This window comes from Muscardinus avellanarius (genome assembly GCF_963383645.1).
Source record: "Muscardinus avellanarius genome assembly, chromosome: X".
NCBI classification, from domain to species: domain Eukaryota; kingdom Metazoa; phylum Chordata; class Mammalia; order Rodentia; family Gliridae; genus Muscardinus; species Muscardinus avellanarius.
This window is the reverse complement of record NC_137792.1, coordinates 122,878,003-123,948,930: the sequence shown is the minus strand read 5'-3', so window position 1 is coordinate 123,948,930 and position 1,070,928 is coordinate 122,878,003. Positions and strand designations below refer to the sequence as shown.

Sequence of the window (1,070,928 nt, the reverse complement as noted above, 5' to 3'; positions counted from 1 at the left end):
AAAAAAAGAATTCCACTTGATCAACTTAATTCCTTTTCTTTTATCTTCCCTGCCTCACTGCCCTTCCCTCCCACCCTCTCTTCCAAGCTGTTTCGCTTTGCAATATGTTACTGGTAATGAGTTACAGAATAATGCAGTCTTAACTTGTTTTCTCCTAAGTATTTGAGTTCAGAATTCCTATATCTAAAGAAGTACGGTTGGGGTCATTAATAAAGAAAATATTTCTATCTTAAAAAAATAATAATAATTTGGCTATTGTGAATTGTGCTGCTATGAACATGGGTATGTGTATATTACTGTAGTTCTCTGATTTTAACCCCTTTGGAAAGATACCCAGTAGTGGTATAGCTGGATCATATGGTAGATCCACTCCCAGTTTTCTAAGGAATCTCCACATTTATGTGCATAATGGGTGAACTAGTTTTCAACCCACTGACAGTGTAGAAGAGTTTTTACTTCGCCACATCCTTGCTCCTGTTAATTTTAAAAGTCCCTTTCACACTGACTGTCATGGGTAGTCACCATTTGTGTAGTATCTTTATCAGTCACAGATAGCTTCCTGGTGAGGGGTTTGGCCTTGTTTCCTTGTCACTACTTCATCTGGGATAATGAATTGTGAGGCACTGGGAATTTACTTTCTCACTAAGAGCTTCAATACCAGACCTTTTTCCACTCTCCAGTTTCTGAACCTGGCACATATTTTTGTAGCTTATACTTCACTTCATGCATATGCATTTATGGTACAATCAATAAACAGAGATTCATTTTCATATGCCAATTTCAAAAATTTAGCAGTTTGTATGTTCATGAAAAAAATTATAAGACAATAAACCCTCTTAACATATACTTTATTTTCCCATAATATACTCTATAACATAGCTATATCAGAAAGCCTATGCACACAATGCAATTAAAGAACATTTTTCTTTAACTGTTAATTTGCCTTTATTCTTTCCTAAAAATTACATACAACATCTATCCTATTCTCTGGGTAAATCAATAAGCAAACTGTAAAAACAAAACCAAATATGAATAGTGGCCAAAGCGATGTCCTGTTTTCATATAGAAAGATGTGTTGCTATGGAAACTATTTTTCTTTGTTTCTATTCATAACAAAGGTAATTTCAACAATACAAGGTATTGCACAATTTGGAAGTGTAAAGAGAAAATACATGTTTTGAAAGTTAGATATGGGGAATATGTGAGTTCACTCCTTTAACATTTCAACTATTTCATTTGACATGGGTGTGCTTATGCTAAGATTGTTACAAGATAACAGGAGAGAAATGCCTAGCTTGAAGAGAATTAGGACTTAAGTGACTAGATGGAAGATTTCTACTTAAATGTGTTAGGAAAGAACTTAGAGAAAGATGACTTGAAAATAGAGAAATTATATAAACGATTATATAATATAGCATGTTTGCTTTCATTTTGCATAGCAGTACCGTGTGTTAGTTCATTCAACACAAAATACCTGAAAAACCCCAAAACATATTCATCTAGATTTTTATGTTATGTTGGGAAGCTTATTTTTCTTAGGCTACAAGTTATTTCCAATATTTCTTTTATTCAGGCCCTGTTTCTTCTGATAGAGGAAATTAACATTATGACTAATAGCTTTCTCTTGGAGCAATTCCCATTACTTCAAGTTTCAACAAGTTCTCAAACTCTTTCAGTATCCTTCTTTTTCAAAATATAAACTTAGATTCTTAAATACAAGTTTTAGGATGAAGAAGATCCCTATAGCACATTCTGTACATAAGATAACAAAGTTCCCTTTGAAGAACCTTAAGTCACATTCAATGATGTGTATCTGTAGGGACCAAATGTTTTTAAAGTAATAAAAGCAATTCACTAATTGTATAATAAATATGCATTTTTAAAATCTATAAAAGCATAAAGTATGAGAGTATAAGAAAAAAGTAGAGTCAGATGAATGTTCCTGGTACTTTGAGAATAAAAATGAGCATGGAAGTGCAGAAATATCTTTGACATACTAATATCATATATTTTTGATATATACCCAGAAGTAGAATTGCTGGATCATATGGTGGTTTTGCTTTTCAGTTTTTAAGAAACTTCCCCTCTGTGTTCCATATTGCTGTACTAATTTACAACCCCCCCCCAATTTTCTCTACATCCTCACCATTTTTTTTCTTTTCTCTTTGATATTATTTTAACAAATGTAAAGTGATATGTAATTAAAATTTTGATTTGCATTTCTCTAATAATTAGTGATGTGAAAAACTTTTATGACTATTGGTCATTTATATTTAATCTTTTATTAAATGTCTATTTATGTGTTTTGCACATTTTAAAATCAGGTTGTTTTAGTGCCATTGAATTGTTTGTGTTTCTTTGTATAATTTGCCTGTTAATCCTTCATCTGATGTGTGGTTTTTCAAATATATTTTTAAAATTTTGTAGGTTGTCTTTTTACTCTTTTGGTCATTGTATTTGTTGTATGAAGCGTTTTAGTTTAATTCCATCATATTATTTATTTGTTTGTTTGTTTGTTTTCTTGTTTGTTTGTTTTGTGGTGCTGGGGATTGAGCCCAGGGGCATTCTACCTTTGAGCTACACCCACAGCCATAATTTTTAATTATTTATTTTGAAACAGGGTTTTACTAACTTGCAGAGGACTTCACTAAGTAGCTGAGGCTGGCCGTGAACCTGGATTCTCTAGTCTCAGCCTCCCAAGTAATATGATTACAAGTGTGTGCCATCATGTCCAGCTCATACTTTTTCCTATTTCTGATTTTGTTTCCTGCAATTTGAGGATCTTATTCAAGACATCATTGCCCAGGCCAATATCATGGAGCTTTTACCAATTTTTTTCAACACATTTTACTGTTCTTAGGTCTTATTTTTAACTCTTGAATCAATTTTGAGTTGATTTCTTTGCTATAGTGTGTCATATTAGAGAGACTCTCATTTCTCTATTTTGTGTTCTTAGTTTTTGACATTTTTGTTGTAAATCAATTATGCACAAATGTATGGATTTAATTTTCAGTTCTCTGTTCTATTACACTGGTCTATGTGGTAGTCAGCTTTACATCACTGTGACAAAATACCTGACACAAGTCAGCTAAAAGGAGTAAAGATTTATTTTGGTCCATGGTTTCAGTACATGTCACTAAGCACCATCACTTTGTGCCTTTGGCAAGGCAAAACATGCTACCAGGCAGTATATGATGAAGCAGAGATCCTCACTTCATTTCGGCCTGGAAGGAGAGAAAGAGATAGAGATAGAGAGAGAGCGAGATGAGAGAGAAAGAGAGAGAGAGAGAGAGAGAGAGAGAGAGAGAGAGAGAGAGAGGAGATGAGAGAGAAAGAGAGAGAGAGAGAGAGAGAGAGAGAGAGAGAAGAGGAGAGGAGAGGAGAGGAGAGGAGAGGAGAGGAGAGGAGAGGAGAGGAGAGGAGAGCCAGAGACTTCAAAGATATACTACCAGTGGCTTACATCCTCCACCTGGACCCTACCTCCTAACCTCCTAACATTTCTAATACCTCCCAAAAGCCCATTCAATTACTACTCTATCAATGGATCAATCCAAAGATCCCACAACTGAATATTGCTGCATTTGAAAACAAGCCTTCAATATGTGAGCTTTTGAGAGATAGTTCATATCTAAACTATAACATTCAACATATTTGTTTTATCCTGGAACCATGTTGTGTAGATTACTATAGTTTTGCAGTATATATGAAGTCAGGTAGTGTGATGCCTCCAGCGTTATTCTTTTTCTTCTTTTAGCTTTGGTTCTTACCATTATGTGGTTCATGCCATTTTTATTAATTTTTATTTCTATGAAAAATTTCATTGGAATTTTGAGAGATTGCATTGATTTTGTAGGTTGCTTTGTGCATTATGGGCACTTTAACCATATTTATTCTTTAAATTCATTAACATATGATATCTTTTCATTTACTTGTGTCTTCTTTAGTGTTTTATCAATGTTTTAAGTTTTTCAGAAGGCAGGTCTTATAAAACCTTGTTAAATTATTCCTATTTATCACTTTATTGATATTCTCAATTTGTTGAGTCATCAATATAATTTTTCAGTTTTTTTCTTATTTTTACTGAATTCTTTGTTCATAGTTCCTTTTAGTTTTTAGCATTTTTAAAAAAATTTTATTGGTGCATTGTAGTCACACATTTTAATAGGTTACAAGATGTTAGAAACGTACATGCATATATCACTCATTTAGCCCCTCCCCATTTCCTCCCCCTTACATCCTTTGCTTTTTAAGAAAACATGTCCACAGCTTCTAGGTATTAGTTCATGGACATCTGTGGGGGCAGGGTGAATTAGTTTGCCTGTCACAATGGTTTTACTGTAAATTTTTGTCCTTCTAACCTGCAAATTATATCCACAAGCAGCTTTGCTTGTATGAAACTTCTCGTTGCAATGGTTCTCATGTAACCCCATAATCCTTAAAGTAGAGATATCAGCAATAATGAAGGTAAAAATGATTACTCTTACTCAATTCAATGCCACTCATTTTCTTACTTGCTATACTGTAATGTGTTTTGTCACATAAGAATCTCAACTCCGTTAGAGTACATAAATAGTTTTACTATCCCAATCAAAACAGAAAAGTGTCTAAGAAAACTTTCTTCCATTATAAGCAGTAAGATGAACCTTCTTGGACCAAAACATTTTAGTCTTGGGAAAGCCTGGAACTGATGAGTAAAATGAGCGTATGTAACCACTTGCAGTCAGTTGATATTGTGGCTTGGATCTAAAATGTCCCTCAAAACTCCTATGTTGAATATTTAGTCTCTCCTTATGGCACTAGTTGGAGTCATATGTTAAATGTTTAGTCTCTCCTTATTTGGAGTTGGTGGAGACTTAAGGATGTGAAGCCTAGTTTGGAAAAGTAGGTGATTGGGGGGAGCATGCTCTTGAAGGGTATGCTGGGACCCCAGGCTCCTTTCCCTCACTTTGTTTTATCTTCCCAGACATCCTGAGGTAAGCAGCATTATTTCAACACAAACTCTCCACCGTGATGCTCTGCCTTGCCACAGGCTCAGGGTAGTGAGGCCAGCAACCAGAAGATATAACTTGAAATATGTAAGCGGAATGAAATCTATCCTCCTTTAAGGTTGATTTTCTCAGCAACCAAAGAATGACTAACAGAGCTGGCAAAAGTATTGCTGATGAAACCGAAGCCATGATTGCATGTCTTGTGCATCAATGCACCTCAGCTCTCCTTTACTACCAAAAGTTGTAACTTTGAATCATGAATGTCTTAAGGATACCAGGAGTGTCCGTCTTTATCTACCCAAGTGACAGCTCAGGAAAAGAATTGGGTTGATCAGTTGTCGGCGTTAATTTTCTGTCCTGCCACTTTTTGTCTCTTGAGATTTCAGAAAAATATCACAATTTAACTAGTTTGATAAAAACTTTCTACAATCTGACCTTCATTTCTCTTTAATATGGAACAAAGTGGTATTGAGGGAAAAAAGAACAAATTCACTTAAAAGGGCACTTCTTGATATAGAAATTTTGAAGCATATAATCACATGTGCAAGATGATGTAAAGAGAAGTCAAGGGGTATCTCAGTCCTAGGCTAATGTCACCATCAAAATGCTATTATGTGCTGGGCATGGTGGCATACATGTAATCTCAGTACTTGAGAGGCTAAAGCAAGAGAATTGCAGGCTGTATTCTAGCCTCAACAATTTATCAAGCCCTTCAGCAACTTCGCAAAAACTTGTCTCAAAAAAAAAAAAAATAGAAAGGGCTGGAGGGTTAGCTCAGAGGTAGCGTGGCCCTGACTCCAATCCCCAGCACCAAAATAATATGGCATTATATATACAGTCTTACCATTAGAGATTTATTTCTTTAAAATTTTCCACTTCATATATGTAAGTAAATCTAATAATAATTAAGCAGTGATTTATTGACCTTTATTCTGTTACCACTGTAGTAAAAGGAGGAAGATTACAGAAAGGGAATGTTAGGGATATTCAAACTGCCTCTATCTAATTTAATCATAGCAGATTCTTTAGCTTCTTGATATATTTGATCTATTTCTTCTATGTCTATAACAAATTTTATCTCTTTATTCCTCCAAGTTTGAAATGTACATTTTCTAACTTAGCCATTTTATTTCTGCCCAGATAACTAGACCTCCTATTCTTACCTCTATAACAAATTTAGCAAACAAATCTGAACCCCAAATCAGTACTATTATAATTTGCTAAATTTAAATGTTTCTTTGACAAAATATTTACTATTTTTCAAAAAGCATGTAGTGAATTCATATTGACTTAATAGAAAATGATTATAAAAATTGAATTACTGCCAACACAAATACAAATTTTCCTAAGACAAAAACAATTTAAGCAGTATTATATTTTCTTACATTTTGAAAACTTATCAACATTCAGAGCTCGTTAACAATTCACTGATTAAAAATACTACTTCTCAATTATATTTTTTCTCTTCATCTAGTTTAATGATCAAAATTTTCTTAAGGGTATTTTAATGGTTGATTGCAGGATAATTGTTTGGATTCATTATGTAAAAGATTAAATTTGATTATTACAACAACCATAGACTTTTGAAAAATTACATAAAAGACAAATATTAAAATTTTTATTATAGGCTTAAGAAATTATTTTTCTGATTAATCTGAAGTGTATTCTTGGAAACAAGGATGATTTCAAAATTTATTTATTTTTTTATGTATTTATTTATTTATTTTGTGGTACTGAGGATTGAACCCTGGGGACATTCTACATCCGAGCTACACCCTCAGCCCTATATTTTATTCTTTCTTTCTTTCTTTCTTTCTTTTTTCTTTTTTTCTTTTTTTGCAGTACTGGGGATGGAACTCTGGGACATTCTACATCTGAGCTATACCCCCAGCCCTATTTTTTATTCTTTATTTTGAAACAAGATTTCACTGTGTTGCAAAGGGTCTCACTAAGTAGGAGCTGAGACTGTTTTCAAACTATGATCCTCCTGTCTCAGCCTCCTATTACTGGGATTACAAGCGTGTGCCACCATGCCTGGCCTATTTTTTATTTTTGAAACAGGGTCTCATTAAGTTATGGAGGGCCTCACACAGTAGTTTAGGCTGTCCACAAACCGTGATCCTCTTGTCTCAGCTTCATATATTACAAGTATGCACACCGTGTTTAACTTCAAAATTTAAATTATTTTATGAGGGAGAAAACAGATTTTGCTATGCATGCAGATTTTCTGTATGTTTCAGCTCATTCTAACTATTTATTTGCTATGCTATGATTACATAACCAAAAACAGAGATAAAGGTATTCATTATAGGTTTGAGGTTCAATAGGTATCAGAATTTATCAATCTACTCATTGACATAGAGCTATTATCTATACATATGTTTTAGAATTTCATCATGATTATTAATTATAGTACATTTATCTTAATGTAGAAAACTCAATTATCACCTAGAATTGCCTTCTGTTTTATCACTTGACCTGTTTTAATTGTTATAGATATATTAGTACATCACCCTACTTCTCCTTCTTTATTAAAATATCTTTGAAAAAGCTATGAAATATTACCATTTTTAAATGATCAAAGTTGAGCAGTACTTTTGCCTGAAGCTTGAAAGCCTTGCTTAACAAAGGTGAATTATGTAGATTTCAAGTGATTATGAAAATTTGATTCAGTTATCCCAGTTTTACCTTCAAGAAGTGAAGCAGAAAACAGAGGGATAAAGAATCATAGATTATATCAATACAACAATTGTTATGATTAAAAATACACATAGAAAAGTGGGTCATTCAATGTTTCATACACACTATATATATATATTCAAATATAGAAGCTGTCTAATTACGGAGTTGAAATAAGTGAACTTGCACATCAATACACCAATATTTTTTCTACTTAAAGGAAATGATGTGAGTGAATCTGAGTGGCAGGTGAATTAACTAATAAAATTATGGTATTTATTTTCAAATCTAACTTATTGTAAAAAAAAGTAGAGAACTCAAATGTAATTTTGATTTAGTTTATAGGTAAAAATTACATACAAAAATTTTAAAAATAACATGAAGTACTACTTAAAAACAATAAAGCTCAGTAATATTTTCCTTTTCCTTACCATTATAAAGAGTATTATAAATATTTATAGATATGATATATAGCTAAAATGATATCTCTAAAAATGCAATTGTCCCATAAATAGTCTTATAAACCACACTTAGAATATTTTAGCATTAGATCATCTATACTCAGAAGAAAGCTCGTACAATTATTTGGCTCTCAAAATAAAATAACAATCTTATTTATCAAATTCCTCTTTTTCTTCAATATCATATAGCCAATTGTATCTAAATTACAATAATAAACTAAATCAAAATTACATTTGAGTTCTTTACTTTTTTTTACAATAAAGTTAGATTTGAAAATAAATACTATAATTTTATTAGTTAATTCACCTGCCACTCAGATTCACTCACATCATTTCCTTTAAGTACAATAATAAACCACTGGCTGTATTATATTCAATTAATGACCTTTGACGATAAAGGTAAAAATTTTCATTAATGGTCAAACTAAAAAAAAAAAATTGCCAGAGAAAGGTTGCATTTTACACTGATATAATTTTGTTGTTTATAAATCACAAAGCCATATTCTTTCAGTAATTACAGTGCAAAAATATACTATGAATCTGTGCATAATTTATTAGAATACAAGGTAATCTTAAAGTATAATGGGATTTATTATTTTTAATTATCTAAAATTAATGAAAATAAAAAGTTACTTACACTTAATGTTCCTTCTCAACACATAGCAAATTCCACTTCATAACCCTCAAGTAGCTTGGTGGTATATAGATTAGTTGTCTAAAAATGAGCTGAATTTTCAAACACCTGATATTTTGTAGATTCTCTTTATTCTTTACTGTTCTATAATTAGGATGGTGAGAAATATCTCATTTTATCCTAATAACATTGAATCAGGTTTCCACTTAAAGAAGGCAATGAATAACAGGGAACCCAGAATCTTACAGGAAAAAGTCTATCCTATATTATATAACTTTAAATTCAGCTTTGAAATGAAAATTCATGGTAATACAAAACTCTCACCTCTTTATAATCACCTGGAGTAAAGGTTTCAGCTATCTTGGGGAAAATCACTCTTAGAAAATTCTAAGATAGGTGACTTCCAGGAAGATGGTGACGGAAAAAAGCGGGGCTTATGAGCCCCGCTAACAACCAATCTAAATTACCACAAAATCAGCACCTTTCATAACCAGAAAATACCATCAGCAGAGAAACAAAAAGTGTAATTACAAGGGTCAGAGAAAAAGAGGGCTGGAAAAACGAGACACCAGAAAGTAACCAGAGCGCAGTGCTGTGGCCGGAGCCACAGTGCGAAGTGGTGGGCGCCATCTTTTCTTGCAGCACCAGGCTCCAGAGAGGAGGGGGACTCAGAACGGAGCTCAGAGCCACAGAGGAAATACACCGGCCTCATGGCCGAGGTCGCAGCAGCAGCACCATACTGCCGGCGGCAGCAGCGAGCTCACCAGACGGCACAAGACCAACTCACTCAAAAGCCCACCAGGCTCCAGAGAGGAGCGGTGGACAGCGAGCCAAGGTGAGCCACTGCAGATCAGCCGGGAGGAATTCGGCAGATTTTTCGGCAGAGGGAGCATCTAAAGCTCCCAGGGGCCGGGCTCAGCATACCGTGCAGGGACTCAGAGCGGAGCTCAAAAACAGAGAAGAAATACACCAGCCTCACGCCCGAGGGTGTGGCAGTGGCACCATATTTTCACCGCTGGCAGCAGCAGCGAATTCACCGAGTCCACTACATCTCCATCTGTGCACTCAACAACAGTGAGTCAAATTGCAGCCCCTATAGGAGAAATCCCAGTACTGTACACCCTGGGACTTGACCCAGTGGGGGAGTGGCGGTGGCAGAGATATCACACCATAGGAGAACGCCCAACCTGGCACCCCCCAGGGTCTAAAACAGCCTCAATTGACTCCCTGGGTCTGAGACTCTACAATACAACCCAGTAAAGGAGTAGTGGGGACTGAGAAACCACAGACTCGAGACCCATAGCACCTTAAGTGAAGTCGTAGTAACCCAAGGGAAGAACCTAGAGAAGGCACAAACTTCCGAAATCATGGGAAAGAGGAATAACAATAAAGCAATGAATGCCCACAACCCCACAACATCAGAACCTGATAAAACAGAAATTCAGAGATTTCTAGAAGATCAAATCAGGAAAATAACTGTAGAAATAATAGAGGTGTTTCGAAAAGAATTCAGAGAGAGCCAAAAAGAGATAAAGAATGCAATTAATGAAGTAAAGGCCTCAATTCAAAGTACAAACAACCGATTAGACCACATGGAGAGTAGAATCTTGCTCTTAGAAGAAGATCATTCAAAAAAATGAATGCATAGTTTCTAATTTAGAAAAAAAAATCCGACAGCAGGAATCTGACATTGAAGAAATATGGGCCCATTTTAAGAGAGCTAACCTAAGAATAATTGGAATAGAGGAGGGAAAAAAAAGTGAAACCAAAGGGATCAATAATATCTTCAAAGAAATAATAGCAGAAAATTTTCCAAACATAGAGCAAGAGGTCGATACACAGGTGCAGGAAACTCATAGAACTCCCTTTAGACAGGATCAAAGAAGAGGATACCCACACCACATAATTGTCAAAATGACCAATGTGGAAGCCAAGCAGAGAATCTTAAAGGCAACAAAAACAAAGGGCCAAGTGACATTCAGAGGCAAACCAATTAGAATCACTCGAGACTTCCTAAACCAAGTCATGAAAGCCAGAAGGGCTTGGAGTAACATATTCCAAACTCTGAAAGAAAACAACTTCCAGCCAAAAATTTCCTACCCAGCAAAACTTTCTATCAAATTAGATGGAAAAATAAGAAGCTTCCATGACAAACAGAAACTGAAGGAATTTGTCTTCAAAACCAGCGCTAGAGAAAATACTCAAAGAGATTAACTACAAAGAAGAAATAGGTAACACACACCAGAACCAGAGAAACAAGATTTTCCATCCAACAGACAATTAAGATTGGCTATCTGTGGAGATTCATTATTTACGTTACTCTTTTACCTATCTCTAAATTGTATTGTTTGCTTTTATTGTTGCTAATTTTTAGGATTTCTAGTTGGAATATTAATATACCTTCAGATATAGCATTTGGAAATACTTTATCCCATTCTATCAGTAGCTTTTAACTCTGTTTACATTGTCTTTGGATATACAATATGTTTTTATTTTTTAGGGAGTTTGTTTACCCTTCTGTTGCCTGTGCCATTGAAATCATATCCAAGAAATCACTGCCAATTTCAATGTTGTGAGGTTTTATGACCCAGATTTTCTTCTAAAAATTTATAGTCTTAAGATTTATATTTAGGTCTTTTATATATTTTGAGTTAATATTTGTATATGGTGTTAGGTTAGGGTCCGATTTTATTCTTTTTCATGTAATTATTATTTTTCAACAATATTCAGTTAAAAGATTAGTATTTCCTCCACCAAATGTTCGTGGAAACCTTGTCAAAAATAACTTGACAATATATAGAAGAATTTATCTCTAGGCTTTTATTTAACTCCAATGGTTATATATCTGCCTTTATAACAGTACTACACTGTTTCAATTATTGTAGCTTTATATGGTTTGAAATCAGAAAATATACATCTTCTAGCTTTGTTCCTTTTCGAGATCGTTTTGGGTATCTAGAGTCCATATTTCATATTAGGATATATTTTTTGTGAAAAATAAATAAATAAATGTATGACAGTTTCACATTAAAAAAGAAAAAGAAAGAAATATTCTCTGGTAAGAAAGAAAGCAAAATGAAATATTTAAATGTTATCTTTAAGTCATCAAAAGCTTGGTATCAGACAAATGAAACTGTTATGTGAGATTATCATCGTTAATACTGGATAAACTGCTATAATATTAGATGTCAACCACTAAGCCAAGCATGGGAAGGAGGGATGGGGAGGGAATGGGGTGGGTATCGGGTAGGGGCTAACTGGGTGATGTGTGCATGTATGTCTACAAAAGTATTATTTTTATCACATTATGAGGTATGAATACAGTGCACCAATAAACAAAATTTAAAAAAGGAAAAAAAAGAAAAAGAAAATTCTAAGATAATGTCTAATACACTAGTAATTTTTTATCACTCTATTTCCTTTTTGTTATTTCTATAATATTTTAGTATTCTTAAAAACTTTTATTATGAAGCATAACACTTTAATTATAAGACTTGCTGTTTCATAGACAGGTTTGATTAATATTCAGTATCTGTCCATATGTATTTTCTAATTGTTGCATTTTATTTTTTTATTTTTTATTGATTCATTATAGTCATACATCTTAATAGGATACAAGATGGTAGAAACATACATGCACACATCACCCAATTAGCCTTTACCCAATTCCCACCCCATTTCCTCCCCCTCAATTTCTCAATTATTCAAAAATTAAGCTGAAATTATTTATTTCTGAAAGAAAGGATGTAATCATTGAAGTGAAGACATAAATTCAAACTATAAACAATCACTTAGACCACATGGAGAATAGAATCTCTCTCCCAGAAGATGATCACTCCAAAAATGAACCTGTAGTTTATAACATAGAAAAAACAATTCAACAGCAGGTACTGGATATTGAAGAAATATGGTCCCATCTTAAAAGAGCTAACCTAAGAATAATTGGCATAGAGGAGGGCAAAGAAGGTGAAACCAAGGAGCTTAACAATTTTTTCAAAGAAGTAATAGCAGAAAATTTTCAAAACATAGAGCAAGAGATCAATACACAGGTACAGGAAACTTATATTACCCCCTTTAGACAAGATAAAAGGTTCCCCATGCCACGTAATAGTCAAAATGACCAACATAGAAGCCAAGGAGAGAATCTTAAATGCAACAAAAACCAAAAGACAATTCAGACAGAAACCAATTAGAATTACTCCAGACTTCCAAATCCAGGTCATGAAAGTCAGAAGGCCTTGGAGTAACATATTCCAAACTCTGAAAGAAAACTTGTAGCCAAAAATTTCCTACTCAGCAAAACCATCTCTGAAATTAGATGGGGAAATAAAAAATATTCCATGACAAACAGAAGCTGAAGGAGTTTATGTCTTCAAAACCAGCACTAGAGAAAACAATCAAAGAAATTAAGTACAAAGAAGAAACAAGTAATACATGCCAGAACCAGAAAAACAAGAATTTCTATCCAGCAGACAACTAGGGAAAGAACAAACAGTATTTTCAACAGAAGTAAAATCTCAACATGTTAGGAATTAATAATCATCTCTCAATAATTACACTGAATGGAAATGGCCTCAACTCCCCAATAAAAAGATATAAAGTGGCAAAAGAGATTAAAACCTAGAATCCATCTGATGGGGTGTGTCCATACAGTGCCTAAAGAGATGCAGCCTCTCTCGGCCTGACCGGCCTGCAGCCTAAAGCAAAGCTTTAGGTAAAGTTTAAGAACTTCTGCAGTAAAATGATTCAGCAAAAAAGGGGCTAAGATGGCACCTGAAGAAAGCTATGAAGGTGTGGTTTTCCCATTCATTATGGGTGGGGAGACTGAGCAGTTTTTTACCTTTAAAGGAGCTTCCGCACACATGAATGGCTCATATACTGGCCTGGGATTGGCTGTAAACTACGTGCTAGTGATCTTTATTCCAATAGGCTAGGCTATTTCCCATGGAAATTCCCCTCATGGTTTTGTGCTATATATATGATTGCTTGGAGAAAAATAAACGAGACCTTGCTTGACATATCTCCCAGCTCCGTGTGGTGATCGGGCCGTCGGGACTCATCATTTTCCCAAGCCCCGCTGCTGTTGGGCTGGATCCCGACACCCATCTATATGCTGCTTGCAAGAAACACACCTTACAAATAAAGATAGCAACAAACTTAAGGTAAATGCCTGAAGAAAGGTAATCCATGCCAATGGAACTCAAAGACAAGAAGTTGTAATTGTATTAGATAAGTTAGACTTTAAGCTCAAACTTATTAGAAGAAACAAAGCAGGTCATTATTTTTACTAGTAAAAGGAACAATCCAGCATGGGGGAAATAATGATAATCAACATTTATGCCCCAAACTTAGGTACAGCTACTTTCATAAAGCAAACTCTTTGTGACATTAAGTCCCATATAAATCCCAATACAATAATACTGGGAGACTTCAACACCCCTCTCACACCATTAGATCAATCTTCGAGACAAAAGGTCAGTAAAAATGCCTCAGACCTAAAGATCACCAGTAATCAAATGAACCTGTTAAACACATATAGAATATTTCACCCAACTACAGCAGAGTTTACATTTTTCTCAGCTGCTCACAGAACCTTCTCCAAAATAGATCACATTCTGGCCCACAAAGTGAGCACTAGAAGAGTCAACAGATGAGATGCTTTTAAATATTCTAATTATTTCAGTCTTTTTTGTGGCCCTGGGCATTGAACCCAGGAGTGCTCTATCCCTGAGCTACAAACCCTGTACTTTTTGAAAGGATTTTGTACCCAAATAGCCATCAGAGATCCATAGGCAAGCAATATCTCCTAGCAAGATGCACTAACATTAGGGTTTTTTTTTTCAGACTTTTATAAGAGTGGGTAAACCTGAAAACATAGCAAGTGGGGCACTAGGAACTGAGGGTGGACATTTCTAATATCAGGGTCAGGATGGGTGCGGGTTCTAGGAAACACTGGGTAAAAGTAGGAGGTGTTGGGGCTGGTTGGGACACTGAGTAGAACAAATTGTTTCAGGGCTAGGCTGTCTACAATGAAGATGTGTTGCTCTAGATACAATTTTGAGCTCTGATTGGGCCTCCTGATTTTCCTGGCCCATATCCAGAACCTATTGTTCTGGTTTTTTATTGTTGTTATTGTTAAAAAATATGAAGAGAAGGGCCGAGGGAAAGAGGAAGTCACTCTTTTCTGGCTACTTCTGACTGAAGAGGGGCTGATATTGCTGCAGGAGCAGGATCTTTCTTGTTTAGTTCTGTGTGAAAGCAGAAATGTAAGGTTATTGTTTTTACCCATGCCTGGAAGCTTGGTCCCTTAGATTTTAGATATTAACCTGGACTATGAGTAGCAAAAAAAGGAAGGGAAGGATGGCAGAAAGAATAAGTAACAGCCAGAACTGGATGAAGCCCCAGGGATTCCAGAACCCAGATTATTGTTTTTCTGGAGTATGAAAGATTAGTCCCTGAAATTTTAGATGTTAGCCTGGACTTTAATCAAGTGGTTTACCCCAAAGCATCATTCTTTCTTGAGCATGAGAAAGATGCCACCCTCAGCCACTGTGAGGGCATCCATACCATGGCAATTTTGGAGAACAACTGCAGCCAGCAAGTTTATCTGGGCCTGAAGTTTGTGGATAGTCTCTTGTCATTTGCTCAACAGCAAGAGTAGGTTTAGTAGACACATATTAATAATATTTGGAGGCAAGAGTGACCCTAGGTACCCCCATATTGGTTCTCATAAGGGTGCCTAAGCCCTTAAAAAGTAGGAGGACTTGAATACTCAGTTGGTGATGGACAGTGTTAATTGAAGAGTAGCTGGATGCCAGGCATTGTGGCACATGCTTGTAATCCCAGCATTTGGTAGGCTGAGATAGGAGGATCATGGTTCAAGTGAGGCCCTTTGCAACTCAGTGTGATCCTGTTTCAAAATAAAGAATAAAAATATGGCTAGGGGCATAGCTTGGAGGTAGAATGCCTCTGGGTTCCATCTTCAGTACCACACAAAAAAAGTAGCTGGATAAGGAGAGTTCTTGGCTCTTAGGGGGCAATGTCTACCCTGTGAGCCAGTTAAGCAAGGGAAGAAGTACCTGTGCAGTTGGTGTGAAGGGAACAATATGCAGAGGAACCACAAACAAAAACACACAGGGTGTGATAAAACAGGCTTCAAAGCACACAGATAGGATTTGGTAGAGATGTGAGTTGTGTGTGGATGAGGCAAAGTTAGCTTTGCCACCACAGAGGCAATATCGACTTGGGAGAAGAGCTGAAATTCTGTAGAAAAAGGGCAGCTCCCAAGGGGCCCATACACAGGATATTCTTGTAATCAGGGTCAAGAATCCAGGAAAGACTGGGTCCTTACCTGAAAAAATCTGTGGGTGTTGTTAGCAAAGAGGAGTAAAGAATCTTGGGACAGTAAGATTGAGTGCCCCATGAGAAAAGTTTTTCAGGAGGTTATTGGAAGGAGAGCCTCCCATGGGAGGGAGCAGCAGTCTGGGAAGAGGACTGATTGGGAAAGAGATGCCAGAGATTCATGAGCTCCAGAATTTGGGGGATATTTGTGGCTAAAGCTGCCACTTTTGATGTTGTTAGTGATGGTATCAAGTTAGGGTAATAGGGATGCAGGGAAATATGAAAAAAAAATCTATTGAGAGCCTATGTTGTCAAGTTCTAATTATAGTTGGGGAGATTTTCTATAGTGATGTGAGTCTCCTCTTGCATGAGAAGGCAGATAAAGTACAGAAAGAAGTGGGGAGAAGAAGAAACATTTATATGAACCAGAAAGAGGTCTGATGGACATTGGAAGTGATAATATATAGAGAGGTGTATGTGGTGAACCACTGGAGGTCTGGCATAAGGACCCATAGGCCACTAGAAATTGTGAGTGTTGGGAGACTTGCAATATTTAAGAAGATTAAGGACTTCTTGGTGGTACAGCCAGATCTGAGAAAGATTGAGGTGGAAGCTACTAGGAAAGGAAAGAGAATTAGACATGGTGGGGACCAAAACAGCAAAAACAGACTATGCTGTGCAGTGGCTGAAGGAAGTGGTCTCACACTGGGAAGCATGTTAAGAATGATCAGGGTCCCTGACTTCTGGGACAACCTGGAGTCTGAGGTAAATAGGGGGAAAGCATGGTAGAAAAATATTTAATTGGGTTCTGAGAGGAGCAGGGCTCCTGGTATTTAACTTTTGGAGCCTGCTTTAGCTTTGAAAGATAATACCAAGAGGAATGTCCCTCTAACTTGGTGGCAATGGGGGTTGTGGGTATGACTTGATAGTGTCCAGTCCAAGTAAACCCAAGAGGTTAAGTGATTGAATTATGGGGATAAACATGATATCCTGGATGAAGAGAGGATTCTGGCACCTGAGGGCAGGAAGTCACTTGAAGGAAGAGAGTAGTTAGCATATTGTCAGAGGAAAGAGCAGTAGAGAGAAAAAAGATGTAGAAGGAGTTGACAGAGTCAGATTTTGGGGCAAGAGGTATATGTATTAGTATGAAAGGCCTGCTATACATGAGCTCAAAAGGGCTTAAGAACAGCCAGGCGTGGTGGCGCACGCTTGTAATCCCCGCGCTTGGGAGGCAGAGACAGGAGGATCACTCAAGTTTGAAGCCAGCCGAGCACACTGGCTTAGGAGACCCTGTTTCCAAATAAAAATGTAAAAATAGGTCTGGGAGTGTAGCCCGGAGGTAGAAGGGCTTCCAGGAACCCCAGTACCAGCAGAAAAAAAAAAAAAAAAGACTCAAAAGGGCTTAGGAACAAGTGGGCACAGGGGCAAGGGATTGTTTCTGAGGCAGGCTAGGGTGATTGGAAGGAGAACTACTCAAGGGATAGAAAGTTTCTGGAGAGACCTTGCTGAGCTATGCTTTGATTTTGTGGTTAAATATCTACCTTGACTGAGGTTTGAGGGTGCTTATGGACAGTGGAGGCACCAGTGGATATGCAGGGCTGATGCTACCTTCTTTGTGATTTGAGAAATTAACATGGGACCATTGTTTTATTGGAAGCTCTGAGGGAGGCCAAATCAGGGAATGACGTCAGTGAGAAGGATCTTAGCCAGGTCAGAGTCTTTTTCCAAGGTGGTGGGAAATGCATTTATTCAGTAAATGTATCTATTATAGTAAGGAGGTACCATGTCCTCTTTATTTGGGGCATATATTTAAAGTCCACCTCCCAGTCTTTTCCTGGTAGATGTCTCCTAATTTGGTGTGTGGGCAAGATAAAGATGAAGGGCTCCCTGAGGCAAAACTTGGGAACAGGTTGATCAGGTGTGGAGATGTGTTTTAGTTTTTGGAAGAGAGCCAGGGTATGGATCAAAGGGTCAAAGAGGTGGAAGAAGGATTTGGGCCCAATGTGGAAGAGCTGGTAGAATTTCTTGAGACCAAGAACCATAAAGTGAGTAGTGGCAGGGGAAATATGTGACAGAAGGGAGTAGGGATTTGGAATGATGGGGTGGATGAGTAAGACTGCTTCATCAATAAGACGGATGTTTTGACTAGGCAGAAGGAATTGTTTAATTTTTGTACTGCAAGGACAGAGGTGTTGTGTGAGAAATATGTGGGTCAGAGAAGTCTCGCTAAGAGCAGGTGAGGGAAAATGGGTCTAAGTTCCTGCAGTGCCACTTTAGAAAGTAGGTACTGAGCGTGGGCTGGGAAATGAGCAAGGTCCCTTAAAAGGATGGAGACTGGGATATGGTAGGTCACAGCAGAGGGAGAAGAGGTACCTCAGACAGTGGGGGCTACCTCTGAAGAAGGCAAGGGAAGTGTAAAATCATAAGATGACTCGGGAGAAGTGAAGGCGAGAAGGAAGAGACTGGTCTGCAGGAATAGGATGAGGGAGACCTTGAATTTTGTTAACATATCTGTATCCAAGAGTACTATGGGGCAATGTGGAAGAACCACAAAAAGAGTGAGTAAAAAGTGTTTTTTCCAAGGAGAATATCACAGGGTAAGCAGAGAAGAGCTGGATAACTGGACTATCAATCCTCACAACCATAGAAAGAACCGGACTGGTTCTTCCTGAGTATTCAAGAAGTGCAGAAGTAAAGGGTTGTGTTATCTAACTAGTGACTCAGCTTTCTCCTCATTGTCATATTCAGGCCATTCAGCTGTTACCAAGTAGAGAAGGATTACTCTATGCTCTGAGATGGTGATGTTCACCAGGGCAATGGGTTCAGATCCTCTTCAGTCTTCAGTGGCAAGCCCTAGCCTGTTTGGAAGAGCATGAGAGCTGGCGTCTGCCAGGGGCAGTATTTCAGCTCTGTGTGGTGCTGTGTTTGAATGTGAATCACCAACAGTGGACTATGGTCGCTGGTGGTATTGAGTGTAAGGAGATTGGAGAAGGGGGTTCTTAAGGAAGGACTGTGCCCTTCCTGGGTTTCAGCATCAAATGAAAGGGTTTTGGACTCAAATAACTACTTTTTATCTGTAGGCAAGCAAAATTATTGACTGGGACTGGCTACATCTCTTAGCTAGATGCAGCAACAACAGTGAATTTTTAATTTTTGCAGGGTGCGCAAACAGGAAATTTAGCAAGTGGAGTAATAGGGGCTGGGGTGAGGAACATCCTAAATTTCAGGGTTGGGATGGGTGCAGGTTCTAGGAAACAGTGGCTGCAAGGAAGAGGTAGGTATGGGGAAGGGGTGGGAGTACTGCTTGGGGTACTGAATGGAACCAACTGTTCCAAGATGGGGTTTGGACTGTCTGAAATGGAACATGTCACCTTTGATATAGTTTTAAGCTCTAGTCAGGCCTCCAGTTTTTCCTGACCTATGTCCAGAACCTAATACTTAAAAAAAATATTTGAAGCTGAGCATGGTGGCCGATGCTTGTAATCCCCGCACTTGGAAGGATGAGAAAGGAGGATCGTGCAGGTTCAAAGCCAGCCTCAGTTACTGAGTGAGGCTCTCAGCAACTTAGTGAGACCCTGTTTCCAAATAAAATATAAAATAGGGCTGGGAGAATAGTGGGAGGTAGAAAGCCTCTGGGTTCGACCCCCAGTACCACACACACAAAAAAAATTTGAGACAGGATCTCACTAAATTTTCAAGGTTGACCTTGAAAATGTGATCTTCTTGTCTCAGCTTCCCAAGTATTGGGATTACTATTGGGTGCTTCCATGCCCAACTTCATCTCAATCTTTAACTAGTTCCTTTAACTATATCATCATTACTGTTAATAAGAACTTGTTTCTACTATCTTGCTTTAGCCTTGTATTTGCCTTGTTTTTTATTTCTATTTTATTCTTGTTTCATGTGTCTTAAGAATTGAGGTTTATTTGTCTATTTCATTTTTAAGCTTTGTTAATTTATAAGTTGCATATTATATTTTTACTCTTCCAAAGTTTTTTCTAAAAATTTGATTATGCATGCATAATACAATTTGCACAATCTTCTCCATATGCCTAAGCAATTTATCAATCTTAGAATGACTCTAAAATAATTGTTTTTCTGATATATATATATATATATATATATATATATATATATATATATATATATATATATATATGCGCCTGGGGATGGAACCCAGAGGCATTCAACCTCCAAGCTATACCCCCTGCCCTATTTTTTATTCTTTATTTTGAAACAGGGTCTCATTAAGTAGCTGAGCTTCCCAAATCCTGGGATTACAAGTGTGAGCCACCACGCCCGGCTAAATATAATTTTTGAGTATTTATTTTTTCTATGTTACTAATAACTTATTAGAAGCCCCCTTACTTCCAGTCAAAACATATATCTTACTCATAATCTAGAAATTCTGTAGCAGAATCATTTATTTGGGGTCATTTTTTCCAGAAGAAAATGTCATGAGATATCTTAGGTATCATATTGTACATTCACAAACATATCAAAATCAAACACTAAGCCAAACATGAGAAGGAAGGAGAGGAGAAGGAATAGGGTAGGAATTGGGGAAGGGCTAAATGAGTGATGTGTGCATGTATGCCTCTACCATCTTGTACCCCATTAAGATGTATGACTATAACGCACCAAAAAAATTCAGGTCATCCGTTGACAAACACATTTCTAAAATAAATAGATTCAAAACATTTTTTAATTGCATGCCTTCATATCCAAAATAAACATAAATAAAATAATTGAAAACAAATTCAGAGACCTTATTGATTTTTCTGTATTTATTTAATTCTCTTTTAAATGAGAATCTCCCCCTGGCCAACCTAATCAAAAGAAAGAGAGAATCAACTCAAATTATTAAAATCAAAAATGAAAAAGGAAACATCACCACAGACAGAGGGGAAATTCAAAGGATTATTAGAAACTATTTTGAGAATTTATACTCCAACAGACTGGAAAACATGGAAGAAATTGATAGATTTCTAAGCACATATAACCTACCTAAACTGAACCAAGAGGCCACAGCAAGCCTAAACCAACCAATAGCAAACAAAGAAATAGAAACAGCAATCAAAATTCTGCCAACAAAGAAAAGCCCAGGCCCCAATGGGTTCCCAGCTGAATTCTACAAAACTTTCAGTGAAGAACTAATACCAATACTAATACTAATACTTCACAACTTCTTTTGGGAAATTAAAAGAGATGGAATTTTTCCTAATTCCTTCTATGAGGCCAGTATAACATTAATCCTGAAACCAAATAAAGATATTTCAAGAAAGGAAAATTACTGACCAATATCCTTAATGAACATAGATGCAAAAATTCTAAACAAAATACTAGCTATACACATTCAAAACAATATCAAGAGAATTGTACACCATGAGCAAGTTGGTTTCATCCCAGAAAAGCAAGGCTGGTTCAACATACGCAAATCAATACATGTTATTCACCACATAAATAGAACTAAGAACAAAAACCACATGATCATTTCAATAGACACTGAAAAAGCATTTGACCAAATCCAACACCCATTTATATTAAAAAACACTGCAGAAAATTGGAATAGAAGAAACATATTTCAACATCATTAAGACTATATACAATAAACCCAAAGCCAACATCATATTGATTGGAGAAAAACTGCAAGAATTCCCTTTAAAATCAGAAACAAGACAAGGATGCCCATTATCACCACTCCTTTTCAATATACTCCTTGAAACTCTTGCCACAGCAATAAGGCAAGAGAAGGAAATCAAAGGTATTCAAATAGGAAAAGAGGAGATAAAACTATCCTTATTTGAATATGATAGGATTCTTTATCTAGAAGATTCAATGAACTCAACCAAAAGACTTCTGGAGCTGATTAACCAATTCATCAAAGTTGCAGGATACAAAATCAACCTAAAGAAATTAGTTGCTTTTCTTTATGCCAACAATGAATCCACAATGAAAGAAATAAAGAAAACTATTCCATTTACTATAACCTCTAAACCAATAAAATACCTAGGAATAAACCTAACCAAAGATGTAAAAGACCTCTACAGAGAAAACTACAAAACATTAAAGAAAGAAATTGAAGAAGACCTTGGAAGATGGAAAGATCACCTTGCTCATGGATAGGCAGAATTAATATAATCAAAATGGCCATTCTTCCAAAAGTGACCTATAGATTCAATGCAATCCCCATTAAAATACCAACAACATTTCTCATAGACCTGGAAAAATCGGTTATGAATTTTGTATGGAGAAAGAAAAGACCCAGAATAGCCAAAGGAATTCTCAGCAACAAGAACCAGGCAGGAGGCCTTATAATCCCGGACTTCAAATTATACTATAGAGCAATAGTAGTAAAAACAGCATGGTATTGGCACAACAATAGGCAGACTGACCAGTGGAACAGAATAGAAGATACAGAAACAAACCCACACATCTATAGTCAACTGATCTTTGACAAAGGGGCCAAACTCATACGCTGGAGAAAAGACAGCCTTTTCAACAAATGGTGCTGGGAGAACTGGCTATCCATTTGTAGAAAGTTGGATCTGAATCCTTACTTCTCACCATGCACAGGAATCAACTTGAGATGGATCAAAGACTTAGAAATTAGATCAGAGACTGTGAAGTTATTAGAGAAAGGCATAGGATGTACACTCCAACATATAGATACAGGGAGTAACTTTCTCAATAAGACTTCCAAAGCGCAGGGAATTAAAGCAAGAATTAATAAGTGGGATCTCTTTAAAATAGTTTCTTCTCATCAAAGGAAACCATCAAGAACCTAATGAGGAAGCCTACAGAATGGGAGAAGATCTTTACCAGCCACCACTCTGATAGGGGGCTAATATCCAGAATATACAAAGAGCTCAAAAGACTCTACACTAGCAAAACAAACAACCCAATCAAGAAATGGGCCACTGAAATGAATAGACATTTCACAAAAGAAGAGACACAAATGGGCAATAGATACATGAAAAGATGTTCAACATCACTAGCCATCAGGGAGATGCAAATCAAAACTACACTGAGATTCCATCTAACCCCAATCAGAGTGGCAAACATAAAGAAATCAAAGAACAACAATTGCTGGCAAGGATGTGGGGAAAGGGGAACTCTTTTACACTGTAGGTGGGAGTGCAAAGTAGTTCAGCCCCTATGGAGATCGGTATGGAGATTCCTTAGAAAACTGGGAATAGATTCACCATTTGATCTGGCTATACCACTCATGGGTATCTTTTCAAAGGGGTTGAAATCAGAGAACTACGTTAACATATGCATACCCATGTTCATAGCAGCAGTTTGTAATAGCCAAAATATGGAACCAACCTACATCTCCATCAACAGATTGCAAAATTATGGGAAATACACACAATGGAATTAAATTCAGCTATAAAGAAAATAAAATAATAGCATTTTCAAGAAGATGGAAGGAACTAGAGAATATTATGTTAAGTGAGATTAGTCAAGCACAGAAAGAGAAGGGATATATGTTTTCTCTAATATGTTCAAGCTAAGGAGTAGTGGTAATACCAGAGGGATTCCAGATGATGGAGGGGAAATCTCAGCAAAGCTTGAACTTCAGAAAGATAGGAGAGGAAGAAAGCTGAGGTTGTGTAATGGAGGAACTACATACGAATATGTGTAATAGCATAAATACAACAGTATTAACCTGGACACTCTTTATTGGGGAGGAGGGGAAAAGGAGGGGGGAGGGCATGAAGCACAATGTAAATGTACATCACTCTCAATATGTTCCACTTATAAAAAATAAAAATTAAATTAAAAATAATAATAAAATGAGAATCTCAGGTCTGGTAACTAATTGACTGGTCTTTGAAGTAAAGGTTAGACATATGTTAATAGAGATTGTGTCCACTAAATAAAATTGTGATGCTTAATTTTATTTTTCAACTTGACTTAGCTAAGAGATTACCAAATGTCTGGTAAAATATAACTTCTGGGTGTGTCTGGGGGTGTTTCAGGAGAAAGATGACATTTAAATTAGTAGACTGAGTAAGGAAGAAACCTCACCAGTGTAAGAAGATGTCCAATCCACCGATGGCCTAAATAGAAAAAACTCCAGGGGAGCATCACATTTTCACTTTTTGCTGGAACTGAATATATCAATCTTCTACTCTCAGAAATCAGTGTTCTTGGTTTTTGAATCATAGGACTGCAACTAACCCAGAGACTTCCACCATTGCCTACCTTCAACTCATTTATCCAAAGCCTTGAGCTTCAAACAGAATTATACCACTGAAATTTTCTAATTCTCAAGCTTATAGACAGCAGAATGTGGAAAATCTTGGATTTCATAACTGTACAACCAATACTTTGAATAGATAGATATTTGTCTATATCTCTGTTTTTAGGTATCTCCTTTTGGTTCTGTTTCTCTGGAGAACCATGACTCATCTGGGCTCTTTAGAATAATTTTGTCTATATTAGTAGTAATTACATATAAGTTCATATGGAGAACCATGACTCATCTGGGCTCTTTAGAATAATTTTGTCTATATTAGTAGTAATTACATATAAGTTCATATGGAAGCTTGTTTTTATATAAGTTATGCAACTGGGTATTTAGACAAATGCTATAATTTAAGGCTATCTCTTTGATTATCTTGTACAATCATAATAACTAGAAATGTACAAATTCTGCATTTTGAAATAGTGAAAATAAATTTGAACCTCCATTGTTACTTTTGAGAATCTATAAAGTTCTAAAAACATACAGATTAGTATATATAAAGTCTAAAGTGACTTAGCTACGCTACCAAAGAAGGTAGTATAGTCTTTAAAAGTAGCAACCTTGGAGTTCAACATACCTTGGTCCAAGGTCTGACTCCAGCATTTACAAGGTATAGGACCTTGAAGTTTATTCTACTTAAAAATGAATATTTTACTCAGTCATAAAGAACAAAATCATGCCATTTACAGAGAAATGGATGAAACTAGAGAACATTATGCTAAATGAGATTAGTCAGTCACAAAAAAAAAAAAATTGGATGGTCTTTCTAATATGTGGAAGCTCGGGAGAAAAAGGCTCATAGGAGGAACCATACATGAAGAAGGAAAAACCATAGATGAGCAAATAAGGTGGCCTAACTGAGGAGGATGGGAGGAGGGAAAAGGCAAATTCCCTAATGCACATGATGTACATTCTAAAACATCAAAGTTGATCACTAAGCCAAACATGAGCAGGAGGGAGGAGGAATTAATTGGGGAAGGGCTAAATGAGTGATATGTGCATGTATGCTTCCTCCATCTTGTATTCCATTAAGATGTATGACTAGAAAACACCAATAAAGAAGTTTACCAATAAAGCCATTGTAACTCTAAAAACAATAAAATTGAATTGTAGTTTTCTTCAGTAGAAAATTGAGATTATAGTTGTTCCCAACCCATAGGATTGCCCTTAAATTTAATTCTTTTTTTGGTGAAATATTTTTGCAGTATCAATTTTATCAAAACAACTGTAAAGTGGTATTTATCAGAGAGTTCCACTTTTGGAATACTAGTCAAATGCTATAACTCACTTCTTGGTAAATAAGTAAAGCTTGTGAAAAGTATAAGAAAAGAACCATCTGTTGTCTCTAGAGATTGAGTGCTATAGAACAAATGAGAATGATTTAATTGATTAAAACATACTAAAAATGTGAATAATAGTGAGAGTTGGTGGCATTTGAAACTTGAACAGTATCCTCTACCTTTGCACACAGGTCAAACCAATGAAAACCCCATTCTGTGTTAGTGTGATCAATCATAAAGCTCTACCTCTCTATCTCTTTCTCAAGGATGTTTGTATAGAGTAGGTTGAATTGTGTACCCCAAAAAAGATATGTTCATGTCCTTGTTCCTGGTACCTATGCAAGTGTCCTTGTTTAGAAATAGTCTTTGTAGAGATAATAAAGTTAATTTGCATTCTTATTGGATTAGAATAGGCCCTAAGCACTATTACTCTTCTAATTAGAAGGAAAGAGGATTTATTATACAGAGATGCAGAGGAGATAAATGGGGAATAAGTCCATGTAATAACAAAAGCATAGATTGGAATGATGTAGCTAGAAGCCAATGAATAACAAATATTACTAGTAACTGTCAGAAGAAAGGAAGAAACAAAGAAGGATTCTTCCCTAGAGTTTTCAGAGGGAGCATGGCTATACAGATATATTGATTTAATGCTTTTAGTCTCATGAACTGTTTGTTGTTTTTTTTTAGTAGTTATCGATTTGTAAGAATTTTTAATATATTTTGTATATGAGTGGTATTTGCATATTGGATATCAGATATAATCCTATATTAGATGTTGGGGCCCACTCGGCAGGACCGAGGTGGCACCCAGGCTTGTTGCCAGCGTGGACTCAAGATGGCGCCTGGGCTTGCAGCCAAGTCACGAGGCTCACGAGGCTGGCGGTGCCCTGAGCCTGCGCAGTGAGCCCTATCAGGCGCCTTACGGATAATTAGTGACGCAACGCCTCGTGCTACCACCTGCCCGCCCAGGAGAAGGTTAAAAAAGCGCGCATGCCCTAGCGGGGAGGAAGGAGAAGGAGAAGAGGGTTGGTGGACAGGAAGAGAGTTTCTTGGCGGACTGCTCTGGGCTCCGAGCTGGGACGGACATGTTCACAAAGCCACCACTGTGACCGGTGTGTGCTGCAGCAGAGACGTAGAGTGCCACGGAGGAGGGTTGGTGGAGTGATGAGGGAGAGGATAGAAGACTGATGTTGTTTTTACCTGAGAGGGCGTTGAGAGAGCATTAAAGATTTATGGTATCTGTACAAGAACCTGGGGTAATAAAACTGCTTGAGGAAGATCGTGTGAGAGTCGTCACTGCGCACGACAAGTGGTGGCCCGTACGGGGAACTTCGCTTTGATCAGAACCTCGGCAGTCCAGGGCAGCCGGCTGGTAAGTGCTCCTTTGACTCCGAAAAGGGAGGAGGAGGCTCCATTTACGGAGGGTTATTTTCCCCGATCAAAGGGGGCTCCATTAAGGAGGATATTTTTTAGTGTAAGCAAGTTATTTCCCCGATCAAAGGGGGCTCCATTAAGGAGGATATTTTCCCCGATCAAAGGGGGCTCCATTAAGGAGGTAAATAAGGCTCGCGGATAAGCGAGGCTCGCGGAAAAGCGAGGGACAGCGCTGTATTTTCCCCGATCAAAGGGGGCTCCATTAAGGAGGATATTTTTTAGTGTAGGTAGGTTAGAGAATCGGGCTGGTCCTGATTCGACAAGATAGGAGTAAATAAGGCTCGCGGATAAGCGAGGCTCGCGGAAAAGCGAGGGACAGCGCTGTATTTTCCCCGATCAAAGGGGGCTCCATTAAGGAGGATATTTTTTAGTGTAAGCAAGTTAGAGAATCGGGCTGGTCCTGATTCGACTCCCTCTCCTAATCCGCCACCATAGATGGAAGACACCTGAGGTTAGTTGGAAAAGGCGCCTAATGTGTAAAGGATAGGTCAGAAGATTAGTTCCTAACGTAAGAGTTGTAAACTGCTGCTTGGTACTGTAGAGATGAGTTGTTTTCTTTAAGATCTTTGGGGAATTATTTCTACTTTCCCTCTTCCTTTACCTTGGTTAATGATAGTTTAGGTTGTTTTATTGATACCTGTTTTCTGACTTTCTGCTATGCTTCTATGCACCCTTGGAGACTTTGGAATTTCTGCTCTTATTGCTGTAATTGTGGCCTCTGTGGCCGTGGCAGTTATTGCAGCCACTATGAATGCTCTATCCTCACATGTGGCTGCTGGCATGGCTCAGCAAGCTTAATTATCTGGACTATATGTATAACGTATGTGCAGTATCAGAATTTCTCCCATGCAGGCAATTTGTTTCGTCAATTAAGCAAGACGCTTCTAGGAACTTGGAGCCGTGAATTTGAACACACCATGATTGAGCTACGAGCGTCCATCGCTGCAATTAATTCTACCCGCGTAGAAGTCGCCGCAATACAACAATGAATGGACTTAATACATGGAACATTGGGTTTTTTAAAAAGACTGGGGTGGCATGGCGTTCTGGGCATTCTTGCTGGTGGTAGCATGATGTTTCATGGTTGGATATATCAGGCGAACTCGACAACGCACACTGCAACAACAGCGCATATTGGTGCAAGCTCTGGCAGCCCTTGAAGCTGGCTTATCTCCCCATGTATGGCTCAGTATGCTGGATCGGTAGTCAGTGACGGGTAAGATCGTCCCCGGGACCTTTCAACCTAAGACAGGGAAACAATCATGCTATTGTTCTCCCAATGACGGGTAAGAATGGTCCTTGAGGGTCGGCAACCTAAGACAGGCACGATCCCGAGCCTTATTTTAATAAAACAAAAAGGGAGATATGTTGGGGCCCACTCGGCAGGACCGAGGTGGCACCCAGGCTTGTTGCCAGCGTGGACTCAAGATGGCGCCTGGGCTTGCAGCCAAGTCACGAGGCTCACGAGGCTGGCGGTGCCCTGAGCCTGCGCAGTGAGCCCTATCAGGCGCCTTACCGATAATTAGTGACGCAACGCCTCGTGCTACCACCTGCCCGCCCAGGAGAAGGTTAAAAAAGCGCGCATGCCCTAGCGGGGAGGAAGGAGAAGGAGAAGAGGGTTGGTGGACAGGAAGAGAGTTTCTTGGCGGACTGCTCTGGGCTCCGAGCTGGGACGGACATGTTCACAAAGCCACCACTGTGACCGGTGTGTGCTGCAGCAGAGACGTAGAGTGCCACGGAGGAGGGTTGGTGGAGTGATGAGGGAGAGGATAGAAGACTGATGTTGTTTTTACCTGAGAGGGCGTTGAGAGAGCATTAAAGATTTATGGTATCTGTACAAGAACCTGGGGTAATAAAACTGCTTGAGGAAGATCGTGTGAGAGTCGTCACTGCGCACGACAATTAGACCCTTCTTATGATGTAGTAAAACATTTTATGTTGAGCACATGAAAATATAACATGAGAATATAACTATTTTAAAAACAAACTAGCAAGTTAACAACATAATCATACCCATTTAAATTTTCATTCTTTTAATACATGTATATTCAGTTAAAGGTTGTTTTTCTTTCTCCTATCATATTAGTTTTACGCCTATAAGAATACTTTTCCAGGAGAGCAGGAAAGCGGTTTTCTACAAAACTTATTAGTAGCCTTTGTTCCCTCAGACCTCCAATATCATTTTAATACCTCTCTCTGGCCTCCAAAGAATCTTATCTGTTATTCTAGAGATAATTCCATCCTGAATTTGGGAAGAAAATTTCTTGTTATTTATAATTTCTTAACTTATTTCTTCCTAAAATGTTTCATAGGTAGTTTTCTAATAACCATATACAATAGAAAGTAATAGGACCACTTTATGAACTCAGCATAAAATTGCTAGCAAATCAGTTTTAAGAGGAAAATTGTTACAGTTAGAGATAACCCTAGCAAATAAATTGTCAGAGAAAATTAAATATCAGTGGATACAGCAATTTGGGTTAACAATATACCTTTAAGAATGCCTATCTCCCCAGAGTGGTACGTGAACCTACAATTGCCAGGTGTACTTCTTTAATATCTGGTAAATATATTTGAAAACCATGTTATTTACACTAGGTAAAAGCAATTTAAATTGCTATGGTTTTCTCCTTCCTCTTTCTCAAATACAGTACCATTATATAGGTGAAAGAGAATATTCTTTTTGATGGAAAAATAGCCACTGGCAAAAAGAATGAAGCAGCTTGGAAGAAGATAAGAAACAGAAGTAAGAAAAGACATTAAAAATTTTATTATAAGTCTACAGAACAATTTGTGTTGGTAGAAAGAAGATAAATATAAAGCTTAATGAGTTCTAATTAAATACAAAATGGTATGGATACTTGTTTTCTTTTTTAAATTGAACAGACAAATAATCAAGGGACTTTGTTTTCACTTGTGATTTTTACATATGGAGAGAATGTTGAAGTTTCTTCCTTCCCCCAAGGCCTTCCTTGAATTCCACTCTCTTCAGTTATATTTACCATTACTTGTTGTTAACCTGTTTATCTGGAGTGTAGATGAGAATAAATGAGGTGCATCCAAGAAGCTAATGAGTTCAAAAATGCTGATTTTACTAAAATCATGTAAAGTGCCAAGTATAGAATTAATTTCCCGAGGAAATGATTTGTGAAGGTGCTGAATATAAGGGCTTATTACTCTAAGTCCAGTGCTTTTCTATCAACTATATATGAATTGTCATATACATATGCATGTCAGTATATATATATATATATATATATATATATACATACATACATATATATATATATATATACTGTTTATGGTGTGTCATATCAGTGTAGTTTGGAATATAGTTTCTGAGAGAAGAATAAAAATTTTCATCTGCAAACATTTTATTTTTAATTTTTTTATTGGTGCATTGTACTCATACATCTTAATAGGATAAGAGACTAGTATAGACATACATGCACCTATCACCCAATTAGACCCTATCTAATCTCCACTACATTCCCTCCCCATCCATCCATTCCATGTTTGGCTTAATGATTGACTTTGATATGTTTTTATAAATACATCATGTGCTTTAGAGAGTTTCCCTCTTCCCTGCTCCCATCCCCTCAGTTAGGTCACCTAATTTGCATCTCTATAGAATTTCCTTTTACATCTAGAGTTCCTCCTGTTACCCATTCCTCCCTAGCTTTTGCATATTAGGGAAAGCATCCAATTTCTTATTTTTTGTGACTGACTGACCTCACTTAGAATAAATGTCTTCCATTTCCATCAATTTCCCTGTAAATGATGTAATTCTTTTTATTTATGACTGAGTAAAATTTCATTGTGTACATATCCCACAGTTTTGTAATCAATTCATTTGTTGATGGACATCTTGACTGGTTCCAGAGTTTGGCTATGGTGAGTTGTGCAGCTATGAACACAGATATGCATGCACTAGTTTGATATTTTGGTTTTCTTTCTTTTGGGTAGATACCCAGCAGCGGTATTGCTGGATCAAATGGTAAGTTCATTTCCATTCTTCTGAGGATACTCCATACTGTTTTCCAAAGTGGTTGCACTAATTTGCAGCCCCACCAACAATGTTTTAGAGTTTCCACTTCTCTGCATCCTTGCCAGCATTTGTTGTTGTTTGTGTTTTGAATGATTGCCATTCTAGTTGGAGTTAGGTGAAATCTCAGGGTAGGTTTGATTTGCATCTCTGATTACCAATGATGTTGAGCATTTTTTCATGCATTTATTGGCCATTTGAATTTCTTCTCTTGTGAAGTATCTATTTAATTCACTTGCCCATTTTTGATTGGGTTATTTGTTTTCTTAGTTTTCTTGAGTTTCTTGCATTCTCTGTATATCCTAGATATTAGTCCTCTATCAGAGGAGTAGGTGGCAAAAATCTTCCTCCATTCTGTTTGCTCTCGATTGAGGTTCTTGACAGTTTCCTTTGCTGTACACAAGCTCTTCAGTTTCATGCAATCCCACGTATTGATTCGCCTTTTAGTTTGTTGTGCCTTTCGGATCTTGCTGAGAGAGTTTTTATCTATGCCTAAGTGTGGGTTGGACCTATGCCCTCTTCAAGGACCCTCAAGGTCTCTGGTTTAATTTCCAAGTCTTTGATCCATCTTGAATCGAATCTTGTACAGGGTGAGAAAGTGTGATTAATTCCAATTTTCTGCATATGGTTAACCAGTTTTGCCAACACCATTTGTTGAACAGGCTATCTCTTTCCCAGTGTATGTTTTTGGTCCCTTTGTCAAAAATCAATTGGCTGTGTGTGGATTTGTTCCTGAGGCTTCTATTCATCTCCATTGGTCTATGTATCTGTTTTGTGCTAGCACCATGTGGTTTTTATTACAATGGCTTTGTAGTATAGTTTAAAGTCAGGTATTGTGATTCCTCCTGCATGGATTTTGTTGCTGAGAACTACTTTGGCTATTCTGGGTTTTTTGTTGTTCCAAATGAATTTAAGGCAAACTTAAACTATGTAAGTCATTTTGTTTTTTTCTTACTATCACAATAATTAAAAAACAATCAAGAGCTTCTTTATAAAATATTCAATATCTTATTATATGTTCATTGTTTATTTCATGATTTTACATGCCCATCACATCACATAACCTATCAAAACTCTACCCATACTATAAAACAATTCCAAATGCTATCTCTTCTGTTAGAGATTTTTTATGCAAATCAACACTTATCATATGGACCTTCCTGCATCTTCCCCATCTTCTTGATTTTCTTCACTTACTCTGTATTTGAACCCTGATGTGTCATTGATCTTCCCAGTTTGAATACCATATGTTAATTTAGCCTTCAAGCTACAGTTTTAACATTTTAATTGACTTTACCATATTGAAGAACCACAATATATGACTCTCCTCTATGTTTCTAGGGTCATAAAGATTATGCAACAAATAAAAATAAATAACCCCAAGAAAACTAATGGAGATGTGAGACGTGTTTGTTTTCCTAACTAATTTTTAGGTCAGTGTTAATTAAATGGCAAATTTAACAGCAGCAATTATGCTCAGTAATGTTATAGATTGCACCAAGAAAAGGAAGAGGCATATTGAGATCATTGTTAATCATATGTACAATTTACCAAGGTCATTGTTAATCATGTGTAAAATTTACCAAGGTCTGAAATATCCCACTGATGTAGAGTTGATGATAAATGTATACATTTCTCAAAGAAACTTAAAAATATTTTATTTAATCTGTTTACTCTCTAACTAGGAAATAGCTACAAATGATTTAAGCTGCAACTGATATGACTCACTGATGTCTAATAAAATGTAGATATCTGGAAAACATTTCATAAACATAGAAAAATAGATAAGAGCACTTGATCAGAGGAAAACGTCAAATGATGTCCTGTAATAGAAGGTCTAATACATTTGGGCTAATTATATTAGCTTTCATTTTCACAATATTAAGCTATTTGTATGTAATTTGCTTGGCATTAAAAGTACTAGTTTACTTGCTCTGGATATGCCCTTCTCTTTCTTTCCCATCTATTTTATAGTCATGTGTGTTTTACATCTTAAATGCCCATCACATCATATAACCCATTAAAACTCTACCCATACTATAAAACAATTCCAAATGCTATCTCTCCTGTTAGAGATTTTCTGATTCCCCTATAACTGGTAAAGATAACCATAAATATGTTGACAATCCTCCCATTGAGAGGTGGGTTTTATGTTCCATCCTCTTTAATTTCTCTGGGGTCTATGATCACTTTGACTAATATATGATAAAAGTGAAACTGTGAGAGGCTCCTCACACAGACATTAAATATCAGCAACTTGGTGCACACTTGTAATCCCTGCGCTTGGGAGGCTGAGACAGGAGGATGGCACAGGTTTGAAGCCAGCCTCAGCTACTGAGTGAGGCTCTCAGCAACTTAGTGAGACCCTGTTTCCAAATAAAGGATAAAAGAGGTCTGGGAGCAAAGCCCGGAGGTAGAAAAGCCCCTGGGTTCCAGCCCCAGTACCACACACAAAATGATAAATAAAAAAATCAACAACTTCCACTCTGATAAATTAGATCTTTGGTTTTTAGGCCATTTACATAAAAGATGTCTGATTGGCCTAAGACAATTGTGCTATAAAAAAAGTTCAAGACGGTGGAGGGATGGTTTGAAAAGAGATAGAGAGTTGCTTATTCTTTGTTTTTCCAGCCATCTCAATTTAGGTATACAGTACATGAATAAAGAAGCTATACAGGACATTATAGTCCCAATACATACAACAGAGAAAACAGAAAAATCCAGCCAATAGGGTTAAAGCCCCAGACAGGTGTACCCCAACTATATTCATCTATCTGCGGAACTTGCAGCTGTTTAAGTAAATTTAGCTGAGGCCTCAGTCATTTATCAAAAATCGTAAGCATAAATGAATGTTAATTGTTGCTACTAAGATTTTGGTGGGTTGACATGTAACATTCCTAACTGGAATACCCTATTGTGTAGATGTGACCTAACTCATTTTTGAGAACTAGCAATAAGCATAGCACGTGTTGATTCATGAAGTTTATCTATTTTGACTTTATTCACTTAAACATTTGTCTTAATCTAATTTGTTTTATATTCCTTACTGATAAAAATTGTATTTATCCAATTGCCTATCTAAATATATCTGTGTTCAGGAAATAATAAGCTTTCTACCTCTTAATTCTATATGTACTTTGCCACAGATTCTATAGTTTGTTTTTGTTTTGTTTAGTTTTGCAGTATTGGAGATAGAACCCAGGGTCATTCTACCTCTGAGCTATACCCCCAGCCCTATGTTTTATTCCTTATTTTGAAACAGGGTCTCACTGAGTTGCAAAGGGCCTCACTAAGTAGTAGCTGAGGCTGCGTGTGAACCATGGTCCTCCTGTCTCAGCCTCCCTAATGCTGGGATTACAAGCATGTACCACCATGCCCAGCTCTATAGTTTTAATAAATATAAAGAAACAAACTATGATCAGACCCAGATTTTTAACTAAATAATTTTTATCATTAACTAGAATTTGTAACTAAAAGTAAGGGTTAAACACAATAACTGTTTTCCCAAGCTATACAGAAAAGGAATGGTTAAGATCCTTGCAGAGGGATTCTACTTTAACTAAAAGCACTAATTTCAGTAAATAATACTGGATAGGCAAAACAAAAATAGGAGACACTTAGGAGTTTTCAGGCATTTGAGAGAACATTATAAAATCAGGAAATCCAAGTGTCAGCCTAAATAAACACATGGGAACTGTTTCTTCAGGTTGGTATGTTATGTGTTAACATGCCATGAATCAAAAAGCTAATATAACAGGCAAAATTGCTTGCTTCAGAGAACACTGATAATATTAGGTTGAAACTGATGACATTCAAAATAGATAATTCAAAAGCAATTTCAATATTCCTCTAAATAATTATAAAAATACATTTTATGATAATGTACCCAAGGCAAAGAAGATGGATGACAAAACTCCTATCAACCAATTTCCTCATTTCCAAAATATAACATAAATATCAGCAAAAAGTTATTTTGAATATATGAAATAATAATTACTGGTCACAAAAATAAATTTTATCTCATATATTTATTTTTTGTCACTTAAGATTGCATATTCAAGTATTATAAAATAGTTCCAAATATTTCTTTAATCCTTGTCAAAACAAATTATGTCTGTTGCTTCTAATTGACTTTTTGCAATATTATAAGACTTTTAAAAAATCATGAATTCATTGTAAAAATATGCCTAGTGCTGATCTTTTTAAAAAGTTATGCATAATTTAAAAGCATATCTCAGTCTCTCCTTGATTCACAGTACTTACTTTTATTACCTTCATTATAATCATTTATATTTTCTATATCTTCTTTAATGTATTATACATTTAAAATTAAGTTTTTTTTCATATTTATTTTTAACTGGTGCATTGTATTCATACATCATAGTGGGATACATACTTTTGTAGACATACATGCACACATTGCCCAGTCAGCCCCCACCCGATCCCCACCCCGTTCTCTCCCTATCCCCCCCTCCTATGCTTGGCTTAGTAGTTGACATCTAGTATTATAGCAATTTATCCAAAATTAAAAATGATAATCTCACATAACAGTTTCATTTGTCTGATACCAAGCTTTTGATGACTTAAAGATAACATTTCAATATTTCTTTTTGCTTTCTTTATTACCAGAGAATATTTTTTTTCTATTTTTTTAGGTGAAACTATCATATATTTATATATTTATTTTTCAGAAAAAAAAATCTATCCTAATATGGAATATGGACTCTAGGTACCCACATCGATCTTGAAAAAGAACAAAGCTAGAAGATATATATTTTCTGATTTCAAACCATATAAAGCTACAATAATTGAAACAGTGTAGTACTATTCTAAAGGCAGATATATAAACCATTGGAGTTAAATAAAAGCCTAGACCTAAATTCTTCCCTATATTGTCGTTATTTTTGACAAGGTTTCCACGAACATTTGGTGGTAGAAATAATAATCTTTTAACTAAATATTGTTGAAAAATAATAATTACATGGAAAAGAATAAAATTGGACCCTTACCTAATCCCATATACAAATATTAACTCAAAATAGATAAAAGACCTAAATATAAATCTTAAGACTATAAACTTTTAGGAGAAAATCTGGGTCATAAAGCCTCACAACACTGAAATTGGCAGTGATTTCAATGGCACAGGCAACAGAAGAGTATACAAACTCCCTAAAAAATAAAAAAAAATATTGTATATCCAAAGACAATGTAAACAGAGTTAACAGTTACTAATAGAATGGGATAAAATATTTCCAAATGCTATATCTGAAGGTATATTAATATTCCAACTAGAAATCCTAAAAATTAACAACAATAAAGGCAAACAATACCCTTTAGAGATAGGTAACAGACTAACATAAATAATGAATCTCCACAGATAACCAATCTTAGTTGTCTGTTGGATGGAAAATCTTGTTTCTCTAGTTCTGATGTGTGTTACCTATTTCTTCTTTGTAGTTAATCTCTTTGAGTATTTTCTCTAGTGCTGGTTTTGAAGACATAAATTCCTTCAGTTTCTGTTTGTCATGGAAGCTTCTTATTTCTCCATCTAATTTGATAGAAAGTTTTGCTGGGTAGGAAATTTTTGGCTGGAAGTTGTTTTCTTTCAAAATTGGGAATATGTTACTCCAAGCCCTTCTGGCTCTCATAACTTGGTTTGGGAAGTCTGGAGTGATTCTAATTGGTTTGCCTCTGAATGTCACTTGGCCCTTTGCTTTTGTTGCCTTTAAGATTCTCTGCTTGGCTTCCACATTGGTCATTTTGACAATTATGTGGCGTGGGGATCCTCTTCTCCGATCCTGTTTAAAGGGAGTTCTATAAGTTTCCTGGACCTGCGTATCGACCTCTTGCTCTATGTCTGGAAAATTTTCTGCTATTACTTCCTTGAAGAGATTGTTGATCCCTTTGGTTTCACTTTCTTTTCCTTCCTCTATTCCAATTATTCTTAGGTTAGCTCTCTTAAAATGGGCCCATATTTCTTCAATATCAGATTCCTGCTGTCGGATATTTTTTCCTAGATTAGAAACTATGCGTTCATTTTTGGAATGATCATCTTCTAAGAGCGAGATTCTGTTCTCCATGTGGTCTAATCGGTTGTTTGTGCTTTGAATTGAGGCCTTTACTTCATTAATTGCATCCTTTATCTCTTTTTGGCTCTCTCTGAGTTCTTTTCGAAGCACCTCTATTATTTCTACAGTTATTTTCCTGATTTGATCTTCTAGAAATCTCTGATTTTCTGTTTTATCAGGTTCTGATGTTGTGGGGTTGTGAGCATTCATTGCTCCAGTATTATTCCTCTTTCCCATGATTTCGGAAGTTTGTGCCTTCTCTGGGTTCTTCCCTTGGGTCACTATGACTTCACTTAAGGTGCTCTGGATCTCGAGTCTGTGGTATCTCAGACCCCACTACTCCTTTACTGGGTTGTATCACAGAGTCTCTGACCCAGAGAGTCGATAGAGGCTGCTTTAGACCGTGGGGGGTGCCAGGTTGGGCGTTCTCCTATGGTGTGATATCACTGCCACCGCCCCTCTCCCACTGGGTCAAGTCCCAGTGAGTACAGTACTGGGATTTCTCCTCTGTGGCCCGCAATTTGACTCACTGTTCTTGAGTACGCAGATGTAGCTGTAGTGAATTCGGTGCTGCTGCTGCCGGTGGCAATATGGCGCCGCTGCTACGCCCTCGGCTGTTGGGCTGGCGTTTTTTTTTTTTTCTTGGTTTTGATTTCCACTCTGAATCCCTGCAGCGTGTGCTGAGCTCAGACACTGGGAGCTTTAGATGTCCTCTGCGCCGAGAAATCCCGCCTGGCTGTTCCGCAGTGGCTCCCCTCGGCTTGCTGTGGCCGTCCCGTGAATTCGCTGGCAGTATGGCGCTGTTGCCGCGTCTGCCGTGTCCTCGGGCGTGAGGATCTCCTCTGTGGCTCTGTTCTCAGTCCGCTTTCTCTCTGGAGCCTGGTGATTTTTTTTGTTTCTCTGGTGATGTTGTTTTCTGGCTTTGAAAGGCGCTGATTTTGTGGTAATGGATATTTGTTGTTAGCGGGGCTCTTAAGCCCTGCTTTTCTCGGTCGCCATCTTCCCGGAAGTTCTAAAATTAAGTTTATTCCTGCAGAAACCATTAACTGATTAGTGTTTTAAGTCCAATAACTGGAATCTGAGGATAGAAAAATTAATAATATTATAGTAAAACTTTGTTAACCTTTGGAATTGGAACATCTCCTAAAAGTCTCATGTGTTGAGAAAAATGAAATCCATCAACTTTCAAGAGTAGGACATGGCTGGAGGAAAAAGGTCACTGGTATATGACTTTGAGGACTATATCTGTCCCTGGACACTTCCTCTATCTCCCTCTTTTTCTTTCTGGCTGCCACTAGCTGAGCATCTTTCCTCTGCCATTCTCTATGGCCATGATATTTCTGCCTTAGAATCTCCTGATTATGAACTGAACCTCTGAAACCATGAACCGAAATAAACCTTTCCTCCTCTAAGTTGTTCTTGGCAATTATTTTAGTCACAGTGAAAAAAGATCTGGAGATACACACACACACACACACACACACACACAGACACACACACATCCTGATCTTGGAATTTTCATAAGGAGGGTTTTATATTAATCACATTTGGGATTCTCCCTACATCTTTAATCACTGCCCCTCTGAGAACTCAGAATGACCTGTTTGATTGCTAAATTTGGACAAAATAACTAGGAATGAATGAATTACTGCCTTTTGTTTCTTTCAGGTGAGACTTTTTCCATAATTATCGCCATCCTTTGATCTGTCTCAATTCTTTTTTTAAGAAGTTTATTAAAAAGAAAGAAATACAGAAAACAGTCAAAGCCCCATGCCATTCAGAAATGGGGGGGGGGCGCGATTCAAACAAATTCACCCCTGTCTCAGTTCTTATGTGTGGAGAGTTTTTATGTGGATGGGGCAATTCTGCCACTGGCGTCATAGTGACTGCCTGGGTAATCCTAATTGTGGGGTTCATTCAGTTATGTTAATCTGTCTCTCACAGTAGATTATTTCCTAACTTAGTCCCTTTCTGCATTAAAAGTGATCATTTGCCAATTTTAGCATTTGCTTGGTTTTCAACGTTCTCTTTATTAGTGTTCCCTCAAGCATCCCAACAAACAAGTAATTTCTAATTTTTACAATCTAGTTGAATGGATATTCAAATAAAAATGTAATAAATTCTCCAAAAGAAATATAACGTATGAAACCATTTTCCAATAGAAATACAGATACAAGAAATACAGATATAAAGTAGGAAACTGTTTTATATGTATGGAGGAGTGGGGTACAACATGCAGAACATGATAAATCTCAAGGTTTATATGGGTGTTAGAACTGAGCAGGTTTGATACTGCTGAAAATTAAAAGTGTCAAGTGGAAATTGTATAAAATAAGACTAGTGAACAAAACACGTCCTTGCATATTATGTTGAGAAGCTTGCCATTTATAAAAATTATAAAATCCTGGAAGTTCTAAGTATGAAAATAACCCAATACAACTTTTAATGACAATAAAAACAAATATAAAACCTTAATAACATATAATAAAAAAATTCTTGTTCATATATATGAAATGGTCAACTACAAAGCTCTGCTGATTGAGTTGACTCAGATGTCTGTGGTTTGGTCTACTGAAAGGTGTTCGAGGCTGATCTTACTATAATGAATGAGTGATGTATGACTCTTCTATGTCCCTCATCCTCTCACAAACTACTTTAGGCACCTTCTCATGAGATTCTTGTGAGATACAAGAAGGAGAAATTGTCAAAGAGCACACCTATTTCAAGTCTCTGATGGCATCATGCCAGCTAATATTCCATTGGACAAATAAAGTTGTATTTCTGACCAGGGTCAAAAGAGGGGCAGATCACCCTGACCATATATAAAACATTTTTCATATTTATATAGCAAATGGTTTGGTTAAAGAAAGGTGAAGAACTTGTATAAACACTACATTATTCGACATACCATCCCTGAAAAATATTGAAAACATTTTGAACATCAAGATATTTCTAAGCAGTTATGAACTATCCAAGATAAAGATAATTCTAAGGAAACCTAGGCATGGTAATCAAATCACTTCCAAGAGATTCAGTATATTAGACAACATAAAATTGTGAGGCAGATTTTTTCAATTGAAGTATAATGCAATTCACACATATAAATTTCAATTTTCTTATTTTTTGTTATGATTTACTTATTTACATTATTGTCATACATATTAATGAGGTAAAAGATTATAGAGGCATACATGCACACAACACTTATTTAGCCTTTCCCCAATTCTCACCCTATTTCCTCTTCCCTCCCTCCTTCTCATGTTTGGCTTCAAACTCTAGATGAAGAAGGAGATACTATAGATGAGCAAATAAGGTGACCTAACTGAGGGGGACAGAGGGGAGAGGGTGAAATTCTCTAATGTGCATGATGCACATTCATAAACTTTAATGTTTTTATTTAGAATAATGAAACATCATAATAGTAAAGAGGAAAACAATTTCAATAACACATTAAATGTAAACTATTATATACAAAATATTGTTATTCAGTATAAAATCAATTGAGAGTCATTGGTGAAAATTTTTACACAATAAAGTCTTTTTTAATCCATTCTGAATTTCAGCCTTGTAGCACATGTCAATTTTCACTAGTCATAATTTAAGTGATCATTAGCCCCATGACTGGTTTTCCTAAAGAAAGGCAGAAGGACTACAAGCTCAAGACCAGCCTAAAAATCTTAGTGAGATTGTCTCAAAATACACATGGCTGAGATATACCTCAGTGGTTGGCCATCCATGGGTTCCATACCCAGTACTGAAAAAAAAGGAAGATTATGACCATGCTTTGTACATCTTCACACTTCTTTAAATCTTCTGTGGTTAGTAGCTACTTAAGAAGCCAGCAATGGAGTTGAGGGAGGCCGAGACAGGAGGATTGCAGGTTCACAGCCAGCATCAGGTACTTCATGAGGATTCTGCAAGTTAGTGAGACTGTTTCAAAATAACGAATAAAAAATAAAACTGGGAATGTAACTTGGAGGTAGAATACCCCTGTGTTTTATCCTGAGTAACACACACACACGCACACACACACACACACACACACACACACACACACATTCAAGAAATTGGAAAACCATGATTAAAAGACTAGTGCCATGCACTGAATCCTTTAAATTTTTAAATTATGTAATATGAACCAACTTCAGGTAATGGTTTCTGAAATTATTATACAAATTTATACAATTATTTTTAAATTATCAATGTATGTTACTAACAAAATCCAGGAGTTGGGGGTAAGTATTTTGGAAGAAATATTGGATACTTTTCTCATTTTTACTAATGAGAAATTAATAAAAAATCCTGCCTAATAAAAAGTGTTTTTACCCAGTAGTGTTCAGAGTACTTAACAGTAATGATCTTGTTCAATACTTACAACAATGTCGGGAAATAGGTATTACAGCATGTTCTCATATATGGAAAATAAAATATTTGATTTCATGGAAGTATAGTAGAATATTGGTCTTTAGAAGATAAAATAGGTAAGAGGGAAAGCGGATACAGAGAGAAAGGATAATGGATATAAATATCAAATTAGATAGCCAAAGTTAGTTTGATTTCCTATAGCCCAGTAGGGTGACTGTAATACACAGTCATTTATTATATAGCTTATAAAGAACCAAAGGGGACATGGTTGAAAATTTGCATCAGAAACAAATAATAAATATTTGAGTTAATGAAAATAATAATTATTCTGAATTGATCATTGCACATTGTATCTATTGAATTAATCACACTGTACTACATAAATCTGTGTAATTAAAATGAGAAAAAAATTTTGTACATACCACAGTTTCATAACCCATTCATCTGATGACAGATTCCTAGGTTTTTTCATAGTTTGGTTATTGTATATTGTGCCGATATAAATGTGAATATGCATGTATTACTCTAGTGTTCTGACTTCAATTTTATTATATAAAAACAATGAAATTTTACTCAGCCATAAGGAAGAACAAAATTATGTCATTTATATAAAATTGTTTTGAATAGAGAATATTATGCTGAGAAAACCTATTAGAAAGTGAAGGGTTACATTATTTTCTCTCATATGTGGAAGCTAGAAAAAACTGAGAAGCAAAAGAGACATCAAATGTATGAGAATACATACCAGTAGAATAGTGGGAAGGAATATGAGGAGAAAGAAGGGACGAAAGGGGGGAGATCTGATCATGGAAACACTTCAAATGATCCTATGTACATGTACAAAAATTATAAATGGCAATTTTAATATTATAAATGCAGAGGATGGAGCTGGCAGAATCTGGAGGAAAATGCATGTGTATGTATGTGCTTATTACACTAAATCTTAATATAATGTTTGGTTAAGTACACCAATAAAAGTACATTAAAGTAATAAAAATGTTAAAATGACTTTTAAAACATAACTAAATTGGTTACAATTGTTCCTTTAAATACTCAAGTAAATGACTTAAAATTTTTCCAGTAAATTTGAATGTCTGCTAAATCTTGAAATTTTTTTTTCAGATTTACTCTGAAAAAATATAATGGGAACTTTCTCTGTAGTAGATGGTTTTTCTAGCATTTAGAAGGTAACAGTCAGTGAAATAAAAAAAATCCTTGTTATTATGGAACTTTCATTTTTAATGCTATATATATATATCACTATGTATAATAAAATATATATAAACATAAATATAAGCTTAGAAAAATTTCAACCTAGTTATATATAAATATTAATTACTTAATTTTTTTTGTGGTACTGGGGTCCTGAAAACCCTTCTACCTCTGGGCTACACTCCCAGACCCATTTTATATTTTTTTTATTTGGAAACAGAGTCTCTTAAGTCAGCGAGGCTGGCTTCGAACCTGTGCGATTCTTCTGTCTCCGCCTCCCAAGCACGGGGATTACAAGCGTGCGCCACCATGCCCAGCATAATTACTTAATTTTTTAATTTAGAATTTCAAACTGACATGTTTCTCTACTAGACTAAACTACCTTAAAGATATTTTTTAATGCATACAATTTCAAAATATGAAGTGTTGCTCATGTAAATTATTTAGTACTTTGGGTTTTTTTCTTTGTCATTTTTGTACTGAATTCTAAATCTCAAAAGTTAAAGTATGCTAAATCAATATAAAGACAATTTTTTTTCCTAATATGGGGAAGGAATTTCACACAGTATAAAGGTTTTTAATGTGTCAATGTGGCAAAGCTATGGTGTTTAGTCAAACAGTCTAGATTTGGGTGAGGGTATCTTTTATACAACATGACTAGTATTTAAATCAGCAGAATTTGAGCAAAGCACAGCTCAAAGAGCAAATACTGAATTTTACTAAAGAAGAAGCCAATCTGTCTCAAGATTATATTGGAGATATCCTGTTTACTGGCTTGCCATTTACATTTTAGACTCTACACTGGTTTTATTTCTCTTGTTAATAACAAGACATTTGGGATGAATTAATGAAAAACCCTTGAATATTGTTGCATTTTATTTATGAACTATTAGTTTTTTTTAAATAAAAATTTTTATTGAACATAAATGGTATACATTTAAACTATATTTGGTGCCCTCTCCCCCTGCCCCCATTTTCCCTTCCCTCCTCCCACCAATGGTTGTCCAAGTTAACCATGTCATATTCATAATTTTACACATATTCAGATGTAGACCCTCATTAATCAAGATCAGCCTTTCTCCTCTCCTATCTTTCTATTCAGACTTTGCTGATATTTTCCCTCCATTATCTGGAGTCCCACTGGTATCCTCTGTGTTTCCTAGTTTGGGCATATTAGAGGAAACATATGTATCTTCTCCTTTTGTGCTTGGCTGATCTCACTTAACATAATGTTATCCAGGGCTTTCCATCTTCTTGCAAATGATATAATTTTGTTCTTCTTTATGGCTGAATAAAATTCCATTGTGTGTATTTCCCAAAGTTTTGCTATCCATTCATCTGTTGATGGAGATCTGGGTTGGTTCCATATTTTGGCTATTACAAATTGTGCTGCTATGAACATAGGTATGCATATGTTGCTGTAGTTCTCTGAATTCAGCCCCTCTGGAAAGATACCCAGGAGTGGTAGAGCTGGATCATATGGTGGATCTATTCCCACCTTTCTTAACAATCTCCACACAGATCTCCATAGTGTCTGAACTAGTTTGCATTCCCACCAACAGTGTAAAAGAGTTCCTCTTTCCCCACATCCTTGCCAGCATTTATTGTTATTTGATTTTTTTATGCTTGCAACTCTGACTAGGGTTAGATGGAATCTCAGTGTAGTTTTGATTTGCATTTCCCTGATGGCCAGTGATGTAGAACATCTTTTCATGTATCTATTGGCCCTTTGTATCTCTTCTTTTGTGAAGTGTCTATTTAGTTCATTTGCCCATTTCTTGATTGGGTTGTTTGTTTTACTAGTGTAGAGTCTTTTGAGCTCTTTGTATATTCTAGATATTAGCCCCCTATCAGAATGGTGGCTGGTAAAGATCTTTTCCCATTCTGTAGGCTTCCTCTTTAGGTTGTTGATAGTTTCTTTTGATGAGAAGAAACCTTTTAGTTTGATGTTATCCCACTTGTTTATTCTTGCTTTAATTTCCTGAGCTTTTGGAGGTTTTGTTGAGAAAGTTACTGCCTGTGCCTTTATGTTGTAGTGATGAGCCTATGCTCTCCTCTACTAACTTCACATTGTCAGGTCTAATTTCTAAGTCGTTGATCCATTTCAAGTTGATTCCTGTGCTTGGTGAGATACAGGGATTTGGATTCATCTTTTTACAAATGGTTAGCCAGTTCTCCCAGCACCATTTGTTGAAAAGGCTGTCTTTTCTCCAGCGTATGAGTTTGGTCCCTTTGTCAAAGATTAATTGACTAAAGATGTGTGAGTTTGTTTCTGTATCTTCTATTCTAATCCACTGGTCAGTATATCTGTTATTGTGCCAGTACCATGCTGTTTTTACTACTATTCCTCTATAGTATAGTTTGAAATCTGGGATTGTGATACCTCCTGTGTGATTCTTATTGCTGAGAATTGCTTTGGCTATTCTGGTCTTTTCTTTCTCCATATAAAGTTCATGATTGATTTTTCTAGGTCTCTGAAGAATGTCGCTGGTATTTTAATGGGAATTGCATTGAATCAATCTATAAATCAGTTTTGGCAGAATGGCCATTTTAATATTTATTCTGCCTATCCATGAGCACGGGAGATCTTTCCATCTTCCAAGTTCTTCTTCAATGTCTTTCTTTAATATTTTATAGTTTTTGTTGTAGAGGTCTTTTACATCTTGTGTTAGGTTTATTTCTAGGTATTTTATTGGTTTTGAGGTTATAGTGAATGAAATTGCTTTCTTTGTTTCTTTCATTGTGGATTCATTGATGGCATAAAGAAAAGCAACTGATTTCTTTAGGTTGATTTTGTATCCTGCGATTTTGCTGAATTTGCCAATCAGCTCCAGCAGTCTCTTGGTTGAGTTCTTTGGGTCTTCCAGAAAAAGGATCATGTCATCTGTGAATAAGGATAATTTTAATTCCTCTCTTCCTATGTGAATTCCTTTGATTTCCTTCTCTTGTCTGATTGCTGCAGCAAGAGTCTCAAGGACTATATTGAAAAGGAGTGGTGATAGTGGGCATCCTTGTCTTGTTCCTGACATTAGCGGAAATTCTTGCACTTTTTCCCCCATTCAAAATAGTGTTAGCTTTGGGTTTACAGTATATTGCTTTAATGATGTTGAAGAATTTTCCTTCTATCCCAATTTTTTGCAGTGTTTTTAACATAAATGGGTGTTGGATTTTGTTGAAAGTTTTTTCAGCATCTATTGCTAGGATGATGTGGTTTTTGTTCTTGGTTCTATTTATGTGGTAAATAACATGTATTGATTTGCATATGTTGAACCAGCCTTGTTTTTCTGGGATGAAACCGACTTGGTCATGATGTATTATTCTCTTAATATAGTTTTTAATGCATATAGCTAGTATTTTGTTTATAATTTTTGCATCTATGTTCATTAAGGATATTGGTCTGTTGTTTTCCTTTCTTGAGGTATCTTTATTTGGTTTGGAGATTAATGTGATACTGGCTTCATAGAAGGAATTTGGGAGAATTCCATCTCTTTCAATTTCCCAAAACAAGTTATGAAGTATTGGTATTAGTTGTTCGCTGAAGGTTCTATAAAATTCAGCTGGAAACTCATCTGGGCCTGGGCTTTTCTTTGGTGGAAGAATTTTTATTGCCATTTCTATTTATTTGGTTGCTATTGGTTGGCTTGCTATATCCTCTTGGCTTTGTGTAGGAAGGTTAACTGTGCTTAAAAATCTATCAATTTCTTCCATGTTTTCAAGTCTATTGCAGTATAAATTTTTAAAGTAGTTTCTGATAATCTTTTGAATTTCTTCACTCTCTGTGGTAATATCTCCTTTTTCATTTCTAATTTTGATCATTTGAGTTGATTCTCTTTTTCTTTTGGTTAGGTTGGCCAGGGGTTTATCAAAGAACCAATGTTTTGTTTTACTGATTCTTTGAATTTTTTTTTTTTAGTTCTCTATTTCATTTATTTCTGCTCTAATTTTAATGATTTCTTGCCTTCTGCTGGCTTTGGAAATATACTGTTGCAGAGTTTCTAGATCCTTGAGTTGTGTCATTAGGTTCTTGGTGGTTCTCTGTCCTTCTTATGTGGGCACTCAATGCAATAAACTTTCCTCTTAATACTGCCTTCATAGTGTCCCATAGATTTTGGTAGGTTGTGTCTCTGTTTTCATTTGTTTCCATAAAATTCTTTATTTCTTCCCTAATTTCTGCTCATACCCATTCATCATTCAATAGTGTATCATTCATTCTCCATGAATTTGAATACTTTCTTTTGAGTTTCCTATTGTTGATTTCTACTTTTATTCCATTGTGGTCTGAAAAGATGCAAGGAATTATATTACATCTTTTAAATTTGCTGGTATTTTTTTTTGTGTCCCAGGATGTGGTCTCTTTTGGAGAAGGTTCCATGGGCTGCTGACAAAAATGTGTATTCTGTAGTTTCTGGTTTAAATATTCTAAAAATGTCTATTAGGTCCATTTGGTTTATGGTTTCCTTTAGTTCTAAAGTGCCTTGAAGATCGATCCAGTGGTGTGAGAGGCATATTAAAGTCTCCCAGAATTATTGTATTTGAGTCTATTTGGGATCTGATGTCCAGAAGGATTTGTTTTATAAATGTGGTTGCACCCACATTTGGGGCATAAATATTTGCTATCATTATATCTTCTTGGTGTATTGTTCCTCTTAATAAAAGAAAGTGCCCTGATTTGTCTCTTTTGATGTGTTTTAGTTTAAAGTCTCTTTTGTTGGATATCAGGGTTGCTACCCCTGTTCTTTTTTGGTCACCAGTGGCATGGTATATCTTTTTCCATCCTTTCACTTTCAGTCTGTGAATGTCTTTGGCTGTAAGGTGAGTTTCTTGCAGACAACATATATTTGGATTATGTTTCCTAATTCACATTGCCAGTCTATGTCTTTTGATTGGTGAATTAAGTCCTTTGACGAGAAGAGATATTACTGAAATATGATTTTTGTTTTCTGCCATTTTGTGTTCTGTCTACTCTTGGGTGATTTGGTCTTTCTTCTTTACTTAAATGGCCCACTTATTAACTTCCTTTCTTCTCTGGTTCTGAATTCTGCTTCTTTTTTCTTCCTTATGGTTTATTTCTTTACGAATTTTCTTTAGTGTTGGCTTTGAATTCATGAATTTTTTAAGATTCTGTTTATCCTGAAAGACTTTGGTGTCTCCATTGATCTTGAATAGTAGTTTTTCTGGATAAATGGGCTTTGGTTGGAAGTTATTTTCTTCCAGGGTCTGAATCACGTCGTACCAGTCTCTCCTAGCATTCATGACCTGGGTTGTATAGTCTGGGGTGATTCTTATTGTTTTGCCTCTATATGTCACCCGTCCTTTTGTTCTCACTGCTTTTAAGACTCCTTCCTTGGCTATGTTGGTCATTTTGGTTATTATGTGGTGTTGAATGGTCGTTCTTCGGTCCTGTCTCAATGGAGTTCTGTATGCCTTCTGGACATGAAGATCCAAGTCTCTTTCCATGTTGGGAAAATTCTCTGAGATTATTTCTTTGAAGAAATTATGGATGCCCTTGGTCTATCCCTCTATCCCTTCTTCAATGCCTATTATCCATAAGTTAGGATGCTTCATATTATCTGATATTTTCTGGATGTTTAGGGTTTGTTGCTGTAAAGATTTCTGTATATCACTGACTGTGTTTTCAGTTTTGGATGTACTGTCTTCTATCATTGATATTCTGTTTTCCATTTCATCCAATCTTCCAGAATTTCTTTGTATTGCTGTCTTCATTTCACTTATTGACTCTTTCATTTCATTCCAGACCTCTTTTTGATTCTTTCTTAGTGTTTCAATGTCCTCTTTCATTTCCTGTAGACTTGTTTTAAAGCCTTCCATCATATTGTAAATCAAGATTCTGAACTCCCCTTCTTGCATTTCTTGTAGGTCAGTATTTGTGATTTCTGTTTTCTCTTCATTATCCCTGGTTCTCATATTTATAGCATTCTCTGTCCTGTTTTTCTGATTTCTACCCATCGTTTGTATTATGCTTAGTCCAATCTTAGTATTAGGAATTTAGAGGTATCAGCAAATCAGCAGAGCTTTTCCAATGTTGAGGGTGGGTGATGGTGGAGGAGCTGGGGTGATGGGTAAAGGAGTCAGATTAGGTAGAGGATATGTTTAGGTTGAGAAAGACTTTAAGTATGGTAAGGTAATATCTTGCTGAGAATGAGAGAGAGTTAACTCGTAGGACTCTTGTAGTTAGTAGAATAAGTATGGAGATATGAAATACTTTGAGTATTAAACAAGGAGGTATATTATGGGGAAAAGTTTTGGGGGAAAAGAGTATATAGTTTAGTGTGGGGAAGTGTGTAAGAGGGGTGATGGAAGGAGCAGACAAACATAAAATAAAATCCACACAAGGTACCAAGACTACTTCCCGGAAGATGGTGACCGAGAAAAGCGGGGCTTAAGAGCCCTGCTAACAACTAATCTCCATTACCACAAAATCAGCACCTTTCATAGCCAGAAAACACCATCACCAGAGAAACAAAAAAATCACCAGGTTCCAGAGAGAAAGCGGACTGAGAACAGAGCTGAGAGCCACAGAGGAGATACACCGGCCTCATGCCCGAGATCGCGGCAGCAGCGCCATACTGCCGGTGGCAGCGGCGACTTCACCGGACGGCTACAGCAAGCCGAGGTGAGCCGCTGCAGAACAGCCAGGCGGGATTTCTCACCGCAGGTAAAATCTAAAGCTCCCAGTGGCTGAGCTCAGCACATGCTGCAGGGATTCAGAGTGGAAATCAAAACCAAGAAGAAATACTCCAGCCTCATGGACGAGGGTGTAGCAGTGGCGCCATATTGCCACCGGCAGCAGCAGCACCGAATTCACTACAGCTACATCTGCGTACTCAAGAACAGTGAGTCAAATTGCGGGCCACAGAGGAGAAATCCCAGTACTGTACTCACTGGGACTTGACCCAGTGGGAGAGGGGCGGTGGCAGTGATATCACACCATAGGAGAACGCCCAACCTGGCACCCCCCACGGTCTAAAGCAGCCTCTATCGACTCTCTGGGTCAGAGACTCTGTGATACAACCCAGTAAAGGAGTAGTGGGGTCTGAGATACCACAGACTCGAGATCCAGAGCACCTTAAGTGAAGTCATAGTGACCCAAGGGAAGAACCCAGAGAAGGCACAAACTTCCGAAATCATGGGAAAGAGGAATAATACTGGAGCAATGAATGCTCACAACCCCACAACATCAGAACCTGATAAAACAGAAAATCAGAGATTTCTAGAAGATCAAATCAGGAAAATAACTGTAGAAATAATAGAGGTGCTTCGAAAAGAACTCAGAGAGAGCCAAAAAGAGATAAAGGATGCAATTAATGAAGTAAAGGCCTCAATTCAAAGCACAAACAACCGATTAGACCACATGGAGAACAGAATCTCGCTCTTAGAAGATGATCATTCCAAAAATGAACGCATAGTTTCTAATCTAGGAAAAAATATCCGACAGCAGGAATCTGATATTGAAGAAATATGGGCCCATTTTAAGAGAGCTAACCTAAGAATAATTGGAATAGAGGAAGGAAAAGAAAGTGAAACCAAAGGGATCAACAATCTCTTCAAGGAAGTAATAGCAGAAAATTTTCCAAACATAGAGCAAGAGGTTGATACACAGGTCCAGGACACTTATAGAACTCCCTTTAGACAGGATCGGAGAAGAAGATCCCCACGCCACATAATTGTCAAAATGACCAATGTGGAAGCCAAGCAGAGAATCTTAAAGGCAACAAAAACAAAGGGCCAAGTGACATTCACAGGCAAACCAATTAGAATCACTCCAGACTTCCCAAACCAAGTCATGAGAGCCAGAAGGTCTTGGAGTAACATATTCCAAACTCTGAAAGAAAACAACTTCCAGCCAAAAATTTCCTACCCAGCAAAACTTTCTATCAAATTAGATGGAGTAATAAGAAGCTTCCATGACAAACAGAAACTGAAGGAATTTATGTCTTCAAAACCAGCACTAGAGAAAATACTCAAAGAGATTAACTACAAAGAAGAAATAGGTAACACACACCAGAACCAGAGAAACAAGAGTTTCAATCCAACAGACAACTAAGACCGGTTATCTGTGGAGATTCATTATTTATGTTAGTCTTTTACCTATCTCTAAATGGTATTGTTTACCTTTATTGTTGTTAATTTTTAGGATTTCTAGTTGGAATATTAATATACCTTCAGATATAGCATTTGGAAATATTTTATCCCATTCTATTAGTAACTGTTAACTCTGTTTACATTGTCTTTGGATATACAATATTTTTTTAGGGAGTTTGTATACTCTTCTGTTGCCTGTGCCATTGAAATCATATCCAAGAAATCACTGCCAATTTCAATGTTGTGAGGTTTTATGACCCAGATTTTCTCCTAAAAGTTTATATTCTTAAGATTTATATTTAGGTCTTTTATCTATTTTGAGTTAATATTTGTATATGGGATTAGGTAAGGGTCCAACTTTATTCTTTTCCATGTAATTGTTATTTTTCAACAATATTTAGTTAAAAGATTATTATTTCTACCACCAAATGTTCGTGGAAACCTTGTCAAAAATAACTTGACAATATAGGGAAGAATTTAGCTCTAGGCTTGTATTTAACTCCATTGGTCTATATATCTGCCTTTAGAATAGTACTACACTGTTTCAATTATTGTAGGTTCATATGGTTTGAAATCAGAAAATATATATCTTCTAGCTTTGTTCTTTTTCAAGATTGTTTTGGGTATCTAGAGTCCATTTTCCATATTAGGATAGATTTTTTTTCTGAAAAATAAATATATAAATATATGATAGTTTCACCTAAAAAATAGAAAAAAATATATTCTCTGGTAAGAAAGAAATTAAAAAGAAATATTGAAATGTTATCCTAAGTCATCAAAAGCTTGGTATCAGACAAATGAAACTGTTATGTGAGATTATCATTTTTAATTTTGGATAAATTGCTATAATACTAGATGTCAACCACTAAGCCAAGCATGGGAGGGAGGGATGGGGAGAGAATGGGGTGGGGTTCGGGTGGGGGCTGACTGGGCGATATGTGCATGTATGTCTACAAAAGTTTGTATCCCACTATGATGTATGAATACAGTGCACCAATAAAAAAAAATGAATGGAGAAAAGGGAAACTGCATACAAACAAACAAACAAACAAACAAAAAAAGATACCAAGACTATTATGTAATCAAAGAAAAAGAAAAGAAAAACCAATCAAAAGAGGAAAACAAAAAAAGGAAGGAAAGAGGAAGAAAGAGGAAAAAAGGACAAGAATAAAATAAAAGGAACTAGCAGCTGTGTAAAACCAGAAAACAAGGCAAACTATCAAATATATATATATATATATATATATATATATATATATATATATATATATATATAGAACAACAAGTTAAAGTAAAAGAAGGATGGGGGAAAAAATAAAACAGCAATAACCAAAACAAAACAAAAGCACTGTAAAAGCAAAGCAAAACAAAACATAACATCAACAGTAAAGGTAAAAAAAACAGTCCTACTTATTTACGAATATGGGGTCAGGTCCATACAATATTTGAATATCAGATTGCTTTGGTAGCTTTCAGAATATACTCCAATGTCTCTTAGTTTTCTTTGTACTCTATTTTTATCTTCTTAAGTCACTCTGGGTGTTTGGACACCTTTCTTTCCTTTAACTGCTTTGGATTTATGTGTCAGGATGTCTGGTATCACTGTTATTAGATTCTGTACAGTTCCCAGGTTCTGCGTAATTCCAACCTCTAGTCAGCACCTCTGCACTCACCACCCTAGACTCCGGCCTGTGCTTCCCTACAGCAGGAGTGGAGCATGTCCAAAGTAGACTTGGAGCCTCCCCTTGAGGTCCTGTGCAGATATTGTGTCTCAGTGGATTTTCCTGTGTCTCTGGAAATTCTAACTGGGCTAGCTGGTGTGGTCCCAAGAGTTACCCTGGGCAAAGGGTTGCTGGTTCCTGGATGCACACACTTACTTCCAGAGCTCTGCCAGTTCCGAGAGTGCAGGCTGGGTGCACTGCTATTACTGGACCCAGGGGCGAGTGGGTGTAGATGCCTAGTGCCTGCTGCTATGCTCCTCCAAGGTGCACTGGGCTGTGCTCTAGACTAGAACTGAGTCTCAGGCTGATGGACTGGTGGGAACTCCCAGCGGAGGGCCAGGGGTGCGGGATAGGTACACCCGGGTCCAGGGGCATAGGCACTACGTGGTGTCCAGCAATGATCTCTGCCTCCCGAGGGGTGTAGAAGCTGGGGGCCCGAGGAGATCTCACAAGTGCACAGAGCTTTCACCGCCTGGAAAGCATGCCACCGGCAAGGTGGGGAGCGGGGAATAAACGCACAAGGTAAACTCCGAGTTTAGGAATGGGGATGGCGCAGGCACTGGCTACTAGCGGGGGTCCAGGGCAAAGACAGGGTGCATGAAGACAGTGGGGACGGATGCCTCGGGCCAGTGCTGGGCCTGGGGCGCACTCTAGGACCCGCACTTTCCATGGATGCACTCAGGTACCTGGTTTCCTTGGTCCAGGTGTCCGTGGGAGTCCCTGTGCTGCTGTGATCCCGTCTCTGCTGTGCACACAGGGTTCTGACGTGGGTGCTGCTCCCTGCTTAAGATGAGGCTCTATGACCGTTTTCAGTCTCGGATTATCTTGCCATGGTGGTGTCAGTCAGGGCTCGGGAGTGCAGTTTGGGCAGGCAGGCAGCCTGCGCAAGCCGCGGGCGGGGCAGGCGCCTCGATTGTATCTGTAGCCGGTCTGGTGCCTGATCTTTGTTCTTCTTCTTCCAGTTCAGGGTTTCTGCCGAGGTACCTTGATCTGTTTTGGTTCCTGGGATGTATTTATTTTGTTGATTAAGACACTGCTTTCTAAGTAGTTGAACTTTATTTGTTTCTGTTACTGAGAAGTGCTGTGTCCCTCAGTCGCCATTTTGACCAGACTCCTATTTATGAACTATTTGAAGGGTCGCGTATTTGGAGGAGGTTTAGACTATGTCCAGTAGGTTAACATATTACCTAATTCTTTTGTTCACTCACAAGATTCTGGGATTTCAACTTGGATTAATATTTTATTTTCTTGTACTTTATGAATCTCTTATTCTAATAATATTTAAATGTCTTCCTATTTCATAAATGTTAGATTACTTTCACCTTAGAAATTTCTATCTTCTTTCGATATTTCTTCTATTTGAGCTTTATTCCTTGTAAATATTGCTATGATATATGCTTGAATATTATTATTTTTCTTGACTTTGTGTAATTTAGCCTACCTATTACATTGTCTGACTTACAGTATTGAATGTCATGAAACTAGAAGTGTGAATGAGGGCATATCTGTATTTGTGTACAGAGATTTTTGAGTGTCATTTAATGTATTTTAGTAATTGTCATGGAGTTTTAGAGGGAAAAGACTTATTTTTCTATATAATTTAGTTTTTTAGAGACTTTTTTTTGGTGGTACTGGGGGTGGAACCCAGAGGCTTTCTACCTCCAAGCTGTACTCCCAGACCTATTTTATACTTTATTTGAAAACAGGGTCTCACTAAATTGCTGAGAGCCTCACTGAGTGGCTGAGGCTGGCTTCAAACCTGTGTGATCCTCCTGTCTCAGCCTCCCAAGTACTGGGATTACAAGCATGTGCCACCACACCCAGCTCTTTTTAGAGAATTTTTATAAAATAATTATTTAAAATATTAGCATTAAAAACATTACAGAAAAAGTAATGTAAAATACTCATACAATTTTTATTTTACATGGGTTCTACTTTAAAAATATTTTTAGCCAGGAATGGAGGCACACTCTTGTAATCCCAGCATTTGGGAGGTTGAGACAGGAGGATCGCGGTTTGCAAATAGCCTCAGCTACTTAGTGAGGCCCTTCACAACTTAGTGAGAACCTGTTTCCAAATAAAATGTAGGGCAGGGGATTCAGCTCAGAGGTCAAATGCCCCTGAGTTCCATCCCCAGACCCGCAAATATATATATATATATATATATATATATATATATATATATATATACATATATATATATCTTGCAACCTGAAATGATAAACATGTTACATGAATACCCAATGTAGATATTACTTTTTTTGATATTTTCTAAAACTTCTAGTAGTAATAGGGAGTCCCCATTTTAAGTACTTTATATACTTTAACTAGACACTCAAATTATTCATATTATAAATTATAATATGCTTCAGTTTCTTCCATCATCAAGATACTGTCCTTTACTTAACCCAAGACATGATAGATTAATGTAATTATTAACCAGAGACTTATGTCAACACACTATGGATATTTTCACATGAACATATTTAATAGGACAGAAATCAGTAACTTATGTCAAGAAAACTAGGCTCAGTGCCTAAAATGCACAATTCTCTTCTGGCCTCTATGATATGAGGAGTGGAAAACTTGTGCTCACTCACTCTCATTCTCTCTCTCTTCCTCTCTCTCTCCCTCTCCTTCTCCCTCTCCCTCTCCTTCTTTCCACTGCTATACCCTGAGCTCTGCAGTCTCATATGGACTGAAATCTACAAAAACTTTAAGCAAATAAATCTTCCTCATTCTAAGTTGTATGGTCAGTTGTTTTGTATTATTGCATTGAGAATTTTGACTGAGATAGAAATTGCTACCATAGGAGTGGAGTCACAGATATTTCTAGATCTAACACTTTGGATTATGAGTCCATAATCCAAATGTCAGACAATAGAGACAGTGCTGAGGAGATTTGGAAGGGCAAAGAGGACTCCATAGGAAAATGGAGTAGAGGCCACATTATGCTATATTCTGGCAAATAACTTATCAGCCTTTTGCCCATGTCTCAAAGTTTTGCACGAGGCTGAATTTAAAGATGATGGACTGATTAAACTTGTGAAAGAAATCTCAAAACACCAAAGTATCCAAAATTTATTATGTATATTGACATCTACTACTAATGAATTTTACACTGAATTTTGTGAGCAGAAATAAAGCAGAGAGACTTTATAGATTTGCAGTTTTGCCAGAAAAAACATATGTTAAATTGGGGCACAGAGAATTGATATTATGTATGAAAATAAATAGTTGAAAGGAAGGAGAAAGTGGTAGCCATGATGGAGGCAGGACCAGAAGTGGCCATGAAGAATGTGAGCCGTATGGCTAGGATTAAAAAGGGCCAAGCAGCAGTGATTAAAGAGGATGTGACTACCTTTTTTGCTGGTCATTTATCTAGGGGCTAACAGAATGCTGGCTTATCTGGGGAAAAAAAGGGCTTATAAAATCTTCCACCTAGATTTCAAAAAAGGGCCTGGAAATCCAGGCAACATGTAGCAGGGTCAGAAACTCTGCCAACAGACCCAAGTGGGGCCATTTATGAGACTATGTGGGTGAAGCTAAGGTTGTAAGAAAAATTCTCATCATTTACAAATGCTAGAAATGTGGAACTGAGAGGAAAGGCTTTAAACTGTGAAGCCTTTGGCCGAAAGAGCCAGTATGCCACAGTTTGCAATCAATCAGACTGCAGAGACAGGGCTGTCAAGACTTCCTGAAGATCACATCTCACCACCAGGTGCCTGGGAGTCAGAAGACCTGCAAGATCAAATGCATGTCTTGCAGGATATTTATATTGTTTTTTCTCATCCCTACTTTCTCTGGCCCTATTTCTCCCTTTTGGAATGTGAATATTTATTCTGTGCAATTGTACATTTTATGTATGTAACTTGATTTCTGATTTTACAGAGAATTAAAGTCAAAAGTTTAACTTGAGTCTCAGAGTAAACTTTCGACTTCTGAGTGATTCTAGAATTATGTAAACTGTGGGAACTGTTTTGAGATAGACTATATGAATTTTGCATTTTGAAGCGGCCATGAAATCCAGAAGGGCCAAGGACAGAATGAAATGGTTAGTTTTTTAATGTCCTTCTAGACCTCATGAAAACAAGGTAGCAATGTTGGAAGCAGGGCATGGTTCTTAAAGAGGGGTGTCTGGGGCAATGGGCTTGGAAATTATGTATCTTCTTTCTCCCCCCTATCCCCTCTTTGGGGTATGTCCTCTGTAATGTTGGAAAGCAGATCCCTTGTGCTCTTTCTCCACTTCCCGCTGCTGCCATGCCCTGAGCTCTGCAGACTCAGCTTAACATGGACTGAATCTTTTAAGACTCAACAGTGAGCAAACAAATATCCCTTTATCTAGGTTGTATGGTTAGTTGTCTTTGGATTACTGCAGGAAGAATGTTGACTGAAACCGAAATTTTAATATTTTACCATGGGTTTTAATGTTGGAAAGAATGATCATGGATTTTAAAAAGTTTTGTTAACTACTATAGTGGGATAATATTTCACTTTATTAAGCAATGCGTTTCTAAACTATAGTGCTATACTTGTGTGTGTGTGGGGGGGTTGGGGCTACCAAATCTAGCTCTCTTAAAAAATTTAATGTACACTTCTCTCTTGGACACATATTCAGTATTCTTACTGGAAATAATTTACCTCAGATTGTGTAAAGAGATTTTTAATTAAGGGATTATTTGTGGAATATGAATACGATCAAAAAGTTAAACAAGGAATACTTTGCCAACTAAAGATGATCAGCAGCAGAAAAGCACTAGAATTTGGAGCAAAAATTATTCTGAATACCAAGTAAAACTGTTTCAAGGCTGGAGGGTCTCCTAGTCGAAATTTTAATTAACAGTGTGGTGGTATGTAGTTACTGTTAAGTCCATAGTGTATAACAGATGTATTAACAAGCTTTGTCTACTTTATTTCTCAGTCTTTTATCATTGTGAATAAAATACCATACACGCGAGCGAGCGAACAAATGAGAGAGAGAGAGAGAGAGAGAGAGAGAGAGAGAGAGAGTGTTAATATGAATCATGTGTTGAAATTGGTCCCCAATGCAGCAAGGTATAGAGTTGAGTCAGGCATGGAGGAGATGGATCACTGGAGGACTTTATCAGTTCTTGGACTCCTCTTCTCTTCTCTTCTCTTTTCTATCTTTCCATCTTCTCTCTTTTATTGTCTCTGCTTCCTGGCTACCATGAGCTGAGTAGCCTTCCTCTGCCACACCATTGCTGCCATAATCTTTTTGCCTTGTAGGCAGCTGAGCATGAATAGAACCTTGGGAACTTGAACCAAAAAAACCTTTCCTCCTTTGAATTGTTTTGGTTAGGTGTTTTGGTCATAGCGACTTCACAGGTGACTGAAACAGATAGGATCATCTTTGTCCTCCTCCTCCTCCTCCTCCTCCTCCTCCTCCTCCTCCTCCTCCTCCTCCTCCTCCTCCTCCTCCTCCTCCTCTTCTTCTTCTTCTTCTTCTTCTTCTTCTTCTTCTTCTTCTTCTTCTTCTTCTTCCTATAGGGCCACCAATATGACCAGATTAGGACACCAATGTTATGATCACATTCATACCTAATATCTTTCAGACTCTGTTACCAAATAAAATAACACTGGAAGATAGGGGTTCAGAATACATATATTTGATAGATGCAACTCAGTCCATAATAGGAGGGAATCAGGAAAACTCTTTTTCACTGATCTGTCATGTTTTACAAATTTCTCCCATTGGCTAAAACTGACAAGAAGTAAGCTAATAAGGGATTTGAGATGATGAATTATGCAAGGTAAGTCACAAAGGACATAGAATAGGAAAAGGAAGATAGGTAATGGATTGCAAGTATGATGGGGAAGCAAATGGATATTTACTTGCAACCTTAATCTATGTGACATCTTTGCATCTGGGAAAGGATGTTATAACATTAATTTATGTTCTTAAGTTATTCATGTAAAATAAAAGTGATGGTACGTGACAAGGAGAGGTGTTACTGAGGCCTTAGACAAGGGAATAAGGTATAATGAGCTTATGTAAAGAGAATTAGAGAAATTGCCTACTTACAACTCAAATATTGTCCAGTACTTGAGGGGAATCTGAACTAGGTATCATAAACCTGAATAAAAATACAGGTAAGGGTAGTAAAATAAAAGAATAAAATAATAATATAGTTTGATGTCAATTATTAATATGGAGAGATAATTCTAAATAAAATTAGCAAATTAAATTTAAAAATATACATAAAAGCAGCCTATTATTACCAAGTGGCATCTATCCTATCAATGTGAGAGTAACTAATATTACCACCCAAATAATAAAATAGTAGCAAATTTTAAAATACTGCTGCTTCATGTGGTCATTCTAGTAGATACTGAAAATCATGGGCATAAATAGATGAATATTTATGATTTAAAATATCTTTCCCAAATTATGAGTAGAAAATAAATTATGACATTATTATTATGATAAAGGTGTTTCTGTGGTTTGAACATTTTCCCAAAAGTTTATGCATTGGAAATTTAACCCCTAAATATTTATGTGTTAATTGCATTTGGATGTGGGGACTTTTGGAGTAAATTAGTATTAAATAAAATTATGAGAGTGTGAAATTCATTATGGTATCAATGGACTTACAAAAATAAAAAAGAGACTTGAAATAGTACTCTTGTTCTATCTTGAGATGTAATGCTATCTCTCATGTTCTGATGCAGCAAGAAAAAACTTGTCAGATGCCAAGCAGATTTAAATATGATGTGGTTAGACTTCCTAGTCTCCAAAACTGTGACCCAAATAAACCTCTATCCAAATTACCTAGTATCAGTTATTCAGAAAATGGGCCAAGCAACAGAAAAATGGGCCAAGACATATATCTGTTCTAAAGGTTTTTAATGTTTTCTTTTTCAATACTAGAATGGCTGTTTTCTGAAGTTTCTTACTATTTTATTAGTAATAACTGCAAAAAGAAGTGTCATGATAAAGAGATATATTTTTATTTCTACAGGCATTTATTGATAATTCCCTCTATTACTAATGACTATCAGTATCATCTTTACCATTATCATATGTTACCTTACAATGTTTGCTTTGGTGTGCGTATGTATTTCTGAGACTAAATTCTGTTCAGTTGGTCAGTTTTACTTCATAATCCAGTATCATTCCTAATTATGCTAGGCTTTGTTTATTGGAAAGCAATATTAGGAAATTAACAACTGAGTCCTTTGATGTCTCTCAGGACACAGAGTAATGTGAAGGATGCACAATGGCTCTGGAGGGATACTCACTCTGTTTTCCTTTCTAGCATGACCTCTTAATTTATGATGGATCCAACATCTTCTGCTAAACCCCATGGTTGAATTATGCATTACCTATTATACTTGTCCTGAAGCAGGCCAGTGTTCTGGCTTTTATACTCCTATGATCAGTATTTGGCAGTGAGATGAGATAGAAAGAATGTGCTTTTTGGTGAGGTGGCTTTATAAATGACCAAATAAGTGGAGTCTTGACTACTGACAACACTACAAAAAGCTCAGTCAAAAATCATTTTAAAAGTATTCTGAGTAGGTTCATGTTCATTTCTACCAAGGATTCTGAGTAGGCTCATGTTCATTTCTACCAAGTAAGGCACCAAATATATAAATTTCCCTATCTGTGTGCCCTGTGTGGAGTTCTGTGGAGTGTGTTTTATTCTTGTAATACTTCTTGATATGTTCATGTGTTCAGTGATTGTACCTCTCATGGGATATCTCCTGCATACCCTTGACTTTTTACTCTTCAATCTTATTCCCCTGGTTTTATCCTCCAAAAATTGTGGCATTTAATTTTATATTTAAGTCTCTGTTATCTCCTGGATCTAGAATTAGATAGTTATGCTAAGTATGAGATGCCTGTTAGACATTTTATTGGAGGAAATTACAAGGTCAGAGTAGTTAGACAGTTGGGAGTCATACATGGTGTTTAAAGTCATGGGACTGAATGAAATGACTTGGGGAAAGTATAGAAATGTACAGAGAAGGAAACAATGATGAACACATAATTAAATTGTCAATAAATGAAAGATACTCATAATACAAGTATTATTTCCTTTATATATTCACATGTACAAAATATAAAAGAAAACATGCCCAGGTATCTATACACATTTCACTCAAACTACCTTAATTTTTCAGTTAATAAACTAAAGAAGAAATTTAGTTTTATCTGAGATAAAGGGATTCACAAAAATGAAATGAGGTTAAGAGGGCATTTTCTTCAAGGGATTAGCTTGCTACACTGTTCTTCAATTTGACACTTAAGAACAAAAAACTAAATTAGGAAATATATTCTACCAATAATCTAATTGCAGCATTACTATTCCTATACTCCGGAGGAAATTTTTCCACTTACATACTTTCTCATCTGTTGGACAATATTACCTGAGATGGAGAAGACCTCAGAGAAAAAAGGCAAATTTCATCCTTGATGTTTATGAATAGACTAACTTATGCAAAGAAATAAAATTTTTAAAGCCAAGGTTTTTCTTTCATAAGAGGTATTTCTTTTAGAACTCAAAAGATTAAAATTTGAAGTGAGCTGTCTGTAATTGTTTTTTAAATAATTTTATTAGCATATTGCAATTATACATCTGCAGTTGTGTGATACAAAAATATATGCACACAGTTCTTGGTATATATAATCCCACATATCGCCTTCTCCCCCTTTCTTCCTTCTTGTGCACATTAATGAAGTTGGTAATAATACCTCCATATATTGGTATAGTATTCACTTATTTCATTCACCAATGTTTTTTTTTTCCCTTTTCTTTCCCCCATCAATCTGTTTTCACAATTCTGTAGGTCTCATTCCACATTACTTAAATTCTCTTATGCTTCATATTTTCCCTTCAGCTTTCATATATGAGAAAACATACAACCCTTGACTTTCTGAAACTGGCTGATATGTCACTTACCATAACACTATTTTTTCGCATGTGGGTCTAGGGAAGGAACACAGGGGCATTTGATGTCTGAGCTACACCCCTTGCCCTATTTTTTAATTCTTTATTTTAAAACAGGGTCTCACTGAGTTGCAGAGGGCCTCACTAAGTAGCTGAGTCTGTCCGCAAACTGTGATCCTCTGATCTCAGCCTCCTGAATGCAGGGATTACAAGCGTGCACCACCACACCAGGCTTCATAATACAATTTAGTTCCATCCATTTTTCCTGAAAATGACATAACTTTGTTCTTGTGTATGGCTGAGTATATACACACCATGGATTTCTAGTCAACTGTTTTTAGTTCTAATACCATACAACAAACACAAAATAGAATAGATGAAGGGCCATGTGATGTAATCTGGAGGAGGATCCCAAAGGTACAAATTTTAAAACATAAATGTTTGAGAAAAATCCTCATGATTAATGATTTTATCTTAAACTAGATAAAAAATTTATAAGTTGGGCCAAATTTAAGATGTGAGATGTAAGTTTTGTGATAGTGAAGCAAAGAAAGTTCTTTCAGAACCAATATGTAAAATTTAATATTATTATATGCCTTTTATGTGTGTATTTCTGCTGGAAAAAACTAAACAAAATAATTTTTTTGTGGTACTGGAAGCAGAACCCAGGTGCTTTTCTACCTCTGGGCTATACTCCCAGAGATATTTTATATTTTATTTGGAAACAGGGTCTCACTAAGTTGCTGAGAGCCTCACTAAGTAGCTGAGGCTGGCTTCGAACCTGTGCGATCCTCCTGTCTCAGCCTCCCAAGTGCTGAGATTACAAGCATGTGCCACCACACCCGGCTAAACAAAATAATTCTACACATAATACAATATTATTGGTTTGTTAAAAAACATTCTAATTTGATGAGCCATGTTATATATGACACAAACTTACTTGTTTAACACCTTGGAATTAGAAATGATTGCCTCCATTATGTTTATTTGTAGCAATATATGTGCAAGGCGTCTCAGTCAACATGTTCACTGGAGGAAGTAATATTTATTTACTCATAGTTTCTTGCAGACTCCAGGTTTACTTTATAGGAGGCCAGAGTCTACACATCTCAGGATCCAGTGGCATGAAACAGAGAGAGGGAAAACAAAAAGTCTGCTTCTTTATCACGGAGTCCAGAAGCAAGTGAGCTAGGAAGCAAGGGGCTCAAAGACACAGCAGAATTCCTAAGGCCATAACCTCAAGGAGCCACCTTCTCCAGCCACACTCCACTGGCCCACGTTACCATCCAGATGAATTAATTACTCACAAGATTGCAACTTTCCTGACTTCACTATTTCAAGCCTAGGCTTTTTAAGGGACATTCTATATCTGACAGTGACGTTCTGCCCCTGGCCCCTGAAGAACTCATACCCATTTCAGAAAGCAACATGCACGTAGTACATCTGTAAGAGTTCCCCATATCTTAAGATTTCCAGCATAGCTCAAAAGTTCCAAAAGTCCAGTCTCATCAGAAACTGGAGGTAAACTCTTGGCTGTATGCGTGGTGCACACTTTAATTCCCAGTACTTGGAAGGCTGAGACAGGAGGATTTCAGGTTTGTAGCCATCCTCAGCAGTTTAGTGAGGCCCTATGCAACATAGCAAGACACTGTTTCAAAATAAAAAATAAAATAGGGTTGGGGGTGTAGCTCAGAGGGATAATGTCCCAGGATTCCATCCCCAGTAACACAAAAAAACAGTCAAAGAACCAAAAACACAAAAGAAAATAATAAGGAAGCTACTTGTATCCAATATACAATGGCATAAAGTAAACATTTTTATTCCAAAGGGGATGAACACAATCATAGAAAGAAGTAATGAGACCTAAATAGGATCAAAATAAGACAGAGCAAACATTTAATTCTACAGCACCATTTCTGGCATCCAGGATACATGGTGGTGAGATGTGATTTCCAGGGGGCCTTGGCAGTCCCACCCCTGTGTCCTGGTGGATTGCAATGGGTAGTGTACTCATTCTTCCATCCTGGCTCTATGGCTTCAATCTTAGTCTATCTTTGCAATTATTCCATATTTCTGGCAGTTTTTAATTGTTGGCATTTTTCTTGAAGCATTGGTTTCATCCTCACAGCTTCACAAATTGCCCGATTTGAGTCTGCTTCCCGGGATTCTACTGCTGTCGCATCTTGTATAGCTTTTCTGGAAGACTTTATGAACCTTTTTTTTTCTTTCTTTTTTTTTTTTTTTTTAGAAAAAGCAGCATTATATGAGCACCCACACTGACCACCAGCAGAAAAGATAGTCACATCCTTTCAATCACTGCTGCTGGTCTTTTTCAATTAATTACTGGTCCTTGAACTGTCTCAATTTTAGCCACTATTAGGTTTGTCTCAAGTCTGACCACAACTGTGTCTGTCTCAAACCTGGCTGGTCCCTTCAGGCCCTTCTTAATCATAAACACTATTGCTGGGATCTTGTTTCCATGATTCTGCACCTTGGCTCAAACTTCCCAGACCATATTCCTTTCTTTGTTCTTATGCAAAATTTTCGGCCTTCATTTAGCCATCTTATTTTCTTTCAAAATACTATTTCTCTGGGCCCCAGGTTTATACATGCCTTTTTGGCCAAACTGCAGATCTATAAAGACCCTCTGTTTTTGGATTTCAATGCTATCTGTGGTGATATCTCTGTTTTCATCTTGTATTTTAGTAATTTGGACTGATTCTCTCCTTATTTGGGTTATGTTATATTAGGTTTTATTTATCTGGTTTATCTTTTTAAAAATAGCTTTGAGTTTTTCTGATATTTTGCACTTTTTAAAAATAATTTTCTATCTTCTACTGATTTGGGGATCAGTTTTCTTGAGGGCTTTTTGGTATTTCATTAGGTTTTTATTTGGTGACTTTCTATTCTTTTGTAGACACTCAGTGCTATGAATTTTCATCTTAAAATTGTCTTTAATGTGTCCCAAAGATTTTGGTATACTGTATCTTTATTTTTTATTGATTCTATGAATTTTTAATTTCTCTCTTTATTTTTCTCTATAATCCAGTCTTTATTCCTAAGGGTTGTATTCTATCACCATTTATTCATGAGTTTTCTCTGTATCTTCCTTGTGTTGATTTCTACTTTTATTCCATTATAATCTGAAAAGATCCAAGGAATTAGTACTTTTTTAATTAACTAATGCTTGTTTATGACCTAGAATATGGTGTATCTTGGTGAAGTTTCCATGAGCAAATTAAAAGAATGTGTATTAAATGATTGTTGGGTAAAATAATATTTTGTAGGTGTCCAATAAGATCATTTTACTTAAAAAAATTTTTTTTAGTTCTGAAGCACCTTTAATGATATTTTGTTTAGATCATTCCAGTGGTGTTAGAAGTGCACTGATATCCTTAATTAATATTATTTATTGGTGTCTATCTTAGATTTATATTGGAAAATTTTTGTTTTATAAAAGTGTTTCTGCCGGGCGTGGTGGCACATGCTTGTAATCCCCGCTCATGGGAGGTGTAGACAGGACGATCTCATAGGTTTGAAGCCAGCCTCACTGGCTTAAGAGACCTTGTTTCCAAATAAAAAAGTATAAAATAGGTCTGGGAGTATAGCCCGGAGGTAGAAGGGTTTCCAGAAACCCCAGTACCACCACCAAAAAAAAAAAAAAAAAAGTGGTTGTACTCACATTAGAAGCATAAACTTTAACTTTTGTTATATCTGCTTGTTGGATTGTTTCTCTGTTCAGTAAGAAATGGCCTACTTTTTATCTTATGATAATCATTGGCTTGAAGTCTAATTTGGCTGGTGTGAGAATTGCTACCCTTGCTTGTCTTCAGTTTTCCTTTGCGTGGGATATCTTATTCTAACACCTAACTTTTAGTCTGTGACTATTATTGTCTGTAAAGGTGATGTTTTTACAAATAGCATATAGATAATGTTCTTCACTCTATTTGGCAATCTAAGTTTTTTTAATTGGATATTTGAGGCCATTCATATTCACCATTATTATTGAGAGATATTCTTTCAAGTCCAGTCATTTGAGTTATATTTTCTGATTTATATTGTGTTAATTTTTCTTAATTCTTCATTTGATGGATTTGTTCATTCTATTGTCCTTATGTTTATTTTTATGTCTTATTTGTTGTTTTCTTACTTTAAGTATTCTCTCTAGTGCCGTTTAGTAGATATAAATTATTTTCACTTCTGTTTGTTTTAGAATATTTTTATTTCTCCATAGTTTTTGGAAGAAATATTTGCTTGTGAAAGTAGTTTTGGCTGGAAGTTGTTTTCTCTCTGAAAGTTAAGTACCTTGTTCTAGGACCTCCTGGCTTTCATAACTTACTTTGAGAAATCTGGAGTGAGTCTTTTTGTCTTCTTTCTCAGTGTCACCTGGCCCTTTTGCCCATGTTACATTAAAAAGTCTTTCCCTTACCTCAATATTAGTTATTTTGATTATGTGGCATGGAGAAGTTCATATTTGGTTTTGTCTTTTGGGTTCTAAAAGTCTTTTGAATGTGTATGCCCACCTCAATTTTTAGGTCTGGCATATTTTCTAAAATTATTTTTCTGAAAATATTTTTAATTCCCTTGTTTTGAGCTTCTAGCACCTTTTATAAGTCAATTTTTTTTAGATTTTCTCTTTTAACATTCTCCAATTTGTCTTGGATGCTTTGAATATATTGCTACATTGTCTTCCATATTTTGCTTATTGCATTTTCATTTTTGAATTAGCTGTCTTCTAAAAATGAGACTGTTTTCCTTGTGGTATAATCTGCTGTTGATGGTATTTATCTAAGTTTTTATTTATTGTGTCCTTAATTTTTTAGAGCTTCTTTTTTATTACTTGTTAGTATAGTAGTCTCTTTATTTACATGTTTTTTCATATCCTTTAGATGTTCTTTGATTTAATTTCTAAAATATTGTATCATATCTACAATAAACATTTTGAGTTTTTCTTCTTGCATTCTCTTCAATTTTGAATTGGTGATTTCTATGTTATGAAGTTCTGGGGAATTATTGTTTCCTTGCTAATATTCTTTATCACATTTTCAAGATTCTTCAATTTATATTTTTTTGTTGCACTTGAATACTCTCTCACTGTGTAGAGTTCTTAAATCTAATCATTTTCCCTTTATGATATACCCTGTTCTGAAGGCAAATGTTTACCTCAAGGTATTTCTTAAGGAGCACTGATGTAGTTAGCTACCTACTGTTCCTTGGTCTCTTTCCTCACATTGCCCAGACAAAGTAGGCTAGAGGTTGCAACATTTCAAACTTACCGGCATGGTTACTCAGTTCACCTTATAGCCTGTGCTCTGTTGAGGTTTGAGGGTTTCCACATAGTTATCTGTACTGCCTAGGTTTTATTCTCCAAGTGAGACCACTTATTGTCCTTCTAATATTGGTCACTTCAGATTCTGCAGGCCACCTGCCTCAGAGGCCAAGACTTCACCTTCCTAAGTTTTATTATTCTTATGTCCTTTTTTTTTTATCTTTCTCTACTCTTATTCTGATAGTATGCCAGCAGCACAATGTTTCAGAGGCCCTAGCACTCTATGAGTGTGCCACTTGCAGCAATTCAAACTTAGTCATCACAACATTCAGCTAGCTTTAATACCTTTAGAGACTTCAACTGTGATCTAAGTTTTATATTAAGCCCTCTGCTTATGTGCTGATCTGCCAGCAGTCCACAATCTCTGACTTGCAGTTCTCCTAAGTCTCAATGGGGGAGCTAATTCCATCCCCAGTACAACAAAAACAAACAAAAAAAGAAAAAAAGAAAATATTTTTAAAATATCAAGAGTTTTATTTTCCATGTAGAAATCTTAGATATCTTTGATTATATTTATATTTAAATAATTGAGACTTTTAATGCTATTATATTTTTTTAAAGTGTTCTATTTTATAAAGATGCATTTGACTTTTAAATATTAATTTATATTTTAAGAAAATACTTTTAGCCAGATATGGTTACACACACTTGTAATTGAAGCATTTGGGAGGCTGAGACAGGAGGATAGCAGTTTTGTTGTAGCTCAGAGGTAGAATGCCCCTGGATTCTACCCCCAGTACCGCAAAACAAAAAAACAAACAAACAAACAAAAAAGAAAATATTTTAAAAATATCAATAGAGTTTTATTATTTTCCATATAGAAATCTTCCATATCTTTGATTACATTTACATTTAAGGAACTGAGACTTTCAATGCTATTATACTTTTAAAAATTATTCTATTTTATGACTATGCATTTGACTTTTAAATATTAATTTTTAGCTACCTATAAACTCTCTTCATGTATTTTCATCTTTATTCTGTAAATTTATTTGGGTTTTATATTTACATATATTACTTTATATTTTACATATATATTTTATATGTACAGATGAAACCCATAGACATTTATAAAAAAAGATAAAAATAAATTTATTTACCAAACAGCAGTTTAGTAGCTTCCTTTTTAAGCTTTATGCTGTTATTATTCTTTTCTTTTTTTTTTAACTGTGCTCCTTGAACCTTCATTATACTGTATAATAAGATTGGGGATGGTGGAAAAATTTGTATTTTGTCTGACTTAATGTTTATTCCTTATTTGATTGCAAATGCTTTATTATCATTTATTTTAATTACTTTTAAATCACTATTAAGATTTAAGCTATATCAGATATTTATTGTTTACATTTTTATTGGTGCATTTTTGTCATACATCTTAAGTATAAGATGGTAGAGGCATACATGAATTGGGGAAGCATTCTAATTTATTTTGGTTAGAGGTAAAAATAGTTTCTGTATAATTTGTTCTTTAATTAGTTGGAACCTGTCTGAACACACAGCCTAAGTGATACTATGGAGTCATGCCCTTATGTATTCAAGTACACTTGAGTACAGCTGTTACCTCTAATATACTTTCAGACAACAAAATATGGCAAAAGGTAATAGACTGGCACTTCCTTGCTTCACTTGCTGTATAGGACAAGAGAAAGACTTTGAAGAAATAGCTAAAATCTAAAGTATGTAATTACTATAATTTATTGTTGATAAAAAGGAATGTAATCTTGGTTGGATCTTACCTAAAAAATTAAGACCTTTAGAAAAAGTCTTAGAGGTCAGAGACTCGAATTTCTATCCTTGTTTGGTTTTTTTTTTTAAGTACTGGGGATGGAACCCAGGGGAATTCTACCTCTGAGTAACACCCCCAGCCCTATTTCTTATTCTTTATTTGGAAAGAGTCTCACTACGTTGCAAAGGACCTCACTAAGTAGTAACTTGGGCTGTCCGTGAACCGTGATCCTTCCTGTCTCAGCCTTCTGAATGCTGAGCTTAGAAGCTTGCGCCACCATGCCTGCCCCTTGTTGAGTTTGAAGAAGCAAGCTATCGGTATTTCTACAAACAAAAAGAGATGACCTTTGTCAATTTTCAGAAGTAGCTTAAAAGTAGAAGCTTTTCTATTCAAATAGATGACAATGTAACCTAGCCAATATCTTGATTTATTATTAAGCATAGAAAAGTAATATACTTTGTGACCAAGTACATGTTCCAATTTAGAAAATATTCTTTGTATCTTTGAGAATATGTATTTTCAAATTGTTAATTGCCAAATTCAGTATATATCCATGAAATCAAATTTATTATTTTTCAGACCCCCATCCTCTCTCCACTTCAAAAGGACCCTTTGTACTTCCAAATGTTTTTCAAAATTTTCTCTATTTACTAATTTCTAGAATATATATATATATATATATATATATATATATATATATATATATATCACTTTTGAACTTAGTAAACACTGGTGTTTGGGTGATAGATATCAAGAATCCCATGCTAAATTGATATCTTGACAGGATAAAATTAACTATTTTCTACTCATCTGCCATATAATCTTTTAAAATTTTATATTTCATAACATGGACTTTTATTTAGCATGTCAATGAATTCCCATGGCTCTTAAAATCAAGCCCAAAGTCTTCAATATATTCTACAAGGCCTGATTTAGCCTTGTCCATGTTTATCTATGTACCCTTGTCTCATACTATTTCCCCTCTCACTCTCTACTGAAAATTACTCAAATTACCTCTGAATTTTTCAAAGTTGCCATAATTTTTCTGACAAGACATTTGCATATGTCATTTCTTCTGTTTGCGATGTTAACTTTTACCAATTCACCTAGTTAAATACTGCTCATCTTTCAAATTTCAGCTTGAGAATCCCCAGAGAATTCTTTTGCTACTTCTTAAATGAGGTCAAAGTCTCTGCTTCTTCTGTACTTCTTTTTCATAGAACTTGTCAAAGTTACAATTTTACATTTGATTGATTAACAAATGTTTGTTTATTCCTTTTGTTTATAAACCCTATGTAGCCAAAATACTGTTTATTTTTGTGCATTATTACTGCTTTATTGTCTGACACATTTTCTGTCATAGATTAGTTGCTGAATGAATTTTTATTGAAATTAGGCAGACATGTATAATAGCAAATAGCAGTATTTGGAAATTTCAACTCAAGTCCATTTCAAAACACTTAATATATTACAAATTACTCAATATGTCTGTACCTCCATTTCTTGATTTGTGAAATGGAAATAGTAATTTTATCTGCCTTGTAGGACTAGCTGTAGAATTATATTAGTTACTAAGTATATAACACAAGAAATCAAACCTAGCTCATACGAGAAATTTTGTTATAGTTTATTATTATTAAATAAATTAAAATATGCTTTAAATTTTATAGTCTTATAACTCTATAATATATACATATAGATTATATGTACATATATATGTTCAAAATGAAGCAGCTGCTTCATTTGACAATTAGTTGCATTTCTTCTTTGCTAATGTCGACTGCTTTTATTATATGCAGTTTCTCCCTAATGTATGTCAGGTATGTAAAGACTAAAGTTCTATTATCCTCATTAACTTTCTCAGGTCAGAAACAGATGTAGCAAGTATTTTTTTTTTTCCAAAATACCATATGAGTATTTTATAACTATGATTACCAAGAAATTTAAGTGTAGTACAGATGGGATAAGAGCAAAACCATATTTATCACCCTAAATTATAGTAATATTTCTATTCAATGACTTTTATAACACACTGGCCAGTGGTTTGCCTTTGGCTTGTTATTTTGATGCTTTTATGAAAAGTTTGTAGTTAGGGGACAAATGTTACTCATTTTCACAATATTTTAAATACAGTCATATTCAGTATTATGAGAAGCCAGAAAATGACTGTCATTTTATTGCTTTTTACTTATCTTTTTAGAAAGATAATTGTACTTTTCAGTTCTTACCTGCATTGATTGTATTGAACTTTTCTCCCCCCCAGGGATGCATGATGATTTATTGTAGTTTTATGAAAGGTTTTCAAAAATATCTTTGAGTTTTCTCTAGAATGTTCCTCCCACACTCCAGCATTATGTCACCTCTTCTCTCGTTAGCATGTAATGAATTTCAAGGGAAGCATGGTGAATCCTGTTATACAGTTGGCGGAAACTTGGAATAGACCCTTAACACAAGAATCAGAGTCTGAAAGTGAGATGCTATGAAGAATTAATCAAAGATGGGCCATCATTTTAGTAATGAGAGAAAAATAAAAACTTAGGAGTAGCAATAAATAAAAGGCTTAGAAATACTGGCATTAAAACAATATAATAATGACTTTATAATAATGACTTGAAAGATATCAAGAACATGCAGAGACTCTCATCAAACTAGCAAGACCTTGTTTTAAAATGAAATAAAATATGGCTGGGGGTGTAGCTCGCAGGTAGGATGCCCCTGGGTTCAACTTATAGCACCACAAAAATTAAATTAATAAATAAAAGTGCTCAGAGTTAAGAATCCATTGAAACAAATTGGGAACAGTGGCACATGCCGGTAATACCAGTATTTAGGAGGTTTACACAGAAGGATTACAGGTTTTAGTCCAGAATGAGGTAAATTAGTGAGATACTGTTTCAGAATAAAAATAAGGCTGAAAGTATAGTTTGAGGTACAATAACCCTGGTTTTCTCATGAACCATACACAAATACACACACACACACACACACACACACACACACACAGAGAGAATTATGTGAAGCAAATGATACTATTCATGAACTTGGACTAAAATAATTGTTCAACTAATTGTATTTATAGGATTCATGTTAGTATACAACCAAATTTAATTTAATAAACATTTATTAAACTTACATGTAAAGCATATATAAATTTCTTTAAGAAAAAAATTAAAGCCAGAAGTGGTGGTGCATGCTTGTAATTCCAGCATTTGGAAGGCTGAGACCGGAGAATCATGGTTCATGGCCAGCCTCAGCTACTTAGTAAGGGCCTCTGCAACTCACTGAGACCCTGTTTCAAAATAAAGAATACAAAATAAGGCAGAGAGTTCAGCTTGAATGTAGAATGCCTCTGGGTTCCATCCCAGACATGCAAAAAAAAAAAAAAAAAAAAGAAGAAGAAGAAAAGAAAACAAATTAGGGCCTCTTCATATAATGTGGGGTAAAATGCTTTTAAATATTAATACACTTAAGCCTATTCTGTCAGTAATATAGGAAGATCAGAAATCCAGTCTCTTCTTCTCCGAAGTTCTGTGCATTTTTTTTCTTATTTTGCTATCCAAAGATAGCCACAATTTTTGTAAATAGCTTTTTGTGGGAATTAAACTTCTGAGAAAGGGCCTTATTTCTTTTGGCCTTCCATTTATATTGTGTTGATTACAACACAAGGCCTTTGGCTACTAAGAATAATGTAAAACAGAAAAGTTGAGCAACAGCACCTGATTTTCTGGTTATTCTTCAAAGGATCACACTCACTTCTCATTGTTGCTACAATCAGTGCTAAGGCTTTTCACCAATCTGGCTAGTATTCTTTGTCATGACTTTGTTTTCTTTTATATAGTAAATTATAGCCTAGTCTCTTCTGGGATAATGAAAAAAAATGATAGGTATTACCCATCCAACTCATATAAATTAGCAGCAATATGGGATTCTTTATTCATTCCCAGGATGATGAAAAACACCATAATATAAATAGACGCATGGAACTTTGCTAAAGGCATCAACATCTGAAAATACTGTGAATAGTTCTGCAAGACACTAGAGGACACAATTCATATCATATTTTCTATAAACAGTGGTCCTGTGCAACATCCTAAGTTGAACAAAAAAGCCGTTGTGAAGGTTGGGTCTGAATTATGAAGTACACTGAAGGCTTAGTATTTTATACAATGTGATGACAAGGTTTTATGGATTCAGTAGCATAGTACTTTTTATTACAGTTCTTTGCAGGATGGTGATCCCAAAGTTATTTTTATCTGAAAGAATTCATGTCTTAGCTTTCCTCAACTCCAAGTTCCACAGCTTTTAGCAAACACCTCCTTCAGGATAGTTGCTTCATTAACTACAATTTGCCCCTAATTTTTTCTGGAGACCGTAAGGTTTGCGAGTTCCACAGACACGCGAGATCATCCATGCAGGTGCCATAAGTCTTTATTAGTTCAGCCCATTTGTCCCGGGCAGCTCCCTCCCCCACCCCCGTGTCGCGGGTGCGGGGTGGGGGTGGGGGAGATGTGTGGAAGAGAGCCTTCCACGAGTGTAGGAATCTCTCTGTCCCACAAGCTTCTTCTGTTCCTGGATCGCGCCATCCCCCTTTTTATCAAAGGGGAGTGCCTTTCCATGGGAACATCCTGGGCCTTGCAGGGTAAGGAGGCGGGTCAGCCCCGCCCCTGCCCCTATGGGGGGGTCCAGAACCTAACAGAGACAAACTTCCTACAGGTTTGAAGATAACATTTACTTATGCAATTAAAAATCTCCTGAAAGCCCCCTTAATAGAATTCTTCCTGGACAATGGGAATTAATTATACTGTACTAACAGAGGTGAGTCAATTCAATTGCCTCTTCACCAAACAAGTAGTATCTGCTTTAAGTTGGTTTACTGTCCTCAAAATAGCTAGTACTATTTTTTCCACTAGAGAATTGAAACAATCACACATTTTGGTGCCATTAGATTTCCCCTTCCTGTAGATCCCCTGCTACACTAATAGGTGCAAACATAGCCTCTGAAAATATCATATGGAGACACATATATTTTGTAAGTCGTATGAAAGATACAAAGTACTACAACTGCAGAAAAGGACAGATGCTATCTGTCCTGAGAAAACTGAAAGACTTTACATAGTAAATAGCATTGGAGCTTAGCTTATCACATTTAATTTGGATGACATTTTCAGTCTGAAGGTACATTGTGGGTAAGAACACACAAAGAAAGAGATGTAGAAAGATGGCAACACTGTAAGATCCTAAAGTGAGCTCGCCTCTAATTCACTTTGCAAACTCTGAGTTGACTTGAGTCCCATATTCTAGGCTACCTTCATTGGGAACTAAAAACAAAGAAACTCAAAAATATATACAAGGATGCTATTAAGAAAAAAGGCAGAAAAAAAGAAAATATAAAAAAAACAACAAATACCTGAGCAAATGCAGGAACAAAATGAGAATAATTGCCTACACCTCTGATAGAGGTTTTATGAAGCCCAGAAAAATCTCATATCCAGCAACCCTGATATCTTCTCCACAGACAGTGAGGATACTAGACATGAAATCACACATTCCCATGGCAACAAAGAAGAGAAAAATGCAACTAAACATACCACTCTGTTCCTCCTTATCTCCATACACCAACTATATCTGGTGCCAGAGGTGAGTTTATGATCTACCGGGAGATAACTAAAGGCCCCACACAGCGAATACCTGAAAAGGAACCATAAAAATGAGGGAAAATCGCTGGATCATATGGCAAACTCAGTTCTACTCTTCTGCAGATCCTCTGTATTATTTCCCAACGTGGTTGCTACTCAAAAGAATGAAAAACAAGCTAGCATGTGTATCTATTTTTATAGCTGCACAATTTACCATTGCCAAACTATGGAACTAGCCAAGATGTCCATTAACAGATGAATGGATTACAAATCTATGGGATATGTACACAATGGAATTTTACTCAGAAAAATATATAATAAATATGAAGAAGAATATTATTGCAGGGAAATGGATGGAACTGGAGAACAGTATGCTAAGTGAGATTAGTCAGTAACAATAAGTACCAATCAGATGTTTTCTTTAATATTCAAAATCTAGGGAGAAAGTGGGCCATAGAAGAAACTCTAGATAAAAAAAGGAGAAACCTTAGATGAGCAAATAAGGTAACATAACTGAAGGTGATGGGAGAGGGGAAGAAAGAAATTCCCTAATGTATATGATGTATGTTCACAAACATATAAAAATCAATCAGTAAGCTGGAAATGAGAAGGAAAGGGAAGAAAGAATAAGGTGGGAAGTGGGGAAGAGCTAAATGATTGATTTGTGCATGTATGACTCTATCTCCTACCCCATTAAGATGTACAGTTACAATGTACCAATGAAAAGTATCTTTTTTTTTCTGTACTGGCAATGGAACCCAGGGGCATTCTACCTTCGAGCTACACCCCCAGCCATATTTCTTTACTTTTTATTCTGAAATAGGGTCTCACTAAGTTGCAAAGGGACTCGTTAAGTAGATGAGTCTGTCTGTGAAGATCTATCTTCCTGTCTCAGCCTCCTAAATGCTGGGATTATAAGCATGCACCACCACACCCAGCATATTTTATTATATTTTTAATATTATTTCTTAAACTTTTATTCTACCTGATTCTATTTTCAACATTACAGTATGCTTGTATCCCACACGCTATTCCTTTTCTCTGCATTTACTTTTCACCATTGTTTATATCATAATTGGCCCTTGTACATACCAGCTGACTCTTTTAAACTTCTATTCTTGAGGTGGGGAAAAGACAGGTAACCTAAGAATAATTGGCATAGAAGAGGGGCTAGAAAATAAAACCAAAAGGATGAACAATCTTTTCAAAGAAGTGATATAAAAAATTCCAAACATAGAAAAAATTCCAAACATTCTGTTCTTGTACACAAGTACAGAAAACATATAGAACCTCCTTTAGGTAAGACAAGAGAAAAGATTTTCCACATCACATAATAGTCAAACTGACTAACACAGAAGCCAAGGAGAGAATCTTAAAGGTGATACAAACAAAAGACCAAGTGACATTCAGAGACAAAACAATTAGAATCACTTTAGACTTTCCAAAACAAGTCAAGAAAGCCAGAATGGCCTGGAGTAACATATTCCAAAATTTGAAAGAAAACAACATGTAGCCCAAAGTTTTTGACCCAGTAATATTATCTCTCAAATTCAATGAGAAAATAAAAATCTTTCACAAGAAATATAAGCTGAAAGAATTTATGTCTTCCAAACCAGCACTAGAGAAAATACTCAAAGACATTAACTGCAAAGAAGAAATAAGTAGTAAATGCCAGAACCAGAGAAAAACAACCAAGCAAAGAAGAACAAAAACTACTTCAAACAGAAGTTAAAACTCAAAATGGTAGAATTTAAAAGTCATCTCTCAGTAATCACTTTGAACATAAATGACCTCAACTCCCCAATAAAGAGACATGGGTGGTTAGAATGGATTAAAACCAAAATACATGTATCTGCTGCTTTCAAGAAACACACCTGAGACTTCCGGGAAGATGGCGAAGGAGAAAAGTGGGGCTTATGAACCCCGCTAACAACCAATCTTTATTACTACAAAATCAGCGCCTTTCATAGACAGAAAACACCATCAGCAGAGAAACAAAAAATGTAATTACAAGGAACAGAGAAAAAGAGGGCTGGAAAAACGAGACACCAGAAAGAAAACAGACTGCAGTGCTGTGACCAGAGCCGTGGTGCAGAGTGGTGGGCGCCATCTTTCCTTGCAGCACCAGGCCCCAGAGAGGAGGGGAACTCAGAACGGAGCTCAGAGCCACAGAGGAGATATGCTGGCCTCACACCCGAGGATGCGGCAGCAGCACCTTACTGCCGGCAGCAGCAGCGAGCTCACCGGGCGGCACTAGACCAACGCACTCAACAGCCCACTAGGCTCCAGAGAGGAGCAGCAGACAGCGAGCCAAGGTGAGCCGCAGCAGAAGAGCCGGGCAGGATTCGGCAGATTTTTCGGCGCAGGGAGCATCTAAAGCTCCCAGTGGCTGGACTCAGCACACCCTGCAGGGACTCAAAGCAGAAGTCAAAACCAGAGAAGAAATACACCAGCCTCATGGCCGAGGGCGTGGCAGTGGCGCATATCACCACCGGCGGCAAGAGCAGTGAATTCACCAGGTCCACTACAGCTCCACAGGCACACTCATCAACAGTGAGTCAAATTGCGGCCCCTAGAGGAGAAATCCCAGTTCTGCACTCCCAGGGACTTGACCCAGTGGGGGAGTGGTGGTGGCAGAGATATCACACCATTGGAGAACGCCCAACCGGGCACCCCCCATGGCCTAAAGCAGCCTCGTTTGACTCCCTGGGTCTGAGACTCTGCAATACAACCTAATAAAGGAGTAGTGAGGACTGAGAAACCACAGAATTGAGACACAGAGAACCTTAAGTGAAGTCTTAGTGACCCAAGGGATGAACCCAGAGAAGGCACAACATTCCGAAATTATGGGAAAGAGGAATAACAATGGAGCAATGAATGCCCACAACCCCACAACATCAGAACCCGATAAAACAGAAATGCAGAGATTTCTAGAAGATCAAATCAGGAAAATAACTGTAGAAATAATAGAGCTGTTTCGAAAAGAATTCAGAGAGAGCCAAAAAGAGATAAAGGATGCAATTAATGAAGTAAAGGCCTCAATTCAAAGTACAAACAACCGATTAGACTACATGGAGAATAGAATCTCACTTTTAGAAGACGATCACTCCGAAAATGAAGCAAGTTTTTAATTAAGAAAAAAAAATCCGACAGCAGGAATCTGACATTGAAGAAATATGGGCCCATTTTAAGAGAGCTAACCTAAGAATAATTGGAATAGAGGAGGGAAAAGAAGGTGAAACCAAAGTGATCAACAATCTCTTCAAGGAAGTAATAGCAGAAAATTTTCCAAACATAGAGTAAGAGGTTGATACACAGGTCCAGGACACTTATAGAACTCCCTTTAGACAGGATCGGAGAAGAGGATCCCCACGCCACATCATTGTCAAAATGACCAATGTGGAAGCCAAGCAGAGAATCTTAAAGGCAACAAAAACAAAGGGCCAAGTGACATTTAGAGGAAAACCAATTAGAATCACTCCAGACTTCCCAGACCAAGTCATGAGAGCCAGAAGGGCTTGGAGTAACATATTCCAAACTCTAAAAGAAAACAACTTCCAGCCAAAAATTTCCTACCCAGCAAAACTATCTATCAGATTAGATGGGGAAATAAGAAGCTTCCATGACAAACAGAAACTGAAGAAATGTCTTCAAAACCAGCGCTAGAGAAAATATTCAAAGAGATTAACTACAAAGAAGAATTAGGTAACACACACCAAAACCAGAGAAACAAGAGTTTCCATCCAACAGACAACTAAGGTTGGTTATCTTTGGAGATTCATTATTTATGTTAGTCTTTTACATATCTCTAAATTGTATTGTTTGCTTTTATTGTTGCTAATTTTTAGGATTTCTAGTTGGAATATTAATATACCTTCAGATATAGCATTTGGAGATATTTTATCCCATTCTATCAGTAACTTTTACCACTTTTTACATTGTCTTTGGATATACAATATTTTTTTAAGGGAGTTTGTTTACCCTTCTGTTGCCTGTGCCATTGAAATCATATCCTAGAAATCACTGCCAATTTCAATGTTGTAAGGTTTCATGACCCAGATTTTCTTCTAAAAGTTGATAGTCTTAAGATTTATATTTAGGTCTTTTATCTATTTTGAGTTAATATTTGTATATGGTGTTAGGTAAGGGTTCAATTTTATTCTTTTTATGTAATTATTATTTTTCAACAATATTTATTCAAAAAATTATTAGTTCTTCCACCAAATGTTTATGAAAACCTTGTCAAAAATAACTTGACAATATATGGAAGAATTTATCTCTAGGCTTTTATTTAACTCCAATGGTTTATATATCTGCCTTTATAACAGTACTACACTGTTTCAATTATTGTAGCTTTATATGGTTTGAAATCAGAAAATATACATCTCATAGCTTTGTTCTTTTTTGAGATTGTTTTGGGTATCTAGAGTCCATATTCCATATTAGGATATATTTTTTCCTGAAAAATAAATAAATAAATAAATGTATGATAGTTTCACCTAAAAAAAAAGAAAAAAATATTCTCTGGTAAGAAAGAAAGCAAAAAGAAATATTGAAATGTTATCTTTAAGTCATCAAAAGTTTGGTATCAGACAAATGAAACTGTTCTGTGAGATTATAATTGTTAATTTTGGATAAATTGCTATAATATATGTCAACCACTAAGCCAAACATGGGAAGGAGGGATGGGGAGGGAACGGGGTGGGAATCAGGTAGGGGCTAATTGGGCGATGTTTGCATGTATGTCTACAAAAGATTTTCTTTATCCCATTATGATGTATGAATAAAGTGCACCAATAAAAAAATGAGTAAAAAAATAAATATGCTATATATGAATATATATATGAAACACACCTTATAAGTAAAGAGTAAAAAAAACCAAACTAAAGACGAAGTACTGAAGCAAAGTAATTTATGCCAATGGAAGTTAAAGAGAAGCAAGAGCAGCAACTATGATATCTTACAAGTTAAATTTCAAGCCCAAGCTTATCAGAAGAGACAAAGCAGGTTATTTTTTACTAGAGAAAGGAACAACACAGCAAGAGGAATTATAAATAGGTAACATTTATGTTCCAAAAAAAGGTCCAGCTACTTTTAGAAAACAAATTCTTTGTGAAATTAAGTCACACACAGATCTTAATACAATAATACTGGGAGACTTCAACACCCCTCTCTAGACTGATCTTCTAGGCAAAAGGTTAGTAAAGTGTCACAGACCTAAAGAACACCATAAATCAAATGAACCTATTAGACACATATAGAATATTCTGCCCAACTATGGCAGAGTTCACACTTTTCTCAGCTGCTCATAGAACAGTCTCCAAAATATATCACATTCTGGGCCACAAAGTGAGCACTAGAAAATCCAAAAAGTGTAACATATTCTCCTCCTTTTTTAAAGAACACAGTGAAATGAAACTTGAAATAAACTATAAGAAGACCCAGAGTAATCACACAAATATGTAGAGTCCAAACAACACATTGCTAAATGAGGAATGTATCATAGAAGAAGTAAAGGGTGAAATCAAGAAGTTTCTAGAAACAAATATAGAGATATAACCTATCAAACCTCTGGGACATCTTGAAGGCAGTATTAGGGGCAAAAAATTATAGCACTGAGTATCCACATAAAAAAACAGGAAACCACTAAAAATAACCTAATGATGCACATCAAAGCCTTTGAAAATCAGGAAAAAACTTCAAATTCAGTAGAAAACAGAAAATTATTAAAATCAAAGCATAAATCAATGCAATAAAAATATAGAATATCAACAAAACTCTAGCTGGTTTCTCCAAAAAAACCCAGATAAACCACTAACCAACTTAACAGAGAGAGAGAGAGAGAGAGAGAGAGAGAGAGAGAGAGAGAGAGGAGAATCTATCCAAATTATGAAGAGATAAAATCGAAGATATTAACACCAACAGTGTAGAAATCTAGATGATTGCCAAAAACTACTTTGAAAAACCATACTATACCAAAATGGAAAATCGTAGAAATGCTCAATTCTCTAGGCAAATACATCCTTACTAAGCTGAGTAAAGAAGATGGACAAAATTCAAACCAACCAATAAAAATAAAAGATATTGAAGTTTCAATAAAGAGGCTACCATCAACAAAAGTCTAGGGCAGATGGTTTCCCAAGTGAATTTTATAAAACCTTAATAAAAGAGCTAATCCCAATAATTTATAATCTATTTCATAAAATAGAAACGAAACTCTACCAAATATATTCTATGAAGCCAACATCACATTAATATCAAAGCCTAATAGGGAGAGCTCAAGGAAAGGAAACTACAGGACTATGTCTTTGAGAAACTTAGAAACAAAACTGCTAGACAAAATACTAACAACACACATTCAAAACCCCATCAAGAAAATACATCATGACCAAGTTGGGTTCATCCCAGTGATGCAAGGTTTGTTAAACATATGAAAATCAGTCCATGTAATTCATCACATAAACAGAACTAAGGAAAATAATCACATGATCATTTCCATAGTTAAAAATATTTAACAAAATTTATTTTATGCTAAAATCACTGCAGAGAATCATATTAAAAGGAACATATATCAATATCATAAAGGCCATCTACAATAGGCCCATAGCCAACATCATATAAAATGGAAAAAACCTGCGAGAATTACCCCTAAAAATAAGAATAATACGAGGATTCCATTATCACTACTTCTTTTCAATATAGTACTTGAGATTCTAGCCATAGAAATAAGGCAAGAAAAGGAAATCAAAGGAGTATAGTAAAAGAAGAACTGAAAATAACACTATTTGCAGTTGACATAATATTATACTTAAAAGACCCAACAAACTCAACCAAATAGCTTATAGAACTGATAAACAAATTCAGCAAAGTATTTGGATAGAAAATAAATCTCAAAAAATCAGAAGGTTTTCTGTATGCCAACTATAAATCCATTGAACACAAAGTCCAGAAAACACTTTCACTAAGGATATCCCAGAAAAAAACAAAATACTTAGGAATAAACCTAACTAAGGAGGTAAAAGAATTATACAAAGAAAAGTATAAAACACTGAAAACAGAAATTGGAAAAGACCCTAGAAGATGGAAAGATTTTTCATGTTCTTGTATAGGCAGAATAAATGTCATCAAAATGGCCATTCTTGCCGGGTGTGGTTGCACACGGTTGTAATCCCCATGCTTGGGAGGCAGAGACAGGAGGATCGCACAGGACTGAAGCCAGTCTTGCTGGCTTAAGAGACCCTGTTTCAATATATATATATATATATATATATATATATATATATATATATATATATATTAGGTCTGGGAGTGTAGCCTGTAGGTAGAAGGGTTTCCAGGGACCCCAGTACCACAAAAAAGGCCATTCTTCCAAAAGTGATCTATAGATTCAATACAATGCCCATTAGATTACCAAGGTCATTCCTCACAAATATAAATAACAATCAGTCCTTAAATTCATTTGGAACAACAAAAGATCCTGAATAGCCATAGTATTTTACAGCCACAAAAACCATGCAAGAGACATCACAAAATCAGACTTCAGAGTCTATGCTACAAGGCCAAAGTAGTAAAAGCAGCATGGTATTGACACAAAAACATTAAGAACAATGGAACATAACAGAAGACTTAGAAACAAATCTGCACACTAACAGCCAATTGATTTTTGACAAAGGGGCCAAAACACACTGGAAAAAAGATAGCCTCTTCAAAAATGTTGTTGGCAAAACTGGTCAACCATATGCAGATAAATGGAGATAATAGTCATTTTCTCATCCTGTATGAGAGTCAATTCAAGATGAATCAAAGACTTGGAAATCAGAGCAGTGACCCTGAAGCTCATTTAAGAGGGCATAGGTACAACACTTCAACACATAGGTACAGGTAAAAACTTTCTCAAAAGGCACAAGAAAGTAAATGGCAGATCAATACATATGACTGCATTATACTTAAGAGCAAACAAACTATCAAGAACCTAAAGAGTAAGCCAACAGAATGAGAGAAAATTTTTATCAACTATTTCTCCAATTGAGGACTAATATCTAGAATATACAAAGAACTCAAGAAACTCAGCATTAAGAAAACAACCCAATCAAAAAATAGGCAAGTGAAATAATTGACACTTTAAAAAAGAAGAAATTCCAATGGCCCATTAATGTATGAAAACATGTTCAACATCACTGGCAATCAGAGCAATGTACATCAAAACTACCCTGAGATTTTACCTAACTCCAACTAGAATGGTAATAATTAAAAACACAACAACACATGCTGCCAAGGATGTAGGGAACTGGGCACTCTAATACATTGTTGCTAGGATTGCAAATTAGTGCATCCATTTTGGAAAACAGTATGGAGGATCCTCAGAAGAATGGGAATGAGCCTACCATACAATGAAGCATTACCAAAAGAATGGAAACCAAAATACCAAACTAATGCATACATATCTATGTTTATAGCCATAAAATTCACAATTTCTAAATTATGGAATCAGCCAAGATGTCCTTCAACAGATAAATGAATTATAAAACTATGGAATATGTACACAATGAAATTTTACTCAGTCATAAAAAAGAACAAACTTATAGCAGTTACAGGGAAATTGATGGAACTGGAGAACTTTATGCTAAGTGAGGTTAGTTAATCACAAAAAGTAAAAAATCAGATGCTCTCCCCAATATGTGGAAGATAGGAAGAAAAAGGGTCATAGAATGAACTCTAGATGAAAGGGGAGAAATCATAGGTGAGCAAATAAGGTGTAACTGGGGGAAATGGGAGAGAGGAAAGAGGGAAATTTCCTAATGTACATGATGTACATTCACAAACATCAAGATCAATCAATAAACCAAACAGGAGAAGAGAAGGGGAGGAAATGGAATTGGAATTGAAGACAATGTAAATGATTGATGTGGGCATGTATGCCTCTACCATCTTGTACTTCATTAAGATGTATGACTACATTTCACTGATACAAATTTAAAAAATTCAAGAACATAAAACCATGATCAGAAAAATAGCAAGGAAACAATAAGCCCCCAATATTTCACAATAACAGAACTCACCAAATAAGAGTTGCAGAGAATGCCAGGAAAATTCAGAACTTTACTTGTTGACAGATTCAATATTTTAGAAAAGAGTTCATAGAAAGTCCAAAAGATATTAAAGATCATATTAAAAAAAAAGAATCCAATACCCTGAATAGATATTACAAAGTGGCTCTAAATGTGTTGAAGAATGTAACAAATGAAATAAAAATTTCTATACAAATCATCAATGTTAGAGTAGGCCACATGGAAAACAAAGTTTTAGTCCAAAATGACAACCACTCCAAAAAAGAACACAGTCTATAATATAGAATAATCAATTTGACAGCATGAACAGGACATCCAAGAGATTTGGTACAACTTTAAAAGAGCAAATCTGATAAAAATAGACATAGAAGAGAGTCTAAATGCCAAAACAAAAGGAATCAATTATTTCTTCAGAAAACCATGAATTTCTCAAAAGTAGATTGATACATAGGTACAAGAAGCATATAGAACCTCAGTTATACAATATCAAAGAAAAGCTTCCCTATGAAAAATAATAATCAAATTTACTAATGGATGTTAAAGAGAGAATCTGATGTGCAACAAGAGTAAAATACTGAGTGACATTCAGAGGTAAAACAAATGCAGCCAAGTCTCTGGTTACAAAATCAATCTAAAAAAATCAGAATCAATTCTATATGCCAACCATACATTTACTAAAAAAGAAATTCAGAAAATAATTCCATTCACAATAACTTCAAAACAATAAATTACTTTGGAATAAATCTAACAAAGGAGGTAAAAGAACTCTATAATCAAATTTATAAAATACTAAAGAAAGTTTAGTAGATTTTAAAAGATGGAAAAAATATTCCATGCTCTTGGACAGAAAGAATAAATATCAAAATGGCCATCCTACCAAAAGTGATATACAGATTTAATGCAGTCTCTATTAAAATACTATGGTGATTTTTCACAGATATAGAAAAATTAGTCCTTAAGCTCATATGGAACAAAAACACCTAGAATGGCCAAAGCAGTTTTCATCAATATGAGCCATGCAGGAGGCATCACAAAATTTGACATCATATGGTGGTTACATTTCTAGCTTTGTTGAGGAACCTCTAAACTGATCTCCCTTGTAGTTGCACTAATTTACAATTCTACCAACAGTGTATAGAAGTTACTATTTCCCACATATTGAAGGAAACATAAGACCAACTCTCCAAGATATAGGCACTGGTAGAGACCTTCTCAGTAAAACTTCCAAAGCACAGACAACAAAACCAAAAATCAATAAATGAACTAACATTAAATTAAAAATTTCTCCACAGCACGAGAAACTATCCAGAGTCTAAATAGAAAACCTACAGAATGGAATAAAATCTTTGACAAATATTCCTCCAATAGAGGCTTAATATCTAGAATATATAAATAATTCAAAATAATTGAATACCAAAATCTTACCCAATAAAATGAGCAATAGAACTGAATAGACACTTTATGAAAGAAAAAATATAATTGGCCAATAAATATATAAAAAATTTTAACATTACTTGGAATCAGGGCAATGTAAATCAAAACTATACAAAGATTCCACCTAACTCCAATTAGTATGACAATAGTTATTTTTCCTTCATTTTTTATTAATGTAGTATATCACACTGATTGATTTTTGAAAAATCAAATCAACCTTACTTTTCAGTTATAAATTCTGCTTTAAAAGTATCTATAATTCTGCTGGGCATGGTGGTGCACACTTGTAATCCCAGCATTTGGGAGGCTGAGACAGGAGGATTGCCGTTCGTGGACAGCCTCATGTATTTAGTGAGACCCTCCACAACTTTTTGAGATCCTGTTTCAGAATAAAGAATAAAAAATATGGCAGGGGATGTAGCTTGAAGGTCGAATGCTCCTGTGTTCCTTCCCCAGCCCCACACAAAAAAATGTATATAATTATTTTAGTATACCATTGAATTTGAATTGCTAATAATTTTTCAAAGACTATTGAATCGTTATTAATAAGGGATAATGACTTATAGTATAATTTTTTTGTTGTATCTTTGGTTTTTAGTATCAGCATAATAGTTTTCTAATATGATTTTGGACATAATTCTTACCCTTACATTTTTTAAGAGATTGAGGACTATTAGTGTTAATTCTTCCATAAACATTTGGTAATGTTTTCAGGTGAAGGTATTGGTCCTGGGATGGTTTTGTTGGAAAGTTTTTTATTCCTATTTCAATTTTTATATTAGTTATTAGTCTGTGTTTATTTTGTTGTCACTAGTTCTTGAAGTGTATGTGTTCTAGCTCTATTCAGAATTATTTTTATTGGATCAGATTAAATCTTTGTGGGCTGTGGATTTTGGAAAATTCATCCAATTTTGCTATTTTTACCCAATTTATGAATATATAATTGTTTATAGTTATTTTAAAATGTTTATATATCTGTAACATCCATTGGCATGTCTTCTAGTTTTAATTTCATTAATTAAATAAATAAGTGTTCTATTTCAATACTTTTAAACTAATAGAAACTTAACTTTAATCACATATAAACCTAAATCTTCATATCTATGTTCAAGAGAATTATCCAGAGATTTTCAAGTACCAACTTAATGTCTTATCAGAGGAAGTGCCCTCAAAGTCCTATCCTCCTAATTTCCCTGCATCTTAAAGGTTCCAACACCTATTAGGTTTTCTACACTACAAAAGTTTCCAAAACATGGAAGCTGATGGAGATTAGGGACAGGTAAAGGAGGACCTTAATAAAAACTACACAAAATTTCAGTTAACCCAGAGAAATGTTATGAAGATTTATTGTACAACATGGAGTATACAATTAATAAGAGTATATAATTAAAAGTTTCTGAGAGAAAATTTGTATATCCTCACTATAAAGAGTGATAAATATGTTAGATAAAAATATGACATCTAGTTTTACTTGATTATTCAATAATGTATCAATATATGTCCAATAATATCTTCATTATGGTGCTGCTAGGATTTGGTTCTGAAGTGTCCCCCAAAACTTCATATGTTAAAAGCACTGTTCCCAGTGCAGGAAAAAGGTTCAGAGATAGGGAATCTCTGTCCCTGGCTGCTTCCCTCTTTTCTCTCGGCATTCTGCAACCATGACTGAGAGTGTCCTTTCTCTCACATATGTGTCTCTTGTCTCAGAGCTGGCTGACTATGGACTAAAACCTCTGACAGTTCTGAAACCAGTGAAATTGTGAGCTCCAATGAATCTTTCTTTTTCTAAGTTGTGCTTGCTAGGTATTTGTACCACAGTGATGGAAAAGCTGACTAAAACAGGTGTATATCATAAATATTAGTGATAGTATAGTATTGTGTATATGAGTGTATGTACAAAAGAGAATGGATTTGAACCAAATGGATTGATATGAATAACAGCATAAGCAAGAAAACATAATGTGTGTGCTAGGAATTAGCATGTGATTTTTTCATCTATAGTAGTATAAGTTTAAAAAAGGAAGTAGTATGAGATAGGCTGAACAATTAATTTCAGGACAAGTTTGGAGGACCTTTCTTACTGGACTTGATTAGCTGAGTAAAATCTAGGTGAATGGAGAATCTTTTATGGTAATGGGGGGAAAGTATAAGGCAATGGTCACATCTGCATAGTAATCTTCTGGTAGAACCAAATCCAGGATTTATTGTCTCCTAGTATCTATTTTCTGGTATGTCACATTGTTTTAAATTTTGAATATTGTCATGTATGTTTGTTATGTCCTGGCATAATTTTGTTTTCTTATTTTTCTGAACTTTAAAATAAAAAGATATGATATTATTTTGGTACATAAAGTCTACTATAGAAGCTTCTAGCAATAATTTTAGTGCAGACCAGAATTTATATGTTTTGTATATTGTTCTTACCAAGATATTTTAATTTAAATTTCATTAATTGACTTTGCAAATGATATGTTTCCCTTGAGTGACATTTTCTTGTTAAAATTATATTGTATTTGATTTGAAAAGCAACCTAATTAAGGCACATATCCTGTATGCGATTTAAGTCTCATTCCCAATGGAATAATGAAACAGTTAGAAAAATAATGAATTATGTCTTATATAATCTTTATTGTGACTTTTAAAAAGAGTAATATATTCCGTTTGCATTGAAGTAACATATCCCTGAGGAATAATTTGTTTCCACAAATTAGATTGGTTTCTCATGTATAAGATTATTAAGCATGAAGGAGGAAGTTAGTGGACATCATATATCCTATAGGAATAGTTTTTTATTTCTTTCAGAACTGAATTCTACTCACAGATTGAAGACAAAGATAGTAATAAAAAATGGCAATGGTACTAGCTTCCCAAGCCACTTCTTTTACCTCCTTTTCATTTTTGTACAAATATTCCTTGTATTTCAAGGGTTATAAAAAAAATCTTCTTGGTTTATGGTTTATGTCTACTGGTCTGGGTATGGAGATTTCTAATGATAATGGTCATTTTGGAGAGGAATAGTTTTGAAAAGATAAGAGAATGGTGGCCATTAATTTTAACCCTGAACAGGCAATGACAATTATCTTGGAAAGTCTTTAAGGTAGTGATAACCTCATTCATTTCTCTCTGAAGGACCATACTGGCTCATGCTAGAAAACTTAGGCCAATAAAACAGTCTTTCAAGATAAGCCAGCAAAAAAGATTACTGATGGAAGATCATTGCTGAATGGTGATCTTGAGTGGTAGTAAGAAACAAAGGCAGTAAGATTAACACATGTATTAGACGTTTTTTTGTTTTTGGTTTTGGTTTTTGGTGGTACTGGGGGTGAAACCCAGGGGATTTTTCTACCTCCAGATTATACTCCCAGACCTATTTCATACTTTATTTGGAAACAGGGTCTCGCTAAGTTGCTGAGAGCCTCACTAAGTAGCTGATGCTGGCTTTGAACCTGTGCGATCCTCCTGTCTCAGCCTCCCAAGTGCTGGGATTCCAGGTGTGCGCCACCACGCCTGGCTCAAGACAGAAGTTTTTGTTTTTGTATTTTTTAGTGTAGACATAGTTATATTACCTTTCTTATTCAGTTATGAAAACTTTGGTATTCTTGAACATTAAGAAATGTGAGTGTCAAACAAAAGACATTGGGCTTTCTGTTAATTTACAAATCTGTTCTCAAGGCAATATTTTGATGTGGTAATGGAGATTGAACCTAGGAGCATAACACAGAGCTACACCCTTAGCCCTTTTTATTTTATTTTTTAACTTTGAAACAGTTCCTCACTTCGTTATTTGTACTGGCTGGAACCTATGATCCTCCTATTTTAGTCTTCAAGTACTGGAATTATAGTCAAGTACTGGAATTACAGTCATACACTATCATGTCCAGTTCAAACCAGTTTTAATTTAAATAATAAAAATGAGAAAATAACTACATTAGCATTCAAATTTGAAGCATGATGCACACTAGATACCTTTAAAGAAAAATGAAACAATTATATAATCTTGGAGATGAAAGAATCCTTAAAGATTATCTCTCTACCTGTTGACCTAGTGTACATCTTGCCTTTCATCTTTCTTCCAAGTGAACTCATATCTCAGTTTATGCCTGAGATAAATCTATCACATTTTGGAAAAGCTAATTTGTGTGTGTGTGTGTGTGTGTGTGTGTGTGTGTGTGTGTGTTACAGGTGATTGAACCCAACTGTGTTCTACCTCCAAGCTACACCTCAAGCTTAGTTTTAGTTTTTAAAAAGGAGCTTATTAAGTTGCTGAAAGCATTGCCAAATTGTTAAGGACTTTTTTGATCTTGGGATGTTCCTGTGCCAGACTCCCAAGTACTGGGATTATAGGTGTGCTCAACCACACCTGGCTGTAAAATATTGTTGACTTTTTAATATATTTTATTGGTGTATTGTAGTCATCTATCTTAATGAAGTACAAGATGGTGGAGGCATACATGCACACATCACTCATTTAGCCCTTCCCCAATTCTAACCCCATTCATTCCCCCTCCTTCCTTCTCATGTTTGCTTTAGTGATTGACTTTTATATGTGTGTGAATGTACATCATACACGTTAGGAAATTCCCTTCTTGCCCCCTCCTATTCTACTCAGGCCTCCTTATTTTCTCATCCTTCTTCTAGAGCTCCTCCTATAGTACTTTTTCCCCTACCGTCTACATATTAAAGAGAGCATCCAATTTCTTACTTTTTGTGACTGACTAATCTCAGCATAATGTTCTCTAATTCCATCAAATATACATCAGAATAGTTTTGATTTGCTTCTCTCTGATTGCTAATGATGTTGAACATTTTTATACATTTATTGACCATTTGTATTTCTTTTGTGAAGTGTCTATTATCCATTTTTATTGATAAAGGATCTTTTAAAATTTTATCTGAAATATATTTCTAGGGTAACTTTACCTTGTTAGTTTTGTTTTTGGTTTTTTTTGTGTGTGTGTCCAACAAACTTTTGTAACTTTTTGTACAAGATTATCTCATAAAAATCTAAAGATAGCTATGGTATCTACTGTAAATTTTTTCTTCCTGTCTACATCCTTTCTTTTTTATCTTTAATCTAAATATTTCTAGTTTTTTTTTAAATATTTCTTAGGTAACATTATTTTGACTTCCTTATCAACTTGGTCATTTTAAAAATGTGTTTCTGGGAGGCTGAGACGGGAGGATCGTGCAGGTTCGAAGCCAGCCTCAGCTACTTAGTGAGGCTCTCAGCAACTTAGTGAGACCCTGTTTCCAAATAAAATATAAAATGGGTCTGGGAATATAGCTCGGAGGTAGAAAGCCTCTGGGTTCCACCCCCAATACCACAAATAATAATAATAATAATAATAATAATAATAATAATAATAAATAAAAATAAAAATGTGTTTCTGTTTGCCTATACATTACCATCCTAAGTAGAGCAACTAAATATAATTTTATTTATACTATGTAATGATTCATTTTGATTGTTAAGAAAACCAAGACTATATTAACTATTTAGTAATTACTATCTTTATCTCAGAATAAAATTTTCTTCTACCTTAAATTCTAAAATTTTGTTTATAAATTTAATCTCTATTCTAGGGTTTTCTATGTCCTATACTAAGGATTTTGAGGTTATGGATATAAGGTTTTGTATATGAGATTTAATTTATTATCTCAGCCTATCTAGAACTTTCATATTTTGATTATATTATCCATGATATTTTAACTCTTTTTAACTTCTTCACAGCTTAAAGCATAATTATTATGTCTCCTCACTATTTGCACAAGCAGTGGGTAAAATAGTAGAACAATACATTTTTGATGATTTTGGAAATATTCCTGCATTTGACATTGACTAATCAGCATCTTATTACATAAAATCATTCAAGCAGCTACAAATCCACCTAATTGTACTAACACATAACACATTATGTTTCTATTCTGTACTCAAAAATAATCAGAAAGGCTCTGTCAAATGGTTGCTGAAGTACAAATACACTGTCTACAGAGTTTATTTTAGCTCTCAATCTAGTGATACTGTGAAATAGGGAATTAAAGTTAGAAATGATTAAAAGATGAAGTCATTCAAGTCTACCCTGGGTCATTAGGCTAGCCTGAAGCAGAACAGCTATAAATGAAATCAAGGAAAGCCAAATTTAGTCAAAATTGAACAGACAAGATCATAGAAAATTAGTAGTCAAACCCTTCTTATATAAAATAGTACTAAAGGGGCTATTTGAATATATAAAGAATTCCTTATTAATGGACCTCTCAGGGTTTATCTCCCCTAAATCCACTAAGTATCGTTTGATGATTAACCTTTTTCTCTCATTGTCCTCCATAAACCAAAATTGTTAAGTAAAACACCTTTGGGACAGTTTCCAAAAGAATGTCTAATGAATGTAAGTCCCATAAATAAGCTTGTTTATTTTCACCGTCTGGTTTCACTGATATCATACAAAAACAGAATGCAAATGCAGTTGGAATAGCTTTAATAAGAATCCATGTTGTGAAAAAGGGTCCATGTGCTTTTCAATGTTTATCCTCTATTTGTCATCACTCTTGTTAATGACCTCTTTTGGGGTAACAGAACAATGCTCTGGCAATGACCCAGAGTATTCTGTAAAGATGTCATGGTTAATTTAGATAAATACTATCTTTCTCACATCTTCTGGCAGCAGAGGTTGTTGTTCAGTATCAATGCTTCTAGCAATGCTAAATATTCTCTATGTGTGTGTGTTGGATAGAAGATAACTTTGATAAAATATAGCCCATGTAGTTAAAGCTAAGGAAGAGAGTGATTGCTTTTCCAAGACACTTTTTCAAAGTGTTTCCCTTCTTCTGTCTTTGACTCTCCTTTTGGAGATTTTTCTTTTCATTTCAAATGTATTTGGCTATGGAAGTAAAATTGAATGTCACTCTTTTGACATTAAAAATATGGATAACCTTTTCTTTCTTATCTATAGATTTTCTACAAATATATGTATTCATATTCTTAGATTTAACTTTACTTAATAATTTTTATTCTTCTAAGTTCATATGCAGTTCCTCATAAAAATTTCTATTCTGATGGATATTGATCATTCTTTAGATATATTTTTACCTTCCTGGTTTTTTTTAAATTTTCTCATTCTACTTTGTTAGCCATTAATTTTTATGTTTAGTTTTTGTTTTAACCTTTGTCTCTGTAGATAATTGACTAATTAGTCACATCTATTTTCTAATTATCTAAAAATTACAATAGAATAAATGAATTGCTAGTAGAGCTTTATTCGATTCCTGTAAAAGGGAATTGGTAAACCAGAGAAGGACACAGCCAATTGCCTGTTGTCTTAGCCTTTTACAGCTCTAATCCAAATAACTGGCCATGTAATTTAGAGGAAGTAAGATTTATTACCTCACTGTTTGGAGACTGCGATTATGGATTTAAAGGCATGGTTGGAATTGAAGAACACAAGATTTTGCTCTCACATAATGGATGCCAGAAGGAACAGAGAGAGAGAGAGAGAGAGAGAGAGAGAGAGAGAGAGAGAGAGAGAGAGCAAGGAACCATATATAATCCTTAAGGTCATAACAGCCTTAGGGATACACCTTTTCCAGCCACACCCTACCTTCCTGGGCCACCACACAGATAAATCCATCAAATGGATTTAGTCACTGCTAAGATTACAACTAAGCCCTGCTTCCAACATTCCCGCCACATTTTTGTCAGTACTGGGGGACATTCAAATCCAACCCATAACTCTTGGGTTGTCTTCCAAGCTTTCTTAGAGGAGATAGCTTTTGTACTCAAACTCAAAGTATGAATAGGACTTTATAAGTATAAAAATAGAGAAAAACAAGAGAGTCAGAAAAAATATTACATGTAAAGGCATGTTCATATGAAGCCAGATGTTATGTATTGGAATATGTAAGGAAAATATTAATACTTGAGGGTGACTGTTGTAAAGTAGAAAGGAGAAGGGAGCTGGAAATGTGGATAAACATAAAAATTCTAAAACATGTAAAGCCTTATGTTTCAATGAATGATGAGGAATACAGAATGAATGTTGTAAAGAGGGTGATTTGATTAAGCTTTTGTATTAAAAGTACCATTCTGCAGATTTCTTAGAGGATATTTTAGAGAATGTGAAAACTTCAGATAAGAAAAGAATTATTAAAATAATTGAAGTGCCTGGTGAGGAGTACATGACCTAAGGCACTGACAGTGGAGATGGAAAGACTGGTATAAGAGAAATTAAAATCTAGATGACTGATTTTGTGCCAGGGGACATTTGAGAAAGAAGAGCATAGAATTACTCCCTCAATTTTGGCATAGGTGACAAGATGGATAATGCCATTTGCCAGGATGTGGAGCATTCGAAGTGAGGACAGAGTTGGAAGAGATGAAAAAAATTGAGTTTTAGAGATGTTTGTTGGGAGAGGGCTTTGCAACAAGCAGTAGGGAGATATTAAGTATTCGTTTAAGGTCAAAAGAGAAAACTGGAAGTTTTGCGCAGATGTGGTGTCAGCACAAATTTAGCAGTTAAAGCTAAATGTATATTTCATATTGCTCAGGCTGAGCATGTGGAATAAAAGAAGTAGTCTCTCTCTCTCTCTCTCTCTCTCTCTCTCTCTCTCTCTCTCTCTCTCATCTCTATCTCTCTCCTCTCTTAGAATGAGGTAATTGTCTTGGAAAATGTTTCAAAGTATATAGCACAATTAATTTTAATACAGTGTAAATTTTTAATTACTTTACTGGATCTCTATTTTTTATCAGTACATCAAACATTCATTTTAAATGTAAAAAGAAATGATCATGTTACCTGAGGGCTTTTTCATGTTTGCTCACATTTGAACACTGTCTTCAGAAAAATAATATTCAGAGCTGTGAGTAAGCTTAGTGGTAGAACACTTGTCTATCATGTGTGAGGCACTGGTTGTAATTCCCAGCACTAAAAAACCCCTAAAAATAATAATTAATTAAAAATATTTAAATGATCCCAGTGTCAGTGGTTGTATCTCTCTGTCTGCTTTATAGTATAACTTACATTTTAATAAATAGCTTAGACTTTCAGCTCAGAAATCTCAGGAATCACAGAATTCCCCAGCATTTAATATTCTCATAAAATGTATTTAAATTCATTTTTTTACTCTTCTTGTCCTCTTTCTTTGGCTTAGATTTGTTCACCTAAACAAAAAGCGTTTCTTCTTTTTTCTCTAATTTCCCCAAAGTTTTCCTCAATCAAAGGTTATGTATAGTATACATTCACTCAAATTTATGTGGGTCTTAGTGGAAATTCATTATCTCTAAACTTCCAGTAGAGAGGTAAAATTAAGTAGTAAACAACTTTTCCTTAATAATTATTTGGCTCTGTCAGCTACAAGAAATATGTATATTTGGGGTGCTAGAATTGAACCCAGGGGTCTTCTATCCCTGAGATACATCCTCAGACCTAGTTGGCCTAATTTTTTATTTTGAAACAGGGTCTCTCCAAGTTTTTGATGCTGGTCGCAAACCTATAATCCCCCTATCTCAGCCTCCCAAGTACTTGGGTTATGGGTATACATTACCTTGCCTAGCCAAAGGGGATATTTGGGGCTGGCTTTCTTTCTCAACACTCTTGATTTCCAACCATATTTTCTTGTAGATTCCCTGGTTATGCATACTTGTTAAGAGAACAAATTCTAGAGCTAGGTATCATCAGTTTTAATTCTGACTTTCCCAGAATTCTATTTAGTCTGAGTTGGAAAAATCATCTAATATCTCTGTGGCTCATCAGTTAAATGAAGATATTACTTGTCTCATAAGATTATATTTAATTGAATATTCTTAAAATGTTAGGACAGTACTTGAAAAATGTCCAATATGTTAGCTATTATTATTTTTGTTACTATTATCTTACAATATACCTCTGATTCCTAATATTGCCTTCCTAAAATGTCCTCTTTTCTTCTAAAATTCCAAATTGCAACAAAATTTTATGAAAAAAAATCCTATCTCCATATTTTTCTTAAAATTCCTTGGAGTTATAGTAACTGGACCAAAATATCTATTAGGTATAAAAAAATTCAAAAATTATTTACAAAGTTGTTAGGCACTCCTCCCCATGGGAAACCTTATACATACTTTATACTTTATAAACACTTATGTTTTTATAGAAATATGTCTAATGAAAATTTGGTCTAAAATAAGTCAGTTTTATCTGATAACAATGAATTATCTCTTAAATAATACAAAATTGGAAAACAAGGGAGAAAGTAGGTTCACTATGATAAAAATCAGTTCTTGCCACTTTTTTTCACCTGAAGAAGCTCGTATCTCTTTTTCTTTGTCCTCTGCACTGTCTGACCTAAGTTTCATTTATTAAAATGGATGTTGCTGGTTTAGGCATAGTATGAAGGTAGAAGTGTCAAGGGAGACTGTCTCTATGCTGACATTTACTAAGATTTCTAAAGTGTTCACATTATATGACACATATATTTTATTCAAACTGATACAAAGATCACACCTCAGAGATTTTTTTGTTTTGTTTTTAGGAAATTTCCAGAGAGAAAAAGTGTGATATGAATAACATTTTTTTCCTTAACACATCTCCTTATCAAAGCCACTGTAGTTAAGATATATTTTTTCAGTTTTAAAGAACTGAAGGTAACATTATTCATCAGTATACTATTCTTCTGTACCTGGCTTTGGTGAATAAGTTAAAATTTAATTAAACTGCTATTAAGAGACAAAATGACATAAGAGAAAATTGTCTAGTTTATAGTCACACGTGAATTGCAGCTATGCCTCACCATTCACAAATTCTGTGTTGTAAATATTAGCATAACATATTCAAATTACCTAGAATTATGACTGGCCTATATCTGATCCTCAAAAGTTACTATCATTACTCTCTGTATTATAATGTGATTATTTGTTTAAAAATACTATTTAGGTCTTCCCCTATGCAGAGTTCTGAGTTAAGTACTATATATATAGTGATGAACAAATTAGACATGCTTTCTATCTTTATAGAAACCATCACCATCATTAATATTATTATTGTTGGTCCTGTATTCAGATTACCAATTTTCATAGATTAGAAGTATGAAATATGCGCTGCATTAATATTTAGAATATCGTGGTTTGCTTTATATTCTATAACCAAATCAGTGTTTGAAATATGTTAGGACTATTGTTTCATCTTAAATTATTTCATATGATCATTTTGTAAATATAGAAGTTGTAAAAATGTCTGGAATATATCTGGACAAATTATTGGACTTTTCCTGTGATAGAGACCAAATTTGAAAGTCATATGATAAACCTCTTAAACACAAGGGGATGGTATTAGGAGGTGTGGCCTATGGGATTTGATTAGGTAATGAAGGTGGTATCTTCATGAATGAGATTAGTGCCCTTATAAAAAGACTTTAAAGGAACTTGCCCTTTCCGTTATGTGAGGAGTATGAAAAAGCTTCATCTATGATTCAGAGAGGTCTTCATTAGAAGCTAAATCTGCTAGTACCTTGACCGGTGATTTCATAGGCTCCAAAAATATAAGAAATAAATTTCTTTTGTTTATGAACTACCCAGTTTATGAAATTCTAGGCCAAATTGACTAAGAGTTCATAGAATTTTTTTTCTTATGGGGAACTGAACACAGGGATACTCTACTAATGGATTTTAGATCTCAACCCAGGAGAAGTATATATTCAAGGCTAACCTCAGCAACTTTGTTTGTTTGTTTGTTTTTATGGTACTGGGGATGGAACTCAGGGGCATAATACCTCCAAGCTATACTCCCAGTCCTAATTTTTTACCCATCTACAACTTTCCTCTTACTTGGTCCATATTGGCATCCTCAAAGTCCCTTGGTAATGTCAACTTCTTTTCCATATTAAGAATTTTGAAGCTGGGCATGGTGGCTCACACCTCTAATTCTAGTACTAAAGAGGCTGAGACAGACAGATCACAGGTTCAAGGCTAGTCTCCAACTTAAAGTCTCTCAACAACCTAGTTAGAGCCTGTTTTAAAATAAATATAAAATAGGTTTTTGGGTATAGCTCAGAGATAAACTACCACTGAGTTCAATCTTCAGTAAAACACACACACACACACACACACACACACACGCACGCACAATTTTAATTTAAGCTGCTATTACCTTTTTCTGCAATATTGTCTCATAAATGTGCCCTCATTTATTTGATTTAGATTTTGCTTAAATATCAATTTCTAAGGGAATCCTTCATTTACCACTGTAGGTAAATAGCTCCAGTTTAGCCCATGACTCTGTATAGCACACACCACTGTCAGACATTAGATATTATATTCATATCTCAATTTATCTCTTTACCTTTACTTTATATTTTCTTTTCTTTTTTTTTTTTTTTTTTTTTTTTTTTTTTTTTTTTTTTTTTTTTTTTGCTGGTACTGGGGTTCCTGGAAGCCCTTCTACCTCCGGGCTACACTCCCAGACCTATTTTTTATACTTTTTTATTTGGAAACAGGGTCTCCTAAGCCAGCGCGCGCGGCTGGCTTCGAACCTGCGCGATCCTCCTGTCTCTGCCTCCCAAGCGCGTGGATTACAAGCGTGCGCCACCACGCCCAGCTATATTTTCCATTTAATTATTATTTTTCATCATCAAAACATTAGCAACATCTTAGTCAACTTATTTTCTTTGATCTTATTAGTGTCAATATTTTGCTAAAAATTATATTTCATGAAATCAAAAAAAATTAAGCTAATATGCATTTTCAGTCAATGTAATAAAATTTTTCTAAAGTTGTAAATACCTGATAAATATTAAATATGTTCTAATTTTTTCTGTGTGTGTGTGTGTGTGTGTGTGTGTGTGTGTGTGGTACCGGGGGTGGAACCCAGGGGCTTTTTCTACCTCTGGGATATACTCCCAGACCTAGATTTTTATATTTTATTTGGAAACAGGGTCTCAGTAAGTTGCTGAGAGCCTCACTCAGTAGCTGAAGCTGGCTTTGAACCTGTGTGATCCTCCTGTCTCAGCCTCCCAAGTGCTGGGATTACAAGTGTGTTCCACCACAACGGAATAAGTGTTCTAATTTTTAATTCATGATAAAAAAAGATAATCCACCTAAATTTCATAAAATAATTCAAAGTGTTAATAATTTGATAATTTGTATTATTTTATTTTAGACCTAAAATACCATTAATATCCAACAAGTCACAGAAATATTTACAAACATCAAAAAATGCTGGGTGGCCAGTCCTATAATCCTAGTACAATATCAAGTGCAGCCCCTCTTTTTATTTATTTATTTATTTATTTATTTATTTATTTAGTGGGTTTGGGGATGGAACCCAGGGACATTCGACCTCCGAGCTAGGGTCTCACTAAGTTGCGGAGGGCCTCACTGAGTAGCTGAGGCTGTCCATGAACCAGGATACTCCTGTCTCAGCCTCGCGAATACTGGGATTACAAGTGTGCACCAGCATGCCCGGCTGCAGCCCCTTTTCTATGAATAAAAATGTACCTACATTTCCACTGTTTTATTATTCTTTTCTGAAATGAATCCCTTGTTCCTAGATTTTATTTATTCATTTGTTTTCACTGAAGCTATCAAAGTCATACAATATGGCAATATTTTCTAAATAAAGCAGGCATGCATACCTAGAAATTGATGGCTGACCATTATATCCTTTGACTGGACAAAGGCACTTTGAGAATATCTATGTGAGCCATTGAAATAAATTTTTTCTAAAGGAGAAATATACAATGATTTAATGATTTCCTCAGTGTTAGTTTCTATAAAGAATTACATGATCAATGATTGATTCCTTCCCCTTATGACTTATGTGAGTTAAAATATAAATACCCTTAAAAGACTCATGCTAATGTATTTAATAGATCATTTCCTGATAAGTGTTTAAAAGTAAAAAGTACTCAAAGGCATATAGTACACTTTAACTGAGACTGTACCACTGAGAGGAGAGAAAGATAACAGAATATGGAGGAGAAAGAAAATATATTAAAGAAGTTACTTAACACTTCATCCACCTTTCACCCATCTTTCCTCTTTCTCTTCCTCCATTGTGTTTTTCAAGATATTTATTTGGTAGTTCATTTGAATACAATGGTAAATATAGGTTTTACCCTCATGAAAGTTACTATGTTTTGGGGGGGATATCAGTTAGTTAATCACTCTTAGGAGTACATAATTAAAAACTGGACAAGTGCCCTGAAGAACTGATGAATTATTATCAGAGTCCATAAAAGTAATTTATCATTTAGGGCTAAATTTAATTAAAATTAAGGGATATCCATACACAACAGCACATTAGATGAATGTTAGCTCTCGTATAAAAGTCTAAAAGAAAGCCATGGAGGCTTTGCTCTGCAATATTCTCAGAGATTCTGATTCCTGTCATTTCATCATCATTTTCTAACTGGGATAATTCCCTCATCTTTATGTTCAAGATGGTAGAAAACGTATTTGCTCTTCAGGTATCAAAAGAGAAGAGGAAAAGTGTGAATGAATGATGTAATTTGAGTCACTTGAGCTGAGAACTTTGACTTCTTTTTGACGAATTAACAGTGTTAACTCCTTAAAGATTTTTCTTAGGATACCAGTGTTAAATGTCTGAATAGCCTTATTTTTTATTAAAATTCTTAGAAAAGAAGAAAGTCGGATAACAAGGGAACAAGACTACTCATTTTAACTAAATACAAGCTCACATGTAAGATGAGCCTAAATATTATTATATTCTTGTCTAGAGTTAAGTACAATTTGCTTTTTAAAATTATCCAGTAGATATAGGTCCAGTTATTGTGTTAATAAGAATTGATAGAAATTGTTCAAATAGTTGCTAACCTTTTAAGAAGCTTGACAAGACTGGTAAAGCACCAAGCTTAGAGGCAGAATGACCCTGGGTTCAATTCCTGGTATTATAAAAAATAATAAAAATAAATAAATGAATAAAATAATCCCACCACCAAAACACCAAATAACCAACTAAAAAAACTGGCAAATAAAATAGATACTTCACAAAAGAGTAAACCCAAATGTTCAATAACTATATAAAAATGTTCAATATCATTAGCAATCAGAAAAATGCAAATAAAACCTACTCAGAAATTGTATCTAACTCTAATTAGAATGGCAATTATAAAAAACTTAAATAATAATGCATATTGGTAAAGATACAGGAAAATTAGGAACTCTAATATATTGTTGATGAGATTGCAAATTAGTGCAGCCATGTTGCAGATCAGTGTGGAGTGTCCCCAGAAGAATGGAAAAGAACTTACAATGAAACCCAGCTATTACACTCCCAGATAAGTTGTAATCAATTCAAATTAATTGAAATCAAACTACTATCAAAAGACATGTCTATCTCAATTTTTAGCAGCACAATTCACAATAGTTAAAAGATGGAACCAGGCTAGGTATCCATCAAGAAATTACAGAATTATGAAATATACACACAAGGATACTACTTAGCCAGAAAAAGTCATTTTCTCAGAAATGGATAGAACTGGAGAATATTATGCTAAATTAGATTAGTCAGGCATAAAAATTGAAGGGTTGGATTTTTTTGTGGAAAGTAGTGAAAAAACTGGGACATGAGAGGAGCTCTAGACAAAGGAGGAGTTAATAGAGAAAACTTAAGGATTGGAGGTTGAAGGGGAAAAGGCTGAATGAGAAAAATACTTCAATGTATGTGATGTACATAAAAAATTATCATTGCCAATCAAAATGTCACACAAGGGGAGGCCAGCCTCAGCTACTTAGTGAGGCCTCTGCAACTTAGTGAGACCCTGTTTCAAAATGAAGAATAAAAAGGAAATAGGGCTGGGAATGTCACTCAGAGGTAGAATGCCCCTGGGTTCCATCCCCAGTACCGCAAAAAAAAAAAAAAAAAAAAAAATCTAATGAAGGGGAAGTAAAAATTTTAAATTTTGTAGAAGTAGTTTGACTCACATCTTGGTTCTCTGTAGTAAACGATAAAAGCTACGTTATCAGATAAAGTATTATAAGTAAGATCCTTCTCAAACATATTTTGGGAAACTCACTAGCCTAGGTACATGACAGAGGTTCTTTCTTATAATGTTTTTTATAATAGAGTTATGAAAGATATAACACAGTTCCAATAAATTTAACTGCTCATAGTAGTTTTTGATATTTGGAGCCAAGCAGTCAAACGCATTGGTATTATATATTCGACACTCTCAAGAACTAAAAACTTGTGTTTATTTTTTCCACCTATTACCTCTAATTATATATGTTATAGTTGAGGCAAAAATTCCAGACATTAAAGTTGTTCTTATTAAGACTCTGAGCATCCCTCCAGGTGCTGGATTTCTACATTGTTCAAAATTCCCTTCCTCAGGGGCATGCAACCACATAGATATTCCAGACCTAAAAGAGCTCAATGAAATGTCTCATCACTAGCATAGCTTAGCACCACTCTTCACAAAGCACTATAGGTGATGCTTGAATTTAGCATGATGGGAAACTCTTTATAGAAGTCTAGTAGAACATGACATTAACAGTATATAATGATTAATATGAAGCTGAAGGATTTATTTGTATAGAACTATAAAATAAAAACAACTAGTACATAAACCTGAAATTCATCTTATTTGACCTATAGCTTTGATTCTCAATTACATGTTACTAAACAAAAGCTACACCTTTCTTCTATTAAAAGAAAATCACATTTATTCTGTAACATAGATTCTTTCCCCTGTTATATAGAGTTAAAGAAGGTCAATTCTCTGACTCACTCTGAAAAAATTTTGTAGTTGGCTCCTTTTTATAATCAATTTGGATAGTAAGTTTGAGATACTTATATGTTATCATAAACAGGTGGGCAAATATTTTGGGATGTTGGCAAAAGTAGTAATGTCAGCTAAAATAAAATTGCCATCTTTTCTTGAAGATCAACAATAAAAAATAGAAGTTATATTCCTTAGATATCTGAAATTCCTAGTTTAATAATCATTTTATGGCAGGAAAAGTGAATATGAAACTAGAAGAACATAAAATTATAATACAATACTTGTCTTATTTTATAAAGTAATGGGATTATAGAACTTTAGAGAAAAGAGAGGTAAAGAAAATCACACACATACACACACACATACACACAACATACACACAGAAGAATTGCATGAAAGATACACTACATTTAATATGTATCATCTGTCTCTACCAAAATTATAACTAATTGTAAAAGAAAGTGTGACTCAATATAAAAACAGAACATTTATTAAGCTATAAACATTTCCATTTTCTTTTGATGGGCTATATCTATATCTTCTTTATTGCAAGAAAATGAAACATTTACTCCCAAAAGAGAAAAAAAATCTCTTGAGACACTATCCCAAATTTTCTTCAAATTGTAAATTGAATCATTAAATAATAACAATAGCTCATGTAACAGTTATGCTATGATATAATGGATAAATTGCACAAGTTGCAATTTTCTAATATTTTGTAGAGTTTATTTTCTTATTAAAAATTTTAGTATTTAAGTTTTGAGGATTAAATTTGGCCCAAACTGAGCCTCTAAAAGCAATTTTATTTACTACATGAATTTTATGAACTTGGGTTGAGTGCATTCATTGACCTGGGGTTTCAATTTATTTTCTACATTAAAAAGCAAATTCTTAATTAGATCTGTACAGGATTTAAGCTCATTTTTACATACATTGCAAAACTGAAACTTACATCAACGTTTGTGCTCATTTTTACCTTAGAAACAGGCATTATACGCTATCTTCCTGATAAATGCATACTTTTCATTAGGCCTTTTAGAGTGAGTTGTAAACAATAGTAAATCTGTTGTCATTAGTATTTTTTGTTAAATATATACTATATAACTGAGCCACCAGTAAAGAGAAAATTTGCAAATATTGCTTGGTTATTTAATGATAATATTGTTTTATTTTAGGTATATAAAAATTCTGAGCTAAAAAATCAATTATTCAAAAGATAAGAAAACACTCCTCAGTATTACTGAGCAACTCTATCTAATTGGAAAATCTCAAAAAAAAAAAAAACATGAAAAACCATTTGCCAGTAATGAGGAAGGATTTTGGAGTAGAGCTACATAAACATCCTTTAATCTTAGCTATATGTATTTGCTACATTCAGGAGCCATGTCTCCTGTTTCTTCAGATAGTCTACAAAGGACTGTTATAAAGGAGACTTAGTGCTGAAGTGTGAAATGAATCGACATTTGGTTTCTGTTGCCAATGAATAGTCACTCAAGGTCCAAACAAAAGTCTATCTCATCAGGAAATCCAGATTTTTCTCATGAACTCTAGTATATTCACTATTCCCTAATTTATTTTTTACTGAATTAACCTTCATACTTTGAACATTACCTAGTTTATACATAATACTTAACACATATTTATGATCTAGTTTTGAATAGAATATTCAAACTCAGAGTAAATGATTCAAACTTGTTTCACTTTTCTCTTGCTTCACAACAAGCTGCTTGCTTAGGAAACTGTCTAAGCTGGTTGCTAGCAGGCTGTCAGCACTGTAGTGTTAAGATTAAACTTAAAAGTTACAGACCCCACAAATAAGTTAAAGAACTAAAGAAACACCATACATTCCCTCATAGTGTCATTGATGATATCAGAACAAAGAACAGACAAAAGAATAAGACTGGCTTATTGATTAAAGTGGTAAGAAAAATAAAAATATTAACACTTAGAAGGTCACAGGCCTGGGGAAGACCTATGAGAGACTATCTAAAGACCATAGATTTCAGAAGAGGACAGAGACTTGGTTCTGAGCTCTCCATCATGTCTCTCTGAGGTGTGATGCTGTTATTTTCACTTTTGCAGAAATCTTTTGCTTTGCACTAAATTCCAACTGAGTCTCTGGCTATTATTTCTTGAATAATCATTGAGGAGAACCCACGAACCCCAAATGGTAACATCATTTTGAATCAATTTTTAATTCCCGTCCCTTTAAATTTTCTTCTCTTCCCATGTTATTTATCTGTAATTATACATTATCTTAGAATTCTATGCATTTTTAATATTTTAGTGTTTTAGCTTCAACTTTAATTTCTTTCACTTCTTTTTAGCTAACTTGGTATATTTTATACTGTAGTGGTTCAGAGTGTAGATTCCAGACAGTATGTGGGTTTGAATACCAGCTCCTCTACCATTAGTTGTGTGACTTTAGGCAAGGTAGTTAATCTCTTTTTTTTTTATCGCTTTTTCCATTGATAATATTAAAATAATAATAAATTCCCAATAAAATTGAGTGCTAAATTGATTAATACATGTATAATGCTGAGAATGATGCCTAGAACAGATATTTATGTATTTATCAAATAAATACTATTTATGTGGAAATAATATTAATAGATTATCTTATTTCTAGTTATTTGATCTTTGCAGATTTCTTTAAATAAATATAATCTATTTTCTTTGCCTTAAATATTCAACACTATATTATTAGAATTTTTGCAATATTTTATTTTTATACTATTTTTGGTGCGTTAGTCTCACATCATAATGTAGTTTATAGTGATGTTGGCATACATGCACAAAGCACTTGGTGGGCTTCCCCCCAGCTTCCTCTCCACTTCTCCCTTTCCTATACACGACATTGAAATTGACATTGGTATTTTCACATATGTACACAATTTTAATGGAAGTGACTCCTTTGGTGATTTCCCTTTCCCTTCCACTAGCCCATCTCCATCTACCTAGCTCCTCCACTGGCGTTTCTCTTAAATTATTTAGTTTCCACTTATATCCTAAATTTTCTTAACTTTTGCATATATATATATATATATGAGAAAACATGACCTTTTACTTTCTGTTACTGGTTAATATCACTTAATGTTTTTAGGTCCATCTATTTTTCTGCAAATGACATCATTTGGTTCTTCTTCATTGCTCAAAATTCCATTGTGTGTATATCCCATAATTTTATAATCCATTCATTTATTTATGGACTCCTAGACTGGTTCCATAATTTTACTTTTGAATTATACTACTATAAACATGGATATGCATATATTACTATAAAATTCTGATTTGAATTTTTTTAAAAGATACCCAGGGTGTTATATCAGGATCATATGGTGGGTCTATTCTCAATTTTATGAGAAATCTACACACTAATTTCCATAGAGGATGTACTAATTTGCAATTTCACAAACAGCATAGAAGAGTTCCTAATTCCTCACAGCCTCATCAGCATTTATTCTTCTTTGACTTCTTGATGATTACCATTCTTATTGGGGTTAGATGGAATTTCAGTGTAGTTTTGATTTGCATCTCTATGATTTCTAATAATGTTGAACTTTTTTTGTATATTTATTAACCATTTATACTTCTTGTGAAGTATCTATTTAGGTTCATTCCTCATTAGTTGATTCAGTTTATCTTAAGACTTTTAAGTACTTTATATATTCTAGACATTAATAGTCCATCAGAAGACTAGCTGGCAAAGATATTCTCCCATTCTGTAGGCTCTTTTGTCAGACTCCTGATGGTTTCCTTTGATAAGCAGAAACTTTAAGTTTAATGTCATCCCATTTATTAATTCATTTTACAACTTTCTGAGCTTTAGGTGTCTTGTGGAGAAAGTTTTTGCATGTACCTATATGTTAAAGTGTTAGAGCATTGCCTACTATAATAATTTATAGTCTCTCATTTAAGTTCCAGGTCTTTGATTCATATCTAGTTGACTCTTGTGCAGAGAAGTAGGGATTTAATCCCATTTTTGTTTTTACATATGGATAACCACTTTTCCCAACACCATTTGTTGAAAAGGGTGTCTTTTCTCCAAAGCATGTGTTTGAAGAAAAGCTACCTTTGTAAAAAATCAACTAGGTGTGTGTGTGTGTGTGTGTGTGTGTGTGTGTGTGTGAATTGTTTCTGTATACACTATTCTGTATATACAGAATAGTGGATTAGGGGTATAGTTCAGAGGTAGAATGCCAATGAATTCAATCCCCAGTACTGAAAAAATACTTTATATAATTTGAAATATTTTCATAAGAATTGTTTTATATAAAATCCCAATACATAAAAAAATATTTATTGATATAATGAGGTATTTTTCATAAGAGCCCCCCCCCCAAAAAAAACAAAATTCTTTTAAATGGGAAAGGAAGGAATAGGATAATATAAAAAGGCTAAAAGCAAGTTTCAGAAGGTTTGAGCATCTCAAAGAACGTTTGTGTAGGATAAAGCTTATGAAAGGACTACTGCCTATTTGAAAAAATGGCTATATTTACAAAGTATTCAAAAGGTTTACAGTGAGGTTCTATTAAGATAATTTTCTGCATTTTCTACTGCCTGTTTTTTTTTAATTTTTTATTGGTGTATCATAGTCATACATCTTAATGGAGTACAAAATGGTGGATGCATACATGCACATATCATGAATTAGCCCTTACCCAATTCTTGCCCAATTTCCTCCCCCTCCCTCCTTCTCATGTTTGGCTTACTGATTGAATTTGATATGTTTTTTAATGCACATTATGAACATTATAGAATTTCCTCTTCCCCCTTCCCATCCAATCAGTTAGGTCACCTTATTTGCTCATCTTTAGTATCTCCTCCATCTAGATTTCCTCCTATGACCTATTTTCTTCCTAGCTTTTGCACATTAGGGAAAACATCTGATTTATTATTTTTGTGATTGACTAATCTCACTTAGCATAATGTTCTCCAGTTCCATCTATTTTCTTACAAATGACATGATTGTGTTTTTCTTTATGGCTGACTAAAATTCCACTGGGTACATAACCCATAGTTTTGTAATTCATTCATCTATTGATGGACATATTGGCTGCTCCCATAATTTGGCAATTGTGAATTATGTAGCTATAAATTTAGATGCATATGCATTAGTTTGGTAGTTTGGTTTCCATTATTTTGGGTAGATACCCAGAAGTGGTATTGTTGGATCATAAAGTAAGTTTTCTATGGTTATCTAAATTTTACTTCTAAGGTGAGATTTAACTCTTATGTGACTATAACCCTATATTTGTGCTTCCCAAATGTTAAAAATATATAAATTGTTATTTGACAAAACAATGGTCAGTTTAGTTTTTCAAGTCCATCATAGCCATCTGAAGCCAGTAGCCCTGGAGCCAAAAACCCCAGAGACAACACTGGACTGGTCATGAAAAATGTAAAAAGTCAGGCAAGTTGATTATGAAGAGTACAGCTTACCCTGCTGCAATCATATCTAGAAACTGACAAGATGGTGCATGACAGAAGCCTGAAGAGTACCATATCTCATACCACAAAATTAGATTCTAAATTTTATTTCATAAGTGCTTTAGACTGACTTATTAATGGGATTTAAAATGGTCTTAATTTAAACATTGGTCTACCCAATTTTACTTTGCATTGTTAATATAAAATATTGATAATCACCATTAATTTATTTAAAAATTTCAAACCTATTATTGTCAGATTATACTTTGTGGCAACCTGAAAAACCAATAACAGTTCTCTCAGGCTGATAATACAACTAACTTTGTCTCAAAGGCAAAAAAGGAGAACATATTTGGAGCATTGTTAGTCATCAGCTTTGAGGTCACGTTGGTCTGGGTTGGGAGGAGCACAAACTGCTCATCCAAGTGAAAACTGCAGACAAATCCCTAAGGACCAAATGAGACTGATAAGTAAAGACTCTGACAGTTTCCTTAATTCCCATAATTTTACCCTTTTCATTCCCTGACTTATCCATGATTACCTCTATGGTATTCCCTGACTCACCCCATTACTGCTTTGCTGTCTTTTGTGATTACAATATTTTGGTTAAAACTCTGAATAAAAGCAAGATGCTGGTTTAAGGACAGGTAGGAGAGATATGTCTCTCCTCCCCAGCCATCTCTATTGTCCTGTGTCTCTAATAATAATTTTTATAAAATAATTCTGATTCCATTGTTGTTTATGCAAGAGACTTCTAGTACTTATAATTAATCAATATCAAAATCAACCACTACAATTATCTAACTACTTGTTAGATTTATCTAGTGCTCTGCTTTGGGTAGAATATGTGTTATAAAAGTTGATGCCGAATTTTGTCCTAAAAAAGAGGACTTTGGAATAGGGTTTTGCAGTTAGATAACTCACTGGCCATATGTCACTGAGAACTTCATGCTGGTAGTAAGTGGAAGAATTAACCATTTAAATAGTATCAAAATGAAAATTTCTGCCTGTTCTTGATAGATCATAAAATATTGCTATGTAAGGATATTAACAGTAATCATATCACTGTAATAATATTTATAGTTATAATAATTTTGAAATGAGCTAGCACTTGTGAATTCCTTTGAAAACTTAAAAATAAAGAATGTCAGGTTTAGGTCAGCCAAATATGAACTTACGCTTTACACAAAAGCCAGATGGCCTCTTTGGTGGTATTTAGTGTACAATCTTCCATCACAGCTGGCTATGGAACTGATTTTCAGAATTAATTGAAGAAGTATGGCAGAACAGTAGAGGTGAGTATGTAGAATAATCTTAAAAAAAAAAGTCAAGGCTATTCAAAAAGTACTAACCTAAGAAATGAGATCTTCTTACTTGGTTATATAAACTCATGAACACTGAGATTTTAATTTTTTGAGTGTTTTGCTCCAACATAAGAAGGCTTCATTCTTTTGTTAGATATGAGCACCTTTGCTTGTTAAACACTGGAGAAACTTTACTTTGGTGAGATGCCTCATAAGATGGTGTTTGCCTTTCTCAATATTTGATCTATTTTCTCTTAATTCCCTCAAGGTCCTCAGTTATTATCAAGTTTCTGCACAGACTTAGTTAAAATACAGTTCCTGTGATAGAAAAAAATAACTTGTACACTAAAAAAAAGTCACAATTAGGTTAATGCATGCCAGAAGGAATAGGAAGAAATTAAACATATTAAAGTCAGTCATTAAGCCAAGCATGGGAAGGAGGAATGGGGAGGGAATGGGGTGGGGATTGGGTAAGGGCTAATTGTGTAATGTGTGTATGTATGTCTACATAAATCTTTTATTCCATTAAGATGTATGACTACAATGCACCAGTAAAAAAGAAACATGAAAAAAAGAGTCATGGGGTATTACATTTGAAAAGATGGTGAATGTGCCAATATGGAGAATGGCCTAGGAAGATTTGGGAAAGCTCTGATTATAAATATATTTCAAAAGAAAATAATTGGTATATTTCAAAATAGTTGTGTCAAAATGGAGGCAGACATGGATAAAGAAAGGACTTGGTTTTGGCCTAAAAACAGGCAGCTATTCCAATGTAAATCAACCTAGCTCAAAGTACTTAACAAGTCAGTAGAGGAGATCTAGGGCTTCCACTTTCTAAAGACAAATCTACTTGATGATCTAGGGGAGATGGGGCAGGGTTTGACCTTGCCCTCCATGAAAGGAGACACCTCACCACACCTTGCTAGTGGAGGTACCTTACAGGGATGTTCACTACTTCAGAGTCACACAAACAAGATGGAGGTCATGGGTATAAAAAAGGCCAAGTCCACGTGTAAGCCCTTTGGTGTACTCATTCGAGTCATCCCCTCATGCCATCTTGGCATGGGGCTGTATTTCTATTTTCTGTATTTCTATCTTTCTAATAAACTCCTTTAAATCTTCAGCAGCTGTCCAAGCGATGAATACTTATTCTTAGCTTAGGACAAGAATCCACAGTTTTACTGTTTGTCTGTTTGTGTGGTGGTGGTGGAGGGATTACTTCCCCCCACACACACACCACGCACATTTCACCCCACAACAGTGAACATATAAATATAGATAATAGAAAATATATTGCTATGAGGGTACTCATATATCATTCAGGATCTGGTGTTTTGGCAAGGTATCTTAAGTTCTTTGTAAAACACATAATATAGCTCCTATGGACCAAAATAATGGCCTAGAGTAAATCATGTGTAAGTATAAGAAATCCTTTGAAAGATTGAAGAAGAACTTGAATTGAATGACTAGGGAGATAAGATTCACTAGTGTGGTGGGTAGTGGCATCTTTGACAATCTAAGTGCTGTTTAGTAGTTGTTTGTTTTTTGGTTGGGATTGAAGGTGGGAGAAGCTGCCATAGAACTGGGTTCCCTGTTTTCTAGAGGGACTATAGAATTATATAACACCAGAGACCAGGTAACCACATTTATTCCTTAAGTATAAAGTGAACATAATGACTAATTCTAAGGAAGTCAGAAGAAAATTTCTCCTTCATGAAACCAAAAGATAGCCAGAGGAGAATGGGTATAGTGATCAAGACAGAAGTTGCCAGGCATGGTGGCACATGCTTATAATCCCAGCATTCGGTAGGCTGATACTGGAGGATCGCGGTTCAGGGACAGCCTCAGCTACTTAGGCCCTCCGCAACTTAGTGAGACCCTGTCTCAAAATAAAGAATAAAACAAAATAAGGCAGGGGTAGTAGCTTGGAGGTCGAATGGCCCTGGGTTCCATCCCCAGACCTGAAAAAAAAAAAAGACAGCAGTTATTCATAGGCTCAAGAATATGTATTTCCCTCTCTTCAATTCTTGTTTATATACTACTACAACTGATTCCCTTACTTTTCAACAGAAGAATCCAAAGCTGAGTCTTAAATAAGATGCTGTTTTGAAAAGATAAGCAAGCTATTTGAAATCAGATTGATTATATTGAAGTGATTCAACCTTAAATGAAGCGACAATTCAAACTTACTTAAATTGAAACCATCTTAAAATATGGATTTGCCTTTCATTTATCAACATCACTATTGAGTTCTTATAGAATGTCTAATCTATCCACATGGTCATCTGTATTATATTGCCTCAAACCACAGATTTCACTCAAATGTAGAATCTGAAAATGTTAATCTAATAAATGCTTAGAGAATAAGTCAGAGGCTAGAGAAAACAGGAGAGAGCTAATTGGGGAGAGACTGCATGGGTATTAAATCATGGTCAGGTAGGAGTAAGAAGCTCTTATATTCTATTTCAAAGTAACATGGCTATAGATAAAAACATAATGCACTATTGCCAGAGCCAGCCAGCAAAAGTATGGGTTCCAAAGAGAGGATGAAATAATATAACTCTTAAGAATTAAATTCCAAATATTATTTATTCCTAAACATGGAAGGACCGCCAGTATACTCCTGGGTCGGTATCTCTACTGGCTGAGACTGGGGCTTCTTCTCTTTTGGTATTTATAGTTTTTAGCTTTAGGTTACCCTGGATGAGAAAAAGTCCAAAGTCTGGACAGGTCAAACAATACCCTGTTGCAACACAAACAACATCATTAGCATTAATTACTTTGAAGCCTCCTTGACCCCAAACTTTGTTGACTCTGGGCGGAAGGACAGTCAGAAGTATGCTTTTAGTAAAGATAAGGGGAAGACCTTAACGGCTCCCCACACACTATACATTTCCAAAAGCAAGAAATTGAGTTAGAATGTTTTCACCATAAAATTAATAAATGTCTGAAGAGATAGGCAAGTTTATAAAAATTATACAATGTATATAAATATTGAAACATCACATAATACCCCATAAATATTTATAGTCTTTATTTTTATATATCATTACTAATACATTTGATTTAAATTTAAAAAATAAATTGTGGTAAACATTGTATTATTTAAGCCATTCAGTCTGTGGTATTTTGTTATGAAAAGTCTAGCAAATTAATGTGATAACCACATCATGCAACCCCTTTATCAACTAAAAATGAGTAAATAAGCAATGATTATTAAATAGTTCTATTAAATCATATTATTAACAAATAGAAGCAGAGATTTGTGGTCTCACCTTCCCACTAAATTAAAAAAACCTGTCAGTTTATAATAAATCAGTTAATGAATTATATCCAACCTGGTATCAAATATGCTTAGGTAAAAATCAGAATCTCAGACTTACCTTTTGTGTGTATGAGGGCAAAGTAATACTAATTGTAAATGTGTGAAGGTTTCCATGTACTATATACTATTACTGGATTTCCAACCTATCTGAAATCTACTTAAGTAATTTCTGGGAAACCAGAGGATTAAGTCTTATCTATAGCTTTAAGTCTCTTCAAGCTTATTTTTGCTCCAATCTCATTTTCAAGGTCTTTCACTGTACTACCATTGTCTAGTGGCAACTTTGAATGCTAAAGATTCTAAAATATCCTGTGTCAAATAAAGAAGGAAATGTTTTGATAACTTTACTGAAAACTCAATGAAACAGTTATGTCAGTTTGGCCTCAAACCAGCCCTAATTTTGCTCAAAGTCTCACAAGAAATCTTCATGAGCACAATTAAGTCATCTTTTAGTTCACATGTTTTCATAGAAGGATAAATAGTTCCCTTTGTGGAAGGAGAACAAAGAGTAGGCACTCTCCTCTATCTTAATCATCTTTTCTCTCATTTTCTTGAGGTTTTGTGTGTAAAATTGTGAAATACATGTGTTTATGCACACTCTTTAACAGACATTCAGTTTCTCCCTTTAGCATTATGAGATTTTTTAAACAAAATGAAAATCCCTTATGCATAGAAACACATTTAAATAATGCTTGCATAGGTAACCAGCACACCGTTTACTTGACAAAGAATCCTGTCTGTGCTAGTCAAGAACTATATATACAAAATACCTCCGATACTCAAATTATAAGGAATAAGATTGATTTGGGCTCATGGCTTTAGAGATTACAGTCCATGGTTCATCGGCTCCATTGCTCTTGGTTCTGAAGTGAAGCAATTCATCATGGTAGTTATTTTGTGATGCAGCAAAGCTGCTCACTTTATGGCAATCAGGAAGTAATAATAGAGACAGAAGAGGCCAGGGTCCAACTATTTTCTCCAATAGCAAGGCACTGATGACCTAATTTTCTTCTATTAGGCCCCACTTAAATGTTTTTTCATATCCTAATAGTGCCATAGTCTGGGGATCAAGCTTTTAACTCAGGGCCGCTTGGGATAATTTTATACACAAACTGTAGCATTCTGTTTCTGACCTCCAGAAGCTTGTATATATCTCATACTGCCAAATGCATTTAGCCTTTTCCTAAGAGTCCCAAAAATCTTAACAGTCCCATCATTCCTCAAAAATCCAAGTTCAAATTTTCTTCATTTTATATTTTTTATTGGTGCATTGTAGTTTTACATCTTAATGGAGTACAAAGCATGCTTTTATCCCAGACCCTCTGAAACAAGATAAAACAAAACAAAATAATAATAACCATGTTATTTATTTCTAAGATACAATGGCAAAGAGTAACATTACCATTCCAAGAAGGAGGAAGAAAAAATAATAGAAATTGAACTAAAGCATTTTCAAACCCATTAGGACAAACACTAAATTTTACATATCTATTTCAGTTATCTGTGGTAAACAGTAATGTTATGTTGGCTCCAAAGGGCTTAGACATCACTGCTTTTGTTCTTACTTTTTGAACTTCACATGACCACTCTTTTGGCTGACTCTGTCAGCTGCATGAAGCTTCTCTCAATAATCATCCATGTTCCTGATATCTCTTTCTTTGGTCTCTACTTCATCTTCATCTCAAAGTTAATGAATTGTTCTGTCAGGGCTATTTGTAGGGATTATGACTCTGCTGCACACTACCTGCCTTACCAATTTTTTTCTTTGAATCTCATTGTAAATTTCTGTGACCTCATAGGTTGTGAATTCTTCATGCTTGAAGAAGCAGCATTATGTCAATTACACAAAGAGCACTGCTGGTGTGGGTTGTAGCAGACCCACCAATACAACTGAAGTGAAGAGAAGTTTAGTTCCTCTCTCTCTCTCTCTCTCTCTCTCTCTCTCTCTCTCTCTCTCTCTCTCTCTCTCTCTCTCTCTTTCTCTCTCTCTCTCTCTCTCTCTCTCTCTCTCTCTCTCTCTCTCTCTCTCTCTCTCTCCCTCTCCTCCCTCCCTCCCTCCCTCTTTGAACCATGCTGCTAGCTAGTTTCATCAGTTCTCTGTCCTATAGATGGCAGATGGCTTATCATGGGGGCTCTCAGTCTTAATAATCATGTGATCCAATTATCCTTGTAGTTGAACTCTCTCATCTTTCTCTCTATATATATCTCTCTATACACACACACACACACACACACACACACACACACACACAATTTTTATGACAAACCCTCAAACTTTTATTTTGGTATGAGAAGTGGTTTCAGAGGAACAGAATTAGAAGTATGAGTTCCTGAATTGATTATAAATTTCTAGAATTGGCTTATTAATGTGATTCAACTTAAAATGTTAAGAACTCTAGTGTGTGTTTATGGGCAGGTACTGTGGATTGAACTAAGAGACATTCTAACTCTGGTCGAACCCCCCAGCCCTATTTTAGTTCAGTTTAGCTTAGTTTAGTTTAGTTTAACACAGAGTTTCACTAAGTTTTGGAGGGCCTCCAAAATGGGAAAGTTGAACTAAGCTACAGAAGGCTTCATGTATTGATTCATGAAAACGTGTGATCAATTATACTAAAATGTAGCTCTTAAATAAGTGGAATCAACAGTAAAGCCTCAATTCAGAAGTAAATGTTACATCTAAATTGTTTTAAAACCAAGTTTTGCAAACATTGAATAATTTTTGCTTATATTAAGGTATTTTATAGGCAAAAACTTAAATAAAAAGCACTTCATTTATATATATATATATGTATATATATATTAACATCTTAGGAAAATAAATAGATGTAAGCAATTCTGTGGTGAAAGCTCAGTTATAGGTTATCAGTCATTTAAAAGTTGTAACATGGGGATTTTTATAGGTTCATTGAATCTTTTCAAAAATTTTAAATTAATTTTAACATAGCATTAATTAAATTTACTTAATTGACTTATCATTTGATGATATATTTCAAGAATAAGAATTATTTAATTACCACTTGACTGAGTAGTAGAATTAAATCTAAATGAGAAAACAGGCAAAACTATATCAATTTATAAGTAGTGTGACCTAAAATCCTGGATTGTCCATTTTAGTCCCATTCTATATCAACTGTCCAAGCATAATTATTGATTTTTTCACTGTAATAGTACCCAGATTAGAAGATGAATTATATGATTATACGAGTTATAGGTTACAAAGGAATTAATGTGAAGTTTTATAGTATCTTTTGCAATGATATTTAATAGATTTTAACTGATCCTTCAAAGCAGAGAATAATGCGCCATTTTTCATCTCATTGAATCCTGAGGAGTTTTCCAGAGCACTGAACACCCATATGTCCTCAAGGAAAATTAGTTAATACTTAATTCAATTCAATAAATACCTACTTATCAGATGCTACATGAAAAGCATAATTCTAGAAGATGCAGATAATCACTATAAAATATGTATAATCTAGATTTTAAAGGATGTCAAAATTAATTAGAAGAGGCAACGCTAAGACAAAAATAACTAAGAAAATAAAATATGCTCTTCTGAAAAATAATACTATGACCTCTCAAAGGAGAAGTAAAATGATCACAGATAACTGGAGGATAAACGAAGGCTTTACAGAACACATATTTGTGTTTAGACAAAATCTCAATGTAGTTTTAATTCACATCTTCCTGATTACTAATGATGTTACATATTTTTCATGTATTTATTGGCCATTTTTATTTCTTTTTTTGTGTGAAATATCTACTTAGTTCAATTGCCCATTTCTTGATTGGAAAAAACAAAAGACTCGGTATAGCCAATAAGAACCATGTAGAGAGCACCACAATACCTGACATCAAATTATACTACAGAGCTAAAGCTATAATAATAGCACAATATTGACTCAAGAATAGACATAAAAACCAATGGAACAAAATAGAATATAAAGAAAAAAATCTACATACTTATAGACAATTTATTTTTTACAAAGATGCCAAAAACATACATTGGAGAAGAGACAACCTTTTCAACAAATGGTATTGAGAAAACTGGTTATCCATTTATGAAAAAATAATGGGATGAAATCTTAACATTTCACCCTGCATAAGAATCAACTCAAGATGGATCAAAGACCTGGATATTAGACTAAAAATTTTGAAATTACTAGAGGAGAGAATTGATCCAAAATTCCTACATATAAGCACAGATAGAAACATCCTCAATGAAAACTCAAAAGCACAGGAAATTAAAATAAGAATTAATAAGTGATGTGGCATTAAACTAAAATGTTTCTGCTCATTGAAACAAAGCCTCAAGAGTCTAAGAAGAGAGCCAACAAAATTAGAGAAGGTTTTGCCAGCTATTCCTCCAATACAGGACTAATACCTAGAATATATAATTTATTTAAAATATTTAATACTAAAAGGAATTTGATTTTTATACTTAGGAGTAAGGTACCCTGTTAAAATGACAATTTATCTTTAAGAATTCCTAGCAAATGTTGGCAAAGAGAGAAGCATATAAATACAAAAAAATTAAAATCTCTACTAAAAATTATTATACCAAAGGGAAATAAAAATAAGTATACCTTTTCTTTTTACAACAATGATCTTTAGGAAGTTATGCCTCTAAAAGTTGAAGAAAATGGGGTTTAAAAAGTAAGCAAATTGAAATAAGACTTGATATCTTGGCGGGTACATATGAATACTTAAAAACTTTGGCAAAAGTACTGAGGGAAAATAAAGGTTTTTTTTTTATAATTGGTGCATTGTGATCATACATTTTTATGAAGTTCAGGTAATTAAGGTATACTTGCACACAGTTTTCACCCCACTCCATCTGCCTCCCCACCTTCTTGTGCTCAACACAGTGATTGACATTGATAAGTCTGTATGTACATCATATACATTGAAGTTTTTCCTTCCTCAAGTATTCATTCCCCCTCCTGTCTTTTTCAGTTAGGTCTCCTTCACTCTGCTAAGGTTTCTTCTCCTTTGGGATCAGTGTTAAATGTCTCAATTTCTCCCTAGTTCTCTCTTATGAAGGAAAACATCTGATCTTTCACTTTTTATGACTGACTAATCTCAATAATATTTTCCAATTCCATCCATTTCCCCACAGATGACATAATTTTGTTCTTCTTTATGGCTGAGTAGAATTCCATTATGTATATACCCTATAATTTTGTAATCCATTCATCTGTTGATGGGCATCTTTGCTGGTTCCATAGTTTGGCAATTATGAATTGTGTAGCTGTAAACACAAATATGCATGTATTACTGTGGTAATCTGGTTTCAGTTCTTTTGAGTAGATACCTAGGAATAGTATTGCTAAGTCATATTGCAGGTTCATTACCATTGTTCTGAAGACCACCTATATTGTTTTCCAAAGTGGTCGCACTAATCTACAATCCAACCAACAATGCATTATATTTGCTATTCATTCACATCCTCCTCAGCATTTATTATTTTGTGTTTTAGTGGTTGCCATTCTAATTGAGGTTAGGTGAAATCTCACGGCAATTTTGATTCACATCTCTCTGATTTCTAATGATGTTGAAGATATTTTTGTTGACCATTTGTATTTCCTTTTTTGTGAGGTGTCCATGAAGTGTCTATTTGGTTCATTTGCCCACTTTTGATTGTTTTTTGCTTTTCTGGCAGTGAATTATTTGGGTTCATTTTATATTCTAGGTATTAGTCCTCTATCGGAGGAGTAGCTGGCAAAGATCTCTAGTTCTGTAGGATCTCTCAAAACTAATGGATTATGTATTCAAGTCAAACCAGAAAATAACATCACAATTAAACTAAGAAAAACAGGAAATATCAATTAATTTTACATAAAAATCAATACGAATCAGAACTTAAAATGATTAATCAAAGAGCTGGATTCTCAGGTAGTAATAAAATACACAAGTATATGTAAGGATACATCAAGTGAAAATAGCCACACTATTTTAAATATGAGAAAGAGAACATAAATATGGACAGAGATAGTACTAATTAAAACATACAAAATAATACCATGTAAAACATTATTCTAATGTAGTTGAAAATCCCAATGAAATAGGTTATTTTCCAGGAAGATAGAAAGAAACATTTATAGAAAAGAAAAATTATCTCAAAATATAATAATAGAGTAAAAACTTTGACTTGCTACAATATATGTAGTAAGTCAAAGTAATATATGTAAATATATTTAAATATATATTTAATCAAAAAACTTTGTGTTTGGGTAAAAGATAAAACTCAACTCTTTGTAAAAGATGACTACAATTTTAAAGTGAAATCATAAAATGGTATAACAGGCAAACACTAAAAAGAAGACAGATAGAGCTGGGCATGGTGGCGCACGCTTGTAATCCCTGCGCTTGGGAGGCTGAGACAGGAGAATTGCACAGGTTCAAAGCCAGCCTCAGCTACTTAGAGAGGCTCTCAGTAACTTAGTGAGACCCTGTTTCCAAATAAAATATAAAATAGGTCTGGGAGTATATCCCGGAATTAGCAAGCCACTGGGTTCCACCCCCAAGTACCACCAAAAAATAAAAACATAAAAAATAAATAAAATAATAAAGTAAAAAGAACACGGATGCAGCTATGAAAATCTAATAAAAATGGTTTTCAAAGCCAAAATTCTAAAAATGAGATAATTTTTAATAAAAATACTTTCAACATGACATAACACATTATAAATGACTTCATATCTAACATTTCACTGGAAGATGCAAAACAAAAATGTTTGGAAATTTAATAACTTTTTGACAATTCCAAAATCAATCTTGCACAATTCTCTTAGAACTTAAGGAATCATCTAGATGAAATTGGGAATTGTGCATATTCTTAATAATGAAATAAAATACTTAAGCATAAAATGGCATTATAATTTATTTCTTATATAGTATTCTGATAATAGAGTTTGTCAAACTTCCCAACTTCCGTCTGGGTCCCACTCTACTCTTCCCCTCCCTATAGATAATATTAGCATTTATATAATAATGTTATATGTATGTATGTATATATATATATATATATATGTGTATATATATATACATATATGTATATGATTATTTTTTTCATCCCTTAGCCTTGATCAAGCCTTCAGATGACTGCAGCCTGGAAAGTGCCTTTACTAAAGCTTTAGCAATTAAACCAAGCTATTAATGCTTAGTTAAGTTACTAGTAAGTTTTGAGATAATAAATGTCTACAGTTTCAATTTTGTAAGTTTCCAGGTAATTATATTTCAGGCAATAAATGGAGTCAGTGTCAGGATGGGTCATTTGTTGTCGGCTTGAAGGCCACTTCTTTGTCTTGGAAGTCATGGTGAATGCTTTAGATGAGAAACAGAGGTTAAAAAATTGTATCATCCCAGCAATGAAATAGTTTAAACAAAAGTAAATACAATAATACAAACTCCCTTCTGAAATAAAAGTAGACCTGGTAAAAAAAATTTTATCATATATTCTATGATTAAAATGCAACACACATTACTATTGGTATTAAATTTAGTGCACCCGCCATGGCTACTATTATAGTCATATGCATATGTGTTTATATTTATAATAATGCATCAGAATCATAGCAATATTTATTTCCAAGTTGTAGGATCTTGAATGTGTTTTTAGCTTATATTTTCTCTTCTGTATTTTTTTCATCTGCACTCATTCATTTGTTTAACTAATTATATCATAAGCTATTATATTCTTGCACTGGAAATATATTTTTCTGGAAAATAGAAAAGTATTGTCTTAATGCTGGAAATATAGCAGTGACATAAATGGATATTTTCTAGCCCCCATTTACTTAGACATATGACTACCATGTACACTATTTCATATGAGATCAATTGCTGTTAAAAAATTAGAGAAACAGTATAAAATACTAGAAGTAAGTAAGACCTTCTGCGAAAAGCAATAATTGAAAAATACCTGAGGGAAATGTTGGAAAAATCCATGAAGATTTTTGGGGCAAGACAATTCCAGCAGAGAGAGTGCAAAGCCTTTTATTTGGATGCATGCCTAACTTGATTGCAGGAAAGTCAGGAGGCTAGAGTGGCTGCAGCAAATGGCATGATGAGGAGAGTGGTAGATGAGGTTGGAAGAGTGGTAGGTGAAGTTGAGTAGCTGATGAGGTTGAGTAGTAGAGTGGTTGAGAGGTGAGTGGTACACAAGGTTGGATAGGATACTCATTGCCAGATCACACTGTGAAATCTAGACTATTGAATAATTTTTACTTTTGGAAGTAAAAAATATACAATGAAGTAATAAAAAGAAATTTTTATTAAAAGCTTATTAAACTATTAAATATTATACAGAGAATTATCTTTGTATTTATATAATGAAATGAGATCTCCAAAATTTATAAAATAAACCTTAGTTAAGGTTTGTAAGTGTGATCACAAAGTAGAGGAAATTTAAAGGACATTATCAAATTATCTTGGATAATTAGTCTATTTTACTAAAATGGTTTTCTCATCTATTGGCTATTTTAATACATATTAAATCCAAACTAAAAGATAAGATTAGGACCCATCATTCACATTGGATATTTTATTACACTGACAATCCACAATGTCATCATCCAAAAAAGTCCTATTCCAAGCTCTTTCATTATAAATTCATTTTTCAAAATAAAACTAATCATTTTCATTTTAAACTCTTGCTGAAGCAAAAGTATATTCCACATTCCAGATTTAAATAATTTTCCTCACAGAGATAGTGAAGACAGAGCCAGAAATTAAAAATAAAACTGACTACTGAAAAGTATAAGTAAATTCCAAATCATAAGGATAACTCAAATATTATCTTTACAAAATTCAAAAGCACATCAATTGTCTAAATTATTTACTTACATTCAGTATTGGTTCAAATAAGCATGGGAAGGAGGGATGGGGAGGGAATGGTGTGGGGATTGGGTAAGGGCTAATTGGGTGATTTGTGCATGTACGTCTCTACAAGTCTTTTATCCCATTAAGATGTATGACTACAATGCACCAATAAAAAAAATTTAAATATGCCCCAAGATTAACAAAAGCTATATAGAGTTTTCTCTCTTTCCTTTAACTTTCTCCACATTTACATACAGAAAATGAGAAAGAAAGAGGAAGTACAAGAGTCATTTAAAGAATTCTCAGAAAAGTATACACTCTGTTGTCAGAAATAAATACTAAGTAAAGGACATTATATGAACTGGGTTTATGAATACTGAAAATAATATTTACAGTTATTTTTGCTCTGTCATGAGCCTTTGAAAAATGGTAAAATAATAAGAAAATATAATTGGTATGCTATTTGTAATCTCTTTTTTTCTACTGAATACAAGTTACTAGTGCTGAAGAAAGCCCTGATACTTTTTCAAATTCATAGTCTCTAAACTCATCAGAGCCCTCAAAGCCCATTGAGAGTCTGACTTTTTACTCACAATTTATCATTTTCCATTCACAATCTTCTTATTGACTACTATACATGTTGACTCACTATTGGTATTTATATTCAATTAAGTTAAATGTGTCCTCAGCACTTATACACTTACATCAACATAATAAAGGCAATATACAATAAACACAGAGCCAACATCACAATAAAGAAGGAAAACTATGAGAATTTCTTTAAAATCAGGACAAGAAAGAAAGTTCACTATCATCACTCCTTTTCAATACAGTTATTGAGATGCTAGCCAGAGCAATAATGTAAGAAAAGGATATCAAAGTAACACAAATAGAAAAAGAATTTAAACTATCTCTCCTTGCAGATGACATGATCCTATACTTAGAAAATCCAATTAACTCAACTAAAAGACCTTTAAAACTTGATGGGGTGTGTCCACACAGCGCCTAAGGAGATGCAGCCTTCCTTGGAGCGGCCTACAGCCTAAGGCAAAACTTTAAGTAAAGTGATTCAGCAGAAAAGGGGCTAAGATGGCGCCTGGAGGAAGCTACGAAGGCGTGGTTTCCCCATTCATTATGGGTGGGGAGACTGAGCGGTTTTTCCCTTTTTACCTTTAAAGGAGCTTCCTGCACACATGAATGGCTCATGTACTGGCCTGGGATTGGCTGTGAACTACGTGCTAGTGATCTTTATCCAGGATAGGCTAGGCTATTTCTCATGGAAATTCCCCTCGTGGCTTGGTGCTATATAAAGAACTGCTTGGAGAGAAATAAATGAGATCTTGCTTGACTTGACTCCCGGCTTGTGGGTTTGTGTTCGAGTCCTCAGTACTCATCATCTCGCTAAGACCTGCCAGATATCAGGCTGGATTCCCGACAAAAACTGATTAACAAATTTATGAAAGTTTCTGGACAAAATCAATGTAAAAAATTCAGAAGCTCTATGGTATTAACCATAAATTCACTGAAAAAGAAATCAAGAAAATATTTTTACTTAAAGTAACCCCCAAGGAATAAAATACTTAGAAATAAACCTAACCCAAAAGACTAAAAAAGTAAAAAACTTCCATAAAAATATAAACATTAAAAAATTGAGGAAGACATTAGAAGATGGGAGGACCACCCATTGATTCTTGGAGAGGCAGAATAAATATCATAAAAATGTCCATTATTCTAAAAGTGTTGTATAGATTCTATGTCATGCTCATTAAAATACTAAGGGTATTTATCCAGCTATACAAAAATCAGTCTTTTAAGCCAGGCATGGTGGCGCACCCATGAAATCCCCGCACTTGGGAGGCTGAGACAGGAGGATTGCGCAGGTTGGAAGTCAGCCTCAGCTACTTAGTGAGGCTCTCAGTAACTTAGTGAAACCCTGTTTCCAAATCATATATATATATATATATATATATATATATATATATATTAGGTTTGGGAGTATAGCCCGGAGGTAGAAAGCCTCTGGGTTCCACCCCCAGTACCACACACACACACACAAAAGAAAAATCCATCTTTAATTTCATTTTTAACAATAAGTGACCAAGAATAGCCAAGGTAGTACTCAGGAATAAGAATCATGCAGAAGACACCACAAGACATGACTTCAAACTATACTACAAAGCCATAGTAATAAAATACCATGGTATTGCCACAGAAACAAACACATAAACCAATAGAAAAGAATGGAAGATTTGGAAAACAAATCCATATACTTAGAGCCAATTGATTTTTGACAAAGGGGCCAAAAACACACACTGGAAAAAAGATTGCCTCTTCAACAAATGTTGTTGGCGAAACTGATTATCTATATGCAGAAAAATAAAAATAATCCCCACTTTCTCACTCTACACAAGTGTCAATTCACGATGGATAAAAAGTCTGAAAATTAGACCAGAGACTTTGCAGTAACTTGAAATGTAATAGAACCAACATTCTTGTATAAAGGTGTGAGTAAACACTTCCTCAAAATACCCTAAAAACAAAATAAATTGAAGCAATGATTGATATATGGTAATGCATTAAATGGAAGGGCTTCTGTACAGCCAAAGAAACTATCAAGGATCTCAAGAGAGAACTAACAGAATGGAAGAACTTTGCCAGCTACTCCTCTGATAGAGGACTAATATCTCTATAGTCCTATATCTTTATATTCTGTAGAATATACAGAGAATTCAAAAAAATCACCATCAAAAAATATAAATAAAATAACCCTATAAAATGGGGGAGTGAACTAGATCTTTGACAAAAGAAGAAGTTCAAATGGACAATAAATGTATAAAATTTTTTTCAATATCATTAACTATCAGAGAGATGCAAATCAAAACTGCACTGAGATTTTTCCTAACCCTAGAATGGCAATCATTAAAAACACAAACAATAACAAATGCTGGTGAGGATGTGGAGAACTAGGAACTCTGATACACTGCTGGTGAGATTGAAAATTAGTGTAATTACATTGGAAACTAGTGTGAAGGATCCTCAGAAGAATGGGAATGAACGTACCATATGATCCAAATATACTGTTCCTGAGTATCTACCCAAAAGAAAGGAAAGCAAATTACCAAATAATGTGTGCATATTTATGCTTATAGCTGCACAATTTACAATTGCCAAACCATGGAAGCAGCAAAAATGCATATTAACACATGAATGTCTTACAAACTATAGAATATATACACAATGGAATTCTACTTAGCCATAAAGAACAAAATTGTGTCATTTTCAGGGAAATGGATGGAACTGGATAATATTATGCTGAGATTAGTCAATCACAAATAGTGAAAGGTTAGATGTTCTCCTTTATATGTGCTAGGGAGAAACTGGGTCATGCAAGAGTCTCCAGATAAGGGAGAAGAAACCTTAGTGGAGTGAAGAACTGATAGAGATTGGAGGGGAGAAGGGGGAAACACCTCACTTGTCAAGATGTACATATAGAAACTTATCAAAGCCCATCATTATGCTGAACACAGTAATCAGGGGAGGGGATAAGATGGGAAATGGGGGAGGGATGAGTGAGTACTGTATGCATATATGTTTCTATCACTCTGAAATTCACAAAATGTATGATTGCAATGCATGAATAAAAATAACACTGAGAAGCCTTTACAATATTAATTTATATATTAAGTTTAAATAGCAATGGTAAAACATTATATAATATTATTAACACATATTTTATGAAGAATAACCACATTTTCAACACATATACTTGCAATTTGTACTTTATATACAATCCTTTCAATTATCCTAATTTTAGCTTTTTTGTGGTACTGGGGGTGGAACACAGGAGCCTTTTACCTCTGAGCTACACCCTCTTCCCTATTTTTTATTCTTTATTTTGACACAGGGTATCACTGAGTTTCAAAGGGCCTCACTATGTAGCTGAGGCTATCCTTGAACTGCGATCTTCCTGTCTCAGCCTCCCAAATTCTGGGATTACAAATGTGTGCCACCATGCCCGGCTCAATTTTCAAAATTTTAATGTGATGTGATGTTTCTTTCCCGTTGGGAATTCCCTGGGTATGTCTGATACCCCATACCATCTTAAAGCATACACTAGACCAATATTTTATATTTTTATTGGACATTTCCATTTTATGAGAGAAAAAGGGTTTATATTGGGTTCTAGCTGATGTTCTCCCTGTGGTTTAAGTTCCTTATTAGTGAAATAAAAATCAGCACTACTCCCTGACTGGTCTTTTGTGTTGCTTGATGAATCTTAAGCTGATTTTATTTTCCTACTTATTTTATTCACATTTGTGCTTTATTTGTAGTTTTTTGTGTCTACTGGGTTTCTCCTTTGGGCATTTTGTTTTTGAATGTTTTAGAAGTAAATCTCTCTTAGTCAAGCATTCAAAATAAAAACATAAAAGTGTTCATTTTGTCCTAGGGTAGATATTTCTCTCAGCTGGATACTCCCATTTGAGTTTCTGCCCCCTGAAGTGCTAACACATTTTCACAATTGCTCTTGTTCCAATTTGTTGATAGTAAACAGTATTTCAATATGACTGACAGAATTGTGCATTTTGTTTCCAACATATATCTACCATGTGTTTCACTTAAATTTTAAAAAGCAGATGAGATAGTCTGTTAAGCAGAGAAGGTTTTTTTTTTTTTAAGAATATTTAGACTGAGCAGGGTGGGATGAGGAATTTGGTGGAAATATAAATGTCACTACTGATACTGTTACCAGGGACTGCTCTGACTATACCAGGAAGGAATTTGATTAATTGACTACAAAGAAAGTTCAGTGAATAGTGAGGCATTAAAGAGAACTATATTTGAAAGTGGTTACTTATTGAATAATGTGTAATGAAGAGCATAACTGGAAATTTAGAAATCTTAAGTATACTTCAGAGGCTTAATCATATATTAGCTTATGGTATTCAAACAACTTATAAAGTACTAAAAATAATAAGTGACTTTTAAATTCATGTTTTAATAGAACTAATGTAACATTTAACCATGCAGTTTAAGTAATGAAAAGTTAGGCACTGCAATTAATTTTGACAGGAAAGTGGTTTCCATTGAACCATTAATGTATAACTAATACACTTAGCTTTAAAAAAAAACAAATACTATTGAGTCTTTCTGTTTGGGGCACATAAAAATCTAATAATATATGTATTATATACCTATTAGATAAATGGAAATATAAGTATTTAACATAGTCATTATGTGGTATTCAAACTTGTTTTATTTTATAAAAATAATGCACCTTTTTCTCTTGGCTTTTCCTTGTCCAGAAAGCTGGAAAATCGCTCTTTTGAAGGTTTCAGTCACTTTAAATTTTCAGCATGCAAACTGTTAAACCACAAAAATGACTCCTAGTTAGACTACAGGTGAACTCAAGAAGTGGCCCTTTCTTAGTTTCCCAAATACCCCCCCCCCCGGAGTTTCATCAATAATTGCAGGTTTTCTTCTAGTCCCTAGCTCTAGATTTAAATATTAAATTAAGAATTACTTTCTTTTCAACAATTTATAAACTAATTACAGCAGCTACATACAGAGCCTTACATACACAGATATTTGGATCTTGTCTTCCCATAGAATGAAACTCTATCTGTTAAAGAGAAACTGCTTGCTGGATACACAAAAGGCATATGTATATATGTATACATATACAAGTAAACCAAATTAACTGGACATTTCTAAAATTATGTGAGGACATGTGATTGAATTCTATTCAGTAGAATATAGGTTGAGGAAATATTTTACTTCCATGACTGACCATAAAAATTTCTTAGAATTTTTTTATTCTCTCTCTTTTCTTTTGTGTGTCAGTAGAGCAGATGATCCACTGGAAGGCTGTAAGGCCCTAAGGGATGGTGGTTATACTAGTGAAAGAAAACTGGACTCCTGATTATAAACATATAACCATATTAAGAGAGCTTCCATTTCTCACAAACACATATTTGACTTAGATATGAGTGATAAAACTTATCTAGTTTTCATGTGTAAAACTGGGGATTAAATTCAGGTGCATTTTACCTCTGAGCCAAATCCCCAGCCCTATGTTATTTTATTTTGTTTGGAAACATGGCCTTTTTAGGTTGATGAGAGTCTCAGTACTTGCTGAGACTATCCTTTAACCTGCAATACTCATATCTTACCCTTCCAAGTACTAAACACTTAATTTTGCTTAGTTATTGAGTTTTGAGGGATATTTGTTATTGATTTTAGTCTACACTTTGGAACTCAACATTTATCAATAATATAAAAGAGACTTAGTGCTGACAAATTATGGGCATAGTGCCTACAAAATTTCTCCAGCCTAATGCCTTACTCTGATCTGATTTAGCGAGTGGGTAAACTCTTAAAAGAGATTATTTTATATTTGTCCAGGGATAGCAAAGTTTTATATCACCCTACCTCAAGTGCTCTTTTATTAGTCATTCAACAGGATATCTAAATCATCTTTAGCTTTTAGTGACTATGATCATTCACCAACCTCCATTCTCTTTATTTCAGTTGAATCTATATTAACAGCCTGAACAGTTATTTATGGAATGCTCTTCTACCCTGCCATATTCATGCTTTGCCTATATAGTACCTGTTTATCTATCTGTACTCAGCTAAGAGATCAAACTCTGTAAATTTGACATATATCCTCCCTTTCACATCAGTTTTAGCTATCTGCTCCTCCTCTATACTCATAAGAAAGCTTCTGTACTTACAAGATGTATGTCACAAAACCTACATACTTCTTCCATAGAATACCCTTGAAAAGTTTTTTCTAGACTATCAGCTTTTCATAATAGATATTATAATACAAGAACTTAGTACTGTACATGCACTAAATAAACATTTATTTGCTCTTTTTAATACTTCCTGTCAATGCAAAAAATGTATTAGGATCTGGACAAATTCATAATCAGGATCTTTATTATAAGTACAGTATATCTGAATAATTTTATAAATGACAACCTGCTATTTCAATAGTTTAAAAGTTTTACATAATTGAACTTTAAAATTCCTTCTTATCTTTTGGAGCTTCAGAGATCCAGACTATTGTATCAGTAAATGTTCTTTTATTAAGCACTGTCTGATAAAGAGGCCACTCCCACTCTTGTAGGGAAATACTAATTTTAAACATCCCTTTGTCTTAGTTCTAAGGATTAAAAAAGGCCTTGGACAGGTACTTGTCTTAGGTTTATGAGCCTATTACATAATGTAGTGAAGAGAGGGCACACTGATCCACCGTTACAGTGTATAACGCAAGATTCCTCCTTAATAAAAATGCAAATTTATATTCCGTACATGCACTCCCCACACAATTTTATTGTAATGAAAAAATATCATTTATATCTTATTTAACTCCTTAAACACTAATATTATTTTTTGGATCTGGAAGATTTCTTCCCCCGGAAAAAACAAACAAACAAACACACAAAAAACTCCAAAGCCTTTTCTGCAATGCAGCAAGGTTTAATTGGGACATGGATGAAAGAGATAGGGCACTTGGAGTTTGGCCTTGAGGAGTTTACTAGTCCTGGTACCTACTCCCTGTTCCTGGCTACCATGAGTTGAGAAGATTTCCTCTGCCATGTCCTGCTACCATGATGTCCCTGCCTTTGAGCCTGCTGACCTTAGTCTGATCTTCTGACTCTATGACCCAAATAATTTTTCCTCCTATAAGTTGTTTTTGTCAGGTATCTTGGAGACAGCACCAAAAAGTCACTAGCACAACTACTACAGGACATCTCTAAGTTGGTTGCCATATCCCAATACACCATTCTATTCATTGGGCTTTCATTCTCTGATGACTAATATTATACTAATTGAGCATAATATTTTGAGAGGAAGGACTTACAAATTTATCTCATCAAATTTTACAAGTAGTAAGACCCACTGAGCCTAATTTCAGTGCAGAAGATTACTAAACTGTATCATCTTACAATACTTAAAAATGAAAGCTATGCCTAATGTAGTAGAAATTTACATGAATAGAAAAACAAATTCATTTTTATTTTTTCTGCATATGGTTAACCAGTTTTGCCAACACCATTTGTTGAAGAGGCTCTCTTTTTTCCACTGTATCCTTTTGGCCACTTTGTCAATCATATGCAGAAAAACCCACTTTCTCACCCTGTACAAGACTTAATTCAAGATGGATCAAAGACTTGGAAATAAGACCAGAGATTTTGCTGCTCCTTGATAAGGGCATAGGTCTAACATTTAATCCATAGGTAAAGGCAAAGACTTTCTTAACAAGACAAAAAGGCATAAGAAATTGAAAGGAGGATCAATACATGGGATCGCATGAAACTGAAGTGCTTTGTACAACAAAGGAAACTATCAAGAAACTCAGTGCAGAGCTGACAGAATTGGAGAAAAATTTTGCCTAATATTCCTCCAATAGAGGACTAATATCGAGAATATACAGAGAACTCAAGAAACTCATTGCTAAAGAAAACAAATAATCTAGTAAAAATGGGCAAGTGAACTAACTAGACACTTCACAAAATAAAAAATTGAAATGCTCAACATCATTAGCAATGAGAGAGATGAAAATCAAAATCACCTGAAATTTCACTCCAACTAGAATGGTGATCATTCAAAACACAAACAATAAATGCTTGGGAGGATGTGGAGAAATAGAAACTTTAATACATTGTTGGTGGGATTAAAAAGTAGTGCAACCACTTTGGAAAACAGTATGGAGGCTCCTCCGAAGAATGGGAACAAATCTACCATATGATCCAGCAATACCACTTCTGCGTATCTACCCAAAAGATTAGAAACCAAACTGCCAAGTTAATTCATTTTTATCTATCTTCATATTCCTCAAATTACTTCTATATTCAGTGTTTCTCATGGTCCTAAATATTCCCCAGTAAAATCAATAGGGTCAATATGAAGTTAGTGATTTCCATTTTCTAGCAGAAAAAACTGAGAAACATTTCAGTGACTTATCTGGAATCACAAGGAATATAATAGAGCTTATGCTAAAAACAAAACAAAACAAAACTGACTTCTTAATTAAAACTAGTGACTTTTACACTTCAACACAAAGTATATAATGTGAATACTTTTATAGTAAATATCAGCTTGTTTGTGTGAATGGTCAAGAAGACAAAAATACTTTCAGACAAAAATTATTAATTTACAGTTTTTCTATGTTTTATTGACTTGGTCCTAAACATAGCATGGTACACATGAAGAAAGTACCAGTGACTGTGAAGCTATAGAAATGACAGAGGTTTCTTTGTTTCAGTGATTTGCATCTACTGGTAATTTTGTTCCCCAAGGAGAATATTTAGTCATAGCTAGAGATATTTTCAATGGTCAAAATGTGGAACAAAGGAATGGACATAAAGTAGAATGTGCTACTAGGAACCAGTAGGTGGAGTCCAGAAATTATTCTAAATATCCTACAATCTAAAGTGTATTCCCTGTTAGCAAGGAAGCATCCAGACTCAAATCTCTTTCCCCCTTCCATCCCCTTAGTTAAATCACCTTATTGGTTCCTCTATGGAATCAAATCTCAACAATATTGATGTTAAGAACCCAGGCTTCAATCTAAGCATAAAAATAATGTACTTGGTGAGCCGAGGCAGGGAAATCACAAGCTCAAGACCAGAATATTGTAACTTAGTGAAAATTTGTTTAAAAAATAAAAATAAAAGGTCTGGGAGTGTAGCTCAGTGGTAGAATGCCCCTGTGGCATGCTTCATTTTTTACTGCTATTATCTTTAGACATAAATAAGGTTAAATATATTTCTAGATACCATTTTGTTTGTAACAGAAAATAATTTGGACATACTCTAATATCAAATGACATGGTAGCACAATTAAAAATGTTAGAATAACTCAAGTTTGAAAAAAGCCTCTAAAATTTATATTTAAATATATATTCAATTAATTATATTCTTAAAATTCTAACTTGGTCATAGGAAAATTACTAATTCAGTTATATTATAGAGAGGAAGCTGTAGAAAAATATGTTAATACCTCTTTATAAGTTCAAACTCAACAACATAGTCACCCTATAAGATAGAAACCACTTTTTATTTTATGTTTGTATATTTTTACTCTTTTATTTTTTAATTTATTTATCTTTTAAAAAATTTTATTGGTGCATTGTAGTCATACATCTTAGTGGAATATAAGATGTTATAGGCATATATGCACACATCTTAATTTTTTTTCTATGAATCTATCCATTCCTTATATAACTTCCTGTCTGTTAGAAAGAGTTGTGGAAAGGCAAGTTAAACAAGCAAGCAATTTCTTGAGAATCAATGAGAGGATTAAAGTAAGAATTGTTTTTCCTGAATAAATCCAGAGGGTAATTACTTACATGCTCCTGAACCGAAAAAGGAAATTGAAGTACATTTGTCTTAGCATCAGTTTCAGAAAAACTACATTTAACTTTCAAGTCACTTGTTTGTTGGTCAATATTTCAGGATTAGCATTTTGGCTGATACATAGTCGTATACAAATAGGACTTGAATTAACATTGCGAGGTGATGTTGGTAATGATGACAATGATGAGGATGTCAATGAGAGCATTGGAAAATACATTTGCTTATAGTGCTACTAATTAAAATGTTTTTTATATGTGAGATCCTGTTTCAAAATGAAAAATTATAAAGGGCTGGCAGAGGAGGGTGTAGCTCAGAGATTTCATGTACCCCATTAAGATGTATGACTACAATGCACCAGTAAAAATTTTTTTTTAAAGATAAAATACTAAATTTTATAGGAAACAAAAAATAGAGATAGATATGGAATCGTTATGAGCAATTATTCATGATTGGTTTATAAATGGAAAGAGGAAAAAGACCCCAGATAGATGTTCAAAAATAAAAAAAAAAGCTATGTGAAGGAGCTAGCTTATTTCCATCTTCTCCAATTGTCCATTTAGAGGCTCCTTCCTTAGATTTCAAGTTGTTTATGGCATTCTCTTTTCCCCATATTGGCTTTAGTCTCACTGGAATGTCTCTGTCTGAATGCAGATCAGCGGATGATAAACCCTCTAGATCTTCTTAAGTCTAAACATAATCACATTTTTCTTTACTTCTGAATGGTTAAATGGATGAGCACACACACGAAAATGTTTCTCATATTTAAATCCATTTACAAAGTACAGTCTGTGGCTAGTTTACTAGGTACATGGTAGTTAATTTATAACACACAACATAACCTCTTTAACTTGTAAATATAAACATACAAATGATTCACCTAAATGTTTTACCTAATACTTTAAATAAAGCAATTTCTAAGTGCACGGCTTGCATAATTAAGACATTCTATTTTTTAAAACATAGCTTTAGTTCAGCAAAGGCCTTAAGGGTGCAAAGCTATTGAGTAATAATGTAGCTATATCTTCTTAGTTATTATAAATTTATTTACAAATATAACTATACATAAAGAAGCAAGCAAGAGAGCAAATGATAACTAAATTAAATTAAATTAATCAAACTAAATTAAACACGTTATAGTTTAATGGATACATCCTTATAGGCTTGAGTACACAATGTCAAAGGAGAAGGTGAAGTTTTTACTAAAATATCTGATAACCATATTTTAATTTTCACTGTGTTGAAAACATATGTTTGACTATATGTGCTATCAAGTTATTTAGTATCACAGCTCCATGTTAATTTCTGGCTCCAAGAGAGGGTATATTACTTTTCCATCTCACCATTCAGTCATTTTATGATTTTTTCATATTGTGGATTGAACCCAGAGGAATTCTACCTCTGAGATATACTCAGAATTTTTTTTATGTTTTATCTTTAAACAGGATCTCAGTAAATTGCTGAGGCTGATCTTGAACCTGTGATTCTCCTGTCACAGCCCTGTAGGTACTGGGATTACAGGCATGCTCAGGACACCTGGCTATCATTTCATGGTTATTGATGATGCTATTTTAAGAAAATTTAGAGACAGAAAACAAATAATTATTCTCTCTTTATTTACCAATGCTTCCCAATGACCATCAGATTTACTATAATAAATGAAAAAAGCATTTTCAGTTCAATAACACAAAAGCTTTGAAACTAGTCATGGCAAATACCTATCATAGTAGAGACTCAGAATGATATGTGTTTCTAACTTAAATGTGTGTGTGTGTGTGTGTGTTTGTGCACTTTAATTGAATAATGAAAATAAATTGTTTTCACATAGATCACATTTAAAAGGCTCAAAAACAAGACCTTCTCACTGATTTTTTTTTTAATTTTTTTGGTCATTTATCTTAGACTACCTATTTTTCTTGACCTATGGCTACCAAATAAAGAATTGCATGTGCAGAATGTGAACTGATATCTGTAACAATAGTTTTTTGGTAGTATTAAATGCTAAAGTTTATTAATACAAATGCAAGGTAGTTATTTCACACAGAAGAGGGGAAAGAAGATAGGAAACAATGTTCACCTCCTGAGCCTTCTTCTGAGGATTCTCCACACTGTTTTCCAAAGTGGTTGCACTGATTTGCAATCCTACCGACTATGTGTCATAGTGGATACTTCTTCAGCATTTATTATTGTTTGTGATTTTAATGTTTGCCATTCTAATTAGGGTTAGGTGAAATCTCATTTAGTTTGGATTTGCATCTCTCTGATAATTATGTTGAACATTTTTCTTATGTCTATTGGCCATTTGTATTTCTTCCTTTGTGAAGTATTTATTTCACTTGCCCATTTTCTTGTTGGGTTGTTTATTGAATTCTTGGTACAGTCTAGATATTAGCTATCTTTGGGAGGAGCAGCTGACAAGATCTTTTCTCACTCTGTTGGCTTTCTTGAGGTTCTTATTTCTTTTGATGTACAGAAGCTCTTCATTTTAATGCAATCCCATGTATTAATTATTTTTTTACTTTTTTGTGCCTTTGGGGTTATATTTTTTCTATTTAATAATTCTTTAATAAATATATGGTCTATTAGATTAAGATCAGTGTAGAAAGAGATATAACTTTGTTTTCTTCAACAATTTCCAGTCTTCTTACTTCCATGTCCTCTTTATTGAAGAATTGTCAAGATATGGATAGGTTCATCGGGCATGGTGGTGTGAACTTGTAATCCTCGCATTTGGGAGGCTGAGACAGGAGAATGACAGTTTGCGGCCAGCTACTTAGTGAGGCTCTTGGCAACTCAGTGAGACCCTGTTTCAAAATAAAGAAAAAAAATAAGGCTGAGGATGTCACTTGGAAGTAGAATGTCCCTGGGTTTTTTCCCCAGTACCACAAAAAAAAAAAAAAAAGATATGTATAGGTCCAATACAATTGTTTTCTGTCCAATATCCTCCTGATAGATTATGTATAATCTAAATAAATACCCAATATTTGTCCCATGAAACCATTTACTCAGAACCATAATAATCTCTCTACTGTATCAATAAAAGTCACAATATAAACTGGACAGGAGAGCCAGGCATGGTGGTGCACGCCTATAATCTCAGTATTTAGGAGGCTGAGACAAAAGGATCACAGGTTCAAGGACAGCCTCGGCAAAACTCTTATCAATCTACTGGACTGTGTCTCAAAATAAGAAATTGTGCTAGGGTGTAACTTGAAGGTAGAAGACCTCTGGTTTCAATCTCACAAGTGTGCTTGTATGTGTGGACATATGTGAACCTACATGTTTGAATATAAACATAAAATATGTTAGTTTCTATTACTTGTTTTAACTTCATAGGCATAAAAAATGTTAAAGTAAACTTCATGACATAAGTTAAATATACCATCACTTATTTAAGTTCCCTCATTAATAGGCATTAGTATTGTTTTTAAATTTTTCATATATAAAAATATTGCTGCAATTGTTTAATTGTATCGTGTGTGTGTGTGTGTGTGTGTGTGTGTGTGTGTGTGTGTGTGTTACCAGGGATTGATCCCAGGGCCATTCTACCTCCAAACTACACTCACAGCCATTTTTAAAAAGTTTTGTTTTAACAAGGTCTTGCTAGGTTGCTGAGTCTCCCTAAATTGCGGAGGCTGTTCTCAAACTGCAATTCTTAAGTCTCAGCCTCTCAAGTACCTGAATTACAGACATGCAGTGCCATGCTCAGCTTGAACTGTGTCTTAACATACATGAACAATTTTTATTATGAAATATAATTCAAAAATAAAATCTCTTGAGCTAAGTCATACACAAGAATTTTAATTGATATTGTCAAATTTCTATTAAAATCTTTATGTAGTCTTCTAGTAATCTAATATGATAAAACTTATTTCTCAATTTTATTAGCAGTTCAAATTGTCAACAGTTGAAGATTAGTAGCTTGCTATGGCTTTATTTTTATAATTTAATTTAATTTTAAATTCTATTTCTTAATTTCCAATGAACATAAATTCTTTTTGCATATTTACTTGCCATTTTAATTTATAATTTGTTAGTTTATTTTTGTTTATCTATAAGGTTTCTGGTTTCTGAATACATAATTTATGGCAAATGCCTTATTTATTTTTATTTATAGAATTGTTAAATTATTATACAGCCAAGTTGTTTAAATTTTTCTCTTTGGTTTCTGAGTTCTATATAATAGTTAAGAGATCCTTCTTTATATAGGAAAAAAGCACACAATTATTTTCTTATGATATGATTATGTATTGTATTTATTTTACCTATAATTTAATGGTACATGGTATATAAAGCAGATAGTATATTTTATTTTAAAGTATTCAGTTCTCCAGACACTAATTGAAATTTTCACTCCATTATTTAAAATGTTAGTTATATTATATACTGAGTTCTTATATACACATTTATTTTAAAATGTATTTTTTCTGTTCCACTAATGAGTCTATAACTTTGCCTTTCTGCTTAGTTATTTCTTCAGATTACTTACAATGATATTTTAAATATCTTATGTTAAACACTATACTGATAATTTTTCCTATAACACACTATTAACCTGATCATAATCACATTTAATAATGCTATCATTTCTCTGTTCACCTAGCCAAGAAACTGTTTTTAAATCTTATCACTTCTATTTCTAAAGCATGTCTCCAAATTCCAATAATGCCGCTTCCATGACCACACTTAAATTTCAAGGCTCATATTCTCTCCTTGGGTGTATTAAAGTATACTTAATATAGTCAATAGCCTTCTAAGTCATTCTCTAATAGATTTGACATTTTTCCACAGCATGATAGTTTTTACTGGCTTCCCCAATATACTCAAAGTACAACTTTGTTAGAGTCAAATACACAAGTGACAATACATTTAATTTTTAAATGTGAAGCATTACACATGATCAAGGTATTTTTAAAATAAAGTAAGACAATATATTTGTCTACAAAATATTTCTAATTGTAAAAATTACCCAGTGTTTTGAAGCAATACAGTGAAGTAGATTTATGCTGATTGGGTATATAATTTCAAGTTCCCTAGAAAATAGTGTGGCAATGTGTACCTAAAATTATATTGCTAAAATTTCTAAGTATAAATTTGAGATGTTCTCCAAATAACATATGCGAAGACATTTGATATGTTTTTTTCTGCAAATAAACAGTCCAGTCATAATAAAGTATTGCAATGAATTATGATACATCCTAATGGTGGAATATGGCCATTAAAATTAGATTTTCAAAGAATATTGAAGTAAAGTTTAATGTAGAAAACATAAAAAGAAACCATAATATCATATAAGGTCAATTTGTTTCATATTTGTAATGCTTAAACATTGGAATAAAGCATATAAGTAAATATCACTAGATAGCAGTATTGTAGATTTATTTATCCAACAATTCTCCTTTGTGATTTTTTTCTAAAGATTTTAAACATTCCACCTAGTAGTCAAAAATTAAATTAATATATAACTACTATTTCAATAAAAACAAATAGCAATGATAATGAAATAATAAATAATAATAAAAATAACAAAATACAAATAAAAAGCCCAGACACAGCTGGCTTGAACTCCCATTTAGAAAACTACTCAAGCCTAGAGAAAGAATAATCACAAAGACCCGGGCGTGGTGGCGCACGCTTGTAATCCCCACACTTGGGAGGTGGAGACAGGAGGATCGCGCAGGTTCCAAGCCAGCCACGCTGGTTTAAGAGACCCTGTTTCCAAATAAAAGTATAAACTAGATCTGGGAGTGTAATTTGGAGGTAGAAGGGCTTCCAGGAACCCCAGTACCACGAAAAAAAAATAAAATTAATAATAATAATAACAATAATAATAATAATAATAATAAATAGTCATAATCACAAAGAATTTTAAGTAATGATACCTGGTGCTCATAAAAGGTTATAATTAATACGTGTGCTCACTATATACACTAAAAGGTATCACAAGTTATGAAGTATTGAAAATAGTACTCAGAAGCACGTCTGCTTTCCTAACAAATCTTAAAGACCAAGAAGATGAAAAAAAATTTGTACATGATTTAACTGATTTTTAGAATAAAACTCCAGAATATTTCTACAAATCATTCAACACAAAACAAGATAAAATTCTGTAATGTCTTTTTCCAAAAAAAATACATGTAAAGAGGAATAAACTAAATCCAATACTCTGTGACTTGTTTCATAATATCAAAAGAGATGAAATTATTGTTTTAATTTTTTTAATTGGTGCATCGCAGTCATCCATCTTAATGGGGTACAAGATGGTGGAGGCATACATGCACACATCACTCATTTAGCCCTTCCCCAATTCCCACCCCATTCCTTCCCCCTCCCTCCTTCTCATGTTTGGCTTAGTGATTGACTTTGATATGTTTATAAATGTATGAATTGTTTTTTTTTTCAATACTGGGGATTGAACCCAGGGACATTCTACCTCCAAGCTATACCCCCAGCCCCATTTTTTTATTTTTTATTTTGAAACAGGTTCTCACAGAGTTGCAAAGGACCTCATTAAGTAGCTGAAGCTGTCTGAGAACTATGATCCTCCCATCTCAGCCTCCCAAATGCTGGGATAACAAGGCATCCCCACCATGCCTGATCAAATTAGTTTAAAAAAAAAAAGATTTAACTCTACATACAAATCAGTTTTGAGTAATTCTGAATTTACTTTTAAATGTAAATTAATACAGTGGAATTTTAATGTTTTCTTGACATTTCTTGTAGCTTCTAGAGTTTGTAAAAGAAATAAAAAGTGATGCCCCTTAATTTGTATATATTCAAAGGTTCTTTTTATGCATCCCATTGTATTTCCAATTATAACAAAAGTACAATTTAGAAATTGTATTCTTTATTAATAATTGGTTCTTTGTAAGATTCATATGAATTGTTTCATATGAAAAAATTTCTAAACTGTGGATATTTATTATTTTATTATTGCTCTTTCTATTTCTTTGCTTGCTATTGGTCTGTTTCGGTTTCTACATACTTTTGGTTCAATTTAGATAGGTTATATTATAGGCTTAGAAACCTCTTGATTCCTTCCTTGTTTTCCATTTTATTGGAATAATATTTTCAAAATAGTTTCTGATGATCCTCTAAATTTTCTCACTGTCTATGTTGATGTGTCCTTTTTCATTTCTGATTTTAAACATTTGGGTTAACTTTTTTGGTTAGATTGCCTAGGGATTTGTAGATCTTGTTAATCTTTTCAAAGAACCAGCTTTTTGTTTTGTTAATCGTTGTATTGTTTTCTTTATTATGAATTTCATTTATTTCTGCTCTGGTTTTAGTTATTTCCTCTATAATTGAAAAATAAATTACTAATAGAAGGATCATGGATTCAAGGCCAGCCTCAGCTACTTAGTAAGGCCCTTTTTGACTTAGTCAGACCCTGCTTCAAAATAAAGAATAAAAAACAGGGCTGGGGGTATAGCTCAGAGGTAGAATACCCCTGGGTTCATCTCCAGTTCTGCAAAAAAAATACATATATATATACATATATATATACATATATATATGTGTGTGTATATATATGCATATATGGGTATATATGTATATATATGTATATAGAATATATAACTAAATTAAATCAATTAATTAATTACTAATATAATTAATTCCTAATTTAATTAATGGGTTAGATTAATTAATTAATTACTAATTCAAATTACTACATTTAAAAAAATATTTCTTAATGTGGACTACAATAAAAGGTTTGAAGTCTACTGTTGAGTCAGCATGAATTCAACATGTGCTCCCTTGTATGGTAACTCTCTGGACAAGTAGATAACTTCCCAAAGATAATTTGCAATACCTCACTAAATTCTTTAATATTGTCATTTCAAATTGAAATACTCTACAGGCAAGAACATAATGTTCTAAATATAATGTTCCTTGAATAAAAGAAATGAATACAAACATGTTTACTCCAGCAAAATCTATCAAGCATTAAGAATAGAAAAGTGAACTGATTATATTACTATTGTGCCTAGTATTAGAACCCAAAGTACACTCTAGGTTTCTTGATTGTAAACATTATTCTTTCTCTCACATTTGTAACTTCCAAACTTTACCCTTCTGTGCACTAAAGGCACCTAGAAATATTCAAAGTTTGTCATAGGGAGGAAAAGGAAAACGAAAATTTTGAACTTGAATTCTAACCTGTTGCAGTCAAAGAGGTTTACGTATAACTCTTCTATATTTGAGATTTTACACACCATTTTTTAAAACCACTGCAAGAAACCATGTAGCTTCTCTATACTCACATGCCCCATTTGGACCAAAATGAAAACTTTAATCAGCATAGCACCTGTACCACACACTGTTCTGCTGAGCGACACGCTCAGAACCTAAAACCTCAAATTCCCTTCTCATGTCACATTAACCTTTTATGAATAGTGGAAGTGGGAGTACATTGTCCTCAGTGAGATGCCCTCAAGAAAACTTGATATATAATTATCATAAAAGTAGCCTCAGATGCACATAAAAACTCAAATTACTTATTAAAGATGAAGATTTGCCCTATGGAATGAATATCAAGTATATTTACTTCCAGTTCATAATAGCCTATTCTTCTCGCTTCTGTTAGACACCTCGGTGCCAGTAGAGCCTTTTATATTTTTCTATTTCTAGCCTCAAAACTTTCTTTTCTTTAAATCTCTCTTCTTATGGCCACCTATTCTTTCCACGATGCGCATATTAATTCAATCATTTTGTATTTCCTCTAGGTTTTCTTCATTCTTAGTATGCCTTTTCTCAAAAGGCAGTAAGTAAAAGGTCCAGGTAACTGTAGGCATCATGATTTTATAGAAGTAGGGATAATGTTTTCATTTTGGTTTTGAGCATCTTTCTTTGTGCTTCCCAGAATATACGCTGACCTTTTTGAACTTACACAGTGAGCTTCACTTTTGGAAGACTAACAAAGCTACCTTAGTAAAATGTCTTGCTTCCATCTTTGAGACCCAGTATTGTAAAGCAAATAAAAATCTTTCAGCTCATTCCTCTGACCAGACGGTGGACGGATAATAGTTGTATTCTGTGAAAAGTTTAAAAAAAGAGAAAACCACTATACTATATTGATTGGGAATTTTTATGTTAATGAAAGTGAATGAATGTTATGTTTAGACTGAAAATGCATCAAACAATGTTAGTGAGTTAAAATTCTATATCTAAGGATATGATAACAGTAGCTACATCAATTAATACAGATTAACTATTACCATATATATTCATTGCATACAGCTGAATCTTACTATATTTTAAACACTCAATTTTCATAAATCTATTAAGCTGTGCTTTCTTTCTAGTTCACAACTCTTATTGTGCATAACTCCAACTCTACACTTTTACGTTCAGTCATATTAACAAAAAATTTTTTTAGTATCTACCCCATTATTTAAACATATATTTATGAAATATAAACAGATTATTTGTTAAAAATCATAAGAAATATGAAAATATAACTAAAATAAGATAAAGTAATTTCAAAATTCTAGGTTTTGCATTAAAATATCTTACTACAATTACACTAAAATTACAATTTTACTATTAAAACTTAACAGTATTGAGTGGCCTTGGGGAATATATGTGTCCTTGGGCCCCCTTTTTTCTCTCTCTCGAGATATTTTTAGCCATCCTGTCTCAGAGTAGCTTTTCTTAGTTGTATTCTATGGCATATAACATAGTGGCCTTTGCTTCAGATTTGGCCATTGATGGACTGAAACTTCTGGCACCTCTGAAGCCATCATCCCCCAATAATATTTTCTTCCTCTAGATTGTGTTTGTTGAGTATTTTGATCATAGTAATGACAAACCTCACTACAACACATATGGTACTCTTATAAAGTCTGGCTACCAGAATCACCATTTGAGCCAGTGCAGTAGGCATGAGAAAGAAATGGCTATAAGAATTTTGTATGTGCGTGTGTTTGCGATGATCAAGTTAGAACAATGGTTGCCTCTAGTGGTATAAGTTATCTGAAGAAAGTGTAAAGACACATTCTAGAGCTGATGCAAATATTCTAGACCTCAATTTAGGTGAAAATTACCCAGGTTTTAGAAATCATATTTACATAACAAAATTCCTTCAAAATATACAAAGGTTAATGAAACGAAAATGTGGATTAGAAAAAGCAGCATTCATATTAGATTTTTAATATATATATATATATATATATATTGCTGTTTGAAAGTCCTACTTTAAAAACTATAATTTTAAAATGTATAATTTGTTTTGTTTAAAAATTATGAAAACATTGATCATATAAAAAAATTTTACCTCTTCTTCTTCTAGCTTCTAAAATATTGTATGAAAAAGAAGTTGTCTGGTTTTGGAAGTTTACAAAACTTGGAATTAAACACCTTGATGTAATATTTGCTGAAGAAGATCTTTACCAACTTAATTTTATTAACCTTTTTATTTTGTTCTAGTTTTATGAAATATATTCATGTATCATATGATTTTGGTGATTAACTATCAATGATTAAATCTAAATCTTTGAAAATTACTAGTTCATGATAACATTCTTATAAATTAAAAAATTATGTATTTTGTAAAAATGTTTCTCTTTTCTGCTTTAAATGTTTTGAATTTATTAAGTCTATTTTTATGAATCCCATAAAATGCTTATATATTTTTATTTTTTTCATATATTGAGATTGAACTAGGACACTTTAGCACTGAGCTATACCCTTAACACTTTACTTTTTGTTTTTTCTTTCTCTTACATTTTTGGCCATTATATCTACTACAGCATTAAAATATCAGTAATGACAGTAACTAAAGGAGATTACCCTAAAAGAAATGCTTCTAAAATTTCACAATTATTGGTGACACTGGATGTAAGTCATTTAGAACGATTTTTTTCATGATGTTAGGTTCTTATGTATCTAATTTTCTAAGTTGTTTTCTAAATATAAATGAATGTGGAATTTCAATGATTTTTGTGCATATATTGAGATGGTTCTTTAATCTGATTTATGGCATTTGCAAGAGTTACTTTTTATATTAAACAAATTTTATATTTATTTGGTAAGTCCATGTTTTTCATGATGCAGCATATTTTTGTCTACTGCTGAAATTCATTCCTCTATAATTTAAGATTATTTTTATCTTTGTTGCTTATTTTAACCTGTATACTTATATCATATATAGGGTACAACAAAACTTGCTGTTGTAAACACAGTCAAAAATATTGTGGTTCAGATAAAGTAACTTTTAGATAAAGTAACTTATTTTTCTCCCACATACCAGTTCAGAATTAGGTAATATGAGCTAACAGGTCTGCTCTGCCAAATACAGCTGCCCAAAACATTTTCTGTCTTGTGGTCCATAAAGACTCTTCTATTTCTTGCCATCCTTTTTCTACAGTCCATCCAGTAAGATAGGAGAAAGGATAAAAAGTAAATGCAGTATCCCCCCCCCCCCCATTCAGTTTCAGTTTTGTAGTCTCAATTCCTCATGGTTAATCTCAGTCCCAAGACACTAAATGGAAAATCTCAGAAATACACAATACATATGTTTAAAATTGTTTGCCAGTCTGAGTTGAAGAGTGAATTCTCACACCATGATATTCCACTGTTTTTAAGATCTGAGTCACTGTTTGTTCTATGCTATATACATTACCTTCCCATTGGTCGTCTGGTTGACAGATGGACTATAACAGCATTGTAGTGATTGTGTCTAACTCTTATGTAATAGCTTAATGTTATATCACAAAGACTATGCAATTCAAAGTGCTTCCTCTTATCGCATGGGCATTGTATCATGTCACACCATGTCAAGAAGTGTGAGTATAATACAATAAGGTATTTTGAGAGTGATACCACATTCATATAACTATTAATTTGATTGTCTTATTATTGTTGTTGTTAATCTCTTACTCTGAGTAATTTCTGAACTTAACTTTATCACAGGATAGTTTCTATAGGAAAAAATATAGGGATAATTTTATATTTTCTCCAATTATACATATATAGAGTCTTGTACTCTTTCCAGTTTCAAGAATACACTGGGAATCTTGAAATCTTTCCCCATAGATAAAGAAGAAACTATATATGTCCATATTTTTACTTCAGTATTGTAAAATGACCAAGATAACTCCAATTTACACCTTAAAAATTAATTATGTTGTACAAGTAAATGCAAGGGGGAACAAGAAATATAACCTGTAGAAATCATGTGTTCATCTAAACCTTGGGATTAGTGATAAAATCAAGACAAGAAAACATTTTATTATGATTTACATAAACATAATATGGACAGCTAGCAGTTTTTGTACACAATTAGCTTGCTTTTATCTTTGCTATATGACTTTACTATCAATATCTTAGTATCACAAAATGAGTTAGAAATATTTTTTTTCTAATTCACTGGCAGAATTTAATAATGAGTTATATTTGAATATTTGATAAAACTCTCCAGTAAAGCCAACAGGGTCTGCTGTGTGCCTTGTAGAAAGGTTTTAAAATATTGATTCTATCACCTTATTAAAAATTTTTGAAGATTTATATTTCATTCTAAGTCAGTTGATAAGACTTGGTAATGATGTGGTAATATACATAATCCTAATAGTATATTGTTTACCTTGCAGTTTTTAGATATATTGGTGTAAAAGTCTAAAAATTTATTTTAATTTTCTATAGTAATCTTTGAGATATATAGTTTTCCTCCTATTTATAGTATGGATTTCTCATGATTTTTTTTATCAGAATTAAACTTACAAAAATGTTACTATTTATGATATTTTAAAATCCATTTTGTGTTTTGGTTTTTATTCTCTTACTTGAACATTTATTTTCCATGCCATATAATTTATATTTTTATAATCATTTTCTTCTTTCTTATTTGGCATCATTTTGCCATGTTTATTAGCTTTTTTACAACATTCTCAGCCAATGAATTTAGAGCTTTCCATCATTTCTAATGTAAACACATTTAAGGAAAAAATGATCCCTCATGGGTTTTTAGTTGTGATTCACCCATCTGACAAAAGACAGATTAACAAGAGAAAGACAAACAACTTTGTTAGTATGTATATTTTGTATACATACAGGAGACATCCAGAGAACAAGATTCTCAAAGAGTGGCTTCGAATTTGAGCTTATACAACATTTTAAACAAAGAATAGCAACATTTTAAAAACAGAATAGTGAATTTTGAAAGAAGTGAGAAGCCAAAGGAAATAGAATTTTTGACTCCAGAAATAGCAACTCCTGAAAAGTTAACATGGTTAATATAGACTCCTTTGGTACTAACTTTAGGCTGATAAACATCTACAACTATCTTTGATGCTTATCCTTTGTTCTTCTTGGTAGAGGGTGTACAAGATGCATTTGTGTCTTTGTAAATCTATCTGGATTTTAGGCAAATAGAGTCGAGAGCTCACCTGTATGTATCTGCTTTTACTCAATACCTTTAGCGGAACAAACCTTCCAACTTTGGCATATTCTGGCCTTCCTTTTTTTTTAAGAATTAGCATCTTATTTGTATCTCTCATGCTTGATATATGTGTTCATGATAAAAGTATTTATGATTTACCTTAGTGTTTTATCTTTAAAGCATACATTTTCTGCAAATTTGTTTTGTAATTATACAAAGAGGTATTTACTTTTTTGAGATGGTAACAAATTTTATTATTCTATTTTTTTATTTTTATGTGGATCATATTGAAAATGGCATATGTTCAGACTGTACTTGGTGCCCTCTCCCCCAAGAGGGATTTTCTAATTTTTATAGGCTTTGATTTCTAAATTTCATTCCACTATAATTAGAGAAAGTGATCCAAATGTTAGGGACTAGTATCCAGTGTTGGAAAAAATGTTGTTTTTAAGCCCATATGAAATATTTAAAAAATTGAGCTGAATGTGGTGATATATGCCTGTGGTCCCCAGTACATGGGAAGCTGAGACTGAAGAATTACAAATTGGAGGCCAGCTTGAGCAATTTAGCAAAATCCTGTCTTCAAATAAAAAATAAAAAAGGTCAGGGGTGTGACTCAGAGGTAGAATGCCTGTAGATTCAATGTCTGGTACAACAGCAACAACAACAACAACAATAACAACAAATTATACTCTCAATCATAAAGCTAGCTTTAACAACTAATCTACATATATCTAATAGGACATATGACTAATTGGGTGATGCGGGCATGTATGTCTCTACCATCTTTACCCCATTAAGAAGTATGATTACAATAAAAATGAACCAATAAAAATTTTAAAAAATACTGAGTTAATAATATTAATGAATGTATTTATAATTAAATATAATGACTATTTATTGCCATCACGCCTAAAACATGAGAGACTATTAGTCAATTACTAGGACTTGTTAAATATGTCATTGAAACTTTATATTTTCTAACCAAATTGCCTATAGTTAAGCATCTGCCTTATTTGAGCATGGTATGATAAGGCATTTTCGTTGTTCAAGCACGATCTGGTGAATTGGCTCCCTATGACTGAATAAAATCCAGATGCTTATGATTTTCTGAAACTTAATTGTTATACTCTTCAGATAAGCTTCAGTTTGTTTACATACTAAATTGGTTCTGGTTTATTATACAGTAACTCAAAGAACAGAGACAGCCTCCTGCTTATTTAATTTAACATAATACACTTTATTAATCTTTAATAAGCATATTGACTTTATGTCTTCATTATATGTCTGAATTTATTCATTATCTTCTTCTTCAAAAAGTATCCTATAAGCTGGGTGTGTTGGCACACACTTGTAATCCCAGTACTTGAGAGGATGAGAAAGAAGAATCTCAGGTTTGAAGCCAGCTACAGCTACTTTGTGAGGCCCTCCACAACTTAGTGAGACCCTGTTTCAAAAAAAAAAACAAAAAAAAAACATAGGGCTCGAGGTGTAGCTCAGAGGCAGAATGCCCCTGAATTCCATTTCCAATACTATAAAAGAAAAAACTCATTTCATTTTACATTTTATTTTATTTTATTTTATTTTGCGGGTCTGGGGATGGAACCCAGGGGCATTTGACCTCCGAGCTCCACCCCCTGCCCTACTTTTTATTCTTTATTTTGAAACCAGGTCTCACTGAGTTGCAGAGGGCCTCACTAAGTAGCTGAGGCTGTCTGTGAACCGCGATCCTCCAGGTCTCAGCCTTCATTTTACATTTTACTTATTCTTTTTGTCAAAATTTCATTCTCTCATGTTTTAGGCATGATGGCAGTAACATAGTCATCATTATATTTCGTGATAAATGCATTCATTAATATTATTATCTCAGTATCTTTTTAACTTTTATATTGTTGCATCGCAGTCATCCATCTTAATGGAGTACAAGATGGTGGAGGCGTACATGCACACATCACTCATTTGGCCCTTCCCCAATTCCCTCCCCCTCCCTCCTCATATTTGGCTTAGTGATTGATATATTTGTTAATATACATAATGCACATTAGAGAATTTCCCTCTTCCCCCCTCCCACTTACCATTATTTTTTGCTATTTACCTATTGCTCTGAGTTTGCATTTCTTTTTGTTAAGTTGTGTCTTTTGGAAAACATTTTGGTGAGTTTCTGAATGGTAAAATCACTTGCTTTTTTACAGTATGAAAATTATTTTGTCTCATTCACAAATGATAGTCTGTTAGGTATAGAATTCTTGGCTGGCAATTATTTTACCATAGCACTTCTCCAGTTTATTGGAGTATACATTTTTTTAAAAGTTTCTAATGATTCTCGGTATTTTCATGGTCTCTGTGGTAAGATATCCTCTATAATCTCTTATTTTAGAAATTTGAGCAGTAGATAAGAGTTTACCACTCATATTATGAAGTCTTATAACAGTTCTTAGTTTACTAAATGGTTTTATAAAATTTGCCCCTAAATATGATCAAATATTTTTATTATTTGATAATATTACAGTAATAAATTTTGTTCTTATTTGATATATTTCTGTAGTTTTCATTTTTCTCTTTAGTTCTTGGTCAGAGGCTCACCTCACTTTTTCTATTCTTCACATATATACATTGTCTCTTCCTTACAAATGTCTAGGACTATTTTCTAGATACCTGTGAGTCATTTCATTGAATTGCCCATACTCAAGTAAAAAACAAACTTTGTACTGGTGCATTATAATCTCACATCATGATGAAGTTCAGTTTGATAGAAATATGCATGCACACAGCACTTGATTCCCATGCATGACATTGGCATTGATAAATTTGTATACGTATATCGTGTCCATTGAAATGTTTCCGTACTCAGGTTTGCTCCCTGCACCCTCTCCATTGCTCCAGTAGAGTTTCTCCTCGTTTGTGTAGAGTCCATCCTGTGTCATAATTTCTTCCTAGCTTTCAAATATGAAGGAAAACATCCAAACTCTCACCTTGTGTGACTATCTAGTCTCACCTAGCATGGTATTCTTCAGTTCCATCCATTTTCATGCAAATGACACGATTTTGTTCCTTATGGAGAAGTAGAATTGCATTGTGCGTATAGCACATAATTTTGTAATCCATTCATCTGTTGATGGACAGCTAGGCTGGTTCCATAGTTTGGCAATTATGAAATGTGCTGCTATAAACATAGGTATGCATGAGTTACTACAGCAGTCTGGTTTCAGTTACTTTGGGTAGATATACAGGATTGGTATAGCTGAGTCATATGGTAGTATCATTCTTATTCTTCTGGGGATTCTCCATACTGTTCTCCTAAGTGGTTGCACTAATTTGCAATCCTACCAGCAATGTATCAGATTTCCTAGATTCCCACATTATTCCCAGCATTTATTATTATTTGTATTTTTAGTGACTGCCATTCTAATTGGAGTTAGGTGAGATCTCATGGTAATTTTGATAAACATATCTCTGATTGCTAATGATGTTGAACAGTTTTTTCATATATTTATTGGACATTTGTATTTCTTTTTTTGTGAAGCATCCATTTAGTTCTCTTGCTCATTTTTTATTGGGTTCTTTGTTTTTTGGGAGGTAACTAAAATTTTGTTCACCGTCATCAAGACATATTTCTCCATCTTTGCTACCTGATTCACTCACTAAAAATTTTCATCATAGCTCTACCTTCTCTTTCCTTCTCTCAGGCTAGATTTATCTAGTCTAATGGAGCAAATCGACTACTTCTGGAAACATGAAGCAAAAATTCTTTATTTGACGTTTAGGTTACCCATTCACTTTTAATCTTTGTTTCTGCTTCAGTGTAGTTCAGGTGAGGGGAAAATATTGTTGATGGATACAAGGGTCAGAGGAATATACAAGAAACAGATTGATTATTTGAGATCCAAATGTCACAGAATTAATAACATAAATTCTTTTTATATATGGTCAATGGAACATATACATTAATATTTACATCCTTTTAAATCATAGACAAAGTAAAACATCATAAGTACAAAGATAAATATTCAAGAAGAAGATAAAAATATTAGATGTAAACAGCTTAGAATAAAGCAAATTTAATAACTGATTTTCAAATTAAAAAAATCTGGACAAAGCCAACTAAAAGCAATTCATTGCCCCCCCATAAAGATCATAAAAGACTCAGTAATAGACTAGCACCTATTAATAAGAAATACAAAGAAAAATTGAAGACAAGATTAAGGCAAAACTGAAAATTATTTGTTTCTTTTATTTTCTTTTCATTTTTTATTTCTGTATTGTAACCATATATCATGATAAAAATCAGAGTGATAGAGGCACACATGCATGTAACACTCAATGAGCCCGCTCCCAGCTTCTGTCTCTTCCATTCACTCCTTTCTGTGCACAACACTGTGATTGGCATTGTTCAATTTGTATGTGAACATCATATTCACTGAAGTAGCTACTCTCTGAGTTTCTCTTCCCACTCCTACCTCCTAATAATCTTTCTTCATTCAACTCCACAAATGATAGTATTATACTTGGGGCAGAACGAAGAAGTCATGAAAAACTGACTAAAATAAATATCCACCAATATAAAGTATGAACAAGTTAGGTCCCTTTATCAACAACCTTATAATCTAGCCAACCAGTTAAAAAGTCAAGTCTGCTTTGAAACTTTAAATAACTCACTTAACTCACTCTTTTTTCCTCTTACTACTGTAGCTATGTCCCAAAAATTCTGGCATTTCTAATTTTTATTAAATTCATTTGAAGAAATTATTTTTATATCCCTTTCAATTTCTTCAATTACCCATTAGTCATTTGAAAAGTGTCGACCAATTTTTATATTTTATATATTCTATTATATGTCTTACTGATTTATTATTTAATTCTATTGTGGTCTGAGAAAACCTGTGATATGACTTCAATTTTTAAAAATTTATTGAGACTTAAATGGGGCCTAACATATAATCTAGCATGGAAAATATTTCATGTGCTGATGAGAAGGGTGTTTACTCTGCTTTTGTTTGAAAATACCTAAACCGGTGGTATACTACAACAGTAAATTTGAAAAGTGTTGACCAGTTTTCATAAATTTTTTCAAAGTGAAATGAATTTCTTATAGGTAGCACACACTTGTGTCTTATTTTTATCCATTTGTGTAGCCTTTTTTTCTTTTTGTATTATTTAATTAATTAATTAATTTATTTATTTATTTATTGATACTGAGGATTTAATCCAGGTGCGTTATACCGTTGAGTCACATTCCTATCCCTTTTTAGTCTTTTTTTCTTTTTTTTTTTTTTGGAAACAAGGTCTAACTAAGTTGCTGAGGCTGATCTTGAACCTGTGATCCTCCCATATCAACCTCCCAAATACTCTTATTACAGGCATGTGCCACCATGCTTGGCTTATTCTATTACTTTTTATTCATGATCTTAATTATTTTAGTCAATGTTATTACCAATAGGTATGAACTTACTCCTATCATGATGTTTTTTCTGATTATTAGTTGTATTCCTTGTTCTTTCCTCTTTCTTATTTTTTGTTATGATAAGGTTTGATTCTCTTTTCTTTCTATTTTATGTATTGTTCTGCTAGTGAGTTTTGTGTATTCCTATATTTTCCTTAGGGTTATTTCTTTTGTTTCTAGTATAGAATTCTCTTAAGCAGTTCTTATAGGGTTTGTCTGGTGGGTTATGAATTATGTGAGTTTTTACTTTTCTGGAAAAGACTTTGTTTCTGCTTCATTTTTGAGTAGAATTTATCTGGATATAATATTCTTGATTGGTAGTTTTTTTTTTAGGAATATACATAAACCATATAATTTTCTTTTGTAAGGTTCCTGCTGAAAATTCTATTGTTAGCCTAACAGAGATTTTAATATATGTGATCTGGTGATTTTTGATCATTCTAGGATTTTGTTTCTGTCCTGTCCTTTTCACAATAATTTTTCTTTAAAAAGAAATTTTTGTTTGCTTTATTTCTTGTTGATTCTAATTGGAATCTTTTGAGTTCTTGGATCAGCATGTTGATATCTCTTTCAAGACTTTCAAAGTTTGCAGTTCCTATGTTATCAAATGGATTTTCAATATCTTTCCTTTTTTCCCCTTCTGAAATTTCTGTTATATAAACTTGAGTTCACTTAACAATATTCCATATGTCCCAGATGCTTTCTTTCTCTCTTTTCTACTCTTTTCATTTTCTTTCTTTTTCTTTCTTTCTTTCTTTCTTTCTTTCTTTCTTTCTTTCTTTCTTTTTTTCTCCTTTTTTCTTTCTTTGACATGGTTACTACAAAGGTCTATCCTCACCTATGCTCTTATTTAAAAATTATTTCTTCTGCTTAGTCTAGTCTGTTATAGAAGATCTCAATTTTATTTTTATTTTATTGGTTTAATTTTACATAGCCAAGCTTATGGATTGATTATTCAATGACTTCTTGTTCTTTGTTAAATTTTTCATTCATATCATGAATTTTTTCTCATTTAATTGTACTATCTATATTTATTTTATAGTACCTCAGCATTTAATTAGCAAAATGACTTTCACTTCTTTTTCCAGTATTTTACAGAATTTGAAGGTGCCATATTTACATTATTTTAATATTTCTGGTATCTGTACAATGATAGCTGTGCATTTTTATAACAATAGCTTCCTGCTTTATGCATAGGCTTTAATAGTAAAAAAAAAAAAAACTTTTTGTTTAGATGGAATGTGTGTTATCTGTTGAATAGTTTCTGTAGCTTTAATTATAAATGAGGTCAAAAGTTTAGCCTCCATGTAACTTGTTTTTTTGGTGGTACTGGGGTTCCTGGAAACCCTTCTACCTCCAGGCTACACTCCCAGACCTATTTTTACACTTTTTATTTTGGAAATAGGGTCTCTTAAGCCAGCACAGCTGGCTTCGAACCTGCGTAATCCTCCTGTCTCTGCCTCCCAAGATGGGGATTACAAGTGTGGGCCACCACGCCCAGCAACTTTTTCATTTCTAATCAATGTCAGCAGTGTCTATGTGTGATTCATTAGTTTATATCCAGTTATTCCTAAAGATAAATATGTAAAGTTACAGTACATGAGAGTTTCCAACATTGTATGTCTTCAGACTCTGTATAATAAAATTCTAATGGCCCTGAAGCTTGTGAAAATAGCAGCAGTCAGTAGTTCTTGTGCTATGAGATACAGAGAACCAAGTCCTAGAAGTCAATTGAATGTGATACTAGGGGCTGTGATCCCAGCACTCATAGACCCAGAGCAGCATTACGTAACTGTTCCCTGGTTAAAAAACGCAAGAATAGATGGTACCATGGTATGTGGTACTGATAGCCATAATATAGGAGCTACAGGACACAAACTGGACCTGTATCTGGTCTTATTGAGACTTGTTGGCTGTAATCTGTGTTCCTAGATCTGGAACAAAATAATAGTGATATGCATTCAAAATTATATGAAGCTAATTGTACACCATGAACAATTTGGTTTCATTCCAGGGATGCAAGACTTGTTCAACACGTATAAATCAGTATAATACCATTCAACCACATAAATAGAACTAAGGTCAAAAGTCATATGATCATCTGAATAGATTCTGAAAAAGCATTTTATAAAATACAACTCTCATTCATGTAAAAACAAAAAAACACTGCAGATTGTTGGAATAGAAGGAACTTACCTCAAAATTATAAAGGCAATATATAATAAAGTCAACCTTATATTCAGTGGAGAAAACCCTGCAGAAATTCCATATAAAATCAGGAACAAGTCAAGGATGCCCACAACCACCACCCATTACTCGTTTTCAGCATAATACTGGACAGTATTATATTGTCTTGCCAGTGTGATAAGGCATGAGAAAAATATAAATTGAATTCAAATAGGAAAGTAAGAACTGAAATTATCTTTATTTGCCGATGACATGATCCAATATATATATATATATATATATATATATATATATATATATATAATCAGACCTATTTTATATTTTTATTTGGAAACAGAGTCTCTTAAGCCAGCAAGGCTGGCTTAGAACTAGCGCAATCCTCCTGTCTCCGCCTATCAAGTGCGGGGAATACAAGCGTGTTCCACCATGTCCAGCTTACATGATCCTATATTTAGAAGACAAAAAACTTAAGACAAAAGATGTGTTAGGCTAATTAATAAATTCAGCAAAGTGGCTGGAATAAATTCAACAAAGTAGCTGGATATAAAATCAATATAAAAATCAGTAGCTTTTTTATATTTTGATTATGAGTCCACTGAAAAAGGAATCTATGAAGCAATTCAATTTACCATAATCTCAAAACAATAAAATACTTAGAAATAATTCTAATCAAGGAGGTAAAACACCTCTATAATAAAAAATATAAAATTATAAAGAAGTAGAAGATCTTAGAAGATGAAAACATCTCCTATGCTCTTGGATAGGCAGAATAAATATTATCAAAATGGCCATTCTACCAAAAGTTGTCTACAGTCAATACTATGGTTATTATTCACAGAAATAGAGAAATCAGTCTTATATTTTATATGGAGAAACAAAAGACCCAGAATAGCAAAAGAAATTTTCAGCAATAAGAACCATGCAAGAAGTATCATAAATCTTGACCTCAAATTATACTAAAGAACTATAATAATAAAAACAACATAGTAGTTGCACAAAATAGACAGAAACTAATAGAACACAATAAACAATACAGATAAAAATTCACACACTTAGAGCCAATTGATTTTTGATAAAGTTGCTGAACACATTTGAGAAAACAGCCTTCTTTCATAAAATATGTCGGAAAAACTGATTATCCATTTGTAGAAAAATGAAACAAAATCCCAACCTATCTATCATCCTGTACAAGAGTCAACTTGAGATTAATCAAAGACCTGGAAATTAGATCAGAGACTCTGAAATTACTAGAGGAGTGTTATAGGTCCAACATTCCAACATATATGCACAGGTAGATAATTCCTTAGTAAGACTTCTAAAGCTCAGGTAATTTAAAAATAATAAATGGGATTGAATTAAATTTAAAAGTATGTTCTCTTCAAAGGAAACTATTCAGAGTCTAATGAAAGAGCCTAAAGAATTGGAAAAAAATTTTGCCAGCTATTTTTCTAATAGAGGACTAATATCTAGAACATACAAAGTACTTAAAATATTTAACACTTTTATGTTAAACCTTGTAACTCAATCAAGCAATGGATAATTGAACTAAATATATACTTCTCAAAAGAAGAAGTACAAACCTCTAACATATACATAAAAATGGTCATCATTAGAAATCAAGGAGGTAGAAATTTTGATTATACTGACATTCCATCTATTCCCTTATTCCTCTTCCTATGCTGCCTTTCTGAGCTTCCCTGCTGTATTACATACTTGTCACTTTCTTACTGATTTTTAGAGTTCTATTATATTCTTTCTCTTTTATTTATCTACATATTTAAGGCTATTTTTCCCTCTGGTTACATTTTAATTTTATCATGCAGATTAATTGTTTAGTATTTTTATTAGTATTTGCTTTTAGATATTTTTAATTCAAATTTTATTTTTTCTCGTGAGTTTTTTAAGAAACCATAAATTTCTTCTTCAAAGAACACTTTAAAAGTTCATAAATTTCTAGTTTTATTTAATATTTATTAAACTTTTTAAATTTTTATATCTGCTTTATGGAATTTACTGAGGTTTCTTCTTTATATCCTAATATGCAGTCATTGTTATTAAAGTCTGAATTGTGCTTGAGAAGAAGGTATATTCTCTATCATTGGAGTGTAAATGTGGACATGTAGCTATAATATTTTCATTGTTATTATATTCTTTGAACCTTCTGTATTCCTTTTAAGCTTTATTATTTGGGGTGTATTATAGTCTCATAATGTAGTTTATAGTGCTAGTAGCATACAATTTATCTTCTTAATTTTTTTGACTAAGAGTTGTGATATGATCACATTGAATTAATGATCACAATTTTTTCAACCATGTTTTAGAGTTACACATTCATATTATTTTCCTTATAACTCTTCAGTGCCTATACTGTCTCCTACCGTTAATAGAGTATATTTCTCCTTATTTATATGGAGCTTGGCCATGTGACTTGTTAGCCAGTGGAATGGTTATGAATAAGATATGAGCACAACCTTAAATCTTATGTACACCATTTTGCTTGCTCTTTAGCACTTCTGTAAGCTTCTATGACAAGCATATACTTCAGGTAGTTATTATAACTTTACCCAGGCTCCAGAATGAAAATGAACACATCTAAATTCTAATTGTAATCCAGAGCCAGGACCGGCTTCCTGAGAGTATTATCCTGCAAAGTTCTTTTGTTGCTTCTTTGAAAATGTTAATGAATTTCTTTGAATTTGTGTTTCCGATGTGAAATCCGGTGAGATGTTGAAGCATGTAGGTGATCTCAGGAGATAACCTAGGCAACAGTGTGCACATCTGGGGATCGTGTCCACTGACAGGACAGCCTATATGCATACTAATGATTTATCTTGGCCTTTGGTAAATGCATGACTGCAGTGGTTCAGAGAAGTAGCCAGGCAGGGATCTGGGTCTACATTTCTGTTGGCAGTGGATAAAGGAGTAGCAGTTACAATAACTGTGGGAGAGAAAGAGTGCTTACATGAAGGCAGAAGTAATCTATGGTAGAAAGCTGGCGTGTTTGTCCATTCCAGAGCCAGCTGCTATGACATCTGCACACATTTTAACTCACCAGCCTGAGTGCTGGGGTAGGGACTAGCAGTGCATAGGCAATAAGCTCTGTCAGTAAATTCTCACAAAATATAAACTTGCAAATGAACATTGCAATAAAGCATGTCAGAGACTGATCAAAATTTATTTATTTATAATCTCTGGTATAGAAAATGGCTGCAACATTACAAAACAAATATCCACAGTTTAGAAATTGAAATTCATTTAAAGGTGATCATGTTAGATAGAATACACATTATTTCATATGAATCTTACAAAGAACCAATTATTACTGGAGAATACAATTCCTAAATTGTACTTTTCTTATAAATGAAAATACAATAGGATGCATAAAAAGAAGCTTTGAGTATGTACAACTCAAGACACCACTTTTTATTTCTTTTATAAACTCCAGAAGCTGCAAGAAATGTCAAGCAAACATTAAAATTCCATTGTATTAATTTACATTTAAAAGTAAATTCAGACTTACCCAAAACTGATTTGTATGTAAAGTTAAATCTTTTCTAAAATAAACTAATTTGTACATCCATAAACATATCAAAGTCAATCACTAAGCCAAATATGAGGAGGGAGGGAGGAAGGAATGGGGTGGGAACTGGGGAAGGGCTAAATGAGTGATGTGTGCATGTATGCCTCCACCATCTTGTACTACATTAAGATGGATGACTACACTGCACCAATTTAAAAAATTAAAAAAGTATCAGAGGCTAGATATACTGAAATTTATATTTTGAAATAATTGGTTCAGAAATTTATCCTAGTGTTGTTATGGCCTATACTATTCTATTATTAGAACGAGCAATAGTTGAATTGGGAGAAAAAATCTTTCTTAAATACAAATTAAGTAAATATTTTTGGTTTTGCATCCATCCTATGCAAATGATATCATTGTCAACTATGTTGATATGAATGAAATTTCTAACAGCACACATTTAATATCCTAATTAATACATGTGCAGACTGGTAAGGCAAAATATGTTCTGTGATCAATGAAAAATAACAAAGTACACCAAGATCTTTGTGTATGTAGGTTGTGTCACTTTGAAACTCAGTATGATGTGTAATTGCAAACCGCAAATAAAAGTACAAAATATAACAAATTAATAAAACATTATAGTTGATGTTACAATATGCAATTATAACAACATATGCATTTTAGAATGTACAAAATTATGATGTTACTAATGCATAACTATTAATTCTACTACATTTTATAAGTAGAAGAAAATCACTAAAGTAAAATCTTTCTATTTTACTATCTTTAAGGATACTTTCCCTCCCTGGTTTTTCAAAAAGAGCGCTCATATTTTCATTTTGTACTAGACACTGCAAATTTTGTTCCTATTCTTCCTGAGATCTATCCAAATATCCTACAGCCCGAAGCAGAGTGCTGTTAGCCAACGCCAACCTGTGAGCACACACACAAAAATGTATAGACTGTGTTTTTTAAATTATTTTATATGCAGCAGTGTTGCTGAAATTACTGACTTGATACAGGTGTTTTAAAGCTTCCTATTGTTTCTGCTCTATGAAGACGGTTGCTGTGTTTAATGTATTTTGGCCTGAGTTATACTTGCTGTGACATTAGAATCATATGCATTGCTTTTTCATTGCCTAGGACACCTTTGTCATCTCTTTATTTTTAGCCTTTCTGTTACTATAAGTAAGTTTTCTATATGGTTATAATTGTATCTTTCTTTTGTGAACCAGACTGAAATACTTTTAAAAGGTGAGTTATACTGATTTAAATTTGCTAATTTAACTAACATTTTTATTTTAACGCATATAATTCTGTTGCACACGCATTCCCTCTTATGTTTGACTTCATGCTGTCTTATTCTTTTCATTTTGCAGGCTTCTTTTTATTTAAAATCAGTTAAGTCTTGTTCTGGAAGTCAGTCCCATAAAAATAATTCCTGTAATGCCTTTTGACTCTTTGGCTTGTCAGACTTAAGTGATATCATTTGACTACCATCCACATAAAAGAAAATCAGTGAACTTTCTTTATGTTTCTCTTTCTCTGTCCTTTAACCTTTCACTGTTAAAGTATATTATTTCTACTTTGTCAGACCACATAACAGAAACATACTAGTCTCCATTTTATATTGCTGTAGCAAAACACCAAAAGTTGGGTGATTTAGAAATTAGGAGATGTGGCTTGTAGTTCTGAAGACTAGCAAGTCCAGGGTTGGACATTCAAATCTGATGAGGTCCCTCTTGCTGCTGGGGAATCAAAATTTCAAGGTGACACAGAATATCATATGGTGAGAACAGTATCCCCACTCAGGTCTATTTTATTTTATTTATTTTATTTTTGTGGTACTATGGATGGAACCCAGGAGCTTTCTACCTCCGAGCTACATCCACAGCCCTATTTTTATGCTTTTTTTTTTTGAAACAGGGTCTCACTGAGTTGCAAAGGGCCTCACTAAGTAGCTGAAGCTGGCCATGAATACAGATCCTCCTTTCTCAGGCTCTCAAATGCTGGGATTATGAGCGCACACCACCACTCAGGTTTCTTTTAATCCTCCTACACAGGTATAGTTTCATTGGTTTCACACCTCATCTTTATGAACTTATTTAACCTTAATTTTCTTCCAAAGGCTCCATTTTCAAATATATAGCCAGATTGTCTACCCTCTTAGTAGGGATTAAATTAGAACATGAGTTTTGATGAGGACACTCAAACCATAGCATTTGTACTTTCACGTATTCACCCTTCACCTTTTAGTCCCTTCACTGACGTTTCCCCATCCCTCTCTTTGTTTGATAAAGATAGTTGTATTTATTGCATGGAGCTGGCATAACAAAATGCTACAACACAAACTGGGTGGCTGAGCAACAACAACAAAAAATCCCATAAATGTATTCCTACATACTTTTGTAGGTTAGAAGTCCAAAATCCAAGGCTCATCAGGTTGGCTCTTTGCAAACATTCTGAGAATCTGTCCCATGCCTTTCCTTCTTCTTCTATTGGTGCTGGTAAACCTTGGTGTGAGGGTTAATTTTAATATATCAACTTACCTGGGTTAAGTAGTACTCAGTATAGTTATATATTATTTTGGTGGATTTGTGAGGGAGTTTCTGGAAGGTATTTTTTGAAGCATTTAAATCAATAGAATGGCCAGGCATGATGGCACACTCTTGCAATCCCCGCGCTTGGTAGGCTGAGACAGGAGGATCACGCAGGTTCGAAGCCAGCCTCAGCTCCTTAGTGAGGCTCTCAGCAACTCAGTGAGACCCTGTTTACAAATAAAATATAAAATAGGGCTGGGAGTATAGCCCAGAGGTAGAAAGCCCCCATGTTCCACCCCCCCAGCACCACCAGAAAGAAAGAAAGAAAGAAAGAAAGAAAGAAAGAAAAAAGAAAGAAAGAAATGGAGTAAAGATCACACATGTGGGCAGGCATCATCTACTCTAAGGATGGCCTAAGTAAAACAAGAAGGTGGAGGTTTGATCAGTTCTCTCTTCTGGAGCCAAGACATCTGTTTTCTCCTCAAATGAACACTGTGAGTTTTTTAATTCTTGAGACTTTAGACTATACAATTTATATCAGCAATCTCTTCTCACCCTATCCCCTTCCCATCCCCATTTTTCAGGTCTTTAAACTAGGACTTAATTATATCACCAAATTTCCTGGTTCTGTGTCCTTTGCTTGCAGGCTCAGAAAGCACATAGTGGGACTTCTTTTCTCCCATAATCTTCTAAACTAATTCTTATAATAATAATAATATATATATATATATATGTATGTATATATATGTATATATATATATATATATATATATATATATATATATATATATATGACGCGTCCCCGTAAGGGCCACCACCTGTCCCATCCCTAAGGCTCCGTCCTGCAGAGCCCCAGGAAAGAAGACACAAACGCCAAGTCTGCTGATGATGCTTCCTCTTTAATGCTGCCCCTTTAATGCGCACAGCAGGCAAATAAATATCAGTCTCATAACCCCTCCCTCATCACCCCACCAACCCCAAGCTTCCCACAGCTAGGGCAAGCACATTTCTAACCCTCTCATAGGCGGGCTGGTGGTAGCACAAGGCGCTGCATCACTGATCATCTGTAGGGCGCCTGATAGGGCTCACTGCGCAGGCTCAGGGCACCGCCAGCCTCGTGAGCCTCGTGACTTGGCAACATGCCTAGGCACCATCTTGAGCCACTGTCCCATCCCGGTCTAGCCGAGTGGGCCCCGACACATATATATGCACACACACACACACACACACACACACACACACACACATTGGCTTTCTCTTGAGAACCCTGGCTGATATACTTGGGCTCACAAACACACTTCCACAGATTTCTACACTGTGTACCTCTTTGTTCACATGAAATTCTCTCCCAATGGTCTTTTTACATCTCTTGTATTGATACTAGTCATATTGAATTATGGTCCACTCTACTCTTGTATGGCATCATTTAACTTGATTACACTTGCAAAGACTAATTTTCAAATAAGTTCACTTTTATAGATACTGAAGATTATGATTATAGCATATTTGAGGAGGGTGCAATTTAAGCCAGAATGATAATGTTTTAGTAGGTTCCTGAGGAGGGCTTGTTAATACAGTATCCTCTGTGTTCTTCTTTGTTTTTTTTATTTATATGCGCATCATATTGAAAATGGCATCCATTCAGACTCTGATATTTGAGATGCAGTGTGACAGACTAAAAATGTACTTAGTTCATATCTTGTTATTTCTGGAAAATATTGTTACACCGTTCTTTGTGTATTACTATATAGATATCTAATTCCAAAATCTCATTGGATTTTTGTGATTGATGTTTTAATTTGCAGGCTCAGACAACTTTTTGTCATTAAATTTACATAGTTTTAATAGTAAATATTTGGAACTGTCCATTCAATATGTACATTCAAGTATTTTTTGTCTCTGGAAAATACTTCTGCCTCACTGTTTTATCTTTTCGGGGACTTGAATATTTATTGTTGGATATTTGATGCCTGTCTTTATATCATCTACTTATGATCCTTTTACTCCTTTCATTATGTTGTTTTTATTCCTGACATTTGTTTTGCCTTTTCTCAATTTCTTTTATATTTTACTCAAATACATTCTCTCTTGGGCACCTTGTAATTGATTCTTCATTTTGTCTTCATTTGTGGAATTATTTTTCCTTCAATATCTTTTATGAGTTCAGTCAACTCTAATTTTATATCTTCTCATTATCTTTTATTTCTCTTCTGAATTCTTGAATTTCTGACATGCACAGTTTATTTCTTACTTATGATAAAAGACATTTAAGGTTAAAATTTTGCATTACAGTTTTTCTCTACTCTAAGTTTGATTTCATGAGGAGAATTTTAATCAGCTAAAGTATTTTGATTCCTATTTCCTGCTTTTTATTATAGTAGCTTTGTATAGATGTCTGCTATGTTCAGTTAATTTTGAAATGCCTTATGTTTTCTTGATCTAACAATAACTGATGGTTCTATCTAGACAAAAATAAAAAGTTTGGGTGGGTAACTAGTATAAAAAAATTCTATTGACATAGTGGAATTTCTCTAAATGATGTCATCCTTGTGCAGATCAGGCTTTTGAACATTTTTATCATTTTTTGATTTGTGATTATGTGTCTACAGGACTCTTCATTTTTCTCCTTCCCACCCACTTCTTTCTTCATTCTACCAAACCTCTAAGAATTTATCTCTCCATCCCAAATTGGCCCATTCCTCCCTTGAATCCTTCTCAGGATTTTATCCTCTAGTTCCCTTCATTATCAAAGCCTTTCAGTTCCCAGGTCTCATCTCTGTTCTCATTATTGCCCTTCCTGTGTCAGTTCTCTCTTTTTGGGGTAGTGGCATCATTTTTCCCTCTCTTAGTTGTACTGCCCACACCTGTCTTTTGCTTTATCTCTATAAGACTGTGCTCTAGTGTGACCTATTTTTACCCAATTTATGACTCCCTTTATGAATAATTTGGAGTTGATAGTAGTCTCTATTTCCTAATTATGTTGTAAATATCAATTTGGGTGGGATTATTTATTTGTGTTCTGTTTTGATCTGTATGCATTTGTGTGTATAAAGAGGTAAAGAGTAATATTTAGATAGATTTGCATTTAGGAAGCCATCATAATACTATGTTAACCTGAAATTGTTGCCTCAGTCTTAATGATCAACAATAGTTATGGAAAACCTCAAACACGAAAGAAAGAGATAAAACCAAATAGACAAAGAAAAGAAAAGAAGCAAAGTCAAAGCATTGTATACTAATAAAAAAAAAACTATTGTCTTTGAAAAGGTGATACAACATTTTGTCAACCAAAGAAGATATGGATGCTACTGAAAACAATTCCAGTACAAGGTAGAGCTCAAAGTAATTAAGATATAAAATTTATAAAAACAAAATTTTTAGCAGATTTATAGTTTTCTATAATGCACATATTTGAATTTTAGTAAAGAAATTTAGAAATAATGATTTACTGCTGGGTATGATTTTAAAATATTTTACCCTAGAATTTTTACTGTGTACTCATAAATAAAATTGATAATTTTCTTCAATTGTGCTATCCTTATGTCAGTTTTGGTTTGGTGTTTTTATCAATCTAGGACAATAAATTGAGCAGTTTCTATCTTCTACATTCTAAATATTGCTAGTAACAGAGGAATTATATTTCTTCTTATCTTTTTAAAACTTTCCTGGAGGACCACAGCTTTTTTTACAATGTTTTTTAATGTATATTTGCTTATATTAGCTTTCTACTCCATTACGAATCATTTTTAAATGATTGATGCTCTTTTAGATGCCTTTTGAATTTAACATTTAAATTTATTGGTATAAATAATTCACATGATTTCTCTTGTAATTTTATTTTTCTATGTCTGAGTTACATATTTTTTATGTTTGCTTTTTTTCATTTTTGAAAAACCCAACCCCTACTACAAACTCTATTCCACTAATAAAATGCATCCTATCTCTGGAGTTGCTCTTTCAGAATCTAGAGATTTTCTAATGACCTCTACCATGCTCCACAATTTCCTTCAACCTTCTTGCTTTATCTGAAACTTGAATTTCTTTAATAATGCTTCATTTCTACAGCCATAGCAAACTTGGTTTCTCATTTTCTCACCCCACCTTGTCTGCAATAGTGGAGAGTGTCTTGCTAAATCTCTAGTCACCAGGGACGTTAGGGTGGTTGCAGATATTAAAGAGAAATAGATTAAACCTGTAGTAAAATTTTATATGGGAAGATAGAAGAACTAATTTTTTTTTTAGTGGCATCAGTGGTACTTCTGTGTGTCACTGCAACATTTTCCTTTTATCTTTACGAGACCTCAGTTCAAAGTGGGCTTTTCCCTATATAATATAGTGGACCAGCTCAGTCTTCTCTTCCTATTTTCATGAACTATGTTAAAGGCTATGAGACTATGGTAATGAGACTCCACAACAAACAGGGTTCTATGTTACAATTTTATGGTGGTCTCACCATACTCTGACTGACATAGAGGTTTTCATGCTTAGGTCCAAAGTGGTGGCTCTCATTGATGCCACTTCCCAGCTTTCAGGAGAGTGAAAAGATGAAGAGAACAGCGAGCAACTTGTTGATTAAGGAAGTAGCCAAGAGGTTTCACACATACCTTTTTGTCAGACACATGAGTGCAAGGGAGACGGGGACATGTGATCTTTGAGTGGGTGATAAAATGCACACCGAAAATGTGGGCATTCTATTATTGGAAAAGAAGAAAAGCAATATGAATATCAGTGAGATAATGAACTCTCTCTTACACAGGCTGGGAGTAAACCTGTGGGTTAGGAGTTTTCTTGAACTGAGTTGTTTGCAGATCTAAGTAAATGAGTGGATACACTTGACTTCTCATAGATTGTTGATAATTGGCAGAAAATGCCACAGCTAACAGCTCATTTAGCACGCTAAACCTCTTTTAGAGCCTTGTCTTCTGGGAGTAGAAAATTTGTGTGTTTGCTCAGAGCAATAATTATTACTGAGGAAAAGTAAAGATCTATGATGGCAGAACTCTGCTAGAAAGTTTTCTATTTGCTGAGCCTGTTTCAAAATTTCTTTTCTGTTGAGTCTTGGAATCTATTTTCACATTAGTAGTCAACTATAAAATTCCCTACTTTATTCAGCAAACAACCTATAGGGATAAATTCTTTAAATAGCTGCACTCAGTAACTATGAAGGAGGAAGATTTTATAAGGTTGGGAGATTGATTCAAATCAATAATTTTTTGCTGCTCCGCTCAATGCTCTAAAGCCCATCTTTGCAATTATAAGCTTTAAGCTTTCATATAGTTTTTTTTTGTTTTGTTTTGTTTTCTTTAAAGGAAGCCTGTGTAATTATGTCTTGGGGTAAGAGAACATGGCTCTGCTTTTTATTGCAGATTTCTCAGTTGTGGTTCAGTTGCCTCTTATTTGATATTATTTCTTTTTATTTCTTTTTAAATATTTCAAACATGATAAAAATAATCTATCTGATATTTTCTCAGGATATCCTCAAATATTTTCAATTATTTTTAGAATAGTCTTCCTTCTTTTTCAGTTCTATGGAGATTTTCCTGATCTTTTCATTAGTGAGGTATTTTGGAGAGTGAATTGAAGAAATAAGTTTATATATGAAAGACAGAAAACCTAGAATAGAAGTAGCTCAAACAGGTAGAAATTTAGTTTTCCCAAAACTGAAATCAAACAAAAATCAAAAGAAAATTGAGAAGTAAACAGTCTTCATCTGACATTGGAGTTCCATGAACATTGAGGACCCTAGCTCCGTTTCTCTTTTCTTCAACCCCTCCATTATATGGATTCTACTTCAGCACAGCTATTTTGTCTTCATTTTAGCTATCAGGAAAATAGAAGTTGGCAAAGAAGGACACATTCATTATATTAGACTTTATTGTCTAGAGTGTAGTTATACGGCCATACTGAGTAACAGTAGTCATCAGAAAATGTATACAGCTAAACATTAGGGATTTTAGTACCAGGAAAGAAGAAAAAATAGATATTGGAAGAATATAGCTGCATCTGCCATATAAGGAGAAATAAATATTCAGGTTCAATTTGCTATCTAACTCACAAAAAATATTTTCTTCAAATTTCTCAAAAATAATTACATCTATTCTACTAACATGAAAAGCATCTACATTAATACACCTTTGGTAATGATGACTATGACACAATCTGACTTAAACATGATGCTCCATCCATGAGTTCCCTTTTATGTTATTTTTATTTCAATAAGACTATAAGTATAGGTAATACATATGGATGTAGCCCATGAGGAGACTATATTGTATTGTTTAGAATTTGAAACTCTACTTTTCTGAATATTTCATATCACATGCATATTTTCCCATATAATAACAATAACAAATTCAAAAAATTTTTAAGAGAGAAAATTTAGCCAAAAGGGACCAAAGAGTTTCTTACTATAGAAAATAGCATTACTGTTACTGCATAGAAAAACTCCTAAAGTCACATTTCCATTCTGGGGGAGGGGTATTGAATACTGAAAGGTTTAAAAAAAGCTGTTCAGGGAGATAGTTATACAAAACCAGCAGTTCTATACACTCTTTTCGGTGTAAAGCTTAGAGAAAAAGAAGCTAATACATTTTATTCTGATGAACATCAGGTGAAAGATCTTGGCAGGCACACTGCAGTTTTTAAATAATAAGCTTTTGAACTAGCACAAGGCCATTATGGCAGAGCAGCAGCCTAGTCCTCTTGTCATTTTTGATAAGGACATCAATATTAGTCATTGTCAACCTTCATTGAGTTCAAATCTTACACGCTTCCATCCCTAAGGGTGTGTTTCATTGATGTTTTTCTTGGCAAACAACACAAGGACACAGGGACACAAGCTCATATCTAACTAGCATTTAGAACTAGATTGTTCCCTCCGTGGACATTTACTATAAAGGAATATAAATACTTTTCAACAATTATATCAATTTCATTAAAGTCATCTTGAGTGCTCAAGCGAATTAACTAGTTTAAGTAACTTTAATATGGAAATAAATATTATATCTTAAAAATGTATGTTTTGCCACTGTTTCTATGTACATTTTTATTTTTAAGTCTCACATCTAGAGAACATATACATGTAGTTTTATATTTTAGCTTTTATTTGGTACTAGATTCATTTATCAAATTCAATAGAAATTTTTCTATTACTCATCTATTAATGAACTTTCTCTGATTCTGTTCTTTGATGATATCAAAATCAACTTGTGCTTTTAAGTTATATACAACCCCCTACTTACATGTGGATGAGATGTCCAATGTACATCTGATCGATGATAGATTATATATTGCAATAGTGTCCAAAGCTAAGTTTTCACTGCTACTTCAAGAACCACATGTAAAGGGCCCAGACACAGCATACCGTGGAATAGAACAACAAATTTCTAAAAAAAAATACTAAAAGGGATGTGAGTACATGACAAGGGAGTGAAAAAAGAAATTAAGTGACTTTGCATTTTGAATGCTGGCTTTTATTTTTCCCTTTTTGGGGAGCGTAGTAGTGATTGAACCCAGGGTGCCTTACTTCTGAGCTACACACCCAGCCCTATTTTATTTTGAAACAAGGTCTCCCCATGTTGTTGAGGCTGTCCCTGAACCTGTTATCCTCCTGTCTCAGCCTCCCAAATACTGGGATTACAGGTATGTGTCACCACACCCAACTTGAATGCCAGTTTTAATTTAACTCAAATTCTTAGCAGATATTCAGACCTCATTCAGTTATCAGGCACAAGGTCCTTTCCAAATGTTTAAGAAAAAAGTAAAGCTTCTGTCCCACTCAAGGCTGCAAGGTATAGAATACATCTGATTACCAACACTTCAAATGTTCAGATTGTCATGAACTAATCATGGAATTAGTCAAAAATAAGAAAACTTTAGAGTCTTCTCGTTTCGTTTCAAATGCAATGGATTTGTCTGTAGGGGAATTAAGGAATTAAAAACCTGGCCAAGAGTGAATGGTGCCACCACAAAGAGAGATTTGATGGGGAGAATGCAAAAAACATGATAAATAAAACTAAAAACAAAAATTGTTAAGTGAAGTCTTGAATTATTTCTGGTGCTGAATATATTTGTTCCTATTCATGAATATGAACACGTTTCAATCATATATTTACATGGACTTCATACATTGCATCCATGTGATTATGTAACTTGGTGTAATAATAACTTAGCTTCACCTTCATTGGTAGATATATCTATTTAAGTAAAGCATGCAAAAAATGGGAACTAATAAATAACATGACTATTCCTTACTGATGCAAATTCTAAATTTATTCTCTCTTACAAAAGCTCAGAAAAAGTAAAAAAAAATGCTTTTCCTAGGTGGATGATGTTCCACTCACTGCTCTTATTGCCAGTAGGTAGGTAATTTTGGGGGTTTTCTATATAGATACTAACATTAAAAGGCTTAATCCTTGCCATAGTATGGAAACTGATATGTATCTGACAGTTATTCGAGGCATTCAGTTAACCATATATATAGAGAGATTGAAAACCAGCTGTACACGCCAATCCTTGTTCAGTTTTTCCATCCTTGCTCTAGGGCACCAGGGCTTCGCATTATTTATTCCATTATTTCAGAGTTGCTACTCCATCCTTTGCTTTCCTCACTCTCAGATTACCTGAATGCATTATATTTTATTGAGCACCCACTTTCTGTTGCTTCTCTAGAATAAAAACACATGAGCCCTTCTGAACTCAAGATCTTTAATACTAATCATCAAAAAGAATGATAGACATTATAATAGAAAGTATGAGGAAGAAATAGACATCAACAAGTCATTGAAAAAACTCAAAGTTATGGTCCTTTGTGTAGTGTCTAACTGCCTTACTGAGAAGATACCTGAAAACTCTCCTGAATGCCTTTTCTCTTTTATTTTGAACACAAGAAATTAATATAAGTCTGGTTGTAGGAAGAAGGTCTTATTATTTAAAATGACCAGAAAAGTGAGCAGAAGTTAAAATAACAGTGTCTACTTTCTTACTGTTCATAATTTTTACATGTAGGAGACTATGGACTAAGGGATATTCATTTAGGTGGATTTGTTGTTGCATTCCTATATGAAAGTAATTTTAATTGTTTTCCTTTTAGCAAGGAAACTATTTTATTAGTGTGTGTATGTGTGTGTGTTTATGTGTGTGTACGTACTTGTGCATGTGAATGGTGCTGGGGATTGAATCTGGGAATATTCTAACTCTAAACTACACCCTCAGCTATATATATGATGTATATATAATTAATTTTATTAAATGTTAAATATATATATAATGTATATAAATATATATACAATTTTTTATTTTGGAAACAAGGTCTCACTAAGGTGCTGAGTTTCTGAGGCTGTCCCTGAAACTGTGATCCTCCTGTCTCAGCTTCCCCAGTAATGGGGTTACAAGCATGTGCCACCGTGCATAGCTACTTTATTATTTTCTACATAAAATATCTTGATAAATTACAATAGGTAAAACCAGTAAACTCTGAACATTTTTTGGTACTGGGGATGGAACTCATGGACATTCTACCTCTGAGCTACACCCCCAGCCCTATTTTTTATTCTTTATTTTGAAACAGGGTCTCACTGAGTAGCAAAGGGCCTAAGTAGCTGAGGCTATCCACAAACTCAGATCCTTCTGTCTTATCCTTCTAAATACTGGGATTACAAGTGTGTGCCACCATGCCCAGCTCAACTTTGAATATTTTAATTTGAAATATACAAAGATTCCCAAGCCCCCCTCGTGTCCTTCCTCCAGAATTACCTAATTTCATAAAATTTTAAGGTTTCAAAGGACATAACTGAAAACTACTGTCTGATGGTATTTCCTTAAAGGTCTTATACCCTGAAAATATAATTCAGCTTTAATATTATAAAGTGTAATCTTAAAAATAATGTGTGTAAATGATAGAAATTTTAAAAGTACAGAAAAATCGTGTAAAAATAATGAAAAGAAAAAGTTATTATCCTAGCACTCAGTGATATAACTGTCAACATTCTTTACGTGTATGTCTAGCATACATTTTTTTTTACTAGAGCTTACATTTTATTTTTTTTTGTTTTTATACCTGTATTGGTGTGTTATAGCCTCGCATCATAATGTAGTTCACAGTGATCGTGACATACATGTACACATACGGCCTCCTCTGGCTCCCTCCTCACTCATCCTCTTTCCCTTAAAAAATCTTGAGACTGACATCGGTATTCTCACATATGTACATCATGTCGATGAAAGTGATTCATGCATTGACTCTCCCTTTCTGTCACTCTTCCCTTAGACCACCTCCCTGGCCTCACTTGAGTTCCTCCTCCATTCTCTAGAGTCCCTCCGGTATCAGTTACTCCCTAGCTTCCACATATGAGAGGAAACATATGATCCTTCATTTTCTGTAGCTGGCTAATCTACTTAACATAATATTCTTCAGGTGTATTCATTTTCCTGCAAATGACATAATTTGGTACTTTTATATTGCTGGGTAGAATTCCACTGGGTGCGCATCAAATCATTTTGTAATCCATTCGTCTATGGACACATAGGTTGGTTCTATGATTTGGCTATTGTGAATTGTGCTGCTATAAACATGGATATGTATGGATCCCTATAATATTCTGGTTTCAGTCCCTTTGGAAATATATCCATATTGGATCATAGGGTGGATCATATGGTGGGTCCATTCTCATTTTTCTAAGGAATCTCCACATTGATCTCCCTAGCAGCTGTACTAGCTTGCAATCCTAAACTCAGCCTAGAAGATTGCTGGTTTCCGCACATCCTCACTAGCATTTATTGTTGTTTGGCTTTTTGATGATTCCCATTCTAATTGGGGTTAGATGGAATTTCAGTGGAGTTTTAATTTGCATCTCTCTGATTGCTAATAATGTTAAGCATTTTATGTATTTATTAGCTTCTGTATTTCTTCTTTGGGAAGTTATCTATTTAGTTAAATTGTCCATTGTTTTATTGGGTTATTAGATTTTTTAAAATAATATTATTCTTTTAAATACTTTTATTCTAGATATTAGTTCTCTACTAAAGAAATATCTGGTAGAGATTTTCTCTCATTTTGTAGGCTTTTCTTTAGAATTTTATTTCTTTTGATGAACAGAAATTTGTTAGTTTAATGCAATCCCACTTATTAATCCACATTTTAACTCCTTGTGCTTTAGGGGTCCTATTAAGAAAGGTTCTCCCTGTGCCTATGTGTTGGAGTGTTAGGCCTTGACCTCCTTTAGTAATTTCTTAGTGTCTGGTGTAATTTCTAGGTCTTTGATCAATCTGGAATTGACTGTTTTGCGGAATGAGAGGCAGTGATTTAATTTAATTTTTCTAGAAATAGATAAGCTGTTTCTTTGTCACTAATTGTTGAAATGGCTGTCTTTTCTCTAACTTTCTGGCATCTTTGTCAAAAGCCAGTTGGGTATAAGTGTGTGGATTTGTTTTATATCTTCCATTCTTTTTCATTGGTCTATATGTGTATATTTGTGCCAATACCATGCCATTTATATTACCATATCTCTGTAGTATAGTCTGAAGTCAGGAATTGTAATGCACCTTGAATGCTTCTTATTGCTGAGAATTGCTTCGGCTAATTTGGGGTTTTGTTTCTGGGTATGAAATTTAGGACTGATTTTTCTAGTTCTGTGAAGATTAACATTGGTATTTTGATAGGAAATTTTTCCTTCCTTATTGGTCTCATTCTCATGGTTTTGCAATTATCAGGTTTGTATTTTTATTTCTTGGCATCTTCTTCCTCTTTATGTGAGTCCATGTCTATTTGTCACCCTTTTATAATAAGGCCTATGCTGGGGATATATATATATATATATATATATATATATATATATATATATATATTTATTTATCTCAATAAATCTAAATCTGTCTCATATAATCAAACTTTTGATTTTTGGTGGTACTGGGGTTCCTGGAAACCCTTCTACCTCTAGGCTACACTCCCAGACCTATTTTATATTTTTATTTGGAAACAGGGTTTTTTAAGCCAGAGCGGCTGGCTTCAAACCTGCGCGATCCTCCTGTCTCCACCTCCCAAGCGTGGGGATGACAAGCGTGCGCCACCATGCCCGGTGCTATAATCAAACTTTTAAGTTTGCCCCTCAGAACCATTTTAATAAGATAGAGTTTTTAGCCGATGGTCAATGTATTCAAACAGAAGTCTCTGATTGGCTGCAGGCTTCTGTGTTCTCCAGACCGAAACTCATTAAGGTCAAAGCCTATGATTCAGAGCTTGTGTTTCACTAGCTAGAATTTAATGACTTAACAAACATTACTGCTTCTATGTTGGATTCAATCTGGTAAAACACTGCACAGTGCTTACTTCTGGCATCTTTGGGTGCTGAATATAAGTTTAAGAGGGCCAGAAATGATAATTTTCTGAGATTGTGGCCTGGCTGGTTGAGCTTTGATGGTTCAAGGTCACAACCACAAATCTGCTGGTTGCTGGTGAAGCCCTGTCAGTCACTGCTGTTACAAGAGGTTTGGGTCCTGGAGAATAAGAAACAGGAACTGGAGTAGGACAAAACATATTTACATAGTCACTGGTGAAGGCCCAGTGAGCAAATCTCCAGATCTAATCCCAGAATGGCATCATCATACAGATTATATAGCCTCAGAGAGGCTGGTTTTGATTGGATCAATGATAGGCAGGAATGAATATCAATATGGGGGCTTGGGTGAGGTTTTATTTTCACTTCCTGAGCTAGCTTTTCTTTATTAGCCTCTACTTGGCCAGAACTGGGTGGTGCCATCTTGGGAGCTATATGGTTAGAATTGAGTGGTACCATCTTGCTGGACTTAGCTGCCTTATCTTGTGATATTAGCTGTCAGGAAAGGCCCTCTTTTGTTCACCTTAGAGGGAGTCTACAAAAAAATATTTATTCTTCTATCTTGTCACTAGGTTTTTAGTCAATTGTTATTTTTAAGGATGTAATCAGTCTCTTACCTCACTGGCATGCGTGACCACCAAGCCCAAATTCCTGGTGGAGAAAATGTTGCATTTCCATCCCATAGCTGCTATTACATGAACTCTGATGGCCCCTGGCCTCCCTGCTTTCAGGCCCCAAGTTCTGGCAGAGATAGATTGTATTGTTCTGAGCTTGGGGCTTTTGTGGCTGAGTTATTTAGCTACTCTGGCCAACTGAAATCACTTGAAACTTTGTTGGCCTCTGGCCTTGGTGTTTGTGGCACTCAAACAATGCCGGGTATGAACATATACCCTTCTGAGCTTGCAGGAGAGTTAGCTGCATTATTTCATCCCACAGACGCCATTACTGGTAGTCCTGTGGTGATTGCTGGAGACCCTATAGGTGGGTGGTAAGCTGCTAACCCTAGGGATTGATTAGCAATTTATATATTTGCTATGTCCTCATCCTCACCTCTCCAGGAGTAATTTTCCAAATCACAGACTCCATGGGTCTTTTCCTTGCAAGGAAAGCCCTTGTAGCCATGCAGGCTCTCACTGAGATGTTATGTAAACTCATGATCTTGAAGAGTGCTGCTTGGGCCCCTGCCGGAAGGTATGAGTTCAGTTACAGCCATATGAATTCACAGGATAGTGTGGGTGGTTGATCTGTAGATTTTCAGTGGTCTTGAGGAGGTGGGTTGTAACCACTAAGATCCCTGTAGGAAAGTCCTGTATTAATTCTAGTCCAACTGCAGCCACAGAAGTTCCCTGGACAGTTTCTCTGGGTAATCTGTGGACTTTCCCTTTCCAGGTATTCAACAATAGAGAGAATAAAGTGATTGCTTTTGATGACAGTTTTGTATATCACTAGCTCAACAAGGTTCTGTTTCTTCTTTGCTGGAGTTGGTTTCTGAGAAATACTAGGAGCCAGTAGCTTAGGTATGGGCTCACCAAGATGACACCTGGCTTCACTCTCCATCCATCAGGTGAGACCCTGGAGCACTTTTCGGTTCTCTGTTCTCTGTGCTATGTCCGATTCAACCATGTTTCAACTGTCTTTCTTCTGGCTGCTTTTCTTGCTAAAAAAAGATCTTCTGGCTGGTTGGAGCAACCACGCTGTCTTCTATTTCACCATGCTTTCCTTCTCTAGTCTACTTTTCAATGATAATTCTATCCCATTCTACCCACCTGAGGAATTTTTATTATAACTAGAAAAAACTTAAACACAAATTTCTGCATTTAAATCTTAGTTTCTCTCATCTGGCACATGGTTATAATCCCAGTATTTGGGAGGCTGAAACAGAAGGATTTCAGGTTTGTGGCCAGCTTCTGCTACTTAGTTAGGCCTCCTCTCAGAGGTAAAATGGCCCTGGGTTCAATCCCCAATGCCACAAAAAAATAAATAAATGGAAATAATGAATTTTAGTTTCTAGGATGAAAAAATAGGTTTAACTTTTATGATTCCTAATTCTGCCCTCCCTCCTTATTTTAAAGTAGATATAGTAAATCCTCCATTAAATCTTAAAGTTAAATGAATAACTATACAAATGTATATTGGGCAATGCTGAAAAAATAATTATTCATCTCCAATCTTGTTCTCTTCCTTAAATAAAGCTTATACATTAAAATAATGAAATATCACATAGTCAATAGGTGATTGAAAAATTTAAAAGGAGAGATAATTTGGGTTAGGAAGCATTCCACTGTATCTTCTGAAATCACACCATAGATTCCTTTGATACTTATGCATGTAGAAGAACTTGGGCTGTCTCTTGCCCATCAAAGAAAAAAATTAATAATCCATGTAATTATAATTGTCTGTGTTATTGAGCTCACTAATGTACCACTCATAGATAAGGCCAATAGTTCAAATTTTACCTCTTCTACTTACTAGTTCTGTGACCTCGCAAAATTACTAAACTTTCTAAGCTTTGGTTTCTTCTTATAAAATTAAAGATAATATACAATAATATATATAAAATATTTGGGATGGTGCCAGCCATACAAAAAGTGCTAAGTGACTAATAGTGATCATGATCAAAATTATTCAACATTTAGTATACATTCATAGATGACAAAGGATTATTTAATATATGCTCAGCATTTAAAGTTGTTTAGTATTTTTGTAAATGGTCTATTTTTAGGTGCTAAAAGTAGTAACTGTGTCATCTTATGACTAAAATGACAACAAAAAAGTAAAAATTACCCATAAGAACTATATCTTAAATCATAAGGACAACAAAAATCACCCTGGAAACTAAAAACTAGTTTATCTTGCCCTTGTTCAATATGATTCAAGGGCATACTAAATTGAGAATTGATTAATCAGGTAAGAAGGAATATAATACAAAGAAAAGGACCTTTCCTTCAGTAAAGTGACAAACGGGTTTCCCAAAGTCAAATCTGAGATTTCGCACCTAACAATTATTTACTCCTTTTGACTGAGAAATGCGTTTGAGATACAATACAAAGTTTTCGCATTTCCAGAAAATAAAATGCTACACTGGAAACCTATTAACTCTGGAGTGCAGATCAAGATGTTGCCAGAAAATATTCCTTCTGTAAACGCTGCAGGGATTTAATCAGTTGCTGCTCTCTCTATAGAGATGATTCGTGGTCAGCAGAAACGCTCATAGCAACGGTCCCAAGCATCTAAAGCTAAGAGTAAGATGCACTTACTTTTTAAGGCAGAAAGAGCTCTGCCTTTTTGCCTATTATGATTTAGTGAGTTGAGTTTCGGGGCTTTAGTAGATTAAATACTTCTAAGGTAATTCCTATATGTACCCTAACAATAGTCGGGGGCTGACTTGCTGAGGTAACAAGATAAAGTCTCGATTCTTGGGCTACAACTGAAAATATATGTTTTAAAATACACACACACACAATCATAACTTTTATTGTTAATATTGTGTTGGTGCTGGGGATTGAACCCCATGCTTTTCTTATATTAAGCTCATGCTTATCACAAAACAATACTGCCAGACGCTGGAATTATGTATCTGAATGTATATCTTTTGTGGAACTAGGCAACAGCACCTTTCACAAGCTGTGGAGGATATATAAATAATACACATAGCACATTTTGAAAAAAATACATTTTCTTAGTATCTAAGTTTGCAAAATTGATACAGCTAGTAAGCAAAAGAAATCTATGTTTTAAAATCAGTTGAGTCACTGTCCAAATCTTAACCATTATACAAGTGGGATCATCTTGAAGTGTTCATAAGAAAAGTCCTAAAATCCACTGTTGGAGATTAACTAAAGCTAAAATGGAGCATAGATGATCCTCTATTGCATTACTTAAGATCTACATTAGCCCCCACTTATTCATGGGGGCAATGCAGTCTCTATATAAATGTCCTGATCAACAGTATTATCACTATGATATAAAACAACCGACTGCACAACTTAGAGAAACGAAGATTTATCTGCTCACAGTTGACATAGATTGTAGAGTTTTAGTTCCTGTGAAGCTGGGATCTCTGGATCTCAGGACATGGCAGCAGGAAACAGAGAAAATAATAGGGCTCTGCTCTAACATCATGGAGGCCAGAAGCAAGAGAAAACAAGCAAGTAAGGAGATTCAAAGACCAAAACGCAATTCCTAAGTCTATAAACCCGAAGATCTAGCTTCTCCAGCCATTCCCCATTAACCTAGGTTACCACCTAGTAAAATCCATAAAATGAGATTACAACCCTCAGGACTTAATTACATCAAATTTTCAACTTAATATATAAGCTCTTCAGGGCACATTCTATATCTAAACATGATATTTAATAACTATGTTCATTGTTTAAAACTCAGGGGATCCATATTTTGGCTCTTTTGAACTGTGCTGCTACGAACATGTGTATGCATATGTTACTTTATTTCTCTGATTTCAACCCCTTTGGAAAGATACCCAGGAGTGGTATAGCCAGATCATATGGTGGATCCATTCCCAATTCTCTAAAATATCTCCACACTGTTCTCCATATTGGCTAAACTAGTTTGTACTCCCACCAACAGTGTAAAGAGTTCCTCTTTCCCCACATCCTTGCCAGCATTTGTTATTTGATTTCTTTATGCTTGCCACTCTAATGGATTGCAAAATTATGGGAAATACACACAATGGAAATCTACTCAGCTGTAAAGAAGAACAAAATCTTGTCATTCTCAAGAAAATGGAAGGATCTGGAGAACATTATGTTAAGTGAGATCAGCCAAGCACAGAAAGAGAAGGGACATATATTCTCTCTAACATGCCCAAACTAGGGAGTATTAGGAATACCAGAGGGACTTCAGATAATGGAGGGGAAACCTCAGCAAAGCTAGAATGGAAGGGTAGGAGAGGAAGAAAGCTGAGGTTGTTCAATGGAGGAGCTACATTGGAATTTGTGTAAAATATAAATATAGCATGGTTAACCTGGACACTCATTGGTGGGAGGGGGAGAAGGGAATTGGGGAGGGTGTGGGTACCAAGCATAGTCTGAATGTATTCCATTTTCAATATGTCCTACATAAAAATAACAAAATAAATTAAAAAATAATTTGAAAAAAACAAAACTTAAAAAAAAACTTAGAGGATATCTATTACTGAAATCTATGATATAATAGATATTTCAAGAATTCTAACAGCTTTTACCCTAATACACTGCACTAAAAAAAAAAAAAAAAAAAAACCAAAACTGAATGATCCCAGAGGGATGGCACAAATCTATTATCCCAATACTTGTGAGGCTGAGATAGGAGGATCATAGATTCAAGGACAACCACAGAAACATAAAAAGAATCTCTGTAAACTAGTAAGACTCTTATTCAAAACAAAAAATAAAAAGTATAAATTAGACTGGGGGTATAGCTCAGAGGTAGAATACCCTGCTTTCAATTCTCAGTATCACCAAAAAAGCAAAGAACCAAGTGTTTATAAAATATATAACATTGCAAGAGTTAGTTGTTAGCAGAGGCCTGCAAAAAGATTGTATGGTACAGCTTGATTTCTATCCCAGAATATTTAGATCAGCTTTAATATTTAAGATTGTTTAAGTAAAAAGGACACTCCAATGTCTTATACTAAAGGACACTTAGTTTGCGTAATAGATTCAAAACTTTCATACTGATACAGTCTCATTCCCAAAGCTCTTGATACTGGAAAAGAGATTAAATATTATAGAAATTCAAAAGAAAGATTTCTTCCAATTGGTACAGCTTGAATGGAGCTTCATGAAATAAATGACCTTTGAAACAAATATTGAAGAATGAGTAGAAATTTGACAAACTGAGTTAAATTGGATGGTATTCCAGTTCCACTTCAGGGAAACACCATGAGCAGAGAAAAGAAAAAAAGAAAAAAGAAAGAAGAAATACAAGGGATTCTCAATAAATATCTAATTCAACTCAGAGAATTTTTAAGATACCTCAACAAAAATGTGGGAGTCAGACAAGATGGGACATCGAACATTTAAAATAAAAACCCGAGCTACTTATACTTTTCTGTCCTTTTATCTATTTGAATGTTAACATAAAATTTTATGGGCTTTGAATGATATTGTAGATTTGCAACTAAATTCATCATTCCCATGACGTGACAACAAGAGCCATGCCCTAGCAATTTAGAGGAGGAAAGGTTAAACACACCAGAGACTGCTCTACATGCTCTCTTCAATTTCATTAAATTATTTCCCTGGAGAATCTGCATTTATGCAAAGGACATAAAATATAAGGCATTTTCCAAGATTTTGATGCTTTTGTGTCCATATGGTAACATTTTCATACATTATTTTTCCTATATGAATATGCAGTTCATCTTTATTAATATTTCTAGTCACTCAGTGAAGGGGCTGCATAACAGAAATAGCTGAATTCAATCTGACTGTATTAAGAGAGAGTTTGACAGTAGCTAGGGGCAAAGATGAGAAGTGTTGCAGAAATTGTCAAATGTCCTAGCTCTCATTGATTTAAGATTCACACATCACCATTCAAATGTTTTTCTCTGTCTGATGTATTGAACCTTCTTCTTTTTCATAAAGCTCTTTCTCCATATGTCCTTATATCATTTTTTCAAAACCTACTATGAACTGTTGTCAGGCATCCGCGTAAATAAGAATAGAAAATATTGGCATAGTCCATATTAAATTTCTGTATTTATTTATATAAAAATCCATACTTAACTAGCTTGACAATTCAGAAAGATGACACTGACCATCAAAATGTTATATACTGTATTTGTTTTTATAGCAGAACATCAGCTCTAGGGTCACAGAAAATGGAATTTAAGGACCAAGTCTGTCACCTGCTAGGTATGTTACCCTGGGCAAGTTACTTCAACTTAGGGAAAATAATTCATATAGAACAATTTGTACATTGTCCACCACATTGTAAATGTCTGGTAAGCAGTGACATTTTCCTGGTTATATGTTATATTTAAGAAATAAATAATCCTTTTATCAAATAAATGGTTAATAAATATGTGTTTGCCTTTAGATTTTTTTTAGCACTGACTTTTTAGAAATACTAAAGGCACTGAAAGATCTTGGTATCATTTTCAGAATAGCTAGTGATGGATTCAGAAATTATTGCCCCAGGGAATGAATCTCATTTGAATCACATGTTTGAAATGATTAAAATTAAGTCATTTCTGTTATAGTTAGAAATAAAATAAATCATTTGAAGCCCTGACTTCACTTCTAAAAAGCATTCACATCAAATGAGTTTTTCTGTTTTCTCTTTCAAATAGGCTATTCCAATTTTTTTCCTTTTGGTATAAATTTTCTCACTATGTTTTAGACAACAGAATATGTTCTACTACGTTAAAATTAAAAATATATTAAATGTTTGAAGTATAACATGTTATAGATAGAATATTTCACAAAAGACTTTAGATATAATCAGAGAATTGGTTTGATAGATTTTAGCTTGAGGATACTTCCAACATAATATGAAACTTAAATTTTCCTTCACTTTGCCTTTAGCAGTTATATGCATGGAATAAAATATTTGCCTGCAGTTTTTCTAATAAAAATATTGTTCATATTTAGTTAACCTTTTTATCTATATAAGCATCATTATTTTATTTGTATAACCACATTAATATATATCACCATTCAGAAAAAGCAAGTACGGATATTATTATAAGCATTTCACTATCTTTATTTTAAAAATATTATTCCTAAGTCAAACTTATTTTAAAATACAATGTGAGAAAACATATACTAAATGTTATATGGAGGTAAGAAAGATTCTCTAGTGTAGTGGAAAATAATTGCTTTTGAAGACCTAACACGTGTTTCAAAACTTGGCTCATACCATTTACATGAGTGTGCAATGTTCAACAGCTTAACTTTCGAGTTTCTCTGAAATATCTAATTTCAGTAATGACAAGTAAAAGAGAAATTGATCTTGGAAAATGAAATACAGAGAGCAAATACTTAGTGCGATTGAGTTGTGGGTCTTAAAGCTGGTGAAAGATAGCCCAAAGCTTTCAAATTGCTTGCAACTGATAAGAAAGCTCAGATGTGGAAAACAAGTGTAATTGAGTAAGGATAGAATATTCTTCTGTGATCTGCTAAATCATAAGATGGGATTGTCACGGATGAGGAAAATTTCATAATCTCTACTATAGCCCAGACTCCACCCATATTAAGAATTAAGCAATAAAGGATAACCAATCTTTGTCAGTCTACTACAAGTTTTTTTTATGACTCTAAAGAAACCAAAGCTCTTCAGATTAAGAGATCCTATTTTGTTGAAGATATGTTCAATTTGTGTAGAAATTAGCATAACTGATTAAATAAAGAAAATAAAAATATTTAACATTCATTTTTTTTAATTAAAAAAAATTTTTTTTTGGTGGTACTAGGGGTGGAACCCAGAGGCTTTCTACCTCCGGGCTATACTCTCAGACCTTTTTTATATTTTATTTGGAAACAGGGTCTCACTAAGTTGCTGAAAGCCTCACTAAGTAGCTGAGTCTGGCTTCGAACCCGTGTGATCCTCCTGTCTCAGCCTCCCAAGCGTGGGGATTACAAGCGTGCGCCACCACGCCCAGCTAACATTCATTTTTAGATTGCAACAAAAATAATTTATGGTCCCTGGCGTGTAATTCAGTGGTAGAATGATTACCTGCATACATGAGACCCTAGGTTCCATCCCCAGCATCACACACACACACACACACACACACACACACACACACACACGAACATATTTAGATCACAGAAACAAGATATAGCTAGAAGCTCTAACAAAGGAATATATATATATATATATATTTTAAATAATGCTGAAGTATGTACAGAAATGTTCTAGAAGTATAGAAAGTAATCTTATGAGTGATTATCTCTGTGCTATATTATTGGGAATTTGGGAGGAGTGTAGAAAATAATTTTGCTTTATTATTTTTATTCTTTTTCTTTTTTTCTTCCTTCTATCTTTCTCTATAAGATGATAATAATAGTTAATACCAATAGTATAAAAAGTAGCTAATATAAGTGGCATGCACAATTTATATTAAAAGACTAGCCATGTAAAACAAAATTTTCAAGCTATTTTGAAATTGTATAGAAAAACAGTTCATGGTCTCTGGAAAAGAGAAAGTTTCTTTCAAAAAGACAAAAACACAAATATAAAGGAGAAATAGTTACATCAACTACATAAATTCAAATTTAATCATTATAATAAAATACCAAGAATAAAGAAAGAATATAATTAAAATTATTTCCACTCCTAGTCCTATTGAGCAGTGAGGAGCAAACTTACCAGCTCACCATAAACAACTAGAAAATTGGGCTAAATAAGCGAAGCAATTATTTTCAGTTTGGAGAAGTGATACCACAGGAATGTCATTCCTGAGAAAAGGAAACTAATGAGCATTGCATTATCACTGCCTAGCTTTCTGCTTAAAGGCACATTCTTTACCCTGGTTCAAACAGGAAGACTACAAGCAGAGACTTGGCATCATGCAGAGTTAAGAACATAGAGAATAGAATTCAGGAAGATTGCAGTGTCTTGATTTTTTGAGTAAAGAAAGTAGGAAAAGCAGAAAAAATAACTTAAGGACTATGCATAGGTGTCTACATGAGTCTATTGCTAAATGTTAAGTTGAGCATGCATAGAGTGAAATTCTAGGACGTTAAGCAAAGAACAACTCTGGAACTAAGTCTGAACAATTTCCAGAACTCACACAGTAAAGGTACATATTTAAGTTCATGCCATTCGGAATGTAAAATTCTTGGTGAAAATCCAGGACAAACAGTAAATACTCCAGAAGGGTCATTCCTTAGTGATAGGGCTTTAATAGTTGAAAGGCATTATAGCAAAGCTTGAAATCATCTTTAGAAGATCAAAACTACTCCAGAGAAATTCAGTCTCTGTCATAATAAAGCTCTAGACTCTGAAAACTGAAAGAAAACACAGAAGAGTATAATATAAACCCGTTTAAATTTCAGCATTTAAAAAGTACTACACAGATGTAGAAACAAAACACTAATGATCAAAAAGCCTCAATACAAACAGATCTAGAATTGATAGAAAAAATAGAAAGAGTAGGCAATGATTTTAAACCAAAAATTAGAGGATATATGCAATAGAATTTAAGGGAAGGCATGATCATAATGCAGAAATAATGGGAGACAGACAGGTGGAATCATACTATGAACATATAATGATTTGTATATACATTCATCTTTTGATAAACATCTGTTTTCCTCAAAGTTTTTGGCTATTATATAAGTTTGCTATGAACTTTTGTAGGCAAGTATCCACATTTACGTATGTTCTTATTTCTCCTGGGAAAATAACTAGGTTTATGTCTTCTTCCCCCTCACATCTCCCTCAGGTTACATTCTTCATTTATATAAGGTTTCTTCTTCTTTGGAGTCCCTCTTTTGTTCCATTTTTCTCTCTAATATCACATAGTAGGAAGAACATTGTACATTTTACTATATGTGACTATCTAATCTCATGTAGAATAATGTTCTCCAGCTCCATCAATTTCCCTAAAAATGAGGAAATTTTGTTTTCTATTTTTGTGGCTGAGTAAAATCCCATTGTATACATATCCTAAACCTTTGTAATCCATTCATCTATTAATGGACATGTTGGCTGCTTCCATAGTTTGGCTATTGTGAATTGTGCGGCTATGAACAGAGATATGCATGCATTAACTTGGTAGTTTGGTTTCCAGTCTTTTGGATAGATACCCAGAAGGTGCATTGCTGGATCATATGGTAGGTCCATTCCCATTCTTCTGAGGATCCTCCATATTGCTTTCCAAAGTGGTCCCACTAATTTTCAGTCCCACCAACAATGTATCATATTTCATACTTCTCTACATTCTTGCCAGCATTTATTATTATTTGTGTTCCTGATGATTGCCATTCTATTTGCAGTTAGTGAAAACTCAGGGTAATTTTGATTTTCATCTCTCTGATTGCTAATGATATTGAGCATTTTTCATACATTTATTGGCTATTTGAATTTCTTCTTTTGTGAAGAATCTGTTTAGTTCATCTGCTCATTTCTTTATTGGGTTATTTTTTCTTTTATTGGTGAGTTTCTTGAGTTCACTATATATCCTAAATATTATTCTTTTATCAGAAGAATAGCTGGAAAAAACTTTTTCCCATTCTGTCAGCTTTCTACTGAGGTTCTTGATAGTTTCCTTTTCTGCACAAAAGCTCTTCAGTTTAATAAAACCCCACATATTGATATTCCTTTAAATTTCTTGTGCCTTTTGGATATTGTTTAGAGTATTTGTCAATTTCTTCTACATTTTATCAAAATAGAACTTTTCAAAATAATTTCTAATGATAATCTGGATTTTCATATTGTTTATACTGATACCATATTTTCATCTCTTTTTTTCATTATTTGAGTTGGTCCTCTCTTAGTTACGTTGGCTAAGAGTTTAACTTGTTTGTTTTTTTTTTTTTAAAGACAACTTTCTTGCTCTGTGTTATTTGTATTTTTGTTATCAAGTTCACTGATTTTATTTTGCTCTGATGTTAATCAGAGCTATGAATTTTCCTCTTAACATTATCTTTGATGTATCATTGAAATTTAGGTATGTTTTGTCACTATTTTCATTTTATTATAGAATTTATAAATTTCTTTCCTTAGTTTTTTAATTTTATTTACAGTTTTATCATAAAAGTATATCATTCAGTCTTTATATTTTCATGTAATTTCTCTAGATTTTCCTGTTGCTAATTTCTACTTTCACTTCATTATTGTCTAAAAAGATTTTAAGAATTACATCACATTTTTTAATTTGCAGGTACCTGCTTTGTGGCCAAGGATATGGTCTGTTTTTGAGAAACTTCTATGAACAGCTTAAAAGAATGGATATTTAGTTGTAGTTGGGTATAATATCCTGTATATTTAATAGGTCTATTTTGTTTATGGTATTCTTTAGGTTTGTATCATGTTTAGTGATCTTTTGTCTATAATATGGATCTAGTAGTATGAGAGGAAAGGAGTATTTATGTCTCTCAATATTACCATACTGGGGTATGAGACTTAATATTGCAAAGAGTTTGTTTTATAAAGGGTTTTTTTTTTCTTTCTGATACTGGGGATGGAACCCAGGGGCATTCTACCTCCGAATTACACCCTCAGCCCTATTTTTTATTCTTTACTTTGAAACAGGGTCTCACGGAGTTGCCAAGGGCCTCACTAAGTAGCTGAGGCTGTCTGCGAACCGTTGTCCTCTTGTCTCAGCCTCCCAAATGCTGAGATTACAAGTGTGTGCCACCATGCCCGGCTATTAAAAAGGTGCTTGTGTATAAATTTGGAGCATAAATTTTGACCATCATTATATCTGCTTGCTAGATTGCTCTCTTTATTAGTAAGAGATGACCTTCTTTGTCTCTTCTGATAAGTTTAGGCCTAAAGTCTATTTTACCTGACATGAGATTTGCTATCCATGCTTGTCTTTGGATTCTATTTGCCTGGATTATTTTGTTCCATCCCTTCATCTTCTTTTTTTTATTCCTGTGGTACTGGAGGCTGGAACCCATGGGCTTTCTTCCTCTAGGCCTACTTTATAAGGCCTATGCCCCCAGTTCTATTTTATAATTTATTTGGAAACAGGGTCTCACTAAGTTGTTGAGTGCCTCACTAAGTAGCTAAGGCTGGCTTCAAACATCTGCAATCCTCCTGTCTCAGCTTCCCAAGCGCTGGGATTACAAGTGTGCACCACCATGTCCAGCCAGCCCTTCATCTTTAATCTGTGCATATCTTTACCTATAAATTGCACTTATTGCAAATAGCATTTAGAGAGATTTTGTTTTTTAATATATTTTGCCAGTTTATATCTTTTCATTGGGGAGTTGAAGCCATTGATAATCAGTACAAACAGCAAGTTGATTTTTAATTATTGTCATTTGAGTTGGATAGTCTGAGAGAGTATTTATTATTCATTTGGTAGAATTCATACTTTCTATGGTTCTGCCATTTATTTCTTATCTTTTAAAAATTTATTTACTTGAGTTTTTTCTCTAGTGCAGGTTTGGAGAATATAATTTCTTTCAGCTTCTATTTATCATTGAAGATTTTTTTTTCTTTTGGTTTTGAAAGATATCTTTGGTAGCCTTGTTTGAACATTGTTTCAAGGATTGAGTACATCATTTCATGCCATCCTGATTTTATGACTTGGTATGAGAAGTCTGGAATGATTCTTATTGTATTATCGCTAAATGTCACTTCTTGTTTTATTACAGAATCATTTAAGATTCTCTCATTGCCCTGAATGTTAATCAATTTGATTATTGTGCTGCATGGTGAACTATTCAGATCTTGTCTAATTGTGTTCTATCTGTTTCTTGTACCTGTGGGTCCATCTCATATTCTATGTTTGGATAGTTCTCTGAGACGATTTCTCTAAACAGATTTTTTATTTCTTTGGTTCATACTTTAAATCCTCATCTATGCCTATTACTTCTAGGATTGGTCTTTTAAACTTATCCCAAATCTCTTATATGGTTAGGTGATGGTATCAATTTTTATATTAAATATTATGCATTCATTTTAGAATAAACCATCTTCTAGAGGTGATCCTGTTTTAAATGGTGTCTAGAATGCATACTGCTGGTTTCTATTGAAGTATGCATTGCTTCAATCATTTCTTTTGGAGCTATGTTTTGTGCGCATTAGTGTGTGTGTGTGTGTGTGTGTGTGTGTGTGTGTGTGTGTCTATGTGTGTGTTACTGGGAATTAAACCCAGAGGCATATTAACATCCAGTTACACCCCCAGCCCAATTTTTTTCAAATTTAGAAACACAGGGTTTTGCTAGGTCGATGACAGTCTCACTACTTGCTGAGGCTGTCCTCAGACCTACAGATCTCCTGTATCAGCCTCCCAAGTATTGGGAGTATAGGTTTGCACCAACACACCCAGCTACAGCTACTTTTAAATTCCTGTTTAGGATGTAGGTTTCTTTGATATTATGATCTTTCATAATTTTACATTTTCTCTGGTCTCATTTCTCACATCTTGATTCACATCAATAATTAGTTATAAATTCTGGCATTTTCTGAGGTTCTGATATAGTGAGTTCCATTGTGGGGCTATGAGTGCTCATTCTTTCTTTGCTATTCTTCTTTTTCATGTTTTCACATTTCTTTAGTTTGTTCTTTATTGCATTTGACAGCTCTCACTCTGGAGTTTCTACATTTAATTGCTTTCCCTTCATAATGTATCTTGTTCAGGAGATGAATCTTTACCTCGAGGTTGACCTTAAAAAGGAATAGACTAAAGTCTATGGGTAGTCATGACTTTCTGTTAAGTATTTATCACCCTGGGATATTGCCACAACAGTGTGCATCCTGTATCCCCTCCCCCCCCACCACCATGCTGTTCTGCCATTAGACTGCCAGCCCAGGAGAGGGAGAGGATAGAGTAAAAGATGTAAGAATAGAAAAAAAAATACAAAATAAAATGAAGTAGAAGAATAAATATTTGTTTAAGTCAGAAAAAATAAATAATATAGCACATTTAAAAATAGTGATAAAATGGAAAATTCAAGGCACAGGCAAACAGATACATTGGAAATCAAACCAACAAAAAAAAATCAAAACACACACGAACAAACAAAAAAAAAAAGAAGAAGAAAAAGAAAAGAAACTTAAGAATTGTTTAAGAGAGCTGGGCATGGTGGCTCATGCCTGCAATCCCAGTACTTAGGATTCACTTATTTGAGGCTAGCCTCAGCAGATTTGTGAGGTCCTCCGCAACTCATTTAGACCCTATTTCTAAACAAAAAATAAAATATAGGTAGTGGTGTAGCTCAGAGGTAGAATGCCTCTGGACTCAATCTCTAGCAGTATAGCTCCAAGTCAGCTGAATGTCGGTTCATGAGGGCAGATAACTGAAACTGAACCGACAGGGTACTGTGCTGCTAAACTGCAATGTTTGGTAGATTCAGTGTGTTATATGCACTTTTTACTTACATTGTTGTCAATTTAGGGTGCTTTTATCAGAATATATTCCCCTCACAAGTCAAAGGGCATTGTAAACTCATCAAAATATTTCATGTGAATTTCATAAAAATTCATATTCTATTGATTTGGGTAAGAAGTTCTATAGACTACTACATACTTGGTGCATACTTGTTCGACTCCTGTAGTTTCTTATTTATATTAGGCCTATTTTGTCTCTCCATTATTGAAATTTAGACAGTAAATTCTCTCAAATTCATTCTTGAATTATCTGTTTCTCTTTTCCAACTTTCATCTTATTTCACAGTATTACTGGTACCACCATTAATTGATTGTGTATTTATAGTTGCTATTTCATTGAAAAGAACTGATATTTTTATCATTATAAACTATTATATTTTATATATAATAAAATATTGTCTTATATACTTCATCTGATGAAATATAGAATATACCTACTCAATTTTTTTGTGGTACTGGGGGAATTAAACCTAGAGGCATTCTAAATCTGAGCTAAATCCCTGAACCTATTTTATATTTTTACTTTGAAACAGGGTGTCCCTAAGTTGCAGAGGGCCACTGCTATGTTGCTGAGGCTGGCCTCAAATATCCAAGCCTTTTGTCTCAGTCTCTCATTTACTGGCATTACAGGTGTTCATCACCTTGCCTGGCTCAAGTTTTTATTTATTTATTTTTTAAGTACACCACTTGTAGACAGATTACAGTGGTAACATACTTCTTTAAAATTCCAGTTAGAGAACATTTTCCTTTTGATTGGATTGCTTAATCTATTCATGTTTAATGGAATTGTTGATATAGCTGGGTTTATATTTGTAACTTTGCTCCTTTGTTTTCTATATGTCTCAAACCTTTTTGTTCCTCTGTACCTCCATTGCTACTTCATTTTTCATGAAGCGAATATTTTTGAGTGTTAAAACTTAATTGCTTTAATGATTTATTTCACTATATTTTTGAGTTGTTTCCGTAATGGTTGCTTCAGGGCCTACCATGTACAACTTATCAGAATCTATTTCAACTTCATACTAATTTAATTTCAGTGAGTTACAGGATCATTACTCCCAAATAGCACAATAAGTTCTCCTTACTTTTGTATTATTATTATTATTGTATATATTATTTCTCACTGTTACAATTTCAATAGTGGATTGTGATAAGTAATTCTCTATAAAACTTTATATATTTTAAAGAATCTGAAAAAAGAACACCAAGTATACATATCTATATTGAGTCCTCTTTATTTTATTATTTAAATTTATATTTTTCTGTAATATTTACTATGTACTGTCATTTCATTCCTAAAGAATAACATTATTCTCACCCATCTCTCTTACACTGTTACTGCTATTTCTGAATTTTATAGGCCCACAATAAAGTTATATGCATTGTTTTATATAAATCCATCTTAAATCAGTTAAGAACAGAAATAATAAATATGCAATTCTGCAGTCTTATAATTATGCAATAACTTTTCATTGTATTTTTTCTCCTATAAATTCAGATTTCTATCTGTAGTAACTTTGCCTCAGCCTAAAAACCATTTTTTAGCATTTTTAAGGTGGTTCTACTGGCAATGAAATCTTAGAGTTTTTAATTATCTGAGGATGCTTTTATTTTGTGATTGTTTTGCAGTACTTGGGATTGAACCCAGGAGCATTCTACCATCTAGGTATACCACCAGGCCTATTTTTTATTTTGAAACAGGATCTCACTAAATTCCAAAAGGCCTCACTAAGTAGCTGAGGCTGGCCTTGAACCACTATCCTCCTGTCTCAGCCTCCCAAATGCTGGGATTAGAAGAGTGCACCACCACACCCAGCTTTTTGTGATCATTTTTAAAAACCATTTTGTACAATCATCATTCCACTGCTTTGTACACTCCATAATTTCCAATGAGAAAATGGTTGCTAATCGTAGAATTGTTTTTATCATGTTTTTATCTTTTGTTACTTTCAAGATTTTCTCTATGAGTATCAAGATTTTTATTGTAGTACTTCTGATTGTATCTCTCTTTGTAATTATTGTATTTGGAGTTGAGTATCTTGGACATGTAGATTAACAATTTTCATTGAATTATGGAGGTAGTCAGCCATTCATTTTTCAAAAATATTTACTTCTCATTTACTGCTCTTATGGTGTTATTTGTATTTTGGGGTGTTTAGTGATCCACATTACTAAGACTCTATTGAAATTTATTATTTTTTCTCTCAATTCTTCAGATTATATTATCTGTATTGATGCATCGTTAAGTTTCCCAATTCTTTCTCCTGCCAGGTCAATTCTGTCAAGATTTGCAACTTATTTTTTTATATTAAATTACATATTTTTACTCCCAATTTTTCATTTTGTCCCTTTTATACTTTATAATAATTTATAAATAATATTTATTTGAATAAAAAATTTTATTGTAGCTTTATTTACTTCTTAAATGTAGTTTTCTGTCTTATTTCTTAGGACTGTAAATATTAGGTATACATAGTAGCAGCTATTTTTACTTATTTCCCACTCATTTCTCTGGAATTTTTGCTCTTGTTCTTGTTTCTTGCTTTTGTTGTTGTTGTTGTTGGCTTTGTTGTTTTGTGTTTTGATTAGCCTCTTTCAGTGATTTCTAGTCTCCAAGTAGTCTGAATCCTATAATTTCTCTTCTCAGAGGGAACAACCTTGAACATGTGCGCAGCCACCCTGAGATGGCAGTGATCTTAGCTGGGCTCTGTTCAACTATGCCTTTCTCTTATCTCTTTTAATCTCTCTGCATCATTTGCTATCAGATCTCTTTGCTAGACTCCATTAATTATAGGCCAAGTTTTCTATTGTTTTTGACAATTCCCTTTGTCATGGAATTCCCCACAGCCTAAACTAATTAAATTGTGACTAAGGTAATTATCAGAAGGATATCAATAAAGAACACACATATACACAGAACAAATAGAAATTCTGGAGTTGAAATTAAAATAAATGAAATAAAACTTTTACTAGAGGAAAATTACAGCAGAAAAATCATATCAGAAAAGGGACTAGTAAATGTAAATACATTAATCTTATCCTGTCTAAGAAAAAAAAATAAAGAAAAACTTAACAATGTCTTGGAGGCTTGCTGAACACTGAATATCATTGAGAATATCAGCATGCTTATAAAGAAAATCTATACAAGAAAGGAGACACACACACACACACACACACACACACACACACACACACAGAATTAGAAGAAATAATGACCACAAACTTCTGAAATGCAGCAAGATAAGTTATGAACATTAAAACAATCTCAAAATTTTTAATTAAAATATTTTCAAAATTTTTACATTTAGTAACCAAAACTATTTAAAGACAAAAAAGAAACATCAAAGGAGCAAGAAAAAATTATTATAATATGTTGTTAATAAGATTAATAGCAGATTTCTCATCAGAGACTATGTAGACCAGAAAGGGGTACGATAACATATTCAAAAGAAAATATCCAGTTAATAATTCCATATCCACTAAGATTATCTTTAAAAATAATAAAAACTAATATATTCCCTGAAAAATGAAAACTAAATAATCACTAATAAAAATGCCCTTTAAAAATACTAAAGAGAGCCGAGCGTGGTGGCACACGCTTGTAATCCCCGCGCTTGGGAGGCAGAGACAGGAGGATTGGGCAAGTTCGAAGCCAGCAGCGTGCGCTGGCTTAGGAGACCCTGTTTCCAAATAAAAATGTAAAAATAGGTCTGGGAGTGTAGCCCGGAGGTAGAAGGACTTCCAGGAACCCCAGTGCCACCAAAAAAAAAAAAAAAAATACTAAAGAGATACCTCCAGACTGTAATGATAAAGAAATAAAATCCACATAAAAAATAAACACAGTTATGACCTACCACATAGGTTATAGGTTAATATGAAACATAACATAAATATACATTTTATATGTAAGATTATATTCTTATAAGGTATAAAAACAACTGCATAAGGCAATAATTAAAAATCAATTTGATTGATAAAGATTTATAAAAATGACCTATATAGCAACCACAGCACAAAAGAGGAAGGAGTTAGTGCTATTATATAGTTTCAAATATTTTTAAACCACTCTATTAAGATGTATGACTAGGATGCAATAGTAAAAAATATAAAATATAAAATAAAATGACTTTTAATGAAAAGATTAGATAACTCTCTCAATACATCCTTATAAGTTATTTACTGTAATGTCCCTGGAAACCACTAAGAAAATAAATTTTAAAATACTATAGTAAAGGAAATGGAAAAGTACATCATATATTTAACAATATTTAATAAAAAGAAGGCAATAATGAAAAATAAACAAAAAGATATGACATAGAATATAAGAAGCAAATAGTCCACTTAAATCTAAAATTTTAGTAATTATATTAAATGTCAGTGGGTTAAAAACTGGAATTAAAACTAAAATCAGGATACATTCACATGCTGTCTACATGAACACACTTATTTTGAAATAATTACGTTGAAAGCAAAAGAATAAGAAATAATGTCATTGGTAGGCATCGTGTCGCATGCTTGTAATCCCTGCACTTGGGAGGCTGAGACAGGAGGATCGCACAGGTTAGAAGCCAGCCTCAGCTATTTAGAGGCTCTCAGCAACTTAGTGAGACAGACCCTGTTTCCAAATAAAGTATAAAATAGGTCTGGGAGTGTAGCCTGGAAGTAGAAAACCTTTGGGTTCTACCCCCAGCACCACCAAAAATAAATAAATAAATAAATAAATAAATAAATAAATAAATAATGTCATCAAACAACATTTCCCAGACAGTTGCATTTAGGGCTGTGAGTGTGTCTCAGTGGTCAAGCACTTGTACTGCATGTGTGAAGCTCTGGGTTTTATCCCTTATACTACAAAAATTAATTTCATTAGATTATTAGTATCAAAGAAAATAGATGATAAGTCAATAGGTTACTGGAGATGAAAAAGGCCATTGTATATGGGTAAAAATGATTAAAAAGAGTCACCTATTAATAAAGGAATTCTAATCTGAGGAGAACTGGAGGGGGAAAAAGAGGAAAATTCCCTAATATATAAAATATACATTTACAAACATGTCAAAGTCAATCTCTAAGCCATTAAGATGTCTGGCTACAATGCACCAATTAAAAGAAAGAAAAAAATTCTAAATATTTATTTCTATAACAAAATATCCACAAACACATGTTGCAACAATAAACATAATTGAAGGAAATAATAAAAAATTAATAAAATATGTTAAAGATTGCAATATAGCAATTCTTTTTGCAGTACTGGGGGTTGTAAGGCAAGTAGTCTACTACTGATATTCATTCCCAATCCCACAATTTTAGTAAAGGAAATAAACATAATGAAGATTAAAACTTAAATAGAAGACTTGCACTACATTATACACTTCCTAGAGCTAACAGAAATTCATAGAATAATCCATCCCCAAAATTAAGCATACACTTTCTTCTCAAATACATGTTAAATACTCTGTATAATAGGTTACATATGTTAAGCAACAAAATAAGTATCAATATATTTAAAAGCATTAACATACAAAAGTTGTTCTCCAGTGACAAAAAATTAAAATAAAATGTTAAGAAAATTTTAGGATTTAACAAATACTCTAAAATTCAACAACACATTACTAAACAACCAATGGGTCAAAGAATAAATTTCAAAGAGAGAAATGAAAATAACACAATATGCCAGAACTTATGGGACTCAATTAAATAGCACTTAAAAGTTTATTAGTTTCCTAATGCTACTGCAATAAATAATATGAAGTGAGTGCCTTAAAACCAAAGATATTCTTCATTATATAGTTCTGGAGTGCATATGTCTGAAATGAAGATGTCCCTCTGAAGCCTGTAGGGGAATTTTTTTCTTGCTAAATCCAGGCTTCTGGCTGTTTGCTGCCCATCTTTGACATTCCTTGACTCGTGGATACATCACATCCACATTTGTTGTTGTTGTTGTTGTCTTCACATCATCTGCATTCTATACATGTGCATCTCTGCTTTCCATCTTATAAGTATGTTGGTCCTATTAAAGTAAGGCATACAGTGATGTACTCATCTTGGTTAAAGCTGATTTTTAAAAAAATTTTAAATAAGATCTTATTTGAATCCATGTGGGTTAGCATTTCAGTGTATCTTTTTTTGAAAGTTCACAGTTCATCCCACAAATTAGGGACAGTTATAGCTATAGATGTTTAATTTTAAAAAGAAGAATTGTCACAAATCAGTAAAAACTAAAATAGCAAACTAAGCGCAGTGTAGGCAGGAGGACTGACAGAATGGAAATGAAGTAGAAACAAACTAAATGCATAAGAAGAAGGCAATAGAGAGATACACAAAACACATAAAATTTTGACTTTAAAATATCAACAATTTTAGGTGGACTGACAAACGAAAAAGAGAAAAATCTCAAATTATTAAAACCAGAGGAAAAGAGGTGGTATTACCATTAATATTATAGAAAGAGAAGTGATTAAATAGAATATTATGAACTACTGTATTACAAAAATAGATAATTTGATGAAGTAGAAAAATTTATGTAAAGATATGAAATAGATAAAATTATTCAAAATAAATGGAAAAGTTGACAAGATTTTAATAAGTAAAGAGATTGAGTTATTAATGAAAATATTTCCACAAAGAGAAATCCAAAACTACATAGCTTCATTGTACAAGTATAATGAAAGATTAAAGAATAGATAACGGCACTCTTTTACAAACTTTAAAAATTATAAGAGGATAAAACTCTTCAATTAGTTCTTTTAGGCCTGTATTACCCTGATACCAAAAGCTTTTAAAAAAGGTTGCCTTAATCAGAATCAGCATGGACCTGTTACCATGGACAGGATGGAATAAACCACAGATGTTTATTTTTCACAGTTCTAGAGGCTGGAAAATGCAAGATCAAAGTGCATATAGATGTAGAGAGGATAAACTATTTATTTGTATCCTTTTTGATAGCTGCTGTTTTATTTTTTAATGTTTATATTGGTTCACTGCAATCAAACATCTTAATTGAGTACAAGATAGTAGAAGTATATATGCACACATCACTCATTTAGCCCTTCCCCAATTCCCTTTCCGTTCCCTTCCCCTCCCTCCTTCTCATGTTTGCCTTAGTGATTAACTTTGATATGTTCTTGAAAGAACATCATGTACATTAGGGAATTTCACTCCCCACCCTCCCAACACCCACAGTTAAGCCTCCTAATTTGTTTATCTATTGTTTCTCCTCCTTTGCCTAGAGTTCCTTCTATTACCTTTATTCTCCCTAGCTTCCACATATTAGAAAGAGCATCTGATTTCTTACTTTTTGTGACTGAACAATCTCACTGAGCATAATTTTCTCCAGTTCCACACATTTCCCTGTAAATGACATAATTTTGTTCTTCTTTATGGCTGAGTAAAATTCCGTTGTGTACATATCCCATACTTTTGTAGTCCATTCATCTGTTAATGAACATGTTGGTGGGTTCCATAGTTTGGCAATTGTGAATTGTGTGGCTATGAACATAGATATACATGCATTCGTTTGGTAGTTTCTATTTTTTGGGGTTGATACCCAGAATTGCTATTGCTGGACCGTATGGCAGATTCATTTCTATTCTTCATATACATATATATTATTTTTTTGCAGTTTGAGGGGTGGAACCCAGGGGCATTGTACCTTCGAGCTACCTCCCCCCCCCGAGCCCTATTTTTTTAGACTTTATTTTTGAAACAGGGTGTCACTAAGTTGTAAAGGGCCTTGCTAAGTACTTGAGGCTGTCCGCAAACTATGATCCTCTGGTCTCAGCCTCCTGAATGCTGGGATTACAAGTGTGTACCACCACACCCAGCTTTGTTTCTATTCTTCTGATGATCCTCCATACTGTTTTCCAAAGTGGTTGTACTAATTTGCAATCCCACCAACAGTGTATTAGAGTTCCCACATCTCCACATCCTTCCCAGCATATCTTGTTATTTGTGTTTTGAATGACTGTTGTTCTAGTTGGAGTTAGGTGAAATCTCAGGGTAGTATTGATTTGCATCTCTCTGATTGCTAATGATGTTGAGCATTTTTTCATACATTTATTGGCCATTTGAATTTCTTCTTTTGTGAAGTGTATATTTGTTTACTTGCCCATTTTTTGATTAGGTTGTTTTCTTAGCCATGAGTTTCTTGAGTTCTCTGAACATTCTTGATATTAGTCCTCTATTGGAGGAATAGTTGGCAAAAATCTTCTCCCATTCTGTTGGCTCTCAGTTGAGATTCCTGATAGTTTTCTTTGTTGTCCAAAAGCTCTTCAGTTTAATGCAATACCACATATTGATTCACCTTTTAGTTTCTTGTACATTTGGGGTCTTGTTTAGAAGGTTCTGTGAGCAGCTAAGAAAAATGTGAACTCTGCTGTAGTTAGGGAATATTTTGTATGTGTCTAATAGGTCCATTTGGTTGATGGTATTATTTAGGTCTGAGGCATCTTTATTGACCTTTTGTCTAAAAAATCAGTCTAGCAGTGTGAGAGGGATGTTGAAGTCTCCCAATATTATTGTAATGGGATCTATGTGTGACTTAACATCACAAAGAATTTGTTTTATGAAAAGAGCTGTACCTATGTTTGGCATATAATTGTTAATTATTGTTAATTCCTCTTGCTTGATGTTGCTTTTACCAGTAAAATATGGCCTGCTTTGTTTTTTCTGAAAAGCTTGGGCTAGAAGTATAACTTGTTTGAAATCATAGTAGCTACTTCTGCTTGTCTTCAACTTCCATTGATATAGAGTACTTTGTTACAGACTTTCACCTTTAGTTTGTTACTGTTTTTACTTGTAAGTTATGTTTCTTGCAGGCAGTCAATAGAAGGATTCTGGTTTTTAATTCATTTTGCTATCTTATGTCCTTTTATTGGTGAGTTGAGCCCATTTATGTTCATCTTGATTATTGAGAAATGATTTTTAATTCCTAACATTTTTAGTTTTAAATTTTGTTTGAGGTAGTGTTTGTTCTTCTTTGCTTAGTTGTTTGTTTAATTGAAGTTATTGTTTCTCTAGTTCTGGTGTATACTACTTATTTCTTTTATACAGTTAATTTCTTCAGCATTTTTTCTGGTGCTGGGTTGGAAGACATAAATTCCTTCAGCTTCTGTTTGTCATGGAAGATTTTTATTTTCCCATCAAATTTGAGAGAAAGTTTTGCTGGGTAGAAAATTTTGGGCTGCAAGCGTTTTCTTTCAGAGTTTGGTATATATTACTACAGGCCCTTTTTGCTTTCTTAACTTAGTTTGGGAAGTCTGGAGTGATTCTAAGTGGTTTGCCTCTGAATGTCACTTGGTCTTTTGTTTTTGTTGTCTTTAAGATTCTCTCTTTGGTTTCTATATTGGTCATTCTGTCTATTATGTGGTACGGTGAGCCTTTTATCTGATCTTGTCTAAAGGGGGTTCTATAAATTTGAAATGATCATTGATCCCTTTGGTTTCACCTTCGATTCCCTCTTCTATGCCTACTATTCTTAGGTTAACTATTTTAAGATGCGCCCATATCTCTTCAATATCCAATTCATGCCATTGAATTATTTTTCTAAATTATACACTATGCATTAATTTTTGAAGTGATCGTCTTCTAAGAGTGAGATTCTATTCTCCACGTGGTATAATGGGTTGTTTATAATTTGTATTGATGCTTTAACTTCAATAATTTCATTATTTCTTTCAGGCTCTCTCTAAATATTTTTCTTTTTGCAAAATAAAAAAACATGGCACCTTCTCTATGTCCTCTCATAGTAGAAGGTGTGAACAAGATCCCTCAGGGCTCTTTTGTATGGTCCTGAATTCTAATCCTATTAATTAGGGTAGAGTCCACATATTTCAATCACCTCCCAAGGCTCAATCATAACCACACAAATTATAATTATAATGTAAATTTTAGGATGAAAAGCTGAGGCCCCAAACTATGTCTTCTAAAACTAACACATTGGGTGTTAGGATTTTTTTTTTTTTTTTTTTTTTTTTTTTGGTGGTACTGGGGTTCCTGGAAACCCTTCTACCTCTGGGTTACCCTCCCAGACCTATTTTATATTTTTTATTTGGAAACAGGGTCTCTTAAGCCAGCAAGGCTGGCTTCAAACAAGTGTGATCCTCCTGTCTCCACCTCCCAAGCTCAGGGATTACAAGCGTGCACCACCACGCCTGGCGGGTGTTAGGATTTTAAACAATTAATTTGAAAGAGAAACAAACACTTAATATATAACAAGTCATTACAGGAAAATACAGACTTATATTTCTTATAAATATAGATGTAAAAATTCAAGTAGAGTGAGGATTTTCTGTCAGACACAGAAAAGATCATATACCCCAATGAGATGGAATTTACTCTATAATGCAATTTTAGTTCTTTATATAAAATATCACAAATGTTATCTCTGATAATAATAGACAAAAATCAAAAACTGTATGAGTATCTCAATAGATGCAGAAAAACATTTGACAAATTCAATACCTCTTCATGATAAAATATTAAAAATAAATTAATTAGCTAATTAATTTAAAAAATGACTAGCAATATGGGGGGAATTAATCAGCCTGAAAAGGGTAATGTATGTACACTCACAGTCAACATAATGATACAAATATATGAGGAATTCTGAATAGCCAAAACAATCTTGATAATGACTTTTTATGTTAGAACAGTCATACTTTCTTTTTTAAAAATTTAATGTAAATTAGAATAATAAAACATGAAGAATATCATAAGCAGATTTCATGAACAGATTTCTTGAAAAAAAACTGTTAGTAAGGAAGTGGAGAAATTGGAACTCTTCTACATTAACTTTTTGTAGAATGTAAAATAGAACTGCTACTTTGGAAAACAGTTTGGAAGTTCCATAGGTGTTAAACATGTAGTCATCTTATTACCCAATAATAAGTCTGTGCTCAAGAGAATTGAAAACTTATTTCCACACATATCCTTGTACATTCTTGTACACTAATCCATGACATCATTAGTCATAATTGGATAAAATGTTAAAACAACCCAAGTACTTATCAAATGGCTTACAGCAGTGGACTCCAAGAATGTTCTTATGTATATTTAAATTTCTTTTATTAATTTTCTTTTTTAATTTTTCTTTTTTAAAATTTTTATTGGTGCACTGTAGTCATACATCTTAATGGGGTACAAGATAGTAGAGGCATACATGCACACATCACTCATTTAGCCCTTCCGCAATTCCCACCCCATTTCCTCTCCCCTTCCTCCTTCTCATGTTTGACTTAGTGATTGCCTTTGATATGTTTGTGAATGTACAGCATGCACATTAAGGAATTTCCCTCACTCCTCCCATCCCCTCAATTAGGTTGCCTTATTTACTCATCTTTAGTATCTCCTTCTTCATCTAGGGTTCCTCCTGTGACCCATTTCTCCCTAGCTTCCACATATTAGCTTCCACATATTTTTGTGACTAATCTCACTTAGCAAAATGTTCTCCAATTCCATCCATTTCTCTGTAAATGACATCATGTATATTTAAAAAGAGCCATAATAATAACAATCTGATGCCTTTAAGCAAAGAGACAGGTATAGGATAAATTTAAAAAGGCATGTTTTATAATTAACAAACCAGGAAAAGGAAGTATTGGAAATACAGCAGTGAAGTGAAGAAGGAAAGAAGAAACAAATGACTGAATAAGATTTTTACAATCCTACGAGGGAACTAAGAAAAAAGAAAATGTTAAAATGAGTGACATGGGTTTGCCATGATTCTTGGGTTTGGGTGATCAAGAAAGTCTCTCTTAAAAAGTAACATTTGAAGTTACAGTTGGTGTTGCCATGAATATTCTCATACAGGTCTCCTGTTGTACCATGTAAGAGATTATCTAGGCAATGTGCTTTGGAATCTAGTTGATAGATATATGTGAGATCCATCACACATATATCCATCCATTTGGAATCTAGTTGATGGATATATGTGAGATTCATATATCCATCAGGATATATGAATGTCCAACTTCCCAGTATTATTGTCAATGTATATTCTAAAGGAGAGAAACCAAGTTACCTTTTCACCAACACTGTGAAAGAATGGTCTTTACTAATATCAGGTGTTGTCTAGTGGATATAAAGTTGAATCTCATTGTGATTTTATTCTGTATTGTTTTGGTCACAAGTAAAGCTTGACAATATCTTGTACCTATAATCATTATGCTTATTTCTTGGAATAGTTTCAGGTTGAGTTCCACACAAATTACATATATTTGGCTATTTATCATTTAATTATTGGTTTCTGGGTTCTCTTTATCTTGATGGCAATCCTTTGTTATACGTATGCGTGTATTGCAATACTTTCCTCCACTTGTAATTTGTGTTTTTTTCTACTTGTTGATAGTTTTTAATAAATAAAAATTCTTATTCTTAGTGTAAAAAAAGTAACATTTGAGATAAGATTGAGATAAAATGAGGCAGTCTTTTGAAACTCTGAAAAATGAGTATTCCAGGTAGAGAAGTAGCAATTTAACAAGTCCTTGAGGTGGAAGGAGTGAGGAGGGGAATGTCCAATGAAGCTATGGCATTGTTTGCAAATGAAAAGTACTGCGAGAATAGGCACATACATGAAGGTTTGATAAAGGGTGTTGCTGGTCATGTCAAGAGTTTTAATTTCGTTTTGCTTAAAAGGGAAGTAGTATGATTTTAAGCATGAATGTTATAATCTGAATTATGTTTCTAAAAATGCCTGAATTATATTGAGTCATTGCCAAAATTTTCTAAACTGTTTTGTGTAATAATGGTATGTTTGAATATAATGAAGAAAGGAGCTAAACATTTAAATTAATAATAATACAATTATATTACTTAGTTATATTAATACAATATAACATTTTATTGTGTCTCAAAAAAAGAAACTCCATTCTTATACAATTTAGCAGTTCTTGCATTGAGATTTGACTCCGTAATACTGAAGATATTAAAAGACAACAGACAAATATATCAGAGGGGCAGAGTAAAAAGATGAAAATTTTTGAAGGTCAACAAGATCAAACTTCCCGAATGTCAACAAGACCAAACCTCCTGAGAGTCAACAGAATGTATGCAATACTCCAAATGTTCCAGGCCAAAAACAGGTACTATTTAAATCTCAGGAAATGAACTCAGCCACAAAGGATTAATAAGTTACTGAAACTAAACATGACCCTTCAAGACAATACACTGGCAAATTATACAACTGAAAAAAAAAAATTCAACATGGATTGGATGCTGCTGGAACCCCAGAGCAAAAGAAGAATATGGAACCCTAGAAAAGTCAGCCCCAAATAGCTACCCATCCATGACCCCTCCTTTTGGGAGTGTTTAGAAGATGGAGGAGAAACCCAATAGAGCTAGGGGGGTGATTTAGGGGAAGGTGACTGGAAGGGGGAATAATTAATGATGGAAACGCATCCACTAACTTCATGTGCATATGCAAAATTACCAATTACAATCTCTGTTTCTTGTATGGGGAAGGGGAGGGCGTGGGAAGGGAGCTGGGGAAATACTAAGTGCTTAGTGCATGTATGTGGTGAGCCGCCATTGAAAGATGGCGCCGGCTTCCTGCCTCTGAGCTTGATTAGGCACATGGCTGTGCAGGAAGCAACTCCATATTTGGAGGCTAGGGTTGCGTAACACATGACGTGGTGGTGACCTGACGAGCGTGAGCCAGTGAGTGAGTGAGATGTGGCAAGAAGTAATTGGGGGAGTTAATGTTTATAATGCCCTGCGCAAGGCAGATCTTCGCCATTCCGTTATTACGAGTATCCTGAATAAACGGCTTGCAAGAAGAGCTTCGTGTCGTGTCTTAATCGCTGGTCGAGGGACGCGACACATGTAGGTCTCTATCACTATGAACAACATTGTGATGTGAGACTACAATGCAGCAATAAAATATGGAACGCATAAAAAGTTCTCAGAAAACCATGTTGTAATCAATCCAAATTTCATTCAGATAAGGGACGTTCTGTATTTGTTCTCCATCCAAAAGTTTCAGGTTTAAGGTAATATTTTTCCTACGCTGGTGGTTTTTAACTGCAACTATAAATTAGACATCCTTAGAAATTATTATGGTCAATCTGCTTGAGTGCTTGACTCATACAAACTTAGCAAGATCAAATATTTACTCTTATTTTAAGCTCTTAAACAGGAGTGCAATTTTTATAGAGCAATTGATAAGGAATTCTGCTATACATTTAATTCTCAAAACATCTTTAATATGCAAATTTTATAATGGAAACACAATATGAAAGTTACCTATTTGATATTTGTTAACAAAATATACTTTCAAGGTCTTTAAGTGTTGAAGACAACCTTTGAAAATATTGAAATGTCTGAAATAGCAAAGATTAGACTTTCTACTAACAATAGACTTGCCTGAAACCCACATGAATAGTATAGTTACTGATTTTTCCTATTTTCTCTCTAAACACTTTATAAAGATAAAGAGACCACTGGAATAGTAGAAGGGAAGGGAAATAGGGGATGGGAAGAAGGAAGCTTGAAGAAGGGAACAGACCAAGTAATATTATGTCCATATATGAAAGTATCATTAATAACTTTACTAGTATCTACTGGGAGGAAGAGGGAGGGTTGCAGAATGATATTATGAAGCAACTATACCAAGAAATGTTGTGTGTGTGTATTAATTTATCACTTTGAATCTCATTGTAAGGTATGATTATAATATACCAATAAAATTCTAGAAAAAGATAACATTACAGTTATAAAATAAATTTTCTGAACAAGAGAATAAACTTCAACAAAAGGACATGACTAGAATCCCAGGACATGGGAGGCTGAGACAGGAGAATATAGGTCCAGGGCAGGCTCAGCAAGTAGTCAAACTGTCATTACCCTAGCAAGACTATGTTTCAAAACAAATGGGTTGTAGCTTGGAGAAAGAATGAACCTGAGTTTAATTGCCAATACCAAAAAAAAAAAAAAAGAATAAAAAAAGGATGGATATGTTGAAAATGTTTTATGTCAAGATTTGTTTAAGGTAGAATCCCGAAATAATAATATAAAAATGAAAATATTAAGACCATAAATTTTGTTCACATGAAGTATATAATCACTATACAGAATTATATGAGCTTTTTAAAGTATAAAATATTTTTCTTCTATTCAGCTTAGCAAAAAGATTATGCTTAGTGTTCTAACTATGTAAAAATAAAATAAAAACTTGGGAATATTTGCAAAAAATCAATAATATCTAAAATCAGTAAGAGGAATTTGATAAAATGCTGAACAGTTGTACAATCAAATTCTGAAATATAAATAACTTCTTTTAGTACTTTGCTCAACTGGTATATTTTTGCAGCTGAAAAAGTACATATAATAGTAAGTAGCTAGAAAACTGTTACATTATCTAAGGAAAATTACAGGATAATATCATTAAAGAAGATGAGGGAAGTGACGTAGAAAATGTATTCAATAATTTGAAAGAAGAAAATGAGATGATATGTATGACTTTCTTTATCTTGCCCTTTTGAAAATGAGAGCTAAGTTCTTCTTTGGCATTTTCTTTCCTTTTTTTAAAAAATAAGGTATTTAAAGTACAATTTTTACAGTCACCTTGAATCTCATCAACTATTCCTGGAAAATTTGAATGCATGAAATGCATTAGGAACTCATTATGGCCTAAGAAGAAAGTTAGAAAAGATCCCCCCCCAAAAAAAACACCTCATTTGTCCTTTTTAAAAAATCTGTTCATATAATTTAGAACTATATGACATTTATTGAGCATTTCCTATGTTACACATAATGGAATAAGGGCTTTATCTTATGTATTAAACTACACAACCCTAGTAACAATCCTATAAAGTAAGTGGAATTAGTAATTCCGTTTTATAGTTGATGAAGTAAAGCAGAAATGATAAATATTTCACTTAAAACAATGCGAAGATTCTAACCGATTTGTGTGTAATTTTCAAATATTATAGTCAGGTGTGGTGGCGCATGCTTGTAATCACAGTATTAGGAAGCTGAGACATGAGGATTGCAGGGTAGCAGCCAGCCTCCACGACTTAGTGAGACCCTGTTTCAAAGAACAGTAAAATAAGGCTGGGGATATAGCTCAGGGGTAGAATTCCCAGGAGTTCAATCCCCAGCACTTAAAAATAAATAAATAAATAAATAAATAAATAAATAAGTAAGTAAATAAATAAAACTGTATACACAGTATTTAATATCAAAGGTTAAGATGATAAGTAATTAAACGTGTCATTACAATAAGTGCTATGTTAAAGGCACCTCCAGCTATTCCAAAGAGAGGGAGGCCTACTTAAATATATAATTAATTTATTAATCTTGATAGTGGTTTTGGTGAGGACTAACAGAAAATTTCTTTTCTGTTTGAGCTAAACATTTTTTGTTTTTGTTTTCCTTATATTACAAGCTAAAACCCTCTCCTGCAGTGAGGAATGTGAAGAGTTTAACTACTGGATTTGGTCATGTCAGAGTATTCTCTAACAAATGGTATCCAAAACATTTTGGAGTAAGGACATCCCTTTAACAAATGTTACTGGAAAAACTAAATGTACATATGTGTCAACTCAAATTAGATCAAAAAGCTAAGAATAAACCCAGAAAATTTACAATTACCAGAAGAAATTAATCACAAGTTTGAAGCCAGCCTTATTTATTTAGTAAGTCCTTTGGAAACTTAGTGAGACCCTTTAAAAAAAAAATTCCTGGGCATGCAGCTCAGATGTATAACATACCTTGGTTCAATACAGTTTCAGATACAATAAAAGGAGAAAACAGTTCAACATCTTTATGCATTAAGAAAATATAAATGAAACTATATTGGGATTCCATCATAATCCATTCATAATGGTATTCACCAAGAGTACAAGTAGCAATAAATGCTGATGAGGATGCAGAAGTGGGAGAGACAAAACACGTATATACTTTTGGTAGGAATGTAAATTGTTTTTTTTTTATTTTAATTTTTATTTTTAAATTTTCTTTAACAATTTTTTTATTGAACATAAATAGTATACATTTAAACTATATTTGGTGCCCTCTCCCCCCCGTCCCCGTTTTCCCTTCCCCCCTTTCACCAATGGTTGTCCAGGTTAACCATGTCTTATTCATAATTTTACACATGTTCAGATGTAGACCCTCATTAATCAAGATCGGCCTTCCCCCTCTCCTATCTTTCCATTCAAACTTAGCTAGTATTTCCCCTCTAATGTCTGGAGTCCCACTGGTATCCTTTGTGTTTCCTAGTTTGGGCATATTAGAGGAAACATATGTATCTTCTCCTTCTGTGCTTGGCTGATCTCACTTAACATAATGTTCTCCAGGGCTTTCCATCTGCTTGCAAATGATATGATTTTGTTCTTTTTTATGGCTGAATAGAATTCCATTGTGTGTATTTCCCACAGTTTTGCTATCCATTCATCTGTTGATGGTGATCTGGGCTGGTTCCATATTTTTGCTATTACAAATTGTGCTGCTATGAACATAGGTATGCATATGTTGCTGTATTTCTCTGAATTCAACTCCTTTGGAAAGATACCCAGGAGTGGTATAGCTGGATCATATGGTGGATCTATTTCCACCTTTCTTAGGAATCTCCACACAGATCTCCATAGTGGCTGAACTAGTTTGCACTCCCACCAACAGTGTAAAAGAGTTCCTCTTTCCCCACATCCTCGCCAGCATTTGTTGTTATTTGATTTCTTTATGCTTGCCACTCTGACTGGGGTTAGATGGAATCTCAGTGTAGTTTTGATTTGCATCTCCCTGATGGCCAGTGATGAAGAACATCTTTTCATGTATCTATTGGCCCTTTGTATCTCTTCTTTTGTGAAGTGTCTATTTAGTTCATTTGCCCATTTCTTGATTGGGTTGTTTGTTTTGCTAGTGTAGAGTCTTTTGAGCTCTTTGTATATTCTGGATATTAGCCCCCTATCAGAATGGCAGATGGTAAAGATTCTTTCCCATTCTTTAGGCTTCCTCTTTAGGTTATTGATAGTTTCCTTTGATGAGAAGAAACTTTTTAGTTTGATGCTATTCCACTTGTTTATTCTTGCTTTAATTTCCTGAGCTTTGGGGGTTTTGTTGAGAAAGTTACTGCCTGTGCCAATATGTTGTAGTGTTGAACCTATGCTCTCCTCTACTAACTTCACAGTCTCAGGTCTAATTTCTAAGTCTTTGATCCATCTTGAGTTGATTCCTGTGTTTGGTGAGATATAGGGGTTTAGATTCATCTTTTTACAAATGGATAGCCAGTTCTCCCAGCAATTGTTAAAGCCACTAGCATTGAGCATAAATGGTCCTCAGAAAACTAAAACTGGAAACTACCATATGAACCAGCTTTATCACTTCTTGGTATCTTTGTGAATGAAATGAAGTCAGCATACAAAAGAAATACCTGCATACCTATGTTTATTGCAGTACTATTCATAATAGCCAAAACATGGAATCAGCCTAGGTGTCCATCAGTAGATGAATGGGTAGAGAAAATATACCATATATACACAGTTCAGAGTTTTATTCATCAAAATAATAAAATTAGGTCAGCTGCATAAAAATGGATAGCTGGACAGCATAATGTTAAGTGAAATAAGCCAGAATCAGGAAGAAAAATGTATGTTCTCTTGTATGGAAACTAGAGAAATAATGGGAAAAAAGGGGCAGAGTTACTGCTTTACAAATGATGAATTTTTATTTGTTTACTGAAGGGTGAGAATTTTCCTTTCTCCTAGCTGGGCGTGGTGGTGCATGCTTGTAATCCCAGCATTTGGGAGGCTGAGACTGGAGGATTACAGTTCACGGACTGCCTTAGCTACTTAGCAAGGCTCTTCACAACTCAATGAGACCCTGTTTCAAAAATATTTAAAAAAATAGACTAAAAAATGTGGCTGTGGTTGTAGCTTGGACATACAATGCACCTGGGTTACATCCACAGTACCACGAGCAACAACAACAACAACAATAACACAAATTCCTTTCTTCTATAATACAGACAGAGAAGGTTGAGGGTGAGGACTCTGGGAGAAAACAGGAAAAATGTAACTTCACTAAGTGAGCTGTAATGTGGAAGGAAGCAGAGACTGAGAACTGAAACAGCCAATTAGAAATCTCCTGTGGTATGCATTAGCTAATAAACATTAAGTAAATCATAATATTCAGTTTTTGATTATTTTTATCATCCTGGTAATTCCCATTGCTTTATTCTAATGCCTCCATATGGATAATATTTAATAACACTTAAAAAGAGCTGAGCAATTTTCTAAGGCTCACTTGAAATCAGCCCATTAATCTTCAAGGGAGATTCATTAGATAGGTTTTAATATTATTACCAATCTATATAGGAGGAAATTAAAACTAGGTCTCCATCAACAGATGAATGTGTTGCAAAATTATGGGAAATACACACAATGGAATTCTACTAAACTATAAAAAAGAACAAAATCATGTCATTCACAAGAAGATGGAAAGACCTGGAGAACATTATGTTGATGGAAAGACCTGGAGAACATTATGTTAAGTGAGATCAGCCAAGCACAGAAAGAGAAGGGACATATATTCTCTCTAATATGCCCAAACTAGGGAGTATTAGGAATACCAGAGGGACTTCAGATAATGCAGGGGAAACCTCAGCAAAGCTAGAAAGGAAGGGTAGGAGAGGAAGAAAGCTGAGGTTGATTAATTAAGGAGCTACATCCAAATCTGTGTAAAAATATAAATATAGCATGGTTAACTTGGACACTCATTGTTGGGAGGGGGGTAGGGACCAAGCACCGTCTAAATGTATGCCATTTTTAATGTGACCCGAATAAAAAGAAACAGAAAAAAAAATAAAAATGTAACCAAAACAGAGAGAGCGTAAATAAGTTCCCTAAAGCCCCACCGGTAGCCAAGTAGCTAAACTGGAATTAGAATCTGTGAAGTCTAGTGTGAGTGTCCATATACTTAGCCAGAATGCAGTACTACTTCTGAAAAGAGATTGCTAAGTAGCTTTGAGTTAGCAAAGATTTAAGCTACCATGGGAGAGATTTTTATCTCCATTGTGGTGAAGTGAGCGTGGAAAACACAAAGAAACATGGAAAAGAGAAGCTCAGAGCAATTGCCTGGAGGAAAGGCTATCAGTTATATAAAGGAAGAATTTGTGGAGCATGTAACTATTTTCCCAAGAAAAATTTAAAAATATCAGGGGAAGACAATGTCTTAAAGACAGAACTTCTTGTAATTGGATCAATTTAGATATGTAGGAGAGAAAAAATTCCAGCAGTTTGCAAACATTGGCCATTCTAAAAGCATAGGTTTAATTTGTTATTGAAAGGTTCTCTAAATCCTGAAGAGCAATAGAAAATGTCGACTTTTGATTTAGGGCACCTCTTTTTTTGTTTTTTAATGTTTTGGTTCTGCCCCAGCTCCCCACCTGCTATTGTTTGAATAAGAACGAACTCCCAGAGTCACAAGTGCTAAAGATTGAGTCCAAACAAACCATTAGAACTCTTGGGAAAGAGAAGATCAAGAAGGGGGACCTAGTAAAAAAAAAATAGTTAAAAAGTTAGGTTACTGGGGGCATATTATTAAAGGAAATATTGAGAAGACATCCAAGTCCAGTCTGTCTGTCTGTCTGTCTGTCCGTCTCTCTCTCTCTCTCTCTCTCTCTCTCTCTCTCTCTCTCTCTCTCTCTCTCTCTCTCTCTCTCTCTCTCTCTCTCTCTCTCTCTCTCTCTCTCTCTCTCTCTCTCTCTCTCTCCTTTTCCAGCTGCCATGAAGTGGATAGTTTCCTCAACTATGCACTCCTGCCATTACGTACTGCCCTACCACAGACTCTAAAGCAAGGAGGCCAACTGACCATGGACAGAAACCTCCAAATCTCTGAGTCAAAATGAACTATTTTTTTAAAAAAATGTTGTTTGCCTAAGAAAGGAACTGTGTTATATTAAAAGAAAGGTGACTGACCTATCAACCTACAATATCATCAGTGACCATTATAGGCACACAGGTAGTAAGCACACCTATGTTTAAATATTCTTTGATTAGTAATGTTGATAATTTTAAGCTTGATATCATTAAATCTTGCCTAGGAGCTGTCCCCTCAGGTTTGGGCATTGGCATATGAATTCCTTAACCTATTAAATGCTGATATTAACTGCATATGAACAGTTTTACACTGAGTTTCTCCTGTTGTTTAATTGTGCGTTACTTTTAAAACTTTTTATCAGAGATGTTTACAACTTGTGTCAATTCAGAAAATACAATATTTTAAATAACCTTCTCATAAATACTATCTTTTTTGCAAACAATCATCCAAAAATTATTGATTTTCTACTCATTGTTTACATTATTTGGTTTGTCAGTCATATTCCCCCTTTTCCATTTTCCAATTACATCACTTATTTAATATGTATACTTCACTTCTGTGACAAAATTCCACTTTTTTTCTAAGTGCTTTATATTTCTGACATTTCCATATGTTGTGGTGCTTAGAAATTTAGATTGTTTCTCATTTAGTGAAAGAATTCTTATTTATTTTATTAGGTTTTATATATAAGATGTCTGTCCTAATGTTCTTAGACCAAAGTTAAAAACTAAAAAAGATACTTAAATCCTTATACGAGGAAAACATTTTCAGAAAAAGAACATAAGTTCCCTAAAATTTTAGTCTCAATTAATTGAGTACTTGCTACATATTTATTATGTTCCAGGCAGCTTGACCATATGATCCCTAATTTTATGGAACATATTTTCTTTTGGGAGTCCATAGTACTCTAATTTATGCATTTATACCAACAATATGTCAAAAACTGTATTATCACTTGAAGCACAAAGGTGAATGTGTTATTTTAAGATCTTGCCATCATGCATTTACATTCTGGTAAAGGGCGACGCATAATCAGTAATAGACAACAAATTAAAAATAATATTTGAAGTGTTATAGTGCTATACAGAAGATGAAACAGGATAAGTTCTAAAATAAATAAATATGCTCTCATATAAGCGAACCATGTTTTTTTTTTACTTATTGCAGAAGAGAACATTACATAAATAATTCTAAAATAGCATCTCCTTAGAAAAAGCGAGTTCATGATTTTTTACTTATAATTTGGCCTATGATATGAAAAGACAGGTGAGTCCTTGGCCTTTTTGGAGTTCTTAAGAAAAATACAAGACAGTGAAACTAAAATATATGAATTAAAAGATATTAATTGGATTTCTTATTGAGTATGTAATTGTTCTAATACCCTACCACTTTGGCCATCCTGTCTGGATAATGGAACCAGACTTAAAAGCATTTTTATTTCTATGCCACTTGAATGGTTATTAGATGGTGCAATTATCTAAGCAACAGCAGTTTAAATTTGAACTTGAGCTTGACATTTATGCTACATTCGTCAAGTGTTGAATTATCTGATATTAATGACACAACAGCAAATAAGATTTTGAAGACTATACAATTAATAAGAAAATACACATCAAGATAAGATATGTTAAATTTTGTAGAACTCTATGAGACCATGATTCAAATTATCAAATCCAAGTCAAGAAAATAATGTCCTGAGTAGTCAGTCATTTCAACCGGAAGATTGATTGTTACATATGACAGTAGTATTTATCTGTGTTTAAAACTAGACATCATCTTGCCTAAGAGAGAATCTATAGCTAGCTATTTATTTGATCATTGTCACTTGGTCCAAAGAAATTAGACTTGCCTATTGAAATATGAGAACTGTGAAAATGTTATTTATAACTTTAGATAATGTATTGAAAAAGTACTGACCATTATTGAAGTTACCATTGGATTGATAGGCATAAAAATCACCACTTTGGTAGCATACATTTTTCATAATTAGTTTTATTTTAGTGGTTTTAAAATTCAATAAAAATTGGCCCACATACTGTATATTGGTGTTGACTATATAATATCTCTAACAACTATATCATACACACCTATCAGTTTTTTGTGTGTTATAAACAAGCAAAGAAAGAAAGCAGCTGGATTACCACACAAAAAATAGTATTGTCATGGGGTACAGGTTATGATAGGTATGCAGATATTATTTCATATGAAAAAATTCCCCAATTAATTCTTTGGGTGAAACAAAAAAATTCTATAAAACTGGTTGTTTTATTTCTGGGGAAAACAAACTAATATTATATAATTCTATAAAACTGGTTGTTTTATTTCTGGGGAGGAAGGTAGAGAAGAGAAAAGGAAAAATTGTTAAAAGAAACAGTTCAAAATATTCTATGACCATGTATGAACATATTACTACCAATCTCACTGTTATGTATAAGAACAGGTGGGTAGTGATGTGAAACCTGAAGGGGAACATACCAAAATCTGTGAACATGTTTGTATTACTTTGAAACTCACGAAGATGTATAGTTATATTGAACCAATAAAAGTATAAAAATTAAAAATAAAATAAGGCTGGAATATTGCTCAGAGGTAGAATACCCAAGAGTTCAGTCCTCAGTACCATCTCCAAACTGATAGTATGAGGTTATTTCTAGTGGCAGATATATTCAGTGGAAGGAACATTACACTCTAAAGTGCCTATTGGAATGCTAATTAGATTTTAAAAGTTCTATATGGAATATAATTTTTATATACAAAAGTGAATATAAGTTAACAGATTAATGGATTTTAAAAAGTGGTATATAACCAGGTGTGATGGTGCACACCTGTAATTCCAGTACTTGGCAAGCTGAGACAGGTGTATCCCAGACTTGAGACCAGCCTCAGCAACTTAGTGAGACTCTTAGCAACCTAGCGAGATCCTATTTCAAAACAAAAACAAAAATAAAAATAGGGCTGAGAGTGTAGCTCAGAAGTTCAATGGCTCTGGGTTCGACACCCAGTACCATTAAAAAGAAAAAACACAGAAAGTAGAATCTGCTCATGTAACTGGCACTGAGATAAAGAAGCAGAATATAAGTCAGCACCACAGAATTCCCTCCATACTTCCTTCTGGTCACTATTCCCTGCCAAAGATAATATAATCTTAGGTAACTAATAAAAAGTCAAATAAACATATCAAACCACCAGGTCAAGAAATAGAACTTCGCCAGTCATATCAGAAGCCCCTTCACTGTCCCATCTCAATCACAGAACTTTTCTCCCTCCACAGTAATCTTTCTTGACTTTACAGTAATATTTTTTTTCATTTCTCTTGGTTTTACTACCCAAGCATTAATCCTAAAAGCTATCACTTTAATTTTATCCATTAAAATATTGATATGACTTTTATCAAATTGCTCTTTTTATTTCTTATACTTTACCTAAGGACCTATGTTTGATTTGTCATGATTCTATGGCTTGGGTCTCTCTGTTCATGTAATCATGCTACAGTTGAACATTTTATGCAAACTGTCAGGTGGATTCAGAGGTGTGATCAAATTTAGGTGTGATCCTTAAGGTGAAGATACTGGTAATGCTTTGTTTTTTCATCAGGAGACACATGCTCGATTTTCACAGTTTTTTTTTTTTAATTTTAGAAATTTTTGTTTTTATGTGGAACTGGAAATTGGGCCTAGTGGCATTCTGCCTCTGAGCTACAATAATAGCTGTATTTTATGGATACTTTGGATGATGGACAAAAGTATTATAATTTCATCAATTTGTTTATTTTTATAATATGGAATAATCTTTATTATGAGACACTCCTTATTTAATGTTTGGTTCCCGATTAGTACAGCTTTTGTAGGAAAACATAGTAAATAAAATTCTCTGTTATTTCATTTACACAGCTATCAAATAATAGATTGGTTTTGTTCCATTTTTCCCAGTACTCGGGATTGAACCCAGGGACGTTCTACCTCCAAGCAACACCCACAGCCCTATTTTTTATTCTTTATTTTGAACCAGGGTCTCACAGAGTTGCAAAGAGCCTCACTAAGTAGCTGAGGCTACGATCCTTCTGTCTTAGCCTCCCAAATGCTGGAATTACAAGTGTGCATCACCATGGCCAGTTTCTGTTGCTTTTATAAGAAGGTGAACAATTGCTTTATCATTTTAAAATAGTGGATTTGAAAGTATTTAATAGTTTCAATCTGTTTCAATTCTTCCCTTTATTGATGCTCAAATTGTATATCTTTTGGACAGAGGAGACAGTTTAAGTTGACACTCATGTTCTTTTGACATAAACTTTTTGGTCCTTTGATAGTTTCATTACTTTCTGAAATGGCAAGGTGATCCAGATGCATCTAGCATATTTTCTGACCCATATATTAAGCCAACCTTTTTCCAAGAAGTCTGTTTTCTCTAAATAAGCTATGGTATTTCAACTTCAGTGCTGAGCACAAAGAATGATCATTGTTAATGGATCAATTATTTTTCCTAGCCTTTTTTATATAAAGGAGTTCTAATAAAAGTAATATTTCCCAATATCTGGGGTAACTTAATCTCTCCTAAGGAATCATCATCTAAGAGTAATATGAGCTCTTTCATTCTGATAATTTCTGTTTAGAAATTATCTAAATATTCTTTTTAGAGTTCTTGTTTGGTCAATATTTCTCAAAAAAAAAAGAGCTAAATCTAGATTGTCTGGGTCTTTTTAGTAAACTTGTGCATGATTCTTAATCAGAACTAAAGATTACATTTCTGTCTTCTTGGAACTATGAGTGGTAGTTTTTTGTGTGCATAGTGAAAGATAATATATCAAGGAGATAACAAGAACATCCCATAATTTGATTTGAAAAGAATTTTTAATAAGGAGAAAAGATTGTACATTTGGAGGAACCATTACTTTAAAGAAGGGCCCAAAATAAGCCAACAAAAGTTTTTACAAATTTGACAGTCTTAAGATAAGCAGACTATTAAAAAAAAAAAAAGCCTGAAGCCGGGCATGGTGGCACATGCTTGTAATTCCAGCATTATTCAGGAGGTAGGGACTGGAGGAATGAGGTTTTCAGATAGCCTCAGCTACATATCAAGGCTCTTTGCAACTCAGTGAGACCCTGTTTCAAAAATTTTAAAAAGACAAAAAAAATAGGGCTGGGGTGTAGCTCGAAGGTACAATGCCCCTGGATTTTATCCCCAATACTGCTAAAAGAAGGAAGAACGAAAAAGAAACTGTAATAAATTATGAATTGTTGGTAATTTCTGTATTGCTGAGTTAAAGAAACAAGGGTCAAAAAATTATTCCTGGATAAATACTTATATTTTTGATTGATAGAGCTTGAAAAGGAGGATATGTAAGATAATTTTAATTTGAAAAATTCCAGTTCATGTTTGGGATTTCAATGTGAAACTTTTTACCTGAGAATTTATTTAGGTCATAGAAAGAAAAGCAACTTGGGACTGGTGGGACTCCAGTACTATAGTAGCCAAGAAGATCTAGAGATATTCTGAGTTGTTTAAGTAAACTGGCATAGGAAATCTTTGCATAGTTTTAGTCCTTCTTTCTTTCGCCTTCTTTTTTCTTCTACCTCTTGTTCTTAGATAAAATCTTTTTAAAAATAGTTTATTGATGCATCGCAATTATCCATCATATTGAGTGTAAGTATATTAAAAGACACATGCACAGAGTTCTGTATGTAATTTTCTCTATATCCCACTCTTTACCCCTTCTATGTCTCCACATGTCTCAATGAATATTGTAAATATACCTTCACATATTATCATAATATTATTAGAACTATTTTTCTTCAATCTTTTTCTCACCCTCTTTCCCCTAACCCCATTCAAACACAAACAATTATCTGCACTAAAGTCCCTGGTGTTTTCTGTTTTCTCTTTAGCTTCCACAAATGAGAGAAGACATAAAACCCTTCTCTTTCTGATACTGACTGATGTCACTTAGTATAATATTCTTCTGTTTCCATATATTTTCCTACAAATAACATGATTTTGTCCTTTGTTATGGCTGAGTAAAATGCAATTTTGAGTATATAACATATTTTCATTATCCATTCATCTGATGGCAGACACCTGGTTTGGTTCCAAATTTGACTACATGTGAAAAACATGGGTATACATATTTGTCAGGAAACTGGGAAGAAAACCAAATATATATTTCACAATACCACTATTTTATACACATTATTATGCTGATTAATATTTAGATAATTTGTGAACTTTTGAGTTATAATGAATTTAGCCCCTTCAAACAAGTCTTATTTTGCATTTATGTTTAATGTCTAGTAAATCTTTGGAAACATGAGCATAACTTCCCCCAAAATTGGCATAAATCTTGTGTTTTCTCTAGTAACTTTAGAGATAAATTAACCTTCAAATAGCTAAACACTTCCCAAAAGAATGAAAACCAAATTACCAAACTAATGCATGCACATCTATTATTCATTGATGCACAATTTACCATTGTCAAACTATGGAAACAGCCAATGTCCATCAACAGATAAATGGATTAAAAAACTATGGGGTATGTACACAATGGAATTTTACTCAGCCGTAAGAACAAAATTACATCATTTAAATTTAAATGAATGGAACTGGAGAACATTTCGTTAAGTGATATTAGTCACACACAAAAAAAGAAATCAGATGTTCTCCCTAATATGTGGAAGCTAGGGAGGAAAGGGGTCATAGGAGGAACACTAGATGAAAGAGATACTATAGATAAGAAAAGAAGGTGACCTAAATGAGGAAAATGGGAGGGGGGAATAGGGAAATTCTCTAATGTACATGATGTACATTCACAAACATATCAAAGTCAATCAGTAAGCCAAACATAAGAAGGAGGGAGCAGGGAGGTAATAAGGTAAGGACTGGGAAAGGGCTAATTGGGAATTGGGTAAAAGCTAATTGGATGATGTGTGCATGTATGCCTCTACCATCTTGTACTCCATTAAGATGTATGACTACAATGCACCAAAAAAACATTTAAAAAAGTTAAATATTTTATTAGCTCCTAACAATTTTTTGAGCCAGTCTTTAGCATGTGAATGTAGTGCTAAGAGGTATATCAGTTTTCAGAGGTGAGATAAAATAAAATTTTGTATTCCAAATGTCATTGTAAGTTATTTGGTTAATTTCTTACTTTTTACTAATGATTCGAGAAAGATCCTTGATTTTTCTTAACTCTAAGAAGTGTCTAAAATCAACCTGCTAGGATTACTCTTATGTTTTTACAATTTGTTTTTAAACAAAATCATGTTTTTAGAAGATATAATAAATGGAAGATGATTAATGATGGCTAAAGTCAGGAATAAAAGATGAGAATTTGGAACAAAATGAAGACAAAGTTCTTTTGGCAGTCGGGAAGTTTAAAAGAAGTATTGTCAGATAAGAGCTATATCCAGAGGAACATAATTACAGTGAATTCAAAATGAGACTGTCTAAATTGTCTGCATTTTATTTAAATTTAGCAAAAGAATCTTAATTAAGCTATATTGCAATCAAAATTTATCTTAGAATTTTTTTTACCCCAATGTGCAAAAGTCAACTGTTGGGTATTAGTGTAATAGTTAATTTTATGTGTCAAACTGAATGGGTCATGTCCTGCCTTATTAAATATTGTTTCCAGGTATGTCCAGATGATATTGACATTTAATTTTTTTTTTTTGCAGTACTGGGTATTGAACCCAGGGCCATACACATGCTAGGCAAGTACTCTACTGCTGAGATAAATTACCAGCCCTGATATTGACATTTGAATCAGCATACACAATAAGGTATATTGTCCTCCCCAATGCAGTTTGTTCAATTCACTGAGAACTGGAAAGGAACCAAAGCAGAGGAAGGAGAGACTTGTCCCCTTATTCCACCTTGATACTTAGCTGGAACATTTCATATTATCTTGGGCTAGGATTTACATTATTAGCTCCCACAGGCCTTTGGAGTTAGATTTAATGACAATGGTAACTTTCCAGAGATTCTAACTCAAAGATGGCAGATCATGACATTTTTCTGGAGGTCCTTAAGTAATACCATGAGAATTTTTGATTATCTCATTCCCCTGGTCTAAGTCATTTTTTAAGGTAGAACGTTTAAGTGATATTAAAATGTCCTCAAAATTACCACTCTAATTCTGCTCTGTCCTGTTGCATTTATACTTCTGTTGCATATAACACAAAGGAATTCCTTTGTGTTATAATAAAAATGCATAGAGAATGAGGTATTCTGGCTTTGAGTGAGATGCTGTATTTTGATAATGGCCAGTTGAGTATATTGCTTCTGTCTCTTGTGTCTTGAGTTCCTTACCAGAGTTGTGCAATCTATAACTACAGAACAAAATATTGATTTTCCTTGACAGTTCTAGTATGTGAATCTTTTGTCACAGAAATGGGCTTTAAAAAAGAGAAATAAATACCCATTAAAGCCTTTGATGGTGATTCAACATAAATGCCTTCTATTTAATGATAATGGCCTTTAACTTGCCAGAATTAAAAACCAGTTTTCACTCATAGATGAATAGGTCTTTATGTACTTACATATCTATTATTCTTTTTTAACTTTTGAGACTAATTGTGTTTTCAAGAAAAAAACTTGAGATTAGGTAAAGAACACAATTTCTATAATAATATTTAGGAAGACAAGTCTGATAAGAACATTGAAGACATAATTACTGGCATATAAGTTTCTTGGGATAAAATAAAAGCCAGTGCTTGTGACCTTCAGCAAAATTATATATCATTCCTGGCATATGATTATCCTATTTGCTTTTGGCTGGGACAGTCAAATGAGAGATGAAAGGGGACTCAAGGTATATATACAGAAGTAATCTTGATCAAACTTTCTAGTCTGAGTCAGGAGTATTGCAGTAGAATCTTGTTAGGTTCTCTAAATTAGGGAAATACTCCTTAAATAAATAAAGCTATATTGAAATAAGTAAACTGAGTTTTCTAATTTACTTTAGGGGAGAATACCATATCAACAATTTGAGATAATGTCTATAGAAAAGTATTTATTTATTGCTTGTAACTTTTCAGATTTTTCATTAGTGTGACCAAATGATTTTTAAATAATGTTGTTTCTTAGTCATACATAGGGCATAATACCAGAAGCAAAGTAAGTGTCTAAATTGTTTAACTTTATAAGGTAAGGGTTGATATAAAAAATTCAAGGAAATAGGAGGAGATGGTTTCCCCCTGAGCCTGTGGCATCCAACTGATTTAATTAGTTAAGAATGGAAACAGTGCATTACTAAAATCAGTTGGCCTGAATGAAAGACATTATGTGTACCTTAAATTTAATGACTTTCTGAAGAGATAAGGGAGCCTTCTGCATAAAGAGTTATCTGTGAAAGGAAACATACCAAGTGCTATGTGTATGTACCTATCACATTGAACTTCACTATGATATATAATTACAAAGAACTAATAATAGTATTTAAAAATTAGGGTAAGAATTGCCCTTTAACTTAATATTTACATTAGTACACACACAGGAGACTCTGAAAGAATAAGAAAACATTTTGACAGTCACAGAAATTCTGCAGTTTTAGTTTCAAAAATAATGAAAATAGTTATTCATAGTTAGCAATTAAATCAAGAAAAAAAACTTGTAGATTATTTTGAATAGTTGAGAAATATCCAACTGTAGAAAGCCTCTGAGAAAATTAAATACACAGTAAGACTTAAATAATACGAAAGAGACACCCTTACCAATTTGTGCCTTATATATGCAAATATATACCTTACCAATATATGTGCTAAAATGAATATTTCTCTCTTCAAGTTGATTCTCTCAAATGTTTTATCACAGCAATAGAAAGCTAACACAATCTCAATATGAAATATACAAGATAATTACAAATTATGATGGCAACGATTCAGATGTGGAACAGAAGGCTATTTTCAAAAAATGATCAGTCTTTCTGACATATGCTATTTGTGCTAATATTTCTTTTTAAATACCTAGTTTCACATCATAATGTATTTCATAATGATAGTGACATGCATGCACATAGTACTGAGTGAACTTCTCCTGGCTCCTTCCCCATTCTCCCTCCTCTTCCCCATATATGATATTGAGATTGGTATTCTCACATATGTACATAATGCCAATTGTGCTAATATTGCAATGATCCAAACAAGTTTTTCATACAACACGAAGAATATTCTAGGTAGAGGAAACTGCAGAGCAAAGACTTGATGGTGTCAAAGGAATTGGAACATTTAAGTCATAGTAAAGAAGGTCTAATTTTTTTAGAACCTAAAAAAAATAAGGCATGAGTATATCATTTTATCTCTCTCTCTCTCTTCTCTCTCTCTCTCTCTTCTCTCTCTCTCTTCTCTCTCTCTCTCTCTCTCTCTCTCTCTCTCTCTCTCTCTCTCTCTCCTATCTCTCTCTCTCTCTCTCTCCCTCTCCATATATATTTCTAAGAAGAAGAAAATTTGCTTTGAGCTTTGGAAGTCACAAACCTTCATTTTTGCCATAGTCTTAGAGACTTCCTAAATGTAAGAAGAAGATAAATTCATCTAATGAGAGGACAATCATTGTATTGTTATAAGTATGCAAAGTTGTATATCTTATTAACAATCATGGAAAATAATTTGCCTCAGTTTGCTATCTGGTATAAATAATTTTACTGCATTTGTTAAGTGGTAAGTGTAAAAAATTCTAGCCACTATAAGTATCTAATAGATATGAGTTACCTTCTCACTTATTTATTTATTTAACAAATAAATAAATCTACCTTTACATTTATATAAGAATTCTATTCCTAGGCCGGGTGTGGTGGTGCACGCTTGTAATCCCCACGCTTGGGAGGTGGAGACAGGAGGATCCCGCAGTTTCAAAGCCAGCCTAGCTGGCTTAAGAGACCCTGTTTCCAAATAAAAAGTATAAAATAGGTCTGAGAGTGTAGCCCGGAGGCAGAAGGGCTTCCAGGAATCCCAGTACCACCAAAAAAATAAAAAGAAAAGAGAAAAGAAATAGGGAATTTTGGTACACTAAAATTCCTAGTATTTTATCACCAAGTTACATTTGTTTGTTGATTTTTCATTTTAGCACTAGAGGCTAAACCTAGAGGTACATCACCAGCCCTTTTGTGTTTGTTTTTTGTTTTGAAATAGGGTCTTTCTAAATTTCTAAAGCTGCTCTAAAACCTGTGATCCTCCATTCTCAGTTTTCCAAATACTGGTATTACAGGCATAAACCACCATACCTAGCACCAAGTTACTTTTCAATCACTTTTCTTCTCTAAGTAGTGAGCATATCATGAAATATAGAAAAACATAATTTATATCTAGTGATAATATAATATCAAGTGAATGATTGGTCTCTGATACAATTTCTCGTACATACAGCTCTAAAGCAGCCAAGGCATGAGAAAAGTCCTTGCATTTATATCCAGAGTTACCAATATTGAAAATAAAAAATAATTGTCAAATATATATTTTATTTTCATTATAAAATATTTAAGTATCTGCCATGGACCAGGCTTTGCTCCAGGTTCTTAAGATATAGTGTTGAACAAAATGCACATCCTCTTTTCATGCAGTTGAAATTGTGAATAGTACAATAGACAATGAAGGAAACTAATGTTAGAGCCTAGCAAAATGTCAAAGAGTGGTGTTATGAATAAAAAAGCAGAATCAGGAGAGGAAAATGGAAATGGTGGTGATTATTTTAAGCTGCTTAGAGATGGACTTTTTGCGAAGGTGATATTTAAGCAAACAATAACATTAGTCACAAGTTCAATTAAAATTAGCAAGCTAAGCCACAGTTGTAGATGTGAAAGTCAGAAATTGCACAAGAAATACTAACAAAACCTGAAGTGCTTACTATTACAAATGCACCTGGCCTAAACTTTTCTTACTAGAAAAGATTTAGATTCTCAGTTGTTTGCACTCCTGGAACCACTGAAGAAATTCTGATTTATTTGGACTAGTGAGTAGCCTATACATGATTTTTTAAAAATCTTCCAAGTTAATTATAATTTACAGCTAAGTATGATATATAATGAACATTTGAACCATTTATATAGAACCATTTTATCTATAATAATTCAAGAATATATACCTGCAATTGATGCATTTCACTTTAATAAATTTATCCCATTATCTGCTTCCTGGTCAAAATATTAATTACCAGCCAAGTAGATAAAATATAGTCAAAGATATAGGAACTCTTCGAGAATTATTTTGACATGAATAATAGCTACATTGTGAATTTTCTCTTTCAAACACATAGGTAATACAAAAACAAAACTTAACACTGAGATGATTTCCACAAGTCTAGAATATCCGGAATGATGTTTGCATCCGTTTTTTCAGACTCAGAAGATTGCAATAATCATTTTTCTATCATCTTACTAGTTAATTGTTCTTCATCTTCAGTATATCCCAGGAACTAGCTTAATGCTAATGTAAAACTTCGAAAGCCATTTTAGCATGGGTCTGAAAGTCAAAATAGTCCATTTCGACTTTTTTATTTTTTTCAAAAGAAATGATGAAGCTGTTCTTCACCTAAGATCAAAATCTAGAGTCCAGATGGGCAAACCATCATTTCACAGACAAGTACGCACCACATTTACAGCATGTGCGGCTTTTGAAACCTGCATTCATATACTTGGAGGCGAGTGACTTGAAGAGAGGCAGCACCTGGCTTAAACGTGCATCATGAGCTCTAACTCGGAATAATCATCACAATCAGGCATAGGATGAAAACTAAATTGACTCTGATATTCCTGTGAGTGGGAGGAAAAGGAAAAGAGAGATAACAGCTGGTTTTTCTATAGTTTTCTTAAACTGATAGATTCGTTGAAAGCTTTTTGATATATCATAAATAGATCCAGGGTATACTACAAACTAAATAAATGAAGCAGAGTGATATTAGCAAGCATTCAACAAAATGCTTGCTACCGAGTAACATAAACTATATTTTAAGGTATACCGTGAATGCATCTTAAGCAATGTTTTCAAGCTTAGACCATATGATTATTTTGAATAAAAGGAAAATCTCATCTCTAAAAAATGTGCTTCAGTGTCAAAAGAAGTGAAGTTTAAAGTTGTGAACCGGTATTCCTTCCAAAGAGTGCCCGTAATGGTCTTAATAATATCAGATATTAACTATACGTTTAATAACTTTCTTTTCAAAATTGTTTGCTAAAAGGAAGGCTACCTTGTTATTGTTTTATTTCCTTTCAAAAAGAATATTTGGAAATTAGTTGGTGAAGTGCTAAGGAATACCTTTTATTTGTTTTGTTTTGTTTTGTTTACCCCATTTTCTCCTAGCATGCAAATAAGGCATTTTGTGGGAAATCAGTTTGGTTTTCTGAGCCTCTTTCCTTCCAATTCATTACTGGATATTTAATAGTACTCGTATTCACTGTCTCAGAAACATATCCAGAACATGATATAAAAATCATCACCATGGCCAATCCAAAGGACAGTGCCTTATACATTATTAATTTTCTATACCACTTCATAGCAATTGGTTTATCTGGAAAAGAAAGTAAAAATTACTGAGCATTTAATCATTTATTATCACTATTATCATTTATTATTATTATTATTATTATTATTATTATTTTATAGGCAAGGATGCTAATATTTGGAAAATTTATTTTATCTAAAGTTACACAGCCAGTCAGTAGGGGGACCAATATTAAAGTCATATTATTCATACTCACTCCAAAGCCCCAATTCACCTCCTTCCAAGATAACCAACTTATCTTCCCATGTCTGTGTGTGTGTGTGTGTTACTGGGGATTTAACCCAGGGACATTCTACCTCCAATCTATACCCCAAGGCCTATTTTCTTTTTCTATGACTATATAAAGCAAAACTTGGAATTTAATTACAATCAGAACAGGGATGCATCAAACAAACAAAAATACTTTTCTGATCATCAATTTTGAGACTCAAAATATCTCCAAAATATTGAACATACAGCTTATTCTTGAGAGACATCAACCATCACAAAAGGTTTTCACTCTTTGAACTATTCACATTTTGTAGTATAAAATAGAACAAAGTTCCACAGACATCCTTCCTCTCTTCTTTCTAAAAGGTCTTCACGAATAGGGTCTTCTCATAGTTCAAAAGAAAAAAAAAAAGCCTTCATTCCTAGTCAATGAGCCAGTTACTCTCACCTTGGGATTTAATATATTATTAAGAGGATGCTGGGTATCCAATTCAAAGAGAAATTCCCAGGATGCCAGTGGCTACTTTACTTATCTTCCTTTGAGAGGTTGAAGGCATTAGTCTTTTGAGGGACTCGCTCCCTAGGATCACTGTGCCAGTCAGTGGTCCCAAGAGACTGGATAGGGGAGGACAGCAAATGGGAAGCAAAGGGGTAAGGGAAAGAATGAGGCTTTCCTGAACAACACACAGCAAGGCAGAATGGTCCAGTTTTACAAATCACCAAACACACACACTCAATACTAGAGGGAAAAGAAAGGAGTTCAGAAGGAAATAGGGGATACAAAGGATAGTGACATAACAGCAGGCTCACCTATGGCCACTTCTTACCTTCCTAATACTAGAAGATGTTTAGTTAAAACATTACTGTTTAAATTTGTGCTGAAAACATATCTACAAATAGGTCTGTAGTTATCTTAAAAATACAAAGTCACTCCTCATTTAAGAGAATTGACAGATCAGATTAGATACCAACAGTTGAAGTATCTTTGATGTAGATTTTTTTTTTAATGACCTGGCAGAGGAGAGGGGGAGGGAAGATGTAACGAGAAGGAGGAAAGAAAGGAATGGGAAAATTCAGAGTATAATAGAAATGGTAAGAAAACTTGGAGGAACACTTTTTAAGCCCATGCTCATCTACCCCAGCAGCTAAACAAAGTAGATACAAATAAACAAAAAATGTAGTTATTTTTTTAAAGAACATTCTGAAAGTCAACTTTAAACACAAAACAGAAGGTACTACAACCCAAGACAATATTCTTTGGGTTTTAAAACAATGCCTACTGAAAATGGGTACTCAAATGGCTCAGTACTCTTTAGAGGTCATTCTGGTATGATACTATGATTAGGCCCAAGGCCCATTTTATTTTTGAAACAGGGTCTTGCTATGTGGAGGAGAGTCTTACTAAGTAGCTGAGGCTGGCCATGAACCTGCAATCCTCCTGTCTCAGCCTCGCAAATACTGGGATTAAAAATGTGAGCCACCATGCCTGACACTTCCCATGTCTTTTGAACATCACTGGCAGGGGTAGGAGTGAAATAGGGGAGAATTGATGAAGTCATAAATATATACTTCTATTGAAATTCCTAAACGAATTCTGATTTTGTCCATCTCCCATTCAGGGATATGTCTCATACTTCGTAGTCATGTAAAGTTAGAATATATCATTAAGGAACTATTTCCTTTACTTTTAATACCAGGGATGTATGTATGTATGTGTGTGGATGAACTCAGGTATTCTACTTCTGAGCTACACCCCAGATTTTTTTTTTTATCCTCAAACAAGGGTGTCACTAAAGCACTGCACTATCCAAAGATTTTAAAATAGGCCTCTATTAGCAAGGTGTGGTGTGGAATGCAGTCCTGTAATCCCAGTACTGTACGTATACTTTATCCGTTGTTTTTTCTTTTTCTATTTTGGTATTGCGGGTTGAACCCAGAGACATTCTTCTTCCAAGTTACACCCCTGTCCTATTTATTTATTTATTTATTTTTACTTTGAAAAACACTGTTAGATGGAGGGAAATCTCTAGGTATGAGGTTAAGTGCAATTGTAACTTACCAAATTGTTTTCCACATATGTTTTCTCAGTTAATACTCTTCTAGTAACTTAAGAGTATCTGTTCCTCACCCTTAGGCCAAGTTAACCAGTCTTAAAAGTAATTCCATCAGTTGATCATTCAATATTTTTGAATATTCTTTGACACATTAGATTTATCAGGCCTCTCTTGCTGGCTCTACCTTCAAACTATATGAAAAGTCTGATCATTTACCACCCCCACCCTTTTAAATGTTACCATCAACTCTCATTTGAAGAAATGCCATTGAGCCCTAATTATACTCCTTCTATCAAACTCAAACCCATTCATTCTCCTGTTCTTACAGTATGTGGAGTAATTTTTAAAAATCTAAGTCTAGTCATATAAGTCCTGTTAATAATCCATCTTCTCTTGCTTCCAATATCAATCAGAACAATAACCAAAGACTTTATTTTGTGGTACTTGGGATTGAACTCAGAGATATTCTACTTCTGATTTACACCCCAGCCTTTTTTTAAATTTTCAAGCAGCGTCTCACTAAATTACTGCACTATCTAAAAGACTTTAAAATAGGCCTCATAGCACGGTGTGGTGCTGCAGCCCTGTAATCCCAGTACTTCATAGGCTGTGACAGTGGGGACCTAGGTTTGAGGCCAGCCTCAGCAAATAGTGAGGCCCTTAGAAACCTAGCAGTTCCTTGTTTGAAAATAAAAAAATAAAGGAGGGAGAATGCTTGAGTTCAATCACAGGTAGCACAAAAATTAAAGTGGACCTCTGTATAATCTGAGTATTTATAAGAAACAGACTTAGCTGTTGTCCTCCTCTTGGGCCTCCTGATCTATTATCACATTCTTTTTTTCAACAGCTCACTGCTGTTCATCTGTGTGGATTTCCCTCTGCTCACTAATGAAATTGACACCCAAATATTTAGATTACATGTAGTAGTATCCAAATGGATTAGATTTTCTTTTTGAGGCTAGGTTATTGGCTAATGAACAAGGTCTTCAGTTAGGCCTATGGAATTTACTTTTAAAGCAAGGGACATAGTTTAGGCAGGAATTCCTCACATGTCTACCACAGCCTGTAACAAATTATCAGATGGAAATTTATTCCACAATTTTAACATCTTTTCAATTAGAACTGTCTCCTACCTTATAGAGTACTCTCAGAAAAACTTTGCATATTAAAATGTCCTTATCTCAAAATAGCAAATGTCATAAAAATAAGTCTTTTGCAACCATTAGGAAAAAAAGCAATAGCCTCGAGGCTAGAAGAGTTTCATTTAATGTTTTATAACCTTCACTGACCATAAGAATTGATAGCCACTAAAATGACAAATATGTTCTATGTCTAAATTTACAAAAATGCATAAGAAACCCATTGGCTTTTGTAGCATATTTTTAGTCTAATGTTCCCAAGAGGGAATGAGGGAGAAGATCTTTGTAGTCACTGCAGAATTTTCTTATTCGATGCAAAATGTCATTTATAAGATATATTAGAACATATTTAAAATATACAAAAAGTATAAAATGTTCAAATAAATTTATACTCACTAGCTTATAAAATAAAATAACACAGTAACATTTGAAATCCCCTGAATTGTCCTTACAATATTTTTTCTACTATTTCTTCCATTCAGTTGGAACTTGATACCAGAGTAATCACTACTCTGACGATGTTTATTCCAATTTCTTTGGGAAGAAAAGATGATTGTTAATATGATTTTATTTTTTCTCATCTATCTAGTTTATCAGAACACATATACTTTCCCTCTTCTTAATAAAAATACATTTTCAAATTAGCTTTTATTTTCTACCAATAAAAATTTAAAGACATAGTTTTAAAAATATTTAATATATTATCATTGCCTTTTGATACCAGCATAAAAAAGTACAAGAAACACAGACTAAAATATATTTTCTACTTATTGGATAAAATGTGGTAACAGAAAAGAAAATAATAGAATATAATAATTGAATTTATTTTCTGTCCTGGGATATAAATGCAATTTATTATTCTTACTCTCCATGTAAAATATTTTTCTAGAATTTAAGGACTTGATGCTAATATGTCCTTGCTCCTGTTGTAAATATCCAGTTTTGTTTTAAAGTATAGATTATTGAAGGTTAAGTTGTTTTACACAAATGTTATATATTTATTTATTTGTTTATTTGTTTTGGTGGTACTGGGGTTCTTGGAAACCCTTCTACCTCCGGACTACACTCCCAGACCTATTTTATACTTTTTTATTTGGAAACAGGGTCTCTTAAGCCAGCACAGCTGGCTTCGAACTGGCGCGATCTTCCTGTCTCAGCCTCCTAAGCAACTTTCTGATTACTAATGATGTTGAATATTTTTATGTATTTATTGGCCACTTGTATTCCTTTTTTGTGAAGTACCTATTTAATTCATGTACCCATTTTTTATTGCAAGCTACACCCCCTGCCCTAGTTTTTATTCTTTATTTTGAAATAGGATCTAAGTTGTGGAGGGCCTTACTAAGTAGCTGAGGCTGTCTGCGAACCACAATTCTCAGGTCTCAGCCTCTGGAATGCTGGGATTACAAGCGTGCACCACCATGCCAGGCTAATACTATAACTTTACTGAACCCCAATTAGAATGGTAATCTTTAAAAGCACAAACAGACCCAGGCGTAATGGTGTGTGCTTGTAATTTCAGTACTTGGGAGGCTGAGATAGGAGGATCCAGGTTTGCGGACAGTCTCAGCTCTTAGTAAGGCCCTATGCGTATGCTACCATTATATAATTAACTGAAAAAGCTAGTAGAGGAGGCAATACTCTACTTGGTTTACCATACTAGATGAAACAATAAATCCTAGATAGAACTTGATGTAGCTATTTGAAGACTTTGAAAAATAACTAGTAATAAAGAAAGAAGCAAAGTGCCAATGATTTGACTTTGTTTTCTACAATGTTAAACAACCTGAATCATGCAGATTGCAGGAAATGCCATCTTATTCTTTCTCAAATGATGAGAAAAGAAACTTCAACCAGTTAGACAACATGTAGCAATCTCCCTTTTTATGTATTCTCTTCTACACTGTCTAGCACATTTTCTCTCCATTCCAAAAAGTTGGCCCCAGACAAAGAGATTAATTCCTTTTGTTTATTTCATTTTTACTGCTTGGCCCTGATGTAAGTGGACACATAATAAAGTTTATGGCAAAGTACGCTAACTCTGTAGTGTACACTTGACTCTAGGACACAAAATAGCAGCCTCGGGAAACAGAAAATTACTGAGGTAATATGAATAGGTGGAAGATGGAGAAAGTGACCCGATAAATGTTTTGCAACTCCTGGGCTCATTCCCAACATTTAGATGCATGGATTTTGTCTTGGTTAGCATACTAATGACTTTCAGAATGGAATAGACTACTGCTCAGGTTCAAAAATGTTCATCTGGTAGCACACATGGGGAAGATTTGAATAACCCTGCAAAGGATATATAAAATTAACTCCATAGCCAGTAGAGAATGGAGTAGAACTCATGGACCATATTTATCCAGGTCAGTTATCCAGGTCAATTGTTTGCTAAATTTGCCATAACTATTAATATCTTCCATAATATTAAATAGAACAGAAAGTCCTATAACATGAAATCAAAATTTCTAAGCTATAAACCAAACTTTCTTGGTGATGAAAGCCTAATTGTAATGGTGAAATACAATACACAAACTCCAACTCTGAGATGATCAGATATTGGAATCATTGGCCAAACACTTGAAACTACTATTATGCAAATAGACCATGCATAATTTTTAAATAAATGGAAAAGACAGGCATGTTGGCACTTGCCTTTAATGACAATACTTGGGAGGCTGAGACAGGAGGATTAGAGTCAATACTAGCCTTAGCAACTTAGTGAGGTTCTTAGCAACTTGGTGAGACTGTTTCCAAATAAAAAGTAAAACAGACTAAGATGTACTAAGATGTAGCTCAGAGCTAGGAATGTCCATGATTTTAATTCTAGTACCACAAGAAAAAAAAATAAAGGAAAAACATAAAGTCTCAGCAATGAAACCAAAAGGGGAATTTTATAGCTGAAAAGTATTAATAATAACAAAATACCCTTTTATGAATTAATTAACTAGAATGATGGCAGCTTTTTAAAAATGCAATAAATTTAAAGACAGAACAATAGCAATTATCCAATTTGAACAGAGGGAAATTTGAAAATTTGAAAGGCTAAGAGAACTCAAACAGAAAAATAAGCTGATAATATCACAAAATGTTAATGCTTTGAAGCCACTTAAAAATTAAAAGAGTCATCAGACTTGAAAAGGGAAAGTTTAAAATAATTCTGATTTGAAACTCTATCTTATGCCTTCTCATAAGGCCTAAAAGTTCTTGAAATTGTCTTTTTTTTTTTTTTTTTTTTTGTCAGTAGAGGCCAGCATAAAATATGTCAGTGAGATCTGTTCTGGAAAATATAGTTAACTGAAAATTCCAGCTACTGCTCCTCTACATCTATCTGTAATTTGTGCTAAGCCCATGCTTCTTGAATGTTCAGTAAGTAATGGGGCATGGACATTTCTGTGGGACCAAAATGTTAACCTGACCAAAATGTTCTTAATTATTTTTTCCTTAGGCTACTGGGGATTGGACCCATAAACACTCTACCTCTGACCTATACCCCCACCATTTTTACTTTTATTTTGAAACAGGGTCTGGGTAAATTGCTGAGTCTTGCTTAGTTGCTGAGGCTGGCCTCAATTTTGCCATTGTCCTTTCTCAGCCTTCTAAGTACTGGGATTATAGGCATTTGCCACCACACCTGGCTTCAGACCAAAGCTTTCTTAAAGATACGTTGTAATAGACTTCATAAACCATTCATCTACCTTCCCTTTATTCTTTTATAAATTTCAGAACTAATATCATTATATAAAGGTGCTCTTTCTTCCTTTTCTTTATCCTCCATGGGCATTACTTTGAATATATCTCTTGCATATTAGACATCATTTTCTGCTTCCTGAATAACACAGTGAAGTGTCTTTACTTTTAAAACAGGATTCCAATTTCATCCCTAACTTGACTCAGTATGAAATAATGCAGTTTTCATTATTAACAAGTAACAAAAGTTATAGATCAGGTATTCATCAGTAAACATAGCCTTAAATTTAACTTTGCTCTCTACTTAACAAATTTAAATTGGAAGAAGCAATATTTACGTAAGATTGAGGAATGTATATCACATCACACTGTGTAAATCAAAGATTAGCAAATTTATGACATGAATCACATCTATCCCATGACCTGTTTTATATGACCTGAGAACCGAAATTATATGCATGTATGAAAATGTCACACAAAAATCTATTATTTTGTAAAATTATTTTGCACAAATAATTAAAATTTTAAAATCCAAATCTTAAATAGTCCATAATTCTATTATCACTAGACAATAGAATGGTTTGAATTATTTTTTGTGGGGTAGTGGTTATTTGAGGATGTTGATTATTGAGAGTTAAACCCAGAGGCATTTTTTTAACTTTTTATTGGTACAGTGTAGTTATACACCTTAATGTAGTACAAGATGGTAGAGGCACACATGCACACATCACCCAATTACCTCTTACCTAATGCCCATCCCATTCCCTTCCCCTCCCTCCTTCTCATGTTTGGCTTAGTGATTGACTTTAAATATGTTTGTGAATGTACATGATGAACATTAGAGGATTTCCCTCTTCCCCCCTCCCATCCCCTCTGGTCACCTTATTTGCTCATCTATAGTATCTCCTTCTTTGTCTAGAGTTCCTCCTATGACCCATTTTCTCCCTAGCTTTTGCATATTAGGGAGAGCATCTGATTTCTTATTTTTTGTGATTGACTAGTCTCACTTAGCATAATGTCCTCCAGTTCCATCCATTTCCCTGTAAGTGGTGTAATTGTGGTTTTTTTTATGGCTGAGTAAAATTCCATTGTATACATATCCCATAGTTTTGTAATCCATTCATCTGTTCATGGACATCTTGGCTGGTTCCATAGTTTGTCTATGGTGAATTGTGCAGCTATGAACATAGAAACGCATACATTAGTTTGGTAGTTTGGCTTCCTATCTTTTGGGTAGATACCCAGAAGTGGTATTGCTGGATCAAATGTTAAGTTCTTTCCCATTATTCTGAGGATCCTCCATACAGTTTTCCAAAGTGGTTGCACTAATTTGCTCAACATCATTAGCAATTAGAGAGAAGCAAATCAAAGCTACCCTGAGATTTCACCTAACTCCAACTAGAATGGCCACCATTCAAACACAAACAACAACAAATGCTGACAAGGATGTGGAGAGGTGGGAACCCAGAGGCATTTTATCTCCAAGCTATGACTCTAGCACTTTTAATTTTTGCTTTTGGAATAGGATCTCCATTGGTTTCTGAGAGTCTCACTAAGTCACTGATCCTGGTCTTGAAGCAACAATCATTCTATCTCATCCTTCAGCCATTTTTTGTGAAAGGGATACTGTGAATTTAAGCCAGGGGAGTTCTACCTCCAAGCTCTACCTTCATCTTTTTTTTTTTAGTTTTTTGTTTTGTCCTGAATTAGGGTCTCACTGGGTCTCTGAAATTAAACTTAGCTAAGTTGCTAAGTTTCTGAAGCTGGCCTCAAGCTGGTAATTCTCCTGTCTCAGATTCCCTTGTACTGGGATTACAGGCATGTGCCTCAATGCCTATTCCAGTCTTTTTATTTTTATTTTTTATTTCTGTGGTACTAAGAACTGAACCCAGGGGCATTCTACCTCTAAGGTATACCCCTATTCCTATTTTATTTTTTATTTTGAAACAGGGTCTCACTACATTGCAGAGGGCCTAAGTTGCTGAGTTGGGCTTTGAACTTGCAATTCTCCTGTCTCAGTCTCCCAAGTACTGGGATTAAAAACATGTACTACCATGCCTTTAAAGTCTTTTATATGTACACAATGTCACAAATATAACTTCATGTATATTTATCATAGTTTAATGGAACTCATAGCCTATTAGAAAATAGACAAGAACAACAACAAAAAAAAACCCCACAAAAATAAAAACAAGCTGGGTATGATGGCATGTACATGTAACCCCAGTACTTAAGAGTCTGAGACAGGAGGATTACAAGCTTGAGGCCAGCGCTCAAAAATTTTGTGATACACTATATCCAAATAAAAATATTTTCTAAAAATGGGGTAGGAGTATTGCTCAAAAGTAGAACATCTTGGGGCTCCATTTCTAATACAAATAAATATGTAAATAAACAAATCAGAACAAATAGAAGAAAAATTTCTAGAAGTACAGATGGTTATAGTAATTATTAATCATTGTCCACTCAGGTCCATAATGCTAATAATGTTTTACTATATCTTCATATTCCAGAATAAATCATCAAAAATTTTAAGATAATAACTATTGAAGTAAAATATATTTTAATGTGTAATATTAATCAAAAGAAAAAAACAAAAAGCAAAGAAAAATATGACACTGAGACCATATGCCTTTCAATTTAAAGTATTCACCATCTGCTCAACCTTTACAGATAGAATTTTCTTATCTCTGTCTAATATGACTACTATAGGATATATTTGTAGACTAAGCTTTATTAGAAAAGAATGTTTTATGTTTATTGTTTTAAGTTTAAACTGTATTGGTGACTTTTTATAGAAAATATATTAAAAATTATAAACATGTATTTTGCAAAAAATCTCACTCCTATCATATTTCTCTTTTATCAGAACTTCAACTATATTTTACTTTTAATAGTTATTTCATCTTACCATATTTATTTATTGCATTACATATAAAAATTAATATGGATCTCTTATTCTCAAATATTGAAAGTGCATAGATTTATAGCATTGCAAATTATTATGATCTTTGAAAAATTATGAATTTGTTTAAACCACTTAACCCTTTTATGGCTATATAATCTGTAAGGATATATCATATATGTAATAAATGAAGGCCAATAAGTTATAAGGCCTCATATATGAGCCTCCAAATAAAATTATAAAATTTTTGCTCTGCATTAAATTCTGAGGATTTGAAAGTTCAACTCATACAAATCATTTAGAATAAAAGTCCTTAGCATGAGTTTCATAGATTTATTGAGAGTACACTGATGGATGCTAAATAATCTGTAAATCTCTTTAGTTGTGTGCAAATTTTGTGATGATACTTTTGTATATATGAACATATATAATTTTTCGTTTTGTATTTTATTTATTTTCATTGGTGCATTATACTCATACATTTTAATAGGGTACAAGCTGGTAGAGGCAAACATGCATATATCACTCATTTAGCTGTTCCCCAATTCCCACACCCTCCTTCCTTCTCATATTTTGTTTAATGATTGACTTTGATATATTTGTGAATGTACATTAGGACATTTACCTCTTCCTTCCTCCCATCTCCCTCAGTTAAGTTGCCTTTTCTGCTCATCTGTGGTTTATCCTTCTTCGTCTAGAGTTTCTCCTGTGACTGTTTTTGACCCTAGTATCCGAATCTTAGGGAAAGCGTTTGAATTTTTACTTTTTGTGACTGACTAAAATTCTTTAGTTCCATCTATTTCCCTGCAAATGGCATTATTTTGTTCTTTATGGGTGAGTAAAATCCCATCGTGTACATTTCCCATAGTTTTGCAATCTATTCATCTGTTGATGAACATCTTGGCTAGTCCCATAATTTGGAAATTGTGAATTATGTGGCTATGAACATAGATATGCATGTATTAGTTTGATAGTTTGGTTTCAATTCTTTAGGGTAGATACCCAGAAACACCTACCATATGATCTAGCAACAGCTCCAAATTTGACAGGAAGTTAGAGAAGAAAGCAGTCACCAGTCAAACTCAAAAGATCCTCTCCAGGAAGAATCAAGATCATTCTCAAGGTTTACAGTTTGAACTGATTTTATACCTCTGACAATGAGAAAACTTTTATTTAGGTTATAAAGATAGTCAAACTAAATAAAAAGTCTAGGCTCCTTCAGGTTGTCATGAGAGTATGAAATAACACATGCCGGGTGATATATTTTTTATTTTCTCTAGTATAAGTGGTTGGATTTGTGGGGTATTTTCAATTATTGTTACTAAAATCATTCTCATTGCATTTATTTTCTTCATTTCTTTGTTCAGCACTTTTATATCAGTGAGTAATCATCCCTCAACCACACACATTTGAAGCATATAGGCATGTTGATTTCCTTTTGGGTAATTCATTAGACTCATATTTCACAATTAGAAGTTCATTTTCAATCTATTATTTTGAAGCCAGAAAGCAAAGCCTTTCTTTCAAAATTGTTTTGTTAGTGCACTACAACTATCGTCGTTGTGAGATTCAATATGATTAATAAAATGCATGTACACAGCTCTTTGCGCATTATCCTCTGGATCCCACCCCTGCTGCTTCTTGTAAATGTTAGTAAAATGGACAGTATTATATTTATATATTATCATAGCATTATGTTAACTGTTTTCTTACTCAGTTCTTTTTTCTTCTATAATTCCTTTTCTCAATCCCCTTTCATAATTATGCAGGTGTCTCTAATCCACATTCAGAGTCAGGCATGTGAAAACCCTTTCCAGGCTTTGCACAGTTTATATAGGGAATCGCTTTTAGTAGCCCAACACACACCGAGACTGTAGACTTTAATTCCCATCCCCCCATACACATAAAAAGTCCTTTCTGATAAGGCATTGATTTTTATTTGAGAATGTAACTATTCATCCCTTCCCAGCCTGATGAAATTTGGAAATGTTTGGGGGTAAGGATAAGATCCAGACTGTGGAGGAGAGGGATTGACATTTTTAAGTAATAACACAAAATTACAAATAGAAAATTAGGTATCTCTTTAGAAGGAGTCATGGAAACCCAAATGTCCTGCAAAGAATAAAATATTTCCTCACAGAAACTAATTGTTCTGGGGAAAATATCAAGTATTTTAGTAGATCACAGAGCTTTATCACCTTGTAATTGTATTGGCTGTGAGTTTCTAATTAGGATATGCTACTTAGAGATTATTTCTTGCTTTTGAGATTACCTATTGATTTTTTAAAACTTTAAATTTTTTTCTTATCTTGAGTTCTTATGGATTTGGATATATGCCCTAGAGCTAATCATCTTGTGTGGGAGTCTATTTTCTTTCTATGTCAAATAATAATGACAGATATCTCCAAAACAAAAATAGATGTTGAAATTCTAAACAACATATACCCAAGTTAGATAGTTTTCTGCTTTGATTTTCTTTTCATTGACTTTTTCTTTGATGGCATCAACTCAATTGCTCATTTTTAGATGTCACAGAGACCTTAGTAACCTTGACCTCAAAACAGTGCCTTAAAAAGACATACTTACCAAATTATGATTATAATATTAAAAGTGAATTTTTGTAGTACTTTCTATGTGCTTTGAATTATATGTGTTGTATACATTAAATACTTGAATCTTAATAACTGTCACTTGTGGGTGAATCACCCTCACGTTTTATAAATGACACTATGTTGCCACTGTGAAGTCAAATGATTTTTCTAGGGTTGAAAAGTAAGTAGTAGTAGAGAGCTACTACTTACCTGGCATTCATGTTCCAGAGACCATGTTTTTAACCATAATGTTGTATTGCCTCTCATTTTACGTATTAAACAAGTGTAGCTAATGTGAAAATCACCATCACAGGGGTATATAAACACATAGAAAACAAGATATCACTGTTTTGCAAACTTAATGAAAAAGTAGTTGTGCAGGACTATTGACCCAATCCAATATGGTTATTATTCGATCATAGCACATCACCTCTCCAGCACAGAGAAGTAACAGAGCATGTCAGTATGGAAAAGGAGATTTCAGGAACCTATGACATTCTCATGCTAAGACTAAGGGAGAAAATAATGTAGCAAGCTTCCATACATAATCCTCTGGGAGAAAGGCTCTGAAACTCCCTAAAGTTTTTCAAAGGAATCAGAGGCAGCTATTATAAATAAGAGACATGCTACATTTTTACTGTTATTTTAACCTCATGGTAAGCCTGGATAGAACCTATAGGTTACAGAAAAGAGAAATCTAAATGGTAGGTTGTATATAAAATTAATATGTCAGTTCATGTTTTTATGTGATTGTAAAGTTGAAATTTGCATTTGGACTCAAATGCCAGGAATCATATAGAAAAAACTACAATGCTAATTTATAAGGGTAACAAAGCAAATAGCATTACAGTTATAATTTCAGTAATGCTAGAGTGTGTAGGGTTATTTTTGTAATTCACATTTTTTCTCTTAATTCTTCTGAGATAACTTTGCATAATAAAAACTCTTAAAAATTATATACTATTTTTCAAAATGTTTCCTTTTCTATAGATCAAAAGATGTAGACATAAGTATGACACAATTTTCTGAATGCTTTTCTGTAAGATATTTAAAGTACACATAAGACAAAACACATTTTATTGTGTCATTGATCTTCTACTATTGAAAAGTACTGAATATAGGCATCAAAATTGATTAACTTGCAGAGCCATTCCAACCGAGGTAACATTCATGAAAAACAACCTTATCAGATCTTTCTCCCAACATCTGAAAAAATCTTTACAATTTCTAGAATTGCACCACTTTTCAAAGGCTTGAACAAAAGAAGCCTTTAATGACAACTTCAAGTGCAAAATCCCTCTGGTAGCTGGAGAAATTATTGCCTAAGATTAACTCTGCAGTGAAATTTTGTTAGTTAGTTATAGACTTCTAAAACAACACTTTAAAATGTACCAGGGAAATTGCAGAATGATTCTTAAGAGTAACCAAAAGAAAAAAGAAATTTTGAGCCCCCTGTGAGAATATCAATGTAGTGTATTCTTATAGCTGCTGGGCCAAACTAAGGTATTTGTTGATAGTGATCAAAGTCTGAATTATAGCTTCATTACTCACTAAATGTCACTTATTGTCAGTTGAAAACCATCATTCAGAGAAGTTTCTCACAGTCAGTTCTTAATAATTAGAGGCATTTTTTAAAAAATCCAATAAAAACTCATAGGCTCTTTTGAACTAATCAAGACTGCCACCAGCAAAATATTTGAATTGGAAATTTCTCCTGGCTATTAAAAAAATAGTACATAAAAGACTGCTTGTAAAAGAAAATGATCTCATGTGATTTATCCTATTGTCTCTAAACATTGGCTTCTATCGATTCAATGTTCTTATTTCTTTAGCCTTAATTTCTGACAGCACTTCTCACTATTCCCAAAGATGTCCTCTATCTAGATTTGCCCTGTGTTCTGATTCTTATATGATTTATGTGAAAATAGCATGTTTATTGCAGTGTATTTGATGGATTAATTAATATTCTTCCAGAAAACATACACTTCAAAAGATCTTCTAAAATATTAACAGTGTTAGAGAATGGAAACTTATTTTTCAAACTCTGAATTGATCATAACACAAGTTTTTAGGCCCACATACTAAGCCAAATATCATAAATATATAAAATACATAAAATAGGTCAAGTGGAGTAATACAAGTCTAGACTCAATACTGTCCCCTCTACAAACTAGCTATGTGAACTTGGGTAATTTTTCTAATTTATTTGAATTTGCTATTTGTAAAATGTTATTGCCAATGGTATTTAGCTAACTTACCAATCACTCAGAAAGATTATCTGAAATTATTTAGTTAGCTATATTGCTTGTGCCCTCCTAATTTTTCCTCACATGATAAAAGGAGTGAAGGAGATGGAACTCTGTGGGCTCTTTTTACAAGGTACCAATCCCATCTGAGAATACTTTCCGCCAGGATCTAACAAATGTCCTACCTTCTAATGTAATAGCATAAGAATTAAGATGGCAACAAATTAATTTTGAAGGGACATAGAAATTCAATCTATATTGGATGTGTTTACTTCAAGCACTTGGTAAAGACAGGAACTCATTATTCTTGTGAACATATTACTATTACCACAATTGGTGTTTCGTATAGTTTATTTTTAAATCATAGCAAATAAAATGGCACAGTATTTGTTTCTTTTCTTTAGAAAAACAATTACAGAATTTTATTGAAAATTTTTATGTCAATTCAAAAATTAGATTGTTTACCATAAAAAGAAAAGATGTATGGTTGGTTGCTTTTGAGTGCACATTTTTTTTTTTGCTAAATATGACTTTTATTTTCTTTTTACTTAGCCAGCTCTACAATACTAAAATTAAAAACCCATTAAAATCGGCAATAAATAATGGAAATCATAAATACTTTTAAGTAGGTAAGAGTAAATTACTTAAAGTATACAAAGTCCAAGCATCCATTCTAAACTGAATTATCAAGAATAAATATATAAATTATATTTTGATTTTAAATACTTGACTAATTTTGCAAAACTCCATTGTGGTTACCTATCATGTTGATATTTCTTATATTTTCTTGTACATAATTTTATAAGTTGGTGATGTTTATTCTTTATAATGAAATAACACATAATCCATTTCCCTTTTAAGTGATATGTTTATTTCCAAAGGGGCTGTTTATTAAACTAAAATAAAAAGAAATTTAATACTATGATCATTGAAGATTTCTGTGGACTTTTAAATCAATATAGAAAGTAAATTAAACCTGAAATTCATCTGAAAAACATATAAATATATTCTATCCATTTTTATCATGCTTATTGAGCTTAGTATAAGATTCTCATCTAGTCATCTTGGCTGGTACATATTAGAAATAACTGTATTACCTTATTGTTCTGCCATATAATACTAATAAATTTATATTCTTGAGAGTAAATATTTGATAGAATGAAATGTTGCTACTACTAAAAATGATGGTGATGAAAATAATAGAGCACAGTATTTTTTTTTAATTTTCATATCAGCACTCTAATTTCTTTTTAAATACTATCTGTACTGAAATAACTTTTTTGTGTGTTTGGGTCTGGAGATGGAACCCAGGATCATTCTACCTCCGAGCTACACACCCAGCCCTATTTTTGATTCTTTATTTTGAAACATGGTCTCACTAAGTTGCAAAGGACCTCACTAAGTAGCCGAGCCTGGCCATGAACCACAATCCTCCTGTCTCAGCCTCCCAAATGCTGAGATTATAAGCATGTGCCACCACACCCACTGTACTGAATAATATTAACACAATAAAAAAATTAAGACTTAGAGTGAACATTTTAGTCGTGTTTAGTACATTCACAGGCTTAGATCCATTGTCACAATCAAATTTTATAATATTTTAATTCCTCATCTTTATTTTTATCATACCCTGTGCCTATTATCTATCACTTCTCACTTTTGCCTTCTTCAAGTTGCTAGCAACCACACATCTTTTTTTCTCTATGGCTTTACCTTTTTTGGATATTTCATATAAGGGGAGTAATACATTATGTGTCTTGTTGCATCTGCCTGCTTTCACTTAGTGAAAATTCATAGAACTGAGCGTCCACATAAGAACAGAAAATTTCCATATAAATAATCAGATGGCACAGCTCAAAAGCCGCATGCATGTAATCCCAGCATTCGAGAGCCTGACACAGGAGGATCAGGATCGCAGTTCATGGACAGCCTCAGCTACTTAGTGAGGCCCTCCACAACTTAGTGGAACCCTGTTTCAAAAATAAAGAATAAATAATAGGGCAGGAGGAGTAGGTCAAAGGTCAAATGCCCCTGGGTTCCATTCTCTGAAGGGCACATTGTGCCACTATGAGTGCCACCTCTGGTGAGCTCATGGTCTTTGGATCTTTTTCTGCGTCCCTGAAGTGTGGTGCTGGTCGCTTAAAATGTTGGAGCTCTACTACCGCTTTCTGCACTTCAAGTTTTTGGATTATGTGTGGGGATTTCTCCAGGCTGTGGCGCAGGAGCCGACATTCACCATTCGGGCCAGTGGTGCTGGTCGTCATACCAGGTCAGTTGCCTGCTCAGGCTTCTTGATTGGATCTCGCATTCAGAGTACTGGATTTTCTTCTACCATGGTTCCTGTTTGTTTTGGTTTATGAGTATCTTCTGCTGCTTTGTTTATTTTGTTAAGACTCTGCCTTCTCAATAGTTGAACTTAACGTGTTCCAGCTACTGAGATATGCTGTGTCCCGCAGTCACTGTTTTGAATATCTCACATTGATGCTTTTATTAGCTAAACTCTCCTATGATAGAAAAAGATCTTTATCATAAGGATGAGTTTTTCAGATATAAGTTCAGATATTGCTCCTCTGTTTTCATTACAATTTATATGATGCACCATGTTAATTCAATTTATATTTAAACTATCTATTGGGCTTACTTCTAAAAGGTCTCTAAAAATACAATATAGTTGGCTCATATATTTGCATTCATTTTTCACTCACAACTTTGTGAAGGGAGTGTTTAGTCCATTTACATTTACTATAAATAATAATATACTTACAGCCAGGCATGGAGGCACACACTTGGGAGGCTAATACATAAGCATTACAGGTTCGTGACCAGCCTCAGCAACTTATTGAGGTCGTCTGCAACATAGTAAGACCTGATTTTCAAGTAAAAAATAAAAAACTAAGAAAAGAGTTGTAGCTTAGAGACAGAATGTCTCTGGGTTCAATCTGTACTACCACAAAAACATAAAATTACAGCATAATATAGTTAATAATATAATTATAGCATAAATCATCTTAATAGTGCTAAAATGGTGTAGAGATGAAAGTTTATAACATTACATGATTTTCCATAGAATGAAAGACAGGTATCAAATCAATAATTTATGATTTTTGTTAAGAAAAAGATTAGAGCAAGAACAGAGCTATATTAAAGATAATCAAAAAATGTACACGGTAGCACAGGCCTGTAATACAATTCCTTGGAAACTGACACAGGAGGATCTTAAGCTTTTCCATAGGGGGTAGATAATGCCAAAATATACTCCAGAAAAGTAAATATTTAAGGGCATGTTTATATCATAACTTATATTTAATTTTTAACAATATTGCTTCTAATAGATGAATTTAAATATGTATTTTATTCTATTTGAATTTCTTAGTTATTGTATGGTGAAACATTGTTTTTATTTACTAGTAATATGAATTTTTGTATTCTCTGAAATATCTGTTGATTTATTTAGATCACTTTTTTGTTTTTGATATTTTGGAAATTTTTATGTATTTTGGATACTAATCCCTTATTTATTATATATGCTTCAAATATTTTCACCCAGCCTGTACTGTAATTTGTCTGTGGTGTCATTTGACATACATGTTATCTTATTTTATTTTACTTCTATGTAGTTATCTTTGCCTGTCTTTTTCTGATATCACAAAAGATTGACTATTTCTCTGAAATATTGTTCAAATAATTTTATAAACTTTAAAATATAGTTTAGATCTTTGTTCAATCTTCAATTAACTTTTGTGGATTCTGGAAAGTGGATTTTGTGGCAAAGACTGCTAAATTGGGACTACCCAATATCCATTCATTCTTTTTGAATACACAGAACTCTGATTATATTCCAAAAGAAAACATGCTGGAGTAAGGATTATTTTATCTAGTCTCACAGCTGGAAATAGCCAATTATAAATAAGTGGAAGTTGTTGGTTGAAGCTCTCTCAGAGCTCTTAGAAGACTCTGCTTATATATGCTAGTATATTAGCCAAGGGCAGCTTATCACTGAACTTTTAATTGACTTATTTTCTTTAAGCCACCATTATTTCATATATATTTGTATATACATGAACAACTTTTATCTAATATAGATTTTGATATTTGCAATGGGATGCTACAAGTAATAAAACTAAATAATTGGCTGAATATAATAAATATGGAGCTGTATATTAGAACTTCCAGCAGGATAAAAATTTTAAAATCTGTTTAACAAATTTTACATTTGGTTAATGAGTTGCCTGCTTTACCTTAGAAAATAGATCATGTACCAACTGAGATCATAATATTAAAGGAGCTAGTAAGAAAAATTAATGAGGGTAGCATACACTGTCCTTTTTCTTACTGTTTTTAGCAAAGTCTTGGCTAACATAGATATATTTACACTAGAACTAGCCATTCTAATAACTCTGTAAAAAGAAAAGTTCTGCTAAAGGAACTCTTGCTAAAGCATTTGATATATGTTCAAAGAGTCTTGTTATTTGAAAATTTGTAGGACTAAATAATCAATTGTGTCTCTACCACAAATAAAGTTTTTAAATGGTGTACGAACAGCAACCTTAAACAGGAGGTAATACTGAATATATATTTCTGGGTATGGTGTGGTGTGTTCTTTTGTTGATCAAATTGTGGTAATTATATTTTCTTTCTACTCAAACATTCATTATTTCTTTGTGATAGAAAGTTTGGGACTCTACTCATTTGCAGAATATATAGTAAATCATGGTGGAATACTTTCCTATGCTGTAGAACCTAACCAAAATATAAAATTTTACAGCACCTTCTGCTGTTCAGTGCTTTCTGACAGAAAGTGGGACCACATCTAGCAGTAAATACCAGAATAAAGGTTTCTTTCTAATGTAAAGATATTATTAAAGATATGCATTTTCTAATTGATTATGAAAGGGAAAATAAAAGCTCTTGCCAATTATTTTATTAGTCTACCCAGCCAGCTTATATCTTACTCATTTTCTTTTCATCTTTAGATCTACTTTGTTTACTTCATTAACTAATAGTTTTTTGTTTTTTGGGGTTTTTTTTTGGTGGCACTGGGGTTCCTGGAAACCCTTCTATCTCCAGGCTACACTCCCAGACCTATATTTTTATACTTTTTTTAAATTTGGAAACAGGGTCTCTTTAAGCCAGCCCGGCTGGATTCAAACCTGCCCGATCCTCCTGTCTCCGCCTCCCAAGCGCGGGGATTACAAGCATGCGCTACCATGCCCGGCAACTAATAATTATTTAAAGTGATATTTTTAATTTCCAAGTGTATATTTGTGCGTTAAATGCGTTTTATTGGTCATTAAGATGTTATTAGGTTGTGTAACTTTTGAATTAACTGAGTTTGGTCTAAAGAATAGGATACTTATATTTTACTTTTGAAAATTTGTTGATATGTTCTTTTTTGCTTTGCTTATTCATTAATTACAATATTTATTTACACATTCACTTGTACAGGTATTATATAAGATGTTAGGGAATGAGGATGGGTATTATGTGACTCCCATGCTATTTCTTGTGCTTCATCATGTAGCTTCATTTTCACCCTTTCTTTATGACTATGAAGGAAACTCCTATTTATTCTTCAGAATCTCTAAAAATTCTGGAGTGCACTCATTTTTTAGGAGAAGACCAACTATATATATATATATATATATATATATATATATATATATATATTGTGGTACTGGAGATGGAGCCCAAGGGCATTCTACCTCTGACCTCCATCCATAGCTCTATTTTTTTTATTCTTTACTTTGGAAGAGGGTCTCACTGAGTTGCAAAGGGCCTCACTAAGTAGTACCTGAGACTGTCTGCAAACTGCGATCCTCCTGTCTCAGCCTCCTTAATGCTGGAATTACAAGTGTGTGCCACCAAGCCTGGCAGTAAAAATACTTATATCCTTAGGATCTCCTTGATTTTCATTCAGTTTTTTAGTTTTATATTAATTTTTGAATTTTACAATTAAGTAATACTTGCAAAAAGATGGCAATATATGATTTCAAATCAATCAAATACTGTTATGCAAGATAAATTGATAAACAAAGTAAAGTGCGAATTTGTTAAGAGCTAAAATCACAGTAGACACAAATTATCTATACAAAATTATAAATTTAAGGACTAGGATTCATTCTACTTGAATGTCAGTCACAAATTCTGTCTTCCCAGAAAAGGCAGAGTACAGGCTGGGTATTTTACTAACTGGAGGAGGGTTATATTTTCTGTCAAGAGAATGAGGCATGCCCAAGTTTTCAAAGTTCTTATTAGAGAATTTGGTATTTATTCTATAATAAATGGTGCCTTCAAAACTATTTATGACCTGGAATGAAACTAAACAGACAAAAGAATATTCAAAATTATTACAGTAGTGCACCTGATTTTAGAGCTTTCACAGAATATAACACTTTTATATTTTTTTCAAGCATAGCAGTATTCTATTGTGATTTTTTAAATATTCTATTTTGGGGCATAGTAAGTTGAGTTTTAAAACAGAGTTTAGCTTTGTCAATGACAGATAATTAGGAGACTCATAATTGTCACTTTCCTAAGGATGGTTTAATATTTTAACTGAATAAATTAATGAATAGAATATATCAAGGCTTATTACTACACACTCTTTATTGTATAGTTTTATTCCTTATACTATTATAGAATCACAAACATCTTGAATCTTGTCACATAGAAATATATGGTAACCCCATGTGATCTGTTGTGTTAACTATCAACATTTTTACCTTTTATCAAATACATATACTAATCACTTCCCCACCTTCACTCCTTACCTAATTTCATAAACTTTTAAAATCACAAAACTTCATAGAAATAAAATGCTTAAAGGTATTTAAAGAAGTGAAGTCACATTGAATTTAGGAACAGCCAATCATCATTCATGATTTTCCACATAAACTCTCTTCCAGTTCAGTGCTTCTTTGTCACATTACAACTCATGGGACTTGAAAATTGCTGTTACCAATGACTGAGCAATGAATTTGTAACATACACTCTGTTAATTTCTTTATTTTATGGTACTGAGGATTGAACCCAAGGGTACATTAGCTCTGAGCTACACCCTATCCCTTTTTATTTTGAAACAGGTCTCATTAAATTGCCCAGGCTCAAACCTATGATACTCCTGCCTTGGCCTTATAAAAACTGAGATTACAGGTGTGTGTCACAATGCTTGGTTTGATAATTTATTATAAAGAAAATTTGACAACAAATTTTTTATTTGAGTGTGAGTTTTCAGAACAATAAATTTCAAACTCAATTCTTTTTTTGACTTGAAAACTACTATGTATGCCTGATAATACAAGAATTTCTGTTATAAGTACTTTTTAAAAAAAAAAAGGTCATTTGTATAGAATTACTGGCACTGATTTGTGTAAAATATCTTAAACAAAACTTCTGCCAGTTTAAAATCTTATCAAATATATATCTGTAGGATTAGCATTCATCTGAACATTCTTTCAAAATACACCCATATATCTAGAATGAAAACATTGTAATTATACAGTTAGATAATAGAAAATAAGATAATACAATGAGTATCATTTCTAAAGACACAATTAAGTGATACAAACAGTTCCTCTGGGATTCCACACCCCAAAATATAATTTCGCACATGTATTTTCTTTGCTACTTCCCAAATTCATCTCACAGAAAGTGCTATTGCATGGATTTGAATAATTAGGTCACTGGAAGCCTGAAGGGAGGCCAGGTACTAGAGAGAAGTTTACATAAAAAAGAAGATTGTCTTGCGCACTGATACATTCAGGGATAAACAAAGCCCCTCGTTTTTCTTTTAATTCAGTAAGACATTTCAGGTAGTACCATGTGACTACACTAAAGTGAATTTCAGCGCAGGTTACCATCCTTAGGGAGCCATCCATAAAATACATTTCTGGTGCTTCTCTCCTGGCTCCACAACATAAGCCAGTAAAGTGCACCTTTTAAATCAGAAAACACAATACTGGAAAAGGGTATTTGCTCTGAAACAAATGTGTGTGAAGGAGACAATTATAAACATTCTTTCTCTGCCATCTGGGATAACCTCCTGCCAAAACAGAGGGTAGATGTGTTATCTTTAGTGGCTCCCTATCACAGCTACTGATTCAGAACTTTCAAAAGAATTTCTGTGTTGTGGACTTTATCCTAATTTCTCTTCTGCCTTCCACCAAATAAGCAAGCAAACAAAGGCAGAAATTCTTTTTCCTACGTTCTTTTCTCTTATATTCTGTGACAGTGGATGTTAATCCCTGCTGACGTGGTGATTAGTGTAACAACATGCATTCAATGGTGAGAACAGTCAAACTTAGCTAATGAGGTAACTTGAAATCTCATTAAGCAGAAGTTCAGAGTTAGGAAGAGTTTCAGGGTATGTTCAATGTTATAAGGGACACAGGTTCTAACTCCTGTAGACTTTGTTATGAGATGGATAATGTTTGTAATTGAGTTTTATTGTATCAACTCAGCTAAATTGGAATTGCATTTCCCCAATTTTCTGTCCCTGCACAGCTCCTAGCTAGCAAGGGTCATAAGAGTCATTTTTGTGTGAGATTTGGATGGTAGAAATAAAGTAGCAGCCAAATTCCTTTTCTACTTGGAAGGTTGTTACAGGAGCACCAGGTGCTGTTGCAGTTCACACATGTTGTCACTTACTCACCGATGAATCTTTTTGGCATGGGGGCGAGAACAGGCCCTTCAGCTGTTCTTCCACCCCTTGGATCCTCAAGGTTCTCTGATTCCTGAGCCAGATGAGTGTTGGGCTTCTTGATGAAGGGCACTATTTTCTGCATGGCACCCACATCACTGAACTTGGAAGCCAATCCATCTTTATGGCTTCCAGCTTGCCCTGTGTTCTTCCACTTCACATTCATCTCTTTCCCAAATGCCTACCGCCTAGAATTTAAGTTCTAGCACCAGATGTAAAACAAAGATTAAAGAGACCGTTTAAGAAGGTCCTTCCATTGTTTATGTAGAGAGTCACTTATCTATATAATACAAATGTTTATACAGACTTACTTCATTCACACACATATCACTTCCTAGGGTTCTATTTCTCTGATAAAGCTCTCTAAACATTGTTTCAATCTAAAGATGATTTTAAGTATAGCTGTAAATAGAGCGAAAGCAGATGTACTGCCAAATGTCTTGTAGTGTGTGTGTGTGTGTGTGTGTGTGTGTGTGTGTGTGTGTGTGTTTTACTGGAGATTGAAAGATTGAACCTGGGCAGAGGAGGGCACTTCACCTCTGAATTCACATCCAGCCACACGATATATATATTTGAAACTGGGTTGTGCTAAGTTATGGTACATTCTGACCTTAAGGAGATATGGACTTCTTGCATTTTAGAGAGAATGGAAATAAATTATGTGAAGGAGAAAAGAACAACATATTTGATGTTAACAGAATTGGCTCAATACCAGGCCCTGGCACTTGCTACCAACAACATTGAGAAAAGTCATTTAGCATTTCCAGGCCACTGTTTGCTCAACTGTGGAGAAAAAGGGATAACAATAGCTCATTTACAAGGTTGCTGAGAGGATTCTATGAGCAAATGTATGTAAACAGCAAGCACTATAATTATGTAAACTGCAAAGTTAAATTAATATTGTGTACCTATATCTCTCCCACAGGCTATTGCTGCTAAGACAAACTTCCTTTGCAGGTGGTACAAACAAATGAAGCCAAGATGTAATTCTAATACATTGGAAGCATGAGAAAAGTGCTTTATCCAAATATAAGCAAGCACTAGTTGACCTGAACATTTACTTTTAAGGAGATGATTGGTTTAATTTAGACATTCCTTACATGCTTCCCATAGTCGCCCTTGGGATCAATACAAGATACTTGACTTGGTTTAGGAATACGAAACAATTTCACAAAGAGAGGTTTCCCTGTGGAAACCACTGGACCTAACAGGTTCAGAATTGCAAGCTTGGTCTTAATAGCTTTATGCTGCAACCAGTAGAGGAAAATTGAGTTGCAGAAAGAATATAGAAAAGCGTGATAGAATACCTATGGGATAGAAAAGATAGCTCATTATAGATTAAATTTCACTCAAGGAACTTTGAAGCTCATGTCTTTTTTTTTTCTGAATTGTAACAGGAGGGAATAAGTAGCTGATACTTCTTCATAAGTTTCTGAAGATAATAATCTGTTACTTAAGTATACTTAAATTTCAGCCAAGGAAACTGCTCAATCATTCTGTAAGGAGAAGTCAACTTGGCACAGAAAATAAACTCATTTTAAGGCTTTATCTCTGGGTTAATGTGCAAACTAATAAATGTAATTGGGGGTGATGCCAGATATAATCTTAGTTACAAAGAGTAAAAAAATTGTTAGATTTTACAAAAAAGTTATTGTTGGGCTATTTCTTTGACTCCTTGTACTTGTCCTCAATTATTCTCTTAATTTCTTTTTTTGAATCATGCAATATTTAGGAGTTTGTGAATTAATATTCAAATATATGTGGATTCTTCTAAATAAGTTTTGTTTTATATTAGTTTTGATGGTTTATTTTGCCCTGCATTTATGTTTGCTTCCATTAAATATAAGCTATTATTAAAACTGTCTAGTTATCCTTCATGTGAGATATTGACTATTTTAGCCTCAGAAGTTCCATTTTATACTTTTATAATTTTAATTTCTTTATTGAGATTTTCTATTTTTGTTATAATGTTTAAGATTTTCTTTATACCTTGAACACTTAATAGTAGCTATATCAAAGTCTTTATCTTCTCTGCTGAATCCATAATCCCTAACTTTTACAAATCAATTTTTAATTAACATTCTTACTGTATATCACATTTTTCCTGCTTTTTTGAGGGGATGGAAAAAAGGAAGAAACTAATGAGCAATTGCAAATATTATGAATCAAATTATACTGTTGGTATTATTTTAATAAATGTATTATATTTTATATTTTTCTTTATTATTGATACATTAGAATTTTAAATCAATATTGGTGCATGCAATTATTCAAAATGAGATATTTGAGCTAGACATTCTGGTGCACTCCTATAATCCCAATATTTGGGAGACAGACAGGAGGATCTCAGGTTTAAGGCTGGCCTGGGAAACTTGGAAAGACCTTGCCTGAAAATAAAAAGTAAAAAGACCTGCGATAAAGCTCAATGGTAGAACGCCTTTGGGTTCTATAGAATACCCCCAAAACAACTTTCAGTACCACTAAAACAACAATAAAAGTGAATGGACACTTTCATATTTTCACACAATATCACTTGGTATGTTTCTGTCCACACCTCACTTTCACCCACCCTCCCTCCCTGGAGGACATGATAGTGAGCCTCCTAGTGATACGCTAACACAGGTACACAGCACTATTCATTCTAGTTCTTTCTTCATGCCTTTGCTTTCCCTCTTTCAATCTTATCTCCTTTCTCTATTATACTTGTCTTGAAATTTTCATTGAAGTCCATTTTTCTTTCCTATTTTCTCTCTAGTTTTCACATACAAGAGAAAACTTGTGGCTTTTGATTTTATGTGTCTGGCTAATATCACTTAGCATGATGCTCTACAGATCTACACATTTACCTGCAAATGATCATTTCATTCTTCATTATGACTGAGTAAAACTCAAAACATAGCCATAGACCAACAGAATAGAAGATATAGAACCAAATATACATAATTACAGCTGATGTTAGACAAAAGTGCCAAAAATATACATTGGAACAAAGATAGCTTTTTCAACAAATGGTGTTGGAAAAGCTATGTATCAGTGTGTAGAAGAATGCAATTGGACCCCTCTCCCACCCTGAACAAAAGTAAACTCAAAATGAAACACATACCTATAAACTATGCCAGAAACTTTGAAATTACAAAAAGAAAACAGGAACAACTCTTCTCTTTATTATTTTTTATTTTAAATAGAACATTATTGGCCATATGATGTCGTGTTTGTAGATTTTTTCTTAAAAAATAAAATGCTAAGCTTTGTCTTGGCAGGAATATGACTTGCAGACCACCCTTTTGAGATGTGTTTTCAACATGTGTTAGGTGAGCCTAAGATAGATTTTACTTTAAAAATATACTAACACAACTCATAAATTGTGGTCCTTTGAGGTCTTTGCTGAACTTCTGGGATATAAAAAATGATGTATCTTTATGTTAAAAATTAACCATTTCCCACTCCTTTGGAAATTCTGAGAGTATTTGCTTATTTTATACCTCTCTAGTACTTATATTTTCTGAAATATCAGTTCTTTCTGTAGTTTGTAATTTTGATCAGCCTTGAACATTCTAACTGGGTATATGAACAAACACCATTAGGCTTTGGCAAAAGAAAAATTAAAAATGGGCAAAGGCTCAAGAAGTCTTGTGTTGAGATTTCTAGAGTATTTTCTGAGCACAGCTGTCTTCTCTCTGAAAGTAGGCCTTCGGAATTGTAGATAATTGAGTAGAGTCTTGCCAAGTCTGTATGATCACAGGATACTTTTGTCTCTTTCCACTCCTATGCGGCCGTTAAAGAAATGCTTAAAAACAGGATGCTGAAATCATCATAGAGTTCATTTTCTTTTCTTTCTTTTAGAGTTAATTCTTCTTGTGAAATATCTGGAAAAAATGTTTACATATTTATTTTATTATAGTTGTTCATTGTGATAAAGGTATTTCAGAACTAGTTACTTCATTATATCCTGAACAAAATGTGAATCATTTCTTTCATTAATGCTTAAAGTACAGTATCAATTTGGTAATTTTAAATCAGTAAGGGAAATACAAAATCTACAAGAAGTAATGTTGAGACAACTGGGTTGCCATCTGGAAAAAGAAAATTGAATTGTATCCCTACCACAGTTTTTATACAAAAATAAATTCCAGATGGACTGAAATTTAAGTATAAATAAATAAAAATATAAAAGTAGCAAAATTAAAGAATAAATATATCTTAGATTAAGAAATATTTTTCTTTTAAAATTCTTTAACAGCTAGTCATGGTAGCACACACTTGTAATTATAGTATTTTGAAGGAGCCAGAACGATCACAGGTTCATGGCCAGCCTCAGCTAACTTTGTGAGCCTCCGCAACTTAGTAAGACCCTTATTCAAAATAAAGAATAAAAAATAGGGCTAGGAGTATAGCTCAGAGGTAGAATGCCCCTGGGTTCAATTCCTAGTTCTGCCAAAAAAATGTACTATGTAAACTATAAATATGCACACACAAAAAATCAGTATATGAAACTACTGTGCAATTTATATCTGTTATATCCCTTAACTTCCAACTTCCTAATGTCCCCCTGAAGGGATTATTTATAATCAATTTAATAAGCCACATGAATTTATTATTAATATTTTTCCGTATGCATATGTAAAAATAAGGACTCATTAAGTATTTAGCCTCTGAAATATTATCACATGTAAAATGTAAATGTGTATTATTATTATAAAGCTTCTTTCATTTTCCTATTGTTTTTTTTCAAATCACAATCTAAATAAAGTCATTTGGTTCACATGTCTATAGATTCCTCCTCCCTATTTTTTTCTCATGGAATATATCTGTTGAAGCAACCAAGTAACTCATCTTAAAGTATTTCCACTCACTCTAGATTTTATTGATTGCATTTGCATTATGTTTCTAACCAATTCTTCTGCTTTTTCTATTTTCTATAAATAGGTGGCTAGTTTTAGAGCCTTAGGTTCATATTTCAATTTTTATTTTATTTATTTATTTATTTATTTATTTATTTATTTATTTATTTGGTGGTACTGGGGTTCCTGGAAGCCCTACTACCTCCGGGCTACACTCCCAGACCTAGTTTTATATTTTTATTTGGAAACAGGGTCTCCTAAGCCAGCATACGCGGCTGGCTTCAAACCTGCGCAATCCTCCTGTCTCTGCCTCCCAAGCGTGGGGATTACAAGTGTGCGCCACCATGCCTGGTGCATATTTCAATTTTTAGTAAGAAGTGATTATAGTTAATATGAACTTCATGGAGATGCAAAGAATTCTTGGTGTTTTAAGATTGCTCCATGTGAGGAGATATTGCTCAGATATATCAAATGTGATATTTCTCATTAGCTTTTCACCCTACAGTTTCAACAGTCAAATCATCATTGTCTAAATTTGTTATTTAATTAAATATTGAAAGATGGTGATATTCTTATTCTGTTATTTCTCTAATTATTAGTTGGAAAACATACATGAAGGAAACTTTCCCTTATCAACTATTTGTTAAGACTGAGATACTTCTTGTATCATAGATGTGGGATGTGTAGAGCATAGGACACAAAACAGCTTCAGGAACTCATAAGCAACTTGTTCGGGTATGCCATTTGCATAGAGCACGGGACATTAACAAGCTCAGGAACTCGTCATCAAGCAAGTTGCTTTGACATATCAGTGTGTGAGTTAGACCAACATTCCTATAGTACAAGTGATAACAGACTTTTTCATCACAAATCTCTTTCTGTGTCTAATGGACTTACATTGTCAATGCATTTGTTTAAATGAGAAGTGTCAGGTAAGCTTCAATAAACCTGCTAGGCATAATTGACAACACCTACAGAAAACTGTACGAATCCTCACTGTAAAAAAGCAGCTGTTCTGACACATAGTATGCTCACCTATTTTTTATGTCAGGATGAGCCTACTGTGTGTACGACTCTGATCCAGAGCCTTTCATTGGCCCTGCTCTTTGTCAACTGAGATCAGTTCAATTTTTTCAAACTTTCTGGTACCTGGAGCAACTACAAAATCTCCTCTTCCATTCCTTGACCTGGTTCATAATTCTTTTTCCCCTTCTTGTTTGTAACTTGTTATTTGTTAAGCATTTGAAGTGCTCTACATTTTAGGATTTGTAAATTTGTCTAAGTATACTTGTTGGACCTAAATTGTTAAATTTGCTAGTGTTAAGTGTTTTGTTTGAGGCTCATTCATAGTTAATTGGCCTTGGCAAAGCAGTTGCCTGGCATCCAAACTTAGCTTAAGTTTACTTATTGAATTTCATGATAAATTTCTGTGTGGTTTAACTTTCAAGTATTCAATAAGTCTCGTGACATTGTGGAAATACACAAATTGTGTGTGACATGAGTTTTTGAAATTAGGACTTGCCACCTGTTGCTTGTGACATAGAATGAGTGCATAACCTCTTCAGATCTGTAGGGCCTCAGAATAATGGGTTGGCGTCTAAGCATAGTCTAAAGGTAATCGATACTATTATGCTATCATAATAAACTTATATGTATTTAACATATAGAATATGCTATTGTCTTTGCAGTCACTTTTGTGTTTCTTTTTTATATTTTTTATAACAGAGATTTGAAACCATGGGCATTCTACATTTGAACTATACCACCAGCCATATATATATATATATATATATATATATATATATATATATATATATATATTTTTTTTTTTTTTTTTTTGCGGTAGCGTGAATGGAACTCAGGAGCATTCTACATCCAAGCTATACCCCCAGCCCTATTTTTGATTCTTTATTTTAAAACAGGGTCTCACTGATTTTCAAAAGGCCTCACTAAGTAGTTGAGGCTGGCCTCTAACCACAATCCTCCTGTCTCAGCCTCCCAAATTCTAGGATTACAAGCTTGTTTCACCACGCCTGGCTCTACCAGCCCTATTTTATTTTTTATTTGTTTTAGTTTTTAATTTATTAATTGTATTGGGGTTCTTTAGGTTGATTTTATATCCTGCAACTTTGCTGATTAATCAGCTCCAGAAGTCTTTTTCTTGAGTTCATTGGATCTTCTAGATAAAGAATCCTATTATCTGCAAATAAGGATAGTTTTAGCTCCTCTCTTCCTATTTGAATTCCTTTGATTCCTTCTCTTGCCTTATTGCTGTGGCAAGAGTCTTAAGGAGTATATTGAAAAGGAGTGGTGATAATGGGCATCTTTGTCTTGTTTCTGATTTTAAAGGGAATTCCTGCAGTGTTTCTCCAATCAATATGATGTTGGCTTTGGGTTTAATATATATAGCCTTAATGATATTGAAATATATGTTCCTTCTATTCCAATTTTCTGCAGTGTTTTTAACATAAATGGCTGTTGGATTTTGTCGAATGCTTTTTCAGAATCTATTGATATGATCATGTGGTTTTTGTTCTTAGTTCTATTTATGTGGTGAATAACATGTATTGATTTACATATGTTGAACTTTTCTGGGATGAAAGCAACTTGGTCATGGTGTTCAATTCTCTTGATATGGTTTTGAATGCGTATAGCTAGTACTTTGTTGAGAATTTTTGTATCTATGTTCATTAAGGCTATTCGTCTGTAATTTTCCTTTCTTGAAGTATCTTTATTTGTTTTGGGGATTAATGTGATACTGGCCTCATAGAACGAATTTGGGAGAGTTCCATCTCTTTCAATTTCCCGGAACATGTTATGAGGTATTGGTATTAGTTGTTCACTGAAGGTTTTGTAGAATTCAGCTGGGAACCCATCTGGGCCTGGGCTTTTCTTTGGTGGAAGAATTTTTATTGACATTTCTATTTCTTTGGTTGTTATTGGTTGGTTTGGGCTTGCTATGTCCTCTTGGCTTGGTTTAGGTAGGTTATATATGCTTAGAAATCTATCAATTTCTTTCATGTTTTCCAGTCTGTTGGAGTACAAATTCTCAAAATAGTTTCTAATAATCCTTTGAATTTCCCCTCTGTCTGTGGTGATGTCTCCTTTTTCATTTCTGATTTTAATAATTTGAGTTGATTCTCTCTTTCTTTTGATTAGGTTGGCCAGGGGCTTGTCAATCCTATTAATCTTTTCAAAAAACCAGCTTTTTGCTTTGTTGATTCTTTGAATTGTTTCTTTGTTCTCTATTTCATTTATTTCTGCTTTTTATTTTAATAATTTCCTGCCTTTTGCTGTCTTTGGGATTAGACTGTTTCAGTATTTCTAGGTCCTTGAGTTGTGTCATTAGCTTGTTTGCTTGGTGACTTTCTGTTCTTATGTGGGCACTCAATACTATGAACTTTCCTCTCAACACTGCCTTCAAAGTGTCCTATAGATTTTGGTAAGGTGTTTCTCTATTTTCATTAAATTCCATAAATTTCTTTATTTCTCCCCTAATTTCCGCTCTTACCCACTCATCATTCAATAGTGTATCATTCAATCTCCATGCATTTAAATAGTTTCTTTTGAGTTTCCTGTTGTGGATTTCTACTTCCATTCCATTATGGTCTGAAAGGATGCAGGAAATTATATTACATCTTTTGAATTTGATGGTGCTTGCTTTGTGTCCCAGAATGTGATCTATTTGGAGAAGGTGTCATGGGCTGCTGAGAAAAATGTGTATTCTGTTGTTCCTGGTTGAAATATTCTGTATATGTCTATAAAGTCCATTTGGTTTATAGTTTTCATTAGTTCTGAAGAGTCTTTACTCATCTTTTGCCTTGAAGGTCTATCCAGTGGTGTGAGAGTTGTATTGAAGTCTCCCACTATTATTGTATTTGGGTCTATTTGAGATCTGATGTCCATGAGGGTTTGTTTTACAAATGTGGCTGCACCCACATTCGGGGCATAAATATTTACTATCATTATATCTTTTGGGTGTTTTTTTCCTTTTAATAGAAGGAAGTGCCCTTCTTTGTCCCTTCTGATGTGTTTTAGCTTAAAGTCTGTTTTGTTGGATATCAGTGTTGCTACTCTGCCTGTTTTTGGTCCCCATTGGCATGATATATCTTTTTACATCCTTTCACTTTCAGTCTGTGAATGTCTTTTGCTATAATGTGTGTTTCTTGCAAACAGCATATATTTGGATTTTATTTTTTAATCCACATTGCCAGTCTATGTCTTTTGATTGGAGAGTTAAGTCCTTTGATGTTCAGTGTTATTATTGAAATATGTTGTTTGTTTCCTGTCATTTTGTGTTCTGTCTTCTGTTAGATATAGTATTATTTCTTCTTACTTAGATGCCCTGCTGATGAATTTCATCTCTTCTCTAGTTCTGAAGTATGCTTCCTTTTTCTCTTTTATGGTTTTTTTCTTTAAGTATTTTCTCTAGTGTTGGCTTAGAATTCATGAATTTTTTGAAGTTCTGCTTATCTTGAAATACTTTATTTTCTCCATAAATTTTGAATAATAGTTTTGCTTGATATAGCAGTTTGGGTTGGAAGATGTTTTCTTCCAGGGTCTGGATCATATCATACCAGTCTCTGATGGCATTCATGACTTGGGATGTATAGTCTGGAGTGATTCTTATTGTTTTGCCTCTATATGTCACCTGTCCTTTTGTTCTCACTGCTTTTAAGATTCTTTGTTGACATCTATGTTGGTCATTATGATTATTATATGACATGGAGACGTTCTTCTTTGATCTTGTCTTAGTGGTATTCTGTATGTCTCTTGAGAGTGAAAATCCAAGTCTCTTTCCATGTTTGGAAAATTCTCTGAAATTATTTTTTTGAAGAGTTTACAGATGCCCTTGGTCTGTACTTCTATCCCTTCTTTAATGCCTTTTACCTGTAAGTTAGGATGCTTCATATTGTCCCATATTTTCTGGATGTTTAGGCTTTGTTGCTGTACTGACTTTTGTATGCTATTGACTGTGTTTTCAATTTTGAATGAACTGTCTTCTAATAGTGATATTCTATTTTCCATTTCATCTAATCTTCCTGAATTTCTTTCTATTGCTGTCTTCACTTCATTTATTGACTCTTTCATTTCATTCCAAACCTCTTTCTGATTCTTTCTTAGTGTTTCTATTTCCTTTTTCATTTCTTGTAGACTTGTTTTAAAGCCTTTCATCATATTGTAGATCAAGATTCTGAACTTCCCTTCTTGCATTTCTTGTAGGTCAGTATTCGTGATTTCTGTTGTCTCTTCATTATTCCTGGTTCTTGTATTTTCAGTGTTCTCAGTCCTTTTTTCTGATGTTTATCCATCATTTGTGAGTATTATGTCTCATCCAATCTCAGTATTAGGAATTTAGAGGTATCAGCAGGTCCGCAGCGCTTTTTCCAATGTTAAGGGTTGGGTGATGGAGGAGGAGCTGGGATGATAGGTACAGGATTCAAGTTCGGTAGCAGATATGTTTAGTTTGAGTAAGAATTTTAGTATGATAAGATAATATCTTGTTGAGAATGAGAGAGAGAGTTAAATAATAGGGCTCTTGTAGTTAGTAGAGTATTTATGTATGGAGATTTGAAATACTTCAACTATTAAACAAGGAGATATAGTATGGGAAAAAGTTTTGAGGGAAGAGAGTAGATAGGTTAGAGTGGGGAAGTTTGTAAGAGGGGTGGGGGAGGAGCAAACAACCACAAATAAAGTATCAACACAAGATACAAAAGCTAATTATTATATGATCAAAGAAAAAAAAACAAAAGAGGAAAAAGAAAAACCATAAAAAAGAGAAAGAGGAAAAAAGGACAAGAATAAAATAAAATAAAAGGAACTAGTGACTGTGACCAGAAAACAAAGCAAACTTATCAAATATATTAAAAAAACAAATAAAAGTAAAAGAAAGAAGGGGAAACAAAACAAAACAACAACAACAAAAGAAAACAAAACAAATCAAAACCAGTCTTAACTAATTTATGAATATTGGGTTGGTCCATAAAATATTTGAATGATTGCTGTAGTAGCTTTCGGAGTATAATACAATCTATCTTAATTTTCTCTGTACTCTATTGTTGCCTTAAGCCACTTTCTGGGTGTTTGGACACCCTTTCTTTCCTTTGACAGCTTTGGGTTTATGTGTCAGGGCATCTGGGGTCACTGTTAATAAATTCTGTACGAGTTCTGGGTTCAATGTATTTCAAGCCTGTAGTCAGTGCCTCTGCACTCTCCACCCTAGACTCAGGCCTGTGCTTCCCTACTGCAGGGGTTGGGAATGTCCAAAGTAGTCTTGGAACCTCCCCCGAGGCCCTGTGTAGGTATTGCGTCTTGATGACTTTTCCTGTGTCTCTGGAAATTCTAACTGGGCTAGCCCGTGGGGTCCCAAGATGCATCCTGGGCAAAGGGTTGCTGTAGGGTGCACAAAATTACCACCAGAACGCTGCCAGTTTCCAGGGTGCAGGCTGGGTGCACAGCTATTGCTGGACACGGGTGCAGATGGGCCCAGATGCCTAGTGCCTTGTCCTAGGCTCGGGCAGGGTGCACAGGACAAGAGCCCGACCCAGGGCATGGGCTGGGCACTCTAGACAAGCGCCAGGTTTCTGGCTGTGGGGAGGGCGCAGACAGCCAGCGGTGGGTCAGGGGTGCAGGGCGGGTACAGATGGGTCCAGGGGCGCAGGCGTAGTGCGGGGTCAAACACTGGTCTCTTGCTCAGGCAGGGCACAGGAGGGTAGCGCTAGGTCTCAGGGCGTGGGGTGGGCAAACAAAGCTAGTGCTGGACCCGGTGTTTGGGCTGGAGGCCCACGGATAGCTCCCGGTTTTGGGGGGGCACACACAGCTATCGCCACCAAGGGAGTGGGCAGGGCCCATGAGGTTAGCGCCCAGGCTCCAGGAGGGTGTGCAGGCTAGGCACACAAGGTGAGTGCCGAATCTAGGGGTGTGGGTGGCACAGACAACTAGCATGGGTACTGGGGTGCAGGCAGGGCACAGGAGGATAGTGCTGGGTCCTAGGGTGGGGGACAGGTGTCCAGGGCTAGTGCCAGACCTGGGGTGCACTCTAAGACCAGCAGCTTCTCTGCACGCACTCAGATACCTGGCTTCCTTGTTCCAGGTGTCTGGAGGACTCACTCTGCTGCTGTGATCCCGTCTTTGGTGAGCACACAGGCTTCTGGCCCGGGCGCTGCTCACTGCTTAAGATGTTGGAGTTCTATGTCTGTTTTCAAACTCTTGGGTTATTTTGTCAAGGTGGTGTCAGTAAAGTCCAGGGATTGCGGTTTGGGCCGCAACCTGCGCTGGTGCCAGCTGGTGGCCCTGTTGTGTTTGCAGCAGGTCCAATGCCTGAATATTTTTTCTCCAGTGGATCTCGCAGTTCAGGGTTTCTGCATTCCTTCCGCCAAGGTTCCTGGATCTGTTTTGGTTCCTGAGATATATTTATTTTGTTGGTTAATATGCTGCTGTCTAGGTATTTGAACTTTATTTCTTTCAGCTACTGAGAAGTGCTGTGTCCTGCAGTCGCCATTTTGGATCCTCACCTCTAGATCTTTATTTTAACTATGAAAAAATTAACACAAAGGACATCAGAGCCTTAATTTAAGAGTTAAAATTATAAAATTATTTGATGAATTATAGAAAGACTATTTCATAACTTTGGGTTAGGCACAATTTCGTGGATATGACACAAAAACATAGGCAATGAAAGAAAAATCTACATAAAATAAACTTCATCAAAATAAAGAAATAAACTTGTGTGCATCTAAGAACATTACCAAGAGTATAATGCATATCAAAGAATGGGAGAAAATATTTACAAATCATTTTTCTGATAAGGGATTATTATCCAGATTATGTATCTTGAAAGTTAAACACCAAAAATTAGAAAAAGAAGGGTAAGAACAACAAAACATTGAAAATGGAAAGTATACTAAAATAGGCATGCATTTATCCAAAGAATATATACAAGGAACCAAGAAACGCATGAAATGATACCCAACATCACTAGTCATTTGGAAATTTCATTTTCAAACCACTATGAAATACTCTTTACAAAGATTAATATGGTTATTTAAAAAAAAACCAAAGAAACAAACAAAAAAATCAAGCAAATAAGAAAACCTAAAAAATAATAACAGTTGATTAGGATGTGGATAAACTTGAAAGCATGTACACTGTTGGTGGGAATATAAAATGGTGTAGCATCTTTGGAAAACAATATATCTGCCCCCATAAAATTGCAAACATAATATTGCTGTATGATCCAATAATTACTTTACTTGGTATATACTCAAAATAAATGAAAGCATAAATTTGAAGAAATGCTTATAAGACAATATTCACAACAGCCAATTTTGAATAACCCAATTACTTATTATCAAGTGGATAACAAAAGTTGGTACATACAGAATGCAATATTATTTAGCCCTAAAAAGGATTAAAATTCTGAAGCATGCTACAACATGAATGAATCCTGATAATATGTTAAGTCAACTAAACCATACACAGAGGAGAAACATTGTATGATTTTATATTATTTACATAAAATACTCAAATTTACATATTTATATTATTTACATAAAATACTCAAATTTATAGACACAGAAATTACAACAGTGGTTAGGAGGGTCTGGGAGACAAGGGAAGGGAGAATTATTCTAATGGGCCTGATATTATAGTTTGGGATGATGAAAATATCTTAAAATGAGTAATGATTTTGGTTGCACAGAAATTCTAATGTATTGTCACTACAAACTATACATTAAGAGTTAAAAGGTTTTATATTATGAATAGTTCACCACAATTAAAAATGTCAAATACTTGCTATACCTTCTACCACACATTATATTCAGTACTGGGCCCAAAGAGATTACAATCTTTACGGTGAAACAGAAATATATGTCTCTATTACACTTTTATGTATTCTTTAAGTGGTATCATCTTGACAAGAATTTAATATGTAGGAATAGGTTAAAACTGCATATATCAGTTCAATTATTTCCTATCTTTTTTCCCCACTCATATTTTCTGCCAAAAGGAGCAGCTTTATGATTGACTTGTCTTTCATTTACCATCAGGTTTATACTTGTGAAATGCTCAATTGCTTTTTCATAGAAGATTTCTGTGTTATTTTCTAAATGTTTCTTTAGGGAAACGATACTGGAGGAAAAGCAAAATAAATTTAGGGTTAAGCAATAAAAATATAGATGTGTTTACTGCACCCAGACCCAATATACTTATGTAGGTGTATAATATCACATTAAAGTAATACTTTCTCCACTATATTTGATACTATATCAAACTGATATAAACACGTTGAGAAACTGTAACATTTAACATTCAAGATAAAACACTTATAAACTGACATATTAGTGTTATCTCAACAGTTAGATATTTTAATAAATTGTTGCATTTTATCAACATAAAGAGTATATTAATTAGAGCTCTAAATGGTGCATAATACAAAAAGGATAGTTTTGGGGGAAATAAATCTTTGCACAAAACATGATTAAACTGATAAATATAGGCAGATATCCAAAATATGAACAAATTAACACCTTGAAATATAAATTACTTAGCATGGCTATCTACATTGATCAAATTAATCACTGTAGTCATTGTAAACAAAAATCAATAACTCTGACTCCAAAAGGATAGGACTTAATCTCCAGATGCTCCCAAATATTAATAAATCCACTGAAATCAGATGAAAAGCAAAATGACAAAGGAGAATGTATTACCATCCAAAAAGAAATAAGAGGACTTCAGGTATGACCTTAGAGGAATTTCGAAGCATAAGATCTGTCCTCTGATATGTAAACATAAGTAGGCTCTTTATATTACTGTAGCCAATTTTCCCATAGTTTTATATGATATGAGTGAAATTATATACTTTTGATTTGGCAATTATAAATAAATGATGAATTTGATGAGTGTGAATATGCAGCAGCACATTTTTTCTTTTGCAAATCTTAGTGCTACCCATTTGTAATTTCTATTTGTGATTTCATAAATATGTATAGCTCCACAGGGATTGAGCTAACAGATGACACTGGGTCCTGGTATATTCATAAACATAAACATATGACATCACCTCTCCACTGAACATTCAACTTGACTTTTTTATAAGTAACTGGTTGAAAAGTACATTGTGATTTGTGCTGTACAATTTATATTATTTTTAAAGTAACACTGTATAAATATTATGATATAAGAATGTGTTACCCAAAAGATTTTCATTTGAAAAAGTATTTTCCTCAACTGGGTGTAACGGAGCATTCCTGCAATCCCAGTGCTTGGGAGGCTGAGACAGGAGGATCACAGGTTCATGGCCAGCCTCAGTAACTCAGTGACATCCTGTTTCAAAAGAAAAAGTAAAAAATACAATAAATCTCAAATTTCTTCACTATGCTTAGAAATTCTTGATGCCTGTACAAATAATATACACTGAAAATTAAAACTTACCCATTATCTTATCCTCAGTCATTGGGTTTCTGTGTATTTTCAAAGAGATTGTCCCTATCTATTCAAATATAAAATAGAATATAGCTCTTTCATTTATTTTATAAACATTGCCTGTGCTTGACCTTAAACTGAAAACAAATATCTTAGAAATCTTTCCATATCAGTAAATACAGAACATCTTATACTTTTCAAAAGCAAATTAGAGCTGTATATAGTGGATTACTCCTGCAACCTCAGTACTAGAAAGGCTGAGACAGGGATATCACAGGTTCTTGGCCAGCCTCAATAGCTTAGTGAGACCCTATTTCAAAATAAAAAATACAAAGGGGTTGAAGGTGAAGCTCAGAGGTAGAATGCCGCTGGGTTCGCTACCAAGTACTATGAAAAAAATGCAGACTGGGCATAGCAGCACATGCCTGCAATCCAAGTACTTGGGGGACTAAGACAGGAGGATCACAGGTTTGAGGCCAGCCTCAGAAACTAAGGATGACCCTCAGTAACTTAGTGAGATCCTGATTCAAAATAGAGACTAAAGCCGGGCGTGGTGGCGCACGCTTGTAATCCCTGCGCTTGGGAGGCGGAGACAGGAGGATCACGCAGGTTCAAAGCCAGCCTCTGCTGGCTTAGGAGACCCTGTTTCCAATAAAATATAAAATAGGTCTGGGAGTGTAGCACAGAGGTAGAAGGCCCTGGGTTCCACCCTCAGTACCACCAAAAAAAAAAAAAAAAAAGAGACTAAAAAGGGCTAGAGATGTAGCTTAAATATAAATATAGAATTCCCATAGGTTCAATACCATTACTTCTTCCCCTCCACAAATAAGCAAATTAGTACTCTATTATATATACATATATGCATACTATAATTTGTTTAATAATCCTATAAACCTATTTTCCAAAGGTCAGATGAGTTTGCTTTATCTAGCTTCCTCCAGTGATAACACCCTTAGAAAACAACAACCACAAGATTAACATTGTCACACTTAAGATACACACCAGTTCACCAGTTCATTTACTACAAATATCATTCTTTTGAACCTCTTATAACCACACTCACCTCCTTCCTTCCTCACCATTACTGATCCCTGCCAACCACTGATTTCTTCTTAATTTCTATAATTTTATCACTTTAAGAAGGTTGTATAAATGGAAACATACAGCATGTGGGTTTTTGACATTACCTTTCTTTTAACTTAACACGATTCTCTGGAGATTTATTTATGCTAGTGTGTATATCAGTAAAATATTCATTTTGTTGCTAAGCCATTTTTCATGAAAATACTGGAATAACAGTATGGATGTACTGCAATTTAATTGGCCCCAATTGAAGGACATCTGGATTGCTTACAGAGTGGTGCTATTAGGAATTAAATAGCAAATAAACAGTTAAGGATAGATCTTTGTGTGAACATAAGTCTTCATATACCTGGGATACATGTTCTGGTGTGTACCTACTGAGTCATATGATACTTGTTTATAAAGTTTTAAAGAAACTACTGTATTTTTACTAGTAACTGCCATATTATCTACCTTCTCATCATATGTCAGTGGTAAAGTTTGCCGGGGTCCAGCCTTGGCCAGTCCAGGGGTCTTGAAGGAGATGTAGGGTTGGCGAAATTGAAGAATGAGAGACACTGTGCTTAGTAGCAGGGGGAAGGCATCTCTGCCTGTGCCCTAGAATATACTTTATTTATACATAAATCTGACAGATTACAGCAAGACACATCATAGGTATTTTATTTTTTATTTAGTTTTTTAAAACCACATTACACATACACATAGCAGGCGTACCTCCAAGCCACCTGTTTTTCCTGGTTTTTTTTATTAATTTGTAATGAATTGACCCACAAGACCTATTACTACTTTACATCACATATAATAAACTTTAACTAAACTTATGCTATCCTCTATCTTAGCTACTAAGTATTAGACTTACTGTATCTACTTCTAAAATTAACTGCTAATTTTATCTGCTATTTTGGCCACTAGGTATTCTATTAACTTATTTTGACCCAACCACCAAACCCCTACTAAACTTATTCTGTTTTTCTAGCATAAAATACCCACACCTAATTTTCTCTAATATCTATTAATTTATCAAGAGAACTCTTTTGTGCTTTAGTGAGCATGCACCAAGGAGCTCCCTGCCTGCCCAACCCTCTGTAGGAATGGCAGAGTCCTGACACCAAGCTATTTTCCAGTAATATTAACTCTGTGTTTTCTAATCAGCATACACTCCTGTACAGGAAAGTGGAGGACGGTTGGAGGTGGAAAAGTATTCTGATTAGTGCTAGCCCCGTGAGGGGGATACTATAGTCGACCCCCTAACTTATAAGCAGTCATATGGAGGGCCTTGCACAATAGGTATAATTTGTCTAAAGTTAGCTTTTTCCTTTCATTACTAAAGCCTTAAGTAACTTAGGTGTCATAAGCAGAGGAGCAAAGAGCCTTTTTCTATGTAGCTTTTTGAAAGTTCTCCCATAATCATATTCTTCTTCGTGCTATTCCCAGCACAAATCTTAGGGCATCTTCCAGTCATATTCACATCAATTTTCAGACGATTACAAAAGATCAATCATCAAAGCAATATTCAAATTTCATTAATATTATCATTATAATAACTAAAATCAAGGGGGATAATGGCTTCAGTTTTGCCAGAGTCTTCCAGCCCTGCATACAGCTGAAATGGTGCCCCCTCCGCCAAAAGTTATCCACAATCTCAATAGCATAGGTTTGTAATGATATTTTGTTTTGTTTTCAATTTGTATTTCCCTCATGGATAATAATAGGAAGCACTTTTTTCATGGGCATATCTGGCATCTATTTATTGTCCATGCTAAAATAGATTTTGTCAATTTTCTAACTGAATTGGATTTTTTTTTTCTTTTTTGTGGTACTGAGGATGGAACTCAGGGGCATTCTACCTCTGAGCTACACCCGTAGACCTATTTTTTTTTTTATTCTTTATTTTGAAACAGTGTGTCAGTGAGTTGAAAAGAGTCTCACTAAGTAGCTGAGGCTGTCCTCGAACCACAATCATACTGTCTCAGCCTCCCAAGTACTGGGATTATAAGAGTGCGCCACCACGCCTGGCTGAATTGGATTTTTATTGTTGACTTTTGAAAATTTTGTAAAATAAATTTTATATACCTCTCCTTGTCAGATATATTTATTATAAATGCTTCCTACAAGTCTGTAATTTGTGTTTTCATCCTCTTAAAGTGTTTTTTTAATAGAGCAAAAGTGTAGGCATGGTTATCGTTAGCCTGTAGAAATGTCATTAACTTTTGTGTATTTTGATCTTTTGTGATGTAATCTGATGAAATCTAGGAGGGCTATTCTTTTCAATTTCTTTTTGTACTCAATGTAGACATTCATATTATCTTCAAATATGACTATTAGCTCTAATAGGTTTTTGTGGATTTCTTAGAATTGTTTTTATACAAGATCATCTTTACATTAAAGTTTTTGCTTTTCTTCCTTACCATTATTGATGTGTTTTATTTCTTTTACTTGCTTTATTACAATGTTTAGAACTTACAGTACTGTGTAGAATTACAGTGATGAGAATGTACATCTTTATGTGTTTTCTAATCTTAGGGAGAAAAAATTTTGTTTTGTTAGCTCTAGATGTTTTCTAGATGATCTTCGTAAAATAGGGAAAATATCCTTCATATTCATAGTTTGGGGAGAATTTCTATTATAATTAGATGTTAGTTTTTTTTCAACTAATATTTGTGTACAAATTGATGAGATCACAATGTGTTTTTATAGTCTACTGATATGAATAATTATATGAATTGTCATATGTTGAAATAACCTTACTACTAAGATTATCCATTTATTAATATTTTATAATTTTTATACATTGCCAGTTCAATTCTTAAGCTTTTCATAATTTTTAAATTTATATTCATAATTGATATTAGTTTATAACTTTTATTTAAATATTATTAATTACCTTCTCAATAAGATAATTACTATAAGATAATATCACATGTATTTTGATTTTTTCTTTTTTCTCTTCTCTGTAAACTTCCTCTTTATTCAATCTCTCATTTTTTTATAAATAGTGTGATTATGGTACTATTAAGCCTTTGTCTATGATATTATTTTTACATAGAATTTCTATATTTACACCCTGGGCCAATCAATACCAGTTTTATTTTCAAGATAAAATATAAAAATCTCAAAAACTTTAGGAAATGTTTTATTATTCAGAATATATTCTATTAATTAATATATTGCATTTCTAATATTTATGATGAAAGTAATATTCACCAAGCTTTTGATATTCTGAACTGTAGTGTATTTCCTCTTAACAAATTTTCTGTATCTATATTGTCTGACAATTTTAACAGTTATTAAGAAAGAAAGCAAATGATGTTTCTATTTAAATGACAAATGAAACACTGTATACATTTCTTCCAAGATTAAAAAGTACTATCCTTTTTACTCTCACTCTTTACATTGAAATAAGTAAACAGAACTACACTTTATGACTCTGCAGATGAAATATATTTGAGTGCCACTATATTCCTGAAACAGTATTTTGCCTTCTGTGACTGGCTGTATTTTTGCAGTCTTATTCTCTGAAAGCTTCTTATCTTTTTGGAGTTCTGTACATTGTACTAATAAGGGGGTAAGTTCTCCTACCAATCTCTTAACTTTCTACTGAGATTAATGGCTTTAATACTTTTATTGACATATATATTATATATATCATATATATCTCTCTATATATTCATAACAGATATTAGTCTATAGTTTCTTTTCTTTGTACATTATGCATTATCTTCTGGATAAGATAATAAATACCATTGAGATAACAATATAATAAATATAATATGGAAATATATATAATGAGTATGTATATATATTCCCATATTTACACACACACACACACACACACGAAATCTATTAGGTACTGAACCAAGGGTTACTCTACCACTAAATTACACTCCCAAACTAATTTCATTTTATTTAAAACAGAGTCTTGCTAAATTGTTGAGGTTAGTCTCAATCCTACAATCCTCCTGTCTCAATTCCCCAAGTACTGGGATTACAAACATGCACCATTATACCCTGATAATACTTGTATATAGTTCTTAATTAAGCATATTAATATATATATATATACCCTTAAAATGTAATTTCAATATAAACAATACTTATTAGTACAAATGTGATATAATCTGATATTTCTTATTCTATTTTTTAGTCTCTTAAATTCATCTTAAAAGTACTTGTCACTTACCACCAAATTTATTTACAATGTTACTGCCTACAATATATTGGGAGTTTCAGCTACTTTCCTGACTTTAACTATACCACTTATATCCCAGTGAGTCCTAAATTTATGAGTCCTTGCAAAACCTATACAGAATTCAAGATTTATTATCCAGTTTCATACTTGACTTTCAACTTAGATTTCTAATAAGCTTCTCAAAATTAAAATACTGAAACAGAATTTCTCATTTCTCCCCTATTTATCACCCTGTTCTGACCCACATATCCTTAATATCTTCCAAATCACAACATGACACAAGTCTTTTGCCTTGTAGCTCCCATCTGAGATTTAGAAAATATCTTTGATTCTTTTATTCTTTTAAACTGTACACCCATATATTTCTTCAGAAATCTTGATTACTTCCTTCACAATGTATAACAAAAAACTCCATTTATCTCTGCTTCCACTGTTAAAGCCACTTTTCAATACCTTATTATTTCTCACCTGGACTACTAAAATAAAATATCTACTAGGCTCTATGCTGAAACCATTGCATTCCTTCAATCCATATTATCCAAGGAGATTTTTCTAAGTCAGGTAATGTCACTTATATGCTTAAAACAGTTCTTATTGCCCTTAAAGTCTGTCTCATTTGCTTACCAAGTGATTTACCTTAAGCTCCATAGAACTTAGAGTCTGAGGCAAAATCATATTTGTTAATTTTATTTTGGAGTGCAGTTTCAGAACAAGTAGATAAAGTACAAGTGATATAGGAAAGGAGAAAAATCAGATATGAAGAGGTCCATTATTAAACTGGCCAAAGTTTTGTAGCGATTGTGGCTGATGACTCTGCCAGCAACAGTTTTGCTCTATCACTTAAATCATGTTTGGGGAGTTTGCACGAATTAGTATGTCTCAGAAAGATTTACACAGAAAATTCATGGACTTGGGATCATGTTCGAATTGAGCATGTAGTTGAGCCTTAGTAGATTTTCACTGATCTAATCTCTGCCTTTTTATCAATCTTAATCATAACCACTATTCCACTCACACACTATACTTTGGCTCCACTGTTCCTCAAAGTAACAAAATTTGTAAATGCTTTAGAATATTTTAATTTCTTCTTTCTATTTACAGAACATTTAAAAAATATTTTTGGGGCTAGCTACTTCTTGTTTCCTACAACTTACCTCAATTATCATCTTTTTGTAAACCATCCCAGTTTTCACAAATAAAAATACAATATTTGTCCTTTATCTGTGATTTGATTTTCAATAGTTTTACCTGCATTCAAAGGTATACAGTAAATATTAAATAGGAAATTTCAGAAATAAGTAATTTAGGTTTTAAATTGTATGCCATTCTGAGTAGCATGATTAAATATCATCCTGTCTAACTCCACCCTGACAGGGATATGTATCTTATCTTTGCCCAGCCTATTCATACAATAAACGCTACTTGTCTGCTAGTCAATGGGTAGCCACGATTTTTTCCTGGTTGATTGACATGGGTATTTTGGTGTGTCTGTTCAATTCATCCTTACCTACCAGACTAATGGGACATCATATGCCTACATCATTCAACTTACTTCATTTCATTAAGTAAGCATTGTATCATATTATCAAAAGGATGAGTGTAGCACAATAAGATATGTATATGTATATATACATATATAGATATAGAGAGATATAGATAATTTTTGCATGATACTAGGGATTGAACTCAGGAGTGTTTTAATTCTGAGCTATATCTCAGCCCTAATTTATTTTCTATTTTGAAGCAGGGTCTTGCTAAGTGGCCATGATGGCCTTGAACCTGTAATCTTCCTGTTTCAACCTCCCAAGTACTGGAATCATAGATGTGTACCACCATACCCAGATAACAATAAGATATATTGAAGGAAAGAGAGATTAGATAGATGAGAGAGAAAGAAAGAAAGAGAGAGAGAACAGTCACATAATTGTTCTTGCACTATAACTTCCATTTTTATTAACTATTGTTAACTTTACCATGCCTAATTTATAATTACGCTTTAATTATTCACATATAGAAAAAATAGTATATATAGAAATACCTATGTTTTCAGTAATCTACTGGAGATCTTGGAATGTATCCCCCATAGATAAAGGAGAACTAGGGCAAACAAATACTGGTTACTTTTCAAAATACTTATCATAATGTTGTTTATTTATTCATTTACTTCATATTTGTTTTCCTGTCCATCTTTAGGGTATAACTTCATTGGAGAAGTGATTTATTTTTCTGTTTACCACTGTATAATGTGAAGTACTTAGGTTTTCCTCCAAAACTGATACACTGCATTCTCTCAGCTATTGGGAATATTGGCTCCTGATGTCTTACTCTGAGATTTTTTCTGGAAATTGTCCTTTGCTGGAGAAAAGCCTCACAGAGATTATGTTTCCTCCCTAGAAGTAGTCTAAGTTCTATCATGGGTCAACGAAGGACTAAAAAGACCTGGCCCCATTGCTTCTTTTCAGACCATTTCTTTAGTTTGTATTAATAAACTATAATTATACATGATAGTGAAATTCATAGTGATACATTAATATATGAACTTAATATATTTGATCTGTTTACTTCCTCACACTCTTCTCCCTACCACATACATCTCTACTATATTTTTAGCAGATTTTTGAAGAACCACACCAAATTCAGAGTTTCTCCTGAGGTTGATAGCGAACTCTGTTTAGAAACATTGCTGTTAAATTACTCTGTCTACCAGTCCTGATTTCTTTACTATCTTACAAAATTGTTTCTAAGAGCCATTATTATTAAACCTTCTAAATGCAAATCGTTGTCTCAGAGCCTATTTCCTAGGGTACTTGAGGCAAAGCAACTAATTCAAAAGTGTTTTTCAAATATGATATCTTCAACCCAGCTATGACCATTATTAGTTTTTTTCACTCTTGTACTTTATTTGAAGATTCTATAAATTGTTTTATCACCATCTATATCTCCTATCTACTAGTTTTAGAATTATTAGTCCTGATCCATTAACACAGTGATTCCTGTACTTTATTGAGTCAAAGAACCCTGGGGAAATTTAAAAAAGACGTTATCTTCCTCCTAACTGTGTTTTGGATTTAGAATGTTCACCTATCTCTCATAGAAAAAAAGGTTTGTAGAAGGAAACAGATCTAGGTTGCTAAGGAAATGGTGCCTGTGAGTGTGTCTTTGGGGACTATATATAATTCTTTCCATCTCTTGAACACGCTCTGGCTTCTGGCTTCTGTGATGTGAAAGCAAGACCAATGTTCTTTCTTTCTCTGCTTCCTGCCACCATGTCCTAAGCTCCACAGACCTGGCCTCATATGAACAGGTCCCTGAATTAACCAAGAGAACTCTGAGTATATCAATTGCCCTTCTTCTAGATTGTGTGGTCAGATGTTCCAGTTCATGACAATAAGAACATTGACTGAGACAGAAATTAGTATCAGAGCAATGAAGTTATGCCATTTCCCTGTGTGACCATGTGGATTATGAATTTTTTCAACTTGTTTGTCCAAGAAAGTTGGAAGAGCCAAAATTCTGATAGAAAGATGGACAATAGAGACTGTGCTATGGATATTTTAGAGAGAATGTGTTAAGGATATTTTAGATGATAGAGGAAACTCTATCATCAGAATAAGAACCATGCAGGAAGCATCATAATGCCTGACTTCAAATTATACTACAGAGCTATAGTGAAAAAACATGACACTGACACAGAAGCAGAAATACAAATTAGTAAAGCAGAATAGAACATTCAGAAACAAATCCACACACTTAACAGCCAATGGATTCTTATATAGGAACTAAAAAACACACTGGAAAAATATAGTCTCTTCAACAATGTTGTTACAAAACTGGTTATCCATATGCAGAAAAAAAAGAAAAGAAATCTCACTTTCTCACCTTGGACAAGAGTCAATTCAAGATGGGTCAAAAATTTAGAAATTAAACATAGAAATTTGTAGTTACTTGGTGAAGGCATAGAACCAATGCTCCAACATATAGGCATGAGTAACTACTTCCTCAACAATGCCCTAAAGGAATAATACATTAACAAGATTTAATACACAGGGATACTTTAAAAGGAAGAACTTCTGCACAGAAAAGGAAACAACTGTAAGATATCTGACAGAATGAGAGATCTTTTCCAGCAACTCTTCTAATAGAGGACCACTATTTATAATCTCCAAAGGACCCAAGAAAATCACCACCCACAATAATCAAATAAAAAATGATCAAGTGAACTAAATTTCATCACAAAAAATTCAAATGGCCATTTAATGTATGAAAAAATGTTCAACATCATTAGCAATCAGAGAGATGCAAATTATAACCTCCTTGAGATTTTACCTAACCCTAATTACAATGGCAATCATTAAAAACACAAACAATAATAAATGTTGGCAAGGATGTGGAGAAATAGGAAATTTGGTACATAACTGATAAAATTGCAAATTAGTTTAACTACTTTGGAAAACAGTATAGAGGGTCCTCAGAAGAATAGAAATAAACCTACCATATTACTTAGCTATATCACTCCTGGGTACCTACCCAAAAGAATTAAGATCAGACTGTCATAGTAACGCATGCATACCTATTTTTATAGCTGTATGATTCACAGTTGCCAAACTATAAAATTAGCTGAGATGTCTGTCGACAGATATATGGATTACAAAATTATGGAATATGTACACAGTGAAATTCTACTCAGCATACAAAACAAAATTATGTCATGTGCAGAGAAATGGGTGGAGCTGGAGAATATTATGGTAAGTGAGATAAGTCACTAACAAAATATGAAAGGTCAGATGTTCTTCCTTATATGAGGAAGCTAATAATAAATCGGGAAACAGAAGAGACTCCAGACAGAGGAGAAGAAACTTTAGTGGAGTGAAGGAGAGAACCTGAGGGAGATTGGAGGGAGAAGGAAGGGGAGGAAGACTTGAAGAAGGAAATACCTCAATGCACATGATGTACATACACAAAATTATCAAAATCAGTAACTGTGCTGAGCACAGGAGGTTGGGAAGGGAGAAAGAGGGTGTTAGATACTGAAAGAGAGCTCAATGGGTACTATGTGCATGTATGACTTTATCACCCTGAACTTCATCAAGATATATGAATACAAAGTGCCAATTAAAAAAGAAAAGGGAAAAGAAAACAGAGAAGAGGTCACATTTGTTATATTTCTGGTCTAGCAAAGATCTTATTGGTATTTGTCCATGTAATGAAACTTTGTGTGTGCAATTGAATTTAAAGACTATGAGCTAATTAAGATGGTGGAGGACATCTTAAAAAAAAAAGCAAAATATCCAAATCACATTCCTTATGGATATTTATCAGCGACTTATACACTGAGTTCCAGGAGCTGAAAGTCATGCAAAGAGACTTTATAGATTTGCAGTTTAGCCAGAAAGGTATGTGTTGGGTTGTGTCCTAGAGGGATGGTTTTGCAGAAGAAAGTAAGGTGAATGAAAGGAAGAAGAAAATAACGGCTTTGATGGAGGCAGGTTCATGGTGGCACAGATGAAGGTGGACCAAGCAGAGGCCCACATGAAGGTGAGCTGAGACGCAGCCCAGATGGAGGGATGCCAAGCAGTAGTCATGATGGAAGTGGACCCAGTGGCGGTGATAGAAAAGGGCTCAGTGACGGTGATTGAAGGGTGTGACTGCCTTTCATGTTAGCAGTCGATCTTGGTGTTCATGTAAAGCTGGCTTTGCTGTAAAAAAAGGGGGGGGTTATGAAGGCTTCCCCCCATACTTAGAAGGGCCTAAGAAGCCAGAAACCACGTGTCAAAGTTAGTTTTCCTGCAAATAAGCACACATGGGGCAACTTACGAAGCTGAGTGAAGCCAAGGTTGCAAGGAAAACTTCTAAGATTTAGAGATACTAGAAGCATGGAGTGGACATGAGGAAAGAGTGCAAGCAGAAAGCCATGGATACAGGCTACAAGAGCCAATATGGCACCCAGAGGAGTCATCCAAGCCATAGGTTTGGGGCTACCAAGGCCCCTGGGAGATTGCTTCTCACCACCATGCACCTGGGATACCACAAGTGGAAATCCATGATCAAATGCATTTTCTACTGAATTTTGATACTATTTTGGTCACATTTCTTCATTCTATGATCATAGGCTTTTTTACAATGCAGATGTTTACTCTGTGCCATTTTACATTGGAATTATGTAACTTGCTTTTTTTTTTTTTTTTTTTTTTTTTTTAACAGAGGCATAAAGCCATGATTTCCCCTTCGGTCCCAAAAAAGACTTTATACTTTTGAGATGCTGAAGCTGTTAAGACTATGAGAAGTTTTGCAGATGAACTAAATACATTTTGTGTGGTTAGGTGGCCATCGGGTCTAGGGGTTCAGGGGCAGAATTTAATTATTTGAATTTAGAATGTTTTTCTAGCCCTCATAGAAACAAGCTGGGAATTTTGGAAGTGGGGCTTGGTTGCTAAGGAGAGATCCCTGGGAGTGTGGCCTTGGAAACTATATATGGTTCTCTCCTCCCTTTGTGAGAGAAGGGCTCCTGTCAATCATCTGTCTTCTTCCAGCTACCATGTTCTGAGCTTCACAAACCTGGCCTGACATGGACTAAACTCTGAAATCTCCAAAAACTGTGAGTTATAAATCTATTTTTTCTATGTTTTGTGGTCAGGCTGTTTGGGATCATTGCAATGAGAAAGTGTTGACAAAGACAATAACATACTCTATTAAATGTACTTTTGCACCTATTTATAGGTCATTGTATATACATATTTTTTTTACCTCCTAAAACTCATGTATGGATCTTAGCTTACAAATTCCACTTTGAACAGTTTAATTAGAGCAATTGAATAGACAAAACATGCAATTATTTAAGCATTTTTGTCTGAGAATAAATAGAACAAAAATCATCTTTGTATTTCTTTATTTGCTATTATAAACCCTTCTGAGGCTCTTTTTCTCTGAGGGAAAGTAGTAGTTCACTAATAATCTTGATTCTTTCACATTAGTACAATATTTTTCCCATCAATTTTTTATAATGTAAAATCAAGAGAATTCTGTTACTACAGAGTACTATGGCAACATTATAAATGGCTGATAAAATCAATTAAAATCAAGATAGTAGTAATAAACCTAGCAGGCCACATTTGCTTATCAAATACTAGAAGTAAGAAAAATATATTTATTAACTTATACTTCAAGCCATGATGTTTAATACATTGAAATATGTTTGATTCAATTATAGTCATTAAATCCTTATCAGTGAAAATTTAATTATATTATAATCATATTGAGGCCTAACTTGGTTTTTGCTGTGAAGATGAACCCTTCAGATACTGTATTCACTACAAAATTATTCCAGAAAATTATATTTTTAAGACTTAAGAAATTCCGTAGATAATCCAGGTCTTAGTAATAACTGCATACATTTATCAGCATTTAAGTTATATCAGGCATCTTGCTAAACACTTTAAATCATTTAACCTTCACAACTACCCCACATTACAGATGAAGAAAGACATAGAGGCTATGAAGTTAACCACACAGATGGTAAACTAAGAGCCAGGACTCAAACTCAGAACTATCTATCTCTGTCAGACAAAAGTTCTTTAAAATGACCTATATCTAAGCTCATGTTTCACTGTTTAGCAATAGATTTGATACTTAAACAGTAACAGGCTGGAGCACCAACCTTCATGCAGTGGAAAGATCCATATATACTATTTTATTAAAATTATGTACATATTAAATTATTTTATTTTAATATATTATTTATATTACTGTATTATTTATATTGTTAGTTAATGTCTTATTTTATAATTGTTATAAAATAATATATGGTATGTTATTTTAATATATTATATATGATATTCTATAACATATTAAATATTTAATATAATATTTTATTTAAATAATTATTTAAATATGTCTTATGGGTCTCACCATTTTTTTTACTTTTAAAAAAACGAGGAAAATTTTCTTTTATTATGAATTAGATATGAAATTCTTAAATATCTCAATTTTATACAGATATGAAATAATTTTAAATCTTTCAAAGCTGTTTTGAGAAAAAGGGGACTTTTTAAAAAATTTATTGGTGCATTTTAGTCATACACCTTAATGGAGTACAAGATGGTAGAGGAGTACTTACACTAAGAGCACAGATGCTAAATGAAACTTTTCTTAATATACTTTTACTGCTGCACTGTGATATACAGGATAATGAGGTTCTAAGTGATAGGAACATGCACACAGCATTTAATGTGCTTTTTGTTGCATCTCATCCTCCTCCTCCCCTGCCCCATATATGTTATGAAGATTGGTACTGATAGTTTCATATACATGCATAGCATTACTTGAAGTGTTTTTTGTTTTTCTTTGGTCAAGTCTCCTTTCTCTTCACCTCCACTCCCTTGAACCTCTCCATTGCTCCACTGGATTTCTGCTCTTTTATCTGAAGTCCCTTTTTTATCTAACTTCCATATATAAAAGTAATCATAAAAATTCCATATATAAAAGTAACCATACAAATATTCACTTCTTGAGACCAGCTAATCTCATTCAGCATAATATACCCTAGGTCCACCCATTTTCTTCAAGTTACACAATTTTGTTCTTCTTTATGACTGCATAAAATTATTTTGTGTGTTTATACCACAGTTTTGTAATCAATTCCTCTGTTGATGGACAACTAGGCTGCTTCCATAATTGATTCTTTGATATAAACCTTTAATTTTCTAAAAAAACATAATTTACCCAAAATCACGAGATATTTTTTCAACTTTGTCTGATAGCAACCAATTAGTAATTGTAATGGGATTAATCATTATAGAATAACAGGCCTGTGCTGGGAATATTACATATATTTACATATATATTTACATTTGATTTAATGTTCGCAATTCTCTGTCATATATATTACAATTTTAGTTACTGAGAAACAGAACTGAAGTTCTAAGAATTTGGTGAGGTATTGAGCACATATTGACCTTATTTATTTATTGACTTTAGGAGTTCTATTGGCAGCAAATGACATAAGATGCAAGGATATCAATATTCACATGGAAGCTTTACCCATGAAAAACTTTATAGCTCTTAATGCTAATGTAAATTCTAAAAGGAAATTGACCCAAACCTAGGTTCTATACCTCAATTTTTTTTTTTTTTTTTTTTTTTTTGGTGGTACTGGGGTTCCTGGAAACCCTTCTACCTCCGGGTTACACACCCAGACCTATTTTTTTAAATATATTTTTTAAAATTTGGAAACCTGTGTGATCCTCCTGTCTCTGCCTCTCAAGTGTGGGTATTACAAGCGTGCGCCACCACAACCGGCTTCCTCAATGAGTTTTTAAAACTGACCTTCATACTTCCTCATATTAAAAATATATTCCTGTGTATCTATCATGTTTTATAAATTGGATTTAACTCATGTAATGAATTCAGACAATTTTATATTTTATTTTTATTTTGGTGGTACTGGGGTTCCTGGAACCCCTTCTACCTCCGGGCTACACTCACAGACCTATTTTTTATTTTTTTTTATTTGGAAACAGGGTCTCTTAAGCCAAAGAGGCTGGCTTCGAACCTGCGTGATTTCCTGTCTCCGCCTCCCAAGCTCAGGGATCACAAGCTTGAGCCATCACACCCAGCATGAATTCAGACAAATTTTTTTTTTTTTTTTTTTTTTTTGGTGGTGGTACTGGGGTGGAACCCAGAGGCTTTCTACCTCCGAGCTATATTCCCAGACCTATTTTATACTGTATTTGGAAACAGGGTCTCACTAAGTTGCTGAGAGCCTCACTAAGTAGCTGAGGCTGGCTTTGAATCTGTGTGATCCTCCTGTCTCAGCCTCCCAACCGCAGGGATTACAAGCATGTGCCACCATGCCCGGCTAAATTCAGACAATTTTTAAGGAGTAAAAAGAAAATATTTTCTGAAGCCTACAGATAATGGTGGCAAAGATTTTTAAAATTTATAATTATTTAACATTCTGTTTCCATTTCATAGAAAACAGATGAAATTTAAGTACACAAATTTTCCTATGGATTATTTTTTATTTTATGAATTTTCTCAAAACACACATGCTTTTCATTGCTGACTTTACATATGGAATCTTCTTTAATATGAGTTACATTTTGATGTTTTAAATGTCAGCAGGCCATCTTTGCAAGCAGCTTAACAATTCTAAAACAGCATCAACATTATAAAAAAAGCTAAGATCATTATGCAAACTCAGTCAATACTTTATTTTACTGCATACAAAATGGCTGTTTTTAAAAATGGTGAGTTGAAAAATAGCTAGCCAGTGTCCTTTTCAAACTCATAATGTCCTAGTAAATTTAAATATAATATATTTAAGCTACTGAAGATTCACTTATGCCTAAACACGAAAAGCATATTAATGTAGCACTAGAAGGTTGGATATGAGCATCAGAATGATGTTCTTTTCTTGTAGACTTTATATCATACGAACAGATGGCATGTTTTATTTTGAAGATGAGATTTTCTATTGCACCTAAAACACTCATGGTATAACTGAAAAGGCATTGGACGGGGAGTGAGAAAGCAGGTTTTAGTTGAAGCCTTTCATTATTCTATTTGTGTGAACTAAGTCAGTTTCAGAAACCAAGGAAATTTCAGAAGGAAGGAACACAAACCTTTAGAGGACCATTAAACCAATTATGTGGACACAATTGCTTAAAGAAAGAAGTAATCCTAGAGCAGGACAAGTGTGCATTCTGTGAACATGCTGCTTCGTTGATGCAGTTATTGTTTGTTCTGCTGTGGAATGTCAGATCAACACTTCTCCAGAGAATGTCATTTCAGATGCTAAGATATGATGAGGTCAAGAGGATGAATGAAAAAGCTCATTACTTACAAAAGGAGGTTTGCTGTGAAGAACATGCTCATAGCAATTGGTCCAAATGACTTGAATGAAGGGAGGGGCAGTTGGCTTTGTTTTTTACTGTGACTGGACTTCAGTGAGGGTTCTAGGGTTTACATAGATTTTCCTTCTATTTGCCACCTGAAGAATGAACTAGAGAACATGTATGCTTTCTCACTTATCTCCCCACATTTGGGGAAAAAGAGGAAAAGGAAGTGATTGAAATGTAAAGCATTCTTGGTCAAACAAAAAATAAAATAAGTCTATATTACAAAAGATACATATGTGCATACCTCGTCAGTTCTTATTAAGAAATGCGGTAAAAAAAATAACACTTCTATTCTCAAATAATATTCTCCATTTAAAATTGAAAAAGATAGGCTGTAAATTATAGAACACATCTGTAATACCAGCTACTCATGGGACTGAAGCAGGGGTATTGGCAAGTTTGAGCCTAGCTTTGGCAATTTACTGAAACTACGGCTCAAATGTAAAGGGTCTCAGGTTACAGCTCAGCGGTAGAGCATTCCTGGATTCAATCCCCATTACCAGAAAAAATAAAACAGTAAAATAAGGCTTAATTTTTTCAAAATGAACTCTAGATATGATGTGTGTAAGGGGGGTTATAACAGATGTGGTTTTTATCTATTTTTTTTTAGTTTTATTATTTCTTTCTTTCTTGCATTTATTTATTTATTTATTTATTTATTTATTTATTTATTTATTTTTTGGTGGTACTGGGGGTGGAACCCAGAGGCTTTCTACTTCCGGACTATACTCCCAGACCTATTTTTTATATTTTATTTGGAAACAGGGTCTCACTAAGTTGCTGAGAGCCTCACTAAGTAGCTGAGGCTGGCTTCAAACCTGCGCGGTCCTCCTGTCTCAGCCTCCCAAGCGCGGGGATTACAAGCGTGCGCCACCACGCCCAGCTTTCTTTATTTCTTTATTTTTATTTTTTATTTTTATGTGTATCATTGAAAATGGCATAGATTTAGACAGTGCTTGGTGCCCCCCACACATCCCCTTTCCACCCTCCCAACACTGAGTGTCAAGATTAACCATGCTATATTCATACTTTTACACATATTCAGATGTAGCTCCTCCATTAATCAACCTCAGCCTTCTTGGTCTCCTACCCTTCCTTTCTAGCTTTGATGAGGTGTTCCCTCCATTATCTGGAGTCCCTCTAGTATTCCTAATAGTTCCTAGTTTGGGCATATTAGAGAAAACATATGTCCCTTCTCTTTCTGTGCGTGGCTGATCTCACTTAACATAATATTGTCCGGGTATTTCCATCTTCTGAACGACATGATTTTGTTCTTCTTTATAGCTGAGTAGAATTCCATTGTGTGTATTTCCCATAATTTCGTAATCTATTTATCTGCTGATAGACATGTAGGTTGGTTCCATATTTTGGCTATTGCTTTTTGTGCTGTTATGAACATGGGTATGCATCTGTCACTATAGTTCTCTGGTTTCAAGTCCTTTGGAAAGATAACCCAAGAGTGGTATAGCTGGATCATATGGTGGATCCATTCCTAATTATTTAACTCCAGGACAAGAAGACTTTTGCAAGAAGTACAAAATTCACCTTATTAAATAGTACATAGGTAATACTTACATAAGACTCAATCTTTGGCCATTTTTGATCATGCGTTTAGTGATGAAAATGCCTTGCCCATCAGTAGGCATGTGATTTCCTCTTGACCTTTTGTCACTGAAATGCCTATTAAAATATTTTGTCTACTAATATAATAGGATAGTCCAATACTTTTCAGCCAGGAATGGCAGTCCCTTTAGAAAAGGTCATATTCTTGGCCCTGATACAGTTTTTCTGAAAACAAAAATCTTCCTGATTCGCTGATTTGGAGTAACTCTTGCATTTTTGTGTGTTACTCAGATGTCCTTGAATATGTGTCTTTAATGAAGTGATATTGTGTAGACCTATTTTTCTCCATCTCCCTCCATTAAAATGTCTGTGGATATTGAATACTTACAGCATTTCAAATTGCCTCCTTATGTGAAGCTATTAACTAAATTAATTCTACTAATCCATGGAGGTAGAAAAAAAAATTTTATAGGTCTGGGGATGGAACCCAGAGGCCCTGCTCTAGTTTTTATTCTTTATTCTGAAACAGGGTCTCCTAAGTTGCAGAGGGCCTCACTAAGTAGCTGAGGCTGTCCACGAACCATGACCCTCAGATCTCAGCCTCCCGAATGCTGGGATTACAAGCGTGCGCCACCACACCCAGCTCGGAATATTTTTTAATTTTGTTTTTCCTCTATAATTTTCTTAATCAGTATTCTATCATTTTTATTGTAGAGATTATTTCTCATTTTTCATATTTAATAGTGTCTATCCATTAGCACATTAATATATTTATCGACTGTTTTGTTATTTTTATCCTCATGCTGAAGATATAAACATACCATATTAGCAATATTAGAGCATTCTAAATTTCTCTGCATAGGTACCCTTTTAACATATTCTACCAATGTATTCTTATTCATTAGTATCTTTTTTATTCAGTTTCAATAAATCCCTTAGCATTTCTTGTGAGACAGCTCTAATGGTGACAAATTCTCCCAGCTTTTGTTTGTTTGGAAATGTCATTATGTCTCCATCATTTTTATGGAGAACTTTTCTGGGAACATACTTTGGGCAATAAATTCTTATAAGAGAGCTAGTTTAAAAATACTGTCTCACATGCCATAGGTTTCCTATTCATTTTGCTGACTGTTTTCTTTGCTGTGCAGAGACTTTGTTTTTCATAGTCCTACTTTTTTTGTTACTTTGGTTTGTGATTTTGTTGTCATATTTAAAAAATCATCATAAAGACAATGTCAAATCACACTTTTCTACATTTTCTTCTAAAGTTTTTGTTATTTTGGTTGTTGTTGTGATGGTCATCACAAGTACAGTATTTAACTCTTTCAGCCTTCCTAAAATCATTACGAGTACTTTCTTTTATTAAATTGTATATTTAAAAACAAGAAAATTGCAAAATCAAAAGAAATTAATATTTATTTTTGAATTCCAAGAATGTGAACATATGGATCTGTTTTGCTATGGGAATGTACAAAAACAGAATCCTTTACTAAACACTGAAATGGACAAAACAAACTAAAGCCACACCACTTAAATAGGCAAAGCATATTTTAGGTTGTGTTCCTTAAGTCCGATTCCAAGTTGGAATACGTTTTATTAAGAGAATGCTTTCAGAAGACCTGTAAGTGAATGAAGGGGAATAGTAAAGAATGAAATGAGGGATATAAAGCTGTGGTTTCAGTTTCTGTATCTGATCTCACAAAGAGATCTGGAATGCAATTGCAATTTCATCTCAGTGTCAACCCAACCTCTTGGAAACAAGAGAGTGGAGGTTTTATACTCCTGTGACACCAAGGAACACTGACCTTGGTAGAGGTATGACTTAGGAACCACTTCTAGAGCTGTATTCAACCTTTTAAGTGCACCTCCCTGATTGCTGATGGTGTTTAACATTTTTTTATGTATTTTATGGTCACTTGTATTTCTTCTTTTGTGACATGCTTATTTAATTTGAATGCGAATTTGTAATTGGATTACCTGAAGTTTTAGTGTTGTGTTTTAAGTTTTTTTTTTATATTCTAGATATTAGTCCTTTATCAGAGGAATAACTGGCAAAGATCTTATCCCATTCTGTAATCTCTCTATATAGATTCTTGAATGTTTTCTTTGATGAGAATAAACATTTTAGCTTAATGCCATCTCATTTATTAATTCTTGTTTTAATTTTCTGAACTATGGCTGTCTTGTTGAGGAAGTTTCTACCTGTGCCTATATGTTGGAACATTGGACTTATCCACTCCTCTAGTAGCTTAAAGTCTCTGGTATAATTTTCAGGCCTTTGAAATATCTTGAGGTGACTCTTGTGCAGGATGAGATTTGGTGACCTAGTTCCATTTTTTTTATAAATGAATAACCAATTTTCTCAACACCATTTGTTTAAAGGACTTTTTTCCCAATGTATGTTTTTGACACATTTGCCAAAAAATGGTAATAAGTGTGTGGATTTGTTTCTGTAACATATTATGGTCCATTGGCTAATGTGTTTGTTTTAATGCCAGTACTATCTTGTTTTTAGTACTATATCTGTTATTCTTATAGTAGTCTAATTTGAAGTCAGGAATTGTGATTATTTTTGGCATGGTGCTTATTTCTGAGAATTAATTTAGATATTCTTTGTCTTTTTCTTTCCATATAAAATTCAGGATTGATTTTTTTCTAGGTCTGTGAAAAATGACATTAGTATTTTGATAGGGATTGTATTTACTTTGTACTACTCCTTTTCAGTATAGTTCTCAAGACTCTTGCCAGAGTGATAAGGCTATCAAAGTAATTCAAATAGAGAAAGCAGAACTGAAACTGTTTCTATTTAAAGACAACATGATCTTGTATTTAGAAGACCCAAAAAGTTCAACCAAAGGACTTTTAGAGCTGAATAACAAATTTCACAAAGTAGCATAATACAAAATCAATTAAAAAAATCAGTAGATTTTCTATATGCCAACCATAAATTCAATGAAAAGAGATCAAGAAATAATTTCACTCACAATCACTTCAAAAACAATAAAATACCAAGGAATAAATATAGCTAAAGAAATAAAAGACCTCTACAACAAAAATTACAATATGCTAAAATTAATTGAAGATTTTGGGAGATATAAACATCTCCCTTGCTTTTGAATGAGAAACATAAATTTGATTATTTCTTTTAAAAGAGGGTTTACCAAGTTGCTGAGGCTGGTTTTTAACATACAGTCCTCCTGTCTCATCCTCCCAAGTACTAGGATTTAACATACATTTTCAGTTTTTTACTTTTATTGGTGCATTATAGTCTCAAATCATAAGGTAGTTTATAATGATAGTGACTTACATGCATATAGTACAAGTGGGATCTCCCCCAGCTCGCCCCCCCACTTCTCCCCTTCTCCATAAAGGATAATGAGAATGACTTGTTATAAAATTTTAAAGGACAATTTGCTTTGCTATAATGTGGTAAAAGTAGGTATAGTCACACATTGATGACATCCTAAATTATAAAAACATTTGAAACCTATATTGAGAACCTTAACATGTTTAAAAATATCAATCTAATAATACCACTCTTGACATTACTGGCTACATTTAATAATCCAAAATATAGAAATAATTATGCACATGAAGTTATTCATCATAGAATGTATAATAGTTAGTCTGAAGAGGATTTAAGTATTCAATAACAGCAGAATCACTACATAGATCCTTTTTTGTATGTTTACTGAACAGACTATTTTTATTCGCTAAAGGTACAGTCATATTACAATGTAGTATGGTACTTATACAAAATTAAATAAAAAAGAATCATTAAATTACAAGTACACTCTGAGTTCCAAAATATAATTTGTTGTGTTTGGTTGATTTTATGAGCTATCTGTTTTTGCATCTTAAATTGTCCAAGTCATTCTATTTCTATGATTAAACTGGACTTAGTTTTAAGTTAGATAGGATTCTGTTTTAATGATGAATAATTTCCTTAGATTTTTAACTATCTTCACCTTTCATTGAAGAATAAAAGACTTGTTTATAATAGTTCTCAAAATGAGTTGTTGAAATGAATTCCATTGTAAGCACTATTGCTGACTGATGAAAACCAAAATGCCTTCTAGGTTCAATGTAGCAGTTAAACAGTTTTCAGTCTTTCACATGTTTATATACTTTCTTAGAGCATATCATTTAACCATTAAAACATAGTTCTATGGGTCTATTATATGCAAATTAGGTTTTCTATTAGAAACAGAAATCAAAATAAGGGAGACTTTATATCTTGAACTCATAAAATAATGGAAGAGAAACAAAATGGATTAAGTCATAGAAAAGAAATAGAACTATATATTTATGAAACAAAAGAGGACAGAATGACAATACTCGTATACTATGTCTTCAAATTTCTGAAGTTCTTTTTTTCCAGGGTCTCTACCATTGCATGTGTCTAGCACACTAGATATTTTGGGTGATTATTACTTGGCAACCCTAGGCACAAGCCTCAGTAAATAGCTTTTGTAACTTCAGATGTTCTAAAATATTATAATTCTTTGCCTTTATAATTTTCAGTTTAAGTCCATTACCCAATATTTATTAATTGTTATGAGATGATTTTGACACTCTTTGATTTTCTTAAAAATACTTCTTTTCTTACTTTTAAAATCTCTCAAAGACCCAGGCGTGGTGATATACATTTGTAATCCCAGCATTTGGGAGGCAGAGACCAGCGAATGGCGTTTTGCAGACAGCCTCAGCTACTCAGCAAGGCCCTTCAGAACTCAGTGAGACCCTGTTTCAAAAATGAAAAGACTAAAAAGTAGGGCTGGGGGTGTAGCTTGGAGGTAGAATGCCCTTGCTTTCCATCCCCAGTACAGAATAAAAAAAATCTCCCAAAAAAAACACGAAAGGTAAAGATACTCTGATTAATATCAATTGAAAGACTGAAACAAAAAGACAATATCTGTATGGCAGATAAAGTACTTGTTTTACAAGTAGTAGAGAATAAAAAATTCATTTCAAATTTATTTAAAAAGTTAATGGCATACATAGGATTCTAGATATGGTAGACTTCAGTGTTGGTTGGATATGAAAATATGTGATGCCAAAATATAGCTAGGTTTTTTCAATTTGTTTTAAAATATATTTATTTAACTCATACGTTTTCTCCCTTGTTTCATGAAATTTAAATTTTACATGTTGAAGTTCCTATGTTAATTCTCATATATTATATCATGGCCAATAGAGTCATGACATCACTGACACGCCATAGAGCTTCCCGATCTATTTATGTTTGTGGGAATACTTATAATACCACATCATTATTCAACATCCATTTCCCCAGAGTTTTTCTGCTGATTTACTCTAAAATCATTAAGAGTAGTCATTACTTAGCTTGTACTTTTTATTTTCTTCAAATAATTGCTTAAATGTGTCAATTGTGATTTGCTTAAGGGTAAGATCAAATGAAACAATTCTTTCTACATTTCCTGATGACCCATGTCTGAAAACTTCAAGTCTATGCAAATGCAGTATTTGTAACAAATTATATTAGGCCAGCACCTTCTGAAGAAGATGCAATGAATTTCAGCCTTCAGGAATTTTGAGCTATTAGAAAGTCTGGCATAGCACTAATAAAATACAAACACTTATAGTCAAATCTTATTTCTGATGTTGCTAAATGGAAACTTACAGCTTAACATAATAGGCAATTTAGCATATAAATGTGTCCCATAAAAGTAAGATGTTGGCAGTTCAAAACAATAAATGTTAACCTTCGGGCAAGTTGTTACTGAGGTGTTAAAGGCCCCTGAAATTTTAATGATCTTATTTATACTAAGAATTTCCTATACTAAGTGTCTTGCCTGATTTTATCCTATCTTTTTCTCTTGTCCAACTACATAAGGAGACATTCCAAAATTCAAATTTGAATAACTGGCCTTTTTCTTAGATTCTTTTGGCAAAAGCTTTAATTCAACATATTTTCTTAATTTTTGTTTGCTCTTTTTACCTATTCTGGTCACTTGGAGTACATTCTAGTGATAATCGATTCCACAGGACCAATAGAATAGTACAAGTACAACAAAGAATTATTTGCAATCCAAATAATACAAAATAACTTTATTTTTTCCCAGTCTTCAGAGTATGGTCACATCTACCCAAGAAACCACTGCCAGTTTCTCTACACTTGAGAAAGATAAAACTATCTTGACAGTAGACTTCATTGAAAGAAAATCTAATTTAAAATAGATTAAATCAGATACTCGGAGGAGATTCTTCCATGTGTATAGAAATGCTGAAAACCCAAGGGCTTTCATAATATCAAGCAGAACTCTCTAGGTTCTCTGCAATTGTTCATACCCTTGATCAAATTTCTTGTCAAATATGTCATGTTTTGAGTCTTAAATATCATATTCTCTTAAAAATATTACTTATCTTTGTCTTATTTTGAGCATATCTCACTTCTGTTGTCTCCTAATTTATTATGTCAAATAATCTCCAAATTATATCTTGCTTTCTCTTTGCCCTTCTTTCCATTTTAGAGGTGAGGTAAGGCTAGAGAAGGTGAGCCTTTCCTATGACTATTCCATTAACTTCTAGAATGTTTTATTTAACCCTATGAAACTGACCCTTGAAACCGGTATATCAAGTTTGTTTTATTGTTAGAGTTTTGGATACTGTTTTCAACTCTTGACGCTTCTTGCTACCTGGAAAGATTATTAATATATTCACTATTTTCAAAATCTCGCACACCACCTTTCTGTTTTTCTTATTAGTCTTGTAACTAGAATTTGCTTGTTAGGGAAATCTTGTATTCACAACAAAATTTAATAGAGTGGAAATATGCCAAATCAAAGCCAATATCATATTAAAAAGGTAAAAACTGATAGCATTTTTCCTTACATCAAGAATAAGACAAACATTTCCATTCTCAACACTTCTATTCAATACAGTGCTTGAAATGTTAACTGGAATAATTAGGCGAAATAAGGAAAAAGAAGGGATAAAATAGAAAAGGAAAAATAAACACTTTACTGTTTGGAGACGATATCATCCTTATATTTAGAAGACCCTACAAGTACTACCAAAAGACTTTTAGAGCTGATAAATTTATAAAAATTAGTAGGATATAAAATAAATAGTTGGGGAGTGGTGAGTTGGTCCAGGCCACCCTTCCCCCCTCATGCCATTTTGGCATGGGGCTGTAACTATTTTCTGTATTTCTATCTTTTTAACAAACTTCTTTAAAAAATAAAAAATAAAATAAATAGTACATCTTCTATATACTAGCAATGAATCTACTGATAAAGAAATGAAGAAAACAATTCCATTCATAATAGCTTCTGAAGTGTAAAATACATAGCAATGAATCTAACCAAAGAGACATCTGCAAGGAAAAGTACAGAATTCTAAAAAATAAAATGAAAAAGAGGCATTAGTACTTGAAAAGACATCACATGTTTATGGATAGGCAGAGTTAGTATAATTAAAATTCCATATTACATAAAGCAATATATAAATTCAATATATTCCTCATTAAAATACCAACAACATTCTTTATAGACACCATAAAAAACAATCCTAATGTTCAAATGGAAAAATAAAAGACCCAGGACCTAAAACGATCCTGAGGGGGAAAAAATAGCAACTGTAGGCATCACAATAGCCATTTTCAAATTATTCTGCAAATCATATTATTTAACAAACATAGTACTGGTATAAAATAGACACATATATCAATTGGCTTAGAGACAAATCCACCCAGCTACAGTCATTGGATTCTTGAAAAATGTACCAAACACATATTTTGGTGTTTTCAACAGAAATTGGCCAAAAATTTCTGTGAAGGGCAGGATCATCTCTGTTCTATGCTTAATGGACCACTGTAGTTTGAAAGTAACAAAACACAGTACATAAACAAATTATTATGAATGTTTTCTAATAAAATTCTATTTATAGTTATAAAACTTGAATTTCATAATCTTCATGTATCATGAATTTTAGGGTTTTTGTTTGTTTGATTTTTTTTCAACCGCTTAAAATAAAAACCAAGGAAGTGGTGACACATACCTATTATCTCAGGATTTTGGAGGCTAAGACATGAGGATCAAAGTTTTGAGGCCTTCACATAGTAACATCAGGAGAACCTATTTCAAAATGAAAAATAAAAAGGCCTGGGTGTATAGCCTGAGGTAGAATGCCCCTGGTTTCTACTACAGTATCTTATATATACAAAAAGCAAAAAGCATTATTGTTTGATGGGAAATATTAAAAATCTGGAGGGCCAGATTTAGCCTGTAGGCTATAGTTTTTTTTTTTTTTATCCTTTATTTAGTTAACTGTCACTCCTCATTGAAGGGAGAACAATAACAGATAAGAATAGAATCAGGATAAGATAATAAACTTGATGATTAAAAGATTTAAAAGTGGCAGTGTCTCTTTAAGTTTTAATCATAAATACACTGGAAATATGTTCAGAGTCCCAAGACTACCAACATATCCCTAGTCAAAACATAAAGTCAAATTGTCAACTTCTTAGAGGAATGACCATTCCTAGACCTCTCATATTCTCACTATTTTATTTAAAAAAATACTGCTAACATAGAGGAAAATTAGCTCTTTTTATTTTTTGGGGGGGGGCTTAGGTATTTAACTCAATTGTATTCTACATCTGAGCTACATCTTCAGCCCTTTTATTATTTTATTTTAAAACAAAACCTCACTAAATTGCTGAAGCTGGCCTCAAATAAGGAGGAGTCCTATCTAGACCTGATATACGAATTACTATGACTCAGAGGTCTTGAATTTTTAATTTCACACAGTCACTAGATAACGTTTCTGTGTTGCCTTCCCAGGGTATTAATGATAATATTGTGTTTGAAGAAAGGGAGTGAAATAAATTATTTGTTGACCACAAAGTCAGATTGTGGTAGTTATTAGTGTTATTGACCGTTTACTTTTACTCCTTATCTTTCATTTCTGCTGCATAATAAAATTGCTCTTCCCTATTTCCATAAAGTAGGCTATGGCTACCAGACTAGATTCAATCAATGAAATGTCAGGAGATATGCTGTGTTTCACTTCCGAGTGGATGTTCACAGAAGCATTGCATGTTTACATATTCTCTTTACCTTTATATAAATGATTAGCAGTGTTTCTAATGGCAGTTTCTATTTTAGCCTGGGTTCCCAAATAAAGACAGATTGAAAGAGATCCCAACCAACCTGTGCTACACATGTAGCATGAGACAGAAACACACTTTTGCTGCTTTAAGTCAAATGAAAAATGAGATTGTTTGGTAATTCAACGAAAACTACTCTTCCCGACCAATTTACAACAAACATTAAAAGGTCCTTCTCATTTAACTGCATAATGGTTCTCTATTTGTTAATACTTTGCTTCTGGATGATACACCTACTGGCTATACATAATTTATGTGATTTGGGAAACTGCAATCCTACTATGCTTCAGGAAGACCTAGAGTTTAAAATAACAGAACACTCATAATGGCTGCTAGTGGACATATACAGATACTGAAAACCACAATAACAAATTCAAGAAAAGCAGTGTTTTAGATTAATCTACTGTTTTCTTCTATGTCCTGAAATGCAAGCCTCACTTGTCACACTGTGATTACATATAATCTTTTGGTCAGTGCGAAGGGAAAAATGACACCTTTACTACATTATGCAAGGCCAGTCATTGGATAAGTTTGAATAACACATTAATACCTTGAGACTCAGATATTATAAAAAAGACCAGTGATAGAAAAATTACAACAAAGGAAACATCAGGTAAGTTTAGGGTTTATTACATTTATTTATTTATTTATTTATTTATTTATTTTTAATTTTGTTATTTATGCATTGTAGTCATACATCTTAATGGGGTAAAAGATGGTAAAAGTATACATGCGAACATCACTCATTTTAGCCCATATAAAACAACACTATCTTCTTCCCCTCTTCACTTTAATATATCTTATTTCTAATATATCAGAGTTTTGAGATTTTATAAAGTATATGACTTTGCTTAAAAATTACCTTAGGTCCTGATTATGTGTGCAATTTACTCAGGTCTATTCTTTTACCTACGGTGGGTGGGTCTGAAGCAGCTACAGGTGTAAAAGTCATTCCTTATTATTTTGCAGTAGATGGTCTCTGAAAAACATCATTGGAAAATACTTGAAGACAAGCTTGTTGGCACATGCCTGTAAGCCCAGTATTTGGGAGGCAGAGACAGGAAGATCACAGATTTGAATACAACCTCAGAAATTTATCAAGACCTTGATTTTAATATATATATATGTGTGTGTATATATAATTAATATATAAGTATATATATATAATTAAGGATAGACCAAAAAATAAAAATAAAAGTGTATAAAATGGAGTAAATGGGGTAAGAAGAACCCAGGAATTCTGAACGATGTGTCAATGAAAATCCAATTTAGTAATAAAAATTTTATCCGTGTATACAAAAATTATATAATGTGGTATAGTTCATGATAGATAAATCAGCTCTGATTAAGATTAATTACTGGAAAAAATGGATCACATTTAAGTCTGATATAGTAGGTGTTGAACTAAATATATTAGCCTCTGTTTCTGATATATCATATGTTGAGTAAGCTATATCATCAGCTGTTATATGTCCTACATGAATCTGATACATCATTTCTTGAAATAGAAAAATAACCTTTTAAATTAGACATGTAACTAGCTGAATATAATTTATTATACACTAATTCAAAGTTATCACACACTAGTTCATAAATATATAAATGATTTTATTCTCTGGTTGTATAGATCTTTAAAAAACTAGAACATTCCTTGGGTCATTCTTATTCCAGATTTTATATGAGCAAGATCCTAAAGACTTTCATTATCCTTTATAGCTTTAAGAAGAATTTAAATTATCAGGAGAAAGAAGAAGTATAGCACTGCATCACTGCATGAATAATGGCACATATATATATATATATATATATATATGTGTGTGTGTGTGTGTGTGTGTGTGTGTGTGTACACACATACATATACACACATATATACATATACATGCATACATATATACATATATGTATATACACACATAACATTGTTTTGTTATGTATAATTAGGTGGGGAATCTAAACAGAAACAATATTTCCTAAGTTGTATTCATGGTTGCTATTCCTGTGCTATAAAACAGCCATGCCTAAACAGCAGAAACTTGTTATTACCTGTTTGATGAGATCTATTAAACCAGATATACTCTGGTGGTCTGTATTCCGGATAGGATTTTGACTGATTTAATTTGATTAAAACTCAGATCAGGTGAAAATGTTGAAAGTATGAGATCAGTGTATACATATGTATAAATATTTTTCTTTTGTGTGTATGGTAGCAAGAATTGAACCCAGGAGCATTCTACCACAAAACAACAGCCCCAGCCCTGTTTATATGTCTTCTTTCTGAAACTATCTTGCTAAGTTAGTCAAGCTTATCTCAAACCTGCAGTCCTCCTGTGTCATTCTCCCAGTACTGGAATTATAGGTGTGGGCTACCATGTCTCACTTAAATACATTTATATTTGTTAAAAATTATATTTTATAAAATATGGTTATATACTCAGAACTACTGAAAACAGCTATAAAATAACCTTGCTATACTATATCTTTTAGCCTTTGTTTCTCATTCTTAATAGTCTTCAAATTATATGGCTTACTTATGGTTAACATGAATTTCAATAACATTCTATTATCATATATAATAATTGGTAACATTCAAGAATTAGTATATTTAAATAAAATAATTTTGATAAATATTCTCTTAAACCAAACACATCCTAACAAAATTATTCTATCACAGGCAACCTTTTCCTAAATTTAGGAATTCAGGTTTTATCTGTAAAATACTTTTTAAAAAAATCATAACCAAGTTTATGATTAAAAACTTTAACTCAAAATTGTTGAACTTTAATGTACTTCTTTTTACTATGAAATTAAGTTTTCTGTAAAAAGTGTATCAATTAAATTTAAGTCATTAAATGTCTAATGCTTTAGAGATTACCAATATCAGTAAGATATTGTATATACAAATATATTAATTTAACGTAATATTATTTATTCTTTATTTATTTTTTATTAGTGTATTGCAGTCATACATTCTTTTATTTTGAGGTACAGGGATGAAACACAGGAGCATTGTACCTCCAAGCTACACCCCCAGCCCTATTTTTTATTCATTATTTTGGAACTGAGTTGTGAAGAGCCTCCCTAAGTAGCTGATCCTCCTGTCTCCACCTCCTGAATTCTGGGATTACAAGTGTGTCACCATGCTCAGCCTTGTAGTCATACATCTTAATGAGGTAGAAGATGCTAGAGGCATACGTGCACACAACACTTATTTAGACTTTCCCCCATTACACCCCATTTTCTCCCTCCTCCATCCTTCTCATGTTTGGCTTATTGACTTTGATATGTTTATGAATGTACATCATGTATATTAGGAAATTTTTCTCTCCCACCTCCTAACTTCCTCACTTATATCACCTTATTTGCTCACCTATGGTTTTTCCTTTTTCATCTACAGTCCCTCCTATAACTCTCTTTCTCCCTAGCTTCTCAATATTAAAGAAAGCATCAATTCTTTACTTTTATGTTACTGACTAATCTCAGCATAATGTTCTCCAGTTCCATCCATTTTCCTACAGATTATGTAATTTTGTTCTTCTTTATGGCTGAGTAAACTTCCATTGTTTACACAGTCCATAGTTTTGTAATCCATTCATCTGTTGATGGACATTTTGGCTGGTTCCATAGTTTGGTAATTGTTAGTTGTATGGCTGTGAACATAGGTACCTATGCATTAATTTGGTTGTTTGATTTCCATTCTTTTGGGTAGATACCCAGAAGTGGTATTGCTGAATCTTTTGGTACATTTGTTCCCATTCTACTGAAGAGCCTCCATACTGATTTTCAAAGTAGTTGCACTAATTTCCAATTCAACCACATCTACAAGGAAAATTATAAAACATTGAAAAAAGAAATCAAAGAATACCTTAGGAGATAGAAAGATCTTCCATGCTCTTTGATAGGCAGAATAAATATCAAAATGGCATTCTTTCAAAAGTGATCTACAGATTCAACACAATACCCATTAAATTACCAAGGTCATTCCTCATAGACAGAAAAACACAGTTCTTAAATTAATTTAGAACAACAACAAAAAAAAAACAGAATAGCCAAAATAGTTCTCAGCAACAAGAACCATGCAGGAGGCATCACAGTACCTGATTTCAAACTCTACTACAAAACTATAATAATGAAAACAGCATATTATTGGCAAAAAACAGACAAATAGACCAATAGAGCATAACAGAAGACTCAAGAAATTAAAAGAAGGATCAATACATGTGATTGAGTTAAACAGCAGAGCTTTAGTACTGGCAAAGAAAACTATCAAGAATCTCTAAAGAGAAGTGACAGAATGGGAGAAAAAAATTTTCCAACTTCTCCTCTGATAGAGGACTAATATCTAGAATATAGAGGAAACTTAAGAAACTTTCCACTAAGAAAACAAAGAACCAAATTAAAAAATGGGCAAGTGAAATAGACATTTCACAAAAGAAGAAATTCAAACAGCCAATAAATGTATAAAAATGTTCAACATTGTTAGCAATCAGAGAGATGCAAATCAAAACTACCCTAAAATTTCACCTAACTCAAATTTGACAAGTATTAAAAACACAAACAACAACAAATTCTGGCAAGGATATGGAGAAGTGAGAACTCTAACAATGTTCTTGAAGTCATTTTAAGTAACATTTCAATTTTAGGCTAATGTGTACAGTTAAACTTTACATGTTTATAGTTAGCAAATCTTATATAGCAAACGTATAGTCAATAGGAATAGCTGGTACTCTCTTTTCCATTTTATGGGTAAATAATAGGGACCCTTTCAGATCAGCATATTGATGATATTTTATGTGGGTTTTGTTTATCTGTTTGTACAGTAATAAATTATTGGGCTATAAGAAGTAAAAAGAAGTCATTCCTATTTTTGGTTTTGTTAGAATATTCTTCATGCTTTTTTTTAGATTTTGTCCTTTTTAAAGCTTTATTCCACTTATTTCTTTATAATAAGTGTAATAATAACAACTTTCTTCTTCTGAATTAATTCCATAGAACAACTTACGTTGCTATTATTGCTTTATTTCACCTATTAGTAATTCCCTTCGAAACTACATGCTTCTGATCAATTTTTTATATTGCTAGAAAAATGTAGTTCTGGGTTTATACAATGGTTAGGCAAAGCCAGAGGCAAATAATATTAGGATTCTAAAGCATAGTTGAAATATTCATCTACTCTTATAGGTTTTTCCACAGGGATAGCAAAAGAGTAGGTAGTACCTAATCTATCTAGATAAAAAAATAAAATTCAGAAAAAGACTAATACAGAAAGAGGTGAATCAGTCAAATGGGGACAAAAATGTGTCAGATCTACGCTGGGAATGATCTGTCCCTGTTAACCTTCTTCCTGGGTGGGGGACATTTTGACTGAATCAATTTTCTTTCTTGTCCAAGTCTACCTATTATTTTGTTTGTTTGTTTGTTTGTTTTTGGTGGCACTAGGGGTGGAACTCAGAGGCTTTCTACCACTAGGCTATACTCCCAGACCTACTTTTATATTTTATTTGGAAAGAGGGTCTCACTAAGTTTCTAAGAGCCACACCAAGTAGCTGAGGCTGGTTTCGAACCTGCACGATCCTCCTGTCTCAGCCTCCCAGGCTCGGGGATTACAAGTGTGCACTGCCACGCCAGGCTACCTATTAGTTGTTTTTAATTATTGATTTAAATGCTAATTGTCAATATTATTAGTACTAAATGTTAATATTAATGAGGTCATTCAGTGTGATATTTCTGTATGTGCATAGAGAGTGCACTGATCAAATCCTGCCTTTCTTTTGCCACTCTCACATTCTCATTTCCTTTTCCATCTCTGATAATTGCTATTCTACTTGCACGCCAACATTATTTAGCTCTCACAAAGGAGACACTCAAGAACATGCAGTATTCATTTTTTTGTGTCTTATTTTATTGAACACAATGCTGTCTGGGTATATCCACTTTGCTACAAATTATAGGATTTTATTCTTTCATTTTTTGTCTGAATAACACACATATTTCTATAGTCATTCCTCTGTTGATAAACATTTAGGCCTATTCTATATCTTCTGAATATCATAGGCTGGAGAGGAGGGTTTTTTAATCTGTGCATGACAGTCTCACATCATAATGTAGATCATGTTGACAGTAGCACACATTCACATACTACTCGGTGCTCCCTCGCCAGCCTCCCAATACCAAGTGTCCATTGACAATGCTATACTTACATGTATACACATAGTCGAAGGTAGCATTTCCATTAATGAACCTCAGCTTCCTTTCTCCCCGACCCTTCTTCCCTGGCTCCCCTCCGTTATCTGGAGTCCCTCTGGTATATCAAATACTCCCTAGTTCGTGCATATTAGAGAAAACATATGTTCCTCCTCTTTCTGTGCTTGGCTAATCTCACTTTACATAATGTTTTTCAGGTCTTTCCATCTTCTTATAAGAATGGCATAAATTTGCTCTTTATTGCTAAGTAGAATTTCATTGTGTGTATTTCCCATGATTTTATAATCTATTCATCTGTCGATAGACACCTAGATTGGTTCCATAATTTGGCTATTGTGAACTGTGCCACTATTAACCTGAGTATGCATATGTTACTGTAGTTCTCTGGTTTCAGCTCCTTTCGAAAGGTACACAGGAGTGATGTAGCTGGATCATATGGTAAACCCATCCCCAGTTTACTAAGGAATCTCCACACTGAACTCCTTAGTGGCTGAACTAGTTTGCACTCCCACCAACAGTGTAGAAGAGTTCTATTTTCCACATCCGCACCAACGTTTATTGTTATTTGGCTTGTGCTTGCTGTTCTTATTGGGGTTACGTGATGGAATCTCAGTGTAGTTTTGATTTGCATCTCCCTGATGGCTAATGGTGTTGAACATTTTTTCATGCATCTATTGGCCATTTGTCTCTTCTCTTTTGTGAGGTGTCTATTCAATTCACTTGCCCATTTCTTGATTGGGGTATTTGTTTTGCTAGTGTAGAGTCTTTAAGTTCTTTGCATATTCTAGATGTTAGCCCTTTATCAAGAGGCTTTTAATTAATACATGTTTTATTTGTTTAACATGTAATAGCCCATTTCTGATCATTCTAATTGAAAAGTGTTAGACATATGAATATGAATATCTTATCAGTTATTTGCTTACTCTCATTTATGTCAATTTATTTAATTCATTTTAGTAATATTCCTTAAATGTACTTTTATTGGTGCATTATAGTCTCACATCATAACGTGAATCATGTTAACAATGACATATATGCCCACAGCACTTGGTGGCCCCCTCTCTCCCCATTTCCCTTCATTTTAATCATCTTTAAAAGTCCATTCATATTTCTTCCCTTTATCTATGGTAATAAAAAGGCCTACATAGGGCATGTTTTCATTTGAAGTTGCCTATGCCTGAGTAAGAAGATATCAATAAAGTGGGACTACTTTAAGTTCTTTTTACAGTCCTTAATAAAATATATCAATCTTAGGCTCAGTTTTCTTCTTTGCTACTTTACCATGTCGTACCTGTAAATTGCAATGCTGATTTTCAAGCTGTTTTAAAAATTATTTCAAGCTTTCTGTTTGTGTCTGTTTTTACTTTTAATGGGTGATGATACATTTCCATACTGATTTCATATCAAGATGATCACTTTCTCAGTGTTCTTTGGGATGGTTGTACTTCGAGGTTTTGCTTTTGTTATTATTGGCTAGTTTATTAATGTGTTAAATGTAAATTTTATAGAAATTCCTGCAGTTTTATAGTGGAAAATCTTTTGAAGTATGTATCCTGACTTATTCCCAAATAATACATTTTTTACCATCTCTCAACAAGGCCTCATAAAGTAGAACTACAAACTTTTGGTGACCAATACCATAATTCCATAGGTTTCTTGGTAGGAAGCATATGATAGATCTTTGCTATGGTACATATTTGTATAATATGTACATATACTGATACCTGTATGCATTTATGCATATACACATAATTGTATTAGACTTGACTAAGTCATGGTATTATACATGATAGTTACCAACTTCTAATGTAAAAATTCCAAAGAAAAATTTCTTAGTATTTTTCTAAATTTTTAGAACTATAAACAATAATATTAGAGCAAAAATCCCATTAACCATAATATTTTAATTGTAAGTGTACTGAATTTAATATAAATATAATAAGACAGATTATAAACAGAGCTAGTTTTATATTTAATTGGTGCATTGTAGTCATACTGGTTTAATAATGCATACAAAATCTAAAATATTCTCCTGATGTATTTGTGTATCTTATTAAAATAAATTAAATATAATTGTATTAGTATATATGTCTCTGTAGTGTTGCATGATTAATATGCATTCTTGTACTTAAAAATTCATCATTATAAATACCTTGATTGGATAAAGCCAGTGCAAAAATATGTAAAGTAAGTATAGACAGGTATTGTAAATGTTCTAAGAACTAGACATAATATATTGTTCACCTATGCTGTTCTTTTTCTGTTTTCTGTCTGCTTTCTAGAGCCTTCTTTTACAAGATTTTTCTGTATTACCTTACAGAGATCTTTTTGTAAAAAGAAGAAATTTATACTAAAGTTTATAGAAACCAATGATTTTGGCTATGGCTTTTCTACTCATTTAATATTTATAAGAAATTGAGTTTGAGAAAGAATTCTTTTTTTTTTTTTTTTTTGCGGGTCTGGGGATGAAACCCAGGGGCATTCGACCTCCAAGCTATACCCCCTGCCCTACTTTTTATTCTTTATTTTGAAACCGGGTCTCACTGACTTGCAGAGGGCCTCAGTAGCTGAGGCTATCCACGAACCGCTATCCTCCAGGTCTCAGCCTCCCAAATGCTGGGATTACAAGCATGCGCCACCAGGCCTGGCTGAGAAAGAATTCTTTAAAACTGGAATTATTACAGTCAGGTGTGGTGGTGCGCGCTTGCAATCACAGCATTCTGGAGGCTGAGACCAGAGGATTATGTTTTGTGGACAGTCTCAGCTACTTAGTGAGACCCTCCGCAACTTAGTGAGACCCTGTTTCAAAATAAAGAATAAAAAATAGGGCAGGGGTGTAGCTCGGAGGTCGAATGCCCCTGGGTTCCATCCCCAGACCTGTAAAAACAAATGAAAGAAAATAGACTTATTACTTGCTGTTAAAACCTTCCAGTTTTATAATTTTCTCTTTCTGGCAAAATAACACCACAGTGAAGTAATTTATTTTAGGTAAGATTGTACTTTCTTAGAAAGCATCAGAGCAATTATGAAAATGTTACAAATTCTATACATGTGGTGAAAGTTAAAAAAGAAAGTTAAATAATATTTTACTAATGTAAAATGGACAGTGAGACTGAACATCTAGAAATAAAATTATTAAGAATGTTTAAGATGTAGTTTTAATGAAATGAGAATAGATAAATGACATATTATCTGTGTAAAAATAGATTCTTAAAAAGGTATAATATGTGAATTAAAAAATTTTAAATTTTTGGATTATTGTTATTTGTTTTGAATTGTGCAAAATAAAATTATACTTTTGAAAAAAATGCAAGCATGCTTAGGAAATCAGTAGACACTAAGTATGGCATATGTTTAAGCCTATTTAAAAGACATAAACTACAAAGTTAAACATATGCTTAATAAATTAAAAAATGAGAACAATTTTTAGGAATGTGAATATTTTGGACAAGAGATACAATTAACCTCACTTTTTACAGATTTTCTACAAAGAAATACAATGCCTTTATGTCATATCATATTGAAAAATAAACTTAAAATTATTTAAATATTTAAACATAACACTTGTAACCATGAAACTATTAGAGGAAATAGGGGAAATGTTCTTGACAATGGTTGCACAATGAAAAATTTGGCTCTAACACCAAAAACATAAAGAATGAAATAAGACACAGAAAAGTGATGTTGCATCAAGTTTTAAAGCTTTCCCATATTAATAGGAATAAGAAACAAAACGGCAACCTACAGAATGTGAAAAAGAAATTTTAACTATATATCTGGGAAGATAAAATAAAATATGTAAGAATTTATTAAAATCAATGGATAAATAGATAAGTACATATAAATAACACATTAATGGATAAACGGCCAGAATAGATATTTCTCTTAAGACGTGGTTGCATAGGATATCACATGACCTTTGGGGATGTGTTCGTTTCAGATCATAAGACTCTATTCCTTGCTCCCCAAAGCTCATGGCCATCCATCTCCTGATGTAAAATTTATTCAGTCCATTTCCAAGAGACCCCATAGTTCTAAGAGACTGAAACAAGCTCAAACATCCAAAGTCCCCTCTGAAACTAAAGGTAAACTTTTAGCTGTGAGCCCCTGTAAAAATAAAAACAAGTTAGTTGCATACTTCCAACATATAATGGGGCAAAGTAAATATTTGCTTTCCTAAATGAAGGAATGGGGGCATAGAAAGAAGAAATGTACCAAAATATGAACAAAATCTATCAGGGCAAAAATTAAATCATGCAACTCCACATCTGGCATCTGGGACATAGTGTTCTCAGATGGAATTCCTCAAGGGCTTTAGCAGCCTCACCCCTATGGCATCTTGGTTGTCTTTGGCGTTGTACTTTCTCTGCTAGCTTGGCTCAATCAATTGTCAATAGCATCTTGATGATGTTTCATATTTCTGGCATTTTTTTAATTCTGGGAATTTTTTGCAGCTCTTGTTTTCTCTCACAGCTTCCCAAATTGTTCCCTGTTTGGAGGGATTCTGACCCTGCTACATGTTACTGGCCTCCCTGGCCTTTCTTTGAAATCTAGGTGGGAGCTTTTCTAATCTCTTGACTGGAGCATTCTGCCTTCCTGTAGAATCAGCATTATGTGATTGATACCATGGTGTGCGGCCAGCTGAAGCAGTAGTCATGCCCTCTTTAATCATGGCCACTATAGCAAAACCGAGTGCCAGTTTTCAAAGTCACCTCTTCCAAATATATCTCAAAGGTTATTCCCTTGGGTCTGTGATGGGCAGGATTCCTCCAGTGCCAAGTTTCAAACTTCCCTGATTGCATTCCTTTCTTTGTTTCTATGCACAACATTTTCTTTTCCTTTGCTTATTTTAAGTTATTCCACATCACATACTTCTGAGACCTAATTTCACATATGTTTTCTTTCTGGCCAAATGGCAAATCTCCAAAGTCTCTCTGCTCCATCTACTTAAACTATGGGTAAAGGAAGGCAATAAAAACTATACCACGGTGTGAATATTCTGCTGTTGTGAAATTTTCTCTCCCACATGAATTACATTCAGGATCACACAAAGTTCCAGGACGTGGGCAAAATGAGGGTAAGTTATTTATTACCTTCCTACCATCATTCTGACCTTTTCAGTTTTCTCTCACAAGATAGTTCCAAATACAATCCACATGGTCAGGTTTAGACAGCTGTGACCCCACAAGTCTGGTACCCAATTCTGTTTTAGTCGGCATTTTCACCGTTGTGACCCAAATCCCTGATATAAAAAATTTTAGAGGAAGAAGGATTTTGTTTTGGAGCTTACAGTTCTGGAGATTTTAGTTCATGTTAGGCCAAAGCACAGATAAAAAGCCTAGGGGATGGTTAAAAAAAAAAGAGAAGATAGAGGATGAAAACTTATTGTCAGCTTATAGTGGCAAGGATAAGAGAAAAGCTCTAGTGGACCAACACAGAAAAACCCTGTTCCCCAGCCACACCCCAGGGGCCCAACTCCAGCCATGTCTGGCATAATAGCTTAACACATAAGCTTTGGGGGATTTTTTTTCAAGGTCTGGGGATGGAACCCAGGGGCATTCGACCTCCGAGCTACACCCCCTGCCCTATTTTTTATTCTTTATTTTTACACAGGGTCTCACTGAGTTGCAGAAGCTGTCCGCGAACCGTGATCCTCTAAGTCTCAGCCTCCTGAAAGCTGGAATTACAAGCGTGCGCCACCACGCCCGGCTTTGGTGGATATTTTAAAGCCAAATCATAACAATCTTCAAAGGAAATGAAATCAGTATTTCAAAAAGATATCTGCACTTCTGTATTCACTATAGCATTATTTCATATTAGAAAACATGAAAACAGTATAACTGTTCTCCAGCAAATGTGAACTGACCTCTCTCCTCTCTCTCTCTCTCTCTCTCTCTCTCTCTCTCTCTCTCTCTCTCTCTCTCTCTCTCTCTCATATACATTCATATGTATATATAAAAGGAAATTCTGCTGTTTAAAATAACAGGGGTAAACCTGGATGACACTATGCAAAATGAAATCAGCCAGACACAGAAAGACAAATATTGCATGATTTTTTATGTGGAATCTAAAATCTTCAAAGTCATAAAAGCAAAGTAGAATGGTTGTTGACAGGGGCTGCAGGATGGGGAAATATTGCTCAATGGATATAAATTTTTATTATAAAATATGAATAAGCTCTAGATGTCTTAGGCATAGCATTGTAGCTATGGTTAATAAAACCATACTATAGCATACAGTACTATATTGAATATTCAATATTTTCTAAGTAGGTGTGCTTGACACACCCAAAATCATACAAACAAAAAAAAAACTGCTTACTTTGTGAGGTGATGGCTGTGTTTATTCAATTGACTGTGGTGATCATTCACATTGTATATGTATCAAAACATCAATTTGTAACTTAAATATATGCAATTTTAATTACATAATAAACCAACAAAATAATCAATGCCATCTTATGACAATCATATATGGCCAAAGTATCAACTGAACATTGGATTCAAATGTCTTAAGGTTCCTTCCAACATTGAAGTTCCTTGATACGCTTTGAGATGATATTTCACAAGTAAACATTAGTGTTTATATCCTAGATGACTGAATATTTTCTTTGCAGAGTATTCAGCAGGTTGGCCAGCAGACAAAAGATGAAGTCTGCAAGATCAGATTGGGGACAAGTTTTAAGTCCTTGACAAATGCAAAGCAGGTAGGTGTAGTAAAATCAACTAGCCACAGCAACTCTCACAGTAAGGAGTGCCCGTGTCACGTGATAGTAAGGAAGAGAAATACGCAGGTACCAACAACAAGCCCAAAGGCAGCAACAGGATGAATATAAATGATAGATTAATCAAAATGGAATCAATTAGAAGAAAACTCAGTCAAAAGAAGGACAGTTCAGAAACAAGCACAATTATTTTGAAATAATTGGCGCAAACACCAGGTGACTTTTCTTACTTGTATTTATGGAGAGAGGTTACATGGGTATCTTAGGCATACCTAAAGAGCTAAGAAGGGCCAAATTCTAAAAATATTTAATATATTTTCCTAAAATCAGTATTACAGAAAAATGTCTACTCTTAGGGCAGAGAATGCTAGTTATTCATAAACTTGTATTCTATTTATGCCTTTAACAATTAGAAGTGTGAAATTTTATCTTGGCAGGTAAAATTTATTAGTATTACTATTATTATTATTATTATTATTATTATTATTATTTTGGTTTTGAAGATTGAACCCAGAGCTACATTTCCTGCCCTTTTCTTATTTTTTATTTTGATAGACAGTCTCACTAAGTTGCTGAGGTTGGCCTCAGCCTTTTTTTCAAATTATTTTATACTTTTATCAATGCATTATAGTTTCACATCCTAATGTAGTTCATAGTGATACTGATATACATGCACACAGCACTTGGTGTATTTTCCCCTCGTATCCTTCCCACCTATCACCTTCCCCATTCAAAATATTGAGATTGATGCTGAGCGTGTTGGCGCATGCTTGTAATCCCCGCGCTTGGAAGGCAGAGACAGGAGGATTGTGCTGGTTCGAAGCCAGCCTGGCTGTCCTAAAAGACCCTGTTTCAAATTAAAAATATAAAATGGGTCTGGGAGTGTAGCCCGGAGGTAGAAGGGCTTCCAGGAACTCCAGTATCACACACACACACACACACACACACACACACACACAAAAAAAAAAAAAATATATATATATATATATATATATATATATATATATATATATTGAGATTGGCATATGGACAATGTATGTATCTCCACAATGTACATAATGTACATAATGTCACTGGAAATTTTTCCTTCATTAATTTTCCTTCTCCCCACTTCCCTCCCCAAAATAATCTTCCTTGCTATACTGGAGTTTCTCCTCCATCATTTAAAATTGCTTTTACATCCCAATTTCTTCCTAGTTTCTATATATGAGAAAAAATATGACATCACTTTCCATTTCTGGCTAATCTCACTTCACATAATGTTCTCCAAGTCCATTCATTTTCCTGCAAATGACATTATTTTGTTCTTTTTTATTGCTGAGTAAAATTATATTGTGTATATATACCATAATTTTGTGGTCCATTTATCAGTTAACGGACACCTGGATTGGTTTCTTAATTTGGCTTTTACAAAATATGCTACTATAAACGTGAATATGCATGCATTAGTATAATATTCTGATTTCAGTCCCTTTGGAAAGATACGTAGGAGGGGCATATCTGGAACATATGGTGGATCCATTTTCAGTTTTCTGAGGAATATCCACACTGTTCTCCATAGTGACTACACTAATTTTCAATCCCATCAACAGTATAGAAGAGTTCCTATATCCTCACCAGCATTTATTATTGTTTAACTTCATGACTGCCATTCTAATTGGTGTTAGATGGAATATCAGTATAGTTTTTATTTGCATATCCCTGATTGCTAGTAATCTTGAACATTTTTTCATGTATGTATTGGCCATTTGTATTTTTTTCATTTGTGAAATGTCTATTTAGTTCAATTGCTCATTTCTTGATATGGTTTTTCTTTTAGTGTTATCTTTTAAGTTCTTTGTATATGCTAGATATTAGTCTTTCTCTACAGAATTGCTGGCAAAGGACTTTTCCCATTTAGACTCTTTCTTTAGACCCTTGATGGTTTCATTTAATGGGCATAAACTTTTTACTTTAATTGATTTCAGTTATTATTTTTTTATTTCCTGAGCTCTGAAAGTCTTTTTGAGGAAATTTCTGCTTGTTCCTATATGTTGGGGTGTTGGACCTATGCCATTCTCTAGTAATTTCAAAGTCTCTGATCTAATTTTCAGGTCTTTGACTCATCTTGAGTTGACTTTTGGACAGAGCGAGAGGCAGTTATTTAATTTAATTTTTCTACAAATGAATAATATTTTCCAAACACCATTAGTTGAAAACACTGTCTTTTCTCAAATGCATATTTTTGGCTCCTTTGTCAAAAATCAATTGGCTATAAGTGTGTGAATTTATTTCTGTAACTTCTATTCCATTCATCTATGTGTTTGTATTTGACTGAGGCTATAGCTCAGTGGTAGAGGATTCGCCTCCTAATGTGTGTGAGGCCCTGGGTTCAATTCACAGTAAGGTATCAGCCTCTGAGTTGCTGAGATTACAGGCATGCACTTCTACAACCAGTCGAGAATAAATTTTTATAGACTCCTTTGTACCTTGGTGTTTTCATATAATAAAGATGTGTCACTTATAAGTCCTGCACTTAAAAGAAAAGAGATGTACCTTCCTCACCTTTACCATTTCTGGAGAGCAGATATAATGGAGATAGTTGTAGCAATAGTAATAATCGTAAGTTGAACATACTGATGACAGAACAACATGATGGAATAATACTTGTTCTCTGTATAAATTCCAGGAACAAAATAATGCTACTATATCCAGACTATTTACATCAGTATTATTATATGGGTATAGACAAATTTCTGTTATATGATTTTTGTAAGTGATTTACTATATGTTATCTAATATATCTAGGGTATATTCTCTCTATAATAAAAGTGCCACAATTTAAAAAAATGAAACTCTTGGCTTAAACCCAGCTAAATTTAGTATTAATTTGTACACACATTAGGTGTGTGCATACATAAATATATCTTATTAGTCTAATATGCAATTTATGCACCCATAGAAAGATATAGTATGTTATATATTTAAGATTCTATTGCATTGCTTTTAACTAGTTAAAATTTTTTTGAATGGAGCAAACTAGGTAATACTATTATCTCGCCCCAAAACTATATAGAAGAACCATTGCACTTTGTAGGCATAGATAATATGTCTATTAGAAAACTGGAAAGATTTTTATATTATACAAGTGAAAAGAAAACATAGATATTTGCAGAATGGCGATTATTTATCTATTAAATAATTAAATACTGAGTATAACAGAAAAAGGATGAACAGTGATCATAATATGTTAGACTCTGCACAAATGTACAAACATTAATATCTATATACGAACATAGATACTCTTCACAAAGTGTTTCATAGTAGGCTCTTTATTAAATTCAGTTTAAAACTCATAAAACCAATTTTAATCCAAAGACATATTTAAATAATCTCGGGTAACACTACTAGTATAAGTGATAAACAATTATATATATATATATATATATATATATATATATGTATATATATATATTCTTGTCAAGTCTTTGTATAAAGCTTTTAAATGTATGTGACCTACTTTCCACTTAGAGCACTATATAAAATTGTGAGCTCTTGGAAACCATCAATAGATATCCCCTTGGATCACTACTCTTACAGATAAAAATAGGGACACAAAGAAATTGAAAATGAAGCAGGGTAGTTGTGCAAAAGACATTTTTATTGGAGATGAAAGTGGTGGTAAGGTCTTGGTTTAAAAAAAGTAGATAGCCCAGGGGCCTTAGAAAATGAACACGGATCCTATAAGGGAGGAGAGAAGAGTGGTACTCTAGAAAGACTAATATTTTCATCACAATTTTGCTGGAGGTCAATCCAAATAGTTGCTAGTCCTTAAGTGCAAACAAAATTCCAAACAACTGTTAATCGTATTTTTACTCTTTTTATGCCGGCTTTTAAGAATATCGATTTCATTAAATAATAGACTGTGTGTGTCTTTAAAAAACTGATTTGTTAATTAAGCACATTGATCTGTTTCTTAAGTTTATAGGTTTGAGAAAAATTGATTTGTGTGATAAATACATGGGTTCTCTCACCCGTTTAATTATATTATGTATGAAGCCTATTGATTTTTAGATTAGGGAGTATTGCTTGGAGTACATATTAAGCAGTGATTACACTCCGTAGTCAGTGCCTTATAATTTGCCTTCTTTACTAGTAGGGGAAAAATGAATATTCACATAAACAAAAACATGATCATATCTGTATTACAATTAAGCCAGCAGTTTAATACAGTATGCATTCTGTTTTAGCACTAAAATTACAAAGCTAATATCTAACCCTATCTTCAAAGTATTACTGTATACTAAATACATAAAAATATAGAATAAATAAAATCTGACATAAATGAAATACATCTTATGGCGTGTGAAAGAGGACAGGATTGCTTCTCACTGGCGAAGATTTAGGATAGGAGTAATATTTAAAATTGAGTTAAAAAATGTCTAAAGTTTCAACTATTTTTATATGTCACGTATGTAGAGGAGACAATGCTGTAAGCCTATATTTGTAAAGTCAAACATTCTGTTAAATTTAATAATGTAATAAATCATTGCATTATTAAACATGAATATTGTATGTACTTCTATTAGTGCATTATAATTATGCATTATAGTAAGGTTAAAAGTGATGCAAGCTTTGGTTTATGTCCAGATTCCACTCATTCCCCTATTCCCTGTACATATTTGTGAGATTGTTAGTTATACCTTCATTTATGGACATAGCATTATTTGAACTGTTTCCACCCTCAACCCACTTTATTTTGCATCCCCACTTCTTCCAACCCTCTCCCTTCAATTTTGTATTGGTCTCTCACCTCTTTATTTTTTATTTCTTCTCTAGCATCTACACTGGAGAGAAAATATAAAATCATTAACTTTCTATGATTGGCTGATCTCATTTAGAATAATACTTTTGCACCTAATAAATTTTTGGATCTCAATAGTGAATGACAATTTTTTATTCGTGGTATATTGATGTCTTTATTAACATATAGCATCAAATGATGAAACATCTATGTTGTATTCATTGTTCAATAAAGAATGATTGCATGCTCACTGTATTATAAAGTTCATCATATATGAGACTTAGAAATAATGATGCATATGTATGTACTTCTCACTAATTAAACAAAAGTACTTATTGTGTTACAGGTGTACCTTCAAAACTGTGCTAGGAATACAGAAACATTTAAAAAGAAAACCTTTTTTGTTTCAGGCATAGTGGAACATACCTATAACCCCAGCATTTGAGAGGCTGTGGCAGAAGTATCTCAGGTTTAAGGCCAGCATGTGATAATAAGACCTTATTTCAAAAAAAATTTTGAAGTCTGGGTATAGTTCACAGGTATAATGACCTTGGGTTCAATCCTCAGTACTATAAAAAATGAAAAAAAAAGAAGAATGGTCCTAACATCCATTATTTTAAAGTCTATTTGTATAGCAATACATGAAAAATTCTGACAATGTAAATGTCTTAATACAGCGTATAGAATTCATTGCTCTTATCACCAATGCTTAGATTCATTTTAAGATACTTTGAAAACCAGGCACCGTGATGTAATAAAAATAAAAATGGATCCCAAAGTTTGAATCTAGTTTTAGTTCTGTCACTAAATTACTATTAGCCTGTGGTAAGTCACTGATTATTTCCAGGTGTAGGTTCAATAATTTGTAAAACTGAAGAGCTTTTGTAAATGGTCTTTAATTATAGAATAGGTGGTTTAAAACATGGGCATCGTGCACAGATGAGAGAAATATCAAGACTAGAGACACAGATTAGAGAGCAAAAAAAAATCACTGGAATAAAAGTCATTGTCATTGCCATAAAATGTTTACCTATTATAAGTGCATTAATCAGCTTTCTATTACTGTCACAAATTTCTGAAATATATCCATTTATAAAAAAAGGTTAATTTTTGCTTATCGTTTTGGAGGTGTCAGTCTATTATCACATGGATCCACTGCTCTTAGGTTTCTGGTGGCTAGGCGTGTGGTACATCATGGCTGTAGATGTAATAAAACCATTCACTTCATGGCCAGGATATGATATAAAAGATAAAAAGGAAGAGGTTCCATCAAGTAACACCATCAATTTCCTAGAACCGCCAATGAGGCCCAGACTTATAAACATCCCACCATATCCCAGTAGCACTGAGATGGAGAACAAGCCTTTATTTATTTATTTATTTATTTATTTATTTATTTATTTATTTATTTGCAGGTCTGGGGATGAAACTCAGAGGCATTAAACCTTCAAGCTACACCCCCTGCCCTATTTTTTATTCTTTATTTTGAAACTGGGTCTCACTGAGTTGCGTAGGGCCTCACTAAGTAGCTGATACTGCGATCCTCTGGTCTCAGCCTCCCGAATGCTGGGATTACAAGCATGTGCCACCATGCCCAGCTTAAGCCTTTATTTATAGCATGAACTTTGAGGGTATATTTAATATACAAATAAAGAATATAATAATAGCTGACCTTTACTGAGCATATTGAACCACGGGGTGATTTTCTATGGATAATTTCTAAGTGATCTCTCTCTATGAGAGAATAGACCCTGGAAACTCCTATTTAGCCAATTTGCTGATGTCTCTCCATAAATATCTCCATCATGTACATGTCTATATGCAGTATTTCCATTATAACTCAATTCAAAATGTGTTATTTTTAATTTATTCTTTGCTACATGAGCTATGTGTTGCTTAAGGGGTTATCTTGGGCTTCATTTCATAATATTACCTTTTTCAATATACCATTTGCTATTATTTCTAATTATCCTGTCAAAGAACATAGCGATTTTAATCACTTAAAATTACCTTACTTATGGGCAATTGTACAGGCTGCTTTGGTGAATGTTCCATGTGCTTTTACAAAGGATATATATTTTGTTTCATTGTTTTTTTGTTGTGTCAGTGAAAATTAGTTTGAAATGGTTGATAGTGTATATCAATTTTTTACACGTGTATTACTTACTGTCTCCTTGTTCTACCAATTCATGAGAGACACATGGGAATTTTGAATTATAATCGTGCATTTTGTCTATGGATCCCTTTACTTCATTACATTTTGCTTTATGTAGTTTGAGTTCTGTTATTTGTTAAAAATGATATAGATCATGACATGTTGTTGTCTATTGAATTAATAAATATCACCACTTGAAGCAGATAGGACATGAGGAAGGTCATTAGGTTCTTAAGGGTGTCCAATTAATTTTGAAAGAATAGTTAAAATATAATAATAGTTTTGAAATAATCCTATTTTTCAATAAACAATTGGATATTGAATATATATGGAGAGAAAAAAAATGTTCAAAACATAGATTTCAAGTAACAATGCAGAAAATATTCCATATTCAATATATTTAGTTGGTAAAACAAAATAACCTCAAATGTTGGTTGAGAGAAGAATGATTTTTGTCACCCACATAAAGTTACAAAATGAAGAAAATTATATGTTCACACATGTAATTGCTCTACTAGATTATGAATGTAGTTGGGAGTATAATTATGATAGCTACAAACCTATAATTACAAAATTGGTCCCACTGAAGAGACCTTGTAGAGATCCCTTTGTTTAATGCTAAACTGTTTCTAAAGCAAGAATGTGTGGTACCAAATTTAAGGACAGTTTTATCTGAAGTAAGATGCAATTTTAAGTTATTTCAATTTCCATTTTATAAGTTGTTTTGGTTAGCTCTGGCCAACATACCTGCAAGTACAACATAGAGGAGAAAAGATGTATTTGGCTCACCATTGCAGATGTTCAGCCCATGCTTGGCTAGCTCTAAGACAGAGAAATACTGGTAAAAGGGCATGGTAGAGGAAAATATGCTCAAATCATTGTGGCTGGAAGCAGAGAGACTGAGAAGGTGCCTAGGGAAAGATATAGTCCTCAAGAATTCTCCTCCAGTTACTCACCTTCTCCAGCCTTATCTCGCCTCTAAAGTTTACTGCATTGGGGACCAGGCTTTCAATACATGAGCTTTTGGGAGGACATTCCAAACCCAATCCATAACTATAGGGATAATATTATTTAAACAAAACTGCATGTGTGTTTTAAAGTTTCACAATTCCAACTAGGTGCTATATAGAGAGAAATAAAGAGATTAAACACAATAAACAAAGTAGCTCAAATAAGCAATTTTTTTCTGTATATTAAAAGTTTTATTTTATTTTATATATATTTTTATTGAAAATAAATGGTATACATTTAAACTATATTTGGTGCCCTCTCCCCCTCACCCCCGTTTTCCCTTCCCCCTCCCACCAATGATTGTCCAGGGTAACCATGCCATATTCATACTTTTACACATATTCGGATGTGGACCTTCATTAATCAAGTTCAGCCTTCCTCTTCTCCTATCTTTCCATTCAAACTTTGCTGAGATTCCCTTTCCATTATCTGGAGTCCCTCTGGTATCCCCAATGGTCACTAGTTTGGGCGTATTAGAGGAAACATATGTCCTTTCTCTTTCTGTGTGTTTGGCTGATCTCACTTAACATAATGCTTTCCAGCCCTTTCCATCTTCTTACAAATGACATGATTTTGTTCTTCTTTATAGCTGAATAGAATTCCATTGTGTGTGTTTCAAATAATTTTGCAATCCATTCATCTGTTGATGGGGACCTGGGTTGGTTCCATATTTTGGCTATTACAAATTGTGCTGCTATGAACATAGGTATGCATATGTTACTCTAGTTCTCTGATTTCACACCCTTTGAAGATACCCAGGAGTGGTAGAGCTGGATCATATGGTGGATCTATTCCCAATTTCTTAAGAATCTCCACACAGATCTCCATAGTGGCTGAACTAGTTTGCACTCCCACCAACTGTAAAAGAGTTCCTTTTTCCCCCATATCCTTGCCAGCAATTGTTGTTATTTGATTTCTTTATGCTTGCTACTCTGACTGGGGTTAGATGGAATCTCAGTGTAGCTTTGATTTGCATCACCCTGATGGCTACTGATGTTGAACATCTTTGTACATGTATCTATTGGCCGTTTGTATCTCTTCTTTTGTAAAGTGTCTATTCAGTTCAATTGCCCATTTCTTGATTGGGTTGTTTGTTTTGCTAGTGTAGAGTCTTTTGAGCTCTTTGTATATTCAAATAATCAATTCTTAGAAAACTGTAAATGCTTTTTTTGGGGGTATGATGGCTAAAATAAAAGTTTTGAATTAACTGGAGGTTTCAATTGTCCATGATGTAATTGGAACACAGAGTTACTAATAAATGTTTCATTAATGAAAAATAAATAGATCAATTTCTGGTGATCTATCACAGGGGAAGAAAACACAACAAATGGGCTCTTGTGAAACAGGAAAAATATTATTGTCACCATTTTTTTGTAATCGAGCTTTCTTATTCTACAAAGGAATGACTTTGTAAATTTATCAGTGGTTTGAACTCTGCAACATCCCGAAAAGAAAAATGATCACAAGCCATTAGATAACCCTCATTTGTTAAAGTTTGTATTATTCTGAGAATTGTAAAAGGGTCCTGGGGTAATAGAGAATGATTAAATATATTATCAAAACTTTAATACAATTTTGTGGCCCTAAATTGACAATTTATAAAAAACTTAATATTTCCATCTTATCAGGAAAAAAAGGAAAACAGAAATATTACTTACTGCTATGGATGAAACACTTTGAATTTTATGTATATTTTAAAGCAATACTGACAATATTATTAAGATGTAAACAAACTGATTTTTTACAGTAAAAAGGATATGTATTTGATCTCCAAATATATTTTCAAGACTAAGAATAATTTACTAAAATGTAAAGGATTTTGTTTTTGTTTGAAAAATTATTTGTGTATTATGATTTCAATTTTAGGAGCGTTAGATGTAACCAGTAAGAAGCGTACTCTGTAAGCACAAAACTCTTGAAATAACCTTGTTTCATGCTAGGTTAGTGTTAATTCACACTCATTGGAAATCTATTATAAAGGTTTTCTGATGAGATGGGACAAAGCAAAATAGTTTCTTTCATTTCTTTCACAAATTGCTGGAAAATTCCAGGTTCATCTTGCCATTTACTGTTTTAAAGTAGTGACAAGATAAATGGTGTGTTCTTGGAAAGAAATATGTCATCAGTGATAAATAACCCTAAACTCAGTCAAGCATGTAATGCATTGCAGGTCAAAAACTACACCTCTGACAATACTGCGCACACAGGTAATACACAACATGTCATATTTGAAGAAGGAAATGCTTTTTCCTACCACTGCATCCTCAACAAATTGTAGTAGTTGTTAACAGAGAGATATGAAAGATTTGCAGAGATAGAGAAATACATTTACAAGCTTCATGAAACAGCATAATGAAGCAGGGGTGCAATTAGCAACTTAACTTCATCAGGACTACTAACCAAACAATAAGTGATGATTGAATTTAATTATAAACAAGAGCAAATGTTCAGTATAACTGGAGATTAGGTCTAACCGATGAATAAGACTCCAATTTGATGTTTGTAAAATTTATCTGATATTGGCTGAAAAGGCAGAGAGAAAGAATTTTTTATTCATGATTAAAACTCATTCCATTTCCCTTCTATCTACTCAACTATAGCTGAATTAATTATGAATATAATAATACTCCTACTCCCATTTCAGTCAACTAATACAGTAGTAGAAGCAGTAGGGAGGATATTACCTTCAAGGTTTAATTAAGTATTTAAACAAATAGAGTTAAATTACTCGGATAAAAATCTGGATATAGATAATATTGATAGCTATTTTCTCTTTTGCAAGCAAAATTTCACGATAATTTGTTGAAGGCTACTGAATAAGATGACTATTTTTCCTTTGCAAAGACCAAAGTATATAAATATGAAATAATTTCATAGATTCGGGGCACACCATATTTTCACCTAGCCTATTTTAAAATGAAGTTTTGCCTTGTACAAAAATAATTATATTCCATGTTATAGAAATATAATTATAATAGGAATATCATTGATATGTTTTTTCATCCAAAATCTATAAATAAATGAGAAAAGTGATTTATGTAGAGTTTATACACATATCTTCCAGGGAATTCCTAGTGCTATCTGCAGAATGAATTAAATGTTAAATTAAATTTGCCTATTACTTTAAAAAGCATATTAGAAGCAATAGGAGATCAGGACTGTTGTAATAACTAACCCATATGCAATATTTACTTTATTTCCAACAAAACTTTAAAATGTGCCACATAATTAATACCATCTTTTAAAAAGTCAATAAAATAAAAACAGTGTTATCCCTAATTTGCAGAAGGATCTAAAGCTTAAGAGTTTAGGTATTTTATTCAAGGTTAAAAAATCAGTTAATGATGGAGTTATAACTGGAAGCCAGAAAGCCTTATTCCAGGATCTATATTATTAACTATTATTCTTCACTTTTAGAAATGTACATACTGAGAAATGATGGGAATAGCAATAGAGAACCATCATCAGCAAAAAATTCACCACTCTAAGACAAGTTAACTCTACAGAGTGAAAAAAATAAATAAAACAAAGGTTTTCACTATGTTGCCACATGGACATAACCATATGTTATGAGGTAGAATAACAGTGGTTTGTTGAGCACCAACTACAGACCAGATTCTTTTACAATGTTATTTATCTGATTTATCCTTATAACACTACAAAATGGGTCAAGACTTTGCTGTAATTTTAGGTTGTCTGACTTCCAAAGACAGTAATAACTTTTTTTCTGTCTTTCTTTTGGTACTGAGAATAGAAACCAGGGGCATTCTGCCTCTGAGCTATACTACAGACCCTTTTTTTAAAATTTTTTGGAACAGAGTCTCCCTAGGTTGCTGAGAGTCTCTGTAAGTTGCTAAGCCTGACCTTGAATCTGTGACCTTCCTATCTCAGCCTCATAAGTACTGAGATTACAGGCTTGGACCACAACATCTGACTCAGTAATGACTTCTAGTAAACAATGCTGAGCATAAAAACAAATACTTTTCCTCCTGGCCCTATATTTACAAAAATAAGTAAAAATTAATATGACCTGTTAATAAGGACAGGATGTGTTGTCATTTAAGGATGGTTTTCTCTCAAATACGTAAACAAATTTGATTCAACAAGTATTTACTTGATTTGTCATTCAATTAAGGTTCCAGATTAGATTATTATTTTATTAAGTATAATTCTTACATGTTAAAGTATAAATTTACATAAAATATATAAATTTTACATTTTGTGAGTATTGATGATTATATATACCCATGTAACCACCAAACTCTAGAAGGTATAGAACACTTGCTTTTCTCCACAAACTTTTTCCCAATCCTTTTCCATCTCATATTCCTCTTCTCTACCTGGGCAACAACTTTCTTTTTTCTAATGAGCATAGGTTAGTTATGCATGATATAATTTAGCACTTTTATAGCTATAACCTAAATAGCTGGCAAGAACAACTTAGAGGACGAATGATTTATTTTGCCTCATGGTTTTAGTCTATGGTCAGCTAGCTCCAAGGCAGAAACATGGTAGCAGGGCATAGCAGAGAGAAGCTGCTCAACTCCTAGCAGCTGGGAAGCAGAAAGTAACACAGGAAGGTACTAGGGCAGAAATAGTTCTGAAGGCGAGTGGGGCATTCATTTGAACCACCCTCCCACCATGCCATTCTGGCATGGGGCTGTAACTATCTTCTGTATTTCTATCTTTTTAATAAACTTCTTTAAATCTTAAAAAAAATAGTTCCGAAGGCTACAACCCATTGATACACCACGCACTATCTATCTACGGTTCCCACCAGCAAATCCATTCACAGTACTAGCTCATTAGATTACTTATTTCACTGATAGGATGAGAGCCCTTGTGACTTGATTATTCTACCTCTAAACATCGCTGCATTGCAAACACATGAGCCTTTCTGAGGGGACATTTCACAGCCAAGGAATCACATGCCATGCATGTTCTTGCATTTCTTTTTTTTATCGATACACTCTAATTATGCATCAGAGCGAGGTTCAGAGTGACAAATACATGCAGATACATGTACACAGCATTCACTGTGTGTTTCCCTCCTTTCCCACCCTGATCATGTATAACAATTATTTGAAGAATTTCCATCATCAGTTTTCCCTTTTCTGCTCCTTGCCTTCCCAGCTCCTTCTTGGGTCCCCTCCTTGTTCCACTTGTGTCTCTCATCATTTATCTAACGGATTATTTATTTTCTAGTTTCTCTCTTGCTTCCACATATGAGTGAAAATATGACCCTTCACTTTCTGTGTCTGGCTAACCTCACAAATAATATTCTCTAGTTCTAGCTATCTTCCTTCAAATGGCATGATATTGTTCTTTCTTGTGGCTTAGTAGAATTCCATTGTGTATGCATAGCATAATTTCCTAACTCATTCTTCTGTTGTTAGACACCTAGGTTGGCTCCATAGTTTGGCTATCATAGAGTAAGCTGCTATGAACATAAAAATGTATGTATTCCTAAAGTAACCTTATTTAAATTCTTTAGGGAAGACCCCCAAAAGTGATCTTCCTTTACTGGGGAAGGAAGCCTTCTACCTTCGGGCTACACTCCCAGACCTAATTTTATATTTTTATTTGGAAACAGGGTCTCTCAAGCCAGTGAGGGGCTTCGAACCTGCACGATCCTCCCCTGCTCCTCCAGTCTCCGCCTCCCCAAGCACGGGGATTACAAGCATGCACCATCATGCCTGGCTTCCTTAAGGAATTTAAATTCCTAGGTCATATGGTGACTCCATTCCCAGTCCTCTAAGGAACATCCAAACTTGTATTTACTAATAATGACAAATTATAGTACATACTTTTGAGTCTGGCCCTTTTTAGTCACCATCACATGTCTAAGAGTAATTATGTTATATGTATCTGTAGTTTATTGCCAAGTGGTGTCATCCACATATTTTTTATAAATGTGCATAAAATTTCTTTTTATCAGAATTCATTATATTATTATCCTCTCATATTAACCAGTTAGTCATGTGTTCTTTTTATTTCCCTAGAATATAAAATTATGACTAATTACTAATTATCTGGGTATTTGATAAAATTATTGAAATAAAATCTGTTATGAGCTAGGTTAAATCCAGTCCCTGGTAGAATAAATATAAATAAAACACTAAATATTAAATTACTGTATTAAAATATAGCTTTCTTTGAAAAGTAGACTAAACAATATATTCAAATAAACTAGATCATTGCTCTAGCCTTTTTAAAATCATCATGCTGTAAAATATATATTGTTTTTTAATGCACAATTATATGAACTTGAACACAAGTATACATCTATGTAACTGTCATAAATATTATTTTGTCATTTCCTTTTAATTTTTCCTTGTGGCACTGGGGATTGAATTCAGGGTGATATGCATACTATATGCATACTAGGCAAACTCTCTCTCACTGAGGTATATTCCCAATATACTTAATTTAATTTTTTTTTTTTTTTTGGTGGGTCTGGGGATGGAACCCAGGGGCATTTGACCTCCGAACCTCACCCCCTGTCTTTTTTTTTTTTTATTCTTTATTTTGAATACCGGGTCTCACTGAGTTGCAAAGGGCCTCACTAAGTAGCTGAGGCTTTCCACAAACCCTGATCCTCCGGTCTCAGCCTCCTGAATGCTGGGATTACAAGTGTGCGCCACCATGCCCGGCTTTATTTTAATTTTGAGGAAGGGATTGCTAAATTACCCAGATGGGCCTCATACTTGCCACAGTTTCTGAAATAGCTGGAATTACAGCTAATTTTTTTCATTTAAAGCATGTTATACAAAATGAAATTTTAAAATATATAGCCTTTGGATTCTGACTTCTTATACACATTCTAATGCTATTAAGATTTATCCAAGTTGTTCTGAATATCAGTGGTTTACTGATTTGTGTTGCTGAGTCCATTGTACAAACATTACCCTGTTTATCCACTATCTGATTAAAGGACATTTGGGTTGTTTTCAGTTTGGGGCAGTTATGAGCAAAATGGCTATAAAATGTGCTAAGAATTTTCCTCATGTATAATTAAAGAAAATCCTATTAATTACCTCATAATATTGTTTATAGAATCAAAATAAAATGTATGCAAAGTATCATTGTCTGCATTTAAAAATTCACATCATAATTCAAGGAAAATAAAATGAAATTGCAAGAGTGTAGTGTAAATACAGTGTTGGAGCATTAAACCTATACCCTCCAAGTAACTGCAAAGTCTCTGGTCTAATATCCAGGTCTTTGATCCATCTTAAATTGACTCTTGTACAGGGTGAGAGGCAGGGATTTAATTATATTTTTCTACAAATGGATAAATTTCCCAACACTATTTGTCCAAAAGGCTGCCTTTTATCCAACATTTATGTTTGGTACCTTTGCCAAAAATCAATTGGCTCTAAGTATGTGGATTTGTTTCTGTATCTTCTATTCTATTCCATTGATATATGTGTCTGTTTTTGTGCTATGAGGCAGAACTTTGACAAACAAGACTACTGAAAGTATGGTAAGAAAATGTGTCATTTTAAACTAACCATACTTAAAATATCTTAAAGGTTTCAAAGGAAAATTAGGTGTAAATATTTTTGAGTCATCACTAGAATGATTATTTTTTATCTGTCATCTCTTGTTTTATCCTTGAGATGCGCAGCATTTATACAAAGTTAGAAGGAGAGGCTCTTTGGGAAGGATGGCAAATCCATTTGCACCAATAAACCATTACTTGAATTTTTAAGTATGGTTTTATATCTAAAGGCAACGAAAACCTGAAGGCATTCTGAAACCTCATTTGTCATATTTAGTAGGTAACTCTGTTAAAACTCTATTAATGACTTTAAGTCCAAGGTTTATACAATGTGATTTAAGTGGTTCTTATCACTGGGTGAGACAATATTTTGAGGACAACAGAAATAAAAATCTGATTGCAAATCAAAATGAAATTCATTTAATATCCCATCTTCACAGTGCATCTGGCTTTACCTTTTTCTGGTCGAATATTTTTTTGGTGAGTCTAAGGTGATCGGATATTATCTTAATACTATAGATTTGCTTGGTTAGCACTGAATTCTAGCCCACAAAAAGAAGAATAACTAACAGTGCAAGTTGCAATATTTCTTGCTTGTATATTGTGTGGTAGCATTTGGTTTTATTCAGCAACTAACCTGAAAGGGTTTCAGTACATAAGAAGTATGAGAAAAAAACCTGAATCATTTCTTAGATGCCTGTAGCTATGGCAAAATCCAAAAAGAATCTTAAGGAAGAATTAGGCAGATGTTATTTTTACAAAAGCCATAACAATCCCATTTATATGAAAAGCATAATTATGGTTCCAAAGATCAAATACTGATTATTTTGTTTCACAGATGCATTATGTGTGTGGTATTGAATATGCAGTTGCATCCAGTTAAACAATGTCTCTCACATTCTAAAAAGGTCAAGGAAAAGCACATGTGTTTGGGAATATGCCATGCTGTTAGCGCGATCCACATGGGACATACTAATCTGCAAATGACTATCAAAAACCTCCATGTTGAATAAGGAACAAATCAATAGAGCAATTCTTTACTACTGGGTAAAGCTGTTTTTAGAAAACGCTATTCATGCCATCATTTGTCAAACAGAAGCTATGCTTCTGTCAACAAAATAATCTAACATTTGGAGCTCTTCATTGTTCCAAGAGGAAAACAAAGAAGAGGATCAGAATGCAATGTTTAAATGTGTGTATATGAAGATGGTAGGTTTCAAATCCCAACCTGACCACTTACTGACTATAAATTGGGGGTCTTGTTGTCTCAAGTTTTTAATCTATAAAGTGGATATAACATTAGAATCTACTTCAAAAATTCTAAGGAAAACTAAGTGAGAAAATGCATGTTAATTTCTCATCATGATCAGGCTCTATGCATGTTAGTTATTTGTTGTAGTTTGTATTTAAGAACTCATACAGTAGACAAGGTGGCCATGTTGTGAGTGGGAACTTTTTGCTGTGGAAAGCCCCGGAGACTTGGCAGGCATAGAGTGTGTCCCAGGCTTGCTCAGATGTAACATCTGGTTTCTAACCCATTGCTTTCTGCTCCTAACTGCAGCCCAGGACCCTGCTTGGAAGCCAGTATAACATGAACTGAAATGTCCAAAAGTGAACAAATAAAATAAAATTCTTTTTCCATTAAGTTTTGCACGTTGAATGTTTGGGTCACAGTAGTGAGAATGTTCACTGAAATAATATTAGTATTTATTATTAGGTACCTATGTGTCACACACCATGAAAGACATTTTATATTTCTTATCTTATTTCAACACTCAGAAGCACATTGTCACATAAATATTATAAGTCATTTTTATCAATTAGGTTTTACTGTTGCTATAAGTTTCTCATAGGATTTCAGAGCCTGTGAAAAGAGTAATCTTAATTGAGCCAATTTTACATGGGGATTATATCTGAGCTTCTTACACTTTAAAGTATTTTTATCTACTGCAATCAACAGAAATATAATTTTTCTTATAATTAATAATAAACTTAACACAAGCTATCAAATCATTTTAAATTTCAAAAATTACTCCCCAAAATCATTAATTATAGCAAAGCTAATACAAATTGACCAAATATACAACACCTCTCAGTATGATTTTAAACCTATTAGAGGTATTCTCTGGTGAATATCAGAATATCTCAAATAGTATAACACATGTGGAAATTTTGGGAGTAAATTACAGCGGGGAAAATATTTCAATTTTGGTAACTTTCACTGGCAATTAAAGATTATTTTAAATAGTCCTTTTCAGATTAAGTTCATTGGCTTGCAATACTATGTTTATTTTGATGGTAGCAAAAGACTAGGCAATTGAACTACCATACTTTCATGGCATGCCTAGAGCTTCAGTGAGAACTGGTTTTGAACACATTTTCCTACTTTCTTCTCCTATTTTTTGATAAATAAGTGAAGCAAGTTTTCTTCCTAAGCCACATTATTTGACTGTTGAGACATTCTGAAGTATCAGTTTTGATTCTAGAGTTTGCTTATTGCTTGGTATTTCATTCCAGCCTTTCAGCATGCATTGTGGTACCCACTTTATGTTTATGGCACCTCTAGTGCAGGATGAAGTTTTATGACAAAATTTAGTTCCAAAAAACCGTAAGATTGCTGTAGCTGTATCTTTTGCACCTGCTTGGAGAGAAATAGAAGGTGCCTTTATTGGACTCTGAGGAATGGAGAGGTTTCTCTAAAGGAAAATCTCATCTATTTTAATAGTACTTCTCCTAAATAGACATAAAAAGGAATGATTTTTACAGTTACATAATATAGTATCACTTTAAGTCAGAAACAGATGTTTCAAATTAAAGTGGTCCATTTATAGAAACACAAATTTAAAGACTTTGAAATGGTAGGATAACAAGAGCCTACTTATCAATGAGCCTGCTTCAGAAGCCCTGGGCACACTCCCAGTACAAAAGACAGATTATTTTTAAATGTATACTTGTCATAATATTTCTAAAGATGTAGGGTTTAGAACTGTTGGCATGTAAGACCACTTTCTTCCAGAAGTAATGTCCTGAGTGTACAATGAGTCTCTGTGAACTATATTCCAGCTATGTACAAAATTAGGATTTAAAAACATCAATTATAAAATTAAAAATAAATCATAAAGCAGCACCATTACCAGTATACCAAAACTGTCCTTTATGAAAATATACATTTGCCCTTAATAAAAGAGGTTGAACAACCCCCATGACAATACTAAAAAAATACTGTCTGAAATTTCCACTACTAGCCAATTCTATGTGATAAAGCATTATTACCAGCCAGGAGTGGTGGTGCATGGTTGTAACCCATTACTTAGGAGGCTGAGACAAGAGGATCACAGGTTCACAGCCAGCCTCAGCTACTTAATGAGGCCCTCTGAAACTTATTGAGACCTTGTTTCAAAATAAAGAATAAAAATAGTGTTGAGGTGTAGCTCAGAGGTAGAATGGCCCTGGTTTCCAGCCTAGTATCATACACACACACACACACACACACACACACACACACACACACAAATTCCTACCATCCTCTATCAGATTTTATATACTATCAGAGAGAAAAAGTAGAACATTAAGCCATTATATCTAAACTATGAATTAGTTAATATAATTGTTTGGATTTAGAATGTCCCAATTTCATCACCCAAAAATAATATTCCATATATATGTGGCAGTTATTACCCACTTTCCCCTTCCTCAGTCTCTGAAAACCACCAATCTGCATTCCAAATAGATTCACCTATTCAAGAAAATTCATATGCATTGAGTCATATTATATGAAACCTCTTGTATCTTAACAAAAATACTTTCCAGTTTTTAGCATGAATTAGTATTTCCTTCTTTCTGTGGTTCAGTATTTTACATTTTTATGTATATACTATGATTTGTTGGTCCTCTCAGCAATTTATGGACATTTAGTTTATTTTCAAGTTTTGTCAATTGTGAATAATGCTATTATGGATATTTGTGTATATGTATTTTAAGTATCAGTATTAAATTTTTTGAGAATATATTTAGATGGAAAATTGCTAGGTCATATGAAAATTATATGCTTATCTTTTTAAATAACTGTCAAAATTTTCCATGCCAAATGAAAAATTTATTTCCATCACCAATGTAAAAGAATTGCAATTTTTTCACATTCTTGCCAACACAATCTATGTTTCTAATTTTTAATAGCCATCTTCAAGGAAATGCAGTGATATCTCCTGGTTTTAATTTACATTAGACCTAATAACTAATGTCTAGCATATTTTCATAGGCTACTTTACCACCTGCATATCTTTGAAGAAACATCTATTCGAATCCTAGGCCTGGTTGTTTTGATTTGTTAATTTTTATTATTGAATTATAATAACTGAATTGGATTACTTTTTGTGGTTGAGTCCCTTATCTATTATAGATGCTAAACCTTATATTTTTCCTATTCTGTAAGTTGTCTTTATCTTTCATTTTGTTGTCTTTTAATATTAAAGGATTTTTAATTTGAACAATTTTATTTATCTCTATTTTAATTTTGTGTACTTTTATTATTAATCTGTGGCCAAACCCAAGGTCATGGGTTTGGTCAATTAATTTGTTTTTAATTTGTTAAAAATCTGTGGCCAACCCTAAGGTCATGATATTCATTAAAATATCTCTTTACATTGAAGAATTTTGTAGTTGTAGCTAATATATTTAGGCCTTTGACCAAAGTTTTGAATTAATTTTTATATGTGCTGTTAAACAAACCTCTAAGTATTTTTCTTTGCATGTGTATATAAAATTTAACACCATTTGTTGAAAAAGCTATTCTTTATCCATTGAATGGCCTTCCATCATTTGTTAAAATCAATTATTCATGGATATAGGTTATAATTTCTGAAATTTAAATTCTATTTTATTGGTCCACATGTACGTCTATATGTCACAACCACTCTGCTTTGATCACTGGAACTGGGTAGTAACAGTGACATAAAGAAATATCAATAATTCAACTTTTTTATTCATGAATGTTTTAACATTTATGGCCTCTTGCAATTTTATGTAAAGTTTTTGTGGTACTGGGTATGGAACCCTGGAGCATTTTACATCTGAGCTACACCCCCCAGAACTATTTTTTATTCTTTATCTTGAAACAGGGTCCTACTGAATTGCAGAGGGCCTCAGTAAGTAGCTAAGGCTGTCCCTGAACCACAATCCTCTGGTCTCAGCCTCCCAAATGTTAATTTCCACATCGGCCCCAATACAGAAAACGAATACAGATTGCACTGAATCTGTAGATTACTTTAGATAGTATTTTTATTTTTAGCAAAAAGCAAGAGATGTAAATTATTTTAAAAATAAAATCTGTGTGCAAGTGTTTTTTAACACCATAATTGATTTTTAAATTATATCTTCAAAAGTAGAGTTAGGTCATAAGGTCTTTGAGTGCCATGGAGAGGAAAATATCTACAAAATGAGGATGTATAGAAGGTATAAGTTTTATATAAAATACTACAAGGTAAATAGAGGAAGAAAACTAAAGAGGTAGAAATAAAATAAATTCACAGGAAGTGTACAAAAGACACAAAATTAGAAAATGAGTCACAGAAACTTGATAGATCAGGATTTTGTATTTTATTTCATATATATTTTTGCAGTATGCATCTGAATTTATTTAATATCATGTTATAAATTTTTGGAGTTTTGATAGTTTAGACAATTGTCATGAAAAACACAAATAAGAATGAATGATGAATGAATAAGTTCAGTATTCAAATCCGAGTTTATTATTATGCCTATATTTATACATGTACTAGTACATTATAGTGTCATATCATAATGTAGTTCACAGTGATACTGCCATACATGCACCATGCACACAGCACTTGGTGAGTTCCCCACAGGTCCCGTCCCATTCTTTGCTATCTCATGCAAAATACTGAGTTTGGCATTGGTATTCTTACATATGTACATAATATCACTGGATGTGTTTCCTTCATTAATTCTTCCTCTCTACCCTTCCCTCCCCCAAACCACCTCCCTTTCTCCAATAGAGTTTCTCCTCCATTATCTGAAGTCCTTCTTATATCTCAATTACTCCCTAGTTTTCACATATGAGAGAAAACACATGGCCTTTCACTTTCTGTGACTGGCTAGTCTCACTTAACTTAATGTTCTCCAGACCCATCCACTTTATTGCAAAGGACCTAGTTTTATTCTTTTTTCTTGTTCAGTGAATTCCATTGTGTGTATAACCCATAATTTTGTGATCTATACATTTGTTGATGGGCACCTAGGTTTGTTCCATAATTTGGCTATTTTGAATTGCTCTGCTATAAAAATAGATATGCAGGTATTGTTATAATATTCTGATTTCATTCCTTTTGGAAAGGTATCCAGGAGTGGATAGACAAATCATATGGTGGATCCATTTCCAGTTTTCTGAGAAATGTCTACACTGATCTCCATAAGGTCTGCACTAATTTGCAATCCCTTTTTTTTTTTTGAATAGATTTTTGCAATCCCTTTAACAGTGCAGAAGTGTTCCGATTTTCCCACATCCTCAATAGCATTCACTGATGTTTGACTTCTTGATGATTGCCATTCTGATTGGAGTTAGATGGGAACTCAGTGTAATTTTGATTTGCATCTTCCTGATTGCTAATGATGTTCAATATTTTTTCATGTATTTATTGGTCATTTGTACTTCTTTGGAGAAGTGACTAATTAGTTCACTTGACTATTTCTTGATTAGGTTAATTGTCTTTGGGGGGGGGTGAGTTTCTTGAGGTTTTTGTATATTCTAAATATTAATCCTCTATCAGAGAAATAGCCAGCAAAGATCTCTTCCAATTCTATAGGCTCACTCTTTAGACTTGATGGTTTCCTTTGATGAGTAGAAAAATTTTTGTTTAAAGTCATGTTTACTAATTCTTGCTTTAATTTTCTTAGTTTTCAGCAATTTACTGGGAAAGTTTACAGTGATACTGCCATACATGCACCATGCACACAGCACTTGTTTTATCTGTGCCTATATGTTGTAGTTTGGGAACTTCAAATTCTCTAATTTCAAGATCTTTGATCCATCTAGAGTTGATTCATGCAGGGTGAGAAGTGAGGACTTAATTCTATTTTTTCTACATATGGAAAACCAGTTTTTCCAACATGATTTTTTGAGAAGGCTGCCTTTTTTCTAACATATGTGCTTGACACCTTTCTTAAAATTCAATTATCTATAAGTTTGTTAATTTTTTCTCTAGTTTCTATTCTGTTTTATTTGTCTATGTGTCTGTTTTTGTACCAACACCTGCAGTTTTATTGCTATAGTGCTATAGTATAATTTGAAGTAAATTGTGATGCTTCCTGAATAATTCTTATTGCTGAGAATTGCTTTAGCTATTCTTGGTCTTCTGTTTCTCCATGTGAAATATAGGGCTGATATTTTTTAGGTCTGTGAAGAATAAAATTTATACTGTGATAGAAACTGAATTGACTTTTTGGATCTTTTTGGTAGAATGAATATTTTGATAATATTGATTCTGCCTATCTTTGAGCATTGGAGATATTTTCATCTTTTAATATCTTTAGGGTTTTATTTTCATTATAGAAATCTTTTACCTCTTTAGTTAATTTTATTCCTTGGTATTTTTTTGTTTTTCAAGTTATCATAAATGGAATCGTTTTCTAGATTTCTTTTTCAGTGGATTTTTTGGTGGAACATAGAAAAGCTACTGCTTGTTTTTGATTTGTCTTATATCTTGCTACTTTTATGAATTTGTGTTTCAGCTCAAGAAGTCTGAATTAAATTTTTACATCTTTTGATTATAGGATCATGTCATTTGTAAATAGAAACAATTTTACTTTTTTTATTTCTAATTGAGTTCCTTTGATATTCTTCTCTTGTCTTATCATTCTGAATAGAGTTTCAAGTACTATATTGAAAAGAAATGGTGATAATGGGCATCCTTTTAAAAGAAATTCCCAGTTTGTTCACATTCAGTATGATGTTGGCTTTGGGTTTATGATGTATTGAAGTCTCCTGATGATATCATATTGAGGTTTATCTGAGACCTAGTGTCCAAAGACGTTTGCTTTATAAATGTGGATGTGCCACATTTGGGACATAAATGTTTACTATTATTATATCTTCTTGTTGGATAGTTTCTGTTATTAATAAGATGTAACTTGCCTTGTTTCTTTTAATACATTTTTAATTAAAGTCACCTTTGTCAGTTAAGAAAGTTGCTATCCCTACTTATTTTTACTCTCTACTTGCAGAGAATAAGTTTTTCCATTCTTTTACCTAAAGCCTCTGAATATCTTTGCTTGTGAGTTTTTTTCTTTTTCTTTTTCTGCAGTACTGGATCCCAGAGGAATTCAACTCTGATCTATACCCCCAGTCCTATGTTTTATTCTTTATTTTGAAACAGGGTGTCAATGAGTTGCAAAGGGCCTCACTAAGTAGCTGAGGCTGTCCTCAAACCGCAATCCTTCTGTCTCAGCCTCCCAAATGCTGGGATTACAAGTGTGTGCCATCATACCTGATTGCCTGTGAGTTTTTTTTGCAAGCAGCATATAGTCAGATTATGATCTTTAATCTACATTGCAAGCTTATGTCTTTTAATCAGGAAGTTTTGACCTTTGATATTCAACATTTTTATTGAAAGGTGCTTTTTGTTTCCTGATATTTCAAGGTATATTTTGGTTTTGATACAGTGTCGTTTCTCCTTCAATTAGTTTCCCAAATGATAGTCCTCTTCCTTTCTCTGGCTCTTGTGTTTAGTTTTTTCCTTTTCTTTTTTGTAGTTTGTTTCTTTAAGTAATTTTTCTAGTGCCAGCTTGAATGTCATAAATTCTTTTAGCCTCTACTTGTCTTGAAAGACTTTTCTTTCTCCATCAATCTTGAATGCTATCTTTGATAGATATATCAGTCTTGTTGAAAGCTGTTTTCTTTCAGAGTTTAGAGCATATCCTATTAGTCCCTTTTAGCTTTTATGATCTGGATTGAAAAATTCTGAGTGATTCTTACTGCTTTACTCATTAATATCACCAGTCATTTTGCTCTCAATGCATTCTAGAGCCTCTCCTTGGCATGAAATTTTTTTAATCTTTTCTTATTAGAGTTCCAGAGATCTCCTGTACTTTGATGTTCAACTTGTTTTCTGTTTGGGATAACTCTGTAATACTATTTTTCTTAAAAAATTTCTAATTTCCTTTGTTTGTGCTTCTAGACTTCTTCAATGCCTATTATCCATATATTAGGTCATTTCATCTTATTCCATATTTCTTTAATATTCTATTTATATTGTTGTATTGTCTTCTCTATATTTTTGTCTTTGTGATCACTTTTAAATGAGCTATCCTTGAAAAGTGAATTTATTTTTCATGTTGTCTAATGTGCCAGAGGTGATTTCTATTGAAGTTTTTAATTCATTTTTTGTCTCATAATTTTATTCAAAGCCCTTTTATTTTATTAGGGACTTAATTTTTCTAGTCATATATTCTTTCATTTTCTTTCCTCTTTTTCTTAATAAATTTCTTAGGCATTAATCATGTTGAAAGACAAAATTCTGAATTATCCTGACATTTTCTGTAGCTCAGTATTCATGATCTCCCTTGTTGAGGTATGGGAGTTTATTGCTTCCTTTTGTACCTTAACTTTCCTGTTTTCAGAATTCTCAGGTTTGTATTTCTTTTGTCTCAGCATCTTATTTCTCTTTATATGGTAGTCCTACATCCATTTGTTATCTCTTTAAAGTAAGGCCTATGTGAAGAGAGTATATTTTTCTCTACAAATATGTCTCATATAGTCAGATTTTTTAGTTAGTACCCAAGATCCTCTTTTTTTCTTTTTAGGTAAAACTATCATACATTTATTTATTTATTTTTCAGAAAAAATCTATCCTGATATGGAATATGGACTCTAGATAACCAAAACAATCTCGAAGAAGAACAAAGCTAGAAGATGTATATTTTCTGATTTCAAACCATATAAAGCTACAATAATTGAAACAGTGTAGTACTGTTCTAAAGGCAGATATATAAGCCATTGGAGTTAAATAAAAGCCTAGAGATAAATTCTTCCATATATTGTCAAGTTATTTTTGACAAGGTTTCCACGAACATTTGGTGGAGGAAATATTAATCTTTTAACTAAATATTGTTGAAAAATAATAATTACATGAAAAAGAATAAAATTAAACCCTTACCTAACACCATATACAAATATTAACTCAAAATAGATAAAAGTTAACAGAATATAGTTCTTAGTGCAGGCAGAAAAAAGATAGCTCTGATTGCTTGCAGGACTTTGTGCTCTCTTGTCCAAATTCAGAAAATTCAAAGATTATAATGTTCCATTCAGAGCCTATGATCATCGGGCTGAGATTTGATGCCCTAAGCACACCATTGTTGTCCTTCTAGTTGTGAACACAGAAAACAATGTGAGTCATTGGAATACAGATTCTGTGGTAACTTGGTACAAGCTCAACAGGTCCAGGATTATAAAGTTCTATGCTTGTGGCCTGGTTGGCTGAGCTTTTTTGGCCCAGGGATACTGGTGATGATTGGCTGGTTATAGTCACTTGAAGCCTAGTGAGCCACTGGCATGTGTGAACATCAAGCACAAACTCTGTTGGCTGTGTGTTGTGATTCCAGACTGCAGCAGTGTAGTCTAAATCAAATTTCACTAGAGACACTGAAAGCCTCTGGCCTCTGGTCTTCCTTCCTTCAAGGACCAAACTCCAGCCAGGAGAGATTGTATTGATCTGGGCCTCGTGCTTGGGTGGCAAAGTTATTTAGTTCTGTTCATTCTCTAGGAAGGTGTAATCATTTGAGAATGTTCTGGCTACCACTGATACTTTTGGTGACCAAACATCACCAGGTAAGAATTTATAGTCTTCTAAGCTTACATCATGGTTGAATGAGTTATTTTACCACCACAAGACACCACTTCTGGCAGTCCTGCAATACTTACTGGAGACCCCACAGGAGCTAGGTAAGCTGATAACCCTAGGTCATACCTTCCTGAGTGTTCATAGTAATTGTCTACTAATTCATGTTTCTGCTATGTCAAACTGTAGCCCCTGCCCCCCACCTCTGTATGGATGATTTGCAAACTAATAGACCTGTGGGTTTGTACTTTGTCAAACAAGTCCCTACATCCTTGCAGACTCCCACTGAGATGGTGTGTATACTCAAGGTCTTGATGAGCACACTAGTCCTTGGAGGAAGCCTCTGTAATTTCTGGGTCCCCACAAGTTCATGTGGAGCCAGTAGAGTTAACTCAGAGGTTTGGCTGATTGGTCTGGATATTCACAGTAGTCTTGATGAGGCAGGATATAGCCACAGGAGTCCTTGCAAGAAGGTATTATAATTTTTTTGTCTGAGTTCAGCTACTGCAAGGAAGATGTTGCTGGGTGAGTTCCCTGGAGGGTTTGAAGAGTCACCATCTTAAGGAATTCAGGCACTGAGAGTAGAATGCAACTGTTTTTTGTGTTGGTTCTCTGAAATCACTGGCTAGACAAAAATTTAGCTTCTACTTTGCTGGAGTTGGTCTCTAATATAAACTCATCCCAGAAGTCACCGGCCCCTGTGTGGGCTTGCCAATAATGGTGTCTATATCTGCTCTATGCTCACTAGATGAGATGCATGGCTTTTTCTTTTTGATCTTCAACTCACTCCCTGTGCTACCTCAATTTCAACTAGGTTTTGACTATTTTTCTTCTGCTGCATTCTGGCCACTTTTCTTCTATTGTCAAGATGCAATATTTCTCTTGATTGAGTTCCAAGTCTTGAAGCAGTCAAAACAACTGCTTTTCTGTATTCTGTCATCTTTGAATTCCCCCAGTATTTTGTGTTACCAATTTTGAGGCAGTCAACTTTATTCTCATTAGAAAGAAAACACTGCAGTTAATCACAATTATTATTATTATTATTATTATTTTCTTTTTTCTTTTGGTGGTACTGGGGTTCCAAGAAACCCTTCTACCTCCGGGATATACTTCCAGACCTAGTTTATACTTGTTTTTATTTAGAAACAGAGTCTCTTATGCCAGCGTGGCTGGCTTCGAACCTGCGCAATCCTCCTGTCTCTGCCTCTCAAGCGTGGGGAATTACAAGTGTGCACCACCATGCCTGGGTAATCACAATTATTATTTTAATGATAATTCTTATTGTCATGTTCTTATTGTAACAAAGACAAACTTCTAGGGGTCAGCTAGATCAAATCTTCAAATTCTGACTGAATGCATATTTTATTGTTGTCAATATATGTTATTATTATTATTTTTTGCTGGTACTGGGGTTCCTGGAAGCCCTTCTACCTCTGGGCTACACTCCCAGATCTATTTTTATACTTTTTTATTTGGAAACAGGGTCTCTTAAGCCAGTGCGGCTGGCTTCGAACCTGCGAGATCCTCCTGTCTCCGCCTCCCAAGCGCGGGGATGACAAGCGTGCGCCACCATGCCCGACGTAATATATGTTATTTTTTAAATCAGTGATTCTTTTCAATTTTTCTGTCCTTGCAAGCAATATGCATTTTTTGTGTCATTTGAAAGCAATATGGAGCTGAAGTAACTTAAACTGTATTTTGAAGAATTTGGTAATAGACAGTGTTTTAAATTCTGCCTACCTACTTTAATATAATTGAGTTTTAGCTTTTTCTCTTTTGATTTTTTTATACTGAGGTTGAACCCAGAGGTGTTCTACCTCCTAGCTATACCCCAAAACTTGTTCAAATTTATTTTTAGTTTTTTAAAGAATGTTTTGATAAGTTGCTGAGGGTCTTGGTAAGTTTCTAAGGCTGGCTTTGAATCTACTATCCTTCCATCCTACCTTCCCAAATACTAGGCTTACAGGCATGTGTCACCACAGACAGCTGATTAAATAGACTTTCCTTTTAAACCCTATTCTTTCAGCCGGGTGTGGTGGCACATGATTGTAATCCCAGTATTTGGAAGGCTAAGACAGGAGGATCATGGTTTGAGGGCAGCCTCAACTGTCCTTTTCAAGGCCCTTTGCAGCTCAGTGAGACCCTGTTTCAAAATAAAGAAAGAAAAATAGGGCTGGGGATGTAGCTTGGAGGTAGAATGCCCTTGGGTTCAATCCCCAATACAAAAAAAATGAAAACATATTCTTTATTTTTTATATTAAAAACTGCAAGTTACATTTATTTTTCTCCACATTTTATTTTATTTATATGTGGAACATATTGAAAATGGTGTACGTTTAGATTGTGCTTCATGCCCTCTCCCATCCATCCATCTCCCCCCTTCCCAATAAAGAGTGTCCAGGTTAACCATGCTATGTTTATGGTATTACACATATTCGGATGTAGCTCCTCCATTGAACAACCTCAGCTTTCTTCCTCTCCTATCCTTCCATTCTAGCTTTACTGAGGTTTCCCCTCCATTATCTGGAGTCCCTCTGGTATTACCACTACTCCCTGGCTTGGGCATATTAGAGAAAACATATGTTCCTTCTCTTTCTGTGCTTGACTAACCTCACTTAACATAATGTTCTCTAGTTCCTTCCATCTTCTCACAAATTTTATCATTTTATTCTTCTTTATAGCTGAGTGGAATTCCATTGTGTGTATTTCCCATAATTTTGCAATCCATTCATCTGTTGATGGAGATCTAGGTTGGTTCCATATTTTGGCTATTACAAACTGTGCTGCTATGAAAAGAACTCTTTTACACTGTTGGTGGGAATACAAAGTAGTTCAGCCACTATGGAGATCAGTGTGGAGAGTCATTCACCATTTGATCCAGCTATACCACTCCTGGATATCTTTCCAAAAGGCTTGAAATCAGAGAAAACACATTCTTTAATATACTTGCCACATCAAGTAACTGCCTAAATTAGAAATCTAGGGTTTTTTTGGTTAAGTGTCTCTCAGTCCTCATGTACACTCTAATGTATTATAAAGTCCAGTCCAGCAATTTCTACTTCCATGATATATCTATTTTTGTCCATTGTCATCACCACTACCCTATATATAGAATAACTTCGTCTCTTGCTTAAATGCTGGAATACTCATATATGAAGCTACTTAGCAATTCTATCTTGCCACCTAATTTCATAGTTCATACAACAATGAGTAATTTTTTAAAATTTAAATTAGATAATTTCCTGTCATATTCAATCCCCTTAAGCCTTTCCTTTCATGCTTAGAATTTCATACCAAAACACTTCACTGCAACCTATAAAACTGCATGATCCTACCTTTCAATGACTTTTAGTACCTTCACCTAACACTTTTTCACACAATATGGCCTAGCCTCATTCTGATTCTCTGTACCTCAAACTTGTTCCTCCTTCAGAGCATTTCCCGTCCTGTTATTTCTACTTGAAAGGCTTTGAACCAGGTCAGCACCTTGTTCAGTCCATCCGCTAAGATCTCAGCACCAATAAAGCTTCTTAAAGCTGACCCTTCTTGACAGCCTGATCTAAATTGGTCACCCAATTTTTTCCTTCTCTCATGTTTTCCTTTTTAAAATGTACAATGTTTCGCTATAATATATACTTTCTGTCATACTTACTGGACTTTAAATTCCATGAAGGAAAACTTTGTATTGATCCTCACTCTATAATATACATATAGGCTGGTATCTGATAAAAATAAACATTTGTCCGCTATATGAATGATTTTTATCTTGTTAATGCAAAGAGAATTTCCATCATAATTTCTTCCACAAAATCCATTATTTCCCTCTATAACTTTATCAAATTTTTCTTATATATTTAATATTTAATATCTTTCACTCAACTCTTTCCCCTCTGAAATACACAGACTAGGTTACCTTTGAGGAAAGAAAATTGAAACTTTAGCCCTTCTGTCAAGCCATACTCTACCTTTACAACCTCTGCCTTGCTATCTTAGTTTTTAAACAATAGATGCCACAAGCACACATGCACTATATATGTATATATATACATTTATATATATATATATATATATTTATACATTTATATATATGCATGTATATATATATATATATATATATATATATAGTTGCTCAGCAACCTCAGAAAATAGTTTGATCTCTATTCTAATATTTTGTAGGATTTTATACCATCTGCTACAGTTGTTGCCTTTCCACATTGTTTTTCAATTTTTGACTAACAAGATTAATAGACTTATACCTTTAATAATCTCATGTCATTCACATAATTCTTTTTTCTACCTTCTTCTCATTCACCTTCTTCCATTTTATCACCTCCCCAGATTGTAGTGCTCATGGAAGGCTCCCCTCTTATTACTAGTCACTCTTAGCATTCTAATATGATCAGAAGGTCTAATTGTATTATGAACATACAGGGTAATTCTGGAATTAAAATATTCTACCTCATAATATTTAATATGACTTTTAATACTTGACAGACTATACTGCATAAAATATTTGTTATTCTACCTGTTCAATAAAGTAGGCTTGCAAATGTGATGAAACAATAATAGTTGATTATATTTTAAGTCTTTGGAAACATCATTGTATAGAATCCTAATAGATTTCTTTACCCTCACCAACATATTCATGTCATAATAATGTCAATCTTATAATCATGCCATATTTGATCATATAGAATCATAGCTTAAAGAAGTCCAGTACTACTAGTGGGAGTAGTGATAATATTTGCACACCTGTGCCATAATGTAATTTTATTCAATTCTTGCCTAATCATTTTGTTGTCAGCAAATTTACCCTTATTTTTATAATGGCCATAAATTTCAACCTCAAAAGATCAGAGTCCCTACCACATGCTTGCTGATACTACCTTTAGCCTTTCCCTAACAGAGGCATTTTCTTCATATGTCAGTTGAATATTTAGTCAATCCCAAACCTTCTCATGAAGCATTCTACCTCCCAGTGATACATTATATGAAATCAGTCTAACATACTATTTAAGAGAACTCATAATGCTTCCCTTATAATTTTTTATTTTCATTTATAGCTTGGGTTAGCTGAGAAACTGGTTCAGCAGCATAAATAATGGTTTGTTAAAAATGTGTTTAAATTTAATCTGGAAGTAAAACTTTGAAGTAAATAATAGCAATAAAGCTGTAAAAGTTCTACTGGGTAATCAGAGAGTTAATTTTGTATCACATATTCCTACAGATGTCACTGCTTCAGTTGCAGCTTGTGCTCTCTCTGATAATTTATTCCCTGTTTCAAATTGTTTATATGAACACGTGGAAAAAATTTGTGACTACAGGGAAACAGATGTCAAGTTTATGCAGATGGAGTCTCAAGTAAGAATGGAATGAAAGTGACAGAGTTCCACACAGGCATTCAGACTAGCAAATAATATTATTGAGCTCTTTTTTTTTTTTTTTCAGGGCAAAAGCCAATTCCTGAGTCACAGAGTTTTATAAAAATTGTATTCATTTCTCTAGATCCCTCTTGTATTATTTTAGTAAGATAAGAAATTATAATAGCTATTGAAGGTAACTATTTAATAACTTTTTGCTCATGTGAACTATCAAATTATTGAGAAGACTTGGCACTTGAGGAAACAGGTTATTGTACTCTTGTGTATAGACTCAGTTCTTACTAATCAGAGCAATTGTATAACCCAAATTATTCTTATCCATTCTATTATTCAACTGAAGAAACATAATTATATAAAGATTAATATCACATCCTTTAATGTCAGAAAAGTCTATATTTTAAGCTTATTTTTGTCAGTGATTGGCTAAAAGATTTCTAAAAGTTATATAATCATTCTGTCTTAATTTTAAAATTTGTGAAAAAGGTGAAAGATTAGATCTATCTCTTAAATTTTTAAAATAATTAAATAAGCTTGAATTCATTCAAATCACCCCCCATGCCACTTCTGAGTGGCATGAGGCTGTAACTATCTTCTGTATTTCTATCACTTTAATAAACTCCTTTAAATCTTCAAAAAAAGAAATAAAATTTAACCAAACAATGCTTGGCATTTTCCCTGATAATGTTAATTAGTTATTATGCTTATATAGTATATAAGAGGTATCTCTAGTTATGTTTAACACTATCTCTAGTTATGTTTAACACTCAAGTTTCAAATATATATTATGGATTTGTTTTCTTTCAGTACCTTAAAAATTTATTGAATGCTCACTATGACTGTAGTTATATCCCCTTGAAAGGTTATGCTTTCATGAATATAGAGTGATTTTTTACTTTCTATTGTATATCAAACTTAATTATTTTTAGGCTTTTACTCATTGCTATATAAGATGAAAACAAGTAAAAATATAGTTCTTTCTCTTGAAGAGTCTTAATTTAGAAACACAAATATAGTATGCATGAAGTAAATGTTCATTAACAGTGTGAAACAGTATCCTGATTTTGTATACAATATTACTCAATGAAATGAAAGGATATATTTCCTTAGAAGAAAATCATCAGTTTTAGACTATTATTTGCTACCAGAACTATGAAATTTCAAAAAAACTAAATGTTACTGAATATCTAAGTGAATCCAACTACTGTAATTTTCTTTATTTCCAGAAATTGGGAGTGATTCATAAAAACTGTTATTTTCCTATAAATAAAATTAATTGTATCCATACATTTATATATGTTTAAATATTTGGTCTGGAATAATCTATATGAATAGTTATTTTTTCAGGACTTGGAAAAGATTACCTCCTAATTTTTACTGAGCTGATGGAAAAGAGTAGTTTTATTCTTTATTTGAATAATGTATATAGCTGATTATAGAATGCAATTTCTATGATAAAATCTTAAACTGATTCCACAATCACAAACATTAATATTATAGTCCTCTGAGTTCTTTTAAATACAAATTTCCAAATTGGAAAAACATACTTTCTACCACACTATTATAAATCTTATTAAGCATTTATTAATATTTTAAGAACTTGGAGGGAAATTATATAAAATCTTATTGAATATTCTCTTTTTTCTTTCGTATAAGAATATAAAGCACATGGATCACATGTTTTTATATTCTATTTTAAGGTCAACATCAAATTAAAATTGTCCCCAAAATGCTTAAGCAAATATATTGTACTATATCAAAAGACAAAGTCTAAAAAAAGTCACTTCATATTCACAGAATGATTTGAGAGTAAGACTTGTACTTTATTAAAATGTAATGAATAAAGGATTTCTTTGTTTGAAAAAGGTAGCTTAAATATTGGCTTTTCTATTGTCACATGAATAATTTGATATTTTTCAGATGTAGATTTTACTATATTTTATCTGCTCATTTATTGATATCAAATTGTTACATATTGAAAACCCTTATATTGTACTGTCCTTCATTTTAGCATAAATGATTCATTTCTTCATGTACTATTTATGAGTGATTCTTGTTCATAAATATCTTATTTTTACTTTTAAATATGTTTTGAAATTTTGTCAAATGGAAAATTCACAGGTGAGTACAGTGATTGCACTAAGGTGATGAAGCACCTTATGTCAATTATCTAAATTAACCAAGTAATACTTTTTATATAAACAAGCCTCCATATTGAAGAGCCAACAAGATCCAGTCTCATCTATTGACTCATATTTTTAAAACATCATGAAAACGATGCAGTACTAATCAGAATCATTGTGAGATTGTATAATGCTAAAACAATTCATAAATTGAAAAATAATTTGTTTAAAGAACTCTAGAAATTCTCTAACATATTCTTCTCAATCCACCCAGCCTTTCTCCAGGCACAACTAAAATGTTGCTCCCATATTTTGAGTTATTTCTTTTCTCAGAAAGTGTCATTTTGCTTCTGTCCTCCTACCACAATTAACATGGAAGAATTCTGATATCAGAAGTATGGGGGTTTATTCCCACACATCAAGCAAGCAGCTCTAGGAGCAGACATCAGCTGGGTTTTCTCCAACCTAATATCATTCTGGCACTATGTACCTGGAGATAGTGTTAGATACTACAGGTTCAAGGGTCGGTCTCGAAGACATCTACCCCAATATTACATGACAGTTGCAAGCCACACATTGTTAAACCTATGCTTCTCCCTGACAACTAAAATTTAGGGTTCAAATGACCCTCTACTCTGGATGAGTTAATTGAAAACCAAGAAATAGAAATAGGTACAAAAAAAGCATACCTCCCACTACCTACCAGAATAGTGTCAAAAGAGAAAATAGAAAGTTAGAACATGGCTCAGAAATAACAAGAGCAGCCCCTATCCAACCCTGTAGTGTTGTTGGAGGTCACATGGCACTAAAATCTAGAAATATAGCAGTAAAGGTTGATAGCCTACTGAGAATACCAACCTCAGACCAATATTAACAAGGACATTCAATCTCTCATTTGGTGTCAATTATGCCAAAGTAAAAATGGACCTCTACCTTTACCAAGAGAAATGAATTGACTCAGTGTTAAAGCACTATCAAGAAAAACCTTCCTACAAAAAATGTTAAAGTAATATTCAGAGTCTTAACATATGGAGACTGAACACCAAACTACTGAATGAAGAATGGGTCATAGAAGAAGTAAAAGGTGAAATAAAGACATTTATTGAAACAAACAAAAATAGAGATGCACCATATAAAAATCTCTGGGACACTTTGAAGGAAATATTAAGAGAAATGTTCATAGCACTGAGTTCTCATGTAAGAAGAAAAGAAAATCGCCAAATAAATAAGCTAATGACACACCTCAAAGCCCTTGAAAAACAGGAACAATCTAACCCCAAAGCCAGTTAGAAGACAAGAAATTATTAAAATCAGAACAGAAATCAATGAAGTAGAGAATAAAAAACCCCAGAAAATTAGCAAAACCAAAAGCTGTTTTCTCAAAAAAAATAACAAGATACATAAATCATTAGCCAACTTAACAAAAAAGAAAAAGAGAGAATCAACCACATTATGAGGATAAGAGATGAAAAAGAAGATATTACCACTGACAGTGTAGAAATCCAGAGGATTATCAGAAACTACTTGGAAAAACTATACTCCAAAAAATGATTTAAAATCTGGAAGAAATTGACAACTTTCTAGATAAATACAACCTTTCTAAACTGAATCAAGAATATATAGAAAATTTAAACCAAGCAATAGCAATCAAAGAGATTGAAGCAGCAAAAAAGAGCCTACCATCAAATAAAAGCCCAGGACCAGCTTGTTTCCCAAGTGAATTTTATAGAAGAGCTAATTCCAATACTTCTCAATCTTTTTCATGAAAGAGAATAAAATGTGACTCTCCCAAATACATTGTATAAAGAATCTATTTATTATATAAAACATCACATTAATTCCCAATAAATAAATAATGATAACTCAAGGAATAAAAACTACAGGCCTATATCTTTGATGAACTTGGATACAAAACTGCTAAACAAAATACTAGCAATACGCATCCAAAACCACATCAAGAAAATCATGCACTATCACCAAGTAGGGTCCATCCCAGGGATACAAGGATGGTTCAACACACAAAAATCAGTGCATGTAATACATTACATAAATAAAACCAAAGATAAACATCATATGACTATTTCAATAGATGCTGAAAAAGCATTTGACAAAATCCAACATCCATTTATTCTAAAAGCACTGCAGAGAATCAGAATAGAAAGAACATACCTCAACATCATAAAGGCCATCTACAGTAGGCCCACAGCCAACATCATATTAAATGAGGAAAAATTAAAAAGAGATTCAGAGTCTTATAATTTACTCCTTAAATATTTCAATACTCTGTTAAAAATTACAAGCCACACCCAGAATCAGGAAAATCTCATGGTAAGTAGAAAAAGATAATTAGAATGTGAACAGCAAGATGACAGACATGTTAGAAATATCTGACAAATATTTTAAAGCTGCCATCAAAAAAGCATGTTTCATCAAGTTATTAGGAACACATTAGAGACACATAAGAATTAATCTAAGCAAAGTATTAGAGGTATAAAATAACTAAATTATAATTTTAGAACTAAAAAAAATAAATGAAGAAGTGATGAGGCAAGAATCTTATCTCCAGAAAAATTAAGGAAAAGGTAAAATAGTCCCAGAAAATCAAAAGGTGAGGGATTTCATTATCATTCAACTTTCCCTACTAGATGTGACAATGGAATCCTTCAAGTCAAAATTAGGAAACACTGGACAGCAACTTGATTGAGGGTACTTGACGAAATAAAGATCTCCAGTAAGGTAAATAGATCAGAAATTACAAAAGTTATCATTTCCACTTGATTTATAACTATACTTTTTGTCTTTTTGTTTTCTACATGATTTAAGAGTGAATACATAAAACACAATTATTTTTCTGTTTTAGATACACTATTTTTGTGACATCAGTAACTGAAAAGGGACTGGGCTATAGTTGTGTAAAAGAAGAATTTTTATATGCTGTTGAAGTTATACTGATATAAATTTAAATTGGATTTTTATGACTTTAGAATATTAAATATAATCTGTATGGTAATCACAGATGAAGTAGCTATGCAATATACACGAAAAAATGTGAATAGAATATAAAGGCTTCATGAAAAAAAGTTAACTAAACAGAAAAGAAAGATAACAATTTAGGAAATAAAGCTATATAGAAACAACTAGTAAAATGGCAGAAGTGAGTCTGTTCTTATCAACTGTTTAAATGTAAAGTGATTAAATTTTTCAATAAATAGCAGTGGATGAATAACAAACAAACAATATCATCCAACTCTATTGTTTACAGCAGATACTATAGATCTATAGAAACAGGTAGATTGAAAGTAAAATAAAAAAAAGAAAGATATTTCCTAAAAGAGCAATAAGAAGAGCATGAAAATCATAAACATATTAAACAAAATAAAGTTACATAAAATGTTTTTAAGATGTCAGTATATTAAGCATAATTATTAATAAATGGGTTAATACAGTAAAAGATATAAAAGTAATAAGCACTAGACACAAAGTAAAAGACTATCAAAGTATATGAAGCCAAAATTGATAGAACTGAGCTTAGAAGTAGACAGGCTTACAGTAATAGTTGGGGATTTCAGTACCCCATTCTCAATAATGGAGACAACAACCACACACAGGGTATATTAAAAAATAAGACTTGAACAAAACAATAAACCAACTACACGTAAAAGAAGTATATAGACCACTCTATCCCAAATGAACACAACATACATTATTCTCAAGTATACATGAATCATTATCCAAAAACCACACATTGAAATTTTTAAAGTCTCTGTAGATTTTAAAGATAGATGTCACATGAACGGTAAAAAAGTAACAGCAGAATGAAATTAGAAATCAATGTCAGGAAATGGACAATTTACAAATTACAAATTACAATTTACAAATGTGTGGGAATTAAACAACATAATCTTAAACAAACAGTGAGTTCAAGAAGAAGGGAAATTAGAATCACATACTGATAAAGAAAACACATTATGCCAAAATATGAGATACATCAAAATGAGCGTTGAGAGCTGGGCATGGTGGCACATGATTGTCAGTACTGGGGAAGCTGAGAACAGAAGATCACAGGTTTGAGGATAGACTCAGCAAGTAGTGAAACTCTTCTCAACCTAGCAAGGCCCTGTTTCTAAATAAATAAATAATAAATAAATAAATAAATAAATAAATAATAGATAAATGAAAGTAGAGCTGGGGATATAGCTTGGAGGTAGAATGTCCCTGTGTTCAATCCCCCATCTCACACACACACACACACACACACACACACACACACACACCAACAAACAAACAAAAAACCCAGGAGTGCTGAGGGAGAAATGTGTAACAGAAAAAAGTTACACTTAAAAAGAAGAAATGTCAGCCAGGAGTGTGGCGCACGCTTGTAATCCTAACATTGTGGTTCGCAGACAGCCTCAGCTACTTAGTAAAGCCCTCTGCAACTTAGCGAGACCCTGTTTCAAAATAAAGAATAAAAAAAAAATAGTGCAGGGTGTATGGCTCGGAGGTTGAATGCCCCTGGATTCCATCCCTACACGTGCAAAAAAAAAAAAAAAAAAAAAAAAGAAAGAAAAAGAAATGTCTCAAAATAGCTTCGTTTTACAAATGAGCTAAAGGTAAACTAAACAAAAACTGAAAATGAAAAAATAAAATAGAGCAAAGATAAGTAAAAACCATAACATAAAAATCAATAAAAGCAAAAGTTGACAAATCTTTTGCCAGATGGACAAAAGGTAGACATGACTCATTAAAATCAGAAATGAAATTGGACAGTACAAAACTGAAAGTGTTTTTTCTATAACCAATAAGACAAAAATGCACCATTTCTATTGAATATGGTAGTGGAAGTTTCACTGTATTCCATTTTTTTTAATGTGAGTATAATAAAAAATTATATGAGCCGGGCGTGGTAGTGCAAGCTTGTAATCCCAGCATTTGGGAGGCTGAGACTGGAAGATCGTGGTTCATAGATAGCCTCAGCTACTTAGTGAGGCACTCTGTAACTTAGTGAGACCCTGTTTCAAAATAAAGAATAAAAATAAGAGCAGGGATGTAGCTCGGAGGTCAAATGTCTCTGGGTTCCATCCCCAGACCTACAAAAAAAAAAATTGTATGAAAATAAAATTGATGATCTAATAAAATGGAAAAATTCCTAGAAACACAAAATCTGCTAATATTGAATCAGAAAAAGATAAAAATGTATTAAGTGAGACCCTGTTTCCAAATAAAAAAAAAATATTTAAAAAAAGGTCTGGGAGTATAGCCTGGAGGTAGAAAGCCTCTGGGTTCTACCCCCAGTACCACTAAAAGATAAAAATGTATTAGAACCATAATTACAAAAGAGATTAGTTAAATCATCAAAATCTTCAATAAAGAAATTTCTAGACCTGTTATCTTCACTGTTGAATTTTGTTTAATTTTTAAAGAACCATATGGTCAGCATATAGCATAGAATTTTGCTCAGTGACATCCCAGAAACAGGAACACAAAAATGTATGCCAAGAGGAAATAGAGCGCTCTCTAAATTGAGAACACTAAAATTGAAATTTGGGGAGCTTTAGAGTACTGGGATTGGTGCTAAAGAGTACCTGAGAGAACAAGTAGGACTCAGAGCTTCAACAATCTCTATAAAAAGGCTTTGAGCTATAAAATGCTGTACATACATAGGAAATTCTATGAGTTACTGTACCACAGATATTCAACAAGGATCAAGTTGAACTATTTATTTATTTATTTATTTATTTATTTATTTTTGTGGGTTGGGGATGGAACCCAGGGACATTCGACCTCTGAGCTACACCCCCTGCCCTATTTTTTATTCTTTATTTTGAAACAGGGTCTCACTGAGTTGTGGAGGGCCTAAGCTGCTGAGGCTGTCCGCAAACCACCATCCTCCAGTCTCAGCCTCCCGAATGCTGGGATTACAAGTGTGCATGCCAGGCAAGTTGAACTTTTAGTAACTTCATTATCCAACAATATGCTGTTCGTGAAAAATCCACTGCAAACTCAACAATATAGGTAGGCTAAAGTAAAAGAATAGAAAAAGAAATAGCATCCAGACATCAGTAGAAAAATGAAGTAGTTACCATATTAATATCAGATAAAGAAAACCTCAAAATGAAACAAAACAAAATTACCAGAAAAAAAGGAACCATAGCAAAGCCAGATTTGCTATAACAATATTTTTAATATTAATATTAAAAATATTAATAATAATAGCAATAAAGTTTTGCTATACAAAAACTTTCAAGACAAGAAATACAAAGAGAATTAAGTATAAACTATATACATGAATGAAAGCATCAATTCAATCACGGACATATTACAGACATAAATGAGTGGCACTTGGCATGGCACAGCTTCAAATGTACATGAAGCAAACCTGATTAAAAGAAAAATAATCAAATATACAAATATAATTAGATATGTCTGATAATTGTTAGAAAAATGGAAAGAAGATCAGTGAGGGTATAGAATATTTGAATAATGCCCACCAAATTGACCTAATTTATATTTATAGAACACTATATTTCAAATGACACAACACATATTATTTTTTTATTAACTAGTAAACATTTAGCAAGACAGACATATACTTATTCTTAAAACATACCGACACTTAGACTTGTACAATTAAGATTTCAGCCTCACTTGGGCTTGTAACCTCAGCTGGGCATGTATAATCCAAGGCATGCATTTTTTATACTATGAGAAGTAGGTGTAGTTAGAAAGCTTTTTAGCTTAGGAACACATAGTTATTTTGACCTGAATTTTTAATTTCCACTCAGATAGGAAGAGAATACAGAAGATTTTCAAATGCAGGAACAAAAGCACTTTAGACAGAAAAATACTCTTTCAGAATATCAAGTGTTATTTAAATTACAGGGGGAATGCCTGAAGGGCTTGAAGCATAAAGTTTATACCATAACGTAAAGTGCAAAAGAATACACGATTCTGTAAAATCAAGTTTCCAACAGCACAGAAGGGAAGTGAAAACAGGTCTGCTTTAGGGATAGCAGGATAGAGAAAACCCAAAAAGGAAAACAAGAAATGACAAAGACTTCAGAAACATTCCTGACTTCATGGTGCTTATTTTCCAGTGCTGGCCAGCTGGAAGAGGGATACATTTCCTTTCCACAGTGCCTTTAGTCCTGCAATACTCCCATTGAGAGAGGATCTTTACATGTTGGGCTGCAGAAATAGCACTATCATCAGGATTAGTTTGTTTGGTATGCTTATAGCATCAATATCCCAAGAAACGACACCTTAGTGTCCATGCAAGAATGCAGTTTTTTAGAGACAACACTAATTTGCCCCAGATCCCAGTGTACAGAAGAGAAGCGCAGTATCCTTGAGCATAATACATATTTGGAATTTTTGTCCCAGGTTTGCTCTCATTGTTCACTTAACTGGATTAGGATTTGGAAAACAGAAAGGAAGGAATTCAGGATTTTTTTTTTTTTTACTGTCCCCCTTCTCTCTAGGAATAACATAATGATATATATAATGCTATTTTAATCACTAGGTCATAAGGTGCTGTGATACATCAACAATAGTTAAAAGTGAGTGCTAGAAGGCTGGAGACTGGAATTATCTTAAGTATCATCTACTCTTATGTTTGGAAGTTTATACTGTCTCACAGATAAAAACTTAGCTGAAGCTGTCATAGAGAACCACCACCACACACTCTTGCCATATGATGCTTGAGTTTCAAGAACAAGTGTCTTGCATTTTTCAATGTTCTAGCTTTAACATGGCACATTTCTGTCATATTCAATTTATTGACACATTCCATATTGATGGAGGATTGATGAATAGAGTCTACTCCTTCATTGGAAATACCAATGAAGGAATTTGGAAAATGATATGAGACAGAAAATATTATGACACTTTTAAAGTAAAATCTGCAACAAATTCTAGCTAAAAATATATATGTATATAATGTATTCTATATCTGTATATATTATATATAATCACAAACTTAATGGGCCACATAAAAATTTTTAAATTGTTTTATATATAAAAAGGTAACTGGAAAGTGCTTTATCTTGAATTGTAAATTAATATTCTGAATGTAAAAAGTACAATATGAATTTACTTATAGATATACTTGAAAACAGAAAATATCTTTAGTTCTCAGATACAAACAATATGAAATCTAATAAAAATATTTTGCTTCAAATATATATATATTATATTTATATATAACACAATGGTTTTATTCAGTAAAAAGTATGGCATGAATCACATAAACACACTTAACAGGACATTTATTAAACAGCCTTCTTTGGGATCTTGCTACATTACTCTGAAGTAATTGACTAGAAGAAGTAAATTCCATTTGAGAATTATTTTACCATAATAATTTTCTTCAGAATTATATTAAAACCATTTAAAACTCAACAATAAATTTGATTAGCTTCAAAGTGTAATTTTAATAAGTTTTCAACATTCATTCACCTTAATCTCTACTTTTCTGAGAGATAAAACAGAACCATTTTGTGCTTTGAATATTATTTGTTTGAAATTCATTGCTTCTAAAAAGACCCATTTCAATGTTCTGTGCATTAGCTACTTCACACTTCTACCATATTTATTCTTCAATAGTCCCAGGACTCCAGATGACACTATTCTATTTCTTTTTGCTGGTAAAAAAAAATGATATTACATTTCTACTAATGTGTACTGTTCTTCAGATCACCTTTATAACCATTGGAAGAGAAATAGCTTTTCTGATAGCAAGAGTGTATTAAGAAAGAAGCAGGAATAAAGTAAATGAGTTCAGAAACTTCAGAGATACTCTATGGTTAAAAATGTGTATGATATATATTTCCAGGTATGTGCAGTAGTCACTAACGTGTTGATTTCTCACCAGTTTTTCTATTTCAATTTTATGTTCTCAAAACCTTTTGCCCCTTAGAATAATGGTACTCTTATTAAGGTTACCAATCTCATTAAAATTTTGGTCATTATATCTTTTATTCACTTAATTATCTGAAAAATCAGATTATTTTCCTAGATATGTACAGGTATGGGATTTTGTATACTATTATAATAATATTTAAGCTTTCAGCCAGGTTCACTTTAATAAAAGAAAACAAAATATTCAGTCCTATTCTATATGACTTTTTATAAATTTCACAAAAACCTTGTTGCAATTAGAATTGTATATATAGTTTCTTATGTGACATAAATAATATGAGTTCTCCACACACATCAAATCCAACATATTCAAAGTGATTTTGCCATTCTCTATGACCTTAGCTCTTTTACTTCCTCTCATATCAGTACTGAAACAGTTCACTCTTCCATCCTGGGATGCTGGTACTCATTCTAGACTCCTCCATTTCTTTTCCTCATCGTGTGTGTGTGGCGGGGGTGGGTGGGTCATAATTAGGATTGAGCCCAGGGGCATTCTGAATACCTCAGACCTATACCCCCAGTCCTTTCTATTTTATTTTATTTTTGTAACAGGTTCTCACTAGGTTACTGGGAGAGTCTGGCTAAATTGTTGGGCCTGTTCTCCAACCTGTAATCTTCCTGTCTCAACCTCTCAAGTACTAGGATTATAGGCATGCTTCATCACGCCCTGAAATCTAATTTCTAAAGGTTTCTCATCCATATTTTGCCGTTGTAACTGCCACTATATTAACATATATATCATTTTTTCCATGGCATGGTTATATTCTGACAACTTTTGCAGTCTTAACTATTGACTGCTTCTTTAGAAAAATCGCAGAGTACATTGCGTCATTATTTATTATTTATTTATTTATTTATTTTATTTTTTTGTACCAAGGATTAACCCAGGATCTTTCTACTTCTGAGCTACAACTCCAGCCCTTTTTGATTTCTATTTTGAAAGAAATTCTCTCTAGGTTGCTGAGAGTCTTGATAGATTGCTGAGGTTGGCCTCAAACCTGTGATCCTCCTGTCTCTGTCTTTCAACTACTTGGATTACAGGCATGTGTCATCATTCCCGGCTCGTTTTTGACTTTTAACCTGCTGATAGCTAACCTTAATCTTTAAGACAAATGTTTAACAAAGCACCTAAGTCACAGTGAGGAAGCTCTAGTCATCTTTACCCCTGCCATCTCTAGCAACATACCCATAACAATTTTCATGTTTTTCTATCCACACCATAATCTTTGTTTCCTGCATACTTTTTCCAGTTATGCCACCTCTATATGGATTTCTTCACCTTTCCCATTCCCTTTTTGTATTATTCCTATTAGTCCTTGAAAGCTCAACTGAAATATATTCTTTTGGAAACATTTCCTCAGTTCTTCATGCTGAAAGTTCCCATTATGGTTATATCCTCATCCTTAGTTTTTACATATGATATTTTATTTGTCCCCATCATAACTTAAAAAGTGAGCCAAAATTAGTTGAATAATTTCCAATAGATATTTTATAGAGAAAAATAACGGCAACAATTATGTTTTAATCTATTTCTATAATTACCCTGTCTAATGAAAATACCAGGTTGAAAACTACTTTTGCCATTGGGAACTTTTCTACATCTGTGATAGCATTAAGCAAGAAAACTATTTTTAAGCAGCGCTCATGTTCATATTTTAAATACCTCCAATCAGAAAACCTTTCTTGACTCTTACATTGCCCATTAAATAGAAAATAAGATAATTCAGGTTCCAGTAGGTAAATATATGAGTATGAAAGAAATAGATAAGACATAATATTCTTCTCCAAGCACCTCAAAACATGTTGAATTTTATGTGTTAACTAATGATAGAGACAGTGGACTACATTCCTAATAAAGTAGAATTTCCCATTGATTTCTAGCCAGATATTTGTTGTAATGAATTTCCATTTCACCAAGATGAAAATATAAAAATATGGCTAAAAGAAGTTATTAAAATTGAAATTTTTTCTCTAAAAACCTGGAAATAAAAATATAAAATGATTTCTTGTAAACATTCATTTGAATTGAGTATTTTAACAATATAAGAAAGCAAGAGAGATGCACTTGTACATTATGACCATAGTGTTGAAAAGTACAAAACTTTCTTTGTAATCTGATAAAAATTCACAATATTTTGAAATATGAGTACAAAGCTGAAATGCTAATAAGAGAGTAAAATATAAAAAATCATTCTTGTTAGAAACTAAAGAAAATATACACTGTCTCTAATAACAAAGAGTTGTATGGTAGGGATAAAATAAACGAACACTAAGAAATTACAGATAAATCAACATGTTTACATCCTTTCTCATAGAAATGTCTATTAGATTTAGTTTAAAAAACATGATATTGTACAGTGGCTTCACATGAAAAACAAAATAATTTTATAGTGTATTTTTAAAACAAGCATACACATTTAGTAGAAGATAATACTAGCAAGAAATTTGAACATTTTTTTAGTTTAAATATGTATATGTAAATAAAAATTTACTATCACAAAATTTTTTGGTGATTATGGTTTCAGCCCAGGGGTATTATTCCTCTGAACTATACTTCTAGCCCTATTTTTTTTTCTTATTTTTGAAACAGGGTGTTAGTTATTTGCTGAGGGCCTTGCTAAGTTGCTGAGGCTGACCTTGAACGTGTTATCCTCCTATTTCAGCCTCCCAAGTACTGGGATTTCTGGTGTTCACCACTATACCCAGCAGTTTTTCAAATTTTAAGAGAAAAAATTATACTTATTTTATACTTAGATTTATAACAATTTATTTAAAAAATATATATGTATCTATAAAATATCTTTTCACAATGATTTTACTATAACTTAAAATAAATGATAAAAGACAATAATTGCCCTTCAAACTTATTAATCATATATAAGGATGTTAACATTCTTTCATATAGACATGATAGGATTTCTTTTCAATATACAATTTACGTGCACCTTTTTCTTTCACAAAAGTCTACAGAATAAATAAAAGAAGATCACTATTTCTCATAACTAAGTCCAAGAGTCATAAATAGTTTTCTAAATGGGTATAATGATTGAGCTATCAAACTTTAAACCAGAGATATTGCACATTTGATATTCAAAACCTTGAAATTTTCTTTGTATAAGTGGTTTCCTTGACTACACATTGGACTTACATGGGGATTTTGAAAATAGCTTATATAAGAAGTACTTCCAACCTGGGCATGGGGGCGCACTCTTGTAATCCAACATTTGGGAGACTGAGACAGAAGGATCTCAGTTTGAGGACAGCCTCAGCTCCTCAGTGAGGTCCTTTGCTACTCAGTGAGACCCTGTTTAAAAATACAGAATAAAAAATTAGGGGTGGGGGTATCTCTCCGATGTGGAATGTCCCTTGGTTCCATTCCTAGCATCGCATAAAAAAAAAGTACTTCCAATATGACATTGTAAGGACCATTCAAATTCAATTCCTCAAAAATAATAAGAACACTGACAAAATTATAACATCAACATAATATTTTTGCCATTCATTCATTTTTATTTTGATATTGTTTATTGTGATAAAGTATCAGTAACATACTATTTTAACCATTAGAATTATAAGGTTTAATAGTGTTAGCTACAATCACAATCTGTACAATCATCATCATTGTATGAGTAAGCTTTTCATTGCTATGACAAAAGAACCTAACAAGAACAGTCTTTTGGTTCATGGTTTTAAAGATCTAAATTCATAGTTTGCTAACTTCAAGGTAGAAGCATCATGACGGAGGGTGAGGCAGAGCAAAGATTATGTTCTCATGGCAGTGAAAGAACAACAGAAGGGATCAGGGACAGGCATAGTCCGTAAGGACATGGACCTAAGGATACATTCATTCAACTAAGTTCCACCTCCCACAATTTTCTTTTTACTTCCAAAACATGATATTAATTTATTAACCCACTAACTAGGTCAGAAACCTCATAATCTAATCACCTAAAATTTCTACCTTTAAACCTGACTGCACTGGGGACCATGCTTTCAACACATGAGCTCTGGGGAGATGTTTTGGAGCCGAGTCATAACAGCCACTATCTATGTCCAATACCTTTTTATCTGAAACATAAGTAGTGTCATGATTAAGTAATAACTTCCCATTTTTCTTTTTATCTACTTTAGTAATGTGTTATATCTATGAGCTTTTTTATTCTAAATTCCTCATGTAGGCAGAACCATACTACTTCTTTTGCATCTGACATATTTCACTAGGCATGTTCTCTTCAAGTTCCAATCATGTTGTTGCATGTATCAGAACTTCTTTTTATGGCCAAATAATCTTTTATTGTGTATATGCAGTGCATTTTATCCATTTTTCTTTTGATTAACATGAGTAATTTCAATTTTGGGCTCTTTTAGATAAGGTTGCAATGAGTATACTCATGACAACATCTTTTCAAGTTTCTGATTTTCTTTTCTTTGGTTATATATCTAGGAATACAAATACTAGATCATATGGTATTTTTATATTTATTTTTTTGAGAAATTTTTTCCTAGTTATAATTTGTTAAGTATTTTTATCATAAAAGTGTACTGATTTATTTTAAATGTTTTTTTCTGAAAAATTTGAGATGATCATATAGATTTTTCCTTTATTCTCTTAATGCGGTATATTATACTGATTGACTTCCATGTACTGAACCACCCTTGTCTTTCAGGAATAAATCTCACTTGATCATGGTGTATAATACTTTTGGGATGTGCCGAATTCAGTTTTCTAGTATTTCATTGATGATTTTGTAAAAAAAAAATCACATTTTTATAGAACAATGATTTGTAGTTTATAGTATCTGTCTTGTTCAGTGTCAGGATAACTTGGGCCTCATGCAATGAGTTTGGAAATATTTCTTACTCTTTAGTATTTTGGAAGACCCTGAAGATTACTATTATTTGTTCTTTACAAGTTTGCTATAACTCACCAGTGAAGCCATCTTATCTATGTTTATTCTTTGATATCAACTTAATTGTTGATTAAATTTTCTTATTACCTATAGGTGTGCTTGGACTTTCTAATTTTTCATTGATTCAGTCTTGGTATGTTGTGTCTTATTGGAATCTATCCATTTCATCTAAATTATTCAATTTTATGAGCTACAAATTTTCATATTTTTCCATAAATCAGTTGTAATGCCCCCTCTTTTACTATTGGTGTTAGCTGAGTTTTCCTTTGTTTTTCTTAGTCAAACTAGCTAAAGGTTTGCCTATTTTTTGATGATCTAGAAGACCTTATTATTGAATTTATTATCACTACTGTTTTTCTATAATGTTTTATTTATCTCTACCTAATCCTTTTTATTTTCTTTCCTCTGGTAGATTTGGGGTCATTCTGTTCTCATTCTTTATCCTACGGCATAAAGAAATTTATAAAAGCACAAACTGTATTAGGAATAGACGGGGCAGAGAATGAGTAAGATAGAAGTGACTTAAATGAATCGAATTTTTGCTGAAGGTTCTAAAATTAGAAAGTACTAATTGCATGGCTCTGTTAGCATCCCAAAATGCACTAAATTTTACATTTTAAATGGATGGATTTCATACTATATGAATTATATCTTTATAAGTCATTGTTACAAAATATTTGACAAATTCAATGGCAAAATTTTAGCTTCCTCTGTCAAAAGATATCACAAACGAAATTTGAAGGGTGAAAAGTCACAAAATCCAAAAATGCACCAATAAAAATACATTGATATATCTTTAAAAAAAAAACACATGGGAAAAGGGCCCGGTACCACTGATAGAGACTATTATGAAGAAAAGTATATTTGTATTATCTTCATTATGGCGATAACAGAAAAAATAAAATTCAGTGACTTTATTTCTTGCCCACACAAAGCCTGCTTCAGATCAGACTGGTGCACAGAAGCAACTGTCTTTTGTATGGTGAGTAGAGATCTAGGTCACTATGGTTTTGCAGCCCCTCCTTCTCAATACATACTTTCAAGATCTCTACAGCAGGGGAAGGAAGGAAGACTAAAGACTCATGTGGACATTCATGCTTCAGCCTGAAAGTGACACACATCATATTCACTTTGAGCTCATAGAACAGAATTTTTCTCCTGTCTCATCTAACTGCAAGGGGGCAGAAAACTAGTTTCCCAAGTGCCAAGAAAGGAAAGAGCCCATTTGGTAGTGAAGTCTGGTACTATCGATTAAAGTGAATTTTATACTGTGTCTTTTTTCTCTCTAATATATTTCTCAGCCCTAACTTATGTTACCACTGAATAGAAACATGGAACTCTCACTCCGTTTGCAGCCAGAGGCAAAAGTGTAATAAGACAAAAACCTGATTTATGTAGGAGATAAGTTAACTGTGGATAAATGAGACCATAAACATTTCCTCTTTATCATCTTCTCTATCACCTTCTCCCTCACTCAAATATTTTGAAAACTTCAAGAATTGGAAGTGCTAAAAATGTTTGTAAAGGAACAAGATCTTTTTGTTGGGTGGATGGTTAGGGGAGAAGAGAGAGGAGAGGCATAAACAGAAAAAGCTAGGGCTTGGGATATAATACTACAGACTGTCTTCCCATAAATTAATTTCTCCAAGGTGGTCATAAGCTAGGGCCTGAGCTTTTAATCACACGTAAATACATTTTACAAGTAAATATAACTCAAATTTTAAGGTATATAGTGCTATGAAATGAAGGTAAAAAATAATAATTAATCAGAATTGTTATGGAACCTGGTGTGAGGGAGTAGAAAGTTGTTATTTTCTATATTCTCAACATTCTAATATACCAGTATACTTATGTCATAAGATTAAAACACTTGAGAAGTAAAAGCAGAGACATTGGAGGAAAATTATTTCTATTTTAATTGTTACAGCTAGATTAAAATTAATTTGTTACTAACACGATACTTCATAACATAAACATAATTATGTCCTAGCCCTTCTTCAGAATCTCCCTTTTCCTATACCAAACACACATTTTACCCTATCACCATATAAGCGTAAACACATTCAGTTTTACTGATTCCTTATACATTTCCACTTTATGTTTTCTTCTAGAATATTCTTCTGTTCATTCTATATATGATTCCTATGAAATCTTTAAGAATATATATGATCTGCCCAATTGGATTACTATTAGCTACAATTGCAAATGATAAAAAAAAAATCAATGCAAATTAAATGAGAAAAAAAAAGAAACATAAGTTGGAAATCCTGGTCTGCAGCTGGATTCCAAGACAGCTGGAGCCAAAAGCTTAAAATCTGTTGGGACTGGACCATGTGCAATCTTTCAAAATAAACTTCCTCTAGATGGTGACCAATTTGGATGCTAGTACCTCCAAATATATATATATATATATATATATATATATATATATATATATATATATATCATGTTAGTTTAACCCACCAAAAAAGGTTTTTCTCAATAGTTTCTGAGTCACAAGTATGTTGCTGAGTAAGAAAAAGAAGAGCTTTGGAAATAATTGGCGAATTTCTAACTAAAAGTAAAAAAACGGGATAGAGAAGTCTTGCAATTTTGAACCTTTCAGAATTGAAAGGAGAAAAGAGACTAGTAGAATTTTGTTTGAAAAGAAAAAGATACTAGTAGACTTTAGTCTCACATCACAGTATAAAATGAATTCAACATAAAATATAAATATCCTTGTGTAACATATGACTGGAGTTCTGCTACCAAGAAAACAAATGGGGGAATGGAGGACTAAATTAAACAGATAAAACAGAATCCCCTCTATATCATCCATCACATTTCCATTGCACAAGGCACACTTCTATGATGTCATTACCACTTTATATTTGCCTTACCTATGTCCTTGATCACGGCCTTGAGTTCAGGGTATGTTACAGATTTCTAGTGTATACTAATGCCTAGTAGGATTTCCCATCGTTTCAGACACACAGGATAATTATCCCTTACTTTCTTTGAGAATTAGGTGGGAGATGATGCCACAGTTATAGCTGATGAGTTGTTAAAACAGTACTAAAACCATTTGAAGTCTTTTCTTCCTCAGCCATGGTTACAGACTCATATACCCAGTAATGCAGCTTAAAGCCAATACAGTATTATTTGCCTGAATTTCTGGGTGATTGTACAGAGCCAGAAAAATTTGGCCGTTTTGGTAACTGCAACATAGTCCAGCCTACTCTAACATAAGAAGAATTAACCTGATTTTGTGCACCTGTGGAAAAGTTAGGTAAAATAAAACATTCCAATAGACCCTGAATAGATGGCTAACTGTATATATATACAGTGACAAAACATTAGAAAAACCATATCATTGCTAATTTGTGAAGCACAACCTAGGACAAATGGGCTTGTAGCAAAGAAAAGAGGTTGGAAAGCAAAATAGAAAACAAAAGTGTTAGTAACATGTTAGTTGTTCTTTATTGTGTTATGCCAGGTACTGTAAGAAAAAGAGAAGCTTTGGAAATAATCAACTAGTTTCTAAATAAAAATAAAAATGAGGATAGAGAAGACCAGAAATTTTGTACCTTTCAGAGTATGAAAAGATTCCTGCTTTTCAAACATAAAAAATAAGAATCATAAAGTGTTTGAGGAACAAATGTCCAATAAAATCTTTAATGTGATTAAAATTGCCTTTGGGAAAAGATCTATTTAAGTATGTGGCACCCAATAAAACCTTTTAATTGCATAAAGTAACTCCGACAAAAATCCCATTAAGTGTGTGGTCTTGCAAGAGAAGACTGACAGCTTCAAGGCAGTTCCCTTTAAATTGAAGGAGACAGAAGAGAAGTAGCAGAAAATGCATTTTTTCTCTTTCTCTCTCATTCTCTCGCTCATTCTCTTTGACTTTATATTACATAAACACACATAAACTTGAAATAAGTACTTATAAAAATAAAACAAATGAGCCAGGCATGGTGGCACACGCTTGTAATCTCCGCCCTTGGGAGGCGGAGACATCACGCAGGTCCGAAGCCAGCCTTGCTGGCTTAGAAGACCTTGTTTCCAAAAAAAAAAAAAAATTATATATATATATAATAGGTCTGGGAGTGTAGCCCAGAGGTAGAGGGTTTCCAGAAACCCCAGTACCACAAATAAATAATATAATGATTAATAAAATAGGCATATGAAATGTTATATATTTACATTAATCTATATAAAATTTTAAAATTCCCTGGAAAGAATTGGAGGTGTAGCTAATTGTCTAGATCATTTTTTTTAAGTTTCAAATATGTAGAGAGGTATGATCGAACTCTGTTAAATAAAAGTATTCAATACCTATTACCTCCTTATTACCTCAATCCCTTTTACCTCCGGGCTATACTCCCAGACGTATTTTATATTTTTTTATTTGGAAACAGGGTCTCTTAAGCCAGCAGAAACTGGCTTCAAACCTGCATGATCCTCCTGCCTCAGCCTCCCAAGCGCAGGGATTACAAGTGTGCGCCACCACGCCCGGCTTCAGTATCTATTTTGTTTTTTTGTTTGTTTGTTTGTTTGTTTGTTTGTTTTTGCTTTGTCAAATTTTATCAGGCTCTTGCACCTTCTTCTACGCTCATTTTCTTTTTTTTTCTTTTATTAATTTATTTTTTAAATTGGTGCATTGTAGTCATATATCAATCACATTGGAGTACAAGACTTTAGAGGATATACAAGCACACATCATCCAATTAGCCCTCCTCCAGCCCCCATCCCATTCCCTCCCCCTCCCTCCATCCCACACTTCTTTGGTGATTTACTTTGATACATTTGTTTATGTACCTCCTGTGTTTTAAAGAGGCTCCGTCCTCCAGTATTACATACCCTCTGATTGGTCACATTAGTTGCTTCACTATAGGGCCCTTTCTATAGCTCAACCTCTTCCTGTTGCCCTTATCCTTTTAGTTATTGCTGATTAAGAGAAGCGTCTGATTTATATTTTCTGCGATATTTCTCTGTGCATGCTGCGTTGCAAGTACCAATCCCACTCTTGATGGTCCCAGTAGTGGCCTGGCTACTCAGTGGACTGATCCAGACCTCGCTGGCTCAAGCAGCGGCCTTGCCTCATGGGAGGCCCCAATTCTGGTCTCTCTGGCCCCTGCACCGGTCTAACCCCTAAGCTGGCTTTGGTCCCGGCCTTGGAGGCCGCAGGAGTGAACTTGCCTCACGCCAGGCTCCGATGCTGGCCATTGGCCCCTGCACCGGTCTAACCCCTTGGCAGGCTCCGATCCCGGCCTCGGAGGCCCCAGCATTGGTCATGCCTCAAGGCAGGCTCTGATGCCAGCCTCGCTGGCCCCAGCACCGGCCTAACCCCTCGGCAGGCTCTTATCCTAGCCTCGGAGGCCCCAGTACTGGCCTTGCCTCATGGCAGGCTCTGATGCCGGCCTCGCTGGCTCCAGCACCGGCCTAACCCCTCGGCAGGCTCTTATACTGGCCTCGAGGACCCAGTACCGGCTTTGCCTCACGGCAGGCTCCTATGCCGGCCTCGCTGGCCCCAGCACCAGCCTAACCCCTTGGCAGGCTCCGATCCCGGATTTGGAGGCCCCAGAACTGGTCATGCATCAAGGCAGGCTCCGATGCCGGCCTCGCTGGCCCCAGCACCGGCCTAACCCCTCGGCAGGCTCCGATCCCGGCCTCGGAGACCCCAGCACTGGTCATGCCTCACGGAAGGCTCCGATGCCGGCCTCACTGGCCCCAGCACCGGCCTAACCCCTCGGCAGGCTCTTATCCTGGCCTCAAGGCCCCAGTACCGGCCTTGCCTCAAGGCAGGCTCTGATGCCGGCTTCACTGGCCCCAGCACCGGCCTAACCCCTCGGCAGGCTCCGATCCCGGCCTCAGAGGCCCCAGCACTGGTCATGCCTCACGGCAGGCTCCGATGCCGGCCTCACTGGCCCCAGCACCGGCCTAACCCCTCGGCAGGCTCTTATCCTGGCCTCGGAGGCCCCAGTACCGGCCTTGCCTCATGGCAGGCTTCGATGCCGGCCTCGCTGGCCCCAGCACCGGCCTAACCCCTCGGCAGGCTCTTATCCTGGCCTGGAGGCCCCAGTACCGGCCTTGCCTCAAGGCAGGCTCCGATGCTGGCCTCGCTGGTCCCAGCACCGGCCTAACCCCTCGGCAGGCTCTTATACTGGCCTCGAGGCCCCAGTAACGGCCTTGCCTCAAGGCAGGCTCCGATGCTGGCCTCACTGGCCCCAGCACCGGCCTAACCCCTTGGCAGGCTCGATCCCGGCCTCGGAGGCCCTAGCACAAGCCTTGCCTCATGGAAGGCTCCAATGCCGGCCTCGCTGGCCCCAGCATCGGTCTAACCCCTCTGCAGGTTCCGATCCCGGCCACGGAGGCCTCAGTAGTGGCCTTGCCTCACAGCAAGCTCCGATGTCGGCCACTGGCCCCGGCGCCCGCCTAACCCCTCAGCAGGTTCCGATCACTGTCTCTGTGTTTATTATTTCAAAGGTTCCAGTTGTAATGTATCAGATCTCTGCCTCCCCCGAATATTGGCCACTGGCATTGTCACTGCCTCCACCGTTTCAAATCCTTCCCAGGCTCTTTTTCCACTCTGAATGTTGTCCAGTGTTCCTAAGCATGCGTGATGGTAGCATTCGACATTTGGTGTAATTTCTCCAAAAAAATAAAGTTGGTAAGATCCGCTTCTCCTGAATACAAGTCTCCACCACCATCGCGGAGAACTCTTTCAACACCACATTTCTCCTTGGTCTCCGCTAAACTCTCTCCTTACAGGTGATGTCTGAGATTCTTAACAATATAGAGAAATAGCAGTCCTCTTTCACGGAGAATTTTTCCATAAGTTCCAGTGCATTTAGATAAGTTTTGTCTGCATCTCCAGTGTCCTGGCATCCATAACGGCTTTCTTATCTCCTCTCCGATATTTTTCTTTATCTTTTTCTGTTCTGGGCCCGGTTTCTCCAGGGGTCTGGCATGCTACTCGCAGTTTGGCCCGGGGCCCAGAGTCCCGCGACCCGGGCCCCAGCTGGCGTGCCCCGCGCACGACCCCTGCCCAGAACCCAGCATCTTACTGGGCCTGGTTTCTCCAGGGGTCTGGCGTGCTATGCGCAGTTTGGCCGGGACCCAGAGTCCCACGACCTGGGCCCCATCTGGCGTGCCCTTTGCTCGACCCCCGCCCAGAACCCAGCGTCTTACTGGGCCCGGTTTCTCCAGGGGTCTGGCGTGCTACTCGCAGTTCGGCCTGGGGCCCAGAGTCCCGCTACCGGGCCCCATCTGGCGTGCCCCGCCCGCGACCCCCGCCCAGAACCCAGCGTCTTACTGGGCCAGGTTTCTCCAGGGGCCTTCAGTATCTATTTTGATACACAGTAGTGAATCATGGTTGTTGTACCTTCAAGCTGCACCCCAGCCCTTTTTATTTTTTGTTTATAAACAGGACTTCTCTAGATTGCTGAGAGTCACGCTATATTTCTAAGACTGTCCTTGAACCTGGGATCCTCCTGTCTTGGTGTACCAAGTACTGGGATTATTGGAATGTGCCACAACACCCTGCTCAACACTTGTTATATCACTTAAACAATAGTGATATAATTAAGAATCATGCTTTAAGAACATGTAAAATATTTTTAGTTTATAAACAGCTAATGATTATTTTTAATAATTACCAGTGTATATCTCCAATTTTTTCACTTTTTTTGTGTAGTACTGGGGATGGACTCAGGGACATTCTACCTCTGAGCGACACCTCTACCCCTATTTTTTATTCTTTGTTTTGAAACAGGTTCCCACTAAGTTGCAAAGGGCCTCACTAAGTAGCTGAGGCTGTCCTCGAACCACAATCCTCCTGTCTCAGCCTCCCAGATGCTGGGATTAAAAGCATGTGCCACCACACCTGGCTCTCACAAATATTTTAAACAGCTTTATTCAGATTAGTATCAAAACATCCACACATGCCATTTTGCTGATGTGTTTTCCGTAGAGGATGTTAATTTATAGTCTCTACATATATTTTAAATAACTAACTGGTTCTCAAAGTTCAACTCTTAGCACCATTAGCATCTTGTTAGAGATTGAAACTCTTGGTGCGAACCTATTGAATGACAAATGCTGTGGGCAGAGCACAGTCCAGTGATCTAATATCGGCCAAATTTTGAGACCTAATGCTTTAGGTATACACACTCAAGATTTTGCAGATTTTAACTTCACGATGGCATCGAATATGTTCCTCTACCTCCTATTTTTTATATGAATTGGACATACATCCAAAGACTTCTTGGGCACACTTATTTGACATACTATTTCATAGATAGTGAGTTTCTTTAACTTCTCATGAAATCATATTGAAAGATTCAAAATGTCCTGTTGTCCTTTTTAGAGTTATGAGAAGATTGATCAGTAGATCGGATGCGTCAGGCAGATCTATTAATTATACAGTTTTCCATCAGCTGCTCACATCACAGTTTCAGCATCCATTGATCATCATGACCCTAAAACATTATTTCACTAGGGTTTGCCAAATGGTTTTATACTAATTTTGTCATGTCTTCATTTATTAGCTGAAATAATTTTAAAGATAAGAACTTCGCTGCATTAGCTATTCAGTAACCCTGAGCTATAATTTGTACAAGAGAAACCAGATAACTGCCTGACTTTTTCTTTTGTCAGTTTTCAAAATTGGTTCCCTAGAACCTGCAAAGTAAATTAGCTTTTTGAACTCAACAACCATAGACTTTTCATAAAGTCGATATATTTTTATCAACTACAGTCACGATTGTTTTCGATACCCAAATTATTCCAACTTTAACCAACTTGCTTTTCAAATAGGCTCCTGAATCCTTTGAACATGATCCAAATATTTTTATATGGCTTTCATATTTTCTGGCATGACAGTACGCACCAGGATGAGTTTGTATACCAGGCCTAATTTTTACTATTTTTCTAAGGATTTCTAGTTGTCTTAATCAAGAAATCATATTTAGAGATCAGCATCTCACTATTATGGGTAGGCATTTCATACAGGTTTGTCTTTATTTTCAATAGAAATCAAGACAATAGGTATATACCACTAGAAAATGAACCACTAGTTCTTACTATTTCCCATTTGAAATGAGGAATACAGTTTTTATAATGTGCTTTTATTGGTGAATTATATTTCCACATCATAATGTAAATCATATTCACAATGACATACATGCACACAGCACTTGGTGACCCCCCTCCACTTCTCCATTTCTACCATTCCCAATACAGAGTACTGAGATTGACCTTGGTATATTCACTTATGTACACACTTCTTTTGTATCTCTGATCTTTTATAACAAAAATCTTGATTTCTAATGACATTAATAAGAATATTTATTTTCTGTGTATACAAAAATATTTCAGGGTAAAATATCAACATTAGTATAAATATGATTATGAATCAGTCTAACTTTTTTCATGTCCTTTTTTGATTAGTGTGTTCCCTATTGAGGATATATAGTTAATTATTAAGTACATTTTAACACCACCTGAAATATTTCTTTTTCCTTTTTGAGGTTCTAAGGATTGAACCCAGGGGCATTCTACCTCTGAGCTACACCCTAGCCCAATTTTTCATTCTTTTTATTTTGAAACAGGGTCTCAGTTTTGCAGAGAGCCACACTAAGTAGCTGAGGGCTGGCCACAAACCTGCAATCCTTCTGTCTCCGTTTCCCAAGTACTGGGATTACAAGCACGTGTCACTACTTTTTTTTTTTTCTAATACTGGAATGGTATCTTTTTAAATTGTTAATATCTGATCCACTTGGAACATGTTCAGGTATGTGGTGTGAGAAATAGGTAAAATTTTATCTTTGTAATACAGCAGTTTTGTTTGCTACTAATTTTTTTTTTTTTTTTTTTTGTGGTACTGAGGGTGGAACCCTGGGGCTATCTACCTCCCGGCTATACTCCCCTACCTTTTTTATATTTTATTAGAAACAGGGTCTCACTAAGTTTCTGAGAGCCTCACTAAGTAGCTGAGGCTGGCTTCGAACCCGTGCGATCCTCCTGTCTCAGCCTCCCAAGCGTGGGGATTACAAGCGTGCGCCACCACGCCCGGCTTTGCTACTAATTTAAAATGTCCATCTTTTTCCCACTCTTCTGAGATTCCATTTATCTCATATATTTTTATATTTCTTGATATTTTTATCGCTTATTGATCCTTTTGCTTGCCAATAATATAATTATATATATATATGTATATATATATATATATATATATAATGATGTAATACAAAATAAGATGTATTTTGGAATCTTGAAGGATTTGTCCTTCTGTCAACATTGTGTTTCTCTGGGTTCTCCTACTACTCTTTTTAAATTTTACCAAAAGCACACTAAACTACAATGCACCGATTAAAAAAAAAAAATAAGAAAATGGAAAGACCTGGTGAACAGAAAGAAAAGCGACATATGTTTTCTCTAATATACTTGAGCTAGAGAGTATTTGTGTAATACCAGAGGGACTCCAGATAACGGAGGAGATCCTCAGTGGAGCTCAGGGAGAAAGAAACTGAGGTTCATTGATGACAATGCTACCTGTGGCTATGTGTATACATATGAATATGATATCGTTAACCTGGACACTTGGTATTGGGAGGAAAGGACATGGAGAGGAAGAGGGGCACCAAGTACTATGCAGTTGCCAACATGATCTACATTATGATGTGAGACTATAATGCACCAATAAAAATAAAAATAAATTAAAAGAAAACTTACTTCTATAAACTTAATATTTCATTACCTATATTAAAATAAACAATAAGTACTCAAAAATAAAAAAACTCTAAAACCTAGGTTAAGAAAAATAATGCATGTTATTTTTATTTCGATCACTTTAAATTTAAATAACTCCGAAAAAATTAACCTATCTACAACACTGATTTTTTTCTCTTGAAAATCACATCATCCTAATTTTAAGGCACTTTACTACTAAAAATATCAAAAAGCAGTGTTAAAAATGTACTGTTTTAGTTCTAAAATGTACCTTGTGTAACATTGAAATTGAGTTGGGGGTTGTGAAGGAGGCAAACACCATCCTCTTTAATCAACTGGCACCTTCGGATGAGGTCTGCAGACTGTGGGGGAAGGAACCGACGACCAAGCAGCCAAGTCAGATGGTCAGCAGAGTCATGGTAGGTCGGCAGATTCATAGTTGGGCGGCAGAGTCACAGGACAGAGAGGAATCAGGGTATTTGTGTAGCTGGGGTCTTGGGGTGGGGCTAGCGGCCAGTCCTCTCACAACATCTGGAGCCTTGTGATGTCTGGAGTCTACCCTGCAATGTTGGGAGTCTCGCGACACCTCCACTCTGGCTTCCAGGGTTCCGCCTTCTGTCCCTGCTGTGGGGGCCCTTGGGGAAAGGGAGGGACCTGACCTATCACCCTGGTCAATCTCTATTGAAGAAAATGCTGGGAAGAACATATTTTTCTATGGTCAGTCCACATAGAGTCAAGGAATAAAATTACAATGGAAAATATTTCAGAGTATGAAGCCAGAACTATGAACAATGATGAACAAAGAAGGAGAAGAAGGCCATAACTTAGAAGCATTTTCCACCCCCAAGGTAGCTCTGCCTCACTTCAGAATTTCAATGTATCAATGATTCTTATATTCTTATACATATTTTATTATTTTCCACTCTTTCTCAGTGAAAATGGTTATTGCTATTAATCTCTGACATTTGATTATGTATAAATGCTTATGTTATTGTTTTTTGTAATAACCAAAACCCCATTTGACGATATAGACTATTGTATACAAAACAGAAATTCTGGACTATAAAAGAATGTTGCATGTCTTACAAGAAGGAAGGAGAATGAATTGGACAATTAGTGAGGGGGAAAGCAGACAGCAGACTCCTCTTATCATTTTTTCATCCCTTACAATAAAATAGTATTCTTCATTATTTTGAAATAATTATTTTGATTAATGCATAGAGACTGTGTATTTTTATATCCCTGGTATGTGGTATGTTATACATATAGATGTAAAATATATATATATATATAATATATATATATATTATATGTATATATACATATATATATCAGATATGTTAAAGAAGAGAGGTTATATCAGAAATTTTAGCAGCAGTATTACATGGCCATTCCTATTTTTCATTGTAAATATTAATTTCTAAATTTTTATGATGTCTTTTTTGTTAAACTACAATTTTATGAACATTTCTAAATACACATCTAAAGTAATTATTCGACCTTATTCAGTGCTTATTCATCATGTATAAATTCTCCTCTGTCTCAATTTTTCTACTCATTCCCAGGTTTTTTAGCATTCTTCCATTAAATAAGAAAAGAGATAAAAGCCAGGCGTGGTGGCACATGTTTTTAATCCCAGTATGTGAGAGGCTGAGGCAAGAGGATTGCAGATTTGTGGCCTCAGCCTCAGCTTCTGCAACTCAGTGAGACCCTGTTTCAAAATATAGAATAAATAAAGCTAGGAGTATAACTCAGAGGTAATATGTCCCTGAGTTCAATCCCCAATTCTTCAAAAAACTTAAATAAAATAAAACAAAGAGATAAAACCGAAGTTGTATATTTTCAATCTTTTACTATGAAATCCTTATTTTCCTAAGATAAAGTCTATAAATTTAGCATTAATTAGATGATTTATTAATTGTGCCTATGTTGATCATTCTAATTCGGATCTGATGATCTGTTAACTTAAGTGACAGCAAGTGTCTCCTATTAGGAGGTTTTGAACAGAAATAAGCATAATTTGAGCTTGAAACATGCTGATGGTATGACAGAGAAACTCGAGTTCACCAGTTGGTAGTTATATTCAAGGAAAGTGATTGAATGGAATTCCCAGATTCTATACTTAAGGGAGATTCTATTCCCTAAATGTGGTACAAGGAACCTATCATTAAGTATTGTTGATTCAAGGACACCTGTAGTTATGTAAATTGCAAAGGACTACATAGCCATATAGTAGTAAGTCTTTGGAGAAAATAAGCTATTTTTTAAAGTCTTTGCATAAAATCTCAAAGTTAAAAAAAAACATATTTGCTCACACTATCCTTTTAGATGCTCACAGCACTTAATATTTCAAAATACTTTTTCCTAAAAGCAGGAAGATGCAGTATGTTCTTATGCTCTAAAGGAGTCATTCAGTCATTTTTGCATAGTATTATAAAAATCTACTCTTAAGTTACCAAGTTTCAGAAATTGTCTGAAAAAAATGCATCTGATAAATAAATTGAGACAACTGAAGTGGGTTATTACATTACAAAAAAGCTTTCTTTAAGCTTCTTTTCTAAGGGAAAGAAAGAAATCGAAGTTGACAACATGATTAAAAAGCTGCATATAGCACTTATGCTAAGGAAGTCACGTAGCAGCATTTGATTACCCACAGTAACGGGGTCCAGGGAGATCACACGATCAAACTACACAGGTAATCATTTTGACCATGGATTTCAACCATGAGAGATACTAGTAAGTAGCCAATTTTTATGTCATTACTACCCTGAATATCCTCCCTCAAAGCATTACAAAAGATAGTGTGGAAGAACAGTAATGTGTTATTAGCCCAAAATATTTCATAAACTGAATGATTTCTTGTGTAAGTTAGAGAATGTTATGCCTCTTAACTGAGAAATATGATTAATCTATGGATAATAAAAGACAGAAATTGCTGAAAGGACCAGTCAATGCAAAGGCTTTGCTTGAGGGACAAAGAGGAATCTTAAGTTGGACTGAGCAGCATGCTCAATGGACAAATAGCTGAACATAACCATAAACTACTTTGTTACTGTCAAGTATTCCTATTCAAGAAGGGAAAGCTCGGGTTACCAAATCTTCCAGTATTTCAAGAGAACCACTAATAGCATAATTATAGTTACAAAATTAATATTTTATCTTCATTATATTCATTATATGTACAGAACAAAATGTCATACTGCAGGTAATTCAACTACCTGACATAATACGAATGCAGGTAATCTGACTACCTGGCATAATGCAGCTAATCTAAATGTTTAATCAAATTTTTCATCCATCTTTAGAATTTTTATGCTTTGCTTCAATAAGTAACCATATATTTTAATTGTTCATTCTCATTGTTAATGCCACATGATGACCTTATAGAGGAAACAAATTTACTAGGAAAATTTTATAATACACAATAATGCCATTTACATTGATCTGATATACAATTTCTCATTACTCTGGTGTAATAGCTTCTTTTGGCATGGTACCTACAAAACTAGAAACACTTTCCAAAATGTATTTCTTATAAAAATAGAAAAGTACTTAATTAGTGTTTCTGTGAAACAAAAGATTCATACATCCTATAAAACACTGAATAAATTCTTGATATTAAGAAGAAGTAGACATAAAATATTTTCTCCAGAATGTATGAATTTCCTCATAGCATAGTGAACGTATAAGCTAATGATTACAGTTTGGCCCTATGAAATCTGGGAGTGTGTGTGTGTGTGTGTGTGTGTGTGTGTGTGTGTGTGTGTGTGTGTTGGAGAGAGGGAATTCAGTTCTGAATTCTATAAAGGTGTTGGGAATCAGCCCGACAGCTGGCAGGGATTGACGAGATGATGAGTACAGAAGACTCGAACACAAACCCACGAGCCGGGAGTCAAGTCAAGCAAGATCTCATCTATTTCTCTCCAAGCAGTCCTATATATAGCACCAAGCCACGAGGGGAATTTCCATGAGAAATAGCCTAGCCTATCCGGGATAAAGATCACTAGCACGTAGTTCACAGCCAATCCCAGGCCAGTACATGAGCCATTCATGTGTGCAGAAAGCTCCTTTAAAGGTAGAAAGGGAGCCGGGCGTGGTGGCGCACGCTTGTAATCCCAGCATTCGGGAGGCTGAGACCTGGAGGATCGCGGTTCGCGGACAGCCTCAGCTACTTAGTGAGGCCCTCTGCAACTCAGTGAGACCCGGTTTCAAAATAAAGAATAAAAAATAGGGCAGGGGGTATAGCCCAGAGGTCAAATGCCCCTGGGTTCCATCCCCAGACCCGAAAAAAAAAAAAAAATAAAAATAAAGGTAGAAAGGGAAAAACCGCTCAGTCTCCCCGCCCATAATGAATGGGGAAACCACGCCTTCCTAGCTTCCTCCAGGCGCCATCTTAGCCCCTTTTCTGCTGAATCATTTTACTTAAAGTTTTGCCTTAGGCCGTAGGCCACTCAGGCCGAGGAAGACTGCATCTCCTTAGGCGCTGGACACACCCCATCATAAAGGACACACCCCATCATAAAGGTAAGTACAAATGGTTTATCTTTTGCACAAATACACATATGCACACACATATATGCAGGTATAATCTTTTCATTTTAAGATCTTTTACTATCTGTTTATTTGAGCTGTAGAAGAATTATAAAAGCTGCATTGATTTTCAGTCAGTTTCTTTTTGTAACACCTTGCTAAACAAATGATAATCAGTGCAAGACTTAAAAGAAAATATTACAATAAAAAAGGTAAAAGTAAGGAATTGAATGCTATCCTTAATATGTGAAAGCTAAGGTGAAAGGGGTCATAGGAGAAACTCCATGTGAAAAAGGAGATCCTATAGAGGAGCAAATAAGGCAACCTAACTGTGGGGATGGGAGGGGGAAGAAGGAAACTCTTTAAAGCACAGGATGTACTTGTTCATATCATGGTCAACCACTAGCCCAAGCATGAGAGGGAGGGATGGGGAGGGACTGGATGGGGACTGGCTGGGTGATGTGTGCATTTATGTCTACACAAGTTTTTTGCTTCATTATTATCCATAAATACAATGCACCAATTTTAAAAAAAGAAAAAAAACAATAAAAAAAGGTTTAGGAAAGATAGTTTATAAAACCAGCTTCATATACTGTACAATAAGAGGAGGTTGCTTATATTTATGTCATTAAAAACCTTGACGTTTTCCCTTTTTAACTTCACGCGCTAGAACATGTATGCATTCTTATCTCATAACTGATCTTTGGGGTAGGTATCTAATCTTTCACCCTTGAGTATGTTAGTTTTTTGTCTTATAGATAACTTTAACTAGTTTTAGAAAATAATTTTCTTTTATTTGCCGGAGCCAGCAGGCAAAAGTACGGTTCAGAAGAGAGGAGAATGGATTGAAGAATTCCAGCATGGGAGGGTCTCCAGGCTCTACTAGGCTGAGGATGACCCTGGGTTTATTCTCTTGTGGTATTTATACAGTCTCTATCTTCAGGTTACACAACAATGCACGAAAGGCGGGTAGAAAATACAGAATCTTGTGGGCAATCCAATCAATACCCTGACACAATACACCCTAATCTTAGAACAATAATATCAATCCTTCTGAAAGAATCTTAATTGCATGACAACACACCTTGTTGACTCTGGGCCAAGGACAGTCAGAAGTACTCTTTTAGTAAAGATAAGGGGAAGATCTTAATGGCTCTCCAAAGTTTTTGTTAAGTGTTTCTGAGAATGTGTTATATTCTTTTTATTCTTTTTTTTTTTTTTTTTTTTTTTGCAGTACGGGGGATGGAACCCAGGGGCATTCTACCTCCGAGCTACACCCCTAGCCCCTTTCTTTCTTTCTTTCTTTCTTTCTTTCTTTCTTTCTTTCTTTCTTCTTTCTTTCATCTATTCTTTATTCTTTATCGATTATTTATTATTTCTTTATTATTTATTCTTTATATTGAACCAGGGTCTCACTAAGTTGTAAAGGGCTTCACTAAATAGCTGAGGCTGCCTGCGAACTGTGATCTTCCTGTCTCAGCCTCCGGAATCCTGGGATTACAAGAGTGTGCCACCATGCCTGTCTGTGTCATATTACCTTTAATACTTCTTAATCGATTAAAATAACTATACATTTTATATTGATTTCATTAATATGGTGGTTATATTGATTGATTTTCAAATATTAAAACAATTTTACATTCCTATGGTAAAAACATCCGACATATTGTACATTTTACATGTTCCATTTGACTTGGTAGAATTTAATTGAAAAAAATTTGTTTTTATGTTTGTAAAATATGTTTATAATTATAATTTTATTTCACTGATAAATTTTGATATCAGTCTATTACTGGCCTTCTAGAACTTAGAGACATCATACTTTCTTTTTGGTGGTACTGGGGGTGGAACCCAGAGGCTTTCTACCTCTGGGCTATACTCCCATATCTATTTTATATTTTATTTGGAAACAGGGTCGCACTAAGTTGCTGAGAGCCTCACTAAGTAGCTGAGGCTGGCTTCAAACCTGTGCTATCCTCCTGTCTCAGCCTCCCAAGCGCGGGGATTACAAGCGTGCGCCACCACACATGGCTCAAAGACATCATACTTTTAAAGAAAAAATTATTTCAATTTATATGTAAGATCATATCGAATGTAGAAAATTCTAAGACATATATTAACATATAGTGAGAAAGAATTGTTCAATATTAAAATTTAATTTGATATATATGTACTACTAATGAACTACATAAAATTATATTAGGAAGATAATATAATTTTAAATGGAAAAACAAATAAATATTTATTAATAAACAATAGCATTACAAAACTTATTCTCTGATAATTCAAAATTTGTTGAAATTAATTAAAAAATCTAAGTAAATAAAAGATATCTCAAACTAATGAATTAGAAAATTTAATACTGGTAAGAGTTATATTTGATAAGTAAAATAAAAAATTAAATGCGAGTAAAATAAAAATAATGTGCGTACGGCGGAGTGTGAAAAACACGAGAGAGGTCCGGTACACGTGGCATGTAAAGTTTTAATGGCACGGCTCTCCCGGGGATCAGGGCGAGGCACCGTGGGGCCCTCGCGCCTGTCCGAAGCTAGAGGACGCGGGCTCTCCTTTTAAAGGCATGCATCTCGCGAGATGGGGGTTTACTCGCGGGAATGCCCAATTCTCGCGGGGGTTTCAGCCCCTCCCTTGCCCTGCAGAGGTCATGTGACACAAAGTCACATGAGTGCAGGACCCAACTTAACATTCCGGCCTTTTGATGGTAGGGATAATGGATGACGATTGGACCCTCTAGCTTCTTCCTGCTGTCAAGGGGCGTCGTCAGGGGCCCCAGGCCGGGAGGAGTCGGGAGTTCAGTCCCCCAGAAGGGGGTGCAGGTGGGTGCATAGCTGCAGTGCGAATTGGAGGTTACCCTGGACAGCTTAGTGATGTGCGCTTGAGGAGGCTTGAACAGGCAAGGGCTGCGGCTCATCCTTTTCCAAGGGCACTGTTCCAGTGGCCCTCCTGGCCGCACGCCAGGCACAGTCTGATTGGTGGGCGTGGCTTCGCCCCACTTCAGGCAGGCTCCTGGAGGTAGTCGTCATTGCAGTCCTCCACACCTAGGTGGCGCTCCAGAGGGCTGAGCCGCCACCGCCAGCCAAAGGGCAGCTACCAGGGATCTGCTTTTTGGCAAAGTCAAGAGTGTACGCTCCATCTCCGGAATTAAAACTTAGATGCCATGTTAAGGTTCTGTCAGCTGCGACGGACCTATACTCACAAAGAGCACGTCCCGAGACGGGTGTCCAGCAAGAATGGCAATGCGGACTCCGCACGGGCAGACAGAGAGTGTCGCCCCAGCCCCGGCCTGTCGTTTCCCGCAGCACCTAGGGCGCGCCCGAGCGGGCCACCCAGCAAAATTGCAGTCTGGCGCAGGCCAAGATGGTGACTGTGACATCACCAGGCAGAGACTATGCGCCATCACAAAATGGCAGCTGGCAGGAAAATAAATGGAAGCTGATGGGGGAGAGCATTTGGAGGGATACCAGACCACTTAGAAAAGTTCCTAACTGTTCCTGGGCCACTGCAACCCATTTCCCAACTTGTATCAAGGCAGACAGGCTCTCAGGGCATCTGCTAGTATAAAGGTTCGACTTCCCATAATTGGTTCACGGGCGGAAACGAAGAACAGGAAATGGGCGTCCCCAAATTCCCTGCTCAATCGTTCGGAAACAGAGGTTAAGAGATAGGGAAGAACGTCTTCATTCCTTCTCAAAACTGGAGGATGACCTGGTCATCCACAGGGTGGTCCCAGTGGACCGGGGGACAATGGGTCACCAAGCGCTTGGATTTTTGGGTCCCAGTGGACCGGAAGACCCAAGTCCGGAACCCGCTAACCAAGGGAAGGAGGCAGTTTACCGGAGTGAAGTGTTGCCAGCCAGCGCTGGCTGCGACAGAAGCGCTGAGAAGCTGCTGGGAGCGTGGTGGAGCTGGGGCGCGTGGATGCCGGTGGCTGGTGTGGACGGCACTGGTGGCTGGCGCAGGTGGGATCAGTGGGGGTGCGCAGGCGGCATGGCTTGCCGGGCCCGCGGCGTGGAGACAAAATGGCTTCCAGGCACGCGCCAGACGCTGAGGCTGGGCCCCGAGGAGCACCGCCAGTGAGCCTGGCTCGGGGCGGGTGGGGCAAACCGGCCAGAGGTCCCGGCAGTGACTGGAGAACCAAGCTGGAACGGTGCTTTAGGAGGTCCAAGCGGCAGGCAGAGGTCCTGGCCCGCGCAGGCAGTTGGCAGGCAGAGCAAGTGCCAAGCTGCCTGGCTCGGGCCGGAAAGATGGCCGCCGACTCCTAGGATTGGTTAGGAGTGGAAAGTGGGAGGGATTAAAGATTGTGAGGCCTCCAGTGAGGCCATGAGGTGGGAGGGGTTAAAGATGGCGAGGCCTCCAGTGAGGCCATGAGGTGGGAGGGGTTAAGGATGGCGAGGCCTCCAGTGAGGCCATGAGGTGGGAGGGGTTAAGGATGGCGAGGCCTCCAGTGAGGCCATGAGGTGGGAGGGGTTAAGGATGGCGAGGCCTCCAGTGAGGCCATGAGGTGGGAGGGGTTAAGGATGGCGAGGCCTCCAGTGAGGCCATGAGGTGGGAGGGGTTAAGGATGGCGAGGCCTCCAGTGAGGCCATGAGGTGGGAGGGGTTAAGGATGGCGAGGCCTCCAGTGAGGCCATGAGGTGGGAGGGGTTAAAGATGGCGAGGCCTCCAGTGAGGCCATGGGTGGGAGGGGTTAAAGATGGTGGGGCCAAGATGGCGGCCCCCCAGTGATTCCACGTGTCCAAGATGGCGGGCCAAAGCTGGCGACCCCCCCCCCAGTAATTCCATGTGGCTGCTTACCGGAATGGCCAGGCCCAGGCAGCTGGGGTGGGCAGGCACAGGGTGAAGGGCGCCAGGGCGCGAGTCCAAGTGGAGGAACCAGCTGGAGCGCGGGCTGGACTTGGCGGGCTGGGGGCTGTTTAGCAGAGTGGTGGCCACCTAGATGGAGGAGGCAGGCGGCCCCGGCAGGCGGGTCTAAGCAACGCCAGGCGTGGAGAAGACATAGGTGCACGGCGTGGCGCAGTCCGTGGGCGGCGCGGTCCCATTCCAGCGGCGGGCGGCGTGGGCAGGCGGGAACGGCGGTTTTAGGAGGTCCAAGCGGCAGGCAGAGTTCCTGGCCCGTGCAGGAGGTCAGCAAGTAGAACAGGTGCCAGCATCAACCAAGGAGCCTGGCTCCGGGCGGGTGGAACTAGCAGCCTGGCGGCCGGTGGAGCCTGCACGCCCCGGCGGTGGTGGCCGCGGAAGATGGCCGCCGGCGCTCCGGAAGAGAGCACATGGGCGGGAAAAGATGGCCACCGGCTCTCAGCAGAGCGCGGGGCTGAAAAGATGGCCGCGAGCTCTCAGCAGAGCTCGGGGCTGGAAAGATGGCCGCAGACTCTCAGCAGAGCGCAGGATCAGAAAGATGGCCACCGGCTCTCAGCAGAGCTTGGGGCCGAAAAGATGGCCGTGAGCTCTCAGCAGAGCTCGTGGCTGGAAAGATGGCCGCGAGCTCTCAGCAGAGCTCGTGGCTGGAAAGATGGCCGCTGGCTCTCCTGGAGAGCGCGGGGCCGGAAAGACGGCCTTGAGCTCTCAGCAGAGCGCGGGGCCGAAAAGATGGCCGTGAGCTCTCAGCAGAGCTCGGGGCTGGAAAGATGGCCGCGGACTCTCAGCAGAGCCCGGGGCAGGAAGAAGGCCGCCGGCTCTCCTGGAGAGCGCGGGGCTGAAAAGATGGCTTACGGTCCGGGCAGGCACGGGGCAGCAGCGGCGGCAGTGGTGGGAGCAACGCCTGCAAGCGGAGCGCTGGTGTGGGACCTCACAGTCGAGCTGCTGGCGGGTCGGAGAGTCCGGGGCTCAAAAAGAGAGTAAAAATAAAAAGAGAAAACAGAAAAAAAAAAAAAAAAAGGAAAAAAAAATGGGGAGGGACCCAAGAGTTCTCCCGGTTCGGCACCAAATGATAAGTAAAATAAAAAATTAAATGCGAGTAAAATAAAAATAATGTGCGTACGGCGGAGTGTGAAAAACACGAGAGAGGTCCGGTACACGTGGCATGTAAAGTTTTAATGGCACGGCTCTCCCGGGGATCAGGGCGAGGCACCGTGGGGCCCTCGCGCCTGTCCGAAGCTAGAGGACGCGGGCTCTCCTTTTAAAGGCATGCATCTCGCGAGATGGGGGTTTACTCGCGGGAATGCCCAATTCTCGCGGGGGTTTCAGCCCCTCCCTTGCCCTGCAGAGGTCATGTGACACAAAGTCACATGAGTGCAGGACCCAACTTAACAATATTGTCTTCAAATTATTTCAATGCCATTCTTACTAAAATTTCAGCTTTTAATTTATCCAATTTTCTAAATAAATTTATTTTAGTTAATATATAAAACATAAAATGACATATGTTATTGAAGTGCCATGTAATATTTTCTTAAATATACAAATTGTGTAATGATCAAATCAAAGTAATTAGCATATTAAGCACCTCATTTATCACTTCTTTGTGATGAAATAATCAAAATTCATAATATATTACTGCTAACTACAGTCACCAAACTGTAAAATAGAATACCAGAACTCATTCTTTCTTTATTTTTTAATTTTTATAAAATGTCTTTGGCCATTAAAATTTAAAAAATTGAAGAAAACCAAAGATTAAACATAAAGTAGAAATTTAAAGTCTCGATGATGCCATGAGTTATCTTAAAATCCTTGTTTATAACACACTGTAAGTATATTAGACAGTGTGTTTTAACACGGTAAAAATACATATCAAAGATTTTTATTAGCTTGAAATATATGTAGGATAGAAATAATAACAATCCCCACCACACACACACAGGGTGTAGATAGTGACCAATGCAATAGGGTAAGTGGATGTTACGACTAGAAGAAACAGAAGCATCTGAAAAATGAACTCCTATATGTTAACCAGTACCACAATTATGTCACACAATATTATGTTAATTGTATAGGACTTCGGGATAAATGGAGGAATCTCACTGATGAATAAAGCTAAAAACCCGGCACCTCTCTTCACAGCTTCAGATAATAGCAAACATCTTTATAAAGATGTAGGAGTTAGAGACACTGTAATTGGGAGAGTGCCTCATGTCCTAAGCCTGGAATTGGTTATTTATAAGGAAATAAAAAACCTTGGCTCTGTCAATATAGCTTATTTCTTATCTCTGCACCATCTTGGGTCAAATGTCTTAAATTATAAAACAGTGAGAATGGAAGAAGTTTGAACTAAATATTAATACATGGATGCTGATAGCTTTGCGTGATAGTTAAAAATTCAAAATAAGCAGAAGAATTCACTTCTGAGGAGATACAAAGAAGCCTGTTGTGGTAGCACACACCTGTAATCTCAGTACTTAAGAGACTGAAACTGGAGGACTGCAAGTTTGAAGTCAATCTCAGCAACCTAGTGATACCCTTAGCAATTTAGTGAGACCTTATTTCAAAACAAAACCGAACAGGGCTGGGAGTGTAGCCAAGTACCACACACAAAAAAGAAAAAGACATAAAACAATGTGAAAATGACTTTAAAATAAGTATGTTTATTACCTGTCAAAGAAACTATGATATACAAAAATAAAATAATGAATTATTAAACAGAACATAAATGCTACGAATCAAAAACAAATCTTCATAATAATCAACCTTTCAGATAAAACTATAATCATTGCAATGTAAATTATAATAGATCTGATAAGTATCATAACCCAAATAGATAATTAAAAATTTGAAGAAATTGCTGAAGAATTGGCATAGAATGAATTTCTAAGTGTTTTGTGCATGTAAATCACTATCAGTGTGAACTGTACTATGATGTTAGACTATAATGTACCAATAAAAGTATAAAAATAAATTATTAAGAGTAAAAACCAAGATAGTTTGAGAAGATCTACTTCATGACTTAAAAAAAAGAATTTCAAATAGAGAAAATGGTATAAAAGCATTTGAAGAGATAACGTTCTATCTTTTAGCACTGAAGAGAGACTTGAGTGATAAGCTTTAAAAATCATATTAAATGTAAAATTTTGTTATTTCTTTGGCAGTACTGGGAATTGAACCCAGACTTTTTACATGCTAGGCAAGTGCTTTTTTTTTTATTTTGAGATTAGGTTCTTACTAAATTTTCCCGGATTGCCTCAAACTTGTAATCCTTCTGCCTCAGCCTCATAAGTAGCTGAGATTACAGATGTGTACCCTCACACCAGGGCCTACATAATTATTTTTTAAAGTAAACATCTAGGTACATAATAGTTAAACTGTAAGCCATCAATGATGAAGACAAAGTCTCAAAATGGATTGCAAAATATAGTGCTTTTCATAATGACCCAAATCTGGAAAGTACCTAGATATCTATTAATAGTAGCATGCATAAATAATTTGTACTTTAATTACACATTGAACTATCATATATCAATGACAGTAAATTTAAGTCGCATGTAACATTTTAATATCTTAAAATGGAAAGTTTATCTTTGGTTCATGCTGCATGAATATGCATATGAATAAGGAACTTCTATTTATTATAGTCACTGGGAAGCATCCCTCAAGATGAGAAATTGGGTTTTTCTCACTTCTCAGATTCCAGGCTTTCTCACTTCTCAGATGATAACAGAAATGTATGTTTCTGACTACCTCTCAATGACCATTGGTAGAGTTAAATTGAAGTTGCTACAATCACAACAGATTTGATGATGTAACATTTCTTCCCTCATATGGCAAAGCCTTTAGGTGTGGCTCGAGAGTAAGTGATCATACCTCAGCTCAGATTGGGCTACCGAAAGCACTACTCAAAATCTGCCATCTAGGAGTGGATTAATTCCCTCCTTCGCCTTCATCATTGCCCCATCCAACTGATGTCAGTATATCATATAGGACTCTGTTAAATAATCTCAATTAGTTTTTCATTCAGTGGGTCACAGGTTGTTTTAGTTAGCGTTTTCTTTGCCACAATCAAAATATTCACGGAGAAAAACAACCTAAAGCAATTGTTATTTATGAGGCTAAAGTTCACTACTGTGAACTAGTCAAGGGTCTTTATTTAGCTAATTTGTGTGTTCTCTACAGATAGAGAATGTATAGATGATACAACTCAGTATGCATATTTTATAGGCAGGTAAATTTGTCTAATTATGTGCTGCAAAATGAGTCTCTATAATGACTTATCGATCCTCTCTCTCATTTAAAATGTTGTTTTATGTTGTCTGTTAGTGTGTGCCAGTCTGTCTTATGTTACCATAACAAAATACCAGAAACTGGATACTTTACAAATGAAAAAGGTTTGTTTAGCTCACATTTTTGGAGGATGAAAGTTCAAGATCAGGCAGCCCTAACTGTTTGGCTTCTACTGAGGGTTATTTTGGCTGTATTACAACGTGGCAGGTAACATCATGGCCAGAGGGCATATAAAAAGGAAAGATTACATAGTGAGACAGGAAGCCAGAAAGTGGGGTGAGGCTATTTTTTTTTCTTTTCTTTTCTCTTCTCTTCTGTTCTCTTTTTTTTTCTTTTTGTTTCTGTGGTACTGGTGATTGAAACCAGGGCATTCTACCTCCAAGCTACACCCTTAGTCCTATTTTTTATTTATTTTTTTATTTTAAAACAGGTTCTCACTAAGTTGTGGAGGGCCTCACTAAGTAGTTCAGGCTGGCCGAGAACCTGTGATCCTCCTATCTCAGTCTCCAAAGTACAGGGATTACAAGCGTGCACCATCATACTTGGCTAATTTTTCCCATTTTATAGCAGCTCACTCTTAATAAGAATTAACTCATTCAGTGGGATTGGCATTACTCTGTTCCAAAAATGAAAGCCTTAATTCTCTGATTATCCCCAACAAGTTCTCAGTTCTCGATAATTCCACACTAATCCAAACACTATTGTACTGGGGATCAAGCTTCCACCACTTGAATAATTAGCAGACAAGTCGCATCCAAATTATAGCACCTGTGAAAGCAATTTGAATGTATTTGGGTAATTGTATTAGTCTGATAGGACTGCCATAATAATATAGCATAGACTAGGGGGCTTAAATAACAGCACTAAGGTTCAACTGTATGTGTTTTTCCAAGTCATATGTGAGAACTAATTGGCCCTGCTGTATTAATGTTATTATAAAAATAGTTTTAGTAGCATATTGCATGTACTAGGCTCCTTTATTTCTTTCCTGCCCCTTCTTCAGGTGAGGACATACCATTTGTTCCATTTCTGACATGTGAAAAATGCTACAGAAAATGATACCTCTGAGAAATGAAACCTCTCCAGATATCAAAACTGCCAGTACCATAAAGTCCTCAGACTTCAGAACTATGAGAAATAAATTTATATCATTTACAAATTATGAGTTGATATGTCATCTAATCTATTTTTATCATATCAGAAGAAATGGAGCAAAATAGAGCAAAATTGCTCACATTTCCAGATGGTGTGAGTCAATCTTTCAGGGGTTGGCTGAGTTAGTTTCTCCTGAGGCCTTTTTCTTGTAGATGGTCAACTTCTTACTGTGTGCTTCCACGACTTATTCTCTAATACATGAATCTCCGATTACTTTTTATGTTCTTAAAAGGACATGAATCATAAAGAACATAGGTCCATATATTAGGATTTCACTTAATTCCAATCACCACATGAAAGGCCCTATCTCTAAATATAGTCATGTCAGTGGTTAGAGTTTCAAAATATAAATTTTAGTAAGAGGCAGGAGGACATAATTAAATCCATAATAATAACTGCCATGTTATCAGTTAGATTTGCCTCAATTCCTCTTCCTTAGCATGCTGATTATTGTTTCGGGGGTATAACTACCCTTGTGCAACATTGACATTAATTTTAAAATAGTTATGACTTATTTTAATGTTAATTATTTAATGTGCAGGCATGTATACTGTTATGGGCTGAGTTGTTTCTTCGAAAAAATTGTATGTGGAATTCCTAATGCCCAGTATGTGATTATATTTGAAGGTAGAACATTTATAAAATTAATTAATTGTGGTTAAACCAGGTCATTGGAGTGACCCCTACTACGATATTAGTAGTATCCCTGTAGGAGAAGAAATTTTGTACATAAAGGCACACAGAAGGGAAGGACATGTGAGGAAACAGAGATAGTTTTCTACAAAGCAAGGAAATGGGCTGTAGAATTAGCAACACTTACAATACTTTGACCTTGAACTTCTAGGTTCCAAACTGTAAGAAAAATATTTTATCTTGTTTAAGCCACCCAGTATGTCAAGTTTGCTATAGCTGTCCTAGAAATTAATACAACTATTCAGTTTTTATACATTTTACACCATTTTATAATTTGTCCCTAAGCCCCTGTCCCTCTCTTGATAAAGACTATGGATAATTACGTGCAAATTTGTCAGCTAAGGGATTGTAGTTCACATCTCTCAATCAATCATAGATTATGTCAACTAATTTTGAGGGGTGGTTCATCCACATCACAACCCTGCAAAAATTCATTTGAGTCTACCAGTTTAAGTTCAAACCTTAGAGGAATCTTATGCCATTTATTCTTGGGAATGGAGAATCTCTCAGGTTTAGACTAAAGTTTTAGCCATTTCCTTTCTACAAGGATTGTGAATTTCCTACTCTCTGTGACTAATGGCTTTCCCCATGCTTTCCAAAAAAAAAAAAAGAGTATGAAAAATGAACCAATTGCAGGGAGTAATGTTATTAAACCATAAAACTGAAGGTGGATGAGTCAATACATATTAATTGCTTCTAGTACCTTCTAGTACATATTAATTGCTTAGAGTCCCTGTATGCCCCATGCTTATCACCAATTCCCACCCTCCTTTATAATATTGTAAATTACTTTAGCTTAATTTCAAAATTTCTGTTAATGGAAATTTATAGTATATTTTCTCTTGTAAGTGGCATTTAGTTATTGTTATTCAACATTATATTTGACAAATGTATTTATGTTATTTTTTGTAGTATTGACTTGTTTATTTTCTATAGCATTCCCTTTTATATAATATCTTGCAAATCAACACATTCTTTGGCTTATTTCCTGCTAATAGTGATCTGGGTCATATCTAGTTTCTGAAGATTATGAACAGTTGTGCTACGGTTTGTGAATTTGCCTTCTAGTGCACATATGTATCCATTTCTGTTGGCCATGTACCTATGAGTGGAGATGATGAGTAAAAGGTTGGGCATGCATTCACTTTAAAAGAGGTTCTTGAATAGTTTAACAAAGTGATGTTATCAGTTTTACTAATGAAGATATCGTCTTTTTGTGTGTGTGTGTGTGTGTGTGTGTGTGTGTGTGTGTGTGTGTGTGTGGCACTGGGGTTCTTTGAAGCCCTTCTACCTCTGGGCTACACTCCCAGAAGTATTTTTACATTTTTATTTGGAAACAGGGTCCCCTAAGCCAGCGCGCACGGCTGGCTTCGAACCTGCACGATCCTCCTGTCTCTGCCTCCCAAGCGTTGGGATTACAAGTGTGCACCACCACGCCCGGCTAAGATATCTTCTTTTTAAATTGTTCCAACAAGTCTCTTTTGCATTTTCTATTAAGTTATATTTTAAAGTTTTAAAAATTACCTGTGTGCCATAAACAGAAACACCTTTGCTCTTAATATAAAGGTCAAGTGAAATGCATTTCAAATGTTTGGTCTCACTCTGGCTAGCATTTTATTTTTCTTCATTGAATATTTTGATTAAAATAAAATCTTAATTTTAATTTATTATAATTTGTCAATTGTTTCCTAAATTGATATTGACATTTATTTTCTTTTAATACATTTTGCCTACACAAGATTGTGAAGATATCTTTCCATGTTATTTTCCAAAGGGATTCTCGATTTACAGTTCTATTAAAGATTACTAGGAACAGGCCTGTGGTCTGAAAAAGTCAGATTTAATGACTCAATGCAAATAAAAGGCATTTTAGAAAATCAGTGGAACTGGGGAGTGGTGAGTTGACTCAGGCCACCCTCCCCCTTCATGCCATTTTGGCATGAGGCTATAACTATTTTCTGTATTTCTATTTTCTGTATTTCTATCTTTTTAATAAACTTCTTTAAATCTTCAAAAAAAAAAAAAAAGAAAATCAGTGGAACATCACTTGAGTAAATTAAGAAGGAAAATATCTTTTCTAAGATTTGATTTATCAAAAAGGAATTATGAGGATGGTCTATTGGAAGCACTGATCATTTCTGAAGTCGTTACTATTTCTGAGGATGTATTACAAGTGCAGATTAACTAGGGATAGGTTACTGCCAAGAAATGAAGACAGTTTAGCAATTGAGTCTCCCTAGTAACAAATAAGATTTAAAAAGCTGCCCTGCAAATATAAATAGTAAGAAAGCAGCAGTCATCTAAAGAAGTGGTCCTTATGGCATTTTATAGCTTTTATATGAACTTGGAAGAAATAAAGTTCCTTTTACCCACATATGACTATCCATCCTCTAACACCAGAATAATTATCTAATTAGAAACAGACTTAATATATTTGCCCTCATTCCTGGACAGAAGTTTTGTCTTTATACTCTCCAAATTCTATAATGTGTGAAAAACTATCAAATTCAATTTTTCCATAAGAATACCCAGTTGGTCCAGCAGAACTTGTTGAAGAGAATTATCTTACCTTAATATGTGAATTTGTCATCTTTGAAATAAATCATATAACCATTCTTTGGGTCTATTTCTGGGTTCTGGATTCTTCATTAAGTTTCACTGGTCTATTGTTATGAAAAATACTATGCCATGTAATTAGTATGTATGTATGTATGTATGTATGTATTCATTTGGTGGTACTGGGGATGGAACCCTTCTATCTCCAGGCTACACTCCCAGACCTATTATATATCTTTATTTGGAAACAGGGTCTCTTAAGCCAGCGAGGCTGGCTTCGAACCTGTGAGATCCTCCTGTCTTCGCCTCCCAGGCATGGGGATTACAAGCGTACGCCACCATACTCGGCCTAATTAGTATGTTTTAATAAAGCATGGCTTTATTTCTAAAGATTATTTTGGCTATTCTTAAGCCTTTGCAAAATAAGTAAATTTATAATATAGTATCGGTTGGAAATATCTATTCTTTTGATAAGTATTACTTTGAATATATACATTGTTTTATCATAACTAGAATTAAAAATATTAAAATGCCAATAATTAGACACATAATACTCAGGTTTGAGTTACTTGCTCATCATCATTTTGCTATATCTCCAGCTCTGATAATGCTAAGATAACCTAATTGGAGAGAATACCAAATAATGTGATGTTGGATGATGATTTTAAAACAGAAATACTGGTGATTTTAAACCAGAAATACTATGTGGTATAGACAACAATGCAAAACATTTGGTTGTAAGAGCTTGAAAATATAGCATACATGTAATAAAATAGAAAATAGGTGACAGCAACAAAAAAGGTGAATCTAGAGAAAAGACAATTTAAGCATCAGTAGATTATTTTGGACACCACTAAATCAGAAAAAATAGTGAAAATAATTCAGCCATACTGGTTGGGAGAAACTATGATTATATATTAACTTTTCATCTGGTATCTGGTAGAACATATGATCTTTCTTTTTCTCTCTCTGATTATTTGGGATGTGAATTCTAACACGTTTTCTTTATTTCTATTCCTATTTTTATTTGTATTTGTATTGTATACTGTCATCCATTTAAAGCTCCTTTTAACTATTCATATCTACTAGTTGAACATTTCATCAGTGTTGTATTAGGAATTCTAAGTCTTTCAGAAGAATTCTCATTAGGACAAAGAAGAATAACATTTAAGGATGAAAAAACGATCCTAGGTATTTACCCTCTGATAACATTTAAAATAAGTATAGTTCTGAGACCAGTTAATCTTATATGCTTCTCTTATTTATTTACCTGTTTAGTTACTAAAGAATTTTTATACTGATAAAGTAATTACATTCCAATGTGATATACGATTTAAGCTAAATCACAAAACTCACAATCAGTCACAGTCCTCCACTTTTTCTCTGAATCATATGAAAATGATTTGATAACACTCAAATATGCTCCACTAATGAAATAATATTTTAAAGTATCTTTTGATAGTTAATTGTATTTTAGAAAAATAAACCAATTAGATGATTTCCACTGTTCCTTGAATATTGTTTTTTTTTTAAAACATTCTACCTCTAAGTCTTACAGGAAGAAAATTTCCTTGACTAAATATAATCAATTTCTCTGATAAAGCATTAATGTTAAAATTGGCTTCAATATATAATTTAGCAAGAGAAGTGTTATTAAAGACTAGACAAGGTAAAATTATTGTTTAAATAACTTTACCTCTCATTTGAGATGTCATGGGGCAGACTTTATTTTAGTATAATATTTCATGTAACAATATACCCAAGGTGGGACAAAAAGGAAAAGCATCTCATTCTGATCTCAGTATAGTTTGGGAATAGACACTGAAGCACAAGAAAAATTAAGAGGTGAAGTAACTGCACTTTTACAAACTCCTAGTAAAAAAAAAAAGAGTAAGTAAGATGGATGTAAAATTAGAACTACTGGTGTTCTAGGCAGAGAGTACAAATTTCTAGAAAAATCTTCATATGCCCCTTCAGTCAACTCAAAAAAAATTGTTTTTTGGACTGAAATGAGGACCAGCCTATTTCATTGAGGGTGCATTTCATAGTTGATGAAACACTTTTGGAGAGAGGAAAAGCTGGGTTTGCAATGGAAACTATAATGAATTAAGCCTTCAAGATCAGGTCCACTATCAAAGAATATAAGCTGCAGAAATAGATATAGCACATCAGACCTAAGAAGGCAAATGAGTCATTTCATCTCAGCACTCACTATTCAAGGCAAGAGGCAAAAACTGAATATCCAGAAAGACAAATGGGATTCCAAGGGCTCCTTGCACAAACAAGAAATTCTTAATATGTAGTTTAGTGCCTTGAGGCTCACTAAACAATGTCCACTTCTATCCCCAACACATTAACAAGCTATCTGAATAAAAAATCAAGAGGGAGAAAGAACATTAAAAATTTATCAGGTACTTAAGCATTACAAGGAAAGATTGGATGAATTATCTAAAGAGACAGTTTAAAATTACTGGAGTGGATTGAGATTGTACTGGAGTGGCTTGAGACTGCACTGAATCTCTAATGAAGCATATTTTTATTGTTTCTTTTCATTGGTCAATAGTGTCTTGAATATTTCTTGAGACAAAAAAATACAATTAAGTTATATAAAATTCAAAACTGAAATCTTATTCACATATCTAAGAGCACTTTCATATACATATATAAAACACACATATATTTTATATACATATATTATATACAAATATAAAATGTTATTTCTTATATATATGTGAATATTTAAAATATTGAATAACTAAAATTGAACCAATATTTCATTGCCAAACTTGCGTGTACATGTATCGTATACATATATAAAATGTTATTTCTTATATATATAGGTGAACATTAAGATATTGAATAAATAAAATTGAGCCAACATTTTATTTCCAAACATCTATGGTTTTTTTTTCTCTATGGACATGTATTGAACTATCTTGATCTTTGTGTAATCATCTCTGAAATCAGAGCTATTCTTTTTTAATTTTTTTATTGGTGCACTGTAGTCATACATCTTAATGGGATAAAAGACTTGTGTAGCCATACATGCACACATCATCCATTTAGCCCATACCCAATCCCACTCCATTCCCTCTCCATCCCTCCTTCCCAAGCTTGGCTTCGTGACTGAATTTGATATGTTTAAGTACATCCTGTGCTTTAGAGAGTTTCCCTCTTCCCCCTCCCATCCCCTCAGGTCACTTTATTTACTCCTCTATAGGATCTCCTTCTTCATCTAGAATTCCTCCTGTTACCTATCTCTCCCTAGCTTTCACATATTAGGGAAAGCTTCCGATTTTTTATTTTTTGTGAGTGACTAATCTCACTTAGCGTAATATCCTCCAGTTCAGAGCTGTTCTTAACCTTTTCCATTGCACAGGTTAACATATTCTCTTTTCCTGTAAGATGTTTTGTGTTAGATTCTTGTCAGTTGCATCAAACAAACCCAAATAATGAAGTCTTTTTATTTCTATTATAATTGTTACATTTTATAATTTTGTACCTTTTTGTTTTTTCATTTTATTCTACACATAATTTTACATCATATTGGAGTACAAAATGTCAGAAAAATACATGCGTAGAACTCTTGGTGCTCTCTCTACCAGGTCTTCCCTCCTTCCCCTCCCCCTCCCCCCACAAAACTTTGAGATTGAAATTGGTAATTTTGTATACATTCAGAGCACTATTTCTACTATTTCATTCTTTTTAATAATTTTTATTGGTGCATTGTAATCATACATCTTAATGGAGTACAGGATGATAAAGGTATATATACACACATCATTCACTTAGCCCTTTCCCAATTCCCATCCTATTTTCTCCCCTTCCTTTTTCTCATGTTTGACTTACTGACTGACTTTGATATGTTTATGAATGTACATCATGCACATTGAGAAATTCCCCTTTCCCCTTCCATCACCCCCAGTTAGGTCTCCTTATTTGCTCATCTATTGCATTACTTATGATTTTATTCTCCCTTCTCAAAATCCACTCAGTCATTCCCCTGGAATCTCTGTTCATCTATCTCATGCTACTCTTATTTCTGAATATCTTTATAGCTTCCACATATAAGAGAGAACATACATCTATTCATTATTTGGAATTGGCTACATTCACTTAGTATAATATTTTTGAGTTCTATCCATTTTCCTGCAAATGGTGTGGATTTCTTTATGGCTGAGTAAAATTGCATTGTGTCCATTCATCTGTTGATGAAAACCTAGGCTGGTTCCATTATTTGGCTATTGTAAATTGTGCTGCTATGTACAGGGATTTAAAAGTAGGATTATAATTTTCTTATTTAATTTCCTTTGGGGACATGTCTAGGAGTGCTATCACTAGTTCATATGGCATTTCTGTTCCCAATCTTCTGATAAAACGCTACACTAATTTCAAAAGTGGTTGTACTAGTTTGCAGTCCTGCAAACAGTTTTATAGGGTTTCTATTTAACATAGTGAGGATGTAAGACAAATTTCAAATCTCCAGACTTTCACATATATTGTAAAGATTGGGACCAAGTTCAGTGTCATTTTTATGAATAGATATTTTGGGGGGTTTTGTTATTTATTTGTTAATTTATGTATTTATTTGTATATCTTCCTCAACTTTTCAAAGTCTTAGTAGACAATACTTGCATATATTTAAGATATAAAATATTATTTATTGACTTACATTGGGATAGTGAAATGATTTCCACAATCAAGATAATGAATATTATCTATCTATAACCTAAGAGATATATAGAGAGGCAATATTTATTATGTACCATTTGACCAACATCACCCCTTTTTCTATTCCAAATCCCCTTTTAGCCATTCATATATTTTAAATAATGATATTTTATTCTATGATTCCATTGTTTGGAATCTCAGAAATATTATTCTTTTTAGAGATTAAATATATATTTGAATAGATTCCTTCCATTTATTTCATACTTTTGTTATTATTATGAAAATTTTTTTAAAGAAAATTCCAGATAACACATAATTCTATTCATCAATATTATAATATGAATTTCAAAGCTAGGGAATATTTAGTATAACCACAACATGGCATTACAACTAAAAATCAATAATATGCCTTGTAATAAAAGCTTAGTCAATACAAAAATTTCCCTGACTGATTTAATATTAACTTTTATAGTTGTTTTCTCCAAGTAAGATCCAAACAGGGGTCACAGGTTATATTTGATTATTATGTTTCTTCTGTTTCTCTTACACAGTTATATTTCTTTTTCTTCTTTTTGTTGATTAAATTGAACAATTTATTTCATTCAAATTCCTTCCTTCAGGATTTGAGTGATTGCATAATCTTGGTATCATTTGATATTTCTTTTGTATTTCCTGTAGGTTTAAAAACCTTGATCAAAATTAGATTTGATCATTTGGAAATTGCTTCATATATGATTCTGTGTACTCATATGATATCTGGAGGAGTATAATGTCCGAGAGTTTCACTTTCATGTTATATTTAATCAAACTCATTTGTTATAGACCTGGTATATCCATTATGAAGATACCCGTCAGCCTTTTACACTACCATTTTAGTGAATATTGATTTTCTTCATCGAGACATTTCTTTTTCCATGCTTATCCTGCCTAACACTTTCTATTATTAGATTTTAAATATGTCTATTTAAAACATTATATAGGTACAATTGTCTAATAATATTTTGCCTAAATGGTGAATTTACACTAATTATAATTTAGAAATGTACTGACATGTTGAGTTTAATGAACCATACTACATCGTGCTTCCTGTGTTGTGCGTCCTTGGTTTACTTTTTCTGTTAATTTTGTAATTCCATTTTTCGCTATTGAAAATTTAATTTACTATTTCTACTTTCTTATAGGCTATTTAGAAAGTACATATAATTACTTAATGAACTCTTTGTAATCAAAATTTTTGTCATCCTTTCTGATTATACAAGAACCTTAGACAATTTCCAATCAAATTTAACCACCTCTTAAAACATTTTTTATTTATTTGTATTTTCATTTTGAACACTCAAAATGTAACTGTTGCTATTAATGCTCATTTCTATTTATCAGTGTATTTGACATTTTACTTATTTTGTACTTTGTTTTACATTTCAAACCTTCCATTTCAGAATACTTTCCTTTTACCTGAAGTATATCCTGGAGATTTTGTTTTCACTTCGTGTTCACTTAGTGAAAAATTCCAGTTTTCACTGGCCACAAAAATTTTGTTTTCTTTACTCTAGAATATGTATTTATTTGATATACATTTATGTTTAAAAGCCATTTGTTTTCAGCAAACAAAAGGCAATATCCCACAGCTTTCCAAACACAATCAGAGATGAGTCAGATTACTAGTTCTATTTTCACTGTTAAAAATAATCTGACTTCTTTCTCTGCTTTTAAGAATACTCTTCATCTCTGATGTTCTGAAATTTGATTAAAATATCCCTAGTAATAATTACAGATATATGTATATGTGCATATATGTGTGAGTATATATATAACTAAACTTATATTTCTTGTTTTTAATCTATGTATTGATATTTGTCAACATTCTTTCTTTATATGCCTTGAAATTATTGTTTAGTGTCCACTTTATCTAGAAGAACTCCATTTAGTATCTCTGCTAGGGAAAATCTACTATGGACAAATAGCCTCAACTTTGTTTATGTCATAAATTTCATTCATTTTTAAAGAATATTATTGTCAGATATAGATTTTTATTTTAGCCTTTTAAATATGTAATTTCACTGCCTGCTGGTCTTTATAGTTTCTAATGAGAAATCAACTATTAATCTTATTGAGAATCTATTATATGAAAGGAATCACTTCTATCATTCTAAAAGCTCTGTCTTTAATATTAAAATTTTTCATTATAATAAGTCTAAGTTTCAATCTCTCTTATTTTACTCTGTTTGAAATTTATTGAGCACTCAGATATATAGATTTATTTTTTTTATAAAATTTCTGGGTTTTCCATTACATATTTCTTCAAATATTTTTTGACTGTTTCTGCTTCTGGGATTCTCATGATATAAATATTGGCATTTGTAATGCCAACAGTTCCCTCGGCTTTTGTTAATTTTTGTTGTGGTTTCTATTATACTCCTCAGGGATTTGACAAGGTCTTCAGGTTTTCAAATTCTTTTCTTCCCATGAGAAGGCTATTAAAGGCTGCTATTTCTGCTGAGGCTGTTCTTGAACCTGTGTTCCTCCTTTCTCGCCCTCCTAATTACTGGAATTGTAAGTATCATCACCATTACTGGCTTTGCTTTAGAGTTATGAAATGTTTTACTTTGGTCCTTTGACAAAAAGACATCTTAAAGGTAATTCTCATGAAAGTAAAATTTCTGAGGCTTCCTACTTAGCCAGATTTTTGCCATCCTCCTATCATAATTACTTTTAGTTTCAACATATCTGTGGTTATAACTTACTGAGTTTTGTCCCTAAATGGGATTTATTTAGGCTTCTTCCAGCAGCCAGTATAAATCTTATATCCTAAGATTTCTTATTCACCCCTTGAGGATTTGGCTCAGAGTAGAAATGCCAAGCCAATGATTTATAAACCAAACCTTAGCATTTGCTTTTTTTTAGCTATAGAATGCAATCACAAACAAAATCCAACTCAAAACTTATATTCCTCATTTCAAAACTAACAGTCTATCATATATCTCTACATCATTGTCATGAGTGAAAATTTAAGTGACTAATTGCCACCATATGTTATAAAGTGACACTGGCATGTTTTCAATAATAAATGATTATGCCTGCTTTTATGTTCACTTAGATCATAGAACCAATCCCAGATTCATGATCTTAATCTTGTATTGACTCCAATTACTTACTTTCTTTAATTTTTTTTAATTTAGAGCAATACTTTTGTTGGTGTGTTACAATCTCACATTATAATGTAATTCATTGTGATAGTGACATACTTGCACACAGCTCTTGATGTGATTTCCCTGGCTCCCTTCCTACTACTGCCTTTTTTCATACATGATTTTGAGATTTGCATTAGTATTATCACATATGTATACAATGTCACTGGAAGTGTTTCCTTCATTAATTATCCCTCTCAGCCCTTCCCTTCCCAAAACCACCTCCATTGTAGTTTATCCTCAATTATCTAAAGTCTGTCTTATTTCCCAATTAGTCCCTAGCTTTTACATGTGAAAAATATCATAAGTATACCCTATGTTTTCTGTGACTGGCTAATCTCACTTCACATACTATTCTCCAGTTACAACCATTTTCTTGCACATAACCTAACTTTATTATTCTTTATTTCTAAGGAGAATTTTATTGTGTTTATATCCCATAATTTTGTAATTAATTTTTTCTGTTAATGAACACCTTGATTGGCTCCATAATTTGGCGATTGTGGATTGCCTTCAGTTAAAGAAAAGGCCAGGTCTAGACAAATTCATAGTCCAGCTGAATTCTACAAAATCTTTACAGAAGAACTTAATCCAATACTTCACAAGGTATTCCACAGCTCAAAAGTTAGGAAAACCTTACAAACTCTTTTTTATGAACACAGTATCACCTTAATTCCAAAATTGAGTAATGATCCCTCAAGAAAAGAAAAAGAAGAAAATTGCATAGTAATATCACTGATAAGCATTGATGCAAAAATTCTAAACAAAATACTAAAGGTAAGCATTCAGAAGCATATCAAGGAGCAGGGTGTAGTGGAGCATGCTTGTAATTCTAGCATTTGGGAGGCTGAGACAGAAGGATTGTGGTTCAGGGACAGCCTCGGCTACTACTTAGTGAGGCCCTTTGCAACTCAGTGAGACCCTGTTTCAAAATAAAGAATAAAAATAGGGCTAGGGGTGTATCTCAGAGGTAGAATGCCCCTGGGCTCCATCTCCAGTATTGAAAAAAAATGTCAAGAGAACTGTACATTATGACCAAGTTCGTTTCATTCCAGGGATCACATGGCTGGTTCAACATACAGAAATCAACACATGTTAGCATGTTATTCACCCCATAATAGGATTAAAGCCCAAATCACATGATCATTTCAGTAAATATTACAAAAGGATTAGACAAAATCCTACTCCCATTCATTTTAAAAGTACTTCAGAAAATTGGAATAGAAAAAGATCTACGTTTCTATTTTTAGTTCAGATTTATCCACTTCAAAAGTCTGGCATGGGCCGGGCATGGTGGCTCACGCTTGTAATCCCAGCATTTGGTAGGCTGAATCAGGAGGATCTCAGTTCGCAGACAGCCTCAGCTACTTAGTGAGTTCCTTTGCAACTCAGTGAAACCCTGTTTCAAAATAAAGAATAAAAAATAGGGCTGGAGGTGTAACTTGGAGGTAGAATGCCTCTGGGTTCCATCCCCAGTACTAAAAAAAAAAAAAAAAGTCTGGCATGAATGGGGTTTCTCTTCAGCATATCAAAAGGCTGACACAAAAGTCTTAGCAAGGCCGAGTTCTGCTCTGGAGGATCTTGGAAAATATCTGCTTCTTACTCATTTCGGTTGTTTAGAAAATTTAGCTCATTGAGGTTGTAGGACTGAGGCCTATATTTTCTTAATGACTGTTGGACATGGTTCATTCTTAGATCCTAGAAGCCACTCTCTGGTTCATTCATATGCTATCTTTCAGCCAGCAGTGGCAGTCCCATTAAATTCTTCCCATGTTTTAATTTCTTCTGATGCCCCTTATTGATGAAGAAAATTTTCTGCTTTCTCCTGCATAAAATAAGCCAGACACAAAAAGAAACTCTATGTTCACATTTACATGTAGAATCTAAAGTTGTGAAACTTATTGAAACTTAGGAATGTTAGTTATGATGATCTGTGGAAGGGATGGGGAAATGTTCAAAGGGTACTAATTTTCACTTATAATTTTGGGAGGTCTAATGGGCAGCATGAGTAGTGATGGATGTATTAACTTAATTATGATAATCATTGTGCCATCATGCCATGCATACACTTATCAAATAATCATATATTATTCCTTGAATATATATAATCATTATCAATTTAATATTCTAAAATTTGAAAATACTTAGGTCTGATATTTAAAAATATCAGATCTGCCCAGATAGTCACCATATACTAACATCAGCTGTCTTAATATTTAAATTATATCTGTAAAATCCCTTTATATTTTTGTACTTAAATTTTTGACTGATTTTCCAGTTATGGTAATCTTGGGGCCAGATGGAATAGAGTTTTGTCCACTACACCTTTTACACCTACAATTACTATAGTCCTAAAAATTAACTATTGCACTAGTGGATAGCTACTATAGTGCTAAAAATCACAGAAGGAAATTTTATTTGATTATTTTGAACATATACAGCATAAGATATTGGGAATAAAAGGTAATACTTTAATAAAGTGTCACAGTTTAGAAAGTACAAGAAGTTCAGAGTGGTTAAATAAGAAAAAAATACATACTAAAAGATAAAGGTAATAAGTGAACTGCTAAATATCATGGGAAACTGTTAATTGGTATGTATAGACATAAGAAGTTTGAACTTGTTTCCATAAGCAATGGAAGTTGTAGAGGATCGAATTTGAAATTATAAATATTGAGGTAATACTGAAATCAAGATATATCAGTTTATGCCCTAGTTTCAACTTTTCAACGTTATTTGCTTGAATTACTTTGCTTTTTTATTATCAATATTCTTACCTGTAGAAGAGGATAATAATTGCAATTTAATTGTTGAAAATATTTTCATAAAACTAGACATGTTCTGTCAGTAGGATATAGGCAGGCTTTTAAGTGCTAAGTGTGAGTGTCACTGAGTATATGGAACAGGAGAGACAGGTGACAGTATGTTTTAGAAAGAAAACATCAAAGCCAATGTGGACCATAGGTTAGAATGGAGAAGAAACCAGAAGCAGCAAAATAATTAGCAACAGTCTAGGTAAGAGATAAAACTGTATTAACTAAGACTCTATTGATGAAAATGAAGAAGTCACAGAACTGAGAATCATTTTGGAAATAGATATAGCCTGGCTAAATTTATTTAATTCACAGTTATTCTTAATGACTCCATCATACTGCCTTCTAGGTTAAAGACCATTTTATGAGTGATTGCCCTCACTAAAAAAAATCTCTGAGGAAAGTGATCCCTGTTTTTTTCTCGATTATATTTTGCCCACCTGATGTTCCATGTCATTCTTATCCACAGCTGATATTTAGCAATAGGAGGCTGGACTATATACAAATGCTTACTTGACCAAAAGAAGCTATTGGCTAAACTTCTCAGCATCCTTCAGATGATTCAACATGGATAATTCTTGCCAAACTTGGCTAACTGGGCCAAGTGGATTCTCTTTTAATGAAATTTAAATTAGGAGTCCCAAGATAATGGCATAATTAATAAGGGGAGCTAAGGCTGAAAGCATGTACAGAAAGGGGTGAAAAGGCAAGTGAGCCTCCGAGAAACAATAAATTAACTGTTTATGGGCCAGTCAAAATTAGAAGCAAGGGGAAAAGTTGTATAAGTTGGTTCGTTTTGTAGGCCAGCAATATTAAACATAAATAAAAATTATGATAAAATAAATGTGAATATATTTATATGTGGTGTTATGCATAGTAAATCTGGTAGTACGAGGGCAGAAAGAAAATATACTAAGTAGAGAATAAAATATTTAATTCATAGAGAAAAGAGAAATGAATCAACAGACACAAAGCAAACATTAAAAATCCAAAGAGTAGCTCATTTGCATTATTATTCAGACACTAGAGTAAAAATCCCTGAGCAACTGCTACGAGGGCTCCTAGAATAGTTTTTTATAGTCCATAATTGTGTTTAATTCTGGTCTCGTTAAAATACATCTATTGTGTTTCTTATTTTGAGACTTCCATAAAGTTACTATGTTAAGGTTTTTTACATTATACCTTATGTTATACCTATAACTCACTAGTCAGAGACTTTGTTCCTTGCACTGAAAGAGACAAAAGAAAAATAAGAGTGCTCTTTTCTGTCTCTATAACTTGTATGATGCTGAATTGATTAGTTTCTCTATTGCTTACATTTTTCATATCCCCAATATCAAGTTATCCTTCTTTGTCTACAAACATGACTCAGTTCTCTCTAAGCTAAAATATAATTCACAATTCCTACCATCCCTTCATGGTGCTATATTGTCTACTTTTTACTTCCATATTTTATCTATAAAATAGTCCATATCAGTTAACTATTTTCAGTTCCTTTCACTTATTCCAATTTTGTTTCTTACAATTAGTCTCAACACCACAGCTTTATTGGAATTTCTTTATGAGATACTGTATACAAATGACCCTCTGGTTTCCAAATCTAATCATTTTATTACATCATTATCCTTGACACTTTTGCAGTATTTAAAGATGATAAAAAGAACGCTTCTAATGATTTATTTTCATTTGTATTCTGTAATACTATTCTACCTTCATTCCTGTGTTACTGTGTTTTTCTGTATTTCCTGTTTCTTCTATTGCTCACCACCTTTTAAATGTAGTACAACCCAAATTGTATTACCTTATTATAACATCTGCTGACAAAAATGAATCCTTCCTGCTCTGATTGTTTCTCACAGGGCAATAACTTATGAGTACTTTGTTCTCAGCATATCTGCATTGTACTACAGCTACCACTGCTAGTCATGTAGGTAAAGTAGCTCTAATTATGATAGCTGCTGATCTGTGTAGCAGAACGCACATGGCTGTAATACCATTGATCAGGCAGTCATCCCTGATATATCCCTGCTGTTCTAAATACTGTAGTCTCTTTACTTGATCTGCCAGGCACAACATTTATCTCCTTCAATTGCAAAACTTGAAAGGGTTTGTGTAACAGTATAATGGAGAATGATTTCCTCTACTGCCTCCCCTTTATTTTAGAACTTGCTATATGAATTTCAATCATTCTTATAAATCCATATTTTAAAAAGTAGTCAGTAAAATATTTTACATAAGTCTCAGGCAATCCAACTGGTGTAGGAACAAGAGACTAAATACGATAAGGGTTGAACACTCTAATCTAAAAATCTCAATTTGAAAATGCTCCAATATCTGACAGATTTTGAACTCTGAGACAGCTAGCAAAGTAGAAAAAACCCCAACTGACCTCACATGACACATCAAATGTAGGTGCACTAAAATATGTTATATTTTTATTTGTTGCATTACAATTTATATTATATTAGGCTACAGAGTATCAGAAAAATGCATGCATATAGTTCTTGTTGCTCTCCCCACTGGGTCTCCCATTCTCCCCTTTCCAAGAACGTCTTTGATATTGGAATTAGTAGGTTTGTATACATTCATAGCATTATTTCAACTATTACACTCTGTGAGTTTGTCTCTCTTCTCTAATACTCCTCATTTACTTGTTTTTGCTTTATTTTTGTTGCCTTTATTTCCAAATCTCTCTCTAGCTTCCATATATGAGAAAACATACATCTGCTCAAGATATTCTCCAATTCTGCCCATTTTTCCTGCAAAAGGTGTCATTTTATTCTTTATGACTGAGTAAATTTCCATTGTGAGTATCTACTAAAGTTTTTTGATTCATTGATCCACTTATGTATACTTAGGCTAGTTCTGTAATTTAGCTATTGTAAATTGTGCTGTTATGGACATACACTTGGATATGCAGAATAAATTTAGTTAAAATGACCATTCTAGCCGGGCGTGGTGGCGCACGCTTGTCATCCCCGCGCTTGGGAGGCGGAGACAGAAGGACCACGCAGGTTCGAAGCCAGCCACGCTGGCTTAAGAGACCCTGTTTCCAAATTTAAAAAGTAAAATATAGGTCTGGGAGTGTAGCCTGGAGGTAGAAAGGCTTCCAGGGACCCCAGTACCACCAAAAAAAAAAAAGACCATTCTACCAAAATTGATCTACACATTTAACACAATCACTATCAAAATATCATTGTCATTTTTCACAGATGTATTGAGAAATCAGTTATAAAATTCATTTGGGAAAACAAAGAATAGCCAAAACAATTCTCATCAATAAGAACCATGCTGGAGGCATCAAAATACCAGACTTCAAATTATACTACAAGGCGATAGTAAAAACAACATGACATTGACATGTAAACAGACACAAAAAGCAATGTAACAGAATCAGAAATGAAGTCCCATTTTTATAACCTGTGATTTTGAAAAACTATTTTATAAATTTATTTCCATGCTATATGTGACATTAATGAGTTTTGTGTTTTAACTTGGGTTTCATCCCCTATGATATCTATCGATATATATATACACATACATATACATATATACATATATATATATATATTGCATACACACACACGTGTGTGTGTGTGTGTGTGTGTGTGTGTGTGTTTGTGTGTATACTGAGGATTGAACTTAGGAGTTTTCTACCTCTGAGCTATAATCCCCAACCCTTTTTATTTTTGTTTTAAAACAGAGTCTCTCTAGGAGCTCTGAGCATCTCTGAGTATTAAGTCTGGCCTCTATCCTATAATCCTCCTGCCCTGCCTCTCAAGTATTAGGATTACAAGTGTGTTCCACCATGCCTGGCCAAGTATTTGAAAATACAAACAAAATCCGACTCTGAAACACTTTTAGTCCCTAACATTTTGGACAAAACTTTTAAAGCATAAAAGCAAACATTTGTTGAGTACTTACTAAGTCTCAAGAACTGCTTCATACACTTACTGCATTTTAAGTTCTTCAATTATTTCAACAAACTGATGAGGTAGTATTATAATAAGAAACACAGAAGATACTTGCCAAAAGCCACACAACTAGCAAGTGGTGAGGGAGAAAAACACATATTTTGACTCAAGAGACTATTTTGAACTTCTAGACTTTTCACACTTTTCAAAGTCCCCATGTGATCACACTATTAACTTTAGAGTGAACTTCCTGAAATTAAGTAACTTTGTTACTGGGTAAAGCTCAAGAACTTCAAACTTCCATGGCAGGAAACTTCAGTTGAAAGAGCCCACTAGATTGTTAGACATATTTATTTATTTTTCCAAATTCTCCTTATACAAATATAGTTTATGTGCTTATCAAAATAGTTATTTCCACAGATGTGGATATGTTCTAACCATTTTTATCTTCAAAATATATAATGCTCTTCCACGTATTAAGATTCTGCTTCTATCTCTTTGATCATTTTTCTTATAAAAATCTATTCTTCAGAAAATACAACTACATCTATAGTTTTACCTATTACCCCTCTGTGAATAACTCTTACATCTATTTCTTCTATCTAGAAGAGATGTATACAGCAACTGCTTTTCTGGCATTCCAGTTCACTGGAACAACACATCCTCATTTTTAGACTTGAACTCCTCATGTACTTGCTGAAGACCATTTATATTCCTGACATTTCACTTATTCCAACAACACTACTTGGCTTGAAATCTCAATGTCATCTTTGATTTCTCCCTTTCTCCTTTTCCCTATGGCCAACCAGTTGCATCATTTTGTTGATTTTTGTCTCTATAGGTTATCATTATGGCCATTAATTATTTTGTCTGATTCCTTTCCCACTGCTTAAATTCTGGCTTGATTTATTACATCTGGCACAGAGATGTTTGATTGGTCTTCACATCTTTAGCCTTTCCATGTACAAACTACTTTGCTGTAAGAATAGTTATTTTGCAATAAAGCTTCCTATATTCTATTGACCTACACAAAAAACAGCCAACAATCAAATGAACTAGAAATTATTCAGTCCTGTGTTCAGGATTCTCACCAACTTTTTCAAACCATTTTTTCAGCTTTTGTCTATTTAATTTGCTAGATTCTCAACAACTTACCACTCCACATACATGGTGGGGTGCTGAGGGCAATTTTGTTTCATTCATGCTTATTTCACTTTATATTTCTGGAATGTATTCTGCCTTACCCTGAATTCCACATGTCAAAATGCTGCAATTATTTATCACCACCTCTTTAATGAAACTTATTTGGATTTTTCTTATTAGATATGTTTTTCATCATCTGTTTCACATTTTGTACCTAGTTTAATGCCACCCATCCCCAAATAGATTTGTTTTTATTTTAGTTATCTTTTACTTAGCTACATTCTACCCCTACCTCATAGATCTGCTTTCAGTTTTACCTGGGTGTCTGTGAGTAACTTAAGAGTGTGAATATTTGTGTTTCCTGTAATGATTTACAGATTACATAGAAAGTACACAGTGAAGTCATTTAGTTGAATGAAAATTTTAAATAAGCCTTATATATGAGCTAAGATCTAAAATATCTGTTGGTACACATGGAGGGAGAAGGTAGCTTATTAGTTTCTTATTACACCATGGGCTGCTCCTTAATGCTTTTCAACAGACTCATTCTATCAGTATATTAGTCTGGGCTCACCAGAGAAAGGGCCAGTAGGATATATAGATATGAATTATAAGAGGAGAGTCATACTTGGAATTGCCTCATGTGGTTTTAAATGCTGAGAAGTCCTATGATGTATTATTTGCAAGCTGGAGAATTAGAGAAGCTCATGTTATAGCTTTTAGTCTCTGAAGGCCTGAGAACCTGCAGTGCCATTGGTATAAGTACTAAAGTACAAATTATTGAAAATGTGGGGTTTTGATGTCCATGGGTTGGATATGATGGGTTCAAAGCTCCTGAGGAGAGAAATTTGTCTTTCTTCTGCTTTCTGTTCCATCTAGGCCTTCAGTGGTTTATGTTGCCCACTCACATTAGTTAATGGCCAATCTTGCTTACTTGGTTCACTGATTAAAATGCTAAATTCTTCCAGAAACACTTTCACTGACATAACCAGGAATAATGTTTTACCAGATGAAAATGTACCCTTGATTCTAGTCAGGTTGACATTTCAAGTTATCCATCACAGAGATCTTTGTTGCACATAAATAGCTGGCTGTGAAATAATAGACAATTAATCATTTGGAATAGGATGTGAAGCCCCTGAGGGTAGCAGATGTCTTTATTTTTTTTACTACCGTATCCTCCATGACAGAATAACTACTTGGTGCATCCTATACTTTAAATATTTATAAAATAAATAAAGAAAAGAAAGGAAAATTGAAAGAAATATGAGAATACTGTTAAAGAGAAGGCTTCTGGAGCTTTGGGGTTCACTGATACAGTTGGTAATTCTACCTAAATAAATTCTGTATCCAAATATATACTTTTATTGAAAACTATTACAATTGCAAAATGTGTCTATTCAAAGCATTTCGTTTGGCCAAATGTAGAAAAATGAAGGAAGACTTGTTGCCTACTAAAACTACCACACAGCAAATCAATAAACTTTGTTAAAGAGGATACAAACCAGAAATTCTGCCATATGCCATTTGTAACTTTAAATTATAACATTAAATTGTTTAAGCCTTAGCATTTTCAACTTCATTGAGTATACTATTTTTAATAAACATGACACCTATAAAATTTATTTTTCAAATATTATATAAAATAACAAATGAAATATATTTGTCTATAAATGATAGAAAACGGTGTGTTTAAATTTGAACATGGATGAATCAGGAAAGATTACACTCTTTTTTTCCAATGGTTCTTCCATTTAGGTGGCTCTTTTTTCAGGAAAAGAATAAATAAGTAAATATATTAAATTATTTTCATTTTGGATTGTGAAATATATTTTTGATTTACATTTAATTACTGAAGAGGCAGTTTATGTGCAAGATAAAATATAAAGGATAAAACATTTTTCTTTATGGTTCTTTCTGTGAATTAACAAATATTGAATTTCAATATTACTGCAGTGCAAACTATTTACTTTATAGATAAATGAAAAACATAAAACAGCAAGTTTAAAAATGTACTTTGGTTTGGCTTAATTAACTGTTAGTTGTAGGTCAATGAAAAGCATGCATATAGTGAAACAGGCATATATAAAATGATTGACTACTATTTCTTTATTTTCCTTTGTAATTGACCATTTTATTTTATTATATAATCACTAAATGACATTGTAAATTGACATTTCTTTCACTTAGAAATGTTCTGGACACTGCTTTTCCTCTTTGTAAAGAGAAAAATAAGCTATGAAAGGCAGCTTTTTGTGATATATTAAAGGCTAGCCAATTATACATTAAAGAAAGTTTCTGAACATTTTTTCTCTAAATATGTTCCTGTGCAATAGTGAATTTTCAGGGTCATCTTCACTATTATACATGAAAATAAACATATATGAATGAATATTGTCAAAGTTTTGAACAAAAGAAAGGAGATAGAAATGGCTCAGCTATATATACCCATCACAAATGAGATGAGGAAAACACAAGAATAAAAATTTCATGTTCATTGTATTGAGTAGAATTTAAATTACAACCTTGCTACAATCATATTCTGATATGCTTTCAAGATACACATTAGTTTTTTCTCCTGTGTTTCTCTATGGTTTAGTGTTAAATATTATTTATAATAGTAAAATTATGTTCTTGCTTTGGCTTTGCTTTGAGAGCAGTTGAATTAGAGTTAACTATCTTTTCTGAATTGTATAAATTTAAGATGTAACCAATGATGTTTGGATATATAATAGACTGAAAATTATAATACACTGATAAAAGGAATAGAATGTACACAAATTGAATAGCTATTTCTTTTTCATGGGTTAGTTTTCTGAGGAATCTCCACACTGTTCTCCATAGCAGCTGCACAAAATTGCAATCCCACTGACAATTTAGAAGAGATCCAATTTCCCCATATCCTTGACAGCATGTATTGTTTAACTTTTTACTGATTGCTTTTCTGATTGGGATTATATGGAATCTCAGTGTAGTTTTTATTGTACCTGCATGATTGCTAATGATATTGAATATTTTTTATATATTTCTTGGTCATTTGTATTTCTTTTTTTAAGTTTGATGGGGTGTGTCCATACCACGCCTAAGGATATGCAGCCTTTGGCCTGAGCGGCCTACAGCCTAAGGCAAAACTTTAAGTAAAGTGATTCAGCAGAAAAGGGGCAAAGATGGCGCCTGGAGGAAGCTAGGAAGGCGTGGTTTCCCCATTCACTATGGGTGGGGAGACTGAGCGGTTTTTCCCTTTCCGCACACATGAATGGCTCATGTACTGGCCTGGGATTGGCTGTAAACTACGTGCTAGTGATCTTTATCCCGGATAGGCTAGGCTATTTCTCATGGGAATTCCCCTCATGGCTTGGTGCTATATATAGGACTGCTTGGAGAGAAATAGATGAGATCTTGCTTGACTTGACTCCCGGCTCGTGGGTTAGTGTTCGAGTCGTCGGTACTCATCATCTCGTCAAACCCTGCCAGCTGTCGGGCTGGATTCCCGACATAAGTTGTTTTTTTTTTTTTTTTTTTTTTTAATTTATGGCGCATTGTAGTCAGTCATCTTTAATGGAGTAAAAGATTTTAGAGGAATACATGTACACATCACTCATTGAGCCCTTTCCTAATTCCCATTTGTATTTCTTTGGAGAAGTGTATATTTAGTTCAGTTGTTCATTTTTATTGAGTTATTTTGGGAGCTTTTGTTTGTTCTTTAAGTCCTTTAAGTATTTTATACATTCTAGATATTAGTCCTTTATTTAAATGGAATAGTTGGCAAAGATCTTCTCCCATCATGTAGGCTCTCTCTTTAGACTCTTAGTGGTTTCCTTTGAGGAATACAGGGTTTTTAGTTTAATTCTGTTGAATTTATTAATCCTTGTATTAATTCCCTGAGCTTCGGGGCTCTTATTGAGGAAGTTTCTACCTGTGCCTATTTGTTCTACCTATGCCCTCCTGTACTTTTAATTTCTTGTGATGTTTTTGTATGACTTTGGCATCAGGTTGATATTGGACTCATAAAATGAATTTGGAGGTATTTCTTTTACTATTATTTTTGGAAGACTTTAAGTATGACTAGAATGCACCATTAAAAAATGAAAATTCAAGAGGATATAAAATTTAATGAGAAATTTAGACTGGTTTTAGTGTAGATTTTCTAACTGGTCTGAAAAATGACAGAACAAACATTGATAGAGCAAGTTAACAAGGGAAAAAAGTTTACAAATATAAGTGTCACAAAAAATATTAGTGTATATAATATAAAAACCTATAAAATCAATAAAATTCACATTATTATTATTATAATAAATTATAAAGTATTTCCAAAGAATGCCAAAAATTGAAAACGAAGCAATATCCAATTTGCTACTACCTTTAACTAACATTTATGTAAATATCTTTAACATTTTCTTTCAAGATTTTAAACACTTTTATCATTTTCACTTTACATTTAAATCTTTTCCCATTTAGAACTATCCCTGTAAATGTAGGGATGAGTTAAATATCTAGATTTTTTTTTTACAAGTAATGTATTATTTTAGAACCATTTATTGAATAATGCATCTTTCCAAATGTTGGAAATTATACATTTTCTAAATAAAGTCTCATGTACTTCTAATTCTGATCAATTTGTTTATATAATGCTTGTCCATATAAAATTGACTATATCAATTCATTATACCTTTAATATAGATTTTGATACATTTAAGTACATGTTTTAAAACTTTTTTCATTTAATTCTACACTTTCATTAAGCTATAAATGTAATAAATATTTGCATGACATGTAACTGGAACTGTTTTAGGTGTTGAAAAAAAGTTGTGAACAAGCCAGATGTGAGAATTTTTATGCAATTATCTGCTAATTATTAATTAATGGCATAATTAATAACTTTTTCAGATTAATAAATTAATAATTATTTTCTCTTGTGGGTCTGGAAATGGAACCCAGGGGCATTCGACCTCCAAGATATACCCCCTGCCCTATTTTTTAATATTTTACTTTTGAAACAGGGTCTCACTAAGTTGTGGAGTACCTCACTAAGTAGCGGAAGCTGTTGGCAAACCGTAATCCTCTGGTCTCAGCCTCCTTAATGCTGGGATTACAAGTGTGTGCCACCAAGCCCAGCAATGATTACTCTATTAATAGCAAGTATTAATTTTATTTGGTTTTGCTTTCTAGATATCGCCTTTCACTTAGTAGATTGTCAAATATTGATCAAATTAAGATGGAATTTCTATTTTTTTCTATTTTTAAATAAGACAATATTAATGTTTATTATTTTTAATAAATAGTTTTTAAATTGCATATGATTTGTTGGAAACCCAGAGCCTTTTCCAGAAACAGAGATAAATAGCTATCTATGACTGATTCAGCAAGGTGGGTCAATGGCATGAGTAATTTTCTGAGTGTATGTGCTTTTGGTGGAGAATTATATGTCAATTCCACCAGAAAGAAGGGATAGGGGTTGGCAGCGTCTTTCTCTGTATTTGGTTGGGTAATAAATTTCCTGATGTCCAAATGAGAAAGCTTTTGATAGGTCCCATCATGTCACTTCAGTATCATCCTAATTTACAAAAGCTGCCATCGCCAGCCCAAGAAATATGACCCTTTAGAGCTGTGTTAGTAACTTCTTCATATATTTATTTCTGCTCCTTTCCCAGAATAGAAGATGAGTTTACAGAAATATTTTCGTATATTTTGCCATTGGCTACAGAAGGAGTAACTCTTTGCATCTGTTGCTTACTCTGCAGAGTAGGCTCTGAGGCCTATAGATAAGAAAGTAAGTATACTAAGATACTCTCTAAAGCACTATAATTAACTTTAGAAGTAACAACTATAAAACACACACACAATATTTAAGATTACTTATTTTCTTCAATTTAATGAGATTAAATAGTTAGATGTGGCTGCCTTATCATACAAAATAATTTGGTTTTTTTTCCATATTAAGAAAATACTCCAGCCGGGCATGCTGGCGCATGCTTGTCATCCCCGCGCTTGGGAGGCTGACAGGAGGATCGTACGGGTTCTAAGCCAGCCTCAGCTGCTTAGTGAGGCTCTCAGCAACTTAGTGAGACCCTGTTTCCAAATAAAATATAAAAAAAGGTCTGGGAGTATAGCCCAGAGGTAGAAAGCCTCTGGGTTCCACCCCCAGTACCACCAAAAAAAAAAAAAAAAGAAAAGAAAGTACTCTAAGGGTGGTGCTTTCCCTCATATTTACATGTCTATATGTAGATGAGAATATTTTTACATGTAAGAGTAGAGATAGAGATATACAAAGTCAACTCTATAAGCATTTTTACCTAAAAGATACAAAGTAGTCCTAAAAATGGACCAAAATACTTATTTGCTTAACATTTGTTATTGTCTACTAAGCAGCCTTGAAATTAATGGGAGCAGGGAGGTGATTAATGCTTTCTCTCTGCTTAAGCCATAGTGAATAAGCTGCACAGTAAACAAGAAAGGATGTGTAAACACAGCTCCAGGGTCCTCCATCCCGTTAACTTCTGATTTCTTGTCCCTCCTATAAACTTTAGGGAAATTGATGATTCTATAAAAGGGCATTGTAACAGCCAGAGATGATTTGAAAGTAATAGCGTATTATCAATTTCTCACCTGTTTTATTTTCATGTTTTACTGCTTCCTCAAGAATTGATCAAATTGGAAAATTCAGTGATGGCTGTCAGCTAGAATATATAGACACGGCTTCTCTATGTGACTTGTGCTTCCTCTTAGCCCGACAAAAAAACTTCAAGAGCTAGTGTCCCATGAGGGAGCTGGGTAGAAGTTTTATCATGTTGTCAAGAGAACATTTTTATCAAGGATCTGAGTTTTCGTCATATAACATCACTTGCACTGTAACATCATGTCCACTGGGGCCCTAACAAAGGCCTGCTGTCATGGTTTGGATATACAGTGTCACCTGAAGGTCTGTGTCTGTAGCTGCACTGGGCTCCGTGTCATTCACTAAGAGAGGAAGATGAAGATGAATATTAGGTATCATGAAGAAGTTTTATTAATTTGCAGTTAGACCAAAAAGGTAAGTGTCAAATTTGGGCCCAGAGTGATGACGCTGTGGAAGTTCAATGCTTTCCATAGAAGCAAAGAAAGGAATATGGTATGGGAAGTTGGATATTTTATAAAAACAAAGAAAGAAATGTAGTCAGGTCATTTTGTAGCCATAAAAACAAGGGCCACCATTTTCAAAAAAGGCTCTCAGTTTCTGTCCTAGCAGCCATGATTGAGAAAGGACTAGCCACTGAAAGCCACTTTTATACAAGACATAATTATCTTTTCCGGTGGTGGTTGAGCTTGGCACACACATAATACTGGCTTTGCTGGAAGAAAAGGGTGATAAATGCTTCCCCAACCCCCAGATTTCAAAATAAGGCCTATGAGGCAAAATCAGAATCCTTGCAAGGAGGCCCAAATGGGGCAACTTGTGAGACTACAAAGATAAAGCCAAGAAAAAGCCCTGGAGACTTAGAAATGCCAAAAACATAAAAAGACTGTGAGGGAAGGCTGCAAGCTATAAGCCATGGAGCCAGGCTGGAAGAATGAGTATTCCACCAATTACAATCACCTAGGCCATAGGGGTCATCTCACCACTATGCACCTGAGATCCTTGATACGAAGCTTCAGTATTAAATACTTGCCCTGCTAGTTTTTGGTCCTGTTTTGGTCCCATTTCTTCTTCCTTTAACTCTATTCTTCCCTTTTGGAATGTAAAAGTGTACTGTGTGTTAATGTACATTGGATGCATGTAACTTTCTTTTTACTTTGATTTTTGTCTTCTTTTATAGGGGATTATGGCCAAGAGTTCATCTTATAAGAAATGCTGAAACTGTTAAATCTATGAAGACTCTTGGAGTTGAATAAAATGCATGTTGCATCCTGAAATAGGCATGATATTTTCAGGGTTTAGAATGTCATATCTTGGACACAGTATGTTCTCTGAATGGCTCAAGTATTAATGCTCAGAGTTAATTAAGTTATACAGGTTTTAATCTCGTGCATGAATTTATCATATATAAATCCACTGTAATGGCTTATCCAGTGGTAACCAAGGCAGGGGGATATTGCTGATGAAGTGTCACTGGGGTATGGCCTTGGGTATTATATATGGTCCCTCGTCCCCCTATTCACTCTCTTGTTGCCAATCCCCATGATGTGAGAGCAGAGCTCTTGCTCTTTCCCTCTACTTCTTGCCTTCCCTGGCCATTCCCTGAGCTCTGCAGATGTAACTTAACTTGACATGGACTAACCCCACAAAATCTCCAGAAATGTGAGCACATAAATAAATATTCCTTCTAAATTGTGCAGTCCGTGTTTTGTCTTGCAGCAGTAAGAATGATGACTGAAACAATCATCCAAACTCAAGGGAAGAAAAATATAGTTTTTTCTAACTTGATAGAGAATGTGAAACTCTAAATAATAATGCAGTCATTGCATGTCTCTACAGGCATCTATAGAAAGCAATATAAGAAAACAGTTAATTACAGTCCAGGCACTAATACTTACTAGAAATATAAGCTTATGTGGGTAATCTGTCTTCACCTAGGAAATGGAGATTATAACCCCTCATTTATAGTGCTAATGTATGAAAATTACATTCAGTGATGTGTTTAAGGTACTTTGTATATTTTAATGCTTCATAAATATTAGATATCATTGTTAATATATATTTATTGTTGCTATTATATGATACAGAGTAAGTCTATCCACTTTGTGGATCATCTATGAACTAGTATTCTCTTTAATAACAGAAATATTCCATATATTAACTCTCAGAATACTATCCCCTAGTCACATGTGATTACTGAGCCTGAGAAAGGTCACTAATATACCCTGAATAAATATTTTATTTTATTATATATTAAATATAAATTAAAAGTCACTGCTGGTATATAAATCTTAATAGATATTTTCTACATGTGTTTTGAGTGAGGTGCTAAATGTTTCTTGTTTTGTACTAACTTTTTAAAACTGTTCTTTTTTGTATATAGAACATTCTTGAAAGATACATTATCTCCTTTCAGAGTAAAGGCCAGAACTATACAAAAAACACTATATATTGATTTCATAAACTCAAGATTATTCTTCTTCAATGAATCCCATTTTGCATGGGGTTTAAGATGGTTTATTTTGCCCAGGAAACAAGTGCAACTTGATGATATAGCAATAAGGCTATTGATAGATGCTAGTGATTGCCTGGACTCCAGTGTTTCGGAAACCATACATTTCATATGTTTAATGTTGTTTTTTCAGTTGTTTGTGGTGAGCAAATAACTGGTCTCTGTATCCTTAAAAGGTTATTTGGAATATTTAATTTGTTATTGTAGTTTCATTGACATTTTATATTCTAGTTTATCTCAAAACCCAGAATTTATGCTCATGGTTAAATTACTCCAATAACTTCTTTAGGTATAGAGGTGCACATTTAGGTTATTTTATCATTGATACCAGAATTTTATGGGCCTTAGAATTTGCTGCGAAAGGAAGAGTTTACAAATTTGAGGAAAAAATAGCTAAGAGAGAGAGAGAGAGAGAGAGAGAGAGAGAGAGAGAGAGAGAGAGAGAGGGAGGGAGGAGAGAGAGAGAGAGAACCCTTACAGAAATAGATTTCCTATTATGGAAAAAATAGTGTATAGTATAGCCATGGCATCCTAATAGACCTTTATTTGTTGTACTAGGAATTGATCCCAGTGGTGTTCCACATTCAAAAGAGAGTCAAGCCCTATTTTATCTAGGTTTTTTACTAAGGTGCTTAGGGTTTCACTAAGTTTTTGAAGCTGGCATTAAACCTGCTATCCTCCTGTCTCAGCCCCACAAGTACTGAGATTATAGGTGTCTGCCACCTTTTCTGGCTATGGTAGACTTTTTAAAGGTTGACAGAGAAAATTGGTATAAATATAGCTGAGTGATATATCATAGTGTCAACTATCATTACTGTTTTTAAAGCACTGTGATTTGCATGCTCAAAATAATTTAATCTTTGTGGCAACCCCTTATTTTATTGTAACATGGAAAGCTTATAATTTTGATGTTATCTTTGTCTTCAGAATAGTGAGATTCAACTAATTTTGTAACTAAGACAGATTAAATTTAACAATAACATTAAGATGCATTTATCATATGCATTCCATAGATTTAAAGCCTGAGACAAAGACTAGACTTTATAAAATTAGGTTAATTCGAACTCCAGATTCTAAGAGCCAACTTTAGCCTAGTACTCTCACACATTTATTTGTAATTCAGTTGTTTATTGCTGCTGCTAAAATACATTAGTAAAACAACTAAGAGGATAAGAGGTATATTTTGGCACATGGCTTCAAAGGTTTTGGTTCATGGTCAGTTAACTAACTCTGAAGTAGAAACATTATGGAGGAAGTGTGTGGCAGAGGAAAGTTGCTTGGCTGGAGGCAGCTGGGAAACAGAGAGGCGGTGGGTATCAGGGATAAGATAAACCTATCCAGAATAAAACTCTAGTGATCTATATCCTACAAAGAGATTACACCTCCTTTCATTTACACCATTTCCTCATAGTCCTCTTAGCCATGATGGATTAACATGTTGATGATATTATCACCCTCATTTTCCAATCACCTGCTAAAAACTCTGCTTATCAATATTGTTGGATTTTTTAGAAGGCCAGTTTTCTAGTAGTCACTGAGAACAACCAGAATATAATAGATATCACATAATATAAAAAACTGTCCATTATCATGGCAACCTTGACTGAAGTGTAACCAAAGGTATGGAATGGGATGCTTTGGAATCTGACCTCTTGAGGTTCATTCTAGCACAATAACCTTACAATGTCAAGACAAGTGGCTTTTCAGTCTGCATTTCATGCAAATTTTCTAATTTATAAGACTTTTTTATTCTAATTCATAAAGGATACACTGTTAAATGTTTCATGTAAGAACCTGACTGGTACCTTGTAAAAGTGCAGGTTAATGTGAAGAGGGTTCGCTTTTGTTACATTTTGAATAGAATATTCAAAATATTCAATTTGAGCACAATTTGTATAATTTTAGGTTCTTTGAATAATTCAGATGCATTCATTTATTCTTGATTAGTGAATCAAAATCTTAAAATGAATTTATTTTACTTTATGACATGTGGCATTAATAATTTATTACCTCACTCACAAATCTTTCTTTTAAGAAATCAGTAGGAAACATTCAGGAAAAGTAATTCTCAAAATCATAGATGTACTATTTCCAGGTAGCCACAGCATGATATGAAGAGCAATCTTGGTGAATTTGACAAGAGACATTAGTGTTCTGACAAGCACAGCCATATAAAAATATACTTTTTGTGAATCTAGAATAAGAATTTTTTAGGATTAACTGGATAACTGTATCTAGGTAAAATATCTTCTAGTTATGTTTTATCTTTATGGAATTCTCAGAGAATTTCTACCATTAATATGACTTTCTAATCTTTTGAACACGGTTGTACTTTTGTGATTGAACAGATACACTGTAGAGAAATTAGTCAGTTTTATGGTTTTAGACACCTTAGTCAACAACAATTGAAACTCAGCAATAAAATAATTATGTTGAATTCTGTCACCAAAATGTAGACTCTCAGACTGTCATGTCTGCCATAAACTCTTCGCAATGTATTACCGGATGCTTGTCAAAGTATAACTTTTGTAGCTACAACTAAGCATACATACTTTTTGTGACAAAGTCTGTCAGAGGAAATACTGAATTGAGTAATTTAAGAAAGAAGAGGTACAGAAAAACATCAAGCCACTGTCAGAGAAAAACCTTTTCAGTGAAACACTAGAGAAATTTGCCTCAAGGGTATATGAGAGGGTAAAATCAGGTCAGTTAAGCAACTATAATGATTTTACTAAAGAGAACAGAAAAGTGAGTGAACAGTGTGATAAATGTGAATGATATCGTAGGCCTTTATGAGATAATGTTATACTGTAGTGATGATTATTTTATAATAATTTTTGGCCTGTATTAGTCTGTTTTGTGCTACTATAACAAAGTACTGTAGACTGGGTAATTTATAATGGAAAGAATTTTATTTCTTTATAGTTCAAGGAGCTGACATCTGTCAAAGGCCTTACTTTTGTATCATCCAATAATAGAAAGGGCAAATGAGGATGAGAAAGAACAACAGATAAAAATCACAACCTTGAGTCTTTATATAACCAGAATCAATCCATTCATAAGCGTGGAGCTTTCAGGACCAAAATAGCTTTTATTGTTTCACCTCCTAACACTGTTGAATTGAGGATTAAATTTACAACATATACATTTTGGAGAACACATTCAAACCATAGCAATTTGTTTAGTGGTTGTTTCAATTCATTTAATGTCTACAACTCTGTTGCCAAAAATTGTACTTCACATGTGTTTTATGTAGCTTACAAATCAAAATAACAGAATAAATGTACATGTTTCTCATCTTGTTCTCCTTACAAGGAGAACCCTTAATTCTCTAAAATTCTTTATAATTCTTTATTGAAGATATTGTCAATAAAATTTTAGACAGTGTGTGAGTATCCTGAAACATAAAAGTGCAGACTATTCCAATATATGAAGTATTCCCTTAAAAATATTATAATCCATGACAAAATTATCACAATAATTTCTTCAAAAGTCAATATAACCCAAACAATGATTTATTTTTAATGATGAAGTACTTCAAATCTATACAAAAGAAATATTATAATAAAACTATAAAATCATTTTACAAGCCTATAATTATCAATTCCTGTCTTACCTTGTTTAAATGATACATCCACACAGACAGTTGGCCCCTCTTACAATTTCAACTTATTTTGAAGCAAATAGCATAATTTTATTGTTTCCTGTTTCAGTGTTTTTCTATCTGACATAATGACTGTTTTTAAACATAATCACAATCATTACCCCTAAAATTAATAATTCCTTAATATCTTTAGATTTCTGCTTAGTATTCAGTCGTCTCTTGTAGTCTTATAAATGTTATGGTGGATTTTTAAAAACTTTTAAATTCAAAAGTAAGGACTCTGTTGAGTTTACTTCTAAGTGTACTTTTAGTTTGAGAAAAAGTTATCGTTTTACTCTTAGTATTTCTTGTCTGCACAGATGGTTTAAATGGCCTATATAAAATATTTGTCATGGGGGGCAAATAATAAAGCACAGGGAAAAAAAAACATTTTCAACAGTGCTTATTTCCACAAAGAAAGAATGGGGTAAAAAAAAAATCTATTTTGATCCTGTTATTTTTCTGTCATTTTTATTACATAGGCACAAAAGTATAACTAAAACAAGAATACTTTTAAAAAACACTTGACAAAGAAAGATTTACATTTGCTCTTATACTACCATTATCTTTTCTTTAATTCTCCTGTGTATCAGAAAATAAACTTCATATCTCCTGTGACAGAAGTATGAAATGAAAATGAAAGCAGTATGGAAAAATGAAGTAGCAGCCAAAAGGTTTTAAACTAATTTCACTCTCTTCAAGTTAGATTTGGTCCTCAAACACACTCTCATTACTTATATTTGACAGAGTTACCCTGTTTCACTTTTTTTCTGTCATCATTGAGGCTGAGACTATTGGCTTCAAACAAATGCATTTTAAGTACATAAATCTATAATTGGAAAATGAACAGAATATTAGATTTTTTAATATATACATAAGAACATTAATTTCCATGAAGATTGACATGTCTTTATACAGAGTATTTTTTCTACACCCACAATCAACATGATAGCCTCTGATATGTTTAATGAGTCTTAAAATTATTTTATGAGCCTTTAATGTAATGATTATTACATTTTAGTGCTGCTCATGTTTCTGTAAAAGTAGGATGAAATTTTTTTAATGTTTCTTTGCATAATATTTTTTTTAATTTTGTGTGTGGTACTGAGGGTTGAACCCAAGAGTGTTCTACTTCAAAGCAACACCTCTAGCCTTTTTTAGTTTTATTTATTTTGAAACAAGGTCTCACTGGCTTGTTGAGGGTCTCACTAAATTGCTGAGGCTGGCCTTGAACTATCTTCCTTTCTTGGCCTCTCAAGTACTAGGTTTACAAGCGTGTGCCATCACACCTGGCTTAACTTTTTTCAAATCTAACCTTTCTTTATTCTTTAACACACACACACACACACACACACACACACACACACACTTAAGAAGGAAATCATTTAAAAGTGTGTTGTAGACATCATGAAACTTTACCAGTACATACATTAATGTGTATATATATATATATATATATATATATATATATATATATCCATATGATACTATTACCACACTCAAAATAATGAAATAATTGCACCTAAACATAAATTCTATTAAAATGTCTTCAAAAGTCACAAAAAATGTCCTAAATAACTTTATCCCTATTAAAAGGAAAGAGCACTGGACACTTGTTAAACATGGCAATACTGGTTTATTCAAGCTCCTGCAGTAGAAATAGAAACTTCAGTAAAAATTGAGCTCAGCTTCATATATAGCAAGGTCAGCTGGAAGTTCATAGTCCATGTCAGGGTATTGGAGTCAGTGAATACAAAATAACTAAAAATAATTTGATACATTATCAAGGATTGGAGTAGAGGAGATTGATTAGATATCAAGGATGCAGGTAACTTCAATAAGCTAGCAAAACAAAACTCTTGATAATTGTTATTGTAAAGGTCTTTTACCTCTTTGATTTGGTTTATTCCTAGAATATTGAATGGATTTGAGGTTGTTGTAAAATAAAATTTTTTTCTGTATTTCTTTTTCTGTAGATTCATGGTTGGCAAATAAAAAAGCTTCTAATTTCTTTAGGTTAATTTTGTATCCTGCTGCTTTGCTGAATTGAATCAGTTCTAAAAGTGTTTTGGTAAGGTTTGTTGGTCTTCTAGATATAGGATCATGTAATATGCAAACAAAGACAATTTTAATTCTTTTTCTATTTGTCTTATTGTTCTGGCAAGTCTTGAGGACTATATTGAAAAAGTGTTGTGATAGTGGTCATCCTTGTATTGTTCCTGATTTTAAAGGTAATTCCTGTAGTTTTCCCCATTCAATATATTTGATTTGGGTTTATTGTGTATTGCTTTAATAATATTAAGGTACATTTCTTTTATTTCAATTTTCTGCAATGTTTTTAACACATGAATGGGTGTTGGATTTTGTCAAATTATTTTCAGCATCTATTGATATAGTCATGTGATTTTGTGCTAGGTTCTATTTATGTGGTGATTAATGTGTTTATTTGTGTATACTGAACCAGCCTCACTTTTCTGGGATGAATCCAACTTGGTTGTGATGTACAATTTTCTTGATGTGGTTTTGAATGAGCATGGCTAATGATATTTTAGAATTTTTGCATCTATATTAATCAATGATATAGGTATGCTATTTTCTTTTCTTGAGATATCTTTACTTGGTTTTGGTATTCAAATGATACTGGCCTCATAAAATAATTTTGGAAGATTTTATCTTTCAATTTGGCAGAATATCTTGTTAAGTATTCGGTTAAGTTCTCTAAAAGTTTTGTAGAATTTAGCTGGAAACCCATCTGGACCTAGGTTTTTCTTTGATGGAAGAATTTTTATTATTACTTGTATTTCTTTTCTTGTTATTGGTCAGTTTATGTTTTCTTAAGATTATAAGCTTTTAGAAAAAAATATGGGTCATATAACCTCACACATTGAAATTGACAGTGATTTATTGGATATGATTTCAATGGCACAGGCAACAGAAGGGTAAACAAACTCCCTAAGAAATAAAAAAAATATTGCATATCCAAAGATAATGTAAACAGAGTTAAAAGTTACTGATGAAATGGGATAAAATATTTCCAAATGCTATATCTGAAGGTATATTAATATTCCAACTAGAAATCCTAAAAATTAGCAACAATAAAAGCAAACAATACAATTTAGAGATAGGTATAAGACTAACATAAATAACGAATCTCCAAAGATAACCAATCTTAGTTGTCTGTTGGATGGAAAATCTTGTTTCTCTGGTTCTGGTGTGTGTTACCTATTCTTTGTAGTTAATCTCTTTGAGTATTTTCTCTAGTGCTGGTTTTGAAGACATAAATTCCTTCAGTTTCTGTTTGTCATGGAAGCTTCTTATTTCCCCATCTAATTTGATAGAAAGTTTTTCTGGGTAGGAAATTTTTGGCTGGAAGTTGTTTTCTTTCAGAGTTTGGAATATGTTACTCCAAGCCCTTCTGGCTCTCATGACTTGGTCTTGGAAGTCTGGAGTGATTCTAATTGCTTTGCCTCTGAATGTCACTTGTCCCTTTGTTTTTGTTGCCTTTAAGATTCTCTGCTTGACTTCCACATTGGTCATTTTGACAATTATATGGCATGGGGATCCTCTTCTCCGATCCTGTCTAAAGAGAGTTCTATAAGTTTCCTTCACCTGTGTATCAACCTCTTGCTCTATGTTTGGAAAATTTTCTGCTATTACTTCCTTGATTGTTGATCCCTTTGGTTTCACCTTCTTTTCCCTCCTCTATTCCAATTATTCTTAGGTTAGCTCTCTTAAAATGGGCCCATATTTCTTCAATATCAGATTCCTGCTGTCGGATATTTTTTTCTAGATTAGAAACTATGCGTTCATTTTTGGAATGATCATCTTCTAAGAGCGAGATTCTGTTATCCATGTGGTCTAATCGGTTGTTTGTGCTTTGAATTGAGGCCTTTACTTCATTAATTGCATCCTTTATCTCTTTTTGGCTCTCTCTGAATTCTTTTTGAAACACCTCTTTATTTCTACAGTTATTTTCCTGATTTGATCTTCTAGAAATCTCTGAATTTCTGTTTTATCAGGTTCTGAAGTTGTGGTGTTGTGGGCATTTATTGCTCCAGTATTATTCCTCTTTCCCATGATTTTGGAAGTTTGTGCCTTCTCTGGGTTCTTCCCTTGGGTCACTACTATTTCACTTAAGGTGCTCTGGATCTCGAGTCTGTGGTATCTTAGTCACCACTACTCCTTTACTGGGTTGTATCGCAAAGTCTCAGACCCAGGGAGTCAATCGAGGCTGCTTTAGACCATGGGGGGTGCCAGGTTGGGCGTTCTCCTGCGGGGAGTTGTGACTATGGTGGGATATCTCTGCCACCACCACTCCCCCACTGGGTCAAGTCCCTGGGTGTACAGTACTGGGATTTATCCTCTAGGGGCTGCAATTTGACTCACGGTTGTTGAGTGCAGTGATGGAGCTGTAGTGAACTCAGTGAATTCGCTGCTGCTGCCGCTGGTGGCAACATGGCACCACTGCCACACCCTCGGCCGTAAGGCTGGCGTATTTCTTTTCTGTTTTTGAGCTCCTCTTTGAGTCCCTGCAGGGTGTGCTAAGCCCAGCCCCTGGGAGCTTTAGACGCTCCCTGTGCTGAAAAATCTGCTGAATTCTCCCTGGCTGATCCGCAGCGGCTCACTGCGGCTCGCTGTCCACCCTTCCTCTCCGGAGCCTGGTGGGCTGTTGAGTGCGTTGGTCTGGTGCCATCCAGTGAACTCGCCGCCGGCAGTAAGGCACTGTTACCGTGTCCTCGGGTGTGAGGCCGGCGTATCTCCTCTGTGGCTCTGAGCTCCGTTCTGAGTCCCCCTCCTCTCTGGGGCCTGGTGCTGCAAGGGAAGATGGTGCCGCGCCGCTCCACGTCGTGGCTCTGGCCATAGCACTGTGGTCTGGATTCTTTCTGTGTCTCGTTTTTCCAGCCCTCTTTTTCTCTGTCCCTTGTATTTACATTTTTTGTTTCTCTGCTGATGGTGTTTTCTGACTATGAAAGGTGCTGATTTTGTGGTAATAGAGATTGGTTGTTAGCAGGGTTTGTAAGCCTCGCTTTTCTCTGTCGCCATCTTCCCAGAAGTCCTTGGATATTTCATTGAATGTGTAGATCACTTTTGAAAGAATGGGCATTTTGACAATATTTTTTTCTGCCTATTTAAGATTATGGAAGATCTTTCCATCTCTTAATTCTTCGATTTTTTTCAATGTTTTAGAATTTTTTTGTAGAAGTCTTTTACCTCTTTGATGAGGTTTATTTCTAAGTAATTTATTTTTGTGGCATATCCTAAGTGAAAGTATTTTCTGGATTTCTTTTTCAATGGATTTATGGTGGGCATACAGGAGAGCTTCTGATTTTTTAAGATTGAATTTGTATCCAGACATGTTGATAAATTTGTTGATCAATTCTTTAAGCCTTTTGGTTGAGTTTGTTGGGTCTCATAAGTATAGTATCATGTCATCTGCAAATAGAGGTTGTTTTAGTTCTTCTTTTTCTATTTGTGCTCTTGCTGTCTCCATAACCTTGAGCCCAATACATCTCTGTTCATTATGAATTACTCAGTCTATAATATTCTATATAGCAGCACAATGTAGACAAACACAGGTCATGATTGCAAGGATATAGAGATGGTAAACAAAATTTATCTTTAAAATATTATACAGAAAATGAGTAAGATGAAGGTAATTGGGAAAATTCTAAAACAGCCATAGAAATTCTAGTGTATTAAAATTGATTTTAGAGCTTTTATTATAATCAAAATAAATGAAAAAAATCCTTCCCATCTCCCATATTAAATACAAAATTTGATATTTCCCCATACCCTGATAAATAGTGAGTAGCTATCATCATGTGTATAAAATATAAAAATATAATGTCCACAGATATAATGATCATCTCTATTTCAAAGAGTGCTGTGGGCATATAATATCAACTAAGGGAACTCAGTAATATTTAGGTAACAACTTGTTTGGAGGATCCAAGATGTCTTCACTCACTCACATATTTAAATATCTATTACCTTGGAAGCAATGGCTAAATGCTTGCACTTTTCTGGGTTTCTCTCTCTCTCTCTCTCTCTCTCTCTCTCTCTCTCTCTCTCTCTCTCTCTCACACACACACACACACACACACACACATACACACACACACACACAAATACACAAACATGCACACTTTATAATTTCTGCACATCATCTCAATTTCAGAGTACTTCAGACCTTCAAAGAATAAGTGTTCACCCAGGAATGGTGGCGCATGCTTGTAATCCCCACACTTGGGAGGCTGAGACAGGAGGATCGTGCAGGTTCGAAGCCAGCCTCAGCTACTTAGTGAGGCTCTCAGCAACTTAGTGAGACCCTGTTTCCAAATAAAATATAAAATGGGTCTGGGAGTATAACCCAGAAGTAGAAAGCCTCTGGGATCCACCCCCAGACCACCAAAAAAAAAAAAAAAAAAGGGTTCTATAGTGTAGAAAGTAGAATATTCCAGTTTCTAAAGATTGGGCCTCAAATTTGGCATAGATATACTTTTATTTTATTCTAATTACCAATGCAGTTTAAGAGTCAACTAAAACTTAAGATCAGTATTATAGAGCTCCTTTTCAATGGGAATAATATCAAAAAAATTGTGAGCATATTTATTTATTTATTTATTTATTTATTTATTTATTTATTTATTTATTTTGTGGTACTAGGGGTGGAACCCAGAGGCTTTCTACCTATATTTTATTTGGAAACAGGGTCTCACTAAGTAGCCGAGGCTGGCTTCGAACCTGTGTGATCCTCCTGTCTCAGCCTCTCAAGCACAGGGATTACAAGTGTGCGCCACCACGCCCAGCTTGTGAGCATATTTAATCTACATACATTTTTGTACAGATTGCACTACCATTTGATTTTTTTAAATTATAAAGATAGAAAAAAAATTAGTAACTCTCATAACAGACCTTGGCCAAACAATTCTATCACTCCTAGCAAGTTAATAGCCCAGCTTTTGATTTCTTAATACATTGGACATTGAAATGTGTCTGGTCTCTATTGCGTAGTTTTGCTTGGGGTGAATAACAGCACTCAAACTTTAGTTTAAAGGATAGCAAACCCTACAAGGAACTTCGGGTTATTGTACTAGTTAAGGATTATTGTCTCTCTCTTTTACAATACACCTCTTAATGAATCATCTTTTAATTCCATGTTTACATATCTTATCAGCATTATGTTTTTTCCCTTTGCTTTCTAGGAGTACTTTGTATATTAGTAGTACTAAATATTAGACTTTCATATGATTTGAGTTGAAATACTTATCTCCCTAAATATGTGCAAGAGATTGCTAGGTATCTACCTTTTCATTTGCAGTTGCATAGCTTTCTCTTTTCAGCTAGACACAATGCAAATATGTAATGCAAATATTTTATATTTGGCTTATCTTGCACCATGTGTAGCCAAGTGATTAAATGGCAGGGGAGTGGAAGTGTTATGTAGACTTGTCAGAAAGTGACCTTAACAGGAGTAGGTTTGTACTTATTTTCCATTTCTTCTTTCTTGCTCACTATAATCCAGGTGAGATAACTAAAATTGAAGCAGCTCTTTTAGATGATGAGTGACCTTGAATGACATTCTATTGAATGACAACACGGAATGATAAGAGTCAACCTGGGCATGGTGCAGGCCTATAATCTCAGTACTCGAGAGGTTGTGACTAGAAGGTCAGATTATAGGACAGTCTCAGTAACATAACAGTACTTTCAGCAATTTAGCAAGGCCCTGTCCTATTTCCAAACAAAAAAAAAATTAAAAGGGCTGTGGGGATAGCTCAAAGGTAGAATGCCCTTGGGTTCATTCCCCATTACTATATATATCTGGGAGTCAAAATTACAGAAAGTAGCATTGCATACCAATTTATAATTATTTCCTCCAGATGAATTAGAGTAATAAAATTGCCTCTTTTTAAAGCCACTGTTATTTTGAGTGCCTTTCAGTTAAGCTTAATCCTAACTGACATTATGTATACACTCTGATCTATTAATCCTAACATTTCATATATACATGTATCTATTTATGGGCTCTCTCTAATCTTTCCCTTTCAAAGATTTATTTTACTATTTCTGTCTCAGACTCATATTATATGGACAATACAAAGTAAATTGTAACATCTGGTGAGGCAAGTCTTTCTATTATTACTCTTCTGTTTTAAAGTACTTATTTGAACTTTAAAATAATTTTATGGAGATTCTTAAAATAAAAAATATTGGAATGATTACTAAATGCACTACAGAAATTTATTAACTTATGAGGTACTGATATTTTATCAGTATTATTTCTTTCCACTTGGGAAGATGGCTTTTGTCACCACTTAGATTTTTTTTATGTTTTTCTACGTAATTTATGACCTTACTAAGAGACATTTTTTCTACTTTTAAAAAGATAGTCTATAAAGAAAATATTGATTATTAAATTTTAATCATAATTATACCACTGAGTTATCTTATATCTTCTTTTTTTTTTTTTTTCAGTACTGGAGATGGAATCCAGAGGCATTCTACCTCTGAGCTATACCCCTCATCCTATTTTTTTTTTTTTTTTGAAGCAGGGACTCACTGAGTTGCAAAGGGCCTCAATAGGTACCTGAGGCTGGCCACAAACCTAGATTCTTTTCTCACAGCCTCCCAAATGCTAGGATTACAAGCGTGTACTACCACATCTGGCTAAGTTTTCTTATTCACAAGAGTTTTTAGAAAAGTCTTTAGAATCCCTAGAATATTTTAATATAATTTTATTTATTTCTAATATTTATATTGAATGGTTCATTTTTATTACATTAGATAAAATATCCAAGAATAATATAGAAAATACTAAAGAATTTCAGATATTGTTGTTTGATAATAATATAAATTAATATTTCTTATTAACAGTAATTTCTTTGACATTTTTGAAAATGCTTTGTAACTTTATTATATATACACCTCCAATCATATATTTTCTCTTAATTTATTGATAAAGTAAATTTGGATGACACTTTATAAAGAAAAATGTATTTGTGTAATAAATCATACCTAGTTATAATATACTACTACTTCCAACTTCTCAGTTTGGTTAATTTTTTAATTCTTATTTATTCTTACAATTTAAGTTTATTTTATGCAAATTACTTTTTCAGTTTTTTTGCTAATTCTGTCAGTACTAAATAGGAAGATTTTTCAAATGTCATAAAATAGTACTTTTCATCTATGGATAGAAAAAGTTGGAAAAATTAAGATTTCCTGGGAAAAATATAAGCTTTTTGAAATCAACCTTCTCCAAATGGGTCTATATCATGACAAAAAAATTTACACAACAAAGGAAGAAAACATCAAATGCAAAGGTAACCTATAAAATTGGATAAATTATTTACAAACTATCTGATGAGAAAATGGGAGCGATAAGACACTTCATCATAGCAATTTCTGGAGAAAGACTCAAAGATTTTGCACAGGGTGAAACTGAAGGTGTAAGACAACAACCAAAACAATATAATGCACATTTCAAATTATTGGACTATATTTAGAACAAACTGGGAAAACTCAAGTATAGGGACTGGTTGAAAGCAGTAAAATTTTTAGTTGCCAGCAATTAAGGGAGGCTATTGGCTCAATTGAAGCAACAGAACAAACTGTAGACAACATAAAACTTTACCAGAGACAGAGAGGGAAAGAGCCAATTAAGAATAAATCTGAGGCACGGGTCGTGGTGGCGCATACTTGTAATGCCAGCATTTGGGAGGCTGAGAGGCTGAGACAGGATGATCGCGGTTCATGAATGGCCTCATGTACTGCTTAATGAGCCCCTTTGCAACTCAGTGAGACCCTGTTTTAAAATACAGAATTAAAAAAATAGGGCTTGGGGCGTAGCTCAGAGGTAGAATGTCCCTGGGTTCCATCCCCAGTGCCGCAAAAAAATAAAAAAATAAAAATAAAAATAATAAAATAAATAAATAAATCTGGGTATAACAAACATCAAAGTCTACCATCAAATACTACTTTTACAAAGAGATCAGCATTTAATTGGATTAGTCTGTGGAACAGTTTATGCCTCAGAGCATTATTAAAACCATAAAGGCATAAGATGGCAAGTTTATGCTTACTTCCCAACTTTGATGAAAAACAGTAATCTTCACATTCAAGAATCTCAATGCACTTCAAGTAAACACAGAGATTCATGCCAAGACATTTAATAGTAAAACTGTTGAAAACCCAGCACAAAGAGAAAAGCTTGAAAGCAGCAAAAGAAATACAACTCTTCTATAATAAGATTAACAGCTAAATTCCTATCATAAACATTCAAGTAGAATGACATATTTAAAGTGCTAAAGTAAAAAAAGTAAGGGCTGTCAGCCAAGACTCTCATATCTTAACAAAACTATCACATGAAAATAAATACAAAGATATACACAGAGAAATAAAAAAGACAATTTACTACTAATAGAACTACCTAAAAAAAAAATACTAAAAATTCCTTGACTTGCCAACAAGTATCTCCAGGCAGTAAGAGTATCTATTTGAAATCACAAAGAATGTCAATGAACTTAATTATGTTGGTAATCATAAAAAAAACTATAATTAAATATTTTTCTAATTAATTTAAAACAGTTGCAAGATACAATATGTATATATCTTACTGTTCGGTCTGTGACATATAGAAACTCAAAATATTTTACAATAATAGAACAAAGCAGGTTAGTGGAAGCAAAGCTCTATTGGAGTAAGGGGATGTTACCAGATGGTAATTTATATACATGGGAACAAATGTACAAAATCATAAATTCCAATAAGAAGGTTAATGTGACAAACTCTAAAACTATATATACAACTCTTTCTTCTTTCAATTTTTTTAAAAAGACAAAGTCAAGTCAGGCGTGGTGGTGCACACTTGTAATCCCAACATTCTGTAGGGTGAGACAGAAAGATCATGGTTCATGGATAGCCTCAGCTACTTAATGAAACTCTTTGCAACTCATGAGACCCTGTTTCAAAATAAAGAATAAAAAATAGGGCCTCTGGGGTGTAGCTCAGAGGTAGAATGCCTCTGGGTTCCATCCCCAGTACCACAAAAAAATAAAAATAAAAATAAAAAGTCATATTAAATAATTATTGCAGTATATTCTTAAATTTATGATATATTCAAATAAAATATTAACATTAAAATGGCAGATGAGATGAGAATTTTATTTAATTTATTTTATTTTATTTATTTTATTTTATTAGTGGTACTGGGGTTCCTGGAAACCCTTCTACCCCCAGGCTACACTCCCAGACCTATTTTATACTTTTTATTTGGAAACAGGGTCTCTTAAGCAAGCACGGCTGCCTTCCAACCTGCATGATCCTCCTGTCTCCTCCTCCCAAGCACGGGGATTACAAGAGTGTGCCACCACGCTCGGCTAGAATTTTATTTATTAATTTGCTTTTCATTCTTTGCTTTTTGCTTTTTGCAAAATGTATGATTCACTTATATGATATATCCAAAACAGGTAAATCTAGACATTATAAAAATATTATTGAATGCATAAGACTTGAGCCAGAAGAAGAAGAGGCAGTAGCTGTTTATTGGCCTGGGGTTTCATTCTGGAATGAAGGAAAAGTTCTAAAAATAAATAGTGGTGATTGTTGCACAACTTTTTTGAATATACTGAAACCATTAAATTGTTCACCTTAAACAGGTAAATTATACGTTATGTGAAATATATGTCAAGAGAAACAAGTTGTATGAGACAAAACGTGAGCTGTAGGGCATGAGGACTCAGAAGAAGTGAAAGATGCAATGAAAATTTAGAAAAGTAGTAGGAAAACTACACATGTGTGATGCCATGTAAATCAACTGAAGAACGATTCACGGTGGAGAGACTAACCAACTAAATCAAATGATTCTGAAATTTTCAGTAAGTATTGGAGAACTTACTAGTGTATTTAACAGCGCTGTGTGGGTGGCTACTTTGGTAAAGGTAGTTTTGGTACGGTTATGAGACACATACATGATTAAAGAATGTTCACTGGTTTAACTAGAGTTATTGACTAAAAAAATGTCTCTCTCAAAGAGACTTGGTATACACTGAAGCAGAGAAAGGACATTGTAAGTCAAGGATAAAATGAAGCCAGTATAGTTATTTTTTCTTTCCAGTACTAGGAATGCAATCCATGGGCACCCTACTTTTGAGCTACACACCCAGCCCTATTTTATTTTAAAATAGTGTCTTCCTAAATTATCATGCACTGCTGGCCACAAACCTGCAATCATCCTGTCTCAGTATCCCAAGTACTGAGGTTAAACACATGCACCACTATATCCAGGCAAAATATTTTTAAATGGCAAAATAATTCCACAGTTTTACGGTGAAGATAGCGATATACCCAAAATAAAAAGTTGATGCAAGATAAAGTGGGTAAGATTTTTAAAGCAAAGTGATTAAGACAAAGATGATTAGATTTAATGTACATCTGTGATTACTAACCTCAACTCATAATTTCAACATTTTTCATGCAAACAGAAGAAAAAGAAAACTATTTGTTCACATATTCAGGTAGCAGAAAAAAGGAACAGATTGTTGAAGATACTATAATTCTATTGGGTTGCTCCAACTTTCTCAATGAAACAAGATAACCAGGGGTGAATAAATTAATAAATAAATTTATTTATTCTTGAAGAATAAGAGAGAAAATAAATTAATAGGGTGTGAGTATAGAGTATCATTCATGTTTACATGCTTCATTAGCCAACTTTTCATGACTGGATAAAAATACCCAAGAACAAATAAGAAGAGAATAAATTTATTTAGGCTCATAGTTTTGTTACTGACCTTGGTTTCTTGGATCCACAGTTGTAAAAATGAACAATAGACCTTAAAAGATTTTTTTAAAAAGAAAGGCATTAATTAAGGACTTTATCAAGAAGTGTGAAAACAATTGAGGGACAGAGATTCTAGGCTGACTCAAGGAAAAAACCAAAGGGAAATAGGTTTATAACATCTTCATGAAATGCCACAACTCTATCCCTTGATGTTATCCCATATGCAAATGGACTGTGGTCACACTTGTGCCCTTCTCCATCATCTGTCTTTATGCAATACATGTCTCCTCACTCACCACCTTACATCTCCAAATAGGGGTGTGAATTTAATAATGCTAAAAATGTAAATGTAAGTGTAGGTTACTTTAATGACTCATCTACACGTCTTTTACCTCACCACCTTGAGTTGCTCTCATTGTCTAGTAGGATTATAGATATTATTATTTTCACAAAGTGTGGAACTTGTTTTGTCTAGTTTTAGCTGGTAGTTATGCTGACCACATAATCTTAGAAGTCTGAGATAACTTTCCCAGCCTTTTCTCTCCTGATGTGTTAGTTACATCATTCTCATACTCTTGAAGTCTAGTCAACCTTTTATCTCTTCATTTTATAGCATGACAATTAGCTTCATAAGTCCAAAAGCCATTTTGACTCTCTTTTATCCCCTGAGACATGTTTATCCCTTGGATGATCCTGACTGTCAGTTTCAGACTTTTCTGTTTATGATTGGCATACTAGCTGCTTTGAGACTAATGTGAAGCAGAGCATCTTGACAGAAGGGTGTAGCAGAGCAAAGCTATCTTAGGACAGCCAAGAAGCAGAAAGAGATGGCGAGGTTCAAGAAATTTACCTTTAGTGCATTCCCCTAGCAATCTACTTCCTCCAACTTGGCCTTGCCTCCTACAATTTTCAATAACTTCCTGTAATTGCATTTAACTCTGATTCCCTAATGTATTAATTCATTGATAGGATCAGAGCCTTTATGTTCCAATAACTTTCCTAATTTCCCACCATTGAATTTTGTCTCAGTAGAGAACAAACTTTCAACACATGAGTCTTTGAGGGGCATAATATATGCAAATCATAACCCTTGTCTCAATCTATCATGTTTTTATTTCATAGTTTGTGCAATTGATGTCTTATCTAACAATTCTGTGTAGTAATCCAAAATCACAAAGATTTTCTTCAACAATTTCTAATTGGAGTTTTATAATTTGCATTTAAACTTTTCTTTAGTATTCAGTTTATATACATATATGTATACATGTATACTTCATTTTTATGACATTTATGCTTAAATACTTCTATTGGTACATAATGGCATACATGCACACAGCATTTGATGGGCTTCCCTCCCCTGGGTCTCTTTCCTCTCTTCTCCCTTCCCCATATATGATTTTGTAATTGGCCTTGGCATTCTCATATGTACATAACATTAATGGAACTGTTTTCTTCATTATTTCTTCCTCTACCTATTATTCCCTAGAATACCTCCCTCAGTCTACTGGTATTTAGAAATCATACAACCCTTTATTTTCTATGACTGGCTAATCTCACTTAACATAATGTTCTCTAGGTACATCCATTTTCCTGAAAATGACACCATTTGGTTCTTGTGGACTTTTGAGTAAAATTCAATTGTGTGTATATTACATAATTCTGTGATCCATTCATCTGTTGATGGACACCTAGATTGGTTGCATAATTTGACAGTTATGAATTTTGCTACATCACCTAGATTGGTTGCATAATTTGACAGTTATGAATTTTGCTACTTTAAATGTTGATATGCATGTATTACTATAATATTCTGATTTCAATTCCTTTGGAAAGATACCCAGAAGAGGTATATATGGTTCTTGGTGGTTCCATTCCCAGTTTTCTGAGGAATCTCCACATTGATCTACATAGTGACTACACTAATGTGCAATCTCACCAACAGTGTAGAAGAGTTCCAATTTTTCTACATTCTCTCTAGCATTCGTTGTTACATTATATCTTTTTTTTTTAGAAAAGACTTTAAATTTTTAATGATGTACAGAAGTGTCAATCAGCCAATCTGGACCATACCCTTCGTTTGGATGCTAATCCCACACTGCTGTACTATGAGGCTTGAACTACAGGGCAGAGATATGGAAAAGTACAGCCTGAGGCCAAGGGAGGATGGGCTCATTGTTTTTTTATTATTTTTTATAGGTGCATTGTAGTCATATATCTTAATAGGATAAAAGACTTGTGGAGAATATTAAGATGGTGGCCGTCGAATAGGACATGCAATCCTCAAAGCCCTGGACACCACATTTTGGTTTAATACCTGATTGGGACAATTCAAGGAAGCAGTTCCTGCTATGACTTCCTATCTAGAATACAGGAGAGAGAGTGGAAAATGGCGGAATTAGAAGCAAGATGACAAAGAGGTGCCCACCATACAAGAAAAGTGATTTTTGGAAGAACATCCCAGAAGAGATTAGAGAAAAGACTGTGCATGCTAGGGAACTCTTAACAACATACTGACAAGTCGGGTGCCTCTCTCTTCCCGCAGGGGCTGAACCCTAGAAAAGGAGGAGGAGACTCTGCTGGGTGATATTGCAGGCAATATCGCAAGGCAGGTGATGTCATGAGAGGGGCAGTGTTCCCATGGGAAGTCCCACCCCCAAAACATAAACCTTAAAAACAGAGGCATTTCCTCTCCAGCCTCAGAGGGGCTTGCAGATCTTCAGGAGCTGTTCAGCCCCTGTCCCCAAGAGGACCACATTAAAATTCTTTCCACACACCCTGGTCTCTCTCGTCTTTTTACCGCACAAACCTAACATCTGGTGCCAAAACCTGGGAACACATACACAGAATAGCCTGTATGTACAGAACCTCTGACCATTTACCTGCCCATTTGCAAAAGTTACTGAGATCAGTCAACATTTTAAGATCTAACGTACCCATCTCAGGCCATCAAGAATCCCCGCCGCACGCTCTCTGGGAGAGCCGGCAGCCATCTCTGCAGCCACACGCTCTCCCTGAGAGCCGGCAGCCATCTTACCAACCAGCCAGATGCTCCTCCTAGAGTCAGCTGGTAGCCATCTTGACTTCCATCCAGCCCAGAGAGCCAGCCTCCATCTTAGATACCACCCAGCCAAGCCCCAGTGGCCATCTTAAACCTCATCCAACCCTAATTCCACTCAACGGCTCCACAGCATGCCCCTGGCTCTGCAGCCTCTCAGCACTTCAATTCCAGTCAGCACTGGCTGATAACACTACACTGTGGTTAGCTTCCCCTTCCTTGGACAAGCGGGTTCCAGCTTTTAGCCTCTTCCAGATTTGGGCTCACAGCTGTTACATAAACCCAAATATTTGGTGCCCTCGTACTCTGGGGGTAGCCAGGCTGCCCTATGGTTGTGTAAAGGGAACAGAGACGTCCTTCTCTAACACAACCACATTGTTTCCAGACATTAGGCAGGATCTTGGGATGCCAAATTCCTGTTTCAGTCCTCGCCTGCTGACCAGTCATGGGGGGAAGCCAGCCATCAAAGATAGACTCCCAGTCTGAACTAGGCCATGTTCTGGTTAATCTTCAGACTTTAGGTTTATCCGGGGAACTGTGCCCCGAGCGGCTCATATTTTTCTGCACAAAGGTCTGGCCCACTTATGAGTTGTGTAATGATTCTTGACGGCCTGAGATGGGTACATTAGGACTTAAAATGTTGACTGATCTCAGTAACTTTTGCAAACAGGCAGGTAAATGGCCAGAGGTTCTGTATGCACAGGCTTTTCTGTCTATGCATTCCTGGCTTTCCCTTTCCACCCTTCCCGGCTCTACTGCTCGAGTCATGCTTGCTGAGGATTCCTGCCAGCCACAGCTGCCTTCTTGGTCGCCATGTGGCAACTCATAGGCACCACCTGGTGGTCATTCGCAGGCACAGGCCTGCAATTCTGCTGACTCATGATTGACATTTTTTGATGACACGTGGGTGCCAGAGTCTGACCCAGCCGAGTTACTGGCCCCATTTCCCGATGATCCTGACCCACAAGACTTCTCCTTACCACCATGAGCATCATCTTATTCTGGGGTAGCCTCCCACTCTAACTCACTCCTTTCTCCCCGCCTTCATCCCTTAAGGGACCAGCCCTTACCTCCCCCTCACCTACCCCTATAGGTCACCACACCCATTCCAGAGACCCCCCTTCTCTCTTGGCCCCATTTCATGAGGTGGCTGGTGCAGAAGGCTGGTGCAGAAGGCATGTTCCATGTCTGTGTCCCTTTTTCCCTTCCTGACCTTGATCAACTTGAAAAGAGACTGAGTTCTTTTTCAGCCAATTCGTCTGGTTTTATTAAGGAATTCCAACATATTATAAAAGCATATGATTTAACTTGGCATGATCTTCATGTCATTTTAACCTCTTCTTTAACTCCAGATGAACAAGAACGTATTGTTAAGGCTGCCAGGGAACAGGCCGATCAGGCTCACTTAACCAATCCACAGCTCCCTAACGGAACAGCTGCAGTTCCTTCTGAGAATCCTCACTGGGATTATAATGATATGGGTGAGGGAATAAAAAAGAGGAATCACATGTTATTATGCCTTCTTGATGGCATGCAAGATGCCTCCCACAAAGTGGTTAATTATGATAAGCTTAAGGAAATCACTCAGGGTCCAAATGAAAACCCAGCGGTTTTTCTTAATCAGTTACAAGAGGCTTTTACCCTCTATACCTGCTTAGATCTGTTTTCTGAGGCAGGCTCAGTAGTATTGGCAACCCATTTTATTGGGCAATCAGCCCCTGATATTCGGAGAAAATTAAAAATGGCTGAGGACAGTCCTCAAATGCTTATCTGAGATTTGGTAAACATGGCATTTAAAGTTTTTAACCCTGCCTTCAGAGGGGAGACAAAATTCATTGCCACTAGGTATTCGGGCTCCCAGGTTTTAAAAAACTCATGTACTGCTTTCTCATATTAAAAAAATAATGGAAGAAAAAAGGGAACATCTGTAGACAACCTGATCACAGTGAAAGAGACCAGAGCCTGCTGAACAGCCAGGCTGGTGCCAGGGCCTCTGAGGCTGGGATAGGAGCCTGCTGGGTGGCAAGGCCAGTGCTGGGGCCAGTGAGGCCAGGATTGAAGCCTGCCATGCAGTGAGGCCAATGTTGGGGACTTAGAGGCCAAGATCAGGGCCTGCCATGAGGCAAGGCCAATTTTGGGGCTTGTGAGTCCGAGTTCAGAGACTGCCTGGTGGTAAGGCCAGTGCTGGGGCTAGCGAGGCTAGGATCAGAGCTTGCCATGAGGCAAGGCCATTGCTGGGGCCTCCGAGGATAGGATGATCGGAGCCTGGCATGTGGTGAGCTCCAGTGCTGGGGCCAGCGAGGCCGGGATTGGAGCCTGGCATGCAGCGAGGCCAGTGCTGGGGCCAGTGAGGCGGGGATTGGAGCATGCCATGCGGTGAGGCCGGTGCTGGGGGCAGCGAGGCTGGGATAGGAAACTGCTCTGCAGTGAGGCTGCTGTCACGGCCAGCAAAGCCAGGATCAGAGCCGCCATGTGGCGAGGCTGGCGCTGGGGCCAGTGAGGCTGGGATAGGAGCCTGCCTTGTGGCGAGGCTGGTGCCAGGGCCTGCCAGGCTGGTATTGGAGCCTTCCATAAGGCAAGGCCGTGGCTGGGGCCTCTGAAGTGGGGATCGGAGCCTACTGTGCGGTGAGGCTGATTCCAGGGCCAGCGAGGCAAGGATCGGAGCCTTCTGTGAGGCAAGGCAGGTGTTGAAGCCTCCGAGGAACGGGATTGGAGCCTGCTGTGTAGCGAGGCCGGTATCGGGGCCTACAAAGCCAGGATAGGAGACTACCATAAGAATGCCGGTGCTGGGGCCTCCAAAGCTGAGATAAGAGCCTGTCGTGAGGTGAGGCTGGTAATGGGGCCTTTGAGATTGGGATCAGAGCCTACAATGCGGCATCCAGAAGGAAATATCACAGAAAATAAAAAATCAGATGCTTTCCCCAATGTGCAAAAACTAGGAACAAATGGGTAATAGGAGGAAATCTAGTTGAAGAAAGCACCATTTTGAGGAGAAATTAAGGTGACCTATCAGAGAGGATGGTAGGGGGGAAGATGGAATCTCTTTAAAGCACATGATGTACTTAAACATATATATCAAAGTCAATTACTGAATCAAGCATGGGATCAAGGGAAGGGGAGGGAATGGGATGGGGATTGGACAAAGGCTAATTGGGTGATATGTGCTTGTATATCCTCACAAATCTTGTATTCCATTCAGATGTTTGACTACAATGCACCAATAAAAATATATTTTTTAAAAAAATTGTGGAGACATACATGCACACATCATCCAATTAGCCCATACCAGATCCCCACCCCATACCTGTCATCCTGATTGGGGTTAGATGGAATCTCAGTATAGTTTTGATTTGCATTTTTCTGATTGCTAATGATGTTTAACATGTTTTCAAACTTTTGCTTATGTAACAGATTGTTACATCACCATTTTCTGAAGAGTATATAATTTCTCCATTGAGTTTAAAACACAAAAAATCACCCTGGGATATTTATATTAATCTATTTATGTACTGACTATTTTATTGATCTCTGTGTTTATAATTTTGCTACTATTTTACTTTCATGAATAATGCAACTTTAAAGTAAATTTTATTATTTTTTTTCATTTTTGGTTGTACTGGGGTTGGAACCCAGAGGCTTTCTACCTCTGGGCTATACTCCTAGATTTATTTTATATTTTATTTGGAAACAGGGTCTCACTAACTTGCTGAGAGCCTAAGTAGCTGAGGCTGGCTTTAAACCTGTGCAATCCTCCTGTTTCCTCCTCCCAAGCGCGGGGATTATAAGCATTTGCCACACGCTGGGCTTAAAGGAAATTTTAAAATAAGATTATGAGTTCCACAAATTGTTTCTACTTTGTCAAAGTTTTTTGACTATTATATTTTTTCCATTTATCTATATACATTATAGAATTGTGTTGCTATACTATGACAACAAAAACCATTTGTTGTTTGATTTTTTTTCATAAATTATATTTCAGACTTTTTTCTTTCTTTTTTTACAGTACTAGAAATTGAACCTGGGGATATTCTACCTTTGAACTATACTCCCAGTCCCATTCTACTTATTTAAAAAAATTTTTTTCAATATAGTCTCACAAATTTTTCTAGGCTGGCCATGAACCTATAATTTTCCTGTGTCAGCCTCCCAAGTACTGGAATTGCAGTACTTGTATTGAGAAAGTCCCCCAAATCTCATGTTCTAAACATGACAGCCATGTTGGAGGTAGGGCTTGGTTACTGCAAAAGGATTACTGGGTGTATGCCCTTGGGGGCTATATATGGCATAGGAAAGGTTATATCCCAAAGCATCCCAGAGACTTCAAACCCAGAAAGGACATTCTCAAAATGACCTGACACTAAGGGCTCCAAACATGTGAAAAAATTGTGGGTCTGTTTCAGTGGTGAATATTGAAACTCCAAATTTAAAGTTAAATGAGGGGATCCAAGATGGTGGCGGCAGACAGTATTTGGGAGCAGCAGACAGATCCAATCCACCTTTAATTTTTGAAAAAATCTTCCAGAAGCCAGGAGTGGTAGTGCGCTCTTGTAATCCCAGCACTTGGGAGGCTGAGACAGGAGGATCGCATAGGTTCGAAGCCAGCCTCAGCTACTTAGTGAGGCTCTCAGCAACTTAGTGAGACTCTGTTTCCAAATAAAATATAAAGTAGGTCTGGGAGTGTAGCCTGAAGGTAGGAAGCCCCTGGGTTCCATTCCCAGTACCACACACAAAAAAAAAAAGAAAAGAAAAGAAAAGAAAAAAATCTTCCAGAAAGTAGACTGTTCCTTCCACACATGTTCAGCAATTCTGGACAACATACTCTGTAAGAAAAATTTTCGGGGCACATCAGAGGGAGCTCCGCATGGCCATGACAGGCTTTGCCGCACTGTATATCTCAGGGGCCTTGGTGCTCATGGCCATCTCACTCCTCTGTGTTGCGCTTGGGGCCATGGTGTGCTGGGAGCAGCAGATCCCGCTCTCAGTGGTGAAGTGGCAGGCCTCTGCTCTTGGTGAGGAGACAAAATCCACTGCTGCTAAGTACTCAGGCTCCCAGCTTCTGCAAAAGACACATACTGCTTTCTTTTACTAAAACATACTGAAGAAAAAAATTAGAAGCCTCTGTAGATGTCCTACTCACAATGATGGGGACCTGAGCCTGTTCTACAGCTAGGCCAGGAACGAAGCCTGCTGCAGTGAGGCTGAGACAGGAGGATCACACAGTTTCAAAGCCAGCTGAAAAGAACATGCATTCCTCGGAGAAGCCCTGGACACCAGATTTTGGTTTAATATCTGATTGGGACCACTTAGGAGACATTACAGCCATGACTTCCTATCTAGAATTCAGGAGAGAGTGGATAATGGCAGAATTAGAAGCAAGATGACAAGGAGGCGCATACCACGCAAGAAAAGTGATTTTTGGAAGAACATCCCAGAAGAGATTAGAGAAAAGACTGCTTCAGCCGTGCATGCTGGGAACTCTTAACAACACACCTTGTAAGAAAAACGACCCAGGCATGGTGGAGGGAGCTGAGCAGCGCCAGGCGGGAAGCCAAGCTGAGGAAAGCCACGGGTCCCGGGGAGCTCAGTGTGCCTGGCTGCTGTGCTCCTTTGTGCTGCGCTGGGGGCCATGGTGTGCTCGGAACAGCAGATCCTGCTCTATGGAGTGAGGCTGTGAGCCTCTGCTCTTGGAAGGGAGATAAAATTCATTGTTACTGAGTGCTCGATCCCACAACCTCTTCAAAACACACATACTGTGTTCTCCTATTAAAAGAAAAATATATTGGAAAGAGGCCAAGATGGCAGTGGCGGCAGCCAGGATTCAGGAGATGCAGTCAAATCCTATGCAATTCACCTGAAACTTTTGGAAAAAATATCCCCACAAAGGGGGACTGTTCCTTCCTTATAAGCTTAAGAATTCAGGACATTATATTTAAGGAAGGAGTTCAGAGGAGAACTAGGAGGAAGGTGGTGGTGGCAGTGGTGGTGGTGGCAGCGGCAGTGGCAGCAGCAGTGGTGGTGGAGGCTAGTATTTGGGAAAGGCAGAGATCTGATCCAACCCACCCTGATCTTCTGAAGAAATTGCCCCAAAGGTGGAATGCTACTGCCACGCATGCTCAGGAATTCTGGACAACATGCAGTGTGGGAAAAGTGTTTGGGAGAGAATTGAGATGGTGGAGGCAGCGGCAATGGCAGCAGCCAGTATTCAGGAGAGGCAGAGATCTTATTCAATCTACCCTAATCTTTTGAAGAAATCACCCCTAAGGTAGATCGCTACCACCATGCACACTTGGGAATTTGGGACAACATGCTGTGTGAATAAAGTGATTGGAAGAGAACCAACCGAGATGGCTATGGCAGCAGCAGTGTAGTCAGTATTTGGTAGAGGCAGAGATTCAGTCCAACACACCATGGCCACCATGCTGTGTGTTTTGGAAGTCATCAGCCCTCATGGCCACCGCGCTCCTCTGCACATAGCAGGAGGTCAGGGTGCATGTGGAACAGCAGAGCCTGCTTTCCTGAGTGAAGCTGTGAACCTCTGCCTTTGGAGGGAAGACAAAATTCATTGCCACTAGGTATTTGGGGTCCCAGCTCTCTCAAAAGTCATGTACTGCTCTTTCCTATTAAAAAAAAATTCAAAGAATGCCGGGTGTGGTGGAGCACACTTGTAATCCCAGCACTTGGGAAGCAGAGACAGGATGATTTTGAGGCCAGCCTTGCTGGCTTAAGATACCCTGTTTCCAAATAAAAATATTTAAAAATAGTAGAGCCCGGAGGTAGAAGGGTTTCCAGGAACCCCAGTACCACGAAAAAAAAAGAAAGAAAAAAGGAAGAAAAAAGGGAACATCTGTAGACGACTTGCTCATAGTGGCAGAGACCAGAGCCCGATGCACAGCAAGATAGCAAGGTCAGTGCCGGGGCCTTTGAGGCCAGGATAGGAGCCTGTTGGGTGGCTGGGGTGGTGCTGGGGCCAGCGAGGCTGGGATCGGAGCCTCCCGTGAGGCAAGGCTGGGGTTGGGGCCTCCAATATCATGATCAGAGCCTGCCGAGGAGTGAGGCTGGTGTTGGGGCTAGTGAGGCCAGGATTGAAGCCTGCTGAGGGGTGAGGCCAGTGTAGGGGCCAGCAAGGCCAGGTTCGGAGCCTGCCGTGAGGCAAGGCCAGTGCTTGGGCCTCCGAGAGGCCAGGACCAGGGTGAGGCCGGTGTCAGGGCCAGCGAGGCTGGGATCAAAGCCTGCCATGAGGCAAGGTAGGTGCTGGGGCCTCTGAGACTGGTAGAGGAACCTACCGAGGGGTGAGTCCAGTGACGGGGCCAACGATGCTGGGATCAGAGGTTGCCATGAGGCAAGGCCAGTGCTGGGGCCTTGGAGGCTGGGATCGGAGCCTGCTGAGGGGGGAGTCCGGTGCCAGGGCCAAGGAGGCAGGGATTGGAGTCTGCCATGCGATGAGGACGGTGCTGGGGTCAGTAAGGCCTGGATCGGTGCCTGCCATTTGGTGAGGCTGTAGCTTGAGCCAGCAAGGCCAGAACAGGAGCTTGCCTAAAGGCAAGGCTGGTGCTGGGGCCTCAGAGGCCGGGATCAGAGCCTGCCATGAAGTAAGGCCAGTGCTGGAGCCAGCGAGTCTGGGATCAGAGTCTGCAGGGGGCCAGGCCGGTGCTGGGGCCTTCAAGAGTGGGATCAAAACTTGCAATGCGGCATACACAGAGAAATATCTCAGAAAATAAAAAATCAGATGTTCTCCCTAATATGTAAAAACTAGAAAGAAATGGGTAATAGGAGGGAATCTAGTGTAAGAAAGGGCCCTATGGAGGAGAAATTAAGGTGACCTATCAGAGGGGATGGGATGGAAAAGATGGGATCTCTTTAAAACACATGATGTACATAAACAAATATATCATTGTTAATCACTAAATCAAGCATTGGATTGAGGGAGGGGGAGGGAGTGGGGTGGAGACTGGATAAAGGCTAATTGGATAATGTGTACTTGGATATACTCACAAGTCTTGTATTCCATTGTGATGTTTGACTACAATGCACCAATAAAAATATATTTTAAAAAAGCCAGCCTCAGCTACTTAGTAAGGCTCTCAGCAACTTAGTGAGACCCTGTTTCCAAATAAAAATATAAAAGGATAAGTCTGGGAGTGTAGACCAGAGGTAGAAGGGCTTCCAGGAACCCCAGTACCACCAAAAAAAAAAAAAATTAAAGCCCTGGTTTGTGCGACAGAGCAACAATCTGCTTCCCACTCCCACTGGCCTTTCCAAAGAACAGATTGCTATGTGGATATGGCCATGAGAGTTCAAAACCCCACATCTACCTCTGGTGCCCCTTATAGTCCATGGGAGCAATGCTTGGAGCTAGACATTCAGGTATCCCTCTGGGAGTCAGGGAAATGGCTCCAGTCTTCTTTGTTACTTTCACAAAAGTGGCAGAGGGCACTACTCTATTGAGGAAAATTTTATCTACTCACTGTGGCCTATTATCGATAAAGAATAAAGTTTGGCAAGACAAAGTAAGGGTTGGGGCCAGCAGGGCTACCTGACTTGTAGGTCAAGACTGACCAGGAATCCCAAGGAGGGATTGAAAAATGGGACAATGAGGGCCCAGATATAAGGACCTGTCTATCTGGGTCCATCTCTAAGATCTAAGGAAAAATCAGAAGAGTTGCCAAGATATATAAACAAGCCTTCTCTACATAAGCAGAGCAGTAACAACAAGCAGAAGGAAGGAAATAGAGCTGTAGCTATGACCAGGAAAAGAGTCGGCAGTGGTAATGGTAGCAGTAATCAAGAGCAGTAAGTAACACCTGCAAAGCTATGGGGCTGGCAAAGTAGATTAGCAGCAGCAGAGATTTCATGGCATTTCCTCAGCAGCATCAGCAGCCAAGGCCCAATGTGAGTTCCTAGGTGTGGCGACCCTTTTAAGAACTCGCCACTATATGGAAGCCCTGTTGTCTTTCTCTGTCTTCTATTAAAGGCTATAACTGATTCTTGTGACTCCTAAGCTAAATTCTTTTTGGCTTGTGGAGACAACAGTTGAGGTAAGCTATAGGTACAGGGATGAGATATTCTCAGCTTGCTTCCCCCCCATCTCATTATGAGTTACTCCTTGCTTTTGAACAAAGAGCCTGTAGAATTTCAGGCACAAGCAAAGGGAGTCTTCAGAGATTAGTCTCACACCCTGGCCAAAGATGCCACTAAGTTGGCCTGTTGTATCTGTGTAGAACCGAATATAACTGCAGCAGGAATCTTATCCTGAAAGATCAGTCCAACTAATCCCTGCCTACTGGACCCGGATGTACCCCGGGAACAACAAGGACCCAACAGGTGTTTGTGACATTATTGAAACTCATGTTTTTCCATGGATTGGAAGCAGGTGAACTGAGCCTTTCCCTGGTTAGAATTTATAATTGGGGATAGACTTGGCTGGTTAACTATGAAGACAATGGATCTAGCTCAATCAGCCCCCATCCCATAGATTGAGTCCTTTTGGAGAGCATGGCGATAGAGTGGATGTTGTCGGACTTTTGCATCAATCTGATTGCTGCTGTGACGAGAAGGCTCCACTTTTATATGCATGCCCATCCATTCAGAGGCCTTAACATTGCCTGTGGAGCGCTCATTAGATTTGCAGGCAACATAGTTGACCCTATTTACCTGCCAAATGAACAAGACACAGTAAATGAAGCTGGCCATACCTCCCTGGGAGGGTAAATTTATCCTGTTGGCACAAACTTCGAATCGGGCTGCCTTTAAATCCCATTACAGAGTAAAGTGCACTACCTGTTGGTTCTAACCCTTGTATCCCTTGGCACTTTTCTCCCCACCAGTAGCCAGCTGTTTTTTTTTTTTTTTGTACTGGGCATGGAATCCAGGAGCCTTCTACCTCTGGGCTGCACTCCCAGACCTATTTTGTATTTTATTTGGAAACAGGGTCTCTTAAGCCATCTGAGGCTGGCTTCAGACCTGTGCAATCCTCCTGTCTCAGCTTCCCAAGCGCAGGGATTACCAGGAGCTATCATTTTGAATCAAAGAAAGATTACTGCTTTGACATTGCATCTAGCTATAGCTTTAAACAACACTCACAGGGTTCTCTCTCTGATGGATGAGGAAGTGTCACAAGTAAGGAAGGTGGTCTTACAGAACTGATGGTCTTGGACATTCTCTGAGCTTCACAAGGTGTTGTATGTGCTTTAGTGGGTTCAGTGTGTTGTGGTCATGACCTCTAGTGCAGCATGGTGTTAGTCAGGCCTGAGCTACACTGACCTCTGCAACGCAGCATAATGAGCAGCTCACAGGTGACTCTCTGTAAGAGTGATGGACTTCCCTAACCTAGGGCTGGTGAACAACACTTATTACCCGTTTTGCTGTTGCCTGCGGCCTTATAGTCGGCTGTGGTAGTTTGTAGTGCTATTGGGACATTTGTACAATGCTCTTCACATCTTGTTCAGGGCACTCCTGGAAGAAAGGAATCTCATAGATTGTGAGGAAAACAAATCTAACAGGGTAGAGTGTGAGGGTTCTCAAAACATGGTTAGACTTCCTGGCCTCCTGCTGCTAAAAGCCACTGTTATATAAAATATAACTAGGCTTAAAATATAACTTAGAATATAACTTATAATATAAGTTTCTCCTTGAAACTTGAAAACTTCATATTGTCCTGTTAGCTGCAACCTTTGTTCCACTTTGATATATAAACTGGACAGAGACGGACCATTGCACGGTCAACTTATGAAGAAATTCTCTGAAGGAGTAGTAAAGGCAGAGGCCTTCTATGTTCAGCTCACTGAAGCTTAAAGAAAACCTAGCTCTTTGCTTCTTTTGCCAGCCGGCCAGATTGTACCTGAAGCACTCCAATCTTGATCCATCGCAGAACAATAATGACTCTAACTGCACTGTTAGTGAGACTGTGGAAGGATTTTTTTTTTTTTAATGTGTGTGTGGGTGGTACTGAAGATTGAACCCAGGGCCTCCTTAAATTGCTGAGGCTGGCCAAGAACCTAGGATTCTCCTGTCTCAGCCTCCCAAATACTGGCACAATAGTTGTGCACCACCGCACCTGGTTTAGTTTGAGAGGTTTCGACACACTGAAATTCGTTTCATTAAACCAAAGAGAAAATGAAACCTAAGGTTGTATAGAGAAATGCTTAGGTGGCTTTTACATAAAATGAAGAAACACACCTAATCTGGAATAAATAAATACCTCATAAGCTTGTCTTGGAAGATGCAAAATAAATATTTAGAAACACTGCAATAAGGCCGGTGTGGTGGCACACACTTGTAATCCCGGCATTCGGGAGGTGGAGACCGAAGGATCACAGTTTGCAGACAGCCTCAGCTAGTTAGGGAGGACCTTCGCAACTCAGTAACACCCTGTTTCAAAGAATAAAAAAGACTAAAAATATAGGACCTGGGGTGTACCTTGGAGGTAAATGTCTCTGGGTTCCATTTCCAATACTGAAAAAAAAAACACACTAAAATATTGTTCAAACTAAAAAGTAATTGAAATGATATATTGAATTGAAATAATTATATTGAATGTGCTAACAGAGTAAATAAAAAGGTAAGAAAACTATCAGAACTGTGGCAGGGAAAACTGTATTTTACTCATGCTTGTAATCCCCGTGCTCGGGAGGCTGAGACAAGAGGATCGCACAGGTTCAAAGCCAGCCTCAGCTACTTAATGAGGTCCGGGCGTATAGCCCAGAAGTAGAAAAACCCCTTGGTTCCACACCTAAAACTACCAAAAAAAAAAAAAAAAAGGATAAAAACCAATTTAACATAAAATAAAAACTTTGACTTTGTATTAATAAATATACACAATAAAATGCATTATTATTTCTCATAACGATTTTTATTAATATTTATATTAATGAATAAGAAAACATGCAGTACAGAACCTGAAATAGAACGACTAGTACACATTTGCTGCTGGACTACATACTGCCATCCTGGGCCACAGGATATTCAACCTTCTCACATCCAAAGCACTAGAATCGCTTTGGGATACTGTTCACTTTCAGATGCTGTATGATGTCACAGAGGAAGAATCTTCCCAAAACACAAACATAAATACATATTTCAAAAATTCCAAATATTTTAAGCAGAGACAGCATAAATTTCACAAAATTTACTCCTAAAAGCATCACATACAATCACTAAACAATTGCCTTCATTTTTTTTTCATTTGTGCACACACATTTTTATGAGCAGCCTATTCATTTCTATTCCTGCTGCTGTCGACTTGCACTGCTTTTAAAAATCATATTTATGGAAAGCACATGGATGGTGAGTGTAAGAAATCTAGTGTGAGTGAATATTTTAAGGCCTCTGCATAAAATTGCTCTGGTGTGGTAATTGGCACATGATATAAAAAGGTTTCTTCCAAATATAGTTCAGCTTCTCTTGCTCCCAAGTTTTCCAGGCCAATTGAGAAAGTTGGAAATAGCCAAAATGGTGTCTAATGATCGTGAGAAAGATGCTTACTTAAAATTACTGATAAATTTGGTTTGTGATCTAACATGAAAGAAGAAAGGCTAGAAACGATAACCGTAATGAAAAATATAAGTCAAAAGAGTACAAATAAAGAAAAGTCTAAACAAGTTGGTTTTCATAAATGTATAATAGGAGATATATGCACACTCAGCCTTAATATAGACAATAAAAGACTAATGTTGAGATATAGTTTTGAGTAGAGCCCACTAAATTTTATCAGGACTGAAAGAGATTTTTCTGTGTGTCTAATATGACTATATTTTAAGGACTGCCCAATTTGTGATTGTATTAGTCTGTTTTCTCTCATTTTAGTGAAAGTGTGTGACAAATGAGAGTTTGGGAAGGCAGAGGCTCTTCATAACTGTCACCTTTACACAATAGCACTAATCATTTAACGATCATTTTTCTAACCAAATTTACATAATTAAAATTAAAATGTTAAATTGCGAAATGAGACTACACAAAATGTACTCTCTAAATTTATTACATTGGTGGCATCATATGCAAAAGCTATTTTTAATATACTGACACAGTATTAGTTAAAACTTGAAGAGAAAATTTAAGAAATGAATGTGTATGTACTTAGCATATGTGTTAGCATATACAGAGTGTTTGAATACATACTTACAAATGTGATATATTAATGCCATAGCTCAAAAAATAATAATCACAATATAACTGATTATGGTCACAAAGATAGAATAACCTGTCTGGCTGAATATTTTATTATAATACCACATCATTCAATTTGAAGTTCTAATTTCAAACCAAATCAAATTTTTGTTGAGAGAACAATTTATTGATGGATAGTAAGATATTTTGCCATCCCAGAACGACATAATTTGCACAGCAGCAGAAAAGCCACCTTTGAGCTTTGTCAACTTATAGCTCTTTCCATCCAGTCCAAGAAAAAATTTATAATATGACGAGAAAATCTCATCAAATCTGAAACCCTGGAAATCACAGATTTCCAAGGACAGATACAGTGGAAGCTTAGAAAGAGAATTCATAGGGGAGAATAACTGGGCTTACACCCCTTGACTCTTTGGCTACTGTCAGCCTGCTTCCATTCAGTTCCTCTCTGGTACAAACCCAGAAGAGGGTGCCCAGTCATTTAATATTCTAAACACAATCTAAGTCTGATTATCAAATCAGAATTAGAAAGGGTAACAAAAGCATATTCGTTCATTCCTATATGTCTAGGAAAGGTATCAAAACTTTACCAATTGTAGACATTAGGATTTAAGAGCCTCTCTAGTAGTAACTCAGTAATTTACACTATCTGAAAAATTTCCCAAGTATTTAGCGTCGGTTACTATTTTGATTTCCATTAACAAAGATAGTAACCATTCAGATTAATGACAAATAATTTAATAATTATTCAGCTCCTCAGCTTCTCTTTTTATCTCCTTTTATATAGTTTGCAACACAACTAAAGGTGTGGAGAGAAAAAATGTGGAAACTTAAAAGAGAAAAATATTCTCACTCGCATTTTTTTTTTTTTGCATTTTTGAGAGAAAAGATATTCTAAAATCTACTGGAAGCGCTGATTTTGTCATTCTGGGTTTATCTTCCCCAGGTTTAGAATCATCATCAACAATAACAATAGCAACACCAATATCAACACCTATATGTGATCATATTTCAATAAACTTTCATTCATGTGCACCTGGAAAAGCAGTACACTCCAAATCTCTTAGAACACTAACACACACAAAGGAGAAAAGAACCAAACAATAGTACACATTAATTTGAAAGCTCACTAATTAAACTTTAGTAGTTAAAAGTTAGAAAGTTATTCTACACACCAAATCAAATACAATTTCAACTGCTTCACGATGGGAACAATATATTCTCAAAACGCTACTTAAACTGCCAGGCACATGAGAAGCTTTCTTGACATTCAGTGGAAACCTTCACCAATGAAAGTATACATTTACCACATTTTATTTTACAACATTTATACACAGTTTATTCATAAATTACATATCTTCAAGTTACACCTTACAAAGTCTACATCTAGTTTAATCAACAAGAAATGTTCACATCCCCCCCCCAAAAAAAAAAAACACAGCAATTATCTCTTGGTTTAGTGTGATATGGAAACAAGATATTTTCTTCATTTTGCTATGGAGGAAAATTAAGTTGGTGGTATTTCTGTAAATTTATGAACTGTGCACAAAGAAGATAACAGCCAGTTAAGCAGATAAAAACAGAAAACAAAGAAGAAACAACAGAAGGAAACTAATGTTTCCTGTGAATACTTCTGTATTCTTTGCTTAGGACATATTTTGTTTCATATCTGAGATTTTGTTGTTCTTTATGTGTGTTATTGGGGTATTTCTTATTCACCCCAAGAAGCAGTCATAAACATTATTTCTCCCTCTGCACATCTCCTTGATATTCTCTACCGTAATACATTCGGTGTATATTTATAATTAAGTCTCTTGAAAAGTTCCTTACAGACTATCATCTTGTTATCAGTGGTTTTCTTCAGTAAAGTGAGCTAAAATCCCTTAGTCTAAAATTAAGTAGAGGGTTTATCTACAGGTATTTATTTGTTTGTTCCTTTGACTGAACATCTTTATGAACAGCCTACTGAGCTGTCAAATCAACATTGAAATCTTTCTGATATTCTCTGCAAAGTAGCAGTTTACAGTAATAACTGTAAATTAATCGTGTATTGATTGTATCCACCTTCCTTATAATTTTATATACAAGTACCAGAAGGAAAAGACCCAATTAATATGGACTACAGGCTTAAAATGACAGACAGAATATTATTTCTGATGTACATTACACTAAACTACCAAGGTATTTTTTTTTATAAAAAGAAGCCCCTTTGGGCAAATAGTTGCCTAATATGGGCACAATTATTGCACTTCAGTGTCTCGAACTCTACTAAAGAGTAGAGAAATAGGTTTAGACCTAGATCTGTACAGTTTATATGTTCTCCAAAAATGTATATACAAATCATATCAATATATTCTTGAGATAAAGATAGAAAACATAAAAAACAGGGATAGACAAAAATTGTAAGAGATATTTACACTTCCTACTGTACATTTGTGGAGCTAGAAATAAAAATAACAAAAAACTGAAGACAATGAACAAAAATCAAACAAAAAGACAAACAAAATGCTATAGTACTTGAACCTTTTTAATGTTATCTGAACAAAAGTTTAGATAAACTAAAGGTTTATTTGGAAAAAAAACAAATATTTGCTAGTTTTCCATTAACTACGTACTGGGTCAACAATAATAAGAATGGAAGAAATCAGTAATATTGCACATGGTGGTAAAAATGAAAAAACTCTGTACATCAGAAATAATATGTATTACACATTAATTTCTGTCACGATAAGCCTTTCTGTACAAAGAGATGTAGGTGTTAAAGTTCTTTTCTTTTTAAATATACATTCTTAAATTAGTTTTAATTTTTGACTAAGGGTTTAGCTCTAGACTTGTTCTGGTTCATGTTTCTATTCACAGAGCTATTTACAACCCTAACAATTTGGACTATTAATTGCAATTGGATCTTCAATTTTGAATATATACATCTGTCTGAAAATGTTAATTAGCCATCTTTGCTTTACAAGGGATGCTCTTCCATAATGGGGGAATCGCCCCTAGCCGGTCTGGCCTGTTTGCCAGGAGTGAAGGTCGTCAGGGGAATGACTTTAATTGAATCATCACCTGGATGAAGTCTTTCAGACATGGCATAAAACTGAGCTCTAGTACTGCCTTGCACTCCCTGATCAGGAGAATGCAGTTCATCATCCCCAGGACCTTGCACCCAGCCTTGCTGCAAGCCCATCGGTGGCTGGGCCTGGCTGCGATGGAGGGCAGCGGCATGTGCCAGGGGAGGGCTGTAGCAGAGGGCCGAGGCCTGTGCTGGTGGAGGGCTGTGGCGAAGCGCAGTAGCATGTGCTAGAGGAGGACTGTGGTGGAGTGCAGAGGCATGTACTGGTGGAGGGCTGTGGCACAGCGCAATAGTGTGGGTCATAGGAGGGCTGTGGCAGAGAGCAATGGTCTGGGTCACTGGAGGGCTGCGGCAGAGAGTAACCGTGTGGGTCACTGGAGGGCTGCGGCGGCGGAGAGTTGTCTGTGTCAGAGGTGGGCTGCGACAGAGAACAGAGGCTTGTGCCTGTGAAGGGCTGGAGTGGGTCAGAGAAGCTGGCATCCAGCAGGAATCAGAGTGGCCCAAGATGAGACATTCCTGAGTGCAGTTGTCAGAGGCCTCTTCCACAGTCGGCTGCACGGTTATTTCTGCAGCTGTTGGGAAGACAGAAACAAAAAGTAAAGTTTATGTTACAAAAGTGTATTTCAATGTTCCACTTGAAGCAAATGACTTACTTGAAAAGTTATAAGTCGCTATATGAATACATTAGAGGCTTCCAGTATTTTCACAGTTTTACCATTTGTAAGGAAATAATTCTTAGGAAACATAAATAGCAGGGAGTGGGTGGATGCAATTTCATTTTTATAATTATATTTGCTCTACAAAAGGTGATGCAAAAGAATGAAAAGACAAGACCCCAACTATGTGAAAATACTTTCGAATTAACTTTTTAACAATGAAGTTTTATACACAAAGGACTCAAAAACTTTAATAAGAAACCAAAGAACTCAACAAATGGGCGAATGAAATGAAGATGCTATACTAAGGAAGATATAAATATATTAGATAAGCATGTAAAAAGTCCATTATCAGACATTAGAGAAATGCAAATTAAAACTACAGACTCTTATAAATCTATTAGAGTAATTAAAAAGAAAACAATATCAAATGTTGACAAATATTTGGAGCAAGTAGGACACGCGAAGTTTCCTTGTGATGATGCCGAATGGTAAAGGAAGTTTGGATCATTGATAGTCAGTTTCTTTTAAAGCTAAATATAGATGTACAAAAAAACCCCAGACATCCAAATTATGCATAATTTCCCATATTATGCTTAAACATGGATACATGTTATTCTGAGTTCATTCCCTTTGGAAAGGTACCCAGAAGTGGTATAGCTGGATCACATGGTAGATCCATTCTTCGTTTTCTGAGGAATCACCACACTGATCTCCATAGTGGCTGCACTCATTTTCAATTCCAGCAACAGTGTGGAAGAGTTCCTATTTCTCCACATACTCACCAGTATTTATTCATTTTTTAGTTTTATTGGTACATTATTTTCGCATATCATAACGTAGCTGGAGTGATGGTGACATACATGCACCCAGCACTTGCTGAGATCCCCCCATCTTCTTCCCCACTTCCTCCTCTTTCCCATACAAGATATGGAGATAGGTTGGTATTCTCACATGTGCTCATCATGTAAGTGGAAGTGTTTCCTTCATTAATTCTCCCTCTCCCCCTCTCTAAAACCTCTCTGGTTCCACTAGAGTCTCTCCACCGTCACCTCAAGTCACGCTTGTATAAACCATTACTCTCGAGCTTCCTTATGAGATAAAACCCTTTCTCTGACTGGCTAAACTCACTTAACATATTTTTCTCCAGGTTCATGCACTTTTCTGAAAATGATATTACTTTGTTCTTTTTTGCTGAATAGAATTTCATTGTGTGTATACCCCATAATTCTGTGATCCATTTTTCTGTTGATGGACACCTGAGTTGGTTTGATAAGTTGGCTATTACGAATTGTGCTGCTATAAACATCAATATACATGTATTACTATAATATTCTGATGTCAAACCCTTTGGAATGATACCCAGGAGTGGTATAGCTGGATAATATAGTGGACTCATTCCTAGTTTTCTGAGAAATTTCTACACTTACCACTATAGTGGCTGTACCAATTTGCAATTTACCATAAATGTATGAGTTTCTATTTTTCCACATCCTAGAAAGGATTCATTGTTTGACTTCTTAATGATTGACGTTCTGATTGGATTAGATGGAATCAGTTTAGTTTTAATTTGCATCTCCCTGATTGTTCATAATGATAATGTTGGACATATTTTTATTTATTGGTCATTTGCATTTCTTCTTGTGTAAATTATCTATCTAGTTCAATTGCTCATTTCTTGATTGGATTATTATTTTTCTAATGTTAAGTCATTTAGGTAATATATAGATTCTATAGATTCTAAACTTTAGTCCTCTATCAGAGGAGCAGCTGGCAAAGAAAAATGGATAGGTCTGGAGAACATTATTCTTACACACACACACACACACACACACACACACATATATATATAATATATATGTATGTATGTATATGTATGTATTCACACACATATATATATAATATATATGTATGTATGTATATGTATGTATTCATATATATATATATATATGCCATATATATATGCCTATCTCCATATCTTGTATGAGAAAAGGGGGTAGAGGAGAGGGAGCTGGGGGAAAAATGCACCAACTGCTGTGTGCATGTATGTTACCATCACCACGAACTACATTATAATATTAAGACTATAATACACCAATAAAATATAAAAAAGAAAAGAAAAATGTGCCATAAAAAAACTAAATCTCTTCTAACATAGAGACCTATATGTGTAGTTTAAATAGCTTTACTAATAATCACCAAAACCTCATGACAACCCAGATTGTGTTTCTGCTGATAAAAGGATAAACTGTGTTATACCCATTTACTGAAATATTACTTGTCAATTAAAACACATTTAGTGATTCCTAGAGCAACATTCATTTTACTCAAATGAATTTAAGGGAGAGAAACCATAGCCAGCAGTGTACATCATGCATGGTACTATTAATTTAATGGTATGTAATTGGTAAAATTGTTTAGATTATATAATCACTGGTTGCCAGGTATTGGGAATGGAAGCAGTCTTGACTGACATGGGCAGCAGAGGAAAATTTGGGGGACTATGAAAATGTCCACTATTATAATATGGTTGTGAATACGTGATTCTATTCACTTCTCAAAAATGATAGAGCCATACAACATACATTAATTTTATTGTACATAAATATAAAAGGTGTTTTGCACGTAGTGAAAAAATATATTTTAAAGTCATTTAACTCCTATATTTAGTCTAGAATTTTTTTAAAAAAAATATTTGATCATGCTAAAAAGTATTGGAGGCAAATAGTATACACTCCCATTTTGGACTCACTGTTTGGAATATTTCTAGTGCAAAAGTATCAGATTTAAAACATACTTTAAAAATAAAGTGAGATTAGACAGTCACGGAAAGTGAAAAGTTATATGTCTTCTCTCATATGTGGAAGCTCGGGAGCAATAGGGATACTAGAAGGACTGTAGATAATGGAGGAGAAACTTCAGTGGAGTCAAGTGGTCTAGGAGAAGGGTAGGGGAGAGAGAGGATCAGTGAAGCAATCGCTTCCATTGACATTATGTACATATGTGAGAACACCAATGCCAGTCTCAATACACCTTATGGGGAAGGAGGGAAGAACGGGGAGAGAGCCAGGGGAAAGGTCACTTAGTGCTGTATGTGTGTATGCCATTATGATTATGAACTGCATTATGATGTGAGAATACAATGCACCAGTAAAAGTATTAAAAATAATAGGTAGAAGTACTAAAACCATGATAAAAGTATATGGGATTAGTTTATTTGCATACTATAAGAAAAAGCCTATAATTCAAAAGATCTTTGTGACATTTCTTCTAACACCTTGTTTCTTATCAAAAGCTTTATTTATTTATTTATTTATTTATTTATTTATTTATTTATTTTGCGGGTCTGGGGATGGAACCCAGGGGCATTCAACCTCCGAGCTACAGCCCTTGCCCTATTTTTTATTCTTTATTTTATTTTATTTATTTATTTATTTTTTTGGTGTTACTGGGGTTCCTGGAAGCCCTTCTACCTCCGGGCTACACTCCCAGACCTATTTTTTACATTTTTATTTGGAAACAGGGTCTCCTAAACCAGCGCCTGTCTCTGCCTCTCAAGCGCGGGGATTACAAGCGTGCACCAGCCACCATGCCCGTCTGAGTTGCAGAGGGCCTCACTAAGTAGCTGAGGCTGTCCGCGAACCGTGATCCTCCGGCCTCAGCCTCCCAAATGCTGGTATTACAAGCGTGCACCACCACGCTCAGCTCTTATAAAAAGCTTTAAATGACAGTTTTGTTTTTGTAGATGATATTGGAGAAGTATATAGCAGAAAAGATCATTTTTTGTCAGAGAAGCTATCCACTTCATTTTCCCTTTTTTCTTAATTTCTTGTTGCAGCTAATAGTTAATAAAAATTGGCCAAATGCTAATTATTGTGTTAAATAATAAAAATTAGCTAATATTCCATTATTCAACTACTTTTAATTAGAAATAACTTCAGAAATGATTGTTAGAATTTTCTTTCAGATAAAATTTCTTCTTTCTTTTTCCTTCCTTTCTCCCTTCCTTTCTTCTTTCTTTCTCTCTTCATTTCTGTGTTTGTGTCCTTCCTGAGTGGTACTAGTTCAGGTTCTTGCACATAGTCTTAAAATTAAAGCTTCAAATTTGCACAAATCCTCTAATTCCCATAAGTCTAGCTACTGTCATTGTTCCATTGGGCTTAGAACCAAAGACTAAGGTAAAAATAACTGACACTCATTAAGACTAATTTTCTCCATCAAATAGCCATGAATGTTTCATTTAGGTCATACTTTAAAAAAAGGGTCCCTATGAAATTGACATTTAAAATGTTCTATATTCTTATACAGTTATATTTGAGGAACAGTTGGGACCATGACGCTTTATTCAGTTTAGGTGCTATTAACTCATAAAAGCAAACATGAAAACGTATGAACATACATATAAGTATACTTTAAACAAAATGTAATTTCTTGATCACCAGAAAGGTAATTCATCTGTCAGCCATAACTTTTGTAGCATAATATATCATAGTTTCTACATTGAGCACCTTGCCTACTTCTGATAAGGAAATTGATAAAAAATCATTTTCATGAAAGATGATATTTTATAATTATTTTATACAGATTTACTGAGTTATAAGTCATACCTTAAAATGCATCATTGTAAAGTGAGCAATCAAGTGTTTTCAGTATATTCACAAAGTTGTACAATTATCACAATAATCTGTTTGGGGACAATCTCATCACCTCAAAAATCCTCTGATACCTATTAGTAGTCACTGCCCATTTTCTCCCAAACGCCACAGCCCTAAGCAACCAACAATGTACTTCTGTATCCATCGGTTCTGTCTTTCTGTAAATGCAATGTAAATGAATTTTTCTCAGTGTCTTTGATGACTGATGTTATATGTTTTCAAGGTTCGTCCACATTTGTAGTACACAACAGTACTTTCTTTTATTGCCCAGTATTTTTCTATATATAAATATAACACATTTTATTTATCCATTCACCAGTTTATAAACATACTTGTTTCCATTTTTTGGCTAACGTGAATAATGCTGCTATAAACATTATGTACACATTTTTGTGTTGGATATGTCAACCCTGATTAACTTTTGGGGGACTGTGAAATATTTTTTAATTGGCTATATCATTTTACATAAAAGCTAGAAATACACGAATGTTCCAATTTCTTTAAACACTTGCTAACTCTTGTTATTGTCTTTCTTTTCTATTTGTATTTATAGCCATCCTAATGAGTAAGAAATGTTATCTCATTATGGTTTTGATTCATATTTCATTGAATGCTAATGAAGTTGGACACCTTTTCATGCATTTTTTCTTTATTGTTTTAAAATAATGTCCACTCATGTCTTTTACTGATTTTTAAAATCATTATTTGGCTTTTTATTGATGAGTGCTGAAAGATCTTTATATAGTCTAGATATAAGTCCTGTATTATGATTCATATTTAGAATTTCCCCCAGACCTCATGTACTAGACAAAGTAGCCATGTTGGATGTGGTACTTCTTTTTTGAGGAAGGCTTTTTGGAGGTGGGGCCTTGGAGATTATGTACGCTTCTTTCCTCCCTTCCTCTGTGCCTCTAGCCTCCATGATGTAAGAACAGAATCAATTTGCTCATGCTGTCTCTCTCTCTGCTTTTCATCATCATACTCTGAGCTCTGCAGATGTTACATGGTCTGAAATTTGAAATCTCTAGAACAGTGAGCAAATAAATCTTTCTTACACTAGTTGTTGTATCAGGTTGTTTTGGGTCATAGCAGTGAGAATGAGAAATGAAACAGCCCTTATATGATATGTAATTTATAATAAATCCCCATTCTGGGATTTTTTTTCACTTTCTTGATGATGTTCTTTGAAGTACAAATTTCTCCAAGTTAGCAAAACTTAATCTTTTAGTCATTGTGCTTGCTTATATTTTTGGTGTCAAGTCTAAAAAAATATTTGTTTAATGCAAGAAAAAAATATTTTTGCACTTCATAGTTTCAGCTCCTAAAGATGATGGTTCATTTGGAATGATGTGTGTGTGTGTGTGTGTGTGTGTGTGTGTGTGTGTGTGTGTGTGTTGTAAGGAAGGTAATTTTAAATATTTTCTTTCTCTCTCTCTCTCTCTCTCTCTCTCTCTCTCTCTCTCTCTCTTGCAAAACTGGGGATTGAACCTAGGGGCATTGTACCTCAGAGCTATGCTCCCAGTCCTATTTTGAAGCAAGGTCTCACTAAGTTGTGGAAGGCTTCATTAAATAGCTGAGGCTGGCTGCAAATCTATAATCCTCTTGTCTCAGCCTCCCAAGTACTGGGTTTACAAACATGTGCCACCATACCCAACTAAATATTTTATTTATTTTTTGATATTTTATATCTGATGACATGTTTTCATTTTACCTTCCTTAACTTCCTTAAGCATAATTGCTTTTAAATATTGTACCTAGCCAGGCATGGTGGTGCACACATGTAATCCCAGCATTCAGGAAGTTGAGACAGGATTACAGTTCACGGACAACTTCAGCTACTTAGTGAGACCCTGTTTCAAAATAAAGAATAAAAAATAGGGCTCAGGGTGTAGCTCAGAGCTAGAATGCCCCTGGGTTCCAGTTCCAGCACTGCAAAATAAATTAAAATAAAATAAAATAAAATAAAATAAAATAAATAAATATTGCACCTATTTTTCATGGCTTCCCTGAAGTTATTTGGTTTTATTATGTCTGAAACAAGGGTCCTCACAGATTTGTTTGCTTACATTTCCCATTTATTGGTTACAGTTTCCTTTTATGTATATTACATATTTTTTCAAAACTATACATTTTTTATAATATAGTGCTTTAACTATGGCTACAGATACCCCCCCCCAGTCATTGGGACATGGCTTTTTTCCCCCTAGTTTATTGGTTTTGTTACTTGGCAGGATTATTTTGGTGAAATCTTTTCCCCTTTAATGTGAAGCTTCTTTTCTCACTCCTCAAAAGGTACACTCCTGGACATGTGCAAACTCACCATGAGATGTCGATGATTTTAGCTTGGCTCTCTTTCACAGTCTCTTTCTCTGCTCTTTCAGTTAAACTGCCTTGTTTTATTTCATATTATACCTGGCCTATCATGCTACATTAATTACTGGCTGACTGCTCAATTGTTTTTGGCAATGTCCTGGGGCAGAAATTGTTCAGAAGTCTAATCTAGTTAAATTTGGAGTCTCTTTCCCTGGCTCTTACTGCTAATTTTATACTTGATCTATATACTTTTCCCCCTTTGGTTTCATGGAGTTATCAACCTCTTTTTAAATTACTTACCTCCAAAATTTCTATTGATTATGATAAATTTCTTAGTTTGAATTTCCTTGTGCTCTATTTCAGATATGTCTCCTTCTTCTGAATACACTTTTTGGAGTTGTTTTTATCACCTACTTCTTACCCCTGAACAATACCTGTGTGCCATTGTTCAAAGCTAGGATGGTAAGTTTCTCTTAGATTAACATCCCTGAGCAAGGTGTCTGATAGGTGCAGTAGCCTCTAGTCTTCTCAGGTTGCTTTGCTCAGTATGGCATCTTCTCTCTATGAGTGAGTTGGAATATGGGTAATTGGCCCCAGGATTCTCATCTGCTTTTACCTATAATAGAGTTTCTGCAACATACAGCTGGGAGAGATGAAGAAGACTGGGAGCCTGCCTCTTTCTGAAACCCAGAGTGGAAGGAAGTACTGTAATCTTGGATAAGCCTGTTCAATATGGAACTTCTATCTGTGTGGAGACCATGGCTCAAATGTTTCAGGTTCTCATTGATATTCAGGGTAAACAATTTTCATGAACAAGTGTTTATCCACTTTCTGTTTGCTCTTAGTGCAATTTCCAGAAACTTTAAATCATTATTTTTAAGTAATGTTTACAATGTATAGCTGTTTTCCTGGGGAGAAGATCTATATAGTTACTCATGGCAACATTCTGGAAATTATATCTTTCTTCTGATTTCTTTTCTTGTATTTTAGTAAAACTTTGATAGCATAAGATTACCAAGTTAACCATTTTAAGTTGTAGAGTTTTAGTTGACAAGAGTCATTGCCATATATTTACTCTTCATATCTTCCCCAACTGAAACTCAGTATCCATTCAACACTAACTCACCTGTCCCAACAAACTGTGGTAATTATCTTTCTATTTTCTATCTCTGTGAATTTGAGCTACTCTAGAAACCTCATATAGAAGAAATATTTTTTGTGACTGGATTATATCATTTGGCACAATGTCTTCAAGTTTCATCTATGTTGGAGCATATGTCAAAATTTTCTTTCTATTTAAGACTATATTATATCCCATCACACATATATACCATTTTGTACATCTATTTAATCTGTTCATACTTAAGTTACTTCTACCTTTTGGTAACTGTGAAAATTGCTTCCATGAACATGGGTGAAATATCTGTTGGAAACTGTTTATATTCTATTTTTAATTTCTCAGGAATTACCATGCCAATTTTTATTGTTGCCACATCATTTTATCTTCACATAATTAATATCATTATGTCATAAACATTGCTTTCACTGGGTCTCTATTTAAACATTAATATTATCAAGTGATATCAGTAGTCTCTTACTAGACAGCTTTATTCCTTAAAGAATAAGACAAAGCATGCAAAAAGGAATCTAAATTCTCATATTTTTACCCAATTTAACAAAGAATTCTTAAAAATTGGAATTACTAAGTAATGAGTGCATATAAAATTGAATAATAAGAACTATAAATGCCAATATATTTTATAAAATTTGATGATGTATACAACATATTGTAATATTTTTCATAATAGATTTTCTGGTTAATTGAAAATGACTTGAGGGGCCAGCGAGGCCGGGATCAGAGCCTGCCATGAGGCAAGGCTGGTGCTGGGGCCTCTGAGGCTGGGATTGGAGCCTGCCGAGGGGTGAGGCTGGTGCCAGGGCCAGCAATGTCGGGATCGGGGTTTGCCATGAGGCATTTCTGGTGCTGGAGCCAGCGAGGCCAGGATCAGTCTGCCGGTTGGCCAGGCCAGTGCCGGGGCCATCAAGAGTGGGATCGGAACTTGCAATGCGGCATACACAGAGAAATATCACAGAAAATAAAAAACCAGATGCCTTCCCTAATATGCAAAACTAGGAAGAAATAATTAATAGGAGAAGATCTAGTTGAAGAAAGGGCCCTATAGAGGAGCAATTAAGGTGACCAATCAGAGGGGATGGGATAGGGGAGGATGGAATCTCCTTAAAACTCATGATGTATGTAAACAAATGTATCAAAGTTAATCACCAGTTAAGCATGGGATCGAGGGAGGGGGAGGGAATGGGATGGGGATTGAATAAAGGCTAATTGGATGATGTGTACTTGTATATCCTCAAAAGTCTTTTACTCCATTTTGATGTATGACTACAGTGCACCAATAAAAAAAAATATATATATATATTAAAAAATGACTTGACATATAATCTTTTAGATTGACAGATTATGCTTCATATAAGATGATTTCAAAATATGTGGCATATCATTATATCATTTTAAAAATAATGTTTTGGCCTGGGTCGCAGGACTCTGGGCCCCGGGCCGGACCGCGCAGAGCATGCCAGACCCCTGGAGAAACCGGGGCCCAGGTGCAAGGTCCTGGGTCCCGGGCAGGGGTCAGGCAGGGCACGCCAGAGCCCAGAAGAGCCGGGGCCGGGGTTGCAGGACTCTGGGCCCCGGGCTGGACCGCGCAGAGCACTCCAGACCCCTGGAAAACCGGGGCCTTTTTGCAAGGCCCTGGGCCCTGGGCAGGGGTCAGGTGGGGCACACCGGACCCCTGGAAGAGCCGGGGCCCAGGTCGCAGGACTCTGGGCCCCAGGCAGAGTTGTGTAGAGCATGCCAGACCCCTGGGGAAACCGGGCCCGGGTCACAGTGCTACTGAGTGCCTGATCCCACAACCTCCTCAAACCACACATACTGTCTTCTCTTATTTAAAAAAAAAAAAGGAAAAGAAAAAGAAAAAGAAAAAAGAAAAATATCGGAGAGGAGTCAAGAAGGCCGTGGCGGATGCCAGGATACTGGAGATGCAGACAAAACTTATCCAAATGAACTGGAACTTTTGGAAAAATTCCCCGCGAATGAGGACTGCTTCTTCTCTACATTCTTAAGAATCTTGGACATCACCTGTAAGGAGAGAGTTTAATGGAGACCTAGGAGAAAGGCGGTGTTTGGAAGCAGTCTCCGCGATGGCGGTGGATACTTGCATTCAGGAGAAGCAGAAATCGGATCCTACCAACCTTATTTTTTGGAGAAATTACACCAAACGTAGAATGCTATCGTTGCACATACTTAGGAACACTGGACAACATTCAGAGTGGGAAAAGAGCTTGGGAAAGATTTGAAATGGTGGAGACAGTGGCAATGTCAGTGTCCAGCATTCAGGGGAGGCAGAGATCTGATGCATTACACCTGGAAACTTTGAAGTAACAACCCCAGAGGCAGAATGCTACCACCGCGCACCCTCAAGAACGTGGGACAAATGGCTGGGCGAAGAGGGTGCTCGGATTGAAGCCTGCCGAGGGGTTAGGCCAGCGATGGACACAGCAAAGCTGGAATCGGAGCCTGCCGTGAGGCAAGGCCGGTGCTGGAGCCTCCGAGGCTGGGATCGGAGCCTGCCGAGAGGTTAGGTTGGTGCTGGGCCAGCCACTAATGGGGCTGTCAAGAGTGGGATCGGTACTTGCAACGCAGCATGCACAGAGAAATATCGCAGAAAATAAAAACCAGATGCTTCCCCTAATCAGCAATAACTAGGAGGAAAGGGGCAACAGGAAGAGGTCAAGTTATAGAAAGGGCCCTATAGTGAAGCAATTAAGGTGACCAATCAGAGGGTATGGAATAGGGGAGGATGGAGCCGCTTTAAAACAGGAGGTACATAAACAAATGTGTCAAAGTTAATCACCATACAAGCATAGGATTGAGGGAGGGGGAGGGAATGGGATGGGGACTGGATGAGGGCTAGTTGGATGATGTGTGCTTGTATATCCTCTCAAGTCTTATATTCCAATGTGATGTATGATTACAATGCACCAATAAAAATAAATTAAAAAATATAAATCCTTTAGGAAATACTCTTTTATCTTACTTAAGTTTAACCTCATGCCTGATTGTTGACTCCTCACTGAAGTTGGACAGCAGCTATATCATCATGCTTGTATACTTGAGAGCCATTATTTAAAAATCTCTTTGCTGAATAAACTGATTTTGTCAAGGCCGTCAAAAAAATAAAAATAAATAAAAATAATGTTTTACTAGTACATTTGTAGAACTTCTTTCAAAATTTTATCTTGCAATTTACAATTTCTCTTGCATTTTATTACTTAATTACAACTTTTTCAAGGTGAATTAAAATTCATATAATTACTAATTAAGTAGAGTCTATGTTGACTTGGTATCAAGTTATTGATAATAATAAGCTGACATTTCTTGATATTATTTGTCCTAAAAACCTCTTTTTCACTTAAACAAGTGTTTATATATTTATATATTTTATGATTAAAATAAATCTTTTTCATCAGCTATAAGAAGATAAAATCATATTTCCAAAGCTATTAAATATAATTCTTATACTCAAATCAGTGGAGGGGAGATTGTTTACAACATATGTTTGTATCTACAATTTATTTTTTAAAATTCCTCTTTAAGAATTAGAAAGTAGTAGAAGAAAGCTGGGGGAGAACAGAGAGGAAGAAAGATGATATATGAGAGAGAAAACAGACCAAATAATTTTATGTGCATAAATAAATATATTATCATAAATCTCACTATCATATGCAATTGCAGTGCACTATATATATATATATATATATATATTTAAATGTTTTTAACTAGTAGTATTAAATATCAGTAATTCATAACATGTGAGTGAAAATCCTAGTTTTATTTGAAATAAATTTTATAATAAATTTTACAGTTGTGTAAGTATATAAAAATTCACTACTAGGAAATCAATTTTAAACAAATTCACCAAATAAGTAATTAACATATTAAGAAAGTGTATAAAAATTCACTGCTAGGAAATCACTTTTAAACAAATTCACAAAAATAAGTAATTAACATGTTAAGAATTTCCATGTGAATGCTGCTGAAATATTCTTTTGAACATATTCTTTTTGCTAAACTGTACAGCCTCTCTTAGTATTATTTACACCATTTAATTAGCTTAACAACTTATTTCCCAAAGAGGAAATGTGAGACTACCAAAGATTAACTCGGTATAAGTTCAAAATAATATGCATTGTGAATTAATGGGGTTCAAATTAACTACACTTAAAGAAAAATTCTCTGGGGGCTTCTGGAACTTATTACTAACATTTAACTTTGATGAAGTGGATATATTCTTCTAGGAAAATATATTCTCACACAACACCAAAATATCCTGTGGATATCATAGTAATTTCTCTATGTAAATTGTAATACAGTCATATAATTTATCATTTTATCATGTTGTAAAAAAAAAACAAAGCAAAATTTTGTTGCAAGTAACAGTAAATTCTTTCAACATACCCATCACTGAGTATACTAAGAAGATGGAATATACCATAGAGTAATAAAAATAGATATTGACAAAGTGTATGTTGTATAGAACACTATACAAATATCTCTTCTTGAAAAGCATTTACTTATTTTTTGTGTGTGTGGGTCTGGGGATGGAACCCAGAGGTATTTGACCTCCGAGCTATACCCTCTGCCCAATTTTTTATTCTTTATTTTCAAAGAGGGTCTCACAGAGTTGCAGAGGGCCTCACTAAGTAGCTGAGGCTGTCCGTGAACCGTGATCCTCAGGTCTCAGCCTCCGTAATGCTGGGATTACAAGCATGAGCCACCATGCCTGGCTGCAAAGCATTTATAAATGAACTGTTTTCATCTGCAGTTCTTGAGAAGTGAAGAAAAGCAAGAGTACACTGAAATAAATCTTTTATCATTTAAGATCACTGTCAATATAATTCATTTCTTTGACTCAGAAAGAATATGTCCTCTTATAATGTTAAATTCATTTGGGCAAACCTTTTCTTCATTTTAAATGCTTACACTTACTTAAACTATAAATTGCTTTTAAGAAATATTAACTCAGCCTGCGTGGCGGCACACTCTTGTAATCCCCACGCTTGGGAGGCGGAGACAGGAGGATCGCACAGGTTCAAAGCCAGCCACACTGGCTTAAGAGACCCTGTTTCCAAATAAAAATATAAAATAGTTCTGGGAGTGTAGCCCGGAGGTAGAAGGGTTTCCAGGAACCCCAGTACCACCAAAAAAGAAGGAGGAGGAGGAGGAGGAGGAGAACTATTAACTCATACTAATTTAATTGGCTGATATCTGTTTTAAGAGAAGAGCAAATCCTCTTCTTTCAAATTTCAGATACCAAGTTCATAGAAATGACTAAATACAGCTGGGTGGGGTGGTGCACTCTTGTAATCCCAGCATTCGGGAGGCTGAGATAGGGGGATCCCGGTTTGGCCAGCCTCAGCTACTACTTCATGAGGCCCTTTCCTACTCAGTGAAATCCTGTTTCAAAATAAAGAATAAAAAAGGGCTAGTGGCATAGCTCAGAGGTAGAATGTCCCTGGGTTCCATCCCAAGTACCACACACACACACAAAGATTAAATATGCTTGGTGATGTTTCCTATCATTTTCTAACCTTCATCAATTTAAGGAAAATACATATTTCACAGATATTTTGCCGAGTGCTGTCCCAAAGCAGAATTAAATATTCATTATATATGTACTTTCAGTCAAACTGTCCTATTTAATGTATCTTTAGTACCTGATAGCAAATTTTACATGACAGAGTCATATATGACTGATTGACTTTATGCCCAAGATGTGAACAAATCAGAGAAAGGAGAGACCAGGACCCTACAGTCCCCTTCAAGGGCATATCACTGATGCCCTAAAGCCTGTTTCTAGGTTCACCTCTTAGAGGTCCTACTATATAGGACCTTTATATATACACACATACATATATAGACACATATTATATAGAGAGATATATCAGACATATGTCCCACTACACATATATATAGATATCAGATATATATGTGTATATATATATATATATATACATATATCTGATTAATGTTCAAAGCTAAAATTTCATGAACAGGAAATAAATTTTTCACCTCTCTTTCTCTAGCTCTTCACATAGATTACCAATTGCATTCCTGGAGGTATTCAATGTTGTATCTTAGGGTAATATCAGGTAATAACTGATATACTAATTTCAGCCAAGTTTTAATGTCCTGAGGAGTTAGTTCTTCATTTGTTTTCCCTAAAACAATAACTGAGAAATATATACTTCACTTAATCATTTGATATGCTCTACTGTGCTTTACTGTGATCCATATATACAGTGGAGGTATCGGGATAGTTCAATTTAGAGTTTTACTTTTGTTTTTAAATGGGTGTGCTTTGAAGATCCGCTGATGGTGCTGAGGATAATCTGTGCAAGTTGATCACTTCCACTTATTTATCTTAGTAAACAAATAATTCATCAGAAATGAATATCCTAAGATGAGAGACCCTACTTTCACCTGATATTCCAGAGATTTTCTAGAAAAATGATCTTCACCAAAATAGTCATTTGGAATCTACAGTAGTTGACAGAAATATGGAAATAAGTGTGGCTGGGGCCTTACTATATAAAAGCAAGACATCTCTCTATTTTAAAGATAAAATGATAACTCTGGCTTATGTTAACAAAATATGCTTATTCTATACCAGGATTTTAAACAACCCATAGTTCCATAAGCAATTTTGGGTTCAATTATTAGAGTCCCAAGAGTTTTATTCATATGTAATTCAAAGTCTAAATTAAATAAGTTACTTAGCTTGACAAGAATTAAGTTTGGATAGTTCCCTAAAGGTCCATGTGTTTAAAGTTTGTTCCTCAGCTTGGCATCACCGGAAATAGAATCCTTAAGAGGTAAAACCTAGCAGGAGGCTTCAGATCATCAGAGATACGTCTTTGAAGGGGACTGTAGGACCGTGGTTTCTCCCTCTTTCTTTAATTTGTTATCATCTTGGTCATAAAGTAGGTGTCTTTGCTCTACATCAGGCTTCACACTGTGATAGGTGGTTTTGCCATAGGACCCAAATCATTGTAGCTAACTAACCATGGACTGAAACCTTCAAATCTGAAAATCAAACTAAAACGTTCAGCATGGTAAGTTGATTATCTTAGGTAATTTTTTTACAGAAACAGAACATTAACATAAGCAGACTCTTAATATAAATTGTATGAAATTTTATTTAGAATAAAATAATGGCATCTATGATTTTGTATATGTGCATTGTGTCAATTTAAGTGTTTCCTTCATCTAATCTCTCCCCACAATTGACCTCCCTTCCCTCTACCCTGTCACTGCATGGTGGTTTCTCCTCCTTTCCCTGGAGTCTTTTTGTGTCTTAATTTCTCCCTGGATGCCACATAATTGGGGAATCATAGTACCCTTCATTTTTTTGTGTGACTGGCTGATTTTACTTAGCATAATATTCTCCAGCACAGGGAAAGAGGTGGGAGTGGGGGAGCTCCCCAAGGGCTGTGTGGATGTTTGTCTATCACCCGGAACTTCGTTATGATCTATGATTACAATGCACCAGTAAAAATGAAAAAATAAGCTCAGTAACTTAGAAAAGTATGAATGAGCAATTAGGGCACAGAGAAACAAACTATTCGTGATTGCACTAAGATTTTAAAATTCGGAACATAGAGCTCATGATATCAATAACCTTCAAACAATGAAAAGTTGCTTTGATTTATGGTTGCATTTCTAATTAAACTAGTGAAGTATTTTCTATATTATCAAGTTAATTGAGACCTAGAAAATGAGCACATTTAATCAACTTTACACTGGTTACCGATAGTCACTAAAACAATTGGTTTCTTCCCCTTTAAATGTAATAAGATTAAAGCAGCAATTCTGTCCTCGTATGAGAAAAATACTTCTGGGTTACCTCAGCAACCAAAATTAACACCATGGATAATATTTACTTTTTATAATATTTTCTTTTATTATTATTATATTTTGATATCACGGGACTATATTTATTTTGTGCTAGGAAATAAACCCCAGGGACTTACACATACTAGGCAAGCACTCAAACACTGAGATACATACACAGTCCTGTGAAATATTTTTAAATAGCAAATCTATCCCAAACTTTAAATGGCATATATATAAACGTAAATAGATATTTTCTTTAACATTTCATATTATTGGTATGATTGAAATAGTATAGACAACTTTAAGGAAAAAAACGTATTAATTGGTGTAAAATATTGTCATCTTAGGGATATTGTGATTCAGTTGTCACCAGAAAACATTACTTATTTTTTTGGCTTCTGATATTAGAAGTGAAATATTTTCCATTCTGGGGAGGACCTTAAAAACATCCTTGGAAAGTTTGAATTATAGCTGGGGCCTATGATTTAATGAAGTCCAAAGCAGAACAAGGCCATTGATCTTTGGTAGGCCTTTCAATGTTGTTTAGTTTAATAGAGTATTTATCAGACAGAAGTCTTATCTTGTGAGATGGAGAAAGTGCTCTTTAGTCTATAGCCACCAATACTGCAAAAATGTACATAATTATTAATGATAATTAAATGTAGATAATGTCCTTCATCCAATAGTCTGAGTCTATTTGTGCTAATTAATTGAGGTTGGTAATAACTTTGTTACACTACAAATCAGGGAAGTGAATTCATTTAGATTGAGGAAACTGGAACACAGCTGCTTTGTTTAAGAAATCATTTGGGTAGACGTTCATACTGCAGTTTTAACCCACTTCCCCTGTTTAATCATACATTTTGAGCAATAGAAATTGTTCTTCCCCCAAAAAAGTTATCTCATGTAATTTGGGAGAGAGACCGGTAGAGTAGTATAAGGAAACAGGAGGAAAGAGTGAAGCAGGTACTAGGGGGAAAAAAACAGACCAAATAATGTTATTCGCCTATATGAATGTATCACTGAATTTCTCTATCATGCATGAGAAGGGAGGAGGGGAGGTAAAGGGGGTATAGATGGAAGATCAAATAATAGTACATGTATATAAGTATGCATCTGTTTGAATCTCATTGCCACGCACAATAATTATTATTTATTAAAATATAAAAAGAAAAATCTTTCCTCTTAAAAACTAAACATGCTATCGTTTTTACTCATCATTTTTTATGCATGCTGGGAGTTTCTTAAAAGCATATGTAGATTTCTCCTATATTTAGGTGCTTTAGAACTCTGAATCATTAATAATAATGGTGTCCAGTTTACTTGTTAGAAAAAGCTATTCTGGTTATACATATTAAAATTTGTTATTTCAGAAACTCATAGGTGAGCATTAACATAGAATCACTGATGTTATTTAAACTTTAACGCTTTAAACTTTATATAAGAAATATATTCAAATATAAGAAAAATACACTCAACAATAAGAAAAATACAGAAAAGATTCTGAAGAGGTAGAATTTGATTCTTATTTAAAAATAGACTTTGCCAGGCATGGTAGCACACATCTGTAACTTGGGATGCTGAGGCAGGAGGATGTCAGGTTTGAGGTAATCCTCAGCAACTCAATGAGACCTCATTTCAAAATTAAAATAAAGAAGGGCTGAGATATGTATAGTTTGGAGACAGACTACCCCTGAGGCTAATCACCATTATGAAACAAACACAAAAACTCAAACATTGCCTATCATATATAATGTTATAAAACACTGAAAACATCTACATAGCTAAAAATATATATAATTTATAAATTTCATTTAAATAAATTAGTGTCAATTGAGTTTTTGCTTTAAATATATACAACATATATATCTGAGAAATTGATCACTATTGTCATTGTTAAATACTTAGGAACAAAAGAGGATAAATGACTTCTTCCTATGAATATGCTTTTTGAGTAAAATAGAGTAATAAAACACAGGGGAACTCAATATTTTTCCTGTTAGGATCAACTCTAGGTTATTCAAAGCCTATATTATACTAGGCTTTGAAATTGTCAAGGTATATAATAAAATAATTGTGAAAACATTTATTCCAAGTGTGTTAAAATAAATTGGCCTAGTCGGGCATGGCGGTGCACACTTGTAATCCCTGCGCTTGGGAGGCGGAGACAGGAGGATCTCGCAGGCTTGAAGCCAGCCTTGCTGGCTTAAGAGACCCTCTTTCCAAATGAAAATATAAAATAGGTCTGGGAGTGTAGCTCGGAACTAGAAGGGCTTCCAGGAACCCCAGTACCACCAAATATATATATATATATATATATATATATATATATATATATATATAAATTGGCCTAATTTCTAGAGCAGTCATAAAAATTCTCTACAATTCTTCCTCCAATTAAAGTATTTATGAACTGTTTTACAGACTACAATTATATAGATACTATTTGTGTTTAAGCATTTTATCTTATTTGAATAGAACATTCAGTGAATTCGACCATCAGGTATATAAGCATTTGTTCAAGATTTTTATTTTAATAAATAAAACTAATAATATTCCCAGTATCAGCCAGGCGTGGTGGCACACGCTTTAATCCCAGCATTGAGGAGGCTGAGACCTGAGGATTGAGGTTCACAGACAGCCTCAGCTACTTAATGAGGCCCTCTGCAACGCAGAGACTCAGTTTCAAAATAAAGAATAAAAAATAGGGCAGGGGGTATAGCTCAGAGGTTGAATGCACCTGGGTTCCATCCACAGACACATAATAATAATAATAATAATAATAATAATAGTAATAATAATAACAATATTCCCAGTGTCAATATCCTGGTTGTCTTTGAGTAAAAGAAAAACAATATTGTTTTTCTCTTATCAAGCAGAAAGTCTCTGATATGTGTTTGACTAGTTGGCCTGTTTTGATTCACATATATTTTAGATATTTATCATTTAAATAAAATATATGTCATAGAATATAATGCTAGTATTTTAATTGGTCAAAAGATAAATATAATTGCTTGGAATGTAAATTCAAAATAGGACTTTTTCTTTCAAATTAAACTTTTAGTAATGGAAACTGGTGTTTCTTGCAACTGGTGTTTCAGATTATTAGACATATTTAGCATGCTCTTTATAATTCTGTATAAGGAGGTTTTAGACTGTCTGTACAGAGGTAAGGTGTATAAAGATATTAACCCAGTTTAGCCTAATTGCCTGTAATTCTGATGTTTGCATTGAAGACACCTTCAATATAAATTACTCACTTCACAAAAGAGGAAATTCAATGGCCAATAAATGTATGAATAAATGTTCGACATCATTAGTAATCAGAGAGATGCATATCAAAACTACCCTGAGATTTCACCTAACTCCACCTAGAATGGCAAGCATTCAAAACACAAACAACAACAGATGCTGGCGAGGATGTGGAAAAGTGGGAACTCTAAGACATTGTTGGTGGGATTGCAAATTAGTGCAAGCACTTTGGAAAACAGTATGGAGAATCCTCAGAAGAATGGGAACAGAGCTACCATTTGATCCAGCAATACCACTTCTGGGTAGCTACCCAAAGGATAGGAAACCAAACTACCAAACTAATGCATGTGTATCTATGTTAATAGCTGCACAATTCACCACAGCCAAACTCTGGATCCAGCCAAGATGTCCATCAACAGATGAATGGATTACAAAAGTGTGGGATATGTACACAATGGAGTTGTACTCAGCCATCAAAAAAACCCTCAATTACATCATTTTCAGGGAAATGGATGGAACTAGAGGACATTATGATAAGTGAGATTAGTCAGTCACAGAAAATAAGAAAGAAGATGCTTTCCCTAATATGTGAAAGCTAGGCATAAAGTGAGTCACAGGAGTATTTCTAGACAAAGTAGGAAAAATCTAAGCTGAGCAAATAAGGCGACCTAACTGAGGGAGATGAGAGAGGGGAAGAGGAAAACTCCCTAATGCACATGATGTACATTCACAAACATATTAAAGTCAATCACTAAGCCGAATATAAGAAAGAGGAATGGGGAGAGAATAGGGCGGGAAGTGGGGAAGGCCTAAATGAGTGATGTATGCATTTATTCCTCGACCATCTTGAACCCCATTAAGATGTATGATTACAATGCACCAATAAACAATCAAAACATGTAAATTACATTGTAAAAGATATCAAAGACAAGCATGAGTACCCTAAAACATGGAGAATTATGGAGTATAGTTTCTTATCGAAACAAAACTTTCTTAAAAGCACTGTAAATTTTAATTCTCTAAATACATAAACTGTGATATTGTAGTAGAGCAGTCATGTGTTACTTAAAAAATAGCCCAAGAAATGATTGAGAAAAATATTACTTAGAAATGTGTTTGACCCAAATTTTGCAAGCAATTTATGAATGAAAGCCAATTCAGCTACTTCATACAATAAGATTCTGAATAAGGCAAGGCATTAGCAAATTAAAAGTTTTGTGTGTGTATATGTTTGTGTGTGTTATATGTACATATCGGGGGTTATAGGGCTTATAGTATAAATGGTGGAGAGAACACCATGTCTAGAAAGACATAAAGATGGTTTAAATTAAGGGAGGGTGGCTGGGCGTGGTGTGCATGCTTGTAATCCCAGCATTCGGGAGGCAGAGACCTGAGGATCGTAGTTTGCGGACAGCCTCAGCTACTTAGTGAGGCCTTTTGCAACTCAGTGAGACCCTGTTTCAAACATAAAAAGGAGTAAAAAAAATAGGGCTGGGGATGTAGCTCAGAGGTACAATGCCCCTGGGTTCCATTCTCAGTGCCACAAAAATAAAATAACATAATAAATAAATAAGGGAGAGAAAGAAAGAAGTAGGTATGGGGAGATTTGCAGTTCACAAGTGTGAACAGCTTTTGGACAGTTAATTGGGATTTTAAGTAATAAGAAAGCCTCAGAGGCAGTATTCTTTCTCAATCGAGAGAAATGAACCAAAATAATTCTTGATAAATGGGCACAGAAATAGATGAAACATGTGAATTGTGGGCTGGCAGATTAAAATAGAATGTAAGAAAATATTCTCTGAATTGAGCAGACTACTTCTTGTAATATATTTTCTTTCCTGAGATTGCCTTTTCTCACTATTAAAATTCATCCTTCCTCCCAACTATGAGTTATATTATACATATACGCATAACACAACTTGAGTGCAATTCAGTACATATGCGTGTACTTTCTTTTACTAAGAATGACATCTTAATAACCTCACATTTTTATCCTTTGGAACTCATTAAATTTCTTAGTGATTTAGTTCTGTACAGTCCTATAAAGACGGATTTGCTTTGACTCACTGTGGCAACAAACTTTGGTTTGAAAATAACCACAGAAAAAAGCCAGGTTCATGATACTCCTAACTTTACTCTTACTCCAACAGGGTAAGACATTGCTTATTGTGTTCACAGGATGAGTTACAATTTTTGAAGGTTAAACAAGCTGCGAAATCCTGGGGTAAATCACATTCCTTGAGATATCTCTCACTTTTAAAAGTATATTGCTAGATTTCACTTGCTAATTTGTAAAGAATTTTGTCCCTTTGATTTTGTTCTATGAACATGGGAAATGTTATATGTAGTTCTTTTATTGTTTTATTTTTTTATAATGTCATTGCAGGATTTTGTTTCAATATAATGCTGCCCCTGCAAATGAAGTATAAAGTTTCCCTTTCTCATATATTTTCAGAAGACTGTGAAATTGCAAAGTTTTCTTTTAAAAAATATTTGTTAAATTTTACCTATGAAGCCATCTGGTCATAGAGTTTTAATTGCGTAAATGATTTTTAACAAGTTAAAAAATTTAAAAGACAAACAACTGTTTAGATTATGTTTTCTTTTTTTCTTTTGAGAGAGATGATAGCTGTATCTTTCAATAGCTTATTTTAATCTTCTACATTGTCTCATTTGCTAAAAAAGTTCATAATTATTCTCATTCTTTTACTCTATAGAATGTGTGAAAATAACACCTCTTTTATTTTTGACATTGAGGATTTTCCATATATTTTCTTTCTTGAACTAGAGGCTGTCGATTTATTAAATCTTTTAAGATATGAATATTAGCTTTATTAATTTTCTAAAATATTAACTTTGTATTTTGTTGAATTATTGTTTATCTTCTTTCCATTGCTTTGGGTTTATTTTCTGCTTAGATTTCTTGCTTTTTAAAGTAGAATATTAGCATATTTATTTGTTTTTCTTTGCTAATATAAGTTCTTAAAACTGTAATTCCTGAGCACAGCTTAGTCGATTCCCATAAATTCCAATGTATCATATTTCAGTACATTCAGTTTGAAATATTACTAATTCTTTATGTCTTCTCTGTCTCATGGGAACATATTTTAAATTTCCATATATTGTTACTTTTCTTCGGTAGCTGATTGTTATTTGTAATGTAATTCCATTAGGATCAATGAACATATTCTCTTTGCTTTCAAATCTTTTCAACTTATTATGATATTTTAGGGTCCAGCAAATGATCTGCCTTGGCGAATGCATAATTTACACCTGGAATACAAAAGCATGTCCTGCAGTATGCAGATGTAGTTTTCTTTATGCAAATATCAATTTACATAAATGGTAATTGTATTGTTGAAGCCCCTTATTTTTCACTGATATTTATCTACTTATTTCATAATTTGCAAAAAAGAATTATGATAAGAATATTCTATTATTTTGAGATTGTTTATTTCTCACTTTATTTTTTATTATTTTGCTTTCTGTATTTGGATGCAATTAGGTTCACATACATGATTTATTGTCTTTCTAATGAATAAACATATTACAATTATGAAGCATTTTTCTTCATTTCTGGTATTACTCTTCGCTTTGAAACAAACTTAATAACATTAATAGCCTTCTTTTTAGCTATTTTATTTATTTATTTTGCAGTGCTAAAGATGGAACTCAGGGCCATATACCTCCAAGCTACAACCCCAGCTCTATTTTTTATTCTTTATTTTGAAACACAATCTCACTAAGTTGCAGAGGGCCTCACTAAGTAGCTGAGGCTGGCCAAGAACCACGGTCCTCCTGTCTCGGCCTCTCAAGTACTGGAATTACAAGCGTGTGCCACCACGCCTGGCTTTCTTTTCAGCTATTGTAGTGGCATTCTTTTTAGCTACTAGGAACTTAACCCAGGGATGTTCTACCACTGAGCTACCTTCCCAACCCCTTTTTAACTTTTATTTTGAAACAGAGTCTAAGTTACCATATGATGGCCTCAGTTCTGGTCTTTGTAATATTTACCTTCTGCATGATATATAGTATTTCATATATTTTTAAATCCTCTCTTTTTTTGTACATCTTTCTATATGCAAAGATTGTGTCTTGCTTTCTGCCTCCATTTGAACTGTATATATCAACAATTTAATGTAATTATTTATACGATTTAATTCAGTCCACCGTTGTTTTATTAATTTTGGCTGTCCTCTCTTTATTTTTGGTATTTGTTTCAATTTTCTGATTTTTGATTATTTGAATGTTTTCAATTTTAGAGTTTTTTGTCTCTTTAAGTCCCTATTCTTGGTATGATATCTCAAATATCTGTTAATTTTCTGTAGCTATGTAATAATGGATCAAAATGATAATTTAATTACTTTCAATCATATATGAGATTATTTAAATATTTAATGTACACATAATAGATACATATTTTATGGATAAATATATGATATTTTACTTACACAAAATGCCTATTCTAACATTATAAACAATGCACTTGCGTAGCTGCGGGAAGAACAACCTTCTCAATATTAAATCATTTAAATTCCATACTTTTATAGAAAGTGTGTGTGTGTGTGTGTGTGTGTGTGTGTGTGTGTGTGTGTGTGTTTTAAACCCAGGGATATTCTACCTTTGAGCTATACTCCCAGACATATTTTATTTTTTATTTTGAAATAGAGTCTCACTGAGTTGCTGAGGGTGTCACTAAACTGCTGAGGCTGGCTGTAAACCTGCAATCCTTCTGTCAAGCTCACTAATAACTAATTACATGTATGCACCACCATGCTTGTTAAAAACTCCTTTTTAACTTATATGATTGGAGCAGCTCTCTTCCATAGTCTGAGAAAAATTACTTGTATTTTTGGAAAGATATGTTATATTACTTTAGGAAAAATATATTAGCTAATATTTATTTGGCTCTAGTGTTTTTAATATGTTTGTGGGCATACATACAGGAAAATGTGGTTAAATATGTTGCTTTTAATTTTGTGATATAATGAACTTCAGATCATATCTGAAATATGGAAATACATGCAGTTATTCTGATTATCTTAATTTCAACAAATAAATTATTATTCACTTATAAAAATTACTCTATTTATTACTCAAAAATATTCACACTTTCTTGCTTTTTCCTGCCAAGAATCCACATTTCAAAAAAAGACATCTAATTTTAACTTTTTATCACTATATGTTAACAAACTGTAGAAAGATTTTTGAAATTTTCACAATAAAAGATATTTTAGACACAAGTGATAGTATATTCTTATTCTATTTACTTTTACCAAAGCCATTAAATATGCATACAAAGAAGATCAGAAATATAAAGTATAAACCAGGCGTGGTGTGCACGCTTGTAATCCCAGCGCTTGGGAGGCTGAGACAGGAGGATCGCACAGGTTCAAAGTCAGCCTCAGCTACTTAGTGAGGCTCTCAGCAACCTAGTGAGACCCTGTTTCCAAATAAAATATTAAATAGATCTGGGAGTATAACCTGGATGTAGAAAAGCCCCTGGGTTCCATTCCCAGTACCACACACACACAAAAGAAATATAAAATATAACTGTAGTTTTATATTTAGCCCTAAAGTGCTTCTAATGATTACCTCTAAAAGTAATCATTATGTAATTGAAATATGCATATTTTAAAGTTAGAAATTGTATAATATTATGTGGCAATTCACATGTCATAAGGCAAAATTTACATAAAATATTTTACCAAATTAATTTAAAACATAGTAAAACCAGGTGCAGTAGTGTATGCCTGTAATTCCAGTACTTAGGAGACTGAGACAGGAGGATTGCAGCTTCATGGCCAGCTTCAGAAACCTCATGAGACTCCCCACAACATAGTGGGACCCTTTTTTAAAATTAAAAAAAAAAATCAAAATAGGGATAGGGGTATAGTATGAAACACAATGTCTCTGTGTTCAATTCCCCATACCACACACACACACACACACACACACACACACACACACACACATACACACACTATACTATTTTAGTACCTTTTTTGAAAATATGCTTTAAACAACACTAATTGCATATTTGTTTATTACAGTTTTGTGGTGATGCATATTACTGATATAAAATGCATATTTTAAAATATAAATTGCTCTGATTGTTATTATATCTCTAGGATCAAAACATTTATTCTGATTTCTATACTTGACAGTTGTGTTTATTCCCCAATAGTCTTGCCAATTATTTATAATGTTATTGAGTTAGTAAAATATAATTAAATTTAATTTTGTTATTACAGACAGAGCCCAGGGACATTAGGCATTTAAGCTGGACCTCCAACAAGTTAATATTTTTTTATTTTTATACTTTGACTGGTTCATTATAATCTCAAATCATAATATTTTTTTATTTTGAAACAGATTCACTAAATTGCTAAGTGATCTCACTAAGTTGCTGAGGCTGGCCTGCATTCCTCCTATCTCAGCCTTCCAAGCGCTAGGATTGTAGATATTGGTAACCATATCCAGCATTGAAATTACTTAATATCTATATGGAAATTTTTTATCATACAATTTAGAAAATATTATTAGATTATACTAGTCTTATTCCCCAAATATCAACACAAGTACTGTGAAATATTACTACTTAGAGTTTACAAAAAAGTGCCTCATATTTACTTCAAAGTAATGATCTAATAGATATCATACATATAAATGCATGTGTGTCCATAATTAATTTTTATCGTGTAGTTATTATATATGGTTTCTATATGCTTCTTTACATTTGATTTGTATACATTTTAAATGTTAACTGCACATATTATCAAATTAATCATTAATCTTACATAAAAATACAATTTGTTTTACTACAGACTCAAACACTCTCATCTAACTTATGTGTAAATCATCAAAATTTAATTATTAATACAGTAGTATAGGGATAAATAAAAATAGATAGGTATAAATATTTTAAGGTGTATGTTAACACCTTATATGAAAAATACATTAAAAGCCATGACATTTTTATAATTAGGCTATCGTATCATGAAGTATAAAAATAAATTGGAATATTTTAAAACAATATTTTAGTATTTTAAATTAAGGGGAAAATTCTAGACAAATGCACAAAAAGAAATAATATGACTGTTAAAATTTTTATACCAACCTGACCTGAGATTTAAAATGTTTTGAATTATAGTCATTTAATTCTCTTTTATAAAGAAAATTATTTTAAATGTGCAATAATTTTAAATAGTGCAATCTATATTTCATTGTGCCTTTATTGACTGTAACAATTTAAAAATGTGCTTTTGAGTAATATATATTATAGGGCATTTCTCTATAACAGTTTAAATGTTTTGTGTTAGAAAAGTGAATATGTGCCGGGCGTGGCAGCGCACGCTTGTAATCCCGGTGCTTGGGAGGCGGAGACAGGAGGATCGTGTAGGTTCGAGCCAGCCGCGCTGGCTTAAGAGACCCTGTTTCCAAATAAAAAAGTATAAAAATTGGTCTGGGAGTGTAGCCCGGAGGTAGAAGGGCTTCCAGGAACCCCAGTACCACCAAAAAAAAAAAGAAAGAAAAAAAAAGAAAAAAGGAAAAGTCAATATGAGCATATTGTTTGCTTACTTGCATCCTTATTATCAGTCTCTGAAAAGTAAATAACTTCTCGCAAGTTACCACTTAACACTTCGCATATATTTTCCCAGTTATAAAGGGTCAAAATCTGGTTCTACAGATAAGAAATATTTTATGTGCTAATTGTCAATAATGTCCATTGTAATATGACAAAACAATAATACGTACATAAGATTGAAATGCTTCTGACACAATAAAATGTATAAGCAAAGATACAACTTAAATATATAAATTCAGAGTTGTCCAAAAGTTATTGTATGCCTCCCCACACAATCTACACATTTCCCTTCTTGAGATAAATAGTTTATGTCTATAAATGATTATTTTGGCTACAAGGTTCAATATCTTCATAGGATGAGGTATGATACATGTTCAAACTGCATATCAGATTGAACTAAAAAACTAATATAATGTATCATCTGTGAGGATTATTTGCTTCTTTGTTATATAGATAGTAGCTAAACACAAGAGGAGGATTTCTTAATGGTGTTCTGAAAATATGTAGGACTTTGTAAGGTAGAGGATTAAGCTATAATTGAATAAACAATTGAAGTTGTCCTTAGAAGTCCAACATTATCTTGCTTTAGTCATAACTTTTTAAACAAGCATAATAGTAGACATTAACTTTCTGAAGAGTAAGTATATAATTTAGTAATGACCTCCTGAAAATATAATAGTTCACAAACTCAGCCATAGCCTAAGACAAAGAAAATAAAAATGACTGCAAAGCCTATTCGTTGACGTATCACCTTATTGACAATTATATATATTTCTTTCACCTTATAGAATCATTAGAAATAAAACCAAACTATTAAAGTGTTAGAATATTTTGGTGGAGGAAGGGGTGGAAGGGCAGAATTTAATTGGTAAAAAAACAGGAATAAAATATAGCATGTGATACTAGTTAGTTAAATTGGAATAGAGAAGATACTTTAGGAAAGTTAACCATAAAATATTTATATTTTACATTCATTTATTTACATACTTATATATTACAATGTATTCACAAAATTATTTTCCAAATGCATATGTCCAAATTTAAGTAACTTTATATGTATAGTATGCTTGAAGAGTTATAAATAGAATATGGCAATCTAAATGAAATAGTACACGGATGAAAAGCTATACTTGCCTTTCTTCTATTTCAAGCATTCTGGAACATTTAACATGTGAGCCACAAAAATGTATTTTTGGAGTCATCTAAAGTCACTACTGTATATGTAAAAATATTTTTCCTAATACTTTCCTAGTTTTGAAGCCAATATTTATATTAACTTCCAAGGGTTAAGAGAAATAACTACCAAATAAATATTGGATAATTTTATGATAATCTTCAACAAAAAAACTACCAATCAGGGTACCTAATATAATAAACTACCTGTCAAAAACAAACTTTTGTAAAGTTAGAAACTTTACAAACTCACTAAAATCATATAAACATTTTAGTACAGTGTTTAGTATATATAATCACTTTTTTCCTATGTATTTGATATAGTTGAAGAACAAATATTTGGCATCAGATGATAGAAAAGTTTGGTGAGCATTTTAATCATTGAAAATTAACTGAAAGATTTGTTATATTAGTTTGAAAGAGCAAATTAATGTATATTGATTACATTAATGTATAACTACATTATTGTATAATGAATATTTATATTATATATATATTCCCATGCATGAATTGAGAAGAATATAAGTTTTAGCTAAATATTTTCATATCTTTACTCTATGAAACATCAATAACTTTCTTAATTAACTTGGCACTCGAGTATTATCAGGCTGAGCTAATATGACATAATGAAGCATATCAAAATTTTGATAAATTAAATATAAATAATCATAGTGAACAGCCCTTCTTATATGCAAAGAAAATGTAAGTGCTTCATCCCAAAATAACTCGGAGATGAATTAGTTATGAATTAGTTAAATCACCATTCACTAATTTCTCTGAAACATTCAGTTCTGAATTTAAGAAACAGTAGTATCTCCATTTTCAATATAACAGGACAGTTAATAGCATTGGGAATTTACTTCCCTTGGCAAGATAAAAATGCTTTTAGCACTTAAAAGCTAGCTTCTTTTCCAAAAAAGAAAAAAGAGAGGAAAACCTGTTTACCTAAACTTTTCACATTATGATGGAAATTATTTGGAAATTATTCCTATCCTAGAAAGGTGGTATGGATTGCAATGTCTTTAAAGCATGGGAAAAATTTTATGCACTCTAAATACCACAATTAAATGGGAAAAAGACGTTCAAAATCTCATACGAGACACATGAATTACACATAACAGCATTAAAAACTACATTATTTTGCATGAACATGCATTTATACCATAGTTTTTTGGAATATGGAAAGCTCAAATTTACATAAGATAATATGCATAAAAGAAGACAAATTGTATTCTTATATTTCTATTACTCTTTTAAGCATTTATTTATAATCATGGAAAGTGTGTTCAGTTTTTTTATATTAGAATAAAACAAAAATTCACCTTATTCTCTTGTCATGCTCAACCATTATCTCTAAAAAACTAAAATTAGAGATAAAATGGGTATTGTGAAATATAATAGGGTGTGCAACAGAATTTATTTGAAGGATTTTGATTAGAATATATTTTGACTTTTTACAAATATAATAAATTCAGAGTTACTTTTAAGGGTATTGTGTGGGGTTTTTTGGTGTGGTGTGGTGTGTGTGTGTGTGTGTGTGTGTGTGTGTGTGTGTGTTTCTAAGGATTGAACTGAACCTAGGGGTGTTCTACCTCTGAGGAACACCTCTAGCCCTACTTTATTCCATTATTTTTATTGGTACTTTGTACATCTTAATGAAATACGCGATGGTAGAATCATACATGAACACACCACTGATTTAGCGCTTCCTCAATTCCCACCTTTTCCCTCCCCCTCCCTCCCCCTCCCTCTTTCTTCTGTTTGGCTTACTGATTGACTTTGATATACTTGTGAATGTACATCATGTACATTAGGGAATTTTCTTCTTCCTCCCTCGCATCACCCCCACTTAGGCCTCCTTATTTGCTCATCGATGGTTTTTCCTCCTTTGTCTAGAGTTCTTCCTTTGACCCCTTTTCTCTCTAGCTTCCACATATTAGGGAGAACATCTGATGTCTTATGTTTTGTGACAGACTAATCTCACTTAACAAAATATTCTCCAGTTCTGTCCATTACCCTGTAAATGATGCAATTGTGTTTCTCTTTATGGCTGAGTGAAATTCCATTGTGTACATATCCCACAGTCTTGTAATCCATTCATCTGTTGATGGACATCTTGGCTGGTTCTATAGTTTGGTGAATTGTGCAGCTATGAACATAGATACACATGCATTAGTTTGGTAGTTTGGTTTCCATTCTTTGGGGTAGATACCCAGAATTGCTGGATCATAGGGTAAGTTTGTTCCTGTTTTTCTGAGGATCCTCCATACTGTTTTCCAAAGTGCTTGCACTAATTTGCAATTCCACCAACAGTCTATTAAGAGTTACCACTTCTCCACATCCTTGCCAAATTTGTTGTTTCTGTTTTGAATGACTGTCATTCTAGTTGGAGTTAGGTGAAATTTCAGGGTAGTTTTGATTTGCATATCTCTGGTTGCTAATTATTTTGAGAATTTTTATACATTTATTGGCCTTTGAAGTTCATCATTTGTGAAGTGTCAATTTAGTTCACTTGCCCATTTATTGAATGGGCTATTTGTTTACTTAGTGCTGAGTTTCTTGAGTTTTCTGTATATTCTAGATATTATACTTAGAAGATCCAATAAACTTAACCAGAAAACTTATAGAACTGATTAAAAAATTTAGCAAATGTATCCAAGTGTCTGGATACAAAATTAATTTTTAAAAACTCAGAAGTCTTCCTGTATGCCAACCATAAATTAATTGAAAAAAATCCAGAAAATACTTACACTCCAGATAGCCCAGAAAAAAAAATTAGGAATAAACCTAACTGAGGAGGTAAAAGACCTCTACAAAGAAAATTCTAAAACACTGGAAAAGAAATGAAAAAGACCCTAGAAGATGGAAAGATCTTCCATGTTCTTGGATAGACAAAGTAAAGATAAACAAAAGGTCATTTTTCCAAAAGTAATCTACAGATTCAACACAATACCCATTAAATTACCAAGGTCATTCCTCACAGACATAGAAAACTCAGTCCTTAAATTCATTTGGAGTGCCGGGCGTGGTGGCACACACTTGTAATCCCAGAGCTTGGGAGGCTGAGACAGGAGGATCGCGCAGGTTCGAAGCCAGCCTCAGCTACTTAGTGAGGTCTCAGCAACTTAGTGAGACCCTGTTTCCAAATAAAATATAAAATAGATATGGGAGGATAGCCTGGAGGTAGAAAGGCCCCTGGGTTCTACCCTCAGTAACACACACACACACACACACACACACACACACACACACACACACACAATTATTTGGAACAACAAAAAAAACATAATAGCCAAAGTAGTTTTCAGCCACATAAACTATGCAGTAAGCATCACAATACCTGACTTCAAATTATACTACAAAGTTATAGCAATAAAAAATAGCATGGTACTGTCACAAAATTTATACATAGTCCAGTGGAGCAGAAGAGAAGACCCAGAAAAAAATCTGTATACTTACAGCCCATTGATTTTTTACAAAGGGGCCAAAAACATACACTAGAACAAAGATAGCCTGTTCAACAAATGGTTTTGGAAAAACTGGTTAACCATATGCAAAAATGGAAATAAATGCCACTTTCTCACCCTGTACAAGAGTCAATTCAAGATGGATCAAAGACTTGGAAACCAGACCAGAGACCTTGCAACTCCTTAAAGAGGGCATAAGTCCAATACTGCAACACAGAGGCACAGGTAAAAACTTTCTCAACAAGATCCTAAAGTACAAGAAACTAAAAGGCAGATTAATAAGTGGGATTGCATTAAACTGAAGCCCTTCGGTACTATCAAGGACCTCACCGGGCGAGGTGGCGCATGCTTGTAATCCCAGCATTCGGGAGGCTGAGACCGGAGGGTTGCAGTTCGCGGACAGCCTCAGCTACTTAGTGAGGCCCTGTGCAACTCAGTGAGACCTGATTTCAAAATAAATAATAAAAAGAAAATAGGGCAGGGGGTGGAGCTCGGAGGTCAAATGCCCCTAGGTTCCATCCCCAAACCCGCAAAAAAAAAAAAAAAAAACCCAAAAAGCAAAATGAACCTCAACAGAGAATGGGAGAAAAATTTTGTCAACTTTTCCTCTGATAGAAGACTAATATCATTTTTTTTTAAATTTTGGAACAATCTCTTGTCAAGTTTGTAAGAAAGCCCTCAAACCTGCAATCCTCCTGTCTCAGCCTCCCAAGTGCCAGGATTAAGGGCATGCACCATCATGCCAGACTTGTAGTATAAATTTATATCACCATCATACCAAAAATAGTGCATATGGCTCAATATATGAATAAATTCTATTTTAGGTGTCAAAAATGATTTAAAAATTTATCAGTTGACCTTGTAGATGGAGTGATGCTGCGTATGATTGATATTTTGTATTGTTTTACTTTATTATAGATTGTTCAATAAGGACCAGGTCAAATCCCTTCTTTTAACATCAATTCTCTTAAATAGAAGGATAGTTGTTTTGTCTCTTTTTCCAATAAATTAAAGACACCTTAGAGATCAATTAGTGTAGCCATTATCATACAATAGGACACTAAGACAAAGAAAAGTTAAATGAACTGCCCATGTACACAGAGCTAGTTAGTGATAGAGGCAGGCCTGGAACCACTTTCAAGTCACTATTGTTCTACCCATCTTTTTCTTTTGTAGAGTAAGGAACATAATATTCAGTGTGCTATCTTTTCCATTCAAAAGCATGCGATTCACATTGGAAAATCTAGAATGATTTTTAGAATCCATATTAGAATACAAAGTTTCACAATTGCATCACAAATTATATTCAGACCATTTTAGAAAATAATGTGAATTAACTTTATCTATTCTTAAACTTCTATTTTTTTCAATTACATTCTACATCCTGATTTTCTGCTATTTGAAATTATATGAAAATTGAGCTACAAATAAATTTTAATCTGTTAAAAATGCATTTATATATTTCAGGCATAAATTCATAAAGTCCAACCAGTCTCAAAATTGGTAATCAGCATTCATTCTATCAATTACCTCATTGTTTTTCTTCCCTCTTTCAAATATAACCCATCATTGGCTCATTCTCAGTATGTTTGCCAACTCTGTTGTCCATATCCATTGTGTAAGAAAGAAGTACCTATTAATAACTGCTTTCAACTCCCATGCTATCGAGGAATATGGCAGATAAACTTCTAATTCATAATTTATAATCAATTTAATAATATAATGACTTAGTTCAAACTTTTATTTCCAATATTAGGACACAGTCCACATGATCTCTGCATTAGAATGCACTGTATGTAATAGAATGTCAAGGATGTCATTTCACACTGTGCTAGGAATTGAACACAGGGTCTTAAGCAAGCAAAACAGGAGCTCTACCACTGAGCTCAACCCCATTCCCTTGAGGATGACTTTTAAGTCATATTTCAAAACTTATTTTTTTGCTAACTCTAAAATCTTAATTTAGTTCTTTTATCACTTGCTATCAGATACCATTTATATGAAAAATTTATTGTTTTATTCTTTATCTGTTTGATATAGTTTTAAAATATTCTGCTTAGTTATATTTATTTATATGGATCCCACTCCATTTTTACCATGTCATCTTTCCTCCTGATGAATCTCAAATATCATATCCATACTGTCGACCAAGTAATTCCTATAGTTCTAATTATTAAACATTATTTTTTTTATTTTGTTTAATTTTAATTGACAGATTACATTTTAATTTGCTCAAAGTACTAAATAGCAATTCTATACGCAATGGAGGATAACAACTAGGTTTGTGTATCCTAGCCAAAGCCATAAATTAAAACTAGACCAGCCATACATCATTTCTTAAAATATGCAATAGAAATTGTGAGCTTTTGATAAAACTCCTTCTGGAAAGAACAGCCGTGGGAACAAATGGAAGCTAATTTACTTATAACGCTCATGCTGTGCTTCGCTCAATATATGTGTCTGGGAATAAAAAATAAAGATGAATTCTGGTTTTATAAATTCTTTAACTTTGTCATCCATTTGGAAAATGTGAGAAAATTTATTTTCATTCTGAACACTTTTAAAAGTTACTCTTTTTACCTCTAATATTGAATTAAAATTCAGAATTTTTAGAAAGCCTTTCAAAGAATGATTACTATTGCTTATTACCTATTCTCTTCTCTTGTTTATTTTAAAGTCTCTTTTTCAACCAAAATACTCTTTGTGTATAGTTAATTCATTATAGCTCAATGCTTCCATTGAAGTTCAAAATATCCATAAAAATGATATCACTTGAAAAAAGGAATTTAGATTCTGACAGGAAATAATTCATTATGGCTATGTACCAGTTTTCCACCAACTGGGCTGCTTGGGAATTGGAAGATGAACATGTTATGCTGGAGTATTCGGGGATAGGGACAATTAGAAAATCTGAAATAAATGTTAAAAGAAAGCACGCTGAATTTGATTATAGGTGTACCTCCAAGCTACACCCTCACCCCTATTTTCTTATTCCTTATTTTGAAACAGGGTCTCATTGACTTGAAAAGCGTTTTACTAAGTAGCTGAGTTTGGCCAAAACCCATGATCCTCCTGTCTCAGCCTCCCCAAGGCTGGGATTACAAGCAGTTATTTACATCTGGCTCTGATTACAGGTTTTAAATTCTTCCCTTTTTCCTTCTACCATGAGACTATCACAATTATGAAGGTCTCTGAATTCGTTTTACCTACTGTGAGAAAATAGAGTTTTATAATAGCGCCTCAAAGAAACAATTTGATTGACAAGGAGTTATTTAAGTATTAAAATACCATTAATTCACAATTATCAAGCTGTTAATCAAATGATTCATATTAGAAGATGAATAATTTCTCTTTTTATATGCTACCTATAATTGTATTTCATAAAATATGGATTAATATATATCTAGTAATGGCAATTATGCTCAACTAAGTCTTCTTGGTAATTTGTCCATAAGAATGTATATGTACACTTCTATAGTGAAAATATGTTTATTGCATATGATAAAGCATATGAGAACAGATTAATATAATATATTCCAATGATTAAATTGTAAAAGTTAACATATTCAAAAGAAATCAAGATTCAATAAGGCACACAATGGAAGAGAGCCATTAAAATCAGAATTTCAAAGCAAACTTTATGATACCGGAAAAACTCATTGTATGATATTAAATAAAAAAGTGAATACATAAAATATTATACCAATGTTTCAAAATCAAATTTACCAAATACATTCTGATATGAAAATACTAAAATAAGTCTTATTTTTACACCAATATTTTAACTATAGTTATATTTAAGTGATTTTCATGTTTAATGCTTTCTCTATACAATTTTATCATTGAGCATACAATAACGCTTGAACCAAATAAATCAAAATTTAGTACATATATGTGTGTGTTGAGGTGTGGCACAATATTCAACATGTAGTTGACCCTCAATAAAAGATTAATAACATTTGTTAAGAATCAACTAAATGTCAAACACAGTGTCTGGTATATTTTGTGCAACATTTTATTTAACCATTACAGTAACCCTGTAAAGCAAGTATTGATTTTTAAATATATTGGATAAGGAAACTGAAAGAAGGTTAAAACATTTTCTAAGATCCAACATCTAATCAAGTGATAAAAACAGAAATTAAAACATCTTTTTCTATTACTAAAAATTATATACATTTTTCATTTTGGTACAATGCTGCCTCTCAATGACTTGAATCAGTTGCACTAGAGCTATATAGAATCTCCCTTCATCCTCTCTTTCAAAATGAAATATCAATAATGAACTAGGAAGAAAAAATCAACTGGCAAAGATTCCATGAGTAAACTTGAGGAAAGTATTTACGAGTTTCATTATTTTACAAAATGAGTATGAAAAATCATTGAAAATTAAATGCAACTTTAAACTTTTAAAATAATTATTCTATAAAGTCATTACAAAGAGAGATAATTTTATAACTCCTGCTTTTCTCCAGATTTGGAGTTTAGAAATTGATAACAGCCAATAATATATTTAAATAACATAAAATCACATGCCTTATAACCTATACTCCAGTTTCTGCAAAGTTTACATTGTTTATTCTTTATCAGTTTTCTTATAAAATACACTGCACAATTATAAAAATTTAGGCATACAATACCTTCAGAATTTATAATAAAATTATTTTGACATTAATAAAATAGTACTTAAAATCCATGTATATGTATATTGTTTAAGCAATTTCATAGCTGTTTATAATCTATATCAATAAAAAAACAGATTTCTTTTTGGAACTCATACATGTTTTACCTTTGTTCTTCTTCATATATAGTTTTTTAAATGAAGAAGGGATCATAGAAAAAAATAAGGGGAGAAATATAAAAATCCTAGAACTGAACAAATATAGTGACAAAATATACCAAAATTTATGGGACACTTTGAGACAGTTTTAAGAAGAAAATTTATAGAACTGAGAACACACATTAAAAAAAACAGAAAGTAACGAAATACAAAACCTAATTACACACCTCATTGATGTCAACAGACAAGAACAAACTAATCCTAAAGCCAGTAGAAGGCAAAAGATAATTGAAATCAAAGGAGAAATAAATGAAATAGAGTACAACAATAACTAATATAAAAGATCAACAAAAAAATCTGATTCTTTAAAAGGACCAAAAATTGATAAGCTCTTAGCCAACCTAACTAAAACAAAAAGAGTATCAATGCAATTTACTAAAATCAGAAATGGAAAAAGGTGATCTTACCATAGACAGAAGGGAAATACAGAAAATCATCAGAATCTATTTTGGAAACTTATAACCCCATAAACTAGAAAAAACAGAAGAAACAGGCAGGTTTCTGGATATATACAACCTTCCATAATTGAAAGAAGAGGATAGAGAAAACCAAAATTGACTAATAGCAAGCAAAGAGATAGAAATAGTATTAAAAGTCTTTCATCAAAGAAAAGCCCAGGTCCAGATGGATTTCCAGCTGAATTCTACAAATGCTGTAGAGAAAAACTAAACTCAGTACTTCACAAATTATTCTATGAAATGAAAAGAGAATTTTTTTCAAACACCTTCTATGAGGACTGTATCACCTTAATACCAACACTGAATAAAGATACCCCAAGAAAAGAAAATTACACATTAATAACCTTGATAGACATATATGCAAGAATTCTAAACAAAATACTAGTGACACACATACAAAGCCATATGAAGAAAATTGTACATCTGACCAAGCTGATTTTATTTCAGGAATGCAAGGCTGGCTTAGCATATAAAAATCATAACATGTCGTTCATCACATAAAAAAAATGAAGGACAAAAATCATATGATTATCGCAATAGATGCTGAAAAAGCATTTTACAAAATCTAACATCTATTTATGTTAATTACGCTGAAGAAAATCAGAATAGAAGGAAATTACCTCAACTTCAGTAAGGCAATATACAATAAACCCAAATCCAACATCATATTGAATGGGGAATACTGTGGTAATTCCCTTTAAAATCAGGGGGAAAGCCCACTATTACCACTCTTTTTCAATACTGTACTCAAGATTTTTGTCAGAATGATAAATCAAGAGAAGGATACCAAAGGAATCCAAATAGAAAAGGAAGAACTGAAATTATCTCTATTTGCAAATGATATGATCCTGTATTTAGAAGACCCAAAAACTCAACTACAAGACTTCTAGATGTGACTAAAAATTCAGCAATGTAGCAGGATTCAAAATCAATATAAAAAAATTGGTAGTAGCTTTTATATGCCAATCATGAGTCCAATGAAAAAGAAATCCAAAAAGTCTACTTACAATAACCTCATAAACAAAAATATCTTCGAATAAATCCAACCAAGGAGGTAAAAACACTCTACAATGAAAAGTATAAAACAATAAAAACAACAATTAAAGATCTTAGACAATGGAAAAATCTCCCATGCCCTTGGATAGGCAGAATAAATAGCATCAAGATGTCCACTTTACCAAAAATGATCTACAGAGTCAATGCAATCATTATCAAAATATCAAAGTCATTCTTCACAGATCTAAAAAACAATCCGTCCTAAGTTTCATATAAAGAAACAAAAGACCAAGATTACCAAAAGCAATTCTCAGCAGTAAAAACCATGCATCACAATTCCTGACCTCAAATTATATTACAGAACTATAATAACAAAAACAACATGCTACTGGCACAAAAAACAGACACATAGACCAATGGAAATGAAGAGAAATCCAAATACTTGAAGCAAATTTGATTTTCCACAAAAATCACACAACACACACACACACACACACACACACACACACACACACATTGGAGAAACCAGACTTTTTAACAAATGGTGGGTGTTGGTAAAACTGATTGTCCATTTAGTTAATTCAAGATATATTAAAGACCTGAAAATTAGATAAAAAACTTTAAAATTACTAGTGTATAGGTCCAAAGTTCAGGAAATAAATAATAGACATTTAGAAATTACCAACCCAAAAAACATAAAAGAACTGTGAGACTTCAAAGGCCCATGTTCTCCCTTGAACATTTATTCTCCACTTTTCAAATAAATCTCTGTTAATACACCAAGTAACCTCAGAAACCTATGAGTTTCTCCTGGCAAAGGAAACTTCTGTGAACTTCTTACCTAATAGCTTATAAATTGTGACTTTTTATCAATACTTATTTTAACCGTGAGTAAATAATCTTGTGAAATTTGAATAAAATATTATGTTTAGTGGAGATGCTATGCACACCCCAACCAATCCAATCCTTTTCTAAGGGAAATTACAAAAGTGCCTATTGAATTACATTACTACTACTTATCAGAATTCCTGAAAGTTTTCTTTTAAGACCTCAGACCTTCCCAAAAAGCAAACACTACCCAGAATGATTTGAAAATATTCTATGGAAATCTACAAGTTGTGAAATTTACATATCATTTGGTTATATCAGAATCATAATATCATATCCAAGAAAACATCCAACATTTGTCTGTTAAAATTCCAAGTCACTTGTGAAATAAAGTTAAAAATTCATTATTCTTTTATTATGAACCTAATGTTTTACCTCAATGTTTAGATACCACAATGATAGATCCTACGTAAGTATCTAGAACAGATGGTGAAGATCAATTATTTCTTTCATATTTTATACTGTGCACTCGAATTAAAGAATATTTCCACACCAAAGAAAGTGTTAACTTCATAAACTTGGCAAATCACTTCTGCTACCAGGTCTTCAATTTATTTCCTTCAAAAACAGGGATGTAGAACTAAATGATTATTCAGCATGGCTTTGACTATGAAGCCACAAGACATTGAAGAAGCAAAGATAAACAACACACAAACCCTATTAATGCTATGATATTCTACCCGAGAGCACAAGTATGTAAACAAGTAATTACATATTACATTAGGCGTAGTTAATTGTAGAACTGAAGTACATTTGAGGTCAAAGGAAAAAGATAGTATTTAGGTTTGTTAGAAAGTAGGATATTGGCAGTGTGAAGTGCTAGCCTATACAAAGCCCACAGGCAAGAAAGCAAGGATCCTTTGTACCAATATTATTAATTTACAGTGAGTGAAGAATAAAGCCCACAAGAAAAGACATACAGATGGAAATCAGAGAATTTGGGGACAAATTATAAAATACAGCAAGGTATTTCAATCATTTCTTAATAAAAATGAAAAGATATAAATTACTTTAGGGTAAAGAGTAGTCAGTTTATTTTAAAAGGTGGATTATTGAAGGGATGATAGTTAGGCATACAGATTTTTAATTTTGCATTTAATAGAGTATCTTCTGATTCTAAAAGTTTTACCTAGTCAAGGCCTAGATTCTAGAAGTCCTTGAATTCTAGGCTAAATTTGAATAATTAGTTGTAAATAATGCAAGAACTTTAACTGATTCTAATTTAAGGAGAGCTTCATACATAAAATATGGAATAAAAATGTGCTCATTTTCCTAATACATACAAATCATTGAAAGAATGCAAATATTCTCTTTCAACAATTAAAAGACAATACTTAAATGAAATGTTATGTTTTATAGGAATTTCCAGGCATTCAGAGTGGCTGATTCACGCTCCTTTGTTAATGAGAGTACATTGGTGAAAAACTGAGAATCATGGGAGCTGATGTCTATGGTATCTTCTATCTTTAACGTAGATTGTTCTAAAACTATAGGAATTTTTGATTCTTTAGCAGTGAAAATCTTTGTTCTTGGCAATGGATGAAAATTGACTCTGGATCATGAAGGAATACTTTCTCTACAATGGTAGAAATGGATAATGAATTTATTAAGGTCCCGCGACTCATTCTTTGTCACTTCTACAACACATCCGTGTTCTCTATACTGAGTGATATAAAATATTGGTGTGGAAGTTTATATAGATTTCCAAAAATTTATAATAAAGTGGCCCAGCCTCTTTGCAACTATATAAATCAGAAAGAAATTTAATATTTATTGTAGATATATTATGATGAAAATCTACCATTTATTTAATAGCACATTTTATTTTCAATAAAAATGTGTGCAGCACTATTAATATAGCTGGGTTTCTTTTCATTGGTGTTTCAATGAGACTAGTTTGCTTTAATTGTTTTAATACAAACATGTTCTTTGTTCCCTTTTGCCAGCCTAAAAAGAATGTCAGGGAGAGATTTGAATAAATCATTAAAGTTGGATTCAAAACTGATAGATAACTATAAAAAGACATTAACACATGTAAGAAATATTTTTCTTAAGATGTGTGTGTGTGTGTGTGTGTGTGTGTGTGTGTGTGTGTTTTACTAGGGATTGAACCAAGGGAAATCCTACCTCTGAGCTCTAGCCAAGCCCTTCTTATTTTTTATTTTGAAATATGGTCTCACTAAGCACAGGCCAGCCTAAAAATTGCTATGCTATCTAAGCCTCCCATATACTGGGATAACGGACATGCCTCACCTCAACTAGATCATAAGAAGCATTTTGCCTAGGAACTCCAGGAATTTGAAATTAGATATAATCAATTTGCAAAGGTGCATTTTACATGGTGTTCCTCTCATCTATTATTTCAGAACTCCTTTTCACACACCAAGAAACTATTTTGAAGGGCAGTTCAAGCACTGGACAGAGACACTTAATTTTAGATCAAACAGTACAAGATTTCATTCTTTCATTGAACCCAAAGTACAATACTGTCCAAGGAAGCAGCAAATGAAATAAAATGATAATCTATTTCATGTTGAAAATGAAATAATATAATATATGTGAATGTCTTTATAAACACAAATTCTCTAAAATAAGACAAATAGGATATAAAATGTAAATTAGAAAAGTAAAGTTAGATACATGCATTCACATATATGTACATATAAATTACATGTATATGTAATTGCTAGAGTAAACATGAAACTTGGCAATTCCCCATGAAGCATGAAGTTCTGAAGGCAGTAAACCGGACTTCTATAATGTGCTTTGTGAGGGTATATGAGTGTTTTTTAAAGTATCTAGCTCTGCCGGGCGTGGTGGTGCACGCTTGTAATCCCCGCGCTGGGGAGGCGGAGACAGGAGGATCTCGCAGGTTCGAAGCCAGCCCCACTGGCTTAAGAGACCCTGTTTCCAAATAAAAATATAAAATAGGTCTGGGAGTGTAGCCCAGAGGTAGTAGGGTTTCCAGAAACCCCAGTACCACCAAAAAGAAAGTATCTAGCTCTACTTTTGTCAAATGTACTTGGTGAATGCTTTAAAATATTGAACAGTACATGGTTAGCCTGATTTTAATAAATGACAAATGCAGTCTGTTTTTTCACATATTAAGGAAAAAGATTAGACATTTCTAAAGACATCCTGACCTTTCAGGTTATGTTTTAACTATTGCTTCATGTCACATAGTTTTAATAATCCTGGAAATGCTTGCAGTATTCTCTGATAATGGCTCAAATTAGTCAATGAAAAAGAACATTCTTTTTCTTCTTTGATCTTATGAATAAACATTGTAAGTGGTATTTATGTCATTTGGTGATGGCTCTGTCATCTTTTAAGGTGACTACTTTCCATAGCATTCTTTGCTGAAGGCAAATCTTGACATTACCACATTGCATTTGGTTCGCATTCCAGAAACTACTAATGTTAACTGAAATTAAATTTGGTTGTATATCATGTTATCATGTTAAATTTGGTTGTATATCAGGCTTGACAACATCAGTAAGTACACTGTAGATAGTTGATGACAAGATGCCAGAAGAAGGCTAGTTTAAAACAAAAGAAAACAAAAAAGAAATGAAATTTTAGGAAGCGAATGAACTCTTTCCTTTAAGAACACCTCACCACTAAAAAAGAATATCTAATATAGACTTCAATCTTGGATTATGCTACCTTAAAACCAAAATTATTAATTCTGAACATAATTTTAGATTTGTAACTTGAGGAGAAAAAAATTAGATTGTAACAAAGGCTTTTGTTTTAATAACCTTATTTATGTATTGAGGCTATTGTCATACAAATAGATAATAATTTAATATAATTTCTTCTGTGCTAATAAAATGACATTTTAAAGATGCTAAAAATCTCATAACCAGTGAACTGTTTATACAATGATAATATAATAGAATATTTTTGCAAGGGCATCTGTAATTTTTATTACTATATGTAGATTTTAGAAAACTATGCAAAGAAAATCTGTTTAATATCAGAAAAAACTGATTAGCAAAAAGATTAATAACGATCCTTGTATGCAATTGAAGTATGGGCATCCTAAAGGCCTTGATAAGGAAGAGCAACTCTGAATATTAACTCTCTTCATGGTATAAGGAGTGTAACTAGCAACGTTAACAATGTTCCATTCATTATGAAAGGAATGGGATGTGGGAGGGAAAGTGAGACAGAAGAACTGAGACAGGAGGGAAGCGGAACTATTCCGAGAAAGATTTTCACTCATATTGCTTTTCGGGTTCATAACTTAATCTTCCTTTAGAAACTCGACGGGAGAAGTAGAATCTGCACTTAAACAGTACATTTCCAAATAGCAAATATCACCTTAAGCGATTTGACAAAAATGCCTCCTGTTTTTCACCCTGATGTATTTTTATAACTAATTTATCACTAATTGCCTACCTTTTATTTCACGTTCTAAACAGTTTATCTAGGAATCTTGACAGTTATGACCAATAACAAAATCAGGTACTGATTTTAACAGTTCTTGACAAATCAACCAATCTTGACAAATCAATCCAGCTACTATAGTTCATAGAAAGGGTTAACATTTCCTAAAAGAATTAGGTAGAATTTCTGGTGGCAATAGTGTTTTCTTTTTAACTCTTTATTGGTGCACTGTAGTCAGTGTTTTCTAAAGAAACTGTAGAACCCACTTCCTCTTTGCTGGGCTTCCCTAAAGGTGCAACAAATATATCCATCCTAAAGAGGAAAATTGTTTCCTCCCACAGCAGGGAGTGATGTTTGTGCTTTGAGGAGGAAAACAGGACACTGCTGAGGTGCACTGTAACGAATAAATGAAGAGTACCATCATATTTTGCTACCTGGCAACATACCTTTGTAATATGAGTTAAATGCTGAGTGGATGATATGGGGGTCCATGCAATATTAACGCTAGGTACCTAAAACTCACTTTCAGATATTTAATTTTCTTAAAGACAGAAGGAATATACTTGGCTAAATAGAGGACAGTGATCAAATAATTGTGGAGTTTAAAATACTGCAAGGAAATGCAAAATTTCATCAGGCACATTTTATATAGTTCTAACATGCAAATACATATAACTTCTATTCTCTACTTAACAATATGTGATTACTGTATAGTAACAACTTAGGCTGATTTAACATCTGTAATTTTTCAGAGGGAAATGGAAAATTGCCGTTACCTTATTACTTTTCTTTGTGTAACATATGAGAAGCAATATTTCCCAGTTGTTTGCTATTCACTTTTACAATAAGAATTGATAACAAGGGAAAATGGTAACATCATGTAGAGTTTTATTAAGTAAGAGTTCCCATACATATGTGATGAGAATTGTCTAAGATGACTCCTTCATATATATTAATGTAAAATAGCATTATTTGAACTTCAAGACATACATGCTTGATATATATAACTTTGTGAGTTGAACTCTTAACAGCCAGGTTCTGATATTTGGACATTAATTTGTCAAATATTTTCTTCTTTCATTTTCTATTCCTTGTCCCACAACTAAATAAGTGTGTGGTGGTAGGTACGTCATATCTTTTCTAGGGCTCAGTTTTCTCAAAAAAATAATTTTAACTCTGTGATCCTTAAGACGATTTCAGATATAAAATTCAATTATTTTTCTTTTATATGTCTTTTTATACAGGAAAAATATCTTACATAAGGGATTATACTTTCACATAGTATTTTATTTATTTATTTATTTATTTATTTATTTATTTTTGGGGTGGTACTGGGAGTGGAACCCAGAGGCTTCCTACCTCTGGGCTATACTCCCAGACCTATTTTTTAATATTTTATTTGGAAACAGGGTCTCACTAAGTTGCTGAGAGCCTCACTAAGTAGCTGAGGCTGGCTTCGAACCCATGCGATCCTCCTGTCTCAGCCTCCCAAGCGCGGGGATTACAAGCGTGTGCCAACCTACCCGGCTTCACATAGTATTTTAAATTGAATATTTAGAAGTTCAGTATCTGATTCACTATTTTAAAGTAAAAGAAGCAGATCCGCATCAAGTGTTTGAAGACTAGAGATAATTCTTTCCTCGCTGTCATGTAATCTGGATAAAAAAGATAACAGAAAATGATATCTTTAGATCATTCATTAAGTGTGATTACAATTTTATGTTCTTAACTTCAAATGTTGGGATGCAATCACACCTCTAAAATCATTCCACTGATTTTTCCATCATATTCCAAAGCAAGAACCATATTTACATTTATACTAGTGAACAAAGGGCCCAAAGCATATTAGTGGATTAACCATCAATTCAGTATTTTAACCCTTAAAGTTATGAATATGAAAAGCTAAGTTTGACAAATCTTGTCTACTAGACTATGTAGCTCACATTTTTGTATGGTGTTATGGTGAGCTATAGAATGGTCTCTAAAAGGGCTCAAGTATTGATGTTTTGAGCTGATATACTTAAATCATGAGGGGTGTAATTTCATCAGTGGATAAATCCATCATAATGAATTTATTGTACTGCAAACAGTGTGTTGTGGCTGGAGGAGGTGTTTCACTGGGGCTGTGGCCTTGGGGATAAAGCTTATATCTTTGAACCTCTTTCTCTCTTTCTCTCTGTCTCTCTCTCTCCCATATTTTGTCCTGTGCTCTACAGTTGTATGTTCAAGTTTTTTGGATCATAGCATTGAGAATGTTGACCGAAATGTGATAAGTTTAGCTTGTATTTCAAACAATATAACCTTTCTATTATAAACTGATCTGTTAAAAACTAAATAATATGTAATAAAATACTCAACATACTTTACTAGATAACTGAACTTAATATATAATTAAAATTCTCCTAGTTCTTGTATTAAAATAAAAATGTCAAGAGCAAACTATTTTGCTGCACCTTTTGTTAAATATCGTGAATGAGTTCTATTCTCCAGACTGTGTTCTTCACAGAACCAATTTACAAGGAGATATAAATCATATTTTCTTCAAAGGTAAATTAAGTGACTAATAAACTAGCTTCTTAGAATGCAGCGCTCCTTTAAGGGATTATTCTGCCCTACTTAACTAGTTTATGGTCAAATATAAACTATGTGGAATCATGCCTAGAAAACAAAAATCAATAAATAAATTGTATTGGCTTGAAATTGAGGGTTGTTTGGTTGTTTACAATGACTTATTGAGGCCATGGTCAGGAAGGTGTTTAACAATTGCCTCACATTTACTCCCAACCCACCAGTTTTACCAAAGAGTGGGAAATAAAATATTTAGTGCTGCTGCTTTTATTTATTTATTTATTTATTTATTTATTTATTTATTTACTTATTTATTTATTTTTAGTACTAGGGAATGAACCCAGGGGAATTCTACCTCCATGCTAGACCCATAGCTCATTTTTTAATTTATTTTTTATTTTTGAAACAAGGTCTTACTAAGTTGCTGAGGCTGGCCTCGAAACAGTGATCTTCCTGTCTCGGCCTACTAAGTAGTGACATTACAGGCACGCACCACTGTGACTGGTTGAGGGGTTGCTGCTTTAAAAATTTCATCCCTTCATATCCTGATTTGGACATGAAGTGTTCCCCAAAGACACATGTGTTCAAGACTTGGTCTGCAATGTACCAGTGTCCAGAGGTAGGCCATTGGGCGAGTGAATGGATCATAAGGGATCTGACCTCATCAGGAGACTAACCCATTGAGTGCTAAATGAACTACTGGAAGGAGGAGGAAACGGTAAGAAGAAAAAATGGTTGGAGGAAATACGTCATGGGGGGAAGAGGTGACTCTGTCTGTCTGTCTCTCTCTCTCTTTCTCTGTTTTTCAGCTGCCATAACATTGGCATTTTTCCCCCTGTCACTCCTTTCACAAGAATGTCCTTGTCTTGGAGCTAAGCATGGACTAAAACCTCTTGCACTATGAGCCAAAGCAAACCATTTCTTCTTTAAGTTGTTTTTCTCAGGTGTTTTGATCACAGACACATAAATTTGACTAATACCACTCTTTCTTCCTTACCTCATTGTCTATCATATTTGCTACTTAAGTTTTCTGGGTTCTTCAATTATATCAGCATGTATACACACTTACCTTTAATGTGTTTAAAAAATAAGATTGGCTTTTGATGACATCTTTTAGCTAGATGACTTGGATGTGGGAGAGCATTTCTTTCCATTCTTATACACTACGTATGATGATAAAACTTTGCTTCCAAATAATGACCCCTGTAACTACTTTATACATTTATTTGACAGATTCGAACCTATTTTGACAGCATTTTTGAAAAGATGACTTGGGTAATGATTTTTTTCTACTTTTCGATTACTAGGGGTTATGGGGAAGGCAAGATTGAAAACAGTTTTTGAATGATAATTTTATGTTGTGTTAATGGACAAAAATCTTCTTCATATTACGCATTATAATTTTTTGTAATATTTTCTTTTAGGCAGGGTTTTGAGAATTTACACTTATCTATAGAAAATCATGATGGCGTTTCAAAATAAATCTCGGAGGCTTGGTATATATCTCAGTGTTATACTTGCCTATAGCATACATGAGGCTGTGTCCAATCACCAGTACTGTAAATTAAGTATATAAATAGAAACCCAAAAGTTATTTAAAGCCAGTTTTAAAGGTTTTATATATAACTGTATGATTAATGATTTCCATATTCTGATATTTAGAAGTATCTCTGAGTGGTGATATTTGAATTTTCAAAAAAGAAACATGAGCCTTTCAAATACTTCTAGACAGCACATAACTTCACCAGTTTGTTGTATTCTACATGGAAAAGTTCAAGTGAGTGGTTTTGTAATCCCGATTTAAGGAACACTTTTTTTTTGAAAGATGAAATTGTGCACTGAGATATTTCAATGTCTTATGATGAATAATCCTGTTCAGGATCATTAATAACAGAATTGGTTGAAACACTACATTTTTCTTCTGTACTATGAAGTATCTAACAAGATGGCTCTCAGGAGAGTAAAATGATATTTTCTTTATTACATTTTTAAAGAAGATCATGTATTCTTTTTATGAAAACTACATTGAACTTTGTAGATTTCTGTCAGTAGAGAAATTTTAGGTTTTTCAAAGAATACACTAGTCACAGAAAATAAATGAGAATCTTTTTTAAAAATTTATTATTATATTTTTGCAGGTCTGGGGATGGAACCCAGGGGCATTTGACCTTCGAGCTACACCCCCTGCCCTATTTTTCATTCTTTATTTTGAAACCGGGTCTCACTGAGTTGCAGAGGGCCTCACTAAGTAGCTGAGGCTGTCCGCGAACCGTGATCCTCCAGGTCTCAGCATCCCGAATGCTGGGATAACAAGTGTGCGCCACTACGCCTGGCTGAGAATCTTTTTTAATCTTAAAAGATTATATTTGTTGAAATTCTTTTGTCCACTTACCCAGAAAATAATGTTTCACTCTTTCATCTAAAAGGATAATGATATATATGTATGTGTGTGTATATATATATATATATGCATATATATATATATATGTATATCTAGATAGATTAGTTGGCTTCAAATCCTTGTCTTCTAGGTTATATTTAAGAAACATAAATTGATAATATGGCATTAATCTTATAAATTTGAGCTTTTAAAAGAAATTTATGAGAATGTAATTTTATTATAATTTTATTATAATTTGTGGAAATTTTATTAGGAACTAATAGCCCTATTGTTCCATTAGTGAAAGAGAGTATATGGTATTATGTAAAACCTTAGGAAAGTTAGAAATATATTTTTTACTTGCTAACAGAACTTCAGAAAATTCATAAAGCTTTTTTCTAGCCTAAAGAGCAAACATATATTAATGTATCTTAAAATTAATACAAAAGTGATATTTACTTTTTTTACAGTGGGAGGGTTTAACTTTCTACAATGTTAAAATACTTATTAACAAAAGAACATTTCATGTGAATTACTATTGAATCTGACTTCATTTACTTCAATGATTTTTAAGCTAAAATTAGTCGCACTCATGTGTTTCATCATAATTATATAATTTGTAGATATACTACACATAGATTACATAAAATAAAGCTAAACACAAACTTAAATCTCCTTGAAATAAAAATAAATATGTTATCAAAATTTTAAATGCATCGTACAGCTCTCAGAGAAAATGTTTTTTAAATAGTCTTTCTAATATAAGAACTATTTAGCTTTTTTCAAAAAATAATAAGTTGGGTAAGAAAATAAAATCTAAGAAATAATGGAAAACCAAAGGATCCATACTGTAAACTAATTTCGCATCTGATCAATATGCACCACCACAATAGTGTGATAGGTAGAATGATGAGAATTTGACATATATATCATACACTAAGCCAAAAATTCTTTCAATGACAGATGTTCAGGATAAATATGATGATGTTCAAAGAAAATTGCAATGATAATTATAAATATCACATGATGCTAATTATAAGTATCATGCTACAAAGTTTTGCATTGTATTGTTGATAATTATTTCCATAGGGAAATTTATTTCTTTTATTTTTTTAAATTTGTATTGGTGCATCATAGTCATATATTTTAATGAGTTACAAAATTGTATAGACAGACATACCCCATTCTTTCTCCCCTCCCTCCTTCTCATGTTTGGCTTACTGGTTGACTTTGATATGTTTATGAATGTATATCTTTTACATTAGGGAATTTTCCTCTTCACCTCTCCCATCCCCCTCAGTTAGGCTGGTTTATTTGCTCATCTATGGTTTCTCCTTCTTTATCTAGAGTTCTTCCTATGACTCTTTCTCCCTAGCTTCCACATATTAGGGAAAAGCATGTAATTTCTTGTTTTTTTGTGTGACTGACTAATCTTACTTAGCATATTGTTTTCCAGTTCCATCCATTTCCCTGCAAATGACTTAATTTTGTTTTTCTTTATGGCTGAGTAAAATTTTACTGTGTACATATCCCATAGTTTTGTAATTCACTCATCCGTTGGTGGACATCTCAGCTGGTTCTAGAATATACAGAGAACTCAAGAAACTCAATGCCAAGAACACAAATAACCCAATCAAAAATGGACAAGTGAACTAAGTAGGCACTTCACAAAATAAGAAATTGAAATGGCCAATAAATATATGAAAAAGGTTAAACATCATTAGCAATTAGAGAGATGCAAGTCAAAACTATCCTGAAATTTCACCGAACTCTAATTAGAATGGCAATTATTAAAAGCACAAACAACAGCCGGGTATGGTGGCATACACTTGTAATCCCTGTGCTTGGGAGGCTGAGATAGGAGGATAGCACAGGTTCGAAGGCAGCCTCAGCTACTTACAGAGGCTCTCAGCAACTTAATGAGACCCTGTTTCCAAATAAAATATATTCTGGGAGGAGAGCCCAGAGGTAGAAAGCCTCTGGGTTCCACCCCCAGTACCACCAAAAAGAAAAAAAGAAGAAGAAGAAATAAAGAATAAAAAAATAGGGCAGGTTGTACCTCAGAGGTAGGATGTCCCTGGGTCCAATCTCCAATATCACAAGGAAAAAAAGTATAGGTATTAAAGTTTCAAAACCAAGGTCTGATAATTTATTACATTTTTCCTTTTAACTACTATATACCATAACATTTATCACACTACATAATAAATTTCAAGTCATCTAAAAATGTCAAAATTATGTAATTGGTAAATGATTATTACCAGCCTCAAGTCTTTAAAATGATCTCCTTTTCAAGAGGCCTACCCATATCAGGCAGGTTTACTTACAAGCATAATCTGACCTGTCCCTACCAATTGAACTCATAATCTCCGTACTTCTACACTATTTCCCCCCATAACACCCAGTATCTTCTGAGATATTACAAAATTTGCTTGTTTCTTATGCTTTCTCTTCTTTCAGTCAATGCAGCAAAGCACATCTTACCTATTCATATATATGCTTAAATGCAGTAGAGAGTTATTTGATGATAATGATAATAAAGTAACTGTTAGCACATTGTATTTAGTAAAGGAATTTTCTTTACAAAATGACGAACAGTACGTAATTCTCTAGTTTTTAGGGAGAAAACGAGATCAATAGAAACTGAGGTTAATTCAGAAATCACTGTCTTAAAAACATTTCCTATTGATGTTTTCCCTTTCTTACTGGCACTTTGGAATTAAATGAGCACTTTATTTATCAATAGCCAACCTTTATATAACAGTTAAATAATGGAAATTTGGAATTGAAAAAGCCTTACCTGATCCTCCCAAGGCACTATCATTTTTCCACAATTCAAATTCTATTTCTATCACTATTTCTTTCTTTTATGAAATTCCATATTCTAGACTTCATTTTCCCCAGTGTCTACTTTCTCCCTATAATAAGTTAACATGATCATTGAGGTGGCTCTGTGGTATCATTACTAATACATTACTGAAGCATGACAGAAAATTTCATTTTCCTTACACACCAGTGAAAATAGGTATTATATTATCCGCATTAGTAAAATTAATGAACTCAAAGATCTTTTCATTTTGAGTCCCTCAGGCATACTGGTAGGCCATGATCTTTCATGATTTTCTGTCAGAGAAAGATAATTGACTTTATTTTTATGACAATATAAGGCTTTCACTAAACTCAAAAAAACTCAGCACTAAGCAAGATTATGCAAATGGGTCAGTCTCTGCGCGGGGCACTGGGAATGGAACCCAAGGTCATTCTACCTCTGAGCTATAACCCTAGCTCTATTTTAATTCTTTACTTTGAAACAGGGTCTCACTGAGTTGCAAAAGGCCCACTAAATAGTAGCTGAGGCTGTCCACGAACCCAGATCCTCCTTTCTCAGCCTCCCAAATGATGGGATAAACTGTGTGCCACCACGCCCAGCTGGTCAGTCTCTTAAAATTGCTATTTTTAATGTCAGCTTCTCTGGTATATCAAATATTGTCAAACTTAGTCATGTTTTAAGCCGAGTGTGGTGCCGTACGCTTGTAATCCCAGCATTTGGGAGGCTGAGACCGGAGGATAGCTGTTTGCGGACAGCCTCAGCTACTTAGTGAGGGCCTCTACAACTCAGTGAGAACTGGTTTCAAAATAAAAAATAAAAAATAGGGCAGGGGGTGGAGCTCGGAGGTCGAATGCCCCTGGTTTCCATCCCCAGACCCGGAAAAAAAAAATTAGTCATGCTTTACTCTTAGTATAACTATTTACCTACTTTATTTTTAGTATAATCATGAAAATTTTTCCATGTCATTTTTTCATAAAATTTCATTGAGCAAATTTTCAAAGCATGCTATATATAACGGGTAAATATTGCATACTATGGGTTAAGAGAATCATATTTAAGAGTATATTGATGACTTAAGCAAGAAAATTCAATGAAATATGCATACAGGATTCAAATCTTCTGTAGAAAACAGCAAACCTCAGTCAGTGATCCATATAATAGGAAACCATCTTCTTTTATGAGAGAAATAAGTTTTAGTTTTTTCAAAGGGTTAGGTTTGTCATTTTTATAGTACCTATGGATCTCTTACTGTTTTCTATGGAATACTGGGGATAGTGGTATTTACAGGGTTTCTTTTCATTTAAGACCTTATAAAGATTATACGTTCAGGGATCATTTCTGTAGTATGTTGCTAAAGAAGCTTCTCTAATTTAAGACCTTATGCTTAGTCTTAACTCCTTAAAAGAAACTGCCAAGGACTTCATAGGTTTTGTGTGCAGGTATGCATTTTTAAATGCAATTTTAAATCAGCATTTTTCTCCTATTAAACTGATTTTTTCAGCTCAAAGAAGTCTTTCCATTTTTGGTGTTTTCTCATGTGTGGGAGTACCACAGAAGTATTACTCCTAATAGAAGAGAAATAATATGGGGCATAATTCATTACCTTGAGAATTACACACACACACATGCACACACACGCATCATATCACAATCCATACATATACTTGCCACCAATATATTTTAAGTGAGACTGATAATGTTTCTATTTATATTCCTTTCCATTCATGGTAGAATAATTTAAAATATTTCGAATTTTGTGAACAACCTGATGACTAAATCAAATGACTCCATGACTAATATAATTGTTTCTATGGTAATCAGTTTCAAGAAAGATTAAAAAAATAGCTTGAGCTAAAAACAGTTGATTCAGATATTCAGGACTCAAGTGATATCATAGTCTATCTTCAGAATACTTGTGGTAGAGGTATTCCATAAATCTATAAAAGATACATACATACCTTTTTTAAAAATTCTACATTCTTAAGCACAGAATCATTGTGGATCGTTACTGTAATTTAGGCATGAAGAGGGCATAGGATTTTGAAAAGAACCATGTGTAACTAATTACTAAGAAAATGCTAAACGTGGCATTGCTAGCACCCATCTCTGGAAATTTCTTTTTGCCTGAGAACCATAGACTAGACATCCCATTGGGTGGAAGGTTAACAGTCTGTAATCGGGCCCACTATTATCCAAGGCCTATGGTAGTGGGAGTAGACACTTGTCCCCACATTTCCTGAGAAGTTTTTCATTAATACACTTGTATAGGTAAAAGAAAGAGTGAGTAAAGCTAAATTTATAAAACAGACAACATAAAGTGATTTTTGTTTCTGGTACTGGGAATTGAACCCGAGGGTATTCTGCTTCTGGGCTACACTTCGAGTCTTTTTTCAATTTTTTATTTTTATTTTATTTTATTATTTTTTGAGGTAATGGAGATAGATGGAACCCAGGGGCATTCTACCTCTGAGTTACACCCCAGCCCTATTTTTTATTCTTTATTTTGAAACAGGGTCTCACTGAGTTGCAAAAGGCCTCCCTAAGTAGCTGAGGCTGGCCACGAACCCGGATCCTCCTGTCTCAGTGGCCCAATTGTTGGGATTACAAACGTGCACCAACAAGCCCAGCTTCTCTCTGTGTATTAGTGTCCCATAAAACATACTTTAGGAAATGCTGCTCTCCGCTTACAGGACTCTGAGTAAGCTGATTCTTTTTCTTTTCTTCAGCCACTAAAATTTAGAAAACGGGTGTGTGATCCATTTTTTGACTACTTCCATCTAATTATTCACAACTTTCAGTCCCTAAGTCCTCTGCACGTTCACTCCGATCCCAGTGGTTCTCTGGGCACCAGCCTCAAGGCCTACTGCTCCTGCGGTTGTTCTTTACTATCACAGTGTAAAGGCTGTGTGTTGCCAAGATCCATGAACACAAATAAATAACTGAGAAATAAAAACCCAGAAAGCTCTGGGAGTGGTAATGGCACTAAATAATACATACAGATTCAGTGGACTGCGATTAGCATTTCTTTTAAGGTATCACAGCCGTGTTCTGCTGTTAGAACAACATTTACAACCGTGGAATAAATCAAAATTAACACTGGAAACCCTGACTAATGCATCTACCCTGAATAACCCATCCAGAAACAAGCTTGTTACATCAACACAGATTGTACACTAATCACTGCCTATTCTGTAAACATCAATCCTACTGTGTTCTTTTCTCCTGATTTTCTTAAAAAAAAATCATTTATCCTCTAAAGCCATAAAAAGGGCAGCTTTCCACAGTGTGAAATATCATGCCTCAGGAAAAAGTCCTGCATCAAAACATTCTCCTCCTCAGTCCAGCTAGCAATTTGAATCTACCGATAGGTCTCTTTTTTGTTTGTGTTTTAAGACGCCTGGCTCGGAATATATCATGCAGCGATTATCTCCGTGACCTTTATCAATCCTGCGCTTATCTTTCACCAATTAATAATGTAATAAATGTTAGGACATAAACTGAACCTAATTTCCCAGATCTACCTGCTGATACTCGTATTTCTACAAGTAGAGTTGCAACATTAATTCATGGGCAGGATATTAGAGATAGATACAACTGAATGCTCTTTCTTTGGTCCTCAAAACTTTTTGTAAAAACATTACCTCTTCTTCTGTAAGAGATTTTGACATAATAATTCAATTCTTACTGAAACGTAGAGATATACAGTCCTTTTAGAGTCATATGGCAATGGATTAAACTGGAATTTAACTATTTCTGTCACAAGTCAGGGCTCTAAATACATGTTAAATATGCACGCATTTGTGTGTGTATACATAATTTTAATTTCTGCAAAAGGAAGCTTTTAATTTGCTACCTATATTACATAGAATCCTGTTCTTGGGAAATGAAATTCCCTTAAGCAAAGAAATAGACTGCTTTTACCACGATTCCCCAGTTTCCGGTCTTATTCTGCTTTTGCTTAGTATCTAAGGGTAGGGGAGTGCTAGTTCTAACACTTTCTCTTCACTTCCATCTATTCATCTGGGAATGGAGAATGCCTTCTACATTTAAAGAGCAATCTGGAAATCTGTTATATCATGGTCTATTTAATTCACTCCTGCATTTCTTCATAACTTCATTATAAATCAATAGTTTGCTTTTAAGTATGCATGCTGTTGCTAACTGAAAGGATAGAAACTACTTCCCTAAATGAAGTGCAATTCAGATATTTGGGTTAAACAGTTCACTTCGGTTTTGAAAGAAGAAACCACTACCTTTCTCAAGCAATGGTCAGTTATACTAGATTACATCTTATTGGGAAGGATTATTTTTTCATTTTTTATTTTATATCCTTTTAAATGTTTTTATTGGTGCATTGTAGTCCTATATCTTAACGGGGTACAAGATGGTAGAGGTATATATGTACACATCTACTCTTTTAGCCCTTCCCCAATTCACATCCCACTCCCTCCCTCTCCCTCCTTCTCATGTTTGGCTGACTGACTGACTTTGATGTTTGTGAATGCACATCATGTACTTATGGGAATTTCCCTTTTCTCCCCTCATCCCCCTCACTTAGGTTGCCTTATTTGCTCATCTACAGTTTTTCTTTCTGTGTCTAGAGTTCCTCCTATGCCCAATTTTCTCCCTTCCTTCCCATATTAGGGAGAGCAACTTCTTTTTGTGACTGACTAATCTCATTTAGCATAAGGATTCTTAAAAAGGTGAACATGTTTTATATAATCTTTTTAAAGGTGCTTATTTTTTTTAACATAGAGAGAGTGGTTTTTTTTTTAATAAATTGATTTTAGGACTAGTTTTCCAGCTTATATTGAAAAGGACTGGTCCATTTGTAAAAGTGCCTAATGCTTTAAAATATCTTTCCAGGTTTACTCATTTTCCTTCAAATAGCACAATTTTGATCTTCTTTATTGCTGAGTAGAATTCCACTGTGTGCACATCCCCTCATTTTGTAATTCATTCAGAACATTATGGTAAGTGAAATTAGCCAGTCACAGAAAGTGAAGGGTCACATGTTTTCTCTAATATGCAGAAGCTAAGGAGTAATTGAGATATAAGAGGGACTGTAGATAATGGAGGAGAAACTTCAGTGGGAACAGGGAAGTGGGTTGAGGGAGAATAGATGAAGAATTTACTTTAATTGACATTATGCACATATATAAGAATGTCAGTATCGATCTCTATATCCTGTATGGAAAAGCCCACCAGGTACTGGGTGCATGTATGTCACTATCACTTGAAATACATTATGATGTGAGACTATAATGCACCAATAAAAATATAAAATTAAAATAAAAGTTTTCTAAAAATATGGCAATACCATATGCAATTTTTAAAATGTATCCAGTGACGTGTTTCAAATATACATCCTGGAAAATTGTACTTATAATACTTTTAAATGCAGATACTGATTTAATTTCATATATCACATTAATTTTTTAAATGTACCTTCATGTATCTATATCATTTGTCTGAATATTTCTGTGATTTATGACAAAAATACTTCTATATGTAGTTCATTTAATTGGAGGCTAAGCTTTATTCTCATCAAAGACATTACATCAGGTTTTTTCCTGCTTGTTTAGTTAAGTATACTAAGATTTTTGATAACAAATATTATAAATGGTTTAAAATCATGCATGCAAAATTAGCCACAACTAAAAATCAAAAGTTCAGTTTTATTACAAGAATAAAACATGATTTTATTCTGAGTCTAAATCTACATGTGCATTAGCTGAGTAAAATCTTTGCTACTTTTCTTCTTTATTATAAAAAATAATCTCTCATGCATTCAATTAATTCTATAACATAAAACTCTAAATTTTAGGAAATGGAGATTTTGCTTTAAATTGTGTTGGTGTACTTTTATAAACTAGAACAAAGAATAGTAGACCAAAACAATGACTCCCCAAAGTAAACATGAGCTATTAAGCAGGAAAGTGGAGCGAAGCTCATAAAAAACTCAATTCAACTGAAGTCTCAGCTTCATGGAAGAATTACAGATTTTTACATTTCCTCACTTGACATCCACCACCTACTGAACTCCAAAAGCTGCTAATGATCATAGAACTGGGACCATATATCAAATATTGCATGTGGTAAAAAGAAGAAAGGAAGGAAATGCTAGTCTACAAGGACATAAACCTCTTGTGATGAATTAAGAATGACTTTTATTTCAAGGACAGGTACTCCCTTCAAAGTTCAAATGCTGACCTATTGTATTCTGACACCTGAGAAATATTTGGCTATAGGGAACAGTGGGGAATTTGCAGCTCATGTTCTGAGGTCTGTTTTTAGTCTCTTATCCCAATTAATCCTTAGATCATTTTGCAATGCTTTATTTTCTAATTTTATACAACTGGCACAAAGAATGTAGAAGTGACCCCAGGAGTAAAATTTCTGTTTTCACTAAAGTTCCATCATTGAAATATTTTTATTTTAAATAATTATCCATTAAATCCATTTACTTTAATATACTGGCTTTAAGAAGGATAATAAAATATGTTTTGTAAGACAAAAATGATAAATAATGTGTTAACTTTTTAATAAGTATCTGTGCACCTGGTTAGCCAAGACCCGAGAAGATAATAAGTTCATGTTCAAAAAAGTCTTATTTTGGTAATTTCAAGCAGTACTACTTTTGTGATACCTTGAATTATTTTTATCTTTTTTCTTGACATCATGCCTGTGTCTATAAAAGATAAAAACAGGCAGCTCCTTATCAAGTTGCAAATGAAGACATAATTCAGGAAGGAAGTTAGAAGTTATAAAAAGAGAATTCAAAATGGGTAATAAGGATATGCTAATATTAATCATAAGACTGCATAGCTACTAAGTTTAAGTTCATTTTAGTGGGTTGATTGAAGACATGTAATCGTTTATGAATATTCTCCTCAGTTTCCATTTAAGGACTATTTTTCTGGCACTGTTTTATATTAACTGAGTAAGGAAAAACTTTATAAGGTTGTTTCCCACTTTGGGATTTACTTTATTGGTAAGTTAAAGATCAATTATTAGAACCCATGGAGTTCCTCAAAGCAGAAAATCAAGGTACCAGTCAAAGATATGAGCCCAAGCCCTGTTCTAGAGCTTAGATAATAAAGATGTACACTTGTAAAGATAATTATTTTGGAACTCTATTTTGTTACTAACTGGAGTCAGTCATCAGATCTCAAGGGAAGATAATGAAAAGAAATGGAAACGTTTCTTTTGCAGGAAGAAATATGAAGAAGCTTCATCCAAATATGTGTAAAAGTATCAATGAGCATGGTCAACCTGGACACTCATTGTTGGAAGGGAGGGAAGAGGAAGTGGGGGGAAGGGCACCAAGCACAGTCTGAATGTATGGCAATTTCAATATGATCCACATGAAAATAAAAATAAATAAATAAATTAATTAATTAATTAAAAATGGTATGTGAAAGAATAAATTCAGTCAATTTTAAGTTCCACAAAAGAAATGGTCAAATTGACCCTGAAAACTTACTTTAATGACAATTTCAAGCAAATAATTTTGTAGGCTTATAAAAAAATGGGAATAAGGCCAACATGTCAGAAGTGAGAAGGTAAATATTACCTTAGTACTACTATAGTATGTATTTATAGGAGTTCCATCTGAGAAAAGAAAATGCAACCAATTTAATGTTATAATAAAAGACAAGGAGGAACATTTGGAATTATACAGAGTCAATCTAAATTTGGCCTTATAAACTCAACCCTATTTATTGCTTGATGCATTTTCTTTACATTATAGGCCTGATTCAGAATCCCAGAGCAACTCAAAGACAAAAGATAGAAAGTAGATCTTTACAAGGTATGAGTTGGCTAAAGCTATTGAAGATAAAGGTAGTAGTTGTGTACTGAGGTATTGCTATGTTTTAGATATGTGGCTACCAAGGTTCTGTGTATTAAAATCTTGTTCCTTAAGTGGAAATATCAGGAGATGGTAGAACCTTTAAGAGATGTGCTCTAGTGGAAGGTCTTTAGATCACTGTGCTCATGTACCTGAAGAAGACTGTGGCACTCTGGTCATGCACTTTTGCTATTCTTTATTCCCAAGCTATGATGTTTCAAGCTCTAAAACTGAGCCAAATTAAACCTTTTCTAAGTTGGTTACCTCATATATTTGGTATAGCAACAGAAAGCTGTGTAATACGGAAAATTGGAAATAAATCCCACTATCTCACTCTGCACAAAAGTCAACTCAAGGTGGATCAAAGACCTTGAAAGTAGACCAAAGATTTTGCAATTACTTAAGAGAGTATGAGACCAATTCAACAACACAAAAGCAGGATTAAAATTTTCCTCAATAAAACCCCAAAGAAAGAAATTTTTTTTTTTTTTTTTTTTTGTGTGTGTGTGTGTGTGTGTGGTACTGGGGGTGGAACCCAGAGGCTTTCTACCTCTGGGCTATACTCCCAGACCTATTTTTTTGGAAACAGGGTCTCACTAAGTTACTGAGAGCCTCACTAAGTAGCTGAGGCTGGCTTTGAACCTGTGTGATCTTCCTGTCTCACCCTCCCAATTGCGGGGATTACAAGTGTGCACCACCATGCCCGGCTAAGAAAGAAATTTAAATTATATGTGGGATTGTATTCAACTGAAGAGCTTCTGTGCAGCCAAGGAAACTATCAAACACCTCAAGAGAGAGTTGACAGAATGGAAGATCTTTGCCAGCTATTCCTCTGATAGAGGACTAATGTGTAGAATATACAGAGAATGCAAAAAACTCACCACCAAAAAAAAAATAACCCAATAAAAAATGGGCAAGTGTACTCAATAGACACTTCACAAAAAAAGAAATACAAATGTCCAATAAATACATTATAAAATGTTCAACACCATTAGCAGCCAGAAAGATGCAAATCACTAAACCAAGATTTTACCTAACATCAATCAGAATGACAATCCTTAAAAACAAAATAATAAGTGCTAGTGAGGAAGAGAAGTAGAAACTCTAATACATTTTTTGTGGGATTGCAAATTAGTACAAATTTGGAAAATAGTGTGAGGTATTCTCAGAAGAATGGAAATAAACCTACCATATTACCCAGCTATTCCAGTCCTGGGTATCTGCCTAAAAAATTTGAAAACAGATTACCATAGTAATGCATGCATATTTATGTTTACAGATTACCATAGTAATGCATGCATATTTATGTTTATAGCAGTATAATTCATAATTACCAAATTATGGAAATAGTCAAGACATTCATCAGCAGATGAATGGATTACAAAATCATGATATATACACAGAATGCAATTCCACTCAACCATAAACAGAACAAAATTATGCCATTTGTAAGAATATGGATGGAACTGAAGAATAGTATGTTAAGTGAGATTAGTCAGTTAAAAAAAATGAAAGGTCTAATGTTTTCCATTATATGTAGAAGCTAAGGAAAAACTGGAACACAGGAGAGACTCCAGAGAAAGAAGAGGAAACCTTAGTGGGGTGAGGAAGGGAACCTAACCAAGGGAGATGGAAGGTGGAAGAAGGCTTGAAGAGGGAAACACTCAGAAGGGCATGATGTATATAGGCAAATTTATCAATACCTATCAAGGTGTCCTGTAGGAGCAGGTGGCAAGGGACAGGGATGTGGTGGGGACGCGAGGGCTCACTGAGTGCTGTGTGCATGTCTGCCTCTACCTCCCAGAACTGAATCAGGATGCATGATTACAATGCACCAATAAAAATGAAAATAAAAAGGGAAAATGATAAAGAAATATGATCTGTTTCATTTGAAAAAAGATTAAAACCAAACAAAAAAGAAATGAATAGTGAATTGTAAAATGAAGGATAAGAAAAAGAAAACAAAAGCTAAGGGTGAGCAGGAGATTACGAAGTAATCAAAGTGAATGTGTGTTTAAAAAAAATATACACACACAAAACTTCATAGTGATGTGAGTTAGCGGGGAGTCTTGCTTTGCTGATTCCCTATCACAGAATCTCTGTCCCTCAGAGTCTTTGAAAAGAAGGTAAGTGTTCACTAAAATATATAATCCTCCCCTTAGGAAGTGCCTATGAACTCCATGAGACAGGGAGATGAAATAGAAAAAAGGAGAAATATGGACAAAATCCTTGCCATTGAGCTTGAAAGTGGACTTTGTTGGTCACATAAATAAGACTGTGATAACACTTGTTAATGTCAAATTTTAGTCTTCATTCAATGTGTCTTTTTCTCTGAGAAATATGTAACATATTTGTAGAAAGAAACACAGCTCACAGCTACCTAGAACATAATGAGGGGAAATAATGAGATGAATGCATAAAACTCTTGTGGACCTATTTAATAAAATGAAATTTTAGAGCTAGACCAACTACCATTCTGTGTACATCTACAAAGGTATTTTAATTTTTAATTTTTGTACCTTTCTTCTTTTTTCATATTCCCTTCTTTTTTATTGCTGTTTTTTAAAGTCTTTGGGTAAAGTAGTAAGCAAAAGAGGCTGGGTCATTCAAACAAATACATATATTATCATTTTGGTCAAGAAGCAGTGCATAGTGAGAAACGTTGATATGCTTTAGATAGCATTGATAAAGATTACCTGTTTCTTTGGTATTATTCTAAGGAAAAACATTAAAAATGATAATTTTTAAAGGCTATGTTTATTTATAAAATGACTACATGAACTGAATGATACTTTAAATCAAATCATCTCCAAACAAACTTTTCTAAAGTAGTGTGGGAACTTTAACTTCGCTACTTACGGTAATTTTAGCCCTAAACACAGAATTTAATTAGTTTTCCTTAAAATAGTGCAGATAAACCGGCCTTTTGTTCCCTTATATAGTTAGCCTCTGAGTGGCCTCAGTATGATTGATTTATCAGAAAGTACTTTCTGAATGGTCAAATTTTACCTGCTGAGAAAAATACTTTGATATACTTCATACAAATTGTGGCAAGTTCTGGGAAAATAATATTAGTATCAGACCAAATCGGGCTTGAATCTGTCAGTTTACAATTTTTGGTCTCGGAAACATTATTCAGCTCTCTGAATAGCTTACCCTCTTTTTTTTAAGCTGTAATTTTTTTTTTCTGTACTGGAGATGGAACCCAGGGGCATTCTACCTCCGAGTTGTACCCCTAGCCCTATTTTTTATTCTTTATTTTGAAACCGGGTCTCACTGAAAAAGGGCCTCACTAAGTAATAGCTGAGACTGTCTGTGAACTACGATCCTCCTGTCTCAGCCTTCTGAATGCTGGGATTATAAGCGTGCGCTACTGCGCCCAGCTTGGAAGAAAAAATTTAAACTCGCATTGCAGTTTAAGAACTGGGTGTGTGTCTAAAGACAGATCTACATATCTAGCTAGGATGGGAGGAGGGGGTCGACCTGACCTGACCTTTGGTCATGACCTTAGAGAAAAGAGTCCTAGGCGGAAAGGACACCTGGCTCCTCCTTGGTGGGGAAATAAGGGGATGTACCTTACAGGACCGTTTACTACGTCAGAATTACGTGAACAAGATGGAGGTCATGTGTATAAAAAAGCCGGGTCCACATGTTGTATTTTTGGTGAATTCGCTCAAATCACCCCATGCCATTTCTGAATGGCACGGGGCTTTAACTGTCTTCTGTATTTCTATTTTTTTTAATAAACTTCTTTAAATCTTCAGTAAGAGTCCAGGCTAATGTGTATTTACCCTTAGCTCAGGATAAGAAACCGCACTTTTTCTGTATTGGGTTTTTTGTGTGTGTGTGTCTTGAGGAAAACTGCGTCCGGAACCCTAACAGGGATCTTCGGGGACAGTTTCCCCAAAACCATATCATCTCAAACCATAACACTAATGATTATTTCTTTATCTTTCTCAGCATTTTTTCTGATCTTGATTATTTTTTCAATTGATATTCAATTATACTATTTCCTCTGTCATTTGTAATTAGAAGACAATCAACAGTACCTTCTCTCCTATTCCACAGGGTATAGAAACTGCTTACAATCTGTCGGTATTATGTTGTATGTAGGTTTACCAAGAAATGAAACTCAAGAGTCCAAGGGAATGTGCCAATTGAAGCTTTTATTAGCTGGCCAGCGGCCGTACCCTCAGTCTAGAAATCTGACTAGAGGGGCACACTGACTGGCCTGGGGTAGGGGTTTATAAGGGAGAAAATCATAAGGGGTGAGCCATCTATTAAACAAACAGGTTTACAGAAGCAGAAATTTGTGGTTAGCTTATCTGGTATGCAAGGTCCTGCTGTTCTGGTTGGTACTGGGTAAAGCCTGGGCTCTACCCAAGATCAGACTTTTGGGAGGAATTCTTAATTTAGGATAAATCACAGGAATTTCAGGTGGGGGGATAGGCCATTGTGATTTTAAAAGCATGGGCCTATTGAATATTATTGCCTAAGAAGGAACAGTCCAGATGGGCTATTGTGATTACAAGTGGGGCCTATGGAGGGCTTTTTTTCTAAGAAAGAACAGACCTTGCAGGGTATAGACAATGAAGTTTCTAAATTTTAAAACTATATTTTTTCTCCTTTCAGTTTACCTCCTTTTTACTTTTGCCACTACAATTATATTCCAATAATTATGGTACAAATGCAAATCTATAAAGATGTAGTCAAGTTTTTATCCCTGGTGACAAAACTTCAAAAGACTACCCCCAAAATCATGTAAAAAACAGCTAGGCAGTGGTGGTGCAAGCTTTTAATCCCCAGGATTTACAACTTAGTGAGACCCTGTTTCCAAATAAAATATGAAATAGGTCTGGGAGTATAGCCCGGAGTTATAAAGCCCCTGGGTCCTACCCCCAGTACCACACACATACACACACACACACACATAAAAAAAAAATCATGAAGAAACAAGCATTTAAAAAACTAAAGAAAGAACAAGCATTTACTATTAACTGGCATGGAAAAGGGCCATGATGAAGTCAAAAGGAGTGCGAGTAATAAAAGAAAATATGTTACTGTAATTACAACATGGCAAAGAGGCATGCTATTTGTGTATACTTAGACTATTAAAAAATTAATGATAGAGATATAGTTTAGATTTTTTTCCTATGACAGATTAAAAATAATTTGATGTAGTTATGCTATTTCTGTTTCTGGATCCTCACTATTAATTGAACTAATTACAACTGATTGCTTAATATTATTTTTGATAGATGGGTCTATATTAATTAGTGATATGATTTTATCTCTAGCAAGAAAAGAGTAATAATTTGTTATGCTTGAAAAATTTGTAAGACAGGGAGTAGTGTTAACTTAATCATAAAGTATAATGAAGATAAAGCACATATTAGTTTGTATTAGGGAGAAAGAGAAGGTCAATATTTTTATCATGTTTTGATGGATATGATAAAGAAGCCTATTTATTACTAAAAGAGAAAGATAAATACAGGTTTGGCTTCAATTATTAATGTTATATCCTTTAATTCCAATATTACCTAGCCATTAGAACTTCAATGAGTTTCCCAACTTCTCTGTTCACAATTCTTCATCCGTCGATGCATTGTTTGAAAAAATTCACAAGTGGTATGTTATGTACGATCAAAAAAATGAAGTTACTTATATTGTACTCATTTCACAGATGAGAAAATAAAGTTGATAGAACAGTTTATCCAAGAATACAGAATAAGCATCAGAACCAAGCTTGAAAGACCCATCTGCAAGACATTCTGACTGATCCCTGGAATATTTATTCTGTATTTAGCAGTCTTTTAATAATATTCTTATAGAAAGTCTTCAACAGGCCAAGTCAGGATATAATTGTGGAAGTGCTGATCATTCTAATTTTTGTGAGATTGAGAAAGAGAATTTATAAAAGCAAGTCAACTACTCACTTGGAAAACTTGCAAAACATAAAATAGCAGCTCCTCTTCATGGTTGTGAGTGGTATTGAATTGATTCAAATCAAGTTTCCGAGTTGATTCAATAAATGGGCTGAAGTCTACAGAGAACGTACGGATGCTTCACTCACCCTCGTGCCCGTGTGTGTGTACACGCACCCGCACCCATACCAGCTGCCATCACTGTTGCTAATTAATTTAAAATAATATCTACATGGCAGGCAGAGTGAAAGCAAACAAAAGTCATTGGAAGTTTCTGACAAATATTAAAAAAAAATTTCAAAAAGGGAAAACAGGTCTCAGTATTTTAGTTCTCAATTTGGATGAGTTTATGCACGATTATGAGCCAAAAGTCCAGTTACATTCAAATAATTATTAAAAACAAAATTAAAATATACAAAAAATGAACTTTGTTTTTTAAAAGTATTGAAATGATGGTGAGAAATTTCATATGCTAATTTTTTAAAAAAATACAATAGCATGAGAAAGAAAGAGTGGAATAGAGAAAAAAAGCAAGTACGCAGGAACAAGCAAGTTGGGGGTGTGTTGTCTAGACAGAGGAAGAGCTAGCTCTACAGAGAAAACGTTAGAACAAGGAGTTTATCTTGATTCAAGCAGTTTTCACTAAAATTTTTCTGTAGCAAATGGAAAGTTATCATTATACTGTAATAATATATTCTTAAATCATCATAAATGATATAGATTATAAGGTACATTTAAATGGATTTAACATATCAAAGGTAATCACTTGTAAACATAGAGAAAGAGGTCTGTTGCATGGTGTGATGCTGCTCAGGAATAGTTGGTCCAGTGTTTCCATGGTAGAGAGTGAAGTTGGGAGGAAAGAATGGAAGGAGAAAAGTGCTTCAGAGAAATGTTCGAACTGAGTAGTTTAAAAGGAAAATTTAGTTTCTATCAATTTACATATGTTTGTAATTATATATTAATATATTAATCATATGTTTTTAATGTTTTTAAATATTAAACATAAAAATATAGTAGACTCTTATTTGATTAAAACACAATTACTATTTAAAATGAGTAATTCATTTTATACAGCTGCTATTCCTAATGTTGACTATTTGGGATTAGTGTTCTAAGGTAGTTTACATCATAATTCTTATCTCAAATCAATCCATATTTGGATTATGATGAAGGCTAAGAAAAGTTTATACTTTTGTCACAAAAATGATGCAGTTATATCACAGTTGTAACGATTTTCTCAAGAGCCTAAATTTGTTTGCAGAAGTTGATGTCATTCCTACTCTTTTTTTTGTTTGTTTGTTTTTTGCGGGTCTGGGGATGAAACCCAGGGGCATTAGACCTCTGAGCTACACCCCCTGCCCTATTTTTTATTCTTTATTTTGAAACCAAGACTCACTGAGTTGCAGAGGGCCTCACTAAGTAGCTGAGGCTGTCAGTGAACCGGGATCCTCCCGTCTCAGCCTCCGGAATGCACGTCCAGCTATTTCGACTCATTTTTGAAAGTTTGCGTACTCACAAATGAATTCACAGAAGCTTCTCTCTCTCACCTATCTCTCCATAAATGTGTGTGTGTATATGTGTGATTTTTTAAAAACTTACACTGAATATCGAAATAAAAAAAAACATTGTATTGATCACTTAAAATGAACAAATTTTATGGTATAAATATTGTACTTCAATTTATCTATAAAATATAAAAATCAAAATATGAAAATTTAATGTGAGTAACTTTGTGAAAAAACACAAAAGGAAAAATATTTTCATTGGAAATTTCAAGCCGGGCGTGGTGCACACGCTTGCAATCCCAGCGTTTGGGAGGCTAAGACCGGAGGATCGCAGTTCGCGGACAGCCTCAGCTACCTAGTGAGGCTCTCTGTAACTCAGTGAGACCTGGTTTCAAAAATAAAGAATAAAAAATAGGGCAGGTGCTGTAACTTGGAGGTAGAATGCCCCTGGATTCCATCCCCAGACCTGCAAAAAAAAAGGGGAAATTTCAAATAAAAATAATAAAATTAAATACGTCAATCTTTAGAAACGTAACCCACATTTTAATGCTTAGTGTTCAAGAATTTCCAAAAATATAGTTAAGAAGGTGAAATAATTATGAGAACTTAAATAGTGTTGGCCTTTAATATAAAAATAAATCTGTTATTATATGTTAGGGTTTTTATACCTACAAAATAATTTATTTAATTTTCCATTATATAGTAGCCATATTTTTATTCTGTGTGATACAAAACACTAAGAAAATCATCATTATGTATTATTTACCAATTTAAAAAACTTCCTTTCTCCCAATTTTTTTTTCAATTTTAGTGATATATTTAGTCTCCTCACAATATGAGGGCTATGATTTTCTTAGTAGAAAATGTTACTTCTTACAATATGCTTAAAAACAGCAATTTACCTTGTGGTTGTTTGTGTGTGTGTGTTTAATGAAAAAATGGGGATCACATATAAATATAGGCTATCTTATCTCATGTATGTTTTTGGCATCTTTGATCAATATAAATTGGCTATAAGTTTGTGAACTTATTTCTGTATCTTCGATGCCTTCCATTTGAGATTTTAAAAAAAGCCTTTTCAACAAAAGGCATTGAAAAAATTGGTTATCAATTTGTAGAAAAATATAATTATATCTCTCACCTTGCACAAGAGTCAACTGAGATGGATCAAAATCTAGAAATTAGACCAGAGATTTTGAAATTACTAGAGGAGTGTTACGGATTCTGAAACTGTTCCCAGGGATCTTTGTTAGACCCCTGGGAATAATTTCCCGAAAACTCCCCAAAGAAACAAAAAAAAAAACAGAAAAAGAGAAAAAAAGAAAAAGAGAGAAAGATAGAAATACAGGAGATAGAAATATAGCCCCTCTGTCTTTAGATAAAGGCCTAGTTCTCCTCTCTTAAGATCTGTCTTTAGATAGACACAGGTCTAGTTCTCTCCTATTGACTGGTTAATTGCTTTTGGCTATGTTAATTTACATTGGAATAGTTGCCTGCTTTTAGGCAGAAAACAAGTCCTTGCACAGATTTGCCCCTCACCCAATTTTTGAAATATATTAATAATCAGAGCTTTCTCAAATCTTCCTAGGCCATTCCCAATACTGGTACAAGGAGCGCATAGGCCCAATATTCCAGCATATAGCACAGGTAGAAACTGTACCAGTATTGGGAATGGCTTAGGAAGATTTGAGAAAGCTCTGATTATTAATACATATATTTCAAAAATAATTGTGTCAAAATGGCAGACCTGGAGACTTAGATTCAGTTTCAGTCAGGAAGCAAACAGCTACTGAAACTTAAATTGACTTAGATACAAGTAATTAACAAGTCAATAGGAGAGGGGAGCTAGGGCATCCTCTTTCTAAAGACAGATCTACATGATAATCTAGCTAGGATAGAAGAAGGGTGTTGACCTTCGACCTTCATGAAAGGAGACACCTTGGTGGGGGAGGAACCTTACAGGGACATTTACTACATCAGAATTACGTGAACAAGACGGAGGTCATGGGTATAAAAACGTCTGATCCATGTTGTATCTGGGTGAATTCATTCGAACCACACCCCCCCCCATGCCTGAGTGGCATGGGGCTGTAACTATCTTCCCTATTTCTTTCTTTTTAATAAACTTCTTTAAATCTTCAGCAAGAGTCCGGGCTAATGTGTATTTATCCTTAGCTCAGGACAAGAACCCGCGGTTTTTCTGTTTTTCTGGTTTGGGGTTTTGTTGTGGTTTGAGGGAAATTGTGTCCAGGACCCTAACAGGGGTCCCCAGGGACAGTTTCCCCAAAACCATATCATCTCAAACCATAACATCTTCCTCCAAACTGCCTCAATAAGAAACCTAAAGCTCAAAAAAATTAAACAGGAATTATTAAACTGGATGGCATTAAATTAAAAAGGTTTTGCTCAGCAAACAAAATCATTAAGAGACTTGACACCAACAGGAGACTTTTGCCAGCTATTCCTCTTACAGAGGACTAATATCTAAGACATACAAAGTAATTAAAAGATTTAGCACTAAAAGTCTAATAATCCAATCAAGAAATGAGCCATTGAACAAGATGGACACTTCAAACAGAAGAAGTACAAGTGACCAACATATACATGAAAAAGATGTTCAACATCATTAGCAATCGGGGAGATGCAAAGCAAAACTACACTGAGATTTCATCTAACCCCAATTAAAATGGCAATCATCAAGAAGTCAGACTACAGTAAATGCTGGTGAGGATGTGGGCAAGAAGGAGCTCTTCTATATTGTTGGTGGGAGTGCAATTTAATTTATCCTCTATGGAGATAAATGTGTATATTCCTCAGAGAATAGATTTACCATATAATCCAGCTACACAACTCTTAGGTATCTTTCCAAAGGGACTGAAATCAGAATACTATAGTGACACATGCATATCCATGTTTATAGCACCACGATAAAATAGCAAAATTTTGTAACTAACCCAGGGGTACATCAAGAGTTGACTGGATTACAAAGCTATGAGAAATACACACAATGAAATTGTCTTCAGCAATAAAAAAAAATTATATAATTTGCTGGAAAATGGATGAAACTGGAGAACATTAACCAGTCACAGAAACTGAAGGGTCATAAGATTTCTCTCATATGCAGAAGCTAGGGAATAACATCAGAGGGACTTCAGAAAATGGAGGATAAGCTCCAATGGAGTGAGGAGAGCCATTAGGGAAGGAAGAGGGCAGAGGGAGCACTAATAAAGGAAACACTTCCATTGATAATATGTACATATGTGAGAATGTGCATGCCTATTTCAATATCTTGTATAAGGAAGGGGGAGAGTGGGAGGGAGCCCAGGGAAAGTCCATCAATGCTGTGAGCAAGTATGGCACTATCAACATGAACTAGAATATGATGTGAGACTCTAATGCACCAATAAAACCACAAAAAATTAAATTCTTTATTTGCGGTACTGAAGATGGAATCTAGGGGCATTCTATCTCTAAGCTACACCTTCATCCCTATTATTTATTCTATATTGTGAAACAAGGTATCACTAAGGTGCAGAGGGCCTCACTAAGTAGCTGAGGCTGGCCTTGAACCTACAATCTTCTTGTCTCAGCCTCCCAAGTGCTGGGATTACAAGCCTGGGCCACCTCGCCTGGCTTAAAAAATGAATTTGCCACTGAGTTTTCACTTTTCTTTGGATTTTGACAATAGTAAGCATGGTCATATATCGTTTGTGTATCTTATAATGAGGACAAATTTGTATTAACTAAGCACTTTTCTAAGAGCTTATCAAACATTCCATCTCAACCTTCAAAATCCATATAGTTGACAGTTACTGATGACCTAATATATGTCAGGTCCTTTTTTGAAAACATTATAACCAACCCATCACCTTTCATTGAATCCCCAAGACATTTCTATGATATAGATGTTAATATTATCTTCATTTTAGAGATGAGAAAATTGAGACACAGATGAATAACTTGGCCATGACGACACAACTAATAATTTCATAGCCAGGAATAAAAATTCAGTACTCTGATTGAAGAGCCATAATCTTGAACACTGTAGCCTCTCACTCTCTATTAAATTTGCATGATTACATGTCAAAATAATAAAAAATAATTTTATTTAATAAATAACTTCACTTTTCCCATTGTGCTTCTGTACTTTGTGCCTCCAATGTGAAGTGATGGCTTTGTTTCATGGCCTGTAGATAGAAAGATACTAACTATGGCTTTAATTAAACATTTTTCTTTCTTTAGTATATCATCTGTTATACATTCCACTAGTAATTTCATTCTAGCTAAATTATTTAGTTCTCAGGAAAAAAACTTATTTCAATTCCATATTTCAAAAACCCAGTTTCTTCAAGACATTTTAGTTGGCTTTTTCAAAATGTTTTTACATGAGGAAGAGCATCTGTTGAATTTAATACAATTACACTCAGCCTCCAAATGGTTCCTAGAATTCGTATGTGAACTATAATCTACTAATGTTGGAAATTTTTAAGTCATCAAAGCTGTTATTTCCAGTGGTATGTCTATCTTTTTATCCTAAGAAGCACTAATTCAGTTCAGTGAACCATGCCAACAATATTATTTTGCTTTCCAGTACAGAGGTAAAAGGACAGATATTTGCATGAATGTGGTGATATTTATTATGTCAGTATATCCTTCTCATAGCACATGGTATATGAAATAAGCTTTATGAATTATGAGGCTGGTAAAGGTTCCAATTTCTAATCCAATGCTTTAACATTAAGTAATAATACACACTTAGGAAAGAAGTTACCCACAGTATCATTTTATAATGATCGTATTTCAAGGAATATCCTTAAGCCGAAGCATTGACAAGCAATACATATTACTATGCGATGCTATAGATAAATGCATTATTAAATTTCAGCTACATCTGCCATCAAGGAGCAAGAGATATCATATTCTTAGGCACCTCTTTGTCTTCCAGGATTAGAGAAGTTCCTTGACAGCTTTTGATAACAATATGTATACCATCAAGATACAAAGAATGCAGTGTGGAAATTCTGGGCTTTTTCTGCTAGGTTGAATTATTTCTTAGAAATACAGGAAAAGCTGATCACAGTGTCCCACTTTTGTTCTCTGTCACAAAAATACACGAAGGTAGAAATGTACTGAACTGAAACTAGATTCCAGAGTCATCTAGTTCAGCTCACTTCGCTGTGCCTCACTTTGTCTATCCTTGGAAAAAGAATGCTAACAACAATAACAATAGCTGCAATAAATTTATTTATTTTTTTTGAGGGTCTGGGGATGGAACCCAGGGGCATTCTACCTCTGAGCTACACCCCTTGCCCTATTTTATATTCTTTATTTTGAAACAGGGTCTCACTGAGTTGCAGAGGGCCTTACTAAGTAGCTGAGGCTGTCGGCGAACTGCGATCTTCCAGGTCTCAGCCTCCCGAATGCTGGGATTACAAGTGTGCGCCACCACGCCTGGCTAGCTGCAATAAATTTAGAAAAAACTCTGCCACCGGCACTTTACTTAGTGTTTTTTTTTTAATTTATTGTATTATTATTATTATTATTATTATTATTATTTATTTATTTTTTGGTGGTACTGGGGTTCCTGGAAGCCCTTCTACCTCTGGGCTACACTCCCAGACCTATTTTATTTTTGGAAAAAAGGTCTCTTAAGCCAGAACGGCTGGCTTCGAACCTGCGCGATTCTCCTGTCTCCGCCTCCCAAGCACGGGGATTACAAGCGTGCGCCACCACGTCTGGCGTACTAAGTGTTTTAATGCATACTACTTCATTTGAATTGGTAGAATTTTATCTGCTTTATAGTTCCTATACATTATGCTAATAAAAATGAATATTATTTTCAAACTCAGACACTCTCTTTCAATGCTACATTCCCCCCAGACATATTCACACTGCCTATTTGTCCCCTTACTATCTAAAAATGTGACAGTGAAGTTTAAGAGTCTTTGTTATCTCTTTTAAAGTAAGTAACTCTAAGCGATTGTTCTAATGGTACTCTGTAATTGTCTCTTTTCTGGAACCAATAATATTATTTTACTGGAAATTCTATACTCACATAAATACCATAGAAGTGACTCCAACCAGAATCAAAAACACTTATATATTAAAATGTCTAGGGTGTATTCATTCGAGTCACCCCTCCATGCCAGTCTGGTATGGAACTGTACCTATCCTCTGTATTTCTATCTTTCTAATAAACTTCTTTAAATCTTCAAAAAAATAAAGTGTCTAAAAGAACAACATGTTATTGCATTATTAAATATATGATAATTTTGAAGCCAAAATTAATCTCTCTAAAGAGATTGCACATGAATATATACTGGTCACATGTAAAGCACAATATCCAATGAGAAATGGGAATTAATACCAACGATCATTTTCTACTCTTAAAATTACTTCCAGTTAAATTGGCATATAGCACCACCGACTACATTCAGAGTTTTTTTTGTCTGTGGTCTGAACATTCAGCAAATTTAGAAGGTATTGCTAAATGTGCACTTCTTAGAAATAAATACATGATAATTGAAAGGGTAAGGACAGATTTCCATAATTCAAGAATACAAATCAAGCTCAGGAACTGAAAAGCAAAGTGAATCTGATACGTTTAGGAAGTTGTACTTATAAATCCAGAAATGTTAGGATAATATCAGGTGAATTTCCTAACATTCTAATAAAATGCACTCTCGGGAGAATTTTATTAATGTCCCATCGTCCTGTATAGAATTACAAACTTGGGGCTTAATGAATTTAGGAATGCTAACTCAGATTTACCCCAATATCAGAACCACTCCCAAGTAATAAGTTCGATTGCTCTGGTAGCATAGTCTGCTTCTCAAGATCTCTTTGGTACACGCTCATGCCTTGAAAATTGCTGGAAATACACTAAATGCCCTCAGGCATCTTCACATGTTAAGCAAAGTATAGATCTGAGTAATTCTTATATTGGGATAACTCAAGCAAAAACTGTTTCCCTAATTTATATTAATAGTGACTTTAAATGGCTCAGGGACTAATATTTGCAAGATTGTTGTCCTTTCATTTAATTATTTTAACCATGTTAATACAGCTCAAATGCTTATTTTATCGCCATGTTGTTATAAATGGCATTTCCATCAGGGTTTATATTTATTTTTCTGGATGAAAGAAGTATTTAATTTCCTCTTAAATTGTATATTGAATGTGTATTTTCAGACAAACAAGTTATAACCTTATATATTAAAGTGTCTAGGGTGTATTCATTCGAGTCACCCCTCCATGCCAGTCTGGTATGGAACTGTACCTATCCTCTGTATTTCTATCTTTCTAATAAACTTCTTTAAATCTTCAAAAGAAATAAAGTGTCTAAAAGAACAACATGTTATTGCATTATTAAATATATGATAATTTTGAAGCCAGTTTATGACTATGTATCGTTGTTTGTTTTATGTTGTGTCATATTTCAAAAATAAAACAGGAAAGGGACCTTAAGACTCCATGAACATGTAGCTTAAAAAAAACTAGCAGGCTATCTCAAAGATTGAGAATCATTTACTCCTATCAATGCTTCAATATGATGCTTGAACTTGATATCTTAATATGTTGCCTAGTATGTTATTTTATCTTTGTCTTGACAGACAATTATTCATCTAGGGGAAAGGACGTGAACCAACATCTCTGAAGCATTTTCTTTACACTCAAATATTAACTACAGACCAAGTAGGTCACCTACTTCTCACAATACAATATTTTCCCCATTAGTCATGTGGTCTTTCGTGAAATGTGGAGGAAACAAACAAGAGATATATTACCAAGGCAATACTAGCTTATATACCAGGTAATGAGGAAGCAGTCAACAATATGAATGACTGCTCTTAAACAATACTTATCAGAAGGAATCTTAAGTACAAACAGTTTTCTAGAATTCTAATAAGATATCCTGAAAAAGAAAAAGGAAATATTTCTTGGTACCATTAATAGAACCTTTCTTTTTGACCCTTTAGTCCTTAAATAATCAGGATATCTAGACTCTAGAATTATAATTTATTTGAAGAAACTATAGATCTGGTACTCAAATGTCAATCATTGCAGGACTTAACATGTGGAAAAATCTGATATACCCATTTTTTCCTACCCTCACCCTAACCTTAGATACACCGCATGATTTCCATCCCATCATTTCTGCTAAGAAGAAAATCTGACAATGTATTACAGCTCTCCGGCAACAGATAATGGTCCAATTGATGATATGTGACAGAGCAGCTTAACTTCAAGAGCTGCTGCCACTCTCTCCAACTGCTGTCACTTTTACTTTCTTCAGCTTCTCATTAGTAAACGAATTCTTGCTGCTGTTTTAATTTTGATATATCCTGTTTCCCTGAAAAATTGCTGTGAAAGCGAATAGGAATACGTGGCTGTGAAGTATTTTTCCCAATATGCACATCAATTTTTGTCTAATATAATCATAGCGGCAGAGCATTAGCTAACACCAAACATCATATTTTTATCCAATATGAATAAATGGCCAGTGCTTCATCTTGGCAAAACTCTACTTTTCAGGTGATACATAATCTATTGAGAAAGGAAAGAAAAAAAAATACAAAACTCATAATTTTGATCTTTATATTAAATAAAGATGATATGTTCTCCAAGCAACTAAAATTAAGTCCTTTTTCAACTCCATTTTTACATGCAAAATTATTTTAGTTACAGTTATTTTATTTTTTTTATCATTCTGGTTACTTTATTCTTGCATTGGTTCATAATAGTTTTTTGTTGAATATAATTTGTAAAACTCTAATGCATCTAAGAGGACTGACATACATTGATGAGAAGGAAATCCTGTAGTTTAATGATAATGTTATTTATTTTGGAATTTCTCTTCCCACTTAGTTTCATTTAAATTGACATACTTTTAGTGATATGCTAGCTCACAAGCGATGCTTTCCTCAGTAAAGAGTGTCGAAGTATTTCCTCTTCACTGAAGTATTAACATCAGTTAAACATTATATTTGGTTATTATTCAAATATTTAATATCCATAAGTAAATATAGATAATTTTACCACATTTTGTGCCAGAAATCTTGCCTTTAAATGAATAAAATCTCAGCTTCTAAAAGGATTCATCTCACCTGAAAATGGGTCCCTTTTCTGGACACAGTTACATATGCCAGTAATCCCAGCTACTCGGAAAGCTAAATTAGGAGGATCTCAAATTCAAGCCCAGCCTGGGTAATTTAGAGAGACCCTGTATCAAAATAAAATTAAAAAAAAAAAAAGATTGGGGTTGTTCCTCAGTGGTTTAGCTCTTGCCAAGCATGGTCAAGGCTTTGGGTTCAATCCCCCAGTATCACAAATACACACAAAATGTGTGTTTGGGGTTGTAAAAAGATTGAACGAGAGACAGCTCTCACCAATCTGGCACAACATGGATAATCCACATGATAAAGGTAGATATTAGTTTGGGAATGAAATTTTATTAGTCACATTTTGCAACTGAATGTTTTCTGCTCTGGGGCTTTTGATTCAAAACAAATCATTTGAGGTATTTTGAAAACCCAACTATGAAACTACGATATATCTGCCCTGGTCTGCATACCCAGAACTCTCCTCCATTCCAAATCATGCCCATGCCCTCAATTTTCTGCCTAAATCCTCTCAATATTGCTAATCAGTTTCTGACCTTGTCTCTTATACTTGTAGGATCACTCTTTCGTGCATCCCTGATAGGAAAAAAGGTTGTTTTTGTTATTGTTGTCGTCGTTGTTGTTGTTGTTGTTTACTTTTGCTCAAGGAAAAACAACTAGAAATATATTTACCACCTCCATTGTATATTATACCTTTTGAGATGAAGTATTAAAATACATTGATATTTTGGACAGGATTACACAAAGATGGAAAAATGCTTACTTCTTATAGATTAAGTTAATTTATTTTTCAAAATTAATCACTATCAACTAGAGATGTCTACAAGAGTATCTTCAGCTGTAATACATTCCATGGAAAGATAACTATTTTTGACAGGCATATTAAAAAGAGAAAAACACACTTTGAAACATTTATAAGTTTTATGTTTTAAACCTAATTTTTATTGTATAACTCAACTGAGTGTCCATTATATGAAAAGTTCTGTAAACCACATTTTTATCTGCAATAAAATCTATAAATGTGCAATATCTGCACTAGAAACCTGTCTTACAAAGTAAATATAATGAAAGGCTAGACTCAAAATTGAAAATTACACACATTATCATGACTAGGTCTTGTATTATAAAGGCCAGATGAAGCCGGGCGTGGTGGCGCACACTTGTAATCCCTACGCTTGGGAGGCAGAGACAGGAGGATCACGCAGGTTCGAAGCCAGCCACGTTGGCTTACAAGACCCTGTTTCCAAATTTTAAAAAAATATAAAATAGCTCTGAGAGTGTAGCCTGAAGGTAGAAGGGCTTCCAGGTACCTCAGTACCACTAAATAAATAAATAAATAAATAGCAGATGAGCATTGGAATTACTTGTTACCTCCCTTTCATGGCATTTCTAAAGCGAATTTTTATGATTATGGCAATAACTACACAGTGGCTTTTTGAAACTGCAAATGAAGACAGACATTTTATTGCTTTATTCCTTTTTTAAGTGCAAAGCCTCTATTTTGGTACAAGTTACTTCAACAACTATGTGAATACAGAATCTGCTCCTTGATCATTTTATATTTATTTCCATCAACTAAAGATATATAGATTAATTTAGGTATCACATTGACAATGTGTAAATTTTTCTTTAAGTAAATAACTATAGATATTGTGATTAATTTTAAGAATGTATTTTGATTTTTTAAAAGCTTGTTTTTAATACATTAAGGTGACTTACATTTTAAATAAGAGCCAAAACATAAATGCAACTAGAATGAAACTTATTAGGGGAAATTTAATATATTTAGAAAGAATTTTCAGAGCAGTAAAAAAATATAAATGTCTATGAACTTATTTCCAAGGATATTGGCAAGAATCAGTTAGAAAAATTACGTTGATTCTTAGCCCTTGCAACTTAATTAAGAATATAGTCAAGACATTTCAGATTTTTCTATATATAATATATAAATAAAGGCTTCTAGGATGGGGATGAAGCTAAATGGTAGATCACTTGCTTAGCATTTATGAGTCTCTGAGATCAAGCTCCAGGACAAAAGAAAAGGAAAGGAAAGGAAAGGAAAGGAAAGGAAAGGAAAGGAAAGGAAAGGAAAGGAAACAAGAAAGAAAGAAAGAAAGAAAGAAAGAAAGAAAGAAAGAAAGAAAGAAAGAAAGAAAGAAAGAAAGAAAGAAAGAAAGAAAAGAAAGAAGAAAGAAAAGAAAGAAGAGGGAGGGAGCAAGGAAGGAAGGAAGGAAAGAAGGAAGAAAGGAAGGAGGGGATATTCAAGTGAAGGAAGAAAGGAAGGAGGGGATATTCAAGTTAAGGAAGTTATTTTCAATGTAAATTTTGCAATCACTTGTAAATTTTGCAATCACAATGTAAATTTTGCAATCACAATGTAAATTTTGCAATGTATACTTTTGGAAAGTATACATCATATACTTTCCATTGCTTATTTTAGAGTTGCAGTTTATGTATAGGATTATGATCTTTACTTCTCATGATTTCATTAATTTTGATTGCTGTATGGTAAATATGTGTAAAATACACTTATAGTTTATAACAGCTTATAATTATTACATAGTTTGGTTCAATTAACAGTATACTACAAGACTAATTGTATGGCTAATGCAGTAAATATGCTTGAAATTTCATTCTCGTGTCATGACTTTTTTGTTTCTAATGAATTGGACAGCAGAATATTAGAGGCAAAAAATGATGTACAAAAATTAAACAGATTTGTTTTAAACCATAAAATGTCTGTATATTTAGCAATAATCCAGCACATTTTGTTAGTGAACCACAGGTGTCTATAAAGAGCGAGTAATTTGGCATACCATATGTGATGTCATGCTGTCTCAATAAGATAGTATCTTTGCTACGGAAACTTTGCAATTTACTATAATGCTTCCGATACTTTTGTACGTGGACTAATTTAATTAAATTTAAACAATTTAAACTGTCTCTTTTAAAGAACATACATTTATAAAATAATTTTAAGAGAAAAAATGAAACTGGGTGCTTTGGCTCATGCCTGTAATCCCAGAACTTGGGAGGCTGACACAGGAGGATGTCAGGTTTGCCCTCAGCCCCAACAATTTAGGGAGGCCCTCAGTAACTTAGTGAGACCCTCAAAAAAAAATAAGCCATAAAATAGGGCTGGGAGTGGGGCTCAGAGGTAGAATGCCCCTGGGTTCAATCCCAATTACAGTAATAACTAAGAGAGTAAGGAAAGAAAAAGGGAAGAAAAGAAAAAAGAAAAAATGCAGGACAAGCTTAATTATGAATATCTGAGATAATGATGCAATTATGGAATTATCATTATACTACATACAAATATTAGTTTTATTTTATAGTTTGAACAAACAAGTAATGTACCTTTAACATAAGTAAAATGACAAATAACCGAAAAAATTAATCAACTGTTTGTTTGACTTTTACTCCACTGAACAAATTTATCAGACTCATTATCATCATGTAGATATTATTCTTAATTATCAATATCTATAGGGAACAAAGGAGGGCATAGCAACCTTTTCAACAATATAGCAGATAAAATTTTGATAACTTTGAATAGTGACACAGGAAATAATTTGAGATATCTGCTTAGTCTTTCTTAGCCTTGTTTCTACTATAAAATGATCACTCTTTTATGATAATTATTTGAAATAAGGCAGTACTAAAAGTTTTAGTGAAGACTATATAGTCAATCCAATAATTCCCATTTTCATAATTACTGTATATGAATGAATATACATAAACAATTCACTCAAAACTTTACACTTGAAAGGATTAAATCGTTTTATTATAGAATCCTAATGTTTCATTCCTAATGAATATTTACCAATAAAACTCTAGCATTGAAAAGATAGATTCTTGCAGTTTATGCTGTGAAATTTAAAAGGTAATTTCAGCAACAAAACTATTGATTGCATGTGTCACTCATTGTATTATTTTAGGATAACGTACTATTGATTGCAGAATGATCTCCACCCTCCAGTAGCTTTCAGTCTAGCGAAGACTGTGGAAAACAGCAATAAGAACTATTTTTTCTCATGCCTGTAAACCAGTTCTTGGGAGGCTGAGATAGAGTATCATATGTTTGAGGTAGTCAGAACAATAAGTGAGACTTTGTTTCAAAATAAAAATAAAATGGGCTGGAGATACAGCTCAGTTGGGAGAGAATCTTGGGTTCAATCTCTAGTCACACCACACACACACACACACACACACACACACACACACACACACACACACACACTGTTTCAGTGGGATGGGATGAATACTGAGAATAACACTTTCTCCTTCACCAAATCTTAGGCTCCTCTAAGACCTTTGTCAACTAGATCTTGAGACTGGGCCTACTTACCCCAGTTTTAGCAAAAATCCCTCTCACTCCATATGTGATCAACCTACCTTGTATTTGCAAATATCCAGTTAAGTCAGTTGAGAAAGAATGTCTCCTACACTTGATGGCTTCTCTTAGTAATTTTCTATTCCCTGACCTCACCTTACAGGCAGTTCTTTTTTTTTTTCTTTTAAATTTTTTTATTGGTGCATTAACATGTACACATCGCTGATTTAACCCCTAACCAATTCCCACCCCATTCCCTCCCCGTCCCTCCGTCCCTTGCTTGGCTTAGTGATTGACTTCGATATGTTTAAGTACATTGTGTGTTTTAGAGATTTTCCTCTTCCCCCCTCCGTTCTCCTCCTTTAGGTCGTCTTGTTTGCTCCTCTATAAGATTTCCTTTTTCAAGAGTTCCTCCTATGACCAATTTCTCCCTCTCACATATTAGGGAAAGCATCTGATTTCTTATTTTTTGTGACTGACTAATCTCACTTAGCATAATGTCCTCCACTTCCATCCATTTCCCTGAAAATGATGTAATTGAGGTTTTTTTTGATGGCTGAGTAAAATTCCATTGTGCCGTTCTTTATCTCTAAACCCCTGCTTATTTTTTCCTGTTTTTAAAAATGAGACTAGTTCAAATATCAGAGCTGAGTAGTGAGCTCTCTTTCTATTAAAATTATTTTTTAATAAACTCTAGTTTTGCTCCTGTATTACTATTGCCTGGTTGTGTTTCTCTTCAATGACAGTGCTACAGGACACAAAGGTGAGGCTTCCTAATAGTTCATCAAGAAACATCTTCTTAGAGCAGGTGACTTCAAAGTCAGAGTTAAAGGCAGAGTAGAGTTTGGCAAAGGGATTTGTGAATGAATGGGTACAAATGTGTTCTTGCGAAGGTTAATGCAAAAATATGCAAGATGAGAGTATAGCACATTTTTTAGAATAATTAGTTTTACATTGTCATATGTTTTTTAGCATATTCCAGGATTCTCTGTGTAACTCATGGAATACTTTCTATAAAGTTCCAAAATCAAACAGTACAAATACATGAAGAAAGTCTGCAAAATCATCTTCACCTTCACCCATTTGCTTGCCGACTGCTAAGCACGATCCAATCTAAGTCTATTAATGATGCTTTGAAACCTAAGAATTAATTTTCCTCCAACAGTTAATACCGACATGCCCAAATTATAAGAATGTTTAATCTTCATTCATCACCACATTTTTGTTTATAAAATTACCATGTAATTAGGCAACCTGCATTCTAAATCTGTTAAAAACACTAAACCCTAAACTAAGGCTCAGCTGCTAAGATTTGTGAAGGAGCTACTAGCTTTTAATGTATGAAAAATAAATGGACAATTAGCCGCCTATACTTTCTAATTTTTAGAGGTTCTCATAAAGTTGTCCTACATTTATATACTAAAACCAGTCTAACCTATATCACGGACCATGAAATTCTATGTTATATATAATGCAACATTATATTGCCTTAAAATAATTTCTAGTCAGTGCTTATTTACTAATAAATTGCTAAAATTTAAGATGGCAGTCTATGGCAGTAGGTGCTGGAAATGTGAAGGATTTTTGCAAGACAAGAAATATGTTCACTATTTTGTAGTCATGGTTTCCAAGTGTGTTTGGATAGCCAAAACTGATCAAATTACACATTTTACATATGGACAATATGTAATATGTAGGTTATTTCTCAATAAATATTTTAAAATATATAATAAAATATGTGAGCTGCTATCGCAGGAGTCTTTATAGTGGGGTTTAGCAGGTACACAGAGAAATTGATCCTAAGCATGTGTTGAAAGACAACGTATTTTTGAAGCAGACTGCCAAACACAGAATTATAAAAGCAAACAAGGGAAGCTATGCGAATCATTAAGTGATCTTTAGATGATTTGCATTATTTCAAGTGGTGTGGTTGAGAGACAAGTAGAAAAATGAGAATGGAGAGATAAACAGGATGTGGCTTATAGAAGACTCATATGCTAATGAAGTTCCATTAGTTGATGAAAGAGAATAGCAAATGGAGAAAAGGAATACGTTGATATCCACAAATTTTATAAAAATATTGACGGAATCTCACTATTAAAATCGAGGGAGGTATAATGAAAATGGGACAGAATATGACAAATTATGGTTTGAATATCAATTCTATTTAAGAACTGTGACTATAAGCTAGTTACTTAACATTTTTGAACCTTAGTTTATGTATTATGAAATTAAATTGTTTAGTTATTGGGGATGCTTTATCAATATAATGGGACTTTTGTATCCATTACAGAGTTACCAAAAATAGAATGGTACCCTATGGCCTATATGTACACTATAAAATAAGTACCCAGCAATGCAAACGGCTATGTTCAGTTGTACTGACAATAACAATGAACTATTCATAAGTCCTACAAATTTCTGATACTTCAGGTTACACAAAAATACTCCCACCATTATTCAGCTTTGAATGCCTTATTCCAGAAAGAAGACCTAGCTGCAAATCAATTCATTTTGTTTGAATGTATTATGTAAATTCAGTATCCTGAGTGTGGAAGGATGAATTACATTATTGCAGGAATATAATATTCACTTGAGAAAACAAGACTGGGTTAAAAAAAATGGCACGACAGACCCAGTAACATATGCTTCATTTTTCATTGGATAAACTGACAGTGACATTTAATACTTCTAACAGGGGCTAGATGTTATGATCTATGATACTGCTTGGCAGTTCATGCAGAGAAGACAAAAGTACACTGATGTCCTATTGAGAGGCCAGGACAAAATACATCTCTTGAATCGCACATGACATGAAAAAGACTTAGGAATATCTATGTTTGCATGATCTCCAGGTTCTTTTCTAATAAAAGGTTCTGAACAACTTATACCTCTTTACTATTTTATGTCCATTTCTTTGACTCTGATTTTGCTTAAGGGAATCTTTGAGTTGTATATGAGTTCAGGGTGCAACTGTATCAACTCCCTTTAGATAATGTATTAAATGGAAAAATGAATTTTTGGTAAGACTACGAATGTGCTTGAGTGTCTGGCTTTTTAGCTGATCTTTTCCATTTTCCTGTGTATTACATTATTTAGCCTTATGAAGGAAAAGAAAACAAACTTTTAAACAACTGTTAGGACTATACATAGGGTTATAAAAGTTCAGGAACAATGACTATATAAGTTCTACTGACGGATTTCCTTAATTTGATATGTTACATGGAATCTAAGTATTGAATGAAAGTTTCTTCAGCATTTTGACCATAAACATGGATTATTTTTTTTTTACTGGAAATTAGAGCACTTCTGCCTTACTTACTTCTAATAAGAAAAGCACAAATGTGTGAACTGCTGAATTTACTACATTGAAATGCCAAAGTTATTGCATATTTATAACAGCTTTTTTTAAGAAAATTAGTTTACTGTGGTCAGAACATTTAACTTGAAATCTAAACTTTTAACAACTTTATTTTCTGGTATTGGGGATTGAATTCAGGGGGCATTCCACCTTGGAGCTTCATCTCCTCCCCTATTTTATTTTTTATTTAAAAACAGGGTCTCACTAAGTTGCAGAGGACCTCACTAAGTTGCTGAGGCTGGCCGCAAAACTGTAATCCTCCTGTCTCAGCCTCCTAAGTACTGGAATTACAAGCGTTCACCACCACACCTGGCTTAATAACTTTTTAAGTGTTTAATACAATATGATTTCCAATAGGCACAGTATTATACAGTAGATCTATAGAACTTATTTATCTCACTTGGATGGTTTTATAGAAATGATATTTTAGAGGTATTTTTGCACCCTCATATAGTATTATCTGCATTTATGACCATTTAGATGTATAATATGCATTTATTTAACTACATCACTGATTGGTCGGGTCCTCCGGAAGTGACCACTGTGGGGACAGGAGGCAGAACCCTAGAAGCGGAGATATCCTGAGAATCCAAGTGCCTGGAGACTCCAAACATTGCAAGACATACTTGAAGTCATGAGACTACAGATGTCTCTAGAGAATTAGCGGTCCCATGCTTAGTCCCACCCCAAAAAACACTGTCTTAAAAGTAGGACCACTTCTGTCCAGCCATGTGGGCAACTCAGCTGATCCATCAGGACTACTGGACTCTCCAGGCCAGTGGCTTGTCAGTCCCTTCCCCCAACCGACTGACCTCACTCAGAACCACCGAACCCCGAAGGTGCTTGAGGTACTGAGTTCTTTCTGATTCTTCTGATTAAAAGCAGATTTTCCTCTACCTCTCTGGCTGCTTGCCTCCTCTGCAATCTTCCCAAACTTCACAATCACAATTATATTTAAATAGATACTTAGAAAATAAATTTGTTTTATATGATTATGATTTTGAAGGAAGAAAACATAAATCAATTATTTGCTTACATCTAGAGAAATCACACGTTATTCAGTAACAAATAATGGGTTTTCACATGTGCATTATACAGATTTTCACATATTCTGGAGCTTTTCCTCAGTTTTCAAACTATTACTCAATTACTTGGTAGGTAAGTTTTAAAAAATTCACAGCAGGCTTGATGGAAAAAAAGAAGCAAGAGAAAGATGAAGGAACAAAATTTAGTTTCAATTTCTATGAAAAATTTGTTCCCCTAACAGGTGCTTCAAAAGAGCCATTCGTCTTCTATCACCGATACTTTCTGTATCTTCCCATAAACTATTTAACATATGCCATGCAAATTTGTAAATGCATTTTCTATGACTCATATCTACATCTTTACACAGTAGATATAATGGATAAGATGTTATTTTTAAGTGTCTTAACTAATGATATTCCACAGACTCATTTTTTCAGATGAAACTCAGCAAGGTTAAGGACCAAACAGAAGGGCACATATACATATCAGATAGTGCCTAGGATTTAAATATTTAAATATTTAAATATTCTGCCTATCCCAGTAAGCTATTTTGGATCCCCTGGGAAGCAACTCCTGGGACATTATTAATACGTATAGAGTGCCTCAAGGTGGTTGTATGCAGATGATTTTCAGAGGGCAAAACTGTTTTCTAAGAAAGTGCAAACCTATTAGTTGATCCCCATTTTCATGATAATGAACAAGCACCAATACCCTTTCAGTCCACCCACAAGTGAAATGAACTGCAACCATAAACCTGAAGAATTAGGATCCTGGGTATCTTTACAGCTGAGTCACCCAAGTAATACTGCTATATCCATAATCCTCTCAACTTTCAAAATGAATCTTTTGTTTGTGATTCTCACAGCAATGTAGGCAGGGAATCAAGATGGAGGGTGATCCTCCTCCTGTGATGTTGTATGCAGGTTTACAGAAATAAGAGACTCGGGAATGTGCCACTTGAAGCCTTTATTAGCTTGCCAGTGGCAGTACCCTCAGTCCAGAAATCTGACTAGAGGTGCGCACCAACTAGCTGGGGGGCTAGGGGTTTATAAGGGAGAAAATCACAAGGGGGTTATCCATCTATTACGCTAAAATAAGCAAGCAAGTTTACAGAAGCAGAAACTTGTGGTTAGCGTATTCAGTATGCAGGGCCCTGCTTTTGGTCTTACCACCTAATATAATACTTAGTCCACTGGGGCTCAAGGTCAGCAGCTGGCTGATGCCTGGGCTCAACGCAAGGTCAGACTTTCGGGAGATATTCTTTGTTTACCACAAATCACAGGAATTTTAGGTGGGGAGATAGGCCATTATGATTTTAAAAGTATGGGCCTATTGAATAGTCTTGCCTAAGAAAGAACAGACCTTGGAGAGTGGAGATAATAAAATTTCTAAAATTTTAAAACTATATTTTCTCCCTTCTTTCCAGTTCTCCTCCTTTTTACTTTTGTTATCACAGTGACAAGAGGGTAATTTAACCATCTAACTAGAATGTACATCTCTAGGTTCCCAGCCCAAGGCACCTACCTGGAAGATTCTAAAACATGGTTGTAGTGATCTTATCAATCTATGACTAGGATAAAAGAATCAATTGACTTCAAATATATCACTGCTTTCAATCATCAAAATTCATTTGTTTACTTTCACCAGAACAGCAGATTGGATTTTAAATGAGAAAAAAAGCTCTCGGTTAAATGGAAACACAGATGGATTGATCTGCTCATATCTGTTGTTTTCTGTGGGAACATCTTTAAAGAGGATGTGTTGTCTCTAGTAGTGTTAACTTGTGTAGTTAGCACTAATGATCTGAACGAAGTACTTTCCCATCCTTTCTATGTACATATTTAGATCTAAAATATACTTTCCCCACAATGATATGCCCATATGGGGGTAGATTTTGCTGCTTAAATTTCTAATCATTTGAGACAATGATAGTTTGGATTCAGCTCAGCAATGGAGAGAAAAGACAGCTTTCTTGAAAGTTTGTTTTGTTCTGAGATATTGTGAGGGGGGAGCACAATAAAATGATTATCTGCAGTGAAAAACAAGATTTTATTTTAATACTTATACTTGGTATCTAGCTATTCTAAAATGGAGATAATGTCACAATAAAGATTGCTATACTTGCAAATCTAGATTCAAACTAATTGAATTATAGCAAATTACTTGAGTAGACTGTACCAGTATTGGGAATGGCTTAGGAAGATTGGAGAAAGCTATGATTATTATATTTCAAAAATCTGTGAAAGGACTTGGTTTCTGTCTAAAAGCAGGCAACTATTCCAATGTAAATTGACTTAGATAAAATTAACAAGTCCTATAGGAGAGGGGAGCTAGGGCTTCCTCTTTCTAAAAGACAGATCTACACAGTCTAGCTAGGATGGTAGGAGGGGTCGACCTTCATGAAAGGAGACACCTTGCCACACCTTGCTGGAGGAGGAACCTCACAGGGACGTTTCATAAACAAGATGGAGGTCATGGGTATAAAAAGTCCAGTTGTGCTGTATCTAGGGTGGGGCATTCATCTGAACCACCACCCCCCCATGCCATTCTGGCATGGGGCTGTAACTATCTTCTGTGTTTATGCCTTTTTAATAAACTTCTTTAAATTTTCAGTAGGAGTCCAGGCTAATATGTTTTTATCCTTAGCTCGGGACAAGAACCCATGGTTTCTCTGTTTTTGGTTGTTTGGGGTTTTGTTGTGGTTTGAGGAAAATTGTGTCCGGGTCCCTAACAGGGGTTCCCGGGAACATGACATAGACTGCCAATGTAAAAATTACTGTATCCTAATATGATATAGGCTACCTTAAAATTAAGTGGCTTATTCTTTTTATGTAGAAATATAAGTAGTTTTGAACCTTCAAGTTATACCCAGAGGTTCAAAGCTCATTAGCAAAAATATTAACAAACACATAAAATTTTAAAATTAAAAGCTAATTAATCACAGCTCTGTCAATTCTTATAAGCAATTAAATAATAATAGTTTGAGAATGAAATATAATCTTAAAAAGAACATGACTTGCCAATGATAAAGACTGCAGTTATCCAGTTAGTATTGTGCTATACTAAATTCAAGTACAACAAATTGGCTGATATTTTGGTACAGATATGCCAACATAAATAATATTATTAATGCTATAATTAATATCCCATAATACTATTCAGCATTAAAAATGGATATGCTGCTATTTGCAACAATATGAGTGAAACTGAAGGATATTTGCCTAGGTGAAGTAAGCCAAACACAGAAATAAATGTACTGCATCATCTCACTTATGAAATATAAATATAAGTTGACTACAGAGCAGCTAGAATACAACAGTGGTTACCAGGGGTAAGGAGTAGGAGAAAACAGAGATGTAAGTCAAATGGTGCTAAGTTACAGCTAGATAGGATGAAAGTCTAGAACCACAATGTACAGGGTAAGTCCTATAGTTAGTAACACTGTAAAGTAAGCTGAAATTTTGCTAAGATAGTACATTTTAAGTGATTTTATTACATACAAACAGCATAACTATGGAAGAGGCAGGAGGTTGATATGGTAATCACTTCACTACATATAGATGTGTGTATATGTACCTTGTTGAACACCTTAAATACACAAAACTAATAAAATAAATATTAAAAGACAATAAAAATATCAGTAAACCATTTGTCTTCTAGACTATACAACATATTTTGAGAAATATAGTACAGGAGTATTGCACAGTATTTGCTCCATTTTAATGTTTGGTAATGTTTTACTTCAAGCGCCATTTATTTAGCACTTTGCATTCCTGTTACTTTCTTTCTCTTTCTGTTTCTTCACATGTAAAATGTTTTGCCGGGCGTGGTGGCGCACACTTGTAATCCCCGAGCTTGGGAGGCGGAGACAGGAGGATCGCGCAGGTTCGAAGCCAGCCGCGCTGGCGTTAAGACACCCTGTTTCCAAATAAAAAGTAAAAAATGGGTTTGGGAGTGTATCCCAGAGGTAGAAGGGCTTCCAGGAACTCCAGTACCACCAAAATAATAAAAAAAAAAGGTTTTAATGAAATTTGAATTAGGATGCTGAAAATAACTGATATAGAATATTTAATGAATTTGAATAGTCAAACTACGTTCATTCACATAATACTAAACTTTTTCTTCTTTTTGAAAATAAAACCTATTTCGGTTCATGGTAAAGTAAATAAAAAATAGATGACAAGAGAAGCTTAACAAGAGCTTCCTGAAGCCTATGCCTTGTTTTGTTATCTGATATTTTTTAGTTAATTATAGTCACTCAGCTGTCACAATTCCCAGCTTAGAATTCCCTAAGACTGCATCAAAAATCACAGTTGTCATTAATTTTTCTCCTTGTTGTAATTACAGTAAATGTTCCAAAAAGCCAGTGGCTCAATGGAGACTGAGTTTCTTTTATTTTTAAATTTTTTATTGGTGCACTGTAGTCATACATCTTAATGGAATAAAAGATGGTGGAGACATACATGCACACATCACCCAATTAGCCCTTACCCAATTTCCGCCCTGTTTCCTTCCCCTCCCTCCTTCTCATGCTTGGCTTACTGATTGACTTTGATATATTTGTTAAAGTACATCATGTGCTTTAGAGAATTTTCCTCTTCCTCCCTCCTGTCCCCTCAGTTAGGTCATCTTATTTGCTCATCTGTAGAATATCTGTCTCTTTCCTAGACAAAGTAAGCATGATGGTAAGACAATGCTCCAAGTACAGTGTCACTATACAAGTCATTTTCATTCTATGTCTTGAACAGAGAAACGTGGTCTCTGGGCACTCATTCTCTCTCTCTCTCTCTCTCTCTCTCTCTCTCTCTCTCTCTCTCTCTCTATTCCTATCTATCTAACATCTCACTTAAGTTCTATTGGTGACAGGTTTATGATAAATACATAACTTTCACATGATCATTGATAGAGAATGTAACACTTCACTTAGTAGAAGTTCACCACTTCGACCTTATTCAACTTGATACTGTGTGTTTTGTTCATTGTGAATACCCATTCCTGACATAAACCTGACAGCTTCATCACTATAAATACAAGAAGAAAAAATATCTCAGAATAGATGAGAAAAACATGCGGAGAGAAAAAGTCTACAAAAAATTTAGGAAATACAAACTATACTTGAAGCTTTATTGCTATAAATTTTAGGACTAAGTCACCTCCTCCAATGATTACCCAAGTCCTTACCTTTCTACTGATTTACTTTAATGCCCTTATTTCTCTTTGAGGACAAACATCTCTTCTGTAGTTTTTGTTCTAATTATTAGCATCAGAAGTACTAAGAATGTATTGAATCTCTTACCTATCATCAGTCATAATGAATTTATTGTGTTTATGTATCAGAAAAGCCTTTTTATTTTTTTGTGCATATCCTAAGATTATACTACTTTATGATACTTACAGAATTATTTTCTATATGTCTATCTTGAAGATCAACTTTATTTATAAAAGTCACTATATATTGATTTTACTATTAGTAGCATTTTATTATTATTAAAAATTATAGATTTTAAAATAACATACCTGCATATTTATTGGGTCCAATAAGATCAGAATGTTTAGGAGATTATATGAGAATGTTAAAAATTTGAAAGGTATGTATGTTTGTGTATCTCTCTATATATTTGTATAAACATAGATAGATAGATAGATAGATAGATAGATAGATAGATAGATACATCCATATATATGATATATGGATGCAGACATACATAAGTTTAAGGCGTCCTTCCTATTATTCCAATAAATTAAATTGTCCACAGGAGAAAGATTAAAAGGGTGGAGATGTAGATTGTTTAAGAATATTTTTGATTGAAGAACAGAAAGGACTCAGAAAGAAGAGGTTTGTTATTCTGTGCTCAGTTTAGCTTATAAAGATCTGAAAAACTAAAAAAGGACTGGGAACAGGTACAAAAATTACTCAGGTTTAAGATGTATGACTACAATGCATCACTAAAAAATTCCTCAAATAAGCTGACAAAATTTGATTCTGTCCAAAGGGAAGAATAAGGAATGTTGTAAAAGATGAGAGAGACACATACATTCTGTGCTAAATGAGCATACACGTGTACAAATTTCTGGGTTTCTAGGTAGAAGTTTCTAAGAAAACATCATTTCCCCAAACCTAGTTACTTATATAAGGCATTTGCAGTCACTGGGTTCAGCTCTGATGGTGGGTGACTTTTACCAGGCTATAGTGCAAGAAATATTGCATCTTCATCCCCTAATTTTTACTTCTTTTTTGATGACATAAAAGTAAGCCAGATATTATGATGTGTATTATAGATTGTCCTCTGGTGAAACTCATGCATTAGCAATGCAAAACTACTGAATGGTGAAATAATTAAATCATGGCTCCAGTTTCAACAGTGGATATATCCATTGATGGATTATTCATTTGAATGGATTGGCTGGGTGTTAACAGAAGGCAGGTAGAGCATGGATGGAGAAGGTAGGTCACTGGGAATGTGATCTTGGGGACTATCTCTGTCCCTAGTCCCTTCCTCACTTTCTCTCTGTATCCTAGTTACTGGGCATTTTTCCACCACTACATCCATCGGCTATGATGTTTTTGCCTTGGAGCTGACCTGCCATCAAATGAACTGAAATTGTGAGCCAAAATAAACTTCCTTCTGTAAGTTGCTCTAGTGAGGTATTTTGGTCACAGTCATGCAAAATATTATCTAAAACACCAGCAGAGACCAAAATAAGTGAAATATCTCATCTACATATTTCTGGTAGTAAAATACTACTATAACTAGACTCACAAAATGTCCATCTACAATGATGCTAAAATTTAAATTAACATAGTTCTGATGCTTACAGGTAGCAATCTGAGTCAAGGGAGTTAAATCATAAGTTTGAATGGAAAATTAGGCTCTTGGCCAGCATTTATAAAAGTGATAAATGTGGGTATTTCAGGGTCTGGGTGCATCTGGCATTTGGAACAGTTACAAATCAGCTTGTGTATGAAATCATCCCCACAGAGATGCAGGTGTCACTTTTTGAAAAGTTTTTTTGGAATGTTAACCCAAATCTCCATCTTGAAATCTGGTTTTAATATCCCTGCTTATTTTTTCTTCTTTTCTCCTTTATGTAATGATAGAATCTAAAAGAACCCATGTATGTACTATGGCATTTGAAACTACTGGAATTCTTGAAGATCAGAATTCGCATTGTGTCCATCAACTTTTTTAATGACAAAGGTTTTGTTGTGTCTAAATTTAGAATGATTTGGCCTCTTCTTGGCACTTTAGTTTAAAACTATTTTCGATGTAACTTTTAAAATACAAGCTACAGCTTCCTGAAGCCTGCATGAATTTTCTAGATACAGCTAGATATGTAGATATAGATATATATGCATATGTAAATATATGCTAACATATGGGTATCTATAATAAAATATATAATTAATGTTTTGAGCTGCCTATTAGTTAAATTGGCTCTAAAATATAAATTTGATTTTAGTTACTAGGCATATCCCATATATATATATATATATATATATATATATATATATATATTTGTAAGGAAAGAGAAAACAAATCCATACTACTGAAATAGAAAAATTATAGCTATGATTAAATAGAAATTTACTAAATGAATATATATTATGTACCAGGTATCATTATAGATACTTTGGAAACGTCAGTGGACAACCTAGACAAGACTCTGTCATTAAGGAATCTGTGGCATAGTTTGCTTACACTCAAGCAGTTCTAGAAAGAAATTATTTTGCTGATAATCAGGATACTAAACAAAACTGTTCCCCCAATACGGCCTCCTAATTTTCCTTACAACCTGCAAATGCTTACTCACCTTAACAATGCTGCTGCTACTGCTGCTCAGATTTAACCAAGGAGATGATCATGCAATGCGAATCCAATAAAAGATTAACCAAATCTGCCTTTTACTGATAGTCAGGATTTGCGATGAATTTGAAGGCAATTCAATCCCATCATTATAAAGTGTTTATTGAATGATAAATGTCAGTAGTGTGTATATAGTTATAGTTTACCAATATTAGGGGTCTGAAGAGAAAAATGTTAGTTCTGTTGTTTAAGAGTCCACATGATATTGTTTTCCCAGAGGAAAGTACCATTTTCATTCATCTATCTTCACTTTTTTACATTAAAATTATCTGTCTATGACGCTAGGCGTGGTGGTGCACGCTTGTAATCCCAGCACTTGGGAGGCTGAGACAGGAGGATCACACAGGTTCAAAGCCAGCCTCAGCTACTTAGTGAGGCTCTCAGCAGCTTAGTGAGACCCTGTTTCCAAATAAAGTATAAAATAGGTCTGGGAGTATAGCTTGGGGGTAGAAAGCCCCTGGGTTCCACCCCCAGTACCACAAACAAAATGATCTGTTTATGAATATAAATCGATCCTGGAATCAGGGTTTTCTTTAATACTTATTTTTGAATCCCAGCTCCTACCACAATGCCTCAAAATTGCTAGCTGGACAATTATTGAATAAAAGTCATATTCATTTTTATAATAAAGGTTTAAATATTCTTTTATATACAGAAAAGAAACATATTAAAGCACTAAAAATACTTAACATTTTATAACTGAGTATTATAAAACTGCATTACAATCTTGTGTGATCAGTAGGACACTCCATCTTATTGAAGGCAACTCTTTGCCCCCAAGGAGACATGTGATATAGTCTTTATATCTTTTTGTTTAATGTAAAATGGGGGTAGGGTGAGGTTATTACTGGTGTCATTTGATAGGAGATAGAGGACAGTAATCAGTAATTTAGCTCTCCTAACATGTGCAGGACAATTCCCAGAAACAAAAAATTACCCAGGCCACAAGATGAATAGTACAAAGAATGAGAAGCACTGCATTAGGTAAATTCAGGCCAGATTTGTAGAAAACAAAATACATTATAGCTTGTAGACATGCAAGTCATGATGATAACTAAACAGTAAATATTCATAAAAATTAGTATTATGTAGTAAAGCCTTTTATTTGTGACATGTATTTTAAATATTTATAGTTAAGTGCCAGAGCAGTTGGTTTGCTATTTGTTACAGAATGGTGTTGAAATACTCTAGTAGATAGAACTATGGGGAAATGATTATTAAGCATATTCTAAGTAAAGCACTAACTCTGTAATATCGCAGTGAGGTCAGATAGCTTCTAGGCTGATGGTTTTGTGGTGTTACCTAGTTCTTATCAGTTAGTCCTCATCGCCTTATTCTTTCCTCTGTAATAGCATTGTTCAATAATAATAAAATGGCAGGCACAGATAGAAGTCATATATAGAACTTAAAGTTCTATTATAGCCATATTTTAAAATAATAAAAACAGTTTAAACAAATTTTACTGGTAGATATTATTTTATGTAAAAATTTATTATAACATACAATTAACATAAAATTATAAAGAAGATATTTGACATCTTTCTATAATATTAAATCCTTCAAATCCCATATGCCTTTATACTTAAAGTACATATAAATTCACACTAGCTACATTTCAAAGATTCCATAGCTACATGTAGCTGGCAATGACCATTTTAGACAGGCAAAACTGGATAATGATACTTGGACTTTTCCTTTTTCAGTGTTAGTAACTGAACTCAGTGCCTTGCCCAGGTTAGGCAAGTGCTCTACCACTGAGCTACCATCCCAGCCCAGATCCCATTGTGAAATTTGCCCATGGGGACCTGAAGAAAGAGAAAAGAAAAATCAGAAATTATAATGCTATTATCACAATCAACAGGTCTTAGTGGTTCCCTTGTACCCCTTTTCTGTGACTATAACATGGCTTTATTTGCAGCGCCCTGAGTTCAGTCCCTAGCACTGTGATGGAAACAAATTGCTCTTTTTTCATATTGGAGAACTATTAGGTAAATAGTATAATATTACAAAATAATCTAGAATGTTTTGGTTCAGAATCTGAAATGTATAAGGGGCATGTTCATACAGAACCATGGCCTTCAATATAGTCTTTGGTGATAGTAACCAGAGACATTAAGGAAACAATCAGGATCTGAGTCATAAGTCTTTAAGGAAAAAAATAACATTAAGTACTACTTTCATAATTCTTTCCTTCTTATATATTTTCCCAAATGTTTAGTAGTTTAATGCAATTCAAAAGTCAAGTTTGAATTTTCTTTTTGTATATTCAAGTTAAACAACAACAAAAAAAGCATATTTCTCAGAGTTGAAAAGAAGTCTATATTTTTTATGCCACAGAAGCTTTGGTACAAATCTAAAATCATATAATATTCTGTGGCTTCACAATGTAATGCTTCAATTTAAAACGTATCACAGGATCATATAAAAGTTGAAACTACAATATAGTATCTCTAAGAGAATATCCTAAAAGCCTTCTTTGACAAGATGATCTTATCATTGCTCAAAAACATGCTAAAAATGTTCTAAATTTGTGCACTTAATTGAGCGAGCAATATCAACAATATATGATATGCTTATGTGCCAAAATCAATATATTTGCACAAGTAAACTAATTTATCAGGAAAAATTAAAGTGAAAGTGGGAAAATAAATGAATTGTAAGTTGTGATTCAATTTTGGTTGGAGTTCATGAATATAATAAATTTCTTTCTTTCTAGGAAAAAAATTCAATGTAGCAGTGTAAAAATGTTTTAATTTGGGGCTTGTGAGAGTCCTTTTACTTTTTACTATATTTGAATTCTATGTTCATGAATTTTACCTTTTGCAATCCTGGATTCATTTATTACAAAGATCAGCTTATATATTTTGAGTATTCATGGCACAAATGTTTTATAAACAGTATTTCTAACATGTCACTTGCCAACATTTTCTGATGAAAAAGACAAATGGGAAAAAAAATGCATCTCCTCGGTTTTCTACTAATTATGTAATATATAAGCTTATTGTCATAAAAGCCTTATTTTTAAACCATAGCATAGATGTTCATAAATAAGATTTTAATAAAATCTCAAGGTCTTTTTATGTTATATAAAAGACTTTTGTATCATTAAATCAGAGAATCTTGCTCACCTTCACAGCCCAGTTAACAATTAAAATAGGCAATTTATGTTTTCATGTACTTGGGGTATTTCGGGTAGTTACCGTCACCTCACTTAATGAGAGTAACATTTGAAATGCTTTGTTTTCCTCGCTGTCAACCTGGTGAAAATGCACCTAGATAAGTAATATTTGATCAGAGTACTCTGTGTTCTGCATTCTGACAATACTCTTTAATATGATAATCAAAGAAAAAAGTAGTCCTTGAAGGAAAGCTTTGGCCTTGGGTTCTGCTACATAAAGAATCAACACTCATCTTCACTATTCAAACAAGCTTAATAAATCTACATAAATATTCTTGGCTGACTTTATGCAGTATAACATCAATCAAAGTACATGATGTTATATTTCCTAATTTGATAGGCAGCAAGAAACATTTTCAACTTTATATTCAGTGGAATGATTAGACTTTTTAATTGCTTTTTAATTTCTGCTCTGTTAACAAAAAAATGAGTTTCAAGGACTACAAGATTTTTTTTCTAATAATAAATTTTTAAAGCTTAACACAATTGACCATTTTATAAGGCTTTCTATTATTTATTGCAAGTTTATACCACAAAGAAAACTAATAACTTCATTATTAAAAGTAATTATAAACTTACTGATTATTAAAAACAGTAGATTGATTCAGGTAGACAACATGTCCTTTCAAACCTTAAAAATAGCTTTTAATTGTGCCATTTTATTATATGCCCTTGTTTTATTACTAAAGGGATTAGTCTTTATTATAAACGTGCTACTCATGTTATATGAAAATATGGGCACTCTACATAAATAGATAAAATCTTGATTTTTTAAGTATGTTATCACTTATCACTAATTATTTATTGGGTAAATATACTGCTTTATGTTCATGTCAATTATCTTTGTAAATATGCTTGGCAATTTTTAGCATATTACCAATGATAAATTCTTCCAGTTATGATTATATATAATCTTTATAATTTTTACTCTAATAATTATAAAATTATATAGCCGGGCGAGGTGGCGCATGCTTGTAATCCCAGCATTTGGGAGGCTGAGACCTGGAGGATCACAGTTCGTGGACAGCCTCAGCTACTTAGTGAGGCCCTCTGCAACTCAGTGAGACTCGGTTTCAAAATAAAGAATAAAAAATAGGGCAGGGGGTGTAGCTCGGAGGTCAAATGCCCCTGGGTTCCATCCCCAGACCCGCAAAAAAAAAATTATAAAATTATAAATATATTTCTATTTGAACAAATCAGTTCTAACTTTAAAATTATATATAAATGGTTTATAAAATATCAGCATTGAACATTTATATTGGCCTTTGATGAAAATTGGTTTTAATGCTTCAATTATTCATTTATAGTCTTAAATTATATATCCTTATTTTTTTCCTTCTTGGGATTTTTGTTTTTGATACTGGAAATTGAACTCAGATTGTTTCTATTTCTGAGTTATATCCTCAGTTTTATTATATTTTTTTTGAAACAAGATCTCACTAAGTTCCTGAAAGTCTAACTATGTTGCTAAGACTGGCCTTGAACCTGAGATCCTCCTGTCTGTGCTTCCCAAGTACTGGGATTACAGGTATGCATTAGTATGTCAAACATCCTCATTGGTTTTTCCTATTTCCTCTCCATTGTATAGAACACTTTTAAAAATACTAATTTATTAAAGTATATAGAATTTGTCTCATATATTATTTATTTACATATCAGCACAAAGAACAAATTTAGTTTCAATCTTCATTAATCTTAGAAGCTTGGGTACACACATTCAACTTTATAGTATGTGTAAAAACTGTATTATAGTATTATAGCTAAATAGTTCTGTGAACTAGAATAATATGGTAATAGAAAGAAAACAAAAACAATAAACTTATAACCAGTCACCTTATTGCTAGTTAATTTCACCTAGCCATGATCTCTAAAATTAGGTTTTGTATTATTTTCTACTAAAACATGATTCTTCCCTAAAGAGTAATGCTCAGAGGAATACAATTACATATTATAATGTTTATTAATTTTTTTTATTAGTGCACTGTAGTCACATCATAATGTGGTAAAGATGGAGGCATACATGCACACATCACTCATTTAGCCCTTTTCCCAATTCCCTCCCCTCAAAAGTTTCCATTCTCTAGTCGAAATAATATAAAATCAGAAACAGCTCACACTGGAAAAACAACATGTCAAATGCAAAATACTACTTAAATGTTTAATACAAGTATCTATTTATATAGATGTACTTTTTCTTATGGAGTGGATTATATAGGAATATAATAGATACGTTTGCTTCTGAGAGTAGAGTTAAACTTACCCAATGCTTATATGCAAAGAAGATTAAGAATATTGCAAGAAAAAGTCTAAACTCCAACTAGTTGCATGTTTTCCAGATTTTACTTATCATCTGTTTTCATGAACAACAATAATTGGAACTAAACAAAGCAATTCAGATAGATTTCACACACACATACACGCACACGCACACACAATACCTTAGCATCAATTTCTATAATAGATTTGATATGTAAAGGAAACATAACATTTCCATGCTCACTGCAGTTTCTTCACAATAGCCAAGATGTGCAAATAACCTAGATGCCCATCAACAAATGGACTGATAAAGAAAATGTATATACATCTAATAAAAAAATTATTCAGCTTAAAAAAAGATATCTTAAAATATGTGGCAACATAGATAAACTTTGAGAACATTACACTTAGTGAAATAAGGCAGCCACAAGAAAGACAAATGCTGCATGATTCTGCTTATATGATGTATTTAAAGTAGTCATTTTAAAATATACTTGATCATAAAATAAAAAAATGAATCATGGCTTATGTTATAATTGAAAAGAAATATTATTAAGGGCTGATAATCCACATAACTAGAAAACTTTATCAAAACACGTTTTCTCAGTAAGCAAAGGAAACTTTTCAATTGTTAGACTCACCCATGATACTCTGAGGGGAAAAAAACTACAAAGAATTGAAGAAAATCCCACTAAAACCCCCCTACAGTCTATAAACACTAAAAGAAATCACGGTTATATAGAATAAAATATTATTTCATTATGATATAAATAATAAAAAATATATGTATAATATTTATATCTGACAAGGGCTTGATATTCTGAATATATAAGGCAATTTTAAAACCTCAATAACAAAAGACAAATAACTTGACTTCAAAATGGGCAACAGATCAAATTTCTCAAAAGAAGACATAAAAATGGCTAACAGGTACATGAAAATCAGTCAGTATTACTAATCATCAGGGAAATGCAAATCAAAAACACAATGAAATATTATCTCAACCCGGTACAAATGACTAATATAAAAAAAACTGAAGCTAACAAGTGCTGATGAAAATATAGACAAAAGGTAAGTCTTGCATATTGTTGTTGGGAATGTAAATTAGAACAGCCATTATGGAAAACAGTATGGCGGATCTGCAACAAAATTATATAATGAACTCCTATAATATCCAGCAAGCCCACTTCTGGGCATATATTCAATGAAAATAAAATTTGTCTATTGAAGAGACACCTATCATCCCATGTTAATTGTAGCAACATTTGGCATATTAAATAAATGGAAACTAAATGCCCAAGTGACCATCTGCCCATCAACTGACTAACAGATACCTATCTATCGATCTACAATTAGCCTTAAAAAATAAAATTGTCATTTGTTGCAAGATAAGTGGAAATGAAGATAATTAGGTTAAGTGAAGTAATTAAAATACAGAAACTCAATTACTGCATGAATTTTCTTAAATGTAGTGGTATTAAAAATTAGTTCCGCCACTATGGATATTCTTGAGAAAACTGAGAATGGATCCACCATACGACCCAACTATACCGCTCCTGAGTATCTTTCCAAAGGGACTGAAATCAGCATATTATAGTAAACATGAATATTCATGTTTAAAGCAGCAAAATTCTTAATAGCCAAACTATGGAACAACCCAGGCGCCCATCAATAGATGAATGGACCAAAGAATTATGGGATATACACTCAATAGAATTCTACTCAGCACTAAAGAAGAATAAAAAGATGTCATTTTCAGGGAAATGAATGGAACCGGAGAACATGTTAATTGAGATTAGCCAGGCACAGCAAGTGAAGGGCCATGTGTTTTCTCTCATATGTGGAGGGTAGAGAGTAATCAGGATACAAGGGAGATTTTAGATGATGGAGGAGAAATCTGAGGGGAGCAGGGGAGATGGTCTTGGAGAGTGTCTGTAGGGGGGATAGGGAGAATTAATGAAGAAAACACTTCCAATGACATTATGTACATATATGAGAATACCAATGCCAAGCTCAATATCCTGCCTGGGAAAGGGGAGAGTGGGGAGAGAGCAAGGGGAAAGCCCACCAAGTACTTTGTGCACGTATGTCACTATCACTGTGAACTACATTCTGATGTGAGACTACAATGCACCAATAGCCCATGAAATAATAAAAAAGGATCCCACAGAAATTAAGAGTAGACTAGTGTTTACTTGTTTAAAATAGAAGGCAGGTAAACATTAAGAAAGCTTTGTCAATGGGTATCAACTTACAGTAAGATAACAGTAAGAAGTTATGGCATGCTATTGTACACTGACTGTAGATTACAACTGTATACATTTCAGAAATCACAAGAAAACATTTTGGGAGTTTTTACTAATAAAATGAAAGAAACGATTGAAGATATAATTATGTTTAACCTGATTTAAAATGTATATAATACTTTTGAGTATCAAGCATTAGATGGTACCTCAGTCATATGTACAACTTTTCTATATTGTGCACCCATTAAAATTAAACATTAATTCGAAATAAAATATATAGCCGGGCATGGTGGCACACACTTGTAATCCCAGCATTTGGGAGGCTGAGACTGGAGGATTGTGGTTCGCAGACAGCCTCAGCTACTTAGTGAGGCCCTTTACAACTTAGTGAGACCCTGTTTCAGAATAAAGAATAAAAAATAGGGCTGGGGGTGTAGCTCGGTGGTCAAATGCCTCTGTGTTCCATCCCCAGACCCGAAAAAAATATATATGTGTGTATCTCAAGTTGAAAAATTAAAAGTAAAATCATTGAGTGAAATTTTAAATGTTAGGGATAAGCTCTGATGACAACACAGAACTACATCAAACAATATATTTGTTTTCTTACTAGATGTATTCTTACCTCTTTATCCTTTTATCCACTCATAGATTTTTTTTTTTTTTTTACTGGGGATGAAACCCAGGAGAATTCTACCTCTGAACTATACCCCCTGCCCTAGTTTTTTATTCTTTATTTTTGAAACCGGGTCTTACTGAGTTGCAAAGGGCCTCACTAAGTAGTTGAGACTGTCTGCGAACCCAGATTCTCCCATCCCAGCCTCCCAAATGCTGGGATTACAACCATGCACCACCACGCCCGGCTCACTCATAGATTTTTATTGCAGATCCTGTAAAAAACTTGTTCAGATAATCTCATTATGTCCAACGTGCTGTTGTGCTACTTTAAGCACGGAACATATTCCAAGTTCACACCCACTTGTGCTATAGTTTCACAGCGGTGTAGTCATCTAACCCACTCTTCTAACTTTGACTCAGAATTTCCATAGATACTTGGCATATGAATTTACAGAAAACTGTAAATGAGAAACAGTAAAAATAACTCAATCTGTTTTTTTTCTGAAGCTACACACCATGATATAATGTGAGTTCAAATGTCTTTGTAGCATTGCATGTGTATAATTTCATTCAAAGCTAGTTCTCATCCTGTGTTATATAACAGAAGAAATTGAAAATTATTTTAATTTAACAAAATTAAAATTACGCAAAACAAGTGAAAAATTAAGTAATGAATTATTTTAGAAAATGGCACTGCAAAGTATTATAATGCTTACATTTTGTCTATCACTTATTGTTTCTTTTGGAGAGGGTATAATGTGAGGAGAAAATGAGTTGTAATAAGGTAGACTTATTTGCAACTGTGAGACTGCTAGTTTAAACTGGATGTATACAGGGATTAGATGAATCATTCCCAAGATAATGTGAAAATAGTGTTATCTATAAATCATCACTGCCAATAGCTTTTGTAAGTCATAAAATTGTCATATATTTACAATTAACATATGGCTGATGTACTGAAAATTTATAGGCAACATTTTATTCTTTGTTGAATGCTTAATATCTACTACCTCAAACTTCCCAGAGTATTCTATCCTTTTATTCAAAACATGAAGCTATGTTAAGCATATAGCAAAGTACCTGGCAGATAAAGGAAGTTATGTAAATGTTACTTACTATAGTATTGCACAGAATTTGGAATAAGTGAAGAATGTTGGTTGGAAAGTAAGGAACAGGATAAAAGAAAAAGAAATGCAATTTCTTATTTTAAGGTTTGTTATATCATGGAGTGAATTCATTTTCTCCCAATGTCAATATAGGATACCAGATGACTATCTCCCCGAAAGCCACTGTGTTACCCTGCTTAATGCCCCAGAGTGCAAGGTAGGATATATTTTCAGTCTTGATTGTTTTTAAAACAAGGATCCACTTTTATTCATGTCTACGTTTTCACAACCTTTTCCAACTCAATCAGCATTCAAATCCAATATTGTAAGTCTAGAATTTGTAAAGGTGACTAATTACAAATGTTGGAATAGATAAAATTGTAGGAGAAAAATTTAAGCTTCATAAATTTATATATTTAAAAACTAAAATATATGTCAAATGACCACTGGCTAGACTCTACTGGTACCAGTATTGGGAAGAGGTTCAAAATGTATTAATGTGCCAGTATTGGGAAAGATTTCCAATCTTAAAATATATCTTTGGTAGTGAAGAAAGCCAGGAGTTGTGGGGAGACGGCTGCAGATTTCACCACGGATGATTAGCAAAGGAATAAAAGAAGCCTAGGACCCTTTTACATTTCTGAAGAGAGGCCAACTTCCTCCAGGATGTGAGGAAATCTCAGATTCCAGATAAGCAACTTAACACATTTTGGAGTGTAACAAAAGGTGTGGGGGTCTGGGCCAGAGACAGAGCTGCCCCTCTGCCCGAGAGGGGGTGGATCTGGTTGGGCTGGAGACAGAGCAGGATTCCTGGGTTAGAGATAGGGCAGGACATCTACATATCAAAGGACCTGCTGCAGACCTGGTTAGGCTGGCTAAAAGAATACTGTGCATCCAGAGATTTTTGGTGATTTCTTTCAAAGCACCCCCTTCATATTATCCTTGGGTAAACTGAAGCTGTAACTGTCTTTTGTATTTCTATTTCTTTAATAAACTCCTTTAAATCTTCAGCAAGAGTCTGGGCTATTACATATTTATCCTTAGCTCAGGACAAGAACCTGCAGGACTTTTTGTTTTTATTTGTGTGGGTTTTTTTGGGGAATTATTCCCAGGGGTCTAACAAAGGTCCCTGGGGACAGTTTCCCAAACCGTAACATCTTCTTCAAAACAGTATATCCATATAATAGCATACTATTCATCTACAAACTACCACTGAACTTTACACTTAAAAATGGTTTAGCATAGAAGTTTTAAATTATAGTTTCATCAAAACTAAAAAGAAAAAAGGCTTTAAAATACTGATAATACTGATACATTCTACAACAATGCATTATGAAATAAGACAGTCACAAAAACTCTAAATGATACCATTTATATCAAATATCCAGAATTGTCCAATCCAAAGGTGAAAAAAATAGGTTAATAGTTTCCTGAGAGAGGAGGAGGAAAGGTTATAAGATGTAGAGTAATCAAGGTTGATAGCTAATAAGTATAGAGTTTCTTTTGGGGAATGGTAAAAATGTTTTCAAATTAGATTGTGGTTATGGTTATGTAATCCTGTGAGTATACTAATAACGGTTAAACTTTATGCTTCAAATGGGTAAATTTTATGTCATGGGTATTATATCCCAGTGAAAATGCTAAAATTTGTTTATGTACACATTTATCATCAATTTATTCATCACACTTAGAAGCTTGCTTCCAAAGAGTAGAGAATAGTAGGAGGGAATGGCAACGTTCAAGGCAGAAATCACCTTAACCAGATTTTAAAAGATAACATCACATCATATTGTCAGAGATTCCCCTCCGGGACTTGGGAGGGAGAGACTTGAAATGAAGACATGGACAATTGCTTCTCATGCAACTGACAATTTTATTCTCTAAAACTAGGTTTCTTATACCCCTTTTCAGCTAGGTTAAGTATCATGTCTTCATGGGAAAAGGCAAACACCAAGGTAAAATGGGGATTGTTAGGTATAGGGCTTGTGCCGTAAATCACTAAAATACAATAATCAAAGGAAACTAACAAAAACTGGGGAGAACAATGCGAACTCTTAAAAGATTACTGAAAATGTGATGAAGATCAGCTCCTGCTCTCACTGGTAGGCCTCGGGGAGCGAATTCTGTAGAGAACAGGAGTTACACACAGAGTCTTAGAGAATTTGACCTTTTGTCAAACCACCTTAACTTGTTGGAAATCTTTCATTCCTCAGGCTTCGTCCATGTCCTCCATCATCATACCAACATCATTTTGGGTAGTCTGTATTGGGATGGAGGGAAATGGGGAGGGGAGGCACCAAAAGCGTGTTCATGTATGTTATTGTCAATATGATTTACATTATGTTGTAAGACTGTAATGTACCAATTAGAGCACAAAAAAGATAACATCACCAGTGGTATCATATAGATATTATGTTCCCCCTGATGAAATGGGTCAAGATTATGAGAAATAGGCCGGGCGTGGCAGCACACGCCGGTAATCCCAGCATTCTGGAGGCTGAGACCATAGGATCAGGGTTTGTAGACCTCTGTAAGTAGAGGTCCTCTGTAGGTAGAGGTCCAGGTAGATTCTGTAGTTATAGATACATATATGATTTTGAAAAGCTACATTTCTATTTATGTACTTTCACCTCCCTTTCGGTACACAACTATTTTCATGTACACTAATCATTTAAAAAAAATATCTTTTTTTTTTTTTTACTATTTTGTGACTGACTAATCTCACTTAGAATAATGTTATATATCTTATTTCCACCTATAACTATACCTAAACCATAATATTTCTGCCCTGGCATTCCTTTTGAACTAGTATTGGAAAGAGGTTTTAAAATATATTAATGTATCAGTATTGGGAAAGATTTCCAATTTTGAAAATATATCACATATACTAAAGAAGGCCAGGGCTAGCAGAAAGGAGGGACTTGTACTTTACATTTCTAAAGGGAAGGAAAGAAAGCTAGAGCCAGGGAAAAGGCTTCTTTACATTTCTAAAAGAGAAACAAATGGCCTAAGGGATAGAAAGAAATCACAGATCCCGGAGAAGCAATTTCACACATCTTGGAACAAGAGGTGTAGAGGGCTGTGTTTGGAGGTAGGACACCCCCCACCCCTTCCAGGGTAAATCTGGCTGGAGACAACAGAACTGGCCTAGAGATAGGGCTAGAGATATCTACAGATCAAAGGACCTACCTCAGACTTTGTCGGGATAAAAGCACTCAGGAAACTGGAGTTCTTTGGTATTTTCATTCAAATTGCTCCCCTGGGCCACTTTCCGGCACAGGGCTGTAACTATCTCTGTATTTCTATGTTTTAATAAATTTCTTTAAATCTTCAGCGACTGTCCAAGCTATGCATATTTATTCTTAGCTTAGGACAAGAATCCACGTGTTTTTTCTGGTTTTGGTCGTTTTGGGTTTTGTTATGGGTTGAGGGAAAGTGTGTCCGGGGATCCTAGCAGGGGTTCCCGGGAAACAGTTTCCCCATAACCATATTCTCCCAATCCGTAATATTTTTGGCACCCACGCGGGGCTAACTTTGTTTTGGGGTCATCCCACTGTGTCACTCTGTGGCATGGTGCTGTGCTCTAAGCTCTAGCTTTTCTCTCTTTCTAAGGGCGCCAAACCACAACACTTTTTTATTGGGGAGAAACCAGATGATTTAAGGACAAGAGCTTAGTGTATTTTCTGTCATGTACCTGGTCTTCAACAAACATTGTTGAAGATAAAGAAGGAGATGTGCCAAAAGGCCCATAATATAGGAAGAGAGAAGGAGAAAAAGCAAAACTGTGCAAAGATTATATCAATTATTTTACACTCTAAGTACATTAAAACTAAGGGGAAAACAGGATTACATCTACAAATACACAAAAATTTGATATTATATGAAGGAATCATAAAACTGCCTACTTAAAAATAACCTATTTGAAAGTGACTAACTTCATTTGTTGGTACATTGAAATGTGAAAAATGAGTACTGTTTTACGCCTACACATTGAAGTTGATAATTATTCTTAATATGAATTTAAACACCCATAAAAATGAAGAGTATAACTATTACTTAATACAGTGTATCCTGACTTTTACTGTCTTCTTCTTTCAAGTATTTTTCAAAGCATCACCATGAGAACTAATTTGAGTAACCCAATTTAACTAAATATTTTTATTACAACAATTCAGGAATAATATTATCATTATTTATACTCAAATAAAAAATGAAATGATATAGTGCTTTTAATAGTTAATATTTACTTATTTTCCTCTAAATTTTATATCCTTAGTTTTATAGTCAGCTCTTACATTTACTATAATTTTTTTAGATTTATCTATTAGTTTAACTATAATTTCCAAATATTTTGTCAATTTTCTCAATGCTATTCAATAATTTATAAAATCATGTCATGTTTTGATTATTTTTAAATCATATATCAAGTATATAAAATATTATGTTCAGCTTCAGTACTATTATTTTACATTCATCTCTCAGTTTCTACTTGGATACATCATTTTAATGTTAAAATTTTATATATTCCAATATTTACTGATAGAAATATTTCTTCTATTTTACTTTACAAAATATTTTTCCCTTTTTTTGTCATGCTAAAGATTTAACCTAGGGCCTTCCATATGTTAAGCCCGTGGTCTCTCAATAAGCCACATGCCCAGCAATATTTTATTCTTAAGAAAGCACAAGTTACTATAAGTTTATAACATTTAATAGAAGTTCTATAAAGTTTCCCATTTTTTTCTTCTTTCTTCTAGGTTATTAATATACTTGTAGCACAGCAATAAATACTGACTACAAAGAAATTTTAACTTTGTTATTATGGTGTAAATTCAAACTGGTGTAAATTCCAACAGCTGCTTGTTCCAAGCTGCAAACTGTTAAAATGTGTTTTCTAAATCTAACTTTGATCTGAGCAATAGCTAAATAATGTCTTTCCCATCTTTTCAATCAGCAATGATATAATTAGATTTGATTTGATTTAAGAGTATCAAGCATTTGTCAATTTTCTTGAGTGTTGTCATATTAAATGTATAATACATTTGATCATTTTTAAAGTATTTTCTGTTTTTAGATTGGCTATATTTTGAACTACTATTAACTGATTTTGAAGCTTCTGAAGAAATATATAATTTTAACTATCTCTAACACACCCCACTATTTAACATCATTATTAATAAGTCTACACAATACATTCGGTGAACATGCACACAATAAATACCAAATATAGTTATAAAATTATATAATTATTAGATTTTTATATAGGCTTTCATTTAATGTTTTTAGAAAATCACATTCTTAACATTCATGTTGACATGTTAAATTATATTTTTAATATTTTAAAACTGAAGTGTCAGATTTTAAACAAAACAAACAGGAGAATAAAAATTTAATAACATTCTAGCTCCATATTCTGGTTACTTTACAAATTAACTATCATGAAATTCTATGTGATAATTTAGTATATTTTTGAAAATTTATGTTTGTGTTTCCTCCAGGTTATTTATTGTCAGTCAGTGTTTTTTATTTTTTATTTTTTATTTTTTTTAGCAATGGCTCCTCTTGAAATCAACTCAAGATTTTCAAGGAGATCAAAATGGCAACAAATTGTTTATCTTAAGAGCCTCAAAGTTGTAACACAAAGCCTGCAATTAAAAGCATGAGCTTTGATCCAAAAGGACCTTTGCTGCTACACATTTATTAATATTTTAACCAATATTCTTTCCAGTTAAAGTCAAGGTGAGTGTACTGTGGGTGTAGCTCAATGGAGAAGTACTGAGTTCAATCCCCAGCACAACAACTGGGTGTATACACATACACACACAGACTGGAGCACTTTTTCCAATTGTCTATTGTTTTGTTCTTTGAACTATGGTTAACCAGAGGGGAAATAGTGATGAGCAAGTATAAATTCAATGGCTTCAAGGTTTTGCTTGTTTCTCTTCCAGGTATAATATCAAATCAATGCATACCAAATCCCAAAACAACCGTTAATCATTACTTTTGTAGAAAGATCTAAAGCTGATACTGTAGCCACTAGGTGCATTTAGCTATTTGAGCACTTAGAATATGTTTTCCTGGCTGGAACTGATATGTTCTGTCTTTGTCAAATACATGTCACATTTTGAGACACACTGTGAAGAAGATAGTATTGGTCAAAATCAAGAGTAATAAATGAACTTGAAATTCAATATGTCTGAGCTGTAGTTTCAGATGAACAATTTACCTAATCAGAAAGTGGCCTATTCTTTGTTTTATGCTTTTCTTGTTGCATTGCAGTTATACATTGCACTGAGGTTTAGAGCAGTGAGAATATATAAACATATACAATAACAACAAAAATATTGCATTGTATACTTAAAATTTGCTACGAGAGAAGATCCTAAATATTCCCACCAGACTACACACCAAATAAAAATAAAGTAAAATAAAATAAAATAAAATAAAGGACTTTCAGGGAGATGGAGACGGAGGGAAGCGGCACAACAGCCAGTGACTTGATGGGAAGTGAGCAGCCTCAGCTTACCAGAATTGTAAGTGGTCTGCTCCTTGCCCCACGCTCCAGAGATCATATTGCCCAGAATCTCAAATAGAGCCTGCAGCAGAGGTGACAGATTCCACCTCATACTGCAGAGATCCAGAGTGTTGCTCAACAACACTGTAAGTAAACCAGCCATCCCTATGGGAGACCACCAAGCTTGGCCACAGTTATTCAGGCAGAAAGCAAAATACTCTTAGAGTTTGAGACTTTGCAGTTCATCCTGCTGAGAGTGGAGTAGGCTCTTGGACACAGCGGAGGCACATATTAGGAACAATTCACAGGGTCAATCGGGCAAAGAAGCCTATAGTCTGCAGGGTGTGACAGCCTAATACAGCCTCTGGAGATCATCACAAACCACCCAATCGAGGTGACCAACCGAGCCCTATCCGTGGAGAATGCAGATTCCTACTTATACACTAGGTCTGGTCCCACAGGCACCCGCCAACTTCCTAGGCAGGGAAATAAAAGAGTTCAGGGTCTGTGGAAAGCATGGAGATCATCCCTTACACTGGATCCAGCTCCAGTGATACAGGCTGGGGAAAAATGCATAGACTGAGAGAATCTCAGAAAGAGGCCATTTTTAAGAGCTCAGAGACCCAGGCTTGCAGCTGGCATCAAAACCTGTTTTTTTTTTTTTTTAATAAAGAAAATGGATAAACCACTAGCCAACCTAACCATAAAAAGAGAGAATCAATGCAAATTACTAAAATAAGAGATGGAAAAGGAGATATTACCACCAATAGTATGGAAATTCAGAGGATTATCAGAGACTAATTTGAAAAACTATACTCCAACAAAATGGAAAACTTAAAAGATATTGACAATTTTCTACACAGTAAGTCCTTCCTAAATAGAATGAAGAAGATAAAGAAAATTAAAATCAATCAGTAGCAATCAAAGAGATTGAGTCAGCAATAAAGTGTCTATCATCAAACAAAAGCCTAGGACCACAAGATTTCCCAAGTATATTTTACAACACCGTTATAGAAGAGATAATCCCAATACTCCTCAATCTATTTTATAAAATAGAAATAAATGAGACTCTCCAAAATACATTCTACAAAGCCAAGATCATATTAATACAAAACCAAAATAAAGAGAACTCAAGAAAACTATAGATCTATATTATTGATGAATTTAGATGTAAAACTGCTAAACAAAATACTAGAAACAAGCACTCAAAATCACATTAAAAAAAATCATATGCCATGACCAAGTAGTGCTCATCCCAGGAATCCAAGGCTGATTCAACATACAAAAAAATGCATGTAATTCATCAGAAAAACAGAACCAAATACAAAATTACATGATCATTTCAATAGACGCTGAAAAAATATTTGACAAAATATAACACTTATTTATGCTAAAAGTACTGAAGGTAATTGGAAGAGAAGGAACATACCTCAACATCATAAAATCAAGATAAAATTGGCCCATAGCCAACATTTAATGGGGAAAAACTGCAAGAATGCCCCCTAAAAACAGGAACAAGACAAGGATGTCAATAATGACATTTTTTTCAATATAATACTTGAGATTAATGAGGCAAGAGAAAAATATCAAAGGAGTAGAAATAGGAAAGTACTAAAAATATTCCTGTTTGCAGATGACATAATACTATAATTAAAAGACCCAGAAAATTCAACCAAAAAGCTTAGAGAACTGATCAACAAATTCAGCAAAGTGTTTGAACACAAAATAAATCTTTAAAAAAATCAGAAGCTTTCTTGTATGCCAACCATAAATTTATTGAAAAAGAAATTCAGAAAACACTTCTACTCAGGATATTCCACAAAAAATAAAATAATTAGAAATAAACCTAACAAAGAGGGTAAAAGGCATCTATAAAGAAAATTCAAAAATGTTGAAAAAATAAATCAAAGATCTTAGGAGATGAAAAGGTCTTACATGTTCTTGGATGGGCAGAATAAAATGGTCATAGGAGGAGCTCTAGACAAAGAAGGAGATTCTGTAGATGAGTAAATAAGTTGACCTAACTGAGGGGAATGGGTGGGGGGAGGAGGGAAATTTCTTAATGTATATGACTTACATTCATATATATATCAAAGTCAATCACTAAGCCAAACATGAGAAGAAGAAATAGGAGGGAATGGGAAAGGGCTAAATGAGTGATGTGTGCATGTCTGCCTCTACCATCTTGAACTCCATTAAGATGTATGACTACAATGTACCAATTAAAAAATATAAAATATAATAATGGTTAAAAATAAAGTTGCCTGATTAATAATCAATGTTTGCATATCTTAACACAAAATACCCATTTTTACAGTGTATTTCAAATAAAACATTCTACCTAATAACTGCCTCAAGTAAGAGGTGGACAGAAAATAAACATATTTCTGTAATGCCAAATAATATTTTTTACCAATTTTTCAAAGCAAGGCAAATAATAATAACTACCAAATGAGAATTAACATGAAGAAGCAAGGTCAAAATTTGAGAGATAGGTAAGCATAGAATCTCATTTTTCAGTTAGATTATATTTCAAATATTCTTGAAAGGCATTTTCTACCCAACTTCATCATTAATGCAGGTCCTTCAGATTTTAAGAATCCTCACAGGCTATATCTTGTTTATGTTGGTGGTGATGGCTTGCTTCAGTTAGCTTATTTTGTTTTAATAGATATAATTAAAATATGAATTATAATCAATAGCTTTTTGTATATACTGTTTTCTTGCCTGAGTCTATCTTTGGTATTAATACTTTAGTTTGAATAAAAACAAGAACTATCGATATAAAACATGGATATAATTTGCTAAAGTCATCCATGGTAAAACTTTTTAAAAGAATAAACAAACATAGCAGTTAAAAACAAGTGTTAATATGGCATTTAGATATTTTAGTTAAATATCTCAAATTAAGAGAGTCATTTCCTAAAATTGTGAATGATCCATTTTACAAATTACAATGGGTATATATTCTGAAATATATTCTGTCATTTGTGTATATATTGAGTAAATCGATAGATTTAAAAATTGTTATCTATAATGCTTTAGTAGTGATGAATAAATTAAATAAAAATGGTTGAAACACTCAAAATATAGTTCATTGAATCAGTACTTTGAAAATGTTCTCAAAACATTTGCAAGATGATTAGTTTTTATACTTTTTGTTCTGTAATCTAATATAAGTAATATCAAATAAAAAAGCATTACTCAGATAATGGAAACTCAGACAGCAGACAAATGAATATACTATTGCTTACAAGCCTTATAACTCAATGACAACAGAAAATATGTTGATGCAGGTGAAAGTCACGAACTTATACTAAAATGTGCAAAAAGTATACTTGTAAACAAATCCAAGAAATTAATTTATCAATTTTATCACTGTATTTTTCCTAAAGAGCAATTTACAAAATAATTTTTTCCTGAATGAACTGAAGCATATGTGATTTCTACTTTGAGGACAAATAAGATATCTCTTTATATGGAAGTTATTCTCTTACTAAAAGCATTTGTGTGCATATATTTAATTTACAAATAGAGGAAAAGCCTATGTATTTTAGAAAATTATTTAGTGTCATCCATGGAAATCAGTCAGCCCTCAATGCAAAAGTTGAATCAATGAAATAATCTTAGCTTCATCTATTTATGATTAATGTCACAGAGTACTATTTCACATATGAAGTATGCTTAGAAAGTTATTCCTATGTGTGATAAATAATAGCCCAAATGTATACTTTGTATACTCAAATGAACTGACTATGATAAGTAGATATACAAAATGTTATAAGAATATTTTCATAAAATATAACAGTAAATTATACTGTGGTTTTTCAGTATAGTTTGGAGTCAGAATCCAGTTGCATTATGAATATCCTAAGTACATATTGTTCAATAAAAACAAAAATGTAGGAGTTTAATTGGAGTTATAAATATTCAAAGATGTATTAGCAGTTTAAAAGACTCAGATTTATGGTCATCTTACATAATGAAAGTGCTTTAAAGATTATAAAATAAAAATAAATTCTTATAATATTTAACTTTGCCTCAGTTTCCTCCTCTGAAAACTGGGAATAATAATAGAACCTGCACATAAAAATGCTACATTGAAAATATATGTAGATCTAGGAACAGTGTATAGAATATTATACTTATTAAATTACTAGTCATTTTAGATTTTGGTATTATTACCATTGTTTTTATATCATCACACTTGAGAAACATAGAGCTTCCACAATTTTTAAAATGCGATAAAGTAGAGATTCTGCAAGTTCCAATGACTTTGTTAAAAGTTTACAACTAGTGAGTTGCAGGACTGCCATCAAAATTCATGGTATTTTTACATTAAAATGCTATTTTCAATAGACTTATACATCATTATGATCCAAACACTTTGATTTTGTATCACAAACACAAATGAGTCCCCATGACTATTAGATATCTATAGTTTTTGAATAGTGACAGGGACTACAGAAAAACTCATGAGAAAAGGAGTGAGGAAATGAAGAGCACACACAGCACTCACTTTAGCCTAAGTTGTCCCCTAAATGTTAAATATTTAAAAATTTTCAAAAGGAGCCAAATATTTCCCTTGAAATTTCCCTACTTGCATGGTTGCAAAATATTTTATCATGGATATCAAAACTGATTCCATAAGGTCACAACAGAACTATGTAATTTAATAGAAAAAGTCTAAAGCAACATTCAAAATACCAAAAGTAACAAAGCATGCTCTTAGTATTGCTATGCCAAAAATAAAGGTAGGTTCTTCTTTACCTAATGATTTAGATTTATGACTTTAAGATGATTTATCATTTAAGTTATCTTTCATTTTATCAATATATCAATGGAATATAAATAACAGTTAAAAGTTTATGAATAAAATAAATAGCTATTTTAAATAGTAATGGAATGACATGAAGATCCATCCCCAAATATGGCCAATAAAGATGCATGCATATGCACAAAATTAGCGTCATATGTATTTGGAACTTTCAGAGTATCCTGTATCATTTTAAAATTTTTTCAGTGCAACAAAATTATATGCATTTCAACTGATTGCTTAAACTCCATGTTTAAAGAAATGTGTTGTCAAATTACAACACTATAGACTCACATGTAGCCTATACATTAAAATTTTGCAGAAAATTACATTTTCCACATTATGTACCATTTCACAAGAAAGTAAACTTTGATTATATAAATAAGTATATATACATCATACATTTTTATTTATTTATTTATTTTTGCGGAACTGAGGATGGAATCCAGGGGCATTCGACCTCTGAGCTACGCCCCAGCCCTATTTTTTAGTCCTTTTAGTTTTGAAACAGTCTCACTGAGTTGCCAAGGGCCTCGCTAAGTAGCTGAGGTGGTCCGCGAATCGTGAGCCTCTTATATCCGCCTCACTAATGCTGGGATGACAAGCGTGCACCACCACGCCCGGCATACCATACATAATTTATGCTTCAAATTGGATTGAAATATTGAAAATTGTAATTTTATCAGACCAAATACTAAAACTGCTTACACTGCCAGAGGCAAAGTGAATAATTGAATGCATAGGTAATTTGAAAGTAGCTACTTAAATCCAATAAATGACCCTGTGGTCATATTAATTTCATTATCTAAGGACTGGTGACATATAATTTGAAAAGGTATCTAAGAATTCAAAATATAAAACGAACTGAATATCCTGTATCTGTTTATTTAAAACATATTAAAATACGTTTGAAGCAAACAGTTGAGATTGCAGGGCTTTATGAGATGTAGGAAAGTCAAAAGTTCTTAAAACAAACAAAAATCAGCAGTTCATTGTACAATGGAACATGCAGCTTGGTCATGGGTTGGCATTGATTTCTACTGTACCTTTCTTTAGTCCAGGAATGAAAGCTAAAAAGAGATTTTAATAAAGTTAAACACAGTATTTTCTCTTATTCGCAACACATTTTATCAGCTTAAATACAGAAACACAAATTTTAAAACACTGCATTATATTTTCAACCTCACTTTACAGACCACCATCTATTTCTGTTGAAAAAACTAGATAAGGACAGACGGTCCATGAATGCTCTCCTCTATAATATATTTTTGTAGGATTTGACTAAGCCTATACAAAATTTGTCTAAGCCTTTTTGGAAGCAATGATTGGTCCTTTCCCTGAAGGCAATGTGTTTTTACTTATTCTTTTAGGGACTAAATGCTTTTTAGTTTTAATAAGAATTCAGTGGATTTCATGGCTTTACTGCCTGTGATGGCAACGGTTTAGTCCCCTATTGAAATGGAAATTAATGTCAGGGGACTCTTCTAGCAGAAATGTAGTATAAAGAAATATTGTATTTTACTTAACAGGTTGCTCCATCTCTAAATTCTGATGGTGAAAATAGTAATGGAAGTAACCAAAAATCAATAGATACTTGAAGGAGAATGAGTAAAGAAGCTTATTCTTATTATGGTTTAACTCATTTGATAATATAGCTATCTTCACAAATAACATTTTATATTATTTCGCACAATTAAAATACAGGGATTACAGATTATTACCATATTCACTAGGTAAATTCAAGCTAAATGACTTTGTTCAAACCCTACAAGATCATGCTTTATCTAAAATGAGCATCAATTCCTATTTTTCAAGAAAATAGTTCTAAATATATAAAACCTTGATTTTTTTTTATCAGTATGATAAATTACTCTCAATTTTTTTTTGTAAAATTTTAAGGACAAAAGTAAAAGTGATTTCCTAATAACTTTTGCATTTTAGGAAATATATAATAATGTTAATATAATAATGAAACTTAAAATTAAAAAATTTGAACATGTCTAAAAATCTACTTCTGCTGGGCATAGTGGCACACGCTTGTAATCCCAGCATTTGGGAGGCTGAGACAGGAGGATGGTGGTTCAAGGACAGCCTCAGCTACTTAGTGAGGCCCTCCGTAACTTAGTGAGACCCTGTTTCAAAATAAAGAATAAAAAAATAGGGCTGAGGAAGTAGCTCAAAGGTAAATTACCCCTGGGTTCCATTCCCAGTACCACAAAAAAAAAAAAATCCACTTTAAATAAAACTGAACTCTTATGAAAGCAAAGACATAAAATGTTGAGAAACAGTGGGTCAAAGCTAGAGAATTGAAAGTGAAAGGGCGAAAGTAATGTTTTTATGCAGTCATATGCATTCTTAAAAGAACGTTGTTTAATGTTTTTCTGTCATTGACATATGCATAACACATTTATTTTTATCAAAAGGTGTTTTATCTATAAGTAATGTAATTTAATAGTAATGTAAGTTGAAGTAGAGAAGAAAAATAACTGCTTTCATAAAACACTTGGGTCTGGATTGCTCTACAAAATATAATTTGGGATAAGATTTACAGACACATACAAATACAAAATATTCTAATTGTGTATTGTAATGAATCATTAACTTTTAATGTTTAAATTGAGTTTTCGAATATATTGGAATAAAAGGAAAGGATTGCTTTAGGCAGTGAACTAATAAGGTACTTGCTTTTCATTTATAAAACTTTAATTTCAGTGTGGTGTAGAACTTAACAATCAAAATTCTTTCTAATTTAGTAACTGAAAAGGTCAGAAAGAAAGAAATGTGATGGGTCTGGACTTATTTCTAAGGGTATAGAGGGACAAATAAAAGAAGCAGAACAGGTGACGTGATAACAATAAAAGCAAACCAGGCTCATTTGAAAAGCCTATTCAAGACCTTTGCTTCCCAACACGAAAAGTTAAAATTGATTCATAAATGACACAAGTCAAATATTGATCAATTTTCCTTAAAGTTTAAGAAAATAAGCAGATTCTGCCTAGAAGAAACGAAGGACTCTAGGCTGGAATGCTCCTACTTAGAAGACACTTTCAGATATAACCATTGTTGACATGTAAGTACTTCATCCAACACTGCTCTTTATTTAGTGAACAAACTTAATTTCCTATTTGAAACATCTAGTCTTTCTAGATATTTGTTAGTGCACAAAGTATGCTAAAAGTAGAGGTAGTAGATAGATTGTGTAGATATTATTTTGTTAAAATTCATAATGAAATAATTGTGGAACAATATTTACCCATTAATATAATATTAAGGATAGGTATGTAAAATATTATGTATGTATAACTTAAATATGATTTTATAATATAGAAGATAAATATATCTAACAAATCAAACTTGTTTTTAAAATCAAAATAGTTTTAAGCTGTGAAATAGTTTGATTTAATTTATTCAGGTGCCAATATTTTTACTTGCACAAATGCAATAGTAATATGAACATTATTTTTGCATAAATTATCACTTTGAGTATAATTTAGTGTTTTTGTTTTTGTTTTGTTCTGCTGTATTGGAGATGGAACCCAGGTCCTTGCACATGCTAAGCAAGCTTTTCACCACGGAACAACATGCCCAGCCCATATAGGTATACTTGGAATTTTTTTCTGAATTCATGACTGAAGAAAAATGTATGGCTAGTAAAACAATACAAGTAAGTGAGCCTAATATGCTAAAAAATGTAGGCAATGACTAGTGTAAATGTAAAATCAGCTCCTATCTAAATCAAATAATATTACAAAATTAATTATGAGAATAATACCAAAATATGCTATATTATCCTACACACCTATTTTAGTATCTCCTTCACACATGTACAAGTACTCAAGTACTCAATATGCATTAGAAATAGCTAGTTAATTTGAAAGAGAATTAACAATAAACTGGCAATGCCTGAGTAAATTAAAGGTCAACAGAGTAAACCACAAAATTGTAATGTTGACATAATATTTGTGGATCAAGCATCATGAATCAATGAATACCTGCCATTTATATCAAGAAAGTAATAAAATTTCCAGTTGTGTGTATAATTTTTAAAGTCATGTAATAAAGCTACCTTAAGAAAGGCACATTTTAAATAAAGCTCATCACTTCTTGGGTAAATAAGAATTGAAAAAATTTTGTACATAATCAAACATAATTGTCATTAGAGTCAAATGAAATATAATGCTTCATGTATTTATCATGATGAATACACATATGTCCCCTCTTTAACTCAGCACATTATAATGTTTACTATACTTCCCAATACAGAGATAATTCTAATAAATCAGGATTCAATTAATCTGAAACCTAACACATACTATAAATTGTTATGACCTAGTTTTTGAGAACAATTTTCTCATTTATTTTCTTTCAAGCCACTCAGCAGTTTGTATTGAAGGTCAAAGAACATAGTGGAATCGGGATGAAAAATAAAAGTTATGTACTTGAATACTGTAATGCCAAGTTAATAGACCAATACCTAGTTGCCTTTGAGTAATGCTAACTTTAAAACATTCTACTATATGTGACAAAAAGATCCAATTCTTCTTGTTATATAATTTAAATCGCCCCAGTGCTACTCCTGGTGATTGCAAAACTAATAAGCTGTGGAATTGCTGTACTTATGCAGATTGCATGGACTCTGAACCACAAAAAGAGGGAGCTAAAATCACATTTTCTGTTTAAATTGTGTGATAGGTTAAGGCTACAAATGCAGATCAAAGTGATTAATTTAATGAGCATATTATTTACAGAAGAAATAAATATTACAAATATAAAATAAATTCTTCATCCTTGTACACTAAAATTTCTATCTATATCCTTCTATCTGGAGTTGGTATAAAGGTTAGGGTAGTACTAGATCAAAGATGCGGTCATGTCAAAAGGAACATCAACAGCTACATGGGAGCTATGGCACCTGCCAGTTATCCTAATATTTGGAAGGCTGAGACATGATGATTACAGTTTCGAGGCTAGCACATGGTGACTTATTGAGACCCTGTTTCAAAATAAAAAATTAAAGAAAAAAGAATTGGAGTTGTGCTCAAAGTTTGAACTAACCAAGGCTCAAACTACAGTACCAATAATAACTGACACCTGCCAAATTCATAGCTTCATTTACTTGCTTTCATTATATAGGTAAGTAAAATCTTAGAAATTAAAACATTTTCAATAAATATGCAATTACCATTTTCTACATTAACAAAATTTTGGTTGATAAAAACCATGCTATTTAATAAAAGTCATGTAATGCCTATTCCTTCATGGCCTAGATTTGTACATCTCCAATTCCTGAAATTAACTTATTTTTCTTATTGATGACACAATCTTTCTAGTCCACCAGTTACTAGCTGTATGTTCTGCCATCTTATAGTTTTTTTTTCCCCCTTTTATTTAGAGGATATCTTTGGGACCACACTAAACAACACTGTCAAAAACTTTTGTTTTATGTTGATAGTTTTCCCATACTTTAAAGAATATAGATATATATTAAATTTTATGTAGAATAAAAGATGTATACAAGCCAAGCACCAGACCCTTACAAAGGTATCTGATTTAGCATCTTCAGCAGACATTTTAAGAAATATGGTCAAGAGAAATGAAACAACTTTTTTTAGGTATTGGGAATTGAACCCAAGGGCATTCTACCTCTGAGCTATACCCTTAGTCCCATTTTTTTTTAAATAAGGTCTCTCTAACTTGTGGAGAGCCTCACTAAGTAGCTCGGGCTGACCATGAATCTATGAATCTCCTGTCTCAGACTCAAAAGTAACTGGAATTAGAACCTTGCGCCACTATGCCCTATGAAACAACTTTTCTACTACCCACACAACCACTTAGTGGAATAAATAGAATAAGAATTTATGTTTTCTCTACCAAAGAACTCATGCGCTACGAAATTATGTTTATGGATCATTTGCAACGTATGGGAACAATACATGCATACAAGCCCACTTACTCAGAGCAATTGTTTATTGAAGAGAGCATCAAAATATTAGTGCTTTTAGAATATGTGTTTTAGGGAATTTCGACTTAAATATTCAGTGCAATTTACCTCCTCATTTTCCAAAACAACTGATAAAGCCAGAGAAATATAAGAGTAGATTTTTAGAATTAACATATTGCCTTGGTAAAATTAAAAATGAGAATGCCTATTGAAAAATAGTGATTAGCAACTTAGCTATGTCCTGAAGAGAAATAAAAGTAATTCATTATTTCCCCTATAAATTTAAGATAAAAATTTTACCTCAAAATATAGTTTTAATGTTTTAAATAGTTTGAAGCCATCTGGAGTGAATCTTAGTCATTTGGGATTATTTCTGACAATTATGAATAAGACTTGAAAAATTCTGAATAACTTACAAAAATGACTTATGGTACTTGTAATATTATTTTTCACATGTTTTACTTCAAACAATATGATTTTATAAATGATTATTAAAATAGTCTTTTCCTATGGATAAAACTATAATAGGAAGACATTTCGAAGTTTCTCTTTTTCTTTAAAGAATATACTTAGTTCTGAAAAGGGGCTCAATTAAACTGAATCATGAAGGATGGCGAACTTTTCACCAACGGAAATGTGGGAATACGGTACACTGAAAGTTCCAACTAGGCCCCTGATTACACTGAAGCTTTGATAGACACATGAAGCAGTTATGATAATATAAAAATTTTAATAACTTCAAGACATTCCAAAGGCAAAATCTTGAGGACAAGATCATTTTTATCAGTTTGTCAAAGAAAATATTAAATCAGTATTTCTAAGATCTTCCACTAAGCTACCCAAAATGTTTGAAACAATTACAGCTCTCAAATATTTCACAGTTTCTAATAATCAATCTGTTCTTCACTGAATGAATTCTAAATTAAGACAATTTTAAAACAGGACTTGGTCATTTGTATCTGGTCTTTGGGACCATAGAGAGATTGATTTTTAAAGCATACGCTTTTTCATGATTTAATACAGAAAAAATACATGCTTCAAAGGTAATGGTATATAATCTATATTCTACTAAGACATATAAGTATTAAAATAGCTTCCTTATAAATTTAATATGATTTTTCTTTAATTAGTTTATTTACTTTTAGCCTTTGATGTCTTGCCAATAAACAATTTTAACTTACGCACACTGAAAAATAAGAGATAAACTTCAATTATATCTAGACACATAGAATAACACTATAAACCTTTTAAAACAAGTTTCTCTATAAAAGAAAATGTTTAAAACTCCATCATAACCCGTTTATTCTATGAAAACTAGTATAAAAGTCTGCTATACAAAGAAAATAGTAGGTAATTTAAAATTTTGTACAGAATAAGCAGACTTGACTATTAGGAAAACACTTTTACTAAACACTTGATGTTATTATTTCATTGGTTAAAATAAACTTTGAGAGTTAATAGGCTATTTTGTCTATGAATATGATTATATACCTTACTAATAATATTAGGCCCTAAATACAAGTTTGAGAGTAATTTGAACAAAGATATTTTGTTTGAGAAAATTTTATATTTATAATATATGCATATTTATACTTTTACTGAAATTATATTTTATGCATTTAATATTACATATAAAATTAAAATAGTAAAAAAGAAAGAGAAATAGATTATATAAATACCATTTCAAAATATCTAGGTGAATTCCATCTTTCTGAGGTTCATACATTTATATATATGAAAGCATGTTTTCAAAAATTCCATAAGAAATATGAACTAATTTTAACAACTCTTCCATTGCCAATAAATATTATATAACTCCCCAAAGAAATGTTCTATTATCATCACTTTAAAATTTGCTACAAAATGAGAAAGGCAATTTGTACTTAATCTTCCCTTAATCCATCGATTTAGATAACTGCATCTGAATCAACAACATAAAATTCCAAGTAAGTTTGCTATTTCCTGATATATATCTTAATATTTACATACAACTATTTAAGCAGATAAAATAACTGAAAAAGAAAGTGTGGTGTTAAAGGTACAATCTGACTTGATTATTTCTCATTATGAAATTTTTCAAGTAATGTTATTTTCTATTGAAGTTGTGATTTCTTATAATCACAATGAATTAATTCCAGCTAAATGGTAGTACCATACTCATAATCTTAAAAATATTGGAAACTTTTTCTGTATTTCTTAATATTTTATAATCTTTCATATATGTACACATATATACATATATACATTTATCTATACATATACACATGCACACATATATACATATATATGTATATACATACACACATATATCATTTAAACTTTTGTGAAAAGTCTGAACATGAGTTTTTGGGGCAATTTTTATTCCTGGAAGCAACTATTTATGTGTTGTGTTTTAACATTTGGGGAATAGAATGAACTTTGAAATGATGGGCCACATATAAAAATAGTCTTAGGTTAATGTTACTCTCTTAATAATTTGATATATTAGAGTAAAGAAAAAATAACTGTACTGTAAGGCTTATTTTTCCATTATGACAATTATAATAATAAAACGTAATTCAAATTATATTGGGGGAAATGGTACATTTTTAGTTAGATCTAAATTGTTTTAAAATTTATTGTTTAATGGGAAACTCATACATAATTGTTATCCACAGAATAATTTAGTTTTGTGTTTTAAATGTTAGTGGACAAACCTGACAGACGGGAATCTAGTAGAGATTTTAGAAATAAACAAGAAGAGACATTTTCCATGTGGTGAAACATATTGAGTATCTACTGTGGAGAAGTGAACTTCTTAGATGATATGTTGATAAATATTTTATGTCAGTAAAAAACCATAAAAGACATTGCCACAATCATGAAGAGGAAATGAAAAGTAGAAGCAAGTTATTTCAAACTGAATTAAATAAAAGCTTATATGCACGGAAAGAGTAGGAGGAGTATGAATGAATTATTTTATCAGTCTGACAGGTTAACTGACTGCACAAGACATGTTAAAAGGTTTTTTGAATAAACCAAATGCTATCTGCCTTAGAAATCATATGCACTTCATGATTAAAAGACATAGATTCAAGGTAATGGCCCTTTACATGCTCAAAACATAAATATTATATTTTTGTGTTTATAAAAAGAAAGAATACAACTAAGAAAATTGTGCTTAAGATCTACTTTTTATACAAGAAAGAAGCTATAAATCTTTCATACACTATAAATTTATTTCTGTATTTGCTTGAATTGCTAAGTATCAATCTCTCCTTTTCCTTTTGTAGTTTCTCTAAACATAAAATGATAAGGTATCTCCTAGCCAGATTGGGAAATCTATATAAAACTTGGCTCAAATATGCAGTTTAATATTCTGGAGAAAGTGACTGAAATTTAGCCTAAGGATCTAAGCCGTTATAAACCAGCACATTTTGTGATTATTGTTTATTAGTGCATTGCAATCATACATTTTGATGAAATTCGGAATGATAGAGTCATATATACACACAGCAATCTCCGAGCGCTCCTCCAATTCTTACCCAACTTCTTCTCCCTCCCCTCTTCCAGTGCTGAGCACAGTGATGGGCTTTGGTATGTTTGTGTATATATATCATGTCCCTTGAGGTGTTTCCCTGTTCAAGTCATTTATTTAAAAATATGCCAGTCCTATCTAGTTCTTTAATACTCATTGCACTCAGATGAAACAAGACACAAGGGTGTGTTCCCTGGCCCTTAACTAGCAGTACATTTTTTCTCTGTTTCACAGTTTCTACTGTACCATGCAGAAAAGTTATCAATATTCACTTATTTGCATAGTCACTACTTGCTATAAAACTTTCCCAAAACCAAATTCTTTTTTAAGCAGAATTAACTTCAACACACAGTTTCATTTATAGAAATTAGAAGATATTTTAATAACTAAGCTAAATATCTAAAAATAATGTTTCCTAAAATATATTCGTAAATTATTCTTATCTTTCTCCCTTGTACTTTGAAATTCTAGAACAGGATTTTCAATGTCAAAATAGAAATATCCTGATATTTGAAATAATAAATACTATTTGGCTTAAATAAAATCTAAGAGAAGTGTTTTCTCATACTGAAAAAGATCTCTTTAAGGATATAAAAGAATTTGCTATGTGGTTTTGAACTAGATATGAATGAAATTCCTATTTATTTTACTTTTACCATTAAACGTTTGCTCTTTTCTACAAATAGTCATTTGAGTAAAATTAAAAATTTCTAAAGGTATTGCATCATGATTTCTCAGTTTTAGAAAGACTCTATTTTGTTTTAAAAAGTACAAAAGGCTTGGGGTGTAGCTCAATGGTAGTGTGCCTGTAAATTCAATCTCTAGTACCTGCCCAAATAAAACTATACGCAAGAATCACAAAACTCTTATAACCTTTGACAAAGCCTTCTGTTCTTAAAAATGAACATCGTTAGCCATGTACATGTAATATTGCCAGTAATTGTTTTACCGATCAGTTTCAAAATTTTGAATAGATATATTAGAAACTATGGAAAATTTATAAATCATTTTTAATCCAAATCAAGTATTTAGGTGCCAAAAGTTGTAAATAATATAAAAATGTCACTAATAAATGAACCTGGTACTGCTAAAATCTAAAAATGCTAAAAAGAGTAAGATTTCTCGACAGTAGTTATTATGATGAATAACACTTTTACATAGTAAATATATTTTTAGGTCATGTACATTAAATGCTAATTATATTCTTGGGGAAACCAATAAAATGAATGATGGAATATATTTCTTACTCTTAAAGCAAATTTACTACATGTTTTTTTATGACTTTTGTATTAAAAGTTTTCTTTCACAGTGAATATCCTTCTGCAACACTACTTTGGTTATCCAAATTATGAATTTTCCACCAATAAAAGCTTCTAAAATCTGTTCTGTTCATGTGTTTTAAACTAAAATGAATAATACTCTTGATAATTCTAACTTATTTGTGAAGAATTTCCAAACCTAGAAAATCAAAATAAAGCACATCTCATATTAATTGAGCAAAATATATTCATTTCTTACTTATTATGTTTCAAGCTGTGCTGTGTACCAACATTATAATGAAAAAAAGACATAGTTCCTGTTCTCAGATACCACTTCAATACATATACGTGTGTGTGTTCTGTGTGTATACATATATGCCTACATATGCATATACATGATATAAAGTAGTGCTTGTGTATGTCTCTAGTATTTTTAGCAGTTCTGTCATTCTATCATCGGTATAGTATGATTCTGAGTGCCATTTCTTCACAATGGGCAGGACAGGTGGCAGTTTCCAAAAGGTGATTGATGCATAATAATTGTCTCTACAGAAGTAAATATACAGATCATAGAACATCAGCCTAATGCAACTATTATGCATTTACTTTTCAAGTTATTATTTATGCTTTCGAGTATGATCAAACAGCCTACATGACTATATACACATATATAGTAAGTAGGAGAAAATTCCATTGAAAATGTTATTAATATAACAAGGATTAAAAACCCTTATGAATTTCACCTGATTTGCAGGTACCTGTCATCATGTTATAAGCCTGAACTTTTAATAATATGAATATTCTGAACACTATTTAAAATGGAAGCAATACCTTCTATGGTTTTCAAAGGAAGGATCTAGTACTTTGAAACAAACATTTATTTAAAAATAATTCAAGCCAGGTGTGATGGTGCATGTTTGTAATCCTAGGACTTGGGAGGCTGAGATAGGAGGATTACAGATTCTCAGTCAGCCTCAGCTACATAGTGAGACACTTCTGAACTTAGTGAGATCCTGTTTCAAAATAAAAATTAGAACTGAGGTGTGGCTCAATGGTAGAATGTCCCTGGGTTCAACCCCCAGTACTGAAATAATAATGATAATAATAATAATTCATTAGGCAATTGAGAAAAGTCCAAAATACAATGCCATATTTATTACCATAAACTAGAAAAATAATTTCATTCTGTTGACTAAATAGTTGAGGAGGATTCATTTTGTATGAACTTTGAATTTGATGCCAATTTTTATATATCTAAATTTGACTACTGATTAGAAAAAATAACTACCATGACTTTGCAAACATCTACCATTAATATTAATATTAATATTGCTTACTTAATATGTAACCTCCATTTATTAATTAATGTATCTTTAAGGTCAATGCACATTTATAATCCAAATATGTCAGCAGTTTACCCTCTTATACTTATAGAAAATAATTTTAATTAAGATCAAATTCAGACAAGACAATCATGATTATAATACTTGCTATACTTTTCTATAATGGTGTGATATATGATGTGGAGTTTCAAAGAAGTTTATCACACAGTGATACAACCAAATAAGCTACTTCACTTGTTCTCATTGACTTAGCAATAAAGGAAGTAATTTGGTCTATATCATTAATGTACAATTCTAAATTAATATTTAATCGTGCATAAATTGTAGCATTACCGGTCACATTTCTAAGATAAATTGAAGAGAGGAAGTTGTCTACCTCAAACAGTTATAAATATTGACATATCCATAAAAACCAACATAATTATAATTCTAAATGGGTTGTTTATTACATATGTGACCCAATTTGTAACAGGGGTAGAAGAGAATAACAAAAAGAATATAGAAACAAAAGAAAGAACAAATAAATACCACACCTATTTTTTTAGATAACTTCAGCATTATACTATCGCACTCAATTCTATTTCTAAACTCATGTTATCAAGATGAGTGAATCTGTTTTCTTACAGTAAGTTCAAAGTTCTATTAAATCTTACAATAAATTCTTAAATTTATATTTATTAAGTTATAAAAAAGTGATTAAATTTGTCCCAATTTATAAAACTATTTATATTTGTATCTAGACCATTTGTATCTGATGAGTATTTTCCATTTTGATAACTTTTGTTTTGATAAATGAATCTATATATGAATAAAAATGCTAAAAGGCATTAATTCCTGGATACCATATTCATTTTTAATCTGCCAACCTAATATATATAGACATATAAATATTATTTGTATACAAAATTCACATAATTCTATGCATTAAAATATTACCTCAAACATTTCTTCTGCTTCCATATCGGTTTTATTAATGTCCTCAGATTAAAAGAAGTATCATAATGTATTTAGGGGATCAAATTTGGATCACTTAAAAGTCACTGACTTTAGCCTAAGAAGAATTTGATATTATTAAAGTAAGCATTTCTTATTTCACTCTTTGGGCTAAAATATTTCATGATTATACAAAAAAGATTGTTAAGTAGTTGTGATGGTTAGTCTGAATTGTCAGCTTGACTAGATCATAAAACACCTAAGATTACGTGACATTTAGTGAGTTGATGATATGGTTCGTTTATGAAATGGCAAACTGAAGGGGAAGTCCTGCCCTGAATGTAGGCATAGCATGGTTGTGATAGATGCAGGCCCCTGATAAAAGGAGAAAGTTCATGAATGGGCACATGGTTTTTCTTGAAGAAAGTATATCTGATCTCCTCTGAGAAATAGCCCTTCAGCTCTTCAAACTGGATTTTTTCCATCCTTTCTCGGGAGAATTCCTGGCCTTTTCATCTTACACTGGGGCTGATTAGTGGTTCCTCTGATTCTGAGACTCCATCTCTTGGCTCCTCCACCAGCTAGTTTCTCTGGCTCTCCTGCTACTCGTCGGAAACATGGTACTTCACGGCTTTGGACTGTAAGCTGATTTAATAAATTCCTTTTTTCATCTACAGCCTTGTGAGTTCTTTTACACTAGTAAACCCTGATCAATACAGTACTCAATTAGGAAAAATTAGAAAGTCAGGAGTTTGTGGCTTCTCAGTAAACTGCTTACTATTAATCAGATTTCTTTGTATTCCTTATCATGAAGCCTTTTCTAAGGCATATTCAGTGTAACACAGCTTTGAGAATATATTCTTCACCAAACGCAACGTTTTCCTTTGTGAGCAAAAAATTGATAGTATCAATCATAAAACTTTAATTTTGTTCTCACTAGAACTCAAGTGGTAAAAGATTGGAAGATATTTTAAGTTTTTCTAATTAAGTCAATAATTCTAATTTCTCTACACATAATACAAGTTGGATAACTTCACACAAATATCATTTCCAGGATCTGCCGCCAAAGTAAATGAGCATATTGGTATGTCATCAATATATTTGTACTTTTACTGTGTTAAATTAAAAGTAACATAAGATTTAGTAAATCAGTCTACAATCTAATAATGTTCTAGAAGTAATTAATCTGTATGTAAAATTTTGAGTGGTAGTGATTTTTGTCTATTTTTGAAAATCATGCCTCTGTATTTTTTCATTAAAAGAAACTGGTGACTATGATTGTAGGCTGTTTCTCTTATAATGGGGCAGTCATGTAACTGCAAAGAATATGGACAGACTAAAGTTTTTAAGAAACTGGAAGGATCAAAAATTCATGTTAGTATCGTAAGTACAGTGTTAAATCATAGTAAAAAACTTCCACAACTTTATGTCCTACTCAGATGGAGTAAATTATTTAATATTAATAAACTGGAGACTTGTGATGGGCCTCTGCTTAACCTAACTCATTGGATTAAACAAAGCTCAATGTTCTCAAAGTGAATAAAACATCGACTAAATTAACTCAGTAAGCTCTAAATTTCAACAAGAATGCTACCCTACAATGTGCTTATTCATTTCTGTTATCAAGGTGAGTTTTATGCTTAGGAAAAATTCAATATGTATTCAAGATAGAATGTTATATCTTGCTATTGAAACTAGTTTAATTAATATCTCATGTGAACCAAAATTATGAAGATAAAAATAATCATCTCAAAGAGATGAAATCGAACTTTTCAGAAAGACTTGCAAAGGAAAAAGTACAACAGTGCCTCATCGGAGAATTATATCTCAGTGAAAAGAATCGCAAAGGACTCAGGGAAAGAACTAAAAAACTCTAGACGCATTCCATAATCAGAAAACGGTTCAAGAGTATTGAAATATATATTCAATTTTATGGGAACCCAAACTGGAAATCACAGATGTGGATCATCTAATAAAAATTATGCATGGTGCTAATCAGCATATATGTATTAAGAAAAGAACCGATGTCACACAATGGCAAATAAATTTACATTTTTTGCTTCAAGTATTTACATGTCATATACATTTGCATTTAGGTATGCGTATATATGGTATACATATGTTTAAAATCATGTATCTATTCTACTATTGTTCTCAGTGTGCATGATATTAGAACTGCTATTGGAACTGAGGAAGGATATGTACCTGTAAACAAAACCCTGATGCTCTATATACTTTCTTTCTGGTAACTGAATAGGCATTCTATCCCTGACCTACATCCCCCCAATTAAAAAAAAATTCAAATAGGATCTCACTAAGTTGTGGAGGATCTTGCTCAATTACTGTGGATGGCCTTGAGCCTGCGATATTCCTGTCTCAGCCTCCCAAGTACCAGGATTAGAGGTCTGTCTTGAAATGTTAATTTTTAAATAACAAGTACATAGCATACCGAAGTTTATTATACGTGAAATGCCAAGAACTCTCTTTTAACATGTATTTTATCCCTTCAAAATATCCCTGACACAAACACTGTATCATTCCTGCTTAATAGTGGAGAAAACCAAGGTTCAGATAAAAAGTAATTGATGAAGCAGAAATTCAAACAAACAAGATCTCTTTCTCCAGAGATCTTTGTGGGCTTAACAGTAGCATGAAAAAAGACCCTACAGAATGTTTCCTTCCAGACTGGACAGAGCACAAGTTAAACTAAGCTTTTACGTAAATCCTATGCCTAATTTTGAGACTGAGTTTTAACCCATGCTGTATGTGTATATGTACATACATTCCTGTGTGTGTATGTGTGTGTGTGTGTGTGTTTGTGGTAATGACTGAATTCAGAGGAATTCTACCTCTGAACTATACTCCCAGTCCTTTTTATATTTATTTATTATTTATTTATTTATTTATTTATTTTTGAAAAAGAGTCTTGTTAAGTTGCTCAGAGTCTTGCTATGTTTGTTTTTATGCCAGCTACTCTTCCAATAGAGGATTAATATTGAGAATATACAAAGAGCACAAGAAACTTATTAACATAAATACAAACACATCAATGAAAAAACGGACAAGTGAACTAAATAGACACTTCAGAAACGAAGAAATACAAATGAAATTATCCAACATCATTAGCAAAGAGTTGAAAATCAAAACTACCTGAAATGTCACCTATCACAATTAGAATGGCAGTCATTAAAAACATAAACAATAGTAAATCCTGGCAAAGATATGGAGAACTAGGGTCGCTAATATTTTGTTGGTGTGACTGCAAATTAGTGCAAGTGCTTTGGGGATTAGTACGGAGTGTTATCTGAAGAATGGGAATGAACCTACCATATGACCCAGCTATACCATTCCTGGGTATTTACTCAAACAAATTGAAACCAGACCGCCATAGTAACATATGCCTATCTATGTTTACAGCAGCACAATTCACAATAGCCAAAACATGGAACCATCCTAGGTGTCCACAAACAAATGAATGGACAACAAAATTATGGGCTATACAAATATGCCGGAGCCAGCCAGCAAAAGTATGGGTTCTGAAGAGAGGAGTGAGGATGAAATAATATAACTCTTAAGAATTAAATTCCAAATATGATTTATTCCTAAGCATGGAAGGATCGCCAGTCAACTCCCGGGTAGATATCTCTACTGGCCGACACTGGGGCTTCTTCTCTAGTGGTATTTATAGTTTTTTGCTTTAGGTTACCCTGGAGGGAAAATTCCAATGTCTGGGCAGGTCAAACAATACCCTGATGCAACACAAACCTAGTCTTAGCTCAGACAGAACAATATCATCATTAGCATTAGTAACCTTGAAGCTTTCAAGACCCCAGACCTTGTTGACTCTGGGCAGAGGACAGTCAGAAGTATGCTTTTAGTAAAGATAAGGGGAAAACCTTAATGGCTCCCCACACAAATAGTGGAACTGACTCAACCATAAAGAACAAACTCATGTGATTTTCAGAGAAACACATGGAACTGGAGAATATTATGCTAAGTGAGATTAGTAGGTCATAAAAAGTGAAAAGTTGGATGAGTTTCCTCATATGTGGAAGCTAGGAAGAAATTGGATACAAAATGGACTCTAGACAAAGGAGGAAAAACCCTAGTGGAGTGATGGAGGGGACCTATAGGAGGGAGCTCAATGAAGAAAACACTTTAATGGACATTATATACATACACAGATTTATCAATGCCAATCACAGTGTGCACAGGAAGGGTAAAGGCGCAGGGTGGGAGTCAGGTGCGATTCACACAGTGCTGTGTGAGCTTCAGCATGATTACGGTGCGCTAATAAAATGCATGAACCAACAAAAAAATGATCAAGGTCTTGTTAGGCTGCACAAGTCTTGCTACGTTGCTGAGGCTGTCCTCAAACCTGTGATCTTCATGTCTCAGCCTCCCAAGTACTGAGATTACAGGTGTGTGCCTCTATGCCTGGCTTTGTTGACTGTAATTTGATATCCATACTATGTACATATTAGATATCAAAGTAAAATGCCTATATTCTCTACTAAATTTTTCTGTTAAAGTAAAATGCTATACCCTACTCGTAGATAAATGATCCTCTTTTATCAAAAATAACAAAAATTACTTTATATTATAGCTATGTTTTTGTTTCTGTTCTCCATCATTTTAGTTAACTTATGTATGACAAATATTGACTTGTTATGCTTGGCAAATAGAAGTAATTATGTTTCCTTTGAGAGAAGTTTAGAAAAACCCTATTTGCTATATCATATTTAAGCGGTGTCTATCTAAGGAATGTCAAAGGTATCTGCAAGAGAACAGATTTATTTATTTGAATCATTCTAAAAGGGTATGAAAATCTGTTGCTATATATTTTTAATGCAATAAATCCAGTCTATAAGAAATTACTGAAAAATAATAAGATCGCCTAAGTTAATACTTTTACTATGAAGAAACTTTTTTTTTTGAGTTCTCTTTTAAAAAGATAGGGGGACTTCCGGGAAGATGGCGACCGAGAAAAGCGGGGCTTAAGAGCCCCGCTAACAACTAATCTCCATTACCACAAAATCAGTGCCTTTCATAGTCAGAAAATACCATCACCAGAGAAACAAAAAAATCACCAGTCTCCAGAGAGAAAGCGGACTGAGAACAGAGCTCAGAGCCACAGAGGAGATACACCGGCCTCACGCCCGAGACCGCGGCAGCAGTGCCATACTCCCAGCGGCAGCGGCGAATTCATGGGACGGCTACAGCAAGCCGAGGTGAGCCGCTGCGGAACAGCCAGGCAGGATTTCTCCGCGCAGTGAGCATCTAAAGCTCCCAGTAGCTGAGCTCAGCACACGCTGCAGGGATTCAGAGTGGAAATCAAAACCAAGAAGAAATATGCCAGCCTCACAGCCGAGGGCGTAGCAGCGGCGCCATATTGCCACCAGCGGCAGCAGCAGAGAATTCACTGAATCCAGTACAGCTACATCTGCGTACTCAAGAACAGTGAGTCAAATTGCAGGCCACAGAGGAGAAATCCCAGTACTGTACTCCCTGGGACTTGACCCAGTGGGGGAGGGGTGGTGGCAGAGATATCACACCATAGAAGAACGTGCAACCTGGCACCCCCCACAGTCTAAAGCAGCCTCTATCGACTCTCTGGGTCGGAGACTCTGTGATACAACCCAGTAAAGGAGTAGTGGGGTCTGAGATACTACAGACTCGAGATCCAGAACACCTTAAGGGAAGTCATAGTGACCCAAGGGAAGAACCCAGAGAAGGCACAAACTTCCGAAATCATGGGAAAGAGGAATAATACTGGAGCAATGAATGCCCACAACCCCACAACATCAGAACCCGATAAAACAGAAAATCAGAGATTTCTAGAAGATCAAATCAGGAAAATAACTGTAGAAATAATAGAGGTGCTTCGAAAAGAACTCAGAGAGAGCCAAAAAGAGATAAAGGATGCAATTAATGAAGTAAAGGCCTCAATTCAAAGCACAAACAACCGATTAGACCACATGGAGAACAGAATCTCGCTCTTAGAAGACGATAATTCCAAAAATGAACGCATAGTTTCTAATCTAGGAAAAAATATCCGACAGCAGGAATCTGATATTGAAGAAATATGGGCCCATTTTAAGAGAGCTAACCTAAGAATAATTGGAATAGAGGAGGGAAAAGAAAATGAAACCAAAGGGATCAACAATCTCTTCAAGGAAGTAATAGCAGAAAATTTTCCAAACATAGAGCAAGAGGTTGATACACAGATCCAGGAAACGTATAGAACTCCCTTTAGACAGGATCAGAGAAGAGGATCCCCACGCCACATAATTGTCAAAATGACCCATGTGGAAGCCAAGCAGAGAATCTTAAAGGCAACAAAAGCAAAGGGCCAAGTGACATTCAGAGGCAAACCAATTAGAATCACTCCAGACTTCCCAAACCAAGTCATGAGAGCCAGAAGGGCTTGGAGTAACATATTCCAAACTCTGAAAGAAAACAACTTCCAGCCAAAAATTTCCTACCCAGCAAAACTTTCTATCAAATTAGATGGAGAAATAAGAAGCTTCCATGACAAACAGAAACTGAAGGAATTTATGTCTTCAAAACCAGCGCTAGAGAAAATACTCAGAGATTAACTACAAAGAAGAAATAGGTAACACACACCAGAACCAGAGAAACAAGAGTTTCCATCCAACAGACAACTAAGACTGGTTATCTGTGGAGATTCATTATTTATGTTAGTCTTTTACCTATCTCTAAATGGTATTGTTTGCCTTTATTGTTAATTTTTAGGATTTCTAGTTGGAATATTAATATACCTTCAGATATAGCATTTGGAAATATTTTATCCCATTCTATTAGTAACTGTTAACTCTGTTTACATTGTCTTTGGATATACAATATTTTTTTTTTTTATTTTTTAGGGAGTTTGTATACTCTTCTGTTGCCTGTGCCATTGAAATCATATCCAAGAAATCACTGCCAATTTCAATGTTGTGAGGTTTTATGACCCAGATTTTCTCCTAAAAGTTTATAGTCTTAAGATTTATATCTAGGTCTTTTATCTATTTTGAGTTAATATTTGTATATGGGATTAGGTAAGGGTCCAACTTGATTCTTTTCCATGTAATTATTATGTTTCAACAATATTTAGTTAAAAGATTATTATTTCTACCACCAAATGTTCGTGGAAACCTTGTCAAAAATAACTTGACAATATAGGGAAGAATTTAGCTCTAGGCTTTTATTTAACTCCAGTGGTTTATATATCTGCCTTTAGAATAGTACTACACTGTTTCAATTATTGTAGCTTTATATGGTTTGAAATCAGAAAATATATATCTTCTAGCTTTGTTCTTTTTCAAGATCGTTTTGGGTATCTAGAGTCCATTTTCCATATTAGGATAGATTTTTTTTCTGAAAAATAAATATATAAATATATGATAGTTTCACCTAAAAAAATAGAAAAAAAATATTCTCTGGTAAGAAAGAAAGCAAAAAGAAATATTGAAATGTTATCTTTAAGTCATCAAAAGCTTGGTATCAGACAAATGAAACTGTTATGTGAGATTATCATTTTTAATTTTGGATAAATTGCTATAATACTAGATGTCAACTACTAAGCCAAGCATGGGAGGGAGGGATGGGGAGAGAATGGGTGGGGATCGGGTGGGGGCTGACTGGGCGATGTGTGCATGTATGTCTACAAAAGTTTGTATCCCACTATGATGTATGAATACAGTGCACCAATAAAAAAATAAAATAAAATAAAATAAAATAAAATAAAAAATAAAAAGATAGGGGAGCTGGGCATGATGGCGCACACTTGTAATCCCCAGGCTTGGGAGGTGGAGACAGGAGGATCTTGCAGGTTTCGAAGCCAGCCTTGCTGGCTTAAGAGACCCTGTTTCCAAATAAAAAATATAAAATACGTCTGGGAGTATAGTCCGGAGGTAGAAGGGTTCTATCCCCAGTATCACCAAAAAAGAAAATAATAATTTAAAAAATAGGGGAAATTACATGTGATCAATTTTAAGTAATTTTATATAATATACTAGATTATACATGTTCATTCCTGAGTCTTCCAAATCTAAAAACGATATTATTTACAAACTACAAAGGGGAAATGATGAAATTTATTCAGTGTTATTTAAATACAGGTTGATGTCATTAGTTAACAATACTGTATTGCATGATAGAAATTTCCTCAGTATATTTTATCTGTTTTTACCAAAAAAAATGAACCTATATGAGATGATATACATTTTAATTTGGTACCTGTAGTAACTATTTGAGTGTATATTTATGTCAAAACACCATATTGTTCAACTTAAATTTATACAATAAAAGTTAAAAGTACATGGCGATATTTAGGCAAAAAAGAATTCCTCCTTGTTCTTTCTTTTGTTTAACCGACTTCATTATGCCTTACAAAAGACTTTCTGGAGTTATTAAGGAATGATAAGAAATTTAAAATTTGACTTGGCTTTAGCAAAGTATTTAGCCATGACAATAAAAGTGAGGTTAAAAAGAACTTCACTGATTTTGGAAGCATTTGATAAAATGTTGTATTTTCAGAATTGTCATGAAATCAAAGGATAGGAAGAAAAAACATAATTCTCCAAATCTAGTCTTTTTCCTCACTGTAGTTTTACATTTTAGTAATTTGTGATAATGTTATCACCAGTGGTCTAGCTTGCTATAGTGAAGCAATGAGTTAGAGCTAGCATAATTACTAAACATAATGTAACTACCTTTTTATATTTATTAAACGTAAAAAACACTTGATCTTCAAATACTTTATTTTTACTGAATAATCACAATATTGAAAACAGTTTTAGAATCATTTTCTTAGCTGTTCCTTCTCCCAATTTCTTTAAGCTCTCTCAAGGGTTATTTTTCTCTTGCTACATGTTTTCTTGCTTGGCTCTGAATACTAATTTTTATTTTTTAGCAGCCCTAATAATTCTTGATGCCAAAACTCTTAGAGTCTCCTAGGAACAAAAGATGATATCAAAGTTCTTTTGTTTCACATAATCTGTTATTTATAAGATTTATACTTTTCTAATTTGATCTAAAATATATGGCTCTACTTCTTTATTTCAAGTTGAACTCTGGGCATCTTTCAAATCCAGAATGTAATTTGGTGATATTTAAGTCATTTTTACCCAAATAATTGTTCATTTTAAAACATAATTAAATAAAAATTAGATTTATCACACATGCCAGGTGGATCAGAATTAGTTGCTGGGTTTCATGCTGTGTTTTTTAAAGAAAAATAAAAATTCACTTAACTGCGCCATATCTAACTTCAACTTTTTCTTCAGTTATCTAAGTTTCTGTATAGCTGGTACATTGAGGTCACCTTTAATGATAAACACTATAAGTAACCCTATCTAGGTTTTGAATATTATGTTTCATTTTAGATTTTTATAAAGTATTAGCTAGTGGATTTACCATGAAAAAAATAATAAAATTTCCTTTAAATTCTATTAATTCAATGCTATTAAATTAATTTATTGAATAGTCTTATTACCCAAGTTCATAAAGTAGCTTCTAACATTAATACACCTTGAAGCTAAATCTCAGAATCATTACCCATGTGAATAATTGAAATCTATGTTAGGATTAATTTGTATTTTTATCATTTTTCAAGCAAGTTGTGGTATTTAAAAATATAATAACTTGCAAATTACAAATCATTGGAAGAATGGATTACGAAGGGAAAGTTAATCTTCAACATTATTTAATATTAAAAATGAAACTTGCACTGAAGAATCCAAAAGGGAAAAGCAAATTAGCATCCTATAATAAAAGAGAATAAAATTAAACTTTAAAAAAAAATACCTATCACAGCATGATGATTAAATATAATTATTAAGTAAAAATGTTTCTGAAAGGTAACTTTTTGTACTTCAGTACCTTATATAATATCCTGTAATTTACCACATCTTTCACCTTATTGCTTTTAAAAACCTTCCGTCTTCCAAAATTTGTGAAGACACTGTTCTATTGGGAATAATTTTGCTTTAAAAATTGCAAATGCATAAATAGATGGAAAGAAAAAAGGAAAAGTGGGAGAGAGAGAGAAAGAGAAAGCTGGAATTTCTTCAGTGATACTTTTAACTATTTCAAACACTGAAGTTTTCAGAAGTTCACAAATATTTACAATGTATATGGATCACATATTTTTTTAAAAAGGGCTCCACTGATGATAAAGAGGGACTTCACTGTTGGAGCACACATTTGTTAGATGAATAAGGTTCTTACTTCAGAACCACAACCCCCATAAGCTAAGTTTCCTGAAAGGCCTTGGTCTGATCAGTTAAGCTACCACCGTCCTCTGACTGCACCTGGTCACTTACGTGAGAGATCTTCCCCTCCTGGCGCCCCTGACCAATCAGTGAGAGGGACATTCTCCGCTGACCCCAAGTCAATTACCTGGCTGCATGACGCCCTCCCATAGGACCCTAGCCAATTAGTTTAAAGGGCATTTCTCCTAGCCTATTAGCCCCCCAATCTGTAACCCCAAGTCCCTATATAACCCTGATCCCAGCATACACTCTCTCTTCCTGGTTTCTTCTTTCTCTTTCCCCCTCTGTCTCTCTCTGTCTGTCTCTCTCTCTCTGTCTCTTCCTTTCATACCAGCCCCTCCAATAAACCTCTTGGCTACAAGGTGGTCTCTGGTGTGGTCAAACTTTGTCCTTTCAACATTGGCATGGCACACTTCAGTGGAGTATAATGTACAACCTGACAAGTGTACCTATGGAAGGACACACAGGTGGCTCAACATCCCCTAGTATGTGAGTAACACACATAAATCAGGCTCAAGGTGCAAAGCTGGGCATGATAGGCAACTGTGCCTCAACTAGGATAAGCTTTGATAACCAATAAAAACACCTAGAAAGACAAAGACTACATCCTTCTCTACCTAAGATCAAACCCCTGTAGCTTCATCCACTGTGTATTCTGACCAAAGATAATGAAGTTAATGCTGACTCAGCCAAGGTCTTTGTCTGGCTAATCCTCCCTTTCAGTTCAAGTAGAGAGCATCCTGGGATCCTATTGGTATGGTAAGAAGTCACAGGTTAAGACTGGCCTAAGGACTGAACCCAGATGATGCCCAAACTAAGATAATCCCACAGCCTCCCCTTAGCTTAGGAATGGACTGCCAAACCTACCCAACTTTTCAGGTTGTATTAATCCCTATATTCGTTCATTCATTCATTCATTCATTCATTCATTCATATTCTCTCTCTCTCTCTCTCTCTCTCTCCCTTTCCTAAAATAAAATGTTAATTTATATAAAGTTTGTGTGAAATGCTAATAAAGAACTTCTTTTGGTCATGACTGGCACAGATGTCCTCAAAATGAATGAAAACATGTTTTGGTTGTTTTCATGATCTGAGTTGACTCTGAACAAAATATTTCAAGGAATTAATATTTGATAGTATATGTCGTTAGATGTAAGCAAGGAAAATCTTATATCTTATTTTTCTTTTTAAATTTGATCAATTGTTAATACTTTCCCAGATAACTGTTTCTAAACTGAAATGATTTTTGTGCTACATGCAAGCCTACTTGATCTACAGCCATGCAAAAAAGAACAATTTGGGCATCATTATATGAAAACAGACCCTATGACTCTTATTCAGTGTGTTGTCTGTCCATATTCTTCCAAGTTGAGTTTATATTTTATTGTCCTTTTAAGCTCTGGCCTCCTATTTTTGTATACTAGAAATGGTCATAATCTGCGGTGATTGTAATACAAGACTTAAATTATTTTTATTATTGCAGCCAAAATTGTTATTTCCGTTAAAGATGTGATCCTAGAGACACTCCTCTTTTCTTTTTTATGTCAGTTTATAACCTCAGTTTAATTATATAAATGTATTAATTGATGATAGAACCTAAGAGGCTCAGAAGAACTATCAGTTTTATATTTATGCATAACCATATAGTCATTGAAAGATATATCTTTTGCTTTTTATTTTTTTATTATTTTTATTATTATTATTATTATTATTATTTTTTTTTTTTTTTTTTTTTTTGGTGGTACTGGGGTTCCTGGAAGCCCTTCTACCTCCGGACTACACTCCCAGACCTATTTTTGCATTTTTATTTGGAAACAGGGTCTCCTAAGCCAGCGCGCGTGGCTGGCTTCAAACCTGCGCGATCCTCCTGTCTCTGCCTCCCAAGCGCGGGGATTACAAGCGTGCGCCACCACGCCCGGCTATTTTTATTATTTTTAATTGTTTTTTATGGTACTGAGGGTGGAACCCAGAGGCTTTCAACCTCTTGGCTATACTCTTAGACCTATGTTATGTTTTATTTGGAAACAGGGTCTCACTTAGTTGCTGAGAGCCTCACTAAGTAGCTGAGGCTGGCTTTGAACCTGTGTGATCTTCCTGTCTCAGACTCCCAAGCCCTGGGATTACAAGCATGTACCACCACGCCTGGCTCTTTCACTTTTTTAAAGGACTCAGGCAATAATAGCATGGGATAAACTTAACAAAAACCAGTTAAATTAACTAATAAACACATGCTAAGTTTAAAGAAAGAAAAGAGGGGGTCACATGCCCAAATAATTATAGTCATATTTATATCTCTTTTATAAAGGTCAATTGTATATTTAAACAAGGTAAATTATCATTAATTGCCAGAATTGACTTTACAAACATATTCATTTACCCTTCAAGTAATTTTTTTTTTCTTAATAGAGAGGCATGGAAGCTCACACTACAACATTTTACTGACATTTTTAGAATAAGTAGGGGATTTACTAAAATTATTATATGGTTATCTTTATGAATTGCATCCTGAATTACTATTTTGCTAGCTACTTATTCTTATTGTTGATGTTGATCTTCAGCCATAACATAAAACACACACACACACACACATATATATATATATATATATATATATATATATATATATATATATATTAATATAATACCTAGTATATTTGCCTCTTTATATTTTTACACATACATCTTTGAAAACTGTCATCTAAAGCCTCATATTTCTAGCCCATACCAAACATTGATTAGTAAAAATGATCAAGTGGTTAATTATACTCAACAGGTTAGTTTTAAGGTAGGCTGGCTATGTGCTCAATCTTATGGACACACAGTATATAAAATTAAATGACATTAAGGATAATAAATGATAATATTCTAGTAACCTGAAAAAAAAATCACTTTCCAGCACACATACAGTCATTTACTTTTGATAATTACCTTCCCTTTGATGAAAAATGTCAGGTGATAAGCTCAAGAACAAATTATTTCTGGATTAATAGAAAATGTAAATTCTCAACTCTCAGGCATTGTATTAAGACTTAATTACTTCCTACGTTATTTTTAAATAGGTAGATGGTTGAATCTTTGCTCAGAGCCTGAAAGTTCACAATGTTTAGGAATTCTTAGTTAAACATACTTATACATAGCAAGGTTATACTCATAGACATGCAACATTAAATGTACCAAGGATCCACTATTGAAAAGTTCAGAACATATAATTGGGATATGTGCCTCTTGAGATATCTTACGATGGGATTGCACTACACAGCCCTATGGTGGATAGTGTATGGTGATTGTTGGCTTCTGAGCTAGGCAATAGTAATACAGTGATGACTATGGAAACAAGGTGGTCAATGGCAAGATCTACAATTCCGCCATATTGGATACACATTCAGAAGAACTGAAAATCTTAAATATGTTTCTAGTTTCTCCAGCTATTAATTGTATTGACTTAGTCTTCTTAAAATCTGTGTTACACTCATGTTTTGTAAGGAATATTTTCAAACTGTATTTCTTACTCTAATGACAATAGAGTGCATGTATGTATGTGTGTATGTATGTATTATAGTTTTTCTTTTTTTCCTCATCAATCTAGAATTTAATCCATTTTGTCATTCAGTTTCCTTCATGTAGATTTTACGTACAATAACAGGGAAGGTTTCTTGTTTTAAATTACCTAAAATTTCACTCATATTTTATTCTTTGTACAAAATATCTTTTACTTTTTTCTAAATTATTAAAAGTTCTTGAATTTTGTTTTTAAGTGATCTTCACTGTGAATAAATGGTTTTTTGTCTTACATGATGATGCACTATTATTTCCTAATTTGGTGCTAGACAACCTATCAGAAAATATGGAAGTTCAAGCTGTGCACAGTGGTGCATACCTGTAATCCCAGTTATTTGAAAGGCTGAGAAAGGAGAATCTAAAGTTTAAGGTCAGCCTTGACACATGAGCTAAATCCTGTCTCAAAATAAGAAAAAGAATGACTGAGAAAAAAATAGTAGTAGAGTGATCCTCGCTTGAATCCTCAGTACTGAAGGGGGGAAGAAGAAAGCTTAAATATTGAGAGTTTATATATCATTACATACGGTATCTCTTATGAAAATATGTTTTCTTAATCATTCTATATTTTTCACATTTAAACTTAATTTACAATGATTAAAGATATCATACTCTACCCAAGACTGGCATGTTTTGTCTTTTTAATTTTCCTTGAGCTCTGCCAACAAAAACAGTAGTGTCATCTATTTATGAGAATCTGCTATGATTTCTGAAAAATACGTGTGGCACTTATGAAAGATAATTTATTCATATTCTTTTCATTCATCTTTTCTTATTAAACCAAACCAGCGTTAAGCAACATATGGGTAAGTGACAAAAGCCCATTTGCACATCATGGCATGAATGTATAAATAGAAAAATAAAATAGGTAAGTAGATAGATGACTGACAGATGATAGGTAAGATTTAGGTTAAATACATCCATAAGAATCTTGTGCTTAATATTTTATTATGTTCAAAGAAAAGAAAAGTGATATAACAGATTCTCTTTAGATCCCAAGTATTAAACTTATATTAGGCAAAGTGAATTTGGGTTCTTTCAGTCTTCCAGGGAGCCTACCATGTGTTTAGAGTCTTTTCTTGCTGATTTACCATGACTCACATTACTAATGTTATTTGATTATGAAAGAACATGTGCATATCAAATTGATATTCCAAACTATTTATCAACTGAAAGGAAGACAAGAGAATAAGATATCATTACTGTGCTTTACCTACATCATGCCATTTGATCTACTCATTTACTCTCTAAGGTAGGATTAATACATCCATTTACCAGAAAAGCAGGATTTACTTCTAGGACTGAGTCCAAAACTCTTGTTTCTATTCTATACTGAGTGTCATCTATGAAATCAAATTTCCATAACATTGGCATCTTTCATATCATTGGCTCCTAATATAGATGTTCTCAGAGCATAAGTTCTAAGAGAAAGGAACAGGATTTATAGAACACCTTCTATGTGCCTTTACATGTTCATAAGAAATGATGTCAACTATACTAAAGGGTGAGTATCTCACAGTGTAAAAGCAGGCTTCTAAATATGATTCCAAAAGGTAGGTCACCTTTAGGCAGCAATCATCAAAAGCAGATTGAATATCATTTATTATTATTATTATTATTATTGCAAACAATATTATTTATGTGCTAACTACCCATTTCTTAGCTATTTATGTTTTCTGGGTCAGGCCAAGTATGTATAGGGAGAAGATAATAAAACTTTAAAACAGCGATTGTCTTATAAAACTTTTTTTTCAGATAAGTACATTGTTGGCTTATAGTATCTAGTAGCAATTACAAAGACAAGAAAGTTAAAAACAATAAAATAACAAAAAAGGTCAAAACTAAAAGTTTCTCCCTATTACCAATTTTAGAAATTAAGGTAGTTCGTTTTATTGTTTGTTCCTTGTTAAATCACACTACATTTGTCATACCCAAATCCACAATACTGGGTTTTTTGTTTATTTCTTTTTTGGTGGTATTGAGATTTAAACTCAGAGGCTTTCTGCCATCAGGCTACACCCTAAGCACTATTTTTAATTTTTATTTTGAAACATGGTCTAACTAGTTTGATGAGAGTATAAATACTTGCTGAGGTTGTCTTCGAATCTGTGATCCTCCTGTCTCAGCCTTCCAAATACTGAGATGACAAGTAGATAGCAGCAGGTCCAGCGATCATATTAATGTTTTTAAAGCATGCTTTGTAAAAGTACAGGTCTTAGTGTATCTCAACAGAAATTTTGTTGAATCTGATTTAATTAAAATTCAGTTATGATTTAAATCATAAATTAAAAATAGTAATAAAAATTTTAAAAACGTCTGGAAGTTTGCTCACTAACATTTTTTTTCTTCCTCCGAGCTACAACCCCTGCTCTATTTTTTATTCTTCTTTTTAAAACAGGGTCTCACTGAGTTGCGAAGGGCCTCACTAAGTAGCTGAGGCTGTCTGTGAACCGCAGTCCTCAGTTCTCAGCCTCCCAAGTACTGGAATTACAAGTGTATGCCACCACACCCGGCTTCACTAACATTTTTCTGTGGAATTTTTTAATGATTCAGAGCTCTAATTATAAAACTTTATAGCCATTAGTTATAAAACTGTAATGATACTGTCAATATGCTAAGTATTTTTGTGAAATAATCATATTTTAGTTTTACTTAGCTGTCATATTTCTGAACAAATAAATATCTGTACCCCTTCTCATTTTAACAACAGTCATTTCCTGGTATAATTTATTTAGCAACCTTTTTATGCATATTCTACAAGTATTTATTACATTCTTACTTGATATCAACCACTAAATTACTTGCAAAAAGACATACAGAAAAATAAAAGGAAGGATCTGGGACTATAGTATATTTATAAACACATTTGGTGGGAATTTTTCAATTCTTAAGTGATGGTTTTGATGAAAGGATGGTTTTGATCTAGTAACATCACATGCTGGAAAATAAATTTCAAGAATAGTAAACATTTTTTCATCAAGCCTGTTTAAAGTAAGAGTGGATGTGCAAAATCTAATTAATGAAATCTTAAACCAATGTAAACAGTATTACTGTTGAAAGCAACCAATATAAATATTTGCTGGGTTATAGGAAAAAGTAGCCATAAATATTTCAAGAGTGGCGCCACACTGCTTGCAATCAATGAAAACTGGAAAAAAAAAAAAAAGACATTGTAGTTTTAAAAGACCCTGAACTGAAAGCTAAGAAAGATTGAAAATATGAAAACAAGGAAAATTCTGACCAAAATTCAAAGGGCTATGAAATGTATACATATATGTCAGTATCGCTAAATTATATTATTATATGAGAATATAATACACCATTAAAAGTATATATATGCATATACATACACACATATATATAAATTAAAAATAGTAATAGAAATATATATATCAAGAAAAATGACAGGAAGAGAAATGACAGGAAGATCTTAACCAGCATTGAAAAAAGAATTATCAAGTTCAAGAACATTGTATGAATAGAGCCCTTTCACATAACTGTTAACTGTTCTCAAAATATGCTACATCTATAAGTGCTCCCCTCTGAAATTGCGACTGTTGCAACTTATATAATAAAAGTAGATGAAATAAAAGGGACATGTACTATAATAAAAGTCAATTTATTATTACCATATGAATTATGCTTTTATTCTTATTTATTGGGTGGTATATTTCTAAGCCATTTAATAAAATATATTGGCAAACCATTTTCTCATTATATTATATTAATGAAATTTGAATTAAAAGTAGTATTTACCTTATGTTTTTTCTTTAAAGAAAATTAAAAATATATTATTTGAACCTTATCAAAGTTAACAAAATTGCCAGAGGATTAAAAAAGAAATGGACTCCTAGGCATAAATTAACTATTTTTTAAATAGGTGATACACAAAGAGATAAATCAGTTTTTAGGCAATATACAACTTCTCAAATGTTTGCCTTGATTTTATTTTGTAAGATAGTGATTTTTATGTATGGAAGGTAAGAGAAAGATTGGTACCTTGTTCTCTCACTATCTGAAGATAAATGCATAAATGAATAAAATTGCAAAGAGCTTAATTAAAATATATTTTAGATATAATGGAAAATTATTTCTTGACAATAATTATCTCTACCTATCTGTCCCTTTTCCTCAAATATGTATCTTTATGTTCTGTATGTTTACAAATGTTTTGATTACTTATAACTGAATTTCTTCTTCTTATCTCCTTACAGGTGTTAGTGATTCTGTCAGAAGTAGAGTGAATTTTCTTGCTAATGTGTTCAACTAGAATGAAATTCTAGGAAGTCATTAATATGTCCCTTTTATCATAGTGCCTATTCAATGATAACATTATCATCTAGAAAAAAAAAAGTGTCCTCGTTTAGATTACAAGAAAGTGTCACCTGTTTTAAATGAAAAAGTACTGCCTATGGATAAATTTTATAAATGTACTCATAATACCACACATAATATCAATACATCTTCTTTACAAATACAGAGACGTGTGTGTGTGTGTGTGTGTGTGTGTGTGTGTATGTGTGTGTGTGTGTGTGTGTGTTAAAGTAATTATGAAGAAAATCCATTGTTTTCATGTATAACCTGAAGTAGAGTATTAGACAATCCGTATGTTAATTTTATTTCCAGGAATCAATATCATTATACAATAAAGTCAAGGTTGGCTTTTTATTGTTTACATTTTTATGTTTAAGAAAAGAAAAATAAAGGATATTTTCTGAAATTAAATCTGACTTATGTTTAATCACAAGTACAAAGGAATTCACTTCAGTTTATAATTCATGCATTAACTTTTGCCAGTGATTAAATTTCAAAGTCAAAGTTTTAGAGTAAAAGTATGCATTATCTTACCAGTAAGCACTGTAAAAAACTATGCTGTCATGCATTAAGATGGGTGCAGAATTATAAGCCTGACATCTTTTGATTTATGTACTAGATACAGGACTGTCTCTGCAATTACTTTGTTGCTTAATGATAGTGAGCCTTATAAAACAAGCTACAATATTATTATAAGTATATTATATTTTCAGAATAGATATAACACATAGTTTAAGCCAATCTTCTCCCAAAGAAATTGTATATTTTTGTTCCTCTAATTTTGTTTTAGACATATTTTCTAAAACACCATTAGTGATTATAGACTTCTGATCTCAGTGGAGGTTACAAACTATTTGCAGAGAAATGGTCAAAGTTCAATCACATAGCCAATCCACTGAGAAGACCAAACCACTAAAAACTAAGCTGTTCTACTGGCAAGGTACTTTATCCTTGAACTAATTTAGTGCAGAAACATTAACATTATCACAGGAAAAGAACACTCTAAGGTAAAATGTATGAATTGTTTGGTCGACATTGGAAAGGAAAGTTTTAGTCAAACAACTGTACCAAGCTACTGAATAAACATGTAATCAATTGCCATGGGAAATTGTATAGTATTAATTCTTAACTGTTATTTTTCATATTTAATGTTCTATTCTGAACTCTATTTAGCATTGTCTTCATTATACAGATAAAAATAGAACAGAAAAGTTCAAAAATGGAATCAGAAGCGAAATATGCATATGAGGATGACCTGTCACAACATCCCACAAGAAGAGTTAAAACTTGGCTGAATGCCAAGTAGAGGATATGTTCACAATGGATGGAATCTGAAAGATGCTTGCAGTACAATAAGCCCAAGACTATTAATTTTAACCCTGGAAGCTAATCATTGATAACTGCTTTCCAAAGCCATTAAATCAGATGGTAATTCTCATATTATCCAATGAAGTATACTTTATTCTTTAACACAGACTGAAACTCCTAAATGTTCAATTTCTTTCTTTGTTATTTCACAATATACCAGAAGACTTAAGAAAACTTATGGTATTGAAAGAAATTTCAGAAATTACTTCTGAAACTTCCTTTCACATTAACAATCCTGATCATATCAGCTGTCAGTGAATCTCAAGACTATACTATACACCACACCACTAGGGGCTTCAGATAATGTGCATTGTGAGGAGGTATGATTTGAAATAACCAATCAATTAACAGGGAATTGGCTCCCCTACAGGAAAGAGCAATTTCTCTTACTTACTCTCTTTCAAAATCACTATCTCTTCCCTCCATTATACCTAGAATACTCTGGGGAAAAGCCTGAATACTAAAGAATTGGATCACTATCCTAGTTTTGCAGTACCCAGGTATAGATTATTTTTTTTAATTCACTAACTTTCTAACTGGCTTTCAAAGATGACCTTTAATTTACTTATTTTTACTGGTGCATTGTAGTCACACATCTTAATGGGGTACAAGATGGTAGAGGCATACATGCACATATCACTCATTAGCCCTTCCCCAGTTCCCACCCCATTCCCTCCCCCTCCCTTTTTTTCGAATGTTTGGCTTAGTGATTGACTGTGATATGTTTATGAATATACATTAGGAAATTTCCCTCTCCCTCTTCCCATTCTGCTCAGTTAGGTCACCTTATTTAGTCATCTATGGCTTCTCCTTCCTAGTCTAGAATGCCTACTATGACCATTTTTCTCCCTAGCATCTGCATATTAGAGAGACCATACGGTGTTTTACTTTTTGTGTAAGTTCCATCCATTTCTCTACAAATGACATAAGTTTGTTCTTTTTATGGCTGAGTAAAATTCCCTTGTGTGTACATATCCCATACTTTAGTAATCCTCTCATCTGTTGTGGTCATCTTGGCTGGTTCCATAGTTTGGCAACTGTGAAATGTGTAGCTATGAACATAGATCCACATGCATTCGTTTGGTAGTTTGGTTTCCATTCTTTTGGGTAGATACCCAGAATTGGCATTGCTGGATCATATGGTAGGTTTGTTTCTTTTTGTCTGATGATTCTCCATACTGTTTTCCAAAGTGGTTGTACTGGTTTGCAATCCCACCAACAATATACTACAGTTCCCACTTCTCCACATCCTTGCCTGCATTTGTTGTTGTATGTGTTTTTAATGATTATTCTAATTGGAGTTAGGTAAAATCTCAGGGTAGTTTTGATTTGCAAAAGATGGCCTTTCTTTAATATGTCTGGCAGATATAACTGACAGACAATAAAATTATGACCTGGGCAGGCTGATTCTGTAGGGAATTTCTACCTTCCTTGGGCTAACAGACTTCTCAAAGTATTTCGTTTTATTCTCTGATTGATAGTCTAAAAGTGTCACTGTCAGGACTTGGTTTGCTTCCTCCTCTACTCTCAGTAATTTATTTTCAAATATTTGACTTTTCATTGGTCAAGGTAACTTTTGTCACCAAAGTAAAACTGGAAAGCCACATTCTTTTGAGTCACCTTGCAAAAAGTTGAGGAATAGACCAGATTGAATTTTATGCATGTACAAATAAGTAACATCAAATCTCACTAGTATTAAAAATTATATTTTAGCAGTAAAAATTTTTAAAGGCTATTTATGAAAGTTAAAGTCATTGACTTCAGAGAAGAAATGTATCATTTCCCAACTATGGTCACATTTTAATTTTCATTGAAAAATTCTGGACCAAAAAAAAAAAAAAAACCCCTGCTTTGAGACATCTACAACGGATCTAGCAACACCAGTACATTATCTGGTGCAGTACACATTCAGTTAGATAGAGCAGCATCAGGGCTCTATTCAGAGTTAGTCCCGCTTCCTTATTGAAAGCCAGAGTATGTGAGTCCATCTGCTCCAGATCCACCCTACCATATGTGTTATGAAAGCTCTCCTGCCTCAGAAGAGAGGGTGAAACTATAAATACCCAGGTGCCTTGACAGCTGGATTTATTTAGTTCATGTTAATTATACCATCAGAGAAGCTAAAAGGCTAAGTTTTCAGATGGCACAACGGTACAGGCGTGATCACCGAAAGAAAATACAGAAGCGAATGTATAACAGTTCACATCAACTAAAAAAAATAAAGAAAATAAATGACAACTTTATAAATAGAGACGGACAAAGGCCATGAAATGCCAGGCATTCTACCACCTGTCCTATCTGGAGGTGGGAGGGGCCATGCAACGAAGAGTTACAGAAGACTTTTGCCTATAATATCAAAGGCACAGAAGTAAATACAAATAATCACAGAAAAGGGCATCGATGACAAGTATTTTTGCTTTGCACATGCTCCTGCCTACCTCTGTTATCTCCAAACAGAAAAGCCAGGAGGGGACAACTTCACTCTCACCTGCGTGGGCTAGAAGAGAGAATGAAGCACAGCACACCAAACAGAAGGGAAAGCACAGACATGTGTACAAAGCAATCCAATGTACATCACTCAACAGTTATGGACCCAGATGCGCCCTTCAATTCAAGTTAGTAAGTGTTATCAGTTCCCGGAGAAGAATCATCGCCATTTTCTTTGTGATACACACACATGATCTGAGAGTTTTATTATGACTGTGAATGTAGCACCCAAAAGAGACATGGTTGAGCCATTGTACACTTATGTGAAAAATCCCAATGGCATCCAGAAATGCTAATTTGAGGCTCATAGATACATTTTTCTGTAACACTTTTAGTCTCAAATCCATTTCAGTAGTATGGGTTGACACTCTAATAGCAAGCTCAATTTCATTAGAAATATTACAAGAATTGAATACTTAGCAAGGAATATAGACATATGCCAAATTTTTAAGCAACAACAGAACATTACATTATTTATCATTTCTGCATTTACTGATGATATCACTGACTGAATATTAATTTCCTAGCACTATAATGTTTCACAGACATTATTTGTGTTAGTGTATGTTCATAAGTTTTCAGAATGTTTTTTATATTGGTGGGGTATTATTAATGGTATTTATAATAATTTATAATACTATTTATAATAACAATCAAGTAATTGACATTTCTTAGAACTTTTACTCTTCAATGTATAGTATTTGAAATTAGAAATGGCTTTATAAAAGAAGATTTATTATCATTATGTTTTCTATGTTAGAAAACTGAGGATCAGAGGTGTTAATTTTTTTTCAAACCTTAAGTGACTGGTAACTATGAGAGGTAAAATTTGAAACCTACATATCTGTCTGCACTTGTAAACCACAAGCTTTTTTGGTATATTAGTCAATAATCCAAAAAAAAAAAAACCCTTAAGAAAATGATTGAACTAAAGTTCATGAAATAGTCCTGTAGGGTTACTGTTATTTCTTTCTATTCTAAGATATATGGTTTATTTTATTCTCTGAAATATTGTAAGCTATTTTTTTAACTACAAGGGATATAGAAGCTTAGACCTTTTAGTATTTCAACTTGCATTTTCATTCTTCCAGAATGTGTGTGTAAATGCAAAGTTAGACATATAAGGAAAAGTACTAGAATAATTTTCCTTTTACAATCTTTTTCGACTTTATTAACATTTGTCTTCTTTTTTGTAGAGAAAAATAAAGCTATTAAAATACAAAGGAAGAAAAAAGAGAAAGAAGAAAAAAGGAAATGCAGGTAGTGAAAAAGGGGAGGATGGGAGGAAGAGGAGGTAATAGTTTCCTAGTATGTTTAAATTTCTTCTCTAATGTGATTAGGAATAGTAACATGGTATGAATTATAAAAACCACAGAATACTAAACATTGTCAAAATTATCTGGGATACACTGTGCAAGTCATTTTATGCAATCCACCTAAATGTCTTTATTTACCAATGCCAAGATTTGTACTAGAGAATTTCTAGGTTCTTTTTCACATAAAATTACATTGCTTTCTTTAATATTTTCAACTTATATTTTGAAATAAAATATCATTTATAAAATACATGCTAAACATAGGCAATATTCGTTTTTGGCATTTCACTGTATTTTCAACTTCAAGAATATAAATGAAATGTGTTAAATAATTTCCATAAGTCATGGTGGTGTAGAACTGTAATAAATGTACGTAGGAGGCTGATCAAGGCCAGCCTCAGCAGCTTAGCAAGGCCCTCAGCATCTTTGATGATACTGTTTACAAATAAAACATAAAACAGAGCTGAGCTTGGTGGCCCACACTTGTAATCCCAGTGCTTGGGAGGCTGAGACAGGAGGATCACACAGGTTCGAAGCCAGCCTCAGCTACTTAGTGAGGCTCTCAGCAACTTAGCGAGACCCTGTTTCCAAATAAAGTATAAAATAGGTCTGAGAGTATAGCCCGGAGGTAGAAAACCCCTGGGTTCCACCCCAGGTCCACAAACAATAAATAAAAAAATAAATAAATAAATTTTAAAATAAAACAGGGTTAGGAGTGTAACTCAGGTACAATGACCTGAGATTCCAGTCCCAGTTCCAATTTTTTTCCTCAAATAGTATTATTTTATGAAACATTATGAGAGCATTGATTCCATTGTTAAAACTGACCTTTTGTATTATTAATTTTCCTTGTTTCAGTCATGTATCTTAAAATAGTTGGATGCAAATGTTGATTTATTTTAAAATAGACCTATTTTCTAAATATTTAATCCAAAAGTACTTTAAGTCAAATAGTTACTATAATATTCATGAGACCGACACCGTATATTTCTTATCCAGTACTGGTAGTTCTCTTTTATTACTTCACAATGTCCTTTTGAAGACAGGATAGCAATGTGTCAAACTGTAGCAGTACCTGAAGTCTGTACTGAAATGTCCTTCTAGCTCTATAAATAGTACTATTTATTAGGAACAAATTATTTTGTTCAATTCCATCATACTTTGAGGTTAATAGATATCTTATCGTCTAATGCTTACTATCCATAAATGCAACAGCTAAAAGAAGCAATATATTAATGATTTTTAAAAATCAAAATACAAGTATTCCATACCTGATCTTTGAAAAGTACTATACAAGGCCGGGTGTGGTGGTGCACACTTGTAATCCCAGCATTCAGGAGGTGGAGACCAGAGATCACAGTTCACAGACAGCCTCAGTTACTTAGCAATGCCTTTTGCAACTCAGTGATACCCTGTTTCAAAAACTAAAAAGACTAAAATATAGGGCTAGGATTGTAGCTTGGAGGTAAAAGGTACTTGGGTTCCATCTCCAGTACCGCAAACAAACAAACAAAAGTAATACACAATTTATTTGCCTTATTTTCAGTAAGCTTTACAAAATCTTATCTATAGTAGCTATATCCAGATTCTTTCTTCTCATTTTGTCTTGAATCCATCCCATTCAGATTTCCATTGCCAATGCTTCTCTGAAAGTTCTCTGATCAAGGTCATAAATAATCTGAACAGTGATAACATCAAATAGTTGTCTCAGATATAAATTTGCCTGACTGATCTCAACTATTGAAATGTTCACTTCAGTTTTGCTCTAGCCCCATTCATTATCATTTCCAAATCATCTTAAAACACGTTAGATTATATCACTGCTCTGCTCCGAATTCCCCTAGAAGAGTTCCAGCCTCTTCTCATCATGAAAGTAATGGTAATTTGTTCTAGAAGTCACTGCTAAAACTAGATGTCAGCTTTTTTCATAATTTTCAAGAACTAGATCACACCCTCATCAGAGACACCACTACCAGTTGGCCAGCATCTGATTCTCAGTCTTAGGTCCACAGAGTTCTCCTCTGCATTCATAGACCTGACCATTTGCTGAGATGTCCCTTCTCTTCAATGGCTCCAATTCTGTCCAAATATAGTAATTTCAGTGTAACTCATTTCTGTCACTGTAAATAGCTAAAAATCTCAGGAAAACACACAAAAAACACAACTACTTGAGAACACCAAAATATACACACACAAAAAGGGAAGATGATAGACAGGCGTCAAAACATACAGGAACAACACATTTCCCTTAACATTTTTCTCATTTTTCTCGTGGAGTTGTCCAAGTATGTGGCCCCCATTGTGAAGCTGAACAGAAGTTTGAAGTAAAACTGCTAAAATGTCAATTAAAATTACATCTTTCTGGTCAAACAGAAAAAAAGAAAAAGGTCAGAGAATGAGAAGGAAGTTCTGGAAACAGAAATGTTAAATAAAAGGAATCTCCTTTATTCTATGAACCCACATAAATACCGAGTCCAAAGCAAAATAGTAAGTTTTCTTTTTCTTTTTTTGGAGTGGTATAATACTAGATATTGAGCCCAGGAGTATCCTACCTTTCAGCTATACCCTAGTCCTATTCTATTATTTTTATTTTGAAACAGGGTCTTACTAAGTTATTGAAGGCCTCACAAGTTACTAGGGCTGGCCTCAAACCCATGTTTCTCCTGTCTCAGTTTCCAAAGTACTGGGATTAAAGGCATGTGCCACCACACCCAGATAATACAATCTAAGCTTAATCATTCAATTATATATGTACTGAATTAATCCAAACAATGATAAGAAAATGTTTCAAAATTAAACTAAAACGAATGCAATTACTGCTAAGCAAACATGTAGTAATTCAACATTGTTTAGAAAGCTAAAATAGAAACCAGAATCTATGATATAAAACATTTGACAAAAAAGACTGAAAAATATGTCTGATTCTCAAGGAAAAAGAAAATTAATAGATGCCAGTGTTCAAAGGACCTAGATATCGAAATGACCAAATATTTTAATGCAAGTATTAGAACTATGTAACAGCTCTATGAAATACGTGGAAAATTGTTGTATTTTATTTATAGAAATAAAACTATCAAAAGAAACTATTAAAACCATTAAAAGATCATGAAATTAAAATGTTATTACCAAAAATAAAATGCATAAAATAAACCAGTTCAAGTATCACTAACATAATGGAGATAGCAGAAGTTAAAGTCCATAAATAAGAAAAAATAAATAAAAATTACCCACAATAAATCTGTTTTCTTTCATTAAATGTAGACAATTTTGGTTTCATTTTGTCAAATACTTTTTCTGCACTGATTACTTTCTCTTGTCCCTTTTATACTCCAATAACATGCATTTTAAATTCGAGCTTTTACTGTAGCATACTACATTTCTACTGTAGTGTGAAAGTATCGTTCTGAGCCGGCTCTGAAGCAGAGAGGGAGTGGTAACAAGTAAAAGAGATAAAACCAAAGGTCCACATGTAAAGTAGAAAAAATACATTGAAAATCTAGAAAAAGTAGGAAGGAAAGAAGAATTGGAAAGGGAAGGAAGAAACATAAGCCAAGTAATAAAATGGTATCATTAAATCCAGTAATATCTGTAAGTAAATTAAGCATCTTCAAGACAATTATTGCCAAGTTTTCAGATTGGATTAAAGCAAAATAGAAGCCAGGCGTGGCGGCGCCCGCTTGTAATCCCTGCTCTTGGGAGGCTGAGACAGGAGGATCACACAGGTTCGAAGCCAGCCTCAGCTACTTAGTGAAGCTCTCAGCAACTTAATGAGACCCTGTTTTCAAATAAAATATAAAATAGTTCTGTTGGTGTAGAACAGAGGTAGCAAACCCCTGGGTTCCACCCCCAGTACCACCCCTCTCCAAAAAACAAAAACAAAAACCAGAACATAAAAGAGATCCAATTGCCATTTCAACTTCCAGAAATGAACTGTTTTAGAGTATCTGAAATGTGCCCCTTTGTCATGGCCTTCTATGAAACTGTACCTCTACTCCACTAGGTAAACCTCTTATAAAAAAGATCCAATTATATCTGCCAATCAGAAAGCTACTTAGAAGACAAAGCTATGTTAAAAGCTAAAAAAAATTAAAATACTTTGTAACGTACAACAAGAAATTATAACCAAGGATTCAGAGTAAACAATAATATAATAATCAATTCACTAAGAACTATTGACAATGTTTCCAATAGAACTTTGAAATATATAAAACAAAAATTTGTAGAAATGGAAAGAGAAAATAAACAAGACATCTATAAATAATATGTAGGGCAAAAATAAAGTCACAGGGACTTTAGATATATTATGAGTTGAATAAAATTTGGAATAAAACATATCATGATTTGTAAGAACCAATGAAATCCATAGATAAAAATTTACACTTAATATTGTAAGTAAAAAACAACCTCAACTCCAGCTTTTAAATTTCTACCTTAAGAAACTAGAACAGTCAAAGCAAGGAGATCAAGAATTTTATAAAAAATGCAAATAAGAAAAATGGAAAATAGAAAAGTAATAGAAAAAATTAAATCAAAACCTGGTTCTTAGAAAACTCCATGGTGGGGAAAATAAAGCCATATACAGGATGTAGTAAAAGCAACATTAACTTTAAATATTTTTGCTCCTAATAAAATATACAGATTATGTTATGTTCCCACATGAAAAAAATATTTAATTCATTCTATTTTTGCTGAAAACTATTATAATTGTATACGCCAAGTGATGGATGAGGTATAATCATGGAAAGTGTCTGTTTTGGCTTATCAAAACTGTATGATCTAGTACTGCATAGCAGAAAAGTCAAAACAAAATATTGGAGATGATAGGATTTTATTCCTTATTGTTTTTTGTATCTTAAAGTATATTAGAAAGCTTGATATTAGCAGTGCCTCCTAATATGGAGCTAGAGCTATCAGAAGTGAAATTTAAGCCCTTTAAAAAAATCAGTTTGCTGTTAGTTTGTAGGGGAGGAAGAGCAGCGTGTCGAGGATCAAACCCTGAGCCTCACGCATGCCAGGCAAGCACCAAACCACTGAGCTATATAAAGAAAGAAATTACTTTGATAAATCCCTGTTTGAAATATCTCTATACTTATCCCCCAAACAAAGAGGTTTTGGTCTAATTTTTTTAAAAGAATCAAAATATTATGGACATAATTATCACTAATGAATAATAGATATGTAACTCTTGGAAATATGTGTAATGCTGTTGGGAATAAACAGGATTTAAAATTAGTAAGGAAAGAAACGATAGCTGAAAAATTCTTGATGACTTAGTGCTCATACTGCTTCTCCTTAATCATAATAGAGTTTATATTAAAGAAAAGTTCAGCTGGGCGTGGTACCTCATACTTGTAATCTCAGTACTTGGGCAGATGAGACAGGAACATAGCAGGTTCAAGGCCAGTCTCAGCAATTTAATAAGACTCTCAACAACTTAGGAAGATCTTGTTTCAAAATAAAATAAGTAAATAAAAAAGACTGGGGGTGTAGCTCAGAGGGAGTACACCCCTGAGTTCATCCCCCCCATACCATAAAAAAGTTTCCAAAATTAACTGGGGGAAAGAGAATACCGTGTATGTTTCATGAAAGTAATTTTAAATTTCTTAGTGTATTTGGTTTACTTCCTCATTCCTCTCACTACTGTATTTGGCACCTTTTCAATATGAATTTTCTTCTAAAACTAGAATTTACTTGGTATCTCTGCATATATGCACAGGACAACAGCATAACCCACGTTAAATTTATATGGCTTTGTAGAAGGTTGGATGTTTGTCATGACTAGACCTATATCCATGAAATGGGATTTGTCTGTCAGTTTTCCCCCTAGTAAACAAAATTACTAAATGAATCATGAAAGTAAGTGAACGTAAAGAAACTACGGTGGGAAAGCAAGTGGTAAGCTATGAACCCCCTGCTAAATAGATCATAAAATTTTGTCCACTGATGCCATTTTCTCACTATTCTAAATATGCCACATTGCACTAAAAATGAAATTTACATAGCTATCATTTCCCGTAAAAGTCCCTAATGCAGACAGCACAAGGTAATTTGATGCCATTCTAGTTGGATAATATGAATAATTTATGAAAAATCTCATGGGGACTAATCTCGTGTTATTCAAGGGTAAGAAATATTTTCCCTATCCTTCCAAGGTTTACTGGCCCGATTATGTAAAGAACCCTTTGATCTTAGTGACTGCTATAGAAATAGCTACCTCTACCTTAATTTACAGTTTAATATTAAAAATCAACACATAAAATATTTGGTAAGCATTCTGTCACTTGACTGCAGTTATATGCCGCAGAATTATTTTGTTTCATAATAAAGTGATTTTTATTATGCTCTGAAAGAGCCAGCAGTAGAGTAAGTATAAAGTTATTTATGGTACTCCAAATATGAATAAAGCACTTGACAAGTTCCTAAAAGTTGCTTTATTCTAACATTTTCTCCAGACAGAAAATCCATGTTTATGAAAGGGTAGAAATACTTAAATTTTGTTGTCAATGCCATAAGACATAGATTTCCCGTCACTTAAATGTGATAGCAAATCTTTAACTAAAAATATTATCCAGTAAAAATCAAGAAATTATATCTTATATTGCCAACAGAAAACATACACATACATTTGAATGCAAACATGTTTTCTGATTAACCGGGTATTAATAGTTTTTATTATCTGCTCTTGTGGATAATCAAGAATTTGCTCCATTTTGACAGTTTTGTCTCAGGAGGCAACAAATCTTAATAAAAATTACTAAACACTCCTACACTTGTAGGAACTACTAGTGATATCAAGGACATTAAAACTGAATTAATATAAAAGTAGAATAACTAGTAGATCCGAAAATGACCTGGCTTAGGGCGATGGAATTAAATTGGAAGTCTGGTGGTGGGAAGTGGTTGAGGTATACCCCAGTGTATCTCGGGGGAATGTAGCCTGAATGTTATTTAATACTATGTTGAAAAATTATTTTTTAAAGTGTATAGCTAGATCAAAAAGCCTATAATCAAAATAATTATATATATAACATTTCACAAGAAATGAGTTTGTTAGGATTGGTCATTTCAAAGCTTAACTTGCTAGTGTATGGAATAAGAACAGGCAGTTGCATAGGGAGGAAAGGGATAGAAAAAAGAATGAAAAAGAGAAGAAAGAAAAAGTGTGAGCATGGCTATAAGCCAAAGTGATTTGGAAGTTGTTCAATACTAATTAAACACTGTAGGCAACCAGCTAAGCCACTGCAATATTCATAGCCTGTAATGGTTTCACACGGTCACCTTAACCAGTTATTTTTGCCTTTAATTTTAGAGGGAGCCAGAAGCAAAAAATTATTCTAACAAAAATTACATGTATACATTAGAAAGCTCTGAATACTAAATTGTTTTCCTAATTCATATTGAGTAGTCTCAAAGTATTTTTCATTTTATTTTTATAATTTTATCAGTGCACTATAATTATATATCTTAGTGAGGTTCAAATTCATATAAAAAGTCATGTACATAGATCTTGGTATGATTCCCTTCATGTCCCATCCCATTATCTATTCCTCTCCCAAATAATAGCTATATTACTAGTAATACCTTCATATAGGGGCATAGCATAATTTGAATATAAATAAGATTAGAGAAACATTTTATTTCAATATTAAAAATAGTAAACGATTTATTTGAAGACTAGTGTCTAGGAGCCTTAACTCAATGAATGATATATTTGGGAGTCTTGTCAATTTTGACTAAAAATGGATATCTTTTACCTCAATCCCGACTGAATTTATATAAACCTAAAATAACAATATTAATTTGTCTGCCATATGTTTGGCAATCCACTAGTATTTGATCAGAAAAATACACATGAGAGGGAAGGAGTGATATGTTTGAAATATCCACTTATATAAAATATAAAAACTAAACTAATACTTACTTGCTTTATACAGTTCAACTAGTCCTATTTATTAAATTCTACTAGGATTTTAATTTAGTTATTCCTTTCTTATAACAAATTATTAATGGTCCACAGATAGTTTTTATTTAGTTCATAATGCACACTATACCATCACTTAGGAAAAAACTAAAATAAGTTAAAATATCCAAAATTCTTTGAGCCAACTATCTCTGACGTTTCTGAAATCAATGAGGTGCATTTATACGCAATGAAGTAACTGTCCCGTATACTGAAGGTATAATTATGAGATTATGGAAACTGAAAGTATTAAGATGCCAATAAAGTATCTTGGGTCCTGAACACACAATAAGTTATGTACAATATTTATTCACATTTAACACATATTCAGTTACTAGAATAGAGAGAAACACTAACTTTAATGTTTTCAAAGGGAAATACTGCACATTTAAATTTTTTTAAAAGAGAAGCATTGATTCCTAATTTCCATTCTGAATTAAGGCTTGATATTCTTTGTAAGTGTATTTCTTCTGGTTCTTTTTTTATTGAGTAGATATGAGTTTTGTGCACTAAATATTGATAGGCTGACAAACAAAACAAAACACATACATATGCACACATGTGCATGCAGACATTCACACATACACCATACCTAAACATTTTCAATGGTTTAAAAACATGTATTCAAATCACTTGGGAAATTTCATTATGTACATACATTCAGCATAGCATTGTGTGAAATAAGAATATTCACTTTCATATGAAAACATAAGTATTTTTCCAATTATACAAAGCAAAAAAGCTAGGCATATTGAGTCTTCCCTAATACTATAAAGCTTTGGAAAATATATTTTCTATTAATTTAAATTAATTAGTTTCCCCATAAAGAAGAACAAATTACATCATTTGAAGGGAAGTGGATGGAACTGGAGAACATTATGCTAAGTGAAATTAGTCAGTCACAAAGAGTGAAAAGTCAGAAGTTCTCTCTCACATGTGGAAGCTGGAGAGAAATTGGGACCCAGGAGGGACTCCAAAGGAGAAGAAACCATTGTGGAGTTGACAGAGGGGATCTAACAGGGGGGAGACAGAAAGAGACAGAGAGCGAGAGACAGAGAGAGAGAGACAGAGACAGAGACAGCACCAAGAGTGGAGAGGGAGACTAGATGACGGGGACACTTCACTGTGTATTTCGTACATGCACAAATTTATCAATAGCAATCACAGTGTCCAGCTCAGTGAGGGCGAGGGAGTTGGGTGGAAGGGGGGAGGACTCACAGAGTATTGGGTCCATGTATGCTTCTATCACTATGAACCTCATTGCAATATGTGATTAAATGCACCAGTAAAAAAAAAATTTAAATGCTAAAAAATTGGTCACTTTAATTAAGTCAATATTTTAATTGTTATGCAAATACAATTTTGCCATCCCATCTCATAGATTAAACACACAGTCAGCCTAAATTGGGTCTTAAATTTCCATTTGCATGATTCTTATTAAGGGCAGTATCTAAATGGGTCAAACTCTCATCGCGGTGATAAGTATAGCGAATTCTTTTCTTAAATTCCCATCCAATTCTGCTACATCATGAAAATATTTTCTATTAGGAATAATTTCAATTCGTCATCTAACTTTTTGATCATTTTAATGCAAATAAATATCGAATCATATTTTAGAATATTTAAAAAATTTTCATCTCATACTTATTAGGAGTAAAATACTACTAATTTGGCTTTTACATAATAATAAGAAAAGCTCATTGAATGCATATGTAGTGTCATTTAATGCAACAATTATAAAGTAAAAATTAGGTTCTTTGTCAGTCTGTGACATAAAGGTATTTATTGTCATAAAAAATAATATACTTGGAAGTTATTTTTTAAATACAAAATAAGAGTCACGGAAATATATACCTATATGAGGTTAACAACCATGTCCAGGAGGCTAAGTGGTTCTCATGAAAACAGTAGTGGAAGTCAGAGACTAAGAGCACTCTCCTATGATGAGATGCTTTATGAATGGGTGATGATTAGTGAGTTATAAAAGCTTTCACTGAATGACATTTGCTTCAGTGAAAGAAGGAAAAGCTAAAATAGCATAGGAAAGTTTTAATGAGTACTGCATTTCAACCCAAATCCCTATGCTTGTGAGTGTGTGTGAATGTGTGCATGTGTGTGTGTGTGTGTGTGTGTGTGTGTGTGTGTGTGTGTGTGTGTTTGTTTGTTTGTTTTTGTGTGTGGTACTGGGGTACAATCCAGGGGCCTTCTGCCTCCGGGCTATATTCCCAGCCCTATTTTATTTTTAATTTGGAAACAGGGTTTTGCTAAGGTGTTGAGGACCTAAGTTGCTGAGGCTGATTTGAACCTGTGATCTTCCTCTTTCAGTCTCCCAAGTACTGGGATTATAAGCGTGTGCCACCACGTGCAACTTCTAATGTAGCATTATTGGTTAGAACTGCAAGTTGGTGCGACATCACATGTACTCAAAGGAGAATGCAGAGAATAGGATATAGCAGTGTTCGGTAAATCTTTGTCTTCAATTTGAAGGCCAATAGATTTGTCTAAAAATAGAAATTTTCATATGATGGCTTATGTCAGCTTTTGGATAAGAACTGCATTTGGTACTGGAAAATTGAACCCAGAGGCATTTTACCTCTAAGTTATAGCTCCAGCTCTTTTTATTTTGAAATACAGTCTCCCTAAGTTCCTGTCCATTAGACTTGAACCAGCAATCCTCCTGTCTCAGCCTCTTAAGTATATGATTACAGGCATATCCCATTGTGTCCTGCTTCCACATGACTTTTGTTAAGAGGAGTTAACTATCTCGGAATGCTGTAATATTTCATAATAAAAATGATTTTCTATTGCATTGTATAGAGATTATAGATAAAAATATATAGTATACATTCTTAAAATTTAGAATTTAAAGATTTTCACTATAAAAAATTGACAAATGTTTGAGAAGAAAACTATGTTTAACCTAAATATATAAATATATATGAGGTATATATATATTATATATATATATATAAAATCTCAAACATTTCATGGTATCCCATTAATATGTACAACACTATGTTTTTCCTAACAAAAACATTTTAAATGCCAAAAATAATTGTTCCCAAAACAGTTCATAATGTCTCAACTCTATGTTTTCTTGGTCCATTAATAATCTGTACATAATTGCTGATGTGGCATATCTGTAAATAAACACATTTATGCCAACATGATGTAATAGTTAAAGGTAGATATGGAGGCTAATGTACCACTGGTTCCCTCGTGTCCTAATGGTATAAATTTGGCAACCTGTTTAGCCTCTTTACAATTCATTTTAATAAAATTTAAATGTCAGGTATTAAATTCCATCCTATATATTTATAATTTAGGACACAATGTTAGCACTTGAAAACAATAAGCACATGATAAAATCATTGATATCATTGATTATTAGAAATTAGCAGTACTTAAATATTTAGTTTATCTAATTTTTCACAATAAATAGTACTTGATCCATTCTATCAAAATATCATGGAATATTCATATGAGTTGAGAAACCATGAAATTAGGCCTACCAGACCCACTTAATGCTAATAAGAATTTCCTTAGGAAAAAATATGTGTATCAAATAGTGTTTGTTTTCTTTAAAAAGAAAGGTAGACATGTCTTTGGTAATAAGTACTGAGGTAAATAGGCACTTAGTGTAATATGTTAATCTGGCTAGCTATATTTCTAAGTTCCAAAGGCTTCAAATTCTTCTAATTCAAAGATCTTCCTTGTGTTTGTTTTCTTTCTTGACTTTGGGCTTCCCTAAGCCTCCCTCAGAGAGAGTTTATGTCTTGTAGCTCAGAATGGTACCTTAAAGCAAGTTACTATTCTGATAAAAATTTTTGTGTTCTTGAAAAAATGATAAATGTATGGATCTAAATGCTGCCTATTCTTAATGAAGTTTTAGAGCGTATACTATGAAAAAAAATAAAATATTGCTAATTATTTTATGAAACAATTATAAAATAAAATGGACACTGAATCAGAAAAAAATAAAAGTGGCTGCAAAAGCAATAAAAAATACAACCATTAAAGAATTTCAATATCATACCTGGAAAATTCTTGAACATTACTTAACTAGGATATTTTTAAATAAAAAAACTACTAAAATTTGTGTTGGATGTTAAATTTTTTTTTGAGAAACAATGATTAATCTTAACTCTGAAAATTAGCTAGAATTTTCTGATCAATATTTCTAAGGTTGGTTTAAGGGTTTTTATACCATGTCTGCTTCAAACAAAACAGTGATATATTAAAATAATAAAAAATAAATATATTGAATATATGAAGGTGGCTTAACTAAAAATTTATATTTGAAAATTCGCTTTTGTAATTTTTATAGTAGAGAGAATATTGTATTTATTTTAGAGTTTTGTATATGTGCATGTGTGTTTATCTTTATTGTTGTGTGTGTGTGTGTGTGTGTGTGTGTGGTGGTGGGGATTGAACGCAGGGGCATTCTACCTCTGAGTTACACTCCCAGCCCAATTTTTATTTTTTTATTTTGAAACAGGGCCTCACTAAGTAGCTGAGGCTGTCTAAGAACCTATGATCCTCCTGTCTCAGCCTCCCAAATGCTGGGATTACAAGTGTGCGCCACCACACACTGCTTATCCTTATTGCTTTAAGTAATTCTTGAATATTACATTACCTTCAGGAATATAAAGAAGTTTTCCAGTAATAAGATAAAAATAAGTTAGAAAGTAAAATTGGACAGTATAGAATATAACTGAATACAAAACTTGATAAAAGTATGCTTTCACTGAAATAATTTAAAAAGTTGAAATATAACTTGCAGTTTTCAATTTGCAGTAAACAACTTATAAGTTGGCTTTTTCATTCTTTCAATACAAAGTATTTTAACCTAATTAAAAATCAATGATTTTTCTTGGAACTATCAGAAAACTGAAAGTTCTGGTCAAACTATGAGCCCCAAATCCAGAGAGACTAGCAAAGTCCAGAGAGTAACAGCTGAAGCAGCAAAACTGTATCCACCAAAACGTATTCATTATTTACTAAGTAATTGGCAAAAATATGTATTGTAATTATGGTAATTTTGATGAATTTATAAGGCCAAGCGTGAATCACTGTGAGAGTAATGAATATCTGGCCACTTTCAGTTTGCAGAAGACTCCAACAAATTCATAAACTTTAGTTCTAGGAAACCCATCAGAGTTTCCTAGAAGATGAGAATGATAAAGATCAGAAAAAGATGCCCTCAAGGCTCTGGCAAGAAGGATTATCACTATAAAATAACATTAGAATTTTCTTCATAAAAAAAGATCGACTGGGTGAATGTGCAAGAGACTTATCTCTGCTTGGAGAAAAATATTTTATTCCACTTCAGCCCCTCTAGCCTTCCTGTCTCACATAAGATGTGTGAGATGGAGGTGTGGAAAGTACAGCACTTTTGAAGGACACAGTCCTAAAAGAATAAACCACTAAAAGACTCAGACTTAAAAACTGTAGATTTCTTCCCCTTTCCTATATCTTACCACTGCATCAACAGGACTCCAGTGAAGTAAGAGTGGAATTTAGCGTAAAGAGATGCAAGACACAAACTCAGTTCACATTACCAAAGACTACATGTTCATCTCTCCATAAAAAGTGACACAGCATGCCAAAGTAATAATGTTTTCCGACACAAAGAAATCGTCATAACCAAGCTCAGATATGACACAGGTATTAGAGTTATTTAAAGGGAATTTTAAAATATATATGATTAATATACTGAGAATACTAATGGAAAAATGGGTAACATGGAATAACAGGTGAGCAATAAAAGCAGAGAGATGCGAACTCTAAGAAAAAGGCAAAACAAAATGATAGAATTAACCAAAAATACACTTAGCAGAACCAGATATATTGGTGTAGGTCTGTGATCCCAGTCCCCAGGAGGCTAAGAGGAGAATCACAGGTTTAAGGCCAGCCTCAGCAACACAGCAAGGTCTTTCTGCAACTTAGTTACATACAGTTTCAAAATAAATAAGTTAGGAAGTTAGGGCTGGAGTGTAGCTTAGCGGTAGAATGCCCCTGGGTTCAACCTCTATTACTACCCCACCCCCCGCCAAAAAAACACTGTAACAGAAATGAAGAATGTGCTTGATGTCCTTTTCAGTAATATAGGGAGCAATGCTGAGGGAGCAATCAGTAAATCTAAATCAATAAATTAAGGAAAGGCTCAAAAACCCACAATGACAAGATGATGTCACCAGGACACAAGAGGCAACCTCAACAAAACTACCAATGATGAACAATGGAATTATTTGAGCAACAAATAAAGTAGTATTGATTTACAATATCACTTAAAATAGAAAATAAATATTTATGGTACAGACTGATTAAATAAATAAATATCAATCAATAAATGAGATAAGACAAATTTCCTATATAGAATTCCAAATAATTTATGTAGAAACTGAATATTCTAGCAGGTAGAATATAACTCTCAATGTGTGTTATACAGGAACATTTTTTTTCTTCATAATAATTCCATGAATCTAAGACTTCTTAAAAATATAAAATTTAGATATTGGTCCTCTATCAGAGGAATACCTGGCAAATATCTCCCATTCTATAGAAAGTACTTAAAAGATTTAACAATAAAAAATATAGTAACCCAATCAGGAAATGGGCAATTGCACTAAATAGATACTTCACAAAAGAAGAGATACAAATGACCAGTGCATGCATGAAAAAGTCAGGGAGATGCAAATTAAGACTGCACTGAGATTCCATCTAACCCCAATCAGAATGTCAAGGAAACCATGAATCAGCCAAGATATACATCAACAGATGAATGGATTATAAAACTATGGGATTTTACTCAGCCACAAAGAAGAACAAAATGATGTCATTCGCAGGGAAATGGATGGAATTGGAGAACATTATGCTAAATGAGATTAGTCTGTCACAAAAAGAAAAAAATCAGATGCTCTCCCTAATATGTGAAGGCTAGAAAGAAAATGGGTCATAGGAAGAACTCTAGACAAAGACGGAGATACTAAAAATGAGCAAATAAGGCTACCAGACAGAGTGGGATGGGAGAGCAAAGAGGGAAATTCCCTAATGTACAAGATGTACATTCATTAACATATCAAAGTCAATCACTAAGCCAAACATGAAAAGCAGGGAGGGGGGAGGGAATGTTGTGGGAATTGGAGAAGAAATAAATGAGTGATGTTTGCATGTATGACTCCACCATCTTGTACCTCATTAAGATGTGTATAATCGCAATGCTTGACCAAGCACCAATAAGGAATATAAAAATAAAGGGTAAGTATTGTCAAATTGAAAAAAAAATTACAATGATGTAAAGTTGGTTTATAAAATTCTATCAGATCCAGCTACAATGGCGCTCGCCTATAATTCTAGTACTTAGGAGGCTGGGACAGGAGGAACATAAGTTCATGTCCAGCCTGAGCAATTTAATGAGACCCTCTGCAACTTAGTCAGACATATAAAAATAAATTGATCTGGTGGTGTAGCTCAGAGGTAGAATATTCCTAGATTCGATTCTTAGTATCATACACAAAAAAGCACCCTACCATACTGCCAATTACTACATTTAAATTAATATAACTAAATACAACTATCCCTTGCCCTATATTTCTTGGTTAGTGTTTTGATTATTAACAACTTGAAAAGTGATCATGTATTAATTCACATATCTGATTTTATATAATGTTGCAATGCAGATATTATTCATTTTGAGAATATAATTTTAGTTTATAGTATTGCTATATAAGTCATGTGCAATTTACCCTTATAAAAAAGTAATACACTATTTTTATTGAAAGGTAGTATTTCAGGTAGCATTCTCACTGCTGTGACCAAGAAGATGTCACAACCAACTCTGAGGAGGGAACTTCAGAACTGTAAATTCCGAATAGCTCATTCTACATATATATTCCATTTTGTACTAGATGCCAGGTAGGATCTCAGGTCCTTAAGGTATGATGCAAGTGGAAGGAGCAAGGAACATATGTGGTCCCCAAGGCCTAGGGACCCACTTCCATCCATGCCACACCCCTAAGAGGCCCACCTCCTAGCATGGCTCCTTCAGAGCATGAGGTTCAAGGGACATTTTACTTTCAAACTATAACAGGTATTTGTAATCTTTGTAATAAGGGATAGAAGTCAACATGGTCACATGATTTTTTAAGTATAATTCTGTTTTAAACAGAAATGCAAATATGAACGTACATATAAATATGGAGAAAACATATCACAATTCTCAATTATTAGACTACAGGAGGGGTAGACAGTAAGCTCAATAAAGTGCATGTAATGTCTTTGCTTTTTTTTGGCCAGACCCTAAAAACAATGCAACTTATATATTAGTTAAAATTTTGACATATACTCTAGACACAAATGAGCACTTTTGATAGATATTGAATGAGCAAAATGGTGGATCAGCAGCATGGTTTGGAAAAGCACTAGATTTGTATTTGAGTAGAGTTATTTTATTTGTTGGCTTAGAAATCTAGAACCCTAAAACAATTTTATTCACTGTTTTTATTCTCCCCTATTTTTCTTCTTCATCTCCTAGAATAAACTTCCAGAATAATGGAAAATATCAGACCTGAGTTCTCTAGATAACTTAGTAGTGTATTCCTCTACTCAAGGATTTGGAGAATTAGTCATACATTTCAATGGGGGAAAAAAACGTGTGCTATTCATGCTAGATTACCAAGAAAAGTCAGATTTGGTAAATTATCAACAATGTAAAATGGGCGTGGTAGCACATGCTTGTAATCCCAGCATTTAGGAAGCTGAGACAGGAGGATTGCAGTTCTAAGACAGCCTCAGCTACTTAGTGAAGCCCTTTGCAACTCAGTGAGACCCTGTTTCAAAATAAAGAATAAAAATAGGGCTGGGGTGTAGCTTAGCTCAGAAGTCAAATGGCCCTGGGTTCCATCCCCAGACCCACACAAAATAAAGCCAAAACAAGCCGGGCATGGTGGTACATGCTTGTAATCCCTGTGCTTGGAAGGCAGAGACAGGAGGATCATGCAGGTTCGAAACCAGCCTCTCTGGCTTAAGAGAACCTGTTTCCAAATAAAATATAAAATATGTCTGGGAGTATAGCCCGGAGGTAGAAGGGTTCCATCCCCAATACCACCAAAAAAAAAAAAAAATGTAATCATGCCTAGCTGGGGACAAGATAAGCCAGTATAAACAATTCCCTAGTGACATTATAGAGAATATTGTAGTTATGACATGCATATATCATTATATGTCATTATTATTTAAAGACTCAGTTATATGTGAGTATTTCTTAATGTTCAATGACAAAGTACAAATATGTTTTGGCTGTGTACAATATCGGTTATCTACTACTGATTTGTCTATTTTTATATCTAGCATCTGCCAAAATTCTCATCATTAATCAAAAGAAATTGGGACATAGTAGAGACTCCAGAACCTCTGGGTTCTACCCCCAGTACCACCAATAAATAAATAAACAAATACATACATACATACATACATACATACATACATACATACATAAAATGACATGAGGAGAAACCTAAGTAGAATAAAGGAGGCGACCTAGCTGAGGGGGATGGAGGAAGAGGAAGAATGGAGGAGGGAACCACCTCAGTGGATATGATGCACATATAGAAACGGATCAAGGCTGCTCACTGTGCTGAGGTAGGAAGGTGAGGAGGAAGAGCAGGGGGAGGTACCTGGGGAGGGCTAGAAAAGTGCCCTGTGCGTGTATGTCTCTATCACTCTCAATTGCCTCAAGATGTATGATTACAGTGCATCAATTAAAAAAATCAAATAGGTAAGGAAGAACCCAGATATACAAGAAAGTGAGCTAGATCTAAAGGTTAAAATGAGGAAAGAAGCCGAGCGTGGTGACGCACGCTCATAATCCCCATGCTTGGGAGGCTGAGACAGGAGGATCGCACAGGTTTGAAGCCAGCCTCAGCTACTGAATGAGTCTGTCAGCAGCTTAGACCATTTCCAAATAAAATAGAAAATAGGTCAGAAGTATAGCCCGGAGGTAGAAAACCTCTGAGTTCTACCCCCAGTACCATAAATAAATAAATAAATAAATAAATAAATACATACATACATACATACATACATACATACATACAATGACATGAGGAAAGGAAAAACACATTTAAATACATCAAGGAGTGTTAGCAGTGCAATAATTTTGGCATTACAGGAATTAACACAAAGAAAGAAGCACAATCAGTTAAATTATTTATGCAATGCAAAATATAAAGATAACCAGTTTCGCTGGGCGTGGTGGCGCACGCTTGTAATCCCCGCGCTTGGGAGGCGGAGACAGGAGGATCGCGCTGGTTGGGAGCCAGCCTTGCTGGCTTAAGAGATCCTGTTTCAAATTAAAAAATATAAAGTAGGTCTGGGAGTATAGCCCGGAGGTAGAAGGGCTACCAGGAAGCCCAGTACCACCAAAAATAAAAAATAAATAATTAATAAATAAATAAACCCAGTTTCTTAGAGATATAGCTGTCCTGGTCACAAAACCAGTTCGCATATGTGTACTAGGTAGCCTATAGCAACCTATAGTGAGGAAAATGAATTTGCTTACTTTTTTCTCTAGTTAAAAATAAATTTACACACACACACACTACTTGTGTTATAGAACATATTCCTAAGCAAGAAATAATAAATTAACAAGAAATAATTTATTTCAGAGTTCTAGCCAAACAAACCTTTGAAAGAGGGTACTGTAGATACAAGACCCTGTATAGTTCTGCCATAGTATTAACAGATAAACTTCAAGAACATGGGTGTATTGCATAATTTTAAATATTGGAATTATATATACCATATTATACACATGCAAAAACACATATAGAACTTTTTCTGATCTGAAGAAAGATCTTCCCTTAAGTATTATAAAGTCAAAGGGAACCTTTACTGTGGCAAAAGGGATCCATCCCTCTCTTGCTCAAAATTAAACAGTAGTGTCCCTCGGCTCAACTGCCTCTGAAACAGCACTTTCAATCCACATTTCCTCTATACCAATGTCAGAATGGTAATGTCTTTGCTTGAATTAAGCCTATTTTTAACTCCTCATGACACCTAGATTTACATTCTTTTTAAAGAGTTCATAGTTAGTCCCATCTTAACCCAAGACAGAGATGTTTCCTTACTAGAAAACTGGTATCAAATACCAATTGATCCTTCTGAGATCCCTTAAGGAATTAGGACTTACTATCTATGAAGGTTCTTTAATTTCCAATTTTCTCCTATAAATTTTGGCAGTGTTGATTCACAGTGAGAGTTTGCAAGAGCCGGATATCTCTCTCCTACTATATTATACAATTATAAATATTATATTAGTTTTCTGGATATTCAGCCTATTTAGTACTTTAAGCCCAATAGGCTACAATGAATGGTAATCACAAGCTAGTCTATTGCCTCTTATAAAAGATGTCTTCTCTTTACTCCATTTCCTATCATGCTTTTCATTCAGTTATAGCACTAAAATCCTGTTAACTTTTTACCACAGGGGCAAATTTGTGTGAAATACAGCACTGAAGTGTCAATATTACCTTGGAAATATCACAATGCTATAACTTTTTTTGCTGTGCAACTAATTCTCAATATTGACAGTTGTTACCAAGCCAAGTCACTCCTTATATGCATTAAGAAAAGCGATTCACTCTATCTCCAGCCAAACACCCGGAGGGATGCCTACCAGCAAGCAATGGGGGGAGAAGAGATAATCACGGTTGGTAATTCCTAAGTATGATTTTCTTCCTTAATTATGTTCCTTCCTACCAATTTACTCAATGACAACGATGGGGAAAAACTGAAATGCATAAAGGATATTTCCTTGGTAATAAATTATACTGATACCGCTACAGGGGAGGGACTGAAGAAGGGAAAAGCCTTTATTTCCATACGGTGCATTCAACTAAATTCCTTACAAAGTAAGTAAAGCTATTATTACTGCAGTCATATTTCTAGATTAAACTTTGCTATCACCAGTCTTATGTGTTAAGGTGTTTATTTTTAAATATTAGGAGATAGAGTTTTAATGTGCTAAGGAAAGATAAATATTTCACACTTCAAAGCATAAGTCTTGAATAAGCATTTCTTGTCATTGATTTTTCAGTAAATACAAATGTTAAGACTCCACTAATTGAAATAGAATAGGTACAAGCAAAATGAGGTAGAGTAAAGCAATTAACTAAGAGAAATGTGAATCAAATACAATTAAGAACCAACTCTTAAGTTTAGCTACTGTTTCTTCTTAAACTAATTAATAACAAAGAATGACTTCAATACAGCACACCTCTCTCAATTTTGGAAACCAAAGAGTTTGACAATTTTGTATTTCAGAGTAGGGGGAAAACATTCCTTAGCTCTATTATTGCAAAGAAATGACATTCTTTCATTTTGTCATCTACTTGCCCTATCTACAATCTGCATCTACTAGTATATACAACTCAGATAGCCTATTTACAAACCTAGGGTTTATTCATAGAAAATTAGTTATAAAAACAAAAACTAATTTATAAATCTTACTCTTGAGCCCCCAGAAAGCAATTAGGAGTTTCTAATTTGATGTGAAGTTTAAAAAGAATATAAAACCAAATTTATCTTAAATATTATATGGTATGAAACCAGGAGTGGTGGCGCACACTTGTAATCCTAGCATTTGGGAGGCTGAGACCAGAGGATCATGGTTGGCGGACAGCCTCAGCTACTTAGTGAGGCCCATTGCAACTCAGTGAGACCCTGTTTCAAAAATAAAGAATAAAAAAATAGGGCAGGGAGGGTAGCTCGGTGGTCATATGCCTCTGGGTTCCATCCCCAGACCCACAAAAAAAAAAAAAAAAAACATTATATGGAATGTTCATTTATATATGACAGTTACTACTTAAAATTGCCCTATACCAAACTATGATGACATCAAGCAGATTATTGATGACATATAATTTATGTTAATTCTAAAGACCCATTTAATATTGAAAATAGCATCTCACAAATTATTACTGCATGTTTAAAATAAGTATAGCCACAAAGAAAGTCCTGTTAGTAAAATAAATTACACAAAAATACTTTAAAACATTTTAAATTAGCAATCAATTTTTCTCCCTCCATCCCTGATCTCAGGAAGTATATACCACATATTAATATAATGTTGGCACTTGCCAGCCTAAGTAGTATTACTCTAAATAAACTTATCCAGCTGTCTCTTAAAATTTATCTCTACCCATGATTTTACATAGATAATATATCTATGTATATTTGTATATACAATATAATTCTGTCAATTATAGTAATGAAGCATTTCTCATAATGGCATAGAGTCCAGTAATTGTGGAAAACGTAAATATTTTGAGTGTTTCTTCTGTCTTCTATGTGAGCATGACAATTCAAATTTATTTCTGGTGTTTATAGCTCATGTAACTGAAAATTTTGAGAATTTACTCTTTTCAAAACCTGCAGTAGTTTGTAAAAAATTAGCTAAATAATACTTCTGGCCCTTCTTGTTAAGGATAATGACAATTAAGTAATCAGGATTCTCAGACTTCATGAAAATCTTTTCATGTGTGTACATAAATCTGGGGGAATGAACTTATTATTGAATATTATTAGATATGTGCTAACTATTAACATGGACACTACATTGTTTAAGGTGTATCAGATTTAATATGAAATGTTTTGCAATGCTCATGCAATTTCATCTTCATAATAATCCAGTGAAATAATTACAATCATTATACAAGTATGCAGAAAAATGAGTATGGAGCTGGGCGCGGTGGCACAATGCTTGTAACCCCAGTCCTTGGGAGGCTGAGACAGGAGCCTCAGGTTTGTAGCCAGCTTCAGCTACTTAGCGAGGCCCTTCACAACTTAGTGAGACCCTGTTTCAAAATAAAAAGAATAAAACATAGGGCTGGGGGTGTGGCTTGGGGAACTCAGGGGGTGTACAATGCCCCTGAGTTCAATGCCCAGTGAATGCTTATTATTGGGAAAATTTAAACATCTCAGTTGCTATCTTTTTAAGACTTTAGATTTCTGTGAGGCTTAAATATAATTTTCTTATATGTTAGGTTTAAGTGTTGATAAAAGAATGATAAATTAATTACAAAATGTTCAATTATCATATGGTATAGATTTTTTTCAGTACTGAGGATAGATCCCAGGGGCATTCTACCTCTGAGCTACACCCCCAAGCCGATTTTTAACTCTTTGTTTTGTTTATACTCCCAGACCTGTTTTTATATTTTTATTTGGAAACAGGGTCTCTTAAGCCAGAGCGGCTGGCTTCAGACCTGCAGGATCCTCCTGTGTCTGCCTCCCAAGCGCTGGGATTACAAGCGTGCGCCACCACGCCCGGAAACTCTTTTTTTTTTTTAATTTTATTTTTTATTTTTTTTAATTTTTTTTATTGGTGCATTATATTCATACAACTTATTGGGGTAAAAAACTTGTGTGTACAAACATGTACTCATCACTGATTTAACCCCTACCCAAATCCCACCCCATTCCCTCCCCGTCCCTCCCTCCCTTGCTTGGCTTAGTGATTGACTTCGATATGTTTAAGTACATTGTGAGCTTTAGAGATTTTCCTCTTCCCCCCTCGTTTCTCCTCCTTTGGGTTGTCTTGTTTGCTCCTCTTTTCTCCCTAACTCTCACATATTAGGGAAAGCATCTGATTTCTTATTTTTTGTGCCTGACTAATCTCACTTAGCATAATGTCCTCCAGTTCCATCCATTTCCTTGAAAATGATGTAATTGAGTTTTTTTTTGATTGCTGAGTAAAATTCCATTGTGTACATATCCCATAGTTTTGTAATCCATTCATCTGTTGATGGACATCTTGGCTGGTTCCATAGTTTGGCTATGGTAAATTGTGCAGTTATGAACATAGATACACATGCATTAGTTTGGTAGTTTGGATAGCCTCTTCAACAAATGGTGTTGGCAAAACTGGTTAACCATATGCAGAAAATTGGATGTTAATCCCACTTTTTCACCCTGTACAAAAGTCAACTCACGATGGATCAAAGACTTGGAAATTAAACCAGAGACTTTGAAGCTCCTTGAAGAGGGCATAGGTCCAACACTACAACACATAGGCACAGACAAACATTTCCTCAACAAGACCCCAAAGGCACAAAAAATTAAAAGGAGAATAAATACACGGGATTGCATGAAACTGAAGAGCTTCTGTTCAGCAAAGGAAACTATCAAGAATCTCAATCGAGAGCCAACATGTCGGGGCCCACTCGGCAGGACCGAGGTGGCACCCAGGCTTGTTGCCAGCGTGGACTCAAGATGGCGCCTGGGCTTGCAGCCAAGTCACGAGGCTCACGAGGCTGGCGGTGCCCTGAGCCTGCGCAGTGAGCCCTATCAGGCGCCTTATGGATGATTAGTGACGCAGCGCCTCGTGCTACCACCTGCCTGCCCAGGAGAAGGTTAAAAAGCGCGCATGCCCTAGCGGGAGAGAGAAGAGGGTTGGTGGACAGGAAGAGCAGTTCCTTGGCGGACTGCTCCGGGCTCCGAGCTGGGACGGACATGTTCACAAAGCCACCACGGTGACCGGTGTGTGCTGCAGCAGAGACGTAGAGTGCCAGAAGGAGGGTTGGTGGAGTGATGAGGGAGAGGATAGAAGACTGATATTGTTTTTACCTGAGAGGGCGTTGAGAGAGCATTAAAGAGGAAGGAGCTTCATCAACAGAGTCGGCGTCCGTGTGTTTCTTCCCTAGGCTCTGCTGGTCAGAGCCCTAGGGACGCGACACCAACAGAATGGGAGAAGATTTTTGCCACCTACACCACTGATAGAGGACTAATATCTAGAATATACAGAGAACTCAAGAAATTCAACACTAAGAAAACAAAGCATCCAATAACAAAATGGGCAAATGAACTAAATAGACACTTCACAAAAGAAGAAATTCAAATGGCCAGTAAATGCATGAAAAAATGCTCAACATCACTGGCAATCAGAGAGATGCAAATCAAAACTACCCTGAGATTTCACTTAACTCCAACTAGAATGGCCATCATTCAAAACACAAACAACAACAGATGCTGGCGAGGATGTGGAGAAGTGGGAACACTAAGACATTGTTGGTGGGATTGCAAATTAGTGCAACCACTTTGGAAAACAGTATGGAGAATCCTCAGAAGAATGGGAACAAATCTACCATTTGATCCAGCAATACCACTGTTGGGTATCTACCCAAAAGAAAAGAAACCAAACTACCAAACTAATGCATGTGTATCTTTGTTTTGAAACAGGGTGTCACTGAGTTGCAAAAGACCTCACTAAGTAGTAGGTGAGGCTGTCTGTGAACCACAGTCCTCCTGTCTCAGCCTCCCAAATGCTGGGATTTCAAAAGCCTGTGCCACCACCCCAGGCTATCATATGGTATTTTTGTTAAAATATTTTACAGGTGTCTTGTAACTATATATCCTAGTGAGGTTCAATGTGATACAAACATACATGTGCATAGCCTTGGTGTGACTCTCTCTGGATCCCACCCCTCCCTCATTTCCCACACATGGTAGTGATATTGGTAGTGATACCTTCATATATGGACATTGCATTATTTGAACTATTTCTTTCATCAAGCCTCCTTTTAACCCCTTCCCCTATTCTACTGGTCTCTCTCACCATAAAATTTTCACTTTTGATAAAATGTATTTTGTCAAAATGAATTGTGCTTTTAACTTTAACTGTTTAAATTTAAAGACTCCTTAGCTAAATTCTGCCATTGTCACCACTGTGCAAAATTAATTCCAATCACTATCTCAAAGACCAGGTAATGTATTGAGTCAAATGAATTAGTTCTCTTTACCATTTTTTAACATCATGACTCAAACTAGGAAAATTAAATTCTACAAAAGAAACTTGTAAATGTGAGTAACCTTGATTTTTTGTTAGATTTTATCTTGCAGATAAAGCATTGCTTATCATAAGGTCTTCTATTTTCCTGATTACAATCTCATTTCCCTTGCCCTTGATAAGACACATTTGCAGTGACCTCCAGCTTGTTAAATATTCAGCAGAAAGTTTATGGACTTTCCCATAACCTTGATTAAAAGCCTTTTGGGAAACTAAATGCTGAAATAAGAACTTTATTTGAAAAGCAACTCAAGTGCTCCATGCTGATTTCGGTTTCACTAATAGTACTTATAATCAGCAGTCACTGACATAAGATGAGGCCAGAGGTAAAATATGGAAAGCAACCTTTCTTTTTTTATGAATTACGGTAGTAGCAAGCTAAGTGAGGTATTTAAAACTTGATTTAGCAGCCAGCAGAGATTTATTTTTAAACTCATGGGAGGAATGCATGAAGTAACATACAAATTTGTATTCTACAAAATAAATACCAAGTAAATACTTAACACATATCTCTGTACACACATATTAGCAGGTGCTTCGCATACACAGCGACAAAAATAAGTAGGATCCTTATGAATTTTAAAATTGAAGACCTAAGCGGAAATTAATGACTTACACTGAATTGTGTTCATATGAATTCCAGGAAAATTTGGACGACATGAAAAGTTTCCGTATATCAAGGCAGACCAATAATCTTCTGCCAAAATACCTCAACATGTTTTCTTAAATTTAAAATAGCAAAAAGGAGCTTGTTGTATTTTCTTAGTGATTAATGATTCATCATTTTTCCACTATATTACTTTGTTCTGGAAAGTTCCTTTGCACTACAAAGAATCATTGCACTACAAATTGTTGGATTTAAGTGTAATATTCATCTCTAATTACAAACTATAAATCGAGTACATCTAGTTTTATAATATGATGTATTTTGAACCTATTCTGTTTTGTTGGTATATGTTTAAAATAACTTACTAAAACCATTCCTCATCACTAGATCTCTGGCTTCAAGAAATATTTAGGTGGAGACATGTAAGGTAGAATCTAAGATAGAAATTTGGTTCGCAAAGAACATGTAAAACATAGAAGATATTAACTTCTATGGTTATTAAGGTACATTTTAGCTCTGATTTTTCTCTCCTTTTAATTTCTTCTAAAAATAAGCTTCCTAACCAAAGTATTTATTTCATACATTATTTATGAATTATCTTGTTCAGGTCAGGATTCTAATGTAAAATTTAACATAAATTTTCTTCTTTTTCTGTGTTTGAAATGCTCTTGACCCAACTCAGATCCTTGTACCACATACTAGGCAAGTACTGAGCTATACTACCATCCTGGACACTAATTTTCAATTCAGTTAAAAAATAAGAAGGAAAGAGTATAGTGAGATTTAAGGCATTGGTGTGTGTATATGTGTGTGTATGTGTTTGTGTGCAATCTTAATATTCTATGACTTACTACTCAGTTTTCATTGCTCTGAATTATGTTGACATTGTTATGGTTTGGGGAGAACTGTTCCCAGGGACCTCTGTTAGGCTTCCAAAAACTGTTCCCATAGCCGTGGGTCCTTGTCCTGAACTAGGATAAATATAACACTAGTCCGAACTCTTGATGAAAACTTAAATGAATTTATTATTACAAAGATAGAAATATAGAAGACATTTTACAGCCCTATACAATCCCTGTATGGTATGGGGGTGGGGGTCCAAAAGTCACTGACAATTCCTCGATACAGAGTATTTTATAGCCAGTCTTCTGACCCGACTAGATCTCCAGGGGCAGGTCATTTGATGTGTAGATGACCTGCTCTGTCTCCAGCACAGACCCGCAAGTCTTTTGTTACACTCCAAAATGTGTTAAGTTGCTTATCTGGAGTCTGGTATTCCCTCATATCCTTGAGGAAGTCCGCCTATCTTATATATGTAAAAAGGCGCCAGGCTCTTGGGCTTCCTCTATTCTCTCACTAAATACCCTTGGTGCCTGGAAATCTGCAGCCCTTTCCTTGAAGCTTCTGGCGTTTTTTTTTTTTTTACTACCAAAGATATATTTTGAAAATTGAAAATTTTTCCCAATACTTGTACATTAATACATTTTGAAGCCTCTTCCCAGTACTGGTACAGACATCATAAGTTACATTCCCAGAGAAAATGTTATCTTGTTTAATATTGATTTCTAAAAAATTATAACTTAGCTATCATTATAAGTTATTCACGGTACTTGTGTGTGTATGTGTGTGCATGTGAGTGTGTTACTGAGGATAAAACTGAGAAACATTCTACTAATGAGTTACTCCCCTGTACCATTTATTTCACTGTATTTTATTTTTGGCTTTGGGATTGAACCCAGGGGCATTCTGCCTCTAAGCTATACTCCCAGTACATTTTGTTTTTTATTTTTGAAACTGTCTTACTAAATTGCTGAGAGTGTGGCAAGCTGCTGTGGCTGGCCTCAAAACTGTTATCCTCTTGTCTCCGCCTCCCAATACTGGAATTACAGGCTTATATAATAAAACCCAGTTTATATTTTATTTGGAAATAGGGTCTCTTGCTAAGCTAGGTATACTGGCCTTGAACCTGAAATCCTCTGATCTCAGCCTCCAAAAGTACTAACTATAAATATAAGCATGTTCCATATGCCTGACTCTTCACAGATTTTTAAAAACCCTACCAACATAGAAAAGCTGCCATCATTTCTATAGAAAATTTCAGACTTCCTTGGAACTGAAACATGAGTGACCTAACTTAATTAAAATTCTAAGACTTTTAAGTATATAAATTAAGAAATAATCCATTACACTAAAGCGATGATAAAGGTAATAACCTTTATATTGTTATATTTACCCAAAAGAATGAAAACCAAAGTACCAAACTAATGCATGTGTATCTATGTTCGTAGCTGCACAATTCATCATAGCCAAACTATGGAACCAGCCAAGATGTCCATCAACAGATGAATGGATTACAAAACTATGAGATATGTACGCAATGGAACTTTACTCAACCATAGAGAAGAACACAATTACATCATTTATAGGGAGATGGATGGAACTAGAGGATATTATGCTAAGTGAGATTAGTCAGTCACAAAATGTAAGAAATAGGATGCTTTCCCTAATATGTGAAAGCTAGGGAAAAATGGGTAACGAGAGGAACTCTAGATGAAGAAGGAGATCCTGTAGAGGAGTAAATAAGGTGACCTAACTGAGGGGATGGGAGGGGGCGAAGAGGGAAACTCTCTAAAGCACATGATGTACTTAAACAAACATATCAAAGTCAATCACTAAGCCAAGCATAGGAAGGAGGGAAGGGGAGGGAGTGGGGTGCGAATTGGGTAAGGGATAATTGGGTAATGTGTGCATGAATATCTCCACTAACTTGTACCCCATTAAAATGTATGACTACAGTGCACCAATAAAAATTTAAAAAATAAAAGAAAAAAAATAAAAAAGGCATTTTGTGTTTTCTTGGTGCATTATAGTATCACATCATAACATAAATCATGTTGAGAATGATATATAGGCATAACACTTGGTGCCCCTCCCCATTTCCCGCCTTCTCAATACAGGGCACCCAGATTGGCAATGGAATATTCACAGGTATATTCATAGTCAATGGTAATATTTCCATTAATGAGCCTCAGTCTTCCTCCTCCCCTCCCTTAGATCTTATCCCTGGCTCCACTGAGGTTTCTCCTCCATTATCTGGAGTCCTTCTATCCCAATTACACCCTATCCTGCACATATTAGAGAAAACATATGAGTCTTCACTTTCTGTGATAGGCTAACCTCACTTAACATAATGATCTCCAGGCCCTTCCATCTTCTTGCATATGACATAATTTTGTTCTTTATTGCTGAGTAGAATTCCACTGTGTGTATTTTCCATAAACTATCAGAAATTGTGTTTGAAATTTCATTAAGAATTCACAATACTATAATTAACAAGCTAAGAAGAAACTATGAATTTTGACAAATATTGCATGTTATATTTCTCAGAAGTACTATTTAATTGACTTTAAAAGATATATTAAAGTGATTTGGCATCAAGGACATGTCATATATGTAGTATGTCTTTAATATAATCTCTCTATGGGATTTTAAGAATTTTCTTTGTTACTTATTTAAGAAATAACAAGAAATGCACAACATAGTTGAAAAAATATGTGTGTATTTCTGTGATATAAATAGTCTCTAATTGCTCCCAATGAGATATTATGTTCACATGAGAGTATTCATTACTTTTTCTTACCTGCACTATCTCCTCCAGCTAAAATACAATCATTAAACATTATTACTAGTTCAATGCTGAATGAAGCAGGTCTTTTCATAGTGTATTAAAAAAGAAAGTAGTATGTAATTAAGTGTGCCTTTAACCACATACATCCTCTCTCCCCACAACCAATAAAATCTAATGAAATAATCATGTCTATTTCATAGCCCACATGTGGGAAATAAGGATTATCACTGACAGAGAAAAAGCATGAATCCTCAGCAGGTTCACAGTGAGAAAAAACATGTGTTTTTTTATACTTGTATTTGACTAAATGATATTTCTTCCAACTAATAAAATATGAAAGTTGAAATATATATATATATATATATATATATATATATAATGTGTACATACTGATAGATATGCAGACATACTGATATATGTATATATCTATATATATAGATATAGATATAGATATAGATATACACATATATACTTTTGGTAAGTGTACAAAATTACAAACATATACAAGAACAAATAAAATAAAATCAGTTGAAAATATGTTATTCATAAGAAACAATTGTAAAATGTAAAATTACTAGAGAAAATACTAATGAACTTAAAACTTTTTGTTAAAAATATCCTAAGACTACAGATAATGGAGGGGAAACCTCAGAAGGCTAGAAAGGAAAGGTAGGAGAGGAAGAAGGCTGAGATTGATTAATGGAGGAGCTACATTCGAACATGTGTGTAAGTGTGAATGTAGCATGGTCAAACTGGACACTCATTGTTGGGGGTGAGGAAAAGAGGCGGGGGAGGGCACCAAGCACTGTGTGAATGTATGCCATTGTCAACATGACCCACACTATGATGTGAAACTATAGTGTACCCATAAAAATCCAAAGAAAACCCCGTAAAAAACTAAGGACTTTCTGGTAAGATAATTAAAAGTGTTGTTATGATTCATGAGCCAACTCTACATGCCAAGTAGTAGAGACTTCACTTTACATTTTACCATCTCCTCTGTCTATTTTTGAAACAGAGTCTTGCTCTTCCTAAGTTGCTAAGGATCTTGCTAAATTGGTGAGGCTGGCTTCAAACCTCTAATCTTCCTGTCTCGGCCTCTAAAGTACTGAGATTACAGGTGTGTGCCATCACACCTGGCTATCTATGATGCCACCATATCTTACAATTCCCTCCACTCTTGAAACACCATCAACCAGAGGATCTCCTACATTTTAAGTAAATTAAATTATTCATGAAAAAATTATTATTCATTTTATTTTAGTGAGTGATCCTTCAAAATAGTAAAATTAAAAAGTCTCATGCTATAACAATTATTCTTAGGTAATACCTTTTACTTCAGTTACTTCATGGTCTATCAGTGTGTGCAAGAAAAATTTTAATATCTCTCTAAATCTATAAATCACTAATTCTGAATCAACATGTATAGCAGAGTATTTTAATGATACCAAAATATGTTTTATTGATGCTTATGATCATACACATGTATCCTTTGCTTCTCTAGTATTTTTTAATTATATCTATTTGTCCACCATAAGTTCCCTTGAGGCATAAACTGGGAAGATTTAAGATTAAGGTATTAAATAGCCCTCTAGGTACCTATTCAACTGAAGAATTTTTGAAGTATACTAAAGTTTTCACCTTCATTTGAAGGTATTCTATTTTTGAAGGGAATGTATTTATTTATTTTAAATATTTTTATTATTAATTAATTTATTTATTTATTTTTGTAATACTAGGGATGGAACCCAGGGGAATTGTACCTCTGAGCTACATGCCCAACCCTATTTTTTAGTCCTTTTTTAATTTTGAAACAGGGTCTCACTGAGTTGCGAAGGGCCTAAGTAGCTGAGGCTGTCCATGAACCACAATCTTCTAGTTTAAGCCTCCCAAATGCTGGGATTACAAGCAGGTGCTACCATGCCCGACTTGCTTATTTATTTATTTATTTATTTATTTATTTATTTATTCATTTACTCATTCATTCATTTGTGTGTCCACTTGTGTGTGGTACTGGGGGTTGAATCAAGGGGCATTCTACCTCTGAGCTAAACCACCGGCCTTATTTTATTTTTATACTGTTTTTTGGTGCGTTATAGTCTCTCTCACATCATAATGTAGTTTATAGAGACAGTGACCTACACACATCCAGCACATGGTGGGCTTTCCCCCCAGCTCCTTCCTTTACTACACTGCCTTCCCCTGTAGGACATTGAGTTTGGCATTGGTATTGTCACTTATGCAAATAATGTCCATGGAAGTGTTTCCTTTATTAATTCTCCCATTCCCCCTCTTCTCCTAGACCGCTTTACTGACTCCACTGGAGTTTCTCTTCCATTATCTGAAGTTTTTCTGATATTGCAATTACTATATTCTGTATATTAGAGGAAACATAGGACCCTTCACTTTCTGTGACTGGCTAATTTCAATCAACATAATGCTCATCAGGTACATCCATTCTCCTGAAACTGACATCATTTTGTTTCTTCTTTATTGCCAGTATAATTCAATTGTGTACATATCCCATAATTTTGTAATGTACTTATTTCTTGATAGACATCTAGGTTGGTTCTAAATATTGGGAATTGGGAATTATGCTGCTGTAAACATGAATATAGTTTTAATATGCTTTCACCATTTTGATTGGTCACAAGAAAATTCTAATTCAATCATTTGGCATGAATACCAAATATTAGTGATAGCTTTGTTCAATTATAAGAAATTAATATAACAGTAAACTACATAATTTGTAAGTTGCTATTTAAGTGCAATATAGTGTTACATATAGTAAAACTAAGATACAAAATTGTAGAGCTAGTCCACATCTGTTATTTTGTGACTATGTAATAGTACAGAGTCAAAGAGAATGACTGAATTCTTCAATACTGAATTGAGTTATTGAGAGAATCTAGATTATGTCTGAGTTCTCCATGTTTCTGAGCATGTTCTTTCAGCTGAATAAGCAGGCCCAAGAAGATGTTAATTTGAAAATAAAATTAATCTTTCCTTCAAAACAAGGAAGGAGCAACTTTAAAATGATACTCCAATAAATTTGTGCATCTATCTAAGGGCATTTTTTTATACAAATGATTGTTTTTTCTAAAAAAAACACTTCTACCTGGGCGTAGTGGCACATGCTTATAATCCCAGCATTTTGGAGGCTGAGATAGGAGGATCATGGTTTGTGGACAGCCTCAGCTACTTAGTGAGGCCCTTTGCAACTCAGTGAGACCCTGCTTCAAAATAAAGACTAAAATAGGGCTGAAAGTATAGCTCAGAAGTAGAATTCCCTCTTTCCCCTTCCCATCCCCTCAGTTAGGTCACCTTATTTGCTCCTCTACAGAGGTTAATTGGGTGAGTTGTGCATGTATGTCTCCACCATCTTTTATCCCTTTAAGATGTATGACTACAATGCAACAATAAAAATTTTTTTAAAAAGTAGAATTCCCTTGTTTCAATCCCCAGTACTACAAAAATAAATACATGAATGAATGAATAAATAAATAAATATAAAAGGAAGCTGCCATATCTGTATAATAAAATAACATTAAAATGTTTTATTTTTATGGAAGTTTGAGGAAATTATGAATGTGGCATTACTCATTATTTTTCCTGGTAATACATACCATAAGGAAAAATATTTATTTATTTATTTATTTATTTATTTATTTATTTATTTTTGTGGTACTGGGGTCCTGGAAACCCTTCTACCTCTGGGCTATACTCCCAGACCTATTTTATATTTTATTTGGAAATAGGGTCTCTTAAGCCAGCGCACGCGGCTGGCTTCGAACCTGCGCGATCTTCCTGTCTCTGCCTCCCAAGCGCGGGGATGACAAGGGTGCACCACCACGCCCAGCTGAATGTTTATTTTTTTTTACCAATGCTGACAGAGTGTAAGTAAGCCTGGTTTACAAATTTACATAATATATTATTAATCTAATTTTTACAGAATATCAATCCAACCATTTATAAAGAAAGGAGTCTGAAAATTTAAATAAGATATTTTACTTTAGAAAATATGGTTAGAGCCAGGTTCAGTGGCTCACACATACATAATCCCAAAACTTGGGAGGCTGAGACTGGAGAATCACAGGTTCACAATTAAGCTCAGCTACTTGGTTAGGCCCTCCACAATGTGGCAAGATCCTGTTCAAAATAAAGAATAAAAAACAGGAGTGGGGGTGCAATTCAGAAGTAAAATGTTCCTGTATTCAATCCTTAGTTCCTAAAACAGAAAATATGGATAGATCGTATGGTTATATTTGGTGCTGCTGTTGTTGCTAAGACTAACTAGTCATCTCTGGGAAGAGTTATAGTTAACTTGAAACTCCTAAAATAATTTGAAATAGATAAAATTTTTAATAAGTTTAAACTATATAAAATTTTAATGCAACACAGATAAAATGCTGAATAGAATTTGTCTATCCTTGATCTCTTCCATGGAAGAGAAAAAGCCTTATACCATCAGAGATGAAAACACATCTGCCTACAATTTCCTTCAGCATCTATATTCAGAAAACATTATGCATACTAAAAACACAACTTCCCTTCATTTTATGTCCATTAGACTTGAGGAACAGAACCTCCTAAAACATACTGGGAAGGGGAAATTGCAAAGAAAATGAATGATGATAATAAAACAAGATGCAATAACAAATAATCAGTCAATAATTCTTCACTCTTTCAAACTAAACTAGGATATATTAGTTAGCTATGTGATAAAGAAAGAAATAAAACTCACACATAATCAGCAGTTATCCAATTAAAGTTCCTATCATAGAATACATCCACACTGAATTGCTAAGCAAATATGTTCCACAAAACTATTAGGGTTTTAACAACAGGACAATTCTTTTTTATTTCTCAATAGCACACACCAAAAGTATATTCTTGTAGATACATGCAAAATTAGTCCCATAAACTAGTCCAGCACCCCACATTCAAAAGGAAACTTATGTGTCTCTTTTCATCTATTTTCTGTGACTTTCGTGGCTTCCTTTGTTCCCTTTCTCCATTCTGATAATTTTTCACAGAAATCAAAACATCAACACTAGTGATGGTCCAGAAAGATTCTTAATCAGCTTATGTGCCATAAATGGGAAGCATAATGACTTCACATGCATAGAAGGCATTTGCTGACTCTAGTTGGCAATGCAGCTAGGATTCTACTTTGCTGAAGTCCTGTTGTTCTCTCAATTCATTTTCTAGGAATGAAGTGTTGGTGTATATTTGTTTGCCAAGAATACAAATAGCCTTTATATTCACCTAGATGACGTGGGTCACACATAATTGAAATATATTAATTTTCAAATAACAGTTGTCAGATTAAATGTATGTGTGTGTGTGTGTGTGTGTGCATGTAAATGTGTGGGGATATGAAAGACAGGAAAGAGAAAGTCTCTATGGAAGAATGAAAAAGTACATACTAACATTTAAAGCTCTCTCTAAGATACTTATATTTTTATAACTCAGTGTGTTATAGTTAGATACAGAGAGCTTCATATCTCTTTCCTGGCCTCACAGGGACCAAACCTGAAACCCTGAACAAATAATGGAACTTCCTCTATGTGGTTAGTCTTTTAGATTATAGCAATGAGAATGCTGACTAAAACAGTTTGATATATAGCCCTAAGTATGTATAAGATAAACTTCAGTATGGAAAAAATTAATACACCTTAAAATATTAAAAAATATTTTGGAGGCTTTTTCACACAGCATCATGAGCTATTTTAATGCTTGAATCAATCATGACCAATTGCTTTATTTTGGTCAGCCAACAGAAACATTTGTTAAAACTTTGTTCCCAAAATGTGGGTCCAGACTAGCAGCATGGTCATCAATGTTGGCTTGTTAGAAATGCAATTATAATCTCAATTTTTTATTGGTGCATTGTAATCATACACCTTAATGGAGTACAAGATGGCAGAAGCATATATACACACATCAATTATTTAGCCCTTCCTTAATTCCCACCCCATTCCCTCCCCCTTCCCTTCTTCTCATATTTGGCTTACAAGTTGACTTTGATAAGCTTGTGAATGTACATCACGTACATTAAGGAATTTCCCTCTTCCCCCCTGCCTTCCCCTTTAGTTATGTTGCCTTACTGGCTCATCTATGGGTTTTTCTTCTTTGTCTAGAGTTCATCCTATGTGTTCATCCTGTGACCTATTTTCTCCCTAGCTTCCACATATTATGATGGAGAGCATATATTTTTAACAATATATCTAAGTGGTTTATATACACATGAAACTAAAAAGATCTGTAAGAACATACAGTAGCCCAAGGGAAAATATAATCTAAATATTATAAATATTGTATATATTTAGATATATATGTGTACATGCATTCATTTAGTTCAATAATACTTTGAGATAGATGTTAGTAGTATCACCATTTTGAGGATAGAGAAAGCAGAGCCACAGAGAAACAAAATGTCTTCCTAATTGCCAAAAAAGAAAAACAAAAAAAAAAAAATAAAAAATAAAAACAAATAAGAAAGCAGACCTGAGATTCTAATTCAGGCATTCTGACTTCTATCCATTAGAATGATTTTCTGCATCACTAACTATTTAATCATATATCTTGCAATAGCAATTAGGCTTTCTTTTGTAGATGAGAAAATAAAACAGAAATAGGGGAGAATGAAAAATATATGTATGTATACCTCATGTATCTTAATGTATTTTTTTAGTCTTATGGGTATTAGAATTCTCTAATTTCTGAATAAAGTCTTTCTGGATGTGGACATACAAAAATTCAATTCTTTTACTACCAAGGTCTCTTAAGGTTTTAGTTTGGATTTGCTACATTATTTTTCTTTTGCAAAAGTAGTATTGCTAAAGCACCTCTGAAAATGCAGCTGAAGGTATATGATTAATTTCACCTATGCAATGGTCTTTCATTCTCTGCCCTGAAAGCACTCTGCTTTTCCCCTATACTGAGTAATAATATACAGACAGATTCACTTCAGACTGTTGGGCATTATGGGATCTTTCTAGATGAAAGTTTGTTTTTTTTTTTTAACCTAGCCACAGTTCATATCCTTTGAAACCCTGAGGGGATATTTCAAAGACTTACATGGATATTGAATTGGGCTCAGTGTGTTTAAGAACTTTCCCCATGATATTTGGATTTCAGATATTATATTCTAGAAGTTAAGCTGTTCTGCAAAACTGTAATGGTTAATTCTTTCTAAAGGGAAGACTTAATATTTCAACACGATGACACTTTTAATTGGAATTTAACTATTTGGACAGAATTCCAGTGAATTATGAAACTCTAATTTTCTACTTGAATAAAAACAGATATTTGTGTGACTTTTCCCAATATTTTCTGTTCTCCTATTCAATTCAATTCAGAATCAACATCAAGAAGGAGAGAAAATACTAGAAAACATCAGTAGTACTGCAAATTTTATATTTCTGACTACTAAAAGTTGCTTTTATAAAAAAATATATGTGGAATAAAGCAATTAAAGACAATCAAATAAAAAGCATGATGATTGATCCAACAAATGAGAATGTCTTTGGTAAACTCATATTTCAAAATATCTCTAATGAGTACTACATCTTTTTAACCATAGTCTGAATTAAGCAAGGAATTCATACATTCCTTCTTAATATTTAACTTGTTTTCTAAAAATTAGGTTAATTTGCTTCCTACACTCTTTAAAAGAATTGTTACGGACACTTTGTGCCTCTGTAAATTGACTCCTCCCTCAAGTCAATGCCAAGAGATACTTGTCTATTACAGGGAAAGACACTTTTAAAAGAGATAGGCATGATACAGTTAAATAAAACTATCAATTAGGAAAGAATTATGCAGTTCAATTTTAGATCAAGTTACATGCATAAATCTAAGAAAATCACAGTCTAATCCAATGCCTGAAAAACTACATCATTAAAACAAAAATTATAGTCAGTCAGTGAGCCTTGCAATGTACTGCTGATGAGCCAAAGAGTAGGAGTAGAATATTATAAAGACAATTAATCTCTCCAATTTTCATAGGCTTATTTTACTTTGTAAAAGTAATGATATTTTCATAACTATCAAAATTATTTCAAAATATTTCTGTTTCAGCCTGACTTTCTCAATAAAGAGCATCAGCTTCTATGTTACTGTAAATTAGTATAAATAAAAGCTAACAGACTTTCTGTGTAAGAAAAACTTCATATAATTTAATGGTTTAAGTAGCATATAGTTCTCTTTTATCTCTGATAGTTACCCTGCTTTCATCTCCAGTTATAATCATTGTCCATAAAAGACTATTATGATAATGTTTATTTCAAACATTTTGATGTTATGGCACACTAGTAAGTCAGTCAGTTTGTCTATTTAAAAAAACAATTCCTAGTTAACTGTATCTTCATGATTCTGCTATAAAATGGAAGTAGCATAGAATGAATGGCGAAGGATTTTCAGAATATAGGAACAGTTGAATTTATAACAGAATGGATACGCAATATATTTAGATATCCATTCTGAATCACTCCTTCTTGAGATATTCTGACATGCTTTCCAACATGTTCAAAAGATATTTGCTTTCTAAATTTCATTTTTAATTCAAAATTGCTCTGTAAATAGTATATACAAGTATACACATTTATCTAAAACTGTGAGAAACCAATAATGAAGACAAACTAATTTGCTATTTTTTTTTTGTGGCACTGGGGTTCCTGGAAGCCCTTCCACCTCCGGGCTACACTCCCAGACCTATTTTTTATATTTTTGAAACAGGGTCTCTTAAGCCAGCGTGGCTGGCTTAGAACCTGCGCGATCCTCCTGTCTCCGCCTCCCAAGCGCGGGGATTACAAGCGTGTGCCACCACGGCCCGGCAAGACAAGCTAATTTTATTGACTGAAATAGTGAGCGATGAGTATATGTTTGTACACACGAGTTTTTTTTACCCCAATATGATGTTTGAATATAATGCACCAATAAAAAATTTTAAAAGAAAAAAAAAACAAATTTGAACAAAAAAAATAGTGATTATTATTCAACATGGCTGTTTTTTTTTTCTCTAAAATGTTCACTAGTTAGCTCCCATTATGACTTTAGAAGTCAAGTGCAAAGTGAAAATATCAATGTCATTCTCAGTATGAATTATGGGGAAGGAGAGGCGTGGTCACCAAGTGCTGTGTGCATGTATGCTACTATCTAAACTACATTATGGTACGAGACTGTAACGCACAAATAAAAGTACTACAAAAGAAGTTAGCAGTTCACATTGCTCAGATTTTCATTTAGTTGTATAAGATGCTAAATAGGAATATTTGTTTTAATACATGGCCTCATCACAAAAATGTCTTCCATATGGATATATTATAACATTCCCCTTGGGCGATAATAACTCTTTAAATTTTATTCTAGTCTACTCTCAATTGAGTTGCTTCATTTAAATTGCAAAAGGTAGCTACTTACAAACATTAGTAAGCCTTCTATTTTGGAACATGATAAACATTAAATCTTGTTTTAGGATGTTCAGCTGTTGCTTAAAAGAGCTAAATCTCAATTCTTTCATTTGTATTATGAAGTAGCTGGAATATATGTTATCCAAGGTCTCTTATAGATGTAAAATTCAAAAGTAATATAAAAGTCTACAGCTACACATGTATAGTTTAGGTATCAATAGTTATAAGATTATGAAGCTGGAAGAAGTATAGAGATCAATAAAATCCCTTATTTTTGTGTTTAGTACCGGGAATTGAACCAAGTCATATTCTACCTTTGAGTTACTCTCCTTAGCCTCTTTTATTTTGAAACATTGTCTTACTAAGTTACTGGACTCTGGCCTTGAACCTGTGATCCTCCTATATCAGTCTCCTAAATACTGAGATTATTGGAGGTCCTCACCTCCCCAAATTAATCCCTTCATTTTATAGCTGAAGAAAAGAATGCACAGTGATTTTAAGAAATCTATCCAAGGATTCAATGTTAGCCAGTTGTTGTATGTGGATTCAAATCCTGTAATGCATAAGGTGATGGTCTAAAAGAAATTATCTGTTATGCTCTGTGATGAAAAAATTTGATGAATAGTGATCACAAAATCAAGTACTACAATAAAACATTATTATTCAACATCTAATTTTAAAGTATTTAATTGCAAAATATATTTAAAACCAATATCTTTTATGATGTACACAAATTACAAGAGAAGAAATTTCTTAGATGATATTTACTTCTGGTGGCTAATTTTATAATGACTATTTTTACATAATTTATAATTTTCTTAAATATCAGATTGATAAAAAATGAAATATCAGATGAAGAGCGCATAAGTAGTGGAACTGGAACAATTACTAAGATTATTGATTAAAATAGGGGGAAACTGGCTTAGCAAACCCTGTCACTTCTAGTATCTACTGGGAATCTTCAGCATTCAATGAAGATGTAAATTAACAAATTACAGAAATCGTGGTAAGAAAGATTGTCCATAGTTATTATTTAATGAATTTTTTTATATATTCACTAGTTGTTGAGTGTCCTGTTGATGCAAGCAATTGTGAGAGTTGCAAGTTATTGTAGAACTGAATATAGTGTCACAGACATGAAAATATATTGCTGACATGCTCCTCATTCATTAAAATTTCTGAATTGTATCAAAGTGGATTGGCTAACAGTACTAAATATTCTAAGTCATCCAAGGATTGCATCTGGCATAACTGATTACAAGAATTTTCAAAGAGCTCTAGAAAGGAACAAACAGCAAAATAGTCTTGTCTTATCATCAAAGAAAAGTAAGGAGGGAGCATAAGATAAAAGACACAGAAGAAAGACAGAAGAAGGTCATAAAATAAACTGCTTCATGGCTCATAAATAATGGAAACATAAATGTCAAATGAACTTTATTATATGGTATAGGTAGCCTAATAAAAATTTAGGGCAAAGGAAGTGTTATTGTGAAGAGAAGGCCACCTATTTTCTGACACTGCAAGTGGTTATCCAAGCTCTCTGACATTCCATACCTTATGGCATTGGTTTTCAATTGGCAGCTTGTGCCAAGCTCCTAGTGCTTGTCGTTTTCAAACAGAAGACAAGATAAGAAATTGCTTTACTTAAAGAGTCCTGCTTTTGAGTGATAAACCTCCATCTAATCCATATTAGATTTAAGATATGAGAGATAACACTCATCTCAGAGGCTGTCACCCAAAAGAACGCTGCACATGTCTTCAAGTTTCCAGCTTTAAAGATCTACTTCTCCCTTTGATCCATGACCTCTGTGACATTTTTTATATTCATTGCCTGCACGAAGCCTAGACACTGAATTACAAGGCATTTTGTAAGTGTTCTGCATTGTTATTGCATTTCCTATGTAGAGAAGCTAGATATGATAAAAAGGTGCAAGTTTTGTTTTACCCATTTTCTTATTATGTTATATTTTTAAAATTTAATAAGCTTCAATAGAGAAAGACTGACTTTTCAAAAGCCTGCCACTTTAAATGGCAAATTGAATACACATCACAAAGTGTTTACATCTGCCTAAGAACATTTATTATATAAACCTAACACTATCACATGTGCCTTATTTTCTCAAGTAATGTTATCCCGCTGAACTCTTGAATAAACCCATTCTTTCTAACCTATTTATATGCAGATACTTTCTAACAGTATTCTTTATATAACACATTAGGGTCAAAGATAAGCTGGTAGTCATAAACAGGATTAATGACTGCAATGACTTTCCTTTGAAATGGAAAAAAGTGACATTGACATTATTATTTCAAAAATATTACTATATGTGAAGAATTTTCTTATTTCAATAGAAATATAAAGTTGTATAATGTTTTGTGTTGGCATGGCAATGAAATATAGCAGACATTTGTCCTATACTTCTATCAGAGAGGAGGATTAAGTTCAGCCCTTTTCTCCAAATAACTGATATCATTGATAATGATAATATTGCTCCTTAGAAATACTGATGGATTGACTTTTTAAAACACATGACTTGAGGTTTTCAAAGTTGATTTAAATTATTTTGCATTTTCCTCTATTATCTGACATTATTTACAGTCTGAGAATGAATACAATTTGGATCTGGAATATCCCTCAAACATATTTAAGCAAATATAGTAGTAGCTTTTAAGAAAAAAGAGTCATTTGTGTGGAAAAATAAGTGGCCTTTAGATGGGTAGACAAATTTATCTTTATCCTTTATTCCTTAATCCAATATATTCAAGTCTTGATTTCCAATGAAGAAATATCCATTCTAAACTAGCATAATTAGTGGATTTTTGTACTGATAGATGAATAGACTGTGGGAGATGGTGGAAACTGTAGAGAGGTGGGGCCTAGATGGAGGAAGTATATCACTTGAGACATGCTCTCCAAGACTAGATCATGTTCCTTCTACCTTTCTCTTTCTTCTATTTCATGGCGTCCATGAGCTGACCGGCTTGCCTTTGTTTTGCCCTTCTGCCACGCTGTTCTGCCTCATCTCAGGTCCAGTGGAAACCAAACTACCAAACTAATTCATGTGTATCTATGTTCATAGCTGCACAATTCACTGTTGCCAAACTATGGAACCAGCCAAGATGTCCATCAACAGATGAACGGATTACAAAACCATGGGATATGTACACAATGGAATTTTACTCAGCCATAAAGAAGAACACAATGACATCATTTATAGGTGCAAAGCAATAGAGCCTGCCAACCATCGACTGAAACCTCTGGAAACTGAACCAAAACAAACCCGTCTGCCTCTCAGTTGTTTTTCTCAGATATTTGTCACACTGACTAAAAGCTGACACACACTTTTAAAGAATGATCTGTCACATATGGAAGCACCTCAATTTATGATGGGATTATAGCTCAATAAACAAACCTTAAATTGAAAATGTCCTAACTCAAAATGACATCTAAAAACCACGGCTCATTCCTTGTCAATAGATGAGCAAATAAGGTGACCTAACTGAAAAGGATGAGAGGGGGTAAAGGGAAATTCCCATAAGTACATGATGTACATTCACAGCATATTAAAGTCAATCAGTAAGCCAAATATGAGACGGAGAGAGGGGGAGGGATCGGGGTAAGAATTGAGTGAGGGCTAATTGGGTGATGTGTGCATGTATACCTCTGCCATCTTGTACTCCATTAAGATGTACAACTACAAAGAACTAATAAAAATAATTAAAAAAACACGACTTATCAATACAGTACACTGTAGAGTATGGATTGTATCCTTGTGAGGGCAAGGCTGCTTGAGATCTACTGCTCACTGCCACTACCCAGCAGCATGAGTATATTGAATGACATATTCCCAGCCTGGATAAAAATAAAAGTTAAATATTCAGAGTATGTTTTTTCTGAACACGTTACTTTTTTTTTTTTTTTTTTTTGTGGTGGTACTAGGGGTGGAACCCAGAGGCTTTCTACCTCCGAGCTATACTCCCAGACCTATTTTATATTTTATTTGGAAACAGGGTCTCACTAAGTAGCCGAGGCTGGCTTCGAATATGTGTCATCCTCCTGTCTCGGCCTCCCAAGCACAGGGATTACAAGTGTGCACCACCATGCCTGGCCACGTTACTTTTATACCAACCATTGTACAGTTGAAAATAATAAGTCCAGGTATCTTAGGTCAGAACCATCTGTAAATAGCAACAAAAGACAGAATTGACCTGGCTGGATAATTAAACTTTAAAAGGAACATAGATTATCTTTCTTACACTGAATATATTTTCTATTGGTTTCATGTGGCAATAATAACGGAATGATGGTACTTACTTTTAGTGTTATTTATTGCAATTCATGAACTAGTGTGTGGTTTTCCTCAAAAAAATAACTTTCAAAGATATATTCAGTGGCTTACGAAGGGGCTTTTTGTGTATATGGTAAAAAGAAGTCACTTCATCAGCAAATATATAAAGAACACTTGCTAAACTGTGCATTAAGTGGATTTCAGAATTCTACTCTGAGTGTTACTGTCCCCATAATTATTTAACAATATTACTCTCTTTTCTAATTATTCAAACTGTATTTTATCCTTAAATTTTTATGTCCCTCTGTATCACTGCTTCCTCTTCAGTGTGAGTATATAAAACATTGCCTGGAAAAATATTGGAATGGTTTTATTATGCTCTTAGAAAACTGACTCATCATGTCCTTACTTATGAATAGCTGAGATTAAATGATTCATTATTAGGTAATCATTTCAAAGTTTATAGTGTTTTATTTTTAATTTTACCTATTATCTACTTTTAGAATTAAATATTCAACTAATGAAACATTCAAACAATAATTATCATAGTGCAATTCATGACAATAGTTTTGGCAGACGAAGACAAATTTAGCATTTGTCTGAGTAGCACTCTAGTCAATCAAATTGTTCTTCCACTTTTTATACCAATAAATTAGATTACGGTAGAGGATCAATCAAATTGTGTTGCCAAAGAAAGACTAATTACTTCCTTTTTGTAAATTAATTAGCAGTGTATTAGAGTGCTAAGTAAACTCAATCTAGTGAAAGAAAAAAATAACATCAAACACAGGTGCTAACTTGAGATATACTCTATCAGATTTATAAATTTTTATCATTTTTAAATTGACAAAATATATTCATCTTATTTTAAATACAGTGCTTCTTTAGTTCTAAATGTCCTTGGTACTCTATAGTTTATTCTTTGTATCACAGAAATGAGTGTGACATAAGTAAAAAGCAAAGCATTAGCAAACAAATTTTTGCAAGTCGATGAGATATATTACATATGTACATTTCTTTAGGATCCAGTGTTGGATAATAGACCAGCTATAACATTTTGAGATGGAGAGACTGAATGTGTGAAATGTCAAACACAGATGAAATAAGTTTCAGTTTAAGAAAATTAAAACAGGGAGGTTCATGAGGGCTATTTTTCTTCCTGTTCAGATAATGATGAATAAAATAAAGGAGACATAAGTCTCACTACAAAGATAAGACCCTAATATTGGAAATATTTTTATGTAGAATTGTAGTAAAAATGGAAAAAGAGAAAGTAAATGACTATGGAGAACAAGGTCCAGAGAATTCCTTGAACTTTTCTGAAAAAATTGTTTTTTTTTTTTTTGTTTTTTTGGTTTTTTTTTTTTTTTGCAGGTCTGGAGATGGAATCCAGGGGCATTTGACCTCTGAGCTACACTCCCTGCCCCATTTTTTATTCTTTATTTTTGAAACCAGGTCTCACTGTGTTGCAAAGGGCCTCACTAAATAGCTGAGGCTTTCCACAAACCGTGATCCTCTGGTCTCAGCCTCCCGAATGCTGGGATTACAAGCGTGCACCACCACGCCCAGCTCTTTCTGAAAATTTTAACCAGCTGGAATTACTGGAAACACATGGACACATTATTCCCACTGGTACTCAGTCTCTGGATAGGCAATTTTATTGAAGATGAGGAGCAAGATGGAATATATGAAGAGTGGTATCAATTGCAATGAAATAAAATGGAAAAGGATCCAAGAAAATTGCTTCTTTGGGCTGCTGAAAAAAATTGGCTTACTATAGTATGAAGACTACTTTCTGAAAAGGGCACTCTTGTGCATACTAGGGATGAGGATGAGTATATCTCTCTCTGTCAAGTAGCCTGCAGTGGACACTTAGATATTGTCTGTGGACTTACAGCACAAGGGGCAGATGTTCATGCAGTTACTGTGGATGGCTGGACACCCCTGATAGTGCTTGTAAGTAGAATACCACCAGAGTGGCTTCTTTATTGCTTTAGTATGATACAGATATAAATGACCCAACCAAAGGCCTCTTGACCCCTTTGCATCTTGCTGCTGGGAACCAAGACAGCAAAAATACCCTGAAACTCCTTCTGATGAGCCATTACATCAAACCAGATCTGAAGAATCGTTTGGAAGAAACTGTATTTGATATCACTAGGAGAACAAGTATCTATCACTACCTCTTTGAAACTGCAGAAGGCTGAACAAATTCTTCACCTCAGTCTTAATGGTTCTAGCAATTTTCTTAAGTTTCTAAGTACTAGTGCCTCCTTTGTGTGAGATGTAAAATATTTCCATAATACAAAGTTGAAATAAAAAGTCTTACTACAGAAATCCATTGGTACTCATTATAATGTTCTTCCAAGTGAATTGCCTGACCTTGATGTCAAATTGTATTTGAGATGTATTTAAATATTAAAAAAGAAAATTAAAACATGATTAAACTGAGTTCCTTCTATTTTCACTGTTAGAGAATGTTCTCTGAAAATGAACTGACTTATGACTGGTAAACTGAAGACATATTTGAGTCTCTTTAGTAACATATCATCTATTTCACTATTTCACTTCACGAGAAAAATGGATATTATCTATGATCCATCAAATTATAACATGCCAGTTTACCCATAGGGAAAGAGTGGAAATACATTCTTTAAGGGAAAAACACATATACTAGCTGCATATGGATAAGTTATTCAGAACTCTGTGAAATTTAATATATAAGACATTTGCAAATATTTATTTGAACTCATTATGAATTTTAATTTCAGACAATGTCTTACAAATAATGTTGGAAAGCAGATTTAGATCTATTGTTCACAAACTGTGTTTTACCCTTTGATAAGTAGATGTGAGCATAGGCCATACATTTTTTATTGTGTTTAGAGTAGTCTCAAAAAGATTACACTGTCCTCTCATCTCTAAATCAATAATCTACCTGGATATCCCCCAAATCACCAAAGTACAGTCATATTCTTTTCTTTACCAGGGATACACACACGTACTGTGTCTCCAGAAGGTCTTTGAAAATATAGACATTATTTGCTACAGGAACCAACCAATATTGTTATTTAGGAGCGGATTTCTGTTTGGTTTTATTTTTACCAAATTAGCTACATTCAAAGAGCATTGGAAATGGTAGACATGGTTTGACAGGGTTATTTGTTACGACGATGGAACTGTAAAAAAAAATCACATAGAGTGACCCTCATGCCAAAAGCTAGAAACGAGATTGTAATCCTGAATTTTAAAAGTATATACATTCTTCAAATAAAATGAGATAAAATGTTTTATAAATTTGTCTCTTGAAAAAGATATAATGTTTTCTTGTTTCTCCTTTATCTTAAAAACAAAGGTCAATATTATTAGTAAAAGACTTAAGAAAATAGATTGCATAATTTCTTCATCTAACCAGCAATTTCTTTCAACCAGGAAACTACATGTAAAGTAGTATTAAACATTCCCTCTAGCAAATTTTTTGGGAAAATATTAATTCATTAAAGTTCTATTACTATCTTTTTGGTGAACCCACAAAAGTTTTTCAGAACTATATACTATTTTGAACAATCCATTATCAAGGAAGAAAGCAGATTTGAGCATTTAATACATTTAAAAATATCAGATGGTAACTGCATAAATTAATTTGATTACTTAAAGATAGCATTTACTTCTAACAGTTTATATTCTTATTTTGTAGTGTTATTGACTAATACTGCACAGTTCATTGGCATCTGCTCCATCTCAGAAAACTAATTTTTCTATAGCAATTCGGAGTTATAGACTTTGTTTTGGAAGAATCAGTATACCTTATTAGTATTCTCCTAAAGAAAATGCTTTACTATGGTGAACTCTGCAATAAACTATTTATTTTTAATATATATACACATATAAGATCTATTAAATTCACTAGTATGCCACATTAGGAAAATATAACTTAATTTCAAGCAAAATATTGTGCTTCTTGGTGCTGATAATAAGGTTCACTATTCTTCAAAAATAAAATACTTGACCAAAAATTTATCTTGCTACACAGTTTACAAGAAGGTTACAAACTTTGTAGTAGAGTAGGTTGTTAATATTATAGGGGGACGAGGGAAATTCTCTAATGTTCATGATGTACATTAACAAAAATATCAAAGTCAATCACTAAGCCAAACATGAGAAGGAGGGAGGGGAAGGGAATGGGGCAGGATTTGGGTAAGGGCTAATTGGGTGCTGTGTGCATGTATGCCTCCACCATCTTGTACTCCAATAAGATGTATGACTATAAAGCACCAATAAAAAGTAAAAAAAATACTAAAAAATGCCATTCCTGCTAAAAATAACCTTTAAACTTTAGCCCAAAATATTTTTAGACTTGTGCAGAAATGGAAACGCATCTTAAACACATCTTTCTTTTGCACAGAATTATTAAATAATAAAAGGCAAAAATGTATCATTTGCCTAACTAATATTGGAGTATAGATCAAATTCAATTTTAAAATAAAGTCTATTTAACAAAGAAATTTATTAACTTGGAATTTTCGATTGCTTCTTCATGTAGAGAAAATATGATCAAAGCAATTACTGGTCCAAATAAGAGTAGAATAAGAGAAAAATATTCAGTTATTCATAGAAATAAGCTTTAGAAAATGAAGAAAAGCTTATATATGTCACCTAATTTTTACTAGCACTTACATCTTTAAATATAGATGAAATAATTCCCTATAAGTAAAATATTCAAATAAGAGCATTTGAATATTTTAAACAATTATTTAACATAGATATAATTAATATCAATAAACATATACTTAATTTTAAATGTTTATCACTTGCCATATATAATGATTCTTCTACTATTACTATCAAATTATATCTCATTTTAATCTTATTCAATTTAGAAGTCCGTTTCAGGGCAGAGCCACACTGTAGATGCTTATTCTGAGTTTATCAATTTTTGTTGTTGTTATTGTACAATTCTTAGTAAAAGGAACTTAGTAATACAAGTTGCATGCAAAAGACTCAGATCTTTCTACTTTATAAAAGAGCATTTATTCAATTTTCGTATTCTTATCCACTAACAGGATCGGATAGACTTACAATTAAAATGATTGTTTATAAGGGAAAAGATCAAGGACACTTTCACTTAATGAGTATTAGTTATAATCAGATTCTTATTAGACATTAGCTCTGAATTCATTATAGTAGTGAATACAATCACAACTGTGTATTCCTACAAGAAGTCATAATACTGTGTTGTATAAAATAAATGAAAGGTAGATTGGTGATGGATGATATAGGAGAATTTTTAATCCTCATAATGAATGGTGATAATTAATTGTAAGTATAAAACTGAAAATGGGGATGGCAGAGGTTTAAGACTTTGCAAACATGGTTACTCAAAAGTATCTAATATTTTATATGAAATGTTTTTAATATCCACCATCATTAGTTATATAGAAAAAGCTAAATATTGGCTCTATGTGTACATTTTTTTACATCTTAATGTTTAATGAATCCATTTCCCTTGTTTTTAAGGCTTCAAAAGAAGAGATTAAAATACAATAGTGAGGAAGACATTTTGTTCTAAATCCTAGTTGTTTTATTTCAAATATTTACCAATATAATCCGAAATGCTTAAAATAACCTTGTAAAGTTTCTAAAATATATTTCTTTAGTATTTTATGCTGGTTATCTGGCCCATCTCTTCGTATTTGTTGATACTTATGATTCTTCTCAATCACATATATGGTATGCTCTTTGTCCCTACACAATTTCATATATACATATATACCTAATATCCGGAGCAAATTCTAACTTTTTAGTGTTTCAAGAAACTTCTAATATATGTATTCTTTAGCAAGTCTTGATTTTCCCAAAATTGCAAGGAAGCAAGTATGCTCACTACATGCTCAAGATTAAAATTTAATGAACGTCTTTATCACCAAATTTATGATCCTTTTTACTTAGAATAGCAGTGATTCTACATTTCAAGTACTATCAATTTCTGCACATATGACATTCACTTAATTCTGTATGCATAACCTTTAAAGAATATGCTAATAATCATAGTAACATAACTAACCCCTTTTATTATGGCTACGATAGCTTAATTTGTAAATACAGTAAGCCCATTTATATTTGTGCACTAGGGAAGTGTCACTTACTAGATTCGGGATCAGAGTTGCCATCCCCTTCAGTGCGGTTGCTGGGCGCAGCATGATCGAAGTACTCCTCCTGAGGATAGCCAAGGGGCAGAGCATGGGACGTGCTACCTGCATCATGCTCTCCCAGTCCACCATCACTGCTGCTTTCCTGAGAGCCTTCGGGTAAGTGAAACGTGACACGTCGCTGGGACTAAAATGAAGAAAGAAAATTACAGGGTTTCAGTGATGATCTGAATCATGGCTTAATGCATCCAATTTAGAAAATGTATTATTCCTGCTATCCGGTGGAGCCACATTAACATTATCTTGAGTTGTGAACAATTTCAGGCTTTTGTGAACAGGCAGATGTGTGTTCATACCTGCTTCACCTAGCAGAAGAGTTGCCCCTCTTATATTTCAAAATCAGGCACATAAAGATGCGGAATGGAAGTCAACTTACTCTAAAGCAAGATGCTATGTATCTTTCTAGGCATTTGAACACACTGGGACTTCTGATCATCAGTAACCATGGGTTATTTAGCTATTATTTGACAATAGTTACATGGGGTTGGGTACTAGGGATTGAACCCAGCAGCATTCTACTTCTGAGCCACAGCTCACGTTCTGTTTTTATTATTATTATTATTATTATTATTATTATTATTATTATTTTAGTTTTGAATCAAGGTCTCACTAAGTTTCTGATGCTGCCCTGGAACTTGTGATCCTTTTCTCCTTGCCTCCCAGGTACTTGGATCATAGGCATGTGCCACCACATCCAGCTCAATAATTGACTTTTAAAAAATAAGCATGGATGAATATAATACTTTATTGTTTTATCTGTAATATTTTGATAAATGGAAAGAATAAACAACACAAATATGTTTAATCATGTAGAATTAAAATTAAAAGTACAAATCATCTTTTAGCATATTAATAGGGACAATATTTGAATTGGAATTTATTAAAATGGATCCTACTTGCAAAATATAGTCACACTGAATAATAATTGGTGATAATTATAAAAACATACTATATACATCATTGTAAATATATTTTTTTATTTATTTATTTTTTTTTTGGTGGTACTGGGGGTAGAACCTAGAGGTTTTCTACCTCCGGGCTATACTCCCAGACCGTTTTATATTTTATTTGGAAACAGGGTCTCACTAAGTTGCTGAGAGCCTCACTAAGTAGCTGAGGCTGGCTTCAAACCTGTGCGATCCTCCTGTCTCAGCCTCCTAAGCGCGGGGATTACAAGCGTGCGCCACCACACCCAGCTCAATTTGTAAATATATATATATTTATATATTTGGTTTCTAAAATAAGAGGTCTGTAACATCGAGCAAGGGCTATAATCTCCAACAAATGTGTCAGCACTTTTTTTTGCAGCAACACTATAGATAGTAGCTAGTCTCCAAACATACTCTGCCAATAAACTCCAATTCTTGGTATTCAGATCATTATATAGTCCCCTTCACAATGAATCTGTCCAAAACTGCTGTAATGTTGCAATTTCTTTTTTATTTCCTTAATCTACTCTTACTCTTGGGAAACCCAGATACATTGAGAAAAGTCTAGCTCCTGGGAGATTGCCATATGGTGAGGAAGATCAAGTTGGTCATGAAGAAAACCTATATAGAAGGAAAGAACAATGCCCACAGAGGCCCAGCTAGTAGTGTTGGCTATGATAATTCTTAGCAGAATTAGTTATTGCTAAAATAATCTGCATAAAAATTGCTCAAACAGAGTAATACTGGAGAGTTCAGAAGGCAGTTTTGTGTATTTCTTTTTGTATATGTGTTACATCACAAGGAAGCTGTAGAGTAAAGCTGATGATATCATGTGGTCAAACTCCACTAATCCTTCTAGTATTTAAAGCATTACTCAGGGAAATTATAAAGCTGAATTCTGCTTTTCTATGTTTATCTGCTTGATATCCCACTTTTTGTTACTCTTTAAATTTAAACTCATAGTGAAAAGAGTAAAACAAAAGGATAGAGTCTTCTATTATCATATTTATTATAAAATGTAATCTGAACGTTACACTCATCTTGACATTTACATTCAACAGTCACTCAAGCATTTAATCATGTTAGAGGGTATTGAGATACATGGCTACCCTTGCCTGTCACTCACTGTTTTGTTTATTAGTAGTAGAGATATTTAGTTGGGAGCCACTAAAATAAGTACCAATGCTGTATTTTTCAAAAATAGAGTTTCATAAAACTTCAGAAAAAGTTAAACTGCTTAAATTGTTTAAAAGCACCAGATAAGTCCTTGGGGCCAGTTTATAGACCACTGATCAGGAAAGCTAATTTTGACAATCCAGTAGAGCTGGTTTTGACTGCTCTCTAAGAAGCCAGGACTTACTTAGTTTTTGACTGTGTCATTTATTCATATAATTGTTTATGATTATTAATATTTTTTCAACCACTTCAAGTAAGCTATGAAAATTTATACATATCTTTTTAAAAATTAATATCTGATAAAATAGCAACTTTTAATAATACCTGAAACATTATATTGCAGAAATTTATCTGTAAGTATCTATTGTATGTAATTTAAAGTCAAAATAATATCTGTAAGTATCTATTGTATGTAATTTAAAGTCAAAATAATACCTAATGTATAGATGAAAAATTATTTCATTTTGAATAACCCAGTTTGGCTAGCCATGGTGGCACACACATTGAATCCAAATACTTGGGAAGCTAAAATAGGAGGATCTTAGGTTCAAGGACAACCTTAACAATGTAGTGAAACTCTCAGCAACCTAGCAAGACTCTGTTTCTAAATGAAATAAAAATAAAATAGGGGTGGGTATGTAGCTCGAAGGTAGGATGCCTCTAAGTTTAAACCCCAGTACCACTAACTAATAAGTAAATAAACAAACAAAACAAGCAAGTTTGGCATGAGACTAATTTATTACTTTAACTATAATTATAGCACTTAAGAGATACTTTAGTTTTTCTATTAATAAGCAAGTAATATACTATTAAATTATTAAAATGACATATTTTTATGCAATATATGTTTTACATACAAATATTTAACATGGCTATATATGCATGTATACATATATGACATATTTTTAATCATTTGAAATTTTTCAAATTATATCTAGGTAATAGAATCTATAATCAACAAAACATTGGTAACTAAAATTAATTAATCTGGATATTTAACATCTACTGTTTAAGCATTTAGTCATTTGTTCTTTTTTACACAATTCAAATTTCCAATGAATATCAAGCAAAGTTGTTTCAAGTAGCAGAAGTAGGGGCTTCACATGTTACTTTTTGATGAAAAGAAAATGAAGTTTTGTATTCACTTGCAGAAAACAGCAAGACAATTGAAGTAAAAGATAATATCCCATCTTAAGAGACCTGTCCTATTTACTTAATAAAATTCATTGCAACAATGCCCTAGAATGGCTCTATACTTAGCCAGGCCATACACTCACTGCCAACCCTTAGATGAGAGAAAATGAGTGGGTTTGTAAGGACCCCCATAGGGAACACAGTTCACTGTTTTTATTTGTTCCTTTCTAAATGCACATGAAAACACCACGAGCACCAGCACTATTTCATCCTTGAAATGTTCTTCCACCTGACATTTTCCCATTTATATTTTTGAGCCCTCAAATGTAAAACAGATATTAATAAATCCTCATGTTTATATTGGTTGTACCTATTATCAGGATGCCTCAATTATAGAACATGGTGCATTGTTTGGTCATATTTATTGTAAAGTAGTCTAATGTACAATTGTGTATTAGAGATCTGATATTCTTCTCAATAAGATTGTTATAATTCGGCATATTTTATCTATTTATATAATCCATGGCAGACAAGAAAATATCAACAATTAAATGTGGTATTCTATTTCTTTGTTCAGTGGATTCACATGTGTGATTAATTAGTTTCCTTTTGTTTTATAAAATCTCCATGAAATATGATCTTTGGTGAAACTAGTAGAACTTATTTTTTTAAAAGTGTTTTATATACTTTCAGAAATGTAAGATAGGATAAATTTCTTATATATTTCTTATAAATTCTAGCTCTTTCTCTTGTCATTATTTTAGTGATTCCTATTGCAGATTGTGTTTTATAATTTGGGACACTTCTGCATAGAACTGAAAGATAAAATAATTATATGAACTTAAATAACTTAGGAATATTTTGTAGTAAATTTTGGAAACTTGTAGTAAATTTTGGAATCCAAGTTTTTTCCTCTTTACTGGACAAATCCTTGACATCTGGTGTCATTTTTCTGTTCAGATTCATAATACAGTGGTATTAAAATAAAGAGATATCATTCTTATTCAATATTATATATGTATATTTGAGAAAATTTTTCTATATATCACAGAAAATGATAATTTTTTAGATGTTGAAGGTTCCTGTGCAATATAAAATGAATAATATGTCATGTCATAATTTTTATTTCTGCTTCCCTTAAAGGAAACCATATCATACAAATTAAAACAAATCTATTGACCATTATTGTGACTTTATGCATGGAAGTAAATCCATAATGTTCAGTAGTAAATGTCTGTCCCTAACTACTAGCTATTTTATTTATTTATTTATTTATTTATTTATTTATTTATTTTTTTGGTGGTATTGGGGGTAGAACCCAGAAGCTTTCTACCTCCAGGCTATACTCTCAGACCTATTTTATACTTTATTTGGAGACAGGGTCTCACTAAGTTGCTGAGAGCCTCACTAAGTAGCTGAGGCTGGCTTCAAACCTGTGCGATCCTCCTGTCTCAGCCTCCCAAGTACGGGGATTACAAGCATGTGCCACCACGCCCGGCCTACTACTAGCTATTTTAAAACAGAGAAATTTCACATGGAATGTCTCTCTCTAAAATCTAAACAGTTCCTCCAGACCCCGACTCTGGGCAGATGGGCAGGCACTGGCGGGGCACCCTTAGATGACCCCTCCCCACCTGGAAGGACCCTGAGGTCCTGCTGCCAGGCCCTGACCCTGGGCACGTGGGCGGGTGTGGGCGGGGCACCCTTAGGTGACCCCCACCCCACACACCTGGAATGAAAAAAATTTTTCACCGAGTGCCTGATCCCACATCCTCCCCAAACCGCACATACTCTCTTCTCCTATTAAGGGAAAAAAAAAAAAAAGTAAAAGAAAAAAGAAAAATATTCGAGATGGGTTAAGATGGCCCCAGCAGCAGCTAGAATATTGGAGATGCAGACAAAACATATACATCTGAACTGGAACTTTTGGAAAAATTCCCCATGAAGGAGGACTGAGGCTTCTCTACATCTTTGAGAATCCTGGACATCACCTGTAAGGAGAGAGTCTAGTGGAGACCTAGGAGGAAGGCGGTGGTGGCAGCAGTGGCCAAGATGGCGGTGGAGACTTGTATTTGGGAGAGGCAGACATCTTATCCAACCCACCCTGATCCTCTGAAGAAATTACCCCAAAGGTCGAATGTTACCATCACTCATGCTTAGGAACACTGGACATTATGTGGTTTGGGAAAAGAGCTTGGGAAAGATTTGAAATGGTAGAGACAGTCGCACTGGCAGCGGCAAGTACTCAGGGTAGGCGGAGATCTGACATAATACACCTGGAACTTTTGAAGAAATTACCTCAGAGGTGGAATACTACCACCACGCACTGCAGGAATGTGGGACAACCTGCTGGGTAAAGAGGGGGCTTGGATCGGAGCCTGCCATGAGGCAAGGCCGGTGCTGGGGCCTCTGAGGCTGGGATCGGAGCCTGTCGAGGGGTCAGGTCGGTACCGGGACCAGCGAGGCCAGGATTGGAGCATGCCATGAGGCAAGGCCAGTGCTGGGGCCTCCGAGGCCAGGTCCAGAGCCTGCCAAAGTTTTAGGCCGGTGCTGGGGCCAGCAAGGCTGGGATCAGAGCCTGCCATGAGACAAGGCTGGTGCTGGGGCCTCCGAGGTTGGGATCAGAGCCAGCTGATACGTTAGGCCAGTGCCGGAGTCAGCAAGGCAGGGATCGAAGCCTGCTACAAGGTGGGCATCCAAGGCCGTAATCGGAGCCTGCCAAGGGGTTAGGCCAGTGCTGGGGCCAGCGAGGCCGGGATCAGAGCCTGTTGTGAGGCAAGGTCAGTGCTGGGGTCTCCAAGACCTGGATAGAAGCCTGCCGAGGGGTTAGACCAGTGCCGGGGCCAACGAGGCCAGGATTGGAGCATGCCATGAGGCAAGGCTGGTACTGGGGCCTCTAAGGTCAGGTCCAGAGCCTGCCAAAAGTTTAGGCTGGTGCTGGGGCCAGCGAGGCCTGGAACAGAGCCTGCCGTGAGACAAGGCTGGTGCTGGGGCCTCCGAGGCTGGGATTGGAGCCTGCCAAGGGGTGAGGTCAGTGCTGGGGCCAACGAGGCCGGGTTTGGAGCCTGTCGTGAGGCAAGGCTGCTACTGAGGCCTCCGAGGCAGGGATCGGCACCAGCCGAGGGGTTAGGCCGGTGCTGGGGCCAGCAAGGTCGGGATTGGAGCCTGCCGTGAGGCAAGACCAGTGCTGAGACCTCCGAGGCTGGGATCAGACTCTGCCGAGGGGTAAGGCCAGTGCCAGGGCCAGCGAAGCCGGGATCAGGAACTGCCGCAAGGCAAGGATGGAGCTGGGACATGGTAGACCAGAATAGGAGCCTGCCGAGCAGTTAGGCTGGTTCCAGGGTCAGCGAGGCCAGGATTGGAGCCTGTTGTGAGGCTAGGCCAGTGCTGGGGCCTCTGAGGCCGGGAGCAGAGCCAGCCGAGGGGTTAGTTCTGTGCGGGGGCCAGCGAGGCCAGGATCAGGGCCTCCCATGAGGCAAAGCCGGTTCTGGAGCCAGCAAGGTCGGGATAAGTGTCCCTTGGGTGGCCAGGGCACTACTGGGGCCGTCAAGAGTGGGATCAGAACTTGCAATGAGGCATGCACATAGAAATAGCACAGAAAATAAAATCCAGTTGCTTCCCCTAATTAGCAATAACTAGGAAGAAAGGGGTAACAGGAGGAGGTCGAGTAGTAGAAAAGGCCCTATTGAGAAGCAATTAAGGTGACCAATCAGAGGGGAGGGGATGGGGGAGGATGGAATCTCTTTAAAACGCATGAGGTGCGTAAACAAATATATCAAAGATAATTACCAATTAAGCATGGGATCGATGGAGGGGGAGGGAATGGGATGGGGATTGGATGAGGGCTTATTGGATGGTATGTGCTTGTATATCCTCTCAAGTCTTGTATTCCAAAGTGATGTATGACTACAAAAAAATAATTAAAAAATAAAACCTAAACAGTCCATTTTTAGTTAAAATTAACCAAAACTTCAGAACATATAAATATTCGGAAACTATGTTGCTCTTATTTAGTCAAATAATTTGCTGAAAAAAATATAAAATTCCCAACATTTTTGTGTCCATTATACTTCATGAAGGCATAATTCCATGCTAAATGTCAGGTGAATATCGCTATATTTCCATAACATGATGTCAGTGGCATTTGAGAAAGGTTAATCTGGCACCAAAGTGTCTGCATGCAGATAGGCCAGCCTGAGATTCTCATTATAGCGTGCTTGAGCATCATATTTTAAAAAGCTCATTAGAATTACCTGTCAAACTTTTCAAACTTATTACACATATACCTTCCACTACTCCTGACTCTAATTCACACCCGAACCCTGCATTTCTTTAGATTCACTGTCATCAGCAAGACTTCTGATTGGAAACAATTAATCATAAGGCCTTATTATATTTAAGTATTGCCATATTCAGGATTGTTTTTTATTCATACAGAAAATATTTTGAATATAAAACTATTAAGCTTATTTTACCATTCTAAAGTCCTGTGTTGCATTATAACCAATAGCTTCATTCTAGACATGAGGGTTTCTGCATTTTACCATGGGTATGGTTTCTTAATAGAATAACTTTTAGTTACACAATATATGAGAAAATAAAATTGCCAAAATGGCTTAGAAACCTAAGTCAAAATGTTCATCTGCACTATATAAACACTTGAAGATAGTAATTTCTAGTGTAAAAATCCCCAGATGACAATGCAGGCCTTTTTATTTTATAGCAGATTTTCCTATTTGACCCTATAATTGCTAGTAATAAAATATCCTACTTTTCCACTTCAGTGTATCAGGTCACCTAATTACTTTTTCCTTGTCCCATTTCCCTTTTACATTTTGTTCCTGATGTGTTTTTTTTTTAACATTTCTAGGATTTGTTTGTTTTTTAATATCTCCAAACCTACCTCTAATTTGATTCCTGTTAGCTGCCTTTCTCTAGTGTCTCTAAAAGCATAATAATAACTTTATTAGTCATTGCCAAATTTCAATAAATGATATTGATATATAGCTATGTGTCTCTTTGTGCTAATACTGTTTTTATAACTATAACTCCAGAGTATTATTTGAAGTCAGGAATTGTGATGCCTCCTGCATGGTTCTTATTGCTGAGAAATGCTTTAGCCATTCTGGGTTTTTGTTTCTCCATATGAAATTTAGGACTAATTTTTCTAGTTCTGTGAAGAATGGCATTAGTATTTGATAGGGCTTGCACTGACTCTGCAGATCACTTTTGGTAAAATGGCCATTCTGATAATAATTCTTCTGCCTATCCGAGAGCATTGAAGGTCTTTCCATCTTCTAATTTCCTCTTTAAGTTCTTTCTTTAGTGCTTTAAAAGTTTCATTGTAGAAGCTTTAAGTCCTACAAATCTCAGGAAATTAAAATAAGAACTAATAAATAGGATGGCACTACACTAAAAATGTCTGCATATCAAAGGAAACCATTGAGAGTCTAAAGAGATAGCCTACAGAATGAGAAAAGACCTTTGCTATCTTATCCTCTCATAGAGGAATGATATTTAGAATATACAAAGTACGTAAGAGAATTAGCACTAAAAAATAGAACCCAATCAAGAAATGGGAAGTTTAAAATACACTAAAGAAGAAATGCAAATGACAAATAAGATATATTTAAAAAGCTTTCGCATCATTAGAAAATAGGGAAATACAAATCAAAACTACACTGAGATTCCATCTAATGCAAGTAAGAATAGCAATCATCAAGAATTCAAACAACAATAAATTCTGGTATGGATATTGGGAAACAGGTATTCTGCTACACTGCTAGTGGGATTGCAAATTAGTCCATCTGTTGAGATGTTCAGACAACTGGGAATGGATCCACCATATGATGTAGCATTATCACTCCTGAGAATCTTTCCAAATGAACTGAAATCAGAATATTATAGTAACCTATACATATCCACATTTCTAGCAGCACAATTTATACTCACTAAATTATGGAACCAACTTAGCTATCGACAGATGAATGGATCACAAGCTCATGGAATGTACACACGATGTAATTCTACTCAGCAATCAAGACCTACCAAATTATGTCATTTGCAAGAAAATGGAAGGACCTGGAGAACATTATGTTACGTGAGATTAGCCAGTGATGGAAACTAGGGAGTATTTGGAATACAAAGAGAAACTATAGATAGTGGAGGAGAAACTCCAATCAAGTGGAGGAATTGGTATAAGGAAGATGGAGGGCCGAATTGGAAAAACTAATGAAGGAGTCATTTCTATTCACATTATATACATATGTCAGAATACCAATGCCAATCTCAATATTCTGTGTGGGATGGAGGAGTAGAAAAGGAACTAGGGGAAAACTCACTAATTACTGTGTGCATGTATGTGACTATTATTATGACTATATTATGATGTGAGATTATAATGTACAAATAAAAGTCAAAAAATGAAAGAACCCAAACAACATGCTTTAAAACTGGCATGTGTCCAAAAATGCTAAGTAATATAAACCAAATAGTAAACTAGAAGCAGATTTTGTTCTCAATGAAAAAAGTAATCAGTCCAAAAATTTGTAGAAGTATATGCATTTTAGTACTAACTACATCTATTTATTAAGTTATATTTAAAATTATGAATTACCAAAGAACTTTTATCATCCAGAAACAGTTATATGGTAGCATCAACTAAACAAAACATACCCATATTCAAGAAAGAAAATTTGAGATAAAGACGTGATTTTTGAAACTATTTTTCACAAAGTTCATGCTCAGAGTCATCTCTGCTTCGCTCTACTTTTATATTTAACATCCTTAGTTCTCCATTTCACAGAATATTTGAAGGGTTCGTATCTGTTAGAAATACAAACAGTGAAGGGAAAAATTTCCACCTAAGAAATCCTTAGATCTCCGTTCTGTAGCTACATAGAATAATTTTTTTTTTTTTTTTTTGCGGGTCTGGGGACGGAACTCAGAGGCATTTGACCTTCGAGCTACACACCCTGCCCAAATTTTTATTCTTTTATTTTGAAACAGGGACTGTCTGAGTTGCAGAGGACCTCACTAAGTAGCTGAGGCTGTCTGCAAACCACAATCCTCCAGTCTCAGCCTCCCAAATGCTGGGATTACAAGCGTGCGCCACCACGCCCGGCTTTACATAGAATAAATTTGATTTCTCTAAATGATAAACCTTCTAGTTTGAAGATAGTCAAGCCTTTGTACAAATCTTCCTATTCCAAACTAAAATTCCTATTCTAACTCAATGTGGTTTTCAAAATTTTGTCATCCTAATTAACAAAGTTTGAACTAAATTATTTAAAATTCCCTCTTGTTAGCAATGAAATAGATGTGGGAAATGATGGATTCATAGACTGTATATGCTGCAAATGATCCTTTAATTTTTTAGAATGTTAGTCAATAGTTAATTTTTCTGGTTGTTAAATTATTTGATAATTTGTTTCCCTAAGGAAGCTACAAATTTTGTGTGAGTTGGACATTGCCAGTGCTGTTATTTCTTTATATTTGCAAAATAATTCTCCTATTGCCATAGTTACACAACATGTCTGTTTAATTGATGCACTTTAAACAAACCAAATGTCATTCAGGCAACAGATGGTTTTGACTTGAATTATATAGATTGGGATAATTATGCAGCCTACAGTAAGAGAGGAAAAACCTGACATTGTCATCAATTATAGAAACACAGATCAAAATATTCTGTTTAATATTAGCATAAATCACAGCAAAAATATGTGATGATGAACAAATATCAGTTTTAAAATAATAATTATTAGAATATTTTCCTAAAAACAATGGAAAGTATGCATATTAGCTTGTATACTGGCAACTTCTCTAGGGTGTTAGTTTACAGACATTGAAAATATGTCTACTTTAGGCCCATTCTGGTAGAGATGAAAGAATTTTATTTTTTTACTCGGTACATCAAAAATACCTGATATTCATGGAAAAGGTGTCATTTCTTGGGTATTAATATTATAAGATCAAAATAAATATTCATTTCAACTCTTTTTTCATTTAAAATATTAGAAAATCTATAATCTCTATTGGTAATGAATAAATTAAAATATCTTCATTTTATGAATTATACTTGACATCAATTATACTTGACAGTGATGAATGTTAATAGCAAGCAATGTTGGGGTGAATATAGTTGATGGGAGAAACTGGAATCCACTAGCTTCTACAGTATTGACTTTTTCTTGTGGAACACTCCATATATTCAGATATACTTTACTAAAAGCAGAGATTGTTCTACTTATTTTACATACACACAAGGATGTGTTCTCCAGTTCTATCCATTTTCCCACAAATGATGTAATTTTTTATGGCTGAGTAAAATTCCATTGTATACATATCCCATAGTTTTGTAATCCATTCATCTGTTGATGGACATCTTGGCTAGTTCCATAGTTTGGCTATGGTGAATTGTGCAGCTATGAACATAGATACACATGCATTAGTTTGGTAGTTTGGTTTCCTTTCTTTTGGGTACATACCCAGGAGTGGTATTGCTGGATCATATGATAAGTTTGTTCCCATTCTTCTGAGATTCCTCCATACTGTTTTCCAAAGTAGTTGCACTAATTTACAATCCTACCAACAATGTATTAGAGTTCCCACTTCTCCACATCCTCTCTAGCATTTGTTGTTGTTTGTATTTTAATGATTGTCATTCTAATTGGAATTAGTTGAAATCTCAGGGTAACTTTGATTTGCATTTCTCTAATTGCTAATGATGTTGAACATTTTTTTCATACATTTATTGGCCATTTGAATTTCTTTTTTGTGAAGTGTTTATTTAGTTCAATTTCCATTTGGGGGCTTTTTTTGTCATTGAGTTTCTTGAGTTCTCTGTATATTGTAGATATTAGTCCTTTACAGAGGAATACTTAACAAAAAATTATCCTATTCTGTTGTGGCTCTCTGTTGTGGTTCTATATAGTTTCCTTTGCTCTCTTTTCAATTTCTTGTGTCTTTGGGGGCTTGTTGAGAAAGTTTTTACCTGTGCCTATGTGTTGAAGTGTTGGCCACTACATCTACATTGTTTTATCACATAACATTTTAAGTCACTTTAACTGATAGATATTCTTGCAACAATTGTGATCAGCAAGTGCTCTTGCTCATATTTGAGAAATGATAGAGCTCTGACTATATTGACATAGAGATGAGCATGGCATACAATGTTGAAAAAACATGTGTGTCAGTGGGAATTGTACAGATCTGAGATTATCTCTCTATAACTTATCATTCTAACACATGGTACTGTCATGAAGAAAAATGAAGACAGTTACAATGATACTAACTAGATTTAAATTTAATTATTAAAATATATTTTCAAATTATAGATATATGGATGATAGAATAATAATGCAATTGTTTATTTAACGAGATTTGTCATTATTTGGCCCAGAGTCTATAATGTAAAATTTTATTTTTATTGACATTAAAGACAGGTTTAATCATAATACTCTTTAAATTACAGCTATAAATCTGATGACATTGAAAGAAATATTGCTAAAGAATATTTGTGCTTAGAATCTCTGCTAACTTTCTAGTTCTGGGTACCTTCATGTGTAATATTCAAAAGTAAATATAATGACTCTACGTCTAATACTGAATTCAACTTCTCTTCAAGTTCAATGAGTCTTCCAAAAGGTTTGATTTCTAAATAGCATTCTATAGTTTGGTTTAAAATATACAAATTAAAAATATTCAGTCCTACAAATTAAAGTAGGTTATAGTTTACAATTTTAAAGCAGTACTGTTCTCTAGAGCTCTGCACTTCCAGTTAAATTTCAAAATAACTTATTTGATTATTTCCACTTTTACTTTGTTCTTCAATAAGTGGTCATCACTTAGAATCAACATGTCTATCAGTTATAGAAGATATTTTAATGGATATATAAAGACATTTATTATTGTTTTTTAACAGTGCTAAAAGAGATTATGTTCAGAAAAAAAAAACACTGAAAATTTCTCCAAGACTTAATTTAAGACATGAATGACTCAGCAATAAATCAAAGGTCTACAATTAGAATTGGTGGTACTTTAACGCTGCCGTGAGCTAATAATATTTAAATTTAGGTTCTGTTGTTGTAATGTCTTTTGTATACTGGGAATGGATCCACCATATTATCTGGCTATACCACTCCTGGGTATCTTTCCAAAGGGGTTGAAATCAGAGAACCTCATTAACATATGCATACCCATGCTCATACCAGCACAATTTCCAATAGCCAAAATATGCAACCCAACTAGGTCTCCATAAACAGATGGATGGATTACCAAATTATGGGAAATACACACAGTGGAATTCTATTCAGCTATAAAGAAGAACAAAATCATGTCATTTGCAAGAAGATGGAAAGACCTGGAGAACATTATGTTAAGTGAGATCAGCCAAGCACAGAAAGAGAAGGGACATATGTTTTCTCTAATATGCACAAATTAGGGACTATTAGGAATAATAGAGGGACTCCAGATAGTGGAGGGGAGACCTCAGAAAAGCCAGAAAGGAGGGGGTAGAGGAGGAAAAAGGCTAAAGTTTATTAATTTTATTAATGGAAAAGCTACATTTGAATATGTGTATACATGCGAATATAACATAGTTAACCTGGATATTCAGTACTGGGAGGGGGTGAAAAGGGGAAGCAGGGGGTCACCAAGTACTGTGTGAATATATGCCATTATCAACATGATCCACATTATGATGTGAGAATATAGTGCACCAATAAAATAAAATTTAAAAATAATATTTAAATTTTAAGATCAATTTAAAGAGAATATTCAAATTAAGATTATTGGGACATTAAACTACTGGTAAAAATAAGTATAGAGTTTTTATATTTTTAACAAGAAGTAATATTAAAAGAAAGAAACAAATGCAATTTATTTTACTGCCAGAATGATAGTATAATATGTGCTTCCACTTTGACATCAGCCCCTGGAAAATATTTTGTTAATCAAAATTTCACCTTCACTTAACAACCATGGTAAACCAGACAACTTAAAATTCTTTACAATTTCCAGACAAAAATGTGACACAAAAGAATTTATTTAGCTCTATTTTTAAAAGATGGATTTGCTGTATATTAGTGCTGCTGAATATGTTTGGTTCAATAGCTTCATGAAAATGCAAATCTTTAAATCTGTTAAGTGTGTTTAGGTTAAATTAGGTTACTTTTTATGCTCTTCTAAAATTGTCTATTTATGAACCTATTCATATTTTATTGTAGTAATAAAGCAAAGTAATTATACCACTTTGAGAAAATAACACAAGTAACTTGCTGGTAAAAAGGGTTAAATACAAGGTTAAAAACTGGTCAAAGAAGATGAGATAAACTACAATTAAAAATAATTGCAGATTGCACAATTGGTTTTTAAAATCAAGTTTGAGAAGAGATTCTAATTTCATCCAAAGAATAGAAAATATACTGTTATACATAAATTTTAAATATAATCTCAGACCTAAGAGTTGATGAAAAGATAAAAAGGATATATTGTTGAATTAATAAAGAATTCAGGTGTGTAAATACACTCATATACAATGCTTTTCAAAAGTCTAAGAACAGAAATATTACTTATTTTCCCTCTGGATTATTTAAAATTTATCATTAGGAAGTGGCAAATATTAAGTCATTTAAACAAGAGAAAACTTCAGTTTTAGACTAATTGAACTAGATAGTATTAACAAATGTTGATTTAAATAATAATATAAAAATTAAGGTGAATGTAGGCTAAAATATAAACCAATGGAATGTTTCCATTTAAGTAAGGTGAATTCTTAATAGTGTACATGTTCAAATGACTAATGCTATGGTATTTTGAAGAAGTTTCATTTTTCTGAGCTCACATTTTAAACATTTTTTCATGACAATGTTTATGAAAAATCACATTTAAGCTTATTCATACATTAAATATCAGTAAAATCATGAACATATTTAATACCAATTTTTTTGGGGTGCTGAAAATTGAACCCATGGGCTTCTTACATCCAAGTTTCACGCCTAGCCCCTTTTGGGTTTTATTTTGAAACAGTATCTTGCTAAGTTGCTAACGCTGATCTGGACCAGTGTTCCTCCTATCTCAGTCTCCCAAGAACTGGAATTACAAGGGTACATGAGCACCACACCCAGTTTCACATCTATAATTTAATGGGACATGTATTTTTGCCAATATGCTCGAGCTAGGGAGTATTTGGGGTACCAGAAGGACTACAGGTAATGGAAGAGCTCCTCAGTGGAGCCCGGAAGATAGTCTAGAGGAGGGTAGAATTGGGGTGATAAGAATCAATGAGAGAAACACTGCCACTGAATTCATATACATATCAAAATTACTGTGAATACCAAAATTATGTATGGAAAAGGGGAGGGAATAGGGGTTGGGAAAAGCCCATCAAGTACTCTGTACATGTACTCTGTGCATTATGAACCACATAATGATGTGAGATTACAGTGCAGCTAGAAAATTATTAAAAAATTAGTGGATCTCAAAATAAATTCCTAGAATAGCATGAATGCTCTAAAGACTTAGAAAAATATGATTCAATTTCATACATATGAATGAAAATAAATGAACCAGTTCATTTGCCATGTTAGAACACTATGTTATGTAAAAATTTAGCTGATTCAGTAAAGCATAGCTATTTGAAATGAAACCATTACCTTTAAAATATATAGGCACATTTCTAAGGATATAAGACATATCTTTCTTGTATGATTATTTGATTATTGATAAGGTATTATAAAAACATAATTTGTTAATATCAACTATTCTCATTGAAGTAAAGCCTACTTCATAATTTCTGTAAGACAGTTTAATATTCAGAAGCACCCCTTTTAAGTGTCACACTCTGCTCTTGCTTTGAAATCTAATGTGGTGAAAGAGTTCAGAATGCACCTTTCCTAAATATGCCACTTTGGCATAGAATTATTTTGAGCTAAAGGCACTTGAAAAACAGCAGGTGCAAGATCACTCTGACCTTCATTCTATTTCTTAAAAACAAGAGATGAAATTCCTATGTGAAAGATGTCCTCTCTAGACCAGAAGGAATGTAACATTCTTATCATCAAGGGCAGGCAGAAGGAAGTTTTTTATAAACAAAATTTGTTAAGCTAATCCTTATGTACTTATTGATTTTTTTTACCTAAGTAACCATCCTAGCCTAAACCCCATTGTTTCATCACAGTTTCACAACTTAACAACATTGCTTTATTAAAATGCCAGTGTCACACAAAAAAATTTTGTGTACTTTCCTTCTCTTAATTTCATTCTTAGGTTCATCTGAAAAACCTTAAAAGAGTCAAGGTAAAGTTATTTCTCTTGCAGCAGTCTCCAAAACATATTTTTTAGATTCCAGTATCAATATGTGAATATATAATTATAAAAGATCTGAAAATCCATAAAATTATTCAATCCAAATAATGAATAGTAAATTATAGTGCAAATTTTCAAAATTTAATAATCATGTCTCAGTGATGGATATTAGTACCCTTCTACTTCTCATCAATTTAGTTGAAATACATGTTCTATTAATAATATAGTTTGTAATGTTTTATTAATAGTACATGTTTAAAATTAGTATCTTTTAAATTGATATGAATATATTAATTAATAAAATAATGGTTGAATGCATTTAATTTCTAGCCCATTTAAAATGCATGGTATAAATCAGCAAACTCAGTATGGTCAATTTAAGCTGGAAGAATCAGATGCTTACAGAGATCCATCTCATATCTCTAAATAAATCTCTCTTTAGATTGATTCAAATCTCTTAGGATGTTGCTTCTGAAATATTCTCTATAGTGTAGGTCACAGCTATTCTGAAATAGCTACTCCTATTGAAAACCATAGCTTTATGACATGAAAGCAACATATACATTAGGGAAACTTGCAATTAAATATGTACATAATATGCTTTTGTTAGGTTAGCAAGAAACGGAAAGCACAATAGCAGCAATGCTCCATGCCATTTTAGGAATATCTTTCCTCTTAGACTAATGAGATAAATATGACCTCACTACAGCTGATAATAATTGACAAGAATAAACTGCTTTTCCATAGGGAAAATATTTTATTTCAAAGCACACACATCCTTAAAAAGTAAAATCTAGAAGACAAAGAATTTAAAAATTTAGTCCTCATTATTAACCTTTGAAAATGACATGACAATACTTACATACATACTAACATACTAAGATACATAACATACCAAGATACATAACATACATACTAACATACATACTACTTACATACATACTACCTTACATACATACTAACATACATACTAACATACATACATACTAACATACTAAGATACTAACATACTAAGATACTAACATACTAAGATACTAACATACATACTTACATACATACTTACATACATACTAAGTTAGCATTATCAGATGAGTTACCATACAACCAATGATCTAACTGAAATTAATCTAATAAAATGGGCAGAATGATGTAATCTTTATTTAAAGTTAAAGGTGAATGTGTATATTCAGTCATATATAACCTAATACATACTAACTAATGAGAGCATCTAGATGAAAATATTCAGTAAATGAAATCTAAGGGACTATACTGTATGAAAAGTTGATCTGTCTTATACAGATTTTCTAGACCATCTTGTAACATTACTGAAACAAAAATACATTATTAAAAATATTTGATCAGTGCTATGAGAATGGGAATATATTTTCTTACAAAGATGATCATATTTGCTTTTGAAAGGGCATTAAATCTCATTTTTAAAACATCTACAACATTCCTAGTGTATTAGAATTTCAGAAGAAAAATAAGACATAATTTAGGTTCACACGGGTTTTTGTAGAGTATTGATTACGCATGACCTTAATTATTAGTTAGTATATGCATATTTACAAAAATTATACGCCAGGTGTGGTGGGGCATGCCTGTAGTTCCAGCACTTGGGAGGCTAAAACAGGAGGATTATAGAGTTGAGGAAAGCCTCAACAGTGCAACAAAACTCTCAGCAACTTATGGAGACCCTGTTTGAAAACAAAACAAAACAAAAGAACGTGGGATATCTTAAAGGTAGAATACACTTGGATTTTATCCGAGTACTGAAAAATATTTCTACACATGTGTTAGGATAATAAATTATGAAATGGAATGGTAACATATCCAAGTGTGTGTGTGTGTGTGTGTGTGTGTGTGTGTGTGTGTGTATAGTGTGCTTGTGTGCTGCTGGGGATCAAACCCAGGATCTCATGCATGTTAGGTAAGTGTTATTCCACTGAATTATATCCCCAGCCCTTTTTATGAAGACAGGGTTTCACTATATTGTCCAAGCAGTTGTGATTTTCTTGACTTTGCCTCCTTGAATATCTAGTATTTACAGGTATGCATCAAGCCCTGAACACTCCCATTTTTTTGAAAAGAAAAAGAATTCAGAAAATTTAGCACACTTAAAGCAATGGGAATATAAGACTCTAAATTGATTCATATATATATATATATATATATATATATATATATATATATATATTAACCTAAAATAATGAATACAATATTTCTAATAATATTATCTAATGGTTCCAATTTATCACTCTTTTAGTATAAATGATACTAATTAAAAATGGGAAAGGAATCTGATTTTCAATTCCTTGTTTTTTTATTTTTTTTTATTATTTTTTTTTTTTTTGGTGGTACTGGGGGTGGAACCCAGAGGATTTCTAACTCCGGGCTATACTCCCAGACCTATTTTATATATTTTATTTGCAAACAGGGTCTCTCAAAGTTGCTGAGAGCCTCACTAAGTAGCTGAAGCTGGCTTTGAACCTGCGCGATCCTCCTGTCTCCGCCTCCCAAGCGCAGGGATTACAAGCGTGCGCCACCACGCAAGGCTTGTTTTTTGATTTTTGAAGTTGAGAGGGAATCAGGACATTAATGAAATAAGTACATACAGGAATATGAAAAAGTTGACTACGGAAATATATACTAAGTATTTTAAATATAAATTGAAGCAAGTTTGCTATTATCATTGAGGCTTAAAATTGCTCCCATAATTTAATTCAAATGGAATATAATTTTTCTGAGTCTGTTTTATTCATAGATTCTCCATCAGAAAAACTAGTCTCTGTTCTATACAAAATTAAGAACAGTATCTACCTGATTTCCATTGTAACCTGCCATGCATATCCAAATTACATGTTACATATTCCTCTCTCAAATTATACTATGAGAATTTCAATATATTATCAGTGTACCCATTTATATAGAACTGTAAAAAATACATATTTAAGGACCATAATAAAACATAAACAATAAATTGGAAACTTATACTGTATAAGTATAAAAGGAAGACAAAGAAATAGAAAATATTTGGAAGTTAAAATATAGGAATTATCTTCCAAATTTGAGAGAGAATATACTGATTGCTATGAAAATTAACATTTTATCATCATACCTATAATACTTGAATGAATATGTACATATCTATCTTTTCTAACTAAACTATGACCATCTTCTTGGGTAAACTTATATGGATCCTAAAGCATGGTTCTTGGCATACAGCTGACAATGACCATTTTTGAAATAAATGAATGCCACTAGCTTCATAGTAGAAATAAAAAGAATTCAATTTTCATGGTATCCTTTTAGAGATCACTAATTTCAAATGCCTTGCTTGAATTTAATTCTAATTAATAATGATTTTTCTGATAATGTTCTGTCATCCAGGAAAATATGTTTGCATTTTGAATGTCATTTTTACTTTTTGTGATGAATGTTTATATTATCTCCAGGTGTTGAGTTTCACCGGTTTTACAGTCACACATTTAGACTGTTTATCTCATTAGTCTATAAGCTCAATCTCATGTTGTATAATTTTATTTTTCAGAAAGATATTGCAAAATAAATATTTTCCATGTAATATACCACATGACACAGTTTAAATGTGACCGAAATTATTAGAAAGGTATCCAAAGTGAGAGATATGAGTCTTGAAGAAAGACAAATTTAATGGAGATTCCGAAGTAGCTATGATATCTTTAGTGTAACTTTCGTAAAACTCACTAAAAATGTAATTACTTTTAAGCGCTAACGTGAGCAGTCAACTTGTTTTTTCCTACTCTTTTGCTTTAACTTACTTGAATTTTACCAGAAACAATGCCTCTAATCATAACAGTTGAAAAGTAAATCAAGTTGTTCTGGATAAAGGCTAAATCCTTAATCTTATGGCACAGTATTTTATTTTACTTATGATATTGGAGATTGAACCCAGAGGGATTCTGCCTCTGAGCTACACCCTTAGCTCTATTTTATTTTTATTTTGAAAAAGGGTCTCACTAAATTGCTGAGGCTATCACTAGGTTGCTGAAGCTGGCCATAAAGCAGCTGCTCTTGTTTTAGCCTCCGAGGTACTGGGGTAACAGGTACACACCAACACACCTAGCTTATTTTGTTTAATTTGTAATTTTATAAGCTTTGTAATTATACATCATAGCGAGACTCAAAGTGATATAACATATATTTACACAATACTTGGTGTATTTTATTTTTATTTTTTGGTGCTAGAGACTGAACCCAGGGGCATTCCACCTCCGAGCTACAACTATTACCCTATTTTTTATTCTTTATTTTGAAACGGCAAAGAGCCTCATTAAGTAGCTGAGGCTGTCTGTGAACTGCGATCCTCCTGTCTCAGCCTCCCAAATGCTGGTATTACAAGTGCATGCTACCACGCCCAGCTTTGATGTATTTTATATGGACATAATTTTATGTTTCCTTGAAATAATACAGACAGAATCTATTGAAAAATTTGGAGCAATTCTTGAGAAGCTATTCATACACACACACACATGCGCACATATACACATACATTTCCAAACATCCATAGATAAATCGAATATAAGTCATTTAAGATCTGAGTTAATAAAAAATATAAAAGGAAGCTTGAGCTCTTTTATTTTTTGCCACAAATAAGAAATGAAAGCTGGGTTCTTTTTTATGGTTTTTGCTATTACTAAATCAAACAATATCTAAACTAAAAAAGGAGCATATTTTGATGTATTCACTTTGGGAATTATATTAGTTCAATTCATTTTAACACATGTTTTGCAAAACAATTTAAAATTGAGAACTATATTATTGTCCTACATCTATCAAAGGAGAGTAAAAGTAATTTTTTCTTATGAAAAAATGTGATAATGCCACCTACAATAATATTTAATTTTATTTTTCTTCATGATATCCATCTCTATATATTTATGAGGGCCTCTGAAAAAAGAATCTGATTGATAGTTATTAATTCCTCACACTTCTCCATGGTTTTTGTTTTTAATTTTTTTCTTTAGCATACATTGATTTCACAGGAGCTTATTCAGCCAGAATTCAATTGCTAGAAACCATACTAAGTCTATTCTATTGTGCGTATATTCCATAAAATTTGTATGCACTCATATGTTGATGGACAACTAGGCTGGTTCCTTAATTGTGCCAATATGAATTGTGTTGCTATACATATGGATATGCATATATCACTATAAAATTCTGATTTAAGTTCCTTTATAAAGATATACAGGAGTGGTATATCTGGATCATATGGTGGATCCATCCCCAAATTTCTGAGCAATCTTCACACTGATCTTCATAGCTGTTGCACTAATTTGCAATCCTGTCAACAGCGTAGAACTGTTCCTAATTTTCTACACACTTGCCAGAATTTATTGTTGTATGATTCTTTGATAATTGTCATTCTAATTAGGGTTAGATGGAATCTCAGTGTGGTTTTCACTTGTGTCTCCTTGATTGCTAATGATGACGAACAGGTTTTCATGTATGCATTGGCCATTTGTATTTCTTATTTTTTGAGGTGTCTTATTAGTTCAATCGCCCATATATAAGTTTATAGATATCAAATTTAGATAAGCCCAATTCCTAGAAATGACATTTATATTTATCGTTTCATGTGCAGTATGCTCCACAAATTCAAAATATTTTGAGCATTAAAATGTACTAGTGTTTCAAATGTTGTAGAAATAGAAATGATGCTCTCATCTTAAAATAATTTGCCAGTGCAAGGAAAAAGTAACATCAGGAAAGCAAGGGAAAAAGCTATATTGGTATATTTTATTTTTTTCAAAGTTCTAAAAAGTACTATACAAGCACTTCTAAAAATGGCTAACAATTCTAGTCAATATAGTTTTAAAATGAGTTATATTTTAAGCTTGCTAATACACTTCAGATCTTTTATATTCAGGTAATTTGTAAAGATGATTTCCTAAGGAGTGAGAAAACAAGGATTCTAGCAATGAATTTAATAGAGGAATTAATTTATGTTTAGATACATAGATCTGTTTGCTCTTAGAGGCAAATCAGTTAAAATCATATTATGAGCTTGAGGCAAAGCATGAAGGAGGTGCAAATGCCCACTTTTAGTGAACATAATGTGAATGTGTTTTAAGAAACATTTGCATAGTTAAAAATACTAATTATTTCACAATAGTATATGTCTGATATTATCTATAATAGACTTTTAACTAAAATTTATTCTTACGGTTCTTTTTTCCTTCTGATCAATAAGTTTAACAAGACACCAAATTTTACTATATTAGTGGGGATCACAAATAAGCAGCACTTTTGAGCACCCCAGTAAATAGAGATCATTCACATACTCACAAAACGCATGTTTATTTTTCTCCATTCTCAAAGTAATCAACTGAATGTGTGTCTATGCGTCTGTGTGCATGAACATGTGTGTGTGTGTGCATGCTTTCTAACAAAGGGCATTTAGGATAAAAGAACATAGATAAGAGGAAAACCAGCCATGGCTACCCAGGCATATGGCACCACTACTGAGCAATGTGTCACCATCAATTTCTAGGGAGAATGTTCACTATAGCAACAGCCTTCTGATGACAGAATTTCACGTGAATCAAATTATGATGCTCAAGAACTTCAAATTAGTGAGAATTGATGAAACCATAAATGTCTTTTTTTTGTGAAGATGGTATGGTCAGAAGTATAAACTTCCTTATAAAACTAAGAGTCCTCTGTGAGCTGAATTTACAATAAACACACACATGAACCTATACGTCTCAGACTATAGATGCTAAGAGAAAAATAAGACTAACAAAAATGAAGTAAACTTTTACTCTGTATCCTCATGACCAGATTTTTCTCTTCATCTGTGAGCATGACAATAGGTTTTTCTGTATCTGTCTATTTGTATATACATTGAGAATATTAGAATCAGAAGAAATACTGAGTTGTCACAATACTTAGAAGTATTACAACATTTTATTCAGAAAAACATGAAAAGTATAAATCTGGGACTACAAAGGCAATGGTTAATATATATATATTTTATGTTAAATGAAGGAATATCAGCCGGGAGTGGTGGCGCACACTTCTAATCCCAGCATTCGCGGACAGCCTCAGCTACTTAGTGAGGCCCTCTGCAACTCAGTGAGACCCTGTTTCAAAATAAAGAATAAAAAATAGAGCAGGGGGTGTAGCTCAGAGGTCAAATGCCCCTGGGTTCTATCCTCAGACCCGCAAAAAAAAAAAAATAATAATAATATCTTCTATATTTTTGTATTTTAGGAACAAAAATTTTATTCTCTTATCACCATTACATATGCTATACATAACAGGCACTCCAAAGTCATTTATTGAATATATGATTAAATAAGTATATTAAGAGGCTTGGTATAGTTTGGATTGTAATTTTTTTCCAAAGACCTATGGACTAAATGCTTACTCCGGATATTGGCATTATGAAGAGGCTATGGAAACTTCAAGAGGTAGGGCCTAGTGAAAGGTCTGCTGGTCATTATCAGCTTTCCTTTGATGTGGATATTGAGACTCTGAGTCCCTCGCCATCATTTTGATGTCCCAGAATTGATGTGAATGGTTTTGTAATACATCACTGCCAGGATATTCTGCCTTGCTGCAGGACCAAAAGCAATGCTGTCAACCAATCATGGTTGAAACCATGAAAACTGTGAGCCAAGTAAACTGGTCTTCCTTATAAGCTGATGATGAGCTCAGGCGTTTGTTACAGTAAAGTACAGCTGATGAACACAGGCTCCAAAACTGATAATTCTCCTTTAAGCATTTAAGTGCATTTTTGAATTTTGGGTCTCCCTGAATTTCATGATTTTGGCACTCAGTGTTTACTGTATGTTTACTAGGCCGTGAGAGCTACATTCCCTGAAAAGGGGCACACATTTTGCTGCTGTTCATGATGTTGATCTCTATTATGGTCCTTTAATCACTCAAAATAGGTGGACAATACCCGGATTATAGCAGTTTTTGCTTAAAATTACATTTACTGTAAGTAGATAAATAAATGAACTGACACGGCCAAAGATCCTGCTTCAAAGATCAGTTCCCTAATACAATATTCTTATCTCATTGTGTAGTATATTTTACCAGACTCTTGTTTCCTTGGCTGAACAGACGTTTTTTAATTTGATACCATCCTATTTATTGATTCTCAATTTTATATCCTATAAATTGGGAGATCTTATTTGGAACATTTATACTTATAGAGTTATTGGTAAAGATATTTTCTTCAATAGTTAAAAAGTTTCTGGTCAAATTTCTGGGTCTTTGATCCATCTCATGTTGACTTTTGTGTAGGGTGAGAGATGGGGGTCTAATTTCCTTTTTCTACATATGGATATCCAATTTTCCCAGTATCATTTGTTGAAAAGGCTGCCTTTGCTCCAGCATGTATTTTTGGCTACTTTGTTAAAAACAAAACAAAACAAACAAACAAAAAAACGAGTTAACGAAGTATAAGTGTGAAGCTTTGCCCCTGTGTCTTGTATTCCATTGGTTTATGCATTTTTTGTCCAATACCACGATGTCCTTGTTATTATAGCTCTGTAATATAATTTAAAATCAAGTACCGTAATACTTTCAGCATGGTTTTATTATGCATAATCACTTTGGCTGTTATTGGAATTTTTATTTCATATGAATTATAGGACTACTTTTTCTAGTTCTGTGAAAAACAAACATTGGTATTTTTTTTGGTGTGTGTGTGTGTGTGTGTGTGTGTGTGTGTGTGTGGTACTAGGGATGGAAACCAGGGGCTTTCTTCCTCTGAGCTACACTCCCAGATCTACTTTAGTTTTTATTCAGAAACAGGGTCTCACTAAGTTGCTGAGAGCCTCACTAAGGAGCTGAGGCTGGCTTCGAACTTGTGCATTCTTCCTGGCTCAGCCTCCCAAGTACTTGGATTACAAGCATGTGCCACCATGCCCAGCTCAAAGCATTGGTATTTTAATAGAGATTGTATTGAAATTTAGAACATATTTTATTATATGGCTATTTTGATAATATTAACTCTGCCTATCTAATAACATGGGAGATATTTCCATCTTCTAAGATGTTCTTAAATTTCCTTCTTCAGTGTTTTATTATCTTTACTGTAGAAGTCTTTAACCTACTTTGTTAGATTTATTTTGTTATTTTATTGAGGGTATAAGTGAATAAAAATTTTCTCCCAATTTCTTTTTTAGTGGATTCGTGGTTGAATAGAGCAAAATCTTTGTCAGTTAATCCTTTGATAAAGGACTAATATGTATTATATATAAAGGACTCACAATACGTACCAGTAAATCAAATAACCAAATCAAAATGGGCAATGAGATTGAATAGATACTTTTTAAAAGAAGAAATATAAATGGACAACAAATACATGAAAACTACATCATTGACAATCAGGGGAAAAAAATTCAAAACTACACTGAACCTAAATGGGGATATCATTCTAAACAAAGTTAGAATGATATCCAATTACTTGGGAGACTGAGACAGGGGGATGATAGGTTTAAGGGCAACCTCAGCAATATAGCAAGGCTCTCAGCAAACTAGCAAGGCTCTGTTTCAAAAACAAAATATAAAAAGTGCTTGGAGTGTATCTTAGAGGTAGAATGCCCTTGAGTTCAATCCCCAGCACGACACACACACACACACACACACACACACACACACACACGATTGAAATTACATCTAACTCCAGTTAGAATGATAATCATCAAGAATAAATGAAAAACTAATAAATGCTGGTGATGATGTGGGGAATTAGAAATTCTTATACATATTTGATTGGATTATAAATCAGTACCACCACTATGAAGAAGGGTAAAGAGGTTCTTTTAAAGACTAGGAATAGAACCACCATATTATCAACCACCAAATTATCCAGCCATACCACTCCTCAGAATTTTTCAAAAACAAAGTTACAATGCTATAATAACATATGCACACTGTTGTTTATAGTAGCATAATTCATGATAGCCAAATTATGAAAACAACATAGGTACCGTACCATCAACAGATGACTGGGTAAAGAAAATGCAGTATATACACAAAATGGAGTTTTATTCATCCATGAAAGAGAACAATTTAAGTAATTTATAGGAAAATGGAACTTGAAAACATTATCCTAATTAAGATTGGTCAGTCTCTGAATGTCAAGGGTCATATGTTTTCTCTCATATATGTAAGCTCGAGAGAAAATAGAAAAGTGACTTCAAATAAGAGAAGAAAGACTAGTAGAAGAGTAGAAGATGTGAGAAGAGACAGGAAGGAGAAAAAGGAGGTTTGAGGAATGAAACAGGTCAAATTACACTATATTTATATACAAAGGTATCACTATTAATTTCACAACATGTATTGGAACGGAAGATGGGAGTAACGAGGGTAGGATGCAGAGAGGAATGCAAGTGATGTGAACATATATAAATGTGTCGCATTAAACCTCACGATGTTGTATAATTATAGCACAAAAATAAAATTATAAAACACTGTTATTCCATAATATTTGGACTGTATTTACCTTATTAGGGGTACTATAAATAGTTTAAGCTTTTTAATTTTCCTAGTCATTATGGAAACAAAAATCAAAATTAAGTAAACTAATATCATTACTGCATTTCTAAAAACAAATATCATTGCATCAAAATCATCTCAGCCATCAATCCTTTCTTTTTAACTTTTACACATGTTATTATCTACTTCCTATATTTTTATTACAGTATGAAGAAGTAAGTGCTGTATATTTATTTTTAATTTTCTTATTACAGGTTGATTAGACTCACTATCATGTTGCAAATATAGTTAAAATATTTTGAAGAGTGAATCATTTAATAGTTTTAAACTTTGGGATATATATTTAACTTAAAGAAATATATATATCTTATATCCAGGCAAATCAAAACTAAAGGTGCTATTATTTTTATGCTTTATAGAATTTAGTATTACGTTACTGCTTATCACATTGTTAGAAGTATAAAACATTTCAATGTTTTTAATGAGTCCTTTTTATGAAGCAATACAAATTGTAGTTTCTTTTCTCACAAAGCAAGGCCAGTCTGTGAAGAAAGTAAATGGATTCCTAGTACATAAAAGAAATAGAAAAAAAATGTTACAACTTTTGCTTTGCTCTTCAAATTATCTCCTAGGGTTTCCTATAGGGAATAAAAGTTGGAGCATTTGCCAGGAGCACTGACACAGAAGGAACTCCTGGTGGTCTAATCAAAAGTGATAACAGGAGCTGCTCTTTCATTCTATATACACATTGCTCGGTCAGCTGAAATATGAGGCTATGGAAGAAGCGATGCTTTGGGTAAAGAAACATGTAGTTTTTGATTCTCAGTGATTCTAGGAAGATTTGTGAAACAATCTATATTTACACAATCTTAAAATTAGATCAGACATTTTTCTGATGACAGTGATCAGTTAAAAATGTACAAAAATATATTCTAATATGAACCTGTACTATGTTCACGTTTTTCCAAATATGTCCTCAGGGTGTTAATGCACAATCCTGATCAAAACGAAATATCTGCAAGTGTGATATAAAAGATAGAACACCTGCATTAAATTTCATAATATTTTCCATATATTCAAGGATTCTCAAAAATTTACATTGATAATTTAAACTACAATAATAAATGAGCAAGCATCAAAGTCACATTTTATAATGTCATTGTTAAACACCTCACATGTATTTTAATTTATATTTTTCAGTTACAGCCAAATATTTTATTTTTCATCATTTTAATATAGAGGATTATCATTGAACAATTTTTTGAACAGTTATCAGCCTAGATTATATCAAATGCGGAGGGAGATGAAGATTACTAAAAATGAGAAATTTACTAAATTTTTCAAAAATTATCTCAGAAAATGAAATAAATTACTAATTAGAACTCTATAAACTAGCATATATAGGTAATACATTTTTAATTATATTGCCATTGTTCACAATATCTTGCTGTTTTTCTTTCAGATTTGTGTTAGAGGTATCTTACAAGCCACAAAACAAGAGCAGAGTCATTATTTTATTCACTGACCTCACATTAAGGCTTTTATAACTCGATCCTGCTAAATATTTCTCTTTTACTGAGTATCTATTCATGTTTGAGATTTTTTCCTAGTGTCTTTATTATACTTTTAAAATTCAAACATTTTGTTTTTTCTTTGAATATACGTGTGCACCAACACTCTTTATAGTAACATCTGAAATATATAGTTGATAATGAAATGAGGTTTTTTTTTTTTTTTTGGTGGTGGTACTGGGGTTCCTGGAAGCCCTTCTACCTCTTGGCTACACTCCCATATCTTATACTTTTTTTAAAATTTGGAAACAGGGTCTCCTAAACCAGCGCACGTGGCTGGCTTCGAACCTGCTCGATCCTCCTGTCTCTGCCTCCCAAGCGCGGGGATGACAAGCGTGCGCCACCACGCCCGGCGATTCTGTTGCATGTATTTTTTGTTGTTGTTGTTGGTACTGGGGTTCCTGGAAGCCCTTCTACCTCCGGGCTACACTCCCAGACCTATTTTTACATTTTTATTTGGAAACAGGGTCTCTTAAGCCATTGCAGCTGGCTTCGAACCTGCGCGATCCTCCTGTCTCCGCCTCCCAAGCGCGGGGATTACAAGCGTGTGCCACCACTCCAGGCATGAAATGAGTTTAATGAAGAAGAAATAGCTTCATTAAACTATTAATTTCTAAACCTGTCCATGTTCCAGATCTAGTTAATGTAAATCTGAAAAATTCAAAATTCACGCAGCATCAGTTTTCAATTAAATGAAATGGTTGAACATATAATTTATTTCTCTTATTCTTTTCATCTCTAAATGTCTAAGGCTTCTTTAGTTATGCTTGAAATTTAGGCTTAGACCTCAATCCATTCAGGATGTGAGATCAGAAGTTGGTATACAGTAATAATATATTACATCTCCAAAATCAGTATACTTTATTACATGAAATAAAAAATTATGCTGATAATAAAGAAAATTCTTCTGTCAGTTGTAGAACAACTGGAAATAAGTTACTTTCTAATTGAAGGTATAGTCATCTAGTCCTACTGAGTTACTTTCTCAAATTCTCAACTGCTTAGAAATAACAAATATTCCAATTAAACCTTCCACAACTCTTCTTCATAATCGATATAGTACTTTATAGGTGATATTTAAGAACAAAATGGTGATTATAAGAAATTGGCATCTTTTCAGTCAGCCAATAGTTGCTGTCCCGGTAAATCATGGTGAATGACACTTTTCTCTGATCAATACCATGAGAACTCAAATTTTGGCAGATTGTGCAGTGAAGAAAGAAACCAGTCAAAATGAAGAAATATGAGGTTGAAAAATCTATTTTAACTCCTCTAACCATCTAACCGTGCCTCATATAAGGGCCACAGTAAATGAATATTCAGTGATTAATCACTAGAGGAGAAAATTTGATATATGCCCAGAATATTTTATGCAAATATAAGTAATATAATAATTATTATGCTATAACATTGATATCTTTGAAGATGACACTGAATTTAACATAATTACAAATCTTAAAAATTATTCAGCTTTGCCGGGCGTGATAACACATCCTTGAAACCCCAGTACTTGGGAGGCTGAGACAAGAGGATTGAACAGGCTCGAAGCTAGCCTCGGCTACTTAGTGAGGCTCTCAGCAACTTAGTGACATCATGTTTCTAATAAAATATAAAAATAGGTCTGGGAGTGTAGCCCAGAGGTAGAAAGCCCCTGGATCCCATCCCCAGTACCACTGGAAAAAAAAATTCAACTTTAACTATCAAAATAGCTAAAAATGGAAAAAGTACATACTATTATATGTTCTCAATAAATTTAGATGATGTTTTTTCGAATAAAATCGGACACTATTAATTTACATACTATTAAATTAGTCATGCTATAGTCAAGTCTAATCTAACTTATTCTTGGGAAATTAATCCAAAGCTAAAGACATTTGAAATTGCTTATTTGGGCTGGGCATGGTGGCGCACACTTGTAATTCCAGCATTTGGGAGGCTGAGACCAGATTACGGTTTGTGGACAGCCTCAGCTACTTAGTGAGGCCCCTTGCAATTCAATGAGACCCTGTTTCAAAATAAAGAATAAAAAATAGGACTGGGGGTGTAGCTTGCAGGTAGAATGCCCCTGGGTCCTATCCTCAGTAACCCCCCCCCCCCAAAAAAAAATGCTTATTTGGGAACCAACAAAAAACACTTTGCAGGAGTAGATTTCAGCAAAAAGATGGTTCAATGTAATTGAGTTTTATAAAATAAAGGTAATTTTTGTTCCTGAAACATATACCTAAGTAGAGATTGTTGTCTCTTAGGATTAAAGAATAATGGACCTTTGATCATAGTAAGCAAACATCAATTTGAACGAAGGTTACTAAGAAATACACAATCAACTCATAAGTTCATTCATCTCCTTTGACTAGCTCATGAATCTAAGTAAGTTCAAAATCTGTCAGTAGTGGAATGGGACACCTACGGAAACATGCCAAATTTTGTTGCCTATCATTAAAATTTTTTTTCAAGACAAAAGAAGAAAATAAAGGATGATATGGTTCAAGTGGTTTACGTTTTGAAGTACAATAAATAAAATAAATGTAACAACAGGTTAAAATGTAACCGTTCTACAAGTTTTATACACATACTGATATGCTGATCTGTTTCATTTGTATTCAAGTTATAAATGTAGCTTTACAGAAATCCGGCACCATTTAATTTCTCTAAACTTTTTTTTTATCCTTGCCAAACTCAATAGGTTCTCTACTTTTAAGGACTCCTATGCTCATATCAGGTCTACTTAGATGCTATAGATTGAATGTCTCTTCCTTTCCAAACTCATGTTGAAATTTGTCGTCATAAGGCGCACCTTTAAGAGGTAATTAGATTATGAAGACTCTGCCCTCATGAAATGATTAATGGTATCATCACATCAATGAGTTAACTCCACATTCTGTCTTAAAATAATATAGAAAAAAGTCATTAGACACCAATATTCTCATCCTACAGAACTGTTAACCAAAAAATTTCTGTTTATTTTAAATGACCCAGTTTGTGATATTTTGTTATAGCAACATAAAATATACTGATACCAGCTAAGCCAGGATAATTTCCACATCTCAATGCTCCTAATCTTAAATATATTTGCAAAGTTTACTTTTCTATCTAATTTAACATATTTATGTTTCAAGGATTAAGATTCTGTCATTTTTGGTGAACGGTTATTTTCAGACTCCAGGTACAGCCATGCACTTATCCAAACAGCAAATTATTCTTGGGAGAGCAAATACAATTAACAAAGGCTCTAAAGTAATTGTGTTTATGTTCCAAGAATAGTAAGCAGGCCTGTGTAGCTAGATTGGAGGGAGACAAGGAGATACTAGTAGTAAAGGAGATAAGAGAAAGAACGGAAATGGGAGCGATCAAATAGTAAAGAGCTTTTTAGGACATTGTAGAGTATTTCAACTTTCTTTGAGAAAGATGGGAAGCAATTGATGATCTGTGAGCAGACAGTGATATGACCTGATTTTTTTAAAGGATGTCTGTGAAAGATTGACTGAGAAATGACTGAAGATGAAAAGGTTACAATAACTGATCTAATTCTTATTTAACTATGTCCAAATGCATTTACTATCAGGTAAATAGATGAACTTTAAGCAAGAAACTATTTTTTATCTTGCTCATAGTATAATAAATTTTATTAATTTATTTTGCTTTAAATTGGCCACTATTTCCCAAACATTTAAGCAGTATGCTAGCCACATATAAAAGAAACAAGTATTATTTTTTCAAAACTTTTCAAATTTAAATATCCAAACAAGAACCAATCTTTTGGTTAATATACACACAATTGCTTTAATCATCTTAATATAGGCAGTGATATCTATTTCATTGAAATCTAGGCAAAAGTTTACAATCTTTGGAATTCTGGCTCTAACAGCCAAAGCCTCATGCACTGAGCTACAATTGTGTGCTAATTCTCACACATGTCAGATGCTCACAGGTATTTTTTTAAGAATGTTATGCATTTGGATAGCAGCAATGCAGAAAATTTTAACCTCTTTCTTGGACTTAATGATACTATGGTCAGTATTCCTTATTTTGTCAATTATCATTTTGATGAGTTTAATTTTTCTGAATTAATACATTTCCTAGAAGCTGGGCATGTTAGCAGGAACTTTGTCTGTAATCCCAGTAGTAGGGAGGCTGAGACAGGAGTATCATAGGTTCAAGGACAGCCTCAGCAACTCAGTGAGGCTTTCAGCAACCCAGTCAAACCCTGTTTCATAGCAAAAAATATATAAAAAAGGCTGGTGATATAGCTCAGAGGTAGAACATCCCCAAGATCAGCCCCCTGCATCACACACAAAACAATACACCTCATAGACTCATAGATAAATTGTCTCAGTCCCTGAACTAGGACTTTGGAAGGTTACTGAAGATAAAGCATTATGTATAGCATTCTAGCTGAGATGTTAAGTTTGTATAATCAGATAGACCAACATTTAAATCTTTATTCTCAAGTTATTAGTTAAGAAGAGCTTTTGGCTTAAAATGGGCATTTATTTGTGCATGTTTTATTTCACTTTAATTTTGTGAGCAAGCAAGGGGCTGAATCACTGGTTCCTAATACTCCATTGTCTTATATTGTCAGGGTTGAAAATGGCAGAAATACTTCAATTACTTAAGCAACCTCTTTGCATAGCCTTGATAAATCTGGGTAACGGTGTGAAAATAACACATGGCAGATATTGGTGAAAGATGATGTATTCTATAAAAACCACCCTAACAAGTAAGCTCATGACTCTAGACAGTGAAAACAGTGCTCTAATTTACATTATCCCTTATTTTCTTTTTAATTTCTTTTTGGCTCTAATAGATAATGTCTTCCGGTTTTGTGTAATCACTATTGCCTACAATCTGAAATAATGTTTGTCTTCAAGGGTAACATTAAGTCCCCAAATGATGCCACTTAGGAACAATAATAAAATTTATTTACAAATTAAAGACTCAAATATTTCTATAGGATCTACTATGTTTATGCTATACTATAGATAATGATCACAAGATATAAAGGGTAATTCTGATATAAAAACACATGCCTTGTATGGAGGCTGATTATATACCAAAATAACAATCTATGAGATCCTAAACAAGGATGTAGATATGATCCTAAGCTAACTATAAGTCTAGGACTCTCAGCTACCCTTAAGTAATAGTAAATTAATATGAAACCAATTAAGCCGGGCGTGGTGGCGCACGCTTGTAATCCCAGCATTCGGGAGGCTGAGACTTGGAGTGATCACGGTTCGCGGACAGCCTCAGCTACTTAGTGAGGCCCTCCGCAACTCAGTGAGACCCTAATTCAAAATAAAGAGTAAAAAATATGGCAGCGGGGTGTAGCTCGGAGGTTTAATTCCCCGGGGTTCCATCCCCAGACCCGCAAAAAAAAAAAAAAAAAAAAAAAAAAAAAAAGAAACCAATTAGAATAAAAAATCTTACTGAGCACTACACAAAACATTTTCTAGGTCAAAATATGCTGTAGACCATCTTTAAAGTTTAAGTACCTAGAGGTACATGCATGTTTTCTAAAAACTGTGACATAGCAATGATTTAAAGATTATTTATTCTTATTCATATAACAACGAAATATTTAAGGTAGCTACCATGAGGATAGACTAAGATAGAGGCCCCTTTGATTAAAATAAAGTACAGAATTCCATGTAAAAAAGTCCAATAGGATTTATTAATTTTTTTGCAATTTGTGATTTTGTTTTAAGTATTTAAGATAAACAGAGATTTATTGTTAAATTTTTGTTCTAAATCTAGTATATGTCTTCTGTGTCTTCAACTCAATATGTAATTCTGTGTTCCTGGTAACATTTTAGGATATAACTTTACTTTCATAGTATACCAGGAGGTGAGATTCAGTTTCTTGGATCTGTGTGAGTTTTTATTATAAGAGGAGAGGCTTGGTAATGGGAAGTAACTTATCTTGTATAGAGGATATGCCTAGAAAATTACTATTTTATTATGATAAAGTTAAAGCATTCTAAACCTCGAGGTGTAAAATGAGGCAACGATGCATTGTTCCACCAAATAAAACATGAATCCCCATATAAGTCATTCACTGACATTAAACAGACATTTTTATTTTACAAAACAATATTATGACTGACTGATAAGGATTCTATGACCTCTCTTTTTTTCTCTTTTTTCTTCTACAACAAAAATGGTATACTTCAAAATGGCATGGAAAATATCACAACTCAATCTTTTAGTGTGTGTGTGTGAGTCTGGGAATGGAATCCAGGGGCATTCGAGCTCCGAGCTACACCCCCCGCCATATTTTGTATTCTTTATTTTAAAGCAGTGTCTCACTAGGTAGTTGAGGCTGTCTGTGAACCGCGACCCTCTGGTCTCAGCCTCTCGAATGCTGGGATTACAAGAGTGTGCCCTTGAATCTGTTTTAGGAGTTGATAAATTCATTGCCAATATAGTATTGAAAACCTTAATGTACATGCAAGAAAACCATACATATTTGTTTCTTTAATAATGAAAAAGTCCTAAACCTGTGATTGTAAATTCAAACATTTTATTTTACAAAGTGAGTTCTATATATTATCTCCTTAGATCTTATATTTTAGGACTTGATATATATGCTACTCACACATTGGAATCCAATAATTTTATCATAAAAATACAGTTATTGACCTTCTGATACTATTATGATAAGTGCCCTGAAATGACTAACTAGCTATTAATTCAAATGTATAAGAGAAGCATGGTGGCACACATATGTAATCTCAGTATTTAGGAGTCTGAGATGGGCGAATCGCAGGTTCAAGGAAAATCTCAGCAAGTAGTGAGACTATCCTTAGTGTAGTAAGACTCTGTTTCAAAATAAAAATTTTAAAAAAGCTGGGTGTGGTGGCACACGCTTGTAATCCCAGCATTCGGGAGGCTGAGACCAGAGGATTGTGGTTCGCGGACAGCCTCAGCTAATTAGTGAGGCCCTCTGCAACTTAGTGAGACCCTGTTTCAAAATAAAGAATAAAAAATAGAGCAGGGGGTGTAGTTCAGAGGTCAAATGCCCCTAGGCTCCGTCCCCCAACCTGCAATAAATAAATCAATAAATATTTAAAAAATAGGGCTAGGAGTGTAGCTCATAGGTAGAATGTCCCTGGGTTCAATCCCCAGTAGCACAAAAAATAAAAAATAAGAATTAATATCATGTCTACTGTGATTAAACCTTCTGGCTTGGTGACATATGCTTGTCATCCCAGCATTCGGGAGGCTGAGACCAGAGGATCGCGGTTTGCAGACAGCCTCAGCTACTTAGTGAGGCCCTCTGCAACTCAGTGAGACCAGGTTTCAAAATATAAAAAATTGGGCTGGGGGTGTAGCTTGGCGGTCGAAAGCCCCTGGGCTCCATCTCCATTATGGACAAAAGAAAAAAACCCCACAACTTTACTGTGGTGAGTTACAAATTAAATCCAAAATATGGATACAGATGACAGAAACAGCAGCTATTTGGATTTCTGTAAGGTAGTAAAGAAGATAAATAAATATAAATACTAAACTTTCTGTTCTTGTGGGGCACATCCATCTTAAAAATGCTGTCTCCCTGAATGTGTCCATTACACATTTAAAGTGAGACAACTATTTGAGTGTCAAATAAAATTGTTTAGCCACAAGCCAAATCTAGCAGGCTTGTTTAATGATTCAGATTGAATAAAACATTCAATTTGATTAGAAATATTCTCTCATTTGCTTAGTTAAAAATATTTCAGATTGGCAACTGAAAAGCATAAAGTGGAAAGAGTTTAATAATATATCAGAAAGGCAGTTATAACTACTGTTTATTTTTATTCAGTGTATTCTGAATTTTTATCCAGATAAATAAGTTCGCATTTGCAGCTTTGATAAGCCCAGGGGTAATTAGGAATCGAGGGAAAGTAAACTCCATGCCAAATTTACTTTAGATCCCTACCCTCTGGGACATCAATCAAAATGGCAGAGTAATTTGTAGCAATCAAAATAACAACTTTATCTGAGTATTGCTTGTTTATAAGCATTTTCCATGCTTACATATTTCTATCTTTCTATGCCACTTAAAGATTAATATCATGTGTAAACTTAAGGGCGGTGGTCTCAATACATGCATAGAATATGCATTAATAGATTAGCAATAGATAATAAGGTATAAATCCAACAATAATCAAAGGCAGGATGATAGTATTACATGGTAGAGTACTTCCAACGTTTGGTCAAGAGCTAAGTTTATTTATGTGTAATCTTATGAAAATGATTAAATACTTTTACCTGTTCTTGCACAGACACCTTTCTGTCTCCATTGTCCAATTACTCAATTATAATAGAGAACATTTTGACTGTCCCCCACAGCTGCAAATGTCCTCAGCTATCCCAACATGTATTAAGCTAATCAAGACTAAAAATAAAGCTTCAATTCTCCAAAACAGCAGACACTAATTTATTAACTTACCTAATTAAGAATCAAGAAATTAATGAGTGTACTTATCATAGATATTTGATTTAAAATTTTCTGTGGGAAAAGGTTATCAACCTGTTCTACTGTTTTATATTTTTTTAATGTTTTGAATTTGTAAACTGGCCTTGGAATATTAAATCATGCCCTGTTTGTGTGACTAGAGGCTTTTTGTTTTCAATCTGTTAAAAGGAAAATTACATAAACAAAACTGGTTCTAGTTATTAAGTATAGAAGTGTTGACCCAAGAGGAACAATTTAATCTGAAAGTTAAAAACATGTCTAGTTAAAACACTGTATAACATTAGGAAAGTGTTTAGTACTCTTTAATCCTTTTTCCTTATCTCTTTGGGTAATGTTTAATCTATATTTCATACCCTGGAGGGAATTTTTTTGCATTTGTATACCTTTAATTACATCTCTTTTACTTTGTATGCTTCTTTGACCATAGAAAAAAAATCATAAAGAGTGGATATAGAGTTATTCGTTTGGCTACAATAAATCACCACTTTTTATATATTTACCAATATTGAGCCACTTTCATAAATCAGACTTAGAATAAAGACATGGTTATCCTGGTTAATCTCTAAAAATCTAACTATTGAGATATTTTTACTTGCTTTCTCCTCTGTTGTTTTTTAGGTCCTCCTATCACTACATACTACTACTATCAAATTTATTCACAGGTATTACATGTTTGGGTAGTCATGTCATTCTTTCTTCAGTGACGATGGACTGAGTCCAGGTAAAACTTTGTCATATTCAGCTCTGTGTTAATATCAGGCTATCAACAATGAGTGTTTACAGGACATTCCATAAATGTTGAATGCACATGCTATGCAGATCAACATTTTTTCCAATAATATTAATGAGAACAATGTAGTACTTTCTTTGAAAAACTAATGAAATAGCTGAAACCATACAGTCTCTTAATTTTCTAAAGTGAGCAAAATCTCACATTTACTTATACTTACTGTAACCATGATATAGGGCTTATAGAATTCTTCAGTATGCCAGTAGTAGCATGAAGTATTAGAATCTTGAAAAGTATTGTAAAAGCTACCCAATTATTTCAAAATTCCAACTTTAAGAGTCAGTGCATAACTTACACTACCTGATCAGAGCTGGACTCTCAGGGTTCCAGCTATATCAAGTCACTATTCAATCATATATGGAGCACTTATGTTTCTACCATTTGCCAATCAATCTGTAGGCTAAATACACTTAAATTCATTATTTATGCAAAAGCTAAGGGATATTTAATTTTGGAGAAACCCACTATCACTTGGGTAGAGACCTCAAATATATTTTACCTTTTAACAACCTTTGCATATGTAGAAATGCTAAGAGAAACACTCTAAGAAACAGAATCCAGAAGTGTATTGTACATATGTTTGGTGGGTTTGAGTTAATGAGCATTTAGACCCTGAGTTGATTTATGTTTGACAGTTAGCTCTAAAATAATCGGCTCAAAATCTAACTAAGAATGATTCAGCTTCAAAGAGATAAGTATGCTAATGAAGTTGTTCATGCATTGTGCATCTGTTAAATGTGATAAATGTTTTGAAACTTTAAATGTTTTTTGAGTGGATTTGAGGTAGAATTATGGTATAGCATATTTTCCATTACAGCATACTTGGTAAGAGTCAATGAGATCACTTCTCATCAAAAAATAAAAATAAAAAACACCCTAACAAAAAACATATAGAAAACACTCAATTTAATATAAGGGGTTTCATATGTTGTTAAAATTAAGGTTTTTATATTTTAAAAATCCATACACATGAATAATTAATTAATGAAAAAATTTTATATATTTTTATGTACATAAGATTTTTATATAATTATTTTCAGAATCGTGGAGTATATATGGTTTGATAATTGCTAAATATTTTACTGGTATAATCAAATCTTAGAAACATTCTAATAACAAAAGTTAATTTTATTATGACCTCAAATACAATTTTTCTAAATAATTTGTATGTGCATGTCCTCAAACACAATCTTTCTAAATGAGTTTTTTGTGCATCTTCTTGATTGATTCAATTCAAAAAGGACCTTCCCTGCATGTTAGAAAATACATAATAAAAATATTTTTCTTATAATAGCAATTTTTATTATATAATTGTGACTTATACTTAAATAACACCTTTTTATCATTGTAATATCATCACAAGTAAATCACCAAGATAATTAATGTCCTGTGATAAGTTCACTTATCAACACTTAAAGGACAACTCGCTAGTTAATTTCAAAATGACAGCTAATAGTTTTGCTGCACTCCCCACTAATTTAACCACTCTAAGTAGAAATTTTAGTCTTATTTTTGTGCCAGCGACTTTACAAATGTAGATCAATTAAAGTATAGATATTTAATAAAAAGCACTTAAGTATTGTCAAATTTCAAAGAAATCAATTTAAAAAATGTCACTATTCAGAAGTTCACTTGAAAATGTGAATTCAACTGTAAATATTTTATAAACTCACTCTCATAACCGTTATCTGTCTACACACACACACACACACACACACACGTACACACATTTATAAGATACTGGCGAGAAATGAATGACCTCATTACAGTAAACTCTCAGCCTTACCAAGGAATTACATTTAAAGAGACTTTCGTGCACAGTGATTATAGTACATGCTTTCTGTTACTCATTGTAAGTGTGATTTTCACACAGTTTGGAAAACTCCAGAGTGTTGGCCTGCTCCATTAACAGATGGAGTGTTATTGATTTGATACTTGTAGATTAGAAAAGAGTTCATTTTTGCTCTTAAGATCTGTTATCATTTGGTTGTTTCTAGTCCAACAATGGACTGGAAAACATGCCTGTGCATGCAAAGGCGGTTCAAAATGACTACATTTCGATTTCCTTCAAATGCCTTGATTTTCACTTATTTTAAGACAACTTTCAAGAATCAAAGCCTGGGGCACATTACTTTTACATTCCTGATTATAGATGTGAGTATGATTTAAACATAAGAAGCTACTTTACAAGTGAAGCGAATAGAAAAGCAATCTCTTACGTTGGATTAAGAGTAAATTGAGGTCTAAAATTACGAACTTTGGTACACATGTAGAATTGAAAGAGTTATTTCTATGCCGTGGTCTAAGAAAAATTGATTTTACACATAATTAAGATAGTTACATGCATTCGATGTTAGAAAAATAATTTCTTGTCTTCAAACTGGAAAAGAAAGGAAGGGGTTATAGCATATTAAGTATAGACAGAGTGAATTTTATTTTTTCCTTTCCTGTAACTGATTGACTTGAAATCCCTGACTCTGAGAGACAAAGCAGGATAGACTGACAGAAAATGCTATATCCACAGCCTCAAGTTCAGATGGAAGCTGTCCAGAGAGTTTTAATTCCAAATCAAACATTTCACACTGATGAAAAATTGCCAATTTTCTATGAAGATAATATACTTTATAGTTTTATGTCATTAAACCTATCTTCATTTAGTTTATATTTCATAGATATCAAATGAATTTTTAAATATTAAATTTGATATAAAAATTAAATGGAATAGAAAGTATTTTTAAATGGTGAAATTGTGACCTGAAAACTAAACACCTTATTTTGCTAGCTGGCTACAACTTCTATTCACACCATAAAATCTGCTCCATGCCCATTTTCTCTCAAGAAAGTGCTTAAAGAGCTAGGCTCATTGGTGTATGCCTGTAATCCCATTACTTCAGAGGTTGAGACAGGAGGATCTCAGGTTTGAGGCCAGCCTCAGAAACTTAATGAGACCATTCTCATTTGTTTCAGAACAAAAAATAAAAAGAGCGGGTGGTCTAGCTTGTAAATAAAATGTTCCTTGGTTCAATCCCAAGCACCAAAATTTAATAAAATTAAAGTTTCAAAGTGAGTTCGTTCAATATCTTTAATTTGGTTGTTTCATGAGGGCATACAGCAGGAAAATAGCTTCAAGTGAATTTCTGAATAGTACAAATTATTTCCAAATGAAATCTTTGGAAATTGAATGCTTGAATATACAGTTCTTCAGTGCAGAATGCTCTCTCAAACAGATAGGAATTATTTAATCACTCTATTTCTAATATGTAGACACTGATTTTCAGCCATATAATAGAAGTTACAATAAAAATAAAACCAAAATGTCCTCTCATGTAAGATCGTAGGACTTTTAGATCTTCTGCAATTCAAATATGTCATCAACATTAATCCATTTAGGCCTCACAAAAACAATGCTTTTTTAGCGGGTGCCAATATTATCATGCTCCTTTAACAGGCAGGAACATTAATTAGGTCATAGAAGTTTCACATAACTTGCTTACATTTTTATCACTAACGGTGAGGCTGGACATTGAACTCTTAGCAGTTTTAAGCGAGAGCAGGGACACCCAACTAATACGCTCTGCTGCTTCCCGTGTTTATGTTACACTGATGCTTCTACCATCACTCTTTCTTACCTTAACATTTTATTTCTATATTTCGATTCTGGAGCTTGAACCCAGAGGAGTTCTACCTCCCTGCTACACCTGAACCCTCTTCACTTTTTGTAAAATTTTTAAACTGGGTCTCCCTAAATTGCTGATGCCCGCCTTGGACCTGTGATCCTCCAGTCAGGCTCCCAATCACTGGGATCATAGGCATGTGCCACCACATCCACTTTACCCTAGGATTTAAGATGATTATATTTTTATTGGCTAACCCCTTTGCATGCCCAGAAGCTCAGCCAAACCGTTCAGTTTTCACTTGGCCTACTCTCAAGTTCTCAACCTTGTTCTCAACTTGCATCAGAGTAACTTCCATCTGAATGAATGGGAGGTTTATTAGAGAATCAGATGTTGGGGCTCATCCCTGGAGTTCTGGGAGGAGCGAAACTGAGGTCTGAGGTAGGGCCTGAGAGTGTGCACTCCCAACCAGCTGTCAGATGCTGCTGCTGATAATTCTGGGAATGACAGTTTGAGAACCATTGGTCTATTACCCTGTTATGGTTTAAATGGTGGGGGTTCTTTTTCTTATTCAACTAAAGTTTGTTGAATAGAAAAATTTAAAATAATAGGCAGCTCAGTGGAGCTTTAACAAATCTTTATTACGAAACCAGTAGGAAATAGAGCAGTAGGAAATAGAGAAGGAAAAAGCAGCATGCTGGCCCGCATGCTGGAGAGCCCCCAAATGGAGCTCTGGCCCCTTTTGGGGACCCCAACCTTTAAATAGATTTTGTATTGGTATCAGCGTTACCAAGGCAATGGGCTAATTATTTATTCCTTAGCCAGGTGGTGCCTCTTTGTCTCTGGACAGTGTACTTACTAAGTGCAGGGGTCAAGAATTTACCTGGCCCTTGTCTTCATTGTACTGGGCAGTATTAGTTGCTCATCAACTAGGGTGCTTTGAAGCCACACACAAAGTTTACCTCTGCTATGCCCAGGCTGGATCACAGAGGAGAGGAGTAAACAGAGCCACCAGTTACCTCCATTATAGTTTTAGGGCTGAAGGGTTCAGTTGACTCTAAGGCTTTTACTATAGGTTAATCATTAGAATGAAGGGCAAAGACAGAAAGGAACTCTGTATTGTAATAGCTGCAACCCCCTCCCTGCCTGAGTGCCTGCACAGCACCTAGGTTCTAACTATATTTTATATTTTGGAAATTAATATCAAATCAATTTTCCAACACCGGCATATTCATACATTTTGACGCCTCTTCCCAATACTGGTACATACCCCAGATCATTTCCTATGAACAAACACAGTATTTTCTAATAGCTTATGTTAAAAAATAAATTATAAAGTTTTCTTCCAGAATTTGTCATGACATATTCACAAATCAAACCATAACTGCTGTTACTGATTTATTTTCCTTTATGGTGACAGTGACGCTATAAGATACACAAGAACTCAAACATCCAGAGGTTCCACATCTCATGCTGTTCTTATGATATTTGTAACCTTTCAAGAGTCACATATGTGCATGTACACAGACTCACACCAATATACCCGTACAGAATCACATCTGAGTTTAGGAAAATAAGGAAAATGTATAACTCAAATATTCTTCAGAGTGAAGCTTTTCTGTGATAATAAATACCTTTGAGAAAATAACAAAATAATTATAAGAAAATTGTTACAGTTCCGGAACTGTTCCCGGGGCCCTGTTGGGCTCCTGAAACTGTTACAGTGAGATGTAGAGGCGGGTTCTTGTTCTGAGCTAGGTATAGAAAATACTAGTCCGAACTCTTGCTGGAAGCTTAAATGAGTTTATTATTACAAAGATGGAAAGATAGGACAAAGTTCAATGAATACCAGAGGTAGTGTAAGGGGGGTGACTTGAAAAGAAATCATCAAATTCTCCAGGATACAAAAGCATTTTTATAGATTTATCCTTCATTTGGCTCTACCAAGTAACCTTCTGACCAAGGCGTAAGTCTGCCCATTAACTCCATCCAGAACCCTTTTTTGTTATGATTATGGGGATTACGATTATGGGGATTTCTAGCTCGGCCATAGAAACCTTCCTGCCTTACTGCAGGTGTAAGCCTAGTTTTTTTTTTTGTTTTGTTTTTTGTTTTAGGACCAGAATGATTAACAAAATCAGGGGCCACTTGGTATCTGTTCCCCTTCCACAGAGGCCTGTACCCACCTCCCATACTCTGCACCCTCCTCCTGCACTCTTGGGGAATTCTTAGCTCTTTTGCTAGGTGTCTTTTACTATGTAAACTTGCTATTAGAATATGAAAGCCCTCAGGCCCAGCTCTTCTATTTACTTGCTAATTTCTTTTAATGAGGGGACTCTGCACTTTAACAGCTGCCTGAGTGCCTGACAGTAACCAGGCCCTGCTTTTGACAGTTTGAAACCAAGTTTCCTGAGCTGCCTAGTAAACAAAGGACCCATTTGGAGAAACAAGTTCAGATACCACCTCAGCCACCACCCAGCATTTCTGGCAGGTGAAAGTCCAGATTCCCAGTCCAGTCTTGTGTCCCTAGTCACCCTTTGCTCTAAGACCTCTAGAAAGGAAGGATCCCAAAGACCACTGGGTCCTCTCAAGCCTCTCAAGCCTCTAATGCTCTCTCGAGCCCACTTGTGCTATCCCTGAACATGTATCGATCTGGTAAAAGGTCTTGAAATCTCCCTCTGAGGATGTCCTTTTGTTCCTGTCAAAATTGAGAATCTTGTGGCAGAGGGGTCGCCCTTCTGAAGACCATGAAACCCCCTTGTGCCTGCTCTCTTCCTCTCAAATGCCTTTTTCCTATGTAAGCTTTTCAAACCTGCCTCCATTTCCCACCAGCACAGTGCACAAGTGACATGGTGGTGTGGTTCAGGGGACAACAGCTGCTTCCAGCTCTGCTCTCTGCCTCCAGGCCATGACTGCACTGGGCCTCAATCCTTCCCCTCACAATAGGTGGAAGAGGAGTTTGCTGCTGGCTTGCTGCAGCCTTGGTGCTTGAGAGAGACATGAAGGTGAGGTAGGAGAAGAAAATAAAAATAATATGTAAAAAGGAGGCAAACTGGAAAGAAAGAAAATACGGTTTTAAAAACTAGAAACTGCGGTATCTTCACCCTACTGAGTCTGTTCTTTCTTAGGCTAAAGCCCTTAATAGGCCACACTGTTAATAATAATGACCTATCTAGTTTGTCCTCCCTTAGGCCAAAGTCCTCAATAGGCCCATTCTTTTTCATTCTAATGGGCCATCTTCCCACCTGAAATTCCTGAGGTGTTTGGTAAACAAAGGTTCCCTCCCCTTCAAAATGTCTGGCTGTTGTATGCAGAGTTTGCGAGAAATGAGAGACTGGAGAGTCCAAGGGAAATGTGCCAATTGAAGCCTTCATTAGCTGGCCAGCGGCGGAGCCTTCAGTCTAGAAATCAGATCAGAGGGGTGCCCCGACTGGCCAGGGTAGGGGGCTTATAAGCAGGCAGGTTTACAGAAGCTGAAACTCATAGGTTAGGAGGTGTTGGGGGAGGGATACCACACAGGAATTTCAGGTAGTGAGATAACCATTAGCAAAGGGCAGAGCAGGGGAGTCATCCCCCTCCTGCTGAGCTCCAGGTCTTTCCTAGAGGTGCAAGATTAAACTTTAGATTAGCAGGAGGGAAAAAAAATGTGGTCTCTTCTGTTTCTACATGACCAATGGTCATCATCCAGCCCCCACCAAAAAATTGGCAGGAACCTGAGAAATAAAAAAAAAAGAGAACTGGGCCCCCATCCATGCCATTTGCCCCTTCAAGCCCCCTTATGGGGTCTCCTACGCTTGTAATCGCAGCATTTGGGAGGCTGAGACAGGAGGATCCTGGTTAGCAGACAGCCTCAGCAACTTAGTGAGGCCCTTTGCAACTCAGTGAGACCCTGTTTCAAAAATTAAAGAATAAAAAATAGGGTTAGGGGTGTAGCTAGGAGGTAGAATGCCCCTTGGTTCAATCCCAGCAATATATATAGCCATCTTTTGAGATGGTCCACATTTTCCCTTGAACACACTATCCCTCACTTTCCTAAATAAACCTCTGTCTTTGTCTCTGACCTGCATGTGTTGAAATTTTTTTCTGCTATGGAAGCCAAGGACTGCACTGATCCTGAGTTCCTGAGGTGAGGAATGGACCTGTCGCTCCCTGACACAGGAAACAAGCAGGTGAGAGCCTGTGATGCTGGGGTGTTGGGGCGCTCACACAGAAGCCTCCCATGCCCTTGGTGGGCGTGGATGCTGTCTCCCCACAGATGATGCACTGGTGCTACAGCTAAGGCGAGGCACGCCCAGTGTATCAAGTCCTGATGCCATCACTTCCCACAAGAGAGGGAGGGAAAGAAATAGGATGGTGGATGCTGGAATCCTCTCTCCAATGCTTTCTGTGACTATGAGTGGAATGAAGGCCAGACATTATTTGCAAACCAATCCAATCTCCACAGTGTCCAATGTCAAATCAGCTGCAAGTTTGTAGACATTGCCATAATCAATGCTGTTGGGGTGCCTTCCACCCTGCAGCCTCTCCCCCTCAGGCATCAGCTTAATGAAAGAATTGTTCCTCCAGACTCAAGTGGAAACACCATTTTAGTTTATGGTGCTTGGATGCAGTTATGCCCAGTCACCTAGTGCCATCTAGAGGCTATGGTCTGCCACCACCACCACCATTACCACCACCACCATCACCACCACCACAAACACTAACAACATGTTTAAGTGGCTAGACCATCAGGACAGAATTTATGTTTGTAAGAATAAGACTCACTCATTTTTAGGGTTTGGTAGAAGAGTGGCTTCACATGCTAACCTTGCTATTCTGGAGTTTCAGCTTTCAGGAGTAATCTATAAGGAACTCAGAAATAAATTGAATAGATGGGAAAAGATAAAGGCTTTTCCTCAGCAGGAAAACCTTTATCAGGATACCTTCCCTGGGTGGAAGCTTGAATACCTTCCCTGTCTTCTACTAACTACTGCACTTTGATCTTTGTGTCTTCTGAGCAGAATTCTTTTGCTCTCAAAGAAAATCTGAGGTAAGCCATAGGTTCAGGGCTGACACTGCCTTTCCACAGCTCAACTCTGAGAATGAATCTTCATTTCCTCCCTCTTCCATCTCTCTAGGGAAGTGTCTTCCATGGATGTGAGAAATGTTCTTGGATTATTAAAGGTTTCAATAACTTGCTTGGGCCTATTAAAACATGCTTATGGATTGTTGAAAAATAATGTGGAATTTGTTTGTCTTTGGGTGTAGAGTGCCAGAAATTTGGGTTCTGGTCATTGTGTAATTTTGTATACAATATTTATGAATGTTTTTATGAAATAACAGTGACATATATATTTTTACTGAGAGAAGTAATTTGGTCTGAGTTCGGATGTCGTAGTATCATTTAAAACACAAATTTATTAAAGAAACTAAGGCAAAAAGGAACTAGTATATAAGAATGCGAGCAACACGAAGAAAGCACGTGAGTATGAGGATTATTTTTAGTAAGGAAGGTTAAAAGGAAAGGAGAGTATCTTGAGAAATAAAAAGGACCTCATATGGTAAAATAAAATTTGGTTCCAAAGATTGTCTCAAATGGAAAAGGGCAACATCAGAAGATGAGAGCAAGTTGCAAAGTAAGTATGTCAAAGAAGATCTGTGGAAAATGAAGTTTCTGAAAGGAATTTTTGTTTGGGGGACAAAATTGGTTATAGTTAAGACAATTTACTTAGATGAAGGCTTTCATTTCCAGGTCTCCCAGTAAACAGGAAACTCTGAATGGTTCCCAACATATTTGTTACGGATTTGGAGAGTATGGTCATGGGGAAACTGTTCCTGGGGACCCCTGTTAGGGTGCCGGACACAATTTCCCTCAAACCACAACAAAACCCCAAATGACCAAAAACAGAAAAAAAAAAACAAAAAAACAGGGGTCCTTGTCCTGAGCTAAGGATAAATATGCATAGTTCGGACAGTTACTGAAGATTTAAAGACATTTATTAAAAAGATAGAAATACAGAAAATATAAATACAGAAAATAGTTACAGCCCCATGCCAGAATGGCATGGGGGGAGGGTGGTCCGGGCCAACTCACCACCCTCAAGATACAGCATGGTGGACCCGGACTTTTTATACCCATGACCTCCATCTTGTTTACATAATTCTGACATAGTGAAGGTCCCTGTAAGGTTCCTCCCCCAGCAAGGTGTGGCAAGGTGTCTCCTTTCATGAAGGTAGACCCATCCAACCATCTTGGCTAGCTTATCTAATCATGTAGATCTATCTTTAGACACAGAAAGGCCTAGTTCTCCTCTCCTACTGACTTGTTCATTACTTTTAGCTATGTTAAATTACATTGGAATAGTTGCCTGCTTTTAGGCAGAAACTAAGTCTTTGCACAGATTTGTCCCTCACCCAATTTTTGAAATATATTAATAATCATAGCTTTCTCAAATCTTCCTAGGCCCTTCCCAATACTGGTACAATATTGTCTACATTTCTGTTTCCCATTAGGGAACAAGAAACCTTCTCCTTCTCTTTTTACAAACTAGGGTTTTCTCCAGGATTGGTCCTTCTCCATCTTTGGACTTGTAATGGACACAGCCTTGGGGCCCTCTCTGCTCTGTCAATGTTCTAGGGGTCAATTAATATGGAGGTGCATCACTCACAGCTATGATCCCACTAGAGCCTCTTTCACTTGGACAGATAAATGCATACCTTCACCCCTATGGTGTCAGAAGCAGGCTTACATTTTCAGTAAATACTATTAATTAAAACCACTGCTAGGTATGGTGATACCATGTCTCTCCCACCATCTTTCCAGGGTTTACTTAAGGTTCATGTCTAAAGGATAGAGATAGTTACCCACTACTCCTACAGTGTAGAACCTGGATGAACATCTCTGAAAAACAGACCCTGTTTGGATTGGGATGCTATTCCAAGGGCAAGAACATCTCCTTTTACTTTTAGATGGAGAATTTCATTTCCTAGGGTTGCTGGAATGCATTCTTCACAATTAGGAAGCATTTGAGCCCCCTACTCTAAAATAAGAAATTCCTCATCTTCTATGCAAATATCCTGGCCTGCATACAAATTAGAGGATAGCAAAATCTGATCACCAGAGAGAAGTATTAACCCCAATATTCTCCAAGAGCTAAAACTTGTTTTAAAATGTTTAGAGAAGTGGTCTGAACTGTCTTGTGTGCCCATGTTTTTTTTTGCTCTCTGAGAATCCCAACATTTTTGAGAGGGTCAAGGCAAGTCCAGTGCTTCCTTGGGCAGTTAGACCCACCACATACCGTGATCCTGTTCAATACAGGATCTCTCTTACTCTTCCATGGCCCTCTTACTCCTTACCATGATCTGTCTGCTGTCTCTCGTACCCCTGGCTCCTACATTCTCTGCCTCTGGTTGGACTCTACTCCTCAGGCCCCTACTTCATCCACCTTATTGCTTCTTTGGGAATCAACTTCAGATTCCCAAAATGTGGAAACTTAGAGTTGGTTCTCTGAAGTTGGTGCCCTTTTCCCTTAAGGATATAAGAGGCCAGACATGGTGTCACACACTTGTAATCCCAGCATCTGGGAGGCTGAGACAGGAGAATCACAGGTTCTTAGCCAGCCTCAGATACTTAGGCACTCTGCTACTTTGTGAGACCCTGTTTCAAAATAGGACTAGGGGTGCATCTCAGAGGTAAAAATTCACCTTGGTTAAACCCCCAGTACCACAAAAAAATAAATTAAAAGCTGACTTCAAGAAGTTTTCAGGAGATTCCATTAAATGCATATAAATAAATATAATAAATACATAGGTTCTTAAAATTAGACTATTATTTTTACTTAAGGAATGTCATGTGAGAACTGTGACAGATACCATCTCTTAGAAAATATAAATTGTCCTAGATAATATCATCATTTATGGGGACAATATTTATATAACCAATTACTCTAGATATCCTATAGGCAATCAAGCCATACCTCTTTAAGACCCTAAAACTGAAATGCATTTTTTCACTCTCAGAGACAACAACTGAAGTAATCTAGGTGTCCAGTGCTGAAATCTCCTCACTCAGCCCAAACCGAAGCTGCTTCCATCTCACATTCACATGGTCCAGCACCAGGTATTAGTATTGGCAGGGCTATACTATTCCTGGGAATTGCTTTTTTATCTTTGGGGGAGAAATCAGTTTTTATGTAAGCATACTCTATTTCAGGAGTCTTCCATTCCACTGATCTATGTGCCTACCTTCTTTCCCAAACCATACTGTATTGATTATGGTGGCATTAATAAATCTTTAACACGGGTATTCCAAGTCTTGCAACTTTTATTTTCAAAGTTGTTTGTTATTCTGGTTCTTTTGCGTTCCCATATAAATTTTGGAATGAGTATCAATATGTAAAAAATAAAAAGATTTGATTAGGAATGCAGAGAAACTATGAATTATTTGGGGGAAATTGACATATTAAGAATATTGAGAATTTAATTCTCTGCAGATCTTTGTGACTGCTTCCTTTACCCAAGTACTATGGAAATGATGTCATGCGAAATATAGTATCACAGGAAATCCAGTCATGAAAGTACTGCATGTTTTTACCTGCTCCTCTTGGGATGCTCATCTTTGGATCCTTCAATTACCTTGTTACAATCTGACTACACTTATTCCACGGGCTTTCTTCAGGGAAGTCAAACTCCTCCACATGAAGCCTGCTAAAATCTACATAAAAGAATGTCCCCCTGCTAGTCTTCAACTGTCTCTGCCACCTGCTGTTCCAGCTTGAGTCAAATTCTGACTGCAAAGGCAGAACTGTCCAACCGAGTCCTTTCTAAATGTTTAACCCATAGGTATTATGATTTTGTTTGAAAGAAATAACTTTTGGAGTAAGTTATTATATAGAAACCAATAACCACAGTAATGATTCCTCTGATTTTGTACTTCTATCTTTGAGAGGGATATGATTAAATGTAACACTGTCCTTTAACAGTATGGCATTTTCTTTGAGTAGCAACTGAATATAGAGGGGAGTTGTGAAAGTACATGGGTTTTGCAGGGACGTGGAATGCAGGAAAATTCTAAAGTAATGGGTGCAACTAACATTTGATGGATTTGGGCAACCTGTGAATAACAGGGAAAGGTACTAGATTTAGAGATGCATTACAGGTAGAGACAAGTTTTGTCTGCCGAATTAAGGTGTTAAGAAAGTAGGAGTTAAGGTTGTTCTGAATACGGCACCTGACATAGCAATAAAGCCCTAGGGACACATTTACCATCTATCTTCCATATAGCACAGGGAAGATATTGGAGAAAAATGAGAAAATGGCAGGTTTCTTATTCTCTCATTTTGTTGAAGCCATAATTTAGAATAACTTCTGTTAATTAAATTATAGTGGTGGATTTCCTAAAATTTACTTGATAAAGCATGATCTACCTAGATATTAGGATTATTTCATGTAGACAGATTGTCTTTCTTTTTCCTTCTCGTTCTTTTTAAAATTTGGAGCAGGGTATCACCAAGTTGGCACGGGTCTCCCTAAGCTGCTGAGGCTGGCCTCAAATGATAATCCTTTTTAGATAGATTACCTTAAACCTTAGTGCTTCAGGGTAGGCATGTAGTTCAGTGGTAGAGTTCTTGCCTAGAATTCAGGAAGCTCTGGGCTTGATCTCAGCACCAGACTCATGCAGATGTGCAACTCTCTCTCTCTCTCTCTCTCTCTCTCTCTCTCTCTCTCTCTCTCTCTCTCTGTATATATATTTGTGTGTGTGTGTGTGTGTGTGTGTGTTTGTGTTTGATTCCCACTTATAAGTTACCACTCTTCAAAATGTGTAATACTTGTACAAAAGCAAGAGGTTTTAGAGATTTCTATTCATTTTCTATTTTCATAGTTTGATTTAAAAACAGAGAATGCATTGTGAATAAGAGAACTTCTATATCTTGAATTCTTAGCCATGTAATGTGGTCATATTTGGGAATGTAAAAAAAAAAAAAACTCTAAAACTGGCAGTTACTCAATTTTGCCCTTCTCCACTGGATGTCCCTTTGTCCCAAAGAATTGTAGAATGTTCATGATAGCACTCAAACAGATGGTGATAAATAATGTTATCACAAAAGATATGATTATCTTTTCTATATCATGATGTCAACTCTACCTCGAATTTTTTTTTTTTTTTTTTTTTTTGTGGTACTGGGGTTCCTGGAAGCTCTTCTACCTCCGAGGCTACACTCCCAGACCTGTTTTTACATTTTTATTTAGAAACAGGGTCTCCTAAGCCAGCACGCACCGCTGGCTTCGAACCTGCGTGATCCTCCTGTCTCTGGCTCCCAAGCGCGGGGATTACAAGCGTGCGCCACCACGCCCGGCCTCTACCTCGGATTTTAAATAACTATTACTCAGTTTAGTCTATCTGAAAGTGACCTGAAGGCCATTAAAGAAATGTAGAAGAATGCCACCAAGTTATTTCAATAACTCCACAGGGCGCTGTGGAGCACTAAAGCTCTAAACGAAGGTAAATTTATCTGACCTATGAAGTAAAATTGTTCAGTCTACTGACACCACAGCAAGGGATTGCCAAGTTGATTTATAAGTACTGTGGGGCACCACCAAATTAACTTACTGCCTCCAGCAGCAGATTGTCAGGTTTAAGTAGGAGACTGTGTACACAGGGGTGGCTTCATGCTTGACCTGCACATACCAGCCGTGGCAGAGCAGGAAAGGGTGACTTTAGTAGAACTTGTCGAAAACTCTTAACTGTACTAAAATATCACACATCTCCTTGTCAGAAAGAGTACATGAGGGTTGTTATTTCATGCCTCTGCCATTTATTAGCCAGGAGATTCCTTCCCCATGCCAATCCCATCCTATCTCACCAACTTCAATTGAAACAAACTAATCACTTTTCTCAAGATAATTTTCATAAAGGAATACAGAATATATAATTTAAGATTAGATCATGACCTAAAACTAGTCTCTGAAATATTGATGGAGTTGTTTGTTTGTTTGTTTATTTATTTATTTATTTTGCAGTACTAGGGACGGAACCCAGAACCCAGGGGTATTCTATTTCCAAGCTACACCCCCAGACCTATTTTTTTTCTTTATTTTGAAACAGGGTCCACAAGCTGCAGAATGCCTCACTAAGTAGCTGAAACTGGCTGCGAACCTACATTTTCTTGTCTCAGCCTCCCAAGTACTGGGATTACAAGCATGTGTTACCATGCCCAGTTTGACTGAATTTTATTTTTAACATAATTTGTCCTAGGTTGGCAATATGTATGTTATTAAAGCTTAGAAGAAATGAAAATGCAAAATTATCCTATTTAATTTCTAATAACGAAATGATAACATTTAATATCTAGACATTTAATAGAAATGGATCGAAGCTTTTTTTAAATTTTGGTACTAGGGATAAAACCCAGGAGCATACTATCTCTGAGCTACACCTCTAGCCCTTTATTTTGAAATAGGGACTCAGTTGTTTCCTGAGGTTCTTACTAAGTTGCTAAGGCTAGTCTAGAAAGTACAATCCTCCTGTCTCACCCTCCCCGGTACTAGAATTGTAGGCATGTGCTATTATCCCTGGCTTGGATCTTAACGCTTTTAAAAAGTAGGGTACGTCTGATGATGTAATTGGATGAGGTGGTCTTAGATTAGAAAGTGATTACTAACCTGTCTATTCTAGAATCAGTCAGCTTTATTCATAGTTGGGATGTCAGTGTCTAAAATTAAATAAAAATGGAAGAGAATTCAAAATAAACAGAGAACACTCTCTTCTACAGGGGATAACCCGGTCACCAATAAAGAGACATTTACGAAAGTTAGAACCCTGGAGGCATCTATAGGATTATCTTAGGATGGGAAGTAAATGGCAGATCCTACATTCAACCATCTTCCTGGTCATGTAGCAGGAGGGGATAAGCACAGCCTTTTAGCTTTTCATATAAATATCTACATGTGTGTGTGGTACTAAAAACTGAACTCAGGAACTTAGTACCTTCTACCTACACTCTCAGAGTGTTTATAATTTTTTTGAAATTTTGAAACAGAGTTATGTTATCATGCTCTAGCTGTAAACCTGTGATCCTCCTTATTTTCATCTACAAGCTAAAGATTTTTATTCTGTTCACATAAGCACAGTGATAGAATTAAATGAAAAGAATTAGGCTTTTCCTCTATAAAACTTTTCTGAAGTATTTGTTTATTACAATGCATACCCTTGTTAATTGGTTAGTTTCTTGCTTAAGCAAGCAGATAACCTCTAAAGGAGAGCATCATTATTCAACAACTAAATGAACTAGGTGTAAATGTACCATCAATTTCAAGCTAATATCCTTTGCTGCTGAAACCAGGTCTCACTGAGTTGCAAAGGGCCTCATTAAGTAGCTGAGGCTGTCCGCGAACCACGATCCTCCAGGCTCAGCCTCCCAAATGCTGGGATTACAAGTGTGCACCACCACACCCAGCCTGTTCATTGATTTTAAGCTATCATTTTCTAGTCTCTATCATTATTTTATTCTTGGAATAATATTCCTCTTGCATTGTATCTTATTAGTTTTATTCATACTATATTAATAATATTGTGGTAGGAATTAAATTATTATTGTTACCATTAGAATGACTTTTGTAACTAATTTTCTTTGTCAAAAGCTGTTTCTCAAGTTACCTGTATTTATGATGTGTAACATATGTTTGTAGTAGAACGAGTAGAAACTTGATCAAATTACACTAAAAAATATAATGACTTGAAAAAGCCACAAACTACATTCATGTTTCCGAGAATAAACCCACTCTTTTTTCCTATTTTCTTTTTGCACTTAACTAGTTATAGCCCCAGTCTCATCGTCTGTAAAAGAATAACAGAAGAATCACTTTCTCTGGGTTAATTTGATTTATGTGGAACAACAAATGCAAAGTTAATAGCATTTACAGAATAAAAGTTATTTTTTGTTTTAGTTGTTACCGATTTGTTTCCTCATACATATTTTATTTAGCCAACTGTCTATCTTGAGCATATTGTTTATAATTTTAGAAAATGTTGTCAGTAATTACCTAAAAGGAAGTTAGTTATACTCCAGGTAATTATGAATATTTTCTGTTTCTAGTAAATATGTATATGTGCATGTTAAGATTAAATTCCTAAAATATTATTACTGAGTAATCCATCACATAATGTATAATCCATATGTAATAATATATTATTATAAAATTATACATTATAATATAATATAATTATAATATATAATATATAATATATAATAATATATATACTATATATAGTATATGATATAATTATATCATATACTATTATTAGAAAGAGAAACATTAGCTAAAATCTAAAAGGCTATCTATCACCAAAGTATATTCATTTCTGCTACAAATTTTAAAAAATGAAAATGTTTTGTATGCTATGTTTGCAATTAAATAAAAGTCAAATGTTAAAATGTGTTCCAAAACTGGAACATAAGAAAATGTGATGGTTTAGTAGTGGGTGCAATAAGATTTTAAGAAAAAAAATTCCCTTTCATCTTAATATCTCCAGATATCATAATTTATGATATACAATAAATCATAATAATCAATTTAAAAGCTAAGTTTATATCCCTTTTGTTTAGTTGCCAATGTTATCAATATGCCTAGCTATTTATGGATCTTTTTTTTTGCAATACTGGAGATGGAACCCAGGGGCACTCTACCTCCGAGCTACACCCCCAGCCCTGTTTTTTATTCTTTATTTTGAAACAGGGTCTCACTGAGTTGCAAAGGGCCTAAGTAGCTGAGGCTGGCCATGAACCGTGATCCTCCTGTCTCAGCCTCCCTAGTGCTGGGATTACAAGTGTGCACCACCATGCTCGGTTTATATATTCTTTGTACTATTGAAGTTTTGAAAACTTGCATGGGTTTGATTGTCTATGTGGAGGAGATAGAGAGCAGCAGATAGACCTATAAAACACTGTCTATTTTTAAAATCTGCACACTGCCTGTCTGCACCACAAGGTCCATGACAGGAGCAGAAAATAAAGAATATAAATTTCAGAGGAATTCTATATATAGATAAACAACTCAGACATGTGTGAACCTGAACCTTTATCTACTACAGTGATTGCTCATATCTTTTCTTTTCCTCAGCAGGCAGTTGTCCACAGAACTAAGCATTAGAATGGTAAGAAAGGAATAGTATTTTCTTAGTTTGATTACAGGGAGAATATTATCACATCAGATGTTTGTAATCAACTTCAGATCTGTTAATGGTGGTAGAAATTTTGGTGGAGCTTCATGAAAACTTCAGTTTACTTAATACACACAAATTTCAATCAGAATTATACTGTGATATTTAGCAAAGTGAAAATGAAAATTATATTTTAAGAAAGGACAGGCAATATCACAAATAAACGTTTTAAAATGTATTCTGTATCTTTTGGAACTCAAGTTGAAAAATTTTGCTCTACTAATCATGACTTTGCAGTTAATTTATTTTATTTTTAATTTTCTATTGATAATAATAGCAGCTGTCTCAATTTTGAGTACTCATGACATATCTGGCCTTGTGTTAAACACTTTGCATATGTAATTCTAGTTAATTCTTTTGGTAATATCACCTGAGTTAAGTATGATTATATGTACTTAATTAGAACAAGGGCACATAAGGCTTAATTCTTCAGTACTGGTTGTCTCTCATACCTAATAAGAAGACCTAGGTCTTAACATCCAATCCAAATTATTTATTTCTATATTTTGTCATCCTACTAAATATTTAAAACCTGAAGTTTAAGGTGTTCATTCATTGATTTTTATTAATTTTAAGTAAGCAAAATTTAAATCAACAATGAGGTAAGATAGTATCAGGACACAGAGAGTAGACAAGGATATTAAAAAACTTATCAGGTGATAGAGGAAAATAATCAGGGCCCTGCTTAAGATCCTACAGTACTAACCAGGGAGATAAGAACAGAAAATTCAGATAGTTATCCAAGTTATCTAAATATTTTTACAAGCTGTTTTGATGGTTAATGGAATCTTTAGGTTTATATTACAGCTGTGTCCACAAAGTACTTAAACTGTTTGCAAAATGTTTGCAAAATTAGACTATTTTTAGAGAGAATTTACATTCTTTTTATAAAATAGTTTATTCTTTGAGAAGTGGTTGCTATATAAAGACAATCGGAGATAGTTTCAATGAATAGGAATCATTCATGGTATAGTGCCTTGAAGTTTAAATTACTATGGATTTCCTTTATGGTCTTTATGGATGTTAACAGTTTTCTTGCCCTCTAGCTGATCAGTAAAACTGATATAAAAGTGACAATCACAGAGTTCTTTGCCTTTACTTTGGATAGTATTCTTTTTATTTTGTTCTAGAAAAGTCAGTTTTCCTATAATTAGAAAAACAGTGGTAGCCTTACTGAGATTTTTGGTAATTGGGTATTAAACCAATTCAATCCTAAACTGCTCTGCTTTGAAATAATAAAGGTGCTACCTTACACCCACGAAGACAATCACTGACCAGTGTGCACATAAAAAGTATCCCATAAGGGAAACAAAAAGGTTTGTGTGATTGTGTGGTATATTTTCTTTATCACAAATCTCTGTTACCTAGACTGTATTTCAACAGACAAACTTTGAGCTTGGCTGCGTAATCAGAGAGAAGTAATGTCTAGGCCAAACTGCTTCCTACTAACTATTTCTATTTTTGTCTTTCTGTTTTCATGTGGTTTTTGATTGCTGAATTATAGAGACAAGATTCTTGTTGTTGACCACTGTCAAAAAACATGAAAAAAATCAAACTTATTACAAAATACTGAATTTTCAGGAATGTGGCATATCCTGAGTAAAGGGATAAAAACAGATAAATTTTGAATTGCAGATAGGCAATAAAAACATGAAGAAAACATTTTCATCCAGATGGCATAGTTTGATAGAATGATTTTATTCAAAGAACATTTTATCCATGGGAATTGTGGAGCAAATTTGATTGCCTTCAATTTTTCTAAATGAAAAATAAGAAAATATCAAAATAACCTGACATTCAAATTCTATGCATGTTAAGATTAAAAATAAAGGCTAAAAATTAATAATAATAGTACATTTCAGAGACACTGTATTTGTGTTACCAGTAATAATATTACTAATTCTATTCTAGTTCCATTAATATCATTAACTAAAATTTAACAGAAAGTATGTAGTTTGATTTATTTTATATCTACTATTTGAGATAAAGCTGGAAGTAACCTGAGGATTCAGCTTCCATTATTTTTTTCTCATTTCTATTTGGGAAAAAATCAATTTTCAAATCCATAGAAATAGGATATCCAGGATCTAAACTCAAGTATTTATAACTCCAAATGTGTATCTTGTCTACTATACTAATTTTTTTTTTTACATTTAAGTTTTAGAATGTAAAGAAAAGATGTGATGAAACTGCTAAGTTTTGTTAGGGAGTTTTAATCTTGGTTCAAAATAAGCCATAGATGTTTAAATCCTTCCATTTGTACTCCATTTACAACTTCAGCTTGGAAATAGTTAAGATAATTTATGGAACACCGGAAATTATTCTTAATAACCTTTGTGAATTATATGACCCTGACATGAATTGAAGATATATTATGGGGCTGAGGGTGTAGCTCAGGGGTAGAGCACATACAAAGAGGTTCTGGATTCAGTCCCTTGCACCACTAAAAAAAAAAAGAAAAAGAAAAATGTAACGTGAACTGAAGAATAGTATAAACGATATGAGAGAGAGAGCGGGAAAGAGATTTCTTTTATGAAAAATCTGAGAGCAAGGAATGTGAAAACATATTAGAGTAAAAGGATAAAAGAGGACCCTCTAAAGACAAAACAAGCTGCTTTAGTTAATAAATATGTCTTCCTCCAAATCCTACATAAATATTACTTGGGTCAATTTTGAAACAAGAGATAAAAAATAGTCTTTCCAAATAATATCTTTTTTTACTCTTGTCCCTCTATTTCCACTTTCTAATCTCAATGTTTAAAGCTTAATAGTTTCACAGATGACTTTCTGCTTTTCCATTTTGACTTCAATTGTTTCTATCAATATGGGCCGAGTAGTTTTTGAGACAATTAATAATGTGAATCATTAATTCCATTTTTGGCAATAAAGACATGATGACCTTTTCAATGTAAAAAGGCACAGTGAATATTTGTTTAGTGACTACAGGAGTGTAAGATTGAAAATTCAGAAAGGAAGTTACTTAATTTCACAGAACAAGGGAGAGAAGTTTCTAAAATCTGCCGATTTTGAATCCTTTACAACTTGAACTTCAAAGTATATTCATTTTTCTCAAAACTTTTTTCTGATACCAGTGTCAGAGCAGTTTTAATTCCAGTGTATGATTTCTAAATTAAAGAAACAAGTATAGTAATTAACAGGAAAAAAACACATCGGCACCGCCTTTTTCACAGTTTTGTTATATGTTCACATTCATAATGACACTAAAATTTCTAATAAGGTCAAATTAAAATTTAAGTGAGTTATTTAAAAGTATATAATTACAGGTGATGTCTTTTTATGAAAAGAAATTTCTATTTATTTGAGATGATTATATAATATTTTAAATAATAATGGATATGAAGAAGCTAAAATAAGAATCATTTTAAAAAATATCTTTTGGCCAACTGAATAATCAAAATAAGCATTTACTGTTCTATTTAGAGAGATCACTAGATCTATCTGCCTCTGAAGTAATTTTATAATGGGATTATGGAAACTTTTTATTTAATGAATCAGAAGAGATAAAGGATGATATATAATAATCCTACTACTTCACTGATCTAAAAGTTTTTCTTTGAAATAAAATAAAATCTACTTCTGGGAATAAAAGTACTTAAGTATATGACCTGATATACAATATTTAAAACATAATTTCTACAAAGATGGCTTCGAGTTAATATAACTATTCTAAAGCACTTCAAAAGATTCTAGAGTTCATAATTACATATGTTTATAGTTCTGAAAAACATTTTCTTAGCAAATGTGCCTGGTTTTCAAATATATATTTATAGTGTGTGTAATATATATATATATATATATATATATATATATATATATATATATAGTTTTCTGTGCCTATCATTCCTCCTTATCATCTACCTAAATATATACCAAATCAAGTGCACATTTTTTCTCTAATAACAAATAATCTGTCAAGAAATATTTAAACATTCTGAAGAGCCTTTATCGTAACTTTCCACAACCTAACTCCTTCCTTGCCAAAAGATAATCTAACCTATTCCCTTACAGGGAAATTAAAACCTACACTATTTTCTCTTCTTAGTAAAATATTTTCTAAAGGGGTTGAAGTCAGAGAACTACAGTAACATACGCATACCCATTATCATAGCAGCACAATTCACAATAGCCAAAATATGGAACCAACCTAGGTCTCCATCAATAGATGAATGGATTGCAAAATTATGGGAAATATACACAATGGAATTCTACTCAGCTATAAAGAAGAACAAAATCATGTCATTCGCAAGACGATAGAAAGTCCTGGAGAACATTATGTTAAGTGAGATCAGCCAAGCTCAGAAAGAGAAGGGACTAATGTTTTCTCTAATATGCCCAAACTAGGGAGTATTAGGAATACTAGAGGGACTCCAGATAATGGAGGGGAAACTTCAGCAACAACAGAAACAAAGGATAGAAGAGAAAGAAGGCTGAGGTTGGTTAATGGAGGAGCTGCATTTGAATATGTTTATAAGTATGAATGGAGCATGGTCAACCTGGACACTCATTGTTGGGAGGGGAAAAAGGGGAAGTGAGGGGGTACCATGTACTGTGTGAATGTAGGCTATTGTCAATATGATCCACATGAAAATAAAATAAAAATATAAAAATATTTTACTTATACTAGGTTTCATCTTACAGATTGCACTCTAAAAGGAGATTGTACTTTTCTTTACCTCCCTCTTGATTTACATGCACATTGGTATATGACCAAAACTCCTGCTAAGCAATATTCCAATAAATTCAGAGTAAGCCATGTACTATTTTATTTCTGCTATTACTTTTCTTCCTATAATGTGTTTCCCTCCTGCCATGAATCATTTTGTGATATTCCCAGAGTAATTTCCACAGTATCATTTGCCTAAGCTTTGGTGAATTTTAAGCAATGCATTCAGTATATTGCTTTAAATTATATAGTTTCTCTCTTTTTTTTTGTGGTACTGGGTTTCCTGGAAGTCCTTCTACCTCAGGGATACACTCCCCACACATATTCTTTTTTTAATATATTTTTATTTGAAAACAGGGTTTTTTAAGCCAGCGTGGCTGGCTTTGAACCTGCGCGATCCTCCTGTCTCCGCCTCCCAAGCTCGGGGATTACAAGGGTGAACCACCACACCCAGCGTTAAATTCTATAGTTTCTCAATGAAAGAATTACTTCCATTGACATTATGTACATATGTTTGAATGCCAATGTCAATTTCAATACCCTGTGTGGGGAAATGGGGAGTGATGAGGAAGTCAGGGGAAGTCCACCAAGTGCTGTGTGCATGTAAGTCACCATCACTCCGAACTATGTTATGATGTGAGACTACTGTGCACATGTAAAGGATAATAAATAAATACATAAATAAATGAATAAATACAGAATTGTATAGTTTATTTTTCTTCCTCCTACATTAAACAGTGAGTTGGTTCAAAGGAAGCACTCATGACTTCATTTATAATCTACAGCATCTAGCACAATTCCAAGTTACTAAAAAAGTGCTTAGAAAATGTTATTGTTAAAAGCTGGGCGTGGTGGCACATGCTTGTAATCCCAGCATTTGGGAGGCTGAGACAGGAGGATTGCAGTTCTCAGCCAGTCTCAGCTACTTAATGAGGCCCTTTGCAACTCGGTGAGGCCTTGTTTCAAAATAAAGAATAAATATCAGGGCTGGGGGTGTAGCTCAAAGGTAGAATGCCCCTGTGTTCTATATCCAGTATGGCACACACAAAAAAAGAAAATATTTTTTTGAAGACTTAAAGAAATTTATTAGAAAGATAGAAATACAGAAAATAGAAATACAGCCCCATGCCAAAATGGCATGGGGGGGTGACTCGAAATGAATACACCCAGAAAATGTTATTTTTAATGCAAATGTGGTTCATTATTTCCCTTGACATGAGCAGGGCACTAATTATTTTTTGTCTTTTTTTGTGGTATTAGGGATGGAACCCAGGGGCATTCTACCTCTAAGCTACACCCCAGCCCTATTTTTTATTCTTTATTTTGAAACAGAGTCTCACTGAGTTGCAAAGGGCCGCATTAAATAACTGAGGCTGGCTGAAAACCTTGATCCTCCTGTCTCAGCCTCGCAAGTGCTGGGATTACAAGCATGTGCCACCTTGCCCAACTACTTTATTGTTTTAATAAATGCAATATTTTCACCAAGAATAAAAAATACAAAAAATATATTCACATTTTTATTAATTGGGTAATTTTCTCAACTCTTCCATTTGTGTGTGTGTGTGTGTGTGTGTGTGTGTTACTTGGTGTTGAACCTAGGGGCATTCTAACCTCTGAGCTACACCCCGAGTGCTATTTTATTTTATTATTATTATTATTATTATTAATCATTTTTGGTGGTACTGGGGGTGGAACCCAGAGGCTTTCTACCTCCGGGCTATACTCCCAGACCTATTTTATATTTTATTTGGAAACAGGGTCTTACTAAGTTTCTGACAGCTTCACTAAGTAGCTGAGGCTGGCTTCGAACCTGTGCGATCCTCCTGTCTCAGCCTTTCAAGCGCGGGCATTATAAGCTTGCGCCACCACTCCCAGCGCCCTATTTTATTTTTAGTTTTAAACAGAGTCTCACTAGTCTGATGAGAGTTTCACTACTTGGTGAGGATTCAAACCTGAGATCCTCCTGTCTCAGTCTCCCAAGTACTGAGATGAAACGTGTGGACAACTATGCCCTGCTTCCACTTGGTTTTGATTAAGACAATACGGAGAAAATTGAAGAGCAACGCTCCAAAACTGATATGAAATTATTTCTTTCAAAGCTTAAGTTCAGCTCTCTGTGGCCGGTCCAATGAAAGTGAAATTTTTCAGATGACTCCAGTTAATAAGCAAGCAAAACACCTAGCTAGCAAAGTAAGCAAGCAAACATAAACAATAACAACAACAACACAACAGCTTTTAAGAAAAGAGAGTTTGCATTCTCTAAACCGGCTCTCTGTTCATTAAAATTTAACAGATTCCAATCCCCTGCCACACTTCATGCTATATAAGTCTTGCGTGAATAAATGGTACATGTTACAGAATATTTTAGTAGGCAGAGAGTGTGGCTAATATCACTGTGCACCCATGTGCATCCCTAGAGGTTCAAAGATTTTAAAAGTGTTTAGTGATTCCACTGGCTCCAGGCTCTCTGGGAGGCATTCATATCGATTCTACTCTTTTTGTGGCCTTCACTTCCCAGGGGCGTAAGATGGAGATTCTCAAAATTTGTCCTAGTACTTGAAAGGAAAATAAATGAAATGGAAATTCAATTCGTGGCATATAATAAGGCATTTTTATTTAAACATCTGGAAATCCAGACCTATTGAGGCTTTTATGGAATTATCAATTCATACTGGTCCCCACACATTGTATTTTAAATCTATTTTATACTTTTATTGGAGTACTGTGGTGTCACATCGTAATGTAGTTCAGAGTGATAGTGGCAGACAGGCACACGGCCCTTGCTGGGCTTCCTCTTGGCCCCTCCCCACTCACTCTCCTCCCATACATGGTATTGAGATCGCCATTGCTATTCTCACATACGTACCTAATGTCACTGCAAGTGATTTCTTCATTGATTTTTCCTCCTTTCCTCCCATTCTTTCTAAGACCAAAATAATCTCTCATATTTCAATTACTCCCTAGCTTCTGCACATGAGAGACCACACAAGACTCGTTTTACTTTCTGAGTGAGGCTAATCTCACTTAGCATAAAGTTCTCCAGTTCTATCCATTTTCCTAAAACTGACATCTTTTTCTTCTTCTTTATTGCTGAGTAGAATTCCACTGTGTGGATATCCCATAATTTTGTGATCATTTATCTGTTAATGGATACCTAGGTTGGTTCCATACTTGGCTACCATGAATTGTGCTGCTATAAACACTGATGTGCATGGATTCCTATAATAATGGTGAAAAGAAAGTGGGGAAATAGAAATTCTATATATATATATATATATATTTATTTCCTTGTCTCTTTATTCCAATTATATCATCTCAATGTTATAGCTCCCCAACATATTGCCTGCAGTGCATATAGATTGAGCTGTTCCATCCCCCACACCTTGGGAATATATTTGGTATTGAACAACTTACCACTATCACATCTTTTACATGAAGATATATGCTTTAACCAAGAGATGGGAAAAACTGATTAAAAATGATCAGAAATGATTTTAAAAGAATGAAATAAGATAATAAGAAGCCAATGTGCTTCTAGCTTATTGTGTAGTCAGTAGTAAAAAGTCCACATTTTGTCCAAGGAGTGGTCTTGGACAACACAAATTCCAGTAACCTGAGTTAGAAATTCTATATTTTTAACTCTTCAGTATATGATAAACAGTTTTATGCCCTATGTATATAATGGCCATTTATCAAGTATCTTAATATTTTAGATATTGTATAAAACTTAGAGGGAAGACACACTATTCCTTGGTATAGTTAATAATATTGTACAGTGAGCACTACTGGGCATGTGTGAATCAATACCATCTAAGTGAAAATTATACTAATATAGTTTGTTAAAGAAAAATTACATAGCATATAGTCAACTGTAAGAACCATTCTTTTTAATATGATGGCAGTATATAATGACAAGTAGACCATAGGCTTCTGGCCAGATAGATGTAATTTTTTTCTTCTCCATAGGCTGCTAAATGACTGTGAACTAGGCAAAATTACTCAATCTCTCCAAGTTTCTGTTTGTCTATCTATATTCAGAAATAAAAATACTACCCTAAAATCAAGAACTATGCATTGTTCCTATCCCATAGAAAGTATGTATTGATTATTAATAAACATTCTTTCTTCAAACAAAAACCCCTACATTTCTTTGTAGAATTCTACTTTAGAGGTACTTTCTTTGTCCCCATATGGCTACCGCTCCTCAGATTCCTTTGCTCCTCCTAAATTTAGACTAATGAAAATCTCCTGTTACTGAGAAAACAAGGACAATGATAAATACATAACAATCGAGTCATTCATGAGGGGAATATTATACTAGTGGAGAGCAGCATCAAAAAGCACTCATTTCATCATGAATAGCTTTAGATCTTTGACTCAATAACTACATGTCTACAAAATACAAACTAGGTTAAGTCTCTATTCCTGAATGGGTTACAAGAGTTAAACATTTTGCAACTTAGCTGCATCGTGATTAATTTTTCTTACTCAAAGATATATATAAAAATACATAAGTATATTTTCTCATATATAATAGAAAATACATACATATATGTGTGTATATATTACTACAATAATGCTGACAGGGATGTGGGAAAATAGGAACTCTTCTATATTTTTAAATCTTCATCATATGGCAAGCAGTTATGTATGGAGAGAGAAAAAGAAAAAGGAGATACAGATACAGATAGAAATAAAATACTTATTTTGGTCAGAAAAATAATCTAACATGAAGCAGTAAGTTCAAACAGTAGGAAATGATATCTTCAAATTGCAAACTAAGCCACTTGAATATAAAATTACAACTATCAAAATGTTTTGCGGCTGGTGAAAAACTCATTTAAATTTCTAAGGGTTTAGTAACTGCTTGCCATTCCTACAAGTATTTGAGGTCTGCACCTGCCTTTGTTTTCTTTAGTGTTCTTATGTAGTAACCTATTTGAAAATAATACAGTATTTATTTTAACAATTTTATTAATTTGGGTTGTAGATAAGTCAAAACATTTTCTCAGGCGACACATTGTCTAACTGTAACATTTTGTAAGTTGATATCAAAAGAGGATTTGATTTTGAAAACTTTAAAAAAATGTGTCACTGGGAAAAACCTATTTAATTAAATAGAAAACATCCATGGTAATAATTTTTTTACATTATATACAAAGACTTTTGAACTTATTTAGCAGAGATTTAGATGTTTCTCAATTTTCCTAAATTGCTCTGCAAGTGAGGCTATAAGTACACAATGCCAAATATTCTACTATGTTATTTTAAACTTGATCAAACAACTATGTTTTAAAGAGGAAAAAATAGAAAATTAATTAGACTCCAGTTTCATAACTACCAATTGAATATATTATTGAATATACTGACACAAGTTCTCCTTTTATGTAAAAGGACACCATGACACGCTTTTCCACTATAATGATGCCACATTTTGTTACGCTACATCATTTTAAACCAACAGTTAACAGTTGTGTTTACTGGATAATATTTAGATAATCCAATCTATAAAACATTTAATTTTCAAAAGATGATATTGTGTGTTACTGAAAATTGAACCTGAGGTCATTGTACCTCTGAGCTACACCCCTAAACCCATTTTTGTTTTTGATACCAGGTCTAAATTGCAGCAGTTACACCATTTTATATTTGCATCAAGGAATGCACAGGCTTTCAAATTCTCCATGTCTTCTCCAACACTTAGTTCTATTCTTTTTGGCTTGTTTGCTTGTTTTGATAATAGCCTCCCCAACAAGAGTGAAGTGACTTTCCGTGGTGATTTTGATTTGCATTTTCCTCATGATAGTATCACTGAATATTTTTTATGTGCTTATATGCCATTTATATATGATCTTTAAAGAAATGTGTACTTACTTTGTCTATATTTTAATTTTTTTCATTTTTTCATTGTGATTGAGATATAGTTCTTTATATATTCTAAATAGCAAATCTTTTTCTTATATCTGATGTATTTATAGGTTTGTCATATTATCTTTCTTATTGATTTTTTCTAATATTTTTATTGCTACACTGTAATTATACAAAATAGTGAGGCTCAAAGTGATAACAAGTATATCTATACACACTGTACCTAGTGTATTTCTTTCCAGATCTCACCTGGTTCCCCCTTTCCATATATATTATTGCGATTAATAGTGATACCTTCAAATATGGACTTAGCATTATTTAAACAATATCCTTCATCTGATCTCCCTTTTCTCCTCATCTTCCTCCCCAATCCCTTCCACTATTCTCCTGGTCTGTCTCATTTACCTGAAGTACCTTTTTGTTTCGTGTTATTTTCTCTAGCTTATGCATATGGGAGAAAACAATGGACCCTTACCATTCTGCAACTAAATGATCTCAGATAGCACATGTTCTAGTTCCATCCATTTTCCTGCACATTATATAATTTTATTCTTCTTTACGGCTAAAACTCCATTGTTTGTATATACTGAATTTTTTTTATCCATCCATCTGTAGACAGACACCTAGGTTGGTTCCATAATTTAAGTATGATAAATTATACTGCTATAAATATGGATATACATGTTATCACTGTGATTTTCTAACTTTAATTCTTTTGGAAAGATACTGAAGAGTGGCAATAGATGGATCATATGGTGATTTCTAGTCTTTTTTTTTTTGTGTGTGTGTGTGGTACTGGGGTTGGAACCTAGGGGAATTCTACCTCTGAGCTACATGCCCAGGCCTAGTTTTTATTCTTTATTTTGAAACAGGGGCTCACTGAGTTGCAAAGGGCCTTGCTAAGTAGCTGATGCTATCTGTGAACCTTGATCCTCCTGTCTCAGCCTCCCAAATGCTGTGATTACAACTGTGCACCACCATGCCCAGCTTATTCCTAGTCTTTTGAAGAAACTCCATACTCATTTCCATAGTGGTTAGACTAATCTGCAATCCCAGAAATGGTAGATGTTTTCTAAATCTATGGATGGCCTTTTTACTCTAATAGTGTTCTTTGATAAAGTAATGAATTTGAATGAAGTTTTAATTTTATTGATTATGCTTTTGATATCTTAGCCAAAAATTATTGTCAAATTCACTATTATGAAAGTTTCCCATCATGTTTTCTTCTAACATGTTTTTCTATGATTAGATTTTATATATTTGGAATTAATTTTTATTTATGGTTAAGAGAAGGGTCTAACTTCATTATTTTGCCATGAAAGATCTAGTTTTTTCCATTCTCATTTGTTGTATAGTACTATATTTTGCCATTGAATGATCTCAAAACCCTTGATGAAAATCATCTTATCACAGGTGAGAAAGATTACTACTGGATGTATATTTTATTCCATTTGTCTGTATATCTAATTTTATACTAAGATTATACTGTTTGGGATACTATAGCTTTGTGCTAAGTTTGAAATCAGAGAGCATGAAATATTCAAGCTTATTTGAATATTCTTTCAAGATTGTTTTGGATATTTGACATTTTCTGAGGTTCCATATGATATAAGAGATGTATTTTATTTCTTAGAAACTATCAATAAGATGTGAATAGAATATAATTGAATCTGTATATGGTGTTAGGGCTTAGAAAACAACACTCCAAAAATCTCACCAGAAACAAAACACCAGAAAACACCCAATCAATAAATGAACTAAAGAGACATTTCTCTAAAGAAGACATAGAAATGGCCAACAATTATATATGAAAATAGTTTACCACATAAATGAAAAAAAATGTTCTTTAACAATAAGAAAAAATCAAATTAAAACTTCTTTCAGATTTCATCTTACTTCACTTAAGATGATAATCATTTAGAATACAAATAATAAATACTGGTGAGGATGCAGGAAGAAAATCAACTCTTTATTGGTAGAACCACAAATACAACCACTTATGGAAATGAACATGGACATTCTTCAAAAGATAAAGAATGGAGCCACTATATGGTCCAGCTAAACCATTTGTTCTGTATTTATCTCAAATAATTACATTCAGAATACTCTAGTGAAACATGCATTCCCATGTTTATAGCAGTGTAATTTATAATAGCCAAGGTATGGAAACAGCCTAGGTTTTTTTCTACAGATGAATCAATATAGAAATGTATTTATATATACACGGTAGAGATTTACTCAACCAAAAAGAAGAAAAAATATGTCATTTGCTTGTAAATAGATATAACTGGTGAACATCAAATTAATTAAAATATGTTAGACTCAGAAAGTCAAGGATAGTATGTTTTCCCCCTATGTAAAATCTAGAGAGAAAAAGAAAAAAAAAAAAGAAATGGATCTCAAGAATATATAACAAACTGTGATCCTTATGATGGCAAGGAAATAAATCACAATGTCTACCTTTACAATGGCTTAGCTTCTTTGATGTTTCTGCTTCCTCCTTTAAGTTGTTTATGTAAGATATTTTGGTCCTAGTTATAAAATGCTGGTTAACACTAATATAGACATCAGGAAGCCAGAAAGAGAGGCCTCATAGGATATCAAGCCTCATGCTACCTTGGAATAGAGCTTGTACTTTCAAAAAAAAAGACAAAATAAATTCTATTATTTAATATACCTAGTCTGTGGTATTTTGTTATAGTCATCCTGGCAGATTAACAAGAAAGGCTACAGACTGTGTATGTACCAATTATCAATAATTGGGGATTTATTCAGGAATTTAACTGAGTGTCTTATTTGTATCTGCTGCTATGTGAAGTCTGAGTCAAATATAACAAATATAAAAAAATTAAAATGGGTGGAGTAGATATGTGAGTTCAGCATATTGCTTTCAAATATTCCCATTTCCTAGATCATGTGAACCATTTTAAAAAACTGACTGCAGGATTATATTCATCTCAATCATGGGGACTGTAATAGGCCTGGGAAGATATCATTTTTCTAAGTTTAACTCAATTCAATATCATTCTATTTTTATCTCAAATTCACTACAAAAATTATTCAAAAAAGCATCTTTTATTATGCTGATTTTTAAACAAATATTATGATTTTCAAAATAAGAAGAAATGTAGTAGAGTGGAAAGAATATTGGATAGGATAGAAAGAGGTTAAACATAAAGATGGTGCTCTATTTCTGAAAATGCTAGTTTGTAAGCCAAAGAATATCACATAATATCCCGGGATCTTGAATTTCATCATTAGAAAAATCAAGGTAAATTAATATACTAAGGATTCCTTCATGTCTTATAATACATTATTTTAAAGTCATTATTTTTATTATATTTTCTGCTTCCTTTATTTTATTTGAATTAAATTATACCAGTCATAAACACATGACATATACATGTCAATTAATAATAAAATGCACATATGTATGCAGAAATTTATCAATTTAGTAAAGTCTACAAAATGAATCAGTTTTAGCTTTTCCTTAATACTGTACGTTTGAAGACCTTCACTGATGGCAGAATCATCAATTCTCCATAACATACCATCATAGTTTGGGGATATAACTCAGTGGTAGAACATTTTTCCTGTATTCCTGAGAACCTGAGTTCATTCCATAGCAACACAATAAATAGATAAGTGGCTGTATTCTCTAAATAAATACAGGAGGAACCTTAAGTGAAAAGAAATTTTATTTAATTATTTTGGTAAAGACTAACTCTATAGCTAAAACAGGAAACATTAAAGTTTTTTTCAGGTATTCAATTAATATCAACATAATCTTCTAACCTAGATAACCCAGGAGAGACATACAGTACACATAAACGCAAGGGAAAACAGTATCCTTGTGGCTTAACTTTAAATAATCTACCCATTTGTTTTCATTAAACATTGTAGTTGACAGATTTCCCCATTCCATAGGGAAATAAGTGTTCTCATGCTTGCAACATAAAGCAGCTCAACTTGTTATTTAAAACTCATGTTGCATCGTAATAAATACCTGAACTCATTCAAATGCTGTTTGTCTTATGAGGCTTGATTATAAAACACGAGTATCAGTGGGTTATAAGAGACTATATTGGATTAAAAATCAAACACTAGTATTGTATTCTTCACTGTAAGGAAAAGCAGCTTCTTACTATGAAGAATACTATTATCTTCATTTTTGAAGATAATTTTACTCCATTATAGGCTTGACAGATATCACTTCTTAAACATCTGGGACATTGAGAAACATCTGAACACATGCTTAGAGGTGCCAAAAAGATGCAAATATATTCATAGTTTGAGATGCAAACTGGAACCTGTACATAAGACTATAAGCAGTCTTTGCTAGATAGTGGTTTTTAATTATATGGGCATATATTCTGCTAGGAATTCTCCTTTTACTCTGATTTATCTCAGTTGAGGTTTCTCTAGAATGCTACATAAATTATCACCTTAGGAGAAGGGATATACAAGCCCATTGAATTCTAGAATTTTGTGTGGAAAATCTAAGTACACTTTTCTTCTTGATACACTATCGGTCATTTTATTTGCAATGCTGTCCTTTTTCTCCGTTTTATATAGTTTTCTTCTTTCCTAAGGGCAGAATTTTCTGACTACTTTTCTTTCAATCATATCATGGAAAGAATTTTACCATCAGAATCGTCACTATCCTCTCCTCCTTCTTTATCTTCTTCAAAATTATCTATACCTCTTTCTGCTTCTAATTCTTCCTGGGTAATGCTTTATTTTCCAATAACTACAAGTACTATATATCATGTCCTATTTCCCACACGCCCATTTCTAAATGTGAATACTCTCTGACCATTTCTAGCTGCCTCCTGAACATCTTTAGCAATGATATCCAGCAGTAACATCACAGTGCTGTCTCCAAAATCATACTCATTCCTGTTTGCTTCATATTTTTCGCCATATGTATCCTAATTATTATATACCAAAACTTAGATACAAACCATCATTCCATTACCAAATTTTGATAAATAATTGGTCCCATATTTGTTCTTAATTTTCAATCAATAATTCCTCAGTATTGTCTCCCATATTTCTCGTGAATTCACATTCTATTTTACTTTTGGAGCCACAATCTAAGGTTTTAGGACATTTAACATGTATATCTAATCTATTCTTAGTCCAATAACCCTTCCTTACACCTGCTAGTATTAGTTTTTGTTTTCATGTATTTTTGTGGTACTGGAGGTGGATGACAGGGGCCTTTTACCTCTGGGCTACAACCTCAAACCTATTTTCTTTATTATCTGGAAACAGGGTCTTGCTGAGTTGCTGAAAGCATCACTACCTTGTTGAGGCTGGCTTCTAACCTGCAATCTGCCTGTCTCAGTTTCCCAAGCATAGGGATTACAAGCATGTGCCACAATATCTGGATAGAATTATTTTTTAAAACATAGTTCTGATCATTGCACTCAGGTTACTACAGGGTACAGTAGTGTCACACTGTCTAAAGACTAGTTTTGTATTTCTTAGTATTATATACAAGGCTCTTTAAAATATGTGATGGCCTACCCTAGCTTTAGCTTAATAAAAATTTCCCTGTCTAATATACTCTTAATTTATTTTCATCAGCTTATTATTATTATTATTATTATTATTATTATTTTGTGCGTGTGTGTGTGTGTGTGTGTGTGTGTGTGTGTGTGTGTGTATCTGGGGATGGAACCCAGAGGCATTCGACCTCTGAGCTACACTCCCTGCCCATTTTTTATTCTTTATTTTGAAACAGGGTCTCACTAAGTTGTGAATGGTCTCACTAAGTAGCTGAGGCTGGCCTCAAACCTCCATCCTCTGGTCTCAGGCTCCTGAATGCTGGGATTACAACTGTGCGCCACCACACCCGGCTTAATCAGCTTATTATTTTTAATCAAGTCCACGTTATTTGAAATTTTCCATATGTCACAAATTTACATGAAAATTACCCATTCAGACAACAAATGCTGGCAAGGATGTGGAGAACTGGGAACTTTAATACATTGTTGGTGGGACTGCAAATTAATGCAACCACTTTGGAAAACAGTATGGAGGATCCTCAGAAGAATAGGAATACCAGCAATACCATGTTTCAGTATCTACTTAAAAGAATGGAAACCAAACTACCAAACTAATACATGCGTATCTATGTTCATAGCTGCACAATTCACCATAGACAAACTATGGAACCAGCCAAGATGTCCATCAACAGATGAATGGATTACAAAACTGTGGAATATGTATACAATGGAATTTTACTCAGCCATCAAAAAAATCTCAATTACGTCATTTTCAGGGAAATGGATGGAACTGGAGGACATTATGCTAAGTGAGATTAGTCAGTCACAAAAAAGAAGAAATCAGATGTTCTCCCTAATATGTAGAAGCTAGGGAGAAAATGGGTCATAGGAGGAACTCTAGATGAAGAAGGAGATATTATAGATAAGCAAATAAGGTGACCTAACTGAGGGGATGGGGAGGGGGAAGAGAGAAACTCTCTAAAGCACATGATGTACTTAAACAGACATACAAAGTCAATCACTAAGCCAAGCATGGGAAGGAGAAATGGGGAGGGAATGGGGTGGAAATTGGGTAAGGGCTAATTGGGTGATGTGTGCACGTATGCCTCTACCATCTTGTACTACATTAAGATATATGACTACAATGCACCAGTAAAAATTAAAATAAAAAAACGTAAAAAGCCAAAAAGATGCCTATTGAGAATGTCATCTGCTTATTTTTTTCTGAGTAAATAAACATAAAATGATGTTCCTTCTGGAGAACTTTTCACCATGAGATGGTATATGCATGACAAAAGAAACCATACAATTATTCACAAAAACTTAAATTGTATATTGATTAGCTCTCTAAAATTGTTTCGTACCTGTTATTACAAAAAATGAAGCAGAAATGGATTGGCAGTATATATAGTATTAGACAGCTTAAAAAATATTTAATTCCTCTGCATTTAAAAAACATTTTCTGGTTTTCTTTTTCCAGAGAATAAATTTAAAAATCTTTGCACAGATGCACATATGAATGGCATGAAAACTGCCTTGGCAAAAACCTCTTTGTTTTCCTGAATGGTCCCATTATGATCTTCAGTCACTAGCTGTTACTGATTCTTGAAACACATAATATTCCTTCTTGGTTTTATTAGACAGGCTCTCTCTTGTTAATTACTCTTAGTTTAAATGGCTTTGTATTTCATTAAGGTCAATAAATTGAAGAAACTGAATAATTCATGGTAAACTCTCACTGCAGTTCTTTTCCCTCTACTTTTGAATTCTTTGAATACCAATAAGAAAGTAAGCTTCATCATTGCCTACTGCTCCCAATAATGACTATATATGGATGTGTGTCTGTGTATGCTGGCAGGGAGGTGTTCGATAAAAATTGCATACCAAGCGGTAGGAAGACATTATCTTTTCTGAACATTTTCTTTTGGACTTTTCTTGTTTTTCTTCTCAGATGGGCTGTGGCAACAATATGCACCTGTTTTAGTTTGATTATTAAAAGAGGCATTTTAAAAATCACCCTCTATGTGCCAAAGTTTATGACATCTCAAATTCTTTGAACCAAAATGCAGCCAGAGGTAATCTGATTTAGCAGGTAGGGCATAGTATTTACTTCCATGAAAAGTGGAATAAGTAGAAATAAAATTATAGTCAGAGTTTTTAAAGGATAGTATACAGGTAAAATGTCCCAGGAACTAGCAAATCCATTAAGAATAGCTCCAAGTTACAAATTCTCTGTAAATTTTACCAAAAAGTTACTTGTTGACTCTGCTGAGTTAAAATACTTTTCCCAAATGAATTATTTTTCTGTAGTAAAATCTTAGTAGTCTTTAAATACTGATAAAACAAGATCAACCTACACTCATCACATTTTATAATAAAAACAGTAAAAAACACACAAAAAATCAGATCAGCCAATTTCATATTACTAAGATTTATTGAATCCATAACTTATAAAGACAAGATTAAACTCTGTTTATATGTCTTATTAAGCCAATGTAACTATTAATTATTACTTAATATAGAAAATATGTCAGCCTATGTTTTCTTGGAATGTACATAAAAATCTGCAAGAATGCCAGCTTTAATCTTTATATCCTGTATGGGGAGGAGGGAGAGAATGAGGAGAAGCTGAGAGAAACCTCACCAAGTGCTTAGTGCAGGTAGGTCACTATTACTATGAAACATATTATGATGTGAGTCTAGAATACACCAATAAGATTATTTTAAAGGGTTTATTTGGCTAACAATTTCATATATTTCAGTCTCTGATCAGTTGTCTCTCTTGTTTTGGGCCTGTGGCAAGGAAGTATAACACTGTAGGTAATGTGTGATCGCTTCCCTTATGGCCAGAATGCATAAAAAGTATCAGAAAGATTTTGGGTCTCACATTTTCCCCTGAGGGCATTCCCTCAATGACAGAAGACCTCACAGTCAGTACTATATCTTAAAGGTTCCAACATTTCTCAACAACACGATTGGGGGTGACAAGGTAATAGCATCATTCCTACCTCTGACACATAGGCTTCCAAAGAACATTTAAGATCCAAACTATAGCAGAGGTATACTTCACATTTTATATTCTTTCTATCGAGAGAAAAAGCTTTCCAAGTCTTCAAAGACAGATAGCTAGATAAAATGATTTACTTTCCTTTGTATTTGTGTGTGTGTGTGTGTGTGTGTGTGTGTGTGTGTGTGTGTTCAGCCTGAGTTAAAATGATAAGATAGAATCTAATCTCTGCTAACTTGATGTCTGCCATCAGGTAGTCAAATCATTTCTTTAAGGCTAGCAGATGTAAACATTCTGATAAAAAATAATTGTAACTGGCAACCTCTTGCAGTCCATACTCACAGCTAGTTTACACAGGAAGATAGTGGATACATAACTGAAGTACTGGAGGGAGGCAGGTGGAAAACCAACTTGGAGAATAACCACCATCCTTACGGTTAGCCTTCCATGCACTTTGCTTCTTAATAAATATTATCACTAGTAATTAGAGAATACATTGTTCAGTTAAGCCACTATATTTGCAGTAATTTCTGAAAAAAATTAATATTTTCCCTAAAAGAGTAAAACTAAGGCAAGATATGAGGCATGGGATCAGAATGAAGAAAATGAATGACTAGAATCCCATAAAACAGAAAACTTAAGGATGAAATAAAAGCTATTATAAGGGGGAAGGGATATACGCTGGCCTATTTCAAATATAGGATCACCTTCCTAAGAAGGAATGTCATTGAAAAGCATGTCAATCTGTAGAAAGATGGAGAGATAGATTTATTCATTCATTTATTTATTGGTAATGCTCGGGCTTAAACCCAGAGTTTTATGCATACTACGCAAGTGCTCTACCCCTTAGCAGGAACCTCCATTTAGTCAGTAGCAGGCTGACTTCTATTCAACATGATTTTTCTGATTATATATATATATATATATGGGCTTTTTAAGCCATTTAGGAAAATGTTTAAATAATAATTGCTTTGATTTAAGCAACTATTATAGTATCTATTTTATATATTATATTCCAATTCTTCAAGAAAATTAATGAATTATAGTGTATATAATTAAGTTTATTTAGACAGAAATCCCTTCTTCCTCATTCTGATTGGAAATTAAAAAGATAAATTTGCTATACAAAATCAGTACTCCATCATGTAGAAGTCAGTTTAAAACAATAGGAGCAAAGAACAGACAACTACAACTGTATTGTTTTTACATTTATTGATTTATTTTCCAATACTGGAAATTAAACACTAGCCCTTCTGTGTGCTAGGCCAGCATCCTACCAGTGACCTATATCCCAAGCCTTTTTCATTTTATTTTGAGACAAGGACTTGCTAAGTTGCCTCGGCTGGCCTCAGTTCTGTGACCCTCTTGTATCAGTTTCCACATTGCTGGAATTACAGGAATTTGCTACCCCACTTGATTATGTTTTTCAAAAATCGAGGCATGGTGCTATTGCATGTGTGACTTCAGACTTTTCTATTTTCTAAACTCTGACCTACTCACAGAAATAAATAAATGATACAATGTAAGTGAATTTTCAAAGGGTTGAATGTATATAAAGAGATCCCACACTATTTTTAATTTAGCCATCTTTTTTTGCCTCTTGAGAAAAGTGTTGATATTCTATAAAGTCTCATATATACTACTCCCATTTTGTTACGTTATTCATCATGGCACGATGTAGGGTATGTCATGATTTAAAATATTTGAAAACTCATAAATTATGCCTCTTTAACATTTGTTCAAGACCTATTTTCCTACCTCTGTGCATTCAGATATATATATTTGAAATATATATATATATATATATATATATATATATATATAACTACCTAATTTATAAAGATGAAACAAGTATGCATATTAATAATTTGCAGAATATCTTAAAAATAAAATAAATTTCTCTAATAATGAACATATATAATATGATTTTTATGAAATCACTAAAAATACCTTCATTTTGATGGCTCTTCATGGTCATAAAATAGTCAAAAGAGTGTTATTTATGAAGGAGAATCTCAGGATATAATATATGCTTGCAGTGACAAATAATAGTTGTTAACTATTCCTTTCTAGTTATTTGATTGAATAGCCTTACAATATGTCCTAACTACATAGTGAACTTGTGGTCGTGTTATACTAGATCTATCCTCTCTCATACCATGGTTAGAGAAATATCCACCCGTATGTAATAGAGTGTGGAAATCATAAAATTTTATGTTTAATCATATCAAATATGCATGTGTGCAAATGAAAGGTAAATAAGAAAAAGAGATGCAGTTAATACTCACTGATTTGATTCATTAACAGCTTGATTCTATATCAAACAAATAAGAAGTTACATTGATCATAATTAAGTTATAATTGTTAAAATTTAATCAGTCAAATTCGCAGCTATAATTATTAATGAGAACATTAAGTTTCATCTGTATCCTTGCCACTAGTACCTTTGGATAAAACAAAAATGTTTTAGACTAGTGTGTTTCAGATTCCTATGACATAATTGCTTTAAAATGTGTTAAAATTAAGTATGGTTTATAAGATTTAAAAACCAGATAAAATTCCTTAAAATATGTGTTAAGTAAGCTGATACATATTTTATAGACATTTCATATAAAAGTATTGTATATTTTAATTAATAGGAAGAAAATGAAAAAAGCAAATAGGGCTCAGTATAATAAATTATGGTCTTGAGAAAAATGTTCTTAAAATTTCAGAGTCATCTACACAGTATAAAAATAGTTGCATTTTTTAACTGAATCCAAGCTTCTGATATATTCATAACCATTTACTATTTATTTATATTCAAACATCCTCAGAAATTTGATTTCTTGTTTAAGCCCAATAGCGTCAAGCTGTTAATTCTATAATATATATTAAATATCTTTTCCATTTTAAGTGCATTTGACCCTATCAGTAAGTATATAAGTACTTCTATTTATGTTAGAGATAATGGAAGTGGCATTATCATTTTTAAATACTTTTATGGGTAGCTTATAGTCTCACATCATAATGCAGTTCACAGCGATAGTGGAATACACAGCACCTGGTGGACTTTCCCCCCAGCTCCCTGCCTATTCTCTTCTTCCCTTCCCCACTGAGAGTGACATTGAGATTCTCACATATGTATATACCATCAATGGAAGTGATTCCTTCATTGATTCTCTATTTAAATCATGGAAATAAGTCAGGCACATTGGGCTATACCTGTGATACTAGTACTTGGGAGGCTGAGACAGGAGGATCACAGGTTCAAGGAAAATACACTGTAGATTTTCAAAACACTTTTTCAATATTAAAAATAATTAAAGGTCTGGAGGTGTATCTCAGAGGTAAAAGTCCCCTGGCCTCAGTCCTCAGTACCACAAATTCATGGAAATACAATTATTTAATTTAATTTATTTTATATGTTTACTGGTGCATTGTAGTCCCAGATTATAATGCATGCACACAGCACTTGGTGGGCTTTCCCACAGCTCCCTCCTCTCTTCCCCAAATGTAATTTTATGATGCTTCATAAGCTCCATGTCATTCCCTGCTACACCAAGTTCGAAAAGCTGAGTCTCGTTTCCAAAAGAAAAAACTGTGTGTGTGTGTGTGTGTGTGTGTGTGTGTGTGTGTGTTTCACTGGAGATTGAACTCAGGGGCATTCACATTCTATTTCTACTCTACATCCCAGCCCTATTTTATTTTTAACTTTTGAAACAGCTTCTTGCTAAATTGTGGAGGGCCTCACTAAGTAACTGAGCCTGGCTGCAAACATGATCCTTCTGTTTCAGCCTTCCAAGTAATGGGATTATAATTTTGTAACACTATGTCTGGGAAAAATAAAAACTTTAATAACCTTGGTGCTAAATATTATGCTTTTGGAGAAGATGGTAGGCATGATTTCATTTGTGATTTTAGCTATATGGCTTCAAATTCACTGTAATCATTCATAAAATATGTAAAAGTAAAGTAATTTGTATTTTAAATCAAATGCATATAATTCTAGTAATAAATCTTAAAAGTATTATATTAAATAGCTATGTGGTGGGGAACACAGCTATAAAAACTGAAGCTGGTTAAGTTTTTACTCTAATAGTTTCAGAAAAAATTCAGTAAAATACACCGTTATGAAGAATAAGTAATTTTAATATCTTAGTTGATTTATAATTGATAAATAAGACTATCTAATATATAGGAATGAAAGAGTTTATGTCAACATATTTCCTTTATTCCAATTTAAGTTCTCTGACAATATTCAAAGAGTAAGAATACATGATGACATATATACATCAACTTGCTACTTTTAATAAGTATGCCATAGTCTCTGAAACTATAGTCTATCAGAAAGTCCATACACCACAATAACGTGGAACTTAATATTGTATATTGGTATCATAACTTTAATAAACTGGGCACTGAATACATGCCATCTTTCATCACAATAAAAGTCATCTGTGTTAGTGTCTTCATTAGAATATCAGTCTAGGTCGTATGTATGCAATCTGCAGTGGTTTAGAATGAGAAAGCAGAGTGAAAGAGCCAAGAAAAGTGTTTTGAGTGTCTATGGGTCTCCAGGTACCACAGTTCACTAGCTACCCAAATTGTTTTCAGGCAGTTTGGCATATCTCATCAAGTCCTTCAGATTAAATTTGAAATGTGGTCCCAGATGTGAAAAGATAGTGTTTTATGCACTAGACCCCAGAGTTCTAGCTCATTTTTACACAAGTTTCTGCAAAAAGCCATTGAGAGTTGACAGGAGATTATTCCCCAAATAAAATCTATATATTGCATTAGAGAAATTCTGTTCAAATATAAAAATAAACTGTAGTTTGAAAGTAGCAGAAATCCTCCCGTGCACGATTTTTTAGCTTTCTTAAAGGTTTCTGCAAAAAGGGGCCCTGTCTCTCTGTGAAAATTGTTCTTATCCTTTATTTATTATCAGTCTTCTCGTGAGACTTGGTACAATTTTTCTCGTTTCAGAATTACTTTAAATTCTACAGATTCATGTTCTGTTTCAATAAGTTCTTTTAGGTCTTTTAGTAAAGTCTAACAGAAGAAATATACAGCAAATATTGGCACACTTGTTTTGTTAAAATATTTAAATGTTTAAAAAGCAAGTAGTAATTTACATTATCTAATATCTTGATGTAGTCTTGCATACAATATATTCCATAATTCTATCCCTTTCTAATACAATTAGGAAATATGAGTTTAAAACTAAGAAAAATAAATAGGATACATTATAATATTTTATATTGGTCATTAAATAGGTTGATTTATGTTAGTTATAGTTGGCTAAATTGACTACCAATAAAAATTTACATATAATTCACACTGTTTTAATTTGGATTTTACTGGGAAAAGTTACTGCAGAAATCAGTGTGCAGTGGCACATTTGTTAAGTTTTTTTTTTTTTTCCTTTCCTTTCTGTCAGTGTACTGAACTGAACTCGGCCTCACACATGCTCGGCAAATGTTGTACCACTGAGCTCATTTCTGGCTTGTTCAACTTGGGCTTTTATAGAGCCGAAAATTTTGAGCATGATGACAGAAACATGTATAGTTTACTTAATTGATAAAAAGCAGGCTGTTCCCATTGAGAAATTTTAAATCAGTTAATGAAAAAAAAGGAGAAAAAACATTAAAATAAAAAAATGTTATCTTCATTCTATATTCAAGGAAAGGGGCATGTTATTAAAAAAATAAGATTATATATATATATATATGCCTCACAAATAGTTTATATGAAGTTCTATAGCTATAAATAATAAATGAGTAGAATCATACTTAGAAACACTGGATATTTTTTATGATGAATGATTTAATATAACAATTAATTTGCCCCTTGTTATTCATGGGAGATTGGTTCCAGGAACCAGCAAATACCAAATTCCATGAATGCTTAAGTCTCACATCCCTTATAAAAGTGGTTTAGCATTTACATTTACATTATGCACATACTACCATATTCTACAATCATCTCCATGTTACTTATAATCCCAAATACCATGTAAATAATGAATACAGAATATGATTGACTCAGCCGGGCATGGTGGCACACGCTTGTAATCCCTGCGCTCGGGAGGCTGAGACAGGATCGCACGGGTTCGAAGCCAGCCTCAGCTACTTAGTGAGGCTTTCAGCAACTTAGTGAGACCCTGTTTCCAAATAAAAATATAAAAAAAGGGTCTGGGAGTGTAGCCCAGAGGTAGAAAGCCTCTGGGTTCCACCCCCAGTACCACCAAAAAAAAAAAAAAAAAAAGAATATGATTGACTCAATAATAAAAAAAGTTATATAATTTCAGTAGAAAAACATTTTTCCAAATATTTTTTTCATCCCCAGTTGGTTGAACATGTAAATGAAGGTCTGACTATATATAAAAATGTTCATCAGATTATGAGAAGTACTAATCTATTATGATGAAAAATAATATGATTTGTGAAACTTGATATAAAATCATGGAACCTAAATATAAATATAAACAGCAAAAATAGAATGAAATAAGACCCACAATAAACCATTGACTCATCAAATTTGGAAATGAAATGTAGATTAAGGAAAAAACCTTCAATCGTGATAGGATAAGGTGCATTCTGCTGTAATCTTGTTGCAACACTATGAACGCAAATATTAAGGGGCTCAGTAGTAATAATAGAGAAAATTTATTTTTTAAAACTAGTAAAAAACGTTTGCTACCATGTTCTATCTCACCGGAAGGGAACATGGGGCAAAGTAACAACTGATTTCTGTACTCCCAAATACAGTATAACTTGGTTCATCTATTTCACATCAAGTAGGTTTTCTAAGATGCTAAGCACTGTCAGAAGCATTTCTCAAATAATCCTAATTGGAATTATCAATTAATATAAAAAACTAATTTCTTATCTTGTGAATTTGAGTTTTTGATTTGGAGATCTGGTCCTAGAATCAAACTAGGCCTTCAAATCGAGCCTCACATAATCCTTGGCATATGACATGAGCTCAATAAATCTGAAGAATTTTAGATCTGTAGACAGATAAAGGAATTAATATTTCTATTAGTTTTGATCTGCTTTCTTAATATAGAGAGACTATGACTGATTTTATAACTGTCTTTTTAAATGTGCTAGATTAGATCCACGATTTTGGCACCAGAGACAATAATGTTCATAATTTGCCAATAGTGTAAACTCTATTAGTAGTCTGTACATATCTTCCTGGCAAAAATAGTGGAATAGATATATACCAGGGCATAATTCATTCTAGTTATTCACCATAATCAAACAATGTTTGCTGACCACCTACCTAATCAAACAATGTTTGCTGACCACCTATCTAATCAAAAATCCAGTTCACAAATATCTAAGCAGGAAAATATTATTTTTGTATTATTTCAGCATAATCCATTGCAGATAGATTAAGATAGTCCTTTGTTTATATCTTTAATGACATATGTACTCATCCACAGTATCACTTTATCTTTGGAATATTTACCTTAGCATGTTGTTTTTAACTTCATTGTGCATGTACTATATAATACCCATGTGTTTTAAAATGGAACCTTCTAGGTTTTGTAAAAGATACTGAACCATTATGTCCTCTTTCAAAAGGCTCTCTATATTATATTAAATTTTATAAATTATAATTTAAAAATTTATAACATTTTTGGATAGGTCCTATGCCTTACTTTTATAATTTATTGGTACATTGCATGTATACATCATAGGTGAAATGTGTTACATACATATGTACATGTACATTGCATATTTTCCTCTACTTTAATCACTATGATGTATAACAACAAATCACTGATTAAAAAGTGTTAAGAAAAAGATTTGGCTAATGAAAACACAGGCGCTCATGTTTAAAATATCATAGAGGGAACTCATTCTGAGTATTAACATATATTTGTGCAATCCTTTGGTTCATTTGCTAAAAACATTTCTTTATTCCTACCTCATAGGTTTATTTTGAGTAATTAGAAAGCAAGTTGTCTCTATAATAAAAATTATACCAAAAATAAAGAACTAACACTTATAATGTTAAGTTTTACTTTGGTTCTGAGGATTAAACCGAGGGGTTTTCTGCCAGCCCTTTTTATTTTTATTTTGAAATGATGCCTTGCTAAATTTCACAAGTTGCTGAGACTGGCCTTGAACCTGTGATCCTCCTCTCTTGAGACTATCAAGTACTGCAGTAACAGGTGTTTACCACTACACCTAGTTTAAAAAATTATATTAATTACTTTATGTTTAAAGGGTTTTTTGTTCAAAATATGTTTTTCCATTTTATACTTAGTCTAATTTTTAGTTATAGAGCATTTAATGTTTGCATATCATTTCTCTTGTGACAAAGTTCTTTAAGAATACAACTAGCAGGGCGTGGTGGCACACGCTTGTAATCCCAGCATTCTGGAGGCTGAGACCGGAGGATCGCAGTTCGCAGACAGCCTCAACTGCTTAGTGAGGCCCTCCACAACTCAGTGAGACCCGGTTTCAAAATAAATAATAAAAAACAGGGCAGGGGTTGGAGTTTGGAGGTCAAATGCCCCTGGGTTCCATCCCCAGACCCATAAAAAAAAAAATAAAGAGTACAACTAACAATAAAAGATTCAGAACTGCACACAAATGTGCAAGAAGTTTACTTCAGTGACATTTAACTAGAGTTATTTATTTGCTATAATAAATTTATAAGATTGGTAGTTAGATAAGTTAAAATTTCCATATTAAATGTGTAAGAATGCAATAAATAAACTGGACAATAATCATATGTTGCTATGTGTCTGCAACTAATACGCATGACTAGTAATAAATTGCTAAGTAAAATTTACTTTGGTACTGCATGATTATTATGGTACAAATAAGGCCTTAAAAATATGTAAAATCCCAGGCCTGGTGATGCATGCCAGCAATCCCAGTACTTGGGAGGCTGAGACAAGAGGATCTCGGTATACTATAATAAAGCAAAGGCTAAGGGAAATTGTATTTTAACATTATAGTGGAAAACTTTTACTATAATCATGAGAACATATTTATTACTTTCAACTATAGGACATTTTTTCAGTTCTTTTAAGTTAAACTATCATTTTATATATCACAATTACATTCAAATGTCTTTTCTAATGTTTTAGAGACTTTAGATATTTCCTATTAGATAAATGTCAAAATGTATGTCTATATTGGTCTGGGAAGTAATTTAACTCGATAAGAGTTAAATATGGTTGTGTTGGTTCTATGGATTTGATCCAGTAGCACTCTACCAACTAAGCTAAATCCCCAGAACTTAATTAATGAATTAATTAATTTATACTTTAAGATAAGTTCTTGCTGTTTCTGAGGCTGGCCTCAAACTTGTGATCCTCCTGCTTCAGCCTCTTATAGAGCTGGGGTCACGGTTTTGTGCCACTGCACCCATCTGATGGCTTTGTCTTGATAGTGCGGATGAGCTAGATACAGTTAGTAGACAGCATAAAATGTTGCGCTGATGATTTTCCTATTAAAGTATCAGCAAAAATCCTAAAAATGACAATATTATCTCCAGAAAAATATTAGTAATGCAGCAACAGAATATATATGGAATACATTCTTTAAAATATTCAGTTAAGGTATCATATAAAGAGCATTTATATAGTTAAAACACCTGCTGAGACAATAAGGACACATTATCGTTTATAGCATTCTGTATATAAGAAATTCTAATCCTCCCAGGATATTCTTCAAAGCATACATCAAGGATGTGCAGGGGGCATTTTATATTTGAACTTATATGGATTTCCTGAAAACTTGAATAATGATCGCAGAGTAAAACATCAAGGCTTCACAGCTCACGCTCTTTAGGTGAAAGCAATATAATCTTGGCTTTTTGCACATGTTATAAATGGGTCAAAACGCGTTCACATCTCTTATCGGCCCATAGAGTTTTATCTCCCGCATGACCAATACTGCACTGCTATTGAGTTCTTATTTTCCTTATTGCCACTGCCTTTACTTCTCTCCTGTCTTCCACTTATATTCCATTTGTAGCCAGTCACCTGCTCTTCCAATCATTTCCTTCAATCTTTGCTTGTTCAACCAAGCTTTCATTTACCAAAGACTCCAACAATGTCGTCATGGGAAGAATGGACATGTTCCTAAGCTTTTATTTGCTTATATGTATAAAATGACCATATTGAATACAGTATTATATTTAATTGAAATAGTGTCATGAAGCAACAATTTGAGCACCTCATTGAATAATAACACAATATGTTAATTATACATAGGATGGCTGTTATTAATAAATATTAGTGGTCTCACTGTTATTTTTGCTCAAAACCTAGACTTCAATCTAATCATCAAAGAATGTTTTAATTTTCACTAGGTCTTAATGCTGAGACAAAATTGAATTTGATCGCATCTATCAGGTATTGCATGACCGCTGAAAGTGTGTGTTGCCTTTTCAGAAATCTCTCATTCACAGTCACATTTGTATATTTTCAACTTGGTAGAGGAACCTTGTTGCCAACTACCAGCATTCCCGGCCATTTCTTGCCTTTTCTGTGGCAACTGGTTTTAGGCTAGCTTGTGAACTATACGTGTGTGTGTGTGTGTGTGTGTGTGTGTGTGTGCGCGCGTGCTGCACCTCAGCCTTTTTGAAACTGGTTCATTTTTATCATACATCTTCATGAAATTCAGGGTGGTCAGGGATACATGCGCACAGCACCCATTGAGTCCACTTAGAGTTTCTACCCCACGCCACCTCTCTCCCCCTTCTACCATCCTCTGCTCAGCAGAGTGATTGGCAGTGATAAATCTTTATGTGTACATCATGGCCACTGACGTGTTTCCCTCTTCAAGTCTTCATTCCCCCTCCCATCTCCCTCAGGTGGGTCTCCTTCACTAACGTTTCTCTTCCTTTGTCTGGAGTCCCTTCCGGTGTCCCAATTTCTTCCTAGCTTCCACGTATGAGGAAGAATATCTGACCTTTCACATTCTTAAACTGAGTAATCTCACTTAGTATATTATTATCCAGTTCATCCATTTCCCTGCAAATGACATATTTTTTTGTTCTTCTTTATGGCTGAGTAGAATTGAATTGTATATATATCCCACAGTTTTGTAATCCATTCATCTCTTGATGGACATCTGGGTTGGTTCTGTGGTTCAGTAATTATGAATTATGCAGTTATAAGCAGAGCTATGCATGTATTACTTTTTTCATTTTGAAAAATAGGGTCTCACTTAGTTGTGGAGGATAGCTAGAAACCTTAAATCTACAGGTTTTAGCCTCCAAAATTCTGGGGTTACAGGTATGTGTTCACCGTACCTCACTAGTGAATTATATTTTATAGCCTAATACAGTTATAGCGCTGTTTCATTAAAATCTAGAATAAAATGGCCAATCCAAATTTTACAGAAAATTTTTAGTTTTATGTAGAGGTTTAGCAAAGAAACATATAAACAATCAGAAAATACAGATAAAATCAGAAGTAATCGTATAAAGATGTTTTTAAATTTGGTTATGCATTTGAAAGACAGGCAGCTTTAAAATACTGATACCTGAGTCTTCCCTCAGAGATTCTAATAGAATTGGTCAGGGATATAAACCGGCTTTTGCAAATTTTCAAACATCCTTAGGTGATTCTAATAAGCAGACAGACTTGGGAAACAATGCAAAAACTATCTCCATTCATGAGAATCACTGCAGTGAGCAACATTAACTTTAAATGATAAGGCCATAGGCAAGACAATTGACTAATTGAGTATTTGTTATCTACTTGTTTTCAAACCCAACAAAACCCCCCAAATCCTGCCCACTAGGAGCTTTTGTTTGATAAGATTAACTACATTGGTTTCTGCCAAGAATTGAAAATTTTTCTATTGGAAGTAGCTTCTTTGCTCAGATTTCTAATGGGATTTTCTGTTTTTCAGCAGCCATTGCAATTTTATAGCTAATCGGAAGCCTAATGTTTTAAATCAAGTTAATACCAAGGCAACTTTACACAGGCATTATGTAGATGGCATTTTACCATCAATAAAAATGATGCACAATCTGTTATGGAGTTATGCAACAAAATTCTCAGTAATCACTTAGCTACAAAATATGTAACAGATCTCAGAGAGGGTTTCTTTAACGCTAGAGATTTACAGCATTGCCTTCACAAGTGTTTACTATGGAAAACAATGAAGGTCAGTATCTGTGTTTTGTTCTACTACACATCTTGTTCTCAAGAAAATAAGGAGGGTAATCTGTCATGTTAGTAAATAGAAGCATTGTTTAAAGCATTGTGCACTTCAAGGAGAAAACCTAACTCTTAAATCAATGTTTAACGTATATTTGGATAACAATAGTTCTCATTCATAAATATTAAAACAGGCTGTTAAAGGGTATCTAATAAATACTTTAGACCAAGAGGAGTCGAGCATAATGGGAAGGGGGAGGACATTCAAACAAAATAAAAATGCAATGTCTTATATGACTGGTATTAATTGATAGAAACTAAAAATATAGATAGTCTAAATCCTGAGCATAAACACGAGTATAATATATCTTAAATAAAATCTAGTGAGTCCCTTATCTCTAAATGAGTAAGTTCAAATAAGAAACCAAGGAGGTGTAAGCAGGATTCAGTTTTATTCAAGATTAATATTCTATAGAAGGCATTACAGAGAATTAACTATAGGTTGAATTTTTGGTTTACATTTTTTGTTACTTGACAATGAGGTCTTTAATGTCAGAGTCTCTCGCATTCCTTCAGATAGTTTCATCAGCAAGCCTGATTCTGACACATAGAAACCATTTCATGCCCGTTCATTAAATGAATGACAGCAAATATCCATTAAATGATTGCTAGGCTTCAAATGGTTTGCTAGGCATAGGCTACAGGAACTTATAAGACATATTAAATTCTTTATAATTCCAATATTAGACTGTAGACTTATCACTTTAATATCTTTTGGGGGGGCAGTATTGGGGTTGGGACCCAAGGGTATTCTATGTCTGAGCTATCCCCCAGCACTATTTTTCATTCTTTATGTTGAAACAGGATCTCACTGAATTGCAAAGGGCCTCACTACATAGCTGAGGCTGTCCGCAAACATGGATCCTCCTGTCTTAGCCTCCCAAGTACTGGGATTACAAGCGTGCGCCACCATGCCCAGCCACTTTAATATCTTGAAAGCATTACGTTTAGTCCTAGAAACTTTTTAGACAATAAAATAACTCACATGAATGAGGAAGACTATTTTCACAGTGATCTTTAAGAAATGGGGCAGAAATTAATTAGTATACTTAAAATCTTTTAATAAAAGGTCATCTGACAATTTCCAGAGGCTTCCCTGTGAGTCAAGTAGGAAACTTATTTTACATTAAAATTAAATGAATGATATATCAATGTGAGTGAAGAGAATATTCCAATGGTAATATCTATAACTTAATGATTATAAAATATGAAATTTAAAAATAAAAATTTGTTTATAGATTTCTCAGTATTTGGTACAACAACCCCTGATGCCTCTATTGAAGAAACACATATGCAAAAGAAAGCTCCTTTACAATGTAATATAAAAGCGCTTTAGAGGCCAGGTGGTGCATGCCTGTATCCCTAGTACTTGAAAAGCTAAACAGTACTTGAGGAGGATTGCAGGTTCAAGGCTGGTGACTGGTAATTTAGCAAAAGCCTATTTCAAAATACAAAAATAGGGCTAAGAGTGTAGCTCCGTATTAAAATGCCGTGAGTTCAATCTCCATTTACACACACACACACACACACACACACACACACACACACACGAGAGGCCTCTATGTTAACAACATAATATCCATGTTTTATACAAGAAACAGACAAAATGCTTTATTCAGTCGTGTCATATATTGTAAAATTTATATACCTCCACAGGTCTAATCTAATATACTACTCTGGACATTAATGTATTCCTGTTCTAGACCTGAAATCATAATTCTAAATGAACATGTGTGTAATAAATTGTCTTTAAGATAATGAAGAGTTTTTCACACTTGAAAAACATAATAAAGATCCTAGAATACTATTACTATAAATCTCACAAAGTTATTAATGCGAGACTGCAACGAGGATTGGGGCTGTGGCTCCGGGATAAAGCACTTGCCTAGCATGGATGAAGTCATGGGTTCGGTCCGTAACACTGAACAAACTATGGACACTATTACAAGGTGGCCTCATAGCAAAAGAGAATGATGATTACATGCCACATTAAAATAGGAGAATTTGTAGACAGAAGGATCGCGGTTTGAGGACAGCCTCAGCTACTTAGTGAGGCCCTTTGCAACTTAGTGAGACCCTTTTTCAAAATAAAGAACACAAAAATAAGGCAGGGAGTTGTAGCTCGGAGGTCGAATGTCCCTGGGTTTCATCCCCAGACCCACAAAAAAATATGAGAATTTGTAAGAAATAAAAATATGCCTTATTGGCAAAAAGATTGTTTTGAGTTGTTATTTTGAGAAATTACAGGCACTGTAAAAGCTGTGATAAGTTAATATTCTATATGGCAAGTGGATGCCTATAAAGGAAATTTCTATTTGTAAGGATGTTTTCCTCTTTGTACCAGGAAGAGAGAGAGATGAGGAAATCACTTTAGACCCTTAATCAGTTAAAAGTGTCTACTTAATGCTAACTAAATATATAACATACAATTTTTGTTTTATGGTGATTTTTTTCAAATCATCTAATCATTTTTCTTTTGGTAGTGGGAATTGAACCCAGGCTCTCAGATATTCTAGGCATATGCTATATCATTCAAATTCATCTTTAACCCTTTGTTACATATTTTCAGTTAGGATCTTGTTAAGTTTCCCAGGCTGACCTTGAACTTGTGTTCCTCCTGCCTCAGCCTCCCTAGTAGCTAGGAATATAAGTATGTGCCACAAACCTAGCTCTGAAACTCTAATATAAATCAGTCCTTATCCTATGCTCTTCATTTCAGAGAATCATGGGGTTCAAACTAGAAATTAAGACCACTTTTTTGAGATTTACACTAAAGATTACTTATTTATCTGGGTTATATTCTAAATGAACAGGAGATACTGATGTTATTAAACTTCTTTTTGACTGTCTCCTGTAGGTCTGTCTTTTATTACAAGGAGTTCCAGCTAAGAACTCATGAAAGGTGGAGGAGAAAATTTTCTCTCCTCCCCAACATTGGTAAAATACATGTCAATATGACTGCTATGCTCAATGAGCGCTGAAAATGATTGTTCTGTAATGGTGGCAAAATAAAAATAGATTAAGCCTAGTGTTGGTACATGCCTGTACTCTAAATACTTGGGCTGCTGATACAGGTGGATTGAAGGTGTAAGGCCCGACTCAGCATTGTAGTAAGACCATAGGCAATTTAGTGAAGCCCTATTTAAAAAAAAAAAATAGGACTGGAGGTGTAGGTCAGAGGTAGAATGTCCCTGAGTTTAATCCCTAGTACTCCCCCTGCTGAAAACACACAACACACACACACACACACACACACACACACACACACACACACACAGACAAAAGATCATGGAATAATGAAACGTTAGTTCATCCATGAAGAAAAATTCATGATTTAATGCAATAAACAGCAATATTTATTTTTCGAAAGGAGAGAGCTAATCAGATATTTCAGTGTCAATGGCATTAACATTTGTGTGTGTGTGTGTGTGTGTGTGTGTGTGTGTGTGTGTGGTACTAGGGATGGAACCATGGAACCAAGGGGCATTTTACCTCTGAGCTATACCTTCTGCCCTATTTTTTTATTCTTTATTTTGAAACAAGATCTCACTGAGTTGCAGAGGGCCTCACTAAGTAGCTGAGGCTGTCTGCGAACCATGATCCTCTGGTCTCAGGCTCCTGAATGCTGAGATTACAAGTGTGTGCCACCATGTCCAGCTAAAAATCTTTATTAGAAAATGGTTTCCAAAAAACGTTTAGGAAAATATTATCTACTAGTTTATTCTAGAAAATAAATGATCTATTTCAAAGATGTCATAAATTTAATAGTAATAGCATCTATACCACTATTCCTGGAATTACCTAAAACCTGGGCACATCCAGATGTGATTTTTTTTTTTTAATGACCAAGTTCTTAAGTTGTCTTTTAGAAAAAAAACCTTCCAAAATCCATGCAAAGACAGTTTGGGACATGATTTTTAAAAAGGGCTATGCACAGAAGAAGCAAGCTCCTCTGATCAGTGACCTCTGTATCACAAGTTCAAATTCCTCTGCACAGACTATGAAAACCCCTCACAAAAAATATGTTCCCCAAGACTATTAATGTAACTTTGTGGTAGAGTACATGAGACACTTGTGCCAATCCCTTGTACCAAACAAAAAACAGCAAAAAGAAAGAAAGAAAAGAAAAGAAAAAAGAGACATGTGACCATTAAGGTGCATAACTCATTTCATGCCTATGAACAAAACCCTAGAACTGCCCTTTTTTCCCATCCAATTGACAAGCGACTTGTCTTCTTTTCCCTTCTATCCAAATTATAGGTGAGGCAATCTAAGCTCCTGGGCTCTTTGCTGGTTGGACATACAGTAAAGATTTTCCTTTTTGAAAGATTCAACATGTTATACTATTGGCTTCTATGTGCTTTAGGAGTAATCCTTCGTTGTGTAGCATTTCCAAAACGAAAATCTAAATTTAGTATAGAATCATAGCCATTTAATTATTTGGCTGAGAATAGATATATAATTTTTATCAAAGGCATATAGTTTGGGGTATCTATTTCAATTTAGTAGTTATCCAACTAGTTATAGACATCACTAGATAAGCAGTCTAGATTATGAACTGACTCAGACATAAACAGCATTAATGAGCAGAAGCACTGCTTTCCAATAATTTCTAGAAAAAAAAAAAGAAATAGAAAACTGTCCAATCGGTGACGATAGAAAGATTACATACGCAAAAGGATAAATTTGTCACTACACTTAACACTACCGTAAAGCTAAAGACCTAGGAATAGCATATTTGATGCATATTAAAATGTTATGCAAATAAGCTTTTAAACTGCTTCTCTCTTTTCTGCTACTCTGAATAAAATATGGTTACAAAGCCTTTTAAAACCTTGACTTATTTCACTTAAGGTATTGAAGCTATTGTTTCCTGTACATTCAGAACAGGGCACAGAGCTGCAATAAATATGGATGGTTTCATTTTAGAGTGCCTTCAACACTGTGCCACAAATAGTGTGAAAACATCTGTTTTTCAGAGATATAATGGATGAATTTTGATGCTGCAAAGTGAGACAATGCTAGGTGTGAGGGATTAGAATATTTTGATATAAGATTTACAGTATTAAGTAACATGTTGTGTGACCATGTAGTCCCTATCTCTCTTTTGCCAAAGATCAAAGAATACCTTTAGAAAGAAATAAAAAAATTCAAATGGTATAGTTCAGAAAATTGTGATGTTATTAAAGATAATTGAAAATGTATCCAAAGCATCATAATTTATTAAAAATATCCCACTACATTGATTTCTTCTAGAATTCTTTTGTGTGTACCCAAATATGGGATAACAGCAGTCTGAATTAGATCTAAGAAATATATATTTGCATTGAAGCCAGAAGATGCTAAAAGGAAGATTCTTTAAATCCCCATATAAGAAACATTGCTATAACATTTGTAGAATATGATACATTTTTATTCTAGAAAATTTAAAATCAATTTTGTTTGGATTAAGCAAGTTCTACAAATCTCATTAAAATTTGGAAACATCTGTTTATAAAAATTAAATATGATATTGTGCTAGGAACTGAGATACAGACTATGTACTTAGTAAACATTAAGTCAGAATCCAGGTGTGCACATTACAGTTATGTATAGAAATGGGTAAACAGACCTCAGAAATCTTTATGGAAAATGATTTTTAGAAAATTTCCAGGAAGGATTTGAAATAAAGATCAAATGTACCAGAAATATCTGGAGGTTCTCAGTAAAATATTTTGTGAAAATGGTGTAGAAGTTCTGTTTATATCAAGAGAAAAAGATAATCAAATGTAGCAAGGAAATTGTGGTGATGAAATGTTAACTAACAAGCAGCTAATTTTAAGGAAGAAATGGTAATTTGATATTGTTTCTTATTAAATGACATTCAAATATTTTAAAAGAAATAAAGGCCTATTGTACATAGAAAAATAATAAAGAACTAAATATTACATGAATGATAGAAAATATATGAAAACTTACAAAGGGATGTATTAGTGTTATAAAGATGATTTCTGTTTTAGAAAAGTAGAATTTAAATTCATCAATCTAAAAAAAAAATCAGTGTCTTTTCTGTATGACAACCATAAATTCACTAAAAAAAAAATCCAAAAAACAGACTGGTGTGGTAGCTCACACTTGTAATCCCAGTATTTGGGAGGCTGAAACAGGAGGATCGTGGTTCATAGACAGCCTCAGCTACTTAGTGAGTCCCTTTGCAACTCAGTGAGACCCTGTTTCAAAAATAAAGAAAAAAAAACAAAGAAAAATAGGGCTGGAGGTGTCGCTTGGAGGTAGAATGCCCCTGAGTTCCATCCCCAGTACTGCAAAAGAAAACAATACATTCACAATAACCTCAAAAACAAGAAAACACCTAGGAATAAATGTAACCAAGGAGGCAAAAGACCTCTAAAAAGAAAATTATAAAACACTAAAGAAAGAAATTGAAGAAGATCTTAAAAGAGGGACAGATCTTTTTTGCTCTTGGATATACAGAATAAATATTATCAAAATGGCCATTTTATCAAAAGTGATCTGCAGAGTCAATAGAATTTCTATCAAAATATCAATGTCATTCTTCACAGACCTAGAAAATTCTGTCCTAAATTTCATAGGGAGAACAATAGCCAAAGCAATTCTCAGAAATAAGAACTATTCAGGAAGCATAACAACTCCTGACTTCAAATTATATTTCAGAGCTACAGTAATAAAAACAGCATAGTATTGGCACAAACACAGACACACAAACCAATGGAACAGAATAGAAGATAACAATTAAAATGGCCAATAAACGTATAAAAATTGTTCAACGTCATTAGCAATCAGAGAGATGAAAATCAAAACTACCCGGAGATTTTACATAATTCCAAATAGAATGGCAATCATTAAAACACATATTGGGTAAGAGCTAATTGGGTGACGTGTGCATGTATGTCTCCACCATCTTGTATCCCATTACGATGTATGACTACAATGCACCAATAGAAAATTAGAAAAACACAAACAACAAATGCTGGGGAGGCTGTGGAGAAATAGAAACTGTAATACATTGTTGATGGAATTGCAAATTAGTGCAACCACTTTGGAAAACAGTTTGGGGGATCCTCAGAAGAATGAGAATGAACCTACTATGTGATCCAGCAATACCACTTCTGGGTATCTACCCAAAAGAATGGAAACCAACGTACCAAACTAATGCATGCATATCTATTTTCTTAGCCACACAATTCACAATTGCCAAACTATGGCAGCAACCAAGATGTCCATGAACAGATGAATGGTCTACAAAAGTATAGGATATGTACAAAATGGAATATTACTCAGCCATAAGAAGTAAGTCATATGGAAGTGAGATTAGCCAGTCACAGAAAGCAAAGGGTCATATGTTTTCTCTCATAATCACAACCTAGGGAGTAACTGGTATACCAGAAGGTCTTTAGGTAATGGAGGAGAAAGTCCATTGGAGCCAGGGAGATGGTCTAGTAGAGGTGGGGGAGAGAGGATCAATGAAGTAATAACTTCAACCGACACTATGCACATATGTGAGAATATCTCACTATCCTGTATGAGGAAAGGACGAAATGGAGACAGAGCCAAGAGGAAGCCCATCAAGTGCTGTGTGCACGTATGCACCTGTCATGCCCAACCACACTATGATGTGAGACTATTGTACCAATAATAGCATAAAAATAAGCTGCTGAACATTCAGGGCTGGAGATGAAAGTTGAAGTTGGTTGAGAAAAATTGTATAGTTACTCAAGGCATGGGATAAGAAAGCTTATAAGAAAGAAAATAATGACTTTTGAATAATACCTGGAGCCCAACTGAACTGTAATGCCATTAATGTGTAATAAGCTTAATATTCGGTCCAATTTAGTGAGTTTTTAAAAATAAAACACTGTTCGGTGATCTGTGAAGAATCATATCGAAGTCAATCACTAAGCCAAGCAAGGGAGGGAGGGACGGGGAGGGAATGGAGTGGGAATTGGGTAGGGGTTAAATCAGCGATGAGTACATGTTTGTACACACAAGTTTTTTTACCCAAATAAGTTGTATGAATATAAGGCACCAATAAAAAAAATTAAAAAAAATTAAACATAAAAAGAAAGAATGAAACAGCATTTGGAAATTGGCACCGTAGACAATGTAGGAAGCCAAGGACAATGACAACATAGAGAATAGTGGAACCAGGAAGGGATTTATAAAGTGGGGAGGACCTCAGTGATTAGAAAATCAAATGAAAGTAAACCTCACGTTAACCGGACTGAATATTATGACATAGATAATAAAGTTCCGATAATACGAAGTAGGGATTCTGTTTGAAATCATAAAACAATCGCATGAAAATCAAGTCCAAGGGGTGCACACATGTACATATATCCGCGCCAGAGAATCAACTGTAATGCCAGGCAAAAATGCAACAGGAAACTTTAACCTATGGTGACGGCTATATTGGCCATTATAACGCTGAATGTCACGTGCAGGCATGAGTCTTGAATAGAAACGGAATAAACATGGAAGGGGAATCCAAATGGAACAGCATGTCCTACAAATTGCCTATCACTTTTGGTCACTGACCAAATTTTCAGTCACTACCTATTGAGTTATATTAAAAATCTATTTCAGGGCAAAATAAGGTATTAAAAACTGCAAAATTCTCTCACTGTACCAGCATTTCAATGTCCCTAAGAAAACATTTCTAGGGAATATATATATATATATATATAATATATATAATATATATAATGAATATATATAATGAATCTAAATGGGTGTCCTTAGGTGAAAATGCTAAATTAAAGCTCTTCCTGTGATTTAATTTGCCCACAACACTAATAACACTAAATACTAATACAGAAAGCTGGGAAAAGAAAGAGAAGTAATAGAATTAATAATTTCTTCAGATTTAGCCTCATGAATTTGCTAGATAATAATGTTCCAAATAGTAAGATATGAAAAGAATCTTTCACCCAAAGCAAGACATGTGGACACACATCTTTAGGAGCATGCCATTAGAATTAGTTTCAATTTGATTTAACCTTTAAAGACTCATCTTACTGTGCCATTCCATATTCAAATTCCTAAATTAGACCTTTGTGAGAACTTCTGAAGGTTTATCTTCCAAACATTTAAAGATTGTTGAAAAATGAGAGTAGTGAAGAAGTATCTTAGAGACACCAGAAGAATAGATATTTGAAAACATAATCTCCTTAATATTCTCCTTGCCCAGCCACCCTGTCTTCATGTAACCTTGGAGCAAATGTCTACACAAATGACAGGTTTAGGAAGAAGACAGGTTGATAAGAGAGAGTGGCTTTTATTTCCATCATGACTAAAGCTACTCTCTCTTATCCATTATGTTAGAAAGAAAGCACTTTGTAAACTCACCTCAGGCATACATAAAGAAACGGGAAACTTACTCCTTTGAGAATCTCAGTCAGTTCTGTTTCTGCCATCTTCAGTTTAGCACTTTGGTGAACATATTCTTTAACAAACCTGGCCATTTGTGCAAACCCTGAGGGCAATTTAGATTCAGGCTTAACCTAAAATGGGAGGAACCTTGAAGAAAAAAATTCTACCTGGAAATTTTCAGGTTGATCATAAATAATAAAGAAGCCCAGATATCAAATCTGCAAACCGGTTTGTGTTTATACAAGGGCATTTTGAAACGATTGTATGGGTTCAAAAAGTTGTACTTCTCTTTTTCAGTTGAAAATAAGTATTTCTTAAACACCGTTCAGTCACAGGTGGCTGGGTGCTGAAGTGCTGAAATGTGTTTACCTCCTCATTAGCTAATAGCAAGTTGAGAGTCAACTAGTGGAAGAATGAACGGTAGAGTGACATTTGACTTTATTCAGCTGTTTGAATGCCACTAGATTCTCTCTGAATTATAACATTTTAAAAAGAGTAGAGAAAAAAGCTTCTATTTCTGCAATACAAGTCTCTGATTTGGAATCTATAAATAGGTCCTGTTTAGTGAGGCTTCTGAAGTCATTAAAATTTACATCTAAAGAAGCCATTGAGAAATTTCCTTGTCCTTTGATGTTTATAATCTAAGAGATAATAAAGTATTCATCTAGATACTATATTTTTAGCTAAGAAATGTGCTGCTTTACATTTTTACAAATTCAAGATCGGAATTAAATTGAACATAAAGGCCATATTTTATAATTCATTAAAAACTGAATAGGGGAAGTTCAGGGGTTCAAGAGATTAATTCAACTTTTTATAGAAACATTTGCAATAAATCCAAAGATAATGAACATTCTGACACTTAATATATTTAAGTTTATAGCTTCTTGAATTTAATATCCAAAATACCCTTCAAAAGGTATACATTAATGCAATGACCCAAAAACAAAGGGCATCAGAGACCTAATCTCCATGGTGCATGTTAACCCTCCTCTATCCGGCTGGCTGTGAGATGTGTATAGACAGGTGGGAAACTGCTACACACTGCAGCATCATTAGAGTTGACATAAATGCATTCTTAACAAATTACTCTTTGGAAAACTTTTCTTGTACCCTATAACATTAAATATATCAAGGATTATCACAAAAATACAATTATTTTCTGGTAAAAGTAGTATTTGTTTTATAATCTGTAGTTTGGGTCTATTCCCTTTTAAAAAAAATAATATTCTGGACACAGACTACTTGAGGTCAAACCATGGATCTTCTCCTTGTAAGCTGGTCACTTAAGCTCTATACACCACTTTTTGTTCATGTAAATGATCTTATAGGTCACCGTGAGGATTAAATATGTATGTACATATATGCCACACACTGATATTTATTTCTATGTACACGGTATATACATACATGTGTATATATGCACACATATGTACATACATACAGTGCTTGTAACTGAGTCAGCATAACATTATTAGGTTATTTTCTTATATATTATGCTTATTTCGCTATAGAAAGCTAATGAGAAAAGAGGTCAAATGCTCACAATTGCCACATTTTTAATCTTTTGCTATGTTTGAACAAACTTCAGTCTGGTTTATCTCCTTTTAGACTCCTGAACTTTGCTTGGCTCAAAACCTGAGCAGGAACTGACAAACTGTAATGTATCTCTGTCCTCGGCTTCTCCTGGGACCACAGCATAACACTTCCTACTGAACCACAATGGCCGTTCCTCTTCCTAGTCCAGCTTCTTCTTCATCTACTTACCTATGTTTATGCCTCTTAACCATATTAAAGAAAAGACTTTTCTTTGGATGTTGAGACTTTGTAGATTTCCAAGATAAGAGCCTTCTATCTAATACAATAGTGTTTCTTCTCAATAAAATATTTCCCTATATTCAGTTTTGTTTTAATTTGAAAAACAAAATAAAAATCCTCCCCCCCAAAACCCTCATTTTATTGGTATTCACATTATGATTATATTGATATTTTTAATCTACTATTTCATATTGAAATATCATGACCTAGATGTTTTCTGAACTGAAACATGGATGGGTACATTCCAGAGTGCTATATACAGAGCTTCTCACTTAAAAAAAACAAAGAAAAGATCCTATTTACAGAGTCAATTTGCTAGATAAAATTTGCCAACATTTCTGTGCTTCAGATTTTTAACTTTTAAGCTATTGATCAATGGGTCAATTTCAAAATTTACCAGGATTATTGAGAATGTTAGAACATAAATAATTTGTAAAACTTGTATCTTCCTCTTTCTCTTTCTATATATGCATATTCATATATACATATAAATATATTCACACATATATATGTATACACACATAATTACACAGCGACATTTTACTAACCTTGTTTTCTTGCTTTTAATTGAAAAACTCTTGCAGGAACTTTTTTTTCTGGGAGGAGCTAACTTCCAAAAATTTCCTCCAAGGTCACAGTGTTTGTTACTAAATCTAATTTAGAGAGGCATTTTATAATTCTCAAAAAATTTTATCAATTTAACACTCAGACGCTGTTATTTTATCTCTCAAACATTCCAAATTTATTGTGACATTTATTCCAACTCCACTTAGAGGTACTTTCTCACTTGATAAAGACATGTATGGCTAAAAGATTACTCTCTAGCATAGCCTAGAGCAACCACTTGCAAATTTTTGCCAAATATCAAATTTGTCCTATCAAACTGGAATAGGAAATTTATCTTAAAGAGTACACACATTTAAGCTAGAAACATAATGGTGACATTTTATTACTAATAAGGATCATTTCAAGACTTTTGAAATTTAATTTCCAAAATAACTTTTATAAGAATCTACAAGAAAAGTTACTTCTTTCAAACTCAAAACATGGTAGGGAAAGCAAGGCATACTCTATGGGAAAATAACAGTAAACAATTGAAAACATGTTTAATATTAGTGGTGGTGCAAGTTAAATAGGAAGATAATTAGAATTTAATATTATGTATGAGATATTGATTTTGTTTTTGCAGTACTGGGGATTAAACCCAGGGGCCTTCTACCTCTGAGCCCTATTATTTATTTATTTATTTATTTTTTGAAACAGTATCTTATTAAGTTGGGGAAGGCCTCATTAAGTTGTTGAGGCTGGCTGTAAATCTGTGATGCTCCTGTCTCAGCCTCCCAAGTACTGAGAGTACAAGTGTGAACCACGATGCCCTGAGAGCTAGTGTATTTTTAACAGTAGAAAATATTTTTTCTCAAAGACAACTACCATATATATTTGAGCAGAACTTAAATTTTTCACTTTGAAAGATTATGTTCTAAATCTCAGCTTCTCAAAGAATATCATTTTTCAGATTAAACATGTTTTATTTAGTTTGGGTATTCTTCTCTATGATACTGTCAGAAATTTTCATGGTTCACATTCCCTAACTTTTTGCTGTCACTGTTAAAACGTATACTGTCACCAAAATGGTTTCTTTTTTATTGCTCAAATTTATCATAAAACCAATGTATTACCAGAAGATTCACAAAGTGATGCTGTCAACAATATGTTGTGTTGGCACAGTGGGAAAAGAAAATATTGGCAAAAAATAAAATAAAATAAAACTTGAAAATTGCTTCCAGGACTGTGTAAATGGTACAAAATATGAGGACAGCTCAGCTTGAATCTCTTTTAAGACAGAACCACAACATATGTCATCTTAAATACTCACAGTTTTAACTCCATGGAGTAACTACTGGAGCTTCAGGAGTTTACAAAAAAAAAAAAAAATAGTACAACATATTTTGAAATCAATTTTCTTGGAAATTAACCATCTTACCTTTCCTGCCTTTTTCCCCTCAGATTTCCGCTGATTGAGGACAAATTGGAGGCAAGGGAAACAAACAAACAAACAAACAAACAAAAACAAACAAAAACAAAAATCAGCTTAAATCTGGTTCTACAAATACAATTTTTTTTAAAAAAGCATGTCAAGAATCCCTTTGCATTAGTAACACAATTTCATTCTGTTATAACTGTTTTCATTTGTTATATTCTTTAGCGATTTTAGCAAAGGGATATAACAGCACTCTAAATTAGTAATTGTTTTCTCATATTGCATTGCAAATTGCAATATGAAAAGCCCATATAAAAATTTTGATTTGCATAAAACGTTGTTATATTCTTATTCGACACAGACATTCACCAAACAAAAGTACCCTTTCAATTATATATTATCTTATTATGTCACTTATTTCTCATCTATTTTTAAATGAATGGGCCCTTATTTCAAGCATGAACACATTTCTTAATTAAAACAAGAACTAGGCAGGTTGGAAACTTGGAAGCAAATGTAATACATTTATATACTACCCCAAAATACTATCTCTAAAAATGACAAATCAATTATTTTATAATTCTAAGAGAGATATTAATTCAACTGTGTTTATTTTTAAAGGGGTTCTTCTTCTTGTCTTTTTTGGAACCGGGGATCGAACCCAGAGCACCACACTTGCAAAGCAGGCGCTTTGCCACTGAGCTACATCCCAGCCCTCAACTATGTTTAACCGAATTCTTTCTAAAACAATCCGGGTGAAGTCATTTTGTTCATTTTAAGACTCTTCTTCCCAATGACCATTAATCTATGTTTTATGAGTCAAAAAACATTTAGGTTACTTGACCATGTAGATATAGTCTCGTTTGTAGAGAATGACAATACAGCATAGGTAGGAAAAATGTCTATATTTATAACTAACACTGTTCACCAAACTGCTTTTGCCTCAATTTTTGGCCTAGGTTCTTTGTTCTTTTCACAGCAATGCAAAAGTTCTCTAGAGCCATTTTGAATACAAAGAATCACAGAAAATTAGGAAGGTAGATAGAATTTATTCTGAAATAAAACTAAATAAAAATATAAGCATAATAAGAGGAAAAGTACTCTGTATTTTTCTCCAAATACCAGATGGGGTGGGTATATATTTTTTCTGAAATGTTAATATAACTTGAGCTTCCAAAATTGCAATTGAGGTAGGTACCCAGATATAGCCTCACTAACATTATTGAAGAAAACAAAAGTATACTCTTTTTTTCTTTTACTTCCTGTATTTATTTTAAGCTTAAGGTATTCATAGCGTCCATCTATGCTGATTAAATTAAACCATCAGTGCTTCATGTTAAAATTCTTTTTTTTTCTGTGAAAACATAGTCTGCAGATAATGAGTATTTTCTTCCAATAAAGGATCCTTCAATATTAATACCTTTAAATAATCAGTAATTTCATCTCTATTATGAACTATAATCCTTAAAAACAGATTTTTTTAATTTTCAAAAGAAAAAAAATCACACAGACACAAAATCTTAAAATTTTAAGCCTATTTTAAAAGTGCACTTATTGGCCATTTGAGCTTCTTTTGTGAAGTGTCTATTTAGTTCACTTGCCCTTTTTTTGATTGGGTTGTTTGGGAGAAGAGAGAAATTCCCTAATGTATATGATGCACGTTCACTAATATATCAAAGTCAATCAGTAATCAGCCAAACATGAGAAGGAGGGAGGGGGAAGAAATGGGGTGGGAATTGGGGAAGGGCTCAATGAGTGATGTGTGCATGTATGCCTCCACCATCTTGTACCCCATTAAGATGTATGACTACAGTGCACCAATAAAAAATTCAAAATTAAAAAATCAATGATAAGATTCATAACTCAAAAGAGTATTGCTATTGTGACATATATGCACTATCCCAAATCCTTTTTCCCATCACCAGGTTCACAACTTTTCTTCTTTTTTGCTTACATAGCTATATAAATTGTAGCTATTCTCTAACTGTGGCTTCAAGTAGGACATTTCTGGGCATGGCTGCTGTTTACACAGTAGCTGTTTTTCTGAATATAACAAGCATTAGGAATTATTGACCATCAAGACCTAAAGAAGCAAGACTGTAAAACTGAAGTCAGAAATCCTGGAATCTACTTCTGCGCAAACAGTTGTCATAAGGAGAGAAAACCTTACTGAAGAGCAGACACTAGAGCTTATTTTGAATCACTACCTTTACTGCAAATTAGAAACAAAATAGAAAAAAAAATCATACACAGAATACTATGCACTTGATGAGCAGATCTACTTTAAAAGATGACTGCAATCTGGCACAATCATCATTAAATATTTATCCACTGGGTTATGTACAATACCAATTTGAATTGTCCGGTGATCTTCAAGACTTAACTGAGAACACATCAAAATGACACTGATACTCTTCTGTAGGACTGGCAGGGCTAGCTAACGATGGTATCGTTTTGTTTTTAGTACTGGCAATCAAACCCAGGGGATTCTACCTCCCTGCAAACCCCCAGCCCTATTTTTAATTCTTTATTTTGAAACAGGGTCTCACTAAGTTGTGGAGGACCAAATTATCTAAGGCTGGCCTTGAACCTAGAATTCGCCTGTCTTAGCCTCCCAAGTAATGGGATTACAAGCATATTCCACCATGCCTGACTCTGGATAAATCTTTGATTTAGATAATTTTTCTTAGAGATTGAATCTCATTTTACACTGAAAATCTAGGAAATTGCATCTCCTAGAGGGTTATCACTTTATGCTTTTCTAGTATTTCCTGCTATTTCAAATAGAGTTAGTCACTTAGTCTCGATGCTGCTGCTGGTATTATTTCTAAATGTCATTATCAATATGGAAATGTGTATTTCTGTGAATATTTAATATATCCTTAATAAATGTTTGTCTAATGGATGGATAAAGTAGGGAATGGAAGTTTTTTATCTCTTTGTGTGTATCTGTTTATAACATAACAAATCAGAAGCCCATAAAGTCAGGTGTGATCTACCTTCTTCTAATATGCATTTGAACATTAAGTGTCTAGATGTATTACTAAAGAAAAATAGCATTAAATATTATTAAAATATTTAAATAATCAATATTTTCAGATATTAATTTTAAACATTATTAAATATTATTTAAAATATTAATATTCTGATTACAGTACCACGTTGAATTAATTTTACTTGATTTAAATTTACGTAACTTCTAAGGCCAAGTTTGCTTAGTTTTGTTAGACTTAAACAAGTAGCATTATATTTTAGAATTCTATTCAGTAATCTACTTAGGGGGTTGGTGGCTTTAAAAATAAAGGTACTAATAATATGAAAAATAAGCTTAACTCCTTCTCAAGATGTTTACTTATTATCTCCTTTATAAGATGTAAACTACCATTTTAAGAGAACCTATTCATCAAACCATATCTAAAAATTTCCATTGCCTTATTTTGTTATGTTTTTCTAAATTTGAGTCGGGCAGAAAGATTGCATAGACACTATCTATAAAACAGTAAAGATAATGTAAAGATTGAAAAAAAACTCAGAATTCAGTCCTGGTTGAATAAGTACCTGTTTGTTCTTCTTCAACAAAACTTTGAAAGATTATATATTTCCCTCTTATACAAATCCAGGACATTAACTACATTCATTGATGATAATGATGGTGACAGTGGTCACATCAGTTACAGAAGAATACTACAAGCATCATCATCACTGCCATCATCAACTTTCAATTACTGTGTGAGTAAATCATCATTCCCATTTCACAGATGAGAATAGTGTGGAACAAAGGATTTACAAACCTTACTTAGTTTTCTACTTGTGAGGAACGGAGCTTGAATGGCAAGGTACATGGCAGCAGGCTTGATTTTAGATTTTATAATAAAGCTATATTCTCAATGCTTAACAATTTGCCTGGCACAAAAAATCTTCAATAAATACTTATAGACCGAATTAAAGAATCTATGGTCCTCTGCCCTCTAATTTTGTGACCATAATTTGATCCAGTATTTAAGAATTAATTATAAATAGTGGTCAAGAGCATAAACTTTGGAGTCATACTGAGTGGGTTCAATTGATGGCTTTACCACTTACTATGTTACCCCAGGCATATTTCTTTTTGTCCTTTTACCTTAGTTTCATCGTGTGTGGAATGTAACAGAAAGAGTTTCTACTTCATAATAACTATAAGGAGGTTTAAATGAGCAAACTGACTGCTTCAAACTTTATCTGCCATTAACTAGAGTCATACCTGTGCTAGCCACTATTAGTGGGAATTAATTAATCCTCTTTACTGACATGTAATTTATATACCATATAACATGCCCATTTAAATGATCAAGTCAACATTTTTAGAATATGTGGATACGTGTAACCCTAACTGCAGCCAAGTTTAGAATATTCTCATCACTCAAAAGAAACCTCAGATTCTTTAACTTCTATCCTTTATGTTCCTATTCCCCTTTCAGCCTTACACAACCAATAATATTTTTTCTGTTTCTATCAATTTCCCTGTTCTGGACTTACAAATGGAATAATATAAAACATGGCCTTTTTTGACTGGATTCAATCACAATAGAATAATTTTCTTAAGGTTCATGGTATAGCATGTCTTAGTAATTTATTCCTTTTTATGGTCAATTAATGTTGCATTGTAAATACCACATTTTGTTTAAACATTCATTCATTGGTGAACATTTGGTTTGCTGGCACATTTAGGCTCTTATGAATTATGATGCTATAAACATTCATGAGAAAGTTTTTATGGGAACATATGTTTTTATTTCTCAAAGGTATGTACTTTGGAGTGGAACTGTGGGTCATATGTTTAATTGCTTGAGAAACTTCCAAGTTGTTTTCTGAAGAAACTTCTCCATTCTCCATTCCCTCCAGTAGTGCAAGTATATTCTAATTATATATATCATCACCAAGTTGGCAACAGATTACTAATTTGTTAACTTTATAATTAAGGACCACTTCTGCCTAAATATTTTAAAGACTGTATACTGACATCTAAAATTGGTTTAGTTATATTATTAGATTGTGAAGAATAACTGTTCTACTATCTAAGCTGAATAAAATATCCCATGGTAAAAAGACACCAGTGAACAAATGGCTGGACTCATCCCTTCAAAGAATTGAAAAGTCATCTGTTTTTTGATATGAGACACTCATCATCTGATATACATATTTTAAATAAAAAATCCTCTCTGTTAAAGCAAAAGGCTCTTTTAAAATCATAGTATTAAATCCAAACCACAATACATCATAGCTAAACTCCGAAGGAAAGGACAGTTGGAAGAAGAGACAGATTATTCAATAAAGACACTTTGGCAAAGATTAAGGGACTCAAGAGTACTATATTAAATGTGATTGAAATGATTTTTTCATGGACTTCGTTCTTTGGAGTATGCAGAGATGATAGAAAGTACCAGAATAAAATAAAACCAAAGGGAAAATAATCTGCTTTATTCAAAATAAATTCTATATTCAATCTAATAAAGTTATGCAAACACAAAATATTCTCCAGAACCTAGGAACCAAATATTATGGGTGATAAATTCTCAGCTTTTTTTTAAGGAGTTATGGTTGAACTCCAATACAACTGTACCGTTTTCTCACATAATCCTTTTGGCTTATTCAAAACCATACTTTTGCCCTGAAAAATTCTTAAACTCTGACAGTAACAAAAGCAATGTGACAGACATATCTGCAGAAAATATTGCATGTCAGTTGAAACAATGTTTCATTTTTAATTGTTTGAATTTTGCATAAAGATGCCTCTGTTTGTTTGCTGCCAAAGATATTTGCAGTTGTCTCTAATATGACTTTAAATTACAGATAATCTTTAACATGTCATTCTTGTGCAACATGAAAATCTGACTGAGGATGTAGCATTGTATCTCATAAAGCTTGTAGATGTTTGGAAAACAAACATCAAAGCAATAAAGGGATTATGAGGGGAAAAAAAGACAGAATACAAATGATCTGTCTTATTTATGAGAAGAAATGCCTTTTTAAAAAATGCAATCGCTACCAAATTGCTGACTTCTGTGAATTCATAGTTTCCATACTAGAAGAAAGTGTGACAAAGTGTCTCTACAATTAAATAACAAAATAATATAGTAAAATTATAGGCAAAATATAATAATAGAAAATATAATTAAATAATAGAAATACAAAGTTAAAAATTCAACTCTTCAACTACAGGACAAACAAAGGTTATTTTCAAATACTACTACTAGATTATTAGCATGGGTCTCAACTGAAATCCAGCTGCTAATATGGTCGCTGTATATAACTACTAGTTGAGTATACAGATTTTTTTATTAGTGCAATATAGTCATACATCATAATGGAGTACAAAATGGCAGAGGCATACATGCACACATCACCCATTGATCTGGGAATCACTTATGACTCATGGTTTTGGAGAAGGGCTAAATGAGTACACAAATTGTTGATAGTAACTTCAACATAGATTATACATAGATTTATTGTAATTTATTGCTATAGCTCCAGTTTTAATTTACTACCTTCTCACTATCATAGACTTAGAATTTATAATTGTCCTTACTTCCTGCTAGTATTCTAGTGTTGTGTCTGGCTTATTTACTAGGTAAAAAAAATCATTACCTTCTTGAATCACTTCATTCTAAGTAATGTAAGTTTCTGGATGATTGGGATGAATAATTAGGGATAGTACATGGAAAATTATCCATATTTGAATAACCAGAAATAGATTGTAGTCACATATCACTCATTCCTTTGCGAAACACTTAGCAAAAGTCATTTGGTATTATGTATAGAATGAGTCTTAGACAATAAGGCCCTAAAAAATCACAGTTTAATAAGAAAACCAGACAGTGAAATAGAGAATTACAATATAACATTTTGAATGAAACAATGGACAGATGAGGAAATTTCTCATACCACAAGGGAGCAAACAGCTGTGTGGTACTGAGTAAATACCTTATTCTCTTTGAATCTCAGTTGATTAATCTGTAAAATTGGCATAGCAATAACAACCCATATCCCTTCTATTGTTAGAGGTTATTTTGAATGTCAACTAATATCCTTTTTCTCCTTATTACTCTTTTCTTTCTTCTCCTTCTAAAATTATTATTATTATTATTATTATTATTATTATTATTATTTTTGCGGGTCTGGGGATGGAACCCAGGGGCATTCAACCTCCGAGCTACATGCCCTGCCCTATTTTTTATTCTTTATTTTGAAATCAGATCTCACTAGGTAGCTGAGGCTGTCCTTGAACCACTATCCTCCAGTCTCAGCCTCCCGAATGCTGGGATTACAAGTGTACACCACCAGGCCCAGCTCCAAAATTATTTTTACAATTACTATTCTCAAATGTCTCTATCAGACAGTGTTTGGCATTTTATATACATCGTGTAAATTAACCCTTAAATGTTTCATCATAGTAAACATCATCCTATACTTATATTTGTGAAAACTACGGTATGAAGATTTCTGTTATTTGCCAAAATCAAATAAAATGTAAATAAGGATCTAAATATATTTTCACCATGGCCTGCTATACAACTGAGACCTAAATATAATCCACTGGGTGTTAATGTCCTACTTGGCCTAATAGACAAGTGACAAGATGTATAACATTTCAAATATGTATGGGAATTTGTGAATAGATGAAAATTATGAAAATTAAATAATCTTCAGACAGAACTTTGTTTATGAACTAAATGATTATCTTTGATAAAGAATATTAAGCTATGCTTCTGGAAGGTAGCATCTACTTGATTTTAATCTTAATAAAATGCATTTGTACTTATCTAATGGAATTCTCTAAGTTAATTTTTTCTCAAAAGTTTGCATTTACCTTTATATTAGCCATTAGAATATTCACTATTTTTACATATGTAAGTAACAGAGCTAGCTTTTTAACAAGTAGCCTTGGTATTAATCAACTTATTTTCTAATGTAGACAACAATTGGCCAAATTTCCAATTCAATTATTTTACTTCTCTGCCCAGCTTGAAACACGTTATATGAAAGAATGTGTGGAGAAAAGGTCAAGGATCAACAATTTCTCTTCCCTTCAGGCAAGAAGGGGTGTCCAGTTTGCTGAAGCTGGAAAATCTACCATCTTGAATGAATTTTTATCTGCCATACCATTTGAAACACATTAGTTTCTCAGGCTAGTGTCCATTCATTTGTTCATTCACTAAGCTCAAGTAAGTGATTATCAAGGTAGACTTATCATTCTCCAACAGAGATTAAAGTCTCCATAAAGGAAGAGAGGCCAGAGTATTGATATTTAAAACATGTGTGATGTCAAAATATTTAGCAGTTTTTTTACATTAATAGAGCTACAGTTACATAATTTTATTTTTCAAATAATGATTTAAAATATTTAGTTTACAGCCTAACAAAAAATGCACATTAATTAAAAGCACAACTTAATATTTAGCACAACCCGACTCTAAGATCTGTAATGCTGACTGTTTTCTAAAAGACAGAAATAAAAGCACTCTTTCTGAGTGATCCATGAAGTCCTGAATTATCAAAGGCTTGCATTAAAATTGCATAAGATAGGGTCTGAGCTTTATTTAAAAAGGTATTTCATTCCCGTAGAGGCTCATCTGCCTCAGGCTCTTCCCAGTATTTAGCTCTTAAAGTATCTAAAATATTTTAAGCGTGTACATATTTTACTGCTTTGTGAAACTATCATGCAGATTTTTTTTTCCAATTTACCATATTGAAGTTGTTATTTTCAGCTTCCAATTCAACATAAAACAGCCAATGGTTCCATTTATCTCTCTGGCTGAGTTTATTCTTAGCAGAACTCTGTATTCAGGGCAGTTTTATTTTTATTATTGGTTATTTATCATTGCTATTTTTGGATGAATAAAAGAGTTGTAATTTGGGGGGAGATTTCACTATGGGATTTTACCAATCAACAATATTTATTAAGCATCTCCAGTGTAACAGGCATTCCACTTAAGATCTCAGGCTCTAAAAGTAGACTGTCTGGCTCAAACCTTAGTTCACCAGGAATAACTCCACAACCTTGGGTAAATCACTTAACCACTTCACTCTGCTCAAATCTGTCCATCTGAAAACAAAATGATAATTATTATAACTACATGAGCAAGTGGCTGGAAGACACAGCTAAGTTAATATAGTAAAGCACTTAACACACTGTCTTCTACAAAATAAAAACATACTAGGTATTATTTTTATCATCATGATGATTTTAAGGATATACTGTATGAAACCTTGAAACTACTATAATTAAAAAGGCTGTATCTTACAATGCACTGAGCAAGTCAGCTACTAAAATAATACTTAGGCAATTATCAATTAATTGCTGATATGTGTGAAAACTCCTCAGGTGGTAATAAAAGGCTGGGAGTAGGAAAACCTTTGCTTTTGAGTCCCAAGTGAATCACTGCCTCATGAAAATGAATTATAGACAACTGTATAATACTGATCTAGTTTGCCTGAAGCACATAAAATATGTTTTTAAAAATCAAACATTTTATTCAGCCAGTGGCTATGGTCTAAAAGCAAAAAAAAAAGTTTATTAGGAGGCTTTAAACATTTATAAATCTCAAAGAGTCACAAGACTCAATACGTGGACCTTAATGTTAAATCAGCAGTGAAACAGAGGTTTCTATCTTAGGCTCATGGGATCGGAATCTTGACCCAGATGATGAGCTTTTCATCATATTCATTCTAATTGTGGCTCATCTTAAAATGATTAGATCTATTATTAGAAAGAGGCATTGTCAGCACTAAGGATACAGTGATTAAAAAATTCAGTATAATTTCTTTGGATATACATATAATGCTTCACCTGAGCCCTGGACCCAATTTATTAAGTGAATAAAGAAATTATAATTGCTACCCATTATTCATATTCATCACTTGAATTATTGCAAGCTAAAAAAATAGGAAAAAGCAAAATATTGTATAGCCAGGACTGTACAGATAGATAGAAAAACTAAAAATGGAATATAGAAATAACCTTTGATATAATAAACCAGGATATCATTAAAAATGCTCTAATGAAATCTGGTTTAATTTAGATGAAGGTCAAACTTGCCCTTGGGGTCATGAAGACCATTTTGTTTTTCTTTCACAACCTTATGACACCATTCACTATGAAAAATAGACACCTAACATATTTAATGAAGAAAGACTGAATGCAGTATTCCTATAATTAAGAACAAGGCAAGGATATAGTTTTTGACATATTTACTTAATATAATACCAAAAGTTATAGCCCTGCATTAAGCAAAGTAAATAAAGTAAAAAATAAATGAAGTAAAAAGGAGAAATAAGACTATTTTTGTACATTATCCAATTATATATAATTGGATATAATATATATTATATATAAAAAATGAACAGAAAACTTTCCCAAACTAAAAAGTGAGTTTAGAAAAGTTCAATTATATAAAGCACAAAGAATTAAGAGGAGGATAGATATGGGGAATTGCATTAAACTGAAGAGCTTCTATACTGCAGAAGAAACTATCAAGAACCCCAACAGAGAGCTCACAAAATGGGATAAAATTTTTGCAAATTATTCTTCCAATAGAGAATTAAAATCTAGAATATACAGATTACTCAAACTCTGCACTAAGAAAACAAACAACCCAATCAAAAATGGGCAAGTAAACTAAATAGACACTTCATGAAAGAAGAAATTCAAATGGCCAATATATGCATGAAAATATGCTCAGCATCATTGGCAATCAGAGAGATGCAAATCAAAACCACCCTGAGATTTCACCTAACTCCAACTCGAATGGCAATCATTCAAAACACGAACAATAACAGATGCTGGCAAGGATGTGGAGAAGAGGGAACTCTAAAACATTGTTGGTGGGATTGCAAATTAGTGCAACCACTTTGGAAAACAGTATGGAGGATCCTCAGAAGAATGGGAACAAATCTACCATTTGATCCAGCAATACCACTGTTGGGTATCTACCCAAAAGAAAAGAAACCAAACTACCAAACTAATGCATGTGTATCTATGTTCATAGCTGCACAATTCGTCATAGCCAAACTATGGAACCAGCCAAGATATCCATCAACAGATGAATGGATTACAAACCTGTGGGATATGTACACAATGGAATTTTACTCAGCCATCAAAAAAAAAACTCAATTACATCATAAAATGATGTCACTTTCAGGGAAATAGTTGGAACTGGAGAATGTTATGCTAAATGAGATTAGTGAATCACAAAAATAAGAAATCAGATGCTCTCACTAATATGTGGGGAATCTAGGGAGAAAAAGGGTCATAGGAAGAACTCTAGCCAAAGAAGGAGAAACCATAGATGAGTAAACAAGATGAACTAACTGAGGAGGATAGGAGAGGGAAGAGGGAAATTCTCTAATGTCCATGATGTACATTCACAAACATATCAAAGTCAATCACTAAGCCAAACATGAGAAGGAGGGAGGGGGAGGAAATGGGGAAGGGCTAAATGAGTGATGTGTGACTACAAGGCACCAATAAAAATAAAAGAAAGATTCAATTATATTTATATATATAAAAAGCAAGAAATTTATAATATAATATTATTATAATGCTCCAGAGACAATGATATAGTGATATAGGTATACACATCAAAGCACATATATTTATATGGGGATAGATAAAATCTAATAATGAAATATATAAACTACAGTTTCACCAAAGATGATATACAGGAGGCAAGTACACACATGCAAGCATAGTTAGAGCCAGGCATGATGGTGTAGGCTTGCAATCCCAGCATTCGGGAGGCTGAGACAGGAGGATTATGGTTCGTGGGCAGCCTCAGCTACTTACTTAGTGAGGCCCTTTGCAACTCAGTGAGACCAGTTTTCAAAATAAAGAATAAAACTAGGCCTGGGGGTATAGCTCAGAGGTAGAATGCCCCTGGGTTCCATCCTCAGTACCAAAAATAAAAATAAAAAATAAAACTAAACCATAGTTAGGTCTGGGTGTATAGCTCAATGGCACAATACATGTTTAAGGCTCTGGGTTGGATCCCTAGTACTGCATTTAAAAAGTCATCAAAGAAGTAGGAGTTTAAACCACAATGAGATATTACTATGTATTTATCAGAATGCTAAAATTAAGAATAAAAGAGTAATATCAAATGCTGGACAGGCAGAGAAAATAAAATATCCATTCAATATTCATGACAATAAAAATGTTATAGACACTCTGGAAAATCATTTGGCAATTTTGAAACTAAATATAGGGACCAAGAAACTTTGCTTTTGGACACTTATCTCAGACAAATTTAAACTTACTTTCACACAAATGATAACTGAAATGTTTATAGCTTTGTTCATAATATTCAAAATGAGAAAATAACACAGGTGCTCTTCAACAGATGAATGATTAGGCAATTTGTGGTGAAGGTATATCATGGAATATTACCCAGCAATGAAAAGGAATGAACAATTGATTGGCATGAAAACTTGCATGAATCTCCAGATAATTATACTGAGTGAAAATCCAATCCCACAAGTTCTATACTATACGATTTTATTCTTAAAACATGAAAATTGCGCATACTGAAGAAAGATTAGCAGTTGGTTGCCAGACGATAGGCATGAAGAGGGAGAGTAGGAAGGAAATGAGTATGGTTATAAAAGGACAATGGGAGAGATTATTCTGATGATGGAACCGGTGTCAGCCTCTTCTTCCTTCCCACACGTTAGGCTTATTTGTGTCCTTATATGAAGACTCAGAGTCATAAATGAATTTGAATTTATTTAGAAGTAGCTGGGAAGAAGAGCAGAGACCTTCCTCCCTACTTCTACAAGTCTTACAGAAGTCTCTTTTATCGATAAGTTTAAACAAAGCATCTGTTAGTGCCAAACTCAGGGTACACAGAAACAATTTAGAGCACAAGGCAATTTCAGCATACATCAAGGATGATGAACACAGTACAAGGAGGTATGTCCCTCTGGTCTATTTCTGATATCGGGACCTTGAGACAATCTTCGTGCAGGAATCGTCCTGTCCACAGATCACTGTGTGCTCTACTACAATGGTCCTTGAAACACAACCCTTGATGGTCTGCAACAGGAATTTAATAGTCTGAACGTGGTGGTAAATATCTGAAGAAACACACGTTATAACAGTGTATAGAGGGCAGGGCATATTGCTCAGTGGTACAGTGCTCGTGTGACATGTGCAGGGTCCTGGGTTCAGTCCCCATTTTCACTCCAGAAATTGTACAAACATGCATACAGATATATACACAAATGTGAGTTTGCAAAACTGGTAACATCTGAATGAGGTCTGTAGATTCTTTCAATGTAAATATCCTGGATATGATTTCGTACTGCGGTTTTATAAGAGGTGAGACCACATAGGCAAAAAGTCTAGGGGATCTACTACACCTTACAGCTTCACATAAAATTACCTTGCCAATGATTAAAATTCAAAAACAGAACCATTCTGAGTTCAAAATATGACCAAGAAGAACCAGAATTTTAAGGAACCAACAAGTTGCCAAGCCTAGGATATGATATACCTACTGCAAACATTGTCTCCAGTGTAGCAGGTGTCCACTGAAAGAAATGTTCACTTTCTAAAATTTTAACAAATATTTAGCTCTTAGTAACTAGTTTTTTTTGTAATACTCAGTGGTTTTAAAGAAATGGCATAGGATAATAAAACAACAGAAAATGAAATAAGCTCTAACCAAGAAACTGGAAATAGCTCATCAGGAAAGTGAATGAATTTAAACTCCACTGCAGCATACCCTTTTATGTATGTTATTAGTGACAAGATTAGATATATTGAGAAGAATATATTGTTTTTCATAAGTCACTGCACACTATTTCCTTATTGATGCAGTCATTCCATTCCTTCTCATTGTATTTAGCAGTTTGTTTATGAAAATATACATGATATATATCTCTACAGATTTTAGAACTATATTCATTTGTATTTGGCCTCAATACACATCAAAGCCAACTAGCCTTCCTTATTACTTTTTGCAAGGTGACCCTAATTCATAAGAACTTTTGAAAATATGATGGAATTTATTTGGATCACTATTCTCATTTATATTTCAATGCATATCATTAAAATCAGGGCAACTTTATCATTACTGGGTTAACATCAGCCCCTGTGTATCATCACATGAATATATACGAAGCAATATTCTTTTAAGACAAGGTAACCTGCATTAAAAATTTATATACCATCTTATTCATAATTTCACAACTTTTTGCTGATATTAATAGAAAATACCTAGGCTAGTGGAAAACTGGTTCTTTTATTTGGAGACCATTCTAGGGATTATCAGTCAAACTTTAAGTGATAGGGAAAGGGTTACTCCTAAAATGAATTTGCTACTTATTCCATAGGAACTTCTTAAATAGGACTTATATGATTTTTCATAAATAGAGACACATATCCATTCATTAATCCAATAATGTGAATGGTAAAATTACTAAAACGATATATTAAAAATATAAACATTTATTTTGAAATACAAGCTTTGAAATGTAAGAGGTAATGGGTGTATTGTATTACATGGCTAAACCTACTTGAATATATCTGTGAAATCAATGACAGGATACAGGTGGTGAATTGTGGTAGACAGAATTTCAACATGATCTCCATTTATTTTGACTCTTATACACTCCCTATGCTTTGAATGTCAATACAATCTATGAATACGATGAAATATTACACAGCCGATGTTTAACATTATATAGTGCAAAAGGCATTATAAAGTGTAGTTGGGTCTCCTACATCAGAGCTTGGTCTACCTGGTCATAGAAAAAAAAATTAAAGAGATGTAAAGTGTATTGGAAGAAAACAAGCATTTGTGTTTGGCGCCACCCATGTTGAAGGACATGTGTTACTGAACTATGAATACTTCCTAGGAGAAGATATTTTTTTTCCCAGCCTACATCAACCTGGTATGGGACCGTCAGTCCTATAAGGAAAGAAAATGAATTTTCAAAATGACCACTGTATTTTTAAAAGGACTCTGGCTTCAGAAAAGAACCACAATTCTGGTGGGTGCCTTGATTTTTAGCACAGTGAGATTCTGAGCAAAAAATTCAGTTGTGCCCTGCTTGAACTTCCTCTCTACAAGAACTGTTAAGGTAAAAAGATTGTGTTTTATACTATTAAGTAATATGTATCTAACAATGGAAAAGTAATAAGTGATTATAGAAATGTTCACTATAGAATTATTCACTGTAGAAATATTCACTGTAGACTTATTTCAACATTGTTGTATATTTGAAAATAGTCTTAATTAAATATTGAAATAAAAAAATCTAAAACGGTGAGGAATACCAGAGAATAGGCTTGTTTTCCACTATCATTATGCACCTATGCGTGACTACCAATGTCAATCTCAATACCCTGTATGGAGAAAGGGAGAAAGAGTGAAGAGGGAGCCAGGGATAACCCACCAACAGTTGTGTGCATGTGTGTTATTATCACTATAAGTTACATTAAGACATGAGTCTACAGGGCACCAAAATAGTATAAAAATAATATGTTTTAGTCTCAGTAGAAAAATAAAGGGTCCCAGTTACTAATCATAGGCATAATTCATCTGAGCAAGTGCCGGAAAGTATGGTAACATGTAATGGAAGATAATAAGTACAGTGTGTATGCATTATGAGATAGATAAAAGCACTCTGAGTTACATTACGATGTTCAGTTAGACCCTTGACTCAGTTAATGTATGAGCTAAATGGAAGCTGGTACTATCGTTATCATTTTATCTGTTTGCTTTGACTATCCAGAGTTGTCTTCTTGTATGTAACTTTTACTTCTATCACTAATGACAGGCCATAGGCAAGCAAAGATAAAATATCACACAATTTAATGTTGTAGAGAATATGTTACGTGTCTGTCAACAACAGATGAATGAATTACAAAGTGTAGTATATACATAATGGAACTTTACTCAGCAATATAAGAGAAAAAATTATGTCATGTGCTGTAAAATCAATGAAACTAGAGAATATGGGGCTAAGTGAGATCAGGACATCTCAGAAAGTGAAGAGTCTTGTGTTTTCTCTCTATGTGGAAGCTAGAGAGGAATCGGGAAACAGGACTTCAGATAGATGAGCAAATCAAGACAACAGTAAAATAGTGGAAGGGTGTTGTGGGAAGGAAGTTGAGGAGTATAAATAGGAACCCCGAGGAAGGAAACAGTTCAAGTAATGACCACTTCATACATGTTCGTATCGTTACATATGGGGAGGTGGAGGGAGTGAGGCAAGATCTGGAGGGAAACACACCGAGTGCTGTGTGCATGTATGTTTCTGTCATTCTGAACCTCCTAATTACTGCATGCCAATCAAAGTATATTTAGGAAAACGAAAACACGTACTTAAAAACATCATATTTCTAGAATAGTGGCATGTCCTTCTCTCATTTCATACATTAACTGTAACGATATTATTGAATGATCTCAAATGTCTCGACTTCTTGATGGCATCTTTGAACAAAGGTCTAGAGATATTGCATTATTCTATGAAAGTCAAGCTGCTAAAACCATGCCAGGATTGCTAGAGAAAATTGAAATCACCGTGTCTTCATATAGTCATAAAATTGGAGTTACATTTCATTAGGGAGATTCGGTTTTGTTAAATCTGAGAATATGACAATGAGAATGAAGTACACTGTAAAAATATGTAATAAAGATATCATTGAAACATGACTATTCTTACATCAAAGACCCCACAGTGGCCTTTACTACCTCACTTTCTAAAACACTTGAAATTCTTGCTGATAGTGTAAAAATCTTTGCATTCAAGAATGTCCACAGATTTAATGCACATTTTTCATTAGGCTGGTTCCAAGTAAATATTTCCATAAAGAAAATAGATTTTCAGTGAACTCAGATACACAGGCACACATACACAGTAAATGCAAATTTAACTTCAACAATGATTTTAATATCTTTCTTCAAGAAAGAACAAGATAAAATTGGTTAAAATTAAGTAAAATAATGAAAGAGAGACAAGGACAGAGACACAGATGCTATCATAACACAGAGGTATTTTAAGTTTATGGTTAAACAATGAACTTAACTCTGAACTTATATGACAATGAAAGCATCAAGTTAAACTTCCAAGTTCTATCTATGTTATATTTTTCTTAAAATTTAGGAGTTGTATATTAAATATTATCCATAGAACTGTATAGTGTACAGAATCGTATAATACTTTCTACAGTTCTATGCAAAAGGAAAATTACTCGCTACTAGGTATGACAACAAAGGAAAAATAAACATGATTATGAAAATCATGTTATTGCTATATAAGGAATGTATTACCAGTTTAAGAAGAAATATATATATGCTTCTTTATATATTGTCAATATAAAGAAGCAGTATGAAATAGAAATTATTACTTAAGAGAATAAAGTTGAGAGGCTCCAGGATTCTAAGTGAGGTTTAAGATGCAGAAAATGAAAAGAAGCAATGGGTAAAGACAAATGAGGTATTGGGGTGGAATCAAACTTTACTACTAAAGCATATATAGGGAATACTTCAAGATCAGGAATTGCAACATTTCTCCTAGTTGTGTGACTCCAAATTACATTTTTGCCCTTGGATTCATGTGCAAATTACGTTTTTGCCCTTGGAGGGCATGTACGTGTGCACAAGTGTAATATTAATTGGTGTGTGGAGCTGTTTGCCCTAGTCCTTAGGAGGTTGCTAGTAAGATATTTCATATTCCCAACAATTAAAAAAAATTTAAATATTTTATCTATACAGGGCATTTGGAGGAATTTTCAAAATTTGAGAAAATACAAAATAAACAGAGTTGCGAAGTGCACCATCTAGTGGTTCAGTAGAGTAGATGGCCTTGGATTCTAGTTGACAAACAGCACAGCCTTCTTGCTTTAAAATTTTGATTCTCTGTAGTGTTGGGCATTCTCTTTGCTTCTGTGGCCACTGAGCACTCTATTTCATTACTATATTTCATTATTATAGTGATAGAAGCAATGAAATAGAGTGCTCAGTGGCCACGGAAGCAAAGAGAATTTCCAAGACTACGGTATAAAAGCATGGCTTTTTAAATATACAACATCATAAATCTGTTCTGTGTCATTGCCATCAAAACCCTAAAGCTATTTTGTGTCAAAGAACTTCTGTAAACCCAATTCATGCAATAATAATGGCTGCAATACATGGTGTAATTAAAGACCAGATGACTGTTAAATATATTCACCTATCTTCACAAATTTGGTATAATACGCGGGCCAATACATGGACGCTTTCCATCTTAATAGTTCTCCAAATCTCCAAGTATAGCCTGAAGTTCAAATTATTCTACATAGTTACAATGTATTCAAATATTTCTTTCTTCTATACATCCATGTTACTCCCATAAGCTTTTGATCAAACAGCATTATGGAATGGGACATTTCTTGGCCAAATGGCATCGTAGGAGAGAAGTATACTTTATTAACCTATGTTCAGGAAAAGTTAAAATTGGCATGAGCCTTGTTATCTCCTACGTTACTACAAGCTCATGGACTAGATCTTTCATGCTTTTTATATTCTCATTCAATTAATTGTTAATGACTAGAGAATAGAAACCACATGTTGAACTACAGCAGCATATCACTGCATTTTACAGAGTTGCAAAGGACACATAAAATTTTATTAAAAATCTTAAAAATTAATACATACAATAATATTCCTAGCACTTTGTTGTTTTCACAAATATTCCTATGCCAGAAAGTAATTTCCCAAGTTCTACTTAGCCTACTGCTGACATTTTACTGACATTATTATAATTTTTAAAATAATGAGGGAAGTGGAAATTTATAGAGATGGCTTCTTGGCCAATTCCCAAATCTTATACATAAGAATTACAAATTTTTGAAAGACTGAAATGGTTTCCGCACTATCTAATTTTAAAATTAGTACATGATCCAAAATCATTTATTTTTACTCTCTTGTGCCACCTTAAAATGGGCTCATTTCAAAAACAGACAAACATATTCTCCTTTAGTAAGGTATACTAAGTAAAAATAATGAAGAATTCTTGTTCAACTTTTAAGGTGAAGTTATATATGATATATAGAGATGATTCTGTTCTAGAAAGTGAAGCATCTATTGAAAACTGCCAAAGTTGCTGTCTTCCCTCTCCATCCTTGTTCATGCCAGTAAAGAACTATAGTGTCTTCATTGCTAATTCCCTGTTGCCACATTGTGCACTATTTACCTCCAGAATATATTTTATTGTTGTGGCAGGGTGAGAGTAAGAAGAGTCTGAAACAGTGACTAATATACTACATGGGCTTTCTGCACTGCCATATTCTGCTATTGTATGTCTAGCCAATGGAGAATCAAACTGGAACCACCCTGTATCTTATGGATTCTGTTTACTGATTGTAGCAGAACTTTTATCACTATCTCTGGCAAGTTGTATAGCAACGTCTTCCTTTGTTCTTGCATCACTGCAAGATAGGAAACAAGTTCCTTACATGCTGACTCCATTAGGTACTCTAGCAATGTCCACATTCACCAAACCAAGAGGACTTCTGTACAGAGAAAGGCATTTGTCTTCCAACATGAGATGCATATGCATTCGTATTTGTGAACAGAACCTCAGTAATACAAAGTTAAAATATATAAAAGAAAAATAAAACAGTGAGAACACTCAAGTTTTAGGAAACATTATAAATAAGGATGATCAAATAATCTTCAGATTATGTTTTCGTTTCATATTAAATGAAAAAAACCAACATAGGTTTTCTCCAAACTAATATTTTCCTAAAACAAATCTACTTGTACCTAACATTTGCTTACGATATTTTAACGGAATTATGTTCCAAAATATGAGAAGCTTTTTTGCCATACAAGGACAAGATATTATTCTCACTTTAAGATTATCTAAATTTTCAGTGACTCTCTTCCACTGATTTGAATTACCCAGTGTTATTCATAGTATATTAGTTCAAAGCAATAAAATCATCAACATTTCTGTTTCTTGAAAGTGATTTTAACTCAGTTTTAAAAGTTACTATAAATTGTATCTAAGGAGGCATTTCTTTTATATTTTTCAAAAGCCCTCTTTTCTTAGTGTGGCCAGAAATCTATTTTTCAATAAATTGAGATTATAGACCAAAATCACATAACTTTTCACTGACAGTATCAGTGCCTTGCCTGGATAGTAACTTAGGTCATCCTTTAAAAAATAAATAACCTTACTTGCGTGCTTTCTTCTTTGTTTTGATGTCAATTTATCTAGAATGAATATTAAAATCTTATTTTAGACTTGTCAAAATATGGCCTGCATAGCTAACAACTTAATATAAAATTGGAAGAGTAATAATATAATTAAACCGAGAAAACTATCATGTCAACTATGCCACTCCTTTGATATTAGCTAACAATTTAGTTCAGGTGCTGTCATGAAAGTTTCATGTCTAGAGTTTCTCTCCTCTCCAGGCTGTTAATGCATTCTGACATTATTAATGGCTCCCTTATGGAATCACACAGTAAGCCGAAAGCTCAACTCTCTAGGTGTTAGCATTTATATTTCAGAATCACTTAGCAGGAAAGAAAACAAATTTAAACATTTCTGTGCTAAGCAATCCCACCACTCCGTCATCATTGGGAATTGTCTGAGAAGAAAATCGAGACCTTGGTGAAATAAGGGAAGAACTGATGGCTATCACATATTGTCTTTATAACCGATTCCTACTTCCACTTTTTTAAATGACTTGTTTTTCTTGTTAAGACTTTATTCAAATTGTTGACAATCCCACACTTTACAACCCAATAGAATGGTCTTCCTATTTTCTCTCCATACAAAGAACCATACCCACACCTAAAAGCTCGGTTCAATTTCTGCCTTTAAGAATGAGTATTGCGTATTATAGCCTGTATCAGTCTCACTGGACTTTATTTAACTTCTATGGCACCAAAATCTGCAATGCATAATTTAGCACTCTTAATAAAACAAATTTGTGATTTGTTTTATCTTCAATAAAGGCATAGGTCTGTTAGAAGGAAGAAGTTATCTTTTAATGTTTATATATCTCTTAGCCTATATTATGTACATCTGAAAATCTGATTACTGCTTTGAGAAAAATATTTACAAGAAATAATAATTTGTCCATAGTGAAGTTCTCAATCCCCATTCCTAGCATGGAAAATAGCTATTACAAATCCTAGAAGATAAATAGTGCAGGGAACTGGGATAATATTCTTATTTAAATATTAAGTAATTAAAGGAAGATAAACACCGGATCTTATAAAACTTTAACTATGTTAAAAATTGGCCAAAAATACTTCACAGGCATTTTTTTCTTGTGGTACTGGGGATTGAACCTAGAGACTTTTTACATCCAAGTTACATTTCAGCTATTTTATTTTATTTTATTTTATTTTGGAACACTGTCTAAGTTCCCGAGGGTCTCATTAAGTTTCTGAGGCTCACCTGGAATCTGAGATCTTCCTATCTCAGCCTCCTAGGTACCACACCCACATTCACAAGTGCTACTGATATTAAAAATATTTCCAACAACTCTATGAAACAAGTATGGTTGAATTATCTCTGTTTTACCCATAAAAACAAGGCTTAGAAAAATTAACTTGTTCATTTTTTTTAATAGTAATGTTCAAACTGAGTTTGAAATCCACATTTTTTTCTTCCAAATTCAGTCTTTTATGCTCTGAGAATGTTCTTTTGCCTCAATCGAGTAAAAGTGAACTCAATGGAAAGGAAACAAATACAGAATTCTTTTCATCAAGTTTGAATGTAGATGGAATCACATGGGTAGATCTTATCTCACATTTTTTTATCATTCTTGCCAGGATTTAAATTACTCTCTATATGTTGAAGAACTTGGACACGTCATTAACTTTTTTAGGTCACTAGATTATTCAATTACTCAATGTATCCTTATTGCTTGAGTATTGCAGGGCAATTGAATACAATCTTTTGAATTTTTAAAAGTAGTTTCAATGTTAGCAGACATTACTAAGTAAAGATCAAAATCAGCATAATTTGATTGTATGTTGATAGGACTATGTATATTTAAACATTGTGAGCATAAAAATAGAAAGGTAAATTAATTAATCTTTCAAAAGCAGATGTAACAGTTTTTTCTCTCTCTTTGAATCAATTTTTATTTTATTTCATTATGGCATAATCATAACTGTCTTGGTATAATTGCTTGTTACATGTTTCATTGTCAGGTACATAGTCTTTTGATTTTATATCTATATATATGTGTGTGTGTGTGTGTGTGTGTGTGTGTGTTTGTGTGTATTTTTCATTTTTCGATTGAACAATCTCCAAGTTCGTTGTTAAATAGATGGACTTTTTTAGTTTTCTAAATTTCAATGGTTTGCAAAATGTTGCTATAGACTCCTAATTTATCTTTACTTTTACATTATATTGTGTAGGAAAATATAAAAATGAGTAGGAAACTCTCATGGTCTGAGTCATTAAAATACACAAACTTACAAATCAGTTTCTCTCCTCAATGAAAACAGAAATTCAGAAATAGAACAATTTGAATTATAGATTTCATTTTTAAATGATCACAGAAACACTATATAAGTTTATCTGGTAAAACAGACTAATTGCAAGAGGATTTTATATGAGTGAAGAAAAGACATAGGTTCATTCGTTGAAAATTTAAAAATATAAAATAACATATGCCAGGAAACTCAATAGCTCTAAAATTATTAGACATAACCAGGAATACTGTTATATCTATCTTAAAAGACTACGTTTCTCATTAGGAAATAAAAGTGGGTGACTATACATGACTGGAATTTATTGAATTTCTTATCAAGTTTAAAGATCTCGACACACTAAGCAATGCCAGGAAAAAACCTCCAGAAAGAGGAAGTTAAAATTAGCATATTTCACAGAATCAATGAAGGGGTCATGTGTTAACGTTTGGCAAAGAAATAAGAGAGGTGAAGAGGTCTGGGGGAAAGCCAAGGAGTAAATTCAGATACAGGAGTTATAAATGCTCACTTTGAAAGTAAATTGATATTATAAGTGGATCAGTACATGCGAGTGACAAGACAATGATATTTAAAATCACTTGCAAACTTGCTGATGCTCAGAATACATAGCTCATTTATTCATTATTTAAACTATATGTGGAACAGGGTGTGCTAATGCATGCCTGTAATCCTAGTACTTGGGAAGCTGAGACAGGAAGATTGCAGGTTCACAGCCAGCCTCAGCAAGTAGTGAGACTCTCATCCAGTTAGTGAGACTCTGTTTCAAAATAAAAATAAATGATGACTGGGGGCATAGCTCAGAGATAGAATGTCCCTGAGTTCAACCCTCAGTAACACACATACACACACAAAAAAACCCAACTAAATAGATCCTGAAATTATATGTACAATATAAACTGGAGGTATTTTTCTTACCTACTACAACAATTTCTTCTAGGTTAAAATGAAAAATCAGGGGAAATAGGCCACTTGAGAGCTTACCTGCTTTGTCCTCTTTACTTTTAAAACATTTCACACTCATCCAGGGCACAAGTTCAGAATCAAATATTCTAAGCAACATAAATTGTATGTGTTTTTGTACATGTAATTTTGTCTTGGTCAACAGTCTCACTGATATAATCCACAAATAGCTGTCTATACAACTTAGAGGAAGGTATATTTATTTGCTCACACTTCTTGGAACTTTCTGTTTAAGTCCATGGGAGGCCAGCATCTGTGGAGCTCAAAGAATGGCAGTGGGAAGCAGAGAAAGAACACACAAAGCTTTCTTCTCCCATCACAGAGATCAAGCAGAAAGGCGGCAAAGAGACTCATATAATCCCTAAGGCCACACCTTCTCTTTAGCTATCAGACCCTGCCTCCATCTATTTTGTTTCAATGAAGGTGAGGAGGACAGCTTAAATCCAAACCCCTTTACACTCCACCCCTTGACCCCTAGACCTCATGGTCACCTCACAATGCAAAATGCATTTAGTCCATCTCTAAGAGTTCCATAGTTTTCTTTTGTGTGTGTGTGTGTGTGTGTGTGTGTGTGTGTGTGTGTGGTACTTGGGATGGAACCCAGGGGCATTCTACCTCTGAGCTACACACCCAGCCCTATTTTTTTATTCTTTATTTTCAAACAGGGTCTCACTGAGTTGCAAAGGGGCTCACTAAGTAGCTGAGCCTGTCCGCGAACGATGATCCTCCTGTCTCAGTCTCCCAAATGCTGGGATTACAAGCATGCACCACAATGCCTGACTAAGAGTTCCCATAGTTTTAACAGTTGCAGCATGACTCAAAAGCCCAAAGTCTAAAGACTCCTCTGACACTCAAGAGAAATTCTTGGCTTTGAGCTGCTATAAAAACAAAAAGCAAGCCAGATGTGTTGGTACATGCTTGTAATCCCAGTACTTGGATGCTGAGATAAGAGGATTGCAGGTCTGCGGCCAGCCTTAGGAACTTAGTGAGGTCCTCCACAACTTTGTTAAAGCCTGTTTCAAAATAAAATTTTAAATAAGGCTGAGGACATAGCTCAGAGGTAGATTGCCCTTGGGATAGATTTCCAGTAAAATGAAAAAAAGCAAGAAAAATACCCAATAGGCAATGGTGCAGAGTACACATCTGCATTTCAAAACGGAGAAATAGAAGCATAGAAAAAGGGAATGACACCAAAACAGGATCAAACTCCATCAGAGCAAACATTTAACCCTTTGGCTCCACTTCTACTATCAAGAGTATGTGGTGGTGAGATGTGAGCAGGAGGCCTTGGCAGTTCTGCCTTCAAAACATGCTTGAGCACATTGGACAGCATACTAATTCTTCTAACTTGGTTCCACAGTTTGCAGCTTGCAGTCCTTCCTTGTGGTTATTTTACAGTGCTGACATTTTTAAATCTCAGAGGTCCCAGAGTGACCTCACAGCTTCACAAAATGCTCCATTTGGGCCCAATTGCAGGGATTCTGATCTGCCATACATTGCCTGGCTTCCCAGGCCTTCTTTTGAAACCTGGGAGAAAGGACTCATGGCTTCTATTTTCTTGAATAGCCAGCGTAACGTGAGTGCTTAGATGATTGCCAACAGGAAAGGTAGTCATGACTTCTTTAATCACTGGATCTGGGCCCTTTTCAACAACAGCCATGGGACTCACTTGCATCCTGGCTACAGCTGACCCTGCCTCTATCCTGGCTTCAACTAGCCCTCTCTCCATCTGGGCCATTTCTATCCCCACCTCCACCATGGCCACCACTTCCTCCATCTTCTTATCCATCTTACTTTCTTCCACAATATCGTCTCTCAGGGTCCCAGCTTTAAACATATCTTTCTGTCCAAACTGCAAACTTATAAACTCTCTCTGCTTTACTTTTCACTCTGAAAATTTGGTAAACAATTTTCTGAACACAGACATCAATAACCATAATGCAGTTTGAATACTTGGTTGTTTTGAGATTCCTTTGCCAGCTTAATCAGCCATTATATTCATTGTTGGTGGATTGCAAATTAGTGCAACCACTTTGGAAAACAATATGAAGGAACCTCAGAAGAATAGAAACAAACTTACTATATAATCCAGCAATACCACTTCTGGGTATCTACCCCAAAACAATTCACCATAGCCAAACTATGGAACGAGCCAAGATGTCCATCAACAGATGCATGTATAACAACTATGGAATATGTACACAATGGAATTTTACTCAGCCATAAAGAAAAACATACATCATTTGTAAGAAAATGGATGGAACTGGAGAACATTATACTAAATGAGATTAGTCAGTCACAAAAAAATAAATCAGATGCTCTCTCCAATATGCAAAAACTAGGGAGAAATGAATCATAGGAGGAACTCTAGATGAAGGAGATATTATAGAAGGGCAAATAAGGAGACCTAACTGAGGGAATGGGAGGAGAGAAGAGAGAAATTCTCTAATTCACATGATGAACTTTAACATACATATCAATCACTAAGCTAAACATGAGAAGGAGGGATGGGGAGAGAATGGGATGGGAATTGGGGAAGGGCTAAATGAGTGATGTGTGCACGTATGTCTCCATCATCTTGTACCCCATTAAGATATATGACTACAATGCACCAATAAAAAGATAAAAAAAATCAGCTCTCATCTTAAACTTTGTCCTCGTGTAAAATTTCAGGACATAGGCAAAATGCTAATAAGTTAATTCCCATAATAACACATGTAGTCTCTGTAGTTTGCTTATGGATTCCTCTTTGCCCTCTGTCTCAGTCAGCATTGTCACTGCTAACATCCACAACCTGACTGCACAGTACAGGAAGAAATATTTATTTGTTCACAGTTTTTGTTTTGTAGATTCTGCAATCAGTCATGCAATCAGGGTCAGGAGGTCAGAACATGGTGGGGGAAAGCAGAGAGGGAGAGAAATGCTCTGCCCCTCACATCACAGAGTCTAGAAGCAAAAGAGAGCCAGAAAGCAAAGGAATTCAAAGACACTAGAACAATCCCTAAGGCCTCACCCCTAGAGACCCACCTTCTGCTGTCACACTTCACTCAACTATATTACTACCCACATAAATCCATTACAGTGATTATAACCTTCATGATTTAATTATATCAACCCTGATCTTATTATATGAGCTCTTCAGGGGGAATTCTATATCTAACCATGCTACCCTCCCTCTAAGCCTTTCTAGCCACATTCTGGTCCTTCAAAATTTCTCTGCCAAGACTCACAAAACACATGATCAGACTTAGATATGGAAGTGACTTCACTTCTCTGCTAACAGTACATCCCAGTAAGCATTCTCACTGCTATAACACCAAAGACCTGGTCACATAGCTCAGAGAACACAAGATTTATTTGCACACAGATTTTTGGAGATTCCAAAAAGATTCTCTGTCAGGAGGGAAATACAGAGTGCAGGGCATGACTGTGGGAAAGAAGCCAAGTGAGGAAAAAGATCCCAACCCCAGGGTCCCCTTGTTAACGGCCAAGCCCTGCTTCCAACATTTCTACCTTGTTTCCTTGAGGACTAGGGGGACAGTCTAAAATCAAACAATTACAATGTGTTTTAATATTCCCCAAAGATTATTTTGTATTGTTCTGAGTTTTGTGTTCAAATTACTCTTAAATACAAAACAAGTAAGAATTGCTTTGATCTTTAATCTCTTCAAATCTGTCTAAATTGCAAATGTTTGAGGACATTGAAATGGGCAAAGAATTTTTAGATAAGACCTCAAAGACACAGAAATGAAAATAAAATTAGACAAATACAATTGTATCAAATTAACACTGTTCTGTTCATTAAGGGAAATACTAATAGAGTGAAGAAACAACCTACATTGTGGAAGAAAATATTTGTAAATTTTATATAGGGAAGGGAGTCAAAAGCCACAATATGTAAGAAACTAAAAGAGTTCAACAACTATAAGAATAACCTAATAAAATGAGCAATGGATCTAAATAGACATTTTACAAAGAGAAGATACACAAATAGCTAAGAGGCATATTAAAAATGTTCAAAAGCACTAATCAACAAGAAATGCAAATCAAAACCATGATGAAATATCAAAACATTTAAGGAAGAATTACTAGTACCAAAACTCCAAAAGATAACAAAGGATTGTATAGATGTAGGAAAAATGGATTTCACATGCACTATTACTGGTGGGAGGGTAAATTAGTATAGCCATTGTAGAATACCATAGAGAAGTTCTGCGTAAAGAAAAACCAAAAATATAGCTACCATAAAATCCAGCAATCCTATTACTAGGAACATATCCAAAGACAATGAACTTCATATATCAAAGAATTATTTACACTTCCACATTCACCGTAGCACTATTCACAGTAACTAAGAAATGAAAATACCCTATATGTTTATCAAGTAATGAATACATAATGACTATGTTGTCTATATACGCAATGGAGTATAATTTAACCTTAAAAACTGTATAAGTCTTATCATTTTCAGCAACAGGGATAGAACTAGATATCATTGTTTTAAGTGAAATAAGCCAATAGACCAGGCAGAGAAAAACAAGTACTGCATAATCTCACACACGAAACATAAAAGAAAAAATAGTATTATAGATGTTTTGAGTAGAATGGTGGTTACAAGAAATTGGAGATACAAGAAAGGGAGAGCTAGGCAAATGATGATCAATAAATACTAAATTACACTTAGATAGGAATAAGAAATTCTGAATGGCTACTGTACAATAAGGTAAATATATATACCAATTATCTGCTCTGTATTTCAAAAAGATGGAAGAAATGAACATTTTCCCCATAAAGAAATGCTAATTGTTTAATGAGATAGATATGCTAAAACCAATTTTAACACTAAATATTTAATATATGTATAGGAACATCACATGACACCCCACAAATACATACAATTTTGTTTTCATGTATCAGTTCAAGACTAATTTAAATTAAAAAATAAAATACTTGACAATAATTGGTTTTGATCTTTAATTTCTTTCTCCCTTGTATTTTCTCCCAAATACAAGAGAGAAATAGAAACAAAATTAAACTTATCCAGTTGATCCAAGTCAAACTTAAATCTATTCAGTTCAATTTATGACTTTTCCTGTAAACACTGATAAATTTTGTTAATCGGGAAATACTTTTCTTAAGGAAAGAACAATGTTCAAAGGATATTTTTATGTAAATCATATCTAGTTACAATTCTGTCACTGATTGTGGTAAATAATAATTTTACTTTGTATTTAGGACTGAGGAAGTACAGATCATTATGCTTTTAAAAAACCATAAATAAAATAGTACGAGATCTATCCTTTTAAGTCTTTGAATTCTAATTTCAGTGTCATTGGAAAAATCCTTCCTGATTCCCATCTAGTTCCAAAAAGAATATCACTTGTTTTTATATGGCTAACCATGTTACTTATTCAATTATTTAGCCACTAACAATTGCCATCTTGTTTTATAATTTGTGGTTGGAACATTATCTTTTACTAACCTATGAATTACTTGAAGACTGGGCCTGTGCTTTTTTTCTTTTTCTTTTTTATGATTTTATTTCTAGTATTTGCCCTAGGACTTTGCACAAACTGAGGACTCAACAAATGCTTTTTTGAATTATTGTGTTAAGTGACAATAAAGTAAGAGAGAAATACTACAAATGACTTACTTGAAAAGTATTAAACAAGCAGAGAAAGTGCGACATATGGCACAAAAAATTTATTTACCTTCATTTAGAGCAATATGCATTTTGTACAGGTGTAAATTATAGCGCCTCAGAAAAGCTAACTCTCAAAGACATTTTTGTTAGAATATTAAAAGAAAACATTTGCATTTGACATGTTGTAAAACTTTCTTTTAAACTCACAATAATGGGAGCTTTTAAAAGTTTTTGCAATAAAAATAATACCAACAGAAGTCCAATATGTTTCTATACTACATATTAACAACAGTGCCAAAAATGCAGAAGTGATACAAGGGAGAAACAGAAGAAGAGTAATCGTGTTGGTAGACAGTACTTGGAAAATTCTTACAGCACACTTAATTTGCCAAGAGATAACCTTTTTCACAGAGCAAATATAAATGACACCAGAATGGCACATTTTCAGTGAATAAGCATTTTAAAATGTTGCTATAGATGTTCATTCAATTACTTTTCTCTAGAAGTATTAGATACCTTAAAGGATCAAGAGGCTGAAATTTTTGACCTTTCTTCTCCCATACACGTTTTCTACTACCCTTTCTTTAATATATCATTGACATACAATGATTGCATGTCAATGATTACATGCCAATGATCATATATTATTACCATACCGAGGATATTCAGTGCTAGTAAAATGAACAAACTCTCGACTCCACTGGCATTGGCTAAAATAATCATATTTTAGACTGAATATTTATCTTGCCCTAACTGTCAGCACACTTTAAGCAGACACTTTGTTATATACTGTGACCAGTGGAAAGGGATGAGGGTTGGGAATATAAGACAGAGGTGTTGAAAGTACTTATCTCTTGCATTAGAATACTTGATACAGTCTTTTACAGAAATCATTTTCTTGTAGAAAGGCAAATGGCCAAGGAGATGCTTAGTGATATCCGTCAGAGTACATATAATATTGTTCAGATGATTAAATATCCTGTTTGATTAACTTAGTGTGTTTACCCCACAAGTAGGTTCTCATTTAAAGAATATAAAAAATAGCTCACATGTTAACATATTTTGGTAATAACTCATCCCTCAAATTGTTTATCAAGTTTTAAAGAGGTCACTTGATGGTCTTTAGCAGATTAGTTATGGTTAACTCTATAAATGTAGCTTTAATTAAATTAGAACATAAATTATTTAGACCTCCATGTGGGAAGCTATTCATTTGAACATGTTTAAAATTTGGCTTGTATGAACCAGGAAGATTGATAGAATTTTTAAGGCTACCAGTGATGACAGATGACAAAGTCAAGCAATCAGCTTTGCTTCTTGGGATTCATAATCTATAATATCTACAATCCTTCCCTTATCAAGGAAGGGAACAGTTTTAAACAAAACTAATAATTTTGGAGACTAAGTAACCTCCTATGAATACTTTAAGATAGATTAATTTTATTTCTCAGGAACTCCCCTTTCTCTATTTTCTTCTCCCCACTAATTTGTATAATTACCATGCACCAATAAAAATAGACATAAGCCTATGTGTAAGATGACATAGGTATAACGTCAGAGCACCATGGACTTTATGTTGAGAATTAATGAATTAAATAATGAATGAACCTGCCTTAAATTACAAAATGCTGATTTGTGGCCCAGAGCTCAATACACAAAGCAGTTATGTGCCAAACATTGTACTAAATAATTTTTATAGTTCATGTAATATAACCAACATCAATTTCTGATGAAATAGGTGTAATTATTCTTGTCATGACAAATGAGGAAAATAAAACTCAGAGCTATTAAATAGTCTGGCAAAGATCACATAACTAGACAGTGCCAATTTAAATTTATTTAAATGGAAAATTAGCTTACTACAAAACCCCATCTCTTATTCAACATGATATATTACCTCTTTCAAAAATGTGTAGGTAGACACCAGTGCTTAGGTGAGGAAATAACACTGTGCCTGACATTGAAGAACGCATAGTGAGAACACAGAATATTATGCTAGGTACAGAGGCCCAAGTTAAATGTCACCCTTGCTCTCACATCATTGTTAGGGAATAGGACAGGGACTACAGCATATATTTTTCAGTTCCTTTGTCAAAAATCAACTGGCTGTAAGTGTGAGGATTTTTTTCCTTGTATCTTCTCTCTTGCTCTGCTGGTTTATGTGTCGGTTTTGTGTAAGTAGCATGATGTCTTTATTACTATAGCTCTGTAGTATAATTTGAAGTCAGGAATGGTTTGGATATTCTGAGTCTTTGTTTTTCCATATGAATTTTTGGACGACTTTTGCTAGCTCTGTGAAGAATGACATCGGATTGATTCCATAGAACATTTTTGGTAGTATGGCCATTTTGATGATATTTATTCTTCAAGTCCAAGAATTGTTTTGAAAATGAGTGCCACAGACATATGCTGGAGATAAAACACTTTTTTTTTCAACAAGTAGCACTGGGAACATTGGATATGCATATGTAGAAGAAAGAACTTAGACCCCAATCTTTCACCCTGCACAAGAATCAGCAAAAGATGGATCAAAGACCTACAAATTAGACCAGAGACTTTGCAATTACTAGAAAATGGTATACATCAACTCTCGAAAATATAGGCATATAGTAGAGGCATTCTCAATTATACACCAAAGCTCAAGAAATAAATCTTAGAATCGATATATGGTATGGAATCAAATTTAAAAGCTTCTGCACAGCAAAAGAAACCACCAATAGTCTAAAGTGAGAGCATACAGAATGTGAGAAAATCTTTTACATATACTTCTCTGATAAAGGACTAAAATATATAAAGAACTCAAAGAAACTTAATACCTAAAAACCTAATGAAAATGGGTAATTGAACAGAATAGACACTTCTCAAAAGGATAGATATAAATAGATAAAAAGTAACAAAAATGTTCAACATCATTAGCAATCATTAAAATACAATTCAAAACTATACTGGGATTGCATCTAAATCCAATTAGAATGCAATTATCAAGAATGCAAAAAATAGTAAATTATAGCAAGAATGTGGGGAAACTGGAACCTTACATACTGTTGGCAGGACTCCAACTAGTACAACCACTATGAAGATTAGTATGGAGACTAGAAATGGAACCACCATATGACTCAGCTATGCCACTCCTTTGTATTTTCCAAACAACTGAAGTCAAAATACTACAGCGATTACCTATATATCTATGTTTAAGGCAGCACAATTCTCAATAGCCAAATTATAGAACCAGCCTAGATGAATGGATAGAAAACTGTGGTATATACACACAATGGAGTTTTGCTCACCCATAAAGAAAAATAAGATTTTGTAATTTGCAGGAAAATGGTTGGAACTAGAGAATATTTTGCTAAGTGAGATCATCCAGTCATAGAATATCAAAGGTCAAATGGTTTATCTATATATGTAGAGCCTAGAGAGAAAATAGGAATCAAAAGGGCCTTTAGACAATTAATGAGAGTGACCGGGAGAGTAGTAGAAGGGGCTAGGAGAAGGAAGGTATGGTGAGAAAAGAGAAGAACTGATGAAAGAAAGAAAGAAACTGTTCAAATTATGCTATGCTCATGAATGCAGGCATTATTATCGATCTCACAGTTATGTATGGGAATGTAAGGGGAGTAGGGTGGGACTTGAAGGGAAACACACCAAGACTTGTGTGCTTTTTTGTATGACATTTAACCTCATTATCATGTATCATTACTATGTGCCAATTAATGGATAAATATAAACATTAAAAAGGCAGGGAATATAAATTCTTTCAATCTAAGCTTTCATGTGATAAGCCTTCATGGTTACAGACATGATGTTAGAAGAACTCTCAAAGAATGGGGAGTTCATAGCCAATTGAGTTCCTTTAAAGGTGCTTTGTAAAGCTCATGGTTAAGCCCAGCTTGGTATAAGAAATAGATAAGTGTGAGTGTGAGTAAGGGCAACTAAAGAAAGAGTTCAGTGTGGTTGGACTTTAAGTGTATATTAAATAAATAGTGAATGATGAGGCCAGAACAAAGGTGTAGGCCAAAACATGGAGAATTGTGAATGTGACTAAAATTATTTGAATAGCCAATGGGAGACAACTGAAGACTTTGGAATCACAAGCCAAGCTAGAATTTAGTCTGAACAATATGGTAGCTATTTGAGAATGGACTTTTCGAGAAGTGCAGGAGAAAGAGGAGTTGGTGTTTTACAAGAGGGCTCCAAGTAGGTTTTGTAGCCTTGCTGTAAAGAATATGCAGATGAAACGCAGTTGGGAACTCATTCTTGTGAATTCTTTCTAAGCTAAGTCAAACCTGACTAAAGATCATTGCAGAAACCTAGTGAGAGTTTCAATATGAGCAGAAAGTCTTCATTTGTCCTACCCTGGTTTCAATAATTTCAGTTAACATAAAAAGAGCCCTGTATCATAGAGAAGGGCTGACAACTGCAGAGAGATCAGGATGTTTTGCTGTGTTCACTAATAGGCATTATCAGCAGGAAATAACAGCAGGGGAGAAAGACTATCTACTACAAAGTCCAAGAAAACAGAAAGCACAACAAAACAACTGGAAAATCTTTAAAGTCTCAGAGGCGTGCGATGTGCTAAATTGTTCTAGCATTGCTTCTCTGACATTTGGGCACTAACAGTAAATAGAGCAATCTGACATTGTTCCATGAAACACAGAGTGTGTTCTAAAGAAACAAATCCTGGAATGACAGATTCAATATTCAGATTGAGGAATATGCCAATATCATGAAGCAAAATCATCTACATCAATCCAAGGAGCTCCCTGTCATTGTACACTCTTTAAAAAATATTGTAAAAATAATAGTTTGCTCTACATTTAATATAGAAATTGACAAATTATCGAATGATTAGGTCATTTAATAGACCAACAGATGAGTCTTAGAAAAGAGTCCACTTTCTTTTTTATTTCATAGTTCTAGATGAACTCAATAGGTATAACAAAGTAATTAGATACTTATGTATTAGCTACTACAGATCTGAGCACACGCAGCAGTGTTTCCTCCAAGAGAATCTTTTTAATTTGTTTGTAATAGTTCTAGATGAGGCAAAATGAAGTATTTTTAGACTATAATTCCATGCTGGTATGAAAAACTAAAGCCTAAACTCAAATTAACTGGATCATTTTTCATTCAAGTTAACGCCCTCCAAAATTAACAAAAGGCAGGATCTATGATGCCTCTGGCCCTTGTCTAACTTTCTTTTATAAACTCAGCTACAGGAGATGAAAGCCAAACCTACCTTAGGCAAGAACCCATCCACACCTACCCAGAAGTATGTCAAGTTGCAAATTTTAATGCACTAATATGAACAGGGATATCTTAACATCCTTGTTTGCAAACTTAATTTCACTTGCCCAGCTCATATTCCTGAGATATTTCCATTTCCTCTTCTTTTATTTTATTTTTAATTTTTTATTGCTACACTGTATTCATACATCATAATGGGATAAAAAACTTGTGTAGACATACCTGCACACATCACCCAGTTAGCCCTTACTCAATCCCCACCCCATTCCCTCCCCCTCCCTCGTTCCCATGCTTGGCTTAGTGGTTGACATCTAATATTATAGCAATTTTATTTTAGAAAAGAAAACAAAGCAATGGAATACCTGCTTGTGGAACAGCTGCTATTTGCTCATTTTATTCATTTTATTTACCCTCCTAACAATTCTGTGGAAAATGATATTAGCACACCCTGGTTAGAGAGGTGGAAAGAAATTTAAGTGATCTGCAATTGTTTGAGTTTTTGACTATATTAACAGGAGAGTCACTAGTTGGAGACTTATTACAAAGAAACCAGATAATAAGGTTGCCTGACCCTGATTATCATTATTTCTTACCATTTTTTTTGTACAGAATTCTTTCCACTTTTGTTATCTGAAACTAGTCTGAATTTATCATATTCATCTTGGACATTCTAACATGCCCTTAAGTCATTCTCCTTTCAAGATCATACCTCCACCACAGTGACATTCCCAGCTCTATTCCTGGTGTAAATACTAGCAGCAGATCTCAAGTGGCCTCCATTTCACTTGAGAAGTGTTTTTCTTCTGATCCCACATGATAAACCAAGTGATGAGCTTTTAGCACTCTGATTTCAGTGTGACCAACAAGGTTCCTCTGTGATTATAAACAGAATTTTCCTTTGTTGGATGCTAGGCACTGCTAGAAGACTCATGCACAAGTTGTAATCGTAACTATATAAAAATGATGTATATGTATAAGGATAGTATCTTTATTTCTTCCTAGTACTTGAAAACCGAGAATCAACATTTTATTACTATAATAAATGGTAAAATCTGTATTTATTTCCTGAAGCCTAATGATTTGTAGATATAAACAACACATTGAGCAACTTTTTTCAAATTTGGTTGCCACTGTTTTGTGGTCTAGAAACTCCAGAAGAATGGCTCTTTATCTGTTGTTTATACCGTTAAATGGCTATGGGTGCTGGCAAGACTTATAACTGTGGACATAGAACCTATCTTCTTTGTTACTGGAATTCATTAACATTCTGTAGGAATCATGGGATGGCAGGTCATACCTCGGGCATATGTTGACTGAAGAGGTATTCCTTGTGAATATGATAAGACTTGGAGGCAGAACAAGGTTTGGGGAAGAGCATGGACTCTAGAGTCCAAATATTTATGTTGCAATCTCCCTGTCTTTAAGCTATGCAACCCCAGGTGCACTATTTTACCTCTCTGGATTTCCATTTTCTCAACTATAAAAAGGGTATATTAATAACTATACCTACACAAAGCAGTTATAAGACCAAAATAAAAGGAAATAATTATTGTAGTATGGCTAAACTGATGCTTCAAAAACCATTTAATATAAAAGTTATTAATAATTAAAAGCAAGACACTCACTCTGCTAAAGATCAAAGATAATGGCCAAATATTTACTCTGGTTGGAGAACAAAACTGAGTATTTTCTATTTGTATAAACATAAGACCTTGAACTTATAAATAAGGTTGTTACATCATAAAATGTTGATTTTCTTTTTCAATTAAGCTTCCCATTGTGTCAAGAATTACATCTAAATTTGGCTTGGCATTTAAGTCCTTTCATAAATATCTCTCTTGAAGTTAGAAATAATTCTCAAAAATTCTCAGCTTAAACTTTGGAAAGATTATGGTCTCAAATCCCTCTGTGGCAACAGTTAACTTACATTTTCATAGAACATATACTTTTTCTTACAAGATAGAGAAGCTGTAACAATAGCAACAACAGCAAAAATATCCTGAATTTCTAGCCAAAAGATAAGTGCTTTGGTTTTTGAGGAAAACATAAATTATGAAACGTGTGGTTCAAAAAAGTTTTCTTAAACATAAGTATCTTAAAAGCATTATAAAATACCATGTGATATGAAACCAGAGCTGGCAATTAAAGAAGTTAATGGTATATGTACCTTGGAAAATGTGACCCCAATGAATTTTTTCAAGTTACTTCTGCTGCTAGTATAAAAACATTGAGAGTGGCCCCATGAAGTAAACACATACTAAAATCAATAGAAGAGTTTGTCCATGTGTAGTATAACATTTGATGATTCCATCAAGCATTATCTAGGAAAGCAATTTTCATAAATTATCTATTTTGTTTTCTGTCCAAAGAAGAACATTGTTGACCCTTAACCTGAAGATCTAAACCTCCATCCAGGGTACATTATATGTAATAAAAAGGGTCCAACTTTCTGTTATTCATTTTATCAGCAATTGTAGGCCAGTTAGCATACGAAAGAATCAGAAGAGCTAATTTTATGAAAACTAATTAACCAGAATCTTGTGGATTTCTTAAAGTACTGTGGTAAAAATATAATATTAGTGTAGCAATTCCTAGCCAAAATGAATTTGCTGTTAACATATTGAATTGGTAATCCTGTTAGTCACAATTCTAAGATTAGAAGGCAATTCTTGAAAACTGGAAATTCTCACATTCTATAGCTACTAATTAGCTTTTCTTGTCCTGCAGAAAGATTTTCATTAAGAATTATCATAGTAGACTTAATAATTCTAAAAACTGCATTGGGGTATCATTTCAGCACCTTGTAATCTTTATGGTTTGCATGTCATATTGTCCTTTTCACTCCAGCATCATAAAGGGGTCATCTTACTTTATCATATGCAAATATATACTGGTGTATTTCTAGTTGAACAGAAAATCATATCAAAAGAAAAATACTTCTAAAAAGTGAAATGGAGGCTACTTGAGAGAGTATAATATTCTGTCAAAAACTGTAGTGGAGATCCGATCTTGAAAGGAGAATGACTTTGATTAGCCATTGGGTTGTTCTTATCGTCATCACAGACAGTGGTTAGGAAAAGGAGCTTCGCAAACAGATAGCAGGAACACATTCTCTTTTTGGTATTTAGTAGCATATTTCTGATAATAGTACCATCTTTGTAGCGAGTATTAAATAAGCTAATATTTTGATAGGTTAGGAAATTGTCTAGTACATGGTAAATTTACATATTTAATTTAATAGAAGAAATAAATTTGGCTGTAACATCTGACTTTTTCTATCATACTTTCTACTTTGTTACTTCTCTTAGATTGCTTCCCAGTATCTGCACTTTTTTTTTTACTTTCTATACTACAGGTCAGTTGAAATACATATATGTTATTAGCTTTGTCTATCAAAATCTGGGGGCTGGAAGACCAATAGAATGTATAGAAGCCATACAGCCTATAGCACATAGGAAGTACTAATGTTCTAAGCTCTTTATTTCTTTTTGTTTGTGGTGCTAGAGATTGAACCCAGGGGCATTGCATCTCTGAGGTACACCCAGACCAATTTTTTATTCTTTATTTTGAAACAGGGTCTCACTAAGTTGTGGAGGGCTTCACTAAGTAGCTGAGGCTATCTGAAAACCTGAAACCTCCTGTCTCAGCCTCCCAAGTACTGGGCTTACAAGAGTGTGCCGCCATACTTGGCTAGCTGTTTACTTCTTAATATGTCTAAGACATCACAAATTATCTAGTTTGAGTGAAGTACAATGGTAGCCAAGAGATTGTCTATATACATAATCAGAATTTCATTGTAGTAGAAAGAATTTTTCACAAGCAATCCAATTGCTATTGAAAGTCAGAGAAAAGAACCCAAGAAATATAGCAATTTTATTTCATTTCAGTTTTTGACAGAATATTATACAGTTTTAGACTTGCTATCTCATTAAGTATCATAATTGCTATGAATCTGGGGCTAGGACAATAGAGGGAGGATTTATTATGTAAAGGGAAAAGATCAACTCATTATAAATGCCAAATTAGGGAAAAAAAAGAAGTTCAGATAAACTGACATGCATTAAATCTGTGTAAATTTGTTCAGCTGGCCATTTATTTCTTTTAGGTATTATACAGATGCTAGTATATTTGCTACAATGAGTGTTTATGACCCCAGTTTCCTGCCTATTCAAGTTATGCAAATATTTTTAAAGACTAACAAAAATGAAGATTCTTCCTTTAAAGAAATGGACACATATATTTTATCTTTTTTACCCAAATGATAAGTAGAACTTCAATTTAATGGTTCACATATCACTATAATTAGTTAAGTAGTTGGCTTCTACAGTCAGGAACTACACTATTTTATGAGACAGCATTCAGTCCTTGCCCATTTTAAAAAATAAACAATCAAGGTCACTATATGTTATGAATTCTAATTAGGTGATGTATTAGAGGTAAAGAGGGCATTATCAAAGAATTATAAGATCTCAAAAAAGAAATGGAAATAATTTAGTTTTCAAATTGTATTACAATCCCTGATAGTCTCTATTTCCAGAAAGCTGTTTTTTTTTTTTAAATTTCTGAAATTATCCCAGTACTTGGGAGCCTGAGGCAGGAGCATCACAGGTTTGAGGGAAGACTCAGCCACTTGGTGAGGCCCTCAACAACTTAGTGAGACCACTTTTTAAAAAAAGGGGGAAATCTGCAGTGGTTCAGATGTAGAATGCCCCTGAGTTCAATTCCTAGTACCACAATAAAATGAAATAAAATAATCAAATAAGTAGTGAATATCTTATTTAAAATGAGCTATTTTTAGGAAGCCATAAAAACAACAAAGCAAATATTTTCTTTAAACCTTTCAAAGACATGCATAATGTTTGTCAAAAGCAAAGTTGAAAAATTCCTATTTGTATCCTATGCCTAGTAATAGTATATAAATGTATAATGTAATCTGCCACTCTATGGTGTATCTTTTCTGTTTTCTATCTTATGACATATTAAATTGCAATTGAAGTCTCAAGAAATAAGGATAATCAAGACTGTCAAGATACCTTAAGGACTTATCTAATGTAAGATCCTCAATCATAAAGTACCTACTGTGTAAACACCCACTTTTGTTTAAGGACATTTTAACTTTGTTAACAGCTGAAAGAATCAGTAATTGGTAAGAAATTAAGGCACTTCATATAATAGAATAGACTCATTATTAAGTGCCTTGCTAGACAAAATATTACTGGGCATCTTCTTATTCATGGAGAACAAATGTTATATAACATGGTTTAATTTCATCTACCATTTGACCATTAATCTGAGTCATTACTAATATAATGGTAGGTCCAAATTTTGAACCTTAAGGACCACATTTGAAATTGTGTAGCAATTCAGTATAGCTCAGTGTTACAAAACTTGCTCAGCATACATGAGGCCTCAAGACCACAAAAATAAGTTGTGCACTTTCTTCAAAATTCTTCTGAAGACTAAGATAGTTTCTTAAGTAAAGACTCAATAAATTGATAGTAATATTATGAGATGCCTTTTAGATACAAATGTATATAGGGTCATTATATTATGTTACTTCTTATTCTACAGTTTTAGTAATTTTTGTAAGACTGAATCAGAGGTGCAAGACTTGAAAATTGTGTACAAAATTTGGCAAAACAGCTATTTCAGATTTCAGTAATTTAAAACTTGTGACAATTTGAACAGATCTTGAGTTGCAATTTACCTTTATAGCATTAATCATTTTTCCCACAGTGCATAAATTAATTTTGTAACACTTCCCTAAAAGCACAAATTAACTATGTGAAATATTGTAGGATATTATGGTTGTAGAACACATGGCTTTTATGAATTTCAGCAGCACACATGAAATAATAAACAAATAAAATTTTTCTACTTTGGTTTATCTGATACTATAGATCATTATTTATGTGTCTAAAATTTCTAAATGTATTTTTTGTACCAAATAATATGTATTTGAAAATAAATAGCTAGTAGATGATTTTATGGATATTAATTTGACACCCAATTGATCAGAATAAGAAACTTTCTATGTAGATGCGTGGTGCTGGGGATTAAACCCAGGGGCATTCTACTTCTGAGCTACACACCTATAACTATTTTTTACTTTTATTTTTATTTGAAACAAGATGTCCTTAGGTTGATGAGAGTTTCATTACTTGCTGAGGCTGTCCTTGAACCTGTGATACTCCTGCCTCAGCCTCCCAAGTACCGAGACAACGGGCATGTACCACCATGCCCAGCTAGACTCAGGACTTTTAACTTATTAATATTACCTTATAAATAACAGTAAGGTAACCCGATATAGAACACCTACTAGCCTAGTATTTAGACATTGGCCTCTCCAATGTCTAGGGTTTTAAATTAGACTTAGAGCTTCTGCTTGGAAAACAAATTTGAGTGAATATGTTAGCCATACTTTGAGCTGTCCTGACTGGATTGAGTAAAAATGGCTTCTTTAAAAATATATGAAATTTTCTAGCCAGGCGTGGTGGCGCACGCTTGTAATCCCAGCATTTGGGAGGCTGAGACTGGAGGATCGCGGTTTCCGGACAGCCTCAGCTACTTAGTGAGGCCCTTTGCAACTCAGTGAGACCCTGTCTCAAAATAAAGAATAAAAAATAGGGCAGGGGGTGTAGCTCGGAGGTCAAATGCCTCTGGGTTCCATCCCCAGATCCACTATATGTGTACATATATATATATATATATATATATATATATATATATATATGAAATTCTCTAATGTTTAAAATGTACATTAACAATAATATAAAAATCAATCAATAAGCCAAACATGAGAAGGAGGGAGGGGGAGTAAATGGGGAAGGAATTAGTAAGGGCTAATTGGATGATGTGCGCATGTATGCCTCTACCATCTTGTACTCCATTAAGGTGTATGACTACAATGCACCAATAAAAAGTTAAAAAAAGAAGGGTAGAAGGAATAATAACATTGGTTTAAAAATGTTACATAACTTGATTTTAAAAAACAAACTCAAACTGATTTCCCCCGAATTTGCTTTAGTGAGGTTTCACTGAAATTTGCTAAATTCCCATAAAAACAAATTGTGTTATTATTCTAAGCCTTAAATTTATCATATCATAAACAGAAATTCTTAAATTTTCTTAATCTATGATCTTAGATTTAGATTTAGGCATCAGCAGAATATACTATTATTTAGAATATACATTAAAAAAGCCTGCATTTGAACTGACAAATAAATTAACCCCAGTATTATTATCAGAACACAGTAAAAGTAATATCCATATTCACTGCTCTATTTTCAACACTAGAGTCTAGTACAAACAACAGCTGAAAAATGTTCATGGAGCATTCAGAGAAACACTACTTAAGAAGATATGGCATAATTTTATAAAAAATATTTAAAAGTCTTGAGGTTCAAAAATGACATGCCAAGGGAATGCCTAGAAGCTGAACATTCTGAAGTAAAAGAAATTAAGCAGATGAGCTTAGAAACTGCCTTAGCATCAAGGACTCTCTAACCAACCCTTTTGTCCCTGTCCAAGCTTAAGAAGGAACACTCTCAGAAGTTTCCTTAATTGATTTTCTCTGACTTCCTCCCTAAAATAGCAGGGAATAGTAACTGCTAGAAAAAAAAGACTAAAAGATCTTTACCTATTTCCACTAAGTACAGCAACTATTCTTCGACAGTTACCTGAAAGTCTGTCCGCATAAAGACACCTTTATAATAATAATAATAAACATCATTTACTACCTGTTCAAGATTCAATATACCTTTCTATTTTCTCCTCACCAGTAGAGAGGACATTTTCCATCTAGCCCCTCTGGGTTTTCACATTTTGTATGGCTTCCCCCGTACACGTGCTCACTAATAAAATTGTATGCCCGTTCTTTCGTTAACCTATTGTCAGTTTATTTCAACAGACTCATATATTGAACCTTCAGAGAGAAAGTTCATACTTTCCTATAAAAATGAATGGGGAAAAGTTATGAAAAGTATTTCTTTGTTCTACCTGTGGTTGAGGATGAGTCCAGATCTCCACAGTTGTTGACTCCTTCATGGGGGTACGAGCTCGAACAGTTTCTTTCATTTGCTGTAGAAAGGAGAAAAATGAGTATTTTTAAGCTCTTTTTAAAAGTAAAACAACACTGCATTTCACAGAAGTATTGTACATATATAGGTAAAGTTCTATCAGGGTATATATCATATTCTAGGTATATTTTAATCATCAATTGTACCAGGCACAGTTCTAGGTACTAAAAGGAAAAAAGTGAAAAAAATAAAAGAAATACTTTTTCTTATGTTGTTTTATCTTTATTTATTCATTTATTTATTTTATGTTTTTAAATAATAATCATCATCATAATAATAATAATTATTATTATTATTTATTTTTTTGGTGGTACTGGGATTCCTGGAAGCCCTTCTACCTCCGGGCTACACTCCCAGGCCTATTTTATTTTTGGAAACAGGATCTCCTAAGCCAGCGTGGCTGGCTTCGAACCTGCGTGATCTGCCTGTCTCCATCTCCCAAGTGTGAGGATTACAAGCGTGCACCACCACGCCTGGCTAATTATTATTTTTATTTAGAAACGGGGTCTCTTAAGCCAGCGCGGCTGGCTTTGAACCTGTGTGATCCTCCTGTCTCCACCTCCCAAGCACAGGGATTACAAGCGTGCGCCACCACACCTGGCTCTTATGTTGTTTTAATTCTAGTGGTACATTTAAGCTCTCTATTAAGTATGTGAAAAAAGCTGTAGAAGAATTTAAAACATTTAATTGGTGAAGTGTAAGCTGGAGAGAATTTCAGTCTAATATTTTTATAATTTGATAGTTTTACAAACTATATCTGGGAATGCACAATTGTTTCAAATGAAAATCTGTTCTATACATGCAAACATAGGACACATTTACTATAAGTATACAAAGATAGTCAATGTATGTAGTAAATGCCAAGAATTTATGAATAAATGCACAGATGCTGACATACCAAACCTGAACAATGATCTAAGTCGGTATGATGTCAGTAACTGACTCAATTTATTTACCTCAGAAACTTGTTCTCTTTTAAAATACTGAATATATATATGTATACACACACACACACACACACACACACACACATATATATATACATTTTACCCATGTGTGATTTTAGGATTTGGGATAAAGAATTTGGTAAAAAATAAATAAATAAAAAGTAAAAGCTATCATTCGATTTCTGAAAGGCAGAGATTTTTCAAAGGAAGCTGAGAAAACCCACCTCAGTGACTGCTGGATGTATTTGTGCTAAAATAGCAGCGTTGAATAGTTGTGTCAGAGACCTATGTCACACTCTTATGATTTCACCCTTTGTTTACTGTGCTACAAATTGAACTGATACAGCTATTACTTGACAAGCTTTCCAGTGCCGCATGGATCACCTTACCAAAAAGTTTATTTTTATCACCAGTGCATGTCCACGATGTCAAAACAAGAAAAGAATGATAAAATGAAGTTCAGAACATCACACTTTAAATGCAATTGAGCAGAAATTACTGTCTTCTTATGTTAAGTTGCAAATTGTGTGTGTTTATTCTACAGTGACACTACAGTGGTGACAACAAGGATACAATATATATTGACATTGCCATGTTGAAACTAACAGAAAAGCAACCGTAAGAAGAATTAAAAAGTGAATATGAAATATCTCATCATAGCAGAACTTCTTCACAATCATCATCATCATCATCATCATCATCATCATCATCATCATCAAGGTAAATTTCTGAAACCCTCATTTTTTGTTTTTTGCAGTACTGGGGATGGAACCCACGGGCCTTCTACCTCTGATCTGCACCCCCAGCCCTATTTTTTAGTCTTTATTTTGAAACAGGATCTCACTGAGTTGCAAAGGGCCTCACTAAGATTTGGGCTGTCCATAAACCACGATCCTTCTGTCTCAGCCTCCCAAATGCTGGATTCCAAGTGTGCGCTACCACGCCCTGCTGAAAGCCTCATTTTTTGTTTTCTAAGCCAAGCAAAGAAAGCCACATGCTGATGGAGCACGAAGGAAATCATGTGTGCTTTCAGCAGCTGAAGAAATGTGTCTAGAGAAAATAAACTTAAGGTTACCCTCCTACCTTGTATAGTTATTTAAAAAGTTGTAGGCACTGATCACAACCACAAGAGTGAATTTGAAAAACAAAGGCAAATGATGCAGAATGGGTTTACTTGTAATCTTCCGAGTTGACAGATGTTACCAACAGCGAACAGTTGTTCTTTATGTGAGGAAGCAATGCCAAGTTTGGAGTGATTCCTTGCCTTGATGAATAGTTCTCAGGAGCAAAGCTTGCAAGAATATTTTCAAAGACGTTGAGTAAACAGTAATTCAGGAATACTTGGCATGGTATCTACTAGGAAGTGCTATGATTGATGGTTGGTAAAATATTTGCATGGTAGAAAGAAGTTTAGTTTAACAAAATAAAACTTAGGAAAATACAAGGTGTTCAGAATCTATGTTTAGTTCCTGGATTGCTCATTAACAGCTACTATGTGGGAAATAATTTAATCTGTCATGTGTTATTAAACCTACAGGATTCAAGAGTGAACTTCACTCACTTTTGAACAGAATCATTGTCATTCTGTAAATTTTTGTCAAATTACAGGTTGGATATACTGACTTTTTGTACCAAATAAGCAGTTGGATAGGCTAATAGTAAGATTTTAAAAAAAAATCACTTAGGGAGATATTTTGAGTTCATAGCCACAGCAATGATTTTATTAAATGAAAATTGGCAACCTCAACTACTGTTAACAAATACTGAATTATGTTTGAGAATTAATTTTTTGCTTTATATGTGATGTCTTTTAATAAAGCAACCTCCAGTTACAAGGTCAAACCAGGCTTATATGTGAAATGTAGGCTTTAGTGAAGTCATTTTGACAACTAAAGTTCTTCAAATCACAAGTCATGTCAAGTTGCTTTATATACTCCAGTACTGTCAAACTTTAAAAGCAAGAAGCAAAATTTCCATCCCTACACACATTCGATAGTTGTGACAAAAAATGATTAAAGGGGTTACGTGTAGCCTTTAATTGGAAATGAGTTATCTTCAATATAATGATATAATAAGCAGAAAAATCAAGGATACATCCTAGTACAATTCTACAAATGCCTCTAACTAAAAATCATATATTTCAGGATCGATGTCACAATTTAGCAATACCTAGCCACATGAAAGTTATTCCAGATATGAGATACGTGAGTCCAGTTACATCATAAGTTGGCATGTATTGCATCAAATTATACCGTATTACAATTATTTGAATTACATTATGACATTTTTGTGAAAATTAATTTTCTCTATTTTTATAGAAATTACCTCTGAGCCAGGCATGTTGGTAAACACCTGTAACTATATCACTGAGGATGCTGAAATGGGAGGATTGCAGCTTTGGGAACAGCGTCGGAAATATAGTGAGACACTCATCAATTTAGTGAGACCCTGTCTCAAACAATCAAAAAGGGCTGAAGGTATATCCTGGAGATAGAATGCCTCTGGGCTCAACCTGATTAACTAATCAATCGATCAATCAATAAATAAACAAATAACTACCTCCGTCCCTTTAAAGAAAGATTGTAGACTTCTGATCTAGGAGAAAAGGGAATAATGAACACTATCATTAATATCATTAATGAGTAATTCTTTGTAAAGATTAAAGCCTGGTATATTTTAGATGAAGTAGATACAACATGGCAAAGACAACATGGTCCAAGGCAGGGAACCCAGGATACGTTCAGGATGAATGGAATGCAAAATAGATATAGCAGAATAATGGGACAAATGTGTGCAAAAATAAGTAAGCATATGCCGTAAATAGACTTGTAAATTTAACTGGTAAGTTTATTTTTATATAGAAACAAAGTCTAAACACTAAAATATGCTTGAGCAATATGTTATGTGTTGTAGGAATTTCTCAGAAAACTTGAGCTCAGAGCTCAAATTTAACTATTTTTTAAAACCAAGTCTCTTTGAATTGTGTTTTGTATGTACATTTTTAGCATCTGATTTAAATATTCTCTGTCAAATCTGAGCAGTTTAATGTCTGTCTGGGCTTTCCTCTTCCAAATCAAAATGCTGCACTGAAATGTCTATTGAATTAAGCAGGGGTGACATTACAAGTGGTTAAATGTTTGAAACTCTGTGAATATAAACTGTCTAACTTTGTGAACTAAATATTTATATTGTATAATATACATTAACATTCAAATATTAGAAATACTTTGTCGATATTTGTTTTGTACTAAATCATCACTTAAAGATAAAATCATGCTCTCACTGCTGCCAATATTCTTCCAATGACTTCTACCCTTTTCACCAAAGCCCCACATTTATAAGACTAAGAATGGGTATTGTTTAATAGAATGTCTCTAATATAGAGAACTTCTGAGAATACACTATAATGCCAGTTAGAGATGTATAGTTGCAGGAAATATTAGTTCTCAAATATATTTATGCTTGACTGTTTTAAGGACATGAAATATGGTTGATCAATTACACCTGAGAAATAAAATGCAGATATGCATTTTTTCTTTACATGTACCGAGTACTAAATCAAACTGTGTCTTCCCTTTTATGGAATTAGATGTCAAGCTGTCATGAAAGAGTAAAGTGCTTTATAATAATCACAGTCTTTTTAGATTTAAGCCTCATTTTAATCCCGTTCATGTTAAGACAGTATTCGGTGCCAAGAAATGAGAAGTGTGTCATACCAATGATTTTAAAGAATTTTGAAAAACTGTCACTTGCATTATTGCTAATAATAAAATAATATTTCAAAGATAAGCATTGATAGATATTGGAAAGTATTATTACTCTATTATTACTCCTGAGTTAGAAATAGTTTAGACATCAGAATTTAGCCTGATGATTTTTAAGAAAGCATTAATATTTTTAAGCCCAAATACATGATTTCATCATAAATATTGTCCTGATTCCAAGTTGGTCTTAGGAAATATACACATGTGAAAGAAAAGGTGTTCTTTTATATGACTTTACCTTTCAGAATCATGAAATTTAAGATTTAATTTTTCCTATAATCTGCATGCTTTTTTTTTTTGCAGTACTGGGGATGGAACCCAGGGACATTCTCCCCCTGAGCTACACCCCCAGCCCTATGTTTTATTCTTTGTTTTGAATCAGGGTTTCACTAAGTTGCAGAGGGCCTCACTAGCTGAGGCTGGCTGCAAACCCATGATCCTCCTGTCTCAGCCTCCCAAGTACTGGGATTACAAGTGTATGCCACCATCCCTAACTCATCTGCTTGAGTTTTATTTATGGAGAAGGGTGAAATGGATGGTTCAGAAGTATTGATTCAGAGTAAATGGTCAAAATTCTGTTAAATCTCCCCAAATTCTTGTCTGAAACAGGAAGTATGGAAATTTTAAGCCAAATTTCTATTCACAGGCATGTGAATTGTATCTCAAAATATGAAGAATGATATAGCATTGGTAATTAATGGAAAATATTATCATTTGCCTTGGAGGAAAATAGTAAGAACCTGTTATGGATGACCTAAATGAGGAAAATGCATTTTCCAAAATCTAACTGCCTTTCAATAAAGAGGTCACAAAGCAAGATAATTTGTTGCTCTTCCCAATTGTTTTCCTTACAAAGTCTCAAAAATTTGAGCTTTAGGAAGTTGACTCATTAAATACATTCCTTAATCTAATTAATATCAAAACTTCTGGGATATATATGCCCAAACTGATTCTGTAGTCATTTTAAAAGAAAAACGCGAAATGCAACTTTTTCTATCTCACTTGAAAATTTTATTGCCATGCAAACCTAATGGTAAGAAAATCATTTTCAGATTAAGATCATGGTACTTCAGATTACAGTCTCAATGGTACATTCTATTGTTTCAAATCAAGCAAATAGAGAATCCAAAGTAGCTTCTGTGTATTCATCAATTACATTTCTTTCTCAAATGTGCCAGGTTTTTTCATAGAACTGAATTAAGCCATTTTCTAAGTAATCCTGCACATCTCAGTAATCTCAAGTTTTATAGATATGTGATATTTAACATTGAAGTCATTAGTTTAAGTATCAAAAACTATTAATAATTTTAACTGATAGATTATTGATACTTTATTTTCATATAGAGGAAAAGTATTCTCAAATCAGCATATCAGGCATTTTCTGGAGAGTTCTACAGAATATCTAGCACAGTGATATTTTCCAGAATACATGTAAGTATGTGGATGATCCTTTTAGTGATTGCATTTATAAAAGAATTTTCTCTAATTGTCATTTCCTTGCTATACAAATCAAGTTTCTTACTAGAAAATATAGCCATCAAAACTATGGCAAAACTTTCAAATATGAAGTACAACTTGATGCTTATTTTTGTACATGGCACATAGAGTTGAATGGTTTTGAAACATCAAAAGCCTGATATAATATTAACTCTTATTTTTCTATAAATTGCAAGACAAGACATATTTTCAAATTGCAGTGAATATACTCCAGAGATCTCCTGAAAGAGGAGAAACCATAATTAGTTCCTACTCTACTTAATGTTTTTTACGTTCCTTCTAGTAAGACTTTCAGTCTTATACTTGAATGAAAGGGTACAGTATATAAGGAGAGAAAGATATTTCAAAAAGACTGAAATGCATTTAATAATATGGTGCAACAGTGGAAAGGGTAGGGTCTCTGGAATCTTCATCTAGCTCTGCAGTTTACTAGCTTATGAAATGTATCAAGTTACTTAAAATGACTTTGAGTTTTATCATCTGTGCAGTGAACAAAATGATACACACCTCTTCGAGTCGTGATATGGTTCTAAGTTACTATAATAAAATGTTTGGCACTTTATACTTATCCTGTTGACTTGCAGAGTTATGGTTCCATCTTCTCTAAATTGAAGTAGAAGTCATCTCGAAACATCTGCCATGTGGTACTCTTTTGCTATCTCTTCTTTCTAAGTAAAGCTACCACTTAAGTAAAAGAGAAAGGTCCCAAGGAGTTCTGCATATAGAGGATGATGGGCCCACATACATGTATACTTATTTGGGGAGGAGCCTCCATTCTCATCAGTAATGTACGGTGAAGCACGTCACTAAAATTCATCAAAATTCCAGTTTCTTACATTGGTGTTTTGTAAATCTGAAAAATGAAAAATTACTGTGGCTAAACTAGCTCACTGATGTGATAGGTGAGGAAAGCAAGAACAAAGAGGACATACACTAATTATTCTTTGCTTGCTTTTCCCCAATAGTATATAACCTTTTTAAGGAGAGGCCACTATTGATTATGACATGTTTTAAAATGCCATTTATAATTGACACACGATGACTTCATGAGTTTGTGAAGGAGAATGCGATGTTCCAGTACACTTATACATTCTATATGCATTACATCAGGGAAAACTGGATATCATTCACCTCAAATACTTATGACTTCTTTGTGATTATAACATCTAAGATCTTTTCTAGTTATCCTATTACATACAGTTCTCAGGTAAAATGTTTATGAACTTAGTAGATAGTCCAAAGAAAATGGTGATTTTTTTTGTGGGTCTGGGGATGGAACCCAGGGGTATTTGACCTCTGATCTACACCCCCTGCCCTGATTTTTATTCTTTATTTTGAAACAGGGTCTCATTAAGTTGTGGAGAGCCTCACTAAGTAGCTGAGGCTGTCTGTGCACCATGATCCTCCGGTCTCAGCCTCCCAAATGCTGGGATTATAAGCGTGCGCCACCACGCCCGGCTTGAGAATGCTGATTTATAAACCTGAAAACTTCCTACAAACTTAAACATTTGAAAATCAAAAAGAATCACATTCCTGAATGCTTATAGTAAAGGTAAAAATAGAATGTGTAGAAGGATAAACTCTAATATACTTTGCTGGAATTGCAAATTAGTGTAGTCACGTTGGAAAACAGTATGGAGAATCCTCAGAAGAATGGGAAAAACCTATCCTATGACTCAACAATACCACTCCTGGATATCTACCCAAAGAATGGAAACCAAATTATCAGAGTAATGTATGTATACCTATTTTATAGCTACACAACTGACAACTGTAAAACTATGGAACCAGCCAAGATGTCCACAACAGGAGAATGGATTACACAACTATGGGATATGTATACAACGGAATTTAACTCAGCCACAAAGAAGAAGAAAATTAAGCCATTTGCAGAGAAATGGATAGAAATGGAAAACATTATGCTAAGTGAGATTAGTTAGTCACAAAAAGTAAAAATTGGGATGCTCTCTTTAATAGGCAGAAGCTAGGGGAAAATGGGTCATGGGAGGAACTCTAGACAAAGAAGGGAACACCTTAGATGAGTAAAGAAGGTGATCTGATTGAGGGAGATGGAACGGGGAGAGGGAAGCACCTCAGTGGACATGATGTACGTACACAGACTTATCAAAATCAATCACTGTATTGAGCATGAGAAGGAGGGAAGGGACAAATAATAGGGTGGGGGTTGGGGGAGGACTCAGTGCGTGCTATGTGCATGTATGCCTCTATCACCCTGCACTTCATCAGGAAGTATGATTACAACACACCAAAAATAAGTAAAGAAGTCAGTGACAATTCTAATGGAGTATTGGAAGTTTAAAATCCATTAGCTAGTTAAAATGTTATAAAGCGCAGCTAAATTTGCTTGAAATCAAAGAAAGTTTTTAGGTGGAGTTAAGTAGAAGAGGGGTTAGAATAAGTAGGTTTAATCCTGGAGATTTATATTTGGTATTTTGCTTAAATCTTTAAGTGTCCTTAAGATAGTCTCCTAAAAAATACTATATAGTTGAAGAAATAAGACAGCTTTAAGCATTTCTAATAAGCTACACAGAGTAACATATTCCCATATAAAATCACAAACTGATTTTATCATGTTTTTTGGTTTTGCTAGAACAGAACCTATACAATTTACTAATGTTTCTTGTCCACAGAGTAATTGGCATACTTTTGTCATAATTAAAGGGACATAAAGATATGTTATCAGCATTATGTCATAGATAGGGCCCTGGGAATCTGGAACAACTATGTCAATAATTAATGTTTAATATTTGTATGTTTTTTTTACTTGAATATTCTATCAAAAGGTGTGGATTTCTAAACACAAAGCACACTTTGACAGTCATGGATACAATGTGGAGAAATGTTTTAACACCAGGTTAATATAAACTAAAATTTATTTTAAGACTAAATTTTTTTCAGGGATAACTGCCATCATCAAAGCAAGGATGATGAGCTCTTAAGGATAATAAAGTTGGATTATTTCATAGGCTTGTCCAATATTTATCAGACTGGTCTGATTCCCTCTGATGTGGCATCACGAGAAAATGCATATCCCCCTTCTGAACATTGTTAGACCCAAGGGAAATGTGTCAAAAAGAGAGGAGTAATTTGGGAGTGATACATTCATTAATCTATAAGTATTCCAAGAGTTCTGCCAAAAGCAAACAGTGATTTTGAAATTGTCTTCAAGGGGAACAAATCACCAGGTGGAAAAATTAACAAGCTTGAAGCATTTAATTAGATCATTAGATCTTTTGACTTAATCATCAAGTTAAGTGTGTGTGTGTGTGTGTGTGTGCGCGCGCGCGCGCACGCGTGTGTGTAGACAGAGAAAGGGGGATGAATTAACACTTAAAAGGCTCAGAGTTTTAACAAAACCTGACATTAGATTCGCCAGATGGTTTGGTACAGGATTGTAAAACTTGAAACTAATCTTCGTTTAAGAGTTTTAATGGTTGTATCCCTCTTATAAAGCCTCCTGCACTTCTGCAAAATTATAGATCAGGCTTGAAAGAACAGCTTCTATGGACAGAGTCTCCTCAAATCTCAGCTAAACTGAACAAGAAGATTACATGTTATTATGATGTAGCACAGCAGGATTTTCCCCCAGAAAACATAATGATGTGAAAAAGGCTAAAGCTATCATTCTCCACAAAGAGGTCATCCATAGACGTGAAGAACAATGCTTTTCATACAGATTATCCAGACATGTTGAAATGTGCACACTGCAAAGGCTCCTTCTTAAGGTTTGTGTGAAATGCTCTGATCCTGACAAGCATCCAGATCTAGAAAGCAAGACACCACAATTCCATCTATGAGGCGGCGTGCCCCAGGGACACCAGAGAGTGACTGGTGCTGTCACGAACATTACTGAAAAAACATAGCGCAATTTTTATTTCTCAGATTATTTCTAGTTAGTCCCAGTTTATGGATTTTACTTCACAGAGAAGATACTTCCCTGCTTTTTCAGATTTTTACTAATATTTAAAAATGCATAATTATATTATCACACAGATGCATAGAAAGGCAACAGCACAATATCACACTTCTGTATGTATTTTCACATTTCAACATTGCTACTGAGAGCCAATTAAGATATGTGACAAAATAAAACTGTTAAGTGTATAGGCTTCAAATACTCAGTGGTTTTGAATAAATGAATTAAATGCATTAATCTAACATCAGATTAGTAAAACTTTCCTATTTCAATCAGCAAACTTTTACTAAAAATATCAGTAAATTATGTCCAATAACTTAAAATAATCATTTTTGCTTACTAACTAGATTATTGTTTCTTCTACTTGTCTGAGAATGCCTCAAGATTATTCCTCAAAGTAAGCACACATAATTCAAACGAATAGCTACCAATTATTTTTAAGAACTAGACCCACACAATGCTAAATGTACACACACTCACTCATACGCATATACACGCATATACAAGAAACAGGAAAGTTCTTCATTTACTTTTTATTTTCAATGTTACTATTTTGTCATCACTGCTACCATAAATTCTTAAAAATATACTATGTAAGATATGAATGCATTCAAACTCATTTAAACTTATGATACACTTCCAAACATTTCATAAATTACCAGAGTAGAAGTAAGTGCGTTAGGACGCCATTTTCAAAAAAATTCTTTATTTCAGTGAGAACTGAAAAAAATCGAGTCAAATCAATTGCTTATTCAAGAGCTTAATGTAAATATTTATTTTTGAAATATCCTAAGAAGTGTGAGAACACTAATTCATGGGCTTATTGCACATCTTTAAAAGTGTATTATTTACTTGAAAACATTTTCATGCATACACATATTTAATAGGAAAATCTGTTAATTGATTACATGATAAAGTAATGTTTCATTTGAAATATAAGTGCTATATGGAAAAATAAAAGAAACACAGATACATTCTGGCCAAAATTGTGCTTAAAATATAATAAGTAATTATAATTAATAAAATATTGTGGTGGCCGGGTGTGGTGGCACACGCTTGTAATCCCCGCGTTTGGGAGGTGGAGACAGGAGGATCACGCAGGTTCGAAGTCAGCTGCGCTGGCCTAAGAGACCCTGTTCCCAAATAAAAAATATAAAAAAATAGGTCTGGAAGTGTAGCCTGGAGGTAGAAGGGCTTCCAGGAACCCCAGTGCCACCAAAAAAAATTGTGGTGTACTTTATATTATTTATGGAGATGAATATATTGCAGGTGAAGCTAAACTCCTAGAGATTTAACTCTCTAACATTAGAAACTCTCCCATAATGATAATAGTTTAGATTAGCTTCATTCATGTCTCCATCAAATAAAAAAAATCATAAAGGGAGTTTATTACATGTAAAGTGTATGCCAAATCATAAAAGGAATCTATTATATATAGTGGATACCATCATGGAAAAAATATGATGTACATTAAAAGTACCGAATTTATTCATCACCATTTCCCAAAGCGATGGTGTAGACAGATTAGCCTTTCAGACTCACTGGAACATACACATCAAAAAATATCTTTCATTACTTTCATGAGTCTATAATCTTCCAAGATCATATTAATAAAAATTCACTTACATACTAAATTCTAGATTGGTAATTCTCAAAGTTAAATAGATCTGCCTTTAACTATGAATAAAGTTTAGTTACATAATCTGTCTACTTTAATTAGCCATCATTCAAATATGAGAATAACATACCAATTACCTAAATGGAGAATGGAAATCTTGGATTAATAGATATATCTCCTATGCTTTCCAAGGTAAACACAAAGTATATACCAAAAGGTTTGTCAGAGAGCTGGTTGCTATAAAGCTGAACTTAAAAAAAAAATCAATTATAGTGGAGTGGAGTGGTGTGCGCTTGTAATCCCAGCATTTGGGAGGCAGAGACCGGAGGATGGCTGTTGACAGAGAGACTCAGCTATTTAGCAAGGCCCTTTGCAACTCAGTGGGTTCTGTTTTAAAAATAAAAAGACAAAAAATAAGGCTGGGGTTTTAGCTCGGAGGTACAATGCCCATGGGTTCCATTCCCCATACCGAAAAAAAAAAATTACAAGTCAAGTATTAAAAAATAACATATTTTCTTCTAATATTAGGAAATTATGGGGAAGAGAGAAGGAACAGTTTCTATTTCATTACACATATTATAACTAACAACAGTATCCATATTATAAAACACAAAAAGCATCTCTCCCAAACTTGAATATTTGATGAAATGATAAAATGATAGACAAATTATTAACTCTAGTCAATATTCATATACTAAGTTCAACCAAAGGCTCACTAAATTTTTAGTCCACAAGAAAACTCTCCTAGGAATTGCTGTCTGAATAATACCTGAGTTATTCAAAGACAGTATTTATACTGAATTATTCGAAAACAAACATGGTCAAATAGAGGCTGTCATAGATGCTATGACAACTTGACTTTCTCATTATAAATTAAATACTAAAGAATTAAATAGATACAGTGGAGTATTAAGTAAAATTGGTTTCAGCACAATAATTATTTAACTCATTAAAAACAATATTTTTTGCTAAATATAAATAACTGTATTTTTCAGTTGACATCAATAACCCAGTAATAGACTGATGAGATAATTTCTATAGCTAAATACACTTAGATAAAAGTATATCTAATATCTTTTTGTAAAACTTTGAAAAATATGTATTACTATTATTTCAAAGTCCTTCATATAATAATAATATTTGTAATTCCTACAAGATCTTTGTAGGAATCTATTTCTAATTCTTTAAGATATCCTTCTAGGAATCACAAATGAAATGCCAAGAATATATTTTGATTGAGTTTGTGTACAATCTACGTCAATTAGCTAAGAACTTGAACAAAGTATAAAAGAGGGAATACAAAATAAATCAAAGTATGTAAGAATGAAAAATTAACAAATATAAGTACTAGGAAGAAAGTTAGCCTTATAAAATAGGACTGAGAGAAATGCAGGTCAAAATTACTGGTGACCTACATAAGGGCATCTTAATGATCAGCACTTTTTAAATTTAACTTAGAAGGGGAGTAGAGGAAAGAGACAATATTTCAATTTTTAAGAACAAATCGAGTCCAGGTTAATTTAATTAAACTAAATTACCTTGACCCCAAACAAAAAAGTAATAGCAAATATAAAAACATAATTTTAAAATTGGAGTTCATTTACACAACAGAAAATGAGCAATGGGCATTATTTTATAGGGCGAAGGGCAAGTGGGGGGAAGGGAGCCAAGGGAAAGCCCATCAAGTATTATGTGCACATATGTTACTATTACTATGAACTACATTATGTTAGGAGACTAAGATGCATCAAAAAAGCATAAAAAGTAAAAATAAAATAAATTCTTTGCAAATATAAACAAATTACTTTATTCCCTGGAATAGACTTGTCTTGGCAATTGATGTTAGAGACTGGCAAACTTACGTGAAGAAGTTAGAGAGAATAAAAGCCTTTCTTCAAATGATTTCATTTCATTTTGATTTGTAGTAATAGAGATTGAATCCAGGGCCTTACAGTTGCTAGGCAAGCACTTTACTACTGAGCTATAGCCCCAGCCTTTTTAATATTTTCATAGGGTGTCACTAAGTTGTCTAAGCTGTCTTCAAACTTGTGTTTCTTCTGCCTGATCCCCCTAAATAGTTGCATTTACAATTGTGTTCAACCTTGACTAGCTGAATAGGGACTTTTTTTAAAAAATCACTCAAGAAACATTAAGTATCTACTAATGTGCCAGATGTAATTGAAGGATGTAGAGTACAAGATACTTATCTGAGTTTGGGTCATAAAACATATATATGATGGTTAATGTATTTCCGTAAAATGTCACAGTTTCAAAGATCTGGAGACTCTGGAAACCCAATATTTTTCTCCATTTTCATGGAAATATTTAGTATTTTGTGGGCACAGCCAAAAGAGTAAGTATAAAGATGAAAATCAATGAGTAGCTTGGGGAGATGATTATACTAAAAGGCATGATAGATATAAAAACATTACATAAAATTTAAATGAATTTATCAAGCAATATACAAAGTAGAAAGCAAGAGAAAAATGTGTTTAGTTAGTTACATATACTTTGAGACATACATTTGATATGAAAATATAGTAGTATCATCTAATTAAATAAGGCATTTTTTTTAGTCCAACAGGTTCATCAACTGAGGAATTTAGATCAGAATTACACAAAACCAATTCAAAGACAGTACTTAATTTTTTTTATCTTAGTGTCTGCATACTACTTACATAGATAATAAATAAAATTTTAGTTTCATTTAAATTATAAATATTCCTGTTCCCTAATATAATTTCCATAGAGCTTTATGGCAAATCATATATTTCTGCCAAGTTCTAAGATGATTTAGTATATAACACTGCTTTTAAGAATGACTATAAGCCCGGCGTGGTGGCGCACACTTGTAATCCCAGCATTCGGGAGACTGAGACCAGAGGATCGCGGTTCGCGGACAGCCTCAGCTACTTAGTGAGGCCCTCTGCAACTCAGTGAGACCCTGTTTCAAAAGAAAGAATAAAAACAGGGCAGGGGTGTCAAATTCCTCTGGGTTCCATCCCTAAACCCGCCAAAAAATAAAAAAAGAATGACTCCAGGTTTTAGAATTTTAGTCACTATATTGTTACTAGATTAAAATTTGCTTCTATTTGTGGTTTTGTGTCAATACATTTTGTCTATAATGAATTAAATTCCAAGTGCACATAATCATGATATAAGTCACACATATCTATGATTACATTGAAGACATACATGAATGCAAATAAATACGATATATATTTCTTCCCTTGTAAGTGTTAAAAATTAATGCCTTTGAGATGACTTAGGTATAAATAGATGTAAATGTCCTGGTAAGTTCTCTGAAAAAGTAGAAACTGGCAAAAATGCTTAACTTAAACTTTTTAAAGACTTTTAATATTCTCAGAATTGTTTAGTCTTAAGGCATTAATTTTTTCTTATGGCCAAATAACATGAATAAAAATTAAAAAGAGACCAAGTGAATAATGAAAGAGTATTGGGGAGGGAGGAAGAGAAGGGACAAGAGAACTGAAAAAGGAAATAGTTCAAATAATGTTACATCAGTCAGTATGTGAAGATATTGCTACCAATATCATTAACATGTAAAGGGCAAAGAGAGGGGAGGAGCAGAGAGGGATCCAGAGGGAAACATGTAAAGTGATGTGTGCATGTATGCTTGTATCATTTTGATATGATGTATAATCATAGGATGTATTATCACCCGCTATGATGTATAATTACAATGCACCAATAAAAGTATAAGAAAGAATCAGCGCTTATAATTTAAAGTCTAAAATAACTGTTGATTACAGTGAGAACTTCATCCTCAGACCAAAAAAAGTATCAAACCCTGCTCTAAGTATCTGTAGCCTAGAGACTAGTACAGGGCATGGTAAAATCCATTAACCTACATAGGGATACTATAATATTATATATATATATATTTTTTTTTCTTTCACTCCATAAAAAGAAATTTTCTCTCTCAATTTCTAGATGAGTCTGGTCTTCAATGTTACATGTATGTTTATAGTCACTTGAGAAATTTATTGCAGGCTTATCTGTGCTTAGATGTTCTTGTACAAAAGAGGAATCGAATATTTTAAATGATCTATTTCGTTAGTAGGAAGACTGAATTATAGTCCTACATAATTTCATGAGCAAGGATAAAAAGGTTAACTTTAAAATTGACAAATGTTCTGCATGTTGAATCTGGATCTTATTCTTGAAACAATATTCTCTAATATACTGCACGCTGAATGAATATATGCATTGGCAGGTGTTGTTGGAATAAAAAAAAGTTGAACTTGGAAGATTAAGGAAGCTTTACTTTTCAAGCAACTCAGCATGCTGCCTGAAAATATCTACAAGCCTGCGATTTGACTAATCCATTAAACCCCTGTGGCATTTTCAGTGAAGATCTTAAAGCCCTAGTCAAATCCATTACAATGAATAATAAAAATCAACTCGAAATATCTCAAAATCTAGTAAGTTTTGTCCAGACTCCATCTAAGGAGGCAGGACCTAGGCACATCTTTAAAATAAAGCTACAAGCAGCGTGTGGTGGTGTACACTTGCAATTCCAATACTTGGGAAGCTGAGACAGGAGGATGACAGGTTTGAGGACAGCTTCAGCAAGTAGTGAGTCTCTTCAATCTAACAAAACTGTGATTAAAAAAAAAATAGGGCTGAGTGTGTAGCCTGGAAGTAGAATACATCTGGGTTGAATTATCAGTACAAAAAATCAAGGTACACCTTGAAACCAAGGTAATATCCAATAAAGAGCCATACATCAATGCTCTTGTGCACCTTGCTTCATTCCTATGAGCTCATAGCATAGCTGTGTATTGTGGAAAAAATAATAATCAGGAGCTCTCATTTCGTTCTTGGCAGTATTTCTTTAATGGCTACTTTGACTGGGAAATGGGAAATGTTTAGTATTTTACAAAAAGGGAAACTGAATCTGGAAAATTTGTCCTCATGGATTTATGGACTAGAAAGTTCTTATTTGGGGATTTTATGTGATCATGGAAATATGTGAAAATATAGGGATGCACACACACACGCGCGCGCACACACACACACACACACACACATACAAACACACACAATCTTTTTTTCAGGGGAGAATATCTCGATCATTTAGAAGCAAGTTTAAGGTTTTTGAATTTTTTCACTCATCTAACTAGCGTTCAAATCCTACATACCCAATTGGCCATGTAATTACTCATCCAAAATTATGGCTGATGCTTCAGAGCTTTTTGCAAAATCAGACTTTTTTCCTGTGAGCTGAACTTTATGGTAGGTTGTAGCGGTTTTTCAGGGAAGTGGCAGATGTACAATACCTACCTTTCTTCTTCCTGAATGATTAAATGACATTTTAAAAGTTCTGTATATTTTATATGCTTTTATGTTGGAACTAAGTTTCTTTGGGTTATTCTGTTGTGGTTAACCACATGTAATAGCTGCTGGGAAACTATCATTTTTCATTACTGAAGTACAAGGAACTGTAAAGTTATAATTTTGCCTGCATTGTAGAAAATGGTTGGGACTCTACATATTAAACTAAAGTAGTAACATTTATACTGTGGAGTTTAACTATCTGTATTCAAGAGGTCTCAGAATCACAGATGAAAGAGAGATGGTATGAAGACTTACACACTGTATATGTCATATATATAGAAGATACACCAAAACTGCCCTTTCTAGTCAACAAGAGCTTCTTTCTTTCATAATTAAATATTCTCTTGGGTTCCACTTGCACGCTTTTGAATCTTATATTTCCAGGTATGATTTAGTTCTTTTAAAAAGATTTTTATTGGTGCATTGTATTCATACATCATATTGGGGTAAAAAACTTGTGTGTACATACATGTACACATCGCTGATTTAACCCTTACCTAATTCCCACCCCATTCCCTCCCCATCCCTCTCTCCCTTGCTTGGCTTAGTGATTGACTCTGATATGTTTAAGTACATTGTGTGTTTTAGAGATTTTCCTTCTTCCCCCCCTCCTTTCTCCTCCTTTAGGTTGTCTTGTTTGCTCTTCTATAGGATTTCCTTTTTCATCTAGAGTTCCTTAGTTCTTTACGTAGCATTACATTCTGAAAATTTTCCATTTTTACACGTATGTGCATTCATATTTTAATCTAATAGAAAGTGAATAAATCACAGTTTTAAAATCTTCATCCATCCCTTATTTCACAAGAAACATTACACTCAATATCATCAGCAGATAGTGGAAATATCACAGGAGGAGTCTCCACTTTGAGAGCTAATGTGAAGAAGACCTATAGTAAGTTCATTACATTCTCTCCAAGTCAACCAGCATCACTTCTCACGTTTTGCGTATTTATCCTCCTTTGTCTATCTGAAACTGGACTTTATGGGTTTATTACCTTTGTGTACTATTTAATCATGCTTCTCTGTAGCCTTCTGAAGATCACTTTTTAGAACTGGGGTTTAAATCCAGGAGCATTTTATGACTGAATTACACCCCCGGCTCCTTTTTATAATTTTATTTTCACACAGAGTCTCAGTTGCTAAAGATCTTGCTAAACTGCTGAGGCTGCCCTAAAACCTGTGATCCTCCTGACTCAGCCTCCCAAGTACCTGCCTCACCTTTTCAAATACTGAGATTACAGGACTCAAACACCTCACCTGGGCTGCAGATCACTTCTGACAATAGAAATAGATGTAGCTACTTCTTGGCTGTGAATTCCCTTCAAAATACTATAAACTATTTTATTGCCCCTTTCACAAATTAATCTGCTTTGAGTTTTTTTTTGATATTTTACTGAAGCCTATTTATTTATTCATTCATTCATTCATTCTCTTTTTGCGACACTAGAGATGGAACCCAGTGGCATTCTACCTCCAAGCCACACTCCCAGGCCAATTATGTCGAAAAGCAGGATCTCTGTATTCTTTTCTCTTTGTAACTGTTTCCATAGTGTATGATGGGGCCATGAATAATATGTTGAACTGATCATTTCTGGCTGTTTAAAAACAAAGAGGCTATACATGATATGATTTAGCTTGTCAGATTATATCATATTCTTCTATGAAACTAAGAAGGTACAAGGTCAAATTTAAGGCAATGACTGCCTAGAACAGCAACAGCAGTAACAACAAAACCAGAACGACTCATTTTATCTTTTCTTTTCTAGAAAATAAAAACACAAGCTGGGCGTGGTGGCTCACACTTGTAATCCCAGCATTCGGGAGGCTGAAACCTGGAGGATCGCAGTCCGCGGACAGCCTCAGCTACTTATGAGGCCCTCTGCAACTCAGTGAGACCCGGTTTCAAAATAAAGAATAAAAAATAGGGCAGGGGATGTAACTCAGAGGTCAAATGCCCCTGGGTTCCATTCCCAAACCCACAAAAAAATAAAAAATAAAAAATAAAAAATAAAAACACATACTGGGGTCCAATTAATGGCTGAGCAAGTCTTTAGCATTGAGATCAAGGTATATCTGCCTAAAATAAGTCTCAAAATCCCAAGATATGTCTAGAAAAGCAATCTAATCAAAGTCAATAACGTTTCTTAATGATTTAAGCCACCTGAAGAGAAAGACTAATGTTTTTCCTGTAATTATTTAGATAAAGCAGTGCTCCAGAAAGTTCTCTTTCTTAAATGCAGAAAATATAATTGGTACATTCTCTCTGTTGATAGATTAAAGCAATGAAACAATTTCTGTTTGTCAACTTGACCTTTTATAGCCCAAAATAAAAAATAATGTGAACAAAAGGAAAATTTCCAGACATTTCAAACACATTTGTAAAAACTAATCTTAGAAGAGCGTGGTAGCACACGCTTGTAATCCCAGCCTTCGGGAGACTGAGACCAGAGGATCGCGGTTCGCGAACAGCCTCAGCTACTTAGTGAGGCCCTCCACAACTCAGTGAGACCTGGTTTCAAAAAAAAAGAATAAAAAATAGGGCAGGGGGTGTAGCTCAGAGGTCGAATGCCCCTGGGTTCCATCCCCAGACCTGCAAAAAAAAAAAAAAATCATAGAAATGAAATTGGTGACTATCATTATATGAAACATTTAAAAATATTATAGGTATAATCATATAATTTCCAGTGACTATGTAATTTCTATAAATGTAAATCTATGATTTATTCATTTTAGACATAAAAGAAACATATATTCCATTAAACAAAATAATCTGTATTTTTCTAAGCAACTCAGATTCCACTTTCCAAATTAATAACCTATACTTATCCAATGGTAATTATGTGATGATATGTATATGGAATTGAAGTTTTGCTCATAAGGGTTTTTATTTTACTTTGTTTTTGCTTATACAGGATTTTGAGCAATATCCCATTGGAAAAAATATACTTATGCATTCACTAACTAAAAACACAACGAAGCTAGTATCCATTAATGATAAAAACAATAAATAAAATAAAAATAATTTTCAACTTGATAAAGGACATCTAAAATATAACTACAATTAACATCATACTTGGTGGTGATCAGGAAAAAAATATCTATTCATCCACTTCAATTCAACATTGCACTGGAAGATTTGGCTAGGACAATTAAGCAAGAAAAATAATAAATAGCATTCATATTTGGAAGAAAAATGTTAAAAATAGCTACTTTGAAATGACAAAATTTTATATATAGAAAATGCAGAATTTCTATACAGTACTCCAATTATAATATCATCTCAAAGAAAAATATATTTAGGAATAAATTTAATAAAAGAACTACAAACATGTACACTGCAATTTCAAAATATTGTATAAATAATTGCCTAAAAATTGAAAGATATTTCATGTTCACAGATCACAATACTTTCTATTATTAGGATGACAATTTAAAAAATCTATTCCAAAAAGGAAGAAATAAAAAACAAAATGAAGACTTATCTACAGATTTAGCTTATTTTCTACCGAATTCCAAAATTATTTTTTTGAGAAAGTAACAAACTGGTTCTAAAATTCCTAAATACAAGGAATTCAGAATTGCCAAAATGATCCAGAAAAATGGCACAAGAGGTCTAATTCTTCTCAATTTCCAAATTCACTATAAAATAACAGTATCAAGAAAGTACGAAGTTGGCAACTAGAGATCTAGAGATATCCATATAGATCAAAAAACTATAATTAACCTTCTAAAATGAACATATTTGTAGCCAATTGCTTTTTGACAAGTATTTAAAGGCAATGTAGTGGAGAAGAAATAGTTTTGTCAATGTATAGTGACAGAAAAACTGGATAGCCACATACACAAAAAATGATGTTGGACCCCTTTCTTAAACCATATGGGAAAGCAAACCAAAATAGATTATAGAAATATATTTAAGAGCAAAACTGTTACCACTTATAAGGAAATAAAGAAGTAAATTTTTATGACTTTCAGCTAGGCAATGTCTTCTTTAATATATTACTAAACTCAATAGTGATAAAAGAAAAAATAAAAATATTTGTTCTCATTAAAATGAAAGATTTCTGTACTTCAACTGAAACCATAAGAAGAATGAGAACTAGTTGTCAGAAAAAAAAATACTATCCAATGATAAACTGGTACCCAGAATATACAGGTTATTAGTAAGGAATGAATAAGCATTATTTTGGGGTCAAATATATGAATCTATATTTTTCCAAATAAGCTTTATGAATGGTCATGAAAACATGCTGAACACTATAATATTCATGGAAATGCAAATTGTAACCATAAGATGCCACTTTACACCCACTAAGATGGCTAAAATAAACAAGATAATAAGGTTTATTACTGAGGATGTAGAAAAATTGAAACTTCCAACCATTTCTGGTAGAATGTAAAATAGTGCAACTACTTTAGAAATGTTTTCTTCAAAAAGGTTAAACAGAGTTACCAAATGACCCGTTAACTCCATTACTAGAGAACTGAAACATACATCCACACAAAAACTTGTACACAAATAAATGTTTAACAAAGTACTATTCATAACATCTAAAAATGGAAATAATTCAAATGTTCACTAACTGAAGAAGGGAGTGAAAAAGTGGTATATCCATACAACGAGATGTTATTCATTAACTAAAAGTATGAGGAACCGACACACACTAAAGTACGAATGAACCTTGAATGTATAAGAAAGAAGTCAGACACAAAGACCACTTATTATTTAGTGATATTTATACACTATGTTCAGAAAAGGGAAATCTATAGAGGCAGAAATTAGATTACTGATTAGATAGGCATTTAGAGATTTGCGGCACATGGGAATCTATGGCTAATTGGTTCTGGGGTCTTTTGAGGGACGATGAAAATTTTCTAAAAATGATTTAGGTGGTATTTGCAAACTTTGTAAATATACTTAAAATAATTGAGTTATACTCTTTAAATAAGTGAATTGGATGGTCTGTTATTTGTGTCCCAATAATTGTTCTTTAGAAAGCAAGAATTTTAAAAATATCGATTAATCAGCCATTTTTAACCCCTATGTAAAGTTTCCAACCATGGATGGACATTAGAAACATGTATGAGGATTGTAAAAAATTTAACACCTGGATAATCTCTTAGAACAATTCTGTTAAATATTTAGAGTAGAACCAAGTATTTATAAACATTTTTGGAAGGTGAATTCGTTTGAACCACCCCCTCATGCTATTCCTGAATGGCACGGGGCTGTAACTGTCTTCTGTGTTTGTATCTTTTTAATAAACTCATTTAAATCTTCAAAAAAAAAAAGACTTTTGGAAAATGTCATGTACAATCAAGATCAGGAAACACAATGAACTGACAGATAAACATAATATTTTGAATATCATGTTAGAAATGAGTATTTGTATGAGAAAGAGAAGATACCATAAGAATAAACCTCCCCTAATCATATTTTAAAGTGAAATGCTTGGCACAAATATAGGCACACAAACCAGTGGAACAGAATAGGAGCTACAGAAACAAATCTGCACATATAGTCAGTTGGCCTTTGACAAAGGGGCCAGTTACATACACTGGAGGAAAGATAGCCTTTTCAACAAATGGTGCTGGGAAAACTGGCTGTCCATTTGTATAAAAATATAAAGAAATCCTTACCTCTCATCCTGCATAGGAATCAACTCAAGATGGATCAAAGACCTGGAAATCAGATCAGAGACTGTGAAGCTATTAGAGGAGGGGGTATGTTCGACACTCCAACATACAGGTGCAGGTAGAAACTTCCTCAACAAGACCCCCAAAGCTCAGGAAATTAAAACAATAATTAATAAGCAGGATGACATTGAACTAAAAAGTTTCTGCTTATCAAAATAAGTCATCAAGAATCTAAATAGAAGGCCTACAGAATGGGAGAAGATCTTTACAAGCTAACCCTTTGATAGAGGACTAATACCTATAATATACAAACAACTTGAAAGATAACCCAGTCAAGAAATGGGCAACTTACTTGAATAGACACTTCACAAAAGAAGAGATACAAACGGCCAATACATACATGAAAAATGTTCAACATCATTAGAATCTAGGGAGATGCAAATCAAAATTACACTGAGATTCCACATAACCCCTGTAAGAATGACAATCATCAAGAAGTCAAATAACAGGCCGGGCGTGGTGGCACACGCTTGGGAGGCGGAGACAGGAGGATCGAGCAGGTTCAAAGCCAGCCGTGCCGGCTTAAGAGACCCTGCTTCCACATAAAAAAGTATAAAATAGGTCTGGGAGTGTAGCCCGGAGGTAGAAGGGTTTCCAGGAACCCCAGTGCCACCAAAAAAAAAAAAAGTCAAATAATAACAAATGTTGGTAAGGATGCGGGGAAATAGGAGCTTTTCTACACTGTTGGTGTTATTGCAAATCAGTATAGTTACTATGGAGATCAGTATGAGGATTCTTCAGCAAATTGGGAATGAATCCACCATATGATCAAGCTATAGCAGTCCTGGGTGTCTTTCCAAAGGGACTGAAATTAGAACAGTATAGTAATATATGCATATCCATGTTTATAGAAGCACAATTCAAAAGAGCCAAACTATGGAAGCAACGTAGGGGTCGATCAACAGAAGAATGGATTACAAAATGATGAGAAATACACACAATGGAATTCTACTCAACAGTAAAGAAGAACCAAATTATGTCATTCATTAGAAGATGGAAATAACTATGTTAAGTGAGATTAGCCAATCACAGAAAGTGAAGACATACGTTTTCTCTAATATGTGCAGGATAGGGAGTAATTGGGACACAAGGACTCCAGATAATGGAGGAGAAACCTCGGTGGAGCCAGGGAGGAGATCTAAGGGTAAGGGAGGAGGAAGACTGAGGTTCATTAATAGAAATGCTATGTGAGGCTATGTGTATACATGTGAATATACCAATCTCAATCTTGGTACTCTGTATTGGAAAATGGGAAGGCAGGGGCAGGGGGATACCAAGTACATGTGTATCATTGTCAACATGATTCACATTAGGATGTGAGACTATAATGCACCAAGAAAAGCACAAAAATAAAGTGAAATGCTAGTAGAATCTAGGTGCTGGGTATATGGATGTTCAATATTAAAACTTCAACTTTCCTGTACGCTTGTACTTCCTCATTTTCCTGTACCTAAAAACAAGGTTTGAGACCTGGTTTTGTCATAGAGACTGCTATATATTCTTGTTGTAAATTTTATTTGAGGTATACTTTAGTAATCTGATTTCTCATTCAACAGAACTAAACTTCTGTATATTTATATACTTATGCACATATTTTGAATATATAATGCTGTTTGGCTAAAAACATAGATAATTCAAAATATTCATAAAATTAATATTTTCTCTTAAATTTTTAATAATATATGGAAGAAGATAGTCAAGTATTTATTCACCCTTCATCTTAATCTTTTTGTTTGTTTAAATCTCTGTTTGCTTGGTTTTAGTACAGGGACTAAACCTAGGGTCACTCACACCTCCAGCTCATTTTTTCTTTTGCAAAAGGTTGTCACTAAATGGCTGAGGGCCTCTCTAAATTGCTGATGCTGGCCTATCTCAGTCTTCTAAACACTAAAATTATAGGCATGCGCCACTACAGCAGACAGTTCTGTGTATCTGAGACAATTTTAAATACAACTTTTAGTTGAAAATTGGGGTAGCTCATAGGCTTATATGGAAGAAATATGTATAAAAGCATTTTAATATTATTTTTGTCAATATTTTCATGCAAAATATATCTCATCCTTAGCAATGTGATATTAGTCATAGATTAATTATACTAAAAGTTACCGCATATGAATTTCACTAGCCTTGGTTAATTATGACTATATTTTTTAATCCATTGCCCTCTGTTCATCTTCTGATGCTATAAAATATGACTATTCTGATTAATATTAATTCTATATATTGATTATATATTAATTATATATTATATATAATATTATATATGCATATATGTATATATATATGTGTGTGTGTATGTATGTATATATATGTGTGTGTATGTATGTATATATATGTGTGTGTATATATATGTATATATATATATATGTTGTCTCTCCAAGTCAACTGAAATCTTTGAAGGTAGGAACTGTATTTTACTAGTTACTGAATCAGCAGCTCATCAAAATTTTTAAGTATCTATCATGCTCAGATAAAAGAATAGATTATGGGCATTCAATGAAATTAATTTTAGTTCAAGCCTCTCACTCATAAAAAGCACTCAATGCATGTGGAACTTGAAAAAGGACAAAATATAATATAGCCCACTACTTCGATGGTATAATATAGAGGCAAGTTTGTACTTAGAATTCATCTAGACATTTATTCATGCAATTGGCCAACTTAATTTTAGGGAGTGAATAATTAGTAATAAAATACATGGGGTTGGGGATTCATGTAATAACAGTTACCAAATGAATTAAAATCTACATCAAATAAGAACAACATTTTTTTTTGTGTGTGTGGTACTGGGGGTGGAACCCAGAGGCTTTCTACCTCTGGGCTAGACTCTCAGACCTATTTTTTATATTTTATTTGAAAATAGGGTTTCACTAAGTTGCTGAGAGCCTCACTAAGTAGCTGATCCTGGCTTCAAACCCATGTGATCCTCCTGTCTCAGCCTCCCAAGCGCAAGGATTACAAGTGTGGGCCACCACGCCCGGCTGATCACTAACATTTTTACAATAAAATTTAATTTATCTTTTCTTTCAGTCTCCATGTAGTATGAGCAAGATTTTGATGAAAACATTTAAAAAAGTAAGAAACTCTCAAAAATTCATTCTTAGCTGTGGTAATATTTTGTTGCATAAATTTGGAAGAAAAGAATTTTGAGGGAGCTCTGAAAAAATGAAGATTATATTCTCTTACTTACGAGTTATAAAGTTCAACTGAGGTCTATGCTAATCACAGCACTCCCAGGCATTGAACCAAATTTAAACATACATTGGAAATGAATGTCACTGAGATGTGCTAATAAAAAGAAAGACATTATATATATATATATATATATATATATCAGATTAAGACAGTGAACAGAAAGTATGATACTTACCTAATTCTGGTATTTTATACCCTAGCTGCCTGATAATCACTGGATCAAAACATACTTAGTTCTTGTCCCTAGAAACAATTTTCCCCAGAAATGATATCATCTAACAAATGTTTTCTTCTCATTCAGCTCAAGTAAGTAGTTGTGTACATAATCTGTTCAGTCTAATAAAATTCAAAAGATGGTTTCTTGTGTTTTCATGAGAAAGAAAATTTTTGAAAATGATATGTCATCTGATTTACACAATAATTTTACAAAACACCACACACATGCTTCAGGCAAGGCACTACTGACTAACTTTGAAAATTTAATGAAAAATTGTCATCCAAAGAAGTTAGCTCCTAGGCTGATCTCATGATAGCTAGAAAGTGTACTGAACTCATCCAGGCGTGGTGGCGCACACTTATAATCCCAGCATTTTGGAGGCTGGGATGGGAGGATAGTGGTTCTCATACACCCTCAGCTACTTAGTGAGGCCCTTTGCAACTCAGTGAGACCCTGTTTCAAAATAAAGAATAAAGCCTGGCGTGGTGGCCCACGCTTGTAATACCCGGGCTTGGGAGGCGGAGACAGGAGGATCGCCCTGGTTCTGAGCCAGCCTTGCTGGTTTAAGAGACCCTGTTTCCACATAAAAAGTAAAAAAATAGGTCTGGGAGTGTAGCCTGTGGGAGTGTATCCCAGAGGTAGAAGGGCTTCCAGGAACCCCAGTACCACCAAAAATAAAAAATAAAAAACCTAAGGCTGAGGGTATTGCTCAGAGGTAGAATGCCCCTGGGGTTCTGTCCCCAGTACAGCCAAAATAATAAATAAATAAATAAATAAATAAATAAATAAATAAAATAGTGAACTCAATAGAACAGTCATAACAGTCATTCTACTTCTAATACACAAGTCACCTAGAAAAGGCACTTCATCTTTCTGACCCAAATTTTTCATATTTAGAATGAGATTATTGGACAGATGATAAAAATAAGTTTCAACAGTACAACTGAGGAATTTTAATTTTTTGTTTATTTTTTTCAGAAGCAAAAGGGCCAAATATTCCTTGTGTAAATAATTCCCATTTACCTACATTTCAAATGTGTTATTTAATACAGGCGTGAGAAATGTAATGCAGAACACATAACAGCAGCAAGACCTTTGGAGGAAGAGAGTGTTTACTACAGTCTCTCAGTTTAGTATCTCTATATACACAAATAATTTCTTTTCTTAGAAAAAAAGTATCAAACAATGCTTGAATACACAAAGAAAAAGCACTCTCATATTCTTGTTTATTTTTTGCCAAGCCTGGCATTCATATAGTTTGAAGGATTATTGTGAACTTTAAGTGTGTTTCGAAGTCCTAATATCAGCAAACCTTAATTTGTTTTCTTTCTTTAATGGTACTAGTCACCATATGATAGGTTCTTACACACTTTCTTCTTTTTTCTTTATTTCTTTTTAATTTTTTTTTGTATGAGTGATTAAGTCCAGGGACATTCTACCCCTGAGCTACACCCCAGCCCTATTTTTTTATTTTGAAAAGGGTCTCACTAAGTATCTGAAGGGCTCGTTAAGTTCCTAAGGGTAGCTTCGAACCTATGATCCTCCTCCAATACTGGGATTATAGGCATGCACCACCATACCCAGACTCCGCTACACATTTTCTATTATATAATGAACAATTTCATTTAAACAAACATTAAGAAAGTAGACTGTAGTGATATAATACATTCTATATTTTGCCAATTACTTCATTTTTAAGACAAGAAAATATATGATCAGCAATTAAGGAAAGTAATCAAAGAATAACAAAACAAGCAGCAAGGTCCTTCCAGTGGTTTAACTGTATGGTCAAAGCAGTTTATCACTGAAAAGAAAAGTGTTTCTAAGCATATTCTATAACATGGTTTCTGTTTTTACCCTAAAACACCATGGGAAATTCATACTTACAGAGACAAATCAAATACATATGAGGCAAAATTTGGCATATGAGCTTTGATTTTCACTCTTCCAAGATCCACACAATTTCCTAAAACTAAATATGATTAGCTACTTGCTAATCACATCTACCAATGTTTTTACTAAAACTAGCACTATAAAATTGTTAATTTAGGTTGGGCGTGGTGGCGCATGCTAGTAATCCCCGCTCTTGGGAGGCAGAGACAGGAGGATCTCACAGGTTATAAGTTGGCCTCGCTGGCTTAAGAGACCCTGTTTCCAAATAAAAATATAAAATAGGTCTGGGAGTGTAGCCCGGAGGTAGAAGGGTTCCATCCCCAGTACCACCCAAAAAAACCAAAACAAACAAACAAAAAAAAAAGCAAACCTACAATACAACTTGAGTAAGGGTGTTTCATCAAAGAGAAATGTAGGTACAGGTTTATATTACAGGAAAGTGATCATTTTAATGCTCATAATGAGAGTTGCCAAAATAATAATGAATACAGCCTTCAGTTTACAGCCATTGTTGACATTTCCTGTTGTTATTCAGAAAACTAATTGTCTCTTTTGTCAAGATGAATTTCTTGTAACAGACTACTTACAGGATTTTTATGTGGTATAAAAATGTTTTGGTATTTTAAAACTTCTGCTTTATTAATTTTATTTGATACATGGGTAATGCTTAGATGATCGAAACGAGCGTCATTAGCAAGACTTCCATGTGAAATATTACAGGTGGCACAGGATTGTTAAATCTCTGGAAACTAAAGTTTTAAATAAAAGGTTTATAAGATTAGAAACTATATTCTGAAATTTAAATGCACAGTTATTGCTATATCCACTCAAAAATACTATATATCTGAAATAACTTTACACTGCGAAGAATATCATTTTATGAAAATAAGATTATAGTAAATTGGTACAAGGATTACATTATCAAACAAAATTAAAATGTGTCTATTTTATGAACACTTAATCTCACATAGGCTGATTTATACTTCTGTGAACTATTTTCAATTTTAAAAATACTGTTATTACAGTATGATGAAAAAGTGGTTAGCTTCATAACTTAATGATAAATAGATGGTAGAAAAATGTCTGGGAACACATCAATTTAAATATTAATATTACTGCATATTATGTTTAACTAGATATACATTAGTAAAGACTGAACTGTATAAGTTTACATAATAAAAGTGGATGTCACATTTGCAAATCATCTCAGTATACTAACTAAAATAATAAAATAAATGCTCTTCAGCTAATGATATCCATTTAAACTTTTATGTAATGCAGCCGGGCGTGGTGGCGAACGCTTGTAATCCCAGTACTTGGGAGGCCGAGACGAGAGGATGGTGCAGGTTCGAAGCCAGCCTCAGCTACTTAGTGAGACTGTCAGCAACTTAGTCAGACCCTCTTTCTAGTAAAATGGTCTGGGAGTGCAGCCCAGAGTAGAAAGCCCCTGGGTTCTATCCCTAGTACCACAAAAAAAACCGTATGTAATGCAAATAATATATCATTACCAGTTCCACTTTTTGGCTATATTCTCCTTATAAATCCTGTGCATTCAGCCATAGTCACATAATTCTTTTAGGAATTTCATGAAAGCTATTTCCTGTTACGGTAGATACATTTACAACAGGAAGTCCTAGAAATACGAAAGTGCAAACAATGATTTTTCATTATCTGGAAAGCCATCCCTAAGCATTTAAATACAACACAGACACATTACCAGGGCAATTACAGGCACACAGCTACTCAAATCTGAACATGGACCAGTTCTAAATTGCTTTAAAATCAATAATATATATATATATATCACTGGTCATAATTACCGAACATCAGAAGGAATGTAGGGTTGTATATAATTATGGTACATTCATGGCACTTTACAACAAAGCCAACAGCCTCTTGAACTGATTCCCTTCCACTTGTGCCGCCTAATTCTGTTTAAGTGGAGCATGACATATGTAATAGAGCAAGAAAAAAAAAGATAGGTTTCTAATGACAAATGCCCTGCACAGACAACAAATCCCATGGGCAAAATGACTTGGGAATACATTAAAAGTATTACAGAGGCTGCGTTATTTGATGGAGTCCTTTTGTTCATTGTAAACAATATCAATCAAATAGAAAATCTGACTGTTAGCTCAACTCACTTTCACCTTTCAGGATGTACACAGAGACCGTTGCTTGTGAGGCTATCTTTAAATTATAAAAGTTAACAATTAGGTTGTAGTAAGACTCTGTGTGCGATTTATGTCAATTATGATCTTCATTATATTTACTTATAACATCTTAAGATGATTACTTTCTATTTACTGAGCTAGTTTTTGTTCATCTTCTAATATCATAAAATATTCCTCAATAAGCATAGTATACATATATTATACATGGAGTTATTGAATCTAAGTCGCAAAAATTCCAAATTTTAGTTTAATTCAAGTTCTAGTCATAGTGACATGTGTTAGTATTTATTTTAAGCAACCGTCTTTGTTTTTAATGTTATTCACATTTTCATTGCTCTTCTGTATTTGTTCACACTTCCCTTCAAACCTCGCATTGAAGAGAATTCATAACCTCATGTTATCCCTGGTATATTTTCAGACCAGTTATAGTGAAATAATATTTTGTTCAGTACAATTATTTCTAATTCAAAGCATAAAGCAATTAAAACATGGTTATCTTAAGAGCCTTTGCATTGGATTTTCAGATGATAGCATACTCCCACCTAACCTGTTTCCCACTTTTTCAATTTTATATGAGCTAAACTTTAATTTTCTAACATTCTGGCTCTGTAATACAGTTCTTCTGTTTAGTAAATTAAATCAAATAACAACAACAAAAGAGGAATCAGATTTACTATTAGTATATCTCAAAAAGGAAAGACAGGCCCTACATACTATTTCTAAATTTAAGATGGAGGTATATTGCAGAATAGTTAGAATCAGATGATAATTCTAATTTAAAAGTGTTTTCACAATAAAAAACTATGTTAAAATTGGAAAGCACATTTTTTCTAGGTCTAATTACTAAAGATTTCTAAATATGCTAACGTAACTCAGTAAATATTTTTGCTTTGGGTCAAGAAAAATGACATGTTTAAAAAGTATAGTCCATGCAGCATATAACTTGATTTTTAAGCTATGGAATAAGTAAAATGATATTGATTTGGGATTGTAGGATATTAAAACTAATCTCTTGTTAAATAACACATATTAAATACCACTGTTTTAGACTGAGCTCTTATCAAAATGGTGTCACTCTGATAAGTGCAATATAATCAAACACACTCAAAGGAAGCAGTTATATTTCTGGGTTGTGTATGCCAGAGGCAGATTTTTGGAAATGAAGAGTACCTGCCTTAGTTAAAATGTATTCAAATCTCTCCTATGGAAATAATTTCAAACTCACCTAAGGAGAGGTTAAAATCTAAGTACCACTACCGTATTTTCACTTCGTATGCAAAATGTGTGTTAGGCTATTTGTTTATACAAAAGCTCATTTTGTATATGCAATTTTAACCATTTAATTCTATAAAATACATACAAAATATAGTGTGCTTATAAATGGCAAATATGTTAAGCCCACTATGTGAATGGAAATTACTACAATAATGGAAAATTAACACCACTGTATGAAAATCGGAGGACAGGGTAAAAGTTACATGTCTAGATTCAGCAATAGTTTTGAGCACTTATTTTAAACCATGCACTGTAGTAGCTGTCAGCAATACAGATATGTCTCCCCCCTTGTAATTTTAGTGAGAAGGAATAAATTCATATGAATTAAAAATTACTACATTATATAGTATGTTATATGTTGTTAGGGCTATAAATCTAAGGGAATAATTAAGTGAAGCATGGGCGGCATGTTTATGTGTAGGGAAAACGATTTACAATTCTACATACACAGGATGGTTGGAGAAATCCTCACGGAAAAGACGACATTTAATCTAAGATTTTATGGGTAAAAGAATGCAACACAGAACCATCTGGTGGCTAGAGTTTTATGCAGTAGAGTCAGTTGTTGAAAAGGTCTTAGGTCTGGATCATACAGAGGCAGCTGCAGAGCCAGGGAGGCCAGGCTGGCTAGAGCTATGTGGGCAAGGAGAGAAAGAGCGAGAAATGAACTCTGAGAAGTAAAGGGAGGGTGCAGATCAAATAGGTCCTTCACCAATTGAAGTTGTTTTAAGTACCCTATCTCTTACTGTGGATGAGCTGAACAATGACGGTGCTGTGATGATAGGAATGGCATTATCTTGGTTATATTTTAGCAGAATCCCTCCGGTGCTATGTTGAGTACTGACCTGGAGGACTAGGAGTGGAAGCAGGGAGACCAGTTAGGAGGCCATTGAAGCACTCCAAGTGGCAGTCAGTGGAAGCTGGACCATAGTGATGGTGGAAAAACTGATAAAAATGCAAGGTATCTAGGTATGTTTTGGAGAAAAGAGCTAAAGGCAGCCCTATGCATTGATATAAAACATACTGCAACCACTGGATTGTGTATGTCAGAGACAGATTTTTGGAAGTGATAATACATTCATTAAGTAAAACCTGCCTTAGTTAAAGTGTATTCAAGTCTCTCCTATGGAAATGATTTTAAAGTCATCTAAGTGAAAGTTAAATCTAAGTAACGCGGCTGTATTTTCACTTTATTTGCCAAAAGTATGCTAGGCTATTTCACAAGTGCAAGCTGATTTTGTATATGCAATTTTAACCATTTAATTCTATAAAATATATACAAAATACTCTATAAAATATATATAGTATTTTGTATAATATATAATATATAATATTATATATTATATAATATAATATAATATATAATATTTTGTATAATATAAAATATATATATATTTATATTTGTGGTACTGGGGGTGGAAGCAGAGACTTTCTACCTCTGGGCTATACTCCCAGACCTATTTTATACTTTACTTGGAAACAGGGTCTTACTAAGTTGCTGAGAGCCTCACTAAGTAATTGAGGCTGGCTTTGAACCTGTGCGATCCTCCTTTCTCAGCCTCCCAAGTGAGGGGATTGCAAGTGTGCGCCACCACGCCCAGCTACAGTGTGTATATAAATGGCAATATGTCAAATAAACTGATGTTTGATGAATCAATGTGTATGCGAAAAAGAAAAAATGGAACTCTAATAATGTTGGCTTGAGCACTTGGAAAGATGTGTTAGCATTCTTCGAGATAATGGAGCGTGTTAAAGGACCAGGTTTGACTGTAAAACGTTAATTTTGAAATTTTGAATAGTAAGAAAATCATTTGACCTCAGTTTAATCTGGAGATAAACCTTCTTGCCATAGATATTTGAGTCCTGCTTTTCAGCAATTTAATGAGTAATCAATAGACGAAGATATCTTAAGATCAATCATCCAACCAGTACACTCTTGAGAGGGAAATGCAGCGTTAGTATATAATACCAAGCCAGTTTCGGTGGTGCGTGCTTATAATCCCAGTGTTAGGGAGGCTGAGACAGGAGATCACAGGTTGGAGGCTAGCTTTCCCAATTAGGGAGACCATCAGCAACTTAGCAAAACCCTCTTTCAAAATAAAAAAATAATAAAATTGGGTTGAAGGTGTAGTTCAGAGGTAGAACACCCCTTGGTTCAATCCCTGGTATCACAAAACAATGATAATGTCATAACAATAAACATAAAAGAGATTAGAATAATTGATAAAAACAGATGAAGACAAAGAATAATAACTATTTTGAATCTAACTTATTATATATACTAACCTGAATTTCCCTCAAATTTATAGTACGGCTCTCTTATAATTTCTTCAATCTAATTATTTTGATACTTTATTTATATTTAGAGTATTCCTTTATGCCTTACTTTTTAATTTTCTTAGCCATTAGTTTTTGGAATTTTCCTCCCAATGCAATTATTTTTTTTTCATTTGTTGCTAATGGTGTTTTTCCTTCATTATTTTTATTATATAAGAATGAATAAATGTATGATAAAATAAACTTTAAAGACAAGAACATTTTGTCCTTATTACTACTTTAGCTGTTCATGTTGATTCTTGTAACGATAATGTTGGTATTGAAACTACGTGCTCCTTACAAAAAATCTTCACTTAATGATATAATTTTCCTTGCCCCTGCCATGCCAGCTATCCCGATACTCTTCTGTCCTTTTGATACCTCCAAGTTATAGGGAATACAACCCACCCTTAAACATTACAACAATACACAATTTCAACTATAAATAGCATGCAGCCAGGAGGAAAAATGACTGCACTCATTTGGCAGAATAAAGACCTTCAAGAGAAGTGTTTGAAATTCCAATACACATCTAATTATATTTAAACTTGTTCTTAGATTACATCAACAGTCTGATACTAAAACTATAAAAACTGATATATATTCATTTTAGGTTGCAAGGAAAGTTTGATGAGGCCACATATTTTAGGATTATTATCCTCCCTGTGATTTGTGTGTTTACGTGTGTATGTGCCTGGATGTGTGTTTCTGTGTGCATGCGCGCACAATATGCACATAGGTCATCACAATCTCTGATAGGAATTTTATTTTATTGCATTTGATTCCAGTTGGATTTGATTCCTGATAAATGAAAGCTATTTTCCACACAAAGGAACTATGTCCTCAAAAATGTCAAGTGTTTTCATTTCTGGTATCGTTTTAAATATGCTTCTAAGTACATCTTCTTGAACACAAGTTTGTTTTTTAAGAGGGTTTCAGTGAAGCTCATCAAAAGTAACATTATAATCAATATCAAAAGAGGTACAATAATTTTGGGGGGTACTGTGGATTGAACCCAGAGGCATTCTACTTCCAAGCTATACTTTCAGCCCTACTCTTTATTCTTTATTTTTGAAACAGGGTCTCACTAAATTGCGTAGTACTTCACCAAGTAGCTGAAGCTGGCCATGAACCTGTGATCCTCCTGTCTCAGCCTCCCAAGTCCTGGGATTACAATCATGCCCCACCAGGCCCCGCTTCATGATATTTTTATTAAATTAATTAAAGCACTTTCTTAGTTTTGAATTTGAGAATGAAACTTTTAGAAAGCTTTGGCATTCTGAAGTGGGTTTCATAAGAAGAGCCCATAAATATTTCTGTCTCGTGCATAGGCAGAAACACATAAAAATATACATCTGTTTTAAATAAGAAAGGACTCCCGAAATGAAAATTTAAAGTGCAATTCTAAGGCAGTTTGTCTTCATTACTTTGTTTCTACCATTTGGAACATTTTAGTGTTCTAAATAATCATGGAATGTTTGTGAAATGTAACTCAAGGAAAACAAGAAAATATCAATGTGCTTTAGTATATTTTTAAAAACTGGGGAGAAAAGAGTCTAACTTGACAAGTCTGCAATAATATTTTCAATACACTCTCTGGTTAATAAAATAATTAGCAGATATCTTAATGAATTAATGGCATAGAAGGATTTTGTTTTCAGATTTCAATACTGGATGGAGCTATTCAAATATAAATCTATGCACAATAACATTTGTTAAAGTGCTTTCATACCACAGTGCTGTCCTTTTCATTACTAGTACAATTCCTTTGCTGTTTCTATGTACATTCTGCTTTATTGGCACATCTATATAATGAACACAACTGTTAGTATAGCATGATACCCACTAAAACTCAGAATGTAGAGGTCAAAAGATATAGGTGTGAAATATAGGTGTGATTTTAGAGCACAGTAACAAAAATATAGATAATCTATTTTTTGTTTTGGTTTCCAATAAGAAAGCAAATATGCAATATTTGTCTTACAGTGTCTGATCTTGCCCAACATATTTTCCCGTTCCACCTGTTTTTTTTGTTGTTGTTCTTAGTTTGTTTTTTTTTTTTTTGTAGTACCAGAAATGGAATCCAGGGGCATTGTACCTCTGGGCTACACTGCCAGTTCTATATTTTAGTCTTTTTTTTTGGAAACAGGGTGTCACTGAGTTGTGAAGGACCTTACTAAGTAGCTGAGGCTGGCCTTGAACTGGGATCCTCTGGTCTCAGCCTCCTGAATACTGGGATTTCAAGCGTGCACCACCACGCCTGACCCATCTGATTTTTTTTTTTTAAATGACAGGATTTCATTCTTGTTCATGTCTAAATAATATTCCTTCCTTTGTGTCTGTATAATATATTTCCTTTTTTATTAATCTATTTACAGGAACCAGGAACTAGGCTGATACCCTATCTTAACTATATATATATATATATATATATATATATATATACACACACATTCATATTTATATCTATATATACATACATTTTTTCTTTTGTACTAGCAGTGGAACCTAGGGATGTTTATTTTACTACTGAATTACCCAACTCCAGCCCTTTATATTTACACACACACAGACACACACACACACACACACACACACACACACACGTATATTCAATTTTAAAGCAGTTTTCTGAAGTTATGGCATGCTGGGCTGAAATCTAAAATCATCCTGATTAAGCCAAGGATATAAGTGGGTACAGAATATATTTTTCTGAGTTTTACTAAAAGTATAGAGATAGTTCTTACTTTGTTAATCTTTCACTGCTATAAACATAATCTAAATATTCACATTTAATCTTTCTATTGGAATAGAAAATAAACATTAGTTATGCAGGTGCACCCATCATGATTTTACTAGAACACTGCAGAAATTTTCAGCTAAGTCACCATAGCCATCATGAGGAATGGCAGGGGAAAACAGTACCCTTATGCTTTGATAGGCAACTTTCAGGTACACTGTTTTGGGCTTTATGTTTCAAATACAGAGTCACCCTTACTACTATTTTTTGAAAGACAAGAGTGGCAAAGCTGAAGTATATATTTTATTAATTGAAATGCTGAGGAAATGGTTTGGGAATTGGATAAGGGCTCAGTGGATGATGTGTGCATGTATGCCTCCACCATCTTGTACTCCATTAAGATGCATGACTACAATGCACCCCCCAAGAAAATTAAAAAATAAAATAGAAATTTAAGAATGAAATGAAATGCTATATTTCATATGTTCAGTCATATTATGAGCAATAAAAACAACTATATATCATTTAAAATATGATATGAAGAAAAAGCATCAATGGCTAATGTACCTCTGACACCCAGGATCATGTATTTATTGTACTTGCAATTTTTTCCTCAAATTCTTTAGTATACATTTTCTACAAACAAACAGTATGTGATATGTACAAAGCAGATATAACAGTGATTTTTCAGGATTCAGACTTTTCGCTCCAAAAACATTTAAAATATGCATGCATGTCAATTTATTCAAGGCAAGTTCCTGAAATTATGCTTTCAGATGACCTCATAAAAAGAAAAATATATTTTAAGTAGCTGAAGAATATATACTTTAAATAACATGATGCTTCCCTAGTGTATACTTTATGCAAATCTATCTATGTCTACACTAGCTATGTTAAGTAGGCAGTCGTAATAGATTCTATCACAGGTGCTATACCAATGCATTAACAAGAAATTCAGTAAATGACTGAGTGTGAATACATAATAGGAGGAAAGAAAGAAGATCTTGACGGTGTTTATGCTGGAGAAAATATACCATTTTAGAAGACATTATAGAAATTAATTTGGAAAATACTATTTAAATGTTTCTTTTAACAAAATGTTTGGCTTTATGGTAATGAAAAACAATTATATATATATATATATATATATTCATTCAAGGGAATTAAATAAATATTGCTAATTTTCTCATGCATGATAAAGAGAAAACAGGAACACAAAATATTGCTCACTCGGTATATAATGGTGCAAAAGAAGGTAAGAGTACTCTTTAAAATATCCAATTCAAATCATATTTCAACTTTTATTATACTCTATGACACTTATGTGGCTGTTGCAGCAGCATTTTAGACCCTAGATTAAATTATCTTGAACCTGTTAAAATTCTTAGTTTTATATTTCTAAAATCATCTTTTATTCAGGTTGCCTTTGGGAGATGAATGTTTGGTTTGGCGAGTGAGATTGCCAAAATATTCCAAGCCACTGTCCCCTACTTTTCTCCATCTCTGCTCATCCATTTTTATTTGCTTTTAAAGTCTCCTTTCGTCCTACTTATACATATTAAATCTGTGATGTATGAAGCACACAAAAAGCTTTCCTGATATCCAATCATGTTTTATTAACCATGTCTCCAGTAGCAATTTGACCACCTTGGAATATCACCCCGTTTCTGCCTTTAGACCAGCGATATCCAATGGCAACATAAAGTAAACCTCAAATTGAAGCTAGATTTGTCATTTTAAATTGTCTAGTAGCCACATTATAAAAAAAAAAAACTCATCAGGTGAAGTTGCTTAGAATGCTGTATTTTCATTCAGCACAGTTTAGGAAAACATTATTTGAAGGCCATCAATATCAAACATATTAGAAATGTATTTTACATTTTATTGAGCATTTGATACTCCATGTATTTTATACATCTCAAATCAGACTGCTTTTATTTCAAATGCTCAATGGCCAAATAGAGCTAGTGGTCCAGAACTGCACAGCTTTAAGAGATTTTTAAGGTCTTTTCCTGCCTAAAGACCCTGAACTATATTAGTGTATTTACTGTGTGGCTAGCTGATACAAAAAAATGATAGTAGCTTCAGAAAAGAATAAAGATGGAGCTTAGAATTTGGTAGAGAATTTTATGCCTGTACAACATTAGACCGGGTATTTATGAAAACTTGTACATGGTTATATCTACCTATAGTGAAAAATGCATTTTTATTAATTTTTTCTGAAAGTAAGACTAAAAATGAGTCTTTTTTTAGTCACACATCAGACACTTCTCTAATGTTCTGTTTCAAAATTGTCCACTAGCCTTTGACAAACTTGGTAATTTCCCTGAGTACATAAGTGTGTAGCAAATTAATCACTGATTTATTGTTGGAAGCAGTTAAATTGCAATCAAGTTCTCTGCTGGACATTAGAAAAACCCGAGGACATCTTCCAATTGATTGTACAGTAGTAGGATTTACAAGGAAAGTCTCTCTTTTTGCTTTTCCCCAGCACTTCAATTATTTGTCACTGCACTGTCAAGATTGCTGGCAAGAATCAATGGCAGGGTTGCTTTCAAACATACATTAGAGTGGTTGCTGAAAAGAAGGCCCCTGAGGATGAAATCTGAAAAGGTTTCAAAGACGATCTGAAGAAGGAGCATAAAGTCATGCAGTGGGCACATACTGAAAAAAATATTACAACTCGAGATTGTGATGAAACAAGATAAATAAACATCAGAGTTTATTTTCATTGGAAAGATAATTACATTGACTCTAAGGCAGTTGAGTAGCCCTATTCTAGATTTTGTTTCTGATGGTTTTGAAACGTTTTTGTATGTATGTGAAAGGACTGAAGGCAATCTCAGTAGCATGTATGGGGAAGGGGAGCGTGGGGAGGAAGCTAGAGGAAGCTCAGCACATGCCGTGTGCATATATGACCCACCCACGCTGGACTACATTATGATGTGACACTATAATGCACAAGGAAAATACGTATTTACAGGAAGGAAAATTAATCATTCCATACTCAAATGTCTTCCTTCTCAAATATTATAATCAAATAACAACATACCAACAATTAACAACCACAGTAATAATGGTAAGGCCTATTTTTATTTATTTAAGAGATACATCTATTAGTTTCATTCTCTGATTATATATATACCGGTAAAGTTTGTTAACCTTCAAATTGCCAGAAACGTCAAATCCTATATAGCATTTAAAGTTAAACAAGTCTCTTCCAATTTGAAGAGTGTACTTAGGCATCAATCAAACAAATATCAGGAAAGTTCTGCGTCGCCAAATTTCTCGTAGAGATACCCTAAAAGCCAGATGATATTTTTTTAAAGAAAAAGAACTATAAATTTATAGAAAATAAAAACATTAATTACTGTGAGAAAACGAATAATTCGCATAGTTCTTCTTGGGAGGCAGTTTGAGTGTAAGTCGTAGACATTTTGCACATCTAGAAAAGGAGCTCAGTTGACTCCTACATTCCCAACCCGAAAGCAAGTAGCTGTGTGCTGCCGGAGAGTTTTCCAGCTTAATATACTCTCCTGGTCGAAGGAAAGATAGAATGACTTTGGGGATTCTCAGTTGACAAAATCAAATTTCAAAATAATAGTTCAGTTTTTATTGGCCTATTTTTTGTAATAGGCAGGAAGAAAAGGGAAGTATGCTAAATACTCTATAAATAGGATGTTTATGAAAAAATATTACTCATGACACTTCTATAGAATGTTTCCTGGGTCTTACGGTTCTGATTAAAAAATATCCAGGAGTTTTATCTTATGTGTAAAGCATATTTGCAAGGCACTAGACCAGAGGCAGTGCAACAATTTAATGCTTTTGCAGTCTCCAAATGGATAAATTATACATTTAAAAAAAACTTTAGAACAGCTTGACATTTTTATTTGAAAAATAGTTTTTATGCATGTGGAACTGAAACATCTTTCAAGAGCTTATGAAACTGCTGGAAAATCATTATTAAGTCATCATGAAGTATATATTCAGAAGTCCAATGGGGGGCAGGGAATTCTGCAGCTATACAAAATGAAGTCTGACTTTCAAGTTTCTATTTCCTAAGGAAATTAGAACATTTTTACAACAGTTTAACTGAATTAAATCAGCTAATTCATCTACTTCTGTAGATATCTGGAATGTCTGAACATGTCAGGCCCTGACTATGAAAAGAAGTTTAAATTTGCCATCTCTAATTAAAATACTTTTTATTGCCACAATTATATTTTTTTACATAAGAAAATTCAGCTATCCTCTACCTATAACATTAATAAAGCAATGGCATCTTATTTGCTTCAAGGGCTTTGTTAATACTTTCTAAATACCTAGGATATGTTTCTAATGCACTGTCAGTTGATTTCCATGAAGTTTATATTATCTTTATAGTTTCCTGCTCACAGACCATAAAACAAAAGAAAAACTAAAAAGAAAAACCTGTAACAACATAGATATTTGGGCTGCTAAATATTCATCAAGTGACTTTAGTGACACTTCTCTGAAAGTTTCAACTCTTCTTTTTAATCAGATCTAGGGCTCTCTTCACAGTTTTCTGATTCCCTTTGTTTATATTTACTGAATATAAAATTGGATCCATTGTACACTTATTATGCATTAAATAAACAGCTTGTTTACTTTGCACAAGTGTCCCAGTGTCTGCAGGTTCATTTGAGAACCAAGCCTATTGCCCAAACTGACACTATTGTGATCATGCAATGGCTTAATAGACAATCTAAATAGATGCATCAATAGTACTTAGAAGAATAAATATTGAGTAGAATGCTAGCACTGTTTGCCAGCTCCCCAGAGACATTTACATATAATTCAAAGGCAATATGTCATTTACATCTTGTATATGCAACAAGCAAATTTGTAAATTCATTTGAAAGTTCAGAAGTTTTAATCAACTGAGCAAAATCATATGTAAAAAATTATCGATGATTAAATTTCTAATATATGTGAATGCTATTTTATTATGTCTCTCAAAAATTGGTGTGACAGCCGACCGTGGTGGCGCACACTTGTTATCCCCACGCTTGGGAGGCTGAGACAGGAGGCTCGCACAGGTTCGAAGCCAGCCTCAGCTACTTAGTGAGGTTTTCGGCAACTTAGTAAGACCCTGTTTCAAAATAAAAAAATATATAAAATAGGTCTGGGAGTATACACAGGCGGTAGAAAATCCCCTCGGCTCCACCCCCAGTACAACAACAGCAACAAAAAATAAAACACCTCTGCACTAAAAAAAAAAGAATAACTTAAAAAAATTGGTGTGAGCATAATGTGTATAGTGAGAAGTTATGTGTCAATAAATATTAAAAGTGATGACTCCCCTAGGTTCATTTCCAATTTGAGACTGTAATGTTGTTAATATTTTACTTTAAGAATCAAGCACAGTAATCTGGATGTGTTGGCACACACTTGTGATCCTAGCACTGGGGAGGGTGAGACAGAAGGATCATGGGTTCACAGCCAGCCTAAACTATTTTGTGAGGCCCTCCAAAGCTCAGTGAGACTGTTTCAAAATAAAAAATAAAAAATAGGACTGAGGGTGTAACTCAGAGGTAAAATACCCAGTAATCAAAAAAATGAGCTCAGTAATCACATTATTATATTTAAACCTACTGTGGAAATCATTTGTGAATAGTAATTGAACCTCTGCAAACAATATCACCTTACAGTTAAGCAATTTCTTCAAATATGTCTTCTGTTTCATTTAGTGTCTCTAGGTAATTTTATTTTGTGAGAAGTCTGAGAAACTCACCTTTCTTTCAGCAGAATTAAAATTTATGAATTAATTTGGCTTGGTATTTGTATGAATAATGACAATCATCAATATGCTCGTGCAAATTAAATGTGCAAATAAAAACTATTATTTTTGTTGACTTAAACATCTGGAAACTTCACCTTTATAGATATATGGCTAGAAGTATTTACAAACGTATGTTTATGTTTACACACAATCATTATGCATTCACATGAAAGTGATTATTAAAATATGGATCTTGGTGCATACTTATTTCACATTTCTAAGGTTTACTTGCCATTTGTTATGCAAGAAAGTACACAAACAGTAGTAGCAAATTAAACAAAATAGTACATATATATAAACAGCAGTATTATTCTTTTTATCTGACCTCATTTTAAAAAGATAATGTTAACATCTCACTTCTCTGTTGTTATATCAAAGCAATGCATAAAATTATGTTGTAAAGAAAAAGTTGGAATTTTTGTGGTACTGGGGATGGAAACCAAGGGCATTCTACCTCTGTTCTACACCCCCAGCAATAACAGGGTCTCACTGAGTTGAAGAGGGCCTCACTAAGTAGCTGAGGCTGCCTCTGAACCACGATCCTCTCGTCTCAGTCTCCTAAATGCTGGGATTATAAGCATGAGACTCCATGCCTGGCTCACGAAAAAGGCTTTTTAAGCAGACTTAAGTCCTATTGGCTTCTGTACTAGAAGGAAAGTTCCAAGTAATTGTTTTTTTTTTCCTAGTACAAAAGAGAAAAGTGTTTGTTGATAGAAATTGCATCTCTGGAATATACTCCGTGAAAACACCATTATCACCCTTGAAACACCGGAGCCAGAAGAGAAAGCTACATATTTAATAGGAATATTCATGGAACTCATTTTTATTATCAATATGTAATTTGTACTTTGAGATCAGTGTGACCTCAAGCAGCAATCAGTATTTTGATTTAAATTTTTTCTATAGTGATGCTAATTAAACTCTCATCTATGTGTGGAATAATCATTTTAAAATGCTTATAGTAGTGGATGTCTTATTTTGGATGAGTATTTTAAGGCTATGTAAAGACTGTTCATGTGAAAAAAGAAGTGACAAGCATATAGTAATATAATTCTGATTCATCTTACAAAATAATCAGTGATGATTTTAAAATATAATATAAAGTTTTATGTGACATGTAATATATAATATTTATAACATTAATATTGAAACTGGGCAAAAACTTGAATTACTATTTTAGCTTTGTTTTTAGTTGCTTTCACTTGACTTTAAAAATTACTAATTCTGGGGGTCATACAGCTAAATTATATATTATATTCCCACTAGCTTAACTATATATACCACCACTAATGCATGGGGTCATTATGGTAATGGTTGTATAGGTTACTTATCAGTAACTTGAAGGCTGTTTTTTATTTAAAGAAGATACATTTCACTTTAGTTGAAGTAGGTGTCTGATGGTGACCTTCTGACATCAGGAATATCAAAATTCCACCTCCAGATCCAGCTAAAACTGCCATTTTCTGAACATACATCCCCAAAAGAGACATGCAGTTTGATTACAAATGTTCAAATGAATGATCCATCACATTTACATTGTTTATGCCTTAAATTACCATGTTTATTTATATCTCAAATATTCTGAAACCATTTACTCTGGAAAAGATTTGAGACTAGTCTACAACCTTGATGCTTGGTCATCTTGTGAGTAAACTCTTTATCTTTCGAAAACCTAATTATTTCAGTAATTAGCATACTGTGCAGCAGGCAAACCAGGCCTGGATCAGTAACAATATGTCATGTTTTCTCATATGTGTATGTGTGTTTTTGTATTTCTATATGTATGTGTGTTACATATCTGTAAGTTTGTATATCTCTATATATGTTTTTGCATATATGGCTGAGTTTATATGTATTATTTATGTGTGTATATATACACAATGGTGTAAATTTCTGCGATAAATATTCAAACATGCTAGGAATAAAGTTCAGTGTTGAAGTACATGTTTGGCTTGCACACATTCCTAGATTCAATTTCTAATATCACCAAACACACCTAAAAATACAATGGATGGGATTAGAGAATACTATGCTAAGTGAAATTAGTCAGTCACAGAAAGTCATAGGTTCAATGTTCTCTCAGATGTCCAATTAAGAGAGAAAATCGAAAGGCTATTTAGGGAAAAGAAAAGAGTGAGTAGCCAAATAGTACAAAGGCATGAAGGACAACAAGGAGGGGAAGGGAAGAACTGATGAAACAGTTCAAATGAAGCTATGCCCACATATAAAGATATCACTCCCAATCTATCTGTTATGGACAGAGAGCAGTGGGTAGCTGGTGGGACTTGAAGTGGAATACATTGGGAGCTATGTGCATGTTTGTTTGTAGGACTTTGAACCTCATTAAATGAGTAATTACAATGTGCCAATAAAGGTTAATTAAAAGAAAATATTATAACCATTCTATGCAAGGCTTTCAAAATTACAAAATTAAGGCACTATAATAAGGATGGTAGGTGTTCTAGGAACTTATCAAAAAGTCAAATTCAAGAAGTTATTTGTAGGTGGAGAGAAAATGGTGGCTGTGGCACACAGCACATTTCAGTAGGTATAACAAACAAAACCTAACTACCAAGAAGACAGCCCCTTGACAAGAAAAACAAAGCAGCAAAAATGCAAACAAATGAAAACACAAAATGGAACCACAGCGGAATAAAATCCAATAGTCAGAATATGAATCCATAGTTAGAGCTGGAGCATGCAACTGAGCTGGAGTGGTGGCTGTTGCCATCTCAAACAGCTGGCCCAAACCTCGAATGCCGCAGTCCCAAGAAATTCTGGAAAGAAATCCAAGAACTTGAAGTAAAGTAAGTGGCAGCAGAGCTCCAGCATCTTAAGCGACGAGAACCACACTTCAGGAACAGAAAAAAAGATCCAAAAGCCTGTGTGCTCACCAGAAGCCAGCACCCACATCATCGCACTGTGCCATCCTGAGACCCATGTCCACAGGATAGTAAGGTAACCGTATTTCTCCGATGACCACCCAGAACAGTTTCAGCACAGGGGCTCACTCTGAGATTACACTGTATGGCTTCGGCCAGTGAGAGTATGGAGGTGCAGGCCCAGGGCCAGAAAGTGCAGAGCCCAGAAGTGGAAAGTGTTGAACCCTGCGCTTACACGGAACTCATTTACAGTGACACCCACTGCCCTGACACCTGAGCGCAAAGCGGTGAGAGGCAAGAGAGTGACACAACATTCAAAAGATGGGTCCAAAAACTGATAATATATTACTGAGCAAATGAGAACTATTGGAACATGCTCCAGAACCTACTACAGTGAACAGACATTAAACAGCTGAAAGTATCTCTGCCAATATTAAGCAGGCCCTGTACATGTAAATTTGCAGAATTTTCTTTTCTTTGACTGTCATTTTTGGTTTGGTTATTGATTTGCTATAGTTAATATGGTTAGTTTGGTTGTTTTGTTATTTTCTGCATTTTCACTAGCTCTGTTTCTCATTCCTTTTACAAGTTTCCTCCCTCTATCCTATCTATTCTTTTCTATTAACCTTTTTTCTCTTTCTGTATTTCCTTTTTCTATATTCAAGCTATTTCACATCTCTATATCTAAATATTCTACACTGAATATAAAAATCCTACAATATATTCACTATTTCTCATCTCAACCAGATATTAACTCATTATGCTTAAACTCTTACTCATCTTGATCATATTCTCTACTTTACCCTATTCCTGTAGCCATCACCCAAGCTTCTACCCCCTCACCTAACCTTCACCATTGAAAACAACACTACTTACTTGTGCATGAACCTACTTTCACCTCTAAATTCCTAGGGCTAAGAATGAATCAGACAGATGATCAACAGGAAAGGATAACCAGACAATAAACATAAACTAACCTCAGCTGATAGAAGGAAGCACTCAACATACCACAGAGTGCACATCAAGGTTTAAAAAAATGCATAGGTCACAAACTATTCTTCCCAAACAGCTGAGCTAACTCTTTATAAAGTTGTTGCAGACAGAATACCTGACTTAACACCTGAAACCCATCAATGCCACCATAGTAACAAGCAGAAGGCACTCCAGAGCAAGTTAGTATTAATGATCTACAGGTAGAATAACAGGGAGGTGATAGTAAACATAGTCTTCATTGTTAATATAAAAGGGAGAGTGGCAGCTGGAACCATCTTTCCCAACAGCAATCTGGAAAAGAACCTATCAACAGCAACTCACAAAGAGAAAGAATATCCCAAGGCAAAGGAAATATAAACCCAAGAATTCTGAAAAGATGAGAATGAGGAATAATGAGGAAATAAGGGAAATCACAACTACTGATCTGCAAGAAATACAAGAAAGGGAATTTTGAATCCTTATCTTCAATATGATGAAAGGCCTCACAGTAAGTGTACAGAAAATGAAGGAGGATATTAAGAAATTAAGAAATAATCAGAAAGAGGCCTAGAAGGAAATAAAAGAATAAATGAAATGAAGACAATAGAAAGAAATTCTGGAAGATTAGATGAAATGGAAAACAGAATATCACTGCTAGAAAACAGTTCATTCAAAACCAAAAGCATATTCAACCATATACTGAAGACATCACAACAACAGAACATAAACATCCAACAACTATGGGACAATACGAAACTTCTTAACTTACAGATAAAAAGAATTGAAGAAAAGATAGAGGCACAAACCAAGGATATCTGGTTCAACATAACACAAATCAACCCATGTTATTGACCACATAAATAGATGAGAACAAAAGTCACATGATCATGTCAATAGATGCTGAAAAAGCCTTTGACAAAATCCAACACTCATTCACGTTAAAAACACTGAAGAAAATTGGAATAGAAGGAATGTATCTCAACATCATTAAAGCGATATACAATAAATCCAAAGCTGACATCATATTGAATGGAGAAAAACTACAAGAATTCCCTCTAAAATCAGTAACAAGACAAGAATGGCCACTATCACCAGTCCTTTCAATATAGTCCTTGAAACATTTGCCACCGTAATTTAGACACGAGAAGGATATCAAAAGAATTCAAATAAAAGAGAGATTAAAATTATCCTTGTTTTCAGAAAACATAATTTTTTTTGCTGGTCTAGGGATGGAACCCAGGGGCATTTAACCTCCGAGCTACACCCCCTGCCCTATTTTTTATTCTTTATTTTTACACAGGGTCTCACTAAGATGCAGAGGGCCTTGCTACATAGCTGAGGCTATCCGTGAACCACGATCCTCCCATCTCAGCCTCCCGAATGCTGGGATTATAAGTGTGCGCCACCATACTTGGCCAGACAACATAGTTTTATATCTAGAAGACCCCCCCAAAAATCTCAACCAAAAGACTACTGGAGATGATTAACCACTTCATCAAAATGGCAGGATACAAAATTAACCTAAAGAAATTAGTAGTTTTTCTATATCCCAAAAATGAGTCCATGAAGACATGAATAAAGAAAACAATTCCATTCACAATAACTTCAAAACCAATAAAATATCTAGGAGTAAACCTAACCAAAGATGTAAAAATATCTCTACAATGAAAATTATAAAATATTAAAGAAATAAATTGAAGAAGATCTTGGAAGATGGAAAGATCTCCCTTGCCCATGGATAGGCATAATAAATATCACCAAAATGGCCATTCTGCCAAAAGTGATCTACGGATTAATGCAATCCCCATCAAAACACCAATGAGATTCTTCATAGACCTAGAAAAATCAGTCATGAATTTTATATGGGGAAAGAAAAGACCCAGAATCACCAAAGCAATTCTCAACAATAAGAACCATGCAGGAGGCATCACAATTCCTGACTTCAAATCATACTACAGAGTGATAATAGTTAAATAGCATGATATTGGCTCAAAAACAGGTACATAGACCAGTGGAACAGAATATAAGATACAGAAACTCACACACTTAAAGTCAATTGATCTTTGACAATGGGGCCAAATTCATATGCTGGAGCAAAGACAGCCTTTTCAACAAATGCTGCTGGGAGAACTGGCTATCCATTTGTAGAAAAATGGAGCTATATTTTTTACTCTCACCCTTCACAGAAATTAACTTGAGATGGATCAAAAACCTGGAATTCAGACCAGAGACTTTGAAGGTACTAGAGGAATGCATAGGTTCAACCCTCCAAAATATAGACACAGGTATAACTTCCTTAACAAGACATTCAAAGTGCAGGAAATTTTAAAAAATGACATGTGGGATGGCTTCAAACTAAAAAGTTTCTGTTCACCAAAGGAAATTACCAAGAATCTAAAGAGAAAGCCTACAGAATGGAAGAAGAGCTTTACAACTATCCTTCTAAGACAGGGCTAATATCCAGTATTTACAAAGAGCATAAAAGGCTTTACACTAGCAAAACAAATAACCCAATCAAGGAATGGGCAACTAAATTGCATAGACACTTCACAGAAGAAGAGATATAAATGGCCTATAGATACATGAAAAGATGTTCAATATCATTAGCCATAAGAGAGATGCAAATCAAAACTACGCTGAGATTCCATATAACCCTAATCAGAGGGGCAAGCAAAAAGAAGCCAAATAACAAATGTTGGTGAGGATGTGGGAAAGAGGAACTCTTTTACACTGTTGGTGGGAGTGCAAACTAGTTCAGCTGCTATGGAGATCAGTGTGGCGATTCCTTAGAAAACTGGGAATGGATCCATCATATGACCCAGCTATACCATGCCTGGTTATCTTTCCAAAGGGGTTGAAGTCATAGAACTACAGTTAAATATGCATACTCATGTTCATAGCAGCACAATAAGCAATAGATAAACTATGGAACCTAGGTGTCAACAGATGAATGGATTGCAAAATTACAGGAAATACACACAATGAAATTCTACTCAGCTATAAAGAAGAAGAAAATAGTAGCATTTGCAAGAAGATGGAAGGAACTGGAGAACATTATGTTAAGTGAGGTTAGTCAAGCACAGAAAGAGAAGGGACATATGTTTTCTCTAATGTGCTCAAGCTGAGGAGTTTTAGGGATACCAGAGGGGCTCCAGATGGAGGGAAAACCTAAGTGAAGTCAGGAAGGGAGGTAGAGGAGGAAGAAGGCTGAGGTTCATTAATAGAAAAGATACATGTGATGTATCATTTGTTAATCTGGACACTCAGTATTGGGAGGGAGGGAAATGAGGAAGTGAGAGAGAGCACCAAGTACTGTGTGAATGTATGCCATTGTCAATATGATCCACATTATGATGTGAGATTACAGTACACCAATAAAAGTAAAAAAGTTATTCGTATTTGTATAATGGATAAATATTGCATATGTTTGTGTAATTTATTAGTATCTTATGCTCACGTTCTTCAGTTAAGTGCTCAACCTATAAAAATCCTGGTTTATCAATTTTTGTTTTGGTCAGTTTGCATTGGAAAAAATATTTTCAATACCTATCTCTGGATTTGAACCAGAGAGAATTAATCAACTGATTAGCTAAAATATCTAGACCACAAGATAATATTAGAACGGTGATATTTTACAACTGTTTGATGAATGAGAAATAATTTGTAAAATTTGACTAAGCCTACACATAACTTGTATTCAATTTATAATTTCAGAAATTACTATTCCTTTCGCCTTGTCAAATATGATGTACCCAAGCAATAACACATACAAAATTATATTGATGATGTAGAATTTTAGGGGTGAATAGTCCAATCTTAAAATACATGAAGTATTCAGACAAATGGAATATCCAAATACAAACAAATAGAAATATATGCTTAGAGAATGTTTGTTCAGCACAGAATATCTATCTCTGTGCTGAAATACAGTAACCATGACTACTATATAAAGTACCCATGGCTACTATATATAACATTTCTGTGTCTTAATACCTTTTTGTTATTGGTGGTACTGGAATTCCTGGAAGCCTTTCCACCTCTGGGCTACACTCCCAGACCTATTTTTTAATATACTTTTTATTTGGAAACAGGGTCTCTTAAGCCAGCACAGCTGGCTTGGAACCTGCATGATCCTCCTGTCTCCACCTCCCAAGTGCGGGGATTACAAGCGTGCGCCACCACGTCCAGCTTTGTCTTAATACATTTAATGGTGCATTATAGTCTTACATCATAATGTAGTTCATAGTGATGGTGACATACATGCATATATCGCTTAGAGGGCCTTCTCCCAGGCTTCCTCCCCACTTCCATCACTTCCCCCTATTGGGTATTGAGATTGGCATTGCTATTCTCACATATGTACATAACGTCAATGGAAGTGATTTCTTCATTGACTCTCCCTCTCCCCAATCCCCTTCCATTAGACCACTGTCCTAGCTTCACTGTTTTTCCCCATTATCAGAAGTCCCTCTTTACTACCCAAGAGCAAGGGAGATCTTTCCATCTTCTAAGATTTTCAACTTCTTCCTTTAATGTTTTATATTTTTCATTGTGTAGTTCTTTGTCCTCCTTGGTTAGATTTATTCCAAGATATTTTGTTGATTTGGAGGTTATTGAGAATAGAATCATTTTCTGGAATTTTTTTCAGCAGATTTATGGTTGGCATATACAAAAGCTGCTTATTTTTTTAAGATTGACTTTGTATCTTGCTACTTTGCTGAATTTGTTAATCAGCTCTAGAATTCTTTTGGTTGAATTTTTGTAATTTTCTAAATAGAGGGTCATGTCACATGCAAATAGAGGTATTTCTTTTTTTCTTTTCCTTTTGAATTTCTTTAATAGCTCTCTCTTGCCTTATCCTTTCAGCAAGAGTCTCAGGTAATATACTGAAAAGGAGCGATGATAGTGGGAATTCTTGTCTTGTTTCAATTTTAAAGGGAATTCACACAGTCTTCCCCCAATCAATATGATGTTGGCATTGGGTTTATTGTATTTTGCCTTAATGATGTTGAGGTGGATTCCTTCAAATTGGCCATTTGTCAAATGTGACTTAAAGAGTCAATGAATTCTTGTCAAAATACCAATGTCATTCTTCACAACTAGAAAAATCCATCTTAAATTTCATATGAAGAAACAAAAGACCCAGAATAACCAAAGAAATTCTCAGCAATAAGAACCATGCAGGAGGCATGACAATTCCTGACTTCAAATTATACTGCAGAACTACGGTAATAAAAACAGAATGATATTGATACAAAACAGATACATAGACCAACAGAACAGAATAGAAGATAAACAAATTCACACACTTATAGTCAGTTGATTTTTGGCAGAAGTACCTACCACATATGTTGACAAAAAGATAGTCTTTATAACAAATGGTGTTAGGGAAACTGGTTATCCATTTGTAGAGAAGTGCAATTAGGTCTTAACAGCTCCCCCTGTACAAGAGTCAACTCAAAATGGATGAAAGACTTGGAAATTAGACCAGAAGTTTTAAAATTTCTAGAGAAAGGTGTAGGCCCAACACTCTAACATATAGGAATAAGTAGGAGCTTCCTCCACAAGACCTCCTCACATCTTAGAAAATATAAACAAGAATTAATAAATGGTATGGCATTAAAGTAAAAATTATCTGCTTATCAAAGGTAACCCTTAAGTGTCTAAAGAGAAAGCCTACAGAATGGGAGAAGATCCTTGCCAGATATTCCTTTGCTACAGGACTATCATCTAAACTATAAACTTCCCCATACAAGATATTGAGATTAGTATTGATATTCTCACTTAGGTACATAATGTCAATGGAAGTAATTTCTTCAGTGATTCTCCATCCCCTCCCACCTTCCCTCTAGACCACTTCCCTGACTCCTGGAGTTTCTTCGCCATTATCAGAAGTCTCTCTGGTATCCTGATTACTCTCTAGCTTCAACGTATGAGGGAAAACATGGCTCTTCACTTTCTGCTACTGGTTGACCTCATGTTACATAATTTCTCCAGACCCATCCATTTTTCTGCAAATAACATATTTTTTCCTCTTTGTGGCTGAATAGAATTCCATTGTGTATATATCCCATAATCTCATGATCCATTCATCTGTTGATGGATATTTTGGTTGGTTCCATAATTTGGCTATTGTTGAGTTGCGCTGCTCTAAACATGAATGGGCATATATTACTATGATATTCTGCTTTAAATCCCTGTAGAAAGATACCTAGAATGGTAAACCTGGGTTCTATGGTGGATCCATTCCCAATTTTTTGAGGAATCTCCACACTGTTCTACATAATGGGTACACTAATTCACAGTCCCATCAACAGCATAGAAGAGTTTCTGTTTTCCCACATCCTCATCAGAATTTATTGTTGTTTGATTTCTTGTTGATGGTCATTCGGATTGGGGTTAGATGGAACCTCAGTGTATTTTTAATTAAAATACTGCAATTAAAATTTCTACAAAATAATTATTGCTAATTTTCTTATTAATGTGCATGAGTATCTTTTCTTGTGTATGGTACTGGGAATTGAACCCAGAGGCATTCTACCATCGATCTACAACCCCAACTCAATTTTATTTCTTATTTAGAATCAGAGTATTGCTAGGCTTATGATAGTCTCATTACCCGAGGAGGCTGTCCTCGAACCTGAAATCATTCCTGTCTCAGCCTCCCATTTACTGTAATTACAAGTGTGTACCACCATGCCTGGCTTGCATGGGTACATTAAAAATAAAAATAGTAAAAATAACTGTGGTGAAGAAAATTTATCAGAAAACCAACATTTGATTTAAATAGTGTTTTCGTTTATTGAACATCTCACAAATAATAGGAAATCCAGAATATGAATGGAAAAACTTCATTTTATTGTAGCCCATATCTTCACTTTTAAAAAAAATTAAAGTACTTTACCTGGCTTAACATAAGATGTGCTATATCTTGCAACAGTATCCATTTGTTTTCCTTTTATGTTTTTTAATAAACTATGTAATTTATCATGTTAAACTTTCCACTTGCTGATCTAGCAGTTAATCAAGCTATGGGCTATACTAACATGACATCTTAATTTGCAATGTTAAAACTTTGGTACACGGCTCAAAGAAAAATTGAATCTAAAATAAAAACAATTATGTAACATTCAATATTACTGATTACCAATAAAATCCTGCATGCCATTCATATCAAGCTTCAATTAACTCATTCATTTGTGTGAGGGGAATGTGAAGAAAAGTAGACTTAGGTAAATCAAGAAAGTAAAATTTCTATTCTTCACAAGTATCCCTTTAAGAATAGAGGTTGGCATTGTCTTCAGACACAAATAACACAAAATTTTGATGTCTCATCCCCAAGTAAAATTAATCATAGAGAAATAATAAATAAAATACATGTTACCTATGTAGACAATTCTTAGAGTTGTATTCTATTACTAATCAAGTATTACTCTCTACTATGAAGCAAAGTATACATTCATTAGTATGTTATTATTTCACATAAATATTCTTAGGTACCTCTTAAATTGAATGCTAAGTGAAGAGATGAATTGAAGATGACATATATCCTACCATTATTTTTTAAATTTTTATTGGTGTATTGTAGTCGTACATCTTAATGGTGTACAAGATGGTGGAGGCCTACATGCACACATCACCCAATTAGCCCTTACCCAGTTCTCACTCTATTCCCTCTCCTCCATCCTCATATTTGGCTTAGTGATTGACATTGTGTTAATGTAAATCGTGTGCGTTAGAGAATTTCCCTCTTCCCCTGTCCCATCCCCTCAGTTAGGTCGCCTTATTTGCTCATCTATAGTATTTCCTTCTTTGTCTACCATTAAATAAATATTTTTAAACAACTAGTTTTTATATCACATATCTAGTTGTTCTGATAAATTCTGAGCATAGATGAGTTTGGTTAAGAGAAATTCACAAAAACAGTAATTTGGGAGAAAGTTCTTTTATATTGCAATTTAACGTGCATATGCTTGTATTTCTCAAGATTTGTGACTTTCATGGGTGGACATTCTTACAAAAAGAAGTTTTTGTTCATCATCAAGAGTTAAAGAGAATGGGAGATCTTTGCCAGCTAATCCTCTGACAGAGAACTAATATGTAGAATATATAATGAAAATAAAATAATAAATATTAAAAGATAACCCAATCAAGAAATGGGCAATTCAATTGAATAGAAACTTTACAAAAAAAGATAAACTAGATACATGAAAAAACATTCAATATCATTAGCAATCAGGGAGATGAAAATTAAAACTACACAGAGATTCCATCTAACCTCAAGCATGTCATGAAGTCAAATAACAAATGCTGGGAGGATGTGGGAAATAGAAACACTTACACTGTTGGTGAGGTTTACATTACCAGCTGCTATGAAAGACAGTGTGAAGATTCCTCAGAAAATGTGTAATGTATGTGTGCATTTATGTTTATGAGTTAAATAATTATTTCAAAGGTCACTCTATCAGTATTGATTTTACTCACTATATTCTAATGATATAACACAGTATAATAAATTTTTTTTTGGCATTGGGTATGGAATCCAGGGGCTTTCTATCTCTGGGCTTGACTCCCAGACCCATTTTATATTTTATTTGAAAACAGGGTCTCACTACATTGTTGAAAGACTAAGTAGCTAAGGCTGGCTTTGAACCTGCATGATCTTTCTGTCTCAGCCTCCCAAGTACTGAGATTACAAGCATGTGCCATCATGCCTGGCTCTATAATATATATTAAATATTAATAGTTAATAGTAACATTAATATTTAAATAATACTGATATTTAAATATTAAATATGATATTTAACACATCAAATTAAAAGTCTAATTAGATGTGAACTATTGAACTCATAAATGCCTCCTGTTTAATGTATGGATACATATGTGAAATGTATATGTATATTCACACATGCATATACACATATTTTTTCTATGTACATACATATATTTATATTGTACATCTTCAAATTTCAATTCCTGAAAATATTTAGAAATTTTAATAATATGATATATTTATATACTATAAGTCTATACTTATATGTGCTACATATATAGCATGAATTTATAGCTATAACTTAATATTTTAATGTATTTACCCCGATTCTAGCTTCATTTCACATTTTCTCTATGAATTAAAGATAATATGAAAAGAATAGAAGGCTATGGACATTAGGTAATTTTAATCATTTTTAAAGTTAAATTCTAAATGCAGTAGATTAAAACAAATATTCATAAGATGGGAGACTATAGACAAATTGTCTTCCATTAATTGACATATCCTAGACACCATTATATCATTTGAATAATGAGAGTACATATGTTACATTCTCTTTTGAATCTTGCCATATAGCCAATTTATACATTGTATTTATTAGCCAGTAATAAATTTCAAAAATATTTCAAATGACCCCCTCTAAATATACATATATACATATATATATATTCTATAGGTGGTATATAATATTACATCTATAATTTAAAAATTATTCTCTTTGATATATTTGTTTATGCTGATTCTTCCTTCAATTACTTTAGAATGATTAATAAAGGACTATTTTTTATAAAGGTTTCTCATTTTTGTTTCATGGATAAAGAGTTCATTGAGAAAAACTATAGTTTTTATTTGAATAAGGTATATATTCCTATAGCCTGTGTCACTTTTTAATTTTTTGACTTTTAAAGAAGTATCAAATGATATCTGTAGGTTAAATTTAGTGCCATGTATTCGTGAAAGATAAAGAAAAACCTGAGTTGAATTTTCATAAAACTCAAGATGTTTATTTGCTAAGTCTACATTCCCAATCAAAAAGGAAAGGTGAAAATAATTTCTATGTTAATGTATTTTCAAGGACATACACCCTGCTACTGTCATTAACAATTAGCCAAAGCATTTGCATTCAGATTGAACATTTTCCTCTGTCCAATAAAATTCAAATGTGCTGTGCATATGTAAGAAATCTAGGAAAGTTGTTTGTAAAGAAAATAATGATGATGGGCCTTATCCTGAGTTTTGACACACCATCCTGACAGTATAAGAAAACTGAAATAGTGAAATATTTTTGTACATAAATGTTAATCAGTTAATTATGAACAATAAATAAACAAATTAGGTAGGTTATTAAGAAACAAACTATTGAGCCTGAGCATAATACAAACTATTGCCCATTACCGTATTATAATTTAATTGAATATTCAATTAATTTCAGAATTGTGGTACATTGGGCATTTTAGCAAAGGTTAGTATAAGAACTGGTAAGTAAGGCCGGGCGTGGCAGCGCACGCTTGTAATCCCCGCGCTTCGGAGGTGGAGATAGGAAGATAGTGCAGATTCGAAGCCAGCTTTGCTGGCTTAAGAGACCCTGTTTCCAAATTAAAAATATATATATAAAATAGGTCTGGGAGTGTAGCCTGAAGGTAAGGGTTTCCAGGAACCCCAGTACCACCAAAAAAATAAATAAAGAACTGTTAAGTAAAATGAATCTGATATTCTAGGTCATTTTGGTAGTCGAATAATACATTATGATATTATATTTCCAAAGTATATGTTTAATAGAATATATCTTGTACTGTTTTTGGTACTGAAAATCGAACCCAGGGACATTCTACCTCTGAATTATACCTTAGCTCTAGCTTTTATTTTATTTTTTATTTTGAATCAGGGTCTTGCTAAGTTGCTAAGTTTCTTTCTAAATTGCTGAGGCTATCCTCAAACCTATAATCCTCCTGCCTCAGCCTTTAAATACTAAGTTAGTATTTAAAATGGACTGTAAGGGTCTACAACAATGGTCTCAGGTAGTTATACAGTGTGTGTAGAGGCATATAGTGAATACTTTAGGCTTTGTGGAGCCTTATTCCATTGGTTAAAATGGTAGAAATCTACGCTTGTGAGAAAAAATTAGCCACAGACCATACAACATGGAATGAGCATGACCGTGTTCCAATTAATCTTTGTTTATGAAAATAAAACTTAAATTTTATAATAATTTTTACATGTGAAGTAGTATTATTGTCCTTGGTAATTTTAAACCATAAGCCAAAAATATTGCTGATTCTTGGGCCAGCCCCATACAAGCAATGCACTGACTCTGCCTCTCTGTAAAATCTGATCCTCTGTTGTCTCTCACCTCATCAACTTCTCTTCCTCTTCCTAGAGTCTCTCAGGAGATACAGGTTCTCTTTATGCCTCTACCAGGCATGTGTATAATTCCTTTGTTTTTGGTTCCTTCCACTTAGAACAGGCCTCCTTCATGTAGCCACAGGGTTTACTCTCTCATCTCTTTGAAATCTTTTCTCAGATGTCACCTACAATATCCTCAACAAGATGTTTGACTTTTATTTCTTTGCTTAGCTAATGAATAGAGCTTAACAGCTAATGTGGGACCAATTAGCATTCCAGTATCTTAATTTGAACATATAAGAAAACTTCCTTGCAATGTGCTAGCAATTTGCAAATGAAAACCAATTATTGACTGAATAATTAGGAGTGCACAACCTATCACCCGCTCCCAAATATTTCTGTTTAGAAGTTAATGACATTTTTGCATATGTCATCTTCAAATTACAGTATGTGTGTTCCCAGCTCTATTATTTCTATTATTACTTTCTCATTGCCAGAGATTTACAGCCCAGATTTTCTTCACCAAGATTATAATTTTCATCCCAATTATTTTACACAAAGGCCTCCTTCAATTGACTTCAGATACTACACACACACACACACACACACACACACACACACACACACCAAGGTATTTAACTATATGACTTAAATCTAAGCTATGGGGTAATGTACAACTTGGTTTTTTAGTATACTATTCTCTCTAAAAGAATATATAATAATTTCATTAGGCAGTATACAAAATATTTATTTTGAGGCATAAACTCTCTTCTTGCACCAGCAGTCGAGGGACATATGCAATCACTCTTATTGGACTAATAAAAGAGAATATTAAGGAGATATATGTAGTAACTTCCTTTCAACAAAATTCAAGCCTTTCCCACAGTACCTTTTACTGTACAAAATCATCACATGCCATATAGCAAAGAATACTGATTTTATACTTGAAGAAATTATGTATTTTTCAATCAGAAATTCATTGATAAAAATAATGCACTTAATTAAGCTATCACTGTGATAAATTAGATGTGATGAGACAAAGACTTATATTAATCTTACTTTTAAATAAGATATATTTAATGGAGGACGGAAGATAGGATAATAAACTCTGATTTCAGGGAAAACCAATAACTTAATTCCACTACAAATTACATTAAAGCTACTATCGTATTAGTTCAGAGTAAAATGCAGAAATGAAGTCCGAGTAGACTATCACCTTTAATACAATAACACACTCTCACATATCTTATTCTTATTTTCAAATATGTATTTCATTGTTATATGCACATACGAATATGTATAGTGAAATGAACATACACTTCCTATGTTTCTTAACCTTGTCTAGCTGCGTTTTCTTTTAGTAGAACATACAGAGAATTACTTTCAATATGAAGAAAGCACCATCCATTTCCAGACTATGCAGTCTGTTTCACTCTAATATATTATGTTCATCTCTCTGCACAGATCACTTGTATCTTAAAGTGTGTGGCTTCTTTATTAGCTAAAATAAACACAAAATGATTTTACAGCTGCCTATAATATGAGGCATCTGTGAGAAGATTTTAAATAATTTTCTTAAAGTATTCAACTTTTGTCAAGATGAATGTTAACAAAACATTCATACTTAATAGTAGTATAATAAAAATAATAATTCCCAATTAATAAAGTTGAATTCATTGTAAGTTAATTATTATAATTTTAAAGTCTAAAATCTAAGTCATTTATGGTGGCGCATGCTTGTAATCTCTGTGCTTGGGAGGCAGAGACAGGAGGATCACACGGGTTCGAAGCCAGCCTTAGCTACTTAGTGAGGCTCTCAGCAACTTAGTGAGACCCTCTTTCCAAATAAAATATAAAGTAGGTCTGGCTATGTAGCCCGGAGGTAGAAAGCCCCTGGGTTCCACCCACATCCAGTACCACAAAAAAAGTCTAAAATTTACTCTATGTGATCATATTACCTTCATATATAAATCAGTGTACAATGTCATTCATTGTGGAATTATTTTACATGTAATTTAAACTAACACATTTTCTTTTAAGAAACTCTCATAAAACAAGTATACAAATATTGAATTTTCATTGTTTCCTTTTTAATAAATACTTAAATACATTTTTAAATGTTAAGAAATGTTAGGGTTTCTTATTCATTGAAAGGAATATAGGATGCTTCTTAATCCAAATAAATTGACTTTTTATTAATTCTTAGAGCAAACTGTAAATGAAGCTAGAAATGAAAGAATAAAAATATTTCATGTCAAACTAACTTTTTTTCTCATGAGGATGAAAAGGAAGTTTACAAGTCTTCTGTGTCTCATGTATCTAAATCCTATTTTACTTTTAATTATTTTTCTGTTTTCTGACTTAAAATTTGAATCCATAAAAATATTTCACCTGACCTTAGAACTTTTAAAGGTGAAATAAGCACTGTACATATCCTTAAGCTGAATAAATATTAATTATAAGTTAATATAATAGAATAAAAAGTTATTTTGAATGGTGTAATTTAAGATATTAGAAAACAATCTTGTCCAGGTAATAATTCAGTAATGTAAATTCAAGCATACATTATTATTCAGTGTGTATTGTTTTTAATATTGTAATATTCAACTACATTTTTAATATTTTAATATTCTTATTAGTTGTAATACATTTTTGTACCCATAACTGAAATTTTCTAGAAAGTTTACAACAGTTTATAAAATGTTCTAACTTGATACTGGAACATCAATTAGAATGATTTTAACTCTAAATTGTAAAAATTACTTCAATTTCTCCTGACCAAAATTTACTCCAAGGTTAATATTTGCAACATTCTATACAGCTAAACCAAAATTTATTTCCCAATTATCTATGGACACAATACAATAAGCAATCAATCCTTAGAAATGGGTATCATGTACCAAGCACTATAGAAGAGAATGCTTCCAATATAAGCCTAAAGATGTATGTTTCTTTTCTGTATCCTCTTGGATAAGTGTACTCTTCAGATAGTAGCAGGGAATTTTTGCATGAAGTGTTTTAACATCATGTTTCTAGGTCATTGTACTTACTGTACTACAAAGAGAATGCTGAGTATATCAAGCAATGTTGATGTTATATACATTTTAGCAACATGAAACTATATATTCCAATCATAAGAACCAGGCATGCTAATCCCAAAGTGATATAGATAAAATGAAGTATGGCTGGGTGTAGTGGTGCAAGTTTGTAATTTCAGTACTTGGGAGGCTGAGACAGGAAGATCACAAGTTCACAGCCAGCCTCAGTTACTTAGTGAGGCCCTTCACAATTTAGAGACATACTGTTTCAAAATAAAGAATAACAGAAAGGGCTGGGGGTGTAGCACAGAGGTAGAATACCCCTGGGTTCAACCTCCAGTACCATAATAAAATAAAATAAAATAAAGTGTCACAAAGAAAATGTAAAGGTTTAATTTTCTTTAATAATGTTAAAAATAATTAATAAAATATCTTCAAAGATTTATACTAATAACAATTTATTTACTGGCTTAGTAGGAAGGCACTAAAATATGGCTCAGAATTGATAGTCATTCAAGGGATTTTTGTAAGAAATAAGAATATAGGAGTAAATAAATGAAATATTTAAAAATAATACCACAAAAGTATTGTCAACAACTGCAATACTTTAATTTAATAAATATCTTAATAATGTCCACAATTTGTCCTGATATTTCTGATGTTACATGTAGGAATATGCCACATGTACTTTATATATACATACATAGAGAGGTATATTACCTTAAGAGAATCAAATATTGAATTAGTGTGGACTGTACATGAATATATGCCATTTAGTCATGAACATGTCACACTACAGTAATACAAAACTATCTTACAAGATGTTATTGTGAGGGTTGAGAAAACACTAACCCAAAATATGGCAGCTTGGCATACTGGATATTTTAAGCTTGATGTCTGAGAAACTGAAAATACAAGAAAGTCTCTCTGACCTTTCTTTTACTCATAAAGAACATTTTAAGAAAAACACGTGAGAAGCGCCCTCACTGTACCAGAGGAAAGAAACCTGCTCTCTCCCGAGACAGAAGAAGGCCACGAGGAATCTGAATGAACTGACCTTGGTTAAGTTCCTCCCACTTCACTGCTCTTAACTCCTACTTCTTTTGTCCTATAACATTTTCCCACAACTTTCCAGCTGAATGTAAAATTGCTCAGGCTACCATTTCTTCAGGTCTTCATTTCTTTATGAAAGTTCCCTTCTCCTGTAAAACGTACACTAAATAACTTTGTATGCTTTTCTCTTTTTTATCTATCCTTTATAGTTGCATGTAAAAGGCCCTAGGCAATGAGCCTAAGATGAGTAAAATAAAATGTTTTCTTCTCTACAATATTAAGGGATAAATTAGGAACATTCACTATTTATGGAACTCATTTCTATATGAAAACTGAATAAAATAATAATACAGTATTTTTATTTATTCTCTTACTTTCTAGTGCAAATGGAAAACATCAATTCCAACACAGGTGACTACAATATTTATGTTTTATTTATATTTTTAATCTTAAATCTGTATGTTTGGATCATTGTGCTTTTGTAATACTGATTATATCATTTGCAAATGTTTATTCTATTAATAGAACTGGTTGTATTAGAAAGTGTGAAATTAATTCATTTTGACACATATTCTCTCTTCTGTTCAATTAGTTGTTTAATTTGTGGAAAATCATTTCTGATTAGCGATGAATCATCTTATCAATCTGACACTAAGAGATCATAGTAAAACTTCTGTTTTTACTTATTTGTGCCTTTCTTCTCTGGCCAAGGGACAATTCGTATAACATTGACTAAAGACTCAAACGAATGAATTCAGAGATGTCAAATCAATATTTCTTTTGTATACATTAATAGTGTTTTATCAACTATTTCAACTTTATGACTTCATCCCCTTTCCTTCCCTAATCCCACTCAGTCACTCTCATGGAGATTTGCTCATCTATTTGATGTTGCTCAAAAAAAAAAAAAAATGACTGGGGAGGGAAAGCGAGGGGGAACCTGGAGAGGAGGACACCAGTAGTTGTGTGCATGTGATTTTCTGACACTCTGTACCCCGATATAATGTAAAATTACAATGCACAAATAAAAAAACAATAATTTATTTTTCAATAAATACTTAGCTTATACTCCCACCAGAATAATGTTTTACATTGGTATAGCATTGAATAGAATTTAAAATTGTTTCAGCATTCACTATAATTAACTGTAACACATGATTTGGTAGATTCATAGGTCCAAGAGTTGGCAGAGTAGAGATTTTTAAGTATGACGAAACATCAGTTATAAAGTAGAGCAGCAGCCTATTTCTGATCATAATATTTTTTCTGCAACAAAAATAATATTTGGGTATTTACTATTTTCTTTCTTTCTCTGAAATGGGAGAAGGGGTTCTCTTATGTTGCCTCACAAGACTTGAACTCCTAAACTCTACTTATTCTCCTGTCTCAGCCTTCTAATAGTGACTACAGGCATGAGTCACTGGGCCTGGGTTTATTCTTTTCCAATAACCAGATTCCCATTTCTAGCCACATATCTCATTTTTTTTAACACCAGCCTAAAAACATTTTTATTGCTTATAGAGGATATGTTTTAAATACTTAGGAATATTTCTGCATCAGATATGTCCATCAGAAAAGCTTAAAATCACCTCTGAGAAAAATCCCAGTAACAAACAAACAAAAGTTAAAATCAAAAAGAAAAGAAAAATTGTACTTGGCCGTATGTATGAAGACCACAAACTTCTTTGTTCTTTCAAAAAGTACAAGAGAAAAATATTACTGTATACAAACCTCTTGCTTAATTTTATATCACTAAAACATGTTTTAATTTATAGATTAAAAACAAATCACCAAACTAATGCATATGTATCTATGTTCATAGCTACACAATTCACCATAGCCAAACTATGGAACCAGTCAAGATGTCCATCAACAGATGAATGGATTAGAAAACTGTGGGATATGGACACAATGGAATTTTACTCAGCCATAAAGAAGAACAAAATTATATCATTTGAGGGGAAATGGATAGAACTGGAAAACATTATGCTAAGTGAGATTAGTCACAAAAAGTAAAAAATCGATGTCCCCTCTAATATGCAAAAGCTAGAGGGAAGCCTATTCATAGGACAAAATCTACACAAAGAAGAAAACACTTTAGAAGAGAAAATAAGGGGACCCGGACTGAGGAAGACTGGAGGGGGAAGAGGGAAATTCCCTACTGTACATGATACACAATTACAAAATATCAAAGTCAATCACTAAGCCAACCTTGAGAAGAAGGGTGGGGGAAGAAATGGAGTGGGGACTGGGGAAGGGCTGAATTAGCGATGTGTGCGTGTATGCCTCCACCATCTTGTACCCCATTAAGATGGATGACTACAATGCACCAATAAAAATTTTTTTTAAATGTCAAAAATTAAAATTAATAAATAGTATTTGGGTATTCAATTAATAAATAGTATTTGGGTATTCAGCATACATGCAAGAGCACATACTACCTGCCTATCAATGTGCTAGTTATGTAATTGGGATTGAATTTACGTAGTATGAAAATTATTTGGAAATAATAAAATCATGGAAACAATAATTTAAAACATTCATCTAACTCTCCTACTAATGAGTTAACTGTATTTGGGGAAATTGCTAAATTGCATAGGTCCTCCCAAAATTCAATGCCCACCTTTCTAATTTCTTATTCTGATAAAGCACTTTGGTTAATATGAAATATCCATCCCCAATACTCTTCTCCAAAAAACGATGCCACATAGGTAGTTTTGAGCTGATAAAGCTTGGTTCTATCACACCACTTGGATTTTCTTAACAATTCATTAGATTATCTCAAGACTGTATGATAACCATACCAATACATTTGCATGTATAGTTTGCACAGAAAACGCAATAAAGTTTGAATTGTGACAAACTTGAAATAAAACGTTTTGGGACAAATAATTGAAACTGACATGTGTGCAGTTCACATCGCACAGCACGTGCGGAGGAGGACTCTGAGGGCGTGCTGGTCAGGCATGAATTCCTACAAATGGAGGCGCTAGCTGACATGTTGATGTTGTTTTCTGGTTTTCAAATCTTTAGGGATGCTTTGGGATGAATGAAGAAATGTGCATTTTCCATTTTACTTCTTGCGGGCTTGGCTATTTTATATTGAAGAGATCTCACGCTGCTAGTAAAGCAGAAAGGCATATTTTAATTCTAGCACTCAGAGTCTTGTTTAGTTACATGTTAGCTGCCTTTTTCTGACGTCTAAGTTTGCCACCTTGAAATGAAAATTTTTTATGAAACATTAAGGTAATGTACATTATTATGGCAGGAAAACCAAAATTGCATTATTTCTGAGGGGCATATGGCTTCATAAAACTGTTGGTGGTAGATCTGTGCTATAGGCCCAAAATCTATAGCAAAAGTAATCTGTGGCTCAAGAAATAAGGTAGGTGCCAACTACCTGCATATAAATGGGGCATTTGTGGCTGTTAAGAGACTACTGTTTTAAAACAGCAGTGTGCATGACTATAAATCCATTTGACACTTATATAGCCAAGCTCTAATCTCAATGTTCCCTGCATGTGGAACAGCAAGAGCCATAAATGTTATTACACATTGCTCATTAATATGCAAAGGTGAACTTGTATACTCAGTGCATATTGCCTCTGCTTGTTAATGAGCATTTCATGGACTGTGTAACTGCTGAACTACATTTTGATAGAAACATTGAGTTGTTTCTTCAGGCCTTATGTTTCAGCATGCTTGTTCTCACTTTGATGTATAAATTAGAGCACTACACTGAAGGGACCCAGGGGTTGCTAGAGATGTTGAATCTTTCTTGTGAAATTGAATATAGATCTCTGCAAATGGACTTCTGAAGCATTTTTTTTCTTCATCTATTTAATGCACGGGATCATTTCTACTGCCACAGAAATAAACCTCTAGATTTAAAATTACTTTTACATTCTTTATTTAACAAAAAGTGAGCCGATCACCTTTCCCATGCATTCTATGAAGAAATAAGAGAGTATATTTCAAAGAAAAACTTCCACTAATATACACAGATTGTTTTGTATTTGTACTTCAGGGAAATATGTGTATCTGTATGATATTACTTTTGAGGACTTTTTACTAACTTTACCAAAGCTACATTTGTTGAATTATAATATTATAACACATGAAGGTATACAAATATTATGTATCAATAAAAATAATGACAGATGATTGAAATAAAGCAATCTTAGAAATCATCAGTTCCATGCTCTTATTTTACCAAAAAAACCCCACTTCAGGTGCATATAAGGGAAGAGGCCTTTCCAAAGCCATTTAATTAATTTGTACCCAGGTTTCCTAATCCTTAGCTTAGTATTCTGTGTAGTATATAACACTTTACCTTTAACAGTGATATTTTTTGTGGTACTTGGAATGGAACTCAGGGACTTTCTACCTCTGGGCTACATTCCCAGACCTATTTTCTATTTTATTTGGAAACAGGGTCTCACTAAGTTGCTGAAGAGCCTCACTAAGTAGCTACTAAGTAGCTGAGGCTGGCTTTGAACCTGTGTGAGCCTCCTGTCTCAGCCTCCCAAGTGCAGGGTTTACAAGTGTGTGCCACCACACCTAGCTTAATACTGATATTTTAAATTTCATGCTACAACTGAAACAAAAAGATGTTTTTTTAAATCTTACTTTTCTTGTAACTATATTTACCTACAACTACATTAATGCTAATATATTAATATTGGTTTTGACCTTCATAGCTACTGACATTGTAATGGATCAATCCAATATTGCAAAATATTTTGTTAGATGACATGATGAGTCACTGTTAAAAATAAAAATTAACTTTCATTTAAACCAAAGGTTACATACAATAAGGGAACATATCTTCACAATGATATACGAATGCCAGATATGTCTAACGAGTTAAAACAAGTTTGGTTTAAAGTCTTGAGGGTAAAGTATATATTTCAAGTCTAGCATTCTCAGTGTTTAAAATGCTGTGTTAAAAAGATAATTAAAAAAACATACATCTCTAATTCCTAAAAAAGCTGCTGCAGAATAATATCTTTAAATTTTTAAATTATAGGCAACTATAATATATAGAAAATGAATCTATTAGTATAAAGCTATTACGGACTTCTTTTTTTTTTTTTTGGTGGTACTGGGGTTCCTGGAAGCCCTTCTTCCTCCGGGCTACACTCCCAGACCTATTTTATATTTTTGAAACAGGGTCTCTTACGCCAGCGCGGCTGGCTTCGAACCTGCGCGATCCTCCTGTCTCCGCCTCCCAAGCGCGGGGATTACAAGCGTGCGCCACCACGCCCGGCTTATTACGGACTTCTAGAGTTATAATATTACATGATAGTGATTTAGTAGAAAGTGCTTCTTGTTAAACATATATTTTTCATTGTTTTCTTTTTGCTTGAAGCCAAAACAACAAAATTCAATTTTATTATTGTTGTAAAACTTATGATCCATGATCACCTCCCCTATTTCCTCATTCAATAAATATTTATTGAGTGGCTACAAGAGAATTTTTGTGGTACTGGGGATTGAACCCAGCGGCATTTTACCTCTGAGCTACAACCCCAGCATTGATTATTTTTTCTTTTGAAACAGAGTCTCACTGTGTTGCTGAGAGTCCTGCTATGTTACTGAGGCTTCCCCGAGTCTGCTTTCCTCCTGTCTTAACCTCCCAGGCACTGAGATCACAGATATGTGCCACCATGCCTGGCTACATAAGAAAATTTTGATGTAGTCTTCAAAGATAACTGCAATATCAGTTAGTCTTTAGAATAAGAGATAATTTGTGTTTTAATTCAATTAATAAAATGATCATTTTCATTTATTATGATACAGAAGTCTCCAAGGGGAAGGATTAACTTTAACATTTGAAAGGATGTGTGAAATGTTGACAGGATAGGGGGAGAGAGTAGGAAACAAGAGGTTGCAAGTCTATTCAAAGGCAGAGAGCAAGGTGACCACAGGCTATGTTAAGACAATGTCCAGAAAATATACTTGTGTAGGACACAGTGTTTGTGTAGAGGAAGAAGAAGCACATATGTGATTAGATCAGAAGGAACTGTGCACTTCTGGGTATCTACCCAAAAGAAAGAAAACCAAATTACCAAACTAATGCATGTGTATCTATGTGCATAGCTGAACAATTCACCATAGCCAAACTATTGAACCGGCCAAGATGTCCATCAACAGATGAATGGATTACAAAACTGTGGGGTATGTATACAATGGGATTTTACTCAGCCATAAAGAAGAACACAGTTACATCATTTACAGGGAAATGAATGGAACTGGAGGCCTAAGTGAGATTAGTCAGTCACAATAAAAGAAGAAATCGGATGTATTCCCTAATATGCAAAAGCTAGGGAGAAATGGGTAACAGAAGGAACTCAAGATGAAGAAGAAGATCCTACAGAGGAGTAAGTAAGGCGACCTAACTGGGGGGATGAGAGGGGGAAGAGGGAAACTCTCTAAAACACATGACGTACTTAAACATATCAAAGTCAATCACTAAGCCAAGCATGGGAAGGAGGGATGTGGAGTGCTAATTGGGTGATATGTGCATGTATGTCTCTACAAGTCTTTTATCCCATTAAGATGTCTGACTACGATGCACCAATAAAAAATTAAAAAAATAAATTTGAATAGCTTCCCTTTGTAGACAGAAGTCATCTTTTTCAATGGAAACTTAAGAGGACCAAGGTTAGATAATTTCAAAGGTACCTGTTTTTTGCACTGACTTGAGGTTCTGACAGAATAGAATAATGTATTGGCAATCCGTGTCCACCAGCTTAAAAAAAAGCTCAGGACCGTACCCTATCAGTAGGTAGATAGATACTGAAGGAGACTTTTCATCAGGAATTTCCTACTTTGAAAAGATTGTTCTATCCCATTTTATATGGATATGATATTGAGATCAAATGCCTCTTCTTCTTCAGTATAGTTTCTGCATTAATAGGTGATATATAATGATTCAAGAATATGTGGGCCTGCAGATTCCAGTTTCAATGAGATTTAATATTCTTTAAAAAAGTTAAGGAACAAGTGATATATTTTCATTTGTTAGAAACTGATCTTTCTATAATAAAATGGATTTAAAAAAGGAAATACATCAAATTAGAATTATCATAGTTGAAGGAGGAGTACTAAACCCTCCCCAATCCCTAATCCACATGCCCTCACTGACCTTCCTCAAACATTTTGAAACTGCATAGTTTTAGAATATTGATATAAGCTAATTAGTGTCATGTAGATTTTTATTCAGGGAAATTTAACAATAAAACAAATGATTGAGCTAAAAGTAATCTACTATCAATATTAATCTCTTGTTCCCTCCAAACAAAATGTAAAACATTATCTTATTTAGAGTTAATTAATTAATTTACACTGATACGACTAGAGTAATTCTTCAAGGAATCTCCAAATGATCAACTTTAGCAATTAATTATAATAGAACTCAAATGCCATGATAAAACTAGTTGAAAAACAGCTGAACAAATTAATAGCGCAGATTTTCCAGATTTTCTTAATTATAAACTCATCATTAGGAGTTACAAATAGGGAAATAAAATCATGAATGGGAAATCATGGTGGAATAAAAGATAAATTAATATTTTTAAAATATAAGCAAACAACATACCAATGTCAAAGGGCATATTATTATAAATATCCTTAGCTAAAATGAACCTATTTAATTATTCATATAAAGAACAGTAAGTAGCAATTACATGATAAAAATCATTACTGCTTTAATTAATTTCCAGTTTACATTTAAAGTAAATACCAAAATGTTAAATTATTCCTTGAGCTCTTTGGAAAATAATATATTTCAAAATTTTACTACAATAACAGTTAAGTACAGTTTCTTATCACAAGTTTATCCTACCCCAGATAGTGCCTGTTTGCTAAGCCACTCCCAATCCCATATGTTAGAAACGATCTAGTAAATTGGCAAATTAATTTTTTCAAATGACAATAAATTTTGGTTTTAAAACTAGTAGATATCGCAGAATTGTTTTTTTTCCCCCCCTGGTGGTACTGGAGTTCCTGGAAACCCTTCTACTTCTGGGCTACACTCCCAGACCTATTTTTATATTATTTTTATTTGGAAACAGGGTCTCTTAAGCCAGCATGGCTGGCTTCAAACCTGCGCGATCCTACTGTCTCTGCCTCCCAAGCATGGGGATTACAAGAGTGCGCCACCACACCTGGCTACAAAGAGTTTTTAATAGAAAGTTTGTAATATAGAGTTTCTAATAGAGAATTAACTAATTAGTTTTTCAAGCAAAACATTTTTGTAAGTAATCAAAGACATTAAAGTAAATATGTAATTCCTAGGCAGAGGATTTTTCTGTTTTTCTGTACTTTAATACTTTATGTGTCTTGAAGATTTTTTAGTTTTTATGTGACTCAAATCCAGTTCAGAAAGTTCAAGACTAATATGGAGCTTACATTAAAATTCCCCAAACCTACAGAGAATTCTAGTAATAAAAATACCAATGATACAGATTAAGCTAAATCAGACATAATAATCTTTCGTTGGCCAACAAGTCAGGATTGAGAAAGTCTAGGTACAATATTTTCAGTTTGTGGCATTACGAAAAGCTTAGAACACCTCAGATGTTGATTTATAAATTTATAGATTAATGCCCTGATCAAAAGAAGGAAAGAATCAATCAAACATAAAGATCTGACAGGGCTATATGGAGTTTTCAGGAATATTTTATCTTCTGAACTTCAAAATTTTCTTTTTTTTTTGTTTTTTTCTTAGATATTTATTCTAGACAGACAAATCTGTGAAATATTAATCTTGTATTTTGTTTTTCTCTTTATTTGAAAGATTCTAAGATTTACTTATTATAAATGAATTGCTTAGGCTATATATAAAAACTTAATTTTGCTGGGTGTGGTGGCGCAAGCTTGTAATCTCTGCATTTGGGAGGCTGAGACTGGATGATAACAGTCCACGGACAACCTCAGCTACTTAGTGAGGCTCTTTGCAACTCAGTGAGACCCTGTTTCAAAATATAGTAAAAAATAGGACTGAGAGTGTAGCTCAGAGGTAGAATGCCCCTGGGTCCCATCCATAGTCCCACAAAAAAACCCTTTATTTTTAATTTGGCTGAATATTTCTTAGCACTTCTAATTTGTTTTACCTAGAAATATACAAGTATAAATTTAAAATGAATGCTCTTAAAATATGATAGATTCTTGTTTAATCACGAATCAAACTAAAACATTTAGCTATTTCAATTATGAAGTAATTTCAGAAAAGATTAATTGCTAAGATTAATTTAAACTCCATTGACCAATAGCTGAACCTACATTGTATCCTTCAATAAATTAATCATCTAAGAATAATTTCATAATTTTATAAAATTTATAAGAACTTTATTTTCATAAAACACTTTATAAAGCATGATTTAATGTTTAGAAATACAATTTTAAATGTCAAGTCATTATTACATATGTATTTTAATTGTATGTGCATAACTCTCATGGATTATTTAAAACCAAAAGAAAAAAAATATTTTATAGTCAAGTTGACAGTTGTTCAAAGGATAGAGGTAATGTTTACGTTGGCATTATTGGTATTCTATTTAAAAAGTGTTTTCTCCCATACTTTGTTATAAAAAATCTGTAGTAGCTGGGCGTGGTGGCACACACTTGTAATTCCCGCACTGGTTCGGAGCCAGCTGTGCTGGCTTAAGAGACCATGTTTCCAAATAAAAATATTAAGAAATAGGTCTGAGAGTGTAGCCCAGAGGTAGAAGGGCTTCCAGGAACCCCAGTACCACCAAAAAAAAAATCTGCAGTACAAGTCACAATGGGACACAGAATACAACATTATATTCATAACAGAACAATAAAATATTAATATTTACTAATAGGTTGAGGGAAATATTTTATCATATTAAGGTATGGAAGGCAAAACTCTACACAGTAGAAAACTAGCTTCAGAATGACAGTGTTTTCAGTTTTTCTAAGCTTCAACTAAAACTTTATTTCCTTACTTAATATCCAAAATTGATGCAAGCTGATTTGAAGTACAATGTTTTCCAAAGACAGTAATTCACAGAAATAGCATCACAAGTCCAAGATAACTAAACACATTTGCCAATCTATAGTCATCGCAGCACTTTAGTGGAAAAAGAGGATTAAATCAGTACGTATTGTCATATGTATTTTTGTTACTAATGTAGACATTTTGAAGAAATTTGTATTTTTAGTCAGCTATATTTTTGAAGACATATCTTGACTACATGTTGCTTGCAAACTAAATTATATCCCTCTCATTACTTTTCACTCTGGACTTAACAAAAGAACTTCTTCCTAATATTACGTTGTTTTTCTTTTTCAGCTCATATTATTTATACACAAAGACATTTTGTGAACTATAAAGCGGCTCTAAGAGATCAATTCTATCCTAATATTTTAGGCATATGATACCAGTTAATAGCTGAAACAAGTTGAACTTTTAAAATATGGGAATGTCATTTGCAGGGAAATGGATGGAATTGGAGAACATTATGCTAAGTGAGATTATTCAGTTACCAAAAGTAAAAAATCAGATGTTCTCTTTAATATGTGGAAGGTAGGGAGAAAATGGGTCATAGGAGAGACGCTAGGCAAAGAAGGAGAAACCTTAGATGGGTAAATAAGGCGACCTAACTGAGGGTGATGGGAGGGCAGAAGAGAGAAACTCCCAAATGCACATGATGTACATTCACAAGCATATCAAAATCAGTTGAGTAAGTGAAACACGAGAAAGGGGGAAGAGGGAATGGGGTGGAAATTGGGGAAGGGCTAAATGAGTGATATGTGCATGAATGACTCTACCATCGTGTACCCCATTAAGATGTCTGACTACAATGCACCAATTAAAAAGTACCTCGAAGGTACAATGCCCCTGAATTCCATCCCCAGTATGGCACACACACACACACACACACAAACACACACACACACACACACACACACACACACACACACAAGAAATCTGGTAATAAGCATTTCTATCAATCTGCCTACACTATTTACCTATGACTTCACTTATTCCATACCACAATTGAGCTTTTCCTTTATATTTCTCAATTTGACTACCATCCTCTCTATTCCCCTCTAAATTTTACATTATTAAAATGACTATTACAGGCCGGGCGTGGTGGCTCATGCTTGTAATCTCTGCGCTTGGGAGGCTGAGACAGGAGGATCACACAGGTTCGAAGCCAGCCTTGACTACTTAGTGAGACCCTGTTTCCAAATAAAAAAATATAAAAATAGGTCTGGGGGTATAGCCCAGAGGTAGAAAGCCTCTGGGTTCCACCCCTAGTACCACCAAAAAATAAAAAAAATAAAAAATAAAATGACTATTACATCTTCCTTTTTTGGAATAAGGATGAATACAAACTACTAAAATAAAGATAGAATTATAATTTATAACATATGAGATGATATTATTTTAAAAATCCCTTTAAATTTTCAATATTCTCTCATTCTGGAGAGAGTTTGAATAGTTCTACAAGAGCTATGAAAAAAAAGTGGTAAGGTAAATACAGGAAGTCCAAGGATAGTTAATGTTGCTACAGATTATGAAATTATTCCACTAAATTTTTGCCTCGAGTTTGAACTTCTCACTTGGTCTACGTCTATAGTCAACAGGAGGGCAGTAAAACAGTCATCTTTTATTTTTATTTTGTGGATTACTTGACTCCCGTATTTTAGTGGCCTTTAGACAAAATGAGGACAGAGTTACTTACCTTCCCTATAAATGTGTTTTAAACATGAAAAATACATAGTATTATCATAATATGATTATATATTGAGGTATAAATAAATATATTAAAGAATCAAATGAATAAAGAAAGCTAAAAAAAAATAAAACAGCCCCGCTATTACCACCTTACAGACATATTAAATTTCCAAGCTGCTCATGGAGATTTAGACGATGGGTCCCATTTACATCAAAGTATATCACACAGCTACATCCCAGAGGACAGCTTAGGAAGAGTAAGTGATATCTTATTAATTATGGAGTAAATTCAGCATTTGAATTTTTTTAAAGAGATAAATCACTAAATGACAAAATGGCTCATTTTATTTTCTATAATTAGGAATTTCACGGTAGTATGTTAATAAGTAGATTTTTGAGGAATGCCTAGTCTTTTACTAGGCATTATAAAGTTAAGTAAAAATAATTATCCATTAAATATTAACTCTAAGTATTTGGATCAGCACAGAGTTGATAAAAATATACTAAGGGCTGCTTTCAAATTTGTTCAATATCTGAATTTCTCTTACATTTGCAGTAATTTCTTTGTTAAGACAATATTTACAATAGCAAAATCCCCCAAACATAAAATACCATATAAACATAGCCCCAAATATCTACTCATTATAAGAAAAATCTTTAAAGTAATTTCATATACAAATATGGAAAGGAATGGAGAAGAGATGATGTAATCTTAGGATCAGTATCAAGAAGTTGATGATTCCTCCTAAGACAATATTTAATTTGGTATGATTCCAGTAAGAATAGCAGTAAAAATTAGATGAATTGATTTTAAAGCTCATTCGACTCAACAGGCACACTTCAAAGAATACGTAGAAATGCTATGTGCGAAATGTTTTTGTTATGGCGCCTGTTTACCACTTTAACATTGAATAAAACCTCAGTATTTTTTAAGGGACTATAGCAGCTGTGACTCATTCTATAAATATTTACCAATATCGATATAAAGAAATACTGTAGCATATCTGTGAATCTAGGGAGTATGATTATCGATAGAGGGCTAAGTGGAACCCACAAACACAGAAGCCTTTTTATATGCACCTTGTTATGTGATTTTTATTTTTGAATAATTTGAAAGTATAATTTGTTGAAATCCCCTCAAATTAAATTGAAAAGTAAAAAAAAAATCTAAAAGAAAAAAAAACATTTATGGGAAAGTCTATGAGGTCAGACACTCTGCTAAACGCTGTAAATGTTAATCCTATCAATACAGTGTCATTTTGTCTTCAAGCCTATTTTCTATTTTTATACTTTCGTAGGTACGTCCTAATTATACATCATAGCGAGGTTCAAAGGGCTAGTGCAGCCCCCGGCGTGTTTCCCTATAGCTTTTCACCCTGTTCCTCCTAACCCATTAGTGAGGGTAGTCGTGACACCTTCATAGATAAACAGAGTATTCCAGCTATTTTCTTCATCAGTTCTCCTTTTTTCCTCTTCCCCTTCCTCCCACATTCCCGTGCACTCTCCTACTAGTCTCTCTCCTCACTAAATCATATTTCCTTTAACCAGACTTTACACTATTCTATTGAGTTCGGTCATTATTTGTCTTTGTCTATTTAAATCCTGGAGTGGATTTTCCGGGAAAGTATGGGAACAATGACTTCTTTCCACCTAAATGTCACACCATAGTGCACAGTAAATTTGGTTTTGATTATTATCAAAAGTAGTACAAGTTTTTAGATAATTTTTAAGTGTGTAAATACAAAGATATTTTCAATGAATGAAAACAGGATGCATAGCAATGCACTAAATGTTTAAGCTTTGTGTAAAAATATGGCCGCTGCCCTGATCTCATGGTGCTAATGTTAAATACACTCAAAATATGCATTACCTGCCTTCCACAAGCCAAAAACCAGGTCCCAGTTTATCCCTATTTTTATGCCAAGCAGAAGACAACAGAATTTGGGCGTGGGAGAATGAAACTCTTCTTAGCAACCATAGCTTCACTGGGGTTAAGGTTATGCTTTGGGGGAGGAGGGATTTTATTCAAATGATGAAAATGATTAATGCAGCAAAGCATATGACCTGCAATTGAAGACACCTGGATCACAGCTTGCAATAAGTTTGATACATGAGTTCTCTGGCATTTACTGCCATGAAGTTTGAAGGAAGCATACTGCAAAGAAGACACAGCAATAAACTTTTGGCAATAATTTTTCTCTCCCAGTTTCTGCCAAACTGGGAAGAAATGTCATTTATATTTTTTAATTGGATCCATTTCCAAACGAATCCAGACTTTTAGTAAAAGTCTCTAAACAGCTGTACACACGGAATTAATAATAACACAAACCATTCACGGAGCAAAGTTATGAATGGACAATTTTCACAGAAAAGTCACAAAGAAACCCAAGATCAAAAAGGATAGCATTTTAAAAGATGCTTTTGTAAAATAAATACGAATAAAAATCCATACTTTGTAAACAAGCTAGATGTGAGCAAAGACATTTGGAATTATGCTTTAAGGAATACACTGATTCACATGTATTTGAAATTACTGAATAAAAGAAGACATTCGGAGCTTCCCTGGGCAAGCACAGCTATTTTGGTGGATTTCTGGCAATACTAAGAACATTTCAAGAACTTTTCCTGTATTTTATCCAAAGATAATATTAATACTAGTTTTCCAAGGGGGAAAAAGATGAAGAAATCTAAACATAATGTTGTAGTTTAGTATTTTGGTTCAAAGGCTAACTGCATGATTATTTAAGTAGAATTTTGTAATATTTAATGAAAATAAAATAAAAATAAAGATACATGGTATCTCAATCATTTTCCTTTTGAATTCTACATGCCTTATTGTAGAAACATATAAATTGAGAGAAGAAAAAAATAACAAAATTTTGTAGGGATTTAAAAATGTTATCAATATGCTATACCTTCTTTTAAATTAAAATTAATAAGATAAATATATTGACATATATTTGGCAAATTACTAGTTTCAGTTGCACTTTGATTCCAGCTTTTCCCAGATATTCATTTAAAGTACACATATAGAATTTATAAATAATTTCATGTTATATATATATATATATATATATGTACTACATATATATTCACGTATAATGAACATACCTAGGTATGCAAGTATACACACACACACATACACACAAAACTTAGGACCTTTGGGATTGTGTGTGAGCTTAGCTGCTCAATTGGTCCTCTCATAACAACAAGAGATCAAGTGGATATGGGTCATATGTGTTCAAAATGACTTATAAAATTCTTAATGTATCATTCTCCATGGATCTCTACCTCTTCAGTCTGTGAATGAAGTGGTTGCTTTCTCTTAAATTTGAATGAAGTGTTATAACAATAAAGTGGCATCATGGAAAATATTGAATATTTTATTTTGACTTTATTTTCCTTTTAAAATATACATAAGGGAAAATCTTTTTCTCTTGCTTTCCCCCGCAATGATATATGCCAGTGACTAATTCTACTACTTACAATTTTATAATAGTATTACTTAAAATATTGCTTATAAGAACTTGCCAAAATATGTGGAACACCTTAATTTTTTTCTGAAAACAATACGCATAATGGTTTTCTTAAAAGTACTCAATGATTCTTCTTTTTCCAGTAAATTGAATAGCAATGAGTAATTCTGAGTCCACGCTCTTGTCATATAAAGAGTATTTCTAATATTTTTCCTGGAAAATGGAAGATTTCCCATTTCTTTGGCTTCTCAATATCCATAAAAATTTTACTGTGTGTAAAATTTAATTTTTAAAAAGCACAAAGTCACTATCATTGATATAAAGACATAAAGTTTAAATGGTATACCTATTTATAGTACAGGTCATTTAAATTTCAAACATAGATAGGAAGAACAGCCAAGTAATGGCCTGATTAAGATTTTCTTTGTTTTATCTTGGAATCATACTTTTTTTTTAAAAAACAGCAATGACAACATGATAAAGACCTTATTTCTGGAAGAGAAACCCAACAAAAATTACAGTGTGAGGATAATATGAAAATTTCATACAAGGGTATGCCATGCTAATATAAAAATGAAATAACTGATATTACTAAGCACACATTGAAAATTATAACTTATTTATGAGTATTATGCTTTTCAACAACAGCTAAGGATATATATATATTTTTTGGTACTGGGGTTCCTGGAAGCCCTTCTACCTCCGGGCTACACTCCCAGACCTATTTTTATATATATATATATATATATATATATATATATATATATATATATTTTATTTGGAAACAGGGTCTCTTAAGCCAGCGAGGCTGGCTCCGAACCAGCGCAATCCTCCTGTCTCCGCCTCCCAAGCGCCGGGATTACAAGCGTGCGCCACCACGCCTGGCCAGGATATTTTGAAGAAAAGAAATAACACTATAGGAAAATTGGGCTTGGTGGTGCACGCTTGTAATCCCAGCATTTGGGAGGCTGAGATAGGAGGATGATTGTTCGTGGACAGCCTCAGCTACTTAGTGAGGCCCTTTGCAACTCAGTGAGACCCGGTTTCAAAATAAAAAATAGGGATAGAGGTATAGATTGGAGGTTAAAATGCCCCCGTGTTCCATTCCTAGTACCACAAAAAATATTAGTGGAAAATAACAGCAGAGTTGGTAAGTATTAAGACTAGAATTCTCATGACATGTGTTGACAACCTTTCATAAAAGTAGCCAGAGAAGAAAAGGGCAAGCAAAGATAAGAAATGCAGAAAAATACTAAAAATTAAAGTTTGAGGCCAGCTTCAGCTGCATGGTGAGACCCTCGGCAACTTAGACAAACCCTGTTTCAAAATAAAAGATAGAATAGGTATGGGGATGTTGCTTGGAAACAGAATGCCCCGGGTTCAATATCTAGTAACAATCACAGACACAAACACTTACACACAAATAATTGTGACAATCACATGGGTGAAATTGTCACTGAGGAAACAGACTTAGGATTTTGCCTTACATTGTCCTTAGATAAAAATCGCCACTGATTTCAAGTGAAACTTGATTATCTTAGGAGGTATTGCAATTGTTACCATTTATACTTTAATCAATGGGCTTCATTCTTGGATAAAAAATCTTAATGTGATCTAAGTATTGATAATTATATGTGGAAGGACTATCGTAAATTCAGATTAAAATAAAAGAACATTTTGTTTGTAATTTCTATATTGTATAAGTCTTATGTTACTTATTTCAAAACATTCTCCAAGCAAATAAAAAGGAGTAAGATTTTTTTTTCTAAAGCTGGTAGGTAGTTATAATGGCACAGCATATTGTCCTGGTGAATTCTGTTGGCAAAATCAAGCTGTTCTAAATACTGAATTACTAGGAACTAAGAGAATTGGAAAGTCTAATCATCCAATTGGCAGACAGCCTAGAAATGGAGAAGATAAAGCAGTTGGAAGTTAGAATACTAGTCCAAATTGGCCTATGTTATAATACGGGAGATAAATAAGATATTTTGTTACATCCTGATATTTTGTATATTTCCTTCTATGAAGAGAGAAATATGATTTTATTTTGCTAAACCTATATATACTCAAAATACAGATAAGCCATTATATTTACATAAAAAATAATTTTAAAGAGATTATAGTCAAAATAAAAATTTTAGTTCTATTATCAACTCGTATCAGACTCTATGCTGATGATTGATTTATCTCTAGTTATTTTAAAATTGGAATGTTTTTCAATGGAAAGACTTGATAAAATGATACTGTGTTATTGTCTGTTTTTTTATTTTTTTAAAAACTAACTTGCATAAGATGGTAAGATGTTAACCAAACAATCATGCTAAATAGTTTTCAAAAGAACCTCAGACTTCCTCCTCTTCCCTTAGACCACCTCCCTGGCTCTACTGAGGTTTCTCCTCCGTGAGAAGTTGGAAGATAGGGGTGAGCACCAAGTGCTGTGTGCATGTATGTCATTGTCAACATGATTTACATTATAATGTGAGACTATAATGCACCAGGAAAAGCATATTATAAAAAAGATAAGTGGGCATGATGGCACACACTTGTAATCCCAGGACTTGAGAGGCTGAGACAGGAGAATGGCTTTTCATGGCTGGCCTCTGCTACATAGGGAGACCCTGTTTCAAAATAAAGAAGAAAAAAAATTAAGAAGAAAAAATACGGCTAGAGGTGTAGCTCATAGGTTAAATCTCCTGGATTCAATATCCAGTACCAAAAGAGAGAGAGAGAGAGAAAAAAAAAAAAGAAAAAGAAAGAAAGAGAGAGAGAGAGAGAGAGAGAGAGAGAGTGAAAGAGAGAGAGAGAAAGGAATAAGTAGCTGAAAAGAAATGAAGCTTATTGAAGAAAATTAATGTATTGTTTATGTTTAAACAAAGCAGGTAAATTTAGGACCGAAATGAAGCCATGAGTTTAAGCAAATGCGAATTCAATTATTTATATAGGTAATTAGAAATGTAGAATTTTAAGTGAGTTTTTAAAATATTTACAGGTTCAACTTCTGTATAACACTATATATATGTCCTACAAATACTGATCACTAGATAACTGGGTTACTATCTTTGACAAATCGGAGGATGTTTTACACCTCCTGTCTCTGCCACTGAACACTTACCATTCTTGGTGGCAAATCTGCAATTAACTTTTCAAGGCTACCACTTTCCATACAAATGTATTCCCCAAGAATTTCCAGTAAAAGTGTTAAGTGCTCTTGGTTGAGTCCCTAGAGAGAGCAGTGATTAGGTATGAAATCAGATGGGACGTTTGTGCCTATTCACTTCTTACCAGTGGAAAGTATGTCCAACAATGGGAGTAATTTTACTTGTGGAATTCTTACAGTTACTACAGACTACTCTAGTTCACATGTGAAATGATTTCTTTACATTTTTGCATCTCACCAAGTAACAAATATCTCCTATAGTTCAGTTGTACATAAAGCTATCTCATAATCAAAAATGCTTTCTCCTGCTAAAAGCATTACCTAGTTTAAAATGTGTAAATGATCCTGAAAAACAAAATCCATGAAATGATATTTTTGTATCAAAACACGTTCTCCAATGGGTTCCTCTTTTCACTTTTCTGCGCATGATGAAAACCTACCCTCTTGCCACACAATTACATCCACTTTTCCCTATGTATGAGAACATTGCTATACCCATCCCTATTCAGAGAAAGCCTAATGTTTCAGTACATTACCATGTCAGATCCTAGATACTACAAATTACACTTTTTTGCCTGCTGACATATTGGGCAATTATATAACTGCATCAAACTTCTTATATTTGAGAATAACTATGTATAGTGTTGAAAAATGCAAAGATAGACGTATCTGACAACACAGAAGTCAGGGAGTCTGAGAACAAATCCATACTGGCAGCCTGATCTAGAAATTTAAATGGAATATGTAAACAGTTGTACAGATGCATTTCACAGCCTTCTGATATCATGGTAGTTGGATTCATAACTACTAGCTTCCAAACTGGCTTTCTGTCTGTTTTAAGAACTAGAAATCCCTGAATGACTTGATCGACAACTGCAGAAAGAAAAAAGAAATCTCACTAAAGCATACTATTTATGTTAATATGATAGCAACTCAATTTATTCAAGTGCTGATCAATGCTAAACAATCAGGAAGGTTCATGAATTATGTATTTTAAAAAAAACTGGTGCTTTTTAGTGGAATGTCACAGGGTTAACCAACTGGTAGACATGAGATCCCTTGGGCACAATTTTAGCTGCAGTGCTTACTACTCCAGTCGATTGAAGAACAATAGCAAAACAGAGCTTTGTTTGAAATACATAATGAACTGCTCTCATAAACCTCAACCTTCAAAAGTCATTATACATGAGAGTTTGATACTGCAGACAATTACCGGACCTCCATTTGTCTGGCAATATCATTTGTTGCTGTTTTTTTCTTTTCCGTAACCATATCTCAGAAATTATTGATAGTGCAATTGTCTTAGATTGCCCTGTTAATACAAATGCATTAGCAATTAAAATAACTTGTTATGTATTTCCTACTTCTGGATTCTCAAGTATGGCTGGAGTCTGTCTCCATTTCTCAATAATGCTTACTGTTGTAAAACATGAAGACCTGGCCTCCACTTTCCTGTGTCTGACCCATTTGTGTAACTACTTCTCCAATTCTCAGTTTTTGAATTCTTGTCTGTATCCCTTTACCACTTTTAAGTCAAGGACAATTACATTTGAATACTGATAAATTAAAACTGGCATTTTTCTAGGTGTTTGTAAAAGGAATAATGCTGTCTGTACTATGATGAATTTAGAAATTTAAGCAATCAATTAATTCTAAGGCCATTTGGAATCCACTTTTGAAAGGATTCCTATCATGCTGCATTTCTTACTAAATATCTTGTCATTATTCATAACTTTTTGAAAAATTACATTACCGTTGGCTTATGGTGTGCTCAATAAAAAGGTGAAAATATACCTAAACTATATCTATAAGCATTTAATTTCATGTATTGCTCTTTATACATGCAAAGGATTATTTTGACATTTGCAAACTCTAGGACTCTTAGAAATTTCATATATTATAACTGTTCATGAAAACACTCTATTCTTTCAAAATAGAAAGAGTAGAAAATTTAACTGAAGTAGTTTTGTGACTTCATTAACATTAAAATGGGATGCTGATCTTGAGGAAAGATGTGAACTTTTGTAACATAAAAGATTTATCACAATAGCATTAAGATTCTGAATCAGGCTCTGAGAGTCTATTAGTTCATTTAATCAAACCTTAAATCACCTACTATGACAAAGATTTATTTCTAAATAAGAGGAAAAGGCTAAGGAAAATGATTCACTTAGGATATTTATGGCCTCATTCCACAAAAAAAATGCAGAATGTGGACTTATACTTTATTTTAGATGTTCTTCAGAAGCTAAGTTCAAAAGACTATGAAAAACTGATATAAAAGTTTAATGACACTAATAGAATATAATTCTATATGACCATAGGAGCCCAGATTAGATGGCTTATAATTAAAATTAATATATAATATTCAAATTGCTCATTATTTAGAATGATTGCACATTCCCGATTTAAAGAGTGGATACCATAATCTCTTCATATTAAACCGTGTTATTGTCTCTTACATTATATTGTGCTGTATCATTGCTTATAATTTTTTAAAAATATTTATATCCAAATTATAAAGTCAGAAAATCAAAGTGCTCATACTTTTTATGAACATGAAATACAACATACCTATAAGCATCTGAAAGAATTGCCGTGTAAAGCATAGAAACTGGAAAATGACTTCATATGTACAGTTGGTATACTATTTAATTTCACTTCTCTCAAATAATCTGAAGTTTTGTGTTTTTGTTGTGGTGGTATATTGTTTGTTTCTTTTTCTGTAATTTCTTCTTTTCTAGTATCTGAGTGTAATAATATGTAGATAGTAGAAAATGGAAACAGAATGCACTGTTATCTTTAAGATGGTAATACTTAGTTGGACTCCATAAAGATCCCCATACTCATGTGTATACCAGAAAAACAAATTGGCTCAAGGCAATAAAAAGAATTATAGATCAATTCTGACAAAAATTGTAGAAATAAAAATATTAAAACTGGAAGGTATTTTACAATCATACCATAGAAAGAAACACACTTTATGTTTGTGAAACACAGTTGTCATTTCAATTTTGACACTTTGATTTGAATCTATATTTTTTTTTTCGGGTCTGGGGATGGAACCCAGGGGCATTTGACCTCTGAGCTACACCCCCTGCCCTATTTTTATTCTTTATTTTGAAACCGGGTCTCACTGAGTTGCAGAGGGCCTCACTAAGTAGCTGAGGCTGTCCACGAACCGTGATCCTCCAGGTCTCAGCCTCCCTAATGCTGGGATTACAAGCGTGCGCCACCACACCTGGCTGATTTGAATCTATATTTCCCAGATGTATGTTGATTCTGCAAATGAAACACTGCCTAATAAATTAGAAGTGACTTTGAGGTTTACAACATAAATTTTGTGAACTGAAATAAGAAAAAATATATTCTCTTTTTATAACTTATTTTCTACTTACTTAAAATGTGATTTGTCAAATAATCCAAGGACTGACTGAATAAACAGATATAAAAATAAGTTAGTAATGGTTTTCCAAGATTCAGAACAGTGTACTGGAAAATAACTCTTCAAAGAAGGAATACTTAATACTAAATCAAAACAGAATTATTATGACAAGGTTTTGTTTTTTGGTTTTTTTTTTTTTTTGTTTTTTGCGGTACTGAAGATGGAACCCAGGGACATCCTATGTCCGAGCTACACCCCAGCTCTATTTTTTAGTCTTTATTTTGAAACAGGGTCTTACTAAATTGTGGAGGTCCTCACTAAGTAGTTGCTGAGGCTGGCAGCAAACTTGGATGCTCCTGTCTCAACCTCCCAAATGCTGGGATTCCAAGTGTGTGCCACCACGCCCGGCATTATGACAGTTTTAAAAATATTTTTCAACAAAAATGAAAATGAATTATTAAAATTATTAATAAAATTGAGAAAACATTAAAGAAAAATTGTGTGGCTAAGAAGTGCATCCTTAAGATTCTGTGGTTTTATGAAATGTACTTGATATGCTCATTTTAATGTAGTTTTATAATAAAATAAAATATATTTTATTTTTCATTTCTACCAAATAAATTGGTACAATTTTGAATTTCCAGGAATGCAGTCAAAGTCAAAATTCCATACTCAAAATGATTGGGACTTGAGGACAATCCATGTGCTCAATAATTAATTTAAATAGTTAAATAATTTATTGTACAACTAAGACATTTTCAAAATACTTAATTAAATTTGCACGCTTTAACTTCCAGTTAGCATCTAGAATAAACCATTATTTTTCATTGCAAGTATATACTTGGAAGGCAAAATATTATTTGAACTGATAAAGGATCAATTTCTTTTTTAGCTGACTTGGTCACACTTCCAACCTCACGTGATATAGAAGTTCAGCAAATCATTGAAAATTATTATCATGACTTGAGTGATAGCAGTCAAGTGCAAATCTGTCAAAATATATGTAATATTAATCCTCGTTTTAATTTCTTGTGATGTTGGGCTCTTGTTGAGAAAGTATTTATGCACATCTATATGTTGGAGTGTTGGTCCTATGACTTCTTCAAGTAATTACAAAGTCTCGCTTCTAATTTCCAGGACTTTACTCCATCCTGAATTGATTCTTGTGCAGGGTAAAAAGTGATTTTTTTCTATTTTTCTGCATATAGTTAACAGGATTTTCCAACACCATTTGTTGAATAGACTATTTTTCCAGTGTATATTTTTGGCCCTTTTGTCAAAAATCAATTGTCTTTACATGTGCAGAATTATTTCTGAAACTGTTCTACTCCATTGGAGTATGTGTCTGTTTTGTGCTAATACCATGCTATTTTTATTACTATGTCTCTGTAATACAGTTTAAAGTCAGATATTTTGATGCCTCTTGCATGATTCTTGTTACTGAAAACTACGTTGGCTATTTGGTGTTTTTTGTTCCAACTGAATTTAAGGACTGATTTTTTTCATATGTGAAGAATGACCATGGTATTTGAATGGGTATTGCATTGAATCTGTAGATCACTTTTGGAAAGACAGCCATTTTGATAATATTCATTCTTCCTATTGAAAAACCATGGGAAATTCTTTCACCTTCTAAGACCTCCCTCAGTTTCTTTTGTCAATGTTTTATGATTTTCATTTTAGAGATCTTTTAGCTTCTTTGTAAAACTTAGGTTTATTCCTACTTTTTTTATTTTGAGGTATTATAAGAGGAAATGTTTTCTAGATTGCGTTTTCAGCAGATGTATAGTTGGCATATTGAAAATGATTAACACCTGGGATTACATCAAACTGAAGAGCTTCTATGCGGCAAAAGAAATGATCAAGAACCTCAAGAGAGAGATGACAGATTGAAAAGAGATGGCAGAATGGAAGCTAGTCCTTTGATACAGAATTAATATCTAGAATATACAGAGAACTAAAACAAACTCACTACCAAAAATCAAACAACCAACACAAACAATGGACAAGTCTATTCTAACTAAATAGACAATTCACAAAAGAAAATTACAAATGGTCAATAAATGTGTGAAAAAATGTTCAAAATTATTGCCAATCAGAGAGATGCAAATCAAGGGACTCTAAAATTTACCTAACCCCAATTAGAACTGCAATCATTAAAACACAATTATAAATCCTGGTGAGGTTGTGGAGAAGAAGAAACTCTGATACACTCTTGGTAGGATTGCAAATTAGTGCAAAAACTGTAGAAAACAGTGTGTAGGATCCTCAGAAGAATGGAAATAAACTTATCATATGACCAAGATATATCACTCCTAAGTATCTACCCAAAGGTATTGAAGCCACACTACGATAGCCACACATGCGTATCTATGTTTAGAGCTGCACAATTCATAAATGCTAAACCATGGAATCAGCTGAGATAGCCATCAAAGATAAATGGATTACAACATGATGGGATATATACACAATGGAATTCTACTCAGCCATAAAGAAAAACAAAAGTATGTCATTTTCAGTAAAATGAGTGGAAATGGAGAATTTATGCTAAGTGATAACAGTTAGTAACAAAAAGTGAAATGTCAGGTGTTCTGCTCATCTCATATGCAGAAGCTAGGGAGAAATTAGGACACAGGAAAGACTCCAGACAAAGGAATAGAAACTTAAGTAGAATGAAGGAAGAGACCTTGCTTAGAGGGATGGAAGTGGGGAAGAAGACCTGAAGAGGGAAACACCTCAATGGAAATGAGGTGTACAAACACAAACTTATTAAAGACAATCACTGTGCTCAGCTTGGTAAGGTTGGGAGGGAGAGGGTGTGGGGTGGAAACTAAGGAAAGCTCAATGAGTACTGTGTGTATTGATACCTCTATCACCCTAAGCTTTATCAAGATCTATGTTTACAGTGCACCAAAAAATCAATCTCTCTCTCTCTCTCTCTCTCTCTCTCTCTCTCTCTCTCTCTCTCTCTCTCTCCTAGTATATAACAACTAAAATATGAGCTGAGCTTGGTGGTGCATGCATTTGAATCCCAGTACATGAAAGGCTGAAGAAGGATAACTGGTTCAAGGCTAATCTTAGCAATTTAGTGAGACCCTGTTTCAAGATAAGAATATATTGGGCTGGGTGTCAAACTCAGAGGTAGAACCACCTAAGGTTCAATTCCAGTACCAAAAATAAATACATGAATATAAGCGAGAAATGTGTGTAGTTACCTTTCTAAATAATTCATAAATTATTAACTATAGTTTCATACTTCATAGCATAGGAGAATATGATATTCAAGGGTATAAAATGGCCATGGCCTCTTGTAAAAGACAAATTTTCTGAACGTATGCCTATTCATAAACCTACTCTCTCCAGTTTATTTACTCCATTGAGATTCAGATAGATTTTTATCACCAATAGATAACAACCAATAGATAATCACCAATAGATAACAGTCATCACCATTATCAATTAGAAGCTTATCATCATTTCTGTGGCTCAAGCTGAAGTTGATGTAAGGGACATGGAGTTCCTAATTAAATTTTTAGTTGAAATACTATTTAAGCACACGTAATATTAATCTTCACGTGATTCTTCATAGTAACTTAATATTAGTATTTAATATGAAAATTCACAAATGGTAAAAATCTTTGGTATTCATTTCTTAAATAAGCTCTCCCATAATAAATAAGAAAATATTGGCATCATGCAACATTCAGACAAAAATTTTCCTTAATACTTTTGGTATAGAAGAGAAGCATTCCACAAAAAATTAGAAGAAAGCAGTATCATCTGTAATTTCTGGCAGCCACAGTAGAGAAAAGGAAAAATGAAACCAGTAAAATTAGTTTTAGTAATATATTTTACTTAATCCAATATACATTTGTATATGTAATATTCTCATTCCAACAGGCAATCAATATGAATTATCAAGTAGATGTTGACATGTTTTATCCATGCTAAATGATTGAAATTTGGTATGCATTTCACACTTAAAGCACATTTCAGTTCAGACTAGCTGCATTTCAGGTTCCCATAGCCACACATAGCTAGCAACTCCTGTACTAGTTAATATTGGTATAGAATATTGTGACAATATTATTTATAATGGGTGAACGTGAATTAAGACCATGATGCCCTTGTTCTATGTTTGTTTATTTTTTTTAATTTCTTGCATAGGTGCTATTTGAAAGAAAGAAAATGTTCTGACCAAAATTTAAAATTGCTTTTTTTTTTCAAAGTCACAATATGCCAGATGGTGGAATTTCTTGGAACTTTTTTTTTTTTTTTTGCTTCCACAATATGAGGGTGGGGGTTGTGAAAGAATTAACATAGTGGAGCACATACTGTTAAGTGATGGCAGGATTCCAGGGTAAGAGAACACAGGCGGCTATGGCATGTGGGTGGCATTTATTTTTTTTTTAAAGCAAGTTAAGAAAAGACTTTTCCAGAATGAATTTTTCATGTAAGAAAAGTTGGACATGGGAGGGAGGATTAAACTGAATCCTCAGGACCCAATGCAATATTAACTTTCTTAAATAAAAGAAGCAGTAGTCTATGGGCTTGAGGCTGTCTCTATATTTTGAGTTTCAGTGTAACAATTTACAATTGAACTTTGAATGTAAACAACCCCAAATTTAATTGAGATATATAATTAGTACCAAACAGCCAAGTTTCAGCCAATCACAAGCAACTAAGCTTCAGTCCACTCATTAGACAATGTATAAAGCAAACACCTAACCAAAGCTCATCAGGTTATCTATTTTGCTTCTGTGCTCAACATATAACAGCTTGTTGATTATGCCTCTGAGTAGCAATCTCAGAATGTCTTCTGGTTGTGAGTCCTACTGGGTTCATGAATTATCCTTTACTCAAAGAAGCTCTGTTTAATATGTCTAAAGCTTTTCTTTTAGCAACTTTTAACTTTAATTAATGGTATCTACATATAACAAATCATATTTATATTTTATCAATAAAATAGTCTATGATTAAATGAATAATTGACAGAGATGGTGTTAAAAGAAAGTGGCCTAAGGTAATTTATCATTAGAACTCTTGCTTATATAACTATATTTATTGAAGTACCATTGTATATATCTTTTTCTTTCTTTTCTTTCTTCATCCTTCCCTTTCTTTCTTTCTTTCTTTCTTTCCTTTCTTATTGTACTAGAGATTGAACACAGCAGCAATCTACCTCTGAACTACACACCCAGCCCTATTTTGTTTTTTTTTAATTTTAAACAGAGTCTTACTAAGTTGTGAAGGGTCTCACTCTAAGTTGCAGAGACTGGCCACAAAACCACTATCCTGTCTCAGCCTCCCAAGTGCTGGGATCACAAACATGCCCCACTATGCCTGGATATACTAACCACTATTTTAAAAGTCCTGTGTGGTCTGACACTTGTAGTCCAAACAAGGTCTTGTAATATCGTAAAGGCAAGATCACTGTATGAAGCTACATCCCCACAATTTTCATATGGTTGTAATAAAACCACTTTCAAGTTTATGTGTAAATTATTGAAATCAAAACTTCTAACAAAACCAGTAAAGGTGACACACACCGGTATTCCAGTACCTGGGAGGCTGACACTGGTGGATCTCAGGCTCTAGGCCAGACTCAGCAACTTAGTGAGACCTTCAGATTCTTAGTGAGACTCTGTTTCAAAATAAAATATGAGAAGAGATGGAGATGTAGCTCAAAGGTTTTATGTCTTTATGTTCAATCACCAGTCTCAAAAAACAAAACAAAAACAAGACAAAACAAAATTTTTCATGAACTATAATTATTAGTTAATATTAGATTAAATTATATGTTAAGAAATAATTCAATCATTATTATATTATTCCAAATTCTGCAAACAAACTAGAATATTTGAATTAGAATGTAGGTCACAGACTAATGCCTTTGATTAACATAGATGCAAGAATTCTAAACAAATTACAAGACATATGAGTTCAAATCCACATCAAGAAAACTTTACCCCATGACCAAGGTGGATCAAAGACCTGGAATTTGAATCAGTGACTTCGATGTTACTAGAGGAGGGCATTGGTCCAATATTCTAGCATATAGGCACAGGTATAAACTTCTTCCATAAGATCCCCAAACTTCAGGAAAAAACAAAAATTAATAAGTTGGATAGCATTAAACTAAGAAATTTCTGCTCGTCAAAAAAACTATTTGCTCATCAAAGAAAACTATTAAGAGTCTAAAAAGCCTATGGAATGGGAGATCTTTGCCAGCTATTACTCTGAGAGGACTAATATCTAGACTATATAAAGTGCTTAAAAGTTTTAACACTAAAAATAACTAATAACAAAATCAAAAAATGGGCAAGTAAACTAAATAGACACTTCACAAAAGAATAAATACAAATGGTCAATACATACATGAAAATGTTTAACATCATTAGCAATCACGAAGATGAAAATAAAACCTACACTGAAATTCCCTCTAACCACAATTATAATTATCAAGAAGTCAAATAACAACAGATGCTCATGAGGAAGTGGGGAAATAGGAACTCATAAACTCTTGGTGGGAGTGCAAATTAGTATAGTCTCTATCGAGATTAGTGTGGAGATTCCTCAGAGAATTTTAAATGGATCCACCATATGATCCAGCTAGCCCACTCTTAAGTATATTTCCAAAGAAATTGAAATCAGAAAATTACAGTAGTACATGCATATCCATGTTTATAGAAAACATCATTAATAAAAGCTAAATAATGGAACCAAGCCATGTATCCATCAACAGATGAATGGACTACAAAATTATAGATTATAAACAGAATGGAATTCTACTCAGCAATAATGAAGAACAAAAATGCCATTTGCTGGAAGAGATGGACTTGGAGAACATTATGAAGGGTCATATGTTTTCTCTCATATGTGAAATCTAGGAAGTAATCAGGCTATCAGAGGGACATCAGATAATGGAGGAGAAACTTATGTGGAGTGAGAGAGATGGTCTAGAGGAAGAAGGGAGGACAGGGAGGATCAATGATGGAATCACCTCCATCAACATTATATACCATATGTGAGTATATCTCACTATCCTGTATGAGGAAGCGAGGGAGTGTTGAGGGAGCCTGGGGAAAGCCCACCAAGTGCTGTGTGCATGTAGCTACCACTCTGATCTGCACTGTGATGTGATACTATAATGCACCAATAAAAGTGTGAAAATATTTTAAAAATAAAAATATTCCTATAAAATTATAGAAAGGGAAAAATAAAACTGATGGTTTACAAAGATTTTCTAGTAAACTATATAAATAAACTGTGCTTTGCAAATAGTAGTGTTTCAAACAAATGCCCTCATCCTATATGAGATATAATTTATACAGTCATGGTTATTACATATTTAGATTTGTAAATTATTCACTAAGTAAAACAAATTTATTTATGTTTAGATAAGGAGGAATTAGGAATTTTTAAATGATGTAATATCTACTATCATGTTCAAGATAACTGTAAAGCAAAACTTTGTAAGTTTTTGACCTTTGTTAATGCAGATATAAGAAAAAGCCGTGTAAAGAAGTGATGCTTAAAACTTGTTCAATTTCTAGTTTGCAATTTACAAAGTTATGTATTTGAAAGTTCTTCTCTATTTGAAATAGACAAAGTGCTACAATTTTTTCTGAAGTGTACAAAGATTCAGAGAAAGTGTTACTTAGCCTCATTTCCAAAGTCATGAATTCCTTGAAGCTGCAATTTTGTAAGTTTACTTCAATTCATTTCCTGGATTTATTCCGTTCTGTTTTTAAATGGGGACAGCTTAAAATTTAGGTGTAACTTTCAAGGGAAGTATATACTTCTCTTAACAAGTAGGTTGAGCAAAAATACAGTAACAGTAGGATTTTCATGAGATGTAGTATCAACACTTAGTTAAATTCCAAAATACACCAAATATAAGCTAAAAACCCGCATGATTTACATAAATCCCTAGTAACTCTTGCCTTCTTTGACATAGCTCCATCCAACATATATTTCTTACACAAATGTATTATTCCTGAAAAGATATTCATTTTTAATCTCAAAGCATTACAATGTTGAATATAATCACTCTCAAAGTTAATATGATCTAAGCCCTCAACCATAACTAGGGGCCAGCCATTTAACCATTATAGTAGTCCTAATATGATATACATTTTAAATCTGCATTCATTTAAAATTAGTCATATAAATGCTATTATGTAACTTAGCAATCAATAGCTCCTAATTGTTATGAACTTCATATATCTGAGAATAGTATCAGTTTTACCTACACATAAGAAATTATTTGTTCATTTTACTTGTCAAATACAGCCAACTTTATTTTATATTTTATTTTAAAAGTGCAATAACTTGATATCATATATTGTCAATAAAATGCAAAGGTCTTGGAAGTTTAAAGTGAGAAACTGAATACATTTTAACCAATCACCTCACTCAACAGATTAAGAAATGAGATTACTGGAAGTGACAAATACAGTGTTCAGGGCCACATCTGTAAGGAATTGTGGCAGCACGTGGTCATAAACATTCAGATCCTATGAGCAAGACACAGGAATGGTTATTTAGATTATTTTGAAATTAGCCAGTCCTGATGATGTAAACAAGTACCTTATTTAAATATTGTAATTGTTTACTTTTGTTGGAAAATATCTTGATTTAAAAGAACTTACCCATCAAGACTAATCTTCCCAAACTGATTTCCTGTCACATGGAAATTCGTACAAAGAATTGATAATGAGTTTGTTCATTATAAAGTAACACTCCTGCTTTCAAATATCGATGCAGTTTCTAATATGCTTCTTTCCTTTCCATATTTGGTGAGCTCAAATTCATCACACAAAAAATGTTACATATTCACAGCTGTATATTTTAAATACATTATAAAATCCCTCTGCATTTTTAATTCTGTCATAATCATGATACCATAATTTAAATATTTGTGGAAGTAGCATTTCATTTTGTTTAAGGTAAGTGAAGCAAAAATTGGAAAGCTATCAGAAACTGATAGTTGTTAAATATATTTTGTTCCAGTTATTTAATAAAATTTGACATACTATTCTAAGACATTTACCACCAAATTATTAAAAAAAAATTGAGAACTTGTAGATTCCAACTCATTATCTGACTATTTGCCTTGAGTATCACTAATTGACATTACTTTACTTCTTAACACTTCAGAGGATGCTGTACACATATGCAAAATAATTAATGCCAATTTCAATAACAATCATGGAGAAGGAGAATGAGTGGGGTGGGATCCAGAGGAAGCTCAACAAGTGCTGTGTGCATGTATGTCCCTATCACTCAGAACTTCATTATGATATTTAGTTATACACTAACAGATATAATAAAACAACAACAAAAACAATAATAATAACAATAATAATGCAAAAGAAATAAAGTCAAAATACTGTAGTGATACATGCATATTCATGTTCATAGCAGCATACTTCACAATAGACAAATGATAGAACCATTCTAGGTGTTCGTCGACAGATGGATGGACAATGAAACTGTGGTATATCCACACAATGGGATTTTACACAACCAAAAAGAAGAAAAAATTATTATCATTTGCAGAAAAACAGATGAAATTGGGAATATTATGCTAAGTGAAATCAGCCAGTCTCAGAAAGTCAAAGGTTGTGTTTCTCTTCTCTCTCACATGCAAAAGCTAAAGATAAAATAGCAAACAAAAGAGACTTCTCTCAAATGAGGACAGAAGCCAATAGATTAGTGAAAGGGAATTGGGAGAGGGACATAAAGAAGGGGGAAAAGGAAGTTTGATTAAGAATATAATTCAAATAATGTTATGTCCACATATGAAGATGTCACTACTAATCTCACTAACATGTACCAGGAGGGAACAGTGGGGTAGAATCCAGAGGGCATTACACAAAATGCTGAGTGCATGCATGTGTGTATCCCATTGAACTGCATGAGGATGTATAATCACAATGCATCAATAAAATATATTAATGAAAAAAGAAAAAAAACAAAGAAACTGGAAAGTAAATAAATGGATTTTTGGGAAAGCACTTTTCCTTTTAGTATAAATTTAGGGTACTTAATACAACTATCCTATTATATCACATAAATTGAAATAATCTATATTCTCTTTACAATTTCAAAAGCAAAACCTAGCACCCATTGGCTTCATTTCCATGACATTCAGACAAATGATTTTTAGATTTTAAAATGTACTTCAATAATTTACATAGCTTAAGTTAACGAAACAGGGAAGCCTCTAGGACAGTGGCAATCTGTTGCAATAAATAATAAGTTCTCAAAAGTTAAGTGGTATATTCCAAATAAATGTTTCATAAGGAAGTATGCTTGACTAACAAACTAAAGCCTTTGTTAAGTGCTTGAACCCTATCTAATTTTATCTCTACATCTCAACTCAAGTGTGAAAGAATAAAGAAGGTGTTATTAGATTTGGGTTTCTGTACTGGCTTATGTCACATAAGTCTGTGTCTTTGGGAAAATTATTACACCACTCCAAGTCACAGTTTTTCCAGGAATGAAATAAAGACAATAAATATTACCCACTCTAGAAGTTTCTTACAAAGAAAAATTAAAATAGATTATATAAGGCATTGGTCCTTTCAGGTATTTCTATTTTTTTTCTAAATAGCCATTCCACTTAGTATTTACAAGACCACTACGCTTTCTAACTATGGTATCATTATTTCAGCCACAGCTACAATTTAAATAAACAATATATAGTAGTCATGCCTTGAGATCAAATCCACCACTTCTATAAAGCCAATATGGAATCCAGTTGTGTGTGTGTGTGTGTGTGTGTGTGTGCGCGCACTACTGTCATATTGGCTCAGATAAAGCTGTACTTTATTATGTTATTGTCTAATTTCCAATGGCTTACTTATTAGTGTTTAATTATATATTACATCATACTAATGATGATGTGTCTGTGTGCGTTTTATCTTCCCAATTAGACTGCAAGTTATTAATGAAATTGAAGTGAGTCATAGATCTCTCTTGTAGCCCACAATGATTAGCCACATAGTAAGTGCTTAATTGATCAACACTAGATGAATTATGTATTTGGTACCAGTTCCCTATCTCTATCTCACTCCTCATATATCATTGTCATATGAACCTTCCGCAGCAGAAAATGTGTTCTAAGTAGAAAATGTGTACAGGTAGACAAGTGACAGAGATGTTTCATTTTGCGAACATTTAAAAATATTTGTGAAAAAATCAATTTCATTTTTATTGGTGCATTGTAGTCATACATCTTAATAACCTTTACCTAATTTCCTCCCCATTCCTCTCTCCCTCCTTCTCATGTTTGACTTAGTGATTGACTTTGATATGTTTATGAATGCATATCATGTGCATTAGGGAGTTTCCTTCTTTTCCCCTCCTATCCCTCTCAAGTACGTCACTAAGGTTTCTACTTCTTTGTCTTGAGTTCCTCCTATGACCTTTCTTCTTCCTAGCATCTTATGCTAGGAAGAAGAGCATCTTATTTTTTTCTTTTTGTGACTGACTAATCCCACTTAACATAATGTTCTTCAGTTTCATTCATCTCCCTGATATTATATGATTTTGTTCTTTATAGCTAAGTAAAATTCCATTGCATACATATTCCATAGTTTTGGAATCCTTTTATCTGTTGATGGACATCTTGGCCAGTTCCATAGTTTAACAATTATAAATTGTACAGCTGCAAACATAAACACCTATGCATTAGTTTAGAAGTTTGGTTTCAATTTTTTTGGGTAGAGATCCAGAAGTGGTTTTGCTAGATCATATGATAGGTTCATTTCTATTCTTCTGAGGAGCCTCCATACTGTTTTCCAAAGAGATCGCACTAGTTTGCAATGCCACCAACACTGAATTAGAGTTCTTACTTCTCCACACTCTCACCATTTGTTGTTATGTGTGTTTTGAAAGATTGCCATTTTAATTGGAGTTAGGTGAAATCTCAGGGAAGATTTGTTTTGCATCCCTATTGATGTTGAATATTATTTCATATATTTATTTGCCATATGAATTTCCTCTTTTGTGAAGTGTCTAGTTTACTCTCCCAATTTTTTTGTTTTTTGTTTTATGTTGTGCTAGGGATTGAACCCAGGGGAAATCTACTCCCAAGCTACACCACCAGCTCTAATTTTTATTCTTTATTTTGAAACAGGGTCTCTCTAAGTTGCGGAGTGGCCTCACTAAGTATCTGAGGATGGCTGTAAGCCTGGATCCTCCTGTCTCAGACTCCCAAGTAGTGAGATTATAAGCATATGTCACCACGTCTAGCTACTTGCCCATTTTTGGTTGGGTTATTATTTTTGTGTGTATGGTACTAGTGACTGAACCCAGGGGCATTCTACGTCTGAGCTTCACCCCCAGCCCTATTGTTATTCTTTATTTTAAAACAGGGTATCACTAAGTTGTCGAGGGCCTTATTAAGTTAGCTGAGGCTAAGAATCTGCAATCCTCCTGTCTCGGCCTCCATAGTTAATAGAATTACAAGCATGGACCACCACTCCCAGCTGGTTGGGTTTTTTGTTTTCTTAGTGATGAATTTCTTGGGTTCTTTGTATATTCTAGATATTAGTCATCTATCAAAGGAGTAGTTGGCAAAAATTCTCTCCCATTCTGTTGGCTCCCTGTTGAGATTCTTGATAGTTCAGTTTCCTGCCCAGAAGCTCTTCAGTTCAAAGAAACCCCACGTATTAATTCTCCTTTAATTTTTTGTGCCTTTGGGGTCTTGCTGAGAGTTTTTACCTGTGCCTATGTGTCGACGTGTCAGCCCCAACCCCTCTTCAGATGTCCATCAGCAGATGAATAGATTACAAAACTGTTGGATAGGTACACAATGAAATTTTCCTCAGCCCTAAAGAACAAAAAATATACCATTTGCAGGAAAATGGCCAGAATTTGAGAACATTATGCTTTTTGAGATTAGTCCATCACAAAAAGTAAAAAAAAAAAAAGTTATCCCTAATATGCAGAAGCTAGAGAGAAAATGGCTAATGGGAAGAATACTAGACATAGAAAGAGAACTCATAGATGAGCAAATAAGGCAACTTAACTGAGAGGGATGGGAGGGGAAAAAGAGAGACATTCCCTAATGTACATGATGTACAGTCACAAACATATCAAAGACAATCACTAAGCCAAACGAGAAGAAGGAAGGGGGGAAGGAATGGGATAAGAAGTGGGGAAGGGCTAGATGAGTGATGTGTGCATGCATGCCTCTATCATCTTGTACCCCATTAAGATGTATGATTATAATGCACCAATAAAAATAAATTAATAAATACATAAATAAAATTAGATTGAATAAATTTGTATTATTTTCTCCTGTTGACCCAATGTCTGTTTAATTTCCAGACCTGAGCCAGGTGCTATGATGCATGCCTGTTATCCCCATACATGGGTGGCTGAGATAGGAGCATTTCAAATGAGTCCAGCACACAGTAACTTGGAAGGACCCTTTCTCAAAATATAAAATAAAAAAGCTAAGGATGTAGCTCAGTGGTAGAGTGTTCCTGGGTTTAATCCCAGCTAAATAAATAAATTCTGGCCCGACCAAATAACCTATGAGCATAAAGAACAAATTTTGTCTACTCTATGATATGAAGGTAAATTCTATTCTGTATCCAATATTTACTTCTGGTAAAGTTTTTTATTTGTGTTTTCATTTTAAACCTTTTTTTAAATGACAAATGGTTTTGAAAGGGAAATTTTCCATCTAAAATATTTTCTTTGATTCTTTTCTTAGTACCAGGTTAATTTTACATTTCCTGATGTAAACAACATCAACAACATCAAAAATAACATCTTATGATTTGATGACCTCAAATATTTGTTTCCTATTTCCACTGTAACAAATCATCACAAATTTCATACCTTTAAACAATAAAAATTTCTTAGCTTAGAATTCTGGAGCTGAGAAATCTGAAATAGGTGTTACTGGGATAAAATCAGGTGTCAGCACAGTTGTATTCCATCTCAAGGATTTTTTGAGAGGTGGGGGAATCCATTTCTCTGCTTTTTTAAAAAAGCAGCTTCTAGAGTTGACCTATATTGCATGAAAATGACTCCCTTATATCTTTAGAGCCAGAATTTGGCCAAGTCTTTAGTACACCACATCCCTCTCTTTCTCCCCCTTCTGCCTCCCTCCTACTTTTGAAGGGCCTTATGATTATATTGGGCCCACAAGGATAACTCAAGATGATCTCCATGCTTTAAGGTCAGTTGGCCTCATATCTAATATGTTTATTAGGTCTAGTGATAAAATACATATATCCTTGGGAGAACCATCATTATGCCTACCACGACTTTCTTGGGGAAATCAGTGAGCAATATTTGGCAATATGTAAAATGATTATACAATAAATAATATGAATTCCAGGTGATAGGTTAATGAGTCATTCCTTTATCCACCTAATATAATTGGTTATTGTTTACATGCAGTAGCTATGTTCTACACAGTGAAAGCTGAATTAACCAATACTTAATTATTATTCATAAGTGAAAAATGTACATACACTCACCTATACACGTCTCAAATACATCATCATATTAAAGACTAATAATTCTTCCAGGGAAATTTCATCTTATTTAGAAAAGTGATAAAGAAATTTGTATATTTTAAATTTCTTGAGACAGGACACCCCAGTGACAGACAGAGTTGGGTTTTAAATCCCATTCACAGGGCCCGAAGCCAAATCTCCTTTTTTCTCTCTTTCATTTCTATTTGCAATGCTGTAGATAGAACCCAGGGCCTCCTGCATATTACACAAGCACTCTGTCCCTGAAATACATTTCCAGCCTCCAGAAAAAAAATTTTTTTGGTGGTACTGGGCGTGGAACCCAGGGGCTTTCTACCTCCGGGATACACTTTCAGACCTATTTTATACTTTATTTGGAAACAAGGTCTCATTAAGTTGCTGACAGCCTCACTAAGTAGCTGAGGCTGGCTTTGAACCAGGAGGATTCCTGTCTCAGCCTCCCAAGCACGGGGATTACAAGCGTGCACCCCAACACTTGGCTAATTTTTTTTTAATTTTAAATGAATTTTTATTGGTACATTGTAGTCATATATCTCAATGGGAAAAAACGTGTGGAGATATACATGCACACATCACCCAATCAGCCCCTACCTAGTCTCTAACCCCTTCACCTGGCTAATTTTTTGAACTACATTGCCCTATCCCACATGATCCCATATTTACCATCTAGTACTTTCTGTATTATAACTGGGCTAATGCAGAGCAGAACCCTGAAAAACCTCAACTAGAAACCTGTACATGAGGCTTTTTAAAATTGTGGCTGCTCTATTCATATCTGGGAATGATCATGAAAACACTGAGAATTATACTTTTGACATTAAAAATAAATTTTAGTGTGTAAACACATTTACAAATGCAGAACCTGAAAATAGTGAGGATCATTATTTTTTTGAGCACCCACTATGCAGCAATACCTGTTTTAAGCTATGGAGAGAGAGAGAGAAAGAGAGAGAGAAAGAGAGAGAGAGAGAGAGAGAGAGAGAGAGAGAGAGAGAGAGAGAGAGAGAGAGAAGAGGGAAGAGGGAAGAGAAAGAGAGAAGAGGGAAGAGAGAAGAGAGAAAGAGAGAAGAGAGAAGAGAGAGAAGAGGGAGAAGAGAGATTTTAGAGAGAGAATGAATTTTGATCCATTGTTTTTTTTATAACTAGGAATCAAAACATAAAGACGTATTTAGAATGATAGATATCTGTGATAGTTCTGTATGTGTGTGTAGTCATGAAAAGAACTAGAATTTAACTAAGACCTCCAGAAAACCAGAGAAATAAACAAGAAACAAACATACAAGAATACACTAACAATACCAGTGAAGCAGCCGTGTGATTTTCACTGACCTTGAAAATTTTCATTTTCTCATGCTATTCCTGGCAAGCAGGCTTAACACAACTCTGAAGAATTAGCATAGTCAGCTGCTCAGCTGAGCAAAAGTTTTAATGTAAAGTACTGTTAATCGAGACACTGGTAGCATGCTATACAATATTGCTGTTCCTTTTTATAACTGCCCTCATTCTGCCAAAAATTCGAAGAATCACTCATTAGCACCCTTAAAACAACTCGAGGATGGTACACGTGCAAACGTTAATGCAAGTCTCAAAAAAATTTACCTAAATCAACAACGCTTGTATACACTTATCTAATGTTGAATTTCAAGAAGGTAAAGCAAAAGTTATACAATACATATTCTATCTGCACAAGTGAAAAATGAAGAAGAAAAAGAGGGAAGTATCTAAGCCGTCTGTGGGATTTAATTGCATTAGATAAAACATTTTATAAATATTTTGCAACGTGAGCAGATCCTTTGGAATGCTTAAACTGAAATATTGTAAAGATGCCAAGTCTTTCACTTTCTCCATTTTTAAAGGAAAAAACACTGCAGTTCAATTTTCTGTAAATGAAGAGACACATTTATTCACAACCAACTATAATTATTACAAAATTAAAATAAATTAAAGGGAATGAACAGCAACATATATTTCGACTCAAACATCAAATGAGAATATTAAATTTTTTAAGTGTGCAGTGAGGAGCCAAAATATTTTTAATAATCTGTTCGGTCCACAGGGAAACGCTCTTCCACTTTGTTTCCAGGAACATGTCTAGAGCTAATGCTAACAGTAATAATAATATTTATAAAGCACTCGTTTTCCCTACTGAGGTACTCGAGATATGACACTTTAAATATGACCATAAATAACAACTTAACCTGTTTTATTACCAGATGAAATAACTGTGAAAATATTCACTTAAGTTTTTAAAGGTCCAAAGTCCTAATAAAAAATAAAGCTATTTTTAAATTTGCCAAACTGGCAGTATTTAGATTTCAGCATTAGTTCAAATTCCCCAAGGAACTAAGTCATAATTACATATATATATATATATATATATATATATATATATACACAGATGTGTATATATATAGTATATATATACAGATGTGTATATATAATATATATATATATATATATTTCTTACTTTTTAGGAATTAATGTACCATACACTAATGTGGGATTTATATGATGGGTTTCTTTTTACTTGAGGTTTCTTTTGCTTTCCTTTCTCATTTCCTCCCTTTCTTCCTTTCTCTTTGCTTTTTGAAACATTCACTATAAGCAGCCAATAGAAATAAGGCCTTCTATGGAAGCAATTAGTAATACCTTTATGGAAATATTGCAAAACTGATATTCTCGGTATTCTATGGATTGATATTAGTGGACATAAAGGGAAATAAATTGCCTACATTAGATCGCCTTCACTTCACTGATAAGGAAACTGAAATGAATGAAATGCACTCTGTTTTGTATACACCATATGGTGATTCAACAATAGGGTTAAAGCTATAATAGATACTTTCTGTTATCTGCTTGGGTGTTCCTGCACTGTTATCTTCTATTCATACAGCATGTATGTAATCACTGAGTAAGACTTTTCAAGTATCAGGTAAAAGTGTGCAGTGAGGAGCCAGAAGAGTTTTAATAATCTGTTCGGTCCACAAGGAAACACTTTTCCACTTTGTTTCCAGGACCATGTCTAGTGCCAATGCTGTCAGTAATAATAATATTTATAAAGCACTCGTTTTCCCTACTGAGGTACTCAAGATATGACACTTGGGTAATATGCATGGGTAATTTTCAAAGTTTACTATGATCTGGGGATTGGCTTACAAATCTGTCTTCCGAGGTAGGTCTCAGATTATGATATCAAGCTAGATTAATTAGAATATAATTTCAGACATGTGGCAGAATCTCAGATTAGTCAGGATACGCATGGATTCCTCCAAGAAAGTTACATTCTAAGGTAAAAATTTTATGGGCATAACACTAGCCATTTATAATGACATACATACCGTGTGTGTGTGTGTGTGTGTGTGTGTAGAGAGAGAGAGAGAGAGAGAGAGAGAGAGAGAGAGAGAGAGGAACAGAGTGGCTATCATAGTCATTACTGTCAGAAACATTATGCAGTGATTTGAGTATAAAATATCCCCTGGAAAAGCTCGTGTATTTGACAATGCAAAAATATTAAGGAGGAAAATAATCAAATCATACCTATTCTAATCTCATCATAAATCCATTGATGGGATTAAAAGTTTGCATAGGTTTATTTGGTGGTCAGGTAGGCAGGCTGGGCATGGCAGGAGGCTAGTCATTAGGGGTGTGCACTTAGGGACTATTCCCAGGGGCCTCTCCTATCTCCATCTCTCTCTGTCTCTCACTTTCTCTGTCTTCTTCCCACTGTCATGCCCTGAGATCCACAGACGTGACCCAGCCTAACATGAACTAAAACTTCTGAAATATCTAGAGCCATCAACCCCGAAGAAGCCTTTTGTCCTCATAGTTGTGCTGTCAGGTACTTAGATCGCAGTGGTAAGAATTCTGCTTGAAGCGATGGGAGCACTTAATGGCTATGGAGATTTCCGAAAAGTAGTCTAAGATAGGGTATAAATTCTGAGGGTCAATAGACTTTGTCTTGTTCACTATTATTCCTTTGCAAATGCCAAATGGTTTCATTGCATGAATGACATATGCAAAAGCACATATTAGCAAAATATCACCACATATTTCATTGAACATTAATGTTGTTGAATGTACAGGGAGGTTAATAAATTACTTCTAATATTTCAAGTAAAAAGTTTTATTGAGTATTATATTTATATGAAATTATTATACATGTATATCTCTCTATATAAACGCATTACCCAAATGATACATACGTACATACACACACTTCCCAAATGCTTTTTAGTGCATACTTCTAATATACTTGGTCTAACTTCTTGTCTAGATCATTTGGAATCACAAAGAAAGTTTTCTGATATATTTTTGGTTCAAGAAAATAAAAACTTAAGATGTAAAAATTTTGAGTAAACTCAGCTGGACAGATGTCAGTTTTATGGTATTTATATATCCAGCTCAGAATATATTGCTAGCTGGCAGGAAAATAAAACCAAGCCAAATGCTGATACAAATAAATGACTCAATTTGGATTTTACCGACATAACTTGAGGATTTTAGTGATTTGATGAGGGGGACTCTCAGTCTCAAAAACACTTAGGAGCCTCAATTATTTGTCCCTTTTGGTATAATTTTGCATTTATGATACTGATCCTTTTCCAACCCTTTTAACATGTCTGTTCCACATTGTGAACATCAAACCTTGATCTCAGTAAAATCTAACAGAGAAACCACTTAATTGATCACAGACCTTACTGGAAACATTCCGGAACAAACTCTAGCTGACTCCTTTGCTTCCATTTCTGCATGGAAATATTGGCTTCTCACTACATTGCACTAGAAATGATCTCCAAATTCAGCTCATTTTCATTTGATCATAACAATTATGAACAATTGCTGTGGTCTTTCATTGGTTTTCTCTCAGAGACAGCAAAATGTTTGAAAACGAATTCAAGTAAAATGATGCATGACCTTTTTCAGAGACCATAAACCTTCTGTCATTGGAACAATGTTTGGCTAGAAGCCAACAGATTTCCTTACACAGATTTCATTTCCCTTTATCCAAGTCTCTCTAAAATCTCTTATGCCCATTCAGATAAATCGTTTCTGTCACAAAGACAGTGCACCAATATGCCACAGAGGTGAATATTTGCTCAAATAGGAATGCTATACAAGGTATTTACTCAGAGTGGCATAACCTAAATCTGTGCTTCTTAAATCTAACCCAAGGTAGTGTTGACAGGGCAGCTTCCTGAACTGTACTTCTGACCTACCAAATAACAATCTCTGTGTGTGAAGCCTGAAGCAAGCGATCTAGTGCTATGTGCTAACTTTTCTGAACACCAAATGTTTCAGAACCACTAAATTGGAAAAATAGCATGTCTATTTATTATTATTTAGCAATTACAATTTTTAGACTTCTATGAAATTTAGTTATATACCAGAAAAACATTTCAAGTAACCTAGAGTGAATTATTGCATGAAGAAGAGTATTATCCTTCTGGTAATGAGAAGTATTTCCTATGAAAATATTGTACAATTTTATTTTGCTTCATTACTTATACTTTTACCTATAAACCTTGTATCTCTTGAATGGGTGGTTATAGAGAAAGGTTTGGGAATAGCTACTACATGGACAAGTTGTATGTCTATGATATTACAAATGCATTGCTTTTTACCCTACAACAGGTAGAATTATAAGTGATCCAATAATATTAAGAATGAAAAACTGGAAAGAAGAAATATTATTAAAATATAAAATAAAAAATTTAAATATATTACATGTTTCACAATTATAAATGATCCATCACCCATAAACTAAATGTCATGTAGGAAAACTACTAAAGACTAATTATTTGAAAAAAAATTGAATTTTTAGGAATGGAATGGGTATTGTTTCCATTTCTGACTTTTTTCTCTATAGCTGAAGTTGCACACAGAGATATATTTTAAAATGAACTAAATGGAATTGTCAAGAGGTGAATAAATACCACACTTTTCAAGTTACATAAATCTACATGTAGTAGTAATTACACATTTATCTTCTAAAAGGATATTGGCACCTTCGCTGATTTCAGTGGGCAGCTTATCCCTGATGCCTTATATTATCACTTCTATAAGGCCTAAATATCATTTATGAAAATGTTATGATAATTGACCTCTTTCAGTGTCCATATTTTGAAAATTCAAAGCACATTTGGTATTAAAACATCTGTGATACACTGTTTTGTAAATTTTATAAACCATTGTTGTTTTTTTTTTTTTGCGGGTCTGGGGTCCAGGGGCATTTGACCTCCGAGCTACACCCCCTTCCCTGATTTTTATTCTTTATTTTGAAACCGGGTCTCACTGAGTTGCAGAGGGCCTCACTAAGTAGCTGAGGCTGTCCGCGAACCGCGATCCTCAGGTCTCAGCCTCCCGAATGCTGGGATTACATGCCTGATTATATAAGACAGTTCTTTATGTCACTCTCATAACTATAGCTCTCTATCTTTTACACTCTATAAATACACTTTTAAAAACTAAATGCATAGCCGGGCGTGGTGGTGCACACTTGTAATCCCCGCGCTTGGGAAGTGGAGACTGGAGGATCGTGCTGGTTCGGAGCCAGCCTTGCTGGCTTAAGAGACCCTGTTTCCAAATAAAAAAGTATAAAAATAGGTCTGGAAGTGTAGCCCGGAGGTAGAAGGGCTTCCAGGAACCCCAGTACCACAAAACAAAAAAACAAAAAAACAACTAAATGCATAGGATTTTGATTTGATTTTAAAGAAATTATGGCAGCTCAAACAGCTATAGTTTTAATATGACTTTAGGGTTTCAATGACTGAACAGATAAATGATAGATAAAGTAAGGGTTACTTCTATAAATGCTTAGAAAAGATAAATTGGATTCACAATCACAGTGGTTATATTTGTAGTAGCAATTATAATAGTTTGCATTAGAATAATTATTTTATTCCATGGGAGAATGACAGAGATAATAACAGAGATGATGATAGATGAAATTGAGTCCAATGTATTTTTCTAAGAACAGTAAGCTTACGCTATTTTATACTGATTATACTTTTGATGGCAACGGTGTACTAAATTAAATTTTCCGTTTAGGGAATTGGGATAATCATCATCAATAATTTTAAGACAATTAAAAAATTTATAGAGTAAATATTCAGATAGCTTCCTGTATAAATGAATAAAAACATCACATTAAATTTAATACAAAAATTTGCATAATCAGAAATTTAAAGTAAGATATTTTTCCCAACTAAGAAGAAAAAACTTAAGATCACAAAATGTTAAGGAATATAAATATCTATTGTTTCTGAACTATAGCTACACATCTGGATAATCTAGGGAGCATAGTTTTGTGGTGCTGGGGATTGAACAAAGGGGATTTCTACCTCTGAGTTATATTTTCTGCCCTATTTCTTAGTTTTTATTTCAAAATCAGGCCTCACTAAGTTGCAGAGGGCCTCTCTACGTATCTGAGGCTGGCCGTGAACCTGCTATCCTCCTGTCACAGTTTCCCAAGTATTGAGATTACAAGCTTATGCCACCTTGCCTGGCTCTATGGAGCTTTTCAAAAGTACCGTTTTCCAGATCTATTAATCAGAATATCTGGTTTCTGGGCTTGGGAATCAGTATTTTCTAAAAGCTATCTACATAATTCTAACTTGTAGCCAATTTTAGGAAATACTGGAAAAATTTTTCAATAATTTGTAATTAAGGACTTATAACCATTTCCACTAGGAATGCAAAATTGGATTAATTGGTTTGAAAAATTGCATTTTTACTTAAATTATTACTACGCCTGTGACTACAGAAGATGGTTTCATAACGTTTTAACATCAAGGATGCCAATATATCCCAATGCATTGACTGAACACAAGAAAATATAGCTGCTTTTGAAAAGCCACTATCTATTGTCAATCAGCATATCTTTAGTGCATTTAGTTTTATAAAAAATATCTGTACCCCAGACCTTGAAAATATCTAAGATTTATTATATTTTCTTCAGATTAAGTTTATTCCTTTTGAGAAAATTCATACTTATTATCCTCCACATTTTTATATTATCAAGAATCAAGCCTGTGATAATAACTATGTTTATATAATTAATAAACTGCATAGTTCAAGCATGTACTATGTTTATATTATTTGGAATTTAGCACAGTCATTACTCATAATATGTTAATTTTAGTAATTATATTTATCAACAAACATGAGGTATAAAAATAACTTTTATTCTTTATTACCTTGAAGGGATACTGGCTCTTTATAGTGGATATTTTCATACTAAAAAGTTTTCAACATAAAGCAAAGCAAAGAAAGTTCCCCCAGTTTGGAAGTATGAATAGACATTTGCTTTGCATGAAATCGCCTATCTTTGATAGATGGTACTAAATTTCATAGATCACTTAAAAATGCAACTTGTTGGGTCAAACATAGCTATTAAGATTTTATATTATTATTAAATCTCAATTGTAGTTTCCTTTAAAAGTCAATCAGTAAGCCAAACATGAGAAGAAAGGAGAAGAGAGAAAAGGGGTTGGAATTGGGGAAGGGCTAAATAAGTGATGGGTGCATGTCTGCTTCTACCACCTTATACCCACTAAGATGTATGACTACAGTGCATCAATTTAAAAAATATATATTATACCACAATTCAATGTAGAACTGATAAGTTCCATAACACAGTAACATCTCAAATGTGTAACTACTTCATGATCCATTAGGTGAAATTCTAGAATAGATAAAACTAACTAGAAAGGCAAAAAGCCAAAAACAAAAACAAAAAACAAAACACAAAAAACAGATCAGTATTTGCCCAGGATAGGAGAGAGAAATACTAAATACACTGTGACATCAGGGAATTATTTGGCTTGACAGAGACGTTCTACACTTTGATTGTGGTGGTAATGTGAGTATGCACATTGTCTGGACATATCTAATTTTAGAATTAAAATGGATATATTATATGTAGGTTATATCTTAAAAACATTAAATTTGAAGGGACAAAAAATAGGGTACATGGTTATAGGATTCTCAAAATCTTTATAAGTAAAGTTATCAAGTCATCTGAAACTTAGAGAAACCATCTCATTCAACATGAAAATTTTAATTTTATTTTATGACACATAGAATAAATCAAGAATTTTTATTTTAAATCATTTTTAAGCATTTTAAAATAAGGAGTTAATCAGATTATGGATGAATGTGCCAGGTAATTAGCTAATCTCTGTGTTTTAGAGGCAGATTTTTTTCATGAACACAATTTTAGTGCTTGTAACAATCTGTAGCTATGAATAAAATAGAAGACTCTAATTGGATCAAGTAAAGCACTTACATATTCAATTATTTGTGTATCACACTGAATATGAAAGCAGAAAAATACATTTAACTATAGTTAGAATATATATATATAATGTTTCTCAAAATGAGTAAATGTATACTTAATGTTGTGAAATAGGTAAGCAGAAAGGCTTAGTAGTAGATACCCCCAGTATTGCATAATGATCATAAATTTATTATATTGAAGAAGTCTAAATTTCAGTATTTTAATTCTAGGATCAAAAATCCTTCTTTTTTCACCATTATAAAAATCAGTGTGTCATGCCTTCTTCGGTGCAGGCATATTAATTTTTTTCCAAAAGTAACATTCACATAAATTTCAGCTGTTGAAAGAAGGTAAGGTACCAATTTAGATACTTAGTTGCTGGAATTTCCTTGGCTTAAAATTCATTTGATATATAAATCTTATTCTTACTATTGATTTTTCATATTTATACACTTATTTAAAAGGATACTTATAGCTTTAGTTCATTACCTTTGATTAGGTGACAGTGAGATTCTGAATGCTCAGAAGCAATGGGTATACTGAAAATATCACTCGATCTAAATTTCCATCTTATAAAAGTTCAAAGGCTCCTTAAACTCCAAGCTTGCCATCTAGCTGTGAAGCTCTAGAGGACTGAGTTAAAACAAGTAAGTCTGAGAGAAGAGGAACAAGACTGCTAGAAAATTATTTCCCAAGACTTAAAGATCCAAGATGGACACTGAATTCAGGATAAAAGCAGTAGGCGTTGTGTGTAGATATGTCACTGTCAACATGATTTACGGGAAAGCTGGGGAGAAATGGATAACAGGAGGAACTCTAGATGAAAAAGGAGATTCTATAGAGGAGCAAATAAGGCGACCTAACTGAGGGGATGGAGGGGGAAGAGGGAAACTCTCTAAAGCACATGATGTACTTAAACTTATCAAAGTCAATCACTAAGCCAAGCATGGAAAGGAGGGAGGGGGAGGGAATGGGGTGGGGATCAAGTAAGGGCTAATTGGGTGGTGTGTGCATGTATGTCTCCACCATCTTTTATCCCATTAAGATGTATGACTACAATGCACCAAAAAAATTTTTTTAAAAAGAAAAACATGATTTACATTATGATATGAGAATATAATGCATCAATAAAGCATATTAAAATATTAAAAAATAATATGTAATTGGAGCTGAGACTGGGGTTTGCATACTTTAAATAACTTACATGATTCAAAGTAAAACGAAGTTAAAACATAAAAATAAAATAAAATAAAAAAACGGTATGGATAAAAATTATTAGTGGTTTATTAAATAGATTTATAATTCTATTATGTGGCTGTGAAATCAACTGTTATCATTGTGATGAAAATAAAGAATTTCAATTCCAATGGCCAAAAAAACATCTTCAGAATTGAGTCCACAATAGAGCAGAATACTCACTAAAGATTGCCAGTATACACATCAAGTATTTTACTTAATAATGATAACCAATAAATCTTGCCCCTCAAAATATATGAATGGTATAACTTTATAAAAATAAGCCATGCTGTGTAAGTCCAAGTAACACACATGGCAAATAGAATGTAAATTCAGAATTGAAAAACCAATTTGCAAAAATTATACTATCTTGGCATTTTGGTAATTGAGCTAAGCATCATTAATGCTTTTTATTTCACTTATTATATTTCTGTTTTGAAACTTTCAGTCCCAGTTCAATAATAAAAAGAAAGCTTGGTATAAATTGAAAGATCTTGAAATGCTTAAAAGGTATTAAGATAATAAGTTTCTATTTATTAAATTGATGAACTTTAGTCTCTGATGCCCAATGCCAAAGTCTTTCAGATTCATTATAGTGTTTTTGATACAAGCTCTGTTGCCTTAAATCACATTGCGTAGATCATTCCTGTGACAGGATTTTGTGCCATTTCGTAGCCATATGTACTATCATTTGGAGCCCCCAATTATTCGAGACAAAAGGAAGCCTTCTTCTGCAAAGTAGGAGCAGATCCTCATTTAATTTGGAACAGAGGATTCCTAAATCATCTTTATCATTATAAACACCAACATGCCCCCAATAATACCTCACATAGATATTTATATTTTTCTTTCATATTGGCTGCTTTCTTAAATCAAAGTACAAATAAACTATCCTGCTTTCCTTCTCTTCACTTCAGTGTTCGTTTTGTTGTTTTGAATACTCACTTTATTGCATTCAAGTATAACTTTACACCTGAAGACATAAGTAGCTACATTTGCCCATAATAAAGTATAACCTCATAGCTGTCATTTAAAAATGTAATTGCATATGAAAACAAACAAGAATTATGTTATATCTCTAAAGACACAAAAAAATCAAACCTTTTCCCATATACAAAGTATTGAAGTCCCATATGTGTGTGCTTTCTTCATAAGGAAAACTTAAAGAACTTTAAATAATTTAAAATTTAGAATAAGGATACAAACTTTAAAGATTAAATCTAAACACATGAACATCAATCTAAATAATTTTAACATGGCCTTAGATAACTGTCAAAATACATGTGATAAAAGTATATTCAGCAAAAAGTAACATCTGATACATTTAAGCAGTATATAAAAGTCACAAGTGGAGATACCATCAACTGTCTTCCATTTTCTGGATTATGTTATGGGTCATCTCTCTCGATGCCCAGTGTTATTTCATTATTGACTTTCTGTTTACAAGTAAAGTTCTAAATTGGATGTCACTAAATTTTTCTTAAATTATGCTTTTCTTGAAGAGAAATATAATAATGAAATAATCCCACAACCTATAAATTAATGTGTATTGCATAGCATTTTAAACCAATGTAAAATAAAGAAACTTGATTCAAATTGTATTTAAGCACATTTACAAATTCATCTCACTGTATCTGCACTTTATATCTGCTTTCCTCAGAGATGAGTGCTTAAAAAATTCTACTTTGCTTTTTCTGGAATAGAAGTTCAAAGTTTTCAGGATACCAGGTAATTACTCTTGATACCCACACAATGGTCATTTCATATTCATTGAAAGGCAAACTTTTTCTCTGAAGTATGCATTTATTTTTTTGTGGTACTGAAGATGGATCCCAGGGGCATTCTATCACTGAGCTGCACCCCCAGTCCTATATTTTATTTTTTTATTTTAAATCAGGGTCTCACTGAGTTACAAAGGGCCTAAGTAGCTGTGGATAGAACCCAGGGGCAGTCTACATCTGAACTGCATCCCCAGCCCTATTTTTTTATTCTTTATGTTAAAACAGGGTCTCACTGAGTTACAAAGGGCCTCACCAGGTAGCTGAGGCTCACTGTGAACCTGGATCTCCTGTCTCAGCCTCCCAAATGCTGAGATTACAAGCATACACCATCACACCTTGCTTAAAGTATGCATTTAAACATGTCCATAGATGAGCAAATAAGGAGGCCTAGCTGGGGATGATGGGAGGGAAGAAGAGGGAAACTCCCTAATACACATGAGGTACATTCACAAACATATCGATGTCAATCACTAAGCCAAACATGAGAAGGAGGGAGGGGGAGGGAATAGGGTAGGATATGGGGAAGGGCTAAAGTGATGTGTGCATGTATGCCTCCACCATCTTTTACTAGATTAAGATGTATGACTACAATGTACCAACTGAAAAAGAAAAAAAAACATGTTAATAATTTATTTTGATTAACTGTTTCCTTACACACAGTTCACCTGTTTTTATTTTTTAACATTTATTTATTTATTTATTTATTTATTTATTTATTTATTTATTGTTGTTACTGGGGTTCTTGGAAACCCTTTTACCTCTCGGCTACAGTCCCAGACCTATTTTTACACATTTTTTATTTGGAAACAGGGTCTCTTAAGCCAGCGCGGCTGGCTTTGAACCTGTGCGATCCTCCTGTCTCCGCCTCCCAAGCGCGGGTATTACAAGCGTGCGCCACCACGCCAGGCTCACCTCTGTTTTTAGTTTGTTATTTTTAATTCCAAGCACCAAGTGCTTGAGATCCTGAAGAATGTGCAATAACTATACTAGACATGAAATAAATAAAAAATGGTTTTACTATTGAAGCTAATAGAGTAAAAATTTTACGTGAACTGTATTATTAATTTCCACTAAAATTTGAGAGTTGGGCATATCTTGTTCTCATAGGCCCTTCCATAAAGAGTGACTTTTAAAAGAGTACATATGACTACAATGCATCAATTAAAAAAAAGAAACAATCAGGAAGTGATAAGAACATCGATCTTGTTCATTCTTTGTTAATTTATACTGTTTCATTTTAGGTCCAAAGTAGACTTAAAGAGGAAAACCTAAGCCGAATTTATAAGTTGTAAAGAGTTAAGCAGCTAATGAGGCATTCATGTAAGCTCTTTGGCATACTTCAAATTGTTCTCATAGCAATGTTGGGAGCTGAAGGCCTGGATGCTTTCAATTAAATGGTTTTATATGAAATGGAAAGAAAGCATATAGGCATGGGCCTAGGTTCTATTACTTGTGAATTCTATGAACTTAACCAAGTATTTTATTATTTTGGAACCCTGTTTTCATCATGTAGTAAACAGGAATAATAGTACAGAACTCAGGTAACTACTCTGAATATCAAATGTACATATGAAACAGTACACACACATTAAAATATTTTGCATGATACTTCGAAGACTTTGGATTCTCAATTTAATATTAGTTCCTCCTATGCTTACCTGGGGAATGAGCTTTAAAAATCCATTTAATCTGAAAATTCTCGTTTGAGGTAGGATAAAAAAATAATAATAGGTTGAAAGGAGTTATAAAGTGAAGACAGAGGATATAATTTTATTTAAAAATTCATATACCTTTTTAGGCCTGCCACACTACAAGCCATTGTCTTTCCCAGGCCTATCACTCTTAAATTTCTGAAAAAATCTCTATATCTTAAGGTTAACATAAATTTATTTCTTTATAAAAATTACCTTATTCACTGTTAATTAGCCCAGTAATATTTAGATTAAACAAAGATAGAAAATTTTAAGAAACCTATAGTTTAGGGGGCTTTCTATACTCCTTAGATAATAGAGACCACTTGGATTCTCAGAATGACCAGACTGGTGTCAGCCGTATATTTCTTCCCATCCCCGCCCCTCACTAAGTTTCATTTAAAAATAGAAAACCCTAAACATCCCCAAAATCTCTCACTCTGGAGATGGTCCACAGTTTCTCTTGAATGTATATTTATTGCTTTCCTATAAAAGTTTTGTTCTGTGCCTCCATTGATAAATACTGAAATTCTTTTTCTGAATATATGCTAAAGATTCTACTGGTAGTGAGTTGATTTCCCCCTTCTCTATGGAAACTCCTTGGGACCTAATTCTGGTATTTCATTCTCAGGTGATGTGGCAATATTCAAAATATTCCTGGTAATAAAATTATGAACATTTTATAATTTCAGAATGTATAAATAGCTAATTATAAATTACAATTATAAAATATTAAAACATGAATAGCACAAATAATGTAAAATCTTGATCTTATTAAAATAGATACTATAGCTATTTTATTTTTAATTTATTTTTTTTAATTTTATTTTATTGGTGCACTGTATTCATACATCATAGTGGGATACAAACTTTTGTAGACATACATGCACACATCGCCCAGTCAGCCCCCACCCGATCCCCACCCCATTCCCTCCCCATCCCTCCTTCCCATGCCTGGCTTAGTGGTTGACATCTAGTATTATAGCAATTTATCCAAAATTAAGAATGATAATCTCACATAACAGTTTCATTTGTCTGATACCAAGCGTTTGATGATTTAAAGATAGCATTTCAATATTTCTTTTTGCTTTCTTTCTTACTAGAGCATATTTTTTTCTGTTTTTTTTAGGTGAAACTATCATATATTTATATATTTATTTTTCAGAAAAAAATCTATCCTAATATGGAATATGAATTCTAGATACCCAAAACGATCTTGAAAAAGAACAAAGCTAGCAGATATATATTTTCTGATTTCAAACCATATACAGCTACAATAATTGAAACAGTGTAGTACTATTCTAAAGGCAGATATATAGACCAATGGAGTTAAATACAAGCCTAGAGCTAAATTCTTCCCTATATTGTCAAGTTATTTTTGACAAGGTTTCCACGAACATTTGGTGGTGGAAATAATAATCTTTTAACTAAATATTGTTGAAAAATAATAATTACATGGAAAAGAATAAAATTGGACCTTTACCTAATCCCATATACAAGTATTAACTCAAAATAGATAAAAGACCTAAATATAAATCTTAAGACTATAAACTTTTAGGAGAAAATCTGGGTCATAAAACCTCACAACATTGAAATTGGCAGTGATTTCTTGGATATGATTTCAATGGCACAGGCAACAGAAGAATATACAAACTCCCTAAAAAATAAAAGAAAATATTGTATATCCAAAGACAACGTAAACAGAGTTAAAAGTTACTAATAGAATTGGATAAAATATTTCCAAATGCTATATCTGAAGGTATATTAATATTCCAACTAGAAATCCTAAAAATTAACAACAATAAAGGCAAACAATACAACTTAGAGATAGGTAAAAGACTAACATAAATAATGAATCTCCACAGATAACCAATCTTAGTTGTCTGTTGGATGGAAACTCTTGTTTCTCTGGTTCTGGTGAGTGTTACCTATTTCTTCTTTGTAGTTAATCTCTTTGAGTATTTTCTCTAGCGCTGGTTTTGAAGACATAAATTCCTTCAGTTTCTGTTTGTCATGGAAGCTTCTTATTTCTCCATCTAATTTGATAAGTTTTGCTGGATAGGAAATTTTTGGCTGGAAGTTGTTTTCTTTCAGAGTTTGGAATATGTTACTCCAAGCCCTTCTGGCTCTCATGACTTGGTTTGGGAAGTCTGGAGTGATTCTAATTGGTTTGCGTCTGAATGTCAGTTGGCCCTTTGTTTTTGTTGCCTTTAAGATTCTCTGCTTGGCTTCCACATTGGTCATTTTGACAATTATATGGCGTGGGGATCCTCTTCTCCGATCCTGTCTAAAGGGAGTTCTATAAGTTTCCTGGATCTGTGTATCAACCTCTTGCTCTATATTTGGAAAATTTTCTGCTATTACTTCCTTGAAGAGATTGTTGATCCCTTTGGTATCACTTTCTTTTCCCTCCTCTATTCCAATTATTCTTAGGTTAGCTCTCTTAAGATGGGCCCATATTTCTTCAATGTCAGATTCCTGCTGTTGGATATTTTTTTCTAGATTAGAAACTATGCATTCATTTTTGGATTGCTCATCTTCTAAGAGCGAGATTCTGTTCCCCATGTGGTCTAATCGGTTGTTTGTGCTTTGAATTGAGGCCTTTACTTCATTAATTGCATCCTTTATCTCTTTTTGGCTCTCTCTGAGTTCTTTTCAAAGCACCTCTATTATTTCTACAGTTATTTTCCTGATTTGATCTTCTAGAAATCTCTGATTTTCTGTTTTATCAGGTTCTGATGTTGTGGGGTTGTGCACATTCATTACTCCAGTGTTATTCCTCTTTCCCATGATTTCAGAGGTTTGTGCCTTCTCTGGGTTCTTCCCTTGGGTCACTATGGCTTCACTTAAGGTGCTCTGGATCTCGAGTCTGTAGTATCTCAGACCCCACTACTCCTTTACTGGGTTGTATCACAGAGTCTCCGACCCAGAGAGTCGATAGAGGCTGCTTTAGACTGTGGGGGGTGCCAGGGTGCACGTTCTCCTATGGTGTGATATCTCTGCCACCACCACTCCCTCACTCGGTCAAGTCCCAGGAGGCCCAATACTGCGATTTCTCCTCTGTGGCCCGCAATTTGACTCACTGTTCTTGAGTACGCAGATGTAGCTGTACTGGACTCGGTGAATTCACTGCTGCTGCCGCCGCCGGTGGCAATATGGCGCCTCTGCCACGCCCTCGGCCATGAAGCTGGCGTATTTTTTCTTCTCTGGTTTTGATTTCCACTCTGAATCCCTGCAGCGTGTGCTGAGCTCAGCCACTGGGAGCTTTAAATGCTGTCTGCGCCGAAAGATCCCGCCTGGCTGTTCCACAGCGGCTCTCCTGGCTTGCTGTAGCCGTCCGTTGAGTTCGCCGCTGCCGCCGGCAGTATGGCGCTGCTGCCGCGTCCTCGGGCGCGTGTGTCTCCTCTGTGGCCCTGAGCTCTGTTCTCAGTCCGCTTTCTCTCTGGAGCCTGGTGTTTTTTTTTGTTTTTCTGGTGATGTTGTTTTCTGGCTATGAAAGGCGCTCTTTTTGTGGTAATGGAGATTGGTTGTTAGCGGGACTCTTAAGCCCCGCTTTTCTCGGTCGCCATCTTCCCGGAAGTCTAATTTATTTTTTTATTTTTATGTGGAACATATTGAAAATGGCGTACATTCAGGCTGTGCTTGTTATCTTCCCCCCACTTCACCTTACCCCTCTCCCAACAATGAGTGTCCAGGTTAACCATGCTATATTTATATTTTCACACAAATTTGGAATCTAGCTCCTTCATTAATCAACCTCAGCCTTCTTCCTCTCCTATCCTTCCATTCTAGCTTTAGTGAGGTTCCCTTCCATTATCTGGAGTCCGTCTGGTATCTCTAATATTCCCTAGTTTGGGCATGTTAGAGAAAACATAAGTCCCTTCTCTTTCTGTGCTTGGCTGATCTGACTTAAGATAATGTTCTCCAGGGCTTTCCATCTTCTTGTGAATGACATGATTTTATTCTTCTTTATAGCTGAGTAGAATTCCATTGTGTGTATTTTCCATAATTTTTCAATCCATTCATCTATTGATGGAGACCTAGGTTGGTTCCATATTTTGGCTATTACGAATTGTGCTGCTATGCATATGTTACTGTAGTTCTCTGATTTCAACTGTTTTGGACAAATACCCAGGAGAGGTATAGCCAGATCATGATCATATGCTGGATCTATTCCCAGTTTTCTAAGGAATCTCCATACTGATCTCCATAGTGGCTGAACTACTCTGCACTCCCAACAACAGTGTAAAAGAGTTCCTCTTTCCCCACATCCTTGCCAGCATTTGTTGTTATTTGATTTCTTTATGCTTGCCACTCTGATTGGGGTTAGATGGAATCTCAGCGTAATTTTGATTTACATCTCTCTGATGGATAATGATGTTGAACATCTTTTCATTATCTATTGGCATTTGTGTCTCTTTTTTGTGAAGTGTCTATTCAGTTCAGTTGCCCATTTCTTGATTGGGTTGTTTTGCTAGTGTAGAGTCTTTTGAGCTCTTTGTATAATCTGGATATTAGCCATCTGAGTGGTGGCTGGTAAAGATCTTCTCCCATTCTGTAGGCTTTCTTTTAGGTTCTTGATGGTTTCCTTTGATGAGAAGAAAAAATTTAGTTTTATGCCATTCCACTTGCTAATTCTTGCTTTAATTTCCTGTGCTTTGGGAGTCTTATTGAGAAAGTTACTGCCTGTGCCTATATGTTGGAGTGTTGAGCCTATGCCCTCCTCTAACTTCACAGTCTCTGGTATAATTTCTAAGTCTTTGATCCGTCTCGAGTTCATTCCTGTCCATGGTGAGAGGTAAGAATTTAATTCCATCTCTCTATAAATGGATATCCAGTTATCCTAGCACCATTTGTTGAAAAGGCTGTCCTTTCTCCAGTGTACAAGTTTGGCCCCTTTGTCAGAGTTTAATTGATTATAGGTGTGTGAATTTGTTTCTGTATCTTCTATTCTGTTCCACTGGTCAGTCTGCCTGTTGTGCCAGTACCATGCTGTTTTTACTACTATTGCTCAATAGTATAATTTGAAATATGGAATTATGATGCCTCCTTCATGGTTCTTGTTGCTGAGAATTGCTTTGGCAATTCTGGGTCTTTTATTTCTCCATATAAAATTCATGACTTATTTTTCTAGGTCTATGAAGAATGTCGTTGGTATTTTAATAAGAATTGCATTGAATCTATAGATCACTTTTGGGAGAATGGCCATTTTGATGATATTTATTCTGCCTATCCATGAGCAAGGGAGACCTTTCCATCTTCCAAGGTCTTCTTCAATTTCTTTCTAATGTCAAACTATTTTAAAACTAATTGTTTAACACCGTGGTGTTCATTATACTTCTAATTCCCATTCAGTTAATGTGATTTGAGGCCACGTGCTGCATTGTGTACCTAAAACATGTATATATAAATACCAGAAGTATAAAAAACTCATTTCTGAAAACATCCTAAATTCCGATGACAACGTAAGTATATAAATACATAAGTATTACTATAATTAACACCAAAACCCATGAAATAAGGACTTAAGTGAATAAAAATATACTTAGTGATCAATAAACATTTACTAAAAAGTTAAATGCTTTACATAATTTCCCAATGGGAGAATATCTGGGTCCTTTTCTAGTAGTAAAAATACTATTGTATTTGTAAAAATTGTTTTTGTTTTCAGTTAAAACAATAACAAATAGCAAAATTCCGATCGCGTGTACTTCAAGGAGGAAGTACAATAAAGAGGATGAAGGTAGTAATTTCAAGGAAAGTGATACATTTTCAGAAAAAAATTATAAGAATATTAAAATTCAAATATCTCACAAATATATGGAGAATATCTTAAATTTGATGATAATGCATTATACTATGATTTTAGGCAATTCTGTACGTACCATGTTGATTTTAATTTTGTGAAACATGTGTGCCTACAATAGTTTTTGCTCTTTGTAAGTTTCCTTAGAATAAATTCAGAAATAATTCAACAGAAAGAGGATGAAATAGAGGATTATAATAGAGCTACAAATATGACATTGCTTTTGCTATATTTTCCCACAACTTAATGATATATTCACCTTGACTTTTTTGTTTCCTTGTGATTTATAATACATTAAGAGAAGCAAACCAATCAATGCTGACCTGAAAATCATTAAAACAAATCACTTCAGTGACTTAGTATAATCCATTCTCATCTCATTTCAATAAAACTCACTTACATGAAAAGACAATCTAAATCTTTGATCCTAAGAAGAATTTTCATTTTTTTCTTCAATATTCAATAGTTTCAAAAAGCATTGCACCTATTAGTGCTTCTTTTATCATAAGGAATCTAAATTCCAAACCATGGGTCAGATCACACTAGCTAATCATGTAGGTTTACTAAAGTAGGATGAATGGTAATTGAGATATTCATCTTAACTACTGTATTATTCAGGGGATAAAATGAGTTGAGAAGCAAATTGGGAAGGATATGGAAACAGAGCCTTATTTTTTCTTAGTTCTCAGCTTATATGAGGTAGCTTTCATTGGAGCTGGTTTGAAAATAAGGATAATATTTTGTATGATAATTAAATCAAGAATAGTCCAAATGGTGTTTATATTTTTAAATGTTTACATAAGTATTGTATTGGCTTCATTGAGCTATAATTCATGTGTCAAAAGTTCACCTTTTAAAAATTACAATTCATTATTTTTGGTGTAATCACAGCATTGTACAATTATGAGTACTCTCAAACAGATTATTTTCTTATTAACCTGCATGCCTAAAGTTATTTATGCAATCTACTTTATGAGCCTTTAATATACTTTAGCTTTTGAAACCCTTACCATAATAGCTATCTGATTCTTTAGAGATTTATTGAGACAGATATTATACAATCATTTTGTTTTGTTTTGTTTCGGTGGTGCTGGAGATTAAACCAGGGGCATTCTAACTATGAGCTTCAACCTCAATCCTATTTCATTTTTATTCCAAAACAAGATCATACTAAGTTGCTGACAGTGTCACTAAGTGTCTTAGTCTGTATTCAAATGTGCAATCCTCCTGTCTTAGCCTCCCAATATTATATGATATTAGTAATAAAACTACACACCCTCATATCTTTCCATGCATAATGTAGATTTGTCTATTTTTCACTATATTGTTACTAGTATAGCAAAAGTAAGAATGTTATCTACACATATACATGTATTTCAATGGATTATGATATTTTGTTTTGGCTCATAAAACAATAAACATCTAATGAGCATACTGGTGAATTTGTACCAGCTTGGAATTCAGAGCATACTGTGTATGAAAATATTACTGGGGCATTTTCCATGCCACAGTTATAAAAATATTTTCTCTTTTGTAGGATTAATGTCTTATAGCACCAAAAGTTTAAAAACAAATTTAGTCACCAAATTTCTAGTAGTGAAGAGGGAGAATGACAATTATAAACCAACACTGGGAAATGAGAAAGATATTAGGACATATATATTTATCATATGCTGGTAAAAAGGGGAAAATTGGAAATAATTTCTTACTCACTTTGTGTTTTGAATTGAATGGGGAATAATATTGTCAACCTATATTCCACATAAAGTATTTGTTCATGTATCCTTACATCAATCCATTCATCTCTCTATGCCTTCATCCATTATGATTAGTTTTGAAAATTTGTTGAATACTACCTGTTATGCTGTAGAAATTTTTGTGAATTAACTTATAAACATTTATCATACTTAAAAAGTATCTCATCTTGTGGTATGATACTGATTGATACAAAAAGACACACAGGGGGCATCACACTATATGCTCTTCCAACAAATATTCATCATATTGGAACAGGAATTCTTAGAATATTTCTTCCACTTGGTGCCACAATGGGTGTTCAAGGAATTGAAAGAGAAACATAATCAATTCCCAACAAGAAACGCAACATTGAGTTCTATTCAAATGTTTGCTATTTGCATACTATGTTTGCTAGGTACTATTCAAGGTATTAGGACTATAAAGATTTGTATATATGTATATTGCACCTGAGATATTTTTAGCCTACTTTTTTTTCTGGTACTTAGTTTAACCACCCTGTGTGATAATTTATGTTGTTAATATTTCCATTTTAATAGATGAGAGTAAGCTGGGCGTGGTGGCACATGCTTGTGATCCCCGCGCTTGGGAGGCTGAGACAGGAGGATCACACGAGTTCGAAGCCAGTCTCAGCTACTTAGTGAGGCTCTCAGCAACCTAGTGAGACCCTGTTTCCAAATAAATTATCTTTTTTGGACTGGGGATAGAACCCAGAGCAGTGCACTTGCCATGCGAGCGCTTTGCCACTAAGCTACATCCCAGCCCTTTCCAAATAAACTATAAAATAGGGCTGGGGGTGTAGCCCGGAGGTAGAAAAGCCACAAAAAATAAAAACGAGAGTACTGGGTACAGAGTGATTGTTGACTTACTAAAAAACTAGACTATGTCAAGAAGCAAATTTCAAACTCAGTTAAGCACTTATTCATACTCTTAAAATATGTGCTATATATAGTATGGCCTTCTAGAGTGAGTACTGACTAAGTGAACAAAGCATAAGGAAATGCTTCTAGTAAGCTATGGCTTTCAGGTTTGGAAATCATTCTATCATTCATATTTATACTAATGAGATCATTTGAAACACAAGTAAAAACAAAGCATCAATTTACATAAACATTTTGTAGCTCTAAAACTATTTTCTTGAAGTATGAATGCCAGATTTCCATAAAAGTTATTTCATAACTTCTAAGATTATACTGGTAACTGAAAGTAGAGAAAACAAATGTAGATCTGTTTGTGAATCATCACAACATTGGTATGTATATATCAATGGGATCCTGTTTTTTGTTTTTTTTCTTTGCAGGTCTGGGGATGGAACCCAGGGGCATTCGACCTCTGAGCTACATCCCCTGCCCTATTTTTTATTCTTTATTTTGAAACAGGTTCTCACTGAGTTGCGGAGGGCCTCAGTATGTAGCTGAGGCTCTCTGAGAACTGCGATCCTCCAGTCTCAGCCTCCTGAATGCTGGGATTACAAGCATGAGCCACCACGCCCGACTGTTTGTGAATATATATATATATATATATATATATATATATATATATATATATATATTTTTTTTTTTTTTTTGTGGTACTGGGGTTCCTGGAAGCCCTTCTACCTCCGGGCTACACTCCCTGACCTATTTTATATTTTTGAAACAGGGTCTCTTACACCAGCGCGGCTGGCTTCGAACCTGCACGATCCTCCTGTCTCTGCCTCCCAAGCGCGGGGATGACAAGCGTGCGCCACCACGCCCGGCTGTGATCCTATTTTAAAGCCAAATATTGTGTTGAACTTGAAAGTCAAATCATAGTAACGAGTGGGGTACAAAATCAAGATAAAAATCAACAGCTTTTCTACACACAACAATGAATCACCGAGAAAGAAATCAAGAGAAAAGTCCTATTTATAATAGTTTCAAAAGCATAAAATACTTTGGAATATGAAATACCTCTTCAATGTAAAATATAGAACAAGAAAGAAATTGAGGACGGCCCTAGAAGATCAAATTAACTTCCATGTTCATAGATAAACAGAGGTAATATTAAAATAAAACTAAAACTTGTCAATGTTAAGATAAACTATATTTATATAATAAAGTATATTAAACATAATTATAACTAAAAATGAAAAGGAATACACAGTGTAGTAAATATGCAATATTGTTTTAATTAAAAATCACTTCATCTGTAAATCTTGTTATTTTCCATCTACAAAGATAATTTGGCTCGTTCAAAGTCTCAGTTCAGTTGTGTTAGTCTTCTTAAATTTCATAAATAATATTAAATTATATTTATATGAAATCTTGAACTATCAATTATACAAAATGAATTAGGTATTTTCACATACCACTTTTAACTTAAATGAGTTATTTCACTTAAAATGATCACATGCTCTGGTTAAACTTTAGGCCTTTGCCATATTTAGCTTCTTCAGATAAATATGTATGAAGTATAAGATACATTATTTTCTAGCAATTAATGTTAGCCAAGTTTGAATTGTTAGGTAATTATATATCTTTTAAAATTTAAGTACTGTGAACTTATAGAATATAGATAGCTATTCTTCAAATATTGATTTTTTTAATATTTCAAATATTCAAAATTTTTTGTTTCATTCACTTTGAGCTTTAGTATATAAAATGGAGGTTCTCTAGTCTCAAAGTTTTAGGAATGAATATGTGAGAAAAGTCACACTCTGAACATAACCAAAATGAGAAATTAGATGTTAGAAAAGAAAGATAAAGGCGTTTTTCCTTAAAAGCTTTATGTCACTTGGCAAGTAATAATTACTTGTATACTGAAATGATGTATTCTAAGCAAATTGCATGTCTCCTCCAAACTTCAGTCGTTTAGATTACCAGACATCACTTCTGAAATTTTAAAGTCCTGCATTTTAAGACATTCGTAAGCAGTGTTTATAACTAAGCATCTACTGATAGTGATATGAATGACATTTCCTTAGCCTGACCTGAACAAAGTAGTCAGCAAGTATTATTTTCCTTCCCATACACCTGAATGCAAATATTCTTTTCCCTCTCATAGAACCCTCAAACCTATACTTAAAGCTCATCCATAAGAGAAATAGGTAACCCAAAGAGTCTTCCATGCATGCAGCTGCTTTGATTTTGACAATTCATTGAGCTGAATAATACTTGCTCTTCTCTGGGATGTTAAAACTTCTCTTACTGCTTGGAAATACAGTGTACGCAGGCTCCTAAATTAGACTTCTAAAAATCTTTGTATTATTGTACAATGAATTTCAAATTTCTGTCTGAAAGATGAGAAGAGTGGGGAAATTACTCATTCTGACTTCTTGGAAACAAGAAAACAAAAAACAAAACAAAACAAAAAAACCCACTGTATTTCTCTGGACACAACCTGAAAATCAAAGCCATATATTTTATTTATGTTTCACTGTGCTATATATCAGCTATCGATATATAGAAAATGGCATCACAAAATAGACAAAGTGAAAATACTTCTAAACGAACAATTTAAAATTCATCTTTATCTTACAAAACTTTAACAAAATTAGTCATTTTAAATACACTAACTATAAAAAAACAGAGACTATACCAATCCTCAGGCCCAGTAGTGATTCAAGCCGGGCCCAAAAAATAAGATCAATGAAGACATAAAGAAAATTATGATGTATAATTGAATTATGAGTAAAAAAAGTTATTTGTTGGGAAAGACAGGTGCTGGGGAATGAAATCAAATTATGTTTTATGCATATTTAAAAATATCACAATGAATCCACATTTATGTTTAATTATAATGTTCCAATAAAACAAATTTTCTGTATATTTTATACTTTCATTGGCACATTACAGACTTCCACCATAATGCTGTTCATAGTGATACTGACATACAGTCCTATATCCCTGTCCCAATCCCCCCCTTTCCCATACAAAACAATGAGATTGGCATTGGCATTCTCACATATGTACATAACTTCAGTGGAACTGTCTCCTTCATTAATTCTCCCTTCTCGCCCATCCCCTTCCCAAAGCCACTTCCCTGGTTCCATTGGGGTTTCTCTTCCATTATCTGAAGCCCCACTTGCATCCCAATTATACCCTAGCTTCTACATATAAGAAAACATATGACCCTTCATTTTCTGTGACCTTGTACATTAAAATAATATTCTCTAGGTCCATCCACTTCCCTGCAAACAACATCATTTTTCTTCTTTATTACTGAGTGGAATTCTATTGTGTATATATCACATAATTTTATAATCCCTTCATCTGTTGATGAACACCTGGGTTGGTTCCATAGTTTGGCTATTATGAATTGTGGTGTTAGAAACATACATGTACATTCTTTAATAGATACATGTTGGTAAAATTAACTGGATATTATATTTTCTGTAAATATAATAATTTTTAAATGAAACCGTTTGATAAAATATTTGTTTTTTAAAAATAATGCTGTCTGGGGTGGGGGGAGAGGGCACCAAGTATAGTTTAAATGTATACCATTTATTTTCAATAAAAAATTTGTATTAAAAATGAAAGAATGCTATAGGCATTTATGTTGCTTATTTGATCCTCTCAAAAAAAAAATAACATAGTCATTATTCCCTTAGTGTCTCTATCATGATTGCTATGTTAGAATCAACTCATGCAGAATATCTGGAACAAAAAACAGAGTCTGTCACATTACTAATACTGAAGTAAAACAACAATGCATTGCTAATTAACTTCCTCCAAGGAATTGACGTGTTTAAAGTTAAATTTCTCAAGGGCTTTAATTCTTTAGAGGATAAAACTATAATTCTATGTGCAGTAGATTATTATTTCTCTCCCCTAATAAAATGACAGTGATAAAAGCCTACATTCTCTCAAAGTCTGTTATGAGTGTCAAAGCTCTGATGTGAATTAAATGCAATACACATAAAATTCAGCAGTATAGACTAATACAGAGAATGTGATGTCCAAGAAGTAGTATACTGGTCAAAATGTAACGACCATTTCTCAGAAAGACTAGAAATACGCAGTGTTGTAACATTTGCCAATTTCTGTGGTGTAAATACTCCAACTATTGTATATTTCAGGCTAAAAGCATAATATCAGTGGATTAAATTGGAAAGAGATGTGCACAGACAGTTGGCTCTTGGAAACGAGGAGTAGTAAGCTTCAGCACACTAATGTCAGTGTTTACAAGCAATGATTAGAAAGAGTGAAGCCAAGAGAGTTTTACTCAGCCACAAAGAAGAACAAATTATGTTATTTGCAGGAAAATCAATAGAACTGGAGACTATAATTTTGAAAATAAGTCAGAATCAGAAAGGAATTGTATGTTTTATTTCATATGTGGAAACTACAGGGGAAAAACTGGGGGAAAAGGGGGGGAGAATGCCATGAACATAGTATGGAGGGCAATAGCTTAAAAGAAGGTAATGAGGGGGAGGAATGAGGAGAGTATGGGTCAGGTATTAGTGAGTGGAATTGCTTATATATGTGAGTGTGTGTGTGTGTGTGTTTGTGTGTGTATGAGAAAGAGAGAAAGTATGCCACATGAAACACACATTCAGTATAATTTCTATGCAATAATAATGAAAAGAAAAAATAAATATAGAGAAGAATATTAAAGATTCTTTCTTACTGGTACTCCTGCCAATCAAACTCCCTAAAGCATAATTCCAAATGTCCAATTCCAAAATTACATATGTCAACTGAGCAACCTGTACCTATTGTTTTGACTTTTAGCTCAATTTTCCTTAGGTTAATCAGAAAATGTCTTTAGTGAGTGAAAAGACATTTTTTTAATAACAGGAATTCATGAGCTTTGTCCTGACAACATCTTGATAAGGATGTTATCTAAAATTTTAAGATTTCTTTTACCAGGCATCAAAGATCCAAAGTTAACTTTCAAATTTCCTTTGAACAACCTTGTTTCACATATTCAAACCAACGAAACTGAGCTTTTTTCTATGTGTAACAGTGCACACCAGAGATTTCCTGAGTTCAGTGCCTTTACAGTACTGTTATTTCTGAAACACCTCTTTTTTCCTGATGACCTACATGTCTAAATTTGATCATGCACCAAGAATTGATCCTCTCTTCCTCTGCTCTCCCCTGGCTCAGACACTGTAGCTCCTTATAGGAATAAGTCAAATTTTCCCTTAATTTATAATTATGTGTCCATGTTTCTTATCTCCCCTAATTTGACTACTAGCTTCCTCGGGGCAGGCACCACGTATAATTTATGTTTCTAGTTCCCAGTGTTTCTAGGGCACTATAAAATTCTTTAAACCATATAAGTGCATAATTTATTCATTAGAGAAGGAGGAGGGAGAAAGCAATCTATGTTGTTATTTTAGAAAGAGGATTCTCAGTTTCATCACGATTTCATTGAAAGTTTATCTTTCCTGGTAATTGCTAAATGCCAATTGAGGGCAAATGTGTTTTCTCCCAAGGAATCCCTTCTCTAATTCAGTGAAAGAAATAATAGGAATGAGCAGGCTAAGAACACATGATCATATAATTGTGGCTACATATCATGTACCATTTTTGACGTACATAAAGGATTGCATCTTTTAGCCCTATTGTGCTTACATAAATAAAAAATAAAGTGTGTTAACTTTTTGAACTCTGGGGGATCCAGCTATACCACTCCTGGGTATCTTTCCAAAGGACCTGAAGTCAAGTAATATATTAATATACACGTATATAGAAGCACAATTCACAATAGCCAAATTATGTAACCAGCCTAGGTGTCCATCAACAAAGGAATAAACTAAAAAATTATGGGATATACACACAATGGAATTCTACTCAACAATAATGAACAAAACATGTCATTTGCAGGAAAATAGACTTGTAGAGTGCGATGTTAAATGAGATTAGCCAGTAAAATACAGTGAAGGGTCACACGTTTTATCTCACTTGTGGAAGTTAGGAAATAATTGGGATAAAAAAGAGACTTTAGATAATGGAGGAGAAACTCCAGTGGAGCAGAATGTCCTCCAATTCCATCCATTTCACTTTGAATGACATAATTGTGTGTTTTTAACGGCTGAGTAAAATTCTATTGAGTACATATCCCATAGTTTTGTAGTCCATTCATCTGTTGATGGGCATCTTGGCTGGTTCCACAGTTTGGCTATGGTGAATTGTGCAGCTATGAACATAGATACACATGCATTAGTTTGGTAGTTTGGTTTCCTTTCTTTTGGGTAGAGTAGTTTGGTTCCCTTTCTTTTGAGAAGTAGTATTGCTAGATCATATGTTAAATTTGTTCTCATTCTTCTGAGAATCCTCCATACTGTTTTCCAAAGTAGTTGCACTAATTTGCAGTCCCACTTACAATGTATTAGAGTTTCCACTTCTTCACATCCTCACCTGCATTTGTTGATTGTGTTTTGAATGGTTGTTATTCTACTAAGAGTTAGGTGAAATATCAGGGTAGTTTTGATTTGTATGCCTCTAATTGCTAATGATGTTGACCATTTTTTATGCATTTATTGGGATTTGAATTTCTTCCTTTGTGAAGTGTCTATTTAGTTCACTTTAGTTTCTTGTGCCTTTGGGGTCTTGTTGACAAAAATTTTTATCTGTGCCTGTGTGTTGCAGTGTTGGACCTATGCCTCTCTTCAAGGAACCTCAAGGTCTCTGGTCTAATTTCTAAGTTGTTGGTTGATTCATCTTGAATTGACTCTTGTGGCGGGTGAGAAATTGTGGGGTATTTCCATTTTTCTGCATATGGTTAACCAGTTTTGAGAACTACTTTGGCTATTCTGGGGTTTTTGTTTTTCCAAAGAATTTAAGGACTGATTTTTCTATGTCTGTAAGGAATGATCTTGATAATTTAATGGGGATTGCATTGAATTTGTAGCTCACTTTTGGAAGTATGGCCATTTTGATGATATTTATTCTTCCTATCCATGAACATTGAAGATCTTACCATCTTCTAAGGTCTTATTTGATATCTGTTTCAATGTTTTATTTTTTTGTAGAGGTCTTTTACTTCCTTGGTTATGTTTATTCTTAAGTATTTTATTTTTTTGTGGAAAATTCTGAGTGGAAGCGTTTTCTAGATTTCTTTTTCAGTGGATTTATGGTCAGTATACAGAAAAACTGATTTTTTTAAGATTGATTTTGTATACGGACACTTTGCTGAATTTTTTGACAAGTCCAACAAGCCTTTTGGTTGAGTTCATTTTATATTGAATCAGATCTTCATTGAGCAACGTTTTTAAGAATCTCAAAGGATTTTCTTACTTTACAGACACATGTATTGCTATCGACAGGCAATAGTAGTTTTAAAATATTACCCCATTTCCCCATTCCTTTGCAAATAAGATTTCAAAAATAGTATATGGTACAATAAATCTAAATAAAAAGTCATCTAAACAAAAATTGAGACAATAACCTAATGGAATTGAGTATGGCAACCTTATATACACAGTGGGTTTATTTAAATTATGATAAAATAAACGGAATCACTGGCAGCTCCACACTCTCATATGGCTTTAAGTGCCTGATTTCCTCTGACTGCTGATAATGCCACATAATTTAAGTTTTAACTAGAAAAAAGAGACAAAATTTAGGCTTATTTCCATGCTCAAAAGTGAAGTGAAGACAGCAGACTGGTAGTCATTCAGTGAACTGAGATTCAAAGGCAGCTAACACTAAGGGGAAGATACATGCATATCAAATAATGTCAATCTGCAGTCATTTAATTACCTGTGGGAAGGGTGATAAAAGGCACATTGGAGTTTTAATATAATCTTTAAGCACTTTGTAATCATGAAATTTGCTCTGATGGTGCTGTCCTAAGAAGCAGAGCCACTGAAATCTCCTTTAATCAGCTGTCCTTATCCTTCCCTGTAGCAGATACACATTTTGCCCACTAACTGAGCCAGGTTCTCCTAAAGCTTAAGCTACTCCCAGAGAGTATAATCAGCATTTATGGAAGCTACATTAACTCTTTCACTCACTGAAGCAGTAATTTTCAATGGTACCCTTCTGGCCCACTAAAGTGACATGAGAATGTCAAAACCAATAGTGTGTGTACGTTGTTCACAATGGCTCATTGATTTTCCATTCTAACCTAACATAATTTGTAGTTTAAGCACAAATATCTCAGGAGAACAAAGACAGCTTATATTTGTCATTGGTCTTGGAGGTATGTTTTTGGCCTCTTTTATACCAATGTTTATAATACCTGTTGATTCCTAAAGAACCAATTCAGAGGGTAACCAAGTAGAAAGCAATTCATGAGTATTTCAGTTGTATAGCATTTTATAAAACACAGAGATGTTAAATGGCAATTCATGAAGAAGAACAAAGAGGCTAGTTTAAGTGAGGGAGAAAGTAGCAGAAGATATGACTATGTATTCACACTGGTGAACCTGAGGGAAATCTCATAAGGACCTTGAAATCCATTGTTAGAAGCTTTAGTTTTACGCTAAGTCAAAAGGGAATTCATTGGAGACTTGAACAAAAGCAATACCTGGCTTCTTTTTAATATAATTTCTTCATCTGCTATGTTGAGAATAGAGTTTAGGAACACAAGTAGAAAGGCAAGGGGATAATTGTGGAGACTATGAGAAGAATTCAAGTGAATTTGGACTAGAGTGGAAGTAGTGGAAGTGGTGAGAAATGGTTGGTTAAAAACTCCAGTATGATTTTGATTCAGAAGTAATAATATTAAAGGTATCAAAATTTCAGGTCTGTCCTACTTGTTACTGTCACTATCTTATAGAACATGAGGTGTGTAATGTTATCTACATACATATTTTTCAGTATTTCCAGCCAATTTTTAGAATCTTCCTGTATTGTATAATATTTCTTTTCTTTTTTATTTATGTGCCTAATTTTTCATGTGACATTTTCCATGCTATTAATTAGTCGATAAGCTTTTAATGACACTGTGCAGGGAGCATCCTACTAAACCCTGAGAAATATAAATAAATAATATTTAGGAATTTCTGAGTGAAGACTGGAATGGTAAGGTTAAATTTTGGGAAAGCTGATACAACCACTAAGGAATATAATGAGAAAGAGAAAGCACAGTCAGGACTTATCTATAACAAATTGTAAAAGAGAAACTTTAGTCAAGTTGTAAAATCCAATATATTTTTAGCAAGAAAACATTAAATACTAAATATTCAGGTTTCAGATGGTAAGAAAATTATACAGCTAATTGGATTTTCTTGCAATTCAATGATGCTACAATGGTTATAAGCACATTTATAAAATAACTTAAATCTCATATCCTAGTTGAAACATTGAATGTTGGGTCAGTTTCCTCTGGATTATACATCAATTTATATAAGTGGATGTCAGAAATTTAACTATATTTTTGTAGCTACATTGTAGGTTTATATGGATTTTAGAAATCCTCTTTCATGCATGGACTAACCACTAAGCATAACTGATAAATCTAATATTCATGGATGAATAAAAAAGTAGATATAGCTTATTATTTTCATACTTCTCTTGCTATACCGTATACAAGACCTAATAAACCTAATTCATGACTCACTTTTATGTCTTTCTTGGCCTTAATTGACATGGTCCCTAGGGCTATTTAACTTGTTCAGTATATTTCCTACCCTTCAGCTGAAAAGTAATCAGTGAAAATTGCTTTGGACCTCTATGTTCTATATTATTTGGCATATGTACAGTTAGTAGATGAAAATTTAGCCACTGTGAGGACATTTAGATACCATTTAGGACTTTTCTTATACATATCAACAAGCCCCTTGATAGTTGTATCACAATGAAATAAGAATGCTAAATTTTATTAGATTATACCAATAATTATCATATTGCTACAGCAAAGACAGTTTCATTGGGACACATTATGCATCACAAATATATAATATGCAAATAGCACTCATTATATGTAGTCATACATTGTGCTAACTATATGTGCATACACACAAAAACACTAAAAAATTTAGCACAAGGAAGAAATCTAAAGCATAAAAACAATGACTATAGTCACAATGACAGCACACTGTGCCAGTAATAGTGTTACATACTCATCACAGTCAAATTTCATAAAAAAGGGCTGAAGAAATATAGGTTAAATTCCAGTAGATACAATTTTCCTCTGTGAACCTCAAAATACTTCTTTTGGCTTCAGAGTAGCCAATTTCCTCCCTTTATCTACTTTCTAGTCAGGGAATAGGACTGCCAGAGACTAAGCATCTAATTTTAAAGATGATAACAGGTCCCACTCTTGTATGAAGGATGGAAAAGAAATCAGATAATACAGTAGAATTCTAAGTAGTCTGTTTTAATTTCTACAAATATTTCACTCTGTGTACTGCCTGATGTAAGAACTATAGAGCTCAGAAATATATGCTCATGATAGTTTAATGCCTAAAGTTGGAAAATAATGCTTCCAATCCCACAGGGTCATCTGTGAAAATACTACCTTGCTTCCTTCATTACCACTTGTTAAATCCACATAATTATTTTCTCAAGACGAGGTGAATGTTCCTTGACTTTTGGAGAAATTTAGTGCTTCTGTTGTCCTCACATTTCTTCCAAAGTTAGCCATCCACATCAGGGGTCAGCAAGTTTTGTTTCCATAAAGGGCCCTACTGAACTGGGCCTGGTGATGCACACTGCTGTAATCCCAGCACTTGGGAGGCTGAGGCTAAAGGATTACACGTTCAAAACAACCTCAGCAACTTGGTGAGGCCCTCAGAAACTTACTGAGACCATGTTTCAAAATTAGAAAAAAATGAAATAGAGCTGGGGGTATATCTCAGAGACAAAATGCCCCTGATTTCAATCCCCAGGACACAAAAATACAAGAAAATATTCACAGCTCCCGAGCAGGCTGGAAGTGGCCAGGAGCCATAGTTTGCTGACCCTGGATTTCTGTCACAATGTTCTTTCTCACACATGCAAGATTATAAATAATGTAGAGTAGAACTGGAATGCAACCAAAAGGTTCTTCTTTTCATTTCCAACCAGGCAATGCATATGTGTGTGTACACTTGCATATATAAACTTTTACCTGGACATACAGTTAAATTCTGCTATATTTTGGAACTAGAATGTCCCTCAAAGACCCCAGCTTGGAGCTACTGGATGGAAATTCAAGAGGCTGGGCCTAGGGAAAGGACATCCTGTCATTACGGCCAAGCCTTTAAGGGACCTCAGTCTCTTGCTCATTCTTTGTTTTTTGCTTTCTGTTCATGAGGTTAATGACTTTGCTCTACCATATGTTCCATGCCATGATATGGTGCCTTGCCACAGGCCTCAAAGCAACGGGGCCAAATAATCATGAATTGAAAGCAAGATAAACCTTTCCTCCTTACAAACTTATTACTTCATGTCACAGTACCAGAAAGCTGACTACCAAAGATACTAAGCACAGAGTCCCAAAGTTGGCAATGCCACCCCAGGTAGGGAGCTGCAGAGTAGCCCAGAGGGGCATCAGTAGACTCAGGCAAAATTTGGAACATTGGATATGGATAAGGGGGTGGTGGAAGCAACTAAAGTAGCACCGAGTATTTTTTTTTCCTGAAAAGGAAGCAGCAAGCCAGTAAGTTTGGGAATCTATGTTAAACAACGAATGCACAGATAAATAGGTATAATTGAATATAACTAGTTTTAACGAATTTATTCGAACATGCTTGAACAAATTCCATTCAATTTCAGGTAGCTAGCTATATCGGTTCTTCAGGAGGCTGCAATTACTGAGACAATTTTGAAAAACTGGATTTGAAAGTTTATTCTAAATATTTGCTATGACATCAACAGCATTTTTTACTCTATGTAAATTTGGTTAAAACTGACAACATTACATTTATAATAATGCCCTACATAGAAATGAGCATTAATTTAATTTCCATTGGTGATTTATCAGTTATTAACTTTTTTTGCTTTTTAACTATTTTAAAATTACTATTATTTTATTTTATTTATTTTTTTTTAAATTTTATTTTGTTATATTTTATTTATTTATTTATTTATTTTTAATATGTGGAAAATTTATTTATTTTTTTTAATTAATTTATTTTTTAAATTGGTGCATTGTAGTCATATATCAATCACATTGGAGTACAAGACTTGAGAGGATATACAAGCACACATCATCCAATTAGCCCTCCTCCAGCCCCCCCCCGTCCCATTCCCTCCCCCTCCCTCCATCCCACACTTCTTTGGTGATTTACTTTGATACATTTGTTTATGTACCTCCTGCATTTTAAAGAGGCTCCGTCCTCCAGTATTACATACCCTCTGATTGATCACATTAGTTGCTTCACTATAGGGCCCTTTCTATAGCTCAACCTCTTCCTGTTGCCCTTTTCCTCCTAGTTATTGCTGATTAAGAGAAGCGTCTGATTTATATTTTCTGCGATATTTCTCTGTGCATGCTGCGTTGCAAGTACCAATCCCACTCTTGATGGTCCCAGTAGTGGCCTGGCTACTCAGTGGACTGATCCAGACCTCGCTGGCTCACGCAGCGGCCTTGCCTCATGGGAGGACCCAGTTCTGGTCTCGCTGGCCCCTGAACCGGTCAAACCCCTAAGCTGGCTTTGGTCCCGACCTTGGAGGCCGCAGGAGTGAACTTGCCTCACGCCAGGCTCCGATGCTGGCCATTGGCCCCTGCACCGGTCTAACCCCTTGGCAGGATTCCAATCCCGGCCTCGGAGGCCCCAACACTGGTAATGCCTCACGGCAGGCTCCGATGCCGGCCTCACTGGCCCCAGCACCGGCCTAACCCCTTGACAGGCTCTTATCCTGGCCTCAGAGGCCCCAGTACCGGCCTTGCCTCACGGCAGGCTCCGATGCCGGCCTCGCTGGCCCCAGCACCGGCCTAACCCCTCGGCAGGCTCTTATCCTGGCCTCGGAGGCCCCAGTACCGGCCTTGCCTCACGGCAGGCTCCGATGCCGGCCTCGCTGGCCCCAGCAGCGGCCTAACCCCTCGGCAGGCTCCGATCCCGGCCTCGGAGGCCCCAGCACTGGTCATGCCTCAAGGCAGGCTCTGATGCCGGCCTCGCTGGCCCCAGCACCGGCCTAGCCCCTTGGCAGGCTCTTATCCTGGCCTCGGAGGCCCCAGTACCGGCCTTGCCTCACGGCAGGCTCCGATGCCGGCCTCGCTGGCCCCAGCACCGGCCTAACCCCTCGGCATGCTCCGATCCCGGCCTCGGAGGCCCCAGGACTGGTCATGCCTCACGGCAGGCTCCGCTGCCGGCCTCGTTGGCAAAATTACTATTATTTTAAAACCAAAATAAATCCACACACTTTTACTGATGTATATTTATCTAATAAATGCTTGAAAAATTTTAATACCATTTGGTATTGAGACTAACCCAGCACCTAATGGCTTCAGATAGCCTTTTTCTAGTCATTCCTAGATGGACCACTTTTACTCTCCATTATCTATGACAACAGACGGTAAGAACAAAACAATTAAATGCCTAAAGTATCCCATTGCCTCAGCATAACCACTTTGATGCTTGCAATGCTTGTTGATATCCATATATTTCATAACTTGGTAAAATTGAATAACCACTATTTTACATTAATCGCCATGAAATACAAGCAATATGGTTTTTATTAAATCAAAAGAACAATTACCTAATTGAATTATAGATCTTTACCAGGTCTACCTTTGTTCAACCCACAAGTGATTTTAGCTCAGGATGTTATGAAGTAAAGCATATACAAGTTTTTTGTTTTTGTATTTTTTTTTGGGGGGGGGGTACAGGGGTTCCTGGAAGCCCTTCTACCTCTGGGCTACACTCCCAGACCTATTTTTATACTTTTTTATTTTTGGAAACAGGCTCTCTTATGCCAGTGCGGCTGGCTTTGAACCAGTGTGATCCTCCTGTCTCCACCTCCCAAGTGCGGGGATTACAAGCATGCACCACCATGCCCAACAAGCATATACAAGTTTAATTGCATATGCCTATCTCTTTTCAAATGTGGTTCAAATTTACATTTTCAAGAAGGCTACATTCCTTAATATATATGTGGTACATTCATAAACATATCAAAATCAACCAGTAAGCCAAACATGACAAAGAGTGGGGAGGGAATTTGGTGGGAATTGGGGAAGGGCTGAGTGATGTGTACATATATACCTCTACCATCGTGTACTCTATTAAGATGTATGACTTGTTACAATGCACCAATAAAAAAATTAAAACGATGACTACATTTGAAAAAGGTATTTTAAAAATACTCATTCCAATTATTTGAATATTTCTATAACTTCAAATTTCACATTTTATCTTTGTGTTTGTGTGCGTGCGTGCGTGTGTGTGTGTGTGTGTGTGTGTGTGTGTGTATGTTACTGAGGACTGAAACCAGGGCCATTCTACCTCTGAGATACACCTTCAACCCTACTTTATTTCTGAAACAAAATGCAGTTGCTGAGACTGGCCTTGAATCTGTGATCCTCCTGTTTCTGCACATCAAGTACTGAGATTACAAGCATATTTCGGTATGCCTGGCTATACATTTTTTTCTTTATTTTTTAATGTGGATCATATTGAAAATGGCATATATTCACACAGTGCTTGATGTCCCCACTTCTCCTCCCCCTCCCAACAATGAGTGTCCAGGTTAACCATGCTACATTCATTCTTTTACACATATTCGGATGTAGCTTCTCCATTAGTTGACCTCAGCCTTCTTGGTCTCCTATCCTTCCATTCTAGCTTTGCTGAGGTTTCTCCTCCATTGTCTGGAGTCCCTCTGGTATCCCAAATACATCCTAGCTTGGGCATATTAGAGAAAACATATCCCTTCTCTTTCTGTGCCTGGCTGATCTTACTTGACATAGTGTTCTCCAGATCTTTCCATCTTTTTGTGAATGACATGATTTTGTTCTTCTTTATTGCTGAGTAGAATTCCATTGTGTTTTTTTTAAATTAGTGCCATGTAATTATACATATTGTGATATGTATAATAGAGGCATACATACTCATTAAGCCCTCTTCTAGTTCATACCGTATTCCTTCCCCTCCCTTCTTCTCATGTTAAGCACAGTGATTGGCCCATTCGGGTGTTTCCCTCTTCAGGTCTTCCCCTCCCACCTCCCTCAGTTAAGTCCTTTCTTTCACTCCACTAAGGGTCCTTCTTTGGACTCCTTCCTATGTTTCAATTTCTCCCTAGCTTCCAGGTATGAGGGAGAACAGCCAACCTTTCACTTTTTGTGATTGACTAATCTAACTTAGTAGCGTATCTATATTTTATTTTCAAGGGAAAAATCTTCTTATAGATACCAATTAGGAGAGAATATGCTTCTTAAAGAAACACAGATGTGGAGAACAATTTTACATATGAACAACATTTCTTCACCCATTCAAGGAAGTATCACATATTCACAGCTGGAATTACTCTAGTAAGAGGTCTTCTCGGGTAAAACCAGCTGTCATTTTGCTGTCTCCCAAAGACATCAGCTGCCCATCAAAACATTAGTATATTAAACAAAAATAACACGTGTTTTTATGAACACACAGCTGTTCTATGTATTCACCATCATTACATTATTTTTATATAAAGCAAGGAATCAAGTTGTGTCTAAAAGTTTTAGAGTACCAAGGACATGTGCTAGAATTACCTGCAATTTTTTTAAAGCTACAGCCAAAAGCAAGAATTTCCTCTTAAATATTAGAAGATTACCTAGGGAGACCTATATTTGAGTCAATTTACATTTAAGGAGCAATATGCCTTACATTACATTTATTTTACATGACAGTGGTAATCTGTAAAAATATTTCTTTTGAGCCAGGGTGTGGTGGAGCACACTTGTAATCCCAGCATTTGGGAGGCTGAGACACCCTCAGCTATTTAGTGAGACCCTTTGCAACTCAGCAAGACCCTGTTTATATATATATATATATATATATATATATATATATATATATATATATATAATTTCATTGTTTCTCATTTCCTTATATTGATAAAAGGAAATGCTACTTTTGATCACTGTAAAAATGTTTCTATCAGATCATTTCTTCATGAGAATTTTCAAGATATCAATACACTTAAAATTAAATTTATTTTAATTGTATAATAATTTTATTTTTATTTTTTACATATCATAAAAAATCAATGGGAAAAGTTTTTGATAATTCTTAAAATAGTCTCACTACAAAATAAAATTTCTATCATTTTATTTTATTTTATTTTATACTGGAGATTGAATCCAGAAATATTATACCTCCAAGCTATATCCCCAGTCATTTTGTATTTTTTTTAAACAAAATCTCAATAAGTTGCTGAGGCCAGTCTAGAATGTATGATCCTCTTGTCTCAGCCTTCAAGTTACTGGGATTACAGGTGTGCACCACTATGGCAGCTCTACCATTTTAAATGTATATTAAAAATAATAGTTTTAATATAATTTGAGTCGCCTGTAATTTACTGTCTTCACAACTTATTTCGTATAATAATGTTTCATAATATTAGTTATCAGAGAAAAACTAAATTTTAAGTAAAATTGCTTAATCTAAGCCTTATTATGAATTATATTCAAAATATAATCATCTAATTTGGGGAAAACTAAACTCTTTGTGCATGTTAAAATAACTATATCAGATTTTTTTATATTAGGAAACAAGAAAAATAAGTAGGAAATATTGGGCAAAAATTGATCAAATCTTTTATTTTACATACTGATGGCATTGCCCCAGCATATCATATATAAGAATCCACATACTTGTCATGATTTTCAGGATTTCTTTTCACTAATATTATTATATGCCACCTTCTTGCTTATTAATATATTTAAGCTTTAGGAAAAAGTATTTTTTAAAGTTTTAGTTTCAAAGACCTAAAATATGATCCTGAAAATTTTAGAGCTCAACCACAAAACATCCTTTATTATAGCAAATGTTTCTATTATTTTTAACTAAAAGCGGGAAATATTATCCTGAATACTTCTTTTAAAAAAATACAATCATACCCATATCTAATATTAACAATAGGAATAAACTTGCATTTTAAGTACTATTTATAAAAAGAAACGCATTGAAAAAATTTTGGTTATTTAAAAATTCAGCCAAATCTAGTATATTCACATTTAATTAAAATTATTATTTGTGTAAGCCAGTTATTTGTGTGATTATTATGCTTGTTTTTTGGTAGAGATGGAGAAGTTGTCTTCTCTGTATATCAGTGCCAAAGCATCAGAGTTTTATGTAAAAAGTGGACTAAGCAGACGTTGGCTCAAATTGCCTATTTTTAAAATACAATACGTCAAAATCCGTTCACTTGTAAATTCACTTTACTTTTTTTTATGGTGGTACTGGGGTTCCTGGAAGCCCTTCTACCTCCGAGCTACACTCACTCCCAGACCTATTTTATATTTTTTAATTTGGAAACAGGGTCTCTTAAGCCAGCGCGGCTGGCCTCGAACCTGCGCGATCCTCCTGTCTCCGCCTCCCAAGCGCGGGGATTACAAGCGTGCGCCACCACGCCCGGCTTCACTTTACTTTTGATCATTACAATAGTTTGTGTCACTTATAAATAATCATGTAAATTTCGTCTTTTAAGAAAAGTATAATAAAAATTAACATTAGAATAAATAATAATTGAATACAATTTTAGGGTAATAAAATCAACCGTATATAAACTAGTGCTGCAATTTATTATATAAAGCAGTATCTTAGTTAATTAGCATTCAATCTAATGGTAGCTTAGCAAATCTGAATCTGCAAAGAAAACAAGAGATTAATGTAAATCCAGAAGAACAAAAGATCTGAACTCAAATATAGTGTCTTTGGAAGTATCAGGCTTCCAAAGTAGCCCAGTGATCGCCTGAGCTATGGGGAAAGTAGCTCAGTGATAGCCTGAATAGTGTATGGCCCTGGGTTCAATCACCAGCAGCACAAAATAATACATAAATAAAATATAGTAAAATTAAATTAACAGATAAAGAAAATAAAATAGGAATATATTATCAGGCAAAATATTCAAGTCAAACAAATATAATATTCATTAATTACATTAATTACAAAGTATAACTTAAGAGCAGACTATGTGTAATCTAGACCTTATAGAAAAAAATTCATTGCTTGCTTACCTGGGAAGAGTCTAGCCTATTTCCCTGCCAGTTGCCTTATGTTTTTAGATCTTAGGCACATAGAAAAGATAACTCCTAAGTCATATACTTAGTTTTTATGGCCTATGACAAAAAAACCAATATTAGATTTCTTTTTTTTTTTTTTTGGTGGTACTGGGGTTCCTGGAAGCCCTTCTACCTCCGGGCTACACTCCCAGACCTATTTTGATATTTTCATTTTGGAAACAGGGTCTCCTAAGCCAGCGCGCGCGGCTGGCTTCGAACCTGCGCGATCCTCCTGTCTCCGCCTCCCAAGCGCGGGGATTACAAGCGTGCGCCACCACGCCCGGCCAATATTAGATTTCTAATTCTTTTAAATTAGACTTCTATTTTAATGCTATCACTTGAAATCTGCTTACTTTTAACTACTCCAAGCAGGGCAGCTATTTATGTATCCTTAATCCAAAGACATACAGCTTTCATAAGTATAAACAAGAAATAGTTAAAGAAAAATATAGCACGTGTCATTAGTTCAACAAACACCCACAATTAGAACACAATAATCACGGATATTGGGTAGCGGTTAAATCGGTGATGTGTACATGTATGTCCACAAAAGTTTTTTACCCCAATATGATGTATGAATATAACGCACCAATAAAAAAAAAAAATAGTCCACTTTCCTGCTCAATTCATTCCGAGTGCCTCCCAGCCTTTCCATCTTCTCTTCAAATCAGTGCTAGCTTTTACTCTTCCAATAAAAGTCAGAAAGCTGTCATTTAGTATGAATTATCTTCTTCTAAAGCATATGATTTTGAAGGAAATATTTTATTTTCCTTCTAAGATTATACTGTTTATGTAAAAATTTTAGTAACAATTTTGAAACTTTTCATGTGGCCTCTTTCCAAACATATTGCTCTGATTGAAGTTTCATGAGAAACATAGCTGTCTTCCTAAAATGATAATTAAGAGTGTAAATAAATATGAATGCACAGATTTAAGTGTGTCTGTGGTTAATTATAATATTCTATTAAAGGGGTAACCCCCCCTTAAAGAATTCACTGGAAACAAAGATCAAAACCTTTAAATACAAAATCCATTAATCAAAATATATTTGCTACCAACATACCAGTTAATTTAAATATTATGTTACTTTATTAATATTTTGCTGAAACATCCTATCAATTTTAGCAACAGATTTACCACATGACAGTTGAATGCTTAGCAATCTATTAGAAATAGTGATACTACAGAAAAATCCTACACATGATCCCTACCCCTTTAGGAGTTTATTGTTTGGACAAAAAGAAAAATTACATGAGAGAACAATGAAAATATATATGCATACCAAAATAGTATAACATGGACCAAAGAGACATGTTAATTCCTAGATGGGATTAGAATCAAGATAAAAGTAGATTTGCATCAGATTTATATCAAATAAGTAAACGAACACAGCAGGAGAAAAGATTATTCTTGAAATTAATTATATATATATATACTAACCTATATATACATATATATATATGTATATATATATATTGAGCATTGTATATATTATATGTGTGTGTGTGTGTGTGTGTGTGTGTGTGCGCGCATAAATGAGGTAAGGCTAATTTAAAAAAGCATCACTTCTTCATCCAAGGAGAAAGGAAGAAGATCTTTACATGCCCATTTCTTTGTATTTCCCTGAAAGCAACGTGGCTAAGGAACTTTGTTAATCTTTTATCATTTATTATTTTTTATCATTTATTATTTTTTCCTAATTTCACCTACTCATAATGTCATAGGAAAACAACTGTAATATACTGGCACAGTACACTTCAACTTCTTTTTCTCAAACAAAAAGAAAATCCAAAGTTTCAACCTAAATTTTAGCAGAATTTATTGCTTAAAATGTGAAATATTATGTATAATATTGCCTTAACCTACAATTTCCCATCTAGAAAAGAATAATTCAAAACAGTGGTAGGCATAGAAAATTTTATCTAACCTATGAAATAAATCACAGTCCACGTAGGTGAGAAAAAATTAGTATAGGATATACTGTTCTAATTTCTGTTGGGGTATTAAAAGCACTAGGTAATATACGTTTAAAATTGCTTTCCATAGAATACAAATGAGTCTACTGTTAACACATAACATTGTGAAACTAATTATAAGAACACAGACTTGGCAAACTTTGTTAATCTAAAAGATTCTAAACCAACAAAATTCACCTTAGTTTGCTCAGTATGTTCATCTTTACAAACAAATCTAGGTTGTTTTGCAAAATGTTTAGTTATACCTGCAAATGAACATTGGCACAGTGTATGTGGCCAATGTCATCTCTTGATTTAATAATTTCTATTGCTTTTTTGGGGGGAGGTGCCCAGGGGAATTCTATCTCCAACCTATACCTACAGCTCTTTATATTTTTAATATTCAAACAGGTTTTATCTAGATCGCTAAGAGTTTCATTAAGTTGCTGACACTGGTGGTTTTTCTTTATTCTCCTGTCATAGCCTCCCATGTCCTGGGATTACAGGCATATGCCACCATTCTCAGCTTCTATGCTTTTTGATACCAAGAACCTCACCACTATTTTTCATTCTTGTATTTTTCAGGCTAAGCTCAATGCTGAGTATATTGTATGTGCTCACTACATGCTTGATGGAAATATCAGTTAATGAATGAAAAACATAGACTGTTATTTCAAGCTCAACCCCAAACTAGATCTGAATTGACAGTAGTAGTAAAGCTGTATCTATATATTTGTGAAAAGCATGGAATTTAATGTTACCCACCCTTAAAATGGATCCTTGCCCCATAAGTTATTAACAGTGTCATTAAACTCAGCCTCATTTATCTCATCTAAAAAATGAAATATGGAAATATGTCTGATGTGAGTGAAAAACAAGGCAGTCCTTCTCAAACTATAATCACAGAGCACAAAGTAAATGTAATAAAAGATAATTCTGGGACAATGATGGTGGTGCCAAATTTGAAACTCCTGGAATCCACTTAGAAAAAAAATCCATGAACAATATTTGAAACTGCACTAGGTGACAAGGTACTTCAACGATTTTCAAAATGCACATTAGTAGGGAAAGACCAGCAACGTCCATAATACCGGCATGGTATCAGGTATGTTTTGGAAGAAACAAGTGGCTGATGGACCTGAAAACATGAAAATGACAAAACAGCCAAAGAGTGTTCATAGGAGAGCACTGTGGACAAAGCTGAGAGAGCAATTGGAATTGAAAGGGGTTTGGCCATCTCCTAAAGTGAGTGATTTCAAGGGTTCAACATGTATCATTGAAAATCAGAAGCTTTTCTGTACACCAACCATAAATCCACTGAAAAAAAAATTCAGAAAACACTTCCACTCAGGATCTCCAACGAAAAAATAAAATACTTAGGAATAAACTTAAACAAGGATGTGAAAGATCTCTACAAAGAAAATTATAAAACATTGAAAAAAGAAATCAAAGAAGACCTTAGAAGATGGAAAGAACTTCCATGTTTATGGATTGGCAGAATAAATATCATTAAAATGGCCATCCTCCCAAAAGTGTTCTACAGATTCAATGCAAAGCCCATTAAACTACCAAGATCATTCCTCACAGACATAGAAAAATCAGTCCTTAAATTTATTTGGAATAACAAAAAGCCCAGAATAGTCAAAGTAGTTCTCAGAAACAAAACACATGCAGGAGAAATCACAATACCTAACTTTAAGCTATACTACAAAGCCATTGTAATAAAAACAGCATGGTACTGGCAAAAAACAGATACATAGACCAATGGAGCAGAACAGAAGACTCAGAAACAAATCTTCACACTTATACCCAGTTGATTTCTACAAAGGAGCCAAAAACATAACACTGGAGAAAAGATCGCCTGTTCAACAAATGGTGTTGGCAAAATTGTTAACCATATACAGAAAAATAAAAGTAAATCCCACTTTCTCACCCTGCACAAGAGTCAATTCAAGATGGATCAAAGACTTGGAAATCAAACCAGAGACCTTGAAGCTCCTTGAAGAGGGCATAGGTCCAACACTGCAACACATAGGCACAGATAAACTCTTTCTCAACAAGACCCCAAAGGCACAACAAATTAAAAGGTGAATCAATACGTGGGATTGCATGAAACTGAAGAGCTTTTGTTCAGCAAAGGAAACTGTCAAGAACCTCAACCAAGAGCCAACAGAATGGGAGAAGATTTTTGCCACCTACACCTCCGATAGAGGGCTCATATCTAGCATATACAGATAGCTCAAGAAACTCAACACTACATCAATCAAAAAAATGGGCAAGCTAGCTAAATATACATTTCACGAAACAAAAATGCAAATGGCCAATAAATGCATGAAAAAATGTTCGACATCATTGGCAACCAGAGAGATGCAAATGAAAACTACCCTGAGATTTCACCTAACTCCAACTAGAATGAAAATCACTCAAAACACAAACAAAAACAAATGCTGGCGAGGATGTGGAGAAGTGGGAACTCTAAAACATTGTTGGTAGGTTTGTAAATTAGTGCAACCACTTTGGAAAACAGTATGGAGAATCCTCAGAAGAATGGGAACAAATCGACCATTTGATCCAGCAATACCACTTCTGGGTATCTACCCAAAAGATAGGAAACCAAACTACCAAACTAATGCACGTGTATCTATGTTCTTAGCTGCCCAATTCACCATAGCCAAACTATGGAACCAGCCAAGATGTCCACCAACAGATGAGTGGATTACAAAACTGTGGGACATGTACACAATGGAATTTTACTCAGCCATAAATAAAAAGACAATTACATCATTTTCAGGGAAATGGATGGAACTGGAGGACATTATGCTAAGTGAGATTAGTCAGTCACAAAAAGTAAGGATTCTGATGCTTTCCCTAATATGTGAAAGCTAGGGTGAAAGGGGTTATAGGAGGAACTCTAGGTGCAAAAGGAGATCCTATAGAGGAGAAAATAAGTCAACCTAACTGTGGATGGGAGGGAGGGAGAAGGAAACTCTTTAAAGTGCATGATTATTCATATCAAAGTCAACCACTAAACCAAGCATGGAAGGGAGGAATGGGCAGGGAGTAAGGTGGGGACTGGGTGGGGGTTGGCTGGGTGATGTGTGCTTTTATAGCTACACAAGTTTTTAACCCCATTATGATGTATAAATACAATGCACTAATAAAAATATATTAAAAAAGAAAGTATCTCAGTAGAGTAGCCTAATAAGTTTTGGAAAATGATGAGGATTTTCTTCCAGGACAAGGCATGACTCTGAGATAAGATTTCTAGGCATGAAATAAATATTGCAAAATTGAGAAAGAATAGTGGCAAAGGAATGATAAGATGCAGGATAAGTGGAGGAGGGAAAGAGTTCCATGAAATCTCAAAAAAGCAGCAAAGAAATGAATAAACAGATAATGATTTAATAGAGAGTAAAAGTTATTAAAGGTAGAGAAATCAATCAAGTATATGAATAATAATTGGCACTGGGGTAGAAAAACAAAAAAAAACAGTAAAAATATAGGAATAGAAACATTTGAAACCACATTTTTAAAGTATATATCATATGCCTGAAAAATATCAACATGGAATGATCAACTCCAACATGTATCTATTTAAGAATACTGGAATTTCAAATATAGAGAAAGTTGTCAGACCATCTAAGAGAAAATCACCTATTAGATAATAAAACCCATTGTTACAAGCCTTTTCAGAAGTAACTGTGCCAGAAAGAAATGAAGCACTTGTGGATTCTTGTTTTCCCTTTGTATAATTTTATTTTCAACTTATTTTATGTATACTGTTATTGCTGCACTGCAATCTACATCATAATGTAGCTCAGAGTGATAGGAACATATCTGTACACAGAAGCTTCTTCCCTGACTCCCTCCCAACTACTCTCCCTTCCCCATACATAATATTGAAATCATCAACATTGATCATTTAATTCATGTACCAAAGATCAATGGAAGTGTTTCTGTCATGAGTTGTCCTTCCCTGCAGCCATTCTCTCCTAGACCCTCTCTTCTACTCCACTGGAGTTTCTCTTCCCTTTATATCAAGTCCCTCTGCTATACAAATTGTTTCCTAGCTTCTGCATATGAGAAACAGCATGTGAACCTTCATTTTCTGTGACTGGCTAATCTAATCAAATTTAATTGTGTGTATAACTCATACTTTTGTAATCCATTCATCTGCTGATAAACACCTGGGTTGGTTCTGCAATTTGGCTATTTTAAATTGTGCTGCTATGCACATGGATATGCATGTATCACTATAGTATTCCAATTTCAAATTCTTTGGAAAGATACTCAGGAGTGGTATAACTTGATCATATGATGGATCCATTCCTCATTTTATGATGTAACTCCACAGATCTTCATAGTGACTGCATTGATTTCCAATTCCACCAACAGTGTAGAAGAGTCCTGATTTCCCCACATTCTTGCCAGTATCTATTGTTTGACTTCTTTATGATTGCCATTCTAACTGGGCTTAGATGGAATCTCAGTGTGATTTTGATTTGCACTTCCCTGATATGCTGAACATTTAATATATATATTTGTTGGTCATCTGTGTGTCTTCTTTAGTTAAATGTCTATTTAGTTCAGTAGCCATTTCTTTATCCGTGGATTTTATATCTAAAAATGATTTTCAGGGTTAAAGATACAAACTATCATTAAGATGAAACAACTTAGAAATATTGTTTCCAGAAGTGATCCTTGAATAATCCACTGGAAAATGAGCTTCATATAGCCCAAATAACTTTATTAACATAAAAGTAAAGACTAGTACTAAGTACTATATTTACAGTTTTATGAAATGAAGATTAAATTTTTATTAAAAATATGTCAATATAGTGAGAACAGTTCATGGGAAACAAAGGCAAAATATCTTCAATTTTTCAATGATTACATTTATCATGTTAATTTATATATTATAATTATTCTTAAAACTGTTGAAGGTGTAATATGATATAAAGCAAATCATCATGGTCTTTTGTAATTCTTTCAAAAATGCTGTTTTTAATGACCAGGAACATAGTTTGTTATATCACACAAATAATAACCCCAAATGCCATAGATTAACTAACCTCTATTCATTTTGGTAAATACAGTTTGAAACATGGAAATTGCATATTTTTAACGAAAGCTAAGAAGAAAGTTCAAGGGAAAACAGATCAGTTACTAGGGCCTCAGAATCCGAGGAAATACATAATATGAACTATATGGGTTTTTCTTTCTGCCTCATATATCCCAGACTAAGTGCTGGAAAATTCAGTAACCTGGAAACATCAATAGATAGAGATTTTTTTTTAAGTATCAACAAAAGCCTGTTCTCTGTAGTTACAGATGACAGCCTAGCAGGAGAGACAATGTTAGATAATATTTATTTCAGCCAAATACTACAAAAAATGTGATTGCCCCTCCAACACACTCCATACTAGTAGAGGGTTTAGACTTCCACTCTTGCCAGGCTATAAGACAGGGCCTTGACATTATTTTCTAAGAATGCAGAGTCTCATCTGGCCTTCTGTAATTTGATAAGGTGCCTAAATTCTAGTAGAATATTTCTGGATAGGGGTGGTAATGGTGAATCTGGTGTGAGATAATAAATGCAAAATCCAAAAGTAATTCAGAATATTTTGAGACAGTTGGTCCCCTAGAAAATATATGTATATTTGAATCAAGAGGTAAATATTTACAAGCCCCAAAATGGGACCTTTAGAAAGATGGGATAGATTATTTACAGTAAGTAAATTCAGACAGATTCTTGATTGAACTGCATAGACTGTCACATAATTTTTTGTTACTTTGAGACAGGGATGAGGAAGAGGCTCAATTAGAAAACTGTAAAGGTGAGTGAAAATTTAAACTGCTTATATTTAGGAATGTTTATTACTCTTTGAAGACATTCCAATGTTCAAATGCAACTTTAGTCATTTGGTAAATATTAACTAAGAGCCAACCATAGTTCAGGCAAAGAGAAAAATATGAGAAATGCTGATATAATTTATACATTTCATGGAAATTTATTCCCTGACAGAGTCTACAGAAATGAACATCATAGTTGCTGCCCCCAAGGTGTTCAAAATATAGTCAGATATAAGTGTAAACATATAAATTACAATGCAGTATGATAAGTACTATAAAAGAGAAATGGACAACTTGCTATGGGAACATAAAAATCAATTATTTTCTCTGCTTCCAGGATTAACTATAGAATGTGTTCACATATGAGACTGTAGAAATATCCCCCTAAAGATCCACAGGAACATTTACCAACATAGTTTCGTATTATAAAAGAAATAAATAACATTAAGAAATCAGATAATGTCCTTTTTGGCAGGTGTATTTTGCAGAAATTACCTTTTAAGCTAATATGAAAGACATTTTCATACCAAAAGAGATACTATGTATGGACTTTAAAAAAGATAAATTCCAAAGATGGGTTAGAATTCTGACTTTAAAATAAAACCCAGTGAATCCAAAATTACCCATAGGTCCAATCCCGCCCTCTCCTGAAGCAAGTACTCTTTCTGACTATGCTATTAAAGCAAGCTTGAAAAGCTGTCATAATTTATGATGTTATCTCAATCCATCCACTAGGGTTACCTGTTAGCTAATTCTCGGATATGTTTCTATATGTGAGATTTAAAATTAAAATCATTCTAGAGAGATACCAACTACTTTTAATTGTGTGGCATTTTAATGTTTCATAATACTGCTTCAAAAGAAAACATATGAAAGTTCTCAACACTTATCCCCCTATTTAGGGTGGTTTATGAGAGGTTGGCCAATCCCGCTTTGTCTATTTCCACTCCCTTGAAAACCTCTACTGAGTCCCCACTTAACTATACCCTCTACTCCCTCATTATCCCTTTAAAATGCCCACCCAAGCTGAGTGGTAGAGAATACCTGTAATCCCTGTACTTGGCAGACTGAGGCAGGAGAATTGCAAGTTCAAGGTAAGTTTCAGCAACTTAGGGAGACCTCGTTTCAAAATAGAAAGACTGGAGTATATCTGAGTGGTGGATTGCCCCTGCATTAACTCACCATTACAAAAGTAAACAAAATACCTACTCAAAACCATGAATGGTGTATCCATGTAATCCCAGCACTTGGGAGGCTGAGACAGAAGTATCCCGGGTTTGAGGAGAGCAACAGAAATTTAGTGAGACCCTTCAGCAACTTAGAGAGACCCTATGTCATCGTGAGTATAGCTCAGAGATAGAACACTCCTTGGATTAATTCCTAGTAACACTCTAAATGTGCCCACACAGCTCTGCCCAGACCAAAGATGAGATCAGACTATTCCAGACATTTTTCTTATTACAATCATATATTACTGAATAAAATGTGCCCTTATCACGTTAAAAACAACAACAACAACACAACAATGGCAAATGACTTACTTTGAAAAATAAATTAGCATTAAAGTAGGTTATACTGACTAATCTCCTGAAGTAAGTATGTTGTCAAAATCTGTAGATAAATCTCACACATTTATCCCTTGATATAGACATGGAAATTTTGAGTGGTACTTGGAGGTTCTATATCATGTGAATTCCATGGAACAGTGACAAAAGAGATACAAAGATAAAACAAATGTGATATTCTAGTTTAAATTTGTAATAAGTACCTTCAGTTTGGCAGATAAAAAGTAACTGCACAATCTCCAACAGTTCCTTTAATCAAATTCTGCCTAATCTCTCATCACTTGAACACATAATCAGCTTCGCACTTTTGCTCACTTGAAATTATTTATTCTTCTTATTAAAATAAATACAGGCTCAGGTGATACATAATATAATTATCACAGCCAAAGTGATTACTGCACATAAATTGATTATTATAATTAGTTTATTATTTGTATGAGAGAAAAGCAAATTTTCTGCAAGATTTTGGGGAAAAATTAAGACAATCTATTCTTGAGCAAGAAAATAAAGGGCAAAACAAATTAATCTGTATGTTACTAGCACATATGTTTTAAGATTTATGAACTATGCACTTTTCAGTGTCAGATTGTGAAAACTTCAGTAAAAAAAAGAGGGGAAGCTATATGTGGGAAAGAAAAAAGAATATAGAAGATACAAAAAGATTGCAGGAAAAAAAAGAATGAAAAAGGATAATGAAAGGAAAAGGGGATAAAAGTAAAGCTAGAGTAAATAGGAAGACCATGCAAAATATCAATCTAATATTATAATAACATTGCTATCTTTTACATTATCATTTCTCAAAAGGAGTATGACAGTAGAATTTTACTTCAAGTTATTTTTCTCCTTGTATAAAAAATGTTGGCTTCTAAAAAAGATTTGGCTTTGGTACCTTCACAACTTCAAAATTAAACAATGACAACAAATTCACCAACACAGCATGGGAGATTCAAAGATGAGTAAGACATGGTTTCTCTCCAAAGGAAATTATCTTTTCATTGAGGGAGGCTTTTTATATACCATAAAGTGTTTCAAATTGTTTCAGTTCTTAAATTTCATAAAAATGTTACATAATTAATTCTTAAATGATCATTACATCGATGAAACTTTGCACAAAGGAAAAACAAATGGAATTGTTGGCTGAGTATTATATTTCATTTCAGTAAGTAATATCTAATTGGGAATACAGAATGATTTACTACATAAAGTCATAAAATTGGCCTTTAAAAGAACTTGTGTTCATTTTGAAGTATAAAAATTGTCAAAAAATGACAGTATGTGTTTCAAATATTTCGTCTTTTTTCTAATGAATCTCTTAGTATTTTATGTCTTAAAAAGAAAATGACTTTCACTATCAAATTTCTAATGTTTTGTTATAAAATTCTTAATGTTACTATAAAATTGCTAAAATATACAAGATAATCCTGAATGAAGTTTTTTTCTCTTTTTCAACATACAATGAAAATTATTCATAGTGAGTACTATGAATAATGTATCATAAAAAGTATATAAATGTGAACTTCATTTATTTGGTACTGAGAATTAAATCCAAGGGAATTCTACCTCCAAAGTCCACCTCTAGCACTATTTATTTTATTTTATTCTTATATTTTGAAACAGTATCTCATTAAGTTGTTGAGGCTGGCCCTGAACATTGGGTCTTCCTGTCTCATTTACCAAGTACTGAGATTACAGGAGTGAACTACCATACTTGGCTTAAATATCAACTCTATCAATAAAACAATCTGAGAAAATTTAGAGTATATAAGTATTTGTTCATTATAATCCAGATGTAAGGTAAATGGTAGACACTCATGACGTCTAATAATGTCTAACGCCATTTAATATGATTTAATTAAAAGCCCAAATGTCTAGTATATTACAGGGATTCAACAGATACTTGTTGAATATTGAAATCATTTCTTTTTCAGGAGACAGTTTTAATTTTGTGTTAGGTTGTACCTAAGAGTATTTACACAATTTTAGTCCACTGAGATATATGTTGGACTTTTAAAATTCAAAACTGCAATTGAATAAATTTGTCTTTTTATCACTAAATATATGATAATCTATTATAGCACAAGAGAAAATTAATTCACATATAAATATGATTCATTTGCTACATACTAATATGAGGAACATCAATGACACAAAGACTGAGTTTTAAAATGGATGATTCACACATAAGTTAAAATATATTTGGCATGGTTATGATTCAATTAATTTAAATCTACATTAAATTTATTTCCCTGAAGTAATTTGAATTCTTAGATATTTTTGTGAGCATAATTGAAAATGGTACCTAAAGAAAAACTGGCTATTGTAATTGCCAGAATTTTTAGATGCGCTTGTCTATTTCTTCTGTACCTGCCCCCATAAAATCTAGTTTAAAGAAGAGGCTGAGGTTAACTATGCTGAAATAAGCTTATTTGAGGTAATCACTGAAAGAAATAGATTCCTGAGGAATGAAGCCAGATATAAAAGTGGGAGAATAGGCATCTGCTGTCCTTGCTGTGGTGGTATCTATCCATGTGGGAGGCTGAAAAACATCTGTGCTTCATAAAACCCTTCCATGAAAGAATTATGCTTCTTCACCAGACACTTTAGGCTCTTAAAAAAAGATTCATTAAAAAAGACAATTTTCCGTACTAGCATTTAACTTAGCATTTAGCTTATTTTTATTCTGAATTAAATTTCCCTCTGAAGTAGATTTCAAACCTCATGTAGATTTTTGCTAATTTTATAAAGCATATTCTTTCCTCTGAAATGGCAACCATGTGAAAATGGAAGACAATGAAAGAAAACAAAAAATGATGTATTGAAAGCTAGACTTCCAGTTCTTTAGGGTAGATACTGAGGTGTGGTTTACTTGGGTCATATGGTAGGCTTATTCCCATGCTTATGAGGATCCTCTACACTGTTTTTTAAGTGGTTGCACTAATTTGCAATCTCAACAGTAGGCTAGAGTTCCTACTTCTCCACATCCTTGCCAGTATTTCTTCTTGTTTGTGTTTTTAATGATTACCATTTTAATTGGGATTTGCTAAGATCTCAGGGTAGCTTTGCTATACATCTCTCTGATTACTCATTGAAACCAGAATACCATAGTATTACATGCATATCTATGTTTATAGCTGCACAATTCTTAATTGTCAAACTATGGGACCAGCCCAGATGTTCATCAACAGATGAGTAGATTATAAAATTATGGGATAAATTCACGTGGAATTGTACCCAGCCATAAATAAGGACAAAAATGTGTCATTTGCAGGGAAGTGAATAGAACTGGAGAATATTATGCTAATGAGATTAATCAGTCACCAACAGTGAAAGGTCATATGTTCTCCCTTGGATGAGGAAGCCAGGGAGAAATTGGAGCACATTAGGGACTCCAAAGAAGGAGAAAACTTAATGAAGTGAAGGAGGGGCCTAACAAGGAAGATGGGAAGAGGGAGGAAGACTTGAAGAGGGAAACACGTTAATGGTCATGTTGTACATATACAAACTTCTCAAAGCAAATCAATGTGTTGAGTCCCAAAAAGGAGGGAGGGAGAGGGAGTGGGTAGTATCTGGGGGAAGGCTCAAAAGTCCTTTGTGAATGTATGCCTCTGTTACCTAAACTTTATCAAGATGTATAAGACATATAAAAGAGTAGAGTCCCTAGACAAAGCAAAACTAATAAAAATCTCAGAGAAATCCTGAAGTTTCTTTTGGACTATGGCAATATTCTTTGAAGAATGCAAATACTCCAGAGGAAAAAAATAGATTTTGTGTATGCATTTCCCTGCATATCACAAATAAAACTTTTCAAAGTACAAAACATAGTAGATTTCCATTTCCAGTAATATGGTAGAGTATATAAGCTGAAAACACTGCTGCTACAACACTCACAGAACTTCAGGGAAAATATAACAATGCTCCTTTAAATGAAAATAAGAGCAACCCTCAGCTGAATGAAACAAAGAAATAACTGACATAGAGGCTGTCCTGTTGGTGATGTTGTGGGAGGAAAGATTTATGGCTTCTCAAAATCAGGGGTGTGCGATTGGATTGCAAAGAAGAGATATGAGGTTAAGTCTTAGGTCACTTAAGGTGCAGTTACAAATGAGATCTCTGAACAAAGCCATGACCTTTGAAGAACAATTACACAGGTTGTATTTTTTCAAAATTAGTCACCATAACAGCAAGATTCCTAGTAACTCTATCTTAGTCTGACCTCTGGATGGGAAAAATTTCTACAGAGAATTATACAGTTCTATATTTTAACAGGCTGTAATCTGCTTTTATGTTAATTGCATGGACTAGGAATTCTCAAAGTAAAAAGTTAAAATAAAAAGTAGACTTAAACAGATAATATTACTAGGTTGCCTAGAAGTAGTAAGCTCAAAACTTGTCTAGAAGGATGGATGTTTAATCTCAGTATAGCAGAATAGCAGAATTTCTACAGATAAATTACCTCTAAAAATTGGCTTGAATCTCAAATTTGGGAGTAGAAAAACTGCAACTAAATAGCTCTGAGGTTACCTCAGGAACTTTTTTTTTTTTTTTTGGTGGTACTGGGGATGGAACCCTTCTATGTCCGAGCTACACTCCCAGACCCATTTTACAAATCTTTTATTTGGAAACAGGTTCTCTTAAGCCAGTGAGGCTGGCTATGAACCCAGTAGTTGGACAGGAAGGTGGCAATTTCAGCCTCAGTAACTAAGTGAGAATTTATTACAGAAAAATAAAAATAGGACTGGGGTACAGCACAGAGGTAGAATGTCCCTGGGTTCAATTTCTATTCACACACACACACACACACACACACACACACACACACACAATATTTCAACTGGGGCAAGTCCAATTTTCTTAAACAGTGGAGAAGAAAAATGTTTCAGTTAAGAGAATGATGTAGTTGATGGAACCTGACTCCCCTAAATTTTCCTATATTCAATTCCACCTTTAATATTTGAATAGTGAGAGAGATATAATGAAAACCTGTAATTTATAGCATTAGGGACTAACTATTCAGCATTTACTAAACGTAATTTTGTCACTCTACTGTGAGCGTTTCGAAGCCAGGTTTCAAATTTTGTTCTCTCTATATAATCGGACTTTCACAGAGAACTTCAAAAATAGTTGCCACTCAATGATGTTTACTGATTTAACAAATGAGGCAGTTTCAAATGTTCTTCCATCTTTTCTTTTAATATAAAATAAGGTTCAGCGCAGTTATATTGTTTTAACACATATCTTTCATAAAAGCAAAACAAAGTGCTCCATAAAATTCCTTTTGTCACTTGTTAAACTGCTTTCCTAAGATAATTCATCAAGAGATACCATATTAAATCTGGAAAGCACCTCAAATACAATTGAGAAATCATTAAAATGGAGAATGTTGGTCCAGGAAATATTACTGCTTTTGGTCAGCTTAACTAGTCCTAACCCTACCCCTAACCCTTGCTTTGATAAATGGGCTGTATGGAATTGATGGAGAACTGCATAAAGAACAGTTGGAAAAAGAAGGAATGGTTCCAGGACTATTTAAAGAAGATACATACTCTAGTTCAGGTTAGAACTGTTGCGTTTTAAAATGCTAAAATGTCTAATCCATTTCTTGCTTTCATTGGATTTAATTTTGTGCTAAACTTAGGGTAAACAGCCACAGCTGTCTTTACTGCTCAGAAATTCGACATCAAGCATATTTTTGCTAATTTTAAGCCAGGGCAATTCAGGATATGAGATATCATTTGGTAATCTTTCCAATGCTTCCCCAGTTTGGGCTATAATCCTCAAACTGATTATTGAGAATTTCAGTTTGTGTTTGATGAGTCAGAATATGGAAATTGTATTAATTCACTGATTTTAAAGTGATTTTCTGTAGCTATAGCATTGAACAATTAGAGTAGCTGCTATAGGACTGTTCAATCATTTGTAGGAACAATTGTTACAACTGTAGCAACACACAATTTGTAGTTACTTTATGGTGAAACAGAGACACGTTTCTGCATACTAAGTCTGAGAAAAAATGTAAAGTGAAAGGAAATGGGTGTGCTGTTTGGGAGCGATGGGTCCTAAATTTTAGCACGGGTCCTGTTACTAACTAGTTGTATGTCTTTGAGCAAGTAATGTAGATACCCTGAGCTTCTGTTTTCTTATCCACTACATTAAATACCCTATATTCATGCTAAAAGCATATAATATGAATGCTGTTCACAGGAAGGAGAAATGGAAATAAGATTAATGAAGACAATATATAGAAAGTGATATCTTACCATTATCCTTTCTTATCTTGCACTTGCACATTAGCAGAAGCATTAAGCCTTTAATATTTTTACTTAATGCAAATTATCATGTTAATGTAAACTCTGGAAGGCTAACTTTGCTGGTTTTATGTTTTATAACTCACCAAATAACAGATTTACTCTTAATAATTTGTATAATCTCACACTCAGGAATAAATCTAATGGTTTTTATTATGTTTATTTAGTCACAACTGATAAGCTGTTCATGTTTGGTAAAGATATATGAAAAAGATATCACTAGTATGCTGTGTTTTTAATCTGAATTTTATCTGGATTTTTTTTTTTCGGATCTGGGGATGGAACCCAGGAGCATTAGACCTTCGAGCGACACCCCCAGCCCTATTTTTTATTCTTTATTTTGAAACAGGGTCTCACTGAGTTGCAAAGGGCCTCACTATGTAGCTGAGGCTGTCTGTGAGCCGTGATCCTCCTGCCGAATGCTGGGATTATAAATGTGTGCCTCCACGCCCGGCCCTGGATATTATTAAATAGTTTCACAGTAATGAATCTAGATATACAGAAAATACATTGTTTTTATTTGTTCATAAATTTTAAGTAGGAAAAACTACCCTTACTTATATAATAAATATATAGGAAGTCTTGAATTACATACATCAGACACTTTAGATCAAAGGTAACTCTAGAATTAGAATTCTCCCTAAGCTATTGGAAGAAATCCTGAAAACAGAAAAATGATGGAGTGTTCTCCATATGTTGACAGATCTTGATCTACTAATGTGCACATTAGTTTGGAGTCAGCATCAGCCCTACCTATATCACCATCTCGCATATCACAAGTTGTGAGAATAGGATGAATAAGCAAAATATTATGAAGATATTCATAAGGTGACAGATAAAAGAGATTAATTATTAGATGAATAAACAGGGGGACTGCTACCCACAGAATAAAAGTAAGAGCAAATAAGGAAATTACCTTTCCCTTGTACAAGAAACATCCCTTGTGTACCTACAAGGTACCAGACTGTGCTGGGAGCTTGGGTACTGGTGATACAAAACTGAGTTAGACACTATCGTGCTTATCTCATTGTTTCTTGTATAGCAAAGTGAAATACAGACACATAAATTGTAAAACACATTTAGACTATAATGCATCAATAAAAGTACAAAAGGAAATAAAAATAAAATTTTTAGGGACTCCCTACCAATTATAAAAATAGTCAGCATTTCTCTGTAACCAACAATCAATCCACACACAGGCCTCAATGTATATCTTGCAAAAACAAACAAACATTTTGATAAATGTTACAATAAAGCTATGTGCAAAGTGTGACTGGTAGCCCAGAGAAATGTTATATGAATTGGGGCTTAGTAAAAGAACAGGAATTTTCTAGATGGGGGAGGTACTCAAAGGAAGAATAGACAGACAAAAGCACAGATAAAAAATAGGACATGAAAAAACATTCAGGCTTAAGAGACCAGGTGCAGTGTACTCAGCTGGAGCTCTTGGTGAAAGCTGTAGAAGTGGAAGGTTAACAAAAAAAAAAAGAAAGAAAAGAAAAGAAAAGAAAGAAAAGAAGTTGAAAGGTTGCAAAAGGAAGATTAGAACCATATGCTGAAACTTTTCATGTGCCATGTTAGAGCCTGGATATTACAGGTATGCAGTAAGAAACCCAGCAAGATTCACAAAGGGGAATTTATCTGATCAGAAGTGTTAGATTAGAATCCTTAATCTTGAGACAGGATGTGTGTTAACATGGTAAGGAGGATTGATGGCTTGTAGGGGAAATGCCAATTAAAAGACAAGGTTACAAGAATCTAAAGAAAGTTCCCAAACACAAATGCTTGCAAAGGTTCCACAAATCAGGCAAATGTAAAGCTGACAACCCTACCCCCCACACATACACATTAAACTTAATTAAAACACATGAAATAAAGCATGCTGGCTAAGGAATTTGGTTTAGGAATGCTTTTTTTTTTTTTTTTTGCAGTGCTTGGAATTGAGGAATTGAACGCAAGAGGCATTCTACCTCCAGGCCCAATTTTTATTATTATTTATTTGGATATACAGTCTCACTAAGTTACAGAGGACCTCACTAAGTAGCTGAGGCTGGCCAAGAAGATCCTCCTGTCTCAGCCTCCCAAGCACTGGGATTACAAGTGTACAACACCACACCCATCTAGGATTGATATATTTTAAACCATAAGTGAGAAAATTGAAGATAGCTTGAATTATGGAATGGAGAAAAAAGGAAATGAAAAGGAAAATATTAAGTTCTGATATATTTGATTGCAAATAAATCTGTTCCTACTATTCCTGAAACATGGGACACCATCACATTCACTACAAAAGCCAGGGTGTGTCCAGTGACTCCATCTAGTAAAGGTTAAGGAGAAATAAAGAGGAAAAATCTTTGTCCAATATGCAATGCTATTGAAAAATTGTGCAGATTTATAGTTGTAAGTCAATTCAGTTAGGAAAGTGTGTGTGTGTGTTTCATGTATTAAAAGTACAGTTTGGCATTAGCAATAAAGAAATTTTCTAGCCAAGTATGGTGGTGGAATATGTCTGTAATCAATCCCAGTACATGGGAGGTTGAGATACAAAGATCACAGGTTTGAGGTCAATCTTGGCAACTAAGGGAGTCCATCAGCAACTCAGCCTGTTTCAATTTTTTTTAAAAAGAGCTAGAGGTTTAACTCAAAAGTAGAACAATCTTGTTCTAAATCTTCAATGCTGCAAAAAAAAAAGTTAAAAAAAAGAAATTTTCGCAACCGTAGTCAGAAATTTGCTTATTTTACAGGTGAACACTGGCTGGATTAAACACCTGGGCAAAACAAACAACACGACTATACTCTAGCAGTGACTGACTGAAGTAACTATATAATTAAAAGTGATTTTCAATTGTAACTCTACTACAACTTTATACAATTAATCATCTTACTCTTGCAAGATATATGTAAGCAGATAGGTTATCTACAACCATGATGTGGCAGGAAAAGTGGCAGACAGCCTACTCAGACTTGGGGTGAAAGAAAGATATATGAGGAAGTACAGAGACTTGACTCCAAGGCTTGAATAATTTCTGAACATAATAGGAATTCTAATGGATAAAAGAATAATGGATTGAATACAGTTGGTTATCTCAAAACCAAAGTGGAACATTAATATGGCTTTTCCACCACTTAAGCTAACCTGATCATAAATTATTACTGCAGTAATATAAATAAACATACTAAAAATATTATATGTGATTAAAAATTCCACATGCATTTCTCATACATTTAAGGACACAATTTAAGTGTATTTCCTAGTCTCAGAGTTAGCTACAATTGACAAGTATTACTGATATAAATATAATATGTCTCCTATTAATTGCCATATTAATGAATATATTAATTGAATAAATGGTTAGACAGAATAATAAAACAGTAAACTTCATGGGCCAATATGATATACTTTTAAATAATTGAAGGGCCAAGTGAGAGTGTAGAGATTTCCACATCACAGCTAATCAATTACTATATGCCCTTAAGCAAGACACTTGACCTCTGTATTCAAACCCTTTTTTTTAACAAAGGTGAGCACATGCTAAATTATAAACCATGAGTTCCTTCTAACAAAAGAGTCTATCACTGAATTCTCATATTAAAAGAGAGAAAGTATGGTTGGCCTTGAAGAAAAATGTGAAATTAGAGGAATCTTCTAATTACCCCAAACTAAAAATGAAGTACTTTGAAATGCATAATACTAAAAACATGTGTGCCTTCAAAATGAAATTTGACAGGCAGGCGTGGTGGGCACACTTGTCATCCCAGCATTCGGGAGGCTGAGACTGGAGGATCCAGGTTCGCGGACAGCCTCAGCTACTGAGTCATGCCCTCTGCAACTCAGTGAGACCCGGTTTCAAAATAAAGAATAAAAAATCGGGCAGGGGGTGTACGTCAGAGGTCGAATGCCCCTGGGTTGTATCCCCAGACCCACACACATAAAAAATGAAGTCTGATTACATCCTCTATAGCAAAGTAAAAGTGTACTTAATAACCAGGAAAGCAAACTCCTCAAAAATTGAACAAAAATCATAAATATGTGAAGATCCCCAAATATAATACAAGATGATGGCATCTGTAACCAAGAGAATACTTATCTCCCTAAACACTGCTCATCAAAATCCACCTTTGTCTAAATGTTAAGGTGCTGATTACAAAGCCTTCTATTAGTAGTAGCATTAATATGTCTACTTTCATTTGGATATTCATGTAATTTCTCAAAAACTCAGTAGGCTACTTTATCATTGCTCACTCAGATACCTCCTCATCTTACTTGCTGCTATCTTAACAAGAAGCCATTTAATCATTCCCTCCTTCCTGATAGCTTTTTCCATCTGACTTCTGGGCACCACACACTCACGTTTCCTTTTGCCTTTAGATTCACTTCTCAGTGTCCTTCACCAGTTCTTCTCCTAGATCTCCAAAAGATGGAATACTCAGATTTCTTCTTCGTGCTACAAACACAATCACTCCTTTGGTGATTTCTGGACCTCTATTCCACATTCCAGACTCCTATATCCAACTAATGTCTATCTCAGACTTAAAATGTCTGAAACTGAACTCCTGACTGCTTTTACTAGTGTTTCCCACCTGAATTCTTCACAATCTCTGTTGATAATAACTTTTGCAACTAACTTTTGCAACTTTTGTACCTGCCAAAGCCAATTTTTCCCATACTTCACACCTTAGCCTATCAGAATATCCCCCTAGATTCCTTCAAATAAATATAAAATTTGACCACTTTCCACCTACACTGCTTGCATTGTGGTACAAGTCAACATTTTCTTTCTACGGGATTATAAAAATAAGTTTCTGTTTGCACCATTTATCCCCATGTACACAACAAAGCAACCGGAGTCATCCTTTCAAAATCAAAGTAAAATTATTTCATGCCTTTAGACAAAAGCCTGCTCTGACTCTCTTTTTGAATTTGAGTTAAGCCATTGTCCTTATAGGGCTTCCTAGAAAGCCTCAAGAGATATTTCCCCTGTCACCACTGAAATCATCCACCCTTCAAGCTATTATTTTCACCACTAAACATAAGAGTTGAAGATTCTGTAACCTCACTGACTTTCTGACTCGTTCCTTGAACATGCTTACTGTAAGGATGCAATTTTTCTCTGTTCGTGGGAAACTTCTTTTTCCTTTGATATTTGCTTGGCAAACATCCCCACCACTCTCTGTATTGGCTCAGGTATTTCCTTCTCAATGAATTAAACCCTTACTAGTTGCATAGTGGCCATGACAAACCTTGGCACAATGATTTCCATTTGCATCATTCCAAAAATGATATCAATTCCTAACAGTGTCTCAATTTAGGAATTAATTAGTATTCTATATTTTTTTCCCCTGCTAGACTGTAAGTGTTGTGAAGATAGTCATCTTTCATTGTTATTATTCTGATCTCTAATGTGTCATGTCAAGTGCATGGAACATAAGCATTTAATTGATATTTATTTAAATCTATTAAATTACCAGATATGACAACTTATCAAGGTATTTAATTCAGTATTTAATGTTTCAATGTTATTTTCTTGTTTGTTTGTTCAGTTGGTTGGTACTGGGAAAAGAACCCAATGGCATATTTCCTCTGAGATACTCCTTCAGGCCTTTTAATTATTTTAATTTAATTTTGAAACAGGGTCACACTAAGTTGCAAAGGGCCTCACTAAGTTTCTTAGGACAGTTTTGAACCTACACTCCTGTCTCAGCCTCCCAAGTACTGAGATTACAAGCGTGTGCCAGCACACCTAGCTTTCATATTACTTTCATGACTAAAATTTGGTTCACTTCAACTACCATCTTCCTTATAGCACCACCCTCCAGCCTTTGGTAAGCACTATTTCCATGGACTTCTTTCTTAGGGCTTATCTTATTTTTGAAAACAGGTTTATCTATAGCTAATATAGAGTAATAGTAAAAACTCATCTCAGAAAGAGTAAACAAGTTCCCTCCCAGATTCACATAAGCTGTCAATGTTTAAATGTGAATTAAACAACTACTGAAAGAACTATCAAGGGATTGTCTGACAGTTTATGTTCATTGTTAGAATTATAGCAACAAGTTTATAGAGCAGGCAAAAAATGTCACTTAAAATGCTAATGCATTAAACCTAAAAGAAAAAAATTCTCAATAAAGATGAGGTAATTGTTTGCAAGAAGAAACAACTTTGTTATCACTAGAAGTAAAGCTATATGTTCACATGGCCATTTATATCAGAAATTCAGCAAGCTTACCAACTCAGTGAACAACCTGTCTTCCAGACCAATTTAATCGTCTGTGTAACTGATAAAACTTTCTGATCTGGAGTTATTCACATGGTAAAAGCTGAGTAACATATTTATCCAGGCATAAAAGTCTAAGAGATACCCTTAATAATATGAGTCAAGTGTCTTTTCCAACCTTGCTAAAACACTAAGATGTACTAAGTTTTAATTGAATTATTTAGTTTTACCGACGTATGCAAAGTTGTTCAATTCCTTCTTTCTTTGTAATAATCATGGCCCAAGGCTCTCATAAATGAATTCTCTGCTCTCTTTGAAGAAAAAGATCAAGAAAAATTCCCCAAGTGCAAAATCAAAAAGAAAAGAAAGCTTTCTTTGCTTACTTGAACTATACATCTTGTCTTAATGCTCCTTTAATGTTTTCTTAAATAATGAAAAAAGAAAAGTACGGGTAGTTATGCCTTTTACCCTTACCCATTCTTTGATGAGATAAATGTATAAAATTTCAAGGTATTTAAATTATGCTAATAGCAAGTAGCATTTGTATAACAGTACAGTTCACAATACCTTTCACCTTCATTTACATTTGGATTTCACAATAGACTGAAAATCACAGTTACCTACAGTTATGGGAAACTTATGAGGTCAAACACTGTGTTATATTAATTCACCACATCACATTTCAGTGGAGTAGGTGTTTTTCTATCTCCAATTTTGGATATGAAAGCTGAATCATGGAAATTGCACTAAATCACAAAGGAAAAACAATAAATAAGACAAAGAACTAGGGTCTAAGGTCTATGCCATCATAGGCCTATGTTGGCTTTAAAAGATATTCTCAGCTGCACTTATAAATTAGGTAATTTCTAACATTCTCTTAATTTCCAATTCATAGCTGTTGATTTATTCCTGCTGGATCATGTTCTCTGGTTGTTGATACTTTCAACAAGCAGAATGATCATCAGAAATACATGGAGTAGCTTCTAGCTTCTGCACTATAGACTTAAGCTTATTACTCAGTTTCACTAAAGCCATGTAAGATAGGTATTATGGTAACTTAGACTTGAAGAAACTGAGCTCCACTGAGAACAAATAGGTCATTCCAGGTATACAGTGGGAAATAGCAGAATGAGGATCCCAGGCTGTACTCTTTCCATCTGATCATATTATCAAACACGATGACACTTCTTCCATCATCCCCAATAACTGGATACATTTAGTGAATTCCAAACAATGTGTCTTGAATTTTACTAATGGGTGATACTTACTTTAAAAAGGAACATCACTACTTTTTAAAACAATGACAATAGTGCTTTTTCTTTCCTAAGAAGACACTGTTTTCCAAGTAATGTAGATAAAATGAGCAAAGTCTTGTTTGGATACTAATTTTACAGTGCAAATTAGTACAAGGAAAGCTATTTGACATGTGAATATGTTTGTAAATGTTGCCCCTGGGCTTGCAAAGTATTCTTCTCTGGAGTCAACAAAATGCTCAAATAATTAAGCTACATTTTCTGAGGTGACCACTTTTTAATGAACCAATTTTTATACCAACTACATTACTTTGGGAAATAATGGGAGATCTGGCATTATAAAATCATGCTATATAGTTTCTTAATTAAAAGATGTATCACTGAATACAAAAAACATTGCCTGCCAGAATCTACAATCATTATGCAAATAAAAGGGATTAGGAAAAGAATATACACATTTTGCCTGTGTGGTTGTGCACACTTTTAATCCTAGTACTTGGGAGACTGAGACAGGAGGAGTATAGCCATGGCCAGCCTCAGCAACTTAATGAATCCCTGTTTCAAAATAAGAAAGAAAAAATAAGGCTGGGAGTATAGCTCAGAGGTAGAATGTCTTTGGGTTCAATCTCCACTAACAAAAAATAAAAACATAAAAAACAAAGAAATAAATAAGAAAATACACATCTTTCTGTTTATTTTCAGTTCAAATGTGAAAGTTTATTGCTGAATCTGAAATTTTCATATCTTCTATCAGATATAAAAAGTTAAAGTATGCCTTTTTTAGTTATAGGCTATACTAAATTCTATCAACATTAAAGTTTAATAATGTCATGTTATACATATATGTTGCATTTGAACCCACAAAGCACAGTTGAACTAGGTCACCCAGTTTTATATTTATAACAATGAGGTATCATAAAGCACAATATTTTATTGTGATATGTCAATGTGGCATAGTGAACTAGATCATTCCAAATTGATAGGTTCTCCTGTAGTTTAAAATATGACTTCTTATAATATATGCACACATTTTTTAGGTCACCAGGACTTTCAATAATATGGAATGATAAACGCTTAAAGGTTTCTGAAGCATAAAGTTCTATTAGCTTCAGAACAATTAAATTAAGGCTAAAAATGGAGAAATTTCACAGAAAATAAAAATAATTGCTATAAAAAATCTCTGTTCTGGAATCAGGATCCTGAAATTTGTTCTGTATGCAAACTAGCTGTGATACCTTAGGCAATACTCTCTTTGATTACAACCCAGTTGTTTTAACTGTTAAATGGGATCCCAAAATAAAAGTATTTTGGAAGAGAAAAATACTCTTTACACATATTGTGTATCTTTGTTATTATTTTACTGTTCATACTGCAGATAGACTGAATATAAATGCCTGGTATGTTGAGCCTATTGAAAACTATTATAATAGCACAGAAGGGAATATAAGGAAAAAACAAACTTATATTCTAAAGCCACTCTCTAGAAATAATTACTACTAACTATTGTTATCAAATTTTAAAAGTGTGAAGATCTTCTTTTAATTTTTTTAATCAGCTCAAATTTGAAGGAGTGTTTTTTGGGTCGATAACACTACTTAAAACTTTTAATCCCCTTGTAGATTAGAGATGAAATACATGCAAATGGATTGTATTCAGAAGACCTTGCTCAAGACCTAGCATTACTGCTTATTAGCTTAGTGAAAAAGGTAAAACTCCAAGTAAAATTTTCTCATCACTAAAACCGAACAATAATATTTCTTCTCAGGCTTGTTAATAATATAAGAGGACACAGACATGCTATTTTTTAGCTATCTAGTTAAATATCAATTCAAGAGACCTGTTGTTGTACAACAATAGTCAAATAAAAACATAGTATTGCCAGGTGTGGTGGCACACACTTGTAAGCCCAGTGCTTGGGAAGCGGAGACAGGAGGATCGCACAGGTTCGAAGCCAGCCACGTGCGCTGGCTTAGGAGACCCTGTTTCTAAATAAAAAAGTATAAAATAGGTCTGGGAGTGTAGCCCAAAGGTAGAAGGGCTTCCAGGAACCCCAGTACCACAAAAAAATAGTATATATTTGAAAATTTCTAAGAGAATAGATTTTAAGTGTTGTCACCAAAAAATTAAGCATGTGAGGTCACATATGTTAATTAGCTAGATTTAGCCATTGCACAATGTATATAAATGTTGAAACATTATACTTTATACCATATATATAGAGAGAGATCTTATTTTTCAGTTAAAAACAAATAGTTAATCAAAAACAAAAAAGAAAATACTAAGGTTGAATTGTTGGCATAGTTTGCAATAGGGTTTTTAATTTTTTATTGGCTTATTGTAGTCCTACATCTTCATGGAGTACAATATGGTGGAGGCATACAAAATTGATCTGTCTAGATAAGGATAATAGAACAACATCCTCATAAATTGGCTAGGGGTGAATCTCAGAAGCAAAATGTTTCTGGGTTTAATCTTCAGTACAGCATACAACAGTAGCAACAATTACAATTTTATATATTTTATATTATATGCTATGTACTATATATATTATATTAAATAAATTCATTCTAAACTGGGACAAAGACATGACGTTCTACAAGTCATGAAACTGACTCTGTTCTCTCTCAAGTTCCTTAATCATTTGGTCTATTGCTTCCTAAACTATAAATTATTTTCAACTCACAAATAAGTCTGGGAGACACTTCACTTAATATTTCCTGTCAACAAAGCTCAAGTTGAGAATTGCACATCTAATGTGGATGGCCTCTAATTGTTATTCTGGCTATGAATATAGAGAAGAAGTTGTCAAAACACTCGTTTGCAAAAATCCATCAGCATGTTTGACATACAAGAATGACAAACCGTGCTTGTAGAAATGGGCTCCATTTCTATAGTTGGGTGCTTTCAAATACAACTTACTCTTACAAACAGGATGGAATTAAGAACAATCATCCTATCCACTCTAATTTGCTTAGCATGCTATATTATTGCCTCTCATGTTCTCTTCATATTTATTTTCCCTTCTTATGACTCACTAAATTAGAAGATTTTAATAACTTTGCATCTTTACTGATTTTTTCTATTTTAATAATGAAGTTTATCCTCTGTTATTTCTTAAAATGTTTTAAACTAATGAAAATAAAAGTAAATTCCGTATTTGCCTTTTTCTTGCATTATTATAATCTTGAAGTTATTACAAATTCAGTATGTGTCATAGTTATGCAAACATATCTGTAAGAAAGATAGAAACTTATTGACCCACAAATGATAGCAAGATTTGACACCATTTAAACTAAATGTAAGCAGATTTCTTCTGCTCTATTCTTATTTCTCAAGAGCTAAGAATTTAAGACTGTGTCCCAGTCCTTATGGGTCATATAATATTGCTTGTTACTAGTCCAAGGAAGCAGAGATAAGAGATTCAGTAATGCTTTGGTAAAATCTTAGTTTTCTAAACAAAGCCTGTGTAATTTCTCTTAATGGAGGAAGGTTTGGAAGAGGAAACCACAATTTAACAAAAGCATTTTATATATATATATATATATATATATATATATATATATATATATATAATTATAGACTATATTTAAGACTATATAAAGCATTATTAAAATTGAAAGGGTATAAATCTTGATAGTATATCCATTATGGATCTCTGCTGAGTAATATTTTATGGTAATAATAAATATGTTTTCAAATATGAATGACATTTAGTATAACATGGCCTTTTTCTTTCCTTCCTTCCTCTTTCTTCTTTCTTTCCTTCCTTCTTCTTTTCTTCTTTCTTTCTTTCTTTCCTTTTCTTTTCTTTTCTTTCTTTCTGTGGTACTGGGAATGGAACCCAGGAGCAATCAATATCTGAGCTACACTCCATTCATTATTTTTTTATTTTGAAAAAGGGTCTCACTGAGTTGCAAAGTGCCTCACTAAGTAGCTGAGGCTGTCCGCAAACACTGATCCTCCTGTCTCAGCCTCCCAAATGCTGGGATTACATGCATGCACCATCACGCCCAGCTAACATGGCCTCTTTCTATTAAAATAAGACATTCATTTTCTAGCTAAACAGATTGATAAAGCCTTGTAATATAAATAGTCTTGGGAAAGACTAATGACTTTATAATCAATATATATTTCTCAATATTGTTTTGATTAGTGTGTGTGTGTGTGTGTATGTGTGTGTGTGTGGTATTAAACATAAGTCTTAGAACTTTTTTGTTCTATTTCTGTGAAGAGTGGCCTTCTACCTCCAGGCTACACTCCGAGACCTATTTTAATTTTTATTTGGAAACAGGATCTTGCTAAGTTGCTGAAAGCCTCATTAAGTTGCTGAGGCTGGCTTTGAACCTTTCACTCTCCAGTCTCAGCCTTCCAAATACTGGGAGTAAAAGCAAGTGCCACGCTTTGGCAGGCTATTGATTTGTTAATTATAACAATGCTTTGGTAGTGTCTTTGAGGATTTTAGTATAAAAGAACATTCCATTGGCAAAAGAAAAATTTTACTTTTCTCCTTTCCAACTTGGATGCCTTCATTCTTTTTCTTGCACAATTGTTTTGGCTAGTACTTTCATTATTATGTTGAATAGATGTGGTGATACTGGATATCTTTGTATTTTTCATGATCTTGGAGAAAAACTCTTCATCTCATAATTCGGGGTATGCTATTACCTTGTTCTATATGGCTTTTGTTATTTTGAGGTATATTTTTCTACACTTAGTGTATTATATCGTGAAAGAATATTGAATTTTTCCAGTTTTCTATGTCTGCATCTACTAAGGGACCATAGGATGTTTATTCTCCATTATGCTAATAGTTTATCATACTTATTGATTTGCATATGTTCAGCAAACCTTGTATGCCAGGAAAAATTCTGTTTTCTCATGGTATATTATGAATATATTGTTGAATTCAGTTTGCTAGTATTTCTTGAATATTTTTGCATCTATGATCACTGGGGATATTGCCCTATAATGACAAATTTGGAGGGGTTACACTTTGTGATTTTACACTATATTCCAAGGCCATAATAATCAAAACAATATAGTGCTGGCATTAACAGATATACATATATATACATATATATTAAAGAGACTATATAAATATATATGATATATATGGTGTGAAAACTGAATATCTTCATGGAAAAAATAAAACTGGACCAAAATCACACGATTTACAAAAATTAACCAAAAATGTAATTCATAGGAATGTAAAACTGCTAAAGAAATTCCTGGGAAAGTTACTTGATAACGGTCTTTGCAATATTTTTGGATAAGACCACAAAAACATGCACAACAAAAGAATAAAAAAGAAAGTGGGGCTCTATCAAACTAAAAAGCTTCTATACAACAAAATAAACAATAAACAAAATGAAAATAAGACCTATAAAACTAAGAGAATGTATATTAAAATCACGTATCTAAATGGGGTAATAGCCAAAACACATAAGAACCTAATACAACTCAATAGCAAAAATATAGACAAAGGACCCGAATAGATATTTTAAAAAAAGACAGAAATGATGTGAAAAGTTGGTTATCATTACTAATTATCAGAGAAATACAGATTAAAACTATGGTAAAATATCACACCACATCGGATAGGATAGCAATTAATGAAATGACAAAAGATAGTAAGTATTGGTGATTATGTAGAGAAAAAGGAACACTTCTGTATTGTTTGTGGAAATGTAAGTTGGCACAAACATTACAGAAAGCAATATAGGTTCCTCAAAAAAATAAATAAACCTATCATATGATCTAGGTACCCTTTTTTGGGTATATATCCAAAGGAATTGAAACCAGTAAATGAAAGAGACATCTGTCATCCATGTTCACTCCAGCACTATTCACAATTGCCAAGATGTGGAAACAACTTAAGCATATATTGATAGATAAATGGACGAATAATATGTGGTATATGATGAAATATTATTCATCTATAAAATGGAAGAAAATATTGATTTTTTTCAATGACATGGATGCACCTAGGGGGAATTATATTAAATGAAATGAGCCAACAAAGAAAGACAAATGGTGTATGATATAACTTATATGTGAAATTCTAAAAAGGAAAAAATGTCAAACTGTTATAAACAAAGTAAAATAGTGATTTCTAAGGGCTGCAGGGTAATAAAAATAGGAAATTTTGTTCAAAAGGCACAAAATGTTGTGGGTAAGATAAATAAATTCTGAGGATCTAATTTATAGCACAATGACTATTATCAATAATATTGTGTTGTATACTTGAAATTTTCTGAGAGTAGATCTTAAGAGTTCTCACTGATAAAAAAGAAAGGTTGTGGTTTGAGGTGATGATGCATTAATTAACTTCAGTAATCATTTCATAAAGCTTGTGATTATCAAATCATAATGTTTCATACATTAAATATATATAATTTTAGTAGTGTTATACCTCAATTAAGCTTGAAAAATAGACCAAAGATATGGGACTCCTTTGAAAAAAATTAACTAAATTAATTTAAACTCCTCTAAATTACCTGTTAGTTTTGACAAAAATCTTAGCAATCACTAGTAAAAGCATACTATCTACCTAGTGGAACTTTGCTAATTTATTAGCATTTTTGTCTAATATTTTATTAATTTCAAAATATACAGCAGGATTGAGAGCTACAATAATGTTCCCAAACTGTCACTTTTACTTTAATTCTGCCATCTATGCATATAATATACTTTAATCTTATGCTTTTGGAGACGTCAACATGGCTCGTATTATGTCAAAGGAATGTACTGGAATTTAACAAGAAACAACCTGAGTTCTAGACCCCGCTACCAAATTGAGCAACTCTGCAGTCTAATTAGGGAATATTAAAGTAATAAACAAGGATCAGATATATGGGTGTTAGGGCTTATAAAAATATAAACTATAAGTAAGATAAGCAAATGTATGGAGAAATAAGATCAAATTTGTAATTAGAACTTTCATAAGAATTAATAGCAAGAAATTAATAATTGATGCTGAAATTTTTATTTTTCCCTTCTGCACCAACTTGCTTTGAAACAGAAATGGCAGAAGTGTAACTCAGATGCCCTGATCATTATTCAGTTACCAGATCTGCTAGTTCATAAGGTCTCTCTCCATTTCTTCAGTTTAGATTGTGAATAGATCCTCTACTGATTGATCTGTCCCAAAGCAAATACCTTTTTCATTCCAATATAGTTAAACAAACAACACATTATAAGAGCTATTCTATCCTAGTTTTACTCCTTCTTTGGAAGTAACGCCTTTTCAGTAAAAATGGAAAAAAAAATCTTTAAACTGAACTAAGAAGGACTGGATTTCAACAGTTAAGAAGTCATAAATGTTATTTTGTTCAATTTACCTCAAACATTATGTTCCAACGGAGAACTCAAGTGAGTAATATTACTTGTACATTGAGGGTACTACTGATTATTATATCAGTTATTGTCAAATTTAATCTACTATCGCTATCTAGTTCTTATAAGTAAAATTAATATTCATTTTATAATGTTGTGCATATATATTGTTATATGGAATATATACTCAGAAAAACAACTAATAATGTGATGTTCCATACAGCACATTTTTCTATTTAAAAAAAAGAAGTGGAAAAGAAATGGGGAATGTCATTGGGATGCTTAGGGGAATTTTCTTTATGGTACTTAGAATATCAACAGTAATGTCAAAAGGCATTTATAAACAGTCCTCAGTACCAAAAAAGTAAAATAAAAATAAAGAAGTTAACAGTTAAAACATCCATAATACTGCCATAATAGTAATATATCAATTAGTAGGTATACGTTTTGCTACTAAGGGTTCCTGTTGGAGATACTGGAAGCATTCCTTTCTACCAGCACTGACAGGTAGTTTCTCATCTTTAACAAAAATATGAAGTTGCGTGAGGTCATAAAACCCTATAATCACAGTACTTGGAAGGCTGAGAAAAAAGGACTATAGGTTCAAGGCCAGCCTCAGCAACTTAGCAAGACCCTCACCACTTAATAAGACCCTGTTTCAAAATAAAAATAAAAACAAAATAGGGCTGGGCAAGTAGCTTGGAGATACAATACCCCTGTGTTAAATCCATAGCACCAATAAATAAATAAATAAATAAATAAATAAATATAAAAAGATAAAATTTACAAATCTTTGGCTGATCCTCAGTAGAAGATCATCAGAAAATATAATTTTCTCCCTGGCTTCATTAATTCAATAACTTAAAAAGCATGAATATTAGTTTACTGTTTATTATGTTATTGTTCAACTGGCAAGTTCCGAAAAAGAAATATGTTGTCAGAAGTCATATTTTTTACTGAAAATTATGTTTTGCTAAAAATGAATTTTAAGAAACTGGAATATTTAATGGACTAGAGAAGAAAAAATTCAACATGAATTACATTTCTTTAAAATGTAAATTCAGATACAGAACGGCCAAATTCTAGTAGCTACTTATGATGCTAATCTAGGTCCAAAGAATGATTTGTTCTTGATAGCAATCATTATAAAAATAATTTATAGTTCTATTTTACATGTCCAAATATTGGAATTGTCACTTTAAAAATCACATAGACTAGAAAGACTACTTTCCTAGCCAGTACAGAATATGAAATCCACACAAATTGTGTTACTATCAATAGAAGTGCTGCCCTGCTGTTTTAAACTGTTTCAAATAGTACTCTTGCAGTGTTCCATAGCAAACAGCAGTCGTAGTGTGCTGGCTTTCAAATGGCTTTCATTCTAGTGGAAATGTTGTTTGTGAATGTGGGGGGTGTAGAAACACTAACATTTAATGTGATGTCTCTATAAAAAATAATAAACCATGGATGGCTAACTACCATTTGTACCTGAAAAGCGAAGATCCATTATTTACTAATACTTATAGTGTTGTCATAAATGCCTCCAGCTGAAAAGCTACAAAAATGCCTAGTTCTTTTAAAAAAATAAGGTTGTTCATGTCCCAATTGTAGTTTCTATAGAGACTTATGTCTTTCTCTATGTGGGAGTGATTTTGCAAGGCTCCATTAATGTACAATATCTCATTTTTTCAAGATGTGAAGTTAGAAGGTTAAACCCACCAAGAAATGTTGTGTTGAATATATGAATGCATCACTCTGAATTTCAGTACCATGTATTATCATATTATACCAATAAAATTCTAAACAAAATTACAGCCTTTATCATGTTAGCTATTTTATTATTGAGGATACTTAAAGAATAGAGAATTTATATGAGATACACCAAAATATTCATAGTTTTAGAAAATATGAAAAAAATTGGACTGATTAAGAAAAAACTTGAACATGGGAAAAATTTTTAATATTCCAGACAGTATTCTAAATGCTGGAAATACAGAGGAGCAAAGCAGAAAATAATCTCATGAAGCCTATAACCTAATGGAGAGTGCAAAATATTCCACTTCACAACTGCATGTTTTACAAAGGCTTTGTGCTTTGAAATGTATATTGGTCTTAAAAATGCATTCTGTGAGAAATTGTGCTAGTATTCATTGCTAAATCACAAGCCCTGCCTGATGAGTCATTTTTGACTCTGTGGACTGGATACTTTATTGACCCACCTACAAACTATTATTTTTCTCCTTATCACTCCTTATTCTTCATACCAGAACTTTCCATTTTGTCCCCCTCTTCTGTCTGCCTATGAAAATGCTAGCCACTTTTTAAGCAACTATGATCTACCTAGTTTAACTTCTACCCTTTCCTAAACACCACTTTCACTACGGCCTTTGCAGATTACTTTATAATCTGAAATTTTATAATATCAACTAATTTAATATAGTCATTTTATTAACGTCAAATATAAGACTATTAAATATATCTGGAATGGATTTTAGAGATCATCACTGTCAGATGAAACAGACAAAGTGATGCTGTGTGCATGTATAAATATATTATGAATATCGCTACAAGCTACAACCACAAAGTATCAATAAATTAATTTAAAATCACATGCTTAAAATGAAAAAAAAAAAACATGATCTCTTTGAGCCCATATCACTGCAGAACAAACAATCCTAGAAACTGAATGATTCATCCACAATCACCCAGGTTACAAACACAGTATTAGATATGACCTCAATACTTGATTCCCAATAAAATATCTTTTTACCACACCAAACTATTTGTAAAGTTTATTTTTCTAGTCACTAATCCTTATTTTATAATGATAAGATACAAATTCCAAATGCCTTATCTTCTAATATTATTCTAGAATTATCTCATCTACTTAAAAACCACAGTACTTCAATTTGTAACATTTCCCACCCTACATTCACCTTTCTAAAATGTAATTGGATGCAGTGAGGAAAGATGGCACCAGAGAATAGGAATGAACTTACCATATGATCCAGCAATACCACTCCTGGGTATCTACCCAAAAGAAAGGAAACCAAACTACCAAACTAATGCATGTGTATCTATGTTAATAGCTGAGAAATTCACCATAGCCAAACTATGGAACCAGCCAAGATGCCCATCAACAGATGAATGGATTACAAAACTATGGGATATGTACATGATGAAATTTTACTCAGCCATAAAGAAAAACACAATAACGTCACTTACAGGTAAATTGGTGGAACTGGAGGACATTATGCTGAGATTAGTCAGTCACAAAAAATAGGAAATTGGATGTCCTCCCTAATATGTGAAAGCTAGGGAGAAATGGGTTAAAGGAGGAACTCTAGAAGAAGAAGGAAATTCTATAGATGAGCAAATTAGGTGACCTAATTGAAGGGATGGGAGGGGGAAGAGGGAAATTCTCTAATGCACATGATGTACTTTCACAAACATATCAATATCAATCACTAAGCCAAACATGAGAAAGAAGGGGGAGGCAATGGGGTGGGAACTGTGTAAGGGCTAATTGGGTGATGTGTGCATGTATGTCTCCACCATCTTGCATCATTAAGATATATGAATACAATACACCAATCAAAAAATTTAAAAAATACTTACTAGAAAAAATTTTAAAAGTAAAATAATTGAAATTATTTGAATAACTATGAATTGACTGCTTTAGTCTTCCCCTGCATTTGTTAAGCTGTTGATGTTTCAACTCATCTTTGCAATCTTTTTTGAGACAAACCTCAAAACTCATAATAGCTTACTGCTACATTTTCCAAGTACTTTAGTCCTCACTGTGACATACTAAGGCCATAAAATATTATTTTTGTACTTAGAATTTAATTCAGAGGCATTTTATCTCCATGCTACACTCCAAGCCCTATTTTATTCCTTTTTTCTAACAGGATCTCACAAAAGTTGGCAAGGCTGGCTTCAAACCTGAGATCCTCTTTCTCTACCTCCCAAGTACCGGGATTATAGGTGTGTACCCCCAGGCCTGGCTGTCATACAGCAAAATTTAAAACATTTTAGGGGCCTCAGGATCCTAGATTAGGAAGGTGATATGAGTGGAGTAGAATGATCATAACAAAATGTATTAAAGGCATTTTCATCCTAATGATTGGTTCTGATTTTAGAAATAAACAGAAGATTGCCTTCTGATTTCCAAATGTCTGGGCAACCAGAAGGATAGCAGTGTGCCCCCAAGTTACTAGAAGTAGGAACTCACAGAAAGTATTGTTTAGGTAGGTATATCCCACATGCCAATTAGTAAATTTGAAATTATTAGATTCACTGATTTTCATGCATTTCTCATACCAAGGCCTAGGGCAAAATCACTGTATGTGCCCCTAGGAGAGTAGTAGAGAAAGAAATTGCTATCAGTAAGTCCCACCCTGTAGTCCTCTTAAGGAAGAAAAATGTTTATGAACATTTCCTCCTTCCTATGATTGCTTTTTTAAAATCTTAAACTGAAATATGATATTAAAATTTACCTGTGAAATTCTATCTGAAATGTCTAAAACACTCATATAGAATGTAAGCATTTCAAACATAAAATTCTTTCCAATTACTAAGTATATCTTTAAAAATAAATGCATTTTGTAGAGTGTATTTATGTAAAACACATCATGCAAGTGTACATATATACTTCTAAGTGTTAATATGGAGAAATAGATGACTTTTGTACTTCCTATTCTTAGATTGTTTCTCACCTAGAGTTCCTTTGATCTCATTTACATCATGATTTACACCTGGATCAAGTTATAAACAAAAATTTCAAGACTTATATATTTTATATATCTACAGCCTTCCATATATACCTCTTCCCTTAGTTTACACCAATTGCATACACACATATCAAAATTTGTGTAAGGAGTCCTAGCATGAGTATAGGAGGTCTTGGGGGAATTTTTATAGCACCAATATTATGATAACTGCATCCTCTAGTGGACAGTACCCCAAATCAGCTTCACACTCTATGCATCTGGTGTCTTTCTGCCTTTAGGGATACCTAGAAAATAGAGTTTGAGAAGTAAAAGACAGGCGCTTAATCCTCAAAATTGAAGCATGTTATTGGGCAAGAAAATATACATGCACACTCAGTAAAATATTTTATTGAGGCAATTTTAACTGGCCCTAATTTCAATTGAAGCATCAAACAGTATATCGTATTGAATTGTCTCCATAAAGATGGAAGACTCTTGAAAGGCTATAGTGAATTTGAATGTTGAGAATTGAAGTTTCCCTCTTCCAGTCCTTTCCTCCACATCTTCTCATTTAGGTCCACTCCCTCACTCCACTAAGGTTTCTCCTTTGTTTGGAATCCCTTCTGCATCCGAATTTCTCCCTACCTTCCATATATGAGGGAGAACATCTGACCTTTCACTTTTTGTGACTGACTAATCTCATTTGGCATAATATTCTCAGGCTCCATACATTTCCCTGAAAATGGCATAACTTTGCTCTTCTTTATGGCTGAGTAAAATTCCATTGAGTTTATAGCCCATAATTTTATAATCCAGTGATTTATTGGTGGACATCCTTTAGGGCTCATGAGAGAGTTGCAAGGCTAGTTTAATATACAAAAAAATCCATGTAATTTACCACAGAAATAAGGACAAAAATCACATGATCATTTAAATAGATGATAAAAAAAAGCATTTGACAAAACCCAACACTCATTCATGCTAAAAACACTACAGAGAGTGGGTATGGAAGGAACATACATCAAAATCATAAAGGCAATCTACAATAGGCCCACAGGCAACACCATATTAAATGAAGAAAAACTGCGAAAATTCCCCCTAAAAACAGGAACAAGACAAGGATGATCACTATCACCACTCCTTTTCAATATAGTACTTGAGACTCTAGCCAGATCAATAAAGCAAGAGAATAAAAAGGAGAACAAATAGGAAAAGAAGAACTAACCCTATCACTATTTGCATATGACATGATTATACTTACAAGACCCAACAAACTCAAACAAATGGCTTTTAGAACTGATTAACAAATTCAGCAAAATGTATTGATACAAAATCAATATAAAAAGCAGAAGCTTTTCTACATGTCTACCATAAATCCACTGAAATAGAAATACAGAAAACATTTCCACCCACAATAATCTCAAAAAATTAAAATACTTTGGAATGAACTTAAACAAGGAGATAAAAACTCTCTAAAATGAAAATTATAAAACATTAAAGAATGAAGTTGAAGAAGATCTTAGGATTGTAACATTTTGCAACTCAAAATAAGTGTTCTGAATAAAATCATGTTACACAAAATGGTTTTTCAGTGTCAATACTTTGTGTGTGTGTATGTGTATTGGTGTGTGTGTGGTACCTATGATTGAACCCAGGGCCATTCTACCTCTGAGCTGTACCCTCAGCCCTATATTTTATTCTTTTTTTTTGCAACAAGTTCTTACTAAGTTCCAGAGGGCCTCACTAAGTAGCTGAGGCTGGCTGGGAACCTGCAATTTTTCTGTCTCAGTCTCCCAAGTATTGATAACAAGATGTGCCAACATGCTTGGCTAGGTGTCAATATTTTAATAATACAATGCTTAAAGTGTAATTTATAATATTCCCAACAATGGGAATATAATAAAAAGCAATAATGAGTAAAATAAAGTAAAAAAAAAACACTTTCAAAATGGTTCTTAAGTATATAAATTTGAGCCAGTAATTACTGAGCCATATGATTATTCTTCCATACTTGCAAAGTTGGAATATAATAACTATAATAACATCTATATAAAAATCTTTATGAAGTATTTAATCAATATGAAATAGAAAATACAAAATAAATTATTGTGAGGGTATAATGAATACAAAATAGCAAATCATATAAAATAGCAAAATAATTTTCTATGGCAACAAGCATATTTTTAAGAATCCTACATTTTTCCAAATTATATGAAATCCTAGTTTACTAAATGAAATATTTCATGGTATTCAATTTCAAAAAGGAGAAGATTTAGATTAACTGTGTATTGTGTGAGTATAAAAGGTTTTTCTTAACCATTCTGTTTGTGTGTGCTTCTATTAAAATATTAAACAGTCATTGCAAATACATACTAAAACTTGTCTAATGCCTATTCATATTTGGAAATAGACACTAATTTCAAAATGGCTAAAAGTTCAATTTCATCCTACAAGTATATATACTTAGTAGACAAGTTTCAGTTTTTATAAAAGGGTAAAGTAACTATTCTTTGAAAAAGGTATAATATGATGTTTTCCAAATTTGTTATTATTTTTAAAATATATTTATCATATGGTATAAATAGGCTACACTTTTAGAACATGAGAAAATACATTATTTTGTCCTTAAAAATCTCTGAAATTTATTTTAATGCATTTGTCTTTTGATTTAAATATTTAGAATAAAGAAAATTGTCTTCTTTCAGTGTTAATACAAGAATATTGTGAATCTAATTCATCATATGAAACAAAAGTGGACTTTATATTTTGGGATTAAAAATGCCCTACAAATGTAGGGATTTCATTTAGGGTTATGTTTCACTGTAATTGCAAAGTCTAGAGTCATATATATAGTCTATGTTTACAACCATAAAACCTTGATCTTTCAGTTTTGGCTGTCAGCACATTAACAGACACGGTGACACAACACTGTAATACTTTCACCGTATTTAATTATACAGTTTAGAGATAGATTTTATATATGTAGACCCGAGGATTAGAAAGAATTAATAGTATTCACTTCATATAGATTTTCATCTTATACCTGAAAAGCATTTTCTGTTAATCTAAATTTTCAGAGAATATTTTTAGTAAGATAATATTTTTAAGAATCTGATTCTTTGAAAAATATATGAAAATAATGACATCATTATGACATTTAAGAAGATATACATGATGTCTATGAATATTTAGAGAATGAGCCACTATTGTAAGCACTTAATATTAAGACTTTCAGAGAAGAGAAATTTAGAACGTACTGATTCATATGCTGGGTTTTTTTTTTGCGTGTGTGTGTGTGTGTGTGTGTGTGTGTGTGTGTGTGTGTGTTCCTGAGAATTGAACCCAGGAGCATTCTACCTCTGAGCTACACATCTAGCCCAATTTTTTATTCTTTATTTGGAAACAGGGTCTCACTAAGTTACAGAGGGCCTCACTAAGTAGCTGAGGCTGGCCACAAACCTGGATCTTCCTGTCTCAGCCTCCTAAGTACAAGCATGCACCACCATGCCCAGCTTATATGCTGGTTTTGACCTAATTATTAAGTTGCACATAATGAATTGATGAGTTTTTTCATATTTGGAAAACTACTGTTATTAAAGTGGAATAACATTTTATTCTTTACTTTGTATTTGGAATATCTTTAAAATAAGATTCACAAAATGGTTAATTTTGTCAACTAAAGATAACAGGTTACATCTTAAACATCCTGGTTTCACATTACATGGTTTTATTAAATATATAAGTCCATTTTAGAAGTAAACCTGCATATAATTATTTGACTATTACTGAGGGATTTTGAGGGATGAACTAAAATAAACTCTTTTAGTTTGCATCTTTTCCAACCAGTATATTTCCTTTCCAACTATTTTCAGCAGATAGAGCCAGGATATAAAAATCCAAATCAAGGAGAAAATATCAAAAGATATTTGATGTTACATAATGACGTACTACATGATTTATCTGAAAATTACTTCTTGTGTTTTATGTGTATTAATTAAAAAAGATGTATGTGTAATTTTTGTGAGTACTCCTATTGTGTGAGGTCAAATACAAGCATTTTAAACAATTTTTGATGTGCCGCTAGCTTTAATCACGGGTTGATGTAGCTGTGATTTTATGGAGTATAGGCAAATGTAATGAATTCTAATAGTATCCAAACTGTTCTTATTAGAATTTCAAATTAAAACACTTGTTTTTTGAATGTGTCTTACCAGTTAAATTTAGACACTTGTACACATTTCACACATTAGTACCAATTTCCTCTTGTGTGTGAGGAGTAGTTAACCCTAATTCATTCAAGCACGATGTGATCAAAGAAGTCTAACTGTGTATTAGAAGGGCAAAACTTATGTGGGTCTGTTACCAAGTACTATATAAGAGCAAATACAAAAAAAATATATTTAAAAGGAGTTACAGCTGTGGGAATTTGCCCCTGAAAGGAGGAAAAGGTGAAATCATTAATAGATCTCACTAAGTATATCATATATTTTCATGATTATACCAAAAACTAGAAATAAGCTAGTGGTTTGATTTTATTTTTTAGTGAGAGGAAAATATGGAATAGCATGATTACTAAAATTCCTGGATTTAATTGCATCAGGGCTCTTATTCTGTTTTCAAATGTCAAATGTGCAGTACTAAGTGACCGATTAAAAGATTATTGCTAGTTCCTGGTACAATTGTTGCTTCATAATGGCTACATTGCTGTTGATATCCAAGGGAAAGCTGTGACATTTTCTCCATTATGTTAGTAGTAGGTTTTCATAAATATTCTATATTAGAATATGGAAGTTATTTTCTATTCCTATTTTGCTAAAACCTTTTATAAATTTGAGGTGATACTTTTGTTAAATGTCTTCTGTCTTTTTATGATGATATTTTTGCTTTCCCATTTTGTTTTTAATATGTAGAATATTGGTTAATTTGGTTTTTTGTTTGTTCTATTTGTTTTGTTTTTGTTTTTATACTAGAAATTGAATCCACAAACATTCTGCCTCTGGGCTACATCTCTGGCCTTTCTTATTCTTGTTTTTTCAAGGGTCACACTAAGTTGCCCAGGCAAATTGGAACCTACAGTTCACCGCTGACAGCCTCCCATGTACCAATATTATAGGCATGCACCACCATGCCATGATGACTGATATGATTTATAGACTTTACTTCTTAGAACAGTTCTAGATTTACAGAAAAGTTGAGAGGAAGTTACAGAGATTTCCCATATACTTCCTATCCATAAAGATATACTATCTTCTCCATCATCAATATCCTCAATGGGAACTCTATATTTGTTACAATTGGTGAGCCCATACAAATATCAGTCTCACTTGAAACCAGATATTTAAATTGCCATTCACCGTTGGTGCTGTTTTCCTTTTACTGTCTTTTTTAGTATATTTTTATGATCCAATTTTATCTCTCTTGTAGTTGCTTTAGATATAACATGTTTTGTTGTTTGAGGACAACAAGGGTATATATTAACTTATTGCAGACAAGTTTCAAGTGATATTATACTGCATAATATATAAAAATCATAAAATACTTTCATTTCTCTTCCAACCTTTAATCTGTTCCTAATATATATTTTATTTACATATGCTATAAATTTCACAACATATTCATTAATTTTGTATAGTCACCTCATTTTAAGAGTGCTAAATGATAAAAATATCTCATTTATTTACACTGTGATCATTATATCTGATGCTCTCCTATTTTTTTATACAAACACATTTCCATTTGTTTTTTTCTTATAATGAGAGTCTTCTGGTAATAAATTCCTTCCACATTTGAATATCATACATGTATGTAGTGGAGGTTGGACATAGAGGCATTCTACCTTCTTTGAAATAAGGTGTCCCTACGTTTCTGAAGGTCTAGCTAGGTTGCTGACACTGGCCTCGAACCTGTGATCTTATCTCAGCCTTCCATATACTAGAATTACAGGCTTGCGCCACCATGTCGAGCTAGGAATTTTTTACATTTTGCTTTCAATTTTCAAAGATATTTTCACTGAATATAAAATTCTAGGTTGGGATTTCTGGGAAGATGGCAACCAAGGGAAGCAACACACCATCTCCACTACCTTAAATAAAGCATTCTTACAAAAGCCAGAAAACACCATAACTTCAAAGAACATAATAAGTAAAAGGCAGCAGGAATATAAAAGCTTGAAGACCAGTTAGACAGCAAAAAGGAAACCCACCTGCCTCACGGCCGCGGGCACCACTGCAGCGCCATCTTGCCTCACTGCACCTAACTCCAGAGAATCACAAGGAAACAACCAAGTACTTGAAATAACAGCTGCAGATCATCAGAATTCTAAGTCATCGGTTCCTCCTGTGCAAACACCAGCTACAAACTTGCAGCAGTAACGGCTGAGCTCACCACGCCCTTAGAGATCCAAAGAGGTGCTCAGCAACGCCATAAGTGGGAAGTGAAGCTGCCTTCCCTGGGGTGTGGGGGAAACACCCATTGTTGTGCCCCCCAAAATGCTATTTCATATTCTTATATTCTCTCTTCCTCCCTCCCTCTCATATATCACATGGTATTGGAAAACTGCTTTCCGTAATATTTTATCTTGAGCAGATGAAGATATTTTGGAGTAGTTTTAAAACTTCAGATAAGCTTCTAAGAGTCTATTTTGTTAAAACATAAAGGTTCCAATTTAGCAGTTTCAGTCTACTTTGACTCCTCCAATCTTCACATATTAAAGGCAAGCTGTACCACCAACCTTAGATAAAAGGCAATATTTATTCATGCATAATGCTCTTCTTTTGACACTATAGTGTAAAGATGTATACATAACAGAAACTTGCTCTAATACATTAATATTTAAAAGGAACTAGCATTGTTTTATGTCATACTCAATATTAGTTTTCTCAATATGAGATATAGTTAATTTTATATTAATGGTGCATTTATTGACCTAACTAGACATACATAATTAACTTAATCCAACTGTATGCGATCCAAAAGGCATATCTGAAAGAGAAAAATTAAGTTAATTAATTATAAACTTTTTGATGGAGAGAAAAAATAGTGATATTATTATCTTACAGTTAATTTATACTATGAATAAAGAAAAATTTTGTACACTTACTAAAAGCAAAGAAAGCAAGTATAAGGATATTTTAAACTAATGAGAGCTAGCTAATAAATTTTAAGAATGTATTTTATATACAGTGAAAGTTATGTATATGAGAATAATAATTAGAAATCAGAGGTTAGAAATTATTAGAAGTAATATGATTATAAAATATATTTTCTTATATTACAGCCTTAGATTCATAATAATTTGTATAAAATAACTACTAAAACTGATAACAGTAATTTTATAATCAACCAGTATACAGGTCGAAATCTTGTTACAGTCGTTTCAGTTGATATTTCACCTTTATTATCAAAAATAGAGTTGGATGTTTAATGTTTAATGTTAAACATAATGTTGTATGTTTGAGACACTAAATTTATTCTGACTTTACTCTAGATACATTAATGCACATGAAAATTAGTGGAAAAATGCTTAAAAAGCAAGACAAGAGCCAGGTGTGGTGACACACACTTGTAATCTCAGTATTTGGGAGGCTGAGACAGGAGGATCGCACAGGTTCAAGCCAGCCTCAGCTACTTAGTGAGGCTCTCAGAAACTTAGTGAGATCCTGTTTCCAAATAAAATACAAAATAGGTCTGGGAGTATAGCCCAGAAGGTAGAAGGCCCCTGGATTTCATCCCCAGCAACACACACACACACACACACACACACACACACACACACACAACAAGGCAAACCTCTCCTCGCTAAAAAAAAAACACCTGTATATAGTTTTAGAAAAACAGAGTCATATTAAATAACACATTACCGGTTTTGTGAAATTTCAACCAGACCCTTTGAAGTTATTATGGATTAGTAAAGTGATTCTTTTTGCCAGATGTGCATTTGAATAACACTTTTATACCATAACCTAAACAACTACAATACTATATAATGAATTGAAACTTACGGAAATAACAGAGCTACACTAAACAGAAACAGAAAACTTTAAGGCCATCTAATTATATCATTTCATTAATAAAAAATTGATGCAGATAAAAAATGAGCTTTATTAATGTATGCCATGATGCTATAATATAACAAGAAATTAACATGTAGCTTAACTTAAACTGTAAATGAATCACAAGTCAAAGAGAAATCCTTCTTTGTAAGGATGCCCAAAGACCCAAAACTAAGCAGAACAAACAAATGGCAAATTATAAAATCATTTTAAGCAATGGAATATTCTTGATGTTACTTGAACTATATTATAGAAGCAGCAGGCTATTGTTTTGATTTCAGAAAGAGATATGTTTCAAAGAAGAGGGAATGAAAATTTGAGAGTAATTTGTAACAGTTCGAGTTAATTATAAGACATCAGCTGTGTATCTATCTGCATGTGCATCGGCTAAATGTTAAGAAGGCTAACGGTAATTAGGTGAATTAAATTATTAAATTTCCATCTGAGACGACTATATTCATTTCCTTCCAAATCCTTAGGCACTATCGCTTGAAGCATACTGAGGAAAAATATGACCCCTATAGATATCACCCTTCTGAGTCATCCAATACTTCTCCTGGATCGTATGTAACTTTGTTGAAGTACATAAGCTACCTGAATAGTATGAAGAAATTTATATTACACTCCAAAGTTTAAGGTAAGAAACAATGGAACTAGGTTTGGTACATATTTTCAGCACTAGGTCATTAATGGCAATTTAATTCTCTATCATTAAGTTAATTAAAGTTTACTGATAATATAAAATAACATTTGAAATCAGGAATAAATGTTTCTGAGGATAAATGATTTGCCATTAAAATAAGGGAGAATACGACATTGGGAAATTTCAGTGTAAGGAATTGTACAAAATATTATAAGGAAATAATTTCATGGTTCATGAAAACTGATCATTTTAAAACTGAAATATTTTCTTCAATATCTCCCTTCTGTAATCATATTCCTTCGAAAATAGTCCTTCTAAAATTTCAAGCTTGTTGTACTGGGTCTTGTCCGGGAAAATACTTTTCTTATGTTTATGGCCATGACAAATTGAAAATGTGTTCCTATATTCTCTCTCACCTGCATGTTTCACCTTTTTAAGCAATGTCTATTTTAAAACTGGAATTATTCTTAAGCTTGATATATAATTGGGGTAATATATTTTGCTGAGAGTTTTTTCTACTCAAATAATCAAACTTTGAAAAATATTTCTCTCCTTTCCTATTACTGATCTTCCTGAAGCTGGATCTATTTAAATCACATGTTGGGAGTTGACAAGTCCATTCCAAAGATGTTGGCCTTGACAGGTCCATTCCGTAACTCAGGAACTCAGGATCGATGGGGTCTTTGACTAACAGGATGGAAAAGAATTTCAGCAGGTGTCAGTCAGAGAGATGAACAGAGATTTATTTAGGAAAGTAGGAAATACACATTCAAGTGAGAATATGGGCCATCATAAGAGGGGGAGAGGCCCTTTGGGAAGTGCAGGGCTCTTTTCTTCTAGGGGACAGAACATCATGAGGCCCCAGGGCAGTGTTTGGCAGTCAGTCATCCTCAGGCTGATCAATGTCTTTATTATCTGATTAACAAAGTCAAAAATTTCTCAAGATATTGTATCTGTGTTTTTAAGAATTGACGGGGAAATTAGTTTCTTTCAGTTACCTCTGGAATCTACAGATTTTCCAGAAAATTGAGAGAAACAGGCCTGAGAAAAAGAACTGATTTACAAAGTAAAGGCTAAGGCACTTTAGCATCAGGTGTGTGTGTGTGTGTGTGTGTGTGTGTGTGTGTGTGTGTGTGTGTGTATGCTTTTATTGGTGCATTGTAGTCTCACATCATAATGTAAATTATGTTGATAGTGACATACATGCACAAAATCTTGGTGCACTCTTACCTATAGTATCAGGTTTTTATATTAAAGTTATATTTTACTTTTTCTTTCTGTCTCTTTTTTACATATTCATTTCTCATTTCTTAATGTCAACATCACTTTGTGACTAGCTGAGTTGCATCTCATAAAATTCACTGTTCTTCATGTTCTCCAATAACTGACATCTATTTTCCAATACTGGATGGTCTATTTCATACACAGAATTATTTTATTTTAAATTTACAACAGTGAAATTGCATACATGCAACAAAATTTCCGTCTAATTTCCATAATTTTTCTAGAAATTTCAGGTGTCAAAAGGCAATAATTCAAGCTTCCTTTAGTCCAATAAATAAAGTCAATAACAACAGACATTCACTGAGTAAAAAATAAAAATGGCAAGTCAGAATTACTAATTTATTCGCATATGGAAACATCAGCAACTTTATGGAAATAACAAAGTTACTAGCATTTGAGGTAAAAGATTAATTACATTATTGTATTCCCAAGTAAAGTTGTAAAATCACATATTGACCTAACCCCCAATTTTTACTGTTTCCATAGAGCTGTGATGAACAGGGTAAGTTTTTCCTAGTTTATTTTATAGTGTCCCAGAGAGACACACAGAAGGTATTCAAGAAATAATGTCTATAAACCTCACTATATTCAGGAGAAAAATCAACTAGCTAACAGTAAAGTGTTATGCCAAGAATTTACAATTTTAGAAAGAAACAAAGGGTGGTCTATAAGTCTGAATAGAAACTTACTCTCTCAAAGAATGCAGATCGTCTTTTCAGAAAGTTAAGACTAGAAGTATAACAACAGTTGACAGATATCTTTAATTATGGGTGCTATTCTAGCCAAAGCTTGAAGATACTAAGTTTTCCCATGGAGGGAGTAAAACTTGAATGCTACTAATCAATGATTCTTATCACTTGGGCTGTGAAATTCTTCTACAATAATATTCCCATGGTTAGGGGACAATTAACTAGAGGAACAGATAAGAGAAAGACAAAGTCCACTTTAAAAGGAAATAAAGATTTTAAAGATCTGAGGTGAAATATTTAGCTATCTTTTAAGAGAAGAATAATGTGTCTGGGTGTCTGGGATGTTAGTTCTTTTGTTGTCTTAATTAACAGACTTGGAATGTTTTCTTTCATTGGAGACATGCCCTTAACCACAACTTTTCTATCTCCCTTTCTCTAAAATACACTCCACAAAAGGGCCATTAAAAATGTCTACACTTAGAATCCTGAGTTGTGTTAACTGTTCACATTATGATTGTTGTTACTTTCTCACTAGAAACTTTGAAGGGGAAAAGTTAACACTGATTTCAAGGAAATGAGATGTGCTTAGGCATGTCTGACACCTAAAATAATCACTTATTCACACCAACTATCCCATTCAGCAATTCTTATTCACTGACAAATTTAGAAATAATTGCTTACTACCTAAGCAGTTCATAAATATGCATTGATTTTATCAACAAACTCAGAAACTAGCGTATATTTTCATAAAAATACATTTAAGTATATCAGGATTACTAGTTAACACTAATGTTGTCTTTCTTATATAAGCTGGCTTCTTTTTTCTTAGTAAAAGAAAGTTGCTTTAAAATTCATCAAGGATGAAATATCTTCAAATATTTGCATAGAGAACTGTGTTAAATCGTGTTTGAAGGTTGAAATAACACATTGAAGGTTTTTGAATTGCCAATATGACAATAAAAATTCACTACATGAAGTAATATTACACAATCCAAAAACAGTCTCTGGTATTTCATTAAAGTAGTTCACTTATTTTTTAAGATTACCTGGCTAATTAGTATCTCTTTTTTTTTCTCCAAGACTACTACTAGTAGTATCAGCAGCAGTAGTAGTAGTAGTAGTAGCAGTAGTATAGGAGGAGATGACTAACTGGCCATGTCTGACCTTCTTGAATAAAGCATAAAGCTCAGTCTGTTAATTACCACAGTATCTCTCTTCTTTTCTCTGCTCCTCTACTATTTCTCTTTCTTTCCTTCTTTCTGTCTTTTTTCCCCTTTTTCTTTTCTTTCTCTTTTTTGGTACTGGGGATTGAACCCAGGAGTATTCTTCCTCTGAGATACACCCCAATCCTTTTTATTATATTATTTTAAAGCATCTCACTAAGTTTCTGAGAGTGACCTTGAACCTGTGATCAGTGCCCAGCTAGATAATGCAGGTTTTCATTTTGCACTAAATAGTAACAACAATAAAAAAGGAGCAACAGCTTTGCAAAGCATAGGTATACATCTTACCAGGTAGGAAGATTTTCAAAATAGGCCGACCTTACCTAGCCTGAAATAATTTTATAATCCAAACTGATATGAAGGAAATTAGTACGTTAAATGTCTTTCTTTCAGGAAAACTTGAGTAAATGTGTCATTTCAATATTTGGCAATTAAAAGAGGATGTTTCAGATAAAAGATGAAGGAATCAAGATCAAGTAAAGGTGAAAAATTTCAGAGATTTATTCTGTGTACAAATTGTGAGAACAAAGTATGGGAACACAATCCTAAGTAGTCTTCCTTTTTGAAACACCATTTATAATGAATCTATGAGATTAATATAGGAAGTTTTCAGAATAAGAATGACAAGGAGTTTATATTTTTTAGTAGATTCCACCTAAGATGGGTATATTTCAATACAGATTAACCCTAGAAATCACATTACCCCAATACACTGCTGCACCCTCAGTCTCCCTCTCCTACCTTTCATCTTTCTTTCTGTCCTCTACCTCCCTTTTCTCTCTGTCTGATTATCTCTACCTGTCTCTATCTCTCCCTCATTTTTCTCCTCCTTTTGTTCTCTTATTAACTTTTTCTGTGTTCTTCCACTTAACTGTTTTCTGAATTTCCTCCACTTCAACTTTATAATGTTCCCTCTATATTTTATTCCTTTTTTATTTCCAAATTTTCTCCCTTTGCCTCATCTTCTATTTATTTATTTATTTATTTATTCATTCATTCATTCATTTATTTATTCATTCATTCATTCATTCATTCATTCATTCATTCATTCATTCATTATGAGACAGGGTCTCCTAAGTCACTGTGCACTGGCCTCAAACCTGTAATCTTCCTGTTTCAGCATCTCAAGTGCTATGATTATAGGTATGTACCACCACACCCAGCTATTCTTTCTTTCTCTCCATTTCTCATTCAAAATACCACACAAGCAGCAAACCAATCTTTGAACTGTTTGTCTTGTTTTAGATTTGGTGAGGAGCACAACATAGGACAACATAACAGTGTTCTTTGCTATTGAATGGAGATTTTTAGTTCCTTAAAACATGACTTCTATGTGGAATTTGACTAAAGTAAGCCAAAGAATAATATTTTTTGCATTTCTGAGACAGAGTCTTACATAAAATGTTCTTTTAAACATCTTTGTTGAACCCAACCTTGGCATAAAGCAAGATAATGAAAATCTAAACTACTGTGTTCTTTTTATAGATAGAAGTGTTAAAAGAAATGATAAAGTTATAAAAAACAGAAGTGCAAGCTGACTTGGAATTTACACAGTAATGCTCTCATATGAACCTGTTCAGAAGAGCCCTCTCTAAGTGACTGCCTATTAGTGGCATTTTCCATGCCAGTATCGTGTATCTTAATACTTCATTAGACAGCTCACTACATTTATTAAAATGTTTCTGTCCTCTAATGAAATAAAATCTGTGTAACTGCATTCATGGGTTACTACTAATTACTCCTAGAACATTAACATACTGTTTTCAACGTAATTAATTCACCTATAATTTTTTTCTTGGCAACTCAACATGCACATAGTTTTACGGCCTCTTATATAAAAGTTAATTGGAACAAGCTGTAAAATTTCCAAAAGGTTTTCTTTAACATCAACTTATGTTGACAGTTAATTAAAATTAATAATCATGCATACACACATGCATGTGCGTGTGAGCATGTGCTCACACACATACACACTACATCTTATTGAAAAAAAGGACATAAAATGGAAAAGTTTACTGGTAATGAACCTCCAAAAACTGAATTCACCTAGGTCTCTTTCTAGAACACTGTTTCAAAATGCTCCCGCTAGGATTACCTGGACTTTTAAATATTACAAAACCCAAGACCTAAATCTATTTAGGACTCTCAATGAAGTAGCAACACAGAATTTTCCCTTCTAACTATATATATTTCACTTAGACTACAAGTGTAAACACCATTACCACAGTGAAATTCATAATGTAGTGACCAACTCTGGGAAAACACAAGGCCATTTTCAAATCATACTTACCGTGTTCTCTGGTTTTACCATCAAGAGCCAAAATGTCATCAAGTCTAATTTGAAGGCAACATGAATAGTTTTCATTGTGTAGGTAGTTTTTATGAAAAACTAAATCCCAAATGGGTTAGAGTTTGTAGTACTGGTATGAACTCTTGTATTTGTGAGCTAGAGTATATTGACACTTCTCATTTCCAGTGAACATGGGCCACAAGGCTTCCTTTTTTCTGCTGAAGAAATTTAAAATATTTTCTTGAAAAGATATTCTTGTTTGGCTTTTACTCTTTTGCCACAGATATTTCCTTCTTGCTTCGGTTAATCTGTTACTCTATAGAATTTTATGACCATATGTTTATGGTTCTTTGGCAGAGATGATTTTCTTTTCTTTTATTCTCCTACTAGTTTTTAGCAGACATGCACAAACACACATGTAGCAGTTTACCACTATTATGAGGTAGTATGCTTGATTTGTGAAGCTTAGAAATTTTGGAATTTTTTCCTTTAAAACTGATTTCTAACCAAATTGTTATATTTTAATTCACTGTCTCTTCTCTATTTTAACACTATCTATAGATATTTGGGCTGAATTTAATACTAATTAAAAAGTGTTTTGGCCCAAATAAATTTCTCTTCTTTGGGGCTATTTTTTCTTATTGCCTTTGTAATTCCAGGTTTTATTCTGAAAGACAATGCATATATTCTTGTGAATTAATTAATTTATTGCTACTTTAAAGATTTCACCTTGCTGTCATTTCTGACGTACTCTTTTCAAGAAAATTACTTAATATTCTCCTCAGTGGATACATTATGTGAGCCTACCAAGTATCTAAAAAATACAGAGCTACCAACATTTTGTGAATTTGTATAACACTTATAGAAGTACTAAAGACTTACCAGTTTCCGGGAATCAAATTCTCTAAAGTTAACTAAGTCATTACCATATATCTTTTTATATACATGGTTGAATTCTTTTTAAACAACAAATTCATTAAAAGTGACAATTTCTATGTTACTTCCTTTGCACTTTGTCTAATACAAAGTTAACCTCATTATTTCCTGCAGATTTCTACTTTTAATAGCATGTCTAAATCTTTTATAAGTGTACTGGTAAGAATGCTATCTGTTTTGCTGACCAATGTTGCCACAGTTATCAATCATGATAGTTAAAATAGGATTCTTGGAGCCAGACTGCCTGGGCTTGAATCCTAGTTCCATTACTTTGTTGGTTGGTTATCTTGAGCAATTTACTACATAGCATTTAGGGGTTTCAGTTCCCTTACCTGAACAATGGTGCTAAAAAACTATATATATATATATATATATATATATATATATATATATATTGTGTGTGTGTGTGTCGTACTGGGATGGAACCCAAGGGCCTCTTACCTCTGGGCTGCACCCCAACCTACTTTCTATTTTATTTGGAAACAGGGTCTCACTGAGTTTCTGAGAGCCTCGCTAAGTAACTGAGGCTGGCTTCAAACCTGTGTGATCATCCTGTCTCAGCATCCAAATATTGGGGTTACAAGTGTGCGCCATCATACTCGGCTAAAAAATTGTATTTCATATGGCTCCTGTGTTATATGTGTTCAAGTGCTTTAAATTAGTGCTTTGCATATAATAAGAACTCAACAAACCTTACATACCCTCTTACTTCTTCATTTAGATATTCTGGTAGGCTTCAAATGTAATCCATTTGTGGTAACTGAATATAGAGAAAATAATTCATACTATCAAAATGGTTGACATGTTTTTAATATATGAAAGCAGGCCATTTCTCTTTTTAGAGAGCAAAATATAGATAGGATTATGCCAATATCTAAGTGCATAACTTTATATTATTTTATTTTATGTTTGCGGGTTTGGGGATGAAACCCAGGGGCATTCGACCTCCGAGCTACATCCCCTGCCCTATTTTTTTATTTTTTGTTTTGGAACAGGGTCTCACTGAGTTTCAAAGGGCCTCATTAAGTAGCTGAGGCTGTCCGTGAACTGCGATCCTCTGGTCTCAGCCTCCGAATGCTGGGATTACAAGCGTGTGCCACCACGCCCGGCTCCATAACTATATTTTATATGTCAAATGTGTTAAACTGCATGGGAAACAAACTGCTCATTACCATTTATGATAAGAATCATTTAATTAGATTCAGTTTTTAAGAATAGTTTTTAAGAACTCACGGAAGTTGTTTTTAAAAAGTGACAAGACATCCATATATACTGAATTATCTAAAGGAAAAGTTTATACATACACACAGTATCTAAAGATTTGATTCATTTCTCCTATTTAATTTGTTCATATGCTTATGCAATTCATTGGTACCCTTAATCTATCTGTAACCTTTGATTAATTCTGATATCTCAGAAAGTAAACTTTATAAACTGAAATTATGATATATAATGCAAATTATAAAGATTTTGCATCAGATTACTACAGAGGAAAACAAATCAACCTCTATCTGTATTGTTTCATTAATAACTCTTATCCGCTACATTTATATGTCAGCTATAGTACACTAGCCATTATTTTCTCTCTATTAAAGACATTTGCTCACATACGAAACCACTAATTGTTGAATTGCAACAATTAGATATCTGAAACTTTACTGTCTGGACAAATTCCTGTTAAATTTAAAGTTTAGAAAATGTAATGAAAATATTCATTTCCTTCCTCCCAGGGTAATACTCATGTTCAATTTATGTTCTAAATATGTTTCTTGTTTTATAGTAATTATTTGTGTATCTTATCAGTGCTGATAAATTTAGTCAGAGACCTGTTAGCATCTTCTCTGTTCAAAGTAATCTCTCTACATAATACATATAAAGAATTGATATTCTTTGCATCCTATAAGACTATATTTTTGGTATGGGTGCCTACAAATAAAAAAAATGGCAAGAGTATTTTTAGGTTGTTCATTTTACAAAACCCACAATAAATCGTTTAGTCTTTTTTTATAAGCATAGTGAGGAAAGTGTTATTCAGTGAAGCAGTCAAGAACATATTCACAGCCTGCTGTCAGTAGTGAGCACAGATAAAGCAATTCACTAAAATAAACCTTGAAACTTAATTTCCAGGCTAGGTGTCTATTTTGTCTCATTTTTAAAACTGAGAAATAGGTACCAAGAAAGGTATGTGCTGTTATCTGGCCACTTATTTAGACTATAAGCTAGTCTATGTCTACTCTTTAACACTAGATAGATTATTAATGTCTCTAGTAATATTTAGAGTTCTGAGTACATTTTTTCCTTCTTCACACTCATGTGAAATATGAAGATTATTCATATCTACACCAATACCTAATTAAGCAGCATATCTAAACCTGGAAACAGATAATGCAGGTGTTATATCTCTTCTCTCGGTATTTTTCCTGCTTCTCTATCATCAGCCATCCACACTGGAGGATCTTCTCAGAAAGGCTATCACACACATCTACAGATTTCATTTAATGTTGATGGATGTCTAACACTGTTCATTGAAAAGGGGAATAAATTAGACAAGAAGGCTCTTAGCCATTTATATTCCTTATGGAATTAATCAAATCACAAGGATTTTTTAAAATGCAGTATAATTTAATGGTTTGAGGTGCAGACTTTAGACTAGTTAAGGTTGCATGCACCTGCAATCCCAGTACTTGGGAGGCTGAAACATGAGGACCAAAGGTTTTGAGTCAGTGTGTGCTAGCTCAGTGAAACCCTATTTCAACATAAATTTTTTTAAAATGTTGGGGTGTAGCTAAGACACAGAATTCCCCTTGGTTCAGTCCCTAGTATCCAAAAAGCATGGGCTCTAAAGCCAAAGAACGTGGATCTCTTGCACGTATTATCTAAACTTTCTGCCCCTCTACACTTAATTCTCTCCTTTACAGAGAAAGTTAATAAAATTTATTTCACATAGTTATTGTGAGAATTGAAAGAATACATTTAAAGCACTTTGAAAAGTATTTGATGGTAAATTTTCCATGTTATCGAACTGCAAATGACAAAAATCTAGGACCATGTTTACTACATTTTTACTTTCTTCCTGAGCACGTAACAAAAATATTGCCTTGTATTGAAGAACATTAGATATTCAGGACACATATATGGCAAGCGTATGTGCACACGCATGCACAGGTATTTTCCAGTAGAGTATTGAGCTAGATGATCTATAATGTGTGCTAAGAATAAAACTATATGTCTGATCTGTTAAAATATTTTTATTCATTCATAATATTTTTAAAATATCCTTATAATAGGAAATACATATGAGATATATAGATATGACTTATGTAAATATTTTGAGAAAATGAGTCAACTTAATTTCAACTAGCTATCCTATGTAAAAATAGGTTTTAAAACTCTACAAACTGTAAAAAGAAAGACAAAGAAGCCAGGTTAAAACAATAGTCTCACCAAAGGAAGCAATAACTTAGAATGGTATAAACTATTTTCTATAATCGGTGCAAAAATGAGAATTTGTGGTGAAGCAAACTATATTTTATAATCTTGATGAACCTTATCCCATTAGGTACAAGCCAAAATAGACCAAAATGGCCTCGCTCAGCAAGAAGAAATCTTCTAGCAGACTGCTTTCGGATACTGTCAGTATCATTTGCTCCCTTGGGTTTCCAGGCTGCAGACCTACTCTGCTGAATTCAGAGTCACCAGATTATCATGTGAGTCCATTCTTTTGCTAAATCTCCTTCAATATATACACACCCTATTGATTCACCTTTTTATGGTAACTACGAATAATATGTAGTTTTTGGTTCATTCTTCTAGGTATCCTAACTAAAAATATACACCAATAAATAGAACTTGTAATCAATTTATTTCTTTTTCTTCTATGCCAAGAAATGGAAGCCATCAGTATACTTTGAATTAAAGGGGGAAATCAGTTAAACAATGTTAGTTCTTCCATACTAACTTTATATTGAAGCTTTCTAAAGGTATTCCCTGCCCCAAATAATTGCAAGACAGCTCTGTTTATATTTTCTTTCTCAATCCTGATGGCTTGGCTTGTTACAAAGAAACATATTATTAATATGAGTAAACTTTTCATAAAGCTCACCAACTTTATCTGAAGATGGATTTTAAGTTTACTGCTAAATTATTCACGAAGAATACTAAAAATCACTCATTTGCTTTGGAACATGTCTCAAGAATGCCCCTGGCTTCCATCCCCCATACTGCAAAAAAAAATGTTTAGGGAGATATTCATGTCTGCTTTTTTGTCCAAGAAGAATTGTACAAAAAAAGAGCTAGACCAGAAATTAATATTTCAATTAAAATTTAGTTTATTGCTAATGTTCATTTTCTATATTTATAATTTTTGTCTAGTTCATTACTAATATTGGCAGTTACATCTTCAAAGGTTTAATTATAGGTTAAGCCATGAGAAAGCTAAGACTTTCATAGCTACGCTAAATTTGAACATCATTCCTCGAGTTAATTCCTTTGAAAAAATATTTTAGGCCCTAGGTAGCATTAAAGAATATTTCCAGCAGCCATTCATATGTTTCAATACTATTTTTTTGCCTTACTGCAATTCTCAATTCATAAGGTCAGAAAAAAGGAGTATATTTTAAGCAAGCTAAAGAAAAAGTTACTTGCTTTTCTATTCCCTCCAACCAGAAGAATTGGAATTATAAGTCCTCACAAAAACCAAAGCCAGCAATAGATTCTAGATTGATTCGAGTGTTAGAGCTTAAATAGAATGAAATCCAAAAATTGGCAGAGGTAAATAATGCTCATGGCTCCAGTTATCAAAGAGTTTCCAATTGAAACCAAATCCTGTGTGAGTTTGTATGTGTGTGTGTGTATTGTGTGCGTGTAAATTTCCTACCACTACTAAAACAAATTGCTACAAACTAGTATTATATCTAACAAAATATAAATTTAGATTACTGGCTCAGAGGCCATAGGTCCAGAACGAGTCTGACTGGGCTAAAATTGGGAGTCAGCAGTGATGTAGTCCTTTAAAGCTGGGAGCTAGAAAAGAATCGCTTTTCACTTTCTAGAGACCTCTCCCATCCCTTGGATGCTGGATCCTTTTCCCTCTCTTTTCAACACCAACAGTAGCACTTGTCTTTCTACTTTCTTATCTCTATAGTCTACTGTTCAGCTTTTCTCATTCACATTTAAGAATCCTTGTGATTAAATGGGACACTTCTGGAGAAATCTGGCTACCATACTGGCCTTAAGGTTATCTAATTAGCAACTTTAATTCTACCTGCAAACTTAACTGGATTTTCTCACCTAATGCATCATCTTCATAGGTTCCAGGTATTAGGGCATCGCCATCATTAGCAACACAGTATGTATGGCTTTTTTATATTGAAACACACAAAATATAAATTTGTTTTTTATTAATTAAAAAAAAACTTGTATCTTCTGATATAGATCTCCAGTAAGTGTTCTTTTCTAGGGTCTATTTGAAAATACAGATCCTCTGTGTACAACACAACACTTTTGCTAAAGGTGATATATAGGTGCAAAGGTGATGTAAACTCTGAGAGACGTTCACAATAGAGATCTAAGATTTTGTCAGCCAAAGTACCTTAAGCATTGTTACTATAGTGTTGCAGTTAAACAAATGCACTCTCCAGCTCGACTCACTGTTGGAATCCAAGTTTTACCACTTCCTACTTGTATCATCTTCAACAAATCACTTAAACACTCTATGCTTGAGATTTCTCACCTGTAAAACAGAACTCAAAATACTAAATGAAATGATATATGTGAACAGAACAGTACCTGGCATAAAATTAAGTGATTATATATACATATACATAATAAATATATGATGTGCATGCTTGTGTATATGTTATTATTGAGTTGTAATAAATTTTGAAACTATTAACTTAAAATGTCTAGCCAGGCATGGTAGTGCACGCATGTAATCCCAGCATTCGGGAGGCCGAGAGAGGAGGATCGTGGTTTTTGGATAACCTAAGCTACTTAGTGAGGCCCTCCACAACTTAGTGAGATGCTGTTTCAAGAACAAAAAAAAATAGGGCAGGGTTGTAGCTTGGAGGTCGCATGCCCCTGGGTTCCATCTCCAGAACCACAAAAAAATTTAAAAAATTTAAAAATTTAAAATGTCTAATTTAATAAAAAAGCATTGGTAACATTAACATAAATAGATCTTGCCTAATTTCACAACTACTAACTATATTATGAAACAAAAATATATTTTGAAATTAAAGTTTTGTACAGGCATTTTTAATGTCAACTATTAATATGTCATACCTAAAAGTCAGAAAATACTGTGTTGTAAAATGACTGACATCTGATACTATCTTCAAACTGAAAAGTGATCCAGAGCCACTTTTGAGAATAGTTTGGCAATTTTTACAAAACTAAATCTGCAATTAACCATAGGATCCAGCAATTACATTCCATGATATTTATGTAAAGAAGTAAAAAATATATTTCCAATACAAATACTTTCACCAAAATCTTCATAGCAGCTTTATTCATAATTGCCAAAACTTGGAAGCAAGTAAAATGTACGTCAGTAGGTTATTGAATGAGTAAACTGTGGCAGATCCATAAATGGCTGTAAGGCTAAATGAACAATCAAGCCATGAAAAGTCATAGAAGAAAGCTAAGTGTGTATTAGCAAGTGAAAGAAGCCAATCTGAAAAGGCCACATACTGTATGGTTCTAGAGAGATGACCTTCCCGAGAAGGCAAAATTATGGAAGGCAAAATTATAAAAATATCAGTGGTTCCAGGAACTGGCAAGAAGAAAGTGAAGAGCAGGTTGAGCCCAGAGGACTTCTAGGGTAGCCACTCTGCAATGATACATTGCTGGAGGCCTATCAATGTCAATTTCTCCAAACCCATCAATATATAAATCAACAGTGGATAATAATGTAAGCGATGGACTTCTGGTGATATTAGTGAATCAACGTGAACTCACTATTTGTAACAAGTGTGCATCTCCAGTGGAGGGTGTTGATCCGGGGGAGGTTATGCTTGTGTGGAGGTAGGGGGTATATGGATAAAACTATGTACCTTCCACTCAATTTTGCTGTGAATCTAAAATTGCTCAAAAAAACCCTCAAATGTATTTTAAAAATGAAAGTGAATCAAATATTTCTAAGCATGTTCGAGGGGTAATGTTGTAGATAAGGAATGAATCCACAGACCAACCATCACATGAGGCTATGTGGCACATTTTATTAATACTTTTTTGGATGATATTTTTACTCTGTGTGGAAATCCATATAGCCCATTGTATCTGTAAATTTAGCATAGATTCCTAAAGTCAGAGACATGCCCAGGGGAATGCTGGAATAATTCCAGCGGGGGGAGGGGGGGCGGTAGAAGCCTTACATACAGTAGGGGGGGACTTGAATAAAAATCAGGGGTAGTGGAAGCACACAGGGGGTGCTGAGTAATTTAGCCTAATAAGGTTGGGAATCTATGATTGTAAACGGATTCAAGCCTGTACTTTACATACTCTGATTATGAAAATATGTTTATACTGACTCGGTATAACTGGCAAAATGGGTCACGATTGAGGTTTACCTAAAATTATGGGTCTGCTAATGAACAGCTAAAATAGAATCCACATGATTCCAAGGTTACTTGAGACTTAGAATTAAGAACTTAGTAACAGTACAATTATAATCGATAGAAGACAAAATAAATACAGAAAGCTAATTTCAGGAATTTTTTCAAAGCAAAATTTTTTTCTCATCACTGTTGTGTTCATACAAAACATGTAAATAATAAATGCAGTATAAAATTATCTCAAATGTCAAAAAAGTATTACAAAACAAATCATATCAAGGCCAAAGACAAAAGAGATTTCCTTTTTTTTTTTTTTCCTGTAGCCTTCGCTCTTACTAAGAACTCAGTAGGCAATCTAGAATATTTTACATATTCACCTTACCTTGTAAATTGAAAAATAATAAGGTTCAGGAGCAAAATTCCTGTTTAAAACTTCATTGCCTTTTGTTTTCAATTGTTGACTGAAGGCAAAATATATGTTTGAATTATTTAGCATAGAAGGGACACATCGAGGGCTCTGGAGAAAATGCCTCTGGTACGATATATAGTGCATCCCTATTTTATCCATCATTGCACAGAAAACATCTATAAATGGCCCCAGTGCTTGCGCAGTGCTATAGGGCTCATTTCCATTATCCCTGAGCTGTGGTTACTTCAAATGCTCTGCTAATCGTTCTGTGCTCTAACATGCTCTGGAGGAAAATCTAAATGCTCCCACAAAGTCAAAGAGAAGTCCCACTAATAAAATTAAGTGAAGAGAATAAAATGTGTTTTTGTCAATGTAGGCCCCTTAAGCTAAATTTCGGAAGGTGGTGCACATGGGTTATTCAGTAGAAAAGCTTTCAATTAGTGCTACTTTGCACTTTCTCTGCAAAGGGCAAAAATAATCAACATAGTCCATGAGACTTATGCAATGGGTAACTAAGCAAGTTTTGTGCAAGCTGACTTCCTGTCAGTTATGTGTCTGAGAAGCGCCTGAAAGTCATTTTAAGAGAAGATGCAAGGGGTGGGTAATTAAATTCTTTCAGAGAACACATACTTTGTTCCATTATTATTTAATATTTATCCTTTTAATCAAGTCCAAACTTCATTATTTTTTTCTTCTTTCTTTCTTTTTTCTTTTCTTCTTCTTCTTTTTTTTTTTTTGGCGGTACTGGGGATCCTGGAAGCCCTTCTACCTCTGGGCTACACTCCCAGACCTATTTTCTTTTTATTTTTGGAAACAGGGTCTCTTAAGCCAGCGCGGCTGGCTTCGAACCAGCGCGATCCTCCTGTCTCGCCTCCCCAGCGCGGGGATTACAAGCGTGCGCCACCACGCCCAGCCATTTTTTTTCTTCTTTCTAATGCTGTATCTTTCTCTTCCTGACAGGGTTCTCTGTTTAGAAGAACTTAGACCCTGATGCAACGCTGAGTGGAAAGTGAATTAAAAAACAATTTCCAACTAGTTTTTTTTTTTCAGAGTAAATAAAAAATAAAATTTACAAAAAGGGACAACATTTTTCAAGAGCTTTGGTGAGGATATCATGCTGGAGCCAAAATATGCAAATATTTTAACTCTGCTTCCATATTGCTTTCTCACCAGCATGCTGTGTCAATGTGACTGCTCTAATGGACACTTGTCCCCCCCTTGTAAACTTGAAGCCATCCATATCGGTCTTTCACTGCAGTGGCCAAAACACTATTGATTCAAATATTGTCTCTAGAAACAAAGATAATCCTTTTTTGAGACTTCAGATTTAATTTACAGACTGTGTGTAAGTGACACCAGGTCAGTGCTGCCATCGGCTGAACAGCAACTGACCTTGACAGCTCTGACATTTTAAGCAGGCGGTTGGTAGTGATTGACTCGCCAGAGAAGAGCTCATTATTTATAATGTTATCTCATCCTGAAATGACTTGATTCTGACCTGAGTCGTTTTCATCTGTACCTGAGCAGTGTAGAATTACCAACCCCTATTGAACTGAAAAGTAATCTGTTCCTTTGTATGCTCTAATTTTATAGCTTTCATTTTTTTCAGCCTCCCTTCCTATGGGTGATAGCCTATCTAGATTGTCCCAGCAGGAAGTACTGCTGCTAGATGTTCTTTTCTTACCTAGATTGTCCTAAACACCATTCGGTCGATTAGAATTCATAAGGTCTCAACAGAGAGGCAGGCTGAACACCAGTAGTTGTTTAAGGGAGAGATCTATCAAGTGTCTGCGATAAATTTAAAAGGAAAATTACATATGTTAATCCAGAAAAATGAATCGATTTATGAGAGATTCAATAAAGCAAAAATTCTCTGAAATAATTAAAAACTTTCTTGATCAATAGTGGTCAATCTAGCCGGGTGTGGTGGTATATACTTTTAGTCCCTGCCATCCTTCTGTTTCAGCTCCCCCAAGTACTAGTATTATAAGTATGCCTGGCAGAAATTGCTGTTTATTATTAATGAAGTACACAGTATGTAATTTTCCTACCTATTGTTAGAGTTATCTGTTGGACTAAATGTTTTTTTTCTTTCTGTACCTGAAATATAAATTAAAAAGACCCCAATAATGGTACATATAATGAATTATTCAGAATCCACTATATTTCCAGTGAATATCTTCTTTAAGCTCAGAATATGTCAAAATGAATAGACCATTTTCTGTCAATACTTTCATGAGAAGAAGAATTCTAAAATACTCTTCCCACAACATATGTCTCCTTATCTCTAGGACTGTGAATATCACGTGCTGCCTGTGGTTATGTTACATTAAGCTGGAACTGGAATTTTGCTAATGGAATTAAGTAACTAACCATTTGACTTAGTATTCCTCAAAGATATTACCTGGGTGAGCCCAGTGTGACTTCATCAGCCCTTTGAAAGCATTCTTTTTCTCTGGATGAAAGTAGAAAATGTCAGAAAGGTTGGACTGAAGAAATGCATTCAACAGTCAGAAGCTATTTCCATTGCAGAGATGGATGGGACCATGGACCAAGGACCTGAGAGTAAGTACCCTTTAGCAACTTAGAGTGGACCCTGGCTAACAGCCAAAAGGAAAATGGGACCTCAGTTCAGGAACCGAATTTTGCCAACAATCTAAATGAGCTTTGAAAGCAACTCCTCTTGCACTCCAGATAAAAGCAAACCTAGCTGACATTTTTAGTTTGCCCTTGTGAGAATCTAAACAAAGAACCTGGCCAAGATTGTCTGGACATCTGACCTACAAAACTGTGATATTCTAAATGAAACATTTTAAGCTGTTAAGTTACTAGTAATTTATTATAGAACTATAAAAACAAACACAGCATGCATTATATATCTCATTCATATATACATCATTAATATTATATATAGATACAGATATATCTGAGGTTTTATTTTAGTAAATTTTTATACTTATTATTTATTAGTAATTTATTTCCATTATTAATTTATTATTTATCAGTAATTTATCCATTATTATTTATTAACATTATTAGTAATTTATTAATATTATTATTTTTAGTAACATATAGAACTACAAAAACAAATACAGCATGCATTATATATATCTCATTCATATATATATAATTAATATTATACATAGATATAGATATATCAGAGGTTGTATTTTAGTAATTCATTATATTTATTATTTATTAGTGATTTATTTATATTAGTAATTTATTATCGGTAATTTATAAATTATTATTTAATAGTCTTTGTTAGTAATTTATTAATATTATTTTTAGTAATTTATCAAACTACAAAAACAAAAACAGCATGAATTCTATATCTCATTCATATATATATATAATTGATATTATCTGTATATCTATATCTATATCTCAAGAGAGAGCCTGTGCCCCAGAGGTCAACATATAGAAAATGATGTGCCACTCTCTTCATGCTCTCATGCTTTCCACCTCATTTAGTACATATTCTTTGCCATCCTTTATTGGCATGTATTTCTTTACTGTGAACCCAACAACACAAACATGACTATTTTTAAACAGTGAAATATCCATAAAACTCAACAAACTGGCAGGAAACGAATGCATAAATTAGTGATTTTTCAAATATACTAATCTGGTACATTATATATATCCACTCCCTATTTATTTAAAACTACCTTCCTTTTATTCCTTGGTAGAAAGAAACTGTTTAGACTCCACATTTTAAGAAGTTTAGAATCTTTGGGTACCTATAATAGCTTTTCTTTACATACCTTCAATTATTTAAAAACAACCTCTAGAAATAAGATTATTTATTATCTGCTAGTTTCATGATTTCACATTGAACAAACATGTGAGATTCTGTATGTGTTGGTGAATTTGAGAAATAAATATGAAATAGCTATCTTTGTATAAACCAAAATGACCTTTAAAATGTATAATATTAATTGAGTTGTATTAATTCTATTAAGGAAGAGAGACACTCCTTACATAATTCTGTAATCTTGTCATTTGCTTTGGTTATAAATATTTGCCCTAAACAACTCGTCAGGGATAAGAAAGATAACAAGTTATGGTTATATTAGGATCCCATGGCCAAAGAAAATGGAAAAACAAACCTTCATGGTATGTCCAAATATCATATGAATTTGCAACAAATATATGTATATATGTACATGTTTGGTTATGTATGCTTCTTAGCATTATCACTGGATAAATAGGTGTATAAATTAAATGGTATGAATCAAGGAGACCGATTATTATTTCAGAAAATTTACTGACAGTGGTAACAGTCAGTACATTTTGTTAGTCTCTAACAAATGCCGTTTCTGAGTCTGCTTTCTATTACATGATCTGTAATATTTCTACTTCATGGACACATTTTCGAGATGGACCTTGATGCGATGATGCATTTGCTTATATATAAAACTGTTTGGGTTCAATTATTAACCCTATTACTCATCCACATTTCTAACATTAATAATGGTTATAACATTATGATGATGCCCTGAATTGTGAAAAAATATACCTATAATTTTTAATGAGTGGAATTTGCATCTGATTTATTTCTTTTTTATTCTATACTTCTTTGGTACTAATTGTTTAAAGTTGTCTGTTTTAATTTTTTCAAATGTTCAGTCTCTCAGTTCATCTTTAAGATATTAAATTTCCGTTGTCATGTACCATGACATAGAGGGGGTTTATTTTCAATAAAAATTGAACATTATTTCTTAAAAATGCTTTCTACTTTTAGCACTATATTTCTGTGCTATTTTCAGCAATATTTCAGTGCTAGGTACATAAATAATTTTGTACATATCTTTTCAATATAAAAGATATGTACTTGGCTCAGTCCAAGTAAGTTAGGATGCTTCTAACACAGTACTTACACAACCCTGAAAGTAAGTATCTCTGACTTTTGTGACCTAAGTACTTGCTCACCTCAACCTAGTGCAACCCTTGCTTTTAAATTATTTTAAATAGTTTCTATTTAATTATTAAAAGGTATATTATTTAATTTTGCATCACTTTTTTGGTTTTGGTGTTATATTGAACAACAACTACTTAGGTGTAAAACGGCCAGGTTTTCATTTTCAGTATTTGGGAAGAGAAGAAAAACCATTATGACATATATAATGTGTAATGTAGTTGATAGGTAATGTATTTGAAGGTACAAAAAATATGCTTAAAGCACTATCTTGAAAATCATATCATGGAGCATTCATATTTATAAAAATATAACTGTAGGTTGAATGTTCCATATCCAAAAAGCTTTAGAAGTATTTTAGATTTTTCCCAAATATTGGAATATTTGCATTTATGTTAGGAGATATATTGGGGTTAAGAACTTATTTTCTTCATTTTATTTCATACACGACTCATACATATAGCCTGAAGTGACTTTGACATATTATTTTTAGTAAAACATTTAGTTTACAGTTCATAACATGAAATCAGGCGTGATACTTTGTACTTGTGCAATTATGTTGACACTCAAAATTCAGATTTTGGTGCAATGAGAATTTCAGACTTCGTATTTGGACAACCTGTATTTAAATGGTCGGGAATATGTTGTAGCAATAAAGAAAGGGCCTATCACTAACTACATTGGATTTGATTCATAATACCTACCTATGGCACTTTGTGAATTTACTTCCACATTGTAAACCTATAAAAAGCTGTGATTCAAACTCAAGATAGTCTAGATAAATTAGAATTTCTTAAGCAAATTATAGTTGTAAAATCTTCCAAATTGTGCTAGCTTTTGTTCGGTTTTTAAATTTCCTAAAATAAGCCTTAAATTAATGACAGTATTCTAAGGTCAATAGTGAACTATTTTGATAGGTTTTGATGATTTTATTTCCTAATGATATATGGTATATAAAAAGCTAGCCAATCTCCTTTATATATCATTAATTGAACCAATTATGATCATGATTTAGGGAATAAGGTGAGAGTGACATTTTAAATAAAGGTCAAATACTTTCACAGAAAACAAAATGCATACTTGACACTGTTGAACTTTACAAACTAGACAATGTAAATGTGATCTGATATAAAAATACCTTTAAACTTTTCTTCTTCAATGTTTTTCAATACCTGTTGACTGCCATAATGTCCTCAGTGGTATATATCTAAATAAAAATGATCTTTTTGTATTTTGGCAAATACTTACATGAGAATTATTGAGTTGCTAAGGTATATAAACAAATAATTAACAACATGTGATCTATTAAAATTACAGAGATCTAATATAAAGAAGGAGAAGATATTTTTTAAGGGAGATGTAGATGGGAACATTTAATTGTGCAAAATAATTTTATCATTCTCTTTAAATATATCATTTTGAACTTACTTTTTTCAAGTGTTTTTTCAGTAACTGGGGTTGGCCAAATTTCTACTCAGCTTTAACTTGGATACAAATTTTGGAGCAAACTATTTAGAATGACTTGTTTTGAATATACCTGCTGATTCTTAGAGGAATGAAATAGCTTTAAAGATGTGCTATTCTTGATTTTAGTTTGAATGTTTTGTATAATTTTAGATTTCACAATGATGCGTGCTTATTTGAAAAAAGAATTAAAGAAAATAAGGTGGTCTGTACTTTGGTAAGAGAATGCTCTTGTTTTAATTGTGAACTGAAAAGCATCAGAGCTTTTAAGATGATGGCAACTTGAAAATCTATTAATAACTATTACAATAAATTTGTCTGCACTAATTTGCAATCCCACCAACAGTGTAGATGAGTTCCTGTTTTGCAACATCCTTGCCAGTATTTATTGTTGTTCAATTTCTTGATGATTGCCATTCTGTTTGGGTTAGACAGATTCTCAGTGTAGTTTTTATTTGCATCTCCCTCACGTTGGGCATTTTTCATGTACTTATTGACCAATGGTATTTCTTCTTTTCTTAAGTGTCTATTTAGTTCACTTGCCCATTTTTATTTTGTTGTTATTTTAGTGTTCAGTCTTTTAAATACTTTGTATATTCAAGATATTAGTTCTCTACCGGAGGAATAACTGGAAAAGATCTTTCATTCTGTAGGCTCTGTGTTTTAGACTGATGGTTTCCTTTGATGGAGCAGAAACTTTTTAGTTTAATGCCATCCCATTTAGAAAACTGAGAATGGATCCACCATATGATCCAGCTATACCACTCTTGGGTATCTTTCCAAATGGACTGAACCAGAATATTATAGTGATACATGTAAAGCCATGTTTATGGCAGCACAATTACAGTGGCCCAATTATAGATGCGGCCAGGTGTCTATCAACAGACTAATGGATGAGATATACACACAATAGACTTGACTCAGCAGTCAAGAAAAAACAAAATTATATCATTTTCAGGAAAATGGATGGACCTGGAGGATATTATGTTAAGTGAGATTATTCGGTCACAGAAAGTCAATAGTCATATGTTTTCTCTTATATGCAGAAGTGAGGGAGTAATCAGGATACTAGAAGGACTCCAGATAATGGAGGAGAAACCCCAGTGGAGAGAGGCAGGTGGTATAGGAGAGGGTGGGGGAGAGGGAGAATTAACAAAGGTAACACTTACATATGCGAGAAAACCAATGCCAATCTCACTATCATGTATGGGAAAAGAGGGGAGTAGAATGAGACCTGGTGGGAAAACTCACGAATTTCTGTGTGCATGTGTGTCTATCACTATTTACTACATTATGATGTGAGACTATACAACTATTATACACCAATAAAAGCATAAAATAAATGAATAAATCAGAAATCACAAAAATAAATTCAGGTCAATGTCTTTGAGCATATGTTGAGGTGATGTTCATTTACGTTAATATATGTATGTGCACCAAAGTTTGCCCTTTGAAGAAGCAATAAACTCCAAAGCGAATTCACCAGAATTGCTTTACCAGCTGGGCGTGGTGGCGCAAACTTGTAATCTCCGCGCTTGGGAGGCCGAGACAGGAGGATCAGACAGGTTCAAAGCCAGCCTCAGCTACTGAGTGAGGCTCTCAGCAACCTAGTGAGACCCTGTTTCCAAATAAAATATAAGATAGGTCTGGGAGTATAGCCCGGAGATAGAAAGTCTCTGGGTTCCACTCCCAGTACCACCAAAGATAAATAAATTAATTAAAATTGAAATACAATGAATATTCTTAAATAACTAATCGATTATTAGACAGTAGTGGCACACATGCCTCAAACATAAAGCAAATATTTCAAGCATCCTGAATTTTATTAACATAAAATGTCTTCTCTATCACAATATTGAATAGATGGTTCAACTGAACCACTGTATAAATTTTTGTGATTTCTCTAATTTTGAATATGTCAGTCTCTACTATAAATGTTGTCCAATCCATTTATGATTTATCTAATAATGAATATACTAGTCTCTTCTTTAAGTGTGACCCCACAATTTTTTGTACTTTTATTGGTGCATTATAGTCTCCCATCATGATGTGTTTCACAGGGATAGTATCATACATGCACAGAGCACTTGGTGAGTTTTAACAACTTAAAAGATACTGCAAATACACAGAAAGCCACATTTTCTATGATACTTCTGTGGATATTCTGAAGCAGTAATACATAAAGGGTGACTAGTCATATGCATAGACAAATAATGAATTATAATCATGATTAATTTATACAGAATTTACTCAGAATAAACACTCTAAAGTGGACTGACTTCTTTTTCTTTGTTGAGTCAATTACAGAACAATTAAACACATGCAAATATACACTACTTAGTTTTTGTTTGTAGAAACAAAAGTTTTAAAACCTGAGAAAATTAGTTAATATGTCATCTTACTCTATGAAGTAAAAAATGTGTAGAGTTGACAGAGAAAAAACACAATATGGAAAATGAAAATATCATCCATGTAAAAAAATCACTTTACCAATTAAGCACTGTTTTCAATTACGCATGAAAATATAATTAGATACAAATAGTATATAAATCTAAACCTTGTAAAATGAGTTGCTATGTACAAACTTACATTTATACCAAATGTATGTACTATATAAAAACCGAGAAAAGTATTTGATAATTATTTTCTATGTATTAAAACAATTGATATCTGATGAGAAGATATATAAAGATCTTTTAAAATTCAGTAACTTGTAAATTTTTTTATATATCTATGCAGAAAATTTCTGGAAGTGAAATTACTGACTTTTGCTACACATCATCACAATTTACTTCTAAAACTGTTCCCTTTTATACTATTGAAGGTTTTCTTGGAATTTCTTGGCAGGAGACAATTATAATCGACAAATATTTTAATAACATTGAATTTTAATTTTCAATATTTATTATCACTGCACTATTGTTTTGAATGGAATGTCCAAAACAATTTTAAACAAATAGTGATCTTAGCTCATTACTGATTTTAATAGAACTGCCTCCAGTGTTTCTCTGTAAATTATACTGTTGTATGTTGGTTCAATGCACAGATAGATTTATGTTCAAAAAGGCTGTTTATAATATAAGAAAAATGAAGTCATTTAACAATATGTGCAAAGTAAATGTATAATTAAAATATAAAATACAATATTATATGGACATCAAAAATCTTACTTTTTGAGTAATAAAATGAGACAGCCGGGCGTGGTGGCGCACTCTTGTAATCCCAGCATTTGGGAGGCTGAGACCAGAGGATCGCGGTTCGCGGACAGCCTCAGCTACTTAGTGAGGCCCTCTGCAACTCAGTGAGACCTGGTTTCAAAATAAAGAATAAAAAAAATAGGGCAGGGGGTGTAGCTTGTCCCCAGACCCACAAAAAAAAATAAAATATAATGAGAGAACAATTACCCCTTTTTTATAAAATCTAAAAATCACTGGAATATGTGTTTAGGAAATTAATTAGAAAAATATGCACTAAAGCAGCGTTTATTATAATCGAGTTAATAGGATCGAAGGCAAACTTAATTTTTTTAATCTATTAATTGATATCTTTCAAATTTTCTACAGTGACTACATGTTATTTTATAGTCAGAAAACAATAAATATAAAAATACTAATAGTTTTACAGATATGTTATGTCTAAGTTGGATTCTAGTTGAAGAAATATTTTATTCTTCAATCAATCCTAGTTGCATTGCTTACACTGAACTATATAGTGATAAAATATAAATACACAAGTGTACTGTTGATTTTAACTTCTGATGATATTCCCATCAAATGAAAACCTCTGCTAAATATCCATTTATTTAAGATCCAACAGCTTTCTCACGTGCTATTTTCTTCAGAGATATTTAATCTTTGTCCCCATATTCTTTTTTTTTTCTATTGTTAAAATGAATTAACTTTACATATTTATTTGTCCTCTCCTAAAGATTCACTTCTTAATATACTGGGAATTGAATTTAGGGGAATTCCACCTTTGAGCTATACTCCCAGCCCTTTATTTTTATTTTTTGTTTTGAAACAGAGTGTAAGTTGCTAAGAGTCTTGATAGATTCCTTAGGCTGGTCTTGAACCTGTGATGCTCCTGTTTCCCAAATATTGGAATTACAGGTATGCACCACCACACCAAGCTACTTTCACTTCTTCATATAATTTTTCACTCTTAATATCTCAATTCAATTTGTAATCGATTATATCCAACCAACTGGAGACTAAACTTTGGAGTCCTGTAAAAAATTTTATTTACCTTGCCCCTACCTTCATCCCATTTATTAGCCCCTATTTTTAACTCCTACCTCTACCTGGATTTTAGTTTTTATTCTGCTTTTAATACAACATTCTCTTAGATCTATTTACTGATTTCTCTACTTTCAAACTTGCCTTGCATTTTTATTATGGTTTTTATTGTCTAAAATATTTGTATCATATTACTTTCCTCATCAAAGATTTAACATAGATACATTGAGGGAGAAGAGGGGGAGGGAGAGAGGGAGAGGGAAAGAGCGAGAGAGAGAGAGAGAGAGCGAGAGAGAGAGAGAGAGAGAGAGAGAGAGAGAGAGAGAGAGAGAGGGAGGGAGGGAGGGAGGGAGGGAGGGAGGAGAGAGAGAGAGAGAGAGAGAGAGAGAGAGAGAGAGAGAGAGAGAGAGAGATCTGATCAGAGTGAAGAATAATATAATGCGTGGAATTGTATCCTGTAAATAGAATGGCAAAGTGTAGGCCTCCACTAGGAAAACTCTGAATTTGTAGAAACTAAAACCAGCGTGCTGTGTAGTAGAAAATCACAAGCAATTTGATATCCCTGCAGAATAAACTCTGACAGGTGAGACTTAAGGCTGAAAAGTAAGCACAGACTACATCATGAACAGCTTTGTATGCTGTTCTGGAAAACAGGGGTATTTATGCTGAAAGTGATGAAAATCCAGCGAAGAATTTCAAGCAGAATAATGGAATAATAAAATTTCCAAGTGAAACACAACACTCATTGGCCGTGTGGAGGATAATTTGAGTACAACAGCGTTAGCGACGTAATGAATGTCAACCAAGCAGCTACTGTACTTGTCCATGTAAAATATAAATACAGCTTAAAATCAGTATTATATGCTACCGTTATGTGTAATAGCATAGAATGTGAAATTAAATATTCATGTTTAAGTACAAGATGTATTAATTATTATCTGTGTGACATAAAGCAAGGCACTTAACCTCTCTAAATCCCATTTTCCTCATAAGTGAAGTGGGGAAAAAATAGTACGTTTAGTATAAAGAATACATGAGATAATATACTTAAAGTTCTTGCCACCATGCCTGGGATATAGTAAAATTTCAAAAATATTATCTATTATCATTTTAATTATTTTAATAATGTTTTAATGTAAACTAAGAAGAAAATATTGAATTTTTAGAATAGGGTCAGAGAGTAGGAAACTCAAGATGTTACCTGGATTTATCCCTGAGTGATTTGATTCAATTAATTATTATAGGTGATGGACCAAAATTGTAAAACATGAGTTGGAAGGAATCAGTTCTATTTGGAGCAAGTTAACATTGATGTTTCATGGACCATAGAGGAGAGATGTCCATAGGGGAATTTGATATTTTAGTCAAAGTGGCTGATACGAGTCATGCATGGTGACACATACCTGTAATCCCAGTAGTTGAGAGGCTTAGTCAGGGAGGATCATAGATTTGAGGCCAGGGTCAGCAACTCAGGGAGACCCTGGTTCAAAAAAAAAATCGACTAGCCAGACATGGTGCACATGCTTGTAATCCCAGTGCTTGGGAGGCTGAGACAGAAGGATCATATGGTTTCGAAGCCAGCCTCAGCTACTTAGAAAGGCTCTCAGCAACTTAGTGAGATCCTGTTTCCAAATTAAAAGTATAAAGTAGGTCTAGAAATATAGCACAGAGGTAGAAAGGCCCCTATGTTCCACCCCCAGTACCACCAAAAAAAAAATTGACTAGGGCTGCAAGTGTAACATAGAAACAGAATTCCCTTGTTTTGAATGACTGGCGTTCTAGTTGGAGTTAGGTGAAATCTCAGAAGTGGGAACTCTAAAACATTGTTGGTGGGATTGCAAACTAATACAACCACTTTAGAAAACAGTATGGAGGATCCTCAGAAGAATGGAAATGAACTTACCATTTGATCCAGAAATACCACTGCTGGGTTTCTACCCAAAAGAAAGGAAACCAAACTACCAAATTAATACATGCGTATCTATGTTCATAGATGCACAATTCACCATGGCCAAACTATGGAACCCGATGAGATGCCCATCAACACATGAATGGATTACAAAACTGTGGGATATGTACACAATGGAATTTTGCTCAGCCACAAAGAAAAACACAATTATATCACTTACAGGGAAATGGAGGGAGGGAGAGGGAATGGGGAGGGGATTGCGTAAGGGCTAATTGGGTGATATGTGCATGTATGTCCCCACAAGTCTTTTATCCCATTAAGATGTATGACTACAATGCACCGATAAAATAATTCTAAAAAGAAATAGAATGTCCCTGGATTCAGTTCCCAGTACCCCCATAAAATTGCAAATAGGAGGACATTAATAATCATATGGGGAATGTGGATAGTGAGCATGCAAGGTAGAAATTCTAGACTCTATAGAACTATTAGTTTATATAATTTTCCCTTTTATGCAAGATACGAGAAATAGTATATACACACATATATTATGTATAAGGTATACATGTATTTGTTTATATATGTTTATATATAAAATACTATGTATTATATGTGCATTATGTATGACATCACATTGTATATTATGTTTTATATCAATGTACTATAGGATGTAGTATGCATGTTTATAACAGTCTTAGACTCGGGGACATTCTATCTCCGAGCAACACCTCCAACCCTTTTATTTATTATTTTTATTTTGAAACATGGTCTTACTAAATTGCTGAAACTAGTCTTGAACCTGTAATCCTCTGCCTATATAGAATTCTTTCTAGACTGCAAGATTCCTTTGAGCAAGAGGGAATATATACAACTCTTTGATGTTTCTGCAAGAGAGGAGGAAAAAGGGTAAAGTTTTAAGAAAAGACCAAATGAACTTTCAGGAAGGATCATGTTCACAAATGCCAACACTAAGCATGACCAGGGTGAGGCAAACTAAAATATAGATTTAGGAAACTTAGGAAATGTTAAAGAATCCCTAGTTTTAATCATTTGGCTTCTATCAATTCTCAATCTTTTTTCAGTACTAACCCACCTTGCTGCTTTAGATATACAATATATATTATGTAAAATACACACACACACACACACACACACACACACACACACACACACATGGAATAGCGGAATATGTGTTAACTCTGTTCATATCTATATTGTGTTGGGTACAGTAATCACTGTACCCAATGATGAGATGCAGGTAATGACGAGAGATTGCAGGTAATTCCACTGAAGTACATCAGACAGATTACTGATAACAATGTTATCAGTTATCTTGTATGATATGAGAAATTTGTCAGAGACCTATTTTCCAGGATAAAAAGGAGTCACTTTATCCAGAAAGTATGGAGTTGCCCCAGGCTTTTCCCTTTATTGAATGAGCAGAGATTAGAGACAAGTAATTGTCTCTTTGTACCCATGGAATCACAAAAGGTGCCAGAGAATATAGGGAGCCTTGACCTACAATATGTTTCTCCTATGTGTTAAGAGCACAAGGCTCTATCTTTCAGTATGTTCAATACTTCCACGTCCATTTGCAAGATTCGGTATGGGTTTCTAACACATTCCACATCCCAGACTCAACTAAAAAAGAAAGAGAATGTTTGCAAGTCTATTTGGGGGGTTTTTGCTTGACATTTCTAATCAGAAGGAATGTGGTATTTTCTCCATAAAACCAAAAATGCACTATTAAATGTAAAACTTTACACACAAGCACAATGATGTTTAAGTAGGAAATGGCATACGTTTGCAATGTTTGTTGAGCTATATAATTTTAAAATTGTAAGAAAGAAATCACAGTAAAAATACTTTGGGGATTAAGAATGAATAAGAGTGCTGAGTGTGGTGTTGCAGGCCTTTAATCTCAGACCACTGGTTTGAGGCCAGCCTCAGCAATTTAATGAGGCCCTCAGTAACTTATTGAGATACTGTTTTAAAATTAAAAAAAAAAAACAGGGCTGGGTTGTAGGTCAGAGGTACAATGCTCCTGGGTTCAATTCCCAGGACATCCGCAGGACATTCTTGTTTATTACTTCTTTATAATAGTGCTATTTTCATAAAGTCTAAGTACTGAAGAAACAACCACTAACTTTTAAAATGGTAATGGCTCCTTTTATTTTATCTTGGGTGGTTGGAAAATCCTCACTAATTGTAATCGAGCAAAAGAAACATTTTCTTACCCATGTTTGTGTCCACTGCCTTTTAAAAAAGTGATAAAGTTTTGCAAGCTATCAGGTACTATTAAACATTAAAATGTTTTATATTAAAATTGGCATTCCAGTTGGGCATGGTGGCACAAACTTATAATCCCAGTACTTGGGATGCTGAGATAGGAGGATTGCAGGTTTCATATGGATTATTGCAGGTTTGTATATGGATTATATCCATATCAATAAATGGGCTTTGATATTTCTTTGATTTATTCTGAGTACAATCTATGAACAGGAACTGTATCAAAATACCTGAAACATGGAGGATCACGCAGGTTCGAAGCCAGCTGTGCGCGCTGGCTTAGGAGATGTGTTTCCAAATGAAAATGTAAAAATAGGTCTGGGAGTGTAGCCCGGAGGTAGAAGGCCTTCCAGGAACCCCAGTACCACCAGAAAATACCTGAAACATTTAATTTTTCCCAAATTAATGAAGAAAATAGAATAGCAGAAATTTCCTTGGAACACCTTCCAGAAACTACTACTTAGTGGTTATAGTATCTCATTTACTTGGGTGATTTTAATTTTGCAACAATTGCCTGCCTCTGCAATTTTAGCCCTCCTCAAGTTATCAAAACCCTGTTTTTTTTTTTGTTGTTGTTTTTATTTTTGTATTTTTAGTGGCACTGGGGTGGAACCCAGAGGCTTTCTGCCTCCAGGCTGTACTCCCAGACCTATTTTATACTTTATTTGGAAACAGGGTCTCACTAAGTTGCTGAGAGCCTCACTAAATAGCTGAGGCTGGCTTCGAACCTGCATGATCCTCCTGTCTCAGCCTCCCAAGCGCGGGGATTACAAGCGTGCGCCGCCACGCCTGGCTAGCAAAACAGGAGGATCATGCAGGTTCGAAAGCCAGCTGCGCTGGCTTAGGAGACCCTGTTTCCAAATAAAAAATATAAAAAAATATAGGTCTGCGAGTGTAGCCTGGAGGTAGAAGGGTTTCTAGGAACCCCAGTACCACCAAAAAATAAAAATAAAAAATAAAGAATAAAAAAATAGGGCTGAGGTAGAGGTAGAATGCCGTGGGGCTCAATACCCACTTCCACAAAAGATAGAAAAATAAAAATGGCCTTCCAGTATTTGATATAAGAATGCCTTGAAAGAATGTGAAGAAACTAACTACAACACAGCCCCAGTCTCTCAAGATGTTTCCTGAATATAACTTAGAACAACCTTTTTGTCATAAGGACATGAGAAAAAAGGGTTAATTTAAGAAGGAGGTGGTTTATTTTTATCTCTTCTATTTCTAGGAAGCAGGTGATATATTTGCTTTCAATAAGCATGCCAAGAACTGCATTCCTAAAAATCATATATAAAATATTACTTATTATATATTATATGACTTGTAATATATAATTTATGTTGTATATTATGCTTTTATATTTTAATTATATATTATATATGTTATAACACACATAGTTATAATAACATATATATAATATATTGTGATAATAACACATATAATATATAATTAATATAAACATATTCATATACAGTTTTGTCTAGGGACATATGGTTTCTAATGTTTCAACATAATTCTACCATGTTACAATTTGGGCAGTATCTACATTAGACAACTCATGATTTTCTCTATTCCTTTTTCACAGAATTAATAACTTTGATTTTTATTATAGAGCAGAATGGCTTCTATTTAGGGATGAACATTTTATCTCAGGACTTCAATGATATGGTTTACATAAATGCAGCACATACCAATCAGATATGACAATACATATGTGATGATTCCCCATGTAAAATATTCCTCTGTTGAGGACAAGAACACACTTTTCTTGCTGTAGAGAATACTGGCAATATTTTTCTTTGAAAAAAAATGTTAGCATACTGAAATGTGATTTGCTTAACAGCCTAAAAGCAGTATCTAGTTCTCTCACCTTTTGTATATGGATTTTGTATATGGATTATATCCATGTCAACAAATGGGCTTTGATATTTCTTTGATTTATTCTGAGTACAATTTATGAACAGGAACTGTATCAAAATACCTGAAACATTTATTTTTTTCCCAAATTAATGAAGAAAATAGTAGAGCAGAAATTTCCTGGGAACAACTTCCAGAAACTACTACTTAGTGCTTATATTATCTCATTTACTTGCGTGATTTTAATTTTGCAACAATTACATGATTAGAAAGATGTGGAAAAATGATAAATCTAGGCTTCTTCTGTTTTTGATAAACTTACAGGTAACAGTCTCACTTTTATCAGTGTATCCCTGTCACCATGAACTACACTAGGGTGAGAATATAATGTGCCAACAAGATTATAAAAAATAAATAAAAGTGCAATTATGGAATAAGACAAGTGCACAATTAATTCTAGCATCAGAAAACAATATGATAAAAGTGAAAGATTGCTACCCTTTTACCTCACTGACCACAGTTCAGTTATTTTGCCTGGCCCCACAGCTGTATCTTAAGCAAAGCAAGTGCTCACTGTCGCTTTTGTAAATTATGCAGTTTTACCCAAGTGCACAGTATAATCGGGGCAGTGTGTCAAAAATATAGGGTGTATGCAGTGGTAGGAAATAGGGTGAAGAAGTAGACCTGGTAAGATTGCAAAGTTCCTTGAAAAATACACTAATTGAGGCTTTATTCTCTATGCAGGGGAGAAAGACTTAGGAGACTTTTTGCCATGGGTTTCATCTAATGAGATCTGTGTTTTAGGAGAATTCTGAGAAGGTACAGAGGAGAAAATGGATTAGATGAATGAAAGTTGGAAATCGGATAATACGTTAGCTGCGGAAAAAGAAATTCATAACGCATGCTTGATAAAGCAAGTAGCAAAGGGACAAATGTGGGAGATATTTTAGAGGTAAGATGAATAGGATTTCATTGCCACTTGGATGCAACTGAGTCAAGTGTTGCTGATTTTAGAATGCTTCCTGAAATGACTTAGGGCCATATCTTCTCAGATCTAATATACACACATATTGGCTGGGCGATTTACCAGTACTATTCATACATTAACTCACACACCATCACGACCACTACCACCAAAATACTATCTTTATTATTGTGATTAAAACCCATACTTTTATTATGCCATATTTATGTGCTTTTTTTGACCTAACCCTGTTATACTCAGAGATTTTTCTGCACAGGTAAATGTAAGACTGTTTTGTAACATACTTGTAGTTAAATTCTTTGGGCAGGGGGCTTTTTGTACTAATACCCACCAAGAGAAAAATACTGTCACATGTCTCGCACTCCCCCAAACCCCATCTTTTGCCAAAATCAACGGCATCCTCCATATTTTCCTGCTCACAGAGTTTGAGAAATTTATAACTTCTCTTATGTAAACTCTTGGTAAATTCCATTATCTAGCATATTTTAATCAAATATACTGGTTAATAAGTTATATTACTTGGCCAATATTCAACAGATTTGAGTACAATGAAATACAAAAGAAACCCTAATATTTTAGTGAATACAATTTATTCCTATATAATTGATGGTTTGATGTTAACTGCCAAATATTAGTAATCTCACACTGTTGGTGAACAAGAATGCAAATCTGTAAAATTCTAGTTAATGCAAATTAGAAGGTGAGTTATACTATGAAGAATGCAGAATGTTATTGTGCTAAAAATATTTTAAGATCCTTGAGGCTGTTAAGTGAAATTGTTAGTTCCTACTCACTAGCGCTTCAAAAAATATCAGAAGATGTGTTTTTGCAATGCAGAAACAACTTTATTTATAGGCATTTAGATTAGTACAGATTACACATACTTTATGCACTGGGATTACATCAAATACAGCTCGGTGTTCACGTCTACACGTATTTCAGTTGAAAGATGCTCTATACTATTCATTATAATATACTCACACAAAAAATGCTCATGATTTTTAAAAATTACAGCTACAATGTACAAAGCAAAAGCAAAATTTCAAAAGTGACTGTGATGAATCTTCATGCATTTTGAATTTTCACAATTTTAATATTACAGAGTTTATTTTGAGTTGTTATTCTTAGTTGAAAACTCCATCAAACACAGAAATGATAATAGATTGCACAAGCTATCCAACCTAAAATCTGGACCTATATTTATAAGTATTTCTATAATGAATTTTAATCTATAGTCTACAATCAGATGGTCATAAAATTAATTCATGTTCATATACAAAGATAAGTAGGTATTCATGTATATAATGATGATAAATCCTTATCATAACCTACTGATGAAAACAAATATTAAATCTATAAAATTTCTAACATATGAAACCAAACATGACATTGTACAAAGCACTAAGAGAAAATTACTTGACTTTCTTTTCTTCATAGATATTAAGTATTAATGCAAAATAAAAGTTACTTTTGTCAATAGACTTTTATTTATGTATGTTTTAGTTATATCAATTGAACAGAATGTAGAGTGTGGATATTGGTTAATTTATTTTCATTTTTATAGCAGAAATAGAACCTCTATATTAATACTTAGACAACAAAAAGCAATTAAATATTTCCTATATATTTTAGTATTACTGGATCTTTGATCATTCAGAAAACAGGAAACTTTATGAAGAGGATTATTAAAAGTTATATTAGAGCAAAATATCCTGACTAAATACAAAATACCCATGAGTACATATACAAAATGTACTGAATATGACAAGAATTTTTTTTGTTTTGTGTGTGGTGCTGGGAATGGAACCCAGGATAACCCTACCTCTGAGCTACACCACCAGCCCAACTTAAATTATCTTTAAACAGGGTTTTACTAAATTTCTGAGGCTAGCCATGGACCTGCAATCCTCCTGTCTCAGCCTCTCAAGTACAGGGATTAAGAGTGTGTGCCACCACACATCATAACTGTGGGAATTTTTAGGAAATGGAAGAAGAATGATACACAGGATCATTTGAGGGAAACAGGATAATTATAGTTCGGAAGTGGGGCACAAAAAAGGGATCACTGACATAGTAAATATTCTAAATACAGATCAACAATTTTTGAACAAGTTTCCTTTAGCTGGAAGATTATATCACTTCTGCTACATATCTGACAGATGCACATATGTTTGATTATACATACATTAATCCTATTTAATCTGGTTTATTAGAACTATTTAAGCATCATATTAAAATAAATTTTCCTCTAGATCTACAGCTAAATATATAAAGATGAGTTTGATATGTTTATTTTTCAGTTCTCAAACCTAAAAATACTTATTTTTATATTCCTTATTATTTTATAATTTATGTATTTTAAATAGGTTTGTGTATAGCCTTAAAAACAAAAATTTCTATGAATAAAATTGACTTGTAGCACCTTTTGGAAGTTTACTGTTAAATATTCGAGATTACTCTAGATGCAGACAATGATAATATTATATAGCAAGTCAAATACTTTTTGCATGTAAAATGAAACTATTGTCATGTCATTTCATAGTATTAAGATATGTGTCATTATAAATTCAAATAGCCAGGCGCGGTGGTAGACTTTTGTAATCCCAGCGCTTGGGAGACTGCGACAGGTGGATCACACAGGTTCGAAGCCAGCCTCAGCTACTTAGTGAGGTTCTCAAAAATTTAGTGAGACTCTGTTTCGAAATAAATTATAAAATAAGTCTGGGAGTATAGCCCAGAGGTAGAAAAGGCCCTCATTCCACATCCAGTACTGAAAAAAAAAACCCACAAATAAATATTCAAAGAATTTTTCAGATTGTCAAAATATACCTATGTATAGTGAAAATTATGTTTGCTATAAGTATTTTGGTCATATAAAAATAGCCATAATAACTATCTGGGTTAGAACTGAGCACCTTCTCTTGAATCTCTGTGAAAAAGGTTGTTTAATCACAACATCACATCACAAATAATGTGTGTTTTTCAAAAAGTAGTAGGTAGTACATAATTTTCAATGACAAAGTGATCCAATGAATAAAATATTAATGAAATGTAGTCTCTCATTTAGGAAGGCATAAAATAGCTTTTCAGGATCTATGTAATATCCATTCTTGTGCATTTGTTCTCCCTTAAATATGAAACTACTTATGTACATGCCAAAGAGTTAGTCAGTTTTTATGTAAATTACTAATTGAACTGAACATTCGAATTACCAGATAAGTTCACTTCAGATATAATGTATTATTACACATGATATACATTGGTTTTGTAACCGAGGTTAGGTCAGATATGTAATAAATACATTTAAAAGTTTATTTCACAAATTTTTATAAATATTTTAAATCAGAGTTGAATAGTTATTTACTTTTGACTAGCACTAAGCAAAAGCAGTAGTATTTAAACTTTAATTGAGTATCTAATGAAAACTGTTTGATCACCTATAACTTTTGCAAAATTTGAATAAAAAGAAAAATACTTTTAAAATTAATCTGCTTTTCAAAGAATACTATTTTATGAAGTAAATCAATGGGTAATTAATATAAGACTGAATACTATAAAAGTAAAGTGCAAATGCGTCCAGAAAATACATTTAAATACTTCATTTTCATTATTATGTCAATTTGACAATCTGAAAGCTAATAATATGTAAATTATTTTGCTTGACAGGGTTGTATTCTTAATTAAATAGTACCTGTGTATGTGTGGATAAATATAATTAAACAGTTTAAAATGAACAGCTAAAACAATTTAAATTGAGAATATCTAAAATATGAAAAATGTAAAAGAATATTATGAGAATTATGATATTAACTACATAATTTGGCCGCTAATGCTAAGAAAATTTGGGGCAGTAATGTAGATGGCATTCCTTTCAACCAAAAATGATTTCTAATCAAGATTTGATATTTTCACTGAAAAGATGTTAGTCTCATGTTGAAAAAATAAAGTATGCCTGTATGATTTAATGTTAAGTAATCAATCTATGCTATCACATGAATTTCTTCACTCATCATTTATAAAAATAAGCAATATGCATGGTAAATTAATCTCCAATATATGTAAAAAATTCTGTATGAATAGTTTATAAAAGCGAGAACAAGTCTTTAAATTTAAAATTCAACATTTCAAAAAGATACATATTCTTCAAATTGAATTATTTAATAAATTATAAAGAAATTAGTGAGGTGGCTGAAATAAATAAATTGAAAGATTTTATCTGTACTCAACCTGCAATTTTCTAAATTTTATAAAATGAATACATGTGGCATGTACAATAAAAATAAAAGCCCATGGCTGCTCTAGAATTTAAAAGTCTAATCCTTATTCTAAATAGCACATGCAGCCACACATGCTATGTATGAGCACCATATTGTTTAAAACAAAAACAAATTTTACAATAATTCTTTTACGAAAGCATAAAACTCTATGATATCACAGTACCTTTGAATATTCTAGAAAATGAAATCTCAATAATATGTCAAATAAACAACAAACTAAGCTTCACAAAATTTGAGGAAACATATCCACGACATAAAAGCATCTAGAGGAGGAATTTACAAGGGTGACTTAAGGAAAAAATATAATTTATGTTGAGATCAGCCTTCATACTACACCTAGCTAAACGAACAACTGAAACATCTAATTAAATAATAAGAACTGTAGGGGGCTGAACAGTAGAGAAGTCATATTTAGTGTTTTAATTAAATGTTGGTAAATAATGTACAAAAGAGTGATTGAAGGTAAATTCAACTCTTACACACTATACTAGCTTGTATTCATGATAAAATAGGGTGATCACAGAAGATACAGACATAAAATTTAATTGAGGTATATAGTTTAAATTGTTTGATAATTTTTATATTCAAGTAATTGGACCTAATGGTAACTTCAGAAATATGTTTGCTTAAGATTTCTTGCTTTTAGAAAATAAATTTTATATTTAAAGAAAAAGACTGTTTTATTGTTTATTTTTTATTTATGCCTTATGGATTTTGATCAAAAGAAAATGAATCTTAGTATGCTTAGTAAGTATATAGGATGTAGAAAGTACATAGTATCTCATAGATCAGATAGTCTACTTATTATTCAGTAGAATGAATTCACTAAAATTTTCTTTTCTTCATCAGTGACGACTAGCCTTAAGATTTGGTATCTTTCTGCTTTTTCCTGACCAAAAAAGAATCAGGGAGCCTTTCACTTCATTGAGAATAGGCCAGAAGTCCATAATGCCACATGAGGGCTGCAAAATATTTGAGACATCTTAAGACAAACATGTAATAATGACAATTAAACTGAAAGCAACACCAAATCAATTGTTAATAAGGAACTGAGTATAGAAATATGTATTTTTACCCTTTGGCTTTTGTTTAAAACTTGTTTTAATACCTTCCATATTGTTCCCAAATGTAAATATTTCCTTAAACATAAGGAAGTTAATAAAAATATAATCTCTTTTCCTCTATGGCTCAACTGTAAATCTTGTTAAATTTCAATCATCATAGTCATATAAGGGTAAATATTTTTGCACAAAGAACTAGAAGGAAATCAATCTAGAAATTACTTTCTCACAGAAGCTGCATTCTGAGAGATGGAGTCACAGCTTTAAAAATAAAGTTTCTATTTTCATTTTCTGCAAAGGCAAAACTCATGAAACCATTGAGATTTTTTAAAGAAACAGTAAATAACAAACATAAGATATTTTCATCTTCGTACATATATGGAGAGAGCCAGAAGAAAAAGGATCAATGAAGTGATAGAAAAGTGAGATACTCTCCCTTAGCTCACAGTATGTAGACGAGGAAACGTCAAGGTAGTAATAACACAAGCATTTAAAATGAATTTATATAATAATTACATACACAAATATTCATGAAGCCACAGTAGTATACTATGGGGTATTGGAACTCCTGATTCACTTTCTGGGGTCTCATTATTTTATTTACAATTAAGTTGAAACTATAGATTTTAGAAACCCCCACTCAATATGTCTTAGTGCCAGGAGGATGCTGACTTTAGAACTAAATTGAACTAAGTTGGTGAAATGTTTACATTCCTTGGAATTGTCAGAATTAAACTGAAATATTAATCAAGAAATGCGGTAGAACTGTAAAACTGTTCTAGGTTAATAAATTGCACAAAGGTAAAATTTATCTGTATTTTTCACAACAAATGTTTACAAATATGTAACATAATACTGTAACTTACATGATACTTCTCATTATCCAAATAACTAGTTACACTTGTAATTTTTATAATAATGTAAATATTATAATATAAAATCAATTTGCTAATGTTTAAAAAACCAAAAAGCACATATGTTCAAAAAATTTGATATCAGTAAAGATACAAAGGTTTTGGTAGTGAGTCAATGATTACATAAATGTTAACAGAAACTTGTTTAAAATATAACCTATATATGAAATCCAAATATTTTACTTATTTCAAATGCTAAATAAAGCATGGACCTCTCCTAAATACCCTCACTTCAAGGAGCACTTGAAATAATAGACTAATAGTAATGTACATATATAACAAATACTCTTCACAGTTTTTCAAGGTAAAATAATACACAATTAAGAATTTGAATGTATATTCAGGAAGCATATCTTATAAGAGTCCTTTATACTCCTTTATTCCCAAGAAATCATGCTTCTAAAAATATTTTGTTAGTAATGTTAGTTATACAGTTTAAAGATTATATCATAAAAATTAGAACATATTATTCTTTCTTCAATAAATATGATGGATAACCAAATTGAGGCATTTACTCATTTTTGGAAGAAATAAGTTAAGAGAAATACTAAGGAAAATGACTAAATTTCAAAAGGCAATATACTCAAGGCAATAATATATTTTTGGTAATTTAATGCAAGAAAAACAAAATAAATATAAATGTTATTCTTGTGTCATATATTTTCTATGTAGTTTAAAAATTAATATATAATAATTTTCATTGATGCCTTTAATCCTCTGATGACTGGAGCTATGTTTACTAATATAAGAACTATTGATGATTTTTCCCAAATATCAGGGAGTATAAAGAACTTTACATTCTTTTTTCAACAAATAAAAAAGAATGAACTTTCTTCGTCAATATTTATGAAAATAAGAAAAATGTTTGCAACAGAAATAATTTATTGAATGATTAAAGTAATGAAACCATGTGATTATAATCAACATAGAAACCTACAAAATTATTTTCCATCACCCAACTTTTAAGCAGAGTTGTAAATTTTTATAACGTTTCATAAATACCATTATATTACTACACATTTTCAATATAATTGACTGAAGGTTTTTTTTTTTCATTTTGTTTTTTTGTTTGTAAGTATGTTGGTCTTAAGAAATCTCTTTCTCTGGATGCCTTTCAGAGGGTAGCTGGGATAGTTCAGCTTCACTTCCAAACTCCCAGGGATGATGTATAAATTCTTCAGTAATGATACAAGGCAAGTGATTCCATGTTCGTGATTGACATATTAACCATCCATGTGCACAGCGAGACAGCATTATATTACATCACAGGTGTTGACATTCAGAGCAAGCAAAGAGACATCATGATAGAAATTTGCCATCAATGCTGCATGGTTTCTTCCACAAATTTTAAAATTCAATTTCCAAATCATAGCTAAGGGAAATATAAGGTTCACGGGGACGTCATTTTTGAGTTGTGTTTTGTTTGGGTTACTTGTATTATGGGAAAATAATGATTACAAAGTTAATGGTCTTAGGCAAAGTTTGAATAACAAATCACTGAAATGTTTTGGAAAAGGGAAGGGATTATTTTATTGCTAGAATGTTATATCTCACTGCAGATTTCAAAAGTTGATGTCCTGGAATCAGTCTAGGACAAGAAAAATAACATGTTATCAAAAATCAAATGGTTGTGTTCTAGGAATCTTATCTGCCAAGCATGCTATAATGCTTACATTTTCATAACAAAATACAGGTGCAAATACCGAAAGTAACTGAATTTAACAATAATGAATATTAATCCTATTTCAAGCTAACTTAAATTGCTGTTACTATTTGCATAATGGACCATTATCTATAGTATGATTTCATCCATGAATTAAAAGTCTAAACCTTTCACCAATACATTTATGTTATCTCTAAAATTATAAGACTATTTCAACTCAAAATACAGAAATGTGCTCTAAATTCTTTGGAGGGGGTAAGAATGAAATACCTCAAATACTTGTGACAGTGACTGGTATAAAGGCTCTCAAAAAATGGAACTTTGAAAATTTTATTGGCGTATTGCAGTTTTTCATCATAGTGAGGTTCATTGTGATAAAAATATAGATAGTGTTTTCATTTTTATTCTCTCTGTTTTTTAAATTCATAATCTTCATATCATATTTTAATGGGACAACTGTATTAAGCAAGACTTGTTTTGACAGTACATCTCTTCTATATGAAGGTTAACAAAATGGATTCTAAAATAGTGGCTTATACTTAACTGCTTTTATACAGTCATACTAGCCAAAATGTCATCTGCTTGCTCTGAAAGTTATTAATAGGAAGTAATTTGTTAAGTCATTCTCTTAAATTTCATGTTTTACATCTTGACTACAACATTTACAAAAACACCTTCCATAATACATGTAGAAACTTACGCCAAAGAGGAGCATTATATTCCCTAGTTAGAGGTGACTTCATGCAATAGAGACACTCCCTTATAATGAACACTCTATTTTCCTGCACACCAGAGCAAAAATATCTATAGAAAATACTGTATTTCTTTCTTAAGACATAACATTTCTGCTAAGTGTCCCTTTAGTGTTTGGTCTACTAGAAACCTTTTACTCCTCTCCATTAGATTTTCTAATGAGATGATAACTGAACTACGTGTACATATCAGCCTGTGCCCTCCATTTGGAAATGTACTTCTCAATTTCTTTAAAATTGGATTATCTCGAACTCCTGCTAACAGTTATATTTTATTTTACTGTAAATATTTTCTCAAGGAACAATTAATGTTTCTATATCATCGACTGACTCTCCTACTTTCTATGGCACTTTTTAAAAAATCTACTCTATTTTAATTTTTAAGCGCATGGTTTAATGTTCAGCGCTCACCTGTCTTGTTAGAATTCTGTAGCATCAGTGAACATAAGATGCCTCTCCTGGAATGAACGCAACTTCAAGAGTAGATAAAGAATATTGCAAATGTAGCATAAAACGTAAAGATTCCAAAGTTTCTTAGTATTTAATTAGTCTTTCTATGTTCAGCAATTCATGTCGAGAAGGTATTTAGTAATGACTATGAACACCTGGAATCCAATGACAAAATATACAAACTATTTTTTAAGATGTGGCAAAAATCAAGTAAGTTTTCTGGCAATTCATTAATTCTTAGAGAGTTTTTTAATTAATAAAAAACTAATGATAATGAATAACTCATTCTCATTAGCATTTTTAGTTTTTGCCCAAATCATGAGGCCATTTGTCCAATGTTTAGAAAAAAAAGTGTTTTAGCTGTAGAATATAAAATGACATCATGGGAAAGAGTTATTAATTTTATTGACTTCTTGAGAATGACACATTATTAAAATAAAAGAGGATATTCTTAAAATACTTCATTTTTCTTCATTCATGCCTTGCTTAGTTTATGTTCATATACTCAAATAAAATTAGTCTAGCTCAGAAAATAGCTCCAGGCCATCAAAAACAGTTGAAACCATAATTTTCTCTATTAACTTACTTAATGAGCCAATTTATTAAAAATTATCTATAAATGTAATTCACAAGCCCTGCTCTTCATATACCATTTTCAGCAAGTCACAAATAGCCCAGAAAAGTGCTATTAGCCCCAACATTGTTTTTGCTCAGAAAACAGGAATGTATTATTCATAAAGAATACTTTGCCATTGAGAAATACTTCTAGTGAACAGAAAAATAAATAATAATTAGAAAATGAGAGTACCATTTCGAATGGTAAATATGAGCAAAAATAAACCCTGAAGAGCTGCTAAATATCTAATATTTTTGTCATTCCTCTAAGATCCACCAGTATAGAGTAATATGCAACTCAGTCAAGCTATAAAAATGAATACTGTCCTGTAAATTCTTTCAACTCTACATAGAGCCTAGGGTTCTATTTTACCTCTCGCAGTATGGTTCAGTTGTGGATTTATTTTAGCAAAAATGTGCACAAAATTGAGTTGATATCTTACCTTCAGTGTGTAAGTAAAAGACACAAATTAAAGCTATTATATTATTTATCTTTGCATATCCTCAAATGATATCCATTCTTTAAAGCATTTCCAAAATTACATTAAATTATTTGCACTGTTACCTTGAATCTGATAGACTAATATTTCTAACTTTTAAGGAGAAAGCATCTGTTTTGACTTTCATATTGCAATCAATTTCTTAAGCCTGAATAAGTATTCATGAATACTAAAATTAATAGATATTCTAAGAGCTATACAGAGAAAATAATAGTCAACATGTGGCATGACTTTGAGAGAAAAAGATTGAGAAATTCTATTATGTAACCTTATTAAGGAAATAACCATATTTAAATCATTAATTTACTTACAATTTTGTAAATAAATTCGGACTCATTCTCCACTAAATTTAAGTTAAAAAGCACTGTATAAAGTTTTGTTTTCATAAACACTGAGTTAAATTCTTGTGCAAATTCTTGCATACAAATATTCTGGGTCTAACTTTCTTAGTTCCCTTTCTACCCTTTAGAGAAAGAATGTTTCCTGAAGGACTCAGAAAGTCTTGTATAAATATTGCCAATACTCAAATACTCTAATAGTAATCTAAAATAGAGATCTCATATTAGACATTTATCTGGCTTGGAGATGAGAGTGAGTATTATATATATTGTCCTAATCCCATTCTAGCTATAGTATATGAATATAGGTTTGATGAACCAGAATCATTTTGAGTTCCTTATCTGAAAATTCTTTTCTGCAGATACCTGGAGGCATGGTAGGTAATGGCTGGGAGAATATCTTGGTGCCATTTACTTTCCTTGAGCAGCCACAGATTTTCCCCAAGTGAAGCTGGGATTCTCATTATCATCAATATTAAAAGGTGCTTATCAGATTTTAAAAAGCTTTGTTGTGAGGTATGTACCTCAGGCATTTCTGATCTTTGTGCCCACAATGGTAATCAAGACAGTGTTACAGCACTTGTTAGGGATTTTTTCCAGTATATTCTCCAGCAAGAAGCATCACACTGCCATCTACAGACAAAATTGCCCCTATTATCATTGTCATTCTGCACCCAATTTTCCTATTACCAGCAATCATTGTATTCTTTCTACCAAAGTCAAATGACCTCATGTACCTCCTTGGATACTTGTGTACAATATTACTGCTCTGCTCTCTTTTCAAGTAGATTCTGTAAAGTTCTAGATCAACTGAAAGTAAAAAAGAAATAGAATAGTCCGAAACTTGGATTACCTACCGGTCTAGTATGGACAGACACAGAGGCCTTGAAAGTTGTCACCGGATAGCTGCACTCAGACACACTGTAGGGATCAGAACTGCTGGAGGAACACTTGGAAATGGAATCACAGCCCACGAAGGTGTTATCGAGAGGCAGTTCCTGGATGATGTGGTGCTTTGAATTCAGGGGTGTTTCAGGCTGGATCTGGAAGGCTGGCTGTGGAGAGGCAGACTTGTAGTGTCGGGCCAAATCAGGGCTGTCGGGCTTGAAGGTAGTAGGGGTAGTGCCCCAGTTGTACTTGCCCATGGTTTGCTCTTCCAGCTCAATGGGAAGGTCTAGAGTGACACTGTTCCCATCATTGTCAGCATCATCCGCCTTTGCTTCTTCAATGGTGACAAAGTTCAGCAGCAAGTTCTTAGGGGGCTGTTTCTTCTTCTTCTTCTTCTTTTTCTTCATCATTATCATCTGTCTGTTTTCTGGGTTGGGGGTAACCCATTCAGAATTCTGTTTGTTTTTCTGAGAAGCCTTCAGGTGTGGCGATTGGCGACATCTTACGACAGCAGTGATAAAAATCACTAGGATGACAGTGATAGTGCCAGCAACAATGGCAACCATGATCTTGACATAGTCACTGGTGGGTGAGGATGTGTCGGCTATCTCAGTATTTGGGGTCACTGGCGCGTCAATACTTCTGCGCACCAATTCATAAATCAGTGTAGCATTGGGCACTGACTCATTCACGAACAGATTGACAATTATAACATTGAAAAGAGAATCAGGTTGCCCTAAATCCGTAGCTTGGACTACCAGTCTGTGTAAACCAAGATCTGCAACTACACATTTCTCCTTCAGTGTGATGTTGCCTGAGATCTGCTCAATTAAAAACAGTCCTTTTGTGTTTCCTCCTACAATGCTGTAACGGAGCTCAGCATTCATGCCAGTGTCTTCATCAATGGCAAGCACCGTGAAGACCACTGTGCCTGGAATAGTGGATGGAAGAACCAGTTCATAGGAGTAGTTGGAAGGTGGGACAACGAAAACTGGTTTGTTGTCATTGACATCAACCACATTTATGGTGACTTTAGCCGTTGAAGAGCGTGATACCCTACCGCCATCCTCAGCCTTTACATAGAAAGTATAAGATTCTTGTCTTTCTCTATCAAATGAAACATTTGGCCTTATGACACCAGACTGTGGATCGATGGTAAACTCACCGTTCATGTCCACAATGGTAAGAGTGACTGCGGAATTCTCTCCATAATCGGGATCGGTTACAGTGATGAGTCCTACTGTGCCATGTCTTGGCAGGTTTTCTGGGACATAGAAGTTGTATTCATTGTGAGTGAAAATTGGACTATTATCATTCTGATCAAGAACAGTGACAAAGACTGTGGCATTGCTCATTAAAGGTGGTATCCCATTATCTTTTGCCAGAACTGTGAAAAAATATTTTTCTTGTCTTTCTCGGTCAAGTTTCTTCACTGCAGTCAGAATTCCTGTTCGACGATCCAGGTTGAATTCAGAGGGAGCATCGGTACCCAGGAGATAACTAATCTCAGCATTGCGTCCGCTATCTGCATCCGTTGCACTTATTTTTGTCAACTGGGTGCCAGGAGAGTTATTCTCAGGAACAGAAAGACTTATGAAAGATTGGGTGAAAACCGGTGCATTGTCATTTTCGTCTTTCACTTTGATAAGAAGCATGGATGACTGATTCAGAGGAGGTTTGCCAGCATCTGCGGCCAATAACTTAATGGCATATTCTCTGGTAGACTCAAAGTCAAGAAACGCAGCAGTTTCCAGGAGAAACTGATTACTGAATACTGGCCTCAATCTGAAAGGAACTTCATGATCTGTGAAGCATGTCACCCTACCATTATGCTCAGAGTCCTTATCCGTCACAGTTATGAGAGCAACTTTTGTGTTGAGTGGAGCATTCTCTGAAAGAACCACAGTGCCATTGGTTGGATTGATGATATAGCGTATGTCAATCGATGGAACATTGTCATTGATATCTGTAACATTTACCAGCACCATTGCTCTTGCCGGCGTCGAGCCACCATCGCTTGCCAAAACCAATAATTTGTGGCTGGGTGATTCTTCCCTATCCAGTGGTTCTTTGACTGTGATGAGGCCAGTGGTGGTGTTAAGGTGAAAGAGTTTCCTGACGATGTTGGACACTAGATTGCTGAAGTAGAAGTGAATCCGGGCATTTTCACCAATGTCGGCATCTGTGGCATGGAGCTGTGTCACTGAAGAACCCACAGGAGCATTTTCTGGTATAGTGACTTCAATTTCTTTCTCCGTGAAAATGGGGCGGTTGTCGTTTGTATCGGCAACACTTACTTGCAGAATAGCGGTACTGGATCTTTGAGGAAAGCCACCGTCTTCGACCTTTACCTTCATCACATAGGTATCCTTCTCTTCCCTATCTAATTCCTTTTGAACAATCAGCTGTGGCATTTTGTCTCCTTCTGGTGTTTCAATGACATCAAGCCCAAAAATGTTTTGACCCTGGAAAACATGGAATAAAATATAATTTCACTTAGGCTTATATAAATAGGTACTAACATAAATCAAAATTATGAAATTCATAAGTTACGTTAACTGATGTGATTAGAACAAGTTTCACTTTCTTGAAGCCACATGACATAATAGACTAAGCTAAGAAATAGGTGCCAGGAACTTCAGTTCTAAATTTCAAATCTATGATTAATATTGTGATCACAAACCAATGCCTTAAATTCTGTAGATATTTGAAAAAAATTAGACAGTTGTTGTATAAGATGTTTTGAGGAGTATTAGTTTGTAGTATTTTATGATAATAAATATAACATACTTATGTAAACTATTAAAGTTTTGAAAAGAAAAAAGTATACAGTTTTTAAAAAGAATTTCACTAAACTTCACTTGAAAAAGGAAGCTATAAGTAATTTACCCATGGTCAGTCCAAAAAAATAAAATACTTTTAATGTTGAAGTTAGTTGTATTAGATTCATTTTGACCACCAAAACAGAAACCAGCAAGTATAGACTATTCATTCAAGACAATAACATAATTATCATATCAAATAAACAACTTTTGGCAGAGTCAGGCACATGCTTGTAATCCCAGCATTTGGGAGGCTGAGACAGGAGGATGATGGTTTGTGGACAGCCTCAGCTATTTAGTGAGGTCCTTTGCAATCTAATGAGACCCTGACTCTGCTTTAAAATACAGAATAAAAATTAGGGCAGTGGTGTAGCTCAGAGATAGAATGCCCCTGGGCTCCATCCTCAGACCCGGGGGAGGGAAAAAAAAAAAAAACTTTGGCAGATGGAGAACATATACAAATTGAGGCCAGAACATAAACTTATGTAAAATGCACAGAATTTCCATGTATTTTCCTATAGAAAGAGATGAGAAAAATGAAAGTATCTTGGGATTAACAACAGGCTATTTTAATCCTATTTTATTGAGCAAAGAAAATGAGCTAAAACTCATATGCTGAAATAGCAAATTGTAAAGAGAGCTCAGAGCAATACCTATTTTCTCTTTAATCTCATGAATTCACTATATGGGAACACTTAAAAGTGGTCCCTAGGTGAAATAAAATAAAATGTCCCTTACATAGATGGTGATCTTGCCAGCTACCTGAGAAGTGACTAATTGGATGGTAAGAAGATGGTTGCTTAGCATTACCTGTAGTATTGACAGAAATGAGTAACATAAAATGTTACTGGAGGGTCTGAAGAAAAAAACCAAAGGAAGACTTCAAGTTTCCTATCACATAGATGATTGATGTGTGTGTATGTGTGCATATGTGTGTTTTTGTGTGTATACATGCATACACACATATATGTATGGATATAGTTATGATATACATTTTTAGCATAAAATTTCTGATAGTTGACCAAAGTCAGTTACTGAGCTCCATGTTCTCTGTCATAAAAAGAATAGGATAATATCTTATGTTTTCCTGGTTTTGTCATAACAGTGTCTAAAAATTAGAAACTATTCAGAAACTATTAGACAATATGGCCACTTTAAGAAAATGATCCATCACATTATTTTTTAATATGTAGTGTTAGGCATCAATCCCAGAGCCTCATGTGTGGTAGACAAGTGCTCTAACCATTGAACTTCATCTCAAATCAGATATTATCATCTTAAAATTCACCTGAGTGTTGTAATTGTCTACATATAATCCAATACAATACCCAAGGATACCTATCCTTTTTCCATTTAGAATTATTCAAAGGTATTTCTGTAAGCTTTTGGAATTGTCCTTTTTCTGCTGAGATCTACTTATATTTTTATTTGTTTATATATTATTTATTTATGTAGTTAATTATTTACTTGTCTATTGGCACTCAGAATTGAGCCAAAGGGCATTCTGCCTCTGAACTACACCCCAGCTTATTTTATTTTTATTTTGAAATAGGGTTTCCCTAAATGGCTGAGAGACTTGCCAAATTGCTGAGGCTGGCCTCATACCTGTGATCTTCCTGTCTCAGCCTTCTAAGTACATAGATAACAGGTATGTGCCACCATGCCTGGGTGCTTTTATTTAAAGAGTCATAAAATAGCATGGTGGAAGAATTAGGTGAATTTTATAAAATTTAAGATAGTATTTTAGAAATATTAATTAAAACCATCAGTTTGCTACAAAGTAATTTTTTTAAGAATTGTTCTTATGAACTACCCATTGTATACTGGTTCATTGTTTTTAATTCTTTTCTAATTTTTTCTTGGTGCACTGTAGTCACCCATCTTAGTAGGGTACAAGATGGTGGAGGCACATGTGCACATATCACTCATTTAACCCTTCCCCAATTCCCACCCCATTGCTCCCAATCCCTCCTTCTCATGTTTGACGTATTGAATGACTTTGATATGTTTATGAATGTACATCATGTACATTAGGGAATTTTCCTCTTCCCTCTCCCATCCCCCTCAGGTCATCTTATTTGCTTATCTATGATTTTTCCTTCCTACTCTAGAGTTCCTTATATGACCTTATTTTTCTCCCTACCTTCCCCATATTAGAAAAAGCATATAATATCATACATTTTGTGACTGACTAATCTCACTAGCATACTGTTCTCTAGTTCCATCCATTTGAGCAAATGACATAATTTTGTTCATTATAGCCGAGTAAAATTCGATATGTGCATATCCCATAGTTTTATAATCCATTCATCTGTTGATGAACATCTTGGCTTGTTCCATAGTTTGGCAATTGTGAATAGCACAGCTATGAACATAGATATGCATACATTAGTTTGGTAGTTTGGTTTCCATTCTTTTGGGTAGATACCCAGAAGTGGTATTGGTAAAAAAAAAAAAAAAAAAAAAAAATCTCTACCGGATCCCAAAGGCACAAGAAATTAAAAGGACAATCAATAAGTGAGATTGTATTAAACTGAAGAGCTTCTATACAACAAAGGAAACCATCAAGAATCTCAAGAGAGAGCCGACAGAATGGAGAAAAACATTTTGCCAACTATTACTCTGATAAACGACTAACAGCTAAAATATACAGAGAACTCAAGAAACTCAACGCTAAGAAGACAAATAACTCAATCAAAAAATGGGCAAGCTTTATCTATAATTAATTGTAATTTATATTTAAATAGTCACTATTGTACTGAAAAGAGTAGTTATAGAAAAGAGCAATCGAGAAATCAATTAGCAGTATGTATATTTTTATTTTCAGAAAAAATATGACAAAAAGTATATTTTGTCACCAAGTTACTTATAAAATACAAAATCCTAGATCTAGCAAACATACATATGGGTCATCAAAAAGAAAACAAAAACACAGAGAGAAAACTAATATATAAATACTAAATATACAAATCATTTAGATATGATATGTTAATTTTGGATTTGGATATCATAATTGATAATGATTTCAAGTACAAAAAAACTCAATTCAAGTTCAGGTCAAGAAAAATGTGTGGATTTTCTAATATCATGTAATACAAAAACTTTATTATATTTGTGAGTGATAGTTCTTTCTGAATTTAAAACTGAGCTTTTGTGTTGTAAACCCAGAACAAAACTGAAAAAAATAAGCAAAATGTGAAGCTTTATTGAGACTTTCATTCTTTAGGGAAATTTGTAAAATCAAAGGAAAGAAAATTGGTGCTGGAGCTATGAAACTTCTAAGAGCAATACTTTTCTTACTTTGAAAAAAATATTAAAGTATTTTGTTGCCAAATAAAAAGCTATATATTTTGCCTATTGTTCTGGGAAAGAATTAGTCGAACCACTGTAGTAAACTTTCACATTTTTGACATATGCATGTGCAAGACACCACTTCATTGCCTATTGGAAGGTAATAAATAACTGTACCAGAACTATAAATCTGGAACAGTTGCCTAGAAAATGTATACAGTGCCAGTAAGTACTAAAAATAGTTCCAAAGAGATTGGATTTTAAAACTGATTAAATAAAAGCTGTTTACTCTGTACATCGAGGAATGCTGGTAAAAAAAAAGACTAGAAATTTATTTCTGAGCTTTTGCCACATCGTGATTTATCAAGAACCAATATATTTTTCATAGTGCTATGGATACATCATTGAGTTGCAGAAATGCAAGAAAGTAGTTTCAAACAGATAAAGCCACAATGCTATGACTACTTTAGAAAAATCAGAGAAATACATTTAATGCTCTCGGTTGAAATGTAAGGGGTACTGTTATAAATTTACTTTAACTAAAATTTCTTGGTTTGCTAAAGGCTATTTAAATTTCCTAGGTAGAAAAATTTCTCGCATATGTGTTCAATAACTTGGTACCGTTTAGAATTTATGAACTATTTATAAAAAGTTTTTTTCAGCATTAATTTGTAACATTTGAAGAAAAATACAATAATAAAAACATAATAAATGGGATCACGCAACACTCATATTAGCATGGATTTCAGATAACATTTTGCCTTTCTCTTTTACAAAGTTGGCTCTATAATAATCCCACAGTATGATCATCAGCAAGTCAACTAATTTTACTGAGTCTCAGTATATCTTTTGTAAAAGATGCTTTGGGTCCAAGGTGTCACAGAACACTTCAAGTACAGAAGGTCAGTACATAAAATAACTTTCTAGTAGGGAGAGTGCTGTCACAAAATCTAAGGTCTTATGAAAGCATTTTATTTTGTAAGTCTCAAACATCTTTCGTGTTCCTATCTCTGAAATGCTATAAAGTCTCAACGAATTTCTATTGGACTTAAAATCCTCCAAGCCCAGAATTCTCTTTTCTCTCCTAAAGGGGATTTCAGTTTCTATATGGTACAGAAAGGGCATTTATTATGTCAGGGACTCTGACTATAAATTAAATTGATACACTAAAAATAGCAATAAACTTTTTAAAAACAAGCTGTCAATGACAAACATACCCATGAAATACATTCCCTTGGAAGGGTAATCATTGTAGGGATAGTTTAAATATTTTTGCTCTTTGAGACGGTTTTAAATTGCCAGTAACTAACTAGATATGGTTCATTTTACTCATGGTCTTGGGGAATATTATTGAACAGTTGAATCTTCTGTTCAAGTTTTTATACAGATACAGATATATATATATATATAATATTGTTGATCCTTAAAATATTTTCACATAGATGAATATAAATCTGAAATATTTCAGTGGTCTTTTTTTTGGGGGGGGATAGGATGTATCCCATATGTAGAGACAGATCTTTAAAAGTGGGTAGAGTGAACTTAGAGAATATTTTTTCTAGAACAAAATAAGATTTGGGGAACCTAGATGTATCTTTTTATAAGAAAAAAATTTTTTGCAGTACTAGGGATAGAACCCAGGGGCATTCTACCTCTGAGCTACACCCCCAGTACTATTTTTTATTCCTTATTTTGAAACAGGGTCTCATTGAATTTCAAAGGGCCTCACTAAGTAGCAGTGGCTGTCCACAAACCCTTATTAACCCAATGCATATTCTTTTTTAGAGATAAGATTAGTCAAGGAATAATCAAAGTGCAAAATTTCCTATTAGGAAAGAAATACTTGACTATGCACAGAAATAAGTCCCTTGTCTGCTAAATCAGAGACAGTTTCACATAAAGTTACTTATTATCAAAATAACTGTCAAAATTCTAGCCATACGCAGTGTGCTCTGACTCAATGGGATATGCCTAAGGATGTTACAGAGGCCTTATCCGTAGTACTGGGAATTAAATCTGGGGCATTCTACATCCAAGCTACACCCCCAGCCATATTTTTTATTCTTTATTTTGAAACAAGGTCTCATTAAATTTCAGAGGGCCTCACTAAGTAGCTGAGGCTAGCCTAGAACCTGTGGTCCTCCTGTCTCAGCCTTCCAAGTACTGGCATTACAAACATGTGCCACCACACCCAGCAATATATCTCTATTTGCCCAAATTTTTCTCGTACTGTTTTAGAAGGAAGTATCGTGTCTCCTGAGAACATTTCTGAGGCTTCATTATATCTAATCTTCTTAAAACAACTGCTCAATGGTAAAATACTATCAGTGTTCTAGGTGTATAACTGCTATCGATATGTTTAAGGAAACTTAACCTAGTCAACTTATGAGAAGCATTTATCATCATCAAATTCCATGTTTCGTGGAACTGATTCTTGAAGTGACTTATGTTTGAGATGACTAGGAGAGACAATTATATTTTCAGACCACTGGTAATTCATTTTTCTTAGGGGAAATTAATATTCTTTAATAAGGTTATCAATATGCTACAATATTTAGCCACCAAGAGAATAATAATGTTCATGATTAATTATAATGTGCCATGAAAGGCAGAACCAGTAACTTTGCAGTATAATATCCAGCAACTCTGAGGTAATATAGAAGAAATAAAAGAAATATGATTTAAACATAAAGAAAAAAACAGAAAATATAATTTATAGTTTTGTACACATTCCAAAGCTTGACAAGACTCAACACTCTGTTCTTTCCAAATTTCTGAGAAATCTATAAATCTACTAGGTGCACTATTAATTATCCCATGGATAAATAGTTTAAGCAAAAGCAGATATGATGTTCTGAGAACCCTATACTTTAGGGAACTATTCAGCATTATTTAACATTCAGATAATGGAGGCCACTTCAAACTAAAGATCCTGGAAATGATCAGATCTCCATATACTGTTTTGAAATCATCAGACTGATATCCCTGCATACTTTCCCATATCCATCATTTTGGTTTCATTTTAAAGTGGAATCAGAACTGGGCATGGTGGAGCATACCTATACTCTCAGTACTTGGGATGCTGAGGTAGCAGGATTATGGGAGGATTACAAGTTTGATAGCACCTCAGAAACTTAACAAGGATCTCAAACCCTTAGTAAGACACTGTTTTCAAATAAAATTAATAATTAAATAAGGTTGGAAATGTAACTCAAAAGTATAAAGCCCCTGGGTTCAATCCCCAGCACCACAAAAAAGGAACCCTCAAGATGTCTCACATTCTTTCTTAAATGTGCATTTCTTGCTTCCATAATGAATACTTATGGCTGTATTGACATGTGTTAAATTTTTTCCATTGAGTTTTTAAAGGACATTAATTGTCCTAAAACCAGTTCCCTGGCCTCTCTGTAAACTGCTCAGCATCCTCTTTGGAGACATCTTTTCCCAAAAGAGAAGAACTGAAATTATTTCTATTTTCAGATGAGATTATGCTATACTTAGAAGACCCCAAAAACTCAACTGAAAGACTTCTAGAGCTGATTAACAAATTTAGCAATGTACTTCAGTACAAAATCTATCTAAAAACTCAGTATATTTATGTCAATCATGAATCCACTAAAAAATATCAAGAAAAAATTCTATTCACAATAAAGTAAAAAACAATAAAATATCTAGGAATAATTCTATTCAAGAAGGTAAAAGTCTCTACAATGAAAACTATAAAACACTAAAGAAAGAAATTAACAAATTAAAGAAGATCTTAAAATATGGAAAGATTTCCCACACCCTTGAATATACAGACTAAAGATCACAAAATGGTCATCCTAATGAAAGTGATCTACAATGCAATGCCCACTAAAATATCCTTGTCATTCTTCACAGATCTAGAAAAATCAGTCCTAAAGTTCACATGAAACAAAAAAGACCCATAATAGCCCAAAAAACTTCTCAAAAAGAGGAACCATGCAAGAAACATCATAATATCTGACTTCAAATTATACTACAGAGCCATAGTAATAAAAACAGCATAGTATTGGCACAAAAACAAACAAAAATAAACCAGAGGAAAAGAAGAGAAGAATCAGAACATATCTACAAATTTACAGCCAAGTGATTTTTGGCAGAAGGACCAAAACATTCTCTAGAAAAAAGATATTCTTTTCAACATAAAGTATTGGCAAAACTGGTTATCCATATGTAGAAAAAATGGAAATAAATCTCACCTTCTCACCCTGCAGAAGAAATTAAAAAGAGAATTAATAAGTGCTATTGCATTAAATTGAAGAGCTTCTGTGCAGCAAAGGGGAACTATCAAGAAACTTGATAGCCAGCAGAATGGGAGATCATTGCTAGCAATTTCTTTGATAAAGGCTTAATATCTAGAATATACAAAGACTTTGAGAAACTTGCAGCAAAATGGATGAAACTGGAGAAAATTATTCTAAGTGAGTTTAGTCAGTCTTAAAAAGTGGTCAAATGTTTTTTCCTTCATGTGGAAGCTAGAGAAACAATGGAATATAGGATGCACTCTAAATAAACAAGGAAAAACACAAATGAATACATGGAAGGGACTGAGGTGGGTGAGGAAAGAGAGACTAGATAAAACTAGATAAAAAACACTTTAGTAGACATTTTGTGCATCCAAAATTTTGTCAAAGCCAATCTCAATGTTGCTCCTCCCAGAGAGAGCAAGGTGGAAGCCAGGGAAGTCTCAGTAAGTGCTGTGTGCATGCATGTAAGTCTCCATTTCTCTGAACTTCATCATGATGTATGATTATAATTCATAGATAAAAGGAATAACATTTTACAAATAAATCTACAAAAATTATCTTTAAAATGTCTGTTTTTAACAAAATAGCCCTAGGAATTCTATCCTATTCCAATATCAACTTTTCTTTTTTGTGGTACTGGGGGTGGACCCCAGGAGCCTTCTACCTCTGGGGTATACTTCCAGCCCTATTTTATACTTTATTTGGAAACAGGGTCTCACTAAGTTGCTGAGAGCCTCACTAAGTAGCTGAGGCTGCGTTCGAACCTCTGTGATTGTCCTGTCTCAGCCTCCTAAGCCCTGGGATTACAAGAGTGCACCATCACACCTGGCCAATATCAACTTCTGACCTTTATTCCTATACTGAATCTTCAACTCCATTTTAATTTGGCTAATTCTAGATGTTAAATTTAATTCTTTCTTGTCCATATTAACAATTAGGTAAGTATTTTCAAAGTTTACTGCTTTAACCTTATTGACAACGATAGTATGTTTGTAACATAAATTTAGAAAATTCATGAGTTACTTTTTGAAAATACTACTAAATTCAATATAAAATGACCCCTACATAGCTCATTTATTTTTATTCAGCATTGATGTAATTAAGTAATGATGGTTGTAATCCCAGAAGTGGATAGATCTATTGTGATGAATTTACCTGCGTGTACCCTATAGGTGAGTAGAGTGTGGTTAGAAGAGGTGGTCTCTGGAGGTATGGTCCTTTAAGATTATATATGACTCATCCTCCCCTGCTTGTGTTCTATCTATTGTTATCTCTCTCTCTCTCTTTCTCTCTCTCTCTCTCTCTCTCTCTCTCTCTCTCTCTCTCTACCTTATGTGCTTTCCTTCTGCCTCCCCTTGCCATGCCCAGCCTCAAATTGACTGAATCTGAAACTATAAAAAAATAAATTTCTTTCCTCTATGTCATATGGTAAGATCTTTAGATTATAGCTGCAAGAATGCTGACAGATATACTAGATAAGTTCCAATAATTTGTAATCAATATACAGACATGCTCATATACATCAATTTTTTCCTTCCAAGTTTATATTCTAAGGTTGGAAATCAGGTTGGTTAAGGAAATCCATATTTGATTAACATAAACATTCAAGTAATGACTAGGAATGCTAGTTCAACCCTGTAATTCCAATACATTCCAGGATTATAACAGGTTTGTGATAGCCCCAGGAACTTAGTGAAAACCTGTTTCAAAATAAAAAAAAATAATAATAAAATGGGACTGGAGGTATAGATTGGAAGTAGAAATCTTCTGGGTTCAATTCCCAGTACCATAATAAAGAAAGAAGAAAGAAAGAAAAAGAAAGAAAGAAAGAGAGGAAGAGAGAGAGAAAGATTCATTTTATGAAATAGACTTATTTCATGAGTTAACTGATTTTGCTGGTGCTAAAAATGTGTTTTCTATGTATATGATGAAACAAAATATCAATAAAGCCTTTTTATAAGTAACAAAACGTGAACTATACTAGAAATTATAAGGAGAAAACTTTCTCTCAGGAGGCTCTATAAGTTTAGTATTCTGTTCCCTTTTAGTTATATAGATAAAAAATAATTTGTACATTAAAAATTGTCATAACATGTTGAAAGTATTTGAAAATAACTATTAATTCATAAAATATCTTACTATCAAAGGACTTGTTACATATATGCTAATGTTATTCTACCTGTGACCATTTGATATACCTAGTTCAAATAGCATTTACTACTTAAACATTTGTAAAGTGCTTTCATATTTTAAATGATAATCATTTGAAGAATTTGGGTAGTTTTCAAAATAAACTGAAGCTTATGTGGAATTACAAAAATATATGACAAAATCTTCTATTATAAGAAGTTGTGTAAAGATGGGTTGAAATAATAATTTCCTACAGGAAAAATGTTTGTTTAGCACACTCCGGATGTGTTATTGTGTTGTTGTCATAATTGGTCTAAACAGTATTATTGGGCATCTAATCGATGGAGGCAGAGATGTTGCTACAGTTTTTACAGTGCACAGAACAGACTCTGCCCCATCTTATCAGAAAGTTATTAATGCTAATAAGGCCAAGGTGGAGAAAGCCTAGATGAAAACAATGAGAACTGCAATATTGGAAGTAAAAGACTTAATTGTATGCAAATGCAGATTCTACTCTAAATTTCATATAACTAAAATTATAAATGTAAGGTACAGCAAGAATCAGAGAAGACCCTGATAAATATAAATGTAGAGAAACTAACAACATTTGTGCTTGAGAATCATGTAGATAAACATCAATCTTTTAGAGTAGTAAGAAGAATACAAGTAAGCATTTTATTTAGACTTTCTTATCTTGTGGCTAAGAAAATATTTTAAAACTCCAAAGTCAACAACAAGTAAGACCAATTTTTTTTGAAAATGTAAATTAAGCATTTCTAGAAGAAGAAATTTTCTTTGGTTATACATATGTTAGGACAGAATAGCAAACTATTGTGCCTATTTGTGACCAAAGGAAGTAAGACTTCAAAGGATTTTACACAATGATTAAAAATCTATGCACATTTAAAAGGTAATACTTAAATTTAAGTGTGTCCAACCACACTAATAATCAATCAGATGATTTTATCAGCTGATATTTGGCTTCCAATTAAAAATTTTAACTCAAACTTTCATTTAAGTTAAAAGATATTTTCTTATTCAAACATATATAAAATCACAGATGATAAAAAGAACTAAAACATAGGAAATTTCATATTTCTTATATTTTATCCAATATCAATATATTTCTTTGTATTTGCCTAATATGAATAACTGTTCATCTTTTTCTTTATAAAGCTGAATCTAATATTATTTCTTTTCTTTTTTGTGTGTGTCTGGGGATGGAACCCAGGGGCGTTTGACCTCCAAGCTACACCGCCTGCCCTATTTTTTATTCTTTATTTTGAAACCGGGTCTCACTGAGTTGCAGAGGGTCTCACTAAGTAGCTGAGGCTGTCCGAGAATCACAATTCTCCGGGTTCAGCCTCCCAAATGCTGGGATTACAAGTGTGTGCCACCACGCCCGGCTTGAATCAAATATTATTTCTTAAGTGAATCTGACAAATGCATTTGAGCTATGAAAACATGATATTTAAACTACATTAAAATATTAATTAAAATAAATATCTAAATGTTATGGATAATTTCCATACTATCCTAATATAATTTAAAATTTTAAATGTTTATTCATGGCATAGTGATGCATAGTCAGTGTACATATATTTATGACAAAATTTAGAAAATTTTCTACAACTTTTAAGTTTTGTCAAACAGCATGTAATCCATTGGAAAATTGAGGAAAAACAATAGCATGACATGAGACATCACTAGTTTGAAAGCTAAGGAAGCTTATCTAGTTTATTCATCACTTATTATAATGTCTCTCTTATTCTACTAAGAAGCTGTCATAAATGTTAAGAGATGTGACAATTCTTGATAGTTAAGGGTTATAAAATGCTTAAACTATATAAAGTTGGTAGATGAAAATTGAATTGAGCCTCTTTGAAGTTTTGTCTACTTTTTGTAATACAATTAGAATAAAGTTCATCAATTTTATTATACTTGTATCAGTGCATTGTAATTTGACAAGTAAAATAGAAGTCTGCATCACACCTGGTTCAATGAGTCAATACATGTAAATTATGTTAATTCATGTAAAGTATGTTCTTTTTGTATCAAATTTAAACTTATTTTTAGGAAAATAACCAATTTTCCTGAATAAACATGTGTGCCTCAAAAGACATAATGCATAGATAATACATATAATATGCAATATCTAAATGTATGAGTAAAAATTTAAGGCAAGCTGGGAGCTCACACCTGTAATTCCAGTATTTGGGAGGCTGAGTCGGGAAGATCACAGGGTCAAGGCTAGTCTCAGCAACCTAGCAAGACCCTGATTCAAAATAAAATATAAAAGAGATTTAGAGCTCTGGTGTCAATAACCAATTTTAAAAATCTCAGGCAAATCCATGAAGTAAATGAAAATATACAATGTAAAAATAATCATGTTATTATTATAGATATTAGGTTTGCAATACAAATGACTGGGAAAATTATAGAATACAAATTTCATTATGTATTGAATGGTATCAATTATTCTCAAATGAGTATAACAAAGAAAAACTTAAAATACTCTTATACATGTACATGAAGTGTATATTCATGCAGATTAACTAGTCTTCTATGGAAAAGTAGTCAAGCTCTTGGATCTACAACCTAATTCTTACTTTGAAAAAATCCTCAAGAAGTTCTGGAGCTTATTCTGTCTTCCAACTATACTCAAATGGCCTCCAAATGGCTATGGAGGGAGAAATGTGTAGAGGAGAAACTTAATACATTTAACTTCAGAAAACTTTCAGCAATTAAAATCTTGGCCAGAAATCGAATCCCTCCTGTTTTTGTAGGTCAATGTATATGGAAGCAAAGGGCAAATAGTCTGCCTATATTTGAATAATAATGAAAGAAAAGAAAGTCTTTTGTTTCAAAGTGAAGGTATTCTTAATGTGATTATGTTTGTTTTCTATTCCATTTTTAGTGAACAATGTCAGTTTAGAATTCTTTCTCTAATCCACAAACTGAATCTTAACTCTTAAAGACCAAATCATTGTACCATGGTCCCGTTAGAAAACCATTCGAGAAAGCAACACTTAAATAACAATAAATGACCCCCTAGCAGTCATCAAAATAAGCATTTATATTTTACATAAGCATTTATATTTTTTACATACCTATTGACAACTTAATCTAGAAGAGAAAATCCAGTTATTTGTGAAAATGAAATTGCTAACCATGTGAGAATGCACACATATATGGAGTTATTTTTGAAGAAACCAAAAATGATAAAAATCTCTTCCTATTACTCCATAAACACAAACACACAAACTATTATCAGTAAAGACAGAGGCTGATAACTCATACTGGCATCACAAATATGGATGAATCAACTATCATGAAATTGTTGAAACAATCATAATTTGAGGAATGATTAACCACAGTTATATAAAACAATTGTCAATAAACTTTGAAGCAAAGTATGGAAACATTTTGTAATAATTCTTGAGGTTATATTCAAACTTAGTTATGTTTACTTATGGCTTTATATAATTAATATGCTCTTCCATATGATGAAAAAATACAAAATAATTGGTTCACCAAATTCCACAGTTGTCTGGTAATAATAAGCTGATTTGGTAAAATGATACTTTTATATTCATCAATATCCAAATAAGGCTAGTCATTATTTGATAGGATATATAAAATATTATCTCATAGGGGAGTCCATTTTTTTACCCATAACCTTTACACTCGACATACAGAAGAACAGACTTAGCTAAAATAAAATTATTTATAAGATGTGCACAAAACACATAGAAAAAATTGAGAAATTATTCACATTACCCATAATATATGTGTATATATATATATACACATATATTATAGAAAAATATAGCTCATGATGTCTTGTCTAAGCTGAGTACCATGGTGTAAACCTGTAATTCTAGTACTTGGGAAGCTGAGACGGGATAACAGGTTTAAGGCCAGCCTCAGCAATTTCAGAAGACCCTCAATAGCTCAAGGAGATCTTGTTTTAAAATAAAAAATAAAAGGGGTTCAGTGTATAGCTCAGAGGTAGAATGTTCCTGGGTACAATATCCAGTAACAACAGCAGATAGAAATTTAAAAAGAAAGCTTGTCAATCAGGCATGGTGATGCTTGCCTATAATTACAGTACTTGAGAGATTGACACAGGAGGATTGCAGGGTCAAGGCCAATCACAGAAATTTTAGTGAGACCCTGTTTAAAAATTAAAAAGATAAGATGAGGACGAAGTAACAACATAGAGATAAAAAAAGGCCCTTGTGTTCAATACCTAGTAGCGTGCACATACACATATATACACGCACATACAAAAAGTCTTGTCTATTATCTATTTATTAGATGATTTGAAAAATCAGATTTTCAAGATCTAAGGAGATTAATACCTACATTTTATTAATATTGTTTTATTACATGAAATATTTTTGTTTTCTGATCACTCTAGTTAAATAAAAATTACTTTATTATACCAATTAAAAATTTCATCTTAAACATCCTTTGAACTTCTGAGGCAGGACATTAGTCATCTAGATATACGTGAAAACTCATAGCAGGATTTCTGGAAAAAAAGATTTCAGAGAAATGTTGAAAATCCCCCCCAAAAAAAAACTGCAGAAGAATAAGCTATTTTAGAAATTGCATAAGCCAGCCAACAATGTTCCAAGTAAAGACCATATATCCTATAGCCAATTCAGATATTTTTACTTTTCTAGGCTCATGAATATTTTTAGTTAAAGGTACATTCACATATCATTACTATAGTTCCCAAAGTATTAAAAGTGATAGTATGGCCATTGCTATACCTTGAACTTAGAGAGTTCCAGATGGGATTTACAAACTAGAGAAACAGTAAGTTGTATGAGGTGAGATGCCTCTTTGTGGCTGATACCTTTGGAATAATTTTTGTCATGGTCAAATTAAAAGATTCAGATGTGTCTCAAAATAAAATGAAATATGTTAAATATTTAAGTCCTCAAAGCAAAAGCAATGTGAGATCACTAAATAGAAAATGATAAAACATCATTAGATTTTTATTATCTTGTGTATTCAACCATAATAAATGACTTTTATATTTATTTTTATTGAAGATAGTTGAATATCTGGAACTTATTGAATATACATTAGAATGTAACTAAATCTAATTTTATTTTCCAGGTTTTTATATTGATATGCACTCTCCTATTCATCAATGCAGTCATTCAGTGACTTAAAGTATCATTTTCAACTAAATGCAATCTATAAAGTTCTACACTTCTTTATAATTCATTCAATTATGTTTTTAAATTTATGAATTCTTGGATTATTTAGAGTACGATTCTGTTCCTCTATTAACCAATTACTTTATTTTTATTACTGACAAAAAAAGTTTTCTTTGGTCCACTGTCCTTAGGGTTCAAGATGTTTGTTCTGTTATGTTTCCTTAGTGAAACTAAATTTTATTATTATTATTATTATTATTTTGGTGGCACTGGGGTTCCTGGAAGCCCTTCTACCTCCAGGCTACACTTCCAGACCTATTTTTACATTTTTATTTGGAAACAGGGTCTCCTAAACCAGCGCGCGCGGCTGGCTTCGAACCTGCGCGATCCTCCTGTCTCTGCCTCCCAAGCGCGGGGATTACAAGCGTGTGCCACCACGCCCGGCCGAAACTAATTTAAGTAGATGTTTCTAAACAAGTGCTTGTCTTCAGAGAATATCTTGGCCCTTTCATAAACCAGAAAAAATGTTAGCATAAATGAAAGGCTTGCTCTAGCAAAATCTCTTGCTTGGAACATGGTATGTAAAATCTATTTCAGTTAGAATAATTAAAGCTAAAAAATTCCAATATGTTATTTTATAGCTCTTCTACAAAGCCAGCCACAAAAAGACAAACGTGATTGACTTATACGGAGGAGGAGAGGAAAACAAAACAGTTCTCTACATGAAAAAAGAGAAGAAATTTGATTTTTTTAAATGGCATATGAATGAGATGTAAATAAAGCAATTCTGGATGGCAGAAGTAGTATATGAAAAGGTACTCATATTAGTAGCATCACAGTCATATGGAAGGCCAGGGGGGAAGCAGAGACAAATCAAGGTGAGACTTGTTTCCAGAGATAAGCTAAAGAAGGTAAATGGAAAACTTAAAAAAAAAATTGCTCTAGGTCCAGAAGTGATGTGGAGCCAATGGCATTGATTGAGAAACAGAATAATGCTATCATATTTTTCTCTTTATACATACATAAAATATGTATGAAATACTAATTTTAGCTTGTAAAATAAGCTTTATAAAGAATAAAAAGCATAAGAACCTAGAAAAATAGGGAGAAACTCAAGCTATCCAATAAGACCAATAACTGCTGCTTGTAGAACACTTTTTCTTCAAGGCATTTGGCAATTTTAGTGGGTTTTTAAAATTGTATTAATTCTTATCTGTTTATTAGAAAAAGATAAGTTTAGTTTTTATGATATAGGAGAAAAGTTGGGGACACAGGTACTAAGTTTGTAAATTAAAATAGTAGACTCATGTAATACCACTATTGGCACAGGAATTGCTGTTGTCATCAAAATGGTTTTTATTTCTGGCCTCAATGTGATTTTGAAGATAAATGCTGGCAAAAAAAAAAAAAAGTACCACTGCCATAACTGCAGACCTGGTAACAAAACACATGCCATCCATTAACGGGACTGCTGATGAAAGTCGACTAAAAGTAGTTTTGAAGTTTAGAACATTTCTGTAACTTTAAAGACTTAAAATCTTTTCATGCTCTTAATGGCTGCATTACCAATTAAATATAAAATTTTTCATATAAGACATATTTTACTCCTTACTATCATTATTGTAAAAATATACCTCATATACTTCTTGTAGTAGTGAGTATTTTGAAATGCATCTTTCTCTCTCCAGTCTGTACATTAGGCACTCATTAAATATGTGTCAAAAGCAGGTGATTGGAATTAGACTAAAATGTTAGTTACTAGTAAGTTACTGTTATAACTAAGACAACATTTAATAGAACAGCCTGGCATTCTTTAGAGTTTTAATTCATCCCATTGGAGAAGGTCAAGATAATGGACTTCTATATATAAAAAAAGCCAAAAGGTTAGAAATTTTAATGACCAATCTTTATAAAATCCAAGATTAAATGAGATCTCAAGGACAAATATTAATTTAGATAATTCAAAGTACTTCATAATACTTAACTTTTACAATTCTTTGTGTTCCTTTAATAAAACAAAGTTTATACTTAATGCCTTCTCTTATTATATAAATGCCTACTAATTTCTTAGTTCATCTACAAATGTAGAGATGTTACGTGTAGTAATTAGAATACAATACCACTAAAGCATTCTTCCAATGTATATATTTTTATTTTAATTACTAAAAATATGTCTGTTTGTGTGCATTCTATTTTGATACATTAGCTCTCTAATAATGAACATTTGTCATTATGGAAAGAGAACTTTGTAACATATTTACAGAATAAGATCAGTGAAGATATATATGCAATCAAAATATAATTTAATAATTGTTAAGAAAATTAGGTTGTGTTATTTAATTCAATTGAATTCAATATTTGCCTTCCTCCGATAATGTCTAAGTGCATTTGGAAAGTGTTACCTCATCAAAGATCTGATGTTACTAAAATTTAACTTGTGGCCAAAACAATTTATCTAGTATGTTTGTGTTATTTAGTTATTAACTTTCTTATTTGGCTTTATGAAGATGACTGTAATCTGGTAAATGCAAAAGGAGAATGGTAATTTATTCGTAATGTGTTTAAAATTGAGAACTATTTTTCATATCCATTTTATATTTTAGCTAAATATAAATACTTCAAAATCTGGCTTAACTCCACATATCTTGGTAAAAAAAATCAGTATAAGTTTTATTAATTAGATACAAAAATCTAAAAGTTTTCCTCAGAATGGGTTTATTGCTTTTATTGTCACTTTTAATATGAAGTGTCATAATTGATGATAAAAAACATACTCATCCATCATTTTTAATACGAGATTGGATTTTTAATCACTAGATTGTTGTTTTCAAGACAGAATATACTGTTACTGTCAACAGAAAATGATATTTATAAAAATAATTTATGCCAAGCAAATTACCCACATTAGAGCATTGATTATTGTGAATTATTAGCATTGATCAGAATTATGAAATCTAACTAGATCCAAGTAACCAAAACCAATGTTGTAGTTAAAATAATTTTATGCCAAATATTTTGTTTAATTATATTTTATATTAGATATAATATTTTATATTATCTTGTTTAAATATATTCTTAGATTCTTCCCTTTGGCAGGCATAAAGTTAAGCATCAAATTGAAAATTATTATTATTTTTGTGTGTGTGGTACTGGGGGTGGAACCCAGGGGCTTTTCTACCTCTGAGCTATACTCTCAGACCTATTTTATACTTTATTTGGAAACAGGGTCTCACTAGGTTGCTGAAGAGCCTCACTAAGCCGCTGAGGCTGGCTTCGAACCTGTGCGATCCTCCTGTCTCAGCCTCCCAAATGCAAGGATTACAAGCGTGAGCCACCATGCCCAGCCAAATTGGCTATTATTTAGATATGGTTAGCAATGCAATAACAAACCAGTAAGTTTGCACCTAATAATAATAAAATTTAGCAGTGCATCTTACAGTTAGTAACATTAGGTTAAGCAGCATAATGTGACTAAAGTAATCACATATGGTAACACATTTGTTCTTCAAAGTCTCAATTAACAAATTCTAGAATTGAGCTCTTTGAAATATTCAGTATATAGTATTCCATGTGGGGCTATTAATAAGAGGTGTTTTTAACATAGCGGATTAGTACACTATAGATGCTATCCAGGATTCTGATTATAGTAAAAAAAAAAAAAGTCAAAAAGTTACTTGATCTTATTATTATCACACCCATTTAATAAGACGTGACAGTATTAATAATGGTCCATTTATGCAAAGAATAAATTTAATGTTGTTTTTCCACTCTGGAGATACACTTTGATACAATAACCCTAACTTTCAAAGACATGATAGTCGTAAGTATTTGATTTTCCTCTTTTTTGCCCTTCAACACAGATCAAAAAATGGTAATCTGTTGCTGGGCGTGGTGGCGCACGCTTATAATCCCCACGCTTGGGAGGCTGAGACAGGAGGATCACACAGGTTCAAAGCCAGCCTCAGCTACTTAGTGAGGCTCTCAGTAACTTAGAGAGACCCTGTTTCCAAAAAAAGTATAAAATAGGTCTGGGAGCATAGCTTGGAGGTAGAAAGCCTCTGGGTTCCACCCCCAGTACCACACACAAAAAATAAAAATAAAAAAATATGTTAATCTGCACATCACAGAATTCAAATATAAAATCAAAGTATCTTAAAGCTGAAAGTGTGAATTTCTCAGTAAAATTTCACTTTATAGTTAAAAAAAAGAGAAAATAATTGTATTCAACCCTTTCTGAGTCTCTTGGAGGAAAGTAAGCTTTTAAAACAGTTATACACATTGCTATTTATTCTGTCTGTAATAGTATTAATGGATATTTGTTCCATTCTGATGTTACACATCACTTTGAACTATGATTAAGTATGTATTATATCAGAAAAATAAACTTTAGTTGCTATTTTTCTCCACAATGTGTTAATTGATGCCTCACATTCAACAGTTTTAATTAACATTGGTAAACCTAATGATAGATGAAACTTTCACAATTTGGCTTTTTCTCATCACAGATTTCAAAACACATCTAAGTAACTTGAATTTCCCAAGTCCAAGTCTAGCTCTTGATCTCTCGGAAAGATGTTTAATTAAAATAAAAACAAAAGCCAAAAGCCTTGATGATGAGAAGTGGACTCTCCCCTGATTAAGATTTTTCTGAAGTTTATGGAGATTATGAGGCTGGTTTATGGGACGGGCAGAAACAGTTCGCAGACTTAAACAGGATCACTAATCTGGAAAAATAGCTTATTTTCATGTTCCTTTAGCACAAAACATCAGTGTTTCAACAACTTTTAGGCCTCCCTCCACGGAACCAATCAACACACTGTCACTGGTCTAGTATAGGAATTTTCTTGCTGATATCTGCCAAGGAAGATAGAAATCTGAAGCAGAAAAGGAAGATATATGTAATATCATACACAAATCGATCTCCCCTGAGTTCCAAATATAGGGAGAAGCAGGTCTCTGTGGTCTATATACATAGCCCGAGCCAGACTGGGTGCTTGAGGGATATTTGTGTTTGTGAAAATGTTGGCTTCTATATCAATAAACCTAGCATATGAAAAAGCATTTTAAATGACCGGCTATAAGAATAATAAAAATGACAGGTAAAGAGAGAAAGAGACTGTAAATACCTACTCTTGGCCAATACCTCTTTCAAATACTAATATACACTGTATATTATATACATATCTATACACATAATGTATGGATATACACTTGTATATATGAATACCTATAGATTTGTATACAGATATAAAATTTTATATAGTCCAGCTGGGTGTGGGGGTACACGCTTGTAATCCCCGCGCTTGGGAGGCAAAGATAGGAGGATTGTGCAGGTTCAAAGCCAGCCTTGCTGGCTTGAGACCCTGTTTCCAAAAAAAAAAAAAAAAAAAATAGGTCTGAGTCTGGGAGTGTGCCCAGAGGTAGAAGGCTCCTCAGTTCCATCTCCAGTACCACCAAAAAAAAAAAAAAAAGAAAAGAAAAAAGAAAAAGAAAAACCGAAAAAATAATTTTTATATAGTCCAAATCAAGATGAAACTATATTAAGATATCATGAGGCCTTGCTCACTGTAGCATGACTTTACTTGATTTTGTAAGGTGCAACATGAAGAACTTTTAGAAATAAATCATTTTCTTTAGAAAGTAACATGATCTAAGTATCCCAAAATGAATTTTACCAAGGTCCCAAAGATGAATTTTATTTGAACTTTTCTCTCCTCCAAGCAGAATTACTTCCTATTCACTTTATTTTTATTGCAGTTTCTCCTATTTTTCCTTTTACTGTCTTCCTCGCTTATCAAGAACTTTCTGTGACTTCACTCTCAAAGCTGCCTGTCTATGAAATCTGAGAGTCAGCAAATATAGTCATGTTTCTATCATTAGCTAGCCATATGATGATAAGCAAAATACATTACCACAGCACATTCATTTTCCAAATATTTTTGTGGTACTGGAGATTGAACCCAGGGCATTCTATCTCTGAGCTATATGCCCAAACCAATTTTTTTTTGAAACAGGGTCTCACGAAGTTGTAGAGAGCGTCATTAAATTAGGGAGACTGGCCACAAACTTGTGATCCTCCTGTCTCAGTCTCCCAAGAACTAGAGTTACAGGTATATACCACCAGCTGGACTCCAAATATTTTAAATGTTGAATAATAGCACCTGAACTTTTTATATCAAAGCATACATAAAGGAATGAAACAATATAATCTAAACTAAATATTTAGATGGTAATCAGTTTTAGAAATAAATATTGTCAGTCCTTATGCCTTAAGAAATCTTGATGCATTTATTTATTTATTTATTTATTTATTTATTTTTTAGAAAGGCAGACTGCCACGTGCAGCACCTCATTTGGATGTGTCTAGAGTCTTGGAAGCTTGACTACCTACCCTACGTTCTCCTACAAATGGACCTTGAGAGCTTGTTTGGAGGTTCTAGCAGGGGAGCACAGCTACTCGTATACCCTTGACTGAAGACCGGTCCTCCTCTATTCGGGGAAGGTCATCCTCTTCGACCGAGCTTGCAGCTTCCGGAGGGACGCACATGGAGAGGTGAGGGAGGAAGGGGACACCCGTCTAGCCGGCCAGATCAGCCTAATCAACCCTGGCGATCAATGGGGTGACAGATGTTGCAGCCAGATCGCCCCCACATCCAGAAATCTTGATGCATTTGGTAAAATATAAAATTGTCAATAGTGGGACCTCTTTATCTATAAATTGACCTAATTTTCCCTAGAATTTCTCCTCACACATCTGCTCCCTTTCCTATTTGAACTTTTCATATACATTTTATATTACCCTAGTTAGAATAAACTGTGATTTTTCTATTCTTGTCTATTCCGCAAAAGTAGAGCAAATTGATATTAATTAAATTCTCATTATATTTTTCAGTATGGAGGGTTGTTTAAAAGAAATTATTGTGGTTGTCCTACTTATTTGAAATTGGAAAATTGACTAAAGTTTATGGATGAATTAAAACATGCTTCTTTTCATTCTTTCTTTTTCTTTTACCTTCCTTTCTCACAGCATACTTGCCACTTTCATGATGGGGTCTTTTTGCAAGTCAAAGTTCATTCCATTATTGTAACCCTTGCCATGGCCCTCTGCATGCCTGGGGCTATGCTTTGTGGTTCATTCTCATTATTTTTAATAAGCACTCAAAATTATATTTGTCCATGAGGCCATACAGATATCCAGGTGCTTTAGGTACATCATATAGTTTCTTTAGTCTTCTCACACATTCTAAAGCAGAAACTTTAGAACATCTCTATTTCTACAACTTATCTAAAAACCTCTAGTGAGCCTGTGCTTTTGTCATTTGTTGACAATCTTTCAAAGTTAGAATGAAAGCACTATTTAACAAAGCTGAAATTGTACCAAAAGGTGTATTTGCTCTATGTGATTTTTTTAAGCAGCTTTTAGAATAAATCAGAAACTTCTTGGAACTTCATTATGCTGTCCTGAGAGAGAAATGACAAAATTATTCCCTGAGTAAAACATGCATTTTAAAAGAAGACATTTGTCAGAATGGTGGGTGGAGATGACTGTTTTCTGATACTTGGTTTCAAATTACTCAGGTCCCATTTTGATTTTACCTGTTAGTTATATTTTCCAAATAAGTTATTTTTATTTAGGCTTTGCTGTTCAGTATGGTAATCATGAAACATTTCTGGCTATTCAACTTAAAATTGTATTAAATTAAAAATTCAGTTCCTTAGTAGCACTAGATATACTTCAAGTAATCAATAGCCACATGGTATTGGTGGCTACAGTCTTGAATATCACAGATTAGAGAATGTTCATTATTGAAAAAAGTTAGACAGCATTGCTTTATAGGCAGTAGCCATTCTGCTACATAATTAATGATTTCAACTGATAAGTTTCATATTTCTAAGTAATCAAATGTTTTAACATATCTCCAAAAGTATTTTATGCTGGCATATCAAATCTATACTTATTGCTTACTTATTCTTACCAATTCTGCCCATGTAATAATTATACCATTATGCATATATTACAATTAAGAAAATTAAATGTCAGAAATATTAAGCTAGAGGCAGCATATTTAGTAAGAAGTGTGCACAAAGTTATGATCTGTATCCTCCTGACTGCATAGATTTTACATTTTATACCATGAGAGGATGTCATTGTAGGGACCTCACCTAAAAATGTATACTTATAAGTCATCTAACCATTCTATTTACACTTCATATATTCAAATATATCTGTATTTCACTTGAACTCACTCAAAAAATCTATAGTCTTTGATTTGCAAAAGTATTTGTATGGCTTGAATATGAAGTGCCACCAAAGACTCATGTTTTGAAGGCTTCATCACCACTGCAACAATGTTTAGGAAATGATTGGCTCACAAGGCCTTTAGCCTCATCAGTGGATTCAATCATTTGATGAATTAATACTTAGAATGGACTCTTTGGAGAAGATGGAAACTGTAGGTGGGACCTAATTGGAGGAAGCACATCACTAGGGACATGCCTTGTGCCAGTCCCCTTTCTCCTCTACCCCTTGTTCTTGCTGCCATGAACTGAGTAGCTTTCCTCTGCTACACCCTTCTACCTTAATGTTTTGATGTTCTACCATACCCCAGGCCCAGAAAAATGGAGTCAGAAGATCATGGATGAAACCTCTAAATTTGGGAGCCAAAATAAAATAAATTCTTCCTCTTCTCAGTTGTTTTTGTTGGGTATTTTGGTCACAACAATAAAATCTAACAGATATGGTATTTATAAACATACAGTACACAAGCACATATATGTGTGTGTGTGTGTGTGTGTGTATGTGTGTGTGTAAGCTTTATAACATCAATATCAGTTGAGCAGTTTCATTACATTATATATTCCCAAGGGCAAAAACTTCAGATAGTATACATTAGAATATCATATTGATGTGTAATTTTAAATATTTTCACATTAGTCATAATATCAATCATAGTTTGGCAATGTATAAAAAGGTTTATAATTCTTGAAAATTTATATATTTTTCTAAGACCAGTCAAGTACATTATCCACTTTTGTATATCCAAAACTAAGTTTTCTATTATTTTATATACCTTATAGGTAGTTAAAACATATTTTCCCTTTCACATTGTAAATGTGAGCTTTCTACACATATTTCAAAGAATATCAAATATCACCATCTATTATTCTCTTTGTCTTCACTTCTGATACAAATCAAGCCAAAACTGAAACTTTTTGTTAAAAAGGTCTACTGAACTTACCTTTTTATAGCAAATGAATACTGTATATCTTCAAATAATTGAAACAAACTTAATTTTAACATTAACATCACATCTGCTTGATTTTAATTTTACTTACTTTACTAATTCAGAAGGTTACAGATCATGCCTTAATTTGAAATCATCATGAAAATGTTTATCATTAGTACATGTGTTCAAAAGTATATTCAAAATGTCAGATTCACTGTTCTGATAAATTTTTTATCTTTTCAGATGGCAAGATACTTCTTTCTTTCTTTCTCTCTTTCTTTCTTTTTTTGCAGGTCTGGGGATGGAACCATGGGCTTTGGACCTCTGAGCTATACTCCCTGCCCTATTTTTATTATTTATTTTGAAACATGGTCTCAGTAAGTTATGGAGTTCCTCACAAAGAAACTGAGGCTATCCCCGAACCACAATCCTTTGGTCTCAGACTCTCAAATGCTGGGATTACAAGTGTGCACCACCACACCATTCTTAATGTTTGTTTTGGTGAAGTTTTTTGGCTGTCATGACTAGAAATATTAAAAAGTAAGCTATTAAACCAGCTACAGCTTTGTAGTAATGGAGCTGAGCTCCTTATCTAAACACATGTAAAAAGAAATATAGATGTTTGAGAATGAATATAACACACATTGGAGGGAGAAGAAAATGGCAACTGTGGGACGTAGCACATCTCAGTAGCTGTAAGAAACAAAAACTAACTATGGAGAAAGCAGCTCCCTGACAAGAAAGAAAAGCAGTGAAGATATTCATAAACAAAAGCACAGAAAAGGAAACCATGGCAGAAGAAAATTTAACACTCAGAATACAGGAACCATAGCAAAGAGCCCAAGTACACGACTGACCTGGTGTTATAGCCAGCATTATCTTGGCCTTAACCGTGACTGCCTATTCTGCACCACTAAGAAATTCCCATTAATGCCACCATAACAGCAAGTAAAAGGTACCCCAGAGCAACTCAGTTTTGACAATATACAGGTAAAATAACAGTGGATTAATACTAGATAGAGTCTTTAAGGTTAATATCAAAGTGTGAGAAATAGCTGGAACCATCTCTCCCAATTGCAATATGGAACAGCATTTATCAACAACGACTCACACACAAAATGAAAGAAGATGCTAAGACAACAGAGATACAAACCTGAGAAATCTGACAACATGAGGAAGAGTGAGGAAATAAGAGAACTCATGAATACTGACTTACAAGAAATGCAAGAAGGAGAATTCCAAATTCTGATCTTGAATATGATGAAAGGCCTCACAGTATGTGTACAGAAAATGAAAGAGAAAATTGAGATGTTGAGAAAGAATCAGAAAGAGGCCTAGAATGAAATGAAAGAGTCAATAATGAAAGGACAGCAATAGAAAGAAAGTCTGAAAGATTAGATGAAATGCAAAAGAGAATATCACTGTTAGAAGACAGTTCATTCAAAACCTAAACCATAGTCAAGAGTATACAGAAGATATTACAATAACAGAACCTAAATACACAATAACTATGGGACAATAGGAAAGGTCCTAACATATAGATAAAAGGCAATGAAGAAGGGATAAAGGAACATACCAAGAGTATCTGTTATCTCTTCAGAAAAATAATTTCAGAGAATTTTTCCAAACATGGAAAGAGACTTGAAAATACATATACTGGGGACATAGAGAGCACCATTAAGACAAGATCAGAGGAAGACCTCCCCACACACCATGTGATAATCAAAATGACCAATATAGAGGCTAAGGAAAGAATCTTAAAAGGAGTGAGAGCAAACGAACAATAAAAATCAATAAAAATCACTCCAAATTTTACAACGGAAGTCATGAATGCCAGAAGAGTCTGGTATGATGTAATTCAGACTCTGGAAGAAAATAACTTCCAACCCAAACTGCTATATCCAACAAAGTTATTCAAAATTACTGAAGAAATAAAAGTGTTTCAAGATAAGCAGGATCTCAAAATATTCATGAATACTAAGCCAGCAGTAGAGAAAATTCTTAAGGAAATAAATCCTAAAGAAAGAAAAAGAAGCAAATTTCAGAAACAGAGAAGAAATTAATTGAATCAGTGGGGAAACTAAGCAAAGAAAAATATTTATCAAACAGATTATAGAACTAAAATTTACAGGAAACAAAAATCATATCTTAATATCACTGAACATCAAAGGACTTAACTCACCAATTAAAAACATAGACTGAAAATGTGGATTAAAAATATAATCCAGATATATGAGGCTTACAAGAAACTCATTATACAAAAATATTTATAGACTAAAAATGAAACAATGGTAAAAATATATCATGCCAATTGAGACTAGAAATGAACAGGGGTAGCAATGCTGATATCCAATAAAACAGACTTTAAGCTAAAACACATCAGAAGAGACAAAATAGGGCACTTCCTTTACCTTAAAGGAACAATTCAGGAAGAAGATATAATAATAGTAAATGTTTATGCCTCAAATGTGGGTGTACCCACATTTGTAAAATAAATCCTTCAGGACATCATATCTTAAAAAGACCCAAATACAATAATATTGAGAGACTTCAAAACACCACTCACACCACTAGATCAATCTTCAAGGTAAAAGATGAGTAAAACCTCTTTAGAACTAAAGAAAACTATAAACTAAATGGACCTAATAGATATATACAGAATATTTCAACCAGGAACAGCAGGATACTCAGCTGCCCATGGAATCTTCTCCAAAATACATCACATCCTGGGCCACAAAGCAAGCAGCAGCAAATTCAAAAGGTATAATATGATTCCATACACCTTTGCAGATCACAATGGAATAAAAGCAGAAATCAACAACAGGGAGACCAAAAGAAACTATTTAAATACATGGATTGAATAACACACTATTGAATGAGGGGTGAGTAAGATCATAAATAAGGGGAGAAATAAATTCCTGGAAATAAATGAAAATTCAGGCACAACATACAAAAATCTTGGGATACTTTGAAGGCGGTGTTAAGAGGAACAATTATAGCATTGAGTGCCCACAAAAGAACAGAGAGTTGCTAAGTAAACAGCCTAATGATACATCTCAAGGACATAGGAAAACAATAATAACCTAATTCCAAAGCCAGCAGAAGGCAGGAAATAATTAAAATCAGAGCATAAATAAATGAAATAGGGAAAAAATAACAATATAAATTATCAACAAAACAAAAAGATGGTTCTTTTAAAAGATTAAAAAGATTGACAAACCCCTGGCCAACCTAAAAAAAATGAGATTATCAACTCAAATAATTAAAATTAGAAATTGAAAAGGAGACATCTCCACAGACAGTGGGGAAATTCTAATGATTATCAGAAACTATTTTGAAAATTTATACTCCAATCAACTGGAAAACATGGAAAAAATTTATAGATTTCTAAGAACATATCACCTACATAAATTGAACAAGAAGACATAGCAAGCCTAAACCAATAGCTAACAAAAAATAGAAATAGCAGTAAAAATCCTGCCATCAAAGACAAGCCCAGGCCCAGATGGGTTTCCAGATGAATATTACAAAACATTCAGAGAAGAACTAATCCCAATACTTCACAACTTGTTCAAGGAAACTGAAAGAGATGGAATTTTTCCAAACTCCTTCTATGAGGCCAGTATCACATTGATATCAAAACCAAATAAAGATACCTCAAAAAAAAGAAAACTACAGGCCAATATCTTTGATGAATATATATGCAAAAATTCTAAACAAAATACTAGCTGTACACATTCAAGGCCATATCAAGAGAATTGTACACCATGACCATGTTGGTTTCATCCCTGAAAAGGCAGATTCAACATACAGAAATCAATACATGGTATTCACCACACAAATAGAACTGAGAACAAAAACCACATGATCATATCAATAGATGCTGAAAACGCATTTTCCTAAATCCAACACCCATTCATGTTAAAAATCACTGCAGAAAATTGGAATAGAAGGAACTTTTCTCAACATCATTAAAGCAATATACAATAAACCAAAAGCCAACATTATATTAAATGGGAAACAACTTCGAGAATTCTCTCTGAAATCAAGAACAAGACAAGGATGACCACTATCCCCACTCCTTTTCAATATAGACCTCGAAACTCTTGCCACAGCAAAAAGACAAAAGAAAGATATCAAAGGAATTCAAATAGGAAAAAGAACTAAAATTATCTGTGTTTGCAGATGACATGATCCTATAACTAGAAGACCCAACCAAAGAACTCAAACAAAAGACTACTGGAGCTGATTAACCAATTCAGCAAAGTTTCAGGATAAAAAAATTAACACAGAGAAATCAGTTGCTTTTCTATATGCCAACAATGAATCTACGAAGAGAGAAATAAAAAAAAAAATAATTCCATTCACAATCATCTCAAAACAAATAAAATACCCAGGAATAAACCTAACCAAAGATGTAAAAGACCTCTACAATGAAAACTATAAAACATTAAAAAAAGAAGTTGAATAAAACCTTGGAAGATGGAAAGATCTCCCGTGTTCATGGGTAGGCAGAATAAATATCATCAAAATGGCCATTCTACCAAAAGTGATCTATAGATTCAATGCAATTCCTATCAAAATACCAACAACATTCTTCATGACCTAGAAAAATCAGTCAAGCATTTCATATGGAGAAACAAAAGACCCAGAATAGTCAAACAATTCTCAGCAATAAGAACCATGCAGGAGGCATCACAATCCCTGACTTCAAATTATACTATAGAGCAGTATTAGTTAAAACAGCATGGTATTGGCACAATAACAGGCACATAGGCCAATGAAATAGAATAGAAGATACAGAAACAAACCCGCACACTTATAATCAATTGGCAAAGGGGCCAAATTCATATGCTGGAGAAAAGTCAGCCTTTTCAACAAACGGTGCTAGAAGAACTGGCTATCCATTTATAGAAAAAGGCAAGTAAATTCTTAACTCTCACCGTACACAGGAATCAACTTGACGTGGATCAAGATCTGGAATTCCGACAAAAGACTCTGAAGTTATTAGAGGAGGGCATAGGTTCAACACTCCAACATATAAGCACAGGTAGTAACTTCCTCAACAAGGCCTCCAAAGTACAGGGAATTAAAACAAGAATTAACAAGTAGGATGGCATCAAACTAAAAATTCCTGCTCATCAAAGGAAGCCATCAAAAGTCTAAAGAGAAAGCCTACACAATGGGAGAAGAGCTTTACCAGCTACCACTCTGATCCAGGGCTAATATCCAGAATATACAAAGAGCTCTATACTAGCAAAACAAATAACCCAGTCAAGAAATGGGCAACTGAATTGAATAGACACTCCACAGAAGAAGAGATACAAATGGCCAATAGATGCACAAAAAGTTATTCTTCATCATTAGTGATCAGGCGATGCAAATCACAACTACACTGAGATACCATGTAACCCCAATTAGAGTGACAAGCATAAAGAAGTCAAATAGCAACAAATGCTGGTGAGGATGTGGGGAAAGAGGACGTCTTTTACACTGTTGGTGGGAGTGCAAATTAGGTCAGCCATTATGGAGATCAGTGCGGAGATTTCTTAGAAAACCAGGAATAGATCCACCATATGATCTGGCTACACCACTCCTAGGTATCTTTCCAAAAGGGTTGAAATCTTAGAACTACAGTAACATATGCATACCCATGTTCATAGCAGCACAATTTGCAATAGCCAAACTATGGAACCAACTTAGGTCTCCATCAACAGATGGCTGGATTGCAAAATTATGCGAAATACACACACTGGAATTCTACTCAGCAATAAATAACAAAATGTCATTCCCAAGAAGATGGAATGACCTGGAGAACATTATGTTAAGTGAGATTAGCTGAGCACAGAAAGAGAAGGGACATATGTTTTCTCTAATATGCTCAAGTTAGGGAGTATTAGGGATACCAGAGGGACTCCAGATAACTGAGGGGAAACCTCAGCAACACCAGGAAGGAAGGATAGGGGAGCAAGGAGGCTGAGGTTGATTAATGTAAAAGCTACATTCTAATATGTGTACACATGTGAATATAACATTGTTAACCTGGATACTTTGTGTTTGGGAGAGAGTGAAAAGGGGAAGCGGGAGAAGGGCACCAAGTACTGTGTGAATATATGCCATTGTCAACATGATCCACCTTATGATGTGAGAATATAGTGCACCAATAAAAACGCTCATAAATCCTATGTACTTGCAAAAATACGTTGTTGAATTTTCTGTAGTATACTCTGCTTAAACTTTGATAACCGGAGGTGATGACTTACTCAAAATCTGTAGTACACCAATATTCTTTTGCTTATTTTTAAAAATAAGATACTGCCAGCGAAGCATAATTCTAGTACTTGGGAGCCTGAGATAGTGGGATTGCAGGTATGAAGCCAGTCTCCGCAATTCAACTATAATGTTTCAAAAATTTAAAAGGGCTAGATGTGTGTATCCAAGATTGTATGTCCCTGGGTTCGATCTCCTGGTATCAAAAGATAAAATGAAATAAAAAATAATATTTTCAACAAAGTAGTTTAAAAACGCACCTTAATTAGTTGATAGTTTTGAACTCCATTTATTCCGATGTCAGGATCTATGGCAGCTGGGAGAGAATACCGAGAGTTTATAGCCGAGTTCTCTGGAATTGATATGTTGATAACTGTTGCTGGGAATAACGGTGCATTATCATTTATATCTTCTATCAGAAAACGTATCTTAACCAGTCGAAATATTTCATCCGGCAAAACAGCAACCTCTACTTCGTAAAAGCAATGAGCATCCATCATTGAACCGGCACATAATTTCTCCCGATCGATGCGAGCTCCAGTCGTGAAGATTTCTCCAGTACCCTCTTCAATCCGAATAAGTGGTACATCCCCTGTCTTGTACACTAGCTTGAACTGCATAGGGGAAGTTAAGGACTTGTCGGGAATGAGCGACAAGTTGAGGTCTTTCAACAAGTCGCCTATCAAGACGTTTTCTGGCATTTCTTCCCGGACGGTGTAGTTTTTCTCCTGGGCGCCAGACTGAAACACGACGCATGCTAACAGGACCGCAAATATATACGTCCCGGACAACAAGTCCATACCAGGCAGGGTTGCAATGGTTTTCTTTTTCACCCCCTCAGAGCACTAAGAAAAAGACAGAGGAGGGAGAGAGGGAGAGGGAGGGAGGAAGGGAGGGAGGGAGGGAGGGAGGGAGAGAGAGGGAGAGAGGGAGAGAGAGAGAGAGAGAGAGAAAGAGAGAGAAAGAGAAGAAAAAGAAATTATTAGGAAGCCAACCATAAACATGCATGTTAACTAAATGCTCAATGCTCAATTTTAAATTAAATACAATATTAGCACAATAGGCACAAATTAATGTTGAATTTTAATAAAATATTATGCATTTTATATTAAAAGAAAGATAAATGAAGGGAGATACCTACAGTGATTAAAAACAACAGGGTGTTTATAAAGTGTCTATTATGAATATACATGTAGAAAATAATATTTTTAACATGCCAAGATAGTTAAAAGCAATAAAAGTAATAGAAATACTTAATTCAATAGTTCAAGAAAGTAAAATGATATTGTTTCCCAATGATAAAGAATTATTTTTCCTTTTATAGCATGGGTTTCAAGTGTGATTATTCTATTGGCAATGAAAATTTTATACAGTATCTATATCTTCATCTTCAGTTATGGACACTGAAATGTAAAAGTTGATCTGGAAAAAAATAGGCAAAATGATGCCATGAAAAGGATTCAGGAGGTTTCAATTTCAAGGATAAAATCCCTCTGGGAGAGAAAAGAAGCTGACATGACTAATGTATAAACATGGAAACATCTCTCATATAAAAATAAATTCAAGCTTTATTTCATTAGATGAGCAAAGCAAGAACAGGTATGAATTTCAGGGAAGCAACTTTCAGCTCAAAATAAAAATCTGCTTATTACAGCATTCTGGGGAAAGATTCATCAGGGGATAGTGAATCCCATACATTTAGAGGTACTAATATGACACAGAAGCTGGGCCATCAGTTTCACTCTACACGTTGAGTTTAGATCTATAGATTTGGTAGACGACTTCTAAGAGCTCAATGGGAGAACTAACTAGAAGATATCCCAACTCTGGGAATTCATGTTTTTAGGTTGCAGAAAATAGCCCATATGAAAATGAAATTTCTCATCCACAGCTGACATAGAAATTGGCCAACTATAAAGAACAGCTTGACTAGGGTTTAAAAATAAGAAAAGCATTGTTTTGTATATTTCAAAATTGCTAAGAGAGTAGTTTAACATTCTCACCACACAAAAAATGTTAGGGACATGACAGATATATCCATCAGCTTGACTGAATCTTTTTATTTATCTAACATTGATCAAAACTTCATACTATGTCCATAAACATGCAAAATTAGTTTTTATCAGTTAAAATGAATACATGTTTTTAAAAGATAAAGCATTGGCAAACATTTTGCTGAGTGAAAGGCGCATCAAAAAACAGTATCTATGATTGTTTTTTATACCTAACTTATTATTTTTCACTCATTGAATTCTTTCCAATTATTTATTCACATATTCTTCTGATGAAATGCCATAGTTTTGATTCCTTTATAACTGCCAACTTTTTCTTCGGTTTCCTTTCTTATTTCTCAAATCCTATTTTAATTTTATTTACATGACATAGTATCAATTTAAGATATAAAACATATTTTAATCTTTAGTATCACAAAGCATTCTAGTGTGCTCTTGGGTGTTTTTGGTAGATAATATGTAAACACAAAATAATATTTGTGTCACACTGCACTAAGCCCTAACAAATGTTATATTTTCTTAACTAAAGAAGAATTAATGAAGCCTTGAAGGCTCTCAGAAATTCTGAAAGATCAGTGGACAGATGGTCACTTAAAATCCCATTACAGAAGAGTATTAATGTATGTAGGTATCTAATTAAGGAAGTTTTCAGTATTCATTGGTAATCAATAACATTAACAAAGTTTTAGTAATGGTTTTAAAAACAGGAGGACTTATGATATAAATAACTTGCTATGGATATTGTGATCTGATTATACCAGTGTATTATAGTAAATTGTGGATAGCTAAACATCTGCATTTTAAAAATATGCATATGCAAATGTTGAACAACAAAAATGGAAAGAATAAATCTTCCTATCTGCAATCAGTAATGGAATAAATGCATATGTTGCAACAATTGAGATAACTTAGTTCATGAAGAGAAATAAGAGCTGAACTAAATAAACTTCAAACTTCTCATTTTATAAATTCTGATCACTGAATTTGAAAAATACTTATTATGGGTTTGACCAGCTTCCTGTGTTGATCACCTGATGTAATTTATCAAACAAAATATAATGGTGATAAACACTAACGAAGACATTCTTTATCCTGGTAAACAACAAAAAGATTGTTGTCTATATTATATTTTTAGCATCATTGGCTCAGTGATGAGCACAGGGACTACATAATATAGAAACCTGCTCCAGATTTGGTCTCTTGTGAATTAGTAGTCTTGCATTCTATTGTGAGTATAGCATTTTTAAATACCCCATTAATACTATGAGTTAACATGCAAACGTGTTTTCCTATACTCTATGAATATAGGGCATCTAAAAAATTTGAGTGTCTGTGTGTGAATTTATAAATACCATGCAAACATAAGTAAAATTAAAAACTGGGCAGTGACAGAATTAAAACTACCACTCTATTGTTATCTTACCCATAGGTATTAACATATCATTACAACTGGCAGAAGAATACTACAGACTATTTTTAAAAACACTGTATGCATGTTGCAATACATCTACACAAAAATAGAATTAAGACAGTGACCTAATTCTGAGAAGTCCCCTTTTCCCAGTCCGTTCTATATCTGTTCTACTCTACCTTGAATACCATCATCAAATTTTAAAAAAAAGTTTTAAAATGTATTTCATCACTTGAAATTCATACAGAGGTTTTAAAAATCAAGATAAAACATTGGAGGAATATATAATTTCTGAAGCCGATGTAGATACACATCTGACTAACCTAAAAGACATTTATTCTCTACTTAGTAATTAGTCTCAAGTGATTTGAATTCATGAAGTCTTCCAACAAATATTTAGTAATCAATTATTCTATGCCAAACACTATTGTAGGCACTAAGAGACTATCAGTGGAGTCAAACATATAATACCTGTCCTCTTAGATATTATATTTGATAATGTAAATATCACAGCATATCCTTAAGTGTTCAATAACCACATAATTAAGTCAATCCTGTTTCTACTGGGATGTGAAAATGCATACTTAAATAATCAATTTTCAGATTTTGATCCCAACTTTTCTATTTACCACTAGAAATTTTATTTTTATTTTTGCCATTAAATCAGATTTCCTTGAAAATGCTGAGTTTGATTCTTAGAATGACCAGTACAGAAATTTAGCTACTAAATATGGAGATATTCACTGTTTAGTTTTATGGAAGCATGATAAATGTAACTAAGATATTTAGGGAGAATATGCCCACTTACATACCTTTTCTTGGGTCTAATTTTTCCTTCTCTTCTTAAAAAAAGATAAGATATACAGATTTTTTCCTTCCACTTCCCTCACAAATGAGTCTTACTATAGACTAAGGTGAGTTTGGAAATTGAAAATAGATACAGAAAATTAACAACTCCTACAAGTTCTAGTAGTGATTTTGCTATTTTATTAATGACCCTTTTTGGCAATATGTAGTAGCTGAGTAGGAAATAGAGGAACAGAATCCTGAAAGCCAGAAATAGCAAAAGAAGAAATAAAAGTATATGCTACCATGTCCAACTCATACTTGACCATTTAAATGGCATGTTTTAAGGCACAATTTCCTTGATGTTCTTGGTATATTTTATATTTTCCTTAATTACAGTGCTGATTTTACTTATGGCATATTTGAATTGATTCTACGTGAGTGGTTTATATGCTACAATAACAAGTTAAAATAGCACAAATATAAGTATTACGTGAAAATAAGATATATCTATATGCTGCCCATTATCCAAACTCCTCTTGAAACCCATCATAATAAATATTTTAATGTCTCAAGGGGTAAAAAAGAAAAACACCATTTTCATGATGTAAAATATAATCACTTCTGTTTTTTTTTTTTTTCTCATGCTCAGGTAATTTTTCCCATTCTTGGTAAACAATAGGGTAGTTCTCAAGGTTAACAGGAAAGAAACTAGAACATCATAAGAAAAGTACCCAAATAATATTAAATGCTGCTGAGGATGTGGGGAAATATGGATTCTTAGATATTGTTGTTAGGACCATAAATTAGTACAACCACTTTCAAGAGCAGTATTGACGTTACTCAAAAGAGTAATTATGGAATCACCATTTGACCCAGCTATACCACTTCTCCGTATATTTCTAAAAGAATTAAAGTCAGAATATTATAGTGATGCATGCATAGCCTCATTTATAAGCAGCACAATTCACAGTAATAGTTATGTGTCAATATAGGTATCTGTCAACAAGTGATTCTATAAAGAAAATGTTTTACATACGTTAAATGGAATTCTACTCAGCTATAAAGAAGAAGGGATCGCAGTTTGCGTTTCAGAGGGAAAAACACCAATTGCAGTGTACATGTATGTATGTACATGTATGTTTGTATCACTTTGAAATTAACTATGATGTATAATAAAAATTTACAAATAAAGGTAGATCGAAAAAAAGAAATGTGGTCACATTGGTAGAAAGACAAACTGGAGCAACTGATTAGCCCAATTCTTTCAAAGTGACTGACCACAGCAAGCAAAGATGGGGTAGGTGCATTAGCTACCCTAACTGATGTGACTCTTACCAAGGTGTTCTGAAACTTGAGATGTCCAATTAAAAGAGTTATGAAGGTACTATGATACAAACGGTATTTTCATTAAATGCCATTGCAAAAAGGGCTATTTTAACTTTTTTGTATGTGTCCAATAAGTGGATCCATCAGTGATGCCGCTTTTTCTATCATGATTATTTTGTTGATTCATCCTAACACTTCATAATACTTACTTGAATGTTCTCTAAGAATGTTTCAAAATCTGTAAATAATCAATGCTCATACATTGCTGAAGAGATAATTTATAAAGATCACTCTTCAATATTAATTTTTCTGGGTTTTGAATATGTGATTTAGGTAGCACTTGAAATATAGTTTTCAAGATTAATCAAACAAGACACATATCCGGTTTGGCAACACTATAAATCTTATCTATTATTTAACATCCTTGTATACTATAGGGGTAAATTTAAAGATAATTCTTTCAATATCTATTTTATTTTAATAATATTGTAAAAAAATGTGCCAGATGCCAGGCATGGTGGCACATACTTGTAATCCCCGCATTTGGGAGGCTGAGACAGGAGGATTGCACAGGTTTGAAGCCAGCCTCAGCTGGCTTAAGAGACCCTGTCTCTAAATAAAATATAAGTCTGGGAGTGTAGCCCGGAGGTAGAAAGCCCCTGGGTTCCATCCCCAGTACCACAAAAAAAACAACAACCACAAAAAATAAAAAACAATCACCAGCACTACAAAAAAAAAAAAAATCTGGGTGTGGTGGCACACGCTTGTAATCCCTTCACTTGGGAGGCAGAGACAAAAGGATGGCGCAGGTTTGAAGCCAGCCTTGCTGGCTTAACAGACCCTGGTTCCAAACAACAATATAAAAATAGGTCTGGGAGTGTAGCCCAGAGGTAGAAGGGTTTCCAGGAACCCCAGTACCACAATAAATAAATAAATAAATAAATAAATAAATAAATAAATAAAGTTCACCAAAGTTCAAAAGATAATTTATATTTGTTACAGCTTTTAATTGCTTTAAGTGATTTCAAATTGGTTATTTAAAATTTACTAACAATTATGTGATATGTATGAATATCTGAAGACAATAATCATATCTTAAGTATAAACATTCTATAAATCAGTCATTGTGTACATTATAAATCATCTAGATGATCATGCTTTAAGAAGGTACAAGTTGCCAAGCATGGTAGTGTGTGTCTTTAATTTTAGTATTTGGGAAATTGAAAAAGGAGAACCATAGATTCCAGCCCGACCTCAGCAACAGAGTGAGAACCTCGGATACTTAACAAGACCCTCTTTCAAAATTTTTTAAAAAAAATTAAAAATGGTTGGGATTATAGCTCAGAGGTAGAATGGCCCTGGGTTCAACCTGCAGTATAAAAAAAAAAGGGTACAAAGGTACAAATTTCCTGGCTAAATGATCCCCATGGATAAAGGTAAATGCTTGAAAAAGAGAAAAAAAGAAAGCAATGGACTTTGCATTTATTACTTAAGAGTAAAATGATAGAATTGTATTGATCTGATAGAATCAAAGAATTCAAGTGTTAGGGAAAGGAGCTCTCAGATTTTAATTTCATATAAAAGTACAATACTAATAATTCAAGTTTCAATTAGGTTATTCAAAAACACCTTGCTAAACTTGAAGTATCCTAAATTTAGTGAAAGTCTGTTGAGTTCTGCTTAAATATTTTAGTGTATTTGAAAGTGAGCAAAGATGGGCAGTAAAAACTGGATGTTTTTCAAGAATAATCTTTTTACTACAAGTAAAAACCTACATAAAATTTCTTGATTCATTTCTTCCAAAATGGCAGTTTGGCAACTGGTCATGGTGGTAACTTCCTATAATCTCAATACTTTGGAGACTAAGACTGGAAGATTAAAGGTTCGAGGTTAGCACAGTAACTTAGCAAGACCCTATTTCAAAATTAAAAAAAATAAAATGGTTGTGGGTGTAGCTCAGAGGTAGCGCACCCCTGGGTTCAGTCCTTAGTACTACAGCAAGAAAAGCAATGGGGTATAAAAGTCCTTCTTCCGTATCAAAATTGAAATTATTTCATGTCTATAGTTTATATAAAAATTCTCTATTTGAAAAGCAAATTAATTTCAAATATACACCAAAATTATTAAAACTTGATATTTAATTTGAAGTACTGTGTAGTACACTATGACAAATACACATGTGCTTATGAAATGGTGCTTTGGCTCTCCAAATATTTTGTTTTGGACTCATTTTTCCCCAATAATGTGTTACCCAAAGGACTGACAAATGTGGTGAGCCGCCATTAAAAGATGGCGCCGGCTTCCTGCCTCTGAGCTTGATTGGCACATGGCTGTGCGGGAAGCAACTCCATATTTGGAGGCTAGGGTTACGTAACACATGACGTTGTGGTGACCTGACGAGCGTGAGCCAGTGAGTGAGTGAGATGTGGCAAGAAGTGATTGGGAGAGTTAATGTTTATAATGCCCTGCGCGAGGCAGATCTTCGCCATTTTTCTTCGACTTGTATCCTGAATAAACGGCTTGCAAGAAGAGCTTCGTGTTGCGTCTTAATCGCTGGTCGAGGGACGCGACAGACAAAGAATCCAAGAAACAACAGAAGCAATCTACAGAAATTTGGAATGCTCATTATTTTATGATTTCTGGTTTATTCAAAAGCCTAAATTTTTCTAAGAATATGTTTTATGTACTATATTGACAGTTATTTTATTAGAAATTATATTAAGTTGTTCCTTGGAAAATAGTTCATTATCAGTACACAAAATATTTAAATTAGTTCCCAGATCCTCCATCTTTTCAACCTATGATTTTGTTCCTTTTACTTATAGTTTTTTTTTTTCTTTTTATCATGTTTCTCACTTTAGGATAACCACAAACCCCAGAGAAATGGAAATCAAAACTACATTGAAATTACACTTAACTCCAGGTAAAATGGCAACTAGCAAGAATAGAAACTAACAAATGTTGGCCAGATATGACTAAAAAAGAAGTCTGTTACATTGACGGTAAAACTTAAATTAGTACAACCACTATAGAAATGAATTTGGAGTTTCCTCAAAAAACTAGGAATTCAACCACCATAAGACCTAGTTATATCACTTCTGTGTTATCTTTTCTAAGAAAAACTAAAATCAAAATATTTTAGGGATACATGACTACCCACTTTTATAGCAGTACAATTCACAATAGACAAAGTATAAAATAAACCCAGGTGTCCATCAACAGATGAATGGATAGACAAAATATGGTATATACATACATACAGTGTAGTTTTGTTCAGCGAGAAATAGGAACAAATCTCAAAGTGCCTTTACGAGTATAAGTAAGAAATCAAGAATATTAAAGTTCAGCTTCTACAGAGCCGCATACAGTATTACTCTTTGCTCTTGAACTAATTAACACTAGCCAAATCCTAAATGTGGAATATTCATGAGATGTTTTGTTTTCATCTTTGTATCTCTGTATTTGACTGTGTGCACCTTTTATATGCACAGACATGTAATTTAAAAGAAAACTGGTAATTGAATGTCATAAAATGCAAGTGGTATGGTAATGGTTATTCTCACATTGTGTCATTCACACAATGCAATACTTTCACCATATTAAATCCCCGGAAATTTTCAAGTGAACAATATATACAGACCAAATTTTTTTTTTATTTAGGCACTTGTAATCATTGATTTTTTATATCTTTAGCTATTGCCTGCTAATGAGAAACATAGTTAGAACCTATATTATTTAAGAAAGTTTGCAAAATGCTTTAATTTATCTTCTCAAAATTTGATTTAGCATTGGTTTCAAAAGATTAAAACATCCATTCATCTGTTGATGAACATCTTGGCTGGTTCCATAGTTTTGCAATTGTGAATTGTGCAGCTAAGAACATAGATATGCATACATTAGTTTGGTAGTTTGGTTTCCATTCTTTTGAGTAGATATCCAGAAGTGGTTTTGCTGGATCATATAGTAAGTTCTTTCCCATTCTTCTGAGGATCCTCCATACTGTTTTCCAAAGTGGATATACTAATTTGTAATACCACCAACAATGTATTAGAGTTTCCACTTCTCCACATCCTTGTCCACATGGAATTTTACTCAGTCATAGAGAAAAACAAAATTATGTAATTTACAGGGAAATGTATGAAACTGGAGAACATGCTATGTGAGATTAGTCAGTCACAAAAAATAAGAAATCAGATGCTCTCCCTAATATGTGGAAACTAGGGAAAAAATGGGTTATAGGAGGAACTCTAGATGAAAAAAGAGAAACTAGAGATGAGAAAATAAGGCCACCTGAGAAAGATGGGTGGAGGAAGAGGGAAATTCCCTAATGTACATGATGTACATTCACAACCGTATCAAAGTCAATCAGTAAGCCAAACATGAGAAGGAGGAGGGGGGGAATAGGGTGGAAACTGGGGAAGGCCTAATTGGGTAATGTATGCATGTATGCCTCTACCATCATGTACCCCATTAAGATGGATGACTACAATGGACCAATAAAAATAAAATAAAAAGATTAAAGAAGAAAAAATGAAGTCACCATTTTAGAGGCGGAGAATTGAACCCAGGCGTTCTACCCCTGAGCCAAGCCCCAGACCTATTTATTTTTTTTAATTGAGCCCAGAGACATTCTATTTCTCAGCTATACTCTAGTCCTTTATTTTGAAACAAAATCTTGCTAAGGTACATCATGCTGGCCTGTGATGTACCTTATTTTTCCCCAATATACTCATTTTCCCCCAATAATGTGTTACCAAAAGGACTGACAAAGAATCCAAGAAACAACAGAAGCAATTTATAGAAATTTGGAATGCTCATTATTTTATGATCTGGTTTATTCAAAAGCCTAAATTTTTAAGAATATGTTTTATGTACTATATTGACAGTTATGGTATATTTTTCCCAAGTACCAGAATTACTGTCATAGACCACTGTGTCCAGTTAAATTGCCTGGCTTTTAATCTGTTACCCACCAGCTGTGAGATTTTAAGCAAGTTATCTAAATTATTTGTTTCTCTGCATAAAAGGAAGATAATAATAGTATCTACCTCATAGTATTACTGTGAAGGCTAAATGATTTAATACATGTAAAGCACTTAGAAGAGTTCCTGGAACAACGGTTTTAAGTATCGTAATTTTTGTTGTCATTATTAAGCTGAAATAATAAAAGTGTTCATATATCTTGCACTCACAAAGAAAAAATTAATTCAATGGAAAAATAATTGGGCTCGAATTCCAGTATTAAGTACACCTTAAAGTTCCTATGGCCTTGGACAAGTCATGTAACTATTCTGTCGCTCACTGACCTCCCTAAAGGTGAGCAAGGTTGGAGTTCATTTCTAAGACCCTTTCTTCTTCCAGCATTCCAAGACTGAAATAAACTTTAACTATAAATCTACACCCATTTGCATAATGGATCTCAATTATGAGCAATACTACAATGTTAAAAGGGTTTGCATCACACTTCTACATGTAAAGCCAGACTATCTGGTCCTTAAAAGCAAATTTAATAAAAATTGAATTCATTTAAAATTATTTTCATGATTTTTAAATATGCCCTTTTTAGTAGGGAATAACTTTATAATTATTTCTTGCTTGGCAACAAATTGTTTTTAATATAATTTAGAATAAAAACGTTGCTGCTAGGTATGGTATCATAGCCCTGTAATCCCAATACTTGGCAGGCTGAAGCAAGAAAATCACAGGTTTGAGTTCAGCCTGGGGACTTTAGCAAGACCATATATCAAATTAAAAAAAAAAGGCTGGAGAATATAGCTCAGAGGTAGAGTTCACCTAGGTTTAATTTCTAGTAAAACACACACACACCACACACACACACAACGAAAATCTTATTGCATGATTACTTTCCATTTTCAAGGTATTTCTTAAAATGATTTGGTAATGAAATTTCTTCTGATATTTTTATAACTTTTGATTATATTTTCAAGAAAGACATATGTTTATAATATTTATACTTAGATATTATAATTGTTTTCCAAATGCTTATGTTGACCAATTAATTATTTTCATGAAATTCAGAATATATATATTTACTCAGATGATTTTAATTGACACTTAGAATATTCAAGTACAAGTAAGGGAAGTAGATGGGCAAGGTGGCACATCCTCCAATCCCAGTACTTGGGAGACTGAGGCAGGAGGATCATAGGTTCAAAGACAGCTTCAGCAATTTAGCAAGTCCTTGTTTTAAAATAAAAAGAGCTGAGGTGTATCTCAAAGATAGGATGCCACTGGGTTCAATCTCTAGTACCGCACATAAAAAAAGAGAAAATAATGAGTTACTTTAATTGACTAACTATAATACATCTTATAGCTGTATAATTCAGCACTAAGTTGAAAATATTAAAACAAATACATCTCTTAAAGTGATCTTTAGATAGTATATAACTAAAATATGAACTATGCCATCATGATCTTGTACCAAAAATAATAACAATTCAATTTCTCTAAAGTTGATCACTTTACAATAAAAATATATAATTAAAAGCTGCTATAGCTGACACTACACCATCACGCCTTTAAATTTTTCCACTAATTACTACTGCTAACTTTCAAGAGGAACTATTAAAGTGAGTCAGATTTGACATAAGGATAGTTTCTAAAACTCTTTTTTTTCTAAATTAGAAATATATCATCTATCCAACCAGTCCTTTTAGTTCTTTACAGTGTTGGGAAATATCATTTTGTAAACTGCTATATACAATAATCAAAACTAAACAACAACAAAAATTTAAAATAAAAAGACATTTGATACCTATTCAAATCTATAAACTCTTAAACTTTGAGACCTGGCGTTTAAGTTCCTTAATTAGTTGATTCCAATATATGTCTATCGCTTCAGTTTGTAATCCATCAGTCAAACCTAATCCTACTTTGTAGCCATAACTTTTTCCATGTCTTGATGGATCATTCAAAGTCATCATCTGCTTCAAGAAAATTCAAAACTCATCTCCTCTTTAAGACATTTTCCAGATTAGTGTTGCATGAGGAATCTCAGTATAAGCCTAAGAGCAACTATAATGTTAAATAGAAATGCATAAGGGACTTGTAGTTAAAATAAGATAATTATGATGAAGGCAGTCAGCAAAGTTTTGGGGCAAAGATTTTTCTATTTAACTGTAATTTGGAAAAAATCTCATTAATAGCTACTATGTGCCAGGTGCATTCAAATAGGACATCCCTTTACTCATCTATTCGTACTCCTTATTCCTAAAAAAGTTCACTGTAGATTATTTTGAACTGAATGAACTGCATGGTTTGTATAAAAATTTTCACCTTGGATTTATTTGGCTTTGCCATATTAATTTGAACCACTATTAAGAAAACAAACTATGGCTTCTGATGTTTTGCCATTCCCTTCTACCATCTTGCTCTCTTGCACTTATTAAAAAGCAATGAAGAATAAAATAAATCAGCCTGTCAATGATTAAGCTACAATTCCTTTAATAATGGCAAGTTTGTAAATGCAAGCTGTTTCTCAATACAGTAATAACGTGATGAATTATGATACAACTACTTGTATGGGGTTGGAATAACTTACAAATATCTGTGATGCACTGGAGCAAAGTGAGAGGAGCAAAGAAAATAGAAGCTACCGAGGAGGAACTTTGGAAAGAGTGGGGGTTACTAAGAAGAAGCAACGGATAACTGGGAGGCAGTGAGCGATTCTGAACATCGGGGCCACTAAGGGCATAAGGTGTGATTGAATCTAGGCAGGACGAGGATAGTAGGAATTTAAGTGAGAGTAACTGATTGAGTAGAGCATTGGAAGAGATGAAGACACTCAAAGGAATGTAAGTGAGAATGACTTCAATGAATGAAAGACTTGAAGGACTGAAAGACACTGGGAGTAGGTAGGAGACTTGCAGGATCTGGGCGGTAGAGACCCACATCATTGAGAACGTAGATTTGAGTACCTGGAGATAATGGTGGATGAAGAAAGAATGATGAGGTAAATGAAAATGAAAATATTGACCTAAGAAGTAAAAGAGTTTTATTTAAATATTTCTTTTAATCATTCTATTACCTACGATGATGTTATATTAAATTACTAAATAAATGTTATTATATTGTATTCTATTCAAATATTCTATTTCTTTATTAAGTTTGAAATAACTGAGCAATGAAGCATTGTTTGGAACTTTTAAGAGATACCATCTTTTGGCCATGCACGGGGTACACGTTTCACTTTTTCTTTCTGCCACATGAATGAATTAAACTGAGTATAGTTATTTGGGACAATGAAATTGAATAGATTATTTTTTAAATATATAGTATTTTTACCAGAATTCTCGTGATAAGGTTGAAAAGGTACATTCAATGACTTATAGAACACTAAGTCTACAAAGTTAAACAATTTAAATATGCGGAAGCTAGTGAGAAAATGGTTCATAGGGGAAATTCTAGATGTAAAAGGAGAAACTAGAGATGAGAAAATAAGGTGACCCAACTAAAGGGGATGGAGAAAGAGGGCAATTTCCTACTGCACACGATGTACATTTACAAATATATCAAGTCAATCACTAAGCCAAACATGACAAGGAGGGCCTGAGGAGGGACTGGGGTGGGAACACGGAAAGGGCTAATTGAGTGATGCATGCATGTATGCCTCGACCATCTTATACTCCATTAAGATGTATGACTATATGCACCAATAAAAAATAAATTAAATGGTTATTTTTCAAAAAAGAATTGTAATCAGCCAGGCTTGGTAGCACACGCCTATAATCCAAGTACTTTGGAGGCTGAGATTGGAAAATCGCAGGTTCAAAGCCAGCATCAGAGCCGGGCGTAGTGGCGCACGCTTGTAATCCCCGTGCTTGAGAGGCGGAGATGCACAGGTTCGAAGCCAGCCCCACGCGCTGGCTTAAGAGACCCTGTTTCCAAATAAAAATATAAAAATAGGTCTGGGAGTGTAGCCTGGAGGTAGAAGGGCATCCAGCAACCACAGTACCACCAAAAAAAAAAAAAAAAAAAAGAAAGAAAAAAAAAGCCAGCATCAACAATTTAGCAATACACTGTTTCAAAATAAAAAAGATAAAATTGCCCCTGATTCTCTCCTCAGTACCAATAAAATAAAATAAAATCTACACGAGCTATGTACTAAACATCATTTCCAAGTTCTTTGGTTTTATTAAATAAAATCTTGAACATGGTTTATTCATTTACATGTAGATTTAGGAGTACTTACCCCTAACCTATTTAATAAAGTAATTCTATCAGGACAAGAAGGTCTATACATTTATTCATTAGAGTACACTCACTTGTTATTTTGGTAGTTATTTTTTGACTATGTTCTGTATGTAAGGCCTTGAAATGCAAAAATGAGGAAGAACAGCTCTCTACTCTGGGTATTCATAGTCCACAGAAATATTTGTTTTATAAATAAGCACTTCCTGAATACATCGGTACACGGATAACTAATAGGCTTAATGACATCATTTCTTAAAAAAAAAACCTTTTCTTACCAATAGTAGAACTCTACTGTTCTATCATTTCCCATAAGTGATTCTTTTAGAAATTGACAGTCCATTCCTGACATGTGTAATCATATAGGTCAACAGAGAAATACTAAAATTTGGAAGATTTCTTTGTTGTAGTTTTATCTCCCCACATGAAATTAGTCAGCATATTGGAATACTCCATTTTACTTCATCCAGTCTCACTATTAACATCTTAAGCTTGAAGCAAATAAAAAGTTCAACAATGAAAAAAATAGGAAGTCAGATAAAATTAGCATTTCTGAAAGTCTCAGAGGAAATTGGAGTTATTATATATATATATATATATATATATATACTATAAGACATATAGTGTATATATCCATTTATATATAGTATATATCCATTTATAATGATATAATGGATATCTAAAGGTATATATAATATATACACTCACCTTGAAATATATGGATTAAAACTTACATCCATGTATTCCTCATAATGCTCTACAATTAATTGCGGGGTGGAGGATAAAAAGAAGAGGAAGAAAGATTTTTGCCTCCAGTGCAATGGGATCAGTTGGAACTTTAATTTAAAAAATGCACTGAAAAGAAAGGGCTCTGATAACCCAAATGCTGCTCTAGATAAGAGATTCCATTGTGAGAACTTCAAGGATCCTTTAGTTTCAGGGGTACAATAATTTTTATGCCCCAATGGATAAAATACTGTTAGGAGCAAATCATCCAAGATTCTGAAATGTAAGCACAAAATATTTGATGAATTTAAATTGGAGTGGAATCTCTACTACCAATATTTGTCTGTTAAATAAAGCTAAAGTTAAAAATGTTATGGTCACTAATTAAATGTTATCCTAATTATCACTAATTAAATGTTATCCAAAGGATTATTATAATAGTAGTTCTACCTAACACACACAAAGTGGAATTTGCAGTAATTTTGTCAAACAATGGAAAATATAAGTTGAAAGTACTATAAATATATAAACTACATGTGATCTTAGAGCCATTGACTAATAGGATTTATTTTCTGACTCCATGGAAAATGGTCACACATCACCTTAATATTAGTCAGATATTATGTTACTGAGAATTATTAATTGCCTACATATCAATTTCAAATTGTTTTGGTTATGAGAATGATCTTAACTATAATGCCACCTGATCTCAATTCACACCCGCCTAGTGGGGGAATTTTTAATTATTTAAGGAGGAGAGTAAAACATTGTCTCACTCAAGCTAGTCAACTTCTTGACAAGTTGACAAAACTGAAAGGAGCTGAGGCAAGCAAGAATCTCTTTGGCAGGTGATTTGTGGTATCCTTACTTATCAAAGGATTTTTCTCTGGTAGATCAAATACTTTGAGTCAGACTTCAAAAACTCTCAAGTCCAAATTCAAGTAGCAAATAATACATGACAGAGGTCACTGTGTTATGGTAGGATTCTCCAGTTTAACAACTACCAATCCCAAAAAAGTTAAAAGGTTTTGCACAATTTTAGATCATAAAAAAGGGAAAGCGAGAAACATGGAATCGTGTTTTCAATATGCTATGGACCTCTCCGGTGGTAAAACTTTAAAAAAAAAAAATCTACACTACCTTTGAAGGTAGGCTATTCAGGAAAGATATTTCTAGGATTTTGCAGTGAACACTTATTTTCTTTGAAATCCAGCCTATTCTTTTGAATTCCTAATTTCAATTAACCCAGGTTTTAGAAGCATTAAGTGAATATTTTCATAGAAATTATACTGATGCTTTACCTATTCAAATATGTTATGTTTCCTATTACTAGTGTTTTGCAAAAATATGGATATATTTTTTAAAGTGAAAAGAAGGATGGTGATATAAATGTTCCTCTTTGGAGGATAATTTCTTATATTTAAAATGTCTATGAACTAAACTTTAATATGAGAACTGAGACACTAGACCATCATATTTTATTAACACGACCTCCTTAGATGTCCATTGAAGTGCCTAATGCTCTAGATGAGCACTAAAATTTTTTACTCCATTAAAAATTTCTAGCAGTGATATCCAATGGAACTTTGTGCAATGATAGAGATGTTCTGCATCTGCATAGTACAGCCTATTAACCACTTGGTTAGTGCAACTGAGGTTAATTATTTCTTTTATTTAATTCCCATTCATTTAAATTCCACTGACCACATATAGCTAGTATCTACCACATGAGACATCACAGTTCACATCCTGTACTTGAGTGATGAATTATTTGTGTTTTGTGAGGATACTTTGTCCATTCAGTCAACTTTCCATCCATCTATCCTGTTGAATGGTACTGTTGCAGCATGCTCTGTGTAGAAAACAGTATAAACTTCTGTTGTAGAGGAGATAAGACCATATTTGTACAAGATGGATAATAAAATTATAGTACATTTTCTTATATACCTTATTGGGAAACATAAGCAGTCGTGATAATCAAATTCCTGCTCATAATAGATTCAAAAGAAATATCTAATAGCTTTATGAATGTAGAGAATAAATTTCAAGTAAAAATTAACTTTAGCTTCTTATGGGAGTAGTCTTTATAAAAGACAATGATACGGCCCTGACTAGAGTTAGTAAGGGCCTTAATAAGCTAAGCGACAAAGGAAGAGCAAAGTGATATGGAAATGTCAAAGAATGAGAATGTTTTTGGTAATAGATTTAGGAACAGGCTCATGAAGAAAGATCTTAAAATGGTTTTAATAAGTGGCTGCAAGATATAGAAAGAAAGATTGCAAGGGAAAAGATTCCAAAATAGGAAATTCTGAAATTTAATATGATATGTGAGAATAATCAATGAGGAATAATCCAGAGTTTTTTTAAGACTAAGTAACTAAAATAGGTCAGGGCCCCAAATAAATGAGGTAAAGTCAGAAGAATGAGCATGTTTTGTAAGAAAATGTTGAGATGAAATAACATAATACACTATAACCTAAGATCTCCATAAAAGTTATTTTGTTATAAAATTTTCTCTTCAATATTTTAAATGAAAATTATTTATTAAACCTTGTACATTAATTATAATTTTACTAAAGATCTATGTGGAGATATTGTATATTTAGAGTTCTCTGGTCAAGTGCAGACATTAACCATCTATATAATCTTTCTTGGGCACTGTAAAGACTAAAATCTAAGATGTCCACACTAAGCATAGATAAACACAAAAAATATGAATTTTCTTTTAAATTCCCATATAGGATTCTCACTGGGGAACACTAGGTAAGGGAAGATTTATTTGAAGATTTAAGCTAAGTGGTACATGCCTATAATATCAGTGCTTTGGAAACTGAGAGAAGAGAGTTACGATATCCCCAATAACTTAGCAAGACTGTGAATAAATAAATAAATAAATAAATAAATAAATAAATAAATAGGACTGGAGGTGTATCTTGCAGAAAGAATATTCCTGAGTTCAATCTCCAGTATACACACACACACACACACACACACACACACACACACTTTCAGGGAAGTACAAATTCTTACAATGTGATGTGAAAACCTAACAAAATTCCATAATTACAAAACCATAGTTAGCCTGTATGGATGCATCTATCACATTCTTTATTGAATATGCTTATTCATGTATAAAATTCAAATGAAAGAAAATATTTTCTACAGAAAGTCTTACTTTTGTTTTGCCTCTGTAAATTAATATTCTTTTGACCAGACTATTTTGACTCTTTTTACCAGAAAAATCATTTTGTTGCCCTTGTAAAAAAAGAAAGTGTTGAAGAATTTAATAGTTTGAACACATAAGAGTTGAAACAAATAATTAAATATTTAATATAAATACAGCATCAACTTGAATATATATCAGGTAGTCAGTGATATTTCTTTGCCTTTAAATGGGGCAGGAATTGGGGAAGGGCTAAATAGAGATGATGTACGCATGTGTGCCTCTACCATCTTGTACCCCATTAAGATGTATGACTACAATGCACCAACAAAAAATGTGTCTTAATTAAGACTAATCCTGTAACAGGCTACAGCAGTTTTTCTATATATACCTTCACCACTAGATTGATAGCGCTAATAGGTACGAGTACTAATTCTTTTGAGACAATTATTGATGATATATATTTGATTTTGGTTCATTTTCCCTATTAATGTTTACATGAAATAATTAAAAAATTGAAATGTAGCCCTTTACATTTAATATTTTGTGATCCTGTCGGCGGATGTTTTATGACTCAGGGGCTATGCTTATCTTGGTAATTTTCTTCCTCCTAGAATGATAAATATATAGAAAACTTAGGAAGATGTGGTTCTCTAACAGATGGATTTTTAAGGTCTAGAATTTCTACCCTTAATAAAAAATTTCTCTGAGTTCAGCCACTCACCAGAATGTTGGTAGATGAATTAAAATATTACTTTTCTGATACTCCACTCTTTTTCATACCCACATCATTTTTATTATTAATAACATAAATGGCCAATGTCTAAAAACAAATCATTTTTACCTCTTTTTGTTTCTTTGGCTTTTGATAAGGCAACATGTCAATCTGACTAATTCACTCTGAATTAACTGCTGAACTTATTTATGAGAATAACTTTTATCAGTAATTGGCTCGATGGCATATGTTGAATATGTGTATTTTAATGGTATTTGCTTTGAAATTCAAGATGAACCTGCACAGCATTTGGCCGGAATAGCAGCCAACATATAGCTAACTAGAGCTGACCTCTTCTCAGAGAACAGATTCTGTCTTGATAAATCCTATTACAATAAAGCTGGGATGGCCAATATTTAATGCTTTGGGTTCTTCCATTTTAACCCTGCTAGCTGAATGACTTACTCAAAATTTGTATAACTGAAGCAAATTTTCTTGCTTAAGCACATTTATTGTGGGAACATTGGAACCTGGATGAAATACCAATCTTCAAGTATAGCATTATCACAAGGAATTATCTGCCAAGTGTTGAGTTGAGTCTAGCAGTACTAACTGTAGCCTGCACTGGAGAGAAAATAGCAAGAGATGCTGCAAGTTTTCAGGTGGATGAAAAAATAAAGACTACAGTAATATTAAAGGATGCTTAAAAGTCTAACACAAAGCAATATGCTACATTTGTAAGTTACTTTTGCCTGTTTGGGTGACATTTTCACCAGTCCAAATGATAAAATGCCTTGACTTCTACTTAGGATACTTTGAGAATTTGCTGAAGAGTACTGGGAGTAAAATACATGACAAGTCTTTAAAAGAATTAGTCACTCATTAAGGATCTCTAAGTGTCAGAAAAAGTAACTTCTAATGACTTTAAGGTTGATAAAGAGTAAAAACACAAGGTGAAGTTGAAAGGTCTGACATAAAATTTTGCCAATAATATGGAATAAAGTCAGAGAAAGATGACAAAAGAATTGGAAACTAAAATATCAGCAAAAAGATAGTGATTCTAGACAACTACTTTCATTAGTTGATTTAAGTTCATGAAATTAATTTATCAAGTCTGGTTGCTAATTTTATTTGTTATTGATACTTCCTATTCACATTTACCTTGATAAAGATTATAGAGATATTCCCATTAAAAGTAAAAACGCTTAACTTTTGTTCAGTTCATAATATTTTTCTTATTGCCTTTCATGATCTTTGGGTGAATAGGTGGATATGCCCACATCTTGGTGTTAGTGATAGTAGAAAACCTTTATCTCTATTCAGATTTTGCAGAAGCTGTGAATTAAATGTTTTCTATTGTTATATGCATATTTTATGTGATACTGTGGAAATACTAGATTATAGAGAACCACAAGCTATAGAGACACTAGCCTCTTTCAACAAGAAGAAAGTTTGTTGGTATAGCTTGCAGGAGAGCATTTACCTACAGTGGACAAGGCCCTGGTTCCCATTCTAACATCACAAACAAAAAAGGAAGAAAGAAAAGCAAAGCAAGTTTCTGAATTTATTGTTTTTGTTGTGTTTTCTGTGCATAGTGTGGTCAAATATCAAATTCTACTTTTCAGAAAGATATAGTGGCACATGCCTGTAATCCCAGTACTTGGGAGACTAAGACAAGAGATTTGCAGGGTTAAGGCTGGCCTCAGAAACTTAATGAGACCCTCAGCAACTTAGGGAGACCCTGTTTTAAAATAAAAATTGAAAGGGCTTGGGTTGTAGTTCACAAGTAGGATGCCCCTAGGTTCAATCCTCAGTATCCACAACAAAATAGAAACTTTTTAGTGGAAACTTTTCTAGTGAAAATCAAACTCTTTACATAGCTACATTTTCACACACACACACACACACACACACACACACACACACACACACACACACAGAATTTCTCTTTCTCCTTCTAATAAGTTTTGTTTTTGCCATACCACAAAACTGGGAAAAATACTTCTTGTCAACTTTCAAAAATCAGTACATTTTTAGGATATTCATTGTAAATACGGAAAAATATTCAAACACCCAACATTACAAAGGCAAGCAATTTAAAAATTTGAATGATAACCTTTCTCTCGCCCCTTATTTCTACAGTAATACTGACATCTTCACTTTACTGTCCTTTAAATTATTCATATAAATTATACTAAATTATTTAAGAAAAATGTCATAGGTATCTATCCAATGTCATTTTCATGTTAATAAATCCTGTGTTCTTTTTATTTGGGGGAGTAAATATTCCATTCAGTTTGTCCTATATCTTCTTTGACTGGAACGCTTAGTATGAAATTGATCTAAATATATATAATCAATAAACGTGTCAATTTTTTCATTCTATTATTGCAGTCAATACAGACTAGATATTCTTTACTGATTTTAACTAAAATACTAATTTAAAATATATACATACCTATACATACCTTAGGTATGTATGTGTGTATGCATATATATGTAATATGTGCAATATCTTTATCAAAATTGTCTATTTTTAGGTTTAAAGAATACTAGAATTGATAGAATTACAGTCTGGTCAGAAGCTAAATTTGAGGTCTCAAAAATTTATTTTCTCTATTTTTTTTTTTACTTTGAAGAACAAAAATTCTTAAAAATATCTACTACAGCCAGGCGTGGTGGCGCACGCTTGTAATCCCAGCATTCGGGAGGCTGAGACCTGGAGGATTGTGGTTTGCGGACAGCCTCAGCTACTTAGTGAGGCCCTCTGCAACTCAGTGAGACCCGGTTTCAAAATTAAGAATAAAAAATTGGGCAGGGGGTATAGCTCGGAGGTCAAATGTCTCTGGGTTCCATCCCCAGACCCGCAAAAAAAAAAAAAAAAAAAAAAAATAGTTACTACATCTCAACATGTTGTGATAAGCATTTTTAAAACGTATCAAGCAAATTCAAATAGAAGTGTTGGGAAAAATTTAAAAATGATATTCTTTATATTAACAAAAAGGTCTTCCTTGGAATAGTTTGATATATATGACAAAGAAAATCTGCAACCTCTGGAACAATGACAATAAATGACTTTAGTACTCTAGTTTTTATAATTTCAGTTACCATAAATATAAATTTAGTATTTTTCTTATTCTACCATGGGTTATATTTACTCGTTTTCAAAATATTCGGATTTTTAAATGAAAGTACCAATAAAGTGACATCATTAATGGATTTCTTTTTAACTGAGTAAATTCTCAGCAAAATTAGTCTTTTTGAGTAGCATCTTGCAAGTAATGTCGTTGGTTGTCTTTTATCATAGCATATTATAATGTGCCTATTATTGTCATTTTATTTTTTGAGCCTTCTAAATATTTTATTACATAAGTATATCGAATATCTAGTAGTTCAAATATAAACTATTTGTAAATATGCAATTTAACACTAAATAATTACATACTAGCTGAAGTAGTGCACAGACTCCACAGTAAATAAAAATTTTAAAACATGGACTGGAGGTGTAGCTCAAAAGTAGAATGCCCCTAAGTTTAATTGGCATTTCAAATAATTACATTTTACCACTTTATATCTTTTCTTTTCTTTTTTTTTTTTGTGCTGAAGATTGAACCCAGGGGCATTTTTTATCTGAGCTACACCCTTAGCCCTCTCTATAGTTTTATTGTTGAAACACAGTCTCAATTAGTTGCCAAGGGTCTTACAAAGTTGTTGAGGCTGACTTCAAACTTGAAATCATCCTGTCTCAGCCTCTTGAGTACTGGGATTACTGGTGTGCAATACCACACCAGGATATTTTATATATTCATTGACCAGATATTGGCATAAAAAACAGAAATCCACAATCGGATACATGTTGACTGAGTAGCCATTTGATGATGAAGAATTAACATCTATTTTAACCTAAAATTTCCTCAGATAAGACATATTAATATATTTTAATATATTATTTCAGTGTATAAAAATGAAGTAAAATTTTAATTAGTTTTAATGGCAGTTTTAAATGATCTATTTTTTTACTTCCTCACTAGCTTAAGAAACATTATTTCTCGATAGCTATAATGATTTAAAACTAGATAGATCTGATTGTACAACTCAATTTTAGTCCCTGAACAGACTTTATATAAGATAAAATGTGTTCACTTCTATCAAAACAAAGACAACCTAGCAATGTTTTAGAATCAGAATCTAGAGTGAAATTATCAAGGAAGTGGCCAGTGAAGAGCTATTTTGTATGAAAATGTAACTTAAGAAAAGATAGAAAAGATTCTTGATGGAAAATTGTTTAGAAAAGTTAACTTTTTCTCAGTAAACAAATGTTTTAATAATTGTGTGATTACATGGAGTTTCTATCATCTATACCAAATTGCAAACATATCTTCTGCAGAAAGAATGAAATACTGTCTTCTGATCTAAATGCCTATCTTCTTATTAGAAAAATGTCTACTCATTCAACAAGTAATTGAATTGGAAAACAGATTTAATAGATGCTACATCTCATTGAAATTGATGTTGCATAACTGGGTAATTTGCACTAAAGACATTTAATGAAACTATATTTCTTTGACTTTTTTAACTCATGTTAAAATTGGATCAACTCTACAAATCCCACTTTCTCCAAAAATATGCATTAGGCATAAAGACTTCTCCAGAACTAATTTTTACTTAAGATTTATGTAATAGCCTTGATAAATCTGCATATATGAGCAGGAATTCAGAAAACATCTCCATTGGTAATTTACCATAATTTGGGGGTTATTACCAGCAAAAGTATGATTTTCTCCATTTCAGTAAATTTCTGAACATCATATGATATCATAGTATTAGGCTGTGCCATATGAAACTGCAACCTCCAAAATAGCAATTTTATGTGGTTCATGTCCATGTATTCTGCGTAGGTATTTAGTCCAACTTTCCACTAATATTCCATTTGGCATGTCAATACATCAAGTAGAAAGTTTTATTTCAAATCGTCTAGGGAACATATAAACTAGATATAGAAAAACACTTATTGGTAGACATAATAAATGCAGAAATTATCAACATGTGTGTGCTTCTTAATCATGTAGCATCTATGTGGGGTGAGCAGGAGGATGTTTGAATAAGCAAAGAAAAAGTACTTATCTGAGAGTTGTTAAATCATCACTATAGAAGATATGAAAATGAGAAGCAGGAAGTAAAAGAGAAGTAAAACGATACGCGTTAGTCAACTGAATGAATTGGTCTCTTGTATGTGTAATATTCTCTGCTAGCAAAAGTAACCATAAAGGAAAGATGACAAAGGAGATATCAAAAATATTCCGGGAGAGAATCCATGTCTGGTATCTACTTACAGAAAATCTCCTAGATATAATTTGGAAGATCTTCACTGTAGTGGAACAGACTGTCGTAACAACTTGCATAGCCGTATTTCTACATGTCTTCTAATGTATGCATGCAAAGATAGCAGTTGCACATGTATGTCTGTCAGTACTGCTCCTTTACCATATCAAATGCTATGAAGGACAAGAAAACTATCTTCCCATTGGAAGGAAAGCCAGTTTTTGGAATTCAACCAGTGACGTATTTTCTCAAGTGGCCAACAGTTCAAGGAAACACACTGTCACAGCATCAGTGTGTTTTTAAATCAATCAGAATTTTATTGTTTCATTTAAAGTTCCTTAACATACTTTGGCTTTCCAGGTATTTGTCTCTCCTAAGCATCTTTTACTCATAATGCTGTCTAAGCATGACATCATCATATGTAACACCTAGAGGACTGACAGAAATTGCCATTTTTAATATGCTTTCAGAGCTTGATACTTGGAGTCTAGAGTGAATCCACTTATCAAATATTTTTTTGCAAAACAGGCTCTTGCTACTTAATGTTATCTATTATATTAACTATAATTTTACCTTTTAAATATCAAAATATTTGTTTAAGATATAGTACTTCTCTGTATGAAGTTATCGTAAAGAAAATGTTTGAATGTATTTATGCCACTGCAAATATAAGTTAAATGTGGCTTTCACTAATTAAAGAAAGTTTTATTTTATTTTGCAAAATCCTGTTTGGTTATTTCCTTCTCCTTGAATATAATCAAGGGTAAAGCTACCATATCTATGCAAATGTTTTTTTCTTTTTATGCAAATGTCAGTTATAATATGCAGCCCATCTTAAATCCTATTAAAGTTAAAAATAAAGGAGCCCTCTTTGGACTTAATTGACTATTTTTAGTTGAGTAACAAGGGTAGAAAATAAACAGCTTTCTTTAAAACCCTATGTATTTTATTTCTTTAAAATTATTCTGAATGTCATCAATTACAGGCTTATTCATTTTTAGAGCCCAGATGGGATAATGAACTTTTGTCAGAAAATATATTTCTATTGGTTTAACTAAAAGGTAACATTTTATACATTTATCGGTGCATTGTACTCTCACATCATGAATGGAATGCATAGTATAGTGGCATAAATGCACACAGCGCTTGCTGGGCTTTCCCCAGCTCATTCCCGAATCCCTCCCCCACAGAGGTACAGGCTTGTAATACCCATACATGGAAGACTGAGACAGGAAGGTCACATGTTGAGGGCTAACCTGGGCAGCCTGGCCGGCGTGGTGATATAAGCCAGCACATGCCTTAGAGTGAACGATGATCATATTTGTTACAAGATGAGTTTGCTGTGTTTTGACTTTTTTTCAAAAGTCAGGGACAGCCTCAGAAAGTGTCTTAGTTGTACTGCCTCATATCGGTTGAAAAATATGGTGTATAACATTTAAGTTACACATACAGAATCATTTTATTTATAGTATAATCACCTATGTGATGTCATCTTTGTTCAAAATTCTGTTCAAAATATATCTATATAGTTGGGTTCTACTTTATGCTGTTTGACAGCATTAAGATACATACTGAAGAGGACTTCCAGGAAGATGGCAACCGAGAAAAGCGGGGCTTAAGAGCCCCGCTAACAACTAATCTCCATTACCACAAAATCAGCGCCTTTCATAGCCAGAAAACACCATCACCAGAGAAACAAAAAAATCACCAGGCTCCAGAGAGAAAGTGGACTGAGAACAGAGCTCAGAGCCACAGAGGAGATACACCGGCCTCACGCCCGAGACCGCGGCAGCAGCGCCATACTGCCGGCGGCAGTGGCGACTTCACCGGATGGCTACGGCAAGCCGAGGTGAGCCCCTGCGGAACAGCCAGGTGGGATTTCTCGCCGCAGGTAAAATCTAAAGCTCCCAGTGGCTGAGCTCAGCACACGCTGCAGGGATTCAGAGTGGAAATCAAAACCAAGAAGAAATACACCAGCCTCACGGCCAAGTGCGCAGCAGCGGCCCCATATTGCCACCGGCGGCAGCAGCAGAGAACTCACCGAATCCAGTACAGCTACATCTGCGTACTCAAGAACAGTGAGTCAAATTGCGGGCCACAGAGGAGAAATCACAGTACTGTACTCCCTGGGACTTGACCCAGTGGGGGAGGGGCGGTGGCAGAGATATCATACCATAGGAGAACGTGCAACCTGGCACCCCCCACAGTCTAAAGCAGCCTCTATCGACTCTCTGAGTCGGAGACTCTGTGATACAACCCAGTAAAGGAGTAGTGGGGTCTGAGATACTACTGACTCGAGATCCAGAACACCTTAAGGGAAGTCATAGTGACCCAAGGGAAGAACCCAGAGAAGGCACAAACTTCCTAAATCATGGGAAAGAGGAATAATACTGGAGCAATGAATGCCCACAACCCCACAACATCAGAACCCGATAAAACAGAAAATCAGAGATTTCTAGAAGATCAAATCAGGAAAATAACTGTAGAAATAATAGAGGTCCTTCGAAAAGAACTCAGAGAGAGCCAAAGAGAGATAAAGGATGCAATTAATGAAGTAAAGGCCTCAATTCAAAGCACAAACAACCGATTAGAACACATGGAGAACAGAATCTCACTCTTAGAAGATGATCATTCCAAAAATGAACGCATAGTTTCTAATCTAGGAAAAAATATCCGACAGCAGGAATCCGATATTGAAGAAATATGGGCCTATTTTAAGAGAGCTAACCTAAGAATAATTGGAATAGAGGAGGGAAAAGAAAGTGAAACCAAAGGGATCAACAATCTCTTCAAGGAAGTAATAGCAGAAAATTTTCCAAACATAGAGCAAGAGGTCAATACACAGGTCCAGGAAACTTATAGAACTCCCTTTAGACAGGAACGGAGAAGAGGATCCCCACGCCACATAATTGTCAAAATGACCACTGTGGAAGCCAAGCAGAGAATCTTAAAGGCAACAAAAACAAAGGGCCAAGTGACATTCAGAGGCAAACCAATTAGAATCACTCCAGACTTCCCAAACCAAGTTATGAGAGCCAGAAGGGCTTGGAGTAACATATTCCAAACTCTGAAAGAAAACAACTTCCAGCCAAAAATTTCCTACCCAGCAAAACTTTCTATCAAATTAGATGGAGAAATAAGAAGCTTCCATGACAAACAGAAACTGAAGGAATTTATGTCTTCAAAACCAGCGCTAGAGAAAATACTCAAAGAGATTAACTACAAAGAAGAAATAGGTAACACACACCAAAACCAGAGAAAGAAGATTTTCCATCCAACAGACAACTAAGACTGGTTATCTGTGGAGATTCATTATTTATGTTAGTCTTTTACCTATCTCTAAATGGTATTGTTTGCCTTTATTGTTGTTAATTTTTAGGATTTCTAGTTGGAATATTAATATACCTTCAGATATAGCATTTGGAAATATTTTATCCCATTCTATTAGTAACTGTTAACTCTGTTTACATTGTCCTTGGATATGCAATATTTTTTTTTTATTTTTTAGGGAGTTTGTATACTCTTCTGTTGCCTGTGCCATTGAAATCATATCCAAGAAATCACTGCCAATTTCAATGTTGTGAGGTTTTATGACCCAGATTTTCTCCTAAAAGTTTATATTTAGGTCTTTTATCTATTTTGAATTAATATTTGTATATGGGATTAGGTAAGGGTCCAACTTTATTCTTTTCCATGTAATTATTATGTTTCAACAATATTTAGTTAAAAGATTATTATTTCCACCACCAAATGTTCGTGGAAACCTTGTCAAAAATAACTTGACAATATAGGGAAGAATTTAGCTCTAGGCTTTTATTTAACTCCAATGGTTTATATATCTGCCTTTAGAACAGTACTACACTGTTTCAATTATTGTAGCTTTATATGGTTTGAAATCAGAAAATATATATCTTCTAGCTTTGTTCTTTTTCAAGATCGTTTTGGGTATCTAGAGTCCATTTTCCATATTAGGATAGATTTTTTTTTCTGAAAAATAAATATATAAATATATGATAGTTTCACCTAAAAAAATAGAAAAAATATTCTCTGGTAAGAAAGAAAGTAAAAAGAAATATTGAAATGTTATCTTTAAGTCATCAAAAGCTTGGTATCAGACAAATGAAACTGTTATGTGAGATTATCATTTTTAATTTTGGATAAATTGCTATAATACTAGATGTCAACCACTAAGCCAAGCATGGGAGGGAGGGATGGGGAGAGAATGGGGTGGGGTTCGGGTGGGAATCGGGTGGGGGCTGACTGGGCGATGTGTGCATGTATGTCTACAAAAGTTTGTATCCCACTATGATGTATGAATACAGTGCACCAATAAAAAAAAATAAAATAAATAAATAAATAAATACCATGCCTAGCTCCTTCCCTGCTTTTGGGACCTGACTTTTCAATGGGTAACAAACTAACTCAAGACTCATCTCCGCTTACATGAGTGAGGGAGCCCTACGCTTGATATTCATGGGCATTTTAAGTTAACTCCACGGGCCAGGCAGGGTGGTGACTACCTGTAATTCCAGTACTTGGGAGACTGAGACAGGAGTATCTCAAGTTCAAAGTCAGCCTCAGAAACTTAGTAAGGCTCTTGACTACTTAGTGAGACCCTGTTTCCAAATAAGAAGTAAAATCAGGCTGGAGGTGTAGCTTAGAGGTTAAAAAAAAAAAGATACATACTGAAGCTTTATTCTTCTTTTATTGTGCATCTCCGAGAAGCTAAGAAACAAGCAAAGTTAGGGTAAGAAACAAATAATTGCCTTAAAAACCCAAAGCATATATCATCTTAATTATGCATCTTGTTTTTACTGTTAGAAAAAGACATACTTACAAATTGTGCAATGAAAGAGATTTTCAAATGGATTGTTTCTTGCATCGAAACACACGTGTTAAACAGAAGTAGAAAGCAAAGTGATTAGTATTAGAAAAATCCTTCAGCAACTTTATGAAGAGTAGAGAAAATGTAGTGGAAGAAGAAAATATCTGTAGCCAAAGGAAAAGACACAGAAAATGGAAAAAAGAAGAATATGAGTGTTGCTCAAACTCGTCAGTGAGTTATCAAGTCAATCTCCCTACTATGTGAACTTGGCAACTGGTCTCTCATCTTTTGCCCTGACTTGGGATGTGGTGGGGGCCACAAAATGCATTTGGAATTGATTATGGAGATGGAAATTGAAAAGATCTAGTTTGTTTTCCCTTGATGAGTATATGCGATAATTGCAAATTTTTATTTAGGAACATGTGTGTAATCATTATATTGCCATTTGTCTAAGTAAGAATATATGGGCATATGTATCCACATATGCTTCTCCATAAATACTAATGTCTAAAATATGAATAATATACATATTTTATGTCTCTACAAATGCACTTGCAAAAATATTTAGAAAAATATACAACTTAGTTATGGACTGTCTCATCTGTTTTTATAAGAAGTTCTATGTAACAACCAATTTTTAAAAACTGGTGTATGAATACACATCACTGTTTAGTGTTTATAATTTATGAATGTAAATATATAACATTTGAAGACTCACCGTTTCGGTTCTATTATTTTAAATAACACAGTTTTTTCACATTTTATTATTTATTGGCATAGTCTCTCAAAAACAGTTTAATGGCCATTATATTTATTTCCTAGCCAGGAAATTATTTGAGTAGTCATGTAGAAATTCATAGTAAATCAAGTGGAATATCAGAAATCTCCTCCTCTTGGGGCTCTTTAAATAGCCTTATCGGTCTCAGTGTTAACATTTACCACACTACGCCAAAATTTGTTAGATGTGTGTCTCTGCCGAACCGAACAAAAAGTCTTTATAACCTTTTCTCTTTTTTTCTTTTTGTACTAGAGATTGAACCTAGGAACACTCTATCTCTGAACTATACTCCCAGCTCTTTTTACTTTTTATTTTGAAATAGGGTCTCACCAAGTTGGTGGGTCTGGACAGGAATCTATGGTTCTCCTATCTCAGTCTCTCAAGTTCTGAAATTATAGGCATGTGCCCATTTTAGTAATATTTTTAAACTTAATCTTAATGACCTTATTATGATTCCTCAATAGAAATAGGACCTTTTATTTAACAGAGGAACATAATGCTTATGGCTTATATTTAACTGAAGGATAATAGTCATTCTAATTTTGGATATACTTTTCTATTTTGCATTACTGGGGGTGGAGCCCAGGGGCATTCTACCTCCAAGCTACACCCTCAACCCTATTTTTTATTTTTTATTTTGAAAAAGGGTCTCACTGAGTTGCAAAAGGCCTCACTAAGTAGCTGAGGCTGTCAAGCAAACCAAGATCCGCCTCTCTCAATCTCCCAAATGCTGAGATTACAAGTGTGTGACATCACGCCCTGCTGGATAAACATTTTTAACCTCAGAAAATCATGATTTCTGTTTAGAAGGTCATGGATTTAGATTAATTTTTTATTCAATTTTGTATTATATTCTTCCAGCATTTTATTTTTTCCTCTTTTTTAAGGGGAGGGGTACTGAGGATTAAACTGAGAGGTATTCTACCTCTGTGCTACACCCCCAATCCTTTTTTTAAATTATCATTCCTTAGTTTGAAACAAGCTCTTGCTACTTTGCTGAGCACCTTGCTGAGTTGCTGCCACTGGCCTCAAATGAATCTGCGATGCTCCTGCCTCAGACTCCCAAGGATTATAGGAGTCTGCCATGACATTAGGCTAACATTTTACATTTAAATACCCATGAATGTAAGACCTATTTGAAAAACTAATTCAGGTATATGGAGTATATGAAAATTAGGTAATTGCAGTTTCTCTGGAAAAGTAGGGTTTGACTATTAATTGGTGATATATGGAAAATGTTATAAGTTATATCCATATCTTCATTATTAACTATGTCCATTAGATATATGCATTCTATATTTAGTATATAATTTCAGGTATTTTACATAATACATACATATGATATATATTAAAGGAAGAAATAATACATGCCTTAATATAGTCTAACAAGTACTTAGTTCTTATAGCATTTCTGCAGTCTAGAGGTAAATATACCCTGACAACAAGAAAGAAAACTAAGTACCAAAACATACATCCTTCTTTACAAAGTGGCATTGCATACTGGTAAGAGAAACAAAAATTTTAAGCATTTGCCTAAATCTATTTGTGTGTGTGTGTGTGTGTGTGTGTGTGTGTGTGTGTGTGTGGTACTGGGGATGGAACCCAGGGACATTCTACTTCCAAGTTGCACCCCCAGCCCTACCTTTTATTCTTTATTTTGAAACAGGGATTCACCGAGTTGTAAATGGCCTCACAAAGTAGTAGCTGAGGCTGTCTTAGAACCACAATCCTCCGGTCTCAACCTCCCAAATGCTGGGATTAAAAGGATGATCCACCACACCCAGCCAAAATCTACATTGAAGGCTTTTATGTATCACAATTTTTAAAAAATATTGGGAATTCCTATATTTTGCAAAAGTGATTTTTTGTGAGATATTTTTAAATCTCATGATAAGAGAAAAAATAATATTTACAAAAGTAGCATCAACTTGGGCAAAATTCTAACATGCTAAGTTCCTTTGTACATATCGCCCATTTATGTTTTATATTTTTACCTAATTTGCATCATGACATAATAATAATAATGTTAATTATTACAAAAATAAATCCAAGAGAAGAAATTTTATCTCCTGATTTATTTTTTTTTATCAGTATCTGTGGCTCTCGATATTCCATTCTGGTTTATGAGTCCTAAGAATATGATTAATGAATAAGGGATGGCTGAAGATTTTTGCTTTAGCCAGAAATATAGACTTGAGTTTGGACAATAAGGCTAATGTCCAAATAAATAAAAACAGAACTTAATTTGGAAGAGAATCAGTTAAAATAATTGATTGATTCAACTAGATGTGGTGCTATGTTGATGGATTGTAAATAGGCTCAATTCTCCCTCTGTGGTTCAAGTGAATGTTACTTATTTAGTTATTTAATGCTCTAAGGCACTTTATCCCCTCAATCTCTACGCCAGTATTATGTATCAAGACTTCTGAACACAGACTAGAATTGAAATCTATTATTTTAACTTGAAAATTTTCAAGTGAATACATTAAAGTAAAAAATGCTACATGCCTCTAGATCATACTTGTCAAATTCATAATACAAATGAAATAAGAATGCAATCATGTTTGATGAGAAAGATCTCAAGGTAGCTATTGTTTTAATTTGTTTAAATATATGATATAAACTAAAACAGTAGTATTATCAAAGGAGAAAGTCTAAGTTTTATTTATTTATTTATTTATTTATTTATTTATTTATTTATTTATTTATTTTTGGTGGTACCGGGGGTGGAACCCAGAGGCTTCCTACCTCTGGGCTATACTCCTGACCTATTTTCTCTTTTTTTTTGGAAACAGGGTCCCACTAAGTTGCTGAGAGCCTCACTAAGTAGCTGAGGCTGGCTTTGAACCTGTTGTGATCCTCCTGTCTCAGCCTCCCAAGCACAGGGATTACAAGTGTGAGCCACCACGCCCGGCTAAAATCTAAGGTTTAAATTAGGTCCTTAAAGTGTATGTGTTCGCACTTTCCAGGCTATAAATGAATTGTTAGTGACAGGTGACATTATAGATAGAATTTTTCTTCTACAATTAAGTTGTCCAAAAAAAAATTTGTTTATATTCAGTTTAACTATTGTGCAATGAAAATACTTTAATTTTTTAGCAATAATATATATACTCTCAGCTATAAAACGTTAACTTTCAATTAAACAGAAACTAGTAAAGTGTAACTAAGGTTGCTGGATTTTACATTTAACCAAAAGCTGTTAATTTACATTTTAAAATCAGCATGACCTTTAAAGGTATGTTTGCTGAGCAAAAGTTTGCAACTCTGTTCCATTAATCTATTAAAAGCCTAATGTGTTAGACATTTCTAGCAGGAGAGAAAACACCTTTAAAATAAACATAGAAAGTATTCAATTTTTCTAAAAATATATAAAACATACTTTTCTAGATTGAATTATTGGTAGTTTTATGAAATATTATAACTTGCCATTAATGCATTTTAAATTCCTATGTCATAGAGACCAGCTATTAAAATTTAGATGACTATAATACTACCCTTGGAGTATTTCTTCAAAACATAAGTTTTGGATTCATGACATATATGATATAATAGAGCAGAGTGAAATTTCAGTATACCTTAAATTGCAGCACAAAATCTCATTTTAAGTGTGTGTGTGTGTGTATAAAACATTCAAAATGGCAAATGCAATCAAATATACAGCATTGCCTTGTACAATTTAAATTTTATTAGAAAGTGAATTACTATTTTTAAGTCTTTATTTTGTTCAAAAAGAGTCAATATTTTGCTGTTCAATATACTTTCCTTTGCTATTAACTATTCAAATATATAACTAAAATTAATTGTAGCACTTTGGAATATTTCAGGCTACATAATTGCTATACATGTAATTTTTCAAGTTTTCCTATTTTCTACTAAAGAAGGTGACTGCATGATCAGAGAGACCTAAATTCTATTCCTCAAGGTCATTAGACTGCATGATCAGAGAGACCTAAATTCTATTCCTCAAGGTCATTAAGCAGCTTTCGCAACACTGGACAAGTCATTTCACAATGAATGAAATTGCTGGGAAACAATATACCCTAGCAGGTGTAACAGAGCTTAGTTTCCATTTAAATAGTAGTCATGTTTTATCAGTCTACTTCATAAAGAGCACGGGTCATGTACAAAGACCAAAAAAAAAAAATCCCCAAGTATGACTTTTCTAAGTAAAAAATCAAATGAACTAGAGATTCCAGGAATTTGCATAATGCCTAGGAACATGTATTTCACTGAAATAACCCTTACTTTCTCCATTTGTGACCACTACTCTTAAGAAAAGGGTACTAGCAAACAAATTAAGTACACTTTCATGGAAATAATTTGAGTTCAGAATTACCTCAGCATACTGTAATTCAGTCAAGCCTGACTGTCTTATTATAATTTGCATTTTTTTCTGCAGAGAAATGTTAACCCTAACTTAGATTCCATACCTAAGAAGCATCTCTTTTCTTTTTCTTTCTCTTTTAAAGATTTCAAATTACTAAATAATTCTCAAGAAAAGTTATCAGTAAGCAGTAACCTAATCTATAGGACAGAATGAAAACCTTAAGAAATTTAAAATTATCCCTATCTAATTTATTGACCTCGGAAACTTTATACTAAGGATTGGTTTTGTCTTTTATATAAAGTAGCTCTTTGTCAGAATACGTGTCATCATTTATATTTGTAGGTCTACTAATTGTCTCAGGAGATTCATTAAAGAAACTAAACAGGGTTTGCTTTTCTCACAACAAAAGATATTTTTGGAATACCTTCTAATAATCTAGTCCTTCCCAGGGAAAACGAAGCGCATCTCCCAGTGGGTAAAAGACGTTGTGGTTAACTACTATTACAAAAAATCTATACCACTGAAATGCTGGTATATAATTCAAATAAGATGAGAAACCTGAAACTTCCCAAACTCTTGGGTTGCAAGCTTTAGGTAGAGCAATACACCTTATTTCTTTATTGAACACTCTGTAATCCAATCCATAGCTGTAATAGATTTTCTTTTTTTCTCCCAAATAATCTCCCTCCAGGCCTATTCTCTCAAACACTTTTTTATCTTGACAGAGAAGAAAACTCTTAAAGGAACTCGTCTCTGGTTTCTGTAGCTATTTTAAATTAGAAACAAATCGTATTTTTTCATACCAGTCTTCACTTTTTGTTCAGTGTGATAATGCCCTTATTTTTCTGTCAACTATGGTTTGGGGGACATTAGACATTTATGTCACTATGTATTTTAAATCTCTAAAGAATGTTATGTGAATTATTGCTAATAAAATTCAATAAGTGCTTACCAGAACTTTCTAATACAAATTCCAAATTCCTAAGCTGTTAAACAGAATGCACTGTTAATCACTGTTAATTCTTTTCTTGAATACATACACTTTGTTATGTCTGGACCTAAAACTTAGTGCGTACATTGACCGACAGAAAGAGTATTATTCCAGAGATCATAAGAACAAAGATCTAGTTCTTACTATAACACATTACAGGAATGCGGCCTTAAGGAAACAAAAGTTACCTTGCGTTTCTTTCCTCCTGGGTCACAGGTGAAATATTTACAATACCTGTTTCATAGGATTGTGTGAGATTCAGATGAGATTAAATACACAACGCAGTAAAATTCAAGGAAAAACAATTGTTAAATAAAATGTAAGTTTTGGGTACTGGGAATTGAACCCATTGATGCTTTACCTTCAAGCTATTTTTATTTTGAAACAGAGTCTTGCTAAACTGCTGAGGGCTTCTCTAAATTGCTGAGACTGGCCTCAAACCTGTGATCCCCGTCCTGGCTTCCTAAGTACTGAGATAATAATGGGCTTCTGCCTTGGTGCCTGGCTTGAT

General features: G+C 34.0%; 1 protein-coding gene and 1 pseudogene across 8 annotated transcripts; one reads left to right on the top strand and one right to left on the bottom strand.

The window, feature by feature from the left end:
* Positions 1-434,832: 434,832 nt before the first annotated feature.
* On the bottom strand, positions 434,833-1,035,619 carry PCDH11X (protocadherin 11 X-linked; the record flags this gene model as incomplete). Of its 7 annotated transcripts, none has more annotated exons than XM_080719417.1 (7): positions 434,833-435,515; positions 549,142-549,165; positions 633,298-633,487; positions 733,483-733,527; positions 775,813-775,893; positions 1,001,601-1,004,096; positions 1,035,080-1,035,619. In XM_080719417.1, 7 exons carry the CDS (start codon positions 1,035,617-1,035,619, stop codon positions 434,833-434,835), a joined length of 4,059 nt encoding a protein of 1,352 aa, XP_080575543.1. The 7 variants fall into 7 exon arrangements, with proteins under 7 accessions (XP_080575543.1, XP_080575544.1, XP_080575545.1 ...); XM_080719418.1 differs by having other exon boundaries at positions 733,483-733,512; XM_080719419.1 differs by lacking the exon at positions 549,142-549,165 and having other exon boundaries at positions 733,483-733,512.
* LOC308279354 (ankyrin repeat domain-containing protein 49-like) lies at positions 628,410-629,382 on the top strand (annotated as a pseudogene). Its single transcript has 2 exons — positions 628,410-628,464; positions 628,721-629,382. The product of its transcript is annotated as an ankyrin repeat domain-containing protein 49-like (transcript).
* Positions 1,035,620-1,070,928: the final 35,309 nt, after the last annotated feature.